This window comes from Malaya genurostris, chromosome 2, assembly GCF_030247185.1.
Source record: "Malaya genurostris strain Urasoe2022 chromosome 2, Malgen_1.1, whole genome shotgun sequence".
NCBI lineage: Eukaryota > Metazoa > Arthropoda > Insecta > Diptera > Culicidae > Malaya > Malaya genurostris.
The window spans coordinates 111,853,335-113,006,767 of record NC_080571.1 but is presented as its reverse complement, the minus strand read 5'-3'; the positions used below and the strand labels follow the sequence as shown (position 1 = coordinate 113,006,767).

The following is a 1,153,433-nucleotide window of genomic DNA, read 5'->3' as shown; positions in this document are numbered from 1 at the left end:
ATTTGCCTTAGTTGATGTATGACTTTTTCTTATTTTTTCTTTTGAAGGTAGATTAACATTCGTTGCGAAGCTCATGAAGTGAGCAACTTTGCAGCGTATGATGGCATAGTATAGTTGAAGCATGACGTCCATTGACACGAAACCAACACGGGATTGATCCCGATATTCGTTTAAATGGATTGTAGTATCCTATTGTGACTTGTGTTACTCTCCAGCTTATTCAAAGTTTTAGTCGTTTTTGCCTTTCGTCTTACTTTACTATGGGGTGCCTTTTCAAAATTTACCCTCTGAGAGAGTGATAAGTTTTTGATCATGAATATCTCTTGTTGTATCTAACGAATCAACATAATTTTTACTACATGCCATCGGAAATATGATCACAATTTTATGATAAAATTTTCAGTTGTGTGACTTAATCTCAAATAGTTCAAAACGTAACTTTTCTGAAATGTTTGGTATAAACGAGTATCAAAGAGGAAAATTCATAAGGCGCGTTTGCCTTTCTCGTATTTTGAAAGCTGTGATCTGTGGAAGGATTTATACAATCTAACTACCAATAGAATCGAAACTTTTCAACTTAAACGTGTATAGCAAAAGCATTGAAGTATTTCAATAGTACACTAATGAAAAACCTATCTCATTTGACCCATGTCAACACCAGCCAATCAGAACGCGTTCTAAGGAAGAGAACAAAATATCTGCTGCTGTACAACATATCGTTCGAGAAAAATGTTCCGAAAAGTGGTGAAAATCGTAGTGAGTTCCTCAATTTGGTCCTTCTAATGCTAGAAACGAATCCCTATAGCCGTTAGGACCGCCCATTAGTGAAAAAGCTACAAACGAAATCACGTAAAAGAAAGCTCCTAACAAAAATTGAATCAGTTTTAATTCTATCGCCAATGCGAGCAGATGTATTTTGTGCCGTTTGCAAAGCTAGTTTCGCTTCCGACAAGAACGATTACGTCACAGCTGCCAATCATTTGCATGGATAAAAAAGCAACGGTGGAGAGCATTACAAAAAATCAGCCGTTCTAATGGCTCTAAAAATTTTCTGAAGAACTATTAGGATTTGTTGTTCGCAAATCGAAAGGAAATATCCTCAGTTTAGTGCAAATCTAGAACAGTTTGGTTAGATTTGTGCACTTTTCGCTGTCTGAAATTCACAGCCTTCTATGTTTTTGCGAAAAATGTGGAAAAGGGGAATGCTTGCATAATTCATACAATTGATCAACTAATTGATATTCGGAAGTGTTAAGGAACGTGTCAGTTGTTTTCGTATTCACGACATCCAGTTATGTCTCTGACATTACCCACCCGCCTTTTTTCATAAAGAAAGGCTATGCTATCACGGTAAAACCCGACTTTTGTACCGAGTTTCATATACCCTTCGAATCAGTTCGTCGAGATCGCTAAATGTCTGTGTGAGTGTATGTGACAAAAATATGCAATCACTTCTTTCCGATACGATTGAACCGATTTAAACAAACTTTGACTCAAATGAAAGGCACTATTGCCATATAGATTTTTCACAAATTTCATTTTTTCAGGAGAAATTTTATTTCCAGGGGATGGGTTCGATTTCCAATCCCGCACATAGAGTCTGAAAGTTTTTCTGGTCCGAAGAGGCAAATAACCTTAAGATTTAAGCCTCTTTAATCGAAACAAAAAATCATTAATATCTGATATCCGGTTCCGGCATTACAAGGCGATGAGTGAAAAAAACTGAAAATTCTATAATATGATTTTATAGAAGAAGATGTAAAGATAAGCTAATTTCTCCAAAATTGTACACAAATTCCTCTACTAGAATAATATTTTAACTCCATTTAATTCTACTATATATCACGTCACTATACATAACAACACTTAAAAATGTATAATAAACGTTGCATCACAGATACGTATTTCTAACACAGAATATCAAATTTAAGGATCAAATGTAAACCAAGTATACTTGTGTTGGTAATTTATGTATTACGTACATTTTATTTGGTACGTATGTCATATATCTACAGTGCAACCAGTTTATCAAAGTGGCTAAAGCGATTGAGTTTAAAACAATCTTCTTTAGCAATAATTTGTTATCAAACGAATGTTACCTCTGACTCTTTAGATGAAATATCAGTTTTGACAAATTTTTCACCAATGTTTGATGGAAAAATTGCTTATATTTTATGATTTGATTTATTTTTTAGATTTAATTTCCCTAATAAAGAAGTTAACAACACTGCTTCAAAGCATTTGTATTTGATCGCGCTAAAGTAAATAAACAAAACTAATAATTTTCTGCTAAAAAGAAATTTTCCGGGAAAATAAATAGTTTTACTACAACCTCCGATATCCATTGCCTTTCGCATATTAAATTGAAGGTTTTGTATCTTGCGGAATAACTAATAGAAGCTACGTAAATCTTAATTTCGCAATCATTTCTGCAATAAAAAATCTATACGAGGTCTGTTCAAAAAGTTCCCGGAATTTTTTAATTGCGCGCGTCTGGAGAGTCCGGTGGTCAAATTTTTTTTTATTGTGTTGGTACATATGTCCCTAATGTATGGTGAAATTTTCAGCTGTATTCATTGTTTACATTCTGTCTTGTAGCGGCTGGTGTAGACGTGTTTTTTTGAGCTCGGCGATTTTTGTTAGTTTAAACAATGGAAGAATTGAAGAATTTGTATTAAATTTTGCGTGAAAAATGAAATAAAGTGTAACCAAGTGTGCGAAATGTTACAGAGAGCCTACGGTGAGTCTGCTATGAAAAAAACAAGTGTTTACGAGTGGTATAAGCGTTTCCAAGATGGCCGCGAAGACGTTGAAGACGACGAACGCTTAGGTCGACCCAGCACGTCAATAATCGATGAAAATGTGGGAAAAGTGGAAAAAATGATTATGGATGATCGCCGAATCACTATTAGAGAGGTTGCTGATGAAGTTGGCATATCAGTTGGCTCATGCCATCATATTTTTTCAAATGTTTTGGGCATGAAACGAGTGGCAGCAAAATTCGTTCCAAAACTGCTGAATTTTGATCAAAAAAACAAACGCATTACCATCGCTCAGGAGCTGTTAAACGACGTCAACGACGATCCAAATTTACTTGAAAGGGTCATAACTGGTGATGAAACATGGGTGTACGGTTATGATGTCGAAACAAAAGCACAATCGTCCACGTGGAAGCACCCAACGTCACCAAGACTAAAATCGCCGAGCTCAAAAAAACACGTCTACACCAGCCGCTACAAGACAGAATGTAAACAATGATTTTTCACCATACATTAGGGACATATGTACCAACACAATAAAAAAAAATTTGACCACCGGACTCTCCAGACGCGACCTCGTATAGAAATGTGTTTGTTGCTAATCAAATGTGTTAGGGTGAAGACAGAGATAAAGCTCCGTTCATTCAAGTTCAGCAGAAAATTCAGTAAATAAGAATTAAATAAATAAGTAATTTCGACCGCGAATGAATTGTACGAGTGGGCTAGGAAAGCATCTTCTCTACCCAGTATTTCAGTCATATACAAATGTTCGGAAGATTATGTAAAAGCAGAGAAATTTCTTAAAAATCATTTAAAAAAATGTAAAACCATTTCTTTAACACAATCGTTTCACTATGTTGAGCCGCACGGAGACAAGGAATTAAAAATGAAAGTTTTCTCTTCCCAGGACACGTTTGACGTACTGAGTTTTTGTAAACCAGAAAAACCAAATCCTAGACAAATTGCAACTGTGCAAAAGCTTTATGTCACTCACTCACGTAAATCCTCTGTCCCAATTTTACTCGTTTTCTGCCTGAAACGTTGCTAACAATAAACTGACAAATTTAGGATTCGATCTGTGGCGCGACATGTGTCGACAAGTTAAGCCCGTATCCGAGCGAATTGCGCTGCGGTACGCTCCGCGCGTGCGGGTCGTAATTGAAAAATGCACTGCTCCGAAAGTATTGATCTGCCCACTCTGAAACTTTGCCAAGATTGAGTTAAACCCCTAATTGATTTTATAAAATGTCCAGTTTATAAATTTGGTGTAATTTTAAGTCCAGTTTAGATTTTGTAATTTTAAGTCCAGTTTAGAAACTTTTTTACTGTATTCAAAACACTTTACCCCTTTAACGGAACCAGAGATCGGATCCGGATGAAATTCAGGAATTCCGTATAGGATCACGAGACCTTTCATTTGAATCTACGTTTGTCAAAATCGGTTCACCCATCTACGAGAAAACCGAGTGATATATTTTTTGACACATATACACACAGATATTGCTCAGTTCGATGAACTGAGTCGAATGGTATGCGACACTTGGCCCTCAGCGCCAATATATGGGAAGGGCAAAAGATTTTAATTAGGAATAAAAGATGACGGTACGGTACAGATTCTGTAAGAAATCCTCGATAGTCATTGGACATTTGAGATTCGAGGCTTCACGCAACATAACTAGTAACATCCAAGTTATTCATTAATTATGAAAAACGCGAAAAGTCATTCAAGTTGCAAAGTTACAAACATATAGACAAATGGCTGATATTGCCAAATAATGTATCCTGTTCGTTGTCTGCGTTTATTAATGACTGGTGACAAGATGTCTTGGTTGTAGTTGAGTAAATGTGACGACTTTTGTGGTTTGGTGAAAAGCAATTACTTTCTAGCGTGTTTGGAACGATTCATATATACAAAGTTTCCAGGGTATCTGTGTAGAATTCTTGATATTTACTAGTGCAAACCTGAGCATCAAACACAAATAGAAGAAATGCTCCCCATGCCACCTGGTACTCTATATACATAATGATATACATACGCTCTGAACAAGCGACGTCCTTCAATATATTTTACATCGACAAGATTATTGAAAATGAAGAAACGTGGAAATAATTTCCCCGTTGAAAGTTTTTCTTCTGTTCCTTTTCATTACACACATAAATAACCTCCCACCTAATCAACTGCGCGTTGGTGTGCGACTACCATACAATCGAAAGACGTGAAAAAGCATCATCATCATCATCTTAGTCGATTCGAGCACCAATCGACGTTCGACTTCGAATTATTAATGACATTTCGGGGCATTTGTACGAGAAAATAAAAGGAAAAAAAACCCTTCTTAATCCACCTAGTGGTGTGATAATGCCTTTCTCTTCTTTCATAACAGTCTCATGAAAATATATTTCATACTTATATTTTATTATATAATTTCGGATACAAATTTTGACGCCAATGGATTCAAATTGATTCAAGTAGTTCACAAAAGCATGCTTTCGTGTTTATGTCACACAGTCAGAATCATTTTTCCAAACTAGTGCTTGACATTTGCGTTGCCTATTTGTATGAGAACAGTGATGCTAAACTAAAAAAAAACCAGTGGAATTTTCATGGATCTTGAAAAATCACCATAGGATAGGTACATGAAATTTTCGAAATCGAATAAATAATTTTGATTCCAAAAGGCTTAGAATTGCATGAAACGTCGAGATTTAGTGTCATCTCGAAAAAAATTTTTTTTGAAAATAAACGACTTTTTGGGACTTCAAAATTTTCAAGTCCCAGAAAGTTGATATTTTCGAAACAAAAATTTTGTTGAGATAACACTAAATCTCAACGTTTCATGCAGTTTTAAGAGTTTCGGCATCAAAAAAAATTTTGATTTTGGAAATTTCATGTACTCTCCTCTATGGTGCTTTTTCAAGATCGAAAATTTTCAAACCTTAATCGCCGGGCAGCACCCCTTACGCATGTCCGATGTAGCTCAAATTTTGCATGAGGACATTTTTCGAGGTGCTTAAACTTTTGAGCACTAGCGCTTTACGAAATTAGAGGTGATCCCAAAATATTGGCACACTTATATGTATAAGAGCGGTAAAAATCAACATGTTTTGTCGATTACGTCACTTATGCCATCATATCATCGAAAAGTCACAGCCATTTGATCTTTGAACTTGATCAATGGCCCGACAGTAGCTTTCAAACGAGCCCAAGTTTGTTAAAATCGGTTCAGCCATCTCTGAGAAAATTGAGTGCGTAAAAATATCTTCGAAAAGTGCACACACACGTACACACGCAGACATTTTCCGATCTCGTCGAACTGAGTCGAATGGTATATAACACTATGGGTCTCCGAGGCTCTATTCAAAAGTTAGTTTTTCCAGCAATTCTAATACCTTTCTATAGAGAAAGGCAAAAACACTGACTTACGGCTGTAACAAAACATAATCAGAATGGAGGTTGTAGGAACGAACTTTACGCTTCTTGTGTGTAGGAGGACGGCGTTGAATTGTTAGCTGTTTTCTAAAGTACTCTGACCAAATTAAACCGACTTTTTTCTGCTTCATTTATGGGTGAGATGCACATGCATGCAGTGGCTTGTGCAGTACACCCGATCAACAAGGGATAATACAATTGTATCTGGGGTTGTTTTGTTTTTTTCTATCTAAATTAGTAATAATCTTGGCCTCATTAATAGTTAAAATAACAAAAATTATAACTCAATTTAACCTAGGTGATTACAAAATTGTTACAAACCTTGATATGTAAATGTCAATATTATATCTAAATTTGTTACAAATTTAGTATGACTTTTCAGCTATTTTTTGGGGGGAAAGGCTTTATCGTGCAGATCTAAAAATAGATTTCGCGAAGTAAGATGAAATTGCATACCTTTAGGCGATTTGATTTGCTATAAAAAACATGAACAGTTAAGCGACTGGTTTCGAACCGGGAAGTTTTGAGTTGCCAACATACGCTACGATTGCATCGGGGCATGAGAACCAACTGAGGTTGGGAGGATATATTGGCATCATATAATGACTAGTGTAAGTCCATATTGCTACAAAAATAATCTATCGCCTTCCAATTCTTTCGTCGTTTCCTTCCAACCGGCATATGAATGACAAAGGGGCTATTTTAGAGCTATGAGCAAGCTTTTTTTTGGTGCTGAAGAATAGTAGTAAATGAACGGAAATGACTAAATTCAGTGAAACAAAACTATCTTATATAATCTGAGGAAATTAACTAATGAATGATAGTTTTTCAGTTTTTTCTTCTTTGTACCAAGAGGGCCGACTTTCAATTCGAATCAGTTCGCTCGTTCAATTGAAGTAGTGAATTGTCTTTACGTGTATGTGTGTCGATTGGCGGGTATATTTGATTCAAATGTGCACTAAATTTTCTAGGAGATGGCTGAATCGATTTTCGTAAATTTAGATTAGAATAAAAATTCGTTTGAAAGTCAGTGAAAATCAGAAGTATATATAACATCGATTCGAATAGCAAGTTTTTATGATTGATGATCAACCAATTGCCTATTAGTCACATTAGTTTGCGATATCCGCAGCCAGAAGCCCCGCAAGTATTGTTCAAAAACCATCAAAATTGAACTTTCATTCCGGTTTGATTGTTTGATATCTACCTAGATTGATTCACAGAAAAATGATTCAAATGGAAAGTCTCATAATGCGGGTCGGTTGCTTTAAACTCTACATTGCAAATTTCGAGTCCCAGCTGATGGTTCCGGATTGGAAGTAATCAAAATACTACGAAATGCGACTATCATAAATTTATCAGATATGGATAGATTGAACTTTTCAAATCGAAGGTATTATGGTGCAATAAATCGTTTCTGTCTGATTCATGAATGTAAAAATGTTCATGCAATGATATATATGACAACGGGCAAAATTCGATATCTGCAATTCGTAGATCTTATTAGTTGATGACCTAACCAACTCATTTCGATTTTACTGATTTTTGATCCAAAAGTTGTGAAAGTGATTCGATATTACTTTAGTTTGCGTTAGGCCATGATGATATCATCAGCGCCTCTAGTGAACATTTTTCAATGTAATATTAACAAAGTTTTTTATTTAGAACTACGTAAAAAATTATCAGATCAACATAGTATAAAGTACATCAAAAACTAAACATAAATCGATATGAATTTTTTAAGATTTTTTTCTCTATTTTCAATACATCCGGGGTTTGTTGAACTAAAGTCGCTATTTTCAATCTGCAACTAAAAGACCTATACATCGAGAAAGTATTGAGCTGAGTTTAGATTTTGTTTTTGAGCTCAGTTTAGATTTTGTTTCCCGTTTATTGTAGCGTCACTTTTGAAGACATTTTAAAATTTTTTTCACTTATCACTCTATGTTTTCGGAAACAAAAATCGGCCACCGATAAAATTGAAGAATTTAAGCATTAATTTTACTCCAAGCTTGTGAAAATCATCTCTTAGGAAACATTGCGGATTCAATGAACTGTTCCGAATGCTATATCACTTTTTCCAATATTTATTAGTCGAGTTTTAAAGCTTTTGCCTTACCTTTCTTTGTTCATAAGAGAAAAAGCGCAAAATCATCATGAAAAATATTTATTTTCAATTTAAAATTAAAACTTTACACAATTTAAGTAGGAATTACTTAGGAACGTTCTCAAATTTAAAATTTAGGCTGTCATTTCAAAATCAAATATTAAATTATTATTTTCAAAAGCATCTTCAGGTATGTGAAATTAGAAAAAAATGTTTGTTACTGCTCTTTATTGAAGTATAGCAATTTTCGGGCTGAAAGTCAAAAACATGATCGATAAAAGTGTTTGAACTCTTTTTTTTTCAATTCTCTAGTATAGTTTTACCTGAAATATAACGGCACTTAATATAATATCTGAACTTGCTATAATCTTGATAAAATCTGAATGTTTGCTTCTGATTTGGAATCATATTTATAACATAATGAGATATAAATATTGAGATGACATATAATTTTGATAGAATCCTGTTATGCTTTGTTGATCGGGCTGCCATAGCCGAAGCAGAAAACGAGCCGGTGCCGGAAAGCTCGAATCGAACTAGTGTGGGTCAACCTCAATGGTCAACGGCTATGGGTGAGCTGTAGCACAATACAATAGTCGAAGCAGAAAAAACGTCGGTACCGTAGAGCTCGGATCGGCCTAGTGCGGATAGACCTTAAGACTATCTAGAAATAAGCGAACCAAATCAACAAAGGGAACCGCCACAATACGTATGAAACCATGCACAAGGATTGAATGCTCCGCGAAAAATAAACCAGGCCCATTCACTGATGACGTTTTTAATTGAAAAACACTGGTGGCGTGGATTGCTCTGATTTTGCACTTTCGAGCAGAAATGCAATATTCTGACGGTGTTTCATTGCCATTTCTGCTCGAAAGGGCAAAACCAGAGCAATCCACGCCACCAGTGTTTTTCAATGAAAAACGCCATGAGAGTTTTAGAAATATCGTGCTCACCGTAAATGACTACAAAAAAACACAAAAATAACAAACGTGTACTATTCCATGATTTTTCATTCATTGAAATAAAATTATTTTCACTTTTTCTAGAGTAATTAAAAGATTGGACTTTTTTTACGATGTAACCTCTTAATATAATACAAAGAGGAGTGAGGTAAATTCAAATTAAGTGTATACTAAGCAGCTCCAGAAAAACATAATAGAGAAATAAATTTTGTAGACATTTCTACCAATTCTCTTGCATCGTGATGGAAAATTATTGAGAAATTCAGAGCAAAACATTTAATCTATTCAAGTGGGAAATCTTCGCTAAACGACCCACATTCAAAAACTTCCCCGTAGAGAACGATGATGATTATCGACAATCCATTCCGCATCATTTATTCACGAGTATAAATAAGAAGCTTCGTGGGCCGAAAATGAATTGACTCGAATAAATATTTCCTACAGCAGCGGAGATTTCAGTAGATGCCGAATAAAACCATTTCCGCGGGACGCATAAAATGGCGACTGAAACTATTTGAAAAAAAAAAAACATTTGCCCTAAACCCGCCGTTTAGCAAAAAAGGCACTTCATTTTAATCAATTAAAATTCCATTATGAATAAAATTTATTGAGTACTATCTGTTAATTCAATAGAATTGTATGTATCAATGAAATCATCGCAATCGTTTGCTTCCACTGCTTTGTTGCTATCTCGAGGGGAAGTTTGACTCGTTGGAAACGGCTTCCATTCTGTTAGAAAAAGAGCGTTGTCATTACATTGCTGTATTGGGTGTCGCATAGCAAAGAGCAAGTCATGAATAACCGTGACAATGAGTTAATTTGTGAGAAAGTGATTTATTCCAGTTGGGATGATCACTATATTTATCCTGTTCCATACGATTAGCTATGAAATGCATAATTCAATTGATATTTTTTACGTTTCGTCCTCGACTCATCAGTGTGATCGCAGTTCAAGTTGACCTCATAGCGCACCTTAGCCATTCGCCGTATGTACTTTGAGTATCGAGTTTTTGTCGTGAATATGACTGACTTCACTATGGGGCGCTTTTACAAAAATTACCCTGTTCATGAATGGGTAAAACTTAATCGTTAATTTCTCTTGTTGTACTTAACCCAACAACATAGTTTTTTCTCCATACCATCGGAAATATGATCAGTAAATTATGATAAAACTTCCAGTAGTATAAAATAACCTCAAATAACTCAAAATTATAGTTTTGTAAAAGGTTTGGTTTCAAGTATTGAAGAAAACAATTCCGGACGCTTCTCCGGACGACCTTTTTGATGCGTTACCAAATGTGTAGGTATGAAATGTAAAAATTGACACGTTTAATTCATTCAAGCCCTTCGCAGTTGACTTTTAATATCAGTAAATTATTAAAGAACTTTTTAATTTTTTCTTCCATTAATATTGCTGTTATTCATACCGTGTGTATTTCTGCAGCCACACATTTTTTTCCCTTACTATTGCCCTGTCATTATTCATTTGTGTGTTGGAATAAGTGTGTCGTGAATTTGTCGTACTTTAGTAACGGTGCGCCGTAACAATTCTGGAAGTAAAGAAATGCTACTTTTCACAATTCACATAATATATTAACTTATGAGAACAAATTAAGATATTCAGAAGTGTGAAGTTTTATTTGTATTCACGTCATCCAGTTATGTCTCTGACATTACTCACTCACGAGCTAGCCCTCCATTCCAGCTCATCAACCAGCACACCAGTTGAATCGCGAGTTGGTTCTACGAAGCACACGACACACGAGTAGCAACACGGCACACGAGCGTGTGCTTCAGACTTTGTGTGCGTGTTTTTAAAAAAGCACAGCACACGGGCTGTATGAGAACTGGTTTATGTGCTGCAACAAATATGTTTAGTGATTCATATTGAACGCACTTATGCAGTGAAGATTCGAAGGCGAAACGGAAAACAAATGATAATTTCAGTGACTGCGCACTTTGCATGAATGCGGGTGACTTTGTGGAACATTGAAAATAATAAACGGCTACTTGGATTTTTATTTTCTTTTTATACATACAGCCAAATGTTATGGGTTATCCTAACTAAAATAACCGTGAACGTAAATTCCAAACAAATTATAAAGCTTGCTTCATTTAGAATTGGAACAAACTTTTGCTCATACTGTGGCGCTCCTGGTGGACGGATTTGGAAGTTCATGGCGCCCACGTGTTGAGAATTTTGTCAGCTTCACGTATGATTTTTGACATTCCGCAAATCGACTGTACTTTGTAAACAATCAACATGGAAGCCGTAAGAAGGGAAAAAATTGGGCACAGTTATTTGGAAAATCCATTGTGGTCTGCATCTAGGCTAGCTAAACAGCTGAAATTCCCCAGAAATACCGTATGGCGCGTTATCAAACGGTATAAGGAAACATTGACGACGATTCGGAAGCCTCAAGCCAATCGTTGGAGTGGAACTGTTGATTAAGAGGAATCCTAATCTGTCGATTTGGCCAGAAAACTCGGTGCTGCCCATAGTACCGTGAGGAGAACTTGACTCCGGGAAGGAATCAAGTCGTATCGAGCTATCAAACAACCAAATCGGACCATAAAACTGAATAGTGTGGTCAAAATTTGTGCTCGGAAACTATATGACCAGGTGCTGACCAAGTTCGACGGGTGTCTTCTGATGGACGATGGAACCTATGTCAAGGCTGACTTCGGGCAAATCCCAGGTCAAAAATTTTACTTGGCAACGGCTCGAGGGGATGTTTCAGCCAAATTTAAATTCGTTTTTGCCGACAAATTTACAAGAAAATTTATGATATGGCAGGGCATTTGCAGCTTTGACAAAAAAAACGAAAGTTTTCGTTACAAATAAGACAATGACATCGGAACTATACCAAAAAGAGTGTCTCCAAAAACGAATTTTGCCGATCATTCGATCCCACGACCATCCCGTAATGTTTTGGCCAGATTTGGCAAGCTGTCATTACAGCAAAGTCGTTCAAGAATGGTATGCAGAGAAAGGGGTCCAGTTTGTTCCGAAAAACCTCAACCCACCAAACTGCCCCCAGTTCCGCCCTATTGAGAAATACTGGGCAATCATGAAGAGGAGACTCAAGGCAAAGGGAAAGGTTGTCAAAGACATCAATCAGATGACGACCTGGTGGAATAACATAGCTAAAACGATGGACGAAGAAGGTGTGCGCCGCCTAATGAGCCGTGTTACCGTGACGAATAATTTTATCCGTATTTTTTCTTAAAAGTATAAAGAAAACGCTAAATTTGTATAAAAAAAGATCTTGAATTCAATAATTAATAACTGAAATACAGGCAATTGTCTTTGTTCTAATTCTATCTGAAGCAAGCTTTAGATAACAAATTTTATCCTTTATCCTTCCTTGTAAACGATGGAGATGGAAACTACCGGCAATGGTGCCTATCATCAAAGACATCATATTAACAAGATATCCAGCTCTCACATTTCACGAACAAATCATTGGTAACATCCAGAAAACTCAACATCATCCATGGCGCCCTCAGGCGAGTCCGCATCGAATCTCATACATAGAAGTAGGGAAGAGAAATGTCAAATTCGTGCGCGCCAAAATAGCAGCACTGCGCACCCATACAATTGACATGATATGTTGAATGTGATGCCGTGCGATGGCGTTGCTGAACTGAAGATTGATTTCGCTCCAAGCTGACAGGGTCTGCTATCATGCAATCTAATTGATCTGCTTGAGCTGGAATAATATTAACTCCCAAATACTATTTTTTAAGTAACTCTTATTAGTCTGTGGATAAAAAACAGGATGACATCAGTGTGCGTTGCACCAAGACCATCGACATTACCCTTTCAATTGAACAATACTTCACTCTTACATTACTCTTCATACATATGTTCAACTGTAAGAGTAATGTAATGGTTGGCTCTTTTAGTGTTTAGGGCACATAATGGATCTTAAATTTTCACCGGTGCATAGCAGATTAACTAGAAATGCTACCCGATCAGAACACCATATCAGAATTGATTTAAAATTATATCACGTTTTGATATTTATACCAAAAAAGGCTTCTAATTAAGATGTACAGTTTTTGAGTCCATGTAAGTTCTACCATGTTTCGATTCGTCAGTAGTGGCATTTATTTATATATAACTATGATAAAAAAATTGTGTTTTAAGCATTACAGCAGGATTATAATTCTTTTTCTCTTAATGACAGAAAAGGTAAATGAACGACAATTTACAACATACAATTTTAAACCAATTAAGATACAACAATAATATTTCATACAAAAATAATCTTAGATACAATTAGATACAGTCGATATAAATGTTTGATATAAATCTTGATATTTTAACAACTATGTATAGTGAGTTTATATCAAATTCCAATAGGTTTTGTATTATTTATAATATCAAAATTTGATACAATTTTAATAATCAAGTTTGATCGGATAAGCCGACGTATAATTTAAATTCATGAGAAGTACCGTTTACTAGGTTAAACTGCTGTGCATGGAAAAGTCAAAATCGGAGGATAATTGATATAATTTAAAAAGTGTACTTGGTGTAAATTGTCTGCAATAAGAACGTATACCCAAAGAGGAATAGATCAAGAATATTAAAAGTATCCCTCAATACACAAACTCTGCGACTCTTCTTAATTACGTGAAACCATTATATTTTAGAAACCACCTTATGATACGATTACCCAGCACAGGTACTCAGTACAACATTAGTAAGTCATGTTTAATGTTATGTAAGCCATAATCACTTATCAACAACAAGCAGCATCCAAGCTTCTGAATTGATAAACTGGAGTGTGGTATGTACTGTTGAGTGAAAAGAAATCATTGAATTAAAAGCAATACCACAAATATTTTTTTTTGTTTGTGTAATGAAATATCTTAACAACCTGCTTTCGGAATATTAGCGAAATATATTAATGTGATACAGTATATTTAACCTAAAACAAGAAAAAGGATTTTGCTGTCTTTCTATAATTAATTATTTATTTAATTAATTAATTGTTCGTGCCACCATCCAAAGTACACTAGTCAAACAGCAAAAATAACTGCCAAACCGTCAAGATTTGTTTGCAGGGCAACAAAAACTGTGTAAATGACAAATTAGGATTATTACCTCTCCGAGGCACCCCTCCGGTACAATTACTGCTAGAAGGGAACAACTGCATATAAATAATCTTTTGTGAGTGGCAAGAAATATTTCCTGCTCCCGAGGAGGAATCAACAAAGAAAACATATTTTCAAAAAGCATGAATTTGTTTTTTGCTCTGCTTTGATTTTGACTTTTGCAATTAGGGCAGTGTGATTTTTCGAAAACAGAACGAAAAATCGGATCTGTTTCAATCGATAGACCGGGGATGGGAACGGGGGACGGGACTAACTGTTATTGGAAATCGGAACCGGCAGGACAATGCATTGAATTAGGATCAATTTCGAGATAATTGATTCTGGAACATCTGCTATTACCGTTGTTGACATTGTCGTTATTATGCGATCAAGATAATTGATATTTTTTGACTTTTTGCTTCAACAGAGAAAAGCGTTTGACTCGAATTGTTGCAATAAAAACTAAATGCAATAAGCGCACTCTACAGGAATCAAAAGAAGATTGTTTTATGAAGAAAGCAGCAATTCCGTTCTTGGGTGATATCATTTATAACTGACGGGTTATAAGTATATATGTACAGTCTGTTACGGTCTGTTTTTGATTTTTTTTAACACAGAGGGCAGTAGTGTCCTTCGTGCAATGCGAGAATAAATCAGCTGAGTATTGTTTGCAATTCGATCTCAGTAGTACCGCATACGATTCGCGCTTCGAAGCAGTTTTATAACTCGCATTCGAAAGGTCCCAAAATGACCCAAGCCCTCTCAGTCGCCCGATACCAATCCAATTGAGAACGTTTGGGCTCAAATAAAGATGAAGCTTGGGAAGAACCGACCACACAATTTGAAGCAGCTTGTTTACCGAATTCACAAAATTCGGAGGTCGTTTTCTGAAGAATACGCGCAAAATCTTGCTCAAAGTATGCCTCGGAGGCATCAAGCCATTATTATCGCTGAAGGGGATTGTATTTTCTATTAATGTATTTGCATGTTGAGTCTTTTCATTATCTCTCAACGGTGACCACGCTCTTATGTAACAGACGGCATAGATCTTGAAATAATATTTGGACCTTAATACCACAACGACCAAAATACACAAACTGTTACGATGATGTTTTTCCTTGCACTCATCTTACCGTTAGAGGCATACGTATTCAAGCAGTTTTAAAGAAATTACGTTTTTCTGCTTCCGAATCTGGAAAGAATTTAATAGCTATTGCTAGGACCATAGAATTTTTTGCTTGAAAATAAAAAATGAAAAATTATGAAAAATGGTCAATTCATTTTTGAGAAATCGAAATAGGTACCATTTTATAGTTTTTGACCACAGTTTTCGAAGCACACTTTTTGAGCCGGAAAGTTAGCTTTTTGGCCCTCTACTGTCAAGTTTCTGAAATTGGAATAATTTTAAGTACAAAGCAAGTGCTAAAAGTTTGTACGATCTTCACTTCGTTACTTAAAACTGGTCGTCGAAAGGTGAGATAACTAAGTGCTTACAGGTTCCTATCACACGCCTCCCCGTTTGTCTATGATGAACATTTGGTCAATACAAAGACGTCGATTGAGAGGGTGCGAAATGGCTTATAAGTTAGTGTCCATCCTACATTGCAATATTTATCATAATATATTGAATCATATAATGTTGTTTTTATTATTTTATATTGTATCGTATTGGATTATATTATAGCATATTGGTATATATAGTATGTAGGTTGTATTATGTTATAACAAGTAATATTTATAATATTATAAAAAATCAAAATTTGTTATAACAAAACAAATAAAGTATGTCAAAATTTGTGATGTTTTTTGAAATTCTAAAAATCCATTTGAATCCATAAATTTAACCAGAAAAAAACCGAATCATTCGTCAGATAAATCTACAGTTCAACAAAATATTTATTACCGAACGATCAGAAATCAATTTAATTACCGAATGGAAAATCGGTTAAAGTTACCGTGTTCTTCGAAACTTTCTAAGTGTATGGGACCATGAGACCTTCCACAAAATACTGTAATACACATTTTTTGCGATTATTTGCACGTATCATCTTGTTCTTTCAGAATCGGAAGTGGGTCCTGTATGTTTTTTTTTTTTATCTGGTTGCGCAATCACTATAAAATCCGACTTTTGAATCGAAAACCGGAAGATCGAATGGCATATACAATTCGATTCAATTCATCGAGATATTTAATTTTCTCGGAAATAGCTGAGCCTATTTTCACAAACTTAGAAGTCTATTTATTTTGTTTTGTATTTTCATCTGTATTCGACTTCCGGTTTCGGAATTGAAATTTTCTCATAAATAGCTACTCAGAAAAATTAAATATCAAATGTGCTTTATTATGGATCAGGGTCATTTCGCCGGAAGCCATTTCGCCGAAAGGATCATTTCACCGAATGACATTTCGCCGAATGAGTCACTACGCGAATGTCATTTCGCCGAAAGCCATTAGTCTTAATATTAAAATTGGAGTTAATTTAAAATAAATAAAAATAAATGATAATACGTTAACGCCCGTTTTGTTGATCTACAATTGTACTTCTTGAATAAAGATTGATTCATGAACCTCAGAACGGAGTTTCCAAGGAAAAATGGTGATTTATTAGCCACTAAGCATCAAAGCAATTGCGTAGGTGTATCTGTCAAGCAAATGTATGTGGTATTTTCCGTTTACTAAGTTAAAAATATCTAATGCGGCTTCGCCACATCGATTTGATTCGTGTGCTAACTAAAGTAAAGAAACATAGCTTTGAGTAGACCGGACAAACGAGGCGGTTACAGGTTTGTATACAAGAGGCCGCCGATTCCGACGGCGAAATGACCTATTCGGCGAAATGGCATTCGGCGATATGGCTTTCGGCGAAATGACCCGCTCTCCTCAATTATATGGGACCATGTGAAAAGAAGCTTACACTTGTATACGTTTTCGATTAGTGCCAGAAATAGAAACAAAAATCTCTAAAATGGAACTCAATCCGCTGTCTTTGAAACGGCTACATGGATTTTAACAAAGTTCAAATTTCAAGATTCAAACAAAAGACGCTATAGTTACCTAAAACATTTCATCCGGATCCGACGGTTTACGGTTTTTAACATTCATCACTTTATAACACCAAATAGGGTGATGATTGTTAAAAATTTCAAAAAGTCGTTTAAAATGACGGTGCAAAGTACGTAAATGAGCATTCGAAAGTCTTCTAAAGACTGTTACAATTTGTAGGTTTTGTCAAACGAGCGACTTTGACCATGCCCGTTCCCAGTTTCCGTTTCCGGAAGTACCTGTACCTCAATCCATTCGATGGGTCCCTCAGAAATTGTTATCGTACGCGGCGGCTATTCAGACAATTTATAAAATGTAGATTTTTTTTAAGAATTCGATCGTTCGGCAGAAATTTGCAGAATTTTGGTTAAAAAAATTTGATGTACAGGAAATATCGGCTAGCTATTTTTTTTTAGATTGCCATAAGTTTTTGTTAAAAAATTACCGGAGCCAAATCATAGTGTGCATGGAAAATTTCCGATTTTTATATTATACTTCCTAAATATTAGAACAATAAACTTTCAAATTTCTCTTAGATGGTAACACCGCACAGTGAACCCAAGGTGACAGAGACAGAAACAATTTTTATTAATTCAAAGTAAACATTGATGCAATTAAATTTTCAAAGAAAACAAGAATTTTAGTTCGAAATTTGAACAGTTTTGAATGAAAAAATCAACTCTCTAGAATTGTATGAAGTCAGAGTACTGTAAGATTTATTATATATTTTCCATATAAAATGTATGTCGCCAAGACAATGTTATGTATCTAGAATTTCAAGTGGATAGGAAACAGCTTATACTGTTTACTAGTAATAGATTTTTTAGAATTTTTTCTCCACTTTTTGAAAAGTTTTGTGCTACCAAGCGCATTACTGCGCCAAAAAAGTGCTTCTCAATTGTTCGCAAGGTCGAAAATGAAAATCATGCCCCAGGCTTTGAGCTAAGTAAATGAAAATCATGACAATATTATTCATGGTTATTTTAATTAAATTTTTGATATAAAATAAAAAAGTTGATAAATTTCGATAAAACAAAACAGCTTAATCAGTGTAATAGATTGTTTATCCGAAATAATGCCAAGATATGTGTTATCGAGGCAATTTTGCGTCATCACTTTAATATTGGTTTGTATAATACTCAGGAACGTTTTAAGGGAGTTTTGAGATTTTCTCTTTGTATTTTTAATGTTTTTATTACGTTTACAGCAACGTACTTAGCCCACCCAACAGTGAGATGAAATTTTCTATACCACTCAGAATTATATTTGACGCATTCACATAACAAAATACTGGAATTTATGCTAGAAATGTTTGTGATCATGAATTGAATTAAGATTGTTTGTTTTGTGTTACACATTCATCTCATGCTATCAATACAAACAATAATCAGAATTGAACGAATTTCAAGAAATGCCTGATCAATTTTATTAAATTCTCTACATACTATATTTCGTTTATTCCAATGCTTGGTTACTTTACAAATAGTTGCCAATATTTGTAAAGTTACAAAGCATATATTTATAAATTTGACATTAGTGCCTAAAGATTCAAACGATGACCTCGAAACTGTCAATCCACCATTTTACTCTACCGTACCCTACTTGACGGTGATTTTTTTTGGTTGTTCTAACCGATTTGAGGAAAAGAGTTGAAGCATACCTTATTAAGCCTTTGTTTCCTAGCTAGCAAAAGATCTCAAAGTGATATTCATAAGGTTGAATTAAGCAATTGAAAAGCTAAATAGGACTACTAAAATCATCACTGGCATAAGCAAATAATGTCTAACTGAGGTATTTCTAATGCCAAAACAATAGAACAGTAGAATTTAAATGTAAAATACAGTGACTAAACATAAAATGTATTTGAATTATCTTTGAGGGAACACGATTTACGTTTTAGAAAAACATATTTCTATTGATGATGTATTTCAAATGAATTACACAATGAAATGAAACTTTGAAAAAATATTATACTAAGTTTGTACATTTTACAATCCAAAATTGAATTGAATATCACACAAAATCTGTTTTTGTTTAGTTTTTCTTTCATCTTTACTAAATTCACTGAAAATTTCAAAAACATCTCTAGAAGTTATCAAAATGTTGTAACAATTTATTGAATTCGTTGATCTCATACCTACTTAAATTATATTATTTCTAGATGGCAAAATAATAGCAAAACAAGCTATTATACCAAATTGAAGCATAATTTTGCATTTCAATAATAATATATTGCCTAAATAAGCAATGATAGTAAAATAAAGTATTACTTTGATATAAGTTTGCTATCGCTTTTAATTCGAGTACCCTGAAGATTATGAAATAAACTTTCGAAACGTAGGCCAGCAACGCAAAATTAACATTTGAAAAAAATACAAATTGACCAAAAAGCCATATTCAAATTATACTAAATTGGAAAGGCACTCACTTTAGACGAGTCGAGTATTGTTTCATGCAATATCAAGCTAACAGATCGGCTGAAAAGTTCGTATCGTTTCTATGAGAGGGCGCCACTAGAATTAAATCCATACCATTTTCAATTAGTACCAACCTTCAGAAGATACGTGTATAAATTTGACAGCTGTCTGATTATTAGTTTGTGAGATATTGCAATTTGAGTGAAGCTACTTTTGTTATTGTGAAAAAAAATGGAAAAAAGGAATTTCGTGTGTTGATGAAACACTACTTTTTGATGAAAAAAAGTGCCGCCGATACCAAAAAATGACTTGATGAGTGTTATACAGACTCTGCACCGGGCGAAGCAACAATTCGTAAGTGGTTTGCAAAATTTCGTGCTGGTCATATGAGCACCGAAGACGATGAACGCAGTGGACGTCCAAAAGAGGCTGTTACCGATGAAAACGTGAAAAAAATCCACAAAATGATTTTCAATGACCGTAAAGTGAAGTTGATCGAGATAGCTGACACCCTAAAGATATCAAAGGAACGTGTTGTACATATTATTCACGAATATTTGGATATGAGAAAGCTTTGTGCAAAATGGGTGCCGCGTGAGCTCTCAATCGATCAAAAACAACAACGAATTGATGATTCTGAGCAGTGTTTGGAGCTGTTATATCGAAATAAAACCGATTTTTTTCGTCGATATATAACAATGGACGAAACATGGCTCCATCACTTCACTCCGGAGTCCAATCGACAGTCAGCTGAGTGAACTGCACGCGATGAACCGAACCCAAAGTGTGGAAAGACTCAACAATCGGCCGGTAAGGTTATGGCGTCTGTATTTTGGGATTCGCATGGTATAATTTTCATCGACTATCTTGAAAAGGGAAAAACCATCAACAGTGACTATTATATAGCGTTATTAGAGCGTTTGAAGGACGAAATTTAAAAAAAAACGGCCTCATTTGAAGAAGAAAAAAGTTTTGTTTCATCAAGACAATGCACCGTGTCACAAGTCGATGAAAACCATGCTGAAATTGAACGAATTGGGCTTCGAATTGCTCCCTCATCCACCGTATTCTCCAGATTTGGCCCCCAGTGACTTTTTCCTGTTCTCAGACCTCAAGAGAATGCTCGCTGGTAAAAAATTTAGAAGCAATGAAGAGGTAGTCACTGAAACTGAGGCCTATTTTGAGGCAAAGGACAAATCGTACTACAAAAATGGTATCGAAAAGTTGGAAGATCGCTATAATCGCTGTATCGCCTCTGATGGCAATTATATTGAATAATAAAAACGAATTTTGGCAAAAAAATGTGTGTTTCTATTAAACGATACGAACTTTTCAGCCAAACTGTTAGAAATATATTACAGAGTTCGCAGGATATTTAAGGGCAAATTGCTATTAAAATTTATTTATTCATATTATTCACAAAATATTTTATAATTCCTTGAAATTTTTATAACAACTGACTGAATCCGTGATCGGAAACGACTTCTTGCCCGAAATAATTCTTATTCTAGTTTGATTCTAGTTTGACTCATCTAAATCATCATTCTAGTTTGACTCATCTAGATCATCATTCTATTCTAGTTTGACTCATTCTATTCTAGTTTGACTCATTCTAGATCATCATTCTAGTTTGACTCATCTAGATCATTCTAGTTTGACTTCTAGTTATTATTATTCTAGTTTGACTCATCTAGATCATCAAATAAACTCCATTGATTCCCGATTTTTGATTCTGGAAATAAAAGGAATAATGATATTTCTAAAATACTCTACAAAAAATAGCTCTAAAATGAAGCTTACTTGGATTTCTCAGAGATTTTTACAAACTAGGAATCAAACTAAAAATTTTATAGTATCGTAAGTGACTGTTATAGGGTAACAGAGGTATTTTGGCCCACTTTAGGATTGATTTTATTTTGACCCACGTTGTAAAAATATTCACCAAATGTTTCAATATCTTTGAAAAACCCTTCCGCAATAGTTGATTTAATGTGATTAGCTTCAAATTGAGGAAATATGTACACTAATCACTTACCTCACATCGATTAAATCCATAAAGTTTTTTAGGTGGGCCAAAATATATGAAGTGGCCAAAAAACCTCTGTTACCCTATGTCTTCCGGATCTAAATTTTGGCTCCGGTATTAAAGAGTATGGTCATCAAAAGGTGGGATAACTAAGTGCTTACAAGTTACTTTCCCATGCCTCCCTGTGTGTATATGATGTAATTTGGTCACTAGAACGCCGTCGACTGTGTACTATTGCCTACTGCGTTGGTAGCAGTATGAGAGGGTGCGAATTGGTTTGTATGTAATCATTTGAAATTCGAAAATTTTTGAAAATCCTTCAAACAGGTCAAATATTTTGCCTTGACATCCTATTGCTGAAGTGTATTTAAACACTTAATGTGACTTTAAGTAGTGAACTTGTTTTCATGAAAATCGTTTGCAGCTTTCCTTGCAATTCATAAATTAACATTTTGCATATCATCCATCTATAATTTGACGCATAAAGCAAAATTAAGACGTAAGAACATAAATTAAATACGCGTCGATTGCTTGCCAATTGCAAGGGATCGAATGCCTGTCTGTGGTGTTTGAATCCATTTGATACAAATATTTCATTTGGGCGGAGCTGGTCGATGGAACGGCGACCTCGGAACACGATTTGCTCTGTATACGAAATAGGTCATCGGAATTCGATTTAGTCAACATCACCCTGTTATTTGCATGTATAAACAAAACACATTGAAACATCTTTTTTTCTGAAAACCGCTGCCAGACAGTGGGGCTTGGGATAGGTTAAACACACACACATATTAGAGGGTGACGCGTGTTTAAAATTACAAACCGTAGTTTGTAAAGAACGTAAAAAATCTTCGAAACTGCGCTTAAAACTATTCAAATTCTAGTAGCATGGTAGTCAAACAAATCGACTTTGATTATACCAGTTCGTAATAGTTGGATCCGACAGTACCGGAAATTATGGTCAAAAACTTCAAAACAAAGCTCGCATCGAATTCGCAAAGATGGTTTTGTAGATTTTCATAAATTTAGATTCTAAGTAATGCTCTTATAGTCGCATAGGTGGCTATTCAAGTGTACCGGATTCGACTTTCGGTACTTTAATTATGGAATGATGAGTAATGAAAATTTAAAACCCATTTAATTTCGAAATAACCGGAAGTAGTGAATAAATTTCTGGAATGTATCAATTTCACAGATTGATGGTTATTAGAAATACATCATTGCAGTAGTAATTTCAAAAACTCTTTTCTTTATTATTCCCTAAAACAAATTACACAAAAAAGATATTGATATTTTACAAAAAATTCATTACCATGATATACAAAGACTTGCTAAACAGCACAGATGGGAATATTCATCATCAGTTTTCATAGTCAGAACTGATATAGCTTCTAGTTCGGAATAGACGAAAATAAATCAAGAATCGAAATGCCTTCATTTATGTATACATGATTATATGGTTAACCTAAAAAAATACACAATAATTTCCGTTACTTCATCCCGGATAACTCGACTCGATAATCATCTCAATTTTAAACTTCATATGCCAACCAAAACTACATAATTTTGTGTATATATAATTGCAATCAATGACTAAAGTGCGGCAAGCTTATATGTTTCCATCTCAACAATCTGAAAACGTGATGGAATTTAAAGTGTTTGAACATCTCGACCACTCTTCGTGACAGCTACCGCGACCGAAAGGCAAACATTTGGGGAACGCAAACATTCCACCTTCCATTAGAAGAGGAGTATATATCGATATAATCTCCTCTGTGCTACACTGAACATATCGACCTACCGAACAGAAACGCCGTATTCATCGGTTCCTAAATAGGTGTGTGCCACTACGGCAATTACTGCCCTCTTGGTAAATGATTGACGAACAAACAATGCTAACTACTGCTACACAAACAATGATAGCCAATGGCGGTAGCACAAAATATGAAGTAAAAAAATAATTTAAACAGTCTACACCGAACAAACTCAATCCAGTCGCGGTCTTGGAAAACACAAAAAAACGTAATAAAACTTTGCCGTAGCCATACCGAAAATACATTAAATATCAATTTAAAATCAATTGTGCTTAATCCTATTCGTCGTTCAGCGCCTCTAATGGAAGAGCTTTTTCAATTATGTTCGATATTTATGCTAAATAGGCTTAGGTGTATCCTGTTTTGTGATGATCTAAATGACGACACTGAATACATTGTTTCTGAAACATTGGTTAGCAACTCTCGGGCTATATTTATAGTTTCAATTCCAAATTTAATACTGGATATATTCTAACAGAAATAGACAACGTTGAACTAAGCAAACGTGGAAAGTCCGCCATAATGCCCGAATGTTGGTAAAAGTATTCAACAGCCCTTGACTGACGGCAGCCAATCCTCGCCTGGAGGAGGCACTAATCCGTCACTCATTTAAATGATAATCGATTTTAAAACAGAAAATAATTGGCTTCCATGTACCCTCTAGCTTTTTCGGTCGACCTCAACCACTCTCATTCCATTCATCGTTTTAGAGAGTGATGTGTACTTTTGTAACGTATCCAATTAATTTCCAGAAAATTGCGGCTTACGACAGTCACTCAAGAGACACGGCTCGCTATCCTGCTCTAACGAACGCCACTTATACCTTCAACCGATCCCTGGCACTCTCATTCGTCGCCGTTCGACGTAATCCCTAGTCGATTGCAGCATCACGCGAAAGTGGTACGGCGTTGAGCACCTTTTAAAGCAAGACAAACTCCCTCCCTTTCCGTCACGTGATCTGCGTTGTTTAGAATTTAATTACACCCTAATTCATCATTTACCCTCGACAGCAATCACTCAAAACAGCCGTGTTTTGGCCAGAAATCAAAGCACTCCCCTCGATTTGATGAGAGCAGCCATTGCTGTGCTAATATCACCTCCATTTAGGGAAGGAATACATTTTCAGAAGTCAACTTTGATACGGCGCACACATGCGGCTATGGTAAAGTTAAGAACAGCAACCGAGGCATACATAAATAGAACATCTGAAAACTTAGCGTTCTTCACAGAGTCATTCGGGGTCATTCGATTACCTAAGAACAATTGAAAACTACACCGAAACCGGGAACGGAGAAAGCGATGTTTGAAGTCGTCTCCGAATCCAACATGACGACTTCCGGTTCATTATAATTCCTTGAAAACTCTTACAAAGTTTTGGTGTTTGAGGTAATTTTAATATTCAAAATGGCGACTTTCGGTTTATCGAAATTCCTCAAAAGCCTGTACAATATTAGTATCTACAGAACAGAAATTTCCCGAAATACTACAATTTAAAAAAATGTAGGAAAGAGTTTTGAAGATTTCTGTTGCACATTTGAATTGAAAATCTAATCAATCATATGTGGGAAAGTGAAGTGAGCTCCATTTTATCACATTTGATTACTATTATCGGTACTTCCGGAACCGAAAGCTGGATATCGGCATAGTGACATTCGGTTAATTAAATCATACACTAATAAGACCTACAATAATTTTAAAGATTCTCTATGGCGATTTGAGTTTAGGAAAAAAGTACCGGTAGTCGGACTTGAATAAAATTCAGCAAATCATTTATGGGCCTATCAATGGTTGATTTGGTTACAGTATACAGACAGATCATGAGCTGCAAACAAGAGAAAATCACCAGCCAATATAAATTGACATGTTTATACCATGTAATTCCGAAACCGGAAATTGGATCCAAATGAAGTTTAGGAACTTTGTATGGGACCATAACACCTTTCATTTCACTCGGCTCGGCGAACTGAGCGAATGTCTGTGTGCGTGTGTGTGACAAATATTGTCACTCACTTTTCTCGGAGATGGCTGAACCGATTTTCATAAACTTAGATTCAAATGAAAGGTTTTATGGTCCCACACAAAGTTCTTGAATTTTGCTCACCCGGAATAATTGCTAATAAAATTGTATCAGACAACGCATTTCAGTGATGGAATATGAATGCGTTTGCTTTCGTTCCAAACTCTCATATTATCAAACTAGAGCGAATTCAGTATCGTAGTTTGCGAATTGCCTCACGAGCTTTGCGGTATGAAAGAGTGTGGTGAGAATACTAGGAATAAAAAAGTTATCGACTTCTAATGAATCGACATTCCTTGCATACCCTTTCGATTGCCTGAAAACAATATTTGAGGTCATTTCAAGGTTGAAAATGTATACTTCCGGTTTATCGATATGATAAAGCTTGCTTCATTTAGAATTGGAACAAACTTTTGCTCATATTGTGGCGCTCCTGGTGGACGGATTTGGATGTTCATGGCACTCACGTGTCGGGAATTTTGTCAGCTTCAGAATGTTTTTTGGCATTTCGCAAATCGACTGTACTTTGTAAACAATCAACATGGAAATTGTGCACCATTGGAAAATCCATTGTGATCTTCATCTAGGCTAGCTAAACAGCTGAAATTGCCCAGAAATACCGTATGACGCGTTATCAAACGGTATAAGGAAACATTGACGACGTTTCGGAAGCCTCAAGCCAATCGTCGGAGTGGAACTGCGTGGTAAGATTTTGAAGACGATTAGAGGAATCCTAATCTGTCGGACCGTGATTTCCAAATTCGGTGCTGCCCATAGTACTGTGAGGAGAACTCGACTCCGGGAAGGAGTCAAGTCGTATCGAGCTAATAAACAGCCACATCGGACCATAAAGCAGAATAGTGTGGTCAAAATTCGTGCTCGTAAACTATATGACCAAGTGCTGACCAAGTTCGACGGGTGTCTTCTGATGGACGATGAAACCTATGTCAAAGCTGACTTCGGGTAAATCCCAGGTCAAAAATTTTACTTGGCAACGGCTCGGGGGGATGTTCCAGCCAAATTTAAATTCGTTTTTGCCGACAAATTTGCAAGAAAATTTATGATTTCGCAGGGCAGCTGTGGCAAAAAATGAAAGTTTTCGTTACAAATGAGACAATGACATCGGAACTATACCAAAAAGAGTGTCTCCAAAAACGAATTTTGCCGTTCATTCGATCCCACGACCATCCCATAATGTTTTGGCCAGATTTGGCAAGCTGTCATTAGAGCAAAGTGGTTCAAGAATGGTATGCGGAGAAAGGGGTCCAGTTTGTTCCGAAAAACCTTAAACCACCCAACTGCACCCAGTTTCGCACTATTGAGAAATACTGGGCAATCATGAAGAAAAGACTCAAGGCAAAGGGAAAGGTTATCAAGGACATCAAACAAAAGACGACCTGGTGGAATAAGATAGCTAAAACGGTGGTGCCGTGTTACAGGAAAAATTCGAGAATTCCTTCGAAACCGTGACGAATAATTTTATCCGTATGTTTTCTTAAAAGTATGAATAAAACGCTACATTTGTATAAAAAACGTGATTAATCCACCTAGCAGTGAGATGATACCTTTTTTATCAATACGCATGTGTTTTTTCATGGATATTCTTAGGTGTTTTAGTTCTCATGACATTATTTTAATTATCGTCGTTTTAAACGGCAAATTGAGATTTTAATCACTCATTACCATGTAATGCCGAAACTGCAAAACATATCGAATTTCAATCTTAGCGTGTGACAATCGATTGAACATTCCATGAGATGTCGAAGTAAGTTCCACTTTAGAGTTTTTCGTCATTATTTATGGTACTTTCAGAGCCGGTATTCAGGAATTAGCATAGCCCAAAATGATTCGAATGGCCATAAATTATTACGCCAAACAATTTACATGAAATTTATAAACTCATCATCTGTAATTCCAGAATCGGATAAAATTCACCAATTTTGTATGGGACCTTAAGTCCTGTAATATTTGTTTTTGAAGTTCGATTTGGTCTTTTTTGATAAAATGATTGAGCTTTGAGAATCGATTCGATACTGGAACCGGAATTCTAAAATCGGTGTAGCCGAAATTAGTTAAATTCACCTGAGCAGTGTGTAGACATCTTTGAGAAATTGTAGTGCGAATTAAAATTTGGGGGTACATTCCGAATCCAAAAACGAATACCGCTCAAACTGAAATAAATTTATTTGGTAATCGACTATCCAAATCTGCAAACCCGATAAACCTGATTTGCCACACACGCATTTGCTGATCTCGACGAACTGAGTCGTATGGTATATGGAAGTCATGTTCTTCCAGCATTTATTGCTGTAAATAGTTTAAATCAATATAATTATGGAATTACTTCCAACTCGATAATGCTGGTATCATCTGGTTTACATATGCCATATTCGAAAGATTATGTTGCCAAAAATGAACCGTGCTAAAATTGGTCCGAGGCAAATTGTCATAAAAAAGGATGCTGTACACAGTCTTTTTGGAACTTAGAAACAATTATATGTAACAGTATAAAAAATCGTGTTTCATGTTGCTCCCAAGCATTGCTTTTTCATACAGCGCTCAAAATTCCTTCTACTGGAATAAGGCTTACACAAAAATATCGATATCTCCGTTAAAAATGGACGGATTTTAACAATCTATGGCTTGTTGGATAGGTATTACCGAGCGAAATCTAAGTCTGGAAACATATTCTGTTTTCAAGGTCAAATGTGACAGATACTGTCAAAAAACTGAAAATTTTGACATAAAACTTCGTATAACTCAAAAAGTAAACATCCGATCTCAAAACCATTCAATAGCGTTCTGGGTGACGGGGAGACCTTTCATTTGCGACTAGTTTGATCAAAATCGGTCCAGCCATCTCTGAGATCTCGACCTCTTAGTTGACAACACACATACAGACACACACACATACACACACACACACACAGACATTTGCTCAGTTCGTCGAGCTGAATCGATTGGTATATGACATTCGGCCCTCCGGGCCTCGGAAAATTTTTCGAAAGTTTGAGCGAATTCTATACCTATTTTTTATATATATAAAAAAAGGTAAAAAGATCTTGAATTCAATAATAAATGACTGATATACAGGCAATTGTCTTTGTTCTAATTCTATCTGAAGTAAGCTTTATGAAAACAATCAAAATATGAATGTTTCTTAATAGGATTGAGCCAGCTAGGACGTCGGATTTATTGAATCATTCGATTATTCAATAATCTAATATAATTGTAAACTAAACGATTTTTTGGTTTAATAATCGATTACTCGTTTGATTACTTAATGGACTTTTCGAATTATTCAACTTTTTAAACAACACAAATTTATCTTCAAACAATTCGATTAAATTTAAGTCGATCATCAGGGATATTAATAACTCAATTAGTTGATCAATATTCGGACACAGTTCTAGTTAAATTATCACCAAGGACAACTTGTTTGAAATGAAGTTTGCCAGTTTCAATTGCTGTGAAAGATTAAAAAAAATCGAAGTGCAACCATAATAATTTACGTGTTATAGTCAAGGATAATTGATAGAATTCGTTCTATGGGATAATATCACGAACTTTTAGGTCACATACATTTCATCGTGTTTCCACCTTTCCCCAACAAAATATATAGACCTTTGATCGGAGACCTTGAGACTCCTAGTGTTAAATCTTTCGGCTCCGTTCGACGAGATCGGAAAATGTCTGTGTGAGTGCACTTTTCACTTCCGGTTCCGGAGATACAATGGTATAAGTGACGTAACCAACCAATCACACTTTTTTCTATTGGCTCAATTATATCGGAGATGGCTAAATGAATTTCGATATACTAAGTCATATTTGAAAGCTACTATAAGGCTCCGAACGCTACCAGGAAATTAAAGCGGATAAAATGGCGGACGCATTAAACTGATTGTGTTTCATAAAAACAATATGACTTAATTTTTATCACGACAACATTTATGTTTTTATGTGCTAATCGGATTTAAACTATACTATCTAGACTTCGTCACGGTAGTTTTATGATATAAGCAAAATTCAAGTAGAGGTATGTCATTCGAATAAAAATGATAAGTCGATTTAGATTATGTGGTTGAAGTCTTACAAAGTGCGTATTTTTGGTGTATTTTTCGTTATTGTTTTCTAATTGATTCGTAATGAATGACGTAAATGAAAAAATGACGCGGTGGTGCAAATAAGGAGCGTATCGAAAATAAGCTATCCACATACATTTGTGTTGTACGCATGTATTTGTGATGGTTTTACCTTTTTTTATATATATAAAAAATAGGTATAGAATTCGCTCAAACTTTCGAAAAATTTTCCGAGGCCCGGAGGGCCGAATGTCATATACCAATCGATTCAGCTCGACGAACTGAGCAAATGTCTGTGTGTGTGTGTGTATGTGTGTGTGTCTGTATGTGTGTTGTCAACTAAGAGGTCGAGATCTCAGAGATGGTTGGACCGATTTTGATCAAACTATTCGCAAATGAAAGGTCTCCCCGTCACCCAGAACGCTATTGAATGGTTTTGAGATCGGATGTTTACTTTTTGAGTTATACGAAGTTTTATGTCAAAATTTTCAGTTTTTTGACAGTATCTGTCACAATTGACATTGAAAACAGAATATGTTTCCAGACTTAGATTTCGCTCGGTAACACCTATCCAACAAGCCATAGATTGTTAAAATCCGTCCATTTTTAACGGAGATATCGATATTTTTGTGTAAGCCTTATTCCAGTAGAAGGAATTTTGAGCGCTGTATGAAAAAGCAATGCTTGAGAGCAACATGAAACACGATTTTGTATACTGTTACATATAATTGTTTCTAAGTACCAAAAAGACTGTGTACAGCATCCTTTTTTATGACAATTTGCCTCGGACCAATTTTAGCACGGTTCATTTTTGGCAACATAAGCTTTCGAATATGGCATATGTAAACCAGATGATACCAGCATTATCGAGTTGGAAGTAATTCCATAATTATATTGATTTAAACTATTTACAGCAATAAATGCTGGAAGAACATGACTTCCATATACCATACGACTCAGTTCGTCGAGATCAGCAAATGCGTGTGTGACAAATAATTTCACTCAATTTTCTCGGAGATGGTTAAACCGTTTTCTACAAACTCAGATTCATATGAAAAGTCTAATACTCCCAAATAAGGTTCCTGAATTACGTTTGGATCCGACTTCTGATTGCGGAACCACAGGATGATATGTGAAACGAAATTAAAATAATGCAATTAATTTTTCTCGTAGATGGCTGAACCGATCTAAGATTCAAATGAAATCTAAGAATCATCTATGATTCAAATGAGAGGTCTTAAAATCCTATAAAACCTCTTACTTTTTAGTCAGATCCGACTTTTGGTTTAGAAAATGCAGGGTGATTAGTATAAAAATGTCCATTTCACATAAATTAATCAGGTTTATCGGGTTTGCAGATTTGGATAGTCGATTACCAAATAAATTTATTTCAGTTTGAGCGGTATTCGTTTTTGGATTCGGAATGTACCCCCAAATTTTAATTCGCACTACAATTTCTCAAAGATGTCTACACACTGCTCAGGTGAATTTAACTAATTTCGGCTACACCGATTTTAGAATTCCGGTTCCAGTATCGAATCGATTCTCAAAGCTCAATCATTTTCTCAAAAAAGACCAAATCGAACTTCAAAAACAAATATTACAGGACTTAAGGTCCCATAAAAAATTGGTGAATTTTATCCGATTCTGGAATTACAGATGATGAGTATATAATTTTCATGTAAATTGTTTGGCGTAATAATTTATGGCCATTCGAATCATTTTGGGCTATGCTAATTCCTGAATACCGGCTCTGGAAGTACCATAAATAATGACGAAAAACTCTAAAATGGAACTTACCTCGACATCTCATGGAATGTTCAATCGATTGTCGCACGCTAAGATTGAAATTCGATATGTTTTGCAGTTTCGGCATTACAGGGTAATGAGTGATTAAAATCTCAATTTGCCGTTTTAAACGACGATAATTAAAATAATGTCATGAGAACTAAAACACCTTAGAATATCCATGCAAAAACACATGCGTATTGATAAAAAAAGGTATCATCTCACTGCTAGGTGGATTAAGCACGTTTTTTATGCTCAGATCACAGCATGCTGTGCGTTTGGCTATTAGCTTTCGTTTGTTTACTTGTTTGTGTGGTTGAAATTCTGCGTTTTCGAAATGTCGCGTAATGAAAAGGAAGTGAAAATTGAGGTTCGGGACACATGGCTAAGTGAGAAGGGTATTACTATGCGAAAATTGGCGAAGCGGTTTGGAATTCATCATACCAGTATTAAAACCATCATTAAAAAGTTTGGGAAACACTACTCTTTGGATGAGCTACCAGGAAGAGGCAGAAAACCCGGTTCTTCCAACCCGAAACTGGACCATAAAGTGGTACCTCTAATCATGAAGAACAAATCAATACGTGATGTGGCCAAAAACAGCAGGGACGAGTGTCGGAATGATCCAGCGTATCAAGAGGCGAAATCACCTGAAGACCTACAAGGAGCAGAAAATCTCGAAACAAAGTGTAGAACAGAAGAAGCGAGCAGCAACAGGACCCGGAAATTATATTCGCGTCTTTTCCGGATGCATGCGTTTTGATGGACGATGAGAATTGTGTAAAGGAGGACTCGAAAACCCTTCTAGGTCCACAATACTTTACTGTCGTCGTTGGGGAGGATGTGAGCGATGCGGACAGGTCGATTCAAGTGAAGAAATTCGGTCGAAAGGTACTGGTATGGCAAGCAATATGTTCCTGTGGTTTGAAGTCAACCATTTCTTACACTACCGGAACTGTAAATGCAAAAATCTATCGATCTGAGTGTCTCCAGAAGAGATTGCTGCCATTATATAGGAAGCATAGTACATCTCCACTGTTTTGGCCGGATTTAGCGTCGGCTCACTATGCCAAAACCACTCTCAATTGGCTTGTGGAAAAGGGTATAAATTTCGACAAGAAAAACCACAATCCACCAAATTGCCCTCAGCTTCGACCCATCGAACGTTACTGGGCAATCGTGAAAGGATCTTCAAGAAGACTGGTAAGGCAGCTGGGAACATGCAGGAGTTCAAAAAATTTGAACTCAAGCGTCCAGAAAATGCGATGCAACACTTGTCCGGAACTTGTTGAAGAGCGTTCGATCAAAAGTTCGAAATTCGTGAAGGAATAACTTAAATTTCATTCGGTTTCCATTATACTCAAGTTTAACCTCGTGCAATAAAGGATCAATTTTTAGTTTGAATAAAATATCGGTTTTTATCATAACTTGAAAGAAAAATTTGTGGATAGCTTATTTTCGATATACTCCTTAGTGGGTTAAATCCGAGCTTTTAATGCCTTTTTTGATATGAAATTGTTTATTTATAAAATTAAAATGAATTTTTGATATTTTTAAGCACAATGGTTCGTAAACCGTTATTCCAAACGAAAGGTACCGAAAAGTGATGAAAATATTATTCGTCGAGCAGTTACTGCGATTCAAATGGGAATTTCTGTACGACCAGATGGCGATTGACTCTGATTAATTATTTTGCTCTTTGTTGATTTATATTTTATGATCATTTAATAACATAACATTCATTTATTTATCATTTTAAATTTACAAAATTTAGTTAATGTGTACTGATTCAGCAAAAAGCATAGGCGGTCAGGGTTACCCCACCATTTTTGAAAAAGCAAAATTGGACTTTTTCGTAAAATGCTTGTATCACGAAAATTATCAAAGATATAAAAAAAATGCTATACGCTAAAGGCTAACCTGTAATTTGAGATATATAACGACTTGATCTGATGCAAATAAGCATTTTTTCTAAACCTTACCATACAAATGTTTTAATAAGCTTTATTTTCTCAGAAGAGTCAATCAGGCAATAAACGAACGAATCAATAAGGGCATTCCATTTTTTTCTTATTTTGGTAAATCAGTTTTATATTGTTTAGCAGTGTAGAACTAGGTTCGGAAAATTGTTCTATGTTTCTTTACGATCGATTATTGATTAGTCAATTACAGGTTCCATGGATTCTCAACAACGTACCACAATTCCTAACGAATATATTTCATATTTATTAAAATGCTAAATTTCTCATCATCTGCATATCCCCAAATTAGCACTGAATATTTTAGTTGAACTTTCTATCGAAATTCCTCTGAAAAAATTAATGCCAATAAAGATTTGTAGTTTATCCATTGTAGGTCAAAAAATTCAATAGACATTATAAGATTTACAGGTGACGCAAATCCACATGTGATGCTTGTTAGGTTGGCAACTCGATCCACGAAGACGCGACAACCATCAAAGAAATGAAACACCGTGATTCCAGTTCATTCTCATACACATACCATTGTAATCGATCTGAATAAAAGTTAGTTATAAGTTTGACTGCTCCGAGAGCACACGCGATTTTTTGATTTTGTAACGATACAGTCCATTGCCTCCGAACAGCACATTTTTTGGTTCTTTCGAACCGGATCGATCCTGTTACGGAGTTCTGACCAACTTTCTCGCGGAAATGTTGGAATTCTAGTGATTTTATTTGAAACCGAACACCGACTGGTGTACTCGTTATCGCGGAAACGACAGTGCGAAGTGACGCCATTGCGTGAAGAAGCTATCTGCGGGAAGCATTCGAATACGACGCCATTTTGAAATCGGACCACCGACGGTTCGACATATAGAAAATAAGCTTGCCTTCATACATGGTGATTGCAAAGAAAAAGCCCTGAGGGCGCAATCCGGAAAATTAATGTGATTGTGCCTGAGTAATCATTTGTTGCTGACACCACCGATTGTGGTTGAATTCGGAAAGTCTAACATAGTTTAAATTTATCACTAAGTGATCGACGTTGAATGCGGGAACAACGCGTTTGTGTTACCGGTTCTATTGTGCAGTGAGCGATTTCGTACTAGACAGTGTGCATTTGTGAATTTACTCGGCTACCGGCTTAGAACGCCGATTCAGTTGTAAAGGGTGATTTTTTAAGAGCTTGAGAACTTTTTTAAACAATAAAACGCATAAAATTTGCAAAATCTCATCGGTTCTTTATTTTAAACGTTAGATTGGTACATGACATTTACTTTTTGAAGATAATTTCATTTAAATGTTGACCGCGGCTGCGTCTTAGGTGGTCCATTCGGAAAATCCGCTTTTTTATCGACAAATTTTGTTCAGCGATGAGGCTCATTTCTGGTTGAATGGCTACGTAAATAAGCAAAATTGCCGCATTTGGAGTGAAGAGCAACCAGAAGCCGTTCAAGAACTGCCCATGCATCCCGAAAAATGCACTGTTTGGTGTGGTTTGTACGCTGGTGGAATCATTGGACCGTATTTTTTCAAAGATGCTGTTGGACGCAACGTTACAGTGAATGGCGATCGCTATCGTTCGATGCTAACAAACTTTTTGTTGCCAAAAATGGAAGAACTGAACTTGGTTGACATGTGGTTTCAACAAGATGGCGCTACATGCCACACAGCTCGCGATTCTATGGCCATTTTGAGGGAAAACTTCGGAGAACAATTCATCTCAAGAAATGGACCGGTAAGTTGGCCACCAAGATCATGCGATTTGACGCCTTTAGACTATTTTTTGTGGGGCTACGTCAAGTCTAAAGTCTACAGAAATAAGCCAGTAACTATTCCAGCTTTGGAAGACAACATTTCCGAAGAAATTCGGGCTATTCCGGCCGAAATGCTCGAAAAAGTTGCCCAAAATTGGACTTTCCGAATGGACCACCTAAGACGCAGCCGCGGTCAACATTTAAATGAAATTATCTTCAAAAAGTAAATGTCATGTACCAATCTAACGTTTAAAATAAAGAACCGATGAGATTTTGCAAATTTTATGCGTTTTATTGTTTAAAAAAGTTCTCAAGCTCTTAAAAAATCACCCTTTAGTTGGAAACACTGGAATACTGGTTCTACATTGTGGTTGTGATTAACGCGTTACTTGAAATAAAACAAGTAAATTCGTTGTGCTCGAAATAATTTCGTGAAAGAGCCGCGAATCGGATTAGTAAATGTTGAATGTCGATCGAAACGCCAATGCCGAGGGCTAAAAAAGGTGATCCACGAAAGTTGGAATTACCAGAAAAGGACGAAGAAGAAAATGAAACCCCATCAGTGAGTGCTCAAAAAGTGAAGAAAAAAGCCAAAGAAGAAAGGAAAGAAGCAATGGCAGCAATAAAGGTGATGAACAGCCGAATGGATTCCGTGCGAAACAAATTGATGAGAGTGCGATCGAGTTTGGAATCTAGCCAAGACGTTCCAAACCCAAATCTGAAGTGTAAACAGTTCTTACAGCTTCAGCTAAAAACCATCGAGAGTGCCTTTGCGGAATACGACCAGCTTCAACAGAGAGTTTTTGAAGCGGACGTTGGAGACGAGGTACGAGAGGAGGCTGAGGAAGCATATGTTAGGTTTGAGCAGCAATACGGTGAGTTATTCATCTATATTTCTAAATTGATCGATGATAACATTAAGATGGAGGAAGATGCTGCTCGCACCATCCAGCCGCTACAAAGTATGCAGAATAGGACGTCCGAATTTGCGCTACACCTACCACCGTTGAAGGTTCCGTTACCCACGTTTGATGGGACGTATGAGAATTGGTTCGCCTTTCGATCTATGTTCGAGACGATTATGCAGCGGTACAGTTCTGAAGCTCCCGGTATTAAGCTTTACCATCTCCGAAACTCGTTAGTGGGCAAAGCCGCAGGTATTATTGACCAAGAAATCATAAACAATAATGATTACAATGCTGCGTGGAAGATGTTGATTGAGCGATACGAAGACAAAAGGCTCATTATTGATAAACATATTGATGCTCTTTTCAACCTTCCAAAACTACTGAGCGAAAATGCGTCCGATCTCCGAAAACTTATTGACACATGCACGAAAAATGTTGAAGCTTTAAAGAACCTTGGTCTTCCTGTAGAAGGATTAGGGGAGTGCATGATGATCAATCGTCTTGTTTCCAAATTAGACACCGAAACTCGCAAAGCCTGGGAATTGAATCACGTAGACGATGACTTACCAGGATATGACGACACGCTTGAGTTTCTACGAGAAAGATGTAAGGTATTGGAAAAGATTCAACCTGCAGTGAAGCAAATACCGAAAAACCAAAAACCAGTACGCAACGTAGAAGAAGCGAAGGGAAAGACGAGTACCTTATTCACTGTTACCGATAAGTGTCCGCAATGTTCTAATAATCATGAGCTGTGGAGATGTGATACGTTCAAGAACGTAAACTTATCCAACAAGTACAATCCCCTGCGACGCATTGGTGCCTGCTTCAATTGTCTCCAGAAAGGACATAGACTAAGCAACTGCACGTCGAAACATACGTGCAAAAAGTGTCGGAAACCTCATCACACAATTCTCCATCCTGATGATAGTGCGAAAGAGTCTGAAAAGTCGTCACCGTCCGCAAAGAAGGCAGAGCAAACGAAAACTTTTGAGCAGTCATCAACGAGCGGTTCGACTGTAGCTACAACAGATGTAGAGCAACAATCTAATTTCTGCGCGCAACCAAAAAACTTGGGAAAGCAGATACTCCTTTCTACAGCAGTCGTTCTTCTCCACGGGAAGGGCGGTCAACAGTATCCCTGTCGAGTACTACTGGACTCTGGGTCGCATACGAGCTTTGTGACCGAGCAGTTCGCGACTCTTTTAGCGCTAAAGAAGCATCCAACAAATGTGCACATCAGCTGTTTGAACGATACTCAGACCAAAGTTCGTCTCAAGATCCATACCCAAGTGACGTCTCGTGTCAACGACTACACGGTTTGCTTGGAACTGCTTGTGGTTCCCAAAATCACGGGAGTTCTGCCAAGTAGTAAGGTGGATATTAGTACCTTGTCTCTCCCAAGCGAAATCGAACTCGCAGATCCAAGATTCCATGTCCCCGACAAGATCAACATGTTGTTGGGAGCAGATGTATTTTTTGATATGCTGATGATAGGTCGACTTCAACTACCAAGAAGTGGTGCTTTACTACAAGAAACTCAGTTTGGATGGGTTTTGAGTGGACCAGTTCCGAACGAAGATTCTCGAGTCGTTCATTCCTTCTCCGCTACTGCCTCCGAAGAAAGCGTGGATACATTAGTGAGAAAGTTTTGGGAAATTGAATCGTTCGGCGATATCGAAGGATTAAATTCTACTATTGAAGAAGAATGCGTGCAACATTTCGAAAGAACGCATCAGTGAATGGCAAACGACAGATATTTGGTGCGTTTACCGTTCAATGATAAGAAGATCCTACTGGGAGATTCGAGGCGCACGGTCGAAAAACGATTTTATGGATTGGAAAAACGTCTGAACGGCGTTCCTGAGCTGAAGCAACAGTATAGTGACTTCCTGCGGGAGTACGAAGCACTTGGTCACATGATCGAGAATCCGAAGCCCGATGATTCACAGGGTTTCTATTTACCACACCACTATGTCCTGAAACCCACTAGTTCTACTACAAAGTTACGTGTGGTTTTCGATGGATCAGCAGCGTCAGATACGGGGATTTCAATCAATGAAACCCAATTGATCGGGCCAATTGTACAAAATGATTTGGTCTCGATTCTTCTGAATTTCCGTATCCATAGATTTGTGTTTACAGCCGACATCTCTAAAATGTACCGGCAAGTCGCGGTACACGAAGACGACCGAAGATATCAGAGAATCTTGTGGAGGGAAACCCAGAATGAACTATTGAAAACGTACGACTTGCAAACCGTAACGTACGGCTTAGCTTCATCGCCATTTCTTGCGACGATGTCTCTCCGTCAATTGACTGAAGATGAAGGAGTACAGTATCCATTAGCCTCGAAGGCGATCCAGAAATCTTGCTATATGGATGATGCACTCTTTGGAGCTGATACATTACCGGAAATCATTGAATTGAAGAATCAGACCGTAGCTCTTTTGGCAAAGGGTTGTTTTTGTGTACACAAATTTGCCTCGAATTCCCAAGAACTACTGACGGACATCCCAGAAGTCCAACGAGAACGTGGTATTGAAATCAAGGATACCAGTATCAACACAATTATGAAAACACTGGGTGTGGCGTGGATCCCTGCCAAAGATGAGTTTACAGTAGTGCTCTCTACACATCCAGTCGACAAGTACGCTATTTACACAAAACGAACAATTTTGAGTCAAATTGCAAAGATATTCGATCCGTTGGGCTTTGTAGGTCCGGCGGTAACTGCTGCTAAATTAATTATGCGTGAGCTGTGGTCATTGAACCTGGAGTGGGATCAAACGGTTCCTGCAGATATGGCGCAGTTGTGGATAGAGTACTACCAACAGTTACAAACTCTAAACAATATCAAAATTCCGCGATGGATTTTGAGCAAAGAAACCAGTGACATCGAGCTCCATGGGTTTGCTGACGCTTCAGAGCTCGCATACGGTGCCTGCATCTATACACGATTGAAACGAACTGACGGTACAGCGGAGATGAAGTTAGTATGCAGCAAGTCAAGAGTGTTACCCAGGAAAACAAAGGAACAGAAGCAAATCACCACACCACGTGCCGAATTATTGGCGGCAGTGCTATTATCACGGTTAACTGTGAAGATACTAGCTGCGTTCGAAATACAATTTAGTTGTGTGACTATGTGGAGTGACTCGCAAATTGTCTTGTGCTGGATTCGAAAGTCACCTAGTGAGCTGAAAACTTACGTTGGCAATCGAGTCCGAGAAATTCAAAATACGACTGAGGGATTTCAATGGAAATACATCCCAACGAAGGAGAACCCTGCTGCTTGTTTATCGCGTGGAATCGCCCCGAAGAACATGGAGTCTCATTCGCTCTGGTGGACTGGACCAACAATGTTTCGTATTGCAGATCCAATCATTGTTGTGCCGCCTGCAATAGTGGACGAAGATATTCCTGAAGTGAAGAAGACAGTGTTAGTAACAGCGATCACAGAAGCACGGCTACCGCTTTTCGATCGAATTAGCCGTTTTTCAATTATTCTGCGTGCTATGGCATATGTGGTGCGTTTTTGTGATGTTTTGCGTAGTGGTAGGAAGAAACTCACTAACGGTTTACCTACGACGGATGAGATTTCACGATCTCACGCACTGATCATGCGATTAGTGCAAACTGAAGCATTTGCTACTGAGTTGAAGTTATTGCGAACGAAGAACCCCAATTTGAAAGTTCCCTTCCGGAGCTTGCATCCTTTCATCGATCCAAATGATGCAATTCTGCGAGTCGGAGGCCGTTTGAGGAACGCCCAAGTTCCTTATGAGTACAAGCATCAAGCGTTACTCCCGGAAAGACATCCCTTGACAATAACATTGATACGATACTTGCATCAAACCAATCTTCACCCCAATCAAAGAAGCTTGCTAGCTATAGTAAGACAGCGATATTGGCCTCTACGAGCAAAAAACATCATCAGAAAGGTTATATATCAGTGTATACCATGCTATCGGTTAAAACCAACTACATCTACGCAACTCATGGGAGATCTACCCGACTATCGAGTCCAGCCGTCGTTTCCGTTCACACGCACCGGGCTGGATTTCGCCGGTCCATTCAATATTCGTGGCAACCACAAACTACGAAACGCGCAGATTACGAAAGGTTACATCTGTGTATTTGTGTGCATGGCAACTCGCGCCCTTCATCTGGAAGCGGTTTCAGACTTGACGTCGGAAGCCTTTCTTGGGGCCCTGCAACGGTTTGTCAGTCGTCGAGGTCTGATCGAGAATTTGTACTCCGACAATGCAACCAATTTTGAAGGCGCTAACAATGAACTACGTCGTCTAGCTGAACTGTTTCGTGATGAGCAACATTGTCGTGATCTTGATACGTTTTGTACACAGCGAGGAATCAAGTGGTCCTTCATTCCGCCACGAAGCCCACACTTCGGGGGGATTTGGGAAGCGGGTGTCAAATCCGTTAAACGGCACCTCATGCGAATTTTGGTCGAGCATAATCTTTCCTTCGAGCAATTCTCAACAGTGCTTACCCAGATAGAGGCGATTTTAAACTCGCGGCCATTAACACCTACTTCAGACGATCCAAACGATGTTCGTGCTATCACTCCGGCCCATTTTCTAATCGGTCGGGAGTTTCAAACGATCCCAGAGCCTTCATATCAGCAAATTCATCCTGGTCGGCTGTCCAAGTGGCAGTTCGTCCAAGATTTAAAGCAAAAATTCTGGAACCTGTGGATGACCCACTATCTTCACGAGCTTCAGCAACGCCAGAAGGATTTTAAAATCACCACGTTCAAGATTGGTGCGTTAGTATTGGTCGTCGACGACAACGTACCTCCTTTGCAATGGATGCTTGCCCGCATCACTGAGCTGATTCCAGGAAGAGACGGCCACACACGTGTGGTTGGTCTGCGTTTACCTAACGGCAAAACAACGACGAGAGCAATCAAGAAGATCTGTTTACTTCCATTGGATGGTGAAGGAGAAGAACCAGCCATCCCTTCTTGAAATGGTCCATTTCAACGCGCGGGAGAATGTTAGGTTGGCAACTCGATCCACGAAGACGCGACAACCATCAAAGAAATGAAACACCGTGATTCCAGTTCATTCTCATACACATACCATTGTTATCGATCTGAATAAAAGTTAGTTATAAGTTTGACTGCTCCGAGAGCACACGCGATTTTTTGATTTTGTAACGATACAGTCCATTGCCTCCGAACAGCACAATGCTGGTGCATAAAAACGAAAATAATCAAATGGCTAAATATTTCAAGAATGACTTAAAGCGGTGGCAAACGTATCCAGCATTTCATGCAGACACGTAAAATTATATGTTTAGAGACTTGAAAATTAATTAGAATGCATGAATCATTTGTTAAATGAACTTTGATAATATACCATTTGTGACGATCGAATTGGTCGGTTTTCGAAGACTTACTTAACTTAACTTATTCCAATTCTTCTAAGTGAGTAGATAGGTAGGAAGGATACGAGAATACTTACCATACTGCAAATTCTACTTGTACAGAACACGAGTAAAGTACTTTTTGAATTGAACTGAAAAGAAATGTCTCACTTATGAACAACGATTCGAATGACGAATATTAAGCATACTAGTCTATGCAACATGCAACTGTAGGGTAAAAATTTGCGTACAAGGGGAGAAAAATGCCCAAAAGCCATGTATGTTGACCGTTTCCCTTCGCCTTTCTTCGGATTTTTTTTATATGAAGTGACAGGATCACGTGTTCGGACATCCGCTCATACAAATGCGCAGTTAATCTTCAAACATCGATTATGAAAATCACTGATTTTATTTTGTATCATTTCTTTATTAAACTTATATAAGTTTTACAGATGGGTTTCTTTAGTTTGTTTTGATTTATTCAGTTTTATCATTAGGTAATTGAATACGAATCACTATGACGCAAGGAAATTTATTTAAATACTGAGAATTCAAACTTTTTACATCGCTTATTGTGCTTCTTCTTCTGCTTCTTATTCCTCTTTTTCTCTCCGTCCCACTATTATAAGAAATCATTTTACACTATGCTTCCGTGACGTTTGTCATCTCTTGAGCTTGCTCCCAAAATAAATACTCAATTTATAAACTATAGTTGGAATGCACTGTTTTCCAGCAACTACTGAAAAATAAGCATTTTGTTGCCTAGAAGGTAGTAATTTTACGTCTTCACTTAGTAAAAGGGTTACATGCTAAATACAATGATAATTTCTATAGATCACATTTTTCAATTTCACTCACTCACTTTTTTCGTTCATTTTTGACTCGGTTTGTTCGCACTGTTCGCTACATACTCACATACTCTCTAAAATCAGCATTAGTTAAATTAATGTATAGTAAATTCGTTTTGTCCATTATTTTCAACTGGGAATTTTTAGATTCTTTTAAAATACACTTCAATTGTTAGCTTTTTCAGATTCAAAGAAATTCTGACAATTCTATACAGCGTAGAAGGAAGATCAGTAGTTTATATTCTCCGTTGGAAGATGTGAAAGAAAAACAATTTTTTGAAAGATTTTGACTAATAACATTCCTAAGCAATAGTTTCACTGTAAAGTAGATCGAGATGATTCGGGGCGTGACTTTGAGATAGAAAATACAAACCACTGATCACAGAGTACAATAAATAAAACTCAACAATTTGCTCAGCATACAAGTCTATCCTAATACTAATGCCTCAGGTCGTCCTCCATCCGACAGCGCTTCCGACTACTGTTTCCCGTGTCCACCAGATCCAAACTTTCCGAGTCCGAGTCCATCGGTTCGCTACAGTCACCGTCACCATCGCCCAGTTCTTCTTGTTTCCGCTTGGCGGTAGCCATTTCGGCCGCGTGCTTCTTGCGCCACTTAGTTCGACGGTTCTGGAACCACACCTGAAACAAGCGAGAGAGAAAAAAAGATAAAATTCGTTAACACTCGTTAATTGCACTTGAATGGCTGTTCCGGCTCGGGTAGACTATAATTATCAGTGCCAAAAAGTAGCTATTCTGTTGAAACGGCCAACTGACAACAACTCGGATAATGGTAGCGGCTGTCGTAAGGAACACGCGTTCAGCAGCTCGCAAAACGCACAACGCTGTTTTTACGGCTCCATTATGGCCGTTTAATTACACGCATAAAGTGTCGCTGGAACACGCCCAGACTCATTTTAAGAATAAACAGTATCATCATCTTCCGTCGATGGGCTCGTTGGATTCGTATGTTGATTACCGCTAACCAGAGCTGCCAGAAAAATGTATGTTGGCAATTAGGTTTACATTTTCGATTATTAAAACATCATTGTCAAACTTCTACACGATATCCCACTGCAATTTCGGATGCATTATTTCCATGTGAATTTTCTTAGCTCATTCTTACATTTATAAAAAAAACACTAAGTTGATACAATCTTGTTTGATCCATTTCATTCAATGATTTCTCATGGTTTTGTAGCACTGCCAAAAATAACGTTACAACTCGAGCGAGGATTTTAGTAGAAATTATGCTTTTATTTTGTACTGCTCTGGCAATCTTGTGCTAGTAATAAAACAATATTTTCGTAAAAAGTTTTACAAAGAACCTCCAGCTCGCATCGTCCGCTGGAACGTAGTACGGACATAATCTTCATCGAGGCCATCATCATTATCATCACGGATTTTAATCCGATTACAGAGCAGCTTTAAATTAGAAGTCTGTTCCTAAACCTCAAACACGATCTCAACCGAAGTGTGCAGAAGAAGATCGACAAAATAATGATTTTTAAGTGCTTTATTATTACAGCTAAAATTAGGTTGCTCTTCGGTGTTTTGATTTTTAACCCAGCATCGGTGCCAGGACGGTGGCCATGGGCTAAATGAGAAATAAACAAGAGACGGCTGAAACAGAGAGCACCAAACCAACGAGAAAGAAGACCTATCCCGGGAAACAGTTCCGCAAAATGAGGCTGCCGGCTCGAGCTTCTTTTCAGCACAAGTTTTGACAGAACCATACGGGACGCAATCGGACACCGTCAACAAGGAGGTGATGGTAACGGAAGAAGGCCATCATAAATAACGAGATTATAAAAACTAAGGAAGAGATTTATGACGGTATTTGGAGAAAGAAAATGAGAAAACAAACAGAGCAGCAGATAAAAACAAAACCGGTGTACATCTGATTTGTTTTTGTACCTATGATTGTCGATTCCATCAGTTTGTGCAGTTATTTACGGTTGCTCCCGTTAGTACGCCGTTGGGTTTATTCTATTGGTGAATCAGGACATCTTGCCAATGAGAATGCCGCGCTATGCGAAAGTCATTGGAATATAACAAATGATGTTTTTTTTTTTTTCAGTAGAGTTTTAAACGAAGCACAATATATCTAGGGTTGCCACAACGGATGAATACCTTGCATGAAGAATCTTTTTTAGTAAAGGAGTTTTTAATTGAAGCAAGTTACTTATTTAAAACCCCGATATATCAAATCATACAATAATTGTGATCTAGTACCGAATGCTGAATCTGTGCTTGAATACTGATGTTACCATATTATTCTCACTTTGCGAGGCGTGTATTGCACAGTATGAATGTATGCTGAATCAAAAGTGTGATAATAACTGCAACTAATCTGTACTGACAGAACTCTGATACAGTCATGTGTTCTTATACTTGTATATTCACGTGAAATCAACAGCTTGCAGTTCTAAACCATAAAGGTAGGCTCCCAAAACTGAGTGTTCGGTGGAGAATAGATTACTTTTCTACTTGGTTATTAATTTATGGAGATAATTTAACACTATTTTGTTATTTTACATTGATTTATAGAGAAAAATAATGAGTAAAAGTGAGTCCGTAGATGTCAAGAAGTTCGTCCGTAGATCCGTAGAAAAATCAGAAATCCGTAGGGTTAGCATCACTGCTCTGACGTTTACAAACGACAACACAAACATATGGCTCTGTTTTTTTCTTTGCTTCTTTTCTGCTCGTTGCAAAGACAACTTATTAACAAGATATCCAGCTCTCACATTTCCCAAACAAATCATTGTCAACATCTTTTTTTGCGAGCATGGCGCCCTCAGACGAATCCACATCGAATCTCGTATATAGCAAAAGGGAAGAAATATGTCAAATTCGTGCGCTCCAAAATAGCAGCACTGCCAACCCATACATTTCGACCGTCCCACGACAAAAGGGCCTAACTGTAAATGACAGTTTCTCTTTGTTCACTTTTTCTTTCACGATTTACCAAACTGATTTTATATTTGACGCTTTACTCTTCGCGAAACTTTCAAGGTAAAACTACAATCTTTCGATTTATATTGAAAACTTTAGAGAATTTGCAATAATGGCACAGACTAACAGACAGGACACTCAAATTAGATTCTTCAATCATTCTAACGATCATTTCGAATATTCCTTTATTTGGGACAGTACTCACATGTGTCATGATGGCGCCACGTTACCCTATCAAAAACATCCTGTCTGTCATCTAGACTGTGTTTATTTTTTTCATTTACCAACAGAGTTGCCATTCATACAGAATTTCCTGTAATATATTGATTTGTATACGTCCATGCGTATTTCTTACAGGATACAGATTTAATACATATTGCCAAAACTATATGCATAATTGTGCCTACTTCTCATCCTCCAACGCAATACAAAATCGAACCCGTTTTGTTACAGTATTTACTTGCTTCTGGTCTGCCGCCACTTGTGAAAACTGCCAACACAATAAAAAATAGTCTAGATGAACAACGTTGAGTCAAATAAATGGTTACCTTCCAACATCGCGAAAAAGTTAAATATATTATCAACGTAATCCAATAATTTATTATGACGATTCATTTTCAAATATTTTGATGAAATCAGGCATCCCTGCAAGCAGCTGATCGGTGTTGACAAACGAGGGGAAACCAACTAGTAAAAAAACTTTTACATAACACAAGGGGTGTACCGATAGTAAATAGTTCGCGCAGTACAATATAGGTGGAACTAGTGCATCCCGAAAAATTATTTTTATAAGAATTTACTCATACTGTCATGTCTGTTAGTCTGTGATAATGGCTCCGTAATAATCAAAAGCGAAAGTAAACAAAGAGAGGCTCTCATTTGCAGTTAGGCCCTTTTGTCGTAGGACTATCGAATTGACATGATAGCTCCAAGCTGACAGGGTCTGGCTCGTTGTCAGAGATGCCAGATCTGCAGATTTGTCTGTAAATCTGCAGATTTCGGACATAGTGCTTGCTGCAGACATTTTTTGTTATGCAGACTTTTGCAGACTTTTGAAAATCGAGGTTTTTGCAGACTTTCGGTAAAAATTTACGAACTTTTGAAATTGTCGTGACCTTTTTTTTTTGCACGCCAAGTCAGTTTAGCTTATCATACTTTATAGAGAAATTGCTGCCAGCAAGACATACTTGCTAATTGCAGATTTTTTCGTATATACAGACTTTTGCAACACTTTCTGAAGATATTTGAAATTTTTACCTTGCATCTCTGCTCGTTTTCAAACTCGTAAGCAGGATCACCACATTCAGGCAAAATGAGTAGTGAAAATCATAAGGCAAATCTTATGATCACTAAATTTCTGTTTGAGCTGTTAGTAGAATATTCTCACAAATAGTACTGTTGTTGTACCGTTGAATTCCACTATGTCACGTCATTACACTCTCACAAAGTCACTATTTTCACAGTCACTATTTCTCCGAAAGTGTATCAAACGTTATATTATTTTTTTTTTATTAAGTTTATCAAACGTTATAATACAGATACGTATTTCTGAATGTTATTTACACCCTTCTTCAGTGTATCGGTTTTGTAAGTTTATTGAATTGAATAAACTTATAAAACCGATACACTGAAGAAGGATGTAAATAACATTCCGAAATACGTATCTGTATTATAACACTTTCGAAAATATAGTGACTGTGAAAATAGTGACTTTGTGAGAGTGTAATGATGTGACATAGTGGAATTCAACGGTACAACAACAGTACTATTAGAGAGAAATCTTATGATGCATCAAAATCACCATTTCATAAGATAAATATGAAAAACATACCTCTATTATAATGTTTATGATTCCGCAATATACATTTCATCTATCACTATAATAGTTTTCAAGCGAACAAAAATTGAATTCCACGGTATATGAGAGAAATTATATTTGTCATAGAAATTTCGCATAATTTTCCTAAAAATTTCGTATGAATTTCATAAGGCTGTTTATTGGAATTTCAATTTTCGTGACTCCATAAGGCATACGATAAGTTTGTGTAAAAAACAGTTCTTGTCTTCAAGGTTTTGTTCAGTGAATGCTTCAACTTTGACTTCAAGTCGCCATTTAAACGCATTTTAATATTTTTATAGTATTATATATTTAATACTTTAATTTTCAAGACCGAAACATTGATTTCAGTAAATTGGATCACCGAAAAGCACTTACTCATCAACATGTGGTTCAAACTTCTTGGAATTTTACCACAGCAACATCAACAAAAAACGAAATCGGTTATTTGAAAACGATATATTGTGTGATGTTACGCCGGAGCTCTTTCTACACTGCTATAAGCAGGAAATCAATTACACCCAAACCTTCGTTTAGGTAAACTTCTTTTACGTTACCTCTTTTTACGTAACTCTTTTTACGAACAAAATCTCAAATAACGTCATCTTTTTTTAAGAGCCTACTTCGTAAAAAAAGGTTTTTGCATACAACGAAAATCATTTCCGGCACATTTATTTTCCATGGAAATTACTTCAATATGGGTATTTTCGGAACGGGTTCGAGGAGCAGATGTCGGAAAACGATGTTTGAGGTGGTTCTGAATTCCAAGATGGCGACTTCCGGTTTGTTGATATTCCTAGAAAATCCTTATAATATGGATATTTTTGGAACGGGTTTGATGAGTACATGTCGAAAAACGATGTTTGCGGTGGTTCTGAATTCCAAGATGGCATAGCCATCTGCTCCAGATTTGTATATCCAGAATTTCACTTTATTATGACACTTGTTCAGCAGTTTCAACAGTCTTGATAATATGAAATAGATTTGACTGGCATTTGAATCTTTATTTACTAAATCCGGCTACAATTAGGTCTGTCGCAGATATTATTCTACTGTTTCAAAAATGTAAACTCTTACTAATGAAAACCGTTCCTAAAATATGCATATTGTAAAGGTTTTCGAAAATACTCATATTGTAAGCACAGAAAGCACATAAAATTTATAAACAAGTGAACTTTCTCAACTACACTAACACGAAACGAACAAGCAACAATCTTCCATCTCAAATGTATCTCTGGAAATCATCTTTTCTTGGGCCAATATTCAAATCAGGCTCGAAATCTGACATTCTAAATTACCGTGGAATAGCCATTATTTCAAGCATTCCTAAATTATTTGAAAAATTGTAAACGAAAAACTTTTCCAACGACTGAAAATGTAATAACAAACAGACAGCAAACTACAATACCATAATCAATTAAGCAAATAGTATACTGGGCTTTATTAAACGCTTCAGTAATAATTTCACGGTCCCATATACAATTAAATTATTATATAGTACATATGTTAGGCCTATTTTGGATTATTGCAGCCTAGTATGCAGAGATGTCTATCTCCTCTGTATGACGAAGAGCAAGCAAAATTTCTCCCCTCGCACTGACAACTTCAACGAGAGCTCTTCTCTTTCACATTTATACACCACTGTTGTGTAAAGTGTGCACACATCATGAGTGCGTTTGTTTATTTTATTTTACCTCTTCCACTGAATCGCACCAAAGTGCTAGAGCATTAGCTAATAAATTCTCTGAGGTGGATGCAGATACTTTCACAGAGGTGTACACGCCGGTGAGCACTCTGCTGTATGGTTTTCGTAGATGAAGCGTGGACACGCAAAATCAGCAAAATAAAACAATTTATCGTAAAATTTTCGGTTTTCCTTGCAAATTTTTCATAGCAAGGCCAGATCAACTCTCTATTAATTGAAGTTCACAGAAGTGTTCGCTCACCATCACGCGCCAGTGGTCACTTGGGTGTATTTAGACGAGAGCGCGTGCGGTGCTTCGTTTTTTGCATCCTCGGTGTGGCAAAAATCTGACTCTAGCGTGTATCACTCTGGTGAAATGCCATCTCTGCTAGTATGGAATCCCTATAATATTATTCACGAAAAACGCATTGAATCGATCAAAAAATAATTATTTTTATATGAACTTCGTATATTAAACAGAACAGCATTTCCTTTGCCATCGTATGAAGTACGCTGCATGCTTATCAATATACAAACACTTAAAGAACGTCGTAATGTTTCAATGCTTTATTTTATTAACGACATTATTTCTCAACGCGTACAACCATCTTCACTACTGTCGCAATTAAATTGTTATGTACCTGGTCGTCAATTACGACATTGTAGTACAATTTATTACTAATTCAGTGCATACAAATGCATTTGTAATCACAGTGTTTAAAAAAAAACAAAATGTTAGTGTTTGATGAACGTACGCTGATAGACATAATTAAGTGCCATCAGGTGGGCACTTTTTTTAATTTCTTTCACTCGATTGGTTTGAAGTGCTGAAAAATAAGTCCTAAACAAACAAAAAATCTCTTTGTATTGAAAAATTGTATAGAGAAAAAGTGTTTATTCCAAATATTTAATAAGTTTAATCGGAACACTACCCGTTTGTTCGTGTTTCGATATTTCAACCAGGGCTGGAAAAATCACCAAAAATCAAAAATCACCAGTGATCGACGATCACTGCTGATCTTAAGATCACTGATCTTGAACTTTAAAAAATCACTACTGATTTGATCACTACTGATCCTAGCCTAAAGAAAAATCGTCGTTACATAATCGCACTCATCTGATCCTTATGTGATTTGATTTCGTGTAAGATCATGATTATGGAATTAGGAAATCAGAGAAGATTTTAATTCCAAAAAATCACTACTGATGCGATCAGAAATGATTTGAGCAGAAAATCGTTTTTGATGAGGATCAGCAAAAATTGTACAAAGGGGTGAGCAAATGATACAATTGTATAAATTTTGCATAATGCAGGTGATATGCGTGCGAGTGTTCAAATCGGTGAAAATTTTCTGTTTTGTCGCTTTTGGGAATCTAATGATGGGTGAAAGAGCGTGTCAATGGGGCTTCAAAATCAATAAGTTTTGATGTTTCGAATGCGTGGAGGTGTTCAAATCGGAGAAAATTTTCTATTTTGTCGCTTTTGGGAGTCTAATGATGGGTGAAAGAGCGTGTCAATGGGGCTTCAAAATCAATAAGTTTTGATGTTTCGAATGCGTGGAGGTGTTCAAATCGGAGAAAATTTTCTATTTTGTCGCTTTTGGGAATCTAATGATGGGTGAAAGAGCGTGTCAATGGGGTTTGAAAATCAATAAGTTTTGATGTTTCGAATGCGTGGAGGTGTTCAAATCGGAGAAAATTTTCTGTTTTGTCGCTTTTGGGAATCTAATGATGGGTGAAAGAGCGTGTCAATGGGGCTTCAAAATCAATAAGTTTTGATGTTTCGAATGCGTGGAGGTGTTCAAATCGGAGAAAATTTTCTGTTTTGTCGCTTTTGGGAATCTAATGATGGGTGAAAGAGCGTGTCAATGGGGCTTCAAAATCAATCAATTTTGATGTTTCGAATGCGTGGAGGTGTTCAAATCGGAAAAATTTGTCTGTTTTGTCGCTTTTGGGAATCTAATGATGGGTGAAAGAGCGTGTCAATGGGGTTTGAAAATCAATAAGTTTTGATATTTCGAATGCGTGGAGGTGTTCAAATCGGAGAAAATTTTCTGTTTTGTCGCTTTTGGGAATCTAATGATGGGCGAAAGAGCGTGTCAATGGGGCTTCAAAATCAATAAGTTTGGATGTTTCGAATGCGTGGAGGTGTTCAAATCGGAGAAAATTTTCTATTTTGTCGCTTTTGGGAATCTAATGATGGGTGAAAGAGCGTGTCAAATCAAAATCAAATCAAAATCAAATCAAAATCAAATCAAAATCAAATCAAAATCAAATCAAAATCAAATCAAAATCAAATCAAAATCAAATCAAAATCAAATCAAAATCAAATCAAAATCAAATCAAAATCAAATCAAAATCAAATCAAAATCAAATCAAAATCAAATCAAAATCAAATCAAAATCAAATCAAAATCAAATCAAAATCAAATCAAAATCAAATCAAAATCAAACAAATTTATATATTTGATAGAAAATAATTATGAAACTGAATATAGATTTCTACTTTATGAAATGTAATAACATGAATTGTAATGCAGTTATAAAATTTAAATTTAGAACTCTAATTTGTATCTTTTGTATGTATTTTGCTAAAGCCGGTATTAAAGCAGTCCCTAGAGCGACTATAATGCCAATTAGTGATATTATGCTGTCCAGATTGGAAACCTGGGGAGTGTTGCAATGGTCGTATTAGTGACGGCGCAAAAAAGGTGCGAAAACTTCAAAACTGTCGCAAAAAATATTTCAATTTGTAAGTGTTTTTAGTTGATGGCAAAACAAAGTCACTATAATCCGGTTTTCGGTAATAGTTGTCAAAAATCTTCTAAATGAAACTTATATTGTTTTCTTAAATATGTCCATAAAAAAGTCATCATTACAATAGTAGGCTACCCTTGCAGCAAATAGAAATTCTTAAAAAGTCAGGCTTATGTTAACTTAGGAGCGTAAACAGTTTTTGTTGCTTTGGTTGAAAATATGTAACATCAAACATATAGCATACTAAGTATTGCCATAACATAATTTATGTGACTATTGATAACAAAATCGTTTGCCATCGAATAATATATATATGCTAAATGGCTTGAACGTTACATCAAATGTATATGTATATGTATGAAAATGTATTTACTATTGTTGGAACCAAAAAAATGCTTTATTTTCAACACACGTTCTAACACCAACAATGGATAAACAATAATTTTTATTCTGAGCATAACCTTGCAAGCATTACATTATAAATGCATTCAAAATTCGATTACATTAACATAAACATGGTAGTTATTGTAGAATTTAGAATCATAATGAATATGAATTAATTCTACACGGCTTATTTTCGAACATTACAAACATATGGTAATCGAAAGTGCGAGAAAAAATTGAATATCGCTTGACAAGTTTAAAAGTAGTATCACGAAATTAAAAAAAAGAAACCTTAGAAACCTCGTTTGATTCGATTTGATTTTTGATTGATAATCCTATTGACAGGCTCTGTCACCCATCATTAGATTCCCAAAAGCGACAAAACAGAATATTTTCTCCGATTTGAACACCTCCACGCATTCGAAACATCAAAACTTATTGATTTTCAAACCCCATTGACACGCTCTTTCACCCATCATTAGATTCCCAAAAGCGACAAAATAGAAAATTTTCTCCGATTTGAACACCTCCACGCATTCGAAACATCAAAACTTATTGATTTTGAAGCCCCATTGACACGCTCTTTCACCCATCATTAGATTCCCAAAAGCGACAAAACAGAAAATTTTCTCCGATTTGAACACCTCCACGCATTCGAAACATCAAAGCTTATTGATTTTCAAACCCCATTGACACGCTCTTTCACCCATCATTAGATTCCCAAAAGCGACAAAACAGAAAATTTTCTCCGATTTGAACACCTCCACGCATTCGAAACATCAAAGCTTATTGATTTTCAAACCCCATTGACACGCTCTTTCACCCATCATTAGATTCCCAAAAGCGACAAAACAGAAAATTTTCTCCGATTTGAACACCTCCACGCATTCGAAACATCAAAACTTATTGATTTTGAAGCCCCATTGACACGCTCTTTCACCCATCATTAGATTCCCAAAAGCGACAAAACAGAAAATTTTCTCCGATTTGAACACCTCCACGCATTCGAAACATCAAAACTTATTGATTTTGAAGCCCCATTGACACGCTCTTTCACCCATCATTAGATTCCCAAAAGCGACAAAACAGAAAATTTTCTCCGATTTGAACACCTCCACGCATTCGAAACATCAAAACTTATTGATTTTCAAACCCCATTGACACGCTCTTTCACTTATCATGAGATTCCCAAAAGCGACAAAACAGAAAATTTTCTCCGATTTGAACACCTCCACGCATTCGAAACATCAAAACTTATTGATTTTCAAACCCCATTGACACGCTCTTTCACCCATCATTAGATTCCCAAAAGCGACAAAATAGAAAATTTTCTCCGATTTGAACACCTCCACGCATTCGAAACATCAAAACTTATTGATTTTGAAGCCCCATTGACACGCTCTTTCACCCATCATTAGATTCCCAAAAGCGACAAAACAGAAAATTTTCTCCGATTTGAACACCTCCACGCATTCGAAACATCAAAACTTATTGATTTTCAAACCCCATTGACACGCTCTTTCACCCATCATTAGATTCCCAAAAGCGACAAAACAGAAAATTTTCTCCGATTTGAACACCTCCACGCATTCGAAACATCAAAACTTATTGATTTTGAAGCCCCATTGACACGCTCTTTCACCCATCATTAGATTCCCAAAAGCGACAAAACAGAAAATTTTCTCCGATTTGAACACCTCCACGCATTCGAAACATCAAAACTTATTGATTTTGAAGCCCCATTGACACGCTCTTTCACCCATCATTAGATTCCCAAAAGCGACAAAACAGAAAATTTTCTCCGATTTGAACACCTCCACGCATTCGAAACATCACAACTTATTGATTTTGAAGCCCCATTGACACGCTCTTTCACCCATCATTACATTCCCAAAAGCGACAAAACAGAAAATTTTCTCCGATTTGAACACCTCCACGCATTCGAAACATCAAAACTTATTGATTTTGAAGCCCCATTGACACGCTCTTTCACCCATCATTAGATTCCCAAAAGCGACAAAACAGAAAATTTTCTCCGATTTGAACACCTCCACGCATTCGAAACATCAAAACTTATTGATTTTGAAGCCCCATTGACACGCTCTTTCACCCATCATTAGATTCCCAAAAGCGACAAAACAGAAAATTTTCTCCGATTTGAACACCTCCACGCATTCGAAACATCAAAACTTATTGATTTTGAAGCCCCATTGACACGCTCTTTCACCCATCATTAGATTCCCAAAAGCGACAAAACAGAAAATTTTCTCCGATTTGAACACCTCCACGCATTCGAAACATCAAAACTTATTGATTTTGAAGCCCCATTGACACGCTCTTTCACCCATCATTAGATTCCCAAAAGCGACAAAACAGAAAATTTTCTCCGATTTGAACACCTCCACGCATTCGAAACATCAAAACTTATTGATTTTCAAACCCCATTGACACGCTCTTTCACTTATCATTAGATTCCCAAAAGCGACAAAACAGAAAATTTTCTCCGATTTGAACACCTCCACGCATTCGAAACATCAAAGCTTATTGATTTTGAAGCCCCATTGACACGCTCTTTCACCCATCATTAGATTCCCAAAAGCGACAAAACAGAAAATTTTCTCCGATTTGAACACCTCCACGCATTCGAAACATCAAAACTTATTGATTTTGAAGCCCCATTGACACGCTCTTTCACCCATCATTAGATTCCCAAAAGCGACAAAACAGAAAATTTTCTCCGATTTGAACACCTCCACGCATTCGAAACATCAAAACTTATTGATTTTGAAGCCCCATTGACACGCTCTTTCACCCATCATTAGATTCCCAAAAGCGACAAAATAGAAAATTTTCTCCGATTTGAACACCTCCACGCATTCGAAACATCAAAACTTATTGATTTTGAAGCCCCATTGACACGCTCTTTCACCCATCATTAGATTCCCAAAAGCGACAAAACAGAAAATTTTCTCCGATTTGAACACCTCCACGCATTAGAAACATCAAAGCTTATTGATTTTCAAACCCCATTGACACGCTCTTTCACCCATCATTAGATTCCCAAAAGCGACAAAACAGAAAATTTTCTCCGATTTGAACACCTCCACGCATTCGAAACATCAAAACTTATTGATTTTGAAGCCCCATTGACACGCTCTTTCACCCATCATTAGATTCCCAAAAGCGACAAAACAGAAAATTTTCTCCGATTTGAACACCTCCACGCATTCGAAACATCAAAACTTATTGATTTTGAAGCCCCATTGACACGCTCTTTCACCCATCATTAGATTCCCAAAAGCGACAAAACAGAAAATTTTCTCCGATTTGAACACCTCCACGCATTCGAAACATCAAAACTTATTGATTTTCAAACCCCATTGACACGCTCTTTCACTTATCATGAGATTCCCAAAAGCGACAAAACAGAAAATTTTCTCCGATTTGAACACCTCCACGCATTCGAAACATCAAAACTTATTGATTTTCAAACCCCATTGACACGCTCTTTCACCCATCATTAGATTCCCAAAAGCGACAAAATAGAAAATTTTCTCCGATTTGAACACCTCCACGCATTCGAAACATCAAAACTTATTGATTTTGAAGCCCCATTGACACGCTCTTTCACCCATCATTAGATTCCCAAAAGCGACAAAACAGAAAATTTTCTCCGATTTGAACACCTCCACGCATTCGAAACATCAAAACTTATTGATTTTCAAACCCCATTGACACGCTCTTTCACCCATCATTAGATTCCCAAAAGCGACAAAACAGAAAATTTTCTCCGATTTGAACACCTCCACGCATTCGAAACATCAAAACTTATTGATTTTGAAGCCCCATTGACACGCTCTTTCACCCATCATTACATTCCCAAAAGCGACAAAACAGAAAATTTTCTCCGATTTGAACACCTCCACGCATTCGAAACATCAAAACTTATTGATTTTGAAGCCCCATTGACACGCTCTTTCACCCATCATTAGATTCCCAAAAGCGACAAAACAGAAAATTTTCTCCGATTTGAACACCTCCACGCATTCGAAACATCAAAACTTATTGATTTTCAAACCCCATTGACACGCTCTTTCACCCATCATTAGATTCCCAAAAGCGACAAAACAGAAAATTTTCTCCGATTTGAACACCTCCACGCATTCGAAACATCAAAACTTATTGATTTTGAAGCCCCATTGACACGCTCTTTCACCCATCATTACATTCCCAAAAGCGACAAAACAGAAAATTTTCTCCGATTTGAACACCTCCACGCATTCGAAACATCAAAACTTATTGATTTTGAAGCCCCATTGACACGCTCTTTCACCCATCATTAGATTCCCAAAAGCGACAAAACAGAAAATTTTCTCCGATTTGAACACCTCCACGCATTCGAAACATCAAAACTTATTGATTTTGAAGCCCCATTGACACGCTCTTTCACCCATCATTAGATTCCCAAAAGCGACAAAACAGAAAATTTTCTCCGATTTGAACACCTCCACGCATTCGAAACATCAAAACTTATTGATTTTGAAGCCCCATTGACACGCTCTTTCACCCATCATTAGATTCCCAAAAGCGACAAAACAGAAAATTTTCTCCGATTTGAACACCTCCACGCATTCGAAACATCAAAACTTATTGATTTTGAAGCCCCATTGACACGCTCTTTCACCCATCATTAGATTCCCAAAAGCGACAAAACAGAAAATTTTCTCCGATTTGAACACCTCCACGCATTCGAAACATCAAAATTGATTGATTTTGAAGCCCCATTGACACGCTCTTTCACCCATCATTAGATTCCCAAAAGCGACAAAACAGAAAATTTTCTCCGATTTGAACACCTCCACGCATTCGAAACATCAAAACTTATTGATTTTGAAGCCCCATTGACACGCTCTTTCACCCATCATTAGATTCCCAAAAGCGACAAAACTGAAAATTTTCTCCGATTTGAACACCTCCACGCATTCGAAACATCAAAGCTTATTGATTTTCAAACCCCATTGACACGCTCTTTCACCCATCATTAGATTCCCAAAAGCGACAAAACAGAAAATTTTCTCCGATTTGAACACCTCCACGCATTCGAAACATCAAAACTTATTGATTTTCAAACCCCATTGACACGCTCTTTCACCCATCATTAGATTCCCAAAAGCTACAAAATAGAAAATTTTCTCCGATTTGAACACCTCCACGCATTCGAAACATCAAAATTGATTGATTTTGAAGCCCCATTGACACGCTCTTTCACCCATCATTAGATTCCCAAAAGCGACAAAACAGAAAATTTTCTCCGATTTGAACACCTCCACGCATTCGAAACATCAAAATTGATTGATTTTGAAGCCCCATTGACACGCTCTTTCACCCATCATTAGATTCCCAAAAGCGACAAAACAGAAAATTTTCTCCGATTTGAACACCTCCACGCATTCGAAACATCAAAATTGATTGATTTTGAAGCCCCATTGACACGCTCTTTCACCCATCATTAGATTCCCAGAAGCGACAAAACAGAAAATTTTCTCCGATTTGAACACCTCCACGCATTCGAAACATCAAAACTTATTGATTTTCAAACCCCATTGACACGCTCTTTCACCCATCATTAGATTCCCAAAAGCGACAAAACAGAAAATTTTCTCCGATTTGAACACCTCCACGCATTCGAAACATCAAAGCTTATTGATTTTCAAACCCCATTGACACGCTCTTTCACCCATCATTAGATTCCCAAAAGCGACAAAACAGAAAATTTTCTCCGATTTGAACACCTCCACGCATTCGAAACATCAAAGCTTATTGATTTTCAAACCCCATTGACACGCTCTTTCACCCATCATTAGATTCCCAAAAGCTACAAAATAGAAAATTTTCTCCGATTTGAACACCTCCACGCATTCGAAACATCAAAATTTATTGATTTTGAAGTCCCATTGACACGCCCTATTACGTACCGCTAATCTTTTGTTGGATGCATAATTTTCTATTGTCATCAATTTTCGCACCCCTCACCAGATGAAACACAACATCAACGATTTAAAAAGTAAATCAATTTGCATTCATGTCTGATCACGATCACGTTTGATTTTTGTCACAATGCTCAAAACAGATCAAATCATCCAATGATTGATCTTACAAAAATCTAGATCAGCTGTGTTTCAAAATCAGCAGTGATTTTGTGTAACGGAAGATCATTGCCGATCGTCCTAGATGTGATTTGGAGATGACTGATCAACTGATCGTAAAAAGATCAGATCAGTAGTGATCTTTAAAGGAAAGATCACAAGTGATTCATGATCAGTAGTGATCGTGATTTGATGATTTTTTGATCGTGATTTTGCCAGCCCTGATTTCAACATGATTTAAATGACCTGCCCATTTGTACTTGGGGTCGCATTTTTTCTATTGAAAAATAAGATAAATCGTAGTGATTAAGGAAGCGATTTCTTTGCGAATCCAAAGATTGGTAGTTTGTGATTCGAAAAACGGAGAACCGCTTCGTGCTGTCAGTAAGAAGCGCCATATTAGTAAGGTAGCGGTTGGAAAAATTCAGCTGAAAATAAAAACGTGCGATTCAGTGGTGGATCGTTTTAATAATATTTCTTGCGATGGCAATACTATTGTGAAGGAGATTCCTTTCCTTCCCATCTTGTGTAGTAAATAACATGCCTTAGTTCAATTTCCAATTTTGACTGTAAAAGCTTTGACCTGGGCACTTAGTGACAAGCAAAGCCTTGGTATTACATTCCTGTAGTGGGATTCGACCTTCTATTTCAACAGACTTCGCAGCCGATTCAGAGTGTACAGAACCAGTGCATGGCTGGTGCTACGATTCTACTGACACTACGAATCCTTCCAGGTCGGGGCTCGAACATACGACAACTGGTTTGTAAGACTAGCGCCCTATGCATTGAACCGCCAACCCGGGACTACACTTAGTGACAAGTGGTTACTTTTTAGCACTGTTACTGAAAGCATGCCGTTATTACCATTAAAATTAATTGAGCATAATACACTGCTCACGATAAAAAAAGCAACACATTACACAACGATTTCCAAAATTAAGACAAACTTACACAGGAATCCCGCACGCAAATTACAATTTTTAATTAAAGCACAATTCAGTTTAATTATTCACAAACTTGCACCCAAGAAGTCACATCTAGCAAGAGAAGAAAAAAAATCCATCGTGGAAAATTAATAAAAATGAGTCGCACCGCAGGAAGTGAAAAAAAAAGAAAAAAGTTTAATGATGCGCTTGCGACATCTTTTTGCGGGATGTTTGCTTTTAATTATTGTTTTTGTTCCTTCGGCACCGAATGTCAGTTTTTATTCGCTCCCGTTGTTCGCCTGGTTGGTGTGGGTGGGGACGGCCGACACCGAAACAAGTAATTACTTTCCCGGATATTCGGTACTCCTCTTCCAACAAACTGCTGAGTAGTCATCTATTCAACTGCAAAAAAAACCTTGACTATCTAACGAACCATTGCACCTCGCGGAACGAAAAAACAATTCATTAGAAACAATCAATCAATTAATTGCAAGTTGCCCGTTTTATTTTTTTTTTTTTCAAGGACCAACCTGGCGACCATCGCTCAAAGGATCAGCCGGGAGCAATATCAGTTGATGTCTGTTTTGGGTGCAATAAAAAATGCTCGCCGCATCATAGTGGTGATATGTATGCGCCCACCAATCAATGTATGAGAGCTTCGCCATACTGCCGCCTCTTCAGAATGAGTCCGGCTGGAACTGAGGTATGTATCATATCATCCAACTATGCACCAATGTCAGTGGATTTCATTTGCTTCACCCTTACTTCCCAAACGGACATGACCACCGTAGAAAATGGATGCGCGGGCTGTAGGTTTTTTTTAACCGGTGATCGTAAATTTAATGGAAGACCAGAAGAGCAAAAAAAAGGCATTTCTCGATTCTGTAAAATTGCTGAAAACCCCTAGAAACATTACTAGTACACATCGCGGATATATACATAAAAACGCAATAAAAATGATTCAATTGGAATGAAAATAAAATTTACAAGTGAAAGATAGAGATTAATATTTCCTGCATCCGGTCGGTCTACGGAGCAATTGAAGCAATTGTAAGCTGCACATTTTTTGCTGGGCTCCGCAGACGAATTTATTGATCCGTGAAGTTCGTCGAATGCAGTGAGAGGAAAATGTGCATTGAATGAACGAGACGAGTACGACGAACAAGAAACGATACTGATCATATAAGTTTAACTAGTTCGTATTGATAAAGAATGTGGTGAACAGTGACGGATTCTCGATTTATTAAATTTTTTATTCCTTTTGTTGTAATCGTTCAACATAAGTCAGAAAACAACATCAACTGTTATTCTTTTAGTTTTTATCACGTGAAAGTCCCGGGACTGCTACATAGCTGGTGATGGCGACAAAATTTCCTTAATATTTTCCATTAGTACCAACCTTTGAAATTACCTGCCAGAAACATTAATGTCGGAAGTAAGCTGAGTTTAAGCGTGCATTTGGCCGACCAAATGAGTTATTCCACCAAAAACAGTGGAAAATGTCCACCAAATCCAAATTATGTTTTTGAAAATCATAAATCAAAATTTCGTGATAGATTCATTAACATTTGTCTATGGATTGTTTGGAGCTGTTTCGTCCACATAAACCGGGTTTTTTTGCGTCGATATGTGACAACGGATCAAACCTGGATCCATAACTACACTCCGGAGTCAAAGCATACATCAACTGAGTAGACTGCAGTCGATGAAAACCATTCAAACCAAGAACGCAAATCAGGGCCGGTTATGTCCTCGGTATTTTAGGATGCTCGTGAGATGCTCATGCGTTTGAAGAACAAAATCGCTGAGGAACGATTCTAAATGAAGAAGAAAAATGTGCTCTTTCACCAAGACAATTCGGTGAAATGACCCGCTTCTGAACAAATGTTGGCTGCACCCACTCAAATTTGGATGAAACTTCCTAGACATGTTGAATTTGTCACATAATACCACTTTGCATACATTGTTTTTCTGATATTGATCTAGAGCAAAACTTTTTTTATCAATTCAATTTCAATTTTATTATTTTTTTCAAACAGTTGATGTCGAAAAATGATAAATGCTACCAAGAAATATTTTAATAGTAATTTTTACAAATCAGTAAAATTTTTAATGAAAAATACTGAAAATCCCTTTTAACAATTCAAAATCGATTTGGGGAGAGGAGTTGGCATTACTGGGAGTACGATACGGTGTCGAAGTGCTGCTTTCAAAAAGTCTATTTCCAATGTGTTGTTTGAAAGCTATAGTTGAAAATTCGGTCGAAACAGTGATTTTAAGTGCAGGTATGACAAGTATGTGTTTAGTAGTAAGAGTGGTGTTTATTGAATAATGTTGATTCGCGAAACTAAAAACGCCCAAGCGGCGGAAACGCCGTCTGCATATCATTGTTTTTATTGGAATGTGTGATAATTTATGTTACAATTCAATTGGTCTGCAGCAAACTCATTCGCCAGTGTTTTTTATATTTTATTTTTTCAGTAGTCGTGTATCATCTCGCGCAAATAGGAGAAATAGGATACTGGTGTGATCGATCCGTAGATATTTTATATTATGCCTTATTATATTTTTCCTGAGTATCGGAAATCAGCTTTTGTTGAAATCATATTGTTTAACGGATCTCTTTCCCTCCATACTAACACATCTCCTATCCCGTGATGCTCGTGGAGATAGAGTGGTACCCGCGGTCTCTAGAAATAACGATCGGACTAACATTCCTCCCTTTTCCTCAGTAGCACAGCCTTTGGTCGTAGACGGCGTCGTTATTGATCATTTAATGAAAAGTTAGAAGGGAGAGGGTATGTTCAGTGAAAATGATTTGCTTCTCCCAAGATTAATTTTCTTTGTTCATTGTACATTTCCAGTCATTCGGTCAATCACGAAGTGCAACTATGGACAATCTACTTCAGCTCAGCTCAGCTTAATTTAAAATCGATTTGGAAATCACACAATTTTTGATTTTGATGAAATTTTGTCCAAAGATAGGGGATGTTTAGGAATTGAAGCATGTATATCAGACACTGGTTAGGAGTATGTTCAGTTACATACCGTGAACTTTCAAGTGATGATAATTGCTTTAACCGTAGAACGCTCTTCGGGGTAGATTTGTACCTCAACAAAATGAAGATGAAAAAGGAATGTTGACGTAATTCAGACATTTAAAAAAGCTTTTGACTGCACGAATTTTACACCATCTAAAGAAAAATAAAACTATTTTACCAATAGTCATCTCATTAGTAGAGTTGCTACGTTATTTTTCCAATAGCTCGACATTCAATCAACGGTTCTAAAAAGGAATATTGCAGAAAAATAATTCGAAAATTATGCAATACTGCTGTTATAGTAACGCAAAAACTCAAAGCGAATGAAACTATTTTCATCTTACTTATAAAGTCAATCCACCGAACAGAGACAGCCCTCTAATCTCTCTTTAACTAATGGTTTTTGTATATGAGCTGACGACTGAAGCTAAGTTAAATGGAGATACCGTTACCCTATTACCATTAGTTTTCTATGATTTTTAATTTAATGTATGCGACTACCATGAATAACAAAAAATAATGGAAGAACTGTTATAAGATGTCAGCAATTTCTATGGAACGGCCTATTGGCTTTTTCATTTATTACCAGGCCAAAATTTTTTTACTGACAAAATTTCATTGTAAATAAAATTCCACAGGCTACGAAAAAGTAACAAAATAGAGCCATTAAAAACCAGATGGTTTTCATGTTTATAGCTCTACTCTGTAGATTTCCAAGACGCTATTTACGTATTTTTAGCGCACTTACATTCCATACATGGTTAAACTGATAGTCGTAAATGAAAGATACGATCAAGTAGCCTTCGTTTGAAGTATGAGCAATAAACATAAATGTTTAAAAATATATTACATGAAACATTCACAGAATGTAGTTAAGGTTTCTTCATTAATATATAGAGCTTTCAATATTTTGTCAGTATAATCCACACAATCCAACCCTTTACTGTGAGCTAATCTTTCAAGGTTTTTCCCAAATTAAAAAGAAGTGCCTATACCAAACAGGACAACATGTACGACAATTGGCAAACTTCCGCAGCAAACTATTTACAGATCCGGCCTACATTGTTTTACACTATGTTTTTACGGTCACTCATTCATCTAGGTTGATTAAAGCAATAAAGATCGTAAAAACCAACTCCAACAATCACTAGCACATCAGCAGTACCAACAATCGGCTTTCGTTTTCCATCCCCGTCATAAGTAAGTCGACTGTTGGAAGGAAGGATGAGATTCAGTTTCATCAACATTAACGAAGCGTAGTTCGTTATGCCTCTGCCCCCGACCAAGGCACCCTGCAAAATGCTCGAGGTTGGTTTCCTCCCGGAACTGGTCCAATAATTGGTCACCCAACTAACATGTGCCCTAAAAACATATTACTCACCCGTCAATACTGCGTGCGCTAGCTTTGTCATAACATTATTTTCTCTCTCACCAAACAACCAGCACTGGTAAGACTGTTCTAGCGAAACTTTTGCAAGATGCGTGCACGACAGTACAAACATCGCACAACGCTTTTCCTTATAGTGCCGGAAAGGTTCAGTGCGACTTGTGCCCTAATGCTGTTTAGCCCATCCGGGTCAGTCATCAAAAACAAGCCTGCGTTCAATTCTCATCAACATGATGGGGTAGCAGAATGTCTTATTTTAAATTAAATTAAACAATCCTCACATTTGGTTAGAACTCCGGTTGACGCGCGGCAACGAACATCATCCCTTGGACTTCGTCGGTTGGTTATGATTTTGCAAGCGGAGCTTATGCAATGACGCATTGGCCTTATGCTATAGACATCAGGCTATAGTAAGCCTATAGCACCAATGTTTACATTTGTTCTTCGAAACGAACGATTTTCTCCGAAATGAAATGCGACATGTTAGTAGATTTAGAATAGACCGAGGGAAATGTACTAGGCACACTCGAAGATTGAGGACCATTCGTATAAATTTCAAAATCGACAAGTAGAATCTTGTTCAGACTTGGGCACAAATATGCAGCTATTCCAGATGTTGTTTTGTTTCGGTAATTATTTGCATATCTGTGCGTCCAGTAAACAATGTCCATTATAATCGCCAGCGGTGAATATCATACTGTAATAAAATTGAGTAATCATATGTTGAGCGATCGTTGGTGTCGTAATTCAAAACAGATTGGTTGGTAATGCAAAAGAACACAACTGGTTGACGTGAATAGGAATAAATCACGTTCAAAAATCGATAATCACTCTAATTAGCTTAGTGATTCTGAAACTTTTCATTTCTTAGATTCCAGAATTTGAAACCATGCTTGTATAGTTCGACATATCCTAACACAATATTATCTAATTAGGAAAAGGATTATGGTACCATACGTCATTCCTGCTCCACTGTTCATCTCATACCCGGTCACTGATAGCATTACTATCTTGGATGCATCTTCGCCTCTGCAATTGAAAAGAATTGCGCTTTCTTACTTTCCTTGTAATGTCGCAAATATTACTAAATCGTTGTGATGTAATACCCGATGATAAAAACATACAACTTGAGAATTTATTACACTGTATAATTTGTACTTTGTGTGGAGTGTATGTATTTAACTAGAGATCGGCGATGCGTAGGAGATGAGGATGGTTTTGTTGAAGTGCACTAATTCTGGTCTCAGCAAAACATATTCATCCGATGCGTAATCTGCTAGTTAGATGAAACATTTAGCTCTAGAATTGTGGGATCTGTTTTCTCATCAGATTGGAAGTTTCACATAATTTGCTCTGTATAGTGACATTGGTAGAATACTTCAAATAATCTTAATAAGGAACAAGTATGTTGTAATTAATTTCGATAAAATAACTTAAACACAATAACCTTAATTACAAAATGTCTTATAAAATCATAATATCTTGGTCAAATTTGATCAATATTAAAACCATACGGACAAAGACTTTCAGAATATCTACTAAACTCTAAAACTTTCTTGGGTATGCTCTGTACATCATCCTTTTTAGAAGCGAGTAAATTTTGTAAATCCCAAAATGTAATTTAATTTATTTACACACATTTTCCACCCATTATATTTGTCATTTCGGACTTAACTACAAGAGCAATATTAAATTAAGTCAGTTTTATGCTATTAAGAAACATTTTGGTCTTCCACTTTTCAATTTATAATGTATGCTGATGTTCAAAATATTACTAGAAAGACTGTAAGAAGAGTTCCGGCGTAACAACGCCCAATTTTGACAACGTAACCTAATTTCCCGAAACTATAGATTCTGAGGCAGAAAGATAAACAAATATACCCTATGAATGAAAGCGAGAAATACATTATTTTGAGGAGATTTGAATGGAAAGTAAAACTTAAGTTTTGTTTCAAAATTATAAACTGGATTGTAGGATTATTCTGTAGCATTTTTAGCGACCCAACTAATTCTCAGTTCATGTTTTACTGATTGTTCCAAACAAAATTCGGTACGCTTACGTTAACTCTTTTTACGAACCAAATCGCAAATAACGTAATCTGTTTTTTATGAAACATGTTCGCAAAAAGAAGTTTTAACAAAGGATGAAAACAATTTTCGGGTCATTGATATTCTATGGAAAACACTACAGTATGGGAATTTTTGATTTTCGAAGAGTAGATTCCGAAAAACGATGTTTGATGTCGATCCGAAACCCAAGATGGCAACTTTCGATTTATTGATATTCATTGGAAAGTCTTACAATAAGGGTATTTGCGAAACGGTTTTGATGTGTGGGAACGAAAAACGATGTTTGAGGTCGATTCGAAATCCCAGATGGCGACTTCCGGTTTATTGATATTCCCTTGAAATCTTAACGATATAGATATTTTTTGAATGGGTTTGATGAGTAGATGCCGACGATGTCTAAGGTTTTTCGAAAACCAAGATGACGGATAACGATATTTGAGCTTTAAGTTTCGAAATTCAATATGGTGATTTCTGGTTTATCGAGTATCCTTAAAACGCTTATTCATATTGAGGATTTTTTTTATGTAAAAGACATTTTTATTCAGGCCTATTTGCGTACAAGCTTTACGTGGCCGATTGAGCCGATTTTTTAAATAATTTTTTTTTTGGATTCGGTCTCGCATCGGTGCAGGAGCACTTCATTTACTAGTTTCCGTTGTTGAGCGGTTGTCCTTGTTTTTGTTTTCGCAGTTTCAGTGCAAGGTTTGTCGTAGTGTGCAGGTTGTTCACAAAACTGACATGAACCAGTTGATTTTCATACGTAATCAGCGTTTTACACGGATGTATTCCATCTTGACCACAAACGATGTAATATGGAATTTCTTTACGTAGTTGCACACGTACCACTCACACGCCATTCTGGATACTGGGGAAAAAATTCCACCATACTTCCCTTCCGATGGAAAGAACTTCACCGTACTGCGACATGTTTTCCCGAACGAACCCATCGCTGGTCTGCGGGGGAAGAAGGTCATGCACGCGTACTTCTATTGCATTGTCCACCACGTACACAGGGATTTAATATTTAACATTCTCATGATCAACACTATGCACCTCGTTGTTAACTGAAGCGAATGCAATTGCATCTCTGTTTGAACATAATGTACACACAGTTAGACGCCTTGTTGAATTGCATTTCACTTACATTATTAACGTCTAGATGCATTCGTTCTTTAAGTAAGATTTCAATTTCATTTGCTGCTGGACTAACTTTGCAGAGCTTGAAATCTATACAAATTGAATTTGATCTTGTAGGCCAAGTTTCAGGCTTTGTTAAATCGTATTTGCCCATTTCGTACACTCTATTGTTCACTACACTGTATTGTCTTTGTTTCTGTTGTCTCGGCCGTAAACGATTTGCGCCTGTGTCGGATGAGATGCGAGCACGAACTGATATTGAGGTTTTTCAAGATACATCAACAAACCGGAAGTAGCCATCTAGGATTTCGAAACGACCCCAAACATCATTTTCCAGCATCTACTTTTCAAATCTGTTCCAAAAATGTCAATATACCAGAAGTAACCATCTTGGATTTTGGAACGACTTTAAACACCATTTCCTACTCATCAAATCCGTTCCAAAAATACTCATTAAGTAAGGTTTTTCAAAGAATATCAATAAACGCCATCTTGGATTTCAAAACACAACTTGCCGGCATCCATAAAAATAATTATTAAAAATATTAAAAACCTAAATATTGCGTTTTTTCCATAATTGTATGATTTCGGTAAATTTTTGAATTCTTAAAATAAAGTTTAACTTTTTATTACAGTTTATACATTCTTCTAGAGTGACTGCATCCTACCGCTTTTTTACACCATTTTTCTATCAAGCTTCCGAATTATTTCTATTTGATGAAATTTTAAAGCGACTATACTTTCGACCTCTTAAAAATCAGTTCTGAAACAAATTGGTCTCTCCATCCGTGCAAAACAAACGGTTTTGTCATACTGGAGACGTGTGCAAAGTTTCATCCCAATGGGACGAGTACCCATTTTTCTGCTTATAATTTCTGGAATTGATCACAACTATCATGGATGTATTTGTTCGTCCTGATGGAAATTACCTGTAACAAATTACTCAAATTAAGAAAACATAAACAAAACTAAACTGTCATACCAAACATAATATTGTTCAATTGAACCAACATTAAATCCCTGTTCACCACCGGTTTAAATTATCCTTTTTTACCATCAAAATCTCATGTGAACCTTTTCCTACCATTTCAAGGGCTATGATAGAATAGAATTCAATCCAATCCCATTACTCCTCTAACATGGCCAAAGCGACTACGGGATGAATGTTTTAATTTACTAGCAGTAACACATGTAATTATATTGCTATAATGATATCATAGCACTGAATCCGTTTATCTCTCTATTCGCCTGCCACTTTCTCGGAGTCTGGAAAACCGAAACAAGTGCAACCATTGGACTCCGACCAGAAAAAAAATGCTTTCAAGTAACCGACACATGTGTCGGAATCACGAGTGGAAGACAAACCAAACGGTTGGCGTTCGGTGTTACGGAAAAGCCCCCACAAATGAAGAACGAGAAGCAAGTAAGGAGCCACTGATTTATATTAATTTAATCTTTCCTCACTCTTTTCCGTTTCCTGGGCACACGATTGTGTGGTATTTTCTCAGTCCAAAGCTTTGCTACCATCGAAAAAGAGGAAGCGAACCATATGTGGCCCCTGGCAGAATGTTAAAATCTTTACCAGACCGATCCCCTTTCAGACGAGCGCGTGGAGAAAAAGTCCAAACGCAACACATTTTGCCCATCGCATTGTATATCCTTGCCGGAACAAGTATCGTTTGCTGCTTCTTAATGATATTAAATTCTGTGTAATTAATTCGCTCAGCTGAGCGCCGAGATTCAGCGCGTGCGAAACAAACCAGCAGAAGACAAGCACAGCATAATTATTACTTTTAAATGTGTGTTTATTAATGAAGGATCATTAATTATCATCAAATAGGATTAATGCGGACTCAGCGAGCACCAGCGGCACAACACCATGAAAATTTGGAGCAACAGTCGCCGGTATCTGGAAAACTGCGTGCCAAAATTCTGTCGTTTTTTCAACCTGAGAGCTATCATCGTTTCGTTAGCCACACTACACCAATGCCGCTCGCCTCTCGGAAATACCAGGATCCGTACCCATTTCATTTAAAACCAGCAAACTGAAACAATCGAGTTTTAATCCTCATAATTATTCATCAATTTCAAAAACTGTCAGCTGTAATTAGCTCTCACTCTCCGCAAAAGAACCCGTTCCATCCGGCAAAGGCAGAGGTTGCCAAATAAAAATGATTCAATAGCGAAACTCTCCTGTCGGTGTGATGTGAGGTAGGGAAATGTTTTTCAGAGTGACACAAATTGCTCAAAATTATTACCATTTGAGGGAGTTGTTATGTTTGTGTAGGTTGATAGGCCATGGTGTTTTTTGTCCGTAACACTGTGACAGTTATTTCCATTATCATTGTGATAGTCATTTCTATTTATTCGATTATGTAAATATTAATGCATGTACCGAGTGGGTAGTACCTGTAATTATGACAAAATATCCGTAGAAATCATGTCATGAAATTGTGGAACATTACTCTTAAAATGATGTTCGATATCGACACACAGCCTCAAACTATTGATATCAGTTAACTCATATCTGAAAAAATTCCGCGGTGATTTTGAACTTCAAACCTGTTTAATGAACACATAGTACCTTTTAAGCTAAGTTTGTTGAAATCGGCTTAGCCATTTCTGAGAAAACTGAGCGGTAAAAAAAACAACGCGTTTTGTCGGTTACGTCATTTATACCTTCATATCTCCGGAATCCGTAGTTACAAGTCAGAAATCATGAGACCCGTTTTCTCGTGCCTATTGATGTCTATGATTTCATGAGCAAAATGATCTCATTAGAAGTTACGTTTAATGTTTTTCATGATTACTAATATTTGCACCTTTCTAATATAGAAAGGCTATACAATCACTGTGAAAAAGGACCGTTCATAAACCACGTCGACCAAAATCTGGTACTTTTTTTCATTCGTGATCGGCTCCAAATGAGTGATAAATTCTGATTATTTTGTCACCCTACTAACATTGGTCCTTTGCCGATTTCTAAAATTCTCTGAACATTTCACTCGTCAGAACGCTCATTGATTGCAGAAGCAATTGACATTATCTTCATTTCTCTTTTTTTTAATTAAAATATATTTTTATTCAGGCCTATTTGCGTACAAGCTTTACGTGGTCGATTGAGCCGATTTTTTAAATAAATTTTTTTTGAGTTGGATCTCGTTGTCACCCTTTTTCTAGGGGGAGAGAAGCTTCCATTTCCCTCCTGCGAGGATTGAGGGGCACTTCGTTCGTGGTTCGTCTCGTCATCCATTGCCGCATCGATGGTATTGTTGTCGATTTCCGTCTTCTTTTCGTTGCTAGTTGCTGTAGATGCACCTTGTTGTATATTGGTTTCAATTGCTGGTTGGTTGGAGGGTAAGTTGTTAACTGCAGCTGGTGTACTTTGTTCTATAGGGGATACTGATGGTTTCGTTGAAGGGGATGCTTCATTGTTGTTGGCGGCTGTCTCAGGTGTACTGGGATTGTTTGGGGTTTGTGTGAAGGAAGCACGCACTTCTATAGCACTATCATCCATATATACTGGAATGCTGTACTTAATGTTCTCGTGCTCCACATAGTGCACATTGTTATTGTCTTTTGCGAATTGAATTGCATCCAACTCTTTATAAAACTGGATGTAAACAACATTATTCGTCTTATTGCATTGAAGTAAATGCACACGTTTAATGTCAAGATGCAGCAAACCTTCAAGTTCACGTACCGAAGGTCGAATTTTGCACTGCCTGAAGTCAACAACAATTGTATTCTTTCGTGTTGGCGGTAGCTTTTGTTCGTATGGTTCACTCATGTCAGGGTCGTTCTATTGTTCCCTACACAATACTGTACTTGGTTTCTTCTGTCCCGAACGTAAGCGGTTTTGTTTTATCCACTGACTTGGATGAGATGTAAAACTGAACTGTTCATTTCTCTTGTCACTGCTTGATTACGATGTGACTAAATAATAATCGGACAGCATTAAAAATGAAGTTTATTCATTTACTCCAATAAACCTCAAGTTCGATGACATTTTGCAAAGAATAATGAGCTTTGTCAATTTATGTTTACGTTAGTACTCTCTTTAATTTTTTTACTTCGATAGGGAATAGGAGAATAAAAGAGAAAACAATAGAGTTGCCTGTATTTGATTGAGTACGACGTCTGTTCAAAAAGTACCCGGAATTCTCATTTTTCTAAAAAAATATTTATTTATTCGTCTACATCTATATGGTCCCCTTCAAAGTAATCCCTCCTAGATATAATACACTTATGCCCACGTTTTTTCCAGTCTTCGAAACACCCCTGATAGTCACTTTTTGTAATGCTCTGTAGCACTCTCAGCGATTCTGCCTTTATCTCTTCAATCGATGAAAAACGCTGTCCTTTCATGGGTCTCTTCAACTTTGGGAACAGGAAAAAATCACATGGAGCGATATCTGACCCTTTCAAGTAAATTTGGATCGTCGTTGACGTCGTTTAACAGCTCCTGAGCGATGGTAATGCGTTTGTGTTTTTGATCAAAATTCAGCAGTTTTGGAACGAATTTTGCTGCCACTCGTTTCATGCCCAAAACATTTGAAAAAATATGATGGCATGAGCCAACTGATATGCCAACTTCATCAGCAACTTCTCTAATAGTGATTCGGCGATCATCCATAATCATTTTTTCCACTTTTGCCACATTTTCATCGATTAATGACGTGCTGGGTCGACCGGAGCGTTCGTCGTCTTCAACGTCTTCGCGGCCATTTTGGAAACGCTTATACCACTCGTAAACACTTGTTTTTTTCATAGCAGACTCACCGTAGGCTCTCTGTAACATTTCGCACACTTGGCTACACTTTATTTCATTTTTCACGCAAAATTTAATACAAATTCTTTGACTCTTCAATTCTTCCATTGTTTAAACTAACAAAAATCGCCGAGCTCAAAAAAACACGTCTACACCAGCCGCTACAAGACAGAATGTAAACAATGAATACAGCTGAAAATTTCACCATACATTAGGGACATATGTACCAACGCAATAAAAAAAATTTTTGAACACCGGACTCTCCAGACGCGCGCAATTAAAAAATTCCGGGAACTTTTTGAACAGACCTCGTATACTTCTACTTGGTCTTAGAACTACGGAGTATCTCATTTGATAATCACTTTCACAGATTACAGTCGACGATGTTTCAGTCAGTCTGTCAAGGTCTCTCAAGCATCATTCAGCATTCAATTTAAGGAAACGCGTGTCCGGTAAACTGAACTGAGATAAATTTCTTGAAAAATTAAAAAAAAATTATGAAACTACGTAGACTTTATGCAAAACCCCCCCAACACATAGACAAACGTAAACTTTTGTCAGACCACCCCTCCCCCCTTTTTGAACTGAGGCCCGGTGAGCTTAATGTTATATACCATTCGACTCAACTCGACAAACTGATCAAATATCTGTTACAAATGTTATCGCTCACATTTCTCAGAGATGGCTAAACCGATTCACAAATCTAGAATCAAATGAAAGGTCTTATGATCCCGTACAAAATTTCTGAATTTCATTTGTATCCGACTTCCGGTTCCCGAATTACAGGGTGATATGAACCAATAATGTGAAAATAATGTCACTCACTTTTCTCGAAGAGGGCTTCACCATTTTAGATTCAACTGAATGGTTCTAAGATTTTTTTTAAATTTTCATTCAGATCAAACCCCTGATTCTGACGGTAGGGTGCTTAGTGTAAAGTTGTCGATTTCAAGAATACTTTGTTCTTAAGCTATCTCTTTATATTGGCAGGTGATTTTCTCTTGTTTGCAGACCATGACAGTCTGTAACCAAATACACCATTGATAGCCCCTTAAATGATTTGCTGAATTTTATCAAAGTCATATATGTGTTTTTTTTTCAAAACTCACATCGCCATAGAGAAAGGTGAAAAAATTATAAGTCATATTAGTGCATGGTAAAATGAACCGAATGTCACCTGTTCTTTTTTATGAATCGATTTTAAATTCTTTTAAATAAACTTTTTTCAGTGTAGGACTCGAAATGGATTTTTCAGTAATTTTATTAAAAATTTTAACAGATTTTGTGAATTTCAAATGTGCAACACTTTTTGTGCGAGCTTTCATTTTTTCGACAATAACTATTTGAATAGAAAATTATTAAGAAGGTATTGTCCTTTTCAAAAGACAGTCTGGATTAATTGTGGAAAAATAAAACAGGCAAAGTAACTTTTTGTAACCAAGTCTACATGTTCAGAATGTTTCATTCAAATCTGAGAGAGTGTTGCCAACTGTGAATACGATTTGGTGCGAAATTCTTCACGCGCAACAACCATCGTTTTAAACTTGATTAATTGAGACAACTAATGTTGTTAACATACATTCCAATAAATGAACAAGCTGGTATCCGTCGCAGAAACTTTGCACAATATTCTCTCATTCTTTACCACAAAGTTCATCACAACTTGTTTGGCTCATACCGTTGATGCTATCTCTCACAAAAAAAACAACCTAATGTTCATTCTTCACACGACGTTACTCGATCCATTTATTCATGGAAAGAAACTCAGCAGCACCGGCATCCCTATTCATGGCTGCGTTTATCCTTGTGAACCTCCGAACTTATCGCGTCCTCCTCCTATTTTTCTTTACCAAATCAGTTCGTCTCTGACAGGAACAGGTGTGAAATTTTCGCAGATTCTTTGAAACATTTTTCAAATTACAAACATGTAGTTCCGTTTCCCGTCGACCCCACTTGGAGCGTTTGCATCAAGGATATAGACAGTGACAACGATGAAAACGGATTTATCTACCGCCTGTTTGCGAGTGGGATGCCACCCACCGAAAACGAATGCCATGCACACATACAAACATCCACAATCCAGTCGGCGAACGTCTCTATATTCTTTTCCACCCAAATCATCATCACCATCATCATCAACAACGACAATGAGGCTCCCTCGCTGGAACGTCGTACGCTTTGTAGAAGAAAGACGGACGAAATATCTTCGGAAAATGGGGAACAACGTTCCCATATCTTTCACGTGAGCTTCATTCTTATCACATCATAGAGCGCGCGCTCGAGCGGAACTTCCGCACGGTTTGCCAACTGAGAAGGTTTGATTTCTTGCGCAGCCCCGGAGGAAAAACCAACAACGAAAAAAAAAGAAGAAAAAATGTAATTCAGCTGTTTCACCCCACGCCCCAACGAAAAATCTTTTCGATAAAGGAAAAGGGGGAGCCGAAAGTAATGATCCTCGGTGTAAAGACGAATGTCGACAGCAGGGAGGAATTTGTAAGACTGTATGTTTTACATGCGCACAGCCTTCTCGGTACAAGCTAGCGAAAGGAACGACCATCATGATGGCGTGTCGAACAAGTAGGTGGCTTCAAGCGGGAGTCTGTGTTCATGAGAACCGAAACAAGGGGTGTTATTTTCATGTTATTGGGTGGTAATAAATATACGTGCAGATTGTACGTTTGTCTTCGTTTACATTTTGGGCTCGGATCGACAGCGAATAGACTCTGCTTGGTTAGACGGAAGACAATAAATAGGTGTAATAGGAAATGAAAAAAAAAATCAAATCATTCGAAATCGCTTCGACTAATTTTTGCTCTGCTCCAAAAAGAAACCCACAGACACAAATTTATGTAGGCGAGTTTACATTCGAGAGCCATTTAAGTTAGCTTATAATTAATTATCTAGATTGGCTGGATTTGCGGCCAAAGTGACCTATTAAAAACTAATCATAGTGCGAAGGACTGAACAATCGCCGAAGCATAACAATCAGCTTAATTTGGTCCTAAACCGCAAGCGGGAGCACAAATACGCGACAGAATCTTGCGAACCGGTAGTGCGAAGGAATGAAGTTTATGCCACCGGAAAGTGGGTAGATATGCAAACATTTTAATCGATTTAGACCGCACGGAAGCAGGACTTCACGAGCTTGTTTGTTCCTCAAACCGCAGAGGGTTTCAACTTTCAATTTAAAAGACATCAAAAGGCTGCTATCGGAATGATACCGCAGGATAATTCATCGTTCGATGTATGTAAATTTAAAAACATCGTGCAAATTTGATAATTTACAGACAAATTTGCAGACTTGGCATCTCTGTATATCATTGACAATTTTGCGCGATTTGTCGAAAAAATAGAATGCCGGTAACCGAAGAAATCGGTAGACATTTTGAAAATGAAGAAAAATAACTTTGGTTGCGAAAATTTTGATAGCATCTGGTATTAAATCACGAAATAGATCTATTTCACCTCATAAATATTCAATCCACTCACCTTTTCGATTGATGCTTTTCAATTTATGATACTATAAAGAAAAGTCATAAAAAACTTTTGTGTTGATTTTCACGCAATTAAAATTTGTTTTGAGCGCACCAAAAAAACAAGCGTCTGTTTGCTTTGGTATTCGGCACAAAAAGAACGTGCTGCTATAACACACACATGACATTTGTCGGAATGACGCTATTTGCTTTCTGTCAAAAGTTACGGTGGGGTGCCATCAACCGAACATCTTCCTCTACATATTAGCATGTTTTATTTAAAAAAAAATTACATTGATCTGGACGATCTGCCACTAGATCCGATTTAAAAGCAAAACTCCAGTGAACTTCAACTTGACGCAGTTTTTCATCGTGCGCATAAAACACCTGTATACCACTAATTTTGAAGACGTGTGTTTGTATCATGATGCCTATACATTAAGAGTTGATTCCGTTATTCGCTCATTTTCTGACGAAAATTTACGGTAATCATCAGAAATAAACAATATTTCTGGTCAGCTGTTCAAAACTCGGCGAAAAATTACCAAATTCTACAAAATAACTTAAGTGTGTATTATCTAATTTCGACATTTACTTTTCAGTTATGGCATCGAAATAAAAAAAAATCAATCCAAAGAAGAATTCAAACTACTCGCACGCCAAATTGGAGAGATTATTGAATGCGACTGTCACCAACGTAATGAAGGTGTTTAAAGAATATTTGTCGATAGCGAGCCTCCTTATTCAAGATGTCATAAACTTGGAATGTCATATTTAATTATTACCCGATTTTAACCTATTGTGGATCTACAATCGTGCATCGAGTTAAACAGTGAGCCGGAGTGTCAACTTACGAGAAGGTGGTGGCTCCAAATCGTGGTGAAATAAGTCGTTGAAGGCCCTGACGAAGTATGATGACGTGGTACATAATGAAGAATCCTAATTCGCGGCAGACTTCAATCGTCTTTCTGGACAAGAATATATTATCTAATAAAATGTTGAAGCTCGCCCATTTCTAACGATTCAGTCTTTCTATGCTCTGCATGTTTATTGGACGCTCTTTCGAAACGTATTATTTATTAAATATGAATTAAATTTAAATTGTTAAAATTTAAGTTGGGTGTTCAGTAACAAGTGATGACTTTTCAGCTATGTGTGATTTTGATTAGTTAGAAAAAAGTGACAACTAGTTTTACCAACTAATTTTTACGAAACTTAGGAGAACACTAAAAAATCATTTCCAGAAAAAAAACAACAACTTGGCCAACTTGGCATTGGCTTTTCTAAAGATTTATTTAAAATTAAAAACTTTCTGTTAAGTCAGAGCTTAGAATTTCTTTTTGTAAGAGAATACAAACATGCAATATATTTATTACACTTCGTCTGGACTTCTTAAGCAATTCAATTTGATAACGTGATTATTGTTTGGTTTAAGAAATCAAACTCTGGGCTCATGAGTAAAGATAATCAATCGTGTTTTTGCCACATTTAGTGCAATTTTCTATTTTTCAGGTAATAACTAAAATTGTTCAAGCTTATTTGCAGGCGACTATAGTTCACTTAAAGATGTCCACCTGACATAAGTCATCGTCGCAGAATAGAGATTTCTCACAACCAAAGAATTTAACTGAGGAATGTAAAGCGGCCCTTACACGTGACAATATAATTGTCAATCCAAAGTATTGTCAATACCGTCAATCCAATTGGTATGGTAACTTGAGTCCGCGTTTTTCGAAAAAATCAAGCGTTTGGAGTTCTAAATATTGCAACTGAATATCGAAACATTGAGAGAAAAGGTCATTGTACATATTTAACTGTTTCCTCTCTGGAGAGAAAGTATTGTAGGATTGATGAGCAGTTTTGATTTTTTGACAATATTTTCGTCAATCCAATGAAGTTTCCACTACACGATCAAAAGTATTGTCAACACTCCTTGTATTGACAATAATATTGTCTCATGTAAGGGCAGCTTAAAATGTAATATTTCTAAAAATTTTAAATTTCTCACTTATTGATTCAAGTGTGTAGATCAGTTGATTAATGTTTTGCTATTTTTGCCTTTCTCATATAGAAAGGCTATGCAATCACTGTGAAAATCGAGTTTTTAACCGAGGCCCGGAGGGCCGAATGTTATACACCATTCGACTCAGCTCGACGAACTGAGCAAATGTATGTGTGTGTCCGTGCATGTGTATGTGTGTGTGTATGTATGTAACAAAAATATGCACTCACTTTTTTCGAAGTTGGCTGAACCGATTTTCACAAACTAAGATTCAAATGAAAGGTCTCATGGTCCTATAGCCTGCTTTTGAATTTCATCCCGATCCTACTTCCGGTTCCGGAGATACTCACTTTTTTCAGAAAAGGGCTAAACCAATTTTCACAAACTAAGATTCAAATAAAAGGTATTTAGCAGGTCACATAGCCTGCTATTGAATTTCATTTGGATCTGATTTCCGGTTCCAGAGTTACATGGTAATATATGAGCCTTAGAGAAAAAGTGTGCATTCAATTTTTTCTGAAACAGTTCAGCCGATTTTCACAAAAAAAGCTTCAAATGAAAGGTCTTACAGTTTCCTAAAAATTTCTAGAACATTTCACCCAGATCCGACTACCGGTTCCGGAACTAAGGCGTGAGAGTGAAAAATTACCAATTTCATTAGTATTTTTTCACAAACGATGGTTAAAAAACAGGTACAAATCCCATAAAACTGTCTGATAAAATTTTTCTAGTTTGCAGAGCTTGTTAGTTTGTAAGCATAAAAGCATAATCCGGCACTACTGGTCCCCCTTTTCCTGTTCCGGAAGCACCGAAAGTGGTGCAGAAAAACTTTCAAAAAATAAAACTCACTTCGATTTCTCTGTGATGCTTGAACCGATTTTCTCATACCTTGATTTGAATTAAAGCTCATATTATCTTTAAAGCTACTGTGAAATTTCATCCGGATCCGACCTCCGCAGATACAGGGCGATGAGTGTCAAAGTTTTCAAATCGCCATATAGAACGACAATACGTACACCGAAAGAAGACGAAATCACAAAACAAACGATGCGTGCTTCGTTCTATTTCGTACACGCTATGAAGAAATCGAAACGGTTACGGATGTCTGCTACTAGTGTGTAATATTGGTAAAAGACTATGCTACGGCTGACAAAAATTGTAGCTATTTTATAATCAGTACGACCGAAAGAGTAAAAGAATGCCAATGAATTCAAATTTATTTAAAAAACATGAAATTTTCACATCCGTTAGTGCAGTAATACCGTGCCGGTGGTGTAATGATGTCAATAATAATAATAAAAGTTATAATCCTACTACATGTTTTATGATGCTGATTCGTGCTGTTTAGCTTGACTTACATATGCAGAAGTAATAGAAATGCAGGTTCGCTTCGTTTGTTAGATTTCGTTTAATTGATTTAATCGGAATAGAGCTTGATATAGTAAGTCTAGGTTTAACTAGGTTCAAAACTGTTCCAATTTTTAGGTCATATTTGTTGCTGGCAAACAAACCAACTTCGGCTATATCGGTCATCTGGAAGAATTGGAAATGGTGATTCCCAATTCGCATGCAATATCGGACCTCTTCTTTCGAAACTGAACTAAAGCATATTCAGTGTAATTTCGGTTGTAATTGAGTTTAGTTTTAAATTTAGGTCGCAATTCCACTCTTTAAATTTTAAAATACGAAAAATTTAGATCGATATAAATACTAGTCAAGTCTAGTTTCTAGTCGGAATATTTTAGTATTGCATATTCTTATTCTTATTGTTTCAGTTTCTACTCTTTTATTTTCGAATTAAGAAAAATTTAGAACGATATCTCACGAATTTTTAATACTTTTTGCTTAATTTTTAGTCTAAATACTCTTCAATGTAATTTCCATTGCAACTAAGTTTAGTTTGAGATTTAACTCGGAATGCCACTCGTTGAATTATGTATTTGCCCATTCCGATTATTTTGCCTAAAATTAAAATAGATTCCGAGAATGGTTTCTATTTAAATTCTCAACTTTTTTTTCGTATTGAAAGAAGGTAAAATTCGATGTTTGAAATTTAATTCCAATACTAAGCTTCTTTAGTTTCTAAATATATTAGTATTGAATATTCTTATACTTCTTCTTCAGTTTCCAGTCAGAATACTCTTCAATGTAATTTCTATTGCAGTAGTACTTCAAACGCGTTTAGTAATAAAAATTTCCTTTTGTCTTAAAACTGTTATTTCATTCGCCGTAAGTTCACGATCTTCAAAAAGACATGTTTAGCAACTTTCGATTTGAAATGGTTTGATAGTCCCTTTCCAGGTTTGATAGTCCCTTTTCCAATTCTTCAGATACACTTCACACATTCCAGTAAACCTATAAAAACGATGAATCACACAACGAAGGTTGCTTTGAGATTTGGTTTAAGAAATGTTTCTGTCACAAAAGCAACATGGTTGAACATTGAGAAATTTATAAAATTCAGATCATCATCATCAATGGATTGTTGTTTTTTAGTGGTTCAAGACCAAGTCCAGTTAGCCTCATTTGTACCTGTTAAAATAAATTCCATGGGTGCGATTTATTAATTTTAGTTGGGTTGACGTAAAGCCGCCATAACTAAGTTCAGTTTTGCAATGACTGAGCGGAAACATATATTTGGAGAAGCCAAATGAATGAAAAACTAACAGAAAAGGTGATATATTGGAAAAAGATACTCTCAGAGACTGGCCTCGAACCTGCGTTCTTATGCATTCCATGCATACGCGCTACCATTTCGCCACTCTGAATCTTATTATAGTCACTCTAAAACGCCAGTCAGACATAGTAGAACGGGTGGTTTCTTTTTCGATTTCTAAGCTTTCGATAATTTTAGTATTGAAAGAAAGTAAGAATCGATGCTTGAATTTGAATTGAAAATCTAAGATGTACAGTTTCTGGTCAGAATATCTTAGTAATGAATATTCTTTTTCTTTCTCAGTTTCTAGTCTGAATATTCTTCTGTGTAATTTCTGACAGTAGCTGTCGTCTGATCTACTGATTTTCTTTTCTCGGGTAAGGGCGTGTTCAAACGGAAGAAGATGTCCACTACTCCAAACCCGTTAATTTTTCAAATTCGTATAGAAGACAATGGAAGAAAAAGTGGAAAACGAAAACTTTTTTTATTTTTTATATTTCGATTCTAGAGGCTTTAACCACATTTAAAGAAATACAACGAAGTATTTTATAATGCCGGGGATAAAAAATTCGCTTAACCATGATAAATCGTATGAAAATCGCATAACTTTGAACACTCGCATAAACAACGCAAAACCAAGGAGAAAAAAATATGGACAGATGTCATAAAAAATCATGAAATCATGAAATCAATTCAGTGAAACAGCTCAGGAGCGAACTATCCATCTCTAAAAAAAGAGTGTACTTGTCTGGATTTTTTATGTGTATTATTTATTGCAATATAAATTCAATTTAAATCGATAAGATTTAATTTGAGTGTACAATCACAAGTAACAACTTTTTAGCCTTAGTATATACACGATTTGGTTATTACCATTAATATATCATTCGTTTCCACCCGAGTTGGCGGAACATACCATAACTGGCTTGCAAGACCAGCGCCGTATACATTGGCGCAGGTCTTGCAAGCCAGTTATGGTATGTTCAAGCCCCGAACTGAAAGAAGTGCAAGTAGAGGATCGTAGAACCCCCCAGCCATGTATTTTTTCTGTACGCTAAAGTATCAGCTGCGAAGTCTGTTGAAACAGAAGGAGGTGTAGTAGACACAGTAAAATTATATGAATACTTCCGACGACTTGAATCAATCAATATCAATATAAGGTAAAATTTTAGCAGTCCACTATTAGTGATATGACCGAATTTTTAGAGACAAATCTAGAATGCAATAGAAAACACTTAGTTCAAGATGCAATTATTGAGAATTGCATTTTGTTTACACTCAAATGATGAATCAATCCTCAACATATATTGCTTTAGATGTGTAATATATGTCGGATTCAGACATCAATGCACAGTAAATTAAATATGATACAACTGCACTATTCGCTGTAAGAGATCGTTGCGAAAAATCGTCTTCAACATCAAGCTGCTACTATTGGACAAGTGTAATTGACAGTTTGCCCGCTTTGTTTGTTCCTCTCTCTCTCTCTATCTCTCTCTAATGACTAATAATTTTCCATCAATTGTAAAGTGCCCTACTTGTTTTCCTAGGTTTGGCCCATAATTTACCCTACTACTGCTATTTTTAATTGCGTGCGCCCGCCCCATCAATCGAAAGCCAAATGCATTCAAACACATACAGACCCGTGCGTCACACTGTTCTTCCGTCGCACAGCAGGTTTACAGCAATCTAGAGCTAGCCGCTGGAAAAAGCATGAATATATTGATGAGGTGTTGAAACAGTTTAGGGTGTTAATTGTAACATATGTGCCATCGGTCGTAAATACGTCAATACAGATGAACGAGAGACCGTTCGAAAGCAGACCCCGGTCAATTCTTGGGTGAACCGTTCGGCGTGCATCGCATCGGTGGGTCCAAAATTTCGAGCTACGCGCATTATTTATGGTGATAATCCGAGTCCCGTAAGCGATCCAGCAGAGAAAAGGCACCAGGCCGCCAGACGACGACACGTGGTGTTCCGGATGGGTTTCAATTGAACGGAAAAGCAATGGTAACAAATTGGCTGGCTTGATGGCTGGTCGTTTACGAGAAAGGCCATCGGTAGGCAGTCGTGATTACGTCTTTAAATAAATAATTAGGCCAGGATTTGTCGCACATTAAATCCAAAACTTTACGATCAATATCGAAACAATAAACAGCTTCTCGTTAAATTTATGACGCGCTCAACATATTGGTCCGAATTTTGCTGACCCCACCGTCATCAGCAGTGGAGGAACAGAACCGTCCAGCTCAATGTTCGATCTAAACACGAGTAGCAACATAACCTCCAAAAGCTAGGATGCTGCGCTCCCCGGCAAGACGGAAGCCAAAGCGAATAGAAAAATCAATAACGATGATTCGTCGGTTCTTATGTACAACATTTTCCCTCGGCCGTATCTCAAAAGGCCTTAGTGGAAACATCTGATGCTTCGGAACGAGAGAATATACACTGGGTGAATATTAAATTTGTAAATTGTATATTAAAACTTCCAATAATTATTGCCTCGTATTGCCTCATCCTACGTCGGTCCCTGGGAGGAGCGGTGTTTATAGCTTCGAGGATTACAGTGATTATAAACATGCTATGAAGTACAAAAAAAAACTTTGCACTTCGCCTGAACCAGTAGCCAGCCGCAGCTTTTGGGGGGTTGTTGTATTTTTTTTTCTTTCACTGTCGACAGATTACCCTAGAACGTAGGCGATTTTCTTTAGTACGAGGGTGTTTATTGTAACATATGCGTACATAATCCGAGAATAATTCCGAATAATGTCTTTTGCTGAGACAAAAATTGAATATACATGCAGGAACTGAGATCGTATAGAATTTGTTCTCAATTCAATTTGAATAAAACATTGATTTGAAGATTTCGTAACTTTTTCAAAGAATTGCAGAATCTTCCCTGTAAATATTATATTTTATGCAGATATCAGACTGTAGTCGTAAATAAAAATGACGAGCAAAGGGTTGTGTTTTTTTTTTGTTCCCAATTTAATTATCATTCTGATTAAATGAAACACCGTCGGGCTGGATCGTATATTTTCTTAGCTCATCCACCGTCACTGATTTTTTATACAGTCCTTTTTGATATCTAGAAGATCCTGCCATTCTTCCACAGTTTTTTTTCACTCACTGGCCTGATTGATATCAAGTGGCGAACCGGGGTGACTTGCTACGACAAGAAGGGTGAAATTTTACGCTTTTGCACTATTGTTTCTTCTTTATTTGGGTCCAGCAATTAAGAAAAATTAAAAAATTATGACAACTGCCGCAGTTATCCAGCCGTTGCCGCGCGGATTCTCCTATTACTTTTATCACAATCTTGGTTTACCTTGTAAGAAACATGCTTCTGTGAGCTGACCGTTGCAAATTACTCTGCGAGATGTGTCTTTTTGATAGCATCCTGGCTGTCAAAAGGGTGAAGGGTGTTTTTGTCTTTATCTACAAAAAGGTTATGGGATTGCTGGAAAACGCGACTATTGGTCGGAATTCTGGAGACTCCTAGTCCTACATACCATTCGACTCGGCCCGAAGTGTTGAACATTTTTGTATCCGGTCTTTTTATACGAAGCTGGATGAACTGGATGATCGCGCATTGTTCTAGTTTGAAGAAAAATTGGCAGACACATCCAGTTCTGGAGATACAATCGTATAAGTTACGTAACCGAAACACCGCACTTTTTTATACACACTCAATTTTTATTATTATATGCCTGATACGCTATCGTCAATCTCAGATTCGTTTGAAGCTACGATGATTAAACTCCAAAACCAAGTGCCAAAGTATTTTTTTCATTGTAACAAATCGTTCTAAAAACCTATTTGACAATTTGCAGTATCGGTCGCGATTTGTGCACGTTGATTTAAACAGTTTAATAGTTAGAATTTCAGTGTAAAAGACAAATTACGCACTGGTCAATGAAAACGATTCAGAAGGTGAGAAAATGGGTTCTTCATGAAGGTGAATGAGATTGACCTTGAGTAAAGTTTTGCTTTTTCGATTTGAAATAAAGGGTTTTCCACTCCAAATCGTGACAAAAGATGGAAAAAAAATATTTTGAGAATTGCAAAAACTCGCGGGGGGACCCTGGATAACCATCGACATAAACTGCAAAGAAATGATGCTGCGTATTTAGTGGGATTGAAAGGTGTTTTGGACTAAGAGCTTCTCAAACCAGGGAAAACCATAAATACTAATCACTATCGACTGAAAATGAATGCGCCACAGAGAATAGACATCCAAGTAGAGAACTCAATGTGCGTAAGAAATTTGTTGTTTGGTAAAGTGATTACCAAGTAGCAACTCGCCTAGAACATGTTTTGAGCAGGTCAAAATCGTTTATGGGCGCTTGCGCTCGAGCTTGCATACAATTTTAATTCATGCGTACAAAATCGTACGCAATAGTGACAATTATTACTAGACGTTACTGAGTCAGACTCACAACGCCAATAGCCATTTCTACGAATGAGAAATTCCGTTGAATGAGTGATTTCCCCGGAGGTAGTTTAGCCTAAAATTTCGCTTAGTTCTGAAACATAGAATGAATTGCCAAACTGATCAATAATATAATCGATAACTTCACACTTAAAAAAAACCCTGTGATTTTACATCTTATTAGATGCACATAAATGGAGCGTCGCAGTTCACGCAAATTTGCGTGGAAGAACATTTAATACTGTGTCTAAAACTCCAGACATGAAATTCATTTAAATTAAAAAAAAGAATACTGATTGCAACCGCGCCGTGACTTGAACCGACAATCATTGGATCGCAAGTACGTCTGTTAATCAACTGAGCCACAGAAGCATGCATTTGCTTGGTTGGTAAAAGGTGCATTTAAAGGCATACAGTCGCACCTACTAGCAGAATGCAAGTTACAGTCGAAACCAGTAAAATTCAAGTTCATCTAGCATTAAGTCAATACAAATAAAATTTTCCGTCATTTGACAAATTAGGTCTTTATGAATTACATCGTATGAGGGATTAAGTCACCTGTAAAATTCAAATTTTTTGGAGTGTTGTTCTACAGGCCATCTTCAAATCGTGGACACGTCGTTATTTTGGTTCACTCTCTGGACTTCGCTGGAGTATGTTGGAAGCCTGAATCCACTCTAAACATCATGATGGTGTGGAAATCAAGAGGCGGGTGAGTTTGGAATTAAATACCACATCAGCGCCTGTGAGCCTCGTATGAGGCCCAATAGGAGATTGCTGGTAGCTATTATCTTTCTCCGGACAGTACCAGCCTATAGGCCGTGTGGAATCCGGCGGCAAAAAAATGTAGCTAAAAATAGATCCACTGGGTTCCTACCTCCATGTTATAAAAGATCACAATTGCAGAAGCTTCTTTTTTTTCCGAAAAAGATTCCGAATTTTAAATGTTCCAAGAGATGTTTTCCTGTTTATTCTTTCGAGCTTTTAATAATAGGCTACTCTGGAAAAAATATTTTTCTTCTTTCATGTTATTTCTTGTACTTCATACTCTATAGGTTATGGTGAGCTAAAATCTTACGCGTTTCACATCAAAGCAAAGTCTTGGCATTACATTCCTTCTGTGGAATTTGGCCTTTCTGTTTCAACAGACTTCGCAGCCGATTCTTAGTGTACAGAATCATTGCATGGCTAGTACTATGGATCCTACTGACACTAAGAATCTTTCCTTCGTTTCGTTATTTGCAGTTTTGTCTACGCCTCTTTTATTAACTTAAATTAAATTAAGAATATAGTTTCATAATTAGTATTCTAAACCATCTGGATGATGGTGAACCCAATTTGTCCGCGCCACTAGTTCGAATATGGCGATTCGTCAGCAATAAAATTGTTCTACTAGAATAATTTGCACATATATTTTCTTACTAAATAAACTGTTTTTATGTTTTCGTGTTTATTATCGACGATTTATATAGCTTGGGTAGGCCTCAGATTCTTCGAATAGTTAAGTCTAATGTTTTTGTGATTCAGACTTCTTGGTTGTCTTAGATAGTTTTAGTTGAAATAGATAAAGTGCCGGGGTGTTTACTGTGATAGGTATGAGAGAGGAGATCTGAGCAAGTTCAACATTATAATTAGAATCATAAGGATGAGAGTAGTTACAAAACACAAAGTTTCACTGTTATATCTATAGAACTTTATTATCGAAGATCATTAAACTAGAGCGATAGTTGCTCGTAAGAATCGGTTCATTCAAAAAAAAAAAAATAATCCGATATAAATTCAAATATTCTTGCTATCATTTTATTGTATCTTTTTAGTAGCACCTTAGCTTAGCACCTTGTATCTTTTTCATAGCACCTTAGCTTCATGTTTCTCTTTCTCGGTAACCGGCTGTCAACAGATTTAGGAAAAAACTGTTAGCTTAATAACCAACATTTCCTTAGAAATTTACCAACGCATTTCGGCTATTCTGAATCAGACGCCTATTATGAATAAGTTATTTCCATTTTCGTAGATAGTTCTTATAAAAAATTGATATCGGGTTTCGAAGTACGATTGGGTTGGTTTCAAATCGATTGACTACCGTCCTGAGAAATTGAACTGTACTTATAAATGGAAATACTACATCATTAAAACATCGCGGAGCTAGGGGTCGTCGTAAATGGGCATTTTTATAGTGTATTTATATATTTTTTTCGTTTTAAGGTCGGCTACACATGAGCGCTTAGTTTACAACCATCGTATGTAGGTTTTATAATAATTATATCGTATTATCTACCAAGATAAATCCTAATCATTTCCTCGCTCAACTAACACCACTTGTGGTGATGCAGAGAATTCCTAGGTCACTAGTAGCAACAAATGTTGAACTAACATTCCTTTTCTTCCAACAGTGACCTGCATGCAATGTGATAGAAACAGGTGGGGCAAACACAACTTTTTTGTGTTAGTGAAATCAACTTTGCTTCAGCAAGCCAAGTAAAACTAAAAACCACGTGCTTGCTTTCGTCACACCGTTCGAACTAGTTGGCATTGAATCAAAGCATGTTCATTTTTCATGTATGTTGTCAAACCAAACTATTTACAAATTTTTGGTTACCAACGCAAGCAAGCCATGTGGTCTGCCCCACCTGTTTATATCACATTGACCTGCATGGGCGTGGCCATCTACGTTATTGATCATTTCATGCTCTAAGTCAGTTTAGGTTGCACGTTGAGCATGACCTACTATTCCCAAGCATCATGCATTGGGTTTAATATGCATTTTCAACTGGTTTCTTATCAATCACAGAAAACTCACGGGCGGTCAACTAAGCTAAGCTAAGTACAAGAGCGCCTGTGGGCCTCGCATGATACGTTTTTTTGGACGTTCAATTGAACTTGATTCGTAAATATCCAAAAAGAGATTTGATTTCAAATGAAATGAAAAGAGTTTTTTGTAGAACGTGTTTGTTTCGATCAATCAATTTATGTGTTTGTTTCAAAGTAACAATTCATTTGCCGAACCCTGAATAATACACAAACAAGAATTAATGATTTAATCTTATAGATTTCAATTTCTTTGATTGTCTTCATAAAATTAAAAGCTGTCAAGTGTATTAGAAAGTTATTGGTTCTCTTAATCCGCTAACCGGCTCTCTAACCTCTCAAAAAATAAGTAGTGGTTCTCTATCTATTGAAAACTACAGACCCTATTGATATTACTGAGGATTGTTAAGGTACTCATTAATACAAAGGATGGAGATGCTGTACTTTACATGTGGATCAATAAGTCCCTCCACTGATACAAAACTGCCAACAAAATTCCTGTATCATATTGTATGAGTCCAAATTTCATGGCAACCTGATGTTTGGTCCAAGAGCTACAGTGATTTAAGTGACGCTAGTCATGATATTCTCAAAACAATGCATTGGAAACAATGTCGTGTGTTGATTGTTCATTGCTCTTGGTGAAAGTAGAACACAGTGGCCACCCAAATAATTACATCGGAAACCGTGGAAAAAGTACACTAAATCGTTTTTGAAACCCGTAAATCAATATTGCATGAGATTGTTGACATCTTAGATATATCATACGGCAATATGTACATTTTTTTTCATGAACATATGTTTATGAAGAAGCTGTTGTAAAAGTGAGTGCCGCGTTTACTCACGGAGAACCAGAACGTCAAGGAGCCGTTGATTCCCAGTGCTGTTCGGAACTGTTTCGCCTAAATAAACCGTCGATATGTGGCCTGGATCCATCACAACACTACAGAGTCAATACGGTCATCAGACGAGTTGATTGCAGTCGGTGATAATCGTCTAAAATGGCCAAGATCGCAAATGTGGCCTCGTAGGGTTTTAACTTCATTATTTTGGGATGCTTGTTAATCGAATATCTTGAAAAAGGTAAAACTATAATAGCAATAGTTTTATATAGGGCATTTCAAATCTTGACATGTTTCAGGAACCGGAATCGAGAGACTGTCACAGTTGCAGTAAGTTTTTAGGGCAGTTAAATAGTTCAAATAGTTTTACAATTTGCTTCGAAAATTTCGTACTTTATTGTGTCGTCAACTATATGAAGGTAGGACATTCTTATTTTTCGCTATCCTAGAAGTCAAGTCCGGATAAAAGTCAACATCATTCAATCGGATAAAAAACAGTTATTTGAATCAAAGTTCAACCGGTTCAGTCACGGTTAGTTTGTTTGGTTATAAGGTAATCGAACCTGTAAACTTGAAGGATTCACAGGCTAGTTTTAAGGAATTGGTAACATTTTCAATACCTACCAACAATAAATTCAATAAAATAATTTTATTCCGAATATTCTTTATAGATACAAAGTCTTTGTCGTAATTAAAGTTGCTAGGCTTACCTTTCATGCTCTATTTAGATTAAAGAAATTGTTCGAAAACAAACGAACCAAGCGAAATCTTACACCTAGGTTGCTTTTGTATATGAAATTCAAGCTAGAAAGGGTATTATTTTAGAATCAGTTGCATCAGACCTACATTGTAATTGGATTTCATTCAATTTTGGTCACAGCATGTATGAAAATATTATTTACAGTTTTCATTAACATTACTACACCACCAATACGATATTTTACTGCACTACCGGCTGTGAAAATTTCATATACACCGTATCGATAGAAATCACACACCGGTAACAGACATTCGTGCCTGTGCTGTGATTTCGAAACGTGTGTTTATAAAACAGTTGAAAACTAAAATAAAAGTACTAATTCGAAATACTATTGAATTCCATGAATATTACATGCATCAAAATATTGAGTATAACAGACGTAATAATATGGATACGTATTTCGGATATTAATTACATCCTTCTTCAGTGATACTATTTGAAGTTCCAGTTCAGCTAGGTACAATTACAGTTCCAGCTATAATTATGGTGTTCATGTGTGCTCGGTGCCGATGGACTCGCTTGTGTTTTCAAAATCGAGCTTCGGTGTTGGATTTCGTTTTCTTTACCGCGAACACTACACACAGCGTGCTTCGTTCAAAAAGGCGGAGCTGTATTTTCATCTTCCGTACCAGTGCATGTAAGCATCGGTGCGCTTTATATGAAGGTTTGAAATTTAGGGCACTCATCATCTTGTAATTCCGGAACCGGAAGTCAGATCCGGATGAAATTCAGGAGTTATATATAGAATCATAAGCAGAGCTTAAAATTGACACACATTCTCAATGAAAGAATCCAATCTAACAGCCTCATTTTCAATATTTTACTGTCTCATTCGTAAATGACCGACACCAGAACAAACGAAGAGAGAAGAAGCATTCTCGTTTCTTACTGAAAAAAAGAGAGAGTATAATTGCCAACGTCACCCTTTCCTGTATGACAAGACGAAACCAAACTAGCGTCTTCAGGGAGCATCAGCAGAGTTTCAATTCTCATTCTTTCATCGATGTATTGAAAATCTGTGACGCTTATCTATAAAGAGTGACTAAAATATGACAAATCGAAGTAATTACATCCCTGAACCTCTTTGGGAACCAAAACTACTACAAAATCGAGCACCAACAGGTAAAAGTCATTGTGAAACCTTTTTCTGTCATTTTCGATTCTCAAAACTTGAATACCGACGCTTCATACTATGGGATTTACATTGAAAACCGAAATGACTGAGAGGGCAAATGAAAGAGAAAATACAATTTTGAAACTACTGTTACGCTTATGTCATTAACTGGACATGGATTTCGTTCTCAAAGTTTGCAAGCGAAGCTGAGAGTGACAGTAATTTCTTGTCATTTTCGTCTATTTTTAGTCAATAAAAATTACTTTTATTAGCTCTGATCACAAGACCTTTTATTTGAACATAAATTTGTAACAATCGACCATGCCATCACCATGAAAAATAAATTCGTTTCATTTTGCAGTTTGTGACCACTTTTTGCGGTACTCCAGGAACCGAAAGCCGGAAACTAGTGTAGAAAAAATGGATACGTATGGCCGTCAACTGACAAGGCCTATTAATTGTAACTGCTCCAAGCAACTCCATTTTCCCGTGTTTTGCACACTGCTCTGTATAACTGCTTGAAATGTTCAACACTCTTTATCCTGTAAATCTGGAACCGGATTCAGATTAAATTCATAAGTTTTAAATAGGACCGTAAGGCCATTCATTTGAATACAAGTTGTAAAAATCTATCACGCCATCTCTGATAAAAGTGAGTAAGTAATTTGAAATTGGAATTTTTACATTAATCACTCTTTCATTCCGGAACCGGACGTCGGATCAATATGAAATTCAGAAACGCTTATAGATCGTTTTGAAATGTTAGAGAAGTGCTGAACTGATTATGTTGCTCTTGGAAGAGACTATGTTGATGAACAAAAGGGAATTTTGCCAAAAAGTTTGTGTTTTCAGTTATTCCCGAGATCTATAGATCCACGTGTTAATTATGCGTCTTCGCAGATCTGCCGAAAAAAATTTAGATTTTCACAACACTCGATCTTGGGCACCATTGTAATTTTTCATGGTTCATCAATCTTCCTATGTCGACGAGTTCGTACAATTGTTCCAGCTCGGAAAAACACACTAAGAACTCCGAAATCTTCTTCCTTCACTTTCCATATATTTCTACTATATATACAACCCGAAAAAGATTTCGCATAGAAAGATATTTTTTCTAATATGATCGAAGTTCTATCTATCGATGTGAAACCTCAAAGATTTATGAAACGAATGAGAATTATGGAAACGCGTAAATAATCTGAAAATTGCATTGCAACTGTACCATCAAAATTAAGTTGATAATCAGCTATCAGATTCTATTTTTCATTCGCGCAATCCAGTTTACCGACATACCCTCGATTTTGCAAAACAGGCAAACATCGGCGGGTGCTTTCGAGCCACCGGGGGCGAACAGTCCGATTCGGATGTCGTATTGTGATAGAGATAATGAATTGAATGACCGTTTCAAATTGCAATCGTCGTTCCCGCATTCGGTGCTCATCATCATCATCATCGCCGTCGTCGTCGTCAGTTCCGGTAGAGTGAATGCGTGGTCTATTTTGGACAGTACGCCCAGGACATTCGCTGTCGGGGCCAAACCGAGTTGATAGCACCTTGTGTTAGGCTCAGCTCAGTGATTTTATCGCCACTCGCTTGGACTAATTAATATGCCACGGTGTCGTCATAAAAAGATACGGCCGTAGTGCAGCTATCGGCCGGTTTCCGTCAGATTTCTGTCGGTTCAGAAAACATACTAGATAAGGTGGGAGGGTACAAATAGGAAATGTCGTGCACGCATAATGATCTCTAAATGCGTTTCTCAAAGTAGACTCTAAAATTGACCACGTCGTGGCTCTACGAGATTTGTGACCGAAAACCGCTGTGACTCGACAGGACTACATAGACGGCAATTAATATTCATAGTTTGATAGACTTATCATTAGTGCTGCCATGAAACTCATAGCCATCTATATTTGCGCGGCATTGCGTGAGCATCAATGAACTCTGAAATTGGCTGGTATCCTCAGACTGTCTCTCTTTCCGTCCGGTTAGGGCACATACATACGAATGTGGGTTGGTGCGATGAGATGATAGGAATAGGGTCGTTTGCTAGAATTATGGCACATCGAATACAAAATTGTTTCAACTTAATTAACCACGAGAAGCGAGATTTCACTTGGCGATTCCTAGTGAGCTTCCCTCATAATTTAATGTTGGCTGTCCTGCACAATGGAGCAGTAAATCCATGCAAATATTTTAATCGTTATTTATTGTGTACTTGATTTCTTTAGCCGAGCCACTCAGAATGATGAATGTAGACAAAGGACATCAAAAGCGATTGCCAATGACTTCATTGAATATAAGCATATAAACGAGATAAAATATCATAGCAAAAATGTCAAAAATTATTACATATACTATTAATTGGTCTCTGTTGAAATACACGTAGTCAAGCTCAGGCGATGTCAATTTACTGGATCGCAATGAAACATAAATATCATGACTAAAGACTGTACTCGAAAATAAAGCAACACTGTCTATCGTGTACAACTTTCTATTGCATGGCTTATTCTTTACAATCTGTGAAGTGGTTATCAAGATGGCTTCCAAGCAAGAAGTGTTTCAGTAATAAATCAAGGGCGCTGATGTGGAAAATTCCGGCCTGTTCCACAACTGGATCGCGAAACAGTTGAGAATCGACAGTGTCTTGTAGAAAAAAAGCGCAGAAATACAACCCCGCCCGCATACGCATGGCTGCCAGTCGGCTGACTAAACGCTGCCAGCTGGAAATATATAGCTGGCAGACATTCTGGTGACCGACTGCCTCACCGCTGGCAGTTATACAACTCAAACGATACAACCGTATCCACCAGGATTTTTCCACATTGAAATCTTTGACATTTTCAGCGAAGGTGAGAAGATAAAAACGCTCGGCTAACTTAGATACAGGCGACATTGTTTTGTCAAATAGGATTTGACAACCGTCACTGAATCAATTTTGGTAGCCGTCTGGTGGCCATGGCTGCCCAGGTAGCCAAAACGCTATGCGGGCGTGAACGCAAAGCAAGTGAGAGATTACTTCTAGCGCAATCCGAGCCTCTCGATTCGGAACATGGCAAAGAAGATCTATTCATTCGTCTGATTCGTCCAGCAGACAATGAAGCCTGTCGGACTGTGTGTCATCAAGGTAAGAAAATTACCTAACCGAATCGACAAATAGAACACAGACGCCAAAATACGCACCAGGAAGCTGTACCGCAATAGTGGTTGATACATGCGCAATGAACAGCAAGACGTACACTAAAACAGACACCAAGTAGTTCCTCGGACTGGAATTTTTCGTAGACTAACCCCATCTGGATGTTCTGGAAAAGTTTCAAAAAATAAGGTCGAATAATTTACTAAAATTATTTTGAATTATGTGGGTATGTTAATTTCATCAAGCCGTACAAAACGACCGGCACCATTAACGACTAAACATATAAAGAAGAATGCCTCAAGAAGCGCATGCTGCGCTTCCTCAGATCTCTCGAAGATGACACTCTGTTTTGGCCGAATCTTACATCGTGCCGTTCCACGAAACCGGTGATGGAGTGGTACAAAGCCAACGATGTTTTTGTTTGTACCGAAGAAGACAAATCCAACAATTTCTCCAGAGAAGTTCTAGTCGATTACGAAGAGCGAGCTCCGGAAAAGCAAGAAGGTCATGAAAAACGTCTGTAACGTCAAGTGTTGCTCATTATTTGATGGGTAGCGTTAAGTCTAAGGTGTGAACAACTAGGAGAGGAGGTTGAATTAATCAACTTCTCAAAATCAAAGTTAATACGTATTTATAGACTTTAAATTAATTTTTGGTGATCACTTTTGACTGTTGCATGTTTTCTGAATACAGTCTATAAATTGGTATCTTTTGATATCCCGCAGCCGAAGAACCTATCTGCGATATTGACGATATTTATCACATTTTAATTCAATTGACTTCTCATCTAATTTGATAAAGAACCTTGAAAAATCACTCCAGAAACGCCACGGGCTCGTTTTCACACCCCTGTGAGTTAACGAAATGCGCATCCCTTTATCCGGCATCCCATTCATCTCAATTTAATAAAAGAATCATTTAGCTAAATTAAATCTCTTAACATTGCATTCACCCCTAAAGTGGATCATGACCGTTTCGAAACATTGCGCCCGGGGGTACGGGAAAGCGGCGGAAAACGATGATACATGATTATGGTGCCGAGCAGTTGGAATTCTTTTCTGTATCAACAATGGAAAGGAAGGAAGCAAGGGAAAACAGTCTAATCGCACACACAATTACCACCCCATTTGTATGCTGCGTTTGGCAGAAGGAAGCAACGGAACAAGCTGACACTTCAGCTGTCGGAGAAATCGAAAAGTCAGCATGAATCAGATTCGGAAGTGAACAAATCGCGACGGGCCATGTTTACCCGCAAAGTAAATTAGAATGTTGACTGTGGAAATGAAATTTCATTCTACTTTTCGGTGCATGTCTTTTGAGAAAATGTTTTATCATTCTGTGCTAGTTATGTCATTCTGTGATAGTTATGTCTAAAATTTCAAATTATATCAACTTCGATAAGGCCTTTCTCATATCTCACATATTCTCATATATAAATGTGGTGTATTCTTCAAAATAATTTTCTTTGATTCTTGAAAAAACAAAAAGGTGTAGGTTCATAAACTAGTATAACCTACAGAGTGAAACAGTACTCAGGTCGGATAGGCCATCTCTGAGGAAACGAAAAGAGGTACTTCCGAAACCGGAATCTGGGAACCAATATAATCGAAGTTGGTTCAAGAAAAGTGATTGGAAATCATTTTTGAGGCTATGGCTACAATCTTCGGTCATTCATCAGAAACCCAAGAACAAGTAAAGCCAAATTAATGTTTGGCCATCTACTGACAATGACTACCGATTGGAATAGTTTTGATGCAAGTTTATAAATTATTTTACTTTTTATTTTCGGTGCTTCCGGAATCAGAAACCGAGAACCAGCATAGCCAGAATCAGGTTGTTTGGTTGTCTATTGACAATCGCTACCGATTGGAATAGTTTCGAGGCAAGTTAAAAAAAAATCCAAGTGTTTTGTTTCGCCGCTTCAAGTGACGGTATCCAATTTTGAACACACTTTACCCAATAATACCGGAACCGAAAGTCGGATCCGAATGAAATTCGGAAGTTTTGTATGAGACAATGAGACCTTTCATTTGAATCTAAGCTTGTTGAAATCGGTCACGCCATCTTTGAGAAAAATGGTAAAGTAATACGAAATAATAATTTTGTTTACTAATCACACTGTAACTCCGGAACCGCAATCCGGATCAAAATAAAATTCAGGAGCTTTGCATAGGATAAATGAACCTTTAATTTGGATATAAGTTTGTAAGAATCGGTTTAGCCGTCTAGGAGAAAAATAAGGGCACTTATTTTAATTTTTTGCAAATATCACCCTGTAATTCCGGAACCGAAAGTCGGATTCGAATAAAATTCAGGAACTTTGTGTAGGGTTATAAGACCTTTCATTTAAATTTAAGTTTATAAAAATCGGTTCAGCCATCTCTGAGAAAAGTGAGTGCAAGAAAATGTTACATACATATATACACACACATACACACATACAGACATTTTGCGAACTCGACAAACTGAGTCGAATGATATATGACACGCAGCCCTCCGAGCCCGGTTCAAAAGTCGGTTTTCACAGTGATTGCATAACCTTTCTACCTTATGATCAAAAATGAAATTCTCTCAACGTTGGCAACACTTTTATACACATTCTGTAAAATTTTGACGCATGTCGTACGATTAGTTTTTGTTGAAGTTGAAAAATTTTCGTATGGCGATTTTTATAATGGATGAAAATTTAGAACAATGTGCGTGCATCAAATTTTGTGTTGCAAATGGATTTAAGTGTTCCGAAACGTTTTTTTTTTTGTTTCGATTATAGAGGTTTTAACATTAAGGTCATTCGCCTCTTCGGGCCAGAAAAATTGTCTGACCCTATGTGCGGGATTGGGAATCGAACCCAGGTGGGCTGCGTGAAAGGGCATCGACTTATCCATCACGCTATACCCGTCCCCTTGCCGAAACGTTGAAAATGTTAGTGTCTAGGAAAAACACAGGCATACGAGTGGTACAAGCTTGGATCATGATGAGATCCCTGGCCGCCCAACAACATCTGTTACTGAAGAAAACATTGAATCGGCGAAGCAAATCGTGTTGCAAAATCGTTCTGTACCGATTAGAGAGATTGCTGTGTTGTTGGGCATCTCTTATGGATCAGCCGAACACATTTTAACTGATGTTTTGGGTTTGAAACGCGTCGCTTCTCGGCTGGTGCCAAAAAAGCTGAATTTCATTCAAAAACAGCGTCGTGTTGATGTGGCCAAAGAGATGATTTCCAACGCAGATAGTGACCCCACATTCATCGAATGCATCATAACTGGTGATGAGGTGTGGATCCATGAATATGACGTCGAAACCGCACAACAATCGACCGAATGGCGCTTCAAAGGCGAGCCGTTCTTCTAAATTTTCATCCGTTATAAAAATCGCCACACGAAAATTTTTCAACTTCTTTGTATAGACGCCAAATAAAAACTAATCGTGCGACATGCGTCAAAATTTGACAGAATGTGTATAAAAGTGTTGCCAACGTTGAGAGAATAAAAGTTTACCGATTGGACAAGTGCGGGAATTTTAAAATGAAAATTCCTGTTCTTTTTTGATCATAAGGTATATGAAAAAAGGCAAAAAGGAGGCCAAATCAGGAGTGACATTATGAACCGAGCCGATTCGTCTTTGTCATACAAGCACTCGCCCAAAAACATTTTGTTTCGAGTTGCATAATGCAACCCCAGGATCGACTTTTTCCGATCTAAATGAAACTTTGTACACATTTTGCTTTTTGATGAAGAAACCGATTCGATTCAAAACTAATTGTCTAAAGGAACGAATGCATTCGTGAATAGTAGTAACTCGAGAACTGTTTCTTGATCTAAAATATCGCATATTTAATTTTTGTCGTAATATTTTCATTTTTAACTTGTTATTAGAACCAACATTTGGCGGTAATTTTATTGCTGCGCTTTAAAAATGAAGAAGTTACATCTAAAACAATTAGAAACATCTAAAAAAATTTACACACACGCTGAAAAACCTTGTTGTTAAATCAGCAAAGTGGAAGGTGAAACTCGATGGTAAAGAGAATGTTTTTGCAGTATTCTTGGATCTGGGGCGAACCATCGAAACAACTTCTCGGCCTTTACTTTACAATGATTTGTCATCTGAGGAGTGTCACATAAATGGTTTGATAACAATTAACAATGCAATGTCTAGTTTCCTCGACAATTCACTTTGTGTGCCACAGGGAAGTGTGTTATGTTCTATTCTATTCATTATGTATATTAATGATATGAAACGAGTCTTACGTTTTTTTTTCTGTGATTAAAATTTGTTTACCGATTTGTTTCTGTTCATTACAGCTAAAGATTCTAATGAAACAATTGCTTGCTTAAACCAGAGTCTACGTTCTCTGGTTCGATTTCGTAAAAATCTAATCAACTGAAACTAAATATTACGGAAACTAAATATATGAACATAATGAAAATTTTGAAATTTATGGTGAAAACTATTGATCGCGTTAGAGAAAAGAAGTATCTTGGATTCATAATTGATGAAAAGCTAACATTGGAATCTCACATTAATAACGTCATCAAGAAAAATGCAAATAGTACGGCATATTGTGTCATTTTAAAAGTCATTCTGCTCATCCATTCTATTTCTTGCAAACAAAACACAAATCTTGAGATTACAGCGACTGCAAAATCATATTAGCGTTTAGTTCTGAAATGAGTACAATTCCGATCCTACAAATTAACAGAATACAGGGTCCGCCATCTAGCATTTTTTCAACCAGCGGTTATTTCGACATTGGTAACCTTAATGTCACTTCTGATTTGACAGAAACTTAGTTTTATCCTTCCGCTGAACGAAAATGGTTGTGTATACGCTTTAGGAACGCGAGAAAATAGTGCCAACAAGGCTTGCGATCAGCTTGAAGAAGACGCCGATTTTTGCCATTCATGGAGAAGCCGATGCATCCTCAGAGAGTGACGGTTTGGTGCGGATTTTGGTCTGGCGGCATCATTGGGCGATTTTTCTTCGAAAATGAGACAAGAGCCGCCGCCATGGTCAATGACGATTGGTTTGTGCCATGATTAGCGATTGGTTCTTCCCGTTACTTGAAGAGGAAGACTTGGACACCATTTGGTTCCAACAAGACGGCGCTCCGTGCCACACAGCCAACGCCACGATCGATCTTCTGTGCACAGTCTTCGAAGATCGAATTATCAGTCGAAATTCGGATGTCGTTTGGCCGCCTCGGAGCTCGGTGATTTGATGCCGTTAGACTATTATCTTTGGGGGGCTGTCAAAGATAAGTGTAATGTGGACAAGTCAGAGACAATTCAAGCCTTGAAGGACAACATTAGTGCAGCTGCATCAATCGAAAATGTACTAAAAAACTAAACCGACCGCATGGCGTACTGCAAGGCCAGCCGAGGCAGCCATCTGAATGAAATTATATTCCAAAATTAACCGGAAGGATTGTACTTTAATATGAAAAAATAAATTTTGAAACCCGATGAACCGTTTGTGTTTTATTGGATGATCCGTTTATTTGGATGAACCGTTTGTGTTTTATTGCATGTTAAAAAAAGTAACATGGCGGACCCTGTAAGTCATGATTTTAGGAAAAGAATGATTATACACCTTGATCAAAGGTTCTCCGAATATAAACTATTTTATCTTTTTGGCTGAAATGGAAGCGTAACGCACATTACATTGGTAAATATAACTTCAGTGGAATTGTTGTTATCATGTCCTTCTTGCAGTATAAATATGAACCCATTTCAAATGAAAGACTGAATGCAAAAATCGGCTGCAATTTAAATTTAAAATTCCGTTTCAGTAGTTTTAAATGGAAACCCAGGATAAAAATATTGAAGGCAAAAACCGACACAGTTTTTGCAAAGCACCTCATTATTTTATTTTTGCAAAAATCGGACAAAAAGTTTTGAATGTAAAAACGGGACAAAACCTTGATCGGTTCTTTCGAAAAAAAAATGTTATCCTATAAACCGTTTGGTGATTTTATACATAAATGATATATATCTTTTTAATAAATTAAATATTGTAGATGTGTTCCGGAAAATATTCTGTTGAATCAACAGAAGAAGAACAGTGGAGTTATGAGTTGCGAATAAAATACATTCCGCAAGTAACATATCAGACCATGATAGATTTTCAAGGAGGAGAACCATTGCTGATTGTTGGAAATGTCATGGTTTCTTGAGAAAATGAAATGATAAAAATCCATTCCCGGTACCACAACTAAAACATCATGAAATCATGAAACATGTCTTGTTCATTATATCATGGTTTTATGATCAACGTGATTCATATCATGAAAATTTTCATGTGAGATGAGTTTTTGTTCATGATATGAATCATTTTGCTAACGAAATCATGAACAATAGGCACACACTTCGAAAAAAAAACGTGAAAGACCAGTCAATATTGTGTCTTAAATTCCATGACATGAAATTCATTGAGATAAAAAATAAATGAAAACTGATGCAACCGCCGCGCGACTTGAACCGAGAATCATTGGATCTCAAAGTACGTCTGTTAATCGACTTAGCCACAGAAGCACACACCTGCTTGACTGGTAAAAGATGCATTTAAATGCATACAGTCGCACCGCAAACAGAAGGAAAGTTACAGTCGAAACCAAACCAGTAAAATTCATGCCAATCTAACATTTAGTCACTACAAATGGAATTTTCCGTCATTTGACAAATTAGGTCTTTATGAATTACATCGTGTGAGGGATTAAGTCAATTATAAAATTCAATTTTTTTGGTGTGCATGATTTCATGAACAAGACATGTTTCATGATTTCATGATTTTTAAGCATGGTAGTAGCAATGGATTTTTCTTCATGTTGGTCTCATGAATCTTAAGCAGGGGCGGCAAGTTCCATGAAATATTGGGGGGCAAAAAAATTACAGCTACAGATCATAAAATTTTGCAATATATAAAATATTTTAATAAAGTACAACCAATTAAGCAAGTTTAGTTTCTCTTCAAAATGTAGTGATACGTTTCCAGTAATAACAAATATTCTAAAGCTGTAAAGTATAGTACATTTTACATTGTAGTAAATTAGTTTCACAATTTTAGTAACTTAGTTAAGAAATATGAACGATTACGGAGACGAATTACGGGGATAACAGAAAAAAATGTATAAGAAATTTCTATCAAATTTTCAAATATTTATTCCAGTTGTCGAAAAATTGGGAGGTCATGGCCACCCCAATAAATCTTTTGTAGGGGCTAAAAGTGCTATGTTGTATTAAATGATTAATTTGAATCGACAAAGGGGAAAACGCTTTTTTTTCTAATCCGCGGGTTTTAAACGAGTGGAGAAAATTTTGATTATACCGAAACAACATTTGCTGATTTATTAAAATATTTCAAATATTTCAACTGTACATAATCAACATCACACAGCATAAAAAGTAAAAAAGCTAATGCGAAAACATCAACTTTCATCTTATCAGCGCTAATCTCTGTTTTTGGTTTATTCAAAATGATCACACGCAGATCTCGTGAACAGGGGTAATCCACGTGATGATAATGATCTTTGGACAGCGAGACGCGTGTTTAAAAAAAATAAATGGATACTAACTTCAGGGAACGAATCCGAGTCCGTAGGGTGGCGTGCATCTAAAACCAAAACCTTGGCACACAGCTAACCGTACCACAATTTAAATTTCAAAACCCATCCCAGTACGGTTTGGGCTGACGCGCGGTGTCCTCCTTTTTTCGCACATCTCCGTACAAATTGATCCGAGACTATCAGACCGCAAATAAATCGTCCCCGCTGCCCGGCCCGCTGCAGGGAGATCTTGGTCCCGAAACGTGGTCGTAATTTCAAACTTCTGTCTTTTATTTACATCAAGAGGGCTTTTAAATGGTTTAACGCGTTTTAAAACACACGAGAGTGCGAGTGTCGCACGTTTCGAACTAAGCAGTACGGCAGGGAAGCGGGACGCGGGATGGTTACAGAACCGCCCTCAATTATTTTTATTGTCGCCGTCGTCTCCGCTGGCCGTTGATGTTGCCATCAGCACCGACCGTCATCATGTCTTTAAAATTTGTCCCTGTTCCAATTCACATTCGGATTGCAATGTTTTTGGGGGGACAGTGGCACAGTTTCAAGCGGGAATTGTGGTAACATTTGCAAATGTAGATCGCGGAGAAAACAGCGCGCTTTCTTGGCGGTCGCGTCAAACAGGGTAGGGAAAAAGCGTACGAAATCCCTTCGCGACGATTATTAGCTTTGAGTTGTCGTACGGAACGCGATGTAATAAAAAAAAGTTTCCAAAACATTGATTAAATAAAGCGAAGGATTTAGTTGGAGGTGCATTTTCGAGATGAATAATTTTGTAAGTACAATTCAGTTAATTTTCGGGGGCCGTTTTTATTTGTTTAAAGTTTTGTTTAATCAGCAACAGTCTTGAGAGTATATATGTCTAGATAAGTACCACTTAAATTAAGCATTCGGCCGACTGCCGCGGCGTACGACGCGTTGTTTACTTGTTTGTTACGGGCGCCAGATTTATGCTGCGTTCTACAGCGGCAGTTGGCAGAAAAACTTTGATTGCAAGAACCGGATGAAACATTTGTTTCGTAAAAACCGGTTAAGTTTTTATCCAGTTTTTGCGTTCAAATCTTTTTGTGCGGTTCTTGCTAAAAAGATATTTGTGAACGATTTTTGCATTGCAAAATCCCTCTTTTGAACTCAATGTTTTCATATGGTTTTCGCATTCTAAAATCCGACTTTTGTACACAGTCCTTCAAATGAATTGCAAAATTCTACAAAATTGATTACCAGACAATCACCGATGCGAAGCCAAATGAGAACATAGATTTGTTACAGGCAAATATTTTTTTCTCAGAATCATTTAAAGTCATGCTTCATTTCAACATAACTCTATAATAATTTATAAAGTATCCCACCAACCACCCCGAAGAAGCTGAACCTACTAACCAATACATAACGAAAATCGTGACTCCCAACAGCAGAACAAAGCATGATTCGACACTTTTCAAGAGTTTCACAATATATCCTTTGTGCTAAAAGGAATTTAACTCGTGAAATGATACTCGATTTGAAACTGTTAAACACAATCATTTAACGATTTGAATTCATATAAACAGCATTTTCCAGTGCATCCATGCTTTAATTTTCTAACTAAAGTCACCTGTAAAATTCAAATTTTTTTAGAGTGCATTTTATTCAATTGATTTTTTAATGTGGAACACATTTTTGTTTTCTATATAGGGGTGCAAATTAGAAACTCAAGAAAAATACACGTAGAAATGTGGTCAGGTTTTGAACATTTACAGCTCAGTCAATTTTGCATCAATTATTAACATTATGTCACCATTTGATTGGAAATATTTCTACGTATAGATTTGAATGTTCATAGCCATGTATTTTTAATTGTATATCATTGAAATGTTGATTAATAGCTAGCAGTGTCCTATTTTGTCTGCAAAAAATCTCCGGCATACTGGATTTCCCTGCCATAGTCGACGGTTTTGAAGCAGTAAGCGATATTTCAAAGGGAAAGCATTGCTCTGATTGGTCAATCGATGCTAAAGCGAAGCTGTTGAAAGCACGCGAATCTATAAATATAAGCAAAATTATAGCTAACGTTTCAGTCCTACGAGTAGCATGCTACGGGTAGGTTGTCAAAAGGAAAAAGACAAAAAGTGCCATGAAACGATTTAAAGCTTTAATTGGTATGCTCTGATCTTGTGTTATGCAAGCTCGGATGAAATTCCATGTAATGTCGTTTCGCCTGAGAAATTGACAACTTCCCAGGGTAAATGAGTGCTTAAGATTAATTTCCAATTTTTATAAGATGAACTCGATTGATAATGAGAAAAAGTTAATTGCTTCAACCGAAATCGCAGAATGGTAGAGAAACTTGACGCTATAAAAATAACTGCTTGCATACAAAACTTGAACACAAGCTTGGCGAAGAGAAGCTTAAATATCGATATCCGTATCGCAAGCTTAAATATCGATATCCGTATCGTGTACAAACATATAATTGCATACATTTGGGCTATTGCTGTACAAAACAAACACAAATCACGACAAATAAAGTCTATATTCTATATAGCTGAATATACATAGATTATAGATTGATATTGTGAATCATAAAGAGCAAACTTTTTGGAGTCTCGAATATATCTGAATTCTTTAATAATGGATTAAGCATTCAATCTGCAATCTGCTTTCGAAAATCATTAGACCTCATCATCATCCATCTGAAGACCTTAATCGATCTACTGACGACTACTATCCAAATGTTGGCATCCATTTCCATTAGTTACGCTAAAAGTAGACATAATTATAACATTTTCAATGTCGTGTTGAAACAATGCTCCTTATTTCGTTAGTAGTTTCCACTTGGTCAAATAGACTAGATAATCAAAACAATGATAAGGCTTTTCGATCTTTGCAAATCTATCGATAACCATAAAATCGATTTCTAACAAAAGCCATAATTTTAGATGTCTTCAAAAGTTTGCTCATAATGATAACCATTAATGTCACCGATTTCATAAACATGACCAAATCCAAAAATAAATATAATAAAAAAAACTGTGCAATCATCTGATATCGCAGTTTCCGAAGTAACGAACCTTCCGAGACTATGATAACTCAACAAGGGCAATTCTGCCAAGCAAAACCGATTATTTTTCATTGTTCCGTTCCAACAAAAACAAATATAACAACCCCTTAAACTTCATCTCTGCCAGGACAGACCATGAAAGTGCCATCCTTCATTAAACCGTATAAAAGCACCATAAATCCAGAATCGACGCATTGTTTGCCATCCCGAGCGGAACGATTACCCGTCTTCCTTGATCAGCAGAAAACAAGCCCAGTTATTGAATATTGATTCAATTTTCTTCTGGAGCGTCTTTTTATTGCTTTGCCGCATCGATTACCTCCCGGTTGTACAGCCAACTTCGACACGACAAGGCAACGAGGGAATGATTATGATTGCTCCGGTCATAATTTCTTTGGTTTGCCTATTCCGTCCCCAGAACAAAATGGAGGAACAGTAACAGTTCCGGATCAGATTCAGGACGGTACGATTCTGTGAAAGATTAAACTGACACTGTTTCCAATCGAAAGATATATTTTTATTGATTCGATCAAAATCGTATTTTTGGTTCAATAGCAATTTATGGCGATGATGACCAATATCATTTTCTGGATGGTCTCATCAAAAACATGGCGATGGAGGTGAAGTCTGCTACAAGTCAAATTCAATCGACGATATTTCCCGCTTGCACACTGATTCATCATTTCTCGAGGTGGTATCGACTTGGTATCAAACCGTGAAAATTTTATTTTAACCAAATATTTAAGGAATTTACAACCCGCTTAAATACACACTCTGTTCTCGATCTGCACACTTCAAACCTGTGTGGTAAAACATCGAATAGCTCATTACAACAGTATATTCACGATATGTTGATGGATTCTTGTCGATCATTCGAAGTGCTCCGAAGGGTTCGGTCGCGACGGCATCCACTTAAAATTTTGTCCAATTTTTATGACATTTTATTGTCCTAACTTATAATGCAATCAACAAATCTGACGCCAGATCCTGGCGGCAATCTGGCGAACAGGTTTTCTTAAAACACCTCATCAATAATACCATTCGATTGGATCCGATTAAGATACGATGTGCTGTAAAGTGATGGTTAACGACTACATAGCCGTGGTCAACTGAATTCTCCGGTGCCCAGAACCTAATCATCCTCTGCGAATTGTTAAACAGAAATCTTCCATCTTTCATCACAATTAGTAAGTTATTGAGTTGCTTGACCTTAAAAAAAATTGATATCTATGGTTGTTGTGAGACCTCGTTATTGGGTTTCCGATCACGACACGAATCATTTCTACTTAGACACTCACCAACCGATTGAACAGTAAAAGAAAAAAAAACCTACATTAAGTAGTTTATTATATTTTATAATTTATCTTCGAAAAACGTGCCATCCGGGTAGAAATTACAAATCCAGTATTCTCACCTCTGCTCTAGCTTGCGGGCCGCTTGCTCCAAAATTTGCATTTTAATTACACCCAAACACAATTCGACAGATATTTTGGGGTAATTACTCTGCTATAAAAATATGTAACCAATTTGTCACGCCTATTTACCAACCGTGGAAAACGTGAGCAGTTGCTTCGAAATCCCTCCAAGCCACCAAACTTGATAGCCTATTTCCAGGCATTAGCCAAAATATGTGTTGCTGCGTGGCGTCTAATGGGATTTTGATTGAATCTATTAAAAGCATTTTCTCAACAGCACCGTAATCGCCTGACAACACTGAAACGAATCGCGATTATAAATCGGTTGAAGAATTAACTGCGTCGCTCTGCCTCTGCCCTCCGTGAAGCCGGAGAAGTTGTAGGGTTACCACAGTCTGTGACTAACGGAGTGAACAGGAATGTCACTTTTTACCAGGGGTTGACTCCGGGATTTGGAACGATACAACAGTTGCGTCCGCGTTCATCGGATGCTTTGCGGAATTACCTCTCGGTCGGTGGGGTATTAGTACAGTATTTAGCAAATTTGTTGCTGTCATATGTTCGAAAAACTACTGCCGCTGGGGTGACGGAAGAGATTACGACGACAAAAGCATTGGAAGAGGATTGAGGTGCGGTGAATCTGTCAGCCGGTTGGTGTCTTTCGCTGCGGGTCTGTGGTTGAGCCGAGTGGACAGGTCCTGGTACACAAATCCCGCACACGGTAATCAGCATTACAATGCGTTATGTGACATTGTTTAGCCACTATTTAGATATTAGCCTCATTTGAAAGTAACTTTGTTCGAAGGACATTGTTCAATTGTGCGTATGCAAAATTGAGTTTTAATGATGGATTACATATCCGAAGATTCGAGTAAATATTTTCTTGCGGATTTATTTCTATAGATAGATCCTACACAAAACTGACTTGGTTCATTTTGATTCATTTTTTGTCGTCCATATCCGGCTCATCAGTTGTTACCTATTCAAATTGAACCAGTAATACTGTGCAATATAATTCAAATTGTGTAACAAAAACTGGCTTGTGATGAAGCTTGATGTCTTTAAAGAATTGAATTCAATTCAATTCGTCCGCATACAAATTTTTTCAGGGTTATAAACTTTAGTGCTAAGTTCCCGCTTTCAAGCAAAGACTAAGTATTACATTCCTTTTGTGAAATTTGAGCTACTGTTTCAACAGATATGGCTGGTGCTACGATCCTGTTGATACTAAGTCCTTCCAGGCAACTGGCTTGTAAGACAAGTGCCCTATGCATTGAACACATTCAGGGGCGGCGGAAGCCCTATTGGAAGTATATTGAACTCAACTCCTGGATAATGTCTGGGTGTGGTATTCCGGTGGAAGTCTTTTCAACATACTGCCTCCGAATCACCGATACTAGTAGATGGTGAAGTTTAATTCTATATAGGTATGTAAATTATGCCGATTAAAAAAATCTATCTATCTATTCGTCTGTAAATTTCAAAATTCTTGTGAAGAAGTACTCAGTTTTAAGCACCAGTAGTGAATATCTTCTGTTACTGTTACACTTTCTTCTGTTACTGTTACACCTAGTGCACCAAAAGTTCAATACGCACGGATAACTCGAAAGCGAAAAGTGGAAAATATTAATAACTATTATATTACTTGTAAATTGAAGTACATTATAAAACTTTTTTTGAATGATGTTAAAATGTTTCTTCGATCACTCGGCATAGCAGTCGGTGAAACAGTGTAGAATTTTATATAAAAGGTGTTATGGTGAAAAATTGATCAACTTATAGGGCTATTGCACCAATAGTCATCTCATTAGTAGAGTCATTATGATAACAAACCGATTACTCGACTTACAATCCATGAGTTGTGATAAAGTCGAATACAAAATCTTTCCTTCGGCTCTAAGAAGCAATATTGCGGAAAAAATAGCTCGAATATTGTTCAATACTGATTTAATAGCGACGCGAAAACTTGAAGCGAACGCTCATAATCTCTTCTCACTATTGTAGTCAATCTATCGAACAGGCACAACAGATCTCAATATAACTGATGGTTTTCGTATATGAGATGACTAATGGAGCTGAGATAAATGGAAGTAGCGTTACCCAACTTGATGCACTTTTCTTGATCAAGCGTTGAAAACACTTGCACTTGTTTTAAAGATATTTCAAGTTCAAAGTAAGAAGAGCAATGCGATAAAATTTTGCTCGAGCATCGTAGAAGTCCGTACTAGTCTCACGCCAAGTTGGTGAATTGTTGCCAAATCAACTGTCACCAACGTAATATAAGGATTCAGAAAATATTTGTCGATAGCCAAGAAGACTGTATCGGGGGGAAAACCGAAAGCCGGAGGCTGCAAATACGCGTCAAGAAGACGCGAAAAACAGTTCGAGACAGCGAGATACCTTTTTCAAATTATTCAATGATACTTCATATATCGAAAACCTACTTCGATTTCTAGATGATCGTTTGCGGAATCATTTTTAATTTATTACGCATTCAATTATTGAATTATCTGATATATAATGATGTGCAATTGTCGAGCCGATAGACATCTCATTAGTAGAGTCACCATGTTGTTCAACCGATTACTTGACATTCAGTCAACGAATTGTAATAAAATCGGATACAATACCTTTGCATCGGCTCTAAGAAGCGATACTGCTTTAGAAATAGTTCAAAAATTGGGCAATGCTGCTTTTATATCAACGGAAAAACTCGAAGCACATATTTTCATCTCAAAGTCAATATTTGAAACAGGGACAGGCGATCTCATTCTAATTAATGGTTTTTCGAGCTGAAACGGAAGGGGGTACCGTTGCCATATGACCTCTGTAACAAATTTTTTATCGCATAATTTGGAATCTTCGAAAGCTGGAAACTACACTCTTAGAACAAATTAAATTTAATTCAAAGTCTTGGCATCACATTCCTTTTGTGTTATTTGACCATTCTCTTTAAACAGATTTCGCAGCCATTTGAGGGATTCTTAGTGTTCATAATCATTGCGTGGCTAGTAGTACGATCCTACTGACACAAAGAATGCTAGAGCGCTAGAAAAGTGCTCTCAAATTCTTCGAGGTGGACGCAGATATTGTACACGCCGGTGTTCACCTTCCTCAGTGCACAATTGAGTGTATTTAGGCGAGAGCACGTGAGAGCGATTCATGCGAGCAGAAGGTGATTCACTCGCACTAGTTTGTTTGAACACAAGTGCACACTTAAAATCGGTCTATTCTACACTGAGGACCTTTCCTTTTCGTGCGGTGTTCGCCGGCTGCTTTCTCAGTGTAGACATAAAACTTACAGACAGGTTTATCACTCTAGTGAAATGCCATGATTGCACAGTGATTCAAAAGCCACATTTCACGCTGCTAATTGATAACTCATAGAAACGTGGTTTTTGAGGTACAGTATCTTCAACAAAGTTGCTCAGGATGATAGACGCCATCTTTTTACAAATTTTATTTATGTGATGAATCCCCCTAAAAGTGAGATAAAAATTTTATTTTAGCTCAGGATCAACATAGGGGCTAAGTCTCTTGGACAAAATTGTGCAAAAAGTGATTTCAAACAAATTTACCGAAGGTACTATTCCCGTAATTTGAGTGTTATTCATGATTTAATGTATTTTCTGAAAAGGGTGCCCTAAAACCAGTTTTTGTAAGAAAACGCATGTATTTCCAATTTATACGAGTTTATCATGTTATACAAAGGTTTTCGTCATTAAAAACTACACAACTTTCACAAACATACTATGCCGCTATCATTTCAGTTTAATGAAATAGAGCCATTTTTCATGTTTTGTTTTTTTTTACAAAAATTTAACTTGCGTATCATGAAAAGACACAAAAAGGTGCAGATGAGACTAGTTACCATATTAAACTACTTCGAAAGAGCTTTCATACCGTGGTCGAATTACTCGTCTGCGATCGTCTGTAGGCGAAATATGTTCTTTTCAAAAATCCTTGTCCTTGACATTTGCAATGATAAGGTTCATTGTAAGTCGGATCAGTATATATTCATTACTATGGTACTTGCACAAAATATGATTTTTTTGCATATTGAAGTCTATAAATTGAATAGTCTAGTAACTATTTTGTCACGACTTTAAAAAAAAGCAATCATCAAATCGAATAAAGTTATGTCATCTTCTGGTAGAGTTTTGAAAGAAATTGAAACCTTCAACAACGTTCGATAAACTCTAGGAAGTTTAATTTAAATTTTAGTGTTTTAGACAACAACTTCCGTATCCGGGAAACGAGAACCAGTACATCGAAAGTGAGTTTGTTTGACCACCAAATAAATATATCGGCATACTAGAATAATTTATTGTTCAGTTTTAAGAAATACACTTCCGTTTACATAGTCGATTTTGAAAATAAAACACCCTTCAAAATTCAAATTTTAAGAGCTCTTCATCCTCGAAACTTGATGTGAGATCCGGAAAAATTCAATAGTAGCCATAACTCCTTCATATGAGTCTAGCGTTAAGAAGCACCTCTGAACTCTGCAATTAGAAGTCGGAACCTGAAAAAAACACACAACGCACACACAGACAGCAAATTTCTGACCTAGACGAACTGATTCGAATGATACAGGATACTCTGGCTTGTGTACCTTTGTTGGAAAATTCTACCCAGAGATTAATGAAGTGATTGCATAATCTTTCTTAATTAAAATGGCAAAAATACATCCTTACTCATGAATTTTTATAATCAATTCCCAAAAATTACAAGCATTGTTCCATAGCTAGTCAAGTCATGATGAAACTGCGAACCAAACAGAAAACTCTGACACATGCCACGTCCATCTCGAATGGGTACTACGTCGGTCCATTATTTAACTCAGAAAAGATGATTTTTTGGAAAAAGATACGCTCAGAGACAGGACTCGAACCTGCGTTCTTATGCAATCCGTGCATACGCGTTTACCCTTTCCGCCACCCTGAGCTGTGGTAGACAAAGTTCTACAACAGATCGAGTTGGTAAGCGTACTTCGAACAAATGATCTCAATCCAAGCCGCCTCACGACCGTTACTCTTGTATCCAAACATCTTCTCTGTTCATCAGCTAATAAACACTAGTTTTCTCACTCTATACCTATTATCCGCACAAGCAACGATTGAATAACATATTTTCATGACGACAATTACATCTTTACACTCAGAAGAAATACAATAACAAATAATCAATTAAAGGTATAGAGTATCTTTTTTTTTAACTAAGCGATACATTTTGTATGAAACAAGACTGTTCCTAATCAGGATTTATGTACTAGAAAAATTAATGATTACTTTTTGTTCTCATGTTAACCAAGATCACTAGTATGATGAATGTACGAGTAGATCTGTGTTCTACGGAGCTTACTGTTGCCGTGCATTCTATTCAGATTTCTACTTCCAAAACAACAAAGTTCATTGTTTGATGAAGTTCTTTCATTCGTTTCAGGTTAGATGCATATTTCAGATTAAATAATTCATTCCGGAACGTAGGTTTCATTGTTTGCATTTATATTCGACTCCACCAATTCCAAAGCTTTTATGAAATTGTTGAACAAATATCATATGCAAAACTGTTGCGATTCGTTCCCGTAAGCAACTTTATATTCAACCGTGACACCAACGCGTGCCCCGATCAAAACATGCAAACAATGTAATCATCTCAATTTGCTCTTACGATAAGCACCGCCCGTCGTTGCCCTTGGACTAGGGAGTCGGAGCGTACCCTCCTGCTGTTCGCAAAGGATTTGTTTTGAAATGATTATCCTCGGAGCGCGCAGCACCACCGGTTTCCCCCATTATGCCGTGACAACCCACTCACCACCAACACCAAGGGTAATTGGGGATAACAAAAGATTTAACCAGATAAAGGAAACCTCTCCCTTCCGTCGTGATTCCATTCGAATATTCCACCAGCTCGTAACTCGGGCATGGGACTCACGGAAGGAAACGTTTAAACATATCATTTACTCTAAATACCCTCTTAATTCAGCTACATATGTATGGTGCACAGTGACGAAGGGGGAAAACATCCTGACTTTTCCGTTTTTCACTCACACAGCCAGGCGATAATGTCCCGACCGAAACGCTAGTGTTGGTGAATGCAGTCTAGCGTGCATCACGGGTTTGAACGACTACGCGCTCAGTGTGACAGTCGTTCTCTTTCTCCTATATCTCTCTGGTTGTTTCTAGTGTTAGTGCTGGTATGGGACCCAACTACGGTAAACGAATGCTATGATATGGTGTTACAATTTTGCCGTATGGAGAACATTGTACTATTTTAAAATCGTTATGTTTTGATTATAACTATGCTTGAAGCGCGCTATAGAATGTGGCATCGTAGCGAGAACTGGAGCACATATCATAGGGCTTTATAGGGTGAGGTTGCAAGGCAGGCTAGGGTAGGGTTTCCACTTCGGAAAGGATTATTCTTGGTTCTCTGTAAATAGTGCAGCAGCCAGTAGCTAAATAATATTGAACGCGAATCGACGGAATGAACCCGCTTACCACTTGAATGAGAGGAAGGCAGTCCCTCCTCCACTGCGGGTAGAAATATAATGGGCACGAACTCTCGTAATATCGTTAAAACAATTAAGACCGTATATAGCAGACTAATTAAACTAGGATGAAACAGAGACGCTACGAAAAGATACCGGATGAGGATTACAGTGGTTGTATTATATCCGGGTATTGTTCTCGGTCGTTTTTGTTTTTTTCCGACTCTTCAAAGGAGTTAATTAAGATTCAAACGGCTGGTGCCGCCATGCGAGCGAAACAATCGTTAAGAAAACAATAGCTAACATTACGACGCTGAGCGGCATATGGAAAATCATATTTGCATAGTTAGATTAAATCTAGTTAGAGTTCACGAAAGAAGCGATGGAACATAGAAGCGAATGGCTCAAATTATACATGCTAGAAAGAAGTTTATAACAGATTTTGCTCTTTATGACGTTGACTTACAGTTTTTAATTGATATTCATCAATTCTAGAGGAGAGCGAATAAGAAATCATTGCAACACAGTTGACTGTAAAATTGTTGAAATGTGAAAAAGTTCGTAGTTTCACAAAATTACGTCCAGCAGGTCAAGGCAAGTGCAGGATAACATATATACAACATTCCAAACTTCCCTTGCCGCGATGGAAGGTACCAAATGAAGCTGTACACGGATATTTATTTATTAATTTATTTGATAGCTTCATCTGACAGTAAATATCTTAATGGACCTGAGATGAAGTTCTAAAATCGATGATTGAGATTCTTTTGCAGCAAACTTATACGACGTTTCACCAAAAACGAACAAATTTTATACTAGTGAGAAAGCTCGAACACATGCCGTTAGTGGTTTTTTGGTTCGAAATGAAGTACGATTGAATCTTTGTGATAGTAAAGATCATAAAGTTCGTTGCGAATCAATGAAGTCGTGATTGGAAACAGAATCTTTGTAGAGTCGATTTCGTTGATAATTTTAGTCACAAACACAGCTCGTTGAATCTTTCTTCGTCTTTCCAGAGACCTATCAGGCGACATCGATCTGGGCGTGGCATAGGAGATCTAAATTAGATTGGATTAGATTTATTTTACCGCGGTTTTAACAGTTTAGTGGTTCACTTGGGGAGCGAGAGGACCAAAACTTTTTCGAACATACTCAATCCGCAAGATCTAGTCTAGTTGATATAGATTTTAAAGCAGAACATTGCGGGAAGTTTGGATTCTAGTAGAACACCGCTAACACGAACAACTATAGTAAGTGTTTGCCCATGAATTTTGGTGCTAGTCTTACAAGCCAGTTGTCGTATGTTCGAGACCCGTGCTAGAAGGATGCTTAGTGTCAGTAGAATCGTGGAACCAGCCATGCAATGGTTCTGTGCGCTAGGAATCAGCTGCGAAGTATGTTGAAACAGTAGGTCAAATTCCGAAAGGAAAGTATGGCAGATTTTTTACCTGCTATCCGGAATGGTTTGTGTGTATATAAAGCTATTCCTTTGTACGCGACATTTGGTCCATGTACGAGGTGTCCTTGTAAATCGCTGGTAACCTACAAGAATCAGTCATTTCGGAGATCTACCTGTTCATTACAGTAGACCCTGTGCGGAAATTGCGAAAAAGTTATCTTCTACAAAGGACAAGGTTATCTGTTCTCAACGTTTTGAGTTTTTATCACATGTTATGCAGATATATTTTTACGACAAAAATAGATTTTTGATGAGAAGCGAAACCAGTACTTGTGATCTAACAAACGAGAAAAACAATAGCCAACACAAATAGTTTCTTATACTAAAGCATCCACTACAACCTTAGTAAAACAAAGTAAACCCGCTACAATCAACACCGGTTTCAACATTCTAAACAGTACTGAAGAGACAAAAAGTGGCTAAATGATACCTCGGTTAGCAGCAAAACCAAAAAATAATAGCAATGGTAACATCAACGACGACGAAACGGACGAAGATGTGATTTGAGAGCCAACTGTTCCCCAATTCCAACTAAAAAGTAATGAGAACGCTTCTGCCTCTGAAAACATAATCATAATAATATGATCAACCTGTTTAGCATTCGGGATGTTAAGTCATGTCGAATTAATGATTGAAAGGAAGAAAAAAATATACCAACCGGTTTCGAGAGTCTAATGATGCTTACGATATTGCCTTTCTCGTATAGAAAGGAAATGCAATCACCTCAGGACTGAATGCCACATACCATTCGACTCAGTTCGTCGAATACACAAAATGTCTGTGTGTATGTAACAAAAATGTGCACTCGATTTTCTCGGAGATGGCTGGACCGATTTTCACAAACTTAAATTCAAATGAATGGTCATCGGATTGAATTTCCGGTTCGGGAGTAACGAGGTAGAATGGGGAAACAAATGAAAAAAAAAGTGCACTCGATTTTCTCAGACACCGCTTAACCGATTTTCTTCAACTCTAGTTCAAATGGAAGGCCCTATTGTCTCATAGCCTTCTATTGAATTTCATTAGAATCCGATTTTCGGTTCCAGAGTTGCGGGGTAAAATGTGCCAAATAAATTAAAAAATTACATACTTCTTACCGTTTGCAACAAACGAGAGCAACAAAGACGACAAGACTAATTTCCCCTTGAAAAAGGCCATCAAAAACTGCCGAAACGTAGGACAAATTTAAAAATAAATCGTCTGCCTTACTTTTTAGACTGAAAAAAGCCGTTCATTACAATTAAATTAAAAAAGTGCGCTCGACTGCTCATCCGATTTTCACAAGCTTAGGTTCCAATGAAAGGTCTTACAATCTCATATAACCTTATCGAATTTCACCCGAATACGACTTTCGGTTCCGAAATTAGAGGCTGATGAGTATGAACATTTAATTTTCGGGAACGTGTTTTTACACATGGCATGGAGCAATAGAGCCAAATACATTGCAATAGCCTTATAATGAATCAATTAAGCAGGTATGATTAGTTGATGACCCAATACGTTGATTTTGGATATATCAAATGATCGTTCGTGGTTCCGGAGGTACCGGAAAGTGCTCGTGTGCTCCAAACCAGGAATCACTCCGATTTCTCCGAACGACGGTTGTACCGATTTTCACATTTTCATATTAAAAAGGAAAAGTGTCATGTTTTCATAAATTAATGTAGAACTTTATACAAATCCGGTTTCCAGTTCCGGAAATACAGGGTAGTGCTGGTTTACTGGAAGCTCCATTTATCTCAATGACTATTTAGAACAAAAGACAGAATACCGAAGACAGGAAACAGAAAACAGAAGACAAAAGACAGAAAATAAAACAGAAACCGGAAATAGAAAAAATAGAAGATAAAAAACAGTAAATAGAAAACAGAAATCAGGTTAAAAAGAAGACTGACGGCAAAAGATCGAAACGATAAATGAGGCGGTGTTTTTGATAGAATTAGGAAAATAACAGATTACAAACGAAGTCTTATGATGATGTTTTGACTTCGTATAAGAAATAGGTTCTTCCCATTCTCTCGACCCAAGCCCCATTGAAAATGGCTGAGTCATAATGAACTTGATGGAAAGCTAAAGACTGTCCCAGAAAGTATGGACGCAACCAAAAACCGCTGCCATTTCGCAACGGTTCAGAATCTGTCAATTTTTATGGCTGCGTCCTGTTGTTTACACTCTTCTCTAATCACTTGTGCAGTTGTTTATTCGTTTTCATTAGTTTGTTTCGAAATGCGTGGACTTTCAGCAGAACAACGTCGTAAAATTGTGTATAAATGGTGCACATAACGCGGACTGTCACTGAGAAAGATAGCAAAAATGAAAGGAGTATGTGAAAAAGCCGTGCGAAATGCAATCAGGAAGTTTGGTGAGGATAACACCTTCGAGTATAAACCGAAAACGGGTCGAAAAAAAGGTCCTGCTAACCCTCAGTTGGATAAACGTATACTGAAGGCGTTCGAGTAAAAGAAGGAGGTTTCAGTTCGGGATGAGGCCAAAAAAGTGGGCACTTCGAAGTCGAATGTTCTTCGTGCTGAAGAACATTTGAATCTTCGAACCTATAAAAAGCAGAAACAATTAAAACGTAGTCCGAAACAAAAAGCATCGATCAGGCCGAGGGTTCTAAAGCTGTACAATACGATTCTTGCTGGAAATTTGAACTGCATAATCATGGACGACGAAACCTACGTGAAACTCGATTACAAATCCTTGCCGAAACCACAATATTATACGGTGCAAGAAGGGCAAGTGTTAAACCAGCCCGAGACATCTATTGAAGTCGAAAAATTTGGTAAGAAAGTTATGGTCTGGCAAGCAATTTGTAGCTGCGGTAAGATTTCGAAACCCTTCATCACCACTGCTTCAATGAACAGCGAAATATACATCAAGGAATGTTTACGAAAACGACTTCTACCCATGATTCGAAGCCACAAGGATCCTGTCGTCTTCTGGCCAGATCTTGCTTCTTGCCACTACTCGAAATCAACGGTAGAATGGTATACTACCAAAAATGTCACTTTCGTCCCAAAAGACATGAATCCACCAAATTGCCCATAACTTCGACCAATTGAGGAATTTTGGGCATGACCGAAGGTACATCTTAGGAAACATGTCTCGGCAGCCGAAACCATTCAATAGTTCGAAAAAGATTGGAAAAAAGTGTCAAAACTTGTCCCCAAGAAGTCTGTACGGAATTTAATGAGGAACGTTCGCAAGAAGGTGCGCCAGCTAGTCTACAATGGCTAAGTAGCAAATGTTGAGAATAATATTCTGTTGTTGTAGTTTAATATTATCAATATATCGAATAAAATTTGAATATCTAACACTTGTGAATTATTTACAGCGAAATCAAAGTGCGTCCATACTTTCTGGGACAGACTTTATAGGAAGAAGCTATCTCGAGAAATTTGCAAGATTTGGCGCTCTCTTTCAACAAGTTACACGGAAAACCGAACAGTAAGCATTCTTCAAAGTAACCAGGCTACTTTCTGCGTTGGAAGTGACTACACGGTTTACTAATTTGTCTATTTTTGTGGAACACAAAGTGATTCGTTGATTTTGAGAATGCTAATGTAGTGAAAAGAATGAGATGCGTTGATGAGTCTAAAACAGAACATGAATAAACGGTCACTTTCTAGCTCCTAAATGTTCATTAATAAATAGTTAAATATAAAAACCAAATTTGTCCTTATGAAATATTTTGAATTTTACTCGTTTTTCAAAAAAGAGTGAAACACAAGTAAAAGATAGATGAAAGTAATAATAGTGGCTTTATGTCGCAAGCAATTCCATGCATGTCTCCTCGGTTTTCTCCTACTCTGACTCGCCTGTCAATCACACCAGTTAGAAACGCCATTTCAGGAAAATCCTCACCTAATTACCCAATTTGTAAACAACCGCATCCCTTGATACCCTGAAAGAACAATATTCATCCAATTCCAATAGAACATAGCTCTGAAGCACCCCTTTGAAATGGATAAAAAACACAAAAAAAAAAACAAACGCAGAACTAAAAGAGAAAAAAGGCAATCCAACACAAATCCTAGCAAGGGTGCAGAAATCGTTTAATTCAATTGACCACCGTATCCGTCCGGGATGTTGTGGGCCGGCAGCAAACGCAGTCTATCGATACGGTAGCAACCGTGCCAGGCGGCGACGACCGTGCCGAAAAGGATACGGTAGAATGCCGTTGTCTACAACGATCAAAATCTCATCCATTATATCCTCTTTTGCCGACCGTCGCCGTCGACAGGTCGACTATCCCGCATACATATGTGGTAAGCAATGTGGCTCAATACAACCGGAGAGGGTGTTACAAAAGTGCAAACGTTGAAAAGGTTCTCGAACACCTCGTTTTTCATATCCAAGTGGTGCGACCGAATGTAACCGATTCGCTCCCGTCTGATGTAGACATGGACATTGGAATGACCTTTTTCAGTATTGCAGTTCGGTTTTAAAATCGTTCTGCATTTCCCCCAAAAGGGGAACAACTTTAAGACAGTTTACACAATGCACGGTAGAGTTTGCGGTAACACCCACTTTGCCAAACAAAAGAACCCATCAGAAAAATGTGTTACGTTGGGATGTTGGCTGGTTGAATTGTTTCCGTTGGTCGTTGGCAGCCAAGTTATGATTTTTATTAGCTAATATATGTCCGCAAAGCTTACCTTAACTTGTGACTCGGTCATCCCCAGTGCGTATGCCAGTTTCGCCCTTTCCGGTCCCGCCAGATATTTAGTCTGCTCAAAGGTTTTCTCCAGCGCAAAGATCTGCTGCCCGCTGAAGGTCGGTCGGGTGTGTTTCTTTTTACCGTCCTTGTCCTGGTTGTGATGCGATTGTGATAGACTGGCGGACACTGAAAAAGAAAACAGAGACAACAAAAAATAAATATTAGCAACTGTTACGGTCTACACGCTGCCGCCACCCAATGCTCGGCTGTAAGATAGAATGTTATGTGATTTTAACAAGCCTCCACGATAGGAGATAATTACAAGCGACATCATCTTTCCCCTCCAAGGAAAATCAAACCGGGAAGAGAGACTGACACATATGCCCAATGGCTCATCCCATCCGAAGCACCTTCATCCCCAATGCTACAAGTCGTAACATTTCCAGTTGTAACAATGTATTTTATGTCATTATTATTTCTCATTCGGTTTTATGTGAGCTTGCGCCTTCCTTTACCGATATTACCCACTAAAACTGACGTCGTAATACCAGATGATATTGGAGAACGTGTTTTGCATTGTAGTAGACATGCCTAGCTAACAATAATCGCGTTTAGATTCCCGACGCTGCACGGTACGTTTCTGACAAGACGAAAGAGATAAGAGATTTGTGTTGATTCCAAAAATTTTAATAGAATGTAAGCGAACTATGCAAGGTATTCAGTGGAAAGTTAGTACAAACTTTTTTGTTCTCAAAACGAACCAGCGAAAATGTACACTTACTACTGAGCAACTCCAGAAATGCTTAGCAGATCATCAGACTCGACCTTCTCCGATTTGGATGAAACTTTGCACATGACTTCAGTATGGCAAACCATAAGTTTTGAACCGATGGAGAGGTCAATCCGACTCACGACCGATTTTTAAAAAGGGCGTATGTATTATTGCATTTCACCAAAATTGCTTTTTTTAAATCGTTGTAATTCTGAAACCGTTTGTCGTACAAAAATGGCGTCCAGGAAGAAGTTGTAGGGAATCAATAGGGCACTCTAAAAATATACACTGAAAAAAAAATTTGATTTTTTTTTTTCTCATTAATTCCAAAATGAACCAAAAAAATTGAATTAAAAAAAATCAGGGTTTCGATTTTTTTTTGATAGTTTTTATTTTAGAGCTCTTATTAAAACCTACAGATTAATGGCTATCCCATCCGTGCCTTTTGACAAATGAAGAAGTTACAGCTAAAACAATTTACAGATACATTCGAAATTTCAAGTTCTCGTTGAAAGCAGTGTTGGTGATTGCCGAAAATTTGACAGAAGCTGCTATATTGCTATCTATATTGTATACAACATGTTCAATCTGGTAGAAGATGCTACAAGAACTCAAGTCTCTCAATGCTTGAACCGCGAGAGAGTTTTTCTACATTCCTTCGCTCCACTTCATACTCTGAGTATTTCACGGCCCTTAAAAAAAATTACAATCTGATAATGATCATTGCTGTGTGGAATTTCCCAAGAGAGAATCGCAAGTTGACAATTATCGCAGAAAATCGAGTCGATGATTCAACTTGATGATTCTCATACTAGGTTGCAATATTTCAAAACCCTTGTGTGGAGCATTCACAGACATTTTCATAGACACAACTTACACAAAGGTTATATGCACATAGTTAGAATAAGCGGCAATAGTAAAATGATTCTATCGCAATTATCAACTGCCTGTATAGAATCGGGTCGCGAGAATAAGCGACCGTTTGTTGCTTCAGAGAGGATCCCCACAGCAGCGTGCTAATTTTTGATTCTCAGACAGGTCACCGAGAGAAATTCGCTCTCGCGCTGGTATCGATTCTATGTTAAATGAGCCATGCCGGGTTTTTGTTGTTGTGATGATTTCCAACTCTTTTTGATGGCACTGATTCAATCATTGAAGAGTTGCCAGTGAACGTTCTTTGATACGATAAAACCCATCCTTGGTTGAAAGATAATCATTTAAACAGTAGAATATTATTCTGCAGGTTAAAGTCAATAAATTTGCTCATGATATCCTTTCTTCTAAAAGTAGCTGTTCTTGAGATACTTGGATATTTAATTATAACACCATATTCTACTGAACTTGGAACGCGAACGATGACGACCTATAGATATTACTATATTTGTAAACTTTTTTTTGGAGAGTAAGTTTAATTGACATAACTGGAGGACGTAAATACGCATAAAACTGGCATGCTTCTTTCACACTTCCGAATATGGATAATCGTTCGCATTAGTAGATTGTGTGAGTTTTGCAGCTTTTATTGCTTCGCATAATCCATTGGGAATATTTTAATGGTTCTAAAATGAACCGATTAGTCCGCAAATGCGAGTCTTTTTTGTCATTATTCAATTTGATTTTTGAATTCTGGATTCAAAAACTAAACTCGAAATCTGGGACAGGTTCGGAGTTCAGTTGAAAAAATCAGATTCGGAATCCAGATAAAAAATCGAGTTATGAATTTAGTTCTAGAACTATGGACCTGAACTCATTTTCAGAATCCAGGTTTAGTTTTAGTTCTAGAACTGAATTCTAAACTTGAACTTGAATAAAGGAAATGAATTCAGTTCCAAAATATAGCTGCAGAATCCCTGTTCCGAATTTAGTTCCAATATGCAGGTTCTGAATTCTGGAAATGAATTCTAAATCGGAATTTGGGAATTCAATTTTGAAATACAGTTTCATTGTTATGGATAAGAAGTCAATTAAAAAATTCAGTTACAGAATTCAGAACTAACATTTAGTTCCAGAATCCAGATTGAAAATTCATATCCTGTATTTTGTTCATGAATTCTAAGGATCCTTAATCAGAAGTCTAGATTCAAAATGCGAACATAAATTAAGGAACTTAATTCTGTTCCAATATCTAGTCAAGAAACCAGAAAAAAGTCCACGACGTCCTGTTCCATCTAACGCGCTATAAGAAATGAACGGGTTTCTTTTATTTTACATTACAATTTTTTTTTATTATCGATTTTATGTAAACATTTTTATACAGTGACTACAATATTTTAGTGATACAGTTTATAACTTTACATCTATGGTTTTTACTATTTAGTTGTATTTCTTATTGTTTCAGTCCTACATTGCTGGTGACTTTTATTTTATGTATTGGATTTATATCCTTGAAATTGTATATTTTTATCTATTTAAACTAAACTAACCTATCCTAACTCTAGCTGTAAAGCGCTCTAATAATAGCCTGTTCAGAAGTTAAACTTTTAGTTTGAATTTATTGTGTGTTTTTTTTTTCAAATTTCTGCTCGATTATTTATTGTTCAGCAATTGTATGTACATGAGAAATTCTAGTCCATGGAAGTAGATTCAAAATCATTTTTAAATGAACGGTTTTCGAACAAAGTTTACCATTTATACATCGGGACTGATATGTGCCTGACTATCTAAAAACCGTCGGTTCAGGTACGAAAAAGGCAAACAAGTGTGATTAGTTTTCCTCATTGTTTCCGAAAGTTTAGGAAAATTTAGTTTTCGAGTTATTTATGGTTATCACACACTGTTGAAATTTTTATCAAAAATTACTGATCATATCATCGAATTTTGAACAAGCGCCCCATAGTAAAGTAAGACGCATCAAGACATCAAAAATTGCTCCTTCCTTTCACAGATCTCCATAAAAACCTACCAAAAAACAGTAATACTTCGCAGATTGAGACGTTTATAAATTTGCGGATTTGTTTAGTAAATTTCGCCGAACATCAATATTGAATGATGAACAAATCAGTAGAACTATGACAGATTGAAGTTCAGTGCAACTCTACCGAACATTCATTAATTGAAGCTTTTACTGAACTGATTACTGACTGTTCAACTGTTTGAAAGCCAGTAAAACTTTATCGACATTACGTAACCTGATATCGCTAGATATCGATGACGTAACCTGATATGCCTAGACTAAAGTTAAATTTTGTTCATTATTAATTCTATCCCAACTGGAGTCCACAGTCCACGCTTCCCATTTTCAATCAACTTAACAAACATAAAAAAAAGCTTTGACAATAATAAAATTATTAATATTAAGTTAAGTTGATTGTCTAAATTAAGTTGATTGTCAAGAATCTGTCATGTTATTATTGACATCTAGCCATTTGGGCATGAATGTTGGAAATTTGTTACAATTTCAATACTTTTTTCGAGTAGATGTATTTTCAAATCTAAAAGCCAACAATTTTACGTTTTTCTCCTACTCGCCCACTTTGCCTTATCGTTCAAATCGGACAGTTCAGTTACAGTTCAGTGGTCGTCCCCATGGGAGGGGTTATGAGTTCAGCTTACCGTGAAAAATATGCTGCAGCAGGGTGTGTATAATGCTACTAATTGAAAATATAATATCGCAGATCGTTCTTTTGCATTGCACGCTACACAGCATACCGAAGTACATGAAGTTCAAATGGATTGTAGTAATTAAAATGTGGTTTTCTGCTCATCTTTTGTGTTGGAAAACCATGAGCAGCTGTAGTTGGGGGTATATCATCATTATACGAATGCACATAGGAACAATTCAAAATGGCGTGTACCAGTCTTTGTTCTTCAGTTTGTCTGCCAGCAAAACTCATAACTTTTACTTCGCCGGTCGAGAACATAATGTAAATTTCAGCAAGCAGTGAAATACTTTTGCTGTAACAATAACAATGATAATAAATATACAATAATAATGCTACACTATTACTATTATCCCAGCATTGATGTCAGCTGCCCAAAAGAAATGCCATCTTAGCTCACTAGCATCCATGCACAGAGAGGCGGATGATGAAAGAAACTGCCGGGAGAAAGTAAGCTCGTTGGACAAATAAAACCAGAGCAAGCGACCGAGTGTAATGTCATATACAGTAATAACAATAATAAACGACACCGGCAGCGTGAGACGGTGCTGCTTGGTGTATAAATAAACATGGAAAAACGAAACAATAAAACATTGGCAGCACAAAGAAACACATGCACAACAGTGGTCAATACCGCCGTAAGCAATACTAGCTGATATGGGATCCGTGGAACCAGTGAAACTGTTAACTCTTGCCATAGAGAGTAACTTTATATTTTATTTAATTAAACCTGTGTTGTATGTTTTGCGGAACCATAATGCTTGAAGTTTATGTAATGATTACCTCGAAAGAGATGTAAAGTTAGGATCTTTTCTAGTATTATATACTTATGTATCTCTAGCAAAAGGAAACACGTGAGTTTTCAGCTTCCTTTGTCGACGAATATTATAGTGAATTTCGTAAGAGACGATCACCATTAAATCGACTGTCAAAAATTACTGCTAGCAAACGATTCAATGAAACGAATTAAACTGCGATAGATTTGGCTTTTCAAGTTAATTGATTAAAACCACGGTTGAATGTCAGGAACAAAAAGGAAAAATTTCAGGATTTAGGGAAAATATTTATGAAGGGACCAGGCCCGTACCCAGGATTTCGTTTCGAGAGGGGCCCAGATCAAAAATAAAACAACTAACTTCTTCATCATGTATCTAATTCTTAGTATCTCTTGTTTATTGGAAACGTGAGTTTAAACTCAAAAGGGGTTAATCAACTAGAAAGAATTTCCGTATTTGCATAGAAAATTATTAGCCGCTTAAGTAGATATTCATAAAGACTGTCCCAGAAAGTATGGACGCAACCAAAAACCGCTGCCATTTCACAATGGTTCAGAATCTGTCAATTTTTATGGCTGCGTCCTGTTGTTTACACGCTTCTCTAACCACTTGTGCAGTTGTTTATTCGTTTTCATTAGTTTGTTTCGAAATGCGTAGACTTTCAGCAGAACAACGTCGAAAAATCCAAATCCTTGTCGGGGCCACAATATTATACGGTGCGAGAAGGGCAAGTGTTAAACCAGTCCGAGACATCGATTGAAGTCGAAAAATTTGGTAAGAAAGCTATGGTCTGGCAAATGTTGAGAATAATATTCTGTTCTTGTAGTCTAATATTATCAGTCTATCGAATAAAATTTGAATATCTAACACTTGTGAATTATTTACAGCGAAATCAAAGTGCGTCCATACTTTCTGGGTCAGTCTTAATATTACATGTGTTGTAATGGAATAAAATGATTTTACCTTTTTCATATCATACAGTCCCATAGTACGGATTTGACTTCCGGTTCCAGAAATACAGAGTATTGAGTGTGCAAATGTAAAAAGGAGTTTCTTCTAGTTTGAAAATTTGATTGGTTACGATTCGAATATAGCGGTTCCGAAAGTACGAGAAAGAGTGTTCAAAAATTTCGATATAACTCTTATCAATTTCTCAAACGATCTTCTTAGCTATCTTCTTTCGATCCGATCGATGTGATCGTAATTGCTTATTCCAGAATACTGCGTACTAGTACAATGTAAGTGTTCTAGAGAAAATACACATAAATGAGTGTGGCGTTTAATGAGTACTAAAATTTCGTAAGCGTTTTACACGTGTCTATTTGTAAACCACCTCGATCCAAAAGGTTTGCGATGATGTGATATATTCTTAGAATTTACTGCAAAGTTCATTCATGAATAGCATGAAAATAAGTGGTCCGAGGTGGTTCTCTTGTTTTGACTCGTGAGGACCACAAAAGTCTTCTTTACGTTCCTCAAAACTGCTACAATATGTGAGTCATCACTAATGAACAGGGTCTGAGTGTTTAGCAGAATATTTATGATAAAATATAATATTTTACACCATTGAATTCTACTATTTGTATATCACGTCACCATACACATTCAGATAATAGACGTCACATCACAGATACGTATTTCGAATATTACTTATATTCATCATCAGTGTATCAGGTTTCATATTAGTTGATAACCATACAAACTTACTTCCAGGTTCCGGAAGTAGCGGTCGAAATCTCCAAAATTAAACTCACATCGGTTCCTTGATAGTTTGGAACAAATAAGCGCAAGGAGATCGTGATAGTTCGAGAAAGCCAAATTGGGTAAATAATGTGGAAGGGAAAGCACTTGAAATCCAGAATAGTTTATGGTAGCGTTGCTCTTATGTACAGGATCATTGTCGATTTTCTCGGTATTCAATCGCTTTAATAATTCACATTATTTTCACTATCAATGGTTTAATTTTCCTCTTTTCAAGGCAGTTCATGAAAATTATACCATATCAATCACAGATAATCGACGTCATGACCTGTCCAACCCATTGAGCCTCTCTGGGCTGCAGCGGAACACTCATTTTGGCTTCAGTTCATTGTCGGATAACCATTATGCTTCCTGGCGTGTAATAATAAGTCCAGGTCTCGTCAACATTTACCAACGTGCAAAAAAAGTCCAACCGAATCTGCATCAGCATAGCCTTGTTTCCAAAGTGCGCTTGCGTTCGTCTTTTTATTCCTGAGTATGCATATCGCGCATCTTCTATTTTCAGTCATCCAGCACCGTTTCGTGTAGTTTTGACATTGTCCTTTGTAAACGCTTTCATGATGGGTCTGGGCCCCTCCTCTGGATACGTGCTTGGAAGGGACTTATCCTTTTTACAGTAAAAAAGGCTTTCTACTTTGTACGGCTGCTGCGTACTTAGGATTTCAGTCTCGCCTTGAGCATATCTTTGCCGCTTTTTAAGTTACGCATACTTTTAGTAATCGATCAGTTGATAAAAACATGTTTTTCAAAACGACCCCTTTCTTGTTGTTCTTATTTGCCTTAAGCATAATACACAAGCAACCGTATAAAATACCCTAGGTTAATTTCGCAATATTGATTAAAATATTAATATCGAAAATACTAAACATTTCAAGCAAGCATGTAAACCTACATGTGGAAAAAGATACGCTCAGAGACAGGACTCGAACCTGCGTTCTTATGCATTCCGTGCATATGCGCTACCATTTCACCACTCTGAATCTTGTTTTAGTCACTCTAAAACGCCAAACGCCATTAAACAATAGCGCGTACATCGAACATGGTCTACATCCTGGCCGTCACCCGACCGATACCTTATGTCCAAACATCTTCTCTGTCCATCAAACACTAGTCTTCTCGCTTTATACCTATTTCTCCGATCAAGCATTGAGTAGGAGAGTGTATTTATAATCGCTTGTCATATTATTCATTTTCTCTTCAATATTACACCAGAAATTCCGTAAAATAATACAATTTAAAAAAATTTAAAGAAGCGTTTTGAAGATTTCCATTGCATAATACTACTACATTGATATACTACATTGGAATTTATGTTAGTGAAAATCTATTTAATCATTTGTGAGAAATTGAAGTAAGCTCCATTTTAACACATTTGAATACTATTGTTGGTACTTCAGAACCGAAAGCTGGATATCGGCATAGATAATAATAAGACCTACAATTTTTTCTAAAATTCGAAAAATGCACTTTACCTATGATAAAGTTAATACTGCACTCTTAGAAAAAATGAAATTTACGCTTGACGTAAATTCAAGTATGCCGTAATTTCGTCGGTGATGACACAATATTACATCTACTAACATGTAAATATAAATTTTGCGTCTGTATCGTTGTAAACTTCAGTTAAATTAACTGTGAATGTAATGATATGACCTATCTTTACATGCTATGTATTGTGAATGTTAGTGAATCTCGACGCTCCTTTTATGTGCATCTAAGAAGATGCAACATTTTTTAAGTGTGTGCATGGAAAACTAAATTTTCGGAAAATTATGTTACCTTGAATGGAAAATTACAGCTCATACAGATTTCCGTCTTATTAGTAGCAAATTTTTCGAAATATCGACAAAACATTGCTGTAATCATTCAGGGGTTAGCCAAATTTTGTGCTAGGGCACATAACCGATTTTGATATTGCTGGAATGTTTATTTCTAAAACTGCAACCAATGTGTTGCACTAAATAATGTCATCCATTTCTCAGCTAAAATTACGTTTTAAATCACATCTAGTACTAGAATTTATACATCAAATGAATACAATGGACCCAATTTAAAGGGTACACTAAAATATCCTGAATGTAAGGAACTCGCAAACACCTGCGTATCCGAAAGACATAACATAGAAAATTTGCATTATATTTTTTCTTTAACAACATAGTTATCTACAGAACGAAACACTCATTGAAAATGCATACAAACAATTGGAAAAAATATTCCCTCGAGAAAGAATCGAACCGTCGTTCGTTCAATCACTAGTAAGATGTGGTACCACTTCACTATCGAGGAACTGTTACCAACAGTTTCGTAGTGCACTGCAAGGTTGTAGGATTCACTTTTTCGTTTTTCTTGAATAAAAAGAAAGCGAGAAAACGTCTTGAAAATGTATAGAAGACATAGTTCATAATTTTGACAATATCCATGTAAAAACTCAACTTCAGAAAATCGCAAACAACACAATTTTTATACATGGGCTTCTGGAGAAATCCGCACAAACCCGTGAAAACACCAAAGAAGTATATATCTGTATTATCTTACAGATAATGAAATTGGATGAATGAAAAATATATAGCAGCATTGGAAACTAAACCCATATCTTAAAAAAAATTAATCCATAAAATATGGAACTGGTTTCATTAGTGAACCTAACATCTTATGAAACTCAAAGAAGATAAATAATCAAAGGTTGAGGTCAGTAGAAGTACTGAACATTTGTTATCTTTTTCAAATACTGGGGATTCAATATTCTTTTCTCTGATCCAAATTAATCTGCACCAAACTACCTATCTGAAATATACCGGAGCAACACCATTTGAAAAGTTAAAAACAACTTCGGTAGAACTTTCCAGCGCCGTATGACCTAGAGCAATAAAAAACGATTGAGACAACGCATTGTTTGATTCCGATCCATCATCTCCATGAGTCGTAAAAAAGTGGAAATATTCATTTCAACGTAAACGAAATTTATTCCCCTCATGTAGTGTGTGTGTGTGTGTGTGTGTGTGTGTGTGTGTGTGTGTGTGTGTGTGTGTGTGTGTGTGTGTGTGTGTGTGTGTGTGTGTGTGTGTGTGTGTGTGTGTGTGTGTGTGTGTGTGTGTAGTTTCGCATAAGTGGTACATGCGTCTGACTTTCTACAATCAACGTTTGCTGACGGATGTGCTTTCGAAATGGATGAAAATGGGAAATCATAGTACGTCATTCTTGTCGCCAAGTATCGTATGCATGATATGAGTGAAAAACTAATAAAATCAGCCATCCGACTAAAGTGTTGTTTTATCAGTCGAAACATCGATTAAGGATTGTTTGAATGTATGAGCTCGGATAGTCGAATTGAAAAGTCTCACATTGAAAGAATGGAAAATAGAACAATTCTTCTGCCGCATCTTCATTGATAGGACATACACTGTTTGCAATCTAATGACAGAAATTAAGTCACATGCGTATATTGTAGCTAATTAAGAATAGAGCATTAGTGGATATCTAAAACTAATGAAATTGCAATTAATATATAAATTACATCGAAATGCAAGCTTCCTATTGGTTTCCAGGCGCAGTACAGCCGTGACATCCGGTGATCGATAGCGCGCGAGACAAACTAGACAACGGACGGTAATTAAATCATATAATTACGACAGCGACATATGAATTTATGCAAGATAATGAGAAAGCGCGCTGTTTGGGCCCGCGAAATGGAAGTTGTACATCAACCCGAGCAACGATACTCCAGCTGGGGACATCGACAAGCACCGACGCAAGTTGTACTGATAAAACGGGCTACATTTGAGGGTGTAATTATAAAATAAACGTTACATTTATTACAATTAAAATAGTATAGATATGAGGGGCGATAATAAATAATTTATATCAATGATACCGGGCGATACGCGGCTGTACAGCAGCATTACTCAAAGTTTCGTGTGTTAGATACTAACGAATGAAATTCAATATTTTTTTGAAATTTCTGTAGGTGATATTTTATTTCAAACTATAGCCTCATCTCAATCAAAAAACTTTCTAAGGAGCCGAGTTTTTTCGAATCTCGGCGCTTTATGTGTTTCTCTGACTCTGGCATAAAAAATCGAATGGATTAAAAAAATTTCAAATTAAATTTACCGCCGATCAGTACCACTTTCCCTTGTTCGATTTAGCTCAAATTTTGCATGAGGCTGTTTAGAGAGGTTCTTAATCTTTTAGCAAACAGGGGATGCAAGTGTTTTAATGCCCAGCACCTTATCAGTTTTCAAATTGTAACGATTTAAAGAAAAAACGGCGCAACGTATTTATCAGTATATATCAATTTTTCATAACTTCTTTTCAAACACACATTTCCTACAAGTAGCAGTTTCAGAGCTAGAAAAATTTGAAGAAAGCGCACGCTAAAAATACATTTACCCCTTTTTGGAAATCAGCCTTGAATCTAATTACTGTCTCAAAATAAATAGTTTACCACACACGAGTACAACGTGTCATCCAAGTTGGAGCAAGTCGAACCATATTTCACCAAGTTCTACTGCGGTTAATTTTTGGAATGACCTTTGTTAACTTTTTTGACAGTACTACCATTAAAAGCATTGTGGAAGCATTTTTAACAAAAAAAGGAAAATTTATTCGTAAAATTATCAAATGATTGGATTATTCGAGAAATCGATCTAAGAGAATTCGAATTCGAGAAATCGAATCTAAATAAGTTCGGGATCGGCATCCAAGAATTATCTGGAAAGCAAATATTGTATATAATTACTTTTATGTGACTGTTGAGTGCGGTATGTACTCGTAGTAATATTCACAGAAAATTGACAAACTGTGATAAGATCTGCAGGAGAACTTGCACATCCAAAACCTCCACGGAAAAGGCTTTAAGGTCTACAAACGTAACCGATGCTCCATTCAAAAACTACCTAAAGTTCAGACCTTTAGATCTACCATTGTAACAAAGTACATTAACTACCTTATCGTTCTCGGTCCATACTCGTGATGCCACATGCAATCAATAGGATTTGATTGTGATTGCTCTAGGCCATCCAAAAACTACCTGGAGTTGTAGCTCTACGACTATGGACAGCATTGAAAAATTATACATAAACTGCTGAATGTTTGTGTATATCTTAAGACCTGTTCTAACTGAAGTTCTTGGACGACTGGGAAGGTTCCGAGAAAAAGATCAAAACACACAAGTAAGCAGTATGTAGCACTACGATTATGAGCAGCATTGAAAAACTATGCATAAACTGCTGAATGCTCGAGTAGATCTTAAGACCTGTTCTCACCAAAGTTCTTGAACGACTGGGAACCTACCTGGAACATCTATAAATAGACAAGTAAGCATTGTGTAGCTCTAAAATTGTGAACCACAAACAAATCAGGCATTAGTAGTTGTAGTTCTTACTGGCACACTGTGTAGTCTCTAAGGACAATACTCCAAGTAGTTCTTGGATATTGGAACAACTCTTAAGCATTGCCATAGTCTCAGAACATACTCAGAGGGTCCTCAGGAGCTATAGCATCGGACGTAGTAGGATTGTTTATGTTATTTACACTAAAATCAAATGAACTTTGGAAAACCTTTTTTTTACGTGAAATTTTTTTATTAAGGTGATGTTTTATTTGTGAATTTACGCGACATTTAATTTACGCACCACCGGCTCTACGCGTAAATTGAGTTTCCCAGTGTAATCGACTGAAATTTAATCCATTAGTTTGAAACTAGTGTTAGATTATTTATCTAATCGAATAATACGAAAAGTCTAGCACTAGAATAATAACTCTATATTAATTGATAAAAATTTGGTCGATTTGTAGAAAAATTATTGAGATGAGTTTGAGAATTATTGAATAATCGAGTAATTCGAAAGGTCCAACATCCTTACGACCACTAACAGTATTGTACAATTTCTTGATTCCCACCATGAAATGAGAGCATAGAAACATCAAGACAAGATATGATGGAAAATTTTGTTATTGTTTTGATCTTTGTTTGCTATTTACTCAGCTGCTGAATTTTATTCACTTCATGTCGAATGCGGATTATTTAATTTTAGTAATGAACAGAGTATTCGCTACTGGATGGTTTTGTTTTTTTTAACAATGGTGAGAGCAAGTGAGAGAAAATGCTCAAAACAATTCAAAATTAATAACAGGTTATAACAGAAGTAAATTCCGATGTGGAAGTTGTCCTTCTGTTTCAACGGACTTCGTAGCTGATTCACAGCATTGCTACGATCTTAGTGACACTTCTTAGTTCCTTCCAGATCAATTACGAGCTGAGAATCACTGACCCGAAACAGTTTTGTTGTAATTTTGCTCAAATACAGCACGCGTTTACTATTGGCTTGAGATGAGCTACTCAGATGAATCGAAAAAAGTGTGAGAAGGCATAATATTGTACATAATTTTAGCAAAGTTACTTCATTTTACGGTACTATCTTTTGTGATGCGAACTCTGCTGAATAAACTATTTCGCACACAAAAAACAGCTTTCGTGTAAAATTTCAGAATTCGTGTAAATTCCAACATCTCATCCGGTTAGCCATAAAGTTAAGAAACTTTTTCTCGATCGAACAGTACACAAAAATGATTACCACGACGACACGAAAGCCCTTTCTTCCGTACGTAATCAAGTACATCACGTGATTTAACGTTAATGTAATCAGCGTCATCTGTCGATAATGACGCGTTCACATCAGGCGAGACCGAAAATGCTCGTTTACTCTACGTTTGAACGGATGATAGAAGACTAAACACGTCACGATGTGGCGGGACACTCCGTAGCCGGACTTTTTTGTCGCTGCTCCGCGGTCGCTCCGCACAAAAGATTTCAGTCGGCTGAAATGCACAGCTGCTGGAGACGGAAAAAAACTAGACTAATGATCATTAAATGTTATAATTTTGCAATATTTTCCTTATCATGAATCGAGTTTTCGATGTTTGGTGTGATTCATCGGGTTAGTAGTCCCGGTAATTGTTGCCAATTTTATTGATTTTAGCAGACCTTATTCCAAAGTGGTTCTATAATAGATATATAAATTATACTGAAGCTGATGCGAATTTTCCGCAAACCTAGACGAAATTTCCGCAAATCTAGACGGAAGTAATTTTTCACGGATTCTGGAAATTATTACTAAAACGTTTGAGAAATCATAAATAACTGGCAACAATGGAACACTGCTTTAGCTCTAAGATACCGATGCCATCCTCAACAGTGTTTTAGTTTATACCAATAAAAGTTGGTCAATACAATTTGGCCTTATTCACGAACAAATTTATTGGTGGTCCCATAAGAAGTTTCGGAATTCCATCAGGATCCGATTTCCGGCTCCGGAATCACAGGATATGCGTAAAAAAAGTAAAATAATGTGCGTAAAAAAAGTAAAATAATGTGACTCACTTTTCTGGAAGATGGCTGCGTAATTTTCACAAACTTAGAGTCACATAAAAAACTTTAAGATGCTGTAAAAAGTTACAGAATTTTATCTCGATCCAACCTCCAATTCTGGAATTACAAAATTATATATACAAAGTGGATGAACAAAATATGCACACCGATTCGCATAAACTTAGATTCGAAGGACAATTTCAAAATTCTTATAGTAAGTTTCCAATTTCCATTCAGATTTGTATCAGAAGTTTTAGTCTTAAAAATGTTTTGCCTTTCTCTTATAAACATTTCCAATTTTCATTCGGATCCGACTTCAAGTTTCAAAAATACAAAGTGATAAGAACTTTAATTTGAAGAATATTTTTTCATTAGTGCGCATGTAATGAGAAGTGACTTCTTTAAAATTGGTTAATGAATGTCATTAGTTTACAGATCTTGTTAGTTGATGACCAAATAAACTCACTTCAGTCCCTGGTTTTCGGTTCTAGAAGTGCTAGGAATAGTAATCTAAAGCTATAAAATGGAACTAATTCCTATTTCTCAAAAATGACTGAGCCGATTTTTATAAAATTATATTCTAATGAAAGATTTATAATTCCAAGGAAACTGTGGAGTTCTATCAGGATATGATTTCCGGTAGATGTTGTTAAAGTGATGAGGCAAAAACGTAGAAACTCTTCGAATTTGTACTTAAAACTATTCCAATACAAAAGATCTGATAGTTGGTAGCTTAACAAACCGACTTTGGTTATTGAAAAATCCAATCAACTCTTCTGCGATCGCAAAAAAACTCGATCATTATTATTTCAGTGACTTTCTGTTTGAGGTTCGGTGATGTTTTCAAATCTAAGCAATTCTTAGTTTTTATGGATGGATTCAAAGATTTATTGATCAACTATAGTAGAAGCTTCGAATATATATAAATATGAACTGATAATTTCAAATTTTATCCGAGATTATGACAGTTTTAAATCATACGTATCTATTTTTACCCACACAGTTCGAAAAATTCTTGTGATTTTACATCTTATCAGATGCACATGAACGGAGCATCATATTTCACACAAATTTATATTCAAGAACATGTAAAATTGTGTGAATTGAAAATTACATGACTTTAAAACGAAAGGAATAAACAAAGATCGACATCAACAACGCGACTTGAACCGAGAAATATTAGATCACAAATCACACCAGTTGGTCGACTGAGTCACAGAAGCACATATCTGCTTGGCTGGTAAATCGTGCATATAAATTCATACAGTCTCACTTGCTAGCCGAGTGCAACACTCAGAGCCAGTAAATTTCTCCACGAATGGAATATTGTGTCATTTGAGAAGTTAAGTAGTTATGAATTGTATCGTTTGAAGAATTATGTCACCTGTAGAATTCATAAATTCTTTCTGTGCATGTTTGGTTTTAGCACCAGAGCTCATTTAAACTCAAGTAAATTGAGAAATTTGTGAAATAAAAATCTAAAAACATATGAAAAATGTAAAAAAAAATCACTATCACGCTATCTCGTGGGAAACACACTGATCAGTTCCCAGTTTTCGGTTCCATAAGTACCATAAGTACCAGAATTAGTGGTCCAAAAATCCACAACAAAACTCATTTTAGTTTCTCTGATATGATTTAATCGTTTTTCATAAATCCAGATTGAAAAAACTTGCAATCTCAAAAGTGCCTGTTAAATTTTATCTAGAGTGATGAGAATAAAAGCTTTCACACCCACATTTGAAATAACGATGCAAGAAACGTAATAAATCTAAAAAAATAGTTTTAAAATATAGAACCTTGCTTCGGCTAAACCCGTTCCGAGAATACCGGAGGTACACAGAAAGAAATAATGAAATTTACACGACATGTAAATCAATAGTAACATGGAATAGACATGGGTTGAATTGAAATTTTGATTGAAAACCTTCATCGATGCAGAACTAAATTGGATTGCATTGTATTTTCAATGAATATAACTGTATTTTTGCATTGTATTTTCAATGAATATAACTGTATCTTTCAATTAACGCTTAGTTTTTCGGTTAAATTATATTGAAACCTACGGACTTGTAAAGTAACTTTATGTTTAATTACCTGCTCCAAATATGTGCATGAAAATAGATGTAAATTCACAAAACATCTGTGTAGTGCTTAAAAACTCTACAAATGAAACTTGTATAAATTTCTCATTTTCACGATAAATAAGAAGGACATCATTGCACCATTAGCTAGAATAAAACAGAATTTAGTAGTTTTTATTGTTACTATGTTAAAACTCTAAAATAATTTTTTCTGCTGTCATTAAACGCGTTGGCGTCATTCTTTGCATCAAAAGTAAACGTCTAAAATCATGACTTTTTACTGTTTACATTCACTGTCAAATCATAAACTTCTTGGTTAAGTTGAACAGTATGTTCCTTCGGACAATTTCAGGAACGAACGAAATTGTAGGTTTTCTATTTGGTTATTATATTCATGGTTTGAACTAGTGCCGTATCTATGGAAGGGGGAAATGAAGGGGGAAGAAACCAATCCTTGGGAGCTTTTTTTTTGCTCGTCCAATTCATCTTTCCGGAGATAGAGTTCAGAATTTTTTGCTCACAAAACCAACGATGGGAACGGCAAATCTTATTTTGCCCCTGGCGCCAAATTTTCAGGCCACTGGTTTGAACAAAAATTGAAATTAAATCAGGTATCTGTGAGAACGAGGATCCAGATGAAAATGAAAATCGATCTAATCATCTATGAAATTATTAATGCTCAAACTGCAATTCCAATGTTTTACAACTCTTAGAAGAATTTTCATGGATTTAAGATAACTATTTAACAACAACTCTCGTTTTGAAGCCCAATCAATTCAACCCAAATGGTCGGACAGCAGTCATTTTCTCGTCATTTTCTTCATTTTTCTCTCGTCATTTTTCTAAAACTGAAGAGTTAAAATGTCCTTGCCACTTCAACACTCTCCGTCGTTTAACTCTAATCTCGTTACTCTAAGTATAACGTGTTTTTATTAATAAAATTTTTATTCAGGCCTACTTGCGTACAAGCTTTACGTGGCTAATTGAGCCATATTTTTGTTAGGCACAAATATTTTTTTACTGCCGTATCTCGTTGTCAGCCTTTTTCTTTGTCGCATCGTCGGTGTTGTGGGTGGCTTCTGTTTGCATTTCGGTTTCCTTGTTATTTGCAGTCTTCGTTGCTAGTTGCTGTAGATGCTCATTGTTGTACATTGATTGCAGTTGTTTGCTGGTTCGATGATGAAAGCGTTTTTGAAGCAAAAGTACTGGGTTCACTAGTTACCGTTGCTAAACAGTTGTCCCTGTCTTTGGTGGAAGATGTCATTTTCGCAGTTTCAGTGCAGGGTTTACCGTAGTGTGCAGGTTGTTCACAAAACTGACATGTAATCAGATGATTTTCATATGTAACCAGCGATTTACAAGGATGCCTTCCGCCCTGACCAAAAATTACATAAGATGAAATTACCTTATACAACCGCATACGTAACACTCGCACGCCATTCCGGATAGCGGGGAGTTCCACCACTTCCCTTTCGAAGGTAAGAATTCCTCCTTACTGCGATATATTTTCTCGAGCGAAATTATCACCGCCATTCGGGGGAAAGTCATGCACACGTACACTCTTAGAAAAAATGAAATTTACGCTTGATGTAAATTCAAGCATGCCGGAATTTCTTCGGCGATGACACAATATTACATCTCCTAACATGTAAAAATAAACTTTGCGTCTGTATCGATGTAAGCTTAAGCTACATTAACTGTGAAGTTACTGATACGACTCATCTTCACATGCTTTGAATTGTGAATGTAAGTGAATCGCGACGCTCCATTTATGTGCATCTATAAAGATGTAAATGTTTCTTAGTATGTACTTCTATGGCCTCGTCCACCACGTGCACAGGGATTTTGTCATACTCGACACTGTGCAACAGGAAAACTAATATACCTTTTTGAATGTCATGAGACCTTACTTAGAAAGAAACACAATTGTGCAGAGCTCCAGCTATGTATTGGACTTTGAACGGCCGTTGTCTGGTACTATCTCAAGAGAATACTTGCATATCAAAGTTTGATTTTCATGTGACATTGATAAAAAATGTTCGTAATGAATGAAATCAAAAATGAATCAATAATCTAAGCATAATTATATTAAAAAAATTTAATTCAACTCAATTTGATATACAAAAGAACATTGAACAATGAAAAGAGAATTCATGTTGGTGAGAGTATAAGGGATTTAACTCTAATCTCGTTACTCTAAGTATAACGTGTTTTTATTAATAAAATTTTTATTCAGGCCTACTTGCGTACAAGCTTTACGTGGCTAATTGAGCCATATTTTTGTTAGGCACAAATATTTTTTTACTGCCGTATCTCGTTGTCAGCCTTTTTCTTTGTCGCATCGTCGGTGTTGTGGGTGGCTTCTGTTTGCATTTCGGTTTCCTTGTTATTTGCAGTCTTCGTTGCTAGTTGCTGTAGATGCTCATTGTTGTACATTGATTGCAGTTGTTTGCTGGTTCGATGATGAAAGCGTTTTTGAAGCAGAAGTACTGGGTTCACTAGTTACCGTTGCTAAACAGTTGTCCCTGTCTTTGGTGGAAGATGTCATTTTCGCAGTTTCAGTGCAGGGTTTACCGTAGTGTGCAGGTTGTTCACAAAACTGACATGTAATCAGATGATTTTCATATGTAACCAGCGATTTACAAGGATGCCTTCCGCCCTGACCAAAAATTACATAAGATGAAATTACCTTATACAACCGCATACGTAACACTCGCACGCCATTCCGGATAGCGGGGAGTTCCACCACTTCCCTTTCGAAGGTAAGAATTCCTCCTTACTGCGATATATTTTCTCGAGCGAAATTATCACCGCCATTCGGGGGAAAGTCATGCACACGTACACTCTTAGAAAAAATGAAATTTACGCTTGATGTAAATTCAAGCATGCCGGAATTTCTTCGGCGATGACACAATATTACATCTCCTAACATGTAAAAATAAACTTTGCGTCTGTATCGATGTAAGCTTAAGCTACATTAACTGTGAAGTTACTGATACGACTCATCTTCACATGCTTTGAATTGTGAATGTAAGTGAATCGCGACGCTCCATTTATGTGCATCTATAAAGATGTAAATTTTTCTTAGTATGTACTTCTATGGCCTCGTCCACCACGTGCACAGGGATTTTGTCATACTCGACACTGTGCAACAGGAAAACTAATATACCTTTTTGAATGTCATGAAACCTTACTTAGAAAGAAACACAATTGTGCAGAGCTCCAGCTATGTATTGGACTTTGAACGGCCGTTGTCTGGTACTATCTCAAGAGAATACTTGCATATCAAAGTTTGATTTTCATGTGACATTGATAAAAAATGTTCGTAATGAATGAAATCAAAAATGAATCAATAATCTAAGCATAATTATATTAAAAAAATTTAATTCAACTCAATTTGATATACAAAAGAACATTGAACAATGAAAAGAGAATTCATGTTGGTGAGAGTATAAGGGATTGAAAAATCCCATCATACAAGTTCTGCCACTAGCGATTGTCTAATGGATAAAACTTGCAAATATAAATAATTCAAATCCATACAAGCCCTCTAAATGGAGTACATAACGTAGGCAACGGCCATATATTTTTAACCAGACCAGTTCGTCGATCAAACTCTATATTTTTGTAAGACTGATACAATTATATGCTCCACCACATGCGGTGCTCTTTACACTCGACAATTTATTGGTTATATTTTTACTCCATCCTTCGTACCACCATTCCGGTAGGTTCACCGAAAACCGGATTAATTATTCATATTCCACCAGTTTAACCAGCAATTTGTATGCTAATTTCATACTCCAATAAGTCAAACCCCTTCTCGCCATTAGATGTCTGCCACTAACTGTTCATTGAATAATACACACTTCTTTTCCCCCGGTGGGCCGGTAAATCATCGCGAACAAAAATAACAATTAAAACGATAATAACAATTAAAATAATGAGCACGATAAATATTTGGCTGCGAGCTATAAAAGGATAGAAGGTAACGATTGATCCTTCTGCGATAAGGGTTTGCAAACGTTAGGTAGTAAAAGTCCTTCGTCTTCCGTTGTCCCTTTTCACATATGCCACGAAGTAAGCACACATCTTAGGCGTAATAAAATTAATTTTTACTGCTCACGGCCGCTAGTGACACAGAAATACTATCCTTAGGAATCACAATTTGGTAAATTGGTTTATTGGAAAATTGATTGACCCTTGGACTACTATATATTTGCGCAGTTTTATTCGATCTTTTTTTTTTAACTAAGTATCCACTGGAAGGATTTTACGACTGGTCCTTTCACCCGAATAGTTGGAAATTAATAGACTGGCTTCGACTGGTGATTCTTTCCGTTTATGGCTACGATATACGAGCCCCTTTCATGGGGCTAATGTGTTGGTCAAGCAAACGCTCGGGCTGATGTTCCGGAAATGTTGACCAAGACACTGTAGTGAAAGTGATAATTCTTTTATGGTTGTTTTAGCTCCACTTAATGGGTAGTTTTATAGTGTTTTGAAAGGGCAGTGATAATTAATTGGTGCATTACGATGAATTTATTGATAGTGGATTGTCATGGATAGAATAGCAGATGATGGTCCGTCGAGAGGAGAGGGGGAAGAGAAGAATTCCCCCGGGCCCTGACTTTCAAAGATAAAAATTGTTTTTTTTCTTCATAACAAAATAAAATATACACAATTGAATCAATTTTGGCTTGCGAATTATGTTGTTAAAATAATGTATTTAAAAATCTCTTGATTCCATCATATTCCCATACTTAAAATGTTTTTTAATTTTCATGTTTAGAGGCCCGTAATATTCAGTCCTCCCGGGAACGAATTTTCTCTCGACGGCCCTGAGCAGATGTAAACATTGTCTGAAGCCTTTAGATTAAGCAAAATTCCAACCGACATAATCATGTATTACAAGAACGATAAATCGGTATCAAAAATCGAAATTTTGAAATTTGGTTCCGAATTTAAAATATTGATAAAATAACACCGGTTCATTGATTTAGAGTATAAGGCGCTTGTCTTGCACGTCATGTTTCGTACCATATATTTGAGCCCCGATCTGGAAGAATTCTTAGATCCAAAAGGATCGCAATCGTCCTATACGTTTATCAATTTAGCGGTGAAGTCTGTTTAAACAGAATGTCAAATTTCACATAGGGATGTAGTACCCCCTGGCCTTACTTTCAACCAAGGATGGCTTTTATCGTATCAACGAACGCTCTCTACCAACTCTTCACACGAATCAATCAGTGCAACCAAAGAGAGACGGGTATCGTATCAGCAACAAAAAACCGGCATGGTTCATTTAACATAGAATGGACACCAGTGCGAGAGCGAATTTCCCTCGATGACCTGTCTGAGCATCACGAGTTAGCACGCTGTTGTGGGAATTCTCTCTGAAGCAACAAACGATCGCTTATTCTCGTTTCGCGATTCGATTCTATATGGGCAGTTGATAATAGCGATATAATCATTTTACTATTTCTGCTTATTCTAACTATGTGCATATAACCTTTGTTTAAGTTGTGTCTATGAAAATGTATGTGAATGCTTCACACAAGGGTTTTGAAATATTGCAACCTAGTATGAGAATCATCAAGTCGAATCATCGATTCGATTTTCTGCGATAATTGTCAACTTGCGATTCTCTCTTGGTGAATTTTACACAGCACCGATCATTACCACACTGTAATTTGTTTAAGGGCCGTGAAATACTCAGAGTATGAAATGGAGCAAAGAAATGTAGAAAATTTTTCTCACGGTTCATGCATTGAGAGAAATATCGAGCAACTTCTGTCAAATTATCTGCAATCACCAACACTGGAATCAACTATAGCAATGAACAGCAACATCAATAATAGAATTTTTGCAAGAATTTAAGCTAACTTCTAAAAATGTATGACAAACTTTACGTAGTCAGTGAAATCGTAAGCACGTGATAGAAGCGAGCCAACAAATATTCTATACGCCTTTATATACAATTTCAAAATCATCAGTTAACTCAATATTACACAACATAATGATAAACTCTATATTATATCTCATCGTACGCTTTCTCAGAGGAAAAATTATAGTAAATTCTAACATAGGAATAAAATATCTTAATCGAAAAGCTTGACGTTCCTTTATAGAATGAGACTTTCATTAAGTATAACAAACGATACAATACAGATACATACCTATGTCGAGCTGTTATTTGTAGTCATAATCTGTGTATCAGTTTTATTAGGCTTAAAGGCACAACTGCAGCGACTAATCTATGGAGACGTTGAACAATGGAGTGAATAGTGGACCAATGGCTCCCCAAACCTCACTGGATGGTATAGAAAACCAAATTTTAAAAACGTATATATGTTATGCAATATTTCTATAGAAATCTTGTCAACAAAACCTAAACGAAGAATGTGCACTTGAAACAATTTTAAGGCGCAAAACTTCCAATTCTTCACAGATTAGAAGCAATAAATTTTCTCATAGTTACCTGGATAGTAATAGTTTTCTAGATATTTGGAGAACTACGTTTTTCGTAAAATTTCAGTACTAGAAATATTATTTCTAATGCAATATGCAATCACCTACAACTTTCTTAAGCTGCGCGATTCATCAACATCTGTGTAATGTGTAATATTGTAATGCTTTGAATTTTTCATCAAAAGCTTTCAGCTGTAAATTCTTGTTCAAATTTTGTGTGATTTTTTTAATTTTGTTTTTTGGTTTTTGCAAAAGCCGAATCATTCTTTTTTTCAAGAACCGGACAAAAATTTCGCCGATTTTTCCAAAACAAATGTTTTTATGACGTTCTTACATTTAAAAATTTTTTTACCGCCATGTTTGCTACCGGCGGCCAGATCCATGCTGCGTGTCTGGCTTTTACACTCAATGTTTTTAACCGTTTTTTTTTTGCATTCCAAAATATTTAAACGTGCTTTCTAGATCAAGTTGCTTCAATCCGACTTTTGCATTGAGTCGTTCAATTTATGTATTTGTGATCGTGAAAAAAAAAATACTGATCGAGAAATTTTAATCATGAATTTGAAGAAGTCATATCACATAAACCTAGCGGTAATGATACAATGCTTATCTTTTCTAACTCAGGTTTTTATTAATATAGCTAGAGGATTCTCCAAAAAAATGTCTAGTGGTCTCAAACAAAATTCCTGAATATTATTTGGATCCGACTTCCGAAATTATGGGGTAAAATGTGCAACCAATTGTGAAAATAAGTGCACCCATTTCTTTCGGAGATGGCTAAACTGATTTTCACAAACTTAGATTCAAATGAAAGCTCTTTAGGTCCCATACTAAATTTTATTTTGATCTGATCTTCGGTTCCGGAGTTATGCAGTGAAATATGCAAAAAAAAGAAAATGTGTTCTAGAAATATAGGGTAAAGTGTGTTGAAAATTTTATACCATCACTGAAAAGGGCGAAAAAAATTTCTAATTCGACCTAAAATCTTCTCCAATTGATAGTTTTTATCAGTAGACGGTCAAACAAACCGACTTTGTTTATTCTTTCAAGAATCGAAAATTATTTTGAAGAATGCCACAGTATTATATATTATAGTATGACTGATATGAGAAAGGCATCATTACACCACTAGGTGGATTAAAACAAGTTTTTAATATAGATCTATACTGCCCATACTCGCATATCAGTCCCATATCGATTTTCGATAATATTGAGTTAGCTTGAGGAATGCAATCCATCCTCAATATACTTTCAGAAATTTCAATAAAAGTTGAGTGTTTATTCTGTAAAATGTGAAAAAAATATCAACTCATGTCTGTCCCATATGCAAAATACCCGCATATCTGTCCCATTCAGTGCAAATTTCAATAATTTCATTTGTTGCAATACTGGAATAGCAAAGGTGTATTACCGATATTTCATGTAATAATACTATGATTTAGCATTAGGTTGCACAATAAATCAAAAAATTTGAAAATAAAATTTTCCATATGGTACTGATATGCAAGTATGGGCAGTATATGACAGGTTACAATTTCATACAAACTACCTTCTATTTCCGAAGCCGGAAGTCTTATCTGGATGAAATTCTACTTTAACTTATGGAAACATAATACTTATCATTTGAAGCACTTTTCCAGTACTTCCGGAGGAATGATGATCCGGTATACTCAGAGTCAACGTATTTGATCATAATCTAACCATAATACCAACCTAATTGAAGGCTGTACAGCTCTTTAGTGTATGTTTTAGAGCATGACATACTGTGTGACAAATATTGTCACTCATTTTTCTCGGAGATGGCTGAACCGATTTTCACAAACTTAGATTCAACTCAAAGGCTTTTATGGTTCCGTGCAAATTTCCTGAATTTCATTTGGATCCGTTTTCTGGTTTCGAAATTACAGGGTGATATGCACCAAAAATGTGAAAATAATGTCACACACTTTTCTCGGAGATAGCCGAACCGATCTTCATCATCTTAGATTGTTTTGAAAGGTCTTAAGAAACCATAAGAATATATCAATTTTCATTCGAATCCAACCCCTGGTTCCGGAGATAGGGTGCTTATTGTAAAAATGTCAATTTCAAGAATATTTTTTTATATAGGCTACCTCCTTATATTGGTTAGTGAAGTTCTCTAGTTTTCAGACCACAAGAGTCTGTAACGAATTAAACCATTGATAGCCCCATAAATGATTTGCTAGATTTTATCCAAGTTCGATTACCGGTACCTTTTTTTCCGAAATTCAAATCGCCATAGAGAATCTTAACAAAATTTTTAGGTCTTATTAGTGTATGAACCGAAAGTCACTAAGCCGATATCCAGCTTTCGGTTCCGGGAGTACCGACAATAGTAATCAAATGTGATAAAATTTAGATCACTTAACTTTCTCACATATGATTGAATAGATTTTCACTAACTTAAATTCAAATGTAGTACATCTATGTAGTAGTATTATGCAATAGAAATCTTCAAAGCTCTTTTCTAATCTTTCTTGAATTGTACTATTTCGGAGAATTTCTGCTGTAATATATAGGCGAAAATTTATAATATGAGAATGGCAGCATTACACCCCTAGGTGGATCAAAACCAATTTTTTTTTCAATAATTCTTGAGTCAAATAGGCCCCTCTATTCGAGCATAATAAATGGTTTGCCCTACCTGAAGACGTGTACAAAATATCATCCTAATCGAAACTAGTGGATTATGATTTTACCACCTTTTCTGCAGTTAAATACTGGAATAGTTCAGCTAAAACTCATCTTGCTTTAGGTACATAAAACGAGCTCGGCCTTTTTAAATGTACAGTATGAATGAAAAATATATTCTTATGATCAAATCAGGGCCGCTTTTACATAGGGGCAGTGGGGGCACGTGCCTCCGGACCCACGGTCTTGGAAGGCCCTTCGCGGGACCCCCCGAGCAAAAAAAAGACCATTCAGTTAGTAAGGGGCACACTAATAAATCTTGCCCCCGGACCCATTATTACGTAAAAGCGGCGCTGGATCGAATGATGTTTCATATTTGATAAACTGCTTAATGATGAAAAAACACTCCAAACTTTGATTCGATTTTGTTAGTATCTCTGTTTTATGGATCGAAATCATATGCTTATTTCAAATTCAAATTTAAGTGTTGGTTTCAAGAAATGGGTCATTACTGTAATACTAATTTCAGTGCTGATTGGGATACTTTCTTACTCGTCATTTGTATAACTGCTGTAGTATCTATCGCTTGAGGCATTTAGTCTCCAGTATCTAAATGCATATGAGTTTCTATAGTTATCCAGAGGTAAAATCGTTTCAGCATTATGCATATTTATGTGTAACATTTGAATATTTCGATATCCTTCGGAACGAAACCATCCCATGCAGCAGTTAGAACATGCATTATTGATCACTACAGCAAAAGCTGTTCCCCACATATATTACAGAAAAATACGAACTATCAAAAATCTCATTTACACCACCCAGCCCGAGATACATATGTATAGTAAAATAAGCAGAATAAATTGTCTCCACCTTATCCCATTCCGCTTCTGGAGCTAACCATGCTCACTTCGCTTTCGGTGTGTAGGTGTCCGGAGTCTGCGCCGGCCCCGCGTGTATGTCTGGGTGTAGCAAGTGTGTTTATAATACTAGAGCATAAACATCTGTAGATGGATTTTTGAATACTTCGTGATTGGATGATTATGGAGCATCATCATCGCACAGCAACAGAGCGACCGCCATGCTCCAAAACAAAAGTGGAAACGTTAAGAATAGAGAAAGCGAGACAGCACCAGGCTAAATTTTGCCAGCATTTTATGTATATTTATGAGACGATGCGGAAGCCTCCTCACTCTGTGTTAGTGTGTGAATGGAAAAATGAACCTTTTTGCCGCAGAATATATTATTCCGGACCACATCCGACGACATCGTTCAAACCCCGGATCGCTGCGGAGGTTGCTTCCGGGGCGGACAACGATACGCCTCCCAAGGCTAGCCATCAACTAACAGCCGGCCTGGAGCTTCCGGATCTGCTGCCACCACAAATAAAACACACATTGTACCGTATTAAAAGCCTAGCGAAGCGTTCGTTTACACTCATCAAATCTAAATTGAAAATCATAAACGAGCATAATCATGAGCCTCCATGTTTACTTTCCAGGGGCCAGGGGTCTGGTTGATTCGCAACTTTGTTGGCCTTCCGTGATGGTGTTTTTTTCCGGTCGTCATATGTGTGCGGTGTCTACTTTTTCACTTGGTAACATCCTGTGAGCGAAATGAATCAGCCACAGCCGCATTGCTCTAGAAATTTGTTCCACTGGAAAACTTGTTTCAGCACAGTTTAATGTATCGATTTTTTTTTTCAGAATGCACTTTGAAAATCAATAAACGAAAAGGCTGAAGAAAATCAATATATATTCAAAGGAATGCCGGGACAAGCAGTGCCGTAGTGAGGACGAGGCGAGTGAGGTGACCGCCTCAGGCGCCAACATCCAGGGAGCGCCAAAACATGGTGGAATCGGTAAAAAAATTTCGTACAATAAGTTTATGAAAACATCAAGTTTCAGATTAGTATTATTCTACTACAAACATCCGATGAGATGTCGCCGTAAACATTATCATTGATATACATGAAATTGCAATTCTCTAGTTATTTAGAGAAAAGAACCACAATTTAGCGATGACCGCAACAATTATTTTTCATGAACAAGAGACGCTCTCTTATCGATTGCAGTTGTGCACTTGGACCTACCTAAGATCTAGTTTTTAGAGAGCAAACCTGCAAACTTCTTCAAGAGCAAAAATTTGATTTTCTAAAAGCCATTAGGAAGGTTCCTCTTCCTCCCTGAAAGGGATTACCCTTCCCAAAAATTGACTATTGGGAGATCCAAATTTTATCAAATGTGCAAGTGCGTAGATATCTGTACTACTATTAACTGCACTGATATCGCAAGTTTTGAAGTAGGACTACTCGTTGAATTCTATATAGGTATACGAATTCAAAATACGAAAAAACGAAACGTAAATAAATAACGAACAATGTATAATTTTCCATGTTTACTAAATCGTATTCATAGTTTCTCCTCATAGAGACGACAATTTCGTTTATATTAAATCTCTTCGCATTTCGCGACTATATTTAAACTAATCCTCTTCACACAATCGAAATTAGTATATAATCGACTTGCATTCTGAGTGGTTCGTTTGTGCCGTGGAAAAGGATTCCATGCTCGTCAGCTTTCTGTGGATTTTGATGCCCCTTTCGCCGATTTTGGATTTTGATGCGCCGCATGAAAGGCAATGATTTTTGTTAGAGTTCTGCTGATTTTTTTTCATTAGAGATGCTGAACGACTTCGATCATCGAGTGCTGGATAATTTTTATCAGAGGTGACTTTATGCATCCACCCACCTGACACTAAGAATCCTTCCAGGCTCAAACATACGACAACTGGCTTGTAAGACAAGCGTCTTATGCATTGAACCATAAACCCTTGTCCGAACAAGGCCTCGTGCAAAAAGTGTTTCGTTTTTAATTGAATCATGTTTGTACAACACCTCTCATCACCAACATAAACAACTAACGGTTGTTTTTAGGAAATTCAAAATTCTGAAAAAAAATATCGAAAGTACATTTCGTCATGATATTAATACGGATATGAGGAACAGAAAACATAACTGCTTCCTAAATGTTCAAAACATAAACTAACATTGATTTTGACAATAGTTGTGTAGTCCTACGTCGATAGTTCGAACAGCCCAAATGATTATTCCTTGTAGTGTTTCATGCCCTAATGTACAGGGTGCCAATATTTTGGAGTCAACGTTAGTTTCGTAAAGCGATTGTGCTCAAAAGTTAAGACACCTAACAAAATTCCTAATCAAAATTAGAGTTGTCTGAAACGTCGAGATCTAGGGTCGTCTCGGAAAAAAAATTTTTTTTTTTTGAAAAAAACCGTCTGGGAATTTTGAGTTTCATTCTAAGGCATTTGCCATTTTCTATGTTCTAGTGTCGATTTTTTTAAATTATTTTCGTGATGACACAACTAGATATTTCATGCAATTCTAAGACATTTGGCATAAAATTATGGTTTTCGGTTTTATTTTTGAAATTTTAGATTCCGGAGTTTCAAATTCCAAGAAATTTGGCATTAATGAAAAAAATGTTGGTTTCGAAAATCTCAAAAATTATTTTGGAAATCTCACTTGAAATTCGACTTGAACAAAACATTTTTTTTTTAATTTCAGTTCTCGAAGCTTCAGGCATTTCTACGATATTTGGCAAAGAATTTTTTTTTCGATTTCGGAAATTTCCTGCATTTTCTCTTATGTTTTCATGACAGCTTTAATCAATTCCTATTTTTGCAAGTAATATAATAGTTTCATGGCGTTTTTGAACAACTCATCAAAAATCTAATAATTAGAGCAAAAATTGAACAATTAAACATTGTAAATTCAATTCTCTCACAAAACTACTTTCGTGTCAATGTGTGATTAAAGTGGTACATTCGAATAATTGTAATGTTGATCGTAAGGCAGGTTTAAAAACTTTCTTGAATTTTTAATCATTTCGAAATAGATTTAACGCAGGTTTATGCCCGTTCTTCATTTTGCTTCATAAACTTTATGAAGAACTGTCCATTTGGTTTCAATGTGATCTTATACTGGTTTTCAGAAGGCTAACACTCAGGAGAGCTACAAGTAGTTACTGAAATTGAAAATGTTTCTTGATAACCTTAACGAAAAATATGTGGTCGTCTTCATGGTCCAATTGGCGGGGCGACTATTTTTGAGTTCGCCTCGGGCGCCAGAAATACTCACTACGACTCTGGGGACAAGTCACAAATACAATTTTATGTTGACTGCTACATTGATTATCATCAATTCAAAATCAGGTGTGATGTGTGACTTTCTCCAATCGAAAACGGTGAATCAATTTACAACCAACCAAAACTTAGTACATATGAATGGCCAGACAGTTAAACGGAATACCACAAAGAAAGATAGATAGGCTGACGAGATTAATTCGGTGATTCATACATTATACTTTACATTTTATTAAAATTGAATTCAAGTTACCAGTAATAAAAGATCTAGGTTTCCAATTCTGCTTTTGTTGGTATAAAGTCCTACTTTATTTTGTCTACTACCCACTCCAATCTGAATTGCATTCTCAGGAGACAATAAATGATACATAAAGAGTGTATCGAAAAGTAGTTAGCAACATTGATTATTGAATAAAAAAGCGAAAAAAACATATTTTGACATCAGTTTTCGATATATTGTAGAAAAATTACATTTCACTGATTATATTGAAGAAAATCTTAGTTTCTGTGAAACGATCGCACTTTAGACTTGACATTCTTCATTAAATTCTGCACAGTTACTTTTGTGACTTTCCTGGTGGCAGCTGTCCAGTTTTTTTTAACTCCTGCATATTTTGGGACACTGTACCTTCCTTCCGAAAGTGCCGCTTGACGATTGCCTTTCAATTGGCCAAAAATCCGAGCAGTTCGGTGGGTTGATGTCCTTTTCCACGAATTGTACATTATTTTTTGACAATCACTGTAGAACGGAGCTGGCGTAGTGGGTTGAAGCCAAATCCGGCCAAAAGAGAGGAATATCTTATGGTACCACAAGCAGCTATAAAATTTATTAATTATATTATTCGAACTAACGTAAACCGTTATAAACATTGTTAAAGATTTTAAACCGTGCGATGCGAAACGAGAAATAATCTTCATGACTTATCTAAAACAACAAATCCAATTTGTAATTTTATTTATTTAGTGCCGAATAAGTTTTCCAGTACTCATTCATGTTCAAAGAAAGGTTTTTTTCAATTTCGTAGCGATATATACGCTTATGAGAAATGCATTAATAAACCATTAGGTGGATTAAAAAGGCTTTTTCACTTTCCATTTGTGTCTATGAGAAACAGGCCGAAAGAAAAAAAAAATGACGTAGGTAATGTCCGAGACATAACCACGAGATTAACGTAAGACTGCATTCGAAATGAATAGGGATATTAACTGATTTGATACCGTTCAAGATATTGCAGTCCTGAAAAGGTCCATTTGATTTCGAAAGATTACGTTTGTATTCTAGGAAGCTCAAGACAGTTTTCTAAATAAGTTCTTCGCGTTACTTTTGGGATCCTGAAAAGTTGTCCTCTTTTCGTAGTATTATTCTCCAATGCAAACGACCAGCAGCAGGATAACGCAATCGCTCTTGTTTGAAGCGAAGCTGGCTCTGCGATCGTCCCTCAACAGAACGGCTCACTGATTCAATACTGAAGCCCTGAACCACCTAACGGACACAAAAAAGAAACATACAGAGTTTTGATGTCGATTGTTTTATTTCTAATTTGCATATTTCAACGAAAATAACTATCAAAATGCTTGGATTCATTTCTGGTTTACAGAAGAACAAAATTATGGAATTCTGTACGATATTAAAAACTGTTAGGATCATTTTCCTCAAACGCGAAGCAGCCAAATGCTGACAAATGAATCGCACTGCGAGAAGTGCACAAAGCTAATCAAATTTTTTTAGATTCGCACTAAACTGAAGATTTTTACCTCCGATTTGCAAGGAAGTAATCTTTATAGTTCTTTTGATCACATTCAGAGCCATTAGAAGGTCTGTTTTTGTTCACTTGGTTTGGAAAGATTGCGTATGTATTCTAAAAAGTAAGGCGGCTGTTTAAGACAGTTTTCTAAATAAGTTCTTTACGTAACTTTTGGGGTCCTGGAAACTAGTCCGCCTTTTGTTCTATTTTTCTCAAAAGCAAAAGACCAGCAGCAAGATGACGCAATCGCTCTTGTTGGAAGTGAAACTCACACTGCGAACGTTCCACAGCAGATATGCTCACAAAATAACTAATTGTTGTTTTTCTGCGTTTAGGCTTGAGGAAAGGAGCCTCATATTCCCCATTGGCTGAAGCAACTGTTGAATAATGTCGGGTGTAGTTCCACTGTCTCGACGTAGAAGGCGATCTGCGCATTCGATGTGTCTTCGTTCTTCATAGACTAAAGACATGCAACAGGGTCTATTTATAGTATCGGTTGATTTTTATGTTTCGTGCTTGGACCTATTTTTCGCCATTGAAACAAAGTTTATGTAATAAACGAGATATTAACAATAATCTTACCGTTTTTTCCAATCGTTTCGTGAAAGAATTAGAGAAAATACTCAAAAGGGAAAAAAAGAAATCAAACCTGGAGTAATTTCGATACACATTCACGTTGTGTAATTTTGAAAATGCACCCAGGTGAGCCTAGAAAAACGTAGTCCGACGTAAAAAAAACTAATACTGAAATATAAAATATTAATATCATCACAGATGTGCGACGGAATTGAAATTCAATGATTTTTTTTTCAAATTGAAATATCAAATTTCAAACCCATATAATTTACTAGAACCGGACAAAAAAATCTTTGAAAGTCGAATAAAAGCTTAGCCGATTCTTCCGAAACAAATGTTTTAACCAGTTCTAGCATTCAAAGTTCTTCTGCCGACTGTCACTGTGCAATGCAGCATGGCTGCCCGTTACAAATAAGCAAAGCAAGCATAAAATAAATGTTTTTAGCTCTAATTAGCATAAAATTCCTACAATTTTTCAGAATTAGTAAGTATTTTCTTCATCCCTCTTTGATTCATTATCATGCTGAACGAGATTAATAGTTTAAAGCTTGCTTCAGATAGAATTGGAACAAATACAATTGCCTGTATTTTAGTTATTTATTATTGAATTCAAGATCTTTTTTTATACAAATGTAACGTTTTATTCATACTTTTAAGAAAAAATACGGATAAAATTATTCGTCACGGGTTCAAAGGAATTCTCGAATTTTTCCTGTAACACGGCTCATTAGGCGGCGCACACCTTCTTCGTCCATCGTTTTAGCTATCTTATTCCACCAGGTCGTCATCTGATTGATGTCTTTGACAACCTTTCCCTTTGCCTTGAGTCTCCTGTTCATGATTTCCCAGTATTTCTCAATAGGGCGGAACTGGGGGCAGTTGGGTGGGTTAAGGTTTTTTAGGAACAAACTGAACCCCTTTTTCTAGATACCATTCTTGAACGACTTTGCTGTAATGGCACCTTGCCAAATCTGACCAAAACATTACGGGATGGTCGTGGGATCGAATGAATGGCAAAATTCGTTTTTGGAGACACTCTTTTTGGTATAGTTCCGATGTCATTGTCTTATTTGTAATTTGTTTTTTGCCACAGCTGCAAATGCCCTGCCAAATCATAAATTTTCTTGCAAATTTGTCGGCAAAAACAAATTTAAATTTGGCTGGAACATCCCCCCGAGCCGTTGCCAAGTAAAATTATTGACCTGGGATTGGCCCGAAATCAGCCTTGACATAGGTTTCATCGTCCATCAGAAGACTTGGTCAGCACTTGCTCATATAGTTTACGAGCACGAATTTTGACCACACTATTCTGTTTTATGGTCCGATTTGACTGTTTGCTAGCTCGATAAGACTTGATTCCTTCCCGAAGTCGAGTTATCCTCACGGTACTATGGGCAGCACCGAATTTTCTGGCCAAATCACGGTCCGACAGATTAGGATTCCTCTTAATCGTCTTCAAAATCTTACCACGCAGTTTCCGGTCGACAGTTCCACTCCGACGATTGGCTTGAGGCTTCCGAATCTTCGTCAATTTTTCCTTATACCGTTTGATAACGAGCCATACGGTATTTCAGGGCAATTTCAGCTGTTTAGCTAGCCTAGATGCAGACCACAAAATACAGTTGATTTGCGGAATGTCAAAAATCATACGTGAAGCTGACAAAATTCCCGACACGTGGGTGCCAAGAACTTCCAAATCCGTCCACCAGGAGCGCTACAATATGAGCAAAAGTTTGTTCCAATTCTAAATTAAGCAAGCTTTAATATAAGTTGAAGTGAAGAGTGTTTATAGAAAAGTAATGCCCTATGAAGCAACCCACTTTAGTTAAATACCACGTGTTGAGAAATCCAGTATTTTTGAAAAACAGAAAAAATCATTAAGTACCTTTTCGATGTTATAAGTTTAAAAGTGCGTATTTATCATTCAATTTTAATCTTGTCAAACTACGAACAGTACTTTTTTTATTATATAGGTGTCAATCTTCAGGTAGTTCGCCTCTTCGGGTCAGCAAACTTACTTGACTTCAGGTGCGGGGTTGTGAATCGAGCCCAGACGGGCTGCGTGAAAGGCGTCGGCTTACCCATCACTCTATACCCGTCCCCCAACGAACAGTATGTTTTTAACACTAACGCATCGAAATACCCACATGTTTAAATAAAATGTATGAAAATTTCTTATGTGTTTCCATAAGGGAGGCATCCTACAACATTTGCCATTACGTGGTCTGTAATGAATAGAATTATAAGGTGATATTCTTTAATATTATTCCTATAAATTTCCCTTTAATCATTGCAACTACCGATAGTTCGAGGATGGTAATTGAGCTGGAATATATTGTTTAGAAAAAAATTAGATAACCTTACAACTTTCTACTCAAATTTTTCGATCGCAAATCGTATAACATTAAAACAAATTTGTTGTGATCATTAAACTGAATGTTTTCGAAGATACTCCGATCAATAGTTATTATTAAAGTAGAGGTGCTCTACTGTTGCAATGATTCCGGATGTTCAGATTACCTGAAATCAAAAAAACCATGCATCGATTTTTTGGAATGCTACAAAGATAAAATCCAATTTTGCCTCTTTGTTTGGAGTCCTTTAAGTGCTAAAAACTAACGAAGTAAAATCGACTGAGTGCAGCGTTCTCAAACATTTTCGCAAGCGGTGTGTGGTCTGCACCAAAAATCAACCGACCCTTTCCGTGCTGCCCTCAAGCAAACAGTCCTTCCAGTTAATCGCGATCAGGATCACGGCAAGCGGCATAGTAGAACTAAGAATCAAAAAATGTGTTTGATGGTGTTGAGAACGATTAGGTAAACCCAGGATTGTTAGATTATAATATCGCTAAGAAATTCAAAACTTGTCTACGAGAAAGACTTTGCTATTTTCGGAACAGAATGCAACCAAACTGGATTCACAAGAATGCCCCAGATCAAGCAAGGTATTTGCAGTTGCAGTAAAAAACAAGGTACAGGTTCATAATTTTTTTCGCTGAATAAATGACTTTTTTAAGCACTCTACAATATTATTTCACGATTTGTTTTTGGTCATGTTGAGACGTTTAGTCTTCTTGAGGTTGTTTTGTGTTTTATCAGTATCTAACCAGAAATGCGGTAGGAAAAAGTCCGACGGCTATGAAATGAATCCGCAAAGGTGAGGCTCGAACCCGCAGCTTTCTCATAGCAGACATTCTCCGGCTAGAAGAAAGGAGTGGGTTCGAATGCCGTTTTTGCGGTAACTTTTTTGCAAATTTTCGTTTCATAGATTTAAATGTTATTTTATTAACGAAACATTAAATGACGAACTACCTCAAAAACTTCAAAAAAATTATCTCAGTTCGATAACCTTTGCAATTTTACAATCAATCTAAATTGTTGCAATAAATATCGACTAACTATTTAACTATTTTTTTTCTAAAAACAGTAATAATAATCGTGTTTTATTCAATCAAGATTTTAAAATTATAATTAATTAGAAAACCAGTTAACGTTTCCATCTCAATCGGAAGCACGATCATGACATTTAAGAAATCAACAATCAAAAACTTTAACTCTTAGCAAAGTAAGCAACCTTTTAGTTACACACAATAAAAATTATAATAATCATCAACACAACATAATAATTAATCCTTCCCACCATATGCCATACGTCATTAAGGCTATAATGTAACTTCCCAGCAACGCTATACCGAATCTACGTGCACACGGAGCGAATATTCCCGGGCTACATAGCAATAGTAGCCCAAAATTCGCAAATCACCAACGAAAATCTTGCATTTCTCACGCAGCTCACGTAAACATCTGTGGTCTGCACCAAAAATCAACCGACCCTTTCCGTTCTGCCCTCAAGCAAACAATCCTCCCAGTTAGCCGTGCTCGACAAAAAATCACTTGTGCCGTGATAATTAGATGTAATAGGAATTCGCTTGCCAGATCACATTTCTCTAATCACACATGCACGTACGACTCGCGTGTTCGCGTATTTGCAATATGGCACTACACACTCTTGACGGCGAGAACTGGTTGTGTGCCGTCGTTTGTTTGCTTTGTGATTGCACGACGCTTTCTAATTAAATGTAATATAATACTTTGTGGTAATTTGGCGAGGGGGTGGGGAGCAGTCGAGCGACGATTACCAGGCACGAACGGAACCATGCGCGCAAGCATATTACAAGTGGTGAGAGGTGGCAATTATGATTCAATAACTGTTTGCTCCTGATAAGAAGATTAGCATCTATATTTTTACTACCGACAAAAGGGCGGGCAGGGAAAACCACCGAAGCGAGTGACGCTCGACACACCAATCAGTTGATTATGTTTGCTTAGTGTTTTTGGGATTTGTTATGATTTTATTGCTTCATTTTTGTGATGGCCAACGATGTTTTTGCTCTATCAGTCAAGATAATATCTTTAATAATTACCCAATCTTGCAGATGTCAAGTATGACAAATAACGAGTACCTACCAATCCACCTGCCTGCTCCTGTTGCATCTACAAACAATAAGAAATAACATTTAGGGGTTACTTGAAGCGATAATGCAACTTAGTACTGATATGGTAGTGTTGAGCTGTTAATTAATAGATATGTTTCGCTATTTTGTATCAGTGATAATCCAAAACTCATCCGAAATCAGATTGGCATGCCATAACAGGTTCGTTCTAATGATCGATATTCTGAAATTCTGTCGTTAAATAATTAAATCATTTCCTAAGTGCTCGACGAAATTATGAACGCAATGAATTTCTCGTTCCACATTCTTATACAGCAGCGTCGGCACTAAAGTGCATTTAGGCAACATTCCAAACTAACTGACATGTAACGTTTCGATAGAAAGCAAATGGAGTCAAATTTTCACTCCATTGCGACCCAAAAGCGTCACATTGGACCATCACACTTATCGAGATTGTATATAAATTGCTATTCCAGTAGTAGGACATGCTTTCAACCAGTAACCGGTGGCAGACAATGCATTAGTTGTGTCCCAAGCAATACCATCTCCTGGCCGCTGCCGGGTGCTCTGGTGCCAACATGTTTTGGTACTGGAATATCGACGTAATTGCCCGAAACGCGAGTTCAGTGGAAGTGTACTGATGCAGACTATCTGGAAAAGCCAAGAAGCAAATGTGCAGTCTAAATCCGAACGTGTCAAACGCATCCTTCTAATGGACAGAGTCCAGGTCAACCTCAGTGGATGGAGTGCCGATGCCGATGTATCGTGTCGGTGTTGCAGAATGCATACACTCTACACTCCAGAGCAACCGGAAGGGTTTCGCTGAGGCATGAGGCCAGGCCATATCAGATCGAAACACATTAAGAGACTTTTGTCTCTCTATTATAAGTCGTCCATTGCATGTCAATAGATGGATAATGATGATCCCCGATGCGACACTGCACGCCCCTTGCTGATAATGCTCTCTAAACACTGGGCCTATGAACCCATTCTGGGCGGAACAGGACAGACCGTGTCCGTAGCCGACAGCAGCTCGATTCGGGCTCTTCATATATTAAGTACAAGTGACGGTGGATCAAAACTGCATACAAAGCATCTCCAAATGATGTGGAAATTACGGGACGACCGCCAGCTCCGGTAGCATCGAGGTCGGACAATCTGTGCAGCAGTCCACTGCATCGGTCTACTTGCCATCGCAACCCGGAGTATTCTTTCCGGTCGAGCTGGCTATTTGGCAGGTTTTTCTTTCCACTGGCTCTCTCTCTCTGGATCATCAATTATTCGAAACATGTTGACCAGACCCAACTTGTCGCCACCACCCAGACTTCCCAGCAACGAGACAGACAGTAGCTTTCCTATCACGGCAGTAGCCAACAAAGCAACGATCTCCATCATATTGTCGACAGAGATAATTGACCGATAGACAGCTGTTAAATCTCTGCTTTATTGATTTCCCAAGCCGGCTAACCATAGAAGACCGTTCTTGTTCTTCAATTAAGCTTGTAAGTTTTGGCACTAAAATGTGCATTGGGAATTAAAATCTGATATGAAGCTAATAATTACAGCGATGATTGGGGAGAGAAAGAGAAAAAGACGAAGAGCAGTGTGATAACAATTGTGAGTTCAGAATTCCTCAGTTCTTACAAGGTTTATGATGGATGGCATTAGTCTATAAAAATTCTTTTGTCTAGTAAGATTGAACAATCATGCGAACGAAATTCAATAGCAGTATATTTTGTGCAGTTTAAATAATGGAAGATGTTTATCTTTGAAAATAATAGACAACTAGGTACTAGATAAACTAATAAAACACCGCTTCTTGAACCATTTAAGGGTGTAATAAAGCCTTTCTGTTGTCATTTAAATAGTCTCATGATGACATTTTCTTCATTGAGCTAATTTGTGCCACTCAATTGCGGCAGATCCAAAATTTCCCGGATTGACTAGGATAATTAACAAAAGTATAATTTAACGATTACATCTTATAGCCAGAATCTCAGATCCGAAACCGAAAATATCAGTGATTAAGACAGTACTCGACAAAAACTTCAACACTTTCTTTTTATTGCAGGAGTGAAAATTTCAAGAAACTATGGGTAAAATTAGTTTAGAGTGTAATGTTAGCAAGTGCGTTAATATTGTCACAAACTGTCTAGTGGTTATCGAGGTTGTGAAAAATCTCGAAAAAAATGGGAAATGACATTCAGATTATGTCCCATGAGGTGAAATTCAAGGAGACCCAGCGGCGAGCAATCAGCGGAAGTAATACAACCTTGTGAACGCAAGAAAAGTGAAGGATTATTTCAAGCACAATTCGGACCATTCGGTTCGGTATGTGACCAACAAGGTAAATTCGTCCTTGTCGTCAGTTTGGTCCAGCAGACTATGAAAGGCGGACGGACTTCATGTATTCAAGGTAATCGAACCGATAAACAGAATACGGTGGAATACCCTGCACCAGCAAGCGATACCGCGAGTAGTTGATGAACATTAAAGAAACGCCAAGCAGATTACCGGATAAGCGATTTTCGTAGGAAAGACACGCCTGGATGTTCCCTGGAGAAGTTCCGAAAGGAGAAGTACGACAAATGTGCCAAGAATAACTTGATGTGGCAAGCGAACTGTGGGTGGGGAAATTCAGCAAGCTACACATAACGACCAGCAACATCAGAAACCAAATACAGGGTCCGCCATCTAACTTTTTTTTGAACTAGCGGTTATTTCGACATTGGTAACCTTAATGTCACTTCTGATTGGACAGAAACTTTGTTTCATCCTTCCGCTGAACGAAAATAGTTGTGTATACGCTTGAGGAACGCGTGAAAATAGTGCAGTTTTACTTTGAAAATCATGGTAATGTTTCGGAATGTGTGGCCAAAAAATCATCTTCTCGGATGAGGCACATTTTCATCTCGGCGGATATGTCAATAAGCAAAATTGTCGCATCTGGGGGACGGAAACCCCGCACGTTATCATGGAGAAGCCGATGCATCCTCAGAGAGTGACGGTTTGGTGCGGATTTTGGTCTGGCGGCATCATTGGGCCATTTTTCTTCAAAAATGAGGCAGGAGCCGCCGCCACGGTCAATGGCGAGCGCTACCGCGCCATGATTAGCGTTTGGTTGTTCCCGTTACTTGAAGAGGAAGACTTGGACACCATTTGGTATCAACAAGACGGCGCTCCGTGCCACACAGCCAACGCTACGATCGATCTTCTGCGCACAGTCTTCGAAGATCGAATTATCACTCGAAATTCGGATGTCATTTGGCCGCCTCGGAGCTGTGATTTGACGCCGTTAGACTATTATCTTTGGGGGGCTGTCAAATATAAGTGTTATGTGGACAAGCCAGAGACAATTCAAGCCTTGAAAGACAACATTCGTGCAGCCATAGCTGAAATAAAGCTGCATACAATCGTACTGCAAGGCCAGCCGAGGCAACCATTTGAATGAAATTATATTCCACAATTAACCGGAAGGATTGTACTTTAATATGAAATATTGCATGTTTAAAAAAAAGTTACATGGCGGACCCTGTATATACACACTTCAAACCGACTCTCGAACTGGGCATTTTGAAATGCCGAAGTTTATCTGCAACACGACATTTTGCTGATTGTTCAGTATTTTTTTTTGTTTCGATTAAAGAGGTTTTAACATTGTGGTCATTCACCTCTTCGGGCCAGAAAAGTTTTCTGACCCTATGTGCGGGGTTGGGAATCGAACCAAGGTGGGCAGCTTGAAAGGCATCGACTTACCCCATCACGCTATACCCGTTCCCCTTGATTGTTCAGTAATCCACATGCTCTTTTCCGAAATTCGTTAAAGTAATATGCTTATATCTCAGTAAAGCGCGTACTTTTGCCGAAGTTTGGCATAATATTATGCTGAACTTGTCAGTAAACAACAAAAATACCGAAATCAGCAAATCGGTTTGTCAAGATTTCGAACAGTGGTTGTCATCTAAATCCTCTTTTCGATTTTTCAAAGCCCCACGTCGCCATTGCTCTCGGAGCTGGAAAACATTGGAAAAAGGAAAACAGATTTTTTATATTTCGTGACAAGATAAGTGAAATAAGAAAACTATCTGCTTCGCAAATATAATTATTAATATCTACTTATTTCTAGGTAGGTGCGTTGAGGAGCACTAGAAAAATTGACTTTAGGCGTGAAGTTTTCTTTTTTGTATGCTAGATTCAAATGAACATAATAAAACACCAACTTTCTCCAACCTTTGTGACTTATTTTACATACAATAATAAAGATTCCAATTCCACGTTCGGTTACTGAAGACTCGGCAATTCATGACTCAATCCTGATCGCTTTTGCGATCTAACAGTAAAATTTTTGCTGACAAGTTCGGCATTAATTGACAGTAATACATTTAGGATTGCCGAGATTCTCAGTAATTATACATTTTGCCGAGACGATTACCGAGCACTCGGCTGTGCAAATCTCGGCATTTTTGTGCCGAGATTCAGCAATAAAATTTAAGTGTGTAGAGAAGAATACCTAAACAAGCGCCAGTAGTCCTTCTTTTGATCCCACGAAGATGACACTTGACCAGATTTAGCATCCGCAAAACCGGTAATGAAGTAAACGATGTTGTTTTGTTCCGAACAGGGAAAATCCTCCAAACTCACACAAACTTCGCCCAATAGAAAAATTCTAGATGATAATGAAGCGCAAGTTCCGGCAAATAGGTAAAAGTATGAAAAATCGACAAAGATTAGAAGAATTTTGAGTTCATTCTGCGGACATTTAGCCTAGAAGAGGAGTTTGAATACACAAAGTTTGCGAAAACATAGCTAATATATGTTTATAAATCTTTTTAGAGAGTAGATAAATTCAAAAATATTCGAATTAAAAAAGGCATTTTTGGTTATCATTATTGTGTGTTGCGTTTTTCTGCTTAGACTTTTATAGATGTGAACTTTCGATTATTGTGATGTGTTTATAAAGATTTTCTTGGATCTCACAGTTCTGTTTGAAAGTAGTAAGTTTCGGGTGTCATTTTGTGCAGAGTTGAGTGATAAACGTGGAAACCTCTTGTTGATTGATAGAAGAGAAAGTAAGGAGTGTATCGAAAATAAGCTAGCCACATACATTTGTGTTGTACGCATGTATTTGTGATGGTTTTTTATGCTCAGATCACAGCATACTGTGCGTTTGGCTGTCAGCTTTCGTTTGTTTACTTGTGTGTGCGATTGAGATTCTGCGTTTTCAAAATGTCGCGTATTGAAAAGGAAATGAAAATTAAGGTTCTGGACACATGGCTAAGTGAGAAGGGTATTACCAGGCGAAAATTGGGGAAGCGGTTTGGAATTCATCATGCCAGTGTTAAAACCATCATTAATAAGTTTGGGGAACATTATTCTTTGGATGAGCTACCAGGAAGAGGCAGAAAACCCGGTTTTCCAACCCGAAACTGTACCATAAAGTGGTATCTCTAATCATGAAAAATAAATCAATGTCAATACGTGATTTGACCAAAAAGCAGGAACGAGTATCGGAATGATCCAGCGTATCAAGAGGCGAAATAACCCGAAGACCTACAAGAAGCAAAAAATCTCGAAACAAAGTGTAGAACAGAAGAAGCGAGCATCAACAAGAGCCCGGAAATTGTATTCGCGCCTTTTGCAGTGTCCGGATGCATGCGTTTTGATGGACGATGAGACTTATGTAAAGGAGAACTCAAAAAGCCTTCCAGGTCCACATTACTTTACTGTCGTCGTTGGGGGCGATGTGAGCGATGCGGACAGGTCGATTCAAGTGGAGAAATTCGGTCGAAAGGTACTGGTATGGCAAGCAATATGTTCCTGTGGTTTGAAGTCAACCATTTTTTACACTACCTGCTGCCTTTGTATAAAAGGCATAGTACACCTCCACGGTTTTGACTGGATTTAGTGTCAGCTCACTATGCCAAAACCACTCTCAATTGGCTTCCGGAAAAGGGTATAAATTTCGTTGAGAAAAATATCAATTCACCAAATTACCCTTAGTTTCGACCCATCGAACGTTACTGGGCAATCGTAAAGAGGGTCTTCAAAAAGACTGGTTAGGCAGCTGGGAACATGCAGGAGTTCTAAAAAATTTGAGCTCAAGCGTCCAAAAAATGAGATGCAACACTTGTCCGGAACTTGATAAAGAGCGTTCGATCAAAAGTTCGGAAATTCGTGAAGGATTAACTTAAATTTTATCCGGTTTTCATTATGCTCAAGTTTAACCTCGTACAATAAAGGATCAATTTTTAGTTTGAATAAAATATCATTTTTTAGCATAATTTGAAAGAAAAATTTGTGGATAGCTTATTTTCGATACACTCCCTGAACAAAGAGAAACCGTCACTTGCTCTTACGGCCTTCTGAAAAATCAACCAAGAAACGAGCACACGCTTGTCGGAAACTGTTGAATTTTCTCTGGGATAACAGTTAGATTTGCGGCTCAAAATCATTTCACCAAAGGCCGTTCCGCCGAAAGCCGGTTCGCCTAAAATGTCACTTTCGTTGAAAGGGTCATTTCACTGAATCGTACATAGTATTGGAAATGATTTGATATAAAATAATTGAAGATATAATTATTCACGTTTGTTTTGTTGACCTTGAATCTGGAATATTTCCTTTGTAAAATAACGGACAAACTAATTTATTCGTGTTTAATTCCGACAGCATTCTCTCTTAATTTTTCAGATTGATTTATGATCCTCAGAGTAGAATTTACAGGAAAGCTAGTATACTTTATTAACTACTAAGCATTAAAGCATTTTTTGGTGTATCTACCAGGCAAGTTTGTGCGGAACTTTTCCGTGTACTGAGCACAAATGAAAGCGCAAATTTCTTATGCCGCTTTGCATCGTTTCAAACCGTGTGTTGTCTGAATTAGCTACCGCTGGTTCGAACCTAACTAAGGTTGCTTTTAGAGTGAACGCGATTTGGGAAGCGAAGCGAAGCGTTTTGATGCGGAGCACTGTTATCGCATCGCTGTCACTGTGACATGTTTGCTTTGATTGACTGAAACAAGCTCAGACGCGCGTGCGGACGCCTCGCAAAACGCATTCACTCTGACAGCATTCTAAGGTTGTCAGAGTTATGTACAAAGTCAATGCGATGAATTGTCATCTCATCGCGTTCACTTTGACAGGTTTGGTTTGATCAAATGCAGCTAGCTCGACGCTTCGCGTGACGCTTTCACTCTGACAGCACCCTTAGGTTGATGTCAGAGTGAGCGCGGAACGCGGATCGAAGCGAAGCGATTCAATGCGATGTACTGTTTTCACATCGCATTCACTCTGACAGGTTTGCTTTGATCAAATGCAACTAGCTCGCACGCGCGCCTAGACGCATCGCGTGACACTTTCACTCTGACAGCAAACTTATGTCGTTTTCGCTTGAGAAAACTGAAACTGACCCAGGGTAGTTTCATCAAACAAACACTTTTCACGAAACTGTGTTGATTTCGTACTTAGCAACGGGGGTTTGAGCAAACCTGATATAAAAATCAGGTTCGAAACTGACTCGATTTTCAGTTCAACAACCTTAAAACTAGGTTCGCAACTAGCTTTAAACAAACGGTTTGACAGCAGTTAGGGTGGAAACTGGGTTAGGTTTGGTATCAAGCGAAAACGACATTATTCAGAGTGAGCACGTAACGCGAAGCGCCATGACGCTCGTGCTAGCTTGTTTCAATCAATCAAAGTAAACATGTCACAATAAACGCGATGCGATAACAGTGCATTACATCAAAACGCTTCGCCGTGCTTCGAAAATCGCGTTTACCTAGCTTTAAGTACCGGGGTAACGAGACTGTTACAGGTTTGTATACGAGAGGCCGCCGCTTCGGACGGCAACTTAAATGCAATATTACATGGCATTTACAATTGTTTAAGGGGAGGGTAGAGTTTAACGGATGAATGTTTTAAAGCTATCGTTCAAAAAATAAATGTTTTGCATAATAAAAATTCTTCGAACAACAATTTGTAATTTTTTAATGAAAAAGTATTGACAAATACGCACGATTTTTCCCGAAAAAAATCGTTATAAAACATTTCAAGAGTGTTTTGGAGCAGAACTCTTGGACCTGTGCGCCAAAATTTTCGCAGTATGAGATAAGTAAAGATTTTGTTCCGATAGGCTTGAAAATTTGCCGCAATTTATATTGATCTACAAGGCTTTAACAACTCAACTAAGATTTAAATTACAACTAAATTTATACAAATATGAAGGAATCTGTTAGTATTTTACACTTAATTCTAAGTTTTGAATATGTACATGGTTATGAAGTATCCAATTCAACTTCAAGTTAAGAAAAGAATGACCACAATGCCGTTTATTATATCAAAACAATACAAACGTTGTAACAATTATACTGTTTTGCAATGATGAGCATTACGTATAGTCCAAATAAAGTGTGACGACCAATCGTTTATTTGCATATATCATGCAACCATTGACATAGATCACATGTTCACCTTTATATATTTTTCGAGTACATGATATTTGTGAAATGTAATGATTGTGGAATGTGATGATGTGGTCTTTTCAATCTGGTCACATATTCAAAAGTTAAACTTCCAGATTAAATTGATAAAATCATAACTATACCCACAAATTACATTATTTTTCCACAGCGAAAGTAACAATTACAAATATCTTCATTCTTCGACCTATCCCCAGCGCAAAACATTCGCAAAGGACGACGACACTATGACGAATCGAAAATGGTTGTTCGACTTTTAAATGAATTATTTTTCTATTGCTGTTTTAATGTAATACAGTGAAACGATGTCTTTGTAATGTATATACGGTTAATGAATTTTTAGCTCAAGAAATATAAATGGATAATGTAGACACTCCCGAGGTGTTCGTCAGTAGACTCTCATCGACCGTAGCATTGATATGCTTCGTTGGATAATATCTCGGAACGGAGATTTCCATTAAATTCAATAATCCACCAACTAACAATCGAAGATGCTTCTTGGCGATTTATACATACTCATGGATATGATAAAAATCGTAACCAAATTATGACATGAATACGAAATCGAAATCCTTTACCCCACGGCTGGGCTATGAATCAACTACTCAAACTTTCGCACCATAATAATTAAATTTCCGTATGGAGGGTGTGTGTGTGTACTCACTTGAACCAAGCCGCTCCCGCCATGCTATCGGATTCGTAACCAACCCCTGCAGGCCAGGCCAGTAAAGATGTGTCCGGTCCACCAGTGGTCCCGAGTGCGCTTTCAGTGGAGCACCGTGGCTTTGAGAGAGATACTGAGCCATGTTGGCGGCGGCAGCGACGGCTGCCGTGAAGCGAGGCATTCCACCTGTAGAAATGATCAATGGATGAGTTGCTGAATGAGTAATTTTTAATCAATTTCATAAGTTTTTTTTTTGCTTTCAAAATAGACAATAGTTTATATGTGAAATGTTTGAATTGTAATGCCATTTACCTTCATTACACAATTTTAGTTCATGCTTCGTTAATATTATCAAATGTAGTTTTCAATGGATTACGGTCTGATTACGTCAATACGTCACTGATGGCATAACTAATTGAAAATCCCTCTAGCGTTCAATAGAGGTTGGTAGCTATTATACTTTCAGCGACGCTACTTTTGGAAAATTAGAAATAATGGAGAGTAAGAAAATTCATGTGGCCTTAGAACACTAGTTTTTACTTAAAAACAAACACTGTTCAAGCGAAGTTATAGATTGAAAAGCATTATCCGGGCTCTGCTTTAACCATAATTGACAGGTATGCTGAACTGAAACATGGTCAAACAAGGATGATACACAACGCTCTGGTCATCCAAATAAGCCTGTTGATCCGGAAACGGTCTCAAAAGATCATTCCATCTTAATGGAAAATCGAAAAATGAAATAGCCGGAGAATCGCAAAGGACTTTGGCTCATTTTGTTCTCCGGTTACTAGAATCAAACAATGGAGGGAGAAACCGAACACGGCATCGGAAAGTAGTAGAATTAAGGTTTATTTTCATTTTGTAGTTTCCCATCATGAAACACTGAAGTGCCGCTCATCGCGTTTTTATTTATAACTAGTTTTTGAAGAATCAGTCGTACGATACAACTATTCGTGATTTCTTCATTCTTCTACTTTCCGATGTCGTGTTCGCTTTCTCCCTTCCTATTTTGGTTTCAGTGTAACCGCAGAACAAAATGGGTCAGGTTCCTTTGCGCAACCCTGCACACTATTATCTTACATAGTTTAACGTACTGCCCATAGTAAACCCTTAAGGCCTTTCACTTTATTGTTACATGGGAATGATGCAGATCAGTATCATGTGTTTGTTTTAGTTTATCCCTGATGTATTCCTAAATCTATCTTTTCATTTTGATATTAATTGTTCATTCGTTGAATTGTGAATTTACTTTACTGATGCTCTATGTTGTTGGTAATTACATTAAGAATGTTAAAAACAGAATTTTCAAGTGGGACGGGAATAGCGTGATGGGTTAGTCGTTGCCTTTCAAGCAGCCCACCTGGGTTCGATTCCCAACCCCGCACATACGGTCAGAAAGTTTTTCTGACCCGAAGAGGCGAGTAACCTTAAGGTTATAATTGAACCTCTCAAATCAGAAAAACTTCTCGACCCTACGATATAATGCAAGATAGTCAATGGTCTTACCCATCATGCTATACCCTTTATTATCCAGTTTTCAAGATAATGAGTTCTAACTAAACTCATGTTTAATGCTATAATGTTTCTAATCGGTTCCGTAGAGAATCAATAAATTAATTCCAAATAACCATTTTTCAATTTTTCCCACTGTAATTTTTTTCTGATCTAATAAAAGCACAGTTAATTTTTTTTATATCTATACACTATGAATCAGCACACAATTTTCCTATATCAATGCTTAGTGATACAAGTATTTCATCAGAACCGCAGCCAACATTAGTACTGAATAAATTCGCACTATGTGATGAACAACGAAAGGCAATTTCGATACCGATGCCAGAGTGAACGCAATTTGCGAAGCCTCAACACGCGCACTTGTTACATTCATGTCAAACATGTCATAGTGACGCGATACGATAACAATGCATCGCACCAAAGCGCTTCGCATTGCTAGTCGCGTTCGCTCTGACAGCAATATTAGGTTGCTGTCAGAGTGAAAGCGTAACGCGAAACATCGAGGTACGCGTACGAGCTAGTTCCATTTGATCAAAGCAAACCTGTCAGAGTGAACGCGATGTAATAACAGTACATTGCATTGAATCGCTTCGCTTCGCATCGCGTTCCGCACTCACTCTAACATCAACCTTAGGGTGCTGTCGGAGTGAGCGCGTAACGCGCGTGCGAGCTTGCTTCATTCAATCAAAGCAAACATGTCACAGTGAATGCGATGTGATAACAGATCATCGCACCAAAACTCTTTGCCTCGCTTCGCAAATCGCATTCACTCTGACAGCAACCTTAGGATACGATTGGCGAAGCGATGCGAAACATTTTTATGCGACGAACGCATCGTATCCACTTAGTTTAGATTGCTTCGATCAAATGGAGCTAGATTGTGACAGCAACCTTCCTAGCATCCAACATTGTTTACCATCAAAGATATTTGAGAAAAAATTTGCCATTTCTATTCGTATTCACGTCAATTCAATTATGTCTCTGACACTACCCACCCGCTTTTTGGTCCCAAATTCATAGAATCACGTTAACAATCACATTCTAAATCCATTCATGTATTATTGCTTCATACATTGCTGAATTATTTCTTCTGAATAAATGTAGTTAACGTGTAGATTTTCCAATGCTTATCATTGAAACTATTTCACTGTAAAATGTTAATGCTTCTTGGTTTCCTGGGTAATTGTTGCAAAAAGAAGGCCAAATTAGAGGGAAACCAATTTTCGGTAAATAATTTTTTTTGTAAAGGAAAATATTAAAAATTTTCAAAATTTGTACTGATTCAGGATAAAGGAGATTGAAATCTATGAAATCAGTTTTGAGATATTTTATTGCTTTCTATGAAGTGTATAAATCTAGGGTAACGGCCCCAGTAGTCATCTCAGCCCCAGTAGTCATCTCATATGAAAAAAAGTTAGAGTGAGATCTGCTGTCTCTGTTCGATAGATTGACTTTAAGGGTAAGATGAAAATAGGTGCAATCTCTTCGAGTTTTCGCGTCGCTATAACATTAGTATTGAACAATTTTTGAACATTTTTTTCTGCGGTATTGCTACTTAGAGCCAAACAACAATATCCGATTTTATCACAATTCGTTGATCGAAAATCGAGTAATCAGTACAATAATATTGCAAGCCTTCTAATGAGATGATTATTGGAACAATAGCCCTATTGCTATTGTTAGAAATATTGATATATCTACGTATACCTTCTAAATTCACTTTTTATATTTTTACTTTAGGGTTAACTCATTTTTACAGAAATTAAATGTGTCAGTGTTAAATGCACATAGAATGCAAACTAAAAATCGATCAATTAATAAGAATGAATGAAAATAAGAATATATATATTCATCTCATATATTCAAACCATAAGTCATAGTTTGATCTGCTGTCTGCTCGACCCATTGACTCTAGGAGTGAGATGAAAATAGGTGCATTCTCTTCGAGTTTTCCAGCGTAATCATAACAGCAGTATCGCACAATTCGTTGATTGATACCCGAAAACATGACTCTACTAATGAGATGACTATTGGTACAAAAACCTTAGACAAGGATTAGAAATTGAAAGTATAACCATTTTACTGGAATTTTTCAAATTTTCTATCAACGGTTCGGTTTTTCTTTTTCATGTTATGACTTCGTATGATATTTTGACTATTCAAACAAATAGTTGTGTTTTAAACTACTAACAACCTGGCATCCTTACTTTTCAAAGCTTTAAAACTAATATTTTATTCTAACTAGCATTCGAAAACTCAATTCCATTATATTGAAAATATTTCGAACGTTTACGTTTCGAAATCTTCTGTGTCTTAATACATTTTTCATTCTGCCTTTGAGACTCTTTTTTAACTGAACGAAATATTTCAATATATTGGAACTTATCGTTTATATAAGCAAATTGCTTAAGCCACATTGTATTGAAATATTGCAGTTAAAATTTCATTGAAAATATAATACCGTATTAGTTCGAAATATGTAGAAGTGACTTAAAAATATCCATCAAATTAATAATTTTCTTAATTGCAATGATTACTTTCGCAATACTGTTCAATTGGGTTGCATTTTGAATTGTGTTTCATCAAATTGGGAGTAGTAAAATAACTATCCCGTATAAGAGAAAGTTCATTTTGATTTTCTTCACTTCCGTAATAGAATAACATAGCAGTTATTCTACGTAAAATAGTTGTGATCGAATTGTCCTGAAGATGAAGGTATAAAACTGCGAATCGTTCGTCAGTTACGTAAAACAAATGTTCTCAAAGCAACGATTGATTAAAGAAGCAATATTTTAGTCGAACTGATTTCCAGTACCTGTAAATGCAAATTTTCATTTCTGTTATTGGATACTGATTTGAAGCTAACAAACTGCAAGTTTATTTTAACTTCTACTACATCTACATTAAAATGCGCTGTCATTTCGGTACTTGAAATTGATGGGATTCAGCGTTAACTTTAAGAATTTTGAAAAAAATATAAAACTACGAATACTTCGAACGGAAGATTGCTCATTCGCTCGTAGACTGAAGTAAGCTTTCCAGGAATAGCACTCTCCCCAGTAACTGAAATCAATGGTAAACTTTTGAAAAAAATAATCATAACTACTGCTATCATGATTCACAAGTCTCTGATTTTAGCATAGAAAAATAAAATCGGTACTAACATGTGATTAGGGCATATCGTACAAAACAATGTTACAAAATATAATACTCATTACTCGGCTCTACAAATTTCTTTTACACAATAATCAACAAAATCTCGTAGATAGAAGCAGCTCAGTATTTATATTCTGCGTTGCCAAAATAACCCTGATTTGGCATATAGTGAATTTCAACAGTTCGATAGTTAGGAAACGGGTATAGCCCACCTGGGTTCGATTCCCAACTCCGAACATAGGGTCAGACAATTTTCTGGTCCGAAGAGGCGAATGGCTTCAAGGTTAAAACCTCTGTATGTATTCTACATATAAAAGTTCGATAGTTATTTTCAGACAATATTTTTCTAAAGAGTACATGTTTCGAATCTTTTGACAGAAGAATAGTTATCGAACAGTCATAAACATCCATGTTCTCGAGAAAGGATATTTTGACAACGGAAAAATTACTACGAAGAAAATAATTAACCAAAGCCAATTTTTTTCATCATCTGAATTGAGTCATTTTAAATCCATGCTACTTCTGGTTAACTTATTTTTTTTTATTTTTATCGTTAATTTTTTTTCAATTATCAGAAGTCAATACATAAAAAACATCCAAATAACATGGGGTCGCAACGCAACGGTTCCTACGATATTCAGTTTCAATTATTGTTTGTGTAGTGCTGCTCCCTATACCTACTTGACAACCTTCAAACCTGATTCTGCTGCAAATTAAAGTGGCACTATTCATACGAAGTTACCTGAAACTCATGTAGAGTTTCAGATTTACTAAGCGGACGTAAAAACGAGCGAGATGAAATACTAAGTGGCATAACAGTTCAATATGAACTGCTATGTTCTGACAAGCCGAAGAAGACAGGTAAAGTGTATAATATACACAAATTAAAAAAAAAACAAAACAAATGTGGTTCCTAGTCAAATATCTCAAAAAAGATCTGGTTAACCGCAATGTTTGTTAGGAAGAAGCTTAAACAGTATGTTCAAACGAATTTCCCTACTTATTACGATTCTAAACATTCGTGAAATCTTACCAAGATAAGGTGAATTTTAAACATGGGCAAATCACGTAACCAGCTTGCGGATGTTAAGCGTTCATGAATAATAAAATATATGAGAACATTGTCATTCTTAATTAATTAAATTTCTTAAATTTATTGCACATATGTCCTCTAATAATTGTTTAGATTTCGATGCATAACGCTTTATATATTATTCAAATTTTATAAGTGAAATGAAATTGTATTTTAGGAAATTCAAGGTTTTATGTTTTTGATCCATTCTATTTGATTTTGTTTTTGTCGATTACCTTTACATATACATATTTGAATAACTGTACATATTATTGTTGTCAAATTTTCAGAAAAATACTATTAAAGGGGGAGTAGGGTCTAAATGATGAAAAAAAATCAGAATTTTAGCGATTTTTTTTCAGAACTATCGTTTAACAAAATAAATTCAAATGTTTTGTATAGTAAAAAGCATCATTAGAATAACATTTTGAAATTTTTTCGTGCAAAAATATCGAAAGAAATAAGTCGGTGAAGTGGTATTTTTTTAGACGCTTCTTAAAAATCATGATTTGCGGTGTCCACTGTATCTCATCGCAGACTAATCAGAAGCCTGCAAATCAAAGCAGCATAGTTAGAGTAGAAGTTTTTCTAGACCACAACGTTTCGGTTTGATTTTTTTTTGATTCTTTTTTTTTTATTTTTGGTGGTTGTTCAAAACGAAAACTGCGATTTTTCACGAAAAAGTCCGCCATTTTGTAGCTGTGAAACCTCCCCAAAGTAACAAACAACGAAAAGGAAAACGTTGGGGTCCAATTTTTTACATGTAGAAAGTGTATGTAAAATTTGAACAAAATTGGTGCAGAAGTTTTTGAATGACGATGGACACAGACTTTCAAAACCTGCTTTCGAGAAAAACGTCTTTAAAGTTTTTTGTTTGCAAAATCACTGGAAACAATTTATTGCTCAAGGGAGCCCGTAGGGTCTAATATTTTCCAAAAATCATATTTTATCTTTTATAATATGTTATAATGAAACATTTCAAAAATGTTTTGTCAAATTTTTAAGTCAATCGAAGCAGAAGTCTTGGGGCTATGTGCCGAGCTCTTACTTCTTCGCAGTATGAGATAAGCAAAGATAAAGGCCCATAACTTGTTGAGTTTTGTTCCGATAGGCCCCAAAATTTTCACAGAATATTCTTCAAATGTTTTACTATCAGGAAATATAATGAAAATAATAAATGATTTTTCAAAAGTGTTAGATCTTACCCGCCCCTTAATGGATTTGTTTAAAGCAAACATTTTTTTTTGTGAAATTATGTAATTAGTCAATTCAAAGCTAAATTATCAAAAACAGTGTAGAAATACAATGATTCGAATTAAGGTATGTGAGAAAACGTATGTTCTAATGACCTAGTGTATATTTGTGTTTCCTGTTATTAGAATATACAGTTTAATGCTATTTCCACAAATATGATTATAGATTATATATGACAGCTAGCAACGTTGTCAGTATCACTAATTTCATTTGATTGATAATCTTCGTTCTTTTGATTGATAATAATTCGTTTTGGTTGATAATAATTGACCCAAACTGAGCTATACATTTTTAACCCAGTATGGTCTTCTTAGTGATCATTATTTTAGAAAAAATTTTATAAACTGCCGTTTACTACCGTTTTGTCCGCATTTGGTGCTTAAAATTTTGTAAACATTATTTGACACAGGCTTTACTCCTTCAAGGGGAAATGTTCTGACAACTTCTGCTGGGAGTGTTGCATATTTTTTCAGTTTCTTATCAATCCAAGAAGAAAACTATCTCACTTTTTAACAATCGTATAACTACTGATAAAAATTGCAACTTTTAATGTGCTCAATTCAGTTATAAACAAACCACACACTACAATACTAACCTCCTAAGGCATTCAACTGGGCACTGGTTACCGGCGGTGGTCGAGACAGTATCGTATCGATCCCGTGCGGATTCGGTGCTCCACCACCACCTCCATTGCCTCCCATCACTCCCGTTTGATGGGGATGAGTTTGTGGTGGAGTGGTCTGCATTGGACTGCCTCCCTGGGCCTTCATCTCGGTCATCGAATGAAGCGCCGCTAGGGGCGGTCCCAAGAAGCTTAACTGCAACTTGTGATCCAACATGTCGGAGATTGTGTGCGATTTGCCCTTCAAGTGGTTGTTGTTGATCAGATTATTGTTGTTTCCGATTGCGGAACAGTTTTGATTGTTCGGTGTGTAACCCCCACTGACTGGTGTGAGTGCTGGATTGTTGACACCGACGTGCGTCAGGTTCTCGGGACTTCGTGATCCCACGCTGTCGTTGTGGGGACTGTGATAACCGACGAGATCGTCTTTGGTTTGACTAGAGTACGATCGCGAACTGTCCACCGGGCTGCAGGTATCCTGACGCTTATCCCGAATATCTGAACTATCGGAATTGTAATTTATCCTGCCGTTTGGACTGTTTTCGCGACTAAGAATGTCAACTTCGTCGTCTTTGTTCTGCTCGTTAAAATTCAAATTCTCCTGACTGTCCGGATAGCCTTTCTTTTGATAACAGTATGATTCCAAATTCGTATCCCTCGTAGGGCTGGAGTTTCCAAGGTATAAATTCACAGGGCTGGTATCATTGCTACCGCGGAATCCATGCGCCAGATTTAGTAAATTGTTTCCATTTGTCTGAGGTAAGTGCTGCTGAATCGGTGCCGGATGTACATTCGTTGGATCGTACGCGGATGGATCACGAAACCCAAAGTTGTTACCAAAATTGAATCCATGCGTTCCAAGCAAACCAGGTGATCTAAACGCCGCCAGGGTAAACGAGTTTGTTGCACAATCCGGACGAGAGAATCCCGCTGAGGACTGCTGCGGAGTGCCACCACCGTAACCCGTTGGTACTGTTAGTGGCCCGGTTTTTGGGCTTTCGCCGCCCAGATCTGTCAGAAAATGACTACCCAGATTGACAGATTGAAAAAACTAAGGAAACACTTCGAGATTGCCTAGTCACTTCGGCAACAAATCACTGATCTCAGCCAAACCTGAATATTTGCATTCAAGAAGTAATTGTATTTTCGTCTACTGTATTCTTCTTTGCACTTGCAATAAATCCACGATTACGGGTTTATCTTCAAAACACTGTACCTGATCTACGAATAAGAACACACCACTATTTAATATGCTTCACTAATCCACAATCAATTCGACCGGCGCGTTTATTTCACTATTATTACCCAATCGAAAACGCGCGTCCGAATCACTAGGCCCAACGTAAACGAATGAATTCAAAAGAAATTGGATCCGATTCAACAACACACCGGGAATCGATTTCAAATGACTCGACTTTTGGTACTATTGTTGCGTTTTTGTCATCCTGTTCAATACCCCGGTAAACTATGCTCACAACGGATGTAACTCCCTCTCACTCATACACTTGCTTCGAGCTGGTAAAACTCCGTATCAACACGCATTTAATCGTGACAACACACAATAATCGTTGTCAATTATGCTTTCTTCTCTCACCGCTATCTCAGCTCGCGCGATCCGTTGAACCATGAGCCAAACACCGAAAGAGTCGCGTGCTTATGCTATGCTCAATGCTTACTGTATCTCACAGTCTCCGGAAAGATGGCTTTCCCATCCAGCATCGAGAGGTTCGAATTATTAGTATGTGTGATACCATTCGTGCATAGTAGAGAGAACAAGTGTTGAGCAGCAACGTTGAAGTGTTTGTAGTGCCGACGGCAAGCGAAGCGTGAAAACGCAATGTGCATAACGCTCCGCCCATCGATTAAAAAAGGATAAAAAGGTGGGGCATATAAGCACCAACACTCGTTCAAGCATTTATACTGGCAATGTATTGCTTGTTTGAAAACGGAGACACCATGAAACTGGATGGAGGGACCAGTCAATGTGTAAGTTCATTATTATCATGCTATCTCCTTCCAATTAATGGTCTCCCCGTAGCAAAAGAAAAGCAGCGCACGTCGAATGGTGAAATGAACCCATTCTTGGTTTCTTTTACTTTTTACACTTCTCACTGCATGTGGAATTTCATTTTATAATAATCTTCCATACAATGGTGAGGAAAGATTCTATTTCACATTAGTAACTCCCTCGCGACCACCCAGCCTATCTGCCACAACCTACGGGTTGCACAACTCGAACCATGTATGTATGGCAGAGGAGAAAGAGAGTTAATGTACTTCTCTATTTTCGATTCGTTTTTTTACTCATTTTCTATACAACGCAATAATGATCTTCGAGATGCTCGGTGGCAGATAGTGGATGGAGACCTAATAAAGAACTATAATTTTGTAATTTCTATTGTATGGTTTCACGAAACCGGTAGAGTGAACAAAACTAGAAAAAGACGTCACCACGACGAGAAGATTAGTAAAAATTATCGAATAAAAGTCTCCACGAAAAAAATTCCTAACTAAAATATTAATGCAAAAAGTTTCCTTAGTACAGATTACATTTGTTTGTAAGTTTTAGAAATATTGAAATCTATAAATTAATGAAAAACTAAATCCTATTTTTTAAATTTTGTCAGCAAAATTGTGTATCGTATACTTGTCATTCTAATTTTAAAAACCCTGCCTTTTCAAACAATTTTTTTGCTTCTACAGTTGAAAAACTTCCATACTTAACTAGTTGAACATTCGTTATTTTGTTTGGATGTTGGATGAGTTTATATTCTTTAAAGCATTTTCAACAACCAAACTGCAAAAAACGTCATGTCTCCCGTTTCTTAACCTTTGTCTGACGCCGTTTTTTTACTAAAAAAACAAATCAGTCAGAGTTTTTCAGAATGCTACATTACTATGCGGAACTTGAACTTCAGTTTGTACAGATTTCACAGCCGATTCGCATAGCTTCAGAGCTATTAAATGCATTATTATTATTTATGTCGTTTCTTTATACCCGGCTTTAACCTTTTCGGTCATTCGCCGGCCAATTACATGAAGAGTTGGAGGACATTTCAACTACTGAGAACGACAGATTAGATTAAATGTCGTTTATTTTATCCATACTCAAGATAGTGTCACTTTCATTTGAACGAAATGTTTTCGTTTTTAATTTGCACTACAACGGTGCAGCGAAAGCTGCACTGAAACCGTTCGTTTTTACCAATTGCACTACACCAGTGCTACACTTTTCTGCATCGATACCACTGGTGTAGCACTCATAAAAAATTCGGTGTAGCTCTGGGCAATGGAATCGTTTATTGTAGTCAAGGGTTTCTGTTTATGTTTTCACCATTTTTATTCGTTTATTCAAGCCATAATGTAGCACTGCACCAATGTAGTGCAGTTTAAAAACGAAAATGACATTGAATACTGTTGATTCATATGTTACTCCTTCTTTCTGGAAAATTCTTGAACATTCTGTGGTATACCCGACATTTGGTCCCTTACGGTATCCTCAGAAAGGCCCGCGGTAACGATTCTCCATCTTCTCTTAAAATCATTGGTACCATTTGCTTTCTTCTTAGTTTAGAAGACTAGATCCCAGTGTTTCGCTTAGTTTTCGGCACGTATTTGACCTCATCTTCTAACTAACTTATGCAATTTCTGATCAATGGAATCAATTGCATTCGCAGACATTCGTTCTTGTAAACATCCTTACTGATAGTGCTGGTTCAGATTTTTGACCACAACTACATATGGCCTTCCAAATCAAACATTTCTACTGTAATATTAATACATTTTTGTTCAAAAATGCTCGGCAACAGAGTTCCTTAGCGTTGCTGTGTAAAAAAACACACTCGGATGCTTTACAAAAAATGCTGTAAAGCTTCTTAGCACGACTTATTAAAAAGAAATTTTGTCTTGTCATCATTGGTTGGTTTCAGTTCCTGTCTCTGTTTCACTTTTCGTCGCATGATTTTGACCTTATTTCGCACAGAAAGATGGGATTTTGCTAAATGAATGATGCCATATTCTTGATTTGTCGGGAGCATACTTATCGATTTGTTCCACTTCCAACCTTGCGATCATCTGACCACTTGCGTGACTTAAAACGAGCAGTTTAGACTGGTGGTCTTAAACATATCTTAGAGCAGATAAAATAACTGATGACATCAGAACATGTTAATAACTTATTTCCAAGTAAATTTGTTATAATTCACATTTGTTATAATTCTGAATTTGAATTGTGCTCATATTCTCGCGATCAATAAATACATAAGAGCAATATCAGAAATTAACAACAGAAAAAGTGACAAAATCGACTTTTCCAATTTAATCGAAACATGGCACACGTTTCTAGAATGGCAAACAATTTGTTCTGTTTGGATGGAGAGACCGATTCAAATCAAGACTGAATTTTAAAAAGGGCATATGTATTTTTGCGTGCACTTTCTTCAAATCGTGGTAACTCGGAAACTGTAAGTTGTATTGGACACTCTTAAAAAGTATACAGAGTAAAACTAAGTTGATTGCTATTTCGAAACTTAAAAAACAAACAAAGAACCAAATTTAAGAAAAAAAAATCTCTTAATATTTTTCAGATAATTTTATTGTAAACCTTAACCTAAAGCCCATATATTGGTGAAAATTTAGTTAACATTTGCAAAACTTCAAATTTTTGATTAAATGTAGTCATTTAGACACCAGAATACAATTTTACAGATTAAAAGAAATAAATTTGCTCTTAGTGACCTTTCTCCTAGAAGCAGCCGTTCTCGGGATATTTAGACATGAAAAACGAAAAACTCGGGTTTTTGTTGATTTTCACCGTTTAAACAAGTCTAACGTTATTCTGAACAAATGAAAACAATTATTCTACATAAAACATACAATTTTATATGCCATACTGTCAGTTATTAAAAAAATAGTATGTAGTATTAGTGGTAGTACACATAAAAAAATGATGAATTTTACAATTCACAACTACTTAATTTTTCAAATGACGCAATATTCCACTCGTACAGAACTTTACATGCTCCGAGTGAAATTTGCACTACCACTGCCACTGTATGGATTTATATGCATCAATTATTCAATGAACAGATATGAACTCTGTGGTTCAGTCGAGTACCTGATGTGCTTGTGATCTAATGTTTCTCGGTTCAAGTCCCGCTGCTGCTATAATGATCTTTTGTTTTTTTATTTCGTTCGAATTCAAGCCATGTAATTTTCAAATCACATAATTTTACATGTTCTTGAATGAACATTTGTGTGAAATACGACGTTTCATTTATGTAAGATGTAAAATCACAAGATTTTTTCGAACTGTGTAGGATCGTAGCAGCCATGCAATGGTCATGTACGCTTTAGCATCGGTATGATAAAGTATTCAACTTTTTTTCACAGCGAATTTTTTTTTAAAGTACCTAATCGATTTTCTTCAACTTCTTCTTGAACATGATTTTTGAACAATTTACAGTTTCTGTGTTACCTCGATTTGAAGAAAGTGCACAGATAAAAATATTTTGTGATTTTACATTTATTTTCATGCACATATTTTGAGCAGGCAATTGAATGGAAATTTACATTGCAAAACGAAGCGGTTTGTAAATATACAGTCTTATTCAACGAAAAACGAAATGAATTTTGATGTAATTTTAAATCAGATTTTCGTTTCAACTGATGTCTATTTCATAGTACTATCGGTTTACATGTCGTGTAAGTTTCATCTTTTCTTTCTGTGTGCATGCAAAAATACCTATGCTTTTTTTTTTTGTTTAAAAAGCAGTCTTGAGTCGAGTTGGTCTCTGCACCCGTGCAAAATAAATGTTTTATCATACTGAAAATGTGTGCAAAGTTCAGAGGATGTGGATTCTGATTAATTGCTAAACATTTCTGAAATTGCTAATAAACAGTACTCTTTGTGTTTACGGTGATGTATCGAAAAACCTGTTTTAATTTATCTATTAGTGTAATAATACCTTTTTCATATAACTCATTCATTTATAAATATAACTTAGGGATTCTTCCCTTCTTTGAATCTTGAATAAGAACAAAATATTTTTTTGTGTATAAACTAGACTTTTCAATTTATAAATAGTAGTGAGAGAAGTTTACAGAAATTCTACGACTCTTTTTCATTTTCGTTCTATATTCGATTCGTTTGACCAGCAACTATTATAACCTATTAATTAAAACAGTTTTGAGCCAAATTTAGAAAATTCTTCTAATTTTTTCGTTTTTTGCATGATCGCTCTAAATGACACCATGCATTTTCAGAACCAGAAGCCACATCTGAATAAAATTCTACACCAACTTATGGGAACAAAATACAGTTTTATTATTATTATTATTAATATCATTTATTTTACCCCGGCTTTAACCTTTTGGTCGTTCACCGGGGGAAAACAGTTTTATTTGAATCTAAGTTTGTGAAAAACGGTCCAACCATTTCCGAGAAATTGGAGTGATTTTCTGGTATGGAGTACACGATCACTTTTTTCAGTACTTTCGGATCCGAAGACAAATATTCCGGAATACTCAAAATTAATGTGTATTATCATCAACTAACCAGTATATGTCATGTATAAAGAAACCGCGCTTGAAAATGAAGTTTTCATACTTATTACCCCATAATTCCAGAGCCAGAAGTCACATCCGGATGAAATTCGGTAGGATTGTATGGAATTTTAATACCATTCATCCAGCCATCTTCCAGAGGAACGAGTGCACAAAACCGTTTTTTTTGTCCCTCTAAATGACGGGTTTCAATATTTTAAACACCCGGAACCGAAAGTCGGATCCGGACAAAATTCTACACCAACTTATGGGAAAACAAAATTATTCATTTAAATTCAAGAAATTGGAGTGATTTCCGATTTGAAATGCACGATCACTTTTCCGGTTCTTTCAGGTTCTTCCAGGAACGATGATCCGATATACCCAAAACAGGTATTTAAAGACCTTTCATTTGAACCTAAGTATCTGAAAACTTATCGACTCAAAGAAAATTCGGAACCGGAAGTCGGATGCGAATGAAATTCAATATGCCTCTCTTTTGAATCTAAGTTGAAGAAAATCGAGAGCCTTGTTAATCCCGAACGATCGAACCGGATTAAATTCAATATCAAGCTATGAAAGGTCTCTCATTTGAATTTAAGTTTGTGAAGACCGATTTTCACCTGAGAGAAAATCGTGCGCACCCACAGACATTTTGCGTACTCGACTAGCAGAGTCGATTCATAATAAACCCATGTCAAACATTTGTTTACTTAGCATTTTCGTAACAAACGCTTCGCGACAAACAATCGATAGTCAATCGAGTCATTACTGAAATTGTTTGATACCATCTTGTTCTATGATACTGATATATCAATTCATTGTATTAATTATGTTACGTGTTCATAATGATTTCGCAACTACAAATAAACTTATATTCAACCAGCAACTTAATGCTTAGCTATGACCAACTTTGAATTAGGTTAACTTGTTGATAATACGATCAATTATAGATACCAGTCCAATATGACAAACTTTCCACCTGTAAAATGCTCCGTTTTATGAACGTAATCAAACTTATGATAGATGGGCAACACCAACAACAAGGTTAGGACAGTACTATTTATAAAAAAAAGTTTAAAGCTTCTATGCACCTTTGCGTCAAACGTAAACTAGACTTAGTCTTTTAACATTAGCAACGATTTGCTACAAGGAGCCTACACACAATCACCCACCTAATTTACTTTCTGTACCTTAGCTAGATACTAGAGATGGGCAATTCGTTCGCGAACGGTTCAAAAGAACTAGTTCTTTTGAAAGAATGAATGAGCTATAGTTCGTTTCTCGAGAACGGTAGTTCCTCTGTGCAAATTCAAATTCGTGGAACTTTTTTTTTTTTCTCGCATAACCTGTTGTCGAGAACGGTAGTTCTCTAATAAGAAAGCTTTATCACGAAACCTCAGTTCTAATTTGTGGGACCTTTTGTTTTGCTCGCTTAACCTACCGAACCTAAGTTCTAGTTCAGTCTTTGAACAAACAAACACATATAAAAAGAACGAACGAACGGCTCTGGAGAACTAGTTCTTTCGACAGAACTCGGCATCACTGAACGGTTCTTTGAAATGAGCTGTTTTGCCCATCTCTACTAGATACTAATGTGTAAGATTTTTATTGTATCTCTAGTGTCAAGTTTACGATGCTTCTACACAGACCTGTGCATCATCAAAAACACACATTCATTGAAAACGTGATCATAAACAGTATTCAAACAAGCACTAACTTCCAGGGTGCCTTCAACTGTCGAACTTAATCTGAGCTCATTACTCAGTCGGTCGCCCAAAAGAAAGCAAAAGGCAATTCATTCAGTACGTGTGGTAGCATTCAGATGTAATGGGTTCCGCTTCATTCATACCTGGTCGCAGAGTCACAGTAGAATGAAAGTGTAGAAAATTTTAGCTGAAAATTATTGACTCCCTGCCGAGCGAGCCGAGTACGTTTGTCACTCACTCATCCGCTTTGTCAATTCTTCCTATTTCGGGCAGCAGCGTTCGTTCCTATAGTTATTTAATCGGAGGATAGGAAATAGACACCTTCTTTTCAAGTCGATGAAGCACACACACGGTCGTGTAATATACAGTCTGATCAGGGGAAACGAAATGTGTGGAATGAAAATTGACACAAATGTGGAAAGGTATCTAAGTCATTGACGTTGGAATTCTAGATGATTTTCGTTCTCTTTTAATCTGGTACGGCTCACGTTGTACCAATGTTTGACTTCTGTATCGAATAGGCGGGCTGTAATGATTGGATTACCCGGAAGAAAAACTAGGGCCAACACCAGTTGACTTTTTAAAGGTATTCAGAATAGGTTATTCAGACACATGAAATATGCAAAGTTTTGCAAAGCCCTTTATTAAAGAAAAAGGGAACAAAAACTTTCTCACATTAGATATAAAATATTTTATCCAAAAAAATGAATACTATTGAAATTATACAGAAGGTTCTAAAAGTTTCCTATTAAAACTATCATCACAAGACTTTCCCAGTGCACCTTTCGGAAATTGAATTTCCTCAGTTCCATGTCTTCTAATCTCTTCATTGTCAATTTGCTGCTGATAGGATTCAATTTCTTACCTTGTGCTCACCTTCGCACAGTCTAGAAAATTTGTGCTTTGTTTAGGGTTCCCATCATCTTCCCATAGAAAGGTATGCTCAGTTCCGAACAATCATTAGCCATTATTGTAATGCTCATATTGTAAGCAACCAAAACTTATCCCACCGGCAAACAGCACGATACCGGATGTCCTCTCGGAAGAGAACATTCGTTTGTGAAAGGGAATTAGGGAAACTAATACTGACTTTCGGAGCTTGCCACGTCCGAGGATTAGCATCATTGATCATTTGGATGTAGATTTAAGAAATTTTCAATCATGTTGACAGATGAAAAATAAAATTTTTCAAATTCGTTTTACTACGATTAGTTTAACGCAAACGTGGAAAAGTTTTCTATTACAGTGCATCGCGCGCTTTTTTTTTTTTTGATAATAGCCATCTGTGAACTTACACATTCATAGACAAATTTTCGACGAACGATAACCGTTTCTGAACGGTTCTTAAATTCTGAAACCAGACTGAAACAGGAAGCATTTTAAATAAAACTACTGCTATGGCTGGCTCTTAGAAACGTCGAGTCATACACAATCCTCCTTCAAAATGAGTGTTGACAGGTGGCTAATTGGTCGTTGTTCGAAAGAATAATCATGTAGAATGTTCTGATATAATCAAATTACAGCATATAATTCAAATGATTTTTTTCTTCTAAGTGTTAGTGAGCTGTTTTAGTAAGCCGTCATTCTCTAGAACAATTCCAGTAATTGATCAAACGTCACACACTCCAATTTAGATGAAAATTTCACACGACTTCAGCATGGTTAGTCATTTGTTTTGCACCATTTTGGATCAAGACTGGTTTATAAAAAAATGTAGATGTAAATTTGCATGCGTTTTTTGCAAAGCGGTGTAACTACGGAAAGGTACCGAAGCTGAGACAGTGTTTAAATAGAAATTGTAGGAAATTGTAGGTACTCTGAAAACCATACCGAAAAAAAAACAAAGTTTAATGGGTTTTCGAAAATTAGAAGTTTAATCACATCTTAAATTTTGTCTTCGCGATAATCTTATTCTAAACCTGTTATTGAAACCAACATTCGGCATTATTTGATTGGTGTCTTTTTAAAAATAAAGAAGTCACAGTTAAGCCAACTTCACGAAAATGCCCTATTTGCTCTTACCCATCAGTGTACGCACAGTGAAAATGGACGCGGAATCAACACATTACTTCCATTTTGCTCGCATTTTCGGAAAGTCGATGTAGCTGCTTTAAAATTGCCCAGTATTTTTCGAATTATCGAAGTTCCGGACAATTCGGAGAGTTCATTACCCTGTGGACAAAATCATTTTTGTTGGCATAACCTGGAAATTTATATATTATTAAACGAAAATTATTAATCGTTTATTGAAAATCTTTCATTTTATAATTCACTTATATATGACGACAAAGCCTATAAAAAAGTATTGTTCTAGTGATTTTTACAAAATTAGTCAAATTTTCCTACAAAATAACTGAAAAACTTTTACATCGAATTAACTTTAAAAATTTAAATCAAATTTCAAAAAAAAATATTGTTTATTGTGATAAAAAAAATTACAGCGTCTTTTTATCAAAAACTAAACTAAACTGAAAGTTATTATCATCCAAGAATTCAAATAAAACCTAATTTGAGAGGAGATTTCACAAAACGCTGGTTTTCCGGTATTTGCAAAAAGTATCAATAATGGACAAGAAAAATCGTATTCGCAGTTGGCAGCATATAGACTTTATTACAAAAAGCCACTTTGCTCACATTATTTTTCCAAAATTAATCAAGACCATCTTTTGAAAAGGGCTAGACATTTTTACCAACCTTTTGCAAATAAAAAATCCGAGCCGTTTGAAGGGGAAAAAGTTTTTCTATAAAAAACTTTTTCTTATCCAGCTCTGATACTTTCTGCAAATATCGGGCCACTGGCAATAGGGTATTAGGTGAAATTTTCTCACAAATTGAGATTCATTGTAATTTTGGTCGATTATGACTCTCAGCTTAGTTTGGTTTTTAGTTAAGGGTTGGTTAATCACTTATCTTGGGACAAAATTTTATCATCAATATGGTTATGTTTTGTAAATCAATTTTAAATTTTTCAATTTTTTTTCAGTGTATGACTCTATAAAGTTTTTTTTATCACTTTCGACAATAACCTTTTGAAAAGAATTGGTTAAAAATGTTCAGCCTTTTGCAAAAGATAGTCTAAAATTTCGAAAAAAAATCAAGTAGGGGTAAATGGGGCAAAATCCCCTAAGGAAATCTTCCGATATCTTAACTAAAGAGAATAATATGAATGCATCATTACCTTCTGTCACCATTATTTCTCATAATTACGAACAAATACTCGCTGAATGCATTGAAAAATACATGAAAAATGTTATTTTTCAAAACCTCTTAAAATTGTCTATCGAAATATATGCGGGGCATGACGCCCGATCGTGGAAAACATGAATAATATAGATTTTAAAGTACGCGAAGTCCCGGTTATCTGAACATAGAGGCAGAATGATCTTAACCAACGAATGAACATCCATCAAAACAACGAAGCAAAACTCATGACAATAACGGGACAAAAGGCACCCTCGTAAAGCTTTTTCTTCTTATTTAAAGAAAGTTTTTATCTTTTCGTGGACGAAATATTTGATGGATATAAGATTGTTCACTATTATTCATTAAATTGATAACCTATACATAATTTTTGTAAGTGAATTCTTAAACATTTTGCCCCCGTATATTCTATAGCAATGATGGTAGCTTGCTACCCAGATCTTCGGCTCTTGAAAAGCGAGTTCTAAACGAGAACAAACGTGTGCATCAATTTTCGTTAGTTCTTCCAAGCGTGCATCCATCCTTATTAAACAAATTGAATTTTTATAACCAGTAAAAAATCTTACCTCTCACCTCAAAATAATCCATCAGTTCAATCTAAATGAGCTGATACATCGAATCGATTCATTTTAGAGAGCTGATCGTTTCGGAGCTGCTCACCAATATGAGCTGTTTCGCACACCTCTAGATTTAACCACCATTGTCATTATTACTGATGTTAATAAAATAAATCGATGTCATTTCTATGTTGACATCCTTCGAAAAATACTTTCGGTGTTTTCATTACCAGAAACTAGATAACAGTGAAGTCAAAGTGAGTTCGTTTTCCTATCATTTAAAATATCTGCAAACTAAGAGAATTCACTAAACTGTTTAGATGAGTTTACTTCTTTTTACAAAAACCACACAACTAGAAATCACTGAGCCGAAGAAGTACTTCTAACAAGCGAATGCAAAGAACTATTTCCGCAGATGGAATTGATAATGACTCCACAAAGAGCTGCTTTTTCACCGAAAACAGTATCATTGCTATAGAATATCTAGTTCAGCTGTCCATTACTAAATATACTTGATCTTTGGAAGTATTAGGAATACAAATTAGTTCGGCCCGTTTTCATTAGATGGCTCTGACTGTTATGAATATTGAACAGTAACAGCTAATGTCGATAGTTTCAAGAGGTTAGACATTCAGGCCCGTGCGCAGGAATCATCCATGGGGGGGGTTTCAAGGGGAGAGGGGAGTGTCCAAAAGGCGAAAAGGCGGCTCATCCACTATATTGATAATGTAAAACGGATTCTGACAGGCTCGTGTGCAGAAATCATTGAAGCGGAGGGGGGGGGGTCAAGTTATTTGCACTTTAATATAATAAGTACTCCATTGTTCATGAAACTTAATTTTAAAAAAATTCTTCATGGGGGGGGTTAAAACCCCCAAAACCCCCCCCTGCGCACGGGCCTTTTTTAAACATGTTTTTCACTGTGTTAATTATGAGCAATTCTGTGTTAGTCAGGCAACATTTTCTGGTAGTTCAGTATTCTGTTTTAATAGGGAGAAAAGTGCAGCTGAAGCGCATCAATTGCTTGTGGATGTTTATGGTGATATTACTCCAACTGATAAATTATGTAGGAAATGGTTTCGACGTTTCAAGAATGGAGAATTTTTTGACAAGTTCCACCAACATGGACTCACAGCGGTTATAAATAATTATTTGCACAACCTTTTGTCAGAGAAACGCATGCATTTTTCACATTGCTATTTGGCAACATTCAGAATCAGCTAGATCGGTCTCCCGCAAGGCTCATGCCTCAGTCCGGTCCTCTATAATTTTTACGTGAATGACATTGACAGCTGTCTAGTAACCCCATGTACACTAAGACAATTGGCAGATGATGACGTGGTTTCAGTTACTGGACCCAAAGCTGTTGATTTGCAAAAACCATTGCAAGATACCTTAGATAACTTGTCCGTTTGGGCTGTTCATCTTGGTATCGAATTCTCTGCGTAGAAAACAGAGCTGGTCGTCTTTTCAAGAAAACATGATCCCGCGCAACTCCAGCTCCATATTATGGGAAGAATGATCGCGCAGGTTTTAACTTTCAAATACCTCGGGTGTGGTTTGATTCCCAAAGAGTAAATTTTCTTCGAACAATAACAGGATCTTGGTGGGGTGCTCATCCGCAAGATCTAATAAAATTGTATCAGACAACGATACTTTCAGTGATGGAATATGGATGCGTTTACTTTCGTTCCGCTGCAAAGTCTCATATTATCAAACTGGAGCGAATTCAGTATCGTTGTTCGCGAATTGCCTTAGGCTGCATGCATTCGACACATACAATGAGTCTTGAAGATCTGGCGGGAGTTCTTCCATTGAAAGATCGCTTTTGGAAGCTTTCATCGCGACTGCTAATATGATGTGAGGTACTGAATCCCCTGGTTATTAATAACTTCGAAAGGCTATTTGAGCTTCAATCTCAAACAAGATTCATGACAATATTCTTCAACCATATGTCACAGAAAATCAACCCTTCAAGATATATTCCTATCCGTGTCAGCCTCTTCAATGTCCCTGACTCAACTTTATTTTTCGACACATCCAGGCAACGGAAAGTGCGTGAAATCCCGGATCACCTACGCTCTATGGAAATCCAAAAAATATGTTCAAGTAAGTTCAGGCATATTGACTCTGAGAAAATGTTTTACACGGACGGATCGCGAATTGAAGAAGCGACAGGATTTGGTATGTTCAACAATAATGTTTCGGCCTCATTCAAGCTTCAAGAACCTGCATCTGTTTATATAGCAGAGTTAGCAGCAGTTCATTATAGCTTGAATGTAATCGTCACATTATCTCCAACCCATTATTTTCTCTTCACAGATAGTCTGAGTGCAATTGAAGCCATTCGCTCAAACGCTTCTGGCAAAAATAAACTGTTTTTCTTGGGCAAAATAAACCATTACCTGAACGACATTTTGAATAATAATTATCAAATCACAATAGTCTCATTGCTCCATTCCAGGCAATGAAAAAGCCGATAGTTTAGCCAAACGTGGTGCTATTGAGGGAGAAATTTATGAGAAACCGATTGCTTTCAACGAATTCTATAGCGCGTCTCGCCAAAGAACACCTGCCAGCTGACAAGCTTCTTGGGATAAAGATGATCTGGGTCGGTGGATGCACTCAATTATTCCTAAAATATCGACAAAGTCATGGTTCAGGGGACTGGATGTGAGTAGAGATTTCAATCGTGTGATGTCCAGACTCATGTCCAATCACTACACGTTAGATGCATATCTCCTTCGATTTGGACTTTCCGAGACTAATCATTGTGCTTGTGGCGAAGTTTACCGCGATATTGACCATGTCGTTTGGACATACAAACATACCTGAAATAGCTATAAGATCATGTACAAAATAAATGTATTTCATTTAATGTAATTTATAATAGCAAATCGCTTGATAAAAACAGTGTTTAGATTAACTAATGAATACCAACATACTAATATGATATTCGAAATGTATTAGGTTGAAAGTACTATGTATTGTGGATGCCACGGCGAAGAAAAACTCTAAAATTGGTTTTAAACTTGAATCAACTCAAAAGAAGAGACAATTTTCGAAAATTGCCTAAGAGGTGGAGAAAATAGTAAAAAGCGATGGACTATACTTTGATTAATCTTTAAACTCCTTTTATTTTTAAATAAATGCATTTTTAGACCCCCAAAAATTAAACTGAATTAATTTCTACTCGAAATATTCGGATTCATATTTACTTTTTTCCATTTCATAGGCAATATACATAAGTTTTTCTCCACCGTGGCATCCATAATGCATAGTACTTTAAACCTAATACATTTCGAATATCATATAAGTATGTTGGTATTCATTAGTTAATCTAAACACTGTTTTTATCGAGCGATTTGATATTATAAATTACATTAAAAAAATAAATTTATTTTGTACATGATCTTATAACAATTTTAGGTTTGTTTGTATCAGTTCATCACTTTTATTCAATATAAGATAGCTGGCTATTGGTTGAACTCATGGAAGAGAAAGGAGTCTATCATAAAATAACATTTAAATTGAAACTCCAATGGACTTAATGAAATGATAAAGTAGTTTCATGTAAGGAAGGTCACGACAAGCAAGAATGTCGCGAATTGGGACATTGGATAGTCTACCTTGAGTACGCAAGGAATTTATTAGGTGAGATCTGACATCACGATACTCCACGCATGTCCAAACGACATGATCAATATCGCGATAACCTTCGCCACAATCACAATGATTAGTCTCGGAAAGTCCAATTCGAAGGAGATGTGCTCTAATGTGTAGTGATTGGACATGAGTCTGGACATCACACGAATGAAGTTCCTACTAACATCCAGTCCCCTGAACCATGCCTTTGTCATTATTTTAGGAATAATTGAGTGCATACACCGACCCAGATCATCTTTATCCCAAGAAGCTTACCAGCTAGCGAGTGTTTTTCGGCGAGACGCGCTATAGAATTCATTGAAAGCAATCGGTTTCTCATAAATTTCACCCTCAATAGCACCACGTTTGGCTAAAATATCGGCTCTTCCACGGCCTGGAATGAAGCAATGAGTCAAAACCCAAACTATTGTGATTTGATAATTATTATTCAAAATGTCGTTCAGGTTATGGTTTTTTTCCCAAGAAAAACAGTTCATTTTGCCAGAAGCGTTTGAGCGAATGGCTACACTCAAACTATAATGAACTGCTGCTAACTCTGCTATATAGATTCTTGAAGCCTAAATGAAGCCGAAACATTATTGTTGAATATACAAAACCCAGTAGCCTCTTCAATTTGTGATCCGTCCGTGTAAAATATTTTCTCAGAATCAATATGCCTAATTCATGTTTACTTGAAAAACATCATTCTTCCGCGGATAAAAACAGTAAAGGTCGTAAGTGCAAAAAGGTTTCAATAGTGTTAAAAGCTTGAGACTGCTCTAAACTTGTTGTACCACCTTAGTCCATGTATGCTGTAGCATTACTCACCTAAATAATGTTTCCAAAAATATTAGTTTTTCTAACAACTAAAAATATTTTGTTCGAATCTTCTCCTAAAACATACTGTAACAAGTATGTAACAATCATGGCTAGCGGCTCCCAAGAAAATAATTCGAATATTTCGAAAAGAGCTCCATCTAGACGATAAATGTGTATGAACAAATTCAATTGTTTTGATCTGTATAGTATTACTAGGTTTTCAACAAAATCATGAAATTTCGCCAACACCTTCAAATTGTTTTAGCCTTAACATTTCCAAAAGGGTCCTAATCAAATTGACACAAAATGTTGCCCTCGAAAACAAGTTTCAAATTTGAAAAATGAGAAAAAATCCAAGTTACAAAGAACTACACTGACATTAACGTTTTCCAAGTTACAAAGAAAGTACAGGCCAAAATATATTCGGTATTTTAGTAAATCAGCCTTGAATCGAATTGCTCCCTCCATTCGTGATAAACAAATAGTCTGCAATACTAAAGACATTGTCAATTTCTAGAAATGCTCTTCTATTAAAAGTGCAGTTGAAACCCCATTCGCAAATAAAAGCAAAGAAAAGAATCATATGAGAAAATATTATGCAATCCATAGGGTTGCTGCTATTTATCATTATTTAATTGATACAAATAATGACACAATTAAGATTGAACATCGTTGAGTAAAGCACCAATAAATTCAATTTTACTCTATCCCTGCCATTTAACTAACCCCTCAAAATGGACTCTCCTCTTGCTTTTGTTCGATCAATATAGTTCCCAAAAATTCTTGCCCGAGTGATGAAAGTAAAGTGAGAAAAGTAAAGAAATAGATTGATAGCTTATGTTGGAAACTTCGAAAATAAATAGTGACAGGGGAAGCTTAGAACATTGGGCTCTGTCAATTTCATTTCTGTTGTTAACTTCAAACTAATTTCAGGAAAATCAATCGAAATACCAATATCGAGGATATAGTGAAAAAGAAAAACAAACGAAAAAACGCTCTTTTCTAGGTATCTGCGTACGTCTTCATGAAACCTAAAATAGTATGCAAAACAAGACATAAACTTGATTATATCGAGCAAACGGAAAAATCAATTCCATTCAATTGCGCACGGAAGATCACAAACCCTGCCATACCAACAGTCCTCGTGGTTATAAAAACATCGTATGTTGCTAGCTTTACCTTTACGGGATCGATTTAGACGGTGCTGTATACGAATTCGAACCAGGCAATGGAGAATCCTTTTTTTCCATGTCCCAATTCTGACGTTGGTTTCCTGCAGGTATAGAAAAAAAAACCGCACGCAGGAATCAGCAGATGTCGGTATCGTGAGCATCGGTAAGTTCGACCCCAAATAGAGAAATGACAATATCGGAATGTGCGGCAATCATAATAACAATAACCGATACACCTTTATCCGAATTGAAAGCTTCGTTTGTTGGTAGAGCACGAATTGTTGTTCACAACGCGGTACCGTGACAATAAAATGGGCGTAAAATTGTGTGTGGCTTTTGATTTTGATATTTTTATGACTCCATATTCCAAGTGATGCGTGTTTTGGACACTGAAAATTTTAAACATAAAAAACATTCAGAATTTAAACACTGGCCTTGAGAATGCAATCGGAAAACATCTAAATTGGTAACCAAGCAAAACAATTTTTTTTACTCTTCGAGAAAAAATTAAACCAGCACACTTCTTTTAATAATACTTCACTACCTCTAATTTTACATCTACCGTAAATACTGAAATGATAATGAAGATTTATTGAATATCCTAAAGATTCAAAAGATTTCTTTCGCAGTGCATCTCGTACCGGTATTCTTCCTAATGTCTCTCATTTTTCTCGCTCCGAAACATGTGTAAAAGTTATAAAAACCGATGCCTTTATTACCATATTTTCCGGATTCAATTGTTTTGATTCTATCGTTATGATATCGTCGTGTCACTCGTGTATGTGTGTGGGGTACGATTTTGCATAACACTTACGATTCCGACAACACCAGGCAAGGATGCATCTGAAACCCGGTAACGAATTCCAATCTATGAAAACCACCAACACATTTTTGGGAATGGAGTCGAGAGCACCGAAAGATAATATCGCAAAAATTGGTTATTTTGGATCCAAGAATTTATAACCCTTGAGTATGGCACCTTCATGGCTAGTATGCCTCCGAAAAAAATAAGTTGATTTCCAGCAATCCAAAACGACGCTATGTTGTACTGAAAAGAGTAACACATGGTGGAAGGGGGGGGAGGGTTGACGTTTCCGTAAATTGTATATTTGTACTTGAAAATGCAAATTATAACCTTCTTCTTCTTATTCCTTTTGTTTGGGATGACGTCGAGTCACTTGAGATGACGTCGATTAATGGTACAGCAACTTAAGCTGTTTTGGCAGTGAACTACCAGTAAAATCCTTGGTAAATTGCAACACCGAGTCGCCATAATACGGATAAAAATTCTTCCTTTCCTGCGAAATACTGGATTTTTTCCGCACTTACACGAGACGACGTGCTGTTTCGTTAAGAGTTTCACTGAAAGTGCAAACTAGAATCGTCATAATAAAGAAAATCTATCTGTCAAAACCATCAAAACCATACGCAATAATGATTTACACAATTTGCCAAGGAAGTTGATACTAGTTAAGATTACTCTGAAACAAAATTTCTGAAGTGGTTCTCTCGTTTTTCGCATGGAAATCAATTTTGCCAAATGTGATGTAATTTCACAAACGTGTCTTCCACAAGCGAGTTAGTAGGATATCTCGACAATATTCAATGCATCCTGAAACTCAGGTTATATTTTTAATTACACAAATTTGACCAATTGATACAAAACTATTTTTTTACAGAACAAAATAAATTATACTATTTCATATAAAAATTGTCTCATCAAATTGAAATAAAAGTATTTCAAGTATTTACATTAGCACTACAGACCACCCATGTGTTGCTACTCCATTACTGATCAGGACCAATTGAGCCTGTAAAACGATTTTTTTCTGGAACAACGTGCTTGGGAATAACTTCACATTGTGAAACTTCATTGCTTCCAGCATGCTGATCAATATCGACGCCAGCCTACTAGGACTAGATCTCCTTGAGAAGGAAAGAATTGTTAGTTCGAAGCATGTTACTACTACAAACCGAAGAATCCTATGCATTTCCCAATGCATCAAACGATGGGATAGTTTGTTAGTAAATGTCTTAATATTTATTATCATGTATTTTTGCTCTAGGCAGCCGGCTACCAAGAATGCGTTAGAATTTTATTATGTTTTGTGTTAATATGTTTCTTCTACTCGATACACAAAACGACTATTTCCGAAACTTATAATACCATCGGAAATATGTTCAGCAATTTATGATTAAATTTTCAGTTATGTGTGACATAATCATAAATAACTCAAAATTGAAGTTTTGTAAAATGTTTAGTATAAAGAAGCAGCTCCGGGTTGAGGATTCAATGCTTAGGGCGCTGGTCTCACAAGCCAGTGGTCGTATGTTCGACTCCCAACCTAGAAGGATTCTTAATGTCAGTAGGATCGTAGTACTAACCAGTGCGGTAAAACTTCATTCCAATCGAATATATTTTGATGAAAATGAAATTTATGGCCGTAAACTATTAGCATATCCACTCTCATTCATTTTACTTTTGTTTCCAAAGCTCCTAGAATTCATCTTCAATTGAATAACCGTACCTAGTCACTTGAAGTTTTGCTTACTCAGTTTGTAGTGAGCAAATGCGAATGAATAGGCATAAAGATCAACTCGATAACACAAAACTCTCTCCAACCATAATGATAAATAGAGGATGGCGGTTCTCATTTGAGATTTTTAAATTATCATCAGCTAGTTAAAATCGATAATTTTCGACTGTTTGAAATGTATTGAGATGTGTTTCGAAATATTAAAAATGAAAACTGCGCAGGGATCATTCAAGGGGTGGCTTCGAGGAAGGGTTCAAGAGAGAGTTCATGGGAGGGTCAAAAGAAGGGGGAAGGTTCAAGCTGAATGGGGATTCGAGGGAGAGAGGGGGTTCAAAAGGTGGGAAAAGTGCAAAATTTTAAAAGGAAAGTCAAGTTATTTGCACTTTTATATAAAAAGTACTCTATTGTTCATGGAACTTCCTGTTGAAAAATCTTCCATGAGGGAAAAAAAGGGTTGTGCGCGTTTTAAAAGTAAAATTGTATCTGCTTCTTTCTTTTCCTAGAAGGTTTTCAACAATTCAAATGTATGTATTGGTAATTAGGAATATTTTAGAAAATTGCTTAACATTGTATAACACATTTTCTTAATAAAAAATATTTGATGCAGGAATTCTATCTTAACCGGACTGATGGGCACCGAATGCTATAAAAACCAGGGCTTGATTGTGGCGTGTAAATAATTCAATCGGCTAAATGTCTTTAATTTCAAAAATAAATATAATTGATATTTAGGAATTTTAGAACTAATATAAATCGAAATAAAAGTAGTGTAAAATATTTCCTTGTAAATTAGTTCAAAGAAATCATTTCATTCTAAAAAACGTGCTTAATCCACCTAGCAGTGAGATCAATCCGCATGTGTTTTTTGTATGAATATTCTTCGGTATTTCAGTTCTCATGACATTATTTTAATGACCGTCAATTCAACTCTGTAATATCGAAACTGCAAATCGGATCGAATTTGAATCTAAAAGTGTGACAATCGATTGAACATTACATAATATGTCGCAGTAAGTTCCACTTTAAAGTTTACGGTAATTTAAGGTACTCCCAGTGCCGGTTTGAATTTTAAAAATTCATCATTTTGTAATTTCAGAATCGGAAGTCAGAATTGGATAATATTGATTAATTTTGTTTTCGTAGATCTGGCTTTTTTTAGAAAACGATTGAGCTTTGAGAAACGATTCGATACTGGAACCGGAATTCGAAAATTCGGTATAGCCGAAGTCAGATAAATTCACCTGAGTAGCTGTTTAGTTTAGATTTGTTTCAAAATGTTTGAAAATCAGTATAAACATCTTTGAGAAATCGTAGTGCGAATTGAATCCGAATCGAAAACTGAATACCACTAAAACTGAAATAAGTTTATTTGGTTATCGATTATCCAAATCTGTAAACCCGATAAACCTGATTAATTTATGTGAAATAGACATTTTTATACTAATCATCATGTATTCCCTAAACCGGAAGTTGGATCTGACTGAAAAGCAAGATATTTTACAGGATCTTAAAACTTTTCATTTGAATTTTAGATCGGTTCAGCCGTCTACGAGAAAAATGGGTCCACAATTTTCATTTCGTTTCACATATCATTCTGTAGTCCCGGAACCAGAAATCGGAACGTAATTCAGGAACCTTGTTTAGGAGCATACGACTTTCCGTATGAATCTGAGTTTGTAGAAAACGGTTGAGTCATCTCCGAAAAAAATTGAGTGAAATTATTTGTCACACACGCATTTGCCGATCTCGACGAACTGATTCGAATGGTACATGGTTGTTTTGTTATTCCAGCATTTATTGCTGTAAGTAGTTTAAATCAATATAATTATGGAATTGCTTTCAACTCGAAAATGCTGCCATCATCTGGTGTACATATGTCATATTCGAACGATTATGTTGCCAAAAACGAACCGTGCTAAAATCGGTCCGAGGCAAAATATCATGAAAAAGGATACTGTACACAATATTTTTGGTACTTAGAAAGAATTGTATGTAACAGTATAAAAAATCGTGTTGTACGTTGCTCCCAAGCATTGCTTTGTCACACAGCACTCAAAATTCCTACTGCTGGAATAGGGGGAAAAAATATCGATATCTCCGTTAAAAATGGACGGATTTTACCAATCTATGGCTTGTTGGATAGCTATTACCGAGCGAAATCTAAGTCTGGAAACATATTCTGTTTTCAAGGTCAAATGTGATAGATACTGTCAAAATTTTTGAAATAAAACTTCGTATAACTCAAAAAGTAAACATCCGATCTAAAAACCATTCAATAGCGTTCTGGGTGACGGGGAGACCTTTCATTTGCGACTAGTTTGATAAAAATCGGTCCAGCCATCTCTGAGATCTCGACCTCTTAGTTGACAACACACATACAGACACACACATACACACACGGACATTTGCTCAGTTCGTCGAGCTCGGCCCTCTGGATCTCGGAAAATTTTTCTATAGTCTAAGCGAATTCTATACCTATTTTTTATATATAAAAAAAGGTAAAACAAATAAAAATGTATGATTTTAACAAACAAAAGCGCTAGTTGAAATAGCTAAATTTAAGGTAATTAATTTCAAATAAAAAGATTGTGAATTCGAAGCGCAACAATTCTTAACTTTATCTAAAATTCGTTCATTTATAGTCAGTTTTACCTATTTTTATATATATAAAAAATAGGTATAGAATTCGCTCAAACTTTCGAAAATTTTTCCGAGGCCCGGAGGGCCGAATGACATATACCAATCGATTCAGCTCGACGAACTGAGCAAATGTCTGTGTGTGTGTGTGTGTGTGTATGTGTGTGTGTCCGTATGTGTGTTGTCAACTAAGAGGTCGAGATCTCAGAGATGGCTGGACCGATTTTCATCAAACTAGTCGCAAATGAAAGGTCTCCCCGTCACCCAAAACGCTATTGAATGGTTTTGAGATCGGATGTTTACTTTTTGAGTTATACAAAGTTTTATGTCAAAATTTTCAGTTTTTTGACAGTATCTGTCACAATTGACCTTGAAAACAGAATATGTTTTCAGACTTAGATTCCGCACGGTAATACCTATCCAACAAGCCATAGATTGTTAAAATCCGTCCATTTTTAACGGAGATATCGAAATTTTTCTGTAAGCGACTTTTCCCCCTATTCCAGCAGTAGATGTTTTGAGCGCTGTATGACAAAGAAATGCTTGGGAGCAACGGAAAACACGATTTTTTATACTGTGACATACAATTGTTTCTAAGAACCAAAAGGATTGTGTACAGCATTCTTTTTCATGACATTTAGCCTCGGACCGATTTTGGCACGGCTCGTTTTTGGCAACATAATCGTTCGAATATGACATATATAAACCAGATGATGGCAGAATTTTTTTTAATTATTTTGTTTCAAACTACTTACAGCAATAAATGCTGGAACAACATAACATCCATATACCATTCGAATCAGTTCGTCGAGATCAGCAAATGCGTGTGTGACAAATAACTTCAATTAATTTTCTCGGAAAATTTCTTTTCTACAAATTCAGATTCATACGAAAAGTCGTATGCTCCCAAACAAAGTTCCTGCATTATGTTTGGTTCCGACCTCTGGTTTCGGAACTACAGGATGATATGTGAAACGAAATCAAAATTGTGTAACTCATTTTTCTTGAAGATGGCTGAACCGATCTAAGATGCAAATGAAATCTAAGAATCATCTAAGATTCAAATGAAAAGTTTCAAAGTTCTATAAAACATCTTGCTTTTCAGTCAGATCCAACTTCCGGTTTCGGGGATTGTATAAAAATGTCTATTCCACATAATTTAATCAGGTTTATCGGGTTAGCAGATTTGGATAGTCGATAAAAAAATTAACTTTTTTCAGTTTTAGTGGTATTCAGTTGTCGATCAGAAGGCACCTAAAAATTTAATTCGTGCTATGATCTCTCAAAGATGTCTTAACTGATTTTCAAATGTTTTGAAACAAATGTAAAGTGTACAGCTACTCAGGTGAATTTATCTGACTTCGGCCATACCGCTTTTAGAATTCCGGTTCCAGTATAAAATCGTTTCTCAAAGCTCAATCGTTTTCTCAAAAAAAGCCTTATCAAATTTCAGAAACAAAAATTTTAATTAAAACAAACTTATATACAAAAATTAATTATTTTATCCAATTATGACTTCCGGTTCTCGAATTACATGATGATGAATTTTTAAAATTCAAACCGATATAGAAGATGACAATCCCGAAAAGCTTCAAAGTTGAACTCAAAACTGTTGTAATTTATTCGTCATATGGCCATACGAATCGGTTTGGGTTATGCTGGTTCCTGAATACCGGCTCTGGAAGTACCTTAAATTACCGTAAACTCTAGAGTGGAACTTACATATCATGGCATGTTTAATCGATTATCACACTTCTAGATTCAAATTCGATCCGATTTGCAGTTTCGACATTACAGAGTAATGAGTGATTAAAATCTCAAATTGTCGCTTAAAACGAGGGTCATTAAAATAATGTCATGAAAACTTAAACACCGAAGAATATTCATGCAAAAAACACATGCGGATTGATAAAAATAGGTATCATCTCACTGCTAGGTGGATTAAACACGTTTTTTAAATTGAATTCACTGTGAAATTGTTTGTCAAGAAATTGACAGAAACGCACAAGTAAAACCCACTGAATAAAATTAATTATCAAGTTATGCAGTTTCAAACAGCAATGTTTTCTATATCAAACCAGATTTTCTTTTGTCACTATTTTAACAAAAGAATTCGTTGTGTGAAACCCAAATATGGTTATATTTACCATTTTTTTCTGCGTGTAGAATGTGAAGTTTACTGCAGTAGAGTGCTCGTCAGTGTGTGCACCTTTTCGATTTCAATTGAATTGAATGAAGTTTACAGCACTGGTACTAACTATGCAATGATTCTGTGCGCTATGCATCGACTGCCGGGACTTTGTTTTGCTTTATGAACGAGCATTAAGGTAATATTCAGGGCCAAAATAAGGCACGCTAAATGTCAACCGCATAAAATGAGCGCAAAGCGTATCGTGCAAAACACCGACACATAGAAATACAGAATGTTTTCAGTAATTGAGTACAGTGTGCTTTCAACACGTTTTGTTTACTATTAAAACAGGCACTTACTATGTGTGCTTTCAAATAATGCTCGTATATTTTTTGACGAAAACCAATACATTTTGCATAAAAAAAATACAGTACATCGACTTTGAAAAAAACAGTACATTTGGCAATACGCATTTAATCTAACAACAGTGAATAAAAAGCAAATAATTATCAGATGATTTATTTCCATAATCTAAATAGATCCCCCCCCCCCCCTTTTTAAGACATTTTTTAGTTCAACTTCAACTAAACAATGAACGGAATAATCAGCAAACATTTATTGCACAAAAATTCATTTATTTTTTTAAGAAACTGATATTTTAAATTTTTGGGTGGAGACAATTTTCTTTTGTTTTAAATCTACAGACTTTTAGCAAAATTGTTGTGACGCGCTCTGAACTAAAATTAATTATGAAAAAACCATGATAAAATCCATTTATCCATCCATCCAAAGTCGTTCTGCTCAATGTCACTTCGCCGAAGGGGTAATTTCTCTGAAAGGGAACTCTGTAATAATTTTTAATACGAAAAATACAGTACATTTCAATGGGAAAATACAGCACAAATTGAAATACAATACATTTAATTAGTTGAGTATTGGCTTAAAAAGCCTTGCACTTCAACATACAAAGCCGAGTTTCAATAAACAATTTCAAAACAAGCCGCGTTATCTTTTGCTATCAAGAATTACAATTCTTGATGCAAAATAACAAATTAAAAAAATTTGAAAATTCAAAGAACTCCGCTTTTGAATGAATTAAGCCAAACTTCTATTGTAAACATAAAACTGCAGACGAACCCATGTTACAAATTAGTAATTTGATATACATTTATTTTATTACTCACCATACTTGCCATTATTCAGAAAATTACAAAACTAACTACCCTTGACAAACGAACTGATCGTATCGATGAAATTAACGATCCTACACTAATCAGTTCATCCACTTTGCCCAGATGATACGCTTTTTCAGTCACCGATGAAGAAAATACAGGCCAAAGCAACAACAAAACTAGGGAGAAACATTCGGGCGTGAAATTTGCATGGATACTTGCCTCGAAGCAGTAATCATATTGAGCGGAACTAAAATATTGCTCATAAATTCGATATTCAAATTTTGCAAAGTGCACATGTATCTCAGCTGAAAAACGAAACAAATTTGATACGCAACACATGCTCAAAACATTCATTTTCGATTGAGATTCGATTTATTTTACTCTAATCAATTTTATAAAAAATGGTCAAATAATATCCAATATAAAAACTAAGATGTTCAATTATTCCAAGATGTCATTGAAACTCTTACGTGAAAAATTAATTAATCAATCTGATCGTTAATTAAATTCTAAAACTTTCTTTGGTAACAGTCCGAGATGTCCGGCAGAAAAAATGTACCCTCTTATTATGACAGCTCCGCTCCATCCGAACGGCATAAAAAAAATCTTATTAAAAAACGCAAACGTGAGCTGCACTTTGCTCACAATTTGTCAAGATGACGACAACGAAATGAAAATTAAAATAGTATGAGAAAACGACGTGCAAAAAATTTCACCCACCCGCAAAGCGAAGCTACAAAAGATTGAAAAAAAAGTAGAACCCGGAAAAAATCTGTTTTTCAACACAAATGTTTTTTCTATGATTTATTATTCAATAATGAATGTTATTCCCTTTGCGCTCGTCGAGATGTCCTCCAAATCTGTGCCGGCATTTCAATTGCCATTTTTGCTCATTATTCAAATCGCAATCTTACAAATTAAGCGTCCCTCATCGTCAAACGCGTGCTGCATTTGCTTTCCTCAATGCTATCAGCATCTTTCTCCCTTCCACAGTAGCTGCGATTTCAACTGTCAATTGATGAAATTGATTTCTACTGCAAAGTGTGTTCGTTGTTTTTTTGCCGTCCAATGGAAATAGCTTTCATTCCTCAATTTCCTTTTTCAATAGAAAGAGCATCGATTGCTTCATTTGCGCACTCATTCCTTTTCACTGGTCATATTTTACCTTATTACTTTTTTTTGTGAAATATGAATAGCGCCAATTATGAGATTAAAAGTCGTTTATCATACCACGGAGGGGTGATTGCTTGCAATGTTACGCGTTGTCGAATTTTACGTGGGCAGTAAGTTCGAAAATTGGTGCCCAAATAATATTTTGTTCTGAAGTACGATTTTAATTAGGTTGGCTCCAAAATTAAGAACCATTAATTCTTTACCATATTATGTTCGTCAGGTTTGTGAAAATATGTTTCTATATACACTAAGATCAGCATTTAGGCTATTGTTCAACTCAGTTTAACCAAAACCATATGGATACTTAGCGGTTTATCTTGAATTACAAAGTGGCACTAGCAGTTTAATGTAAACCGCTAACCCGCAAAATTTCAGAATCAATTTGCAATGTTCCATTTTTTTCTGCAAAAAATCTCCATGCATAGCTTCTCCAATCCGAAAATCTTTTCTGCATTTGAACTAAACAGGAGATGAGAGAAACCTTTGAGAAGTGGTTTACCAGCTTAAACAAGAAATAAACATTAATGAATTTTTTGATTGCTGCTGTAAATTGCTGTTATTGATTAGTAATACAAATTTCATTAAGTTCAATTGTTTCATTAACTCCATATTCAAATGAAACACTTTTGAATAAACTACATCAGCATCAGATAAGAGGAATCCTTATGCTATTATTCAATTTAAATACTAGAATACCAATTAATTTTGTTTAATTCGTTTCCCATAAATGTTTTGTTTTTGCTTTATTATTACAATGACAATATTTTATATTTTGTTGCTATTTTCTCCTGCAGACTTTGTTATGATTTTTGATAGCTTAACTCTTATTTCAAGCTAAATAATGGTAATTTCTACCATTGAGATGTTTGGTTTTAACAATAAAATTTCAGGTATTTGGTTGGATTGCCCCGCATAATTTTTAATGAAAAAATTTCGAAATTTTTGAAAAAAACGACATTTAAGTTTCAATTAGAAGCACTTCTAGTTCCAATTACTGAGTACTTAATTTTATTTTATTTTTAACATTTAGCATAGATATACTAGAACACTTGAAGTATAAAACTACACACACAAAAAGACTACGTAGTAACGCTGCGGTAAAATTCCTAGTAATGTTTTTTACCTTTTTCATATAGAAAGATTATGCAATCACTGTGAAAACCGCTTTTTTAGCCGAATATCATATCATTCGACTCGATTTTCTCGGAGATGGCTAAACCAATTTTCACATCCTTAGATCCAAAAGAAAGGTCTTAAGATACTATACAAAATTTTTGAATCCTTGGGTTATGGTGTAAAATGAACAAAAAAGTGAAAATATGTGTACTAATTTTAAAAACTTAGATTAAATTAAAGGTCTTATACAAATACAATTTCATCTGGATCCGACTTCCGGTTTCGGAATTATAGGGTAAAGTGTTTTAAAATTTTAAACCATCACTAAAATGGGCGAAACAAACACTTGAAAAATTTTCTAAAGTGACCTCAAAAATACTCCATTCGATAGTCATTATCAGTAGACGGCCAACAAAACTGATCCGGGTATCATAGCTCCCGGTTTTCGATTTCGGAGGCACCGGAAATAGTGGTCATATTTACCCAAATGGATTTCACTCACGTCTATCAGCGATGATTCGACCAATTTTTACAAACTTCTAAGGGTTTTGTAATAGTGACGTGCCAAAAATTTTGTCATTGATAACAGTTCACATCACATCCGGAAATTTCAATGGAAGTATGCAGATATTAAACGATCAGCACCATATTCATATTCATTCATTTTTTAGCCTATCCCATATAGAAAAGTACATGCAATCACTTGAAGAATTGACTTGTAAAAATTGCCACAGAAGGCCAAGTGTTATATACCATTCGACTCAGTTCGTCGAGTTGAGCTATGTCTGTGCGTATATAAGTAATTGCATTACATGATTTTAATAAACGTTTCAATGGAGGTTTTCTCTATTTTTATGTCTCAGGAAAGTAATATTACAATTGAAGCTAAAAATGTTTCTCATCATAAATTCAAGAATTGTTAATTTTTCGGTTGCATATCGATTTCATGTTGCAAATACAAACAATAAACAATCGGAAGTACCGGAAATAGTGTTCAAAAACTCCAATACGGAACTCACTTGATTTTCTCAGAGATGACAAAACCGTTTTTCACAAAATTAAGCTTAGATGAAAGGTTTTATGGCCCAGAATTACTTTTCCAGAAAATTTGCATAAGATTTCAATACCTTTCATTTAATCTAAATTTATTGAAATCGGTTTGAACATTTCTGGGAAAATATAGTGTGATTCATTTTTGATATTTCGATCACTATTTCCGATACCGGATTCAAGGCACCTTTATGCTCAAAATGAGTGTAAGAGTACCTCTTACAAAACCTGTAAACTAGAGGAATTTACTAACTATTCTTGAGAGATTAGTTCATCTTTACATCTTCCTTTAAAATTTTAAAAGTCGGAAGTCGGATCCATATGAAACTTAGATAATTTCTATCTCGCAATAGTGTAACTTATTTGAACTAAAGTTGTTTTATCAGTTCAGCCATTTCGGAGAAAAACGAGTGCATGTTTGGGTAACTTTTGTACATTAATTGATGACAACACTTCAAAACCTTTTTTTTCTCAACAACGTACCAACCGATTTTCAAAAACTTAAATTCAAATGGTCGTACGATTCAAGTTTTGAATCGTGAATAGTGAATAATAGAAGATTTTTTACTTCTTAATTGAGCTTGAGCTTGAGCTTAAGCTTGAGCGACCACCCCTGGTTGCTACTCCGTTACTGATCGGGATTAGCTGAAATTGTACAGGGAGTTTCTAGATGATCCGACCTGGGACTGGTAAATCATTCTTCAATGTACATCTTCTGGTAATCCCAGAATTCATTGATCAGTACCGGCGCCGGCCAGGCCCAAACGTAGATCGTCTAAGGAATGGGAAGGGATGTTAGTCCAACACTTGTTGTTACTAGAGGCCGTATATACTACTGCGCACTCCACAAGTGTCACGGGAGAAGGATATTTGTTAGTAAAAATTTCAGTATTGGTATTATTCGCGCGCGACTCAGTATGTTCCGGTTTCAAGATGCTCGAATGCACCACTAAACTCACTAATTTCCCGAGTGAACGTTTCAACAATATCCTATATTGAAGTCCCGGAAAGTCTTGATTCACAGCTCTTATTCGAGTAAACTGAAGAAAAATTTGCAATACTATCGCGTAACGAATAAAAACTTACCTTATTCTATAATTGAAATTACGTGTTACAAAATAAACGAGTGAATAGGATTTAGACAAAATAGTTGATTCATTGCATTGACATATTCTAAACAGTTGTTATAAAATCATTATTTATTATTCTTTATTATTTCCACTTCATTATTTTAATTACTTATTAAAATTAATAATTGGTTATATTGGTTGATCTGGGCAGCCGGCTACCGAGAAAAATCTTAATTTATTGTTTAAAATATTAATATCAAGTATTTTTTTACTACGTGTTATTAACTTTGTAATATCAACGGATTTGCGCAATAGTTTTAGATTATTTATTTTTTTATCATTTAATTTATAATCCTGACAGACAATCAATAACATGGAAGAAGAAAACATTCCAAATAAAACTTTTTTCGAAGTTAGACGGAAATTGACAGGTTGAATGAAGAGATAATTTAGTAAAATAGAGTAATCAGAAGTAAAACATTGAAAATATCTGATAACTGAAAGGAAAAAGAAACTCCTGCAATTGTCGCCTTTTACGACATGGAAGCAGGAACCCAGTGGATCTATTCTTGGTTCATTTTTTTCCGCCGGATTCCACACGGCATCTAGGCTGGTACTGTCCGGAGAGAGCTAATAGGTACTATCAATCTCCTAGAGGACCCCAGCCCCTAATATTTTTTACTTCTTAATTGGGGTCAAAACTGCTCCAATTCGTAGTTCATATTAGTTTGGTGACAATACGAATCGACTTCGAATACACCGGTTCCATGAAAAATAGTGATAAAAACGCCCCTTGTTTTTTTTTTAGCGATGGCAGGGTGGCGATTTTCACAATTACAGATTCAAACTGAAACTGAAATTGTCTATGCGACCGAAAACCCTTTTATTTGGTTCCGACTTTGTAGAAATTGGGCCAGCTGAAAATTTTAATCTTTTGAATTTATTTGCATCCGCCTTCCGGTACCAAGATTACGAAGTGATGTGGAAAATGAATATGATGTTGCTCATTCTCAATCTTAAACTCAAATGATAGGACTTAAAACTAACTTACGGTTCCGGAACTACGAGACGATTAACGAAAAAAATATCTCCAGAGTACCACTTTTATAAATGGCAACATGAAAAGACACGTATTTAAGACCAAACAAGCGCACTTCGGATATGTCAATATCGGATTTCCGGTTCCAGGAACACCGTATGTGGAGGGCAGGAATCTCTTAAATAGACATATAAATGAGGTATTATAACTACACTAGGTGGGTAAACAAATTTCTTCATTAAAATATTTAGACGATCGATTACAGCAAAACATGCAATTCTACATAACTAACAGTTCTTTTACGAGAAGCGAATTGTTGTTTACTATTTCATGTACACACAAGCAAGAAAGAGAACGGTTCATATTTTCTTCTATATCAGTTTATTTCAAGAAATAAAACTCAATGCCAATTCCAACGTCCAACTCAAGTAAACACGATCAAATGTTTTTATTTGCAAAAAATCGAGCCAATAAAACACTTTCAAAAAAGTCATTTGCCGCAGCACCGTACCACCGATATACCTATGAAACACATCCCTTTCAAATCCTCAAGGAAATCCTGCTGCCCTTCGCTCTGTGCCATATCCAAATCCAAGGCAAACACATTCAAAAGTGTCATAAAAATGTGGAACATTCGATTTTTATTGGCTACATTTCGCCACGATATGGTTGCAGGATTTTATTGGCGCTCGATGTTCTCTTCATTTTAGCATAAAAATGGTTCCATTCCGCCACGCTAGTGAGTCACACAAACACAACCTATACACATTAGCATTGCATTACACTACATTGCTAAGTGATATTGAGGATGTTGCCTGCGAATTATGTTGATCGTCCACCTCGGAATTCTTACCACCACAAGACAATACCACTAGCGATGGTAAAGAGTTCTGATGCTTGAAATGTAAAAAAAATGTCAATTTTCAACAGTGGAAATATCTGCTCGATAATAAATTTTCGCCCTGTGACAGAATCCACCGCAGCACGGTGACATGTGACAGCGTAACTGGCCAAATTCAATTGTTATAAATAGTCGTAAATAAAATATATAACATTTGCAACCGCCACAAATCAATCAAAATGAAATTATTTATAATTCATCTTTGTCTGTAACGAAACGATTGATCATCACCAGTGACGGGTGCACCGCCTCTCGAAACTGTGCGGTGGAGTTTCCTACCGTGCACATCGAATTTATTTTGTGTCTCTCTTTTTCAATATCTCATCAGTCGGTAGTAATTGAATTGAAAACCAAAACACATAGGTTAATGGAAGACATATTTTATATGTAATAAATTGTTAATTGATTACTACTGATTATTCTGCCGAAGGAAATGTCCTCTTACGAAAGCAGTCTTCGATGCTAAACATCGGCTTATATTGATGCGTTAATTTCATTAACCTAATGGTGAAACTAACATATTATATCATAGTATTCCAAATTTACTAAACTTATTCTTCAAGTAGTTTCGATTGTTTTTGAAGGGAATTTTGAAAAAAAAAATTGATATTGGAATAAGTCTCCAGCGTTTCCGAAAAGAGGGCGCAAAATACACATTTCGGAATGGAAAGTCAAATTCAGAAGCATCACAATGGAGTAAACTTGAAGCCTTATAAAATAATATTGTATCATGGAATGTCTTGAACCAAATCAGTATCACATGACAGAAGCACTTCTTCTAAGAATAAAAGTTCAACTGGGACAGACTAATTATTCCTAAATATCTATGGATAAATTGTCATGTTGCAAGTAGTTTGAAGAGATTAAATGTAGTGATATTGACACTAAAAACCAAAATTGTTTTAGAATTTTTTGGAAGATGAAGAATTGAAGACTTCCGATTCAGGAAGATGAATACTAAAAATTTAAACCGTCATTCAAAGCAGCGATGCGAAGAACGAAAAGCTCTTCGAAACTATACTGAAAACTATTTCAAGTCGTAGGCATGTTGAGTATTACAGTTTCATACAAAACACCCGTATTCTATTCGGATCCGACTTCCAGATCCGTAATTAGAGGGTGACGTAATTAAACTCTCGAAATGTTGATTAGAGCGACAATGCCAAAAATCCTAAAAAAATCTTCTAAATAGAATTTAGTGCTATTTCCATTTGTGAGTCGTGTTAGTTGCTGGAAATTGGAACTGATTCCGGCTATACCGGTTCCCAGATTCAGCTTCCGGGATTACCGTGGTCACATACTCCAAAATGGAACTCACTCACTTTTCTCATAAATGGCTGCACCGATTTTCACAAACTTAGGTTCAAATGGTGCCATATAGATCTGCTGAAATTTATCCAGATTAGACTTCCGGTTCCTCTTGAATTTCCTTTTAATCCAACATCTGGTTCCGGAATTGCACGATGATGACTGTCATTATTCGTTATCTAAGTTAACTGACGTTTATAATGCCAGTCATATCCAACTCTGGTTAGCTCAATGCGTTGGTATTGCTGAAGCTATAATGCTTTGTTGTGTAATATCACATAAAAGATATTACTTCAGATTATACCAAATCTAAAAAAATCAACCTAGACATGCTACTAAATGAATTGAATACAAGTCAAGTATTATCGTATGCTTATTTCAATAGTTCGTTAATCAATAACGAAATTCGAAAACGCGTGGTAAACCCACTGCGCTCAATCACTGAAAATATTGTTCTTTTCTATGCGTCGGTTTTGCCTTTTATGCTATGTGCGACGATTCGTTCAACTCATGCGGTTAAAATTTTGCGCGCATTTTTTGGGATTACATTTCACCACACATTATTTTGGCTTGTAAAAGAGACTTTTCTTGATTTGAAATAGAAAAAAAAAGTAATTATAATCGGCTAACATGAGTTTATATTTATATGTATTGACTAACAAACTAACAATGTATATGCCAGAGTTTAGTAGCAAACATAGATTCTTCTACAGAATCATAGAAAACATTCAAGTATTTTCGGTATCTTTGCCAGTGGTTCACACCAGGCCCTTCCCGCCGATGAGATGAAATTTACGTAAAAGTATTCACTTGACACGCCCAGAGCGAGCGCGGTCGAATTTCATTGACGATTAAGGGAAAATACTCCTTGCTAGCGTATAGGTAAGAGGCTGTCCATAAAAGACGTCACGCCGCAAGGGGGAGGGGGTGTTTTATAAAACGTGACCTTTTGTGACAGGAGGAAGGGGGGGATGTTTTTGGAATGTGACGTCCAATATATTTAATGAGCGCATTTTTGAAATACCTAATTATATTACTGTTTTGCCCTATTTCCTGAAAAAAATCTCCACAATAAACGTTTACATTCTATAGGAAAACGTGTATTTGTTGATGCTTCTTCTTGTAAATTCGGAAATGAATGATGCAGGAAATCATTTCTGTTGTGATCAGCAAAAGTGCACGGAGGAACGAGTAAATTAGCGAAATTAATAAAGGTTCCTTCAAACGTTTTAACTTAAATTATGCACTGACAATTTTTTCAGTAATTTGATTTTCTAGCATTGATAATAGTATATCATAAGAATTTCTCTTATCTGATTGTGATGCAGTTTATTCAATTGTACTCCATTTGAAAAAGGGCTGGAGATCAACGATTTCAGACGTAGATCATGTCATGTCTTATCTTGATCATATGTGATTTTCCTCCACCAACATCAAAGCTTATCGAATCATCCAATGATTGAACTTACATAAATCAAGAATCATTTTAGCTCAAAATCACTACCCATTGTGTGACGGAAGATCAGTATCGATATTGATCGATGAGATTTAAAATTCACTGATCAACTGATCTTGAAAAGATTCTCCGGCAGTGATCTCGTTTTGATGAGGTTTTGGTCTTTATTTTCTCAGCCCTGTTTGCTACACTAAGGAAACATTATTCTTTACCTAAAACAATAATATATCGGTATACCCCTAGGAGGAATAAAACAGATGATTTAAATGTTTCATCAATTCGAACCAAATACTTTTGTTAATTTATATAATTGATATTAATAAAATAATTCCGATGATTTTGTAGTTTTAGGAATATTTTTAAATCTAATGACAGCATGTAATAAATCGATTTTTCCCTCATATTTGTCTGTACATATTGAAAATGTATTGAGATGAATTTTATTTATTTTGAATTCGTGACATGTGACATAGGGGTGGTGGGGGGTCTTTGCTTCTGTGACAATTTGTGACAAAGGGGGGATGGGGAGTCAAAAATCGTCAAAAAGCGTGACGTCATTTATGGATAGCCCCTTAATGTCAATAACGTGTGCGTAAAAACAAGTTACATCATCTTTTTCTCCGGATTTGATCAGATAAAACTATCATATAGTTGAAAATGGAACAAATCAGTCGTTTCCGCTTATAACGGCAATTCAAGAAAAGTAGAAACTTTGAACGAAACTTATTCCATTTTGCTCCAAACTGCTAGTGAAAAATAATTTGGTTTCAGTTTCCTTGCGCTACCACACATCCATCAGCAATAAACACATTTTTGTATCGTTTTTCTCTCTCGCTGATTTTGCTTCTAAATAAAGATGTATGTACCTTTTATTAAAATTCCAGCGAAATAGAAATCTTTGCTCGAAGAAGCCAAAGGCGAAACTGCTTTTTCACAAAACGTGTTAAATTTTGTTTATTTTGTATAGCGCAATCCAATACAGATGCACTGAAGCAGTGTAGCTAAACTTTCTAATATGTAACAACAAATCAAAAACTAAAATGTATGCAATTTTCTATCAAACATCGACGAAATATTCATCAAAATAATATTTCAATATGAAAAAATGCTTTACATTCGTTTGAGCATATATTATTGAAAAAATAGAATGTTTGAAATTAAATTGTAAACGCGTCTTTGATGAACTGGTTGCACTGAACATATGAATTCGATGGAATCAGCAGGAGTAGTACCGGCTACATCACATGAGTGTAAGTGTTCTATATGCTGCAATGAAAAAAAAAGTATCATACCACCAGTATTATCAGCTGGTAGCTGCACCTTTCTTGTCAAATTATTCTGAACGCTTTTCTTCAGGTGTAAGATTATACATGAACCTGTTTATATATAAATTTAGCGATGAACAAACTGGCTGCGGAACGGGAATGATTTTTAATGTTATTTCGTATATTATTGGCAAGGTGAACATTGCAAAATGTATCAATATTTTTTCCAAGGAATAGTCTACAATATTCTTTTTTCATCAGAACAAAATCTACGACTAATGTTACCTATAACCTTCACTTTCATCACACTACTACCCATTGCAAGTGCAAGAAATTGTACCATCTTCATTTTTGTGGTGTGGGTGTAGATCTATGATATACGTATCAAACATGAAGTATGTAATATACACATTTCTAACATCAGGAAACTTGGTTTACTCTTGATCCTTAAAATACTGTCGAAATAAGAAATTACTGGACATTCACTATCAGTATATTCCATTCCTATTATGCAATTTGACACCTCTGTTATCTACACCTATGTAAAGTGCACAGTTATATTCATATACGAAATTAGAATTTGTGCGAGCCGGAGGCACCACTGATAAAAATTTGCACAATCGATTCATATGTAAACACCACTTGAATTTAATATGCTTTTTCATATCAATACATAACCAAACCGATTTGTTTCAAGGTTTCATGTGTAAATTCACTAAGATGCGAGATTAGATTATTTTTCACTTTGCTTTTATGTGGTTTTCCTTTGGATGTTATGTGTTTTGCTATTGAATCGAACTACATGTGTTAAACACTTAATTTTCTAGTGGGAATGAGTACAGCACAAATGTATGTGCAAAACACTTGAATCGGTCAACACTGTGGAAAACAATGTGACATTCACATGAAATGAATATAGAATCTAGAGGTAACGATATATCTGAGCGTTTTTAAGTACATTTCATATAAACGTAGCATGATTGCCACTAAATATCAACAGTTTTTACACTCATTTTATGAGTTAAGTGTTTATTTTCATAAAAAGCTGTGTAAAGCATACAAGTATAAATCCATTAAAATCACCGTTGTGTACGACTTTGCCTGCATTAATTACCATTGTATGCAAGCTCGAGTGCAAGAGCCCATAAGCGACTGCTGGGCTGCTCGAAGAGCCTCTACAGGAGAATTGCTACTTGATGATTGTTCCTTAAAACAACCGTTAAATTGCTTATACACATTGAAATCTCTACTTGGATATCTGTTCTCTGTGCTAATATTCGCCACACATCCACTGAAAATAGCCTCACCAACACATTCACACGTGGATTAGACAATTTTCTTTGCATCATATATTATTTACCTATAAGTTCGAAATATGGCACACAAATTTTCATAGTTTATACGAACCAGTCGAAAACAAATATTCTAATCAAATTTTCAAAAGATGTTGAACAATGAGATTTTCAAAGAATTCGTACATATACTACCCAATGATATTCACATAACATTACCACTTGTTAGTGTGGATAAAAAAATCGATTATTTTCGATTTTCTTCAAAAAACACATTTTTTTAAAAATCATTAATTTTGCAGCGCCCTTAGCAAATTTTCCTTTGAATTTGCTAGTATTGTAGAAAAAATAGGAAGTTGTGAAGGAAACTCTCATATCAGCGTAGCCGCAACCTTCATGTATTAACTTTGTTATAGAAGCATGCACATTTTCGAGCATTAATTATCGCAACGATGTTTAAGAAACTTTATTATAAAACCATAGACAGTTCCGGACATTAGTCAGCGCAGCAATGTTGTAGAAACAAAGTTATTTTTTTCACGGACACTAGTCACTGCCACTGGCATAGTGACAGTGGTATCGGCTTTCGGGAGAACTTCGGGAGAAAGTCGGATGACCTTTCTACTTAAAATCACAAGCTCGGCTTGTACTAAAATCTTCGGGCTTTACCCGAAAGTAAATGTTAGGAGCTTAAAACCCCATAGTTGGGAAGAGTTAGGAGCCAGTCAGTCTCAAAGAGTTCCCGGTAAATAGCCGTTAGTCGGACTGTCAGTTCAAGTGAGTTCAAGTGCAATCAGTTTTTCAGGAAAAGTCGCAAGTCGCGGTTTCCGTAGTTTAGAGCGTAGTCAGTGAAATTTTTGAGGACGAGATGAAAATCTTAGTCATTGTGCGGTGAACACTAAAAGGAAAAAGATCGTTCTAGTGCTATTAGTCATTTTTCAAGTAGTATCATTCCGCGTACGATATCGTGGTAGAAAGAAGAGAATTCGCTAAATATGGCTGACAGAGAAGCCTGAAACAGTGTTGCATAGTGATAAGAAAAGAATCCGTTAAATGTGACCGATAGAAAGGCACGAAAAAACAGATTTGTCAGCACATAGCCTGATGGTTGCAAGTGGAAGAAGAACCATGCACTGAGGGATACTAGCTATTTTCCACGAACAAAACATACAGCACTACAAGCGTAGATCCACTTTAGTGTTACCGAAAAAAAGATAACGAATTATAACGGTTTTTTAAGAGTTTGCTGCCCATGGCCATGAAAAGGGAATCGTGCTGTTAATTGTGAAGAAACAAAGGTGAATAAAAGTTTAAAGAAGAGCAGAAGAAAAAGAATCTATTATTTTCTGACTGTGAAAAAGAAAACATCCCTCCAATCCTCGACGCACGCCGCTCGGACTGCGTGGCAATATAGGCTTTGCACTTTTTAATCACTCGACCGATTTTGCTAATTTTTGGATAAGTTGTTCATAAATGCACATAGTGTTTAGGAAAAATATTCGAATATTGTAAAGTTGAAGTTTTGTGTTCGATAAAGTCAATTTTATAACTTTTTAACGGTTTTCATGGTTTGTGTGCAATGGGCATGTCGTGTCATATTTTTTTTCTGATAACTGAAACATTTTTATATAACATATCCAAAAATTGGCGATGCATGTTTTTATGTTTTTGAGTTATAATTTTTTGGAAATACCAAGATTTTCTCCCTAAAATTCAAAACAAAAAAGCAACAGAACAATCATATACATAACATCAAACATCTGTATAAATGACGTTATATAAATCTATTTATAATATATAAGTTGGAATTTATTCGTAGCCCTTGTTTTGCAAAGTTTCATGATTTATTGTGAGAGTATCATTACAGTGCCGTCATTCAAAATATAGTCCTTCGATATCTTCTACTTTCTGCCATATTTCTGATAGAGGTCGGATGTCACGTTGGAAAAATTTCTTATGCTCAGATTCGACGAATGAATCGATCCAATTATTGGTGATTTCATAGTTTTTTTAAACTTCTCTGACAAGCCATGCGTCATGGATTGGAACAAATTGCAATGGGGTGGAGCAATGTCTGGTAAATCTGGCGGTTAGGGCAGAACTTCTCACGGGAGCATTTACAAATAAGCTATTACAACTTTCAAAATCCTGCATTTTTCATGTTGCGTGCGCTTTTTTGCAATACTATGTTCAAACACATCAAGTGTCTTTTTTATATGTGACCAGTGAACCTGCTTGGATGAGTTCATACCAAATAGCGCCATGTTGATCACCTACCTACATGCACTTATTCGGTTATCCGGGACACTCCTTGCCTTTCTTGCCAAAATTTCCATATTTGATCCACATTTTTTTGTCTTCCTTTTCATTTTTCATAGTTTAATAAGATACTTTAACATGATAAAAATTAAATATTGTCAAATTAAATCGGTAGTATTCAAACCATATTTTTATATTGTTCTTCTTTTATTAAAAATTTTGCGTTGAACATTTTTCAACAATCCACATTTTTTGTAAAAAATCGTCTCTTACATTCTCATCTTTACGCATAGTGTAATATTATTGTGATATTTTCAAAAAAAATACATAAGATAATTCATAAAATAAACCATCATTTTCTTATGCACCTTAGCGAGCGGTGCATCATGTCACTATTAGGTGGATGGAATATTTTTTGATATAATATCAAGATAGAAATATTTTCAGTGGCCTCAAATTTTTACTAAAAACTCATCCAACAGACATTTTTAGAGTTTTTGCCAACTTTTGGTGGGGCACTAATTGAGACCAATGTGTCGAATAATTGAATTGTCTAATAAAAATTCTTCTACTGAAAATCACTCGAATAACGAAGGCAATTAATTGTTGACTCCATTCATCGAACTATAATCGGACATCGTGAGACATAAACTTCCTGGGTAATAACTGAAAATCGAGCTGAGATGAAGTTCTTGAGCGTGATTGTCTAATTACGCTTCACTCGACTGGAAGTTTTTTTCACAATGTACAACTGGAACGCACATAATAGCACACAAAAAGAAAAAAAAATGGTAGCCTTTTTCGAACCAGCTAACTGAAAACCCCATTAACAATTTTTATTTCGTTTGTAATGCACCGTGTAAAAGTTAAAAAAAAGTGTTTTGCCAAATTGTGCAAACAAATCGGGCGGGCAATTAAAGTTGTTTGTGTCAAATCATGTAAAAAATTTAATCATTTATCAGAAAATTTAATGTACTTTACACAAATAAGATTTAATCCCATTTTAAAGAAATAAAACCCATCAACTACCGTAACCAATCATCGAAAACGATACGCAAGTCGTTTATCATCTCATTTGCAATGTATGAATGAATTCTCGATTTCATTTCCCACAGATACGTTTTTGATACATTGAAAGTGCGAATTTATTATCGAAACTGTGTACAAGCGAAAATTAGATTTCTAAAAATTGCAAATCAAAATTCAATTTGTTTCTGCCACTCGGGAGGAGCTCCCGGGAACGTTCCCGTTTTTTATTGGCTCAATGATAACCTGTGTCAAAATTCTTGTGTAAATTCAAATTCTAGTCCGGTAGAGGTATAGCCATAACGAGATTTATATTTATCATCACACGTCATATTTTCCCTAATGTCTGCGATGAAAATAAGCCCATGCTGAGTGTTTCCCAACCGCTGACGTTGACGGACCCTTTCCTTGTCCGATCTCTCCCTGCCATGCAGTGGCCGATCCTATTTGGTCACACAGAATCGGCACACAATTTCAATAAATATCGAAATAATTTCGAATCAAATCCTCGAATGGGATTCAATTTGTATCCCTTCTACTCCACTCGCCACTTCTCCGATGGACTGCTGGAGGATTTCTTTTTTCCAATTTCTCCATTCACCGCTAGATCCCGTTCTTCATGTCGAATAGCCTGCTTATTATTCTGCTTGAAGAAAGGATCAGAAACAGATAAAGCGACATATTTAGGAACAATAAAAATTGAAAACATCAACATAAAAGATAAAAAAAAAGGTTGACCAATCGCAGAGCAAATCTCTTTCTCAATCGCACTTCGATTTCATACCTCTTTCCATGTGTCGAATACTTTTTCAATAACCAAACTGATCCATTGGGGTGGAATTTCAACTCATAGCATGATAAATTTGCGGTAGCACCTTGGAAAAAAAACTCCAACTCGTGGTCAGTCTAGCTGGGCAAGGTTGGTCATGCTGTCCGTGTCCCTTCGAAGTGCTGCAACAAGTGACCGAAACTAATTCTACGATGTGTGTACGATAATATTCAAATTACTAGGTTGAAAGGTGGGAGTTTGTTCGAAACGACAGGTAGGTGGTAGCATTTGTTCTCGAAATTGTCTAGAATGGAAATCAGAATTTCCCCATAAGATTATTCCAGAATTATACTGTTCACCACATTGGGAAATTTTTCGATTATGGCGATCTAAACTATTAGCATTTAAAATTTTAAAAATTTTGAGCGGGGAAGCTACTTAAAATCGAATTTTACGTATGAATCGTCATCGATCAACAGTACAAGTGCCTTACCCGCTTTTTGACCATGGATTCTTCTTAGAAAGCAATTAACTGAGAATCATCACTGCTGACCACGACCATCCACTCGGATACTGAGATAAAAAGACGCTCCTACATAAAACACTAATAATTAGAATAGCAAAATGGTTTATACCCAAAAAGTTACTGTTACTCATAAGACGTATTTTGTTTTATACGTCGAATAATTTTATGATGAGATGAAAATGCTAATTTATGGATAACGCAAGGAATTTTACAGTTTTTATAAAACCGAGTTTAAAAAAGCCTGGATAAATTAACATCAATTTAAAACCACACTAAGGTGTTCAAACTCACATTAGCAACAGGATGTCAAGCCGAAATAGTTGATTTATTTGAAGGATTTAAAATAATTTTTACATTTCATAGGAGTTATTACATACAAACCACCCTCGCATCCTCTCATTATGCTACTAACTTTCGAACGAATACGCGTGAAGTAAGACTTCATTCAATTAAATTGAAACCGAATGTGATACACACTGACGATCTCTCTACTGCAGTAAACTTCACAATCTGACACACACAACCTTCGCTGACGTACCGAACCGGCAGCATTCAGTTCTTCAATCGATTCTCTTCAATTCAAAACTCAGTTTAACCACCGCCAGTTGAAGTAACAAAATATCTCTTTCAATAGTGTGAGAGCGACCTTCAAATGAGGTTCATGTAAACATTCGAATTGGTTCAAGATAATAGATGAAAGACAAACCAGGTAGCTGAAATATCAATTACAGAATACAAATAAATTTATATTTTCCTCTTTCAATTTTTATTTTTAATACTTTACTTCATTTATAAATCTATTTATTCGAACTTGCTCACTACCAACAGCGAAGACAATGAAGCAACTAGCAACTTGGCACTTGAAACTGAGCAAGCAAAACTTCAAATGACTAAGTACGATTATTCAACTGACGATGAATTCTGGAAGCTTCACTTGAACATTGCAGCAAAAGTCATATGAACTTGTATCGATATGCTGACGGTCAGTGACCATAAATTTCATTTTTATCTGATATCATTCGATTGAAAATGAAATTTTACCTGCACTGGACACACGAGGAGGCACGAATTAGAAACTTGTAAGCCCTTCGTTATCTCACCTTTTGACGACCTTAAAATATACTGTACTTTTTACATCAAAAAATAAATACAAAAGCTTAGGTCTTTAAAGCATCGAAATTAGATTTGCCGCAATACAAAGCGTCAGAGAACAGTGGCAACATCTAGCGAAAATAAATTGGGTAAAGTATTATAATATTCCCCCCTTGAGAAAATATTGCGATATTTCGTCGCATTACGGCTAAGAAACATATTGTTTAATTATTCTGGATGAAATGCCTTGGGCAGAATACCCCCGCTTCCCGATCAAAATATCGTATCTAAATTATTTTTGATTTTTAGTATATGTTAGAAAAATTTAATATATTAACTATTAACGAGACCACACTTATACCAGCACTTGCTACGAAAACAGCTTTTTGTTATAAATTTGTTACGGCTTGATGATCGGGTTCCCTTTAACAACAAATCGGTGGTATTTCTCACAAAAAAGGTTTATTTAGTTGAAGCAAAATCATAAATTGAAAAGCTGTCAGCCCATTCATACTTTGCAACAAACGACAACAGCCAAACTTGCATATCAGAAATATTATACGAAAAGATAGGATAAGTGATAAAACTTTTGTTTAATGTTGAAACAAAAACCTGTTTTAATCCACCTAGTGGTGTAATGATGCCTTTCTCATGTACATATAATATTGTGGTATTCTATTCAAAATTTTTCTCTTCGATTTTTGAAAGAAACTAAAAGATTATTTATGCATAACATGTTTGTTGCATCCGAAAATATTTTAAGTGACGGTGTGCAATATTGAACACACTTTACCCTATAATTCCGGAACCGGAAGTCAGATCCGGATGAAATTCAGAAATTCCATATGGGACCGAAAGACCTTTCATTTGAATCAGACCCTGTCAGCTTGGAGTGAAATCAATCTTCAGTTCAACAACGCCATCGCACGGCATCACATTCAACATATCATGTCAATTGTATGGGTGCGCAGCCCTGCTATTTTGGCGCGCACGAATTTGACATTTCTCTCCATTACTTCTATGTATGAGATTCGATGCGGACTCACCTGAGGGCGACATGCTCGCAAAAAAGAATGTTGCCGATGATTTGTTCGGGGAATGTGAGAGCTGGATATCTTGTTAATATGATGTCTTTGTTTGAATCTAAGTTTGTGGAAATCGGTCAAACCATCGCTGAGAAAAATGAGTGAGATCTATTTTGGTATATATGACCACTATTTCCGGTACATCCGGAACCGGATACCGGGAACCAGGATAGCCGGAATCGGTTTGTTTAGTTGCCTACCGATAATATCTATCGATTTGTGTAGTTTTGAGATCAGTTTAGAAATCGTTTTACGTATTTTGTTTCGCCGGTTTAAGTGACAGTGTACAATATTGAACACACTTTACCCTATAATTCCGGAACCGGAAGTCGGATCCGGATGAGAAAATCAAGACACTTCCGTTTTTTAACAACTATTTCTACTATAACTATCGGTTCGTTTGGCCAGCAACTAGCATAACCAAAAAATTGAAACAATTTTGAGTCAAATTCAGAAGAGTATTGACATTTTTTTGTATTATCGCTCTGACTTTCAAAATCAACTTATGGAAACACAATACTTTTTATTTAATTATGAGTTTGCGAAGATCAGTTCAGGTACGCCGGGAGGCAATGTACAGGCCCGTGATCGGGCTGGAGAGCCTGCACGCGGTAACAAACGACAACGGTCAACGATGCGTAAACTTTTCAGCCTCCCGAAGAATGGTAGTTCGAAGCACCTTCTTCCCCCGCAAAGATATCCACAAAGCCACCTGGAGATCACCTGATCAACATACGGAAAACCAAATCGACCACGTTCTCATCGACGGGCGATTCTTCTCCGACGTCATCAATGTCCGCACTTACCGCAGTGCCAATATTGATTCTGACCACTACCTTGTCGCGGTTTGTATGCGCTCAAAACTATCGACAGTGCACAATATACGTCGCACAGGAACGTCGGGATTCAATCTCGAGCAGCTACGTAGCGTCCGTACTGCAGAGGAATACGCGCAACAACTGGAGCAAGTGCTACTAACGGAAGAGCAGCTTGGCGCGGCGACTCTTGAAGACGACTGGAGGAATATAAGATCCACCGTGAGTAGCACTGCTTCAACCGTACTAGGTACGAGGTTATCGAATCGAGGAAATGACTGGTTTGACGGCGAATGTCAGCAGTTGGTCGAAGAGATCGGTAAGCTGAGAAACAACAAAGCCGCGGGCAATGAACAGTTGCCAGGCGAGCTGCTCAAACATGGAGGAGAGGCACTGGCTAGAGCGCTGCACTGGATGATTTCTAGGATTTGGCAGGAGGAGACTCTACCGCAGTAATGGATGGATGGAGTGGTATGTCCCGTCTACAAAAAGGGCGATAAGCTCGACTGTTGCAATTACCGCGCAATCACATTGCTGAACGCCGCCTACAAGGTACTCTCCCAAATCCTTTGCCGTCGTCTATCACCAATAGATAAGGAATTCGTAGGGCCGTACCAAGCGGGATTTACTGGAACCCGCGCCACTACGGATCACATATTCGCGATAAGACAAGTACTCCAGAAGTGTCGTGAATACAACGTACCCACGCATCACTTATTCATTGACTTCAAAGCGGCATACGACACAATCGATCGAGAACTGCTATGGCAGATAATGCACGAATACGGTTTCCCGGATAAACTGACGCGATTGGTCAAAGCAACGATGGATAGAGTGATGTGCTACGTCCGAGTATTTGGTACGCTCTCGAGTCCCTTCGAATCTTAGAGAGGGCTACGTCAAGGTGATGGACTTTCTTGTTCAATATTGGCCTAGAAGGTGTGATTCGAAGAGCGAGGATCGACACGAGTGGCACGATCTTCCGAAAGTCCGTACAACTTTTTGGCTTCGCTGACGATATTGATATTGTGACACGTAACCTTGGAAAGATGACGGAAACCTACATCGGACTGAAAGCTGAAGCTAGGCGTATCGGACTAGCCATAAATGCGTCGAAAACAAAATACATGAGATGAAGAGGCTCTAGAGAAGAAACACTATGCCTCCCACCACGAACATTGATAGACGGTGACGATATCGAGGTGGTTGACGAGTTCGTGTATTTGGGCTTACTGGTGACCGATACACCAGCAGAGAAATTCATAGACGTATTTTGGCAGTGTTTTCGAAAGAAAGGTACTGAGGACCATCTATGGCGGAGTGCAGATGGAAGACGAAACGTGGAGACGGCGTATGAATTACGAATTGCAACAGCTGCTAAGAGAACCACCTATCGTACGGACAGCTAAAATCGGACGTCTGCGATGGGCTGGGCATGTCATAAGGATGTCGGACGACAGCCCAGTGAAAATGGTTCTTGAATCTAATCCGACTGGTACAAGAAGAAGAGGAGCGCAGCGAGCAAGGTGGATCGATCAAGTGGAGGGTGATCTCAGAAGCTGGCGACGAGCAGCCATGGACCGAGTTATGTGGAGACGTATGCTTGATACAGCAAAGGACACCCCAGGCCTATAGCTGTGAGGTAAGGTAAGTAAGAAGATCAGTCCGGCCGGTTCTGAGAAATTGGAATGATTTCTAGTTTGGAGCACTCGAGCGCTTTATCGGTACTTCCGGAACCAGAAACGATGATACATCTCTTATATTCGGTCAGAACTTCTTCGTAGATTCCTGGCAAGATTCTCGGCGACAATGATTTGTTTCTGCGCGCTGTTTGGATGTTTGAAGGCAAGGTATGACTGAAAACCTTTTCGCAAACATATTCGGCGAACTGTACTATACGTCGAACTGAACTTTTGCAGTAAATCACGGTCGGAGATTCCAGGATTATAATTTATCGTCCTAGAAAGCATCATTCTTATTTTACAATCATATGTTTTACTTCTACGATGTTTTGTCTCCTCCAACGTTAATGTGGCCCGGGAACGTTTTAGCACTGTGTTTACGGCCGATTTCATCAATTCCAGAACCTTGGCGATCTGTCCTCCTAGCTTCCGCACCAAAGTTTCTGTCTATAATAATAACGAGAGGCCCTGCAGTAACTACAAAGAATCTATAAAACATTATCTGGAGCAGATCTTAGTCGTTTTAAAGTTCGATTGCTTTCATATCATAATATTAAAATTTCTCATTAATCTAATAGCTACTTCTTGGACTTAACCTCAAACAAAGATGTCGAGATTTCATAAAAAGTTACAATAACTACATTTAACAACCCATTTTACAACATTTCATTGAATTATAAAATGAAAATTTCACAAGGCAAGTTTCAGTTCAGTTCTTTGCTAAAATTGAAGAACCTTACTCAAACAGATCGTTAATAATTTAATTATACTTTACATTTATATTTGCCATTTATGCAAATTTTCATACGGTTATGGTCAGCTTTTTGATTAACACGCTTTTTGATTACGGTTATGGTCAGCTTTTTGATTAACATTCAATAAGTCGAGTGACTAAAACATTTTTTTTCAAAAATCGGTTTTATTCATCAATGTAATCTCCTTGAGGAAAAATACAATCAATTCAATGCTTCTCTAACTTCTCGATGTTGTGCTTGTAGAAGAATTTGTCTTTTGCCTCGAAATAGGCTTCATATTCTTTGCTTCTTCATTTCAGTTAATTTTTTTCGACAAGCATTGTTTCGAAATCAGCTATTGGCCAGTAGTCGATCTGGACTACATATATGGTTGATGAAGTGTTTGAATTTGCATTCAAACGATATAAAAACACTATATAAAATAAGCTATTGATTGTTTCTCGTTTCTCAAGATAGTCGATGTAGATTATACCATGTGGATATCAAAATATCGAAGCCATTGGACGCTTCGGTCATGGTTCACCGGCTGCAGTGCACTCAGATGATGATCGTTTTGTTTCCAGAGTGAAGTGATGAATCCATGTTTAATTCATTGTCACATATTGACGAAAAAAATTGATTTATTATATGTAATCAATGTCAAGCACTGCTCTGAGTTATAAATACATTGTTGTTTCTGATCGATTGACTGTTAATGCACTGCATTCTGATATCTTTCGACATTTCAATTTACGATTAGGTATAACAAATTTGTGGGCGTTTCTTTGTTTTTTTTGGAGTAACCACTTCAACGATAAGTACGTGCATCATAAGCGACTTCTGTACGACCACGTTTAAATTCAGTAAATCAATAACAAATGGTTCTATTCGATAGAGCAAAGTCTAGATAAAACTGTTGAAGTCATTGCAAAGCTTCTACAGTATTTTTTTTCATCAAGAAGCAATGTTAAAATAACAAATGAAATTGTTTTGAAAATGACAAAAGTAGCTTCACCTCAATGGCTGTCACTTTTTTCTGACATAGTCTTTTGAAAGTTGATATTTTATAAACGTCACATGCATTTGAAAATGATAGCGCCATCTGTGTGTCAGTAGCATGACTTATTGAGTGATGTGTTATATCTAAATTATATCTAAATTATCGAAAAATTCAAACCATAAAAATGGGCCCAGGAAGTAGGCGCACCTAGTGGAAATAATACAGAAGTGTTGGATATTTAATTTTTATCGGATATACTGGTAGTATTAAACTAAGTAGTACAAAAGATTAGTATTCTCAACATTAGCTGTCTAGCGATTGGTATTAAATAGTAGTTTCAGCACAGACTTCTTGATGACAAGTTTTAACACGTTTTCCCAATCCTTTTCATAATGTTGAATGGTTTTGGCTACCGAGATACGTTTTCTAAGATGTGCCTTCAACAATGCTCAAAATTTTTCTATTTGTCGAATTTCTGGGTAATTTGAGGGTTCATGTCTTTCAAAACTAATGTTAATTTTTTTTTTAGGTTCTCCATTCTACCGTTGATTTCGCGTAATGATGGCGCCCCATATCGCCAGAAGACAGTAGGCTTCGAGTCATTGGTGAAAATTGCTGTTTTTCCAAGCAGTTGTAATGAAGAGTTGCTAGATCTCACCGCAGCTACAAATGGTTTAACAGACTGTAGCTTTCTTACCAAATTTTTCGATGTCTCGGATGCATGGTTTAATGCATGCCCTACTCACACTGCATAATATTGTAGTCCCTTCAAGGGTTTATAATCAAATGTGACGTAGATTTCGTCGTCCATAATTATACAGTTCGAATTCCCTGTGAACTTTCAACCCGATCGATGCTTCTTGTTTCAGACTGCATTTTGACTACTGCTGCTTCTTCTAGATTGGAAAATTCGAACGTTCTTTGGTACGAACAAACATATCCCGTAATAAAACTTCTTTTTCCTGCTCGAACACTTTCAGTAAACGTTTCCAACCACAACTATTTGAACACTTCTCACACGATTTCCCTTATTTTAAAATACAACTTTATTTTGTTGTTGTATAAATCACACGGAAATTCTATCGGAAAAAATCAAAAATAAACTTGTCATTTTAATAACCCGCAAAACAGAAATTTTGCGTTAAGTGAATGTAGCACCCAAAAAGTATCACGATGTGAATGCTACTCTTAAAATAGTGTCGATCGCGGTGACATCTGTAAGTGTTCGTCACGCTTAATGAGTAAATTTTACACACAGTTCCTATGGGAGACTGTATTTCTGTTTTCTGTGATATTACGTTTTTGGTTCTGCTGAAAATCTTCGCAAAGAAGTAAATAAACTGCTACATAAGTGATGAGAGCAAAAGTGTAAATAATAAGACGCAGCCGTAATAATTATTAGATTCTCAATTATTTCCAACTGGCAACGGTTTTCGATTGCATCCATACTTTCGAGGACAGTCTTCATAACCTTACGAAGCTGGCACTTCTTTCCAATTTCATTCAGCATCGAATATGTGGACTAAATTTTATATATACTTACTAGTTGAAAAACTTATACCTCTACGTTTTTAATAAGTAAATTGCCTTAATATTCCATAGCTTAACACTGCACGAATACGCATATTCCTTCGATTTAATAAATAGTGAAGTCAAAAGAAGATGGCGTAAATTATATGAATCTATGCAAAGTTGTGTTGTTAGTTTATAACTTACGATGCCAAATTCTGACATCCGATAACCAGAGGTGACCGATCGTTTCAAAAGCTTTTAAGACTGTAAGAATAAAATAGTAAAAACTTTTTTTTGCGTCGAACCACATGTGCTTTGCTACTTTCACAAAACTGGTGTGCATGCACATAAATTTTAATTTAGGTACTAGCCAGCCAAATTATGTTGAAACAGCAAGTGGTGATATTTTTAAAAAGTTTTATTCAAAATGACTTCCAGTGAAACATTTTTACTTTGCTGCGGTTTAGACTTTTCCCCTTCGCCACTCTTACCCTCTATCGCCTAGCGTCTTGTTAAGTAGAAAGTCGTTGAAATGTGTTTATAATTTAATTTTCCGAGATTTTATTGCTTCCCGCTGGCACTGGATATCCGATTATTATGTTTGTGTTTCGCCTGTGGTACCGAAAGTAAAGGGACTATACAGCGGAGGCAGTCCGAGTCACATGTGAATATGCAAACGGAAAACCGAATCGTTACAAAAATATGTGGCGTCTAATGCATTCTTGATTCAGATTTACGGTGGGTGCTTTAGTTCGATTTGTACTCGGATCCTGGGGTAGCTGGGCGAGGCAGCAAAAACGGGACCGTCACATGTAAACGGGCTCGATTTGGATCCCATTCGACGAGAGAATCGCAAATAGAGCCAAATCCTTTCTAGTTAATTATTCGAATTTTGCCAATTTTCTTAGCAAACGCTGTGGTTGTTTGTTTAGTGGCTTTCGCATCTCCGAACTGTCTAAGCAAAATCACTGATTGGTAATATATATCCTGGTTGAAGCCGCCGCGAGAAGGATTATATGTTCGTGCCTCGCTCACGAAGGCAAACAGTAAAACGCGTGCCTGCCACGTGGCGCGCGATGTTCACCAATAGCAATAAATGTAACGATTTGCTATGAAGTGGGAGAAGGCTACGGTGGAGGCACGATTAAGATTTACGCGATGTTGTAAACGCCCGTGTTTACAAGACATTTACACAGTAATTATACAATAATTTTGCAGTTATAGAAGGGTAGTGAATAATGAAAACGGGTTTCGTTCTAAGCGGGAAACTGTCATAGTTTCGGAGCAAGGAAGTGTAATTTAATTTGAAATAAAAGTTTCTTCTGCACTGAAATACTGCTTTGCAAATAATAAACTAAACGTTTGGGGGTACCTTGCTATATTCAACATATTATTCAAGTGTCCTCAAATGCTTGATAATGATGTTAACACACGGAGAACCCGTCAACCATAAAATTTCCAATATTGCAAATGTTTTATTCTTACGTTGGCTGTTTCAACTAAAAAGTTATTGATTTCACTAACAAGTCAGTTATATTTTCATATCCAGATGGTTGGAATATGCCACAAATGCTGCCAATTCAAGATGAACAAAGTTTTTACAATGAAATGTTGTAAAAATATGTCATATGAGCACCTCAGAACAACAAACCATCTCAAAAGTATTAACACAGATAACAGAACAATTTTTCAAAATCCTGTGTAAATATCAAATTTGCTATACGTTGGAAACACTACTGCCACCTACTCGACTATTCGCCGCGAGCTTTCAAAACGTTCCACTACATTCCGGAACGATAACAAAATCCTTCTGTTTGTTATAGAAATATTCGAACTATAACAATTTTAACACGTGTGACGAACTGTCATTTGAACTGTGTGTAAAATTTGCTCAATCAGCGTGGCGAACACTTGCAGATGTCACCACGATCGACAATTTTGGGCGCAACATTCACTTCACGCTAGATTTTTGTTTTGCTGTTGGTGACAAGTTTATTTGTGTTTTATTCCGATCGCATTCTTGTGTGATTTATGCGACATGGAAATAAAGTTTTCTTTAACACTTAGGGAAATCATGTGATAAGTGCTAAAGTTGTTGTAATTGAAATATTTCTATAACAGGCAGGAGGATTTTGTAATCGTTTCGGAACGTGGTGGAACGTTTTCAAAGATCGCGGCGAAAAGTCGAGTAAGTGGCTGTAGTGTTTCCAACGTGTAGAAAATTTGAATTTTGTTCGAGCCTGTAACACATGGATCAATAAGTCCCGAGACTAACAATGGAAACAACATTTTTTATGCAAATTTTGTCGTGAATACGACTTACTTTACTATGGGGTGCCTTTTCAAAATTAGCCATATGGAAGAATGGGCAGAACTTAATCGTGAATATTTTGACTTATATTAATGGTAGCAACATAATTCTTTCACCATTTCATCAAAAATATGATCAGGAATTTAGGATAATATTTTGAACAGTGTGAGATAACCACAAACAACTCAAAAATTAAGTTTTCTCAACATTTCAAAATAATGCGGAAAACTCTTTACTTTCGCTTGGGTTTTTCGCGCAAGGACGACGATTTTGAGGTAGTCAGGCACATATCTTCAATTGACTGCGTATAAAAGGGGAACCGTGGTGAAAATCGATCATTTCTTTTCGTGCGTGCGATGGAAGCAGACGTCGTGGGAGTTAAACCTTCAACCAGCAGCGACGGAGAGAGCGCCTTCTGCGTGGTTAAAACCTCAAACGCTCAGGTAGCAACTTTCATTCGCTTGCTGGCCTTCAAGGCGAGCAGACTGCCATCGCGAGAGTTAAACCATCAACCAGCAGCGACGGAGAGAGCGCCTTCTGCGTGGTTAAAACCTCAAACGCTCAGGTAGCAACTTTCATTCGCTTGCTGGCCTTCAAGGCGAGCAGACTGCCATCGCGAGAGTTAAACCATCAACCAGCAGCGACGGAGAGAGCGCCTTCTGCGTGGTTAAAACCTCAAACGCTCAGGTAGCAACTTTCATTCGCTTGCTGGCCTTCAAGGCGAGCAGACTGCCATCGCGAGAGTTAAACCATCAACCAGCAGCGACGGAGAGAGCGCCTTCTGCGTGGTTAAAACCTCAAACGCTCAGGTAGCAACTTTCATTCGCTTGCTGGCCTTCAAGGCGAGCAGACTGCCATCGCGAGCGTTAAACCATCAACCAGCAGCGACGAAGAGAGCGCCTTCTGCGTGGTTAAAACCTCAAACGCTCGGGTAGCAACTTTCATTCGCTTGCTGGCCTTCAAGGCGATCGCGAGAGTTAAACCATCAACCAGCAGCGACGGAGATAGCGCCTTCTGCGTGGTTAAAACCTCAAACGCTCGGGTAGCAACTTTCATTCGCTTGCTGGCCTTCAAGGCGAGCAGACTGCCATCGCGAGAGTTAAACCATCAACCAGCAGCGACGGAGAGAGCGCCTTCTGCGTGGTTAAAACCTCAAACGCTCAGGTAGCAACTTTCATTCGCTTGCTGGCCTTCAAGGCGAGCAGACTGCCATCGCGAGAGTTAAACCATCAACCAGCAGCGACGGGGAGAGCGCCTTCTGCGTGGTTAAAACCTCAAACGCTCAGGTAGCAACTTTCATTCGCTTGCTGGCCTTCAAGGCGAGCAGACTGCCATCGCGAGAGTTAAACCATCAACCAGCAGCGACGGAGAGAGCACCTGCCATCATTTGGTTTTCGGTAGTCGTAACGAGAAGTTCAATTTTCAGATTTTAGTTCCGCAATATAGGTTTAGAATTCAGAGCCTGCGTGCTGAAACTGGATTCTGGAACTGTATTCCGGAACTAATTTGAGTTTCGAAATTGCAATTCTAGAATTGAAACTGGATTCTGAGTCTGTTATTGGTTCTAAATTTAGTTCTTGAACTCAGGATCCACTTCTTTATTCCAGACTTCTTCTATTCGGTTCTTTTTAGAACCATAATAATACTCCTAAAGAATTATGCGGAAATTTACTTTACTGTACTCTATAAAACCCATTCTGGTAGTCATGGCGAAAAATCGTCTTCATGTTTTAGAGCTTAGTTCTGGAATATGGGTTTAGAATTTAGTCTGCGTGCTGAACTAACTCAAATCGTCACCATTTATTTATTATAAAGAACTATACTGCTTATTTCATAATATTTAATTGCGTTTCAGAATGTTGAATGTAACTAATCTGTAATTTAGTCTAGGCGCATCGTTCAAATTTCTAGTAATGAAAAAGGGGAAAGTTGCACAATTCAAACAATCGATGAACTACCAATTCGAATTCGGAAGCATAAATAAAGCGTGTCATATTCGTATTCACGACATCCAGTTATGTCTCTGACATTACACACCCGTACTTTTTTTCATCATCAACATAAACAACTTTTAGGGTGATACAATGGTTCCAACGTTTTTCCAATTTTTCAATACCATGTTTATAAAAAAAATTATCTTTCGCTTCAAAATAAGCTTCAGTTTCAGCGATGACCTCCTCATTTGAGCCAAATCTTTTTCCCTGGAGCATTTTTTTAAGATCAGCAAAGAGCCAGTAGTCACTGGGGGCTAAATCTGGCGAGTATGGGGGGTGGGGAAGCAGATCAAAGCCCAATTCGTTCAATTCCGCCATTGTTTTCATCGACTTGTGGCAGGGAGCATTGTTGCTGTTTTTGTTCCATCGAAACCAATCGCGGCACCCACTTGGAAAAAACCTTTTTCATGCTAAATTTTTCATGAAGGATAGTAAATACACTTCCATATGATATCTGTGTCAGCTCAGCAATCTCACGTAGCTTCACTTTACGATCTTTCATTATAATTTTTGTCACTTCACTCACATTTTCCGGTGTAACGGCTTCCACAGGTCTACCCGAGCGTTCCGCGTCATTTGTGTCGGTACGACCACGTTTAAACTCGGCGAACCACCGACAAATCGTTGCTTTTGATGGACAAGAGTCCGGATAACATTTTTCAATCCATTGTTTTGCTTGCACGGTGTTTTTACCCATTAAAAAACAATGTTTTATCAAAACATGAAACTCGGTTTTCCCATTTTTTAAACAAACTACAAAACGACTTTACTCCAACCTCGATAACTCAGCTGTTTCTGGTCGGATCGACTTAAAATTTTGACCCGTTTCAAGCAAAGGTTAGTACTCTAGAAAGACGTAGTTACTGGTTTACTACGAGCGCCATCTCTGCTTTAGTCTCGGGACTTATTGATCCATGTGTTATATCTGTTATCTGTGGTATGGGTTGATCTATTTTAGATCTACGACTAAACCATGTCAATCACAATGCTGAGATCTAAAGACTGTCCCAGAAAGTATGGACGCACTTTGATTCCGCTGTAAATAATTCACAAGTGTTAGATATTCAAATTTTATTCGATATACTGATAATATTAGACTACAACAACAGAACATTATTCTCAACATTTGCTACATTTGCAGACTAGCTGGCGCACCTTCTTGCGAACGTTCCTCATTAAATTCCGTACAGACTTCTTGGCGACAAGTTTAGACACTTTTTTCCAATCTTTTTCGAACTGTTGAATGGTTTCGGCTGCCGAGACATGTTTCCTAAGATGTTCCTCCGTTAATGCCCAAAATTCCTCAATTGGTCGAAGTTATGGGCAATTTGGTGGATTCATGTCTTCTGGGACGAAAATGACATTTTTGGTAGTATACCATTCTACCGTTGATTTCGAGTAGTGGCAAGAAGCAAGATCTAGCCAGAAGACAACAGGATACTTGTGGCTTCGAATCATGAAGTCGTTTTTGTAAACATTCCTTCATGTATATTTCGCTGTTCATTGAAACAGTGGAGATGAAGTGTTTCGAAATCTTACCGAAGCTACAAATTGCTTGCCAGACCATAGCTTTCAACCCAAATTTTTCGACTTCAATCGATGTCTCGGACTGGTTTAACACTTGCCCTTCTCGCACTGTATAATATTGTGGTCCCGGCAAGGATTTGTAATCGAGTTTCACGTAGGTTTCATCGTCCATGATTATGCAGTTCAAATTTCCAGCAAGAATCGTATTGTACAGCTTTAGCTTTAGCTTTAGCCTCGGCCTGATCGATGCTTCTTGTTTCGGACTACGTTTTGGTTGTTTCTGCTTCTTATAGGTTCGAAGATTCGAACGTACTTTAGCACGAAGAACATTTGACTTCGAAGTGCCCACTTTTTTGGCCACATCCCGAACGGAAACCTCCTTCTTTTGCTCGAACGCCTTCAGTATACGTTTATTCAACTGAGGGTTAGCAGGACCTATTTTTCGATCCGTTTTCGGTTTACCCTCAAAGGTGTTATCCTCACCGAACTTCGAACGGCATTTCGCACGGCTTTTTCACTTACTCCTTCCATTTTTGCTATCTTCCTCAGTGACAGTCCGCGTTCTGTGCATCATTTGTACACAATTTTTCGACGTTGTTCTGCTGAAAGTCCACGCATTTCGAAATAAACTAATGAAAACGAATAAACAACTGCACAAGTGATTAGAGAGGAGTGTAAACAACAGGACGCAGCCATAAAAATTGACAGATTCTGAACCATTGCAGCGGTTTTTTGTTGCGTCCATACTTTCTGGGTCAGTCTTTAGTTCTATTTTTCAAGCACAAATTTGAACATTATGAATTTTACAGGTGACATAATTCTACAAACGATACAATTCATAACTACTTAACTTGTCAAATGACATAATATTCCATTAGTACAGAATTTTACGGACTCCGGTATAATTTTCACTCGGCTACCAAGTGGCGCTGTATGGATTTATATGTATCAATTATTCATTAAGCAGATATGTGCTTCTGTGGCTCAGTCGATTAACTGGCGTACTTTGTGATCTAATGTTTCTCGGTTCAAGTCGCGCCAGTGCTATCAATCTTTGATTTTTTATTTCAGTCGTAATTTTCAAATCACAGAATTTAACATGTTCTTGAATATTAATTTGTGTGAAGACGCTCCGTTTATGTGCATCTTATAAGATGTAAATTCACAAGATCTTTTCGAACTGTGCAGGAAATGTTTTGCACTGCATAAAACAGTTTCATTTAAAAGCACTGTAGCTCACTTTCATCGAGAATGTTTCTCTAGAAGTTCGTGACAAAACTGTATATCGTTTTCGAAATCAATTATTTTGTTTGTTTGTTTCTGATTTGAAACATCACAGTGAGTTGACATAACACCAATACATTAACAGACAAATGTAGAACAGATTTTAAATCTTCGCGTTGAGATCATCAAGCTCGAGTTTTATTTTTGGCAGTTTTAAATTATACAACAACCTGTCATTTTAGAACAAATATCCATCACAGCGTTGCGAATAGCCTAATAATACATAAAATAGTACTGCGGAAAGACTGAAATCAGCATTTAGGCGAAAAAATTAGTTGATTTTCTGATTTTAGTTAGTTATTTTTTGAGACAACTAAAAAAATCTTACTTTTGCTAATTTAGTTTTTTTAATTCTAATTTCCTTAATAATAATAAAATATTTGTTGAAATGGCTATTTTTTTTAGTTGAATTCACCAATTAAACGTGCTTAGCTAAGGCACGCTTCATATCCATTCAACTAATTTTTTAGTTGAATTAGAGAAATAAAACGTTGTTTTCAACCAACATAAATGGTTGAATTGGTTTCTGCCATTTGCAGCTATATGGCGCTCTGTCACCGAAAAAACGTTAACACCGTAATGACTACTAGCCACTAGATGGCACACGACTACCGAAAAAAATTTCAGTCACGATTATCTTTTCTATATTGGCAGGTATAAATACGATGTTGTATTGGAGAAAAAGACATAAACAAAACATAAACTTCTATTTGAAAATTTTTCTTCTCAATTGCTGTTTTCTTCATTCGACTTCGCGAAATTGAACTATCTCACTGAAAACTTTGAGCACTCGGAAAACAAAAACAGAATACAAGTAGTACACCGGACGGCGTAGCCCGGAAGGTTGGAAGATACAAAAAACATCATTTGACACATACAATTAGAGTGCAACATTCGAAACTCACTTCACTGTTCCGCGTAAAAACATTATTACGCACAATCACATCAAATGCGCAAAAATTCTGAACAAATACACTTTCCACTAAGAGTTTACGTCATTTTTACATATCGGTTTAGAAATTTATATATGGATATATCGTAACACATGCGAAAAACATCTAAACAATTTGCAAGTAGTTTCAACAAGACTGTCCCTTTTAGCTTTTTAATGGATTGTTTTGCTTTGCAACTTCTCATGAGTTTTTAGCTAATAAACTTGTTAATAAAACCAATTTCATTTTTGTTTTCTTTGTCCTGTCCTTCAGTAATGATGGTGATAGATAAATAGAAACAAATTTTCTGATTTTAATAGCAAAATTAGTTGTCAATGAGAATTTCGTGTTGGATTGAAATATTGCTGGTTTGTGTCCAGAATATTCGCCAACTAAACACATTCTTTAAAAATAAGAGTTTTTTCAGCAAAGTAAATTCTCAATTTTAACTAATTTTATAGTTATTTTGGAAATTTTGTTGTTAAAATCAACTAATTCAAAAACAGTAATACGAATTAGGCGCAGAGCTAATTTCGGTCGTTCCGTGTGGAAGACCGGAAAGGCAAAGTGCGCGAGCATGCCTCAGTTAAGCAAAATTCTGCAGATGAGAAAGATATCCTGCCGCTGGATCCCGCACATACTTATTTAGGGCTAGAAATACGAACGCAAGCGCACTTCGGGTACATGTTTGACTGAGATCATTATTATACACTAGAGAAAATGATGATTACTCGACAAGTAGTCGGCACGAGTGTTTCGAAGCGATACAAGTGCCTCGAAGGGCAGCTCAATGGGTCGGGAAGATCTTAATGTTGGTTTTCTGGGATGAGAGTATACTTTTAGAAGACTTTTTGAAGCGATTGAAGACCGAAATCATTGTGAAACGGCCTTACATGAAGCTCATGAGTATCGCTACTATGGTTAAAATCAACGATTTAGGTTTCAATTACTTGGGCATCACCCTCGTTCAACTGATTTGGCTTTCTCGTACTATTATCTGTGCTCAAACGTTAATTTATCTGAGAAATTTATGTGAGTTTCATTTTGAAATTTCAGACCACTACTTCCGGAACCTGAACCCGAAACCAGTATAGCCAAAGTAAATTTGTATGACCATCTACTAATATGACCTATCAATTTAGAAGATGTTTTCTGTTCTCCACGAATCGGCTATGCTACTAAATGCAGTGAATTGTCGTCATTAAAGTAGGAATGGGAATGATCTCAGAACATATGGCATCATCACAAGTCCTGTGGATTGTTATGCTATATAAATATTTAAGAGGTCTTAGACGTGTGTTACTGAAATAACATGACAGTAAATGTGAAGAAATGTAATACAATAACCTTCTCTCGGGCACTGTAACAATTTTTTTCGAATACTACATAATGACAGTTCCAGTGGAGATTTTTAAAGTGTCTGTAGAAAACTGCGGTAAAAGGCACACCGAGAATTAGGTACATACGTAAACATCAGTAATATTTTTTTTTATCTGAGGGCCTCTCCCGAAACGAAATCCTGGGTACCGGGCTGATGTTATTTATTTGCGATGATAATAAAAATATATTTATTAATACTCGTTACGATTCCTTCGATAAATGTTCGGCATGTTGAGATGAATGAAATAAATACCATATGTGTAACATAAAAAGTATATTATATTGAAGTTTAATATCCTTAAGTATTATTTTTTCAATGTGAAGCTACTAAGAAATTTTCGCCCGAAAATTACCCCGCATAGGCCATGTAAGTAAATACTTTGAGTCATACATTCGTCGATAACAAGATTAGGGAATGAAAGTAAATACTCTGAGCTGAAAAACCTACAATGAATAACAAAACAACAGTGAATTGAAAGATCTATGCATTATGATTTATTACGGTCTTCCAAAACAATTGAATATAATCTGAGGTCGATATTTTTGATTGGTTCACCATTGCTGGTAACGTCTGAATCAACATCATGTTGATAATCATATGATATTTCTTAACCTTGACCGATTCGCCGAGCTCGATGTTTAATTAATATATGCCTTGTCAATGCTATATTTTGCACTTTCTACTTCTTTATTTCATGGAATTCCCTAAAGTTTCCTGTAGCAAGCATTAGACAATTATACTAGCAAATGCTCATTAGCATCACTAAAACGTGAAAACGGGAAACGTGAATTGTAAGCATTACATAAATATTTAAATGTCCTACTTGCGTTTAAAATCTTACAAGAGATATAGAATGTCCAGGCCTTCCAGATTTACATACCTTCTATTAGTAATCCCGCAAAATAGGAACCTTTAATTTAACACTCGAAACGCAATGGATATGGAAGGTTGTCGGAAAACTATTTATTTTTCCAAAAAACTGCTTTTTTAACTAAAAATATTTAGTTTGTTTATTTTGTGTAGCGCGATCTAATACAAATAAATTGAAGCAGTGTAGCTAATTTTTGGATAAGGGAATAAAAATCTAGATTCACAAAATGTAAGCAATTTTCCATCAAACATTGGTGAAGAATTGATCAAAACTAATATTTTATCCAAAAAGTCAGGCTTAACATCCGTTTGAGAATAAATTATTCCTTAAAAGGTTGTTTAAAATTTAATCATTCAAGCCACTTTGATAAACTGGTTACACTGCATCAACGTTGCCAAGTATACCGATTTCTCGGTATTTATACAGATTTTCGACCTCTATACCGCAATACAGATATAAGCGGACCTTACACTATCATTAAAAGTGTCATTACTAAAAAATAATGTCATTTTTATGAACGTGTAATGGTGCAGTAATGACGAGATTTCTATCAAATTTGAAATACATCATTTCTTAGACATCATTAAAAATGACAATAATAATGCTCGTGTAAGGGCCGCTATAGATATACGAACATCATACACGCTGCCAAAAAATTACCTAATTTTAAGTACTTTTCACTCAATAGAGGGGTTGTGTGCAGGAAGCCAATTTTGGGTTTTACTTATTTTTGAATAAAAGCATCAATAGTACTGATTAGGTAGAAACTACGCAAGCGATATAGAAATCAACTTGGGTAATTTGATTTCAGTTTTCGTTCGATGGTTTGAAAAATAAAACGCAAAAAATGAAGTCAACTATGACTACTTTATTTATTTAATATTTATCTTTTTACATATTTCAACATTGTAATTATGTTCAGATGGTTTGTTACCGTTACATTTACAAAATTCAGAATGAGTAATAAATTTAAATCTGTTCGCACACTTATGGGAATTCCTATTCATTGTACTTTGCAATTAGAGCTGCAACAGTATTAAATCTACAGACTATATCATTGAACTGCCAAGGCTGCTCTATTGAGCTGCTGAAACATCACCGTTAAGCGATCGAACGCATCTCAATATTTTCCATCGCCTGAAATGATATTGCGGTGTAATTATTGTTTTTAAAAAGAAATTATACAAAGCTACTCACACTACGATTGATGACAATTATTTAATTATTCTCCCAAAACCTGTAATTTTAAAAAATAATTTCACTCACTTCAAATCCGACCGATAGTTTCTGCGATGCAACACACAAAATATTTTTCACCCTACAGCAAGGGGCAAATCACTCTAAACTTTGTCTGAACTCAAACAAGTTTTACCAGGAGTAAAAAAGTTTAGCAGGGATCTCGCTGGATTAGAATGGGATTAGAGAAGTTTAGTCGAGATCTCGTAAAGCATTATTTTGACATAAGAAGCTGTAAACGTGGGAGCAGAGATGCCAGATATTTTCATAGAAAATCTGTATTGCTTTGTATAAAAATCTGTATTTATCTGTATTCACTAATGAATGGAAATTTCGGAAATAAAATTATGTTTAAAGATATTATTCCATTAGATTATTGTTATAGAATGGCAGATGCAAGGAGCATTCCTTTATATCGTAAGTCCTTGCCGCACTGACAAGAACATTCAACGACGAAATTTAATTGTTTTTGTTATTAACCACAATTGAATTGTAAATCCATATATTTTTTTCGTTTGAAAATGATGACTTGGAATTCAAACATGGAATTCAAACGCCCAATACGCAACGTCAAGTCAGGTCATACAACTTTTCAGTCTGACAATAAAGTTTCATGACGCCATGACTTCCTTGAACATCATTCAAATTGGTTTCAAATCATGATATAAATGTATTTCAGCGTTCATCATTAAACAGCTGCACGCAAAAATTTTCATTTTAATATGGGCAATCAAACACGCTCAGATGGAAAAGTTTCATTATTTCTTTCTTACTTTTTGTGGTATCTGTATAAATCTGTATTTAATTTGAAAAATCTGTATAAAATCTGTACTCTGTATTAAATCTGTATGAGCATGTAAAAATCTGTATAAATGGCATCTCTGCGTGGGAGTTCGAATGACAGATACACTTCAAACAAGATTAGGCAAAATTAGGTTGGATTAGTTTTAAATTACCGAAACTTATCTAGACTAGTTGGGATTAAATGAGATTAGAGAAAATTATTTTGGAATGACATGAGTTTATTAGTATGAGATTGTCTAGAGTTTAGAGTGATTTGCCCCTTGCCCTACAGCAACTTATTGAAGTAAACTACACTGTTGAGTGAAAACTACTCAATCGATACAGTACTTTTCACCCAACAATAAAAAAAACATGCTCGATTACTTATGTTAGGTGAATTTAAGTCAACCGTTGGGTTTTTTTTGGCAACGTGTATGCACTACAAAATGAATAGTTTTTCCATCATACAAATTACGAAATGAAAAGTAATTCCTAATTTTGAAACGAGAATCATCTACATTTTGAAATATTTCAATTTACAAGTGTATGTATTTAAAAGCAACTTTCAATGATATTCATACAAATCAGTTTTTTTTGACAGAGGGGAAATCGAATGGCCGACCATATGAAAATCGTTTTTTTTTTTCTTTGCTATGTCTTTTTGACAGCTGAGACCGCTTACGGTCCATCTCGCTTGAAAATCGTTATTGTAGCGTTTACACTATTGCTGGTTGCCAGCATGCTAGTGTCAGTGTACTGTCCTCTTAGGAAAAAAAACTTTCAACGGTGGTCCTTCGTTGGTCTAATACTTTGGATCATTGGACCACGGTTGAACGTTTTTTCCTAAGAGGGCAGTACACTGGCACCACATGTCAGCAGGCAGAAGTGTAAACGGGGCATATGGGGATCGGATGAAGCAAAAACCGTTCAGTTTGTGGTCGATAATTTCTTTCAGTGTAGGGGAGAGAATTGTCAAATTCGTGCGCGCCAAAATAGGAGCACTGCGCATTCATGCATTTCGACAGTCCCACGACAAAAGGGCCTAACTGCAAATGACAGTTTCTCTTTGTTTACGTTTTCTTTCACGATCTACCGGATTGATTTTATATTTGATGCCTTACTCTTCGCAAAACTTTCAAGTTAAAACTACAAGCTTTAGATTTATATAGAAAACTCAAGAAGGGAAAGTAGACAAAGAGAGGCTCTCATTTGCATTTAGGCTCTTATCGTGGGACTGTCGAATTGATATCATGTTGAATGTAATGTTGCGATCAAAGTTTATTTTTGTTGCGATGGCGTTCAGAGATGACAGATCTGCAGATTTGTCTGTAAATCTGCAGATTTCGGGTATAGTGCTGAACACATTTTTTGTTGGGCAGAATTTTGAAAATCGAGTTTTTCGCAGACTTGAAATTGCCGCGACGTTTTTTTTTTCTGTTTAGCGTGTCATACTTAATATAGACTACTTGCTGACTGCAGATCTTTTTTCACATTTACAGACTTTTGAAACCCTGTCTGCAGATATTTGAAATTTTTACCTTGCATCTCTGATGGCGTTGCTGAACTGAATATTGATTTTGCTCCAAGCTGACAGGGTTGATGTTTTCGCAATGTCTATGTTGATTCAATTCTGCTATACTTTTATATAAAAAAAAATGGTTCAATTTATCCATGTTCTCTTTTGTATAGAGATACAACTAAGTTCACAGTTTATATGAATCGTATTAGTTTTATTTTATATAAATCAAAGCGTAACAAAAGCGTTAGTTGAAATAACTAAATTCAAGATCATTTATGTCAACTAAAATGTTTGTAAATTAAAAGTGCTACTATTATTAACTTGACCTAAAGTTAGTTCATTTAAAATTAAATTTTCAAATAGAATTTACTGTGAAATTGTTTGCCAAGAAATTGACAGGAACGCACAAGTAAAATGTTTGTTTTCTTTTATATCAAAATATTGATTGAAACAAACTAATCCACTGAGAAAACTTTATCATATTTTCATCACTCTGTATCTCGATCAAGTTCGAGTTTTCGATAGAAAAACATCAGTCGAAATACAGAATGCAAATTTTTACATTCGATTGAAATATTCCGATTCGAAAAAAATACAGAATCGGGGTGATTACTCAATTTAGATACCCTGCCAGTACTACTTTGTGCGAGATTTCTGCTCGTGCATAAACTCGTAACTTCGGAGACGGAGATCCGATAAGAAATTAACAATAATCGAAGGTGTGGGAATTGAGGATGGATAGAGAAAGTATCGGGTAACAGAACAGAGCGGAAAAAAAGTGAAGATAGGCAAACCTTGTAATCGACTTCGAGTGAACATGAAGTGCTTTTGACTTCCGAACAACTTTGATTTCAGTTTAAGCAATGATTTTCTTTGCGTTCAAATGAAAAACACCTTCAAGTTAAACGATTTTATTGTATGCCTACTTTCAAAAACTAAAATATTACCAAATAGACCAATGTTGTTTAATAATGGTTCCTTAATGCTACTACAAGACGCTCTTCTAGTCAGCTTTTGGATGCATTCGCTGTCGGTGTTTAATCAGCGTGCTGGAATCGATGAACCGTTGACCGCACGGGACACATTCGTATGGTTTCTCTCCGGTATGGATACGTCTATGAATAACCAGTGTTGTGTTACGCTTGAATGTTTTATGACAAAATTCGCACTCAAAGTTCTTCTCGTCCGAATGTACCAACGCGTGGCGATCCAGACTATGCTTGTGGATAAACGTTTTAAGACAAATATCGCACTGGTAAGCTGGTGCGTTCAAATGTTTGGTTTCGTGATCCTTGAGTGTAAGCTTTTTCTCAAATTTCTGCCCACAGTGCGAGCACACATATAGATTTTTATTCTCCCGATGAGTGTTGTATTGATGCTTGCGCAGTTTCGGTTCGGTAGAAAACTTTTTACCGCACTGATCGCAGTGGAACAACTCCAGTGTGAGCTGATGGATTTCGGCTAGATGCTTCAGCAGCATATGATCCAGACGGAACTGTTTGTTACAAATCTTGCATGTGTTTTCCAATGGATCCTTCTTGCTGATCGGCATCGGAGGTCTCTTAGATTTCTTGTGGAAGGCGCGATGACGAATGCATTTTTCGAAAGTAGTAAATTTCTTCGGACAAATGTTACACGAAAACAACGGGATGTTGAAGTCCTGATGTTCCTTTTCGATGTGCCGAGCCAGACTACTGTTGCTGTCGAGTTTCTTGCTGCACACTTGACATGTCAACGGAGGACGAATTTTCAACTCCCTATCATCATCGTCATCCTCGTCAACCGGTGCATCTGGATCTGGCTTGAATTTTCTCTTCTTTACCAGTACTTGCTGTTTATTGTTTCTGCCGCATCGTTTATTTTTCAAGTGACGCGATAAATTACAAGCATGCATGAACGCCTTGCCACATGTATCGCAAACATTTTTCTTCCTGCCGGATAGTCTTAGTCCGGCAGAATGAGCTTGCCGTTGGTGAATTTTTAGGTGACTTTGCAACTCAAATGTTTCGTCGCATATATTACATCTGAAATCCTTACAGACCAGATTATGATTAGCTAAGTACTGTTCTGAGCAATAACGCCGCGGACAGTACAAACAAACGAACTCGTACACATGGGAAATGTAATGTTTATTGACATCCTCCAAGGTGTCAAAGTAACCCAAACACTTATCGCAGTGAAAAGGGAGCATGTCCGCGTGGACTTCATTTAGATGTATCAAAACTTCCGAAGGGCAATCAAAGCGATCCAAACATATGTAGCAACAAGGAATAGTCTTATCATAATAGCCGGTATCTTCTTGAATGAAACCTCCCTTATAAATTTCCTCCCTTTCTTCCATGATGCTATCCTTCCTAGCGTCTTCTTTTGGTTCGTCTGTCAAATACTCCTCGTGCATTCGGTTATCATCGACCATCGGTACATCTTCGTAGACGTACTCTTCCTCGACCGTTTCATCCATGGTTTGATGATCGTCGTCATTTTGAATACCATCGCTCACGGAATCGACATCTCCTTCCTGCTTTATGATGCCATCATGGCCTTCACTCTTGATATAGAAATCGGCCCCCTCATCTTGGACATACTCTATTTCGGTATTTTCAATTACCATGCCATCGATTATGTAAGCAGCCGTTATCTTCTGTGCCTGTGGAGTGTTCTTCTCCAGTCTCGGTCGTCCTTTCTTGGGTGGAGGAATCGGCTCTGGGTAGTGGATTCGCTTGTATTGCCTAAGGGGAAAAACATTCAGAATACAATTCGCATGTAGCAATATTTCTCATTATTGCCATATTTCAAACAAAGAAACCTTAATTATGTTTAGCTATCCTATTACTTACGTCCACATAACATCAAAAATCTTGTTGCTACCGTCGAATTCACTTCTGATATTTTCAATCAGGCGAATTTTTACCACACAATTCGAACAGGCATTCTGGAATGGACCGCAATTGTTGAGCTACGAAAGGAAGAAAAATTCAGTAAGAATTCAATCGAAAGACAAATCGCGTCAATTTTTGAAATTAGGCGCACCTCAATCTTTAACAAGCCTTCGACGACATTCTTTAGCTCTTCCTGACTGAGCGCGTCCACCATGGAACTAATTTCCTGATCATTTGCCAAACACAATCGGCAGGTATGATCGGTTAACTCGATACCCTGTGCAACCGTTTCCGGAGGCATTCTGCTTTGCGATCGATAATTTTACGGAATCTAAAAACACGAATTTTCAACACAAAATCGCAAAATTTCAACGCTACCGCAGCTTGGCTGAACCTGATGATGCTCAAAATGGAAACGCGATGCGAAAAGATTTGACATCTATGTCGCACAGCATAAAACGATAAAACATCGCAAACGACCGTTGTGTGGAACTGTCAAAATGCACATTCGCATGAGGCGAGCCTTTTGATGTAGTCAATTGACATTAGAAGTAAAAGCATGCTAGCCAGTAATGCCAACCATACATATTCTTCGAAAATGTATGGTGTTTTATCTTTTCTTCGGACGAACCTCTGAAAATCTACTGATTTTGCATTGTTCCTACGAATTTTGAATTTAGCATTATTTCACAAGATAATTACGGAGAATCATCAAATATTGCTCAATCATCCCCGTAAAATTTCTTTTCATGTTCAATTTAAATTTACCCTCATAAGAAAATTATACGAAAAAATCATTCATTTTGGGAACCATCTCGCTCCAAATAAATAGTTGAAAATATCAGCTGTTTTCTTAAAATAGATGAAATTTACAAAAGTTAACTGATTAGCGTCCCTTACACGATCATTAAAAGTGTCATTACTAAAAAGTAATGACACTTTTAATTATCGTGTAAGATCTACGAGTTCAGTAATGACACGAGTAATGATGGAATTCCGAATTTTCCATCATTACCAACAATATTTCTTCTTCTTATTTTTTTATGGAAGTGCTGAACATCGTCAGTTGTATTAGATAAGAAAATTGAACAACCATGAAGAAAACATTCTTCTCAGAACTTTACGTGAACAAAAATTCTGCAAATGACAAAGTGTAGATTTAAATTATTAATTTTTCATTAACCTTAAGGTTTCAATGGCAAATCAAATTTATTTTTAGCTAAACGAAGATAAAGATTATTGCTAATATTCTTTAATTGCTGAGGGAAAGTCCTGTGCTGGTGTAGTTGAAAATACTCATCATTAATAATAGCGGCCCTTACACGAGCATTAAAAATGTCATTTTGAATGATGACTAAGTAATGATGTATTTCAAATTTGTTAGAAATCTCGTCATTACTGCACCATTACACCGACGACACGACCTGCCACTCGTCTATCAAAACTGTATCGTAAATTTAACTACCCCTCAGTAACTGGAAATGTCAAATCGAAAACGCTAGTGAATTTTTTTAAACTGGCAGCACAAGTTGATATATTTATTGATTTTGAATAACAGTCACCATAACCTTGGTTACTGCATATCGAAGGCAAGTTGAATGTAATCAAAAAAATTTCAGATCGGTTATTATATTACGGAACATTATAATGGATTTGCCTGTCTCGAGCGTAATGTAAAAATTGAAGAGTATGAGTTATGTCTTTTATAAAGCCAAGTTCAAAATTCAGGTCTTAGGGACATTGGGATGCATAACTCACTGCTGACCGTTGTGTGATAACAGCTCAGCGTCCCGCATACGCATGGCTGCCAGACGGCTGACTAAACGCTGCCAGCTGGAAAAATATCGCTGGCAGACATTCTGGTGACCGGCTGCCTCACCGCTGCCAGGTATACAACTCAAACGATACAACCGTATCCACCAGGATTTTTCCACATTGAAACCTTTGACATTTTCAGCGAAGGTGAGAAGATGAAAACGCTCGGCTAACTTGGATACAGGCGACTTTGTTTTGTCAAATTGGATTTGACAACCGTAACTGAATCAATTTTGGTAGCCTTCTGGTGGCCATGGCTGCCCAGGTAGCCAAAACGCTATGCGGGGTAAACCAACGGGGAAGACATAGAAATGACCGACAATGAGCTGAACGAGGCTAGTGCTCTGCGGTACCTGCATAACATACGGTAAAATGATTTCTTTGTGGAATTCCACTAGTAATCCTCGAATAGTAGCCAACAAGGTGAAATACTGTTTCCACTGCTGCGCAATCAATCGACACAAAACAATTTTGACACCGGCATATTACACCGAATCCTACTGCCCAGAAAGCTAGCAGTTGAAGTGTACGGATGAATCGCTGGAAGCAGATCATTGTCCTCGTTCGTTGGTTTCATCCATAGTTTCGATTAAATTCCTAAAATCGAGTTCATTTAAATGCATTTCTGCTTCATTTGGACAAAGTGTAACACTAATAGAACTATTCCACCGCTTTCAAAACATGTTTATTTGTTTTGGGGTTCCTTGGTAACTAGTCCATAGCAACTTAAACAGTGTTGCTCGAGAAGATTATTTTTATCATTTACAAGGGGTCGCTAGATTTGTGGTAACTGGCGGTTTAAATAAAATAAACATAGATTCCCCAGTGTAATAGTACTGTAGTTGAGAAACTCGTGACACCAAAAGCGCCGTCTGGTGTAGAATGGGTGCGTAAATGCTCCTAAAATGCATGCATAAAGTTGCCTGCGCATTTAACACAACCACAGTAGCTAATGGAAAAAAGTGCACCCGTTTCTCACTAGAGGTGCTGTTAGTGTCACCGTACAGTGAGAAATCTATGTTTACTTAATTTATGCTGGCGGTGAATCGTTAGCGAACAGTTTTAATGCTGATTTTTCTTCGGAGTGCCTGGTCGTGTCGTCGATTACACGTTCATTAAAATGATATTATTTTTTAGTAATGACATTTTTAATGACTCGTGTAAGGGTCGCTAATGAACGTGTAATGCTAAAAAGTAATGATGTACACTAATGCAGTAATGACGAGCGTTTGAGCAGAAGTGTCATTACTTAGTATTGACACTTTTAATGTTCGTGTAAGGGCCACTATTGAGTTTTTGTTTTCTTCTAATAAATACTTAAAATTAATGCATTGTTTTATAACAACTTCGATTATGCTAAATTCTCAATCTCACAGATTTTTCTTAACTACGAAAATTTACCAGCTTCACGAAAACTACATAATGGTGTGACTTAATAATTTATGCATGGAACATGCAATTTTTTTGTGCAAATCGAAGGAAAGTCTAGAAATTTGCTTCCATATAAAGTATCACATCAAATCATCAGTTGATGAGCCGAAAAAATTTGATAACTTTTAAATAGGAATTCAATATATTCATTTTTTCTGGAAGTTTCACTCAATTTTCTGCAAATGTTTCACCTTTGAAAAGAAACGTTCTGTATATGAGTCAAAAATTCTGTGTTACCCTACATACAAATTCTGCATTTATCTATATCACGCGTTTTTTTATAACGGCCAATAAGCCATCCATCAACATTCACTTTGAACAGTAATTTTGATTGACTCGGCACTCGGTGAGAGTAAGTCATAATAGTAAACGGCAGGTGTTAAATTTACTACTCTATTTCTAATAGCTCGCTTGCAATTTCTTTCGAAAGTGGAAGTTGACATGTGGCTTATTGGCCGTTCTAAAAAAAAACGCGTGATATTCTCTTTTGAAACGTTATGCCTATATCCAAATAATACTATTGGAATTCCAGTGAGAATAATTGGTGCAAACGATGTCAACAACGAGAAAACACAATAAAACCCCAAATTAAAGGATATTAATTGGCATTGATTATTAAAAATTTTCTATCAATGAAAAAAATAAACAAAATTTAGTTTCCATTCTGATACTTGTCAGTTTTGGAAATGAGGGGCCGGCAATCCGTGATTTGATGTTTGAAATAATTCTGTTCTGAACGGGGTCGCAATTAAAGAATTCCGGCTGTCAACAATGATTTTGAAAGAGTAATTCTGCATATAGAATTACTCTTCCAAAATAGTTGTTGACAGCCGGAATTCTTTAGTTACAAATTATAATACGGAGATACAAATTATAATACGGAATACTCCGATAAATTTTCGAGGACACGTTTTTCGCTATGCGATACACTGTAACATTGTCAAAGCGACAGTTTACTTTTGCAAACTTTCTGTACTACTGGCAACCTACTACATTCTTCCATGCTAGGTAAGTCAAACTTTGTAGTATTTGGTGGCTAAGATGTTATTTCTCTGCTGTTTATATCATTTGGAAGAACGGTACGTCCAGTGATTTATGTTCAACCTATCCTTGCTTTTTAGCAATTTCAGATGGAAGTATACTGAGGTAATGACATCACCGACGTCCTATCTACGGAGAAGTCAATAAATTCAACTACGAACGCCGGCAACCCGTGCAAATCTACGGCGTGTCTACGGCAATCAGAATTTGACCAAAAATCTTATGGTCAATCCAATTTTGATTCCATTTTCACAAATATATTTGTTGATTATTTATAACATTTTTATTGTTGCTCGGTAAATATAAATAACTTACTTTATTATAGTTTGAGATTCATTTTATGCGCCTAAAAAAATCGCTCCTGTTACCTGTTTTTAATTAATACAACGTTGAATTATTCCAATCCAAATTATAATCATCCTTATTCTCTGTATATTTGAAAATGATCGAATTTTTGATGGGCACGGTACCAAATTTTCATAGAATCATCGTATTTTCTTTTCAGCAATCTAAATTACAAACATTTAGGGGTTTTTGGTTACAAGGAAACGCGGAAAAAATAATATCTAAATTATTATTTAGAGCAAACAGTTTAAAAATAAAGAACATATTCTGTTCGGTTTACGGCGCAATAGCGCCCTTTATTCCGATTTCGTAGAACAACGGTGCCCAAGAGTTCGCAGATGGTTATATATAGTGGAGTTTTTCGTTCCAGATCTCAACATCAACCACAACCATCGAACTCCCATGTTAGTTCTCTTCCGTTTCACTGAAAATATGTAATCATGGGTTAACTCATTCCGAACTCCGTTGTGTTAAAATGCTAACCTGGCTTTTGAGACTTCAATCAGTCGGAATAATTTTATTATTTTCACAACTGACTTGTGATGAAGTTGTTCATTAGGTTCTTCAGCAAAATAAATAAACTTTAGGTGAAGCGGAATCGGAAACACAACAAACAAACTAGTCTTGTTTGTTAGCAACTTCTATGTTGCATTGCCAGATAATTTAGTTTTTAACATATTTACATTTTCACGACGAAACAGAAGAATGGGCTAGGCCAACTAATTTACTTAGTGAACCAAAAAAAATCATTCGTTTGTATACGACCTAGGGGTATTATTATTTGTATTTGCTATATGATTCGGTACACACGAAAAAAGTATTATTGTGCCATTAAAAACGTTTAGTTTTGCTTTTAAAATGCTTTAAATAAATAATAATTACAGCCAGAAAAACTATTAAAATAAGCGTGAATTTTAAAAGTTGAAAGTTGTGCTGATTTCGAAATATTTAAAAGATATTTTTTATTCAGGCATATTTGCGTATAAGCTTTACGTGGCCGACTTTTCAAATAAATTTGGATTTGGATCTCGTTGTCACCCTTTTTCTAGAGGGAGAGGAGCTTCCATTTCCCTCCTGTGAGGATTGAGGGGCACTTCGTTCGTGGTTCGTCTAGACATCCATTGCCGCATCGATGGTATTGTTGTCGATTTCCGTCTTCTTTTCGTTGCTAGTTGCTGTAGATGCACCTTGTTGTACATTGGTTGCAATTGCTGGTTGGTTGGAGAGTAAGTTCGACGACACGACCTGCCACTCTTCTATTAAAACTGTATCGCAAATTTAACTACCCCTCAGTAACTGGTAATGTCAAAACTGAATAGCTTGAAAAAATATTGGAACTGGCAACAAGGGCCAAAAATTGTTTATTTCGAATAACAGAACCATAGTTACCAATGTTGTTCTGTTGAAAAATAAAAAAATCTAAAATGGTACCGATATGTGTTTGTGCTAGCGAAAAAATGACTATGAATTCTAGGTAAGGTATTCATAAAATATGCATTAATGACAGCTTTTTACAATAGTTATTTATTTCAGGTTACCGTTCGAAAGCCGAACAACAAGTACAATCTACCAAGTTGTGCTGCAAACTAATCGAAACTTTTAAAAACTCAGATCCTCTCTTCGTTGTGTGGTGAGGACCTGACGACTGGAGAATAGCCTGAGGTCAGGCGCGTATACAGGGGGGTGTTTTAGGGGTTCAAACCCCCTCCGAAACTCAAAAAAGTATGATATTATGTAAACTCTTTTTTTCAAATAAGTAAAAAATAAAATGAATAATTTTTAACAAACGACTCCACAATAAGAAAATTTCAAATAATTATATAAAAAAAGTTCCATTTGTATGGAAATTGATCAACATGTTCTGAAACACCCCCCGAAATTTTTTTCTGGGTACGCGCCTGCCTGAGGTGCACTATTATCCCAGAATACTTTCCCAGCTACTTGATTTTTGTGAATAAATACATTATACCTTATTCATTCAATAATACGTTTATAATAAATAAATGAATTGTCCGTAATCGACTCAGCTCCACATTTTATTTCATATACACATAAACGATTTGCATTAGTTTAATTAGTTCTATGTACTTTCTTGTAATGCATATACCACTTTTTGCTGACAAATTAGCATCGATGGTTTTACTTTGGATGTCTATGAGCGATTGCTGTTTTGTCAGGCGTATCAAATATCTCCGTATGGAATACCAAAGCAGAGGACAGTGATATAATTAAGTATTAATACAGTACATAATACAGTATTAATAAACTAATTTTTAAGGTAATCGTAATAATTTTTTTTTTTTCATAAATACGTTTATTTCTTAAGGCAGTTCACATAAGTTTTTCTTCGCCGTAGCATCACTTTTACATAATATTCTTATCCTAATTTAATTCTAACATAGTCACAACGTTTTGCATTTATTAAAACATATTCTCTTATTACTTAAATATCATCTTAGGTAACTCGTCATTAATTATGAAATCTACTCGGAAATATTATTTGAACCAAACGATTAACTTCTATAAATTATAAAATAAGCTGTTATTTTCAGACATTTTGTTAATAATTTCATAAACTGTTTCGAGTTTGTTTGTATCATTACATTATTTTTATTCTAATTTAGCTATTGGTTGAACTCATGGACGCAGCTGGGATCAGAACTAAGTCTTGAAAGGGGTCTTTATTAAATTGAAACTCCAGTTTTCTTTATGAAATGATAAATAAGTTTCATGTATGAAAGGTCACGACAAGCAAGAATGTCTCGAACTGGGATATTGGATAGTCTACCTTGGGTACGCAAAGAATTTATTAGTTGAGATCTGACATCACGATACTCCACGCATGTCCAAACGACATGATCAATATCCCGATAACCTTCTCCGCAAGCACAATGATTAGTCTCGGAGAGCCCAATTCGAAGGAGATGTGCATCTAACGTGTAGTGATTGGACATGAGTCTGGACATCACACGAATGAAATCCCTACTCACATCCAGTCCCCTGAACCATGCCTTTGTCGATATTTTCGGAATAATTGAGTGCATCCACCGACCCAGATCATCTCTATCCCAAGAAGCTTGCCAGCTGGCAAGTGTTCTTTGGCGAGACGAGCTATAGAATTCGTTGAAAGCAATCGGTCGCTCATAAATTTCACCCTCAATAGCACCACGTTTGGCTAAAATATCGGCTCTTTCATTGCCAGGAATGGAGCAATGAGCCGGGACCCAGACTATAGTGATTAGATAATTATTGTTCAATATGTCGTTCAGGCACTGTTTTATTTTGCCCAGGAAAAACGGTTCAGTCTTGCCAGCAGCGTTTGAGCGAATGGCTTCAATTGCACTCAGACTATCTGTGAAGAGGAAATAATGGTTTGGAGATAATGTGACGATTACACTCAAACTATAATGAACTGCTGCTAGCTCTGCTATATAAACAGATGCAGGTTCTTGAAGCCTAAATGAGGCCGAAACATTATTGTTGAACATACCAAACCCTGTCGCTTCTTCAATTCGCGATCCGTCCATGGATGTGTCGAAAAATAAAGTTGAGTCAGGGACATTTAGGAGGCTGACACGGATAGGAATATATCTTGAAGGGTTGATTTCCTGTGACATATGGTTAAAATATACTGTCATGAATTTTGTTTGAGATCGAAGCTCGACTAGTCGTTCGAAATTATTAATTACCATGGAATTCAGCACCTCACATCTTATTAGCAGGCGTGATGAAAGCTCCCAAAATCGATCTTTTAATGGAAGAACTCCCGCCAGAACTTCAAGACTCATTGTATGTGTTGAATGCATGCAGCCTAAGGCAATTCGCAAACAACGGTACTGAATTCGCTCAAGTTTGATAATATGAGAGTTTGCAGCGGAACGAAAACAAACGCATCCATATTCCATCACTGAAAGTATCGTTGTTTGATACAATTTTATTAGATCTTGCGGATGAGCACCCCACCAAGATCCTGTTATTGTTCGAAGAAAATTTACTCTTTGTTGGCATTTCGTTATCAGATACCTAATGTGTCCTCCCCACTTGCATTTGGAATCGAACCACACCCCGAGGTATTTAAAAGTTAAAACCTGTTGGATCATTCTTCCCATCATATGGAGCTGAAGCTGCGCGGGATCATGCTTTCTTGAAAAGACTACTAACTCTGTTTTCTCCGCAGAGAATTCGATACCAAGATGAACAGCCCAAACGGACAAGTTATCTAAGGTATCTTGCAATGGTTTATGCAGATCAATAGCTTTGGGTCCAGTAACTGAAACCACGCCATCATCTGCCAATTGTCTTAGTGTACATGGGGTTACAAGACAGCTGTCAATGTCATTCACGTAAAAATTATAAAGGAGCGGACTGAGGCATGAGCCTTGCGGTAGACCCATGTAGCTAATTCTGAATGTTGTCAAATCGCCATATGAAAAATGCATGCGTTTCTCTGACAAAAGGTTGTGCAAATAATTATTTATAACCGCTGGGAGTCCATGTTGGTGGAGCTTGTCTGAAAGAACATCTATGGAAACTGAATCGAATGCTCCTTTAATGTCTAAAAATACAGATGCCATTTGTTGCTTTTGAGCGAAGGCAATTTGGATGTCAGACGAAAGTAATGCAAGGCAATCATTCGTCCCTTTATTTCTACGGAAGCCAAACTGAGTATCTGACAACAAACCGTTCGTCTCGACCCAAGTGTCGAGACGTCGTAGAATAATTTTTTCGAACAATTTTCTGATGCAGGACAACATCGCAATGGGTCTATATGAGTTGTGATTGGAAGCTGGTTTCCCCGGCTTTTGAATGGCGATAACTTTCACTTGTCTCCAGTCAGGTGGAACAATATTTTGCTCAAGAAACTTGTTGAACAATTCCAACAAACGTCTTTTTGCGAGGTCGGGCAGATTCTTCACCAAGTTGAATTTAATTCTGTCCAACCCAGGAGCGTTATTGTTACAAGACAAGAGTGCTATAGAAAATTCCATCATTGAAAATGGGTTATTAATAAAACCATTATTTGGAGGAGATTCCCTTATAATGCTCTGCGTAGGAACAGAATCTGGGCAAACTTTCCTAGCAAAGTCAAATATCCATCGGTTCGAGTATTCATCACTCTCATTGCCCACGTTACGATTCCTCATTCGTCTGGCCGTGTTCCAAAGAGTGCTCATTGAGGTTTCTCTTGACAAACCTTCGACAAAATGTCTCCAATAGCTACATTTTTTGGCTCGAAGTATGCTCTTGTACTTGGTTTCTAAAGCCATAGGTTTTTCAAAATTCTGAGGAGTTCCTCCTCCCCGTTTTAGAAACGTCTTGCAAGCATTTTGTTTTGCGAGTTTAGCCTCTGAGCACTCTTTGTCCCACCAGGGGTTGGGAGGCCTTCTGTTAGTCGTTGGCCCAGGAAAGCGTTTAGTTTGGGATTGTTCTGCTGCCTCCAGAATCGAACAAATGAGGAAGTCATATTCTTCAAGTGGAGGGAGCTCTTCCATTGAATTCAAAATACTAGAGATACTACTTTGGTATTTAATCCAGTCGATATTTTTTGTCAAATCATATGGAATACTAGCTGAAGTAGCAATGCAGTTGCTATTGCTAATTGAGATGATGATTGGTAAATGATCGCTACCGTGTAAATCAGGCAATGTTTTCCAGGTGCAATCTAGTCGAATTGATGTTAAGCAAAGATAATCGTAATAATTGCTAGTAATAATCGTTCAAGTTCCGGTTTCCCTCGATATCAGCAGTGTAACGGAGTATGTTTTCGAGCCTCATGAGTGATCGGAGCCAGAATGGATCGGTGGTTCAAACAAAATGAAATCTAACCGTATAGTCCCTTACGACAGAGTCAATTTGAATTTTTGGAGATTGTTCGCTGCACTAGATACGGGAAACCAGAACCCGACCCTCTAGTTTGTTTCACCTATAGCAAAATTCTGGAGACAAACTCTTTGTTTATTTATATTGGGACTCCTTGGAAACTTGTTCGTAGCAACTAAACAGTGTTGCTCGATAAGATTGTTTTTGTCAATAGCGAGGGATCGCTCAATTTATGGTAACTGATGGTAAATCATTAACGAACATGTTTCAAGCCGAATTTCCTTCAGAGTGCCTGGTCGTGTCGTCGGTAAGTTGTTAACTGCAGCAGGTGTACTTTGTTCTGTAGGGGATGATGATGGATTCGTTGAAGGGGATGCTTCATTGTTGTTGGTGGCTGTCACATGTGTACTGGGGTTGCTTGGGGTTGGTGTGAAGAAAGCACCGTTGTCCTTTGGTGTAGTTGTCTCCTTGTCCAGTTTATCACATGGCTTACCTAGTGAATAGCTTTTTGGCAATATTGACATGTGGCCATCTGATTGTCATAGGTAACAAGTGATTTGTACGGAATTCTTGTATCTTGACCGAAAATCACATAAGAAGGTATAGCCTTCTTCAAGTGTATATGTAATAAACGTACGTCATTTAGAATACCGTGGAAAAAGCTCTTTCACTTTTCTTTTTCGATAGAGAGAATCCGACGACACGACCTGGCACTCGTCTATTAAAACTGTATCGCAAATCTGACTACCCCTCAGTAACTCGAAATGTCAGAACGAAATTACTTGAAAATTTGTTAAAACTGGCAACTCGATTTGATAAATTATTGATTTCGAATAACAGATACCTTGGATACTGTTATTCAAAAACATGTTTATGTAGATAAACAAAACTAACTCCGAATCGATATATACCAGTCGCGCATTTTACTACTTTGCCTAAAAACAAGAATCGGCCTTTAAAAGTTAAGTGAAACGCTATGTTTTTGCGATACGGATAAGTTATATTATTTTATTTGCACCACCAGTAATTGTATGCACCGGAAATTTGATACCAAAGCAGTTACCAATCAACTACATCATCATCTCATACCATTAGAAAAATTCAATAATGAATTGAAACTTTTGCATAGTTTTCATAAAATCTTTAAATTATGCGACTAAGAATTTCTGCTAAGATCGTATCATCAGCATTACTATTTTTTCGCGCCATTGAGACAAACTTTTGTTTTATGACTTTTGCTAACCCTAGAATAGTTTTAGTATGACATCTGGATAATTCTTGGAAATTCTCTTGAGAAGACTTGAAACGCATCTCCAATAAAGATCTTCATGGAAAACAATCAAGCTTTCTAGCATGATTTAGCAGAGAAATAACATAAATAAATGCATTTTATTGTTACTGACTCAATGTTTAAAAGATATTTGAAAATAGCTTAAATTTAATACTGGTGTTTCAAAACGACATCACAGCAGCAATTTCATTATCGTTCATTTCCCATTGATTTAAACTTCTGTAAGGGTTCTTCTAGTGTTACGAAATAATGTTTTGGTCTCAATTGAATGCATAATAAACGAAATAAACATCCTGCTCCACGTTTTTTTTTAGTTTTAGAAACAGTAATTTTTCTTGATTATTAGCAAATACACATTATAATAAATTCAGTTTCGTCTTGTGTCCATATTATTGCAACAGATTTGGAAATATGTGGCTGCACACAAGAGAATAGATCGCTTTATTCCGAAATTAATCCTTTTTTTTCTTGCATTTTCGTGGCTACTGACAATGGAACGGGATAGTTTTCCAGTTTGTTTGTTTATTTCTATATATGCGGTTCTTTGACAAAGAAAGCATAGCAACCAGAACAGTGTTGCCTAAAAAGAATAATTTTATCATTATCAAGGGGCCGCTATATTTGTGGCAACTGACGGTAAATCACTCACAGACACTTTTGTCGTGAATACGACTTACTTTACTATGGGGCGCCTTTTTAAAAATTAGCCGTATGGAAGAATGGGCAGAACTTAATCGTGAATATTTCGACTTGTATTAATGGCAGCAACATAATTCTTTCACTATTTCATCAAAAATATGATCAGGAATTTAGGATAATATTTTGAACAGTGTGAGATAACCACAAACAACTCAAAAATTATGTTTTCTGAGAATTTTAAAACAACACGGAAAACTTTTTACTTTTGCTTGGGGTTTTCGCGCAAGGACGACGATTTTGAGGTAGTCAGGAACATATCTTCAACTGAATATTATAAAAGGGGAACCGTGGTCGAAAATCGATCATTTCTTCTTGTGCGTTGGATGAAATCAGACGTCGGGGCGTAAAGACGCATTCAAACAGCGGCATCAGAGAGCGCACCTTCTGCGTGGTTAAAAACCTCAAAGCAAAGCTAGTTTCAATTCAAGCAAGAACGATTGCATCAGCTGCTGGTGCTTTCCATTAGAGAGAAAGAAAACAAGAAACGAAAAGTGGACAACATGGTATAAAATCAGCCGTTCTAATGGCTCTAAATGTCATCTAAAGAACTATTAAGATTACTTCTTTGTAAATCGGAGGTAGATATCATCAGTTTAGTGAAAATCCAAAATAATTTGATTTGTATCTTGCACTTTTCGTTATGCGAAAATCGTTCGAGAAAAATGTTCCGAACTGTGCTAAATATCGTAGAGAATTCCACAATTTGGTCCTTCTAAAAGGCAGAAATGATTCCTGTACGAAAGTACGAATGTTGATAATTTTAGTAGTGAAAAGGGGGAAAGTTTCGCAATTTACACAATCGATCAACTATCAATTCGAATTCGATAGAATAAAGAAATCATGTCAGTTTTATTCGTATTCACGACATCCAGTTATGTCTCTGACATTACACACCCGTACTTTTTATTTCGATTTTTCTTCGGAGTGCCTGGTCGTGTCGTCGGAGAATCTCTCCGTATTGGGACATAGTTTTGCGAATATATGAATCGGTGACGCTTGAGGGAAGATCATGCACACGCACTTCTATAGCACTATCTTCCATATATACTGGAATGTTGTGCTTAATGTTCTCGTGCTCCACATAGTGCACATTGTTATTGTCTTTTGCGAATTAAATTGCATTCAACTCTTTATAAAACTAGATGTAAATAACATTACTTGTCTTATTGCATTGAAGTAAATGCACACGTTTAATGTCAAGATGCATTTGCTCTTTAAACAAACCTTCAAGTTCTCGTATCGAAGATCGAATTTTGCACTGCCTGAAGTCAACAACAATTGTATTCTTTCGTGTCGGCCATAGCTTTAGTTCGTTTGGTTCACTCAGGTCGGTTCTATTGTTCACTACACAATACTGTACTTGGTTGCTTCTGTCCCGAACGTAAGCGGAATTGTTTTATCGACTGACTTGGATGAGATGTGAAAGCGAACTGATTTCGGAATAATTGAATTTAAAAGTATAAACTTTTGAAAGCGGTAATACTTACTTTTGACAACCAAGCAACACTAAATCGGAGAATGTATTTTTACACTAGAGTGACGATATGCATTTCAATAATGGTAGGCAATCTGTAACGTATATATATAACGTATATATATATATATATATATATATATATATATATATATATATATATATATATATATATATATATATATATATATATATATATATATATATATATATATATATATATATATATATATATATATATATATATATATATATATATATATATATATATATATATATATATATATATATATATATATATATATATATATATATATATATATATATATATATATATATATATATATATATATATATATGCCTTTTTGTATTATAAGTAGATGATTTTATTTGAAAGAAAAACCTGTTATATCAAATGTTTCTACTATTTGCATCAAATGTAGATAGCTTTTGTATTATTACGAGCACACTATCATTCTAACAACAACATTCTCACTTGAATAGAATAGCATTTTCTATTCAATGCAGAATCACTTTTGAAATAAAAGTTTTCTAGCTGTTAAATTTATAGTTTTTAGTCTCTGCAAAAATAAACTAACGAAAGCTCTCAAATTTACAAATGATCTTCTTAAATTAATCAATGTTACTTTTTTTTTGTGTGTGTACACACTCAGAGTTATTCAAAATGATAGTTTTCATTCACGTTTAGTTTTCCGTCAATCTGTGTCGAAACGCATTTGTACCCAATTAAATCGTAAAGTAAAACCACCGATTTCTCGTCACAATCGGTTGCTGCACTTGGATTAAAATCCAGTTAGAAATTACGTCGAATTTATCAAATTACTAACGATTTAATTGGATACGATTGACGAAAAACTGTCCAGAACATTGAATATGTAAGGAATACTTAACAGTGAATTAAAAAGAATGGTTTCTGTTGTCTGATGCTCATATAAAACTTGTTTGGTCATCATGCGTCAGAAATTCTTCGTCAAACCGTCCCGCTCGGCGTTTTGGCTGCCTGGGCAGCCATGGCCACCAGACGGTTACCAAAAATGTTAGTTAGCCGAGCGTTTTCATCTGTTCACCTTCGCTGAAAATGTCAAAAATTTCTATGTGGAAAAATCCTAGTGGATACAGTTGTATCGTTTGAGGTGTATGTCTGGCTGCGGTGAGGCAGTCGGTCACCAGAATGGCTGCCAGCCATATTTTGCCGCTAGCAGCGTTTAGTCAGCCGGCTAGCAGCCATGCTCATGCGGGGTATATTGACTGGAGAGGTCGCTGTCTCAGAAAACGTGCAATGTTTATTTTTTAATTCAATTAATTTTTATAGGCACTCCTGCTTTTTCAAATGTTAACGTCAACTGACAGCGTCGTGCCGGCGAAATGAGCTAAACTCTCGTATTCGACACTGCAATTTTCAAAAGGGCGTAAGCCTCATTAACCTGGAATTGCCAATATTTTTTGTTTGTAAAATGTTTTTATTTATATTCGTGACTGATTGACATTACCGATTGCGACATAGTTGCATCTACATATTTAATTAGTGTGGTCAATCAAAATGCGTTTTATGTGCTCACCTCGCTGGTACATGATAGATACGCGAGTGCGATTCAGCTCTGATTCCAGATTTGTTCCCTCACACGAACCAGCCGTGGAAGGGGACCTTCGAAAACTGGAAAGATTTCTCAAAGACAAACCAAAAACCCTTGTTTTAACCGGTGCTGGAATATCTACGGAATCAGGTAGGTGAAACAAAATACTGGAACAACTTAATGGATTAGAACAACTTTTTAATTTGCAGGAATTCCGGATTATCGTTCGGAAAAAGTTGGTCTATATGCTCGCTCTAATCACAAACCCATTCAGCATGGCGATTTCATCAATTCGGAAGCCGTTCGCAAACGCTACTGGGCGCGAAACTACGTTGGTTGGCCACGTTTTTCGGCTGTTGCTCCGAACGTAACCCATTACAAGTTGGCTCGATTAGAGCGTGATGAACGCATTTCCGGTGTGGTGACGCAAAACGTTGATAAGCTGCACACGAAAGCGGGTTCAAAGAACGTCATTGAATTACATGGCAGTGGCTACACTGTTATTTGCGTAGGTAAAACTGGTGCCGGATGCGATTATCGAATACCGCGTCATGATTTCCAACAAATTCTTGATCAAATGAATCCTCACATGGAAGACAAGTCAACCATGATACGACCAGATGGAGACGTCGAGTTACCTCATGAATATGAGGAAAACTTCAAAATACCACCTTGTCCTCAGTGTGGTGGGTCGTTGAAGCCGGAAATTGTGTTCTTCGGCGATAACATCCCAATGCCACGAATCGAAACTGTAGTTCGTATGATTCTGGAATCGGACGGAGTGCTGGTGCTCGGTTCCAGCTTGACGGTATTTTCCGGCTACAGGATAATACTGCAAGCAAAAGAACTTGGTATCCCGGTGGCGATAGTGAACATTGGTGATACGCGTGGGGATTCGGTGGCAGATTTAAAAATTTCCGCCAGATGTGGGGAACTGATGCAAGATTTGTACAAAACATGATGGGGATGCAGATGAAAACGCGTAGAATTGTTCAATCTATTACATATTGTAAATATAGTTTTAAATACTCTTACATCCCAGTTTTTTAATTTAGTATACTAAATACTCGAAACGCATTAAATTCCAAGATGGCGATATTTTCTAGCGTTCTATCGTATCTGTGTTAAAGCAGGATTGTATTACACGGTACTCGAAAATTTATAACAGTTTGGGAGCATCAATCTTCCCGTTGATGACTTACGAAAATCGGACGGACGACTGAACAATAAAGCCGGAGTTAGGTAGTTTTGGTATTACTGCACTTCATCTAACAAATCGCAGTTACTAATCGAAATCAGAATTATTCCATCCAACCGGTTTCCAAGTTAGAACTAAGATTACTTAAAAATAATGGTTCTATGTTACTACCTAGCAGAAAGAACCGGTCAGATGCTCATGATTATCACCCCGATTCTGTATTTCATTCGATTCGGATTGTTTCGTTCGAATACGAAATTTTTCATTCGATCGAGACCCCATTCAGGGGTTTTGGTACCCCGTGGGTATCCAGTTTGTGCCAAATGCACATAACTTGTTCATATTTTACGTTTCGTCTTCGACTTATCAGTGCATCAGCAGATTATGTTGAACTTTTGATGCAAACCCACGGATCAATACGAGTCGAAGACGAAAGTCATATGCACTTTGCACAAAGTCGATACCAACGCGGTACCAAAACCCATGAATGATTAATGTATCTTTTTTAAAGATGACTTTTTCGTATTTTGCATCGTCACTCTAAATTAAGGCTTGAAATTTTTAACACTCTTCACCCTAAAATATCAGGACCGGAAGCCGGAAACTCCATATCAATCTATGGGACCATACAACCGTTTATTTGAATCTAAGCTTTTGAAAACTTTTGAAACCCTGAAAAATTGAAGTGATTTTCGTTTATTTTTTAATATTCTGATCACTTACTTCCGTAATTCTGATTACTTTTGTAAGGGAAAAGCAGGAATCAGTACAACCAATGCCAGTTCGTTTGGCCATCAACTTTAGAGTTTTTACGTTTGTCGCATCGTCATCTTAAATGACGATCATTTCTTATCGTTTCTTATCATTTCTTCACTCTAGAATTCCGGAGCCGGATCGATATTAAGTTTTATAACAAACATTTCATAAGTTTGTGGTTTTTATTTGTCAAGTTTTATTCGCGCGGAGAAAAATTAAAATTAAAATAAAACTAACACTGTGTAATATTCCCTTAATCTTGTATATTGATCTTGAGTACGATATTCATTTATTATGTAGCATTCGTCACCTCTTTGATGCTTGGAATCTTCCTAAAAAATATTTACCCCGATTCTGTATTTCGTTCGAATCGGATTGTTTCGATCGAATACGAAATTTTGCATTCTGTAGCTCGATCGAGTTCGAGTTTTCCATACAAAAGCATCGCTCGATCGATTTACAGAATGCAATTTTTTACATTCATTCGACAAAATCCGATTCGATCGAAATACAGCATAGGGGTGATTATCTGCAATGCCAACCCTTCTTTTGCACAGGGAACGCGTTCGTACGCATTCGAGTGAAAACAAGAATAAGTTGCACGCATTCGTTCGAAAGTATGTGTTCGTCGAATAGTCGATACGGACGTAAATAAGTATGGTGATACGCAATCAGCGAAAATAGTCAAATAATAAATGATATCAAATATTTTTCATACAGTTCGCTTTCACATCTCATCCAAGCCAGTGAATAAAACAAAACCGCTTACGTTCGGGACGGAAGAAACCAAGTACAGTATTGTGTAGTGAACAATAGAACGATCTCGAAATGAGTGAACCAAACGAACAAAAGCTACCACCGGTACGAAAGAATACAATTTTTGTTGACTTCAGGCAGTGCAAAATCCGACCTTCGATGCGATAACTTGAAGGTTTGCTTAAAGAACAAATGCATCTTGACATTAAACGTGTGCATTTACTTCAATGCAATAAGACAAATAATGTTGTTTACATCCAGTTTTATAAATGGTTGGATGCAATTCAATTCGCTAAAGACAATAATAATGTGGACTATGTGGACTATGTGGAGCACGAAAACATTAAGTACAACATACCAGTATATATGGAATATAGTGCTTTAGAAGTGCGTGTGCATGATCTTCCCTCAAGTGTAATCGATCCTTATATTCGCAAAACTATGTCCCAGTACGGAGAGATTCTCTCTATCGAAAAAGAAAAGTGGAAGTTACGAATGCGCTTGAAGAGGCCTATACCTTCTTATGTGACTTTCGGTCAGGATACAAGAATCCCGTGCACTTGTCACCTATGACAATCAGATGGCCACATGTCAATATTGCCAAAAAGCTACTCACTACGGTAAGCCATGAGATAAACTGGACAAGGAGACAACTACACCAAAGGACAACGGTGCCTCCTTCACACCAACCCAAAGCAACCCCAGTACACCTGTGACAGCCACCAACAATAATGAAGCATCTCTTTCAACGAAACCATCAGTACCTCCCTATGGAACAAAGTACACCAGCCGCAATTAACAACTTACCATCCAACCAACCAGCAACTGCAACCAATGTACAACAAGGCGCATTTACAGCAACTCTCAACGAGCCCAAGACTACGATCAACAAGGAAAACGAAAAGAAAATGGAAATCACTCACAACACCGACGATGAAGCAATGGATGATGAGATAAGCCACGGACAAAGTGACACTCGATTCTCGTTAGATGGAAATGGAAGCTCATCTCCCCCGCGAAAAGGCTTCAATAAAAACTTTTATTAAAAAAATATTTTTCATTACAACTTAAGTCTGTGCCAGAACTGATGATTTAAAGTTGGATTGGTGTGGTTCTTATGCAAGTACGATGTTTAAAAGTATGATTGATTTGAACGTAAACGGCATTACAAATTTGGTATACGCCCTTATTCTGAATAACGACGTATTGATTTTTCGATCGAATGTGGTTCGATCGAATCATAGCTACCTTTGATTTTGCTAGCGTTATTGGGAATACAAATGAAATACGAGCGAAAAAACGATACGACGTTATTCAGAATAAGAGTGATTATCTTCTATATATTACGTATTGCATACGACCGTAAACAAGAACAAGGGTGATTATCTTTTTATACTGCCATGCGACTGAACGGCGTAGAGGAGCATTTCAGGACGAAGAAGACCAAGTTTCCCAAAAAATATTTGGTTTTCCAGGCAACATGCAGCTGTGGTCGAACAAGCAAAAGTCTAACCACTACCGGAACGGTCAAATGAAAGTATACCATGAAGAATGCCTAAAGAAGCGGTTGATACAATTCCCCTGATACAACCTTGCAGCGTCTTCTAATTTTAGACATATTAGGCAACACCATTGACTGCGCAGAACTGCTGGAGAAATTACAATTTCATGCTCCACTGAGACGAACCAGTCGTACGGAACTCTTTCGATTTACAACTCACCGTACCCAAAATGGACAAAACAACCCACTGGATGTTTTTTGCCGTTTATTCAATGATGTTTATGACAATTTTGATTTTAATGTGTCTAAAAATGTGTTTAGATTAAGAATTAGTACGTAAGAGTCTGTGCGATGTAACTTATCGAAGACCATATATAAATATAATATTCCTATGCAGCCACAACACTCCTTCGCTATTCTTGCCGTTTGGCATATTGTCACTATGTCAAAGATGTTTTGGAATAGTATCAACGTTGTCAGGTATACCGATTTATCGGTATTAATACAGATATTTGACCTTTATACCGCAATACAGATATGTACTCCCAAAATACCGATAATTCATGGATCGTACAGATAAATACCGATTTTCGTTGAAAGCTTTAATAGACAGGAGAAAAGTTTGCTACGAGACCTTTTTTTTTGCTCACCAAAATGAGCTTTGGTGACATTTCCGTGACCATATGTTGACGAGATTCTGATACCGATGTGGTACAGATATATTTTTGTGCCGAATACAGATTTTTGGAAAAATTACCTGGTAACGCTGAATAGTATATAAAGCGAATAGAATCCATGTTGTATTAAAAGAGACGAATCCATCTAACTGCCCGGAGTTGCGACCTATTGAGCGGTATTGGGCTCTCGTGAAGCACTCTCAATATAACCAACAAGTCGCAACTATAGAAAAACTGCGAAAATCTTGGACAGACCCTAATGTCAGGAGTAAACTGAACAGTTTGTAGTTTCTTCATGCAGCCTAATTAAGTAACGGAAAAATTATTTTAAGATTGCTAATAATGCACAATCAAACGATTAAAATACCCATGTTGGTTTGAACGAACAGTAAATTTGTTTTATTCCAAATTTAATCTATCAGAATTTTTTTACCGCGAACAAGCCTTAAAACAGACCCTGTCAGCTTGGAGCGATCTCAATCTTCAGTTCAGCAACGCCATCGCACGGCGTCTCATTCAACATGTCATGTCAATTGTATGGGTGCGCAGCCCTGCTATTTTGGCGCGTACGAATTTGACATTTCTCTCCCTTACTTCTATGTATGAGATTCGATGCGGACTCACCTGAGGGCGACATGCTCGCAAAAAAGGATGTTGCCAATTATTTGTTCGGGAAATGTGAGAGCTGGATATCTTGTTAATATGATATCTTTGCTTAAAAGCTGGAATTGAACTGCTAGTGTCACTTAGCAGTCCAACTTGAGCCGTTATTTTTTTTTCGTTTGATTCACCGTAGTATAGAGTAAAAACACTCAGGTTAAATGCCCAAGCATCAATAAAGGCTAACCCCAAAATTACTAAAGCACATTCGATAAAAGCTATGAAGAAGTTTTTTGGATTCAATACGATTGTGGAAAAGGTTGTCATCGTTGTCTAAAAAAAACCAGCCAAAAACCTTTTGTCTTACATGCTTTATTATTAAATGTATCACTTTACGTTATAACCTACCGAAGATGTGTATTTGTGTTATCGTTTTTTGATGCTTCTAAATTTATCTCAACTGCAGCCGTTACAGTGATATTAGTAATCATAGAAAAAAAAAACGATTTTCTTGTCCAATTACTCGCCAACGGCGAAATGTTTTATCATAAATGTATAAATGGTATTTGTTCGAATTGTTGCTGATTTGTTTACCTCTTTCGTTCCGCAACCCGATGGAAGGTGAATTTAAAATTGATCTTTATCTGCAGGCACATCGGGAAATGTATGAAGCACGTCATTTAAGTCATCTCTGCCGATAGGAGTGTTTCGATTGCTGGTGCTAGGACCTTTCAACTTACTCCAAAAAACGACATGCTTCATTGTGGTTCTATTATGTTTGACAAAAAAAATCGGAAACTATTTTTACCGTCCAGCAACTCGCAAGACATCGTCCATTTCTTGTTTATTCATTCTCGTGTCTCACTTATATGTGTAATATTCCCTTAATCTTGTATAAATACTAGCTGTTCTACAATATTGTTTTACGGTTAGTATCAATTTGTCGGTACACAAGGTCAGTTTCCCCGTTTTCATTCTTATTATTGAAGGGCAGTCTACGGTTTGTTTTGTTAGGTTATTTCATCTATCTTCGTTTGATGCTAAACTGAATAGTTAAAGAGAAATGAAGTGGATCGACAATTTTTTTAATATTTTATACATAATCATTATTTGTTTTAAACTGCGATAATTGAGTATACGTTTTTCTACTAACACAAAAACAAAACAAAGTATTTCTTTGCTTGGTCAGGTTTACAATTGACAAATTTTAAAAGCATCAGTAGTAGTTGTAATTAAAACTATTAGTAAAGCAAATTTTGCCATTTTAACATTTAAAATAAATTCTAAAGTAAACACTTCTGCTGGTAAGAAAAGAAGAGAAAAGAACAGAACGTCATGAAACGAGCTAGTGTTCAGGACAGTCGGATAAGAGCTACTGCATCGGGGTTTGTGACACTCGTGAAGATTGCCGTTGATTCCAAACCAGATTTAAGTAAACATACCGACAGGAAATCACCAATCAGCCCGGTGTCAGTCGTGCTCCTGTGACAGAAGTTCGCGCGGTTTGTTTTTATAAGAAATAATCAGCCTGTGGTTTTTTCGACGGAATACCACGGCTTTCTTGGGGAGCTGCCTCGAAAATCGTAAAATCACGCTGTAAGTTTTCATTCAGCTCCAGAATAGCCGCAACATTGCCGCATCTGCGAATGAACAAAGGATAAATTTCCAGCGTTTTCGCGTAGTCTACTTGACTATGTTTCTAACAAATGATGTTACCTGTAACAGTAATTAGGAGCAGACCAAACCGTCAATACCGTTTCGTTGAAATGCCACTTGTAACCTTCCATCACCAGTTGGTGGGCTCGACAAATCATATCGATATCGTTGGCCGCATTAAACTGAGAAACAACATCCGAACCGAACAAATAGCCTGCGCCTCGCGGTGAAACTCCCCAGCCATGTGTGTCCTCTGGGTCACTCCACAACAGATCGCACATCGGTCCATCGTGGGGTACCTCCTGTTTGCGGTCGATAGAACGAATCTGGTCCAAATACTGTATCGACGGTGACAGACCGCCGTGCACGCAAAAGATCTTTCCATCGATTATTGCCGAAAGTGAAAGATAGTCGAAAATCTCCGTACAGTAACGCCACACCGTCACCGAGCCGTATTTTCGTAGGCATTCATCATAGAAGCCATATACTTGAGTGATCTGACGGGATTCGTGATTACCGCGGATCAAAGTGATACGATCCGGATAACGCACCTTCAGCGCTAGGAGTAAAAGGAATGTTTCCACGCTGTAGTATCCCCGATCAACGAAATCTCCCATAAACAAATAATTCGTTTCCGGTACATCGCCACCAACTTTGAACAATTCTTTTAGATCATAGAATTGTCCGTGAATGTCACCGCAAACCTGAAAACGAATGAAAAACAGGTTAATATATCGATCGGAACAAATTTGTTAAAAACAGAAATCCCACCGTAACAGGAGAATCAACGCGTTGCACATTACCCTCCTCCACCAAAATTTCACGGGCCTTAGCACACAGAGCCTTCACTTCATTTTCCTTGATTATCTCGCACCGTTTCAACTGTTCGATCTGTCGGTCCAAATCGCTGTGATCCGGCATTCTTTTATCCGGCAGAACGTTTTCTAGTGCCTTCGATAGCAAAGGTTCGTTTTGTGTGTTCCTCCTTTTAGCTGTTTGTTCGTTTCACTTCCGCGACAATTGTTTGCTCGTTTATTTCTCTTGTGATCGAAATGTTCTGAGAATGTGTGGGTAATTTACGATTAGATGAATAAAAGTAGAAATATAAAAAGATATATGAGCATTAACGTTTTGGATAATAGCATATGAAGTTGGAAATACTCTACGGAAAGCATTTCCGTAAGTTATCGGTAAACCTCAATTTGTTAAGATGGAATAATACCTTTTGTTGAAGTTTCAATGGCCACTCCACGAACGCTTTCGTCAACAAATCGGATAAATCCAATTTTCCGGGAAAAACAGCAATGATCGTTAATGAATCACTGCGTTTCTATTGAATTTGCGACAAGTTTTTTAACTTTTGACAGCGATTTTAAACCAAGCTTTGTAAATGTTCTGCTGCCGCGAACTATGCTCGACGACGTGAAGCAGCCGCCGTCTCAATGTTACACTGTAAAATCTAAAAGATACTTTGCCCAGAGTTGCCAATATATGAGAAAGAAAAATTTTTTTTTTCGTTGATGCCAAATATTTTTTTGTTTTTTATACAAAAATAGTGGATAAATTGGGAGTTTTTTCATATCTCGGTTGGTTTTTCATTAGGGCGTATAAGCAAGTGACAAAGTTGACGTCACAAAAAATCATCTTCTAAATCATTAGCGAAAGACAAAGAATCGATATATTCAAGGGGTTAATCACAACAAAGTTAAAAGTAACCACGAAATGGTTCACAGCCTTAGTTGTATTATTACACAAATAAGTTCAAAGATAAAAAGAATCAAATTTTTGTTTAATTTTTCAGAAAAGGCAAAGCAGGAGTTAATCAACATAGACATTGCCAATAACATCAACTCATGGTTGATGGTTCAAAACAGACGGCTGGCTATTCTGCCAGAATTCCGGCAAAAGTCTGGCAACAATGCAACAACCGTTTCCGACAGAGAATTTCGCCTAGCGGTTATTAACGGTTCTTTTCTGTCGGGTTCTTGCCATACAAGATTGGCAGAACTGTTTTGAATCGGTTCTACATTTTAAGCGTCTCGGTTTTATTTTTTCAATAAAAGATACATATGAAAGGCCATAAGTTATTTCCCTTCATATATACTAATCATGAAAAATGTTATTGCCAATAACATTACTTTCTCACTACCAAACATACCCATATTTCAATCTCATTTACCTCGTCTCAAGATTCGTTTTTTGTACGTACATGCGGGATTCACGAATATCAAATGAAGTCGAATAAAAAAAAGAAAAAAGAAAGAGGAGGGAAATAAACAAGACACGTACGGCGAGATAATGACGCAATTTCGCCTGGAAAATTTTGATAGCAGCCGGAATGCAGCCAGCCTTCTGACGGTTGCCAGAATTCCTCACAAGCGGGCTCAATTGAAATTAATGTTACTGCGGGGTTAAATAAAAGTGTTGCCAAGAACATCGGCAATGGTTTGTTTAATTTTTGGTGGTAAAGAAGCTGAATGTTTTTAGTTAATTACTGCTTGGTATAGTCTGTAAATAAAGTGAATATGAAAAAAGAACCACTGCTTTTTAACCTATCAGAATTCCAGCAAGGGTCTGGCTGCAATGCAACAACCGTTTCCATCAGAAAATGTTGCCAGATTAACGGTTATATGTGTATCGGATTGTTGCAATACAAGACTGGCAGAAACGTTTCTGTTTTGATTTTTTTTCATGAGAAGCCACTATCAAGCAGGATACATACATCTTTATCTCTTATGATAAAAATACCCACATCTGTATTCGAATGTTGGGGACATACATTTTCTTGGTCCAATGATTTCTCCTTACTTATGTTTCACAGAATTAATGAGGAACTACGAGTTTGCTTAACATGTCCAACAAGATGAGACTATTTTGACATCTGCCAGAGTGCAGTCACGTTTCTGTCGGCTAGCAGAATTTCTCACAAGCGGGTCGTAATGCCAACTTTAAGGAAACGAAACAAAATGGTAATAATTTTGTTTTCAACGTAACAGAGCCGTCAAACCGAGCATAAAACAAAACACGATAAGATCGAACTAGTACGCACACACTCAGATATCGTCCTTTTGCGCACTCATACAGGTAACGATCGTCCTTTCGCGGTTACGCGTCATGAATGTGTGGCGCACACCATCAAACGATTATCGATTTTTGTTTTGAGATCTGTTTTACTCGATGCTTGCTTGGATGTCCAGCACAGAACCATCTAATCAATCTGTCATATTGCGTGGTTGGCTGCGGCTCGCGATTTTTGCATTGGAACAGGTTTGATTGCTAGTTAGAGAAACCAGCTTTGGTGAAGTGTATCCGTGTGGACCAAATTATCTGCCGGCTTTATCAGTTCAGGTGATGAGTCGATTGCACCTCTTGAAAAAAATTTACAGTTCATCAGCCGAGGGTTTTCATGTGCATCTTCACCGGAAGCAGCTTATTCCATTTTTGGTGGCGATAATTGGCAATTTAGTCTATCGGGAAGAATATAGTGAAGAAGTAATTTTTATTTATTTGTGCCAACGAGGACACACCAATATTAGGAGTTTTATCGTGATTACAAATATCAGGCGCCAATTCGGGGGTCGAATCCTAGATGTGCCAATCACCGGGACATGAGTATGAATGCAGCGACTGAAAAGCAATAATTTCACGGCAGTCACGAACTTGCGGTGAACCCAAAAATACTGCCGTAAAAGGAACCGACTCGTACATACACCTGTACTGTTCCAACACCAATTCGATAGTTGCACTACCGTAAACTGTCTGACTAAGCATTGTGGAATTTATTGGCCGATAAGTGCGTGAAAACCCATTCTTTCATTCGGTTCAAGGTCTCGTGAGTTTTGTGAAATTAATGCATGTGATTGTGAATATTTCGACTGGATACGAGCTAATCGTTCTCGCTGGAATACTAATTAATTCAAGTGGTGCATAAATCGAGTGTTAGCTATATCTCTATAATACAGATTACTAGATAACGCCGAATTTCACAGTGTGGTGTATTTCTTTTAATTTTGAATTACCTACTTGAGGATTATTACAGCATTTAGGACGTTCGTTGGACGGATAAATAACAGTCATGGGGAATATTTACACCGTAGGACCGAACGAGGCTCTTATCGTATCAGGTGAGTCAATTGATAAACATTGTTTTATTATCGTCCAGTGTAAAATTTCAAACGATCGCGTGCTAAATTGCAAGACAACAAATTGTTGGGATAAACTTTGAGTTGGTTAGGTAGATTACTCAAATTGGTTTAAGTGTTAATATGTAGCATCAATTAGTGCATAGAATGAAGAACCAAAACAAAACAGCAAGCGCAAAGCATGAATTTTGATTTTCATTTGCCTTAGGGTGTGTTCGATCAAAATTGTTCGGTTCTACAATTCGTCATCGTTATACCATAAAACGTTTCATAAAAAAATAACCAGACACTAGAAAACACAATTCTGGTTTGTGTTGTTCGATGGATGTTATAATTAGACTCTATTTACGCAAGTAAATAAAAGATTTCCAACGCTCATCTCGAGATCGCTTGTATTCGCCTTAATGTAGATTATATAGTAACGCTCGGAAGGAACATCGGGTAATTTGTTCTCATAATGGTCAAAATTGATTGATGAAATTGGCTGGTCAATGCTACTTTTTGAGTATTTATGTTACTTTGATTTATTGTAGATTCTTTTATAGAATGCATTTGGTTTCTTCGAGTATTTGAAAGTACTTCAATTGTATTTTTTTTGAAAATTATTTCGAACCGAAAAATGTTTTGTTTCAAATTTTACTCAATTTTATAAGAAATAGGGCATAATCAAATTTAATGTGTGTGCATAAATAAGAAAACCTGACAACTGACATGCGAAATAAGACAATAAATAATGGTGCCCTTTTGAAAACGGTTGACAGAGTGTTTTCCACTTAAGAGTCAAAAGAAGGAATAATCGAATTATCGAGCAGAGATGCCTGGTGAACACACTTAGCTGAACGTTCGGTAATCAGTTCGGTAATTAAATTGATTACCGATCGTTCGGTAATTGCTGAACTGTCAAACAACTACCGGAAACTGTAAACCAATTGAATCTAACTGATTGCTCGGTAATTTTTTGTTTGTTTGTTTTCCTTTGGTTAAAATTCTGGATTTTCGAATTAAAAAAAAAACAACACAAATTCACAAAAACTAATGTAGTAAATTCCAACCTGTTGTGGCTATGGTTTCATTCCACGAAAAAAAGGGGCAAATATTCCGGCTGAGCGAAATTATGAGCTCCTTCCAAAACACTGCACAATCCGTCGAGTGCACCAGAAATTACCCTCGAACGATTTGTGTAGGCAGCAACTGGACAAGTGATACAAAAAAAAATTTTCTGCCTATAAGGAAACAAAATACTTTCAGAGGTTCAAATGTTTTAAAAATTTTAGCACCTGTATCTCAATTCATTCGATGAACTCTTCAAAATTTTATTCGTCTGGTTAATAAAAAGACACTGAAAACTTTAATAAGTGTTTGACAGTTAGTTTCACGACAATCAATTTTCCCAGAAGTTCGGTTATTGGAAGATAATTTTACCATACGGACGGTATGATTTTTACTATTCAGATTTACCGTATGAATTGTATATCTATTTACAGAATTCTGTAATGAAAACTTACGTAAAACTGATCGTCCGGTAAAAATTTGCATAATTGTTGTAAAATGAAGTTCATGTACCGAAATATCGGTAATTTCTATTGATTACCGAAAGTTTTCGTCAAAAATGCAGGTGGGTAAGGCCAGAGACATAACTGGATGTCGTGAATACGAAAACAACTGACATGTTCCTTAACACTTCCGAATAGTTGATCAATTTTATGAATTATGTAAGCATTCCCCTTTTCCACATTTTCCGCAAAAACAAAGAAGGCTTCACTTGATCTCGATTACTGTGAATTTCACACAGCGAAAAGTGCAAAAATCTAACCAAACTGTTCTAGATTTGCACTAAACTGAGGATATTTGCCTTCGATTTGCGAGCAAGAAATCCTAACAGTTCTTTAGAAAACTTTTAGAGCCATTAGAACGGCTGATTTTGTGTAATGCTCTCTACCGTTGTTTTTTCACCAATGCAAATGACTGGCAGCTGTGGCGTAATCGCTCTTGTCGGAAGCGAAACTAGCTTTGCAAACGACACAAAATACATCTGCTCGCAGTGGCGATAGAATCCAAACTGATCCAATTTTTGTAAGGAGCTTTCTTTTTTACGTGATTCCGTTTGTAGCTTTTTCACTAATGGGAAGTCCTAACGGCTATAAAAATAGCCGCATACATTTCATTGAAAGAAACTATCCGGATGCTGTACGGGATTCATTCCTGCCTTTCAGAAGGACCAAATTGTGGAACTCACACTTTTCGGAACATTTTCTCGAACGATTTGTTGTACAGCAGCAGATATTTTGTTCTCTTTCTCAGAACGCGTTCTGATTGGCTGGTGTTGACATGGGTCAAATGAGACAGGTTTTTCAATAGTGTACTATTGAAACACTTCAATGCTGTTTCTATTCACGTTTATGTTTAAAAATTTCGATTCTATTGGTAGTTAGATTATATAAATCCTTTCACAGATCACTGAGCTATGGGCTTTAAAAATACGAGAAAGGCAAACGCGCCTTTTGAATTATCCTCTTTGATACTCCTTTATACCAAACATTTCATGAAAGTTTAGTCGACGACACGACCTGCCACTCGTCTATTAAAATTGTATCGCAAATCTGACTACCCCTCAGTATCTCGTAACGTCAAAACGAAATTACTTGAAAATTTGTTAGAACTGGCAACTCGATTTGATAAATTATTGATTTCGAATATCAGAAACCTTGGATACTGTTTTTCAAAGCCATGTTCATGAAGGTAAACAAAACCAACTCCGAATCGATAGACCAGTCGCGTAGTTTATCACTTTGTTTGTTTTTATTTTTTAAATATACACAACATTGCGGACCCTGCTCATTTTGACTGAACTGAGATCCACAAACGAAGTTTCGTGCAATGAAAATGAGTTTGAGACACAAAACAATTTTTGTAGTTGTATAGTAGGGGCAAATCAGTGAATTATTCTAAGCTTTTTCTTAGCCCAATTTCCATCAATCCAGATTTAGCCGGATTGTAATTCAAAGAGAATTGGTACTGCTGACAAAATGCGGGCGCTTATCTTAGTCGGTTCATACTCTGAACATTCCCATATCATTAATAGAGTTTGTTAACGAGCCGCTTTTGCTAAAACAAAATCTGAAATGAATCAGGTTAGCTACAAAGTAAAAAATAATGAAATGAAAAATTTAACAGAATGTTATTCACTTTATAGGTTATATTGACGCTATCCAATTGCGCGGAACGAAAGAAAGCTGAGATGAGACAAAAAGTGGAATCTACATTAACGATAAAGTAATCTTATAAAACCAAAGTATTGAGTGTAATGGAATATCCAATTAAATGTTGGTTGAAGTTACGATGGAATTTTGTTTTGCTTGAATACTTTGAGCTTTGAACGAAATCATTTCGCTGAATATCAATCCGTCTGACATAAAATTTTCGATTTGTCCAACATAATTCAAATGCATTCAAAATTTAATATACTATCCAGACGTTATAAACATACTTTAAATAAATATTTGGTTTTCTTCGAAATCAATAATGCCTGCATTCCCATCAGCGATGTCAGATCTACGGGAATCTCCGTAGATCTACGGATTCGAACATTTTCTACGGATCTACGGATTCGTAGACAAAATCTACGGAAATTAAATTTTTTCTACGGAAATCTACGGAAATTTATATTTATCAACGGAGACCAACGGAAACTAGTTTTGTCTGGCGAGCAAAAAAAAAATCTTTTCACCGCGAGAGCATCCGAGAAAAATGCCAATCTACGGAAATGACACTACTTCTATCTGGCATCGTTGATTCCCATCCGACACAACGAAGAAATCGTTTTTAACAGCACATAATATAACACTTTTCCTATCATCAGAGTCCACACTCGAAATTTGAATTTACAGACATATTTTAGATTATATCCAGCTTTAATCGAACCCAAAATCTTTTATAGCTCTCTGAAAATACCTCTTCCTTTAAATTGTTTGTTTATTTATTTTGGGATCCTTGGTAACAAAAGTTCATAGTAACTTAAACAGTGTTGCTTGAGAAGATTATTTTTATCATTATCAAGGGGTCACTATATTTGTGGTAACTGGCGGTAAATCGTTAACAGACAATTTAAGTGCCGATTTTTCTTCGGAGTGTCTGGTCATGTCGTCGGTTTAGTTTTTAAATAATTTGAGATTATGTCACACAACTGAATATTTTATCATAAAATTGTTATCATATTTCCGATGGCATGTAGCAAAAATTATGTTGATTCGTTAGATACAACAAGAGATATTCACGATCAAAAACTTATCACTCTCTCAGAGGGTAAATTTTGAAAAGGCACCCCATAGTAAAGTAAGTCGTATTCACGACAAAAAATTACCGAACAACGGAATCGAATCTTAGTGTGAACATTTGAAGTACTTTCAGATAGAAAATCTGTGCACTCAAAAAGAGTCCACATATGTTCAAGAAATCAGCAAATTCATTGACAAATCTGTAAAAGAGGTCACAGAAATCAAGTCAAGAATGTATTTAATGACCTCATAAAATCATCTGCCGTAACATGATTAGCATCTTACATAAATCTAACCTACATATGTATTTATTTACATAACTCGAAAACAGTTTTACGTCAATTTCAAGGTTATGCCTGCGACATTATCTATTCCTAGTTTTAAATATGATGGCTTACTACTTCTCGGTGAACTTTATAAAAGACCGCAACAGGATGCAACAGCTTCTCTTTGTGTACTTTTTCTTCCAATTATTGTGGCGCAATTACGAAGGTTTTTATTGATAATGCAACATTTATCTTCAGGTATCATTTAATACAAATAGCTAAGCAGTAAACAAGGAGACTTACTGCGGTGACCTTGGTGATGGTGGCTTCGTCGAATCAATGTAAAATTTTCTTCAATTTTGCGACTAATGACAATGTAACAAATGGTCAAGAATTGCATATTCAGTCGTTAGAAGATGCTACTGCAGCCCACTTGAATCCGGCAGATTGTCGATACTTTCAATTTCAAATTCTTGACAATAACGATGTTAACCTTACAGCTCTAAATTTGTCCAACGTTCTAATTCGTGCTATTGACCACTATGGTTAAAAAAAATAAGCAAGCCTCCTAAGCAAACACCGCAGAACTACGACGGTTGAAAAGTTCTAGAAGGTTATAGAAGGGCAGCACTTAAAAAGTATTCAAATAACGGAGGTTGTTACTCCGATAAAACTGCTATGCCGACTATTTACGCAATGTGCAGAGGAGATTAAAGTCTAAACATGTTTTACAATGAACAGGCGAGTTTTAGCGAAATATGCAAGAACAAATTCTCTGAGGTTTTATCTAAAGAAATCTGTTTCGTACCAAATAACCTGTGATCCCGTTTTGTGCCAGTCAATGAATTCAATAAACATAAGCGCTAATTCTGTTCAAATTACAGTCACAAAAATACGGTTTTCATACTCTGCTAGACCCGACGGTATCCCGGTAGATGTTTTGAAGAGCTGAAGTGGTATTGTAATACAACCGTATGTCAACTGTTCCAACTATCACTCACGATTTCAGTATTCCCCGACTCTTGTAACGGATGGTAATGTCTCAAAGACATAAAACAGAAGTTCTCTACGCGGATCTCTTCGTTGCTCTTGATAAAATTAATCACACTTTCACAATTGCCAAATTGGACAGACTGGGCTTCGGTTCCAGTATTATTCGGTACATTCAATCGAATCTATCGGTTGGTGGTCAAGATCGATGATACTTTTTCTGGCATTCCACATACGAGATTCTACTGCTAACAACCTTTTTTTAATATATTATTCTAGAAAATAGATTAAGCATCAATATTTCCACTCCTCTGTATCCTTTATTCTTCTATGTGAACGATGAAAATGGGGGCGCCCGGCAATGGTGGCTATCATGCATGCTGTTGAGATGTTCAGTTTGAGTTGCAATGGTATCCCAATACTATTTCCTAAGCAGGGTGCAATCCGCCAAGGTCACATTGAAACTCTTAGAAATAAACATCATTAGTTTGTCTGTTGATTGAATAAATAAATAGAAAAAAACATATATTGATTGTTAATTCAACATTTAATATTTAATAAATATTAGAAGCAGGAAGTTCTAGATTCTTTTAGTCGATAGTATCGTCCGAAAACTGATGCTATCGAAGCATTCCAGGTCTATTCATACCATACAATGCATGTGTTTACTCATGATCGACTCAATACCTACACGGAATGACCTCGAACAAGTGTACACGGAATTCTTAGGAAAATATTATAGAAATTTGTTTATGTTAATACAGTGGCGTCTCGTCCTCATGTGCACTGTACACCTTGTCAAATTGAAGGAATTAACTGCATCCCCGTCCGCATTCATTTATTCTACAGATTTTCTATTTATTCGATGAAACCGGTCGGTCGAAACTTAGTAGAAAATAAAAGGCGATTTTGTTCACAGCACAATCTGCACAAATTCACCTTAAGCTGCTTGCGCTTGCTGCCAAACGATCTTTTCATATTGCATTGCCCTAGCCATTACGTAGTGTTCCTAATTCGAGCACTTTGCCTTGTGCACCCACATTGTGTGTATTTACACACATCTCATATACAGTGATACAAAGTCGTATTCGTACACCTGTATATATTTGGATAAACAATGTTTTTCGTGTACATATAAGCATTAATTATTTTAGATGACCATGTACATTTTATTCTTGTGCATTTTCCAATGCGAAACGCACACTATTTCAAGAAAATGTCAAGTTTTTACCACTCTTATGATAATATATCTCGTAAACGAAAAGATTCAGCGACAAAATAGTATTCGTACAGCGAGTCGAAAACGTAATTTTTCATCATTTACTATTACGAATTGCGTTCAAAGTTCAAGTTTAGCTAAAATTAAGGTATACAAGTGTGTGGGTCGAATCGACATTCTATTCGCCACACTTCTGGGAACACTCCCATCGTCGACTTAACAGCTTCGTACAGGGCGCAAGCCAACGAAGCGCCATCATTACCCAACCGAGTGTTTAACAGGTAAGACGTATCCGACTCACAAGTAGTGCCAGCGATGGGTGATTTCCTAATGGCCGTTTTAGCAATTCACAACAAGTATGTCTGGATTTTAAGATGATTGATTGTAATAATAATTTATCTGTTGTAGTATCGAAAGCGTTGAAATGGGAAGAAATGGTAAAGAAACAAATATTTCCCAACGTGAGCTGATGATTTCTCATCATAAAGATGGAAAATCATTGAGAGAGATTTCAGATATTCAAAAACCGCGAACCACTGTACAGTACGTGATCAAAAGGTTTGTTGAAGAAAAGCGAATCGCAAATGCCCCAAGAAACACCAACCGAAAAAAACTAACTCCGCATGATGAACGATTTGTTTTGAGAAAAATTAGAGAAAATCCTAAAAGCAGTGCAGTGGAGATAACTAAAGAACTGAATAACCGAAACAAAGTAAAAGTTTGTGCCGAAACGGTGAGAAATGTGTTGAGAGAGAACAACTTTAATGCTCGCACTCCAAGGAAAAAGCCTTTTATCAGTGCTAAGAACAAAGCAAAACGGTTAAATTTTGCGACACAGTTTTTTAATCGTCCAGGAAGTGAATGGTACGATGTTATTTAAATTGATGAATCAAAATTTAATATTTTTGGTTCTGATGGACGTCGGTTCGTATGGAGAAAACCTAATGATGAATTGAACCCAAAAAATCTAAAAGCTACCGTGAAGTACGGTGGTGGAGGGGTTTTTGGTATGGGGTTGTATGTCAGCCAATGGAGATGGGATCTCGATGGAATAATGAATCAAAAAGTGTATTTAGACATATTAAGAGAAAATCTTAAACTAAGTGCCGAAAAAATGGGTTTAAACGATGGTTTCAAATTTTACCAAGACAACGATTCTAAGCACAAGGCATACAGTGTCCGATCATGGTTGTTATACAACTGTAAAAAAGTTATAGAAACTCCTCCACAATCACCCGACATCAATCCAATTAAGAATTTATGGGAGTATTTAGATAAAAAGATTAGAAATCATCAGATTTCTAATAAAAAGGATCTAAAGAAGCATTTGCTCAACGAATGGAACAATATATCTATTGAATACACTAAAAAACTAGTAGACAGCATCCCTCGTCGTTTGAAGGCAGTTTATGATAGTAAAGGATATCATACTAAATACTAAAATCTCAATTAAAATATTTTCCCAATGATTTCGTTCGTTGTATGAATATGAATATGTATAATTTTTCAACAAAAATTTAGTGCACATTTGAACCATGTTTCAAATAATATTTTATATTTATCTAGTTATCCGAATGCTGTGCAAACTATTTGACACAACTTTCTGTTGTTAAAGAATGTTTATACTATAGCAATTTGATTACAAAGTTATACACGAAAGGTGTACGAATATGAGTTTGTACCAGCGTACATCCAACTTAACATTTCAGGTATGTCTTGTATAGTTGAGCTAGTGTCTTTTCTCTGCATATGAGGTACAGAAGGTATTGTTCTACTCAGTTCTGAGATTTGTAGTTCTCTCTGTCACATTTGGCTCTGTGTGAACTTTTATGCCAACCAGATTTACCATATTCACAGATTTTTCTATAAAAGTTATTTCAAATCATTCTGCCACCGAGATTCTGTGCCATAGATCACAATTTTTCTCATATATAAGAAAAAATCATGAATTTCTACAGATTTTTTCATAACTCTGCACACTTAAATGGTATATACAAGCTTTCTTCCATTTTTTTCAGGACTATACGGCGGGTGTCCCATCAATTCGACGTTTTGGGTGCTCAAATATTCGGTTGTTTGAGCCGATGTGTGAAAGCTTGCATTATCGTGATAAAGAATGATTTTGCGTCTTGCATTTGTTTTCCTTATTTCACAAAAATCTTTTGGCAAACAAATGGTGGCATAATCAAAATTGACGGTCTAACAATCCTCTAAAGCAACAATCGCTATGTCTGTTTATACCTAAAAAACAAGCAACCATTTTCTTTGAAGTGCTTCGAGCGCGTTAACTTTTGTTGGATTTGGTTCTTCTTGGAACAACCATACAGTCGACTGCTGTTTAGTTTCGGGCTCATATGAGTAAATCCATGTTTTTTCACCTGTGTCGGGTTGGCGGTTCAATGCATAGGGCACTGGTCTTACAAGCCAGTTGTCATATGTTCGAGCCCCAACCTGGAAGGATTCTTAGTGTCAGTAGGATCCATAGTACTAGCCATGCAATGATTCTGTACGCTAAGAATCGGCTGCGAAGTCTGTTGAAACAGAAAGGCCAAATTCCACAAAAGGAATGTAATGCCAAGACTTTGCTTTTGCAGATATAGGGTAACAGAGGTATTTTGGTCCACCTAACAAACTTTATGGATGTAATTGATGCTAAGTAACCCATGTTGCATCAATTTGAAGTTAATCACATTAAAATACCTATTGCAGACGGGTTTCTTAAACATATTACTACATTTAGTGGATATTTTTGCAAAGTTGGTCAAAATAAAATCATTCCTAAAGTGGATCAAAATACCTCTGTTATCCTACGTAAAATTTGAAACACCACGATTGAAGAAGTTTTTCAGCATTTCTTTGCACCAATCGATATGAGTCTTTTTTGGGCGATTGTGTGTTAAATTATGTGGGATTCAACGTAAACAATTTTTTTCACGGCTAAATGTACATGCAAATTCACATGTAAGCTTTTCACACTAATTAATACCCAAGGCTTCCTCCATTTCACGGTACGTCACATGACCATCTTCCATTATCAGGTTTTTCACAGCATAGATGTTTTCTGGTAAAACAATTGATTTTGGCCGACCTTCTTTAAATTCATCGGTAAGCGAACTACGATCACGATTGAATTCGTTATACCAGTTTTTTACAGTCGCATAGGATGCTAAAGTCGAACTAAGTTGATTGAAGCACTCTTGTCTTGACAATCCACGACGAAAATCGCAATAAATTATTGCACGAAAATGCTAACGATTCAATTCCATTTTTGCTGAGGTAAAATTTTCAACTCACTGTAAACCTAACAAATAGAACTCAAATGACAGAATGTTCTGAAGATGATGATTTTTAAAAATGTCAAACTTTATTATGGTAACGTCAAATCCAAACACTTAGTGTTTGGATTTGACACTGTCTCGCGTAAAATCCATCCTGATAAAAACATTATTTTATATATCGAGATGTCACCGGAGTTTATCAATTAAAAAATAAAAGTTAATCGTATTTATTCTGTTCATATATCCCACTATGCGACGGCGCGAATGCATTCAAATAACGCAATTGCATACAGTTTGGCGCCATAATCTTAAATTAATTGAATAGAATCGCAATTGAGGACTAGTTTGAGAGGAACCACTTTAATGTTACGAATCTTAGTACTAAAGAAAACCAACAGTTCAAGTCTTCAAGGTTCTTGACATATAGTGAACAATTGAACAAACACAAATATACGAATTCTTTTCCAGTGTGGGATTTTTTATCGGAGAATTCTACTGACAGAAGTGAATCAGTATTTATTTGAATACATCAACATTTTTTTAATTATTTTTTACGGCAAAGTTATTACCTTACAATAAATTGATGTCTCAAAAATGGAAACATTCTGATTTGAGAGTATGCCAAATAAAGGCGTAACATTTTGGATGAAACTGAATCTGTTTTGAGATCGCAAATGGCGCTAAAGTTTCACGAAATAGCATCTGATATATTATCCTATCGATTTTTATCTTTTCAAACGAACTAGAAACCTCGACGAAAAGTAAATATTTGCTATCCAAAAATAGACTGTTAATGCGGAAAGTCTAGCGGACACACCATTAACCACTGGAAGTCTACTTCCATTTATTCGCTCCGGTGGGGTTCGTCCTATCGAAGATTGACACGGTAGTAGCATTTTTGCGTGTTCCTGCACCGTTATAGTTTATTCTACTCCTGGGGCTTCCAGCGGTACTCTGTTAGTCGTGTTTTAGGAAAGTGTCACTAATGAAAGGGGTGTGAAATGTGCAGTGGTATGAAATTAGCAATCTTGCGTTCAAAACATATTAAATTACGCTATTGATGGATCGCATTGGATATAGACACTCATTAAGAATTGACGTTTACCGGTTTGAAAATATGCAGCCATCATATTGATGTTGAGACAGTCATTCTACGTTAAGTTATGGGTTAAGTCTCACCAGACGATGTGATACCATACCATGAGGAACGCGATTTATTCGATTCCCGTCGTTCGCAAGGGGAAAACAGCTACTGGAACGCGTGTCGGTTTCCATGGAATGAGCCTTAGCGGTGGGAAATTCGTTGATGGCTTTTTTCGAGGGGGAAGCAAACGAAAGATACATAAAAGCCGGAAAGGATGATGTTACAGCCGGGACATAGTGACGCCACGTCGGGCTGCTGATGTTTTCTGCAGTTGCCACCAGCGGGACCGGAAAGTTTTGTCTCCACATATAGGATCACTTTGGAACAAAACGCTCATACACTGGGGAACAACTGTTCACGTTAACGTCGGAAACCTCTCGGAAGTTGATAATAAGCTAGCATTCAGTGTTTATTTTTACTCCACTTGTTTGGTGGCCTGTTTAAATCGCTAGGTTAGAATAAATTGAAAAAAGGTATGACGTTTCCTCTCCCACTGTTCGTGTTCATTTATTGGAACGCAAGGCCTACTTTCAGGCTATTTCCAATAGGGAATGCAATGCGTATGGCTATGACCGTTTCGTGCATGTAAGGATTCCGCAAAGAAACGTGAAACCTGCATTCAGTTCTTGTGGAATGATTTAGTTCTTTTAACAGCTACTCACGAATGCTACATTATCATGGTATAAATAACACGACTTAATTATAACCACAAGTGACCTATTCCAATACGATGGCAGCTGTTTTCTCAAATTACAACAAAAACGAAAGCAATGAGGTTTTTTTTTTGAGGGTGTGTAATGTCCAACTGTAACAGGTTGAACTGTATCCAAATGTGACTGAGCCAAATGGCTAAAACACGAGCTAAGAAGTTGTATTGAGAGATTCTCCCGATGTAGCCAGAATGAATACTGACCTCCAAAAAGCACGTATGTGATATGTTTTGGAGAGTATCCTGATCATGTTTTATGCAACTACGGCATGAGATGTTTCCAGCAGATATAAATTCTTTTATTGCTACAGTTCGCTAGAAAATTTTCGATTTGGCAAGACATTTGTAGTTGCGGATAAAACATGCAAATTTCTGTTAGAAGTAGACAGTAGAGTGGATTTTATCGAGGTCAATCAACTAATCCACTGCCTTATGTCATTTTCGTTTTTAAATTGCACTACACCGATGTAGCGAAAGCTGCACCTAAACCGTTCGTTTTTACCAATTGCACTACACCAGTGCTACACTTTTTCTGCACCGATACCACTGGTGTAGCACTCATCAAAAGTTTGGTGTAGCTCTGTGCAATGGAATCGTTAATTGTGGTCAATGGTTACTGTTTATGTTTTCGTCATTTTTGATCGTTTATTCATGCCTCAGTGTAGCACTGCACCGGTAATGTCCATAATGGGTGACTCTGACGATTCTAAGACAAAACGTAAAGTAAAATAAATAGAAAAAACTCTAAAAAAATCTTGTGACCTTCCATACATGAAACTTATTTATCATTTTTTAAAGACAGTTGGAGTTTCAATTTAATAGTTGACCCTTTTAAGACTTAGTTCTAATTCCAACTGTGTCCATTAGTTCATCCAATAGCTAAATTTTAATAGAAATGATGTAATGATACAAACAAACTTAAAATAGGTTATGAAACAAAATGTATTTAGATAACAGTCTGTTTTATAATTTATAGCAGTTAATCGTTTGGTTCAAATAATATTTTTGAGTAGATTTTATAATAAATGAAGAAATACCTAATATGATATTAAAAAATTTTGTTTTAATCCACCTAGTGGTGTAATGATGCCTTTCTCATATCAATCATACTATCATATATAATACTGTGGTATTCTTCAAAATAATTTTCTTCGATTCTTGAGAAAATAACCGAAATCGGTTTGTTTTTCTGTGTACTGAAAAAAAAACTATCAATTGGAGAAGATTTGATGTCGATTTAGAAAACTTTTTACGGTTTTTCACCCTTTTCAGTGATGGTATAAAATTTTTTACACACTTTACCCTATATTTCCGGATCCGGATGAAATTCAGAAATTACGTATGGGACCACAGGACCTTTCATTTGAACCTAAGTTTGTGAAAATCGGTCGCGCCATCTAACATAGGAGAAAAGTTAGAACACATATATTCATTTTTTTTGCACATTTTACCCCATAACTCCGGAACCTTAAGTCGGATTCAAATAATATTCAGGAATTTCGTATGGGACCACAAGACCTTTCATTTGAATCTAAGTTTGTGAAAATCGGTTCAGCCATCTCTGAGAAAAGTTAGTGCCCTTATTTTCACAATTTCAAAAACACGTCAAAACAGAGCGTGACCATAATTATATTTGCATTCAAGCAAATATTGCACAACATCAGTTCAAACAATCCTGAGCGATTGTTCCTTGCAGTTTTGTCGTGAATACGATTTAATTTACTATGGGGCGCCTTTCCCCCTTTGAAGAGCTAGTTTCTCTTCAAAGAAGAACGATTGCGTCATCCTGCTGTTGGTCGTTTGGATTAGAGCAAAATGTAACGAGAAGTGGACAACGATGGAGCAAAATCAGCCCTTCGAATAGCTCCAAATGTTATCTAAAAAAATTGGCCCTTCTGAATACCAGAAATGAATCCTGTGCAGCATTTTGGCAGATTCTTTCACTAAAATATGCAAAACCATAATGAAATAATCGACATTAAAATTCTCTATGTTGGTATTTTTTTAGTCTCTATTTTTTACCGCGTTATTCAATTGTGTGGTAGAAAATATATGTCGCCAATAAGTTAATCTTTAGTATAAATGCACCGTTCTGGAAGGAATTCACAGAATCAACTAATACGAACGATTATCATTTTTTTCGTATTCACGTCCTCCATTTATGTCAATACTCACCCGCCTTTTTTCTAAGAAAACTTTTCACGTGCACGGAAAAGCCAGCGATCGCAAAACAACTAAAATATTAGTTGTTTTTCTGATTTTGATTGGTTAAAATTTGGTATTTTGATTGGTTAAAATTTTACTGTTAGCCTCTTCGAGGGCAGCTAATCGTTCACTGCTTGAACAACGAAATTTCACCTAATTAACTGCTTATATCTTTATCACTAAACTCACAAAGGATATGGAAATGAACCAGTGAATTAGGAAATTTTTACATCACTTGCAGAATGGCTTGCTGGTAAACCTAATGCTACAGATACACTTTCAAGAAAATACAAATAGTACCACTTCACTTTAGTAGCAAATTTTTAAGCGTTAAGCGGTTTTAATAACATTGACATGAACTGTCCTAGAATACATTACTCTCAGATGAAATAAAATCATTTATTCTGTAGGAATATCTATTTAACACATGGAAAACTTGTTTTACAATTAACTGATGTATTATTCTGCATACTTTCACTTACATAAAACGACCACTACGTAACTAACATAAATGACGTTCATTTAACATTGAAAATTTTCAATATGAAACGCTTCTGGTGAAATGAAGAGGTTTTTTGTTCTGCGTTTTGCTGTCTTCGTTCTCCGCCAAGTGACAGCATTTGAATACAACAATTTCGATTACCTGAATTTTTATGTCAAAATCAACAGATATGTTAGTTAAATCAACAACATTTTAGTTGGCGTGAAACAATAATTGCAATATTGTAATTTTGTGATCTGCGGGTTCTCCGTGTGGATGAATATGAGCTGCAATTTTGTTAATGTCATGTGTCTGTTCATGTCAATGTTACACGCCACTCAATAAGTCGTGTGCAGAGATGTTCATCTCCTCTGTGTGACGAAGAGCAAGCAATATTTCTCCCCTCGCACTGACAACTTCAACGAGAGCTCTTCTCTTTCACATATATACACCACTGTTGTATAAAGTGTGCACGCATCATGAGTGCGTTTGTTTATTTCCTTTTACCTCCTCCACTGAATCGCACCAAAGTGCTAGAGCACTAGCTAATAAATTCTCTGAGGTGGATGCAGCTACTTTCACAGAGGTGTACACGCCGGTGAGCACTCTGGTGTATGGTTTGCGTAGAAGAAGCGTGGGGTACGCAAAATAAAACAATTTATCGTTTAATTTTCGTTTTTCCTTGCAAGTTTTTCATAGCAAGGCCAGATCTACTCTCTATTAATTGAAGTTCACAGAAGTGTTCGCTCACTATCACACACCAGTGATCACTTGGGTGTATTTAGACGAGAGCACGTGAGAGCGATTCGTGCGAAGAGAATGTTATTCTCTCGCACCAGCTTCTTTCAACACAAGCACGCACTCAAAGTCTGTCTGTCTGGACACTGAGAAGAAGTGCGCTTTCCTCTTTGTGTGGAGCGGAGCAAATGTATCCGCAGTGTATAATTGAAACCTACGCCCTTGTGTATCACTCTAGTGAAATGCCATCTCTGGTCGTGTGAATGACACACAGTTGAAGCTTGTCAAATTCATATAATAATTATGAAGTAGCAATTTTCAAAAGAATATGTGTGAAATTCCATGACGTTTCGATTAGTCAGAAAAAAGTAACAGTCATTTAAGTGGAGCTACTTTTGTCATTTTCGAAACAATGGATTCAACACAATTTCGTGTGTTAATTTATCATTGTTTCTTGATGAAAAAAATACTGAACAAGTGCAGCAATGTCTTCAGAAGATTTATCCGGCTCTATCGAAAAGATTAATTTGATATTGGTTTACTGGATTTAAACGTGGTATAATAAAAATAATGCATTTTACAGGTGACATAATTCTACAAACAATACAATTCATATATACTTAACTGTTCAAATGACGTAATCTACCACTCGCACAGAATTTTACAGGTTTCGAATGTAATTTACACTCGGCTCCCAAGTGCCGCTGTATGGATTTATATGTAACAATTATTCATCAAGCAAATATGGGCTTCTGTGGTTCAGTCGATTAATCGACTTGCTTTGTGATCTAATGTTTCTCGGTTCAAGCCGCGCTGTTGCTATCGATCTTTTATTTTTTGTTTAATTCGATTTCAACCGAAGTAATTTTCGAATCACCCAAATTTACATGTTCTTGAATATAAATTTGTGTGAAATACGACGTACAGACACCGATGGTGGAGAGCGTTCTGGTTGTCCAATTGAGGTGGTTACTCCAGAAAATATGAAAAAGTCCATAAATAAGTTATATCTTATCGTGCATTGAAAATGCGTGAGATAGCTGAGGTCGTAAAGAAATCAGAAGGCAGTGTGATTACATTTATGCATGAAAAACTTGTTTTCAAAGTGGATGTTGCGTTTACTCACAGTCGATCAAAAACTGCAACGTGTTGATGATTCATATCAGTGTTTGGCTATGTTTACAAGCAATAAATCAGATTTTTCGCGTCGATATTTCACAATGGATGAAACAAGGATTCATCACTGCTTCATTCCGGAATCAAAACGATCATCTGAGCTTCCAAAAGCACAACAGTCAGCTGAAAAGGTTATGACTGCAGTATTTTGGAATGTACATGGTATAATTTTCATCGAATATCTTGAGAAAGGTAAAACAATCAATAGTGAATACTATGAAACGTTGTTAGATCGATTAAATGTAACAATCAAGGAAAAACGACCTCATATGTCGAAGAAAAGCAAAACACTAACATATGTCGATGAAAAACGAAACAGCAACGATGGTTAAATTGATCGAATTAAACTTCGGATTACTTCCTTACTCACGCTATAACCCAGATCTATTGGCTGTTCGATGATTTCAAAATATCTCAAAAAAATTCTCGCCGGCAAGAAATTCAACTCAAATAAAGAATCAATTGCTGAATATGAAGACTAATCCTTCTTAATTTCTCTAGAGATGCGTTGGAAAGATTGGATTGCTCTTCAAGAAACAACTCGACGACGACGACGAGAAATTCTTTTTCTTAGTCACACGACTTATTGAGTGTTGTGTGATATTTATGTTTCGTCTTCGACTGAACCGTGCATTAGCATTTCATATTGAATTGGTAGTGCAACTTAGCAGCACAATTTAGATTTAGTTCGACTTATTCAGTTGCATTAGCAATTCAATATTATCTGCTAATTCACTGAGAAATCGTAGACGAAACGTGAATATAGGTAGAATTGTTTATGAGCTCTTATATGCAGTGGCGTCTCGTGACAAAATTGACTAGTTGTGCACTACTTATATGGTATGATAACAGCTGTAACAGTTTGTTGTAAGTGAAAACAAGAGATTGAGGATTGGAGATTCGCTTGTGTTTTTCAATACAATGAAATAACGATATATTTTCGGGTGGGATTTTGCATAAAACAAGCAAATCTCAGAGCTGAACTGAGTAATTCTCTTTTCTTGAATCTGTGCAGTAACTCATGTGCACGGAAAAGACACTAACACAGCGACAACAGATACTTGAAATTTTATGTCTGATGTATATGAGAAGCGTATAAATACACGTAATTTCGGTGCGATCCAACCTGCTTTCATCGAGTAAATAAGGATTCGAAAAAAATAAGTGAATTTTGATGGAGTTGGGGACGCAGTTCATTCCTTCAATTCGACCGGTTGTGCAGTGCACGAGGTGCACATAAGGACGAGACGCCACTGCTTATATGGTTAAATTAATAACGTCGAAACCAATGATTGTAACAAGCCTATCTTAACTTTAGTTTATTTGTAGTATGTTTATTCTAAGGGTTAGTACAAGACTTTTTTTAATATTGGGTAAATGGAAGCCTATTTCTTACATACGTTTTCATATCCAACGTAAATTTGCGTGTGTTTGTAAATATCTAGACAATTGAATGTCAATCAATACTCCCAGTTGAATTGAATTATTAAATATAGGATAGCATGAAAAGATAACAAATTTTAAACTTTTGATGCAAAATGGAATAATGCCAGTTTTAATTTATTTTCAAATAATGCCTTTGGCAGCTTAGAATTCCTCGTATTCATGGTACGGTATTGAAATATTCATTACTTTATTTGAATTCTACATCTAATTATAGCTGCTTGAATATCCTGCAGGATCTCTATGGCGTACAATTTATCCACTGCATATGCGTCCAATGTTCTATTTACCGGTTCCTTTTTCATTCTCCCTACATAGAATCAGTCAGTTTTTGTCAAGTTGTTCCAAAATCCATACCCCTCCATGCAGTGTTGTTTGCAAGAAACCCCTACGATGACTATTTTCACTGCTAAATGGTTTCCATCCCTTCTCTTTTTTGTCGATACGGTCGAATAGCTCATCCTGTAACGACATGACCCGGGGGATGGTGTTCGTTTCTAAGCACTAATCATCGTACTGGAAAATTATGACGTTCGGAACCGTAGACATTTTAGGAAGTTTTTTTTCTATGAAATGATGACAAGAATTTGTACAATAGTTCATTTTGTTGAGTGAGGGTGAATCTACTTGATAGTTTATTGATTAGTTCAAAATTTTCGTTAGTTCGTGGTGACCGTACGAAATTATTTAATATTTGAAACTAAATATCATAGAAAAACAGTATTCGAGGTATTCGATTTCGATCCAGTTATTAGACTGGACACATTCACTTGTGTCTCGTTTGATGCTTGAAGCACCGTCAAAGGGCGACCCTCGAAAGAAGAACCCCGCATCAGTTTAATGAACTTCGCCCGACGGTACACAAATCACTGTTGTACTCGAGTGGTTAAACAGCCCTTTAAACTGCGGTACTGGACTGGACCATATGATACGTGGTGCTGAAAACTGAAGGAAATCATCAAAAAACGGGTTCAGCAGGAGGGAGTAATCTAGACTAAATTAATTCAGCCTGCAGGGAAGAAAAACATTGAAAGCGTTTTGCTTTCGTAGAGACACGAAGCGAAGGAAAATACTGCAACATTAGAGTGGTGTGCGTCAGCGTGTCTGTCCGACAGAGACTCCTACTTGCAATCACACCACAGGATGAAGTAGGATTTCGGTTTATACGGATGAAAACCCTTCTAGATTTGAATAAATTATAACTGCTTCTTACCAGTTTTTTATTCAGATGATAAATATGCTGCAGTTCAAATAGAGCATTATTATAGATGTAAATCACTTATTTGTAGAATTTGTCACGTAGAACATGCAAGGTATACTAGCGTAAAAAGCTAGGATATTTAATATTTACTTAAACTACACAATTGTTCATTTCAGTCTAACCGAACACTGATAACCGATGAAGTACCATTGGTGCCTTATCGTGTCCAGGTTTGCTTGATCAAGTCGGCTGCTTTCTCACCAATCATGTATCCGAGTGCGGCCGACTGACCGGAAATTGTTGTCGGAACCACTCCAACGTCAGCTACCCGGAGATTCGAAATGCCATGCACTTGCAGCTCCGGCGACACCACAGCACTCGGATCCCCCGGTGGTCCCATTTTACTTGTTCCCAGCTGCTGATATGCGGTACTAGACAACGTTCTGATGGCACAACGCCAGTAGGAGTCGTCGGTGAGCTCGAACTGTGCACAATTGGGCACAGGAATCCCGAGAACTCTTGCGTCATAACGTTTCATTGCTGGCGTTTTCGAGATGCGAACAGCTTCTTTGATCCCTTCCAGTAAAGTTTCGACGTCATCTTCTTCGGATAGATAATTAGTGTAAATTTTCGGGCTGTTGTAAGGATTCGCATTACGCAAATTGATGAATCCCCTAGACTTTGGATGTAGCAACACAACACTCGCAGTCCACTGGTCGTTTTTCAGTGTTTCCAACGGGGCATACACTTTATTGTACAGGCTTTGCTTTATCCGTTTTCCATTTCGCAGGCCGAGTCCACCATCAGTAACCAAGGATCCGGTTGAAAACACTATGGCTATATCGGGTACTCCCGGTTGCTGCGCCCGACTGGTCTGCAGGAAATCAATTGCTTCCACTCCTCCCGGAACCGTTAGTGGTCCTTGTCCGTGGAAATAATCAGCTATCGAGTGAAGTTGAAACCGGCTGTCAAATAATAGGGAATGTCCCGTTTCATTCAATACGAATGTTAATCCGTTAAATACTACAGAATCAATTAGATTCTGTCCAACCGGAAGATCTTGAACCACTGGAACTTTAATATTTTTCAGGTGTTCTGCAGGCCCCACTCCCGATAACATCAATAGCTGTGGTGTGTTGATACTTCCGGCCGCAACGATAACCTCTTTCGTGACATGTACGTCGTAGTTTCGAAAATTTTTCGAATACGTCACACCGTAGGCCATTTTACTGTTGGGATCTATAAGAATCTTTGTCACCCTGCTGTTTGCTTTCACATGCAGATTCGGTCTGGTCGCCAGAATAGGCTCGATCAAGGCTCGGTACGCCGATTGTCTCATGCCGTTGATGGTGTTTGTCTGCACATACGACACACCCAGCTGAGATTTTCCATTGTAATCGATCTTTTTGTGGCCGACTTCTCGGGCACCTTTGACGAACGTTTGCGCCAGATTCGTCCGGAACGGAGGAAACTCCACGCTGATCATACCGTCGTAATTGTGATATTTAGAGTTTTCCAGTCCCCGCAAAGTAGCTCGTTCGGTTTTAAGAAAATATGGAAACACCTCATCGTACGACCAACCTGGATTACCCATCGCAGCCCAACGGTCGAAGTCTGCCGGGTTTCCTCTGGTATACATCATGTAGTTTATAAGCGTGGACCCGCCGAGGCCTTTCCCGTGTGGGATACTGCATCGTTGATCGATCATGCCTGCGAAAATTTAAAGAAAATATTTGATGATTTTTTTTTTCTGAATTACAGTCATTGAAGCATTATAAAAGACCAAACCGAAGTTTTCCTAAAATAGCAAATGTATCTCAATAAAACCAATGCAATACATACAGTACCATACCCAGCATGGTAAAAGTAACTAAATTTTGTTTCCACGCAACGATTCATTTTATTGAAATAGTAACAAAAGAAAATGTGGATTAATTATAGCAAATATTGTTGCTTGAAACTACAAAACTAGATATTTGATTTTTCTAAGAGTTTGTTTGTTTCAAATCTATCATATAAAAACCTGTTTCAATCCACTTAGTGGTGTAATGATGCTTTTCTCATATCAATCATACTATCATATATAAAACTGTGGTATTCTTCAAAATAATTTTCTTCGATTCTTAATAGAATAACCGAAATCGGTTTGTTTGACCGTCTACTGATAAAAACTATCAATTGGAGAAGATTTGAGGTCGATTTAGTATTCTTTTTACGGGTTTTCGCCCTTTTCAGTGATGGTATAAAATTTTTAACACACTTTACCCCATAATTCCGGAACCGGAGGTCGGATCCGAATAATATTCAGGAATTTTGGATGGGACCACATGACCTTTCATTTGAATCTAAGTTTGTGAAAATCGGTTCAGCCATCTCCGAGAATAGTAAAAAAAAACACACACACACACACACACACACACACACACAAACAGACACACACAGACATTTTGCGTACTCGACAAACTGAGTCGAATGGTATATGACCAGAGCTAATAAAAGTCATTTTCATTGACTCAAAATAGACGAAAATGACGAGAAGTTAACTCATATTCGCTTGCAAACTATGAGAACGAAATCCATGTCCAGTCAATGACATAAACGGGAGAGTAGTTTCAAAATTGTGTTTTTTCTTTCATTTGCCCTTTTAGTCATTTGCAGTTTTAAGTGAAAATCCCATAGTATGCAGAGTCGATATTCAACCGAAGCTGTGAGAACCGAAAATGATAGAAAAAGGTTTCACAATAACTTTTACCTGTTGGTGCTCGAATTTGTAGTAGTATTGGTTTCCAAAGAGGTTCTAGGATGTAATTACTTCGATTTGTCATTTTTCAGTCACTATTTATTTATATAGCGTCACAGATTTTCAATACATCGATGGAAAAATGAGAATTGAAATTCTGCTGATGCTCCCTGAAGACGTTAGTTTGGTTCCGTCTTGTCATAGAGCAAAGAGTGACGTTGTCAATTATACTCTCTCATTTTTTCAATGAGAAACGAAAATGCTTCGTCTCTCTTCGTTTGTTCTGGTGTCGGTCTTTTACGAATGAGACAGAAAAATATTGAAAATGAGGTTGTTCGAATTGTTTCTTTCATTTAGAATGCGTGACAATTTTAAGCTCTGTATATGACACTCGGCCCTCCGGGCCTCGGTTCAAAAGTCGGTTTTCACAGTGATTGCATAACCTTTCTATATGAGAAAGGCAAAAAGGATGTAAGTTTGTATGTTTGTAACGGCATAACTCCAGAACTACTGCCACCAAACAAGGCACAGGTACTTCTTGCGCTTCAGAAATGGTCATAAGGCTATTTTTATTGGGGAGGGAGCGTAGCAAGTGTCATTAACAAGGAGGGTTTTGGAAAAATTCATATAATTTGACAAGAATCGATACGTTTTGATGACCATAGAAACATTTTGCATACCTTGTATATTACTATAAGGGGAGTGGATATAGCAAGTGCCTTTAAAAAGGGGGGGTGTAATGTCTAAAACGGCAAAACTCTGGAACTATTGAATGGATTGCTACCAAACTTGATACAGATACTTCTTGCTCTTCAGAGATGGTCATAAGGGCATTTTAATGGGAGGGGGGAACGTAGCAAGTGTCCTTAACAGGGGGGGGGGTATGGTTTATGGAATTTTTTTCTTATTAGACCTGAATCGATACTTTCTGAAGACCATAGAAAAATTTTGCATACCTTAGATACACGGAAAAAAATAATGACAATCACTGATGTAAAAGTAAATTAGAATGCCTTGATTTTCCAATGAATTCTACAACATGTTATTTTAATCTACGCTTAGTTTTGCTGTTCAAGTAAATTGAAAAGATCTGAGGAGTAATTTTATATTCAATTTCCTGCTCCAAATATGTGCATGAAATTAGATGTAAATATTTTTATCTGTGTATGATTATATGGGGAGGGGATGTAGCAAGTGCCTTTATAAAAGGGGGTTTAATGTTTGTAACAACATAACTCCGGAACTGCTCTACGAATTGCTATTAAACTTGGCACAGATACTTCTTGCTCTTCATAGAAAATCATAAAGACTTTTTGGGGGAAAGTGTGTAGCAAGTATGCTTAACAGGAAGAGGTCATGAAAAAATTTATCTAATTTGACGAGAATCGATACTTTTTGAAGACCATAGGTACTTTTGGCGCTACTTAGATATGATTGTAAGGGGGGTGGATGTAGTAAGGGCCTCTTAAAAGAGAGTGTAATATTTGTGATCAAACTTAGTTTAGTAATAATTGCTATCAAACGTAGCTCAGATACTTATTGCTCTTTAGAAATGGTCATAAAGGTATTTTTATAGGAGGAAGAGCGTTGCAAAAGTCCTTATCAGGGGGAGGGGTGTCATAAAATGTTTATATAATTTGACGAGAATCGATACTTTTTCAGACCATAGAAACATTTTGCATACCGTAGATATGGTTTTATGGAGGGTGGATGTAGCAAGTGCCTTTGAAAAGGGGGGTTTAATGTTTTTAACGGCATAACTCCGGAACTACTATACGGATTTCAAACAGATACTTCTTGCTCTTCAGAAATGATCATTAGGACATTTTTGGGGGAGAGTCAATGTCGAAATTTATCTACTTTGAAGAGAATCGATACTTTTTGAAGACCATACATACATTTTGAAAAACTTTTAGGGGTATTTGTGGGGGGTGGATATAATGAGTACCTCTTAAAAAGGAATGTGAAGTTGATAGAATTTTTTGTAAAACGATACTTCTTGCTAAGTATATGTTAGATATTATTTGCACTTCAGATGATCCTAAGAGCATTTTAAAGGGGGTGGATAAAGTAAGGGTTTCATTCAATGGGGGTGCAAAGCTCAAATAGTTAATATAATCGACCATAACTCCAAAACAAGTCAAAAGGTTAGCAAGTGTCGCTAATAAAAAAACTGGAAGTCAAATTATTTGTATATATCAGCAAAGTTCCATAACAACTCAGTAAATTATGAGATTAGATATTCATTGCAGAGGTATTCAAAAGGGTGGATTTCATAGCAATCGCTTCTAAAAGGGGGTGTTTATTGTAAAATTTTCTTATTTATCTACAAACAAGAGCGGGGGAAGGATTCATACTAGGAAAAGGGGGTCTTGAAAATCAATTTTCATCTTCCATTTTTTTGTAAAATAAGCAAGAATTTGAAGGTCGTGCTAGATAGTATTGCTATTGTTAATATGAATGCAACGCAGAAGTTTTAGAATAATTTCAAAACATCTGGTTCTATTTAGCCGGGAAATTCAAAGAACTAAGGAACAATAATCTTTATATGCCTATGAACGCGAGTGTATGAAAGTCTCAGCATAACTACGAAACAACCAAACAAACCGTCACCAAGTTTGGCGCATGTACCAAAGGTGAGAATCAATACTTTTTGAAGAGCACAGAGGTGGTTATAAGGGTAATCATGGAGGAGAGCTGTAGTAAGTTCACTAAAAAAGGGAAGCTCAATAAAAAAATTATTCGACGTGAAACGATTCTTCTAGACAAACACAGATACTACTTGTATATCAAAGGAGATTTTAAGATTATTTTAATGGAGAGGGAGTATAGCAAGTGTCCCAAATATGGGAAGTGTACGGTGAAACTGATCAAATTTTACGAAAAACATAAAAACATAAAACTGACCCTGTTTGACGAGGATATGATTAGTGTGAGATCTGGTCTAAGGTATGTTTCACTACAATCGCAGTATTTCACTAAGCAGGACAACTTTTTTTCGGTCTTATCTTCCCGAAACATTTTCGAGCAACGCCGGGTCATTCAGCTAGTATTGAATAAGCTCCATTTCTCTACGTGTAGTACTCTAAGCTTGATCTTGTGCGACCACCTTGGTTACTACTTCGTTACTGATTGGGACTAGCTGAAATTGTACGGAAAATTTCTATATGATCTGACCGATCCGACTTGACTAGACAATACGAAAAAATTCTGTAAATGTGCGTCTCGATAAATGCACAATCACAATTTAATTCAATTTACAACTCAAAGCATGTAAAAACGAATCATGCGCAAAGCTGGCAATCATCGTTTTTGCACTTCATCATCAATGAGTTCAACTCACTCACTAATCGACTTCATGGGCATCACTGAGCGATTAGTGAAATTGTTAATAAACTGATGGATCGTAAAAACATTGTGATGCGAAGCAATCAGTAGATGAGTGCTGAGCGCATATCAACTATTCAATTTCATTGAGAGACGATTTGTGAGCTTATGTCTCACTAATATTTCTGATTTTCAGAGTTGCCAAGTACACGCAGGATTATAAAATCGCATCGGCTCGTAAAATAGGTTTATGTCATTTGAAGTTTGTACCGGAAATGTAATCGGTATTTTTTGGAGTGTGATCGACAATGTGAAATAGTGAACTAATAGTAGATAGATTTTTTATGCAGCTTGTTGTGAAACGAAGTCGTACCAAAATCCAAGATGGCGTCTTTTGATTTCCCGATATTCTTTGAAAATCATCACAATATTAGTATTTTCGGAACGAATTCGACGAATAGATACACGAAAGCGTTGTTTCCACGCATAAAATACCTCTATCGTACGGATTTGAAAAGTATGACGATATACTGGAAGGAACCATCTTTGATTTAGAAACAGTTTCAAACATCAATTTCTGGCATCTGTTAGTCAAATTTGAATATCGAGAAACCGAGTGTCGAAATCTTGGGTGTTGAAACGACTGCAGAATTTTTCTATGGTTTGCAGCATTGATAAAATCCAACTATTCAACAGAGCCAAAGTTCAGCATTATAACAGGAATCGATTATCATAAAAATAAGAACACCATTTCGCTTTGAATTCTAGTGTGTGAAAAAAGAATACAGAGAAGTTTATAGACCTTCTTTTTTTTGAATAGCCGCCAATAAACCAACATTCATGTCAACATTCTTTTTGAAGAGGAATGCTGAAGCATTCAGCACTCGCTTAGAATTAGTCATAATGATAATTGAAAAAGAAAAGTTTTCTCTTTTATCTTGTGTTAAATTATACACACTATTAGTCATAGGTGAAGTTTGTCAGCAACGTTGACGGAAAAGGTTCAATATTGTTTAATAGTTTGCGTTTAGCAATCATCAGAATTAGAAATGTCAAAACTAATTGGGCTTGATATTCACATAGAGGTGTAAACTTTCTTATATTTTAAGTGTTGTTTTTTTCTGATGAAATAAAATATCGAACATAAACAATACGACAATCAAAAAAACAAACCGTTCAAAGTTCTATGTAGAATTAGAATTCAACTTATCGTCTATTCAAAGTGGTGTACAATGGGGTAGATTTCTACCCCCGCACTACTTCACGAACAAAAGAGACAAATCGCATTCGTTGTACTGGAATATGTTACAATTTTTATACCATGCAACAACAATGTTTAATAGTTTGTAACACGTGATTTATAATTTTCTGCTGCCCACCTTCCTATTTTTTGGAGGGGAAAGTGTTCGGTTACCGGCACCCTTTTATTTTAAGCTCATCGCCCTTATTCTGAATAACGACGTATTGGTTTTTCGATCGAATATAATTCGGTCGAATCCTAGCTACCTTTGATTTTGCTAGCGTTATTGGGAATACGAATGAAATACGATCGAAAAAACGATACGTCGTTATTCAGAATAAGGGTGCATATCTTCTGACTAGTGCACATTATGCGGACCTCTATACATCAATGGAAAGCTAAAATCCTTAGCTAACAACTAATTAAGAAACTAAGTTGATTCATTCGATAGAAACAAAATTATTATCAATTTAGTAAAGCGATAAATTTTGGCCGTTTTAAAAAAGGTGTTCGGTTACCGGCACCCCAATAAATTTCACTAAAAATAGATAAATATAAGTAAAGAATGCAGTTGTTCAAAGAAAAAGCAGAATTTTTTCTATTTAGAAGCGTTTTGGACAAAAGTCTTTATTGTCTAATGGTGACTTTACCTTGGCTTTCTTGGTCGATGATTTGGATTGTGGCGTCTTTGGTGTTGATTTGGCCGGTCTTCCACGTTTTTTCAAAACTTTGGTTTGCTTTGTCTCGACAGCAGCCTGCATATTACTAGCAATTTGGGGACGGGTATAGCGGGATGGGTAAGTCGATACCTTTCACGCAGCCCGCCTGGGTTCGATTCCCAACCCCGCACATAGGGTCAGAAAGTTTTTCTGGTTCGAAGAGGCGAATGACCTTAAGGTTGAAAACTCTATAATCGAAACAAAAATAAATACTAACAATTTTTTCACGAATTGTCAAAAAATGGGGTATCGGTAACCACCTTAGGGTGCCGGTAACCGAAATCGGTAGACATTTTTAAAATGACAAAACAAATCTTTGGTTGCGAAATTTTGGTAGCATCCGGTATTAAATCACGAAATAAATCGATTTCACCTCATAAATATTCAATCCACGTTCCGATTGGTGCTCTTCAATTTGTGATACAATAAACAAGTCAGAAAAAACTTTCGTGTTGATTTTTACGTAATTAAAATTTGTTTTGAACGTAGCAAAAAGTACAAGCGTCTGTTTGCTTCAAAATTCGGCACAAAAAGAACGTGCTGCTATTACACACACATGACATTTGTCGGAATGACTGCTATCAGCTTTCTGTCAAAAGTTACGGTGGGGTGCCGGCAACCGAACACCTTCCTTTACAAGTAATATACAATAGATCAACCTCACATTTGTTGCTCATAAGTATATCGGAATGAATACACTTTTTACCTGGTTAGGAAAACATTTATCATTCATAAAAAACAAATTTCAAAACGATTACAAAGCTACAAAAATTTTCAAAATCGGATGTGAAATGTTCGAGTTATAACAAAATTAAGGTAAACAGGGAATTTTGACATATTTAGGGACTTGTTTACTAAAAAACTTCTATTTCATAGAAAAATTTACCAAAATCAAATATTATCATAGAGGTTTTTTTGTGATAGATTTTCGAATGAATGTGTACCGTTTATTTGTAAATACATACAAATTTAGTAATTCTGGACATATTTCAATTCTGGGGTGGAAATTTATCCCGAAGAGCGTTTACGTATAGAAAAGGTCTCGAGAACGTTCTAGGATTAAAATCAAGAAATTGTAATACTGCATTCGGTAATGTCGGCAAAGTTCTGGAATTAGCATTAAGATGATTTCGTTTAGTTCTGCGTTAGTGTTCTACATAGGTTAGATACATTTATATCAATAGTGATGTAGGATATGTAAGGCAACGGAGATATTTGGGTCACTCTAATATGTTTTGGACCGGTGTACATATTTTTGGATGTAATGAAAATGAATTACATCGCGTATTAGAATTAGAAATTTTATTCCATTGTTTAACCAAAGATATGAGCGACGGGTTAGAATATATCAGAGTGGCCAAAATACTCAAGTGACGTAAACGTCAAAACTTATTACCCGCTTATATATGGATTATCTGATATCAATAGTTTTTGGCTCGTTTGAGCTGTGGATCGATTTCGAAGATCATAGGTTGACACTTGAAGTGTTGGAGATATAATTTTCCAAAACCGTATAATTATGATCACGTTGTACACTTGGCCTGAGAAATGTTGCCGAATAAGTGACGTGAATTTGTGAACTACCCGAATCAATCTCAATCTGTGTCAAAAATAAACCCAAATTAGTGTCAGAAATTATCTCAATAAAAAAGCAAAACATATTTTAATGAGACTATCTCGATGAAAGAGAAAGGCGTTATTAGACCACTAGGTGCATTGAGGACAGTTTTTATTTTTGCTCGCTAAACCGAAGAGGGGTAGCAATTTAGTATGAAAGATAAACTTCTAAGTTAGATTCTTTGTAGTGATCGGCGATGAGTTTCATTTATACAATCATTTTATGGAGACGAATGGCCTTAAGAGTAAAACCTCTATAATCGGAACCAAAAAATGAATTTCGCATTTTGAAGACGAAAAGTATTTTAAGAACGTCTGGTTCTGTGGTTCCTAGCCAGCTGTCGTATGTTAGATCTTCAAGCTGGAAGGATTCTTAGTGTCAAGAGGATCATAGCACAGACAATGCAATTTTTCTGTGCAGTCCTTACTATTTCTGTTAAAAGAGAAAATCAAGTTTCGCATTGGAATTTATTATCCTCACTTTACTTTATGAACGTTGCACACACAGATAAAAATGTTTTGTAAACATATGTTATCAATCAAGTTTTCGATATAACTACTCTTTATTCCAAATTTGCTATTGATTTACATATTATGTAAATTTCTTCATATTGCTCTGTGCGTTTACGACCCTTTTACTATTATCTAAACCCCACAAATCGATACTTTTCTTTAAAAAAGAAATAAATTAAACTTTCTCTTTCTCAAAAACAGTCAAATTCAATATTACCAAGAGCACAACGAAGAAAAATCGTACTGGATGATGCTAGCTACACATATCAAAGTTCCTGCATATAATCAGATGAGCTAATAAATGTGAATGAGAATTGTTTTGAACACCACTCAAGATGGTATCAGTGATGGCAATCAAGAGATTATGTTATGTTCTATCTGATGCTAGCTTTTGTCACATTTTATGACTCGAACTGACAAAATGCGTAACGCTTGGTGGGTCAACGGAAACACTAAAAAGATGCTTTGATTATGAATTAGGGCAAGGGACAAGGAAACTGTAATAAAAATACTTTAATGTCTACAAGTCTCGCATACAGAACAAATTGTGTTGTGAACCTTCATGAAATTACATGGCTATGCATAGTAAGTGTCCTAGTGTAGCATTTTCGCTAGTATTAAACTTTCCAAACAACCATTGCGACGCCGATCACTATAAAATGCTATGAAATATGTCTGTGAAACATGACTTTTTCGCTAGTAGAATTTTGTTAATCAAACAGTAAACGAAATATAAGTGGTATAACGGTTAATTCAGTTTTTGACATAATAAAGTTTTCAATTATACTTTTTTCGTGCAATGGTATAAATAGAAGAGAGTTCGTGGTTGCTTTGAATGACTTTGATTGAATATTTGCATATCCAAAATGATAGTGTACTAGGTTAGTACATAACCAAGCCAAATCGTTCGTATATACTACCTTGATCAAAGAGTTCCCGGAATCACCACCGTGTGGCGTTCTCAGTCATCCGATTAGATTTTTTTAAGTTGCCACATCTGTCATTGATATTCTATCAACCTGGACATTTGTAAAAGTTACACTATATTGAGTACATCTGAGATTGTGCATGTCTTCAATTTGCACAATTTTCAAAATGGAATTTATTTTTGCATCAAATTTTGCATTAAAAACGGTTTCGATGGTCCGACGTCTTTGCAAATATTGGAAGAATGTTTCGGCAACGATACTCTGAAGAAAACAGTCGTTTATCAGTGGCACGAACATTCCGGAAGTGGCCGTGTGTCTGAGAATGATCATGAGAGAAACAGAAGGCCATCGACATCGAAAACCGACGAAAACATAAACAAAATCAAAGAATTGACTATTAGAGATATGGCAGAGGAGTTGGACATTGTTTTCAGATCCGTTCAAGACTTTTTCGGTCGACTCAAGAAACCGCTCCGTGGAACGCTTTTCAGCACCCGAGACGTGATTATGGAAAAATCGCAGATGGCTCTGAAGGCCATACCTAAAACTGAATATAAAAAATGTTTCGAGGATTAGATCAAGCGCTGGCATAAGTGTGTTACGGTCGATGGGGAGTACTTTGAAAGGGACAATATCGATTTATTGAATAATTTTGTAATTTTAATTATCTGAATAAATTTCGGAAACTTTTTGATCAAGGTAGTAGTTCTAGTTCTAGAACTATGCGGACCGAATAAGCTCCAGAGGTTGGTAACGTATGAAAACCATATCGATTCTGTTAACACCTAAGCTTCGGAAACCCTCGTAAGGATCCTAAAAAAAATGTTGGGTAATCAAACCACCACGTCCTTCAACAGTTCAAAGTGAACTTTCATAAAAAGATAACACCGGGTGATAAATGTATGAATTTATAACAGGGAACGTTAAAAGCGAGATACCACTTTTGTAAGGTTTTTGAACAATTTTGTTGGTTCGTGTGGAGTTTTCTGTTTTAAACATATTTCAAATTTGAAATTGCAACATTTTTAGAAATTGAATTTTATTTGGATCCGAGTATTGATTCCAAAATGACGTATTGTAGAGAGTAAGTGTGCAAATGACTATATAAATGACAATACAAAAAATAGGCGAGATGTAAAACAATGTTCACCGCATTGTTTTAGTTCTAACAATCGAAGATCTGTTCATGACATTCGATTCCCATTCCTAATACTGAAGGCCCCGGAAATATCGGTTCAAAAGGATTTAAATCAAATACAGTCGGTATCATCGATCACAGCTGAATCTTATCTGAGTCAGAGTTCTGGTTTCAGAGCTCTGGGTTGATAAGTACAAGCGAATACAAAATGCCTTTAAAAAACTGCTGCTCATCGCCTCTAGTGGTCTCTTGTCAGTCTTATCGGAATATTTTTTTTCATTGAGCTAATCATTGACCCAATTTTAGGTAAGTTGGTTCGTGTTCGTTTAGATAGATTCAGGTAATTGACAAAAGCGTACTTCAACGCGTACGTCAGAAAAAATAGAAATCGTATGGAAAAGTGCGACTTTTCGATTACGTCACTTATACGATTGTAATTCCTGAACCGAAAGTGTCAGCAATTTGATCCTCGAACTTGATGGAAAGATCGAAAACCGTTCAGCAGAAAAGAATAAACCGATTCTGATAAAATAAATTCGACAAAAATTGTGGAGCGTTTACTAATTTGCCATGTTTTTGTGAATTAAATTGTTATACTGGCATTATTGCGAAAATATTTTTTCGCGTCAATGGAAAGGTCCAATTTGTCACTAATTGTAACATGCGGAATTGGCGAAGTAAAGTTTTGGTTATTTAGTGGGTTGGCTTAAAAAAAAATATAAATCAATCAATTTGTCTAGTTAGTGTACAATGAAGTGCATGACGCCATATTGAATTTGGTTCGGAACTATTATGGTACAGTTTTTACACGATTTGTCATACCGCCGTAAAAAAAATGCACTGCTAGTGATACCATTGAGAATTTTCGTAAAAAAATGTAACCCACGGATTCTAATCTGTTTCTCAAAAGTAGTTCGTTGAATTGTGATATGTTATTGCTTTTTCATTTTGTCAGTAGTAAGTTCAGGGTTGTTAGGGTCGCGCGGATTTCGCGATTTTTGCAGATCTGGCGCGGTTTCTGCTCAGATTTTTATGCGGTGACGCGGATTTCGCGCGAATTTAAAAAAACATCATTTTACATTCGTGAATCATTTGTTTGAGAACTAAGTCCTTTACAAATTTTTGATGCTTGTGAGCTTTATGAAACACCAAAAAATTAAGGGTTGGCGAACGTCACAGCAATTGGTCGAGCTGGCTGAATTGGTGAATTTTCACCTTGATAGAACCAAAATTTACGAGAAGGTGGTTCTAGCAAATGTTTTTACAGTGGAATAAATTTCGATTTTATGCTCTCCGATCTCGAGTGGTATAAATTGATATATCAGCAGAGCTGTTACCAGGAATTACAAAAACTTTTCGATATATGTGATTGAGTTTCCCCATTTTTACGCGGAAATCGAAAGAAGATTTTCGCACTCAAAGATATTGATGTCTGATGGAAGATATCGTCTCAGTGGAAACACGTTCAATAATGCAAAGAACGTAATAAATGGAATGCTATTCTTCGAAAATATGGTCACAAATTTTGTGTGTGATAAAAATCGCATTCTTAAAGCAAAATTTGCACGACAGACTTACGAAGCGAAGTTGGACAAGAAAATAAAGGAAGAAGAAAAAGTTAAAACTTTCATCTGAAGAAAAAGTTAAAACGTTCGTTCTAGAATTTTCCCTGAAATATGGAAAAAACCCTATGTGAACAAAGGTATAGTATCCAACTACCTTTAAGTTGCTGCTGTGTGCGCTGTATCGAAGCTGTTTGAAATTATTGTTCTGGATTTTATAATGCCTAATTGCCCTGACTACATATCTGAGACTCAGCATGGATCCATGCCAAAGCCTTCAACTTCCTCAAATTTAGTAATCTACACTTCCTTCATCATACGTTCTTTACTAACACGACTACAAGTAGAGTCTTCATATATTCACCGATTTTTCGATCATCACATAATGATCTCCAAGTTAAGTAGTCTGGGATTTAACGGATAATTTTGAAATTGGCCTTGATCATATCATCGTGAAATGATAGGAGACTGTACAACCTCACCAGTTGCTGTTACCTCTGGAGTTCCCCAAGGAAATCACCTTGGACTGTCTATATTTTTATTGTATCTCAACGATCTAAATTTTTCGATCAAGTGTATGAAACTATTGTTCGCCGATGACTTTATAATATTTCATTTAATCAGATCTGCAGCTGACTTAGAGTTCCTACAAGAACAATTGGATAATTTAACTAATTGGTGTAACATCAACAAAATGGTTTTCAATGCCTCCAAAAGCTCCGTCATCTCTTTTAGTCGCAAAAAGTCTGTATTCAAGTTCGACTATAATATTTCACAAACTCTTCTTGAACGCGCATTATCTGTTAAGGACCTAGGTGTTCTTCTGGATTCCAAGTTAAAATTCAATGGACATATAGAATTCACTATCTCCAAAACCTCTAAGCTAGTAGGATTTATTTTCCTCGTTACTAACTAATTCTCTAATGTACATTGCTGTAAGCCTCTGGTGATTCTTTTCACAAGTTTCCATTTCTTCGAAATTTCCTTCCTAGATTTTTTCTCTCGTTTACTTTGATAAAAAGTTAAAACAGAACCTAATTTTTGTACAAAACTCAAAATAAATCGACACAAAGTCGTTATGAACTAAACGCTAGGTGACGAACCTGCAATCCGTGGAAACACTCTGTCAACTGAATTACTCTGGATATGATGACGTACATGTCAGAAGGTAATCCAATTGAACATATCTTCGAACGCTTTCTAGAGCTGTAGTTCTATTTTTAGTGTCACAATTGAGCTCTTATATTACAATCACGCACCGTCAAATCCCACCCACTCGCCCAACTTGATTATTTTCTATCAGTCAATCGCGACAGATACGTGAGATTACACTGGGTCTCTTTATCCGATTTGGTACCGCTAGGACACATCTGATTGTACTGTACACTTACGGATAGGGTGCGAGGTCTGTTAAAATAGGAGGGCAATGTCCGTATTGGGATGTAGCTTTGCTTTGCTTAGACCACATAGGTAGTTCAATCGGCAGGATATATTATGATTAAGGTATATAAAGAAATAGGAACTCACCCCAGCATGAACCATTCTGAGCTTCGGCAACATCGGCCCAGTTGTAGTGAGAATTTTGCACGAAAGTAGTCAGCACAGGAATATTGTTCAGATCGTTCTCGGCCGGTCCGGCTTCGAGCAGTAGCACCTTCCACCTCGCGTTCTCGGACAACCGATTTGCCAGAACACATCCAGCGGGACCAGCGCCAACAATAATAAAGTCATACTCTGGAATCTCTCTAGCTGGTGGATCTTCAATTTCGCATCAAACAGAAAAAAAAAACAAATAAACAAACCATAGTAAGCATACCGACTTGAATAAATTAGATGGCTATTTAGCACACGGCGTAAAACGTTGAAAAATTTCACTTGAACCGACTGCTAAAAAGGAAACAAAATATAACTGTCGCCTTACTGCTATAAGTAGGTTGCACAAAGTTGTATTTCTCGTCGTAGTATCGGCCCAAGTCGGCTAACGGTTTGAGAAAGAAGAAAAATGCATCTCCTGTGCCAATGTGAACGGTTGCGAACACTAAAGTCAATGCCCAAAATTTCACCGAAATCGTCATCGCGTGCACGCTCCGTCCGATGAATCACCGTTTCCGCTGGGACAGAATTGGAATATCGATTGTTGTGATTAATCTTTTTCGCTCGTTACCGACACTTTTGAGATAGGCAGCATTCTATTCACGCGCGCACGCCAGCGTCTCCAAAGGTCTTCGGCCGATCACAAATCTCTGCCGTTCCACCTGATGTCTCGATTAAGACTAAACTGTGCGGACGAGGCCGAGGTCCAAACCAACAGTGGTCGCTAGCCGTCACATACCCATGAACTTGAAAATTAGCATCGTTGGCCACCGAGTGCGGGGCTCGGTCGCGTGTTGATCCTCCCCTGGTACTACCATGTACAGTGTGCTTTGTATGGTGGCGCGTCTTTAGTTTCGACAAGATCACACAAGCCGTAACGCTACGCCTCGTTTGGATGATGGATGGGCCTGACGAGTGATCGATCGTCCGGAAAACTGGAAACGGAGGAAAGCGTAACCACTTGGAGTACAAACAAAGAACAGAAGAAAAAAAAAACGTTTTAGCAAGGAAATGTGAGTACGCGAAGATGTTCTAATGAATTCTCATATCCATCGGGATGACTGTGGGAATACGAAAAAGGTGTTGCAGATCGAGATTATTTGATCTTCTTCAGTGCCGTTCGCGTGCCATTTGGACGTATAACAGATTGAAATTCAATGTAAATATTTGATATTTGTACAGTCAGCCGTAAGAAGAAATGCAGTCTTAAGTGCTGATTCGTAATGTTTATAGTAAAATCAACGGAGCTGAGCAGAACGCAAAAGTGAACTATTTTTGAGTATCAAACGGTTTTTAAGCTCCACCTCACCATGACTATCGTATGCATTGTTTGTGGCGCCTCGCGACTCATATCTTTCTCCTACTACGCATCACTTTTCTGGTCCATTTGTGAAAGTTTTATTTCGGATTGATGTCAACAGTCTGCTACCAGTAGTTCCAACACTTCTCTTTTATTCTCTTCGTTGTGACAGAAGTTTGTCTCTTGAGTTCATTGTCATGGTGTTGTGATGACATTCTGAATGGCCGAATGAAGAAGATTATAAGCTCGCGTTCATGATGTTTAATTTATTTCGAGCTAGGAAGTACTCTCAAGGTGCCTACGATGCTGAGTAGCAAACCTTTTTGATATTAATGAAAATTGAGTTTCTGTGTTGTGTTGAATCACTTCGGAAGGACAAAAATAACCTTGAAATATATGTCTATTTATAGAAGAATTCGGAAAAAGATAGTATTCATGAAGGCAGAGGAAAACGACTGTCTAAACGCAAACCACGCTGAAACCTAAAAACGGTTCTATTTAACCTCATCAAATAGCAAATTGAGCACCCAAATGGAAATGCAATAGTTCAAACGAACTTTTTGTCTAACGCGAAATATGTGGCATCGGTAAGATTAATAGAAAAGATTAATAGGATAGAAATAACTTGAGCGTGACATAAGCTAACACATGGGCTGAAAAGTCCCGGGCCTAACACATAGATGGCGCTAGTTTTCTTGCAGTTACCTTTTTCAGGTAAAACTTAAAAAATTTAAAAAATTTCATGATATGCTATTCATTAGTTTGTGAATTATTGTGCTAAGAGTGACGCTACTTTTGTTATTTTCAGAACAATGGATCAAAAACAATTTTTTGTTTTACTTTTACACTGCTTCTTGATGGGAAAAAATACCGTTCAAGCGAAGCAATAGCTTGAAAAGTGTTTTTGAGACTCCGAAACAACAATGAATGATGCAGAACGCAGTGGACGTCCCAATGAGGCGGCAACACTAGAAAACATTAAAAAATCCACAAAATCTTTTTGAATGATCGAAAAGTGAAGTTGCACGAGTTTGCTGACATCATAAAGATATCAAAAGAACATGATGGCTTTATATTGCATGAGCATTGCATTTGACTATGTGAAAGCTCTGTACAAAGTGGGTGCCGCGTTTGCTCACTGTTGACCAAAAACGAAAGCGTGTTGATAATTCTGAACAGTGTTTGACCATGTTTAAACATAACAAACCGTAATTTTCGCGTCGATATGTGACAATGGATGAAACATGGATTCATCACTTCACTCCGGAATCAAAACGATCGTCATCTAAGTGGACTGGTGAACCTCGTCCAAAGCACCAGAAAGCACAGCAGTCGGCTGGAAAGGCTATGGTCTCGGTATTTTGGGATGTGCGTGATTTAATATTAATCGACTATCTTGAAAAAGTAAATACCATTAACAGTGATTATTATATAGCGTTATTGGAGCGCTTGAAGGCTGAAATTGCAAAGAAACGACCGCATATGGCAAAGAAAACAATTTCGTTCCATCAAAACAACGCATCGTGTCAGAAGTCAATCAAAACAATGGCAAAACTACGTGAATTGAATATCGAATTGATCCCACATCCACCGTATTCGCCGTATTAGATTTGGCTCCCAGCGACTACCAGCTATTCGCAGATCCCGCCGATGAGAGCTTTCTCAAAAATGAAGAGGTTATCGCTGGAACTGATGCATATTCTAAGGCAAAAGATGAATCGTTTTCAAAAGTGGTATTGAAATGTTAGAACGGCGTTGGAATGATTGCGTTGCTCTTAATGGAGATTATGTTGATGAATAAAGTTAACTTTGAACTTAAAAAGGCGGGTGGGTAATGTCAGAGACATAACTGGATGTCGTGAATACGAAAACAACTGACATGTTCCTTAACACTTCCGAATATCAATTAGTTGATCAATTGTATGAATTATGCAAGCATTTCCCTTTTCCACATTTTTCGCAACAACGAAGAAGGCTTCACTTGATCTAGATTACTGTGAATTTCACACAGCGAAAAGAGCAAAAATCAAATCAAACAGTTCTAGATTTGCACTAAACTGAGGATATTTTCCTTCGATTTGCGAGCAAGAAATCCTAATAGTTCTTTAGAAAACTTTTAGAGCCATTAGAACGGCTGATTTCGTGTAATGCTCTCCACCGTTGCTTTTGCACCAATGCAAATGACTGGCAGCTGTGACGTAATCGCTCTTGTCGGAAGCGAAACTAGCTTTGCAAACGGCACAAAATACATCTGCTCGCATTGGCGATAGAATCCAAACTGATTCAATTTTTGTTAGGACCTTTCTTTTTATGTGATTTCGCTTTTAGCTTTTTCACTAATGGACGGTCCTAACGGCTATAAAAATAGCCGCATAAAAAATTTTAATGTCGATTATTTCATTTCGGATTTGCATAATTTATTGAAAGAAACTATCAACATGCTGTAGGGATTCGTTTCTAGCATTCAGAAGGGTCAAATTGTGTAGTTCTCTACGAACTCTGGAACATTTTTCGCAAAACATTTGAAAAAATATGATGGCATGAGCCAACTGATATGCCAACTTCATCAGCAACTTCTCTAATAGTGATTCGGCGATCATCCATAATCATTTTTCCACTTTTCCCACATTTTCATCGACTATTGACGTGCTGGGTCGATCGGAGCGTTCGTCGTCTTCAACGTCTTCGCGGCCATCTTGGAAACGCTTATACCACTCGTAAACACTTGTTTTTTTCATAGCAGACTCACCGTAGGCTCTCTGTAACATTTCGCACACTTGGTTACACTTTATTTCATTTTTCACGCAAAACTTAATACAAATTCTTTGACTCTTCAATTCTTCCATTGTTTAAACTAACAAAAATCGCCGAGCTCAAAAAAACACGTCTACACCAGCCGCTACAAGACAGAATGTAAACAATGAATACAGCTGAAAATTTCACCATACATTAGGGACATATGTACCAACACAATAAAAAAAAATTTTGACCACCGGACTCTCCAGACGCGCGCAATTAAAAAATTCCGGGAACTTTTTGAACAGACCTCGTATACGGTTAAGTTTAAAAAATTTCGATTCTATTGGTAGTTAGATTATATAAATCCTTCCACAGATCACTGAGCTATGAGCTTTCAAAATACGATAAAGGCAAACGCGCCTTATGAATTATCCTCTTTGATACTCGTTTATACCAAATATTTCAGAAAAGTTTAATTTTGAACTATTTGAGATTATGTCACACAACTGAAAATTTTATCATAAAATTGTGATCATATTTCCGATGGCATGTAGCAAAAATTATGTTGATTCGTTAGATACAACAAGAGATATTCACGATCAAAAATTTATCACTCTCTCAGAGGGTAAATTTTGAAAAGGCACCCCATAGTAAAGTAAGTCGTATTCACGACAAAAATCGTGTAATCTTTGGTAGGCCCGGGACTTTTCAGCCCATGTGTTATTTTGCCTAAATTATTTCAAATTTGTTTGGCAACAACGAAATTCGCACTAATATTGATATACATCGAACTGTTCGTATGAATACAATCTGCGTACTAACTAGCTCTCCAAAGTCAACACTTTCGAGTATTTTAAAAACCGTACTCGAGAAAAGAATTACGTTTTCAAAAATAATATTAAAAAATTCAGCTAACTTACCCTGGTTTCGAAAATCGTGTTCTGTCTATCGCTCTGGTTTGGAGCCATCTGAACTTTGGATATATGTTTAAAATGTTTTATGAGTTCATCTGCGAATTTCAGAGAAGTAAGAAGGCTTCAAGGTACACAATCACTGGATGTTTGTTGTCGGTACTTCAATTGCGTTTTTTTATGTCGATTCGAATCTTCTATGATTAAACCTAAATAAACCCATTCGATGAAAAGCATGAAATAGTAGTATCGTTGGTTAAAAATTACAATTGCTTTCCTTTCCGGCAATTTGAAGAAAAGTAAAGTTTATTACAGAAACAGCGTCCATTTGGACCGATCCACCGATTCAAATAAGTCGAGACCACAACACGAGACCAATCGTTGTCGTGATAAAAAAAACTCTGATCTCTTATTCGTGCTGGTTTTCCTTCAATATTCGTTCCAAACGAATTAGCTGTGTTCAGGGCTGTCTGAAGAAAATTCTGGCCTGGGATTACTGTAATATTACTATTCATGAGAAGTTCCTTAAAAAATTGTGAGCTTGTGAAAATCATCGAATTGAAACGTCAATCAAACACATTAACTTAACTAAATAAATAAAAATGGCAAATGTATTTTATTCATTTTTTAATTATGGAGTATTTTAATTCTTCAAATTTCTCAGGCTCCTCCGGAGGCTGAGTTTTGGTAACGTATGTTTGTTTTTCGCAGTTATCATAATCGATCCAGTTTTCAATGATAGCAGGATGTCCAAACGACTTCTTGGTATGCCGTTCCAAGAAACTTTCAGAATGGCAACACCGCTACTCGATATCTGTCGGTTTGAATTCGTGCGGCATCAAATTTTCATTGCTTCATGAAACCTTGTGTTTTCAAGCCAGAGTAATGTCTTTTCGTATAAAGCTTTGTCGTCAGTATCGGCATCACCACTCTTGAACCGTTTGAATCACACTAGATATGTTGAATCGCTAAGATAATGTTGTGTGTGTTCAACCTATCCCAAGTCCCACTTGTTGGCAGCGATGTACAGAAATAAGTCCAGCACTCAATCGAATTCCGATGACCCAATTCGTATATCGAGAGAGATATATCGTGTTCCATCAACCAGCCCCGACTAATTGCAATGCTTGCATCAAATGGATTCAAACATTACAGGAAGACGCTCCACACATCTTAATATTTTTCTTGTGGACACTCCTACATAAAATACTAATAATAGGAATAGAATGATAACTTATATCCAAACAGCGAAATACGTCTGAGTAACTCTTACTCATAAGACGTATTTTGTTTTATGCGCCGGATGAGATGAAAAATGCTAATCTATGAATATTGCAAGGAATGGTACAGACTGAATAAATTACCGTCAATTTGAAACCACATTGAAGGGTTTACTACACTTCAGCAATAGGACGTTAAGCCGATGTACTTGACCTATTTGAAGGATTTTAAATAATTTTCCCATTTCAAATGATTTATTACGTGGGTACCAATTCCCATTCTCTCATTCTGCTACTAACGCAGAAGGCGATAGTACTCAGTATGCACCGCTCTATTGTCCAAATGTCGTCATAAACACACGGGGGACACGGTATAGGAAGTTGTGAGCACTTAGTTATCTCACCATTTGACGACCTGATACGTCGATTCTTTAAAATATTACGCTTTATAGATCTGAAATGTAATATGTTGAATTATATTGAGGATATTGGAATTGGTAGCTTAAACCATCATCGATACAAAAAGCGCAAAGCTTGCGAAAGGGTTAATTAATCGAGTTTGATTTTAAGAAATGTCATCCATCTGATGGTTCAATATTGGCAGCCATTATGGTTTCCATGTCAGTAATTGTGTAAAGTTTGCCCCTTTAAACGGAAGACTTACTGTAGTGCCCTAGAAATAGTCTAACTAATCAAATCATACGATTTTAGCGGACAGTCTAATGTACCGAAACGCGTCTTTAATTATTCGCCAAAATCGCCTCTCAGAACATGGTTACGTGCGCTGCACGCGTGTTCAAATTTAAATAAAACACATGCCAATTTTGTGAAACCACCATTTTTTTTTTATTTGGTAGATAATTTCTTGGCATTTAACATTTAAATATGATTTAGAACATATGGGCTCGACGACTTTTTTTTCTCAAAGGTTCTCGAGGTCCAATTTTCAACCACTTTTTCAAGCATTTGAAGACGTATTTCAGTAATGACACGTTAAATATTGGTTTCCAAAGCATCAATCGTTACTAGTTTATCCACATAAATCAATGACTTCACTTATCTCTACAAAAATTATCGAGTGGCGTCAAATTACACGAACGCGGAGACTAATCCAACGGTCCACTCCTCGAAATAATTTTATCGTTGAGATGTCCTTTCAATAAGTCGATTGTTTTGGCCGCAGTATGACAAGTGGCACCATCCTGTTGAAACCACATTTCGCCCACATCCATATCTTGAAGATTTGGCAACGAAAATTCATTGATGTTCTGTATCGATTTCCATTCACGGTAATGCGACGTCCTTCCTCATTTTTAAAGGAATAAGGACCGATGATTCTACTAGCTTATAGTCCGCACCAAACAGTATATTTATCGGGATGCATCGCTAATTCTTGGTTATCTTTGCTTTGATGCCCTTTAAAAAGATTTGTCAAGGCATTCAAAATAGGCTTCTGTTTCTACAATGACCTCAGCATTCGACCAAAATTTCTTTCCCTAGAGTAACCTTTTCAGGCTTGGAAATAGCTAATAGTCGTTGGGAGTCAGATCTGGAGAATACGGGGGATGGTGGACCAATCCGTACCGCAAATCATACAATTTCACCGTTGCTTTTATGCATGAATGTGTTGGTGCGTCTTTTTCCATAGCTTGATGAAAACTAGAACTCGTCTGACACGATTGGTTCTTATTCAAACACTAGTCTAACTAATCAAATCATACAATTTTAGCGGATAGTCTAATGTACCGAAACGCGTCTTTATTTATTCGCCAAAATCGTCTCTCAGTACATGGTTACGCATGCAGTGTAGCATGTTGCATCATCCTATTTTAACGATACGTCGATAACCGATCAACATATCATGTCTAAACTATTTCTCTTGTTAGAAAATTTTACTTGTTAGAAACTTTTCTTTTATTTCAACTACTAACGAAACAAGACTTACAAAGGGTGTTTTTTTAAGAGCCTGCCGATTTTAAATTTGTAATTATAAAATGGCCATTTTTTCATTTGGTAGGTAATTCCTTGGCATTTAATTTTTAAATATGATATGGGCATATGGGCGCCGCGACTATTCTTCATAAAGGTGATTCTGGAGGTCCAATTTTCTACCACTTTTTCAAGCATTTGAAGACGTATTTCAGTAATGACACGTTTATTATTAGTTTCCGAAACATCAATCGTTGCTGGTTTATCCACATAAACCAAGATGGTATTGGACCATCTAGAGGCTTGTTCTCAATAAAAATATACACGATTTGAAACTATTCACGTCTTTTCTGTGAGAGTCTCGAGATTTCTCATTCCTTGTAGTACTGGTACCAAATATCCTTCCAGGTCGGGGCTCGAACATACGACAACTGGCATGCAAGACCAGTGCTCTATGCATTGTACGGCCAACCCGAGTTTTTGCGATGGTGTTGCTGCTGATTAGGGTCTGGTTGCTCTCCACTCAAAAATTAGTGTCGACGATTTCCGCGATGGAGAACGGATCTATATTTTTCACTTCTCGAACTTTTCAATGGCCTACCTGGCTTATGTTTCAGGTCCAGCTGTATTCTGCATGACTTGAAAAATTTGTAAAAATAAAAGAACTTTATTGTTTATTGTGGAGTAGGGATAAACCCAGTGAAGCTGGTTTAGCTAAAACTTTCTCCAAAAGGCATAAAACCTCCTCATCTTTTGCATCAACAGATTACAATGATCCAAATGATACAGAATAACTTAAAACTAAAACTTAGAAATCATACAATCATGAGAGAAAACTAATACTTAATATAGTATTCTAGTTACTAGAACCTATCGAGACAGATAACTGAGAAACAGCTTTTTTAGAATATTACGAGAATGATGAAGGTCAAATACATTGGAGCAATTATCAAATAGGCGACACATACTAGTCAAAGGTTCGTAATAACCGTAGTTAGTTCTAGATGAGGGTTTTCTAAGAAATGGGTAGAAACGAAGAGTACAGCGATTAATATCTAATGTCGTTTTTCATTGAGAACACTCGTGGAGTGTTTTGCTCGATTCGTGCACTTTTCGTGCAGTCGGGCAATCAAAACAGGTGCACTGTGTTTCATTAATTTGCACCGCACGAAAAAAATGCACTTTCGGGGCAATTCGCGGGCAACTATTTTGCACCCGTAAAACATAGTGCACCTGTTTTGATTGCCCGGCTGCACGAAAAGTGCACGAATCGAGCAAAACACTCCACGAGTGTTCTGAATGAAAAACGACAAGAGAAGCAAGCGTGCAAATTAAACTTTACAAAACCGTTTCATTGATCAACTGTCAGGGCAAAACACTGGCACCGAGCGAGTGGAATCAATGAAAAAACGACATAAGTGTAACAATTGTAGAAGATCTGAACAGTCTATACGAGCTTGTAGTAATTCTACGACAAAAATGACCTTACATACGTTACGTCGAACAGAGAGCAAATCTAATTCAATCAGCTTGCAACGATCTTTGTAGCTCGGAAGGTCTAATGGGTCTCTCCACGGAAGACGACGAAGTGCAAAACGGATGAATTTGCGTTGGATTGATTCAAGGCGTTCAATGTCTCGAAAGTAAAAAGGTGACCAAGCGACAGGTGCTAACTCTAGAGTCTTATGGCGATTACAACTGTTGGATATAATCACAATATTCTTTTACGGTACACACTGCAAATAATTTACGCGTTAAGGAATATTCACACATATCCGGTCCGGTTCAGTGCCGGCACAACACCGTGCACGGATACTGATATTATTTCATTCGTTTTCTATGCGCGCATTCACACCTATCCGGCACAATGCCGTTTCAGTGCAGCTCGCCGTCAGTGTCGCGTCCGTCCGGCAAACTCAAATTCGTCGTCACCGATATTTTTCATTTTCACTGAAGTCGGTATGTCATTGCATTGGCTGTGCCGGAACGGAAACAGCACGGAAACGGAACGGAAGGGTACCGATAAAAAAGAACACTGACGGCGCACTGAAGGCACTTTCACTGAACCGTCACGGAACTGAAATGTGTGAATAGTCCTTTATTCATGAAAACCAAACTGATCAATTTTAACTTTGACGCATGGCACATGAATCTCGCGGGAACTGTCAGAAAAATATACTTATGTCGCAAAACAAAACAGCAAACCTTTTGGCTAAATGAGTTCAAACTCTTTTGATTTCTTGTTTTCTACTGCCGTTTTTGTGTGCAAGATGTGCAACTGCCGATAATTTCAAAAAAACTAAATTAATTCCTGTTATGAGCACAAATTAAGTACTGCATTAAAGGGACAAGAATTTCTTTACGGTTGAAATTCTGTCGTGTTGAAAAACAGTGTAGGGTAAGAAAAATCTGCCTAATCAATATATGTCCATAATTATGCTTAATCGCCGCAATCGTTCGCCCCAGAGGGTGAACAACCTTTCTCACCTTTCTTTGCTATTTCATCTTCGTTTAATGGTGATGTGCACTTGTCGTCGGTGTGCGCTACTTCTTGCCCTATGCTTTAGTAGTGTATCCCGAATTGAAGGACGTACAAAATTCAAAAATTCCTTCGGATTGCATTTTATCACATTAATGTTTACTATTGTAAATTTCTGCATCGGAATATCGGTTGGTCACTAAAGTGTCATTTTGTAAAAAAATCGAAGATCTCATTTTGAGCGGGCAATATGACAGTAATTCCACCAGAGAAAGGAAGATGTAATAAAACCGGCTTCAGAAGATGTCACGTTCTGTTGGTAGGGTTATCCATAGACTACGTAAAAATGTAGAAAAGGAACCCCTTTAGGTGTCATACACTGATAGATATTAAATATCGGTCAGCCAAGTTGCCGATTCGGTGGTTCATGATTCAAGGATGGTCCTATGGGCAATTGACCTTCTGAATGCATTTCTCATTAAAGAACGATACTCTCTTTGATGTATTTAAACACAAGTCGTTGGCTGCTAAATTTTGCTTCGCATATCTTGAAGTATAGAACAAACAGGCCGCAAATTGAAATGAACGGTGTAATTTCCATGTGTGACTAGACAATTTTCATCATGCATGATAGTTGAACTTTCACGCTGTGAGGATTCGTGTTTTAATTTTCGAAATAAACAATGCTATGAAATTTTGATAAATGATTTTTTTGCTGCGAAGTTGAAATTTCAACATACAACCTAAAACAGGTTTAGTAAGCCCTAGTCCTAACGAAACTGTGGAAATGAAGGAGTTATTTCTAAGTCACGGTTTGAGATAAAACAAAACACGATGATAATTGATGTAAATCTAGCTTTCGATAGACGTACAGGGAGATCTCTGTACAATAGTGGATCTCGGCTAATCTTGACCGACCTTGACCACGGTAACTCATTCCTGTGATAGCACTGCAAATAACACCCGATCTCTCTACCCATAAGAAGAAGAGCAATAAATGTGGATTCAGCCGGGTCTTTAATTTGGTGTCAATCAAATCGTCAAACGGAGTGTCTTTTCAAAAGTGGTATTTTTTTTTTAGGCGCAGTCAATGGACCTTGCTTTTATTTTAAGCACACGGTAGAATTGATGGTTGTGTGCGCGAGCCCAAAAGGAACAGCTTAAATAGGATTTTGGAAGTTAGGTACTGAAGAGTATTGAGCTTGCTTTGTCAACGTAACACGCAGTATTCAAATAAACCGAAATAATTATGGAAGCGAACCATGTATTCACAAAAATTGTAATTATTAATTTGTTTGCATTGTTTTTACCTAAGCGTGCTACAAAATTATTCACCACTAACGAAAGAATGCTAATTGTAGCGGATTGAAACATCTTCACCCTCATTGGCACATGACAAAGTTTGATTAGTAGGGCGGTACTTGTCATACTGGTATGATAATCATGATTACATTGTTTCAACCAATCCGCCCTTCCGTGTCTATTCCGAACAGCAAAGCCACTTTTGCAGTGTTTTCTCAGCGGGCGCTATGTACTTATGTGCGTACTTATGCATAAAGATTACTTCTCGTTGGTGTAGAGGTTGTTCAAAGTGGGAGGCGCGGTTTGCTTCCGAGTTTTTAGTTCAAACAACCTATGGTGACGGTTATATGTTCCATATAATTTTTTGTTGTTGTTTACTAATGGGGAGTTTGGACAACGCTCGGCGAACATTGCCGAGTAATGGATTTACAGCTCGACGGTACGAAGATTTCGATAGAAGAACGCGTTTAGTTTTGAGAGAGCGTAACCATTTTTCCTTTCTTTATGTTACTCTTGTTTCCTTTCCTGGTAATAGTCTACGTGTTTATTTACCGATTGCATACATTCATTGGATGATCTTCATGCATCAAGATTGGATACAGGTGAAATGAGAAATGTCCCGTAAAGTAACGGCTTTCGCGAATCAGTCACTGTAAAGAATTGTAAAGAAATAAAATGCAATCAGATGTTGTACTGCGTATGTTGGTGACTAGTTTATGTATTTCAATGTGGAATTTGTCGCTGAACGCCACACATTTTCCTTCGGATTTGCATTGTGACTCTCGAGTACTCTACGATGACAATCGCTTTTTTCCGTTTCCATTTGTTGAACAATTCACAGCAAATTTACCTGAAAGATAACGTTGTTTCGTTCTGTGTGATGTGTTGTGTATTTATACAAGGGTCGTATATTCATAAATCTTTATTTTCGGTCAGAGATGGCATTTCACCAGAGTGATAAACGCTAGAGTCAGATTTTTGCCACACCGAGGATGAAAAAAACGAAGCACCGCACAAAGAGGAAAGCGCACTTCTTCTCAGTGTCGAATAGACAGCATTTGAGTGTGTGCTTGAGGTTAAAGCAGCTGGCGCGAGTGAAACACATTCTCTTCGCATGAATCGCTCACACGCGCTCTCGTCTAAATACACCCAAGTGACCACTGGCGCGTGATGGCGAGCGAACACTTCTGTGAACTTCAATTAATAGAGAGTAGATCTGGCCTTGCTATGAAAAATTTGCAAGGAAAACCGAAAATTTTACGATAAATTGTTTTATTTTGCTGATTTTGCGTGTCCACGCTTCATCTACGAAAACCATACAGCAGAGTGCTCACCAGCGTGTACACCTATGTGAAAGTATCTGCATCCACCTCGGAGAATTTATTAGCTAATGCTCTAGCACTTTGGTGCGATTCAGTGGAAGAGGTAAAAGGAAATAAACAAACGCTCTCATGATGCGTGTACACTTTACACAACAGTGGTGTATAAATGTGAAAGAGAAGAGCTCTCGTTGAAGTTGTCAGTGCGAGGGGAGAAATTTTGCTTGCTCTTCGTCACACAGAGGAGATAGACATCTCTGTTTTCGGTGGAGCCGTCTGGGAATAAGTTATCATCAACTTCTACTACGTTTCCATAAGGCATAAAACCACTTCATCTTTTGTACCAAAAATATGCAAACACTCATTTCATTGGTACAATCGTTACTTTATTAATTATTTCTAGCAAAAGAATATTCCCTAAGCTTTGGATGATGAGCTACAGGGTGTGTACCCCCGCTTGGCGGATGGAGGTGGGAAAATTGAAATGAAAATTGCTATGCTCTCTGGATCGATCATTGAGTGGATATGACTAATACTGCTACTTGTGGTTTCAAGCATTCTTATGCCTGTAATTGGTCACCAAGTTGGATTAACTTGATGCAGTTGGGGTGAATGTTAATATATCACATTCGTCCTGAGCTCGTGAATTTAATTCGAAAAAGGAGGACTATTATTATCAGGAATAAGAGTAAATTGACCGCTAAGAAACTTTCAAACCTTTCCGATCCGGCTCGGTACTGGTACTGATGTCATGCACATTGCAATGACGACGAAACTGATTCGGTCAGGTGTAAATACATTCTAAGATCGGGGAAGGTTTGAATGTACCTAAATTTATCCAACTTTGACACAGATGACACCTTGTAATTGAGAGTGTTAGATGTGTGTTTCTGGGATAATACGGTTTACGTGAACCATTTCATCCATCAACACCTAGTATGTCCATGCGAGATACATGTAATTCTTGTTAATGACCGCAATGTTGTCGATTGTAAAACATTTTGTAGCTTTCCTTTCGACTATACCTTGTTTCTTCCTCTCTTTTTTTCTTTACTCATTCTCAGCACGGAATTACGATTAATTAAAATACTCAAAATATTTCTCGAAGAAAAAAAAACTGCTTATATCCCTCCGCACATTGCTATGATTATGACAGAACGGATACTGCCCACTGATCTGTGAAATGAAAACTTACTAATCAAATCTCCCCTGATCCTTTGGCTTAGAAAGGAGAATGGAATCATGTCCTCTTTGTCACCTCTGGGAGCCGCAAACAGCGTGGACAACGTCGTCCAAAGTCTGCACACCTAGTAGTTTGATTGCATGTTAAATGTAGATCTGTAGAACGCTTGGTACTTTCTCTGACATTCGTTACTTTCACTCAGTTCCTCACCAATGCTACACTCAATTATCAATCATCATTCATATCCCACTATGCGAAAAATACATCGAAAAAGATTGAAACGATCAGAGCAGATTAGAAAAGTTAGTGTGAGTAGACCAATCATTTCTAGATAATTAAAGTAATCTGTCGCTTGGCTTACGAGGGTTTCCTCCTTCGTTCCTGGTGTTCATTTGGGCACCATAGCCTAGTTCGTCCGGTATGGAAAGTTTGGAACCTTGTAACTCCAGATTGGCACCTTAAAAGGGTACAATAAATATTATAATTATAATAATAATAATAATAATAATAATAATAATAATAATAATAATAATAATAATAATAATAATAATAATAATTATTATTATTATTATTATTATTATTATTATTATTCTTGTTATTATTATTATAATTATTATTATTATTGAACTCCAACCAAATCCATAAAATACAAGCATGAGCACATATCATAACAACAATTTTATAAAATCTGTTAGAATCAGCACAAGAAAAACAGTGACCAAGTGGGCACCATAGCCTAGGAACGTCTGTGTGTTGATTTAAAACAGAAGCTCATAGAAGCAAAATTTATCAAGGGTCCAGTGTTGCACTAAAGCAAGGGACTGCTGCACTGAAGCAAGTGACTACTTACAAAAAAAAATTATATATATATATATATATATATATATATATATATATATATATATATATATATATATATATATATATATATATATATATATTTTTTTTTTTTTTGTTTATTTAAAAGATATTTTTTCAGTCCTATTTGCGTACAAGCTTTATGTGGCCAATTGAGCCGATTTTTTAAATAAATTTTTCTAGGGGGAAAGGAGCTTCCGATATATAATATAATATAATATAATATAATATAATATAATATAATATAATATAATATAATATAATATAATATAATATAATATAATAATCCCGCGGACCCACACGAACTGAAAGGAAGCGGCCATAGATAGCACCAACTGGAAGTCATGCAATATTCAATTCACCGACCACTGCCGAACGCCAGCTAAAAGCTTTTTCCAAAAATTCTAGACGACATAATCTAATGATACTATTCTAGTTTTAAGTTAGTCGTTAATTAAGATTAGGAAATACCCTTGGCATCTTAGAGCTTAAGCAGTGTGCCTAAAAATATATATTATACTATTGAATAAAAAAAAAATAATATAATATAATATAATATAATATAATATAATATAATATAATATAATATAATATAATATAATATAATATAATATAATATAATATAATATAATATAATATAATATAATATAATATATAATTCCGAATTCTTATGTAAAGGACTGTAAGATTAAAATCAAGAGTAAATCCATTAAGTCAAAGTGAAATCAATTTTGTTTTTCGTTTTGATAAAGTGTACGCCAGAATTTAAATAAAAGATCATTGATTACATTTATTTTGAGCCCGTCTCACACTTTTAAGCTGTCCTGTTTAAACAAATTTCGCAGTCACTACTAAGGGTGCAAAGCTATTGCCTAACTAGTGCTGAAACAGTTTTTTTTTTGACAATAATAATCCACCCAGGTCGTGGATCACGATCATACGATAACTGGCTTGTCGGACCAGCGTTTGAACCGTCGACACGAGACTTATCATGAATAATTTTCACACTTGGAATACACTATATTCACTAATACGACAGCCTCTCCTATCGTGTGCTGGTTGAACCACTTGTAATTTTATGGCACGTTGATGACCATAGAGCGAATAGTCGTGCTACATGAGGTACGTGACGTTAAGGCGAATAACCGCTACTGATGATATAATGTTAGGCGTTTTCAGCTTGTTTTCATGTAATATCGGAACAAAGTGGAATGCAGTTAACGTACATCGAAACTCAAGCGGATCAAACCATCGAAATGTTATTTAAGTTATTCATTGAAATGAAGGCAAGATCACAAAAAAACAGTTTTTTTTTTGTTATTATGTATGCCGACATTCCTTTACCTCTGGTTCGGCTGATTTAACCTTCCTGGCGGATAGGAGAAAAATGATACACTGCGTATAAACGGGTTCACGTGATTAAGGTTTCGAATTGTTTTTCAAAATTTTGTTTTTAAAGCCACGGGTATCTAGTATTGAGCCAGAGTTTTTTTTCCTATTATCCAAATTAATTATGCACTTCTTAACAGGTGAAATACGAAGGCGTCCACTTTCTGTCCTCGAAGAAATGACGCTTTCCTGTTAAGAAGTGCATCATTGAGTGCATATGTTTAGGACAAGATTTACTCAGAACAAGTTTAAAAAAACATACATATATGTAAGTCTTCAAAGGCGATCGTTTCCTCTTCGTAAATATTGTCGCGCTTCATGCACTTCACTTCGAAATCGATATTCAGATTATAATTATATATGTAGATTGGGGCCATTTCTCCAAAATCCATTTTGTTGAATGGTTTTTTTTCGAAAGGGTCATTTTGCCGAAACATACAATTATCCTGAAATCACATTAAAAAATTAATTTAATAAAAATCTGTTTTCATCCACTGAAAATTAATTTTTAATAAAAAACCTGTTTTCATCCACTTAGTGATGGGATAATGTCTTCCTAATTTCATACATATTTGCATAAATATAACTAAGGGATTCCCCAAAAGACTTTTCTATGCATTTTGAATAGGAACAAGAATGTTTATATATGCATAAACTTTTCACTTTGCATACAGTTTCGAGCCAAATTTAAACGGTTTTTTTCGATTTGGTATTGTTGATTCAAATGACGGTTTTAGACTTTCAGGACACTTCACCCTGTATCTTGTGAACCGGAAGTCTGATCGTGATAAATTCGTGATGACTCATTGTAGTCTATGGGATCATATGACAAAATCATTTGAGTCTAAGCTTATGAAAATCGGTCAAGTCGATGTGAGCAAAAAAGTTAGTTTTGAACCATTTTTCCGATACTTCCAGAACCGGAAGCTGGGAACGGGCATAACCGAAATTCGTTCTATCAGCAACTCAAATAACCAACAAATTGAAACTATTTGTGCTAAATTTAGAAAAAGTTTTCCACTTTTTGCATTGTTACTCTAAATGACGGGTTGCAATTTAAAACACACTTCAAACTGTAATTCTGAAAACCGGATCTGGATAAAATTCTGCATTAATTTATGTGACCGAAATACCTTTAATTTATGTTTTAGAAAATCGGCTTGTAATTCCAGAATCAGTAGTCGCATTAATCTTTGTATGGAAAAAAGACCTTTCATTTGAATCTAAGTTTGTGAAAATTGGTCTTGCGATCTCTGAGGAAATCGAGTGTGTTTTTTCTTCTCTTGCACATATTATCGCGTTACTATTACGTTACTCATAACCTTTTTTTGAGCAAAGTAAAAATGAAAGATATTGGCGTTCAAATCCGCTTGGTTGTCTGCCCTTTCATTACCAGAGGCTGACGCTAATTCTTGTACTCGGAGCCAAAAAACGAATCCGTTTTGCTTCCCTTGGCTGTAGTAAAGCTTATTTCAAAAAGAACTTTTTGCGTTGTCAGTTAGCGCCTAATCTGGTCTATAATACCAATGCACCTAATCTGGTCTATAATACCAATTGTAATCAAATGGCGCTCCTTTTGATGTGGAAAGTTATCAGGGTGTTCCTTATTTAGATTGAAATCTGAATCTAAAATTCTTAATTGAACTTTAAAATCGTAAAACGATTTCATTGTACAATAAAGTTGTAGGAAATTCTTTTTTGAGCAACTTTGCTGAAAAAGCACCTTTCTAGCTTCTATTTGATCGAGTGACATAAATTTTCCCAAGTAAAAGTAGGGTGGTTCCTAAAAAAAACACTTTTTACCTTTTTTTTATATATATAAAAAATAGGTATAGAATTCGCTCAAACTTTCGAAAAATTTTCCGAGGCCCGGAGGGCCGAATGTCATATACCAATCGATTCAGCTCGACGAACTGAGCAAATGTCTGTGTGTGTGTGTATGTGTGTGTGTTTGTATGTGTGTTGTCAACTAAGAGGTCAAGATCTCAGAGATGGCTGGACCGATTTTGATCAAACTAGTCGCAAATGAAAGGTCTCCCCGTCACCCAGAACGCTATTGAATGGTTTTGAGATCGGATGTTTACTTTTTGAGTTATACGAAGTTTTATGTCAAAATTTTCAGTTTTTTGACAGTATCTGTCACAATTGACCTTGAAAACAGAATATGTTTTCAGACTTAGATTCCGCACGGTAATAGCTATCCAACAAGCCATAGATTGTTAAAATCCGTCCATTTTTAACGGAGATATCGAATTTTTTGTGTAAGCGACTTTTCCCCCATATTCCAGCAGTAGAAGTTCTGAGCGCTGTATGGCAAAGAAAGGCTTGGGAGCAACGTAAAACACGATTTTTTATACTGTTACATACAATAGTTTCTAAGTACCAAAAAGACTGTGAAGAGCATTATTTTTCATGACATTTTGCCTCGGACCAATTTTAGCACGGTTCGTTTTTGGCAGCATAATCGTTCGAATATGACATATTGGAAAGATGGCAGTACTTCCGAATTCTGAACAATTTCATAATTATATTGATTTAAACTGCTTACAGCAATAAATGCTGGAAGAACAAAACACCCATATACCATTTGAATCAGTTCGTCGAGATCAGCAAATGCGTATGTGACAAATAATTGCACTCAATTTTTTACCTTATTTTCGAAGATGACTCAACCGTTTTCTACAAACTCAGATTCATATGAAAATTCGTATGCTCCTAAACAAGGTTCCTGAATTATGTTTGGATCCGACTTCTGGTTCCGGAACTACAGGATGATATGTGAAACGAAATTAAAATTGTGTAACTTATTTTCCTCGTAGATGGCTGAACCGATCTAAGATTCAAATGATATCCAAGAATCATCTAAGATTTGCTGATTTGAATAGTCGACAACCAAATAAACTTGTTTCAGTTTTAGTGGTATTCAGTTTTCGATTCGGAAGGCACCCAACAATTCAACTCGTACTACGATTTCTCAAAGATGTCTATACTGATTTTTAAACATATTGAAACAAATGTAAACTAATCAGGTGAATTTGTCTGACTTCGGCTACACCGATTTTCGAATTCCGAATTTCAGAAAAAAATTCAAATTAAAATAATCTTATAGTCCCACACAAAATTAATTAATTTTATTCAATGCTGACTTCCGATTCTGGAATTACAGGAGGATGAATTTTTAAAATTCAAACCGATATAGAAGATGATAATCCCGAAAAGCTTGAAAGTTGGACTCAAAACTATTGCAATTTATTCGTCGAATCGGTTTGGTTTATACTGATTCCTGAATACCGGCTCTGGAAGTACCTTAAATTACCGTAAATTCTAAAGTGGAACTCACTTCGACATATCATGAAAAGTTTAATCGATTGTAACCTTTTTAGATAGAGTAATGAGTGATCAAAATGTCAAATTGCAGCTTAAAACGACGGTCATTAAAATAATGTCATGAAAACCGAAGAATATTCATGAAAAAAACACATGCGGATTGATAAAAAAAAGGTATCATCTCACTGATAGGTGGATTAAGCACGTTTTTTGTTCTAAGTTTTTTGTGAAACGTTATATGGAAAAGTTGTCTTCAAAAGAGTTACTTTTCTTTACGTTTCGTCTTAGACTCGTCAGTGCAGAGCAGTTCAAATTGAACTGCTTATTGCAAACTTAAACAGTTCAACTTGAACCGCTAAGCAGACGTAAAGTTAATGCTATTTGCAAAACACTTATATACTTGGTACCGAAGTACCACGTCTTTCCTGACGTGCCGAACGAAAACGTTGTTTTCGGCTTATTCTGGCCGATGCAGGTATGGTCATTTAGGGGTTATCCTATGTTTGTGCACAAACATAGGTAACCCCTAAATGTTCAAAAGAGTTGTTACACTAATTATTGCGCACAATTTGGCTGAACTAAGATTTTTCATATGAGCTACCAGTAAATTATTATGATTGTTTTTTTTATCAAAAACTAGTCAACCTATACCTATACCTATACCTATACCAATATTCATTAGATGCCAGATCGATAAAAATGTATCCTGCGCGGTTCCTGAAAGGTCATAATATAAGTAAAAATTTTAAGGATTTTATTAAATTAATACTTGACTGGTTGACTGGAGAATTTTATCTAATAATAAATTAGATAAAATTCTCCAGCAAAAAATCTACTTTCGGCTGTAGTTTTTTGAAGGTATTTTAAGACTAATTTAAATAAGTTAAAAAAAATAATATCCTTCCAATTTTCTCTTAACTTTTTGCTTACATGATGACCATTCGGGAACCGCATAGGATACATTTTTATCGATACGTTTTTGATGAAATAACAATCATAATATTTTACTGGTAGCTCATATGAAAAGTTTTCATATATTTCTTAGTTCAGCCAAATTGTGCGCAATTGTGGTCCGTTTCGGACCACAATGCAATGTGGTCCGTTTCGGACCACAATGCAATGTGGTATAAACAGGTGGTGCCGACTACATGGTTAACTAGCGTTGGTAATCAAAACTAGTTAGAAGAGTGTCATAATTACTTGGTTTACTGAAGTAGTGAAGTTGATTTCATTAATTCGAAAGAACTATGTTTGCCTCACCTGTCTCTACCTCATTGCTATAATACAGCTGATGCAGAATCTCCAGTTCTCAATTATTCAAATGGTTTCTTAATCAGAACCGGAACAGGATTATTTTATTTTGGCTTAGATTTGGCCAGCTTACCGGACTCGACGGATTTTTGCGGAAATCACAATTTTACGTTTCTTGTGTCTGATACGGATTTTAATACACTAAAAATCCTTCAACAAATGTTGGCCTTACGAAACGCTTCCAGCCTTTAACGTAAAAATCATCATGTTTTGGCCGTTTGAGTCACTCATTCAAATAATCGTCCATTCACAGGTAGGTAGGGTATTTTTTCATATTTAATAAAAGAAATGAATTTTTCGCGGATGATACTTGTTTTGTTGGTACATGTTGAAATTCGCAATGTAATAGAACACATATAGACTGTAATCCATTCGTGGCATCATCCTTTACAATACGCTGGAAACGGTCTTCTACACCTAATAACTAAAGAGGCTTTTAATAAAAATTATCATTTATTGTACTTGTTATAAAGTATTTCTAACAAAGAATTAGAAGACTGATTTAGTATTCAATATATGATTGTAAATGCAACTGTAGATAATATATTGTTTTGCGTAATGGATTCGAGACTCGAGATCAATGTATGTCAAAGAATTAGAAGACTGATTTAGTATTCAATATATGATTGTAAATGCAACTGTAGATAATCTATTGTTTTGCGTAATGGATTCGAGACTCGAGATCAATGTATGTCACGAACGCATCATGAAACGGTTTCTACCGGTCCATATCAGATCACTTCCGTTCTTCCGAATTAATCCTGCAGGTTCAGCTTCTGTCCCCAATTCCAGCGATCTTTGATTATGTCGGAAGCTTTTTCAGCAATCATATAAACCGCAGCTTGCGTGTGCCCCGTTATGGTGGAGGGCATTATGCTTGCGTCGACTACTCTTAATCGTTTGACACCGTACACACGCAGTTTGGGCGATACAACGGCTTCCGGGTCACTTGGCGGACCCATTCGACAGGTACTGATTTGGTGGTGCAGTGTAGTGGCCAACGATCGTATCAAACATTCCCAGTAGTCATCGGTACCGAAACGATGCATTGCACATGTGGGTAACGGGGTGTCAATTATGCGAGCCCCAATTGCTTTCATGACCGGTGTATCAATAATTCGAAGAGTTTCCTTTATACCTTCGATCATCGTCTTGATATCCTCCCGGTCATCGAGAAGATTAGAATAGATCAATGGCCAGTGTAACGGATTACCATCTTTCAAACGTATGTATCCCTTCGATTTTGGATGGAAAAGCATCACCGCGATTGTGAATTGATCCTTTCCTTCGTGGGGTTTATACACCGTATCATATATTTCCTGTTTCCATGCGTTGCCGCGTAGCGCCCCCGTTCCGTGATCGGAAGCAGGAGAACCACCAATGAATAACAGTTCCACGTCGGGAACATCACGCACATCGTTGGAAACATTCGACTTAATAAACGCCAACGCTTCCAGAGCACCTGGAACAGTGAGCACTCCTTTGCCAAATTTGAAATAATCCGTTGCCTCTGGAATACCCAATCGGTCGGTATCAAACGATTGCTTGGTTGTATTTGTCAGAAACGTCAGCGAAAGAAGAGCAAGATGATCGTGCATTGTTTTACCGACGGGCAAGTCGACCAAAACTCGTATTCCATGTTCTTCCAAATGTTGCTTTGGTCCGATACCCGAAAGCATCAGAAGTTGCGGAGACTGAAATGAACCTGCAGACAAAATTACTTCCTTACGAACTCGGGCAGTGTACTTTCGCTTTTGCCATAAATATTCAACCCCGCTCGCTGTTTTTGTGTCTGGATTAATTATCACACGCGTCGCTCTCGCATTTGTTAATATGGTGAGATTCGGTCTCGTTGAAACCGAATTCAAATATGCCGATGCTGAAGTAACTCTTCGACCACGGCGGATCGTTGCTTGAAGATAATCGACGCCGATTTGCGAATCACCGTTATAATCTACTATGTTTCGACCCAGTTGTTTATTTGCTTCCACGAATGCGTGCACGAGTGAAGAACGATACGGGACATATTCTACATTGACTGGCCCCTTCTTTCCTCGCTTCGGTGTTTGGTTGGTGTCCTTAAATGTGACGTGTTCCGATTTTTTAAAGTATGGCAGCACCTCCCGGTAGGACCAACCCTCGTTGCCTGCCGCCTCCCAGCCGTCAAAATCAGCAGAATTTCCCCGATTGTAAATCATGTAATTGATTATGGTGCTTCCGCCGAGTCCTTTGCCTTTGGGCATTGCACAGCGGAAATGTTCGATTCCTACAAAGGAAGCAAAATTAAAACCGCTTAGGGACAGATTTCCAATCAAATTTACTAACCTTCGCAGTAACCGTTCTGTTTTTCCGCTCGAAAGTTCCAGTTAAGAGCGGTAGATTGTAAATAGGCGGCAAACAGTGGTACATCCGACAACAAATTATCTCGACCTCCTGCTTCGATCAGAAGAATATTCCACTGGGGAATCTCTGATAAACGGCTGGCTAATACGGCACCTGCATTTCCGCCACCAACGATCACAAAATCGTATGTTTTCAACAAACGGCCTAAAATGGCATTTAGTCAGTCATATTCCATTTTTATTCAAGACATTAAAAAAATGTAACACACTATCATAATTCTCAAAACCATTATCCCAGCAGAAACCATTTTTGCCATTCAGCACGACTGTCAAAACCAACCAAAACACTACCACTTTTCGTGTCTGCCAACAACGTCTGGCTTCTCTTGTGTTCAACATCGCTTCCGATCGTCGACTATCGGACGTTCTATTCTTTTTTGTAAATTTATTAGTTGGAATTCAGCCGTGTTCTGTTTTTTTTTGCAAAACAGGAACGATTCGATTTTTCGTTGTCGGCTTTTTATGTTCGTTAAATCCAGTTTGACGGCGGCTAATTCAACGGTTTTCTTGCTCTACGTAGGTTAGATGTTGTGATTCGTGCTGTAAATCCGATCCAAGAGAGCTGCTTTCGTCCATCATCTGGTTTCGAGAGAAGGCGCGATATCGAAAGCTCGAATGCGTGGGGTGCGTGTGGAGTTCTAGTGTCGCTACTCCGGAGCATATAAGTGTTTATTTATTCTGTGGTGTTGTTTTATCATCGAACTTATTCACACAGTGTTGAGAAATGGTGTTGAGTTCTTTCTCCGGTACTCCGATCATTATTTACTTTTGCTACTTGAATGCTATTTTACCCTAGAATAATTTAGGAACACTTCTTTTTGCAGATTGAAATAACTTAATGAACTTTTGATTTTTTTTAATTTTTGCCTTTACAATTGTTTGTTATCGAAACAAAACACGTGCTCATTCTTTAATGCTACAACAAACTAATGATCTTACGACACTTTCGACAGAAGGGTTAAACATATATGTTCTGACCCTCTCGCTTCTCACTTGGCATTGTGCGTCCAATGCAGACAATAATCCAGAAACCGGTATCTAGTTAACTAAGATCTAATCCATGCTTCTTTTGTTTATCTTCAAGTCTCAAATGATATCGCGACATTTGTTGTCGAATCGTTACCATCATTCTTGATCTGAATAAATGTATGCATCAGTTATCCGACATAAATTGGTGTATACTCTAGTGAGCGTGAACTGGTGAGCTAGTTTTGATATTGAAACAGGTAGTAGTATTTTGATAGTTTATATCTTATTCACATTAAATCTAACACGAATTGAATTTTCAAATCGATCAGGATTATGCAAAATGGTTGAAATTCTGATAAAAACTACTGAAAGTATGATCGTACTTCGTTATAGATTTGTTTTGTCAATCAGTAAAAATGTTGCTTCTGCAAAATTTTGGGAGATTTTATCCTAAATAAAACGAATCCGTTGGTTTTTGTAGTGTACGTTTTTTGTTTTTTTTTTAGTGCTCGACCAAATGCACAAATGAAATTTTATGCCCATTAGCACTAATTAGTATTTAAATTAATTGTGAACGTAGGCAGTGCAGTTCAAATTATGATCAGAAAAAGTTTATTTCATTTTTTTCCATAAATACGTTTATTTCATAGGCAATATACATAAGTTTTTCTTCGCCGTTGCATCCACAATACATTGTACTTTAAACCTAATACATTTCGAAAATCATATTAGTATGTTGGTATACATTAATTAATCTAAACACTGTTTTTATCAAGCGAGTTGCTATTTCAAATTACACTAAGGTCTCTTTTTACACGGGGGTTACGTACCGTGTTAAAAATTCCGTGTAAAATAAAACCGTGCTAATTGCGGAAACCGTGCAAAAAGGAACCGCGTGGAAAATTTGACGTAATAATTCCAAAAACCGTAGATATGAGTATTTGTTTGTTTTGTTTTTGATAAAATGTAACTGTTTTTTCACAATAAAAACGGAAATATAAAAACCAGCCTGAGGTTACGCGAAGGTCTAGTCATACTTGATAAAACACATTGACAAATTAAAATTAGAACACTCAGGAAACACGTTGAACGATATGCAAATTAATCTGAATGGCTCATGCCTTCTGTTTAAAGAAACCGTGTTCATTCCGGAATCCGTGTAAAAAAAGCCGTGTATAAAAAAACCGTGCGAAAAAATACCGTGTAAAAAGAGACCTTAGTGTACATTAAATAAAATACATTTATTTTGTACATGATCTTATAACTATTTCAGGTTTGTTTGTATCAGTTCTTCACTTTTATTCAATGTAAGATAGCTGGCTATTGGTTGAACTCATGGAAGAGAAAACAGTCTAACATAAAATAGAATTTAAATTGGAACTTCAATGGACTTAATAAAATGATAAAGAAGTTTCATGTAAGGAAGGTCACGACAAGCAAAAATGTCGCGAACTGGGACATTGGATAGTCTACCTTGGGTACGCAAGGAAATTATTAGTTGAGATCTGACATCACGATACTCCACGCATGTCCAAACGACATGATCAATATCTCGATAACCTTCGCCACAAGCACAATGATTAGTCTCGGAAAGTCCAATTCGAAGGAGATGTGCATCTAACGTGTAGTGATTGGACATGAGTCTGGACATCACACGAATGAAGTCCCTACTCACATCCAGTCCCCTGAACCATGCTTTTGTCGATATTTTAGGAATAATTGAGTGCATCCACCGACCCAGATCATTTTTACCCCGAGAGTCGTTGAAAGCTATCGGTCTCTCATAAATTTCATTCTCAATAGCACCACGTTTGGCTAAACTATTGGTTCTTTCATTGCCTGGAATGGAGCAATGAGCCGGGACCCAAACTATTGTGAAAAAAGTTTATTTCATTATCACTTGTGAAAAATCAGCCAAGAGTTTTTCAGAAAAAAATCAGTGACTGAAAAAATCACTTCCGAAAATTTCACCAATAGAAATATCTCTAAAAATTTATTCAAAAAATCTCTACTGAACAAATTTGAAACTGAATTTCTACTGAGAAATAATGACTGTGATATTTGGGTGGGCAATACGAACAATATTTTTTTTCCAAACTTCAAATAGTTATAGCGACGAATGGCTGTTTTCATTTCAGCTGGTTGATGACGCTACACTGTTTAGATTAAACCCAATAAAACGCTCTTTAGTATAAATTTGATTTATATAGGTGACAGGAGTGCAACATTTTGCATGTCGCACATAACACATAACATGCGCAGTGTTTGAATGGCGCATTTGAATTGGCGATAATCTGCATTTCTGCTACTTCTGCGATTCAGCATGTTTCACCCCACGCGAACTGAACATTTTCAGAAAGCTTCAATTTGTGTTCATATGCGAATTTATTCATCATGTATTTTTTCTTAAATGTCATCGAGCAGAATGTTCACCATTTTTCACAACTGATTGTTTTTTGTCATGTAAGATTAGTTTCAGCCAGAATCGGGTTTGCAAAAATCTGTAGTGAACTTTTCTGCAGTGAGTTGTTAATGTTGATGATTTTTTTTGTCTAAAAATATCGATTATCGAAATTCAGATGTTTTTTCAGCACTGCGTAGGACTACGATTTCGTTTTCTATGGATACGGAAGATACAACCGTTCAAACAGTGGTTGGGCTTTGAAAATTTACAGTTCCACAAGTTTGAAACATTGTTTGATATCTCTTTTTTAGTTTTTATACGCATCGATTCGAGTAGATAATTTTATAGATTTTATATAATTAGTTGTCGAAACTTCAAGTAATAACAAACAGTGCTTCCAAGTCCATCATCGCTTCGCAAGAGAAATGATTTTCTTCGGAACTCCACTTCTGCGTTCGAAAAAAATTCCATCAACCAAGCTAAGTAGTGGAGAAATTTTGTGAATCGATTCTTTTAAGAAGAATTTTTTTTAGTCCCAGTGGACTAAGTAAAATTTTTTTCTTATTGAAATAAATAATTTAGCAAAAAATAATCAACCAAGAAACAGTTCGTAATGTGTATATTAATTTTCTCATTATTTTTAGTTCGTTTTGACACTGTGTCCATTTTTAAACAGGGTCTCTTTATACAACTTGAATTAGTATGTTTTAGTTTCGCTGAAGCAAGATTTTGTGATCAACCCGAATAAATCTGAAATCAATTTTTAATGAAAAAAATATGTTTCAATGAGATTGTTTGAAATGCAAGCGAAAAGTTTTTTCTTGTAGTTTTTATTTCTCTTGTCAGTCGATCGTTACCGTGATTGAACGATCCGCTTCACAATGATATCTTTTATAAGAGATTAACCATGTGTTGATATAATTTTATTCAAAATTGTCTCAATGGCAGTCATGTCATCTGTGGAAGAGTCTAATGAGTCCTTATTTTTCCGTAGAGTAGGTGTAGCAATAATATTTCCTCTTTCGTTTCTTTTTTATACTTTTCTGTAAACTAGTTTTCTTAAACTATGAAATACACACCTATATATATATATATATATATATATATATATATATATATATATATATATATATATATATATATATATATATATATATATATATATATATATATATATATATATATATATATATATATATATATATATATATATATATTATATATGTAGCATTAGATAACGTTAGATCGACAGTTAATCCAAAAGATTTTTAATTTATGATTAGGATATAGCTGTTAAAAGATTTCAATGAAAATCTACCTATACTTTTCGGGAAAAATATCTGTCTGTATTCGCCATAAAATTGGTATTTTAGGATTTGATTCAAAGGTGTATAAACAATACAAGATTGAAAGTAATATTATCGACTTGAAAAGATTATATAAACACTTTAGATTGGAATGATAAATAAGGATTACATTTTCTAAATACAGGCACAAATTTGCCAAAAATGTAAATTTTTATCACTCATTTTTCAATTGAGCTTTTAGTAGTTTTAGTTCGCGTTCAACAACACTCTTCAAACTTAAAACCAATTTAAAACTTACGAAAAAAGATAAGGATCATTTTTAAATTGCTCAACAATCCTACAATGAAAATAATAACATGATTTTGCGAAATGTGTGGAACACTCGTCTTGCGCGAGAAAAAAAAATGGAACTCGAGTGATACAATTTTTATTATATTACTATTAAAATTATTAAATGGGAGAATTTAACTCTAATCACTGAGTACGAAACTTACTTCCCTTTCTTCAGATAATTGCTAGAGGACCTTTGGAAAATATCATTTTTTGTATCAATATACCTACCCTCAACATGGGAATAAATTATATGGTACTAAAACTTCAACATCTCTAGCTAAATAAACAAATACAACATGACAAGTGTTTCATTTCCGAGGACACACCCCTACTCTGTTTAACCCATGATTAATAGAAGCATAAAATTCAACTCGATTCGAACCAGTTTTACGAGTAAAAGTTACTTCAATGCTGAACTGGCATCGGATTGTTCATTTTGTTATATATTGGTATTTATGAATTGTACTTTGCATATGGTCACTTGGAATAGCAATACTGTGAGGCATGTTGTATTGTACTGAAATATTTGACCCTAGTAAGTATTTAGGCATGTTTTTGGTATCGAATGTCTTATAATTCAAATATAAATTACTGCTTAGACGAGATTCAAACTCGTACCATTTTCTATCCGGGGCAATCATTCTGCCAATTAAATGGAGCATCGTTCCCACAAAATAACAGTCCACTCATCGTCTGATTCACACAGCTTTTTACCAGACATTGAATTGCAGACTTTTTGGATTTGACTATTTCTAATCCTGTGTCTGCGATAACTTTTTCGCAAATTTTCATTTCTACTATTTAATTTGTTAGCATTATTATAATATGTTTGATACTGATGAAACGGACGATGCCAAATTTCTCGAATTCTTCGTGACAACTGCTTTGAGTAGTTCGTTGGTTTTCCCGCGGGTTATGACTTCATAATCACCCGCTCATGTTTAATTAGAACGGCACCAGGAGTGTCCATCATCGTGACGTTATTTTCCCATTTCTATCTTCCAAGTTTGGCAACTACAGTGTCATAATTCTTCTAGAGCAATTATTTCTCATGGTTGCTCTTGAACATTCTCTTAATCGATTTCCGACTTTTTGACCATCTTGTCAGGGTTTAGATTTTGGTGGTTAAACAACTCTGAGCAAACAGTGTGAGCCGCACCTCTAAACACGGACTTTTACCGGGAGTTTGATGTTATGCTGGGTGTAACGTATATTGCTGGTAGAGCAGGTACGATTTTGAACTGACACCGATGTAGAGTGGAATTTCTCTTGAATAAATAAACCAATATTTCGTAATTTTGTTTTGTAGTTGCTCTCATTGAACCTCGTTCGTTGTAGTCAACGACATTTTTGTTCTTCGCAAACCGCTATGTCTATCACGTACAAAATAAATGTTCATTTTTAATGTAATTTATAATAGCAAATCGCTTGATAACAGTTTTTATGTCCACTTGGTAGTAAAAATCTTAATAGTTTTTTATTTCACGATAAATTCAAATGATAAGGATTAGTCCTTTTTCGTGCTTTCAGAAGACTGTGGCTTAAAAGCTCTTCACGTACATAAAACTCATTTCAGAATAATGATCATACTTCGTTCTCTCGAAGCATTGTTACGGTCATGCCACGTGAGAAAAACCTAGATATCTCCGGCAAAAAAATATATCGTGCACTATTTCTTCTGGCACAGATAATAGTTACGCTTTTGATGATTTGTGCTCGGTAGCTATCGATACCAACACACCATAAAAAGTACGAACTGCTGAACTACTTAAAACTTGATAACTTGGTTTCTGTGAACCAGAGTAAGTAATAACCAACAAACTCGTGTAATTTTAGATGTGATCATGATCGATTAGCTCGCGATGCTCCATTTAGGAACAGTAACAAGAAACAAATCAATTTATTTAGATGCACGAAAACGATGTGTTAGACAAATTGTACACTAGCCCTCATACCGACAACATAGATCGAGAACTGCGGCTAACGATGCGCTAATCGGACCATGAACAACTGCAAAGGCACTGATGTACTGTCATGCCAGTGCCTAAGGTACTTCCGTGTTTAATTTACTTCCCTACAACCGTGGTTCTACCGTTGTCGAGTGATTCAGGTCGCTGTGGCTAAGTTTTGTATTTTTCGTGATGTATTCACGCGATTTTGTTAGTTTGGTTGCATGTATCTTAATTATCATAACAGTTGATTCAAAGGTTAAGTTTGTCAGAGCCATCGTAGAATCAACCAAATGCCTGTTGTGTAATATACCGTGCTCCAGCACTGTTTTTCATATTTAGGAATTCAGTGAGTCGAAACTGATTCTAGTCAGTTGCATTGAACAAACAATTTTAAGAAAAATTCACGCTGTGGAAACTTCCCTAATTTTAGAAAAGATCGATTTATGATACTATAGCTGATATCCTTTAAGATTTTGAATAGTTACACAGTTTTATCTGAAATATTATGTTACATTCATGGCACTATGTAATTTTGTTTACATCATCACGTCTACCAGCGTAAAAGTTCTTCAAATCGATCAAAGATGCGATGCGTCATGTTGAAGTATTGTAGACGTTCTTGATTAGGTTCAAGTCTAGGGAAATTATGCAAGGTTAACGCCTCGGTTGTCTGGTCACCGTACTATCAAAACGATATGCAACGCATTGAAGAAATTCAACGAAAATTTGTTCGATTTGCTCTGCGTCGGCTTCCTTGAAGAAACCTTGGTACCTTCCAAGTTATCATGCCACTGATTGACCTCGATCTGTCCGTCGCGATGTCAGCAAAGCTACTTTTGAGGCTGATCTCCTCCAATCAAGAAGAGACTGCTTCGAGCCCTTACAGCATTTACAAATTGATATCCATCGCCGTAATCTTAGAAATTATTCTTTTCTTAGGACCCCCTATGCTAGAACTAATTATGGGTATAACGAGCCTTTTGCCAGCATGTGCCGAACATTCAACCACTGTTCCAATTCATTCGACTTTAATCTATCACGAAACGTTGTCAAGAAATTGTTCCTAAGGTTACTATATAATTAGTTTTAGTTAGTTTAGAAATGCTATGTTTAAGTGAAATGTATCATTTGGATGATTGTAATCTGTTGATGCAAAAGATGAGGAGGTTTTTTGCCTGTTGGAAGGCAAGTTTGAAAGAAACTAACTCCTCCGGGCTTTTCCCTGCTCCAAATAAACATCAGATATTTACTGTGAAACGTTACAAAACCAAATTAACAAAATACCAAATCGTGAACAATTTTCTAATACAATGCATCTCTTTTCGTTTCATTCCAGGTAATTCTGATCTGTTTGAGAACTGCATCGAAGGGAAGACATCAGCAGATATTGGAGCAAGTATAATCAATGATGATTTCCAGTTGTTTTGAGACATAATCACTTGAATAAACCATTAAGGGCGGATCAGTTTTTTGTGAATATAATTTGATAATTCTATGGGTGTCCGTGTTGGTGGATTAATCCATAGGGAACAATTCTTAGTCTCAGTAGGATTGTAGCACCATACATGCAATGGTTTTGTACGCTATGAATCGGCTGTGAAGTCTATTGAAGCAGAAGGTCAAATTCAACAAAAGGAATGTTATACTAAGGCTTTGCTTATGTGCGCATAGGACAAATTCATAAGTACGAGTCTGTCACATCGTTTTAGGTTTAGGGACAACAAAGTGATATCCACCGAGTCGTACGTGTACTCCAACTCTAACAGCGATGCAACTAATTCACTGCAAACATTAGCTTACATGTGCAAGCGAGTAACCTTGACATGTGTAGCACTTAGAATTGAAGCCTTGCCAGCGTCACCCCCTCATATCAATAATTTATTCAGCTAATTACCCATTGTCTGAGAATTACTTATTTTTCAAACTTGGCAAAACCTAAATCTCCAATCAATCGAGAGTTAATGATGCATGAACGTTCTTCCTGATCTTGCTATTTTCTGATGGAAATTAAATGGAATGTTAAAGTGATAAAAATTTTTACAACCATTTAAACATCATATAAACTTCAAATTCATGATTATGATATGATAAGTTGTTTCTGAATCGGTTCTGGATCCGAACAACTGTGTAGTTTTTGACATCTTTGCAGTACAATTTTTTACATCTTTTTCTCTACACACCGATTTACCATATGGGATAGTTATGGATAATTCTCGTATAGTCAAACCCATATTCTTCAAACACTGCATAAATTGTTTTTCATCTCGATTTTTCACTTCTCTAGAACACCATGTGTCCACTTTCCTATGAACTGCTTCGACGTCCGCATGTAATTGCCTAAGCTGCTTGCGTTAATCTGGTCCTTTTTTCAAGCGAATACAAAAATCTATCTATGGATAGTTATGGATAATTCTCGTATAGTCAAACCTATGTTCTTCAAACACTGCGGAAATTGATTTTCGTCTCTATTTGTCACTTTGCTAGAACACCATATTTCCACTTTGCTATGAACTGCTTCGACGTCCGCATGTAATTCGCCTGAGCTGCTTGCGTTAATCTGGCCCTCATTTCGAACAAAGATCGACTGAATTCGATTTATTCCATACTGTGTAGCAGTTTATTCTCTAACTGTATAACATTGAATCAATGAAGCTGTATTTGAAATGCAGGAACACGCATGATACTATTTTCTTTTTAAATGTGAAAAATATGTATAAACTTTTTCATAAACCATTCGATTCAGCTCGACGAACTGAGCAAATGTCCGTGTGTATGTCTGTATGTGTGTTGTCAACAAAGAGGTCGAGATCTCCCCGATTTAGATCTTTTCTGTTGGACATAATAATCTTTATTTAATGTTTTAGAGATATTGTGTATACCTTTTCAGTAATATTAAGTTTTAAGTAAAAATACCTGTAACAATCGACTTTGAAAATAAAAGATGTCTCCAATAGATCCCTCATGATAATACCTATCCAACAAGCGATAGATTGTTAAAATTCGATTGTAATTTTTGTGTAAGTAACTTTTTCGCCCTGTTCTGGGTGTAGGTATTTTGAGCGCTGCTTGATAAAGCGATGTTTGGAGGTAAAGTTGAACACGATTTTTAAAACTGTTGCATGCAATAGCTTTTAGGCACTTGAACGACTGTGTGCTTTTTATGACATTTTGTCACGTTTCGATTCAAGCACGGTTCATTTTTGGTAACTTATTCGCTCGAATATGACGTTGCATCGAATTCGATGATTGCAGTATTTTCTAATTCAACCTATTTTTATTACTAGATCGAACCAAACTGCTTACAACTATTAACATATTTCTACATCGATTTAAACTACTTACACCTCTATTATCATACTACATTCTTGCCATGGAATGATTCTGTGCTTAAAAAATAAGCTGCGAATAGAGCTGGAATAGAATAACCATGCGGCACAAAAAGAATACAATTTCAAGACTTTGATTTGGGTTCACTTGTGCCGGTGCTGAATGGCTGTTCACAGAACTGACATGTTAATCCTCGTTGGTTGCTATCAATCAACAAGGTTATTTGTCATCTTGACAAAAGACTACGTACGATGGAATAGCATTATATACCTCTATACTAATGCTATGCACAGTAGCGTTATATGCATAATGTAATCCTTAGACTCGAATCTCATAGCACTATGGTAATGATTAATTTGGAAATACTTGTTCATTAGAATTTTTTCCATTAGAATACTTTTTTCACGTCTGAATACTTATCTACCTTCAGCACTAGACTTTCATTTTCAGTACGACTAACCAATGTTGCACATATTTTTTGTGTAACTAATTCATTCACCCTTCATCGCAGCGAATATCCAGTCTATATTCATGCTTGTCTCGAATAACGTTGAACTATTCACTGCAAGAAAGAGAGAAGAGTGAAAATGAATAAGCAATAATCGTAGAGAACCCGAATCTATTAATACATTCTTCACTGCTGGTATACATCGTGCACGTTCGTTTTGTACATTCGTTTGTCATTCGTTGTCATTCGTTGAATTCCATTCTTCGCGAAGCATTCTTCATCTAATAAATTCATCATATCTCGTGAGGTAGCAGCAATGGGGGAGTGCTGGGATATGGTTCATCACACCCATACATATTACTATGGTACTAATGCATGTCTTAATTTGCTTGTTTCAAAGACAGCACGAACCATCATCGCGAATTAGGTTTGGCGATAATCGCTGCATGAATATTCGTTCCATATTCGCATTAAGTCATTCGGGGTTATGTTCAATGCGAATAACAACTGGAAGGAACAGATCTTCGTGCGAGCAACGAAGCAGTGTCAGCTTCGTTCGCACCCGAATATACGTTCGCACCCTCAAGTACTAATATCAGAGCGATTATCGAACAAAGGTGAAGGAAAGCGAACGATGATAATTGGCGTTCGTTGCATTTTTGATATTCGAGCAACATTGGGATTAACACGACTACACTAGGACTCGATGTGAATTGAGTTTGATCGCGGGTGCACTAAATCGCCGCCGGCATTATATATGTTCATTTTGAAATCATCTCATTGTTTACAATACTATTGTTCGAAGACTGCAACTGTTCTTTGTCGTTTCGACTGAAAGATTATACCGATCGAAAAGAAACTGATTGTTGCCGCTACCCTTAATCAATTGAATTATCATCTTGATCGAAATATATGTTTATTTGTCTAATTCATCCAACTCGTAAAAATTTAACATATCAAACTAAATACACCATATCAGACATAAATATTTGCGTTTTTCAATTTCAAGCCGATGTTGTGAGAAATCGTGGTAAATTTTATAGTATTTTTTTAATCGTATCGTTTTTAATAATTACTAGTTAATGAATAAATGCTAATTAATTCGGAATTTTCAAAAGTCCAAGTGTCTATTTTTTCATTTATTTAAGAAATCTAAACATTTTTTCTAAATTTCAGATTTATTTTCGATTTTTTTTTCATTAAAATTTGTTTTTTGAGATGACACTAGATCTCGTCGTTTCATGGAATTTCAAGACATTTGGCATTAAACAAATTTTCTGTTTAGGAAATTTTATTAGATCCCCCTCTCCCTATGGTGTTTTTTTTCAAAATCGAAAGTTTTCAAAATTTAACCGTCGGGCTCACCACTTACCCGTATCCGATTTAGCTCAAATTTTGCATAGGGACTTTTTTGAGGTGCTTTAATTTTTGACGAAATTGAAGATGACTCCAAAATATTCTCACTTTAATGTACAAGCTTCTATATTAAAAACATCTTATGACCAATAGTCGAACCAATAGAAATATGTGTCAAATGAAGTCTTATCACATATTCTTTGGCCTTTCTCATAAAGAAATGATATGCGAGCTGACCTCGGCTATACCGGATTCCACATTTTGTTTTCGCAGAGATGCCGAAACATGCCAGAGATGCCAATTTCACCGGTCTTACAGCCTCATAGACTGCTATTGAAGTTCATCCGGATTCAACATCCCGTTTCAAAAATACGTTCCATGTGAAGTGTGTTCAAAATAACGAAGCGAAAACATGAAAATTACTACTAAATTTGGCTCAAAGCTATTCCAGTTTTTATATTATGCTAGTTTACACACGAACAAACATTTTTGGTTTCATTTAAAATTATATGAAATGTAACAGTAATATTTTTGGAAATACGAGTAATATGCCAAAGGCATCTTCACACCGCCAGGTTGATAAAAACTAGTTTTTCCATTGGTTCCAGCTTTTGATAGATAATTCACAAATTTCTTGTTGAACTTTTAGTCACGAATTTATAGCGCATAATGCATGGAATTTCTACTGCTTTCTTATATTTGTTAACCTAGACCTATTAAGCATCCAGGTCATGTTCGTGATGCATACCATTTGTTACTAGTCTAACTGGGCTTGTGGAGTACGTCCTATCCGTCGGAGAAGCTGACACATTTGAGCGTTCCTGCCTATAAAGTGGCAAGAAAACATCTCCGTACTTCAATGCACTCCACGCGAAATCCATATATACGCATCTATGGCATAGTTAAACGATGGTATAATAGTTTTTTCAGCAGTACCAGAACGATGCAATGCGCGGTGACAAAGAAACACGATGAACTTGGTTCGGAGAGATAATTTAACATAAACGTTCTCACGTACTCAACATCACGGGAACGATGAGATGATACGACTAAGTTCTATAGTAACAGTTTTGCGAAGTCGAACGTTCATCCAAATACGCGCTCTAACAGAGCATTGCGAAAAAACAACAACGCCATAACAATAACTGATAGCTGTCGGGCTTTTCTAATCAACGTTTTTTTAGAGATATGAGAAGTTTTCATGATAAACTGTAAAAATTTATCGCTTTTGAAATTTTGTGTAACAAATTTGATTCTAGAGGTGACATATTGCTTAATTAATTAACTTCAAACATTTATGTTCAAACTTTAGCTTTGTCGAATTCCCTACGAGCTAGATGCCGGTTTGGATTTCTCAAATAATCTATTGAAAGAAAATTATTTTTGATTATTTTGATTATTAACATAAACTCAAGATAGAATCCATACTATTTAACCCAATCACATTTGCCGGCATGTTCGAGCCAACATTCCTTGACAATATCCGCGGCTTTTTCACCAATCATGTAAGCTATCGCTGTCGGATGTCCACTGAATGTTGTCGGTATCACTCCGACATCGGCAACACGCAGGTTTGTTATACCGTGCACCAGAAGATTGGGCGATACAACGGCTTCCGCGTCCCACACAGGACCCATTTTGCAAGTTGCAGTCTGATGATACATCGATGTAGCCTGCGTTCGAAGTGCACATCGCCAGTATTCATCGCTGCCATGCCTCAAATGAACACAATTTGGCAAAGGAGCAGCGTACAGTTTGGCGCCATATTGTTTCATCGATGGAGTGTCCACTATTCGAAGTACATGTTTTATGCCACGCAGTAAGGTTTCGACGTCTTCTTCTTCTTTTAGAAAATTCATGTAAAATTTTGGCCATTGAAACGGATTGCTGTTTTTTAGTTCCATATGTCCTCTGGATTTTGGATGCAGTAAAACAACAGCAACGATAAATGTGTCTTTATCTCCTGCTTCCAGTGGCCGGTAAGTATCGTATACTTCATCGTTCATACGAAGTGCTCTTCGAATCCCACTGCCCTCATCTGATGCTGGTGATCCATTAATGAAGATGACTTCAATATCTGGAACGGATTCATTACTTGAATTGACTGTATTCAGAAATCCTATAACCTCAACCCCTCCGGGAATAGTCATTGCACCTTTTCCATTGAGATATTTCGCAAGCGTTGTGATGGTTACTACGCGATTTACGTGTAATGACAAATTGCTTGTGTTGGTCACAAATGTCAACCCAGTAAAATATAGATGATCGTATATAGTTTTTCCAACAGGCAAATTTTTTATCACTGGTATTCCTATATGGCTAAGGTGATCCTGAGGGCCAATCCCAGAAAGTAAAAGAAGTTGAGATGATTGAAGACTACCTGCTGTGAGTAATACTTCTTTCTTTGCTAGAACTGCATACCGTTTCCGGTCCCGAACGAACTCCACACCATAAGCCACTTTTGTGTTGGGATCTACTAATATCTTTGTCACTCTGGAATTTATGAGTATATGTAAATTGTTTCGATATGCGATGGGATCCAGGTACGCTGTACTTGCTGAAAGTCTTTGACCATCTCTTAAGTTTGTATGCAGATATGATACTCCGAGCTGATGTTCGCCATCATAATCAACCAGCGGCATTCCAAGCTCTTGCAAGCTATCTGCGAACGTGCGAGCCAATTCCGTTCTGTGGGGAACATATCGTACATCTAGTGGTCCGCTCGTGCCGTGGTAACCATTTGTAATATTAAGGAAAGATGTTTCCGACTTTTTAAAATACTTCAGTACTTCTTGGTAGGACCAGCCTGGGTTGCCGCTACTTGCCCATTTGTCAAAATCCTTGTGATTTCCTCGAACGTACATCATGTAGTTTATAAGCGTTGAGCCTCCGAGGCCCTTTCCGCGGGGTAGTGCACATCGTTGGTCCTCCATTCCTGTAAAGTAGATGTAATAATTTAAAAAAATTCTATAAAATCTATCTGTTTAAGAATACTAAATTTCAAATCATTCCCATCGCTTCAATCCTGCCCTGAGTCTGTAAGTTTTTATGAAAAAAAAACTTGTTGTATCCTGTCCGCTGCCGTACCTTTTTCGATACAGTTATAAATCATGTTCAGGCACGAAATTCAACGAAAGTGATGTGAATAGACAATATTCAGATTGTGGTGTATTTTGTTCATTTGTTTGAATTAAAAGCGTCGGGACGTATGTTTTGCCTTTTTCATTTAAAAAAGTTGTGCAATCATTGTGAACCGAGACCCAGAGGGTCTTATACAAAACATCTGAATTTCATCTGGATCCGAATTGCGGTTCCGGAAATAACAGAAAAAAGTGTTGAACATTTCAAACCAAATTTTCTTATAATGTGCACCGGCACGTACCACCGCATGTACGGCAGATGAAAGCACAACACCGTCTCTACGAACGAAGCACGCTGTAAGTGGTGTTCGATTTCATACATGCGGTAAAGAAAACGAATACCAACACCGAAGCTCGATTTTGAAAACACAAGCGAGTTCATCGACACCGAGCACACATGAGCACAAGTTTTCAATCGTTATGAAAAAAAAACAAAATCATGCGCAGACACGAATGTCTGTTTCCAATGTGTGCTTTTTGTTGAATACGGTACTGAGCTAGAGATAAATCGCAGTTACTTCACGAGATGTGCACCCGAAAGAAAGAAAGAATTTCAATGGATTCAAGTTTATTTCAAAAGATATTTGCAACGAAATTGCATGCTTCGCAATGTATATGAAATTTCTACAGTCAGTAGTACAGTATTATCGTACTCGTGATGTAATGCTATCATTGAAAACTTCAAATAATAAATACATATATGCTGTAGCAAAAATGGATTAAAAATTCAAACACAAAGTACGTTCTATGTAACTGATTAAAAAATAATACTCATATGCTTGAATTACATATACAAACGTAACAGAAGTGCAGAATTTCACTTGGTTCTTTTATTCCTGATTAATGATGAATATGATATTCACAATGAAATAATCTTTTCATTGCATTTGTTGTTAATAGATACTGAAAATGAAACAAATTCCTTGAAACTAGCTAGTAAATTCTTCTAGCATGCAGCCCTTATTAGCGTATAACCAAACAAACTAACCGTGACTGAACTGGTTGAACTTTGATGCAAATAATTGTCTTATTATCCTATTGAATGAGATTGAATTTTTCCGGATCCGGATAGTTGACGACACAAAAAAGAACGAAATTTTCGAAGCAGATTGTAAAGCTATTCGAACTTGTAGGGCTGGCTATTTAGTGAACCTGAAAACAGACTGCACCTGTAGCAGTCTCCCGACATGAAACTTGCATCGATTTCTCGTGAAATGTTACTGAGAAAGGATTAAAACAGGTGTTTTGCAATCGCGATCAGTTATCATTGATTTCATGAGTTGCGGATTTTATCCTACAATCCATGAGATTGAAGTTTGATCCAAACGTCATAAGCATCTAGATGTGGAGAAAATGCAAAATACTCCATTTATAAAAAAAGAATATTTTAATGTTCATACAAGTTATACGGCAACATGAAATCAAGACATTTCAAGTAGCAACTGTTTAAAAATTTTTACTTATGTTAAATATGTTCAGAAAGATTTTTAAACACATTAAAATCGGTTATGCAACTTATCACTGTTGTTTCTCAATACTACCGAAAAAAAAACACTGTAGAACCACGTTGAATACATCTAAAGCAATTGTGCAAAAAATCTCCAACCTTGCCATGTTGCACTAGCAGTTGTAGAAGTTCTGCAAAAAATTTCACGTCATTGAAAAGTAAAATAACCATAACAATTATGCAACTTTTCAAATAGTTTCCAAATGGCTCCACAATATTTACCGAAATAAATAAAATTCTCTTGTGGAAAAAAATGAGCGAATGATGCTCTCCGTAAGATAAAAAATGATAAACCGGATTGAGAATCTTGTTGTAAAAAAATATTTTTCTTCTGAGTCTGGATAGTCTTGGCCGACTCAACAATTATTAGATCATTGTGTGCAATTCTTTTCATTTATAAAAAAATGTTATAAAATTAAAAGCTTGCAATTTCAAAAAATTGTGCAAGATTTATCTGTTTCATATGAGCGCAAAACTTGCACAGACATGAAAACATTATCATGAAAGTTGTAGATATACAACATTACATACGCAATTGAAACAAAACGCAATTAGAAAACTTGTATATGGTTTGCGTCTTGAAATAATGAGCAGAACTGGTTTCATTTTTGATACATATTAGATCGATTCGAAATTCTTTCCTGCCATTTTCGAGATGATGTATTAGTTGACATCGTGAGTGTTTTGTTGTTATTAAGCTCATATAGAAATATCAGTTATCATTGGTCTTGAAAGTAGAGTAGTGTCTTTTTGTCCAGTTTTTCACATGGCTTGGCATAATGAATTGCTTTCTGACAAAGTTGACATATGGCCAGCTGATTGTTGTAAGCGTCCAACGATTTACATGGGTGCATGGTGTTGTGAGTGAGAACCACAAAGAAGTGGAAGTTTTCCATAACCAAAAGCAAAGTTTTGATGTTACATTCCTTTTGTGGAATTTGTTTATTCTATTTCTCACAGCCGATTCTTAGGGTAAAAAAATCTGTGCCATGATCCTAATGAAAGTAATAATCCTTCCAAGTGACGGCCCGAACATACGATAATTGGCTTGTAAACTAGCGTTCTATGCACAGAACCATCAACTCAACTTACATTAGCTCTTGAGTAATAAACGTACGCCATTCAGGATACCGGGGATAAAATTTCTGTACTGAACATAGTTATTCGAATAGTTTAAACGAGAGATGTGTAAGACTATGCATACGGACTTCTATAGAACAATCATTCAATAAGTACACAATAATGCTTATGTTATTGAATTCAATTGCCTTGCTCTTCCTATAGATTTGGACGTTTATAATACTGTTAGTTTTATTCAATTGAAGCTCACGACTGTCTACTTTTGGTCGTCCCAGTCGTAAGTGGTTTATTTTGTCAACTGTCTCGGAAGAAGTATTGGAACGAACTGGGCACAACAGTTGGAAAATATTTGAGTGCTATTCCAATGTTAATTACCGTCGTTTAATATACTATCATAACAAACCAAATTAAGCATATTTTTCAGAGTTATTGGTTTGTGACACCTAATTTTCTTACTTATGGATTAAATTCATTAATTCCCTGTCAGTTGACGAAGCATTGAAAAGTTCCAAATATTTTCTAAATTTCCGCGTAGTAATGTAAGAATGCGGTTTTGCTCATTCAACCATCAGACGATCAGTTGCTTGGTTAACGTTGCTTGTCTTCTACCACTACTTTTATCATTGCTATGGCAGTGCAATGCATTGTACACCTTTTTAGCAGAAAAACTGAACTTTTTTGTATTCACGATGAGCTTTAATACTAAAAATTAACCTTTTTATTATATGATAACATATTATGATCACAAATGAGTAGTGCTTTAAACAACCCCTATTGCGGATAAGTGCAAGATGCGATTATTTTCCTTGTTGATTGCATCATTAGAAAATCACTTAAAAGAATAATACATGAATTGAACGAAGTATCTTCATATCTTTGCTGACTTAAAAACAGTTTCGTGATTGCGCTACTTTTTTAGAACAGCTAAACTCAGCTCAGCAGACAGTAATCAAACGATCCAAAATATTCGGGCATTTCATTCATTATTCATTAATAGACGTACACATAAACAGAAAGTTGATGCAAAGCAAACCGAATACAAGTACAAAACACGTCATTGAAAAAATATATGAACGCTGCTATTATTTGGAACAGTAATATAAGCGATGACTGAATCGATTTAATCAAAATTTTAACGTGTACAGTTTGTTCATGAACAAAGAATTTCGTCGAACAAAATTTTTCGCTTGATAAGCCATATTTTTATTCGAATAGGTATTATTCGAATACAGAACTCTGTTGATTTTTGTTCAATTATCAGTTCTCGAGTGAATATTCATACGCCCTCTTTAAAAATAAATCTGGAGTCGAATTGGTTTTTCTATCCAGAAAAAAAAAACAAATGGTTTGCTATACACGAAGCGTGTGCAAAGAAAGAAACGATTTGATATAATATGATAATAGTCGCATAGGAACGAAATAACCTACCCCAACAGGAATAGTTCTGCCGCTCAGCTAAGAATCCCCAATTGTAACCAGTTGATTGTGTGTAGGCTGCAAATATTGGTATTTTAGTGAAAAAATTTTCTCGTTCGCCCGCTTCCAGTAACAATATCTTCCATTCGGGATTCTCGGATAATCGATTGGCCAGGACGCACCCTGAAGGACTTGCACCCACTATCACAAAATCATACTGATTGAGAATATTTTTAGCACCATAGCGTTTTTCTGTTTCACTCAAATAGTCACTTTCAATAGAATCGACACTGGGTTGTTTCTGGAATTCATTCAACGTTTCTTTCGAATTAAGCGCAGCAGTAACACCGACTAACTTAACGATTGTAATCAGGAATGCAAGAAATAGAACCATGCTTGTACGCATTCTTCAAACTACTCGCGATTAACATTAATCGTCCGATGATCACGGTTTCTGGGAAGTAACTAAATTTGAAGCCAATTAAAGTCAATTCGAAACCCAGCCCCTGCCTCAAAAATTGATATAAACCATAGTGGCTAGTTCGTATATCACAACATTGGAACCACTGTCGCAAAATCAGTCAAACAGATATATGTAGTTCGTGTTTTCCGAAGGCTGTACTCCCGTGTTAAGGTCACACATGGCTGGAAATTTCATGCTTATGGTTTTCAACCAGAAAATTTGGTGGTCGTGATGGAACCTTCCACTTGACCGAGAGCTTTAATAATTCATTTTAGTATAATACGAGTCTCTCAACCACTCAGCTGGTGATATATGCTATGTTTTGTTTTGTGTGGGTTCACTCACCTAAGGAGATTGAACAAATATTGTTTGTAGTTTGGGCAGTTCAATTAAAAACCTTTTTCGATAAACCGATGCATCAAATGCCAGCAATAGTTTAGCCTCATTATTTGAGCCTGCTTAATATTGATTAGACAGAAGTCGGTTTCGAATCATGAGCGTGTGGTTTCGTTTTCTAATGTGCACTAAAATTGATTTTCTAGGGCTACCGCTTCCGCTTGTTATATGAAGACAAACATTCGAATAGGTCCTATTTATAAAAGGTGTTTATTTCGGTTATTGCGGCATTATCGACAATCTTTCACTCTAACTCTTCACATAATATGATGACTAAAACCAGCGTCTTTCTGTATGTAATGAATCATTCATCATTCATCAAAAACTAGAACAAACTAGAAAGACAAATATTTTTTATTCGTCTACTGACAATGACTACCAATTAGAATAGTTTTGAGGCAAGTTTAGGAATTATTATACTTTTTATTTCCGGTGCTTCCATAATTAGAAACCGAGAATCAGCTTAGCCGGAATCGGGTTGTCTGGTTGTCTATTGACAACCTACCGATTTTAATAGTTTCGAGGCAAGTTAAGCATTTTTTTTACGTGTTTAGTTTCGCCGCTTCAAGTGACGGTATCCATTTTTTAACACACTTCACATATGCATATAATTACGTAACCGGAAGTCGGACCCGGATGAAATTTAGCAGTTTGGTATGAGACTATGATACCTTTCATTTGAATCTAACTTTGTTCAAATCGGTCACGCCATCTCTGAAAAAAATTAGGCAGTAAGTTAAAATAAGATTTTTTTTCACTAATCACCCCGTAACTCCGGAACCGAAAGTCGGATCAAAATACAATTCAGGAACTTTGTATTTACCAACGCCATATGGAAGACTCTCATGCAATATTCAATTCACCGGCCACTGCCGATCGCCAGCTGAAGGCTGGATCTGCCAAAGTCGGCCACTGCGACCCAAATATGACATTACCCAATGATACAACCCTAGTTTTAAGTTAGTCTTTAATTAAAATTAGTAAAAGCCCTTGGCATCTTAGAGCTTAAGCAGTGTGCCTTAAACATTATATTATTGAATAAAAAAAGGAACTTTGTATAGGACAATTGTACCTTTCATCTGAGAAAAGTAAGTGCGCTTATTTTCATTTGTTTACACATATCACCCTGTAATTTAGGAACCGGAAGTCGGATTCGAATAAAATTCAGGAACTTTGTGTGGGGTTACAAGACCTTTCATTTAAACCTAAGTTCATGAAAATCGGTTCAGCCATCTTCGAGAAAAGTGAATGCAAAAAAATTTTACATACATACATACACACACATACAGACATTTTGCGTACTCGACGAACTGAATCGAATGGTATATGACACTCGGCCCTCTGGGCCTCAGTTCAAAAGTCGGTTTTCACAGTGATTGCATAACCTTTCTATATGAGAAAGACAAAAGTCACCTTTTTTGTTCTAACTTTCTTGTAAACAGTTTTACGAGAAAATCGTTCTCCAAAGATTTGTGGAGCTAATTATTGCGCACAATTTTTTCCAACCAAGCTTTTCAATATAAGCTACCATTCAAAAGTTATGATTGTTTTTTCGTCAAAAACTAGTCAACCTTCTAATATAAATATTCAACAGATGCCAGATCGTTAAAAACTTTTTTTTATATCGTTTTTTTATACTCGGCTTTAACCTAATCGTTCGCCGGGTTAGTCGATAGAAACTTATCTCATACGGTTTCTGAAAGTTCATAAAATAAGGAATGATTTGAGAGAAATCTAGCAGGGTGTTATTTTTTAACTAATTTCAATTAGTGTTTAAATTGCCTTACAAAAAAATCAAAAAAGTTGAAATTGTAATTATGGATTTCAAATCAATCGCCTTTTCGCCATCAGCGAAAAAAATTTAATTCTTGTTTATTATTTTTCGAAAAAATGATGTATGAGACACTCATATAGCTCTTTAGAAACCATCGTTTTGCTGAAGGTAGTATGTGGCTACGTTTTGACGTTTAAGTGAAAATTATAGAAAAAATGTGCACTCAATTGTGCACTCGTCAACGGTTTAACCGATATTCACAAGATTAAAAAAAAACGTCTCATAGTTTCTTACAAATTTCTAGAACACTGTATCCGGATCCGACATCCGATTCTGGAAATAAAACGTAATAAGTGGATTATTACCAATTTCATGAGTATTTTTCCACTAACGATGGTAAAAAACAGGTACAAATCCCATAAAATGTCTGATAAATTCTTCTATCAGGTGTACAACTTTGCTTCCGCCGGACTCCGATAGGTGGCTGTACCGACTGAGGCTGGTCAAAATACATAGATGATAATGCCTTTAAAGTGAATGTGTACAGTGCCTAACGGATATTCATCGCCGTTTTAGTGACTGTTGTTCTTGTTTTCGTATTATTCACGCTCGAAAATGTCTGTTTATGTGCCCAATTCTCGCCATTTGCGCGAAGTTGTACTTTTCTGTTACAATTCGAAAAAAATGCAGCTGAAGCGCATCGAATGCTCTTAGAAACTTACGGTGATGCTGCTCTGAGTAAAAGAACGTGTCGGGAGTGGTTTCAACGTTTTAAAAATGGTGATTTCGATGTCGAAGACAAACATGGTGGTGGGAGAGAAAAACCCTCCAAAGATGAACAACTAGATTGCTTGAGATTCGTGCCAAACCCAAGAATAGCTTGCCGAATTGTTGGGAGTGAGTCAGCAAGCCATTTCAAAACGTCTCAAGGCATTGGGCGCTAAAAGGAAATCGGCCACAATATCAAGAGCGACATGACAAAGTCATCCTCCAACACGACAATGCTCGGCTTCACGTCGCAAAAGTGGTCAAAATGTACCTGGGAACGCTGAAATGGGAAGTCTTGAATTCCCCAGATGTCGCCCCTTCTGATTTCCACCTATTCCGTTCGATGGCACGCCTGGCAGATCAACATTTTCAATCCTTCGAAGGGTTGGAAAAATGGATTGCTTCATGGGTAGCGTCAAAAGAGGACTTCTTTTTTCGAGCCTGGATCCGAAAATTGCCGGAAAGATAGGAGAAAGTTGTTGCTAGCGACGGACAATACTTTGAATAATACATATGTAAGCACTTTTTCGCAATAAAGCTTTTAATTTTGGAAAAAAGTGCGAAAGCAAAATTGTACACCTGATAGTACCGGAACCGAAAGTAGTGAACCGGAACCGAATATAGTGAAGAAAAACTCCGAAAATAGAACTCACTTCGATATCTCAGCGATGCTTAAACCGATGTTTACGAATCTGTTATATACTCACGTATAACAGTTTGCGATGTTTTTGATACCAAATCGAGAGTAGTGATAATAAAGGAGCTTGGCTCAGTCTTAAGCAGTTCTTGAAGGTAACTAGTCGCTCTTGTCTTTTTATCCGAAAATCTGAAAACGTTGTAAGGTGCATGTGATATTTAAAACCGTAATAGATTAATTAGATTAACGAAGTATACAAAAGTGGCGACGAGGTTTAGCACGATACCTTACGCGTGTGAATTCAATTTTGTACATTAGCAGTGGTTGGATAAAAAGGTGTGCATAGTTACGAAAAGCTATCTTCATAGTGAGTTTTTTTTTCTTGGAAGCGGCTAAGTGAAGCTAAAGTGGAATTTGTAGTAAATTGCATGATTAATACACAGTTAACGTGGAATTGCAGTGATACTAAATTATTAATAAAAAAAATGATAAAGAAAGCAGTACAAAAGAGGTATTGTTGAAATCGGCTAACCACGCGGTTCTGGTCAGCTCAGCTTTCTTGTAGTATATATTGCGCCATTTTATACGCTTGCCCTCGGTCTCTTGCATGATAGGAGAGCAATGCAGAGCTTAGTGGTTCTCTAAGTATACATTATAGCGGTGAGCAGAAGCACGGCTGAAATCGTTATTTGAATGTGAAGGTAAAAGCTCTAAGAAAAAAGTTGTGATTTTGAGTGCTCGCTGATTGGTAAACGGAGAGAGGAATTCATCATACAGGAAACTACACGAATTTAACGAAGTACGAAGAGAACGCAAGGAAGCACTCAATCTCTGGTGAGCAAACGGATTGTGAGTAACCGCAATGTAACCAAGTAAGTGGAAATTTTGTTCATTTTATAGAAAAAAAAACTTTTGGCAGCATGGCGCCAACAGGATTGATTGGGGTGATTGATCACTACGTAGTGAGTAAATCCTATACGAATTATATTGAAAGATTTGAAATATATTATAAGCTTAATAATGTGCCTGAAGAGCAGAAACGTTTTTATTTTATTACTCTAAGCGGAGATGCTGTTTACGATCAGTTGAAAATTCTTTTTCCTACTGTTAAATTGGACGATGTTAATTATGCGGACATGATTAAAAGGCTTAAGGAGCGTTATGATAAAGTAGACTCTGATCTCATGCAACGTTACCGTTTTTACAACCGTTTTCAAGGCATAGCGGAGACTAGCGAAAATTTTGTTTTAGCTGTTTTGTTGGCAGAGCAATGTAATTTTCAACAGTTTAAGAACCTGGCTATTAGGGACAGATTAATTATGGGTTTACGGGACAAAGTATTACTGCATAAACTTTTGATGGAAGATGATCTTGCGTTGGAGGCGGTAGAAAAAATTATAATTAATAGCGAGATTGCAGGTAATCGAGTTAAAATAATTACGGAAACTAATAATAAATGTACTATCTATAAAGCATAGAATAGGCACTCGTGATGCTTCGAGTAGTAGCCATACTGATTGGAGGCAGAATTTTTCGAATCGAGAGAGTCGAGTGAGTTATAATCATGGCCGTCCATATCCGCGATTTGCGGACAGAAGACGTGAGCGCTCAAGATCTCAAAGTCACGACAGAAACAATTACGCAAATGCGATTTGTAATTTTTGTAAACGTAAAGGTCACATCGAAAGGGACTGTTATCGGTTTAAAAACTCGGGTTCAGTTAATTTTGTATGAGACAAGCAACCTACAATGGACTCTGTAGCGCACTATTACAAACGTTTAAAAATTCATAAATCCAGCGATGAAGAGAAAAATTCGGATTATGAGTGTCTTATGATTTCAGCAGTAAGAAATATAAGCGATCCATGTGTAGTGAACGCTAAAGTAAACGATCGAACATTAAAAATGGAAATAGATACTGGATCGGCTGTATCGGTAATTGGGGAGGATTTATTTAAACATTTTTTTTCGGACTCAACCCTTTCCAAGTGTGCGCGTAAGCTGATAGTTGTTAATGGATCACGTTTGAATACTTTAGGTGAAATTATGGTGAATGTTTTGATAAATAATATAGCAAGTAAAGCAAAGTTGATCGTTCTCAAAAAGGATAATAATTTTATTTCGCTAATTGGGCGAGATTGGATGGATGTTTTCTACCCAAGTTGGCGCAGGGGTTTTTCGGAGGTTGAATTGGTTCAAAACTTGAGTTTACAAAATAATAAGGAACAAATATTGAATGATCTAAAAATTAAATATGCTTCAGTGTTTAATGAAAACTTTTCAGAACCAATAAAAAACTTTCAGGCCGAATTAATTCTCAAAGATGATCAACCAATATTCAAGCGCGCGTATGAAGTACCCTATAAAATCAAGGACAAATTATTAAACCATTTAAGCATGCTCGAAAAGCAAAAAATTATTTCTCCAATTTCTGATAGTGAGTGGGCATCTCCGGTTATAGCTGTTATGAAAAAGGACGGGGACATACGAATGGTCATAGATTGCAAAGCATCAATTAACAAGGTACTTCTACCGAATACCTACCCCCTACCGTTGGCTCAAGACATTTTTGCATCTTTAGCCGGATGCAAGGTGTTTTGCTCTCTTGATTTAACGGGAGCATACACTCAATTGAAGCTTTCTGAGAGATCAAGAAAGTTTGTTGTAGTTAACACATCCAAAGGTTTATATACATACAATCGTCTTCCTCAGGGAGCATCATCAAGTGCTTCTATTTTTCAGATGACGATGGATCAGGTTTTGCGGGGATTAGAAGGGGTGACTTGTTATCTGGACGACATTCTTGTAGCAGGAAAAAAATTTTATGATTGCTTACATAAGTTGGAGCTTGTTATGGAGTGCCTCTCCAAAGCCAATATTCGAGTCAATTTTAAAAAATGCAAGTTTTTCGTGGACAAGTTAATGTATTTAGGACATTTAATTACGGACGAAGGATTGCTACCATCCCCAGAGAAGATTTCTACTATTAGTAAGGCCAATAAACCACGTAGCATAACTGAACTGAAGTCGTATTTAGGATTAATTATTTTTACAACAAGTTTATACCAAACATGTCGTCTAAGTTGAAGTGTCTTTACTATCTTTTACAGAAAAATGTTCAATTTGAGTGGACAGAAAGCTGTGATAAAGCTTTTGAAGACAGCAAGAGCGCTTTACTCAATGCAAATATACTAGAATATTATGACCCCCACAAAGAATTAATACTTGTAACCGACGCTTCTTCTTATGGACTAGGCGGTGTACTAGCGCATAGAATAGATGGCGTTGAAAAACCAGTGTGCTTCACGTCATTTCCGCTCAACTCTACACAGAAAGCTTACCCCATACTTTATCTATGTTCTATGTATGTTCTATCAAGAAGTTTCATAAATTTCTTTTTGGCCAGAGATTCGCGGTATATACTGACCATAAACCGTTATTAGGCATTTTGGGAAGAAATGGAAAAAATTCTCTAATAGTAAGTAGACTTCAGCGTTACGTACTGGAGTTGGCGATTTATGATTTTGAGGTCAAATATCGACCATCTTCTCAAATGGGAAATGCAGACTTTTGCTCTCATTTCCCATTGGAGCAAACTGTTCCAAAATGGCTGGATGGTGATTTTGTCAAAAGTTTAAATTTTTCAAATGAGTTTCCACTGGATTATTCAATGATAACCCGTGAATCTAAATCAGACGACTTTCTATCGCAACTGTTTGGTTTTATTGAACATGGTTGGCCTATCAATGTACCAAAGCATTTTCGTAATGTTTATTCTTACAGAGATGAGTTAGAGTGCATCGACGGTTGTGTACTTTTTAAAGATAGGGTATTTATTCCGGTTAGCTTGCAAGCGGGTATTTTAAAACTACTACATGCGAGTCACAGCGGTATGATAAAAATGAAACGGCTTGCTAGCAGGGCTGGCAATAATCAACTCAGTACTTCATCATCACCGAGTTCAGCTCACCTGCAAATCGGTTTCAAAAGCATCGCTGAACGAGTTGAGTAACTGGGTACCCATTTGTATAGAGAAAACATCGTCTCAACATCGTAGTGTCAAGCAATCAGCAGATGAGCGCTGACTGCTCATCAAATATTAGAACCCACTGGGAGACGATTTGTGAGTTGTGATTTGATGTGTTTGTACATCAACACATTGAATCAGATTCTTATGAAACTGTCTCGCTTGTATTCCCCACCCACCAGAGTTGCCATGGGCGGCCAATGTTCGAATCGATGCCATTTCAATCAATTTCTCAAGACATGTTCTCGCATGCTGGATAACGCATTCGTTTCAGTAGCCAGTTGTGTTTAGCTCGAGACATGAAATTGAATCGTTTATGGTATACATAACACTACGGTTCGACATTTGTTTTAGTACATTAATGCTCGTGTTCGTTTTGAGTACCCGCAAAAACAAAACCGAAAATCTGGGTTGTGTTGGCAGCTCTGTGGTTTAAGAATACACTCACCGGTGTAGCTCGGTACAGTGATGCTAAACTCAGTACTCACTTTTTAAAACTAGGAATGAGAGTTAAATGCTATGAAATCAAAACTGAGAACCATCAATACCATCATAATTTGATGTCAGCGGTGCTCTGTATAGGTGAGTGTGTTTGTTTAAATCAGCGATGATTTTCATCTTTACCATCATTTTTAGGGTTGCATCGTAAATCATGTGGTGAGTTGATGAATAAAAAAAATCAAATCTTATGAGCGAGTTTTTGCCACCCTTGCTTGCTATGCGTTCTGTTTACTGGTGTGGAATAAATGGTGACATAGAAGATTATGTAAAAAGGTGTGAAATATGTGCAAAAATGGGAGACATTCAAATCAAAGATGTGGGTGCTTGGACAGCAACCAGCCGCCCTTTCAGCAGGATCCACGCTAATTTTTTGATCTCGAAAATAAAATATTTCTTTTAATTGTCGACAGCTACTCAAAGTGGGTCGAAGTTGAGTTAATGCGACATGGCACCGATGCTGCAAGAGTTTAAAAAAAATGGCTAAGATTTTTGTCTCCTTTGGTTTGCCAGACGTACTAGTGACCGATAGTGGACCTCCATTCAACAGAAAAAAAAATTATTACTTTTTTTGAATTACAAGGTATAAAAGTCCTCCAGAGCCCACCGTACAACCCGGCAAGTAACAGTCAAGCAGAGCACCTGGTAAGGGTAGTCAAAACGACACTAAAAGAGTTTTTACTCGATCCAGATACCAAAGCGTTGGATATTGATGCTCAAATAAATTTGTTTTTGATAAATTACAGGAATAATGGTTTGTCTGCAGACAGTACTTCTCCTTCTGAGAAAATTCTGTCATATAGACCTAAGATTTTATTAGATTTGATCAATCCAAAAAAAAAGTTATAAGAACTATTTGAGAGAGGATGATGAAACATATAGATTCAAAACCAAATTTGTTGATAAGAAATCTGATCCTTTTGAAAAGCTAGCGGTAGGGGAAAAGGTCTATTACAGAAATTTCTGAAAAACGGATTTAGAAAAATGGATCAATGCAACGTTCATTAAAAAAAATTTCAAAAAATCTCTTTCAGATTTCTCTAGGGCAGCAGTTGCTTATGGCGCATCGAAGTCAATTAAAGTTGATTCCAAGTTCGAAACGTAGTACGGTAGTGGTGATGCCTTACCATGGAGAAGATAGAGACCAGACTTCTTCAATGAAGGACCCGTCCGACGTCAAACGAAACAGTGATCGAGTCGAGGCGTATCCAGATATTCCGCAAGTTCCAGAATCTAATGAAAATGACACAACAAGAGGGTTTAATAAAACCATTCGAAGTCCTATAGCAACTAGAAGTTCTACTCGTTCGAAAAAAACTTAACTTTCATATTATTACTGAGACCGGAAATTCGTAGCAGTATATGAAAGATAATGCGTTAATAAATCAAGTACAGATATTTCCTGTTTTCTGAAATAATCTGAAATAAACCGCCAACAAGCAACTGTCCACTAAGACAGAAGTAAACCTTGAAAAAGTGTTTACTTTTTTCGAAAACAAAATTGACGACGTGCAAACAAATATTAATGAAATAAAAAGTATCGACCCACCATGCAGCTTATCATCGAAAGAATTTTTGGACGACATCAAAGCACTGTGCAATGAAGCAATAATGAAGAAAGAGCAAGTCCCTCAAGCTCATCCATGTATTGCTGAAGAAATGGGAATCAGTGCCCAGTATGCTAAACCTTCGGAAGAAAAAGCTGACTCGAAAGTCACGTCAGGCTGGCGCTTCATCGGCAGCAAAAAAATATGGAAATGCGACTGGAGCGAGTATGACAAAAAACAGCGCACTCGACGACTGCAAGAAAAACAAGCAGAAAAAGCAAACCTCAGACGAAAACATCGGAAGCGGAAACAGCAAAATAATACAAATTACAGTATACGCAGTAAAAACAACAACTACACCAACAACAGCAAACACGACAACAACAACAACAACAACAACAACAGCAGCAACAACAACAACAACAGCAGCAGCAGCAACAACAACAACAACAACAACAACAACAACAACAAAAACAACAACAACAACGACAATAATGTGCACTACAACAGCAACTTGAACACTAATAGTAACAATACCTGCCACAACAATAACAATAATGTGTCATTACAATATACCTTACCCTTGGACAAAGACTTACTAGCAGCTGCACGGGTTCAATTCTCCGGGAATCCAGGTGCAGATATTGCCTCAAAATTCATAAATTTTCAAAAAGGTGAAACAATCAACCCTTACAAAGGAACAAGAAGTATTCAAAACAACACTACTCCGGTCTTAGGAAGTAATGACATCGAAGCTGCACCATCCACTAACTATATGAACACATCTTCAATATCACAGAACATAAATACGTCTGCAATATCACAGGACATGAATACAGACAGCCAATTCGAAATTGATCCAATGCGTCCTCCAATTGTACGTCTTACCTCACAATCTGCAAATGGCGACGAACGCTTCTTAAAAGCAAGGCTTCGTGACCCGAAAATAATGCACGTCGTCCGTCTGTATTTGTCATACATGAAAAATCAACAACCTACAGTATGCATCGAGGGTATGACACCAACTAGTATAAAAATGCTATTAGCATCAGAAGGCCTTCCAACAACACCTGACCACCTCCTACGAATCTTCATCGAAGTGCATCAGGAATATGGAATGAAACCTAAGGAAGCGCTGGCCGACCTGGACTCTTATGGGAAATTTTTGACAAGTGAACGTACCCGCCGACTCCAACTAATCCGGGAAGCCGAACACAATTTTACAAGGCCGAATTTTCGGAAATAACGACGCCCTTTGACGAAGGAATAGAAACAGGAATTAGTAATGTAAGTATTCCAGAATTCTCAAAAACTTCTTCGCTTCACAGACAAAATGTGACTGAAATTTTGGTCTATTGCCAAAATTTCAACCGCATGAAAAGCCCGGCCAAAATGAAAGAAATTCACCAAAATTTAATAACCTCCTCTTTCGACGTAATCCTTGGAACTGAAAGCAGCTGGGATGAAAGTGTAAGAAGCGAAGAAGTATTTGGAAATAATTTTAACGTATTTCGGCACGACCGAAATTTATCTCTCTGTCAGAAAAAATCTGGAGGTGGAGTCCTTATAGCCATTAACTCTTGCTTTACTTCTGAAGAAATTATTACTCCTAAATATAAAGAATTTGAGCATGTATGGGCCAAAGTCTCAATATTGGGAGAAGAACATATTTACTGCTCTGTCTACTTCCCACCCGAAAATGCGAACAAATTCTCTTTTGAATTATTCTTTCAATCTTTAGACACAATTATTTCGAATATGGAACCTGAAGTAAAGCTTCATATTTTTGGCGACTTCAATCAACGTAATGCGGACTTCATTTCTGACATTGAAAATGAATCAATCTTACTTCCAGTCGTAGGAGAAAACGAAACATTGCACTACTTTTTCGACAAAATTTCTAATTTTGGCCTACATCAAGTAAACTCCGTAAAAAATCAACAAAACGCATATTTAGACCTTCTTTTCACAAATTGCACAGAAGACTTTTGTGTGAATGCATCAAATCTGCCATTATGGAAAAATGAAGCATTTCACACCGCAATTGAATATTCATTATTTACACACAATGCATCCCTTCCCTACGACTTGGAATATGAGGAAGTGCCGGAATACAATAAAATTGACTTTGAAGTAGTCAAGTGTAGACTAAGTATAATAAATTGGCGGAACATACTGAGTACAGAAGGAAATGTCGACGTCGAAGTAAACAAATTTTATCACATTATAAACAAAATATTAGCCGAAACTTTGCCTATGAAAAGAAGAAGAAAAAATCATAACAGCAAATTACCTGTATGGTTCAATTCACAGCTAAAACATTTGAAAAATAGGAAACAAAAAGCACACAAAACTTACAAACAAGAAAAAAGTGACGCTCATCTTCAAAATTACTTAAATCTATGCAATCAACTTAAAATAGCCATTAACACAGCACATGAAGAATATAACCGCAAAATTGAAAACGAAATAAAGACTTGCCCTAACTTTTTTAACTACACAAAAACTAAACTAAAAAGCAACAATTTTCCATCTCAAATGCACCTCGACGAACATGTAGGGAAAAATACTACAGAAATCTGCAATCACTTTGCAAATTTTTTCCAAGAAGTATATACATCTTATTCAGAAACTGACCGTGACCGTGAATACTTCTCTTTCATACCTGCATTTTCCAACTCCATCTCTGTAAACTATCTATCAGAACATGACATTTCGACAGCACTGAAAAACTTAGACGCCTCAAAAGGGCCTGGACCTGACAGTATACCACCAATATTTTAAAAAAATCTTGCTGAAGAACTTACACTACCACTACAACTACTTTTTAACCTATCACTTAATAAATGTACTTTTCCTAAAGCATGGAAATCTTCCTTTCTTGTACCAATATTTAAATCTGGTGCAAAATCTAACATTCGGAACTACCGTGGAATAGCCATTATCTCATGCATTCCAAAATTATTTGAAAAAATTGTAAATGAAAAACTTTTTCATCAACTTAAAAATGTAATAACAAACAAACAACATGGCTTTTTTAAAGGCCGCTCAACTACAACAAATCTCTTAGAATTTATGACATTCACTCTGAATGCAATGGACGCCGGAAACTACGTAGAAACTCTTTACACTGACTTTAGCAAAGCCTTCGACCGTATTGACATACCATTACTTCTACACAAACTACAAAAATATGGCATAAAACATACTCTTCTGGAATGGCTCAAATCATACTTAACGAATCGTGTACAGGTAGTCCGCTTCCAAAACATTCTCTCTGAACCAATTAATGTAACTTCTGGCGTACCTCAGGGTTCTCACTTAGGGCCTCTCCTTTTCATTTTACATATAAACGACATTTCCTTCATACTCAAAAATCTGAAAGTGCTTATATATGCAGACGACATGAAACTCTTCATGGAAATTAAAAATATTAACGACGCTGTAATATTCCAGAACGAAATCAATCTATTCCACATTTGGTGCTGCAAAAGTCTACTCCAACTCAATGTAAAAAAATGTAACTCAATAACTTTCAGTAGGAAAAATGAAACTATACCTATAAACATACATCTAGGAAATCAACTTGTAGAAAAATGTAAAATTGTAAGAGATTTAGGCGTAATCTTAGACTCCAAGCTCACTTTTGTGGAACACTACAATACCATAATCAATAAAGCTAATAGCATGCTGGGCTTTATTAAACGCTTCAGTCATAACTTTCAGGACCCATACACAATTAAATTATTATACACTACATATGTCAGACCTATTTTGGAATATTGCAGCCTAGTATGGAATCCATACAATATTATTCACGAAGAACGCATCGAATCTATTCAAAAACAATTTCTTTTATATGCACTTCGTAAATTAAACTGGACAGCATTTCCTCTACCATCATATGAAGCACGCTGCATGCTCATCAATATACATACACTTAAAGAACGCCGCGACTTTGCAATGCTTTATTTTATCAGCGACATTATTTCTCAACGCATTGAATCAGCTCCATTATTATCGCAATTAAATTTTTATATACCTAGCCGTCAATTACGTTCCAGGAAATTATTTTTAGAAAAACAAGCTAGAACAAATTATGCAAAATTCAGTCCAGTCAATCGAATAATGCGCCATTACAATCAATACTGCGAACATCTTGACCTTACTATGTCTAAAAATCAAATCAAATCTCAGCTTTGTCGTAGAAATAATGCGTAGTATGTAAGTGAACATTGTAAACAATTTATATGTAGTCTACATTTGCTTGACGAAATAAATAAATAAATAAATAAATAAATCAAATATTCAGATTTTCCATAAAGTTTCATTTGAATTTAGTTCTAGAAATCATCCAGTAGGTCTTCTCTTGAAAAGGGAGGACTGTTATATACTCACGTATAACAGTTTGCGATGTTTTTGATACCAAATCGAGAGTATTGATAATAAAGGAGCTTGGCTCAGTCTTAAGCAGTTCTTGAAGGTAACTAGTCGCTCTTGTCTTTTTATCCGAAAATCTGAAAACGTTATAAGGTGCATGTGACCTTATTTAAAACCGTGATAGATTAATTAGATTAACGAAGTATACAAAAGAATCTTAGTTTTAATTAAGGCTCACATTGTCTCGAAAGCTACTGTGAAATTTTATCCGGATCCGACTTCCGCTTCCGCAGTTATAGGGCGATGAGTGTCAAAGTTTTCAAACCGCCATATAGAATGACAATATATACAACACCGGCACGTGCAACGTGGAAGAAGAAAACACAACACGAACGATGCATGCTTTGTTCTATTTCGTACACGCTATAAAGAATACGAAATAGTTACTGATGTCTGCTACTGGTGTTTGATATTGACGGTGCTGCGGTTGATAAAAAATGTTATGATGAGTGCGACCGAAAGAATGAAAGAATATTAATGAACTGAAATTTATTTGAAACATTAAACATATATCGGAACTTTAAGCTTCGCGATGTAAATGGAATAATAATAATAATGTCAATAATAATAATAATAATTCAATAATAATAATAATAATAATTCCAATTTGTAGGTCATATTTGTTGCAGGAAAATGAACCAACTTCGGCTATTCCGGTCGTCCGGTTTCGGAAATATTGGTAATAATGATCAAAAACTGCAAAAAATATCTCACTCACTTTTCTTAAAGATGGCTATATCGTTTTTCACAAACTTATAGATTCAAAGGAAAAGTCTTACAGCTTCATACGGAATCCCTTAATTTGTTGTGGGTAGCTCCGAAACTACAGGCTAAACAGGATTTGCAGATTTTGTTAGATTAAGTCCGAACAAACTTTACTATTTCTATTCAATGAACAGTTGTTTTTTATGATGTTAAGAGTAATATGAGAAACGCATCATCACACCGCTAGGTGGTTTAAAACAGGTTTTTTCTGTCTCAAGATAGTTGATGAAGATATACCAGCCCAAAATACTGAAGCCATAACCTTCCCAGCTGACGGTTGTGCCTTTGGATGCTTCGGACGTGGTTTATTGGATGCCGTCCACTCAGATGATGATCGTTTTGTTTCCGGAGTTAAGTGATGGATCTATGTTTAATCCATTGTCACATATCAACGCAAAAGATCTGATTTATAACCTGTAAACATGACCAAACACTGTTCTAACTCATCGACACGTAGTTGGAGAAAGCTGTCTCATGAACAAATGCTCATGTATAATTGTAAACATACTGCCTTCTGATTTTGTAACGGTCTTATATATCTCATGCAATTGCAATTTACGATTAGATATAACCATTTTCTGGACTTTTCTAATGTTTTCTGGAGTAATCACCTCAATTGGACGACCAGAACGTTCACCGCACTCGGTTTCTATACGATCACGCTAAAATTCAGCCAATCAATTGCAAATGGTTCTTTTCGATGGAGCGGAGTCCGGATAACACTTTTAAAACCATTAGCTTGTAAAGAATTAAATTCAAAAATTAACACAAGATTGCATCACTCAAATGGCTGTCATTTTTGTCTGACTAATCGAAATATCAAGAAATTTCACACATAGTCTTTTGACAGTTGATCCGGATAAAATTCAGGAAATCCGTATGGGATCACAGGAACTTTCATTTGAATCTAGGTTTGAGAAAATCGCTCAAACCATCGCTTAGAAAAGTTAGTGAGATGCATTTGGGAAAATATGACTATCAAATGGAGGCCAGTTTAGAAAATTTATCAAGTGTTTGTTTCGCCCATGTAAGTGATGGTATAAAATTTTTAACTCATTTCACTCTATACTTCCGAAACCGGAAGTCGGATCTAGATGGAATTTAGAAGTTCAGAAGTTCACTTTTCTCAGTGATAGCGTGACCTATTTTCATAAACTGTGATTCAAACAAAAGGTCTTATGGTCTCATAGTTCGCTATTGAATTATTCGAATTCCGGTTCCGGAATTACAAGGCAATATGTGCTAATCTATGAGAAAATGCGCACTCAACTTTCTGGGATATTTTCTAACCGATTTTTACTTACTAAGATGCAAATGAAAGGTCTTGAAATTCTTGAAAAAGTTCCCGAAAAGTTGATTCAGATCTGACTATTGGTTCCGATAAGTGAAACTTTTCTATTTCTTGAGGATTTTCCAAAAGTGATGGCTAAACGAGGTGTAAATTTTTATAAAATTTACTGGTGAACTCATTCAGTTAACATACCTTGTTAGTTAGTGGATATGTAAATCAATTTTGGGACTACTAGTCCCCGTTTTTCATTTCCTAACGCACCGGTAATAGTGAAGAAAAGCTCAGCGACGGTTAAACCGATTTTCACAAATCATAATTCAAATCAAAGCTCTCAGTCCTAAAGGGGCAGTTCAATTTCATCCAATTCTGACTTCTGATTCCGAAATCATAGGGCAAAGAGTGTCAAAATTTAACTGGTACGGAAGGAGAAAACGCCACCACCTAACCTTGAAACCGAGGGACATCGGGCGCCGTCTATTTGTATGTGAGCAACTGCTTCAAAGACAAAATCGTAAGGGGTTTTTAAATCGAATCGTAACCGGTGATGAAAAGTGGGTTCGATACGATAATCCTAAACGCAGAAAATCATGGCAAGTTCACGGCGCCAAGGTTATGATTTGTATTTGGTGGGATCAGCTCGGTGTGATTTACTACGAGCTCTTAAAACCGGGTGAAACCATCACAGGAGATCGCTACCGAACGCAACTGATGCGCCCTAGTCGCGTGCTAAAAGAAAAACGGCCACAATATCAAGAGCGACATGACAAAGTCATCCTCCAACACGACAATGCTCGGCCTCACGTCGCAAAAGTGGTCATAAAGCACTTGGAAACGCTGAATTGGGAAGTCTTGCCCCACCCGCCGTATTCCCCAGATGTCGCCCCTTATGACTTCCACCTATTCCGTTCGATGGCACACGGCCTGGCAGATCAACATTTTCAATCCTTCGAAGAGTTGGAAAAATGGATTGCTTCATGGATAGCGTGAAAAGAGGACTCCTTTTTTCGAGCCGGGATCCGAAAATTGCCGGAGAATGGGAGAAAGTTGTCGCTAGCGACGGACAATACTTTAAATAATACATCTGTAAGCACTTTTTCGCAATAAAACTTTTAATTTTGGATAAAAACGGCGGAAGCAAAGTTGTACACCTGATATATTAACTTGACAGAACTGTCTTCAAATTGAAAATGTGGTGGTAGTTTATACTAAACAAAGGTTTTGATATTATTCAAGTTTGAAAAAAAAAATGTTGGCAGAATCTTCTAGTATGGTTTTTGAAAATATAAGTAATATGAGAAAGGCATCATTACACCACGAGGTGGATTAAAAAAGGTTTTTTAGTTTGTTTGCTGTTTTGTATTCGGCTAAATCGAATTATTGCATCTTCCGAGTTTATGTATCACTTGATTCGAAAGGTTCAGAATACAAAAAATAAAAACAAAACGGGAGTTATGAGTTTCGCATTAAATACATATATTACGATCAGGAAAAATTTTCGCGGCGGAAAATGCGTCGCTCACGATTGAAATAATGTTGATCATAAATATGAGAAATGTAAAACATAAATAATAGGCATAATTTCGTGGGAAACGATTTGTATCATGTTTGTATATTTTTTAATCATAATCATAATAGCGGTACGAATTTTCTTCCGGTTATACATAAAGAAAGGAAATTCGGGAAGACATATAATAAAATACTACACGACACAAGCTAAAAACATAGAAGATAGAAATAAATAGTTACACTCACATAAACGAAATAAATGAGTCACTGCACATCTCAAGTTTTGTCTGTACTGATTATCCAGGCAAACAAGTTGATTGTCTAGACAGTGTGCTATGTATATATCAATAGTAATCGAGAAAATTTTCCACCCCTCGAAGATGTGCGACTGCTTGGGTTCTAGTAAATAGAAACATCGATCGGTTTTATTCGATAATTCTGCATAGAATTAATCGCATCGTGTTGAATTAGTTAACATTAATCACGGTGGACGGTTGTAGTATTACAGCAGGAGAGTTACAATATCTATTCACTAGTTGCAGTGGATGATACATCACGATCGTGATGTGCATTGCTATTCCCATTCTATACATAACATCTGTGCAAAATTATAAACTAAAGCCTGTCTTCCATTATTTGACTGTTATTGTTCTAACTTTTAAATGATATTATTAAATAAACTGAGGGGATATACCTCGTGATTTCACTAGGATGATCGTAGTCACATAATAATTAACATTGAATACAGTTTGTTACTCCGTGTTGTTACTGACTGTGAGGGCTAGAGAAAATTTCCACTTGTACTATTGCTTATATAATACTTATATCTTTCCGTTCACGTTAACGGTGATGCTGGCTATCGGTATAATCTTACCCGGAAGCGAATTTTCTCCCATTGTTTAGGTGCGCGTACCTGATATTCTAATGCACCAATTAGTAAACTATCAAAGTGTACCCTTGATGCCTGCCTGTGAGAACGATCAACTGCAATGATGCAGTTCGGAACAGCTGGCAGACAATAGTAATTTTCCTCGGCTGTCGACTCTTTATCTAAGTCCAAAGCTCACCACGTCACCGCATTGATTTCTAACCCCACGCGACGGCGAGGGCGGGGCAACCACCAGATGCGGTTGCAGGAAACTCAATTTGTCTACAACTTGCCGAAGGTATTACCGCCGGGCGCGTTTGAAATTGACTACCGCGGCGACGTATACCGTTAGTAGTTGTCTGTTGCGTAGTATTTAGTGGTTTTCAAAATGCTACCGGAACCTGGGGTGATACTTTGAATGATATTTGGAATTCCCTGTTTCGAAAATAATTTAAAATTTACAAACATTTCTCACGGAAGTTTAATTTTAAATTCAAAATTTTAGGGCAACCTTTTGCTGAAAACGGTAAAATGTAAACATCGTTCATTTCTCATTTCAAATAAATACATTTATTTACACAGTCTTGTCCAAGAAACAATCACAAATGATAATGCAACGGCTTAAATTAATGTGTAGTTCTTGTCCCGTATCACCGAACCATATTCCAATCCTCCTTGATCATGTCGGCTGCTTTTTCAGCAATCATTACCGTCGGTGCATTGGTGTGTCCCGCCGGAACTTTTGGCATAATACTAGCATCGACCACTCTCAATCCTTTCACGCCGTAAACACGTAATCGCGAGTCTACAACGGCCGAAGGATCTTTTGGAGGTCCCATTTTACAAGTGCCCACATGATGATAGATTGTGTAGGTGGCATGTCTGGTAAAGCAACGCCAGTAATCATCGGAATTGAACTCAAGGTGTTCACATCCTGGCATCGGTATAGGCAACAAATGAGCGTTGATGCGCTGCATTGCTGGCTGTTCTACGATCTCCAGTGCCTTCCGGATGGCTTTGACTGAGATGTCCAGATCGTATGGATCGGAAAAATAGTTTGGATCAATTACTGGATATATAAATGGATTTCCACTTTTGAGATATATTCGTCCTTTGCTTCGAGGGCGGAGAATCAAAGGAAATATCGTAAATCCGCTTTGACCAGTTTTTTGTATGTCACCAAACAGTTTTTGGAATGTTTCGTGTTTGTAGTTGAAGTTTAATTCGAACGAGGGATCTCCGGCCATCGTACCACCGATCTGAAGTATTTCATAATCTGGCCATCCATCGGGATCGTTGGGATGTTCCGAGTCAAAAAAACTAACTGTCTCACACCCTCCGATTGACGTAAATGGGCCTTTGTGATGCAACTGGTAGTCCATGAAATTTGTCAGTGACATCATTCGCTCGACCATCATACTGCCGGTGTTATTAACTAAGAATGTGAGAGCTCCAGCAGCTGTGTGATCCTGAAAGTTATAGCCTACAGGTAAATCCACAATTGCTTTGATGCCTTTTTCCTGTAGATGGCGTTTCGGGCCGATGCCGGACAGCATCAGCAAATGAGGCGATCCAATTGCCCCAGCGGACACTATAACTTCACGTCGGGCTTTCACTGTATAGTAGTTACGGTTGTGATAGAATTTCACTCCTACTGCTTGATTCGTTTCTTTATCTATAATAACTTTGGTAACTTGACTTCTTTTCTTAACATGCAGATTGGTTCTGTTTTTCAGTGGATATAAATAAGCTACATTAGTACTATCACGATAACCATTTCTGGTTGTGCTTTGAATAAACGATACACCGACTTGACTAGGCCCATTGTAGTCAACATAGGGAACTCCAGATTCTATCGTGGCTTCCAGGAACAATTTGGCTATTGGCGACTTATAAGGTACATAGGAAACTGATAATGGTCCATCCTTTCCAGCGTAGCCGGGGTACGCATCCGGAACTACACTGTGTTCTAACTTTTGAAAGTACGGTAAAACATCTTTGTAGCTCCATCCTTCATTTCCGGCTTCTGCCCAACCGTCGAAGTCTCGTCGATTTCCCCTCGTGTATATCATGTAATTGAGAACACTAGACCCGCCCATAACTTTTCCACGTGGGAATCTACACTGGTTGTTTTTAAACGCGAGACAATACTCATCACTGGGTTTTGTTCTATAGTCCCAATTCACATCGTAACTTTGCAGGTAGTGCACGAACATTGGGATATCCATAAGCAAGTTCTCGTTGGAACCCGCTTCAATCAATAAAATGCTCCAATCACTGATTTCGGACAACCTCGCTGCTAATGCACATCCGGCAGATCCTGCTCCAACGATCACAAAATCATATTCTTCATCGATATTTCTCCGATTCGGTAACTCTTCGTTCAACCTTTTTCCACCATCCTGAAGGAACTCGATCAAGGACATAATACTTTCCTGCGCCTGTATTAAGCAGCATCCTGCTAGAGTTAGGAATAATATTGCGGACACAGCATTCATCCTAAAGAACAGTTTTCACTCTGCCAATCAAACGGATCGAGTGGTGCATCGCGTGATTTTCCGAACAGTTACACGGTTGCAAATAGACTAGCTCAGGCCGCCAGAACTATTGCATATTTAAACATCACTACCCTCTGGATCACTGCTAACGGAACGCGCTCGTCATAGCAACCGATTGCCGAAGGGTTGCCATCCTTCGCACACGAGCCCTGTGTGTCGAACGGGTCGGGCATTAAACGAATAACTACTAAAGTTAGTACACTTCATGCACGTACCTAAACAAGACGAGATGCAACCGGGTTGAAGGAAACGACGGTTGTTCATTCTTGTATTTTACACAGTGGAAACGACAGGTCGTACGCGTGGCTTGTGCAAGCAAGGACTCCTTTATCGAATTTCATTAACGGAATCGCAACCTTGCGGTGAAACTTTGCAACTATCGTAATAAGGATGAGTAATCCTGCGGTGTTTCATACAGTATTCGAATGTTCGTTGAATCAAGATTAAATAACAAGAAGTTTGGAACAAGAAAAAAATACAATCGGAATAAATTATATGAAATAGCTGTTTTAGTCTTTGTTGTTAGTGTGTATCATAAAATTTAAATTTTATGACGTTTTCAATCGAATTTTCACTGTTGATCACTGGTTTAATTCAGAAGTTATGAACACATCGAAATACATATCCGTTTCAAATGCTTACGTTCTGTCGACCTGTTGTTAAAAACTGGGTATATAGAATATAATAAATTTATTATTTGTAATTTGACAGCAATAATTTATTTTCAATAGTTAGAATGCTTATCTTGAGGAAATAAATTTCAAATCATAGGCAAACTTTATTAATGTTCAAACTTGACTGTATAATTTTAACTAAAATTTCTTGAGGAAAAAAACTAAAAAAAATTAACATTATTTAGCTGTGCGATGCAACACAGATAAAAATACAGTTCTTCATACTTCAGTATATTTCAAAAGTAGAACTAAGCGTAATTTAAATCATAGTCTCATGCATTGAAAATCAAATTCAATTTAACATCGATAATGGTTTTCAATCAAATTCTCGATGTTACTGATACCTATTTCATAGTACTATCGAATTACATGTGTAAATTTCATTTTTTTTTCTGTGAAAGTCAGAGTACAATATTATTCCTAACTCTATCAGGATGCGGCTTAATACAGGCACAAGAAAGTAATATGTCCTTGGTCGAGTACCATCAGAATCGCGGAACAGGTTGAACAAGAAGAATTACCGAATCGATAAGCAAAACAATTCGGCCAGGGTACGATAAGGACAAGTTTACACAGTTCAATTGCGTGATACAGGATGATGAAACGTACATCAAGACAGACCAGCAATCTGGTCAGCAATATTTAACGACAACTGATAGAGGAAAGGTAGCATAAATTTTCAAACACTTTGGGCTTTCGATGATTACACAAAAATATCTCGTATGACTGGCCGTCTGTTTCTGTGGCTTGAAGAACGACATTAACATCGCAACCGGGACTACAAAACGTGTAACTTATATGCAAGGCTATCTGAAGGCGGGTGGGTAATGTCAGAGACATAACTGGATGTCGTGAATACGAAAACAACTGACATGTTCCTTCACACTTCCGAATATCAATAAGTTGATCAATTGTATGAATTATGCAAGCATTCCCCTTTTCCACATTTTTCGCAAAAACAAAGAAGGCTTCACTTGATCTAGATTACTGTGAATTTCACACAACGAACAACAAATCCTAATAGTTCCTTAGAAAACTTTTAGAGCCATTAGAACGGTTGATTTTGTGTAATGCTCTCCACCGTTGCTTTTTCACTAATGCAAATGACTGGCAGCTGTGACGTAATCGCTCTTGTCGGAGGCGAAACTAGCTTTGCAAACGACACAAAATACATCTGCTCGCAGTGGCGATAGAATCCAAATTGATCCAATTTTTGTTGAGAGGATTGTTTTTATCTGATTTCGTTTGAAGCTTTTTCACTAATGGGCGGTCCTAACGGCTATAAAAATATCCGCATACAGAATTTTAATGTCGATTATTTCATTTCGGATTTGCATAATTTATTGAAAGAAACTATCAATATGCTGTAGGGATTCGTTTCTAGCATTCAGAAGGGTCAAATTGCGTAATTCTCTACGACATTAAACTCTGGAACATTTTTCGCAAAAACAAAGAAGGCTTCACTTGATCTAGATTACTTTGAATTTCACATAGTGAAAAGTGCAAAAATCTAACCAAACTTTTTTAGATTAGCACTAAACTGAGGATATTTCCTTTCGATTTGCGAACAACAAATCGTAATAGTTTCTTAGAAAACTTTTAGAGCCATTAGAACGGCTGATTTTGTGTAATTCTCTCCACCATTGCTTTTTCACCAATGCAAATGACTGGCAGCTGTGACGTAATCGCTCTTGTCGGAAGCGAAACTAGTTTTGCAAACGACACAAAATACATCTGCTCGCAGTGGCGATAGAATCCAAACTGATCCAATTTTTGTTGAAAGGCTTTTTTCGTTTGTAGCTTTTTCACTAATTGGCGGTCCTAACGGCTATAAAAATAGCCACATACAGAATTTTAATGTCGATTATTTCATTTCGGATTTGCATTTCATTGAAAGAAACTGTCCGGATGCTGTACGGGATTCATTCCTGCCTTTCGGAAGGACCAAATTGTGGAACTCACTACGATATTAAACACTGTTCGAAACATTTTCTCGAACGATTTGTTGTACAGCAGCAGATATTTTGTTCTCTTCCTCAGAACGCTTTCTGATTGACTGTTGTTGACATGGGTCAAATGAGACAGGTTTTTCAATAGTGTACTATTGAAATATTTCAATGCTTTTTCTTTACACGCTTAAGTTGAAAATTTCGATTCTATTGGTAGTTAGATTGTATAAATCCTTTCACAGATCACTGAGCTATAAGCTTTAAACATACGAGAAAGGCAAACGCGCCTTATGAATCATCCTCTTTGATACTCGTTTATACCAAACATTTCAGAAAAGTTTAATTTAGAATTATTTGAGATTATATCACACAACTGAATATTTTATCATAAAATTGTGATCATATTTCCGATGGCGTGTAGCAAAAATTATGTTGATTCGTTAGATACAACAAGGGATATTTACGATCAAAAACTTATCACTCTCTCAGAGGGTAAATTTTGAAAAGGCACCCCATAGTAAAGTAAGTCGTATTCACGACAAAACCTATTCCTCATCCACCTAGTGGTGTGATAATGCCTTTCTCTTGTCATCGACACATGGGCTCATTTTTTTATTCTAATGCATTCAGATCGATTCGGGTAGTTCACAAAAGTATGCTTCAGCGCTTACGTCACATATTCGGCACCATATCTCAAATCATGTTTGTCCGCAATAATACATTTGAACTTGATCATTGGGTACTTTCTGAAATAGTTGTTCGGATAGAATAAAATTTTCTTGTACGATTATATCTTTAAAATTTAAAGTGTCAGTCATAAAATTGAACACGATCCACAATCCAATTTTACTCTCGAACGAGCCGTAATTTATTGGTCGTTTACGTTACTTAGCACTATATCACCGACATCAGTGACAGTCTTTTGAACTTCAAACCTGTTGAAATTGGTTCAGTCATCTACGAGAAAATTGAGCGAAGAGAAAAAAGTGCGTTATGTTTGTTATGTCACTTATATCATTATATCTTCGGAATCGGAAGTGACAATCATTCGATTTTTTGAAATGATCCATGACTCAGCAATATCTCTTAAACGAGCCGAAGCTTGTTAAAATCTATACAGACAGAAGAGAAAAAAAGTGTGAAAAAAAATTTTCAGTCGTTTACGTCGCTTATACCATTATATCATCAGAACTAGATATCACAGCCATTTGATCTACGAATTTAATCAATGGCCCAATAGCAGCCAACCCTAAGTTTATTGAAATTGGCTCAGTAATCTCCGAAAAAATTGAATGATAAGGAATAAAGTGCGTTTTGTCGGTTACGTCACTTATACCATTGTATCTCCGGAACCAGCAGTGACAGCCATTTGACCTTTGAATTCAATCCATAACTCAATAGGAGCTGCCATATGAGCCTATACTTGTTAAAATCGGCAATGCGTTTTATCGGTTACGTCACTTATACTATTATATCTCTGGATCCGAAAGTGACAGCCATTTGTTCTTCGAACTTTATCCACAATTTAATAGTAGCCTTCAAACGAGCTTAAATTTGTTAAAAATTTTTCAGAACTTTTGAGGAAAACGAACGGTAAAGAAAAACAACTTATTGCATCCAGAACCGGAAGTGACAATATTTTGATTTTCGAACTTGATCCATGGCTCAATAGTAGCTTTTAAACGAGCCTAGACATGGGGAAATAGACAAAGGAATTTTTTGAAAACTGAGTGGTAAAAAAACAACACGTTTTGTCGATTAAGTCACTTATACCATTCAATACCGGAAGTGACAATCTTTTGATTTTTGAACTTGATCCATGCACAACAGTAGCTTTTAAACGAGCCTAGACATGGGAGAATTGGTGAAGGCATCTTAGAGAAAACTGAGCGGAAAAAAAACAACACGTGTTGTCGATTACCTCACTTACACAATTATATCTCCGGAACCAGAAGTGAAAGTCAATTGATCTTCGAACTTGATCCACAATCCAATAATATTTAGCTGTCAAACGAGACTAAGGTTGTTGAAATCGGTCCATCATTAGTAAATATTAGTAAATTAGTATATATTGCAAGAACTATCTAAGCGTCATGATGACGGTCGGCATTGGTTAAAACCTGTTATTTGAATCTAAGTTTGTGATAATCGGTTCGGCCATTTTCGAGAAAAGTTAGTGCAAAAAACGTTACATACAATCATACACACACAGACATTTTGCGTACTCGACGAACTGAGTCGAATGGTATATGACACTCGGCCCTTCGTGCCTCGGTTCAAAAGTCGGGTTTCACAGTGATTGCATAACCTTTCTAAAGGGTGATTTTTTAAGAGCTTGAGAACTTTTTTAAACAATAAAACGCATAAAATTTGCAAAATCTCATCGGTTCTTTATTTTAAACGTTAGATTGGTACATGACATTTACTTTTTGAAGATAATTTCATTTAAATGTTGACCGCGGCTGCGTCTTAGGTGGTCCATTCGGAAAGTCCAATTTTGGGCAACTTTTTCGAGCATTTCGGCCGGAATAGCCCGAATTTCTTCGGAAATGTTGTCTTCCAAAGCTGGAATAGTTACTGGCTTATTTCTGTAGACTTTAGACTTGACGTAGCCCCACAAAAAATAGTCTAAAGGCGTCAAATCGCATGATCTTGGTGGCCAACTTACCGGTCCATTTCTTGAGATGAATTGTTTTCCGAAGTTTTCCCTCAAAATGGCCATAGAATCGCGAGCTGTGTGGCATGTAGCGCCATCTTGTTGAAACCACATGTCAACCAAGTTCAGTTCTTCCATTTTTGGCAACAAAAAGTTTGTTAGCATCGAACGATAGCGATCGCCATTCACTGTAACGTTGCGTCCAACAGCATCTTTGAAAAAATACGGTCCAATGATTCCACCAGCGTACAAACCACACCAAACAGTGCATTTTTCGGGATGCATGGGCAGTTCTTGAACGGCTTCTGGTTGCTCTTCACTCCAAATGCGGCAATTTTGCTTATTTACGTAGCCATTCAACCAGAAATGAGCCTCATCGCTGAACAAAATTTGTCGATAAAAAAGCGGTGGTCCTAAGACGCAGCCGCGGTCAACATTTAAATGAAATTATCTTCAAAAAGTAAATGTCATGTACCAATCTAACGTTTAAAATAAAGAACCGATGAGATTTTGCAAATTTTATGCGTTTTATTGTTTAAAAAAGTTCTCAAGCTCTTAAAAAATCACCTTATATATGAGAAAGGCAAAAAACATGAAATTCTTAAATTATTATAGAATCAATTTTTCCATGAAAAGATAAATAAAATGAAAAAATACTGCACTCAATAAATGTAACCGGGTAACAAACGCATGTGTTATTTGTTATAGTGCAAAGACACGTCTTTCATGACAAAAGCAATAACCGACCATGATTACTGTTTTGCGAAACTTCATACCGGATTTAAAAACAACATTCAAGATTACCTAACCGAATGAAAGGTTTCGTCAAATAAGAAATGATTCAAATCACATTTATTATTACGACGATCAGTCTCACGATCGAAGACCACTTTAAGATTGCTTGGTCATTCACAGTCATTCGATAATGTCGAACTACTAAGATAAAATTTATAATGCATACACAGATAAAAATCCATTGCCGGTACCATGATTAGGAAATTATGAATATCATGAAACATGTCTTCTCATGAGATCATATCAATTAATTATGATATTATGAGCATGATGCATTGAGTGAGCATTTTGCACAATCGAAATTGATGAGCATTTTGCACAATCGAAATTGAAAATAAATCTGAATTATTTTTTAATCAAAGCTCAATTTAAAAAAAATCATTAAAAGAACCTTTTTAAGACAGGTCTGGTTAATCGTTCGTTATAGAACCCAATAAGTACGGGTCGGGTTCGGAATCAGAAAAAAATGTTTATCGGGTTCGGATCAGACACATGTGACGTTTTTTTATTTTTTAACGGGTATTAGTCGGGTTCAGTTTAAAAATTTGCATGATAGGGCTTCAGGTATTCGAACACAAAACTTTATCTGAAAACAAAACAGGTTCGGATCTAGAAAAAAAAGTTTTTATTATGGATTTGGAAAAAAAATTATCGGATTTTTTAAATTTTTAATCGGGGTACTGGTTTAAGAAATTGCATACCTTACCATATGTAGTGTCCAATGATTAAACTCGAGCAATGTTTTTAATGTAATGTACATATTCTCTGGGGAACGCATGTCTGTTCTTTCTATCCGTATGATAGCTGCTACGGCTGTAGGCAAGTATTCATTAGCGGCAACGTGAGCACATAAGAGCATAACTTGAAAACAACAAACGAGAACTATAGAATATTTTTCGAAAAGTCTGGGATAGATGTGTAGCTTCTACTATCAGAGTGCCGAATTCAAAATGGAAATCTCGTTCGGGGAGTTAATACACAGTGGTTTGTCTCCATACGAAGAGATTCTCTCTATCGGAGGAAACGACAAAGCATTCTTTTTCTCGGTGTGCTGAGCGAGGTGCAAACTATCATACACAGATGAAAAATACTGACACACGAATTGAAAAATCTTCGCATGCCGAATTGTCGATTTTTTTCTGGGTCGACTTTCACCCGCACTGACGAAACTACCCATGCAGCACCAATCATAGTAACCGTGATGGAAAAAACAGTGAAACAACTCCATTCAGAAGTGTGCTCGTTCGAAGAACGGCATCCCGTCGCGTCGAAAACGGATATCGTGCGGCACTTTGTGGGCGCCGTATACCGTTCTGGTATCTACAACATCTTGGTACTATTAGATAACAATCAGAGCATCGATAAAATCCCGGTTCCGGACGGCTGACGATCCTGAGCGAAAAGAAGCTCAAAAGAAAGCTAAAGAGAAAGACCGATGGAAAAGTGACTACATCGCTGCTTGCGCTTGGCCAGGAGATCGGTGCAACTGACCAAACAGTGAAATAGTACCTGGCGAACATGAACATACATGTCACGAAGCGGAAATGCGTTTCGGAGCTACAGGTAATGACGCAGCGGCAGCCACTGAATAAGATGATCAATTCGAATTTTCCGGCGAATCGCGGCGTGGCGGTGGTGATGGACGACGAGACCTATCGAGGTGAAGTTCATTTCACACACCAAGTTCCCCAAGAAGGGCAGCCCCTGTGGCTGAAAATCGTCGAGAAGGGGATGTCAATGCCGCTCTTCTTTCGCTCCGGACAGGGAAATTTATAGTACGAAATGCCTGCCGAAAGTTGCGTCGTTCATCAAAAACACCATAAGAGTGAAGACGCGGTATCTGGCTGGATCTGGTATCAGCCCACTACTCGAAGCGATCGTTGGAGGACGTGGAGCGACTGTATATCGATGTAGTATCCAAGTCGGCGAACCCGCTCAACGTACCTCAGCTGCGTCTGATTGATAAATTGGGCCAATTTCAAATATTTTTTGAAAAAATGTAAATGTAGAAATGTATCTAAAGCTGCTTTTTCTTAGCAGTCAAAAAAGTATTATTATTATTATTATTATTATTATTATTATTATTATTATTATTATTATTATTAACTATTTACTCTCTTTCATATTTCGGTGGCCATTAGATTGTTTGCGCTGTTTTTGAAAATTGTTATTTTTCCGCACGAATAAAAATCTATTTCCGGTACCATGATTTTTTAATCATGAAATCATGAACCATGCTTTCTAATGAAATTTCATAAGCAAAATGATTGATATCATGAAAATTTTCATGAAAGATGTGTTATTGTGCATGATACCAATCATTTTGCTCATGAAATCATGACTTATTATTCATGATAGACATGATTCATGATTTCATGATATTTAATCATGGTACCGGCAATGGATTTTTACCCGTGCGGTGCTGTGTTAATTCTTACGATTCAACGCATTTATTGCATTGTGTGAAGCTTCTAGAAAGTTTGTTAATTAAATTCGTGAGAATTGACGTTTCGGGTGAAAAATTAAGGAGGTGTTGCGTCAATCCCCGAAGTTTTTGCAGTATACATGCCGTACCTACTTGCTATAAACACTCCAATGAGATTTTGTTACTAATTTGGAAAAATAATGTAAAATACATAAAACAATCTTTTCCTTTGTTTTCTTTAGTTTACGATTCATAAATTTATTTTGGGAGAAACCATAAAGTAGTAATAAAATGAATGAATTAATGAACATTCTCTTGGACCATGTACATCGATTTTTTTCCTTTGTTCAGCGAATATTTTTGAAGAAATATCGATTTGAAAAAAGGTTTGGCATCTCATCTGGATCTACCCTATGTAGCATTAACAGTTGATTCACAATAAGATCAATCGAATACAATACAATTCACTGTATTTTGATGAGGTATTTATTTTTTTTAAATATTACAATTTATTGTTTTTATATTTTACATTTAAAGTTAATGTGTTCTTAACTATACTAAAACTCTACACTTTGTTTCGTTTTTACGAAATAAATCTGTTAGAAACTTGTATAGTGTATGTATATTCTTTTTTTTCCTTCTTAGTTTTAACTATTCATTGTTAAAAGTTTGTTCCCAAATCATTTAATACTGTATAATATAGTATTGAAATGTGTTCGCATGGTTAATGAGAATTTTTGAATCGAATTGTCTTCTTTTTTAAATATTCTTTATTCTGGTAGGGATATTATTCAACGAGAGTCCGTGTCCAACCGAATCATAGAATGAGATGATTTTCAACATTTACGCCTTATCTTCGGTATTACCAATCTAGGACGAGTTGGAAAAAGTACATAATATTTGTACATGATACAGATTCATTCAATCATCGTATTGGTAATATATATAAGTGAAACATTTTGCATCGAGCTTCTGTATATATTATTCGCGTGCAACAAGATTCTATTATTACAATGTTTATACTCACAAAACAGGTTGTGTAATAATTTTCTCATTTTAACGCCACGTAGTGCTTGTGGGAATTTCTTCGAACTCAACTGAACCGCTGTTCCGGTGTGTTTCCCCTCGTTACTCACACAGGTAATCGTGCACATTTTTACGGTTGATCATCGACCTAATACACACCATGAACAGTGTACCTACATCTGATTGATTTACAGCACCGATTCCGAGCCTTGTCGGAGCGACATCTTCCTTCAAGGTGAAAGTCATTTCTTTTTTATTTTCAATTTATTGTGACCAAGAAGGAACTAAAAGTTCACTGCACAATTGTGGTATCGGGATGAGGCTGCCCTTGATCTTGCTTGAAGAAATTACAAGTTATCCTAGTTATGACATTCCGCTGTTTCTGCTGTTGAGTTCGAACGATATTGAACTCATAACTGACAGTTTGGTTAACATACCGCTCTTTGCAATTAGTCTAGATGGGAAATTGTGTATACTTCTTCCAATTTGAATATTTAATTAAATGGTTTACGTATCTTTTTCAGATTGATGTTTTTTGCATCTAATGATTCGTTCCTTCAATAACTTCAAATGATACATTTTAAAAGTATTGCAAGATAATGCAGTTCTCGCAAGGCATGCATTTTTTCATAATAAATAGAAATAACTACGAATAATTTGCATTGATCAAACATTATTCATTTGCGAGTTAATTATTCTATGATGCAAAATAGTAATACTTTTCGACGTTTCCTGGATAATGGTAATGAACTTAATTGTTTTTATACGGTGACATTACATTGAACTTGACTGTAAATGATTGTAGAACTAATGTACCGCAGTACCGATGCGGGTGATTTATCACTCACTTCGATCATTTAAGCTATTCAATACAACATCCCTTCAAAATTACTTTGATGACCTTAACTTCCATGATGCATTTGTTATTGAAACGAGTGCAATGCGTGCACACCTCGGCTTATTAGAAGTAATATCAATGCATACTCAGAACCCTAATGCCCCACTTCAAATTGGTTTTATGAGTTATGTTCGAACAAGACTAATTATCGGTTATGGTTGTGAATAATTCGCCATTGCACTTCCCGACCAACACACCGTAATTAAATTACTTCTCTTCTTGATACTTGTTAGAAAATTTTGATATTTCAACTACTAACGAGACCAGACTTATATCAGCACTTGCTACGAAAAGAACTTTTTGTTATAAACTTGTTACGGCTTGATGATCGGGTTTTAATCACGAATTTGTTTGTTTTCCTGTAAATCGAAGAAATATTTTCTATAAGAAAGTTCTACCACAATTATTGTCTTTCATTTTTTTAGGACTATGAAGTTGTGTTTAAGAAATCTTTCGAAGATACTTATGTTTCAATTTTCAGGGCTCATATACAAGGTTGAGGCATGAAAGTTCGATTTTTTTTATTTAACGATATATGCAATAAGGCACACTGCCTTAGCTCTAAGTGGCTGAGTATATTTCTTAACTGTGATTAAGACTAGGACAATGTCTTGAATTATAACCTTGTTGTATTTGGTTCATATTATCGTTTACATATATCTGCAACTCTAACCGGCTAGATGTAAATAACAGACAAATATGCTGTCATAGCGGTACTTGATACTTTCATGATATTTCATCGAAGGAATCGAGAAATTGTACAATATCTGTTTAGCATCAAAATTAATTATTATAGATTGTTTCGGTCATTATTGATGAGTTATTCCAACTTCATTAAGTTCAATTGATTTAGTAGTAATATCATCAAATAAAATGCTATTGAATAAAATGCATCCGAATAAGATAGGATAAATGATTATGATATTATTCTATTCTGAATGCTAGAATATCAAATAACTGAAAAACTCGTTGTTATTTTCCAGTGGCGTCTCGTGACAAAATTTACGGATTGTGCACGGCTTATATGGTATGAAATCAAATGTAACAGTTCATTGTAAGTGAAAACTAAAGATTGAGGATTGGATATTCCCTTGTGTTTTTCAATACAATGAAATAATGTATTTTTGAATGGGATGTTGTCATTGAACTTATTTCGTATCATCGATGCAGTAGAAGAATTCGGTGTCTATATGGCGCGAAAATTTGTGAATAACTTAACCAATAAAACCGCTTCGATTTTGCAACTGAGACAGCAATTTGTTTTCAACTGCCATAAGCATAAGCCACTGAAGCCTCTCCTGAAGGTGTGCATACAAGTTCTCACAGAGCCAAACGTGACAGAGAAAACAACAAATCCTAGGGCTGAGTTGAGTAATTCCTTCTTTTTTTTAATCTGTGCAGTAACTCTTGAACCGTTTGAAAATTTTGTGCTGGATGTATATGATGAGTGTAAAAACATGCAATTTCGGTGCACAAGACAAAGTGCTCGAGCTCAAAACGCCACGTTTTGGCTACGGCAAAGCGATATAAAGAAATCGTTTTGTTGTCATTGACCATCAAGCGCAAGTAGCTTAGGGTGAATTTGTGCATATTATGCTGTGGAGTCGCTCATTATTTAACATTCGGTACCTAAAATCTGAAAATCGAGGTGCACATGAGGACGAGACGCCACTGTTATTTTCCCATGCAGACTTTGTTATGATTTTCGATATTTTAACTCTTATTTAAAACTAAATAATTGCTAATTGCTACTACTGAGATGCATGGTTTTAATAATAAAATTTGGTTTGAAAATTACTTCTACCCGGGTAGGGGATCCAGTCTCCAGTTGGTTGTCGGCAGTGGCTGATGGAATTAATAGTACATGGGTGAGAGGTACTTATCGATGGTGGCCGTATTCTTTTGTTCCTGTGGGTCCGCATATTGGTCACCGACTTGAGCGGCCTTCCGTGGACGATGATGGTGATGTTACGGAAGATAGTGAAAGAAACATACAGAAGTAAATGTTGTAGAGAACGGGGTAAAACGAGGGGTATGGGAACGAAATGACTAAGAACGACAAAGATCTAATTAGTCGATATCAAGATGGTGAAGAGACAAAATAACGAGAAATTTAATGACAGCCAAAAGATCTTGTTAGTTCCGATGAAGATGGTGAACAGATAGGGGATCGAGAGAATCGTGCGGATGTTAGTGTCGAACCTGTAGGTGAAGATTATTCTTAGCCTCAGTTGAAACACATTCGAGGAATAGGAGGAACTTTCGATGCCTTTCATGCAGCCTACCTGGGTTCGATTCCCAACTCCGCACATAGGGTCAGAAAACTTTTCTGACCCGAAGAGGCGAATGACCTTATGGTAAAAACCTCAATAATAAAAAAAACTTCCTGAGCAAGATATAACAGATTATACTTGTATATTAATGTGTTTAAGGTACTTGTATTTGAAAAGCATATATGAACTATCCCGACTCGCCAACACATCCTTCACCAAAACCCCTAAAGACTACAAAATGAGTACTGTATGCTGAGAGAACTTTTTAGTTTTGCTTGATCCATAGAGGCAAAAGGTTTCTTAGTGTCAAACCAAATAAGATGAGCTTGTTGCATCATTGGGTGTTACAAAAAATACACATTTCTCTACGCTTGGGGTTCTCTCAAAAGGTTGGAACTTGGGTACCACATGAGTTTATATCGAGAGAGTTGGCGACGTTGAATATGCGAAATAATTTTGGATAGGCTTAGAAAGAAAGTTGCAGGCTCGTTTTAACTTTGTGTTAACACTGATGATGAATTAAGGATTTCGTATGACAATCCTAAACGCAAAAATTATTTGCCCATAGCTAAATTTCACGTAATATAAGATACATGTTGGGATTTCCAGGAATTGGACGCAGTCGTGTACTAAGAAATTATTCCAAGTGATCAAATGATCAGAGTACCGTTGTGTCGCACTCAAGTTATTTGCTTGCAACTGACATTAAAGTTTTTTTGTGTGTAAGAAGAAAAAAATTTTATCGGCTTAATCCATTACCACATCGTGTTTCTTAACGTCTCTTATGATTATTATAATCCATTCTAGGATTTAGAGAATCGGAAATATTCTATTTCTTCAAAGTTGGTGGGCTTGACGGTATTGCAAATACCATCAAATACAATCAATTAGCGTTACAATTTAATGAATGAGATATAGAACGACTTGGATAAGATGTTGATTGCATTACACTTCAACATCCGGTGTGAAGTGGAAGTTAAATGATGTGAACGTACCCAATTGGGTTTCACGCGATGACAACAGATGAACGGTAAATCAAGTTCACCTTTAACGTTTATTAGTGATTTGTGTATTATGAAAAAACTGTGGAATGAGATGGAATATTGTGAAATAGATTAAAATAATATAGATTGAACATGTGAGCAGACGACTGATAGCTGCCAAACGATGTTCATCCAGTTTATTCTGTGAAGTTGTGTTGTTTTCGTGTGGGACCGGATGGATAATATTATATGTGACGATGACCTAGGAACGTCTGTGTGTTGATTTAAAATTGAAGCTCATAGAAGCAAATCTTATCAAGTGTCCAGTATAGAACTGAAGTAAGGGACTGCTGTCACTGTGACTACTAAAAAAAATCTTCATATTAGGATTTAGAGAATCGGAAATATTCAATTCTTTAAATGTTATTTTTTTAAACATACATCCACATAAAGAAGATGAACCTGATCGAGCACTCGCAAACACGTTTTCCAGCTTGTATTTAACACTTACTGTGAAGCTTTTCAGTTGCCATTGACTTTTGATTGATTTATCTAGTAATTTACCAAGCTGTAATCAGTTACTATTACAAAACAGCCAGATAATTATTATAATGTGCCGTAATTACCTGTTACCCCTGAATCTCTCAGTAGTGAGGTGTTTTTCCGGTGCCGTCTGAAGTTAATCAGTTTTTTTAGTAGATTCGCATTCACGCCTCCAGGAAATCGGAGTAACCACCATTGCATAGAAGATTGCCCGACTCAGATGACCTTCTGCTATGTTCCGTCAGATGTAGAAACGTCTGATAGTGATCATAATAAAAATGTCTAAGCTGTTTATTGCGAAGGTAAAAATACAATTATCGACCCCTTCTCCGTCACAATTCACGACAATCGATGGAGCGTTCTGTTTGCGAAAGCGATTTCACCTGAAGAGAGGTATTTCTTAATCGAAACTACTCTTCCTATTTCTACTGGAGTGTCATCATTCAGCATGATATACCTGGGTGTGATTGTACGAATGGTAAATGGTCTTTAATAAAAGAGCTTAAACGTTGCCCGTAAATACAACGTTTATAGTGTGGGGATGAAGGTGATGCGAAGCAGTATGACGCTAGTCAGTGCTATCGTCTACCACTGATCGGTAGAAATGTATCTTGCACATTTGAAGCGTTCAATGTTTTTGCATATCTTTAGCAGAAACCAATTTTAGGAAAATGTGATAAATATGAAATTGATTATTTCATGTGTTATTCTTATGTTTTGATTATCTTAAATGATTATCAATTCGTTGTTCCGCAATTGAACGCAGCTCGTAAATATGCCAACGATGTTCACAACAAGCGGGAATAAACTAGATATTGGATATCCTCTACTTACCTTTGTGATATGGTTGTTGCTTGGTGCCGAAGTTCAAGGTTGTTCATGTGACGCAATGTTTCTTTTCTCTATTTCGAACAGTGTGCTATTGTTGCCTGAAGCCTGAGTGATTTAATATCTGGACATATAAACAATTTGTTTTATTTTGTGCTGCAAATTTCGTATCTATTAATTTTGTTTTAAACAAATTGTTTAAAAGCCGCGAATTGAAAACTAGTCTCTTCATGGACGATAAAACGTTCGTGAAGATGGATTTTGGGCAGCTTTGCGTACAAACGTTCCATTAAGCCATTGGTCGAGGTAATTTCCTTAGCAAATTAAAATTTTTGAATTCGCAAGAAAAGTGTGATCTGGTAACGTATATGTAGATGCAGACAAGCGAGTTAACGAATAGATGAAGATTGGAAAGGGGATACAAAATATCTCTTCGGTTGTGGAACAAAATTTCCAGGTTAATAGAGTGATATTCGAAGAGAATTTCGAGATTTCATCAAAACCAAATTGCTATTTTTCCTTTAAAGTGCAATAAATTACCTTCATTTTGGTTTTGTTATTTTATAAACATGGTTCCAAATAAATAAGTTCATTTTCGTCCAAATATGGCTGAAACTACTAGTCTAATCTGGCTATATCTAATATGGCTAAAGCTAAAGCCAATTGAACAATTTGTCTAAGTCAAGAAAAAAAATTATTAATTGAAAAATTCATTAGTTTGATATCCAGTGAGCTCAGAATCTTCTATAGACTATTCTAGACAGTACTACTTCAAAGAGGTTTTATTTGTTATATCTGTTCCGAAAATACAATACAAGGTTTCGGGAGGCAGGTCGCCGGAATGCTGAAAAATTTTGTGTTGACCGACTTTTTACTTTAATAGTAACAACTGAAAAAAAAATTTATGGACGCCAAATCGCAACAAAAATTAATTTTGCCCATTTTCTTCGATTATAGAAATTTTTATTTGTAAGGCCATTCTTTTCTGTGATTTTTAGTCATTTGACTGTTCAATCTGATTTCCACTCAGTCATTGTTAAACTGATAATATGGAAACATTAAACAACTAAAGAGTAAAAACTCTTCCTTAAGTGTCTTCAAGTTTTCTGAGTCTATTGCAGATAGGCAAGGGAACAAGAACAATTGTGCAAAAATGAAAATGAACTTTTCCAAGTATCGATTTAGGATGTAACAAAAATGGTGGATGTTTTAATTTAATTTGGTCTAGTTTCAGTTAAACGAAAAAGGCGTTCAGGATCGCCTTCTACCAATTATCAAGTCTCACACAGGCATAACAGAGCATAGGTCGTATAATGACGATATTGTTGTTTTTCACCTATTCAGGAAATTCTACAAACACAGCAAAAATGAACCATGACGAAGACCAAACTCCACAAAAGTTTTGAGGAGTAGGAAAATGAATTTGAGTGATCGAAATATGAAAACAAATTATCCCCTCCAATGTTATTATTTCGGCATGGAAAACAAGTTCAATTAGGTGATGTTGAAACGCAATCCTTAAAGCTTCAAGAGAAAATGAACAGAATTGTATAGAACAAATCGGTTCTCTAAGATGAATAATACCGCATTCCACCAACTGGCTATTACCAAACTAGTCAATCTAGGATTAAATGGTCCGTTTTTTAATTGGATGCAGTCATATCAAAAAGTATGTACTATAATAGTTACTATCAGTGACAGCACAGCCGTATCGTTACCAGCAAACTCGGAGGTACCTCATGGTAGTAATTTAAGACCAGTTTTATTTTTACTCTACTTTAATGATTTAAACGTTTCGGAGCACTGACTTAAACTATCATTCACCACCGATTCAATATTGTTCTATTTTATTAAAGATCATTAAGAAATCAGATTGCTGTAGAAACGGTTGAATATCTTCTCTGATTGGGGCGACCTAAATAGAGTGATATCGAATGCGGAACGTGTTCCCAACCGAGAATTTCAAAGAACACGTCGAACATACAGGCTTCTCAGATTCTAGAATTATGTTTTTTATCACAAAAAAGCTTAAATAACAACATATACTGCACCATAACTATCAGGAACACTGCAAATTTATCGATCTAGACTTGTTATCAGCTTGCCGATCCAGAGCAATCTTCGTGGCTGATTTGTTGCAATCACGAGTTCGCCGAGACATGATCAGTGCAATTTTCGCAGCAGATTTGATCTGATTGCCCTGAACTGATACAAAAGCTGAATTTAGATATTCATTCTCGCAATCTTCGATCTCATCCGACATCTCAATGCTGTCGATAGATCATTGTTCACAGTAGAAAGCTTTTAGTTTTCGTCTAAACATTCGGAGAATACGTAAACCTAGAACCTGTCAATAGCCCAAATATATGCAATTATATTTTTTTTGTATGAGAAGCCGTCGTGGGCAGAATATGACAACTTCTCGTAACTTTACTTTTGCCGGTTCGGATAGTAAATGGCAGACGACCCTTGCCTTTACTTTCTGACATATCAGAGACTCGGATGACTCGTTTCGCTAAGATGCCTAAGTTCGACTCCTCTGGCAGAAGGTAAAAGTTTAGATACGAGAAGCCTTCTGCTTACTTAAATGACCCTTGTCACGTCTCACTTTTCCGCACTTTATTCTTCACATCCTTACTTTTCCTTGAGTACTATGGCTCTATAATTTCATATTCTTTCTCTTCCTATAATCTCTAGTTAGTTTGATATCGTTAAAAAAAAACGAAAAAGTAGCAATTATTTATTCAAAGATAGCCTATTGCTTCAAAAATTATTGATTTTACGTTTAAGGCCGACGTTTCGAAGGAATATCTCTACATATTCAGAGCACTTACATCAGTCTCAGAGAGTCGACTTAAAATTGTATTTACGAGTGCATTCCTAAGACGAAACGAGAGATTCGTATTATTTATCAAATTCGCACTTTGGATATTAACAAAAAATATCGCATAAAAAAGTTAAGTGTACCTGACATTATTCTCGTAAAAATTCTTACGTTGCTATTTATTCGAGCAGTACTGTAAAACGCAGTAATCATATGTATTTTAATGATAAGATATTAAACTTTCAAAAAATAAACATACTAGTTGGTGGTTCGATCGGAGATTTACAAAATTTGTGCGGTATGTGGAAATACCAAATTATTAAGGTGTTTTTCATGCATCTGTTCATGTATTATTTAAAAAACCTTTTTTAATCCACCTAGTGGTGAAATCATGCCTTTCTCATATTACTTATATTTTCAAAAATATCACTGGAAGATTTTTTAAAAAAATTTTGTTCAAACTTGAATAAAATAAAAAACTTTCTTTGGGTATGAACTACCATAACCTTTTCAATTTGCAAACAGTTATGTCAAGTTAATATAGATTTAAATGTGACACGTTGTACAAAATTGAAATAAAAAGCAAAGCACGCTGTATATTAAGCGGTGGTGTTTTCTTCTTCCGTACCAGCACGTAACGATGCGTACCGGTTTTGCATCATTTTGTATGACGGTTTGAAAGTTTTGAAACTTATCGCCCTATAATTTCGGAACCGAAATTCGGATCCGAATGAAGTTACACAGTCTCTTTCAAGACAATGTGAGCTTTAAGTTGAATCATGATTCGTGAAAATCGGTTTACCTGTTGCTGAGAAATCAAAGTGAGTTTCGTTTCTGGAGCTTTTCTTTACTATTACCGGTGCTGTAGGAAGCGGAAACCGGGGACTAGTAGGCCCAAAGTAGATTTATATATACAACTAACAAGGTCTGCCAACTAGATGAATTTACCAGTAAGTTTTATAAAAATATGCACCTCGTATCGCTATCACTTGTGAAAAAATTCTCATGAAAATTAAAAATTTTCACTTGTCGCACAATAATACCGGGGCCGGATGTCGGATCTGGATCAACTTGTTGGGGAGAAATTTCCGAGAAAATTGAGTGCGCATTTTCTCATAGATTTGCACATATTACCTTGTAATTGCGGAATCGGAAGTCAGATAAAGAGAAAAATTCAAAAGCAAGCTATGGGACCATAGGACCTTTCGTATGAATCGAAGTTTGTGAAAATCGGTTCAGCCAACTCTGAGAAAAGTGAGTGACAATTTTATTCATATTTTTTTGGTACATACAACCCTGTAATTCCGGAACCGGAAGTTGGATCGGGATTAAATTCAATAGCAGTCTCGACGAACTGAGTCGAATAGCATATGACACTCGGCCCTCCGGGCCTCCGTTCAAAAGTCGGGTTTCACAGTGATTGCTTAGTCTTTCTATATCAGAAAGACACAAAACTCATTTTATATTTTATTACTCTTTATTACTTTATTCTAGAGCTTACGAAACAGTCTGTAAAACCATATGTCTGTAAAACCATAATAATTTTACGATTACCAACAACAGTGGGGCTCGATATTTTGATAAAATATTTGTTGCCCAGAACACGAATCGTCTTTCGTTTAATAACTTCTTCTACAACGTCGGTTTGTTCTGAGACCACCAAAGACTTGTTTTCTGATTAAATTTCGTTCTAATACTATTGATTGATAGTATTATAGACAAGCTCTACAAGAAGTAAGTTAGTTCCACAAGTGATCTCGTACGAAATTAAATCCGTGAGTGCGAATACATATTTTTCCAAATCGAATTCCAGTTTGGCTTAGTTCTCATAGGATCAAAAAGGAACACGAATCTGGAGCAGGAGTCTAAATTTTATCCCCACTCTACTGTGCATGGTGGGTGTGACTTCAGTCTCCAAAGCTTTTTTATCGTTCGGCACGCAAAAATTAGTCAGGCTGTCCATATTCTCAAAGGATCTGAATTGCATGAAATGCTTAATAATTTTTCAACCTTTTAGAACTAAATTTATGTCTGTGATAACTCGTAAATGCTTATCAATTTGAATATGAGGAAAGCACACAGTGAAATACAGGATTTTTCATAATAGTTATTGTTTTATTCGTCTTTTTTGGTAAGTTAACGCTTGATTCTATAATCCTAAGGGTAACTCTTTACACAACTAGTTACGGGGTTGTTGTCCTTAAGCACTGACAATCTCATCGATATGCAAACATCAAGAAAATTAACGACAAGTTAACGAGCTTATTATTGGTTCTCGTTGCGAAACACACGATTTTTCTGTTCAACACAAAATGGCACACATTACATCGTCTAATTTGTCTAGAAGCTAAAATAACTACTCCAACTTTACTAATCAACAACAGTCAGTAATGCAATCTAGTTTCCACTACAGTATTTCTATCAACTATGTCCCAGCCAGTCTTCTGTGACCATTTGTGCACCTTTCTCACCTATCATTATTACAGCCGCATTGGTATTTCCACTGACGATTGTCGGCATAATACCAGCATCTATAACGCGCAGTCCCGAAACGCCATAGACTCGGAGTCGGGGATCCACCACCGCCTCAGGATCCCAATGGGGGCCCATTTTGGTGGTACCGACAGGATGATAAATGGTCATCGAAATCGTTCGTGCCTGACAATCCAGATAAGCGTCCGACAGGAACTTGTGGTGCTTGCAATTGGGCAGTGGCTTTCGGTGAATCCGACTGCCGAACTGTTTGAATACCTTCGCATCCGCCACTCGTAATGCAATTTTCGCACCCTCGACTAGTGTCATGGCATCGAAAGGGTCTTGGAAGTAGTTTGGATTCATTAGCGGATAGTGGAAAGGATTTTTTGACTTCAGTCGTACCCAACCACGAGATCGAGGACGTAACAGCAATGGCATGATGGTCCAACTGTACGTGTCAGCTATTGGATGAAACACTTCCTGATACAGGTCTTCTTTAAGCCCTAGAATCTTTTTCACACGTGCTCCGCCATCCGAGTTCAACGAAGCGGGTGCCATGTGGAACTGTATATCTGGCCAGTCTTCCGATATATTTGCGAAAGGTGTGTTTACAAAAGCAACCCCTTCCAATCCTCCAAGGACAGTCATAGGACCTCGTTCATTGATTACGTAGTTCATAGTAACGGAAGCAGCTTCGAGACGATTTTGTAGAATCGCTACTGGTTTATCAACCAGAAAAGTAAGACCACCCATACCGACGTGATCCTGCATATTCTTACCAACTGGCAGATCGACTATTGTTTCAATTCCTAGTTCATCTAAATGTTCTCTCGGCCCTACACCCGACAGCATCAATATTTGCGGTGTGTTGATGGATCCTGCCGACATAATTATCTCCTTTTTAGCTTTAACAAAATGTCGTTTACCCTGACGGAAAAATTCCACCCCATTTGCTCTTTTAGTAATGGGATCAATCAACAGTTTGGTGACGTGAGCGTTCATTGCAATGTGAATATTTTTCCGCAGCCGGATGGGACGTAAGAAAGCTTTTGCTGTGCTACATCGACTGCCACGTCGAATAGTTCCCTGAGCAATCATAAACCCAGTTTGCTGGGCTCCGTTGATATCTCTATTTTCATATCCGATCTCCGTACCGGCTTCGATGAATGCTGCCACCAAGGGGGTGTGCCACGGAGCTTCCTGGATAGTAAGCAATCCCCCCGTGCCGTGGTAGGGATTGTTGGCAAGATATGGGTTTCTGTTGTCTTCTGATTTAATAAAATATTGCAATACATCGTCGTATCCCCAACCAGGGTTCCCGAGAGATTCCCAATGATTGAAATCATTTTTATTACCTCGGACGTAAATCATGTAGTTCAGTACACTGGACCCGCCGAGAACTTTTCCTCTTGGCCAGTTGCAACGGTTGTTCACCATACCCAAACATGCCAGGTTGGTTGGTTCGGTTTTGTAGGCCCAATCCAATTTACTGAGCTGCAAGTAAGCGGACAGCGAAGGAACATCGGATATCTCATTCTCATCAGGTCCGGCCTCTAGAAGCAAGACCTTCCATCGACTTATTTCTGTCAGTCTGTTCGCCACCACAGCACCCGCGGAACCACCTCCAACTACTATGAAATCATACTCCGGATACAGGGTCTGCTGATCGATCACCCGCGACTCCGGATCGACACGATCGTAACGGTAGTATGATATCGCCCCTAGCAGGAACGGTATTAGCCATAGACTAGAACCGACCACGGTGGCTGTTTTGATCACAGATGAAGCTATCAGTACATTGAATACCATCGCTGGAACGATTTAAAATAATTCGTATAACGTAAACTTAGACAATACAGGAAAAGCTAGAACTTCGTTTTGCTGGCAGTAGTACTGTCGCGTTCGTCGTCAGGAATTTGGATCTTTGCGCCAATTTTTGCTAGTAGCCCTTGTGTGATGTTGGCTTTGAGTGCGACGGAACATAGTTCACTTTGACGCGACGAATGAGTCTGAAGGCTTGGGGATGGGACAATCGAGTTTCGATGTCTTCACACCTTGGGTCCAGTGTTGCGCTACGCTCGATTCATGCACGATTCGTCCGCAAAAGGTCACTGGGTGTGTTTACCTGAAAGCAGAGAAAGAGTAAAGACTTGTTGTTAGTATATGAGATGCGTGAAAATTAACGCTTATGCTATTGCCGATATGGCTGGATAAACAGTAATTAATCATTGAATTTCTTCATTTGTTTATTTCAGGTAAGCATCGACCCTTTGTATTGTAAATCAATGAGCGGACGAGATGAAGTATATACAATTATTTTTTTGACGGTAAGTGGTTTCTTAATCGTTACTAAACATTGACAAATCGACGAAATCCTACTTTTCATGTACGTTTATCATTGTTGTTTATTCATCGAATCGATCTAAAATGAATTTACTACAAAATTGTGCGAACAGAAATAAACGGTGATGCAACTACTGATACTTATGTTTCTATGATTCAAATCCAACTGTTTCTGATTCGATTTAAATCTAGTTTGATTTTTCTTCAAACACCTGTTGTAGTCATCATCGTTTAAATAGAATTATCGCGTATTCATATTCTTGGTGGCGAATATGAATCTGCAATAACTTTCCGTAACGAGGTATGAACCCGGGTACAAGGACGGAAGACAAAGGCGCCTTAGATGCAGTCGCGAAAACCGGCTGCAGACTGGTTTCGCTGTTTGAACGATTTTTCAGCATACAGTGCAGTATGTCAACAAGGAAAGAAAAGCAGAAACTTGTTTTGACTGGGAAACTGTTTGTGGAACCGGCAAACTACGGCGGTGGTGCGCGGGAAGCTACACTGTCACTCTTTGCTTTCGACTTCTGCTTCGAATACAAAAATGCAGCGAGGGTGTTTTATAGCAGTCTTGTCTATCTTTAGGCGCTTTGCGATAATTGTTTGCCAAGATACAATACGGACTGAGACCAGTTGCGCTTGCTATGCTACCTAGCAGAATGATATAAAGGCAGAACTTACTATTTGAATACATTGTATAACTAATATTCTATTCTCAAACTCGGCACTGAGTGAACTTGCTTTGTTATTGTTTAGTTTATTTGTTTTTCAATATACTTTAGGAAGAGTGCTTTTCTAATAATATCAAAATTTCTAGTTAACATTTTAGAAGTATGTGCATCTCTCATATAAAAGTGTATTTTCAACTGCCTTCTTTGTTTAATAAAGATTAGTAAGAACAACGTCTTCCCTTTCATATGCACAGAGGTGCAAACGCATATGTTTGTAGAGACATTCGGGTAAGCATTTCTTCAAATCCGAACCTGACCCGTATCCAAGAAAAAATTAAAAATTTTCACCCGAACCCGAAAAAAGTCTCGAAACCCGAAAAACATCCGAATCCGTTGAAAATAAAAAAATTGATAAATCCGAACCCGACAGACATATCTTATTCTGTACCCGAACCCGACCAATACCCGAAACCCGACCATCTCTATTGTGGAAATACTCGTATATAAAGAATTACACTCTGTATCTTTTAAAGGGGGAAACAAGACTCATTTCGAGTGACATTAGCCGGTTCTGTGTTGTGTACATTGATAGACTCTCCATCTCTGGTCGACAATAAATTTCTAAAACTGTAAATAATTCGATCGCACCACAACTTACTGTAATAATAGAGCTTTTTAATAACTATTTATTGGAATATGAGTTAAAATTAAATTACTAAGATTTAAATTGGGTGTTCAGCCACAAGTGGTAACTTTTCAACCCTATTTTATATATATATATATATATATATATATATATATATATATATATATATATATATATATATATATATATATATATATATATATATATATATATATATATATATATATATATATATATATATATATATATATATATATATATATATATATATATATATATATATATATATATATATATATATATATACCTGATTTGGTTATTACCATGAGGGCATCATTTGCTTCCGCAATTCTGAGATTATTGTATAGGGAAAATTCTAAACCTACTTGTATTGTGTAATGGGGAAAAGGAACTTATATACTAACTTACTAACTAATACAGAGAGCGAATCGATTCAATTGACGATTGCATCGATTTTTGTCGGTATTTGCTTATAATATTATGTGACATTACATTTAATGGTTCTATATTCGTGAGTCTGTGTAACTCATTTGTACTAAACCAGGGAGGACGCTTCAAAATCATTTTCAGAATTTTATTCTGAATCCTTTGAAGCGTTTTCTTCCTGGTGGAACAACAACTTGACAAAATTGGTACTGTATAAAGCATGGCTGGTCTGAAAATATGTTTATAAATTAACAATTTGCTTTTTAGATAGAGTTTAGTATTTCTGTTTATAAGAGGATATAAACATTTAATATATTTATTACATTTTGCCTGGATTCCTTCAATGTGATCCTTGAAAGTGAGTTTTTTGTCATACGTTAAACTTAAGTATTTAGCTTGATCAGGACATGTCAATTCCAAGCCATTCAATTTGAGAATGTGATTATTGTTTGGCTTATGAGGAAAGATAATTAATTGCGTTTTTGCCGCATTTGGTTTAATTTTCCATTTTGACAGAATATCACTGAAAATATTTAAACTTCTTTGTAGGCGACTGCAGATCACTCTTAGATTTCTACCTGTGGCTAACAGACTTGTGTCGTCACAGAATAGCGATTTCTGACAACCATCGGGTAGATTTGGAAGATCAGAAGTGAAAATATTATACAAGATTGGAGCTATGCTCGAACCCTGCGGAACACCGGCTCGTACGGGTAGCAATTCAGATTTACAATTCTGATAAATAACCTGAAGAGTACGATCAGTTAAATAATTTTGAATCATTTTGATCAAATAAATAGGAAACTGGAAATCAGACATTTTTGCTATTAAACGTTTGTGCCAAACACTGTATAATGCTTTTTCTATGTCTAGAAGAGCAACCCCAGTGGATAACCTAGAAGATTTATTTGATTTTATCACGTTCGTTACTCTGACAAGTTGATGACTAGTTGAATGTTCATGACGAAATCCAAACTGCTCTGGAAAAAAATTGAATTCTCATTTATACGAGACATCATTCTCAACAAGATATTTTTTTTAAAAAGTTTACTGATAGAAGAAAGTAAGCTAATTGGTCGATAACTTGATGTTTCTGCTGGGTTTTTATCAGGTTTGAGAATAGGATTTACTTTAGCGGTTTTCCATCTTTTTGGGAGGTAAGCTAATGAAAAACACTTGTCATTACCAGGAGCCTTCATGATTTTAAGTTTCCTAATAATTGACTTAACTTCATCAAAATTCGTCTCAATAATGTCATCTTGTAATAACACTTGAGTTGAAATATGATCATATTTCATTGAGACTTCATTTTCAATAGGACTCACAACGTTCAAATTAAAATTATGGATATATGGATATGGATTTTTGAGCTATTTCGCCATTTGTAAGAAGTATTTGATTTCCTTCCTTGAGAGCAGGGGACGGCCCGTTTGGCATAAGGTCATTTGGCATAATACCGTTTGGCATAATGGTCATTTGGCATAATGCCATTTGTCATAATAATAATTGGATTTGTAAATTTTCGTATGCGTTTCGATCGAGTTATGTTGGGCAAGGAAACCTCGAACGAAATATGTGAATTTTATATTCGGTCCAAATATTTCGATAATATTAGGTGAAGTAGCATTATTACATATTTTTTATATTTAAAATTCTGTAGTAAATAGCACACTACCAAAAATCACCACTATCAAATTCGCACCCGCAGGAATCACCTCTGTCTAGTTGCGGGCGTTTGCCCGGATCACTCAAAGCTAGGAGCTATCCGAACGATCGGCAGCGAGGTCGGACAGCAGGTCATTTAAAACGATGAGGCGTAGCCGCATTAGACCTTTCAAAATTGCAGTAAATTAGAACAATTTTTATTAAGCAGCATGTTCATCTGTTATGCCAAATAACCATTATGCCAAATGTCGTTATGCCAAACGGTATTATGCCAAACGGCTTTATGCCAAACGTGGTAGCCCAGATCCCAAGACCTCTTACCCGTCCAGATTGACTTCAATTCGAATAAATTGCACATGGAAAGTGTTTCCTTTTTTACACGGTAGCGATTATTTTGCAATCATTATCTCAATTAGCAGTAACAGGTGCATTGCAAATTCGGTAAATATTGTATACGTACCTTCTTCGTTTGTTCGATTCTAGAGACAACAGAACAAGTTCTTACCAAACGATTTCCGATTTACAACTAGAAATAGAAGGCCTCTCAACCCTTGGTGGAAAAAAGTGAGCGAAATGTTTGAATATTTTGGAAATAGCGTCAAGTTTAACAATATTCAAGATGAGAAACATCTCTAGTATCAATTTCAATATTTTGTTATGTGAATGTTCCGAATCTAATGCTAAATGATTTGAAACAAATCCCTTCTCCCTGTTATCGAGAGATATATACAAAAATACATCGAGAATCATGCCATGCAATTTTATGTCACCGAATTGCTTTGATAATGAATATCGTTACATTATTTCGTATGAACAATCTATATCAGACTCAAGCTGCTCGTTCAAAATTGCTTGAACCTTTTCATTCTGCATTTAAAATTTAAATAAATAACCAGCATAATCGCTATGTCTAACATCGGACTATAGATGTATGATTTTCATCTACTTAGCTTTGAACCTGGGGCATAATTTTCATTTTCGACCTCACGAACAATTCAGATGAACTTCTAAGGCGCAGAAAAGTGCAGGATTTTTCGGAAATAGAAAAAATGCTACAAAATCAATTAATGTCAAGGTAGACTATCCAATGTCCCAGTTCGCGACATTCTTGCTTGTCGTGACCTTTCTTACATGAAACTTCTTTATCATTTCATTAAGTTCATTGGAGTTCCAATTTAATTTTTTTTTATGTTAGACTGTTTTCTCTTCCATGAGTTCTACCAATAGCCAGTTTTATTATATGAATGAAAGTGATGAACTGATACAAACAAACCTAAATAGTTATAAGATCATGTACAATATAAATGTATTTTATTTAATGTATTTTATAATAGCAAATTGCTTGATAAAAACAGTGTTTAGATTAACTGATGAGTACCAACATACTAATATGATATTCGAATTGTATTAGGTTTAAAGTACTATGTATTGTGGATGCCACGGCGAAGAAAAACTTATGTATATTACCTAAGAAATAAACGTATTTATAAAGAAAAAATATCAATTAATAGTGAACAGTTACAGCCGTTTCCTCCCACTTTCAAACTCTAGATACAAAACATTGTCTTTGCGCCAAATATTTTAAACGAAAGAAATAAAATAAATCTCACGGAACCTCAACTTGAAAATTTTTTTCAAGTTCATGTCTCATTAAAAACTTTTCAAATTCAGATCTATGATTCTGTATTTTTTTAAATATTTAATGGCATTACTGTTTCACATTATTAAAAGAATGTTTTTTCAAGTGTCTGTGCACGGGTGTGACTTTAGTTAGGACCCTAGCCCATTGCTTCATTCATGGTAATAAGAGAGCGGGCACTTTTGTCAAGCGTGGTGTTCTCAAGAGTGGCATTTACGGAAGACCAAATGCTTTCGATGAGCTTTACTGCGCAAATCACCGAAATATTCTTGTCTGCTGACATTCTTCTTGGGATGAGGATTTTTTGGGTCGTTGTTTGCACTCAATTATTCCTAAAAAAGTAACGATTCAGAGGGTTAGGTGAGAATAAAGATTTCATCCGTGTGATGTCCAGATTAATGCTAGACGCACATCTCCATCGTTTTGGTCTTACTGAGAGTAATCATTGTGTTTGTGGCGTAGGTTATCGAGATATTGATCATGTTGTAATCGCTCGTGTAAAACAACTTACATAAGCTCATCGCTCGTGTAAAACAGGAACTAGGTAATTTCGATTACCTTCTATTTTGCGAAGGAATATGATAGCTACTTGAAATAATAATATGTTATTCGAGAATAGTTATTAAAATTAACATTAGATTAATCAAAAAGAAACTTTTATTATTGTATTATGTTTCAACGAAGAAAAACAAATACTCGGTGTAGGCAAAATAGAATTAAAGGAATCAATATGGCCTCTTTGAGGTCATTGCTTTAAAAGCCATATTTATTAGTCACAACCACTGATTACTGGACCTACAATCCACAGATTGTGATGAATTCGAAACCAAAAAATGTTACCCCAGATGAACACTGGTTATGAGATGAATAGGGGAGCAGAGATAATTCTATTTTAAAATTTGCTACGCAAGTTGCGTAAACCAGATCCAGTCTACCATATCGTGGGTGAACGGACACATTACAAATATTCAAAATTATCTCCCAGCCAGTGTGTCCAATCCTGACTTACTCTCAGCTTAATGTAAGTTGTCGTATCGCCAAGTGGCGAGTTTCTTTAACGTCCGCTTCAATTTGTTGCCAGGGCTACAAGCAACTGCAGGGAAAGGCACTTCGCACGATATTTAGATTAAGATAACATAATAAGCTGCGAACAAACGACCATGCTACCAATCCCGAGTGCCACGAGTGGAGCATTCAATTTAAATAGTGTAGACGTAACAAAAGAGCCAAAGGTGTCATAAAAGGAAACTCCTAATGCAACCGCATATATGATATATGAACGTGAGGTCTCCTCCGCGAGAAGTTCCTACTCGAGTTTTTTTACCTCTGTCTCCATCCTGTTTGCTGTTGCAAATGTACACAAATTTGAATCTTGCTGGAATTATCGACAACGAGGTGATGTTTGGCAACCTGCCGAGCCTACTACCATTTGGATGTTTTATGTTGTACAAACCTGTCATGCCTGCAATCGTCCGGTCCGGTTCCGGATTATCGAGCAGCAAACATTGTCCATTCGATACAATGGGCATACAGCGTTAGTGCTTTTTTTGTCCGTTTTCCCGGTAGACTGCCTATCGGCGGTGAGTCCGGCAGGACTTTAAATGAAAACTGAAGCGGTGTAGAAAGTCGCCTGATGAATCAGTAGAGTGTTTTTTGTTGTTGGTAATTTGGTGCGTTTTTTTACACACAGAGTTGTGACATTTTTTAGCACAGCAAGTGCAATTGAAAAATTGTAAGCTTTAATCGAAGTTAAATATAAATGATAAATAAGTCTTAACTTCGATTAAAGCTTATACATTTGTAATCGTATGCTGTTGAATCATGTTGTCATTTAAGGGACGGGTAGGGTCTAACACTTTTGAAAAATCATTTATTATTTTCTTTGTATTTTCTTATAGTAAAATATTTCGAGAATGTTCTGTGAAATTTTCAAGCCTATCGAAGCAAAACTCAGCAAGTTATGTGCCTTTTTCTTTGCTTATCTCATACTGCGAAGAAGTAAGAGCTCGGTACACAGGCCCAAGATTTCTACTCCGATTGACTTCAAAACTTGACTTGAGTAATAAATTGTTTCCATTGATTTTATATACAAAAAACTTTAAACGCGTTTTTCTCGAATGCAGGTTTTGAAAGTCCGTGTCCATCGCCATTCAAAAACTACTGCACCAATTTTTTTTTTCAAATTTTGCACACACTTTCTACATATAAAAAACCAGACCCCAACGTTTTCCTTTTCGTTGTTTGTTACTTTGGGGAGGTTTTACAGCTACAAAATGGCGGATTTTTTCGTGAAAAATCGTAATTTTCACTTTGCACAACCACCAAAAATAAAAAAAATAAAAAAAATCAAACAGAAAAATTGGGGTCTAGAAGAACTTCTTCTCTTTTTATACTGCTTTGATTTGTTCACTTCTGATTAGTCTGCGCTGAGATACAGTGGACACCGCAAATCATGATTTTTAAGAAGTGCCCTCAAAAATACCTCTTCACTGACTTATTTCTCAATATTTTTCCACGCAAAAACTACAGAATAATTCTAGAAAAAATTCGCAAAAATGATGATTTTTTTCATGGTTTAGACCCAGCCCCCCCTTAAAGCGTTAATGCTCGTTGAATCTTCGTTTGGTAGTAAATATTTTTCAAGTTTATTTCTATCGAGGTTTATTTCAATCGCAGGAGGCTAAAATCGATCAATAAAACTCTACTACCAAGCAATTTTTCAATAGATTGCAAATTTTGCACAAGGATTCATCGAATTTCGGGCTACTGTTTAATCAGTCCATTACGGAATCACCGAACAGCGTCAAACAGCATAACTTCCAATTAAGGAAATTATGACCGATCAAATTACCGAATAAGCTGGTCAATCAAATTTTTATTACCACAACCGAGGCCCGGAAGCCATTACTGAGCGGACCCACCTGACCAGTATCAAACAGTGTTTTGCACCTCAACGGAATTCACGCTGTCAATCAACCTGAATATCATCAATATGGTAGTTTCATTTAGCGAAAGTAGAACAGGAAATTAAATAATGAACAGTAGCCACACACCTTTCTCGGTAGATCCCACCGTGTGGCACATCCAATTACAGCAATTGAAACTATTTATAGAATGGCATCGTATCCTGTTTACAACAACTGGTCCATGGAGGGAAAGGATACCATATCGTCTACTGTTGCATTGAAAGTAATATGAGTAGAATGCTATTGAATACACACATTGTGTTGGTGAAGCAAAAAAAATAGGAGTTTCAGACTCAAACACTAATAATATTCCGCTATTCAATTGTAAATAAATCACAGGAAACTTTCGATGCTTATATTTCTTTGGTTATAATCCTCAATGACGATTTTATTTCACCTCTTTATCTCCCTGTCGTATCTCATAAGGTGTGTTAAATGCGCTCGATCGATCCACAATCTTCCCATCAACTCTAAGAAATCATTAATCTGACGTCAGGGTTTCATTATAATTTCCAAACCTGCACTTCGCATCCCCTGGCGCATTATTCGAGCTTATGTTCATTGCATCACGTAGTAACCCCAAGAGATTGATTTCATTTAATCAACGTATAATTTGGGATAATGTTCATCTGTGGAATTCATTCCGTCTAACTCGTCTACGTAATCGAACTGAAAAGCATAAATATAATGCAATATCCCGCTTGTTCAATTATGGCCGACCGACGGGGCCTCCGATGAGAAAACTGGTGTGTCATCATCATCTCATCGAGAAAAATTTTTCATAGGGTGCATACTGCTTACTCTGTTGTTCGGTTGTGTGCTTCTTAGCCGTATAAAAATTAAATTTATCAGAATTTAAATTTCATGTGTTTTCATTACATTATACAGACTGGCTCTGCAATTTTTCCAAACATTAGCGGAAAATAATGTCCATTTCTTCATCGCATTATAATGTACATAGTCGCGCGTTAGAAATTAATGCGCTTGTGCTTGCTAGAAATGAGCCCATTGTGTATCTCGGAAGCCATTGAAAAGCAAATAAGAATTTGTTAGTAAATTACATTATAATAACAGGAAGAAAACTCCATGCCTATTTGCGGTCCAACCAAACTGTTTATGACCTGGTGTTTCTTGAGCTGGGTCTTCTATAGTCTAGCTACAGCACGGCACTGGCATTTGCAGCCGGCTTCAATTTAAAGTAACTGCTTATTCATTCTGCAAAGCAAGCCAATCCAGTTGATAAAGCTTATTGAATCCACTTGGCAAAAAGTTGAAATCTTTCTTATATTACTTCGCGGTTGCAATTCGGATTCTGTAGATTTGTGTAATATACGAGGTCTGTTCAAAAATTTTTTAATTTTTTAATTGCGCGCGTCTGGAGAGTCCGGTGGTCAAAAATTTTTTTTTATTGTGTTGGTACATATGTCCCTAATGTATGGTGAAATTTTCAGCTGTATTCATTGTTTACATTTTGTCTTGTAGCGGCTGGTGTAGACGTGTTTTTTTGAGCTCGGCGATTTTTGTTAGTTTAAACAATGGAAGAATGGAAGAGTCAAAGAATTTGTATTAAATTTTGCGTGAAAAATGAAATAAAGTGTAACCAAGTGTGCGAAATGTTACAGAGAGCCTACGGTGAGTCTACTATGAAAAAAACAAGTGTTTACGAGTGGTATAAGCGTTTCCAAGATGGCCGCGAAGACGTTGAAGACGACGAACGCTCCGGTCGACCCAGCACGTCAATAATCGATGAAAATGTGGGAAAAGTGGAAAAAATGATTATGGATGATCGCCGAATCACTATTAGAGCAGTTGCTGATGAAGTTGGCATATCAGTTGGCTCATGCCATCATATTTTTTCAAATGTTTTGGGCATGAAACGAGTGGCAGCAAAATTCGTTCCAAAACTGCTGAATTTTGATCAAAAAAACAAACGCATTACCATCGCCCCAACCTCCGTATTCACCAGATATCGCTCCGTGTGATTTTTTCCTGTTCCCAAAGTTGAAGAGACTCATGAAAGGACAGCGTTTTTCATCGATTGAAGAGGTAAAGGCAGAATCGCTGAGAGTGCTACAGAGCATTACAAAAAGTGACTATCAGGGGTGTTTCGAAGACTGAAAAAAACGCTGGCATAAGTGTATTATATCTAGGGGGGATTACTTTGAAGGGGACCATATAGATGTAGACGAATAAATAAATATTTTTTTAGAAAAAATAAAATTCCGGGTACTTTTTGAACAGACCTCGTATATGATTGAGACAAACGGAATTTACGGTGTTTCGGTAAATGGCTGTTGTGATTGATATGTCCATTTTAAGAGATTGGGAAAGCTGTCATATTGACAAGCAAGTGCTCAGAATCATCTGGAGCCGGTCATCAATAGATGCGTCTTTGTATAAATACGTTTATTTCAAAAAACTATATACTTTAACTTTTTTTATTGAAGGTCCAACATAATAAACTACCTTAAATTTTTTATAAATTAATTTAATAATAATTAATCGGTTTCAGAAAAAGTTTCATATTTTGAAACATATATTTCTATAAACTATTCTTGAATATCATATTGGTTTCCTTCGTTTCGACATTTGGGATCTCTTCTTTCACTTGAGTGAAAAACTACTGTAAATTATGTTAAATTCATTTTTATTATACATTTGGTCTGTGGGTGCTTTTATTTATTTTAGGTTTGTTTGTTTGTCGAAACGACATGATCAATATCGTGATAACCTCGGCTACAAGCAAAGCAAAGTCTTGGTATTACATTCATGTGTACTGTGTTCCCTTGTAGTCGATGTTCAACAAATATCATTAGTTATAGATGGTTTATTACCAGTTTTACATGGCTAAGCGTGTTTTCTCAGAATTAATTTGTAGTCTGCTTATTGAGAAATAGAGATCAGTTGTTCGTTAACGTAAACCACCAAAGGGGGTCTCCTTTGATAAACATCGAGCTAAATTGTTTTTAATACTGTGTAATCACATGGCTTCCGGTCTTTTTCTCGTAGGCAACGATGGAAAGTAAAAGAATAATTCGTTTTTTTCGATGAACGTTTTAAATTGGTTGTGTCAACGGAAAATCTCATAAGTATGTTTCCGCCAAGACAACATTTTTGCTTTCTTTTAGAACATCTGCAAATTTACCTTTAAGGATAAGAAAAAAAAACAAAAAATCCAAAATGTCGAGCATATTGAATATCTCCCAAGGCTGGTTTAAAAAATTTTCCATTCTTTTCACACGATATCAAAAGTTGAACTCTGATATATCCAAGTAACACCTCAAGTTGATCAGAAGATTTCTTTCAAGTACCTCAGATTTTTTCCGGCTGCTCGGCCATCCATGGAAGTTGACCATCAATGTCAACTTCCCTCTCTGAGCAGACTAGATAGCCGTATAGTGTCGGTAGCGGTTTCCCAACTGGCTAAGAATAACACTACGGTCCACCTGTACCGTTGGTATAAGTCCACCAAACAGGTAAGCCGTGTGCCATCCGACGGAATTATTTTGTACCAAGAATTGATCCACTGGTTTCCTGTTCCATGTCGTGAAAGGCCACAAAAACAGGAACTCCTAAGTCAAAGTGTATTTCCGTGCCGATGACTGAATGGCTGCAGGAGGTTAAACAATGCAGTCGTGAACGGAATATCTTGGGGTTTTCCCTTACTGTGTTAAGCGAAGCTCTGGCACAATGGACGACTTCTTTCTTCGCAACTCGTGGGATTTAAATGATTAAAACATTTAAAAAAATCCTGACATGGTTCGCTATAGGCGATTATAAGCCAATATATCTGGTTTCTTCTAATTGTTGTACGATAAGTGCTGGAGATGGAGTGTTCTTTACTCTAATTGATAATGGTTAGAGTGGCACAAATCAATCTCCAGCATAAACGTACAGCAACTATAAATCTATCCAGACTTCTGCAAGAAGGTAAAGCTTCTATAGCTTTGGTTCAAGAACTATATTTCCAAAAGGGAAATTTCTACATTGGAAAATTGTTAAACCCAGTCTTTGTTGCCCTCAACAAGAACGGTATGACTAATCCACGTGAAATGCCTCGAGCATGCATACTTGCAAATAGTGCTCTCGATGTTTCTCTCATATCGAAGCTCACAACTCGGGATATTTGTGCTGTCACAGTTGGTATGACTATTGATGGCATAGACAGAAAATATGTCTATTGTTCGGCATATTTGCCGCATAACCAACCTTCGCCAAGCGATGACTTCAAAAAGGTATCATACTGCTGCAAAAGTGATTAACCGCTTGTAATCGGCAGTGACATAAATGCTCACCATATCATTTGGGGCAGCACAGATGTAAATTTGAGAGGTTCTGATATGATGGAATTTGTGAGCAGTACAAACCTGCACCTAGTCAATGCAGGAAATCGTCCAACTTTTGCGAGATCTGGAAGAGAGGAGGTTTTGGACGTAACTCTCTGCTCTGATAGAATTGCGCATGAGTTGGTGAATTGGCTCGTCTCCGATCAGCTCGAACCTTCGTTGTCTGATCATAAGTACATCTTCTTTGATCATTCAAACGTTTGATATTATCACATATCGTAATCCAAACTGGGACCTCTATGAAGAGGGCTTGGCGACTAGATTTTACGGATACCATCCAACAATTGAAACCCCACTTGATTTGGAAAATGTTGTCGACAAGACAAACTCACTCATAGTTGCAGCATATGAAGCGGCTTGTCCACTTCGGATTGTGCGAGCTACTAGAGGAACTCCTTGGTGGAATGCTGAACTTGCTAGACTAAGGAAACTATGCAGAAGAGCTTGGAACCACCGACGCAGAGATGGGTCGGAGGCATTCGTGTCGCCTCGAAGGGCTTACAAAAATGCTCTACGATCGTCTGAGCGAAGTGGTTGGAAAAGCCTCTGCACAAATGTCTCTAGTCTCAACGAGGCTAACAGATTAAATAAGTTACTTTCGAAGTCTAAGAACTTTAATGGAATTTTCTCAGTGTTACAGTGTGTTGCAGAACAGAACATTTCAAACATGTTTTGAAGAAACTACTTACTTTTAGTCTTGCGACTGGATATATTCCAAGAGCCTGGCAGGAAATAATTGTCAAATTAGGGGACGGGTGTAGCGTGATGGGTAAGTCGATGCCTTTCACGCCGCCCGCCTGGGTTCGATTCCCAACCCCGCACATAGGGTCAGAAAGTTTTTCTGGCCCGAAGAGGCGAATGACATTAATGTTAAAGCCTCTATAATTGAAACATAAAAAAAAATTGTCAAATTTATTCCCAAAGGCGGTCGCGACACTTATGAGGAAGCGAAGAGTTTCAGGCCTATCAGTCTAAGCTCATTTCTTCTTAAAAAAGTGGAACGCATAGTAGATCACTATATCAGGAATGTTAGTTTGGGCGTGCATCCGCTACATGGAATGCAACATGCTTACCAGCGTGGAAAGTCCACTACAACCCTGTTACATAATGTTGTGTACAACATTGGAAAAGCTTTCTCACAAAAGCAATCTTGCTTGAGAGTTTTCCTAGGTATTGAAGGTACCTTTGATAACGTGTCTTTCAATTCAATTCTGGAAGCAGCCCGTGGTCATGGCATACCTTCAAGTATCACAAATTGGATACACGCAATACTTAGCAATCGACTTCTTTGTTCATAGCTTCGGCAAACAGAGATTAGAAAGCTGAGTCGTGGGTGTCCTCAAGGTGGTGTACTATCCCCACTTTTATGGAACCTAGTCGCTGATGGTTTGTTAAGGAAGCTTAATAACCTTGGATTTCCGACTTATGGTTTTGCCTACGATTATCATATATTGATGACCGGTATAAGCATTACCACTCTCATTGATTTAATGCAGCAAGCCCTGCGATCTGTTGAACAATGGTGTTGTCAGGTTGGATTATCTGTAAATCCGGGCAAAACATCAATGGTTCTTCTCACTAATCGTAGGATAATCACAGGAGCTCGTCCGTTACAGTTCTTTGGCTCAGAGGTCACTGTGGTCGATCAAGTTAAATACGTCGGGGTTATTCTTGACTCAAAACTGAATTGGTCTGCTCACATTGACTTCAGAATTAAAAGAGCTTGCATGGCTTTCGGCCAATGCAGACGAGCTTTTGGAAAATCATGGGGACTCAAACCCAGATATATTCATTGGATCTACACAACTATTGTTGGACCAATTTTAGCATATGGATGTCTTGTATGGTGGCAGAAAGGAGAAGTCGCGACAGTTCAGTCATAGCTAAATCATCTCCAAAGGATGGTCCTAATGACGATAACAGGAGCATTCACGACAACTCCTACTCCTCTTGGGGCGCTACTGTGCAATAAATCACTACATGTGTTCCTAAAACAAGAAGCGTTATCTTGTGCATACCGTCTTAAGGTTACAGGGCTTTGGAACAGTAACCCATTAGATTATGCTTCCAGCCACACTCGCTTGTGGTCTCAAATGGTTACGTGGAATTTACTCGCTCCTAGTGACCTAACTCTCACATGCAGTTTTCCTTTCAAAACATTCAATGTGAAGTATCCTCTTCGTGAGGAATGGTTGTCTGGTTGTCTGGAACGACAACTTGATGAACACATAGTTTGTTATACGGACGGTTCTCTGTTGAATGGTCGTGCTGGAGCTGGTGTCTATTGTCGTAAAATGAAGCTGGAGCAGTCTCATTCACTTGGTAGATACTGTACTGTGTTCCAAGTAGAAATTTACGCGATTCTGTGTGGAGTACAATCGGCACTTCAGCAGAGGATCTGTGGTAAACGAATTTATTTGTGTTCCGACAGTCAGGCAGCCTTAAAAGCACTCAGTTCGAATGACTCACGGTCGAATCTAGTGATCGCATGTCGAACTCAAATTGAAGACCTCAGCATTTCAAATGCTGTTTACTTCTTATGGGTACCCGGCCATTCTGGTATTACTGGAAATGAATGGGCTGATGAGTTGGCTAGAACTGGTGCAACGAATGATTTCGTTGGTCCTGAACCAGCTTTACCACTTTCAACTAGTTGGATAAAGCACAAGATTCGTTCTTGGGCTGCATCCAAACATGCCAGCTACTGGCGCAGCTTGCAAACTTGCGCTCAGACAAAAGCATTTCTACCAGATTTAAATCTGAAAATGTCAAAGTGTCTACTGCATTTCTCCAAGAATCATTGCAGTATTCTGGTCAGAGCTCTGACTGGACATTGCAAACTCAATTATCACATGGCTACTACTCAACGTGCTGAGTATTATTCGTGTGATTTGTGTGAATGCGATTATGGTACTTCATATTATCTGATATGTAACTGTCCCGCATTGACGCAGCTACGTATCCGGGTTTTTGGTTCTCCATACATGGTTGAGTCTGTGTATGTGGAGCTAAAATAGAAGGATATTCTCTCGTTTCTCACCCAACGTGGTAAGGAGCTATAGTCAGAAGGGTTCATCGTTCTTCCTGGAGTGAATGATTCGTTTTTGTATTCACCTCAAATAGGGTTTAGCAGATTGTTTGCAATCCTTTAGAGGGTATCGAATTTACTTCTGCTCGTACATACTGCGAATCGTTCTGCATTCTTCCGGGAGTGCAGAATGGTGTCGCTTTTGTAAGATCTCTAAATCCTCTCGGGGGTTGGAGGTTTTATTAACTAAATGTGATCCCCAGCAGATTGTTCAGCATCCCTTAGGGGTGCAGAATTTACTTCTGCTTTTATGTGTTTTTGTGTCGTCAATTTTTCCCATCCTTTTAGTCCAACCTTTACCATTTCCTTTCAATCCTTCCCTCTTATATATCGGAAAAATGATGCTTAAAACAAATTGATGGCAAGGCACAAATCTCCTAATATCAAGGGGAACGTGCCATTTGAGCCGATTTGTTCTGATTCCTGATTCCTGAAACACCTCAAGTTGATCAGAACATTTCTTTCAAGTACCTCAGATACTGTGAGAATGATAATATTTTAAAGGTTCATACACTTCTCTGTAGAACATCTAACAAAATAAAAAAAAGGTTCTTTTTGACTGGCTTAGCTGATTTATAAATCATTTCACCGGATCGTACACTTGTCTTAATACCGTTATTGGAGTTGAATAAAAATAAAGACAAATGAAAGGTGAATGCGTTTACGCCCGTTTTGTTAGCCTACAATCATACTTCTGAAATATGTAGGGTAAGGGCTCCCTATTTCATCTCATTTGTAAGAACGTCGCCTCAAAACCTCGATTTAGTCACTAAAATCACTGTAACTATTTCATATTACTACTTCATTCGCCTTGCTCCACGTTGAAAATTGATTCACATTTCTTGAAAATTCAAGTAATATGTATAAAACAGCTAAAAACACTAATGATGACTACTCTGCTCCTAATTTCATCTCAATGGATTTTTATCCATCCTATCGTTGATCTTTTATTCATCCTATAAATTAGCAATGGCGACAGCAATCAAAACAAAATATTCCACTATTACACTCTCACACGCATTCGCATGGCTGCCAGATGGCTGACTAAACGCTGCCAGCTGGAAAAATATGGCTTGCAGACATTCTGGTGACCGACTGCCTTACCGCTGCCAGATATACAACTCAAACGACCGTACCCACCAGGATTTTTCCACATTATTATTATTGGTAAAAAAAATTACTCGTTGAATTATCTAATTAATGATGACTTACGGAGATCTAAAGAACTATCTTTTAACATCATTTTATTAGTGAAAACAGATAGAACAGATATAGACTTTCTATGCAACGTAATATATATTTTCTATGAAAATATCTGGCATCTCTGTGCACAGCCGATGAAACACACACACTTCACAGCGTTATGTTGACGTATAGCGGAATGAAATCAGTGCTACTAGATTTGCCACAATGGTTATTTCATTAGTATTTAACACGCTCTTTCTGGTAATATTCGAAGCCAAAACAGTTTTATTTAAATATTAATAACATAATTAAACTAATGTCACGGATACCAAAAACATACTTTTTGATAATAATTTGAAGAAGAAAAACAATTTATTTTTTGTAACAATATGAGATAACTTGGCAACTTTGCGAAACCGAATGAGATCAAAACAAAGTGCATCCTTCGTAAAATGGTTGGTCATTGATCCGGCACACCGACAAATTTGCTAGAATATCCATCTCCAAGAAGGAATGCTCATCATGAAGTTCCAGATTTTTTTTTGGGAAGATTTGGTATCCTGTCATTAACTCGATTAGTTTTAGTCTAGTGCAAACACAATAATTATGTTTAATTGTCCTTGATTAGAGTTAACCAATCGTACAGATTTCGGCTATATAACTAAACACTAATGTTACCTTAATAATATTGTTTATTTAAACTTGTCTTGGCTAATCAAATAGATGATAAACACTGAAACAATGACAACAAACATCTATTGGATTATTCTGACCTTACTGTGTGCGATGATATTAGCGTCTAAGAAAGTCCGTTACTCGCAACGATCTTCTTGGAACGTTGAACTCTTTCAAGAATTCTTTGAAGTAGCATGGAGCAATCGATGCTATCAGTCAGTAAATCAAAAACGAAGAACCATAGATATACTCGTCTATTTTGCAGGGTCCATAGGTTGCTGAGAGCACAGCGATTCTCGTAGCGTGGTAATTGAAAATGATTCTGCCAAGGTAGTCGTCGAAGAGCTAATCGAACGAAACACTTTTGAACCATTTAAATCCGCTCGATGTGAACTTTGTGATGCGGAGCCCAAATTGTAACTCCGTATTCTAGAATACTGCGTACTATGGCGATGTAAACTGTTTTGAGACAATACAAATAGTTAAAATCTTGAGTGTTGCTTTTAATGAGTCCCAAAACTGTTAAGGATTCTGCAGTAACGAAAGCAAACTGTTCGATGAAGCGGAGCTTGCGATCGAGAATAATGCCCACGTTTTTAACAGAGTGAAAGTCGTAGCAGGTAAGTTCAGTAAATACATCGGTAGACTCCTCAGGTACGATTCTGACAAAGGTAGTGAGTTGTTGCTTAGCACACTTTGAAAGAATGACGAGAATAGATTGGTCACGATAGTGGACATTAACTGGAATTCCAGCGTAATAACGATAAATTGTAGTGACCTGTAACTACAACCCTACCACGATCACCAAATTTACTGTAAAGCTCATTCACACTAGAGGCATGTTGTTCAAATAGTGAAAGATCGGAGTTTTGTTGTCTCGAAACGAGTTCTGTTGTCTCCGAACACACTAGAGCATTATCATATCAAGAAATATTGGACTTCAGCGAAGGATTTTTTGGATTTTGTTTGTCTCATTCATTTCGAGTTCAGTGTCTATTCGACGTAAGGTAACGACTTCGAGAAAGGACTCATTTTTTTCAGAATTCGAACGAATGTAATACCTTTCTTATTTGAGAAAAGCGTAAAACGACCATCAATCGATTTGGTCACCAACACACTCGGATACAGACAATAGAGTAGCTTGTAAGCGGGACTAATTTGGTTGATTCATTCATGGATTACGAATGTGCAGTAATGTTGATTGACGTGAAAGTAATGAGCTATTCCAAGTGGATGTTAATTACGTTATAAATTAGTTTATAGTTAAAGAATTTTATAGAATATAGAATTTTTTGACATTAGAATAATGCTTCGCAATCAACTTAGATTGAAAAAATTACCGATTTTTATTCAACAGCCCGCATAAACGAATACCGTTAACTAATTATATCAGATATCGTCAAACGTTCAAGAACATGTTTTGGATTATACATGGAACATTTTATTGTGCTGATCAAATCGTATTTGTGCATGCGGGTTTGAATTTTCGTAACATATAAACTTAGCTAAGAAATATTTAATAAATTGATGCAATTATTTCACTACATGCATTCAGCACCTTTGCAATCCTCTATCGGTTTATCCATGACCTGATGCGGGTTGCAACATAAATAAACAATAATAGCTCATTTAAGTAAATGTTGTCTATGTTTAAACCACATGTGGTATGTTACCCAGACAAATATTATTCCGCTTTAAAACATGCAAAAACCCGACATATGCAAAATTCAATAACTCAGATGCCTTTCGCGCACTTAATTGCGATGCTCTACTACCATTTGATTCATTGTAACACAAGTAATCGAATTGCTCACCCGCATATAACTCACACGCTATCATCGTTTATTGAGCAATTATTATATCGACAAGGCCACCATTTGCCACCGTAACCGAAGAAAGAGAACAACAATAATGTTGGAAACAGTGTTTTTGTTTTTCTTCTTCTTTTCTTGAGACGTGGCCTTCAACGCCCGAGCAACAATGGGTTAGTGGGTTCAAGACTGGCTCCCCGCTTCTTGTTGCTACTCTCACTGTCGGGCTGCACAATGATGAACGGGCGATAAAAAGCAACCGAACGCCAATCCAAAACGAAACGCGAAATCAGGTCAAATTTCGGCCGGTTCTTCGTGGTGCGTGATTCAGAGGCTCACTAGGTTTATAGTGCAGGTGCGGTGCGGTTAATAAAATCATGATGCCTTACCAACCGATTCCCGTTCGTGGCTGTTTTATTGTACGTTTTTTTGCATTGGTCGCCGATTGCGTGTTCGCGCTCAGTGTGATTGTGTGGAACGTGTGAAAATAGCGATGTTCGGCCTTGAAACGGAAAGGAAAAGTAAATTCAACCACTGCACTGTTACAACAAGACTAGCCGGTCGGATGCGGCAGATGGCTAGAAGCTCGATCAGATGTTTAAAACCGGCTGAAAATGCCGCTATGGCCAGTGTCGGTGAATGTCTGTGAACGTTGTGATTCACTTGTCAGTCAGATGACGGTTGCTGGATCCGAAAATGTTAGAGATTCGAAATTATTCCTTTCTTTTGATCGTGTCATCCGATAATCCTTGTCATATATCGTTCGACCAAACAGTCACAATGATCAATAGAGTAACAAAAAATTATCGCGGGAAATAATCAGCGTGCCAGTTTCGATTCCCATTAATTATACACTTGATGATTTACTTGATGACGAAAAAGACAAAATCGAAGACGTGGCCTTCACCAGTTTGCAATACTGGGGACCTCCTGACCTACTGCTGATGCCGGAGCTGCCGTACCGCAGAGATTGCTTTTTGACCGCGATATCACAAGAAGACTACATCAGAAGAAAGAAAGGATAGAGGACAACGACCGGCTAGTGGCAGAAACCAACTCCGAATAAGGCGGCCAACAGCAGCAGCCGGTCGCGTATGTTGAACTCTGTCCGTGCTCGAGAGCGCACGTAGCTGCCAAGCGGCTTTCCACGCCAGTGGTGCATCGTGACATAATCTGATCGTATATTGAATAATTGGTTTCTTCGCTTCTCTACTTTTAGCATATTGAAGTCAAATCGATTCCAAACGTTCAGGGTGTTTAGATAGTTGTGCAAAAAACGTGTTCTTCGACGTTGTTGATTGCATAGTTTCGCGATTACTTTTACACTTGTATCCAATTTATGCCGGCTTTCAATCAAATGGAAGTTTGTTTAATACTGTTGGTTTGAACAAGTTTAACTGAAATGATTAGCGCTTGGATTGATTCCCGTAATCAATGTTTGAGTGTTTCGATTTATAAAATATTGTAAATTCATGTTGTTTCAGTCATTTTCTTGTGGCATTGATTTGGATGTTCGGAAGCATGAATGAGGTGTGAGGATTGGTGATTTCTTTCGATAATAATGTGGAATTTATAGGCGCGTCATGACATTTTTAAGAGCGTTATCTGTAGATACACTCATTGTTAGCAATTTCTATGCTATCGGTAGGTCCTATATCATAATAATATCACAGAAAAAAGATATGCAAGATCACATATGAACTGTGTGTAAAATTTGCTCAATCTGCATGGCGAATACTAGCAGATGTCACCACGATCGACATGAGGTGCCACTACGATTTGGGTGCCGCATTTACACGAGACACAATTTTGGGTGCAACATTCACTTTGCGCTAGATTTTTGTTTTGCTGTTGGTTAAAATGACAAGCAAGGATGGCTTTTATCGTATCAAAGAACGTTCTTTGGCAACTCTTCAACGATTGAATCAGTGCCATAAAAGAGAGTTCGAAATCATCGCAACAACAAAAACCCGGCATGGCTCATTTAACATAGAATCGACACCAGTGCGAGAGCGAATTTCTCTCGATGACATTTCTGAGAATCAAAGGTTTGCACGCCGCTGTGGGGATCTTCTCTGAAGCAACAAACGGTCGCTTATTCTCGTTTCGCGATCCGATTCTATACAGGCAGTTGATAATTGCGATAGAATCATTTTACTATTGCCGCTTATTCTAACTATGTGCATATAACCTTTGTATAAGTTGTGTCTATGAAAATGTATGTGAATGCTCCACACAAGGGTTTTGAAATATTGCAACCTAGTATGAAAATCATCAAGTTGAATCATCGATTCGATTTTCTGCGATAATTGTCAATTTGCGATTGTCTCTTGGGAAATTCCACACAGCAACGATCATTATCAGACTGTAATATTTTTTAAGGGCCGAGAAATACTCAGAGTATGAAGTGGAGTGAAGGAATGTAGAAAAATTCTCTCGCGGTTCATGCATTGAATGACTCGAGTTCTTGTAGCATCTTCTACCGGATTGAAAATGTTGTATACAATATAGCAGCTTCTGTGAAATTTTCGGCAATCACCAACACTGATGACAAGTTTGTTTTTGTTTTATTTAATTCTCGTGTGAATTATGCGACATGGAAAAAAGTTGCCTTCAACATTTAGGGAAATCGTTTGATAAGTGTTAAAATTGTTGTAGTTGGAACATTTCTGTAACAGGCAGGAGGATTTTGTTATCGTTCCGGAACATAGTGGAACGTTTTGAAAGATAGCCGCGAATAGTCGAGTAGGTGGCAGTAGAGTTTCCAACGTATAGCAAGTTTGAAATTTACACAGGATTTTAAAAAATTTAGGTCGAGTCTGTATATCTGTTATCTGTGATAATACTTTAGAGTTCGTCGTGAACATTTCAGACATTCTTCTTGGTTAATTTCCTTCTGTTAATATCTCATTAATTTTCACGATCAACTCCCAAACGATAAAATATAGTGACATCAAAAAGGTAACGAACACTAAAATAACGAGAAAATATTTTACCGGGAATATAAACAAAGATGATTGTTATTTGCATCAGATATGGATTATTTTCATACACTTTTTATGGTGCATTTATATATAATGTTAAATGTTTATATTAAAAAAAACTGCTCGAATTAAACATAATCGTAATCAATTTGAATAAATATTAGTCTGAATGCTGAATTGAAAACTTTCCTCATTGAAACTCCCGATAAAATAATTAGTAAAACTGCAATTCCTTTTAAAATAGGTGTTGTCAAGACTAGATGTGACAAGACAAGGTCCTGACACTACATTGCGTTGCGGAGTGCCAGTCCTTCTACTACATAAAACTTTTCAATCGATTTAAGCGACACAAAGTTTAAGTGCAACGATCCTTTTACCGACACGAATGAATTCAGATCAGGAATCGAACATATGATAGCTGATAGGCTTCTAATGTCTCCTCAAAAATTATGATTTTTTTATTATTTTGCTGGCATCTTTTTGGCAACACTGTTTTGACAGATCACGCGTGAATCGTATCTTGTGTCATTGTCAAACTTGTTCAAATTGGTCTATAATTTAATTCATGAAACGACTTACGAACGAACAACGCTTGCAAATTATTGAATTGTACTATCAAAATACATGCTCGGCTAAGAGAGTGCATCGCGCACTCCTTCCAATTTATGGGCAATTTGGTTTGCCTACTGAGGGAACTATTCGGAAACTTGTGACTAAATTTCGAACCCAGTTTACACTATTGGACATTAAAGACGTCACGAAATGGACGGTGCCACATCCCACATGGCATGCGAAACAAGAGCCGCCTTCGGTTAACGGTTTATCTCACATTTTTGGCTCGTCAATTGGCCACATAGATCGTGTGATTTAACGCCTTTGGACTATTTATTGTGAGCTGATGTTAAGGCTTATGCATTCAAGGATCAACGATTGACGCCCTAGAAACCAATATTGAAGCATTTATTCGTGAAATACCGGCTGATATGTTGGAGAGAGTGTGCCAAAATTGGACCATGCACATGGGCTAATATTTGCTTGAAATCCAATCCAATAAAGATAAAGAATTCAACAAGAAATAAAATTTTTCATCATATATTGAAATCCATTCGATAAAAGCAAGTGAAGTCTTGGTATTCCATTCTTTTTGTTTTTAATTCGACTACAAGGCGAAGCTCGAACATACGAAGTTCCAGTCCGGAAAACCCATTTGATGCTATCATGAGATTATTAAAGAAAAAAAGACAAAGGAATTCGATTGACATACTTTGCATTTTTATTTTTATTTTAAAGCTGTTATTAAAACCTACAAATTGATGGCTATCCCATCCGTGCCTTTTAAAAAATGAAGAAGTTACAGCTAAAACAATTGACGGATCTCGTTGTAATTTGGAAACCGTTCATCGTACAAAAATGGCGTCAAGGAAGAAGTTGTAGGGAATCATTAGGGCACTCTAAAAAATATACACTGAAAAAAATTGATTTTTTTTCTCAATAATTTCAAAATGAACCAAAAAAAATAAATTAAAAAAAATGAGAGTTTCGATTTTTTAAAATAATTTTTATTTTAAAGCTCTTATTAAAACCTTCAGATTGATGGCTATCCCATCCGTGCCTTTTGAAAAATGAATAAGTTACAGCTAAAACAATTTACAGATATATTCGAAATTTCAAGTTCTCGTTGAAAGATAATCATTTAAAAAGTAGAATATTATTCTACAGGTTAAAGGCAATAAATTTGTTCATGATATCCTTTCTTCTAAAAGTAGCTGTTCTTGAGATACTTGGATATTTAATTATAACACCTTTTTTAATATTTCCATGAATTGTTTATTTGCTTGCTGTATCTACAATTATAACATGTACATGAATAATTCTTAATTTTATTTAAGGTTTTATTTTTGTCTGACGGAGCCTCCTCGCAGTACAAAAAGAGAAAAAAATTTGCAAGTCTCTGTAAATTTAAATCAATGTATGACATTGATGCTGAGTGGCATTTTTTGGTAGTGTTTCCATTCCATGATTCCAGGCACACAGAAATACCATTCTTTCGTTCCGATTTCAGAAACCACAATCGTCACAAGACTGTATTCGAATGACGATGCGCGTAGTACTCATACAATTTTCAAAAACTCAAAACCTTAAATATAATTAAGAATTATTTATGTACATGTAATAATTGTAGATATAGCAAGCAAATAAACAATTCATGGAAATATAAAAAATGGTGTTTTAATTAAATATCCAAGTATCTCAAGAACAGCTACTTTTAGAAGAAAGGATATCATGAACAAATTCATTGCCTTTAACCTGTAGAATAATATTCTACTGTTTAAATGATTATCTTTCAACGAGAACTTGTATTTCGGCACGGATGGAATAGCCATCAATCTGTAGGTTTTAATAAGAGCTTTAAAATAAAAATTATCAAAAAAAAAATCGAAACTCTGATTTTTTTTAATTAATTTTTTTTTTGTTTATTTTGAAATTATTGAGAAAAAAATCAATTTTTTTTCAGTGTATATTATTTTTATAGTGCCTTATTGGTTCCCTACAATTTCTTCCTGGACGCCATTTTTGTACGATGAACAGTTTTCCGAATTACAACGAGACACGTAAACTGTTTTAGCTGTAACTGCTTCATTTTTCAAAAGGCACGGATGGGATAGCCATCAATATGTAGGTTTTTAAAACATCTTTAAAATAAAAATTATCAAGAAAAATTAAAACCATACTCGTTTTTCATTTAACTTTTTCGGATTATTTTCTAATTATTGAAAAAAAAATCAAAATTTTTTTTCAGTGTATACTTTTTTAGAGTGCCCAATCGATTCCCTACAACTTCTTCCTGAACGCCATTTTTGTACAATTAACGGTTTCTGAGTTACAACGATTTGAAAAAGGCAATTTTGGTGGAATGCAAAAATACATACGCCCTTTTTTAAAATCAGTCGTGAGTCGGATTGACCTCTCAATCGGTTCAAAACTTATGGTTTGCCATACTGAAGCCATGTGCAAAATTTCATCCAAATCGAAGAAGGTCGATTCTGATTTTGTCACTTTTTCGTCTACTCATTCCTGCAATTGCTCACTTATGGAAAAGTCTAATAAGTCGTCATCCTTCCGTTCTGTATTCAATATTCCAATAACTATTCAACAACAAATACACTGTGAAGTTCACCTAGACTTCCGTCACAACACAACGCAGAGCAAACAAACTTTTAGAATAGTGCCGGTTATTAATATCGCGTCATTTTTTCTGAATTTTTATTCATTCATTATTTACTACCCCCGGTGAACGATTACAATTAGGTTGAGGCCCCGGGGTGAATAAACGATATAAAAAAATATTTTCTGCAAGACTGTCAAAAAAAATATAAAAAAAATATGTTTGCAAAATTTCAATTGACTGGTCTCGAATACAAGATATTATTCTTTTGAAAACAAGATTTGCAAGAGTTTTAACAACGCATTCAGTTTATAACTTTGCAGAAAGAGTCACGTGTCATTTGTGCTGAAAATTTTATTTCGATTTGGAGAGAAGTTGGAATTGGAGCTCAGTATGTTAAATAAATCGATATAAACATTTAAATGCAATGCAAACAATGATGGATTCATAATATTTTTATGGAGTAGTTTTTTCATGTAATCCTTGTTTCATATCGCTATTAATGCTAAACAGCAACAATCTTGTTTAATAACTAAAATTCACTATTAGTAGTGTTGGCACGATAGTTTTTTTTTGCCTTATAAACTGATTAAAATTATTTCAATGCATATTTACAAAACAAAATTTTATTAAGGAAGTTATAACAAGTTTAAATGATTTGTTTTAGTCTTGTTGAGACGTGAAGCCGTATTGAGCTAGTTTTGAATTTGATTAGACACCGCAAGATATAGACTTGTGATGCGGCCAAGTAAAGTGAAGCATGCTTGGTCCTTCTAATCAAGCTAGCTACGGGTTCAAGTCACGTCTCTGCGGTAACATTTTCGCGGTTTTCATAACATAGTTGCATTCTCATGTCATTTTTCTAATATGTTTCTTCCGTTAAATACTGATCAAATTTAAGTTCAAATGTGATTAATTACTGGAACGAACTTCAATTAGGTTTATCATTCTATACTCGAGAGAAAATTAAATACAGAATTTTCGTCGGAACGAGGCTTCTAGAACGTAATGACGAAATGTCGCTTGGCTAGGGCAAACTAGAGTTGATATAAACTTAATTGAAATAATGATGAAGCACTTTAGTGTCAATCAGGGTCGGGTTCAGGAATGCATTTTAATTCAACGATATTTTATTTTTGTTGTTGTTGGATGAAACGTCAATTCCACGATAGTGAAATTGTAGATCATTCGCGTTTCACTTTCAATCTAATCAGTATATAAAAAAATTATAACACATAATAATGGAATCGTTTCATCGAATCAATCTTGATGTCTTGCTCACAAAAGCGTCACTATCTAACACCGTATCGTTACTTCATTAATCGTTTTTAGATTGGTCCGACTTTAAGGTAACCTAATTTGATGGACAAGCTCCATATAAAATCCGGTAATTCGGACTAGGTCATCTATGTTAGTCCAACAGCAACGAGAACGACCTTGTCGGGTGTCTCGTGGGCCGTAACTTATGTGAAAAGTAACACCAATTTGTGATGCAACCAAAAAAAAACATTTGTTTATTTTGACGGTTTACAAATGGAATGGTCTTAAGAGTATTTCACAAGAACTGGTTTTGGGCATCAATAGCGCAGCGCATCGACGAATGCCGCCAGTAACAGGGTGACGATACAATTTTCCGCTTGCTTATGCGTGCCAGGTTAACCTTTCAGCCGGCATTGTTGGTAATTGGGCAATGATCCGCTCAGGTGGAACGATGTTTCGGGTGTTTTCGTTCAGTTAGAAGCAGCTCATTTTTCTTCTGATGTTTCAATCATTGGAATTAGATTAGGTTCGGGTAGGCCGAGTAGTTAAATTTGGTGATTAGTTATGTAGTTTTTATTATCATGACGAGCCTGTTCTGTAGCCTAACGTTAGTTTTGTTAATGTCTAGCCCATGCAATTTGATTGAGATGATGCACACTTTATGTTTGTATATATGTATGTATTGAGATACCATGAATTCAAGGCATTTCCAGTAGTTGCTGGTAGGCTTACTGTAAATGTGTATACATGTTACCCGTAGCCTTCGAATTATTGTTGAATGCTGGTACAAAAGAGCAAAACTGATTGAACTACGTCGTAGGTAGTGTCACCTAAGCGCATTTCACTGATGCTACGAATCCACATACAGAGTAATTTTATTTGCAAAACGATTTCTCTGAATAGGAAAAACAACTGGATCAAGTGCCGGCTCTGTTGTATTTTTTCACAAATTTCCACTTTTACGAATGCATTTCTTCAGTCTTTTCTCGTCTGTTTTCTCATAAGTTATTAGAAAACGACGCCATGTAGGTTTTACTACATAATTCTTCATCCCAACCCAAAGAACAGCGTTCGGCATTAAGCTGGCTTGATTGTAATCATTTCAAAATTTCGCAAATAGGGTGATGAACGACTTAAAGGCGCGAGAAATGGAATGATGAAATTTCAGATCGGAAATGTTGCTACCGTTTATCTAGATTATCTATGATGCGATCAGAAGATCAGAAGTTTATATACTACAAACTGCTTTCCAGTGGTAAAACAATCCAAATATCATTGAATTCAATTAAACTAATACGTTTGAAAGGAATATTATCAGGATTTGAAATCATACACCTGTTCGTAATTTTTCGTCAAGACAACGTTCGGCCTTGCGTCTCCGATCCTGGACTAGAATTGAAAAATCAGAGCTTCAGTAGATGACCTGTGGTATGCGAATTTTTTTTTGTTGTATCAGTCAGGATGCTTTAAAGGCACTCAGTTCGAATGATTCTCGGTCGAATGTGGTGATCGCATGCCGAACTTATTTTTGTCCGTTAATTCAATGCCGGGTTTAATCTTTAAGTGATGGATCAAACTTGGATCGACTCGAAAACTTCCGCATTTTAATTGCAGTTTACTGTTTAAAGGTATCCAATCATTTTAGTATTACTGCAAATGGATCTAGACTGATACGTTGGTTATTTGGTCGAAAAAATTCTATGTAAAATTGTACCAAATCTAATGCAGATAAAAGGAATGTGACGTTTTGCGTTGTTTTATGCGAGAGTTGAATTTTACTCGTACAATTAGCTATTAAAGTTTATTTGAAAAAAAAAAAGTTTCGACGAAAAAGATCTAAGGAATTGAAATGCATTTCAGGGGAATCATATATAAATTGGTTTCACATTCATTTGTGGCATTAACCACTTTTTTATAACTCTCACAAACATCTGGCATCCTGTTTGAATCAGGCATCAATTGTACGTTGTATCACTCGTTGTGTATTTCCTGCTTTATAGACTTTCGATTTCGGTTTCTGACGCTATTGCTTATCGCGAATGATTGCTTAGGGATGCACCGTGAAAGACAATAAACAGAGTGTTCGGAAAAGATGGGCGCCTAGAAGTGTTTCATAAATTTCTCGAAATAATTGGATTCAAATAACACGTCACCAGAGAACAGTTAAACATGTTAACCATTTCCACTGCCTCTGAATATCCATGATGAAATAACACACGTTCCCGAAAGAAAGCAAAGAAGCGATTTTTTCCACGACCAGCAAATGGACATAAAAACAATCTTGCATCCAGTTCTTTTTGTATGTGCACTAAGTCTTTCTCACCACTGTTTTATTGCAGTCTTTCTCACCACTGTTTTATTGCACGTAAGATCGTACATTCAATTAATACTTCCATTTGAGATTTACCGTAAAAACTTTCCACATTCTTCGAAACTAATCGCAATATTCAATATGGCTGACGCAATTTTAACGTATGTCTTGCTTTAATAATGTTTTACGAAAAATCGTGTAAAATTATGCGTAAATTAGTTGAAAATAAAATAAATTGAATAAAACTCTATAATGTTGTTATACAATTTGCGAGAACAGAAAGAAATTTACATGTTTTGGAGCATTCGTTTCATGTGCATGCTATATAGCAGAAAAATACAGAAATTATCCAATATTGCATTTTTTCAAGCATTTTTGCTAAATTCTGGTCAAAGATCTGCAAACTCAATTTTCACATGGTGACTATTCTACCTGAGTATTGCTCGTTTGACTTGTGTGTCGTTGCCTGATATCACTTAATATGTAACTGACGGAACTACGTATCCGAGTTTTTAGGTTTTCATTCATAGCTGAATCTGTGTATGGTGAGCTGAAATCGAAAGATATTCTATCGATTCTCACCAAACGAGGCAAGAAGCTATATTCAGAGGTGTTAATCGTTCTTTCTGGAGTGAGTGAATGCTTGCAGTATTGAGTTTGAAAGGTTTAGTGGTGGTAAATTTACTACTGCTCAAAAATATTGCGAATCGGCTCTTTATTCTTTTTATGACTAGAGAACAGTGCTACTTGACCAAATTTGTTCTGATTTCTGGTTCGAGCTTAACTAATTTGAAGGAATATGAGAACACACATCAGTACGACATTTTTCATCACTACAACGCTTGGCTTTTGCCTCTCCGACATTGAAACTTCATTCAAACACTATAAATTGGCAAAGAGATGGGGAAAAGCTTACGATTCTGATGAATAATAATTAAAAGAAAAAATGTGTAAACTTTTTTTTCACTATGAAGCCTTTTTTCTGAATTTTCAAAGTCTTTAAAAGATTTTAGCCATTTTATTACATTTCAATTTTTTAAGTGAATGGTTCAAACTTTTTCACAACAATATTTCATTTCACGAAATTGTTTGCGACTTATCTGCATGTTTCTATAGCTGTGAGAAACGACAACTTTCGCTTTTATTAGAAATAATATATACAAAAAATGATTGATTGAATGGAGGTTTATTTTTGGCATTTATATTTTTTTGTAAAGCAGTTTTAAGTTTGTGATCCTTTGCTTCTCGCACTAGAACACGTTGCTCAAAGTAGAAAATATTAGTGTGATAGTTGAGTAAATCGCAGATGGGGAATTACGCTGTACGTAGCTCATGTAGGTTCACGCCTAACATTTGCGGTTTTGCTACCCGCGAAAAAAAAAACTAATAGTCATGTAGATAAACAAACATTACTAATATGATGGTGTAATTCTGTTATGCTCACAACTTCCGTTGAAAACCGATCTTGGAAAACGTAAACAATAACTCTACTGAAAAATATCCCAACGAATTAGTTACGTTATGATCATCAAACTGTCGATTCATACCGAATCTAGCCCGCAGTGACGAAGACTTTTACTTGGTGCAGTTCCAGCTCGGATACTGCATTCACAGCCATAGATATTACTTACATTCGAAAGATAATCCACAACTGCAAGTCTTTCACTTCCTCCATCTCTTGCGAAGCTCACGTGCCGATATGGAAGCCAAAGTCCGCCCTCACTCAGGCCACAGATCCCGCACGGCCGGCAATCTCGACACGATAGTAATCGGAAAGCTGCTCGACGTGTTTGGAGGATAATCGCTCGAATTACTTAATTTTTGTGTTACACTCGTTGATTTTTCCCTTTGTTGTTGCTGTTGTCTGCTCGCGTGTCTACGAGTTGTCACTTGCTTCTCGTTTGTCCCGCTATCTATATGTAAGCAGTTGCATCAGTGAACTGCAAACTTCTTTGTGCACTTTTCTAATGTTGTTGTTTCTTTTTACAATGCAATTTTCACCAAGACAAGTTTCATCAAGCTGTGTAAGGTCTGTAACATCACTCAACGTGAAATTGGATCTAAAGTCTGGTAAAATTGTTAGTTCGTTAGTCCGTTGTTCACGTTGCTGAAGTTTTATGTGTCACTTCCATCGGGTTTAATTGAAAACACTTTCGTTACACTTTACAACTGTTGGTCCGTTCGGATGCTGGATTCAACCTGCTTGGAAACCTGCAAAATGGTTCTCAAAATTGTTTGAAGTAATGGTATATGTCATGATTTTTTTTCATTGTCCAATGTGTCACCACTTCAACAAGTGTTTGGCAACCGAATGAAGCTTTCAATCGGAACACTGCACACGACCATATACAGGACTTCTGTACTGGATTGTTGAGGTTTTTGGAGGATACCACCTGGGACTAAACTACATTCAAGATTTGTGTGCGAGGATCATAAAAAAACTTGTTTTTTTTTCGCAAAGGTCATCGAATTTCTTATGTAACATTCATGATTCCGTTTACAAAATAACTATCTCAATCTCTTTTTGGGTTAGTTGACATTTTCTCGCATTTAATTTATATTGACAAACCTTGTGAACATCTATTATTAAACGTATTGGTTTCGTTACGCGGTTCACGTTATTGATTGTTCACAACATTGAGTAAAACTAGCTTGAACAAATAGGAAATATTACCGAATAAGCACTAAATAGAGAAATATACAAACGGAACTTCAAAGGCTTCGAAAAGTAGCATGAGAGCACTCATACTTTTGTTAGTATATAAACAGTTCCGGCATTACCGCATCGAAGATGATCGATCCAAACATGCATCCCGTTCGAAAGTAAGTACGTTCGTTTTTTACACAGACTCAATGTCACTTCACTTTTTATGATCACTTTCAGATGAATTGTTATGCAATTGCTACTGTGTAGTGGATTGATTTTGTTATGTAACCTGTCCTAATTCAACGGTATTTTGCTTTAAATCAAAATCACTCATCACTTCTCAACCTTTACACACGCACAAATCAATCTAGAATGTAGTCTTCCCCCTTTGTGTATCCTCCGCATGGCACCACCAATTAGCTTTCATATTATTCAACACACTTCTTCTAGTGGAAAACAATCGCCTATGGGTTTGTTCCAAGGATTTTCGGAACGCGAACGCGCGCCCGCGAAACACGTCTTTAGAGCACGGCTTCAGAAATAAAACTAATGATTTTTTACCACCAAATCAGCTGAAATGTACCTTCTGCATATTTTCTGTGGCTCAGCGTATGCACCGTCGCAAGTGCTTTGCGCCGCTTTGCCGCCTGCTTTGCTTCGGCTCCGTGTGGCGACGGCATCGACTGACCGGCGATGTTGTTGTGTTGCACTTGTTGGTTGCTACCATCGTGATACATCTAGCTTATGTTTCAGAAGGTGGCTCGCGACGCGTGCGACACGTGCGACGGAACAGTTGAACTATTCTGCATCAAACGTTCAGTCTTTCCATTCGCCCCGGGCGCAACAATTTTAGGGAGGCGGCAAAGTTTTTGCTCGCCCAAGTCATCTTTCTGGAGATGGAGTTCAGTTTCGTTTTTTTTTGCTCACTAAACCAACGATGGGGGGCGGAAAATCTCTTATTTTGCCCCGGGCGCCAAATTTTTTCGGTACGCCACTGAGGTGACTTCAAGCAAGTCGTGTTTTGCCTTGAATTTATCTTCAATTCGACATTACTTAATACGGTTAAGATAAATCACATTTACAGGAATAGGATTAATATCATCATATCATATGGAACGCAATTTTCCTCTAACACAGACATAGATTAGTTGCAAATTGAAACGTGTGTCTTTCGTGCATTTCAAATCTCGTGGAAGGCACACCTACTAGTTTGAATGCGTGATAAACGAAGTATTATCTTAGATTGAGTTGTAGAATACTTGGTACGTTTTCAGACATTCATTCAGTTTCATTGCAATTCTTCACTTATTCATCAATCGTCATCCATACCACAGATAACAGATATTCAGGCTCGAAAAAAATTCCAACACTCAGTGTAAATTTCAAATTAGCTATAATTAGCGTTGTAAAAATGCACTCACTGCTTCCACAAACTCGACTATTCGCCGCGATCTTTCAAAACGTTCCACTATGTTCCACTACGTTCGGGAGCGATAATAAAATTCTTTTATATAAATATTACAACTACAACAATTTCAATACTTCTCACACGATTTCCCTAAGTGAAAAACAGCTTTATCTCTACCGTTTAAACCACACGTGAATTTAATCGAAATAAAACGAAAATAAACTTATCGTTTAAGCAAAGCCTTGGTATTACATTCCTGTAGTGGAATTTGACCTTCTGTTTCAACAGACTTTGCAGTCGATTCAGAGTGTACATAACCATTTCATGGCGGGTGCTACGATTCTACTGACATTACGAATCCTTCCAGGTCAGGGCCCGAACATACAGCAACTGGTTTTAAGATCAGTGCCCTATGCATTAAACCGCCAACCCACTATAAACTTACCGTTTTAACCAACAGCAGTGCAGCATTCACATCACGACACTATTTTGAGTGCTATATTCACTTCATGCGAAATTTTTGTTTTGGTGAACTTATCGTTTTAATCAACAGCAAAGCAAAAATCTTTTCGATCACTAATTAGATCTACATGTTGATTCTAACCCCGTTGTTCGCCCACGTTTATTTACCACCCCCTCCACCTACCTTCATCATCCATTTACCTATCCATTTTTCTCTTCTCTCTCTGGCCGTTTAAGCAAGAACCCTATTGCTGCCCTGTAATGCTTGGTGTTATCAACTAGTTATAGGGTTATAGGTTTAGTTTTAATTGTTAGTCTTTAATGTTAGTGTTAAGCCTTATTGTATCTGTTGGATCATTGTAATCTGTCGATACAAAAGATGAGGAGGTTTTATGCCTGCTGGAGAGAGAGAGAGATTGCCAAATTTCGTCTCCATCGGGCTTTTCCCTGCTCCCCAAAATAAACAAAATAAACAAAGTAAACAAAGAAGAGGTAGTTACTTTAGATTGACCATCTCAGTCACCAAAATGCAATTATACAACAGAAAATGTGTAGGAACTAAAAGCAACACTACTTGGCAAACGTTAGGCTTACTTTTTGAATTAGCTTTCCCAAACAATTTGAAAAAAAAGGTAAAACGAGTGAGGCATTTTCCAAAAGAATATGCAGAAAACCTCGACATTACCACAATTCTATATAACAGACTGTAAAATAACTAAGTTCAAATTATTTTCAACGAACTATGACATGGATCCTTATCTGAATTAACACCAATCAATGCAGAAATAAATGCCTCAGTTCAGAGGTAAATTTGTGCACATGACATTTTTCGGACAGTGTGTGAACCACGAGAAGTTTTTTTTTTTTATTGGGAACTATCCCACAAAGTCGTTCAACCTATCCTCTTTAGCAATCAGCTCATTCAATCTGAATATAACGGGGAACGTGCCACTTGAGCCAATTTGTTCTGAAGTTATTAGGTAACAGATCTTTTTCTCTTTTCGTTTAAATGTTACTCGCCAAAGTTGTTGTAGTCCTCTGGTGGTGGCGTCAACCGCCGGAATCAACCAAACTGGTTCTGCGGGATGCCCGGAGATCTTACTGCAGTCTTCTGTTCCATGGAGGCCAATTCTCGAGCCAGATACGGATTGCGCAAACCTCCTTGTGGTCATGGGAAATCGGAAAATTGATTCGAAAATAGTCGTCACTTAACTGTATCTATTTTTCTACCAGATTCGTGTAAGACACGAAGCCGTTGGCTTTGGATGTCGGCTACGAGTCAAGTGGAGCCTACTAACACAGTTGTTCGTTTTTTTTTACCGACGTCTGCTTGATTCGGTTGAAAATGCTCTCAAGGAACCGTTCTCCTTCCAAACATCGGTGCGGAGGCTTCTTGAAACTGTCGATCGTAATGACTGTTTATTCGACGACATGTAAACAAAACATGCGATCCATAATACCTCACAGGTCGGTTTTTCTATTGCTTTTTCACCGATCCGGGTTGCTGTTAAGTACCGAGCAGTTCGGCGATTGATGGCGAGGAAAAAAAGTAAAAACTTTGCACAATGCAAGACCCATTTACGAGATGATGTAACATTGCACATTCCAACGTTACGGTCGTCGTCTAGCAATGAGAGAGAGACGCTTTTTTTCATTTGTTTTTATTTTTCTGCTTGAGCAGAATCGAGTGTAAACAAGCATGTACGCTGGCTCCCTCTGGAATTATAGTTTCCCTGTAGCACAGGGGAAGCTTATTTCACTTACTCGGACGGTAAAACGGTGGCGCCAATAAAAAGTGTTTCTTGAGGTGTTCAGGAACGACGTGTTGCTCGTTGGCTTTATTTTTGATCGGTGTTTGAATACAAAACTGAAATCAAGCATTAGCATACTTGACGTTTATTACCGGTGTGTTTTATGTCGTGATTCAGTTCCTCATAGTTGTAATGGTCTCGAACAGCGATAGATGAGTGTTATTCTTCTGCTGCGGGAACATTCCGGCTTTAGTAGGTGATAAATTTGGCAATTTGAATATCTTCCAAAATTACAAATGATGAATATATTTTTTGAATTGTTTATTATTATTTATTTTATTCAAGAACTGCATGAAAGAGATGAAATTTCATTATCTATCATTGTCAAATCCATATGACTTTTATGAAGTACCAACTTTCAAAAGACTATGTGTGAAATTTCATGACATTTCGATTAGCAGGAAACAATTACAGCATTTTAAGGCAAGCTACTTTTGTCATTCTCAAAAGAATGAATTCAAATCAATTTCGTGTGTTATGTATTGCTTCTTGATGCTTCTGTGTGTATGTGCGTGCACCCTGCAACGTATTTTTTCGCTCAATTTTCTCGAAGAAGGCTGAATCGATCTCAACAAGCTTAGGCTCGTTTGAAAGTAAAGTAAAGCGATTTCAACAAACTAAGACTCGTTTTAATGATACTATTAGTACAATAAACAAGTTTGAAGTTTAAATGGCTGTGACTTACGGTTTGGACTGTTATTCGATTTCGGAGATATATGGCTGACACGACAAGTTTTGGAAATATTTCCGTATAAGTCAGTTTATTTGTTTCTATCCGTATTATTGCTGATATGCTTAGTTTGAGAAATGTTTCCGAATGTATGACATAATCCCTGAAGCATTCCTTTTTGAACTACTCTGAATAAAATCGTGCCAAAAATGAGCCCAAATTAGAGTCAAACAATATTTCAATATTCAATGAAAGAAAAAGGCATTATCACACCACTCTGTATTCGATAAAATGGCACACCGGAATCTTCTGTAAATTTTGAGCCTTATAAGAAGAAATGATAAGAATGTCCAAAGAAGTTCCTGATCTGACTGGTGATTTGCGGATGTGGTGAAAGCAGCACTTCCTTTATCATTTCCGGAACAATTAAAGAAGCGATTCGCACGTTAGAGTGCCTCAAGGAGCTTTTTTGGCCATTTATAAGGGAGCACAAAGGGTCAATTCGGTCTTGACGTGATTTAGCATCTTGCCACTACGCACGAATCGAATTCCAGTGGTCCGACCTTACGGAAATAATGTTTTGCCAAAGACACAAAAGCACCAAATTCATTTAAACATCGCCCAATTGAAAAAGTAATTTTGTGATCAATTAGGATTTTGGTACCACATGAGTAACCAACCGGTTTGCTATGAGTGCGCATGGATATGTTATACATTTGGTACTGTAAAGTAATCATTTATTATAAGCTGTTTCCATATGGAAAAAAACAACTACGAATTCAGTTATACGTGCATACTTTGTTTACAAAAGAGGAATAATTTTTATCAGGGAATTTTTCTTAGAGATAAGAAGTTGGTATTCAGAGAAGACTTTGGAAATCAATTACTATATTTCTTCGCCAATAGTGACCAAGGCATCTACGAGATAGGCATTATGAAGCAACCCTTAAAATCAAATTGTCAAACGGAGAAAAACAAAAAAGAAATATATATATATATATATATATATATATATATATATATATATATATATATATATATATATATATATATATATATATATATATATATATATATATATATATATATATATATATATAAATGCAGAGATCATTCTTTGTAATCGCATCACGTAAGAATAGATGGACGGATTTACATGATTATTTTTTTGTTCGATCAGTTTCTATCCCCACCGGGTTCGTACATCAAAAAATTTAGGAAAACTTGTCGGAAAAGTGGGAAAAATCCAATGGAATTTTCCACTGAGAAAGTCGCCAATGATAGCTAGATCTACGATTGATGTGTGGCGCGCAACGAGTTGCATAAGTGCTTGGCAGTCGAAGAAAAGAATACTAGATCGTTGAAAAATTCGTTTGGCGCGCAGCGAGTAGTTTTGTGTGGAGATTTCACATACATACTTGATTGATGTGATTCGTCATTCCGAGTCACGTGCTAAATTGGGTATCAACATTATTGTTTACCAAATTATTTAATGATGTAACGCATATGAGTGTTCTAGCTATATCGTAAACAGGATCAAAAGTTCTGATATTGTTTACCAGAAGATGCATTGTGTGTAATGTAATCAGTTAGATGATTAATGTTGGCCATCGTAGTCGTGAGTTGAACAAATCACATTATAGAACGATTTTTGTACGAATCAATGAAAGGATTCTGCTGTTTAAATAATGAGATCAAACAAAGAGGTTTGCCTTGCATTTAGCATGCTGAAGTTCGTTCGCGTCGGGTAAATTCTGGTGGATTGAAAACCATTAGTTGTGAGATTTTATGCATTGACTCGAACGATAAGCTGAAAACTGGTACAATCACTCCTCATGTTCACTCCGCTACACCAGAAGAATTGCACATTATTTTCATTTAAAACATTCTGATATAGATTCTCAGTACCGAACTCCAACATTCGTTAACACAACTATTAAACGAATGCAGTGTTCATGTTAAATTTAATGGACACAATATTTAAAAGAATGTTAACTTAAACTTTCGAATGTCCAAGAATCACACATTTTATCTTTCGGTTTTTTATCAATATCAAACTAGCTAGAGATTGTGAGAGGAGAAAGAATATGAAAAATGTAGAGGCATAGTACTCAAGGACGAGTAAGGATTTAGCATTAGCCTTAGCATTAGAGACCGTCCGTGTGTTGCTACTCCGTTATTGATCTGGACCAATTGAGATTGCAAAATGATTTTTTGAAGTAACATGTTTGGGAATAACACATTGTTTCACACTGTGCAAACTGTATTGAACCATGCATGCTGATCAATACCGACGCCGGCCACGTCCGAATGCAGATCTACTTGGGAGGGAAAGGATTATTAGTTCGATGCATGTTGCTACTAGGAACCGAGGAATCCTCTACATTCCCACATGCATCACAGGAGAGGATACTTTGTTAGTAAATGTTTTAATAATGTTATCATGTGTTTATTGCTCTGGGTAGCCGGCTATCAAGAATGTTTTAAAGTATTATCGTTTTATGTGTTACTTTGTGCTGGCAATATAATGCACGAAACAGTCAATCTCAGAAATTGACAAAACTCCGGACAGCCGGCTGTCGAGTATGCAGTCACTCGTTTATGCATCTACCTTTCGCGTTTTGTTTTAGTCATGCAAAAAAACACATGCGGATTGATAAAAAAAGGCATCATCTCACTGCTAGGTGGATTAATCACGTTTTTATAAATGAAACTACATGATACAAAATAAACGAGCGAATAGGATTTAGACAAAAAAGTTGATTCATTGCATTGAAATATTCTAAACAGTTATTATAAAATCATTTTAAATCACCAAACAAAGGTCAACAGATTTCACTCGCGTCTTGATTCTTAATTATTTCCGCTTTATTATTTTAATTATTTATTAAAATTATTAATTGGTTATATTAGTTGATCTGGGCAGCCGGCTACCGAGAAAAATATTAATTTAGTGTTTGAAATATTAATATCAAGTGTTTTTTACTATGTATTCAATATACCGATATATGTTATCTCTGTTATTAACTTTGTAATATAAACGGATTTGCGCAATGGTTGATTTTTATCATTCATTTTATAATCCTGAAAGACAATCAATAACATGGAAGAAAAAATCATTCCTAATAAAACTTTTCTCCGAAGCTAGACGGAAATTGATAGGTTGAATAAAGAGATGATTTAGTAAAATAGAGTAATCAGAAGTAAAACATTGAAAATATCTGATAACTGAAAGGAAAAAGAAGCTCCTGCAATTGTCACCTTTTACGACATGGAAGCAGGAACCCAGTGGATCTATTCTTGATTCATTTTTTTCCGCCGGATTCCACACGGCATCTAGGCTAGTACTGTCCGGAGAGAGCTAATAGGTACTATCAATCTCCTAGTGGACCCCAGCCCCTAGTACTCAAGGAAGAGTAAGGATTTGAAGAAAAAGTGCGGAAAACTTCGACCTAACAAGGTTCATTTAAGTAAGCAGAAGGTTTCTCGCATCTAAACTTTTACCTTCTGCCAGAGGAGTCGAACATAGCGATGCGAATCATCCGAGTCTCTGATATGTCAGTAATTTACTAAATAATTACTGACTGACCAGAAGTCGTAAATTAAAAGTAAAAAAAAAATTTGTCGCTAAATTGTTGATCTGAAATTGTTCCTGTGGTTGTCACGCTACGAACATTCATCAAACACGACTAAATATTATCACCAGACTAGCGAGAAGTGACGAACTACAAGTCGCTAATTTACTTTTGTAAATTAGCGGAATCAATTTAAAGTAGTCATCTTAGTTACTTTTTATCTCATATGTCGAAACCAACCAACCGAAAGTTTGAGAGAGATCTACAATCGCTGTTCGATGCACTGACTCAAAAAATGATATGGCGATCGGTGAATTCGCTTAGTTTTTGCGTAACAAAAGCTTTTAACATATTCACAATATTTTTTTATGAATTCATCGCAGCCAAGTAATCAGTAAAACAATGGAAAGATACAATAACAGCATAAGACGTTTGAAATTTTTACTGTCCGAAAACATAAATTCAAAAAAAAATTCGAGCGAGACGAAGTTCGACGGGTCAGCTAGTATTGTATATATTCATAAGTGTTTTACAATTTTGATAATCAATCCATGAAGCTCTGATCGATCGTGCACTGGCACGCTTATTGTGTTATATTCAACATGTTCATGTTTTAATATTCGATGCCATGTATAATGTTTCTTCAGGGAGGTTCATCACGAAGAGCGTGCATGACATGCCTCCCACAAGCGCCGAAACAGTTCTCATTTTAACGAATGATCAACTTAATTTACACACCATTATTGCTGATATTTTCACGGGTTGGAAACATGAGTTCGTTTGAATTTCTCATTTGGATAGAGATCTTTTACATTGTGAACGCTACAACTGACTGACAAATTACATTCCTGCAGAGTTTGATATATGACAAAGCAAAAAATACTTGAATAAGACATAACTAATTACGCTTTTCAACTGGTACTAGTACGACAGGAAAAAAATAGTAATGTCGCTAGATTTCACATACTCCGATTTGGATGAAACTTAGCACACGTCTTCATCGTAGCAAATCCTTTGTTCTCCACGGTCGTAGAGAGTAATTCGATTCAAGATTACTTATTCGAAAGCGTTAATGTAGTTTTTCCCACTAATTTTTTAAATATTTGTAACTCGAAAACCGTTACTGGAGCTATAAAACTATATTCTGGTGTTTGAATGACTTTTTCTTTCGAAAACATGAGGTTTTGAGAATATTTTCAAACATAAACCACTCATCCCTTCCCTCTTTTTCTCAGTCTTCCAATCAACTTTTATTTGTTAGCGTTAAGCCTGAATATATTTGTTGGATCATTGTAATCTGTTGATACAAAAGATGAGGAGGTTTTATGCCTGCTGGAGAGAGCGAGAGAGATTACCAAGTTCTACTTCAATCGCACTTTCCCCTTGCTCCCTGCTCTCCAAAAAGATCCGACTTACGGAACCGGAGGTACACGAAGATAGGTACAACAAAATGAAACTAATGTGCATTCAATTCTCTTAGTTATTGCTGAACCAATATTCATGAACTTAAATTTAAATGGTTTCATCAACTGATATTGAAAAATCATCTGAAATTGCATTCCGATTCAGGAATAACAAAGGAAATTTTGAAAACTGTTGTAAAACATATTTAAATTAGGAAGTCTTTTTAGTTGATGTCCGCACAAACTTCCTCCGACTATACTGATTTCCGATTCCCAAATTCAAAAGCACCAGAATTAGTCATCTACACTGAGGCCTCTTTTTACGCGGGGATACGTATTGCGTAAAAAACCGGAGATCCGCGTAAATAACCGCTCGATGTAAGGTTTTGCTTCGACTAAACAAGCATTTTAAACGTGAAAAACGTCTAATGGTCAGTTGCTATCTAGTAATTAACTTTCAGCAGTGCTAATGTCTCTATTTACAGTATAAAAAACTAAAGAAACAAAGCAATTTCTTTGATATACGATTTTTTTCATAACAGTCACTCTACGGACATTATGCCCACCTTCGATTTAACAGTATGTTTCGAGTTAAAATATTGTTTTAAAGATTTATAACGGTTATTGAAACAAAACAAAAAATAGCGTTGGGAGGATCAAAAATGTTGGTTTCCCATTAACTAATTAACTGATTATGCAATTGAGTTCTGATGCAAAGAATATCTCCTTTATCTGCTTTTCTTCTATATCGACATTTCAAGGGGCATATTGTATCATTGTTGTGGGGCTGATTTGTTGAAATAATACAGAAATACATACATTCTCGAAGAAAATATATCAGTACACTAGCTGACCCGTCGAACTTCGTCTCGCCCGTTTTTTTTTAATTTATGTTTTCGGACAGTAGAATTGTCAAACGTTATGCTGTTAATGTATCTTTCCATTATTTTACTGATTACTTGGCTGCGATGAATTCATAAAAAAATTGTGAATATGTTAAAAGCTTTTGTTACGCAAAAATAAAGCAAATGCACCGCGAATCATCTTTTGAGTCAGTGCATCGAATAGCGATTGTTGATCTCTCTCAGACTATGGTTTCGTCATATGGAATAAAAAGTGAAGCAAAAATAACTGAGATGACTACTTTAAATTGATTAGAACAAATTTACAAAAGCTGCCCTCGCGACTTGTAGTTCGTCACTTCTCGCTAGTCTGGTGATATTATTTAATCGTGTTTGATGAATGTTCGTAGCGTGACAATCACAAGAAAAATTTTCCATTAACAATTTAGCGATAAAACTTTATTTTTACTTTTAATGTATGACTTCTGGTCAGTCAGTAACTATTTAGTAAATTTTTTGGTGTGGGGGAGTGTGGTGGGCAAAAAAAAAATTTTTTTTAACATATCAGAGACTCGGATGTTTCGCATCGCTAATTTCGACTCCTCTGGTAGACGGTAAAAGTTTAGATGCGAGAAATCTTCTTCTTACTTAAATGAACCTTGTTACGTCGAATTGTCCGCACTTTATCTTCAAATCCTTACTCTTCCTTGAGTACTATGGTTAGTTTGATATTGTTAAAAAATCGAATGATAAAATGAGTAATTCTTGGACATTCGAAAGTTCAAGTTACCATTCTTTTAAATATTGTATCCATTAACTTTTACATGAACACTGCATTCGTTTAATAGTTTTATCAATAGTCATCTCATTAGTCAACACCACATAATTTTGTTTAGTACCCCACCTTCAATTAATGAATGGTGGAGTTCGGCACTGAGAATCTATATCAGAAAGTTTTATATGAAAATAATGTGCAGTTCTTCTGTTATAGAGGGGTGAAGATGAGGAGTGATTGTACCAGTATACAGCTTATCGTTCGAGTCAATGCATAAAATCTCACAACTAATGGTTTTCAATCCACCAGAATTTACCCGACGCGAACGAACTTCAGCATGCTAAATTCAAAGCAAACCTCTATGATTGATCTCATTATTTAAACAGCAGCATCTTATCATTGATTCGTACAAAAATTGTTCTATTTATAAGGTGATTTGTTCAACTCACGCCTACAATGGCCAACAATAAACAACTAACTGATCACATTGCACACAATGCATCTTCTGGTAAACAGTATCAGAATTTTGATCATGTTTACGGTATAGCTAGAACACTCATATGCGTTCCATCATTGAATCATTTGGCAATCAATACCCGCATAGCGTTTTGGCTACCTGGGCAGCCATGGCCACCAGATGGTTACCAAAATTGATTCAGTGACGGTTGTCAAATCCAATTTGACAAAACAAAGTCGCCTGTATCTAAGTTAGCCAAGCGTTTTCATCCTCTCACCTTCGCTGAAAATGTCAAAGATTTCATTGTGGAAAAATCCTGGTGGATGCGGTTGTATCGTTTGAGTTGTATATCTGGCAGCGGTGAGGCAGTCGATCACCAGAATGTCTGCCAGCCATATTTTTCCAGCTGGCAGCGTTTAGTCAGCCATCTGGCAGCCATGCGTATGCGGGTAATGTTGATACCCAATTAAGCACGTGGCTCGAAATGACGAACCACATGAATTCACACAAAACAACTCGTTGCGCGCTAAATGATTCTTTCAACGATCTAGTATTCCTCTCTTCGACGGCCAAACACTTATGCAACTCGTTATGCGCCAAACACCTATCGATGATCTAGCAATCATTGGCGACTTTTTCAGTGGAAAATTCCATTGTCCATACAAAATAACTTTATTGGTTTTTCCCACTTTTCCGGTAAGTTTTCCTAATTTTTTTGATGTACGAACCCGATGGGGGTAAAAACTGATCAAACAAAAAAAAAGCATCTCAATCCGTCCATCCGTTCTTACGTGATGCGATTACAAAGAATGATCTCTGCATTTTTATATATATAGATTTAGAAATATATCAATGTTTTCTTAAAGGGAGCATATTATAACACTTTCCCCTGCCCCCAAAATTGCATATTTAATCTGATCCACAAGACGAAGAGTCTACTCAAATACTTTAATACACATAGTTATCCAACTCGATTCCGAAGAATTTTGGCATGTTTCATCGATGGTATCGAAGCGAACTAGTAAATGTACTGAAATAAATGCCAATAATGAGTGTACATTTTTTGGCATTGTGACCCCTTTTTGAATTGTACGATCGAAGCAGTAAGTGCAGTCATAACGTGAGACCCTATGATTATCTGTTGTTTTCGAAATCGATTATTAGTTTTGTACCTGGTGGAAGCACGCCACACAGTTTGATCAAAACTCAAAGCGAAACGCCTTTGCTCAAACGATACTTTGAAGATGTTATACAAAGCATGCACCTCAAATCGGTCCAACGAAAACACGTACATTCACGCTGACCACCAAGTACTTTCGATGCGGTCAATTATACATCGAACATAACACAATGATTGGAAGCGAGCACGGTGCTCGAATCGTCGCGTTTTAAGTACGCATCAAGCACGCTTTTAGCGTGTAGTGTGGCAATATTTGCAGTAACAGACCCATTGCTTCCAAAAACGATCCGTTAGTCGTTGCTTTTCCCAGCGCCGGTCACCGATGTGACTGGATGTCGCAGGCTCGACCGACGTGCTACGAGTCACGCGCCTGAACGAGCGTTCACATTTTGTCTCCGCCTTCGGTGACGACGGTGTTACGAAAAGGATACAAAGAAGGAGAAAAACCCAATGACTTACTTTCTTACCTAACCTTACCCAAAAAACTACAACGCAGAATCGCGTCTGGTTGCCGTTTGCAACAATGAGCGCAACACCTGAACTGAGCGAATCTGGGAGAGGGATCATCCATGAATGTCGTCCACAAGGAATTGAATGCAGGCAATCCTCGTCACTGAGGTAGGTTGTAGATTAATATGAAGTCACTGCCAGCAGATAAAACCATTCACCACCAACTCCGTATTCCCTTTCAGATCTGGGTTATACTCCGACGTTTTCATCGGTGGCTGTAGGTTGGTCGCAATGTGCCCACAATGTACGTAACCTTTCCAGCCCAGCGAAGTAAGTCAGTCGCGGCGAGTGGCACACTTTCCTCGAAAACTCAAACACTGATTCTCGCGATTGCACACTGTCAGTGTGCGAGAAGACAGGCGCATAGCAAAGGCTTTGGCTCGTTACATCATACGCTCCTCATGAATCTGCACACAGTATAAATTGTGTATTAGCAGTTTTTGAGTCCTCACGTCTCCCATTCGCGTCTGCTTACCATCCGGCGCAATTGCCCGAGTGCTTCATGAATATGATCATCATCGTTGTCATCAGTCGACCGACCGGTGGAAAGCGGCGTAATCATTTGGGTGGTACATACTTATCTCTGACCAGCATCAAACAATGCTACTTTTGAGGATCATCTATCGTTGGTTTGTGGTGGTGGCTAACTGAAATGCGTACATCTGTCACGATTCGTTAACGGTGGTATGCAAAAATTATATGATGAAATTTAATGTTTATCGGATAGAGAAAAGCTGCATAAAACGACACTAACAAGATACAAGAAGGACGGAGAAATTAGATTTACTTTTTCGTATGAAGTTTGATTTTTTCGAAATGCTTTGACAAACAGGTCAATCGAATTTTGCGGCATTTATTCATCTTTACCGCCAGGTTATGAAATACATTCAATGTTTGTCTAAAGCTAGTGCGTACTCTGGTGAATATTTTTGAATTATGCGCATGAAATTTAAAAAGTCGACACCGTGTCGTTACGTATGTTTCATAAATATTTCAGTAATTTTTTACTTCTTTTCCTTCACGCTGTTACCAAAGCATCGCTCATTGGCATGAACTTTACCGGCAAATGAGAAAGTTTGAAGGCATATTTGTACAAAATTTCAACTTTGATTCTACAGAAAGCAACACAAAGGAACTGTTGTTAATAACTTATTAATCTCTATACGAAATAAAAAAGCAGTCTTAAGGCCGCCTAACTCATGCTTCATTGGAAATCTGCACACATCGAACTCATTCTCAAAATTTGATTTTTTATCCGATTATCATCAAATTAAATTAGTTTTTGCATCATTCATTTAATTTATTTCACATTTATATTTGAATGTGCGAACTTTGGCCTTAACCCCAGCTATTAAGTTCTGCCCGATCTCAGAATCGACAGATTTTTTTACAAACTAACCAACGCATTTTTAATTCTTCCTACGTTCATCATTAGTTTAGGTTGTTTTGAAAAGTACTCCTTCTTAATGGTCAAATATTTTTCTATTGGGCTCTGTTCTGGAATATTTGGTGGGTTAAAATCTCTCTGCTAAGAATCGACAACATTCGCCACTGTACCACGTCCTTCTTGTAGTGGCATAATGCCAAACGCTATCATAAAATCGTTGTGCTACTTCAGGCAAAAGAGAACCCTCATTTGGAGACAAATCGCTTGCCAAATTTTTGATGAATTTCGTCTTCTACTATGTCCGGAGGTTTTCGTGAACCTCACACTTATCCTTGGCAGTTACATATAGGTTTCCCGGAATCTGATTGAAGTCCATCTTCACCTTTGTCTCGTCATCCATTATGCAGCAGTGTGATTTCCGTTACTTACTGTCTTGTAACAGTTCGGCTGAAAAGTTCGTATCGTTTAATAGAAACACACAATTTTTTGCCAAAATTCGTTTTTATTATTCAACATAATTGCCATCAGAGGCGATACAGCGATTATAGCGATCTTCCAACTTTTCGATACCATTTTTGTAGTATGATTTGTCCTTTGCCTCAAAGTAGGCCTCAGTTTCAGCGATTACCTCTTCATTGCTTCTAAATTTTTTACCAGCGAGCATTCTCTTGAGGTCTGAGAACAGGAAAAAGTCACTGGGGGCCAAATCTGGAGAATACGGTGGATGAGGGAGCAATTCGAAGCCCAATTCGTTCAATTTCAGCATGGTTTTCATCGACTTGTGACACGATGCATTGTCTTGATGAAACAAAACTTTTTCCTTCTTCAAATGAGGCCGTTTTTTTGAAATTTCGTCCTTCAAACGCTCTAATAACGCTATATAATAGTCACTGTTGATGGTTTTTGCCTTTTCAAGGTAGTCGATGAAAATTATACCATGCGAATCCCAAAATACAGACGCCATAACCTTATCGGCCAATTGTTGAGTCTTTCCACGCTTTGGGTTCGGTTCATCGCGTGCATTCCACTCAGCTGACTGTCGATTGGACTCCGGAGTGAAGTGATGGAGCAATGTTTCGTCTATTGTTATATATCGACGAAAAAAATCGGTTTTATTTCGATATAACAGCTCCAAACACTGCTCAGAATCATCAATTCGTTGTTGTTCCAAATATTCGTGAATAATATGTCCAACACGTTCCTTTGATATCTTTAGGGTGTCAGCTATCTCGATCAACTTCACTTTACGGTCATTGAAAATCATTTTGTGGATTTTTTCACGTTTTCATCGGTAACAGCCTCTTTTGGACGTCCACTGCGTTCATAGTCTTCGGTGCTCATATGACCAGTACGAAATTTTGCAAACCACTTACGAATTGTTGCTTCGCCCGGTGCAGAGTCTGGATAACACTCATCAAGCCATTTTTTGGTATCGGCGGCACTTATTTTTCATCAAAAAGTAGTGTTTCATCAACACACGAAATTCTTTTTATTCCATTTTTTTCACAATAACAAAAGTAGCTTCACTCAAAATGCAATATCTCACAAACTAATAATCAGACAGCTGTCAAATTTATACACGTATCTTTTGAAGGTTGATACTAACTGAAAATGGTATGGATTTAATTCTAGTGGCGCCCTCTCATAGAAACGATACGAGCTTTTCAGCCGATCTATTATCTTCCAGACATGGCTCCCTGCGACCGTATACTATTTCTCGTCACAATTTGAGGACTTCTGAACCTTAAACGTGTGTGATCAAGCTCGACTTTTGTTATTCTGTACAAAGATCTTGCTCATATGCAATTTTTTAGCAACTTTTCGAACGCGTTCAGTTTTCATTTAAATGCTTCAACCACCTAACGTCAATTTTTCGAATCTTCACTTCCGATCAACAATTAGACAATCTTCGAACCATTTTATAATACCATACACCATTGAACTCGCGAATCCCAACTTTGATTCCGATGGCGCGATGCAACAGATCCTTATTCTCAAAGTACTCGTGCAAAACATTTTCGCGCACGCGTTACTCTTTCATTTTGAGACCTGTTTCAATACTTCGTTCATATTTTGCATCGTCGTGAAATTTATTAACAATCGATTGAACCTATTATTTGGATCTAAGCTTGCTAAAATTGGCGTAACCTTTCTTGAGGAATTGTTGTAAGTTCCATTCCGATGTTTTTTGACCTCTACTTCCGTTAATGGTCACCGAAAATCGAGGATCAAAAATGTCAAAGAGAGTTTGTTTGTCCATCAACTAACAAGACCTAAAACTTAGTAACTGACAGTTACTACCTGAACTATTCTACTTACACTTCTATAAAGGAGACAGTACAGCAAATTTTCTTCAAACAGACTTCTAAACTGATACACTGAGGATGAGAAACGATAACGAAATAGTTAAAAAATTTCATAGTGGAATTTGGGGGAACTTTAATTTTTTCCAAAAACTGTTTGAACATTGGAAAAATGATTGGATACCGATTTCGAAGATGTTGTACCTTTTTATGGCATATGTGACCGTTTGGATTTCTTCACGCTTATCATCCTTCAATTCCGTAACCGGAATTCGGATTCAATAGCAAACTAAAGGACTGAAACATTCACAATTTGTGTCTAAGATGGTTGTAAAGTCTGGGAGATGAGTTTTTATAAATATTGACGGCTTTCCCAGCCACAAATCATTAGGCAAACGATTTAATTTAATTCTCAAATTGGCAATTTAAGAACTAAATCGTTTGCCTAATGGTTTGTATCTGAGAAAACCGCTTATACTTATAAAAAAATTTGTATCTAAGTTTGAAAGTTTGTTTGTGTGAGACCATAATATGCATTCACTTTTCTCCGAGATGGCTGAGCCGATTTACACAAATTTAGATTCAACTGGAGGGTATCTTAGGCCCATAGCCTGTTATTGAATTATATCAAGAAGGAGCTCTCGTTTCGGAAATAACGGGGTGAAATGTGTAAAAGAAACCCTTCTGAATACAATCTCATAGTCTCAAAAGATTCTATCTTCGGCCATGTGTGTTGTAAGCTTATCAAATAACCTAACAGTAGCTTTCAAACAAGTCTAAGTCTTTCGAAGTCAATTCTTTCATCCCTGGAAAATTTTGTTGCATTGAAGAACACTGGGACTTGTCGGTTATGTCACATATAACATTACTTGTCTCGTATCGGAAATGGTCGCCATAGCCCTTCCACATTAGATTGACATTGTTGTTTAAGTTTATCGAAATTCATCTTCGAGAAAATTCAGCCGATGAAAAATGCGTCCCTTACGTCACTAATACTATTATATTTTCAGAATAGGAAGTGACAACCATTTGAATTTCGAATTTTATCCAAAGTTTTATAGTATCTTTCCAAGAGAGCCAAGACTTGTAGAAATTGGCTTATATCATTGTATCTCCAGGAACCAAGCATGGCAGCCATTTGATCTTCAAATTTGATCCATAATTTAATAGTAGCTTTCAAACGAGCCTAAGCTTTCCAAAATCGGGTCAGTCATCTCCGAAAAAATTGAGCGGTAATAAAATAAGGCATTTGGTCGCTTTCGTCACTTATATCGCCATTATATCTCCGAAACCGGAAGTGATAGCCATTTGATTTTCGAACTTGACCAATGGTTCAATAGTATCTTTCAAACAAGCCTAAGACTGTTGGAATCGGAAAAAATTTAACTGCGTGTTTTACCAGTTACTTCACTCATACCATTATACCTCCAGAGCCGGAAGCGCCAGCCGTTTTATCTCCGAACTTGATCCACAATTCAATAGTAGCTTTCAAACAAGCCTAAGTTTGTTAAAATCAGTTCCGCCATCTCTGGGAAATTTAAGCGGTAAAAAAGCGTTTTGTCGGTTTCGTCACTTACACCATGATATCTCCAGAACCATAATTCGCAGCCACTTGATTTTCCAACTTGATCCAGAATGCAATAGTGGCCTTCAGACGAGTCTAAGCTTGTTGAAATCGGTTCAGTCATGTCTGAGAAAATTGAGCCGTAAAAAATCCTCTAAAAGTGCACACACAGACATTTTCCAATCTCGTCGAGCTGAGTCGAATGGTATATAATACTATGGGTCTCCGAGGCTACGTTCGAAAGTCGTTTTTTCAACAATTCGATTATCTCTCTACAGCGAAAGGCAAAACTTAGCCTCTTAGACACTTAGGTGTCATAACACAAAACCAGAACAAATCGATTATAAAAACAAAAATCACTTTTTTGAGCGATTAGTGGAATGATTCTTTAGTAAATTATGTGTTTGTTAATGGAAATAAAATTACTATTGAATGGTACGCTCCAACTTGGAAGGATTCTCAGTGTCAATAGGATTGTAGCACCAGCCATCCAATGGTTTAGTATGCTATGAATTGGATGCGAAGTCTGTTCAAACAGAAAATCAAATTCCAGGCTTTGCTTTAGATCAAATAATTTGTATTGAATTTTGTATGAAGGTTTTTAAGTTTTATAAATTTTATTTATACCCGGTATGAAGGACAACTTTAAGTGGGCGGATACATTCAGAATATTGACTATTGCATACGGTGAAGCTACGAAAAGCAACGTTTATTGGTTTATTGGTCAACAACACTAGTATTGATCGATTGTCTAATCACCTGTCAGAGAAGTCTAAAATACAAGCTAAAAAGAATCTAAAATACAAACTAAAACACGAGCACGCACAACAGCATTTCAAAAAGTGATTGGACATTCAAAATGGCCGGAATTGTCAACATAAGCGAGGGTCATGAGTATCAAGGTAACGCTGCCAAAAGATCAAAAATCGAACGTACGTAGCCCACAAAAATTCGAAATTTGAGATACTTTTTGAACAACCTAACAAAAAATATATAACTGACGACAGGCTTGCCACATTTCGTCAAACACTAGCAAACATTCCGGAATCTCTGCTGAAGCAGTTGTTTAATTCGGTATATTAATTTTTTATCAGTAAATTTCAGTTAATTATCATACCCGACTTCGATGAAATACAGCGTTTTTTTTTCGAAATACTAGCAAATATCTGAAAAAGCATTTCGATTTCAGAACAATCAACAATAATTTCTTCTGATAGTGCCGTTGCCGAGCTCGAGAATTGGTGTGTAGCGCGTGATCTTCCACTAAGTACCACTTGATAACGATCATTACCGTAACGCTGTATGTCTAGGAATACCACACCAGTACGCATTTATGGTACATACTGCAAGCGGTTTTTGAATCATCCACGCGCATACAAAATCGCCATCAATTAGCGTCTGGCCAGAGCCAATCGATGTTTACCTTACTTTGCGCTCAGTTCGCTAATGCCTGAGCGTAATCCAACCAGCAAACGAACGAAAAACTCGATAGAGTCGCTCGCAGCAGCGCTGTTACTTTTATGCTCCAATCATAGAAGGCAGAAAAACATCGGTTACGTACTCACCGTAAATTATCTAATACGGTGACTTCTAGAAAACTGTCTACATAGAAGCCGTGGATTGCTTGATCAAGCTTGAAGTTTGGCGAGCCGGGGCTTGCGCTCGGTCGATGCAACAACTTCTAGTTCGATTATGCACCAGCACCGGCGGGTTTACCAATTTTACCAATGCCAATGACTTTGCCATTCTTTACCTAAGCAAGTACTATTGACCTGGTTAGAACGGTTTTACGTTGGTGCTTGGTGCTAGTCAACATTGAACCGTTCACAGCTCGCTCGTTTGAGGTTCAGGGTGGAGGTCATTACGTTTCATAGGTATGAATGAATTTTGTTCCAGAAGCGAGTTTTACTTACGTTTTTCGGTGCTTTTTGAATATGAATGCGTCTGTGGTTAACCACATACTGTATATATTATTTTGTTGGTTTTGTTATGTAACGCAGCTGCGTTACGAGGTTTTATTTTAATTTGAACGAACAAAAACGGCTTTGAATGATGATGTTAAATATTATTGAAGTATGAGGTTATCTAATTTTTTTCCTAATGTTCGCGTCTTCGCAATAAAAAATACTAATGAATAATTAATGTTTCAACAATATCAATTGTTGGCTGGCTTTACAGTCTTTCGTCTTCACTGAATGTATACATGAAGATATTGCCCATACTTGCATATCAGTCCCATATGCAAAATCGGCATGTCGAGAAAAAGACGATTAAAATTTTATTTTCGTATTTTTTTATTTATTGTGCTACCTAATTCTTAATTATGGTATTATTACATGAAATATCGGTAATACACCTTTGCTATTCCAATATTGCAACAAATGAAATTATTAAAATTTACACTGAATGAGACTGAATGCGGGTACATCACATATGGGACAGAAATGAGTTATTTTTTCACATTTTACTGAACAAACCCTCAACTTTTATTGCAATTCTGAGAGTATATTGAGAACAGTTTGCATTCCTCAAGCTAACTCAATATTGGCGAAAATCGATATGGGACTGATATGCGGATATGGGCAGGATAGGAATTAATATAAATCAACCGAATTTTATCACTATGATTAGCAACCCATGAAGTGTGACATAACAATGCTAGTTTCTATAATTTTAACTTTAACATTTCAACGTGTAAGACTTATGTAAAAAGTTGAAAATTTTGTGAACTGGACGTTATACTAGGGCAGAAATTATGTACAAAATAACTTACGGAGATAGAAATTTCCTGATGAGATGGTTCTTTAGGAAATAATATAGAAAATCATCCATATAGAAAATGAAGGATTTATAATACTGATTTCCAATTTGCAACTTTTAAAGAATACTACGAAAATGAACTTTATTAGAATCAAACTTTCTTATGTTATCATAACAGATCCAACATTCATCTCATATAGGATAGCCATTTGTTAGAGCAAAATAGTCTATCTAAATTCAATAAATTGGCTCAAACGAAAAGATAAAAATTTATGTAAACGCATCGAGCTTTCGCGTCACCATGAAAAAAGTAATGGACATTTTTCGCTGTATTTTTATAGAACCGTAGCAATTCTACATTGACCGGATACAACGAAATTCGCTAATTGTAGGCCGAGCAAAATAATATGCTGACTCGACTAATGAGATGACTTTTGGTACAGTTCTTCTCAAAATGTGATTGCTCTATCGATAGTTTTTTTATATGTTGTGTCTGTTGACAGATGAATTATTAGTTAGAGTTATTCAATGCCATTTCACCAAACACCGAACAAACAGTTTAAATATTAAGACATGTTAACCACACGTAGTGTAAATCGACATGTATACAGAAACCAAACGCTTAAAATAGGTATTTGGTAGCGTAGCTTGTTAAGCGTTTTTGTATTACTTTTGTGGCAAAGCTTTAGTCTACCTTTAGGGGTTTTCAGATCCCAGTTACAGCGGCAATTGTAAACTACGCGAGCTGTAGCATCTGTGCTGTGAGTTTACTCTATCAACACTCCGAATATCAATGGGTAAAAAAGTTGGAACGCTCATTTTGACGGACTATATCCCAGCTATTCTTTGACCGATTTCAAATATATTATCACCACTAGAAAGGTAAATATTTTAAGTAAGAAAAAATATTAGGAAAAGTTTCAAATGATTTGTCTATCCGAAGTTATAGTAAAAAGTTTGAAACAAAGTCTTGAAAAAAACTGGAACGCACATTTTGACAGGCTGTATATCAGCTGCTGGTTGAGCGAAATTTTTTGACCATCAGACTGGATTTCTATTTGAGCTGTTAGTAGACTATTCTCACTAATAGTATAAAACCGATACACTGAAGAAGGATGCAAATAGCATACGTATCTGTATTATAACGTTTGATACACTTTCGGAGAAATAGTGACTGTGAAAATAGTGACTTTGTGAGAGTGTAATGGCGTGATATAGTGGAATTCAACGGTACAACAACAGTACTATTAGCATCAGACTGGTCTATCTCTTACAAAATAAATTTAATTAAAAAAATACGATCACAACTATCTACCAAGAGTTCTTATCACAATCGTAAACCAAAGTCTAGTAAAAATAATCGAAATCTTCGAGTTTGGCACATATCTTTACATTCAAAGCGATGACCTATTTTTGGTAAAATTTCTATGAAATTAACTAATATTGAGAATTAAGAAGATATTTTTTTCTAAGAATTGTAGATTGTAAAAGGTGATTTTTTTGAGGTTAGGATTTTCATGCATTAGTATTTGCTCAGATTTTTTGAGGTTATGATTTTCATGCATTATTATTTGCTCAGTATGCTCTGACATTTCATCATGAATAGACTTACTAACGAGCAACGCTTGCAAATCATTGAATTTTATTACCAAAATCAGTGTTCGGTTCGAAATGTGTTTCGCGCTTTACGCCCGATTTATGGTCTACATAATCGACCAAGTGAGCAAACAATTAATGCTACGTAAATAAGCAAAATTGCCGCATTTGGAGTGAAGAGCAACCAGAAGCCGTTCAAGAACTGCCCATGCATCCCGAAAAATGCACTGTTTGGTGTGGTTTGTACGCTGGTGGAATCATTGGACCGTATTTTTTCAAAGATGCTGTTGGACGCAACGTTACAGTGAATGGCGATCGCTATCGTTCGATGCTAACAAACTTTTTGTTGCCAAAAATGGAAGAACTGAACTTGGTTGACATGTGGTTTCAACAAGATGGCGCTACATGCCACACAGCTCGCGATTCTATGGCCATTTTGAGGGAAAACTTCGGAGAACAATTCATCTCAAGAAATGGACCGGTAAGTTGGCCACCAAGATCATGCGATTTGACGCCTTTAGACTATTTTTTGTGGGGCTACGTCAAGTCTAAAGTCTACAGAAATAAGCCAATAACTATTCCAGCTTTGGAAGACAACATTTCCGAAGAAATTCGGGCTATTCCGGCCGAAATGCTCGAAAAAGTTGCCCAAAATTGGACTTTCCGAATGGACCACCTAAGACGCAGCCGCGGTCAACATTTAAATGAAATTATCTTAAAAAAGTAAATGTCATGTACCAATCTAACGTTTAAAATAAAGAACCGATGAGATTTTGCAAATTTTATGCGTTTTATTGTTTAAAAAAGTTCTCAAGCTCTTAAAAAATCACCCTGTATCAAATGCAATGTTTTGATGTTTAAAACAGGTAAAACATCGCTTCGAATTTAAAGATATGTGCAAAATTCGTAGTTTTCTATTATTTTAAGAAGAGTTTGCTTTTGTAAGAGATAACCATCCTGATGGTCATAAAATTTTTAAAACCGGACAACTAACATCTGAGATATACACACCAAAAAAAATATATACATAGGGGACGGGTATAGTGTGATGGGTAAGTCGATACCTTTCACGCAGCCCGCCTGGGTTCGATTCCCAACCCCGCACATAGGGTCAGAAGGTTTTTCTGGCACGAAGAGGCGAATGACCTTAAGCTTAAAACCTCTATAATCGAAACAAAAAAAAAATAATATTTACACCAAAAAAATTTAAAATTACAGATGACATATCAAGTCACCAGGACTGAATTTTTCTGCACAGCTCGTTAAAATCTTGTGATTTTACATCTTATAAGATGCACATGAATGGAGCGTCGAATTTCACACAAATTTATAGATGTAAAATTGTTTAATCTGAAAATTACATGGCTTGAAATCGAATAAAATAAAAATCAAAAGATCGATAGTAAGAGCGCATCTTGGACTAAGAATCATCAGCTCGCAAAGCACGCCAGTTAATCGTCTGAACCACAAAAGGCCCATATTTGCTTGATAAATAATTGATACATATAAATCTACGTGGCGGCACTTGGTAGCCGAGCGCAAATTACATTCAGAGCCTGTGAAATTCTGTACGAGTGGAATATTGCGCCATTTGAAAAGTTAATGAATGAATCGTGAATAAAAAAGAACCGCGAGAACCGGACAAAAAATTTTAAATGCAAAACCGGATAAAAACTTAACCGGTTCTTCAAAAATAAATGTTTTTATTCGGTTTTTGCATTCAAAGTTTTGTTCAGAGCTCCGCACAACAATTGAAATAAAACGCGTTGGTCCGGGATGGCGGTTCAATGCATAGGACGCTGGTCAGCTGTCGTATGTCGGTTTTCACAGTGATTGCACACTAAACGTAATCACGGAGATCTTCAATCAATTCTCAATTTCTCAAAAAAAGTGAAATTTTGTGCAAAAATGTGGTGGAATATTTTCCATTGCAAGTGATGATAATGCATATATATATATATATATATATATATATATATATATATATATATATATATATATATATATATATATATATATATATATATATATATATATATATATATATATATATATATATATATATATATATATATATATATATATATATATATATATATATATATATATATATATATATATATATATATATATATATATATATATATATATATATATATATATATATATATATATATATATATATATATATATATATATATATATATATATATATATATATATATATATATATATATATATATATATATATATATATATATATATATATATATATATATATATATATATATATATATATATATATATATATATATATATATATATATATATATATATGATCAATTCGTATAGTTTTGCTTGTCATTTCGCATCAAAGTATACATGTTTTGTTACTTTGTTCCAGTAGTTGTCTAAATAACAAAATTGGTAACAAGAATTGTCTTATGAAGTAATTAACAAAAGTTACTAAGTTACTAACAAAATAAGATCAATATCAGATTTACGTATGATAACTTATTTTGCTAAAGCTTGCTTCAGATAGAATTAGAACAAAGACAATTGCCTGTATTTCAGTTATTTATTATTGAATTCAAGATTTATACAAATGTAGCGTTTTCTTCATACTTTTAAGAAAAAATACGGATACAATTATTCGTCACGGTTTCGAAGAAATTCTCGAATTTTTCCTGTAACACGGCACTCGAAGTGTAACCAATTAAAAAGGCCATAAAAAAAAAAATTGGAAAATAACTTTTACTTAATTCAAAGTACAAAATGTGTAAAAATAATACAAAATTCAGAATCAATTCACTTTTGCTCGATATGACCACCTTTTGCCTTGACTTGATGACTTGAGAGAGCGAAGGAGTTGCTTCGTTTGGCCGAAAGCGGTCAATTTCCGAACATTGTATTTTCTGACGAGAAAATTTTTCCAATTGAGCAATTCGTAAACTCTCAAAACGATAGGGTTTACTTGACCGACCGTTCATACGAGAATTTGAGTCATCGATTGGCCACCAGGAGGCAGCACCCGCAACAGATAACGGTTTGGGCCGCTGTAACCGCAGATGGGCGCTCTCCAATCGTTTTCATCGAGCCTGGCGTCAAGGTAAATGCGAGATATTATCGGGAAAGTATTCTGGAGGTTGCTTTGAAGCCGTGGGCAGACAAACTTCTCGGTAGCAGACCATGGACGTTTCAGCAGGACTCGGCACCGTCTCACAAAGCTCGAGTGAACCAAGAATGGCTGAAAAACAACGTTCCGAACTTCATCACGTCCACACAATGGCTCTCGAATTCACCAGATGCGAATCCAATGGATTATTCTCTTTGGGCCATTTTGGAGAGCAGAGTCCGAACTAAAAGATACACCAGTCTCGAGGCGCTGAAAAAAGTTATTGTCCGCGAGTAGGCCAAAATACCTGCAAGTCACATTCGGCCAAACGAAGCAACTCCTTCGCTCTCTCAAGTCATCAAGTCAAGGCGGTCAAGTCATCAAGTCAAGGTGGTCATATCGAGCAAAAGTGAATTGATTCTGAATTTTGTATTATTTTTACACATTTTGTACTTTGAATTAAGTAAAAGAATTGGTTACACTTCGAGTGCCGGACCCTGTAGGCGGTGCACACCTTCTTCGTCCATCGTTTTAGCTATCTTATTCCACCAGGTCGTCATCTGATTGATGTCTTTGACAATCTTTCCTTTTGCCTTGAGTCTTCGCTTCATGTTTGCCCAGTATTTCTCAATAGGGCGGAACTAGGAGCAGTTGGATGGGTTAAGGTTTTTCGGAACAAACTGGACCCCTTTCTCTGCATACCATTCTTGAACGACTTTGCTGTAATGACAGCTTGCCAAATCTGGCCAAAGCATTATAGGATGGTCGTGGGATCGAATGAACGGCAATATTCGTTTTTGGAGACACTCTTTTTGGTACAGTTCCGATGTTATTGTCCACATTTGTAACGAAAACTTTCGTTTTCTTGCCACAGCTGCAAATGTCCCGCCAAATCATAAAATTTTCTTGCAAATTTATCGGCAAAAACAAATTTAAATTTGGCTGGAACATCCCCCCGAGCCGTTGCCAAGTAAAATTTTTAACCTGGGATTTGCCCGAAATCAGCCTTGATTTAGGTTTCATCGTGCATCCGAAGACACCCGTCGAACTTGGTCAGCACCTGGTCATATAGTTTCCGAGCACGAATTTGGACCACACTATTCTGTTTTATGGTCCGATTTGGCTGTTTGCTAGCTCGATACGACTTGATTCCTTCTCGGAGTCGAGTTCTCCTCACGGTACTATGGGCAGCACCGAATTTTCTGGCCAAATCACGTCCGACAGATTAGGATTCCTCTTAATCGTTTTCAAATTCTTACCACGCAGTTTCCAGTCGACAGTTCCACTCCGACGATTGGCTTGAGGCTTCCGAATCGTCGTCAATGTTTCCTTCTACCGTTTGATGGCGCGTTATACGGTATTTCTGGGCAATTGCAGTTGTTTAGCTAGCCTAGATGCAGACCACAATGGATTTTCCAAAAAACAATTTTTTCCCTTCTTTCGTCTTCCATGTTTACAAAGTACAGTCGATTTGCGGAGTGTCAAAAATCATAGGCGAAGCTGACAAAATTCCCGATACGTGGGCGCCAAGAGCTTCCAAATCCGTCCACCATAAGCGCCACAATATGAGCAAAAGTTTGTTCCAATTCTAAATGAAGCAAGCCTTAGTAACTTGTTGAACAATACTATCGTCAGAAACAATAAAATAACACATTTTGTTTCTCAAGTTTTAATCTTTTTAAACTATATATGATGTTTGTAATCGAATTCATTTATCGAAGGGGTATTCCAATGCTCATTATTTGTAATAATTTGCAGATTCTTGTGCAGCTGACGTTAGATCCATTCTACTCAAAAGCTTTCATTACGTTTGAAAAACGTTCACATAGTTGACCTTTTCTTTCTCAACTGATTCTCGTCCAGAGCTTTCATTCGACAATAAAATTTAAACTAATAAATTATTGTTCGACTTAAAAACTATTACATGATCTGTCGATCCCAGTGGGCAGAGTTCTTTCATGAGAAGCTCAATGAACAACTAAACATTATTTCATAACAAAAACTGTAATGTATTACAGTTAAAATGAAGGATTAAGCAGACAGAAGTCTAGTATAGATATAAAGCAGAAAAATAAATCTCTTTTACAAACAGTTTGAGATTTTGCTGATCAGTAATTGTCGTTTTGTATATCAACAACTTTAACGTATTAATATACACAAAATAAAGGGTGATTTTTTAAGTGGTACAGGATTTTAAAAAAAAAAACGAAAAATTTGAAAAAAATCGTTGAAATCTTTATTGGAATCGATAAAGCGAACAATATAATTTTATGTTCGAAGATAATTCCATGCAAATGTTGGCCGAGGCTCCTTTTGAATGGTCCATGCGCAAGGTCCAATTTTTAGACACTCTCTCCATATATCGCCCGGTATTTCACAAATACTGACACCGACCCATAATCCAAACCAAACAGTGACTTTACGCTTTGCAATGTTTTTGACTGGTCTTCACTCCAGATGCGGCAATTTTACTTGTTGACGTATCCATTCAACCAGAACAGAGCTTCGTCGCTGAACACAATTTTTCGATAAAAAAGTGGATCTTCCTCCAAGTTTGCTAGCGTTCATTCATGATTAAATTATAGATCAAACTAAACCATTTTGACAATGACACAAGACACGATTCACGTGTGATCTGTCAAAAACAGTGTTGACAAAAAGATATCATCAAAAATCACCCTTTAGTAACTAACGGAAATCATCAAACAATCAAATCAAACTCAAACAATTTTTTTCGCCTAAGTTTTGAAGATTGGACTACTAAGTCAACAAAAAACATCCGGCCAGGACTGGACGATATTAACGGTAATGAAGATTGGTCGTTTTGTTTATATCAATATTAAAGCAAAGATATAGTATCATTTGAATTTGATAGTACCATTTGAATTTGAAACAACCAGGACTAGAATAAACTATTCCAGGATTGATTGTGCTCAAACTTCGGGAACAAATCCCAGTGAAATTCTTTTTTTAGTGTTCTCTAAGTGAAACCTAAAAACATGATATACTGGAGACCTAAATAAGTGAAACCGTAAAATATACTGGACAACGTTAGTATGTAAACTTTATTTAGAATCAAATATATAGAAGAAATTCAGAAAACAATGAAGTGCGCTCTTTATTTTGTCTATCCGTGTATTTTTCTGTTTTTTTTATATACTTACGTCACGTTGTCCATAGTCTCTTAATAGCACAGTTAATAGCATGCTAGAAGCAATCGGATAGTAAGAGTTATCCTACCTAGCAATACTATCGAAGCGTTGAAAAGAAATTATGACAGTCGAGCTTCGAATCAACAGAGAGTAAAACACTGATACAAAAGCGATAGTAGTAATTAAATTTGTTATGCAAAGTGCACTCATAGCTGTTCGATGAGAAGTACATTCAAAGGCTTACCACTGATGTAATCTACCTGTAGCGATCCTTTAAGTGATGATTGAGTCTGATGATGTTTCAATCGGTTCTCATATCTATGCACCTGTGTTTTCATCATTATAAACGGGCCAGTCGAACAGAAATGAAGTAATTTGTATGGTGCATAGATATGTGTGATGTAATGAAAACAATTTTTAACTTTCATTATTATTCATTTATTGTTGGTAACGTTCGTGTTTTCAGAAGTAACAGTAAATAGTTTCTACACGAAATAGGTCAGTTTACTGTGTGTACTTTTAATTTGAAGTACCAGAATAAACCTTTCAGAAAATTTTCCTGAATGGGAAACATAATATTCCTTGATTTTTTTTTGTTTCGTCCTGCATGGTCCTACAGCATTTTCTAAAACAAAAATTCTCGTCAACATAAAAATTTTTGACACAGCTTCCTATTGCCTCAAACAATCAGTATTCAGTAACACTTCGAATATTCTAATCCATAAGTGCTGACTAGCAGAAATTTTTTAAACTATATTCTCTCGGCGTCTTTCACTATATCCTACCACGGCAATCACTGGTGCGTATTTTTGTCCTCTGTTACACTTTTACTATCACATTGTAAATTTTCTCTAATTAAAGTACACAAATTTCAATGCAGTCAAAGGTTAGGCACATTCGAATTATCGTCACTGAACCCCGTCGTCACCAACGACCCCAGTCCTGTTTGATCATATCGGCTGCCTTCTCGGCGATCATGATCACCGGCGCATTCGGATTGCCACTGATGATCGTTGGCATAATACTAGCGTCTACCACCCTCAAGCCGGAAACTCCGTACACCCGCAACCGAGCATCAACCACCGCTCCGGGGTCCCAGCTCGGGCCCATTTTCGCGGTTCCCGTTGGATGGTAAATGGTGAAGGTGAACTGCTGTATGCAACATGCCCAGTACTCATCGGACATGAACGGCAAATGTCGGCAACTTGGAAACGGTATCTTGTGCGGCCGAGAACCGAAGCGTTGGAATGCTTGGGTCGAAGATACGTTAACCGCAATCTTAATACCCTCCACAAGAACCGCCACATCTTCCGGATGGGCAAAGTAGTTCGGTTCGATCGTGGGTTGTATAAAAGGATTTCGCGACTGCAGTCGGACCCATCCGGTACTTTTCGGTCGCAGCAGAAGTGGAAGAATCGTCCATGTTTCAGCACTTTGAAGTGGTTTGTAAACTGTATTGTAGAACCCATCACGTAGGTTGAGAATTTTCCGAATGTATTGTCCGCCGTCCGAGTTCACAGAGCTCGGTCCGAAATGAAATTGGATGTCTGGCCATTTACCAGATGGATCGGCGTATTTGGTGTTAACGAACGCCACCCCCTCGATTCCAGGGAATGTCATGGGACCTCTTTCGTTGAAGATATAATCAAATGCTACTGGTATGGTTGTAAAACGTGACGTCTTAACGGTTACTGGTTCGTTTACCACGAATGTTAAGCCTCCTAGGCCCACGTGATCTTGCAAGTTGTCACCAACTGGAAGGTCGGACAATACTGGAATTCCAAGCTCGGTAAGATGATCTGCTGGCCCCACGCCACTAAGCATTAGGATTTGAGGAGTGTTCAACGCTCCTGCTGATAGTATAATTTCCTTCTTGGCAAAAACCAGCTGCCTTTTGTTGTGACGTGAGAACTCAACTCCGTAAGCTCTATTGTTCTTATCGAACAAAATACGTGTCACTTGTGCGTGCATCGCAACGTGTAGATTCTTCCTCAATCGCACTGGGCGTATGAATGCCTTGGATGTACTGCATCGACTTCCCCGTCTCATCGTAGCTTGAAGCAACATAAACCCAGTTTGCTCAGCTCCGTTGATATCTCTGTACTCGTAGCCCATCTCTTGGCCGGCCTGAATGAATGCTATTGAGAGCGGTGTTCTCCACGGTGCTTCCTGTACTGTTAGGTATCCGCCTACACCATGGTATGGCGATCGTGCCATGTATGGATTTCGATTATCCTCTGATTTGATGAAGTACGGTAATACACTTTCATAACCCCATCCGATGTTTCCCTGCTCTAACCAGCTGTCGTAGTCTTTTCGGTTTCCCCGAACATACACCATTGCATTGAGCACACTAGACCCTCCCATAACTTTTCCTCTAGGCCAATTACACCGATCGCCTATCATCGCTTGACAATACCGACGGTCCCCTGATGGTGTTGTTTGGTACTTCCAGTCAAATTCCGTCAGCTGCAGGTAGCCCGCTAGTGACGGAACGTCGGTCACCTCCGTTTCATCCCCTCCCGCTTCCAGCAGCAAAACGGACCAGTCGGCCATTTCTGAAAGTCGCGAGGCCATAACTGCTCCTGCCGATCCAGCACCAATGACAACGAAGTCATAGTAGCGTCTTAACTGAAAATAAAAAGAGTTGATTAATTAACAATTCGACCTGATAACTCTATGACCGGTGGGTTACTGTTTGTTCGTCTATGGGTTTTGATTCCGGATCCACACTTTGGTATCTATAGTAATTGACTCCTACAGCTATAAGTGGTATGAGAGTGAGTAGTGCTATCGGGGTGTGCGTAATTCCTCCAGCTACTGCCGCTATGGAAGCGAGTCCAAGAGCCATTGCACGAGAGAACTAGTGTCGTAATCGGATTTTTGATAATGTATTTTGAGTGATATCACACTGAAAGAGAATTTGCAAGGAAACAGCGGAAAGAGTTGTTGATACAAAAGTGAGTATTCCTGCAAGCAGCTTCTATTTAGGTGATAGTTTCAGCGTATGCGGAAAGTATGTCGCGCCTTCGACTGCTATATCCACACATCAAGATCTTGTTTGTTGTTATCCGAGAGAATTTTCGGAGTGTAATTTCGTATACCGCCGGGACGCACTTTCTGGAACAGCAGTTTGGCGTTTCTGTCCTCTTCCTCGATGTCGAGATAGGATTTGATGTATAAGTGTTCGTTCAGGTATTTTGTCTGGCGCTCAACGCTCTTGTACGAGGAAGCCGCCGACGCAGACGATGCCGAGGAGGTCGTCGAAGCTGTGGACGGAGAACGGGAGGGCGCAGCGGAAGATTTAGAACCCGTCGTCGAAGCCAGAGAAGTCGTGTGGTTGTGATGATGGTGATGGTGGTGGTGATGGTGGTAGTCATGTGCGGAAGTACATCTGGAGGGCAGAGATTTCTCTTGGCCCATTTTATTGAAACTCTGAAACGATTTTGAAATTGGAAATGATCACTTTATGTGTGTAGTACAATTTTGAACTGGTTACCAAAATCGAAAAATTTGAAAATTCAACAGCACGCTAAAAGAAGAAATTGAGTACATTAGGACGTGCTTTTAGTGCATGAACAAAACAAAATATGTGTAAAAATCGTGATTCGTTTTAATATTTAAGCGGGTCGAACGTCATCTGCTTTCGACAAAGAGTGATCAAATTTCAAATCATATTTATGCAGTGAATATGAATAAAAAAGGAAAAATAGAATTCTTTCTCTTTGATTATCAGTTCAGAAAATGAGTGTTTCTGCAGTGGCGTCTCGAGACAAAATTGACTAGTTGTGCACTACTAAAGTGGTAAGATGGCAGATGTAAAAGTTCGTTGTAAGTAAAAACTAAACATTGAGGAATGAAGATTCGCTTGTTTTTCAATACAATGAGATAACGATATACTTTCGGATGGGATTGTTTATTAAACAAAGAATTCTCAGAACTGAGCTGAGTAATTCTTTCTCTTCTTGAACCTGTGCAGTAACTCATGTGCACGGAAAAGACACTAACACAGCGACAACAGATACTTAAAATTTTATGTCTGATGTATATGAGATGCGTGGAAATACACGCTATTTCGGTGCGATTCAACCTGCTTTCATCGAAAAAAAACGATGCCAATAAATTAATTGATTTGAATTTGGATGGGGTTGGGGACGCAGTTTATTCCTTTCAATTCGACCGGTTGTGCACATGAGGACGAGACGCCACTGTGTTTCTGTAACTCACTCGTTAAAGAGAAGCGTGTTTTGTTCATTCGAATTAATACAAATCCGATTACAGTTGATCAGTAGCAGCAATGGAATAAAATGCATCGATTAGTACATGTTTTATGTTTGTGAAATTTTCATTATCGTTATATGTGAAAGATCGTACATTGTACGGCTTCTGCTGCGAAACGAATTTTATCTAGTAGTCATTAACGGTGAGCACGAGCTCAAAAATCGATTAGCAATATTTTTTTCCGAAAAAATCAATAATTGTATCAGGGCCGCTTTTGCAGAGGGGCAGTCGATGCACGTACCCCTAGCCCCATGGTGTCAGGAAGCCCTTGACTGGACCCACCGAGCAAAAAGAAGGTTGCTCAGTTTGTTAGGGGTACACAAATAAATCTTACCCTGGGTCCATGATAACGTTAAAGCGGCGCTGATGCGAATATTGATTTTTTCGGAAAAAACATTGCCAATCAGGCGAAAAAAAAATTCTTACAGAAACTTGCGTTCACCAACTAGCTATAGCAATCACAATTACAACTGCAAATTTGAAAGAGAAGAAGTTGGCATCACTGGGAGTACGATGCGGTGTCTAAGTGCTGCTCTCAAAATAGAACGTATAATTAAAAATTTGGTCAAAACAGTTATTTTGAGTGATAGTGCAGGTGTGGCAAACTTATGCTTAGTATTGAGAGTGCTATTTATTAAATTATGTTGATTCGCCAAAAATAAAAATAATTAAGCAGCGGAAACTGAGAATTTACCGTCCTAAAATTTAACGATATTAAGCGATCGAAGCGCCGTCTGCATATCATTGTCGGTGATATCAGATTTCTATGGAATGTGTGAAAGTTTACAGATCAATCGTGTTATTCAGGCTGAAAATCTGAAATTGGTCTGCTGCAAACCTGTTCGCGATTGTTCATTTTATTTTATTTTTTCAGTAGTCGCGTTTCAACTCGCGTTGCTAACAGCAATGCGAATAAGGGAAAATTTTATATTTTTCTTACTAATAATGCCTTATTAAAATTTCTCCTGAGTATCGAAAATCAGCTTTTGTTGAGATCATATTATATACCAAAACATATCCGGATCTCTTTCCCTCCCTACTAACACATCTCCTATCCCGTGATGCTCGTGGAGATAAAGTGGTACCCGCGGTCTCTAGAAACAACGAGTATCGGACTAGCATTCCTTCCTTTCCCTAAGTAGCAGAGGTTTTGGTCGTAGCCGACGTCGTTATTGATCATTTAATGAAAAGTTAGAAGTAAGTGGGTATGTACAGTGAACATGATTTGCTTCTCCCAAGCTTCATTTTCTTGGTTCATTGTATATTTCCACTCATCTGGTCAATAACGAAGTGCAACTACGGGAGATCTACTTCAGGTCAGCTCATTAGCTTTTGAGATATCGTGCTCACCACATTTCTATAACCGTTTTGCGGCAGGGGGCGTACAATCATCATACTTCCACGATAAACAAATGTTTACAAACATAATAAAACATGTACTGTTCTATGCTTTTAAATTCATTGAAATAAAATCACTTTTACACTTCCTGCAGTGATTTTTAAGATTGGGCTGCTTTTCTCGAACCGGAAGGCATGTAACCCCTTAATGATAAGTTTTTTTTTCAAAGAATTCCACAATAATGTTTATTATCGTATGAGTAATAAGTGGAAGTCATCGTTACACCACCAGAGTTTTTATATTTGGAACAGGCGATTTAATATAAATTTACTCTACAAATGAGATAAATTTAAAAATACAATCGTAAAATCAATGCATTCGAACTTTCGAACTTAGAATTGCATCGATAATTTCATATTACTCTGTGGTGTGTAAACGGAGGTATGGGGGCCGAGTGTCATATACCATTCGACTCAGTTCGTTGAGGTCACAAAATGTCCGTGTGTGTGTGTGTGTGTGTGTGTGTGTGTGTGTGTGTGTGTGTGTGTGTGTGTGTGTGTGTGAGTGTGGGCGCGCGCGTGTGTGTGTGCGTGTGTGTATGTGTGTATGTATGTGTGTATATGACAAATAATGTCACTTGATTTTCGCAGAGATGGCTGAACCGATTTTCACAAACTCAAATTAAAATCAAAGGTCTTAGGGTCTCATAGATCACTATTGAATTTTACCGCGATCCGACTTCCGGTTCCGGCATTACAAATAAATATGTGCAAATTAATGAGTAAATGCGCACTCAATTTTCTTGGAAAATTATTCACTAAATTTTAAAAACAAAGATGCAAATAAAAGGTCTTGAAATTCTCTAAAAAGTTCCCGAGAAGTTGATCCAGATCCAAGTTCCGGTGTTACAGTGTAATTAGTGAATATTTTCAATTTCATGAGTATTTTTTCACAAGTGATGGCGAAACGAGGTGCACATTTTAAAAAAAAAACTTACTGCTAAATTCATATTGTTGGCAGATCTTGTTAGTTAGTGAATATATAAAACTACTTTGGGAGTACTAGTCCCCGGTTTCCGCTTCCGAAAGCACCGATAATAGTGGAGTAAACCTCCAAAAACGGAACTCACTTCGATTTCTCAGCAACGGTTAAACCGATTTTCACGAATCATGATTCAAATTAAAGCTCTCATTGTCTTAAAATATACTGTACAATTTCATCCAAATCCGACTGCTGGTGCCGAAATTAAAGGGTGATGAGTGTCAAATCATTTAAATCGTCATTCAAAATGACGAAGCAAAGCTGGTACGGGTCGGTACGTGCGGCTTTACTCCGTCCGAAGCGTGCTTTGTTCAATTTCGTATAGCGTGCAGGGTTGCCACGTTTAAATCTATATTTTTCAGGTGAAAAATATGCAAATTTAGAAATCTTTAATTCATTTTGTACCTACTTGTTAGTGTTATTACAAAATAATGATAACGATGCTTTTTTATAAAAGTAAACTTATTGATTTTCTCATATAGAAAGTTTATAAAATTACTTGAAAAGTTAACTAATGAAAATTGGCTTGGAGGGCTATGTGTTCTACATCATTCGACACAGTTCATCGAGCTGAGCAATGTCTGTGTGTGTAGGTACGTGTGTGAGTATGTGTCAAATAATATCACTAATAAAATTAAAAAATCATAGTCCCATAGGTTGCTATTGAATTTCATCATGCTTTCATAGGGTAAAGTGTGTTTAAAAATGCAAACCGTCATTTAAAGCGACGATGCAAAAAGGGTAACATTCTTCTAGATTTGGCTCAAAACTGATTCAATTTGTAGGCCATATTAGTAACATACTAAACGAACGGACTTCGGCTGTACTGGTTCCAAGTTCCCGGTTCCAGAAGTACCGGAAATAGTGGTCAAAAACTCTAAAACGAGATTCATTAAAATTCTCAGAGATGATTTGATCGATTTCCACAAACTTAGGCTCAAATAAAAGTTCCTATAGTCTCATATTTTGCTGTTTAATGTGTGTTTGATCATTCAGTGTGACGATGTAAAATAAAGAAAAATTCTCATTAACTCGACATAACTGTTTACAAATTGAAAAGGTTATGTTAGTTCATATTCAAAGAAAGTTTCTTATTTTATTCAAGATTGATTTCTGGACAGAATCTTCTAATGATGTATTTCGAAATATAAGTAATATGAGAAAGGCATCATAACACCACTAGGTGAATTAGAAAAGATTTTTTATATATGTGAAATCAATCGTATGAATTTATCATTTTCGATTTTATACGGCTCGAAAAACGTGAACGTACACTAATTTTATGTGCCTATAACCAGTTGTAATCAACATTTTTTATGTCTCGTCTGACGAATTTTCATTGGAATTTAGTTAGTGTTGTAAATCAACAGAGCCATCGGTCCAGCTACCATAATGACAAAACCCGATCTAATTTACATAAGCAACCAAAAAATATAGGATACGACGTTTGTGACATACTTAAAGCATGCTCGATTTCTTTTCTATCCAACTGTGAGCCAGTTTTCGTTGAATTTGGATTCTTTCACGTAGTTTATTTGGAACTGTTCCTACAAAGCATGCGGCTTGAGGTTCCATCTGCTGGAAGGCATATTGATTCTAGTACCGCTGAATATTGAGCCAAATACCTGACGACACACTCGCCGATGGTTCACACGAGAAGTGTTTGGTCGTGTAAGTCGAGATCTGCTATAATATTTTTGCAATAAAACACTTGCTTCGGGTAACCTAATGTGACAGGCCGTTGGTAGCGGTCATAATAAAAATGAAAACGCTCCTGACCGGCAGCACCCAGCTCAATCGAATCTATGCTGTGCCCTTGGTGTCTGCGAGTGCATAGTTTAGCATTCGTGTTTAATGTGGCTTTACGACTTATTTCTGCCCGCTGCTGTTTACCACAAATGGCACACTAAGCACTACCGTGTGTCGCGACTGTAATTATAGTGATATGTGGCATACGTTTTCGAGTTACACATGTTGTGCTTTTTCCTTCCTTTAAACACGCTGCCATTGGCTGACTGTGCCCATTTCCTATGTTATTTTATGTTTTCTTTACATGCCTCGGTGTAGTTGGAGATCAATTAATTTTCGTGTTTCAATGCTAATGTCAATTAGAAAAGTAGTTCGTTTAGAAGATTGTTTATGTTATTGATTATTTTGTATTTTAGAGAAGTTTTTTAGTGATATTTTGTTTAATATATTTTAATATTGATTCCAAAAAATATTTCACCCAGAAAGTTGGTTTTGAATTTCACTCAAAAGTTCCGATTGAATACAAAAATGCAAAATGAATCCCTTCACCATCCCAAAAAAAAAGAAAGAAGAAAAGCACCACTCACTCAACTCACTCGAAAATCCGCTATATTGAAAGGCATGGATAGAGTTGCTGCACTAGGCGGTGTTCCGACTGTACTCCTTTCAAAAGAGTATATCCTGGCTGACGCTACCGAGCGTCTTCGGTTTCCTTTCGGGTTCAGTCGTTCGTGTGTTTGTCTCGGTTGCCGCGATCTTGAAGTGACTTTAATAATATTGCAGATTTTACTGCCGCTCGTTGTGGTCCCAACGCTCTAATCCTGGTCTGAACATCCGGGGGAAAATAGTGCGTGCTAGTCACTCACCCTTCGCTTCCACAGATCAGACAGAGCCTCGGCGGTCTGAATTGGTCTCGGGCGAGCTGTGATATGACGTGATCACTATAGCGAGCGAGCGATATTGAGTTTGTGTGTGAGTGCGGATGAGTTGTTAGCTGAAATTAATTAAAGATTTATGATTGGAAGTTGTTTGGTTAATAGGAAAAAAAATCCAGTATTTTTCACAATGGATACATGCAATCATATTCAATGAAATATGGGTGCTTGTAGTACATTAATGATCAACTGGAAAATTAACATAGTTAGCGTGACATAGGACAATCAAATATTTACACCCATAAAATGGTATGATGAAAAATCAAGATATGTTGAGGAGGTTAGTAGATTCGTTATACCTGTAACTTTTCTCTACAATGTTAAGTACTGATGAAATCTTTTTATGATTGAGATCGCGTGCTATAGGAGACATTTTTAAAGTAGGTAACTTCAAACGTATTATCAGATTAACCTTTCAGCGTTCGTATCAAGTTATTTACCGTCAGACTTCACTCTCAATGTGAAGTGTACGTTATATAGAGGGTGCGCCAACTATACAGGAACTAATGAAATGTTGAATAGCTCCGTCATTTTCAGCCTAAAAATTCGATTTTGACGTCTTTGCTATTTTAGTCATGGATCGATTTACATCCACGTTGAATATTGAAAACAATCATTAAACTGTAAAAATTGTGCAAGCTTATCATAAAAAAATATGGGAAATATTTGACGCCTTGCAACGGTTTTTTTTTCTGTGGGGCTATTTGAAGAAAATGCCAGCAAACCAAAGACTATTGATGATCCAAAAGGTACCCTAAATAAATCCAGTTAATTTTCTAAAATCGGCCCTTTAGTTGAAAATTTGTATGGTACAGGTATTATGTTATTGTTTTTCACAGAAATTTCCTTAATAATCAGTAAATTTGGAACTTCACATTTACTTAACCGAAATAACACTTACTGAAACTTATTTCTTTTGTTTACCATCTCTACCTCGAATTTGCGTCTAAACCATATCGACGACTGTCAAATCTACGAATTACCGAATTATTCAGTTTCGTGACCCCAATTCTATACTATAATTTGTAACAGTTTTGCGACCTCAATTCTAGACCATAGTTCGTAATCTTGTCTCTTCAAAAACGTTTGTGACAACAGTTGAGTTATTTTTTGATACACGCTCTCCATTTGAAGTTCTTTTGTTGAAGAGTTACTGTCGAGATTGAAGTCCTCAGAATTGTTTATGATAGTCAGAATGCAAACTTCAGGGAAATCTGTACCCTCCTTTATCAAAGTGCATTCGATGAAATGCCCTTTGTATGTGTTCTGCTTCGAGTCCATCATTTTGTTTGTTTCGAAAAGTTTGGTTTAAAGTCCGTCAGTAATGGCAAACGCAGAAAAAAGCAGTCATTTTGTAATTGCTAATAAAGGTGGCCACTTAATTGATATTGTTTTCAAAAAGTAATTCAAAAAATTGAAAAGAACTAAGCTGAATAAAAATACATCATTCGGTTGTTTTTTTTCTCAAAATTACTCAATGTTTACACTCCGACATAAAAGATGGAGCTCCCTGTACAGGCCAGTAGTAGGCAATTAAAAATGGAAGCATCGGGCAACCCAATAACTTTTGACAGAATTGTCTGATCAACTAATGACATACCGCATTGGAAGCGTTATTCTATGACAATTTTACCAAGGAACAATACCCACCAAAAAACGCGCTGTAATTGTACAGCTCTACATTCAATGAAAACCAAGCGTTCGTATCGTATTCGTATCGTATCGTACGGAAAATTTGTGAACTCTGGTAATGTTAGTTATGAGAAATTCCAGAAATGCTTAGCAGATCATCAGACTCGACCTTCTCCGATTTGGATGAAACTTTGTACATGGCTTCAGTATGGCAAACCATAAGTTTTTGAACCAATGGAGAGGTCAATCCGACTCACGACTGATTTTTAAAAAGGGCGTATGTATTTTTTGCATTTCACAAAAATTGCCTTTTTCAAATGGTTCTAACTCGGAAACCATTAATTGTACAAAAATGGCGTTCATGAAAAAGTTGTAGGGAATCGATTGGGCACTCTAAAAAAAAAATACACTGAAAATTTAATTTTTTTTTCAATAATTACAAAATATTCCGAAAGTTAAATAAAAAAAATCAGGGTTTTAATTTTTTTTGATAATTTTTAATTCAAAGCTGTTATTAAAACCTACAGATTGATGCCTTCCCATTCGTGCCTTTTGAAAAATGGTGAAGTTACAGCTAAAACAGTTAATGGGTACATGCAAATGATCAAGTTTTTCTCGTTGTAATTCTTCGGTTCTGATTTTGATTTTGATTTGGAATTGCTCTAATACTAGTCATGCATCCAGACAACGAACAAGACAATATTGAAGCCGTACGAGCCAGTGTTGAGGAGGAGCCGGCAACATCGTCTCGTCGTCGTTCTCAGGAGTTGGGCATAGCTCGGACCACTCTCCGACGCATAATTCGTGTCGATTTAAAGATGTTTCCGTACAAAATTCAAAAGGCACATAAACTGAACCCAGGTGATTATCTGCGTCGCGTTGATTATGTCAAATGGATCATTGAAAAATCTGAGAACGAGGCCAACTTTTGGCGAAAAATCATCATGTCAGACGGGGTAAATGTCACGTTTAATGGATGCGCTTTGATGCAAAATTTTCGGTTCTATCCCACTGAAAACCCTCAATTATTTGAGGAATACCCGATCAGACGGTAATAACAGAATTATAACAACTGGAGTAATTTATTTCAGAAATATTTTGTTACAAATTTTGAAATATTTTTGGCTGGTAAGCTGTTAAAATAACAAAAATCATAACATAAAAGACTCTAGCGGGAACAAAATCGTAACAGATTTTGAAACGTTTGTATCACAATTATTATTGAATTTGATATAACTACAGAAGTCCGAAAGCAGAAATTTATAACAATAGTTGTAATAAATTAGATAGCAAATTTGACATAGAAAAACTATATCACAGCCAACTTTTAGCATCGTTTCAATCCAAAATTGTTGAATGATTTTTATATTAAATGAATAATATATTTAGTGATCTGGTTTCTTCTTTTATTTCTTTGAAATTCTGATCATTATTTTTCGATATGAAGTAACGAAAAAACTCATTTTTTCAATTAATGAACTTTATCATGAGTCTTGCAAATGAAAATAAAACTTCATAACTGATTTTGTTATTATATTGTTATCATAAGTTTTAACTTTCAACTGTTTTCATTTGTTAAACATCTCAAAATAACACAAATTGTTATACATATCAACTGTTGATATAGTTGTGTTATGATTTTGTTATGTGCATCTGATCGGGTGCCTCTATACCAGGGCCGCATTTACATAGGGGCAGTGGGGGCACACAAAAAAATCTTATCCTTGGGCCCATTAATACGTAAAAGCGACGCAGCTCTATACGATCGAAAAGTTACAGTTTGGTGTGGTGTTTTTGCGGATATGGTGATTGGTCCCTATTTTTTCCAAGACGATGAAGGAGCATACCCATTGTTCGTTAAAAACGTTTTAAGAGCTACTGGTTTCAACAGTGCAACATGCCTTACAGTTCGACTAACAATCGATTTGTTACGACCATTGTTCCCCGGACGAGTCATATCGAAAACGGTGATTTTGACTCGCCCCCGAGATCACCCGATTTGATGTCACCAGACTTTTTTGTGGGGCTATTTGAAATCCAAGGATAAGCCAAAAACCATAGCTAAACTCAAAAACAACATACGACGTGAAATCGCCGCCAAATCGACCGATACAGTGACCAAAATGATGGAAAACGCCAAAAAAGGTCACATTTTGTACTCAAGGCCAAAGGTGGCCATTTACGCGATATCTTGTAGCTGTTGAAATCGAAATGAAAATAAATAAATATGTTTTTTTCATATATTTTGTTCAGAAACAAATGCTTCCACTTTAAATGGCCCACCCTGTATTGGTTCATTGTTCAAGTTTTGAGTGACCGATCAGCAGTAAGTCGCAACAGATCTAAGAACTGGAAGCTGTATTTGAAAGTGTTGAGAACCATTAGAGCAAAACCTGAGCTGTCGGATTATGATTTCGCAGAGAAATCCAATGGCAGCCAAAACACCGTCAGAAGGATTCGTCTACGAGAAGGATTTTGCTCCCTTTGGCCCAGTGAGCAACCAAATAGGACGCTGAACCAGAATCAAGCAGACAACATACGTGACCGAAACAGACAGACTTAGAATTGGTACACTGATGAGGGTTGCAAAAAGCATACCAAATTACTAGTATTGGACAGAAGCCCTAGGTTTTCGTGATATACAGGGCTATACATTCCTAAATGTCTAAGCAGGGTTGCTTGAAATGGTTTATTCCTTGAATACGCTCGCAATGGAACTGTACAGTTCTGGCCCGATTTGGCAAGCTGTCACTACACCAGAGAAGTGATAGAGTAGTATTGAACCAGCAGGATGGACTTCTTCGAAAGGACATCGATCAACCCAACTTCCCTCAATTTCACCCAATTGAGAAATATTAGTTATATATTAGAAAAGTTAGTTAGTTAAGTTTAGTTAAGTTAAGTTGTTAAGTAGCAGTGGAAAAAGACAGAGTAGAACAAAATGGCCGCTCAGGTTAGTCAACAGAATGTAAAAAATATGAAGAAATTTCATCAAAACCAAATCGGACTAAAGAGCTATTTTGAAGTAAAAGTGTAATAATTAACTTTTATTTATAATACTTAACATTTGTTAGGTATTTAACATGGTTATGAGAATAATCAATTTTTCGCATTCAAATATTGAATAACTGAAGTTCTACGTTGGTCACAGTTGATTTGGACACATTCAATAATTTCATCAACTTTGCGTGCGAGCAGTTTGGATTTTCGCGATGCGCGAGCAGAATTCTGACGTGATGCTCTTCTTGTTTCGATGCTATTTTCACAACTGAAGAACAAATTTCAAAATCTACCAGTAGGCAAACAAATGTCAAAATTTAACACATATACAAATCATTTCGAATGAGTGGTGTGCAGCACATAATGCTTGGGCATCAATTTAGAACCAAAGACGGGTCGCATCGGGTCATGTCGATGTTAAGGACTTCAAAGGGGGTACCCTTTTTTTGCTCGTCCAAGTCATCTTTCCAGAGATGGAGAGCAGTGCAGTGAAACTTCATTCAATTCAATTGAAACCGAATGTGAAACACACAGACGATCTCTCTACTGCAGTAAACTTCACACTCTGAACGAGCAGCATTCATTTCTTCAATCGATTCTCAACAAATCAAAGCTCAGTTTAACCACCGTCTCTTGAAGTAACAAAATATCTCTTTCAATAGTATGAGAGCGGCCTTCAAATGAGGTTCATGTAAACATTCGAATAGGTTCAAGATAATTGTTGAAAGACAAACCAGATAGCTAAAAAATCAATTACAGAATACACATAAATTAAATGTTTCCTCCTTCAGTTTTCATTTTTAATACTTTATTCCATTTATGATTCTATTCATTCGAATTTGCTCACTACCAACAGCGAAGACAATGAAGCAGCTAGATTACTTGGCACTTGAAACTGTGCAAAACTTCAAATGACTAGGAAAGAATATTCAACTGACGATGAATACTGGGAGCTTCACTTGAAAATGGCGGCAAAACTCCAACGAATTAGTTGGGATATACTGACGGTCAGTGACCATAAATTTCATTTTCATCTAATATTATTCGATTGAAAATGAAATTTTATTTACCACATTGGTCACTTCATGGGAAACTTTACTGAATGCAATTTGTCAGCTGATTTGTGTTCACCGAATATATGCACTCTAGAATTCAATTGCGATTGAATTGCAGATAACGCTTAAAGCTCTCGAAGTTTCATCTTCAAGAAACGTGCTGAAAGAAAGTTCATTCTTTTTGCGTTTCCCATAAACAAAAAAAAAACAAATTTATTTTGAATTCTGTTGTATGTAACATTACATTGTTATTATTCAAACCTACTTTGGAATATTTGAGACTAGTGTGGAATCTTTACACTATTACAAATAGAGAGCACATTGAATCAGTCCAGAAATAGTTTGTTTTGTACGCTTTTCGTAGATTAAATAGGTCGGCATTTCCATTTCGTCATATGAAGCTCGTTGCACGCCTTTCAACATTTAAGAAGCGACGAAATTTCTCTACGCTTGACTTTATTACCGACATTTATTCGAAATTAATTGAATCTGCAACATTAATTTCATTAAAATGAAATAGTGTGTTAAGAATTGATCTTACTAAGTAATAAAACCGTTATCCGCAATCTATATATATATATATATATAATATATATATATATATATATATATATATATATATATATATATATATATATATATATATATATATATATATATATATATATATATATATATATATATATATATATATATATATACATATATATATATATATATATATATATATATATATATATATATATATATATATATTTTTTTTTTTTTCATAAATACGTTTATTTCTTAAGGCAGTTTACATAAGTTTTTCTTCGCCGTAGCATCACTTTTACATAATATTCTTATCCTAATTTAATTCTAACATAGTCACAACGTTTTGCATTTATTAAAACATATTCTCTTATTTCTAACATAGTCACAACGTTTTGCATTTATTAAAACATATTCTCTTATTACTTAAATATCATCTTAGGTAACTCGTCATTAATTATGAAATCTACTCGGAAATATTATTTGAACCAAACGAATAACTTCTATAAATTATAAAATAAGCTGTTATTTTCAGACATTTTGTTAATAATTTCATAAACTGTTTCGAGTTTGTTTGTATCATTACATTATTTTTATTCTAATTTAGCTATTGGTTGAACTCATGGACGCAGCTGGGATCAGAACTAAGTCTTGAAAGGGGCCTTTATTAAATTGAAACTCCAGTTTTCTTTATGAAATGATAAATAAGTTTCATGTATGAAAGGTCACGACAAGCAAGAATGTCTCGAACTGGGATATTGGATAGTCTACCTTGGGTACGCAAAGAATTTATTAGTTGAGATCTGACATCACGATACTCCACGCATGTCCAAACGACATGATCAATATCTCGATAACCTTCGCCACAAGCACAATGATTAGTCTCGGAGAGCCCAATTCGAAGGAGATGTGCATCTAACGTGTAGTGATTGGACATGAGTCTGGACATCACACGAATGAAATCTCTACTCACATCCAGTCCCCTGAATCCACCATCCAGATCATCTTTATCCCAAGAAGCTTGCCAGCTGGCAAGTGTTCTTTGGCGAGACGAGCTATAGAATTCGTTGAAAGCAATTGGTCTCTCATAAATTTCACCCTCAATAGCACCACGTTTGGCTAAAATATCGGCTCTTTCATTGCCAGGAATGGAGCAATGAGCCGGGACCCAGACTATAGTGATTAGATAATTATTGTTCAATATGTCGTTCAGGCACTGTTTTATTTTGCCCAGGAAAAACGGTTCAGTCTTGCCAGTCATGTTTGAGCGAATGGCTTCAATTGCACTCAGACTATCTGTGAAGAGGAAATAATGGTTTGGAATTAATGTGACGATTACACTCAAACTATAATGAACTGCTGCTAGCTCTGCTATATAAACAGATGCAGGTTCTTGAAGCCTAAATGAGGCCGAAACATTATTGTTGAACATACCAAACCCTGTCGCTTCTTCAATTCGCGATCCGTCCGTGTAAAACATTTTCTCAGAGTCAATATGCCTGAACTTACTTGAAAATATTTTTGGGATTTCCGTCGAACGTAGATGATCCGGGATTCCACGCACTTCGCGCTGCATGGATGTATCGAAAAATAAAGTTGAGTCAGGGACATTTAGGAGGCTGACACGGATAGGAATATATCTTGAAGGGTTGATTTCCTGTGACATATGGTTAAAATATACTGTCATGAATTTTGTTTGAGATCGAAGCTCGACTAGTCGTTCGAAATTATTAATTACCATGGGATTCAGCACCTCACATCTTATTAGCAGGCGTGATGAAAGCTCCCAAAATCGATCTTTTAATGGAAGAACTCCCGCCAGAACTTCAAGACTCATTGTATGTGTCGAATGCATGCACCCTAAAGCAATTCGCAAACAACGATACTGAATTCGCTCCAGTTTGATAATATGAGAGTTTGCAGCGGAACGAAAGCAAACGCATCCATATTCCATCACTGAAAGTATCGTTGTCTGATACAATTTTATTAGATCTTCCGGATGAGCACCCCACCAAGATCCTGTTATTGTTCGAAGAAAATTTACTCTTTGTTGGCATTTTGTTATCAGAAACCTAATGTGTCCTCCCCACTTGCATTTGGAATCGAACCACACCCCGAGGTATGTAAAAGTTAAAACCTGTTGGATCATTCTTCCCATCATATGGAGCTGAAGCTGCGCGGGATCATGCTTTCTTGAAAAGACGACTAACTCTGTTTTCTCCGCAGAGAATTCGATACCAAGATGAACAGCCCAATCGGACAAGTTATCTAAGGTATCTTGCAATGGTTTATGCAGATCAATAGCTTTGGGTCCAGTAACTGAAACCACGCCATCATCTGCCAATTGTCTTAGTGTACATGGGGTTACTAGACAGCTGTCAATGTCATTCACGTAAAAATTATAGAGGAGCGGACTGAGGCATGAGCCTTGCGGTAGACCCATGTAGCTAATTCTGAATGTTGTCAAATCGCCATGTGAAAAATGCATGTGTTTCTCTGACAAAAGGTTGTGCAAATAATTATTTATAACCGCTGGGAGTCCATTTTGGTGAAGCTTGTCTGAAAGAACATCAATGGAAACTGAATCAAATGCTCCTTTAATGTCTAAAAATACAGATGCCATTTGTTGCTTTTGAGCGAAGGCAATTTGGATGTCAGACGAAAGTAATGCAAGGCAATCATTCGTCCCTTTATTTCTACGGAAGCCAAACTGAGTATCTGACAACAAACCGTTCGTCTCGACCCAAGTGTCGAGACGTCGTAGAATAATTTTTTCGAACAATTTTCTGATGCAGGACAACATCGCAATGGGTCTATATGAGTTGTGATTGGAAGCTGGTTTCCCCGGTTTTTGAATGGCGATAACTTTCACTTGTCTCCAGTCAGGTGGAACAATATTTTGCTCAAGAAACTTGTTGAACAATTCCAACAAACGTCTTTTTGCGAGGTTGGGCAGATTCTTCACCAAGTTGAATTTAATTCTGTCCAACCCTGGAGCGTTATTGTTACAAGACAAGAGTGCTATAGAAAATTCCATCATTGAAAATGGGTTATTAATAAAACCATTATTTGGAGGAGATTCCCGTATAATGCTCTGCGTAGGAACATAATCTGGGCAAACTTTCCTAGCAAAGTCAAATATCCATCGGTTCGAGTATTCATCACTCTCATTGCCCACGTTACGATTCCTCATTCGTCTGGCCGTGTTCCAAAGAGTGCTCATTGAGGTATCTCTTGACAAACCTTCGACAAAATGTCTCCAATAGCTACATTTTTTGGCTCGAAGTATGCTCTTGTACTTGGTTTCTAAAACCATAAGTTTTTCAAAATTCTGAGGAGTTCCTCCTCCCCGTTTCAGAAACGTCTTGCAAGCATTTTGTTTTGCGAGTTTAGCCTCTGAGCACTCTTTGTCTTACCAGGGGTTGGGAGGCCTTCTGTTAGTCGTTGGCCCAGGAAAGCGTTTAGTTTGGGATTGTTCTGCTGCCTCCAGAATCGAACAAATGAGGAAGTCATATTCTTCAAGTGGAGGGAGCTCTTCCATTGAATTCAAAATACTAGAGATACTACTTTGGTATTTAATCCAGTCGATATTTTTTGTCAAATCATATGGAATACTAGCGGAAGTAGCAATGCAATTGCTACTGCTAATTGAGATGATGATTGGTAAATGATCGCTACCGTGTAAATCAGGCAGTATTTTCCAGGTGCAATCTAGTCGAATTGATGTTGAGCAAAGAGATAGATCTAATGCACTTGGGCGTGCCGGAGGTCTTGGGATCCGTGTCATGCTACCCATATTTAATACCGTCATGCTAAAATTGTCACAAATGTTTTGTATTAAAGATGATCTGCTATCATTGTAAACGGAACCCCACATAATACCGTGCGAATTTAAATCCCCCAGAATCAATCGTGGTGCAGGAAGGGCTTCAACCATTTCATTAAGCTGTTGCTGTCCAACTTGTGCTTTTGGAGGAATATAAACCGAAGCTATGCAAATATCTTTGCCTTTAATGTTTATTTGGCAAGCAACAACTTCTATACTAGAAGTTGAAGGGATGTTTAATCTATAAAAGGAATAGCATTTCTTAATTCCCAAAAGCACTCCACCATACGGAGAGTCTCTATCGAGACGTATAATGTTAAAATGATTAAAATTTAAAGCTATGTTTGAAGTAAGCCATGTTTCGCATAAAGCAAATACATCACATTTTTGACTATGCAATAATATTTTAAATGAATCAAGTTTTGGCATGATGCTTCGACAATTCCACTGCAGGACAGTGATTGTATCATTTGCGACGGGTGATAAATTATCCATCAAAAGATACAAAACCTGAGACAATTGGCCATTGAGCTGATAACTGCTTCAAAAAGGTTCTAGCTATTGGAAGGAATGCCATTATGAGGGTCTTTAAGGGTTCAGATATATTGAATGCTGAGAAAATCCATTCAACAATTTCCGAAAACTTCAGTAATCCTGTTGGTGGCTGTGAAATGGAGCCCACTGGATTATTATCTTTTTCTGTACTAGATCCTGGATTGGTTTGTGAATTTGACAAACCAGGAGGCACAGTCTTTGGTTTTGCCTTTTTTTGTTTAACACGGGGATCTTTTTTTGAAGATGAAATTTTAGGTGTCTTTTTTGGTAATTTGGAGGAAGACTTCTTTCTCTTAACTGACCCTTGGGTAGTGATAAACGAATTACCTTCACTATTTTCGTCAGAGTCAGAGTCCTCTGGTTCCTCTAGATTTGAAAACCCGTTTTCGGTTTCCAAAGGGGGGACATCAATTACCGTTTTAAGCATTTCTGCATATGTGCGCTTAGACCGTGCTTTTAAAGAAAGCTTAATTTTGTCTTTGTGCACTTTAAATGCAGTGCATACTGAAATATCATCATGAGGACTATTCCCACAATAAATACATTTTTCAATTTCCTTGTTGCAATCATTATCTTTATGAGGCCCTTCACACTTAATACATTTTGGTTTATTACTACAGTAAGTAGCTGTGTGGCCGAATTTTTTGCAGTTCGTACAATTCATTACATTTGGAACAAAAAGCCGAACAGGGAGGCGAATTTTATCGACATAGACATGGGACGGCAACGCAGACCCGGCAAATGTCACTCGAAACGAGTCTGATGGGCGATAAACTTTTTTTTCCTCTTCATGAACTACTGAGTACAGTTGTTTGCACTCCAGTATTTTCACACCCTCAAGCATAGAGTTCTTGAAACGACCAACACCATGCTTGAGTAAATCATCTACCGAAAGACTCGCTTCGGTAACAACACCGTCAATTTCGACATCTTTGGAGGGTATGTAAACTTTATACTCTTTATTGAAATGTTCCGAAGAGACAATATCATTCGCGTGTTTCAAATTATTTACCACAACACGAATTTTATCGTTATTTACTTTTATGATCTCTTTGATTGAAGAGTATCGTGATGTCAAACCTTTGTTAATTTGAAAAATGTTTAATGGCTTTGATATACGTCTAAAAAAGACTATCCAAGGCCCAGAAGAGCTCTCCTGATATTTTTTCGTTCGTGGGGGTATCGGATTCATGCTAGGATTTACGTCCATGGATTCATCCATCACATTAAAATTTTTAACTAAACTTTAAAATAAAATTTGAAACCAACACTACACAGTACTCAATCAAAAGGAAAAGAAAAAACTTCTACCTTGAAATTGTTGTCTATCTCCGTTGCACTGCCGTGTAGATCCTCGTTGCTCTAGATGTTCTTGTTGGATGTATCTGGACGTTGATACAATGCTGAAGCTCACTGTAGCGATAGAATATGATGTGATGCTACTGCTACCTGACATCCAGCACCACTCGAATTCCGATTTGCTTTCGTCTTCGCCAGCTGTAACCAGCGCAGGTCACCGGTGTATACCTGCGTGTTGTATGGCAGTGGAAAGACCGAGTTGTCTTGTCTCCTTCTTCCTAGTGCTCCGCACCGATATGCTTCTGCACCGAAGTGCCTTCGCACCGGTGTGCCTTTGCACTCTCCTGCTTCTATGTGCCTTTGCACTCTTCCTCTTCGATGTGCCTTTGCACTCTCCTGCTCAGCACTTGTGGCTGTATATTGCGGCCTGGGTAGAGTTTGGGAAACGCCCTTTGTTGTTTCCTTCACCAGCTTGGCCCAGCACTAGGGCTCTCAGGAATCAGAACAAATTGGCTCGAATGGCACGTTCCCCTTGATATTTGGAGATTTGTGCCTCTAATGCGGCTCTCTTATGCAGCACGACTATACGTTTTAACGTCTGCTGCCAACAGGTCTCTACCTGTAGTTCAACCGTTGTCGTATTTAACGCGTGTAAACCAACCAGCGTTATTAAACTGTACGCTTCTATACACAACCTTCTCGGTTGAACGGCTATTACTGACTGATATATATATATATATATATATATATATATATATATATATATATATATATATATATATATATATATATATATATATATATATATATATATATATATATATATATATATATATATATATTGACGAATAAATAAATAGATAAAAATATGATGAATCCTTAAAGATAGTACGATTTTTTGTTGCTTTTGAAATTGTTCAACACTTGAAGACTGCAATTGAATTGATATCGACTGTTTATATAGTATGTCATATAACATGCTTTTCAACGTGTTTAGTGATAACACATTATCAAGTACCGCGTGTAATTGTCAACATCGTTGTGATATGTGACAGAGAACGTGAAAGAGCTCCTACAAAATTGATCTCTTCGGCAAATTCCACAACTCTATTTGATTGCATTACATCACCCGGAAGCGTGTGCATTAGTCGATCCAATAAAATTTTGAACCAAACTTCGCCGACTGTCAACGCTGAGCTAAAATCAACACTATAGTATTGCGTAAAATTGACAAGCCATCCATATACTATGAACTTGTTAGCACCTGTTTTGTAATTTACATACTAAGATGTGCTAACCAATGCCGACTGCTGTCAAGTTTGAGCGGATGTTGCTAGTGGCGGTCTGACACTTTCCGTTTCTATTAAGGTCGCGATTGCGCGTTTGATTGATGTCCTACTGCTCTGCCTAGAAATATATACCTCGCGGTACGCAGTGCTCGGGTGTTTGATTCCTTTTCGAACTATTCTTCAAATGAAAGTGATAATTCCTGGGGCACTTTGATTCAATTGAGTCAGTCATTACTTCAAGACATATGTGTTTTGATAGGCTTGGTGATTCAGCTACCGAAGGTTCGTTCATCCAAGCGCTAGAAACAAGTACTTACAAAGCGTTTACAATAACAGAAACATGATTAGTTGCCACATACTTTCCATACTGCACAGGCTCATAAATCGTGTCGATCGTGGCTTGAAGCACTTCTGCGTTTGATTACAAGGGTTTCCCAAGATACCAACATGAAGACGTGTCTGGCTATGAGGGTTGCCATGGAATTCACTATGATATGATATGTGAATCGTTGAGCATTGCTCTAGTTTCATGATTGCCAATTACAGGACTAGTTAAGAACCAAACAAATTTTTGTAAGCTGTTAGTAACAAGTGCAGTTAACGTCCAAGAATATTTCTTTCCTTTATGTGGTTTTCATTGCAATTTATATCAGCGGTTGAAGCTATGACAAAACGATGAACTGCAACAACAAAATACAGATGCGTGACCACTGCGACGTGTCGAGCTGCTCATGTCTGTTTGTGTATGTTTTTTTTCTGTACTGTAAGCTCTCGATTGTTAGGATAGGTCCGCGGTGTGGAACCTGTTTACCAAACTGGGACAATCGAAAATGTATGCCAGTGGGCGAGTTTGGTTTTGGTTGCCCGACATTTTTTCGAAGAAAGTTTTGCGGTACCATATTCCTGCGGTCATGCTTTATTTTCGGTTATTGTTTTGGTTTGCTACCTACGAGGATGAGTTCGAGAAGACACTAACTTCAATGCGATTATTTTTCTCTTTCTTTTCACAGGTATGAATCAACATTGTTGGATTATTTTCTCGATCGTGAGATTGGTAATACAAGGTTTTATTAATCATTTTGGAGATGACTTAGCGTAAACTGTTAAAGTAAGTATAGTCTGTTTTTCAAGAAATTTGCTGCTTCTGTTGACGTTAAGCCTAATTAGCTATCAGCGTGTATTGTTAGGATTTGACGTTTGAGCCGAATTAAAATAGCCGCACTAAATTTTAATCCTTTTGCTTCTGCTAATGTGGTGATCTGTTTTGCGTTACACTGAGAATGTGGAATAAAACTATTTCATAAATTAGTCGAAATTTTTGCTAAAATAAAACGAAATTTGATTTTTCGTGAATATTAAATTGTCTTGTCAGGCTATTGGATCAGTCTTCATAATTAATTCACATTTTTTTCGAGAGGACTTTTAACGTTTGATTAAGGCTAATTTGGCGTTGGACTAAGACTAAACCTGAAACTTAGAGCAAATTATTTCATTGAACCGAGTAAAATGTTTCACCTCTACCTACCTTCATTAGAACTAATTGTTTACAGTCCACAAACATACGGTCATACAAAAGGAGCAAACTAATTAAATCATAACGGGGACATCTATAAAATATTTTTTTTGCTGCTTTAATCGATGATTGACATATAATTTGAGAATATAATGCTTAAGAAGGTATAATTATCAGAGTTTACTAGCGCTCAGCTAATGGGGCAACTGTCTAAAAGTCGGCATTTAAATAGGGTGAATTTTTCATCTGCTTAGAGGATAAAGTTGTACTGTTATTTGGGAATGACAGTTTAACTTAAACTGTTATCACACTGAAAGACGAAATGTAAACGAAAATGAAAAATATTTACAGTTTTTATTTATATGTTAATATGCTGCTAAATATTGAATATTACTATATGCAGGTTCAGGTATTCGAGACTATCCTTCTGATCGATTTATATGTTTAAGACTTCAACTTTGGACGATGTCCTGTTAACGGAAAGGTGCAGTTTTTACTATCAGCCTGGAGAGTACTCAATATATTCCGAACTAATTTTTCGACCTTTTCTGCTGCGTTTGCGCAGTTAAACAAAAATAAAATGATCTGGTTTAGAGTTTCATAAAATGTTCCACTTTAGCAAAGCAAAGCCTTGGTATTACATTCCTGTAGTGGAATTTTACCTTCTGTTCTACGATTCTACTGACACTACGAATCCATCCAGGTCGGGGCTCGAACATACGACAACTGGTTTGTGAGACCAGTGCCCTATGCATTGAACTACCAAGCCGACTTGCAGTAAAACACGCTCCACTTTAGATTTGCAGTAAAAAACGCTCAAATGTGTTGAAAAGTTGTCAACATTAGTTTCAATAATCCAACTTCAATGTTCTGGGAAATATAGTCATCTATTATTTATAACATGGTCTTTAATTCCTACAAGATTGAACTTTAAGAAAAGAATACCGTTGTCCTGCTATTGACTCTATGAAACCATTCACTTGGTAATTGAAATGTTCGAATGTTAAACTACAAACGATAATTTAAATCTTCATAATAAATATGCATGTAGAGTCTAGAAAAGGTTTTTTTTTTCAAATAAGACTTCGTCAAATTGTGAAAAAATACTACTATATTTTTCATTTCAGGTATTGTTCTTCTAAACGAAGAACTGTTTCGCAATTTCAACTTCCGACTTTAACAATTTCATATCGTTCAAGCTCTTGCTGGGAGAATTTCTTGGATTGTGTGTGTTACGCGAATGCCGAATGACGCCAAATTGGTATTATAATGCAAATAATGCGTTTATCCAAATGAGCCGCAACTTTTGACCGGGCATTGTCGTGGCGAAAAATATCAGATGACTCTCTTTTCTGCATTATTTATTTCAAATCAGTTAGTTCGTTACTTTTCAATTGTATTTTATGTGTGACTACTAGGAGACAGTCGACCTTATCTACTTAACTACGGTTTTCATAAAAAATCACTTTTACGGAGCCTGAAACGACTTCGCTCTAGGAATGTTTTTGACATAATATATTTACATTTGATTACTTCATTTCTTACAGCATCCTAATTCTATCCTTTTGAACGACACCCAATGGTGTTACGTGCAAGGAAATGGATTTGTTCGTGAAGTTCAATAATGTAGAAAATTCTTCTTGTATCCGGCACGAAACGTTTCCGAGTTATTTTTATCTTTGAAATCAAGAGCATTTTTTGATAACTGCAAACAGTCACATTTCAACGTTAATCTCGTATGAGATCGAAGGCTGGCTAAATGCAAAAGTCCGTGCAAAATTTAGAACAGATAGTTTCATTGAAATGCATTTGATGTTTCCTTCTAAACATTAAATTTATGAAACATATTTATTCACTTGCCTGATTTGTTATCTGGTTCGTGTGTATTGATGTGTATAATAGACCGTTCTTTATAGCACTATCAAACGAAGACGCCAAACGTCCGATTAAATGTCAGTGGCAGATTTGTGTTATTAGAACTACCGTAAAATTGATTTTGTCACTATCACAGCGCATATAAAAAATAATGATTGAATCGAATTATTTGCGCTTCGACGGGTTTCGGAGTTCTGTGAAAATGTTTACCAATGCCTTCCCTCGAGTGTTTCGTTAGTAATGAAGCCGTCACGGTCAATGTTGATATGAAACCGTAACGCCAGCGAGCGTAAATATCGCCATTGAAAAGCTATTAGTACAGAAGGGTTTACGTAAAAACACCGAATCTCGTTGGAAATGCTACCTGACTTCATCGACCGATTATCTTTTCAATCAAGACTATGCTGCGACATTGAATTAAAGTGATTTGGTTTCGAAATTTTTCGCTTTAGTCTTTGTTAATATACAGATTTCGGATTTGGAGTCTACGAAGGTCGTTTCTGTTAACTTCGTCGAGTTCAACGCGTTTCGGAGAGCAACACCAACGATTATTTCTTCACTGAATTTGAAGCAAACGAGTTTCTACTACGCATATGCATTTACTGAGCCGCTCCATTACTTTTCGTACAAGTCCCTTGAGCTGGAGAAATTTCCTGATATTAAGTTTCGCCTTGGGTTTATCAGTGCGTCAGCAGTTTATGTTGAACTGCTAACGCCACCTAACGGCTCAACATGAACCGCTGAGTAGACGTAAAGTTAATGCTATTTACTTATACACTTTTTGCACAGAAGTGTCATGTTTGTACTAACGTGCCGAAAGAAACGAAACTATGTGACGGCGTACTAGCCGTCATCAGATTATAATTATTTAGGAGTATCACATGGGTTAGTATTGTTGACGGGTCAGTGCGCCGTGACATAGAGTTGTTTCTTTCGGCACATAAGTAAAGACATGACAGCAAAATCTTGACATTACATTCCTTTTGTTGAACTTGGCCTTTCTGTTTCAACAGACTTCGCAGCCGATTTATTGCATTACTAGTACTACGATCACTGGCACTAAGAATCCTTCCAGATCGAGACTCGAACATACGACCACTGGCTTGTAAGACCAGCGGCCTTATGCATTAAACCGCCAACCCGGACTAGTAAGTAAGGACATGGCACTTCTGTGCAAAAAGTTTATTTGTAAATAGCATTATCCGGTACCCATGCGGTACCAAAACCCCTAAATAATTTCCTGATATTTGGAAACCTCATGTTACCAATATTTAAAAGGGATAGTCAAAGTAACACTACCATATATCAGAAGATAACTTTGAACTACGTTTCAAAGAGAATGGAATTATTTGTTATTAGAAGCACGAAATGATACATTTTCTCCGATCAGCCTGGATTCTTTGAACACCGGTCTACTTTTATGGAGCATCTTATTTGTGAAAAATGACTAACACTCGTCTATTTTTTTTTTCAATGAAAAATAGTATATTTTGCTGAAAAATCGAAAAAATGCAGTACATCGACTTAAAAACCACAACAATCTACAGTACGCATTTTATTTTAAAATATTGAATAAAAATAAATCTAATTTATTTTCATCATCTCAATAGTTTTGTTGTGTCCCAATGGAAATGAATATTTTTGTTTCAATAAAAATGAAAGAAAATAAACGAATCAATCATCAATCGGTATTACCTCCAAATGAACTTGAAAAAATTACAAAACTACATAAACAACTAGTCGATTGATTTTCGCATGTTTTTATATTTGCTACTTGATGCGACTGTTTTCACTGACATTTTTATTTCGGCAAATCGATGTTCGATGCGTCTGCGACATAAAATATTGTATTTATTTTTTGATTTGAGAAATACAGTACATTTTAATGGGAAAATACAGTATTTTTAAGGGGAATACCAGTACGCATAATGTGGATCAAAAATACTGTACTATACTGTAAATTACAGTACAGATACGAATGTTTAGAATTACCCAAAGAGGCCTTCCCTTGCATGAAAGTTATTATATTCCATACATCCTATATTATTTGTTGACAGTTATGATATCTGTTACGGAAACAAATTGCTCAAAATCGATTGAATTTTTCGTTGCATTACGCTAACACATCTTCAAACGAAATTCTTGTTCATTGTTTCGATTAGAGCTTCACGTTTTCTAAATCGTGTCATCGGAGTTGACACATAGGGAAATATTTTGAAGAAATAAAAAGGAAGATCGGAATTATTCGATCCGTTTGATCGTAATATCACTGAAATCTCCAAAACGGGACTCATTATCATAAAGATCGATGGTAGTGGTGATCAAAAAGAGAATAAATTAACGCGTGTCAAGCAGATGTGAAATAGTGCAAATGTTAACGTGTTTGATGTAAATAGCAAAACATAAAACTTAAACGAGATTATCCAAAGTTAATTGCAAAATTAATGCAAAACAACAGGAGCTAAAATTGCGATGCCGAAAGGTTTTTGAGAAACTTCTCGCGAATTATAAATGTGATTTTGAATAACAAAAACTAATACTTCAAATATTTGAGATGCCTTTCAAGATCGAACTTTTACACTACAAAAACTGAAAACTGTCTGGAAAGTGTTAATGTTGGTTGAAATTTAAAGTTTTGTAAATTAAATAATATTATTTGGGAAGAGTATACTAAAAGCGTTTATTTCTACCCCTTAATTGAATAAAAACCAGTTATATCATCATTGTGGCTAGATTTAGTTATGTTACAATGTTACATAAGTGATCCTACACCGAAATGTTTTTTTGAGTCCCTGAGCGTAGATTTTCGTAGCTTTCTCCATAATCTTAGCTTCACTTATCCTCTAGTAAAAAAAACACGCTAACCTCTGTATTTTATCAAACCAGTGGCGTCTCTTGACAAAATTAACTAGTTGTGCACTGCTTATGTGGTATGATAGCAGATGTAACAGTTCGTTGTAAGTGAAAACTAAAGATTGAGGAATGGAGATTCGCTTGTTTTTCAATACAATGAGATAACGATATACTTTCGGATGGGATTTTTTTTAAACAAACAAATCTCAGAGCTGAACTGAGTAAATCTCTCTTCTTTAATTTGTGCAGTAACTCATGTGCACGGAAAAGACACTACTAACACATCGACAACAGATACTTGAAATTTTGTTTCTGATGTATATGAGATACGTGTAGATACACGCAATTTCGGTGCAATCCAGCCTGCTTTCATCGAATTAATAACGATGCCAATAAATTAATTGAATTTGGATGGGGTTGGGGACGCAGTTCTTTCCTTCAATTCGACCGGTTGTGCAGTGCACGAGGTGCACATGAGGACGATACGCCACTGTATCAAACATATGAAGGAAAACATTTAAGAAATTAACTGGATGCTCGAATTTACATACATATCAAATCAGCAATCCCTCTGGCATAGGCTTTTAAAATATCTGTTCCCTAGTAGGTCTGCGTGGTTTTTTAGTAGTTCGAGTAATGTCTTAAAATCAAATTCCTTGATTTATGTAGATCAGTACGAAAATTGATTCCAAGCATAAGAACATTTATTACTCTCGAAATTATGTTTACATTTAACTATATCGCTTCTTTATTGGTATCCTACGAAGCGAGTAGATCATTTAGCTACAAACCATTTCACCAGATGTAGTCTAACCAAAATCCGTTTCATCGAAAGTCGTTTCATCTAGTAGCTTACTTTGCCTTTTCTTCGAATCCCATTTCGTCGAATTTATTATTTTGAGGTGGCTTAGAAATATGTCTGCTACAGCTCAGGGTGATGGGAGTGCTAAACGCGTATGCATAAGAACGCAGGTTTGAGTCCTGCCTCTGGGTAAATCTTTTTTCCAAAATAACATTATTCTATTGTCTAATTCTTTCGGCGAAAGAACTCTTACGGCATAATGATGCTTTGGGCAGAACGGTATCTGGCGAAATTACACTTTTAGAGAAACGGCTTCCGGCAAAATGAAGACATATCAGCTTCATTTTGCCTTTTCAGCTATCAATTCGAGTAAAGTGAAGTCATTCACCTAAACGTTTGCTCATAATGTGGCGCTCCTGGTGGACGGATTTGGAAGTTCTTGTCGGGAATTTTGTCAGTTTCGCGTATGATTTTTGACATTCCGTAAATCGACTGTACTTTGTAAACAATCAACATGGAAGCCGAAAGAAGGGAAAAAATTGTGCACAGTTATTCGGAAAATCCATTGTGGTCTGCCTGCATCTAGGCCAGCTAAACAGCTGAAATTGCCCAGAAGTACCGTATGGCGCGTTATCAAACGGTTTAAGGAAACATTGACGACGATTCGGAAGCCTCAAGCCAATCGTCGGAGTGGAACTGTCGACCGGAAACTGCGTGGTAAGATGTTGAAGATGATTAAGAGGAATCCTAATCTGTCGAACCGTGATTTGGCCAGAAAATTCGGTGCTGCCCATAGTACCGTGAGGAGAACTCGACTCCGGGAAGGAATCAAGTCGTATCGAGCTAGCAAACAGCCAAATCGGAACCATAAAACAGAATAGTGTGGTCAAAATTCGTGCTCGGAAACTATATGACCAGGTGCTGACCAAGTTCGACGGGTGTCTTCTGATGGACGATGAAACCTATGTCAAGGCTGACATCGGACAAATCCCAGGTCAAAAAATTTACTTAGCAACGGCTCGGGGGGATATTCCAGCCAAATTTAAATTTGTTTTTGCCGATAAATTTGCAAGAGAATTTATGGTTTGGCAGGGCATTTGCAGCTGTGGCAAATGAAAGAAAGTTTTCGTTACAAATGAGTCAATGACACCGGGACTATACAAGAACGAGTGTCTCCAAAAACGAATTTTGCCGTTCATTCGATCTCACGACCATCTCGTAATGTTTTGGCCAGATTTGGTAAGCTGTCATTACAGCAAAGTCGTTCAAGAATGGTATGCAGAGAAAGGGGTCCAGTTTATTCCGAAAAACCATAACCCACCCAACTGCCCCAGTTCCGCCCTATTGAGAAATACTTGGCAATCATGAAGAGGAGAGGCAAAGACATCAATCAGATGACAACCTGGTGGAATAAGATAGCTAAAACGATGGACGAAGAAGGTGTGCGCCGCCTAATGAGCCGTGTTACGGGAGAAATTCGAGAATTCCTTCGAAACCGTGACGAATAATTTTATCCGTATTTTTTCTTAAAAGTATGAAGAAAACGCTACATTTGTGTAAAAAATATTTTGAATTCAATAATAAATAACTGAAATACATGCAATTGTCTTTGTTCTAATTCTATCTAAAGCAAGCTCTATTAGAGATTTTTGAGATAATCTAAACATTTAAGTTATCCTATTTTACTACCGTCAGGTACTGCTGACCAAACGGTGAAGTGTATTTTCAATCAACCCGTCTTTAACCAACTTTTTGCATTCATTCAGCACTGAGTCGATTCACGTCTTGATTTCAAAATTCTTCAGTAAATAATGATCTTACGCCACGTTTAGGTCTGAAATTGATAATTATTTTCAACTCACTTCATTTAGAGCCTGAGAACAAAATTTGTACAGAAACGCTTCATATTGTTTGAGAAATTTGAGTCTTTCGATTCACCATCGTTCCCCGATCAATGTCGTTTTGTTTGACTGACCACACTTGAGCGTCATCAAACAGTGCTCGGGGCAGCAATCTCTAATGTCGAAATTTGCTCATTTAGGTTTCTATCTCTACTCGATTCCCGTGCATCACAGTGATCATTACGGTTGTCCAATTTGTGGCAATCCATATTTCATCGTACGGCGCTTGAATACAACGTATCGAACTAAACCGAACGGCCGATACGGATGATACGGATGATACTTCAACAGCTGTTGAGAAACAGTTTACTTTTAATGGACTAACGCACATATTCATTCATAAAGTTAGAAACTTGCGTGATTTTTGAGTTTTACCAGTTAATTTTGGTTATTAGTCAAATAGTTTTCATGATTACAACAAATGAAGACGTTTTCTCGAACGTGCCAAATTTGATTTGGAATAATACTCTTATTTAATGAAATTCATTAAAATCTTCTGTTCCAAGTAAATTTTATTGCAACCCTCAGCTTACAGATTAGAATCGGGTTGAAAAATATCGTTCAAACGTTGGAATCGATCAAAACATTACCGGTACTCCATTAATCACTGCCCTTTTCGATTTCCAACCATAAACAAATTTATTCCGAAACCGCCATGCGGTTCCACTAATTGCCAATTGTCTTCGTTACCTACTGTACAGTTTTCCCCACATTAGACACTACCTGAATTTGTATGCATTTCCGGCAGCTGCCTTCTTTTCTATACTTTCGGTTCCAATTCCACAGACACTCGGTGAATTCACTTTCAAAACAACTTGCCAACGGTAAACGGTGTTAAAACCAGTATAGTTTCCTTCCTATATTTATTTCTTTCCTACTAATAGCATTTCGGACAGGGCGACACGGGAGGGTTGGGCATGGCCACCCCGGAGGAAACGGGCGGAATAGTTAAATCGTTATCGCGATAGTGCAACGAAAGGAACCGTACATGCTGTTCGTTCCATCATCGTAACTGCCGCCGTCATCGACATCATCAACAACGTGAACAACAACACCTGGTGGGCCTGTTTTCGTGCCACGCGAGTGCTCCTCCGACCAATGACTGACTGGTGGCGAAGGCGAAACTGCGCCATCCCTGTGTACCCGTGATAGGAGAAAGATTGACTACGGGAAGGTAACACTTATCATTGAGTTTCACTTTCATTCACATTCGGACAGTTTTTTTCCTCTCTCTCCGCAATGGTCATTGGAATGAAGTGCGGTGTTGTCCGTAAATGTATGCGCTTTGTTTTAATCTTCGAACCGAAAGTTGAGCGGAATTCTATTGCTTTTTAATAAAGTAGTATTAATATTAATATTGTGAAAAGAAGTAAATTGCGCTCACTCCATTTCTTCAATTCCTATTTACTACCGGTTTTTTTTAATTATATTGGTTATGATCGAGCCCCTCGAATGTCGGATATTTTTCCTTATGTAATCTAAAATCCAGTTTTTCAAACATTAACATTTCGTGACCAAGTTGAACGGCGGAAATATTAATGCCTGCTCACCTTTGAATGTCGGTGGTCTTTGCTCTGCTGCTAGTCTTTTTCAAGTCGGCTACTATGTGGATGCTGCATAATTTTCGTAGTACCTTTTACAGGCAATAATTTCGCTATCCTTACACAGCCGAATGCATTTTCAAATGAAATATAGTGTCTAAGCATGTTCCGTAATGGTTGCGTAACACTGATCTGATGGTTTTGGTAGTGGTTTTTTGTTGTCAAGAGTTGACCGGCCATGTTCGATAATGGCTCGAACATATTTAGGGTTTCGGGATGATGTAATCAGTTGAGTTTGGGAAAAAAAACAAAATTTAGAAATTTTTTTGATAATCTGAAAATCTCTGAACAAAATTTTTACTACTGATTTTTCGCAAAAGCGATTTTCACTGAAACTGATCCCAAATGGTAAACAATCAGTTGTGAAAATTTCACTAGGGAATCACATTCTCCCGGGTGACATTTAAGAAATAAGTTTGCTCATTGAAGATTTTTGGGAAATGAATTTCCACATGGAAAAACCGAAATCAGCATTTTGGCGAAAAAATTAGTTGATTTTCTGATTTTATTTAGTTATTTTTTTAGACAACTAAAAAAATCTTACTTTTGCTAATTAAGATTTTTTAATTCTAATTCCCTTAATAATAATGAAATATTTGTTAAAATAACTATTTTTTTAGTTGAATTCACCAATTAAACGTGCTGTCATTTTTTAGCTAAGGCACACTTCATTTCCATTGAACTAATTTTTTAGTTGAATTAGAGAAATAAAACGTTGTTTTCAACCACCATGAAGGGTTGAATTGGCTTCTGCAATTTGCAGCTATATGCCACTCTGTCGCCGAGAAAATGTTAACACCGTTATGACTACTAGCCACTAGATGGCACACTACTACTGAAAAAGACATAAACGAAACATAAACTTCTTTTTGAAAATTTTTCTCCTAAAACACTGTTCTCTTCATTCGACTTCGCGAAATCGAGTCTCTCACAGAAAACTTTGAGCAGTCGGAGAACAAAAACCGAATACAAGTAGCACATCGGACGGCGTAGCCGGAAGGTAGGAAGATAAAAAAAACATCATTTGACATATTCAATTAGAGTGCAACATTCGAAGAAACTTACTTCACTGTTCCGCGTAAAAACATTATTACGCACAATCGCTTCAAATGCGCACGAATTCTTAATAAATACACTTTCCACTAAGAGTTTACGTCATTTATACAAATCTGTTTAGAAATTTATATATGGATATATCGTAACACATGCGAAAAACATCTAAACAATTTGCAAGCAGTTTCAACAAGACTGTCCTTTTTAGCTTTTTAATGGATTGTTTTGCTTTGACACTTCTCATGAGTATTTGGCAAATAAACTTCTTAATAAAAACCCATTTCATTTTTGTTTTCTTTGTGCTGTCCTTCAGTAACGATGGAGATAGATAAATAGAAACAAATTTTCTGATTTTAATAACAAAATTAGTTGTCAATGAGAATTTCGTGTTGAATTGTAATATTGCTGGTTTGTGTCCAGGATATGCGCCAACTAAACACATTCTCTAAAAATAAGAATTTTACTCAGCAAAGTAAATTCTCAACTTCAACTAATTTTATAGTTATTTTGGAATTTTGTTGTTAAGATCAACTAATTCAAAAACAATTATACGAATTAGGCGCAGAGTTTATTTCGGTCGTTCCGTGATAGCCGTTATATCTCAACCTTTTGGTGGTTGAAATGAAAAAAATGCTAAATCTTTAGCTCTTGCATGTGCTCAGATTTATTCAGCAATGCATCACCACTATTGACAAAAATAAAAAAAAAAATCAATCACAAAGCATGTTATGCAGCTGATTAAAAAATATTACACGATTCAGCTTGAATATGATACGCAAATTTACAAAAATGTTTTGAAACTACTTAAACCGTGTCGTACCGAAACCGGCATTTTTTTCAACTCTGATGATAAGAAGTGCTAAAGGAGCATTCCTAAATTGACAAACGATATTGATTTACATGCTCCATTAATATTCCTTATCACCCACCGTTAGATTCCCGAGTGATACAAAATACAGTTTTTCATACTGAGCCACCTATGTTCATCGAGAATGTCTAAAACTATCAAATTCAAAATGCTTTTGATTCACTTATAAACATAGCAGCTATTCGATAGCAGTCAAAACAATATAGCTGTTCATCAAAACTATTGGAATCATTATTTCTCAGTTGCGATTCAGTTGTTTATTCAGTATAGATATTTCATTGATTAGAATATAATAACTAAATCATGCATGAATCACTTCGGTGTCGAACTGAAGCGTAGTGACAATTCAGCATCAAAATATCATCGGAGACTCTTCTCCCTTTCGATTATCTTTTAGGCGATATTAGTGTGGGTCAAAATTCGTCATCAAGTTTCACTGACACAAAAAGCCACTTGTGAACTTCGAGGTTTGGTTGACACTTGACACATGAATGAAAATAGTGGAAGTGATTTTTCAGTCAGTTCAGAGTTTTTTTCGAAAATCTTTTGAACTGATTTTTTCACGAGTGAAACTGGAACCAACTTTTTCTGATCATGATGCATAAACCGATCATTCAAATAGAATACCGCAGCTAGGTAGAACCCGTGCTCCGAACCAAGTGTAATAATCTGCTAATCATGTCCGATGGGTACATTGTTCTGGTTGACGAGACATGTGCTAGGAGGCGTCTATAAACAACGTAGACCCACTGGGGGAAAGGGCCTTCTCATAAAAATCAACGTTCGCCTACGAGAAAGGAGGGCGAGCTTTGTCCAAAGTCTTCGTAGTCTCATAATTGTTCATAAAGTTCCAGAACAAACTAATTATCACTTAACATCATTATTCAACAAAATCCAGAAGTTTTACATTTATGAAGTCGTTGTCAGTCGAAATTTGAATTCGAGAAGAAAAATGTTTCAAATTACGAAAGTAAAAATTTAAGATAAAATACACAGAAAAAAATTATGAATTTTACAGGTGACGTAATTTTACAAACGATACGATTCATAACAACTTAACTTGTCAAATGACGCAATATTCCATTCGTGCAGAATTTTACTGGCTCCTAGTGTAATTTTCACTTGACTACCAAGTGACGCTGTATGCGTTTATATGTATTAATTATTCATTAATCAGATATGTGCTTCTGTGGTTCAGTTGATTAACTGGCGTGCTTTGTGATCTCATGGTTCTTGGTTCAAGTCGCGCGCCATTGATCTTTTGTTTTTTTATTTCATTCGATTTCAATCCTTGTAATTTTCAAATCACACAATTTTACATGTTCTTGCATATACATTTGTGTGAAATATGACGCTCCATTTATGTGCATCTTATAGGATGTAAAATCAGAATTTTTTTCGAACTGTGTATATCCCAGAAGGTAATGTCCAGGTCTCTCTAAAAACGTATTTTGTCTCTAAATTCATTTTATTGTTTGAAAAATATTAAGAAAAAACAACTGCTAAAACTCGTCCGATTTATTGGTGGGTGTCATCATTTCTTTGAAACGAATCTTCTGAAAGCAATACGCAAAACAATTTCATATTCTGTATCTTGTTAGATCTGTCGGTACTACAATGAAACATTTCCACCGAAAAAAAAACAAAATGGTGGGCGTTTGAATTTTCTACCCTTTTTGCACTTTTAATTATTTATAACATTGTTAATTAACAATAAATAAAGACCCCTAAAGATTAAAATGCCGTTAGTTTTATGTTGATAAGTATAATAGTCTCTTTTCTCTACTAAATTCTCGATCACGGGTATCGTCATGACTAATTCTTTATTATTTCTAAACATTTTTTTTGTTTAAATTATTATTTGGAGGGGCACAGTCTAAGTTGGTTCTACAAAATTTCTCCTCTTCGAAAAATGGATCCATTAATCGAAGGGAAATACATTTTCTTTCTTATCGTTCATCCAGTAAAGACGTTTGAGATTAATTGTATCTTTTTGCCGCTTTAGTATCCTGAATAACTAAGCTGTCATGGCTTGCTGCAAGAAAGTGAGATCATCATTACTTAAAAACAGGTTCAAGTTTTTGAAATTCCATAAAGATAATTGAGATTAAAAAAAACGGAACGCGAAAATTCTCAACACTAATTTTCAAAGTTTAAAGTTCATATGAATCGGGTCAATATATAAATTAAATAACCTTCACTAAATTCACAATAGAATAGAAAAATCGGTTATTAATATGACTGTTTTGCAACAGTTACCAACACTTATACTAGGTGTAATCCTAATTAATTTCCGTTAGTTTGTTAATTATTACACCAATTGCTAGAAAACCATTGTAGTTATTTATTCATCGCTTTCCACACATTTATTTATTTCATCGCTTTCCACACATTTTGGGCATAAATAACAAATAACTTGACTTTTCTTTCAATTTTTTGTGCCTTCCTCAACTTTTGAGACCCTTTCTTTCCCTTGACCCCCTTCCCCTCTCCTTCTTGAACCATCCCTTGAATCTCCTCTTGAACACCCCCCCTTGAATGATTCCTGCGCACGGTGCGCATAGTAAGTTACACGGTCAAGTACTTGCGACTTGTGCGATGCAGCATTGTCGTGAAAGAAAATCACATTTTTCTGTTTGAATTGACCCAATGGCTCGCCTAGATTTGAAAATTACTTGCTCGTAAACTCTCAGCGCCCTCAAACTGCTTGTCGTCTTCATTGAATAATGCTTGAAATTTGCGTTTCACAAAATTTTTGATACTAAGTTGATGAGCTTAATTCTGTACATTTCAAGCATAATGTGATCGGACACAATTGCTAGTGATTAGAAAACCGTTTAAGCATTTTACCAGCAATGCAATATGACTTACCAACTACACGTGGGCACGAAACTACTGATGTGGAAAATTAACAAGATTCAAAACACGAGGTTTGTTTTAAGGCTTCAACCTCTACAGTTGTTCAGCTGCCACAATGTATTTTTTTTGTTTAACAACCATGCTAACACGGATAAGATGAACTACACTGCATTGTTCACTTATCTTAACTAATGCCCTTTAAAAAGAATTTATCTGAAAAGAACTTTCTTTGTGAGCTAACAAACTGTCGTAAATTGGTGCACCAAAACGATTTAAGGCAGTTGAAATACAAGACATATACAAACAGAAATGAAATCCTTGAACGGGTTAAAAACAGACGAAAAAACAGCAGCCATTCTAATTTTCACGCCTTGTTTTGAAATTTTAATTCTCGCTCCGTGAACCTGTAAAATAGTTTTCTTGTTTTTCATAAAGAATTTGAATTTAATTTTTCAAAACGAATGCATTAATGTTATTGTGTTGGTTCCAAAAAGTAGTTTGAAATATCAGGTGTACAACTTTGTTTCCTCCGTTTTCCGATAGGTGGATGTACCGGCTGAGGTTGGTCAAAATACATAGATGATAATGCCTTTAAAGTGAGTGTGTGTGTGCCTAACGAATTGTCATCGCCATTTCAGTGACAGTTGTTCTTGTTTTCGTATTATTCACACTCGAAAAAGTCTGTTTATGTGCCCAATTCTCGCCATTTGCGGGATGTTTTACTTTTCTGTTACAATTCGAAAAAAAAGCAGCTGAAGCGCATCGAATGCTCTCAGAAACTTACGGTGAGTAAAAGAACGTGTCGGGAGTGGTTTCAACGTTTTAAAAATGGTGATTTCGATGTCGAAGACAAACATGGTGGTGGAAGAGAAAAACCTTCAAAGATGAACAACTAGAAGCATGTGATAAACCACGAGCTCTTGAAACCGAGTGAAATCATCACAGCAGAGCTGCCGAACGCAACTGATGCGCCTTAGTCGCGCGCTAAAAGAAATGCGGCAACAATATAAAGAGCGACATAACAAAGTCATCCTCCAACACGACAATGCTCGGTCTCACGTCGCAAAAGTGTTGAAAAAGTACCTGGAAACGCTGAAATGGGAAGTCTTGCCCCACCCGCCGTATTCCCCAGATGTCACCCCTTCTGATTTCCACCTATTCCGTTCGATGGCACTCGGCCTGGTAGAGTAACATTTCCAATCCTTCGAAGAGTTGGAAAATGGATTGCTTCATGGATAACGTCAGACTCCTTTTTTCGATCCGGGATCCGAAAATTGCCGGAAAGATGGGAGGAAGTTGTCGCTAGCGATGGACAATACTTTGAATAATACATCTGTAAGCACTTTTTCGCAATAAAACTTTCAATTTTGGAAAAAAAAACAGCAGAAGCAAAGTTGTACACGGAGCATAGAAAAATACAATAAATCGGCCCGAAAAATGTAACATGATAATCTGAAATAAAGTAGTCAACCGCAAAATTCTATACGTTGGTAGCCGTTAGAACCGCTCTTTTGAACTTTTGATCTATTACGTTTATTGTTCGCTCTGTTCGCAGTGGTAGATTTACTTTGTGCGCCGTTCACCAAACGAGAGGCCACCGATTTGTTCGGAATTTTGCTCGTGGAAATAATTGTCAACTGTGTTGAAAGTTAGAAAAATGGTAGCCTCCGGTTCTTTTAAAAATACAAAGCTTTTTACAAAGATCTAATGAGATTTTACTTGTGCAAGTTTTTTCATCATTTTTGTTTTGCAAATGATATAGTCGAAAAAGGACTTATCCTACAAAAAGTGTTGTACTAGTTAGTTCGTAAAATTAGTCAAATTTTCGAAAAAATAAGCATTGAATCGTACTCCGAGAAAATTTATTTTAAAATCCATAGTCGTTTTACAAATAACACAATTTTTGATTTTGATGAAATTTTGTCCCAAAATAGCTAATTTTGTTCCCCAACAATCGTCCATATTTTGCTAGATGGGAATATTCCAGGAAAAAAAGTTTTCCAAACTAAAACTTGTAACAAAGTCTATTCGTTCAAAAAGTTTAATCAAAATTTGGGAAGGTGCTGCCAACTCCGAAAACGATTTGGCTTGAAATGTTTCGTTTTTTGCCTTTTCATTTCTGCTTTATATCTTCATATTTCGATCAAATAGAAATCTTGAAAGCTAAAAAAGACTTTTATTATATTATATTTATGCAACAATAGATCAAGCTTAACTATCATGTAATTCAGTTAGGTATTGATCCGGTTTTCGCTACCATCACTGGAATACATTCACAGTTCTCAAGCTAGGGTACACAGCTAACAGAGATACTAGTAACTTATTGCAAACATATGGGACATAAAGTTATGATAACACAACATGGTTTGTATCTGATTGGTCGGACATTTCTCCTGTTCGGGTAATTGCGGTCGGGTTTACTATAGTCAATATCATTCATTTGTGAGCTCGATTCCCCACTCATTCGTCAACAGATAGCGCTTTTGGTGTCACTGACAGCCATTTGAGAAACCATCAGAGTCGTGATTGAAGGGTAATGTTTTCCGACTTCGCGATATTTATATCAAGATACAATATGATCGTGCTCTACTCTGCGCAGTCAGCAGTTTTCCGCTTCGCGTTTGTCAATGCAGTTTCATTATTTGTGTGGAAAAGTGAGAACTTGTTGACTCATCTACTATGATAAAAGTTTTACTATGTGCAACTCGATGGTTTACCACTACTCCAGCTACTTATTCGTTCCGCTTTGGAAACAACTGCCTAAAAAAACAGTTGAGAGGTGATTGCTGAAAACTAACTAAAAAGCTTTCTCTGTTAACGTTGACTTCGAGTAATTGCTCTGATAGATGCATCTCATATACGATTTCATTCTCTTCGAATAAATTTCCCTTTCGGTGTCTTTTCGTTTGCGCTTTGGCAGACGAAAGGAAGAAAAAAATTATTTTTATTTTCATAATCGTCTCGTGGTGAGGATAAATGTTATCTTCCGGCCATACCTTACTTGAAATTTCGCTCGTATCCATTGCATCAACATCTAATGCATTGTATGTTGAAAAGCAGACTCATGATGAACAGCTTCATTCGATTCAGCATTATTGAGCATCTTCAATTAATGAGCCAATGAGCCTAATGCACTGTAATCGATCTCTCTGGTAACCTCTAATCACGCAGCGGTCGGTTTATTTTCTCACTCAACTACTGAAATCATCTCTTGTAACTAGAAAACGGTAGACCTTGTAATACTTTATTATGAGTAAATTGATGTGCATGTAAGTTGTAAAAAGCATGCATTGTGCTTTTTCCACTCTCTTCTCCGAACACTCATTTCCAATGTGATACCCTGATGATTGCTGTCGTTAAGATCATACCAATGCAATGGAAGGGAAATAACTCAGTATGAAACGTACGCTCAATTTGCTGTTTCTGTTCCTTGTATGCTTTATCCCAAATCACCAAAATATAGAGAGTACATCGAGCGCAATTATCGCCACGAATCTTAGCTCAAGCAAATGAAGACCTTTCAAAAAGTAGCGCATGGCTATGAAATTGGATACTCGTCAGTCAATGGAGAGCTCTTAAGGCGTTGGATGAGCATAGCGCCAAAGCAACCTAGTCAGGATTGGTATGATTTGCGCTATATCGACTATGGAAGATAAATTTTTACTTGAAATAATAGTAATAATAACAAATATAGAGAAACGATGCTGTGCCAACACTTACTGAAAGTGATTGAGCTGATCTAGATACACCGTGGAATCGAGTAAACAGGTGTACGGTTATCGGTAGAACTGTTATAGAGCAGTCGATTGGGAGCAAATTAGCCTCGGCACGGGCTATGGTTTTGGATATGCAAATGAAAGCACTTGTTGCGCTAGTTAGCCGGGAGCAAATACCTATGTCGGTCGGTACGCCGGTAGCAACATTGTCAGCAACATCAGGGTGCCAGTGGTGATTCGACCGGGCACTGAGGGACTGCAATGCAACTACAGGCAAGGACGATTGGTTGTATTGACATAGAACATTTAGACTACTAAGAGGTACAAAAATTAATTAATTCTGATTGATTTTGTAATTATTTGGACTATTATCTGTCGACGGTATAAAGGTTACCACTTGCTTTCGTTCAATGCGACAGTAAAGTCTTTGGCTCTAGCATTCACTTAATGTCTGCTTAGCAGTTCATGTAGAACCGCGAGGTGCCATTTACAGTTCAAAGTAAACTGTTAATGGACTGGCGAGTCGAAGACGGTTCAAAGGTAGCTTTCGGACAAGCCTAAATTTCTTGAAATCGGTTCAGTCATCCTTGGGAAAATTGTGCGGTAAAAAAATTGTTTGAAAAATGCACACACAGACTTTTTCCGGTTTCGTCGAGCTAAGTCGAGTGATATAAGACATTAGGTCTTTTAAGCTTCGTTCAAAAGTCGATTTTTCAGCAATTCTCACTGAAAGACCGAAATCGGCATTTTGGCGAAAAAATTAATTGATTTTCTGATTTTAGCTATATGGCGCACTGTCACCGAAAAAACGTTAACACCGTAATGACTACTAGGCACTAGATGGCACATTACTACCGAAAAGAATTTTTCAGTCGAGGTTGTCTTTTCTATATTGGCAGGTATAGATACGATGTTGTATTGGAGGAAAAGACATAAACGAAACATAAACTTCTTCTTTAAAAATTTTCTTCTAAATCGTTGTTTTCTTCATTTGATTTCGCTCATTCGACTCTCTCACTGAAAACTTTGAGCAAACGGAAAATAAAAACCGAATACAACTAGTACACCAGACGGCGTAGCCCGGAATGTGAAAAGAAACAAAAAACTTCGTTTGACATATACGAATAAAGTGCAACATTCGAAGCTAACTTCACTGTTCCACGTAAGAACATTATTACGCACAATCGCATTAAATGCGCACAAATTCTGAATAAATACACTTTCCACTAAGATTTTACGGCATTTTTACATATCGGTTTAGAAATTTAAATATGGATATATCGTAACCAGAGCTAATAAAAGTCATTTTCATTGACTCAAAATAGATGAAAATGACAAGAAATTACTGTCACTCTCAGCTTCGCATGCAAACTATGACAACGAAATCAATGTGCAGTCAATGACATAAGCGGGACAGTAGTTTCAAAATTGTGTTTTTTTTTCATCTGCCCTTACAGTCATTTGCAGTTTTCAGTGAAAATCCCATAGTATACAGTGTCGATATTCAACCGAAGCTGTGAGAATCGAAAATGACTGAAAAAGGTTTCACAATGACTTTCACCTGTTGGTGGTCATATAAACCTATCTTGTCAATAGATGGAGTATTCCATTCGTAATAAATTTTACCGGATCCGACTGAATTTTGCACTCGGTTGCAAGTGCCGCTGTCCGGATTTATATGTACAAGTTTATATGTACAAGCAGACATGACTTAGTCGATAATTATATGTACTACTGTGGGTAAAAAGTAGTACGACTTTTGAATGATATTTCGCGCGGAAAACTATTTCGTTTTTTTTCTAGGTTGGCATGACTGTCAGTTACATATGACTGTCATGTTTCAAGTGTCACTTTAAAATATTCATTAGTGTTTAGTATACGTCTGTCTTTCAGTAGTCGATTGCACTGACGATTTTTACAATGAGTGAAATTATTCAACAAAGAAGTTCCATTAATTTTTGTGTGCGGAATCGAATTTCTGGTGCAGAAACGTTCAGAATGTTGCAAAGTTGTATGTCGCGAGCAAGTGTATTTGATTGGTACAAATTGTTCTAAGAGGGTCGAGAACGCGCTGACGCAAGCAAGTCAAAAATCAAGGTAATGCTGACAGTTTTCTTTGACGATCGAGGTGTGGTGCGATCCGAATTCCTTCCGATCGGTCAAATTGTTAGCAAGGAATACTATTTGAGTGTTATGCGTCATTCGCGCGAAGCAATTCGTACAAAGAGGCCGGAAATGTGGGCCGACATCTTGCACCACGATAATGCACCGTCGCATACTGTATCGATTCTTCGTGATTGTTTGCTTGAGCTTGAGCGACCACCCCTGGTTGCTACTCCGTTACTGATCGGGATTAGCTGAAATTGTACAGGGAGTTTCTAGATGATCCGACCTGGGACTGGTAAATCATCCTTCAATGTACATCTTCTGCTAATCCCAGAAATCATTGATCAGTACCGGCGCCGGCCAGGCCCGAACGTAGATCGTCTAAGGAATGGGAAGGGATGTCAGTCCAACACTTGTTGTTACTAGAGGCCGTATATACTACTGCGCACTCCACAAGTGTCACAGGAGAAGGATATTTGTTAGTAAAAATTTCAGTATTGGTTTCGCGCGCGACTCAGTATGTTTCGGTTTCAAGATGCTCGGATGCACCACTAAACTCACTGACTTCCCGAGTGAACGTTTCAACAATATCCTATATTGAAGTCCCAGGAAGTCTTGATTCACAGATCTTATTCGAGGAAACTAAAGAAAAATTTGCAATACTATCGCGTAAAGAATAAAAACTTCCCTATTTTTTTTAAATGAAATTACGTGATACAAAATAAACGAGTGAATGGGATTTAGACAAAATAATTGATTCATTACATTGACATATTCTAAACAGTTGTTATAAAATCATTTTCAATCACCAAATAAAGGTAAAAAGATTTCACGTGCGTCTTTATTATTTCCGCTTTATTATTTTAATTATTTAATAAAATCATTAATTGGTTATATTGGTTGATCTGGGCAGCCGGCTACCGAGAAAAATATTAATTTGTTGTTTGAAATATTAATATCAAGTGTTTTTTACTATGTATTCAATATACCGATATATGTTATCTCTGTTATTAACATTGTATTATCAACGGATTTCAATTCAATTTATAATCCTGAAAGCCAATCAATAACATGGAAGAAGAAAACATTCCAATTAATCTAGACGGAAATTGATAAATTGAAACGAACGAAGCTAGACGGAAATTGATAGATTGAATGAAGAGATAATTTAGTAAAATAGAGTAATCAGAAGTGAAACATTGAAAATTTCTGATAACTGAAAGGAAAAAGAAACTCCAGCAATTGTCGCCTTTTACGACATGGAAGCAGGAACCCAGTGGATCTATTCTTGGTTCATTTTTTTTCCGTCGGATTCCACACGGCATCTAAGCTGGTACTGTCCGGAGAGAGCTAATAGGTACTATCAATCTCCTAGTGGACCCCAGCCCCTTGTATCGATTCTTCGTGATTGTTTCGCCAAAAATTCATCCAATATCGTTTCGTAACCACCATTTTCCCCTGATTTAGCTTCGTGTGACTTCTGGCTATACAGCAAAATCAAACGACCGCTCCGGGGAAACCTTTTTAAGTCAATTGAAGACATCAAACGTGAATTGCTACCCGCATTGAAGGCAGTGTACTAAGGCCGAGGGTGGATTAATTTGAGGGGGACGAAATAGATTTGGAAAAATAATAAAGAATTTTGAAATTATGAACAAAGTCATACTAGTTTTTGCCCACAGTTGTACATTGTGATCCAATGTTCCTCAACTCAAGTCACGCTGTTTTTTTCGTTGAATTTTAAACTATGTAATTTCCAAATCACTCAATTTTACATGTGCTGGAATATGAATTAGTGTGAAATGCGACGCTCCGACAATGCACTTTATAAGATGTAAAATCACATAATTTTTTCGAACTTTGTAATATTTTCGAATAAATTGATAGCTAGTGGCTGGAGAAAGATTATGCACTCGCACTTCTTTAGTATTATCTCCATATAAACCGGTATGTTGTATTTCCCTAGGCTTTGGATGATGAGCTACAGGGCGCGTACCCCCCTTTGGCGGATGGGGGTGGGAGTCAATACATACTTCGTATTGACAAAGTCGGACCATACCGAGATCGATCGATCGCTATTATGTTATCTGGATCGATCTCGGAGTGGACAGGACTAATACTGCTTGAAATTGACAATAGGTCATTAGGTGGTTTCGAGCATTCTAATGCCTGGAATTGGTCACCAATTTGAATTATCTTGATCTAGTTGGGATGAATATTAATATATAATAGTCGTTCTGAACTGGTGAATTTAATTCAAAAAGGAGGTTTATTGTTATCAGGAATAGGAGTAAATTGATATCTTATGAACCGTTCAGGAACTTTCAAACCTTTCCGATCCGGTTCGGAAAAAAGGTATTTTATGTAATTACCTAACTTTTGGTAAGTAAAATGCACTACGATTTTTACTATCACTTTTATTATTATTATTATTATTATTATTAATATTATTATTATTATTATTATTATTATTATTATTATTATTATTATTATTGTTATTATTATTATTATTATTATTATTATTATTATTATTATTATTATTATTATTGTTATTATTATTATTATTATTATTATTATTATTATTATTATTATTATTATTATTATTATAGTAATTATTATTATAATTAATCTTAATCTTATTCCTTTATTCTTGATAATCTACTAGCTTGTGATATTAACAGGTTTCTCCGGTATGGTAAAAAGCAATGCAATGGGACAAAAGGAAACGTAACGTAACATCGACAAAGATAGAAACAATCAGAATAGATTAGATTGGATAGTGTTAGTAGACCAAACATATTTACATTGATTTAGGATCTTTAAAGTAATAATCGTAAGTACCGCTTCAGACATGATATACTATATAGGAAAGCAGGGCCAAGACCGAAGCGGATACAATGCGAAATTTTGCAAAGTTTCATCGACGAGGACATTTAAGACACAGAAGCATTTGGTAGGATGACAAAATACCAATACAATACAGACGCACTACTCAATGATTGACTGGTTACAGGGTGAAGCACACACTTCCTACCCAAGTGACAAATTCTTTGGCGAACTTGCAATAGAAGATATTAGTATCTTTCGTTGCAAATTGATAGCCGTAAAGGAATCTGTCGCTTGGGTTACAGGAGGATTTCCTCCTTCGTTACTAGTGTTCATTTGGGCACCATAGCCTAGTTCGTCTGGTATGGAAAGTGCGGATCGTTATAACCACCCCCCTCGGCCAGAGCAGCCCATGAAGGAAAAAAAATCGATTTGATCTTTTTTGAGAAAACAATTGAGCTTTGAGAAACGATTCTATATCGGAACCGGAATTCGAAAATCGGTGTAGACATCTTCCAGAAATCGTAGTGTAAATTAATTTTTTGGGTACCTTCCGGATCGAAAACTGAATACCGCTAAGATTGAAATAAGTTTATTTGGTTATCGACTATCCAAATCTAATTGGTTATCGACTATCCGATATACCTGATTAATTTATGTGATATGGACATTTTTATACTAATCACCCTATATCTCCTAAACCGGGAGTCGGATCTGACTAAAAAGCAAGATGTTTTATAAGATTTAAAGACTTTTCATTTGAATCTTAGATCGGTTCGGTCATCTACGAGGAAAATGAGTTACATTATTTTTATTTCGTTTCACATATCATTCTCTAGCTCCGGAATCAGAAGCCGGATCCAAATGAAATCCAGGAACATTGTTTGGGAGTATACGTCTTTTTATATAAATCTGAGTTTGTAGTAAAAGGCCATCTCCGAGAAAATAAAGTGAAATTATTTGTCGCACACGCATTTGCTGATGTTGACGAACTGTTTCGAATGGTATTTGGGTGTTATGTTCTTCCAACATTTATTACTGTAAGTAGTTTAAATCAATATAATCATGGAATTGTTTACATTTGAATATGACGATAATGTTGCAAAAACTAACCGTGCTAAAATCGATCCGAGGCAAAATTCCGTAAAAAAAGAAGCTGTACGCAGTATTTTTGGTATTCAGAAACAATTGCATGTAAAAGTATTAAAAATCGTGTTTCACGTTGCTCCCATGCAACTTTATCAAACAGCGGGGAAAAAGTCGCTTACACAAAAATATCAATATCTCCGATAAAATTAAACGGATTTCAATAAACTATAGCTTGTTGGATAGCTATTGCCGTGCGGAATCTAAGTCTGAAGGCATATTCTGTTTTCAAGGTCAGCTGTGATATTGTAAAAAAACTGAAAATTTTGACATAAAGCTTAGTATTACTCAAAAAGTAAACATCCGATCTCAAAAACATTCAATAGTTCAATTCATAAAAAATATAAAAAATTGGTTCAAAATTAGCCTAGCAAAACTTCATTTAACAATATATTTATAAAGGTGCACTGATGCCGAGGGTAAGCAAAAATTAATTACTATCCAATGTGGAACTTGACCAGTTTCTGTAGGTTTTGCTACGGATTCCTAAGCCATTACTAGGGTCAGAATCTTAAGAATTAAGAATCATTTCAGGTAGCAAATCGAAAAACTGGTGCTTTTTAATCTGAATCGTGATCCTTAAGTTACACAAGGCGCATATTAATTATGCTCGCTCAACATCGCGTTTTTCCGAAATGCCCGGACATCCTGAAGTTCGTTACGCTTCGCCAAAAACCATGGAGAGCATGGCGCACACTAATCAGTCATCAATTGCCTTATGAAAAAAGTAAACATGCCATTGGTAAGCGGTATGAATTTGTTTCGTGCAATAAATGTAGTAACTGGTGTAAAATAAACAATTCGATGGAACTGGCCTAACTCAAGTATATCGATGTAAATAAAAAAAAACATCACCGTGGTAATGATCCTAACCGCAGGTCAAGCGTTTCCAGGTGCGTTGCACATTCATCTTCTCTTACACAACGTACCCATTTCGAAATCCGATTTTCAACGCTGTCGCCCATATCAAAAGAAAACTGAATTCGGCTGTCTACCGCTGTTCCGCACATTCACTCGCCATCCGAAAGCACCCATGTTTGGTATCTGGAAAATTGCACCCGAAACCTATGGACGCGTCTATTTTTTTTCTTCTACGAACAAACATGTTCGTCGAACAGTTGAAAGACAGACAGAGTCATCCACTTTCAAACGCGTGTTGCGCAACATTATCACGCACCGTGAACCGCTACGTTCGCATTTACAATTCACGGTTGTCGCTGTTCGCCCTATCAATACATTATCTCCGGTAATACGTACCGACCGATACAAGTGTTAAGGAATACTATCGAAGAAAGTTCGCTGCGGTGAGCTACTCACTTGTTTCAAATAGTTGTTCCAATGGAGAAATGATTCATTATCGACGCTTTGTTCGATGCTTGCTTTCTCCCAAGATTCCAAATTCCAGCTGGTGTCGTTCGGTGACCGCCTGATCCTTTCGTCAGAATGTAATAGATCCAATAGTATCTTGCAAAACTAAGATCAACACGTTTCAATTTAAAATTATCATCTTTTGAACCACACTTTCCGGCAACTTTTGCTACTCGTGTACAAGTTTCACTCATAAATCTTGGATAGCACTTTAAATGATTGTATTATTTATTTTCGTTTCCAGGATGACTTTTCGGTTGAAAATATACAGCTTTTTCTTTACAACAGGTTTATCACTTATTCATTCGTTTGTGTTTCACTTTTTTTCATATGCGCGTGTCGTCGAAACACGTTTAAAGCTTCCTGAGTGGAAGCACACTTTGCAGTTACTGGTTACTGGAAATAAATACCAATCACTACTGCCTAATCACTGCAATTCATCGTTTGTGTAGAAGGCAGGGGACAAAAATGTCACAGTTGCAAAGTTTCCCTTGAATAACACTGTGGGCAACTAACCGTGGACGCGATTCGCGAGTTCAATCAAATTCGCAGACTAAACGAAAAAACCAATTTCGGAAACTAAGAAATTTCAGAAAAAAAAAATAAAAATTTCAACGAGTGAGACTTCTTGTGCCTCCGATCGACACGACTGTCGGTGATATTCTGCACACCGTGGCGGTTGGATCGTATCTGAGCCTCCACCGGGCCGCAGTCCGACTGTTTGCTTACTCGATTTCGTCGTTCGCGCTATTCGCTATTCGGTGAAGCTTCCTCTTGCTTGTTTGTCTCTCTCTCTTGATGCGCTGTACGCGGGTTTCGTCTCCGGTGATGGTTAGGACGACATACGCAATCCGCTTTGGCAAGGCTCTTGACGTTTCATCGTACCTTGATTGTTGGCAATCCAAGTGAGCAGCACAGCAGGTCAGGGCTGCCAGTGGGACATGAAGTCGGCAATTAGAAGATCGAAATATTTCCAATGGAAGCTGTCTGGGTTCCAATAATTGCATTTATTTAAGTGTGTGTCATAACCCTACACGAAAACTGAGCGTGAAATTGTTTCAAAATTGAACTACCATGTAAGTGGATGAGAAAATGCCCTACAAACTTACTTGCTAGCCTAACTTATATACTTCATGCATTCCAAACAAATTTTAAAATAACATGTGAAGCTATGGCTTTGCGAATCGAATCAATGAATATATAATTTTTGTATGTTCACATACAAAAAAAAAACAAGTAAATTTATGTCTTCTGAGGCCGATAAATATGACTCATTTTTACAGTTGATCTAAACATATTTGATGCATGCTGAAACATTTCTAAATGCTGAAACATGTACGCGCCTGTTTGAAAAGCGGGTAATGTTTGACGCAAATTGAAGAGTTTCTTGTAAAATTTAGTTTATTACTCCCCGGTGAACTACCAAAATGGTTAAAGCCGGGGTAAAATAAATGATATAAAATGTTTATTTACAAATTACGATCTAATGTATTGTGTCATACGGATTTACGTCACTTGACAATTTCATAAATTTCTCCTGTGCATGTTTGTCACTTGTTTTTCGGATAAATATTTACTACATTAAACTAGTAATATTCATGTTCTGATTGGTAACATAACAATTACAAATCAATGAACAGAATTAAACAATAACAAAGTAAAACCATTTTTTCTGTTTTTTTTTTCAATTCCAAAGTATGTGTAGCTAATGCAGTATTTATCCTAAATAAGATACCCCTGAACTCTTGTTCTAAATACGACACTGTTCTAGTGTTGATTGTTTTCCAGACTTTTGGTTTTCAATTTAAAATCTTTATCTACACTTAAAGCTACTGCAAATGCCAACTTCATCATATTTTTGAAATTATGAAGAAATATACTACCGCAATCCAATGAAGCGAAACTAACAGGAAGTTGTTTCAAATGCATGATAAAAACCTGTTTCATAACACCTTATCGTGCGAGGATGCCCTTCTCTCATCACTAAATATGTTTGTTGGCTTCTTCAATACATTTAATTGATTCTTGAATAAAACCAAGCGAGATTTTTTGACCAAATAACTGATGAAACCTATAAGTTAAAACAGTTTTGAGCCCAACCTAGAATTTGGTGCACGTTTAACGATTCTAAATTATAAATCCACTTCACCTTATAATTTCGGGTAAAATTCATTAGCCACACATGTGACCCTAAGCCTTTCATTTAAGTCTAATTTTGTGAAAATCTGTTCTGTCAGCTCTGAGAAAAGGAAGTGAGTTCCGTTTTGGAGTTTTTAAATCCATTTTTCCGGTATTTCCAGCAATGGAGTCCGGTGACTCAGACGACCGGTATAACCGAAGTAGGTTTCGTATAACCAGCAACTAACAAAACCTACGAATTTTAATAGTTTTGACAAGATCACAAAATGTCTGTGTGTTTATGTATGTGAGTATGTGACTAATAATGTCACTCAGTTTTCTCAGAGATGGCTGAACCGGTTTTCACGAACCACATGAAAGGTCTTATGTTCTTATAAAATTTTCCTGAATTTCATTTGAATCCAGCTTCCAAAGTAATAAAGAAATATGTGCAAATTTATGAAAGAATGCTCACTCAATATCCTCGGAAATTTCCTAACCGATTTTCACAAACTAAGAAGCAAATAAAAGGTCTTGAAATTCTTTAGAAAGTCCCCGAGTATTTTTCCACAAGCGATGGTGAAACGATGTGCACATTTTTATAAAAAATTACTGCAAAATTCATCTAGTTGGCAGATCCTGTTAGTTAATGAATATATAAAACTACTTTGGGTCTACTAGTCCCCGGTTTTCGCTTTCGGAAGCACCGATAATAGTGAAGAAAAGCTCCAAAAACGGGACTCACTTCGATTTCTCAGCAACGGTTAAACCGATTTTCACGAATCATAATTCAAATTAAAGCTCACATTGTCCTTAAATACCCAGATCCGACTTCCGGTTCCGAAATTACAGACTTCCGGTTCCGAAATTATAGAGCGATGAGTGTCAAAACATTCAAATCGAATGACGAAGCAAAACTGGTACGCGTCCAGCGTGCTTTGTTCAATTTCGTATAGCGTGCAGGGTTGCTAAATTTAAATCTATATTGTTAGGTGAAAAATATGTAAAGTGATGTATACCATTCGACACAGTTCATCGAGCTAAGCAATGTCTGTGTGTATGTATGTGAGTATGTGTATTGTCACTTACAGCGATAAACCCATAAACGTAAATTATTTTCTAAGGAGTGTATCTAACATCCACAAATTTTTCTTTCAAATTATGATAAAAAACGATATTCATACTAAAAATTGATCCTTTATTTTAAGAGGTTAAATTTGAGCATAATGAAAACCGTATGAAATTTATGTTATTTCTTCACGAATTTTAGAACTTTTGATCGACGACGACGCTTTTATCAACTTCCGGACAAGTGTTGCATCGCATTTTTTGAACGCTTGAGCCCAATTTTTTTTGAACTCCTGCATGTTCCCAGCTGCCTTACCAGTCTTCTTGAAGACCCTCTTCACGATTGCCCAGTAACGTTCGATGGGTCGAAACTGAGGCAATCCACCAAATATTTTTCTCAACGAAAGGCTATAGCAGGATAAGCATGTAAAATCTGCCCCCAAAGGGAATTCATATTGTTATACCACATTCGAAAGGTCATAGACTGTAAACTATTTTCTCAAAGTTTCAACTCTTTAACTGCCATATTGACGGAACTAGGGTGGTTCTATTGATTTTTATTTTATTTGATTTTTGAAGAAACTGCTTCTCCGAAAAATTTGAAAAAAATCAGGCATGTTTAAGGCATTATGGGGATGCTTTACAATTTTTTTCAAAATTTTTGAAGATGTACTTCTTTTATTAAAAAATACTAGAAAATTTTGAAACATATTTTTTCCCTCTTCCAATTTTTGCACCACCCTGGATTTTTTAGTGATAAATAAAGAATTTTTGGACATGTTAAAATGGTATGTTTCCATATTTTTTAAAAATGTGGACGACCAAAATATTTGATTTTTTCTAAAAAATTAATAACAGTCGACCATGCGTCCCCATCGAATTCTGAGAGAAGGAAACGCATGGTGCTTTATCTTAGCAGTTTCTAGTAGTAGTCGACCATGCGTTCCCATAAAGTTCTCTTAAAAGGGAGTGCTTTGTTCTAGTAGTTTATGATGCAACTCAAGCGCAAGGCTTAGAAATCAAAGTAACGAAAAGAAGGAATTGAGTATCAACCTTTGCATAATACATACACGATCATACTTCGGGTACAACCTAGAAAGCTACAAAGCGAGAACTTACTGGTATGTGGTTCATATATGAATGGTAGTAATACATGAACGTCGCGAGTATCACACATATGAAATTCGGTTATGGCAGTCAAGAACTAGAGCGAGTGTCAGTTTTTTACGTGTTGCTGATGGATGTAAAGAAAGAATAATGAAAGAAAGAATGAAAATTTCATTACAGTGTCAAAAGTTATCATAAAGATATGTTATCGAGGGATGTGTACAGTTTTCTGGAAAAATGTATAATAAAGATAAAGTTGGAGTTTTGTGTTTGAAAACTTCAATCGAATATCTTTATGATGGTTTTCATGGTTTGTAGACTGAGAGCGCTGTATATTTTTTTATTTATTCTAAAATTTGAAACAACAACAGATATAAAAAAATAGTGATGCGTTATTTTTCATTCTTGAGTTATAACCTTTGCATAATTTCAAATCAAACATTTATCGACCATGTCTATTAAAAAACTTGATTCGCTGAATCGATCTCTTTAATTTTTGGGTATATTGTGTAGAAAGCTCCATATTTTCCAGAAAATATCTGAGAAAACATAATTAAATCAGTAAGTGATTTTCACTCTCAGAGGAACGCTTCCAGGTTTTTACAGGTTTAATATGGTCAAATATCATTGAGCTTCGTGATATGCTGGTGTAAATGAGAAAGATTTATTCGTATTTTTGTTCAAATTGCGAACGGGAAGTTCTAATAAGATAATATTATCAATCCTTGGATTGGAACGAGTGCAACAAGTATCGGAATATAGTAGCTCTGGAACAGAAGCTTTTGAAAAGGATGTTCTGCCAAGTAATTTTGGATTTAAAGCTTTATCACGAGATGACCCAATTGAGACACACAGATCACAAAAAAGCTATTCGGGCCGGTAATAAGTCTCATTTTTAAAAGCTTACAAGTACTATATCGAGTACACTACAAATTCGACTGGATATTTGGGAATCCAGCGCCGTTGCTGTGAATGCGTTATTGGCAATAGAACTGTTGGTTGCTGTTCACACGAGGCCGCCATTATTCACTACCTTTCCTTATGCTCGGTTTTTATCCAGAATTGTGAGACCGGCGAAAATATTGTCAGAAATGCTTAAATCAGAACAGCTACCAAGTGACGATGATAATTCTATAGAATAAACGAAAAGTATCAGAGAGAAAATGTTTGCATTGAAACAGCAATGTATTTTTATAACATTTTTATCCCATTTCCTATTTAAATGAAAAATACAGTCAATAATTTACAGAAATTTTTTCGTGACCTTTCTTACATAAAACTTCTTAATCATTTCATAAAGACAATTGAAGTTTCAATTTAATAATTGACCCTTTTGAATCTTAGTTCTGACTCCTACTGCGTCCATTAGTTCCAATAGCAAAATTTTATTAAAAATGATGTGCTGATAAAAAAAACTCCAAGTGGGTTATGAAATCAACCACAAAATGTATAAAAATTTCAGCTTATTTTAAAATTTCATCATTTAAACAGTTCATCGTTTGGTTTAAATAATATGATATTTAAAAAGTAAGAGGAATATGCTTTATTAAACTCAAATTGATGTGACTATATTAGTATTATATTAGGATAAGAATTCTATGTAAAAGTGATGCTACGGCGAAGAACAACTTATGTAAATTGCCTTAAGAAATAAACGTATTTATGGAAAAACAATTCTAAGAAATCGATTCCAACCTTCATCAGTGGCCACTTTTGTTTGACACCAATATAAAAAAGAAAAAATTAAATTCACTGCTGTTTCAACTCGCTATGTATTTAGTGAAATGTACAGAGCTGGCAAAAAGAAAACCGCGTTGTACGAGACCCAACAGTGCAAAACGATTTGACCATTTCATGAAACACTATCGAATCATCGAATTATATACAGTCACTCGCTCTAGTTCTTGACTGCCGTAACCGAACTGCATATGTGTGATACTCGCAACGTTCATATATTACTACCATTCATATATAACCACATACCAGTAAGTTCTCGCTTTGTAGCTTTCTAGGTTGTACCCGAAGTATGATCGTGTATGTATTATGCAAAGGTTGATACTCATTTCCTTCTTTTCGTAACTTTGATTTCTAAGCCCTGCGCTTGAGTTGCATCATAAACTACTAGAACAAAGCACCATGCGTTTCCGTTTTAAGAGAACTTTATGGGAACGCATGGTCGACTACTACTAGAAACTGCTAGGATAAAGCACCATGCGTTTCCTTCTCTCAGAATTTGATGGGAACGCATGGTCGACTGTTATTGATTTTTTAGAAAAAATTAAATATTTTGGTCGTCCACATTTTTAAAAAATATGAAAACATACCATTTTAACATGTCCAAAAATTCTTTATTTATCACTAAAAAATCCAGGGTGGTGCAAAAATTGGAAGAGGGAAAAAATATGTTTCAAAATTTTCTAGTATTTTTTAATAAAAGAAATACATCTTCAAAAATTTTGAAAAAAATTGTAAAGCATCCCCATAATGCCTTAAACATGCCTGATTTTTTTCAAATTTTTCGAAGAAGCAGTTTCTTCAAAAATCAAATAAAATAAAAATCAATAGAACCACCCTAGCTCCGTCAATATGGCAGTTAAAGGGTGGAAACTTTGAGAAAATTGTTTCCAGTCTATGACCTTTCGAATGTGATATAACAATATGAATTCCCTTTGGGGGCAGATTTCACATGCTTATCCTGCTATAGCCTTTATACCCTTTTCCACAAGCTAATTGAGAGTGGTTTTGGCATAGTGAGCCGACGCTAAATCCGGCCAAAACAGTGGAGATGTACTATGCTTCTTATACAAAGGCAGCAATCTCTTCTGGAGACACTCAGATCGATAGATTTTTGCATTTACAGTTCCGGTAGTGTAAGAAATGGTTGACTTCAAACCACAGGAACATATTGCTTGCCATACCAGTACCTTTCGACCGAACTCTCCACTTGAGTCGACCTGGCCGCATCGCTCACATACTCTCCAAATACGACAGTAAAGTATTTTGGACATGGAAGGGTTTTTGAGTCCTCCTTTACATCAGTCTCATCGTCTATCAAAACGCATGCATCCGGACACTGCAAAAGACGCGAATACAATTTCCGGGTCCTTGTTGCTGCTCGCTTCTTCTGTTCTACACTTTGTTTCGAGATTTTCTGCTTCTTGTAGGTCTTCAGGTGATTTCGCCTCTTGATATTCTGGATCATTCCGACACTCGTTCCTGCGTTTTGACCAAATCACGTATTGACATTGATTTGATCTTCATAATTAGAGATACCACTTTCTGGTCCAGTTTTGGGTTGGAAGAACCGGGTTTTCTGTCTCTCCCTGGTAGCTCATCCGAAGAATAGTGTTCGTCAAACTTATTATTGATGGTTTTAACACTGGCATGATAAATTCCAAAACGCTTCGAAAATTTTCGCATAGTTATACGCATAGTAATACCCTTAGCCATGTATGTGGATAGCTTGTTTTCGATACACTCCTTAAATTGGCCTCAAAACTACTACAATCTGTAGTCATTATCAGTAGTCAGTCAATCAAACCCATTCCGGCCATCCTGGTTCCCGGTTTGCTATTCCGGAAGCACCGGAAATAGTGGTCATATATTTCAAAATGAATCTCACTCACTTTTCTCAGCGATGGCTTGACCGATTTTCACAAACTCAGATTCAAAGGAAAGGTCTTGTGGTCCCATATGAAATTCCTGATTTTCATCCGGATCCGACTTTCGGTTACACAATTATAGGGTAAAGTGTATTGAAAATTTTGTATTGCCACTTAAGGAGGGAGTGAGGGATCATTTGAATCAAAAATCCATTTTTTTTAGTATTTTTTACGGAGAAACAGTTTAAGCAAATTTATTCAAACTTTTTTTACATTATAAGGCATCATTTAAAGAATTTAGTTAAATTTTGCGTACACTAATATTGAAAAAAAGGCGGTAACAGAGCATTCCCCAAACCTCTTATGAGAATCACGTTGCGCGGTGAACACGATAACTCGGCGTAGAAATATCTCAAATCAGAAAAGGTCCTAAATTTACCTGAAGTACGAGTTATTTCTTCCCCCTCCGTCGTTTTCAAATTATTGTTTTGATTTTTTAACACTTCGTTGCATATTTAAGCATACATCTTATGCGAGCTTACGCTAAATTTTCCGTTTATTTTTCAGGTTTAAAACTACCATAATATGAAAATGGAAAAATTTCATAAACGTAGGGGGCGCATTTTATACCAAGAAAATATGTTCCAAGTTTGAAAAGTATCGGTTCACTAGATTTTGCTGGATCGTGTTCATGGACTTCAAAAAATTGGTTTTCAGAAAAATGTTTCAATTTTTTTTCTCCAGGAGTAAAAAAATATTTTTGGTAACTTGCACTGAATCATCGATCGATATTTTTGAAATGTTAAACTACAAGAAAACATAAAAAAAACGATTTTTCGAAATTGTTTATTTCTATCCTAGAAAATCGAGGTTTTTATGCTCAAAATTCTGAAAAAAAACATTGAAAAAACACAAAAACTATCAGATGAAAAAAGAATCGTGAATATGAACAATGAAAAAAAAATCACTAAATATAACTCTATTCTGAGATAATCGCTATCAATGGAACCAGCGCGCCGCGAACTGCTGCCATTTGATATTTATTGCTCCAATCCATATGAAATTTCAGCACAATTTTTGTATTTTCAGAATAGGTAATAAAACATTGAGCTTCAACCATAAGCATCAGGCAACTTGATTGTTAGTTGTATGTATCATTTCGATCGTTTGAGAGAATTTTACTGTAGCGTCCAGAATAACAATTCCGAAAAACAGTAACCGTTTAGCTGTTTCTTATTTCTATCTATCGAATTCCGAGAAATAGCAAAATTTTTGTTGTTTAGTGAGTGCTGTGCTTCCGTGGACTACACTCATTGCAGTAATTTTCTTTTTCCAATATTTTTGTTGAATCAAAATCACGAGTTCTACTCTGCATTTTATGGTAACAAAATATTAATGATAAGATATTATACTATCCAGTTCCTGAGTACTATTAATTACTACAAATATACTCATATTGCCAACGAATGATATACATGGGAGAATAGCTTACATCTCGTTGAAAAGCATCGTTGGAGAATTATTGAAATGATTCATGATACGTATACGAATGCCTTTAACCCAACGATGTTACTTTAATTTAATTGTCAGTCTTTTGTCTCTAACCAAACCAAATTTCCAGCCAGGTAGTGTTGACTCTATTCTTTGATTTAGTCTGCAGAGACAGCATTCGATCGAATTTCCTCTAAGATAGACATAGCGACACCTTTTGCTCATTATTATTCCACAGTCGTCTAGTAAATAAACGTCTGGTGAATTCGTTTATAATTTGGGTCAATGAACTATCTCTTTTTCGACATCGCACGAATGACCTAGTAAATGAGATTATAATTTGCCGATTCAAAACTGAAAGGAGAATGTAAACCGAGCTTCCAAGTCCTTGGAATAAATCTGCTGATAGCATACATGCCAATGCTCACGTTTTCTCAAAAATGTTATCGTATGCGGCATCCACACAGACACCCCATCAAATAGTGCTTGAACATTCGAAGCTTGTGATGAAAGTGTGAATGAAAAAAAACTGTGTGTGTGGAAATGTTTCATAAACGAAAAGCAAAATGTAAAGTGCCGCTGAGATCGTGTGTCTGAAACAGACGATAATAACAGGACAGACAGTTTTACCGTCACTTCCGCTATATTCGAATTCGATCGAATACGATAACGTTCACTTATTGAAACAATACAATTACGATGGTTAGCAATTCACAAGTTCAAGTATCACTCTTTTCTATTGATTGCTTGTTCTAGAATTTATGCAATGGATGGTTTTTAGTGGAAAATGTACAGTAAGAGTGTTTTATTTAAAAAATTCAAAAATAAAATAAAATCATTTGAAACGAAGCTAATGGCTCTAGCTAATAGTTTTTAAAAAATAGAGGATAAATTGTGATACTACAATAAATATGGGTACAGTTATTTCTAGATGGAACTGGTAACACTCTGAAAGCCCTACCACATAATTTTATGCAAATCGTATTCCTACACGGAATTTGTTTCTTTAGGGTTTATGCGTTTCTGAATTTAGTTATTTGTTTCCCGGATGGTTTAGTCCGTTTGTCAATTATTGTTCGATCCCCAATCCCCACGCATAGGATCAATTATCGTTGGTACGATGATAGACGGTGACTGAAATCAAAATTAAAACCTCGATAAACAAAAAAACTCCTCTCCTTTCGGCAGAGTGAAAAGCGAAATGTTTTACAGCGTTTATTTGACTAGCGATGAATTTTTATTTTTTCTGTATGGCATTTTTGTTTGCACACAATTGCGAAATCGGCTGTTTCTGTCGAACCGGTTCAACTATGTTGGCTTGAAATTGAACGGCGGCACCAAACATTCAACCTGTGGCTGGCTCTTACTTCTGGTCACTCCAAACCTGTCATCGTATCGATGAAAGCCATCGCCCTTTGTACTAAACCTATCATAAGATATGTATATAACCTTTGTCGTATGTGTGTGTGTTTTTGGCCCCTATTACCAATCTGGGAATTTTGTCAATGCCGTGTGTAGAGGACACAACATGAAAATTTTATTATAGTCATCATTTAGTAATCGGTATTGATTGACCTTCAAACAACAGGGCGTGACTCACTCCTGAGGCTTCCGAATGAAAGTCGTTTGATGTTTGACAGCATGAAATAATGCTTCAATAGTTATTAACCAAAGACTTGCATTAAAGTAGTAAGATAAAATTAATCCGACTGATCATTGGCTGGCTTACTTCATCTTACTATATCTAGGCTAATTTGATCTTTGTAACTAAGATTTTGTTCTTCTCAGTAATTATATCGCGCTGTGTCAAGTGTTCGAGTGTAAAGATTTGTTTCCTCGAAATGGTGATAATACATCTTGCTTCCTTCCAATCACTCTGATCGGCACACTTTCATACCGTCATCAATATTGTTTCGAAGCATCCACAAAGATACAGTTTTCAGACGAGCGCATGCTTCCCCTTTTGTTCGAACAGGAGGTCAAGTACTGAATCGGACCGCTTTTTAATGATTCCATTACTGTCTCAAAATGACGTGTTACGGTATATTCATTGACATTAATTCTTGTCACGTCTGAGGATACACACTGTTTTAGTTCCATCCATAACTGAAATGAATAGTCGATCTTTCCGAACTTCCTTAGATAGTCCAAGGATTTCGAGAGTGCCTCTGATCCATATCTTGCCATGGCTAATAAGGTAAATTTGTTAATTGAGGGGAGGTTCTACGATTTTTTTTGATAATATCACACGCCTGCTTCGAGCGAATCAAGGAATATTCGGAAAACATCAAACATGTTTTTTCAAAACCATGTATTTCATCCGAACTTCAAGCGCTGTGCCTAGTCTATTTTTTCGACCCACTCCATTCAAAAGTTACTCAGAAGGATTCAATATAGAATTATTCGAAACGTTATGCTGGTAATTGAAAATTACAGTTTTTACAAGGTCCAAAAAAAGGTGAACATTTTTCTCTGATATCTACCATTTTGTAATTTTGTCACAAAAGGCTGTGGATTAGCAAATCAGAGGCGATGTTTCGTGCGTGAAAGTCGACGGGAGCCCACATTTTGAATTTCGGCATGATACAAATACCAACGTATTCAAAAATAATAAACTAATTTGACAATCAAAACTTGAAGTTCTTATGTTATTTTATTTTTCCACAAAAAGTTATCAAATTTCGTTGTTTTTTACCAAATGTGAAGGAACCTCTTTTTAATCAAATGATATTACCACATTAAGTTGTTTTTGAATTTTGCTTTAATAAGAATTGATAGTTCTTGATCTTTTAAGTTCGATTACAGGAGAAGGGATCAAGAAGTCCCGAAGAATGTGATGACGGCTTTATTGCAGCCTTTATTATTTCATCATAATCGGATTTTATTGCAACCTATATTATTTCATCATAATCGGTTTTTCTTCTAAAGAGCTGTTAATTGGATGATTGGGATCAACCGCCTGATTAAGGGCTTCTGAAGATTTCAGTGATATCTTTTCTATAGGGTGACTTTAAACTGTTTCCTGTACAGGAACACTTCACGGCAACTAAAGAGTAAATGTTGGCAGCGATATTCAAATACATTGAACTGTTGAAATTCGTGAAGGAATATTACGTATGGTAGGTCATCTATTTCTATGTGGCTTGCAGAAGAAACTAATTTACAGAGGTGCCTGGGAAAGTTTTGTCTTTCCTCAAACAACACAATTGTTCGCTCCCCTTTTGGTCCGATTTTGCATCATGCCATTATGCAACAAAATGTCACCAACAACGTCCAGGTGATAGCTCCAAGGTCTTGAGCCCTGCCAACATACCAGAGATCCGCACAATTGAAAAATATTGGGCCTTCGTCGAATCAACATCATTACAAAAAGGGGCGTGTCTTTAGTTGTCTGGGCTGGTGTAAAAGTAGTTTGATTGTCAATGAGATTAAATGTCTTCTTGTTCAGCTTCAGCACGTTTCCAGATTTCGTTAGTTTTCGTAGGTGATCAACGATCTACATGACCACTTTTTTCGTGAGGTCACATAAAAGAGTATGTTGCACTTCTTTTTTTTTATGTAGGGGAAGATGTTCGGTTGCCGGCAGTGTTAAGTTGCCGGTAGTGTTCGGTTGCCGGCACCCCACCGTAACTTTTGACAGAAAGCAGATAGCGTCATTCCAAAAAATGTCATGTGTGTGTAATAGCAGCACTTTCTTTTTGTGCCGAATACCAAAGAAAACAAACGCTTGTACTTTTTGCTGCGCTTAAAACAAATTTTAATTGCATGAAAACCAACACAAAAGTTTTTATGACTTTTTTTATAGCATCATAAATTGAAAAGGATTAATCGAAAAGGTGAGTAGATTGAATATTTATGAGGTGAAATCGATCTATTTCGTGATTTAATACCGGATGCTATCACAATTTTCGCAACCAAAGTTTTTTTCGTCATTTTTAAAATGTCTATCGATTTCGGTTACTGGCACCCCAAGGTGTTCGATTACCGGTATCCCATTTTTTTCGACCAATCGCGAAAAATTGTCAGTGATATGCAGAGATGCCAAGTCTGCAAATTTGTCTGTAAATCATCAAATTTCTTAGTTACCATGTAAACCATTTTTCGTCTAAAGACTTTTAACAGACTTTTGAAACTTCGATTGTTTGCAGACATTCGTCAGAAATTACAGAATTTTGAAAATTGGCGCGATCTGTTCGTTTTTGTTAGCTAAAATTATTGTGTTACCTGTCATCTCGAGTGATATTCAACAGGTGGACAACTTGAAGGCTTCAATACATCCGTCATATAAGTAAAAACTTTGGTTCTCTGGTTTTGTTAGCCATGGCGACTTCAAAAAAATCGGAATATGAACTTTAATGCACTGATTAATGCCATTAAACGTTGTTAATGTATAAGAAGCCAATAAATTTGACTGCAGAAACGCGTATTCAATCCCACGAAGCCGCCACCATCCAAATCATCGGCCAAGAGAGCCAGGGCGAAGTCACCATCAGACCATGAGGACTTTTGTCCAAAACTCCTCCGAAAAGAATAAATTCCGTTTTTTCTTTGGATATTTGCAGTTTTACCTTTTTTTATAAATATAAAAAATAGGTATAGAATTCGCTCAAACTTTAGAAAAATTTGATACCAATCGATTCAAGCAAATGTCCGTGTGTGTGTGTGTATGTGTGTGTCTGTATGTGTGTTGTCAACTAAGAGGTCGAGATCTCAGAGATGGCTGGACCGATTTTGATCAAACTAGTCGCAAATGAAAGGAAAGGACCCCCGTCACCCAGAACGCTATTGAATGGTTTTGAGATCGGATGTTTATGTCAAAATTTTCTGTTCTTGGACAGTATTAGCATAAAAATGTCTATTCACAGTGATTAGTATAAAAATGTCTATTTCACATAAATTAATCATGTTTATCGGGTTAGCAAATTTGGATAGTCGATAACCAAATAAACTTATTAGATTTTTGGTTGTATTCAGTTTTCGTTTCGGAAGGCACCCAAAAATTCAATTCGCACTACGATTCCTCAAAGATGTCTACATTGATTTTCAAACATTTTGAAACAAATGTAAACTATACAGTTACTCAGGTGAATTTGTCTGACTTCGGCTACACCGATTGTCGGATTCCGGGTCCAGTATCGAATCGTTTCTCAAAGCTCAATCGTTTTCTCATAAAAAGCCAAATCAAATATCAGAAACAAAAGTTTAAATTAAAATAAATCCAATTTTATCCAATGCTGACTTCCGATTCTGGAATTACAGGATGATGAATTTTTATAATTCAAACCGATATAGAAGATGACAATCCCGAAAAGCTTTAAAGTTGAATTCAAAAATATTGCAATTTATTCGTCATATGGCCATACGAATCGGTTTGGGTTATGCTTATTCCTGAATACCGGATCTGGAAGTACTTTAAATTACCCTAGACTCTAAAGTGGAAATTACTTCGACATATCATGGAATGTTTAATCGATTGTTACACTTTTAGATTCAAATTCGATCCGATTTGCAATTTCGACATAACAGAGTAATGAGTGATTAAAATCTCAAATTGCCACTTAAAACGACGGACATTAGAATAATGTCATGAAAACTGAAGAATATTCATGCAAAAAACACATGCGGATTGATAAAAAAAGGTATCATCTCACTGCTAAGTGGATTAAGCACGTTTTTTCTTATATTTTTCCATTTTAGCGAAATTTGTTGGGGTGCCGGTAACCGAACATTTTTTGAAACGGCCAAAATTTATCACTATACTAAATTGATAATAAAGTTTGTTCAATCAATTGAATCAACTTATTTTATTATTCAGTTGTTAGCTAGGGACTTTAGCTCTCCATTGATGTATAGATGTCTGGATAATGTGCACTTAGTAAGAAGTTATTAGCTTAAAAGAATAAGATGCCGGTAACCGAACACTCTCCCCTACGACCTGCATATTGTAAGTTGTTATTGTCAGTTGGCCCGGAGGGCCAAGTGTCGTATACCATTTGACTCACTTCATCGAACTGAGCAATGGATGTGTGTGTATGTTTCAAATAATCTCACTAGGTTTTCTCGGAGATGGTTTGACCGATTTTCATAAATTAGATTCAAATGAAAGGTCTCATGGTCCCATACGAAATTCCTGAATTTCATCCTGATCTGACCTCCTGACCTTTATAGGGTAAAGTGTTTAAAATATTGTACACCATCACTTGAACCGGCGAAACAAAAACCGTAAAAAAATCCTAAACTGGTCTCAAAACTACACAAATCGATAGCCATTATCAGTAGGCAACTAAGCAATTCGATTCCGACTATCCTGATTCCCGGTCTCCGATTCCGGAAGCACCGGAAATAGTGGTCATATAGTCCAGAATAGATCTCCCTCACTTTTCTCAGCGATGGTTTGAACAATTTCCACAAACTTAGATTCAAATGAAAGGTCTCACGTTCCTAAACGGAATTCCTTAATTTCATTTGAATCCAACTTCCTGTTCCGGGGTTATAGGGTAAAGTGTTAATATATTACACCGTCGCTTAAACTGGCGAAACAATCTTAAAGTCAAATAAAAGGTCTTATGGTCCGAAGAAAAATTATTGCATATTTTCGGATATAAAAAAAATTTAAATCGTCGATTAGAGTACGATGACAAAATCGTATAAAATCTTCAAAATGTGAATAAAAACTTGTAGAGTTTGTACGTCATGTTAGTTGGTGGACGTACGAACCGATTTCGATTATACCGGTTTTCGGGATCCGATGCTGGTAGTACATGTAATAGTGAACCCACTTCATTTTCTTTATTATGATCTACGCGAACAAAGCACTTATTCATTCTGTATGTTATACTATGAAATGCACAAAGAATCCTTTGGTTTTTTTTTCAAAAATCGAAGAGAAACATTCCGAATAGAATACCACAGTATTATATATGAGAAAAGCATCATTACACCACTAGGTGGATTAAAACAGGTTTTTACGTTGAATACAACTTGAAATATTCGTCATGAAAGGTTCATCAGGTTATTTAGTAGAGTAAGACATATTCACGATTTTCACAAACTCAGATTCAAATGAAAAGTCTTATGGTCGCTATTGAATGTTTAACACGATCCGACTTCCGGTTCCAGAATTACAAGGCAGTATGTGCAAATCTATGAGAAAATGCGCACTCATTTTTCTCAGAAATTTATTAACCGATTTTTACAAACTAATATGCAAATAAAAGGTATTTAAAATGTTCCAGAAAAGTTAATCCAGATCCGACTTTCGGTTCCGGTATTACAGTGCGATAAGTGAAATATTTTCATTTTCATGAGTATGTTTTCAAAAGCGATGGCCAGTCGGGGTTCAAATTTTTTTCAAAATTACCAGTAAATTTATCTAGTTGACAGACTGCGTTAGTTAGTGGATATATAAGTCTGCTTTGGGATTACTTGTCCCCGGTTCCCGGTTGAAGAAAGCTCCAAAATCGCAACTCAATTCGACTTCTCAGCAACGGTTATACCGATTTTCACAAATCATGATTCAAATCAAAGCTTCTTAGTCTTAGTGTCTTAGAAGATGCTGTGCAATTTCTTACAGATGCTTCAATGTAGGTCGACGAGTATCAAAACTTTCAAACTGTCATACAAAATGATGCGTACTGGTACGGAAGAAGAAAACACCACCACCTAGCACAGAGCGTGCTTTGTTCAATTTTGTATAACGTGGGCTGCCACATTTAGACCTATATTAACTTGACATAACTGTTTACAAATTGAAACAAAAATGTTAGAAAAATTAAAGTTGTTTACCATTTAGCGTTGAATCCTATGCTACCGGCATCTTTGGGAGTCTAAAAAGAAAAAGTTAACTGCCATGTAGTATCAGTGAATTTTTTACAATTTACAGTATTTTGAAGCGTAATTTATTTGATATATTTGAAAGTTTGAAAATACTTTTTCCATGGTTAACAGTTGTTCTAGAAGAACGTTTTTCCTCATTTAACCTTCATATATTACAACAAAACAAATCTACCATTAGTCACATTTAATACCATTGCTTATTGAGATATGCTGTGCAAAGCTAATAGAGATTTATGTTATATTCATGATTGTCGCTACTATAAACGTATAATCGTAGCTTCAAATTATCACTAGCTTGACTAGCTCTGATGTCTCGTTTTATCCTACCTTCTCCTATGTACGCACCAAAACGAAATACCGACTAAACCGCGGTGAAAGTATTTCGTTTAGTTTGTCTGAGTTAAGTTCACTTGATCGATCCCGTGCACGGCAACGAGGAGATCGCCGACCACTTCAATGAGTCTGCTGTTTTTATTTTTGCGGCTTGTCGTTGTTGTCATGTGCCTTACAATGGTACATTCAGATTGTCTCGCAATCGTATTAGGTTTAGTTCCAGCAACCGGCGATGTGTGAAGGACGCCATCGGTCTGGACGGGAATTGTTAAATGTTTCACAGACCATTCATTGCAGAAGAACCCACCGGCTGCACTATCACCGGGCTACGTAACCGGTCGCGGTAGATCTTGGTTGAGGCCGATGATCTGGTTTTGCGATGCCTTATTTCGCTAAAAAAAAACTCCAGCTTATTTAGATGGCTTTAGTGTGTACATTATTCGAAACAAGTTTCCGCAAAGAAAGCAACATTGTTATACGACGTGTTGTGCTATTGCACCGAATAAATAAGCTACGAATCTTATAGACAGATCGCACGTATGCGGAACAAAGCCTACCAGATATGATGTTATGATTGGCCTAGTTTTTGGAGAAAAATTACCGAAAAAATTATGTAAAAAAGCTTGAGAAATTACATAGCACAGAAATGTGGTAGCCTCGGGTCAGCTGGCAAACGATCCGGAAAAAATGACTTCAGAGCAAATTCCACCAGCTCGCAGTACACAAAAGGCACAAGTGTATAGTGAAAGCCAGGACCGTAGGATGCGTACGACGAGCAGCGACGAGCAAATTCGATGATACAGATTCATTGTTTCGTATGCTTGTTTTTGCCACATATTTTCGCTGCTGTGATGCAGCACTTTTCCGGGTCAAGAAATGAAAGTTAATGCGATATCGTGTGACCCACCCTCCACGTCACATTCAATGTGTTATAATATGATACGAAGTTGTTACTTTATTCGGAAATGTATGAGAAAATAACGGATATATTCCATCATCACGATGTTATCTCTGAACCTTAAGAATGTTTCCGAACGTAATGTAGTAAAATATTAGATGAATCCGACATATAACTATGCTTATTTGTTAATTTCTAGTTAAAAGGAATATTAATCCCTTTGAAACACCAACTGTTATAGTCATCAAAACTTATTTATTTAGTTTTGTTAGTAAGCTTATTTTTTAATTTTTGTCAGGGATACGAAACATTCCAATTGTAAAAATGTGTTGAAAACCAATCAGCTCTTCAAGCCATCTTTTTGAGAAAAAAAGCGACAATAAAGTTAGAATAAATCACAAATTCTTTCAAAAAACCGATTCCCTCCGGTTGTGGTTGTCCCAAGTGCAATTGACAAATTCTCTTTGTTTACTTTCTCTTTCGATTATTACGGGAATATGTTTTTCAATAATTCTTCAATGCAGATCGCAAGTTGATGGATTTTGTTAATATTATATGTGGGGAGTAAGAAGGAAGTACCGTAATAATCGAACGAGAAAGCAAACAAACACAAACTATCATTTGTTCCCAAGACCTCCTGCACGCCCAAGTGCATTAGATCTACCTCTTTGCTCAACATCAATTCGACTAGATTGCACCTGGAAAATATTACCTGATTTACACGGTAGCGATCATTTACCAATCATCATCTCAATTATCAGTAGCAATTGCATTGCTACTTCAGCTAGTATTCCATATGATTTGACAAAAAATATCGACTGGATTAAATACCAAAGTAGTATCTCGTTTGTTCGATTCTGGAGGCCGCAGAACAATCCCAAACTAAACGCTTTCCTGGGCCAACGACTAACAGAAGGCCTCTCAACCCCTGGTGGGACAAAGAGTGCTCAGAGGCTAAACTCGCAAAACAAAATGCTTGCAAAACGTTTCTAAAACGGGGAGGAGGAACTCCTCAGAATTTTGAAAAACTTATGGTTTTAGAAACCAAGTACAAGAGCATAATTCGAGCCAAAAAATGTAGCTACTGGAGACACTTTGTCGAAGGTTTGTCAAGAGAAACGTCAATGAGCACTCTTTGGAACACGGCCATACGAATGAGGAATCGTAACGTGGGAAATGAGAGTGATGAATACTCGTACCGATGGATATTTGACTTTGCTAGGAAAGTTTGCCCAGATTCTGTTCCCACGCAGAGCATTATTCGGAAATTTCCTCCAAATAATGGTTTTATTAATAACCCCTTTTCAATGATGGAATTTTCTATAGCACTCTTTTCTTGTAACAATAACGCTCCTGGGTTGGACAGAATTAAATTCAACTTGGTGAAGAATCTGCCCCACCTCGCAAAAAGACGTTTGTTGGAATTGTTCAACAAGTTTCTTGAGCAAAATATTGTTCCACCAGACTGGAGGCAAGTGAAAGTTATCGCCATTCAAAAGCCGGGGAAACCAGCTTCCAATCACAACTCATATAGACCCATTGCAATGTTGTCCTGCATCAGAAAATTGTTCGAAAAAATTATTCTACGACGTCTCGACACTTGGGTCGAGACGAACGGTTTGTTGTCAGATACTCAGTTTGGCTTCCGTAGAAATAAAGGGACGAATGATTGCCTTGCATTACTTTCGTCTGACATCCAAATTGCTTTCGCTCAAAAACAACAAATGGCCTCTGTATTTTTAGACATCAAAGGAGCATTTGATTCAGTTTCCATTGATGTTCTTTCAGAAAAGCTTCACCAACATGGACTTCCAGCGGTTATAAATAATTATTTGCACAACCTTTTGTCAGAAAAGCACATGCACTTTTCATATGGCGACTTATCATCATTCAGAATTAGCTACATGGGTCTCCCGCAAGGCTCATGTCTCAGTCCGCTCCTCTATAATTTTTACGTGAATGACATTGACAGCTGTCTAGTAACCCCATGTACACTAAGACAATTGGCAGATAATGGCGGGGTTTCAATTACTGAACTCAAAGCTATTGATTTGCAAAAACCATTGCAAGATACCTTAGAGAACCTGTCTGTTTGGGCTGTTCATCTGGGTATCGAATTCTCTGCGGAGAAAACAGAGCTGGTCGTCTTTTCGAGAAAGCATGATCCCGCGCAGCTTCAGCTCCATATGATGGAAAGAATGATCGCGCAGGTTTTGACTTTTAAATACCTCGGGGTGTGGTTTGATTCCAAATGTACGTGGGGAGGACACATTAGGTATCTGATAACGAAATGCCAACAAAGAGTAAATTTTCTTCGAACAATAACAGGATCTTGGTGGGGTGCTCATCCGCAAGATCTAATAAAATTGTATCATATAACGATTCTTTCAGTGATGGAATATGGATGCGTTTGTTTTCGTTCCGCTGCAAACTCTCATATTATCAAACTGGAGCGAATTCAGTACCGTTGTTTGCGAATTGCTTTAGGCTGCATGCATTCGACACATACAATGAGTCTTGAAGTTCTGGGGGGAGTTCTTCCATTAAAAGATCGATTTTGGGAGCTTTCATCACGCCTGCTAATAAGATGTGAAGTGCTGAATCCCATGGTAATTAATAATTTCGAACGACTAGTTGAGCTTCGATCTCAAACAAAATTCATGACAGTATATTTTAACCACATGTCACAGGAAATCATGCCCCTGACTCAACTTTATTTTTCGATACATCCATGCAGCGCGAAGTGCGTGGAATCCCGGACCATCTACGCTCGACGGAAATCCCAAAAATATTTTCAAGTAAGTTCAGGCATATTGACTCTGAGAAAATGTTTTACACGGACGGATCGCGAATTGAAGAAGCGACAGGGTTTTATATGTTCAACAATAATGTTTCGGCCTCATTCAGGCTTCAAGAACCTTCATCTGTTTATATAGCAGAGTTAGCAGCAGTTCATTATAGCTTGAGTGTAATCGTCACATTATCTCCAAACCATTATTTCCTCTTCACAGATAGTCTGAGTGCTATTGAAGCCATTCGCTCAAACATGACTGGCAAGAATGAACCGTTTTTCTTGGGCAAAATAAAACAGTGCCTGAACGACATATTGAAGAATAATTATCTAATCACTATAGTCTGGGTCCCGGCTCATTGCTCCATTCCTGGCAATGAAAGAGCCGATATTTTAGCCAAATGTGGTGCTATTGAGGGTGAAATTTATGAGAGACCGATTGCTTTCAACGAATTCTATAGCTCGTCTCGCCAAAGAACACTTGCCAGCTGACAAGCTTCTTGGGATAAAGATGATCTGGGTCGGTGGATGCACTCAATTGTTCCGAAAATATCGACAAAGGCATGCTTCAGGGGATGTGAGTAGGGATTTCATTCGTGTGATGTCCAGACTAATGTCCAATCACTACACGTTAGACGCACATCTTCTTCGAATTGGGCTCTTCGAGACTAATCATTGTGCTTGTGGAGAAGGTTATCGGGATATTGATCATGTCGTTTGGATATGCGTACTCGTGATGTCAGATCTCAACTAATAAATTCTTTGCGTACCCAAGGTAGACTATCCAATGTCCCAGTTCGAGACATTCTTACTTGTCGTGACCTTCCATACATGAAACTTATCTTTTCATAAAGAAAATTGAAATTTCAATTCAATAAAGGCCCCTTTTAAGACTTAGTTCTGATTCCAGCTGCGTCCATGAGTTCAACCAATAGCTAAATTAGAATAGAAATTATGTAATGATACAAACAAACTCGAAATAGTTTATGAAATTATCAACAAAATGTCTGAAAATAACAGCTTATTTTATAATTTTTAGAAGTTAATCGTTTGGATCAAATAATATTTCCGAGTAGATTTCATAATTATTGACGAATTACCTTAGATAATATTTAAGTAATAAGAGGAATATGTTTTAATAAATTCAAATCGTTGTGACTATTTTAGATATCAATTAGGATAAGAATTTTATGTAAAAGTGATGCTGCGGCGAAGAAAAACTTATGTAAAGTGCCTTAAACGTATTTATGGAAAAAAAACTATCATTTGTACCTCAATTCGATATCAAAATGTTTCTAAAATGAGTACCATATGAGCTTAGCGTTTCGAACCATTTATTTTTAATTTGGCAGCATCTCAAAGCATCCAGAATGACACAAGCGGCTGCTACGAAATACAGAGTTTGAGAGTGAATCATTTCCAAGAGGTGCAAAATGTTGATGACTTCCCAAATCGGGGTTCTATCAGTGTAATGTCGGTAAAAAACGAAAACATGTTAACCTAATCCTAAAAAAATCGACATTAATTTTACGTGAAGTTTCTTCGAAATTGTCCCTGAAAAGGTTGGAACTTTTCGTAATTTAGAATTTCGAAGTACATACTTTGTCGCAATCATTGTTGAGTGAAAACCAAATGCGCCTCGAATTGACCACTTTTTTGCCTTTTCTATTATTAGGCATGCCCTTTCACGAACAAATAGTTTCAAAAGACCATAAAAATCCTGTGAAGGTTCACGTTTGTAGATGTTTCTCAGAAAATAATTTGGGAAGTAGCACGTGTTCACGGACAAATTAAACTCCGTGAAAATTACAAAATCATCATAGATCATGATAACGAAAATCTTTTGATTTTGTGAGATTAATATTGAGGCAGCATTATCGTTTCTGATCAGTGCTGCGACATTATCATCTAGTTAAATATCACCGCTGAGTATAATCTTATTTCTATCAATATCACTACAGTCATATGCTTTAAATTCACACACGATTATGAATGATCATTCTCACGATCATCAGCCAAACAGCGATTTTCGTTAGAAGATGATGATATTCAGATGTCGATAGCTCATTAGCAATATGCAATGTAAATACAGCGAAAAAGAATACATCTTGAATTTTGAATATAGCGACAACAGATATTGTTGTTTTTCCAGAATTGATTTACTCTCATGATCTAATTATATTGAACTGAATCACAGGGTCCGGCACTCGAAGTGTAACCAACTTCAGACCTTCGAGCCTGGCGTCAAGGTAAATGCGACTTATTATCGGGAAAGTATTCTGGAGGTTGCTTTGAAGCCGTGGGCAGAGAAACATTTCGGTGGCAGACCATGGACGTTTCAGCAGGACTCGGCACCGTCTCACAAAGCTCGAGTGAACCAAGAATGGCCGAAAAACAACGTTCCGAACTTCATCACGTCCACACAATGGCTCTCGAATTCACCAGATGCGAATCCAATGGATTATTCTCTTTGGGCCATTTTGGAGAGCAAAGGCCGAACTAAAAGATACACCAGTCTCGAGGCGCTGAAAAAAGTTATTGTCCGCGAGTGGGCCAAAATACACCTGCAAGTCACATTCGGACAGCTTGCGATTCGTTTTTTGACCGTCTCAAGGCCATAGTCAAGGCAAAAGGTGGTCATATCGAGCAAAAGTGAATTGATTCTGAATTTTGTATTATTTTTACACATTTTGTACTTTGAATTAAGTAAAAGTAATTTTCCAAACTGAATTTATGGCCTTTTCAATTGGTTACACTTCGAGTGCCGGACCCTGTAAATGCTATTTAGCATGAATTTGATTAATATAAGTAACAGGAGTGCAGGGTTTTGCGCAGCGTTCAAACCAGCCCTTTGCTGAGAAGCTGGCCCTTATTACCGATATCACTACACGGTGAAAACCAAGTGAAGTGATTGTGACCCTTATTATCGGTATCACTTCATGGTGAAAACCGAGTGAAGTGAATGTAGGTCTTTATTACGTAAGTCGCTTCAGAGTCAAAAGTAATTACTTGGATGAACTTGATTTCATTATAAACATCACGTCACCAACATTTTGCTGACAAAATGAGTTTTTTCCACTACAGCGATCACATCACTCTGCGTGATACTGGTAATAGGTGAAAGTGGAAGTGAAAACGGTAATAAGAACCGCTATGTTAGCTACGATAATACTTGGTAGAGCGCACTTCCACCGGGCTGGTTTGAACGCTTGTTTATGGTCGCTCCTGCGCTCCTGTTACATGGCTGTATGAAATTCAAGAGAGTTACATGGCTGTATGAAATTCAAGAGAGTTAAAATTGTTGAAACTGAAACATGAAAAATGATTTGTGATGTCATTATAATTGTTTTTAACCACAGCATGGCATAATAAAATTAGTCTGAAATTAATTTTCAATCACCCACCACATTGAATATAACCCTTTCCAGTAAAAATCGTTGCATGGCTGATAATCCTGAGAATGATTTTGAATGATTATCAATTCATCATCACATGTGAGTTTATGGAACATCGCTGTAGGGATATTGAATGGGACGAGATTTTGTACATTATCTCTTCGAGTGATAATAACATAATCACAGACCTGTCACATTTGAATTTTTCGCACAGTTCACACTAAATATCCAAATTGAATAACGGCATTCGAATAGATTTATTTGCTTAAAATTAGCATCTCAACGCGATGGTTTTTGTGATTTTCTTTTGGTTTCAATTGTATAGGTTTGAACCAGGAAACTATTCTGACCCTAGGTGCGGGGTTGGGAATCGAATCGAAGTAAATTGCGTGAAAAGCATCGACGTACCCATCACCGTAATTTTTTGGCGAAATTGTTTGTACCATCCGAAAAAATTGAGAATCAGAACGCCATTGTAGAAGATACTTAGCTCTTGACACAGGAAACGAATCTGTTATATGTACAGCACTACAAAATGAATTGAAATTTTCAAAAGTATTTCGCAAAAATCAGCTCACATACTTCACATGCAGCTCATTTTAATGTAAAACCTCGTTTAGTGATTTAAAACCCATCGAAGTTATCAACTTTTAATCTTTATTTTACAAGAAGATTATGTGTGAAGTGGTTTTTGAGTGTGGGAAGAGTAGGTTTTGGAATGCACGCTTATTATTTTCTTGTAAATTTATTTAGTTGAATGTTACTTTGTTCAAAGGTTTGTATAAATGAAGGCGACTTTTCGGTTGCTGGCTAGAAAAGGGTTTAAAACCAGCTACAGTTACATTTAACAGTGGAATCTTCACTGTTAAATGAATTAAATCTTCGCTGTTGTGTTCATTGTATAATGAATTAAAGTTAAGCTAAGGCGAGTGACCTTTGTTTTTTTATAAAGCTGAAATATTTATCAAGCATAGAATTTCATACAAATGATTTTCAGTTCTCGATCCGTCAAATAGAGTTTGAAAAATTTGCCTGACTTTTCTGAAAGTGAGAAAGCATAAATGATGTCCAGAAAACTCGAAAAAAGCAATAGTTCAGATATGAAGAAATAAGCTTAGGCCTCTTCTTCTTCTTCTTCTTCTTCTTCTTTCTTCGGGTTAGCGTCACCACACTTGAGATGACTCCGATTGATGGCACAGCAGCTTAGACTATATAACCAATTATTTTCGTTTATAGTCTAAAGGATTTTTTTTAACAGGACAACCAGCGAAAACCTTGCAATGTTGCAACATCGAGTCGCGAAAGCACGGATGAAATCCATTCCTTCTCGCGAAATACTCGAATTTTCACGACGACGTGCTTACTTTTTGAGAGTTTCACCGGAAGTCTACTCTAAGTCTCGGGGTGTGGGGTCGAGTAAAGCGTATCTGGTTGAGAAACATCGATTTCCACGGCGTCTTAGAGCCTTAGCAGTGTGCCTTCAAAATAGATTATTTATTTAAAAAAAAAACACAAATCTCGTGAGCGTAGTGTCACAGTGATATTTAACAGTGACATCTACCCTTTTGAATGAATAAAATTATCTATGGCGAGTGACCTAAATTTGCTTTTACAAGTGTAGCAAAAGAAGTGATTTTTAACCCCCGATCTTCAAAATTGGGTTAGTGAGAAAACAAGTGCGAAAAAAATTCTATACTGTGTCTATAGGAGTTGATTCAATTGAAGCGTACCTAGTTGGGAAACAATACCAATTTCGTTTACTGCACTGTCAAACATCTGGCAAAAGTGAAAGTTTGTGGGTGCTTATAAAAATAGATATTTGATTACTGACAGCTTTTCTCGCATAATGCATAATGCGATAATGCTCAAAATTTACTAACGATGCCTTGATAAGTCGGCTGAGAAGATAGTAGAATCAGGTAACAGGTTACAGGGCCCTCTCACAAAACAATCACTGACGAACCGACTTGCAATCTGTACGGTTCGTTAATGCCGTAGAGAAGGTTGCTATGCACATCAGCAACTGGATTGTGTGTGGATTTGTTTTGAGTACCGTTCGCCTCGCTTGAGAGACATCGAAATTCTACCGTTTTCTTCGAGGATGATCACGATCATTAAGTGCTGGATGAACGTGATCAGTATCTATCGTCTCCAACACCAACTAACTTAACAATTCGAACAAAACCCATAGGGCTGTCCCTTGTATTTTTGTATTGAAGTCTAACACATAGTCAGAAAAAATTTCTGACCTCACATATATGCGGTATTGGAAATTGAATCCTGATGTGGCAGGCATCAGCTATATTGAAAATGATGTGGCAGGCATCAGCTATATTCCATCCGTCGAATTAAATTTGAAAAGATTATTTTTCATTAGCTACTAACTTTTCACACATGACATTTTGCTAAATCCAGTTTCGTTCAAAAACATCAGATAAATCATATCAATTGTTGTTTTGATGTGAATTTCTAAACAATTAGGAAGTCAAAAAAAACATGCGAAAATTTTTCACAATACTTTTTTTTATTTATTTATTTGGAGCAGGGAAAACCCCAATGGAGCTGAAATAATAATCTCTCACTCCAGCAGGCATAAAACCTCCTCATCGTTTATATCAACAGATTACAACAATTCAACAATACTATAATATTAAAATTGTAATCTTTGTAATATTGAACCGTAAAGATGATATTAAACCTTCTAAAAAAAACCTTGCCTTCTAAATTGCAACAAACTTCAAATTATTTTGGTTCTTTAAAATGTAGTCACATTTTCGTTCAATCTTATCTGCTACCTGGAGAATGCGTACCTCAGATCAATTCATATTTCAGTAGCTAATATTGATAATTGCGATGCCTAATATTGACTGCCCATTTCCCCGGGTGTCGCTGAGTTTTTGCCCTTAAACATAAATATTACGTCACATAATACGATAAGTGCCATTCGCGGTGTTGCGTTGCGGGAAGTAGGCAGTTCAAATTTATATTTCATACCCATTAAAAAGTCGGATACGGAAAACCGTGGTGTGAGTTGAACCATAAAGCTTCGAGCATCAGGTCGGTTCGGTTCCAATCGTTCAAGCGATGCAATCCGGTTTTTTATAGATACACACATAAAGCAATCGTCGAAAACTGCTTACTATTACCACAAGCCCTCGAACTTTCGCTAATCGCCATAGAAACAAGTTGAGAGCCCAAAAAAAAAACAGCAGTCTACCCGATTGCTTTATATCGATTGGTAGTGAATGAATGGGAAACTGATTATAGACGATTACATTTTTGGGGTGAAAGATTTCTTCGCACCGAGCAAGCGCGAAACGCTTTGGAGGTCTGCTCGGCGGCCTCTGTGCAAGGTATGTGCAGAAAGAGGCAACTCTGTACCCAACAATTAAGCTGTGGTAGGTTTTCATCTCCGAAGTTAAACATTTTCAAGTGCTTCAATCAGTGCCAGGTTCAGCGACGGTTATCACGCTAGAGAGCTCCCGTTCGTAGCTATTTCAGCAGTCCGTTTGGTGGCGATTACCTAATTGTAGCCACGGCTCGAAAATGTTAAAACTTAATATTTTATGCATTTTTGCTTAAATAATGCTTACTCATTTTAATGAACTTCAAACCAATATTTTTCCGGAGTACCTGAATTATACTCAATCTCACAACAAGTTTCTGAATTCAATCGAAATCTAATTTTGATAATGCTTTGATGGTTTCCTGCTTTTATTGGAAATTAGTACAAACCCATTAATTTTCTTTTTCTTCGGGTCAACGATTTCATCGATGGCTATGCAAAATATTGCGCATAATCGTTTATATCTTGTACCGACTTCTACTTTCATCGATCCGTTCGTTTGTTCGATCAATTATTATCTGTTTCCATTTGTGCTTTTTATTTTTTAGCATTTTTTTGTTTGCTTGTTGAAAAATGTACATTAAAAAAATTGTACAAAATGTATTACATTTATGAATAATCTAGAACTTGAAGTAGTCATCGAGAATTGGAATCATTGTGTATTTTTGCCCAGAAATCTCTGAAGCTTCCTAGAAATGGGAATCACTGTGACTACAATGATATCAAGCTACTTATTACCGTTCTTCCACTTTCACTCTCACTTCACCCACATATAACTTCACTTGATTTTACTTATTCCCAGTATCACGTACATTGCAGTGATCACTGTAGTGAAAAAAATCATTTTTCCAACTAAATGTTGGTGAGGTGATGTTCATAATAACGTTAAGCTCAACCAAGTAATTGCTTCTTTCTCTTAAGTGACTTCTGTAATAAAGGCCAACATTCACTTCACTTGATTTTCACCGTGAAGTGATACCAATAATAAGGGTTATAATCACATCACTTGATTTTCACCGTGTAATGTTACCAGTAATAGAGGTCAAGGAGTTTTGAAAATCGATCTCACTAATCAATTCACAATTTCAGAACCCAAACTCAGATCTGAAAATGAAATCGAAAGGAGGCGATGTGAGCAACAATATACTTTTTATTTGATTCTAATTTTGATGGTATCGTCTTCGTCATCTTTGACAATTAAAATAATCTTTCTTTACTACACATTCATGCACCCCTTTACCACTCATTTTTTTTTATTTCTTCGCGTTTCGACTTCGGCTCATCAGTGCTTAAAGCAGTTCAAATTGAACCGCCATCTCCGCCTAACAGTTCAATTTGAACCGCTAAGCAGACGCAAAGTCCACACTTTTTTCTTTTCAATTTAAACTGTTTTAAGCACTGATGAGCCGAAGGCGAAACGCGAAGAAATCGAAACTAAATATGTACTTTACGTACAAACCAAAAACCCCTAAATGTTCGAATTCTGCGGCGACCAGTAGTCGGTCGTCACTCGTTTTCGTCCGAGACGTCAGATAGGATATGGCACCTTGTGTCATATCCTCAAAGGGTCACATAAATACACTGAAGTCTTTTTTATGCGAGTTTACGTACTGCATAAAAAAAACCGCATAACTCTGAAAAATTGCATGAAAAAACCGCATAACTCTGAAACTTCGCATAAAAAAACCACATAATTCTGAAACTTCGCATAAAAAAAACGCATAACACTGAAAATTCGCATTTAAAAAAACCGCATAACTCTGCAACTTCGCATAAAAAAACCGCATAACTATGAAAATTCGCATAAAAAAGTCGCATAAAAAAAACGCATAAAAAAGACCGAATAAAAAAGATCTCAGTGTAGTATGGACTTTGCGTCTGCTTAGCGGTTCAAATTGAACTTTTAGGCGGAGATGGTGGTGCAATTTGAACTGCTTTAAGCGCTGATGAGCCGAAGGCGAGACGCGAAGAAATCGAAACTAAATATGTACTTTACGTACAAACCAAAAACCCCTGAATGTTCATTTTTTTTGTTTTGTTTTGCTGTACTTTGCTATCCTATATTGTGTGGTACGTTTTGTACGGTACTGCACTATACTGTACCTTACATTATCTTACTTGATCACATTATACCTTACTTTACATTACTTCACCTTACTTTACTTTATTTTACCTTACTTTATGTTACTTTACCATTAAATCGCCTCATTTTATCTTACTTTATCTACACATTACTTTACTACATTACTTTACTTTACGCTACCTGAATTTATTTTTCTTTACCTTACTATACAATTTTTTACCTTACTTTACCTGTTCATTTCCTTTCTTTATCCTACTCTACCTCACTTTACCTTACTCTATCTAATTTTTTTCTACCTTACTAGACCAGACTTTACCTTACTTTATCTTAGTTTATCTGTACATTACCATACTTTATCTTCCTTACTATATTTTAATTTACTTTAATTTACGTTACTTTATCTTGTTTTACCTTACTTTATCTTGTTTGGCCTTATTTTACTTCACTTTACCTTGTTTTGCCTTGTTTTATCTCACTCTCCTTTACCTTACTGTATCTTATTAAACATTTCATTACCTTACTTTACCATACTTCACTTTACTTTTCTTTATTTTATCTTACTTCACGTTACATTACCTTACTTTACCTTACTTTATTAAGTCTTACTTTACCTTCACTACCATTTTTTACATTACCATTTAATCTTGCTTTAGCTTACTTCATCTTACTCTATTCCACTTTATTCTACCTTACTTTACCTTACTTTACCCTACATCACCTTACTTTACTTTATTTTGCCTTACTTTACGTTACATTACCTTACTTCACCTTAATCTTACTTTATAATGTTCAATCTTGCTTTACCTTACTTCATCTTACCTTACTTTATTTTAACTTAGTTGACCTTGCTTCATGTTACTTTACCTTACTTTACCATTACATTACCTTACTTTACGTTGTATTGCTTTACATTACCTTACTTTGCCTTATATCACCAGTTCATATTAAATTACAAAGCTGACTTAGCAGTTCAACATGCAACCTTAAGGGAAGGGTAGGGGGGTCTAACACTCATTTATTCTTTTCTTTCTATTTTCTTATAGTAAAACATTTGAAGAATTTTCTGTGACATTTTCAAGCCTATTAGAACGAAACTCTGGAAGTTATGGTCCTTTATTTATGGCTATCTTATTCTACGAAGAAGCAAGAGCTCGGCGCAAAGGCCCAAGATTTCTACTTCGATTGACTTCAAAACTTGACAAAACATTCTTGAAATATTTCATTATAATAAATTATAAAAGAAAAAATATGATATTTTAAAAATATTAGACCCTACGGGCTCCCGTTTCCATTGATTTTATAGACAAAAACCTTTAAACGCGTTTTCCTCGAAAGCAGGTTTTGAAAGTCCGTCTCCATCGTCATTAAAAAACTACTGCACCAATTTTTATTAAATTTTGCACACACTTTCTACATATAAAAAACCAGACCCCAACGTTTTTCCGTTTCGTTGTTTGTTACTTTCAGGAGGTTTAACAGCTACAAAATGGTGGATTTTTTCGTGAAAAATCGTAGTTTTCAATTTGAACAACCACCAAAAATTAAAAAAATTAAAAAAAAATCAAACAAAAACGTTGGGGTCTAGAAAACTTCTACTCTAACTATGCTGCTTTGATTTGTTGACTGCTGATTACTCTGCGCTGAGATACAGTAGACACTTCAAATCATGATTTTGAGGAAGCGTTCTCAAAAATACCTCTTCACCGACTTATTTCTCACTATTTTTCCACGAAAATATTACAAAATCTTGTTCGAATGATGCTTTTTATCATGCAAAACATTTGAATTTATTTTGTTGAACGATAATTCTGGAAATAAATTCGCAAAAATGATGATTTTTTTCATCGTTTAGACCCTACCCCCTCTTAGACAGATGCAAAATCAACTCTACTTTAGGGGAGGGGGAGGGGGTGGATAAGGTATAAACAGTTTCATCGATCGATGATTCAGTGTAAGTTACCAAACAAATTTTTTGCTCACTTTTTGATAGAAAAAAATTAGGCGCGTTTTTCTGAAAACCAATTTTTTGAAGTCCGTGAACACAGCCCTAAAAAATCTACTGAACCTCACCTCAAAATTGGAGGAAAAATCAGTGCAAGATCGCGGTTTTTGCTTCAATATGCCACGAACTGTTAAAAAATCAAAATAATAACTTCAGAACGACGGAGGCGGTACTTTAAGTAAATTCAAGAACATTTTTGATTTCAGATAATTCTACGCCGAGTTGTCGTGTTCACCGCGCAACGTGATTCTCAAAAGAGGTTTTGAGAAATTCCACTATAAAAGCTATTAAAATTTAATGATTTATTGTATTGCTATGGTATAATTTTAAAACCTCAATTTGCTATACCCAATTGAAATCTGGTAACAAATTGCCCGCACAGTGCTTACGCACATATTATGTTCACATTCTTCGCTGAAGCCCCACTTTCTAGTATCGCGGAACTCCCCGTAGGTGCTTTAAATTTGGTGAAACGAATGATTTCCAATTTTTTCTCTCAAATTATGAATCGAATTTCCCCATTGCCAGATCGCACTCACAACCAAATATTTACTCCAAGTTGCTATTACTGCATTCAATAATCTTTTTTTTGCGCAAATAACTTTGTGCAACTTTTTATTTACCTATGAGCAGTGGCTGATCTGCTTGCAATAATCATTTTAACCTCATTGGGCGCGCTCGCTAGGCCAGCCGCTAGCAATCCTTTCGCTGGAGAAGGCAATTATTTTGCCCCCATCAAGAAGTGTAATGAACCGCCAATAGCTAGCGGCGGGGAACATTTACTACATTGAGGAATTTGTTATGTACGTACGGAGAAATATTTTCTCGGTTAGTTTTATATGAGCTCAAGTTTATTTTAGTTTGATTTTGTTATGCCGATATGGATCCATTAACTAAAACGAGTGCAACAAGTAAAATACAAAAAATAAAGTCTGAAGTGTAACTGAGAACCAAGAAAATCGCCTTGAACTTGGAATGAAGTATAATCAAAACAAAGTGATGTACCTTCGCCCCTCTGTCATTAAAAAAAATCAAATGCTTTTTTAAGAATTAGAAAATAAACCGGCAAACTAAAACAATAAAATAAATCTTTTCAGGGGATATACAATTGCTGAATAAAACCGACTTTTGTTAGGAGCGTTGGAGATTTCTAGTGTTTCGATTATTTATTCGACTCAGCTCGACGAGATCTGAAAATATGTATGCGTGTGTGTGCTCCTTTCAAAGATTGTTCTTTCAGCTAAATTTTCTCGGAGGTGACCGAACCGATTTCAACATGCTTAAGCTCGATCGAAAGCTACTATTAGTTCATTGATCATATTCGAAGATTGAATGGCTGTCACTGTCGGTTCCGGAGATATAATGACAGAAGATGACCGACAAAACAGAGTTTGTTTCCTTCTCGCTTAATTTTTTCGGAGATGGCCAAACCTCTTGTCACTTTCGGTGTGGGAAACCTAATGGTATAAATGATTTAACCGACAAAACGCATTTCGTTCAATTTTCTCGGAGATTACTGAACCGATTACAACAAACGTAGGCGCGTTTGAAAGCTAATATTGGGTTATTGAGCAAGTTTTAAGATCGAAAAGTTATCACTTCTAGTTCTGGTCATATAATGGTATAATTGACGCAACCAACAAAGTTCACCTTTTTCTCTCCGCTAAATTTTCTCGAACCTAAACCGATTTTTATAGGCTTGGGCTGGTTTGAAAGTTATTATTTAATCATTTATCAATCTTATTAATAACGTAACCGAAACAACGCAGCATTTTTCAAAATACTAAAATTCCTCAGGGACTCCTGAAGCAATTTCGAAAATGTTATACACACTTAGAGATTATTTGTTGAGTTCACAGTGCTCATAGCGAACACTTTAGAAGATATCGTATAAATTTTTTCGTATTAATTGAACTATTCAAATTACAATAGAAAGGTATTATCACACCACAAAGTGAAAGAGTTATTTTAAAATTATTTTTGTTTAACTTTTGCACACATTTGATTCCTTAGTTCTACAAACTTTGATTCATATGAAGGTTCCTATGCTTCCATACAAACTTCCTGGATTTCATTTGGATCCGACCTCTGGTTCCGCAATTATAGGATGATACATGTAACGAAATTAAAATAATGTCACTCATTTTTTTCGTGAACGGCTCCTCCATATAAGATTCAAAGGAAAGGTCTTAAGATCCCATAAAAACATTCTTTTTTATCAGATCCGACTTCCGGTTCCGGATTAAGACTGTCCCCCACTTGCGCCATCGACTGAACATGGATTCCATTTTCACAATTTGCGATCGGAGCTGATAGTAACAGGAACTTTTCATCAATTTCGCCAGTACTGAGTGAAAGAGGAGGACTTTCAACTGAATAAAACTAATTGTATTGTCTACAAGGTAAAACAAGTTTTCATGAACAAAAATCAATATAGCATTCTTATTGTCCCATACAAAACTACTGTAATTTATCCGATTTCGACTTCCGATTATGGAATTAGAGACTTATGAGTTTTTAAAATATCAATTCCATGGAAGATGACGATATCAAAAATCGTAAACAATCTTCAAAGTTGGATTTAAAACTATTGAAATTTGTTTGTCATGTTAATTCAATGCCATACGAACAGTTTTGGGTTATGCTGGAGCCTGGAATTTAAATTAGAAAAATTCCTTTCATAGTTTCAAGCAGTTGTTCCCCGAGTTGAGACGACTTGCAGTTCCTAAGTTACAGAGTAATGAGTTTGGGCTCAAAACTGTTTCCATATTCAATTATATTAGTTGATGGTTAAATGAATGGTCCAAATTTTAAAAATGGAGCTCTCTGTTATGGTCTTATGCAAGACAAATTTTTAAAAGAGGTTCATTTCCTTAACCGTGTAACGTTTTTTATACTCAGAAAAATACCGTCTTATACTAATAAAATAACGTTTTTCTACTAATCAGGAGCCGTCTGCGTGTGTTTGTATGTGTGTACAGAATATAAAGGCGTAGTTCTCAGGAACATATTTATATTAACCCTCCGTTTGATAGACATTTTTAACATATACTCTGTCGTTCTTCCTAGCCACAATTTTCAAGGGATACAATTTTAAGATATTGATAATTTTCTAATAGTGTGAAAGAAACCAGAAGCTTTTATTATTAATAATTAAACTAAATGCCTGTATAAATTATCGAAATTAATTTGATAACTAATAACACCGACGAATATTCAAGCAAAAACAGATTTCAAATTGATAGACAAAAGGTATTATCTCACTACCAGTTGGATTAAGATCGTTTTTTCTAGGCGTGTACACTCTTAGAAAAAAGTGAAACCGGCACATGACGTGAATTCAAACATGTCACAATTTTGTGGGTGATCTATTACATGTAAAAATAAATTTTGTATATGTTTTGATGTCACCTTCAGCTAAATTTGTTGTATGATTCTTTTTTTACATGTATTGAATTATAAATTTCAATTAATTGCGACGTGAGAGACGTAAATTTACACGATTTTTTCTTGGTGTGTAATTTGTGAAAATTGCGTTTAAAGTTACTCTGATTACAGCAATTTCAAGGGTATTGTATAACTCCTTCGGTGCGATCAAAGGGCTCGTTTTGCTTTTTTCTTTAAAGCAAGTTGTCTTACTTTTTTCTTGAACACTCAGGACGCTGGATTGAAGGCAAATCACTCATACGAGTTTTTATGTGATAAATTTGCAGGTATTGCCAATTAGCTCAATTATTTATTAGTATTTATCTCAAATCAGTATTTTGCTTGGACAAAATAAATAATTCACTGAAAATCGGATTTTTCGGTGATATGACTTAAGCCAGTTTCAATATTTTGGCTACACTGCATTTCCAGACAGTTGTAGACAACGATGTCAGATCTACGGAAATCTCCGTAGATCTACGAATTCGGCGATTTTTTACAGATTTACGGATATCTACGGAAATTGGTACCATTATATAGAAAACTGCTTTGCACCTCTCGAGTTACTACAACTATCTGGCATCGCTGGTTGTAGTCACAACGCAGATTTGATGTTTTTTTCGCCGAAGTTGGTTCTGTGTATGTTTTAAGCGAGAAATGTCCGCGAATTTCGACAAATTTCTCCGAAGACGGACGATATCTTACGACATCACACCGTGAGGAACGCAGGAATGTTCGATTGGCGACACAGCAAAAAAAATGAAATTTATACGACATCTGAGTCAATAGTACTATGAAATAGTCATCAGTTGAACGAAAATCGAAAACCATGATCGATGCAAAATAAAGTTGAAATGAACAAGACTGTATAATTCCAAAAACGCTTAGTTTTGCTTTCAAAATTAATTGAAAAATGAATAAGTGTGAAGTAACTTTCCAATCAATTGCCTGCTCTAAATATGTGCATCAAAATTGAGGTAAATTCAAGAAAATATTTTCATCTGTGTAAACAAAAGTCGGATAATTTATCTTGAGTGATTGCTGAGTATAAATGTTGATCGACGTGCTGTTCTTTGACAGCTAGCTCAACGACAATGAATTGAAGAGCTGTTTGACGTTCAAGCGACCTTTCATTGGCTTGCCAAACCAGAAGAAGAGGTTTGAGTTTGCAAAAAATTAATGTTGGTATGACGGTAGACTTCTTTTTTTTATTCAATAATATAATATATTTTTAGGCACACTCCTTAAGCTCTAAGATGCCAAGGGTATTTTCTAGACGGTAGACTTCTGAAAACGGGTTTTATGGACGATCAAAGGTAAGTTCGAGCTATTCGGATTAAAACGGTGCTCGAAAGCTCTGCAAAGCTTCAGGTGGAGCACACAAGAATCGATACACTCGGAAGATGATGAATCATAAGAGTGGCAATATCGTGGTTTGGGATGCGTTCGCTTGATATGTAGTAAGAAATTTGGCACATATCAAAGGGATCATGACTGCGAACAGATACATAGAATTACCCTCGGCATCTTAGAGCTTAGGCAGTGTGCCTTATTAAATAACATGTTGAATGAAAAAAGAGATACATAGAATAATTATTTACGTTTCGCATTCAGCTCATCAGTGCATTAACAGATTATGTTGAACTACTAATGCCATCTCGCGTATCAACATATTCCGCTAAGCAGACGTAAAGTAATTGCTATTTTCAAAGCATTTATTTTACACTAAAAGTGCAATGTCTCTTCTGATGTCACGAGAGTAACTCTGTGCACTTTAGCACAAACCAGAACCCAAGAGGTTCCAAATCCCCAAATGGCTACTATCTGTTGGTGGCCAGCATTGCCGTCAATTGATTTCGTTACTTTCGGCACGTCAGAATAGATGTTGCACTTTTAGTGTAAAACAAGTGCGTTGCAAATAGCAATGACTTTACATCTGCTTGGAGGATTATGTTGATCCGCGAGGTGGCATTAGTAGTTCAACATAATCTGCTAATGCACTGACGAGCTAAATGCGGAACGTAAATAATTATACGAATTCCCAAATGGTTACATAGAATGGCTCTGCGTAAAATAAGGGAAGGAGGGGGCGGGGGATGTTTCTTTTGTGAACTGGTCTGGAAATCAACTACATCTTTCAATAAAATAACGATGCAATGTACACCGCGATGAAAATGACTGCGTTCATCAACCCAAACCGAATAAACATACTCCAATGGCCTCCGCAATCCTCAAATTCGAGTGCGATTGAAAAATTTGTTTGGTTATCTGGACAAGAGAATAGCCAAGAAATCAGTAACCAGTAAAAATAAACTTATTTTGAAGCTCTCGAAACCCTCGTATATCGATCCGGAATACCACAAAATGCCTCGTGGACTTTCAAATTGGAGCAACGAATATTAACAAAATAGTTTCAACCTCTGTGCTTTTCACACACTTTTTTATGTACAATAAAATTCACAGCGCAACCAAAGCGAGGAGTGCTGCTTCGTCCGTTCATTAGTTCATGAATATGTGCGCCAACTGATAACTATGCTTCATGAACACTAGCATTTGATACATTAGATGCATTGCACAGTTAGCATTTGATGTATGGTTCTCATATTGAAGATGCCTATCGGATCTAGATTTATAACTTTTATTTCCGATAAATATTAATATGAACATTCCACTAAGTTTTTTTTTATATATACACTCCCAAGAAACAAATTGATCATTTCGAAAATGGGTTCAAATGCAAAATTTATGCTATGTTTAAATATTTTTGAAATGGGATCAAATTTGGTCTTGGAATGCAAACATTATGTTCAAAAATGATTTCTGTAAACCTACACTAAAAAAACGCCGTAAACATTGCCTGTATAAGCTTGCTTTGCGTCTTGTAACACGCCGTGAAGCAAAGTTTTTTATTCTTTAGAAATACTACTATGCGCAGAATAAACTTATCGTCCACCATCTAAATCGAAAAAAATAATGTTTATATGGCGTATATCTTATTTTGTTCAGTACTGTAAGGAGTAGGAGGGAAAATTTGTTGGTTTAGTATTTATTGAGTGACCCGTGAATAAGCAATAAAAGATAATAAAAACGAAATTTGAACTTCGATATCGAAAACTTGCTTTGTATACATTGTTCATCTTTTCATCATACTGAATAGATGCATCACATCAGTACATGCTGCAGAATAAATCGCACATCGCTAACACCATTTTATTGTTTACACCCTTGTGTTATTTCCCTTGCATACCTTAAAATACCATCGAGATAAATGATCATCATCTACAGCAAACATTTTTCAAATGCTTCGAAATGGGATTTTGACTTGATGCGAATATTTTTGATGGCTAATCAACCACCGCCGTCGGTTGCTACTCTAACGCGTCTTTTGCCACACTTCTCACCCAGTCTACGATTTTAAACGGTTGCCTTTCCATTTAGTAGTAGGTCTTAATGTGGGAGTATTGTTCGGTACCCATACGTTTTTTTCTATCTCTCTCTGTTCAAGTTTAATGTCTAGGTCATGTCTGTGATTGAATTTCTTTGCATGCATAACTTCATTTTTCACACTCCAATGCATCTTGCAGTTGAATAGGCCGACTAATCTCGAATTAATCTGCATGAATAGACTTGCCGTGGTGGTCAGCTGTTGTTTTTCCACATCGTGAATGAGTTTGTACCGAAGAATTTTCCAATTTACGGTGATGAAGTGGATGTCTGTCGAAAAGATTTCAATATCCTACTTCAATATGATGCCTGTCGATCATTTCTGTAGTGAACCAACTATCATCATTCATATGATGCTTATGAGAGCTCAAGCCTTTTCATGTGCTGAAACGTTTGTTACCCAACGTAAGACTCTACATTTGTTGTGGAACTTCGGATTTGTTCACATTCATAACCTTCGGATTTTTTTATGAGAAAGCAATGAGCAATTATATGGCACTTGTTGACCAAATTTCTGTGTTTTTTTATAGTATGCATACTATTTGCTTGTTTTGATGGCGGAAAATTTAGTTGATCATCATATTCCTTAATAAAACAAATTCATTGTAATCCAGATTGAGCAAAGCCTACTCATATACTTCGTATGTATAAGGATTCAATTTCATTCTGGTCATTGTTCTGACCTTTCACTGTCTCGTGCAACCGTGCTCAAGTGATGGTATTATGTTCAAAGATCACAATTATGTAATGAAGGTTGCATTTGTGCACACAGCCGGGCAACTTTTCACGACAGCTACCATGCACATTCAGTATGTAAATGATTTGAAGTTGATTGCCGGACGGCGGTAGGACGGAACAGGAAAATATGTTGCTCAAGCAAGAGTAGATTGTATTACGCCCGAGCAAGTGCATTAAAAGCCACTGACGGACAGCTTGACGTCCAAGAGCGTATCTACAACCCATCTGGCGTCCTAGTTGTTGGAGGCTTTGATGAGGCTCGCGTAACGAAATGAAATTGATATTTCCATCCGCTTGCGATCAAAAATTTTCCTTCGTAACAAGTATAATTCTGTATAATCCTTGTTGCTATGTTCACGATAAAAAAAAGTGAACGCGGTCAGCTTTGTTCGTATGGCGAAATGCATCGAATAAGACTTCAATTCCGCATAATTTGGTTTGAAACAACACAACGCTTACCACCGCACTTTAGCTTTTAGCTTAACCATCCGAGGAGTCGAGATGAGATGTAGTTGTACCAGAGGAAGCCCAGCAACATTTTTGCACCGCTATTCATCCCCGCATCGGCCGAAGAAGACTTTTAGGTGTTACGTCATCGATAGATATGATGTGTTAATGGATTTCACGTTGAAAATGAAATTATTGTCCGCTTCGCAAACATGAACATTTTGGATTATTTTGCAACGAAACACAAAGGTACCTTAATAGAAACACCATCTAAGTGCAAACCTTTTAGCCAGAGTTCATTGCAATTCACAACATGGTATGGAGTGATTCAGGCTTTTTTTGGGACATCAAATGTAAAAATTTCCTCGCGAGATCCGCGGTGCAATTGTGTAACGTGTGGAGAAATGTTGAGGGTTGACCTGCGTGCTCGAACGAACGTTGCGGTTATTCACCGTGGGTGCCCAAAAACCAGTAACGCTTGGCATTTTATTAATAGGAATATGGAAAAGTGATCGCATTCGTACTGTATGATTTTCATTGGAGCATAACGTTATATTCTGCGTAAACAGCTCAGCTTATCAGTTTATCAGTTGGACTTTTCTGCGAATAAGCGTTGTACAAATTTCGTTGTCATGAATTTAATCATTGTGTGTTGAAGATTAAGTTTTAGCTCGAACATGACTGGCAAGAATCAATCGTTTTTTTTTGGGCAAAACAAAATAGTGCCTGAACGACATATTGAATAATAATTATCAAATCACTATAGTCTGGGTCCCGGCTCATTGCTACATTCCAGGCAACGAAAGAGCCGATATTTTAGCCAAACGTGATGCTATTGAGGGTGAAATTTATGAGCGACCGATTGCTTTTAACGAATTCTATAGCGCGTCTCGCCAAAGAACACTTGCCAGCTGACAAGCTTCTTGGAATAAAGATGGTCTGGGTCGGTGGATGCACTCAATTATTCCAAAATATCGATATAAGCATGGTTCAGGGGGCTGGATGTAAGTAGGGACTTGATTCGTGTTATGTATAGACGCATGTCCAATCACTACACGTTAGATACACATCTCCTTCAAGTTGGACTTTCCGAGACTAATCATTGTGCGTGACTAATCATCGTGATGTCAGATCTGAACTAATAGATTCTTTACGTACCCAAGGTAGACTATCCAATGACAGTTCATAAAGACAATTGAAATTTCAATTTAATAATTGACCCTTCTATGACCCGAAATAGTTTACGAAATTATCAACAAAATGTATAAAAATTTCAGCTGATTTTATAATTTATAGCAGTTAATCGTTTGGTTCAAATAATATGATAGTTGAAAAATAAGAGGAATATGTTTTATTAAATTCAAATCGTTGTGACTATATTAGAATTATATTAGGATAAGAATTCTATGTAATAGTGATGCTACGTCGAAGAAAAACTTAAGTAAATTGCATTAAGAAACAAACGTATTTATGAAAAAACAAAAAAGATTAAGTTTTGGGTCTCATAATGCATATTTCTGACTCAAACTAGAATTGTGTTCAAAAAATAGAATTTTGTATTGAAATCAATGTTCCCATTTTTTTTAATAAAGCCAAACTAGCTTACCCGTTGAATGTTTAACATCTGAAATTAAGATCGAAAGGGTTTTGAGAATTCAACATTTGATCAAAATTTTAGTCATTATCGGATGGCAGAATTGCTATTATTGAACACTAATTTTCTATGATTAAAACGAAGAATTCACAAAGAATGCTTGCAGCATTGCTTTTGAAAAAGGCCGAAAAAAATAATTCTTGGAAATTCTTTAAACATCTTTAAAACTGTTGTTTCGATTAGGTGTGTTCTGCAATGTTTCAGTTAAATATTTAAGCTATATAGAAAAAAACTGCACACTGTCAAATAGCTAGGATTTTAAGCAAATGACATTTTATAAATCAATTATTTCTAACAAGGTATTTTTGATTTATTTTGACTTTTGCTATGTTGTAACTGGAAGTGAAAGTGTTAATGCACTCTATGTCAAGATTAACAAAAAAGTACAGAAATTTTTTGTCACATTCTCACAGGCAGATCCATAGCTACAAACCTAGCTCAGTTTACATCGCATTGCATTCGAAGTATGGAAGATGGGGCGGACACGATTTATACTAACCTCAAAGCAGCATTCGATCGCATGGATCACACTATTTTACTTGCAAAAATTCGAAAACTGGGTGCTTCCAAAACGTTCACTGAATGGATCAGATCGTATCTTGTTGGTAGAACACTGTCTGTCAAACTTGGAAATAACGAGTCGGATAATTTCTACAACCTGTCAGGTGTACCTCAAGGTGGCAACCTAGGACCTTTGCTGTTTTCTTTATTTTTTTAATGATATCTGCTTTATCCTGCCACCAGGATGTAAACTTATTTATGCAGATGATCTAAAACTCTTCCTCATCGTTCGGTCCGAAGAGGACTGCATTGTTTTGCAAAAACAGCCCGATGTTTTCTGTGATTGGTGTACGCGTAACCGATTAACGCTAAGTGTATACAAATGTTCTGTAGTTACCTTCACACCCAAGAAAAAGCGTGTTCTTTGGAGCTGCACTATTTTCGGAGAAAGTTTTGAGAGAGTATCAGTTGTCAGAGATCTTGGTGTCCTACTGGATATTCAGCTGTCCTTCAGAGACCACTACTCTCATATTATTGCTCAAGCTAACCGAAATCTTGGATTTATATACAAAATAGCAAAAGAGTTCACAGATCCGCACTGTCTTAGATCACTGTACTTCACCCTTGTGTGATCAGTCCTGCAACTGTAGTTTGATAAATAAATATTTGCAACAAAATCTTTTAAAAATTGATATTTTCATAAAATTTTTAGAACTTCAGAGATATTTGGGATTTAACAACATAAAAATATAATGAACATCTATAAAATTTTGCACACTAATCGTTTGATATCAGTACTAGATAAACTTTGTAGAGTGAAATAATTTGATATTCATAAAAAATCTGAAAAAATTGATATTTTAACAGAATTTCTAAAAGTTATGCTAATTTTAGCAATGGTATTATATGTGATATTCAAAGTATATTTGTTTATCAATCGAAGTTAACACCAGGTAATATAGTTTCAAATTGGATTTCTCACAGGTAGATCCACAGCTACAAACCTAGCTCAAATATTTTTGTTCAGCAATCGATTGAAGTTTAGTAAAACAATGGCATATTCGCTGGAATTCGGTTGAATTTGGTCAATACCTGATTAAAGGCGGAAAAACGATATAATAATAATTTACTAGTTTGGAAGCATTTCGTAGTTAGCGGAGAGTTCAAAGCAAACATCCAAGTATTTTGTTACACCAAACAGTGAAATTTAACACCTGTTAAGATGTTAAGAATCAATTAATTTAATAAATCCCAAATAAATTCGATATTCTCGCAGAAAATTTAAATTCGGCACCAACATGTGTACGAAAGGTTTTTGCGCGTGTTACAAAATAAAACGCTCTATAATTTTCATGTACACAATAATGAAATCGAAACCTAATCAAGAAAATTTTATACAATAAGCTGGAATTCAATGCTTTAAGGGCCGGGTAGAGCTTAACACTTTTCAAAAATCTTTTTTTTTTCTTTAATAATCAATGTAAGTTTTAATCAATAACTTTAGTATGGAAAGAAGGTGAAATTCTATGTTTAATGTGCCGTTGGACAAAAATTGCTACTGCATTCCATTAGACCTGTCAAATCGTTGAACCACATAATGTGGATTGCTTTTCAATTTGACATTTGGTTCAATAAATGACACAATGGCAATATGAATTTTGTGAACTTTGAGAAAATTATAAAATTCCTCTTTATTCGATTTTAAAGATCGAGCGTTTCAATTTAAAATATTCATCATCATTGCTGAATTTTAAATTCATCATAATATTATTTGCAAATTGCCACTCAACTTGAAATGCTTCAATAAGTGATGCAGTCGAATTCATTCGGATGATCATTTGAAAAGTCTGATCTTGTAGGTAGATCATTTTATTTTCCCTTATATCACCTAAATCGACTTCGTTAAAAGAAGCGAATGGCATCGGAGTAATACTGGTAGGTATATGTTTACCTGTTACGCTAACATAACTGTCATTAGATCAAAAAGATGACGTGGCCGATCTACCTGATAATAAATTGTTTTCGTTAGAAGACGAATTGAAAGACGTACCTGTTTTTTGTTTAGCATTCGAAGAAATAAGTGCCTTAGACGATTTAGGCATGGCATTTGTATCGTTTTTTTGATTTCCAGTCGTTGAATTGTCTTGTTGTTGTTTAAGCGAACGAGCGTTTAAAATTTTGTCCATGAAAGGACATTTCAAATAATTGGACTTATGATTTCCATTACGATTAGAACATGAAAATTTATCAATGACGTCTTTCGAATGCGATTTACCACAATTCAAACACAACAACAATAATAAATACTGATTAGATCGAAGAATATTTTTCTGGATGACTAGCCCTAAAAAGACTGATTAGTGTCTTAGTCTTGAGAAAGACTGATTATATATCAGTTTTTCGGATAATCAAGATAATGCAAAACAATGCTCATCCTGTGACTCGAACAAAGGCGTCTGTTGAGCTATTGAACTTGGACTCATGGATGGATTTGTCTCATAATATGTAGGTATGAATGTGTGAAGCCTCTGTTCAAGGCATTACCAGTGGATGCGGAATGACATACTCTGATTTGATTATCAGATAGCTTTCATATTACTGCTATTAAGAAAGACAAAACGGGTTATGAGGCTTTTCAGTAAAAACAGCCGGCCTATTTGTACTGTACCAGCATAAAACTGTCTGATGGTTTGTTTGTTAGAAGGGTGCATCTTACTCATTTTAGACTTTCCGGAGGAAACACAAAGCTTCCACCACGTGACCCAGGTTGAAATCCACCAATTCTCGCTTCAATTGATTTAGTCTTGTAAAATTATCATGTAATACAAAATGCATGTAGTCACTCATATATGTGGCATATATTAGTATACGTGTACATTTAATTCCACTGGAAAGATCTTTAGTTGATCATATAAATTTTAAACCAAGCACCAAAACAACTTATTTGGTACGAAAATGTGTGGGCTTGATTGGTGTCAGCCGGTGGATTCATGTTTTCTTATAATGCCATCACTGAAAAATGATACCATTACTTACGAATTTATATAAAAAATTGCTACAAGGAACGCGGACGAAGTGAGCTCATCACCACCTGGATGGATTAATCTCACAATAAGCTACGAATTTCAATCATAAAGGATTTCAATTCACAATATTTCACCAATTGTCGATATACCTATTCAAAAAAATGTTAATCCTGAGCTACTCTCCCCCTTTTGATGACGGTTTAGCAATCAATCAATTCAATTCCAGCAAAAACGAAAATAACATCACATTTGCATTGACGACAGAAATCGTTACAGGTGCGCTACGCAACGTATCGAAAAAACATTGAACTTGACTGCGAAATGCCGAGAGAAATGCGAATAAAGGAAGTGACTGTGCACGGGTTTGGGAAATGCAAAGCGGTGTGCGTCAATGCAGTAAATTATATCTTTTTATGCGTTTATTCGTACTTCCGCTCCCACGAGCAAGTGACTTTTTGTGTATTTCGTGTTCGGTTTTATACAGTTTAATTGTTACGTACAACATCCAATGAGAAGAGCTTTTCCATATTACATAAAGTGAAAACGGTGCGTCTGCTCAAAGACTGATATATGGATTAAAAGTTCTCTGAATGAACTACTTAGTTGACTGCCAGGTTGGCTGTGAAATAGTCGTTGGTTCGTTCATAAGTCACACTTGCTAAACTCGTACACATACATGCTTCCCTCCTATCTGGGATCTACACGCATAGGTCACACCCCGGAGGTCGATCCAATTGTCATGCCGTGAGAGGAGTGTTAAAAGTAAACGAAAGATTTCATCTGGTAATCTCATGACACGGGTTTTATTTATCTAATATGCAAATGAACATTTTTATTTCTTTGTGCACGATTCGTCCTTGGCCTTCTCAAATTTGGGTGGTATGTGACGTTTTTCGAATGTTTACTATGTAAGCAAAAATTAACAGTTTCATACTGAATTAATTCTTCAGTTGTTGTATGTAGCAAGAGTTCCATTTCGTGTATTGTCAGATTTAATAATATGTATTTTATTTATCATTTCAGGTATGGACCACTTGTCATCAAGCTTTATAAGGTAAAAAGTCATAGGAATTTTAAAAAAAACATCATAGTATCAGGTGTACACCTAATTTATTTCCAGTTTTTATTATCGGTAGCATTCAATTCGTTGAATTAATAGTCGAGACTGTGTTGACGTTTTTTAAAATAGTTCTTACAATCAGATTTTATCGTGCGTCAAATATGTCGGCGTACGAACCGAGTATTGAGCATATGAGCCGCTTGTAATTGTTAATCAAGAAAAAAAGTGTTCGTGCACTTGTGGAAGTTTATAGCGATCGAGTTCTAACACTTGGAATATGTGAAACGCGGTTTCGAACATTCAAAGATTTAGACCTTATGAAGGTCGCATGCTCCGGCAAAACAAAATTCATCTAAGGGTTTAGTTACAAGTAACCGCTTTGTACTAAGCACACATATTTATTTTTATGCTTTCTTTTTAGTTTCATATTTGACTCATCAGCACAGTTTATGTTTAGTTCGTTTAGCAGTTCAACATAAAGCGCTAAGTAGACAGACTACATTAATCTTTTCTATATATCTCTATAATTTGGACAATTTTTCGCAATTGCTCGACTCAAATCGTTCATTTGTTGTTGTAAGCCAATACCGTAGACAGTTTCACCAGGTTTCAGAAGGTCGAAGTAGATCAAATCGGTCCGGTCCCATAATACACACAGCATGATCTTCCGACCGTATCGATTTCGCCGTACCATCGATGTCGATGCTTAACCCTAGATTTCTTGTGAGCCAAAAGGCGTTCGTGACCCACTGGGAAGTCTTCTGTTGGAAGTGCTTGACCATGCAGTTTCCTCACCCAATTGGGCCCTATCCGACTACCATCTCTTTGTCTCGTTTGGCCTTGTACTTTCTGAGCAGCGCTGAGGTTCATACAGTTTTCTACAATTGACAGAGAAAGTCACTATATTAGCAATTAACAACATTGCATTTTCATTTTTATGTTTGTATTTGAAACTAAAATTGTTAATGTAGATTCTATAAATTCAATAAAAATTTAAGTTCTATGACTTTCATATTCAAGTATCGCGATAATGATTACTTCTAGAAGAAACATAAAATGGTTTTGATCTGTAGAATCACAATCTAGTCATTTAGGGGTTAATTTATGTTTGTGCTTAGGGTACATAACCGTTTTTATTTCTGTTCACGTTCCGTCTTAGACTCGTCAGTGCAGAGCAGTTCGAATTGAATTGCTTTGATCAAACTTAAATTCTAGTGTTTATATTTCATGGCTATTTACTTCATTTTTCATAATACTGTAATATAATTTACATCAAATGTTCTTTTTAATAACAAGTTCAAAATACAAATATTCAAAAAAGAATACAGTCACCCTATGTTCCCCTGAGTTAAACTGGTTTAGTTTGTCATACTAAAGACATGTGTAAACTTTCATCCAAATCGCAGCAAGTCGACCCAGATTTTGCCACTTTTTCTACTGTTCAGTTTTTTAATTGCTCTGTATAAAACATGTATATTTGACCCATGTAATGAGCCCATTATGAAGGTTCTACTTGCAATCTTATTAAAACAAGGATTGTTAAAATTTGCAAAAGCATTTTTTGGTATTGCCAATGTATGAATTTTCGAGAATAAATAATCCTGTTCACACAAGGGGAGGACGCTTAGAACAATGTTCCAATCACACATTAACACAATGCGTTGGCGCATTTATCAATATTGGCACTCTCGTTTTCATACAGTTGCACAGTTGCGGCACGCAAAGGGCTCAATTTTGACAAGTAGCTGTTTCATGGGGAACAGCGTGCACGCTTAGACTCACAGTGAATCACGTGTTTTTTTAGAGGCACAATACAGTTTGTGTTAAGCGACTCTCCCCTTGTGTTCACAACATTATACTATTTGGATTGATTACACACGAATGAATTGTACTCAACGGTAGCCAAAAGAATTACCTTATAGTTTGCAAACAATTATTATTAAACTTAAAAAAGGTGATTTCTCACTGAAACCTAATCGCTATTGTACAGTATATATGTAAAGTATCATGCAAATTGAAGGCGGTAAACTGAAAAACAATTATTTCAAATTTTGTTCTAATACTTTCCGACTGTACTGTATATACTGCACTCTGTTGTTGTTTTTGTAAAGTTGTTTTATTCTCCGTATCATTTCTCTTCTTCGCAAGTTTACCCATCGCATACAAGTAACTTGCGCAATCCTGCTGCGTTCGTGCTTTCCGCCAGAGCTTTTCGCTCAGCATTGCTTGGCTGCAGAAGAGATGCCAAATGCTAAAAAATAAAATCTGATCCTATCGGAAGTTGAAGTCTGGCAAAATCTGGCATAATCTATGTTAACGAAAAAAGTTCCATTTGCTCCTTCACATCTCATCTTCGACTTGTTAGTAAACAAAGATCTCGTTCATAGCAATTTGAAAGCCTACACAGACGTACAGTTTAACTCTACTGGAGCGAAAATTTGTGATTATACTGTGGCGCAATGTCTCTGCAGGAATTAATTTTCGATGTTTTCTACTTATTTGCCATTTTTTAATATTTATTCCGATTTTATTAAAATAGAACTGAGCAAACTGTAATTTCACATTCATTATATTTTAAAATCAAGAGAAATTCACAACCTGGTGTTGAGTGTTAAAATCTAAAATCAGAAAAATCTGGTAATACCAGATAAATCTGGAACATTGGCAACTCTGCTTAGCCGGTCGATCGCCGTAGTAGCGAAAATCACGATGGTATTTATTTGGTGAGATTTTTCTATTCGTGAGTGCGTTTTTCAGTTTTTTTAAGAATGGGAAGATGTGGGGAAGAAAACTGTATACATCGAACGTTTCATCCTCCATCGAATTACGTCCAGTTACTAGTACCAAGAACAATTTTGTATTTCATATTTACCAAGACGGAAATACTTGATAACTTGTACAACAAAACTACAAACCCGAAAACACCACAAAGTACCCTTGCAATATAATTCTGAGCCATGTCGTGTTCCGTTGTTTACTTGCATCGATCCCGGTCCGATACTTGGTTTCATAAGAGAGTTACAAACATAATCAAAAACGGTTTATCTCAGCACCGGTTCGTCGTAAGCGAATAGTGGCAGAAAAGCTTCAAAGCTTCGATGGTTTATCACAAGCAAACGAGTTTCATAGCATTTTTATGCATCAACCCTTACAAGACTGATTCGCCCAATTTCCCACCTTGTTATTTGATTCGCAACGCAAAAATACCAAATGATAAATATTCTAAAACTATGTTATTGTTATTAATATATGTTTATTTCGTCACTCTACGTTCTTACACAATTTAGCTTTACTTCGATGATGGTATTCAATGTAATTTTCGATTCAACTGATGACCATTGCACAGTACCAAATGATAAATATTCTAAAACTATGTTATTGTTATTAATATATGTTTATTTCGTCACTCTACGTTCTTACACAATTTAGCTTTACTTCGATGATGGTATTCAATGTAATTTTCGATTCAACTGATGACCATTGCACAGTACTATTTCAAAAAATATCATTATTTTATTTCTGTGTAGATTTCCAAAGGCATTATTTTAAACTAATATGTTTACAGTTTTAAATACAAACGTATGATCATAGCTTTTGTTCAACTATAGGTATCATAGATTGAGCAAAATGACAAGATATAATGACTACCCTCATGGAATAATTCAGATAGAAAAAACATGTTCAGGTAGTATATGATGTACCTGTATATGATTTCAATCGCAATATAAAAGATTATGTTTGATTCAGTGAACAACTATTCTTGAGTTCTCCCTTTGCTAGTAAAGTACATGTGTATTATTTGTGTACTCTCCAGTGTAATTTCTATTGCAGTATAGTTGTCTGTTTTAATTAAGTTATATGGTATCTTGATGTAACTAGAAGCTGAGTGAAAGTATAAGAAAGGTCTGCGATAATACCTATTGTTATAAAAAATACCTCAGTGTGTTTACCCATTAAATTCATTCATTGCCCTTAGAACAGACCACGAGTTATGAAAAATGAGAGTGCCAGTTTATCATCTCTTGAGCAATCTTAGTACATTACAGTGAATATATAAATATCTTTAGTGTAATTTCTATTACAGTAGAGTTTTCGATATGCTGAACAGCTTCTTGGTAACATCGTGATAATACAATACTTCTAGTATGTTTTAATGAAATTATGTGGTATTTACCCCTCTTGTCCTCTTGTAGTGTTTTGGCTCAGTCATATATTGGATAACATCGAATTATTTCATTATTCGATATGCTGACCAGCTTCTGAGTAACGTAGTGATAATACGATACTTTTCATTCTGATCTGAGTCAAAGTATTCAGTTTCTAGTCTGAATACTCTTCAGTGTAATTTCTATTAAACTAGCTCTTTATCCAATTCTTTTGCCAGTGAAACCGCGTACACTGAAGTCTGTTGGGTTCACCTACATCTTGATCCTTATTATTTTTAATATCGTAAAAATTTTGTTATTGAATGGTAAACAGTTTTGTTTTGCTCTGAATTGAAATTAATTTAATGTCGACCAAAGGCTTTTAATTTGTAATGAAGTTGCGAATATGAAACCCAGACACTTGTTGGATTTCAATTACATTTGAAATCATTTCTGCAGCCTTATTAATTTCATGAAAACTATCTAAATAATCATCAACATAATGCTGCTTCTCAATCGCAAATACTTGTCAGGGTTTGTTAATGCGTATTTTTGAGCATTAAAATTCCGAAAGTCGTTACTTGCATTACGTGCACGTCTGGCTTTATGTCGTATTTGCAGTTCCGCCATAAAAATCGTTGAGCGTCATCCGATTTTATATGAACTTGGTGAAACATTTCCTGAATGTTACCACATACCGCTTTAGCATCTGGACCTGACAATGAATTGGAATTCAGTGACACGCCTTGAACTTTTGAAGCCGCATAAAAGACTAATCTTAGTTTTGGCCGAATTTTGTTCGTATTGCTAACTATAAAGAAGTGAATGACATTGCAGGATTATTGGTAGGTAACTGTCATTAGAAGAAGAAGTGAATTAAAATAGATTCTAGTGAGTGGTTTCTATTTCGATTACTTAGATATTGGAAGAAGGTAAATTCGATGTTTGAAATATAATTGAAATACCAAGATTTCCAGTCTGAATATCATAATGTTGCATATTCTTGTTCTTCTTATTTCAGTTTCTTGTCTGAATACTCTTCAGTGAAATTAAATATTGCAATTGAATTTTGGTTTAAGAAATGTTTCTGCCACAATAGCAATATGAATGATATTTATGATATTTAACAAATGTGAGATTCCAGAGCGTGGTTTCTATTTGAAGGATCGGAGAATAATCGGATTTCATTTTTCGAATTTGAACACTCTTCAGTGTAATTTCTATTGCAGTATAGTCGTCTGTTTTAATTAAGTCGTGTGTCTGTTTTAATTAATTAATGTAAATAGAAACTGATTGAAAGTATAAGAAAGGTCTCAGAGTATTTATCCGCATTTTATCATCTCTTGAGCAATCTTAGTTAATGTATGCATATCAGATTTCTTTTAAGAATTTGAATAATCTTCAGTGTAATTTCTATTACAGATAGTCGTCTGCTATAATACTCATTGTTTCATCTATTTCGTTTATTCTGGTAAAGCTTGCCTGTGCCTGGGGTAGTCATTACACCTTTGTTATCCTGAATTTTTTTATTGTTTTCCTAAATTCGTATTTGCTTGCTGCATAATCATGACGTGCTGCGAACACTAACCATTTGTTTTTATGGCTATGGGTTCAAGTGCCTTTCTGTTAACGCTTTTTTAACCAATAAATGGCTATGATTTAGACCAATTAACAGCTTGGATTTCTCGTCCTTGTATTCAGTTAAAGGGGTCTCACCCAGATATGCTTGGCTTGTTTAACAATCGCATTTCGTTTTTCAGATGACGAATGTTTAAACCTTTCACAAATTTCTAAATTCTGATCTAATATGCAGGCTACACATTTACTTTGGGTTTGACGTTTCGGCTCAGTGTATACCTTAAAAGGGTCTTAGTGTATGTGAATTCTCTTTTTGTCTCTTTCGTTGACTAAGTTTTCTATAGCGTCTGATGTTTCCACGACGTCTCTTTTTGCTTGATTTAGTTCGTGAACTAATTCTTCAAAAACTATTTTTGGAGAATCGAATACTTCTCCAAGTCTGTTGAATATTTTATCATCATTTTCTGAGGGTAGCATAAGTTACTGGACGCATCTTGCGGCCTTATTTTCCAATACCGTCCGAAGCCTGGATAAATTTTCTAAATTATTGAATTGACAATCTTTTGTGGGCTCTTCAAAAATTTTATTAAATTCTCTGGCATTTCCGCTAAACATTTTAAGTAAACCGTCCAGCTAGATGAATTTTAAGAGTGTTCTGCCATTGCGTCATCCATTAAACTCTTATTCTGAAACGAAGTCACGAGGGATGACAATGTCCTTTCGTGTATTCGCGTCAGCTTAAAAATCGGCCCGTTGTTTGAAACTTCTGCTTGGAGCGTCATATTTTTCATCTTCAAGTCTTTCATCATTGGTGCGTATTATTCATTGCGCTGTTGACATTTTGTACAATTCCAGTCATCTGGTCTTGATGGTCGTTTATCAAGTCCAACACAACTCAGCAAAAAATAATGAAATTTATCGGTGACGTAAATCCGCATCATAAAATGACTGAATTTTACAAGTATGACTTACATATGTGTCGAACATACATTACATTTAAAGCAGACGCGTAAAATTACATGTTTCAGCCCTTCAAAGTATATCAGAATGCATTAAATATGTGTTAGATTTTCTGTAAAATGAATCATTTTTGACGCTTATATATGTCGGTCTCAGAAGACGTGAATTCACGCGGTGTGAAAACCACCTATCGCAATCAGCACATTTTAACCTTTTGATTAGTGCACGATCCTTTTTTATGCACAACTTCTTATTAACGTTTTGACACTGAAGTTTTGTACACTAAAGCCTTTCTGGTGCACAGAAAACTGCATTCCTACTAAAATACTAAAATTCTTCCGAAACTCGTAAAACTTCGGACAGCCGGCTGCCGGGAAGTTCGCTATCATTGTTGTTATTATTATTATTATTATTGTTATTATTATTATTATTATTATTATTATTATTATTATTATTATTATTATTATTATTATTATTATTATTATTATTATTATTATTATTATTATTATTATTATTATTATTATTATTATTATTATTATTATTATTATTATTATTATTATTATTATTATTATTATTATTATTATTATTATTATTATTATTATTATTATTATTATTATTATTATTATTATTATTATTATTATTATTATTATTATTATTATTATTATTATTATTATTATTATTATTATTATTATTATTATTATTATTATTATTATTATTATTATTATTATTATTATTATTATTATTATTATTATTATTATTATTATTATTATTATTATTATTATTATTATTATTATTATTATTATTATTATTATTATTATTATTATTATTATTATTATTATTATTATTATTATTATTATTATTATTATTATTATTATTATTATTATTATTATTATTATTATTATTATTATTATTATTATTATTATTATTATTATTATTATTATTATTATTATTATTATTATTATTATTATTATTATTATTATTATTATTATTATTATTATTATTATTATTATTATTATTATTATTATTATTATTATTATTATTATTATTATTATTATTATTATTATTATTATTATTATTATTATTATTATTATTATTATTATTATTATTATTATTATTATTATTATTATTATTATATCGTTTATTTACCCCCGGTTTTAACCTAATTAAAGCTTGCTTCATTTAGAGTTGGAACAAACTTTTGCTCATTGCTTTTGTGGCGCTCCTGGTGGACGGATTTTGAAGTTCTTGGCGCCCACGTGTCGTGAATTTTGTCAGCTTCACGTATGATCTTTTGACATTCCGCAAATCGACTGTACTTTGTAAACAATCAACATGGAAGCCGAAAGAAGGGAAAAAATTGTGCACAGTTATGTGGAAAATCCATTGTGGTCTGCATCTAGGCTAGCTAAACAGCTGAAATTGCCCAGAAATACAGTATGGCGCGTTATCAAACGGTATAAGGAAACATTGACGACGATTCGGAAGCCTCAAGCCAATCGTCGGAGTGGAACTATCGACCGGAAACTGCGTGGTAAGATTTTCAAGACGATTAAGAGGAATCCTAATCTGTCGGACCGTGATTTGTCTAGAAAATTCGGTGCTGCCCATAGTACCGTTAGGAGAACTCGACTACAGAAAGAAATCAAGTCGTATCAAGCTAGCAAACAGCCAAATCGGACCATAAAATAGAATAGTGTGGCCAAATTCGTGCTCGGAAACTATATGACCAGGTGCTGACCTAGTTCGACGGGTGTCTTCGGATGCACGATGAAACCTATATCAAGGCTGATTTCGGGCAAATCCCAGGTCAAAAATTATACTTGGCAACGGCTCCAGGGGATATTCCAGCCAAATTTAAATTTGTTTTTGCCGACAACTTTGCAAGAAAATTTATGATTTGGCAGAGCATTTGCAGCTGTGGCAAAAAAATGAAAGTTTTCGTTACAAATAGGACAATGACATCGGAACTATACCAAAAAGAGTATCTCCAAAAACGAATTTTGCCGTTCATTCGATCCCACGACAATCCCGTAATGTTTTGGCCAGATTTGGCAAGCTGTCATTACAGCAAAGTCGTTCAAGAATGGTATGCAGAGAAAGGGGTCCAGTTTGTTCCGAAAAACCTTAATTCACCCAACTGCCCCCAATTCCGCCCTATTGAGAAATACTGAGCGGTCATGAAGAGGAGACTCAAGGCAAAGGGAAAGGTTGTCAAAGACATCAATCAGATGACGACCTGGTAGAATAAGATAGCTAAAACGATGGCCGAAGAAGGTGTGCGCCGCCTAATGAGCCGTGTTACTGAAAAAATCGAGGATTCCTTCGAATAATATTATCCGTATTTTTTATTAAAAGTATGAAGAAAACGCTACATTTGTATAAAAAAGATCGTGAATTCAATAATAAATAACTGAAATACAGGCAATTGTCTTTGTTCCAATTCTATCTGAAGCAAGCTTTATGGTCGTTCACCGGGTTCGTTCGCTATTAATATATTTATAATTTTTTATATTGCGATTGGAATCAGGCATAAATTTGTCTACCTGAACTGTTCTTGGAACACGTAAAACAGTGGGTTAAGAATAGGTTTTTTGTTTATTTTTCCAATCTGATTATTTTCTACAAAAAAAATTTAGGCTATACACTAAAAACAATTCCCTATATAGATGACTTGGGGAAAACCGGCGTTGTGACCCTCAAAACTCTCGACACTCCTCAATGTAATTTTTCGGAAACCGGATGAATAAGCTGAAATGATATTCTGAATAAATGAAACATGAAAAGCGATAAACAAACTTTTTACGACATGGCAACATTAACCCAGCGGGTGGATTCCTGTTCTGGATGTTACATGTTTAAAATATTTAATTTATTTAAAGTGGCACAATTATAAGGATCATCGTATCACTTATTTAATAAGACTTAGGCGTTCTTCGGCTACCACAGACAAAAATTGACGGTTGATGGGCGAGGATATCTTTCGGAGTTTGCTATCAATGGATGGCACGTATTTAGTGAACACATATCGTAAATTTATTTCACACGTCATCTCGTTCAATCATTTCGCTAGCTTTTACACAATTGTAACAACGGTTTCAGTAACTTAAATACTCAGTCATTTTCATTATCATAAACATGTATGATTACTCGGTAAAATTTAAGCAATTTACAAAATGACATTAAGGTACAAGAAACATACAGGTTTATGTATTCTATCAATTAGTTATTTACATGGTTTCTAAATTGAAGGTGATAAACATGAAGATAGCTAACGCTTGCAATGATGTTTTGGTGTGTTACAACCTGGTTATGAATTCTATTAACTAATTCAGAGATACATACACCCGATTTTTTCTAATCCTAGCTAATGGTGGTTTCATTCTTTAAACTAGTATTGGTACTGGCGGTGATAGTTTCATTGAGACTAATTTGGGTAACATTTGCCAGAGGATCACGTTCCCGCTTCCCCCGTCTGTTGTAGTTCGAGGACCTTTGTAACCACAATTCCTTGATCATATCGGCTCCCTTCTCACCAATCATGATGACTGGGGCATTAATGTTTCCGCTAGTTATTCGAGGCATGATACTGGCATCGATAACCCGTAAACCTTTGATGCCGTGCACACGAAGTTTACTATCTACCACTGCGTACGGATCTCCTCGGGGGCCCATTTTAGCCGTTCCACTCATATGATAAATTGTCATTGTGTACTGACGAATGGCACAGTCCCAATATTCGTCGGTAAATTCTGGCAAGTACTTACAATTCGGCACCTGTTTACTGTGAAATCTGGCACCGAAACGTTTCATGGCCTGGGTTTCGCCGAATGCGATTGCTGCCTTGACTCCTTCGCGTAGCACACCCACATCGTCGGGATGCGTGAGATAATTGTGATACAGTAATGGATATCGCAGCGGATTCTTCGACTGAATCCGAATGAAGCCTCGACTTTTGGGTCGTAACATCATTGGAAACACACCGAATACGTCCTGATTGTTAATTTCACTGAACATGTACTCATAAAATTCATCCTTCAGACCATGTGCTTTTTTCACCTGATCTCCCCCGTCAGAGGGCGTGGAGGCGCTCGTCAACATAAATTCTATATCTGGCCAGTCATCCGATTGGTTAGCATATTTCGTGTTAATAAACGCGACAGCTTCCAGTCCAATGTTGCTCGTCAGTGGTCCATCCTCTGTCACTGCATATCGGATAGCAGAATTTAAATTCACTAGCCGATTCATGATCACTGAAATGGGCTGATCGACTCGGAAAACCAATCCTCCTACTGCAATATGGTCTTGCAGATTCTGACCAACTCCTGGCAACTCGTGTATTACGGGAATTCCAACATGTTCCAGATTTTCTCTCGGTCCAATGCCAGACAACATCAATAGATGAGGAGTCCCGATAGCTCCAGCCGACAGAATGACTTCCCGGGTTGCATATACTTCCTTCTTCAATCCGTCCCGAATAAATTCCACACCCAGAGCACGTTTATTTTCCGGGTCCATGATAATTTTCGAAACATGAGAGAACAATGCAACATGTAGATTTTTTCTATTTCGCACCGGTCTAAGGAATGCCTTCGAGGCACTGCATCTGGTTCCCCGTCGCATCGTAAATTGGAAAAAGGCGAATCCTGTTTGCTGCTCACCATTTACGTCGACAATGTCGTAGCCCATCTCCTCTCCGGCTTGCAAAAATGAAACTCCTAACGGTGTCAAATATGGCGAGTCCTGCACTGTCAAAAGACCACCTAGAATAACAAATGTCACAAGAAGTTGTAAGTTTGACAAATTCTAGCCCTTACCCGTTGCGTGTTGTCGTTTGTTTCGCGATAGATAGGGATTTCGTTGATCTTCAGATTTTTTAAAGTACGGTAGTATATCTTCGTAACCCCATCCGGGATTTCCGAGAGCTTGCCATAAATCGAAGTCTCGTTTATTCCCCCGAACGTACAGCATTGTATTGAGGACAGACGAGCCGCCCAGCACTTTTCCGCGCGTCCAGCAGCATCGGTGCTCCTTCATGGCCTGACATGCCGTCTTCTGAGGTTGAGTTCTGAAAAATGAAAGAGGAACGTAGAATATTAGGGAAATGGATTTTAACGCTATTCTGAACTATAGACACTATTTAAACAATAAATGTAAATTATATACGTCTTTTAGGTCAACGCTTCATTCTTCAATGTTCATAGCACTGTAGATACCATGACACACTAGATTAATTATTATGCATGAATGAAGCATCGAAGCAGACTAGCCAAACTCAACACGATCATTGTGACTAATCAAGTTTCAAAGACCTTGAAACTTAACATTAAACATGCAATACCATGCCAACTAGAGCGTTTGGTTGGCAAACAAATTAAAACCATTTGAACGGGAACGCAGCTTCAAATAGCAAAGAAAACTCAATTTGTGAATTGCTTTTGAAAACATTCTTCTATCAACGCTTGTGTCTTTTCGTCAGATGAATTAAAATTACAAATCTTTTAAGCCGACTCATGATCAGAAAACTAGTTTATAAATCTGAGGGAATTAGCGGCTCATATTGTTACTCTAGCTCCACTTTCGGCGGAGGAGATTGAGCTATAAGCTGCTCAATTTTCTCATCAATATACGTTAGGATAGAGATGAGTAATTAATCGGTTAAGAAAACATATTTAGCTCTGCATGATTGGGCACAGTTTGTTTTCTTTGATTGCAATAGTACAACTTAGCTTACAGTATGCGTATTTTTTTTAAATGTAATAAAAAATAAAAAATTCAAGTATAAATTTCTGTTTCTGACAAATACTAGTCCTTAACAGGTGTTTCTACACGATATTATTATCTAGTTTACAAGTAAAGAAATCCGTTACCGTCATGATTGAAAACCCTCGAAATCAATCAATTTGTCTTCTCATAGAATTAAGGATAATTATCCATGAACTCAAAATGATCAAAATCATAAACATCTTCTGCCATGAAAATCCATCATAGTCGAAATATAGCAACTCAGTGATGGTCATAAGAACATTCTCAAGTACACTGAGGTCTTTTTACGCGGATCACGTGGTTGTTTTATGCGGATTTACGAAGTTATGCGATTTTTTTATGCGAATTTTCAAAGTTATCCGGTTTTCTTGTTTTGTATTAGAAACGCATGAAACGTCAAGACCTCTGACACTGACAATTTTCGATATTTTCCAAAACAATATTAAACGTTTTATGACAAAGTCGATTTTTGTCAAACAAATGTTTGTCGAGATAACTAGATCTCGATGTTTCATGAATTTTTGAAAACATTTGGCAACAACTGGGTATTGCAGCCAGTCTCTCTTAAAAGTGAACGGAAAGAATAAAGTGCCTAGAAGTAACAGCCATTTCATCATCGAACTTTGTCCACAACCTAAGATTAGCTTTTAAATGAACCTAAGTTTGTAGAAATCGGTTCAGTCATCTCCGAGAAAATTGATCGGAGAGAAAAATCACTCACATACGTTTTAAATGTTTCAATCTCCTTTACGGAAAATAATTGCTGTCGTTTTTCCTTGAAGAAGAATGTTGGCTTGCAACACAAAAAATCATCTTTTTCGATACATAACAAATAAGACTTTTTGTATCGCAGTATCTGAAATGTTACACATTTTTACTTCAAATTATCTTTGATATAGCTTTCTATGGTCGAAGTCTTATTGTCATTACAATTAAAGAAAAGTGTAATGTTGAGATATGTTATTAAGGTGAAAAATGTTATTTGTTATTCGCACCTACTCGGGAGTGCTGCATTGTTAGTCGCGATAATTACATTTTTTATTTGCCATTTAGTAATAACACAGCCAAGCGAGTCTACAGTTTCAGAGTGTCTGGTAATACTAGTGGACATTCAAAACTATCAGGTCCAACATGATGGTAGTAAAACTACCATACGATATAAAGGAAAGGTAAAGACACAAATGAAGAATTTTTACGACTGTGTTATTGCAAGTTGACCGACAAATTGGTAAACATTACTGGTTGTCTTCCAAGGTTATGAAAAGTGATGAAATTTCGCTGTATATGAGAAAAATAAACACTATCTTGTTCGTTACTTCAAATGATTAGCTACATTATAAAAACTGACTAAATGTAAATTGGTACGCCGCTCGCGCACCACTAGCACGTCTCTAGTGTTGGAAATAGAAAATCTTTGACAGTGGTTGGGCTTACACTTATATAGAGAATAACAGGTGCAAGTTTGATCAAATAGTCGATTGCGTTCCGAAATAACATCAAATGGAACTCGAAAGAAGAAACTGTGCGCATGCAGTGCTGATAACAACAATTTGTCGAGTGCTATAAATTCACGAGGAAACGCTAGGTGTAGAAAGAAAATCAGCGGACCTTAAAAAAACCCTGGAACTAGGGATCGTAAGCTCCGAAAGGTGGCCAGAAGGTACAACACTAACTTCCAATTGGAGCGGGAATTTTTTTCCAGGAGAGGATACAAGAGCCTGAAACAAAATTCAGTGACCAAGAAGCGTGCCGTGTTTTGGCAAAACACAAGCGCTGTACTTTCATCGATGACGAAACGTATATTAAAATCGATTTTAGGCAGTTTTTTGGTCAAAAGCCAAAAGAGGATACAAGTTCGTATTCGGCAAATAGTAGGATACAAGTTCGTATTCGGCAAGTTCGCAAACAAGTCCATGATTTTGCAAGCGTTTTCAGTTGTAGCCGGAAAACAGAACCATTCATCTCATCCTTGACGATGATATCCAAAGATTACATCAAAGAGCAATATCATCTTTTGACACGATTTGGTCAGCTACTCCAAAGTGGTTCTGGAGTGGTATGCTGCTAAAAAGATCAATTTTGTTTCCTCCAAAATGCCCAGAATTCTGACCAATCGGGTACTGGCCAATTTCAAAGCAGCGACTTCTTCGAAACGGAGGGGATATCAGTAAATCTGAGCAAAATGGAAGCAATGCCCTGATTCCGAGTCCATTTCCACTGTTCGAGCACTGATGGTCTGCATCAAATGAAGGGTTCGAAAGTTTCGTTCCAACTGGAGGAATGTGTCCATCTAATGTTGAGCAATTTCAGAAATTAACAACCGAAAAAGTGGCAAAATATGAATCGACAATTTACTCGAAACATGGTTCACGTTTTTAGAAAGGCGAACCATTCGTTTTGTACGGGCACACTAAAAAATCCACACGTTAATATTATGTGAAAAAACACATAGATTACAGAAATGGCTTTATCATCGGAGTTTACGTGATCTTCTTAACAACCATCGGATCATGATTGAATATGAAATGAGCCATGTGTCAAAATTATTGCTGTTGTTACATATTTTTTATGTGTCACGTACATATTTGAATTCGTTTTTTTTTTTCATAAATACGTTTATTTCATAGGCAATATACATAAGTTTTTCTTCGCCGTGGCATCTACAATACATAGTACTTTAAACCTAATACATTTCGAATATCCTATTAGTATGTTGGTATTCATTAGTTAATCTAAACACTGTTTTTATCAAGCGAGTTGCTATTATAAATTACATTAAATGAAATACATTTATTTTGTACATGATCTTATAACTATTTCAGGTTTGTTTGTATCAGTTCATCACTTTTATTTAATATAAGATAGCTGGCTATTGGTTGAACTCATGGAAGAGAAAACAATCTAACATAAAATAAAATTTAAATTGGAACTCCAATGGACTTAATGAAATAATAAAGTTGTTTCATGTAAGGAACGTCACGACAAGCAAGAATGTCGCGAACTGGGACATTGGATAGTCTACCTTGGGTACGCAAGGAATTTATTAGTTGAGATCTGACATCACGATACTCCACGCATGTCCAAACAACATGGTCAATATCGCGGTAACCTTCGCCACAAGCACAATGATTAGTCTCGGAAAGTCCAATTCGAAGGAGATGTGCATCTAACGTGTAGTGATTGGACATGAGTCTGGACATCACACGAATGAAATCTCTACTCACATCCAATCCCCTGAACCATGCCTTTGTCGATATTTTAGGAATAAATGAGTGCATCCACCGACCCAGATCATCTTTATCCCAAGAAGCTTGCCAGCTGGCAAGTGTTCTTTGGAGAGACGCGCTATAGAATTCATTGAAAGCAATTGGTCTCTCAAAAATTTCACCCTCAATAGCACCACGTTTGGCTAAAATATCGGCTCTTTCATTGCCTGGAATGGAGCAATGAGCCGGGACCCAAACTATTGTGATTTGATAATTATTATTCAATATGACGTTCAGGCACTGTTTAATTTTGCCCAAGAAAAAAGGTTCATTTTTGCCAGTAGCCTTTGAGCGAATGGCTTCAATTGCACTCAGACTATCTGTGAAAAGAAAATAATGGTTTGGAGATAATGTGACGATTACACTCAAACTATAATGAACTGCTGCTAACTCTGCTATATAAACAGATGCAGGTTCTGGAAGCCTAAAGGAGACCGAAACATTATTGTTGAACATACCAAACCCTGTCGCTTCTTCAATTCGCGATCCGTGCGTGTAAAACATTTTCTCAGAGTCAAAATGTCTGAACTTACTTGTAAATATTTTTGGGATTTCCAACGAGCGTAGGTGTTCCGGAATTCCACGCACTTCGCGCTGCATGGATGTGTCGAAAAATAAAGTTGAGTCAGGGACATTTAGGAGGCTGACACGGATAGGAATATATCTTGAAGGGTTGATTTCCTGTGACATATGGTTAAAATATACAGTCATGAATCTTGTTTGAGATTGAAGCTCAACTAGCCTTTCGAAGTTATTAATAACTAGGGGATTCAGTACCTCGCATCTTATTAGCAGTCGCGACGAAAGCTCCCAAAAACGATCCTTCAATGTAAGAACTCCCGCCAGAACTTCAAGACTCATTGTATGTGTCGAATGCATGCTGCCTAAAGCAATTCGCAAACAACGATATTGAATTCGCTCTAATTTGATAATATGAGAGTTTGCAGCGGAACGAAAGCAAACGCATCCATATTCCATCACTGAAAGTATCGTTGTCTGATACAATTTTATTAGATCTTCCGGATGAGCACCCCACCAAGATCCGGTTATTGTTCGAAAAAAATTTACTCTTTGTTGGCATTTTGTTATCAGAAACCTAATGTGTCCTCCCCACGTGCATTTGGAATCAAACCACACCCCGAGGTATTTGAAAGTCAAAACCTGTTGGATCATTCTTCCCATCATATGAAGCTGAAGCTGCGTGGGATCATGCTTTCTTGAAAAGACGACCAGCTCTGTTTTCTCCGCAGAGAATTCGATACCCAGATGGACAGCCCAAACGGACAAGTTATCTAAGGTATCTTGCAATGGTTTTTGCAGATCAATAGCTTTAGGTCCAGTAACTGAAACTACGCCATCATCTGCCAATTGTCTTAGTGTACATGGGGATACTAGACAGCTGTCAATGTCATTCACGTAAAAATTATAGAGGAGCGGACTGAGGCAAGAGCCTTGCGGTAGACCCATGTAGCTAATTCTGAATGTTACCAAATCGCCATGTGAAAAATGCATGCGTTTCTCTGACAAAAGGTTGTGCAAATAATTATTTATAACCGCTGGGAGTCCATGTTGGTGAAGCTTGTCTGAAAGAACATCAATGGAAACTGAATCAAATGCTCCTTTAATGTCTAAAAATACAGATGCCATTTGTTGCTTTTGAGCGAAGGCAATTTGGATGTCAGACGAAAGTAATGCAAGGCAATCATTCGTCCCTTTATTTCTACGGAAGCCAAACTGAGTATCTGACAACAAACCGTTCGTCTCGACCCAAGTGTCGAGACGTCGTAGAATAATTTTTTCGAACAATTTTCTGATGCAGGACAACATCGCAATGGGTCTATATGAGTTGTGATTGGAAGCTGGTTTCCCCGGCTTTTGAATGGCGATAACTTTCACTTGCCTCCAGTCAGGTGGAACAATATTTTGCTCAAGAAGCTTGTTGAACAATTCCAACAAACGTCTTTTTGCGAGGTCGGGCAGATTCTTCACCAAGTTGAATTTAATTCTGTCCAACCCAGGAGCGTTATTGTTACAAGACATGAGTGCTATGGAAAATTCCATCATTGAAAAGGGGCTATCAATGGAACCATTATTTGAAAAAGATTCCCTAATAATGCTATGCGTAGGAACAGAATCTGGACAAACTTTCCTCGCAAAATCAAATATCCATCGGTTCGAGTATTCCTCACTCTCATTGCCAACGTTACGATTCCTCATTCGTCTGGTCGTATTCCAAAGAGTGCTCATTGAGGTTTCTCTTGACAAACCTTCGACAAAATGTCTCCAATAGCTACATTTCTTGGCCCGAAGTATGCTCTTGTACTTGGTTTCTAAAGTCAAGAATTTTTCAAAATTCTGAGGAGTTCCTCCTCCTCGTTTTAAAAACGTCTTGAAGGCATTTTGTTTCGCGTGCTTAGCATCTGAGCACTCTTTGTCCCACCAAGGGTTTGGAGGCCTTCTGTTAGACGATGGACCAAGAAATCGTTTGGTTTGGGCTTGTTCTGCGGCCTCCAGAATCGAACAAACGAGGAAGTCATATTCTTCAAGTGGGGGGAGCTCTTCCATTGAAGATAAGACACTTGAAATATTACTTTGGTATTTAATCCAGTCAATATTTTTTGTCAAATCATATGGAATATTAACTGAATTAGCAATGCCTTTGTTACTGCTAATTGAGATGATGATTGGTAAATGATCGCTACCGTGTAAATCAGGAAATACTTTCCAGGTGCAATCTAGTCGAATTGAAGTCGAGCAAAGAGATAAATCTAATGCACTTGGACGTGCAGGAGGTCTTGGGATCCGTGTCATGCTACCCATATTTAGTACCGTCATGCTAAAATTGTCGCAAATATTTTATATTAAGGATGATCTGCTATCATTGTAAATGGAACCCCACATCATTCCGTGCGAATTGAAATCTCCTAAAATCAAACGTGGAGCAGGAAGGGCTTCGACAATTTCATTAAGCTGTCGTTGTCCAACTTGAGCTCTTGGAGGAATATATACTGAAGCAATGCAAATGTCCTTTCCTTTAATGTTTATTTGACAAGCAACAACTTCTATACTAGAAGTCGAAGGAATATTTAATCTATAAAAGGAATAACATTTCTTAATTCCTAAAAGCACTCCACCATACGGAGAGTCTCTATCGAGACGTATAATGTTAAAGTCATTAAAATTTAAGGCTATGTTTGATGTAAGCCATGTTTCGCACAAAGTAAATACATCACATTTTTGACTATGCAACAAAACTTTAAATGAATCAAGTTTTGGCATGATGCTTCGACAATTCCACTGCAGAACAGTGATTGAATCATTTGCGGCGGATGATAAATTATCCATCAAATGATACAAAACCTGAAAGAACTGGCCATTGAGCTGATAACTGTTTCAAAAAAGTTCTAGCTATTGGAAGGAATGCCGTTATGATAGTCTTTAGAGGTTCAGAAATATTGAACGCTGCGAAAATCCATTCTACAATTTCCGAAAACTTAAGTAATCCTGTTGGTGAATGTGAAACGGAGCCCACTGGATTATTGTCTTTTCTTGAGCTAGTTCCTGGATTGGTTTGTGAATTTGACAAACCAGGAGGCACAGTTTTTGGTTTTAAATTTGGCTTTTTAGCTTTAACACGGGGATCTTTTTTTGAAGATGTAATTTTAGGTGTCTTTTTAGGTATTTTGTGGTTTGTTAATCTCCTCTTAACAGACCCTTGAGGAGTGACAAACGAGGTATCTTCACTATTTCCGTCGGAGTCAGATTCCTCTGGCTCCATAAGATTTGAAAAACCGTTTTCGGTTTCCAAGGGGGAGACATGTATGACCGTTTTAAGCATTTCTGCATATGTGCGCTTAGACCGTGCTTTTAAAGAAAGCTTCATTTTGTCTTTACGCAGCTTAAATGCAGCGCACACTGAAAGATCATCATGAGGTCTCTCCCCACAATAAACACATTTTTCAACATCTTTATCGCAAAGATTATCCTTATGAGGCCCTTGACATTTGATACATTTGGACTTATTACTACAGTAAGTAGCTGTATGCCCGAATTTTTTACAGTTCGTGCAATTCATAACATGCGGTACGAAAAGCCGAACAGGAAGACGAATTTTATCGATACAGACATGGCTAGGCAACGCAGATCCGGCAAATGTTACACGAAACGAATCTGAGGGACGATACGACTTTTTTCCATCGACAATAGATGCTGAGTACAATTGCTTGCACTCGAGTATCTTAACTCCCTCAAGCATGGAGTTTTTAAAACGACCAACTCCATTTTTAAGTAAATCATCGGCCGTCAGACTTGCTTCAGTCACAACACCGTCAATTTCCACCTCCTTCGATGGAATGTAAACTCGATATTCAACAGAAAATAATTTACAGGTTACAATTTCGTTCGCCTGTTTCAAGTCGTTGACAACAACTCGAATTTTATCTCTATTAACTTTACATATTTCTTTAACTTCAGAGAAATGTGATGTCAAATCTTTGGTAATTCGCTTCAAATTTAAAATCTTTTCTTTTTTTCGAAGATAGACTATCCATGGCCCAGTGGTACCCTGTGGATAATGTTTAGCCCTCGGAGTATTTAAACTCTTACTAGTATCCGGAATCGGATTCGGATGATCTTCCATGAGATCATCCATTACATTAAATTTTTTTGTAAATTAATAATACCAAAATAAAAACTTATGTTTAGTAAAATTTCAGATATAAGAAATAAAAAATAAATTAAATTAAATCTACCTTGTAGCTGATGTCTCTGTTCCTTTATCGTGAAGAACGACGTGAAGCTCTTGCAACGATTTCCAATTGGCAGTCTTCTGCTGTTTCCAATTGGCAGTCTTCTGTCGTTTACTGCTATCTCAGTTGCTCTGCCGTCGTTGTGAACACCACTGCACTTGCTGTGCTGCCTGTACCTGACCCCAGGTACAGTGCTTTTGCTCTTGGTGGCGATCAAATGCGATGCTTGCAGTGTAGCACCTCGCGATATATGCCGTCTCTTTTGATCCTACGCAGCGTACAAATTCTGGTACCTGGTAGATCAGCACTGGGTTGCTTTAGCACCTTTGTGCCTTTGCACCCCTTCGTCTTCGCACCTTTATGCGATGGCACCTCTGTGACTCGTCACTTCTATGCTCTCGCACCTCTGTGTTTCTACACCTCTGTGCGTATGAACGGGATGGCCTTCGTTGCTAGCTTTCCAGTCGGGAAACGCCCCGAATATTGCGTTGGTTATGGGCAGTTTAACTACCTGAAGCTTAGAATTGTCTCGGTAGCAGCCGTTAACTCACGAGCCAGTACAATCGAAACACAACCTCTTCGCTTGAATGGTTTTTACTGAATGATGAATTCGTTTTGTCAACCATAAGTTCATTTTGTGCTCGCAATATGGCGTCTGTATAATCTATAAACAAATGTACCATTTATTGAGTTTACGAAATGGCTCTACGAAACCAACCCTTAACAACTTATTTGCATGACCAATTGGTATTACGCGAATTCTGTGCACCAAAAATACGAAACTGAATCACAATACAATTTTGTTTTTTTTTTACGATGGAGTTCAAAAGGCAAAACCGCTAGATTGTGTTCCAGCACATCAATCTTCTAAAAGTGGATTAACGAAAGCACATATATAACCTTCTTGAACTACTAGTTTCAGCTGAATGCATTCCTTAAAGGGAACAATGTTTGCTCCAGTTTAGTTGCTCTTGAGAAGGATCAGATCATACATTGATAACAATGCTTTCTGTATTCAACTTCAGCTTCATGATTCGAACGAAACGAAATTTTATGCCATTTGAAAATAAAATTTTAAGAATATCTGCCAGCGAACGAAATTTTATCGCATAGTTATGTCCAATAGAGGCTATGTACTCTATTAGTTTTTAGTACCAATATGCATTATTAGGATTTAATATAGAACTTAGTAACTTTTACTTAAAAATGATTTGACTATTAAGAAAAATTCTGTTAAAAAGTAAGTTCATTTAAAATAATGTTACAATGCAATTAAAATGAACTTCGCATAAATTTCACAAAATTATTCTATAGATTCTACGAAAAAAGTCACGTAGATATTATGTTATACAAATGTGGATTAAGAGTTCATGAGTTCATTCCATGCTATGCATTTCACGTAGCATTGAAGTGAGGATTTTTCTGAGTGTAGAGAGGCCGATTTAACTCAAGACTGACTTCTAAAAAGGGCGTATGTATTTTTGCATGAACTTTCTTCAAATCATGATAACACGGAAACTACAAATTGGTCAAAAAGAAGTTGTAGGAAATTGATCTGGTACTTTTAAAACATATACAATGTAAAAAATGTTAAATGCTTTTTCAACAATTAGAAAACCAACCTAGAAACTAAAATTAATATAAAAAACTCTTCTTAATCCCCCTAGTGGCGTGGTATTGCCATTCTCTTTTTTAAAACAGCATACATGAAATCTCCGAAACCAAAAAGATTTTTGTATGCCGAAAATTTTTTTGAGAAAATCGACTTTCTGGGAATCAATTTTTTCAACACTGAATCTCGACGTTTCATGAAATTTTGAGACTTTTGGCAAATTTTCAAACTTTAACCGCTGGGCCGCACCCCTCACCCATATCCGATTTAGCTCAAATTATGCATGGAGACTTTTTTCGAGGTGCTTAAATTTTTTATCACTACTGCTTTACGAAATTAGAGGTAATCCCAAAACCATCATATCTCCGGAACCAAAAGTCACAACCATATGTGCTTCGAACTTGATCAATGGCCTAACAATAGATTTAAAGCGGGCTTAGGCTTGTTCAAATCAGCTCAGCCATCTCCGAGAAACGCAATAAAAAACAACGCGTTTTGTCGGTTACGTCACTTATATCATCATATCTCTGGAACCAAAAGTCACAGCCATTTGATCTTGATCAATGGCTCGACAGTAGCTTTTAAATGAGCCTAAGTTTGTTTAAATCGGTTCAGCTATCTCTGGGAAAATTGAGCGGTAAAAATATCTTAGAAAAGTGCACACACAGAGACTTTTTCCGATCTCGTCGAGCTGAGTCATATAACATTATGACGTAGCTGAGTATGTAACATTATGACGAAACTACAGTCAGAACAATTTACAAACATTTGGAAAACTTCAAGTTTTGGAAAGATAATAGAGTAAAAATTTCTGAAGTGGCCCCCTCATTTTTCAAGAGGCAACCGATTTTACAATAAGTGTTATTGTTTTGTAGCATTAGTATCTACGAACATGTTCGTGAAATATTTCGTCGATATTCGAATTTTTTATACTATTTTTAGTTACATTAACATTTATATACCTTTTTATTGTAATGCTTCCTGAAACTCAAGTTCTCTTTCGAATTATACGAAACTTTGCAAATGAATAAACAACTATTTTTGTCGTAGAATGAAGAAAAAATTGTTTAAAAATGTTCAATTTTACTAAAATTTCTACTTAAAATTTCCTGACGTAGAGAATCCTGTTTTAATCTACATAGTGCTGTAATGATGCCCTTTTCATATTATTATTCATTTTCTCTTATATATTACAGCAAAAATTCTTCGAAATACTACAATTTAAAAAAGTTGAGATGAGAAAGGCAAAAAAATCATTTCCTATGCCTACTTGTCCAAACCTGTCGCAGCTCGCTTCAATTACACCGACGACATTGCACCCTACCGAACCCTGCCGCACCATACCGATTCGCTCGTTCGGTGCACTTTTCATACAGCGCACGCATACAAAAAATCAAATATTTCAAAAATCCTATTTGAGCACAAAAATTTTTTTGTTGATTATGAAAACCAATAACATATGCAACATTTTAGCATTTAACATTTTAATTTCTTTGCCTCCTGACCCAAAGACCAAACTAAATAAAAATTAAAGAGATTTACCTAAAAACAATCACATGTTACACCGCATTTCGATACTTCTTTTGTACATAGAGCCAAGTTTGATGGATTCAATTGGCATTGAACCTTAACTGGAAAACATCGTAATCGAAAAAAACAATGGTGCACATAGGCGAATATGAACACATGCCTTTTTTTCGATGGAGTGATGCGGTGGCGTTCCGAAATCCGCTTGAATGTTGTATACTCAACTACTTAGTAATCAGTAGTTATCTGCCGTCCAATTTCAAGTGGCACTTGAATCTCATTGAAAAGGTGAGAGGTTGTTTGCTCTTTCTGCTTTTGTTGATGACATACAACATTTTTACTTTTGAATAGAAATGCATACTTATTCGGATACTCGATGAATGTCAAAAACTTGACCTACATAATAGATGAATCTATTTTTTTCACAACATATTTGTTCACGGTAAACATTAGTTTGATCGAAGTGTTAATGGCATTGGCCAACCAACTGCACACTGCCACGGTTGATTGGCACACATCACATTATTGGTAGGTAAGACTTTTACTTTCAACCGAATCACGACTTCTCCATTGATCATTTATTGGTTGGAGCATGACAAACGGATCTACATTTTTTGCTGTTCAGAATAGCTATGAGGACGTCAAAAATGAAAAATTATAAAAGATTAAAATGAATACGATACACGAATGTCCGATTGGTGGAGCTTTACTAACATCTTACTCCTATGTTTATCATATTAGTTTATACATCACTTTTTTATTGATTAATCAACAGTTTGCGATGTTATCGATAATACAAGGTATTTAGTTACCTCGTACACATAGTCACTAATTTTATAGATAATCAAACGTTATTGAATTTTGTAGAATAAAACCTAGTTTATACTCCCAACGTTTAGAGAGGTTCAGAAGTTATCTTGATTTGGTCCAAGCATTCATTTTATTAACAACAACAAACAACTTACAACAACTGTTTCGTTTTTAGATTCACGATGTGCAATTAAATTACGACCAAGCTAACGTGAATCCTTGTTGTGTTTCAGTGTTAGAAAACTAACTTTTAATCAAAAGATCGAAGGGTCATATATCATTCGACTCAGTTCGTCACAAAATTAGATCCAATGTAAGATCCCCTTGAAGCCCCGTAAATATTTGTGCCGGAATTCAATTTCAAATTTTGAAACTAGAAGTTGATGAGTGTGAAAAATTTCCATATTACATGTGTGTTAGTAAAAGTGACGATATACACAGGATCAACATATCTTTTAAACTAGTCATTGAATTCTTCTGGTTTTCAGATTTTGTTAGCTGTTTTACAAAAAACTCATTTCGGTTAATTCACGTCAACTGTATTTTTTTGCCTTTCTCATATAGAAAGGTTATGCAATCACTTGAAAAACCGACTAGTGAAAATGAAAGTGTCATATACCATTCGACTCAGTTCATCGAGCTGAGCAATATCTGTGTGTGTGTGTGTGTGTGTGTGTGTGTGTATGTGTGTGTATGTATGTATGTATGTATGTATGTATGTGTGTGTGTGTGTGTGTGTGTGTGTGTGTGTGTGTGTGTGTGTGTGTGTGTGTGTGTGTGTGTGTGTGTGTGTGTGTGTGTGTGTGTGTGTGTGTGTGTGTGTGTGTGTGTGTCAAATAATCTCACTAGGTTTTCTCGGAGATGGCTGAACCGATTTTGACAAACTTAGATTCAAATGAAAGGTCTCGTGGTCCCATACGGAATTCCTGAATTCGTGGTCCCATACGGAATGAAACAAAAAACGTAAAAATTTTTCTAAACTGGTCTCAAAACTACACAAATCGATAGTCATTATCAATAGGCAACTAAACAAACCGATTCCGGCTATCCTAGTTCCCGGTATCCGGTTCCGGAAGTACCGGAAATAGTGGTCATATATACCAAAATGGATCACACTTGATTTTCTCAGCGATGGTTTGACCGATTTCCACAAACTTAGATTCAAATGAAAGATCTTCCGATCCCATACGGAATTCCTGAATTTCATCCGGATCCGACTTCCGGTTCTGGAGTTATAGGGTAAAGTGTATTCAATATTGTGCACCGTCACTTAAACCGGCGAAACAAAAAACGTAAAAAATTTTTCAACCGGTCTCAAAACTACACAAATCGATAGTCATTATCAGAAGGCAACTAAACAAACCGATTCCGGCTATCCTGGTTCCCGGTATCCGGTTCCAGAAGTACCGAAAATAATGGTCATATATACCAAAATGGATCTCACTCACTTTTCTCAGCAATGGTTTGACCGATTTCCACAGATTCAAATGAAAGGTCTTAAGGTCCCATACGGAATTCCTGAATTTCGTCCGGATCCGAATTCCGGTTCCGGAGTTATAGGGTAAAGTGTGTTCAATATTGTACACCGTCACTTAAACTGGCGGAACAAAAACCGTACAAAATGTTATAAACTGGACTCTAAACCGTTATTCCCAATCTTAGGGTCAATTGAAAGGACTTTTGGTCCTACCAAAAATTACTGCATATTTTCGGATGCAACAAATATTTAAATCGTAATTTAGAGTGCGTACTAGTAGAGTTTGTATGTCATGTTAGTTGGTGGCCGTACGAACCGACTTTGATTATACCGGTTCTCGGGTTCCGATGCCGGAAGTGCATATAATAGTGAACCCACTTTGTTTTCTTAAGGATGACCTACGCAATCAAAGCACTGTTTTATTCTGTCTGTTATACTAATTATTGTACAAACAATCTCTTGGTTTCTTTCGAAAATCGAAGAGAAATTTTTTGAATAGAATACCACAATAATACATGAGAATAGCATCATTACACCACTAGGTGGATTAAAACAGGTTTTTTCTTAAAGTCCAGCTGAAAGACATCCAAGTCAAGTTTTCAACGTATGTAAGAAGTGTAGCTCTCGTGCTGATAGCTTTTTATCGAGTAACAATTGGCCTATAGAGGCGCTTCGCGCGGGCCAGTATTTGATTACGGGACCTATTTTATTTCCTCGACAAAATAAAACACGACACAAGCTTGGGAAAAAGGTGTCCGATGTTTACGGTAAAATCTCAATTAGTAAACGTCAGGGTCAGCGTTGCTTCAATTGGTTTCGTTTCGGCGACTTTGAGATTAAAGAGGCGCCCATGCGCTTATCAACCGCTGGAGATTTTTGTGGACTAAATCAAATCATTGATTGAAGAAAATCGTCGATATGTAGCATGGATTATTGTAGACAATTATCGCATACAACTATTCTAAACCATTTGAAAAACTTGTTTTCTCCCCTCTATGGGCTACCCTAGCCGATATTAGGAGTTTGTAGGTTCCACACTTTCCAGACCAGACGGTCTAGGACGGAAATGGTACTCAAATGAACACTAGTAACGCCAGCGGAAACCGAGGTCATCATCGAAATGATAGGTTCCCTTCTATCGAAATGATACGATAGCTTGTAATCCAAGCGACAGATTCCTTTGCGGTAACCAATTTGCAACCAACGATACGAGTATCTGCTATTGCAAGTTCCCCAGAGAATTTGACACTTAAGCAGCTCGTAACATTTCACGTTAATTGGATGCGTTGATAAGTAAAATTGTCGGTTATATGCCACTGAAAACCCTATTAATCGAGGAACAGCTTCTATATGACTAAAATGTTACAGTTTTGTATGGTGTTTTCGGCGATATGGTGATTGGTCCCTGTTTTTTTTCCAAAACGATGATGGAGCAACGAAAACTGTTAATGGCGATCGTTATCGATTCATGATAAATGATTTTGTAATACCCATTGTTCGTGAAAATGGTTTGAATGGCTACTGGTTTCAACAGGACGGTGCAACATGCCATACAGGTCGACTAACCATCGATTTGTTATGACCATTATTTCTTGGACGAGTCATATCGAAAAACGGTGAATACCTTGCAGACTTTTTTGTGGGGTTAGTTGAAATCCAAGGTATACCATAACTCAACTCAAATACAACATACGACGTGAAATCGCCGCCATATCGACCGATCCATTAGCCAAAACAATGGAAACGCCGACAACAGAGCACATTTTGCACTCAAGGTATTTACGCGATATCATTTTCGAAAACGTGCCTTATCCACCTAGCAGTGAGATGATATCTTTCTAAATAGGTTTGAATTTTGAAAACTCATCGCCCTGTTACTCCAGAATCGAAAATCAGAAAAAGGAGGATAAAATTTATTAATTTTCAATGGAACCATAAAGCCTTTAATTTGAACTATAGTTTTTGAAATTCGACTTTGAGAAAACAATTAGGCTTTGAGAAACGATTCGATACTGGAACCGAAATTCGAAAACCGGTGTAGCCGAAGTCTGTTAAATCCGCCTCAGGAGCTGTATAGTTTACATTTTATTCAAACTGTTTGAAAATCAGTGTAGACATCTTTGAGAAGTCGTAGTGCGAATTGAATTTTAGAATACCTTCCGAGTTGAAAACTGAATACCGCTAAAACTGAAATAATTTTATTTAGTGATTGACCATCCAAATCTGCAAACACGGTAAACCTGATTAATTTTTGTGAAATAGACATTTATATACTAATCACCATGTATCCCCTGAATCAGAAGTTGGATCTGATTGAAAAGCAAAACTTTTCATTAGAATCTTAAATAGTTCCTAGATTTTATTTGAATCTTATATCGGATCAGCCATCTACGAGAAAAATGAGTTACACAATTTTAATTTCGTTTCACTTATCATCCTGTAGTTCCGGAACCAGAAGTCAGATCCTAATGTGTTTCAGGAACCTTATTTGGGAGCATACGACTTTTCATATGAATCTGAGTTTGTAGAAAACGGTGGAGTCATCTCCAAGAAAATTGAGTGAAATTATTTGTCACACACGCATTTGCTGATATCGACGAACTGATTCGAATGGTATATGAGTGTTATGTTCTCGCAGCATTTATTGCTGTAAGTAGTTTAAATCAATATTATTATGGAATTGCTTTCAACTCGAAAATGCTGCCATCATCTGGTTTACATATGTCATATTCTAACGATTATGTTGCCAAAAACAAACCGTGCTAAAATCGGTCCGAGACATAATGCCACGAGAAAGGATGCTGTACACAGTCTTTTTGGTACTTAGCATCAATTGTATGTAACTGCATTGCTTTGTCATATAGCAATCAAAACTCCTACTGCAGGAATAGGTGGAAAAGTCGCTTTCACAAAAATATCGATATGTCCGTTAAAAATGAACGGATTTTAACAGTCTTTGGCTTGTTGGATAGCTATTTTTCATTTGTGACAGATATTGTCAAAAAACTGAAAGTTTGGGCTTAAAATTTCGTATAACTCGGAAAGTAAACATCCGATCACAAAACCATTCAGCGTTACGGGAAGACCTTTCATTTGCGACTAGTTTGATCAAAATCGGCCCAGCCATCTCTGAGATCCCGACCTCTTTATTGACAACACACATACAGACTCACACACGGACATTCGCTCAGTTCGTCGAGCTGAATCGATTGGTATATGACACTCGGCCCTCCGAGCCTCGGAAAATTTTTCTAAAGTTTGAACGAAATCTATACCTATTTTTTGTATTTATAAAAAAGGTAAAAAATGCATGTACCTATCTCGTTGAACCAAAATAAATTATAATCGAAAAGAAAATCAATAAAAATGTTTTTTCTCATCTCTTTTGTTCAGGGACAAATCCGAATAAAAAGCGATAGCAATCTTATATTGATGGCATTATTTTATTATTGAAATGGCATTATTTTATTATTGAAATGGCAAAATAACGCTTCAATTTGGCATAATACCTTGTTTTGCTATTATTCCTAATTTTAAAGATAATAATCATCGTATTCAATAAATTGTTAGAAAATATTGATAGCTTCAAGAGAAGTTTTATGATGTTTTAGTGAATTTAGTGAAAATGCGATGAAAACTCCAATTTTTGTGATATTCATTAATATTTAAGATTATAAAAGATTATGTAACAAGTAGATTTTAACTGAATACCAGTAATGTACCCGGATAGCTTGAACTTCAATCGAATACTACAAATCAAGGGTTCGGTAAACGCTAACGTAACAATTTTTTTTGCCTTTTTCATATAGAAAGGTTATGCAATCACTGTGAAAACCGACTTTAGAACCGAGGCCGAGTCTCATATACCATTCGACTCAGTTCGTCGAGTACGCAAAATATTTGTGTGTATGTGTGTCCATGTGCGTATGTGTATGTAACGTTTTTTTGCATTACCTTTTCTCGACCGATTCGACCGATTTTTACAAACTTGGATTGAAATGACAGGTCTTGTGGTCCCATACAAAATTCCTGAATATTATTTGGATCCGACTTCCGGATCCTGTTTTATGAGGTAAAATGTGCAAAAAAAATCTGAAAAAAATGCCCAAACATTTCAGAGTTATAGAGTAAAGACAGTGAACTTGAGAGTGAAAAAGATCCGTTCGAAAATAATTTTACGCAACAGTCGGGCTCCAATTAATTAAATTCTAATTTCTCTCAGAGATGGCGTGACCGATTTTCACGAACTCAAATTCAAATAAATGGTCCAAATAATCCTTCATAAAACTTCTGAATTTCATCTATATCCGACTTCCGGTTCCGGAATGATAAGGTTATTGGTGTATAAATTTCAATTTATCATTACTTACTCGCTTTTCTCAGAGATGGCGTGATAGATTTCAACAAACCTTGATTAAAATGAATGCTCGTATGGTCCCATTTTGAATTTCATTTGGATCCGACTTCCGGTTCCGGCATTATAAGGTAAAGTGTGTAAAAACTTTTATACCATCACTTACAGAAGCGAAACAAAAACCGGACCAAAAATTCTAAACTAACCCCAAAACTACTTTGAATTTCATGAAGAATCTTCGAAAATTCTGTGTTCAATACTATTATTTTTAAGCATTGTTACGCTGTGTCTAATCAATTCTCACATTTCATGAAATATTCTACAAACTTCGTGCTTGATGTTTGCTGATAGCAGTTGCCGCACGACGAGAAAACCTTGCGTGTGCCTTGTGAAAACCAGTCCTATCAAATCTAACCGACATGTTTGTGTTTCGTTGTTTTCGATTGCGTTTATACTGGCAACACATTTCACGCAAAGTTTTCAACAGGTCGCCAATAGTCTTCCTTTTAGCGTTTCGGTATACCAGCATGTTTTTCTCTCTACATATCAAGCGTGAGCATATATTGCTCGCATGTTTTCACAGTAACAGGTTGGTTCATCGGGTATGTTTGATTGATATGTTGTAAAATTCGGCGTTCGGCGTCACTCGATTCCTCCACCCACCGAGTAGTCGAGTAGCCTGGCCTGTTGTACAAGTTAGTTTGTGGATCGCCATACGAAAGCGAAAGTTTTCCGCATCCATTTTTTATCGTTCCTCGCTTATCGAATAGGGTTAAGTAATGTCCACGAAACCATGGCAAATTGCTGCCCACTCAGTATACGTGCGAACAATTTCCGATTGAGTAATTATTCCTAAATCAAAGAAGACATTCAATTTATGTGTTTCTAGTCCTTCGTTGTATAGTAATAATGTAAACTGGTTTTGGCACAAAACATGCTATTTAGGCCATCCAACTCCGATCAGCTTACGATGGAACTCTCAAAGTTTTAAGTTCAAGTTCAATCATTGTCACTGAAGCGGATTTGATTTGGCTAATGTCGGTAATTGAAAGATTGGATATTGATCTGTGTCAGGTGTCTGCTGATCATAATCAAACAACTCTGGTAATCCGTTAGACAGCACTAAACCAACAGCACTGTGAAACTGTTTTATAGTTTCAAACAAGCACTTCAAACTTTTTGTGATATTCTACAAAAAATAGGTTAACGTGTCGAAACACCCAGTTTCCTGTTGCCAAAAGTGCAAGCAGATACATAATTGAACTTGATTGGAGTCCGACTGTTGCGTAAAATTATTTTCGAACGGATCTTTTTCACTCTCAAGTTCACTGTCTTGAACGCATAGTGGAAATCGGGTGTGAGCCTTCTACATCAGCAACCAAGCGGCTGTAGCTTCCTAGACATGATTGTGTCCATGAGCCACTGTTACTCAACACAACCGAGTCTATAGTGCACGCATCAGGTAACAAATCAGTGTTGAAAGAAAGATTCAGACAGATGCCTAAAATTTAGCCACCTGCAGACTCGAGCGTATTTTTTTATTCGCTTGGTTTCAACGAGGTAGAAAGACCGCTTTGAACATTTTGGGACGAAACGAAATGGGTTTGTGTTTTTTATAAATGTTTTTTTTTCAGTTATGTCTGCAGAGTTTGATTTGTATTTATTTTGGCACGTGAATAAGTTGTTCCCGTCGTTAATATTGGCTATCTCCATAAGTAATGGGGACTTAAGAAAAATGTAACTCTGATATATTTTAGACCTTTTTTTGCTACACTACCATTTTGCAATCGATTATGTAGATTCGCATGAAACATTAATTTTCATGCTTGAGTGTGCCAAAAATAAATGTTAATTATTTCAAAGATAGATTAGTTATACTAGTATAGATTAGTTTTAGAAAGTAGTATTTTACTTTGCTTTCACATTTGAAATAGTTTTTAAAATAGTTTATTTGGTAGATAATGTGATCAACTATACGGGGGGTTGAATCTGAAATAGATTCGTCGTGCCAAAAAGCCATGGTATTACGTTCTTTTTGTTGACCTTCTGCTTTAACAGACTTTGCAGCCGATCCTTAGCGTACGAAATCGTTCCATGACTAGTGCTACGATCGCACTGAGACTAAAAATCTTTCCCGATCAGGATTCAAACATACGACAACTGGCTTAAAAGACCAGTACCATAAGCATTGAACCCCCAACCCGGGACATCGTGCTGCATAGGTTTTAATGAAACGTCTTCAATGACTCACGACACATCAATTCACCAATATATTCCGTCCTAGAAATTGCTAAAAGTTAATAAAGCACAAATATAAAGATACAATCCTGTAGTTGGTAAAATATTAATATGATACTTGGAATCAGACATTTAAGCTCGGCATCAACTGAAAACATTCTTCCACACAATTTTTTTATCCTTTATAGAATAGATATAGAATTACATATTCCGAAAAAAACGATCCGATCCACAGGCCTTCATAGTGTACATACTATTCAAATCAGTTCGACGAGATAGGAAATGTGCGTGTAAATGTGTCTTAGGCTCATTTGAAAGACGTTTTTTTTCTATCCGTTGAATTTTCTCGGTGATATCTTAACCGATTTCTTCAATCTAAAGTTAGTTTGAAGCTACTTTTGGTTTATTGAATAAGTTTGTAGCTCAACTCCGGTTCCGGAGATATAATAGTATTAATGATGTAACCGCTCAATTTTCCTGGATATGGATAAACCGATTTCAATTAGTTATTGGGTTGTGGATCCCAATAATATTGGGTTGTAGATCAAGTTCAAATATCATGTGGCTGACATTTTCGGTTCCGACGATTTAATCGTATAAGTGACGTAAACGACAAATTACTTTTTTTAATTCGCACAATTATTCCAGAAAGTGACCCAGTTCAAATATATTATTGCTGATACTTTTGGTTTAGTGAGTGTGACCGTATTAGCGACGAAAGAGCTGAAGCAAGTTTTTGTTAACTACGCACGAATCAACTAAATGAATTTGAGTCAAAAATCAGCCTTAATCCATGTCAGAAATTATTTTAATGATGGAGACTGTGTGAATGAGATGTGACACTGGGTGAAGAATTTGTTTCTAATTCATGATAAATTATATAAATTCCTCTTTCAAAAAACGATGTAATTTTTGTAATTCATTCATACCGGCGATATGATAAGATAATTGTTACCGGGGGGTACAAAATTCACGCTGAGCCTTAACTTCGAACAGAGGCAATTGATTTTATTTTTTAAAGTAATGTTACTAACTGGAATTATTATGAACAATTTTTTTTTTGTATATTCGTGCTCTTGCGTTTTATTTATTCGTTCATTTGAGAGCAATTTTGTGATTAGTTCGCTCTACTTCTCCAACAGGTGCAAAACATTCTCATTATTTGTGCCAACGTCCTTTCATCGTCTAAATCAAAAGTACGATGCTAACTTCTAAACATTTATTCGCAGTTTTGTCTCAATTTACCAACAAAAAACTGAAAAATACTTGTTCAATAAGATTGCATTTTTAATTTAACCTAAAGTTTTGCTTTCAAAGTTTATCGAGAAACAAAAACAATGTGAACTCAATCAATTAGGTTAATTTTGGTCAGTTATGAATTATGTAACCCAAGTTTGAAAAAGTCGCAATAATTAACCCTCATTAGACATAAGTCGAAAACTTATTCCATGCTGGACACAAATCAAATACATAATTTAACAACCTCGTTGAAATTGAAATCGTTTGTTGGAAATTATTCATTTTGTAATTGACTTAAATATCTAAAGAAAAGAGTTTTCATAATATAGCGAGACCGGGTCTAAACAGGACACTTTTTGGAAATTGAAAAAACGTCTATTATACAACTACGTTTTTATCCAAGTTATCTCTACTGATGTGTAGATTTAACCTTCAGCCACAATTCTTAATTTGTGATTTGGAAAAATATGCATTAGATTTCATACCAAGTCGCGAAGAAGTCTCAAAAATCCAATATTTCTGGTAGCGCGGGGTAAAACCGGACTCGTCAAATCTCGAGATACTTTAAGGTGGGGAGGGGGGGGGGGGGCTGTTAGAGTCTAAATGATGTAAAAAATCAACATTTTTAAGATTTTTTTTTCTAAATTATAGTGCAACAAAATAAATTCAAATGTTTTGAATGATAAAAAGCATCAATCAAACAACATTCTGTAAAAATATTGAGAAATAAGTCGGTGAAGAGGTATTTTCGAGAACGCTTCTTAAAAATCATGATTTGCGGTGTCCACTGTTTCTCAGCGCAGACTAATCAGAAGTGAACAAATCAAAGCAGTATAGATACAGTAGAAGTTATTCTAGACCCCAACGCTTCTGTTTTTTTTTTCAATTTTGTGCAATTTTGGTGGTTGTTCAAAGTGAAAACTACATGTAGAAAGTGTGTGTAAAATTTGAAAAAAATTGGTTCATTAGTTTTTGAATGACGATGGACACGGACTTTCAAAACCTGCTTTCGAGTAAAACGCGTTTGAAGTTTTTTGTCTGTAGAATCAATGGCAACAATTTATTACTCAAGGGAGCCCGTAGATCTAATATTTTCAAAAAATCGTATTATTTCTTTTATAATATGTTATAATGAAACATTTCAAGAATGTTTTGTCAAGTTTTTAAGTCAACCGAAGCAGAAATCTTGAGCCTGTGCGCCGAGCTCTCACTTCTTCACAGTTTGAGATAAGCAAAGATAAAGGCCCATAACTTGCTGAGTTTTGTTCCGATAGGCTTGAAAATTTCACAGAATATTCTTGAAATGTTTTACTGTGAGAAAATACAAAGAAAATAATAAATGATTTTTCAAAAGTGTTAGACCCTACCCGCCCCTTAATTTCAACCTTTCGTGAGACTGCCGTCTAAACATCCAGCTAACTGACGTCTGTCTGTCATATGAAAGCGCGTTATAAAAACTTATCTGGAACGTTCGTAATTGGGAAACGTAAATCATTGTGGAATGTGAAATGAAATGGAAATTATTACTCAAAATTTAAATCTTGCCAATTTGTAAATAAAATTCACAACTGTAAACATTTCTCAATATTACCTATTTTCTGTTATTCAAAGGGTAATGACAATTAAGATACTTAACACAGCACAAATACTGTAATTCATAAAAACTTACTTCATCGAACAACCGGATTTTACACGCAGGTCATGAATCTGTGGCACTCGAACACTTTTTTTTTCATTTGTCAGTACCTTAAAGGAATATCTGAATTGTAAAATAAACCATTTTACATACCGTGTGAAGAAACCCAAAGCACTATTTTTTTATCATTAACTTTTTTAGCCTTTTCCTTTCCTGAAGTGAGAGATACTTAAATTAGAAAACAATGCGTACCGGTTGAGGTATTAAAAGCTAGGAATCTTTATTTATTGATAATACACAAGCGATGATTGAAACACTCATCGGTTTAAAAATCAAGCTAGTTTCATCTACTAAAACCATTGGGTCGAGTGAGATCAGCAAACTGTTTTCGATGCATTTTTTCAAATGGTAAAATGAAAATTAGCGCACATTTGTCGAACTATTTTTTCTATGAAATTGTTTGTTAGAGCCGAAGCGATATTCGGTTTCATAACAATTCGTTAATTGGAAACCGAGTAATTCACAAAACATCCTGGTGAATCTACTAATGAGATTACTTTTTGGTACCATAACCCAAGTTCTGTCTATAATGTTCGAGATTGCAAATTATTACCAAACTAATATTTTAATTCAATAATTACTCATTCTGATTTTGAATCTGGTAATTGTTTCGTTCTTATGTCTACTTCAACTAAATGATATGATCATATCAAATGATCGTTTGTTTTTCTATGGCGAAAATGGTTACTTTTGGTCTTGCGCGAAAAATAATATTTTCATTCAGACTGTTATACCTATACTGTTCAAACATTATAACCTACATAACAGCACTTATAAACTATCAGCGGTTTGCAGTGCTCCAAAATCGAAATCGAAAATCTCAAAATGGGTAGGACGAAAGAGTCCTGTCACATTTTGACGTAGGAAACAATAAGACATGACACAATATTGAATGTAAATGAAATTTTAATGCTTCATTAATACCTTAAAATTTTTAATAAAATGGCTGGGTTAGCTCTGCGGAAGTATTCAATACAATCTTTGTAGCGCTGATTATTGATAGTTTGTCCAGAAAACGCAGCATTTGTCCAAATCATTCAATAGTTCGATGGTTCGGAATCTTTTGTGCTGCTTATGTCGATTTTACTTTAGAAAAGTACAGAAACCTACACACGTCGTCGCTAATATCGTATTCGTGTTCGAGTTATGGCGAGCGGCAATTTTCGCCCCGGTCTCAACTTTCAAAAAATTTGTGTACAAAATAACCTAAAAGATTCTAAAATCGATTCGTATTGATAAATGTTTTGAGAATTTATGTTTTTTTCGTAACAATATAACGCTGAAATTGACACTAACTTTGTTAATGAAGTCTTTAGACATTTAAGGGCTATTTTCACGCTTCAAATCAGATTTTCTCAGAAACGGTGACGAATATAAAAAAACCAACTGTCAATCTTTTAGAAAATTTGTTTAGATAATTCTGTGCAAATTTCAGAATGATTCATTGATTTTAGCGGTCAGGAAAATCTTTTTTCTGAAGGAAGAATTGCATTGCTGAAAACGCCGTCTTTTAATTTGCTCATTGAATATCTCGCTTTCAAAATCATGGTCTAGATAATTTAATTTAGATAGATTAGTGCATAAAAACATACATGTTGTTGCGATAAAAATTAAGTGAATGTTATTTGTTTTAAAATTTTAATGATATTTTTGTGAACATAAGTCGATTTCTATGAACGCGCCATTGTTTCTGCTCCAGTTTCCTGGTAACGAAAAGAAAAATGAGAGAGAAATAAAATCGGCCCAGCAAGGCTGCCAAACAAACGGTAGCTTTATTGCATGCAGGCACATTTTATGCAAACTTGTAACCGAAAATATCGAAACTTTTCTGGTCACCCGGCCAATCGAGAGTCATTTTGTACATAAGCGAGAGAGTATGGAGAGAAATGTAAGCGAGACACGTGGTTATACGCGACCTACTGGCCTCATCCTTTAATCCGAGTTAGCGGTTAAATGATCTTACAAGTCACTTGTCGTATGTTCGAGCCCTGACCTGGAAAGATTCTTAGTTTCAGTAGGATCGTAGCACTAGCTACTTACCTAGACCGACATATTCGTGCGTCAAAAATGACTCACTTCTACAGTTGATCTATATATATATATATATATATATATATATATATATATATATATATATATATATATATATATATATATATATATATATATATATATATATATATATATATATATATATATATATATAAATAAATATATATTTATTGCATTCTGGTATATTTTGAAATGTTGAAACACGTCATAGTTGACGCAAACTTACATGCAGGAACATATAATATTGTGTTATTTTAATGTTGTATGTCATGAAATTCCATAAAAAGAAGATAAACAGATAGAGCGACGGCGACGACTTGAACCAAGAATCATTGGATCACAAAGCACGTCCATTAATCGTCTGAGTCACAAAAGCACACATCTACTTAGCCGGTAAATGATGCATAAGAATTCATACAGTCGCACTTGCTAGCCGAATGCAAATTACAGTCGGAATCAGTGAAAATCATTCTATTCCAACATTAATGGTACTGTCAGAGTGAGCGCGAAAGCGGAGCGAAGCTATACGATTGCATGCGAAGTACTGTTGGCGTATTATCGCATTCACTCTGATCAAATGTAGCTATCTCGCACCAGCGTTTTGACGCTTCGCGTGACGCTTGCACTCTGGCAGTAACCTAAGTCATTACAAATGGAATGTTCCGTCAATTGACAAATTAGGTCTTCATAAATTGCATCGTATGTGGGATTAGGTCACCTGTAAAATTCAAAATTGTTTTGCGTATTTGCAATGGTTCTTCATGCAAACTATCAATCGGCTGCAAAGTCTTTTGCAACAGAATGTCATTCAACAAATCAAGTGTTTGTTAATAGATCGAAAGAAAAACAGAAATTAAATTCCTGATTATAATAACTCCAAAAAGTAAAGAAAAACCGGATGTGACCACTTTTGTTATTATTTATAAAAAAAAAAACAACGTTTCGACCTAAAGTTTCTAAGGAATATCCCTTCATCTTCAGGGCAAAACAGCTACAAATATTGTTCGTGAAATAAATGTTAATTTTAAAAATAATCGAAAATGGAACGGGTACTGTACGAATTGAAATCTACCCAAATTCAATACGTTCAACGGAAGTCTACGGATTTAACTATCGACATAGTTGACGTTTCTTGAATATACTGCCCAGGTAATCAATAAGCATTAATATTGGGAATAAAACAGTATTTTATGGGCACTGAAAATTCTCCTAGCTCTAAATCAGAAATCCGAGTGCAAATCGATCATTGTTCAAAGTTCTGAACAATAATACAATAAATCCATGAATATGGAATGTTGTCTCCTGAATTTCACAGCATCCACTTCAGCATGCAGTCGTAAATGCATTCAATCAGCTGCTGAGTGTTTTCTTTCTTTCAATTTTATATAGACTATAAAGTATTTCGACTTCCAAAGCAGATGTTAATGTTACTCAAAATCGATAAACTCTACCCTGCAAAAGTTTGGACTCACTAAAGAAAATCGTTCAGTTTCCTATTACATCACGTTATTGATCATCCTACATTTTAACGTACGTATTTGTACGTATTCGATGCATCGACACTAGAAAATATGCTCCAATGACTTCGAAGCCCACCTGCTTTAAATTACAAGAAAACCAAACTCAGTTACAAATAAAACCAATAAGTAACGCAAAGAGAAACACCACCTATAGTGGATATGTTTAAACTCATTTCATAAATGGTATTCTTAAATCCGTTACAACTGTCTGAGGATGACACAAAAAACATAAATTTTAAAATCGGATGAACCGTTTGTGTTTTATTGCATGTTTAAAACAAAGTTACATGGCGGACCTTGTACCACGGACTTTTTCCGTGGTATTCCAAATGGCGTACGTTCGTTCCGCATGCGCTTGAATAGGGCTATACATTCTTATGTGATTTTCGGTCAGGATACAATCATCCCGTGCAAATCACTTGTAACCTATGACAATCAGTTGGCCACATGTCAATATTGCCAAAAAGCTGTTAACTATGATAAGCCATGTGAAAAACTGGACAAGAAGACGTCTGCACCTAAGAACAAAAGCGCTCCCTCCACACCAGCCCAAAAAAAAACCAGAACATCAGAGACAGCCATCAACAGCCATGAAGCTTGCTCCAGTTGTTCTATATGCAGAACAAGGTATGCCAGATACAGCTAACAACGCACCCAACCTCCAGACAAATATAAGCAATAACAGTAACACCGCACCAATGGACGGGAGCGTGAATAGCGAACCACTGCTCTCTCCTCATTCACTGGATAGCAAAGAAAACGCCTCTCCGCCAAGAAATGACTGATGACAACCAGATTCAGCAATAAAAATTATTCAATTTTCTTTTTTTTTGTTATACGGCCACGTTAAGCCGAAGAACGATTGAGCCGAAAGATTTTTTTTGAATAAAAAAAAACACACAGATTGTTCTGGGAAAGTCGTGTGCAGAAAAGATATATATAACGAGAAAAAATTGTCGGGTGTGAAACCCATGCTTTAGTTTTATGCAATCCTGTTTTACTTATCTGGAATCTTGCTGTAAATATTTATATTACTTACTTCCGTGTCTGATGCCTGTTGATACATACATTCATACATTTTTATAATATTTGGCACAACAAAAAACTTTTCGTTTTCCCAAAATCGATATTAAAAATTTTTTTTTTGTAATAACCATTTCTACAACATTTGGCATAAAAAAAGTTCGAAAAATCCTAAATTGTAGTCCATTCCCAAAGCCGATATATTTCAAATTATTTTTTTCGCCAATAAAACCAGAATTCGACGTTTAATGAATTTTTAGGACATCTGGCGACAAAACAGTTTTATTCTAAATTTTCAGTTTTTTATGCGAATTTTCAAAGCTGTTTTTTCATTCAAATTTTCGAAGTTATATCTTTTTATGCGGTGCATATCCCCCGCATAAAAAAGACCTGAATGTGTTTTAAGTGAATAAATATTGTGGTATATCTCAGATATATTTTTTTGGGTTATGCTGAACTCACTAAGATCATAGAATAATGCCATGATTGATAATAAAATTGACAATTACAGTCGATCATTGCTCGAGATACAAATTAATATCAAGCATATTAAAATGATGAATTCTAGGGCTCATCAACTTATGAGATGCATTTCAATATTCGACGGATCCCTTGATATGACAAGCGACATAATTTCTTTGAACTCTTTTATTACTTCATAACACATTTAAAGACCTTTCTGACTCACATCAAATACGAAACCATACCTGTATTTCCAATCCAGTTTGCTCTTGTGTAGATACAGAGACAGTATCGGAACATCCGAGATCTCCGTTTCATGTCCACCGGCTTCCAGCAATAATACTTTCCAATCATTGATCTCCGATAATCGCGATGCCACCACGGACCCAGCAGATCCGGCGCCTACGACAATGAAGTCGTACTCACGGTCCACCTGTTTAATATTGAACGGCCGATTTTCCGGGTCAAACAGGTCATAGTTGTAGTACGCTAGCGATGCTATCAGTATCGGAACGATGGCAAGTTTCCCCACGCCAATGATGGCAGTAGCAGTCTTGATGGCTGCCGCAACCGTTGCCGTGACCGCGGTCACGGCTGGTGCAGCTTTCAGTGCTGATCCTCCCAGTAAGGGGACTAGTTTCACGAAGGGAATTCCTGGTATCACCATTGTTTCCGCTTTTGTAACTGTAACACTTGAAGAAACGATCCCCGGAAGTAGAAAACCCTTCAAATGATACTACACACCATTCTCCTAAAGAACACTTGTGAGCACATTACTCAACTTCTTCTCATCACTAATTCGCTAGCACATCAAAACGGGATATTACCAGCTGGGGTTAAATTTGAAAAACAATTTACTGAGAACACCGGTTTTCCATCGATATTCGAGTTGACGAGTCGCCAGTCATTCGTGGAACTGCAACCTTAGGAGTAAAATCCGCGAAAATTATGCAATCACTAAACATACACTATATGCATACACCGTTTAACCCGCATGTGCACGCGTCCGCGAAGGTGATCTCGCGTTTGTACGCCTCGACGTTCGAATCATAAATGAAGTGAAGGTGGTTGGTTGGTTGCTTGATTCGTTTCAATGCTCCCAGATCAGCTGGGCCTCGATCCTCTACCGCACTCAGTGCACTTCGGCGAATAACTAGCCTGTGGAGAGTTTGAAAGTTAAAAATGAGCGAATGAGTTTCTTTCGCAGACCTGCATGGCGGAGAAGAATGACGAGGTGCTTTCTCGGGGAAAATCAGCAAGATATGAGATAAAAATTAATGATTGCTTGCAACCACTTATACTTATTACCATTCTGATGTTTTAGTTTAAGCATCTCACGTTCGACTGGTCTTGCAAAAGTTTGCCTCTAGCTGATCGATTAGTTCCAGATTCGTTCAACCGAGAACCGTTCAAGGACTACAGACGGAATGGAAACGTGTCTGCTCTTGGTCCATAGCCAACCTAAATCGGTTCACTGAAGTGTCATAATGAAACCGTTCGCGTTTCGACCCGCACAAACCTAATGATCTGATCAAAATAGTCAGTATACAATAAATGATGAGCTTCGAAGGGACTGGTCTTGGTACGATACCTCGCAGAAAATATGTACTTTTGCCTTTGTTCGCAGTGTTATGCAAACAGTGCATTGCATAAAAGAAAATTGCATATCTCACTATCAACCAGCAAGCCATCGAAGAGCGCTATGAAGAAGTGAGAAATGAAAAATCGTTTATGCTCAGTTCGATCGCAACATCGAGTAGGGTTGGTTGCTGCTGGTATGTCTGTGTGATCAAACACCGTTAATGGTGCACTTCTTGTGGGCCGTGCGCGTCAGACATAGTTTTTTTTCTATTTTACCGACAAGTGACCTTTGCCTTTGATTAACGATGCTTATTATTAGGTAGAGTACTTTTTATGATACGTTTTTGCGATAAGCTTTCAATGAGGTTTTTCCGTAAAGCAAACAGAGCAATTATCGTTAAACCATGTTGTGTGGAATTCGCAATAAAGCCGTCCATTATTTTAGTTTATTTTCCTTCCTAATAAACAAATGAAGGCAAACCTACAAATGGAATGATCCACAATTCTATTTGCTTCGCGCAAATGAGCGTTATGTTTTGTTCACGATAGTTGAACTTCCATACACAAAACGACAAGCGGCATTTTATTCTGAAAGACTAGTTCGTAGCTTCTTTTAAAAGCACATAATTCAAAATTTCCATCAACTACAATACTCTAAACATAAATCTGGTACTATCGAAGGAATGGAACTAGCGACTTGTTCAATTTTGGAAGGATATTTTGAACAAGAAAACAAAATTTATGCAGTTTAGGAATAAAATTGAATCAATGAAACAGTCTACATTGAACACTTTTCAACTTTAAAATCCTTTTTAAGGAACGGGTAGGGTCTAATACATTTGAAAAATCATTTATATTTTCTTTGTTAGATTTTATAGACAATAAACTTGAAACGCGTTTTGAAAGTCCGTGTCCATCGTCGTTCGAAAACTACAGAACCATTTTTTTCAACATTTTGCACACTCTATACAAAGAAAGAAATAATGAATTTTACAGGTGACATAACTCTTCAAACGATACAATTCATAACTACTTAACTTCTCAAATGACACAATATTACATTGGTACAGATATTTACTGGCTCCGAGTGTAATTTGCACTCGGCTAGCAAGTGAGACTGTATGAATTTATATGTACGATTTACCAGTCAAGCAGATATGTGCATCTGTGGCTCAGACGACTAACTGGTGTGCTTTGTGATCTAATGTTTTTCGGTTCAAGTCGCGTTGTTGATGTCGATTTTTTTGATTTTTATTCCTTTCGTTTTGAAGCCATGCAATTTTCAAATCATACAATTTTACATGCTCTTGAATATAAATTTGTGTGAATTTTTCGAACTGTGTACGACCCCTACGTTTTCCTTTTCCTTTTTTTGTTACTGTGGGGAGGTTTTACAGCTGCAAAATGGCGAATTTTTTTCGTGAAAAAATCGTAGTTTTGACTTTAAACAACCATCAAAAATTTAAAAAAAAAATCCGAAATGTTGGGGTCTAGAAAAACTTCTACTATAACTATGCTGCTTCGAATTGTAGACTTTTGATAAGTCTGCGCTGAGATACAGCGGACACCGCAAACCATGATTTCTAAGAAACTCCTTCACCGGTTTATTTCTCAATATTTTTCCACGTAGAAATTACGGAATATTGTTCGAATGACGCTGTATTATGCAAAACATTTGAATTCATTTTGTTGAACGATAGCTCTAAAAAAATTCGCAAACATAGTGTGTTTCTTTTCAAGCGCTAGACGCTACTCCAGCTTAAGGATATGCCAATTAGAAAATACTGCTTTTCATCAGTGTTATGGGAAGGTGAACTAATTTTAGAGTACAGGGTCCGCCATCTAACTTTTTTTTTTTTAACTAGCGGTTATTTCGACATTGGTAACCTTAATGTCACTTGACAGAAACTTAGTTTTATCCTTCCGCTGAACGAAAATGGTTGTGTTTACGCTTGAGGAACGCGTGACAATAGTTTTACTTTGAAAATCATGGTAATGTTGCGGAATGTGTTTGCCAAAAAATCATCTACTCGGATGAGGCACATTTTCATCTCGGCGGGTATGTTAATAAGCAAAATTGTCGCATCTGAGGGACGGAAAACCCTCACGTTATCATGGAGAAGCCGATGCATCCTCAGAGAGTGACTGTTTGGTGCGGATTTTGGTCTGGCGGCATCATGGCGATTTTTCTTCGAAAATGAGACAGGAGCCGCCGCCACGGTCAATGGTTCTAACAAGACGGCGCTTCGTGCCACACAACCAACGCTACAATCGATCTTTGCGCACAGTCTTCGGAGATCGAATTATTAGTCGAAATTCGGATGTAGTTTGACCGCCTCGATCTTTGGGGGGCTGTCAAAGATAAGTGTTATGTGGACAAGCCAGAGACAATTCAAGCCTTGAAGGACAACATTCGTGCAGCCATAGATGAAATAAAGCTGCATACAAACGAAAATATACTAAAAAACTGGACCGACCGTATGGCGTACTGCAAGGCCAACCAAGGCAGCCATTTGAATGAAATTATATTCCACAATAAACCGGAAGGATTGTACTTTAATATGAAAATATGAGTTTTGAAATCGGATGAACCGTTTGTGTTTCATTGCATGTTTAAAAAAAAGTTACATGGCGAACCCTGTATAACAACCAGATGAGAAACTCTGTGTTTTTATTTAAATCCGATGTTATGTTGGTCATATTGATTGCATTTATTTCATTTTGAAAAATCTGTTTTATTCCACCTAGTAGTGTAATGATACTTTATTATATTCTTTTCATTGACTCTCGAATAAGTTCGTTTTGCAAAAAAAAAAACAGCAAAATAAAACTGCTTTGAGCTAAATTTGTAGAGATTTGGACGTTTTTTAGTAAAGTACTTTAAAAAACGAAGTGAAATTTGTAACACATTTCACCGTGTAATCACGGAACCGGAATTTGACATCGAATGAACGCCAATAGCAGATTATAAGATCCTGCATTTCAGCCAAAGTTAGTGATGATCCTTCCAACTATCTCTTAACAAGTGCAGATAGTTAGAAGGAACATCCGTTTCGATGTTTTTGACCACTATATCCGATTCTTCCGGAACCGGTAGCAGTCGGTTCATTTGGCTGACAAAAAACAAAACCTACAACCTACAATTTTGAGCCAAGTTAAAAAAAATACGTTTTTTCCATTGTTGCTCTAAATGACGGCTTGAAGTTTTGAACACACTTTACTCTGTAATTCCGGAACCGTAGGTCGGATCCGAAAAAAAAATTAACTGCAACCTTTGGGACCATAAAATTTTTCATTTGAGCTTAAGTATGTGAAAATTGGTTGTGCCATCTTCGAGAAAATGTAGTAGGTTCCTTTTCGAGAGTTTTTAACACTATTTCCGGTACTTCTAGAAACGGGAACTGAAATGCGAAATACCTGAAATCAATTTTTTGGCAATCAACTAATTAGAGCTGCACAACTTAAGAGTGATTCAGCTAGTTGAAAGCTCGTTATTTCAGTGTCATGTATTCAAACATGCTCCTGAGATTTATTTGTTTAAACACATCAGCCGGGAGTTCTAGATGAAGTTCAATAGCGTTTTATGGGATCGTAAGACCTTTCTTCTGAGCCTAAGATTATGGGAATAGGTCGACTGTTTTCTTATAAAATCAGGATTTTATTTCCATTTGATGTACATTTTACACCGTTACTCCTGAACCACAAGTCAGATGCAAGTAAAATTCAATAGCATGCTATAGGGACTATAGCGCGTATTAGCTGAATCTGACCTTGTTTGAATAGTTTAAGTGGTCTTCGATGAAAACGAGTGCATAGAGGAAGATGGTGTAAAACGCACCCCCGAGGCATAATGCACCTTCTGCTTTTCTCAAAAGTTACCAATTTTTTTCACTGAAATTTTAATGAAACTGAAAGTCCGCCATAACAACAGATTACTATAAAATTTTAGTAGCGATGGTTCAATCATATCTGAAAAAATTATAAAAAACAATTATGTCTCTGTTATAAGTAATTTTTGATGTTCATTCCATAGTAATTTTCTAGGGTGAGGAAGACGATTTTAATTATGTAACCAGTGAACTTCTTAGCCAATCATTCGGGTTTCTAAAATTAGTTTCAATACAGACGATGTATTTGCAATTTTATAGAAAAATCGTCAAAATTATCGTCTCATATTTTTTAGGGCAAGATGGCCCGTATTGTTTGAGGCAAAATGCTCAAGTAGTCGCTTACAAAAATTATCCATAAGTTATCAATTTAATGAATAATAGTGAACAATCTTCCACCTGGCAAATATTTCGTCAAGGAAAAGTCCAAAGCTTTCTTGATTTTGATGGATGTTTACCCGTTGTTTAAGATCATCCTGCCTCTATGTTCAGATAATAGTACTTCGCGTAATTTAAATTGTATATTTTTCATGTTTTCCACAATCGGGCGTCATGGCCCGCATTTATTTCAATAGAAATTTTTTAAGGGTTTTGGAAAATAAGATATTCCATGTATTTTTCAATGCATTCAGCGAGTAATTGTTAGTAATTTTGAGAAATAATGATTACGGAAGATAGTCATGCATGAAACTCTTCCGTGTTATTCTCTATAGTTAAGATATAGCAACATTTCCTTAGGGGGTGCGTTTTACCCCATCTACCCCTATTTGTTTCAGTTCTATGTTCATTTTAATTCGTTACTCCTGAACCGGGAGGTCGAGCTGCACTCCTAGAAAATGTCGTGTAAATTTACGTCTTCCAAGACCGACACATACGAGCGTCAAAAATGACTCATTTTTACAGTATATCTAACACATATTCAATGCATTCTGACATATTTTTAAGTCTTGAATCATGTAAATTTACTCGTCTGCTGTAAAAGTAGTGTATGTTCGACACATATGTAAATCATTCTTGTAAAATTCAGTCATTTTACGAATTACGTTCTTATGACTTGAGTCATATGTGAATTTACGTAACCGGTAAATTTAATTATTTTTTGCTGTGTGGAAAAAATTTAACAGGAGACTATAGGACCACGAGACCGTTGTACTTAAGTATATGTTCGTTTTACCTTTTTAATAAAGATAGACTCGAACAGCCGGGTGTGATATATCATTCGACTCAATTCGTTGAAATCAACAAATGTGTGTGTATGTGAATAGCAAAAAAAAATTACATGATATTCTTGGAAATGACTGAACCGATTTTCACAAAGTTAGATTCACTTTTTTCGCAATCGATTTCCATTCCGAAACTACTGGCTGATATGCGCAAAAAAAATAATATGCACCAGTTTTCTCAAACTTAGATTCGAATGAAAGGTCTTACGGCCTCAAAGAACACTCTCGAAATTTATCCGGGTACAACTTCCAACTCCGAAATTACATGGTGATAAATAGAATAATCAACTTATGTGTAAAAACTAATGAAATCATTTGAAATAAAAAAATATAATAATAAAATTATTCTTTTGAGCAGATCACTTCAATTTATGAAAATATGATTATTTCGGGTTCAATGGAAACCAAGTTCCTGGGTTCTGAAGAACCGAAAAAGTAGTCAAAAATCTAAAATGGAACTTTTATCGTTATGTTTGGACAGATTTTCACAAACGCGAATTCAAACGAAGAGTTCCATGGTCTTATAATCTGCTATTGAATTTTATCTGGACGCAACTTCCGGTTTCCGAGTTACACGGTAATGAGTGTTTAAAATTTCAAACCATCATTTAAAGTGATGTACAAATTATTTTTAAATGTGATTCAAAACTATTTCAATCTGTAGATGACTGAACTTCTAATCTGGTTTTACCCCATAACGAGTTCGTTTTTACCCCGCGGTTCCAGAACTATTGGATTTTGGGGACTTCGGCGTAACTTGGTACGAAAACTAATGCATATTTTACCAAATCACAAATTAGGAATTGTAGCTGAAGGTTGAATCTACAAATCGGTAGAGATAACTTGGTTGAAAACCTAGTTGTAATGGGCGCCTTTTCAATTTACAAAAAGTGTCCTATTTAGACCCGGTCTCACTATATTATGAAAACTCTTTTCTTTAGATATTTCAGTCAATTATAAAATAGATAATTTCAAACAAAAGACTTTGTAACCAAACATTTTTTCAAGTAATTATGTACATATTTCTATATGTATGTAAATTTATAAACATGTTCTGAACCCCTCTCGAAACATTTTTCTGGGAACACGCCTTTAAAAAAATGCCAGAGTGTGAAATTTTCAAATGCCTTTCTTGCCCTTTTAAAAATTATTTCATTTTTCAACATATTAGGTATGAATATGTACTTAATTTTGATTATACCCAAACCAAAAGAAGAATATGGCATCGCCGTTTCTTTTTTAGTTTTCTTATATAGGCATCCGTTACCATTCTTTTCTATTATCATATTGTTAACTAAAACCAAATGGCTTCTTGGTGCAGTTACGGGTGATTCACGTATTACTCATCATTGCGTATGTCAGTAGTACCGAGTTGTTCGATTGATATTTACAGGTTGCCTTTACCAGACTCCGACGTATTGGACGAAACCAAATTATTTAATCATTTATATTTTTTTCAAAGCTTTCCTACGCCTACCAGTGTTGTTTTGCATTACAGCAGCTACAACTACCATCAGCTGCCGTAATAGTGCAACAGTGCGCAACTTATAACCCAAACCAGCTGCGGCGAAGAACCATTTCGCAAAAGCCGGTTTTTCTCTGTGTCAGATATGGACGCGATATTAAACTGCACTGGCACGTACTTCTTGATTGAGATGCATCGAATGGACCGCAGCACTGTCTTCATGTAAAATCGAAAAAAAAGTTAATCTTGCTTCGATCACCCAACCTACATTTCGCATGTCCTTACTTGTGTATTGTTGTTGGATTTGTGCGACTGTTGGTGAAAGGATTAGTGACCTCACAAATGAGGGGTTAGTCTTGTTGTCTACTGTTTTGAAATAACGTTGCACTTGATCGTTTGAGACTTGAGGATTATAGTTGCTCAACCAGTTCTTTACACTTCAAGTGAAATATCTGAGCAATTCCAGATATAAGTAGCAAGTCTTCAGACTTGACATCGGGCTGTTGTACCAATAGTTATCTCTGTAAAGCCTATAGCCGCCATATTGTTTTACCGGTTACCTGATTTGCAATCAACAAATTATGTTAAAATCGGATGCTTCGACTCTAAGGAGCAATGTCGCAGAAAAATAGTTCGAAAATTGCTCTATACTGCTATATACAATATTAGCAACGCGAAAACTAGAAGCAAATACACCTATTTTCATCTAATCCATAAACACAATCTATGGAACAGAGACAGCAGATCTCTTTTTAAAATAGAACTCAGTAATATATTGATTCAATCGAAAAAAATTCAATACACGCTTATGTTACTAATTCGTGGACGATTCCTTGTTGAAAAATCATCGAATACAATGAAATAAAATATCTGAAATATCTATTTTTTGAAGGCATTTTCATAGTAAGTGTAAACCGACCTTTAATATATATACAGGCATGTTCGAAAAGGGAGGGCCTTTCACTTACGATCGATAGTTATGGACGAGTGGACGAATACATGTCCATGACCAATAGAGGAGTGGTAGGTCCTGTATGCAAACTGATAAAATTGCCACTAATAATACTGTTGTTGTACCGTTTAATTCTACTATGTCACTGCGAAAAAAAGGTTTTGAACCGAGGCCATGTTTCATATCTCATTCGACGTAGTTTGGCGAGTACGCAAAATGTCTGCATGTGTGTATTTGTGAATGTATATATGTTTGAGTATGTGTGTAATCTTTTTGTTCACTCTGTTTTCTCAGAGATGGTTGAATCAATTTTACAAACCGTAGTGCCACACAAAGTTTTTGATTTTTTTTCAAATCCAACTTTCGGTAATAATAGGGCCATTAGCAAAAATTTCGATTTCAAAACTACTTAGTCGCTTTCATCAAAGATGACGAGTCCGATTTTTACAAACTTAGGTTCAAATGAACGTTGTTATGCTCCCATGCTAAAATCCTGAATTTCATCCGGACCCAACTTCCGGATCCGCAACTATAGGTTGGACAGATTAACATTTTATACCATCGCTCAAAGCGACGAAGCAAAAGATGCAAAAAAATATCTAAACTGGGTTCAAAGCTATTTCCATCCCTAGTCATTGTCAATAGAAGACCGACCAAACCGATTCCGGCTGTCTTGCTTCCCGGTTTCCGATTCCAGAAGCTGATCATATACTCCACATTTTTCGGAGATGGCTTTTTGTTTTCATTCAAGAAGCAAAGAAAATTATTTCGAAGAATGGTGTCATTGCACCACTAGGTGAGTTAAAACAGGTTTTTTCCATCTTTGACGCACTACTGCCTACGTGACAATTTCACGGATATGTGGGTGTGCAAAAAATATGCATTTGATTTTTTCGGAGTTGACCGTGCCGATTTTAACACTAGATTAGATTCAAATGAAAGGTTTTACAATCCCATAGAATGCTACTGAATATTATCTGAATACGACTTCCGGTTCCGGAGTCACCAACTTCCTCGGTTGTCATTGGAAAAGTTTTGAGAACAATTTAGAAGAATTTTCCCCTATTTTTGCATCACATTTCAAACACTCATCACACTGCAATTCCGGAACCTGAAGCCAGATTCGAACAAAATTCAGGAATTTTGTGAAGTTTTCGTAAGATTTTTCATTCGAATCTAAGTTCGCAAAGATCGATTAAGCCATATTGGAGAAAAGTAAGTGTTTTTCGTTTTGCAGGTTCCACTAGTTTCGGTACTCAGTTCGTGTTCAGCGTTTGCTGTGTTCGGTTGGTTTTTTAAAATAGCTCCGCGTCTCTTGGAGTATTTTTTTTTGCTTAGCCTACGCCTCCCGGACATACTTGTTGGTCGGACTTCGCCACCTCGTCTTTATTTTAAAAAGATCGGGTTTCGTCTGTCGCGAGTGTACTCGCGTCTCGTCTCCCAATCCACTGATTTTCTTATTCAAGAACTGTGTACTGTGATACTACTTAAACAAAACCATACATCAAAAACCCGCCGCTGGTGTTGCATCACCCGGTGGGTATCCAGATACCGAACGCGGTTGTCAAGGAAACTTTGAGCGTTGTTTACTTCTCCATAACAAACAGTTTTAGACAACGATTTATTCAGAGTGAACTCACTTATTCACCTGGATTTCAACTTTTCAACGATGTCATCAACTCATCTACCACCTGGAGGTGGCCTACCGCCCTGTCCCAGCCAGTCTTTACCATTGTATCTAAATTCTGGAGATGTAATTGACTCGCAAACGCTGCTGTTGCATGCTATCAATGATACTGATGGAAACACTCGTTCCTTACCTAACAATCCCTTCATCATCTTAAATACCTTCAGACAGAATCTCGGAACGGATCCCACCAAAGTAATAACAGCATCGAAAGAAGCACGTGGTACTCGGTACGTTCTGCGCACAACATCAAGAAAAGTGTACCATGCCCTTTGCAATATAAAACAACTTAGTGATGGAACACCAATCGAGATAATACCGCACCCAACACTCAACAAGGTGCAAGGTGTTATCTACGATCTTGACACAATAAATATTTCGACAGACATCCTTCTTAGAGAACTTACGGAACAAAACGTCGTTGAAGTTCGCAGAATTACAAAAATTATAAATGGCGCTATTACTAATACTCCTCTGCTGGTGCTTTCTTTTTCGGGTTCTTACTTACCAGAAACAATATACTTAGGGCTTGTTCGTATATCTGTTCGCAAGTATTACCCAGTACCCATGCAATGCTTTAAATGTGGAAAATTTGGACATGGTATAAAAACTTGCACGCAACAGGAGGTTTGTCTCAACTGTGGTGTCAGTCATGAAACATCTCGTGAAATACCGTGTCAATCTCCTAGTAAATGCATAAACTGTGGAGAGAATCATCCTGCTAGATTCAAGAAATGTTCGGTTTATATTAAAGAGGAAGCGATTATCAAAACCAAGGTTGAGAAAAACATCTCTTTTGGCGAAGCAAGAGCATTGGTAAATAAAGAGCACAGTAGAGTTCCATACGCTGAAATCTTAAAAACAAGAATAACTCAAGGAACGGACGATCGAGACAGAACCATCGATATTCTTCGCGAGGAAATAATTGTTCTTCGAAAACAAAAGCAGATAACCGATACCAAAACAATCGATTGTAAAAATGCAGAAATACAAAAACTAAACATTGAATTAGCGGAAGCAAAGAAACGCAATGAAGAAATTTTGGAAGAAATGGCAGCCCTTCGTAAAGCATTCATTGAATTTACTAACAATCATTCTCCAAGCCATAGTACAGCTCTAACTAATCCTACAAAAACACCAAAACAGAATCCCCTCACGAAAATCTTACCCCCCAAATTACTGGATTCTACTTACGCTGACCGTCGACGTAATAAAGCCTCGGAACGAAGAAGAGATGCTAAATCTCGCAGTCCTCTTCAAAGTAATACTAATTTCGATAGTGCCGGCTCTAGTTCGTTTGTAAATGTTAATTCTGTTATACACACCGATCAAATGAACGACTTCTTTCTGAGCGACGATCAGATTCCTATGCACAAATAAACTCAACATCAAGTAAACAAAGTAGTAGTCCGAAAATTGACGTTTGCAGCAAAAATATTATTCAGTAATAATAAACATCAACCTCAAGAATAGCCATAACAGCCCATTCCTTGCGTCGCCCCTGTCCTGGGTTGTGCCGGAATCATCCGATGATCCTCAGGCGGCAGCCGACGCAAGGAGCCCGGGCTTTTCCCGGGTAAGTTTATTAAATACTATCGAAATACAAGATCCATTTGCTGCCGCTAATTCACCCACAGGACACTCAAATTTTTCTGATATGACAAACGAAACTATTCCACATTCGACATCCCAACAAATCTTCAATGACTCCTCATTGACTTACTTACCGATCTTGGAGAAAATTGAAACCAGTGTCAAGACTCGTTTCAATAATCGTAACCATAATATTGGATATAGAAGCAGCACTTCCAGCTCCATCATTGATTGCAGCTTGAGCCCTTTCCTTGCGCCGCCCCCATCCTGGGTTGTTCCGGAGTCATCCGATGATCCTCAGGTGGCAGCCGGTGCAGGGAGCCCGGGCATCTCCCGGGTAAGTTCACAACATTCTAACGACTTACAAGAACCATTTGCTGCATTCGGTTTTTCCTCAGGCCGCTCTACTGTTCCGATGTATGAAAATAAACCGTTATTCCAACCCTTCGAGATTAATACTCCTCCAGTTCTCTCACATGTTCCGGAGACCTTTGATGAAAACATAGTCTCGGAAGCAGAATTCAACGCCAACAAACCTTTCAATCCTTCATCTCAGATACTAACGAACCCCCTATCAGTCCCTCTACCAGTTTCGGAGGGATCAGAGGCTGATGAGGAGACCTTCATACGAAATCAACTACCAGATAGCAGATGCACTCTAGCGCTACAGTGGAATACAAATGGAATTCGAAATAATCTTGCTGATGTACAGTTGTTGATCAACCAGTGGAATCCTATATGTTTAGCACTACAAGAGACTCACATAAAACAAGATATTAACCTTAGCCCATGGCTTGGATCCAATTACTCCTGGGAAGCAGCCCAAGGGAACAATTTATATCAAACAGTCGGAATTGGCATCCGTACTGATATCCCTTCATCAACGGTGAACTTGGACACAAGATTGATTGCTGTAGCTAGAATGATCCATCTACCAATAACACTAACTATAGTCTCTATTTATATACCAAACGATGTAAGAAACGTTGGAATTGAGTTACAACGAATCATTAACCAGATCAAAGGTCCATTCCTTCTACTCGGAGATTTTAACGCCCATCACCACATGTGGGGATCAAAAAAAGATAACTGCCGTGGGAAAGAAATTGCTAAACTTATAGAAGACAATGACGCTATTGTCCTTAATGGTGGAAATACGACCTTCATGCGGAGTACCACGAAATCAGTTCTAGATCTATCCATTATATCGAATACCATAGCAAGTTACTGCGGATGGACGGTGCTCAATGACATTTGTAATAGTGACCATCACCCTATTGTTCTACACTACAATTGGTCTCCTCAAACCACATCCCGCCGTTCTCGTTGGCTGTATCAACAAGCCGATTGGAACAGTTATCAAGAAAAAATAGCCATTGCGATCGAATACGGAACTGTTTACAGCCCGGAAAGTTTATGCAAAATTATCAACGAAACAGCCAAACAGTGTGTACCAAGAACATCAGGTGTTCCTCCAAAACATGCCGTTCACTGGTGGTGCCCTGAAGTGGCAGCTGCCGTAAAATCTAGACGGAAAGCACTTCGATTACTCCAAAAAACCGCAATCGATGACCCCCGTAAGGAAGAGAGAGCGACTAATTTCCGCAATGCTCGTAACCGTACTCGCAAGATTATTGCCAATGCAAAAATGAATAGCTGGAACGCTTTTCTCGATGGAATTACTCCCAATTCCTCTACCGCTGAGATCTGGCAGAAGGTAAACGCACTTAATGGAAAAAGAAGACATTGCGGATTCACCCTTGAGATAGACGGTATCCACACAAATGATCCATACACAATTGCCAACGAAATGGGCAAATATTTCGCTTCGCTGTCTGAAGATTCGGCACTACATCCGACTTTCGTTCAGCATAAAAGGACAGCAGACAGTACCCCTACGATGTTTCCACCTGACTCTGAACAAATCTTCAATAAACCCCTCACAGGGATAGAGTTTAACTTCGCTCTTTCAACCGCCCACGGTAAGTCAGCAGGTATTGATGGAATTGGCTATCCCTTGTTAGACCACTTGCCTCCAGAAGGTAAAAAGGCGCTATTAGATTGCTTGAATGGTGTGTGGGAAAATGGTAAACTACCTATCAGCTGGAAGACTGCACTCGTTATTCCAATTCCTAAGAAATGTGAAGGAACAAGACAGGCTGGAGACTTTCGCCCAATTTCACTTCTGCCCTGTATCAGTAAAACAATGGAGAGAATCATTAATAGAAGATTAATGGCTTTTCTTGAGGAAAATAGGTTACTTGATCAACGTCAATTTGCTTTCCGTCAAGGTATGGGAACCGGTATTCATTTAGGATCATTTGGAGAGATTTTACACCAAGCCTTAGATGATAATTTACACGTCGATCTAGCCATACTAGATCTAGCTAAAGCTTATAATACAGTGTGGCGAGAAGGTGTGCTGCGGCAATTACAGCAGTGGGGAATAACTGGAAATTTGGGAAAATTCATACAGGATTACCTTCATGATCGACGTTTTAAGGTTGGAATAGGCGGCTGCCAATCTGAAACTTTCCAGGAAGTAAACGGCGTTCCACAAGGATCAGTTTTAGCAGTTACACTGTTCTTAGTCGCAATGAACTCTCTATTTGCTGTATTGCCTAAAGGAATTTTCATATTTGTGTATGCAGACGATATCATCATAGTTGTTACTGGGAAAAGTGTCAAACGGATCAGACGTAGATTACAAGCATCAGTCAACGCCATTAGTACTTGGGCACAATCTTCAGGATTTAATATATCTGCCTCCAAGTGTTGCATTTCACACTGCTGCAATTCCAATCATCGAGCCGAAGGAAATCCCGTTAAGTTAGATGATATAAATATTCCTTTTCGTCGTCAACCAAAAATTCTCGGAGTAACTATCGACAGAAAGTTATCGTTTCTACCTCACTTCCAAAATATCAGGAAGGACTGTGAAGGCCGTCTACGGCTCATACGGACTATCAGTAGCCGTCACCCCAAATGGAACCGTCAAACTGCGTTAGGGGTAAGCAGATCTTTGATCAACAGCCGAATATTTTATGGAAGTGAATTAACATGTCAAAACTGGAGCGGTATGATATCCATACTCGCACCTTTATATAACCGATCAGTACGTCTTGCGTCGAACCTACTACCGAGTACACCAGCTAGTGCTGCCTGCGTTGAAGCTGGAATTCTGCCTTTTCAATGGTTGGTGGCATTCATGTTATTCAAAAGTTCAATAAGTTTCCTGGAAAAAACTTCAGGCGGCGAATGTTTTCTATCCCGATTGGCGAACGAAATATACCACCGCTACACCGGTTCAAACATGCCTCCCCTAGCACGCCTACACTCTGTCCGCAAACGTGAGTGGCACAAGGGAGCTCCTAACGTCGACCTGTGTCTTTCTAAATCAACGAGAGCTGGTTCATCATCTAGTATTGCTAGATCTAACTACCTACAACTGATTATGTATCACTACCCTTACCACATGCAAATCTTCACCGATGGGTCCCGTGCTAACAATCGAGTTGGAGTAGGAATCAGCGGAATCGAAAATGGAATTGCATTAAAGATGCCCTCTCTCTGCTCAATATTTACTGCGGAAGCTGCAGCAATATTATACGCCGTTACTAAGAAGCCATCAAATCAACCAACACTGATTCTATCCGACTCCCTATCCGTTCTCACCGCTCTTAATACTGGAAAATCTCGTCATCCATTTATCCAGGCCATCGAAAACCAGTGTGATAATGATACTACTCTCTGTTGGATCCCCGGACACAGCGGGATTAGTGGTAATGAAGATGCCGATCGTTTAGCCAATTTGGGTCGGATTTCTCATAGTACCCTATATAAGAAAATTCCCTCTGTAGATCTAGTCCGCCATCTTTCATCAAGAATTAACGACCACTTCACGCATACATGGAGGAACCAAATAGGCCCACACAAAAAATAAAAGGATCCCTTGCGAAATGGACTGATCGTGACAAACGTGTAGAACAGCGCGTACTATCTCGCTTGCGCACCGGACATACACGAGTATCGCACTCTCACCTTTTTTCAAAATCTCCGCCATTATACTGTTCAACATGCAAAGTCAGGTACACGGTTGAACACCTTCTTATCGATTGCATCGAACTTCAAGATTTACGTCAATACTACCAACTTCCGTCATCCATCAGGGACGTACTGTCCAACGATCCAGTTGCAAAGAATACTCTATTCAGTTTTCTTAAAGACGCCAACAAGTTTCACGAAATTTAATATCGACCGTTTCCTTTGCTTCAAGTCCACGGCTCAACTGACGGGGATATTTTCCACGTCCTATTGTCAACAAGTACTGCTACAAGAATCACCAGCTCAGTAACATCAAAATCTAATGGGAATTTCATAAATCATAAATAATTGAAGATCGACCAATATGAAATGTAATTTCAATTACCCCCCGGTGAATGACCGATAGGTTAAAACCGGGCTAAAATAAACAACTAACTAACTAGTTTCGGTACTTTCGGAACCAAATTCCGGGTACCGATATATCTGATGTGAGTTCATGTGGTCTTTTTTATATTTAAAAGATATATTTTTTTTTCAGGCCTATTTGCGCACAAGTTTTACGTGGCCGAATTAGCCGATTTTTTAAATAAAGAATTTTTTGAAGTGGATCTCGTTGTCACTCTTTTTCTTGGAGGAGAAGAGCTTCCATTTTCCTCCAGAGAGGGTTGAGGGGCACTTTGTTCGTGGTTCGTCTCGTCCTCCATTGCCGCATCGGTGGTTTTGTTGTAGATTTCCGTCTTCTTTTCGTTTTCCTTGTTGTTCGCAGTCTTGAGCTCGTTGCTAGTTGCTGTAGGAGCGCATTGTTGTACATTGGTTGCAGTTGTTGGTTGGTTTGATGGTGAAACAGGAGTACTACGCTCACTAGTTTTCGTTGTTGAACGGTTGACCTTGTCTTTGGTTGAAGATGTTCTTTTCACAGTTTCAGTGCAAGGTTTACCGTAGTGTGCAGGTTGTTCACAAAACTGACATGTAACAAGCTGATTTTCATAGGTAATCAGCGTTTTACACGGATGTGTCCCACCTTGACCACAAATGATGTATGATGGAATTGCCTTACGTAGTTGCATACGTACCACTCGCACGCCTTTCCGGATGCCGGGGAAAAAATTCCGCCATACTTCTCTTTCGATGGAAAGAACTTCACCGTACTGCGACATGATTTCCCGAACGCACTGATCGCTGGTCTGCGGGGAAGGTCATGCACGCGTACATGTAAGGCATTGTCCACCATGTGCACAGGAATTTTGTATTTCATGTTGTCACACTCAACGCTGTGCACCTCTTGTTAACCGAAGCGAATGCAATTGCATCGCTTTCACGTTTAAACATAATGTACACACAGTTAGACGCCTTGTTGAATTGAATCTCAGTTACATTATTAGCGTCTAGATGCATTCGTTCTTTAAGTAAGATTTCAATTTCATTTGCTGTTGGTCTAACTTTGCAACGCTTGAAATCTATACAAATTGATTTTGGTCTTGTTGGCCAAGTTTCAGGCTTTGTTAAATCGTATTTGACCATTCCGTACACTCTATTGTTCACTGCACTGTATTGTCTTTGTTTCTTTTGCTTCGACCGCAAACGATTTTCGACTGTGTTGGCTGAGATGCGAGCACGAACTGAGTTTATGTGGTCGTTAACTTACCAAACATGCAAACTTGAAAAATTTATTTACTATTTTTGAGAAATTAGCTCATCGTTACAAATTCTTCTATAACAAAACATTTTTGAATTTGCAGTTTTTTCGCCACCCGAAAACCATATGAAATTCAAAAATTTTCTCTGGGCTTCCATTTGAGCCTAAGATTATTGGATTCGATTAAGCGATTCCAGACAAAAACGTGAGTGTATATGTTGTGCAATTTTTTCTACATTTTTCATTATAATCTATAAGAGAATATATACATATATACGCAAAAACATTCAGTGTATTCAACGAACTGACTTAAATGGTATATGACATTCGGCCCGGCTTGTTAGTTGGTGGTCAAAAGATTTAATGTCGGATATATCGCATCTCAGTTCTTGTTTCTGGAAGAACACCGGTGTAAGTAGCATATTGTAGTAAAAAACTATACCATTTACACGATCATACTTAGGGACTTTGAATTTAGGGGAGACCGGGGCGAAAATGGAAACTTTTGGTCTTGCGCAAAAAATGGCGCTTAAAATAATATTTTCATTCGGAATATTATATACTGTTCGAAAGGTATAAGCTACAAAACGCATCTTATACGGGTGCAATCTGGCTTATGCGGGGGCAATCTGGGTAGGGCTAACATAACCAGTCACATCTTGACGCAAGGAACAATCACACATGACCAAATATAGTTTGCAAATGATTTATTTGCCTTATTGATATCTTAAAACTGTCTTTGAGTTAAGACCACGATTTAAGTGAATAAAAACGTTGGCTCATGTTCTGGTTCACTGTCTGGCTCAGAGAAACAATTTACGCATATTAAAATGCTGTAATTTGAGTGCACCATCCGAGTGAACTATGTCGGAAGTCATTCGATGGTTCGGAATTTTCACTTGCCCTTCGAGCTACCGATGCCAGATGTGCTTTAGAAACGTACACACGTCGTCGGTAACATCAGAAATTTGAGATCATCGATTATGCCCAAGATTTGGATGTCTTTGGAGTATATTGTTCTAAAAACAACCTTATTGTTTATTCAATGAAAAAAGTTAACAATAAGTAAATAAATAACAAAAATTCAAAGTTGGGCTTAATGTTTTTTTTTCTTTTTTCTAAATCCTTAGGTGTTAGAGCCAATCCTGACAAAGTTTCAGAGTGGGAAGATTAATACTTTCGGAGCAATGAAGTTTTCAAACACGACTCGCACACGGAACGTACCGCAGCGCGGCTCGCTCACACTTGTGCAGTTTTTCATCCCTTAACATTCCGACTACGAACCCTCAAAAACAGTCGGAACGGTATTTTCAAATGGCTGTATCTTCGTTGGTACTGAACCGATTTGGATAGTTTAAATATGAATGGTATGAATGGATTTTTTGGTCTATTTAAATGAATGTAGACTGAAAATGTCGGAGCTAGTACTATAAAATGAACTATGCATTGCAACAATTGTTGAGAAACTTAACATCTATTGCGATAACCTACGCTTTTTGTATTATAACTCATTCATATAGACACTAGTAATGAGCTATCATATTTTTATTCCAATATCGACTTCGAAGGTATCGAATATTTTAACAAAGTTATATGTAATTCAGTCAATTTCTGATTTTTATTATTGGGGCTACCACGTTTGGCATAAAGTCGTTTGGCATAATACCGTTTGGCATAACGCCGTTTGGCATAATGGTTATTTGGCATAATGGTTATTTGGCATAATGGTCATTTGGCATAATGGTCATTTGGCATAACAGTCATTTGGCATAACAGATGAACATGCTGCTTAATAAAAATTGTTCTAATTTAGTGCAATTTTGAAAGGTCTAATGCGGCTACGCCGCATCGTTTTTAATGACCTGGTGTCCGACCTCGCTGCCGCTCGTTCGGACTTAACTGAGGGATAGCTCCTAGCTTTGTGTAATCCGGGCAAACGCCCGCAACTAGACAGAGGTGATTTCTGCGGGGGCGCTGCCCCCCCGCAGTGGCTGGCGCTTCCGACGGCGGGTCGCCGGCGCACTCGCGGCCTTCGGCCGTCTCGACCTGAATCATCTATGACGAACAGAATATTGTGCTGGCACTAAGTGAGTTGCTTATATAAAAAGGTTTCACATATTTCGTTCGAGTTTTGCTTGCACAACATCAATCGATCGAAACACATACGAAAATTTTCATTAGATTAAAATATTGCAAATCCCATTATTATTATGCCAAATGGCATTATGCTAAATGACCATTATGCCAAAAGACCATTATGCCAAATAACTGTTATGCCAAATAACCATTATGCCAAACAGCGTTATGCCAAACGGTATTATGCCAAATGACCTTATGCCAAACGGGCCGCCCCCTTTATTATTAAATTTGTTAATTTTTTTTTCAATGACCTATTTCTTCTGACTAATTTCATGTCTTGGACGAAATTTGGTATCTTTTTTAGATTAGGCTGTTGAAAAAAGCCTCTTTTTTGTGGACGCGGAACTTAAAAAAAAACAATTTCTCGAACATTTCACGTATCATTTTGAAATACAAAAATACGTGTCGAATATTTTTGAGTTCTTTACCGAAAAAAAATAGTTGGATGAAAAAAAAATTGGTGGCTGACTTTGTGTGGAGTGCCCCATATATAGTATGAATGAATTTAATGCAATAAATCCAATTGCAGCCGAAATTTCTTAATTTTTATATTTGGAAGAACACGATAAAATTATCAAGTCTCTTGACACAAATTAACTCTAAAAACAAGAATATAAAAAGGTGAGCCCATTTACGTCATTGACAAAATTGTTCCTAAAAAGTCCGAGTCTTGGTAATTCGATCTCTCGATAACTCGTACGCGCACTTCAAGTAAAAAGTAATTTGGGTACTACATTCCGATCTAAAGCACGACCTTCTGTTTCAACAAGTGTCGTAGCCAATTAGAGTACATGATAATTTCTGCAATCATGCTGACACTCACATCTCCCACTCTCAGCACTCTCACGCCGACAGAATCTGTTTGTCAAGATAGTTCCCAACGATAGTGGTATAAGTGCATAGTGGTAAACACTAATTATCTCCAAGAAAGTGAAAACCTTGAGTTGCGTGTGTTCAGTAAGCCACCTTCATGAAAAATAAAAATATAAAACTGTCGTCGTTTGTCATCGAATTAAATGTCACCGCTCACCTCAATAGGCCACGAATGCAGTATATCGTGCAAACAAAATTTCAGCTGTACTCCGGCCAGTTTGGGTTCACCTTCTTCGGAACCATTACCACAAATCGAGCGCACTGACATAATAGCCCATCAAATGTTTGAACTGTGGAGCTCCGACACACAGGAAGGCAGGATGAACCGTCCATAGTAATGAGAAAACAACGAAATTACTTTCGTTCGATTCAACTGCAACGGAGAAAACAAACTGGGCCACTAATTGTGTAATGTGCGTACGTCGCGGAAAGCGAAAAAAAATCACTGTGGAGAACGGCAAACGTAGCCGACAAGACTGTACGTGACTTTGGTCGGACAGGTGAGATGCTTCTGGCTGCAATTCAGTGAATCAGCCGATTCAGCCTGATTACTCTCTATGGGATGTTTTATCTGTGAAACCTATCGGCATGTAATCTAAAAAAAAATTTTTTTAAACAGCCTGTCCTTATAAGATAACTTTTCATCTATGAAAAATTTTTAATTTCACTTAAAATGAATAATTAAAATCTTCTTTCGGTCACAAGTTAGTGAGTTGGCAAAAAAGTTATGATGATTTTTTTTTCGTAAAATAAATAAAATCATTAGATAACGTTTGTAGCTTTGATATTAATTCGAAAAACTAAGACGCTAGGTAAGAAAAATGTGTGCGATATTTACAGTGATGATTCAATTAGTGAACGTAGGTGTCAGTATTGGTTCAATTAATTTCGTTGCATCACGCACTGGTCTTTGTCAGCTAAATCTATTGAATGAAGAATACCGTCGGTATACGGCCCATTTTCAAAGCAAATTCTGACGATGAAAAATTGATTACTCACAATAAATTGTAGCAAAAACGTTCGTGAATTACTCCACGGCTGGATGGATGGCTGGATTTACAAAGGTTTTTCCATTTTGAGCTGATCTTGCATCTTCAGATTCGATCAATATTCCACTACAGTAAATATTGTGAACACCTTATCTTATCAGGCCTACAAATCAAATAAAATCTCCGCTTTGTCGTAGAAATAATGCCTAGAAAATTATATGTAGCACATATTCCCGAGTTCATTGAACGGCGAAACCTTTGATTCAGATGATGTTGCCATAAACCACTTGGTTCAGTTTCTCGTATCTCGACCGACACATGTCTGAAATTCTGATTAATAGGGTTACCTTCTAAGAGAATAAGCGATTTAATATTCAAAGCCGAAGCCGTTAGATCTAGGAAGATCAATATCGATAATCAAAAATGACACCACTATCACAAAGCACAATTATCGAATTACATTGCAGCTGTGGAAGAATGGCATTTTTGAAACACACATTAAAAAACTTTTTTTTTTCTTTAGAATAAATTATCCGAGTTCAATAACTCTTCAATTTGTGGTTAAGGCATGATTCATATTCCGATCAACCGCTAATTGAATACTTCTCACAGTGTATCTTCATGTATGTCACTTGCACGCAATGAAATATTTCAAAGGGGAATTAAATTTAAAGCCTAAATACAGGCTACAAGTAATACTTGAACATTATATGCATCTTGAAATAGCGCTCGACAAATAGGAAAAGGCATACTACTCGAAGCTGATAATTAGTAGCTGAGACAAGCAGCGTAAGGGAAACAAGGGTCAATGTTAAAAATCATAGCGGCTTAGCTTAATCCTTCCATGTTCAACGAGTACTTTAGTAGTTAAACGGTTAAACTACTTTTTATACAAACGGTCTCGTAACTGAAAGTCGTTTGAAACCGTGGGTGGAAGTTTGATCGTAAGAATTTGATTTATTTCAGTCGAATTAAATTGATTCTACCATCGGCAATGACATTTTGTAGTGCAATGCGTCAATGTTCAATGAAAAAACGACTATTTCCATCTTTAAAATGAATTGAGAACTAAGCTGATCAATAATCAAATTGTAATATATTACAAACATTTTATAAAACTAATTGCGTCTTATAAAACTCATAAAACTAATTAAACAGTTAAACTTATTTTTAATATTCCTGGAGTATTAGTTCATTGCATAGGGCGCTGGTATTCTAAACTTATTTTGATGCATTGCTCAAACCCCGAATTGGAAGGATTCTTGGATTCGATAGAATCGATGGCAAAGTATTTTGATGCTTATCACAGGGATTTCCCCCACAAAAAATGTAACACCAAGAATTTACTAGGTTTTTTCATAATATTTTATTAATTCGTTACTAAAGCATTACTGATGCAACGATGTACTGTGAACTAATTGGATCAATCTTGAGGTCAGTACATCGTCAGTACAGTACATGTACATCGACCGTAAATCTATTAAAAAAAAAATACTGAATAAAATATGTTCCCCTACAACGTTCTTGAATTTTATCTGGGTCCGGCTGTCGGTTGCGGAATTCCAGGGTTATTTATGACAAAAAAGAAATTAACATCACTCACTTTTCACAATGAAGGCAAAACAGACTTCCAAAAAACTTAGATTCAATTAAAAGGTCTTAGGATCCTATTAAAAATTCCTTATTATTCCTTATATTCGTTTAAATTCGACCTCTAGTTCCAGAGGTGATTAATGTTTTAGTAATTTTTTCAGTAGTTAAACAGTATATTTTTTCACAAGTGACCCTGTGAAAAGAAGCGAATTCCTTTAAAATAAAATAAAATTGCTCTAGTTTGAGGATCCTCATAATTTATGATCGAATAAACTCAATTCAGTTATTTCGGTTCCCGGTTCCCGAAGTACCGAAAATAGTGGTCAAAATCTATTTAATGGAACACACTACGATTTCTCGAAGATGACTAAACCGAATTCCATTACCTTCAATTAAAATTCTTACAATCGCACAGGTGACTGTTAAGTTTAATCCGACTCCTACTTCCGGATGGGGAATTATAGGGTGACAAATATTTTAAATTTCAAGCCTTCATTTGATGCAACGATGCAAAAAGAGGATGCTGAAAAGTGTCTCTACTGTAAGGAGGGTCCGCTGACTGTCCCGCTTACAAACTGCGAGGAGATCGGATGAAGCGTTCCCTGAAGGAACACTCCAAGCGTTCCTTTATCGAGATGGTTAAGAGTGCCACCCCTCCTAAACAGGCAACGAATCCATATGCCTGCTTGTCAACTGACGAGAGCGATTCTGACGACCCTTTGGAAGGTCCATCTTCAGCGGTCCCTCATAGCTGTAGGAAAAGAATGAATAAATCTTCTCATAAGCTACCTAGTAAGGGTTCGAAGGTGTCTTCCGAAGGGCTTCGAAAAGTTACAGCTAACGGGAATCGGGAAAAATCACCGAAGCAAAAAGCTCCTGGTCTCGGAAAACTCAATTCCGAGATGGAATTCCCACCGCTTCTAGGGACTAAAAAATCCCCAAGCGTCCCTGAAAATCCACCAGAGAACCAACCAGGTGCTGGACTTATAAAGTTCTCTGATGTTGTGGACTGGATTTTTACAACTTTCAATATTTCAGACCCTCTTAGAAGCATTTTAATTGCTTTCATGCCAACAGTAAAAACATATTTGAAGCAGTTGACTGCAAATTGGCCCCTTCTTTCAGCAATTGTATCTTTCGATGGCTAAATCATCCACCGAGGTCACGGATCTAATCACTGTTTTACAGTGGAATTGCAGAAGTATTATCCCAAAAATAGATTCATTTAAATTTCTAGTAAATAATCTGAAATGTGACGCATTTGCATTGTGCGAAACTTGGCTAACTTCTGAAATACCCTTAAACTTTCACGATTTTAACATTATTCGTCTGGATCGAGAAGTTGTCGCATGTCATGTTACAATCAAAGGTAAGGACCTTTGCATTGCTTCCATCTACATTCCCCCAAGAGCCTCGGTTGGGCATCGGTGGCTCAGTGATATCGTAGAGCTCCTTCCTGCACCGACGTTGGTTTTAGGAGACTTTAACTCACACGGTACGGGATGGGGCTGTCTTCACGATGATAACAGATCAACTATGATCCATGATATCTGCGACAACTTCAATATGACAATCTTGAATACGGGAGAAATGACACGGATTCCTGCACCACCAGCAAGACCAAGTGCGCTGGATTTATCCCTTTTCTCGACATCGCTACGGTTGGATTGCACGTGGGAGGTAATTCCTGATCCCCACGGTAGCGATCATCTACCGATCGTAATATCAATCACCAGCTGCTCAAAACCATCGAAGACAATCAATGTTTCGTATGACCTCACACGAAATATTGATTGGAATAGCTATGCGACCTCGATATCTGAGAAACTTGAAAGAACTCAACAACTTCCTCCGGAGGAAGAGTACACGTTTTTGGCTGGCTTGATTCTCGACACCGCGACTCAAGCTCAGACGAAACGTGTACCCGGCGCGAAAACTAACATCCGTCCTCCCAACCCGTGGTGGGACAAAGAGTGCACAAATTTAAACGCGGAGAGAGCCTCCGCGTATAAAATATTCAGAAAAAATGGAACACCTGATAATTACCGGAATTACGCGGCGTTAGACGTTAAAACTAAGAACTTGATTAGAGCCAAGAAACGCGGTTACTGGCGTCGGTTTATAGACGGCTTAACGAAAGAAACATCTATGAGTACTCTTTGGAACACAGCCCGACGAATGCGCAATCATAACACCACGAATGAAAGCGAGGAATATTCCAACCGCTGGATATTCGATTTCGCTAAAAAAGTATGCCCAGACTCTGTTCCGGAACAGAAGATCACCCGCGCCGCGACACCAAAAACAAACGAAACACCGTTTTCGATGGTAGAGCTCTCACTTGCACTCTTGTCATGTAACAATAAAGCCCCGGGATTAGACAGAATAAAATTCAACTTGTTGAAAAATCTGCCAGACCCCGCCAAAAGGCGCTTGTTGAGTTTATTCAATAAGTTCCTTGAGGACAACATTGTTCCACATGACTGGAGACAAGTGAAAGTGATCGCCATTCAAAAACCAGGAAAATCAACCTCCGATCACAATTCGTATCGGCCGATTGCTATGCTTTCCTGTATCCGGAAATTGTTCGAAAAAATGATTCTCTTCCGTCTAGACAATTGGGTCGAAACTAATGGCTTACTTTCAGATACACAATTTGGTTTCCGCAGGGGTAAAGGAACGAACGATTGTCTTGCGTTGCTCTCAACAGAAATTCAAATGGCATTTGCTCGTAAAGAACAAATGGCGTCAGTTTTCCTAGACATTAAGGGGGCTTTTGACTCAGTTTCTATAAATATCTTATCTGAGAAGCTGCATCAGCATGGTCTTTCGCCAGTTTTGAACAACTTTTTACATAATCCTATGTCTGAGAAACACATGTATTTCGCGCATGGTGATTTGTCGACAATACGATTCAGTTACATGGGTCTTCCTCAGGGCTCATGCTTAAGCCCCCTTCTATACAATTTTTACGTAAACGACATCGATAAATGTATCAACACATCTTGCACGCTAAGACAACTTGCCGACGACAGCGTTGTGTCTATTATAGGACCCAAAGCTGGCGATCTGCAAGGGCCGTTACAAGATACTCTTGTCAACTTATACACATGGGCTCTTCAAATGGGTATCGAATTCTCTACGGAGAAAACTGAGCTGGTTGTATTTTCGAGAAAGCGAGAACCAGCACAATTACAGCTTCAACTAGGGGGTGAAAACATAGCTCAGGTCTTCACATTTAAATATCTCGGGGTCTGGTTCGACTCCAAAGGCACCTGGGGATGTCACATTAGGTATCTGAAAAGAAAATGCCAACAAAGAATCAACTTTCTTCGTACAATAACCGGGTCGTGGTGGGGTGCCCATCCAGGAGACCTGATCAGGCTGTACCAAACAACGATATTGTCCGTGATGGAATACGGATGCTTTTGCTTCCGATCCGCGGCGAACACTCATTTCATCATGCTGGAAAGAATTCAGTATCGTTGTTTGCGTATTGCCTTGGGTTGCATGCAATCGACTCATACGATGAGCCTCGAAGTGCTGGCGGGTGTTCTCCCATTGAAAAACCGGTTCTGGGATCTCTCATATCGTTTGCTCATTCGATGCGACATTTTGAATCCTCTGGTGATTGAAAATTTCGAAAGGTTAGTTGAGCTTAATTCTCAAACCCGTTTTATGTCCTTGTATTTTGATTACATGGCTCAGAATATTAATCCTTCTTCGTTTGTTTCCAACCGTGCTCATTTCTTGGATACTTCTGATTCTACTGTGTTTTTCGACACATCCATGAGAGAAGAAATTCGTGGAATTCCGGCTCACGTGCGCCCTCGAGTGGCCCCAAATATTTTTTATAATAAATTTAGAACAGTCAACTGTGAAAAGGTGTTTTACACTGACGGATCAAACATTAACAAGTCCACAGGCTTCGGCATCTTCAATCAAAACATCACCGCTTCTTACAAACTCAGTGATCCGGCTTCAGTTTACGTCGCAGAATTAGCTGCTATTCAGTATACCCTCGAGATCATTGAAACCTTGCCCAAAGACCATTACTTCATTGTCACGGACAGTCTAAGCTCAATAGAAGCTCTCCGGGCAATGAAGCCAGGAAAGTGTCCCCCATATTTCCTGGGGAAAATACGGGAACATTTGAGTACTTTATCTGAACGGTCTTATTTAATATCGTTAGTCTGGGTCCCTTCGCATTGTTCCATTCCGGGCAATGAAAAGGCAGACTCATTGGCTAAAGTGGGCGCATTAGAAGGTGATATTTATGAAAGACCAATCTGCTTCAATGAATTTTTCAGTATCTCTCGTCAGAAAACTCTCGAAAGTTGGCAAACTTCATGGAGCAATGACGAACTGGGACGATGGCTACACTCCATTATCCCTAAGGTATCGACGAAACCTTGGTTCAAGGGGATGAACGTGAGTCGTGATTTCATTCGCGTTATGTCACGACTCATGTCAAATCACTATACATTCAACGCACATCTCCGGCGTATCGGGATCGTGGAGAACGGGCTCTGCACCTGTGGCGACGGTTATCAGGACATCGAGCATGTGCGTAGAGTATCGCGACGCCAGGTCGAAGCTACTGGAATCCCTCAGGGCCCGAGGTAGACCGCCTGAGGTTCCGGTTCGGGATGTGTTGGCGAGTCGGGATAGTTCATATATGCTTCTCATATACCAGTTTCTCAAACACATTAATATACAAGTGTAATCTGTTACATCTGGCTTAGAAAGTTCCTCCTATTTATCGACGTTGTTTCAACTGTGGCTAAGAATTATTTCTCAACTGCAGGTTCGACACTAACTTCCGCCGATTATCCCGATTCCTCATCTGTCCACCATCTTCATCGGAACTAACAAGATCTTTTTGCTGTCACTAACCTTCGCTTCCCCCCTCCCCGTCTCTTCACCATCTCGATGTCAACTAATTAGATCTCTGTCGTTTTAGTCATTTCATTCCCATATCCCCTCCGTTTTACGCAATATTTACTTCGCTATATTTTTTTTTTCATTTTCTTCTGTAACAACACCATCATCGCCCACGGAAACTTATCAACAGCATGCGGGCCACCCGCCGGGTATTCGTAACCTGGGGGTGTTTCCCGCGGACCCACACGGACCGAAGAATGCGGCCAACATGAATATTCACCAACGCCATATGGAAGACTCTCATGAAATATTCAGATCACCGGCCGATCACCACATGAAGGCTGGATCTGCCAAAGTCAACCACTGCGACCCAAATATGACATTACTTAATGATACAACCCTAGTTTTAAGTTAGTCGTAAATTTTAAATTAGTAAAAGCCCTTGGCATCTTAGAGCTTAAGCAGTGTGCCTTAAACATTAAATTCTTGAATAAAAAAAAAACGATGCAAAAAGTACAAATTTATCTAAAAAAGACTCGTTAGAGGTTCCGAAAGTACCGGAAATAGTAAGTTGATTCTGGAATTTCGGAAGAAGTACTCTCTTGCTAGCTTTACACGAAGTGGACAGGAAAAGGTGTAAAACACCAATTAAGATTACAGAATTGGACCATTTATCTCTTAGACAAGAGGAATCCCCGTTCGTGATTTGATTATGAATTCAAACCTCCCCAGCCAGCCAACGTGATACAACAGGCACGATAATTATATGGCACAATATTCACCAGAAACAAGTACTTCATGTTCGGTGAAAAGTATTCGAAGTTGAACTGTTAAGCATTATCGGGATCGCTTTGTTGCACGATTCGTGAAAATGATCACATCAGTTTTCACTCAGAAGTTTGGCATAAAGATTATGGTGTAGCAAGCAATTTGTTAAAGCGGTAATTTTACGAAGCCGTACATAGTTAATGGAACAATATATATATATACGTATATCAATATTATTAGTTACCACGGCTTTGCTATTTTGATAATCTTGTTACATTGTGGTACGACCATGCTTCGTGTCATTACGCTAAGCTGGGCATGGACCGTTACAAATCGGTAAACATGGTACTTAAACCCAAGTACACTAAGGTCTCTTTTTACACGGTTTTTTTTCGCACGGTTTTTTTATACACGGATTTTTTTACACGGATTCCGGAATTAACACGGTTTTAATTTACACAGTTTTCGCAATTAACACGGTTTCTGATTAGAGTTTAAAATGCACTGTCATTTGTTTTTTGAGAAAAAATCAAAAAAGGGAACAGGTTGTCTGTAAGAAAACGATTATAAGAGTTAATTTAAAGTTTGAAAGTTAACTAAAATCATTCATTCAACAATTCACGGGAGTATTGACTGTCGTTCCATAAAATGATTAATCAGTCTTCAGATCTTGAATCCCTGTCGTGAATTACATGACAACGTCTCTTCCGCTCAGTTGTGGTGTATGATGTCAGCATAATCATTGATACCATCGAGAACATCGTAGCCTTGAAGAACTAGTCGAATTTACTAATCTCTTCAACTCTTCATCATATCGAGCAGTACAGTATTTTATACTCATTTAAATGATATAGCTCTAATAGTATTACGATTTTGACACATTGTAATACATTTTCTAATTTGATCCATATTCATCTCTATAAATCCTTCCCCTTTGATTCTGTCGCTGCGTGCATAGATCTTCATCCAATACCCATATCTTCCCACTCAGTTTAGTTGAGAATGACTGTTAAGATCGTTAGTGTTTATTACACATCACAACTTCGGAATTGAAAAGAACCTATTCTCAAGTTTTTTTGTAGTGAAAGTATTTATGGGTGGTATTACTAGCATTTCTTTAGTCGAACGTTCTAAATTGTACGTATTATCGTTCTTTTGAAAACTGAATGCATTATACAGAAGGCATGAGCCATTTAGAATAATTTGCTTATCGTACAATGCGTTTCCTAAGTGTTCTAATTTCAATTCGTCATCCAATGTGTTTAATCAAGTATGACTGTTCTGAAATCGTTGCTAAGTACTCTATACAAAACCTTACGAAGAACGTTAAAGAAAAGTTAAAGAAATTGCTTATAGATGAGAATGGCATCGAAATTTTTTCATTAACAGAGGAAACAAACAAGGAAAGAAATCCGTTACTGTTCTCAGGATTAAAAAATAACGAATTAACGCTTTAATCTTCCCATGAAGTCATGGTTCATGATTTTACGATCGAAAAGGTCCAAATCAAGAGCAAAAGGTCTTCTCTTATGAAAATTAATCATGGTCAGAAAATTACGTTACTTGAGAAATTTATTTTATTCAAAGATCGTAACTTCAGTTTTCTACCCGGACATTACTTTGAACCTTCGGAGTCAAGTGGTAATTTGATAGATGTGGTAATAGAATAGTGGGAAAAGTAGGCATTTAAAATTAAGGACTATAAATAATGTTTACTTGAGTCTGAAAAATATTCAATTGAAAAATTCAAATTTGAAATATTTTTTTCCACCGGCTGACAGAATTGACAATATAGAAGAAAATAACGGACTAAGCACGGCTACGCTTTCCATTTGGCACCCAACTAAGTAATGTTTTGTGTAGTTACATCTTTACATATTAAATTTTGTTGTTGTTAGAATGACATTCAAGAACTAGCTTCCGAAAATAAATTCTGTTATAAATTTTAAACACAATCTGATGAAAGTCATAAATATGACCTTGCTTAATCACTTTGTTCAATATGTTTAATAGATATGAACACGCAAGCTTTAATGTTTTACCTAGATTTTTAAAAACTAGAGTGAAAAAATTAAAAATACTATTCTGTGATTAACTACAAAAGTACTAGTAAAATTTCAACATGAAGTCTGTTTTTATGAAGTTCGACTCGTAGTTTTGCCTTTCTCATATTTTTTAACTTAATTCGTCTGAAAGAATTCTGAAATACGAAATCAAGCCCCGAGCGTTAAACACAAAATAAGCATCCTTCTTCTGAACGCTATACTTTTATCGTAAGTTGACAAGATTCAGATTCATAGAATTGAAACTAATCTTCAAAAGAAATTCATGTGCGATTTTGCTATTCGAAGGCATACCATTGGAAAAAAATTGAAAGGGAAAAAATGGAGGAAGCGCTTAAAAATACACGCGAATCTCGCCATTTAGTTTCATTATTTGAAACTTTAATATTTTAAACATAACGCGTCAGTTTATACCGCAAAGATCTCCATCGAATTATCAAAACACGCCTGAAGTTATACCCATCACTGTAAGGTGCGTTACGCATAAATTTCAGCGAAATTAGTCAAAATGGTTCATGATCTTGAAGCTTACAGGCTGGTGTAATATCAAAACATAAAACAAATATATTTCCATTGGTTTTGCCTTTCTCATATAGAAGCCGAAGCCCGGAGAGCCAAATGTCATAAACCATTCGATTTAGCTGTCTGAACCGATTTTCACAAACTAAGATTCAAATGAAAGGTCTCATGGTCCCATAGCCTGCTATTGAATTTCATCCCGATTCGACTTCCGGTTCCGGAGATATGGGATTATATGCACAAAAATGGAAGAAATATGCACTCACTTTTCTCGGAGATGGCTGAACCGATTTTTACAAACTAAGATTGAAATGAAAGGTCTCATGGTCCCATATCCTGCTTTTGAATTTCATCCCGATCCGACTACCGGTTCCAGAGATATGGGATGATATGCACAAAAAATTAAAGAAATATGCACTCACTTTTCTCAGAGATGGCTGAACCGATTTTTACAAACTAAGATTCAAATGAAAGGTCTCATGGTCCCAATTCCTGCTTTTGAATTTCATCCCGATTCGACTTCCGGTTCCGGTGATATGGGATGATATGCACCAAAAAAATGGAAAAAAATATGCACTCACTTTTTTCAGAGATAGCTTGACCGATTTGCACAAACTATGTTCCAAACAAAAGGTCTTATGGTCCTATGTCCTGCTATTGAATTTCATTTGGATCCGACTTCCGGTTCCGGAGTTACATGGTAATATGCGAAAATTAGAGAAAAAGTGTGCACTCAATTTGCTTTGAAACGGCACACAAACCCTAACTAAGATTTAAATGAAAAGTTTTATAGTTTTCTAAAAATTGCTAGAATATTTTATCCGGATCCGACTTCCGGTTCCGGAACTACATGTTTTATGCTGTTTAGCTTGACTTACATATGCAGAAATAAAAGAAACGCAGGTTCGCTTCGTTTGTTAGATTTCGTTTAATTGGTTTAATCGAAATAGAGCATGAGTTACTAAGTCTAGGTTTATTTAGGTTCAAAACTGATCCAATTTTTAGGTCATATTTGTTGCTGGCAAACAAACCAACTTCGGCTATACCGCTCACCTGAATCCGGTTTCGGAAGAATTGGTAGTAATGATTAAAAACTGCAGCAGGGTCTCACTCACTTTCCTTCAAGATGGCCAAATCGATTTTCACAAACTTATTGGTTCAAAGGAAAAGTCTTACAGTTTCATACGGAATTCCTTAAATTTGAAGTGGATACTACTTCCGGCTCTGAAACTACAGGGTAAACAGGATTTGTAGAGTTTGTTAGATTAAGTTCGAACAAACTTTCCTATTTCTATTGAATGAACAGTTTTTTTTTGCAAATTCCACAGTAATTTTTTGTTGTTGTGAGTAATATGAGAAAGGTATTTTAACACCACTAGGTGGAATAAAGCAGGTTTTTACCATTAACATTCATTTTATATGTTGGCTTCATACTGCTTGGAGAGTCTCGGTAGATTATTTCATCTATTTATATACTTACCATTTCACCATCGTTTTGTAATTTTGAAGAAGGTTTTTTCAAGTGTACATTTTCGGGTTGTTTCTGTGATATGTTTTCCTTCCATCTCCTAGAGTAGCTCGATAGTAGAGCTGTTCAGCGAATCGGAGCTGATCCGCGGATGAGAGTTCGTTGTCTAAAGATACTTTTTCACAGTAATCTATTTTCGAAATACTATTAATTTACCCTTTTTCACTTATTTCTAATAAGGTATTTGAAGTAAGCTAAGCAAAACAGTTTTGATTATGCAGCGCCGATTTATTTCATTTGTTAACATCTGTCATAAAGTTATATGGCAATTCAGAATACTAGTTTTATGCGTTTGAGGTAATCATCTGTGTTATTATTATCCGGGGAACTTTGATATCACTGCTCAGAATAATCTAATAACTTTAAATTTCAGCTTCATTTTAGGTTATTGTACCAATAGTCATCTCATTATACAAACCATAGTATGTTTTTCTACTAATTGCTGGTTACTGATTACGACTTACAATAAATTGATTGCAATGTTAACAGAACCAATATTTTCACTTCGGCTCTGTAAATCAAATATCGTTTGAAAATGTGCAAAACTTCTATTAGAGCGACGCGAATATTCGAAATAAATGCCTTCATTTTTTCCATCCATTGAGACAGCAGATTTAAAATTAACTCAGTTTTAATACATGACAATAATGGTGGAGCTGAAATGATTGTTGGTACTGTTGTCCTATGCTTGCTTCTTTTAAAAACTTGGTACAGATTATATTGATTAACTTTGATTCTATTCCCTGCGATAGTGTTGTAATGAAAGTATTTATTTTACTTGTTTATGTTTAGGTTGCTTTCGAAGCTAAGTAGTCTATCCATCTTTTGATGCAATTATTATTTTTCAACTTAATCATAATCCATTAGTTATTCAGAAAATAAATCAATTTATCACATATTGCTGAATTTGTCAAAAACTGTAGTAAGCTATGTCACTAATACGTATTTCGCAAAGTCAGACGGTAATTAAAAACACTTTGATACACATGCATCTTCCCATTTTCGAGCTTGATAGAATATTGTATTGATAATCAAAACTAGAGCTGATTAAATTATTTCAGCAAATTCATTCATAACAAGTTAGCATCATTGGAGTAATATTAGGATCCCTGGACGATTTATTGATTTACTGGTGTCAAACGAAAGAATTTTATAACCTCGATTAAACTTTGAAGTAAACAAATCTACAACAAATGTTGATTTTCTTCTTAAACTTGTGAGTTACATCAAAAGTATCAATTAAATGGGATATAATCTTCAACGTTTCTGTAATGAATCTGCCAGTTTGAAATGTTTAAAATCTAATATCAATAAAACTTTCTTCTTATTTGGATGTGTAACTTTCTTTCCTAGGCATTTATTTATTTTGGTAACAATCTTCAGGCGATACAGTCTACAGTATCGTTCCTGTTTCACAGCTCAGTACGTGTATTTTTCTTCTCTGAATAATCTTCCTTTATGAAATCGGCTCCCTTTTCGCCAATCATAACAGCAGCCGCGTTGGTATTTCCACTCACGATGTTGGGCATGATACTTGCATCGACTACCCGTAACCCGTCCACGCCATGCAACTTCAAGCGCGAATCTACGACGGCGGTGTCGTCTTTCTCGGGGCCCATTTTGGCCGTTCCCACTGGATGGTAGATTGTAGTGGACAGATAACGTACGTAACATTCCCAATAGCTGTCCGATTCGAACTCAAGCATATCGCACTCGGGAAGTCTAATACGAACTTCCTCTACTTCGTGATTTTTAAAGTTGCTCGTTCCAAGCAGTTTTCTTGTCAATCTTATTCCACGAATCAAGGTGGCAACATCGCGATGGTCATCCAAATAATTTGCATTGATCACTGGATGGTCATAGGGATTGGAGCTCTTCAGATTCACATTGCCTTTGGATTTTGGATTCAAAAGAGTTACGTATATGGTCATGATCTCCGCCTGTTTGTTGGCTTCGGCAATTTGTTCAACAATGTAATCTTCTAGATTGAATTTTCCCAAAACATCGTATATATCGGGAAGCTGAGCTTTGTATACAAAATGATGATATTGAACGTCCGGAAATCTCGCTGACTGGCTTTGTGTATTAACGAATGCCACTAAATCCGTTGCACCAATAGATCCCAATGGACCCAAACCATATTTGAAGTAGGAATAAATACTGTCCATAAATTCATCTAAGGCTATTGTGATCGGACGAGATTTGTGGAATGATAAGTATATCGGAACAATGACGTGATCCTGAAGGTTTTCTCCAACGAATGGTGAGTTTTTAACCACGGGAATGTTCAATTTCTCTAACTCGTCTTTGGGTCCGATGCCAGACAGTTTTAGAATTTGCGGTGTGTTCAGTGAACCGGCGGAAAGGATGACTTCTTTGTTTACTTTCGCGAAAATGTTCTTATTTTCTCCAATGTCGAAGGTAACGCCAGTTGTTGCACCATTCTCTACATTGATTTTGGTAACGTGAGCATTTTTTATTATGTGAAGATTTGTTCTGTTTTTGGCGGTATTCAGAAAAGCTTTCGCTGTACTATATCGTTTACCGTTATGAATCGTTCCTTGCAGGACGCAATATCCAATAAACTCGTCACTATTTACGTCCATAATTTCGGAATAGCCAAGTTCAGCAGCCGCTTCAGTTATCAAAAGTTTAGTCATGTCGTTTGACATAAACGAATTGACTTTTTGTAGACCTCCAATTCCGTGAAAAGCTCCCCTCTCTTCTTGGATGTGATATGCACCATTGTCCTCCGATTTCTTGAAATAGGACAACACATCCTTCCAGCCCCAAGTCGGATTCCCCAGTTCTTCCCACCGGTCATAATCGCGACTGTTTCCCCTTACATAAAGCATTGCGTTGTTGCTACTGCAACCACCCAGCATTTTTCCTCGAGGCCAATAACTGCCGTTCTTGTATCCTTTGCTTGCTATCTTACTTTTCTCTGCGTAGTAGTTCCAAACGTAAGATGTGTTCATAGTCTTCATTAACATTAGCGGGATCTGTGTAACGGAACGAGGAATCAATTATACGATGCACTTGATTATGATTGATGACTTTTCGTTTAGTTACAAAGCCGCCATCATTTCCAAGATGGCTTTCATGCGAAGCTTAACATAATGATTTCTCTTTTTATAGATGAGTAAGCAATAAATGATTTCATTAAATTATATATATTTATGAACAATGATAATAACAACAAAAATAACATGCAATAAAAATCTACTCATGCGAATGCAAATAATGTGAAACGATTTTTCTCACAATTCGTTGTGTTCCCTTCTCGGTGGCATCCAGTCTTCTTTGATCATGTCGGAGACCTTCTCCCCAATCATCATGATCGGTGCGTTGGTATTTCCGGACACGATAGTGGGCATGATGCTACCATCTGCAACGCGCAAACCGGAAACAAGTCTAACCTTCAACCTTTCATCGACAACCGATGACGAATCAGTGTCTGGTCCCATTTTGGCAGTTCCAACAGGATGATACAAAGTTACCGTCATGTGACGAATGTAACATTCCCAGTACTCATCACTATCATACTTCAGCTTGTCACAACTAGGTAGATTCATTCGATGAATCTCGGCTTCGTTTTCATTGAATATTTTCGTATCAACTAAACGTTGAACCAGTCTAGTGCCCCGAATAACCGTGGCAATGTCTTCTGAATTTTCTAGATAATTAGCAACAATTTTCGGTTGTTTGTAGGTTTTCCAATCCGACGTAGTGACTTCAACATATCCTATGGACTTGGGGTTCAGTAGTGTAACAAATACCATCAACACATTGGCTTCTTCGGTTGCTTGAAGGAATGATTGAGAAATGTCATCATTATAGCCTACCTTTTCGGTGAAACCAACCGATTTTGTTGAGTTTTTCTTGAACTCGAAGAAGTGAAGCTGTATGTCCGGGTAAGCGTTCGTCGAGTTCATGGTATTTACAAATGCCGTTCCGGAGGTTACTCCATGCGATGCTAGAGGACCCGTTCGGAACATCAGATATTCATTGTAAGCTTTTGTCAATTCGACATAAACGTTATAGTTTGTTGCTGTCGATTTGTTTAATTTAATCAAAATTGGCACGAAAAGATGATCCTGTAGATTTTTTCCAACAGGTAAATCCGCATTTACCTCAATACCGAGAGATTTCAATGTCAACCGCGGACCAATTCCCGACAACATTAATATTTGTGGTGTGTTAATTGAGCCGGCCGAAATAATGACCTCTTTTTTAGCCTTTACGGCTTTCAAATGTTGTTCCTGATACAGGAAATTAACCCAACGGTACACTCCTTTCTTATCTTGCTCTACGTTGATCACTCTAGCATTCTTGATTATGTGCAAATTTGGTCTATTCATAACAGGTATTAGAAAGGCTTTTGCGGGACTGTAACGAACTCCATTATCAACTGTTCCTTGTAACTGGCAGAACCCAATGTTCTCTTCACCGTTAACATCAACCAGCTGTTTAAATCCCAACTGTTTACCACCTTCTAGTACAAGGTCCAGCAATGGATCACTAGCAAAGAATTTTTGGACTTTCAAATATCCACCTTTGCCATGATACTTTCCAGTGAAAGAATCGGCTATTTCTGGGTTCTTGTTATCTTCCGACTTGCGGAAATATGTCAGCACCTCATCATAACTCCAGCCTTTATTGCCTGCTTCCGCCCAGTTGTCGTAATCACGGCGATTCCCGCGTACATACAGCATAGCATTCATTCCTCCCGTACCTCCGAGCATCTTTCCTCGCGGCCAAAAACTACCCGGAACCGAGCTTTTACTGTAGTTTTCCGAAGGCTCCGCGAAGAAAGTCCAATCCGCATCCGATCGCTGTATTGCGAAGAACGCTTCCGGTATCTAAAATGTAAATGTTCATGCATGAAAAACCAAAGCACCAAAATAACCCACACCATGGAAATGAAACAACCAAATGGAAAGGAGTATCAAATTTATTCGTAACTCTTGAGCAAAACAAAAAATCATAGATGCGCATTCTTAATCATTTCACTCGCCTTTTCGGCTATCATAATTGTTGGAGCATTAGTGTTTCCACTTGTAATTATCGGCATGATGCTAGCATCAACAACTCTTAGTCCATCAACTCCGTATACTCTCAATTCAGGGTCAACTACGGCATCAGGATCACTTTCTGGGCCCATTTTTGCAGTGCCAACTGGATGATACACAGTGGTGCTCATGTGCCGTATATAACATTCCCAATAGTCATCGGAATCGTATTCCAGTAGGTTACATTTATCGATATTTAAAATTAAAGGTTCTTCCTGAAAATTTTTGAATGTATCGGTTTCAAACAGCTTTTGTTGAATCCGAATACCTCGGCGGACAACATCTAAATCATCGCGATCTGTCAAGTATCCCGTTTCGATCGATGGATGTTGATATGGGTTAGCAGATTTGATTCGGATTTTCCCTCGTGATCTCGGTTGAATACAGGCGACGAATACTGCAACAACGTCATTATGCAGTATGTTTTCAGTTATAGAACTCGAAACATTTTGCATGTATCCTGCATCCTGGAAAAATTTTATGCTAGATGTGTCCCCTCTTGGAAAAAATATGTTAAAAAATTGAACATCAGGAAATGGCGCCGTGCTGCTCTTTGTGTTAGCGAATCCCATAATGCTGATGAAACGGTCAATTATAACCGGTTGACTTCGGTTAAGCATAGTGAATTCGAATAAGTTGATCAATGTCTCACGTTGAATTGCAATAAGATCAAAAATCGGATTGCCTAGTTTGAAAAAAATTGGCACTATTACGTGATCTTGTAGGTTGCCTCCCACGTTAAGTTCTGCTCGCAAAGGAATGTTTAACGGTTCAAGAATTTCACGTTTACCTATTCCTGACAGCATTAGTAGTTGAGGTGTATTAATTGAACCTGCTGACAGGATAACTTCCTTTGATGCCATTGCTTTCATTTCGTTCTGATCTACCATAAAACTAACCCCTTTTACAGTGTTTTTTTCATCAAATATAAGTGAAACAACAAAAGCATTTTTAATTATGTGCAGATTAAGTCGATCTTTAATGGGATTCAAAAACGCTTTTGCAGTGCTGTCTCTGGTTCCTCCTTCAATTGTATACTGTGCCATTGAAAACCCTATGTGATCCTCAGCATTGAAATCCAGAAGTTGCTTGAATCCCGCTTCCTTCGTCGCCCGTAGGAGTATATCGTGATAAGGTGTAGTTACGGCGAAATAATCTACAGTCAAATATCCACCCACCCCATGGTATTCCCCTCCATATCCATTAACTATTTCTGGAACTTGATTATTCTCGGATTTTTTAAAATATTTCAACACATTGCTCCAACTCCAACCAGGATTGCCAAGCTCTTCCCAGTCGTCGTAATTTTTTCGATTCCCACGAATATACTGCATTCCATTGACTGCACTGGATCCACCGAGCATCTTACCTCTTGGCCAGTACGTTCCATTGACAATACTAAGGCTTGAGTCGTTCGATAGCTCTGCTCTATAATCCCAGTCAACTTTAGTATGTGCCATGGTAAGACCCATTCCAGCAATCTACAAAAATGGCAATTGCATTAGACTTTAATTTATCCTTATACGAGGTGCATGGGTGCCAGTACAACAGTGTGCTATGCATGATGATGATTTTATACGCATAAGGCGTATCATGATATCAGCACCCATCTAACCATTCAATTTTGCAGGAACATTGAGATTTCCGATACACGACGAAAGGCATGATGTTGGTCTCAATGTTAGCAGACTGGAGATTTAGAATGTTACCTCAGAGCAACCGCTTATCTGCTTCCAATTACATCTTATGCCTCAACCGTACATTTTGCTTTCTGAAATCCATAATTTGGAGACTCTACACCTATTTGGAATTAGATATCAAAGAATTAACCTCCTAAATGATCAAAGAAGGGTTTTTCGATGTTGACTGTGTTTACGATAATTCTTCATTTGGTGCAAATTTAGCAGTATTATTTTTTTAATTAAATTTTCGTGTAAAACTAAACCCAGCGTTAAGTTGACAATTTTAAAGCTTAAAGAACAAACAAGCCAATCATCATTCATCTAAAAAACAATCTCTTCTTTATTCGTAACTATCTATTAATCGAAAAACAATATCATAAATGAGTCTTCTTAATCATATCACTTGCCTTTTCGGCTATCATAATCGTTGGAGCATTAGTATTTCCACTGGTAACTATCGGCATGATGCTAGCATCAACAACTCGTAGTCCATCAACTCCATACACTCTCAATTCAGGGTCAACCACGGCATCAGGATCACTTTCTGGGCCCATTTTCGCAGTACCAACTGGATGATACACAGTGGTACTCATGTGCCGTATATAACATTCCCAATAGTCATCGGAATCGTATTCTTGTGAATCACATTCATCGATATCCAGAACTACAGGTTCCGTCTGATAATTTTCGAACGTATCCGTTTCGAAAAGCTTTTGTTGAATCCGAATACCTCGACGGACAACATCTAAATCATCGCGATCTGTCAAGTACCCCGTTTCGATCGATGGATGTTGGTATGGGTTAGCAGATTTGATTCGAATCTTCCCACGTGATCTCGGTTCGATACATGCGATGAATACTGCCACAATATCGTTCTGCTGCAAGTTATCAGTTAAAGAATCCAAAATATTTCGCTTATATCCCGAATCCTGGAAAAACTTCAAACTAGCTATATCTCCTTTAACCAAAAACATATTTACAAATTGGACATCAGGAAATAACGCCGTGCTACTCTTTGTGTTATCGAATCCCATAATGCTGATGACACGATCATTAATCACCGGTTGACTTCTGTTGAGCATGGTGAATTCGAATAAGTTAATCATCGTTTCAAGTTGAATTTCGTCTAGGTCGAAAATCGGTTTTCCAAGTTTGAAAAATATTGGCACTGCCACGTGATCTTGTAGATTTCCTCCCACGTTGAGTTCTGCTCGCAAGGGAATGTTTAATGGTTCTAGAACTTCTCGTGGTCCTATTCCTGACAGCATCAGTAGTTGAGGTGTATTAATTGAGCCTGCCGACAGAATAACTTCCTTTGATGCCATAGCTTTCATTTCGATCTGATCTCGTACTATGAAATCAACCCCTTTCATAGCATTTTCTTCATCGAAGAGAAGTGAAACAACAAACGCATTCTTAATTATGTGCAGATTTGGTCGATCTCTGATGGGATTCAAAAACGCTTTTGCAGTACTGTCCCTGGTTGCTCCTTCGATGGTATACTGTGCCATTGAGTAACCTATGTGATCCTCAGCGTTGAAATCCAGCAGTTGCTTGAATCCCGCTTCCCTTGTTGCTCGTTGTAGTATACTATGATAGGGTGTAGTGACGGCATAATAATCTACGCTCAAATATCCGCCAACTCCGTGGTATTTCCCTCCATATCCGTTAACTATTTCCGGAACTTGGTTATTTTCGGATTTTATAAAATATTTCAAAACATTTCTCCAGCTCCAACCAGGATTGCCAAGTTTTTCCCAGTCGTCGTAGTTTTTCCGATTTCCACGAATATAGTGCATGCCGTTTATTGAACTGGATCCACCAAGCAACTTGCCTCTTGGCCGGTACGTTCCATTGACAATACTAAGACTTGAATCTGTCGATACCTCTGCTTTATAATCCCAGTCAGCTCTAGTGTGCGCCAAGGTAAGGCCCATTCCTGGGATCTACAAAAACGACATCAGCATTAAAGTTTATTTTATCCTTATACCAAGTGCATTAGTGCCAGTATAAACAGTGCGTGTTTTCCCATGTGCAACATTGTGCTTTCACATGATTTCACAATCCGTAGTCCTGTTTTATGATATCAGCACCCTTCTCACCGATCATGATTGTTGGAGCATTGAGATTTCCACTCACGACAAATGGCATAATGCTGGCATCGATGACTCTAAGGTTTTTTATTTGTTTAACTTTCAACCTTGAATCAACCACTGCACCAGGATCACTATCCGGTCCCATTTTCGCTGTCCCTGCTGGATGATATAGCGTCGTCGTCATATGTCGGATATAACATTCCCAGTACTCGTCCGAATCGAACAGGATGAACTTACAGGCCGGTATATCCAAACGATGAAGCTCAGCTTCATTTCGACGGAAGGATTCTGTGCTGAGCATTTGTTCATTGATTCGAATAGCTCGTATTAGTGTTTTTAGATCTTCGTAATTAGTCAGATAACCTGCGTTTATTACAGGATCGACATAAGGATCGTTACTTGCTAGTACTATCCTCCCTCTTGACTCGGGATTAAGAACATTGATTCGGAGCATCACCACATCTGCTTCCAATTCCGCTTTATGCACCGATTGTACAATTTGCTCGTTATAACCCATATCTCTTATCAGGAGAATCGACGACACTCCGCCTTTTTTGAACAGATTGTATTCCCATTGGACATCCGGAAAAGGATCCTCAATATCAACTGTATTTGCAAAAGCAAGTACACTCGAAACAAAATGATTTGTTAGTGGCTGTTGGCGATTTTTCAGAGTGAAAATGAACAAATTCAGTATTTTTTCAAGCGTCAGATTGACAACTTCCCTCGATGAACGATTAAACTTGAAAAACAACGACACAGTAACGTGATCCTGGAGATTTTCCCCAGTACCTAAATCAGCTCGTTGCACTATCCTTACCGGATCGAGTACAGACCGTCTTCCAATTCCTGACAGCAACAATAGCTTGGGGGTGTTCACTGCCCCAGTTGAAATGATTACTTCTTTCCTAGCTATTGTCCGCATGGAAAATTTATTACGCAAAGCAAAATTCACTCCACGTATCGTAGTATTGTCTCCGAAGGACAACGATGTAGCGAAGGCATGCTTTATAATATGTAAATTCGTTCGATGTCGAATCGGATTCAAAAATGCTTTTGCTGGACTACATCGTGTCCCGTTTACTATGGTAAATTGAGAACGACCATATCCGATGTGCTCATCTCTATTAAAATCGTCCAGTTTTTTCAACCCGATTTCATCGGCAGCATCCATCAGTACTCGATTCATCGGGTCGCTAATATCATAATAATCCACACTCAACTCTCCACTCGTTCCATGCCATTTATTATCCTGCGCAAGTTTTCTAATTCTAGAACATCATCCCAACCCCATCCCTCATTCCCAAGCAGCTTCCATCGATCATAATCGCGTCTGTTGCCCCGGATGTACTTCATCGCATTGATCGTTCCAGATCCACCCAGCACAAGACCTCTTGGCCAACTAACTCCTTTGGTGGTGCTTAAACTATGACTTCTCGTGCGCTCCGCATGGTATTCCCAATCCACGATCGTTCGCTGCAGCTCGTAGACCATTTCTACAATCTGGGACAAAATAGGTGCATGTTAGAGTTGTGATACATTCTTTCCCACCATGATGCCAACTATGTTCGTGCTCAAGTTGCGTCACTCGGTTAGACGAAATCTCTTCTTTAACCTAAACCAACTTCCACCAAACAATTAGTGCAGAATGAAAGGAAAATTTTGCTTCGTAGAAAGCTTAACTCCGACCAACGTTTTTCAAATGTTATAATATTCAACCAAAATACAAAATCACCAAAACCGAAAGTGTCCCCAATTTGGGTTATAAACTCAAATTGGTTTTTAAACAAGACTAAGCTTGTTGAAGTCAGATTAGCCATCTCTGAGAAAATTGAATGGAGAAAAAGGTGCGTTTTGTCGGTTACGTCACTTATACCGCAATATCCCCGGAATCAGAAGTGACAGTCAGTTGATTTTCGAATTTGATAAATGAACCAATAGTAACGAACCAAAGCTTACTGAAATCGGGTTTTCTATGTTGGAGAAAATTAAGTGGAGAGAAAAAGTGCGTTTCATTATGTACGTTACTCACACCATTATATCTCCGGAAGTAAAAGGGAAAGTCATTTGATCAGGGAGCTTTAAAACGACCCTTACCTTGTTGAAATCGATTCAGTCATCTCCAAGGAAATAGGAAGGAGAGAAAAATTCTTTGAGAGGTACACCTACACAGAATGACATTTACCGATCTCGTCGAGCTGAGTCGAATAGTATGTAACATTAAGGTTTTCCTGGGCTCCGATGAAAAGTCGAACTTTTAAGCCATTTTATATCCTTTCTACAGATAAAAACAAAAAGGCATATGTTGATAAGCTTTTACCAATCGTTGCACTAGCAGATTGCCTTACAATAATATCTGATACGTTCGTATTTTTCTAACATTTTTGTTTGTTTCGAGCCTCGACCTGGAAGGATTCGTAGTGTCAATAGGATCGTAACACCAGCCATGCAATGGTTCTGTACACTCTGAATCGGCGGCAAAGTCTGTTGAAACAGAAGGTCGAATTCCACTACAGGAATGTAATACCAAGGCTTTGCTTAGTATTTTTCTAATAGCTCGTCTGAACAGTTTTATATACCAGCCGGGTTTAAATCAAACCTGTGTACAGGAATATGGCATGTAATATTATGCCGTTTCGCTTAAAAACTATAACAGAAACGAAACGGCTGAAAGGAATAAAATTTTATAAGATGTTTAATAATCTCGAATGACTGCGTCAATTTAAACAAATTACTGATACTTTTTGCTTTATGTTTGTAATTTGTACATGATCTTTAAAATTTTGCAAAATACTCATTATTCGTACTTTTGTTAAGTGAAAAAACAACTGTCCATGGTATTGTAAATGCTTATCAAAAATTCAATTATTTTTGACGTAGGACTACGTCTCGTATTTACAATTTACTTGTAATTTGCAAATCTTCAGTTGTACAAAAATAGTATTATTACTTCATTTGCTGTCAGTGTCATTCCTAACGATCAAACGACCTGTCAAATCCAATATAATAAAGAAGAATTATTAACATTCCGGATGAAATGTTTTAAACTACCGTCAACATTAAAAACGAAGAAGTTACTGCTGAAATAATCTACAAGTGTTTACATAACATCACGTTCTTGAAAAAATAGCCGATTGAAAATCGGATTACGGATATTTCGTATAAGTGCTTTAACGACTGGTTATGGGTTATTTTATTGTATTGAACGGCTTTTCTCAGTCTAAAAAGTAAGGCAGACGATTTGTTTTTAAATTTGCTCGACGTTTCGGCCGTTTTTCTTGGCCTTTTTCAAGGGAAAACTACGGAGATAAAGTTTATTCAAAATGTTGTTGTTGTAGTTCCCAGAATGAAATATTTTATTGTACAACATGTCTCTAACAACAACATTTTGAATAAACTTTATCTCCGTAGTTTTCCCTTGAAACGACCGACAAATCGGGCAAATTTAAAAACAAATCGTCTGCCTTACTTTTTAGACTGAGAAAAGCCGTTCAATACAATAATATATGAATATTTCGACATTAAATTCAAAGGACAACTTTAACTGTGTCGTTTCTCATAAAATCGTATTAATTCGAAAACTACCAACTGCGAAGAAATTGTGTGTATGAAATTTTCAAGCTACAGAATATAATTTTATAGCTCAAAAGCAATAAATTTGCTCATAGTAAGTTTTCTTCTAAAAGTAGCCGTTTCCAAGATATTTAGAGGTAAAATTTAAAATACTGAAATTTTTGTTGAATCGTGAAGCTTCAGCAAATTATAGATATTCGCACATTGTATTCAGAATCTTTGTTTTAATATGTATGTAATCAAAAAGACAAAAGCCCGAATTTAATTACGAAATATCTCGAAATATAATAACTTGAATTTGCCTTCACTTTGTTTTATTTGTAGCTTCTTCATTTTCGAAAAGACTCTTGTAAAATTTAGGTCAAATTTTGTATATTTTTTAGGAAATTTTTAATTTTTGGAAAACCATGCAACGTTCTTTTTTGCAGTGAACATTTTGTTAGAGTTCATTATAGACCTTCTGCTCCTTCTGTTTGGACATTATTTTTGCACAGGTAACGGGTTTTCAGTTATTCAGATAAAAAGTAAATGCAAGCAAAAGTACATTCACCCTTTCGAAAGCCAATTGACTCTAATTGTTCTCTACGATCGTGTAAATGGTTTGTTATGCTGAACACGTGTGTCAAGTTTCATCCAAATCAGAATATGTAAAGTCCCATGACTTGTTATTCAATTCTACGTAAACAACATTTTTGCATTCTGTGTATGAGTTTTGTCAAGGCTTGTTCGCGACAAATTAGGACACCCCTAAATACGTCCCAGTTTGGCGGTTCAATGCATAGGGTACTGGTCTTACAAACCAGTTGTCGTATTTTCGAGCCCCGACCTGGAAGGATTCGTAGTGTCAATAGGATCGTAGCACCAGCCATGCAATGGTTCTGTACACACTGAATCGGCTGCGAAGTCTGTTGAAACAGAAGTCGAATTCCACTACAGGAATGTAATACCAAGGCTTTGGCTAAATACGTATATCTCTAGAGTCACTTCATCAACGCGTGGAATATTCCGCAAACTGATGATGTGCAAAATCAATTTTGGTAGTATTACAAGCTTTTAGATCGAAGATGGCATCGAAAGAATAGTAAGCTCGAAAAGTAATTGTGTGCGATTGTAATGAAAATCCGGATCTGTCAGTAAGAAAACTTACAAAAAAAACTTTGTTTTCCTGCAATCACTGTCCATAAAGTTCTTAAATCTTTCGATACACGTTTGACAAAGGCTGGAAGGCTGGGAGCGGAACAAAAACTGATCTCATGAACCTTTCGGTAAGTACTGTGGCTAGCAAAATAAAAATGTCTCTAACTTTCGTGCATACTTTCAAGCACCGGTATGGTATGAAGTCGTTCAAGGTTGAACTGTGCTGAACCGTATCGATGAACAGAATGTGACGACTAAAACCCTGGCTTGCATGTTGTATCGCGAATATTTGACGAAATTATTCTGCGTGAAGCGTCAAGACGAAGAAATAAGCCTAGTTTCGCTAAAAATAGCAGCTATTATCAAGAAATCCTAAGTTTAATTACTACGGGAACGGTAAACAAGAAAATATACCGTGAATACAATACGCTCCCTCTCTATCCTGATCTGATTTGACATCTTGTCACTACGTCAAAGATGTTTTGGAATGGTATAAAGTGAGTGGAGTCCATGTTGTACCGAAAGAAGCGAATCCATCTAACTACCTGGAACTGCGACCTACCGAGCGGTATTGGGATCTCGTAGAGAGAGAACTCTCTCAATGTAAACAACAAGCTACAACTATAGAAATATTTCGAAAATGAAAGGCAGCTAAATCGGTTGCAGGGAAGTCTTCACGGACCCCAATGGTTGGAGTAAACTCATAAGTTTATCGTTTCTTCATGCATGCTCTTGTCTATTTTGAAACATAGGTCAGTCGAGCGTAGAGTGGCAGTGTACTGAATGTTGATTATCTGAAGTGACTTCAAAAGATTTTACTGTTTTATTTTTTGCATCAAAAAGTGCGATGCAATTAACTGTAGTATATTCGTTATAGAGAAAACAGTGCAGAGTGGAAGAAACTTATTTTGAGTCTGAGTTTTGCCTCTTTCTCTTGCAAGTAACATAACTCTTCATGTTTAGTGCTGGTTGAGGTATTTATGTTCTAAGGAATGTGATAGCGACAAACGTTCAGTTTCAGCACTGTTCAGTTCCAGCAAGAGCCTCCCAAAAATCCCACCATATTTACACTCTAGTGACATATGCAAAGTTTATTTTCCATTACTTTTTTCCAACAAATACAATACAGCTATATAAGATTCTATCAGAGTTCATCTCTTTTTCCACCATTCGGGGGAACGTTAATTCCGTGATCTTCCTTAATCATGTCGGCAGCCTTTTCACCAATCATCATAGCCGGTGCATTGGTATTTCCACTAATCAGAGACGGCATTATACTGACATCTGCCACGCGTAATCCCTGCACTCCACGAACCTTAAGTCTGGGATCTACTACGGCCTCAGGGTCGGAATCCGGTCCCATTTTGGCAGTTCCAGCGGGATGATATAATGTGGTACCCATATGGCGCACGTAGCACTCGTAGTATTGATCCGTATCGTATGCCACATTGGCACATCCGGGAATGTCGACTCGTACTAATTCCGGCTCGACGCTTTTCAACGCTGTTGTACTCATTATTCGTTGCTGGATTCGTATTCCACCTATGAAAGATTTTAAATCATCCATGTGATAAAGATAACCTGCATCGATATACGGTTTATCCAAGGGATCATTTGATCGAAGTTTTAATTTGCCCAACGATTTAGGATTCAGTAAAACTACATAAATCGCAATCAAATCAGCTTGTTCTTCTGCTGCTAGTAACGATTTCATGACAGCATCCTCGTAGCCAATCAATCCGGCCATTTGTTCAGTTCGTCCCGACTGCTTACGACCCATGAAATAGTGGTATTGAATGTCCGGAAAAGGGTCTGAGACATTTACAGTGTTTACAAAGCCGGTTACTCCGGATAACCCATGGTTAGACAGAGGACCAGTTCTTTTTGTTAGGAATTCATATAGATGATCTACGTATTCCGTTTTCAAGTCAAACGGTGCAGAAGAAGGATATACTTTGTAGTACACGGGAACAACGTTATGATCTTGCAGATTTCTTCCGACGCTCAGGTTAGATATGGAACTAATGCCATGTTTTTTCAAATCCTTTTCTCGCCCGATTCCCGACAACATTAACAATTGCGGTGTGTTGATTGCACCACCAGACACAACTATTTCTTTTCTGACATTAACTTGCAGCTCATCTTTTCCATTAAGTAAAAATTTTACACCGCTGACGGTCTTATCGGCATTGAACAAAATCCTTGTGACCGTTGCATGCTTTATAACATGTAAATTTGCTCGATCTTTAATCGGTGCCAAAAAGGCTTTCGCTGGACTACACCTAGTTCCATTTACAATAGTGCCCTGCAGGCGATTAAATCCTATATGAACCTCACCGTTCATGTCCACCACTTCGGGATAGCCAGCCTCCTTCACTCCTTCCATCATCTGATTAGCCAAGGGTTCGTCTGTTTTAAATGAATCTACCGTAAGATATCCGCCTTTTCCATGAAATTTGCCTCCGTTTAAGGCAGTTATAGACGGATTCAAATTGTTTTCTGATTTTTTGAAGTACTCCAGAACGTTTGCCCAACCCCACCCAGCATTACCAAGCTGTTCCCAGTGATCGTAATCCCGCCTATTGCCTCTAATATAGACCATCACGTTAATTGCTCCAGAACCACCCAACATCTTTCCCCTCGGCCAAAAGCATCCGCTCGGCATGCTTTTGCATGCTCGTTTTGATTTCTCTATTGTGTAGGCCCAGTCACAGGTAGTGTTTTGCATAAAGAAGAATAGTGGTATCAACTACAAAAAAGACTTTCGATAAGCAAAGATTACTACAGGAAGAACTATATCAAGCATATTGCGTCCCTGAAAACGATATTTTAATTTTAATGTTAATTGCATACATGTTCAAAACTTTGAATGTTGTTATTGTTGATGCCCGTTTAGTTGTTGATTCCACTTGATGTAATGAAACTCTACATAGCATGTAAAATGATTACCTCCATCTGCGTTGCCCTCATCAGATGTTTCATGTTTACGTCACTAATGAAATTTTATCGAGTTCACATAACGATTACATCCCTTCTGCGTTTTCCAAAACTTTTGACCCGGGCAGCAGTAGGTCATTTCAATTTTTGAGATAAATCTGTGTTATCTGCTTCAGTAAACCAGTGAGATGTTGAATTCAGCAACGTAACCCAAGCAACAGAAAATATCAAGTGATCACCAATAGTCGTCATCCATTGTTCCGTCATATTTCGTAAAATTTAGAAAACTTTGAATAATTTACCTTATAGTTAAAAGTTAGCTCGAAACATTATTCCAACCATACAAGCATGCAAAATTATTCTCTAAAACAAGGATGAGCTAAGAATATGCCCGCCACCATTAATGGAACAAAATTTGTTATTAGAAAAAGCAATCATTGTTTAGAAAACATTTTACTTGTTAGTTGTGAAAGTTATGAGAATTACAGTGACAGTTCTGTGTATTTGATTGCATTGGTGCTATCGTGAAAAATCAACATACCTCGGATTCAATAGGCGGATCACCTCCCGCCTCCAACAGAAGAATTTTCCATTCTGGATTTTCCGACAATCGATTAGCGACTACAGATCCGGCCGATCCAGCGCCGACTATAATGAAATCGTATTCTTCCAATCCTTCAGCCAAAGCCGTCGGGCCGTAATCTTTGGGCCACATGTCCGGTGGAGAGATGCTGCATTGTGCCGCCATAATAGTCTGGATTAACATCGCAAATAGCTGGTTGGCGGGGCCCAGACTTTGCGCCGCACACTGACTGTTGAGCAGTGCTTCCATGATGCGCTGCTTGTTGAGCTAAACGCGTGCAGATCTGGAAAAAATGATCTGCTATTAAAATACTTTCAAACCAATTTACCGAAGATGTAGATCTACGGAAACTAACTAATCCAACTTGTTCGGCTTTCACAGACTGTCTAATGCGACTGCAGAAATCTGCATGTTCATTTATACAGTTCAGCTTCGTTCTTTTCGTTTTGTGTACCTTTTGATAGTGACTTCAACTGTTTGCGCTTGATGAGAGGGTGACAAGAGTTTGTGTTATTACGAATGAACATTGGAAGAGTTTCCCTTTTGTTTCTGTTCACTGCAATTATTTAACTCGATCTTATAATTTGTGATGATGATATGACTTGATCATTTAACATTTTCACACTGAAAGCACCGTAACTTGAATTTCTTGTTTCGTAAATAATACTTACTTGTTTTTACTAAATTCTCAATGACATTATTCGCGATGCAGTTCTAATTGTTGTTTTATTTTTATTCTAGGTACACCTACAAAAATTTCCTTCTACCTAATGCGGTTATTGGATTTGGTTAGGAACAGGTAAATCAAATGGGTTTTTTTCGCTTGAAGGGAAAAACATCTTACATGTCATTGTGCAATTTGCAATGTTTCACTTCATTAAGAAATAACAATACGTCCCTCATCACCCATTTGCTGCTATCAGAGTTGAGAAAGTCACAAACTCAATAAATATATTATGTTTGCTTAATGCACACCCCGTATGCCACCTTGTGGCTGAATATACCCAACACAAACAATGTACATAAATAACCTGGTGATTAGGTATGCACTGATATAGTGGTTATCAGGCGTTGTACCGTTGATAACATGTTGAATTCTCGTTGAAGTTACGTATTCTTAGTTGATTCGATTACTGGGCCATATTACTGTTATAAATATTATGGAATTTTTCCTCTTATAAGACGAAAATGACGCGGTCATTTCCGTTATCTTAATCGACAAAAATTATACCAAGCTATAATGACAACCAATTTCTAGCTGAATATTTTGTATGTCGTTAGAAATTTGGAATATATGATCACTATTTCCGGTGCTTCTGGAACCTGAGACTGGGAACCAGGATAGCCGGAATGGGTTTATTTAGTTGCCTACCGATAATAATTATCGATTTGAGTAGTTTTGAGACCAGTTTAGAATTTTTTTTTCATGTATTGTTTCGCCGGAGCAAACCTAGTTAGATTGTTTGACTCATACCCACCACACACACACACACACACACACACACACACACACACACACACACACACACACACACACACACACACACACACACACACACACACACACACACACACACACACACACACACACACACACACACACACACACACCCACACACACACACACCCACACACACACACACACACACACACACACACACACACACACACACACACACACACACACACACACACACACACACACACACACACACACACACACACACACACACACACACACACACACACACACACACACACACACACACACACACACACACACACACACATTTCTCAGCTGGATGAACTGAGTCGAATGGTATATGACACTTGGCCCAACGGGTCAATTTTTACTAGTCGGTTTTTCAAGTGATTGCATAACCTATCTAAAAATCGTTACATCAGATTCGTATTGAGATCTTGAAAGGAGTAAAGAAATAGTAGATAAAATGAATCTTCTATGTATGTATGTTATCCGGGTTGGCGGTTCAACGCATAGCACGCTTGTCTTACAAGCCAGTTGTCGTATGTTTCGAGCCCCGACCTAGAAGGCTTTGCTTTTTTGTATGTATGTTTATGTCCACTAAAAAAAACAATGTTTCAATACAACTAGTGCTGCAGTGATGCCTTTCTCACTCTCGTATAAACAAGGTACAATTCAAAAAATCCTGGACTTTTTAAGCAGCTAGGCTCCTAGTGTCGCCATATTTCTGTGATTTTTATCCGTCAATTGTGTATCCTCCAGTGTTGTCGTATAAAATTTTTTGTATTCGATTGTAACGGGTGACTAAACCTGGGGCATTGAATATGAGCCCGAAACCAAGCGTCAAAGTGCGAAGTGGCAATCTTTATGTTGGCTCTTTGTTTGATACTCATTTTCCGACCGACAATCCAAATGTACTGTCACATTTAACACGATATCTCGATCACGATGACGATTTCAAATGTCATGAAAATTTTATATGACAACACTGGAAGATACACAATTGACGGATACAAATTTCAGACAGATGGCGACGACACTAGGAGCCGCGCTGTTTAAAAAGTCCTGGAACTTTTGAATTGTACCTTGTATTACGTATGTTAGGACATTAACTTGCAATACCTACAAACCTACAGCACTTTAAATGACGTTTTGAAATTTTAAGCAATCAGCACCTTGTAATTTCGGAACCGGAATTCAACTCCGGTTGAAATTCAAAAGTAAATTTTAAAATCATGATACCTACCGGTTGTAAAATTTAGAGAATGTGACCATTTCGTTTTATAGTATGTGACAACTATCCTCGGTACCTCCGGAACCATAATCTGAGAATCGATACAACCGAACTTGGTTCGTTTGGTCGTCAACTAACAAGGTCTACCGGTTGGAATAGTTTTGAGCACAGTTTTGATAATTTTTCATTTTACGTTGCACACCGTGATTCCGACCTTTCAATTTAAACTTAGTTTGTTAAAATCGGCACAGCCATCTCTGACGAAAGTTCAATTTTGTGACAATTATTTCCAGTACCTCCAGAATCCGGGGACCAGTACATCCAGAAATCGAATTCGAACAAAATTCTGGAGTTTTGTATAGTAGCATAGGATGTTCTTTTGAATCTAAGTTGGTAAACATCGGCTCAGCTGTCTCGAATATTACGAAGTGAGTTCCTTATGATTCTAACCACGGTATCCGAGGGCCGAGATATCCAAAGTCGGTTCGCATGATCAGTAACTGATATGACGTACAAATTGGAAGTCCAACTCAGTCTAAGAAAAAAAACTCACGATTTTTGTATTTTTACTTTTTTGCGCGGTTTGGATGAAATTAGAAAAGAAATTTTTATTTGAAACGTAATTTGTACTATCGATTTATCAACCCTTCTATGTGATAAATGCAAATAAGATTATTTGATAGAAGACCGCTTTATTTATCCTGTTGCTGCAGAACGGTTCATCAAGTTGAACGAAGAACATTCAATTTAGGATGCGTACTACTATCTATAGGATCTGGTCTAGTTTTGGGTATGTAGGTCAGTATCGCAGAAATTGTCAACACACGTGGTATTTTCGAAAAGTAAGTACTGTTCGCTTATATTTCGGAATCGATAATTCGTAACACATTTAATCTTGGGCCTATATGTACGTGTCCTATAGCTATTTTACTTATCGCTGCAGACAGTAAACAATGTCCGCTAAATCTTAGCCTGTGGAGTTCGCGCTGTAATAAAACTCTTGTGTTCAAAAAGATTTTCAGCTGCTGAAATTCAACGAGAGTTATATAAATTTTATGAACCTAACATAAATCAAGTTTCGTAACATAAATCTTTTTTCTGTCTAGCACCACCTGGAGGCATAATCAGAGTTAATCAAATATCCTAGTTTTAAATAATTAATTGAAATTAAAACAATCCTTCGGCATATTAGATCTTGAGCACTATGCCCTGTATTATATTATATTGTTGAATAAAAAAATAAATCAGTTTTGGTAAAGCGTTATCAGCCTTTATCCGGGATAAGGAAAACAATTCAACTCAATACTAATACTAATTATGAGAAGAATTGGAGTAATACGAATGTGTTGAATACGGTCAAAATTTTATTTGCAATTAGATCGCCAAAGTTTTCTATCTATTTTAGATAAACTTTGATAGGATAAATTTGACTTGTTTAGAAAATGTGAAGAAGAGCGTCATGAAGTTTCCCCGGAGTAAGGGACGGGTATAGCGTGATTGGTATGTCGATGCCTTTAACGCAGCCCACCTGGATTCGATTCCGCACATAGGGCACATAAAAACTTGGAATAATATGAGCATGATATCGTTTCGGGCGGTCCTTCTAGATACGTGTAATCAAGGTAATTCAGACCTTTACATAACAATACTATTTGGTGAACTACCTCCAAAACAACGTTGCATTGTTGATTCTTTCCTATCTCTGTGTAAAGGATAAATCAAAATTTGTGAATAAATCAGAAGTGCTTTGGTACGCTCTTTAAACAAGCTCTTATACGAGTGTTATGACAAATACAAGCGTCCCTGCATCAGAGATTTTTTGGCTTGCTGACAATAAGTTTGTTTCACGAACACCAAAGTGAAATGTTTGTCATACCTGTTACTATCTCAAACACTGGGGAGACTCGTGATAGATTGGTAGATGAGACGACATTCGAATAAAATTAGACACACAACATGGCATGCAGTTCAACAGTGTGGGGTTGTGTTTTGGCATCAAAATTGTATTGAAACTCTTCCTCATATTCATGTGCCTGCACCTTCCCTTTGATATTGCTTATTTTATTTTAGTACAATGATACAGTTGACGGATTTTGGATGTCTTGCTTTCTTCGAAAATCGACTTATTCAGGCACAACAACATCATTATTGTGCATATTTCAGGCTAAGATTGGTTCACTCTAATATCTCGTCTGCGAAAGTTTACACAATAAAACACTTCCGACCAGGACGATAGGAACAAAATACAATATAGTATTGTGAACAATGAGACGATTTCTAATATACAAGGAGGATTTAACTAAAAACACAGAACAACATAATAACAAGACAGGAAATCCCATCGAAGATGTTTTCAGCTACCAAAGTGAGGCCTAATTAATGGACGAAGGCATGACCAGTAAACCCATTACACCCACTTGATTCGTTTGATAGCATTAACAGCGCCTCTACCAAAAATTCCGGGCCCGGGTTAACTGCAATGTTACGGACAAAAAATGCATTTGCATTTATCTTCGAGATTTGTGTTATGAGTCGCAGCGCAGCTAGATTTTCACAAATTGCATGAATATTGCTTCATCTTTTGTAAGTACATCTTTGCGAATTATCGTTTGAGGGGAGGAGATGATAAAACGTCCCCATAAGGAAATGGGGCTATATCTTAAATAAAAAAATAAACGTGAAAATTTCATGCATGACCTAGAATCACTATTTGCTCATAATTACAAACTACAAATCGCAGTATTCATTGAGAAATACTAAAAATATCTCATTTTATAAAATCCTCACAAATTTCCTATTGAACTATATGCGGGACAAAACGTCCACAAAAGTGAGGAAAAATGAAAATTATAGATTCCAAATTACACCAAGTCGTGGCCTAACCCAGGATGATATTCGAAGAAATTAGTCAAAATGCATCTAAATAACGGGGCAAAACGCACGACAGCAACGGAACAAAATTTGCTCTTATATAAACCGCTTTCTCCAAATTAAAAATGATTTATTCTGTGTGAAATGAATACGTTCCAGATGGAAGATTGTTCATTATTATTCATTAATTTAATGACATTTTTATAACATACTTATATATTATAATTTATGTTTTTTAGACATTTACAGTTTAGACAGTTACAAAAAATTATCATTTATCACAAAAAAAACCAAAGGCAGGCTTTTTTATTCGATTTCCGAGAAGATTTTTCAATTTAGTTGAAAATACTTCATCTACTTTGGAACAGGATAATATGAAATGAATGATTAACAAGGAAGATTACTGGTTACGTAATTGAAATCGTTTTTAACATTTAAAAAAACATTGGGAAACGAAAACTATATGTTATAACAACTCAATGAAATTTGGTTCATTTTTCCATAAAAACCTTTATAGTAACATCTTGCCATGACAAATTTTCAGGTCCATTAAAATTGCGGCAAAAAAATTTGGTAATTTCTAACAAAAGCATTTGATACGTTTTGTCTTTGAGTAACTTTTTAATCCATCTACCCGTACTAGCTGTTTTTCATCTGCGCAACCAAAACTTATGTAATGCAATTAGAGTCCTGCTATTGAAGAGAGTTTCTCTATTCAACTTTTATTGTTATGCCGCAAATATCATAAAATCGTTGTGGTGTAAAACCGTACTTGAGTATTCATTACACCATACTATTTGCCCTTTGTTATAGTTATACGTTTCTTACTAGAGATCTTATTATCGGAAGATATAAGATGCATGGGAGATGCGGATGATTTGGTCTGAGTCTGGACAAAAAATTTTATTCGATAGATAATCTGATTTCCCAAGACAAACTAATCAAAAGTTGTGGTAAAGGGGATTGATTTGGCTTAAACAGCTTACGAAGTTCATTAATAGCATTCTGAGTAACCCATTTTTGAGTAATTATCCACACTTGACGCAAACGAACGAACTTCAAAGTTGCTTACAAAATACATTGTTCAGCTTCTATACAGCGAGAAAGTTCACGCGAAACTTGTTCTGTACTTTCACGTTCTCGAAAGTTCCGCTTGTACTTTTAAGAAGCAAAAAAGTGAATGTTTTAAGTAATTGTGGAACTTCTGGTTGCTTGGGCTAGTTCTTGAATTATGAGTTCTGATATCTCGCCAGATCGGAAGTTTTCCATGATTAGTTACTCATTGTAACATTGACCGAAAATTTCAATCCATTCGAGAAGGAAAGAGTACCCCAAATGTGAACCAAGTATGAGTACTTCATATTAATAACATAACTCGAACTCAATCATCTTTGTTTCAACAGGTTTTGAAAAACCATAATATTTTGATTAGAATAATATTTTTACATTTTTAGATTTTTTGTTTCTAATTTCATTTGCAAAGATTGCATCATACAATCTTTTCTAAATGCTAAAACATTCTCGTATACGCACTGTAAATCATCGTCTCCTTTTTAGAAGCGACTAGATGTAGCAAACTATGAACTACTAAGTAACTTACGAAATGCAGTCGCCATTCAATCACATTTTCATCTTATGAAATTACAATATTGGAATCCCGTTGTGGTTGCGTGTCGTTTGTGGATGCTTGCTTATAGATACTGGTAAGATTAAACATACAACTACGAGATATATGCATAAAGGACACCGTGTTTAATCATCTTGATTTCTGATGTGTGCATCCCAGGATAGTTATTTATTCAATCCCATCTTATCATCTAGCGATTCCAAATCTTTCGTTGGGTTTTGATTATTTTTTTTTTTTCATATATACGTTTATTTCTTAAGGCAGTTTACATAAGTTTTTCTTCGCCGTAGCATCACTTTTACATAATATTCTTATCCTAATTTAATTCTAACATAGTCACAACGTTTTGCATTTATTAAAACATATTCTCTTATTACTTAAATATCATCTTAGGTAACTCGTCGTTAATTATGAAATCTACTCGGAAATATTATTTGAACCAAACGATTAACTTCTATAAATTATAAAATAAGCTGTTATTTTCAGACATTTTGTTGATAATTTCATAAACTGTTTCGAGTTTGTTTGTATCATTACATAATTTTTATTCTAATTTAGCTATTGGTTGAACTCATGGACGCAGCTGGGATCAGAACTAAGTCTTAAAAGGGGCCTTTATTAAATTGAAACTCCAATTTTCTTTATGAAATGATAAATAAGTTTCATGTATGAAAGGTCACGACAAGCAAGAATGTCTCGAACTGGGATATTGGATAGTCTACCTTGGGTACGCAAAGAATTTATTAGTTGAGATCTGACATCACGATACTCCACGCATGTCCAAACGACATGATCAATATCTCGATAACCTTCGCCACAAGCACAATGATTAGTCTCGGAGAGCCCAATTCGAAGGAGATGTGCATCTAACGTGTAGTGATTGGACATGAGTCTAGACATCACACGAATGAAATCTCTACTCACATCCAGTCCCCTGAACCATGCCTTTGTCGATATTTTCGGAATAATTGAGTGCATCCACCGACCCAGATCATCTTTATCCCAAGAAGCTTGCCAGCTGGCAAGTGTTCTTTGGCGAGACGAGCTATAGAATTCGTTGAAAGCAATTGGTCTCTTCGCGCTGCATGGATGTATCGAAAAATAAAGTTGAGTCAGGGACATTTAGGAGGCTGACACGGATAGGAATATATCTTGAAGGGTTGATTTCCTGTGACATATGGTTAAAATATACTGTCATGAATTTTGTTTGAGATCGAAGCTCGACTAGTCGTTCGAAATTATTAATTACCATGGGATTCAGCACCTCACATCTTATTAGCAGGCGTGATGAAAGCTCCCAAAATCGATCTTTTAATGGAAGAACTCCCGCCAGAACTTCAAGACTCATTGTATGTGTCGAATGCATGCACCCTAAAGCAATTCGCAAACAACGATACTGAATTCGCTCCAGTTTGATAATATGAGAGTTTGCAGCGGAACGAAAGCAAACGCATCCATATTCCATCACTGAAAGTATCGTTGTCTGATACAATTTTATTAGATCTTCCGGATGAGCACCCCACCAAGATCCTGTTATTGTTCGAAGAAAATTTACTCTTTGTTGGCATTTTGTTATCAGAAACCTAATGTGTCCTCCCCACGTGCATTTGGAATCAAACCACACCCCGAGGTATTTAAAAGTTAAAACCTGTTGGATCATTCTTCCCATCATATGGAGCTGAAGCTGCGCGGGATCATGCTTTCTTGAAAAGACGACTAACTCTGTTTTCTCCGCAGAGAATTCGATACCAAGATGAACAGCCCAATCGGACAAGTTATCTAAGGTATCTTGCAATGGTTTATGCAGATCAATAGCTTTGGGTCCAGTAACTGAAACCACGCCATCATCTGCCAATTGTCTTAGTGTACATGGGGTTACTAGACAGCTGTCAATGTCATTTACGTGAAAATTATAGAGGAGCGGACTGAGGCATGAGCCTTGCGGGAGACCCATGTAACTATTTCTGAGTGTTGCCAAATCGCCATGTGAAAAATGCATGTGTTTCTCTGACAAAAGGTTGTGCAAATAATTATTTATAACCGCTGGGAGTCCATTTTGGTGAAGCTTGTCTGAAAGAACATCAATGGAAACTGAATCAAATGCTCCTTGATTGTCTAAAAATACAGATGCCATTTGTTGCTTTTGAGCGAAGGCAATTTGGATGTCAGACGAAAGTAATGCAAGGCAATCATTCGTCCCTTTATTTCTACGGAAGCCAAACTGAGTATCTGACAACAAACCGTTCGTCTCGACCCAAGTGTCGAGACGTCGTAGAATAATTTTTTCGAACAATTTTCTGATGCAGGACAACATCGCAATGGGTCTATATGAGTTGTGATTGGAAGCTGGTTTCCCCGGTTTTTGAATGGCGATAACTTTCACTTGTCTCCAGTCAGGTGGAACAATATTTTGCTCAAGAAACTTGTTGAACAATTCCAACAAACGTCTTTTTGCGAGGTTGGGCAGATTCTTCACCAAGTTGAATTTAATTCTGTTCAACCCTGGAGCGTTATTGTTACAAGACAAGAGTGCTATAGAAAATTCCATCATTGAAAATGGGTTATTAATAAAACCATTATTTGGAGGAGATTCCCGTATAATGCTCTGCGTAGGAACAGAATCTGGGCAAACTTTCCTAGCAAAGTCAAATATCCATCGGTTCGAGTATTCATCACTCTCATTGCCCACGTTACGATTCCTCATTCGTCTGGCCGTGTTCCAAAGAGTGCTCATTGAGGTATCTCTTGACAAACCTTCGACAAAATGTCTCCAATAGCTACATTTTTTGGCTCGAAGTATGCTCTTGTACTTGGTTTCTAAAACCATAAGTTTTTCAAAATTCTGAGGAGTTCCTCCTCCCCGTTTTAGAAACGTCTTGCAAGCATTTTGTTTTGCGAGTTTAGCCTCTGAGCACTCTTTGTCCCACCAGGGGTTGGGAGGCCTTCTGTTAGTCGTTGGCCCAGGAAAGCGTTTAGTTTGGGATTGTTCTGCTGCCTCCAGAATCGAACAAATGAGGAAGTCATATTTTTCAAGTGGAGGGAGCTCTTCCATTGAATTCAAAATACTAGAGATACTACTTTGGTATTTAATCCAGTCGATATTTTTTGTCAAATCATATGGAATACTAGCGGAAGTAGCAATGCAATTGCTACTGCTAATTGAGATGATGATTGGTAAATGATCGCTACCGTGTAAATCAGGCAGTATTTTCCAGGTGCAATCTAGTCGAATTGATGTTGAGCAAAGAGATAGATCTAATGCACTTGGGCGTGCCGGAGGTCTTGGGATCCGTGTCATGCTACCCATATTTAATACCGTCATGCTAAAATTGTCACAAATGTTTTGTATTAAAGATGATCTGCTATCATTGTAAACGGAACCCCACATAATACCGTGCGAATTTAAATCCCCCAGAATCAATCGTGGTGCAGGAAGGGCTTCAACCATTTCATTAAGCTGTTGCTGTCCAACTTGTGCTTTTGGAGGAATATAAACCGAAGCTATGCAAATATCTTTGCCTTTAATGTTTATTTGGCAAGCAACAACTTCTATACTAGAAGTTGAAGGGATGTTTAATCTATAAAAGGAATAGCATTTCTTAATTCCCAAAAGCACTCCACCATACGGAGAGTCTCTATCGAGACGTATAATGTTAAAATCATTAAAATTTAAAGCTATGTTTGAAGTAAGCCATGTTTCGCATAATGCAAATGCATCACATTTTTGACTATGCAATAATATTTTAAATGAATCAAGTTGGGTTTTGATTATTAGTTAAGCTTACTTGATGATTACTTTACGCTATAACGAATTTAATCATATGAATCTTCTGTAGTCATCGGTCTCACTACAGCCCGGCAGAATTTTCCTAAGTCCGGCAGTCCAGCAGCATCTTCTAGGCCCGACACTGCCGGTCGTAGTCTGTGCAGGTGGTAACTCTAAATGAAATATACATATTTTTCTGTCTTGACGCTCGACTTGAGATATAATAAAATAAATGCCTCGACACTTCACACTACTGCACTCAAACTATAATAGAGCAAAATTCGAATATCGGCTTCCCCTTTCTTTCTCTAATAAACATTTTCTTGGAAATGAGTCTCGATTACACTCGAAATAGCGGCTCACTACAAATAAATGGTAATATTTGAATGCGCGCACACATCAAACATACTACCACTCCCAGTTGTCTACACCACGAACATACAGCAAGAGCACAAAAAACATACCAAATGGCAGGGAATTTCCAAGCCGATTGAAGATTAAACCATTCTGAGAAATGCACTACTAATACAAACAACAATATTTTAGATTCCTCACGTGTTGAGCAGCCGACAAAAATCATCATGTCATAATACTTGTTTAATTGACTACACCCAAGAGCGTAATTCGTTCACATCTCGTCTTAGTTTCATTGCATCGGTCGACATTATCATAATCTTGTTCACACCTCCGTATGAACCAAAATAACCAAATTTTATCACTCGTGGATGACACAGAGTGTGGCTAATAAAGGTCAACGCAGTTTGCCTTAGCTCATTGACCTTGAATGCCCTGACATTATCGGACTATTTGTTTACTGTATGATATGATGATTATTTGTTGAAATAGCAGAATTTGCTGATTCGTGAAGTATAATTCGCCTCTCACGCCTGTTTGGAAATTTCAGGCTGGTATGGTTTCATCATCGGATGTGATTACTTAACTCTTATCAGAATGATTTGACTTTGAAAACGATGATATGGAAGCTAATCTTGTTCGTGTCATTTATTACAACCCATAAAAATTGGACCACACTTCAACTTATCCTAACTGTTATTCAGCTATCAAAATGTCCCAGAAGCTTTATCACTGACCAACTAAAAATGTACACGTTTCCATGGTTCAGCAAAAGCGGTGTCCATATTGGAAACATTTTTGAAATAGATTGACAAGTTCAGTTAACAAACCCGTAGGGTTTAAGCCTATTGTAGCACTGAAATTTTATGTCATATTTTTTTGTAAATCAAAACCATCAATTTTAAGACTTCTTGAAAAGTTCTGAGTTGTCGAAGGCACTTTGTATTTCAATTTCTTAAAACTAGGATAATATCATTAATTGTTACATTGTCGGATTTAGATTAAAGAGAAAGTTTGTTGAATCCGTTCAGTTCAACTAATACTGTCACTTCAAGGTGTGTGCTATTTCGCCCTATCAATCTAAAGTACCACAGCAAATATCATGCTGCTTTGCGAAACTCATTATCAGAATATTATCGCTTCTTATCTGTCCCATGAAAATGTATGGAGTATGTAATACTTTCGAGCCCCGACCTGGAAGGATTCGTAGTGTCAATAGAATTGTAGCACCAACCATGCAATGGTTCTGTTCTGTCTGTTGAAACAGAAGGTCAAATTCCACTACAGGAATGTAATACCAAGGCTTTGCTTATGTAATACTTTTACTTCCACTTTTATTCAAAAGCGCTTTAAATCTGCAGTTGTTATCTCGGCGCTACGATACTTAAGTCGAGCTTAGATGTTGCGTGTGGTTCAAGTTGAACTGTTAAGTGGCACTAGCAGCTGATTTCATAGTGCTAATGCACTGACGAGGAGGAAACGTAATGAATATTAACTGCGCGTCACAAGCACTAAGCAGATGACAAGGTAAAATACAAGTGTGAAATCTCACGTTGTTACCAGCAAATGTTTGAGAAATTTGATTTTCATATTGCAGTCATTCGAAACCATTTAATTTTTTGAATATTTTTCGTCTCTGTAAAGTTTATTAGTAATTAGGAAACAATGACATGTTCCATATTGTTATAACCAATTCCAGCAATTAACAAAATTAAGATCGACTTGTTTCGATTTCGATGAAACTTTGCACTTATGTTGAGTATGGCAAACCATTTGTTTTACATGGATGAAGAGACCAATTTGACTCGGGATTAATTTTAGAAAATTGGTGATGTATTTTTTTGGATGCCCCCTTTTCAAATCGTATTCGAATTCTTGTTGTAGTTTACGGAGAACATGTCTATCGATCGTGATTGTGAACGTTTGTTTAAACGATTTCAAACTAGGGATTTCGGTGAGAAATACAAAAACAAACTCATGGGAAAAATTCAGATGACTGAAAAAACGAAAATTATGCTTGCTCGGCACGAAACAAAGCATTTTCTTCATCGAACCATGAGAATTTTTTTTGAGAAACACAAGCGCAGAAAATCACGGGTCGATCCTAGCCAACCATCGATAGCAACTACCAAAACCGAATCGCTTCGGAAAGAAAACGATGATGTGCATTTCGTGTGATCAAAAAGGTGTCTCGTACTCTCAAACCTGGGGAAACAGTAAATACTAATCACTACCGACAACAAATGATGAAATTAAATCAAACATTGCTCGAAAAACGATCAGAATGCTCCACAAGATATGAGAATGTCATATAACAACAAGACATTCCCTCCACAACACACACAGCGAAAACGGTCATAAACATAATTTCTGAACTCTGATGGGAGCTTTTGCTTTACCCACTACACTCGTCAGACTTGGCCGCTTCCCACCATCACTTCGCTAATTATGAAGGTGTGAAAAAATGGCTTCCCGACTGAATGGGTTCAAAAGATTAACAGTTCTAACGCGGTGATATTCGTGAACTGGTGTTAAATGATAAAAATGCACAGCTTTCGAAGGCAACTACTTTGAATAAAGTATCTTGAACCTATTACTTCCAATTAACATGTATTTCCGATAAAAAAATTCGCATTAATAATTATTAATTGTGTCGATTATATCAAACTACACCGGTTAGTTACGACATCCAGCAAAGTGTGTTGAATTTGATCTGAACGATCATGTTACAAATGAAACATTAACTATTTAATTTAATTCATTCAAAGAAACTCATTAGGTTAAAAAAAATGATTTCGAAATCAAGATGTTTTACACCTAAGGACATAACCCCAGTGAACTTTTAAACGTAAGGCCTAACACCAACAGGGCCAACAAACAAATGCCGATTAAAGCGTATTCGAAACTTGATGGTGATGCTCGCTGCGATATTGTAACAGATTTTTCATTCCACTGTAACAACACTGACCTTCAGCGGTATTCTATGGTCTGTTGAACATGTTCTACATACTATACCGGTTCGAATTTCATTGACCAGTTAAACTCAATTGTCGATTCGGAAATCACTGAAACAATTTGCTCTAACGCCATCAACGCACGATTGCAAATTTCGAATAACACTTATTTTATTCGGTAACACAGCTGTTCAGGCAGCACGATTAATCAACATTATGAAATATCAATGAACTCCCCGCAATTCCTTCTCACTTCCCTTGTTGGCACTTCTTTCTTTTTTTTCTGTGCTTCGAATTAGTACCGTTGTATCAATCCAGTCATGCAGCATCTTTAACACCGGTATTCACATAGTATGTGCGTTGACATTCATACAATCTTGTAAGCACAAAGTCAGCTTCTGTTAAAAAGCCACTTTCGAAACATTTCAATAGAACAATTGTTGTGTGTTGTGTACAAAGTCCATTAGAATAACGCAGCGATTTTGTAACACTTACAATGAACTTGAATCACGCCGATACACCTAGCTTCCTTTGTCTTCACAGTACATCCGAGTTGGTCTAAAACACGCCACTAACTGAAGCAAAACCCTTGCAAAGAACACATCTTTATACAAACCACATGGGTAAAGGAAAACAACTACGAATGGGCAGAACAATATCGCGTCTCGATTGCAATGGTAAGGACCGGAACAGTCGGAATCCTCACGAGCATTCATTGGCGCATGATGGAGTGTATTCTAGACTTGAACACCCAAAGTTGATGCTAGTGTGTATGTGCGCGTGACCTGTATTAAATAATCTGAAAATCTATCATACTCTACAGTAACTCTGTTCTCAGTGTTAAGGTTCGATAGATAGTAGCGTTCGAAAAATTGTCTTGCCTAAGGCGGGTATTTGTCAATGAAAGAAAGAGGCAACAGAAGAAACTTGTGGAATCTAAATTTAGGGGAAAGTGTTACATTGCTACTGGTCGACGAATAAACGCTAGTAGCTTAAAGTCATAAAAATAACCGACTGACAAAGCGTGATACTTGAAATATGTTAGCAGATGAAGCAACGGGGTTTGACGTGATCATAATTCAAATCTTATCCGTACTGTATCATTTATTACAATATTTTTCCTCAACTTTTTACTAGAGAGTAGGTAAAATATTTGTTAAACAGAGCATAAAATTAAAAAAAAATCTCATGAATGTTTTTATTCAAAAAGGTGTATTATTAAATTCATGAAACACATATCATTAATGTTTATGTTGTGTATCGCCACGACAAGAGCTGTTTTTGTTTTTGCTATGTCATGCTTTTGATGAAGAATACCGGCCAGTAAGAAGTAGAGACTGATAACCAAAACTTTGTTCATCACAGTCTGCGACTACGGATATGGAAGCAGACATGGAGAAATATTGTTGAAAGTGCCGATCAATGTAGCGCTAGGGCAAATTCACGGTTTGACTTGTAAATAATGTGTTATTCATTTTTAAGCGCTAATGTATAATTGAAATATCTAAGGCAGATAATGCAATGCTAAAATTTGGTTAATTCGATTAAAGTCAGGTGTGGTAAAGGCGAACAGAAACATAATTAGACATAGAAAAATTAGGCAATCGGAATGATAGAAATTTTTTTAAAGATAACTGAAATCATGTCCATGATGGGAAACATAGGAACAACTATAGTATACTAGTATGTATTTCGTCTTTGACGAATTATAGCCAGCCCGACGCGTTTAGCTCCGACTTTTAGTCTAGTATATGATTTCATATTTATTACAAGTTACGTGTCACAATATCGAAGTCGTCACCAAAATAAAAAAATCTTCGACTTTTCGTATGTTTCTTTAAACTCTATGAGGTGTATGAATTGATTCGTAGCCTTTTTTTGCAAAGTTTCGTGACTTATTATGAAAGTAACATTTTAATATCGTTATTTAAAGTATTGTCGATCGTTATCCACTACTTTTCGACATCTTTTAGGTAAAGCTCGTATACCGCGTTGAGAAAATTATTTTCCTTCAGCAGGGGAATGAAACATCGGGCGAGCACAAAAAATTATTGCTACAGATCATTAAATTTTGCAATATATAAAACATTTTTATAAAGGGAACGGAGTGGTTAGAGCAAATAAAAAATAACCAAGTAAGCAAGTTTAGTTTCTCTTCCGAATGTTGTGACGCACATTTTCCTTACTATTCCAGTAATAACCAATATTCGAAAGTGGTAAAGTATAGCACAGTTCACATTGTAGTGAAATAGTTTAAAAATGTTAGTAACTTAGTTACGAAATATGAACGATTACGGAGACGAGTTACGGGGATAACAGAAAAAAGTGTATTGTCATAAAATATTTCTAGGAAATTTTCAAATATTTATTCCGGTTGCCAAAATTTTGGGAGGGCATTGGCACTCCAATAAATCTTTTGGAGAGGCAAATAGTGCTTTGCCTCCCGATAGTTGCCGCCCCTGTCCTTCAGGTTCCATGGATGAATCGATCTAATTTTTGATTTATTCGTAAGTTTGGAAGTGCTGCTCTGACAAGCCATGAGTCATGAATCGAGACAAATAGTAATCGAATGGAGCAATGTTCGGTGAATACGTCTGGTCTTTTGGAGCTTCTCATTCCAGTGTTTCCAACGACTTCCGAAATGTGTGATATGGCATTTGCATCGAGCAAAATAATCTATCGTAACGATCTTGACGATTGCGGTTTCTTTTGATACAATGTTCTATTCAAACGCATCGATTGTAGTCTGTATACATCATCAGTGATGGTTTCACCCGGTTGCAGCAGCAACAAATAACAAATAACGCCCAGTTGATCCCAACAAATGTACTTTTTTAGCTGTCCGGGACGTTCCTTGTCTTCCAAGTCAAAATTCCCATTTTTCAATCCCGTTCTGCCCGTCTTCCCAGCGGGAACATGCTCACGGTATTATTCCACTAAAAATTGATGATTTTCCATGGCACTTTTTTCATGCAAAACTATTGAAATAGCACTCCCCTCAAGACGTTTTTTCATGCACAAAAACGACATGTTTGATTCTGCATAACGAAATTTCAAATACTGGTAAAAATGCACTATGTCAGCAGTGTTCAAGAGAACATTAACTTTTGTATATGCCAATATGAACAGTTGGCTAACGCCATCTTTCGTCAAACACAACAAATTAATTCCAGCACCTGTATAAATAGGTAACATGTGAGTGCGCTGTATCCGTCGATTCGTAAATATGTGATTCTATGTTGCACAGGTGTCGATGTTACACTATTGCTATTGGTGAGACGACAACACAGGATTTACATAGTACGCTACATGTCATGTAGATACGACATATTAATTTTTTATTCTTTCCTGCAGGAGACTTCTGCTCGGTTTCTATAGTATCAGTAATAATCCTACAGATATTTCACAATTCAATGATAAAAACATCTCTCAGAACATCGCGTTTCGGAAAGTTTTTAGGGACCGAAAAGGAAGATTGACAAAAAAACAGAAAAATTGTGTAAATTTGCGAAAAAAAATCGCACGAGACTGAACTCGAACCCACGACCTTTTCTTCATCGTTAAGACCCTGTACAAACTATGCTTACATGTTAGAACACTTTGCAAGAGGCAACCAATTAAGAAGTGCGAAACAAGATGCATGATACTGTACACACACCGGTTGTAGTTCATCCTGTTTAATTAGATGCTACTGACCACGTATGACGTTGCTCTGTTCTCCGTTAAGGGGTTATACGCCTTCCTGCGTGAGAAAAGAAGCCCATATCTTTCGTTTAATCTGGGAGATGCAAACATCGTTTTATTTTGCGATGAATTAAAGAGCGTCGAATAGTATATACTTTGCTTGTAAAAAAGTTTGTAAAATAATTTTTATCATCATATGCAGAAAATTAAAGATTGTACGGCCTCTGACCCAAAACTGGGTAATTATGTTTTTTGCGTGATCGGCATTGTTTTTTTTTTCTCCGAGTTACAAGTGCATACGAAAAATTCATTTGCCCTATCAAAAAATCTGTCTTAAATCGAATCGATCTCTCTTTCTATGCAAAATAAATGGTTTGCCATTCTGAGACTTGCACAAGTCTATGCATGTCGATTTTACATCCTTTTCTGCTGTAAATTTTTTTGGAAATGCTCAGTTGTTACTGTAGATGTTCTAATGTTCTCATTAGCGGTTCGAACGTGTACCTATTTTGAATATTATTTCATAAAAGTTCAAGAGTTTTCAGTGTGGCAATTAGTAATTTTTAATAGCAAAAAGTCATATCAAATCTACAGCAAATGGAAAAGGTCAAAATGTGTTCTTTTAAAAACTGTGTTTTTGTTATTCAATTTTCATTCAAAAAAAAAATCAAAATCACATAAATGTATATAGCTAGAGAAACAGAACATGAGATAAATTGGTGATTGTGTTAGGAGTGTTCTCTCAAGGGATGATGCCACGGGACATGACTAAGAATGGAACTTCGTAGTGAAAGATGAATATACGTGGAGGTTCTGTTTAATTAGATTGTTTCATAAATTATGTGGTATCGATATTTATATGTTAATTGTTAAGGAAAAAACATAGACAACCATGCATTTTTTTTCTTTGCAAAACCCTTCGTTCACGAATTAGCTGTTGCAATTAGGACAACATCTGAAAATTTAATCGATTCATTAGTTTTTGAGATTTCGTGCTCACTGCAAAATAAATGCGTTTTGCGGAAGAACCATACAATCTACAATCTTTTACGTATAAGGAAATAATTTTTTCATAAACATTACAAACATTACATTGCTTTTTAATTCATCGAAGTATAAATCATTTCCACACTTCCTAGAGTAGTAAAAAAATGGGCTTCTTTTTTCGAGCCGGAAGGTATGTAACAGCTCAAGAAGGACGTTTTATAAAGTCCTACCTTCTTATATTTTAGCAGCCCACCTGTTAGTGGCCATGTTGTTCTTCAATAATAATGTAAAGAAAATGTAGAAGCGTGTTTGTTTAGCTTAGAAAAATTTGAAAAATACAGGCACTTAAAATGAACCTAGAAATTGTGGATTTTCAACAACTAGAACTGTAGCAATGTTGTTCTTCAACTTGTCGAACTTTCCCTTATCTCTAATAGATTAGGTTCAGACAACGACGTCACGTTACCGAGAATTCACCAATTAGCTCGCAGAATCCACGAATAAGTGAAAATCGTTTTACTTTTTCACAACAATGACGTCCCCACTCGAGCCCATATTTGTAAATAACAGTATTCCACTCCCGCAAGTGAGTGTAATATTTGTCATAAAATGTAAATAAAAGATGATGAGCAATTGTATTTCTAAACTGAAGACTAGGGGATGTTACGCTCGAGAACCCAGATTCATTTAATTTTTCGGCAGTCAAATTCTTATCTTAATATTACTCAACAAATTTTGAAGCTTGAAAAAAAAAACAAAAAAAAACAATTTGTTTGATCATTTTAGTAATACTGCATAAAAATGCCTCTGTCCATCAGAAAATTTAGAATTAATTTTCGATATATTGTAAGTGTATTAGATTATAGTGAAATAAATCATTACTGCAATTAACCTGATAGCATGCTTGAACACTGTGAAAAATTACACACTTTGCTTATTGATAAGAAATTACCCAACTCAAAAATATATGAAACCAGTGAGAGCCACGTATGTTGATGTTCGTAAAGGCTATAGCAGGATAAGCATGTGAAATCTGCCCCCAAAGGGAATTCATATTGTTATACCACATTCGAAAGGTCATAGACTGTATACAATTTTCTCAAAGTTTCAACCCTTTAACTGCCATATTGACGGAGCTAGGGTGGTTCTATTGATTTTTATTTTATTTGATTTTTGAAGAAACTGCTTCTCCGAAAAATTTGAAAAAAATCAGGCATGTTTAAGGCATTATGGGGATGCTTCACAATTTTTTTCAAAATTTTTGAAGATGTATTTCTTTTATTAAAAAATACTAGAAAATTTTGAAACATATTTTTTCCCTCTTCCAATTTTTGCACCACCCTGGATTTTTCAGTGATAAATAAAGAATTTTTGGACATGTTAAAATGGTATGTTTAGATATTTTTTAAAAATGTGGACGACCAAAATATTTAATTTTTTCTAAAAAATCAATGACAGTCGACCATGCGTTCCCATCAAATTCTGAGAGAAGGAAACGCATGGTGCTTTATCTTAGCAGTTTCTAGCAGTAGTCGACCATGCGTTCCCATAAAGTTCTCTTAAAACGGAAACGCATGGTGCTTTGTTCTAGTAGTTTATGATGCAACTCAAGCGCAGGGCTTAGAAATCAAAGTAACGAAAAGAAGGAAATGAGTATCAACCTTTGCATAATACATACACGATCATACTTCGGGTACAACCTAGAAAGCTACAAAGCGAGAACTTACTGGTATGTGGTTTATATATGAATGGTAGTAATATATGAACGTTGCGAGTATCACACATATGCAGTTCGGTTACGGCAGTCAAGAACTAGAGCGAGTGACTGTATATAATTCGATGATTCGATAGTAAATAGGAAATGGGATAAAAATGTTATAAAAATACATTGCTGTTTCAATGCACACATTTTCTCTCTGATTCTTTTCGTTTATTCTATAGAATTATCATCGTCACTTGGTAGCTGTTCTGATTTAAGCATTTCTGACAATATTTTCGCCGGTCTCACAATTCTGGATAAAAATCTAGCATAAGGAAAGGTAGTGAATAATGGCGGCCTCGTGTGAACAGCAACCAACAGTTCTATTGCCAATAACGCATTCACAGCAACGGCGCTGGATTCCCAAATATCCAGTCGAATTTGTAGTGTACTCGATATAGTACTTGTAAGCTTTTAAAAATGAGACTTATTACCGGCCCGAATAGCTTTTTTGTGATCTGTGTGTCTCAATTGGGTCATCTCGTGATAAAGCTTTAAATCCAAAATTACTTGGCAGAACATCCTTTTCAAAAGCTTCTGTTTCAGAGCTACTATATTCCGATACTTGTTGCACTCGTTCCAATCCAAGGATTAATAATATTATCTTATTAGAACTTCCCGTTCGCAATTTGAACAAAAATACGAATAAATCTTTTTCATTTACACCAGCATATCACGAAGCTCAATGATATTTGACCACATTAAACCTGTAAAAACCTTGAAGCGTTTCTCTGAGAGTGAAAATAACTTACTGAGTTAATTATGTATACTCAGATATTTTCTGGAAAATATGGTGCTTTCTACACAATATACCCAAAAATTAAAGAGATCGATTCAGCGAATCAACTTTTTTTAATAGACATGGTCGATAAATGCTTGATTTGAAATTATGCAAAGGTTATAACTCAAAAATGAAAAATAACGCATCACTAATTTTTTATATCTGTTGTTGTTTCAAATTTTAGAATAAATAAAAAAATATACAGCGCTCTCAGTCTACAAACCATGAAAACCATCATAAAGATAAAGATCGATTGAAGTTTTCAAACACAAAACTCCAACTTTATCTTTATTATACATTTTTCCAGAAAACTGTACACATCCCTCGATAACATATCTTTATGATAACTTTTGACACTGTAATGAAATTTTCATTCTTTCTTTCATTATTCTTTCTTTACATCCATCAGCAACACGTAAAAAACTGACACTCGCTCTAGTTCTTGACTGCCATAACCGAATTTTATATGTGTGATACTCGCGACGTTCATGTATTACTACCATTCATATATGAACCACATACCAGTAAGTTCTCGCTTTGTAGCTTTCTAGGTTGTACCCGAAGTATGATCGTGTATGTATTATGCAAAGGTTGATACTCATTTCCTTCTTTTTGTTACTTTGATTTCTAAGCCTTGCGCTTGAGTTGCATCATAAACTACTAGAACAAAGCACCATGCGTTTCCCTTTTAAGAGAACTTTATGGGAACGCATGGTCGACTACTACAGAAACTGCTAAGATAAAGCACCATGCGTTTCCTTCTCTCAGAATTCGATGGGGACGCATGGTCGACTGTTATTAATTTTTTAGAAAAAATCAAATATTTTGGTCGTCCACATTTTTAAAAAATATGGAAACATACCACTTTAACATGTCCAAAAATTCTTTATTTATCACTAACAAATCCAGGGTGGTGCAAAAATTGGAAGAGGGAAAAAATATGTTTCAAAATTTTCTAGTATTTTTTAATAAAAGAAATACATCTTCAAAAATTGCGAAAAAAATTGTAAAGCATCCCCATAATGCCTTAAACATGCCTGATTTTTTTCAAATTTTTCGGAGAAGCAGTTTCTTCAAAAATCAAATAAAATAAAAATCAATAGAACCACCCTAGTTCCGTCAATATGGCAGTTAAAGGGTTGAAACTTTGAGAAAATAGTTTACAGTCTATGACCTTTCGAATGTGGTATAACAATATGAATTCCCTTTGGGGGCAGATTTTACATGCTTATCCTGCTATAGCCTTTTGACAACTTTATGGGAACCAATTAGGATAGTGAAATTGTCAACTGCATGCAGGGTAGTCGAACCGTATTCGTATCAAATTTGGATTATAATAAAGCATTACTAACGATTGCGACTTAATCAATCGTTTATCAAGTGTAAAAGGATTGAAATGCTTTTCGGTGCTTGGTTGTGAGGTGTGTGTCTTCAAAGGAGATAGGTATGAGCGTCCTCAAAAGGGACGTCAGATTTTTGTCACTTGAATGCTAAATGGATTAGTCTTCTATTAAAAAGGTGAATCAAATCAAAATATTTTAGTGAGTAGCGTTTCCATTGCTCTTTTGCTAGGATTTCGACTTCTTCGTTTGCTTTTGCTGTTGTCGAAGGCTTCGGTTTAGAGCGTCATTGTCTCTTACATCCTTAATACTACTCAAAGTTTTCGGTTGAGGTTGACTACTTCGCGGTGTCAATACAGATCTTACCACAGTGAGTTGATTGTTCACAGAGTTGGCACATCCCAATCAACATATCGTTTGTACTTTTTTTTTGATACTAGTTAGAATATTTTGATATTTTTACTACTAACGAGACCGGACTTATACCAGCACTTGCCATGAAAACATCTTTTTGTTATAAACTTGTTACGTTAAAATAAGTAGTTGTGAATCTGTACGTAATTTATGCAAACAAAATATTTGTTATGCAGTCAATAGTAGAGGTTATTTTAAATAATTTTTGATTCGGTATTTATGTGAATGTCCATTTGTTTTCGTAGTATCTTAAAGCATGTTCTAAAATTGACCAGACAATGTAGCGTCAAACATCAACATTTTGACTATAAACGATAGACTTTAGTCAGTTTTTACATTGTATTATTTGTTCAACGATTTATGTTTTTGTCAATGTAACACAATAAAAAAATTTCCAATTTTCCTTGAAAAAGGCCTACACCAAAGGCCGAAACTTCGGACAGTAAACAACATTCGTTTGTATTATAAGACTGAGACAGCCGTTTTCAAGTTTTCCTTGTTACGGCTTGTTGATCGAGATATTTAACTGATTCTTGTAATTTAACAGGTAGTCACTCCGTACGTTAATTAAATACAATGAACGATGATGCGCATTAACTATTTATATACAATCCGTTTGCTTATCACACGCACGCCATTCCTGCTGCCGAGATAAAATCCACTGAACTTTTATTTATGCAGTGTCATATACAATTCAACTCGGTTCGTTGAGTACGCAAAATGTCTGTGTGTGTGCATATGTGTGTATGTAACGTTTTTTTAACTAACTTTTCTCGGAGATGGCTCTATACCAAATTCTTGAATATTATTTGGATCCAGCTCCCGGTTCCGAAATTATGGGGTAAAGTGTGCGAAAAATTGTGAGAATAAGTGCACCAACCTTTTTCGGAGATGGGTAAACTGATTTTCACAAACATAGTTTGAAATGGAAGCGCTTTAAGTCCCTGAATTTCATTAAGATCTGACTTCCGTTTCCGAAGTTAAGTGGTAAAATGTGCACAAAAATGAAAATATGTGTTCTAACTTTTCTCATAGATGGCGCGACCGATTTTCACAAGCAAACCTTAGGTTCAAATGAAAGGTCCTGTGACCCCATACAGAATTCCTGAATTTTATCCGGATCCAGTAATATAGGGTAAAGTGTGCTAAAAAATTTATACCTTTTCTGAAAAGGGCAAAAAACTGTGAAAAATTTTCTAACTCGACCTCAAATCTTCTCCAATTGATAGTTTTTATCAGTAGACGGTCAAACAAACTGAGTTCGTTTATTCTTTCAAGAATCTAACAAAATTGTTTTGAAGAATACCACAGTATTATTTATATATGATAGTATGATTAATATGAGAAAGGCATCATTACACCACTAGGTGGATTAAAACAGTTTTTTATTGCCTATGATATTTTTTGTGTTGTTGCACTTTCTTATTGTAGTAATGCATCTAGAAAATTAAAAGTTCTTATTTCTAAATTCACAAAACTTTGCAAAAGTTTGGATTCACTAGTACAAATAGAGGGTTGAGTACAAGGCCGTCACTGATGCCATTATATCTCCGGAACCGGAAGTGAAAGTCAGTAAATCTTTGAAATGGATTCTTTGAAATGAACCTAAGCTTGTTAAAATCAGTTCTGCCATTTCCGAGATAATTGTGCGGAGAGAAAAATCATTCGAAATGTGCACATACAAAACACCCATTTACACACACAGTCTTCGTCGAGCTGAAGTGATTGGTATATAACACTAGGGATCTCAAGATCTCAGATCCAAAACTGATTTTTCCAGCAATTTTATTACCTTTCTATAAAGAAAAACAAAACATATTTTTCTAAGTGGATCCAAACTTTTGCATAGTAGTGGAGATCCGTTGCCCTGACAAAATGATGCGATTTTTTTTTAATATTCAGTTTTATTAACCCTTAATCGATATTTTTGGAGCCAGTAGAATTTGAAATATATTCTTTCCGCGATTTTTGCTTTGTTTTGTTTAAACAGTAAAATGTTGCAAATATTTTAAGGGTTCATAAACTGAACAAATTTAAAGTAAACAAATATTTTTTAGAATATGTGGTGTTTTCTAAAACTGATATACTGATGATGACTGTTAGTAATAGCTCGAAACACGTATCCCTTTGACATAATTTTTAAACATTGTACGGTATGCGGAAACATAAAATAATTAACGTTTTTTCCACGCATTTAATTCAATGATAGAACCAGGGAGAATGTGAGAGAAAATAATTTGAATGTAAGAAAATGTTAATTTAAAACAAATACAAGCACTTAAAATAGACCTAGAAATTGTGAAATTTTAATAGCTGAAACATAAAAAATATCCGACATAGCAACATTGTAAGAGCGATTGAAATTAAAAGACTGATAGAAATTTTTTTTCTATAATACATAGAAAACAGTAAAAAGGCAAAATATCAAACATCAATTTTTGAGGTTTCGTTCGGTTTTCCTCCACTGTGCAACATGTATTTTGTCTGCATTCTTTATTTACACGCTTCATTTATCTGTTTATTAGATATTCAGTTATTGTGAAGAACAGAACTCGTTTTTTTAGGGGGAGAGTTGGCATCACTGGGAGTGCGATGCGGTATCCTGGTGATGCTCTTAAAAAAGTATAATTTCAATGTGTTGTTTGATACGTACGGTTAAAAATTTGATTGAAATAGTTATTTTAAGTGACAGTGCAGGTGTGGTAAGTGTTTGTTTAGTAGTGAGAGTGCTATTTGTTGAATAATATTGATCTACGAAACTAAAGATGCTCAAACAGTGGAAACTGAGAATTTACCGCCCCAAAATTCAACGGTGTTAACCTGTTAACCGATCTTAGCGCTGTCTGCATGTCATTGTCGGTGTTATGGGATTTTTATAGTATGTGTGGAAGTTTACAGATCGATCGTGTCATTCAGAATGAAGGTCTAGGGTTGGTCTGCAGTGGACCCATTCGCGAGTGTTTTTATTTTATTCTTTTAGTGGTCGTGTTTCATCTCGCGTTGCTGACAGCAGAGTGAACAGGAGAAAAGGGATACTGGTGAGATCGTTCCTTGGAGATAGTTTATATTTTTATTACTTATATTTCTATTTCTTAGTATCGAAATTTTTCTTAGTAACGAAAATCAGGTTTTGTTGAGATCATATTGTTTACCAAAACATATCCGGATCTCTTTCCCTCCCTACTAACAAATCTCCTATTCCGTTATGCTCGTGGAGATACAGTGCACAGTGGTCCGAAACGGGAAATTAGCGTGACAAAAATATTTTCACTATTAAATATTAGTTTTTTTGTAGTTGGTGTCTTCACAAAAGTTGTTTGTAATCAAATGGCGCTCCTTTTGATGAAAAATGTTACTAAGGTGGTCCTCATTTAGATTGAAATCTGAAATCTAACTTTCTCAAATGAACTCAAAAATGATTTTGTTGTACAACAAAGTCGTAGGAAATGTTATTTTGAAAAAAATAATCATAACTTTTTACTGGTAGCTCATATGAAAAAGCTTGGTTGAACAAAATTGTGCGCAATGATTAGTACATCTTTTCTGAAGACAACTTTTTCGTAGAACGTTTCACAAAAAAGTTAGAACAAAAAAAGTGAATTTTCAGGAGCCACCCTACTTTTATTTGGAAAAATTGATTTAACTCGATCAAATAAAAAGCTAGAGAGGTGCTTTTTCAGCAAAGTTGCTCAAAATAACATTTCCTACAACTTTATTGTACAACAAAATCATTTTTGAGTTCAATTAAGAAAGTTAGATTTCAGATTTCAAACTAAATGAGGATAACCCTAGTAACATTTTTCATCAAAAGGAGCGCCATTTGATTACAAACAACTTTTGTGAAGACACCAACTACAAAAAATTAATATTTAATAGTGAAAATATTTTAGTCACGCTAATTTCCCGTTTCGGACCATAGTGCAGTGTTACCCGCGGTCTCTAGAAGCAACGAGTATCGGACTAACATTCTTTCCTTTCCCTCAGCAGCACAGCTTTTGGCCGTAGCCAGCGTCGTTATTGATCATTTAATAAAAGGTTAGGAGTGAGTGGGTATGTACAGTGAAAATGCTTTGCTTCTCCCAAGCTCCATTTTCTTGGTTCATTCTACTTCAGTTCAGAACTGAACTCGTTATTTTTGGATTTTTCTTTTAGCTGGGTTCCGACGTTGTGTCTTTCTTTTGGTTCTACGAAGTTGAGTTTTCTGTCCCATGCATATTAACAAAACTACGAAATGCTTCTGTGTGAGTTCCTATATTATGTGGCTCCTTCATGCCTGTTTCCTATGTGACACGATGTTTTTTTGTGTAAATATTTCAAAAATACTCGCCTAACAAACAAACCCACACTTTTACAAAAGAGAATTACAATGCATCATGTTCGGATCTACTCAGGCTAAATGATGCGTGTTTCATCGCGTCATGAATTTCTCACTCATTTCCTAGTTGGTCATTAATGTCACCACTTGTGACTTGATATCCATCTCAAATGTCAACAGTGTAAAATTAAATTAAACATTAAAACTTTAATTAAATTAAATATTTGAACATTAAATAAAACATTAAACAAAGCATCATTACAATATGTTTAGTACGAAGGTATGTGAACTCCATTGTCGTCACTGAGTGGGTGCGTGGTCTCTGACAATGACATCACGTAACTGTTGTACTGGAAACTTTAAATTAACAATTTTAAGTTAGTAACAAAAGAAATCAATTTAATAGCACATTCATCATCTCATCGGAACATTTTCAATGATAGCATTGCTGAAAATCGACTTAGAAAACTTGGCAATAAGGAACACAAATTGAGACAAATTGAGCCCGTCATCTCAAAAAGAAAAACGGCAAAACCCTAAAACGAATGGGAGCAATTCACAGATGCATAAAATTTAGTCAAAATCTGCCTACGAAAGTATATGTAATTTGAGCAGTGAGGTATTGGATAATGCATGACCAATCTGAATATAAACTGTTTTCCCACTCCTAGTAGAAAATAAAAACAAATCTTCCTTCCGATAATATTCATACAATCTAATCCAACTTTTCCTGTGATACCTAAATTTTTAATTGATTTTATCTAGAAGATCCATTCACAAAATCTGTATTATGGAATCTCTTGCAGGAAAAAATGTTCTAAATATTTTATCTGATTGGCAAAATAATAGATATAACATCCGAAATCCGCATTGAAGCGGAGTTCAGTGTATAAGCCTTTTTGTTAGAACTCAGAATATCTACTGCTGTTATAATGTCCATATTGCATGCTTCATCTATACCACTTGTTGCATGCGACAGCATAAAATAGAATGAAAACAAACCTCGACGAGTTTTGTTCAGTTCCACATCGGCAGTGGTAGTGTGAAGCTATTCGTGAAAATGGGACCTCTAGAAGCGAGCACCACGCTTATGCGATTTGTGTACACACGCCCGGGGAGCTATGCTCTACTCCTGGTACTGGATTCCATAATTTGGTTGTATCGAACGGACATTGTGGATTATCACAATCGTGTTCAGGACATTCCACCGCAGTTTATTTATGATGTGTACGATTTCATAGTGATTGGAGGTGGAAGTGCAGGTGCAGCAGTTGCTGCTAGACTATCAGAAGTCTGCAGCTGGAATGTATTGTTACTGGAAGCTGGACCCGACGAGACATATCTTTCGGATATTCCATATCTGTATCCTGTGTTACAGAGATCAAATCTAGATTGGAAATATCGAACGGAACCAAACCCAAATTTTTGCCAGGGAATGGAGAATAATCAATGTGCTTGGCCGAGAGGCAAAGTTCTTGGAGGAAGTTCTGTGTTGAATGCAATGATGTATATTCGTGGCAATCCTGAAGATTACAACGAGTGGGAAAGTTTGGGAAATGTTGGTTGGAGCTGGAAGGACGTGTTGCCATATTTCATAAAGATGGAAAACGTGCGGGATCCAAAAATTTCCAATGTTTCATGGCATGGTACAACAGGACCAGTTACAGTGGAGCAGTTTAAAGATCGCTCCGTTCTTATGAATTATTTTTTCGAGGCCGCTAAACAAATGAACGAAACGATTGCCGATGAAATGAATGGACCTTCACAGAATGTATTCGGCCCTCTTCACGGAAGTATTAGAAATGGATTACGTTGTAGCACTGCCAAGGCGTATTTGCGGCCTACGTGGGTCAGGAAAAACTTTCACATATCATTGAATTCCATGGTTACAAAAATTTTAATAGATCCAGATGACAAAAGAGCATACGGGGTTATGTTTACCAAAGAAAAACAAAAGCACTATGTTTTGGCTTTGAAAGAAGTAATTCTTTGCGCAGGAGCAATTAACTCTCCCCAGCTACTAATGCTGTCGGGTGTTGGTCCTAAAGAAGAGTTGAAAGCCCATGGAATCAACGTAATCCGTGATTCTCCAGGTGTGGGAAAAAATCTTCAAGATCACGTTGCAACCGGCGGCATTTCATTCCTTATCCAAAATCCCAATAACACTGGTCCTTTATCAATTTCTATGACAAATTCAGTAAATGCAAATTCCATTAGAAATTTGACGTTCAATAACAGTGGTGTATTTATGAATATGCCATCTTGTCAGGTGATGGGTTTCATCAACACCAAGTACCAACCGGTAGGTAGTACCCGTCCCGACATTCAAATTTTTATGTCCGCTCAGTCCGAGCTGTCCGACGGAGGATTATGGTCGGCGTATGGAGCGGCACTTTCAAACAATTACTACGCTAAAAATTTCGAGAACTGGGAATTTCATGATGCTTTCCTAATCCTTCCACTTCTGATGAGACCTCAAAGCCGTGGATATCTTAAATTGAGAAGCAAGAATCCGTACGATAAAATCAAAATTTATCCCAATTATTTTGCTGTAAGACAGGATGTCAATGTGATAGTAAGTCCGTTTAGTATTGTAGAAATTGTCAATAATATTAAATATTTGATTTATGTTTTAGATTGAAGGGTTAAAATATTGTCTTCAGTTGGCACGAACTCCAGCATTGCAAGCTTTGAATGCAACGTTGATCTATGACACGGAACCATATGCAACCTGCAGTAGCAAAAATGGAGATGATTTCTTAGAATGTTTGGTGCGTCATTACTCACAAACTATTTACCATCCCGTTGGAACGACCTCGATGGGCCCCAAAAACGATTCTATGGCCGTGGTTGATGATCAGCTCAGGGTCTATGGCATCGATGGTTTGAGGGTAATAGATGCAGGCGTCATGCCAACAATTGTTACCGGTAACACTAACGCGCCTGTTATTATGATTGCGGAAAAAGGTGCCGACATGATAAAAGCAGCCCATTTACCTCAACTTTTGAAGAAACCGAATCTGAAGGAATGTTATACGTATAATTTCAAATACTTTCAATATTCAAAGTAATGTCCAAAGCCGTATCTTTGTTCTACTCTTATAAACCGTCATCAACCGTAAATAAATACTTTCCCGTAACACAATTTATGGAAAAGTACTGCAAAAATTGCCCACGTGATGCTCACCAATTCAAATACTTTAATGCTTTGTAATTGATAATGTCAACTGGCTTTCCTGAAAATTACATTCTGAGGATCATAAATCTACCCGGAATCGATTCAAGAGTGTACTCTTTCTGAAACAGACATCAGAAAATGGTCTTATAAAAATAAGAAAAAAAAATATAGGAGCGATTTCCGGTAAACGAAACCAAAATCTTTCATTACTCTTTGTTTGGAATAAATTATAAAAACGATTTTTTTACGATTTGAGTTACAAAGTTGCATTTAACTAGTTTTTAATCACTGGCAACGAGAAACATACCGCGAGAAATGTCACGACTGGGATTGGCTACTTATGATTTGGTTTTGTCGACCACAGTACAAGACGAAAACATTCTGATATGATCTTTATCCAATCGAAAACCTTTGGTAAATTATCAATAAGTTCGTCAAATTATCGAAATTTCAAAACAAGATGGCTGTTTAAAGCAGAATACAGGGTATTTGGTATGCAACTCCTATCATTACAAATTGATCCCTGTTGGAGTAAAGATGCGTGAGATGTGTGTGTACGTATGTGACTATTTTCGTCGTATCGTTTTTTCCCTCGTATTTCATTTGTATTCCCCATAACGCTAGCAAATTCAAAGGTAGCTATGATTCGATCGAACCACATTCGATCGAAAAATCAGTACGTCGTTATTCAGAATAAGGGCGATCGCATCTACACGCCTAACCTACTAAAACACCGTCTTGTCTCAATCCCCCGGAACTAAGAGATGTTCAATACTTCGGGTGATGTTTTTTTTATCAAAGATATATTTATTAAGGCACAATCCATTTAGGTTAACGATGCCAAGAGCTTGTCCATGTAAGTCCTCAGGAAACACCATTGAGTCTTTGATCCGGCGGGTTGCCCTCATCGATGGGAGTAGTACTTCGTGGGTGGTATTGAAATCTGACGTGGAAACGTTTCAAAAGTTGCCGCATCCTTCTGTGGACACCCCCAGGCTACGAAGACCCGGCGGGTGGCCCGCATGTTGATCATCGACTGGAGCGGCTCTTTGTGGGCGATGATAGTGGTGTTGCCGAGAAGAATGGTGATACTACTCATCAGGAGACTGAGTAATTGAGTGCTAAGGTCGGTCCGACGATTCTGGGTAAGATATGGCTTCCGGTTATCTGACCTGAGACTTTTCAATCGCTACGAAACTACTCAATCTAGCCCCAGGCGGCGGATCAAGCCTACCCGACGAGGAGTTGCTCGACTAAGAATCGCTAAATGTCAGTGTGTATGTGTACATTTGTGTATATAACATAGTCCTAATCCATAAGATGTATATCACAGGGTGGCAAGTGACCGGGAAAATCGGGAAAACCGGGAAAAAGTCGGGAATTTGATTTTACCGGGAAAAAGTTGGGAATTTTAGTGAAAAACCGGGAAAAATATTACTAGCTCACATATGAGTAACAGTTGTTAGCATAATGATTTTTTTTTCAACAATTGAAAAGTAGGAGACAATACCCATGTTTGCGTTTGAGCGAAATGTTCAGTACAAGTGTTGAAATAACTTATTGACTATTGGAAATTGGGCCAACACCCCTTGTCTCGTCCAACGATTTTTAGAAGCTTGAAGGCAGTTTTAAATCAAACAGGAAGCATCAGAGTTTTTTTAGTTGTTATCAATAACAGCATAATGAAATCTCATTTTGAAAAATAAGGATAATTTGAATGCTTCTGTTAGATTTTTATTATATTTTTGAATAAGTATTCAACACACCTGCAAAATGTATGGCACAATCTCAAGGTAACATAGGGAAAAATTTTAATAAAATTAAATGTTCAACAACAAATAGGAGCATTCATGTTTTTGAGTTTGCTAATGATTGCCCTTGTCATAATTTGTCTCAGTAATGTCATCTTGAGACAATACTTGTGTTATGCTTATATTTCTGTTAGATGTCAAAAGGACTCGCAAAATTGGAAGAATTGTCAACTTTGATCTTATTCACCGTTTACTTCCAAATTTTCAAATACTTCCTTTTGAGTTTGTTTTTTGAGAGTTGAAACTGGTTTCTGAGGACCAGTATAGCATCTTAGAAAGATTTAGAAAATGGATTGATTTGTTCTTTTAAAGGTCCTCAACTATTCCATAGTAGGATCACAAGACCGTTGATATTGATGTAGATAAAGGTGAATTGAGTTTGGTTTGAGCTTTTGGAACTTCAATAAGATAATGATTTAAATTATATACGGCCATATCCATTTTTCCCAAACAATTTCAGGGTTTACATTCGATAGTATTCTAGTCGATTAGTTCTAAGCTGGTAGAATATATAACTAAATGAACTAATCATTGCTTAATTTGAAACCCTGAATATATTGATTGATCTGTTAGAATCAGATCAATTGTAGAAGGATTTGTCATATAGATAAATTAGTTAAGCTATTGGAAATAAAACTGGTTTAAAACCAGCGGAGAGTTCATCATGGAGAACTCGTACTTTCTGATTTTTTTCTGATTACTCTACGAGCATTTAGAATCCTATTAGGAAAAAAAACAGATCGATATATTGTGCATTTTAACTGCTATCATTTGATTTATCTGCCCATCAACGCATTGAAATCTCGTAAACATTGTTTATTAACTAACAGATACGTTTGAAAAAAATGGTGTTTTAAAATAGCAAGTCGTGGCAGCCGAACGGTTTTGCGAAATCTTCTAATACACACATCTGATACATCTAATGACTTTAAATTCAATTCTATTACATGAAAATTTCAAATTTTTGGTCTGACAGGACCAAATAATTGGTGTTATGGTTTTCATCACAATCACAGCATGATAATTCATCTGAGGGTATCGTTCATTGAACAGATGTGCTGGCAAGCGACATAATTTAAACAGTATATGTCCATATAACAATTTATTGTACCATGGCCATGGCAAGCCTTGGCAATGATGATATTATGTTAGATTCGCTGTGCCATCATCAGTTTTGGTAATTGCCGATAATTTGGCAATTTCTCTACATTGTACACAACATTTTCAATCTGGTAGAAGATGCTACAAGAACTCACTGTCTCTCATTGCATTGCATTGCATTGCATACTCTGAGTATTTAACAGCCGCCCTTAACAAAATATATACAGTCCGGCAATGATCGGCGCGGTGAGGAATTTACCAAGAGAGAATCGCAAGTTGATAATTATCGTAGATAATTCGACTTGATGATTCTCATACTAGGTCACAATATACAATATTTCAAAACCTTGGTCTATAGTATTCACAGCTATTTTCATAGAAACAACTTATACAAAAGTTATTTGCACATAGTTAGAATAAGCGGCAATAGTGAAATGATTCTATCGCAATTATCCACTGCTCGTATAGAATCGGATCGCAAAACGAGAATAAACGACCGCTTGTTGCTTCAGAGAGAATCTCCACAGCAGCGTGCTAGCCCGTGATGCTCAGACAGGTCATCGAGAGAAATTCGCACTGGTGTCCATTCTATGTTATATGAAGCATGACGGTGTTTTGTTGCTGAGATGATATCCGTCTCTCTTTGATGGCACTGATTGAATCGTGTGAAGAGTTGGTAGAGAGCGTTCTTTGATACGATAAAAGCCATCCTTGGCCATCATGCCGTTTATAATTTCCCCGCCGAACTGAGATTTCCACTTTCACTTCCGGAAGGAGCGAAGAAAGCTCTGTACAAAATGATTTGAAGTTGCAAGCATAGATTGTTGTTGTTTTCTCCGAGTGGCAAGCGTTCGTTTTTGGGAATGTTATCCCTTATTGATTTATTTTCAATCATATGTATACCAAAAAAATAATAAGAACAGTCATGTGCACTCGGAAGAAATCGGTTACGTGTAACCGAAACACCTGAATAACAGGAAAAAGGCTTTATGCTTTTCTTATATGCACATGTTATAATGAATATTTTTATTTATACTTCGAAATGTCTGGAAAGTATTTGAATCCTCAATTAGCGGGCCTATTACAATGATCCTTTTAGGACATGGGATATCTGTTTAAAGTTTGAATTAAGAAATGTTTAAAAAAATTAAACAGGGGCGATTTGAGCCGATTTCAAAAACCGGGAATTTTTATCTCGAAAAACCGCGATAACTGGAAAAAAACCGGGAAATTGAAATCGGCAATTCACTTGCCACCCTGTTATCATAAAAGTAATTATCATAAAAGTCATGGCGAGATAATGGAAAATCTAATATAGTACACAACAAAATTTATTTGATATGCACACAGAAAAAATATGAATTTTATAGGTGACGTAATTCTACAAACGATACAAGTCATAACAACTTAACTTTTCAAATGATGCAATATGTGATGTTCCTTTGTTCAAGTCGAGCAGTTGCTATCCATCTTTTTTTTAATGTCATTTGATCTCAAGCCATGTATTTTTCAAATCTCGCAATATTACATGTTCTTGCACGTAAATTTGCGTGAACTGCGACGTTCCTTTTATGAGCACTTTATAAGATGTAAAATCACAAGATAATAACAAGCGAGGTAAATTCGCAAAAAATTAAATAATCGAGCATAATCTTCAACTTCCATCAATAAATTTAAATGTAACATTGTGCAGGATTTATAGATTTCCTATTTTTCCTTCATTTTTGGTACTCTTCAAAGTGTTTCAATATCCTTTTCAAAGACATAGAAAATGTGTAGAGTTGCTTCTTTCCATGATTGTATCTATCTATGTCTAATACGGTAAATACTACTCTGCTGTGCAGAAGTATTGAACCGTATTGGTGTTTTTATTAATAGTGCTATACTACTCAAATTATTTACAAGCAAAAAAAACAATGGTTAAGAATCTACGCACGTTGTATTCAAATGACATTAACATATATGAACAAAATTGGTTTACTGTACTACAAAGAAATTATTACTACCAAATGTTTATATGTATTATGAGATATTATTTCGCTTACGATTCGAAGATCACAATTATCCACTTAAGTTTACTTTTGATCATGCCTCGATCAATTAAAACTAGTTAATGACACTTTGTTTTCTAAACTTAACTGAAGGTCAATAAATACATCCTAGCATGGTTCAGTAATATACTATATACAAAATTCGTATGTCTTACATGTCCCACTACTTCACCACACTTCGTTTGATCCAGAAATCTTTTATAAGATCGGCTCCCTTCTCGGCAATCATGATAACCGGTGCGTTTGTATTGGCACTGACTAATTTTGGCATGATACTGGCATCAATCACACGCAGACCCCTAACACCGTAAACCTTCAATTGGGGATCTACGACAGCCGTTTTGTCCCAATAGGGTCCCATCTTACAGGTACCCACGGGATGATAAATTGTGCAGGTATAATGCCGTATCATACACTCCCAGTAAAGGTCGGTAAACATCTTGATGTGCGAACACCCTGGGAATTTGTATGCGCTTAACGTAGATTGATATTTTTGCATTGTCTGTGTCCTGGATACGGCGTACGCTATTTTTGCTCCCTCGATTAACGTCTTCATGTCTAACTCGTCGTGGAAATAATTAGGATAGATATAAGGATAGTCCAATGGATTGCCACTTCGGAGCTTGATCTGACCGTAACTTTTTGGTCGTAAAAGCATTGGTATGATACTCCAAGAATCCATGTTATTGATAGGTGAAAACACAGCATTATAAAACGAATCTGTTAAACCATGAGCTTTACGTAGCTGATTTCCACCGTCGGAATTAGTAGATCCGGAAACAAAATGAAACTCTATATCCGGGAAATCATCCGATGCATTGACATATTTTGTGTTGACGAATGCCAATCCTTCAACACCTCCCAAAATGGTTAGGGGTCCTTGTCCTAATACTGCGTATTGCAGAACAGTTGACATTGAATGAAATCTGTTTTCTACGATTGAAACCGGTTGGTTCACCATGAATGTGAGACCCCCAAGAGCAACATGATCTTGCAAATTTTCGCCCACCGGAAGATCGCTTATCAAGGGAATCCGATGTTTCGCGAGTTCGCTTTTCGGTCCAACTCCGGAAAGCATTAAGATTTGTGGTGAGTTTACGGCTCCGCCCGAGAGGATAACTTCTTTGCTTGCTCGCACTCGATGAATCTTTCTATCACGAATGAATTCGACTCCAAAAGCAACTTTAGACACCGGGTCAATTAGTATACGGGTCACATGTGAGTACATAGCTACATGCAAGTTGGTTCTAAGTCTGGCTGGTCTTAAAAACGCTTTACCAGTACTACATCTTCCACCTCGTCGAATCGTACCTTGGGCTATCATAAATCCTGTTTGTTTAGCTCCGTTAATATCTCTATTATCAAAACCCATCTCGACACCGGCTTCTACAAAAGCCGCCGCCAATGGCGTATGGTAAGGTGCTTCTCCTACTGTCAAATAACCTCCTGTAGAATGATATGGTGTGTTGGCTAAATAGGGATTGGTGTTGTCTTCAGATTTTTTAAAGTAATACAAAGCATCTTTATAACCCCAGCCGGTGTTTCCTAGTGCTTCCCAATTATCATAATCCTTTTTGTTGCCACGCAAGTACAGCATGTAGTTCAGTACACTCGAACCTCCTAAAACCTTTCCCCGAGGCCAATTACAGCGTCCACCAACCATAGCTAAAATCACAAACAATCGTCATAACGTTTGATCATGAACATGGATCATAAAAATCTTTACCCAAACAATATTTCCCGGATGGTTCCGTCTTGTATTTCCAATCTAGTTTACTCAACTGTAGGTAACCCGCCATTAAGGGTACTTCAGAGATTTCCGTCTCGTCGCCTCCGGCTTCCAGTAGCAATACATTCCAGTTTTCAACCTCTGTGAGTCGATTCGCTAGTACCGCACCTAAAAAGAAAAAAAAAGATGTTCAATCTTATGCAATGAGTCGTAAATGAATCACTAACCCGCCGAGCCCGCGCCTATTATTATAAAATCATATTTGTCCAGCATTGCATCCGTCGGAACGTCAATCACTCTTGCCTCTGGATCCATGAACTCTTCATACTGAAAGTATGCAATAGCCGCCACTAGCATAGGCACGAACCAGCCTATGCTTGAAGCCGCCGTTGCTACCGAACCGAAGGCGGCTCCAACCAGTTCACTCATTTTGATAGTAGATTATGGCAAACTCTCAAAGTCTCACTCTTTCTGCACTGCAGGTCCTCTCCGAGAGCGAATACAAGTATAGGTTTGTTTATGTTGATAATTTACAACATGTTATTCGCTATCCATCCATTCGTACGATCAGTGTGGGTTTGTTATCTGTAGTAACTATGGAGCGGAACATAATGTCATTGATGCCTTGATATCATCGCACAACTTATGTAATTCTGTTCCTGCGAATGAGAGAGGTAAAAATAAACTTGATTTTATCAGACTAAACAAACATAATATGCTACGTAGACGTATTCTTGCGGCGTTCTGCTTCGAAAGTAAACATTTAAAATTTTTCATTAAACATGTTATATTTCAAGACCATAGTCCTTCTTGGCGATTAACCTTTTGAGCAATTCCAGAAATGGGTAACATGTCAGCAGATCTCGCATACTCCGATTTCATGGCGCGCGTCTACAGTGTGGCAAACCATTTATTTTAAACGGTCAACGATACCAATTCGACTCATGATAACTTATTAAAAAGGGTGAATGTACTTTTGCATGCACTTTATTCTAATCCTTGCAAATTGAAAAAATGTGAGACATGACACATGAAAGCTTATTATGCTGATTGAATTTCCATTACATTTCTGCTTTAGGACTTAATCACAGGTACACTTAAAAAGCTAATGAAAGATACATTGCGGATTTGCTTTGGTGCTGTATTAGATATTGTGTCTTCGGAAATCCGTTGCCGAAGCTAACTCACCAAACAATGACCCTTCAGATTATCACCTATATGCGTCGGTGAGGTTTTTTCCCGAGACGGCTGAAGTGATTATCATATACTTGGATTTGAATTAAAGGTCCTGTTGTGCCGTATGCCGCTATTTAATTCAATTCGGGTTCGATTATCGGTTCCGAAATCAAAACTGTTTCAATTGGTAGATTATGCTAGTTTATGTCCGAACAAACTTTCTTGTTCTTATTCAAGATTCAATGAAAAGTTCTTAGGAAATTATCATAGTAACGGGTGGCAACTAAAATTTTGTAATTTCTTTCTCAAACTGTCAAAAAAAAGACAAACATACTTGGAGAAGATCTGATTTTTTGAAATATAAGATACATTGTTCGTTGTTGAAAATGGTCCGTAATCGGATGTTCGGCGAAGCTTCCGTTTGATGTCGGAACAGGAGCGTTGTACGGCCTTCATGTCAACTTTGCGAATGCATCTCTTGATTCTACCAATCAACTGTAAGCAATTCGTTGCTCTCCAGTTATTTTTGTACACCAAGGAGCTCAAAACCCCGAAGAAATCTTCGATTAGGCGACACTGAGATAGATTTATCGGGTTGTGGTTTTTGGGTACAAATGGGATCGAATGAGTATTCAGGAACGATTGTGTTTTTGGCGCAATGCGATGACGCTTTATCCGGCCAAAACACGTATTGTCCATCAGCATGATGTTTTTGAAAAACAAACATTCGTTCTGGTACACATCTTGATTGATTGCCAACCCAGATGGCTTGAACCATGGCTTAGAAATGCCTTTCTCGGAAATGACAATGTACAGTATAACTTTCTGTTCAAATTTATGTTTAAACTAATATTTCATGTTCGGATGTACAGTAGAACTATCCGTTGGGAAGTAACTTTCGTCGTCCAAAACAAAACTTTTTCCGGAAAATTTTTTAATCAACCAGCGGCATTGGGAATTCAGCGTTGAAATCTGTGCGTCAGTTTATCTCGGGGCTCGTGTCTTCTTTCGGTACTTGATTCCGAGTCTTTTCAATGTTTTGCTGATGTACTGGTGAGAACAGTTGAACTTTTTTGCGGCATCCCTTTGACTCAGTGAATCCTTGTTGTTGAAGTCACGAAAAAGAGAACGAAGTCCTTTTGCGTCCATAATTTTGGCTGGTCTTCCACTACCTTCCTTACGAGCAGTTGTTGGGCATCTTAGGATATTGTAAACTGTCGAAGCCGTAACATTTTTGCTTTTAAAATGTTGTACCGTAGATTTCTGTGCAGTTCGTAAAACTGTACAATGCGCTCGTGAAATACTTCTTGTTTCGACGGCATTTTGAGCAAAACTGAGCAAGCATGAACAAAACAGAAAATACTAGCAAAAAGAGAAGAAAGAGAGCTAACACATACACACTCTTAGGTCTCTCTGAGCTCGTTTGTTGTTGAGCATACCACCCGTTAATGTTTATGAGATTATGAATAAAATGAGGAAGGTATTATCACACTAGTTGGATTTATTTTCTGTTAATTTTTCAAATTATAAAAACCTTTTCTAATCCACCTAGTGGTGTAATGATGCCTTTCTCATATTACCTATATTTTTGAGAACATCACTAGACGATTCCGTCAAGATGTTTTTTCAAACTTGAATAAAATCAAAAACTTCTTCGGTATAAACTACCATCACCTTTTCAATTTGGAAACAGTTATGTCAAGTTAATAAAGATTTGAACGTGGCAACCCTGCACGTTATACAAAATTAAACTAAGCAATCTTTGTGCTAGGCGGTGGCGTTTACTTCTTTCTTACCAGCACGTATCGATGCGTACCGATTTTGCATCATTTTGTATGACAGTTTGAATGTTTTGACACTCGTAATTTCGGAACCGGAAGTCAGATCGGAAATAAATTTAATAGCGGATAAATAATCTATGGGACCGTGAAACCTTTCATTTGAATATAAGTTTGTTAAAATCGGTTCAGTCATCTCTGAGAAAATCGAGTGACATTATTTGTCAAATCACACATACATACACAGACATTAGCACAGTTCGTCGAATGATATATGACATTCCGCTTTTCGGACCTCGGTTCAAAAGTAGGTTTTCTCAGTGATTGCATAACCTTTCTATATTAGAACGGCAAAAATTATTCGACTGTAAACTAGCCAACATTCTTAATAATCGTGATAAACGAAAAAAAGATTTTGGAGTTTACTTGAACTAATTAACAGAAATGAGTTTCATCTCTCAATAAATATTAAAAACCTGTATCTCGGAGACGGTAGTATTTAGTAAACCCTCGATAAACATCTTTTTTGTTTAGAATGTTGCGTCTTTCACGAAATTGGTTCAAACATAATTGAATTTTTTTTAAATTGTCTCTATCTGGACCTAGATTGCAATAAATTTATTCTATTGGCAGCTACAACATATAAACAAATCAAAAATAACTGTTTTGATTTAATCAATTTCAATTTTTCATTTTCTAAATAGAATAATAATATCATAGCTATTTTACAGTGAATACTTTTTTCATATATATATATCTGAAATGTTGCCAAATGCACCAAATCAATCGAACTAACCGTTTTTAAGATCAAAACTAAAACTATTGTCAAAATTGTGAACTAATGATGCAAATTATTCCTTTTGGTTATGGAGTATGTGTATGCTAAGATTAAGATAAATAAAAGAATACAAAAATCATATTCTAAAAATCGTGATTCCCGGTGGAACCGCTCTATATAAAATCGGTTGGTATAGAAGATGAGGAGTTTTTATGTTTACTGGAGATAAAGATGTGAAGATTGTGTGATCATAATTTAGCTTTAGTGAACTTTTGTAACCCGGGGTGGTTGTTCAATGCATAAAGCGCTGATCTTACAAGCCAGTTGTCGTATATTCGAGCCCCGACCTGGAAGGATTCTTAGTGTCGGTAGGATCGTAGCACCAGTCATGCAATGGTTCCGTAAGCTCTGAATTGACGGCGAAGTCTGTTGAAACAGAAGATCAAAATCCACAAAAGGAATGTAATACCAAGGCTTTGCTTTGGTCTTTACATGCACTGAGTGAGAGGTAAAGAAAATGTATTTTCATACGATGATTTTAGTAGCATGGCAATTTTGAGTAGCTTCATAAAAAACCTAATTTAAATATTTTCATGAAATCAAAATCATTCGGTTATTAAATTTAATATAATTTGTCGTTTCAATGGTTCGTTGAGCATTGAGGTTTAATTGAAAATCTTTGATTTAAAGTAATAGTGAAACTATTTTTGAACAGCAATTAAGGAAGGAATTTTGAAAATATTTAATACTGATTGAAAAAAATTATTAAATTGCTTTTATGCAATGATGAAACTTGAAAATCGCGACATTCCTATGTGACCACTCTTTGCGAAACTATACCTGACAATTGACTACCGAAATCTACAATCAAAATTTCAGTACGATTAACCAAAGCTCCGCTACGTGACCTGATGTAACTTGTCGGTGACTCAATATGGAGGCGGTAGGTCAGTGCGTTGAATACATAAATCGACGACTAAGTGCAAAGAAAATTTAAATCATTTGGTGATCCTTACTTATACTCTATGGGTCAATAGAACAATAGAGTATCCGAAAATTGCAAACCTATTTGTGCGAGAGTATTTCCGAGAAAAATTCTTAGCCTATCCTTGGAGTATTACTAATGGATAAATCATTCCCTTTTGTATCCAAAATACTTACTCGCAAGCAATGATAGTAATCATTTTGTCAAGTTGAGTGCTCCAAGGTATCATATATATTTAATACGATTATATTCTTAGTCTTTACACACATTATATCCTTACTATAGTTGTCATAGGCAAAGTTCACACTAACTAATTCATCAAATACACAAAAAGTAAAAGTGACAAAAATAAGTCTTAAGTAACCCAGACATGCGAAAATTGCACGTCCCAGTTGCATAAGCAACTGAGCCCACCTCAACTCGTCCGAAGCCTCCACAAACAATATCTCAAACTATTTTTCTTCATTCCAATCAATTAGCGGTAGATGGAAAAATGTTTCTCACTTTCTTTCTTTTTGATGCTACTCTTGCTGGCAGTTATGATACAACGAACAAGAAACAGGTACATAAAACTAAATTACAACCGGTGCAACGACCTTAACCTACACCTTCAGCGCTCACCTGTGTTTTTCGGTCATTCACGCAGCATCCGCCAGAACAGTCGATCGAAACCCTCGAACCGAAATCCAATTAGATGCTCAAATTAGGTGCGTGGATTGGAACAGCTCAGACGAAATTCCACCCACTGGCCCAGTGGCGTTTTGTCGGTTTTTAATGGATCACTTCTATTTTCACTGAAACCTGATTCTTCACACGTCAATTTTTATTCACTTCCTCTTAACAAGTGGGTCATCACTTTTAATACTACACACACATTCTCCCTTAGGTTATCGTAAAGTAATTCGTTACTCGAATTGCATCTCAAGTGTGACTGTACCGCCAAAAGGTTCCGTTCCATGCAAACAAATCGTGGCTTTTCGCACCCACTCAAAAATTTCACTCGATCTGTCACAAATCACGCACACCGCGTATGCTATGTTCACAGCCGACGGAAGGTAGAAATGAACTGAGTCAGCATTGGCTGGATGCGAAGCAAACTGAACCAACAACGCTGGTATGTACCGTTGGATATTTCTTTCTTTCGGTTTTAATTTCTCCTACCTTCCTCACGCTCGCACTGACAGTCACCCACTATAATCTTGCACACTTCCAGGCGCGATCGGACACGATCGCGATCGGGACCGGAACATCGGCTATCGCGGATTTGTATTATGTGTACTTCGATGCTCCGAAGGTGAATATCTATCCCATACAAATCGCCAGGGCTCATTACACGATGCCACTTTCCATGACTAACTAAAGAACGAAAATTGACGACTTAAGTTTTTATATGAAACACTGCCCACTATGCAAACTTTCGGTTATTTTGAAGGTTATAAGTTGCTAAATCATGTGCAATATGTTTGAACCGGCTAGGGGAGCATAACAATGACCGTTGGACCTGCTTTCGTTTGATTTCTGCAGGTGTTGTGAAGTTCGATATACTAGTTTACATATTACTGGAACGAGTTCGCAAGTTCACTTTAAATTTATTACACTGGGCACAAACCTGCCTTGAATACAAACTTCAGTCGTGTTTGGTTAAATGTATAGAATTAATTGTACTTATCATGTTTACTCGAATCTTCTCAATCAGCTCCATCACTTTTATTTAGGTTTCGTCGTCGACTCATCAGTGCATTACCACTATGCATTGAAATGGTAGTCCAACTTAGAAGTTCAACATAAACGCTTAGCGATAAAGTTGAATTCTACTGTAAGTAACACTTTTTTCAAATTGCAGTGAAGAATCTCAATGAACACAAATTTCGTCTCACTGGCCGACCAGATTATTGTCATTTAATGTTAGAAAGCCATTGATTTGTCGGATTGGGAAAAGTTTTTCATTCACCTAGGGGTGTAATGATACCTTTCTTATATTTCTCATATTCTCATATATTACTCTTGGATTTCTCATAATTTACTGCCTCTATAAAATAACGTGCCTCATCCACCTTGCATTGAGATGAAACCTTTTTTATCACTCCACATTTGAATATTTCTTTTCAACTCAATTTTAACCATTTTAAATTTCATAAAGTGCTTGATAATAAAATATCAAATTCTGATAAATTTTATGGCTCCTAAACAGCCTCTATTTTCTTTTATTGATTCTTTTTTATCGCATCTTTCATATATTTTTTAAGCAAATTTTTCATTACCATATATTTCAGTTACTCTAGGTGTGGGAAACTTTTTGAAACTTACAAGGATATTTTTTTTAATATTACCATTTAATTCTGTTATTAGTATATCACGTCACTTTACAAATTCACTATGTATCTCACAACACTATAAATCACGTCACATTATACGTATTTCGAATACAATTTATATTCTTTTATATTAGTTTTTTTTTTAATTATTGAAAGAATGCTGCAATGTTGTTCCTTTTATATGAAACGAAAGTAGGTAGATTCCTACAACAGGTATAAATACCTCGAAAAAAAATTATCTGATTTGTTTAGGGTAGGACGAGGTTAAGTGTTTTCTGTTTGTCTGTCCCCTGTAACTTAACTCTGTAACTTAAAAAGCCAGGAAGACCTATTTCCTTGGTCTCTGTTTAGTAAAGAAGTGGAATTATGTTTGAAAATTTCTAGGCTTTCCGCCGAATCCAATTTCCATGGGTTGAAAGTTCTTCTTAAGATTTTTATGTCATTTGTAGTGAAATCATGGTTTTCGAAAAAGGCATGCTTCCGTTATGTGTTCCTTGAAACGGGTATCTAATGATCTCTTTGTTTGTCCAATGTATAATTTATCACAATGAGAACATGAAATTTTGTGTACCCCAGATTTTTTCAATTTGTCAGTAGGATCTTTAGTAGATCCTAGTAAAGTTTTCAACTGGTAGTTAGTACTACTGAACACTAAATTCAAGGGTTTTAATTTTGATTTAAGTGGATATGCCATGTTAGAGTTAAAGTCTACCGATAATTTCATCAAATTTTCTGATGGGGAGGTCAAAGTTGTAAGTGATAATTTTTTCAATGATCTTAATTTCTTATCGAGGATTGTTTGGATTGAGTTCTCCGGATATCCATTGAGCTTTCCAATTTCGAAGATAAATTTTTTCCCTTTCACTACCGCATCATCTCTGAGGGGTAAGGTTAGCATTCTGTGAAACACATGGTGAAATGCTGGCATTTTGTGTTGGTGAAAATGGTTAGAAATATTAGGTATAACTCGCTCTGTATTGGATGGCTTCCTATATATTTCGAAAGATAAAGTTTTTGCCTCCCGTATAATAAGAACATCTAAGAAAGGTAAACTGTTGTTTTTCTCCCTTTCGCAGGTAAATTTTATGTTCCTATGTAAATTGTTGATTGTTTCATGTAAAAGGAACAACATTGCAGCATTCTTTCAATAATTAAAAAAACCTAACACACTGAAGAAGAATATAAATTGTATTCGAAATACGTATATGTGATGTGACGTTCATTATACATGATTTATAGTGTTGTGAGATACATAGTGAATTTGTATAGTGAAGTGATATACTAATAACAGAATTAAATGGTAATATTAAAAAAAATATCCTTGTAAAATCATTCTGTTCAAACACTTAAATGAAAAGTTAATGAAAATGGCTACCAAGCCTAGTGAGTTAAATAGGTTTTTAAAGTTAAGAAAGAAAATTGCGGGATTATCAAAAGATATTGCATTTTTGAAAAAGCTCAAGAGCTTTGGAATTATTCCGACATGCTGTAGAATACGGGGTAGGAAATCTTTCTCTAATAATATCATGTGTAAAATTCAGAGGGAAATTTTAAAAAAGTTGTATAGCATCCAAAGTGTAAAAACCTTGGAATGTTATAATCTCCATTTAAAACTAGCAAAACAATACCCCCAAGGTTTCGAAATTTTTCTAACCAAAGTAACATTCGGTGAGCACTGTGAATCAGAACGCAAACGAATTTTACTCCACAAAAAATTTGAAAACTTACTTTCCCAAAACCGTATGGTCCATCCTCCAAAACCTTCGGTACAGTTTTCAGAAAACTTCGTAGTTAATCGTTCATCACAAAATTTCACACACGAACAAACAAATCTTCTCAACTTGGGGTTAAATTATGCCATTTCTTCCAAAGTTAATCTCGAACAAGTTATTATAGACTTTGAAACAGGTCTAGATAGCTGTAACCTTCCTTTTTCGAAAATAAATGACGCCAGGACTATTGTAGCTGAAGTCATTAAAAATACTCCATTAAGAAATCAACAAACTACAAAGGAAAGAGAGCTAGTTAAACAATGGCGAGAAAAGCCAGTTTTTTATGTTAAAGCTGACAAAGGAAACGAAGTTGTTATTATAGAAAAAGATGATTATGACAATCTAATCACCCAAAAAATTAATGACGGACCTTATAGGAAAGATCCAACCCCCTTCCAGAAATTATTAAAAAAGTAGATAAAACTCTCATAGAATGTAATCCTAACTTCGATATCAATCTCAGTCGCCTCAAAGTTCCAAACTCTTCATTACCAAAAATCAAAGGATTACCTAAAGTCCATAAACCTTGGAATGAAATAAGGGAAATTCAGCATTGCTAATTCAATTATCCGTAGTTACTTGACTAATAGAAAACAAATTGTATCAATGGAATCTTGCTCCAATAAACATTGGTGTTCCAAAAGGAAGTTATATTGGACCACTGTTGTTTCTTTTATATATTAATGACATAGGTAATTTACAGCTTAAAGGAACTCCACGACTTTTCGCCGACGACACAGCTCTGATTTATCAGTGACATCAATGCTAAGTTTATGATTTTCCGTTCCATAAGGAAAAGCATACCAACGCATAATCATCCTCAGCTCGGACACAATATGATTGAAAAAGTTGACTGTTTCAAGTATCTGGGCATATATCGGCCTCACATAAACCTGGGCTCACCACATAAAGTTTGTTGCCAAACACGTGGCGCCGTACTGCGATATTTTATGAAGAGTCGATTCCTTTGCTTCCCAGCGTGCTCTTTTAAATTTTTATTTTGCTTACATCCATTCACAGCTCAACTACTTGGTGTCGGTGTGGGGGCGAGCCGCAAGTTCTGATCTGAAGAAACTCCAAACTCTACAACACAGTTCACGATAATCAACAGTTCCCAACTGTATCCCATTCTCGAACAACACGCCGTAGTAACAATTTGTTTCGCGTCCGAGCAGTTATAGGCCTTGGTCAAAGACGGATTGTTTTTGTTGGTTCAACTAAATATAATGCACTTCCACCTGGTATACAAGGAATAAACAACCGTGCCGTGTTGCGGCTAGACAAAAGTACAGACTGTACAGTACAGACTGAACGAGATATTTAGCTAATGCAGTTTTTTGTTCCATGATGCATTTATCGTCAACAGTATTTCATAATAATAACTAATTTCCTAATATATTTGTACTTCCCTTCAAACAAAGCGTAGTAATTAAATTGTGGATCCCTTAAAATAAAATCTATTCCACTGGGTCTCCACTTTATGTTAATAAAAAATTGCACATTAAAGCATGAATAGATAGAATCTCAGCGGACTTTGTATCAAAATTTAATTACTATTTCATGTGTTATATTTGCCAGTGTATTTGTTTTTCTTGTTCTCAGCTGAGAGTAGTTGCGTCCACTACTAGGGGGCTCCAAATTTAAGCTTTTTTGTGTGGGGGAGTGTGGCGGGCAAAAAAAAAACCGGACAAATATAATACCATTACACTATTTTTATTTACATTATTACTATTAGGATAAGGGGATTGTGAAATCTTACCGCAGTCACAAGTAGCTTGCCTGACTATAGCTTTCTTTCCAAATTTCTCTCCTTGGATCGATATCCCGAACTGGCCTAATACTTGTCCTTCCCGCATCGTATGATTTTGTGACCCCGGATAACACTTTTGAACTTCTTGATCGTTCTCCGCACGGCTTTCTCACTTACTTTTTCCATTTTGTTATTTTTCTCAATGGTAGCCCGGATTCTGTGAACCATTTGTGCACACTATTTCGATTTTGTTCTGCAGAAAGTCCACGCATTTTTAAACAAACTGACGGAAACCAATAAATAGCTACACAATTAAAGAGAGAAAAGCGTAAACAGCAGAACGCTCAACTCCGCAGTAATCAAGTTTTACTGGCAAAACTCTATTATATAACCAGGAGTATGCCAATCAATAAACTTTTGTGTTCCACTCAGTCGCAATATCTTGCATAAAAAGGGCCGGTGGTTAATTTCGGGCGAATGTCGCTTTCAAACCAGTGTATACCTGCATCTGCCTCTTACTTTTTGCTCCAAATACATTAACCCTCCAAACGCCGAGACATTAAACCGTGTTGATCTTGGGAATGATCCATAACCACGACACTTTTATTAATGACTTTCTGATGTTATTCTAATTCTGACTTACTTACTTAAAAAATATGACTTTTCCATAATCAATAGTAAAAACAAACCTGACATCAAAAAAGACATCGACATTTGTAAAAGTTTGTATCGATATAACCACACTGGTTATTTATCCCACATTTCTCCGGAACAGCGGAAATTGAATTGTTCGTCATGAACCACATCAATCATTTCCATGGTTTCCTTGACGTTTATCCTAACGGATAATTACGTTGGTTTGTGGTTTTCATCTATGTGAGAACACCATCAGGAACATGTCTGGTTGAACCCTCACTTTTGCTGTTACATAACTTCCGAGCAATATTTGTCATTTGCGGATAGACACATTATGCTACGATGCACAGTGGTTCAAAAGCGCAATTTCACGCTCTTAATTGATAATTCATAGGATCATGGTTTTTGAGGTACAGTATCTTCAGCAAAGTTGCTCAAAATGATAGACGCCATCTTTTGGCAAATTTTATTTATGTGATTAATCCCCCTAAAAGTGAGATAAACATTTTATTTTAGCTCAAGGCCAACATAGGGGCTAAGTTACTTCGACAAAGTTATGCAGAAAGTTATTTTAAACAAGTTTGCTGAAGGTACTATTCCCGTAACTTAAGTGTAATTCAAGATATAATGTATTTTCTGAAAAGGGTGTCCAAAAACCAGTTTTTGTAAGAAAACATATATATTTTCAATTTATATGAGTTTTTCATGTTCTACAAAGTTTTTCATCTATAAAAACTACACAACTTTTTCGAACATACTATGCTGCTATCACTTCAGTTTAATGAAATAGAGCAATTTTTCATGTTTTTTAAATAAAATTCTAACTTGTCTATTATCAAAAGGCGCAGGAATGTGCAGATGAGACTACTTTCATATTAAACTATTTCAAAAGAGCTTTCATATCGTGGTTGAATTACTCGTCTGCGATCGTCTGCAGGCGAGATATGTTCTTTTCAAATATCCTTGTCCTTGACATTTTCAATGATAAGGTTCATTGTATTTCAGATCAGATTTCAGTATATATTCATTACTATGGTACTTGCCACAAAATATTTTTTTTTGTGCACATTGAAGTCTATAAATTGAATAGTTTAGTAACTGTTTTGCCACGACTTTTAAAAAAGTCATCATCAAATCGAATTAAGTTATGTCATATTCTGGAAGAGAAAAGTATGATCAAAACTCATTTTTTAGTTATTTGTATTTTTTATGATAGCTGGCAATGTTCTTAACCAGCTAAAAGACTCTTAGCATCGTTCGACAGATTCTTCTTGGACTGTTTTGGCAATTCACGAATATTTGTAACCAAAGGATCCAATGAAACTAATTACCAATTCATGGAACCCCGATTCGTAAGTGATCTGGATTGCTCGCGTGTATAATACTCCCGACATCTGTATAAAAGAAAAAGAAAATCATTATGAACAGTACAATATAGCAGGCGTTTATCGATCTCCACTTTAATTGATGAATAGAGGAGCTTTTCTATAGAAAAAAACGCAATTCGACATAATGATTGCCTTTTTTCAAAGTCGTGGCTTCTTATCTCACTTTTAAAAAACGTCGGGCAGTAACTTTCAAAAAACCGTCTGTAATTATTACTAAACTTTTCTATTTGTAGACTTCAATGTCCATAAAAACCTTTTATTGTGAGAGTTTCCATGGTAACGAATATATACTGAAATCTGATCTGAAATGAAGTGAACCTTATCATTGCAAATGTCAAGGACAAGGATATTTAAAAAGAACACAACTCGCCTGCAGACGATCGCAGACGAGTAATTCAACCACGATATGAAAGCTCTTTTGAAATAGTTTAATATGAAAGTAGTCTCATCTGCACCTTCCTGCGCCTTTTGATAATAGACAAGTTAGAATTTTATTTAAAAAACATGAAAAATTGCTCTATTTCATTAAACTGAAGTGATAGCAGCATAGTATGTTCGAAACAGTTGTGTAGTTTTTGAAGATGAAAAACTTTGTAGAACATGAAAAACTCATATAAATTGAAAATATATATGTTTTCTTACAAAAACTGGTTTTTGGACACCCTTTTCAGAAAATACATTATATCTTGAATTACACTTAAGTTACGGGAATAGTACCTTCAGCAAACTTGTTTAAAATAACTTTCTGCATAACTTTGTCGAAGTAACTTAGCCCCTATGTTGGCCTTGAGCTAAAATAAAATGTTTATCTCACTTTTAGGGGGATTAATCACATAAATAAAATTTGCCAAAAGATGGCGTCTATCATTTTGAGCAACTTTGCTGAAGATACTGTACCTCAAAAACCATGATCCTATGAGTTATCAATTAAGAGCGTGAAATTGCGCTTTTGAACCACTGTGCGATGGTGTGATGTGATAGCACTGAGTGTAATCAATACAGTCTCTTTTGTTTCTTTTTCTACAACGATGTCACCAGCATAGATATGCAACCAACAAAAACATGTTGTGTGTAGAAAATTAAGTCAACAACGAATGTTGTATTACCAAATGCACAGTTAATCGCCAAAGACTCATACTTTTAATTAAATGCTGCAATTAAACGCTTTTTTCTTATTCGCACTGGTGGTATGCCAGTACATACCTGCTAAAAATCACGTACTACAGTTCCCGTCAAACCTTTTTCAGTGGTGGTAGTGTAGTGGTTGATGGATAGTAGGTTATCGAAGTTCGGCACGCAACTCCGTCCGGCAGCTGTTGCTAGCAGTTAGCACTTTCTCCAATTCACTGCCACCGGCCACTTTAAATCATCGGATGTGCGCCACAATAATAATCGCCCGCAAAAAATACATTCGAAATTGCATCGTGTGCGCTTCGACCAGCTCGAGAGCATACCGGTGGGTTCGATAGTTTATATCACCATCACACCAATATCCACTTTGTGGCTCGTGGCTGGTATTGCTGATGTCTATCCATGAAATACATTGTCTCTGCTCGAGATGGTGTGAACCGGTGAACCGAAATTCATTACAAAATCTATGGTGATTGCGTGTGGTAGGTAGTGACCGATTACGATGCATCACATAGCACTCCACGATGGAGTTCATGTTATTACCTTATTAAGCTAGAGCGATTGTTCGAGTCATCCTTAGGGACCATTCGCGTAGAGTCTCTGGAGGGAGGGAGTTTTTGTTCAAAGTCTACATGGGTCTCATATTTCTTTATTTAAAAAATTAACTATGTTAACAGCTTAGTTTTGCCTATGGCAAGACAAATTCGACGGGAGAGGGGCGGAGCTAAAAATAAATTCAAATTTGCATAATAAAAAGCATCATTCGAACAACATTTAGTGATTTTTCGTGGAAAAATATTGAGAAATAAGCCGGGGAAGGAGTATTTTTGAGGACGCTTCTTAGACATCGTGATTTGCGGTGTCCACTGTATCTAAACGGAGATTAATCAGAAGTGAGCAATTCAAAGCCGAATACTTGTAGTAGATGTTTTTCTCGACCTCAACGTTTTTGTTTGATTTTTTTTAAATGTTTTTTGTGGTTGTTTAAAGTCAAAACTAGTATTTTTTCATGAAAAACCGTTAGTTTTGTATGTTTTAAACCTCCTCAAAGTAACAAGTTGGAGTCTAGTATTTTACAAATAGAAAGTGTGTGCAAAATTTGAAAATAATTGGTTAAGTAGTTTTCGAATGACGATGGACACGGACCTTCAAAACCTGCTTTCGAGAAAAACGTGTTTAAAATTCATTGTCTATAACATCGAAGGAACCAATTTATTGTTTTAGGGGGCCCGTAGGGTCTAACACTTATAAAAACCTTTTTTTTTTCTTTTGTATTTTGTTATAATAAAACATTTCAAGAATGTTTTGTCATGTTTTTAACTCAATCGAAGTAGAAATCTTGGGCCTCATAACTTCCAGAGTTTCGTCCATAACTTCCAGAGTTTCGTTCCATACACTGAAAATAACTTGCACACTAGCATCATTTTTTTTTTTTTTTTTTTTTATTAAATAACTATTTATTGGAATATGAGTTAAAATTAAATTATTAAGATTTAAATTGGGTGTTCAGCCACAAGTGGTGACTTTTCAGCCCTGTTATATATATATATATATATATATATATATATATATATATATATATATATATATATATATATATATATATATATATATATATATATATATATATATATATATATATATATATATATATATATATATATATATATATATATATATATATATATATATATATATATATATATATGATTTGGTTATTACCATGAAGACATCATTTGCTTCCGCAATTCTGAGATTTTTGTGTAGGGAAAATTCTAAACCTACTTGTATTGTGTAATGGGGAAAAGGAACTTATATACTAACTTACTAACTAATACAGAGAGCGAATCGATTCAATTGAAGATTGCATCGATTTTTGTCGGAATTTGCTTATAATATTATGTGACATTACATCTAATGGTTCTATATTTGTGAGTCTGTGTAACTCATTTGTACTAAACCAGGGAGGACGCTTCAGAATCATTTTCAGAATTTTATTCTGAATCCTTTGAAGCGTTTTCTTCCTGGTGGAACAACAGCTTGACCAAATTGGTACCGCATAAAGCATGGCTGGTCTGAAAATTTGTTTATAAATTAACAATTTGTTTTTTAGACAGAGCTTAGAATTTCTGTTTATAAGAGGATATAAACATTTAATATATTTATTACACTTTGCCTGGATTCCTTCAATGTGATCCTTGAAAGTGAGTTTTTTGTCATACGTTAAACCTAAGTATTTAGCTTGATCAGACCATGTCAATTCCAGGGCATTCAATTTGAGAATGTGATTATTGTTTGGTTTAAGAAAAGAAGCTCTTGGCTTGTGAGGAAAGATAATTAATTGCGTTTTTGCTGCATTTGGTTTGATTTTCCATTTTGACAGATAATCACTGAAAATATTTAAACTTCTTTGTAGGCGACTGCAGATCACTCTTAGATTTCTACCTGTGGCTAACAGACTTGTGTCGTCACAGAATAGCGATTTCTGACAACCAACGGGTAGATTTGGAAGATCAGAAGTGAAAATATTATACAAGATTGGAGCTACACTCGAACCCTGCGGAACACCGGCTCGTACGGGTAGCAATTCAGATTTACAATTCTGATAGCTAACCTGAAGAGTACGATCAGTTAAATAATTTTGAATCATTTTGATCAAATAAATAGGAAACTGGAAATCAGACATTTTTGCTATTAAACCTTTGTGCCAAACACTGTCGAATGCTTTTTCTATGTCTAGAAGAGCAACTCCAGTGGATAACCCAGAAGATTTATTTGATTTTATCATGTTCGTTACTCTGACAAGTTGATGAGTAGTTGAATGTTCATGACGAAATCCAAACTGCTCTGGTAAAAAAATTGAATTCTCATTTATATGAGTCATCATTCTTAACAAGATAATTTTTTCAAAAAGTTTACTGATAGAAGAAAGTAAGCTAATTGGGCGATAACTTGATGTTTCTGCTGGGTTTTTATCAGGTTTTAGGATAGGAATTACTTTAGCGTTTTTCCATCTTTTTGGGAAGTAAGCTAATGAAAAACACTTGTTGAAAATTTTAACCAGGAGTCTCAAGGCAACATCGGGAAGATTTTTAATAAGAATATTAAAAATTCCATCATTACCAGGAGCCTTCATGTTTTTGAGTTTCCTAATAATTGATTTAATTTCATCAAAATTCGTCTCAATAATGTCATCGTGTGATAACACTTGGGTTGAAATATGATCATACTTCAGTGAGACTTCATTTTCAATAGGACTCACAACGTTTAAATTAAAATTGTGGACACTCTCGAACTGCTGAGCTAGCTTTTGAGCTTTTTCACCATTTGTAAGAAGTATTTGATTTCCTTCCTTGAGAGCAGGAATTGGTTTCTGAGGTTTCTTAAGAACCTTAGAAAGTTTCCAGAAAGGTTTAGAATATGGTTTAATTTGTTCAACTTCTTTAGCGAAATTTTCATTTCGCAAAAGAGTAAATCTATGTTTAATTTCTTTTTGTAAATCCTTAACTATGTTTTTCATAGCAGGATCACGAGAACGTTGATATTGTCGTCGACGAACATTCTTCAACCGAATGAGCAGTTGAAGATTGTCATCGATGATAGGAGAATTTAATTTAGTTTGAGCTTTGGGAACTGAAAGATTTCTAGCTTCGATAATATAATGATTCAAATTATCAATTGCTGTGTCGATGTCCGCAGAATTTTCTAAAATAGTTTCATGATCCACATGATTTTCAATGTGAGATCTGTAATCCAACCAATTAGCTCTATGATAGTTGAAAATAGAACTAATTGGATTAATTATAGCTTCGTTGGAAAGTCTGAATGTTACAGGAAGATGATCTGAGTCAAAATCAGCATGAGTAATCGGTTCACTACAAATGTGACTTTGATCTGTTAGAACCAGATCAATTGTAGACGGGTTTTTCACGGAAGAGAAACAAGTAGGATTACTGGGATGAAGAACTGTGAAGTAACCAGCTGAGAGTTGATTATGAAGTATTTTACCATTACTGTTATTTTGTCTACAATTCCACTGGACATGCTTAGCATTTAAGTCCCCTATTACGAAAAATTTCGATCGATATCTTGTAAGTTTTTGCAAATCGCCTTTAAAGAAATTTAATTGTTCGCCGGTGCATTGGAATGGCAAATATGCTCCAGCGATGAAATAAATTCCATGAATGGTTTCAACTTCGATTCCCAAGCTTTCAATAACTTTAGTATTGAAAGAAGGTAAAATTCGATGTTTAATTTGCCGTTGGACAAAAATGGCAACTCCACCACCAATTCCAGTAAACCTGTCGAATCGATGAACCACATAATGTGGATTACTTTTCAATTTTACATTTGGTTTAAGAAAAGTTTCTGTCACAATGGCAATATGAATTTTGTGAACTTTGAGAAAATTATAAAATTCATCTTCACTCGATTTCAAAGATCGAGCATTCCAATTTAAAATATTCAAATAATTATTTAACATCACTGTTAAATTTTAAATTCATTATAATATTATTTGCAAATTTCCATCCGATTTGAAATGCTTCAAAAAGTGATGAAGTCGAATTCATTTGGATGATCATTTGAAAAAGTTGATCTTGTAGGTAGATCATTTTATTTTCAGTTATATCGCCTAAATCGACTTCATTTAAAGAAGCGAATGGCATTGAAGGAATATTTGTAGGTAGACTGCCATTAGAAGAAGATGATTTGGCCGGTCTACCTATTAATAAATTGTTTTCGTTAGAAGAAGAATTGCAAGGCGGTCCTGTGTTTTGATTATTTACATTAGAAGAAATAGGAGATAGATTTCTACCTAATATACCAGCATAACTGACATTAGAAGAAGATGATGACGAGGTTGATCTACCTGTCAATAAATTGTTTTCGTTAGAAGACGAATTGGCAGGTGCCTTAGAAGAATTTTCAGGTATGTTCTGTAAATTTAAGGTCGTTGATTTGACTTGTTGTCTAAGCGAACGAGCGTTTAAAATTTTTTCCCTGACAGGACATTTCAAATAATTGGATTTATGATTTCCATTGCAATTTGAACATGAAAATTTATCAGTGGTTTCATTCATTGGACAAACGTCTTTCGAATGCGATTTACCACAATTCAAACACCGTATATACATATGACAATTTTTGGTTCCATGACCGAAGCCTTGGCAACGACGACATTGCGTTAAGTTTGCAATACGATTATGCCGTTTATAATGTTCCCAATGAATTTTAATGTGGGAAATGAAACGTACTTTTTCTAAAGTTTTCAAATTGTTTACATCACTTCGATTGAAGTGTATTAGGTAAAGTTCATGGGAAATTCCAGTGCGTGGTTTAGAAGTACCATTCGCTCTTTTTTTCATAAGTATTACTTGGGAAGGGGCAAAACCAAGCAATTCTTTTAGTTCATTTTTAATTTCATCAATACTTTGATCATTTGATAATCCTTTCAAGACAGCCTTGAAGGGTCTGTCTGATTTTATATCATATGAATAAAATTTATGAAGTTTTTCGGACAAATATCGAATAAGACGTTCGTAATCTTCCAATCCATCCACCAAGACTCGACATTCTCCTCTTCGTCCGATTTGAAATGAGACTTTTACTTCCGGGAGAAAAGTAGAAAGCTCAGTACGGAATGCTTTGAAGTCGGAAATCATCACCGTCACTGGTGGCATAGATTGATGTTTCTTCCCAGAACGACAAGCGTCCATTTTGGGAATTTTTGAAGAATTTTCTTCTATGTCGCTACAATCGGATTCAGGAAGAATCTCGTAAATATTGTTAGACGGCATAGGATCAACGGAAGGGAAATCCGTCCGTTGTCTTTTATTTTTACATTCAGATTCTATAAGATCGTGAATGTTATTAGAAAAATGTTGAATAACGGATTGTGATTTATTCCGTATTGAATTATTTTTAGCCTTAGGCTTGTTGCCTTTCCGGTTGGACGCAGGCATTTTTGAAAATAATGAAATTTTAAATTAAATTAACTAGGCTAAATTAGTCTTCGATTAGACTCCTAGCTAGCCTTAAAAAAGGCTGATTAATTTCTTAGTCACTCTAATATCACTCTTTGTATCACTTAGTCACTCTAATATCACTCTTTGTATCACTTAGTCACTTAGTTAGTGATTCAGGTAGCCTTGAAAAAGACTGAAGCCTTGAATCAATGAAACTCTAGGTAGCCAAAAAAAAATTCCAGGAGCCAAGAGCTATACGCGTGCGGTGCGAACGACTGTTCAACACCGACTGAACACTCTAGCATCATGTAAAAGCAAAGTCCTGGCATTGCATTCCTGTTGTGGAATTTGGCCTTTCTGTTTCAACAGACTTCGCAGCCGATTCTTAGTGTACAGAATCATTGCATGGCTAGTAGTATGGATCCTACTGACACTAAGAATCCTTCCAGGTCGGGGATCGAACATACGACAACTGGCTTGTAAGACCAGCGTCCTATGCATTGAACCGCCAACCCGGGCCAAGCATCATGTGCGAAGCATTTTAACTATCGCCACTTGTAGAACACATAAAATTCATGAAAATATACACTTACACGCTAAGATTCAATTCCGTTGTTCGGTAATTTTTTTGACGAAAACTTTCGGTAATCAATAGAAATTAGCGATATTTCGGTATATAAACGTCATTTTACAAAAATTATGCAAATTTTTACCGGACGATCAATTTTCATTACAGAGTTCGGTAAATAGATATACAATTCATACGGTAAATCTGAATAGTCGCCGAGTACGGTAAAACCCATACCGTCCATATGGCAAAATAATCTTCCAATAACCGAACTTCTGTAAATACTGATTGTCGTAAAAACTAACTGTCAAACAGTTGATCAAATTTTCAGTAAGTATCTTTTTATTAATCAAACGAAAACAATCTTGTAGAGTTCATCGAATGGATTGAGGTACAGGTGCTAAAGTTTTTAAAACATTAGAACCACTAAAAACTTTTTGTTTCCTTATAGGCAGAAAATAATTTTGTATCACTTGTCCACTTGCTGCCTACACAAATCGTTCAAGGGTAATTTCTGGTGGACTCGACGGATTGTGCAGTGCTTTGGAAGGTGCTCATAATTCCGGTCAGCCGGAACATTTGACCCTTTTTGTCGTGGAATAAAACCATAGCAGGTTGGAATTTTCTTCATTCGTTTTTTGTGTGTTTCGTTTTTCTAAACTCCGAAAATAAACGAATTTTTGCCAAAGGAAAATAAAAAAAAACAAAAAATTACCGAACAATCAGCTAGATCCATTTGGTTTACAGTTTACGGTAGTTGTTTGACAGTTCAGCAATTACTGAACGATCGGTTATCAATTCAATTACCGAACGTTCAGCTGTTGAAAATTCGGTACAAAATTACCGAATTCTGCGAAATTTTTTAAGTGTGTAACTTATAAAATGAGTGTAAAAACTGTTGATATTTAGTGGAAATCATGCTAAATTTAACTGAAATGCACATCAACGCGATAAGATATATCGTTACCTTTAGATTTAATATAAAATTCATATGAAAGTCACATTGTTTTCCACATAGATTTCAATTGAAGCACTTAGTTACTTAGTGTCAGACAGTATCTATAGTACTGACCATGCAATGATTCTGTAAACTAAGAATCGGCTGTGAAGTTTGTTGAAACAGATAGGCCAAATTCCACAAAAGGAATGTAATGCCAGGACATTGCTTTTTCAATTGAAACACAATTGACCGAATCAAGTGTTGGCACATACATTTGTGCTGTACTCAAATTTTTATCAGTGTAGGCTTAAAAATTTCACAGAATATTCTTGAAATGTTTTGCTATAAGAAAATATAAATAACAAAATAAATTATTTTTCAAGAGTATTAGACCCTACTCTACCCTACCCGTCCTTTAAGAGCCGTGACCAACAGCTTCCAAGGTATAACCAGTATTATTAAATTAACATTTTCGGATGTTACCAGAAACTGGTGTCCAAATTCTAAATATGAACAAGAAATATGTAGATGCTTTCAGGAATACAAATTCAAATACATCACTAAGAGGTGGTTGTCACATCGTCATATCATGTTACAGATGAATTTAATAGGGGAGATCGGGCTGGTTGGCCGAGTTTTGTTTTCGGAATTTGTGTACTCCTTCTGGTTAGACTTTTTGATAAACGGTTTGCTTTGTCATGAAGTACATATGTGAATTTATTCATTTCTGAATAAAATTCAGGAAAAAGTTTTAAAGAATTAAATACGGAGAAAAAATCGACCAACCAACGCCACGGCTAAAGTTAAAACAGTGTCGAAATAAAAAGAAAAGTGCATCTGTACACACGACAACCTAAAATTAACTCAATATTACGTCAGTACAAGGATGACCTAATACTCCACTTAAATCACTATAGATGTCGCCACTGCGTAAAATAGCCTTTTAAGAAAAGCTACTCGGCCAACTTGCCCCTTCGGATAATTTGCCCCGTTTTCCTCTATGTATAAGTATCAATATAATTCGACAATTAACAGAGACAAATTCCAGTTCGATCTTCCTGGCGATGAATTATTGATCAGCCTAAATTCAACTTCAGCGATATTAAAAGTTGTGATACGAAAGGTGATTGTTGCACCTTTCAAACGACATTTCTTGTATTATACCATAATATGTATGATTAAATTTCCTAGTCACTCAACTGAATACATGTTGGTTATCACATGGCCTCATCTAGTGTTTTAGAGTTAGTTGAAAAAAGAAGCCCGGGTTGGCGGTTCAATGCTTAGGGCGCTAGTCTTACAAGCCTGTTGTCGTATGTTCGAGCCCGGACTTGGAAGGATTCTTAACCCTCCGTCTGACTGATGGGTCCAGCCAGATCTTTTTCGTTTTTACCATCAATTTTACATATTTATAATACATAAATAAATATTTATAATACAAACATTAATACACTTCTAATTTACACCAAAATACGTAAAAAATACACGTAAATGAATAGGGGTCTTACCAAACACATCAGTCAGACCGAAGGTATGAAAATATCTGTTTGACGGAGGGTTAATGAATATAGGATCATATATAGATATAGTAACACCAGCCATGCAATGGAGAACATTTAGTAGGTAGGATACAAAAAATAAAAAGTGCGATTTGTCGATTAAGTTACGTATACTGTTGTAACTCCGGAACCAGATCTAATAACCATTAGATCTTTGAGTTGAATCAATCAACCTTTATTCATCAATCAACATGTGTTTTTCGCGTGAATATTCTTCGTTGTGTTTAGTTTTCATGAAATTATTTTGATGACCATCGTCTAAATGATTGTTTTTAAAATGGTTGAACTGCAAGGTGAATGGAAGATAGAAATTGTATGAAACCTTAAAATTATTCCCTTCAACTTCAACTAATTCCTTTCAATCTATACGTGTGGCAATCGATTAATCATTCCATGAGGTGTAGAAGTGAATCCGTCCTTAAAGTTTGTGTCATCATTTACGGTGCTTCCAGAAACGGTGTTCAGAGACCAGCATAACCAAAAATAGTTCGTATGCCCATGAATTAATATGACGAATAATTTGAAATAGTTTTGACCCAACTTTGAAGATTTGTTGGTATCGTCATCTTCTATGACGGTTTAAATTTTGAAAACTCATCACCCTGTAATTTCAAAATTGGAAGTCGGAATCGGATAAAATTAATCATTAATTTTGTATGGAACCAAAGTTTATTTTAATCTGAATATTTGTTTATTAAATTCGTTTTGGCCTCCTCTATTCCCGATACTTTAGGAAATCGGTACTACACCGAAGGCAGTTAAATTCGCCTAATGGATTGTTAACCATTTCATTAGATTCGGATTTTTAAAATTCAGTGTAGCCATCTTAGAGAAATCGTAGTTTCACATAAAATTCTTGGGTACCTTCCGGGATCGAAAACCAAATACCGGTAAAACTGAAAAAAAAATTATTGGGTCGTCGACTCTCAAAATCTGTGAACCCGATAAACCCGATAAATTTATGTGAAATATTTACACCGATCACCCTGTATCTCCTGAACTGGAAATCGGAAATGATTAAAAACAAGCAGTTTTTATGGGACCATAAAAACTTTTATTTCAATATTGACTATTCACTTCTATTTCAGCAAACTGAGTGACATTATTTAAATTTCATTTAATATATCATCCTGTAGTTCCGGAACCAGAAGTCGGATCAAAATAAAATTCAGAAACCTTATACAGGAGCATAGGACTGTTTATAGGAGTCTAAGTTTGTAGACATCAGTAAAGTCATCTCCGAGAAAAATGAATGAAATTATTTTTCACACACATTTTGCTTATCTCGACGAACTTCTTCGAATGGTTTAAAGGTGTAAGAAGTTGTGTTCTTCCAGCAGTTATTGTTGCAAGCAGTATAAATGTCATGTTCGAACGATTATGTTGCCAAAAACGAACCGTGCTAAAATCGAAACGTCATAAAAAAGGGTGCTTTGCATAGTCCTTTAGGTGCTAAGAAACAATTGCATAATACAGTTTTGAAAATCGTGTTTCACTTTGATTCGAAACATCACTTTATCATTAATCGCGTAAAACTCCTACAGCTGAAATAAGGCGAAAAGTCGCTTACACAAAAATCTCGATATCGTTTAAGATGGACGGATTTTAACAAACTATTTAAGCTTGTTGATTAGCTATTATAGTGTAGAAGCTAAGTCTAGTAAAATATACTATTTTCAAGATAAATTGTTACAGATATTGTCAAAATACTGAAAATTTTGACATAAAATATCGTATAACTCTAAAAGTATACATCCGACCTCAAAGCCATTCAATAGCGTTCAGGATGACGGGGAGAGCTTTCATTTGCGACTAGTTTGATCACAACCGATCCAGTCACCTCTGAGATCTCGACCTCTTTGTTGACAACATATATACAGATTATAACAAAAGGTAAAAAGTACAGCTTATCGGTAACGTCAGTATACATGTTCGGAACAGGAAGTGTTAGTTATTCGATCTTCGAACTTTATCAATGACCAAATAGTAGCCTTCAAACAAGCTCAACATTGGTTCTGCCATCTTCGGAAAAGTTGGTTCAGTTGGTCAAATTGGTTCTGCCATCTTCGGAAAAGTTCATTGGATAGATAAATCCTTGAAAAGTACACATAGACTTTCAATAAAGGAATGCAAAAAAGGTATTTTAGTTGTATAGCTAAATAAGAGATGCATCACGTTATCTAGTTTTGTCCTAAATTGCTCAAGCTTTTACCTATATATGATTGAAAAAATTTCCTGATAAATCCACGCTAAAACGTGTATCGTCTTGCGCTTTAGTAAATTATCGTCCATTTTTTGTAGAAAAAAACTGTTCGTACTTGTTCTGCTATAAGAGGTTAATTCTCTTGTTTGTTTGTTTTTAATGTTTTTCGTAGTAACCAACGGTAGTAGGTAGCAGAGTTGTAAGTAAAAGTCGCATCCTCTTTTCAATGCAATATATTTCTTTCTGTTCACAGGAGGTATGACGACACTAAAATATTATCGTGTATTCTATTGATGCTCACTGGTAGATCCAAGCGTTGATGACATCTTTTTATTGCCAACAAACGGACAAGTATCCAATTTATTTAATATTTTAGCTTGCACAATAGGAAATAGTCATACGCTCTGATCAAGTCAGTTTGTATCCCCACGGTTGATCGTTCACTCATTGCAACGATTGCTTTATTATTGTATGTAGCTATGTTCTGCCATTATTACATCACCAACATTTGAGTATTAAAAACTGGGCAACAATTGAGACGACATTTAAGCGAAATATCCATATATTAACTATGGAGTATATTGTTTTTAGTGAATCATAAAATTCAAACGTGTAATTAGGAGTCATTGCACCGTAAGTCGTTGTTGTAGCGTCTCATGTGGCATTCACTATATTCAGGCGTTTCATTTGATTCACATGGGCTCAAAATCTCCCAGAGATATGCAGATCGTAACTAATGCTACTTCACTAACACTATATTAAATGATCTCCTTCCCTCTTTCCCAGGTGGATGCTGCGGTTCGACGAAGAAGCGCACCATCGTTGGCGGCTGGGCGTGGGCCTGGTGGCTTGTAACCGACGTCCAGCGGCTCTCGTTGGAGGTCATGACGCTGAATCCGATGTGCGAAATGGTGGAAACCGCCCAGGGGGTCCCCCTAACGGTGACAGGTGTTGCACAGTGTAAAATCATGAAGGTATTTTTACCCACCGTGGTGATTCTGTTGTGTATAGTACTGCCACTGACAAGAATGCCATACCCATGTATAGAGTGCATCCTCATTCCTAGTATGGGCTGGATGCTAGGTTCAGCTCAATGAGTAAAGTATACATAGTGAACGAATCCCTGGTGAAATAGATACTGTGTTTTTCAATTCGATTGATGATTTGATTTTAGTTCACTCTGTGTGAAGTTTTATTTGGTATTTTTATTTATATTTCAACTAGAACTTTCGACCAATCCTTTAGAAATATTATCCAATTATATTTCCTTTTTTTCTTACTATATTTTGTACATGGTGGTACCTTGATTTATTATAATAAAAATTGTTTTTTTTTTGTATCTTAAGGAGTGCATTATGTTTCAACCCTTCTTGTTTAAGAATGTTATACAATCTCTTTGCATTGATATTTGTTTTGAGGTCATTTTAAATTCGCTAGTTTGATTAATTTTATTTAATGTGACTAACAACACTAGAAGAAAACTGTCATTCTAATCACTATATTATGACCTTATTTCAACCAGCGATTGTTATTTAGTTTTCACATGGTTGTAATGTGATCTTCTAGTATTGTTTAGATAGTTTTCGTGGATGCTAGATTTATGAAGTTACGCTTAAGACTACTATTTATTAGTATGTATTAAATTAAAAATGTTACTTGGTTTGTGTTCTCCCTTGAGGATCACCAGAACTGCTTCTAAATGTACAGTAATTCAAATTTTTACAATCATTTTACTGATGGAAGGTTTAAAGATCCTTGATGCAAGCGATGTGATTCTTCTAAGTTACACTTTTCATCTAGCTTTTTCCGAATTAAAAAAAAATATTCATGAAAGTTTTTGGCCAGTGTAACTAAAATATCAAACTAGCAGATTTAAGAAATTACCCAAATCTTTTAACCAGTTCCATTCATGCATGTGCAAAACTTATACTTCGTTTCATCAAAATATAATGTCATTTAACTGCAAGTTATTTGATACCAAATTTGTTCTGCAGCCTTATAATGTTTTCAATTCTTTACATGAACAACTTACTACCATTTCTTTATTTTAGATTGAGTACAAAAAAGTAAGTTTTAAAGTAGATAATAGATGGTTTGCTATATAGCACTTATTATCAGCTTATGTAGCGTGAGTGGATGTACTTCGACTATATAGTTTTTTGTGTATTTATTTTCTTCAAGATTTTGTGTAATCTTTATTTAAGTACAATGTACTGCTATTAGATGTTGTAATATTGAAATACAATGTAATCTTTTTTTCACATTTTTTTTTCAAAATTTAAGGCTTTGTCGTGAAAAACTTATTACATATCTTTTATTCAAAATATTGTGCATCGAAAACTATAACTTTTTCTCTTCTTCTCTGTAAATCTTTGAATTCCGGTCAAATGTTAAGTCGTTTGAGCTTAAGATGAATTTTAACATCATTGCAACAAATGTTAATCAGATAGTGTCAAGTCAGTATCATAAGTCATAAGGGTAGAATTTTCTATCCGCTATTATCCAAGTAGATTTTGAACAAAGTCGCAATACGCGACTGTGCGTTGCCGTGATGAAAACCAATGGACTCGTGCATAGTCTTATGTCCTGGCCATTTTTCCCACAATGCTTCCTTAGTTGGGTTCAATACAACGGTGATGGTTTAACCACTTAGAAGAAGTTTGTAGGACACAATACCCTTATGATCTCATTATATGCAAAACATGACCGGGAATATTTCGATTTCAATAATACTACTCGTCAGTCTACCAATTTGTATCCTTTTGTATGAGCCTCAGTAATTTAAAGAGCGAGCAAATTATTTTTTTTTAGTCAAACGCGTAGGTGTAGCAGGATCTTAAAACCAATCGGTCAAATCACTGATTGTCATATTGTCAGTATCATCATTTTGAACCGTATAAACCATTTACGACAAGTCGATTATCCAATATACTCCATCCCATAAGTTCCCAACGGCCTCTTTGTAGAACGGTTAAAACTTATTACTAGACCCAATGCTAGTTAATTGATCGACCTCCCTTTGGTTTTATGATACACAAGATAGGAACACTTCTCTTTATCTAATGTTAGGAAATGCATCTTAAAATCATTCAAGAGATCCAAACATACGCGTAGTAAATTTGCAAACTGCAACTTTTCATGATAGTTTAAAATAATCACTAGATATTGTGATTTCAAGGAAGTCTCTAATATAAAACAATCCATGTGAATTGTCCAAAGGTCAGAAACGAAGATTGCAATTGTAAGAAAATGTAGACACTATCGATGGTTCGAGTGAAACTTACTTTTTAAATTTAGAAAATCTGTGATGCCGTCAATATTTTAATTTGGATTAGTTGAAAAAAAATAGTTAAATTTCAAACACCGTTAGTTTACCGAATAATAGCGTAGCCAACTCGGCCACCCTTTTCCCCAAGAGTTATTTTAATAGTAAGAAATGTTGATTGTGGTTTGTTTAGAAAGTTCTATCTGATGCACCTTTACATTACACCATACATTCTGGTTGAATGCAGAATAAAGTTCATACACATATTTAATTCGACCTTCTTCTTTCTTATATGTATGCAAATTCTTCTTCTATTATGACACAAAACGTTAGTCGTAGTTTCTATATATTTGTAAGCTTTGTATCTTCAAACGTATTTTAGTAATAATTCACGTATTTTAGCAGTTTGATTACTGGTAATCGTCCTTATCAATGTTTTATTTATGTATTTCACTTTATCGTATTGCTTTCGTTTATTTGTAGTACCACCTATTGACAAATATATATTATGATTTCTGCAGCATAACTACATGAAAAAGAAATGAAAAATCTCACCCCCATCCTTCATCCCACTATCCGTCATTGTAGAGTTTCCGTTTCCGTTTTTAAATTATCTTTTTGATTCGACTAGATTTGATTTTGATTTCGTAATTTTGTGCCAATATTTCCCAAAAACGATTGTTTTAATTTTCTTTCGAGTCGCTTTTTAGATTGTAATGAGTGAATCAGACACTTGTTTGTATAGTGACGTGTTTGCATCAATACTTAGACTTTTTCAATCGGTACGGTCCGGTAATTTTCGGTTTGCTAGTCATGTGGTGTGTTTCAATTAGTTAGCTTTCGAATCTAATTATTTTTCATATATAACAAGTGAATTTTTGATTCTGTTCACGCTCTTAAACACCATCAATGAGTACCTGATTTTTCTGTGTTTGCTGAAAATTTTAGTGCTAAAAAACACCCACACCCACTCCCGCGATTGTCAGAATATCCATCCAGCTCTGTAGACGGCAAACGGGCCCTCCCGGACGGATAGCCGTATCTCATTCCCTGCGTTTTTCATTTCTTTTTCTTGTAGATGATGAACGTCTATTATTTTCACCATCAGGCCGACGAACTGCTCGGTACCGCCAGCGAACAATTTCTGGGCAAATCGGTGAAGGAAATCAAGATGACAATCCTGCAAACGCTGGAAGGACATCTGCGGGCCATTCTCGGTAAGCTGAACGGGAATGATATGTGCATTTATTTCGAACCATTTCAATAAGAATCATTATCAAGTATCATGTATTGAATTCTGTACTTTGGTCCAGAATTATTTGAACACTGAGTATGAAATTTTGACATATTTCCAATCATTCATATGGATTACATGATAATTTGAAGGTGCCAGATCCGGTGCATTCAGTGCGTGCGGTAGGAGTTCCAAAACAGGCGCAGAAATTGTTTCTTATGTCACTTCCGCTGAATGTAGAGGAGCGTTGTCATGCTGTAGATTGACTTTGCATGTCTTGGAGCTCATTCTGGCCGTTTTTTTGGAGAATGAGTCATATAGAATTGTCTTTTTCTCAAAAAGATTCTCGTGACTATCACCTAGATGCAAAAAAAAACCTTTTTTTTCATAGCGTAAAAAGACCATTTCACACTGAGTTTTCGGTTTTCCATCTGTCGTTCGTTCAGTTAGATTGGAATCCTTTTCCTAATTCTTAGAGGTTGTGCACAAATTACGCCAAGTCGCGTCATATTTCTATAAACTAAACCTTTCTCTCTTTATCGCAATTGGTAACAAATTTGGAAATAGCCTCTTCCCCCTAGAGAATTACATAACTTTTTTAACACTCTTCCGAAAAGTACAAATGGTCGTTTACAAAAATCATAGAATAAACTTTTAAAAAACTCTATTTTTTTAACTCTATAGCAAATATTTTCTTTAAATCAATTACTTACAGTGTCACAAATATCTAATTTATCGATTATTCTGAAATTTTCATCATTATGATTCATCCGAATTGGTTCTTTACATCAAATTCTAACTTCAAATAAAAAATTAAAAAATTAGTAATAAATATTTCGATTTGTGTGCTTCGTTCAGGCTCTGTTTTCATAAAATTATTGAAAATTTTTTTTCAACACGTCGCCTTTGTCTGATAATCGCTCTGATATTCGGACTTGTCCGTATATTCGAGTGCGAACGAAGCCGACGCTACTTCGTTGCTCGCATGAAGATCAATTCCTTGCAGTTGTTATTCGAATTGAACATAACCCTGAATGATTTAACGCGAATGGGGAACGAATATTCATGCAACGATCACAGTGAAAACCTAATTTGCGATGATCGTTCGTGCTGTCTTCGAAACAAGCAAATTAAGACGTTTCCCCCTGCATTAGTACCATAGTCTTATGTGTGTGTGCGATGAACCATATCTCAGCACTCTCCCATTGCTGCTACCTCACGAGATATGATGAATTTATTAGATGAAGAATGCTTCGCGAAGAATAGAAACCGACGATCATCGCAATGACGCTATTCGAACCAATTCGATGAGTAAAGTAAATGAGCGAATGCCAAATGAATGTATAAAACGAACATGCACGATGTATACCTGCAGCGAAAAATGTTTTAGTAGATTCAGGTTCTCTACGATTATTGCTTATTCATTTTCACCCTTCTCTCTTTCGTGCAGCGAATAGTTCAACGTTGTTCGAGACGGGTGTAAGTAAAAGAAAGATATTCGCGGCGAAGATGGATGAATGAATTAGTTACACGAAGAATATGTGCAACAATGAATTTTATCATTAAAACAAAACATCTCAATGGCATAATTTAACATTATTTAGTTTGAAATAAACGTTTAAATAAAAAAGCAATGAAATATAAAATTTTGTCATTGTGATCAAAACAAGTACAACATATTTATAGAAACAAATTTTTCAGTTATTTGATATTCTAGAATTCAAAATGGAATAATATCAAAAGCAATTATCTTATCTGATTCTGATGCAGTTTATTCAATAGTATTTTATTTGAGGATAGAACTGCTGGATCAATTGAACTTGAAGGAATTGGAATAACTCCTCAATAACGAAATAAGATATAATAACTCATTTTGATGTTGAACAAATGTTGTACGATTTCTTGATTCCTACGATGAAATATCAAAAAAATATCAAGTATCGCTATGACAGCACAGAAAAATCAAGACAAGATATGATAATAAAATCTTTTATTATTTTGACCTTTGTTTGTTATTTACATCTACACGGGGTGGCGGCCACAGATGGCGAAGCATGATTGGTTCTTCTAGGCAATTAGGCTGTTTCTTCATGTGTTTTCATATGCAGGGTAGTTCAATTGGCAAAAAAATCCTTCTGCTAACTGCGGGTTCGAGTCCTGCGGTAACATTTTCGCGATTTTCATTACATAGTTGCATTCGCCCGTCATTTTTTCAATCTGTTTTCCTCGTTAAATACTGATCAAATTTAAAACTAACTCAAGACGGCTCTACATCCTTACAATACTACAAACAAATCATACACACCAAATTTCTCTTTCGATGTTCAGTAATTATTTTAACGCTTAACCGAATGTCGGTAATGATGGACGAACTAGTCAGTATAGGTCCAATTTTAGATCACTTTCTCTCGGAAATCGGACTGTATTTCTCTGATAACACGCTCAATATTGTCTTCCAAAGCATCAAAAAGTTGGGCTTGTTTCCATAGACCAACGACTTAGCATAGCCGTACAAAAAATAATTAACGGGAGCATCACATCATGAAATATGAACATGAGATAACATGAACAAGACAGACAGTCTTCAATATATCAATAGATTCGAATTCCGCACCAAACAGTGCACTTTTCTGGGTGTAATAATGTCTCGAGAACATCGTAAGGATTTCTCTCGCTCCAAAAACGGCAATTTTGTTGAATCACAAACCCATTGAGTGTCTGTGAACACAATTTTGCGGTAACTAAGGGGATCTTCTGTGAACTTAGCTAGAGTCCACCGAGCAAGTATTCGACGTTTACCATGGTCAAGCGGCTTCAATTCCTGAACCAACTAGATCTTGTATAGACCGTGGTCTTTTGCAATATTTTCTATGTAATCGACGGATAGAGGTTTAATTATGATGCGCGTCAGCGAATCGTTAATTTCGGTTCTTCCGAAATACTCTCATTAACAGTAGTGACGAATGGTAAGTTCAATGTACCGTCCATGAACGCCAAAAACATCATGCAATTTTAAGTACGTTTCACGAATTGAACTATTATTCTGGAAATAAATTTTCAGAATCCAGCTTGAAACAATATTGATTGATGAGCACGGATACTTCTCGTTTGTCAGAAGTAGTTGTAAGACATACCAAGACATTTGTTCTTGATATCGAAAAAATCCATTGCCATAACAAAAATTGTTATACAGGTTTTGAACGTTCATTTGCGACGTTGTAGATATATGATAAGTTTAAGCAACGTTTTCGTTAATAAGCTCAACAAAGGGATGTGTTAAGTAGTATTGTTCTTACTCAAAAAGTGGTGTTGAGGTCTTGTACATTGGGGTGATCATTAACTGTTTTGGTTGTATTAGAAATGTTACACATTTTCAAAGGATGCAATGCTGCAGAACAGAAAGATCGATTCATTAGTAGTTTATGAGTTATCTAATAGAAATCGATAGATTCTATTTCTAACTTTTCGGGCTGCGACTTCCGAAACTTATGAAACCGGCAATTGGAAACCAATGATTTAATTACCTATCGTCAAGAGTCAGCTGACCGATCAAAAGTTGGCTGCCTGTATGCATGCTCTTTCAGGCATTCTTCGATGTAATCTAGGGATGGCATCGTTGAGAATGTGACGAATGATTCATTTAACATAGAATCGACACCAGTGCGCGAGCGAATTTCTCTCGATGACATTTCTGAGAATCAAAGGTTAGCATGCTGCTGTGGGGATCCTCTCTGAAGCAACAAACGGTAGCTTATTCTCGTTTCGCGATCCGATTCTATACAGGCAGTTGACAATTGCGATAGAATCATTTTACTATTGCCGCTTGTTCTAACTATGTGCATATGACCATTGTATAAGTTGTGTCTATGAAAATGTCTGTGAATGCTCCACACAAGGGTTTTGAAATATTGCAACCTAGTATGAGAATCATCAAGTTGAATCAACGATTCGATTTTCTGCGATAATTGTCAACTTGCGATTCTCTCTTTGGAAATCCCACACAGCAACGATCATTATCAGACTTTACATTTTTTCAAGGACGTGAAATACTCAGAGTATGAAGTGGAGCGAAGAAATGTATCAAAATTCTCTCAATTCATGCATTGAGAGACTCGAGTTCTTGCAGCATCTTCTACCGGATTGAAAATGTTGTATACAATAAAGATATCAATATAGCAGCTTCTGTCAAATTTTCGGCAATCACCAACACTGTGTATGATCATAGTGCAACCCTTGTGATTCGTCGAAGCCATACTTTTTGGCCACAAAATTCTGCATCATATGCAATGATGATTACTGAATCTGTACGACTTGTATCATTCCCTGACAATCGTTTTGCGGCACCGTTTGAAAGTTAACGTAGTACGTTCTGGCCACATCTCAAATCGAAAGACCGGGGATAGGTTAAACGCACCGCTGTACCTTGCTAACTGTTGGTCGTCCAGTTTTTTTTCTCTTAAGTCCGCTGATTCCTTTCCACACTCAGGGTATCCTTGAGGGTTTTGAGCACTCGATAAACTATTGTTTACGACATCTTCAGTACGTTAGTCATCTTGGAACCGGACCACTGTTTTCTTTTTTCGAGTTCCATTTGACGTTATTTCTGAACGCGATCGAGTTAAAGATTTTTGAATACAAATATTGATTTTTTCGAATGCACATCATGCAAGAATTCTTCGTAAACGAACAGTTACAGTTACAGTTACAGGAATTAGGAACAACACCTGAAAATTTGTAATTGATCGATTCATCAGTTTTTGAGATTTCGTGCCAATCGCAAATCACTACAAACAAAAAAGCGTTTTGCGGCAGGCGTCGTACTATATACCATAACATATAACGAAACAATTTTTACCAAAATCATAACAAGACGTGTACTATTCGACACTTTTCAAATGATTGAAAACAACATCTTTCTCACACTTCTCAGAGCAAACAAAATGTTTGGGCTCGTTTGCTCGTACTGGAAGGTTATAACCCTTAAAGTTGTAGCTGGCATCAAATACAAAATGTTGTGTATAAAAACGTATAGGACGTATTTTGAGCAGAGCCTTTATTACATTATTGTAGTAAAAGTAATTTTTTCCATTTCATTTTGCAAGAGATAACGTAAGCGTTCTCCCAACAAAGAGTATTATACACGTAAGCACCCTATTTGTAGACTATGCCACATATAAAAGCCAGAAAATTTGATTGAAAAATACATATTTTTGTAGTCAAAATAAAACTTCTGTGACGTAACGTTTTTCAAAATCATGAACCATGTCCTCTTATGAGATCTTGCTTATTACTGGTGATTTTATGAACAAAATTATTAATATCATGAGCAATAACTCTTCTCCCATCTTTCATGATTTACATCATTTTTCTCACAAAATTGTTGACAACAAAACGGTATTTTTAACTTGCACATCTAGTGTACTGACGCTCTAACTATTATAAATCAGAATACAGTACGAATTTATTAATCATCGCCTGTAGCGATCAATGAAAAGTTCAGCTAATCATCTATCACAACAGGGGAGAAGTACGAGATGCTTTTGTCTTTCACGACATGTATCGATTCTTGGTTGAGCAAATTCTACCAAATACTTATCGATTAGGTGAACTCTTGCTACTGGGCCGGTTGAGCCTTAGTGTTATTTTTAGACGGCTGGGACCGTAACACGATTATAATGGAAAAGAGCGTAAAACGCACCCCTAAAGGAATCGTTGCTATGATTTAACTAAAAAAAAATTAAACGTGAGCGTTTTTGAGGCATGATTGCCTTTAGTCACAATCAGTGCGGTAAAATTTCGAATCGAATAATATAAGATGAAAATGAAATTTATGGCCACTGACCGTCAGCATATTCCTACTAAATCATTTGACTTTCGCTGTAATTTTCAAGTGAAGCTCATTCTTTAGATCCCTTGAAAAAATTACCATTGAAATATATAAAAGGCAATACACACGATTGTAAAAAATTACAATAAATTGACAATTTCGTATTTATTATATTTATATTTTGACAATTTCGTATTTTCTGATTTTTTTTTGGCGCGGTTTTTTTACTTGGTACGTATCTTTCTGATAAAAAGAGACATCAGTGTATTTTTCTTGCACGATTTTAGCACTTCTGTAAAATATAAATTCACTATGTTGTAGTGAACTTATTGTTCACTACAACATAGTGAATTTATATTTTACAGAAGTGCTAAAATCGTGCAAGAAAAATACACTGATGTCTCTTTTTATCAGAAAGATACGTACCAAGTAAAAAAACCGCGCCAAAAAAAATCAGAAATCCGCATATGAAAAACCGCGTAACATCGGAAATCTGCGTGAAAAAATATCTTAGAAATGCATGAAGCGTCTAGATCTGGTGTAACACAAAAATTTTTTTTTTGAAAAAACGACTTTGGAACTTTGAGACCGACTTTGGGAATTTGAGACTGCGTAACTTCGGAAATCCACGTAGAAAAAAACCGCAAAATTTAGGAAAAAAAATTTTGGATGCCAAATGTCTTAGAACGGCGTGATCTAAAAAAAATTTTTTTTTTAAAATCGGTTTAGGAACTTGAACGAAATTGAGATTTCAGAAATCGAAAATTGTTTTTGATGCTAAATGTCTTAGAAATGTACGAATCGTCGACATCTGATATAATCTAAAAGTGTTAGAGAGTTGACGTAAAATAAATTTCGGAGTAACATCATCGACGATTCATGAATTTCTAAGACGAAACAAGAAAACCGCGTAAAAAAGACCTCAGTGTATACCACTATTTTAAATTACGAGAAGTTATGTGTATCTGAGAATAGAGGCAAGATGATCTTCAACAATGGATTAAAATTCTTCAAAACAACGGAGCAAAGCGCACGAGAACAATGGGAAAAATGCTTCCTTAAAAAGGTTCTTCTTTATATTTTAGTCTTTTCGATAATGAAATTTCTTCCGAATGAAAGATCGTTTACTATCATTCATTATTTCATAATTTATACATAATTTAATAAACGAATTCCTAAGCCTTTTTCTCCACATAATTTGAGTCTCATACTCATAAAAAAGACCATGATATAGGGTAACAGAGGTATTTTGGCCAGTCGGTGTTGAACAGTCGTTCGCACCGCACGCGTATAGCTCTTGGCTCCTGGAATTTTTTTCTGGCTACCTAGAGTTTCATTGATTCAAGGCTTCAGTCTTTTTCAAGGCTACCTGAATCACTAACTAAGTGACTAAGTGATACAAAGAGTGATATTAGAGTGACTAAGTGATACAAAGAGTGATATTAGAGTGACTAAGAAATTAATCAGCCTTTTTTAAGGCTAGCTAGGAGTCTAATCGAAGACTAATTTAGCCTAGTTAATTTAATTTAAAATTTCATTAATTTCAAAAATGCCTGCGTCCAACCGGAAAGGCAACAAGCCTAAGGCTAAAAATAATTCAATACGGAATAAATCACAATCCGTTATTCAACATTTTTCTAATAACATTCACGATCTTATAGAATCTGAATGTAAAAATAAAAGACAACGGACGGATTTCCCTTCCGTTGATCCTATGCCGTCTAACAATATTTACGAGATTCTTCCTGAATCCGATTGTAGCGACATAGAAGAAAATTCTTCAAAAATTCCCAGAATGGACGCTTGTCGTTCTGGGAAGAAACATCAATCTATGCCACCAGTGACGGTGATGATTTCCGACTTCAAAGCATTCCGTACTGAGCTTTCTACTTTTCTCCCGGAAGTAAAAGTCTCATTTCAAATCGGACGAAGAGGAGAATGTCGAGTCTTGGTGGATGGATTGGAAGATTACGAACGTCTTATTCGATATTTGTCCGAAAAACTTCATAAATTTTATTCATATGATATAAAATCAGACAGACCCTTCAAGGCTGTCTTGAAAGGATTATCAAATGATCAAAGTATTGATGAAATTAAAAATGAAATAAAAGAATTGCTTGGTTTTGCCCCTTCCCAAGTAATACTTATGAAAAAAAGAGCGAATGGTACTTCTAAACCACGCTCTGGAATTTCCCATGAACTTTACCTAATACACTTCAATCGAAGTGATGTAAACAATTTGAAAACTTTAGAAAAAGTACGTTTCATTTCCCACATTAAAATTCATTGGGAACATTATAAACGGCATAATCGTATTGCAAACTTAACGCAATGTCGTCGTTGCCAAGGCTTCGGCCATGGAACCAAAAATTGTCATATGGATATACGGTGTTTGAATTGTGGTAAATCGCATTCGAAAGACGTTTGTCCAATGAATGAAACCACTGATAAATTTTCATGTTCAAATTGCAATGGAAATCATAAATCCAATTATTTGAAATGTCCTGTCAGGGAAAAAATTTTAAACGCTCGTTCGCTTAGACAACAAGTCAAATCAACGACCTTAAATTTACAGAACATACCTGAAAATTCTTCTAAGGCACCTGCCAATTCGTCTTCTAACGAAAACAATTTATTGACAGGTAGATCGACCTCGTCATCATCTTCTTCTAATGTCAGTTATGCTGGTATATTAGGTAGAAATCTATCTCCTATTTCTTCTAATGTAAATAATCAAAACACAGGACCGCCTTGCAGTTCTTCTTCTAACGAAAACAATTTATTAATAGGTAGACCGGCCAAATCATCTTCTTCTAATGGCAGTCTACCTACAAATATTCCTTCAATGCCATTCGCTTCTTTAAATGAAGTCGATTTAGGCGATATAACTGAAAATAAAATGATCTACCTACAAGATCAACTTTTTCAAATGATCATCCAAATGAATTCGACTTCATCACTTTTTGAAGCATTTCAAATCGGATGGAAATTTGCAAATAATATTATAATGAATTTAAAATTTACAGGGATGTTAAATAATTATTTGAATATTTTAAATTGGAATGCTCGATCTTTGAAATCGAGTGAAGATGAATTTTATAATTTTCTCAAGGTTCACAAAATTCATATTGCCATTGTGACAGAAACTTTTCTTAAACCAAATGTAAAATTGAAAAGTAATCCACATTATGTGGTTCATCGATTTGACAGGTTTACTGGAATTGGTGGTGGAGTTGCCATTTTTGTCCAACGGCAAATTAAACATCGAATTTTACCTTCTTTCAATACTAAAGTTATTGAAAGCTTGGGAATCGAAGTTGAAACCATTCATGGAATTTATTTCATCGCTGGAGCATATTTGCCATTCCAATGCACCGGCGAACAATTAAATTTCTTTAAAGGCGATTTGCAAAAACTTACAAGATATCGATCGAAATTTTTCGTAATAGGGGACTTAAATGCTAAGCATGTCCAGTGGAATTGTAGGCAAAATAACAGTAATGGTAAAATACTTCATAATCAACTCTCAGCTGGTTACTTTACAGTTCTTCATCCCAGTAATCCTACTTGTTTCTCTTCCGTGAAAAACCCGTCTACAATTGATCTGGTTCTAACAGATCAAAGTCACATTTGTAGTGAACCGATTACTCATGCTGATTTTGACTCAGATCATCTTCCTGTAACATTCAGACTTTCCAACGAAGCTATAATTAATCCAATTAGTTCTATTTTCAACTATCATAGAGCTAATTGGTTGGATTACAGATCTCACATTGAAAATCATGTGGATCATGAAACTATTTTAGAAAATTCTGCGGACATCGACACAGCAATGGATAATTTGAATCATTATATTATCGAAGCTAGAAATCTTTCAGTTCCCAAAGCTCAAACTAAATTAAATTCTCCTATCATCGATGACAATCTTCAACTGCTCATTCGGTTGAAGAATGTTCGTCGACGACAATATCAACGTTCTCGTGATCCTGCTATGAAAAACATAGTTAAGGATTTACAAAAAGAAATTAAACATAGATTTACTCTTTTGCGAAATGAAAATTTCGCTAAAGAAGTTGAACAAATTAAACCATATTCTAAACCTTTCTGGAAACTTTCTAAGGTTCTTAAGAAACCTCAGAAACCAATTCCTGCTCTCAAGGAAGGAAATCAAATACTTCTTACAAATGGTGAAAAAGCTCAAAAGCTAGCTCAGCAGTTCGAGAGTGTCCACAATTTTAATTTAAACGTTGTGAGTCCTATTGAAAATGAAGTCTCACTGAAGTATGATCATATTTCAACTCAAGTGTTATCACACGATGACATTATTGAGACGAATTTTGATGAAATTAAATCAATTATTAGGAAACTCAAAAACATGAAGGCTCCTGGTAATGATGGAATTTTTAATATTCTTATTAAAAATCTTCCCGATGTTGCCTTGAGACTCCTGGTTAAAATTTTCAACAAGTGTTTTTCATTAGCTTACTTCCCAAAAAGATGGAAAAACGCTAAAGTAATTTCTATCCTAAAACCTGATAAAAACCCAGCAGAAACATCAAGTTATCGCCCAATTAGCTTACTTTCTTCTATCAGTAAACTTTTTGAAAAAATTATCTTGTTAAGAATGATGACTCATATAAATGAGAATTCAATTTTTTTACCAGAGCAGTTTGGATTTCGTCATGAACATTCAACTACTCATCAACTTGTCAGAGTAACGAACATGATAAAATCAAATAAATCTTCTGGGTTATCCACTGGAGTTGCTCTTCTAGACATAGAAAAAGCATTCGACAGTGTTTGGCACAAAGGTTTAATAGCAAAAATGTCTGATTTCCAGTTTCCTATTTATTTGATCAAAATGATTCAAAATTATTTAACTGATCGTACTCTTCAGGTTAGCTATCAGAATTGTAAATCTGAATTGCTACCCGTACGAGCCGGTGTTCCGCAGGGTTCGAGTGTAGCTCCAATCTTGTATAATATTTTCACTTCTGATCTTCCAAATCTACCCGTTGGTTGTCAGAAATCGCTATTCTGTGACGACACAAGTCTGTTAGCCACGGGTAGAAATCTAAGAGTGATCTGCAGTCGCCTACAAAGAAGTTTAAATATTTTCAGTGATTATCTGTCAAAATGGAAAATTAAACCAAATGCAGCAAAAACGCAATTAATTATCTTTCCTCACAAGCCAAGAGCTTCTTTTCTTAAACCAAACAATAATCACATTCTCAAATTGAATGGCTTGGAATTGACATGGTCTGATCAAGCTAAATACTTAGGTTTAACGTATGACAAAAAACTCACTTTGAAGGAATCCAGGCAAAGTGTAATAAATATATTAAATGTTTATATCCTCTTATAAACAGAAATTCTAAGCTCTGTCTAAAAAACAAATTATTAATTTATAAACAAATTTTCAGACCAGCCATGCTTTATGCGGTACCAATTTGGTCAAGCTGTTGTTCCACCAGGAAGAAAACGCTTCAAAGGATTCAGAATAAAATTCTGAAAATGATTCTGAAGCGTCCTCCCTGGTTTAGTACAAATGAGTTACACAGACTCACAAATATAGAACCATTAGATGTAATGTCACATAATATTATAAGCAAATTCCGACAAAAATCGATGCAATCTTCAATTGAATCGATTCGCTCTCTGTATTAGTTAGTAAGTTAGTATATAAGTTCCTTTTCCCCATTACACAATACAAGTAGGTTTAGAATTTTCCCTACACAAAAATCTCAGAATTGCGGAAGCAAATGATGTCTTCATGGTAATAACCAAATCATATATATATAACAGGGCTGAAAAGTCACCACTTGTGGCTGAACACCCAATTTAAATCTTAATAATTTAATTTTAACTCATATTCCAATAAATAGTTATTTAAAAAAAAAATAAAAAAATAAAAAAAAAAAAAAGGTATTTTGGCCACTTCATATATTTTGGCCCACCTAACAAACTTTATGGATTTAATCGATGTTAACTAACCCATGTTGTATCAATTTGAAGCTAATCACATTAAGGGCTGAGGACAGTACCGTAAAGTGGTAGGTTTTTTGCTATTTTCCCGTTTCAAATTAAATTTTCTTGGAAACGGTGCAGAATGTAGAAAAACTCACCTGACAATGTCTTCGAAATTTAGTTGAGAATATTCTGTGAAATTTTCAGAATGATTCATTGAGTTTAGCGGTCGTGTTGTATTTTTTTCTGACTGAAGAACTGCTGAAAATTGGAACGCTTGGAAATGCATACCTCTACTTGTTCATCGAATATCTCGGCTTTGACGGCTTGTATCATAAATCTACCGTGACAAAGTCTAGATAATCTAGTTTATATGCGATAAGTACATAAAAACATATATGTTATCACGATAAAAATAAAGTATTGTATTTTTCTGTGAAACAAAGTCAGTTTCAATGCATCCACCATTTTTTTCGCTTTGGTTTCCTGATAGCATTCTGAAAAAGGAGAAATAAAATTGGCTCAACAAGGCTGCCAAACACACAGACATTCAATCTTTGTGAAGGTTGAATATTTTTTCATTGTTCATTGGAATCCATTTTATGTTCAACCCATACGATAGATTAATGTGATAAAACTTCTTATCAAAATAATAAAATGTATGCTGGCAACCCGGTACAGTTTGCTCATATACGAGAGAGTACAAGAGAAATACGATGCGCAAAGGGAATTGAGCGAGCCACGTGGTCGATTTAAAACTTAACACGTGGCCCTCTGTCGTCAGACCTTAAATTACCTATTGCGGAAGGGGTTTTCAAAGATATTACAACATTTGGTGGGCAACAGTAGGTCAAAAGAAAATCAATCCTCCTCAAGTGGGCCAAAATACCTCTGTTACCCTATATGATATACATGAGAGAACAGCTTTGAATATTATGCTATTGAATTGCAAACACATCATTTGTCAAACAGAACAACGGATCGAACATAACTTGAGAAAAGTACTATGAAGGGAACCCGATCAACATAACACATGGATCAATAAGTCCCGAGACTAACAATGAATACAACATTTTTTTTGCAAATTTTTTTTTATTCATCAACATAATCACCTTTTAGGGTGCTTTCTGATTCATCGACTCGTTGCTGTTTTTGTTCCATCTAAAGCAATCGCGGCACCCACTTGGAAAAAACCTTTTTCATGCTCAATTTTTCATGAAGGATAGTAAATACACTTCCATATGATATCTGTGTCATCTCAGCAATCTCACGGAGCTTCACTTTACGATCTTTCATTAGAATTTTTGTCACTTCACTAACATTTTCCGGTGTAACGGCTCCCACAGGTCTACCCGAGCGTTCCGCGTCATTTGTGTCGGTACGACCACGTTTAAACTCTGCGAACCACCGACAAATCGTTGCTTTTGATGGACAAGAGTCCGGATAACATTTTTCAATCCATTGTTTTGCTTGCACGGTGTTTTTACCCATTAAAAAACAATGCTTTATAAAAACACGAAACTCGGGTTTTTCCATTTTTAAACAAACTACAAAACGACTTAACTCCAACCTCGATAACTCAGCTGTTTCTGGTCGGATCGACTTAAAATTTTGACCCGATTCAAGCAAAGGTTAGTACTCTAGAAAGACGTGGTTACTGGTTTACTACGAGCGCCATCTCTGCTGTAGTCTCGGGACTTAATGATCCATGTATTAGCATGTTTAAACTATTTCTTTTTTTGATACTTGTTAGAAAATTTTGATTTTCTAACTACTAACGAGACCAAACTTACATCAGCACTTGCTACGAAAACAAGTTTTTGTTAGGGCTTGATGATCTGGAACACCAAAAAATACATAGAACAACGACACAATTGTTTTTTGTTTATTTTTCAAGATAGAGTAGAAGGGGATAATGTTATGAATTGATTGTAACTACTGAATTAATGCAGCAAAATACTTGTCATCGGTATGGTAGGAGCATTTCAACAAACAAATTTCATGTAGGCAAATGCGAATGTAGTGGTGTGTTACTCGTCATGTTGTTATGATGTTAAAACTCGAGTATCCACAGTGGCAGTTATTGTTCTTTGTCTGTTCAAAAGAAGCCATTTTCAGTGAGATAAATAATATTAAATTAGTGTTATTTTCAAGTGAAATTTCCCGCTGAATAAAAATTCGATGATTTTTTGTTGGTATTTAGTGTAGAAATTGAAATTCTGAGGGTCAAGTGACAAAAGTGCTTTGGGGCAATGTTTTGAATGTGTTTGAGGGCAACGTTGTGATGCCACCAAGACTGCAATCAAACATAGATTTGGAAGTCTCCGTTAAAATGATTATTATTATTTTAGAGTTTACCGCATACTCGCATGTTTTAAGTTTTCTTAAATCCAAAATATACCATAAACCTACATTCTAGTTTTTGTGTTTTTGTTTTTTTCTCAATCATAACGTGTGTGACTATTACGGATACGATCGTACCTTACCGTTTCTATTATTTACAAAAAATTAAAGCACGTCAAATCGTAGCTAGAGTATTTTTCTATTCAACGTATATTTTTTTGTCGAAATCTATTGAGAAACATCAACGCGCGAGCTCTTCAAAAAAAACTTTTACAACATTACCCCCTTCTACTATATGATTGAACCATTGCTACCAACAGTTTAAAGTAATCCATTGTTTTGATGGACTTTTAGTTCCATTAAAATTTCTTTCATTTGGTCGCTTCTGAGAAAAGTGCGTTTTATCCCATCTGCCTTTATTTACCGGACAAAAGTATGGTCATTCTATATGTTCATTCTGATGTGATTCTTGTAAATATTATTTTTCTATAGTCTTATAAAGTTGAGTATGCAGGACAATTTTATGAAAAACGTTAGGATCTAGTTTGATTTTATGATACATAAACACAGCCCAGATTATAAATAATCAATAAAAGTTGGTTGTCGCCTAGCGATGCACGAAAGAGAAAGAGTCAATGTCATGTCGAATCAAATTGACAGTGCAGAGAACGAGTTTGCGGTGAATATGCACACTACAGCCATAATTCTAGATTTATATCAACGGTGGCACTCCAACGGACGGATAGATGTAGATGTATACTGATAACCGTGTGTTTTTTTTTGCTCTGCGATTCTAAATCGCGTGCTGTTCGATTCAGTTGGCAGTTGACCGGTAGCCGACAAGCTTCAACTTAAGCAGTGTAAACTAGTGAAAAATCGATTTTCATTCGCAGTTCGGCGCGACAGTGATCGTTAGTGACGTACTGGTTGCATAGTTACAGCTAAAAGTAAATCGCTTCCTCGTGCATACAGTCAATGGTTTGCGATTTTGCCAACAGTTACGAATAATTTTGCAATTGTGATAAAAAATAAAAACATTCTGAACTGTATTACTAGAATACGTTTCAAAATTGGTGCTGTGTAATTTGTTGTCCACAATTTTCGGTTTGCAAACCAATAATTCTATCGGATGGAGCTTGTGTTGAGTTATCTTTTCTGCGATCCGCTGTACTCATCCAACGTGTGACCGCTCGTTTAAAAATATAATAAATGAAATTTTGTCGATCTATAGCTTTTGAACTAGTGGCAGAAAGAATGAACTCAATTGTTTGCTCTTGTGACGTTCAAGACGTGTCAATTGAAGCCCCTGCAGTGTAATTCTTTTACGTAAAGAACCTATATGAAGAATGGACCAATTAGACTGATTTCAACTCTTCATTTAACAATTGCATCATCGAAAAAGTGGAATTTACTTGTATTAAGAACACCAAGTTTCTTGTTTTCACCAATAATTATTATGCGTTGTGCATATATTTAAATATGTGTAATAAATGTACTAGTATTTGGTATTAGTAAAATATGCACATTCCAACAACATGCTACTGATGTAGTCAAGGACTTCATTAAATTTGAGTTGATAATTTCCTATCTATAGATTATCCTTTCATTATCAAATTCGGGAAGTGACTCCCAAATCTCATTATATTGCCTTTTCTTCTTTGACCATGAAACGAATTTATTTTATGTTTCGATAAAGGGAGATCGCTTTCAGTGTGCATATATATTTCCAGAACATAAAATATATAGTCTTTAATAGGTTGATTTCTCTCAAGGTTGCATCCAGTTAACTCGCATACAACGTGGTTAAAGCGGCGTCCACAATTAACCCCACTTTGAGCTTTGCGTCACGCGACAGTTATCGTTTGAGCTGCATTGTTATCTATCGCGCTCGAATTTTGTTGACACTGGTGATTCTAGTACAACCAAAGACAAGATAATCTGTCAATCACTGTATTGCTGCGGTGCTGCAGATAAGCCGAACCGGTTTTGTTTTGAATACTCAATAGATTGTAGCTAATTGTATTAATTTAATTTTCTGAATTTAAAATAAAACTCTAACTTTTACTTGGAAAACAATGGAAAAATTCTGGAAAATTCACGCGGAAAGAAGCAAATTAGTAATTTTATATCAATTGAATATATGAACTAAATCGGTTGTGTTGAAGTTGTTTGCACATTATTTTGTTGCTCGTTTGGTGCATTGCACTCTTAGTGGAAAGCAATTGCAAGAATGTTGATTGAAAATCTGTTATAAAAAGAGTTTCAAATGCTAAACTCAAGAATATATTTCAAATGCAAATACGTGTGATTTACAAACTGAACTACGAAATCCACAAACCCCTCCACCATATTAGTATTATTTGAACAACAAATCAACATTAGCAATAGTAAGATTTTATTCGATGTCTTGACAATTACTAACTAGAACTAGGAAATCAATTAAGTTATTCACCAAAAAGCTGATTTTAGTCTTTCCGTGTAAATATTGCCCTTGGGTAGTTGATCGAGAATTAAATAGAAAAGGGCTCAATCTAGAATATGATTCGATCCTGCAAAAGTTTCTCTTGGACACTTTTTTTATCTGCTTGTGAAATATCGAAGAATTCAGAAGATCACTTTGTTGTTGAAATTAAGTTAAATTGATGTTTTATGGACTAAAATGGTGTTATGTCGTTTACAAAATAAAAATTTGTAGAAAATTTCATAGCTTTGAAAATTTTGCATTCAAAAAATCACAAAACTAAGGAAACACAATTTTTGTTGCCAGATGTTTTTGTTAGAATGCATGCGATTCAATTCATGAGATCTGGTGTTATGCAAAATTTTTGTTTGTTTTTTGGGACTTGAAAAAGTTTTGAGATTTCCAGTTTCAAAAATGCTTGAACGTCGCGATCTGGTATTATCTCGAAATAAAAGACTCCAAGGGTCGACTTAAAAACTCTGAAACGAAACCAGTAAATCGCATAATTTTGAAAATTCGCATAATTTTGAAAAGTCGCATAATTTTGGAAACTCGCATGAACAAAACGCATAACTTCGAGATTTGGCATAAAAACCGTATAAAGATCGCATAGAAGAAGACTAGTACATTTTTCCTCCAGGCATAATTTTCACTCTTTTGGTATAGTTGGTGTGTGATACAAAAAAATAAAACACGTTTATTTTTTTATGCATTCAATTTTACCAAATTTATCAATGATTTTATTCTATTTAATTTAGAAGTTTGTTTGTGCAGCGTACTGTTCTACAAATCAAGGCATAATGGATTTATTGTAATGTGTTAGGTTCTTCAAATTTTCAAATTTAATAGGAATGAATGTTAACAGATCGGCACTAGAATTAAATCCATACCATTTTCAGTTAGTACCAACCTTCAAATGATACGTGTATAAATTTGACAGCTGTCTGATTATTAGTTTGTGAGATATTGCATTTTGTGTTAAGCTACTTTTGTTATTGTGAAAAAAAATGGAAAAAAAGGAATTTCGTGTGTTGATGAAACACTACTTTTTGATGAAAAAAAGTGCCGCCGATATCAAAAAATGGCTTGATGAGTGTTATCCAGACTCTGCACCGGGCGAAGCAACAATTCGTAAGTGGTTTGCAAAATTTCGTACTGGTCATATGAGCACCGAAGACGATGAACGCAGTGGACGTCCAAAAGAGGCTGTTACCGATGAAAACGTGAAAAAATCCACAAAATGATTTTTAATGACCGTAAAGTGAAGTTGATCGAGATAGCTGACACCCTAAAGATATCAAAGGAACGTGTTGGACATATTATTCACGAATATTTGGATATGAGAAAGCTTAGTGCAAAATGGGTGCCGCGTGAGCTCACAATCGATCAAAACCAACAACGAATTGATGATTCTGAGCAGTGTTTGGAGCTGTTATATTGAAATAAAACCGATTTTTTTCGTCGATATATAACAATGGACGAAACATGGCTCCATCACTTCACTCCGGAGTCCAATCGACAATCAGCTGAGTAGACTGCACGCGATGAACCGAACCCAAAGCGTGGAAAGACTCAACAATCGGCCGGTAAGGTTATGGCGTCTGTATTTTGGGATTCGCATGGTATAATTTACATCGACTACCTTGAAAAAGGAAAAACCATCAACAGTGACTATTATATAGCGTTATTAGAGCGTTTGAAGGACGAAATTTAAAAAAAAAACGGCCTCATTCGAAGAAGAAAAAAGTTTTGTTTTATCAAGACAATGCACCGTGTCACAAGTCGATAAAAACCATGCTGAAATTGAACGAATTGGGCTTCGAATTGCTCCCTCATCCACCGTATTCTCCAGATTTGGCCCCCAGTGACTTTTTCCTGTTCTCAGACCTCAAGAGAATGCTCGCTGGTAAAAAATTTAGAAGCAATGAAGAGGTAATCGCTGAAACTGAGGCCTATTTTGAGGCAAAGGACAAATCGTACTACAAAAATGGTATTGAAAAGTTGGAAGATCGCTATAATCGCTGTATCGCCTCTGATGGCAATTATGTTGAATAATAAAAACGAATTTTGGCAAAAAAGTGTGTTGAATAGTAAAAACGAATTTTGGCAAAAAAGTGCCAACGTGGTGAACTTGCGTTGTATATATTCAAATCGTGAACTCCATGTCGATTGATTAGGGAACCCAAAACAGGAACTTTTCCTAAAATTGTTCGAGCGATCGAGCAGTATAATGTTTTTAAGTAGTTTGCGTTGGTGTTTTACCTTTTTTTATATATATAAAAAATAGGTATAGAATTCGCTCAAACTTTCGAAAAATTTTCCGAGGCCGAAGGGCCGAATGTCATATACCAATCGATTCAGCTCGACGAACTGAGCAAATGTCTGTGTGTGTCATGTTACATATAATTGTTTCTAAGTACCAAAAAGACTGTGTACAGCATCCTTTTTTATGACAATTTGCCTCGGACAAATTTTAGCACGGTTCATTTTTGGCAACATAATCTTTCGAATATGGCATATGTAAACCAGATGATACCAGCATTATCGAGTTGGAAGTAATTCCATAATTATATTGATTTAAACTATTTACAGCAATAAATGCTGGAAGAACATGACTTCCATATACCATACGACTCAGTTCGTCGAGATCAGCAAATGCGTGTGTGACAAATAATATTTTCTCGGAGATGGTTAAACCGTTTTCTACAAACTCAGATTCATATGAAAAGTCGTATACTCCCAAACAAGGTTCCTGAATTACGTTTGGATCCGACTTCTGATTGCGGAACCACAGGATGATATGTGAAACGAAATTAAAATAATGCAATTAATTTTTCTCGTAGATGGCTGAACCGATCTAAGATTCTAATGAAATCTAAGAATCATCTATGATTCAAATGAGAGGTCTTAAAATCTTATAAAACCTCTTACTTTTTAGTCAGATCCGACTTCTGATTTAGAAAATGCAGGGTGATTAGTATAAAAATGTCCATTTCACATAAATTAGGTGCAGATTTGGATAGTCGATTACCAAATAAATTTATATTAGTTTGGACGGTATTCGTTTTTGGATTCGGAATGTACCCCCAAATTTTAATTCGCACTACAATTTCTCAAAGATGTCTACACACTCCTCAGGTGAATTTAACTGATTTCGGCTACACCGATTTTAGAATTCCGATTCCAGTATCGAATCGATTCTCATAGCTCAATCATTTTCTCAAAAAAGACCAAATCGAACTTCAAAAACAAATATTACAGGACTTAAGGTTCCATACAAAATCGGTGAATTTTATCCGATTCTGGAATTACAGATGATGAGTTTATAAATTTCATGTAAATTGTTTGGCGTAATAATTTATGGCCATTCGAATCATTTTGGGCTATGCTAATTCCTGAATACCGGCTCTGGAAGTACCATAAATAATGACGAAAAACTCTAAAGTGGAACTTACTTCGACATCTCATGGAATTCAATCGATTGTCACACGCTAAGATTGAAATTCGATATGTTTTGCAGTTTCGGCATTACAGGGTAATGAGTGATTAAAATCTCAATTTGCCGTTTAAAACGACGATAATTAAAATAATGTCATGAGAACTAAAACACCTAAGAATATCCATGCAAAAACACATGCGTATTGATAAAAAAGGTATCATCTCACTGCTAGGTGGATTAATCACGTTTTTTTCTTAATTTTCGATGTGAATACATCGATTCACTTTTCCGATTATAGCTGTGCGATGTTGAAAGTGAGTTTTTGAGCTTCCAAACAATCGAATACAATCATCGGTGGAACGGGCAATGAATTACACTTTTAAATCATCAGCATGCACAACTCTAAATCCAGGCTCAAGTAGTAACATCACAGTATACAAAATAAATAACAATGGGCCTAGGTTGCTGCCTAGGCCCAGAACTTACATGCATTCGGCTGCTCGGCCATCCATGGAAGTTGACCATCAATGTCAATTTCCCTCTCTGAGCAGCCTAGATAGCCGTGTAGTGTCGGTAGCGGTTTCCCAACTGGCTAAGAATAACGCTACGGTCCACCTGTACCGGTGGTATAAGTCCACCAAACAGGTAAGCCGTGTGGCATCCGGCGGAATTATTTTTTACCAAGAATTGATCCACTGGTTTCCTGTTCCATGTCGTAAAAGGCCACAAAAATAGGAACTCCTAAGTCAAGGTGTATTTCCGTGCCGATGGCTGAATGGCTGCAGGAGGTTAAACAATGCAGTCGTGAACGGAATATCTTGGGATTTTCCCTTACTGTGTTAAGCGAAGCTCTGGCACAGTGGACGACTTCTTTCTTCGCAACTCGTGGGATTTAAATGATTAAAACATTTAAAAAAATCCTTACATGGTTCGCTATAGGCGATTATAATCCAATATATTTGGTTTCTTGTAGTTGTTGTACGGTAAGTGCTGGAGGTGGAGTGTTCGTTACTTTAATTGATAATGGTTAGAGTAGCACAAATCAATCTCCAGCATAAACGTACAGCAACTATGAATCTATCCAGACTTCTGCAAGAAGGTAAAGCTTCTTTAGCTTTGGTTCAAGAACCATATTTCCAAAAGGGAAACTTCTACGTTGGAAAATTGTTAAACCCAGTCTTTGTTGCCTTTAACAAGACCGGAATGACTAATCCACGTGAAATGCCTCGAGCATGCATACTTGCAAATAGTGCTCTCGATGTCTCTCTCATATCGGAGCTCACAACTCGGGATATTTGTGCTGTCACAGTTGGTATGACTACTGATGGCATAGACAGGAAATATGTCTATTGTTCGGCATATTTGCCGCATAACCAACCTTCGCCAAGCGATGACTTCAAAAAGGTTGTATCATACTGCTGCAAAAGTGATTTACCGCTTGTAATCGGCAGTGACATAAATGCTCACCATATCATTTGGGGCAGCACAGATATTAATTCGAGAGGCTCTGATATGATGGAATTTGTGAGCAGTACAAACCTGCACATAGTCAATGCAGGAAACCGTCCAACTTTTGCGAGATCTGGCAGAGAGGAGGTTTTGGACGTAACTCTCTGCTCTGATAGTATTGCGCATGAGTTGGTGAATTGGCTCGTCTCCGATGAGCTCGAACCTTCGTTGTCTGATCATAAGTACATATTCTTTGATCATTCAAACGTTAAATTTGATATTATCACATATCGTAATCCCAAATCTACAAACTGGGACCTCTATGAAGAGGGCTTGGCGACTAGATTTTACGGGTACCAACCAACAATTGAAACCCCAATTGATTTGGAAAATGTTGTCGACGAGACAAACTCACTCATAGTTGCAGCATATGAAGAGGCTTGTCCACTTCGGATTGTGCGAGCTACTAGAGGAACTCCTTGGTGGAATGCTGAACTTGCTAGACTAAGGAAACTATGCAGAAGAGCTTGGAACCACCGTCGCAGAAATGGGTCGGAGGCATTCGTGTTGGCTCGAAGGGCTTACAAAAATGCTCTTCGATCGTCTGAGCGAAGTGGTTGGAAAAGCCTCTGCACAAATGTCTCTAGTCTCAACGAGGCTAGCAGATTAAATAAGTTACTTTCGAAGTCTAAGGACTTTAATGTCAGTTTCTTAAGAACTTCAGATGGTGAACACTTGTCTGAAGAAGGTGATGTACTTCACTTTCTTTTTAACACTCACTTTCCAGGATGTATGGATCCATCACCGACAGCTCTTCCCGAGACTTTTTCAGGTAGTTACGATTCTTGGGCCCTTGCTCGAAGCGTTGAGACGATTGAATCGGTCAAATGGGCAGTTGAGAGTTTTGCTCCGTACAAGTCTCCTGGAAAGGATGGAGTTTTCCCAGTGTTACTGCAGAAAGGGTATGAACATTTCAAACATGTTTTGAAGAAAATACTTACTTTTAGTCTTGCGACAGGATATATTCCAAGAGCCTGGCAGGAAATAATTGTCAAATTTATTCCCAAAGGCGGTCGCGACACTTATGAGGAAGCGAAGAGTTTCAGGCCTATCAGTCTAAGCTCATTTCTTCTTAAAACAGTGGAACGCATAGTCGATCACTATATCAGAAATGTTAGTTTGGGCCTGCATCCGCTACATGGAATGCAACATGCTTACCAGCGTGGAAAGTCCACTACAACCCTGTTACATGATGTTGTGTACAACATTGAAAAAGCTTTCTCACAAAAGCAATCTTGCTTGGGAGTTTTCCTAGATATTGAAGGTGCCTTTGATAACGTGTCTTTCAATTCAATTCTGGAAGCAGCCCGTGGTCATGGCATACCTTCAAGTATCACAAATTGGATACACGCAATGCTTAGCAATCGACTTCTTTGTTCATCGCTTCGGCAAGCAGAGATTAGAAAGCTAAGTGTCTGTGGGTGTCCTCAAGGTGGTGTACTATCCCCACTTTTATGGAACCTTGTCGCTGATGGTTTGTTAAGGAAACTTAATAACCTTGGATTTCCGACTTATGGTTTTGCCGACGATTATCATATATTGATGACCGGTATAAGCATTAACACTCTCTTTGATTTAATGCAGCAAGCCCTGCGATCTGTTGAACAATGGTGTTGTCAGGTTGGATTATCTGTAAATCCGGGCAAAACATCAATGGTGCTTTTCACTCATCGTAGGATAATCACAGGAGCTCGTCCGTTGCAGTTCTTTGGTTCAGAGGTCACTGTGGTCGAACAAGTTAAATACGTCGGGGTTATTCTTGACTCAAAACTGAATTGGTCTGCTCACATTGACTTCAGAATTAAAAGAGCTTGCATGGCTTTCGGCCAATGTAGACGAGCTTTTGGAAAATCATGGGGACTCAAACCCAGATATATTCATTGGATCTACACAACTATTGTTAGACCAATTTTAGCATATGGATGTCTTGTATGGTGGCAGAAAGGAGAAGTCGCGACAGTTCAGTCAAAGCTAAATCATCTCCAAAGGATGGTCCTAATGGCGATGACAGGAGCATTCACGACAACTCCTACTGCTGCTCTAGAGGCGCTACTGTGCATTAAACCACTACATGTGTTCCTAAAACAAGAAGCATTATCTTGTGCATATCGTCTTAAGGTTACAGGGCTTTGGAACAGTAACCCATTAGATTATGCTACCAGCCACACTCGCTTGTGGTCTCAAATGGTTACGTGGGATGAGTATTTACTCGCTCCTAGTGACCTAACTCTCACATGCAGTTTTCCTTTCAAAACATTCAATGTGAGCTATCCTTTTCGTGAGGAATGGTTGTCTGGTTGTCTGGAACGACAACTTGATGAACACATAGTTTGTTATACGGACGGTTCTCTGTTGAATGGTCGTGCTGGTGCTGGTGTCTACTGTCGTGAAATGAGGCTGGAGCAGTCTCATTCACTTGGTAGATACTGTACTGTGTTTCAAGCAGAAATCTACGCGATTCTGTGTGGAGTACAATCGGCACTTCAGCAGAGGATCTGTGGTAAGCGATTTTATTTTTGTTCCGACAGTCAGGCAGCCTTAAAAGCACTCAGTTCGAATGACTCACGGTCGAATCTAGTGATCGCATGTCGAACTCAAATTGAAGACCTCAGCATTTCAAATGCTGTTTACTTCTTATGGGTACCCGGCCATTCTGGTATTACTGGAAATGAATGGGCTGATGAGTTGGCTAGAGCTGGTGCAACGAATGATTTCGTTGGTCCTGAACCAGCTTTACCACTTTCAACTAGTTGGATAAAGCACAAGATTCGTTCTTGGGCTGTATCCAAACATGCCAGCTACTGGCGCAGCTTGCAAACTTGCGCTCAGACAAAAGCATTTCTACCAGATTTAAATCTGAAAATGTCAAAGTGTCTACTGCATTTCTCCAAGCATCATTGCAGTATTCTGGTCAGAGCTCTGACTGGACATTGCAAACTCAATTATCACATGGCTACTATTCAACGTGCTGAGTATTATTCGTGTGATTTGTGTGAATGCGATTATGGTACTTCATATCATCTGATATGTAACTGTCCCGCATTGACGCAGCTACGTATCCGGGTTTTTGGTTCTCCATACATGGTTGAGTCTGTGTATGCGGAGCTAAAATTGAAGGATATTCTCTCGTTTCTTACCCAATGTGGTAAGGAGCTATAGTCAGAAGGGTTCATCGTTCTTCCTGGAGTGAATGAATCCCTTCTGTATTTACCTTAAATAGGGTTTAGCAGATTGTTTGGCATCTTTTAGGGGGTGCCGAATTTACTTCTGCTCGTACATACTGCGAATCGTTCTGCATTCTTCCGGGAGTGCAGAATGGTGTCGCTTTTGTAAGATCTTCAAATCCTCTCGGGGGTTGGAGGTTTTATTAACAGCGGACTGTTCGGGACCTCGTAGAGGTTCAGAATTTACTTCTGCTTCCACTAAATGTGATCCTCAGCAGATTGTTCGGCATCCCTTAGGGGTGCAGAATTTACTTCTGCTTTTATGTGTTTTTGTGTCGTCAATTTTTCCCATCCTCCTAGTCCAACCCTTACCATTTCCTTTCAATCCTTCCCTCTTATATATCGGGAAAATGATGCTAAAAACAAATTGATGGCAAGGCACAAATCTCCAAATATCAAGGGGAACGTGCCATTTGAGCCAATTTGTTCTGATTCCTGATAGGTTGCTGCCTAGGCCCAGAACTTACATGCATTCAGGCAGAACTTGCCAAAGAAAAACTCCAGGTCGGGGATTTGCTTGGTGTCTACTTTAATATACGCCTCGTCGTCCATTATTATGCATTTCGGTGTCACCAACCACTCTTGGTAAAACTTGCTGCCGCGAGATTCGCCCATAATATTCTGTTTATAGGTTCGGTTAGACGCCTTCGTTACCTGGAAGACATTAAGTTCGGCCCGCTGTTTCCTGTTGGATGAACCATACTGGCGAATTGGCGTTGTTGGCCTCCTTCCGAAACAAAAGGTTCGGGTTGTGCTTGAAGGAATTCCTCATCTTACCTGCGTTCATAGGGATGCATTTCATCACTTTTGATCCGCTGACACCTCGGCGCGGGGTCGTCCAGGCCTCGTTCAACCATTTTTCCGTACAGGACACAGGCGTCGATCCTCAACTGATTCTCCTTTCCACCTGTGGGACTGACCAGGATTTTCCACAACCGTGCCCAACCGTTTTTGTTGAAGCTCTTCTTGATTTAAAGCCACCCTCGATAACCGCTTGCCAAATTGTAACGAAATTTTGCACATGTAAACATTACACTCTAAGTTCCTAAGTTGTTCCTCAAATCTATTCAACTTTACCGAGTTATACACAGAAGAAAGTGTTGCATATTTTGCAGCGAAGATTAAGGAGCATTACTAGCGTTCTTATCCATTAATTGGAGTAATGTAGGATATATTTTGTTGTATTAATTGTTCGTATTATTAGTGCCGAATGTTCCATAAGTCCTAGAGTGGCTTTGAGCCAGTGTAGGGAAACTTCCTTAGTTTTTAGGTTTCTTACCAAGCTTAACACAATCTTACGGACAAAATTGATAGTAATCAACTGATGTTAACTAACCCAACATGAGAAGGAATCGGTTTCTTGAACCACATTCGTTATACAAGTGCACCATTCCGGATAGTGAGAAATTTGTCTCTCTACATCTTTTTACACGTACACTGGGATGTGATATGTAACGCTAGATATTTCATTTCATCTACAGCAGACCTAAAACGGAATACGCTTGAAATCAATCATCCTTGCTCTCGGAAACTGTAAAAGTGACAATTACTTCGGTCACCTTGAATTTTTACCTATCTGCTTCAGTTCCTGCTTGTTGATTGCCGTTTGGCGCCGGCCCAAGTATACGCACTCATTTTCTTCCTTATAATGTCCTTGTACACGTACGGAGGTCACTTTGGGCAATTTGCAAAGTAAGGAGTGATTTACCACCTATAAGGTATAATTTTCCCTGATTGTACGGGTTGGTCACGAATTTCATTCGCCTTCATTAGCTTTCGTGCCGACCATAAAACACTTCGGCCAACATGGATTCACGATCGTTTTCTCAGTTGAACAACCACGCGATTCTATTGCTCTTAATCCAAAAGCTCAAGAAATTATCAAATGGAACAAGAATCACTCTGTGTATGGTTTTGCTAGTTGAGTGTGTTCCGGACTTTGATTTTACACGACGGTTATTTCTCTATTTTTTTCTATTCTCTAATTTTAACCTAAACATTTATATCACAAATAATTTTATAATTGCGTTGGCTCATGTACGTAGACTTCAAACATTTAAGCTTCCGTGTCGGTGTCTTTTGTCCATTAAAGATGATTGCATTGGAAATGAAATTGGATTTCAAATTACTAGAGCACATGCAGAAAATATCAACAGAAAATGTGATAAAATCAGGTTCGTTTTACTCCGATTTGGAAGAAGTTTTGCACACTTCTCGAGTATGACAAGCCATTTAAATTGCACAAATGAATAGACCAAATCGACTTGTGGATAGGTTTTTGAAAGAGCGAACGTATTTGTTGCATACATTTTCCTCAAATCGCTGCATCCAGGAACCTGTTTATTGTATAAAACTGGTGCCTAAGCAGAAATTAGATGCAATCGAAAAAGTTGCATGTACTTTTTAGAATTTTTTTGTTCAATAATGTAATCGAAAAAATTAAATTTTTAATAAGCATTTCTGTTTTGAGCTTTCTTACAACATGTTATGTTAATTAATCTTTAAATACCGAGTAGTTTCCAGCTAAAACAATGCACCGGTCTTTTCAAAACTACACAAGAATATGATTCTATAGATGCCATTTATTTGCTCATAGTCACTTTACCTCTAGACCTAGCTGTACTTGAGTTATTTAAATATGAATTACGAATTGTTAATTGTTCAAAAATGATATCCGAAAAGAAACTGTAGATAATTAATTATGAACTCTGGAAATAATATGCACTGAACAAAACGTTAGATGATTTTTCAAGAACTGAGATGATATCTTTTTTTATCAACCGAATGTTTTTTGCATAAATATTCTGTTTTTATTTTTTATTAAATTAATTTAATGACCGAAATATGAAATTAATTTAATTACCGTCGTGCAAGTCGGATCGAAAAGAAAAATTGTATGAAACCATAAAATGAATCCTTCGAATCTAAACATTCCATGTTGCAACCGGTACTCAGGGGCCAGCATAACCCAAAATGTTTCGTATTTCCATAAATTAACATGTCGATTAAATTCGAATAGTTTTGAGCCCAACTTTGAAGATTCTTTGGTTTCTATGGCGGTTTCAATTTCGAAAACTCATCACCCTGTAATTCCAGAATCGGATAAAATTCACTAGTTTTGTATAAGATAGGCATTTTAAATTGAATTTTTGTTCATGAAAAACGTTTTGGTCTTCTTCGGGAAACGATTGAGCTCATTCATTCCCGATACTTTCGGAGCCGGAATTCAGAATTCACAGTAGCCAAAGTCAGTTAAATTCACTGAAGGGTTTGTAAACAATTTCATTGATTCGAAATTTTTGAAAATCAGTGTAGCCATATTTAAGAAATCGTAGGGTTTTCCAAATAAAATATCCGGGATCGAGAACCAAATACCGTTTAAACTGAATAAATTTATTTGGTCTTCGACTATTGAAATCTACAAACAAATAGTTTTACACTTATCGCCCTGTATCTCCTGAACCGTAAGTCGAATCTGATTATGAGTAAGAAGTTTTTATGTGATTTTAAGATCTTTCAGTTGAATCTTGAATGAAGGAAATCGATTCAGCCATCTACGAGCAAAATGAATGGCATTATTTTAATTCAGTTAAACATAGCATCTTGTAGTTCCGGAATCGAAATTCAAAACTTTTTATGGGAGTATAGGACCTGCCATATGAATCTAAGTGTGTAGAAATTGGTTAAGCCATTTCCGAGAAAATTGAGTGAAATTTTATGTAACACACACATTTAATGATCTCGACGAACTGGTTCGAGTAGTATATGGGTGTAAGAAGTTATATTCTTTCAGCAAATATTACTGTTTGAATGCAATATAAATACCTTATGATAAAAAAAGAACCGGAATTGTCATTTTAATCTTGTTCAATCGGTAAACTTTTATTCTCTCAACGTTGGCAACACTTTTATACACATTCTGTCAAATTTTGACGCATATCGTACGATTAGTTTTTGTTTGGCGTCTATACAAAGAAGTTGAAAAATTTTCGTGTGGCGATTTTTATAATGGATGAAAATTTAGAACAACGTGCGTTCATAAAATTTTGTGTTGCAAATGGATTTAAGTGTTCCGAAACGTTGAAAATGTTAGAAAAGGCCGTTGAAAATGTTAGAAAAGGCGCGCGGGAATTTTAAAATGAAAATTCCGGTTCTTTTTTGATCATAAGGTATGTATGAAAGTTAAACCAATATAAATATGGAATTCTTTTGAGTTCGAAAATACAGCCATCGTTCTAATATATCTGCCATACTGAAACGATTATGTTGCCAAAACCGAACCGTACTAAAATCGAAGCGATCGCATCGCTTTAAAATTTGGACATGAAACTACGTATAACTCAAAAAGTAAATATCCGAACTTAAAAACATTCAATAGCTCAGTTTTTGCAATGACTGAGTGGATATATATTTAAGAATATATATTTAAGAAGACAAATTAATGAGAAACTCATAGAAAAGATGATTTTTTTTTTGGAAAAAGATACGCTCAGAGACCGGACTCGAACCTGCGTTCTTATGCAATCCTGTTCTTTCCCTCAAGCCAGGCCACGACTGGTACTTCACCCTTCTTTTTACCATGGAGATACTTTATCAACTACGCTACTCTGTAACATGTATAGAACACGGTCAAGATCCCCGATATGGAATTGGGTGGGAAAGATGTCCGAGTATCAGTTATCGAAAATAAGTTAACCAGCAGCTAGAGCACTCGGATTGTGTGCAGTATCACGCACAGGTTCACCGCTATTCCATCTGCTGCGTTGCAAAGCGAGTTTTACACATGTTACAGATTAACCAGACACTTTTTCGTACATTTTGCAGTTTCCGAGTAATAACGATATGAAAAAAATGCTCTTTTTCAAAATCAGTCTTGAGTCGCATTGTTCTCTTCATTTATACAATACATATGGTTTGTTATACTGGCGCCGTGTGTAAAGTTTCAACGAAATGTGAAGTCTGATGACTTGTTACCCATTCCAGGAATTCAAACTCCGACTCGAGCTCGAACTTCGACTGTTTACCAATTGGATCTTAAACAGTAACAATAAAATCAGTGGCGTCTCGTCATTATGTGCCCCTTGTCCACTGCACAACCAGTCAATTGAAGAAATGTACTGCATCCATATTTTCATATCGCATTGCCGTAGCCAATACGTGGCGCTCTGAACTTGAGCATTTTGCCTTGTGCACCGAAATTCCGTGTATTTACACACATCTCATTTGCATCAAACTTAAAATTGCACATGAGTCACTGCACAGATTAAAGAAGAGAAGTAATTACTCAGCTTAGCACTCAGTGGCTTATGCTTATGGCAGTTGAAAACAAATTGTTGTCTCAGTTTCAACGCCGGAGCTATTTTATTGATGAAGTTATTGACAGATTTGCCAAATACAAAATAAGTATAGAAAAAAATCCCATCCAAAAGTATATTGTTATTTCATTGTATTAAAAAATACAAGCGAATATCCATTCGTCAATCTTTAGTCTTCACTTACAACGAACTGTTACATCTGATATCATACCACATGCTCAGTGCACAACCCGTATATTTTGTCACGAGACGCCACTGAATAAAATGCAACGTAGGTTAGAAATAAAATGGATAACGGTTGTAAAGACTCTGCTTTTTGAATGTTTTAATGGAGGAACTTTAAAAATTTAAACAAAAATGTAACTTTTTGTTTGCAAAATCTTTTTATACTTGAAAACAATCGTTTGAATGAGTTAGATGCGAGTATACCTTATGATCAAAAAAGAACCGGAATTTTCATTTTAAAATTCCCGCGCTTGTCCAATCGGTAAACTTTTATTCTCTCAACGTTGGCAACACTTTTATACACATTCTGCCAAATTTTGACGCATATCGTACGATTAGTTTTTGTCTGGCCACACGAAAATTTTTCAACTTCTTTGTATAGACGCAAAACAAAAACTAATCGTACGATATGCATCAAAATTTGACAGAATGTGTATAAAAGTGTTGCCAACGTTGAGAGAATAAAAGTTTACCGATTAGACAAGCGTGGGAAATTTAAAATTAAAATTCCGGTTCTTTTTTTATCATAAGGTACTTCAAACGTCAAATTACTGACTTTATGCATTTTATTGTGTTGAAACAGACGAATAGTGAGTTGAGGAAAATTTTAAGAACAATGCAGAACTTCGAATTTATAAGATTTCTAACTTTGAAACGTACACTTTAGAGATAGTCGGATTTCGGGTATTTGAACCCAAAAGCCGAACCGAGGTTCGGAGTTAGGAAAAACAAGGGGGATGCTCCAGTAGTCTTTTCATATACTTAAACCATAAGTCTGCTATCTCTGCTCGATCCATCAACTCTAAGGGTAAGATGAAAATAGGTGCATTAGCTTCGAGTTTTAGTGTTACTGTAACAGCAGTATCGCTCAATTGTCCAAATATTTTATCAGCGGTATTGCTTCTCAGAACCGAAGCGAAAACATTTTATTCGATTTTATCACAACTCGTTGATTGAAAATCGAGTAAACCACAAAATGACGGCGATTCTACTAATAGGATGACTATTAGTATAATAACCCTATGTCGCGCTCGGTGCGGATGGATATCTATATTTTTCATCGGAACGGGTCGGGTTCCGGTTCAAAAAACAAAAAATATTCCGGTTCGGTACGGGTAAAGATATTTTTTTCAATCGGGAACAAATCTGGTTCAGGTTTAAGAATTTTCTTACCTTACCATCTCTAGTACACTCGTTTATGGTAGATGGGGTAAATCATGTAGACTTAAAATTTATCGTAGGTCATAAAATCTCATTTGTTGAATAATGATTCATTCTCATCGCCCTCAAGATGCTTTGTTTTGAAACGTAACGATGTACTTCGTGTGGACGATAGTATCCGACTTGTACGTCATAATATTACGGACCTCATGACCGCAAGAGCCAATGCACTGGTAGATCTAGATTATATTACTGAATGTTTCATTGCAAATGCGGTTGAGGCGATTTTTGCCTCTAGCATCGATTAGATAACTATATACAATAGCCTCCATCGTATGGAATCGTTTGACTGTTATACAACTGTTCGCAAAATTGTGGAACGACTGACGAATTATTCGTTCCTCGAATGCAATGGTAACATCTTTTTCGTACAAGGCCATCAGTAGTTATTCCTGTTTGAGAGAAATGTACGTGTGGATGGGAACGTTGAAATTAGCCCTAATACTTTCAGGAACTTACGTGGTAATCAAAAGGTAATAGCGGTCACTAGATTTAGCTAAAACGTTTTGAAAGGATCGTCCGCGAGGAAATGAACTGTAAATGTTATATATTTTTTAAATTTAATTACAGGAACTCTTACAGTCGAAGAAGTATACAAAGACCGCGACCAGTTCGCCGCACTGGTTCGCGAAGTCGCAGCACCTGATGTAGGCCGCATGGGCATCGAAATTCTGTCCTTCACCATCAAAGATGTCTACGACGATGTACAGTATTTGCAATCATTGGGTAAGGCACAGACCGCCAACGTCAAACGAGACGCCGACGCCGGAGTGGCCGAAGCTAACAGGTGAGCGTTATATCATAATTATATTTTCAGTGGTCGCTAATATATTATTAATAATTTCAGAGATGCTGGAATACGTGAAGCCGAATGCGAAAAGAGTGCGATGGATGTTAAATATTCAACCGACACTAAAATTGAGGACAATGCCCGAATGTACAAACTGCAGAAAGCTAATTTCGACCAAGAAATCAATACGGCGGTATGGGAAAATTCTTGCAAAAATCAGACATGCCTGTATGAACTTTTTGATCTTCTTTTCAGAAAGCTGAATCTCAGCTCGCGTATGAACTACAGGCAGCTAAAATTCGTCAAAGGATTCGAAACGAGGAAATTCAAATCGATATTGTTGAACGCCGCAAGCAGATCGAAATCGAAACACAGGAAATCGCTCGAAAAGATTGTGAACTTTCCGCCACAGTCAAACTACCGGCCGAAGCGGAAAGCTATCGCGTACAGATGATTGCAGAAGGCAAACGCACTCAAACGGTTGCCGTCGCACAGGCTGAAGCGGAACGAATCAAGAAGATTGGTGCTGCCGAAGCACATGCAATCGAAATGATCGGAAAGGCCGAAGCCGAACGGATGCGGATGAAGGCAAACGTGTACAAGCAGTACGGAGATGCTGCCATCATGAATATTGTTCTCGAGTCACTGCCAAAGGTATGTGTCGACCGGTGATTTTGCCTTTACATTATGAATTGATATGCAACATGTTTAATTTACAGATTGCCGCTGAGATCGCAGCTCCACTTGCGAAAACCGACGAAATCGTGCTGATCGGTGGCAACGACAACACTACCGCCGACGTGACACGCCTTGTCGGTCAGCTTCCACCAGCAATCAACGCCCTCACCGGAGTAGACCTGTCTAAGGTTCTGGGTAAAATTCCTGGTGCTAAAGCATAATAAGCCCCTGACGAAATCGACCGCTGAGCCAGAAGATTTTCTAGCAAATATTTTGAACAATGTTTCTACACTTTGGAACAGTTTTTGTTGTATGTTTTCTTATTCTAGATTTATTTTTTTCACTTCACTGTATGTTTCTAATTGCTCTACCGTTTCAAACGGTCCCTACCCCTCCGCTTTTCCAAGTTTGAACACATTTGCAAAAGGCCTTACATTTAACGATCCACGGTATGGGCCCAATTGCTTATCACATATTTTAAACCAGCGAGAGAAAAACAAATGGTGAGAGTTCAATCGTGTTAGATAAAAGCTACAACGTGCCGCCCATCGGCATGGTAATGAAACTAAAAAAATGGTAGAATGGCACAGCCTCCATAAGACGATCCCGAATGATTGCTTGGAAGAATACAATTATAGAAAATACGTTTATTCAATCAACAAACGTAAACCAAATCCGAAACCATTCATATTTACGAAAAGATCAACCGATTCAATGTGTGTGTGAGTGGAAATAAAATCGAAAAAATACTGCCACTGTGGTCAATATAAAGTATGAAATGCCATCCACAGTTGAATGATTTCATTAACTAGACATCAGAGAAGAAAAACTTGTATGAGTATTATTGTTGTTAATATTTTCTGTTCTGTAGTTTAATCAAAATATATTATTTAAATTTATATTCTCATGTGTTGATTTCCAGAATTACTGATGTTCTACTATGACAAACATGCATAATTTGTTATGAATTTCATGAATGAAACATCAGTATGTAACATCAACGGTTGTCTTTGTTTGATATACTAATAAATCGTGCTCTAACTCAATTCTGCGTATTCGCCATTGTACAGAATTTATTAATCGATAACTTGAATGCAGTTGGGTCATGCCACCAAATTCCGACACAGTTTTGTATCCGTATATCTCCGATTTCGATGAAACTTTAGAACAAAAAACTGAACCAAAATAAGATGTTTGATGTACTTTTGAATGAACGAAGCTGCGTCGTGAATTTTTGGCGCGCGATTAACACTCCAGTGAAAAGAAAATCATTAAATAACGTGCAACAATTTATTCTTCTTTAAAAACGTTTCTGCTTTTCTATAAAGAAATTTTAGAAACAAAAGCCTAAATTTGACTGCCAGTAAAAAACAAGCAACGTCCATAGCGGCAGTCAAAAAAAAATATTTGTTTTGAAAGAACCGGTTGAGTTTTTGTCCGGTTTATTGCAAAATCTATGTCCGGTTCTTGCTCTCATTATTCTTTTTTATGTGGTTTATTTCACCCCGGTTTTACCTACTTAGTCGTTCACAGGGGTCATTATTCTTATCCATTGCATTAAAAAAATACTTGAACGGGTTTTTACAAACTAAGTTGCCCTAATCTAATTGTTGGTTTCAGCCATTCAATTGAACTGTGTGGCACCAAAACACTGCTTAACGTGCTCGATTTTGTCTTGTACAACTAGGCTGTTCTGGTGTGTGTATTTCACATACAGGGTAGTTCAATTGACAACAATTTTTCAGTAATGATGATTATAATCCTGTTGAGATGTACAATCTTTAGTTGGAATGATATCTATTATCAATACCATTACCAAAACTCCGATTTACAAACTGAATCTGAAAGCCGCTTTTTCCGACTGCTTACGAAAAAGGAACCCATCACAAGGTCCTGGGGGCTAATGAGAGTTAGTCTTCAAAAGAGGAAGTCAATCAGGAAGCCAATTTAAACCGCAAGGAAACTGTTGTTAGTGCCAATGAATTGCTTTAAAAACCGATCTAGCATTTCATTTTCTTGGGTTGTGATACTTACGAAAACAAAAAGTAAATTTCTTTTGATCGGTTCTCAAAGCCAGTTTCAATTATGGAACACAAGGTTTTCACGCTGTCATTTCTTCGTGATGAACTATATTCCAGTACTCTCCCATTGCTGCTACCCAACAAAATATGATGAATTTATTAAATGAAGAATTCTGGAATCCAACGATCATAGCAGTGACGCTATTCGAACCAATTCGAAGAGTAATGTTAATGAACGAATGACAAACGAATGTATGAAACGAACATGCACGATGTATACCAGCAGCGAAGAATGGATTAGTAGATTCGAGTTCTCTACGATTATTGCTTATTCATTTTCACCTTTCTCTCTTTCATACAGTGAATAGTACAACGTTTTTCGAGACGGACATGAGTATAGACAGGATATCTGCACCAAGGATGGGTGAATGAATTAGTTACACGAAAAATATGTGCATCATTGGCAATAAATACATTCCTATATGGATTTTCTCTAGTAGAATTTTTGCGAGATAATGATTTACGTACTTTCTATTAGTAATCTCGCAAAATATTTAGTTTTGTTTATTTTGTGTAACCCGATCTGGTACAAATGCATTGAAGCAGTGTTGCTAACTTCTTTATTAAGGAAATAAAATCTACATTCTTCAAATATAAGCAATTTTCCATCAAACTTTGATGATAAATTAATCAGAACTGATATTTCATCAAAAAAGTTCGTTTGAGAAAAAATTATTGCTAAAAAGATTGTTTTAAACTCAATTGTTCAAGCCACTTTGATAAACTGGTTGCGCTGCATATATAAATACATAGATCTATAACATACGTACCGAATAAAATGTACGTAATACTCAAATTACCAATACAAGTAAACTTGGCTTACTTTTGATCCTGATTCAGATTGCCTTCTGGAACGTTCTTTCCTCTCGATCAGTTTCTCAATGGTAGTGACCAAAAGTAAAATAATGTGAGATTCCTTCACATCCTCAATGATTTTGACAATCTCCTGACCAATACGTAGACTCGATAATGATCAGACTGAGCCGTGAAGCGCTTTCTTTGAGTTCCAACTCGAAGTTCTAGTATTTGTGTTCGAGTATCCGAAACCCAACCAAATCTTTGAGCCTGAACACAACCCGTATCCGACCACTCGACCATCTTTACTGTTCATATAAAAAATTCCCTTTAGTAGAAGATTGATTGTTCTGTGAGGAACAAACACAGATGGATCTTTTTGGAAAAAATGAATTGAAAGTATGAGTAAAATCAAAAGCAAATTTAAAGTATGAGGAGAAGCAAGAAAAACGATTCACACTAAATATTGTTTTTTTTTTTATTTTCAAAACAGTTTTATCAAAAAGCTGACTTTTTTACATAAAAATATGTTTATGGTCGGAAAGAAATCGAATTAAAAATTTTGTTTGTTTTCAGGTTTTTTTTTTCTTCTTTTTTCTTCTATATTTTAACTGGAGATATACGTGTATAAAACTGTTTCGGGAATTGATAGAATTGTTCAGTAAAACTTTCTATAAGTACCAGTTACTTATAAATTTGATGTTCACAAGTCTGCATTTATCAGCTGTAATACTTTTAGAAAATGTTTCGACGATCACGGAAACTTGTTTCGCAGGTAATAATACCTTTAAATAATTCTCACTATTTATTTCCATATAAACTGAGTGAAAAAATTTTCCCTATCAAAAATAAAATAATGTTTACTAATCGGTATGATCCGTAGATTTCCCGGAATCTGATAAGAAGCACGGAACAACTTCAGAAGAAAAAAATAAGTCTCTCTTCTTAAGTAAAGTTGAAAATCTTGTGACGTTTAATGCTCCCAATTGTTTGCATTTTGTCATACACGAATTTTCGTTTCGGAGATGAATTTTGTTTTAACTTGTTTATGTTTGTATAGCACAGTAAATTTCGAGGATACAGAAAACCTGAAAGAATTTCGATTTAAACAAAAGTACATTATCAGCACATTTGTCTGCGAACAAAATCTAAATCCTATTGTGTTCTAAGCGAATAACAAACATAAACCAACAGCGTGAATGGTTTACGAATCGATCGAAAATTAAACTGTAGCTAATTAAATAATATATTGATATCTTCGAAGGTTTTGATATTCTATCCATAAAATCTAATATTACGAAGGACATTTTACAACACCCTACCACTGCTCCAGAAGACTCAGACCACAACGCAACCAATAGCAAAAATTTTACTACTCGAAGAAAAAACCTAAATCAAGAACTAAGATTCAACTACACCCAAAATATACATGAAAATCATTCGTCTAGAATCTTCAATCAAAAATACATTTGATTTCACTAACCCTATTTTAGTACATTTAAATGCGTCTTATAAACAGCTAAACTCGAAGCCGACAATTGTTGATAACAAATCTTCCTCCAAATACATAATCGTTTAGCGGAAGCCCAATGATAAAACCATGATGCATCAATAAAAACTGGAAAACGAAGCAAGTAACTGTCCTCCACTAAAACCTACTAGAATTCAAAACCATTATTAGACCACAAACGTAGATCCCCGAATGATTTGCCAGTTCTAAAACAATCGAGAACCGAGCGCCCAAAACCAAGCTGAATGTCTGTTATTTATATAGGGCAACTATCGAACTACGAGCCTTGCCTTGCTAACTAGAATACCCATTGTAATATAAAATGCGTAGAGTTAAACAGCGATTTAACGCCGCTTTGTTCTGCTTATGATGTACTAGGGGCTCGAACAACGCTGACTTCTGCTTCAGAGGAACAACAAAGAGTGGCGCATAATCTCTTACATCTGCATAGATTTTTAGCCGTGCCACGTAACACCTCTAGAAACGTACAAATTCCTCAAAGTAAACATTAGTAAAACTGTTGTCATTCCCGCTGCAGAATAATATCGAAGTTATAATAAATCCTAGTGCAAATTCACAACAAAACCGATTTCACAACCTGAAATGAGGAAAATACTAAGAGAAAACAAACCTAGCTGCAGATACAAAATGTATATTTTTATACTCCTTATATATTGAGCTAGGTGAAAAAAATCAATATACAAGAAAATGATATTAAAATCATATTTTTGAAATCGTGTAGATCTAGATCATATTCTAGCGGAGGAAACTGTATGACGTGTTTGATCATCGAAACCAGTTGGCTTCTCTGCTAATTCAACCAGATAGTTAACTATTCTTTTGTGTTCCTCATTCGAAAGCTTTTCAACCTACTTATAACGAACAACTATCTTATCGTTTCATACAAAAAAAAAACAAATGTACTATATAAACTGAATGTTACTACATTTCTAACTCACTTTAGTTGCAACTAACACCAACTTTACACGATATTATAAGTTTCAATATACAACCGGATGGCAGATTCTTATACTTGACAGTATTTGAACAAAAGTTAACCTTTTTATAGTAAGTATATTAATTCCCAGTTTCCAACTAATATAAAACCTTTTAAATGACAGTAGAAAAACCTGTCGAAGAATCATCATTCAAATAAAATAAGCGAAAGTTTCCCAAAATTTTAAAAATGTTTCCCGAGAATCGTGTGAATATATGTATTCAGTTCAAAAAGCAATCGAACATCACGGCTTTGCAGTAAACTTAGAAGCCGTTTAGGAAATGTTTTTTTTTTCTTTTCGATCAAAGTAATCATATGTCATCACAGATACCAGCAACCAGTGTTTAATTTTTCAATAGTAAGAAGTTGACGATGTAAATGAAAACAATTTAGTACATACAACATATATGCCGACAACGTGTAACACTCTGATGATTTAAATAAAGAACTATATAAACGATAACGGTTCGAGCGTGTTTGCTTTCCTTCGAAAATATCCGTACTAACATGTGATTAGGGCATATCGTGCGATAGGCCCTTTCAAAAGTTACAAAAAATAATACTGATTACTCGAATATCAAGCATGGAATTCAAACATAACAGATCGGCTGAAAAGTTCGTATCGTTTCTATGAGAGGGCGCCACTAGAATTAAATCCATACCATTTTCAGTTAGTACCAACCTTCAAAAGATACGTGTATAAATTTGACAGCTGTCTGATTATTAGTTTGTGAGATATTGCATTTTGAGTGAAGCTACTTTTGTTATTGTGAAAAAAATGGAAAAAAAGGAATTTCGTGTGTTGATGAAACACTACTTTTTGATGAAAAAAGTGCCGCCGATACCAAAAAATGGCTTGATGAGTGTTATCCAGACTCTGCACCGGGCGAAGCAACAATTCGTAAATGGTTTGCAAAATTTCGTACTGGTCTCATGAGCACCGAAGACGATGAACGCAGTGGACGTCCAAAATAGGCTGTTACCGATGAAAACGTGAAAAAAATCCACAAAATGATTTTCAATGACCGTAAAGTGAAGTTGATCAAGATAGCTGACACCCTAAAGATATCAAAGGAACGTGTTGGACATATTATTCACGAATATTTGGATATGAGAAAGCTTAGTGCAAAATGGGTGCCGCGTGAGCTCACAATCGATCAAAACCAACAACGAATTGATGATTCTGAGCAGTGTTTGGGGCTGTTATATCGAAATAAAACCGATTTTTAATTCGTCGATATATAACAATAGACGAAACATGGCTCCATCACTTCACTCCGGAGTCCAATCGACAGTCAGCTGAGTGAACTGCACGCGATGAACCGAACCCAAAGCGTGGAAAGACTCAACAATCGGCCGGTAAGGTTATGGCGTCTGTATTTTGGGATTCGCATGGTATAATTTTCATCGACTACCTTGAAAGGGGAAAAACCATCAACAGTGACTATTATATAGCGTTATTAGAGCGTTTGAAGGACGAAATTTCAAAAAAACGGCCTAATTTGAAGAAGAAAAAAGTTTTGTTTCATCAAGACAATGCACCGTGTCACAAGTCGATAAAAACCATGCTGAAATTGAACGAATTGGGCTTCGAATTGCTCCCTCATCCACCGTATTCTCCAGATTTGGCCCCCAGTGACTTTTTCCTGTTCTCAGACCTTAAGAGAATGCTCGCTGGTAAAAAATTTAGAAGCAATGCAGAGGTAATCGCTGAAACTGAGGCCTATTTTGAGGCAAAGGACAAATCGTACTACAAAAATGGTATCGAAAAGTTGGAAGATCGCTATAATCGCTGTATCGCCTCTGATGGCAATTATGTTGAATAATAAAAACGAATTTTGCAAAAAAATGTGTGTTTCTATTAAACGATACGAACTTTTCTGCCGAACTGTTATTTTGCATAATTTTGTAGATTAAGCTTCTAGCTACGAGTTTATATCAACTATTGTGTATATGAAAGTTGTAGAGCCGAGCAATAAGCATTATATTTGGTAACGATCGCAAATGCCTCAAGATTCATTGAAGTGGAGTGAAGCTCCAATTATTCTATCTACCATAAACAATAACTTAAAATTTACTTAAAACAGTAAATTCAAAGCATTGGATACTGCCAATTTCACTCTAAATAACGAACTTGGATGGATGAAGCATTTTAAAAAATTTGGATATCTTATCTGAATGCCATCCAGGAATCGTTTCATTCTTTTGGCTTGAGCCGCCTATAACTATCACCCTTCTTCTGAATAACGACGTATTGATTTTTCGATCGAATGTGGTTCGATCGAATCTTAGCTACCTTTGATTTTGCTAGCGTTATTAGGAACACAAATAAAATACGATCGTGAAATCGATACGACGTTATTCAGAATAAGGGCGTATGTTATGAAACATCTACAAAATAATAACTCAGAGACATGGTGCGAATTAAAGATGGGCAATTCGCTCGCGAACAGTTCAAAAGAACTAGTTCTTGTGAAAGAATGAATGAGGAATAGTTCTTTTTACGAGAACGGTAGTTCTCTAATAAAAAAGCTGATCACGAAACCTCAGGTTCAAATTCGTGGGACCTTTTTTTTGCTCGCTTAACGATACAAAAATGAAATTTCTCTATTTGTCTGTACGAACGAACGAACGGCTGTGGAGAACGAGTTATTTCAATAGAACTCCGGATCACTGAACGGTTCTTGAAATGAACTATTTTGCCCATCTCTAATACAAACCGACGAACTTTATTCAATCTATGGAACTGCTCTATCAATTAACTACTCTGGAGAACTGGGTTATCTACATCTCCGAGGAAATTTGGTGAAACAAAGCGCCGTTTGATTTAAGGTCTGAGGACAGAGGGTCGCGTGTTGAGTTTTAAATCAACTCTTGTACTCTCTCGTATATGAGCAAACTGTACCGGGTTGCCGTTGTTGTCAGGTTGGATTATCTGTAAATCCGAGCAAAACATCAATGGTGCTTTTCACTCATCGTAGGATAATCACAGGAGCTCGTCCGTTGCAGTTCTTTGGTTCAGAGGTCACTGTGGTCGATCAAGTTAAATACGTCGGGGTTATTCTTGGCTCAAAACTGAATTGGTCTGCTCACATTGATTTCAGGATTAAAAGAGCTTGCATGGCTTTCGGCCAATGCAGACGAGCTTTTGGAAAATCATGACTCAAACCCAGATATATTCATTGGACTTACACAACTATTGTTAGACCAATTTTAGCATATGGATGTCTTGTATGGTGGCAGAAAGGAGAAGTCGCGACAGTTCAGTCAAAGCTAAATCATCTCCAAAGGATGGTCCTAATGGCGATGACAGGAGCATTCACGACAACTCCTACTGCTGCTCTAGAGGCGCTACTGTGCATTAAACCACTACATGTGTTCCTAAAACAAGAAGCATTATCTTGTGCATACCGTCTTAAGGTTACAGGGCTTTGGAACAGTAACCCATTGGATTATGCTACCAGCCACACTCGCTTGTGGTCTCAAATGGTTACGTGGGATGAGTATTTACTCGCTCCTAGTGACCTAACTCTCACATGCAGTTTTCCTTTCAAAACATTCAATGTGAGCTATCCTCTTCGTGAGGAGTGGTTGTCAGGTTGTCTGGAACGACAACTTGATGAACACGTAGTTTGTTATACGGACGGTTCTCTGTTGAATGGTCGTGCTGGTGCTGGTGTCTACTGTCGTGAAATGAGGCTGGAGCAGTCTCATTCACTTGGTAGATACTGTACTGTGTTCCAAGCAGAAATCTACGCAATTCTGTGTTGAGTACAATCGGCACTCCAGCAGAGGATCTGTGTTAAACGTATTTATTTTTGTTCCGACAGTAAGGCAGCCTTAAAAGCACTCGAATGACTCACGGTCGAATCTAGTGATCGCATATCGAACTCAAATTGAAGACCTCAGCATTTCAAATGCTGTTTACTTCTTATGGGTACCCGGCCATTCTGGTATTACTGGAAATGAACGGGCTGATGAGTTGGCTAGAGCTGGTGCAACGAATGATTTCGTTGGTCCTGAACCAGCTTTACCACTTTCAACTAGTTGGATGAAGCACAAGATTCGTTCTTGGGCTGCATCCAAACATGCCAGCCACTGGCGCAGCTTACATACTTGCGTTCAGACAAAAGCATTTCTACCAGATTTAAATCTGAAAATGTCAAAGTGTCTACTGCATTTCTCCAAGCATCATTGCAGTATTCTGGTCAGAGCTCTGACTGGACATTGCAAACTCAATTATCACATGGCTACTATTCAACGTGCTGAGTATTATTCATGTGATTTGTGTGAATGCGATGACGGTACTTCATATCATCTGATATGTAACTGTCCCGCATTGACGCAGCTACGTATCCGGGTTTTTGGTTTTCCATACATGGTTGAGTCTGTGTATGCGGAGCTAAAATTGAAGGATATTCTCTCGTTTTTCACCCAATGTGGTAAGGAGCTATAGTCAGAAGGGTTCATCGTTCTTCCTGGAGTGAATGAATCCCTTCTGTATTCACCTTAAATAGGGTTTAGCAGATTGTTTGGCATCCTTTAGAGGGTACCGAATTTACTTCTGCTCGTACATACTGCGAATCGCTCTGCATTCTTCCGGGAGTGCAGTATGGTGTCGCTTTTGTAAGATCTCTAAATCCTCTCGGGGGTTGGAGGTTTTATTAACAGCAGACTGTTCGAAAATTTACTTCTGCTTCCACTAAATGTGATCCTCAGCAGATTGTTCAGCATCCCTTAGGGGTGCAGAATTTACTTCTGCTTTTATGTGTTTTTGTGTCGTCAATTTTTCCCATCCTCCTAGTTTAACCCTTACCATTTCCTTTCAATCCTTCCCTCTTATATATCGGGAAAATGATGCTAAAAACAAATTGATGGCAAGACACAAATCTCCAAATATCAAGGGGAACGTGCCATTTGAGCCATTTTGTTCTGATTCCTGATATGAGCAAACTGTACCGAGTTGCCAGCATACATTTTATTATTTTGATGAGAAGTTTTATCACATTAATCTATCGTATGGGTTGGACATTAGATGGATTCCAATGAACAATGAAAAAATATTGAACTTTCACAATGATTGAATGTATGTGTGTTTGGCAGCCTTGTCGAGTCAATTCTATTTCTCTATTTTTTTTTCAGAATGCTATCAGGAAACCAAAGCGAAAAAAAATGGCGGATGCATTGAAACTGACTTTGTTTCACAGAAAAATACAAGACTTTATTTTTATCGCGATAACATATATGTTTTTATGTACTAATCACATCTAAACTAAATTATCTAGACTTTGTCACGGTAGATTTATGATACAAGCCTTCAAAGCCGAGATATTCGATGAACAAGTAGAGGTATGCATTTCCGAGCGTTCAAATTTTCAGCAATTCTTCAGTCAGAAAAAAATACAACACGACCGCTAAACTCAATGAATCATTCTGAAAATTTCACAGAATATTCTCAACTAAATTTCGAAGACATTGTCAGATGGGTTTTTATACATTCTGCACCGTTTCCAAGAAAATTTTATTTGAAACGGGAAAATAGCAAAAAAACTACCATTTTACGGTACTGTTCTCAGCCCTTAATGCTTGTCACCGTTGAGGCATTTCGGAATCAATATATCACCATTACATCATTTTTGCCTTTCTCATAAAAGCAAAATGACAAACTATGATTCAAATGAAATGCCTTACGGTCCCATATGGAATTCCTGAATTTCATCCGGATCCGACGTCCGGTTCCGGAGTTATAGGGTAAAGTGTGTTAAATATTGTACACCGTCACTTGAACTGGCGGAACAAAACCTGTAAAAACTAAACTTAAAACCGATATTCCCAATCTTAGGCTCAAATGAAAGATCGTATGGTCCTACCAAATATTACTGCATATTTTCGGATACAACCAAAATTTACATCGTCATTTTGAGTACGATGGGATTTACAGCTGATTTCTGCTATTTTCGAAAAAAAAAAATCCAGGAGCGATCTATACTTATGCCATAACTTGAAAAAAATTTTTTGTCGTTTTGTAACTTAACACAAACTTTTGATTTTCGTGATTTTCAGATAATTTTATGCACAATGTCCTATTTATGGGACAGGCTGTTTTTTTACCCCTGACGGGGTTGTTTTGTCAAAGGATTTTTTAGTATTTTTCCGTGTTCTAAACCCCTCAAACTGTCGAAAAAAATTTTTCCAGCTGTTTTTGAAAAATCATTTAAATAAGGTTTCATTAATCATAAAACAGATATTATAACAAAGCTTCTGACACAAAACTTTCCACGTTCAGTGTTGGCAATGCCTCCTGTGACTCCAACACTTTGCTCTTTTGTACCTAACCAACAAAAATCTAAACAAATAGTAAAAAAACCCTTTTAAATCCACTTAGTGGTGTGATAATGCCTTTCTCTTGCAATTCAAATATTCTCATTAAAACATTTGTAAGATTTCATCCTCGACCAGTAGTATTGTGAGTTTATCAGGTAACCTAGTAGTACACAGAAAGAAAAGATGAAACTTACACGACATGTAAACCGATAGTACTATGAAATAGACATCAGTTGAAACGAAAATCTGATTTAAAACCATGATTGATGTAAAATTACAAAAAAAAATCATTTAGTTTTTCATTGAACAAGACTGTATATTTACAAACCGCTTTGTTTTGTAATGTAACTTTCCATTCAATTGTCTGCTCCGAATATGTGCATGGAAATAAACGAATTCACAAAAAATTTTTATCTGTGTAGCTTTCAAACGAATCTAAGTCTTTTGAAATTGATTTTTTTTATCTCCGAGAAATTTTGTTGCATTAAAAACACTGGAATTTGTCGGTTACGTCACATATAACATTGCATCTCTCGAAACGGAAATGTTGGCCATTACCTTCCAAATTTGATTGACATTGTTAGCCTTCAAATAAGCCTATGTTTATCGGAATTTGTTGAGTCATCTTCGAGAAAATTCAACTAATGAAAAATGTACAGTTATTCGTTTACATCACTTATACCATTATATGTTCGAAACCAGTGACAGCCATTCGATCTTCGAACTTGATTCATAATCCAATAGTAGCTTTCAAATGAGCTTAGAATTGTTAAAACTGGCTAAGCCAACTCTGAGAAAATTGCACGGTAAAAAATAACGCGTTTTGTTACTTACGTCACTTATATCATTATATCTCCGGAGTCGAAAGTGCCAGCCATTTTCGAACTTGATCAATAGCCCAATAGTAGCTGTCAAAATCTTGTTAAAAGCGATGGTTCAACTAAGAAAATTGAGCGGTAAATATATCTTTGAAAAGACAAAAAAGACATATATATCTTTGAAAAAACACACAGACATTTTCCGATCTTGTCTATCTGAGTCGAATGGTAAATAACACTATGCATCTCTGAGGCTCCGTTCGAAAGTCGATTTTTCCAGCAATTCAATACCTCTCTACAGACGGAAAATTCAGCTAGTCATAACGACCGGCACCATTGAAATAAATTTCAACAATCTTAGCCTCGTTTGATCGAGTTCAACGAACGCTAGACACTTGCGGCTCTGGAGAGTCACTTAGTAACAGACAAACAGCACTTTTTTTAACCGCACAGTTTTTTCAGAGATGGCTGAACCAAGTTCGGTAAATTCTAACTCAATTTAAAATTACAGTATGGTTATGGATTATGCGGAACATTTACGGTTCAGGATACTTAATTGTAATTATGTAACCGACAAACCTCACTATTTTTTGGAAGAAAACTCAACCAACTTCGCCAAACTTGGAGTCATTTGCAAGCTGATGATTAAACTCAAATGTATTCCTACTGAGACCTCCGACTTCTTCAATGTTATCGAATAAGCAAAGGAACCGTTAAATCATATTTTGGGACTTTCTTAACGTTTCGTCTTCGGATCATCAGTACTTAAAGAAGATCAACTAGATCTGTCATCATCACCTAGTAGTTCAATTTTTAAACCACTAAGTAGAAGCAAAGTTTACACTATTTATGTAATTTATGTAACACTTTTTAGATATTGCACCGAGGTGCAAAATCTTTTGTAACGTCTCGGGTGTGAACGAGTGACGACCGGCTACTGGTCGCCGCAGAATATTTTGTGAAGTACACGAATCAAGCTGAAAGGTATTGGAAAAGCCTAAATCTGATTAAAAAAATGAGCGCAATGAAGGAAATTTTATGATAAGATTTATTGAATGACACAGGAAAGGTACTAAATGGATTACGGATTTGTTTTATTTACTATGAGGTTTTGCAAGATGTCCGACGGCACAAAAAGGGATTTCATACGCACGCGTGTAAGTGTGTATGTTTACGGATCCGCTTAAATATGTAAAAGTATATTGATAAATAATCTCGGACCATCTTACTAGCTTTTTTTGCAAAAACTTCAAACTGACAGTGTCTAAAAATCCATCCTCATATGCATCATGTAATTTATTATTCTTAGTAAATATACAACTCTGTTACTGTTCACGTGTCACCACAAACGTGCTGCACAGGAAGCATAGTATGTTCTAATATTCATCATTCACGTTTTATTCTGCCTGATCACACAACATAAACCATTCAGCGCATGACCTCGACACCGAGAACTATTTTATATGTGTGCTTGTGTGTTTGTTAGTTCGGAATTGGTGTAAACATCAAACCCGGCAAATTTCACCGGGCAATTCACCACACTAGCACAGAGAACGAAAGAAAATTATTTGTCGTGAAATATGCGTGGGATCGACAAAACCGGCTAGGAATGGGCTAAGCATTGGGTTGTCTGTGTCTCGCGATAAGACACTGGTGCCATGTAATTACGAATGACGTGTAGGGAAATGACTTTGAACTACCAAGCTTTCTCTAATACCAGCAACTGGTTTCGTTTACATTAGAACATATAAACCGTAATGTGGCGATAGTTTGAAATTAGCTTCACGTTATTCGCCGAATGTAATCAGTGCTTATATTGATTGGGGAGAAACGTTTCGTTTCTAGAATATAAATTAACATTCAAAAACTAAAACTCTTTAATTCTAAAAAGACCAAAAACTTTCCGTACATTTGACCATTCTGTTTCAACAGACTCCTCGGTCGACTCTTATCGCACAGAATCATTGCATGACGAGAATCATGATCGAGGCTTGAACATACGCCAACTGACTTGTTAAACCAGAACCATATGCATAGAGCCGCTAACCCAAATCAAAAGTCCTTATGTTCTTATTTTCATGTCGATAAATTGAATTTATATTTTCAATTTTGTTGAAATGAACTCATATGGTCAATCTCATGGTAATGTTTAGTTCTATTCTCTCCATCATTATATTTGAGTTCAGCACTACCATGAACAAAATGATTTCTTCTTGATTTTTAGTTAGGTAAACAACTTCCTTTTACGGATGTTGTTTCCTGACAACCAACACTGTGGTGGCGTTGTTCTCAACAATATGCTACGTGCCTGAATATTTTATGATACATGCTAAAATCTATCTTTGTCTTATATTTTCCTTTAAGAGATCATACTTCTTACATCGATTTCTTAGTTACGTCAAACTACAGAAAACAGATTTATTGGCAAGAGCCAAATAACTTAAAAAGCTTAATCATTGCTACATTTCGTTTTGATACGATTCGATTTTTATTCATGAAATAAGTTTTCGTGCTGAAGAGTAGTTCTTTGTTTATATACTATATTCATGGGGAAATTATATGATGGTTGAATTTTGGTTTACTTAAGAATATGTATTTATGAACGTGTTTTTTTCGCTAGTATGCATTTGTGTTTCCCTATGTTGAGTTTCAAGTTTCAATAATCAATAAAAGATTTTCACAGTAAAGAATAGAGCTAGAATCTGAGGAGAGCAAAACAATAACGAAAAACTAGATTACACAAACCAGTCGGTGTTGAACAGTCGTTCGCACCGCACGCGTATAGCTCTTGGCTCCTGGAATTTTTTTCTGGCTACCTAGAGTTTCATTGATTCAAGGCTTCAGTCTTTTTCAAGGCTACCTGAATCACTAACTAAGTGATACAAAGAGTGATATTAGAGTGACTAAGTGATACAAAGAGTGATATTAGAGTGACTAAGAAATTAATCAGCCTTTTTTAAGGCTAGCTAGGAGTCTAATCGAAGACTAATTTAGCCTAGTTAATTTAATTTAAAATTTCATTAATTTCAAAAATGCCTGCGTCCAACCGGAAAGGCAACAAGCCTAAGGCTAAAAATAATTCAATACGGAATAAATCACAATCCGTTATTCAACATTTTTCTAATAACATTCACGATCTTATAGAATCTGAATGTAAAAATAAAAGACAACGGACGGATTTCCCTTCCGTTGATCCTATGCCGTCTAACAATATTTACGAGATTCTTCCTGAATCCGATTGTAGCGACATAGAAGAAAATTCTTCAAAAATTCCCAAAATGGACGCTTGTCGTTCTGGGAAGAAACATCAATCTATGCCACCAGTGACGGTGATGATTTCCGACTTCAAAGCATTCCGTACTGAGCTTTCTACTTTTCTCCCGGAAGTAAAAGTCTCATTTCAAATCGGACGAAGAGGAGAATGTCGAGTCTTGGTGGATGGATTGGAAGATTACGAACGTCTTATTCGATATTTGTCCGAAAAACTTCATAAATTTTATTCATATGATATAAAATCAGACAGACCCTTCAAGGCTGTCTTGAAAGGATTATCAAATGATCAAAGTATTGATGAAATTAAAAATGAACTAAAAGAATTGCTTGGTTTTGCCCCTTCCCAAGTAATACTTATGAAAAAAAGAGCGAATGGTACTTCTAAACCACGCTCTGGTATTTCCCATGAACTTTACCTAATACACTTCAATCGAAGTGATGTAAACAATTTGAAAACTTTAGAAAAAGTACGTTTCATTTCCCACATTAAAATTCATTGGGAACATTATAAACGGCATAATCGTATTGCTAACTTAACGCAATGTCGTCGTTGCCAAGGCTTCGGTCATGGAACCAAAAATTGTCATATGGATATACGGTGTTTGAATTGTGGTAAATCGCATTCGAAAGACGTTTGTCCAATGAATGAAACCACTGATAAATTTTCATGTTCAAATTGCAATGGAAATCATAAATCCAATTATTTGAAATGTCCTGTCAGGGAAAATATTTTAAACGCTCGTTCGCTTAGACAACAAGTCAAATCAACGACCTTAAATTTACAGAATATACCTGAAAATTCTTCTAAGGCACCTGCCAATTCGTCTTCTAACGAAAACAATTTATTGACAGGTAGATCGACCTCGTCATCATCTTCTTCTAATGTCAGTTATGCTGGTATATTAGGTAGAAATCTATCTCCTATTTCTTCTAATGTAAATAATCAAAACACAGGACCGCCTTGCAGTTCTTCTTCTAACGAAAACAATTTATTAATAGGTAGACCGGCCAAATCATCTTCTTCTAATGGCAGTCTACCTATAAATATTCCTTCAATGCCATTCGCTTCTTTAAATGAAGTCGATTTAGGCGATATAACTGAAAATAAAATGATCTACCTACAAGATCAACTTTTTCAAATGATCATCCAAATGAATTCGACTTCATCACTTTTTGAAGCATTTCAAATCGGATGGAAATTTGCAAATAATATTATAATGAATTTAAAATTTAACAGTGATGTTAAATAATTATTTGAATATTTTAAATTGGAATGCTCGATCTTTGAAATCGAGTGAAGATGAATTTTATAATTTTCTCAAAGTTCACAAAATTCATATTGCCATTGTGACAGAAACTTTTCTTAAACCAAATGTAAAATTGAAAAGTAATCCACATTATGTGGTTCATCGATTTGACAGGTTTACTGGAATTGGTGGTGGAGTTGCCATTTTTGTCCAACGGCAAATTAAACATCGAATTTTACCTTCTTTCAATACTAAAGTTATTGAAAGCTTGGGAATCGAAGTTGAAACCATTCATGGAATTTATTTCATCGCTGGAGCATATTTGCCATTCCAATGCACCGGCGAACAATTAAATTTCTTTAAAGGCGATTTGCAAAAACTTACAAGATATCGATCGAAATTTTTCGTAATAGGGGACTTAAATGCTAAGCATGTCCAGTGGAATTGTAGGCAAAATAACAGTAATGGTAAAATACTTCATAATCAACTCTCAGCTGGTTACTTCACAGTTCTTCATCCCAGTAATCCTACTTGTTTCTCTTCCGTGAAAAACCCGTCTACAATTGATCTGGTTCTAACAGATCAAAGTCACATTTGTAGTGAACCGATTACTCATGCTGATTTTGACTCAGATCATCTTCCTGTAACATTCAGACTTTCCAACGAAGCTATAATTAATCCAATTAGTTCTATTTTCAACTATCATAGAGCTAATTGGTTGGATTACAGATCTCACATTGAAAATCATGTGGATCATGAAACTATTTTAGAAAATTCTGCGGACATCGACACAGCAATTGATAATTTGAATCATTATATTATCGAAGCTAGAAATCTTTCAGTTCCCAAAGCTCAAACTAAATTAAATTCTCCTATCATCGATGACAATCTTCAACTGCTCATTCGGTTGAAGAATGTTCGTCGACGACAATATCAACGTTCTCGTGATCCTGCTATGAAAAACATAGTTAAGGATTTACAAAAAGAAATTAAACATAGATTTACTCTTTTGCGAAATGAAAATTTCGCTAAAGAAGTTGAACAAATTAAACCATATTCTAAACCTTTCTGGAAACTTTCTAAGGTTCTTAAGAAACCTCAGAAACCAATTCCTGCTCTCAAGGAAGGAAATCAAATACTTCTTACAAATGGTGAAAAAGCTCAAAAGCTAGCTCAGCAGTTCGAGAGTGTCCACAATTTTAATTTAAACGTTGTGAGTCCTATTGAAAATGAAGTCTCACTGAAGTATGATCATATTTCAACTCAAGTGTTATCACACGATGACATTATTGAGACGAATTTTGATGAAATTAAATCAATTATTAGGAAACTCAAAAACATGAAGGCTCCTGGTAATGATGGAATTTTTAATATTCTTATTAAAAATCTTCCCGATGTTGCCTTGAGACTCCTGGTTAAAATTTTCAACAAGTGTTTTTCATTAGCTTACTTCCCAAAAAGATGGAAAAACGCTAAAGTAATTTCTATCCTAAAACCTGATAAAAACCCAGCAGAAACATCAAGTTATCGCCCAATTAGCTTACTTTCTTCTATCAGTAAACTTTTTGAAAAAATTATCTTGTTAAGAATGATGACTCATATAAATGAGAATTCAATTTTTTTACCAGAGCAGTTTGGATTTCGTCATGAACATTCAACTACTCATCAACTTGTCAGAGTAACGAACATGATAAAATCAAATAAATCTTCTGGGTTATCCACTGGAGTTGCTTTTCTAGACATAGAAAAAGCATTCGACAGTGTTTGGCACAAAGGTTTAATAGCAAAAATGTCTGATTTCCAGTTTCCTATTTATTTGATCAAAATGATTCAAAATTATTTAACTGATCGTACTCTTCAGGTTAGCTATCAGAATTGTAAATCTGAATTGATACCCGTACGAGCCGGTGTTCCGCAGGGTTCGAGTGTAGCTCCAATCTTGTATAATATTTTCACTTCTGATCTTCCAAATCTACCCGTTGGTTGTCAGAAATCGCTATTCTGTGACGACACAAGTCTGTTAGCCACAGGTAGAAATCTAAGAGTGATCTGCAGTCGCCTACAAAGAAGTTTAAATATTTTCAGTGATTATCTGTCAAAATGGAAAATTAAACCAAATGCAGCAAAAACGCAATTAATTATCTTTCCTCACAAGCCAAGAGCTTCTTTTCTAAAACCAAACAATAATCACATTCTCAAATTGAATGGCTTGGAATTGACATGGTCTGATCAAGCTAAATACTTAGGTTTAACGTATGACAAAAAACTCACTTTCAAGGATCACATTGAAGGAATCCAGGCAAAGTGTAATAAATATATTAAATGTTTATATCCTCTTATAAACAGAAATTCTAAGCTCTGTCTAAAAAACAAATTGTTAATTTATAAACAAATTTTCAGACCAGCCATGCTTTATGCGGTACCAATTTGGTCAAGCTGTTGTTCCACCAGGAAGAAAACGCTTCAAAGGATTCAGAATAAAATTCTGAAAATGATTCTGAAGCGTCCTCCCTGGTTTAGTACAAATGAGTTACACAGACTCACAAATATAGAACCATTAGATGTAATGTCACATAATATTATAAGCAAATTCCGACAAAAATCGATGCAATCTTCAATTGAATCGATTCGCTCTCTGTATTAGTTAGTAAGTTAGTATATAAGTTCCTTTTCCCCATTACACAATACAAGTAGGTTTAGAATTTTCCCTACACAAAAATCTCAGAATTGCGGAAGCAAATGATGTCTTCATGGTAATAACCAAATCATATATATATATATATATATATATATATATATATATATATATATATATATATATATATATATATATATATATATATATATATATATATATATATATATATATATATATATATATATATATATATATATATATAACAGGGCTGAAAAGTCACCACTTGTGGCTGAACACCCAATTTAAATCTTAATAATTTAATTTTAACTCATATTCCAATAAATAGTTATTTTAAAAAAAAAAAAAAATAGATTACACAAAGGAAACATTTCAGTAATATCAGATAGACATTTATTTCTATTCTTCTTTTCTTTCTTGGTTAAATCGTTCATTACTTTGGATTTTGTTTTTGATTTGTGGCAAAGTTTTAACTGAAATTCAGCAAACTATTGAGTAGATTACGTTTGTCGCGTACTTTCTATAGATTCTGAATATTGAAGATAGTACAAAATAGAATCAATATTTGATGAACAGTAAATATATTATATATCAATATTAATCACTCCAAGGAATTCAAAACAAAACGATAAAGACATCACAGTTACAATATCTCGTGACGAAAAAGGTTACTAGTTTAATATTGTTCAATAGTTTGCGTTTAGTATGCACTTCTTGCGTTCAATAGACATCCTCCAGATGACACCTTTCAAAATATATTATGACATTTGGTTCAGTAGAGTGTTATTTATTGTGCTTTAAGTGAAACTACTTTTAAAAAATAAGAAACCATGGAGAAAAACGGAATTTTCGTAAGTTAATAAAACACTGTTTTTTTGTGAAAAAATACTCAGCTTGCTAATAAATGGTTGCGGGATCTACTTTCAAAAAGTCAACCATTGTTGATTAGTAGGGAAAGTGGGGGTACGCTCGCCATCCTAACCTTTTTCCAATTCAATTACAGTTGGGCTCGCTGTAAGATTTCAAATGTCAAGTAAAATTGACATAAAAAACAAATCGAGAATCGAACGGAAGAACGGATGTTGTTTTTCTGCGCAAAACTTGAAGCGTAGAAAAAGTAATAATTGAATTTCATTTCGAACGATCCAGAATACTTCCCTACTCTATTTTCCGATACTAGGATTCCAAAAATGTACTTATCCCTAAAATTCCCATAAATTCTGTTATTGTTTGGGTTGAATGTAGGATTTAGTCCTCAGCGACTATTTTCTGTTCCTATATTAAAAAAGGAGGATTGTTGAAAGAGATTTGGATCGAATGATGCGACTAAGCGGAGCATTTTCTTTGAGACTAAAAAGAAAGCTTAGTATAAAAATGGTGTAAAATATGGTAGCGCCATTGGAACATTGTATTGCCAAGGAGACATTTTGACCGATTTAGGTTTGCGCACTTTTGCAGTTTCGTTTCGGTTTTGAATGGCCAATCAAAACGATGCTTTTCATGTGATATTTCGCTCACACCTTCAATACTGTCGTCTATTACAGGGAAAGCCCGTAAGCCAGCACAGTGTCGATTCATAGAAGGTGAAATATGACACTGATCGTTATAATTAAATTTCAGTCTCCTATGATTGATAATATATAGTTTAATGTATTTAAATCAAAACCAGATTGACTTAATACTAATAGTTCCAAACATGATCACTTTCCTATATGTTCACAACAATTTCAAATATGTAATCCCTAGATAGAAAACCAAAGATGTGTTCCACATCGAAAAAAAAGTTTTTAATCTCGTTCCCATTTTTGCTTCGGAAAAAGTATTGAAATGAGGATTCTTCATCCGGTTGTTGAAGTATTTTTGTCTTTTCTTCAACTGCTTCTGACTATGATATTCGTTATCATCTGAGATGCAGTGATACCGAGGCTAGTTGAATTTGAAGACGAAAAATACAATGCTCTGTAACGTGCTATTAGGGATATTTTGTATCTTGTATGTCCCTGTATGACCTTTACTAACTCAGCTCAATAGTATTTCCACAATCCGTCGTGATGTCAAAATGCTCGGTGACTCACTTCGTCAACATTTTCTGAACCCCAAGGTACGCCATGTTCGACGACAGTGACCTTTTTTTTAAAGTAACAAGTCAACAACCGTTTGAGCAATATGATCGGCACAACTATTCATAATCAATACCTGACTATAAAAATTTGATACCGTTTAAAAAAGGGGTCCGAAAATTCGAACATTTTGAATTGTTTTTTATTCTTCATAAAAAATCAGAATTAAAAGTTCTCAAATAAAAACACATTTTTCATGTGAATTATTTTGTCAAGTTAAAGTATTTAAAAATCTCAATTCGATGATAGTCCCATGTCAACAAATTTTTAAGAAATTTCTCATGTCTGGGGGCTCGTAATATTGCAAACCCCCAAGTCCAAATTTTCGCTCTCGACGGCTCTGCTCGCATCCATAAATCTGTAAAATCTATCAAACTCATTTAATAGCAGTAGTTTTCGTGAATCGATGACACCTAATCTGGTTTAATTGAGACAATTGAACCAATTGAAGGAAATTGAGAAACTGGCCTTGAAGTTACAGCACACTGAATTCGAATAGATCTTTCATACCAAAGGGAACCATTGTGGCTAACATCTCAGTAGACCATTGGCGATATTCATCGGACATCTCCCAAGAAGTAAAGTCATTTTTAGGGTTGAACTGTGAGTAGAGTTTATTGTCAATGATACCATAAATAAAATAAACCTAGATTCCCCAGTTGTCTGCGGATTTAACACAACCACAGTAGCTAATGGCGGAAAGTACACTCGTTTCTCACTTGAAGCGCTGTCAGTGTCATCGTACAGTGGAAAATCTAGATTTACTTGATTTATGGAGCAAGTGTCGTATTGTGACGGTGGTATAAAAGATCTCGATGGTAACTAATATTGTATTACGTTTACTGTCATGTAATTTCTGTTTCGCATGTCTAAGACCTTCTAAATATTATATAGCACAACAATCCACAAGACTTGTGATTATGCCATATATTCTGAAATCATTTACATTCCTACTTGAAATAACGTCAATTCACTGCATAGAGAAGCACAGCCGATTCGTGGAGAACGGAAAACATCTAAATTTATAGGTCATATTAGTAGATTAGTACTTTGGCTATACTGATTTCGGATTCATGTTCCAGAAGTAGTGGTCTGAATTTCTGAAACGAAATTCGAATAAATTTCTCAGATATAAAATAATGTTTGAGCACAGATAATAGTACTAGGAAGCCAAACCAGGTGAACGAGGGTGATGACCAAGTAATTGAAACCTAAACCGTTGATTTTAACCACGGTAGCGATGCTCACGTGCTTCATGTAAGGCCATTTCACAGTGCTTTCAATCTTCAATCGCTTCATTAATGCTGGCTTTTTGTTTTAATTCGAGGTAGTCTTCCAAAAGTATACTATCCTGATCCCAGGAAACCGACATTATGATCTTTCCGTCCCATTGAGACTTCCTTCGAGCCACTCAAGGCGCTTCGAAACACTCGTTCTGACTTCAGTCTATTATCGGGTAATCATTCTGTTCTCTGGCGTATAATAATGAATTCAGCCAAACATGTACTAGAAGTGCGCTTGCGTTCGTCTTTCTAGCTTTAAATAAGTATGTGCGGGATGCCTTCGCCCCCCTCTGAATACACCACTGCTATCAGTCATGAAAATTTTATTAAAATATCAAGAGTTAAAGAGAAATAATCTCGAATGTCTTTGCCGAAAAAAAAAGAATTCCATCAATTGTGCACAGCGATAGATTCGTTTTCCGATTCATGCACAGTGATAGATTCGTTTCCCGGGATATGTTCAATCACATTTCCAACGGAATTGAATTGTTTGAATACTTAGAAGAAGACTTGCAAATTGTACTCAATAAGTCGTGTGACTGATATACAGATGGCGTTATTTTGTCAAATCCATAGGAGGATCACGAGGTGCCAATTTTCAAAAGACTATGTGTTAAATTTCATGACATTTCGATTAGTCAGAAATTTTGAATTTTGCAGATGACATAATTCTACAAACGATATAATTCATATTAACTACTTAATTTTTCAAATGACGCTACCGAGTGCCGCTGTATGGATTTTCATGTAGGGGAGACAGGGGCTAGTTAGCCGAGATTTTATTTCGGAATTTGTGTACTCATTTTGGTTAGACTTTTTGATAAACTGTTTACAATGTCTTGTAGATACATCTTTTGAGCACATTTGTGAATTTTTTCGTTACTGTAAAAAGATCAGAGAAAAGTTATTAGCAATCAAATGCGGAGAAAAAATCGGTCAACTAAGCCCTAGACTGGGGTAGGTTGGTCGAGCATGATGAAATATGTGAAACACGTTAAATGCTTCAATGGAAAACGTTTATTAGTGGAAACAAGTCAGTGCACATCATATAGTTCCTCGTTATTTGTTTTTTTTTTTTATATTCTAGATTTTGCAGGTTTGGATCACCTGTTTAAAGTTTTCACTACTTTTTTCCTCCGCCAACGTACGCTTACGTTTGTTTTCATTGTTTCCCTTCTCTATTGCTGCTCTTATCGGGGAATCTGTCAAAATTTGAGTTGATCGACGTTGGCGACCTTGTTGCTTCTTCGAATCAGTTCGTGCACTCGCCTTGCGGAGAGGTCTTAGGTTGCTGTCAGAGTGAAAGCGTCACGCGATGCGTCTATGCGTGCGTGCGAGCTAGTTGTATTTGATCAAAGCAAACCTGTCAGAGTGAATGCGATGCGAAAACAGTACATCGCATTGAATTGCTCCGCGTTCCGCGCTCACCCTGACATCAACCTTATGTCGTTTTCGTTTTTAAATTGCACTACACTGATGTAGCGAAAGCTGCACTGAAACCGTTCGTTTTTACCAATTGCACTACACCAGTGCTACACTTTTTCTGCATCGATGCCACTGGTGTAGCACTCATCAAAAGTTCGGTGTAGCTCTGTGCAATGGAATCGTTTATTGTAGTCAATGGTTACTGTTTATGTTTTCGTCATTTTTGTTCGTTTATTCATGCCTTAGTGTAGCACTGCACCGGTGTAGTGCAAATTAAAAACGAAAACGCCATTACATCTTGAAGAAGAACTGCATCTGCTACACACTCTATGCGGGGTTGAGTCGATCTGTCTCCAGGAGGAAAAAAATCAGGATTGAAGGGGCACACACCAGAGACTCTGAAACCAGCTTGGCCTTTAAACAATATCGCGAAAATGTTCGCACGAGGCTATTAAAATAATTTGCAACTGCCACGATTTGAAATTCATCTTTCAGACAACGCTTTGCCTATGGTAGACTTTCGCTGGTACGTTCTCATTTTCTGCGCAAATCAATCTGAAAAAGATATGTTTAAAAGTGTAGCAAAAAACGTTATATTATACTTTGCTAAATTTGACATTTTTCACTATATGATATTTTGATATATTTTCCTTATTATGAAGTTTTAAATGTTGGGCCGTATGAATAAAATGTAGTAAAGTCTGTTGTTTGTAGTATCTTCGGGGCTGTCCATAAAAGACGTCACGCCGCAAGGGGGAGCGGGGGTGTTTCATAAAACGTGACCTTTTGTGACAGGGGTGAGGGGGGAGGTTTTTGGAATGTAACGTCCAATATTTTCAATGAGCGCATTTTTGAAATACCTAATCATATTACTGCTTTGCCCTATTTCCTGAAAAAATCTCCAAAATAAACGTTTACATTCTATAGGAAAACGTGTATTTGTTGATGTAAAAGCTTCTTCTTGTAAATTCGGAAATGAGTGATGCAGGAAATCATTTCTGTTGTGATCAGCAAAAGTGCACGGATGATCAAGTAAATTAGCGAAATTAATAAATTTTGCCTAATATGAGTAAAAAAGAAAAAGATGCCTTCAAACGGTTTAACTTAAGTTATGCACTGACAATTTTTTCAGTAATTTGATTTTCTAGCATTTATAATGGTATATCATAAGAATTTCTCTTATCTGATTCTGATGCAGTTTATTCAATTTTACTCCAATTGAAAAAGGGCGGGAGTTCAACGATTTCAGACGTAGATTATGTCATGTCTTATCTTGATCATATGTGATTTTCCTCCATCAACATCAAAGCTTATCGAATCATCCAATGATTGAACTTACATAAATCAAGAAACATTTTAGCTCAAAATCACTACCCATTGTGTGACGGAAGATCAGTACCGATATTTTTTTTTTCATAAATACGTTTATTTCTTAAGGCAGTTTACATAAGTTTTTCTTCGCCGTAGCATCACTTTTACATAATATTCTTATCCTAATTTAATTCTAACATAGTCACAACGTTTTGCATTTATTAAAACATATTCTCTTATTACTTAAATATCATCTTAGGTAACTCGTCATTAATTATGAAATCTACTCGGAAATATTATTTGAACCAAACGATTAACTTCTATAAATTATAAAATAAGCTGTTATTTTCAGACATTTTGTTAATAATTTCATAAACTGTTTCGAGTTTGTTTGTATCATTACATTATTTTTATTCTAATTTAGCTATTGGTTGAACTCATGGACGCAGCTGGGATCAGAACTAAGTCTTGAAAGGGGCCTTTATTAAATTGAAACTCCAGTTTTCTTTATGAAATGATAAATAAGTTTCATGTATGAAAGGTCACGACAAGCAAGAATGTCTCGAACTGGGATATTGGATAGTCTACCTTGGGTACGCAAAGAATTTATTAGTTGAGATCTGACATCACGATACTCCACGCATGTCCAAACGACATGATCAATATCTCGATAACCTTCGCCACAAGCACAATGATTAGTCTCGGAGAGCCCAATTCGAAGGAGATGTGCATCTAACGTGTAGTGATTGGACATGAGTCTAGACATCACACGAATGAAATCTCTACTCACATCCAGTCCCCTGAACCATGCCTTTGTCGATATTTTCGGAATAATTGAGTGCATCCACCGACCCAGATCATCTTTATCCCAAGAAGCTTGCCAGCTGGCAAGTGTTCTTTGGCGAGACGAGCTATAGAATTCGTTGAAAGCAATTGGTCTCTCATAAATTTCACCCTCAATAGCACCACGTTTGGCTAAAATATCGGCTCTTTCATTGCCAGGAATGGAGCAATGAGCCGGGACCCAGACTATAGTGATTAGATAATTATTGTTCAATATGTCGTTCAGGCACTGTTTTATTTTGCCCAGGAAAAACGGTTCATTTTTGCCAGCAGCGTTTGAGCGAATGGCTTCAATTGCACTCAGACTATCTGTGAAGAGGAAATAATGGTTTGGAATTAATGTGACGATTACACTCAAACTATATTGAACTGCTGCTAGCTCTGCTATATAAACAGATGCAGGTTCTTGAAGCCTAAATGAGGCCGAAACATTATTGTTGAACATACCAAACCCTGTCGCTTCTTCAATTCGCGATCCGTCCGTGTAAAACATTTTCTCAGAGTCAATATGCCTGAACTTACTTGAAAATATTTTTGGGATTTCCGTCGAACGTAGATGATCCGGGATTCCACGCACTTCGCGCTGCATGGATGTATCGAAAAATAAAGTTGAGTCAGGGACATTTAGGAGGCTGACACGGATAGGAATATATCTTGAAGGGTTGATTTCCTGTGACATATGGTTAAAATATACTGTCATGAATTTTGTTTGAGATCGAAGCTCGACTAGTCGTTCGAAATTATTAATTACCATGGGATTCAGCACCTCACATCTTATTAGCAGACGTGATGAAAGCTCCCAAAATCGATCTTTTAATGGAAGAACTCCCGCCAGAACTTCAAGACTCATTGTATGTGTCGAATGCATGCACCCTAAAGCAATTCGCAAACAACGATACTGAATTCGCTCCAGTTTGATAATATGAGAGTTTGCAGCGGAACGAAAGCAAACGCATCCATATTCCATCACTGTAAGTATCGTTGTCTGATACAATTTTATTAGATCTTCCGGATGAGCACCCCACCAAGATCCTGTTATTGTTCGAAGAAAATTTACTCTTTGTTGGCATTTTGTTATCAGAAACCTAATGTGTCCTCCCCACGTGCATTTGGAATCGAACCACACCCCGAGGTATTTAAAAGTTAAAACCTGTTGGATCATTCTTCCCATCATATGGAGCTGAAGCTGCGCGGGATCATGCTTTCTTGAAAAGACGACTAACTCTGTTTTCTCCGCAGAGAATTCGATACCAAGATGAACAGCCCAATCGGACAAGTTATCTAAGGTATCTTGCAATGGTTTATGCAGATCAATAGCTTTGGGTCCAGTAACTGAAACCACGCCATCATCTGCCAATTGTCTTAGTGTACATGGGGTTACTAGACAGCTGTCAATGTCATTTACGTAAAAATTATAGAGGAGCGGACTGAGGCATGAGCCTTGCGGGAGACCCATGTAACTATTTCTGAGTGTTGCCAAATCGCCATGTGAAAAATGCATGTGTTTCTCTGACAAAAGGTTGTGCAAATAATTATTTATAACCGCTGGGAGTCCATTTTGGTGAAGCTTGTCTGAAAGAACATCAATGGAAACTGAATCAAATGCTCCTTTAATGTCTAAAAATACAGATGCCATTTGTTGCTTTTGAGCGAAGGCAATTTGGATGTCAGACGAAAGTAATGCAAGGCAATCATTCGTCCCTTTATTTCTACGGAAGCCAAACTGAGTATCTGACAACAAACCGTTCGTCTCGACCCAAGTGTCGAGACGTCGTAGAATAATTTTTTCGAACAATTTTCTGATGCAGGACAACATCGCAATGGGTCTATATGAGTTGTGATTGGAAGCTGGTTTCCCCGGTTTTTGAATGGCGATAACTTTCACTTGTCTCCAGTCAGGTGGAACAATATTTTGCTCAAGAAACTTGTTGAACAATTCCAACAAACGTCTTTTTGCGAGGTTGGGCAGATTCTTCACCAAGTTGAATTTAATTCTGTCCAACCCTGGAGCAATCAGTACCGATATTGATCGATGCGATTTAAATTTCACTGATTAACTGATAAGCTGCCCTTACACGAGACAATATTATTGTCAATACAAGGAGTATTGACAATACTTTTGATAGTGTAGTGGAAACTTCATTGGATTGACGAAAATATTGTCAAAAAATCAAAACTGCTCATCAATCCTCCAATACTTTCTTTCCAGAGAGGAAACAGTTAAATATACACAATGACCTCTCCTCTCAATGTTTCAATATTCAGTTGCCACATTGAAAGCTCCAAACGCTTAAATTTTTCGAAAAACGCGGACTCAAGTTACCAAGCCAATTGGATTGACGGTATTGACAATACTTTGGATTGACAATAATATTGTGACGTGTAAGGGCTGCTATAATGAAAAGATTCTCCGGCAGTGATCTCGTTTTGATGAGGTTTGGTCTTTATTTTCTCAGCCCTGTATGCTACACTAAGGAAATATTATTCTTTACCTAAAATAATAATAAAACAGATGATCTAAATGTTTCATCAATTCCAACCAAATATAATTTATATCATTGATATTAATAAAATAATTCCGATGATTTTGTAGTTTTAGGGATATTTTTTAATCTAATGACAGCATGTAATAAATCGATTTTTCCCTCATATTTGTATGGTTTGTCATACATATTGAGAATGTATTGAGATGAATTTTATTTATTTTGAATTCGTGACATGTGACATAGGGGGGTGGGGGGTCTTTGCTTCTGTGACAATTTGTGACAAAGGGGTAAAAAATCGTCAAAAAAACGTGACGTCTTTTATGGACAGCCCATTCTTTAAAACAAAGTCCACAGAGTATAACGCGGTTTGGTATGAATAAAAAAAACAAGTTCGAACATGTAGTTATGCTGCTTTCGAATTTGAATATTTACTGCATGCCGTATCGCCACGGAGCCAGAAAATTTGCAAGAAACGTACTTACTGCTGCAAAAATGTCTACTTCATTTTATCAGTAAACACACGAGTAGCAACCTCTGGAGCTACCTACCGAAAAATTGTAGTAAATACTACATGTTCGAATGTTGTTGTGTAGTATATTCTCTGATTTTGACAAGAACGTTATCCACATGTTGTATTTACTACCGAAATTCAAGCATGCTACGTTTTATTCATACGGCCCGTTGTGTCTAGCGTCTGTAGCTTGACCGACTTTCGGAGAACAGTCGCCCAAAAAATGTTTGATATGTTTGTTTTAGCAACCTGAGGTCGCTCTAGATCGGACTCCAATCGCGTAGTTTCGCTCTGAAGATTTTGTCGGGTCACACCACGCGTCCATGTGAGTTTGTTTATTTTTTCTTTTTTTATGAGTTGTTGTTTAGGGCGCGTACCACGTGGTCTTTTTACTCGGAGTTAGAGTCGCCCGCGTGTAGGTTAAAAAACGAAAACGGTATAAGATAGCTCAATTGGAATCATGAGAAGAGAGAAAAACTGCGAGAAGGAATCGAGCAGATATCACTCCTCATAAGAAAACCGTTGTAACTCGTAGTAAGTATTATATATGAGAGAATAATAGTACCGATATAGTAATATGTACATGCATATTAATTAACTATGCATACAACACTTATAATCACCAATATCAGCGTAACATCTAAGTTCACTCCGAAAAAACTTAACATTTCAAAAATACACTAAATTTACAACTCGGCCTACCAACCCCGTACAAAACTTGGCCAACCTACCCCCAATGGATGTTTCCGAGAACAATCACGATTTACACTAACAGAAACAAGAGAACACTGAAAACCATCATACCATTTCTCAGGGTTTTGAATGCCCTTTTCAGCGGTACAATGTTTTTATGAATTCGGATGATAATTGGTTCGCGTTACGCATATTACTGTACAAAAACCTAAATTTACTCAAAAGAGCCGAAAAAAGAATTACCGGGTTCCTATACAAACGAAAACACAAAAACACCTGAAATTTCGTCGATACATAAAAGCAAAGCAAAGTTCTGGCATTACATTCCTTTTGTGGAATTTGGCCTTTCTGTTTCAACAGACTTCGCAGCCGATTCTTAGTGTACAGAATCATTGCATGGCTAGTACTATGGATCCTCCTGACACTAAGAATCCTTCCAGGTCGGGGCTCGAACATACGACAACTGGCTTGTAAGACCAGCGTCCTATGCATTGAACCGCCAACCCGGGATACATGGGTGGTCTAATACTCCACCAAAATCACAATAGATGTCGCCTTTGCGCATAATAACCTTCTCAGAAAACCCACTCGGTCAACCTGCCCCTTCAGCCAGCTAGCCCCGGTCACCCCTATAAATTATTCAACAAGCAAATATGTGCTTCTGTGGTTCAGTCGATTAACCGATGTGCTTGGTGATCTAATGTTTCTCGGTTCTTGTCGTGCTGTTGTCATCGATTTTTTTGGTTTTTAATTCATTCGAATTCAAGCCATGTAATTTTCAAATCACGCAATGTTACATGTTTTTAAATATAAATTTGTGTGAAATACGACGCTTCATTTATGTGCATCTTATAAGATGATTTGTCAAACTGTGATGATGATTAGATAGATGAAAAAAATCGATTTTGAGCAGAAAAGGTTTTTTTTTAGTTCGTCATACGACTTATTGAGTGTTGTGTTAAATACCCTTTCATTCGCACTTTATCTTCTATGACGGAACAAGTTTTTGGCTTAATATAATTGTAAATAAACATAAATTTCGAATTTTTCATCGAAGAGTTCCGTTTTTGTGTATATTAAATCCTGTTAAACGGAAACAATTAAATATGCCACCAACGACTATACTCTCCCATGTGCAAAGTACTATTATACTACAGAACAATTTCACCCCTTGATACGGTTTTGAGATACGCTCCCAGTTGGAACAATTTAAATCAACATTTCCTTTCCTACCGTGCACACCTCAATTAGCTCTCTAAGTTTGTGTACAGCAGATATAATAAGGAGTGTATTTGATTGGTAAATTAAAACCCAACTCACGGCGAAGAAACAATATTTTCCATTGTACGTTCAAACATTGATAACGAAGATAAGACAATAAAAATAGTCAAACCAATATTTCGCTATCAGTTCTTCTCATCGACTGTCGGCGAACGGATCTCGAATTCTATCAAAGTTAGAATACGGCAAACAATCTAAAGTGAATCGAAATGGCATCGCAAAAACTGAACAATGTCTCGCCAATGTTTAATGAAGCCATACTGAATGATATCATTCGTGATTACGGTGGTCACAATTTTACTTCATGGCACTTCGAGAATAGCGAATTTGGCAAAGGCGATTCCTATCTCAGCGAGGTCTATCGGTTGCGCGTGGTGGACGAGACTACGCGAGAAGCCGAAGGCGACAAACCGCTTGAGGTTAAGCTGGTGGTCAAAACCATACCGAAAAATGTAGCCCGAAGGTTAACATTCCGGTCGGCGGACTTTTTCCGTAATGAAATCAACTTCTACAACATCGTCATGAGTGAGTTCAACAAGTTTCAACAGGAGAAGCACCTGGCGAAACCATTCGACGAGACGAGCAAGTAAGTTCGTTCGTGATGCTATGAACAGCAATGTCTATTTAAAACAATGGAACTATTTTAATCATAGATGTTTGGCAGCGTACACGGATGGAATCAATGATTTCGTTGCAATGGAAGATCTCAATCAATTCGGTTATGAATCTGCATCCAGGTAATGAATTTACTTATTTTAAAAGGTAGACATTAGCTTGTTTCCTGTTCTCTTTTTCTCTGTTTCTCATGTTTCAGTTGTGAACTTTTCAGTTCCCTCTCAAGCGTGGCTTTTCTACCTCGCAATACAAGACGTGTTCATAAAATTTTTGTTTTGAAGAATATTAGGATTGCTAATCTGGATAGAAAACTTTCATACTCATATAGAGGTTAAGAATAGAAAACAAGTAGGCTGCGTGTTCGAGGCGATTACAATTCAATATCACTTATCTTCGGGTAACAAAGACCGAAAAGAAATCAAATTATTTTGATTTCTTTTGGAATCCTAACAAATTATTTAAGTCAAAATCTTTGGGTCGTTAACAAAATCGCAGGAATCTGCTGGAGATGTTAAATTTTTCTTTCCACAAATTATTCCCGATTATGCTAAATTGGAATATGTCACATGATCGGTTAAGTAATTGCGAATATTTTGCCACACAAGTTGTCAAAGTTGACAAGGGCAAATAGCTTGGCTACGATAAGTTATCAAAAAACCTAGACCAGAATCAGCCTTAACACCAGTATACTCGTGACCATTGATCATCCTCTGTCACATGCTAGCCGTCAACAGGCGTGAAGACACTCGTGGCTTAACAAGAAGCAATCAAACCAGACGATATTTAAAATTCTACAGTCATGATAAGATGCAATATCACGTTCGAATTTGTGCGAAAATGTACAGTACATCTATTAGAGCGACATGAGTATTCTAAGTGAACGCTCCTATTTCCATCCTATCAATGAATTGAACAAAGACAGTAGATCTCACTCCAACTAAGGCGTCATGCACAAATTATGTTACGTCATTTTTCTATAACCTTGACACCTCCGCTCTCCTTTATGTCACAATTAAGGAATGTCGCAGAATATACGAACGCCTCTAGTTTTTTTTGTGGAATTGGACTAGCACGACTAATTAGTATTGTCAACATTTGCTATCTAGCGCTTGTAGACCAGCTGGCACACCTTCATGCGAACGTTCTTCATTAGATTCAGCGCAGACTTCTTGGCGGCAAGTTTTGACAGTTCAACATAAACTGCTAAGCAGGCGTAGTTTTTGCATCGATGTGCCATGTCTTCACTGAAGTTCCGACAGTCCAACACTTTATGTCGGTTTTCGGGCCGTCAACAGAGAGTAGTTATTTGGGGTTTTGGTACTATATAGATACCGGTTTGTGCTAAGTGCACAAAACTTTTTTAAAGTAACGTAAATGCGGTATTAGCATTTCAGCATAAACTACCCATGTACTGGTAAGTGTACAAAGTACAAAACCGGTACCCGTGCGACACTAAAACCCCTGAAAAACCATAGCTATCTTATCAAATTTTGGGCTTCAGTCGATGTCTGACTGGCTTGAAACCTTTCCTAGTCGAACCATATAATATTATCCCTAATAGCACAGGTTATTACACATCAATGACAGCAACTTATATGAAACAAATTCATGGAACCCGTTGAACCAATGGTAAAATGCTGCAGATCAGTCACATTGAAACAGAAAAAATACGTTTGTGTCATGTTACAGATTGTTAATGCTTTGGCAGTCGATGATCGAAACTAAAATATAGAATTCAAGCTTGTGTGAACATATTATATCTACTCAAAATACATATGCCATTCTACACACTTAAAACCGATTCTCGATCTCGGCGAAATGAAATGCCGAATTGGATCGGCAACACGAAATTTTACTGATTGCCCGGGTAAAAGTGATTTGCAAACCAATAACAAATTTTATTATTAAAACCGGACATATAAATGGTAGAAACTAACATTATTAAGTTTGATATAAGAATTAAAATTTCAAAATTCATAACAAAGTCTTCATAAGAAAATGTCAACAAAATATAAAATTCTGTCATTGTAATATCAAACCAAAAACAAAATATTTAGAGGAAAAGAATTTTTCAGTTATTTTATATTCTAGCATTCTGAATTAAATAATAGAATAAGAATTTCTCTTATCTGATTCTGATGCAATTTATTCAATTGTATATTATTTGAAGATAGAACTACTGGGTCAATTGTACTTAATAAAATTGACATAACTCATCAACAACGAAATAAGATATAATAACTAATTTAGATGCTAAACAGATATTGTACAATTTCTTGATTCTCATATGAAATATCAAGAAAACATCAAATATCGCTATGACAGCACAAAAACGTCAAGACTAGATATAATGGTAAAATTTGTTATTATTTTGATTTTTGTTTGCCATTTACATCTCTACCCGGGTGTTCAAAAATTCACATGCTCATTGCCGAAATTCGTTATTGTAAAGTTCTGATATCTCGGTAAAGCGCATTTTATTACCGAAGTTTGGCATAATATGTTGCTGAACTTGTCTGTAAACAACAAATCACGCCATTTTTAAAAACGGCCAATAAACCAACCAACATTCACTTTGAAGAGTAATTTCGAATGACTCGGCACTTGCTGAGAGTAAGTTATAATAGTAAACGGCAGAGAAAAGTTTTCTCTTTCGTCTGGTGTTAAATTTAATACTCTGTCTTTCATAGCTCGCTTGCAATTTCTTTCGAAAGTGGAAGTTGACAGGTGGCTTATTGGCCGTTCTCAAAAAAAAACGCGTGAAATATATCGAAATCAGCAAATCCGTTTGCCGATATTTCGAACAGTGTGTGCTTTTACTGAAATTCAGCGCGACACTGGTCATCTAATGTCACCTATCGATTTTGTACAGCACCGGACGTCGGCATTTCTCATGGAGCTGAAAAATATTTACGAAAGTCTCAAATGAAAGAAATTTCAGTATTACGTGAAAAGCTAAGTGAAATCAAAATGTTCTTTTCATATATACTTTTGAATATTTGTTTATTTTCAGGTAAGCACTAGAAACAAATGTGTTTATCTGTGATGTTTCTTTTCGCGATTTGAATTTTTTTAATTGAAGTGAGCATTAATAAAATGCACTCATTCCCCAAACTTGAATTTCGTGATAAGTTTTTCGTGCAATAATAAAGCAAACTCCTTTCTACACTCGTTTACTGATGACTCGGTAATCCATAATTCGATCCCGATCGCTTTTACCGAACAAATAGCAAAATTGCTGCTGACAAGTTCAGCTATAATTGACAGCTCAGGATTGCCGAAGTTCTCAGTGATTATACATTTTTTCGTGACGGCAGTGGTGGTAAAGCATCGATTCCGAATACGCAAAACGTGTTCGTTCCGAACCAAAAAGCGAACCACCATCGCGAGTATGAATTTGCCGATACCATCGTTCGAGCAAGCATCGCCGAACCAAGAAGCGATGCTGATGGTGAAAGAACCGATGCTTTAGTTTGTGAGCCTATCGTTACTAGTATGTTCATGAACATCCGATTCGAGTACTATAGGCTGCTGCTTCGGATGAACCGAACTTTGTCAGCTGCGGCTGGACGTTTCAGTTTTTGGGTAGCTTAGCAGAGTATGGTAATTTTGTACATTTCCAGCGAGCGTAGGGTGGCTCAATATGATAAATTGAAAATATTTTAACATTTGCAAATTCGATATTGAATAAATTGGTGAGTCAATAGCAGTTAAAATTGAGTAATTTTGGGCATTTTCAACGAGCGGCATTTACATTTTCAGCGAGCGGGGGTGGCGTAATATGAAAATTTGTAAATTTTTTGATTTTTGCTAATTTGATGTTTTATTAAATATTGATTCAAAAGAAATTAAAATTTAACAATTTTGGACATTTTCAGTAACCGTAGGGTGGTTCTATTTGAAAAATCGACAAAAATTGTATCTTAGACTAATTCGGTGGTCTTGATTCTGGAAATAATTTTTTACATTTTTATCGAGCGTAGGGTGGTGCAATATGAAAATTTGCATATATTTAGACTTTTGCTGATTTCATGTTCCATTTAATAGTGAATCAAGAGCAATGTAAATTTGATAATTTTGGACATTTCCGACGAGCGTAGGGTGGTGCTATTTGGAAAATTTTAAAATTTTTGACTAATGTCGATTCAATGTCCTATTAATTGATGAATCAATAGCAGTTCCAATAGGATTTCCAATTTACAGCGAGCGTAGTGTGGTTCTATTTGAAAAATGTTAGTATTTGAATTTGCAGATCCGATGCTTTATTGATTGATGAATGAATTAAATTCGAATATAATAATTTTATACATATCTTGTGGGCGTGGAATGGCTTAATATAAAAAATTGGGAATACTTTACCTTTTGCTAATTCAATGTTTAATAGATAGCAATTGGAATATTAGAATTTTAAGCATTTTATTCGGTGGTAAGGCAACTTTATATGAGAAATTGTGAATTATTTTTCCAAATCGGATGCTGTATTGATTAATATATAAATAGTAGTGGTGGTGAACCATCGGATTTAAACATGCAAATCGTCGAAGTGCCTGTGATTTTGATTGTAATTTTTAACGCGCTATTACTTTGCTCATCAACTGAAATAGAATTTAGTTTTGATGCTGTAGGTAGTCATTTCATCGAACCATAAATAATGAAACTACGCATCGAATCGAGCTCAATTGACCTTCGCCGATGGTCTGCCAACTGAATGGTTTGGTACATATTGCTCCGCCGAACAGCAAGCGAACTTTACCATAAACCGAATAAACCGAAAAGCTTTTGCATATTTTTGCTAGGAAAACATTTCTAAACAAATATGTATAAAGCATTGGTGCTCGGTTCCCGCTTTACCGTTGGCATGAAATTGTAAATAGTTTAAAAATTACAATTTCTATATTAAGCCATCCAGCGCTCGCTGAGAATATCCAAAATTAACAAACGTCGCTCGCTCGCTAGAAACGTCCAAAATCATCCAATTCTACCTGCTACTGATTCGAAAAAACATTAAAATACCAAAAATCAAAATATTTTCAAATTTTTTTATTAAACCCCCCTACGATCGCTGAAAATGTTCTTATCATCATCATGAAAATCATCTTATTTGAACTGCTATTAATTCATCAATCAATAGAGCATCGAATTGACATTAGTCAAAAACTTTACCATTATACAGATAGAACCATCCTATGGTCCCTGAAAATCTCAAAAATGAGCAATTTGTTATTGTTATTAATTCACTATTAAATGAAACATTTTATCAGCAAAAGTCAAAATACTTACAAGTTTTCATATTGCGCCATCCTACACTCACCGAAAATGCCCAAAATTATTCAATTCGAACTGCTATTGATCCAACAATCAACAAACGATCGAATTGGTATTAGTCAAAAATTTTACAATTTTCAAATAGTACAACCCTACGGTGGCAGATAATTTCCAAAGATTTTTTACTATTTAATAAATCATCGAATTAGTAAAAAAAATCCGAATTTTCAAATGTCGCCACTCTACGCTCTCTGAAAATGTCTAAAATTATCCAAGTTGAACTTCTATTGATTCAACAATCAATAGTACATCAAATTTAAATACGCTCGTTGAAAATACCTGAAATTACTTTATTTTATTTGTTATTGACTCACCAGTTTATTAAACATCGAATCTGCAAGAGTAAAAAAAATCCCTTTTCCTATTGAGCCACTCTACGATTCCTGAAATTTTCCAAAATATTCAATTCTTATTGTTATAGATTCTATAACCAAAACCATAAAATTAGCAAAAGATCCAAAACTTACTATTTTCCATATCGAGCCACCCTACGCACACTGATAATGTCCAAAATAATACCATTTGGATTGCTATTGATCGATTTATCAATCGAACAAAACAATTTTTTTGTGCTGATCACGTGTGCATTGATAATTTCAAAACCAGGATGCGAGAATTGAAATCAACAAACCATCGTATCGAACGCAGTTTACTCGGCCCTCGCCGATGGTCCGCCAACCGAACGGTTCGAATCAGATTGCTTCGCCAAACACCGAGCACAGAACACCTTCGCATTAACCGAGAGAATTTTTTGAACCTATCGCATGCTTACGCTCGGCGAACAATTTTGAGTAAATTTGCAGAAGCATCGGCGTTCGGTTCGCAATTTACCACCACTGCGTGACGGTTACTGAGCCCTCGGCTGTGCAAATCTCGGTAATTATTTTTCTGAGATTCAGCAATAGAATTTAAGTGTGTATATATTTATGGTGAAATTGATCATTGTTATTATTGAAAACGTAGGGGGCATCGATGTTTTGGGTTCTAAAAAGCAATTAATAATCATAATTTCATTCCCATCATATGCAATTTTAAATTTAAAAGTGGACATGTACTCAGATAGAATTTATATTGGTATTCAAAATTAATTTTTGAAATATCAAAGTTTAACAGCTGTTTATGTTAATCAAACGTAATGGATAATAATAAGTTTGTAATTTAATTACTACTTAATTCACTTGTCACAATGGCAACCATTTGCATAGTTTTGTCAAACATACACTGCCGTGACAGTGCGCGCAGCAAAGTTTATGACAAAGCACAAATATCGGTAAAAAATTTATCTGAATTTCACTAGAATTTTCATATAAGCGCAGACTTGATAATGCTCAAGTTTTAGGAATGGAGCAATTTCTCACTATTCATTGATTTAATGTTATTGCCTAGGAAAATGCACGAAAACTTTCAATCGACACTGTATTTGTTTTTTTTTTTAATTAAGTCTGTTTCGAATCACAACATAATAGTTGTAACAGTTGTAACCAATATAAAATCTTCACGTAACTTTGCATCTGGTGTGTCATTTTTCCATTATCACATTACATTACAGTAACCAGTTTGCAACCAAAAATAGTCAATGCAAACATGTCATAAGAATTAGGTTATCGAAAAGTTACATTGAAACATATTGTTACTTATGTCGTTTTCGCTTGATACCAAACCTAACCCAGTTTCCACCCTAAATGCTGTCAAACCGTTTGTTTGAAGCTAGTTTCGAACCTAGTTTTAACGTTGTTGAACTGAAAATCGAGTCAGTTTCGAACCTGGTTGTTATATCAGGTTTGCTCAAACCGCCGTTGCTAAGCGCGAAAACAACACAGTTTCGTGAAAAGTGTTTGTTTGATGAAACTACCCTGGGTCAGTTTCAGTGTTCTCAAGCGAAAACGACATTAGTATGAAGAGATGTGAACTCGTAACATTAGTTTGTCTTCATTGGCACCACCAGAAACCAACTTGTTTTGTGGTTTCTATGATGCATGTAGCTCACACGGATAAAAATCCATTGCCATGATTTAAAGTAATGAAATCATGAAACATGTCTTCTCATGAAGTCATGCCCTAATATTCATGAGTAAAATGATTGATATCGTGAACAATAACTCATCTTTCATACAAATTTTCATGATTGATATCATGTTTTGCTTATGAAATTTCATGATTTCATGATTTTGAGTTATGGCACAGGCAATGGATTTATATTAGTGTAGGTTTCATTTTCTATTTTTATGAGGTGCTACTTGGAATGGACTCGGCAAGGATAAGTAATCGAATTTCACCTAGAGTTCTTCGGTTTCACTTCGGTTTTCGCAGTGATGCAGATACAGTGACGAAGTTTGCCGATCCATGTAGCGGATCTTTCATAATATAACTATGTCGGATTTCTAACACGGCAGAATATGATTTACAATATTCTATATTTTTCGTATGTCAATCCCATTACTGGGTTTTTGATGTTTTGAGAAAGATTTCAGAGATATCATTTTCTGATAATGTTATTCATTCTCTATTTCTTACGAGAAACGACAAATTATATAAAAATGATTATTCACGTATTGTTATCAAACTTATGATGAAAAACTGCCCTCGGATGAAATTTGGAATTATACTATACGAACAGATACCAGGCACAAATTTGAACATTTATGGCACAAATCTACAGAAAAGTAGCAGAACGTGCCATCTGAGCCAATTTGTTCTGAAGATTCGTAAACAGTACCCAACTAGAGATGGTCGGATAAGCATTTTTTCAAACCCGAAACCCAACCGTATCTACACCCAACCTCATCTTCTTCGAATTTTATATTTCATTTCACGATTTGTTCATAATTATAATCAACCATACCGAGGAAAGTCACTGAAAGATTATTTATCATTTCTTTTTTAATATTGGAATTTGACGCATGAGAATGAATATGAAAAACTAGCAAATTTTTCAAATCTTTAACCGAAATCAGCAAAAATTATCATCAGTTTTACATTCGCCACTTGAATGCGCATCATTCGCAGAAGAGCTGGCTGAATTCTTCAGCAGGAAAAGAACGAAAAAAAGATTGGAATAAGGTAATTCAGAATTCAAAAGCCAGAACTTTTTATGGATTTTGTTCTTCTGTTTCGCATCGAATCTCGTACATAGAAGTAGAGGAGAGAAATGTCAAATTCGTGCGCTCAAAAATAGCAGCACTGCGCATCCATGCAATTGACATGATATGTTCAATGTGATGCCGTGCGATGGCGTTGCTGAACTGAAGATTGATTTCGCGCCAAGCTGACAGGGTCTGACGCGGGATTGGGAACCAAACTCAAGAAGGCTGTGTGCAGTGCCGTATCTAGGGGGCGCAAAGGAGCGGTAAATGAATCCTTGGGACCTTTTTTTTTGCTCATCAAATGGATCCCTCCAGAGATGAACTTTAGGGAACTTTTAGCTTTTTTTGCTTACTAAACTAACGATGAGGTCGTCTCGGGTGCAAATTTTACTAGATACGTCACTGGCTGTGTGAAATGCGATGATCTCACCCACCACTTAATGCCCGCCCTGTGATAATATTTCTGAATTGTTGAAATTTCTCTAAATTTTTTAGCAAGTACAAAATTTATACAAATTTCTAAACATTATTGGATTTGCTTCAAAAATTAGTCTAATAAAGAATATTTTATTTGAATCTCACACCACTAGATAGATTTAGAAGCGCTATTTATAGGTTCATGCTATTGTGAAAACTTTTATATATTAAAGAAACAACTTGAATGCTGGAAAAACTAATTAGCTTTATATTTCAGACAAAAAGGCGTGGGTCTACCAGAATGCATTTTATGCATGCAAACTCTCGGTCGTTTCCATGCACTATCGCTGGCAATGAAAGATCAGCAACCAGACAAATTTCATTTCTTAGTTAAGAACATTGAAGACACCTACTATGCTAAAGAGCATAAACCCTGGTATAACAACTTCTTAAAGGGGTTGATCAGCATCGCTAAGCATGCCGTAGCTCAAGATTACGGTGGTACGGAGTTAGAGGAGAAAATGAACAAGTTTTTCAACTGCGATTTCTATGACAAAATGGTGTTTTGGACGCATACACGAAATCAAAATTCCGTGATCAACCACGGAGACTGCTGGATGCCGAACTTTCTATTCCGTTACGATGATAAAGGGGTCCCAACATCTAGCAAAATGATAGACTTCCAGTTGGCACGTTACTCCTCTCCAGCACTGGACATTTCATTTTTCGTTTACTCGTGCACCAACCAGGAGCTTCGTGAAGCTCACTACGAAGATTTGCTGATCGCGTACCATCAAAGTTTATCCAACCAACTTCGAGAGTTAGGATCGAATCCGGATGAACTGTTCCCTTACTCGGAACTGCAGAAAGAATTACATGAATTTGCACGATTTGGTGTTGGCATGGGAATTGAGTCTATTCCATTCTCACTACTGGAAGAACATGAAGTTGCCGATTTGGATCAGATCCAAGGAGAAACCGCAGTACAAATTGAAAATGTTTGGTCCTTAAAAAATATAAAAACCGCAGAAGGAAGACGTCGGCTGACAGATATGATGAAACATGCAATTTCTTGTGGATATTTAGATTAGAGGACAGCACGAACAAATGCAAATGATAATTGAAAAGTATTGCCTGAATGTTAAGTACTACCTAGAAATAGAAAAAAATAAAAATGTAAAAAACAATAAAAGAAAATTTTGGAACTATTTAGTACTGATTTTATGTGTTTGAATTGAGTTGTTATTAAAAAAAACTGTTTTAATTCACCTTGTGGTGTAATGATGCTTTCTCATAAACATTTCATTAGAAATTGATGCGAATTCTGATGCAGTTTTTGACAATCTATTTCCAGAGCAGGAACCCGGAGATCATAACATTCGTAAAAAGTTTTTGCTGTCATCAAATAGCCAGCCCTAATAATAATTATGAAATCTGCTTTGAAAATTTTGTATTTATTTGGGTCATAAATTTTATGACAATTCGATATTTTGACCACCATATAATAAGTTCAGCGAAAAAACTATTCCATTCAAATATCGATTATAGGTAATCAGAAGTAATATTTTTCAAATAACATCATTAAATATTTTTTGTCATTGGATTTTTATTTTTGTTATTGTTATCAATTTAATCATTTGTAATCATAGTATTTACGTAAATATTATTGACAATATTACTGCACAACCTGCTGCTGAAATTTTGTATACATCACGAAGCAGAAGATTCCAATGCATACCTTTTCAACTAAACTTCAATCAATTGGAATTCTTTTATTCTTTCTGCCCGTGGCGATGATGCTATCCAATCGCAGCACCGTGATCAACCCAACCAAACACAAGTAACAGACATATGTGCCTGCACAGGCGTTCTGGTTTCCTCAACACGATTGGAAACACGTGCTTATGTGTGCTTGATGGTTTAAAAACGTTATTAGTTTTCGTTCTCCCGTCTACGCTATACGAAAATTAACACTCTGCGTGCTTCGTTCGCAAAGGCGGTGGTGTTTTCTTCGTCCGTACCGGTTTTGCATCGTTATTTTGTAAGACGGTTTGAAAGTTTTGACACTCATCGCCCTATAGTTCCAAAACCGGAAGTCGGAAATGAAAGGAATTGCACAGTATCTTTTGAGATAATGAGATATTTTGAATCAAGATTTTTGAAAATCGAATAAAACCGTTGCTGAGAAATCCAAGTAAGTTCCGTTTTTTGGAGTTTCTCTTCTCTATTATTAGTGCTTTCGGAACTGGAAATCGGAAACTAGTAGTTCCAAACAGAGTTGCAAATAGTCAGTCATGTCAAATGACCTTAACAGACTGACTAAAATCATCGTCAACTGTAATCGGTGCAGTCAAAGTGTCTGTCAAATAAGATACTCGATAGTTCTATGACCAAGTAGAAGTATACTCAGTCAAAGAGTTTATCTCTCTCTAATTCTCCTATTTCCAGTTAAAGTAAAAAAAAATCAACGAGAGTACTAACATAAACATAAATTGATAAACAGTTCGTGCTCGCATCTCACACGACGAAGTCGAAAATTTTTTACGGTCGCAAATCATATACGGTCGAAACAACAGAAACAAAGACAATACAGTACAGTGAACAATAGAGTGTACGGAATGGTCAAATACGATTTAACAAAGCCGGAATCTTGGCCTACAAGGCCAAATTCAATTTGTATAGATTTCAAGCGCTGCAAAGTTAAACCAGCAGCAAATGAAATTGAAATCTTACTTAAAGAACGAATGCATCTAGATGCTAATAATATAACTGAGATTCAATTCAACAAGGCGTGTAATCTGTGTATCCATAATAAAGTTTATTTGAAAAAAAAAGTTTATGTCATCGCTTTATTTTTCCAGATAATTGTGAAAGATCACAAAAACACTCATTTTTCAGAGCTATTTTTGATAAGACTCGGTAAATCCTCCGAATTTTCCAGCCATTTTCACCCTGTAGATAGATAAATGTATTTCAAAGGTCTGTATGTTTTTGGTTTTGGCAAATTTTTCAAAATTTCCATCGAAAATTTCCTAAAACCACCCGCGCGCATGGTACTTGGACGATGGCCTTAAATACAAAATTCCTGTGCACATGGTGAACAATGCCATAGAAGTACGCGTGCATGACCTTCCTACGCAGGTCACCGATCAGTACGTTCGGGAGAATATGTCGCGGTACGGTGAAATCCTTTCCATCGAAAGGGAAGTATGGCGAAATTTTTTCCCCGGTATCCGGAATGGCGTGCGAATGGTACGTATGCATCTACGTAAAGCAATTCCATCTTGATTACCTATGAAAATCAGCTGGTTACATGCCAGTTTTGTGAACAACCTGCACACTACGGTAAACCTTGCACCGAAACTGCGAAAAGGACATCTTCAACCAAAGACAAGGTCAATCGTTCAACAATGGAAACTAGTGAGCGCAGCACTCCTGTTTCACCATCAAACCAACCAGTAACTGCAACCAATGTACAACAAGGCGCATCTACAGCAACTGGCAACGAAAAAATGTACTTAAGTTCGCTGACCGGACAGCAGTTATGAAGGTTAATTGACCATTTGTTGCACAGACGCTTATGGAAGTTTAACATTAGCGTTGACTGATGCAAGAGCCGGTTTAGTAAACAAATTTAATCTTGTACAAATTGGTCAAGATGGTACGACTTGATAGGTGTACTAGTCGGGAGTTTAAAAATACTTTGTATTAAAACAGCCGATTAATATGCCTCCAAAACACATTCGAATTTTTTTCTCAACTTAGTCGCAAAACTAATCGGTCGATTTTCAAGAGCCCGATTTCGTCGGCAACTGATTCATTTAAGAACTGTCAAATTTTCTACGGGGATGTACTATTTATATTTTTCCCTTCAACGATGGCACACGAAATGCCAATCTTAAGGTATAATGTAGCGGAATTCGCGGGTCACGTTTTTGGTCAATTGGTTCAATAACTAGACCGATTTTCAAAAAACTAAAAACACTTAAGTTTTCGCAAATAAATTTATCACAACTAAATTTGATTTTTGAAATGTATAAACGGTTACTGTTTCGTTTCACGTGGATGGTTTTAGAGCTGAAAAGTAGTGTTTGTAGCAGAATTTCACAAAGAATTTCAAAAGAACGAGTTGAACACAATAAAATGTAACTGATAAACGACAATGCTAGTAATGTCCAAGTATGTTGAGTTCAATCAGACCCTGTCAGCTTGGAGCGAAGTCAATCTTCAGTTCAGCAACGCCATCGCACGGCATCACATTCAACATATCATGTCAATTGTATGGGTGCGCAACCCTGCTATTTTGGCGCGCACGAATTTGACATTTTTCACCACTACTTCTATGTATAAGATTCGATGTGGGCTCGTCTGGGGGCGACATACTCGCAAAAAAGGATGTTGCCAATGATTTGTTCGGGAAATGTGAGAGCTGGATATCTTGTTAATATGATATCTTTGGTTCAATGCAATGATGCTACTGAAGCAATAATACATGGCTGTGTAATATAATATAATAGGTATTACTTCAGATTGTAGCCATTCACTATAGCAAAAATAAAAATTCAACCTTGACAGGCTAATGAAAGAAATGAATACAAGCCAAGTATTTTCATTCAGGTCCCACTTAGAAAAAAACGTTCAACGGTGGTCCTTCATTGGTCCAATACGTTGGATCACTGGTCCAATGAAAGTCCAATCAATCGTTCAACGGGAGGCCAACACGGGACCTTCGTTTGCCGATTTTGAAACAGACCGTTGAACCGAATGCCATTTTTTTCGTTCAACAAACCCGGCAGACAGAGGTCCATTGTTGAGCCATTTTTAACATGAGGAATTGGAGCCCCGTTGGACTAGTTTTACTACAGAATTTCTGAAGTTTTTTCCACTTATTTGTTCAAACTCACAATACATACCTGCACAATACTTCTACTTCACGTAGAATAACAACAAATTTTCTTTCTATGGAAAGGTAACACTTAATTTTCACACTATTTTTGCAAGAGAAAAAACAACAACAAACCGTCCCAGCAAATTGAACGAATATTTCGTGCAATATATCGTTCAACAAGCGCTCAAAAATCAACAAAGTTGAACGGCATGCTGAGAGGGGTAGAACCTTTAAAAATATAACATTTATATAACTTGGTACCAGAACCAGAATTCATTGAAAATGTATCATACTGAATAGAGGATCAAAACATAATTTATTTGGCACAATCTCCATATACTTGTATAAGATAATGAAAAAAAACTCGAATAAACATCGTCAAGCAGTCGTTAAGGAACTTCAACCACGCTCTGTCATGCGTGTCGAGTGAATACTTTTACATAAATTTTATTTCATCGGCTTGAAGGAACTGGTGAACTACTGTCAAAGATATCGAGAAAATTGAATGTTTTTCTTGTTATGCTTTGTGCGACGATTCGGTCAACTCAAGCGACAGAAATTTTGCGCGCCTTTTTTGAGACTACTCTTTGTTTACTTTCTATTTTGATTATTACGGAGCCATTATTGCAAATTCTCTCAAGTTTCCAATATAAATCGAAATCTTATAGTTTTACCTTGAAAGTTTTGCGAAGAGTAAAGCGTCAAATATAAAATCAGTACGGTAAATCGTGAAGGAAAAAGTAAACAAAGAGAAACTGTCATTTGCAGTTAGGCCCTTTTGTCGTGAGACGGCCGAATTGTCGGGTGAGCTGTTCATAAAATTCGGAGGGTCGTGCCAAATAACATTTACTGGGTATCAATATTCGTTGTGCGAACGTACACTCAGGCAAAAAATATATAAAATTTCATAATGATTTCGAATGGTTTTTAGCCACAAGAATATCGAATGCGAATCATAAGGCCATCTTATGATGTCACGAAAATTGGAATTCCAATAAAAAAAACCTTTGAAATCCATACGAGTTTTTTAGGAACATTGCACGGAATTTCTATGACAAACATAAATTCTCTCATATATTGTGTAATTCGTAAGTTGTTCGTATGAAAACTACAATAGTGATAAATGAGATGTACATTGCAGAGGTATAGTTTTCATATTAATCTTATGAAATGGTGATTTCGGTGATTTTTGATGCATCATAGGATTTGCCTTATGATTCTCACTACTCAATTTGCCTGAGTGTAGTGTTTCTTGAGACCATCTTCCGCTCATATATTTTGTTTTCGACGCATTTAAAACCAGTCCGATCCATCTGTTTCCATCATCTTTATGTTACGTGTCACAATACCAACGTTGTTAGATTATGCACTAAAACGATTTTCCGGATAGACTGACGCACTCATAACTTCTGTTTCCAAGACAAAAATAACTCTAGCTACCGGTTGAAGAGCAAGCAAAGATTAGCGGCCCTTACACGAGCATCATTTTTGTCATTTTAATGATGACTAAGTAATGATGTATTTCAAATTTGATAGAAATCTCGTCATTACTGCACCATTACACGTTCATTAAAATATTATTTTTTAGTAATGACATTTTTAATGCCTCGTGTAAGGGCCGCTATTGGTGCACAACTAATTAGGAGCGTTTCTAGCGATACCGATAATAAGGGTCACAACCATGTTGTATGCTGTATGAATTTAGTTTTTCAAAAGAATCGTAAAAATGGTGCTATTTATCATTTAGAAGTCCGGTGTAAATCTGGAAGTCTGCATCCCAAAAGCTGAGTACCTCCAAAAGAACCATCGATCGAACAAAGAAACGAAATGGACGGAGCACTTTCAAGATAACGCAAAAAGATATGAAAAAAAAACCGTAAGTTCTACGATAAACTACTGCGTAGAAATTCAGCATGCTAAATCATAGATAATGAATCTTCCGATAAATCTTATTATGAGTCGCTTTCGGGAGACCAGTTCTACACAGTACCAGTTGAACAAAGTTTTTAAGATGCGAATAAGTCGGTTTTACCTTTTTTTTATATATAAAAAATAGGTATAGAATTCGCTCAAACTTTCGAAAAAGGGCCGAATGTCATATACCAATCGATTCAGCTCGACGAACTGAGCAAATGTCTGTGTGTGTGTATGTGTGTGTCTGTATGTGTGTGGTCAACTAAGAGGTCGAGATCTCAGAGATGGCTGGACCGATTTTGATCAAACTAGTCGCAAATGAAAGGTCTCCCCGCCACCCAGAACGCTATTGAATGGTTTTGAGATCGGATGTTTACTTTTTGAGTTATACGAAGTTTTATGTCAAAATTTTCAGTTTTTTTGACAGTATCTGTCACAATTGACCTTGAAAACAGAATATGTTTTCAGACTTAGATTCCGCACGGTAATAGCTATCCAACAAGCCATAGGTTGTTAAAATCCGTCCATCTTTAACGGAGATATCGAATTTTTTGTGTAAGCGACTTTTCCCTCATATTCCAGCAGTAGAAGTTCTGAGCGCTGTATGGCAAAGAAAGGCTTGGGAGCAACGTAAAACACGATTTTTATACTGTTACATACAATAGTTTCTAAGTACCAAAAAGACTGTGAACAGCATTATTTTTCACGACATTTTGCCTCGGACCAATTTTAGCACGGTTCGTTTTTGGCAACATAATCGTTCGAATATGACATATTGGAAAGATGGCAGTACTTCCGAATTCTGAACAATTTCATAATTATATTGATTTAAACTGCTTACAGCAATAAATGCTGGAAGAACAAAACACCCATATACCATTTGAATCAGTTCGTCGAGATCAGAAAATGCGTATGTGACAAATAATTTCACTCAATTTTTTACCTTATTTTCGAAGATGACTCAACCGTTTTCTACAAACTCAGATTCATATGAAAATTCGTATGCTGCTAAACAAGGTTCCTGAATAATGTTTGGATCCGACTTCTGGTTCCGGAACTACAGGATGATATGTGAAACGAAATTAAAATTGTGGAACTTATTTTCCTCGTAGATGGCTGAACCGATCTAAGATTCAAATGATATCTAAGAATCATCTAAGATTTGCTGATTTGAATAGTCGACAACCAAATAAACTTATTTCAGTTTTAGTGGTATTCAGTTTTCGATTCGGAAGGCACCCAACAATTCAACTCGTACTACGATTTCTCAAAGATGTCTATACTGATTTTTAAATATATTGAAACAAATGTAAACTAATCAGGTGAATTTGTCTGACTTCGGCTAAACCGATTTTCGAATTCCGGCTCCAGTATCTAATCGTTTCTCAAAGCTCAATCGTTTTCTCAAATAAAGCCAAATCGAATTTCAGAAAAAAATTCAAATTAAAATAAACTTATAGTCCCACACAAAATTAATTAATTTTATTCAATGCTGACTTCCGATTCTGGAGGATGAATTTTTAAAATTCAAACCGATATAGAAGATGATAATCCCGAAAAGCTTGAAAGTTGGACTCAAAACTATTGCAATTTATTCGTCATATGGCCATACGAATCGGTTTGGTTTATGCTGGTTCCTGAATACCGGCTCTGGAAGTACCTTAAATTACCGTAAATTCTAAAGTGGAACTCACTTCGACATATCATGAAAAGTTTAATCGATTGTAACCTTTTTAGATAGAGTAATGAGTGATTAAAATGTCAAATTGCAGCTTAAAACGACGGTCATTAAAATAATGTCATGAAAACCGAAGAATATTCATGAAAAAACACATGCGGATTGATAAAAAAAGGTATCATCTCACTGATAGGTGGATTAAGCACGTTTTTACAGAAAAATCGGTAAAAAGGCAATGGTTTGGCAAGCAATTTGTAACTTTTTGTAACTTTCGCTAAAAAACTAATATTAAATCGTAAATACTGGAAAATGCACTGTTTTTCGTCAAACAAATAGTACAAGCGTTTCTCATAGGGGATGTCCATAAAAGACGTCACACTTTTTTTTTGACGATTTTTACTCCCCCTCCCCCCTTTGTCACAAATTGTCACAGAAGCAAAGACCCCCCACCCCCCCCCCCCTTATGTCACATGTCACGAATTCAAAATAAATAAAATTCATCTCAATACATTCTCAATATGTATGACAAACCATACAAATATGAGGGAAAAATCGATATAGATATATTATTGTTTTAGGTAAAGAATAATATTTCCTTAGTGTAGCATACAGGGCTGAGAAAATAAAGACCAAAACCTCATCAAAACGAGATCACTGCCGAAGAATCTTTTCAAGATCAGTTGATAAATGAATTTTAAATCATATCGATCAATATCTGATCTTCTGTCACACAATGGGTATTGATTTTGAGCTAAAATGATTCTTGATTTATGTAAGTTCAATCATTGGATGACTCGATAAGCTTTGATGTTGGTGGAGGAAAATCACATATGATCAAGATAAGACATGACATGATCTACGTCTGAAATCGTTGATCTCCCGCCCTTTTTCAAATGGAGTACAATTGAATAAACTGCATCAGAATCAGATAAGAGAAATTCTTATGATAAACTATTCTCAATGCTAGAAAATCAAATTACTGAAAAAATTGTCAGTGTATAACTTAAGTTAAACCGTTTGAAGGCATCTTTTTCTTTTTTACTCATATTTGGCAAAATTTAATAATTTCGCTAATTTACTCGCTCCTCCGTGCACTTTTGCTGATAACAACAGAAATGATTTCCTGCATCACTCATATCCGAATTTACAAGAAGAAGCTTTTACATCAACAAATACACGTTTTCCTATAGAATGTAAACGTTTATTGTGGAGATTTTTTTCTGGAAATAGGGCAAAGGAGTAATATAATTAGGTATTTCAAAAATGCGCTCATTAAAAACATTGGACGTCACATTCCAAAAACCTCCCCCCCCCCCCTCCCCCCTGTCACAAAAAGTCACGTTTTAAGAAACACTCCCCCTTGCGGCGTGACGTCTTTTATGGACAGCCCCATAGCACAGGCGAGAACCACGTCGTCTAAAATCATACAACCACTTTCTTTCCAACCATTTATGTTCACCTGTGCATAATCGAGCCGGAAAGGTGTGAATAATTGATAGGTCAAAATAAACTCGCATTATAAGAAAAATTGAGACTTTCGGATAAAACATAGAACTGAACAATCAGTTTGAAATCTATTTAATAGAAACACGTATGTTTCAAGAATCAGTTGTTTCATCAGTTTATTTCATCCATTTTTCAAGTTCGTCATTCATCTCATATTTATTTCAACAACACTTAAACATAAGGGGTGTATAATGTCTTACTATTTTTTTTACATTTCTGCATTGGAAATTTAGCATCAAAACTATTCAACCGATCTAAGTGAGACAATTCATGCGAGATAGCTAATAATTGAATATTTTTGAACCAAAAGAATGCTTTATGCCTGTAAGGAAAACTCAAATCACAATACGCCGTTGCTGATCAGTGTCCATAGATTAAAACCCAAAAATTAAGAAACTTTGATTGCGTAAAGCTACCGGTGTCTGAATGTAAAACTATGCTTAATTGTAGAGAAATTCGTCAAATGAAATTCTCCTTCCATAACAAGCTAGCTTCATATGCTGTTGATTGAGTCACATACTCTCGCGATTTCTCTTAACTAAAAGCACTCCATACCTCATCCTTAAACACAAAAGACGTTCAACGCACGTGGGAAGCTAAGAAAATTAAAACGCAAAATCTTGACTCGTCAGTGTAATCATTCCTCTGTTTCTCTAGCTCGAAAAATGTATTTGTTACTATTGTTTATCTTATAGTAATATTTCAGTTTTCAGCTTTTCCCTCATTTAAATCATTAATCTTTTAGGTTTTGAATATATCAATGTGCTATAATTAATATATTTTACTGCTTCCATAATTATTTGCATTATAATTACACATTATTTTGTATTTCATTCTTTCTTTTTGCAATTTTTTCTTTTTCTTTATTGTTAATATTAAATCGTAGAAAAAAGCGTAAAAATCAAAATATAAATTAAACACATACTTTTTACGTTAGGTTGTATTGTTTCTGTTTTTATGTTTATGCATGTATTTTCATGTATGGGTATGTAGTTTCGCATTACAAACCTGCTTGGCTGTTTTCTTCCACTTGCTTTGCTTGCCGTTAGTAAAGTCTGTTTTACTTTCGCTCTCATTTGATAAAAGGGAAAAGGATTAACCGTTAACGTTAATTATAAACCAAAGAACATCTTTAGTTTGACCCATTCTTATCGTCTCCAGCCGCCGATGAAGACGTGGACGTTTTACGTTCCGACTCCTCCGGGTTTCTGCCTTCCGAGGCTAACTTTTCTTCGCGCGGTCGTGCGCTACCGAAAATTGCAGCCGCTTGCTTCGTGTCTGCCAGTGCATTCAACGGAGCAGCCACGGTGCGAGGCTTCAAGTTTAATTTCGGTCTACCGGCATCGCGTTCTGCCAGACTGAGCGCCGGTCCCGGACCTGGCTGCGAACGATCGTTTCCCCTGTCATGATCGCGATGATCTCGGCGGCCACCCCCGGAACCACCCGGACCACCGCCGTAACGGTGAAACCGATCACCGTCTCGACTGTAGTTATCACCACCTCTGTCGTGCCCAGAACGTCCGTCATGATCGCGACTCCAGTCTTCGCGACCACCTCCGTCGCGACCGCCTCCGCCTTCCTCATTGAAATTGCCATACCGACCACGATTGGGACCACGATCTGAAAACGATAGATCTTTCATTTTGTCGACAGACGATGATAGATCTTCTGTTTGATTGAAAAAAACGTTAGTTTTTGATAGAGTTCTGTTGTGGTGAAGAAAACGGCAACACGGTGACAATTAATTAACCGGAGTAATAGTTTTTTTTAATCTCCAGACTGACAACGAACGACCACCGGATTGCGATTGTCTTCAACAGAACTCTAGATGCTGTGTATGGTGTCTGGAGTACGGGACGGCTTCAATGATTCGTATAGCTCTTTCCATCGATCGTAATTTTCTATTTATGATACACAATAAGTATAGAGGATTGAACATTTTGGGTTTATTGTTATGCAAATGAAGGGTGAAAATGTGTGAATGTTGATACCAAAGGGTAGTAGAGGAGACATTTCCTACAACGGTAGTAGTTTTGACATAAAACATTATATCTACAAGATTGCAGATTTTACCCTGAGCATTAGCACAAGCTTGAAACAGATTGAATGATGCTGTCACGCTCCCAGGGCTTGTCTGTATCCTTATACAATGGAGATGGATGCACACTAATGGTGCCATTGGTGATGTGTGACAACAAGAGGCAACAAGACACAGAAGGAGAACAATGAAATAGATATGCTCCCTATTCTGAGTATGTCAAACTACGCTTTGATCTATGGAAGAGATGCGATCTACTAATCAACTTTTTTTTGTAGTATGCAGTTGACCATATGATGACCAAATCATATCCTCTTTGTTACATTTGGGAGCCGCAAACGGTGTGCGCAACCTTGCCCAAAATTTCCACACCTAGTAGTTTAGTTGCATGTTAAATGTAGCTCTCTCTCTCTTATTTATTTATTTATTACTGCAAAATCCAGATGATACACGATTGAACGATCTTTGCAGGCCTATGACGGAACCTATAATTCCATAGTTGATGCGACGTAGAGGTATTCGAAGAAATGCGTTGTTACGGAGAGTATGACGACGAACATTGATATTAACCTCGCGGAGCAAAGCGTAACAGTCAATCCTATCATTCAAAACATCAGCTATCATCAAAGCACTTGTCGTGCTTGTTGTGTATCAAGTGTGTCAAACGGCAATCCGCGACTTTCATAGCTCAGCAGTTGATGTGGATTATTCCAAGGTGATCGACGAAGAACATAACGAACGAATCTACGTTGTATCGACTCTATAACCTTCTATAAGCTCCATTGAAGTAAATAGAGTTCCAGACTACTGAGCAATATTCCAGAGTAGAACTAACGAGTGAACAGTATAGAGACTATAATATAGGTTATAAATATCAGTGAAGTGCTTAGCCATTCTAAATATGACTCCCAAACAGCGAGAAGCTTTCGCAAAAATATAGTAAATGTGCTATAGTAAATATAGTATGTGTGTAAGCGTTGCATTCCAACGAAAATCATCTGCTATAATTTTAGTAGAACCGACTACACCAATATGAACGACTTCTTGACACAAAACGACTGGGATGATGTTCTCGACAACGATGATGCCAATGCTGCTGTGCAGACGTTCTCTAATGTTATGAGCTACGCAATCGACTACTATGTACCGAAACAATCGAGACGGCAGACCCGGCATTCACCATGGCTGACTGCGGAAGTGAGACATCTGAAAACGACCAAAAGAGCCGCCCTAAAGAGGTATTCTAAACATGGAGGATTTTCCCTGCGTAAACACTACGTGCAGATAAATCAGTTGTACAAGAAAACCGTTAAGCGCTGCCATGCCAACTACTTGAACAACGTACAACGAAAACTGGAATCAAATCCAAGGTATTTCTGGAAACATGTGAATAAGCAGAGGAAAGAATTTGGGCTACCCTCGTCAATGCACTTTGGAGATCGTGCTGGTTCGTGCACACAGGAAATCTGCCAGATGTTTGCGGAAAAGTTTTCTAGGGTTTTTTCAAATGAATTCTTGACTCAGCAGCAAATTGCTGCCGCAGCACTTAATGTTCCCCTGTCTAATAACTCATTGAACTGCATCAATATTGACGAAGACTCAATACGGACGGCAATTGTAGGAATGAAAGCCTCAAATTCTCCAGGCCCTGACGGAATACCGGCAGTTATTCGTAAAAAGTGCTCGCGTGGAGTAATCGCTCCCCTCTGCAAATTATTTCGAATGTCTCTCGCTACAGAAGTTTTCCCCAATTTATGGAAAGCTTCCTTTATATTTCCAGTCCACAAGAAAGGTGATAAAAAGGATATAAACAACTACCGCGGTATAACATCCCTCAGCGCTAAACCAAAGCTGTTCGAAAAGGTTATACTGACACCAATTTTAATCATTGCAAAAAAAAAAGGTTATACTGACACCAATTTTCAATCATTGCAAGCAATATATCGTCGATACTCAACACGGTTTCATGCCTAACCGCTCAACAACCACAAACTTACTATCATTTTTGTCTTATGTGATTGATGCAATGTCTAACGGTTTACAAACGGACGTTATCTATACAGATCTTTCCTCCGCTTTCGATATAATCAACCACATCACGGTTGCTAAATTGGACAGACTTGGATTCAGTTCGAACATTCTTCATTGGTTGCAGTCGTATCTTAGGAATCGTCGTTTAGCTGTTAAAATTGACGATCATACTTCCGAAGAGTTTTTCGTATCATCCGGAATACCACAGGGAAGTAATCTCGGACCGTTAATATTTTTACTGTACTTCAATGATGCCAATTTTGCCTTGAAAGGTCCTCGCTTATCGTTTGCTGATGATGTCAAGATCTATCACATCATCCGCAACTTAGAAGACGCAGCCTTTCTCACGCGGCAATTGTTAATCTTCGCAGATTGGTGTAAAGTTAACCGTATGATTGTAAATCCAGACAAGTGCTCAGCCATTACGTTCACGAGGAGAAAAATGCTATTGCATATCGAATACTTTCTGGATGGATCCTTGATTGGAAGATCGATTAGCGTGAGGGATCTTGGCGTCCATCTCGATGAACAACTTACATTCAAGCATCACATCAGTTACATTGTAGCTAAAGCTTCCCGTAGCTTAGGATTCTTAATGAGAATGACTAAGCACTTTACAGACATACACTGTCTAAAATCGCTTTACTGCTCGCTTGTTCGTTCAATTCTCGAACATTGCTCGGCAGTTTGGAACCCATGCTACCTGAGCGGTGCTCATAGAATTGAGGGAATACAGCGCAGATTTGTTCGCTTCGCTCTTCGCCGATTGCCGTGGACCGATCCTCATCAACTGCTTAGTTATGAAAGTCGCGGGTTATTAATCGGTCTCGACACATTACCAGTTCGACGAGAATTATCACGCGCTTTGATAATAGCAGATATATTCAACGGTATGATCGACTGTCCCGTTTTGCTCAATGAAGTTAATATTAATGTGCGACCCAGAGCTCTCCGCAACAGTGCATTTCTTCGACTTCCTATACGACGTACCAACTATGGCGCAAATGGTTCGCAGAACACGTACAAATTTTCTAAATATTATTAGGAATTATCATTACGACCAAATTGTGTCTGTTGATTGATTGTAAATAAATAAATGATTATTGCTCATCGAGAAAGACACCAAGATCTTTGACGCATGTCGATCTACTAATCATGAATCCTTCAAGATAATATTCGAATTTGAACGGTAACTTTTTCCTTGTGAACGTAATGATTGAGCATTTTTCGGGATTCACTATCAGATGATTGGCTTTACACCAATCCGCAAAGATTGTCAATTGCCGTTGAAGGAATCCGGTATCTTCTGAGCTGTGGATGGTATGATAGTTCTTGAGGTCAACAACGAAAGAAACTCGTGGTCCATCCAGACAAAGATTTACATCGTTGAAGTACAGTAAGAAAATCAAAGGGCCAAGATGACGACCCTGTGGAATTCCAGATGTTGTAACAAATTCATCGGAAGCACAATCGTCAATTTTGATAGTAAGATGTCGATTGCTGAGATATGATTGTATCCATTGAGTTACGTTTGCACCGAAGCCGAGTCGATATCATTTTGCAATTGTGATGTAGTTATTGATGTTATCGAAAACGGAAGAGAGATCTGGTTAGATAACATCGGTCTGCAACCCGTCTGACATAGCGTTGGTTACGTAAGATGTAACAGATACGAGGTTGGTAGCTGTAGAGCGCTTCGGCATAAACCCGTGTTGAGTATCATCAATGTACTATTTGTAATGGTAAAAAATTTGAGTCAGAATTACCTTTTCGAAGAATTTAGAAATTCCGCTAAGAGAAATGACACCACGGTAGTTGTTCATATCGCTTTTATCGCCTTTCTTGTAAACCGGATACATAAACGAAGCTTTCAATTAATCTGTAAACACTGCTGTTGCTTATGAAGTTCTGAATAAACGGTAAAGGGGTGACTGACATTATTCCAGACGAACATTTCTTCAAAATAACTGGAAGTAAGCCATCAGGTCCTGCAGATCTCGAAACTTCAATCCAGTGATAGCCATCTATACCGAATTCACGTCAATGTCAATGGAGTGCAAAAAGCAATTAGATTAACGATATGTAGTATAGTTAGTTTATGGTGTTCGTCTAAGTAGGACTACATTTCGAATGCTGTGCAGCCTCTTTCGCAATTTTAACTATTCCATCGATCGAATGAAGTATTGTTTTAGAATCCCAATAACTGATAAGGCTACAGAAACAGTGCTACAGTACTACATACGTCTTTTAAGCGCTACATTTGTTTCAACTCCTCTGCCAGATCTTGATATTTCGTTAGAGAAAGTTTTATGCGAATAGTTTTCAAGATCGAGCTAGTTATATATTTGTAGTGAGGTAAAGATTTGTCTAGCAAAATGTACTTCAATGCAAGTTTGAAAAGAATTCAACACCTTGTCAAACGGTGTGTAGACGAGTGTTATATTCACCAATCTATCCTCCGCCTTCGAAAAAATCAACAATTACATCATACTTTCAAAAATGGAAGAAATTGCAACATCTTGATGGATACGATCATATTTCAAAAATTGTGAAAGTATAAAAATGCAAATTAGAAATTTAGGGAATTATAGTTGTGTTGTAGTTGTTTTTTTTTATTTTGTAGATATGCATACTAAGTGAAGGAAAACTGCGCAGACCGCGGAATATTTTTATGATTCTTGTAGATCATTCGTTTGATTTGAATATTGGATTGACTGTTGTGGTGCAACATTAGGTTTGTCCGAAAATGGGAAAGCACTGAAAATATTGAACTGCTCAACAAGCCTCCGAAAATTACATGTAGTGATAAATCTGCGTTGTATCGCCTCGATTATACGAGCACCGTTAAGGAAGCAGGGGATCGAGCGTTGAACGAACTAGCGATTTTTAGACAGTGTACGTCATCCTCATAAGAATCCTAAGCTAGCTACAATGTAACTGATGTGATGCTTAAATGTAAGTTGTTCGTCGAGATAGACGCCAAGATCCTTAACGTGTTAGAAGATGCGGGTAATTTGGAAACGAAATTCTTAGATTTTGCTTGGACATTATTTGAAACTATTAGGATGAAAATGTATCCGTAATTGATTACTGGACTCCTAGCAATCGTGTTCAATACAAAAGGTTCCCGGAAAATTTGCTGGAAGCCTGCAGATTTAGACCAGTACCCAAATTTGGAACTCACGAAACATGTATGTTGCCAATTCTTTCGTAATTTTAATCAATCGAAATCAGAAAATAGTTTGTAGATTGAAAATGCACTTTCCTCTATGCTTATTGTTGGAATAATGTTGTCTAACTCAAAAGCTTAAAAACAATAATATAGTGAAATGATCCTGAACAATATGCGCAAAAATTAAATGCGCTATACTTCCCTTACTCTCGATACCATGTACCGTCCTAACCATAAGAATTTAACATCGAAATTAACTTTTTTACCGCGAAAATAACTCATGGTGTTGGAATTTTGCAAACTCACCATTGTAATTGTTGGACCGTCCACGATTTCTATCGAAGTCATTCCTACCATAATTGTCATTACCATAATTTCTATCGCCACCCTGTCTGTTGTTGTTTCCTCCTTTGTTGTTGAAGCCACCTCCTCCACGGTTGGGTGGACCACCACCTCTTTTGTTGAAGCCACCACTAGAATTAATGTGGAAGCATTTGGTCGGTTTCCCGACAGATTTTACAGTGAAGATTATATATATATATATATATATATATATATATATATATATATATATATATATATATATATATATATATATATATATATATATATATATATATAGATATATATATATATATATATATATATATATATATATATATATATATATATATATATATATATATATATATATATATATATATATATATATATATATATATATATATATATATATATATATATATATATATATATATATATATATATATATATATATATATATATATATATATATATATATATATATATATATATATATATATATATATATATATATATATATATATATATATATATATATATATATATATATATATATATATATAGGATCAAGATAACGTTTGTCATTCAGTAATAGCCGTTCAACCGAGAAGGTTGTGTATAGAAGCGTACAGTTTAATAACGCTGGTTGGTTTACACGCGTTAAATACGACAACGGTTGAACTACAGGTAGAAACCTGTTGGCAGCAGCCGTTAAAACGTATAGTCGTGCTGCATAAGAGAGCCCTAGTGCTGGGCCAAGCTGGTGAAGGAAACAACAAAGGGCGTTTCCCAAACTCTACCCAGGCCGCAATATACAGCCACAAGTGCTGAGCAGGAGAGTGCAAAGGCACATCGAAGAGGAAGAGTGCAAAGGCACATAGAAGCAGGAGAGTGCAAAGGCACACCGGTGCGAAGGCACTTCGGTGCAGAAGCATATCGGTGCGGAGCACTAGGAAGAAGGAGACAAGACAACTCGGTCTTTCCACTGCCATACAACACGCAGGTATACACCGGTGACCTGCGCTGGTTACAGCTGGCGAAGACGAAAGCAAATCGGAATTCGAGTGGTGCTGGATGTCAGGTAGCAGTAGCATCACATCATATTCTATCGCTACAGTGAGCTTCAGCATTGTATCAACGTCCAGATACATCCAACAAGAACATCTAGAGCAACGAGGATCTACACGGCAGTGCAACGGAGATAGACAACAATTTCAAGGTAGAAGTTTTTTCTTTTCCTTTTGATTGAGTACTGTGTAGTGTTGGTTTCAAATTTTATTTTAAAGTTTAGTTAAAAATTTTAATGTAATGGATGAATCCATGGACGTAAATCCTAGCATGAATCCGATACCCCCACGAACGAAAAAATATCAGGAGAGCTCTTCTGGGCCTTGGATAGTCTTTTTTAGACGTATATCAAAGCCATTAAACATTTTTCAAATTAATAAAGGTTTGACATCACGATACTCTTCAATCAAAGAGATCATAAAAGTAAATAACGATAAAATTCGTGTTGTGGTAAATAATTTGAAACACGCGAATGATATTGTCTCTTCGGAACATTTCAATAAAGAGTATAAAGTTTACATACCCTCCAAAGATGTCGAAATTGACGGTGTTGTTACCGAAGCGAGTCTTTCGGTAGATGATTTACTCAAGCATGGTGTTGGTCGTTTCAAGAACTCTATGCTTGAGGGTGTGAAAATACTGGAGTGCAAACAACTGTACTCAGTAGTTCATGAAGAGGAAAAAAAAGTTTATCGCCCATCAGACTCGTTTCGAGTGACATTTGCCGGGTCTGCGTTGCCGTCCCATGTCTATGTCGATAAAATTCGCCTCCCTGTTCGGCTTTTTGTTCCAAATGTAATGAATTGTACGAACTGCAAAAAATTCGGCCACACAGCTACTTACTGTAGTAATAAACCAAAATGTATTAAGTGTGAAGGGCCTCATAAAGATAATGATTGCAACAAGGAAATTGAAAAATGTATTTATTGTGGGAATAGTCCTCATGATGATATTTCAGTATGCACTGCATTTAAAGTGCACAAAGACAAAATTAAGCTTTCTTTAAAAGCACGGTCTAAGCGCACATATGCAGAAATGCTTAAAACGGTCATTGATGTCCCCCCTTTGGAAACCGAAAACGGGTTTTCAAATCTAGAGGAACCAGAGGACTCTGACTCTGACGAAAATAGTGAAGGTAATTCGTTTATCACTACCCAAGGGTCAGTTAAGAGAAAGAAGTCTTCCTCCAAATTACCAAAAAAGACACCTAAAATTTCATCTTCAAAAAAAGATCCCCGTGTTAAACAAAAAAAGTCAAAACCAAAGACTGTGCCTCCTGGTTTGTCAAATTCACAAACCAATCCAGGATCTAGTACAGAAAAAGATAATAATCCAGTGGGCTCCATTTCACAGCCACCAACAGGATTACTGAAGTTTTCGGAAATTGTTGAATGGATTTTCTCAGCATTCAATATATCTGAACCCTTAAAGACCCTCATAATGGCATTCCTTCCAATAGCTAGAACCTTTTTGAAGCAGTTATCAGCTCAATGGCCAATTGTCTCAGGTTTTGTATCTTTTGATGGATAATTTATCACCCGTCGCAAATGATACAATCACTGTCCTGCAGTGGAATTGTCGAAGCATCATGCCAAAACTTGATTCATTTAAAATATTATTGCATAGTCAAAAATGTGATGTATTTGCTTTATGCGAAACATGGCTTACTTCAAACATAGCTTTAAATTTTAATGATTTTAACATTATACGTCTCGATAGAGACTCTCCGTATGGTGGAGTGCTTTTGGGAATTAAGAAATGCTATTCCTTTTATAGATTAAACATCCCTTCAACTTCTAGTATAGAAGTTGTTGCTTGCCAAATAAACATTAAAGGCAAAGATATTTGCATAGCTTCGGTTTATATTCCTCCAAAAGCACAAGTTGGACAGCAACAGCTTAATGAAATGGTTGAAGCCCTTCCTGCACCACGATTGATTCTGGGGGATTTAAATTCGCACGGTATTATGTGGGGTTCCGTTTACAATGATAGCAGATCATCTTTAATACAAAACATTTGTGACAATTTTAGCATGACGGTATTAAATATGGGTAGCATGACACGGATCCCAAGACCTCCGGCACGCCCAAGTGCATTAGATCTATCTCTTTGCTCAACATCAATTCGACTAGATTGCACCTGGAAAATACTGCCTGATTTACACGGTAGCGATCATTTACCAATCATCATCTCAATTAGCAGTAGCAATTGCATTACTACTTCCGCTAGTATTCCATATGATTTGACAAAAAATATCGACTGGATTAAATACCAAAGTAGTATCTCTAGTATTTTGAATTCAATGGAAGAGCTCCCTCCACTTGAAGAATATGACTTCCTCATTTGTTCGATTCTGGAGGCAGCAGAACAATCCCAAACTAAACGCTTTCCTGGGCCAACGACTAACAGAAGGCCTCCCAACCCCTGGTGGGACAAAGAGTGCTCAGAGGCTAAACTCGCAAAACAAAATGCTTGCAAGACGTTTCTAAAACGGGGAGGAGGAACTCCTCAGAATTTTGAAAAACTTATGGTTTTAGAAACCAAGTACAAGAGCATACTTCGAGCCAAAAAATGTAGCTATTGGAGACATTTTGTCGAAGGTTTGTCAAGAGATACCTCAATGAGCACTCTTTGGAACACGGCCAGACGAATGAGGAATCGTAACGTGGGCAATGAGAGTGATGAATACTCGAACCGATGGATATTTGACTTTGCTAGGAAAGTTTGCCCAGATTCTGTTCCTACGCAGAGCATTATACGGGAATCTCCTCCAAATAATGGTTTTATTAATAACCCATTTTCAATGATGGAATTTTCTATAGCACTCTTGTCTTGTAGCAATAACGCTCCAGGGTTGGACAGAATTAAATTCAACTTGGTGAAGAATCTGCCCAACCTCGCAAAAAGACGTTTGTTGGAATTGTTCAACAAGTTTCTTGAGCAAAATATTGTTCCACCTGACTGGAGACAAGTGAAAGTTATCGCCATTCAAAAACCGGGGAAACCAGCTTCCAATCACAACTCATATAGACCCATTGCGATGTTGTCCTGCATCAGAAAATTGTTTGAAAAAATTATTCTACGACGTCTCGACACTTGGGTCGAGACGAACGGTTTGTTGTCAGATACTCAGTTTGGCTTCCGTAGAAATAAAGGGACGAATGATTGCCTTGCATTACTTTCGTCTGACATCCAAATTGCCTTCGCTCAAAAGCAACAAATGGCATCTGTATTTTTAGACATTAGAGGAGCATTTGATTCAGTTTCCATTGATGTTCTTTCAGACAAGCTTCACCAAAATGGACTCCCAGCGGTTATAAATAATTATTTGCACAACCTTTTGTCAGAGAAACACATGCATTTTTCACATGGCGATTTGGCAACACTCAGAAATAGTTACATGGGTCTCCCGCAAGGCTCATGCCTCAGTCCGCTCCTCTATAATTTTTACGTAAATGACATTGACCGCTGTCTAGTAACCCCATGTACACTAAGACAATTGGCAGATGATGGCGTGGTTTCAGTTACTGGACCCAAAGCTATTGATCTGCATAAACCATTGCAAGATACCTTAGATAACTTGTCCGATTGGGCTGTTCATCTTGGTATCGAATTCTCTGCGGAGAAAACAGAGTTAGTCGTCTTTACAAGAAAGCATGATCCCGCGCAGCTTCAGCTCCATATGATGGGAAGAATGATCCAACAGGTTTTAACTTTTAAATACCTCGGGGTGTGGTTCGATTCCAAATGCACGTGGGGAGGACACATTAGGTTTCTGATAACAAAATGCCAACAAAGAGTAAATTTTCTTCGAACAATAACAGGATCTTGGTGGGGTGCTCATCCGGAAGATCTAATAAAATTGTATCAGACAACGATACTTTCAGTGATGGAATATGGATGCGTTTGCTTTCATTCCGCTGCAAACTCTCATATTATCAAACTGGAGCGAATTCAGTATCGTTGTTTGCGAATTGCTTTAGGGTGCATGCATTCGACACATACAATGAGTCTTGAAGTTCTGGCGGGAGTTCTTCCATTAAAAGATCGATTTTGGGAGCTTTCATCACGCCTGCTAATAAGATGTGAGGTGCTGAATCCCATGGTAATTAATAATTTCGAACGACTAGTCGAGCTTCGATCTCAAACAAAATTCATGACAGTATATTTTAACCATATGTCACAGGAAATCAACCCTTCAAGATATATTCCTATCCGTGTCAGCCTCCTAAATGTCCCTGACTCAACTTTATTTTTCGATACATCCATGCAGCGCGAAGTGCGTGGAATCCCGGATCATCTACGTTCGACGGAAATCCCAAAAATATTTTCAAGTAAGTTCAGGCATATTGACTCTGAGAAAATGTTTTACACGGACGGATCGCGAATTGAAGAAGCGACAGGGTTTGGTATGTTCAACAATAATGTTTCGGCCTCATTTAGGCTTCAAGAACCTGCATCTGTTTATATAGCAGAGCTAGCAGCAGTTCATTATAGTTTGAGTGTAATCGTCACATTAATTCCAAACCATTATTTCCTCTTCACAGATAGTCTGAGTGCAATTGAAGCCATTCGCTCAAACATGACTGGCAAGACTGAACCGTTTTTCCTGGGCAAAATAAAACAGTGCCTGAACGACATATTGAACAATAATTATCTAATCACTATAGTCTGGGTCCCGGCTCATTGCTCCATTCCTGGCAATGAAAGAGCCGATATTTTAGCCAAACGTGGTGCTATTGAGGGTGAAATTTATGAGAGACCAATTGCTTTCAACGAATTCTATAGCTCGTCTCGCCAAAGAACACTTGCCAGCTGGCAAGCTTCTTGGGATAAAGATGATCTGGGTCGGTGGATGCACTCAATTATTCCGAAAATATCGACAAAGGCATGGTTCAGGGGACTGGATGTGAGTAGAGATTTCATTCGTGTGATGTCCAGACTCATGTCCAATCACTACACGTTAGATGCACATCTCCTTCGAATTGGGCTCTCTGAGACTAATCATTGTGCTTGTGGCGAAGGTTATCGAGATATTGATCATGTCGTTTGGACATGCGTGGAGTATCGTGATGTCAGATCTCAACTAATAAATTCTTTGCGTACCCAAGGTAGACTATCCAATATCCCAGTTCGAGACATTCTTGCTTTTCGTGACCTTTCATACATGAAACTTATTTATCATTTCATAAAGAAAACTGGAGTTTCAATTTAATAAAGGCCCCTTTCAAGACTTAGTTCTGATCCCAGCTGCGTCCATGAGTTCAACCAATAGCTAAATTAGAATAAAAATAATGTAATGATACAAACAAACTCGAAACAGTTTATGAAATTATTAACAAAATGTCTGAAAATAACAGCTTATTTTATAATTTATAGAAGTTAATCGTTTGGTTCAAATAATATTTCCGAGTAGATTTCATAATTAATGACGAGTTACCTAAGATGATATTTAAGTAATAAGAGAATATGTTTCAATAAATGCAAAACGTTGAACTATGTTAGAATTAAATTAGGATAAGAATATTATGTAAAAGTGATGCTACGGCGAAGAAAAACTTATGTAAATTGCCTTAAGAAATAAACGTATTTATGAAAAAAAAAAAAAAAAAAAAAGATAACGTTTGCATTTGAAAAATAAACTAAAATTTTCGATATTTCATGGGTTTACTTTCGCCCGTACTGGCGAAACTACCCGTGCAAGCAGAGCAGACAAAATTTGACAGCTCTATCACTCGAACTCTAACCGTGATGGCAAAAACAGTGAAGTATCTACGTTCAAAAGTGTGCTCGTTCAAAGAACGGCACCCCGCAACGTTGAAAACAGACATCGTGCGGGCACTTTATGGACACTGGATACGCCCGTTCCGGCATCTACAACATGTTGGTACTATTAGACAACAATCAGAGCATCGAAAGAAATCCCGGCTCCGGACGGACAACGCCCGTGAGCGTCAAGAAGCTCCAAAGGAAGCTGAAGAGGAAGAGCGAGAGAAAAGTGGCTAAATCGCTACGTGTGCTTGTCCGGAAGATATCGATGTGGTAACCAAGTCGGCGAACCCGCTCAGCGTTCCCCAGCTGCGTCTTATAGAAAATGTTTCGGTCAACCTGAAGCGAAAGATCTACTCTAACAATTTCGTCGCGAGAGCTGAGGAGGAATGGATAAATAAAACGAAGAAAGAAATCAAAAACATGCCTACACGCACATATTTTCGTCTGCCATGGCGAATGTTCCGATTAACTGCCGGAAGGCCGCTCGCGAAGAATTTTTTATAAGTTTAAATAATTAACTTCTATGGAAAATTTATCAAAAGCAATTATCTGTCTTGATTTTTTTTATCACCATCCGAAAAGTCTTTTTTTTTTAAATGTAAACGTTAGTACAGTGAGACAAGAAAAATACAATTTTTACAAAATAATTTGAAAATATCCCAAATTAAGATGAGAATCTATAAAATGTAACAATAACAAATAAAAAATATATACAAATTTGTACAGACATTTGCTCGGTAGCAGACAATCTTGAGTACATCAATTCTCGTCAACAATTGTTTTAGAGTTCGATTTAGTACCTCATCCGAGATAGTCGACACAATGTTCTCTCTATCGAGATGGAAGCAAGGGTGGCTTTTATCGTATCAAAGAACGTTCACTTGCAACTCTTCAACGATTGAATCAGTGCCATCAAAGAGAAACGGAAATCATTGCAACAACAAAAACCTGGCATGGCTCATTTAACATAGAATCGACACCAATGCGAGAGCGAATTTCTCTCGATGACATTTCTAAGAATCAAAGGTTAGCACGCTGCTGTGGGGATCCTCTCTAAAGCAACAAACGGTCGCTTATTCTCGTTTCGCGATCCGATTCTATACAGGCAGTTGACAATTGCGATAGAATCATTTTACTATTGCCGCTTGTTCTAACTATGTGCATATAACCTTTGTATAAGTTGTGTATATGAAAATGTCTGTGAATGCTCTACACAAGGATTTTGAAATATTGCAACCTAGTATGAGAATCATCAAGTTGAATCATCGATTCGATTTTCTGCGATAATTGTCAACTTGCGATTCTCTCTTGGGAAATTCCACACAGCAACGATCATTATCAGACTGTAATTTTTTTGAAGAGCGTGAAATACTCAGAGTATGAAGTGGAGCGAAGATATGTAGCAAAATTCTCTCAAGATTCATGCATTGAGAGACTCGAGTTCTTGTAGCATCTTCTACCGGATTGAGAATGTTGTATACAATATAGATAGCAATATAGCAGCTTCTGTCAAATTTTCGGCAATCACCAACACTGGATGGAAGAACTTTGTTTTCCGGTGTTCGGAATGGTGCGTGCACGCGCTTAGTCGAACAAATACCCTCTTATGCTACTTTCGATCACGAAGATAAGTAGTCATGTAGATTCACTGTTCATCTATGAGAATCAGCAAACCACGTGTTAATACTGTCAGAACAAGAATGAAAAAAAGTTCCGTTTTCGGTTCGATTTTCAATCACTATTTCCGGAATTCCCAGAACAGGAAATTAGGAATTGATATAGACAAAATCGGTTTGTTTGACCCGCAACTAAAATAAACTACAATTACAACTTACAATAAGTTTTGAGCCAAATTTAGAAGTTATTGCCTTTTCTAATGTTTCTGTCTGCGGTCCCACTCTGCCATTTTTGCCACTGAAGTTTAACATTTTCAACATTGCAAGACTGCTTGCACCATTTTCCACGTTACACAAATTGTGCTAGATACGAATAACTTGAAGAATTGCTGTTACTTAAGCAAAACTTTAGAATTTTGAAGCATTTATTGGTAGGAGAGAAAATCTCGATTTGTTTACTTTTGAAAGAAGCTTTGAAAAACAGCTGAATGTCTGAATAGGAATTGAAACCAAAGTCGATGAATGTTCATCGTTGTTTTTCTCCTTTTGCTGTCAATGTTAGATTCGTCCTTCTTTGAAAAGCAGCTGAAATAACGCTGCTTCTCATTCATAATTAGGGTAAATGTACCTAACTGAAGTAAAATTATCGATCGGTTTTTTGGCTATTTGTTTTCCATATTAATTGCCGTTATTCTGTGCAATGATGCAATATCTTTTGAAGTTTATATACTAATACAGAATTTACATTCGAAAAATCTGCAAAATACTAGGTACATGGTCTTCAACAATGTTGTGTCAGCTACAATAGTAATGTTATCATAGTTCTCTGGATACTTTACTTACCGGTCGTTTTTCTTTTGCTCCGCAATGTCAATCCTCAGAGTGGCCATACAATCATTCAACATAATTACTCCGTCCAATGCCAATGCTCTCTTCAGTTCCTCCAATGTTCCAAACTCAACATAGCAGAACCCTTTGAAGACATCCGTTTCCTTGTCTTTAACCAGACGTATATTTTTCACCGTGAAATCATTGAATATCCTGTTGAGATCTCCTTGGACAACGCCCTGGGGCAAGTTACCGACGTACGCGATAAACGGAGGCTCCGTTGGTAGCGGTCTACGCTGCCGTTCACCTCCATATCTAGACGACAAACACGATCGTAAAGAACATTAGAAACATTCAACGGAAGTAACTTAACGATTTAGTGATAATTGTGGAAACGTGTGAGTGATACACGGAAACGAACTAACAACCGCATCGTCGACAAATAGTGCAAAATAAGCACTCCTAGAATCCGTGGATAAACAAATCATTACGCAATGCATAGCGTTCCTTTTAGTGCCACTGAGAAAACCGGAATCATCAACACTGTTACCGGTTGTGAAAAATTATTTTTAGCTTATTTTTTGTTTGAAACTGGTTGCTTATTTTTGGGACGGATACCGTAATTTTCGCCGACAGCACGATTCAGTCAAACAGAAAGGCCAGGCGATTTCCGAAACGCACCACGAGATGCACTTCAAAACGACTCTTCCTCTGCACATACAAATTAAATACACACATACGGCACATCAAACGATAGGTTTCTTCAAAAGGAACGATTTTCCGACACTTTATTTCGCGACGATGGTGATTAATTAGTGCAAAAATGTAATTTAATTTACCTATTATTATCATGACCACCTCTGCCTGCCATATTTGCTATTGAAGCCCAGTGTTGTCGCGAGTGTCAGAAAATTACCACCTTCAGTCTACTGTCAAATGTCATAGGAAGAGGGTATATGTATGTTTTACCGAAATTGAGAATGCACAATTAGAGTGCCTATAACCAGAGTGACGACATCTCATCCGTAATTTTGGCAACAATTCAAAACATTCCATTAGCTTTACACTGAATTGACAGGTCGTTTGCTCGTTTGGAACTGGGAGCTGTCATTCCAAACGAACAGCTGTCGCCACTCTGATTATAGTCACTCTATGCACAATAAATATACTTAAAGGCTCAATGCAGAATTTACCGGTCTGCACAATTGAAAGAATCTTGATGCCTTCTTCTTGAATTGAAACATTTGAAATTTTTAAAATAAAATCGAAAATCGGGTTGATATATAGGTACATGTGTATAAATATATTTTTTGAGTTTCTTATTTTAGCTTGTAAGCAATAGAGCAATACTTTCAACAAAGTTATTGTGAAAGTGCTCGGTCCCTTACCCCCTTATGGAAAAATTAAAGATTTCACACTGCAATTGAGTTGTCCATATTTGTTCATGAGTATAATAGACCCGATGAATATGAGTATGACGAGGTCTTTCAGTATGACTTGGCAAATTATGATAACATAAAGTTAAAATTAAGTAACATTGATTGGCAAACCATTTTCAGGGAGTCTAATGTTGAAACTTCTGTGGAAATGTTTTATAAGATCTTATTTGATACTATTAATGATCAGGTACCTCTTAAGAGAATCAGACGACGACTTAACTATAAATATCCAATATGGTATAATGATAACATTAAAAATCTAAAAAATCGAAAACAGAAGGCCCATAAAAAATATAAAAGAGACAGTAGTAGCGTCAACTTAGGAACTTACTTACAAACTTGTGATCAATTGAATCTGGCAATTGAAATCGCTTCCGAGGAGTACTATTCAAAAACGGAGAGTGAAATCAAATCTTGCCCGAAGAATTTCTTCAATTACGTAAAACAAAAACTGAAATCTAATAATTTTCCCCCAAAAATGTTTTTCAAGGATAAGATTGCTGACAACTCGGAAGATATTTGTACACTATTTGCAAATTACTTCCAAGAAACCTATACTACGTTTTCCGTAGAGGATCGAGACCGTGAATATTTTAATTTCTTCCCTGAACATGCTTGTGACATTAATATTCATAACATTAGCGTCCAAGATATTATGCAAGCGCTCAATAAATTAGATATCTCTAAAGGTCCCGGACCTGATGGAATTCCTCCCATATTCATGAAAAAACTATCGTTAGAACTAGCCACACCCTTGTTTTGGCTTTTCAATAAATCACTCATGACCGGTATTTTTCCTAAAATATGGAAGGACTCCTATTTGGTACCGATTTACAAAAGTGGAAAAAAATCAGATGTGTGTAATTATCGAGGAATTGCAATTATCTCCTGCATTCCTAAACTTTTTGAAGCGATAATCAATGAAAAGATGTTTTATCAAGTTAAAAATAGAATCACTAATATGCAGCATGGATTTTTTAAGGGTCGCTCAACTAATACAAATTTACTCGAATTTGTCAATTACTCACTGGCTGCTATGGATAAGGGTAATTACATAGAAGCTCTCTATACTGACTTCAGCAAAGCATTTGATCGCATTGATATACCTATGTTATTATTCAAACTACAAAAAATAGGAACTGGTCCTGAACTACTCAAATAGCTTGAGTCGTATCTGACTGATCGTCAGCAAATGGTTCGATTTAAAGGGAGGATATCCAACCATGTCCTAGTAACCTCAGGAGTTCCACAAGGTTCTCATCTAGGCCCTCTCTTATTCATTTTATTTGTAAACGATATATCTCTTATTTTAAAACACATAAAAGTGTTGATTTATGCCGATGACATGAAACTCTTCCTAGAAATAAAAAGTGATGTAGACAAGGTGGTATTTCAAGATGAAGTGCAAACGTTCCATGTCTGGTGTAACAAAAGCCTTTTGAAACTAAATGTCAATAAATGTAAAGTAATAGCTTTCAGTAGGAAACAAAACACACCAGATATCACAATTAAACTAGGCGATCAAACAGTAGAAAGATGTATCAGAATTAGAGATCTAGGAGTAATTTTAGATAAAAAGTTGACTTTCATCGATCACTATAATACGATAATAGGCAAAGCTAATAACATGCTTGCATTTATAAAACGCTTCAGCTATAATTTTTGCGATCCTTACACGATTAAAACATTATATATTGCCTACGTAAGGTCTATACTTGAATATTGTAGCATTGTTTGGTCCCCATTCTCAATCACTCACAAGGAACGTATAGAATCAGTTCAAAAGCAATTCCTATTATTTGCACTCCGTAAGTTAGGTTGGGCAAGATTTACTCTACCATCATACAAAGCTCGTTGCATGCTCATTGACATCCACACACTAGAAGAGCGTCGAGAACAATTAATGGTTTTATTCATACATAACATCGTTACACATCGGGTTGATTCATCTGTACTTCTGTCTAAACTTAATTTTTATATACCTTCCCGACAATTACGAAACCGAGCTATATTCTATATAAGTCATTATCGTACCAACTATGCTAAATTTGGCCCATTAAATCAAATGATGTCAACTTATAATAAGCATTGCGGAGCAATTGACTTTACAATGACGACAGCCCAGCTCAAACAATATTTTAATTCAATACGACCTAGGTCCTAGAACATAATGCACATTAATGTTTATTTTAGAAAATATCACACGTGTTAAAATGTAATCAATACAATGTAATGGTCTACTATAGTTTGACGACAAATAAATAAATAAACTTATCAAACAAATGTTTTTAATTTTTAGTATAGTGTTATTGGATATTTGCGGGCAGTCACTCTGCATAAGCCGAAAGATCATTTCTTCGATTTCATGCTGTTTTGGTATTTATTTCACTAACGTCATCATCTAATTTCAACCAGTTTCGTACAGCGACGGTGCCGTGCTTCAAGCTGATGGGTTGCAAGGGGTACAAATTTTCAATATTTGTTATGTGAATTTAATCTTTGTATGATTCATTCGGTTTTCATATCATGGTCATCATATACACACACATATATACATATCACGCGTTTTTTAAGAACGGCCAATAAACCACCTGTCAACTTCCACTTTCGAAAGAAATTGCAAACGAGCTATGAAAGATAGAGTATTAAATTTAACACCAGACGAAAGAGAAAACTTTTCTCTGCCGTTTACTATTATGACTTACTCTCAGCGAGTGCCGAGTCATTCGAAATTACTCTTCAAAGTGAATGTTGATGGATGGCTTATTGACCGTTTGAAAAAAACTCGTGATATATACATACATATATATATATATATATATATATATATATATATATATATATATATATATATATATATATATATATATATATATATATATATATATATATATATATATATATATATATATATATATATATATATATATATATATATATATATATATATATATATATTATGTGTATATATCTATACACATATACATACATGTATAGCTTCCGTATGTTGTTTTATTAGAATTCCGAAAAATAAATCAAAAACATCATTTTCAATTACGTAGTTTGTAGTCAAATTGTTTTTCATCACATTACTGACCTTCACGACATGGTACATTACGTTGTGTTCTATAATTCTTAGAATTTCCATCAATCATCTGAAATCGATTGCTTTAATTTGCAATTCTGGGTGTTTTTTTTGATTTTATTGATAAATAAAAATGAATCAATTATCAATTATTAAGGATCATGAATCAAATTTATATTTGGAAACACAGTATACATCGTTAAAGCTGGCAATGTTTGAGCGTAAATTCAAGAAACAGATTTGACGAACAAATGAAGTTGTTTCCAACACCGTTTTTCGGTATATATCGACTCTACACAATAATCTGCAAAGATCTTTTGTGGTGGAAAATTTCCCCTATGTTTGACAGTATAACAAGGATTAAGTAAAAATAGGAACATAGTTTTTTCGTTTCCTGTTATGGCGCATTCTCTGCGAACAACGGATCTTCTGGAATTCTTATGTATCCAAGAAACAATAATCGAAAATTATCAGCCATTATTTCATAATAATCACCTATGTAACCTAGTAATCACAACGCATCATAATTCAACCAAAACAACACTCAAAATAAATTCTTCATTCATTTTAACGGTCATTTCGAATATTCCTTTAGTTGGGACAGTACACGCATATGTCATGATGTCGCCACGTTACCCTATCAAAAACATCCTGTCTGTCATCTAGACTGTCTTCATTTTTTGTCGTGAATACGACTTACTTTACTATGGGGTGCCTTTTCAAAATTTACCCTCTGAGAGAGTGATAAGTTTTTGATCGTGAATATCTCTTGTTGTATCTAACGAAACAACAACATTTTTGCTACATGCCATCGGATATATGATCACAATTTAATGATAAAATTTTCAGTTGTGTGACATAATCTCAAATAATTCAAAATTAAACTTTTCTGAAATGTTTGGTATACACGAGTATCAAAGAGAATAATTCATAAGGCGCGTTTATCTTTCTCGTATTTTGAAAGCTCATAGCTCAGTGATCTGTAGAAGGATTTATATAATCTAACTACCAACAGAATCGAAATTTTTCAACTTAAACGTGTATAGCAAAAGCATTGAAGTAATTTAAAGCTACGATCAGACTAGCCAGTTTATCTGCCACAGACAAGTAATTTTTCTGCAGTTTATATTTGGTCTGGCAATGTGATTACACTATTCACAGTTAAATGGCTGCAACAGTCAAGTTTGACCGCCGACAGTCAATACTTTGACAGTTGTTATGATTGACTGTGACAGACTTTTTGAGCATGTCTGTATTGTAATTACATTGATCAGACAAATCAAACTGGTTACAGACTTAAATATAGGGAGTGGGCTGTTTATTGCAGTTTTTCTGCACAAAGTGATCACATTGGAAGAAAGTTTGTGGGGCAGAGAACTTTTCACGGAATATTACATTATGATAAAATATCGATCTGATCTCACAAACGGAAGTTCGTTGCGTTGCTACTTGGTGTGTTGTGTTTCGAAGCAGTTAAAGAAGGAATATAAATGTTCTCCGGTTATTTTACCTTTTTTACAAATATAAAAAATAGGTATAGAAATCGCTCAAACTTTAGAAAATTTTTCCGAGGTCCGGAGACGCATGGTGGATTGGTTATTATTTTAGACAATTTCAAATACTGAACTTTTCCACAGTTTTTAAAAATATGAAACCGAAGCTCTTCGATGTATCTAAAATCATTTATTAACCAAATATGAAGTGAGCGTGTTTTTGTTAAAATGAAACGTTTATTTTGAATGAGGAAAAAATAGTCGAAATAGTGACCATCTTTCTGGCAATTTGTGGATACCTCGAGAATCAGGCATCCCATTTTCGACTTCTTCGTAGGAATTGAAATGGTGCAAAGTTAATGCGAGTCTATTCGATAAAAACAAATGGTAGTCATTTCATTTAAATTCATATTTCTTTTCCTTACTTTTTTTTTTATCTCTGAATGATTTACATTTCAAGTGATTCTATAACAAAAAATTGAGATTCTTTCACATCATATGTTAATTATCTATTCGTTTGTGTCTTAACGCTCATATCATACGGGTATATCTGCTATTACTAAAAAATCCAGAGTGGCACCGAGATTGAAAGCGTGAAAAATATGTTTCGCAATTGTTAAGTATTTTTCACGCAACAAATACATTTTCAATAAATTGTAAATGGAGTGGTAGATTCAAAAATCAAATGCAATGTAAATCCATAGAATCATCCTACCTCCGTAAATATGAGAATTAAAGAGTTGAAATTTTGGGAAGGTTGTCTCCAGTCCAAGCTCTTTCAAATATGGTATAACGGTATGAAATCGCTTTGGGGCGGAGTTCAGATTTTGACAGATCCACAATTTTATTACCGAACGCTTTGTAATCAATTCAATTATCGAACTAATGAACGATCGATAAGCTATTGGAAATTCGGTAAATATTTACAAAATCTAGATTCAAATAAGTACATTTTCTGCTATTTCATTTTTGCCATTTCTAAAATTATAAGTATGTAAAATTTAAACCCTCGTTTAAAGTACGATGGCCGAATCATATAAAATCTTATAAAATTGACTAAAATCAATACAGTTTGTAAGTCATGTTAACAGATGGTCATTCGAACCGACCTCATTTACACCGGTTGCAGAAGTACCTGCAATAGCAAAACTGTTTCATTTTGTTGGTTGTTGGTTGTGCTAATTAATTTTTGTTTTGTTTTCTTTCAAGAAACAATAAAAATTATTTCGAAGAATACCACATATATGAGAATGTGAGAATATCTGGTTTCACGAAACCACCCCTCTTGGGGAAAACCACGTGTACTCACTTCTCACACTGGTGCTGGAACGTTTTGCTTTGTGTTTGGATGAAATAAACAAGTTTTTGGTTGTCATAGAATCTGTGGCAGACAACTTCTGCACAACAGTTTCAGAAACAGTCAAATTTGTCTGTACAGTCGTCAACTGTTTGTCTGTCGACTATGATCACACTGTGATTACATTGTTACAGATAATCTGCACACTTTGACTGCATACAGATGGACAGTCAAGCCGATTTTGACTGCTTGCAGACAACTGCGAACCGATTACACTATGATACAGTCAAACTGCACAAGTTTGTGCAGATAAAGCGGCTAATGTAATCGTACCTTAATAGTACACTATTGAAAAACCTGTCTCATTTGACCCATGTCAACTCCAGCCAATCAGAACGCTTTCTGAAAAGCAGAACAAAATATCTGCTGCTGTACAACAAATCGTTCGAGAAAAATGTTCTGGACAGTGCTTAATATCGTAGTGAGTTCCACAATTTGGTCCTTCTGAAAGGCAGGAATGAATCCCGTACAGCATAATGATAGTTTCTTTCAATGAAATGCAAATCCGAAATGAAATAATCGAAATTAATATTCTGTATGCGGCTATTTTTATAGCCGTTAGGACCGCCCATTAGTGAAAAGAAACCTCTTCACAAAAAATGGATCAGTTTGGATTCTATTGCCACTTAGAGCAGATGTATTGTGTGTCGTTTGCAAAGCTAGTTTCGCTCCCGACAAGAGCGGTGAAGAGCATCACACAAAATCAGCCAGAACTATTAGGATGTCTTGCTCGCATATCGAAGGTAAATATCCTCAGTTTAGTGCAAATCTAGAACAGTTTGATTAGATTTGTGCACTTTTCGCTGTGTGAAATTCACAGTAATCGAGATCAAGTGAAGCCTTCTATGTTTTTGCGAAAAATGTGGAAAAGGGGAATGCTTGCATAATTCATACAATTGATCAACTAATGGATATTGTTAAGGAACATGTCAGTTGTTTTCGTATTCAAGACATCCAGTTATGTCTCTGATGTTACCCACCCGCCTTTTCCATTTACCAACAGAGTTGCCATTTATACAGAATTGCCTGCAATGTATTGATTCGTATACGTCCATGCGAATTTCATGCAGGATACAGATTTAATACATATTGCAAAACTATATACATAATTGTGCTACTTCTCATCCTCCAACGCAATACAAAATCGAACCCGTTTTGTTACAATATTTACTTGCTAGTCTACCGCCACTTAATTTCGGATGAAAATTACCAACACAATGAAAAATAATCTAGATGAGCAACGTTGAGAAAAATAAATGGTTACCTTCCAACATCGCTAAAAAAATTAAATATATTATCAACGTAATCCAATAATTTATTGTGATGATTCATTTTCAAATATTATGATCAAATCAGGCATTCCTGCAAGCAGCTGATCGGTGTTGACAAACGAGGGGAAACCAACTAGTAAAAAATACAATATAGGTGGAACTAGTGCATCTGTTAGTCTGTGATTCAACATTATGTTTTAATAGATGTTATAAATGTTTCTACTGCTACTTTAAACCTGAAAAGGACGATTATTATATTCTTCTAAGATCTGATAAGTGCTAGTGATACACAATGTAAACTGGGAAAGACGGTCAAAAGTCTATACTGAGTCTATACTGGGAAAAGACGGTCAAAAGTCTATACTGACTTTCACTGAATTTTAAGAGCTAACGTGTCTTTTACAAGATTATATTACGCTTCTTTTGAAAGTGGCACCTTAATTTTTGTTAAGAGGGTAGTACCAATTTCGAATAAATTTTTTTCTATCTTATTTTGAAGAAAAAAACATTTGAAGTATTTTTGCTGAAGATATAAATAATGTAAAAAAATTATTTTTTGAGATATATTTACTTTATTTTGAAAACAGTTTTTTTTATTTATCTACGTCGAATCTACCTCTATTACCTAAGTATCTACTACAAAGTGCGCGTAAACACGCATAAACAAGCTCATGCTTGCAAGCGCAACTTAAGCAAATTTTTATTTTGTTTACTTTTTGACAATTAACAATATTAGAAAAATTCTAAGTTGAGCTCGATGCAATTTTTCAGGTCTTTTCATAAAAATTATCAAAAGTTCAACACATATAAAAAAAATTGAAATTTTTTTTCCAAACAAAATATGAAAAAGTATTGTACAAGTACAAACCTTTACGAAGAGATTTCATTTTAAACGTGTAAATAAATTGAGTTATCGCGAAGCAACACGTTTTTAAGACGATATGTTGATCAGTTCATACCGGTGAACAGCTCCGAACCGATCAGTTCACTAAAGGGAATCGATTCAATGTATCAGCTCATCAGTTCATTTAGATTGAACTAAAGGTTTGTTTTGAGCACCGTTTTTTGCGCCGTTTTTCTTACTCCGTTTTTCTTTCATATACATGATCGAAATCATTGATGCACAAAGAACAATGCTATGCTAATAAACTTGTTTGCGAATTATTATTATGTCACATTTGAGAATATCTGCAAAAGTGGCATCCCTGAATATACCTTAGCCTACTGAGTGAGAGGTAAGATTTCTTATTGACAACGGCTCATTCAATCTGTTAAAGAAGGATAGATGCACATTTGGAAAGACGAACAAAAGCTCATGCACACATTTATTCTCATTTATAACTCGCTCTTCAAGAGCCGAAGATCCGTTCAGCTCGTAGCTTGTTTCCACCTTACCAGCAGGGATTCCAGGTCATTTTTTCAAAAATCTGTGATCAAGCCAAAAACCTGTCTGTGCAAAATCTGTGCACGTTTTCCCGTTTCCATAATAGCTTTTCGGAATCATTTTGGTAAGCAAAAACAGGTGCCACTATTTCCTACCGCTCTGTGATTTTTGGTGCTAAACTGTGATCAATTTCAAAATTCTGTGATCGATTTCAGCATCTGTGTACCATTTTCAGAAATCTGTGAAAATCTGTGCCATTTTATAAATCTGTGCAAAAGGTTGAAAATCTGTGGAACACAGATTTATCTGTGAACCTGACATCTCTGTTTACCAGTGAGGTGAGCTACGGTTCTTTTAAAAAGAGCTGTGAGCCATCAAATCACTTTAAAGTTTCGATTCACTGGAATAGCTCATGAGCAAATTGTTCATCTCTACGTTCACTGCAAAAGTGAGTTGCAGAAATAGCAGACGCGTGACGCCCTCCGTTTCTTAACCATTTATGGTTTCATCATGGCCATAGTGAAAATGAGCCACATGAATAGTACTCAGGATATTCTCATTGAAAAACAAATTGGATTAAGAATATATTTCCCTATAAGTATTGTAAAAGTTTGCAGCATTAAGTTGCATATTTCGCTTCGGTACAAGGTTTTCTAGGTAAAAATAAATAAAATGATGTAGAACTTTTCCAGAAAAGAATAAACCTATGCATTACCTTATACAAAATTATGGGATTTTATATTTTCTACAATTATTCCAAACAAAATATGTATAAAAAATAACTTTTTAACAAGTTATGATTAGAAAACTAGTTTTAACGGGGTTGTCATAATTCAATAACTAAAACTAACTTTGTAAAGGCCTAAAAAAAGTTCCATCGAGTTCCACTTAGATTTTTTTTATAGTATTGGACATATCTTTTCCTATAAATTTTGTAAAAATCAGCTGCATAAAGTTGCATATTTCGCTTCGGTGTAAGGTTTTATCATAGGTAAAAATAAGATAAAATGTTGTATAACTTTGCCAGGAAACAACAAACCTATACACTACCTTCAACGTAAATATGGGATTTTTCATTTTCTTCAATTAATCCAAACAAAATATGCAGAAAAAAAATAACTCCAGACAAGTTATGAATAAAAAACTGATTTCAAGGGGGTTGCCATGAAAACGCTTTCTATATCTGAAACGGTGCGACCTAGACTTTTGGTATATTTGACAAAGTAAATTATTTTCAATAGTACCAAAACTTTGTAGGAGAAAAAAATTTCTATCTCTTCAGAAAAAAAAGGTATGGTTATATTTTTTGTCAAAGTAGGCCATGAACAATTAGGGATAGAATCAAACTACGCGGTAGGCATTTGTTAATAATTTCTTAAAAGCAACTATATGCATTAAAAGAACGGTTTGGCAGCTACTGATTTATGTCCACGTTTTTATTGATTCGAACCACTGTGCGATGGTCGGACCAATATGGGTTCACAAAATCCACTGGGTCATTATTAGAGCAGCTACACACTGAAATTTGATTTCTTTGATCGGTAATTTTTTTGACGAAAACTTTCAGTAATCAATATATAACCGATATTTCGATAGATGAATTTTATTTTACAAAAATTATGCAAATTTTTACCAGACGATCAGTTTTATGCAAGTTTTTATTACAGAATTTTGTGAATAGATAGAGTAAATAAAATAGATCAAATTCATACGGTAAATCTGAGTAGTCGCCGAGTACGGTAAAAATCATACTGTCCGTATCGTAAAATAATCTTCTAATCACCAAACTTCTATAAATACTAATTGTCGTTAAAACTAGCTGTCAAACAGTTATTAAATTTTTCAGTGAGTGTCTATATTTACCAAACCAGTATTAACCAAACGAAAAAAAAACTTGGAGGGCTAGTCGAATGGTATGAGATACAAATGGACAAGGTTTTAAAACATTATAATTAGCCTTTTGTTTACCTAAAGCAGACCCTGTCAGCTTGGAGCGATCTCAATTTTCAGTTCAGCAACGCCATCGCACGGCGTCTCATTCAACATGTCATGTCAATTGTATGGGTGCACAGCCCTGCTATTTTGGCGCGCACGAATTTGACATTTCTCTCCTCTACTTCTATGTATGAGATTCGATGCGGACTCACCTGAGGGCGACATGCTCGCAAAAAAGGATGTTGCCAATGATTTGTTCGGGAAATGTGAGAGCTGGATATCTTGTTAATATGATGTCTTTGCCTAAAGGCAAGAAAAATTTCCGTTCACTTGTTCACTTGCTGCCAACACATATCGTTCGCGGATAATTTTTAGTGGACTCCACGGATTATGCTGGGTTCTGGAAGGCGCTTATAATTCCGGTCAACCGGAACATATTTTTCTCAACACTTTTATTATTCGTGAATATACAGTACAATAGAACCACAAACTAATTTCCAGACATGACAGTCACGATCTTTTTTTGGCGCACATCTACGGTCCTCCGCGAAACTGGCACCAATGTTGATAAATTGGTTACACTGCTGAGTTCCCATCATACATTCCTAATGCAAATGTCAAACCGTGAGAACCCTTTCGATTCCACGATGTAAAATACCCTGGTGATCACATTTTTCTATGTGTTAGTGCGGTTGTCATTTTATTGTGGAATAACAGAGAGACGTGAAGAAGAAAAACATAAACAAATGTCGTTCCGGGAGTTGCTTTTATGAAAATATTTAGAGTTGGTTCTGTTTACGAAAACATTGACAGTGAAATACGGTGTTTTGTTCCGGGATGTTTCAATCGTTTTCATCACCAGCTTTTGAAATGCCACCCACAGCACAATCACTCCATTATCCATAATAACTGTAATAGATACTACAGTGCGATCCGCCAAATCCTTCCTCCAACGAAATGAACAGAATCGGATGTGTGTAAAATTTTCTATATTTCGACGTTACCTTGCAAACCCTTGACGAAAAAATGTCCAGATTTTCAATTAGTGGCAAAGATTCGCCAGGCTGCGCGACAACTGGAGTAACTTAGAAGTGAAATCCCGATCTGAAATGGTCGTTTGTTTATGTTTACATGCTTGAATCCCGGCGCGCCATACTTAATTTCGTGAGAAAATTACCAAGAACCAAAACTGTCTTATCACGCCACCAGTGTATTTTACGTCGTGTTTCGATTCGGTAGCTCATTTGTATACATTGAGATTTTATGGCACACTTTGGTTGAAATGATAACAATGCAATTAATCTCGCGCTCCACCAAGCGGTGAGTGCGGTCATTTCAGAAGGTACCGGGAACGAACCACATTTTTTCAAAATATTTATATGCACGTACATGTCTTTATTATTTATCTTTGATAGAACCACAGCCAAGACTGGTGAATTTCCTTTATTCGTTTGTGTGAAAAAAATCTAAATTCGAAAAACCTAATCGTAGGTTGAAATTTTGTATTTTTCGAATTCCGAAAATCCATTCATATCCAGCATTTTAACCAAAAGAAAACAAACAAAAAAAATACCGAACCTAGGACTATTCACAACGTTCCGTTCCGGTTAAGTTCCTAAGTGCCTTCAGTGCGCCGTCAGGGTCCTTTTTTTTGTCGTAACCCTTTCGTGCCGTTTCCGTTACGGCAGAGCAAAGGCAGGGACAGATCGACTTCAGTGAAAATAAAAAATATCGGTGACGTCGAATATGAGTTTGCCAGACGGACGCAACACTGACGGCGAGCTGCACTTAAACGGCTACAGTGCCGGATAGGTGTAGATGCGCGCATAGAAAACAAATGAAAAAATATCAGTGGTCGTGCACTGTGTCGTGCCGGCACTGAACCAAATCAGATATGTGAGAATAGTCCTCCATTCGTTGAATCCCTTTGGTTTACAGTTTACGGTAGTTGTTTGACAATTCAGCAATAACCGAACGATCGGTAATCATTTCAATAACCGAACGTTCAGCTGTTGAAAATTTGGTATAAACTAACCGAGTTTCTAAGTGTGTATAGTCCAAATATCTTCCTTATCGATGGTAAAAATTTCAAGTGTAGATTTTTAATATCATTGTTTAATAAGAGTCCTTAAATAATGCATTTCAAATAGAATACATATAAAATTTTAAAGTCGGTAGAATCACCCGACCAAACCCGATTTGGTCTGTGGGATAATCGGAAGGATTTCTTATGGGATGGTAATATTTTGACCTCTTACCCCTCATCAGAGATGCCAGATATTTTCATAGAAAATCTGTATTGATTCGTATAAAATATCTGTATTTATCTGTATTCGCTAATAAAATGAAATTTCTACAATACAATTATGTTAAAAGGTGTTATTCCAATAGATTATGGTTATAGAGTAGTAGATTAAATTTCATATCTTATATTATATTCATCGACGAAATTTCATAGTTTTTTCCTATCAACAACAATTGAATTATGGTGCCATATACTTGTCTAATTTGAAAATGTTCACTTCATAAGTTGAGATGGATTTCCAAAACCCAATATGCAGCGTCGAGTCAGGTAATACAACTGTCAGTCTGGCAATAATGTTTCATGATGCCAAGACTTGTCTAACTTTTAAGTTCAATTTAGTTACAAATTTTAATATAAATGGATTTCAGTGTTCTTCATTAAATCTCTGCACAAAAAAAATATATTTTTAAAAGTGATTTGTACGTTGATTCCTAAACGTTTATCTTGTCATTGCAATCAAATACTAATAGATAGCTCAAATACTAATAGATAGTTTAATTATTTCCTTAATACTTTTGGTGAAATCTGTATAAATCTGTATTAAATTTAAGAAATCTGTAAGAAATTTGTACTCTGTATTAAATCTGTATGCGCATGTAAAAATCTGTATAATACAGATAAATCTGTATAAATGGCATCTCTGCCCCTCATACTGGAAAAAGGGAAATTTTCTTACCTTTCAATCCAATCTGTCAACTAAAGCATGTTTTCTATTCTATTTTCGGTGCCTTTATTCCGATGGCATGTGAATTGTGAAGTGAGCGGTTGTTGATTATTTAAACTTGAGTAATATATATTGATAAAAATGGTGCAAAACAGTAGTAACACGTGTAAATTACTAGATAAAAGAGTGTTTAAATTTTTCGAAAATTTTATTAGTGAAAATAAAGAGACACGCATCCACGGCGCACATAAGTTAATAACATTCCTTTCCAGCGATGACGATGGTGTTCGGGTACATATCATAACCTCGTCACAACTGTCTGCATAAATAATTTTTCTATGCTTATTTACAGAAGGAAAAGGAACGTGCGTATGCTCTGAAGCGATTAGTGCGAGGTGTTGGTTCCGATAACAATGTGTCAAGAGTAGGGTACTTCACAGCCCTGGTTGGCTACTTACATCAATTCAAAAATACCGAACATTGTCCAACAATAACGGACATATTTGACTTGGTAAAATCGGAGCTTTCCGACTCTGAGAAAGATGATGCTGATAAACAACAAATCAAATTAGACATCAGAGTAGGTAAAGTGTCAGTATGCGGAGCAATTATCAATGCTGATTTAATACAAAAGGCTTCCGACCTGGAACTAGAAATGGTGGTAAAAACTTTGAAAAAATGTGCACACAAAGTGTTGACTTCACTAGCTTTTGTGTACCTTAGTGAGCTTGTTCAAAAGGTAAAAGGTAACTTTGAAACATAAAAGGATTAAGTTAATCTCATGGCCTATTTTCAGATCGACTCCAAGAAATTCAGCAAAATAGTTTGGCCAGTGCTTGAGCCAATGATTACTGTTTCGAAAGAACAGCACTCAATGGATACAATCTACTTCTTACTAGCTGCTTTGACGACTCATAAAAAGTCTGTAAATCAACAGTTTTTTGAATCTAACTTCGGTTGCCCTCAGTTATTTCACGAAAACAACTACGAATATCTGGCTCGGTTGTTAACGGATATCAAGCACACTCTAGTAATAAATCACCCATTATATGACTTCATGATTGAACACCTTGTACGGAAGAAAGTCGTGGTAGAATTTTGGAACCATGGAGTAGATAAGATTCTACGGGAAGACGATAATGTGTGCAAGTTTAAAGATATAGTGTCATTACGTATTTTGATAACCATTTTGAACAAATTGGAAAATTATTCGGCCCTTCCGGATTTACTTAGTCCTGGTCTAATGTCTATGACTATCAACCGAATTAAAAACTTTTCCCTGATGAGCGAAGATGTACGCGATTTGTATAAAGAAACATTTGAAACACTAAATAAGTGTTATGCCAACATTTCCGATGAGCAGTGTAAGTTGCAAATATTTGAGAAGCTGCTAAACCCACCAAGCAGTATCTTGATTGAAAAGTATGCTTCAAACAAATCTGTTCAAAATCTGTTATCGAACATGAACGACGTGGACAGTGTAAAGAAAGCTGCCTCTCTTTTGAAGCAGATGATATTAGCTCAAACAGACACCGATTTACTTAATTCCGAACGCGTGCATGCAGCGCAAACATTACACAAACTTCTTGGTCATCGTGCTCTTCTATCAGATAAAGAATGGAGTATCGGAATAGTGAAATTCTTTCTCAATCTTGGCGTGTTTTACTCCTGCGATGGTGTGAAGATACTCAAGAGCAGCAAAACTCGGGCCACTGCCATATCAACAGAGTTAGTTCCAACAATGAAATCATTATTTTTCCACTGTTTAGAACACCGACATGCGAAACTAACGAAAGAGAAATCTTTTTTGTTGTCAATTATCGATCATGTGGAAAACATCCTGCAAGCCGTGGGCAATAAATCTCTGCGTACACCGTTGAGCGAAGATCACTTACAGCTCTGGCATCGGATGTATGCCACTGTTCATTCTAAGGACGAGCTCAACAAGAGACTCGGGACCGTGTTTCATGTACTGATGATGTATATGGGTCTACATATGTTTAGTGATCCCGAGTTGGCAAGTAGTTCGATCGTAGAACTAGAAAACGTTATGAAGAGAATCAATGCTAAGAAAACGATCAAGTCTAAAAATAAGATGGAAATCAATCAGCACAACTTGAGCAATGAACCCGAATGGATTGAGGTAGTTGTCGATTTATTTCTCAATCTGATGTCACAAAACTCTCACCTACTACGTAAAGTGGTCGGACACGTGTTTCCACATTTATCCGGCGAGTTAACGCTTACGGCCTTCAATCAAATTCTATCCGTCATCAATTTGAAGGATAAAATAAATCCGCTTAGTATTGCGGATCAGGAAAATGGTGATCCAGTCAAGCAAAACTCGGATCCAGAAGAAGATGATGATACTAGCGGTGTAGAATCGGATGGGTAAGTTTTGTCGGTGATTTTTGTCAGATTAGGTTATTTTATTGAACGGAACTTAATTTTGCAGTGATATGAGTGAAAATGAACAAACACAATCTGAGAGTGAAAATGATGACGAAACCGAGTTTTCGGATGATGAAGAAGACGAGAAGGTGACAGATAAAATGCGTATTGCGATTCACGCTGCACTTGGAAATGCGAATCCAGAGACTGATACCGAATCTGTGGATTTGGATGACATGAATGAAGAGCAAGGTCGAAAATTAGATGAAGCACTGGCAGCAGCATTCAAGATGTTCAAACAATCAAAGAAAACCAAACCGACAAAGGCAGAAGAGCGAGTTGAAACTACGTTGACCCATTTCAGGATGCGCGTATTCGACCTGATCGACATTTACTTGAAAAACTCTCCCAATATGATTATTTGTCTGGAACTGATGTTGTACGTGTTCGAAATGCTACCGGTTGCTACCAAGGAAGTAAAGCACAAACAGATATTAGATCGCTATCGGCAGATTTTCAATAACCTAACTAAAATCAAGCAGTTCAATTCAGATACGATGGACGTTTCACCAGAGCAACTGTCACAAATATTAACGGATTTGATGGAGAAAGTTGCCAAAGGTGCATATTTCCCGGAGAAGAACCAATATCTTATAAAAGCGTGTCAGTTCATAGTTATCTGCTCACAGCTGCTGGAGCAGAACGTGTCGGAAGGAAAAACCAGCAACATAGACAAAACCTTCTGCAAATATTTAAAAGAATTTATCCCAGATCGTAATCCTCCGTTAACATTAAATGTTTTCCAGTCTCTCTTTCGCATGAATTGGGTTGGAAACTGGCGTTTAGCGAAAGCTTTAGCAGAAAATGGCCTTAAGAAGGATGTCAGAATAGTTCGCAGAACGCAGGCGTTGCAACTTTTGAAGGAGCTCATGAAGAACCGAAGATTTCTCGCTGCCAATTTTAAGACCTCCCTGAAATCTCTTGGCAGTATTGTTAAGTATCTTGCCAACTACATTGATGAACAACAACACTCGAGCACTGTAGCCCAAAATGAGTTTAGCGAACTTGTTCAGCTGTTGTTGGAATTGCACAATTTTCAACGGCAACATCCAGAACCACAATTGCTATCATGGGAACAAGTTGGTCTTCTAATACAAAAGTTACGTCGAATCAATTTGAGTTCTCATAATATGAACCAATATGTGCGACTCTGTAAGCAACTTCATATAAAACCTATCAAAAATGTCCAACTGAAAACTGATAGTCAAAAGACGGTGAAAACTAACGATGAGAAAAGTGAGCTAACTGAAGAACACGAAACAAAAGTGCACACCGAAAATGGAACCGTAAAACGAAAAAAAGGACCTACCTCTTCTAAACAGAAGCGTCTCAAAAATGAAGAGCGTCTGAAATCGGCATCGCTAGGTATGGAGTCAGTGTCTTTCGTGTGAAAAAAAATGAAAATTAAATTATAGGAATAAATTTAAAACCAAAAAATGTATTCCAAATCAATCTCTAGAGAAAAGTTCAATTTTCGATGACCATTAAAAAAGATCTCATGTGCAAATGACAGTTTCTCCTTGTTTACTCTCTACTCTACTTTCAATTATTACGGTATATTTTCGTAATTGCCAACTTATTCTGCAGTGCACATCGAAAGGTAATGATTTTAGTCATTATTCTATATGTAATGTTAGATGGAAGGATTACATATTGGACCATAATAACCGAAAGAAAAAGTAAATAAAGAGAAACTGTAATTTGTACTTGGGACCTTTCGTAATGTTTGTTCTCAATTTGCATGTTAAGCACGACATGGAGCGATTAGACAAAAAATGATGACACATGTAAACAAATCCATAATTGCAAGATTTCCTAAATATTAGAAAACAGATATGTAATTCAAAACTTGGTATGGGTTGGCAAAAGAGTTATGTCGTTTCTTAACATTTAATCTGTGATTTATTAAGGGACAGTTTACCATCGTTAGAGGAACCTTGCTTTTGACATATTCATCTGATCGAACGTTTTACTGATCTGAGTTCGGGAGAGTTCGAAACAAATGAATATCTAAGGATGCTAAAATCAAAGCTATGCATCCATCATGTGACACCAAAAGCATCAAGAAGTTTTGACAAGTGACTAAATATGTTTGTGGTCGAGCGTTGTCGTGATGTAAAACGATCCCTTTGCGATTTACTAGCCCTGGGTGTTCTTTTGAATTCCTTGTATTGTGGTCGTACTAATTTGGATTTCGCTGGACAGTCCAGCGCAGCGAAGATTTCGAGCAACGTTTCCAGGATTTGCGATCTCTATACCGTAATACAAATATGTTTCTGTTGAATACCGATAATTCACTAATCATGTTGGCTTAGGTTGACATGACAAAACGTGGTGGTGGGACCTGTTTTGTTGTTTTTTTTGCTAAGTAATATTCGATTATTGAACTAATCGAATAATTTGAAAAATTTAATAACAATAATCGAATAGTTAATCGATCAATAACCCAGATTCGATTGAAATATAATCGAATACTTCGATAACCCAGATTCGATTGAAATATAATCGAGTTATTGAATAATCTTCTTCTTCTTCTTCTTCACTTCTGGTGGCGTCACCTCACTTGAGATGACGCCGATTGATGGCACAGCGATTTAGCTATATTGCCAGTTAGCTTTCGTTTATAGTCCAATGGACTTTCTTTTCACTGGACTACAAGTGAAACCCTCGCTATGTGACAACGTGGAGTCACCGAAGTACGGATGAAAATCCTTTCTTTCTCGCGAAATACTCGAATTTTCACCGCACTAACACGATACGACGTGTTCACTCGTTGAGGGTTTCACCGGAAGTGTATTGAATAATCGAGTAATTAAAAACTCCGACATCCCCAGTTTTTCTCACCTAAAGCAACCCCGGTCATAAAATCTTAGTATATCCAAAGACATCATATTAACAAGATATCCAGCTCTCACATTTCCCGAACAAATCATTGGCAACATCCTTTTTTGCGAGCATGTCGCCCCCAGACGAGCCCTCATCGAATCCTATACATAGAAGTAGGGGAGAAAAATGTCAAATTCGTGCGCGCCAAAATAGCAGGGTTGTGTACCCATGCAATTGACATGATATGTTGAATGTGATGCCGGGCGATGGCGTTGCTGAACTGAAGATTGACTTCGCTCCAAGCTGACAGGGTCTGGTATATCCCATGGACATGCATGTAGCTGAAGAGATTTAATTTTTGAGTGTACATATGATATTAACCTACACGGTAAATTGTGACCATCTTGTAAATTTTAATTATCCATAATTGTTACTTATTGTTTTAATTAGTGCCATGGTGTTTTTGAAATGTTAGTTCTGGTTCTTTCGAAACACGGAATTGTGGTAAATTTGATAATGGTGATGATCATTCGAACATGCAAAAATGTTCAATAGTTATATAAATAAAAATTTCGATACAAGAATAACAAGAATGTATTAAAATCTGCTTTATTTTCCCAATACATTTCTACACTGATTTAACAATATATAAAAACATGATCTTAAAAATTTAAAAAAATTATTTATAGTTTTTTCAGCCTGATGAAAAACTTGATTCTGAGCCAATTTTTTCAGCAATGAAACGAGCGACTTCTGGTAATTGATTTTGATTTTGAATATTCACCCTCATTCTTGTTTACGGCCGTATGCGATACGTTCGAAAGTATAGCAAATTCGTATTCCCGTTTACGTTCGAATCAATCACACTTTTAAACATCGTACATGCATAAAAACAACGCCCATCCAACTTTAAACTATCAGTTCTGGTACAGATTTGAGTTGTAAATAAAAATCTTCGATATCATTTGTTATTTGACTTGTTTTTTCACTGATTTTGTATCATCATGCTTGCTTACGTCCGTATTGACTATTCGACGAACACATGCTTTCGAACGAATGCGAACAAGCCATTCTTGTTTTCACTCGAACGTGTACGTACGCGACTCCTGTGCAAAAGAAGGATCGGCAGCGCAGGTAGTTTGTTTTAGGAAGATTCCAAGCATCAAGGAAGTGACGAATGTTACATAAGAAATAAATATCGTACTCAGGACCAATTTCATTCATGTCGGTTAATGAAATTTTCGAATTAAACTTCGTGCAAAGTAAAAAAATAAGCATTTAAAATAGCAGTCCGATCAGTAGTATCTGCGAAAAATATGTTGCATTTTTCTTGCAATTTTGTCATTTTTTCGATAGCCTACATATTTATTTCATTGGTAAAATCATGCATTTAATATAAAATAAAGCATGTTTACCCATGGCGTATTTTCCATAAAGTACTTAATAGATGTAAAATTGATGCGTAAAAACTTTGAACCTCGCATATATTGTTTACGGCCGTATGCGATACGTTCGAAAGTATAGCAAATTCGTATTCCCGTTTACGTTCGAATCAATCACACTTTTAAACATCGTACATGCATAAAAACAACGCCCATCCAACTTTAAACTATCAGTTCTGGTACAGATTTGAGTTGTAAATAAAAATCTTCGATATCATTTGTTATTTGACTTGTTTTTTCACTGATTTTGTATCATCATGCTTGCTTACGTCCGTATTGACTATTCGACGAACACATGCTTTCGAACGAATGCGAACAAGCCATTCTTGTTTTCACTCGAACGTGTACGTACGCGACTCCTGTGCAAAAGAAGGATCGGCAGCGCAGGTAGTTTGTTTTAGGAAGATTCCAAGCATCAAGGAAGTGACGAATGTTACATAAGAAATAAATATCGTACTCAGGACCAATTTCATTCATGTCGGTTAATGAAATTTTCGAATTAAACTTCGTGCAAAGTAAAAAAATAAGCATTTAAAATAGCAGTCCGATCAGTAGTATCTGCGAAAAATATATTGCATTTTTCTTGCAATTTTGTCATTTTTTCGATAGCCTACATATTTATTTCATTGGTAAAATCATGCATTTAATATAAAATAAAGCATGTTTACCCATGGCGTATTTTCCATAAAGTACTTAATAGATGTAAAATTGATGCGTAAAAACTTTGAACCTCGCATATATTCAAAGGCTCTCTTGACGCATCGACCTGGCCCAGTGGACTTCTCTTTCGCGAATTTGTCGATCACGTTAAAGTGCGTACTGCCGAAAAAGGAGCACTTACGACCCCTTTAGACAACGGCACTCCTCAACCATCGTCGTCGCAGCCTCGGATCCGGGACACCCAGTAACAAGCACTAAGGAAGTCTCCCTACCACTCCACCCAGTCGTGCTCTCCGAAGACATCCATCATCGTCATCGTCCCGGTCCTGTGGTCGGTGATGGTAGAGGAGGCTTCCGACATGCTACTCCAGGCGAGTATAATGAGCTACTAGAACCCGCTGTACTTGACAATTTTCCGCTTTCTAGTGTTACTTTTTCGAATGGTTTACGCATTTACTACCAGAACGTGCGTGGATTGAGGACAAAAATTGATGCATTCTTCCTAGCTGTTTCGGATGCCGAATACGACATTATCGTCCTAACGGAAACCTGGCTGAATGATCAAATTTTCTCTGTGCAACTCTTCGGTCACCTGTATGCTGTTTACAGGAGTGATCGCTCCCCGCTGAACAGCCACAAAACACGCGGAGGAGGCGTACTGATCGCAGTATCGAAAAAATTTAGCAGTTCAATTGATCAAACAATCATATCTGTATCGCTTGAGCAGTTATGGGTATTGGTTGAACTCTCACGAGATTCGCTTAGTATCGGAGTAATCTACCTGCCCCCTGATCGTAAAAACGACTCGGTGAGTATCAATGAGCACATAGACTCCTTGAGTTCGATATCTTTCCGATTAAGCCCTCGCACTCCTGCGCTATTGTTCGGTGACTATAATCAATCCGGTTTACGATGGTGTTTTCCTGAAGGCGGATTACCTTTCGTAGATCCACTGCTGTCGCAAATTCCGACTGCCTGCAGCGCTCTTCTCGATGGGTTCAACCTGAATGGATTTACCCAGATTAATACATTGCTGAATCGAAACGATCGTCTGTTAGATTTAATACTCGCAAATGATGTCGCTTTACCGGTCATAAACGTTTTCTCGCCAGTTGAGCCACTGATTGACCTTGACGCGGACCATCCCGCTCTAGGCGTTGAGTTTAGGATACCAACGCCAATTGAGTACGACGAACCATCTATCTCATTCTCTCTTGACTTTCGTCGAGTCAATTATGCCGAACTGAACGATCTACTTTCCGTTATCGACTGGCGATTCATTGAAAGGACTGCTAATGTCAATGACGCTGTTGAATGTTTCTGCGATGCTGTAGAAAGTGTTGTTTCTCAAGCTGTTCCAGCTAGTCGTCCACCGCTAAACCGCCGTGGTCTAATCCACGTTTACGTGCTCTAAAGCGAACACGTTCTGCCACCTTACGAAAATATTGTAACACTCGTTCGCAGTACATCAAACAACAACTGAATATAGTAACTAGACAGTATCGCCGTTACAACATTTTTCTATATCGTTGCTATATTAAACGTATTGGAATGAATCTTCGTCGAAACCCTAAACGTTTCTGGTCCTTCGTTAACTCAAAAAGGAGAGAGGTTGGCCTTCCGCACTCTATGTACTTAACCGATGAAACGGCCCGCAACGAAAAGGAAAAGTGCGATTTATTTGCCCGTCATTTTAAACAAACATTCAACGAAAGTTCTGCTACACTGATGCAAATAGACGAAGCAGTCACAGATGTGCCTCGTGATATTTTCAATTTCAATATTCCGCTTGTAACCGAAGAAATGGTTAGAGTCGCATTGAACAAATTGAAGTTGTCGTTCGCTGCTGGACCCGACGGTATTCCCTCATCTGTGCTGAAGCGTTGTGCAGGCGCTCTCAGTTATCCACTAGCAAGACTGTTTAACCTTTCAACTCTACAATGTGAGTTTCCTTCTCGATGGAAGTTCTCCTATCTGTTTCCTGTTCACAAAAAAGGTGATAAACGCAATGTCTCCAATTATCGAGGAATAACGTCTTTGTGTGCTTGCTCAAAGCTGTTCGAAATTATTGTGAACGATTCCCTCTTTGCCAGCTGTAGGAACTACATAGATAACGAGCAGCATGGGTTCTATCCGAAACGTTCGGTGTCATCTAATCTCATGTTGTTCACTTCGAAATGTGTGCAGAGTATGGAAGGCGGATGGCAAATCGACGCAGCATATATGGATCTCAAAGCAGCATTTGACCGAGTGGATCATGGAATTCTTCTATCAAAATTGCAACGACTGGGAATCTCATCGATGAGCGTGAAATGGTTCAGATCCTACCTAACAAACCGTTATGTCAGTGTAAAAGTTGGCTCCTCGACTTCAGAAGTTTTCTCAAACCTGTCCGGAGTTCCGCAAGGCAGTAATCTTGGACCGCTGCTGTTTTCGATTTTCATGAACGATTTTCTGCTACTATTACCACCGGAATGCAGACTCTCCTATGCCGATGACACAAAAATCTTTAAAGTTGTCAAATGTCTCCTGGATTGCATTGAGTTACAGGAAATGATTCAAACGTACGTTGAATGGTGCTCAAAGAACTATTTATGTTTAAGTATCGAGAAATGCTGTATCATCTCCTTCCATCGTAAAACTGATCCAGTCATATTCGATTATTTCATTGCGGGAAGATCTATGACACGAGTGGAGAATATAAAGGATCTTGGTGTCATTCTGGATCAAAAAATGACTTTTAGACTTCATTATGACGAAATTTTAGCCAAAGCCAATCGTCAACTCGGTTTCATCATGAAGATTGCCTCAGAGTTTCGGGATCCGTTGTGTTTGAGATCTTTGTATTGCTCACTTGTACGCTCTATACTCGAGTCAAACGCTGTGGTGTGGTGTCCTTACCATGCTCTCTGGAAAACTAGGATTGAAGCTGTTCAACGAAAATTTGTGCGATACGCTCTGCGACTGCTACCGTGGCGTGACCCCATGAATTTACCGCCCTATACCGATCGATGTCGTCTATTGAATTTTGAGCCATTGGAAACACGACGAATCATTGCTCAAGCTACATTTGCTGCTAAACTGCTTTTGGGGGATATTGACTGCCCACCTTTGCTAATGCGGTTAAATCTCTACGCACCGGAAAGATCACTTCGTCAACGCAACTTTCTGCTCCTGGAATCAAGGAATACGGTTTATGGACAGCACGAACCTTTTCGCTCTGTCTGTACGAGATTCAACGAGTTTTTCCAGTATTTCGATTTTAATGTGTCGTCCCGTGTGTTTCATCAACGTCTACTTGACCTTTTTCATATTGTGTATCGTGAAAATTAAATTTAGTGTACTTAGTTCATTAATTTTTATTCATTAAGACAAACTATGTCAGATGAATCATAAGAAACAAACAAACAAACAAACAAATAAAAGTTATTTGACTTGTTTTTTCACTGATTTTGTATCATCATGCTTGCTTACGTCCGTATTGACTATTCGACGAACACATGCTTTCGAACGAATGCGAACAAGCCATTCTTGTTTTCACTCGAACGTGTACGTACGCGACTCCTGTGCAAAAGAAGGATCGGCAGCGCAGGTAGTTTGTTTTAGGAAGATTCCAAGCATCAAGGAAGTGACGAATGTTACATAAGAAATAAATATCGTACTCAGGACCAATTTCATTCATGTCGGTTAATGAAATTTTCGAATTAAACTTCGTGCAAAGTAAAAAAATAAGCATTTAAAATAGCAGTCCGATCAGTAGTATCTGCGAAAAATATATTGCATTTTTCTTGCAATTTTGTCATTTTTTCGATAGCCTACATATTTATTTCATTGGTAAAATCATGCATTTAATATAAAATAAAGCATGTTTACCCATGGCGTATTTTCCATAAAGTACTTAATAGATGTAAAATTGATGCGTAAAAACTTTGAACCTCGCATATATTCAAAGGCTCTCCAGAAAAAAACAGCATTTTATTATACTGCTATGCTTTCTAAATGATTTATGCAAAACAAATTTATGATTTGATTACAAAACACCTTCAGATTCGAAAATAATTTAGTTAGAGATCGGTTAAACTTTTTTCAATGTGTTCGAACGGTTGATTCGCAACATTAAACTGACGAATCGAAACCACGGCATTTCGTCTATTCGTCCGTAAACGGGAATGGGACATTTCGTTCGTACGAATGATGTTCGAATACACGTTTCGTTTGAAACTAAAATGGCATACATTCTAGCGTTTCGCATATGGTTAATCACATGAATTGGACTGATTACATCAAGGCTTAGCATTTATTTTAGGAAGTTTACTGATATCTGAATATTTTGTGACAAACGAGTCGCGTTCGAATTCATTCGAGTTAACACAAGAATGGTTTATTCGTATTCGTTCGAAAGCACCCGTTCGTCGTATTGCGGATACGGACGTAAACAAGAATGAGGGTGATTAGTTTTTTTTTTTTTTTTTTTTTTTTAAATAACTATTTATTGGAATATGAGTTAAAATTAAATTATTAAGATTTAAATTGGGTGTTCAGCCACAAGTGGTGACTTTTCAGCCCTGTTATATATATATATGATTTGGTTATTACCATGAAGACATCATTTGCTTCCGCAATTTTGAGATTTTTGTGTAGGGAAAATTCTAAACCTACTTGTATTGTGTAATGGGGAAAAGGAACTTATATACTAACTTACTAACTAATACAGAGAGCGAATCGATTCAATTGAAGATTGCATCGATTTTTGTCGGAATTTGCTTATAATATTATGTGACATTACATCTAATGGTTCTATATTTGTGAGTCTGTGTAACTCATTTGTACTAAACCAGGGAGGACGCTTCAGAATCATTTTCAGAATTTTATTCTGAATCCTTTGAAGCGTTTTCTTCCTGGTGGAACAACAGCTTGACCAAATTGGTACCGCATAAAGCATGGCTGGTCTGAAAATTTGTTTATAAATTAACAATTTGTTTTTTAGACAGAGCTTAGAATTTCTGTTTATAAGAGGATATAAACATTTAATATATTTATTACACTTTGCCTGGATTCCTTCAATGTGATCCTTGAAAGTGAGTTTTTTGTCATACGTTAAACCTAAGTATTTAGCTTGATCAGACCATGTCAATTCCAAGCCATTCAATTTGAGAATGTGATTATTGTTTGGTTTTAGAAAAGAAGCTCTTGGCTTGTGAGGAAAGATAATTAATTGCGTTTTTGCTGCATTTGGTTTAATTTTCCATTTTGACAGATAATCACTGAAAATATTTAAACTTCTTTGTAGGCGACTGCAGATCACTCTTAGATTTCTACCTGTGGCTAACAGACTTGTGTCGTCACAGAATAGCGATTTCTGACAACCAACGGGTAGATTTGGAAGATCAGAAGTGAAAATATTATACAAGATTGGAGCTACACTCGAACCCTGCGGAACACCGGCTCGTACGGGTAGCAATTCAGATTTACAATTCTGATAGCTAACCTGAAGAGTACGATCAGTTAAATAATTTTGAATCATTTTGATCAAATAAATAGGAAACTGGAAATCAGACATTTTTGCTATTAAACCTTTGTGCCAAACACTGTCGAATGCTTTTTCTATGTCTAGAAGAGCAACTCCAGTGGATAACCCAGAAGATTTATTTGATTTTATCATGTTCGTAACTCTGACAAGTTGATGAGTAGTTGAATGTTCATGACGAAATCCAAACTGCTCTGGTAAAAAAATTGAATTCTCATTAATATGAGTCATCATTCTTAACAAGATAGTTTTTTCAAAAAGTTTACTGATAGAAGAAAGTAAGCTAATTGGGCGATAACTTGATGTTTCTGCTGGGTTTTTATCAGGTTTTAGGATAGGAATTACTTTAGCGTTTTTCCATCTTTTTGGGAAGTAAGCTAATGAAAAACACTTGTTGAAAATTTTAACCAGGAGTCTCAAGGCAACATCGGGAAGATTTTTAATAAGAATATTAAAAATTCCATCATTACCAGGAGCCTTCATGTTTTTGAGTTTCCTAATAATTGATTTAATTTCATCAAAATTCGTCTCAATAATGTCATCGTGTGATAACACTTGGGTTGAAATATGATCATACTTCAGTGAGACTTCATTTTCAATAGGACTCACAACGTTTAAATTAAAATTGTGGACACTCTCGAACTGCTGAGCTAGTTTTTGAGCTTTTTCACCATTTGTAAGAAGTATTTGATTTCCTTCCTTGAGAGCAGGAATTGGTTTCTGAGGTTTCTTAAGAACCTTAGAAAGTTTCCAGAAAGGTTTAGAATATGGTTTAATTTGTTCAACTTCTTTAGCGAAATTTTCATTTCGCAAAAGAGTAAATCTATGTTTAATTTCTTTTTGTAAATCCTTAACTATGTTTTTCATAGCAGGATCACGAGAACGTTGATATTGTCGTCGACGAACATTCTTCAACCGAATGAGCAGTTGAAGATTGTCATCGATGATAGGAGAATTTAATTTAGTTTGAGCTTTGGGAACTGAAAGATTTCTAGCTTCGATAATATAATGATTCAAATTATCAATTGCTGTGTCGATGTCCGCAGAATTTTCTAAAATAGTTTCATGATCCACGTGATTTTCAATGTAAGATCTGTAATCCAACCAATTAGCTCTATGATAGTTGAAAATAGAACTAATTGGATTAATTATAGCTTCGTTGGAAAGTCTGAATGTTACAGGAAGATGATCTGAGTCAAAATCAGCATGAGTAATCGGTTCACTACAAATGTGACTTTGATCTGTTAGAACCAGATCAATTGTAGACGGGTTTTTCACGGAAGAGAAACAAGTAGGATTACTGGGATGAAGAACTGTAAAGTAACCAGCTGAGAGTTGATTATGAAGTATTTTACCATTACTGTTATTTTGCCTACAATTCCACTGGACATGCTTAGCATTTAAGTCCCCTATTACGAAAAATTTCGATCGATATCTTGTAAGTTTTTGCAAATCGCCTTTAAAGAAATTTAATTGTTCGCCGGTGCATTGGAATGGCAAATATGCTCCAGCGATGAAATAAATTCCATGAATGGTTTCAACTTCGATTCCCAAGCTTTCAATAACTTTAGTATTGAAAGAAGGTAAAATTCGATGTTTAATTTGCCGTTGGACAAAAATGGCAACTCCACCACCAATTCCAGTAAACCTGTCAAATCGATGAACCACATAATGTGGATTACTTTTCAATTTTACATTTGGTTTAAGAAAAGTTTCTGTCACAATGGCAATATGAATTTTGTGAACTTTGAGAAAATTATAAAATTCATCTTCACTCGATTTCAAAGATCGAGCATTCCAATTTAAAATATTCAAATAATTATTTAACATCACTGTTAAATTTTAAATTCATTATAATATTATTTGCAAATTTCCATCCGATTTGAAATGCTTCAAAAAGTGATGAAGTCGAATTCATTTGGATGATCATTTGAAAAAGTTGATCTTGTAGGTAGATCATTTTATTTTCAGTTATATCGCCTAAATCGACTTTATTTAAAGAAGCGAATGGCATTGAAGGAATATTTGTAGGTAGACTGCCATTAGAAGAAGATGATTTGGCCGGTCTACCTATTAATAAATTGTTTTCGTTAGAAGAAGAACTGCAAGGCGGTCCTGTGTTTTGATTATTTACATTAGAAGAAATAGGAGATAGATTTCTACCTAATATACCAGCATAACTGACATTAGAAGAAGATGATGACGAGGTCGATCTACCTGTCAATAAATTGTTTTCGTTAGAAGACGAATTGGCAGGTGCCTTAGAAGAATTTTCAGGTATATTCTGTAAATTTAAGGTCGTTGATTTGACTTGTTGTCTAAGCGAACGAGCGTTTAAAATTTTTTCCCTGACAGGACATTTCAAATAATTGGATTTATGATTTCCATTGCAATTTGAACATGAAAATTTATCAGTGGTTTCATTCATTGGACAAACGTCTTTCGAATGCGATTCACCACAATTCAAACACCGTATATCCATATGACAATTTTTGGTTCCATGACCGAAGCCTTGGCAACGACGACATTGCGTTAAGTTAGCAATACGATTATGCCGTTTATAATGTTCCCAATGAATTTTAATGTGGGAAATGAAACGTACTTTTTCTAAAGTTTTCAAATTGTTTACATCACTTCGATTGAAGTGTATTAGGTAAAGTTCATGGGAAATTCCAGAGCGTGGTTTAGAAGTACCATTCGCTCTTTTTTTCATAAGTATTACTTGGGAAGGGGCAAAACCAAGCAATTCTTTTAGTTCGTTTTTAATTTCATCAATACTTTGATCATTTGATAATCCTTTCAAGACAGCCTTGAAGGGTCTGTCTGATTTTATATCATATGAATAAAATTTATGAAGTTTTTCGGACAAATATCGAATAAGACGTTCGTAATCTTCCAATCCATCCACCAAGACTCGACATTCTCCTCTTCGTCCGATTTGAAATGAGACTTTTACTTCCGGGAGAAAAGTAGAAAGCTCAGTACGGAATGCTTTGAAGTCGGAAATCATCACCGTCACTGGTGGCATAGATTGATGTTTCTTCCCAGAACGACAAGCGTCCATTTTGGGAATTTTTGAAGAATTTTCTTCTATGTCACTACAATCGGATTCAGGAAGAATCTCGTAAATATTGTTAGACGGCATAGGATCAACGGAAGGGAAATCCGTCCGTTGTCTTTTATTTTTACATTCAGATTCTATAAGATCGTGAATGTTATTAGAAAAATGTTGAATAACGGATTGTGATTTATTCCGTATTGAATTATTTTTAGCCTTAGGCTTGTTGCCTTTCCGGTTGGACGCAGGCATTTTTGAAATTAATGAAATTTTAAATTAAATTAACTAGGCTAAATTAGTCTTCGATTAGACTCCTAGCTAGCCTTAAAAAAGGCTGATTAATTTCTTAGTCACTCTAATATCACTTAGTCACTCTAATATCACTCTTTGTATCACTTAATCACTTAGTTAGTGATTCAGGTAGCCTTGAAAAAGACTGAAGCCTTGAATCAATGAAACTCTAGGTAGCCAGAAAAAAATTCCAGGAGCCAAGAGCTATACGCGTGCGGTGCGAACGACTGTTCAACACCGACTGATATAAGAAGAGGGTGATTAGTTACTTCCAACTATTCTATGATAATAAATTTACCTTCACTTGTTAGTGCAAGAGCTTGTTATTTGATCGCTTGTAGGCATTCAAAATCACCAACTCATTGCTCTCTTTAATGTTTTAATGTTTCCTTTTTGTTTCTGTTATGAAATCGATCATATAATAAACCAGAAGAGATTTTTCAGCGAGTTTCTCGGGGAATAATACAGTTCCTATAAAAGTGTAAAAAAATTACAGTATTTACACAGAAACTTAACCGAAAAATCTTTAGGAAAATTTTCGGATATTATTTCCGAATAAGCTTCCATATCCTCTAAATATATTCATTATTGGCGATGTATCGATCGACTACGACATGTACCAAGTGTGTACGATGCTCCGAATCGAGTTCTCCATGTTTTGAAACAATTTAAAACATTTTTTCCTGTATCATTATTTCTTATGAAATTTATTCACCTGCAATATCAATGCTGAAGTACAACTGCGCACTATTACAAAATTTAACACTAATACAAGATATCGTAATTTCGCCGTTGGAATATGAAATCTGCCGCTGTAATGAAGCTTTATGTGACACTATAAAAAGCAGACGCGTTCATTGACAATTTGTATAGTCGCACTAAGAAAATATATAGTCGGTTGAAAAACACCATACGACGATGTACTTTCTACATTGTTGATATGTGATTTCAAACTTGACAATCTCTATCCAACTATCCAACTATATATTATATTCTGAAGAAAAGCTTACTTACATGATTTATGTTTATTGTTTATCGTCTTCGATTAAAAAAATATCGCACAGACTAAATCTAATTCTAAATTAACTCACTCCTATTCGTCTTTTGAAAGTTGCCTTACTAATATTAGAATCAAAGTGATTGTAAACGCTATTGAAATGTCGACAGCAAACATCTATTGGATTGTTTTGTCCATACTGCGTTCGATGAGCCACATCGTTCTGCTCAGTAATCTACCAGGAACGTTGATATCTAATTCGGCCAACAGCACAGAGCAGTCTATGTTGTGCGATATCAATATAAACAGTCGCTGCAAGTATATCCGCCTATTTAGTAGAGTGGGAAGATTGATGAGAGCGCAGCGATGATCATAGAGAGGAAGTTGTAAACAGTTTTGCAAAGGAGGTTGCCGAAGGACAAATCTGATGAAGCTCTTTTGTACTCCTTCGATACGATCTATGTGGATAGAGTGGTTTGGCGACCACACAGTAACTCCATATTCGAGAATGCTACGAACCAGAGAGATATGTACAGTGACTTCAGACAATAGATATCCGTAATGTCGCGAGTATCGCGTTTGATGAGCCCTAATACTGCATATGCCTTTGCTGTCATGGTTGAGTAGTGTTCTGTGAATCGAAGTTTACTGTCGAGAATAAACCAAGATTCTTGACCGATGTTACTCTTTTTATAGGGACAGCGTTCATAGTATATTCGAAAACAATTGGAGATCGTATTCGTGCAAAAGTAATGATGCTAGATTTTTCAATGTTCACTCCCATACCGTTTTGATGGCACCATGTTAGAATTCTCTCGATATTCATCTGCAGAGCCCAACAGTCCACCAGAGTTGTTATGATGCGATAAACCTTTATATCATCCGCATATACGGCTTTACAAGATGTAAGTCTGTCACAGAGGTTGTTGATGATTAGTACAAACAGTAGAGGCCCTAGATGAGGAACTCCAGATGTAATGTAAAGCTTACTGAACACGAAGGCCCAAGCACAGACTAACAGACATGACAGTATGAGTAAATTCTTAAAAAAATATTTTCTCGTGATGCACTAGTTCCACCACGCCAGAAAAGTCATAAAGACAAATAGTATAGTCGAGTAGTAGATTTTTTGTCCTACACTCAAGCAAATTAAGTAGTGAAAATCATAAGGCAAATCTTATGATGCATCGAAAATCACGAAAATCATAATTTTATAAGATGAATATGAAAAATATACCTCTGCAATATACATCTTATCTATCACTATTATAGTTTTCATATGAACAACTTATGAACTTCACAATGTATGAGAGAAGTTATGTTTATCATAGAAATTTCACACAATGTTCCTAAAAATTTCGTATGAATTTCATAATGCGTTTTATTGGAATTCCTATTTTCGGGATTTCATAAGGCGGTCTTATGATTCGCTTACGATATTCTTGTGGCTAAAAATCATACGAAATCATTATGCAATTCCATATAGTTTTTGCCTGAGTGTAGTGCTTATTACAATACAGATAGCAAAAATTCTGATATCATGGTCGTTACTATTATTTGAGTTCATAGTTGGAATGACCATGAGGAACAGGTTGCGGTTACTGTAATATTTTTCTGAGTGTAGAGGAAAAATTGTCTTTATTTTTTACTATAAATAAGGGATTCAAAAATTATCGTGTGACTGTCAGAAATCGCCGTGTATTCTGTATACATAATAGTAAATCCTCGCTGATTTGGTTGAATATTTAGAGCACATTTTAAATTTACCAACATATTATGCCGTCTTATGAATTAGCATTGATCCTACGACAAATGCCAAGGGTATGCCAATAAACATCTTTAACCAGTATACATATAACTAAGCACTAACGCTCTTTGTTCGTTTCAGCCGGAGCTCGTGTCCGTGTTAAAACGCACCGCCAACGTTATTTTTGATAAAGGAGGAATAATTCGCAAATTGGACAATTTGGGGACACGGCCTTTACCTTTTAAAACCAGCAAACATGGATTGGTACATAGAACGGGAACATATTTTGTAGTGAAGTTTGATACACCCCCATCAACTTTGGAAGATTTGGAGGAAGAATACAGCCGGGATGTTGACATTATACGAAAACGAATCTACAAAGCAGATGCAACGCTTCAACAGGAAATAAGTTGTACACTACATGACGAAATGTTACCCCCTGCATACCGAAAAGATGTTCAGAAAATGATAAGCATTGCTAACAAAAACAAAAAGAAAGGCTTCCAGTATAATTCCGGGTTGGATTATTATCCTTTCCAAAAATAGAAGTTGGTCGCATTGTTGTAAAATTAGAAAATATATAGCTACATGTGTCTAGAAAATGTAATCTTTTTACTGGGATCGAAAATTCGGATAGCTCAAGAAATGTACAAAAGTTTAGGCAACAATTGCAAGTAAGTGTCATAATTTACGCAAAACAAGTATACTTAAAACATACGGTTAAAATGGCTACCGAGCTCCTGGCAATGGTAATAAACCAAACCCCGAAGTTCCTGCTCCAGTGTTCCGGCTATTGCCTGCAGTGGCTCTCGAACTTCCACGTTTCGTTACTGCTCCTCCCCGATTAGTTGTCGTTTTAGTACGTGTACGGGTTTTAGATTTTGTTCGACCTTTTCGGAATCGTTTCGCTCCTCTACCTCCGGATCCCCAATTTCGTCTACGTTTACCACTTCCGGCAGAACTATTCGTAGAAGCTTCACGAGCCAAGCGTCCCCAATCAGTGCCATCACCACTGGAATCACTAGCACTATCACCGTCAACATTTTCTGCATTACCAGCAACATCAGCATCCAACATAAGGCACAATTTTTCAGCTGCATAGTTTTGAGTAATTTCCAACAATTGTTGACCATATTTTTCGAAGTTTGCCTTCGTTACGTGCGGAAGTGACAGCATTTCTGCTTGTGTCTCTGGCAGTCGTACAGACATAGCTTTAAGAGCTTGCATATTCATAACCGAAGCCAGTGTGACATTCTTCTGAGCCGCAAGTGACCGACAAATATCCAATAAGTCGTTGTAGCATCGTTCCTGTAATTCTTTGAGTTGTGCGTTGCTTTGGCTGTCGAGTTTCGGTTCACTTCCAACGTCAACTGGTTGAGATCGTTTGCTCGATAGTTTTTCTTTCACCGAGAAATTGACGCACACTTCCCGATTCATTAGTTTTTCTATTTTACTACCGATCTTTATGTACGCTTGTGGAATGTCATTGCTAAATATAAGGTCCTCTTTCAGATAATCCTCAATGACTAGTTTGTGCATCAATCGTTGAATGTCGCTACGATCCCAGCTCTTCAACCGGCCATGATACGGCGATCGATGATGATTGTTGTCGATGATTTTTTTTTGCTCACTACCTTTGAACACTTCAACCAGATGCAGTAAAGTGAATCGGTTTCGTCCGGTGCAGAGGTCCCGTACGCTCTTGGCGATTGCGATACAATCGTCCGTAACATCGACACTTTTGTATTCTCCCTGCATTAGACAGTTGTCGCAGGCAGTGGCTTGATTTTCTAAACACTGCTGGCGGGTGAAATGTTCCGCAAAATAGTCCAGCTGTTGAGTTCGACGACAATCCGCCACGTTCTCACAGTAGTTTACCATTCGGAAAAGGTTGTGCAGATGCACCTGTTTAGCTTCGTAGGGTATCGAATTATCATCTGAAAGATAAACGAGAATATTTGAATCGTGCGTAAATAGAAAACCGATTAGTTCACTTACGATCCATCATTTTTCGGAAACGAAGCATATCCGAGTAGTTATAAAACAGTATGCAGGTCGCAATGTCACCATCGCGTCCTGCTCTTCCGGCCTCTTGGTAGTACCCTTCGATACTTTTCGGCATCGAGTGGTGGATAACATAACGAACATCCGGCTTATCGATACCCATTCCGAAAGCGATAGTAGCACAAACTACCTTGATTTTGTCCGTTATCCAGTCTTTTTGTGTTGATTCTCGCTGTGAATCCGACAAACCGGCATGGTAACTTTTCGCCTTGATCCCTGCGTTTCTCAGTTCGGCTGACAGCTGATCGCAATCCTTCTTCGAAAGGCAGTAGATGATCCCCGTAGCACGAGGAAATTTCTTTTTGATTAATTCCATGATTTCCGCTTTTGTTGCCACGCCTTGCTTCGGACGAACGATGTATTTCAAGTTCGGTCGATTGAAACTACACAGAAACCATCGGGTTTTGTTGGTTAAATGTAGTTGTTTCAGCACATCGATCCGCACGCGGGGGTTGGCAGTTGCAGTCAATGCCATGATGGGTACCTATTAATAAAAAAAACAGTATTGCAGATGGAAAAATTGTGATTTTAAAGTCTTACCGAAGGAAACTGTTCTCTCAGTAGGGACAATTTCTTATAATCGGGCCGAAAATCATGTCCCCATGCAGACACGCAGTGTGCTTCATCGATAACAAACCTTCCCAGCTGTTTCATTCTGAATAAACCCGTCAAAATGTTCTGAAACCGAGCCGAGGACGAAATTTTTTCCGGTGTTACATAGAGTAGTTTCAGTATTGGCCGAGAGCTTTGCAAGTCAGTGTAGATTTTCTGCTGTTCTGCATACGAAACTTCTCCGGACAAGTGCGCGGCCGGAATATCAAGAGAACTAAGCTTGTTTACTTGATCCAATATCAACGATTTCAGCGGACTCACTACGATGGTGACGCCTTCTGTCATCAGGGCGGGAAGTTGATAGCAGAGCGATTTTCCTCCTCCAGTGGGCATCAGCACGAAGCAATCATTTCCCAGTAGCGTTGCATTTATGACCTGCAGCTGATTGGGACGAAACGATCGGAGACCGAATGTTTCTTTGAACACTATCTGCAGCCGTTCGGAGTGAGAGTAATGCATACCATCAAATTCACCCGTTACGCCATCGTTGCGAACTCCCGAGTGGAAATTTCCTAACGATTGAGACGATTGCTGTCTTCCAATGGTACTTTGGAACTGACTTCCACTACCAACCGCGTCCAACAGTTTGCATAAGGAAGCATCACTCAGCAATTGCTTGCGGTTAGACAGAGTGACCGGTTCGAAACCTTCCGAAGCATCTATAATGTTCTGAGTGGCATGGTCTTCGAACTGAGATGCATCGTATACCTGCCAACCGTCGTCGTCAACTTGGGTTTCTACATTTTCTATGAATTGCGTATTCTTCAATGAGGTTTCCTGGCGATCAAATGTAATCCGAGGTTCCGGTCGACGGAACGAGCTTTCCGGTGTAACTAGGTCTATGGAACTCAAATTTTGTTGATTGGCACGGCCTTTATCGATCAACTCTGCCTCGCGGATGTTATCCATAATGCTCTCAATATCGTCGTCGTCTTCCTCTTGGGCGTAATTTTGAATGTTCGCGCCGGTAAGCGTACTGTTCTTGGGAGTGTTGAGTGTAGAGGATATTGGTTTTTTGAACACAAATGAACTCGGTTTTGTTTGAGTATCGTCCATTTTGTTCGTGGGTAAGGTACAATCAATAAAATCGTCGTCATCGTGTTCATTGCTATTCTGTTTTGTATAAGATGGAATAACAGGGCGCGAAATTTGGTCAAAATTTAAAGATTCATCTATTCTGCTGCTTTGCGAATGACTTTTTCTTGATCCAGTAGCAGGTGTGGATTTCTTGACGCTCCTGGTGTTTTCGAGAGCTTTAATTTTGCCGCGTGTGTTTTCTATCAAAGATTTCAGTTTACTATACGCATCCGACCGAAAGCCTTCTACCGACTTAAACGTATCAATCGGGATTTGCGCGAAAATATCGTAGAATTTTTCTAGCAGCACACGGTTAGTTTCTTGTAAATATTGGAAGTTCTTCTCCATTTCGATTTCGCATGGTTCCTTTGATTTGAATCGAGGATCATTCAATACTTGAACCATATAACCGTCTAAACCGGGATCAAACTTAACAGTTGGTTTCGCTTTCTTTAAATCCAACATAGTCTCCGAAACGGTTGAAGTTGGAAGAGAGTCTGGCGCGTCAGTACTTTTAATTGGTATCACAGGTTTGGGTTTGTTGGCAGTATGAACCGGGGTCAAACTGAGACTGATTCCGTCAGATCTTTTTTTGAACTTGAACACATGGTTCGATGCTGCAAGTGGTGTGGAACTACTCGGTTTTTTCGTTTCAAACACATCATCGTCCTGAACCGCAAGAGTTTCGTTGAGATTAATTGGTTTCTTTAGAGGCTCTATCAAACCGAAAAGCATAGTTCCAGATTGTGGCACTTTATATTCGAACTTTGTCGACTTTTTAGTACTTCCATCAACACTGATGTTTTTGTTAGGACTTATTTTAGCTAGATTTTCTTCTAGTTTTTTCGTGGCTTCTTGATAGCGGGCATCGTTTTTCAAATTCAGATCTAACATCTGAGAGACAACTGTCGCTTCAGAACAGTATTTTGAAACTAGCAGATCGTATTCATCTGGTTCATTAGTTGTTGATATTTCCGTGGGAAGGTTACTTTCGATACAGTTGAAGTTATCTTGTAATTTGCGAGGTTTGCTACGTGCTTTCACCGGAGAGGATTCTGAATCACTAGAGAGAATCTCCACAGTATTCAATTGCTTTTTCTGAAGGTGAAAGAAAGCAAATTTTGTTAATGATCATTAATAATAACCGAACAAATGCTCCTACTTACTTTAGGAAACTTTGGCTTGAAGATACTAGGAGAACAAAGTTTTGCTTCTTCGTCTGATGCGGTTTCTTCGCCTATCGTTTTGTTATTGAAGCTGTTTGAACTTCCAATTTCGGCGATGCTGTTTGAAGAAGAAATGTAAAGTATTTTTACTTTGAAATATGTATATTTATTTATAGACCAACACGGTGAGACAGAAAGCGATTGATACTTGTCATATTCATCATAGATAATATAGAAATTACTGTTATTCCTCAAGAAATTTCTGATGGTACGTTCGTTAAATCTTATTCACACTGTACTGAAGAGCTGCTATCCTTCCCAGTGGGTATTAGAGGCCCTTACACGTGACAGTATTATTGTCAATCCAATTGGCTTGGTAAATTGTGTCCACATTTTCCGAAACAATCTAGCGTTTAGAGTTTTAAATATTGCAACTGAATATTGAAACATTGAAAGAAGAGATCAGGGCACATATAAAAGTTTCCTCTCAGAATAGAAAGTATTGTCGGATTGATGAGCTGTTTTGGAAATATTTTTATACAATGAAGTTTCCACTAGACTATCAAAAGTTTCCACTAGACTATTATTATAAATATCATATGGATGAATACTGTTTCAGGATACAAATCGTTCTCTGCATCATCCATGTAATTACATGTCATCCAAAACCACTGTCGAGTCTGAATTTTCTTACTTTCCAACATCGGATTTCTTCTTCGTTATGAAACCCATCAGACTGGTTTGCTTTCTCGAATCACTTTTCAGCGTTGCGCTTGTCGCAGATAATGGTTTCCGAGACATATTAATTAATTGTTGAACTCACTGATAGAAACATAACCGAATTTTAGACAACTTAATTAACAAACTTTGCCACCAAAACAACATGAAACACGCCTGCTAATTTGTATACATGTTTTTTGTCATTTTTTCCGACATTACTGTTTCTGGATCAAATTACCAAAAGAACGTAAGTAAAATTGACGACTTCTGTTCCAGTGCTGTCAACTGTTTTTTTTTTTCAAAAATCTGTATTTGGCGAAAAAATCTATCTGTACACACAGAAAAATAGTATGGTAACTGTTACCCACATTATCAGATCCGAATGGATTCCGAATCGGCGAAAAATTTTCATTCGGAATTCCATGTGGAAATCATGTGGAATTCCGAATCAATTCCAACTCCAGTGCAACAACCGATTCCGAATGAATTTCGCCTACAACCGGTTGATTCGGAAATCATTCGGAATTGAGTGAGAAGATGCGGACTCAAATGTCATTTCGTCTTCTTCTTCTTCTTTCCCGATTTTGCACGTTTTCGTGCTAATTTTCAGTTTATTTTTAAACGAAAACATTATATAACTGAATATAAAAATTTAAATCTTCATGTTTTTCGGATATACAGAACTAGTAAATAACCAGTTCTTCTTAGAATTCCAACATGAACTGTTGAAATTCGCTGGAAATTAACAAAACGTCCTACCTTAGTCAGCATCATCCATTCCTCTAGCTGGAGTGTAGTGAAATGGCTTGAGTCGCCTAAATTTTACACTAACACATTCATAAAATGAGCGAATATTTAATGACATTAATAACGACGACACGACCAGACACTCCGAAGGAAAATCGAAATAAAAAGTGTTCGTGAGCGATTTACCGCCAGTTACCACAAATATACCCGAATAAAAAATATTGTTGAAAAACAATATGATTTGCTGTTACAAAACCTGCCACAATTTTGCTTTGACCATTGAAAAATATTTTAATGTATTGTTATACACTATTCAATCAATTGTGGAAATGCTTTTTACAATAGAATGTATAGGTTGTTAAGTATCGTAACAATTCAATTCATGAAGTTTTCTCATACATGTTTTCTTGGAAAACAATAAAATGTACAGTTTCCATATTGTTTAAAACATCACGTGTACAATAAATTCAATTGTAGAATCGTAGGAACAATACATTGAATCGTTGGAAATGAAAAAAATCTTGTCAAGATACAATAAAATGTATTGTAACCCATATATCTAATTGCGAATCAATTGTTTATGCTGTAAAATCAATGGTTTATTTTTTTACGGGTAGTGACCCCTTGGTAATGATAAAAATAATCTTCTTGGACAACACTGTTCAAGTTGCTTTACGAATTAGTTACCCAGGAGCCCCAGAAAAAATAAACAAAGTATTGGAGAAAGTTGTAGAACAAATCTATAAATTTTAATTTTCTGCACTCTGCTCTGTCGGAATCTTCCATTTTTACAATTTCTAATTGTAAAAATGGAAGATTCCGACAAGCTGTGAATCAGTGAAAGCTATAATAAAGGTGAGTGCTTAAATTTTATTTGTGTGTTATATGAGGTTTGAATCTACGAATTCTTTGGTATGTAAACATATCGTCATAACATCCCAAACATCTTTCATTTTTTCATTTAGCTAATACGGATTTCTATGCTTTGTATTTCGCCGTCTTTTCGAAAATGTTCCTGGAGCCAGCAAGTACAGCAGCATCGCCAAGAGTTTCCCCCGGAGGCGTTCAATGTGATGCAACACCAACCGAACATATCTCTGCGCTATCTTTCGGATCTCACATTTCCATTCCATAAAATAATTTGATAAATAGTTTTGAAATCGTGTATTCTATGAATTTTGTATCTTTTCAATACCCTTAGACCCAAACTGTCGCGTCAGAATTTCGCTAACCGGCCGGCAACGTAAGTCAGCCACCATGAACAAAAAATGAAAGAAAAACATTTACCTGGAATATTTTTTAACTTTAGTGGACAGAAATGAAAAAAATCAATCCAGTCGTTTTTCATTAAAATGTCGGTTTCTTCCCATCATTTTTATAAAATAAGAAAGGTGTTCGTAAGACATGTCCATAAAATTTTAAACAAAATCATGGATAAATTCAAAAAAACTGAATTTCTCGAAGACACAGTATTTAAACAACATTTGAAGATGATCTTAAAAAATGTACATGTATATTTTCACCAGTATATCCTTGCTACCCATTCCTGCTTTAGTTATCTTCCTTTATCTGTAGTCAGAGACTTTCGATGATTTCAAGATTATTTTGTTAATTTTTTTGTATGTCCTTTCGCTGCAAATATACTTATTTTAATATTTCATCATTCATCGTTAGCAGCATAAAACTATTGTTTTGTGTGCCAAATCCCGTAGAGTATATCATCTACACACACACAGTACCAATCGGCCAATTTTTGCCCACGAAGGGTGATTTTGCATGTAAATAGTGCATCGTTTTTTTTCCTCATATTCCTCATATTCCTTCGATAATTTATTACATAAAATCCACTTGCTTGCTGGAGCACTTGCAAATTACCGCGAGAAGACGATCTTCCAGCCGGTCGGTAAAACCAATTTTATTTTTCCGAGATTTCCCATACGATTCGGGATTGGTTTTGTTTACATTCTTCATGGCTTTAATATATAGTAACCAAGGTTATAGTAACTGTTGTTTAAAATCAACAATTTATCAACTTGTGTTGCCAGTTTAAAAAAAATTTAAGTGATTTCATTTTGACATTACCAGTTACTGAGGGGTAGTTGAATTTGCGATACAGTTTTGATAGGCGAGTGGCAGGTCGTGTCGTCGTTAATAATGTCACTGTCAATCAGGTTGATCGAGCAGCCAACTCAGGCGAAAATTCTAGCACTGAACCGATCGAGCACTAAAAAATCATGCAGTCGAGTAAGAATTCATTGCTCATTCCGTCATTTCGATAATGTGGGTGTTATTCGAAATAAACAATTTTTGGTCCTTGTTGCCAGTTCGAATATTTTTTCAAGCGATTCAGTTTTGACATTACCAGTTACTGAGGGGTAGTTAAATTTGCGATACAGTTTTAATAGACGAGTGGCAGGTGATCTGTGATCAAACCCAAAACCTGTCTGTGAAAATCTGTGACCGTTTTCCGTACCCCAATAACAGTTCTAAATCAATTTGGAGAGCAAAAAAAGATCGAATTCAATTTAGTGAGCAAGTGAGGTCTCACTACCAATACGCTCTGTACCTTTTTCCTCAACCGCTCTGTACTTTTTGGTGCTAAACTGTGCTCGATTTCCAAAATCTGTGAAAATCTGTGATTTATTCAAGAATCTGTGCAGAAAATTCAAAATCTGTGAAACACAGATTAATCTGTGAACCTGACATCCCTGGTATCGAGTCCAAAAATCGGTATAAACAGCGAGAAATCGGTATAGTTGGCAGCGCTGTTCTGTTCAGCAGAGATGACAGGTAAGAATTTTAAATATCTTCAGACAGGGTTGCAAAAGTCTGTATATCCGGAAAAAAATCTGCAGTTAGCAAGTGTGTCTTGCTGCCAGCAATTTCTCTGTGAACTATGACTTGGCGAGCAAAAAAAAAGGTCGCGAAAATTTCAATAGTACATTTTGACGAAAGTCTGCGAAAAACTCGATTTGCAAAAGTCTGCACAACAAAACGCAGACATGTTTTGTTGTGCAGACTTTTGCAATAATTTTTGCAAATTTTAATTTACAGACAAATCTGCAGATCTGCCATCTCTGCTGTACATGCATTTTAGGAACATTTACGCACCTATTCTACACCAGACGGTGCTTTTGGTCTCACGGGTTGCTCAACTAAAGTACTATTATACTGGGGAATCTAGGTTTATTTTATTTATGCCTATAGCTAGATCGACGACACGACCTGCCACTCGTCTATCTAAACTGTATCGAAAATTTAACTACCTCTCAGTAACTGGTAATGTCAAAACGAAGCTGCTTGAAAATCTATTGAAACTGGCAACAAAAGTAGAAAACTGTTGATTTTAGATAACAGTTACCATAACCATGGCTACGTATGTTTTTTAAAGGAACGGACTATATAAATAATCTCGAAACAAAAACAAATTGTTCCTGTGAACAAGAAGAAATGCGGATTTCTGATTCTTTCGGACCTCCTATGTACGATGATACGGAACGTGATTTCGTGAATCACGCCGATCGATGCGTCAATCTCTTTTGAAGCTACTATCAAGCGTGTACCGGTCATAGTGGCCGTATTGTGGAGGATAGTGATTGTACACGTTCTACCTTGAATAACCATTGTGCCGGGACCTTCCCGAAATTGGAGCGCCATTTACCGAACGAGAATGGGGGAACCTATGTTTGAATCAGTGCGCGGGTTGACCTAGATACATTCTAGAATTCAATCCAGACCGTCGAAAACAAATTTATTTTTTATTTTTGTATCCGTATTCTACATCATTACCGTTAGAACATTAAAAAATGCTCGATCGATAAATTGTTAATATTTCTCGATCATGAATTTGTTTTTTTACGAAACCATTGCAGCTATAACATGTTGACTGGTTAGCATTTCCATTGCGTACAATGGAAAGATGACCTTCTTTGGATTTCACAGTAGAAGTTACTGAAATATTGAACAAAATCTGTAAAAATGTGTACCATTCGCGTATCTTTTGCGTTTTTTTAATTGTTTGTTTATTTACTTTGGAGCTCCTTGGTAACTAGTTCGTAGCAACCTAAACAGTGTTGCCCAAGAAGATTATTTTTATCATTATCAAGGGGTCGCTATATTTGCGGTAACTGGCGGTGAATCGTTAACAGACAATTTCATTGCCAATTTTTCTTCGGAGTGCCTGGTCGTGTCGTCGGCTAGATTGTAAAGCTATTCTAGCTATGAATAGAACAATGTCTTCTCTAATTCAAATTCAATTTCAGCACAATTTTTCAATCTGTCTACTTAAATGAAAAATATTACCGCTATATGATATTGAAATGTACGACGTGAAGTAAAAACCGCCAGACTACGATGTTTAAAACATCTTTTTTCCTGCTGTACGTGGCGTTTTTGGTGATGTTAAAAATTGACATGTTTTTAATGTGGCAAAACACCCACCGGTGGGTTCGATTAGCCGCATAAGTAAACATAACAGCTATATTACTATTTGCAGGGTGTGGTCCAGAACTTACTAGCATAATCAAAAAGTTCTCGGAATCACCACGCGCTCTCTGTCACTCGATTATATTTTTCTAGGTTTTCATATGTGGCATTGATATTCTATCAAATTTTCAGCTTGATACCTGGACATATGTAAAAGTTTCGCTTTATATGGTACATCAGCGATTGTGCGTGATCTCGATTTTGTACAATTTTCAATGTGAAAATGAATTTGCAACAACGAGTTTCCATTAAATTTTTCGTCAAAAACGGTTTCAATGGTGCTACGACATTGCAAATGTTTCGGAAACGATACTCTGAAGAAAATAGTCGTTTATCAGTGGTACGAACGTTTCAGAATTGACCGTGAGTCTGTGAATGATGATGAGAGTGTTTTCAGTCGAAAAAGAAGGCGATGCTTATAGTTTTCATTGATTACAAGGGTGTTGTGTATCATGAATTTTGTCCATAAGACCAGACCGTCAACAAGGAGTATTATTTGGGCGTTATGAGATGTTTGCGTGAAGCAATTCGCCAAAGAAAAACAGATTTGTGGGCAAACAACTCGTAGATCTTGCACCACGATAACGCACTGTTACACAACGCCATCGTAATACGTGTGCAATTAGGTAGAAACGAAACGAATACCATTCAGCACCCACTGAATTCACCTGATTTGCCCCCTGTGACTTTTTCCTATTCGGTCGACTCAAGAAACCGCTCCGTGGAACGCGTTTCAGCACCCGATATAAGATTATGGAAAAATCGCAAATGGCTCTGATGGTCATCCCGAAACGTAAATATAAAAAATGTTTCGAGGATTGTATCAAGCGCTGGCATAAGTGTGTTGTGTTTAATCTTGTATTTTGAAATTTCTGAATGAATTTCGGGAACTTTTTAATCAAGGTAGTATCCATTTTTTTTATTCTCCGAAATCAGAAATCACTTTATCGATAGCTGGATCAAGATAGAAGGAAAACTCATCACCATTCACTACACCATAAAGACTTCAGAGAGCCCTTTTTCTTCAAAAATGGCTAATTCTTCCTTTATGTAGCGTTTACACTTCTGCTGGCTGCCAGCATGCTGGTGTCAGTGTACTGCCCTCTTAGGAAAAAAACGTTCAACGGTGGTCATTCGTTGGTCCAATACGTTCAATCATTGGACCACCGTTGAACGTTTTTTCCTAAGAGGGCAGTACACTGACACCAGCATGCTGGCAACCAGCAGAAGTGTAAACGGGCCATTAACCAACTCCGAATATCGAGCTCTGTAACATTGTTGTTGACAATCAGTCACCTTACACAATCTCAAAACCTTACGACGAAAACGGATTCCTTGTTAATTAAACAAAGATGTTTTGCTTTTATTTTAATAGTCCTTGCTTCAAATAGCTCGTAATTATTGACCTACTTCATTACACACACACACACACACACACACACACACACACACACACACACACACACACACACACACACACACACACACACACACACACCTCGTTTTTGAAATGTAATATCTTTTGAAAAATGATAGCGAAAATTCAACTTACTCTTAATTTTTCGTCATCTGCTGACTGCCATATTTGAATAAATTATTTTTTGTAAAAATTACCACTCAAATGTTGTAATATCATTGAAAAATCCTAGCGCAATAGGTAATTTAATATGATAAGCTTCAAATTAATGCAACATGGGTTACTTAATATCGGTTAAATCCATAAAGTTGGTTAGATGGGCCAAAATATATGAAGTGGCGAAAATACATCTGTTATTCTATTAACAGAATTAAATGGTACGAACTCTGAAGTACAGTTTTTCATTTTAGCGTGTACCATTTTAACTCACTTTTTCAGTGCGTGCATCGCATTGGGTTGAAGTTAACTGCACATTTAACTTTTTCTCAATGTGAAAATGGAAAAGTGATCAGCCACTTGACTAGAGCTCAGCGTTTCGCTTGACATGTTTTAGTCGTAGATCTTAAATCGACCAGCCCATATGGAATAAAACTGCGTTGCGAACACCTTATTTCTCACGATACGACCTTCTTCGAATTCGTTCCATAGATTTGTAACTTGTGTAACCCGAAACAGCTGATTGTAAATATTTCTGTATTTTGACATATATGTCAAGTGTGCAATACGTCATTTTCTAAAACTTCTGCTTGTATGTAATTTTTGCCATTCTGGAGTTAATATTCACGAGAGTTACACGCGTTTTACGAGGCTGAGTTTTACTCAATTCTGTATTTCGTGGAGTCTGTAGTTCGAGCATTCCGTGTTTTTCTTTGACTGAATAGTGCCGTTTATATATTTGGAAAAGTGGAATAATAGGAAGTGGGTGAATAGTAAAAGTTAAAGAGCGAAAGGACGCTGTGGAAAAGCGCTGAAAAATTTCAGCCTTTTTTGTAAAAAGGAAGATAAAGAAGAGTAGAGCAAAGGAAGAAAAGTTCAGCAGAAGGCAAGATGGCCGCCGGTGGAGAACCACCGGATGGGAAAGAATCAGACTGGAATATGCAGAATGATCAAGACAGGAATCAAACGAAAATCAGCTACCAATATATCAAAAACGACAATGGACCATACAGAGTTTTCATCGAATTGGCAGATCGCAACACAAAAGCAATTATAAATAAATATACACTTGGCTCATTCTTGAGCAAAATGCAAGGTATCAATAGTTACATCCAAGAATTGCAGTACGCAGGAAGACATAAAGTAATTACTATCTTGACTAATTATGAAAAAGCAAACCTGCTAGTAACAACCATTAACAACAGCAACTGTATATATCGAGCATATGTTCCACGACATGTCGTGAGTATCACCGGAGTGATTACTGGTATCCCAGTCGACATAACAGAGGAGGAAATACTAGAAGATATTCAATCTAAGGTTCCAGTAATGAGCGTTAAAAGATTGCACCGTTTTGTCGACGGAGAACGGGTACCAAGTCTACGAGTAAGTGTAACGTTTAGAGCAAAAGATCTACCGGATGACATCAAGGTATTCTGTTGCCCAACAAGAATTTTTCCATTCACACAGAAACTAGTTTTCTGTACAAATTGTTTACGTTATGGACACAAAACCGAAAACTGTAAAGGACGAAGAAGATGCAGCAAGTGTGGAAAAACACACGACAACACAGAAGAGTATAACAACTGCTTAGGACAGCAAAAATGTATTTACTGTAAATCAGAAGAACATTGTACCGGATCAGCAGAATGCGATGAAACTCAACGACAGAAGGTCATCAAATCAATCATGTCAAAACAAAACCTCACACAAATGGAAGCAAGGAAGCTTATTCCTGCTAATATAACTAATTACTATGAACCTCTAAGTAGACTGGAAGAATTTCCAATGCTTCAAACCACATTTGCAAAAATTGTTACCAAAGGGACAAATAAAACTACACTGAATGAGAAAAAGCAAAACGCGGACAGGAACACAGGTCAAGAAAATTCTGTAAATGGAAAAGACGAACGAGATACAAACAGAGTAATTAAACGACCAAGAAATAACAACGAATCTGATCAGAGCCACGAATTGCGAAAATTGAGGAATCAATTCCAATTACCAGCTACCCCGGGCGTAGGACTCAATAATAAGTATAAAATTAATGAAAACGAAAAATGGAATCACATGATGCAGAAGGCAAAAGAAGCAGCACAAAATGAAGCTACACAAAAGGTCAATAGTATTATCATGAAATTTTACTCCGACTTCATAATGGAGGAGAAAAGCGATAGTCAAATGTCAGAAAAGCTTAAAAAGTGGGCTAAGGAACATCTTGGCTTGGAATCAGTAATATTATAAAAAAAAAAAAAAGAACTAAGTTAAACTAAAATTAAACTAATGGATAAAAGTATGAAAATGATTCAATGTAACATACAATCAGTCTACAAAAATAAAGATGAGCTTTCTCGAATAGTACAACAAGAAAATTACACTGCAGTGATATTATCAGAAACATGGACAGTGCTAGAGCAAGAGAATACGAATAAATACAAATTACCGAAATACCACCAGATACTAAACTCAAGAGAGGACGGTTACGGAGGCGCAGCCATTTATCTCCGAAATGACATGAGTTACCAACCATTACCTCTACCATCTCTCACCAAGCAAACACAAGCTGTTGCAATCAAAATACCAAAGTTGAATATAATCCTAGTAGCAGTATATTTCAGTCCAAATATACCGGCAGATGACTTTGAAGAAGATATCTCAAAGATATTTGACAGGTTGAAAAATGAACGCCGAGTAATAATCGGAGGAGACTGGAATGCACATCACGAAGCATGGGGAAATAAAACTAACGACAGGAAAGGGAACATCTTAGCGGATTTTATAAACAATAGTGAAGTGATCCTGATGAACAATGGTGCCAAGACATTCATACCGATAGAATTGAATCGACAACCGACGGCAATTGATCTCACACTATGCACACCATCTTTACTGACCAGACTTTCCTGGAAAACATTGGATTACGGGATTGGAGGAAGTCATCATATAGCTATAGAGATAGAATTAGAGACAGAGGACTACAGGGAAAAATATATATACAACAATAACAAAATCAGAAAAGAAATCACAAAATTAGAAGAAGACCAAATAACTACAGTTGAAGACCTACACAAAGCAGTTAAGAAAATACAAAGGGGAAGCAGAATAAAAAATACTCGCACTCCAAAATTTTGGTGGAGCGACACTGTTGAACAGGCTTGGCTCGAGAAACGAGATGCGAGAAGAGAATTTAATAAACAATCATCACTAGATAACCTGCTAAACTTAAAAAAGAAAACTGCTCTATTCCAAAGATACAAACGTGAAGAAATGAAAAGAAAAATAGAAGAATTTCCTCAGCAAATTTCACCACACATATCATCTAAAGAACTGTGGAACAGAATTAATCGGTTGACAGGAAAATTTAGATGCAAAAAGGAGAATAACATAGTACACGAAGACGAAGACTTGGCGAATCAATTTTTAAACTCGCATTTTGGACCACACCAAATAATACATCACGAAGAATACCGAGCAACACCCACGTACGATATACTAAATAATGAGAGGTGGAACAAAATATTAAGCCGGAAGAAAAACACCGCCCCTGGGCAAGATAATATAACATATGATATGCTGCGAAATCTACCATCAGGCGTTATATCAAATATTATTAAGGATCTTAATGGAATGTGGAGAAAGATGTTCTTGCCAGCATCCATGAAAACAATAAAGGTGGTTGCCATTCCGAAGCCTGGGAAGCCACAATATACCATACAAGGAAAAAGGCCTATTTCGCTCGTGCCCACAATGACCAAGATTATAAACTCAGCGGTGCTTGAAGACATGCAGAGCTATTTAGAAAAGCACAAACTATTACCGGCTACATCATTCGGTTTCAGAAAAGGACTATCTACTGCAACGTGTCTGTCGTATGTTGTAAATTAAATAAAAGTCGCCAAACGTAAGAATTTGACCGTAGCTGCAATATATGTGGATATGTCAAATGCTTTTAATACCGTGAAAACGGAAAAATTAGAAGAAATCATGACTAAGAAAGGCATACCTGCTGAAATGATTTGTTGGATAAAAGAATTTCTTCGCAATCGAACAATAAACATGCAAATTAACGGAAAATCGGTAACACGACAAATATCCGACGGACTTCCACAAGGTGATGTTATGTCCCCCACTCTGTTTAACGTCTATACAAGCGAGCTACATGATATTAAAGAAAATGGAGTGATATTAGTGCAATATGCAGATGATTTTGGCATTATTATAGAAGGTAAAAATATACAGGAAGTGAATGAACGAGGACAAAAATACATGGATACATTCTCAGAAAAGGCTAAAGAGTTAAACCTTGAAATCAACTCAGGGAAAACCAAATCGATGGTATTTATTTGCAGCGATAAGAAACTGGATATCAAAATTGAAGATACAGTGCTAGAAACAGTCCGGGTACACCGATATTTGGGACTGCAGATTGACAGATCCCTCAGCTTTAGTATGCACATCCGAGAAATCATTCAAAAAATGGCAGATAGGCTCAACATGCTTAAAGTGCTAAGCGGAATTCGAAATGGTGGCCATCCACAAACGATGATATCAATATACCAAGCCTTGATAAGAAGCGTTTACGAGTACGGTGGTACCGTCATAAATAATGCAGCTAGATCAAACAGAAACAAAATAACCGTTACAAATAATCAATGCTTACGGAAAATTACAGGTTGTACTAAAACCACCCCCATAAACACACTCCTAGCAATATCAGCACAACAACCGATTCAATATCGGCAGGAATACCTCACTGCACGAGAGATAACAAAATGTATAGTAAATAACAATGTCATCGCTAAACAGCTTATACAACTACAAGGATCTGAAAACCATGACCGGTTAACATACATGGAAAACGTCTATCTTAGACATCGGAGCACTTTCGATGCTCTAATGATTAGTAAGAAAGGACAACATCAAGATGTATACATTGGCATTGAATTACAAGGAATGACTGAAGCTAAGAAGAATTGTAGTAAAATTCAATTGAAACAATTGGCTCTATTTACTATGAATGGAAAATTTAGAGATCGTCCAAGAATATTTACCGATGCTTCCATGTACGGAAATATCAGTGGGATAGGCATTTACGACGAAAACACGAGAAGGAGATACTCTTACAAACTTCAACACGAAACCAGTGTAACATCTTCCGAGTTGATAGCTATCCATACAGCGCTCACAATTATTGATAAAAATAAAATCGAAGGTTACGTAGTACTAACCGATTCCAAATCTTCCTGTCTGATGATCTCCAGCGCACAAGAAGAAGAATACAAATATGATATCATACAGGATATATTAGTAAAAGCTAACCGCTGGAATGTCAGTATTCAATGGATACCAAGTCATGTAAACCTAGAAGGAAATGACATTGCCGACACATTAGCCAAATACGGAACAAGAGATAACGCCACCGAACTGGAAAATAAAATATGCATTAAAGATGCTATCTGGAAGATTAAAAATGAAATTAAAGAAAAGGTTGATTATTGGTATAAAAACTACGCTGAAGAAAAAGGGAAAAAATACTATCAACTGCAGAACACGATCCACACCAAACCTTGGTTTCATGGAAAAAAATTCAATAACAGAGAAACACGATTACTAAATCGACTAATGGCAGGGCATGATTTCTCAAGGTACTGGTTAGCGAAAATGAAGATAATAGAAGATGGCTATTGTGAGATATGTGATGAGCCGGAAACTGCAGAACATGATATTTTGTACTGCCTACGTTATACAAATGAGCGCTCTAAATATTCTTTTGAATGCAAATATTCTAACTTGATTGAAATGTTTAAAACAAACAATGAAACCCTGTTAAAAGAAGTTTGTTGTTTCGTGAATGAGTGTCAACTAAGCATTTGAAGGGAAACTATACCAATAAAATAGCAGGGCATATAGTCTATAGTTACTAGCCCTTTCCGCAGCAGCAGCTTGACGGATGTCAGCTGCGAACAGAGAAGAAGAAGAAGAAGAAGTAATTTTTGCCGAATGACGAGCTCTAGAAAGCTATCAATTTTTCGAGAATTCTTGTAATTTCGACATCTATTTTTCTATTCATCATGTTGTGCAGCTAAGGAACTTGCGAAGCGTGAAAATCGGGTTATAAAAACAACTTTAAAACGTATTTCCTGCTCCACCTGACCTATGCACAAATCAAATTACGAATTACTTTTCAGTGGCTAAGGTGGGTGTTGTTCAACTTAAATCAATGTTTATACCTTGGTTTTATTATACTCATATTTATGATACTAATTCAGCCTATATCATGGCAAAATATGTTTACCTTTTATGCTTTTAAGCGCAAGCAAAAATCAATAAATTTAATAGATAACGGAAGTCTCGCCATCAAATCGAGAATGTCAGCCGAATCAGCAGTGTATGAAGCATTGATGTATGCTTGCAGTCAAGATGCACAATTACTCAAACCGGCGGAGCAGAAACTGGCCGAATGGGAAATTCAACCTGGTTTCCATTTAACTTTGGTGAAATTGTTTTCCGATCAATCAATCGATGCCAATGTACGGTGGATGGCCTCTCTATATTTTAAGAATGGAGTACTGAAATATTGGAGGAAGAATGCACCGAAGTATGATGAATAATGACGTAATTTTTTTTTATGAAAGTAATATTGCTTCCCGTCGTATTTTAGTGCGATAGCATCGGAAGAAAAGGAAGAGATTAAAAAAATTCTCTTACTGCGTTTCAATGAGCCGGTACAACAGATTGCTGTTCAGATTGCGGTACTGATCGGTAACATTGCGCGACTTGACTGTCCACAGGAATGGCTAGAACTAGTGCCAACGCTAGTTGAAGTAGTCCAGAGTAATGATTTATTAGTGCAACATCGCGGTCTTCTTATATTGTTACATGTAGTAAAGGTGCTCTCCTCGAAACGACTCCAGCGTGACAGAAATCACTTTGAGGTGAATAGAGTAGAGTTTATTTTTCATATGCAGGTTTATCTTTGAATATATTCTACATTGTTTAGGATCTGACAACAAAGTTATATGATTTCATCCTAAATTTATGGGACGGTTTTACTCAAATGTTCTACGCGAACATCCAAGAGCGGTCGTCTTTGGAGTTATGCACTGCTAATTTGGAAAAGGCGATAATATCCTTACGCATTCTTAAGAAACTTACAATTTATGGTGTGTATGGGCCACACCTTTCACCCAAATGCATGATGTTCATACGTGTAGTATTCCAACGACTGAAGGAATTGCTTGACTGCCGATTGCAAATTAAACAAATAGAAAAACAACAGCCAACCAGCTGCAAACTAAGTGGACAGGTGGAAAAGTTCATAATCAAACACATGAAGTTCCTTAACTTGTTTTTCGAAACCCACCCGGTCTCGTTCGTCGAGTTCATTCCAGCGGCCTTTGAGTTTTCATTCAACTATGTCTTTCACGAGGGAACGAATCTCATTTTCGAAGACAATGTGATCACATTCCCTAACTTTGCGATACAATGTTTGAATTTGATCAAAGGCATTCTTACGCATAATCTGATCCATGTAGATCACAACAGTGGTAAGTGTTAGAATTGCAGTTAGTTTTTTGTTCAGTTTGTGTACTCTCGGACTTTTTTTTCGTTCATTGTTGTTCATTAAAACATTTGCGTTTATTGTTATTCATTAAAACATTATTAGTTCATAAAAACATTTGCGAATCATTTTAGAACAAGCCATAGTCAAGGCGAAAAATGAGTTTTTCACACCGGAAAGGTTAAGTTATATTTTTGACAAGATCATTATGCACTACTTTTTCCTAACATCCGAGGAATTCGAACAATGGGATAGTGATCCAGAAAGCTATGTTTCAGATGAAGGTGGGGATTCATGGAAGTACAACTTGAGGGTAAGAAATATTTATTTTGCCGTTTAAGAATTTCTTTCATTCCTCATATTCATTTACAGTGCTGTACAGAAGCATTCTATATGATACTGTTCCAAAAATACAGGCCCATGTTAATAGTCGAGCTACAAAAATTCATTTCCAAATCACAATCGTTAACATTAACGGAGTCGTCGGGTATAACAGATTTGCTAATAAAGGATTCAATTTACAATGCTACGGGATTGGCGGTATTCAATTTATTTGATGAGGTAAGTGCGCACAGTGCTACTGATCACAATTATAGAATATTTGATGAGCTTTTTGCCTACCATATTCGGAATAACACTAAAAAATTCTATCGGGTGTACAAGTCAGTTTAAAGTTATTTAAACTAGATGGCGGTGTGAACTGTAAATACGTCAGCAGTTCCGTTTTCAACTTCTGGTAAAAACGGTTTCAGCTGCCTTCACATTTATATGCATGTGCATCTTATTTTGATAAACACGTTAACCTTTTTTTTGGATGCAAAAAAAAACGGAGAAAAACAAAACGACACTTTTATATTCTCTATGCATGTGGCTTGATTTTCCAAACACTGCTGGCGGGTGAAATGTTCCGAAAAGTAGCTGTTGAGTTCGACGACGTTCCGCCACATTTTCACAGTAAATTACCATTCGTAAAAGGTTGAGAAAATTCACCTGTTTAGCTTCGTACGGCATCGAATTATTATTTGAAAGACAAATGACAATATTTGATTTGTTGCGCAAATAGAAAACCGAGTAGTTCACGGCCGATCCATCATTTTTCTTAAACGAAACATATTCGAGTAGTTATAAAATAGTATATAGGTCGCAATATCACTATCTATTGCGTTTCGTGTACACTACTGGTGACGCCTTTTTACCGCGAATCACAAGTTCCGGATCGTTTACCCTCTTAGTTTCCGGAGAAATTTCACTTCACTATTTGTAGCTGACTTTCTTTCCACCTATGATCACTGAGCGAATCGTACACGGCGGAAACAAGTTACACTGGACGACACAACTTGTATATAAAAAGACCGTACAAGGCACTATATTTTGTAAAGAAAACACAAAAGAATATATATCCTTTTACTTGCGCAAGTTTATTGACGAAGATTCTTCACTCTGAGGCTCCGTTGCTTCGACTTGATGGTTCTCGAGGCTGATGACGTGGTGAGCACTGGCTTCGGAGTGGTGGAACAGCGATGTTTCTTCTGAAACGATGACCAGGGTGTCCAAATGAAGCAAGCTACATGGAACGGAAGGCTGTGTTTCGTATACAACCCGGAGAGCGATACTGTGCACTATATTCACGTGTGTCGGATAAAGTAAAAAATCGTAAAGGCACACACGTTGGGCTAGCAGCAAACTATTTATACGAATTGTTGATCCCTTTGGGTCCACTTAATCAAATTTCAAAGATTTGAAACGCACTGTCCACCTAGTATGTGAGACGCGCTGCTGCTGATCTTCACTCCGCCAGGACAGAAAAATTACTACAGATCGCGCAATGGTTTTCCCGCGGGTTTAAAGGGCTTGTTGTCCGTTTTCCATCGCATACCCACCGCCACTTTCAAAGCATGTCGCCACGCATTTCATGCTGCGATGATGACGTTCTTTCTTGTTGATGTCTTGGTTTATATTTCACGCGTTTTTTTATAACGGCCAATAAGCCATCCATCAACATTCACTTTGAAGAGTAATTTCGAATGACTCGTTTTCTCTTTTGTCTGGTGTTGAAATTAATACCCTATTTTCATAGCTCGCCTGCAATTTCTTTCAAAAGTGTAAGTTGAAAAGTGGCTTATTGGCCGTTATAAAAAAAACGCGTGATTTGTACCTACTAAACTTTTCCTTTTTATTATATGTGAATCAATTTGAATCAATCATAATTTAGTTATTATGAATAAATTGATGAATGTGAATAAATAAATATTTTCGAATAAATAAATGATATATAAGAAAATAGTGAATATGTGAATAAATATGTAAGTAAAAAAATAATGAATAAATAAATAGATAACACATGGATCAATAAGTCCCGAGACTAAAGCAGAGATGGCGCTCGTAGTAAACCAGTAACCACGTCTTTCTAGAGTACTAACCTTTGCTTGAAACGGGTCAAAATTTCAAGTCGATCCGACCAGAAACAGCTGAGTTATCGAGGTTGGAGTAAAGTCGTTTTGTAGTTTGTTTAAAAAATGAAAAAAAAAACGAGTTTCGTGTTTTGATAAAACATTGTTTTTCTAATGGGTAGAAACACCGTGCAAGCGAAATAATGGATTGAAAAATGTTATCCGGACTCTTGTCCATCAAAAGCAACGATTTGTCGGTGGTTCGCCGAGTTTAAACGTGGTCGTACCGACACAAATGACGCGGAACGCTCGGGTAGACCTGTGGAAGCCGTTACACCGGAAAATGTGAGTGAAGTGACAAAAATTATAACGAAAGATCGTAAAGTGAAGCTCCGTGAGATTGCTGAGATGACTATCCTTCATGAAAAATTGAGCATGAAAAAGGTTTTTTCCAAGTGGGTGCCGCGATTGCGATTTCATCAAGACAATGCACCCTGCCACAAGTCGCTGAAAACAATGGCGAAATTGAACGAATTGGGCTTTGATCTGCTTCCCCACCCCCCATACTCGCCAGATTTAGCCCCCAGTGACTACTGGCTCTTTGCTGATCTTAAAAAAAATGCTCCAGGGAAAAAGATTTGGCTCAAATGAGGAGGTCATCGCTGAAACCGAAGCTTATTTTGAAGCGAAAGATAAATGTTTTTATAAACATGGTATTGAAAAATTGGAAAAACGTTGGAACCATTGTATCACCCTAAAGGGTGATTATGTTGATGAATAAAAATAAATTTTGCACAAAAAATGTTGTTTCCATTGTTAGTCTCGGGACTTATTGATCCATGTGTTAAACCTAGATTCTCCAATGTAATTGAATAATCCAATCGGCGTGGTCACCACAAGATAGCGTTATGGTGATTCTTTTGACATATCCCATGCATTTAGAAAAAAATTGGACGAATTTTTCAATTTTCTTGTTGATTGAAAAGTCCCGATTGAGTACGCAAATGCAGGAAATTCTTGGGACATATTTACTTTTAGAGCGTTATTTCATGGAAGAAAGCGTCCTGAAAGCGATAATTTTGTACAGCATTGAAACGGGGCAGCAATGCTCCAGCATGTTTGATGACGTATTTTTCATTATTCGGAAGTGCATTCGACGTGGAACGTGGGTGGAACGCAATCGCTAGACGGAGTGTGTGCTGTTGTTAATAACGCTGCTAGTTGCTTGGAACTAGACTTCATAAATGCTTTGAAATCACCTCTGAAATCTGGTTACCCTACCGGTTACATAGATCTAGCCCAATCGGCACTTCAAAGTTCAATCCAGCAAGGGCGATTACAAACTAGTGACGTTGAACAGACACGTGCAAAATTTTTTTAAACCTCGTTTGCATCCGTGGGTTGACCAATTTATCAATCACAATCACAACCTCGCTGAGGAAGAGTTGGCATCGTATGAAGCTGGGGAAACATTTATACAATGCCTTATAGTGCAAGTCGACGCCTTATTAACGGCGTTCAAAACTGCCCTCACACCAAGAAATTATGATGGATTATGATTATTCGGTTAGTACCATTACTAGTGAAGTTACAAGTCGCCTGGAGCGAGTTATCAAAAAATCTACATTCAATCGGCTTGGTGGACTAGTTTTATTTTTTTGCTTAGTTAAATGAATATATTCCCCCTGAAAATAACACACGAGAAGTTTTTTATTGCCTTAAACAACCAAAATCAAATTTTTAGTAGTGAATAATTTGCGTTGCCGGTACGGTACGCCACTACGAATTACATATTCGTTATGAGACAAGTACTTCAAAAGTGTCGAGAATACAACGCGCCAGCTGCAAAGCTGAAGATTATGCAGCTGCCAAGCTGCAGATTATGCAGCTATGGCAGGTCTCTGAAAGAATAAATTTAATACCTGTCAGCGGGCCAACTACACTCAGTGGTTTCGTTTTAAGTGAGAATCTCTTGTTTTTGTTTACATTTCTTTTGTGGTTACCAAGGCTACTGGTAACTGTTTTTCAAAATCAATAATTTACCAACTTGTGTTGCCAGTTCCAACATTTTTTCAAGCGATTCCATTTTGACATTACCAGTTACTGAGGGGTAGCTCGATTTACGATACAGTTTTAAAAGCGAGTGGCAGGTCGTGTCGTCGGCTAAACCTTACAAATATGGGTAAAACAAGATTATTCACGTGTTGTCATCAAACATATGATTTAAAGTTGTCTTATACACTTGAAAATCTTGGATGAAATTTGAAATTTTCAGTTTACATACAGATTTGATTTAAATGATAAAACATGAATAAATAGACTAGTAATACAACTTCTGATAATAATTTATCAATTAATCTCAAAATCCAACAATAAAAACAAAGAATCTCCCAGACATGAAAACAGTACTCAACCTCATTCCTTCGAATTTGATATTTCATCTTACAATTTCTCCATAAATATCAATCAAACATACCACAGAAAGTTACTGAATGATCTATTTTTTTACCAAATTTTCACACGTTTTTATATGTTAGTATTCGATTCATAAGAAAAAAAACCCGGCATTTTTTTCGAATCTTCAAGCAAAATCTGAAAATTATCACCATCGCTTAGTTCAAAGCTCGCCACTCGAGCAGCGCAGCGATCGCAGAAGAGTTGGTTGGATTCTTCAAGAGTACTGTAGTTGAGCAACTTGCCAGGTTATTTTTTCAAACATCTGTCAAAACTTAAAAATTTATCTGGATTTGACTGTGTCTACTATATACAAGGAAATTTTTGCCGGGCTTCATTTTCAGTGAGCAAAAAAAGGTCTCCCCACCTATCGTATAGAGGGCAAATCCGAAAAGATCTAGCGAGAGCTGAGAAAAAATTTGGAAAATCTGGGAAAATTTGGAAAATCTAGCAAAAGATCTGGTTAGTTTAAGTGTCTGTCGAAATGAGAAATATCTGGTATTTGCCAGACAAATCTGGCAACGGTGGTTGTAATAAACATTTTTTTTTTTTTTAAATAACTATTAATTGGAATATGAGTTAAAATTAAATTATTAAGATTTAAATTGGGTGTTCAGCCACAAGTGGTGACTTTTCAGCCCTATTATATATATGATTTGGTTATTACCATGAGGACATTATTTGCTTCCGCAATTCTGAGATTTTTGTGTAGGGAAAATTCTAAACCTACTTGTATTGTGTAATGGGGAAAAGGAACTTATATACTAACTTACTAACTAATACAGAGATCGAATCGATTCAATTGAAGATTGCATCGATTTTTGTCGGAATTTGCTTATAATATTATGTGACATTACATCTAATGGTTCTATATTTGTGAGTCTGTGTAACTCATTTGTACTAAACCAGGGAGGACGCTTCAGAATCATTTTCAGAATTTTATTCTGAATCCTTTGAAGCGTTTTCTTCCTGGTGGAACAACAGCTTGACCAAATTGGTACCGCATAAAGCATGGCTGGTCTGAAAATTTGTTTATAAATTAACAATTTGTTTTTTAGACAGAGCTTAGAATTTCTGTTTATAAGAGAATACAAACATTTAATATATTTATTACACTTTGCCTGGATTCCTTCAATGTGATCCTTGAAAGTGAGATTTTTGTCATACGTTAAACCTAAGTATTTAGCTTGATCAGACCATGTCAATTCCAAGCCATTCAATTTGAGAATGTGACTATTGTTTGGTTTAAGAAAAGAAGCTCTTGGCTTGTGAGGAAAGATAATTAATTGCGTTTTTGCTGCATTTGGTTTAATTTTCCATTTCGACAGATAATCACTGAAAATATTTAAACTTCTTTGTAGGCGACTGCAGATCACTCTTAGATTTCTACCTGTGGCTAACAGACTTGTGTCGTCACAGAATAGCGATTTCTGACAACCAACGGGTAGATTTGGAAGATCAGAAGTGAAAATATTATACAAGATTGGAGCTACACTCGAACCCTGCGGAACACCGGCTCGTACGGGTAGCAATTCAGATTTACAATTCTGATAGCTAACCTGAAGAGTACGATCAGTTAAATAATTTTGAATCATTTTGATCAAATAAATAGGAAACTGGAAATTAGACATTTTTGCTATTAAACCTTTGTGCCAAACACTGTCGAATGCTTTTTCTATGTCTAGAAGAGCAACTCCAGTGGATAACCCAGAAGATTTATTTGATTTTATCATGTTCGTTACTCTGACAAGTTGATGAGTAGTTGAATGTTCATGACGAAATCCAAACTGCTCTGGTAAAAAAATTGAATTCTCATTTATATGAGTCATCATTCTCAACAAGATAATTTTTTCAAAAAGTTTACTGATAGAAGAAAGTAAGCTAATTGGGCGATAACTTGATATATCTGCTGGGTTTTTATCAGGTTTTAGGATAGGAATTACTTTAGCGTTTTTCCATCTTTTTGGGAAGTAAGCTAATGAAAAACACTTGTTGAAAATTTTAACCAGGAGTCTCAAGGCAACATCGGGAAGATTTTTAATAAGAATATTAAAAATTCCATCATTACCAGGAGCCTTCATGTTTTTGAGTTTCCTAATAATTGATTTAATTTCATCAAAATTCGTCTCAATAATGTCATCGTGTGATAACACTTGGGTTGAAATATGATCATATTTCAGTGAGACTTCATTTTCAATAGGACTCACAACGTTTAAATTAAAATTGTGGACACTCTCGAACTGCTGAGCAAGTTTTTGAGCTTTTTCACCATTTGTAAGAAGTATTTGATTTCCTTCCTTGAGAGCAGGAATTGGTTTCTGAGGTTTCTTAAGAACCTTAGAAAGTTTCCAGAAAGGTTTAGAATATGGTTTAATTTGTTCAACTTCTTTAGCGAAATTTTCATTTCGCAAAAGAGTAAATCTATGTTTAATTTCTTTTTGTAAATCCTTAACTATGTTTTTCATAGCAGGATCACGAGAACGTTGATATTGTCGTCGACGAACATTCTTCAACCGAATGAGCAGTTGAAGATTGTCATCGATGATAGGAGAATTTAATTTGGTTTGAGCTTTGGGAACTGAAAGATTTCTAGCTTCGATAATATAATGATTCAAATTATCAATTGCTGTGTCAATGTCCGCAGAATTTTCTAAAATAGTTTCATGATCCACATGATTTTCAATGTGAGATCTGTAATCCAACCAATTAGCTCTATGATAGTTGAAAATAGAACTAATTGGATTAATTATAGCTTCGTTGGAAAGTCTGAATGTTACAGGAAGATGATCTGAGTCAAAGTCAGCATGAGTAATCGGTTCACTACAAATGTGACTTTGATCTGTTAGAACCAGATCAATTGTAGACGGGTTTTTCACGGAAGAGAAACAAGTAGGATTACTGGGATGAAGAACTGTGAAGTAACCAGCTGAGAGTTGATTATGAAGTATTTTACCATTACTGTTATTTTGCCTACAATTCCACTGGACATGCTTAGCATTTAAGTCCCCTATTACGAAAAATTTCGATCGATATCTTGTAAGTTTTTGCAAATCGCCTTTAAAGAAATTTATTTGTTCGCCGGTGCATTGGAATGGCAAATATGCTCCAGCGATGAAATAAATTCCATGAATGGTTTCAACTTCGATTCCCAAGCTTTCAATAACTTTAGTATTGAAAGAAGGTAAAATTCGATGTTTAATTTGCCGTTGGACAAAAATGGCAACTCCACCACCCATTCCAGTAAACCTGTCAAATCGATGAACCACATAATGTGGATTACTTTTCAATTTGACATTTGGTTTAAGAAAAGTTTCTGTCACAATGGCAATATGGATTTTGTGAACTTTGAGAAAATTATAAAATTCATCTTCACTCGATTTCAAAGATCGAGCATTCCAATTTAAAATATTCAAATAATTATTTAACATCACTGTTAAATTTTAAATTCATTATAATATTATTTGCAAATTTCCATCCGATTTGAAATGCTTCAAAAAGTGATGAAGTCGAATTCATTTGGATGATCATTTGAAAAAGTTGATCTTGTAGGTAGATCATTTTATTTTCAGTTATATCGCCTAAATCGACTTCATTTAAAGAAGCGAATGGCATTGAAGGAATATTTGTAGGTAGACTGCCATTAGAAGAAGATGATTTGGCCGGTCTACCTATTAATAAATTGTTTTCGTTAGAAGAAGAACTGCAAGGCGGTCCTGTGTTTTGATTATTTACATTAGAAGAAATAGGTGATAGATTTCTACCTAATATACCAGCATAACTGACATTAGAAGAAGATGATGACGAGGTCGATCTACCTGTCAATAAATTGTTTTCGTTAGAAGATGAATTGGCAGGCGTACCTGTATTTTCAGGTATGTTCTGTAAATTTAAGGTCGTTGATTTGACTTGTTGTCGAAGCGAACGAGCGTTTAAAATTTTTTCCCTGACAGGACATTTCAAATAATTGGATTTATGATTTCCATTGCAATTTGAACATGAAAATTTATCAGTGGTTTCATTCATTGGACAAACGTCTTTCGAATGCGATTTACCACAATTCAAACACCGTATATCCATATGACAATTTTTGGTTCCATGACCGAAGCCTTGGCAACGACGACATTGCGTTAAGTTTGCAATACGATTATGCTGTTTATAATGTTCCCAATGAATTTTAATGTGGGAAATGAAACGTACTTTTTCTAAAGTTTTCAAATTGTTTACATCACTTCGATTGAAGTGTATTAGGTAAAGTTCATGGGAAATTCCAGAGCGTGGTTTAGAAGTACCATTCGCTCTTTTTTTCATAAGTATTACTTGGGAAGGGGCAAAACCAAGCAATTCTTTTAGTTCATTTTTAATTTCATCAATACTTTGATCATTTGATAATCCTTTCAAGACAGCCTTGAAGGGTCTGTCTGATTTTATATCATATGAATAAAATTTATGAAGTTTCTCGGACAAATATCGAATAAGACGTTCGTAATCTTCCAATCCATCCACCAAGACTCGACATTCTCCTCTTCGTCCGATTTGAAATGAGACTTTTACTTCCGGGAGAAAAGTAGAAAGCTCAGTACGGAATGCTTTGAAGTCGGAAATCATCACCGTCACTGGTGGCATAGATTGATGTTTCTTCCCAGAACGACAAGCGTCCATTTTGGGAATTTTTGAAGAATTTTCTTCTATGTCGCTACAATCGGATTCAGGAAGAATCTCGTAAATATTGTTAGACGGCATAGGATCAATGGAAGGGAAATCCGTCCGTTGTCTTTTATTTTTACATTCAGATTCTATAAGATCGTGAATGTTATAAGAAAAATGTTGAATAACGGATTGTGATTTATTCCGTATTGAATTATTTTTAGCCTTAGGCTTGTTGCCTTTCCGGTTGGACGCAGGCATTTTTTAAATTAATGAAATTTTAAATTAAATTAACTAGGCTAAATTAGTCTTCGATTAGACTCCTAGCTAGCCTTAAAAAAGGCTGATTAATTTCTTAGTCACTCTAATATCACTCTTTGTATCACTTAGTCACTCTAATATCACTCTTTGTATCACTTAGTCACTTGGTTAGTGATTCAGGTAGCCTTGAAAAAGACTGAAGCCTTGAATCAATGAAACTCTAGGTAGCCAGAAAAAAATTCCAGGAGCCAAGAGCTATACGCGTGCGGTGCGAACGACTGTTCAACACCGACTGTTGTAATAAACATTGTTTTTTGCAAATCGAAGCATATAGGGTAACGGTACCCTAACATAATTCATCTCACCTCCAGTAGTCATCTAATTGCGGTATTGCTTCTTAGAACCGTAGCGAAGATATTGTTCGCGATTTTATTACAATTCGTTGGTGACTACTACTGAGATGACGATTGGTACAATAGGCTTTAATTGAAACTTTCAATGAGTATGCATGTCCTCTCTTTTTCGAGTATTTCGTGATTTTCTTTTTTGACTCGATGTTGCAACATATTGCGGTTTTCGCTGGTAGTCCCATGAAAAAGAGGTCAAATGAACGATTTCATCTCAACTAAGATGACGCCAGAGATGCGAGGTAAAAATTTCAAATAGTTGAGGAAATCCGAAAAAATGTCTGCAGTCAGCAATTTCTCTAGGAAGTATCTCTTGCAGGTAGCAATTGCTCTAGAAAATATGATACGCGAAACTGACTTGGCGAAGCAAATAAAAAAAGACGTCGCGACAATTTCAAAAGTCTTTAAATTTTGACGAAAGTCTGCGAAAAACTCGATTTTCAAAGGTCGGCGAAAAAAAAGTCAGCAACAAACAATGTCTCCAGCACTATATATAAATCTGCAAATTTACAGACAAATCTGCAGAACTGGCATCCCTGGGTGACGCCAACCAGAAAGAAGACAAAGAATAAAAGTGTTGCTATTGTCTTATCAGAAATCTTCTGTAAGCGAGATCAGAAGCCACGACTCTGGAGTCTGAAAAAGTATAGTCTTGGCGTTACATTACTTTTATGGAATTGGCCCTTACTGTTTAAACAGAATGCAGTTGTTTCATAACGTACAGAATCATTGTATGGTTAGTACTACGATCCTACAGTCACAATTTTTAGGGGGCTCGAACTTACGACTACTGCTTTGTAAGACTTGCGCCCTATGCATTGAACCGCTTATCGAAAATTAATCGGTTTGAAATAAAAGACAAAAGCTAAACTTTTCAATTTATAGGCTTCGAACGAATATCTACTGGAATCTGATCAGCTAGAAAATGAACTTTATCATGGCCATCGACATGTATGCTATTAGTAAGAACAAGAATATCTAGAGAAATCACAACTCTCCTGCAGACGAGTAAGGAAGCTGACCACAGTATGAAAGCTCTTTTGAAGTAGTTGTATATTTAATCCTTTCAGGCACTTTTGGAGATAAACAAATCAAAATTATGTAAAAAGCTGTTTTAATCCACTTAGTGGTGTAATGATGCCGTTCTCATATTATTCATTTACCATTATTCTGTATAACGACGTATTGATTTTTCGATCGAATGTGGTTCGATCGAATCCTAGCTACCTTTGGTTTTACTAGCGTTATTAGGAATGCTAATGAAATAAGATCGAAAAATCAATACGTCTCTATTCAGAATAAGAGTGATTGTCTTCTATATATTACAGCAAGATTAATCGAAATTCAAAGCTTAGAACTCAATTTCAAACACTTCTTTTGCATAATACTGCTACACTTAAATACTAGATTTGAATTCAAGTTAGTGAAAATCGATTCAACCATATTTGAGAAAATGAAATGAGTTCCACTAGATTTTGACCATTATTTCCGGAACCGAAAACTGGATACCGGTATAGTGAAATTGGGATCAATAAACAATCGTATGATATGAACTACCAATTGAAACAGTTTTAAGACCAATTTGAAAGAATTTCCAAAATTTTCTGCACCTTCGATATCAATGACGGTTTGAAATAAATGACGTTTCTAGCATAACTAAAATCAGCTCGTATGACCATGAACTAAAATAAGATACAAATTGAAACAGTTTCGATTTTGAAAACTCACCACCTTGTAATGTTAGAACCGTAAGTCTGACTTGGATATTTTTATGGGACTATCAGACCTAATAATTTGAGTCTGATTTTATGGAAATCTAATATGAGTTTATTTGGTCCTAGACTATCTTGATCTGCCAACTTGAGAAATTTTTTAGCCAATTTAAAGAGTTCGTTACTCAACACATGGTTACTGATGAAAAAAATTCTTGAAATTGACGTTTTTACCCTATCTCCGGAACCGGAAGTTGGATCTAAATAAAAATTGGGATATTCTTATAGTGTCTGAAAACCTCTCAGTTTAACATAATATGGTAAAAATCGGTTGAGTTATTTTTGAAAAAGTTACTGACGTATTCATTTTTTTGGTGCATATCACCCTGTAATTCGTATCCAAATGAAGTTAAGGAACTTTGTATGGTATGTGGTATTCGGTATTGGTTGAAACAGTGATTGCTTAGACTTTCTATATGAAATAGGCAAAAACTTCTTCTCATACTCTTGTCATTTTAACAGTCTCAATAAAACATATTATTTTCATCAGGATAATTTTTTTTACCAAATTGAGAAGTTTTCCGACACAAATTCATTCAGATTGATTCGGATTGTTCATAAAAGCATGTTTCAACCATCATTTATAGTCGAAAGTGACAGTCATGTGATCTTCGAACATGGTTAATGAACAAATATCAGATTTAAACAAGTCTAAACTTGTTGAAATCAGTTAAACCATCTCCGAGAATAGTGAGCAGATTATTTACCAATATGATAAGTAAGGCACACTGCCCTAGCGCTGAGATGCCGAGGGCAATCGTTTTTTTACATTGGCTGTTTTTCAATATTGTCAGTAAAACCTAAATGACTAATTACTGAGCATTAACCGTTCAACTTCTCTGTGATGTTTGTTTTGATGCACATTATCATATAAAATTCTATTGATTCTTTGTTTCCTAATCAAGAGATTGAGCTCTAATCTTTAAAAGGAAAGATATTTATTTTCCAGGGAAGCAAACATTAGAATCGTACGCACCCTTTTTTATTCATTTCGACCTATCCGATGTATTGAATAGATATAGAGGCTGTAGTTGTAAGACTAGATGAACATGGATGCTGGACAATCGCTGACATATTCTGAGTAGAATTGGGCGGGGGAATTTTGGAAAATTTTTAACTGATTTAAATATTACACAAACATTCGGGTCCGAAAAACAGAGATCGTCTATCTCAAATATTGCCTGTGAAGCGTGCTTTTGTTGTGCGCAGGCAAACACTATAATCAGCATAGCTTCACCGAAACAAATCACCACTAGGTAGCCATCAGCCATGGACACTTGGTAACAAGAGAAGTACATATGAAAGAGTGAATAAGAAAATGAGAACACAGCCATTGTTTGTACAGTTTGATGAGACTGCGCCGTATAGGGATATTGTTTAGAGGGGCTTAGTACAGCCATTACAAATCAGTTTTGGACGTAGTTTCAAACGGTTGACACATTCTGTTTGGAGCGCAGTTCCTGTATTAACGGAATATTTATCTATCTCTAGAATGATTTTTATCGATTTGTGTATAACTTTAATGGCATACCGAAGGATAGCAACTGGATAAGTTTGTGTTTCTACAGAAAAATGTTGTACACCTAGTTATTTCAACTGTTTCTAAATTGCAGATTAATTTTGACGAATGGTTCACTCAACAGTTGTTGGAGGAACTGAAGTTTAAAACACACAATTTCCGAATAATTCGAAAGCGTATTATTTGGTTAATCGGACGATGGACAGGAGTTAGATTTTCCAAATCTCTGCGCCCACAAGTATATCGCGCCTGTCTCGAGCTGCTGCAACCCTCCGAAGATCTAGCGGTGCGTCTAACTGCGTCCAAGTACGTACACTCTACTGGTAATTTGGCAAAATGTAATCATTCTCATTTTTTTCAGAACCCTAAAGAACATCATGGATGATTTCGAGTTTGAGGCTGAACAGTTCCTAGAATTTTTGGAACCTGTTATCACTCTACTGTTCACTCTGTTGAAGGAAGCCAATGAATGTGATACCAAAATGACAGTTCTTTATGTCATGTCTTTCATCATTGAAAAAATGTCAATGGCTATCAAACTGGAGGTGGAAAGTCTGATCCAATATCTTCCTTTGCTGTGGGAGGAAAGTCGAGAGCATGATATGTTACGGTGTGCCATCATTTCAACTCTGGTAAAAAATCCAAGTGGATCAGTACGGCCGTTTATTTTAATATGTGTCTTTCCAGTTACAAACCATTAAGGCTTTGTATGAAATACCTGCTGGTGAATCGGTAGTTGCATTCATCTATCAAATCATTGAGTTAAGTACAAATATTCATGAGCCATCCCACATTTACTTGTTGGACGAAGGCTTGGAGCTTTGGCTTATTGTGGTTCAGTATAGTAAAACGATTGATCACGATCTCCTGAGGCTCTGTGGAAATCTGTTACCCCTTATCGGTGAGTAAAGTACTGAATTCACATGATACAAGCAAGCATATTTTCAATGAGGTATAAACGGGTGGCGTGTTTCAATGGTTGAAATTGTTTTGTTGAAGCTAAAGTGCTTTGATTACTTCACCAGTTTGCACCTCAATAATAGTTATTTTTACATATTAAACTGGAGTACACATCATTTTATTTCTTAACAGAACAATCCTCTAGCAATTTGCGAACGTGTCTGGCGATCACACAAACCTATATCTTCCTGTGTCCAGATGTTTTTCTGCCGAGGCATGGAAAAGATATTATTAAGACATGCCACTATCTTCTATCAGATCTGCGAGCAGAAGGTGTCATCGTTATAAACCGATTGTTTCTTACGATTCTGCGGGCTGCACCAAAATATTCAATTGAGCTACTTAGGCCTTACCTGGCTGAAATATTTAGGTGTGTATTAATCCTTTTCTAGTACCATTTATAATGTTTACTAACAAATTCCCAATACTATTGTAGAAAATACTACGACCATGAAGCATATCTGCAGATAAACCAAATGTATTTGCAAATGATCGCCCGGGTGCTAATTCTAGACCAAGTTACGTTCAGTGCGATTCTCACCGAATTGGCCATCCCGGATGCTTTGGAGAAAATACTAACGACGTGGATAAACGAAATGCCTACTGTGGCAAGGAGCACTGAAAAGAAGCTACTGGCTTTGGCGTTGACTAGTCTGATAACTGTTTCTAATGACGTTATATTTGAAAACTTTAGTGGCATTATGACGAATTTAAGTGAAACACTCAATGATATTACTAACGATGACGAACAAAATGGGTCCAAAGTAGAGTAAGTTATATTTGTTCTGCTGAAATTTCACTGCATATATAAATTTTGTTATTTATTCTGGCAGTTCTATGATATTGGCAGACGACAATGAGGAAGGAATTGTCATGATGATGTTCGGCTATGGCTTCATTGACACAGAAAATATGGCAAACGAAACTCCTCATTACGACCGTTGCAAATCGGTATGTATGCAGGATCCAACACATGTGATAGTATTGAAAGATTATCTACAGAGTCAGGTAAGATTACTATGGTTATAACGTAATTGTAGCTATCTCATACAATTTCGGCGTTGTCATTTCAGCTGATTACGTTAAAGTCTAGTATCGGTACCGAGCGGTACGAATCGTTATTGTCAAGGATCGATCTACAGATACTAAAAGAACTGAGCGATTTTGTTTCGTTGGGTATTCAACTTCCTGTGCAGGATTTGCAGTAGAAATGGTACATTGACAAGTGCTTGGAGGCCTTCAAAATATATAAATATTCGACCGGTTAATTTGAAGATTCTCAGAATTTATTTGTTTTTTTTTTATATTCTTTAGAATATTTTCAAAAATTGTACTTTGAAATTAGCGAAGAAGATAAGAACTCGATACGCTTCCGAATTATGTTAGTCAATAGAAGTATAAAATTGTACAATACATGTCATGATTACAATGCACCTGTGCTAATATTCCGTTAGCAGCCAAGTTGAAATCCTATTTAAGGTACTTGAAAAGTGTTGAGAACATCCGTATTGTTGCATTATTCATCCATCCTGAATGTATGATTTAAAAATAATCACTCCGATGAAACATCAAACAGAAAGCCAATCTGCAATCAACTGAACAGAAATGAATACACGTTTTTACATGTATTTAACATTTTGTTTTTATTTGCGAAAGAATTGTATTAATAGGACGTGTATAAAGAGTACGCGATATATCTTTCTCGTTTTATGATCGTGCTTTGGGTGCTATGAGACAGCATAACTTCATAAAAACAAGGTTTTCTGGAAATTTTACTACCTGTGAGTAGAAGTGAAAAAAGTTAATGATGCGAGCTTGCATTTTTTTAAATTGAAGGTGTGTATTGTATTTGGCAGAAGTTTGTTTGACATACACATGTTTGGTATAACGTTTGGTATAAAATAAATTGACATGCATTTTCATTTTTCATAATTATTGTTTGGGATAAATATCGTTTGGCTTAAGGGCTGAGGCCTCTAGGTCGCGTAAAACCACGTGGCTCGCTGTGCGGATTCCATTTCTCTCCTTGCTCTCTCGCAAATGTGTAAAATGACTCTCGATGTGGCCATGAAAGCTTTGATATTTTCGGTTACAAGTTTGACTACATCACATAAAATCCAAGAAAGCTGCCGGCGAGATATTCATTGAACAAGTTGAAAGTTTCCGTTTTCAGCTATGGAATTCTTCCTTCAGAAAAAAGACTTTCCCGACCGCTAAAGTCAAACAATCATTCTGAAATGTTCACAGGATAATTTTCTAAGAGTCAGTTCAGTTGGGTTTTTTGATATTGGTCAAAATAGCCCTCTAAAACACCCTAAAACACACTGGCCTCAGCCCTTAATGTTATAATTAATCAATTCTGATATTCAATTAGACTCAAACCGATTATTAATGTTGTTCATGTATGAGATGAATGGTGGAGCTGAGATAACTAATGGTTTTCGTAACTTTATATAGAATTATGCCACATGAAACTTATGACAAACAGTATATCTATTTATTTTATAACCAAAGAATGTACTGCTAAACGAATTTATGACAAACAAAAATTGCACCAAACGAACTAATGCTAATCAAACTCATGCCAAACAAATTCATGCCAATCAAACGTCTGGTAAATAACATACTCCCCATCGAAGACTGTTTTGAGTTAGTAACCAACATATCAGCTCAGCTATTATACTCAATGGGTATGAAAGTTGACATCAGAAAGTAAAAGCAAAGCCTTGGGCATTACACATTCCCTATTTGTGAAATTCGTTCTGCCTTTCTGTTTCATTCCTCCCTTTGAATTGCCTTTCTGTTTCAACAGACTTCGTAGCCGATTCAGCGTCAAAAAGCAACTGAATTATTAATATGAATTAGCTCTAGGCATAAAAATACTCCGAGTTGGCGGTTCCATGCATACCGCGGTGCTCTTACAAGCCAGTTATCGTATGTTCGAGCTCCTATCTGGAAGGATTTTTAGTGTCAGTAGGATCGTAGCGTCAGACATTCAATGGTCGATCGGCTGCGAAGTCTGTCAAAAAAGGTCAAATTCCACAAAAGGAATATAATCACCCCAATTCTGTACGTCGATCGATTCGAAATATTCCGATCGAATGTGCTATTTCCATTCTGCATTCCGTTCGAGTTGGGTATGAACTCGAATATCATTCGTTCTAGTTGTTCAATTTTCGAACATTACTCGATCGACTTGCGTACGTATTACTTTTGTTCGGTTCAGAATTGTTCTAATTTGTTTATACAAGTGTGACGGTTTCGTTTACTAAGAAATTAATAATATAAATAATATAGAAACCAGAGCAGTTTGGATTTCGTCATGAACATTCAACTACTCATCAACTTGTCAGAGTAACAAACATGACAAAAGCAAATAAATCTTCTGGGTTATCCACAGGAGTTGCTCTTCTAGACATAGAAAAAGCATTCGACAGTGTTTGGCACAAAGGTTTAATAGCAAAAATTTCTGATTTCTAGTTTGCTATTTATTTGATCAAAATGATTCAAAATTATTTAACTGATCGTACTCTTCAGGTTAGTTATCAGAATTGTAAATCTGAATTGCTACCCGTACGAGCAGGTGTTCCGCAGGGTTCGAGCGTAGCTCCAATCTTGTATAATATTTTCACTTCTGATCGTCCAAATCTACCCGTTGGTTGTCAGAACTCGCTATTCTGTGACGACACAAGTCTGTTAGCCACAGGTAGAAATCCAATGTCGTTTTCGCTTGAGAAAACTGAAACTGACCCTGGGTAGTTTCATCAAACAAACACTTTCCACGAAACTGTGTTGATTTCGCATTTAGCAACGGGGGTTTGAGCAAACCTGATATAAAAACCAGGTTCGAAACTGACTCGATTTTCAGTTCAACCACGTTGAAACTAGGTTCGAAACTGGCTTCAAACAAACGGTTTGGCCGCAGTTAGAGTGAAAATTGGGTTAGGTTTGGCATCAAGCGAAAACGACATAAGAGTGATCTGCAGTCGCCTACAAAAAGTTTAAATATTTTCAGTGATTATCTGTCAAAATGGAAAATTAAACCAAATGCAGCATGTTCGAAATTTCTAGTGTTCCCCTACGAGAGTCGATCGAATCATACAGGTCGAACGGAATAAAAAAAGTAAAATTCGAACTCGAACGAAAGTGTAGATTCGTTCGTATAACAAATCCGTCGGCCTACGTAGTCTCATTTTTTTTTAATTTTTCAAGCAATTTACTTAGTTCAATTAGCCGGCCGCGCGTTTCCTTCGATTGATCAATTGCGTTTTCAACCAAATACATGATGCTTGAGAGCAGAATTGCAATTTTTCACGTCGAATGACATTGACAGCCTGACTAAAAACATCGCCGACTGTAGAAAAGTAGAAGTATACTCAAAGACAGACTACTCTATTGTTTTCTCTTTCATTATTCTATTTCCTATCGAAGTGAAAAAATAAAAGAGAGTACTAACATAAACATACATTGATGAAGCTCATTATTTTTTGCAAAAAGTTATTCATATTTTTGTTCTGACGTAAAGTATTTGTCAGTGTGGTTTCTTCTAACCAAAAAAGGATTTGAAAAATCAAAATGATTGAAATTGCGAAAGTAAAGATTTGACTAAAAATACATCCCAGAGGTTGAAATCGAACCCAGCAACTATTTCCACCCATAAAATTGTTGATATTAATTTTGCAATAATTATGGTTTCGTTTTTACTGGTCTGTTAAATAAGAACGGCTGTTATATACTGCCCAACGTTTCGACCACTGTTTATGGTCCTTTTCAAGGGAAACTGTAAGTTTATTGGTTATAGAAGATATTACAAAAACTTTAAAACTGTGTGTAACTAACTATCTTATCGTTCCTCGTCTATAAATCGTATGCTCACGAACGGTTGTTTACATAATATGTTATTTAAATCACATGTGCTTTCTTATCGTTCATCCAGTGAAGCTGTTTGAGATTTATTTTATATCTTTACCTCTTGTATATCTTGAATAACTAAGACTTTATGACAACGTTACTGGATCAGATTTTAATTATTCTTATTACAGAATGTAAGCCATTTAGTAACCTTTCACTGAAAAATTATTAAAAAAATTGTGACAAAGAAAAGTCTACGTAGATTTTCTAGGAGGGGGGGGTGGGGGTTTAATGGAAAGGTCTATATTATATTATTTATATAATAATTTTTTAGAACGGGTTTGGGTTTGGCGAGTAGGTGTGAATATGTTTTGAATTTGTTTTCTCATGTAGAAAACTCAACTTCGGCCATATCGGTCTTCAATTTCTGGGACACATCAATTTGTCTGCAACCGATTTAGCTAGTTTTGTCCAATATTTTCGGAAATTTTCTATAGTTGTAGGTTGTTTATATTCACCCGATTCTGTATTATGTTCGATCGAATACGAAATTTTGCATTCTGTAGCTGTAGGGGTGATTGAGAGAGTTCTTTCTTCACGAGAGCCCAATACCGCTCGATCGATTACAGCTTTCGGCAGTTAGGTTAGGATTCACCTCTTTCGGTACAACATGGACTCCATTCGTTTTATACCATTCCAAAACATTTTTGGCGCAATGACAAGATGCCAAATCAGTTCAGAACAGCGAAGGAACGTAAAAGCTGCGTAGAAATGGAAATAATTGCTTCTTTAGGCATTCTTCACGGTATATTTCCATGGGTAGTGATGAAGCTTTGGTGTTTTTGTGGGGTTTTGTTTAATAACATTTTTTATTTCAGCTTTTTTTTATTACAAACAAAATGTATTTTTACTGGATCTTGTTGTGATTCTTTTTTTTTTTTTTTTGGGAGAGGCACTCTCATCTCTTTCTAGTGAATTTAGGGGTAGTTGTTCATAATTTACGTCCTCGTCGTTTGATTCGATATCACTGTTGTTGATGGAATCATCGTTTTGATTTTTGTCTAATTGCTATTATTCATCCGGATGGTTATTTATAATTGAAGAAATGTGAAAAATTATTTCGGGAACACTAGTTTAATTAGTGAAACTCATAGAAAATTGTGTGATGTTTTTGGTGTTGATGAACAGCCCACTAAACGCACCATTCGACGAGTGATGGATAAATTTCGCACGGATTACACTTTATTGGACCTTAAACTAACTCGTGCTCAAACTGAGCGTTATGAAGCCACAAACGCTACTGTTAAGAAGAGTGTTTCGGAAGACCCGAATTTGTCGATTCGTCAGCGCGCATCACAAGGAAATTTTTGCAAAAAAAGCCTTGGCCTACATCTATACAAGATCCCGTTGGCTCAGGGATTAAAGCTGCTTGATCATAGTTACCGTCGAATACTAGGCATTGGTGAAGATGACCGAAGATCTATCATTTTACCGCAAATTTGTGTTAACTGACGAGTTGCATTTTTCGTTCAATGGGTCTGTGAATAAACAAAATTTCGATTCTTGGAGCAAGAGAAATCCTCACGAAGTTCTCGATACACCATTAACCCACCAAATGCACTGTTTAGTGCAGAATTCACACTGGTGGCATCATCGGTCCTTATTTCTATGATTTTTTCATCAATATATTTCTTTGAAAATAAGGAGGGACTCAATGTCGCGGTTAATTGGCCTTGAAAGTCACGAATTGATCTTTCAAATGAAACTAAAAATTTGTTCTAAAGTTTACATATTGGTGCGATTTATTGAAAAATAAATCGTACACATTACATTCCTAAACCACTGAAATTGTCACTTTTGAACTCCCCGCCCCCCTCGAAAACTCCCGTAATTCGTTTTCGTAGGATTTTACAAATTATTTTGGAATTTGCGTACCAAATTAGATCACAGGGAAGATACTGGAGTTCTATTTAATTGGACTGTCTTCTTCAGAGTTGGGCTTTATCACATATTAAATAGTTCAATTGGAAGAACGATTGTATAAGTTTGAAAAAAAATGCGAATTCCACCTAAAAGGATTTTTTCATAAGTTGTCATCTCCATTATTTTCATCCAACTGTCGTTTTCTAGTGTGTCTTTCGTTGGGAATTGCTAAAAAGCTAAACTGAAAACTATACTCTAAACAACATATCACAAATCTGGTTTGTAGATGTTTGCTTGCGGTATAATATCGCATCTTTAGTCTAAAGATAACATAAAACCAATCGAAATAAATCTAAACAAATTTATGAGTGACCCCCTCCCCCTTCGTAGATAAATGAAAACTTTTGATAAACTTCTTCCTCTTCTAAGTTTTGTTAACAAAGTGGTCATCTGGAGCCGGTGTCGAGGAAATAGCATTGTCCTTGAGTGTTGATATCGTCTTGTTTAGTTACTCGTAGGGCTTACCACAGTAAGCAGCTTTCTTACGATATTGACATGTAGTCAGCTAATGGTCGTATGAGACAAGTGATTTAAATGGAGATTTGTGTCATGATCGAACGTCACAAAAGAAGGTATTGCCTTTTTGGAGTACTTGCGTAACAAACATATGCCATTGATAATAACGAGGAAAAAAATCATTTACTGTTTTTTCTCTATGGAAAATTTTTTCGTATTGCAGCATGGATCGTCAAATGAATTCATCGGTATAGGCCAATGGAAGATCGGTCACGCATACATCTCTAGATTGATCCTCCATGTACACTGGTATGTTTTCATTCTCCAAGTATTGTTTGTTGTGCAGTCTTAAACAAATTCAATAGATTTACACTACATATAGAACTGAATTTAGACTACGCTATTCGTCTTATTTAGCTACAGTGAATTAACCTGTTTTAATTCGAGATGAATTCATTCTTTAACCATGGACTCAATTTCTTGTATGAAACTTCAAAAGTGAGCCCGTTTGAAGGTAACAATGGTGGTATTTTAGTCGTTTTAGCGACAATCTCTTTTGTTTGTAAGGTTCATTCATATCAACATCGTCTTATTGTGCACACGCTGTAAAAATTTAACCGGTTTATTTTGTTGACTGTTTTGAAAGCGGTACATAGGTTTCAATGGAATGAAACCATTTTATCAATTGATGTAAATACATCGATATTTACAAATACATAAAATCGGTGAACAACAAACTTTCTCACTGTAAGCAATTACTTTCTATGATATTATTATGATATTGTAAAGAAGAAAGCACGTTGCCACAACCAACAGGTAGCACGTGTATAAGCAGAATCACGTGCATTGATGCTTTGTTTTGTAAACAAACGCATGCGCATCCGACGCGCACGGGAGTGTAAATTTGTTTCTCTCTCACAACTATTGATTTTTCATGTTCCTTAGATTTTACAGCATCTTTCTGCAGTTTTCATACTACAGCATCCTTGTCCAAAGAACTCGCCCTATTAAATCAACATTTTTTTATCATTTTGAGATCGTTATAACCATGAATTGTTAACAATACGGGTGGATGTAAGTATAAGACTGCAGCAATGGGAAGTTACATGAAATTTGTGAATCTTAAACTGTGTCTTTTCGGATTAATAGCAACGAGTTACGCCCAAGGTAATCTATTCAAGCAACTGTTTAGTTTCATAATAACCAAATCCGATTTTCATAGCATCTGTCGTCCACATCGAAGCCAATCCTGATGCGAAAAGATTGTACGATGATCTATTAAGTAACTATAACCGCCTGATTCGTCCGGTAGTGAATAATACTGAGACTCTAACGGTATGGCTTGGGCTTAAGTTGTCTCAGCTGATAGAAGTCAGTCTTCGTAATCAGGTTATGACAACTAATCTTTGGGTAAAGCAAAAATGGTTTGATTACAAGTTGAAATGGGATCCGGAAGAATACGGTGGCGTGGAAATGTTGTACGTACCATCGGAGCAAATCTGGCTCCCTGACATTGTATTGTATAATAATTGGGACGGAAACTACGAGGTGACTCTGATGACTAAAGCCACCTTAAAGTACACCGGGGAAGTGTTCTGGGAGCCCCCGGCAATCTATAAATCATCTTGTGAAATGAATGTAGAATACTTTCCATATGATGAACAAACGTGCCTGATGAAATTTGGTTCATGGACCTACAATGGAGCTCAAGTGGAATTGAGACATTTAGATCAGGTAGAATGATAATGTTTGATTGTTTTTTTTATTTTTTACAAATAGCATTATTTATGGATAGGTTCCTGGAAGTAATCTGGTTCCAATTGGTATTGATTTAAGTGAGTTCTACCTCTCTGTAGAATGGGATATGTTGGAAATACCTGCCAGTCGTAATGAAGAATACTACCCTTGCTGTCCTGAGCCTTTTTCTGGTGAGTAGTCATCACTGTGAATGGCGTTTGTTTCTAATTTTCTAATTCTGTTTGCAGATATCACGTTTAAATTAACGATGAGGCGAAAAACGTTATTTTACACTGTGAATTTGATAATTCCCTGTGTAGGAATTACGTTTCTAACGGTTCTTGTGTTTTATTTGCCTAGTGACTCCGGTGAAAAGGTTAATTTCTAATAATGTTAATGAGGTTTCTTAAAATAATATGTGTTTCTAATTTCCCTGCAGGTAACACTGTGTATCTCAATTCTTGTGTCCCTGACAGTGTTCTTCCTGCTGCTGGCTGAGATCATTCCTCCAACATCACTTGCAGTTCCTTTACTTGGAAAATATCTACTGTTCACGATGATTTTAGTATCATTATCGGTTTGGACAACTGTTTGTGTTTTGAATGTTTGGTACAGGTTAGTACAGCTCGCCAAAGAGTTTTATATTGTATAGTGGTATGTTGTAACTTTTTGATTTACATTAGAACAAGCGGAATTGTTTTTCTTGTTATTTAATGATCGTAGAAAAACTCGTATCGTTTGATCAAATGATGGATTCTTGGTCCGAAAATTTCTGCAGTACTTATAGAACTTTTCAATTCTTCTTGAATGTACAATCAATAGTAGAAGAAATTTCTGTGTAATAGCTGTGATTCCTCGAATGCAGTCAATTGTTTAGACTGGTAGTTCCTTGATCTTTTATGTATGAAAATGGAACAGCTTTTTTTTCGTGTGTCCCTTGTAGCGTAGATTTTTACGAAATTTGTCTTGAAGACTTCTTCGTTTTCGATTGTTCTTTTAATTGAAGAAAAAGTATAAAAATCAGCACAATTGGCTTCTTTTTATTAATTCATCTTCCAATTCATGTACGACTATTCATGTGTATGCCATTTATTGATCAATCAATCATCGTCTCGAGTAGAATATTGCTTAGCAGCAATTAAATTTTTGAGGCATATTGGACATAGGTTCCATCTTTGCGTAACTCGTTCTAGAAAACTGAGGAACGAGAAAAGAGTTACTCCGAAGAGTTCTGCGTCTGACGTTTATATTCAGTTGTTCGAAAAGACTAGGACAGTGGTGGGATGTAGGGACCAGTTTGAGAATCACTGATCCAACCCATAACTTAGTAACTCAAGTCCGATCAGGTTACATATGTGTTCGTTCCTAGGATTGTGAGGGTCTCGCAATGGAAGCTGATGAAGGGCAATTCGTATAAACTTATACTGCACAGCTTCAATACATTGTTTCCCTTTATGATACTGTAGCAATCACGTGGTTTCAATTAAAAAGTTTGCTTCCGTCACTTCGATATGGTTGCCTAGCTTATCGATTAAGCTTTCTTTCCCTACCTAAAGTTGGAAGAATGAACATCGGGCGGCAATTTAGAATGCGCCGCTTGCGTAGATGCCGATTGCCTATTCTCTCCAATTCTGTCTCTCTTTGCTGTATCGTGACCTTTGGACTCGCGAAGCGACGATGCGACTTACTTTTCATGTTCTTGATATTCAAACATTGACCCGAAGTTCGTTGATTTGGGGATATGAGACGGTTAGATGTGGACTACTAAAGGGAAAACGAGAATTCGGTTCGGTTCTGAGTAGTCCAATATGGGTTCGTAATGCGATTTCCGGTTTCTTAAATCCAAAATCTCGTATCTGAGGATTAACAGTTTCTCTGATCAATCATTTCAATTTGATCAGTGGAAGAGATCAGAGTGGTTAAATTTGTGTAGTTCGTGTTCGAAACAGGTTAGTCTTATAACATGAGACTTTTTTTTAAAGCAGGCAAAGTTACAGAGTTTATTTCAAATAGGTATTAGCGCAGTTAGGAGTTAGTTGAAAGTGCGGAGACTTTGCGTGCAAGTGCGAAGACCATCAAAAGGTAATAAAAAAGGTTAACGTACGGCGTGTAGACAATAGCTTACAATGTCGATCAGCCGTACGACGGCTTTTAATTTCAGATTTTGCGCTTGGTGAAGCTACAACCGCACCGCCAGCAAAGTTCATCCGTCCTCCTGCCACCACGCCTGATCCATCTGCTCGTGACCGTATGGTTAGTTACCATCAAAACGAAGGACACAACGATTCCACGTGTCATCTGCGGCCATCGCAAATTCGCCGCGTGCCGGACTCTGCTCCGTTTTTTGTTGCTGGTATGCTGTTTTGAGGTCCAACACTACCAGCAGTTACCCTTCAACCCGAGGACCTCACCCGGAGAATCTGCGCTAGGAAGCGCAAATATCGACAGCGACACATCTGCGCGGAATTAGTACCGTGCGCAGCAATACGACGTAGCAGGTAGCAGAAAGAAGGCTGGTCGACTAATAAGAGTGAGTAAACGCCTAAATCCCTGCGCAGGGTGATATAAAAGCTCCGAAATTATAGTACCGTCCAGAATCTCCACCCGCACTTGCTAGGGCCCTGAACCGGGAAATAAAAAATGTAATTTTTTTCGTATGTAGGAAATGTAATTAGGAGTAAGTTAGGATAATATATGTAGTGTGTCGAATTAATGTTCGAATATAGTTTAGTAACTAGGAAATTCGAATAAATGTTTGAATTTAAATAGAAACCGTTAGGTGTTTGTTGGTCGAATAAATGTTCGATAGTGATTCACGTTCTTAAGATTATGTGTTGTCATTTGAAGTAATATTCCGGTAGTTTTGTCTCTTTAAAGGGTCTCTGGTTCGCGGTCGTTTCGTTAATAGTTTGTGTTTCAGTACTCTGGGTTGGACTGCTCGGGAAAACAGTCCCCACTCTGGTTTCTTCGCTGGCTATTATTTGGTTGTTCTTAGGGGTTCTGCCAGTGAGGAATCTGCGAGTTGGTTGGGAAAATCGGTTGTTTATTCGCGGATTCGTTAGGTGATTATTAGGGATCGACCTTTGACTCGGAGTACCCTTTGATGTTTGCGTCTTCCGTTTCGTTTTCCCCAAGATTATTGTAATCTGACCCGCTCTGAGGCGGAGTTTCTAGTCGGGCAACCTTGAACGTGACAAGTGGTCCTCGTAAGAGGTGGCGCTTAAGCCACTTGTTCGTAGATCTGGGAAACGATACAGCAGACAGTTCCGTTACACCGTAGTGCACGCTACATTTTGGCGCCCAACGTGGGGCACGTTATCTGGAAATCAATGAGATTAGTTTGGGTTCCAAGATTGGAATTATGTTTATACTTCGGATATATCGATTAGACGCATAATCGTTCTGTTAAATTCAATGTTGTATTTTCTAGAGTGGTAATTGCTGCGAGGAAATATTTGTTGTACGGTAGCTAAAGTGTAATCGTGGATGTTGTGTGTAGTTGTAGGTGTATAGTGTAGGCATATTTAAAATTTTATTGGCGGTAATGGCTTACGAATTTCCCAATGCTTGTCATCTGGTAGATGAGGAGGTGAATTATGAGCTGAAAATTCGAGGAAAATATAACGAGACAAGATGGGATTTAGAGACCAAACAATGGTTTTTACAGAAGTTGTTCCTGAAGGATACACTGGTTCGTCGGGATTATTCCATTAGTTTGAGTATCTATCAGGAATATTCCGATATCCTAGAGCGGGTAAGGTGTTTTAAAAAGAAATTAGACCGACGGGTAGATAAAACCATTGTTTCTCGACTCCAACATTACTTACTTCGGGTCGAGAGATGTCAAACCTCCGATCAAAAATCAGTATGGATGCGGAATGAACTCGTTGATTTTATTGAGCTCATCCTAGAAAAATCTCGAGGCAAACGTGTTTCCAGATACCTTGAGAGTCACGTGCTAAATCAGGAAACAAGCGAGCGTTCTTTACTTCATACAGATGATGTTCATGTGCATGAAGAACGTATGCTAGCGTTTGATCAATTCCAAGGAGATTTGGTGTTCGATGATGGTTCACGAGTTAGACAGAAATTGGTAAACCCTATAGCCGAGATAGAAATGAACATCGCGGTGGTCCAACTAACCAATCAAGGGATTGCAGGAATAAGGAAGGAAGAAATTTCCAGTAACTCAGATGAAGAGTGTGTAACAGATGCATGTTATTCGTGTTCCCTGGTTGACACCAGTTACTGTGAAAATGAATCTGGGTTAGATTTCGATGAAAAGGGCAATCACGAGTCGGACGATTATCAGTTGCTTGCAAATTCCAACAAACATTCTGAATTAGGCGAGGTTGGGGATGAGAGTTTCGGGAATGCAATAGTTCACCCTAAAGATGGAAGCGCTTTTCCTAATCGGTCTCAAACAGTACCTGAAGCCTTAGAGATGAGGAACAAAAGTTGGGAGCGTCTTGACTCTCAAAGGGGATTGATCTCTAAAGTTGCTGAATTAAATCTAATAACATCGATGCTAATTAAAACGGTCTGTAATATCATAAAAATATATTATTTTGTTTTCGTGAAACTTATTTCAAAGTATATGGAAAGAGCCTTTGTTTCGGATGGACGGGAATGTTGTCGTCCCCGAAACTCACTCACGAAAAGTAGGAATGAGAGAGACTTGTTGATGTATTTATGCAGTTTGCAGATCACGCTAAATATTATAGTGAAGCCCTTGGGTATTTTGGTTTCCATTTGAGAATACTCACTTCACCCAGTCTCTTCCACTCTCCTTCCTAATGTATATAATTTTGGTTTTGTTGTTTTATAGCTATGTACCCTCTAGTGAGGCAACGATACATCTAAGGATGTACGAAAATAATTAAAGAAAACTCATGTTTTTTTTTAGCTATGTATCTCTCACTTAGTGGGTAGAGACAAATGCACCATGATGCGCAAGCTCTGGTTGCCTAACATACGTCCAACCATGCGACGTGTACCCCACAACAACAGTCATTTACTGGGGACGTGTGGTTGGTTACGTTCAATTGGAATTCTGGAATGAGAAATCTACCTTATAGTTAGTTACTACTGCGCGTATAGCCTATCCCCTCGACCAGAAATCAGAGCGAGTTCCTGGCGTTAGTCGGAACGATGAGCTATCAATACCAGAAACTCCGAGCCAATGAGGCGTTGAAGAGGAGTACCAGCAATGAGAAGCTTAGCGAGAGTTCAAGATCGGGGATGCTTGAATGATGACCGTATAAGACTCGGAGGACCTTCACAAGGTCGATGACGAGCAAACACAAGTCAATCGAGCTGGCAGTAACAACTAATGATATGGAAAGCTTTCGTATTCCGAATGAAATCCGCGGGAAAGTTTGAGGACAGGTGGGACTGCCTGTCGGGATTAGTTCGGTTCTTTTCCGAGACCGAGATAGAAGAGGTGTTGTGCTATTCACAATCACCCCGAAAATTGTAAATATTTTTCCTTTCGGTGTAAATAATGTTAGTGTTTTTACACTACATCGAGTCTTAATTCTAAGTTAGTACCTAGCTCTGTAATTTATTAGATATAGTCTGCTACTTAGAACTAGATATTTATATTATTTATTTATTTATTTTGATATTATTTATACACATTTTTTTTGCACAATTATTTATAATGGGATACGCATGATTTTTTTTTTGCATGCTGATTTTTTTTTTCATATTGCATATTTATTTTTTTATGCTAATTTTTTTTTTCATTATATTGCATATTTTATTTTTTTTTATATGCTATTTATTTTTTTTTTCGGCATGTATAAAATTTTTTTTTTTGTATGCTCGTGATTTTTTTTTCTGTGATATTTTTTTTCATTCTCTTTACACATGTTTTGTGTGCATAGTGTACTGCATAAAATTTATTTAGTATAGAAATTAATTTTTTTTGTAGTTTAATCTGCCTAAATACTAAATATTTACCCTGATCTATAGTGTTTAAATCCAACACTATTTACATAGGGACGGTCTAATAATCGTTGGGTCACTGTAGCACTGAATTTCTCGTGACCATTATTTTCCTCCATGTCCGGTTGCTCCTGAAAATCAAATAATCCTATTAGATTCTGTTCAAACACTTACCTGTTATTGGAGTAAAACTCTCATTGCCGGTATCCAAAGGTTTCTTCAAAACCAACTGCGTTTCAGGACGTCCCGGGAGCGATGTCGGTTTTTCCTGGTGTATCTCCTCCTATGGATTCCTGTCATAAAAGGAAAAGAAAAAAAATAGTTACTAATAAACTTGCCTACTGCTAATCTACCGTTTCGGTGATTTCTAGCTCTATTTAAATTACTTACCTGTGAATTTAAGGAATTTAATTCCTATCCACAACACCACACTCCACTCCAATTATATTGTTTACTTCATTTTGACGTTTCGTTTCGTGGCTAGGTTGGTAGTTCATTGTGTGCGTGTAATGTATGAAGCTTTTGGAGCTTTTTTATGGCAGGGTATTATTATGCTTTCTTTATGTTTCATTTTGGCCGAAACAGATTCGGTGTTAGAAACATAATGTAAAGTGGATGCATAGGGTAATGTTTATGTTGGTTCAGTATGTGTGTTCATGTGACCGAAATATATCTCGGTGTAGAAACCATGCTGAGACAATAGGAATTTTGTTGGGAGATAATTTGGCAGATTTCTCATTGACCGATGCATTTCGGTGTTAGAGTTACTGTCTTGGGTACGTTTATGGGATATCATGTTTGTCGTTTAGAGAGAGTTGTCCAGTAAAGGTTCTGGGGTTCTCTCGAAGATAAAGCAATGCGGTGAGTTAGAAGAAGGATACCTTTCCAACTTATGATTGGAGTCGTCCGGAGATCTAACAAACCTGTTACGGTTATGTTATAGTGTACTGTCATATGTGTTGTATGGGAATCGGCTTGATCTAAAATTTTAATATTTTAGATGCAATGCCATAATTTGGGAATTTATGTTTATAGTGTGATTGAGGGTGAACTGCCAACAGAGTAGCGGACGAAACGTCGAAGATGCTTCGTTTCTGTACCGATGTTGAACCTTATGACTTCAGTTTTTTTTTGTATATAGTAGATTAAGTTTCTAATCGTGATTGCGAGTAATATATAAGTCTTTAAATCTTTTCTCTTGAGAGCATTTTCTTTACCAGTATGGCTCGATATTTTGTTGTTTGTCCAGATTACGATTACGAAAATTTGGTTTTACTCCTTCAACCAAATTTTCGTAAAAATCACTGGGGTATTATGTAGCAATCACGTGGTTTCAATTAAAAAGTTTGCTTCCGTCACTTCGATATGGTTGCCTAGCTTATCGATTAAGCTTTCTTTCCCTACCTAAAGTTGGAAGAATGAACATCGGGCGGCAATTTAGAATGCGCCGCTTGCGTAGATGCCGATTGCCTATTCTCTCCAATTCTGTCTCTCTTTGCTGTATCGTGACCTTTGGACTCGCGAAGCGACGATGCGACTTACTTTTCATGTTCTTGATATTCAAACATTGACCCGAATGTAGTGGATAATACTTAAGATCAATAATAACAGTTGTAATAATAACAATAGCATAATAAAAAAATAAAATAAAAATAATAATAATAAAATCAGACTTTAGCATCAAATAAAACTAATCATTCTGCCAACACTGTGTGCCGCCCAAACTACCTCAATGCATTTCGTTACTTTGAACTCACTTATACATAGAGGCTCGTATACTTGGCTTGAATCGGTGTACCTATTTAAGAGGACGATGATAGACAGACGCCTCATTCGATTGGCGACGTTTGGACAAGACACATCGGACAGGAAGAAATCCAGCGAAGATACCGGCAACCCGAGCGAACAGGACTCGGTGTTTCAACAGTGAAAGCGGACGGCTTCTCGGGCGGATTGGCTAGCGTTCCCCTTGGCGAAAAGAGTACGGGAGTATCGCAAACATGCAGTGTTACGACACCGAAGTTCGTTGATTTGGGGATATGAGACGGTTAGATGTGGACTACTAAAGGGAAAACGAGAATTCGGTTCGGTTCTGAGTAGTCCAATATGGGTTCGTAATGCGATTTCCGGTTTCTTAAATCCAAAATCTCGTATCTGAGGATTAACAGTTTCTCTGATCAATCATTTCAATTTGATCAGTGGAAGAGATCAGAGTGGTTAAATTTGTGTAGTTCGTGTTCGAAACAGGTTAGTCTTATAACATGAGACTTTTTTTAAAGCAGGCAAAGTTACAGCACAGACTAACAGACAGGACACTCAAATTAGATTCTTCAATCATTTTAACGGTCATTTCGAATATTCCTTTATTTGGGACAGTACTCACATGTGTCATGATGGCGCCACGTTACCCTATCAAAAACATCCTGTCTGTCATCTAGACTGTGTTTATTTTTTTCATTTACCAACAGAGTTGCCATTCATACAGAATTACCTATAATGTATTGATTTGTATACGTCCATGCGAATTTCATGCAGGATACAGATTTAATACATATTGCCAAAACTATATACATAATTGTGTCTACTTCTCATCCTCCAACGCAAGACAAAATCGAACCCGTTTTGTTACAATATTTACTTGCTTCTGGTCTGCCGCCACTTAATTTCGGGTGATAACTACCAACACAATAAAAAATAGTCTAGATGAACAACGTTGAGTCAAATAAATGGTTACCTTCCAACATCGCGAAAAAGTTAAATATATTATCAACGTAATCCAATAATTTATTGTGATGATTCATTTTCAAAAATTTTGATGAAATCAGGCATCCCTGCAAGCAGCTGATCGGTGTTGACAAACGAGGGGAAACCAACTAGTAAAAAAACTTTTACATAACACAAGGGGTGTACAAATAGTAAATAGTTCGCGCAGTACAATATAGGTGGAGCTAGTGCATAACGAAAAAAATTTTTTATAAGAATTTACTCATACTGTCATGTCTGTTAGTCTGTGGTTACAGAGTTTATTTCAAATAGGTATTAGCGCAGTTAGGAGTTAGTTGAAAGTGCGGAGACTTTGCGTGCAAGTGCGAAGACCATCAAAAGGTAATAAAAAAGGTTAACGTACGGCGTGTAGACAATAGCTTACAATGTCGATCAGCCGTACGACGGCTTTTAATTTCAGATTTTGCGCTTGGTGAAGCTACAACCGCACCGCCAGCAAAGTTCATCCGTCCTCCTGCCACCACGCCTGATCCATCTGCTCGTGACCGTATGGTTAGTTACCATCAAAACGAAGGACACAACGATTCCACGTGTCATCTGCGGCCATCGCAAATTCGCCGCGTGCCGGACTCTGCTCCGTTTTTTGTTGCTGGTATGCTGTTTTGAGGTCCAACACTACCAGCAGTTACCCTTCAACCCGAGGACCTCACCCGGAGAATCTGCGCTAGGAAGCGCAAATATCGACAGCGACACATCTGCGCGGAATTAGTACCGTGCGCAGCAATACGACGTAGCAGGTAGCAGAAAGAAGGCTGGTCGACTAATAAGAGTGAGTAAACGCCTAAATCCCTGCGCAGGGTGATATAAAAGCTCCGAAATTATAGTACCGTCCAGAATCTCCACCCGCACTTGCTAGGGCCCTGAACCGGGAAATAAAAAATGTAATTTTTTTCGTATGTAGGAAATGTAATTAGGAGTAAGTTAGGATAATATATGTAGTGTGTCGAATTAATGTTCGAATATAGTTTAGTAACTAGGAAATTCGAATAAATGTTTGAATTTAAATAGAAACCGTTAGGTGTTTGTTGGTCGAATAAATGTTCGATAGTGATTCACGTTCTTAAGATTATGTGTTGTCATTTGAAGTAATATTCCGGTAGTTTTGTCTCTTTAAAGGGTCTCTGGTTCGCGGTCGTTTCGTTAATAGTTTGTGTTTCAGTACTCTGGGTTGGACTGCTCGGGAAAACAGTCCCCACTCTGGTTTCTTCGCTGGCTATTATTTGGTTGTTCTTAGGGGTTCTGCCAGTGAGGAATCTGCGAGTTGGTTGGGAAAATCGGTTGTTTATTCGCGGATTCGTTAGGTGATTATTAGGGATCGACCTTTGACTCGGAGTACCCTTTGATGTTTGCGTCTTCCGTTTCGTTTTCCCCAAGATTATTGTAATCTGACCCGCTCTGAGGCGGAGTTTCTAGTCGGGCAACCTTGAACGTGACAAGTGGTCCTCGTAAGAGGTGGCGCTTAAGCCACTTGTTCGTAGATCTGGGAAACGATACAGCAGACAGTTCCGTTACACCGTAGTGCACGCTACAATACTGAGATGACTAGACGATAACCAAAAACTCGAGTACAGAGCGAACATGTACGATCCATAATGCCATGATGCAGTTAATATTTTCGAAAAATATCGTCACTCGGAAAATGAAACCGCATTATTTGAATGCCTTAATGATTGTATTCGAAAAAATGCAACATTTAGTTACATTCTGTCAAGTGGCTATGGAGATGGCGCCCAAGCAAGAAGAGTTTCATCATAAAAATTTCGTCGAAATATTTTTTTCGTTGGTATGACTGTCAGGGACATCTGTGCCAAGTGCCACGTCAAAATATTCATTAGTGTTTGGTATACGTCTGTCTTTCTGATGTATTAAAAGTTTTATTTATAATGAATGAAATTATTCAAAACAGTACTTCCATTCGGTGATAATTGTACATCGCGAGCAAGTGTTTTTGATTGGTACAAGTAGTTCAAAAAGGGTCGAGAACGCGTTGACGACGAACCACGTCCAGGACGGCCATTAACATCAACTGATGATGAACACGTCAATAAAATCAACAGTCAGAGACCTTACTGGGATCGTTAGAACATCGTAAGGATTAGTAAAAACAGGAATTATGGGCCGACAGCTCTTGGTTTTTGCACCACGATAATGCACAGTCGCATATTGCATTGATTCTTCGTGTTTTTTCGCCAAAAATTCAACCAATATCGTTCCGTAACCACCACATTCGCCTGATTTAGCTTCGTTTGACTTCTAGCTATTCTCCAAACTCAAACGACCGCTCCGGGGAAACCGTTTTGAGTCAATTGAAAACATCAAACGTGAATCGCTACACGCATTGAAGGCTCTTCTGGAAATTGACTTTAACAACTGTTTCGAGGGTTGGAAAAAAGGCGCTAATCGTTCGAATATGACATATGACCAAATTCCAGTTGAAAGCAATTTCATAATTATATTGATTTAAACTACTTACAGCAATAAATGCTGAAAGAACATAACACCCATATACCATTCGAATCAGTTCGTCGAGATCAGCAAATAGTTTCACTCAATTTTCTCGGAGATGACTCAACCGTTTTCTACAAACTCAGATTCATATGAAAAGAGATATGCTCCCAACAAGGTTCCTGAATTATGTTTGGATCCGACTTTTGTTTCCGGAACAACAGGATGATATGTGAAACGAAATTTAAGTTGTGTAACTCATTTTTCTCGTAGATGGCTGAACCGATCTAAGATTCAAATGAAAGATCCTATAAAACATCTTGCTTTTCAGTCAGATCCAACTTCCGGTTTAGGGGATACAAGGTGATTAGTATAAAAAAGTTCATTTCACATAAATTTATCAGGTTTATCGGGTTTGTAGATTTGGATAGTCGATAACCAAATACACTTATTTCAGTTTTAGCGGTATTCAGTTTTCGATTCGGAAGGTTCCCAAAAATTTAATTCGCAGTACGATTTCTCGAAGATGTCTACACTGATTTTCAAACAGTTTGAATCAAGTGGATTTAACTGACTTCGGCTACACCGATTTTAGAATTCCGTAAACAATGGCGAAAAACTCTAAAGTGAAACTTACTTCGACTTCTCTTGGAATTTTCAATCGATTGACACACGTTTAGATTCAAATTCGATCCGATTTGCAGTTTCGACATTACAGGGTAATGAGTGAATAGAATTTTAAATTGCCGCTTGAAACAAGGGTAATTAAAATAATGTCATGAGAACACCGAAGAATATTCATGCAAAAAACACATTTCTTCTATTACAGTCCTTAGGAACGATGTACACGGAAGGATACCTAGATCTTTGATGCAGCTCACTATATTTAACTTGATCCCTAGAAGTTGATAGTGTAATGGTTTCTTTTTGAGGCTGAATGTTTCTGTGGAACATTTATAGGCAGTCTGTCTGATATCCCATCTTCATTTCATCAATGGTTTACAATGTATAACATACAAGATATGTGTTTATCGAATGCTTGGAACGAATCCAGCTCAAATAACTAAGAAGTTGCATTCAAGGACACAATGCCTTGGTAGTTGGAACATTACATGCAATATCTCTTAGACATCTGCGATGGTCAACGCTTAACTGGACAGAGTAATTCGCAAACAATTTTCAGATAACTTTTTCATCTCATTTAGAGTAGATCAATTGTTAACAATTTCCTTAGAGAGAAAAAAGTTTCGCTTCCATGTCACGTCTCTAAGCTAATTTTTACATAAATACCAAGCTCTCTCATTATTGTATTTGTTTTCTTCAGTATGTATTTCGTAGACACATGACATTTTCATTTAAGATAACTGTGTAAAGTGATCCAGGGCAACCTCTTTAAACAGTCAATTTTAATGAAACTGGGTTGGATGCGCTCTGAACAGCGGTGGTATGAATCCGATGTACAAAACATGGTATTTGAAATATTACTAAAAGCAAAGTTTTGTTTTTTGCTGTCAAAGTTCAATAACTAACCTTCATTTTGAGTTCACAACATTGTTATTCCGTTAAAGCAGTTCGGAGAATAATAACTTTTTTTTTGCGTTCAGAAATTCAATGACTCAAGCTTTAATTCAGGCTGGAAATTGTTTAATCGAATGTTAGTTTAATGGCTTCAAGACCAACAATTTGAACGTAGTTAAGGTGGAAACTGAAACTCTTTTATCTGACCAGAACCTCCGAAGACACAAGCTTCTTGATACACAGCTGAACCTTCTTACAAACTGGTGTAGAGTAAACAGATTCATTCATTCATTCGCAGACGATCTTCGATTGAATTCGATAACACGATCTTACAAATCGTCTAATTAAAACTTTGGAATTTTTCTGAGTTTCAATAAAGCCCCTAAGTTGTTAGGGTTTACCTCCAAGCACAATTCGATTGCTCGGAGCTGTTATGGTTGCTTGATTTTAATATTCGTCGTCGTTGCCTTTGAGCTCATCCTTTCCTACGCTTTCCTTCCGTTAGGATCAACAATGGATATAACTATCCATTCGGCAGTATGTGTCGACTGTTTAATCGCTGTTCTAAGCAGTTCTACTCTCATTTAACCCACAATACAATCAGAAAATTATACTTTTGAACACTATTTCAAAATTATTGTTAGTTTTAGGAATTAGTCATATGTAAGTTAAAAATAATTAGAACGTACAGTCTTTTACATAAGAGCGTGATCACGATTACTCGCGTTCGGTAATATGGAATGGTGTGATTTTTTTTTCAACACTGAGGGCATTAGTGTAGTTCATGTAATGCGAGAATAAACAGCTGACAATTGTTTACAATTCGATTTCAGTATTTTTCCAAAATGAGTACCGCGTACGCTTCATGCTTCGAAGCAGTTTTTTCGTGCTCGCACCCGAAAGGTACCAAAATGACCCAAGTTGCCGCGGCGAAATACATGCAAAAGTCGAAACAGTTTGTGAGTAAGTAGGTGAATCGTTTTAAAAAGGTGAAAAATATCGACCACGACAGCTTGGGTAATTTTGGGACCTTTTGGGTGCAAGAATGCTTCGAAGCGCGAAGCGTACGCGGTATTCATTTTGGAAAAATGCTGAGATCGAATTGTAAACAATAGTCTTTACCACTTTACCGATCTTGAGTAATCGTGATCACGCTCTCATGTAACAAGCTGTAATTAATGAAATGCATCATTTGGATAAATGTAATCTCTTGGCACAAAAGAAAACCCAAAAAAATGTAATGTATCAGACAAATTGATTTATTCACTATTCCAAAATATTTTTTTTTCCATAAATACGTTTATTTCTTAAGGCAGTTTACATAAGTTTTTCTTCGCCGTAGCATCACTTTTACATAATATTCTTATCCTGATTTAATTCTAACATAGTCACAACGTTTTGAATTTATTAAAACATATTCTCTTATAGCTTAAATATCATCTTAGGTAACTCGTCATTAATTATGAAATCTACTCGGAAATATTATTTGAACCAAACGATTAACTTCTATAAATTATAAAATAAGCTGTTATTTTCAGACATTTTGTTGATAATTTCATAAACTGTTTCGAGTTTGTTTGTATCATTACATAATTTTTATTCTAATTTAGCTATTGGTTGAACTCATGGACGCAGCTGGGATCAGAACTAAGTCTTAAAAGGGGCCTTTATTAAATTGAAACTCCAATTTTCTTTATGAAATGATAAATAAGTTTCATGTATGAAAGGTCACGACAAGCAAGAATGTCTCGAACTGGGATATTGGATAGTCTACCTTGGGTACGCAAAGAATTTATTAGTTGAGATCTGACATCACGATACTCCACGCATGTCCAAACGACATGATCAATATCCCGATAACCTTCTCCGCAAGCACAATGATTAGTCTCGGAGAGCCCAATTCGAAGGAGATGTGCATCTAACGTGTAGTGATTGGACATGAGTCTGGACATCACACGAATGAAATCCCTACTCACATCCAGTCCCCTGAACCATGCCTTTGTCGATATTTTCGGAATAATTGAGTGCATCCACCGACCCAGATCATCTCTATCCCAAGATGCTTGCCAGCTGGCAAGTGTTCTTTGGCGAGACGAACTATAGAATTCGTTGAAAGCAATCGGTCGCTCATAAATTTCACCCTCAATAGCACCACGTTTGGCTAAATTATCGGCTCTTTCATTGCCTGGAATGGAGCAATGAGCCGGGACCCAGACTATAGTGATTAGATAATTATTATTCAATATGTCGTTCAGACACTGTTTTATTTTACCCAAGAAAAACGGTTCATTTTTGCCAGCAGCGATTGAGCGAATGGCTTCAATTGCACTCAGACTATCTGTGAAGAGGAAATAATGGTTTGGAGATAATGTGACGATTACACTCAAACTATAATGAACTGCTGCTAGCTCTGCTATATAAACAGATGCAGGTTCTTGAAGCCTAAATGAGGCCGAAACATTATTGTTGAACATACCAAACCCTGTCGCTTCTTCAATTCGCGATCCGTCCGTGTAAAACATTTTCTCAGAGTCAATATGCCTGAACTTACTTGAAAATATTTTTGGGATTTCCGTCGAGCGTAGATGATCCGGGATTCCACGCACTTCACGCTGCATGGATGTATCGAAAAATAAAGTTGAGTCAGGGGCACTTAGGATGCTGACACGGATAGGAATATATCTTGAAGGGTTGATTTCCTGTGACATATGGTTAAAATATACTGTCATGAATCTTGTTTGAGATTGAAGCTCAACTAGCCTTTCGAAGTTATTAATAACCAGGGGATTCAGTACCTCACATCTTATTAGCAGTCGCGATGAAAGCTCCCAAAAACGATCTTTCAATGGAAGAACTCCCGCCACAACTTCAAGACTCATTGTATGTGTCGAATGCATGCACCCTAAAGCAATTCGCAAACAACGGTACTGAATTCGCTCAAGTTTGATAAAATGAGAGTTTGCAGCGGAACGAAAACAAACGCATCCATATTCCATCACTGAAAGTATCGTTGTTTGATACAATTTTATTAGATCTTGCGGATGAGAACCCCACCAAGATCCTGTTATTGTTCGAAGAAAATTTACTCTTTGTTGGCATTTCGTTATCAGATACCTAATGTGTCCTCCCCACGTGCATTTGGAATCGAACCACACCCCGAGGTATTTAAAAGTTAAAACCTGTTGGATCATTCTTCCCATCATATGGAGCTGAAGCTGCGCGGGATCATGCTTTCTTGAAAAGACGACTAACTCTGTTTTCTCCGCAGAGAATTCGATACCAAGATGAACAGCCCAAACGGACAAGTTATCTAAGGTATCTTGCAATGGTTTATGCAGATCAATAGCTTTGGGCCCAGTAACTGAAACCACGCCATCATCTGCCAATTGCCTTAGTGTACATGGGGTTACTAGACAGCTGTCAATGTCATTCACGTAAAAATTATAGAGAAGCGGACTGAGGCATGAGCCTTGCGGGAGACCCATGTAGCTAATTCTGAATGTTGCCAAATCGCCATGTGAAAAATACATGCACTTCTCTGACAAAAGGTTGTGCAAATAATTATTTATAACCGCTGGAAGTCCATGTTGGTGAAGTTTGTCTGAAAGAACATCAATGGAAACTGAATCAAATGCTCCTTTAATGTCTAAAAATACAGATGCCATTTGTTGCTTTTGAGCGAAGGCAATTTGGATGTCAGACGAAAGTAATGCAAGGCAATCATTCGTCCCTTTATTTCTACGGAAGCCAAACTGAGTATCTGACAACAAACCGTTCGTCTCGACCCAAGTGTCGAGACGTCGTAGAATAATTTTTTCGAACAATTTTCTGATGCAGGACAACATCGCAATGGGTCTATATGAGTTGTGATTGGAAGCTGGTTTCCCCGGCTTTTGAATGGCGATAACTTTCACTTGTCTCCAGTCAGGCGGAACAATATTTTGCTCAAGAAACTTGTTGAACAATTCCAACAAACGTCTTTTTGCGAGGTCGGGCAGATTCTTCACCAAGTTGAATTTAATTCTGTCCAACCCAGGGGCGTTATTGTTACAAGACAAGAGTGCTATAGAAAATTCCATCATTGAAAATGGGTTATTAATAAAATCATTATTTGGAGGAGATTCCCGTATAATGCTTTGCGTAGGAACAGAATCTGGGCAAACTTTCCTAGCAAAGTCAAATATCCATCGGTTCGAGTATTCATCACTCTCATTGCCCACGTTACGATTCCTCATTCGTCTGGCCGTATTCCAAAGAGTGCTCATTGAGGTTTCTCTTGACAAACCTTCGACAAAATGTCTCCAATAGCTACATTTTTTGGCTCGAAGTATGCTCTTGTACTTGGTTTCTAAAACCATAAGTTTTTCAAAATTCTGAGGAGTTCCTCCTCCCCGTTTTAGAAACGACTTGCAAGCATTTGTTTTGCGAGTTTAGCCTCTGAGCACTCTTTGTCCCACCAGGGGTTGGGAGGCCTTCTGTTAGTCGTTGGCCCAGGAAAGCGTTTAGTTTGGGATTGTTCTGCTGCCTCCAGAATCGAACAAATGAGGAAGTCATATTCTTCAAGTGGAGAGAGCTCTTCCATTGAATTCAAAATACTAGAGATTCTACTTTGGTATTTAATCCAGTCGATATTTTTCGTCAAATCATATGGAATACTAGCTGAATTAGCAATACATTTGTTACAGCTAATTGAGATGATGATTGGTAAATGATCGCTACCGTGTAAATCAGGCAATATTTTCCAGGTGCATTCTAGTCGAATTGATGTTGAGCAAAGAGATAGATCTAATGCACTTGGGCGTGCAGGAGGTCTTGGGATCCGTGTCATGCTACCCATATTTAATACCGTCATGCTAAAATTGTCACAAATGTTTTGTATTAAAGATGATCTGCTATCATTGTAAACGGAACCCCACATCATTCCGTGCGAATTTAAATCCCCCAGAATCAATCGTGGAGCAGGAAGGGCTTCAACCATTTCATTAATCTGTCGCTGTCCAACTTGTGCTTTTGGAGGAATATAAACCGAAGCTATGCAAATATCTTTGCCTTTAATGTTTATTTGGCAAGCAACAACTTCTATACTAGAAGTTGAAGGGATGTTTAATCTATAAAAGGAACAGCATTTCTTAATTCCCAAAAGCACTCCACCATACGGAGAGTCTCTATCGAGACGTATAATGTTAAAATCATTAAAATTTAAAGCTATGTTTGAAGTAAGCCATGTTTCGCATAAAGCAAATACATCACATTTTTGACTATGCAATAAAATTTTAAATGAATCAAGTTTTGGCATGATGCTTCGACAATTCCACTGCAGGACAGTGATTGTATCATTTGCGGCGGGTGATAAATTATCCATCAAAAGATACAAAACCTGAGACAATTGGCCATTGAGCTGATAACTGCTTCAAAAAATTTCTAGCTATTGGAAGGAATGCCATTATGAGGGTCTTTAAGGGTTCAGATATATTGAATGCTGAGAAAATCCATTCAACAATTTCCGAAAACTTCAGTAATCCTGTTGGTGGCTGTGAAATGGAGCCCACAGGATTATTACCTTTTTCTGTGCTAGATCCTGGATTGGTTTGTGAATTTGACAAACCAGGAGGCACAGTCTTTGGTTTTGACTTTTTTTGTTTAACACGGGGATCTTTTTTTGAAGATGAAACTTTAGGTGTCTTTTTTGGTAATTTGGAAGAAGACTTCTTTCTCTTAACTGACCCTTGGGTAGTGATAAACGAATTACCTTCACTATTTTCGTCAGAGTCAGAGTCCTCTGTTTCCTCTAGATTTGAAAACCCGTTTTCGGTTTCCAAAGGGGGGACATCAATGACCGTTTTAAGCATTTCTGCATATGTGCGCTTAGACCGTGCTTTTAAAGAAAGCTTAATTTTGTCTTTGTGCACTTTAAATGCAGTGCATACTGAAATATCCTCATGAGGACTTTCCCCACAATAAATACATTTTTCAATTTCCTTGTTGCAATCATTATCTTTATGAGGTCCTTCACACTTAATACATTTTGGTTTATTGCTACAGTAAGTAGCTGTGTGTCCGAATTTTTTTGCAGTTCGTACAATTCATTACATTTGGAACAAAAAGCCGAACAGGGAGGCGAATTTTATCGACATAGACATGGGACGGCAACGCAGATCCGGCAAATGTCACTCGAAACGAGTCTGATGGGCGATAAACTTTTTTTCCCTCTTCATAAACTACTGAGTACAGTTGTTTGCACTCCAGTATTTTCACACCCTCAAGCATAGAGTTCTTGAAACGACCAACATCATGCTTGAGTAAATCATCTACCGAAAGACTCGCTTCGGTAACAACACCGTCAATTTCGACATCTTTGGAGGGTATGTAAACTTTATACTCTTTAATGAAATGTTCCGAAGAGACAATATCATTCGCGTGTTTCAAATTATTTACCACAACACGAATTTTATCGTTATTTACTTTTATGATCTCTTTGATTGAAGAGTATCGTGATGTCAAACCTTTAGAAATTTGGTAAATGTTTAATGGCTTTGATATACGTCTAAAAAAGACTATCCAAGGCCCAGAAGAGCTCTCCTGATATTTTTTCGTTCGTGGGGGTATAGGATTCATGCTAGGATTTACGTCCATGGATTCATCCATCACATTAAAATTTTTAATCAAACTTTAAAATAAAAAAATGAAACCAACACTACACAGTACTCAATCAAAAGGAAAAGAAAAAACTTCTACCTTGAAATTGTTGTCTATCTCCGTTGCACTGCCGTGTAGATCCTCGTTGCTCTAGATGTTCTTGTTGGATGCTGATTGTTGGATGTGATGCTACTGCTACCTGACATCCAGCACCACTCGATTTCCGATTTACTTTTGTCTTCGCCAGCTGCAACCAGCGCAGGTCACCGGTGTATACCTGCGTGTTGTATGGCAGTGGAAAGACCGAGTTGTCTTGTCTCCTTCTTCCTTGTGCTCCGCACCGATATGCTTCTGCACCGAAGTGCCTTCGCACCGGTGTGCCTTTGCACTCTCCTGCTTCTGTGTGCGTTTGCACTCTACTGCTCAGCACTTGTGGCTGTATATTGTGGCCTGGGTAGAGCTTGGGAAACGCCCTTTGTTGTTTCCTTCACCAGCTTGGCCCAGCACTAGGGCTCTCTTATGCAGCACGATTTTACGTTTTAACGGCTGCTGCCAACAGGTCTCTACCTGTAGTTCAACCGTTGTCGTATTTAACGCGTGTAAACTAACCAGCGTTATTAAACTGTACGCTTCTATACACAACCTTCTCGGTTGAACGGCTATTACTGAATGACTATTCCAAAATATAATGATAACATAAAAACATATTGATGCTAGTTTGATATATACCTACATTGTAAAAAAAAATTACTTCACAGGAGTACCTCAACTCACAAGATGTCACCTATTGTAAAACGGTTATTTTTGGAAATCATGCCGAAAATTTTAATGATGAGACGTGCAAAATATACCTTACCTGACTATGATGATTCTACTCCAAGTAACGGATACACAAACGAAATTGACATGAGGTAAGCAGTTTTATTTTCGGTTTTAGAATGATTCCTATAGTGGATATTAACATTATGTATAATAACAAACTAGACAACAACTTCACTGATAAAAAAGATCAAACTTGAATTTATTATTGTTTGATTGATAAACAGTCATGATAAAGAGATATTGTATCTATTAGAACAGGATCTATTTTCTCACCTCTCTCAATGTGACGAGCAAACTACTGAATGCGAATTTACTTCAAAAGGCATCTCTTTTTCGACGTTTTATTTCGTATACAGAGCAAATCGTATTCCGAGGTCTCCGTTCCATCGATCAACCCCGCTTTAATGTGATGTTTGCATCAAATAGATTTAAACACTACAGAAAGACTTTTGTTCATTTGGGAATAGCAAACAATCGATGTGGGTTTAATTTATGTTCTTCTGTGTCTGTCCTATTTCTTATCATTCGTATCCATATTGTATCCTTCTGTCTTCGGAACCAGCCAATTACAACCTTGGAATATGGTATGATATTGCACACACATCTGAATATTTTTGCTATAAACGGTCCTACATAAAATACTAATAATAAGAATAGAAAGATTTTTTTACATCCATACAGTCACTCTTATTCATAAGACGTATTAACGCAGAAGACGATAGCACCCATAGACCAAATGCATGCATGATAGGATGCATGAGATAGGAATTTGTGGGTACTTAGTTATCTCATCTTTTAACGGCTTTCGGTGAGATTGGGGTTTTTCAGCTCAAAATGATTGTTAACCAGCAGTTGTGTGAAGCTTATGGCCCGGGAGCTACTTGAAATCCGTCTTGATGCAATAAAATTTGGCCAACAACCGCATTTTTGTATAATTTAAAAAGAGCCTTCAAGAAAACATAATCTTAAAATATTACATCAGTGAAAAATTCAACAAATCGTTCTTTAATGATTTGCTTGATTTGGATGAAGTTCGTATATTGTTGGGAGAGTTTACCAGTTTCATATGAATATTACCATATTTTTATTTGGCCGAGTGTTATATACCATTCTAATCAGTTTGTTGAGATAAGAAAATGTTTTTTTGTGTGTGAATGTGTAAATAAATTTTGGACATTTGTATAAGATGGTTTGTGTGTATATGGAACAAAAATTTCTCATAAATGGCTTTACCGATTTTAAACAGCTTAGATTCAGATGAAAGATCTTATTATCCCATAAGAAATTCCGGAACTGCAAATATTATCCGGATTCGACTTTCGGTTTCGGAATTACAGGGTTACAGGGAAATTTCAAGCCGTTGTTAAGAGCAACGATACAAAAAAGGCTTGGGCTTACGTGAAAGGCAGCTATCGAATTTTATCCGGATCCGACTACCGGTTTTTGAACTATAGGGTGCTTCGATTTAGCGGTTATGCTAGTTTACGCCAGAACGAAACAAGTTTTTATGATTTATTCTCTATTTCTGGTTGAAAATTAAATACTTGGTCTAACAAATTATTCATTGACCAGTTTTTTTTTATTTAAAAGACATTTTTATTCAGGCCTATTTGCGTACAAGCTTTACGTGGTCGATTGAGCCGATTTTTTAAATAAAAAATTTTTTGTATTCGATCTCGATGTCACCCTTTTTCTAGGGGAAGAGGAGCTTCCATTTTCCTCCTGCGAGGATTGAGGGGCACTTTGTTCGTGGCTCGTCTCGTCATCCTTTGACGCATCGGTGGTATTGTTGATTTCCGTCTTCTTTCCTTTTCCGTTATTCGCAGTCTTGATCTCGTTGTTAGCGTTGTTACATAATCAGCGTTTTACACGGATGTATCCCGTCTTGATCACAAATGATGTAAGATGGAATTGCTTTACGTAGTTGCATACGTATCACTCGTACGCTATTCCGGATACACGGGAAAAACCGCTATACTTCTCTTTCGATGGAAAGAACTTCACCGTACTGCGACATACTTTCCCGAACATACCCATCGCTGCGGAGGAAGGTCATGCAAGCGTACTTCTATGGCATTGTCCACCATGTACACAGGGATTTTAAATTTAACATTGTCATGATCAACACTATGCACCCCGTTATTAACCGAAGCAAATGAATCTGCATCTCTTTCACGTTTGAACGTAATGTACAGACAGTTAGACGCCTTGTTGAATTGAATCTCACTTACATCATTAACGTTTAGATGCATTCGTTCCTTAAGCAAGATTTCAATTTCGGTTGCTGCTGGTCTAACTTTGCAGCGCTTGAAACCAATACAAACTGAATTTGGCCTTGTAGGCCAAGTTTCTGGCTTTGTTAAATCGTATTTGCCCATTTCATGCACTCTATTGTTCACTACATTGTATTGTCTTTGTTTCTGTTGTCTCGACCGTAACCGATTTGCGACTGTGTCGGATGAGATGCGAGCACGAACTGATTCATTGACCAGTTGAATTAAGTGAGTTCTGGGAATAGTATTAGTATAGTCTAGCACAAATCTAGCAGTGTTCAATTCACACAGAATTATTAACAAAATTTTAAACTTATTTTTTATAGGGCTAAAAGTTTGTCTCATAAATATCACATTGAAAAGTACCGTACAACATTTTGAATGTTCTGCCCTTTGTTCCAACGAGTGCCGCAAAGCACACCCGGTCCAGCTAGTCAAAATATAAAATGAGAAAAAAACTTAGATCTCAAAGATGGTACGGTATTCTCCTGTGCTTTGTTAATTTATAATTTATTTCATTAACTTGTCCTTGATCTTGCGCTTTGTTTTGCTGGCATATGAAAAGATAAAGTGCTCGATAAAATCCTCCAGCAGCGTGAAAGGTAGATGGTAATTGCATAACAAAAGCGGATACCACGAGAAGGGTACAATCACACACACACCCCACATCGCATCGCAACACTTCAGACTTTCCATCCCTGCCGCGGAGCAGAATTGTTCTACAAACATTTTTCTCTCCAATTCACAGTATCAGTGACTTTCCCGGCGAATTTAAGGAGGGTGGTGACAGTTTTGATAACATCGGAATGAATCTTCCACATGGTTCAGGTAAGTTTATTTAAATATTCTCCACATTTCCAGGTCAACTGTCCCAATTCAGCTGACCTTATTTTCCATATCTGGGGGCATGACTTGACCCTGTCGCACCCCATTTCAGATCCTTGTCATTTTACTCCTTATGTGTTTGAAATGACAACAAACAGTAACGAGTGTATACATATATACTTTCTACTGAGTACTTGGCAGCATGTCTTCGCCTCCCACAGCGATTATTTGTATCAAAGATGAATTGAGGAGACGGCTTAACTCACAGACAAATGGATGTAAATTTTGGATTATGTAATGGTTCTGTTGCACTGTTTGTTATTTATTGTTGATACTTCCTTGTTTCAAACAATTTACGTTGAGCTGCTAGTAATAAACTCAATTCGAGTCCAATGATATAACATCAGAAAAATATTTTTGCTGCAATTTTGTACGACGTAAAAATTGCTAAGCTTTTAGCACTGCGAGAGCTGCATCAACTTAGGGAAAATCAGTTTTTAAATTGAAAATATTTGAGGATATATAATATGGAATAAGTGTATCTATTTAGAAACGATGTCGTTGAAAGTGGACTGAAGAAAAATACCACTACTAAATCAACGAGAATAAACTCTGCTTCCGATTCTCTGTGGTCTAACCAAGCGTACTCGTTTCGTTTAGCCGGAAGAAAGGTCCGGCCAGTGTGATAATTTATAATTAAAATTTGATTTATCTCATTCCTTTTTCAAACAATCCTTTTGCATACCCTTACTGCTGAATTGGAATACAACAGTCGAGCACGATAATATTATACCGAAGCAAATGTCTCCGGAGCTACTTTCTGCGATACAGGCTGTGCGATTTATTGCCCAACATATCAAGGACGCTGATAAGGATAATGAGGTAAGCTTGCAATTATTATTAAATCTCTAGGTCATATAATATACCGCATCGGTATTATTATTATTGTTATAATTATTGATGTTGTTTATTTATGCCCGGCTTTAACTTTTTCGGTTGTTCGCCGGGTAAGGAGTGTATCGAAAATAAGTTATTCACATACATTTGTGTTGTACGCGTGTATTTGTGATAGTTTTTTATGCTCAGAGCACAGCATGCAGTGAGTTTGGCTGTCAGCTTTCGTTTGTTTACTTGTTTGTGTGGTTGAAATTCTGCGTTCTCAAAATGTCGCGTATGGAAAAGAAAGTGAAAACTTAAGTTCTGGACATATGGCTCAGTGATAAGAGTATTACTATGCGAAAATTGGCGAAGCGGTTTGGAATTCATCCTGCCAGTGTTAAAATCAAATGAAATGGCTTCACTTAGGTGAATTTAACTAACTACACCGATTCCCGAATTCCAGTTTCGAAGATATCAGGAATAGAAGAGCTCAATCGTTTTCTCAAAGAAGGCCAAAACGAATTTCATAAACAAAAATTCAAATTAAAAGACTTATAGTCCCATACAAAATTGGTGAATTTTATCCGATTCTGACTTCCGATTATGGAATTATAGGGTGATGAGTTTTTAATATTCATTCAAGATGACTCTTATTTGTCATAAAAATACAAGACTATACAAACCGTTTTGGGTTAAGCTGGCCCCTGAATACTGGTTTTGGAAGTGTCGTAAATAATTACCAAAACCTCAAAAGTAGCTATTTTTCCCTATTCTCTACTTTGGACTCAGAAAAACCCTCCGATCGAGAAAAGTACGCAACCCCACGAAATTGACCATCTACAAAGCGCTCATTAGACCGGTTGTTCTCTATGGCCACGAGACCTGGACTATCCTGACGCGCCCTCAGTGTTTTCGAAAGAAAGGTACTGAGGACCATTTATGGCGGAGTGCAGATGGAAGACGGGACGTGGAGACGGCGTATGAATCACGAATTGCAACAGCTGCTAGGAGAACCACCCATCGTACGGACAGCTAAAATCGGACGTCTACGATGGGCTGGGCATGTCATAAGGGTGTCGGACGACAGCTCAGTGAAAATGGTTCTCATGAATCTAATCCGACTGGTACAAGAAGAAGAGGAGCGCAGCGATCAAGGTGGATCGATCAAGTGGAGGGTGATCTCAGAAGCATCCGTGCCTTGAGTGGCTGGCGACAAGCAGCCATGGACCGAGTTATGTGGAGACGTATGCTTGATACAGCAAAGGACACCCTATAGCTGTTAGGTAAGATAAGGTCTAAAGTAGAACTCATTTCGACATCTCATGGAATGCTCAATCGATTTTCACACGTTCAGATTCAAAAGAATAATTTTATGATTGCATACAATTTCTGTTTTCGATCCGACTTGCAATTCCTAAATTACAGGGCAATGAGTGATTGAAATTTCAAACTGTCATTTAAAACGATGTTCAATTAATTTCATGAAAACTTAAAACACCGAAGAATGCAGACTGATAAAAAAAGATATCATCTCACTGCTAGGAACGTTGAGCTCGTTGCTGTATCATCACGTTCAAAAAAACCTTTGTTGTTTTGCAAATTACAAGTTAGTGTCATATAAAATTAGTGAAGTTAACATTGTTTCGAAAAAAGTGCTGCTGAATCCCACCGGATTCTTGTTGAAGCTTGCGGAGAGCGTGCTCTATCCGCAACGATGTGTGAACGTGGCTTTAAATAGTTAAAAATGGAGTTTTCAGTGTGAAAGACGATTTATGTCCTGGAACGATTTATGAAAATCGGAAAACGACATTTTTCGTTCTCGTTTTCTGCATTGGATCTAGACGGTAGATATGCAAAGGATTTATTTTGAGAATCCCAAGCGTAGAAAATCAATGGCCTTGGCCATCTATCGACATCAATTACCAAACCTAATTATTTCGGACAGAAAACGATGCAGTGACTTTGGAGGGATAAAAAAGGTGTCTGTCACTATGTGCTTCTCAATCCAAGGGAAACTATAAATACTATTCGCAACCAAAGCTGGCAATCAACCCTTTTGTACTTCATCATAAGTGAGTTCAGTTCACCTGCTCATCGATTTCAGTAGCATCATTGAGCGCGTAACTTGGCAACAATTTGGAAAGAGAAAACATGGTCTCAACATCGTAATGCCAAGCAATCAGCAGATGAGCGCTGAGCGCACGTCAAATATTAGAACCCACTGAGAGACAGTCTGTGAGCTGTGATTTAATGCGCTTGTGAATCAGCACATCGCCACAGATTCACACAATATTTCGCTTGTATTCCCATTCACCAGAAATGTCATGGACGGTCATCACAATTTGATGTTAGCAATGATCTTCTAGGTAGATGTGGTAGCGATGACTTTCATCTTAACCATCATTTTACATCTTAAATCATGAGGTAAGCTTGATGAATCGAACAAAATGAGCCTCATGAGTTCTCAACAGGCTGCAAATGAAATGTTATGAAAATGTGCAAAAACAATATTAACGACTGGATTGCTTCCAAGGATAAACAGTTCTTTCGACGTGATATTCGTGAGGAAAGATGGAAAATATGCATAGCTTCAGAAGGCAACTACTTTGAATACAGTGTCTTGAGCATATCAACATATATTTCATATATTTCAATTCAGAAAATTAACTTCTTTATTCATCATCATAAATTGAATCGAAAATCGCGTAGGGATTAAATTTTCGAAAACAATTTTTGTATTTAAACGGAATCGTTTGTCGTTTTTATGATCGCATCCGACTGATCGAATACCGAGACCTGGCACTGCACATAGTACGAGCAAGTTCGTTAGTTTTCGACATCCGCATGTCACTAGAGGAAAGAATTTGGCAGCAGATTGACCACCGCTTATCGGTACATGTTATTATTGTAGTACCCGGAACGGCGACGTGTTTGTGCTGCTACGTCGCCGTTTATCAGTTCTATCGGTTGCCGACTAGACGGCGAGATGCACGGACAGCGTTTTGATACAAAATTATGAGAAAACGACATAATCGCTACTAGTATACAAGTGAGTGGCTTATGAAAGGAAAACGAGACACATTGTGACACCAGGCAGTGAAAACCAACAGTGAAGGATTTATTCCTTTGACTTTGCCAGCGGGTAAATTGTAACTTGGCATCCTATATATTGTTTGCGCTATGTTTTAACTTGTTCTTGAGAAGAACGCAAACAACTCGTTTGAAGTTGGTGAACACGAAGACAGGCAAAATAGTTGAATCATTCCCCGAGCACGTATCATGCAGAGATTTTGTTGGTTTCTTTAAGGAAATAATTCAGAATAGGTACTTGTTAGCTTTCCAGAGAAAACATAAATAAATAATACAAGGAAGCGTTCTATAAAGTCATTGTATTACAGTGGTGTGTGTGAGAAATTGAGACGTGTGAACTTGGTCCTGGGAAATAGTTATTCAAAAAATGCTTGATGTTTCACACGTTCATGGGTATTATTGCAACTGTTTTCTTTGAGTGTTTATGTTTGATTTATGTAGTTAGTATGATTTTAGGATTGTTTTATTCAATTAAAAATGGTGCATTGTAGGATTACCCCTTACTCGAGTCCGTATTAGTTAGAAAAGTATTTAGTTAGAATAGATTTCAAATTGAAATTTCTCGTATGTTCCATTCCAAATAAGACGAACGATCGATACCGTGCTATCACGTCTTCGATGGTATCACACTTTGCGAGAAAATGGAGCCTCTTCCGTACGGCGGTTGAATGTATAAGTATCCTCTAAACAACAGTTGATATTTTCATCCTACTGTTTCGGTACGATATTACAGGTGATTTTCTATATTTGTTCCTCACCAGAGAAAACCTGATGTCACGTTTGTCATTGTTACTTCTGCAGCTTTGTTGTCCTTGATATGCGGAAGGTAAATTAATTAATATATATGCTAAGGTTTGATATTCCCATTGCCCTCTTTTGCGCATTCAGAGGAAAATTAATTGACTATGAAATGCCCAATGGGAGTGTTGGGTTGAAGAACTCGAACATCGCTCATCATTTCATTCATTTTCACACTCTGGACCTGGAACTATATGGTTTTATATTTGTTTTTAGTGCAAGCATTTTTTCGCCATTCTCTAAAGAAAGGCAAAGGTTAGTACTGCTGGAAAACTCGAGTTATGATCGGAGACCTCTAGTATTATAGACAATTCGATTCAGCCCGACGAGCTCGGAAATTGCAGCCATGTGTAGGTGTGTGTGTGCATCTGTCCAATATATTTCTATTTGCTCAACATTATAGAAGATGGCTGAACCGATTTCAACAAGTTTCGGCTCGTTTGAAAGTTAAAGTCTATTCGCGCTATTCCGGGACGGGACCATTCGGGACGATGGTCCCGTCCTGGCCGTCCCGGAATAGTGCGAATAGACTTTTACTAATGGGTTATTGGTCGGGTTTGAAGACCAAATGGCGGAAACTTCCGGCACCAGATATATAATGTTATTAGTAACGTAAGCAACAAACAGCACTTTTTTCCATCGTCTCAATTAGTCAAAGCTCCACGAATTTCGTTTCAGAACAGATATTTTTCATATATACTGTTCTGTTCAGGTCGATAAACAACCTAAATGGCAAGAAAAGCAAGTCCACACTTGAACGCAAGAACGACCAATAACAACAACAACACGCAGCGCGAGCCACGCTTTTGTAGAAAGTTCTCGATAGAAGTTATCACCTGAGCAGCAGTTAGCGGTTGACCAATCACAGAGTTCCTGTTTCCCTTGAACAATAAACATAAACATGTTTGTTATGCACACATTCTCTCGATGTTATCTTGTTTCTTTGAGCTTGAGCGACAACCCCTGGTTGCTACTCCGTTACTGATCGGGATTAACTGAAATTGTACAGGGAATTTCTAGATGATCCGACCTGGAACTGGCAAATCATCCTTCAATGTACATCTTCTGGTAACCCCAGATTTCATTGATCAGTGCCGGCGCCGGCCAGGTCCGAACGTAGATCGTCTAAGGAATGGGAAGGGATATTAGTCCAACACTTGTTGTTACTAGAGGCCGTATATACTACTGCGCACTCCACAAGAGTCACGGAAGAAGGAAATTTGAAATACTATTGCGTAACAAATAAAAACTTCCTCTTTTTACCTTTTTTTATATATATATAAAAAATAGGTATAGAATTCGCTCAAATTTTAGAAAATTTTTCCGAGGCCCGAAGGGCCGAATGATATGTACCAATCGATTCAGCTCGACGAACTGAGCAAATGTCCGTGTGTGTGTATGTGTGTGTGTTGTCAACAAAGAGGTCGAGATCATAGAGATGGCTAGACCGATTTTGATCGAACTAGTCTCAAATGAAAGTTCTCCCCGTCACCCAAAACGCTATTGAATGGTTTTGAGATCGGATGTTTACTTTTTGAGTTATACAAAGTTTAATGTGTTTTTTGACAATATCTGTCACAATTGACCTTGAAAACAGAATATGTTTTCAGACTTAGATTCGGCACGGTAATAGCTATCCAACAAGCCATAGATTGTTAAAATCGGTCCATTTTTAACGGAGATATTGAAATTTTTGTGTAAACGACTTTTCTCCCTATTCCGGCAGTAGGAGTTTTGAGCGCTGTATGACAAAGAAATGCTTGGGAGCAACGGAAAACACGATTTTTTATACTGTTACATACAATTGTTTCTAAGTACCAAAAAGACTGTGTACAGCATCCTTTTTCATGACATTTAGCCTCGGACCGATTTTAGCACGGCTCGTTTTTGGCAACATAATCGTTCAAATATGACATATATAAAGAAGATGATGGCAGATTTTTTTTAATTATATTGTTTTAAACTACTTACAGCAATAAATGCTGGAAGAACATATCATCCATATACCATTCGAATCAGTTAGTCGAGATCGGCAAATGCGTGTGTGACAAATAATTTTACTCAATTTTCTCGGAAAATTTCTTTTCTACAAATTCAGATTCATACGAAAAGTCTTATGCTCCATAAAAAAGTTCCTGAATTATGTTTGGTTCCGACTTCTGGTTCTGGAACTACAAGATGATATGTGAAACGAAATCAAAATTGTTTAACTCATTCTTCTCGTAGATGGCTGAACCGATCTAAGATTCAAATGAAAAGTTTCAAGATTCTATAAAACATCTTGCTCTTCAGTCAGATCCAACTTCCGGTTTCGGGGATACAGGGTGATTGGTATAAAAATGTCTATTCCACATAAATTAATCAGGTTTATCGGGTTAGCAGATTTGGATAGTCGATAAAAACCTTTTTTCAGTTTTAGTGGTATTCAGTTTTCGATTCAGAAGGCACCTGAAAATTTAATTTGTGCTATGATTTCTCAAAGATGTCTTCACTGATTTTCAAATATTTTGGTGAATTTATCTGACTTCGGCCATACCGACTTTAGAATTCCGGTTCCAGTATAAAAACGTTTCTCAGAGCTCAATCGTTTTCTAAAAAAAAGCCTAATCAAATTTCAGAAAAAAAATACAAATTATAATAAACTTATATACAAAATTAATTAATTTTATACATACATACAAAAATTAATTAATTTTATCCAATTATGACTTCCGGTTCTCGAATTACATGATGATGAATTTTTAAAATTCAAACCGATATAGAAGATGACAATCTCGGAAAGCTTCAAAGTTGGACTCAAAACTGTTGTAATTTATTCGTCATATGGCCATACGAATCGGTTTGGGTTATGCTGGATCCTGAATACCGGCTCTGGAAGTACCTTAAATTACCCTAAACTCTAAAGAAGAAATTACTTCGACATATCATGGAATGTTTAATGGATTGTTACACTTTTAGATTCAAATTCGATCCGATTTGCGGTTTCGACATTACAGAGTAATGAGTGATTAAAATCTCAAATTGCCACTTAAAACGACGGACATTAGAATAATGTCATGAAAACTGAAACACCGAAAAATATTCATGCAAAAAAAAAACATGCGGATTGATAAAAAAAGGTACCATCTCACTGGTAGGTGGATTAAACACGTTTTTTGTAAATGGAATTACCTGCTACTATAAAAACGAGTGAATAGGATTTAGACAAAGCAGTTGATTCGTTGTAGTGACATATTCTATTAATTATATCAAATTATTATAAATCACCAAACAAAGGTCAACAGATTTCACGCGCGTCTTGATTGTTTGTTATTTCAACTTTATTATATTATTTAAATATTATATTTTTAATAAATTAATATTAATTAATATTAATTTATTAAAATTATTAAATGGTTATATTGGCTGATCTGGGTAGTCGGCCACCGAGAAAAAAATATTAATTTATCAAACAAACAAGTATTTTTTTACATTATTTATTTAATATACCGATATATTATCTCTGTTATTCACATTGTAATATTAATGGATCTTCGCAATAATTGTTTTTTATCATCCAATTTACAATCTTGAAAGACTAACAATAGCATGAAAGAAGGAAGAATACCGAATAAATTTTTTCTCTGAAGCAAGCCGGAAATCGATAAGTTGAATGTAGAGATCATCTACTAAAATAGCGTATTCAGATGTGAAAAGTTGAGAGAATCTGATAACTGAAAAAAGCAGTATCTTTGTTCAAAAACATCTCTTCAATTGGGAATCAATTTCCTAACTATTGGTTGACCTTGTGGTCGTGAATTAGAGGTTTCTAACTAACTTCGAAGTCATTTACACATCTCGGAAAAAGGTAGAATTTCTAAGTCTCGGTAAACTCAAATTCGCATCTAACATTACCGAAATCGTCAGCAAAAAGTTTACTGTCTGTTTGACGTAACCTTTATTGAATGTTCGGCAAAAGTAACCAAGTGAAATCTATGAATTACTGAATTTATCGTGAATACGACTTACTATGGGACGCCTTTTCAAAATTTATCCCCTACCTTTTGGTCTTGAATATGTCTTCTTGTATCTAACGTATACACATAATTTTTGCTACATTCCAAGAGCAAGATTTCGGCTCACTGGCCATTCTTGAAATATTTTATTATGACAAAATATAAAGAAAAAATAAAACCTTACGCCCTCCCCTGAAAAATAAATTGTTTCCTTTGATTGTATAGACAATAAACTTTAAACGAGTTTTTCTCGAAAGCAGTTTTTGAAAGTGCATGTTCATCGTCATTCGAAAACTACTTCACTAATTTCATGTAAATTTTGCACATACTTTATACATGTAAAATACCAGACCCCAACATTTTCCATTTTGTTTTTTGTTACTTTGGTGTGCTACAAAATTGAGAATTTTTTTGTGAAAAAATTCGCATTTTTGACTTTAAAAAACCATAAAAACTCAAAAATTTGAAAGAAAAATCAAACAAATCCATCGAGAACAAAATATCTGCTGCTGTGCAACTGTATCAGTATAAAATATGAACATTCAACTTTCGCCTGTGTAACGGTTGTCGAAGCAAGACATACTGGAGAGCAATACCGAAGACCTCACGCTTTTGGAATGAAGCGAGCAGGAGAATTGTGCCGAAAAACTGTCGCAGAAGGACACACACCAAAGACTTGCTAATCCTGTAATTAAGGGTCTAACGGATGAAAAAAGAACTGTTTTGCGAGTTTTTTTAGAGTCATCTTTAAAAAACAAACCCAAATATTTTGCATAATATAAAGCATCATTCGAACAAAATTTTATAGTTTTTTAGTGGGAAAATATTGAGAAATAAGTCGGTGAAGGAGTATTTTTGAGGACACTTTTTAAAAATCATAATCATGTCCACTGTATCTTGGTTTGATGTCTCTGTGTTGTCAGAGTGATACTTGATATTTTCGTGATATTTCATCAAGGGATCAAGACATTGTACAATATCTGTTCAACATCAAAATTAGTTATAATATCTTACTTCGTTATTGATGAGCTATTTCAATTTCATTAGGTAAATTGACCCAGGAGTTTTATCTTCAAATAAAATACCATTGAATAAACTGCATCAGAATCAGATAAGAGAAATACTTAAGATATTACTCTATTCTAAATGCTAGAATATAAAATAATGAACAAATTCATCTTCTATAAATATTTTGTTCTTGGTTTGATATTACAATGACAGAATTTTTTATTTTGTTGCTATTTTCTCATGCAGACTTTGTTATGATTTTTGATATTTTAACTCTTATTTCAAACTAAATAATGTTAATTTCTACCTTTGAGATGTTTGATTTTAATGACAGAATTTGGTATTGGTTTGCAAATCACTTCTACCCGGGGACTAATCAGAAGTCAACAAATCAAAGCAGCATAGTTATAGTAGATGCTTTTCTTGACCCCAACGTTTTTGTTGGATTTTTTTTGAATTCTTTATGATTGGTTACAGTAAAAATTACGATTTTTCACAAATCAATCCGCCATTTTGTAGCTGCAAAACCTTCTCAAAGTTACAAAAAACGAAAAGCAAAACGTTGGGGTCTAGTATTTTACATGTAGAAAATGTGTGCAAAATTTAAAAAAAAGTAGTTTTCGAATGACAATGGACACGTTCTTCCAAAATCTGCTTTCGAGAAAAACGTGTTTAAAGTTTAAAATCGAAGGAAACAATGGATTTTCTAGAGGAGTCTAACATTTTCGAAAAAATCATATTTTTTCTTTGTATTTTGTCATAATATATTCTTGAAATGTTTTAGGAAAGGTGAACACCGGCACCTCACCGTAACTTTTGACAGAAATTAGATAGCGTCATTCCGACAAATGACATGTGTGTGTGTAATAGCAGCACGATCTTTTTGTGCCGAATGTCGAAGTAAACAGATGCTTGAGCTTTTTGCTGTGTGCGTATGTGTGTGTGTGTGTGTGTGTGTGTGTGTGTGTGTGTGTGTGTGTGTGTGTGTGTGTGTGTGTGACAACTCAACCGATTTTCTTCAACTAAGAATAGAAGGCCCTGTAGTTTCATAGGTTGCTATTGAATTTCATCTGGATCCGACTTCCGGTTCGGGAGTTATGGGGTAAAATGTGCAAAACGAACTAAAAACGTGCAATAAATTTTCTCAGGATCGCTCATCTAATTTTTATAAACTTAGATTCAAATGAAAGGTCTTACGGTGCTACATGGAATTACTTAATTTCATTCGGATTCGATTTTCGGTTCCGGAGTTATAGGGTAAAGTGTGTTAAATATTGTACACCGTCACTTAAACCGGAGGAACAAAAACCGCAAAAATTCTTCTAAACTGGACTCAAAACTCCACAAATCGATAGCCATTATCAGTAGGTAACTAAACAAACCGATTCCGGCTATCTTGGTTCCCGGTTTTTGATTAACGACAGGAGAAAATAGTCATATGCTCAAAAGTGGATCTTATTCACTTTTCTCAGAGTTTGCAGAACTGATATTTCCAATTTTACTGCATATTTTCGGATTCAACAAAAATTTAAACCGTCGTTTAGAGTACGATGGAAAAATCTTTTAAAATTTTCAAATTTGAATAAAAACCAGTACAGTTTGTACGTCATGTTAGTTGGTGGCCGTACGAATCGATTTAGATTATACCAGTTCTCGGGTTCCGGTGCACGGAATTACATATAGTGCGAACAAAGCACTGTTTCATTCTGTAGGTTATACTAGTTAATGCACAAACAATCCCTTGGTTTCTTTCAAAAATCGAAGAGAAACATTTTGAAAAGAATACCACAGTATTATATATGAAAAAGGCATCATTACACCACTAGGTGGATTAAAACAGGTTTTTATTTGAATAACTACAGTTTTTAATATTTAGTGAAATTTCTTGGGGTGCCGGTAACCGAACACTTTTTTTGAAATGGCCAAAATTTATCACTTTACTAAATTATTAATAATTTTTTTTTGATCAAATGAATCAACTTAGTTTCTTAATCAGTTGTTAGCTAGGGACTTTAGCTTTCCATTGATGTATAGATGTCCGCATAATGTGCACTAAGTCAGAAATTATGAGCTTAAAATAAAAGGTTGCCGGTAATCAAACACTCTTCCCTACTATAAGAAAATACAAAGAAAAAACTAAATGATTTTTAGACCCTTAAGCCTATAGCTTCATCAATTCGTGACTCATCCATGAAGAATATTTTCTTAGAGTCCAAATGTCTGAATTTACTTTAAAATAAAATCCTTTATTCCCCACAATTTGCAGTGCATGGATGTGTCGAAAAATGTGGTTGATTCAGGGACATATAAGAGCTGACTCTGATAGGGACATATCTGAATTGTTGTCTTGTGACATGTGGTTAAAATATATATATATCAATTATTGATAACTAATGGATTCATCACATCAGAGCGTTTTAGTAGACGCGATGACTGCTCTAAAATGTGAATGGAAGAAATCTCTAATTTATTGATACAAGTATTTGTCGCGGAACGAAAGCAAATGCATGCATATTCTATCGATGGAAGCATCGTTGTTTTATACAATTTTAATTGATTATCTCTAAGATAAGCATTCCGACAAGACTTTGTTACTGTTCGGAGAAAGTTTACTTTTTGTTGGCATTTCGTTATCAGAAGAAGATTGTATGTTTCCAATGCACACAAAAGCACTGGGTCCGGTCAAGTATGTCTTAACCCATTGTGTCAGCCACTCCGGAAACCCAAGTCTTCTTAATTTTTTCATAACAAGTCGATGAGGAACGTTGTCGAATGCCTTGGATAAGTCAATGTAAATTGCATCCACTTGTTTGTTACGTTCAATTTGATCGATTAACTCAGAAATGTAGCACATGAGATTTGTTGCAGTAGAACGATTGCAAAACAACTTTAAATTTAATTTCTTGTTCCAAATATGTGCATGCAAAATATGTAAATTCACAAAATATATTTATCTGTGCAGTCTAGTTCTCGCGATTTTTGTGATAATGACCAATGAGCCACTCATCAACATTCACTTTGAAAAGGAATTCCGAAAGATTCGGAACTCGCTGAGATTAAGTCATAATAGTAAACGATACAGAAAAGTGGATGTTGAATGATGGCTTATTGGCCGTTATCACAAAAAAAAACGCGTCAGTTATAGTAAATTCAATTTTGTAATACTTGTAAATTTACATCTATGTTAATGTCCGTAAAGTTCTAATCCATACTTTTTCTATTCTTCCCAGATTGTCGAGGACTGGAAATTCGTTTCAATGGTTTTGGATCGCTTTTTCCTATGGGTGTTCACGTTTTCCTGCATATTTGGCACATTCGGCATCATCTGTCAGAGCCCTTCGCTATATGATACCCGTGCCCCCGTTGATCAGCAGTTGAGTGAGATTCCACTCCGGAAGAACAATTTCATGCTACCTCCCGATATCGTTCGAATTACGTTGGATTAAACATCGGTGACAGCGCGTTGAAAGTCATGCAACAGCCAGTATTCATCCAGAAGTATTGTATCAGTACATAGTAAGTTTTAGAATTTGTAATCGAAATGGATAACGAAATTTTCATAAATGTTAAGCAATAATTTATACATCTTGTATAAAACTTATGAATAAACTTGTTCAAATAAACTATTTTGTTTGACCACTTTTCATTCATCATCCTGTTACGTGAATTCAAAAAGTTTGTTATTTATTACTTGTATATCTAACAAATGAATACTTCCGATTTTCGGTAGAAAACCCGGGTTGAATACCATCGTTAATTACTGTATACCTAACACTAAGAAATACTTGTTTGAAAGCGCTTGTTTGAAACTGCAGTTGATTTCAGACTTGCTTCCTGAATGGTGTTCATGCTATTTTGATAAAACGCCAACAATGTTTGAAATTCTCGGTTCAAGTTGAAACTTTCCGAAACTTTCCATGAATGGAAAAAAAAGCTCATGGGGTTTCTTGGTTTGAACTACTCTGAAGTATAAGTATTCGTGAAAAATACGTGTGAGTTGCTGGAAAGGCTTTGGTTCTAGAAGATTGAAATAATGAAACTTCCGGCACCGTGCTTGGTAGAAATTGTTTGAAAAGTTTATCATACTTCATCAAGTGCGAGAGAGAGAGGGAGAACGGGTTTGGTTTCTTCCTATTATGGTAAAGTGGAATCTTTGCCTATAATATGTTATTCTCCATATACATCATATTCGCACAGGCACAGAAAGGGCAAACTTTGTATACATACTGAACCATAATTAAGAAAGTATAATTCCATTCAACAGTTTCAACAACTAGTTCCCTCCGTTTTCTTCCGTACTGTATATATATGGGATGTATGTATGCGGCTAATGATAAGGCAGTGTGTATTCTTCCTCATTTAGGCTCGGGCAGAATTTGAACCTTTTATTACCTTCGATGCTGGCGCCTTCGAGGGTGTTGAAGAGTTTAAATTAATAATTACTTTGAAATTAACTCTGACATGGTCGTGTCATTTGCTTTTGGTTATCGTGAAAGGTTTGTCTTCTCTAAAGTAGTAATATAACTATTAACGAGCAAAGTTTTGGTGTCCACCGACTAGACCGTCGATTGTTAGTGACCAGGAAAATTGCAACATCGGGGTTATGATTCTAAAAAAATAATTACTTTTCGTTTTTGGTAAGTATTAGCATCACTCAATTATTTAGTCACACATTTCAAACGTAGTACAATGTTCCAAGTTTTCGATTCGGTAGTTTTTGAAACCAATTCGAAATGACTCAACCGATTCATTGAATTTATGCACTTTATTTCTTATCACTTACCAGAAGTGACGTAAACACTCATTACCGGCCAATTTTCTCGTTTATGGATTACCTGATATCAAAAATTTTAGACTCGTTCAAGACTAAATTTGGGCTGATGGTCGATTTCGAAAATCATATGACTAACATTTCAAGTTTCAGAGATATTGCCGTACAAGTGATGTAATCGACAAAATATTTTTTTTACCGAATCGTGTAGGTAAACAGAATGTGATGGCTTAAAACCGGGTTCGTAAGTGGAATCGCGAATAATTACCGATTTTTTTTTGCATTATAATGGACGATGAAACTTATGTGCTGGAAGAATTCAAGTAACTTCCCGAATGTCTGACAGTATACATGCAACAGAATGGCGTAGAAGAGCATTTCAGGGCGAAGAAAAAGACAAAGGCAGGCAATATGCAGCTTTTGAAAATCTTGAAAAAAAGTAGCTAAATTGGTTGTAGAGAAGTTTGCACAGACCCTGATGGCTGGAGTAAACTAAAAAGTGTGTAGTTTCTTCATGAAGCCTAATTAAGTAGCTGCAATTTATTTTAAGATGACTAATAAGGCACAATTAAATGAATAAAAAATTTAATAAATCTTGGATTGAACAGCAATTTTCAACGTTTAGGTTGAGCCCTTCGATTTTAATAAATCACTTTACGAGGGACTAAGTGATTTTGAATCCCCTTCATTTGGTAATGATGTTTTTTTTTCATAACATTTCATAAGAGATATCGATGCCAAATCTAAATTCCAGGTTTTTACCATTATTCCAGGTACTGTGAATTATGATGAAAAAGTTTCCAGTCGAAATAGAAGACGGTGCTCATAGTTTTTGTTGATTACAGGGGTGTTGTGTATCATGAATTCCTTCCACAAAGTCAGACCGTCAACAAGGAGTATTATTTGGGCGCTATGAGACGTTTGCGTGAAACAATTCGCCGAAAAAGACCAAGCAACAACTCATGGATCTTGCACCACGATAACGGACCGTCACACAATGCCATCGTTATCCGTGAACATTTTCTAAAAACTAAACGAATACCGTTCAGCACACACCGAATTCACCTGATTTGGGTCCATGCGACCTTTTCCTATTCGGTCGACTCAAGAAACCGCTCCGTGGAACGCGTTTCAGCAGCCGATATGAGATATTGGAAAAATCAGAGATGGCTCTGATGGTCAAACCGAAAACTGATTATAAAAAATGTTTCGATGATTGGATCAAGCGCTGGCATAAGCGTGTTATAGTCGATGGGGAGTACGTTGAAGAAGACAATATCGATTTTGATTAATAGTCTTGTTTATTTAATTTTCTGAATAAATTCCGGGCACCTTTTGATCAAGGGAGTAAGCCCTATTTTGATGCCTTGACCCTTCGGTTTTGTACAATGATTGCGTAGTCTTTCTATACTAGAAAGCAGGGCCGGTGAAAGAGGTGGGTACGGTGGATAGCACTACCCACTCGAAAATTCCAAAAGTGGGTAATTACCCACCGGAAATTTCGAGCAAGAAACAATGGTAATATTAGTATTATTTATAATAAAAATGAAAAAAATCTAAATTATAGAATTCTAGTTCTCAAGGTAGAGCAAGGATGTGAAGATATACCGCAGAAAGGTAAGACGTGACAAGGGTCATTTGAGCAAGCAGAAATCTTTAAATAATTTAACTTTTCCCTTCCAGCAGAGGCGCCGAGCTTAAGCATCTCATCAATGCGAATCACTAGAGTCTCTGATATATCGGAAATTACCGATAACGATCTTTTACTCTTTACATTCCGAACCGGCAAAAGAAGAATGCAGTAGCAAGTAGAAAGTAACTACTTGTGGTAGCTTTGCCGGATTTAATAGTAAATGGTAGAAGACCTTTATCGGAATTTTCCGACAGATGTTTAAGGTCGACTCCTATTTCTGCATGATAAAATGAACCTTGTTACGTATATTATCATTTCAATCATATTTCAGATAATTGGTGATCGAAATTTCAGTTAGTAACGAAAATCTTTGTCATGGTTTCCTTCAACAAATACGACAGTTTCGTATACATAAGTTCATGGGTTCCATAAGATTTCTGCATTTCAATGAGTGCGTAGAAAACAAAATTCTGTTTCGAATAGACTTGCACTCTGTGCGATTCAATACTGCCGTAGAAAAAGTCGCTAACACATCGTTCAAAAAGTCCAGGAACTAACAAGGAAAACATAATTTCGTGTGCAGGAATATTTTTTATTCATCAACATTATCATCTTCAAATGACATACAATCGTTCTAGCACTGTAATAACTTTTCAATATCATCCTTATAGAATGAATTGTCAATGGCTCAAACATCGGCTTCAGTTGCGGCGATGACTGACCCATTCGAGCCAAATATTTTTCCCTGGTGTGTCTTTTTCAGAGCAGCAAAGGATAAGCAATCGCTGGGAGCTAGGTAATTGTGAATAAGGTGGGTGATGAAAGTGATCGCAGCCCATTTTTTAATTTTTTTTCCTTATTTTCATTGACTTATGGCACGGTGCATTGTATTGGTTAACGGTGATTTTTTTTGTTCTTCTTATGAGGTCATTTTTTATGACTTCGCTCTTCAAACTCGTCAAAAACTCAATTCAATAATAACAAATGATGGTACTTTTCTGTTCAAGATATTCGATGTTAATTATACCTCGAACATCTAAAAAACTGATGTCATGAATGTTCCATCTACCTGTCACGTTTTCAGATGGCTTTTCCAGTCTGAATGCTGGTATGACTCCGGATAAAAATAGTGGATCCATGTTTCGTTCACTGTTTCATACCAACGCATTCCATTTTATTGCGGCAAACTTTTGTTGATTATGAGCGAACACGGCACCTATTTGGAAAAGATCTTTTTTATACCAAGATTTTCGTACAAGATCGTAAAAGAACTTCCAGTTCATGTTCTAACCACCTCAGCACATCTAATCTCACGAGCTTTGATTTTGCGTTAATACATCACGGTTATTAAAACTTTGCTTAATTTTATCCGATTGACTGCTTCATTTGGCCATGTTCAAAATCAGAATACGACAAACCTTAATTCTTAATAGATCCTATTTGGGAAAACACTTCTCAAGCTATTGCTGGGATTACGCGGTTCTTCCCTTTAAAAAGCAATGTTTTAGCAATACACGGAATTAGTTATTTCCATTTTTCATAGATGAATTAGTAATGTCACCTATAAGCAGGTAGATTCAGTGTTCGTAGTGCTTTTGATGTTTAATTTTGACTCATGTTCTCGTTGGTACTTTCATAAAATGAGGTTTGTTTGACATCACAAACGTTATGTTCGGGTCAGTCGCGGGACTTTTTGATCAATGTGTTATGCACATCAGTGGCTAGACTGGATTCGGTTTTTGTGCCGTTCGACTCGCGCGAGACACATTTTGATCGGAAATCGGTTGTTTCTTCATATTCGAGGAAATGCAGGATGACCTTGATGATAATGATGAACGAGTTCATCATTTTTAATCAACAACCTCAACAAACTAAACGATCAGTATAACCAAAACTCTCAAAGAAACAATTTTGAAAATTCGCAGACACAAATAAGTTAAAACGGAACACAAAAGCCTGCCTCAATGTTGAAAACTAATACCGGCAGTGATTTTGAAACCAACATAAACCTTAGATGCGAAATTTTGTTTTAAAACTTAGTACCGAAAACTCTTCAAACGTCTAATTTACGCGTTTCATGAAAACTTTTATAGAAAGAATATTTTATAAACAAACGACTTTGCACTTTTTAGGGATGAATATCATTTTCATTAGAATAGAGGAATACTTCAAAATAGTGGGTCGTTCCCCCCGGTATGGAAAATTTCCCGCTTGGGTTCAACATGTTTCACCGGTCCTGCTAGAAAAGTCAGAAAAGTTTCAAACAGTAACTCCCTGCAGCTTCCCGTGATACAGCTCTGCTATTGAATTGTCGTTAATCGAATGAAAATCCGACCATATATATGAGAAAGTACTTCAAAACCACAGCTTAGGTAGTGTTGGTGATTGGCCTCACATCGCAAGTAACATTTACATTATACATATACACATTCATCGACCCATTTTTTTTAATTATTCGCAGGGTAGAGCCATCTCAGCTTGTTTTCAGCTGGGAGCTTTCACATCCCTAAGAACTTGGTTGGCTACTGAAAACACGATTGACACACAATGAATGACTCAGCAATGATTGGCTTTTAGTCGTTCGACTACCGTACTAAGAATTTGAACATGCATATCACTTCTGAATAGAAATATTTAGGAGCGCTCGACTAACGTTATGCCCTCCCATACATTTCTGGGAATACTTCGCCAAGTCTATTATGTAGACATACGTCTCGAATTCTGCACCAGTTTTTCCGTACTTTGAGACTCACAAATTATCAGTCGACTTGGTGTCCGATGATTGTGAGGAACAGTTCATTGCTGTGCCATTATTTTCCTCGGAAGCGGGTAATTTCGCCGCAAGTCGCTTCGCCAAAAGTTGTTTCGCCGAAAGAGAAATTTTGGAAACATTCCATTATTATTAGGAAAATTACATTCTGGCTATTCATCAAAAATATTTGTTTTCATGCCTTTGGATAACCGATGTGGCTTAGCCACATAACCGAAGCCAAGATGACTCGGCGGCACAAAGTGGCGTCCTCTCGCATATAAAACTGTAATCATCTCGTTTGCTCGGTCTACTCAAAGCTAGGTTTCTTTGATTTAGTTGGGTCCGAACGTGCGGTACGCAAGTAGCAATTAAAACATAAAATTGGCATGCTTCATAATTGCTTCAGAACGGTTATTCATGTTAGATATGTTTGACAAATGATTTTACATGTTTTCGTAACGAATGTGCTTACGCTTTTTCAATCGCACAATAGTTGCGATAAGAGTGAAAATATACAATGTTTGCTACTTGGGTAGTGAAGTCGCACACGAACAAAAACGATGTGGGTAAGCCACACGTTAGGCAAAATGACCCTGACCCATGTTACTCTATACTGTCATTATTCTGTTGAAGTACCTTATGATTAAAAAAGAACCGAAATTTTCATTTTAAAATTCACGCGCTTGTCCAATAGGTAAACTTTTATTCTCTCAACGTTGGCAACACTTTTATACACATTCTGTAAAATTTTGATGCATATCGTACGATTAGTTTTTGTTTGGCGTCTATACAAAGAAGTTGAAAAATTTTCGTGTGGCGATTTTTATAATGGATGAAAAGTTAGAACAACGTGCGTGCATCAAATTTTGTGTTACAAATGGATTTAAGTGTTCCGAAACGTTGAAAATGTTAGAAAAGGCCTTTGGTGAATCGTGTCTAGGAAAAACACAGGCATACGAGTGGTATAAACGCTTCAAAGGTGGTCGTACAAGCTTGGATTATGATGAGATCCCTGGCCGCCCAACAACATCTGTTACTGCAAATCGTGTTGCAAAATCGTTCTGTACCGATTATAGAGATTGCTGTGTTGTTGGGCATCTCTTATGGATCAGCCGAACACATTTTAACTGATGTTTTGGGTTTGAAACTCGTCACTTCTCGGCTGGTGCCAAAAAAGCTGAATTTCATTCAAAAACAGCGTCGTGTTGATGTGGCAGTTTTTGGCCAAAAACTCAACCAATATCAACCAAGCACCGTACTCTCCAGATATGGCCACGTGTGACTTTTTCCTCTTCCCCAGACTCAAATTGCCATTGCGGGGAACGCGTTTTGAGACCATAGAGACCATAAAAGAGAATTCGCTGCGTGAACTAAAGGCCATACCTTCGGCGGCCTATAAAACTTGTATGGAAAATTGGATCAAGCGTTGGCATGCATGTATTGCCGCAGGAGGAGAGTACTTTGAAGGCGATAATAAAGAAATTTATTAAAAATTGAAATTTTGCGTTTTACCTTTTTTTATATATATAAAAATAGGTATAGAATACGCTCAAATTTTAGAAAATTTTTCCGAGGCCCGGAGGGCCGAATGACATATACCAATCTATTCAGCTCGACGAACTGAGCAAATGTCCGTGTGTGTATGTGTGTGTCTGTATGTGTGTTGTCAACTAAGAGGTCGAGATCTCAGAGATGGCTGAACCGATTTTGATCAAACTAGTCGCAAATGAAAGGTCTCCCCGTCACCCAAAACGCTATTGAATGGTTTTGAGATCGGATGTTTACTTTTTGAGTTATACAAAGTTTAATGTCAAAATTTTACAATTAATTTTTTTGACAATATCAATTTTTCTCGTAGATTTCTGAACCAATCTAAGATTCAAATGAAACCTAAGAATCATCTATGATTCAAATGAGAGGTCTTAAAATCCTATAAAATTTAGTCAGATCCGATTTCTGGTTTAGGAGATACAGGGTGATTAGTATAAAAATGTCCATTTCACATAAATTAATCAGGTTTATCGGGTTTGTTGATTTGGATAGTTTGGATTAAAGGACTTAAGGTCCCATACAAAATTGGTGAATTTTATCCGATTCTGGAATTACAGATGATGAGTTTTTAAAATTCATACCGATATAGAAGATGTAAATTGTTTGGCGTATTAATTTATGGCCATTCGAATCATTTGGGTTATGCTAGTTCCTGAATACTAGCTCTGGAAGTACCATAAATAATGACGAAAAACTCTAAAGTGGAATTTACTTTGACATCTCATGGAATGTTCAATCGATTGTCACACGTTAAGATTGAAATTCGATACGATTTGCAGTTTCGATATTACAGGGTAATGAGTGATTAAAATCTCAATTTGCTGTTTAAAACTACGATAATTAAAATAATGTCATGAGAACTAAAACACCTAAGAATATCCATACAAAAAACACATGCGGATTGATAAAAAAAGGTATCATCTCACTGCTAGGTGGATTAATCACGTTTTTTAATAAAATTCCGGTTCTTTTTTGATCATAAGGTACCTTGTATTCATGGTTGCTCTTAAATATCTTCGTTGCCGAGTTTGTCCATCTTGTTTGTGTTTAGATTCTGGTTGAGCAGCTCATTGACCCAAAAAATTACCAATATAAAAAATCGTAAATTGACTTTTACCGAGTGTTTGAAAAAATACGTACATTTGCATTTGGTGCAGATTGTATGAAATAATCGACCAAGCACCTGCATTCAATTTCTAATTATGGAAACGCATAGTCTGTAAAAGAAAAATATACATAACTGAAAATGGTGAAAAAAACAAGGAGTATTTTTTTTGTTTCAATTATGGAGGTTTTAACATCTTAAGGTCATTCGCCTCTTCGGACCAGAAAATCTTTCTGGCCCTATATGCGGGGTTGGGAATAGAACCCAGGTGGGCTGCGTGCTAGGCATCGACTATCCCATCACGCTATACCCGTCTCAAGGAGTGTTCAATATTTTTGGTATCTTGAGCCCAGAAATAAATGAATGAAATAATGCGAATCGATGAGTGTAAAAATAAGTTAAGTAAACACAAACATTGTACCGGAGATATTTCCAACCAAAAAAAGAAAAAAGTTTGTCATACTGACAGCTTGATTTAGTCGCTTCATATCTTCTTCGCTTGAGATAACAAACTGTTCCATAGTAGTATATTAACGATATAAAAGTCAGGTTAGAAACTAATCCGATTCTCAGTTCAATGACTTTGAAATTAGGTTCGAAACTGGATTTAAACAAACAGTTCGACAGTAGGTATGGTACTCGGAAGGAAAAGTATCGATACCTAAGGTATCGGGAAACCGAAATTTTGGGAATCGATACAAGGTGTTTCGGCAATAAAATATCGATTCCTGTAAGTATCAATTAATACTTGCGCAGCAATCATTTCATAATAAAATATAACTGTGGATTGGGGCGTCGATTTTCGATGTCCAGAAAGGTGTTTCGTAAATGTGTTGTGCCACCAGTATACGCATATTCCTTGCCACATAGATTACTCTTCGCCTTTCGCGACTTCTGGTCCACGTCAAAGTTGTGTTGGAGCCATGATGATTTCACATTCCACTTATTTTCTCACAATTTTTCTTGTCATAACCTTCATGTCTATAGACGAATACTACACTAAAAGCAAAGACATCATATTAACAAGATATCCAGCTCTCACATTTCCCGAACAAGACGAGTTCGCATCAAATTGTACATAGAAGTAAGGAAGAGAAATATCAAATTCGTGCGCGCCAAAATAGTAGCACTGCGCACCCATACAATTGACATGATATGTTGAATGTGATACCGTGCGATGGTGTTGCTGAACTGAAGTTTGATTTCGCTCCAAGCTGACAGGGTCTGCTAAAAGCTAATTCCTATTGCTATCACGACAGGAGCGAGGACGGACGAAACGTAAGCACCACGCTCTCGCATGTATTGGTATGACGTGGACTAGCCATTGTTGAAATTCGTTCTCGACAATCTTGCGTTGTCCCACAGGCACTGAAAGAGAGTGAAATGAGTGTGAAAAATTGAAATGATTGAACCCCTTTATGTGCGTGTTTCGTTGATGATTTTCTCTCAGTGAACTCTCTTTCAGTGCACCTGTGAGACGAAGCGAGGATCTCGAGAACGAATTTCAACGACGGCTAGTCCACGCCATACCAATACATGCGCGAACCTGGCGCTCTGTCGAAGCCAAATAAAAAAAAACATGTTCCATTGATCATAGCGTGATGGGTTATTCGATACCGTTCACGCAGCCCAACTGGGTTTGATTCCCAACCCAGCACATAGGGTTAGAAAGTTTTTCTGGCCCGAATAGGCCAATGACCTTAAGATTAAAAATTGGTTGAAACAAAAAAAATGTTCAGTCGTAATGGGAATCGACTTCAATCTGTTACGATACTGTAAGTATCGACACCAAAAGTATCGATACAGTATCGTTCTGATGTGATATCGATACCAAAAATATCCGATCCTAGAAAGGAAGTATCGATACCTCAATGTATCGACTAGGTATCGGACATCCCTATTTGACAGCAGTAAGGGTGGCACTTGGTTAGGTTTTGTATCACGTAAAAACGAAATTAGTTTCATATGAGCAAAATAATGATCAAGGTTATTGTAGAAGTAGCATCAAAGAAGCAAAATAAAATAAAAAATTAATTAAAACAAATTGTTATTCACACAGAACATAATTTTATTCGCATATTTAAAGAAAGACTATTACGAAGAAATCTGTTTTAAAATTTTGTCTCCCAAGCATGTTAACTGAGCTTGAAATGCTTGAATGATGCCTGGAATGTCAGCGTTCGTCAAAATTAGTTTCATACTTTCTTTGTCGGAACGTTCACACGTTCCGTCCATCAAGACGTTCCGTGACGGTGACGTTATATGTGAAAAGAATGCTTGTAAATAATTTTGAAAGGTGACGGTGAAAGGGTTAACTGTGACGGAAGGTGACGCACCGTCTGAATCGTACTTAAAACTACTAGTGGTTCGCATATACGATTCGTTCCATCAACGAACGGCTCAACGGATGGATATCAACTTCAAAAACAAAATCCTCGGTTCTAGAAACGAAATTTTCCGCCGACAATAGGCTACATTTTTCTTGGTTACTTTGGAAATGGCAACAACAGCTACCATGCATGAAACCAGCAAACGAATGTCAAGATAGTTATAATCGAATTTCAAGGGAACGGTTGTAGTGTAGTGGGCAGTGCGGTAAAATTTCATTTTCAATCGAATAATATAAGATGAAAATGAAATTTATGGCCGCCGACCGTCAGCATATCCCTACTAATTCATTTGACTTTGGCTGCCATTTTCAAGTGAAGCTCCCAGAATTCATCGTCAGTTGAATAATCGTACCTAGTCATTTGAAGTTTTGCTTGCTCAGTTTCAAGTGGCAAGTAGTCTAGCTGCTTCATTGTCTTCGCTCTTGGTAGTAAGCAGATTCGAACGAATAGAATTATAAATGAAGTAAAGTATTAAAAATGAAAACTAAAGGAGGAAACAATTAATTTATGTGTATTCTGTGATTGATATTTCAGCAATCTGGTTTGTCTTTCATCTATTATCTTGAACCAATTGGAATGTTTACATGAACCTCATTTGAAGGCCGCTCTCACACTATTGAAAGAGATATTTTGTTACTTCAAGAGATCAACTGACGGTGGTTAAACTGAGCCTCGATTGAAGAGAAACGATTGATGACTGAATGCTGCCCGTTCGGACCGTCAGCAAACATTGTGTGTGTCAGAGAGTGAAGTTTACTGCATTCGAGAGATCGTCAATGTGTTCCACATTCAGTTTCAATTGAATTGAATGAAGTTTTACAGCACTGGTAGTGGGTAATAGGAATACCTTTCATGCAGTCTATCTGGATTCGATTTCCGATCCGGCGTAAAGGGTCCGAAAGATTACTGATTCGGAAGGCCAATGAATAGGCTAAAATCTTGAAAAAAAGGAACGCATCATGCAAAAAAATAAATTCTCTGCTACTGATCTATGGAATCGGGCCGTTTCGATAAAAAAGGCGACGATTGTACTGTATTGAAATATTGATGGCCTTTCTTATGTCGCAGCGATCCAAACCGCACTTTTGCACGTTACGGCAAGTAAGTGTTGCATCGTTGCTATGATAAAAAAACCCTTAACTGGCATCGTTAAATTTTATCTGTTCGAAGCTTTGCCCTCGTCCATCTGGCAGCAACGCTTCGTCTCAGGTGCAGTTTCTTTCAGAGTTGAAGCACCCGTTAGCGCTTCTCAGGTTCACCTTCACCTCGTGCTTTCCCATCATGTAAAGTATCGTAAATCTGAAAAAGATCAGTTTTTATACTTCCGCCGAGCGCCAAGCCAACGGCGGACTGACAAACAACAACAATAAAAATAGGAGAAGCGTTGAATGGATGTGGCGTTCTGGAGTGGAACGTCAGTTTGAACGACTTTCAATAACTGGCTTCATTCGTAGGCGGAAGGGGAACGATCTCAGTTGCTATTTGATGAAGATGCTTTATAACTCGTCGGTTGCCACTTGATAACGGCGGCTTCTCGGTGAATCAAATTTCACCTTTTTACCCTATTTACGTTGTATTTTCTGATATTCAATTACCTGTTTGATTCGATGAAATATTGTGGTTGAAGGCAATATCTGGAAATTAATTATTAACCTACTTAATTTTCTCCTAAATTGATACATGTCATCTTTATTCATCTGTGAAATTAGCCTTACCGCAGTACTCTAGAGTTTTTTTTTTCTATTTTAGATTACTTAAGGCGGTCTTCTAGTGCGCAGGTAAAAAAATTGATATGTTTTTCTTCATTTCCTTATAAACTTGGCTGCAAGAATCTTTTACGATTTAGGGTGGTTGAGAAGATACATGCGCGGGTAAACGGAGCGTGCTGAGACCGCTCAATTTCTAGACGAGTTTTCCACAAATTAAGATTTTTTTATTCTGCTGTCTTGATACCTCGAAAAACACTTTAAGGTTTCTTTTTGAATTTATGTTGCATCTTCGGTACAGCTTTAAAGTTGATCTAAAATAATTAAGATTAATTCGTGAATATTTTCCTAAAAGGGGGAAAACAATACGTTTTCTCTGAAGCTTTCCGATTTAAAAAAAATCTTTACTTAATTTAGTTTCGAGCAGGGTTTCAATTTTTGTATATTTGTTACGGTTAAAAAACCCAAAATAGCATTAGAAACGGCCGTCACACTCAAACGTTCTTGAACTATGCATATTTATAATTAAATTGGACCAAGGTTGATCCTAATATACACACTTACAAAAATGTACATCTTTATAGATGCACATAAAAGAAGCATCGCGATTCACTTACATTCACAATTCTGAGCATGTGAAGATAAGTCGTACCATTATCTTCCAGGTAATTTAGCTGAAGCTTACATACGCCATTTTTTTTACACATTAGTAGATATAATATTGTGTCATCACCGAAGAAATTACGGCATGATTGAATCTACGTCGGGCGTAAATAAAGGATGTTGCAGGGTTTCCATATAAAAACTGCCCTCAAACAGAACAAAAATTGATATACGCTGTTTGAAAGGGTTTATATTGGAGATGATTTTCCCAACATTTTAATTCTTTAACTTCCATATTGGTGGAGTTAGGGTGGTTCTTCTGGTTTTCATTTTATTTAAATTTTTCAAAAACCTCTTCAGCAAAAAAAAATTGAAAACAATCAGGAATATTTTAGGAATTATGGTAAACTTTTCTGATTTTTTTCATAATTTTTCAAAATGTATTTCATGTGCAAAAAAATATTCAAAATTTTCGATTTATTTTAATCGCACTTACAATTTTGGTTCCACTCTACAATTAATATTAAAAATGAATCATTTATGAGTACATTACCCTATATATTCCAGATTAAAAAAAATGTGGTCGGGTATAATATTAGACTTTCAAAAAATAAATCATTCAGAAAACCATGCGTCTCCATCAAATTGTCATCATCCGATGGAGACGCATGGTATTTAGTTCTAAAATCATATATCACTTGCCATTAGAACTAAATACTATGCGTTTTCATCTATAACTTGAGTTCAGAGCTTAAATATTGACGTAATTAATAATGATAAAAGAATGTTATTGCTTATGTTATTTACACACGCCCGCACGGCTGGCTCGATTTACCAATAAATGATGTACGTAATGCTTTAGTGAACATGTGTGCCAGCGGACGGTTGTAATTCTTAAAAACGAACTTAAACTTAAACTTCTTGCGGAATAGTCTAGAGGTTTCGAGGTTAGCTATTAGCAGTCCTAAGAAATACTATAAACCAGATAGAAATCAAGTCGAAGCGCCTGCAACAAGTACCGAAGACACAAAAAGAATATATTGATTCGCGTCGTCGATTTTTTATACAAACTACATGTTCTTTTAAACTTGATATTTTCAGTTTTTTGGTATTTCCTGAAGAGGACCCCTTTATTAAACAGTTTCGGTAAATCGTATTGCTTTAATTGGAATATGTATTACCTAAGAATGAATGAAAAACTAAGCTATGTGTAAAAATTGAATTTCAAACGCTTCCGCAAATATAGTTCCTTGAATTTACTTACACTTAGTGGTCTTTTCCTGATGTTTCGTGGAGCACTTACAGCTCAGACTATGACCACTCTTTGCCTCCATTTGATCGATTAACCTTGCATACTATGCTTCTCTTTTTCTTGAACCTTCCGAATCACATTCAAGAACCATTTTCAAATGTTTGACGTCTGGTATCCTGATGACATTCCCTGCCGATCATAGCTGTCCAATTTCAGCTGTACGTAATAGTAATAGATAGATATCCAAGCAGCTGTTGAAAACCGTGGTTTCTACGCCGTTGACTAACTTCTTATGGTGACGTATTACTTTTCTTGTATCCTTAACCGCGGTCATAAATGAATGAATACACGAATTCATGAGCCACCACGACTGGGAAGGTGTTATATTTTAAAGTCTTTCCCTCTCATATGTTTCGGATTTACTGTCAGCCCGATCCCAGTTTTAATAATCCGTCTTTATGAGCTAAAGTCGTTTGACTTTAGCTGTCTTGTTGAGCAGTTTCAGGCAACTTGGCTATTCATACCCTGTGATACAGAACGTCGACGAACATTTTACCTTAAAACTGATAGTTTTTAGATTTCGCTTGGTTTCGAATTTTCCTTGATTTTGCGCTTGGTATCTAGCAATACTTTTTTATTGCAAAAGAACTATAATTTAATTGTCCTTTAGAATTTTTACGAAATATAGTTATTATCTGATTTGAATACAATAAATGTAACATAAATGTAAAATGACTTATCAGTTCATGAATAAAAACTTTAAACCGTATATTAAAACCTAAGTATTTGTCAATTCATTAGTTCTGATTCATGTTTCTCTCCCTGGTCCTTCCTTATGAAATACTACCGTCCGATGACAACATGTTCACTAATGCGTTTAAACGAACAGTTTCCTTATATTATTACTAGCTAAATCGACGTACGGGCGTGTGTAAATAATTTTAGGAATGCAATTCGTTCTTAAGCCCTGAACTCAAGTTGTAGATGGAAACGCATGGTATTTAGTTCTAATCGCATGTGATATATGATTTTAGAACTAAATACCATGCGTCTCCATCGGATGATGAAACTTTGATGGACACGCATGCTTCTTCGAATGATTTATTTTTTTAAAGTTTGATATTATACCCGTCCACATTTTTTTCAAAATCTGAAAAAAATACAGCGTAATTTACTCATAAATGATTTATTTTTGATGTAAAATCTAGAGCGGTACCAAAATTGTGAGCGCGATTAAAAAAATCGAAAATTTTGAACATTTTTTTTTTCACATGAAATACATTTTGAAAAATAATTTTAGGAATGCAATTCGTTCTTAAGCCCTGAACTCAAGTTGTAGATGGAAACGCATGGTATTTAGTTCTAATCGCATGTGATATATGATTTTAGAACTAAATACCATGCGTCTCCATCGGATGATGAAACTTTGATGGACACGCATGCTTCTTCGAATGATTTATTTTTTTAAAGTTTGATATTATACCCGTCCACATTTTTTTCAAAATCTGAAAAAAATACAGCGTAATTTACTCATAAATGATTTATTTTTGATGTAAAATCTAGAGCGGTACCAAAATTGTGAGCGCGATTAAAAAAATCGAAAATTTTGAACATTTTTTTTTCACATGAAATACATTTTGAAAAATTATGAAAAAAAATCAGAAAGATTTCCCATAATTCCTAAAATATTTTTGATTTTATTCAATTTTTTTCTAAAGAGGTTTTTGAAAAATTTAAATAAAATGAAAATCAGAAGAACCACCCTAACTCCATCAATATGGCAGGTGAAGGGTTAAAATTTTGGGAAAATCATCTCCAATATAAACCCTTTCAAACAGCGTATATCATATTTTGTTCTGTTTGGGGGCAGTTTTTATAAGAAAACCCGGCTACACCCTTTCATTTTTTTTGCAGAGTGTATTCATGTTAAATGTGATTTAAACTTAGTTTTAGTATATCATAATATTTGACCTATTGATATATATATATATATATATATATATATATATATATATATATATATATATATATATATATATATATATATATATATATATATATATATATATATATATATATATATATATATATATATATATATATATATATATATATATATATATATATATATATATATATATATATATATATATATATATTATATATACAATTATTGATTGAACATTTTTCATGTTTTCCTTTTCATCGATATTTTGTCAATTTAATCAATTTAAATTACAAATCATTTCCTTTTTCAATTCGAACCTACACAGTTCTCTTTCTCACTTCGATTGATACAGAGAAAAATGGTCGTGTGCTAAATACGCTAGAATAGGGTTATATGGAACAATTTATTAGTCATTTAACAGTCATACTTTCATACATACTGCAGAAAACTAAACACTTGGAGTAGGAAATGTTTGAGATATAATATCGAGGACCATTTCGGGCTTCGGCTTCGGATAATGTCCCTAAAGTGCCACGGATTAGAAGAACAATATCAGTGTATAAATTTGTACTAAATTGATAAAATAAAATAACTTGTGATCTGCTGAAGAATACTTTTCGTAGTTTTTCTTTCTTGAATACAAACGACCTGCAGCAGAATATCTGTTAAAATCACTGTGCACAAATCCACGGAATATTCTTCTCGGTGGTCTGATTGGATGATATTCTCATTTCTTCAATGGTGTTAAGGATAGTTTTCTTAAACGCGAAGTATCAGTTGAATAATGTAATGTGTTTCAATTTATGGATTTTCATAGACTAAAGCAAATGTGTGGTTCTAGACCACAACTTATGATAGTTACCACGTTTCGCCTCGTTTCCGTGACCATTAGCAATCAGAGCATCTCAATCACAGCAATCGTTTGCTACATTTGACATCTGCATCATCATCATTATTGGACTTAGTCAAGACAAGAACGTTTTCATGTTGGATTGGAAATATCGAAGATTTCAGGAATTCAGAAATCACACAATGGCGATCCTGCCAGGAGACGACAGTTAGTTTCTTCGTCATAGCAAGTTGAAGCATGAAGTTTTTCTCAAGAAAAGCACAAAAAGAGAATAGGTAAAAAAAATGAATGCAACCTAATTTATACGTGGGAAAACGTGGCCGCGATTCGGAAGAACGTTTAGTACGGATCGGGACGACCGCTGAGAAAAATTTGGACGCGGACCGGGACGGCCGTGAGGAGTTCTAGTGCGGATCGGGACGACCGCGGAAAAAAAAATTTGGACGCGGACCGGGACGGCCGTGAGGAGTTCTAATGCGGATCGGGATGACCGCTGAGAAAAATTTGGACGCGGACCGGGACGGCCGTGAGGAGTTCTAGTGCGGATCGGGACGACCGCTGAGAAAAATTTGGACGCGGACCGGGACGACCGTGAGGAGTTTTAGTGCGGATCGGGACGACCGCTGAGGAAAATTTGGACGCGGACCGGGACGGCCGTGAGGAGTTCTAGTATGGATCGGGATGACCGCTGAGAAAAATTTGGACGTGGACCGGGACGGCCGTGAGGAGTTCTAGTGCGGATCGGAACGACCGCTGAGAAAAATTTGGATGCTGACCGGGACGGTCGTTAGGAGTTTTAGTGCGGATCGGGACGACCGCTGAGGAAAATTTGGACGCGGACCGGGACGGCCGTGAGGAGTTCTAGTGCGGATCGGGATGACCGCTGAGAAAAATTTGGACGCGGACCGGGACGGCCGTGAAAAAATTGGATGCGGACCGGGACGGCCATGAGGAGTTTTAGTGCGGATCGGGACGACCGCTGAGGAAAATTTGATGTGGATTGGGACGGCCATGAGAAGTTCTAGTGCGGATCGGGATGACCGCTGAGAAAAATTTGGACGTGGACCGGGACGGCCGTGAGGAGTTCTAGTGCGGATCGGGACGGCCGTTAGGAGTTTTAGTGCGGATCGGGACGACCGCTGAGGAAAATTTGGACGCGGACCGGGACGGCCGTGAGGAGTTCTAGTGCGGATCGGGATGACCGCTGAGAAAAATTTGGACGTGGACCGGGACGGCCGTGAGGAGTTCTAGTGCGGATCGGGACGGTCGTTAGGAGTTTTAGTGCGGATCGGGATAACCGCTGAGAAAAATTTGGACGTGGACCGGGACGGCCGTGAGGAGTTCTAGTGCGGATCGGGACGACCGCCGAGAAAAAAATTTGGACATGAGCCGCGACGTCTACTTTATTTGGAGATGAGGGAGGATGTGTGGTTCTAGACCACAACTTAGTTACCACGTTTCGCCTCATTTCCGTGACAATTAGCAATCAGTGCATTTCCATCACAGCAATCGTTTGCTACATTTGACATTTGACATCTGCATCATTATCATTATTGGACTTAGTCGAGACAAGAAGGTTTTAGTGTAGGATTGGAAACATCAAAGATTTCAGGTATTCAGAAATCACACAGCAAGCAATCGGATTATCATGTTTTGTGTTTCTGCCTACTTTTTCACTATTCAAATAACGTTTTCGCCATAATCGTCAAGAATGGACAACATTTCAACCTTTTTCAATCGTTTAATGGAAAAATCAAAGCCAATATTCAAACAGAGAAAATGTTTAACCGAATAATAAGCGATAGCAAACTTATATTACAGTAATAGTTCATTTTGCTATCATTTCTTATTTGGGCATTATTTTATTATTGAAATGGCAAAATAATGCTTCATTTTGGTATAATAGCTTATTTTGTTACTGCTCCGCATTTTAAAAATAGTACATTTTGTGTAGATGTAAGATCAAAAAAACAAAGCCTTGGTATGAAACATTCCTGTAGTGGAATTTAACCTTCTTTTTCAACAGACTTTGCAGCCGATTCAGAGTGTTCAGAACCATTGCATGGCTGATACTACGATTCTACTGACACTACGTATCCTTCCAGGTCGGGGCTCGAACATACGACAACTGGTTTGTAAGACCGGTGCCCTATGCGTTGAACCGCCAACCCGGCACAAGATATAAGACCAACGTATTTAATAAATCGTTAGACAATTTGTATTACTTCTGAAGAAGTTTTTAATATTTTTTATACATTTTAGAAAAACTCAAATTTTGTGTGATATTTATTAAAATTTTGGATTATAAAATGTACAAACTTAGTAAAATAGTTATTCTTCATTTTATTTATTCGTGTCATATGTCATATATATTCGAATGCACAGTGGTCCGAAACGGGGAATTTAGCGACAAAAATATTTTCGCTATTGAATATTAGTTTTTTTTTTGTAGTTGGTGTCTTCTCAAAAGTTGTTTGTCATTAACTGGCGCATCTTTTGATGTAAGAGGTCAATAGGGTGTTCCAAATTTTGATTGAAGAAGCTTTCCTAGCTCTTCATTCGATTGAATTATATAAATTGTTAGGAGTTAAAATATCTTTTTATATACTAACTCTTTTGTGAGTAGTTTTACGAGAATATTGTCTTCTGTAGAGTTGTCAAGCTAATTATTCCGCAGCATTGCTTAACTAAGATTTTTAATATAAGCTACCGTTAAAAAGTATTGATTGTTTTTTCATCAAACCTAGTCAACCATCTGATATCAATATTCAACAAAAGACAGATCGATAAAAATGAACCATATACGGTTTCTGATAGATCATACAATAAAGACAGTTTGAAAAAAAATCTGAGAGTGTGTAATTTTTTTCAACTAACACTAGTTTTAATTGCCCTACAAAAAATCGAAAAAGTCGTATAACTCTTACATGCCGAAGCTTAGCAAAACGGTGTTTTCAAATGAGCCCTATAGGTGTATTTATCATTATTTGTATTTGGTATTACTGTGGATCCACCAAATACACCGGAAAGCTTTGTTTTGTCCAGATGTTGTTTATTACAACATTCCATTTTTTGTTTATTACAAGTCATGTATGTCTTCCGTTTACGATTTCCATATCATTATAATTTTACGAGCGCTGCTTACAGTGCTGAGTTGTTTTCAGGTATCTTCAATTATGGTCGAAATAAAAGTACAGTTAAATATTTGGATTACAAAAGTAAACCTACGTACTCCCAATGTCATTTCCGCACGAGAATTCGCCACTCATCCGACTCCATAATTTCCGTTTTGCAATTCCATCAGCGTCCCATTCAGCGGGTTACTGTGGAACAATGACTATTGCATTTTTATTACAGTCTTATAACTTATACCTGCCCAATGTCAGGAAATGCTCTATTATTCGTTGAAGCTGTGTAGCCTGAACGTTCTATGACTGCGGATGATGGTGACTATTGGAGCATTAGGACTGCTATCTTGGAATGGTTTAATTAGGACAAAAAATTGGCAGCATTCGCAATGCTTCCTCACTGACAATGGCAAGGAAGCGCAATTTATTACACTCTTCCGGAAAGCCCGATGTCTGCAAACTTGCCGGGGCAGACGACTGAGACACGGTATAAATTACATGGATTTAAAGTTTCAGCACAGCTCTCTCCGGATGAGACGGGAAAATCTTCATGTTTTACTTTTTTTAGCAGCGGCATTTAGTGGTGGTAGCTTGTCATCTTGTTGTTTTTTTTATTTTATCCAGGAAAGTATAATTTTGTCCATGTTTGCACTGTTTGGCTGGTTGGTTAGCTAAAGCATGGAGTAGGATAGTAGAGAGTTTTTTTAATGTTTGTTATGAAACTAATTTTAATTACACCCAGAAGGAATATATGTTTTGGCTGTTGCCTTGGTTAATACATCCCTCGAGAGTTATTATCATTGAAGTAGGTGGTTTGTGACCGACAGCAAGGGAAAGTTTTTTTTATTTCCTACGGGAAACCAATTCGAAATGTGAAATTTGAAAATTATCACGAGCTGTGCTTTGTAGACTTTGTACTTTCAATTTAGTAGCTCTTAGTGTTTACATTACAAGATAATTTGCATTTATAGTAGGCAATATTGATTTGATATTATTTATTTATGGTAATGGACGTTGGCAATGGACTTCATTTTGCCAATATGATCACAATCAGCAAAACCATTTTTTATGCTTTTTATGGAAAAATCAAATTTTCGAAACTTCTTTACGGTAACTCGTTAGTATTTGTCAGCGCATATTAGGCTAATACTTTAGGGTCATGTCTAATTTCGTTAAGTGGAAGTGCTCTAAAGTTTAAGCCCCTAAAAAAGTCCCTATGTAATGTTTGAGCTAAATCGGACATGGGTAAAGGGTGCTGCCGGTGATTTTTCAAGATCAAAAATTTTCAAACACCCATATTCTATTTAACTAAAATTTTGCTCAGAGACATTTTTTTTGAGGTGTTTAAACTTTTGAGCACTACCGCCTAACGAAATTAGAAATGACCATAAAATATTGGCACCCTAGTACTACCAAAGTTATACAGATAAAAAAACTAATGGTCTACAACTTTCGAGCGCAAAAATCATTTACATCCTAAAACAACTCATATTTTCATATGTATTACTGTGGGAGTCTTCATAATATTTTTTCTTGATTCTTGAACAAAAACCCATAGTAGGTATCGTAAAAAAACACCAATTGAAATAGTTTAGAGACCAGTTTTTTAATGATTTCTTATATTTTTTGTATCACTCAGTAATTCCGAAACCGAGAGTCGGATCCGGGTAAAAAAAATTGTAGCCTATTTGTCCATAGCACCTTTCATTTTAACCTTAGTTTGTGATAAACGATTCGGAATAGGAAGTCAAGTTCCAAGGAAATTTAACAACAGCATTTGAGACAATTGGATTATTCATTTGAATCCAAGATTGTAAGAAACGGTTGACTCTTCTTTGAGAAATCGAAGTGAGATCCATTTCGGTTTTTTACCACTATTTCCGGTATGGCCAAACTGTTGAGAATTGAACAGCAGATCATCAATGATGATGAGTATGTTTGCATCGAAATTGAAGGACACTGTTGCCAGTGTTGTTGCTGACTAAATGACATATGTTAAAGCCGAAGTTTCTAATCAAATGTCCCATGTAAAAGTAGAAGTTCACTCTGTCACTGAGGCAATTGGAACATCACAGAATTTTCTATCTGAAAAATTTGACAATATTTCATCAGACTTCAACAATCTTAAGATCGAAAACGAACAACTGAAACAGCAACTTTCTGAATTATCAAATTCACAAACTGAACTCACAAGCTATGTGCAAAAATTAGAAACCAATGTCGATAAATCCGATAGAAAGATAGTTTCGAATTACGTAATTTTGCTGGGTCTTCCAGTCAATAGAAACGAAAATACTCAACAATTATTTCAAAAACCATTGTCTCATATTGGAGTTATATTGCCACCAAACTCGATTCGGTCAGTTGAAAGGCTGTATAGTAGCAACAAACCAAATGTTACAGTTCCCATTCAAATTCATTCAGAGAAAAAAAACATTAAAGAAATGGTACTCGCTCGTAGAAAACATGTAGGTGCAATAACTCAACAAATATTGATCCCTCCCTTTTGATTAATGGTAAGGCAACCAACGTTACAATTAGGGATGAGTTAACCACCATTATCAATAGAACTGTTGCGGAATATGCGAGAACACCAGGAACAATTCAAAATCAAATTTGCCTGGCCTGGGAGAGGAGGCGGTATACTTGTAAAAAAGGATGAAAATGCAAAACCAGAACTCATCAGAACCAGAGAGGATTTGAATAACTTGCTCATTCGATTGTCTTCTAAACAAACACCATCACCGAAGCGGAAGAAAAACTTTCACACCTGATTTATTTATCTTTTTTTTTATTGCAATTATTTTTTTTAATACCATTATGATTATAATTTTATTGTTATTATTTTTAACTATTATTATTCATTATTATTTTTATTGTCATTATCTTTTTTTTCTTAAATTTAATTTAATATTAATTTATAATTATTGTTATTAATGTTATTTCCATTTTCAATTATAGTTATAATTATTGTTTTTAAAAGTAATAAATACAATGTTGGATCAAAATTTAAATTATGTCTATAGTAACATTGATGATTTTAATTTGTCTCATGGGACTCTATGTTCAAAGAATCTAAAAATTTTACAATGGAATGTTCGAGGAATTAACAAGTTACACAAATTTCATGTTGTCTGAACATCCGTCGATCATTTCTCGACTCCAATTGATGTATTGATTATTGGAGAGACCTGGCTAAAAAGTAAAAATACTGCACTATACAAGATGAATGGCTATAATTGTAATTGTCGAGAAAACTCTTCCGGTGGTTTAGTGATGTATATTAGAAATACAAATGAATACAACGTCGTTGAAAACACCGTATTTATATGATGGTTTTCATCATATGTTAAATACGGAACTAAAACTGTCCGGGGAAGTGATTGATGTTCATGGTGTCTATCGTCCACCGTCTTATGATTTTTACATGTTTCATGACAATATCGAAAGGTGGCTAAACAAAAGCTGTAGTAATCGTCCCTGTTTGATATTCGGGGACATGAATGTCCCAATCAACTTATCTAATAACAATGTTGTCTTGAAATATAATTGGTTTTATGTGTTCAACTACTTTTATTACGAGACCCGCAAGATCAAACATTTTGGATCATGTTGTGTGTACCATGTCCGATGCTCATCGTTTAAAAAATCATACTATTTTAGTGATCTAAGTGATCATAGCATGGTTCTGACATTTTTTAAGTTACAGCACGGGAAAAATCTGGTTAAGATATCCAAAAGAGTCATTGATCACGATAAACTTTACAATGATTTCAAAAGTTACGTTGATGCTATCGAACATGTGCAGGATGTGAAGACCTGCCTACAAAACATTATAGCAAAATATAACAATATATTAAAAGATTGCACTAGGGTTGTCACGAAGCATGCTAACATCAAGAACACACAATGTCCATGGATAAACTTTGATGTGTGGACATTAATAAAAATTAAAAACAACTACCTAAAACGATGTCGTCGAGACCCCAATGATGTTCGCTTAGCAGGTTTGTTGAAGCATATTTCTAGAAAACTGGATAAACATTCAACAAGCACTTTGTTACAGTTGGATCAAAGTTAGCAGAGAACATAACCCCAAATGGGTCTTGTCCACTGCAACACATCGATCCAATTGCAAATTCAATTTTTCTCCAACCATCGTCGGTGAATGAGATTATACTTCTCATCAATGAACTGAAAACGAACAAAAGTCCTGGCCCTGATCTTATTCCAGCAAAAATAATAAAAAAACAATACCGAATCCTTTTCTCGGATCTTATCTGACTCATTCAACTTAATGATACAAGGAGGATTCTACCCAAACTGCCATAAAGTTGCTAAAGTTGTTCCAATTTTGAAATCAGGTGACTCTGCTATACCCGATATTTACCGACCTATAAACGACACTTTCAGTTTTTAACAAAATCTTCGAAAAATTGCTGATAAGTCGTATAGGTTGTTTCCTAGAAAATCACAGAATACTCTATAGCATGCAATATGGTTTCCGAAGCGGAAGTATCACAACCGTTGCTATAACTGAGTTCATAGATAATATTCTAGAAATAACGGACTCCAAAAGATATGTGGGTGCTTTACTATTAGACTTAAATAAGGCCTTCGACACTCTGAATCATGAGATACTGCTCCGTAAACTGGACAAGTATGGAATTCGAGGGATTGCTAATAACATAATCCGAAACTATTTAGAAAACAGAATCCAATAGGTTTCAATCGATAGAGAAACAAGTTCTTCAAAATTAGTAAGCATTGGCGTACCACAGGCAAGTAATATCGGGTCCTTACTGTTCTTGCTATATGTTAACGATATATGCAAGAATAATCTCTCTGGTATTCCAAGGTTATTTGCGGATGATACGGCCTTGTTTTATCCGAATGCCAATACAAGTTCTATTATAACAAACATAAATAACGACTTGCTGATTTTAAAAGAATACTTCTCTAAAAATCTGCTCTCTTTGAATCTACAAAAAACTAAATATGTCATGTTCCGATCACCTAGGAAAGTTCTTCCCACTCTTCCCAACTAAATTATTGAAGAAAATGTTATAGAAAGAGTGGAAGTTTTTAAATATTTGGGAATCCATTTGGATTCTACGTTGTCTTGGGAACATCATATAAAGGAAATCGAAAAAAAAAACTCATCATTGTGTGGAATTTTAAAAAGTGTAAGTCATTTTCAACCACGGAAGACACTTATTCTGTTCTATTTCGCTCATATTCATCCTCGCTTGAGTTACCTCATTGTAATGTGGGGTAGAGCCTGCAAGTCAAAATTGAAGAGATTGCAGATATAGCAAAATCGTTGTATCAGAATAATATTCGATCTACCCTTTCTATTTCCTACAGTTCAGCTTTATACAGATCTTCCTCATAAAATCTTACACATTCTAGGTATCTGCGATGAACAAACATTAATCTTAATCCACAACATAATACATAATCCGGAGACTTTTCACAATATAACAATAAATACAACACCTCGAATTCATAACACAAGGCAAGTTAATAATCTTTCGCAATCCCGTGCGTTTTCAAATTTTGATCAGAAACGAATTACATTCATTGGTCCAGCAATATATAACAAACTGCCCAGAGAAATACAGAACATTATACATCGTCACTCATTCAAATCCAGCATCAAAAAGTACTTAAGAACTCGTATACGCCAATTACTAATCTATGTTACTAATTATGTATTTGTGTCTTTTATTCCTACGTGTTATATGTAAACCGTCTACAAACAGCTAAATGTAATTATTAATTCAACGCGTTAGAATCACCTAAATTCTTACTATTTTTTTTAATATATGTGCTTCTTTAAAAGGACAAATAATCCACTAGAAGCACACTTTTCGTTTTTGTCATAATTAGTAGAGCTCTCTATTCATTAATGTTACTTCAAGAAATTTAATATTTTCAGCCATTTTAGATATAGTATAGTAGTAATTCAATATTTGTTTTATAATTGTTGTTGCCAATGGCTGAAAATGGTGCCCATTACCAGGGGGCTCAAATACGAGCCTTTTGGTGTGGGGGAGAGTGGAGGGTTAATAAAAAAAAACAAATGGCGCATGTTTTTTACACCTGTTGTTCAAAGAATCGCTTGTCACCGACGACCTTTAACTGACTGCTTACCAATATTACCAAAAACCTGTTCACTACGGTAAGCCGTACGAGAAACTGAAATTTACAGCTCAACAATAACCAAATACTCTCAACAACAAAACCATAATTGGCAAATAATCAGGAATAAGACAAGTATTTCCGTCACACTGAATCAACGAACGAAGGCGTAAATAGTGAACCATTGTTCGGTCTTAACTTGTTGGATGACCATGAGATGGTACAATTTGCTCAAGGAAACTAATGTAGTTTTCGCTTGAGAAAACTGAAACTGACCCAAGGTAGTTTCATCAAACAAACACTTTTCACGAAACTGTGTTGATTTCGCACTTTGCAACGGGGGTTTGAGTAAAACTGATTTAAAAACCAGGTTCGAAACTGACTCGATTTTCAGTTCAACAACGTTGAAACTAGGTTCGAAACTGACTTCAAACAAACGGTTTGACAGCAGTTAAAGTGGAAGCTGGGTTAGGTTTGGCATCAGGCGAAAACGACATAAAATACAACATCGGAACAGGCTTTCAGTCTTCCTTTCAATAGTGTTGAACTGAAAATCGAGTCAGTTTCAAACCTGGTTTTTAAATCAGTTTTTCTCAAACCCCCGTTGCTAAGTGCGAAATCAACACGAAATCAACACAGTGAAAAGTGTTTGTTTGATGAAACTACCCTGGGTCAGTTTCCGTTTTCTCAAGCGAAAACGACATTAGATTACGCCTTTATAAGAACTTTGAGTTCTGGTTGAAGAAAGACGTCAGTCTTTTTTATCTATGTTTAAAGTGTGACAACAATTTATTTCATTTCATGTTGATTTGTCTTCGTAAGATTTCTTAACAAGTGGACGGATCCCAGAGCTTTCATATATGCACAAAGCTTGCTCTGTTTGAGATGAATGCGGAGTATAGGAATCGTAAGTATTTTAGAAGGAATTTTTTTAATTATGCCTCACGATACATACTCACGATTTCTTCGGAAGTGTTGCCACCACCACCATTGAGTACAAAATGGCCTTTTGACGGCATCTTTTCGACGAGGTTTTCTGTGCAACTTGTTGGAAAAGAAATTTCACGAGATAGTAGCTTAAAAATGTGAAAAGTATTTTCATGCCCGTTTGCTTTTCATTATGGTCCAGAGATTATCGATAGGGTTCGCACCGATCGATTAGTAACGCCAGTCCAATTTGAAAACTATGTTTATTTTCAAGTTCAGAGTACTTCGCGGTAGACTTCGTAAAAATTTGTTTGTTCATTTTTAACACTTTTGTTGCATTTCTACACTGAATGAAATCTTCAAGCAACTACTTAAACATTTACATGACAGTACGCTAGACGAAATCGGTACGGTTTCCCAACCAGACACACTTTACCTAAACCCACTCCCAAAATGGGGTTTTCTCTGAGATAATCGAGTAATCGAGGGTGCGAGTATTCTCTTCTTATAATGGTTCTTGTTATTACATAACAACTTTTCCCACAACAAAAATATCAATGTAATGTAAATGTGTGATACTTTCATTGTAATAATTGTATTTTTGTTACAATAAAATGCCTGCTCTGGAAAGTATAAACCAGTTACTTGTAACCAAAATCCTAGATCCTAACCTACTAACTGAAAACAGCCAGCATGCCGTAAACTTCTTTATGTGGGGTTCATCTGTAACGACACTAGGGTAACAGAGGTATTTCAGCCACTTCATATATTTTGGCCCACCTAACAAACTTTATGGATTCAACCGATGGTAAGTAACCCATGTTGCATCAATTTGAAGCTAATCACATTAAATTACCTATTGCGGAAGGGGTTTTCAAAGATATTACAACATTTGGTGGATGGACAAAGTGGGCCAAAATATTTCTGTTACTCTAGAAAACGGTAAAACAAAATAAAGTGTCTCGGGTAGAGATAACTTTACGTCTGCTTAGTAGTTTATGTTTAACGTTTGAGTGTCTGGCAGTTCAATATGAACAACCAACGTTACAATTAGGGATGAGTTAACCACCATTATCAATAGAACTGTTGCGGAATATGCGAGAACACCAGGAACAATTCAAAATCAAATTTGCCTGGCCTGGGAGAGGAGGCGGTATACTTGTAAAAAAGGATGAAAATGCAAAACCAGAACTCATCAGAACCAGAGAGGATTTGAATAACTTGCTCATTCGATTGTCTTCTAAACAAACACCATCACCGAAGCGGAAGAAAAACTTTCACACCTGATTTATTTATCTTTTTTTTTATTGCAATTATTTTTTTTAATACCATTATGATTATAATTTTATTGTTATTATTTTTAACTATTATTATTCATTATTATTTTTATTGTCATTATCTTTTTTTTCTTAAATTTAATTTAATATTAATTTATAATTATTGTTATTAATGTTATTTCCATTTTCAATTATAGTTATAATTATTGTTTTTAAAAGTAATAAATACAATGTTGGATCAAAATTTAAATTATGTCTATAGTAACATTGATGATTTTAATTTGTCTCATGGGACTCTATGTTCAAAGAATCTAAAAATTTTACAATGGAATGTTCGAGGAATTAACAAGTTACACAAATTTCATGTTGTCTGAACATCCGTCGATCATTTCTCGACTCCAATTGATGTATTGATTATTGGAGAGACCTGGCTAAAAAGTAAAAATACTGCACTATACAAGATGAATGGCTATAATTGTAATTGTCGAGAAAACTCTTCCGGTGGTTTAGTGATGTATATTAGAAATACAAATGAATACAACGTCGTTGAAAACACCGTATTTATATGATGGTTTTCATCATATGTTAAATACGGAACTAAAACTGTCCGGGGAAGTGATTGATGTTCATGGTGTCTATCGTCCACCGTCTTATGATTTTTACATGTTTCATGACAATATCGAAAGGTGGCTAAACAAAAGCTGTAGTAATCGTCCCTGTTTGATTTTCGGGGACATGAATGTCCCAATCAACTTATCTAATAACAATGTTGTCTTGAAATATAATTGGTTTTATGTGTTCAACTACTTTTATTACGAGACCCGCAAGATCAAACATTTTGGATCATGTTGTGTGTACCATGTCCGATGCTCATCGTTTAAAAAATCATACTATTTTAGTGATCTAAGTGATCATAGCATGGTTCTGACATTTTTTAAGTTACAGCACGGGAAAAATCTGGTTAAGATATCCAAAAGAGTCATTGATCACGATAAACTTTACAATGATTTCAAAAGTTACGTTGATGCTATCGAACATGTGCAGGTTGTGAAGACCTGCCTACAAAACATTATAGCAAAATATAACAATATATTAAAAGATTGCACTAGGGTTGTCACGAAGCATGCTAACATCAAGAACACACAATGTCCATGGATAAACTTTGATGTGTGGACATTAATAAAAATTAAAAACAACTACCTAAAACGATGTCGTCGAGACCCCAATGATGTTCGCTTAGCAGGTTTGTTGAAGCATATTTCTAGAAAACTGGATAAACATTCAACAAGCACTTTGTTACAGTTGGATCAAAGTTAGCAGAGAACATAACCCCAAATGGGTCTTGTCCACTGCAACACATCGATCCAATTGCAAATTCAATTTTTCTCCAACCATCGTCGGTGAATGAGATTATACTTCTCATCAATGAACTGAAAACGAACAAAAGTCCTGGCCCTGATCTTATTCCAGCAAAAATAATAAAAAAACAATACCGAATCCTTTTCTCGGATCTTATCTGACTCATTCAACTTAATGATACAAGGAGGATTCTACCCAAACTGCCATAAAGTTGCTAAAGTTGTTCCAATTTTGAAATCAGGTGACTCTGCTATACCCGATATTTACCGACCTATAAACGACACTTTCAGTTTTTAACAAAATCTTCGAAAAATTGCTGATAAGTCGTATAGGTTGTTTCCTAGAAAATCACAGAATACTCTATAGCATGCAATATGGTTTCCGAAGCGGAAGTATCACAACCGTTGCTATAACTGAGTTCATAGATAATATTCTAGAAATAACGGACTCCAAAAGATATGTGGGTGCTTTACTATTAGACTTAAATAAGGCCTTCGACACTCTGAATCATGAGATACTGCTCCGTAAACTGGACAAGTATGGAATTCGAGGGATTGCTAATAACATAATCCGAAACTATTTAGAAAACAGAATCCAATAGGTTTCAATCGATAGAGAAACAAGTTCTTCAAAATTAGTAAGCATTGGCGTACCACAGGCAAGTAATATCGGGTCCTTACTGTTCTTGCTATATGTTAACGATATATGCAAGAATAATCTCTCTGGTATTCCAAGGTTATTTGCGGATGATACGGCCTTGTTTTATCCGAATGCCAATACAAGTTCTATTATAACAAACATAAATAACGACTTGCTGATTTTAAAAGAATACTTCTCTAAAAATCTGCTCTCTTTGAATCTACAAAAAACTAAATATGTCATGTTCCGATCACCTAGGAAAGTTCTTCCCACTCTTCCCAACTAAATTATTGAAGAAAATGTTATAGAAAGAGTGGAAGTTTTTAAATATTTGGGAATCCATTTGGATTCTACGTTGTCTTGGGAACATCATATAAAGGAAATCGAAAAAAAAAACTCATCATTGTGTGGAATTTTAAAAAGTGTAAGTCATTTTCAACCACGGAAGACACTTATTCTGTTCTATTTCGCTCATATTCATCCTCGCTTGAGTTACCTCATTGTAATGTGGGGTAGAGCCTGCAAGTCAAAATTGAAGAGATTGCAGATATAGCAAAATCGTTGTATCAGAATAATATTCGATCTACCCTTTCTATTTCCTACAGTTCAGCTTTATACAGATCTTCCTCATAAAATCTTACACATTCTAGGTATCTGCGATGAACAAACATTAATCTTAATCCACAACATAATACATAATCCGGAGACTTTTCACAATATAACAATAAATACAACACCTCGAATTCATAACACAAGGCAAGTTAATAATCTTTCGCAATCCCGTGCGTTTTCAAATTTTGATCAGAAACGAATTACATTCATTGGTCCAGCAATATATAACAAACTGCCCAGAGAAATACAGAACATTATACATCGTCACTCATTCAAATCCAGCATCAAAAAGTACTTAAGAACTCGTATACGCCAATTACTAATCTATGTTACTAATTATGTATTTGTGTCTTTTATTCCTACGTGTTATATGTAAACCGTCTACAAACAGCTAAATGTAATTATTAATTCAACGCGTTAGAATCACCTAAATTCTTACTATTTTTTTTAATATATGTGCTTCTTTAAAAGGACAAATAATCCACTAGAAGCACACTTTTCGTTTTTGTCATAATTAGTAGAGCTCTCTATTCATTAATGTTACTTCAAGAAATTTAATATTTTCAGCCATTTTAGATATAGTATAGTAGTAATTCAATATTTGTTTTATAATTGTTGTTGCCAATGGCTGAAAATGGTGCCCATTACCAGGGGGCTCAAATACGAGCCTTTTGGTGTGGGGGAGAGTGGAGGGTTAATAAAAAAAAACAAATGGCGCATGTTTTTTACACCTGTTGTTCAAAGAATCGCTTGTCACCGACGACCTTTAACTGACTGCTTACCAATATTACCAAAAACCTGTTCACTACGGTAAGCCGTACGAGAAACTGAAATTTACAGCTCAACAATAACCAAATACTCTCAACAACAAAACCATAATTGGCAAATAATCAGGAATAAGACAAGTATTTCCGTCACACTGAATCAACGAACGAAGGCGTAAATAGTGAACCATTGTTCGGTCTTAACTTGTTGGATGACCATGAGATGGTACAATTTGCTCAAGGAAACTAATGTAGTTTTCGCTTGAGAAAACTGAAACTGACCCAAGGTAGTTTCATCAAACAAACACTTTTCACGAAACTGTGTTGATTTCGCACTTTGCAACGGGGGTTTGAGTAAAACTGATTTAAAAACCAGGTTCGAAACTGACTCGATTTTCAGTTCAACAACGTTGAAACTAGGTTCGAAACTGACTTCAAACAAACGGTTTGACAGCAGTTAAAGTGGAAGCTGGGTTAGGTTTGGCATCAGGCGAAAACGACATAAAATACAACATCGGAACAGGCTTTCAGTCTTCCTTTCAATAGTGTTGAACTGAAAATCGAGTCAGTTTCAAACCTGGTTTTTAAATCAGTTTTTCTCAAACCCCCGTTGCTAAGTGCGAAATCAACACGAAATCAACACAGTGAAAAGTGTTTGTTTGATGAAACTACCCTGGGTCAGTTTCCGTTTTCTCAAGCGAAAACGACATTAGATTACGCCTTTATAAGAACTTTGAGTTCTGGTTGAAGAAAGACGTCAGTCTTTTTTATCTATGTTTAAAGTGTGACAACAATTTATTTCATTTCATGTTGATTTGTCTTCGTAAGATTTCTTAACAAGTGGACGGATCCCAGAGCTTTCATATATGCACAAAGCTTGCTCTGTTTGAGATGAATGCGGAGTATAGGAATCGTAAGTATTTTAGAAGGAATTTTTTTAATTATGCCTCACGATACATACTCACGATTTCTTCGGAAGTGTTGCCACCACCACCATTGAGTACAAAATGGCCTTTTGACGGCATCTTTTCGACGAGGTTTTCTGTGCAACTTGTTGGAAAAGAAATTTCACGAGATAGTAGCTTAAAAATGTGAAAAGTATTTTCATGCCCGTTTGCTTTTCATTATGGTCCAGAGATTATCGATAGGGTTCGCACCGATCGATTAGTAACGCCAGTCCAATTTGAAAACTATGTTTATTTTCAAGTTCAGAGTACTTCGCGGTAGACTTCGTAAAAATTTGTTTGTTCATTTTTAACACTTTTGTTGCATTTCTACACTGAATGAAATCTTCAAGCAACTACTTAAACATTTACATGACAGTACGCTAGACGAAATCGGTACGGTTTCCCAACCAGACACACTTTACCTAAACCCACTCCCAAAATGGGGTTTTCTCTGAGATAATCGAGTAATCGAGGGTGCGAGTATTCTCTTCTTATAATGGTTCTTGTTATTACATAACAACTTTTCCCACAACAAAAATATCAATGTAATGTAAATGTGTGATACTTTCATTGTAATAATTGTATTTTTGTTACAATAAAATGCCTGCTCTGGAAAGTATAAACCAGTTACTTGTAACCAAAATCCTAGATCCTAACCTACTAACTGAAAACAGCCAGCATGCCGTAAACTTCTTTATGTGGGGTTCATCTGTAACGACACTAGGGTAACAGAGGTATTTCAGCCACTTCATATATTTTGGCCCACCTAACAAACTTTATGGATTCAACCGATGGTAAGTAACCCATGTTGCATCAATTTGAAGCTAATCACATTAAATTACCTATTGCGGAAGGGGTTTTCAAAGATATTACAACATTTGGTGGATGGACAAAGTGGGCCAAAATATTTCTGTTACTCTAGAAAACGGTAAAACAAAATAAAGTGTCTCGGGTAGAGATAACTTTACGTCTGCTTAGTAGTTTATGTTTAACGTTTGAGTGTCTGGCAGTTCAATATGAACTGCTATGCATTGATGAGTCAAAAATATTGTAAAACATCGTAGCGTAAAACAAGCAAAAATATAAAATATTTGAAACAATTGAACTGAATATTCAAATAAAATCTCAAGAATATAAACTTCAATAAATAAACTTATAAACTGAGCCAAGAAAAAAGTGATTAGATCTTAACATGAATTCTATTTGAGGCAAAATATAGTTGCTATGCAGCGAACGAAATGTTAATAAATGTGACATTCATTACCCGTGCTTCCTTCCGGAATCGGGTTTCTTTTCGAAACGCTCTAGGAGCTGCTTTTTCATCATAGTGCGACGGTTTCCTTTCAAGTCGCCGGTCTTTTTGCAATAAAAATCGGTGTGGGACTGCTCTTCTCCGTTAACTAGTGTTACCGCGCTGCATGCTTCCGTTCGCAGAGTTTTTTCAGTATTATCATCATGTGCTGGCAATTCGTTTCGCTCATGTCGGTGTCAGCACCGCAGAGCACTGACAGCAGAGATAGGAACATAATCACCTGTCACTTCTCGGGGATTTTTCTCTAGCATCAATCAAAACGAACAACTAATTTGTTAATTATAATTGCTACATCAGTTTGTATATCATAGTCGCACGGTCGTTTGCTGGTCATAGGAAATTGTTTTAAATTTGAATAGGAATTTTTAATGTGATACTTCAACGATTCCTTTATAAAGGATCTCTGTCGTCACTATTTGTTTTACCAATATGTAATGTTTACTGAAAGTGTGCATCTGTATAACATCTTTGCTGCAGATAATGTGAAGTTTCAAAATTTTGGGCAGTGTTCAAATTTTGCCCGGAGATTGCTATCTTCTATTTTCTCCTTAGACCCAGATTAGAGCCAATTTCTGAACGTTATTACTGAAAGCTGTAAGTACAGTTTTCATGTAAACTGATATGTTTTCATTAGAAAATTATTTATTCGTTGATGAGCAATTCCACAATTTAACCCTAAAAAACTGACATAATGAAGGACGATTTGCTCCGATTTGTATGAAACTTTGTACACGTTATCAGTATGATAAACCAATAATTATGCACAGATATACGATTCGACTTAAGGCTGGAATTTTCCAGGTGTGGAGTTCATTATTTTCCAGGCTTGGAGTTAATTATACTCCTAATAGGGCATTTTAGGATACCGTACTAAAAACAAATATTAGGCTATTCAATCTTGCAATCATTTAGAAATTATTGAATTGAAAATTGTATCTAAATTTGATTTCAAGCGTCATTTCATCGTCCTTCGTACAAAACTATTGGGATATGGCGAAAAACTCGACTACACAAAAATATTGATATTTTCTTGAATAGTTGACAGAATCTTACAATCTTCGACTCATTTGATTGGTATTACGATAAGATATTCAAATTCGGAACAAACTTTTAGTTTCCAAGCTCAATTGTGACAGATATTGTCAAAAAACTGCAAATTTTGAAATAAAAGTTTGTTTAACTCGGAAAGTAATCCTCAGATCCAAAAACAAAAACAATAGCGTTTATACTTCCTGGAAGACCTCTCATTTGCAACTATTTTGGTTAGAATCGGTCCTGCCTTCTCTGAGATTTATGCATTTTTATATTTCACACATATGCAGACACATACATACCCACACAGACATTTGCTCAGCTCGTTTTCCAAAATTTGAGCGAACTCTTAACCTAATTTTGAAATTTATAGAAAAAGGTAAAAATACGAAAAAAGTAAGACTACATTTTGGAGCCTCCGATGTTTCATATCTCGACACCAATCCATTTTAAACAGTTCATGAGCTAGACGTGTTTCCTTATAATAATATAGTGTAATATAATATACAATCTAAACTTTGTTTAATAGCTATTACCGTACAAAATCTACGTCTAGAAATATATATTTAGTTTTCAAGGTCAATTGTGACAAATATTGTCAACAAACAGAACATTTTGACATAAAATTTCGTATTACTCAAAATGTAAACATCCGAACTGAAAACCATTCAATAGCGTTCCAGTCGTCTATGAGACCTCACATACACACAGACACACACATACACACACGCAGAGATGGCATTTCACTAGAGTGATACACCAGGGCGTAGGTTCCAAATAAATACTGCGGATACATTTGGTCTGCTCCACACAAAGAAGAAAGCGCACTTCTTCTCAGTGTCCATTACACAGACTTTGAGTGCGTGCTTGTGTTGAAAGAAGCTGGTGCGAGAGAATCACATTCTCTTCGCACGAATCGCTCTCACGTGCTCTCGCCTAAATACACCCAAGTGATCACTGGCGCGTGATGGTGAGCGAACACTTCAGTGAACTTCAATTAATAGAGAGTAGATCTGGCCTTGCCATGAAAAAAATTGCAAGGAAAAACGAAAATTCAAACGATAACTTGTTTTATTGTGCGGATTTTGCGTGCCCCACTCTTCTTCTACGCAAACCATACACCAGAGTGCTCACCGGCGTGTACACCTCTGTGAAAGTATCTGCATCCACCTCAGAGAATTTATTAGCTAATGCTCTAGCACTTTGGTGCGATTCACTGCTAGAGGTAAAAGGAAATAAACAAACGCACTCATGATGCGTGCACACTTTATACAACAGTGGAGTATATATGTAAAAGAGAAGAGCTCTAATTGAAGTCGTCAGTGCGAGGGGAGAAATTTTGTTTGCTCTCCGTTACACAGAGGAGATGGACATCTCTGCACACACGGACATTTACTCAGTTTGTCGAGCTGAATCGATTGGTAAATGATACTTGACCCTCCGGGTCTTGGAAGATTTTTCTAAAGTTTGAGCGAATTCTTATATAAATAAAGTAAAAACTCCTAAATGTTCAAACCAGTAGTTGGTCGTCATTCTTTTACGCCCGATACGACAGATAGGATATTGCTTTTCGTGGAATATCATTAAAGTAGCACATATTGTGTTGAGCTTCGCGTTTGCTTAGCGGTTTGAATTGAACTGCACTAAGCACTGATGAGCTGAAGGCAAAACGCAAAGAAACCGAGCCTAGAATATTATTTTACAGTTCAAGAGCAATAAATTTGCTCTTTGAAGCGTTCTAAATATATTTAGAGATCAAATTCACTCACTTTTTTCCGAGATGGCTGAATCGATTATCACAAGCTTTGGCACTATGGCCCAGCACCATTTTTACGTATTAAAGGGGCCGGGGGTTAACACTTATTTGTGTGCCCATAACAAAATGAAAAACTTTTTTTTGCTTGGTTGGTCCCGCCCAGGGTCCCTTAAGCCGTGGTTCCGGGTAGAGAAGGTCGGGTCTCGGGTATTTTACCCAAAACCCGACCCGTACCCGTACCCGACGGGTTTTTGGTCGGGTACGGGTAAAAATTTTTATTTTCAATCGGGTACGGCTCACTCGGGTACGGGTAATTTTTTTTTTCTGATCGATTATCCGACCATTTGTACTTCACATAAATATGTTAATACGTTGACGAGAATTTTTTATTGCAAAACAGTTCTTCCGAAAAATAAACTTAGCCTAATACCGTTTTCGTTTACCTTAGCTCTTATACCGTTTTCGTTTTTGAACCTAGACGCGGGCGAGTCTGACTCCGAGTAAAACGAACACGTGGTACGCGCCTTAAACCATAAATCATGAAAAAAAAAACAAACTTGCATGGATGCGTGTTGCGACCCGAGAAAATTTTCAGAGCGAAACTACGCGATTGGAGTCCGATCTAGAGCGACCTCAGGTTGCTAAAACACACATATCAAACGTTGTTTGGGCGACTCTGGGTCAGCTTTCGGGCTGCTCTGATCAATAAACGAAAACGGTATAAGATGTTACGGTCAGACCCTACTTTTCACGTAGGTTTTAATGGACTGCCATTTTAAAGCTGTGTAATGCACAATCCAGTAAAAATTATTTCATTCATATATAAAATGTAGTGTAGTACTCATATCACATTCAGATACCAGAGAACTGTTATTTTAAATATTGGTTGGAGATTTTCAAAAATTTTCTTATAAATCATTAGGATTCTAACCATAAAAACATGAACGTTTATTTCCGGAAATCTACATAGAAGTTTTTCTTATTCTTCACTTCTGGATGGTGTCATCTCACTTGAAATTACACCGATTGATGGCACAGCAAGTTGGGCTATATTGCCAGTAAATTTTCGTTCCTTTTCACTGGACGACAAGTGAAAATCTCAATGCGTGACAACGTGGAGTCGCAAAAGTACGGGTGAAAATCTTTTCTCGTGAAATATTCAAATTTTCACCGTTTTCACTCGTTGAGGGTTCCACCGGAGGTGGCACAGAAGTTCAATGACTGTAAAAACCACTGTTTCGTAAGAACCATACCTACCCAAAATTGAATACAACGGGTATTACGACAATATGGGTAAATATGCTTCTCCAAAAATTGGAGTAGATATTACTCCCTTTTGTTGATATTTGTAAATGAGTATAAAGTACCAAAGACATTGGAAATCTATTCATGCTTCACAGTGTATTTATATGTTTAAATGTAAACAAGCATTTTAATGTATTTTACTTACCAACTAGACCTTGATACGGCTCGCTATCTAAAACACTTTATTTTTTTCATCCTGAATTTTGGTAAAATTTTTTACTACTCATTCGGGTCGGTTAGGGTACAGGTAATTTTTAATCGGGTACGGGTAAAATTTTTTATTTTTTATCGGGTACGGGTAATTTTTTTAATTTTTTATCGGGTACAGGTAATTTTTTTTGCTGATCACTCGGGTACGGGTCGGGTTCGGGTATAAGAATTTCTATACCCGACCATCTCTAGTTCCGGGAGCAAATGCCCCTATAAAGAGCAGCCTTGCTGTTGCCTAAAATAAGTTTTTTGAATTCCATATAGATCTGATGTCCGGCTCCGGAATGGCAAAGTGATTGGGGAAATAAACCTCAATTTCAATAGTTTCTTTTAATACAAGATGTAAAGATGTAATAATTTGTACATTTCTTAAAAATGGCGAAGAAAATTGATTTGTTCATAGATTTTGTAGGCCGATGACCACACAAACATCGAACATACTGATCACCGGTATCGGAATGCCGCTTTTAATCAGTAAAATGAAACTCACTTGATTTTCTCAGAGATGTCTCAACCGATTTTTACACACTCAGATTCAAAATAATGCAAAACATGCATGATGATGCAAACATTGAACATGCTTCGGATCCGACTTACGGACTCGGAATTATGAATGTTTAAAATTTCAAGTACTCGTTAAAGGCGATGATGTAAAAGCAGAAGAACATCTTTTGAAATACACGGAGAACCCTTCGATCATAAAATTGCGATATCGCAGTTTTTGATTTTTGCGATGGTTGATTTAACTAATTTCTTTTTGATTCAACCAATATGGTTTTTGATTTGCATATATTCAAGTAGTTGAAAAATATGTTGTTTTGAATGCTGTCAAATGCCGGAGACAGTTGAATAGTAGATTCCTGGAAATGATGATTGAGGAGGTTCTGAATTCAAAGATGGCGACTTCCGGTTTAGTGATATTGCTTTAAAAAAACCCCATTTTTTTTAAATTTTCGAAACGGATTTGATAAGCAGATGTTTCAAAACGATGTTTGAGGTGGTTTTGATTTGGTGACGAATTAGAAAATGTTAATGAATGATCATCTCGTAATCTTTCAGGTATGCGCAAAAATTTTTGCTTCAAATTCGATCATTGATTTACTTCCAGCAGACTATTCTACTTCCAGCTGTTTGATACCGATGATGATGTTCATGCATTAGCAATAAAGCTTTTGGACATGAATTTAATTTATAAAAGTAACAGGAGCGAAGGGTTTCAAACACACAGAACGCGCTGCGATTGAACGGCGCGTTTGAATTGCCGTCGCAAAATTCCAATTCCCAGCGGTTGTTGCACCCAAGCTTATATAAATTGACTGAAATTATCAGTGCATAACTTTAGTTGAACAAGCATCATCTTTCAATACTCATTTTAGGTAAATTTAATAATTTCGCTAATTATCTCGCCCCTCCGGGCACTTCTGCTGATTAAAAACGTTTTTCTACATCAATCATTTCCGATCGAATCAGAAGTAATTTTTTTTAGAATTTAGATCTTTACTGATCTCGACTTGACATGATCATGATCACACAAAAATCAAAACCACTTAGAGATCAGAACGCGTTCTGATTTCGTAATGATAATTTATTCTTGGTTAAGATCACTTGAATTCAGCAGTGGTCGGTGGTTTTCCCAGCCCTAATGATATTACATGTCAATATAAAATACTGTTTATATTTTAACAACGATATTCATTTCATGTATCTCAACATACCGAACTTATTTCAAATAGATCATAACGTGTATCAGTAAGCATATTTTGAATATTTTCAAAAATCAATAACATTGTTCGAGTTGATTCAACTATTTGCAATGTCTAAAACAAATAAAACCGATTTATTTTTCAACTAACAGAATTTTGTTTTAATAACAACACCAGTTATTTCAACTAAAATATTTGTTGAAATTGAAAGGTATGTGTCCCCACTAATTGACAGCATTTTTTTTCAAACAGTTAAATTAGTTGTTTCAACCATCGTTTCTGCTAATCGAAAAACAAAAATGACAGTTTAGTTAAAACAACAATCGATTAGTTGTACCAAATTTTAACCAATCGAATTCAGAAAATCAACTAATATTCTTGTTGAAATGGGATCGCGGGTGGTTCCGTGTAGATTCAAAACTACTCCAGTTTGTAGGTCGTATTACGGTACGTATGCCGGGGCCGATTTTCTCAAACGTAGATTCAAACGAAAGATTCTGCTGAATTTTATCCGGATGCGACTTCCGATTCCGGAATTATAAGAAGATGAGTGTTTAAGATTTCATACCGGCGCATAGTGAGACCATGCCAAAAAAACGTAAAAAGATATAAACTGGATTCCAAACTGTTCAATTTATTTGGATTTGTTAGTTGCTGGATAAATGATCGGACGGATCGCCAATATAACGACTTTCGGTTTATTCATATTTCTTAAAAACCCTTACAATATGGGTATTCACGAAACAAGTTCGAAGGTGAATGTCGAAAAATGATGTTTGAGGTGATTCTGAATACCATTGTCCAAATTTGACAATTTGATCTCACCGTTTGTTTAACTTAAAGTGTCTTGGTAATTTAAAACAGATTTCATTGGTATTTTAGTATTTTTCACCAATTTCGGCTATAATTTAACTCTTCCGCAGATATTGAACTAGTGTTTCACAATTGTGAGCGCCTTCTAATGAAAACCGTTCCGAAAATATGTATATTGCGAAGATATTTGAGTAATTCGAGTAATATTGACTCATATTGTAAGAGTTTTCAAGTAATAGTAATTAACCGGAACCCGCCATTTTGTATTTCGGAGTAACCTTATACATCATTTTCCTACATCTACTTATCAAACCCGTTCCGAAAATCTCCATATTGTAATGACATTCAAGATTTATAAATAAACCGGAAGTTTAAACTTCTCAAACCTCTTCCGAAAATCTCCATATTGTAATGACATTCAAGATTTATAAATAAACCGGAAGCCGCCATTTTGGAATTTAGAACCACCTCAATTATCGTTTTCTGATATCTACTCATCAAACCGGTTCGAAACTATCCCTATTGTAAATGTTTTAGAGGAATATAAATGAACCGGAAGTCGTCTTTTTGGTATTCAGAAGCACCTTAAGCATCGTTTTCCGACATCTGTTCATCAACCCCGTTCCGAAAATATCCATATTGTAACGAATATCAATAAACCGGAAGCCGCTATCTTTGAATTCAGAACCACCTCAAACATCATTTTCCGATATCTACTTATCAAACGCGTTCCGAAAATACCCATAGTTTGTAACGAATATACCGGATGTCGCCATCTCGGATATTGAAACGACTTAGACATTCCTTTCCTGCAAATAGTGATTTTCGTTCCATAATTATCCATTTTACATATCCAATAATACATATACATAACTAAAATTTTTTTTACGTTGAAAATTACAAATAACGTAAACTTTTTTACGTTTACTACGTAAAAAGAGATTTGGGTATATCAGCCTTATACATTAGAGTATGAGTGATATAAGTAGTGCAACATTACACTACTAGGTTGATCAGAACAATTTTCGTATATTTTGTATTTTCGGTTAGTTTTTTATTAGATATTATTAGAGTAGAGTATCTGTTTGATATTCTATAACTTTTTTTCAGACACCACTTCTGCATAAATACATAGGCTGAAATAAGCCTTGAGTCGAATCGGTCTCTCTATCCGTGCAAAACAAATGCACATATTAATATGTATATATACATATATTTTGTTCTAATTCACAACCGTGAAAATTCAAGCATTTAAGTTAACTTAAATTTAGAGTTAGTGTTAGATGTTGACAACAACTAAAAATGTTTCATTCAAAATGTCGACAATTTTTAAGGTTTATACTGGATTTGACAGGTCGTTTGCTCGCTTGGAATGACACGGACAAATTAATTAATATAGTTAATCTGTGTTGCGCTGCCATGAATGTGATATTTAGTACTAAGTTTTTGTCCTTGACTTTAATTAGAAACATGGTAATTTATTTCAAATATGCAAAAAGTGCTTACGGTTTAGTTGATAGTCACTTTACTGGCTTAACCATATCATATCTACTGGTGATTAATAACCGCTGATTCTTGTAGTACAGCAAATAACACGGTGAAAAATTGCTTACTCTCTTCGATTCGAATACACTTACACACGACACGATCTGCCCCTCATTGGAGCTTTCTTTGGTTAAGTCAATTTGAGATAACATTCCGTTGGAAGAGCCAATAAATTTTAACTTCTATCGCGCGGAAATCCTGCCTTTGGAAATCCGGTCTGTGCAGCAGCTCTTGAGCCGGAGGGTGGAATTTTGTTACTTAGGCGTGCCGCGGATCCTTCACAGTGAGATTGAACAGCTTTTGGGCGATAATGGAGTACTCGATGTCAATCGGTTTGGTATCGTCGTACAGCGAGGGTGCCTCGCACAGGATTGCAAATGTTCCAAATAATGACGCTAGTGTAAATAACCATAAAAATAAACGATCCAATACCATCGCCACAAATCCCCAATCTTGATCCTCCTGTATTATTGTTATGTGAATTTTATTTTTTTCGGTTCGAATGTAAACCGAGTTAGGATGGTGTTTTGGCATCGGTCGGTTAGGGCGTGCGAATGTTATGAAACGAAAGAAACGAAATATATTTAATCAGTGGAGGAATGTTATTATTCCAAGCAACGGTTTTTTTTGTTTGTTCACACTGAATTTTAATTCTATAAATGAGTTCAGATGTTGAGGGAAGGAAAAAACTGCTATAAAATCGTACAACTGGTGAGAAACAGTCTCTAAGAAAGTTGGACGAAAATAAAAAATATCGATAATATAAGCATTGTCAGGCGACCTTGAAAGCTGAAGAAGGAAACGAGAATAAAAAAATAAAATAAATAATGTAAGCCGAGTAGTCTCGCTTGTCGCTGAAAAAGCTTCAAGTGGGTGGTTTTTGGGGTGAATGGCGAGGCGTTCCTTCTTTGATTGAGTTGGCAAACAACACCCAACGTCGGTACTAAATTGGCAAGAGAAATCTCTTCCTTCTACATACACTTTGTTCTGTCTCGGAAAACAAAATGCCAGCGTGCGAGCAATACTTACCGCATTAAACTCATCCTGGCGCTGCATATGGTGCTGTATAAACATAACATTATGAATGGCCTTTTCCAACTCGAATGGATATTTCTTCCTCGGCGCCACATCGCTCAGTGATTCGTCCAAACCAGACATAACCGACGGGAGCCCGTTATAGCCTCCAAGACTGCTGAGGCCGCCTCCGAGGGCTCCAACGAGTCCGCTAAATCTGGTGGAAAAATGAATAGTATGTTAAAACAAATGTTAGGTTTTATCGGAACTTTCGCCTATTTCAAGCGAATATAATCATAAAAGAACATGCTTCCATACGTTGTTATGGTAAGCTGTAATGATGGGTGGACGCTGGATGGAGCACGTAGTAATGTTACATCTTTTGCGTACTAACCTGTTTGTTGCCGTTGTTGTGTGCAAACCATTGCAGCCTCCTGGGCGTCCCTGCATGTGTCGGATTGAGTCTGGACTTGAGCCACCGGAATTCTGTTGCATCTGAGAGTGAGCAGCCAGTGCCGCACCGAATTTGCTCTTACTAATTTTGATTCCGTAGTTTATCTTGTTGGCAGCAAGTTCCTGGCAAGAAATACCAAATTATGAGAATTCTTGTTATTAAATTCTATACTGAGAATTGTGGACCATCTCATGCAGAGTAATATACAACCACTTAGTTATGGACATCTGACACGTTTCGCAAGTATGTAATAACGATGCTCATAAATTCAATAAACATTGTAGCAACATGCATCAAACAAGAACGGAAGATGAGATGAAACAAATATTTTCACCTTTAAAGTTACATTTCAACTCTGAATAAAACGATTACTGATGGTTAGTGCTTAATATTCGCGTAGATAATATTTTCATTTTGAGACAATAAAAGTGGAGGAAAGGATCTGCTCCGCCGGCTAGGACTGATTCTATATAGGCGTATTGTACAAATAAAGGAAGTTGTATTAGATTAGTGGTGGCAGAGCCGGTGAAACATGCTAAGCCCAGGTGGGTAATTTTTCGTACCAGGGAGAACAACCCACTATTAGAAAGTATTATTTAGTAGATTTCTAAAATAATATTTTGTTTCGATATAACTTTGCATGAGACGCGTAAATTCGAAGCTTGAAGCGTTTTCGATATTTTGTTGTAAAACAAAATTGCGCATTTAAGGGTTAAATACAATATCAAACTACAAAATTTCTGCCAATATTTGTTTGCAATATTATGTCAGCAGTCTTTTAGGTTCAGTATAAACTTATTTGTGTTTGAAAATTTTCAAAATTTTTTTTTTGAGAATGTTGGTTATCCTGATCGTTTAGTTGGTTGGGGTTGATGGTGAAAGATGTCTCGCATGAATCGAAATCAATATCTTGGCATTACATTCCTTCTGTGGAATTTGGCTTTTCCGTATCAACAGAGTTCGCTGCCGATTCTTAGCATACAGAATCATTTCATGGCTAGTACTACGATCCTACTGACACTATGAATCATTCCAGGCCGGGGCTTGAACATATGACAACTGGTTTATAAGACCAGCGCCGTATGCATTGAACCGCAAACCCGGGCGAATCGAACAGCGCACAAAACAAATCCAGCCGCTGATGTGCATAGCACATTGTTAAAAAAGTCCCGGGACCGATTGAGATAACGTTTGTAATGTCAAACTATCATCATCGTTCAGAGGACAAATGTTTTCACGTCAATCGCACCACAAACACTAAACTTACCGACATATAAGTGACGTTACTTTTTGAAACTTAAAAATAACGAATTCCGTTTATTGATAAAACATTGCTTCCTATAAGGAAAAACCGGGCAAGTCCAGCAATGGTTTAAGAAGTGTTGCCGCACTCAGATTAAAAACGAAGATTTGTGGTATTCTGATTTTAACGTGACCAAATTGAGCAGTCATCCGGAAAAAAATGTGAGCAAGTTTGGATAATCGTGATGGATGAACACAAATTCAAAGTTCGACTGAACTGGAAGTGCTTTTACGATCGTATGCGAAAATCTGGGCATGAAAAAAGTCTTTTCCAAATAGGTGCCTCGTTCGCTCTCAATCTATCAAAAGCAACAACGCATCAACTATCCAGAGAGCTGGTCGACACTGTTTAGTATGAAACAGTGGACGAAACATGGATCTATCTTTTTTCTCCCGAGTTGTTTCAACATTTAGACGGGGAAAACGCAACAGGTGGCTGCAACAAGTATGGCGTCAGTTTTTAGATGCTCGAGGTATAATTAACGTCGACTATCTTGAAAAGGAAGTACCAACAAAAGTTTTTAGTTATTAATGCGTTATTAGTTTTTAATGCGTTTGAAGTATGGAATCGTAAAAAAACGGCCTCATATGAAGCAGAAAAAATCATCTTTAACCAAGACAATGCACCGTGCTACAAGTCAATGAAAATAATGGCCAAATTGAACGTATTGGGCACCGATCTGTTTCTTCACCCACCATATTCTCAATAACCTAGCCCACAGCGACTACTTGTCATTTGATGATCTGAGAGTCATCACCGCAACTGAAGTCTATTTTAAGGCCATGGACGAATCATTCTATAAGTATGAAATAAAAAAATTTAGATAATAAATAAAGAAATTTTGCTCAAGAAATGTTGTTTTCCTAGTTAGTTCCTGGACTTTTTGGACGATGTGGAAGCAACCTTCTCTACGGCAGTATCGAACCGCACAGAGTGTAAGTCGATTCGACACTGAATTTGGTTTTCTGTGAGTAATTTTCTCAAATGCGAACGCACTCATTGAAGAGCAGAAATCATATGGAAACCGTAAACTTATGTATACGAAACCGTCATATCAATTAGAGCAATGACAATGGTTTGAAAAACAGGGAGAATTAGATATTGTTCGTGGTTGAGTTGTAGATGTTCAAAAAATAACCACTGTCTATATGGTTTTACTTCTATATTTTGAATATGTACCTCCGTATAGAAGGGCAAGGGTATAAATGATCATTTTTGCAATTTTTTTCAGAAAAATCGTTCAAAAGAATAAACTCAAACATTTTGCATTATACGAACAACATTTTGTAATTTTTTCGTGGAAAAATATTGAGAAATAAGTCGGTGAAGAGGTATTTTCGAAAACGTTTCTTGAAAATCATGATTTGCGGTGTCCACTGTATCTCAGCGCAGACTTATCAGAAGTCAACAAATCAAAGCAGTTAGTTAGAGTGGAAGTTTTTCTAGACCCCAACGTTTCTATTTGATTTTTTTTTGATTTTTTGAATTTTTGGTGGTTGCTTGAATTCAAAAGTACGATTTTTCACGAAAAAATCGACCATTTTGTAGCTGTAAAACCTCCCCATAGTAACAAACAACGAAAAGGAAAACGTTGGGGTCTGGTTTATTATATGTAGAAAATGTATGTAAAATTTTGTAAGAAATGTTGCAGTAGTTTTTGAATGACGATGGACACGGACTTTCAAAACCTGCTTACGAGAAAAACGCGCCCAAAGTTTTTTGTCTATAAAATCAATGGAAACAATTTGTTATCAAGGGAGCCCGTAGGGTCTAACATTTTCTAAAAATCATATATTTTATTTTATAATTTGTTATAATGAAACATTTCAAGATTGTTTTGTCAAGTTTTTAAGTCAGTAGAAGCAGTAATCTTGGGCCTGTGTACCGAGTTCTTACTTCTTCGCAGTATGAGATAAGCAATGATAACGGCCCATAGCTTGCTAAGTTTTATTCCGATAGGCTTGAAAATTTAACAGAATATTCTTGAAATGTTTTACTGTAATAAAATACAAAGAAAAAAATAAATGATTTTTCAAAAGTTTAAGACCCTACCCGCCCCTTAATGAAAATCTCCGAGAAAAGTGTGTGAAAAAAATATTACATACTTACCTACACACACATATACACATACACACCTCGGGTCAAAAGTCGGTTTTCACAGTGATTGCATAACCTTTCTATATGAGAAAGCCAAAAAATGCAAAACCTAACAAATCTGACATTCAATCATTCATATTTCCGGGTCGCAATGTGGTTATTATAAATAACATAAATCCTATCTGAATTGGATCTAAATTCGCTATGAATAGTAGTTAAAGTACAGGGTCCGGCACTCGAAGTGTAACCAACTTCAGACCGCTCGCGCAGCTGATTTGCTAAATGACAGTTCGGAGTTGTATTGTTTACAAGCGCAAGAAAGCATTTTGCCAAAAGTGAACGCGAAAAAAAAATCTTGACTTGAGAGAGCGAAGGAGTTGCTTCGTTTGGCCGAAAGCGGTCAATTTCCGAACATTGTATTTTCTGACGAGAAAATTTTTCCAATTGAGCAATTCGTAAACTCTCAAAACGATAGGTTTTACTTGACCGACCGTTCATACGAGAATTTAAGTCATCGATTGGCCACCAGGAGGCAGCACCTGCAACAGATAATGGTTTGGGCCGCTGTAACCGCAGATGGGCGCTCTCCAATCGTTTTCATCGAGCCTGGCGTCAAGGTAAATGCGACATATTATCGGGAAAGTATTCTGGAGGTTGCTTTGAAGCCGTGGGCAGACAAACATTTCGGTGGCAGACCATGGACGTTTCAGCAGGACTCGGCATCGTCTCACAAAGCTCGAGTGAACCAAGAATGGCTGAAAAACAACGTTCCGAACTTCATCACGTCCACACAATGGCTCTCGAATTCACCAGATGCGAATCCAATGGATTATTCTCTTTGGGCCATTTTGGAGAGCAAAGTCCGAACTAAAAGATACACCAGTCTCGAGGCGCTGAAAAAAGTTATTGTCCGCGAGTGGGCCAAAATACCTTCAAGTCACATTCGGCAACTTGCGATTCGTTTTTAGACCGTCTCAAGGCCATAGTCAAGGCAAAAGGTGGTCATATCGAGCAAAAGTGAATTGATTCTGAATTTTGTATTATTTTTACACATTTTGTACTTTGAATTAAGTAAAAGTAATTTTCCAAACTGAATTTATGGCCTTTTTAATTGGTTACACTTCGAGTGCTGGACCCTGTATCAAGATTTAATATCGACTGTATATGATTATGGCTAAGATTATTTTTATGCAACATAATATTGCGTATTGTAAATTGATGACTTTTCTTTTAGTTAGAAAAATGCTTAAAACACCATTTTTATCATAGTTTTATGCATAAATTAATACCACCACTGATTGATCTGATATATATATATATATATATATATATATATATATATATATATATATATATATATATATATATATATATATATATATATATATATATATATATATATATATATATATATATATATATATATATATATATATATATATATATATATGTATATATATATATATATTAACTGCCTCTAGCTGTTTTCTAAAAGAATTTGAGCAACTGTCATACAGTGTTAGAATCAGACTATGTGTCATTTAGCTGAAGCGTAATCCACAACACGTTTTTTTACTATAAAAATGTCATATTTTCAAAAAGGGTATCCATGAATTACCAGAAAAATGAGAAAAGTAGTGGCTATCGATGGACAATACTTAGAATATACCATTTTATTGTTAATAAAGTTTCAAATTTATTAAAAGAAAAAACAAACGTCGTGAACTTATTTATACACTAATAATTCTCAAAGGATCAGGATCATTTCACCGAAAACCATTTCGCCAAAAGCCGTTTTGCCGAATGCCATTCAGCCGAAAGAGGAATTTCGCCGAAAGTCATTTCGATCAGTTTTAATATTGTGATTGGGATTGATCAAATAAAGGCAAAAAAAACAATTATTTCAACTGCCATTTTGTTGACCTACAGTCGTACTTCTGAAATGATCCAGACTTGAATCATTTTTGTTGGTTTTTATTCATGATTCTCAGAACGGAATTCCAAAAAGAACTTGTTGACTTTATTAGTGTACCTATCAGGCAATTGTTTGGGATATTTTCTGATAACTGAGTGCAGATGAAAAACCTGTTTTAATCCACCTAGTGGTGTAATGATGCCTTTCTCATGTACATATAATATTTAGGTATTCTATTCAAAATTTTTCTCTTCAATGTTTGAAAGAAACCAAGAGATTGTTTGTGAATTAACTAGTATAACATACTGAATAAAACAGTGCTTTGATTGCGTAGGTCATCCTTAAGAAAATTAAGTGGGTTCACTATTATATGCACTTCCGGCACCGGAACCCGAGAACCGGTATAATCAAAGTCGGTTCGTACAGCCACCAACTAACATGACATACAAACTCTACTAGTACGCACTCTAAATTACAATTTAAATGTTTGTTGCATCCGAAAATATGCAGTAATTTTTTGGTAGGACTATAAGACCTTTCAATTGACTCTAAGATTGGGAATAACGGTTTAGAGTCCAGTATATAACATTTTTTACGGTTTTTGTTCCGCCAGTTTAAGTGACCGTGTACAATATTGAACACACTTTACCCTTTCACTCCGGAACCGGAAGTCGGATCCAGATGAAATTCAGGAATTCCATATAGGACCGGAAGACCTTTCATTTGATTCTAAGTTTGCGGAAATCGGTCAAACCATCGCTGAGAAAGTGAGTGAGATTCATTTTGGTATATATGACCACTATTTCCGGTACTTCCGGAACCGGATACCAGGAACCAGGATAGCCGGAATCGGTTTGTTTAGTTGCCTACTGATAATGACTATCGATTTGTGTAGTTTTGAGACCAGTTTAGAAATATTTTAACCTGCTTTGTTTCGCCGGTTTAAGTGACGGTGTACAATATTGAACACACTTTACCCTATAACTCCGAAAGCGGAAGTCGGATCCAGATGAAATTCAGGGATTCCATATGGGATCGGGAGACCTTTCATTTTAATCTAAGTTTGTGGAAATCGGTCAAACCATCGCTGAGAAAATTGAGTGAGTTTCATTTTGGTATCTATATGAGAAAGGCAAAAATATCTAATGCGGCTTCGCCACATCCTTTTGTTCGTATGTTTTCCGACCTCGCTATCGCTCGTTCGGACCTAACTGAAGCAAAGAAACCTAGGTTTGAGTAGACCAGGCAAACGAGGCGGTTACAGGTTTGCATGCAAGAGGCCGCCGCCTTCGACGGCGGGTCGGCGGCCAACTCAACTGGCGTCGCCTCGGCGGGTTTGTGCGCCGGGCCATCTTTGCTTCGGTTATGTGACTGCGTCTCATCAATTATACAGTAGATATAAAAACAAATAGATATTTTTGACGAATAACCGGAATTTGCAGTTTCCCAAAAAATTATGTTATGTATTTAAAATTACCCTTTCGAAAAAAATGACCCTTTCGGCGACATGGCCCTTTCATAAAAAATGTCCCTTTCGGCGGAATGGCCCTTTTGGCGAAATGATCCTTTCGGCGAAACGACTTTCGGCGATGTGGCTTTCGGCGAAATGATTCTCCCGTTCTCAAACCATATGTCTACTACTCCTCCAATGCCAAATCGTTGTAATATTTGTAACAATAGTGGTCTACAGATTGCTTCAGAGACTCATCACCTTCGATTTTTTCTCTGCCGATTTTGCTAAAATGGAAATCAGACCGGTTCATTAATAATCAAAATTTCGATTAGTTTTCATCATAAGAAAAAATAAAAACAAGCGAAAAATAAAGATGAATGGAAAAGCGAAAAATTATGCTCATTAGCGGACCTTACACTATCATTAAAAGTGTCATTACTAAAAAATAATGTCATTTTTATGAACGTGTAATGGTGCAGTAATGACGAGATTTCTATCAAATTTGAAATACATCATTATTTAGACATCATTAAAAATGACAATAATAATGCTCGTGTAAGGGCCGCTATTAAGAATTAACCGTCAGGGGTAGATTCGGTTTTTCGCAAATTTTCAAATTTCCACGATCTGCTTTTTTAGTTCTGTTTCTTGTTGGTAATAAAGTGTAATCTGAGTTCATGGTGGCTTTACTTCCTTCATATAAAGATACGCCAATACATTTTAAGTAGTGTAAGTTAAAATTACATATTTTCTGTACTGTAGATGTTTACATGATAACTTTTTCAATTATTTTAATTTTTTAAAATGCACACCCATATTAAAAACAAAAATGTTGTTTTCCATCGAACAACTTTCCATGCACCTATTCATACATTGTAATATTTTTTCCCGACTTTCACTCGTTGATGCAAAGTTACATTTTCATCAGTAAAAGAAACACTGGATGCCAGTAGATTTTAATAATGAATTCATAAAATATGAGAATTTATAGTAATCTAAATATTCTTCACTTCAATTGAAAATCATCATTGTTAAAAAATTAACCTTGATGTATGGAATTTTAAATAACTCTTTAACCTGTTATCTTAAATCTACGCATAAAATTGAAGTAATTTCATAAATGTGAATAGTTTTGACTATGTAAGCATAACATTACGCAAATAGCTTTTTTCTGAATTAACCATTAACTCAGCAGTTATCTATATGTTAACGTTAAAGTACACAATGCCTGGTTCCATGGCGTATGGTAACCTTTTCAGAATCGTTCTTATTGTAATGCAAAATATGCAAGCAAATACAAACAGAAACTAGCGCATCTGGTCTACGGGAAATTCCTAATTTGAACTCGCTTTACTGTCCCAAATTTGTTTTGCAATTATTGAGAGTCATTGGGAATATCAATGTATCTAAAAGGGGTGCGCTGCTTTTAAAATGCAAATGCGCTCAGGGCACATCCGGCAAGCAGATAACGATGACACACCTTGGTACACAGAGGGAAACATTTACAAATTGCATCAAATAGGAATTCAACACCTGAGTAGAACTCGTGTCCCGGCGAGGTTGCTCGATTCGTGCTCTGCATTTGCAATGGGGGGAAAATTCGACTTACCTTTAGCAAATCGTTCGGCACCCGCATCAGTAGCAATTTCGGTAGACGGAGGATAAAGAATTTCCTGACCCACGGTGCCATCTTGTGAGTGCTCGGCTTGCGATAGTGTATGTTCAGTATAATAATGGTGATCACGACGCTCAGCCCGACCAAAATCATCGTGAACAGGAGATACTTGCCGAGCAAGGGTAAGGCCAGCGAGGTGGAAGGTATGATTTCCGATATCAGCAGGAAGAACATGGTCTGTGATAGCAGAATACTGATGCATAATGCAATTTTTTCTCCAGAATCAGCTGGCAAGTAGAACACGAGCACCGAAAGGTACGAAATGCCGACACAAGGTATTATCAAATTAACTGTGTAGAACAGTGTTTTTCGTCTCAACGTGATGTTGAAGAAAATGTCTGCATTGGAACCGGATGAAGAGAAAAAAATAACATTAATGTAGTGAGTGCAAGTAGTTAAGCAAGAAAAAAATATATATATAAGACACTGCTGCAGTGCTGGAATACGTCCCAAGTGATAAATTCCTTTCCTTTTTTCCAGAGAAACGCCAGAAGAAAGTGAAGAACATGACAAATGAAACGCTCTTTAAAAATTCGATTACTCACCAGGATATGGTTCTGCACAGCAAGGATAGTACTTCTCATGACGTTCCGCCGGTACTCCAAGGATGTCCCACTCCACGCTGGGATAGTATTCACGTAAGTCGATTCCAATCTTTACCATGTTGTCGGAGTTGTTGAGCTGATTTTTATGCTTTAGATCGATCTGAAGAGAAAAAAATCACTGGCGTTGTAATAGCGCTATCTGTCTTGAGTTTGAAAGTGAACTTTTCCTCACAGTCAGAAAATTGGCTCTGGTTGTTTTGGTATGAATCATATGGAACCGCAACTGGCGCAAAGGTGAAATTATTTTGTTGTTGAAGTTAATGGAGTAGTGTCTTTGCTTTGGTCATAATAGCCAGTATCGCAATGTCTTATTTAACATGTTGATTCTCATACTATCTTTTGAGTATAGGTACATGAGCAGAACAGAGATTGCTGATCTTACCCCATCCAATGGTTTCGATAAATCGGATGAATGGATCAGCCGGGATGAATTTTGGTTCGACAAGTTCATAGTTGAAAATTAATAGATTTTTTACTCTTTCGCAATTCAAGTTGACGACGACGTATTCGAAACATATGAACGGAAAACAATCCAACTTGCATTGGAAAACCTAAAATGTATTGTTCAGTGGTTAAAACAGATTGATTCAAGTATATAAATCAGAACTAAGTTTTTCACTGCAAAAGTCTTTGAAAAATACATTTTCATAAATACGTTTATTTATATATTAGTTTTTTTTCGCCTTAGTATTCTTCATATCTAGTGCTTTAAACCAGTGTTGGTGGTTGCTGTTATTTTGACAGAGGCTGCTCGATATTTCTCTATATTGTATACAACATTTTCAATTCGGTAGAAGATGATACATGAACTCGTGTCTCTCAATGCCTGAACCGTGAGAGAATTTTTCTACATTCCTTCGCTACACTTCATACTCTGAGTATTTCACTGCCGTTAAAAAAATAATTACAGTCTAGTAATGATTGGTGCTGTGTGGAATTGACCAAGAGAGCATCGCAGGTTGACAATTATCGCATAAAATCGAATCGATGATTCGACTTGATGATTCTCATATTAGGTTGCAATATTGCAAAACCCTTGTGTGGAGCATTTACATACATTTTCATAGACACAACTTATTCAAAGGTTATACGCACATAGTTAGAATAAGCGGCAATAGTAAAATGATTCTATCGCAATTATCCACTGCCCATACAGAATCGGATCGCGAAACGAGAATAAGCGACATTTGTTGCTTCAGAGAGAATCCCCACAGCAGCGTGCTAACCTTTGATTCTCAGGCAGGTCATCGAGAGAAATTCGCTCTCGCACTGGTGTCTATTCTATGTTAAATGAACCATACCGTTTTTTTTGTTGCTGAGATGATATTCGTCTCTCTTTGATGGCACTGATTGAATCGTTGAAGAGTTGGTAGAGAGCGTTCTTTGATACGATAAAAGCCATCTTTGCTTTAAATCTAATATATTTCGAATATAGCCACAATGGTTGGTATTTAATAAAACATATTACTACTAGTTTCTCTCAATATCATATTTGTATTTCGGTATTCATTAGTTAATGTACTCAAAAACACTGTTTTTTTGAAACGATTAGTTGTAAAAATTTTCATTGAAGAAAACAGAAACCATTTATTTGTGTATATACTGTACATGATCTATTTCAGGTTCGTTTGTATGAGTACATCACTTTTATTCAAAGTAAGATAGTAGCTGTCCAACCCATTTGGCACGTTATGTTGCTTTCCTGTATTTTCATACTGATCAAGCATTTTATCAAGTGAGTTTTCATTACACTCCTGGTAACTATTGTGTTACTGAAAATTGCACTTTTTAAAGGTTATGCAACATGTCTTGCAGTTCTTCAGCTGGTACGAATGTACAACTTGTCTTATAACTTGACAAATTTCGTATGTTTATGTGATGATGATATTCAGTTGAGAGAAACTGAATGTTCTTTGAGTGTCTCAAATGTGTTTGTTTTACGTATTTTCATACGAGCTTGTAAAATACAATTGTGCAACTCTTACAAAAACTTTTGCATTGATTACATTGAGAATGCAGTAATAAAAACAGCAAAAAAGAAAAACGACTTTGAAGTTTAATAAAATTACTGCGTAATGTAAACAGGAATTAAATTGATATAAGTATAACTTCATTTGCAATACGACTGCTCATTTCACGAACATGGGTTTATTAAAATATTCTGCTCTTGAATGAATGATAATACTACACATTGTAGAATTGGTCGTTCTTATTTTTGGAACAGATAATCAAATACAAACTGCAGTTTCATTGGAAAACATATATTTGATAATGAGAAACTTAAAACAAATTATTGGTACATGTTAAAATTGGTGGTTTACTGCACAATTGTTTTAGATGTTTCCAAAGTTGTTCTCCAATGAATTTTTCGGCACTACTGTGAAACTAAACAATGATAAGTTGCACGATCGATTTTAATATGTTTAACAATCTTTTTTAACATATCAAATATAAACAAGGACTCTGCAACTATTATACAATACCTTCAACTACAAACAAGTTACATTTGTTTCTTGGGTATCGAATTTCGAAAAATAAATAGTAGCTAAGCTGCTAAAGGATAAACGCGAGGCAGGACGGGATCCGGAAGCATCATGTAGAAAGACGGAGGGAATGGTTGCCCGTAAAAAATAAACCATTTATTTTATAGCATAAAGAATTGATTCATAATTAGATCTATGGTTTTCAATACATTTTATTGTATCTTGACAAGATTTTTTTTATTTCCAACGATTTAATACATTGTTTCTAAGATTCACAATTAAACTTATTGTACACGTGGTGTTTCAAATTATGTGCAAACTGTACATTTGATTGTTTTACAAAAAAATTTTATAATTTGAATTGTTACGATACTTAACAACCTATACATTCTATTGTAAAAAGCATGTTCAGAATTAATTAAATAGTGAATAACAATACACAAAAAATATATTTCAACGGTCAAAGCAAAATTGTGGAAGGTTTTGTAATAACAAATCGTATTGTTTTTCTACAATATATTTTTTTCGGGTAATAATTTCATTCCAACATTTCAACACGTGAGTGTCGCGTGTTGGATTACAAGCAAATAAGGTTCTAAACTTCCTAAACCGCTATGAAGTGAAATTTTCGCTATAACAGGCGTTATCAATGATGATCTATGTATCCAAATAAGTCCTCTACCGATTTTGATGCAGTATTATTTTGACCGAATTTAGCTTCATACTATTATTGTGATTGCTATGAGGCTATATTGATGCATTTTATCCTCAAGAACATGAATCCACCAAACCACCTGAATTACGTTCCATCGACAGCCGGTATTAAACAGTTGTACCATTTGCTAAAATAACCCTGTATATTCGAAATCTATTCGTTTGAAAGTATTACTAGTTCAAATACAAAAAACTGTTTTAATACACCTAGTGGGGTTTTTCCCATGAATACGTTTATTTCATAGGCAATGTACATAAGTTTTTCTTCGCCGGGGCTTCCACAATACATAGTAATTTAAACTTAATAAATTTCGAAAATCATATTAATATTTTGGTATTCATTAGTTAATCTAAACACTGTTTTTATAAAGCGATTTGCTATTATAAATTACATTAAATGAAATACTTTCATTTTGTACATGATCTAATAACTATTTCAAGTTTGTTTGCATCAGTTCATCACTTTTATTTAATATCGTATAGTTGGCTATTGGTTGAACTCATGGAAGAGAAAACAGTCGAACATAAAATAAAATTTAAATTGGAACTCCAATGGACTTAATGAAATGATAAAGAAGTTTCATGAAAAGAAGGTCACGACATGTAAGAATGTCGCGAACATTGGATAGTCTACCTTGGGTACGTAAGGAATTTATTAGTTGAGATCTGACATCACGATCAGAGCTAATAAAAGTCATTTTCATTAACTCAAAATAGACGAAAATGACGAGAAATTACTGTCACTCTCAGCTTCGCTTGCAAACCGTGAGAACGAAATCCATGTAAAGTCAATGACATAAGCGGGATAGTAGTTTTAAAATTGTGTTCTTTATTTCATTTGCCCTTGCAGTCATTTGCTTTTTTCAGTGAAAATCCCGTAGTATACAGTGTCGGTATTCAACCGAAATAGAAAAAGGTGTTACAATGACTTTTACTTGTTGGCGCTCGAATTTGTAGTAGTTTTGATTTCCAAAAAGGTTCTGGGATGTAATTACTTCGATTTGTCATATTTTAGTCACTCTTTATAGCCAAGCGTCACAGATTTTCAATACATCGATGAAAGAATGAGAATTGCAATTCTGCTGTGGTTCCCTGAAGACGCTAGTTTGGTTTCGTCTTGTCATAGAGGAAAGAGTGACATTGACAATTATACTCTCTCATTTTTTCAATGAGAAACGAAAATGCTTCGTATCTCTTCGTTTGTACTGATGTCGGTCATTTACGAATGAGACAGTAAAATATGGAAAATGAGGTTGTTGGAATGGTTTCTTTCATTGAGAATGCGTGACAATTTCAACCTCTGATCACGATACTCCACGCATGTCCAAACGTCATGATCAATATCGCGATAACCTTCGCCACAAGCACAATGATTAGTCTCGGAAGGTCCAATTCGAAGGAGATGTGCATCTAACGTGTAGTGATTGGACATGAGTCTGGACATCTCGCGAATGAAATCCCTACTCACATCCAGTCCCCTGGACCATGCCTTTGTCGATATTTTAGGAATAATTGAGTGCATCCACCGACCCAGATCATCTTTATCCCAAGAAGCTTGTCAGCTGGCAGGTGTTCTTTGGCGAGACGCGCTATAGAATTCGTTGAAAGCAATCGGTCTCTCACAAATTTCATCTGCAATACCACCACGTTTGACTAAACTATCGGTTCTTTCATTGCCTGGAATGGAGCAATGAGCCGGACACCTAGTGGGAAATAATGCCTTTCTCATATCAATCGTAGAGTTATATATAATACTGTGGTATTCTTCAAAATATTTTTCTCCGATTCTTGAAGGAATAACCAGAATCGCTTTGTTTGGCCGTCTACTGATAATGACTACCGATTGGAGCAGTTTTGATGTTGATTTAGATTTTTGATGTGGAACACATCTTTATTTTCTATATAGGGGTGCAATTTAGAAACTCAAGGAAAAATACACGTAGAAATGTGGTCAGGTTTTAAACACTCACAGCTCAGTATATTTTGTATCAATTGTTAATGTTATTTCATTATTTGATTGGAAATATTTCTACGATTCGATTTGAATGTATCAAGCCACGTATTTTCAATTATAAATGATTGAAATTTTGATTAGTATCGAACAGTGTCCTGTTTTGTTTGCTAAAAATCTCCGGCATATCGGATTTCCCTGTCATAGACGACGGTTTGGAAGGAAAAAGCGATACATCAAAGTGAAAGCATCGCTCTGACTGGTCAATCGATGCAAAAGCGAAACTGTTGGAAGCACGCGAGTCTATAAATAGAAGCAAAATTATAGCTAACGTTTCAGTCCTACGCGTAGCATGCTAGAGGTAGGTTGTAGCTAGATAGCAAGACAAAAAGTGCCATAAAACGATTTAAAGCTTTAATTGGTATCTGATCTTGTGTCATGCAAGCTCGGATGAAATTCCATGTAATGTGGTTTCGCCTGAGAAATTGATATCTACCCCAGGGTAAATTTTGAGTGGTTAAGATTAATTTCTAGTTTATATAATATGAACTCGATTGATAATGAGAAAAAGTTTATCGCTTCAACCGAAATCGCAGAATGGTGGAGAAACTTAACGCTATAAAAATAATTTCTTGCATGCAAAACTTGAACGCAAGCTTGGCGAAGAGAAGTTTTAATATCAAAATCGTGTCGCAGGTATGTACAAAGATATAATTGCATACATTTGGGATATTGGTGTAATTTCGTCGGTTATAAAACAAACAATGTTCGGTGTTGGTTCCTGATCAAGATCAATGTAGACAGACTCTCGTGCAATTGCGGATTCAAAAGTGTGACGATTGATTGAACTGTTTGATTGTAGATAATTAGATATTTTGGTTGCCTTGTTCCACATCAATGGCTCGAACAACCCCATGGGGCTGATCCTTGTAGTTTTTTGCGTATTTGGTTTCTCCGCTTTAAGTGATGGTATAAAATTTGAAACACACTTCACCCTATAGTTTTGGAGCTGGAAGTCGGATCAGGATAAAATTCAGGAATCCCGTATGACACTATCCAAATCAGTTCAATTCAAGAATTACACGGCTGTTTGAATGTATTTGATTGAATTTTCCGTGTCATGTATAAAAACACGTCGCTTATAATGAAATTTATATACTCATTAGTTTGTAATTCCGGAACCGAAAATCGTATCCAGATAAAATTTGGTAAGATTATATGGGGTTGTAAGACCTTTCATTTGAACTTACGCTAATGAAAATGGGATGAGCGGGCTTTGATAAAATCAATTGCACGTTTTTAGTTCTTTTTGCACATTTTACCCCGTTACTCCCGAACCGGAAGTTGGATCCAGATGAAATTTAATAGCAACCTATGGGACTATTAGACCTTTAATTTAAATCTTCGTTTATGAAAATCGGTTGAGCGGTATCTGAAAAAAAACGAGTGCACTCTTTCTTCATTTTTTGCGTATTTTAGCGCGTTACTCCCGAACCGGAAGTCCGATCCGGGTAAAATTCAATAGCAATTGACTAATGGGACTAAGAGATCTTTCATTCGAATCTAAGTTTGTGAAAATCGGTCCAACCATCTCTGAGAAAATCGAGTGCACATTTTTGTTACATACACACATACATACACACACATACACACAGACAACCCGAATGGTCTATGACATTTGGTCCTCCGGGCCTCGGTTAGAAAGTCGGTTTTCACAGTGATTGCATAACCTTTCTATATGAGAAAGGCAAAAAATGAATAGCATTTGTAGTTTCTAGCGATGTAGTACGGACGCTTGCCTTACAAACTTGTTGTCACGTGTCGAACCTATAGTGTCTGGAGAATCGTAATATTATTTATGCAACCGTACTGCAAAATTAAACTTTCACTACGGAATGTAGTACCAATACTATGCTTTCGAATTTGAACAATGTTTATAACGATTTAGGGGTTTTGGTTCTGAATAAATACCGGTTTTTGTTGCGTGCACTTAACTATTTTCTTATTTCAATAATTTGTCTTTGACTCATTAGTGCATTAACTGTTTACGTGGAATTGCCAACGCCACCTAATGGTTCCAAAAAAGCATACGTAAAGTACCGTGTCTTAACTGAACTGCCAAAAGAACGAAGCGTAGTGACGGCGGTCTTTTTCTCATTTTGGCACACTTATCAACAGCACAAAAAGAAGAACCACTGTACTTGATGCCGAATTTGGTGATACACTATCACACTGTGCGCAACCTACCAGAACTCAACTGTCAGTCCTGTCAAAAAAGTAAACAGTAGATCCGATTTAATAATTTTCAAATTCTGACTTCGTGTGAGGATGTTGAAAAGATTGTTCAAAGAGATTACTGATTTATTGACTCAAACATATATCATTCATACTTTCTTTTGCTTCTATATTAGTTTTTGTTTTGCTTTTTAATGTGGTAAAAAAGTTATTTTGTTTGTAGTTATTATGTCATGCATACACTATCCGTAAGGTTTTCAAATGATTCCAAGCACTTTAGCAGGTTTTTGAATTGAAGGTTTTTGTCCACCGAGGAGTCCAGTAAGTCCACCAACAGCTTTGCCCAAATTTTCAAGACCATCTCCCAAAAATTTACACGATATCGATTTTATCGATTCCAATTGAGCACCCCAAATCGATAACTGACAAAATCTGTAAAGAGTGTAGAATTTTACATATCTAGATGGTCTGATGCTAGATGTTGCTTACCTAAAATCATTGTTCAACGTTGCTTTTTCACCGATTTTGGTGTACGGAGTACCTTTGCTAGAGAAAGCTTTAAATAGGCTGTCGTCCTCGGAGTTACTACTGTTCATATAAGCGAATTTTGCTATAAACGCTACAAACGCCTGTCTTGCATTCAAGTCTCGCTTTGATTTGATTACCGCTTTGGTGATCAAATTACCGTGAATATCATGCGTATCAAAAAGTATACCCAATTCATCACCATGTCCTACTGCATCTTTTCGCCTATCAGAGCTTTGTTTAGCTACTAACGGCAGGCCGCTAAGAAAATCGCTCCCTCTAGTGTTATCCGAACGATGTTCAAAGCTATAGAAGTATGATTTGCCAGCTTTGCTCCAGGACTGTGCTGTCACTATAGCCGGAAGATTGAATACAGCATCGGTAGTCGCCTCGACGAGTTTGTCGAAGACTTGCGTCACGTTCCATGATTTTGGTATTTCCAAATATTTTGACAAATCCAGAACACTGCCCAGGGAGTCTAACATATCAACTGATTTATTTAGTTTTAAAAAGTTTTTCAGACCAACAATTTCGCTAGTAGTTTTCAAAAAATTTGTAGCAGTGCCGAATTTTGTTTCAATTTCTTTAATGTCGATTCCATTGGCTGTTTCATCTTTGGACACCCCTATCAACAAAGGGATGTTTCGTGTATTTGTTTCTTTACTAATAGTAACCGAGGGTTCCTCCACAAGAATACCACGCAATCCTCGATCATCATCTGTCTGCTCAATTGCTGGACTTATTCCAACGTTTGCGGTCAATGATTTCACCGCTCTTTGATCACTCAAACGACTCACTTGTAGCTCGCTATCAACATTGATGATATCATGAACCGATTTCCCTCGCATGCACCGCACAATTTCTGTTTCGTTTCCAGCAGAACAATTATGTTTTGACACAATTTCGTTCAACGATGTAACAGGTTCTGAATCGTACGAATTTGGCTGCAGCGATGATCCGGACATTGCCACTACACCGCCAATGGCACTGCGAGCCATGGTGGCTGACGATAAAATCATTGCAGCGGTTGCACCAGATCCGTGGCCGATCACTTTAATTTGGTTGGGATCTCCACCAAACCACGAAACGTAATCCTTCACCCAGCGAACGGCGGTGGCCATGTCTAGTAAGGCTAGGTTTCCAGAAAAATCACGACTACCGTCACCGACAATGCCGAATGATCCTAAACGATACTGAATTGGAATAAAAATTACACCGTTTTGCGTCAACGGTTCTGCTCCATATTGAGCCGCTGATCCATAGCGGTAGCCTCCGCCGTGGATCCACACTATCACCGGTAAACCGGTGGTCTCATCGGGCATTTGTGGAGTATAAATATTCAGTAACAAGCAGTCCTCGTTGCCGATTACTTTGTAGGGATTATTTGGCTCTGGTTGCGGACATGGTGGACCATTATTGATAGCATCTATGTCTCCACTGAGACGCTTAAATCGAGGTCTCTGATAGCGGTACTCTCCAGTAGGAGCATCCGCATATCGTACTCCACGGAAGGAGTAAAGTCCGGTTTGCCGATTTAGACTTCCTTCTAGCCGGGCAGATTGTCCGACATATCTTACGAAAACCACTGGATCATCGATTGGCGGTGGGGCCGATTTTATCCCGCCGACAATGGCATCACTTTGCTTTATTGAATCAAGTACCAGTAGCAGCATTGATACGAAACTGACCGAAATTATTTGTAATTGGATTCGGTGCATCGTTAAACAATTTGTTGAATTTAAACACGGTTTAAAAAAAAACTTTTGTTTTGAACGGATGATCAAACAGAACGCATGGCGTATCAGAACTGATTAAATTATTTAAATTGCGCTAATGCCACTCTTATCAATGTTCTGCAGCGGATGCATGTATAAGAAATAAACGCAGCCGCAGAGGGGACTATTTGAACTGATTATTCATTTCAGAAACGAACTCTTTTCGGTTTGTAGCTCGAACCGAGGATGCTATCAGAACTTGAATATTTTTTTGTTTTTCGTCTTGAGATATAGGTTAACGGCTCCAGTAGTCATATTCGTATACGAAAACCATTAGTTAGAGTGAGATCTGCTGTCGCTGTATGATAGAGCTTTCGTGTCCCTACAACAGTAGTAGTAGCACATTTAGAGACCAAACAAAGATAATGTGTCCGATTTCATCACAATTCGTTGATTGAAAGTCGAGTAATTTTTCCAAAATTTTAAACCATTCACAACCATATTGACAGAGCTTCCCGATCAACACATTGGGCCGTATGAATAAAATGTAGTAAAGTCTGTTGTTTGTAGTATCTTTTTTTTTTGTTTCGATTATAGAGGCTTTAACATTAATGCCATTCGCCTCTACGGGCCAGAAAAACTTTCTGAGCCTTTGTGCGGGGTTAGGAATCGAACCCAGGCGGGCTGCGTGAAAGGCATCGACTTACCCATCACGCTATACCCGTCCCCTTGTAGTATCTTCTCAAAAACAAAGTCCACAGAGTATAACGCGGTTTGGTATGAATAAAAAACAAGTTCGAATATTGAGCATTTACTGTATACCGTATCGACACAGAGCCGGAAAAGCTGGCATAAGCATGCACAAAGCAAGAAACGTACTTACATCTGTAAAAATGCCACTTTTTTAATTTCTGTACTTCACTTTATCAGCAAACACACGAGTAGCAACCTCTAGAGCTACCTACCGAAAACTTGTAGTAAATACTACAGTTTGTAGCATGTTTTGACAGGAACGTGATCCACACGTAGCATTTACTACCGAGATTCAAGCATGCTACGTTTTATTCATACGGCCCAATGTGTCTAAACTATTTCTCTTTTTGATACTTGTCAGAAAAAAATTTTTTTTTAACTATTAACGAGACCAAAATTATGTCAGAGCATGCTACGTAAAAAGCTTTTTGTTATAAACTTGTTAGGGCTTTATGATCAGGTTAGGTTATTTTATCGTTTATTTTAATTTTGGAAAATATTTTTCACAATTTCGATTTTGGTACGACTCTGGATTATTTAGTAATATATAAATAGTTTATGAATGCGTTAAAGATCTTTGCTTTCATATTGTTTCATAACGAGGGCAACAATCAACTAAGCGTTTTCATTAAAGTTGTATTAGAAGGAAACGCATGGTGCTTTGTTCTAGCAGTTATGCAAATTCCCCGAAATGCTACAACTAGTTTAGAAGAGAGTGTTGAAGATTTCTGTTTCACATTTGAATTTAAGTTAGTGAAAATCTGTTCAATCACATGTAAGAAAGTAAAGCTCCATTTTATCACATTTGATTACTATTGTCGGTTCAGTCAACCATGCACTAACATGACCAACTATTTTTTTTACGATTCTCTATGACGATTTGAATTTTGGAAAAAAAGGTACCGGTAGTCGGATTTGGATAAAATTCAGCGAATCATTATGGGACTATCAACGGTTTATTCGGTTATGGACTCTCATGGTCTGCAAACTAGAGAAGATCACTAGCCAATATAAAGCGGTAGCTTATGAACAAAGTATTCCTGAAATTGACATTTTTACCCTACCTCCGGAACCAGGGGTTTGATCCGAATAAAAATTGGGATATTTTTATGGCATCTTAAGACCGTCCATCTCCGAGAAAAGTGAGTGACATCATTTTTGGTGCATATCACCGTGTAATTCCGGAACCAGAAGTTGGATCCAAATGAAATTCAGAATCTTTGTATGGGACCATAAAACATTTCATTTGAATCTAAGTTTGTGAAAATCGTCGCAGTCATCTCCGAGTGACCATATTATTCACACACACACACACACACACACACACACACACACACACACACACACACACACGCACACACACACACACACACACGCACACACACACACACACACACACACACACTCTCTCTCTCTCTCACACACTCACACACACACACACACACACTCACACACACACACTCACACACACACAGATATATATATACGAAAAATACACTCATACAAACAGACATTTGCTCAGTTCGTCTAGCTGAGTCGAATGGTATATGACATTCGGCCCTCCGGGCCTAGGTTCAAAAGTCGGTTTCACAATGATTGTATAGCCTTTCTATATAAGAAAAGCAAAAAATATAACGGAAACAATTCCATGTGTCAGAAACTTATTGATCTATTACTAAAAAATCCAAAGTGGTACCAAAATCGGATGTGTAAAGTCACAAATTTTAAAAATATTTTACAATGCAAGAAATACATCTTCAAAAACTTTGAAATATTTGTCAACCATTCTGACAGTGCCTAAAACAACCATGATTTAAAATAAATAAAACCAAAAAAAAATCAAAGAGGGTGTAGCCAGGTTTTCATATAAAAACTGCCCAACAACAGAATAAAAATTTATATATGCTGTTTGAAAGGGTTTATATTGGAGATGATTTTATCAAAATTTTAACCCTTTAACTGCCATATTGGTGGAGTTAGGGTAGTTCTTCTAATTTTCATTTTTATGAAATTTTTCAAAAACCTCTCTATCAAAAAAATTGAAAAAAATCAGGAATATTTTAGAGATTATGGGAAACCTTTCTGATTTTTTTTTAGAATTTTTCAAAACGTATATCATGTGAAAAAAAATGTTCAAAATTTTCGAGTTTTTTAAAATTGCGCTTACAATTTTGGTATCACTCTAAATTTAACATCAAAAATAAATCATTTATGAGTACATTACGCTGTATTTTTTTCCAGATTTTTATAAAATGTGGACAGGTATAATATCCGACTTTAAAAAAATAAATCATTCGGAAAAGCATGCGTCTCCATCGGATAATGACAATTTGATGGAGACGCATGCTTTTCCGAATGATTTATTTCTTGGAAGTCTGATGTTATATCAATTTTAAAATCTGAAAAAATACATCGTAATGTACTCATAAATGATATATTTTTGATGTAAAATTTAGAGTGGTACCAAAATTGTAAGCGCGATTAAAAAAATTTCGAAAATGTTGAACATATTTTCACATGAAATACATTTTGAAAAATTATGAAAAAAATCAGAAAGGTTTCCCATAATTCCTAAAATATTCCTGATTTTTTCAATTTTTCTGCCAAAGAGGATTTTGGAAAATTTAAATAAAATGAAAATCAGAAGAACCACCCTAACTCCACCAATATGGCAGTTAAAGAGTTAAAATTTTGGGAAAATCATCTCCAATATAAACCCTTTCAAACAGCGTAACAGATCGGCTGAAAAGTTCGTATCGTTTCTATGAGAGGGCGCCACTAGAATTAAATCCATACAATTTTCAGTTAGTACCAACTTTCAAAAGATACGTGTATAAATTTGACAGCTGTCTGATTATTAGTTTGTGAGATATTGCATTTTGAGTGAAGCTACTTTTGTTATTGTGAAAAAAATGGAGAAAAAGGAATTTCGTGTGTTGATGAAACACTACTTTTTGATGAAAAAAAGTGCCGCCGATACCAAAAAATGGCTTGATGAGTGTTATCCAGACTCTGCACCGGGCGAAGCAACAATTCGTAAGTGGTTTGCAAAATTTCGTACTGGTCATATAAGCACCGAAGACGATGAACGCAGTGGACGTCCAAAAGAGGCTGTTACCTATGAAAACGTGAAAAAAATCCACAAATGATTTTCAATGACCGTAAAGTGAAGTTGATCGAGATAGCTGACACCCTAAAGATATCAAAGGAACGTGTTGGACATATTATTCACGAATATTTGGGTATGAGAAAGCTTTGTGCAAAATGGGTGCCGCGTGAGCTCACAATCGATTAAAAACAACAACGAATTGATGATTCTGAGCAGTGTTTGGAGCTGTTATATCGAAATAAAACCGATTTTTTTCGTCGATATATAACAATGGACGGAACATGGCTCCATCACTTCACTCCGGAGTCCAATCGACAGTCAGCTGAGTGGACTGCACGCGATGAACCGAACCCAAAGCGTGGAAAGACTCAACAATCGGCCGGTAAGGTTATGGCGTCTGTGTTTTGGGATTCGCATGGTATAATTTTCATCGACTACCTTGAAAAGGGAAAAACCATCAACAGTGACTATTATATAGCGTTATTAGAGCGATACAAAATTTAAAAAAAACGGCCTCATTTGAAGAAGAAAAAAGTTTTGTTTCATCAAGACAATGCACCGTGTCACAAGTCGATGAAAACCATGCTGAAATTGCCTGAATTGGGCTTCGAATTGCTCCCTCATCCACCGTATTCTCCAGATTTGGCCCCCAGTGACTTTTTTCTATTCTCAGACCTCAAGAGAATGCTCGCTGGTAAAAAATTTAGAAGCAATGCAGAGGTAATCGCTGAAACTGAGGCCTATTTTGAGGCAAAGGACAAATCGTACTACAAAAATGGTATCGAAAAGTTGGAAGATCGCTATAATCGCTGTATCGCCTCTGATGGCAATTATGTCGAATAATAAAAACGAATTTTGGCAAAAAAAATGTGTGTTTCTATTAAACGATACGAACTTTTCAGCCGAACTGTTATATCCATTTTTGTTCTGTTTGGGGGCAGTTTTTATATGAAAACCCGGCTACACACTTAAAAAAAGAATCACTCAGCTCCACCAATATTGCAGTGAAGGGGTTGATTTTGTTGAGAATATTGTTTTCCTTCCAAACTCATTAAAATATGGTATAACGATATGAATACCGGTTGAGGACTATTTCGTCTTCGTGTTGTAACAAAACATTGTCTATGAACCCTAAATATTCTATGAAAAGAATAAAATCTGTATCATAGCAGATATATTTCAATTTCACAGTATACCTTGCTCTTGGTAAATTTAGTTTCCATTCTTGAAAATTGAGCAGAGATTTTTGATTTGTAGAAGAATTCAATTGATTTAATACTTTATATTTGGGGGTGGTTGGGGTTTTGACATCCTGACACCATCCTGCATCATTCAACTAATATGGAAAACAATTTTGTCGAACTAGCATAGAGAAAGAAAAACTGGAAGACAAACATCTGCGACGGCAAATTATCAAGAGAGATTGAGTTGATTTTGCAATGGGTATAGGAAAAGACCGGAATAAACAGAAAGCCACGGTCAGGATGAGTCGTTTCTTTTTACTGTCCCTTGATAAACAATCTGTCAGCAGCAAATTCAACTTTTGCTACCATTTTTTGTGGTCTAAAATGCAAATATGCGGTAGCCTAGCAGGTTAGTTTTGCAAAACCCAACGACATGAGTCACATGGGAATAAGGAAAAAGGATTCACATACGGTTTAAGGTTCTGACCGATTTGTACATTTGCATAAAATTCGTTAGCAAGTTTTAGTGCTCGCCTTTGTTCTGTACCTATACAGAAGCTGGTGAATTTGTTTTGGTGACTGGAAGTGATTTTTGTCTATTGGGTGATTTGCCTCTAACTCTAAATATTAATTCACCAAATTAAATCAAGTTGAGAGCTATTGCACAATAGTAATCTAACAATTGGTCTTATAGCTTGATTTACGAAAGCAATCTATTGAGCAGAATCAACTCTCTCAAATATTAAAAATGCAGATAAAAGTTATTGATATTATGCCACATTCAATGCCAAAACGATAATTACAAATATTTTGCTTTGCTTTGAAGTTTTAGTACAAAGCAAAAATTGGGAAACATGTCCTTTTTAACATATTCTTCCATATGTAGGAAGCTATTTAGCTATTTAGCTAAAGAGTGTATCGAAAATAAGCTATCCACAAATTTTTCTTTCAAAATATGATAAAAAACGATATTTTATTCAAACTAAAACTTGATCCTTTATTGTACGAGGTTAAACTTGAGCAAAATGAAAACTGGATGAAATTTAAATTGTTCCTTCACGAAATTTCGAAATTTTGATCGAACGCTCTAAATCAAGTTTCGGACAAGTGTTGCATCGCATTTCTTGGTCGCTTGAGCCCAAATTTTTGAACTCCTGCATGTACACAGCTGTCTTACCAGTCTTGTTGGAAACCCTCTTCACGATTACCCAGTAACGTTCGATGGGTCGAAGCTGAGGGCAATTTGGTGGATTGATATTTTTCTCAACGAAATTTATACCCTTTTTAGTAAGCCAATTGAGAGTGGTTTTGGCATAGTAAGCCGACGCTAAATCCGACCAAAACAGTGGATGTGTACTATGCTTCTTACATAAAGGCAGCAATCTCTTCTGGAGACATTCAGATCGATAGATTTCTGCATTTATAGTTTCGGTAGTGTAAAAAATGGTTGACTTCAAACCACAGGAACATACTGCTTGCCATACCAGTACCTTTTGACCGAATTTCTCCACTTGAATCGACATGTCCGCATCGTTCACATCCTGCCCAACGACGACAGTAAATATTGTGGACTTGGAAGGATTTTTGAGTCCTCTTTTACATAAGTCTTATCGTCCATCAAAACGCATGCATCCGGACACTGCAAAAGACGCGAATACAATTTCCGGGCCCTTGTTGTTGCTCGCTTCTTCTGTTCTACACTTTGTTTCGAGATTTTCTGTTTCTTGCACAGTCTTCAGGTAATTTCGCCTCTTGATACGCTGGATTATTCCGACACTCGTTCCTGCTTTTTTGGCCAAATCACGTATTGACATTGATTTGTTCTTCATGATTAGAGATACCACTTTCTGGTCCAGTTTCGGGTTGGAAGAACCGGGTTTTCTGCCTATTCCTGGTAGCCGCTTCGCCAATTTTCGTATAGTAATACCCTTCTCACTTAGCCATGTGTCCAGAACCTTAATTTTGACTTCCTTTTCTATACGCGACATTATGAAAACGCAGAATTTCAACCGCACAAACAAGTAAACAAACGAAAGCTGACAGGCAAATGCACAGCATGCTGTGATCTGAGCATCAAAAAGCCATCACAAATACATGCGTACAACACAAATGTATGTGGATAGCTCATTTTTGATACACTCCTTATTTAACTATTTAGCTATTTGACTATTTTGGTATTTAACTATTTAGCTATATAGCAATTTAACTATTTAGCTATATAGCAATTCAACTATTTAGCTATTTGGATATTTGGCTATTTAGCTATTTAGCTATTTAGCTATTTTGCTATCTAGCTATTTAGCTATTTAGCTATTTAGCTATTTAGCTATTTAGCTATTTGGCTATTTAGCTATTTAGCTATTTAGCTATTTAGCTATTTAGCTATTTAGCTATTTAGCTATTTAGCTATTTAGCTATTTAGCTATTTAGCTATTTAGCTATTTAGCTATTTAGCTATTTAGCTATTTAGCTATTTAGCTATTTAGCTATTTAGCTATTTAGCTATTTAGCTATTTAGCTATTTAGCTATTTAGCTATTTAGCTATTTAGCTATTGAACTATTTAGCTATTAAGCTATTTAGCTATTTAGCTACTTAGATATTTAGCTATTTAGCTATTTAGCTATTTAGCTATTTAGCTATTTTGCAATTTAGTTATTTAGCAATTTAGCTATTTAGCAATTTAGCTATTTATATATTCAGCTATTTATCTATTTATCTATTTAGCTATTTAGCTATTTAGCAATTTAATAATTTAGCTATTTAGATATTTAACTATTTAGCTGTTTAGCTATTTAGCTATTTATCTATTTATCTATTTAGCTATTTATCAATTTAGCAATTTAGCAATTTAGATATTTAGATACTTAGCTGTTTACCTATTTAGATATTTATCTCTTTAGCTATTTAGCTAATTAGCTAGTGAGCTATTTAGCTGCTTGGCTATTTATATATTTAGCTATTTAGCTATTCATCTGTTTAGTCATTCAGCTATTTAGTTATTTAGTTTTCTGCAATTTACCTGTTTGATTATTCAGCATTTGAGATAATAGGTTATTGAACAATTAAGATACTAAACGATTGTTTTCTCTTCAGATATTCATCCATTAGAAAATTAGTTAACTGTTAGGTATTTCCTTTTTTGTTATTTTATTATTCCGCTATACAGCTAACAACTGTTTGATTATTTATTAATTCAGATATTTCGTTATACACACATAAATTTATTTGAATATATAGCTACATAACTTTCCATTTATTTAGCTATTCAGTCAGCTAGCTTTTTATTTATTTATTTATCTATTTGGCTTTATTGCTATTACGGTATTTGAATTTTTAGTTTTTTAGGTTTTTGGCTCTTCAGCTATTAAGTTTTTCGGCTATTTGGATATTTTGCTTTAGGGTTTTTTGTATGGATTTGACAGCAGTTAAGATCGAGACTAGGTTATTTATGATTTCAAACAAAAACGACTCACTGCTGAGCAATTCCAGGAATGAGTAGACGAAAAAGTGACAACATCAAAATCGGCCTTCTCCGATTTGGATGAAACTTTGCACATGGCTTCAGTATGGCAAACCATAAGTTTTGAACCGATTGAGAGGTCAATCCGACTCACGACTGATTTTTCAAAAGGGCGTATGTATTTTTGCATTTAACAAATATTGCCTTTTTCAAATCGTGGTAACTCTGAAACCGTTAATTGTATAAAAATGGCGTTCAGGAAGAAGATGTAGGGAATCGATTGGGCACACTTGGGACTGGAAGTGATTTTTGTCTATTGGGTGATTTGCCTCTAACTCTAAATATTAATTCACCAAATTAAATCAAGTTGAGAGCTATTGCACAATAGTAATCTAACAATTGGTCTTATAGCTTGATTTACGAAAGCAATCTATTGAGCAGAATCAACTCTCTCAAATATTAAAAATGCAGATAAAAGTTATTGATATTATGCCACATTCAATGCCAAAACGATAATTACAAATATTTTGCTTTGCTTTGAAGTTTTAGTACAAAGCAAAAATTGGGAAACATGTCCTTTTTAACATATTCTTCCATATGTCGGAAGCTATTTAGCTATTTAGCTAAAGAGTGTATCGAAAATAAGCTATCCACAAATTTTTCTTTCAAAATATGATAAAAAACGATATTTTATTCAAACTAAAACTTGATCCTTTATTGTACGAGGTTAAACTTGAGCAAAATGAAAACTGGATGAAATTTAAATTGTTCCTTCACGAAATTTCGAAATTTTGATCGAACGCTCTAAATCAAGTTTCGGACAAGTATTGCATCGCATTTCTTGGTCGCTTGAGCCCAAATTTTTGAACTCCTGCATGTACACAGCTGTCTTACCAGTCTTGTTGGAAACCCTCTTCACGATTACCCAGTAACGTTCGATGGGTCGAAGCTGAGGGCAATTTGGTGGATTGATATTTTTCTCAACGAAATTTATACCCTTTTTAGTAAGCCAATTGAGAGTGGTTTTGGCATAGTAAGCCGACGCTAAATCCGACCAAAACAGTGGATGTGTACTATGCTTCTTACATAAAGGCAGCAATCTCTTCTGGAGACATTCAGATCGATAGATTTCTGCATTTATAGTTACGGTAGTGTAAAAAATGGTTGACTTCAAACCACAGGAACATACTGCTTGCCATACCAGTACCTTTTGACCGAATTTCTCCACTTGAATCGACATGTCCGCATCGTTCACATCCTGCCCAACGACGACAGTAAATATTGTGGACTTGGAAGGATTTTTGAGTCCTCTTTTACATAAGTCTTATCGTCCATCAAAACGCATGCATCCGGACACTGCAAAAGACGCGAATACAATTTCCGGGCCCTTGTTGTTGCTCGCTTCTTCTGTTCTACACTTTGTTTCGAGATTTTCTGTTTCTTGCACAGTCTTCAGGTAATTTCGCCTCTTGATACGCTGGATTATTCCGACACTCGTTCCTGCTTTTTTGGCCAAATCACGTATTGACATTGATTTGTTCTTCATGATTAGAGATACCACTTTCTGGTCCAGTTTCGGGTTGGAAGAACCGGGTTTTCTGCCTATTCCTGGTAGCCGCTTCGCCAATTTTCGCATAGTAATACCCTTCTCACTTAGCCATGTGTCCAGAACCTTAATTTTGACTTCCTTTTCTATACGCGACATTATGAAAACGCAGAATTTCAACCGCACAAACAAGTAAACAAACGAAAGCTGACAGGCAAATGCACAGCATGCTGTGATCTGAGCATCAAAAAGCCATCACAAATACATGCGTACAACACAAATGTATGTGGATAGCTCATTTTTGATACACTCCTTATTTAACTATTTAGCTATTTGACTATTTTGGTATTTAACTATTTAGCTATATAGCAATTTAACTATTTAGCTATATAGCAATTCAACTATTTAGCTATTTGGATATTTGGCTATTTAGCTATTTAGCTATTTAGCTATTTTGCTATCTAGCTATTTAGCTATTTAGCTATTTAGCTATTTAGCTATTTAGCTATGTGGCTATTTAGCTATTTAGCTATTTAGCTATTTAGCTATTTAGCTATTTAGCTATTTAGCTATTTAGCTATTTAGCTATTTAGCTATTTAGCTATTTAGCTATTTAGCTATTTAGCTATTTAGCTATTTAGCTATTGAACTATTTAGCTATTAAGCTATTTAGCTATTTAGCTATTTAGATATTTAGCTATTTAGCTATTTAGCTATTTAGCTATTTTGCAATTTAGTTATTTAGCAATTTAGCTATTTAGCAATTTAGCTATTTATATATTCAGCTATTTATCTATTTATCTATTTAGCTATTTAGCTATTTAGCAATTTAATAATTTAGCTATTTAGATATTTAACTATTTAGCTGTTTAGCTATTTAGCTATTTATCTATTTATCTATTTAGCTATTTATCAATTTAGCAATTTAGCAATTTAGATATTTAGATACTTAGCTGTTTACCTATTTAGATATTTATCTCTTTAGCTATTTAGCTAATTAGCTAGTGAGCTATTTAGCTGCTTGGCTATTTATATATTTAGCTATTTAGCTATTCATCTGTTTAGTTATTCAGCTATTTAGTTATTTAGTTTTCTGCAATTTACCTGTTTGATTATTCAGCATTTGAGATAATAGGTTATTGAACAATTAAGATACTAAACGATTGTTTTCTCTTCAGATATTCATCCATCAGAAAATTAGTTAACTGTTAGGTATTTCCTTTTTTGTTATTTTATTATTCCGCTATACAGCTAACAACTGTTTGATTATTTATTAATTTAGATATTTCGTTATACACACATAAATTTATTTGAATATATAGCTACATAACTTTCCATTTATTTAGCTATTCAGTCAGCTAGCTTTTTATTTATTTATTTATCTATTTGGCTTTATTGCTATTACGGTATTTGAATTTTTAGTTTTTTAGGTTTTTGGCTCTTCAGCTATTAAGTTTTTCGGCTATTTGGATATTTTGCTTTAGGGTTTTTTGTATGGATTTGACAGCAGTTAAGATCGAGACTAGGTTATTTATGATTTCAAACAAAAACGACTCACTGCTGAGCAATTCCAGGAATGAGTAGACGAAAAAGTGACAACATCAAAATCGGCATTCTCCGATTTGGATGAAACTTTGCACATGGCTTCAGTATGGCAAACCATAAGTTTTGAACCGATTGAGAGATCAATCCGACTCACGACTGATTTTTCAAAAGGGCGTATGTATTTTTGCATTTAACAAATATTGCCTTTTTCAAATCGTGGTAACTCTGAAACCGTTAATTGTATAAAAATGGCGTTCAGGAAGAAGATGTAGGGAATCGATTGGGCACTCTAAAAACATATACACTGAAAAAAAAAATTTTCTGAATAATTACAAAATAATCGGAAAAAGTTTAATAAAAAAAAGCATGGTTTTAATTTTTTTTGATAATGTTTATTTTAAAGCTGTTATTAAAACCTACAGATTGATGGCCAAAAATAAAAAAAAATTATCAAAAAAAAATGGAAACCCTGATTTTTTTTTTAATTTAATTTTTTTGGTTCATTTTGAAATTATTGAAAAAAAAATCAAATATTTTTATCAGTGTATATTTTTTTAGAGTGCCCAATTGATTCCCTACAATTTTCGTGATATGCAAAAATACATACGCCCTTTTTAAACATCAGTCGTGAGTCGGATTGACCCCTCAATCGGTTCAAAACTTATGGTTTGCCATACTGAATCCATGTGCAAAGTTTCATCCAAATTGGAGAAGGTCGAGTCTGATGATCTGCTAGCATTTCTGGAATTGACAGCAGAGCAAGTGAGTGGAAATGGTCAAACTGATTTTTTTTGTATGGATCAAGAACATTTTCATAACTGAAAAAATAAATAATATCCTTGTTAAATTGCAAAAGAATACCGAACAAAATGTTGTGCTAATACGCCGATGTTAGGTTTAGGAACTTTTCAACTAATTCGGTAAACAAATTAGTAAAATATTCTCTTGAAGAAATGAAATATCCTGAGCATTGAAGCATTATGAAAAAATATTGGTGAAACGTTTTTTTCCAAAAATTGATATCAAATCGTAGGTAAGGAATGACAATTAATTATCATCATAAGTTTGGTTGAATTGTTCCAATATATTTATTTATAATTTAAATGTTGGGCAGTTTTTTTTCGAAGGGCAGTTCAATTTTTGTTTTCTACAATGATATTGTATCACGCGCGCTCTTACTTTAAACTGTATTGAAGGCTTCGTTATGTCACATGAGCTGCTATCATTTTGTTACCAGAAAGCGTGCCTGCTGTCCAGGCTTAATCCGATAGCATTGGCATGTCCTCGATTCGCTTCGATAGTTCTAGAACAAAAGTTACACATTCCGCAAGCCGGGCACGTCAAGCTGATACGCCTACGTGGCTTGGAAAAGGAATAATTCAAAGTAAAATTTATCGCCGTTAACCTGTCACAGGACATATTTTTGTTATACTCTCGTTCCCTGTGATAGAATCTGATATTGAATCGTGAGGCGAATATTTTTTTCAGTAGAAAATAACAAGAATTCAGTTGAGATGTGTTGACAAATGGGAATTTATTGATTAAGCGCTGTTTTATTTTGTCGGTAAACTTCTGTCTACGAAGCTATTCTAGTAATGATGTTCTCGCTACTGTAATCGATTGCTCTTGCAAAAAGCAGGAAAGTTGTCTGGGCTTGAGAATGCTTTCTCACTTGTTGTATCATAATAAAATAATGATATTAAGTGGATTGAATGCTAACTTTTTTCCAAACCGAGGAGGCACTCTAGTGAAAATGAATAACATGTATAGTGAGTTTGTTATGCAAAGTTGCGCTTGTTTATTGTGATTATCTTAATGGTTTTTATCAGCAACGGTCTGGCGAAGTTCTTTGCTGTATCAAGTCTAATACATCTCTAATTGACTCAGTCAATACTTTTTAAGTCTATCTCCAATAACTCGATCGAACTGGCTCTCTGTATTTATTTTCTTTTTGTGCCAACTAGATCAAAATCATGAACCATTTTCAGTGGATCGTCGTTCAGCATCCTAGTTCCAATATTTACTGTGCGTATGATAGATGGTTCTCCAAGTAGCTTTTGTAATTCAGTAGGTAGAGAGTTGACTATATTTTCTACCTCATGCCTTCAACCAAACGTATGGCATGTATCTAATTGATACATAAGAACCTTGTAGATTAAATTTCTGAGAGACGAATGAGGGTTGATCAAATTTCTCGTACTTTTACTTATTCTGTAGCTAAATTCTTTGAAATACAATTAGAAAAAACAGTAAAAATGATGCATCAGGTGTATTCTTAAATAATTTCCGATTATTCAAAACTAAAACACAATGCATTCTACACATTTTTGTCATATTGTTGGCAATTTGTGCATAGTTGGCTAGAAGAACTGACTACCTTTGGTGTTGAATCACTAGATGAGCCATTTTCGCCAATTTCAAAATAAAATCGAAGCGCGCTGCTCAGTAATTTCGTGGTCTAACGGGATGAAGAGGTAGTAGTCGGATGGGACCTGTAAGTCTGTCTTTATACTCATACGGGTAAAATTCCGATTCTAGAAATGAGCAAAAAGAGTCATAATTTAGGGAAAATTTTATATTTTCATGTTATGATAATACACCATGATTAAAAGTTCTCGGATCATGATTCATTTGGACTGATTTCGCTTATATTTAAGCGTAACGCACTTGACGTTGTTGGGATTGATTTTCCTTTTATATTTTTATAACTTCATTTGCAAAATCGTCTTATATAAAATATTTGAACAAACAAAAATGTCTGATTTTCGTTAGATGGTGTTCCAAATTCACAGTGGAATTTATTTTTCGGTTTACGCTAGCGCTCGGAATATTATTCTAGCAACAACAGATACATCAAATACGTAATAATACATTCAAATATTTTCATGCAAAATGTAATGTTGATAATTGTCAACTGAAAAGCGTAGTCGTGCTTAGTCTTCTATGATGTCAATTTTCGGCTCATTATCTTTAAGTGGTCAATTCTATGTCAGCCGGTGGGTAAAACAACACAATTATGAAATAAATATGCCTTAGAATCAAGTAAACATCTCCAATAATTCTTGCTTTCAATGTCTGTTTTTTGCCTTACCATTAATCTATTAAGCAATCTATCACATCACTTGAGGCAGAGAGTTCAAGGGATATACGGGGAGAAAATACTTATTGCTCATGGTTTCATGAAAAGTTAAAGTGATTGGTTTTATGATTTTCTAATCATGACCGCAATAACGGATTTCTATCCGTGCAGGTCGATTTTGCTCCATTTAAAGAGAGGTCTACATTCTTTTTGTAAAATTTGACCTTCTGTTTCAACAGACTTCGCAGCCGATTCACAGCGCACAGAACAATTGCATGGCTAATGCAAAGGATCCTTCTTAAACTAAAAAATCCTTCCAGGTCGGGACTCGAACAATCGACAACTGGCTTGTAAAACCGGTGCCTTATGCATTAAACCGCGAACCCGGGATATGTTCTAATTGTAATTGTAACTCGAACTATAATTTCATAAAAAGAAAGTTTTTCATACTGTTAGAAAAAGGGTATCCCACGTGCAACAGTAAAAAAACCGTTTGAAATGTTTCAATGATTATACATTCATTTGAAAGGTTGATTTATGAAATTCATGTATGAAAATGGTTTCAACAGGACGGCGCTACATGCCATACAGCCAACGAAACAATCTTTGAAAATTGGATAATCAGCATTTCTTGATGTGAATCGGCATTTTTTGTTGTGAGTTGACCTCTGAGAGGCTGCGATTTGACGCCGTTGGGGTTCCATGTTGCCATTGATGACATAATGCCAGGAGCAATTGAAAATGTACTCCAATAATTGGGTGGATCCGATTGGTTACTGCCAAGCCAGCCGTGGAGATCATTTGAACGAAATATTTTTTTTATAAAAATTCCATGAATCAACCATTCAAATAGAAGTATAATTATTGGAATCTATCACACCGTTTCTTTTATTATTGTATTTTTAAATTCGAAATCTTTCGTGGGACACCCTGCATATTGTTATGAGTATTTTTAATGCGGGTTTAGTCAGCAGATGTTTTGTATTTTTGCTATTATCATGTTCAAAGACCGTGTAAGCACTGTAAAAGCCAAATTATGCGTGATTTATATATTGAAAGATCTTACAATTCTTTGGACTGAATTTTGAAAAAATTTCAGAGTAGATTTGGAAAGATTTTGTAAGTCGCTACTGTTGTTGCCGCTACATTAAAGTTGTACCGAAGCAATAAATTGGATTTCGTTAATTCTCAAGTAATACATTGTATGATTCGACATTTGTTGATGCACAGCATTTTTGTATTACTGCATTTCGATCGGTGTTTTGAATTTCTTCGTAGAAATCATGATGAATTTAGAGTTCAATAAGTGCCATTTTCCTGAAGTACATGTTTTATTCTTTGATATTTAGAAAGGAAGAATCACTAGAATGTGAAATATTACGAGCTGCTACCGAATGATCTAACCATCCAAATACCGTTCCATCGTTGATTAGAAAAATTGTGATTTGTTCGCCTTATTTTATCAAACAAACACTTCTCAAGAAACTGTGTATTTCGCACTTAGCAACGAGGCTTTGAGCAAACCTGATATGAAAACCAGATTCGAAACTGACTCGAATTTCAGTACAACAACGTTGAAACTAGGTTCGAAACTGGCTTCAAACAAACGGTTTAACAGCAGACAAAGTATATTCGAATCCGATCGAAAAATCCTAGTGAATGACGCATAAATAAAGCTTATAGCGCTGCTGTCATCTTGAGTTAGGCATCAACAAGGATGAGTTGTCTAGGAAAAACTGGAAACAACCTAGAAAAGTTAAGAGAAATTTCCTAATGATTGAAGCTGTGGAAACAAACCATATCTATGTGTCTTATTGTAAAGAGTAGATAATGGAAAAGTTTTCCGAAAGAAATTAATTAACAAACTGAGATAATATTGTTCCTTACTTATCTTAGGAAAAAACACAATCAGGATGACGGGGTTTCCAAAGCAAGGTTCGATTTGGTATTAGTTATATTTTCAAATAGTATTCCGATCGATAGCACGTCAGAATTGTATGCTGATGATGCTCGGATCGATAGCGTTTTCCTTTGTTAACAATGTTCTACGAATTTTATTCTTAGAGTGCATGGCTTTAAACTGATTATTCTTGAATTCTTCACAACGTACTAACTGATGTTTTGTTTGTGCCGATGAATTGTACCAAAAATAAATTTGGTCAGCCACACAATTAAACTTAGTTTGATCAGAATAATTGTATAATTCACCAAACAATGAAATAAAGCACAACTTTCATGGTTGTTACCCGATGGGCGTTTAGTATATCTGAAACTTGAAACGAAGGTTTTGGTTGATTGGCATTCATATTCAAAATTAAAATGATAAATTTGTTTGCACGCGGGATATAAACAATTAATTATACGCATTGTCTTGAATCATGCGCATCTAACACCCAAGAAACAGTGCACAAAATATGCGAAAAAATCTAATCTGCTGGAGCGTCAAATTAATATGCAGTGTCAGGATGAATGATTCTGTGTATTTCACCGCCCAATGACCATCGAGAAAAATTATGACGAAAGTTGAAACTTTATTAAGTCCATGACAGAGCGCGTTGGTGTTTGAGACGCGTTCCCGCTGTCGAAAACAAAAGTTCTACACTGGTAAACGGTGTGTCGTGGCGCGAAGGAACGAGATGATAAGTTGTTCTTCAGGGCGTGAACAGTTGCGATAGGAAATGCTGCAAGTCGCAATAAATAATAACAAACTGTGAACGACAGCGGGGAGAGATTAATTTGTTTCTTAGCAGCGGAGACGGTTCACTTTACTTTATCGATTTTCACAATCACTTATTGAGTTGGTAGTTAATTAAAATTTGTACCCAAATGTGACAATGTTGTTATAACGATTACAACATTATTAAAACGAAATGCAACCAGTATTACTAATGATCGCAGGAAACAAAATCGTTAATTTTTCAACCATAAATCTTAGAAGAAATACTACATTGTGGTTATGTCATATAGCAATTTATGACATTTGCCCAGCGGTACAATTTTGAGCTGCCATACCCCGACGAGTCGAATACGAACCGTAAAGAAAACAAGAATGTTAATAAATACCTGCGATGGATTTGTTTTTATTGGTGGTGCCATCAGATTGATCATATTTCAAAACTATAGTTAAGTTTCATAGTATCATAGTAAAATGCAAGGAACTGTTAAACAACTCGTCATTCGAATGATCTGTTGTCAGTTGAGTGAAATGCACGACATTTGCGATTGATTGCAACTGCTCCGTCGTTTCCGATTTGAGTTTCTCAGTGGATCTGAATAAAAATCGGTAAAAGGAGTGTATCGATAAGTAGTTAGCAACATTCAAACAGTTATTACTCTGAAATGGCTTAATTTTTTGCAGCCTTTTTTGCGGTGACATGTTCGTTTACATGTCCATAACAGCTGCGCAATCGATTGGTTTCGGTACGGTTTATCGTTTCAATGATGAGTCCGGAAACGCGAAAGAAAATTCTGCACACTTGGTGCTCAGAAAGTGGTGTCACGTACAACGAAATTGCAAAACGGGTGAAAGTGCATCACACCAGTGTCAAAAATATTATCGAGAAGTTCGGTAAGACCCTTTCCATGAAGGATTTGCCCCGATCCGGTAGGAAAACGGGTCCCAGCCAGCCCGGCCGGGACTTAAAGTGTTTGGGTACATCAGGAAAAACCCATCGGCGTCGACGCGGGATTTGGCCAAGCAGTTCAACACCAGAATCGAGATGATTCAACAGATCAAACTTCGGAACTCCCTGAAAACGTACAAGAAACAGAAGGTGCCGAAAAAGTCCCTGGTACAGCAAGTTCAGGCCAAAACAAGAGCGCGAAAACTGTATAACCGAACATTTAGGGGTTTTGTTGGTTTGTGCACAAAGCACATATTTTATTTCTATTTCTTCGCGTTTCGCCCTACCAACAAAACCCCTAAATGTTCACATTCTGCGACGGCCAGTAATAAGCCGTCACTCGTTTACGCCTGAGACGTCAGAAATAATATAGCACTTGTGCAATATTGTTTGAGGGTTGCATAAGTAGTGCAAACTTTGCGTCTGCTTAGCGGTTTAAGTTGAACTGCTAGGCACGAGATGGCAGTTCAGATTGAACTGCTTTAAGCACTGACGAGCCGAAGGCGAAATGCGAAAAAAATGTATAACCGGATTCTATAGAATAAAGACGGATGCATCCTGATCGACGACGAAACCTACGCCAAGGAAGACTCTCGAGCGCTGCCCGGACCGCAATATTTTACAAAATCGGTGTACCAGGACCTGGACGACGCTGACACCACGGTGGCGATGGAAAAGTTTGGGCAGAAGGTGTTGGTATGGCAAGCAATTTGTATCTGTGGTTTGCGGTCGTCGATTTTCTTCACGAAGGGCACAATTAACGCCAAGGTGTACGAGGAAGAATGTTTGAAGAAGAGAATGCTACCACTGTACAGAAAGCATAAGGCTCCTCCTCTCCTCTGGCCGGGTTTGGCTTCAGCCCACTACGCCAACTCCGTTCTACAGTAAAAAAATAATGTACAATTCGTGGAAAAGGACATCAACCCACCGAACTGCCCGGATCTTCGGCCAATTGACAGGTATTGGGCAATTGTCAAGCGGCACTATCGGAAGGAAGGTACAGTGTCCCAAAACATGCAGGAGTTAAAAAAACTGGACAGCTGCCACCAGGAAAGTCACAAAAGTAACTGTGCAGAATTTGATGAAGAGTCCAAAGTGCGAGCGTTTCACAGAAACTAGGATTTTCTTCAATATAATCAGTGAAATGCATGAAAATGTATTTTTTCTACAATATATCGAAAACTGATGTCAAAATATGTTTTTTTTTCGCTTTTTTATTCAATAATCAATGTTGCTAACTACTTTTCGATACACTCCTTTTTTTAATAACATCTTAAGATTCTTCAGTTGAAAGTAAGTGACATTACTTTTAATTTTGCAACACAACAAACCATTCTATAATTCCGGAACCGGAAGTCGGATTCAAGCGAAATTCAGTAACTTTGTATGGGAATTTCATTTGAATCTAATTTTGTAAAAATCCATCTCCGACAAAACTGAGTGGCATTATTTTCACTCTTTCAGTCGCTCAACTTCAACTCGATTCATGGCTGTTCTTCGGCAGCCTCGGTAGCGGTGAAGGATCCGCAGATCGTCCTCAAGTTGATCAATCCATCTTATACGCTGCGCGCCTCGTTTCCTTATACCGGTCGGATAATTTTCGAGAACCATTTTGACGGGATTGTTCTCCGACATTCTAGCAACATCCCTGGCCCACTGCATTAACTGCACTGTAACCGCCCGACCTTGGCCGTTCGAACTAGGGTTGGTCCTCCGAGTGAGTGGTGCGCCCTCCGAAACCCAAAATAGTGAGCAAGATTTCCTGACAAGGTGCGTCTCTGAATTTCTTCACAGGTGTTATTATCGGCAGTCACGTGTGAGCCCAAGTACACGAATTCGTCGACCATTTCGATTTCATCACCGCCAATCAGAACTCGTAATGAGTGGCTGACATTATCTCCTCTCGAGCCTTTGCCTTTCATGTACTTCACCATTGAAGTCAAGTTCGATCCGTCTGGCTTTAATATTTAATCCGATGTATGTTTCTTTCATCTTCTCAAAGTTGTGTGCTATAATATCAATACCATTAGCGAAACCAAATATCTGGCAGGACTTTCTGAAAATCGTGCCACTCGTGTCCATCCCATGTTTTGGTGCATATCACCTTGTAACTCCGAAACCGGAAGTCGTATCTAAATGAAATTCAGGAACTTTATATGGGATCTTAAGAATCTTTCGTTTGATTCGAAGTTTGTGAAAATTGGTCCAGCTATCTTCGAGGAAATTGAGTGATAATATTTGTCGCGCTCACATAAACATTTGCTGATCTCGAAGAACTGATTCGAATGGTATTTGACACTCGGCCCTCCGGACCTCGGTTCAAAAGTCGGCTTCACAGTGATTGCATAGCCTTTCTATATGAGAAAGGCAAAAGTAAGTTCCGTTATCGGAGTTTTTGGCCGCTATTTCCGATGTTTCCGGCCATCTACGGTATTACTCATTTCATACTCTAAATCAGTTTATATTGCACGTTGAGCATGATTTACCACAATTTCAATCGGTTTCTGATCAATCATGGGAAACTCACAAGGTGGTCAACTAAGCAATATTTTAATTTTGTTCATTTCAGGCTATTGATATCATAGATCAGGAGTTCATGTTTTACGGCTTACGTAAAACTTATTTAACAAGAACAATACAAAAGTTATTACTCGCAAACATTCGGTTTTGGTTCTTGATCTCAGCTGTCTTGTCAAACTGATTTGGTTATATGACGTGCTTTGAGAGGCTAGACTTGATTAACTCAACATAAATCCAATGGAAATAGATTATCCATAATTTTCTATATATAATTAAAAATTCGTATTTTGCCACCAGTCCATTTTGAGAGTTGTTATAAAATGTTTGATTTGTACAAAAATTACATGTTTTTCGTAACACCATCTTAAATTGTAAATTTAAGTTGCTATTTATAAACACATACCTGATTGCCATCGTATGTCCACGATCCAAACTTCATGAAACAGGTCTGCTGATCGAACGGGAAGTAGCGTACATCAATCTCGCAGGACGATTTGAAAATGGCTGGTGGTGTCCAGATCACTTTACCGGTGTAATGCAGGATCGCTTTGGTCAACGTTGTCACAACGTACTCCCCGTCTGCACTGCGATTTGTGTGTTTGGGCGGAAAGGAAAAACAAGAAGAAAACATCAGCAACAAATTTCCACCCGATAGCACATCATCATCGATAATCCGTTCACTTGATAGGGAGATTTTTAGTGGGTGGCATATCAATGAACCAATATCGCCGTCAGTGTTGGCTTAGTACGGAGAACGAACAAACAGACTAAGATTTGTGATTAGAAACTTTCGTAAAAATGCGAAGTAGGACTCTTTCAGCTACAGCTATCAACAACTTTTGTCGTTTCTTATCGGGATGTTAATGGTTTTGAGGTGTTTATTTTTCGTAAACGAGAGGTGAGATATTATTTGTTATATTAGAGTAGGAAACTAGAGATTGGAAAGAGAATTGAATGAAATAAGGTATAATGAAAAAGAATTAATGCCATTGAAAACTTTAAATCGTGTTGCATAAGACCTTCCTGTATAAACGGATCTGCATAACGGATGACGAGCTAACATGATGTGAGGAATATACCCCGTAAAAATACATCGGATCCACACGAGTGGCTTGACTGAGCTTGGACATTGTGGCAGCATGAGCATAATCATCTGACCGTTAAGTATGTGAAAACTGTAGTGCGAATGTTCACACGTTTGGGCACACACGCAATATTGTTATTGTCGTAGTTGGATTGCACAGGGACCGTAAATAAAATACGAATTAAATAGAAGCTATTATCGAAAGCGTTGCACAAAGGAACCTTTGTTCGAATATTTTGTCGGCCGATTTTACGGACATATTTTTAGGATGTGCGCTATCTATAGAACACGTGTCTGTTGCTACCGCACCGGAACCTATGGAACAGACGATTATTTGGAATATGTCAGATGCAAATTTACGGGTGTTATTAATTCAATAAATTGGCTTGTGAATTCAGTCTAATGGAGTATAATATTTCAATTGAAAGATATAAATAGCTGTACTATGATGCGTTAGGTTAGGAATCAAAATCATTTCTGGAATTAGGTTCATCAGTCACATAATTTCTGGGCACAATGTTTATTATTTGGATATGGGATTATTATTTGGATTATTCTGCGAGAGGGATTTCACTCTTTTCGGGCCAGTGAGTTACCAAACAGGACACTGAAGCAGATTCTAGTAACCACATGAGGTTCTTACGAAATACGAAGGATATATCCTAGTGGACGAAGAAACGTACGTGAAGATGGATTATGAGTTCTATAATCCCGGATAAAAGTTTTATAAAGCCATTGGTCAAAGCAATATCTTTAGCAAGCTCGGGTTCGCTATAGCCGATAAAATAGCAAAAACGCTTATGATCAGGCAAGGTATAAGCAGCTGCGTACGAAAGCTTTATTGATAAATTTGATCGTTGTTTACATCTACCCGGGTTGTAGCTGAACTTTTGATGTGGAACACATCTTTATTTTCTATATAGGGGTGCAAATTAGAAACTCAAGGAAAAATACACCGAGAAATGTGGTCAGGTTTTAAACACTCACAACTCAGTTTATCATGTATCAATTATTAATATTATTTCATTATTTGATTGGAAATATTTCTACGATTCGATTTGAATATATCAAGCCACGTATTTTCATTTATAAATGATTGAAATTTTGATTAGTAGCGAGCAGTGTCCTATTTTGTCTGCTAAAAATCTCCGGCATATCGGATTTCCCTGCCATAGACGACGGTTTTGAAGGAGTAAGCGATACATCAAAGTGAAAGCATCGCTCTGACTGGTCAATCGATGCAAAAGCGAAGCTGTTGGAAGCACGCGAATCTATAAATAGAAGCAAAATTATAGCTAACGTTTCAGTCCTACGCGTAGCATGCTAGAGGTAGGTTGTAGCTAGATAGCAAGACAAAAAGTGTCATAAAACGATTTGAAGCTTTAATTGGTATGCTCTGATCTTGTGTCATGCAAGCTCGGATGAAATTCCATGTTATGTTGTTTCGACTTAGAAATTGACATTCACCCCAGGGTAAATTTTGAGTTCATAAGATTAATTTCTAGTTTATATAAGATGAACTCGATTGATAATGAAAAAAAGTTTATCGCTTCAACCGAAATCGCAGAAGGGTAGAGCAACTTAACACTACAAAAATAACTTCTTGCATACAAAACTTGAACACAAGTGTGGTGAAAAGAAGCTTCAATATAAAAATCGTATCGCAGGTATGTACATAGATATAATTGCATACATTTGGGATATTGGTTTAATTTCGTCGACTATAAAACAAACAATGTTCGGTGTTGGTTCCCAATCAAGATAAACCTAAGCAGACTCTCGTGCAATTGCGGATTCAAAAGTGTGACGATTAATTGAACTGTTTGATTGTAGATCATTAGAAATTTTGGTTGCCTTGTTCCACATCAATGGCTCGAACAACCCCATGGGGCTGATCCTTGTAGTTTTTTAACTAATGAATCATTTTAAAATGAAGGTTGAAAACGGTAAACCTTAGGCGAAATTTAATCTTTTCTTCTTGTGCATTGACGGAACAAGGTGTTACGGTGGTGTTCTTAGGTTTACTCATTTTTACGTTTCGTCTTCGACTCATTAGTGCATAAGCAGTTCATTCACTTTTTATCAGCACTTTACGTCTGCTTAGTTTTTTACTTTGAACCGTTAGACGGCGCTAGTAGTTTAACAGAAAATGCTAACGCACTGATGAGTCGAAGATGAATAGTAAAATTAAGTGAACAGTCATGTGCACCTAGCACAAGCAGATACCCATGCGGTAACAAACCGAGATCAAATCGATCACAAAATGTCTGTGTGTGAATATGTATGTATATATGTGTGTATGTGACAAACATTTTCACTCAACATTCTCAGAGTTGGCTGAGTCGATTTTCACAAACTCAGATTAAAAAAAAAAACGGTCTTATGGTCCCACTGCTATTGAATTTTATTTCATCCAGATCCGACTTCCGGTTGCAAAATTATATGCAATGAGTATCCAAACTTTCAAACCGTCATACAAAATGATAATGCAAAACCGGTACGCATCCGTATGTGGTACGAAACCACCGCCTTGCACACATCGTGCTTTGTTCGATTTTGTATAGCGTGCAGAGTTGCCACATTTAAACCTATATTTTTCAGAAGAAAAATCTGAAAATCTGTATCGGGAGATGAAAATGCTGTATTGAAAATCTATATATGACTAAAATAACATGAAAAAGTTATTGAATTGAACCTGAAAAAGACATTTTGTGACTAGATATAGCGTTTATTGTAATGTAATTGGTAGTCATTTTTTACTCTCTCACATTATAACCAAGGCTACTATCTTTCCATCTTATCAGAAGAAAGTTTAGATAGTATAAAGAATTACGCTAAAATAATAGCAAGGAAAGTTAATACAGATAGACCGTCATTAGCAGATGGAACCATTTGTAGTTTTTACCATCTTTGATATTCTCTCTCATTCAGTTTGTACCCACTTATTAGTATTATCACAAAAATAGTATGATTCTATTCTATAAATGTATACTTATTGCCTTTCTTATATAGAAAGTTTATATAACCACTTAAAAAACTGACTAGAAAAAATTGGCCCGAAGTTTCCTGTACCATTTGACACAGTTCATCGAGCTGAGCAATGTCTGTGTGTATGTATGTGTGGGAGTATGTGTAAAATAATGTCGATTTTCACAAACTTAGGCTCAAATAAAAAATCTCAGAGTTCCATAGGTTGTTATTGAATTTCATCATGTGTGTTTAAAATTCTATACTGACATTTAGTGCGACGGTGCAAAATAAAGAAAAATTCTTATTTATTTGACATACCTGTTTACCAATTGGTTTATACCCAAAGAATATTTCTAATTTTATTCAAGTTCGAAAAAAAATTTCTTAGCAAAACCTTCTAGTGAGATTTTTTAAAATATAAGTAATATGAGAAAGGCATCATTACACCACTAGGTGAATTAAATATGGTTTAATCTGTAGGTCGTGATAGATAATAAACTTACTTTGGTTATACCCAGAGATGCCAGTTCTGCAGATTTTTCGTAAATCTGCAGGTTTCGTACATAGTCATGCAGACATTTTCTGTTGTGCAGAATTTTGCATACTTTTGGAAATCGAGCTTTTCGCAGACTTTCGTCAAAATTTACAGACTTTTGAAATTGTCGCGACCTGTTTTTTGCTCGTCAAGTCAGTTTAGCGTATCATACTTTATAAAGAAAATTCTTGCTGCCAGCAAGAAATACTTGCTGACTGCAAATTTTTTTTTCGGATATACAGACTTTTTCAACCCTGTCTGAAGATATTTGATATTTTTACCTGGCATCTCTGGTTATACCGGTCCCCGGTTTTCGGTTCTGTTAGCCCGAAAACTATCCAAACAACTTTAAAATGTAATTTATATTGATTTTCAATTAAACGTTCCTTAGAAAGGTCTTCTTGCAGATGGATTAAAAAGGAATTTAGTTTGTTTCTCAGGGGTGGAATTTTTAGAGTTTTGAAGTATAAGTTTATTATGTAATCAAAATTGTCAATAAGCTGTCGTTAGCGAAATTGTTGAAAATATCATAGACAACCATTACGAATACATCGGCTATTTAAAATGAATGGGAGTAATAAGCATAAATATGCTTTGGAAGACTTGAAAGCTCTAAAATCAACCTCTAAAGTACAAACAAAAAAAATGTGTATTTAGATTTGCTTGGGACAACTCTGCACTCGAGAGGTAATTTTTCTCTTCGTTATTTTGCTGATCCCTAGCCTAGTATAAAGTTTCTTGGCAGTTTTGCACAATCATATCAATTATATGCGTAAAACAGCTGACGGTTTTGTCCAATAGTTGTCCAAATAAGCGCACGATTTGCACGTTTTTGAAAATAACTGTCATAGACTTGTTCCTCTAAATTGTTTTGGCTATTACAGCTTCAGTTTTGAAAAGGCACAAGTCAAATTAGCGTCAAAAGTTGGTTTTAATAGCTAGTTTAAAAAAAAATCCGAAAATAATTTAAGATGGGATTATTTTTGCCTTCCTCGTTTAGAAAGGTTTTTTTCAGAGATGGGTTGACCAATTTTCACAAGAATAGGTTTGAATGAAAAATCTTGAAATCTGGTTCCGGGTGAATCAAAATACGTAAAAAAATTAAACAGGCCTTCGAAATATTCCAATCGGTAGTCATTGTCAGAAGACGGCCTATCAAGCCGATTCCAGCTATCCTGGTTCCCGGCTTCCAATTTCGAAAGCACCAGAAATAGTGGTTATATATTTCGAAATGGAACTCGCTTCACAGATTTTCACAATAGTAGGTTCAAATGAAAGGTCTTGTACCCTCGTACAGAATTCCTGAATGCCATACGGATCCGACTTTCGGTTCCGGAATTAAACGATGATAAGGCCATCGTCCAAAAACCATGGGCGCGGGTAGTTTTAGGAAATGTTCGATGGAAATTTTGAAAAATTTTCCAAAACCAAAAACATACAGACCTTTAAAATACTTTTATCTATCTAGAGGGTGAAAATGGCTGGAAAATTCGGAGGATTTTCCGAGTCTTATCAAAAATAGCTCTGAAAAATGAGTGTTTTTGCGATCTTTCACAATTATCTGGAAAAATAAAGCGATGACATAATTTTTTTTCAAATAAACCTTATGATGGATGCACAGATTACATTCGGACGAAACCGGTTATATGAAATTCGTTGATTTTCCATGAAAAGCGTGAAAAAGTTTTCCAAAGCATAAGGTTTAAAAAAAAAATTTCATTCCATCGAATTATTTTTTCAAATAATTGTGAAAGATCACAAAAAAAGCTCACTTTTTCAGTGCTATTTTTGATAAAACTCGGAAAATTCTCCGAATTTTCCAGTCATTTTCACCCTGCAGATAGATAAAAGTATTTGAAAGGTCTGTATGTTTTTGGTTTTGGCAAATTTTTCAAAATTTCCATCGAAAATTTCCTAAAACCACCCGCGCGCACGGTACTTGGACGATGGCCATAAGTGTATAAAATTTAATCGTTTAATCGTATAAAATCTTCTAAATTAGATCAAAATTTAATCGAATTTGTAGGCCATGCAGAAACTAACTTTGTTGTCTTTTAAGATTTCTTTTTGGTTTTTGAAAAATTTCACAATTTTGTATGTGAGAATATGAAACATCATTACACGTTAGGTGGATTGAAACAGGTTTTTAATATTATGTTTTCGATAAACTTTCTTGGTTTTGGTGTATATATTTCAAGTGTCTTAAACTTTCATCATTCGAGAAAGGTTACTTCAACGATAGTTCGTTGCTCTAAATATGTACAATCATATTCTAGTGTAGAATAGGATAAATTTTGTCAAGTACTTGATGTTCTGAAATGCTTGTAGAATGTTTAGTTTTTATTTCTTTGTTTTATCAAAAGCAAAAATTAAATCATTGTAAAACGATGGTTTTAATAACAGATTCCAAATAAAATAGTGTGAAAACCTGTTTTAATCCACCTAGTGGCGTAATGCTGCCTTTTCTAATATTATTCATACATATTACAGCAGAAATACCCCGAAATACTACAATTTAAAAAATTTTAGAAAATACTTTTGAAGATTTATATTGCATAATACTACTGCAATGATATACTACATTTGAATTTAGGTTAGTGAAAATCTGTTCAACCACACCACTTTCTCACAGTGAAGTGATCTCCATTTTATCACATTCCGGAACCGAAAGCTGAATATCGGCATAGTGACATTCGGTTCATTCAACAGTACTCTAATAATACCTACAATTTTTTTGTAATGATTTTCTATGGTGATTTGAATTTTGGAAAAAAAATGTACCAGTAGTCGGACTTGGATAAAATTCAGCAAATCTTTTATGGGGCTAACAATGGTTTATATGGTTACAGACTCTCATGGTCATGGTAAAGAAATTCACTGACCTATATAAAGAGGTAGTTTATGAAAAAAATATTCTTAAAATTGACATTCTTACACAAAGCACCCTACCTCCGGAACCAGGGGTTTGATACAAAAGAAAATTGGGATGTTGTTATGGCATCCCAAGACTTTTCAGTAGAATCTAAAATGGTGAAAATCGGTTCAGCCATCTCCGAAAAAAAGTGAGTGGAATTATTTTCACATTTTTGTAATTCCGGAACCAGAAGTTGAATGTAAATGATATTCAGGAATTTCGTATAAGACCTTTAATTTGATTCTAAGTGTATAGAATCGGTTCAACCGTCTCGGAGAGTCGGTCAAAAGTCGGTTTTCATAGTGAATTGATAGCCTTTCTATGTGAAAAAGGCAAAGAATTAAAGATGAAGAGATTGGGGTCTCCCTTTTTGAAAATTAGTCTTGAGTCCAATTGGTTTCTCTAAACGTGCAAAACTATTGGTATATGACACAGAAGACGTATACACAGTTTTTTTTTAAACCGGTGAAAGTCAATCCTGATTATGCCACCTTTTCTGCTGCTAGTTTCTAGAATTGGTCATGACGTAAAACGTACAATAGGCACATCTTCAGGTTTACCTGTAAATCACCAGTGAGACCATTCGTGTATGTGTGCTCTATGTAAACACCCGCTGAAGGGTCGATAGATTCCGGTAAACGTCCTAAACAGAATTTCGTCTAAAATAGCTCCATTAACGGAACCTAGAGAAATACGTGATTGAACGAACCAATTCTGTGTAAGACTTGGCCTCGGGTCCAGCAAAACCCAATAATAAACACCTGCTGACAGTGAAGTGAAGTGGCAGAAACCCATATATAGAACCTCACTAACGAGGGCGTAGTCACGTATCGGTCGCATTTCATCCAATAACGGTTGCTGGCATCCACTGACCACTGCTAGGGTTGGAGTGTGCAATTGGCAGCGTAATCTGAGCTCCCGATTTCTAATTTTCACCGTTGTTAGCCGACTACGGTAAACCCATCAGTGATGAAATGCCAGTTTGACAACCAGCCAGGCGAACCTTCTCTGACATTCACATGGATTCGATGTCAGATGGGACAGTTCGCAAAGAACCAATTTCCGCACGTAACGTTCGAGGTATTGATTGTGCTTGAACTCTAATTAATTTTTCCCTTTGTTGGGTCCGATTCCGGCAGCAGAGTTGATTGTTGATACATGGTGATTTGTGGTCGGTGCTATATGAAGATTAATTTAATTTCAACTTTTTCATCGAGTACGACAAAGGAACCAAAACGTTATTCGTCACGTTTTACGACACTACCAGCCGTTGTGTTGGTAGAAATGGTGGTTTCTGGGATGAGCAGCACGTGTTTCAAATTGTCGGCTGCTTTTCTGACGTGGTTTATGAGTTTGAACAACAAAATGGTTGGATAGTTTAAATTTTGATTGAAAATACTCTAGTTGATAAATACTTTTTGGTACAGATCTGTAGTGCTAGAATTCACAATGGCTTAATGTAAAACTGTATCAAACATGCTCTAGGAATTATTTCTAATGAAAAGCACCCTATCCGATAGCTGGTTGAAATTGATGAGCATACTGATTAAAAAAAGCCGGATGGGACTCTTTTCCCAGACAAAAAATATTTGTGGGAAAAAAACTTGGAAATTTCCTACCTAATTAAATTACAATAACAAAAAGTTACCAACTGATATCTCCCTCGCTCGTTAGAGCTCTCGGGAACGTCAGGGGTCAGACTTTGCACAAGCAGCTACCGGGAAATTAATATTGGCGAAATGTTTTTTGTCCTTGATTGTAGAGCACGATGAAATGTTGGAAGTAGGATCAGTGCAGAAATGGGTAAAGTTTTTTTCCTCAACATCTACTTTGCTTCTGAAAAGCGGAAAATGTTGGAAATGGTTTTTCTTTCATTAAACTTTATTTATATTCTGAATTCCATTGTATCACACAGGTCTTTTCAGTTGTTCCGGAAAGTGTAATTTTTTTTTCATCGAAGCAGAATCGTGTTCGTCGACGTGGAAGCACTGTTTTGTAAAGTTAACTATAGAAACTAACGGATTGACTCAAAGAATTCAGGAAATATATTCATTCCTCATTGTGGAGAAGCATTTGTAGCTAAAAGACTTTTGATTTCTCTGCCATATTGAACAGCATTATGAAAATGCATTTACTTATTTGGCGAAATGAAAAGAGAAACTTGTATTCAGCAATATTTCTTTCTACTACAGTTCTTCAACTACATTGCTGGTGGTCATCAAAAGGTGACACAACTAAGTGCTCACAAGCTCCCATCTCATGCCTATCTCCACCACCCCGTGTGAGTCTTTGATGACATTTGATCAACAGAACATCGTCGACTAGGTGCTATCAATTTCTGCGTTAGTAGCAGAATGAGAGGGTGCGAATTGGTTTGTATTTAACAATTCATTTGAAACGCGTAAATTTTTGAGAATCCCTTAAATAGGTCAAGTCTTATGAGTAAGAATAACTTTTTGTGTTTAAACAATAATTCTATTCTTATTATTAGTGTCGTATGCATAAGTGTCCAGGACCTGGAAGGATTCGTAGTGTCAGTAGGATCGTAGCACCAGCCACGCAATGGTTCTGTACACTCTGAATCGGCTGCGAAGTCTGCTAAAACAGAAGGTCAAATTCCACGACAGGAATGTAATACCAAGGCTTTTTTTATTTAAAAGATATTTTTATTCAGGCCTATTTGCGTACAAGCTTTACGTGGCCGATTGAGCCGATTTTTTAAATAAATTTTTTTTTTGAGTTGGATCTCGTTGTCACCCTTTTTCTAGGGGGAGAGGCGCTTCCATTTCCCTCCTGCGAGGATTGAGGGGCACTTCGTTCGTGGTTCTTCTCGTCATCCATTGCCGCATCGATGGTATTGTTGTCGATTTCCGTCTTCTTTTCGTTGCTAGTTGCTGTATATGCACCTTGTTGTACATTGGCTGCAATTGCTGGTTGGTTGGAGGGTAAGTTGTTAACTTCAGCTGGTGTACTTTGTTCTATAGCGGATGATGATGGATTCGTTGAAGGAGATGCTTCATTGTTGTTGGTGGCTGTCACAGTTGTACTGGGATTGCTTGGGGTTGGTGTGAAGGAAGAACCGTTGGTGTAGTTGTCTCTTGTCCAGTTTATTACATGGCTTACCGTAGTGAACAGCTTTTTGGCAATATAGACATTTGGCCATCTGATTGTCATAGGTAACAAGTGATTTTCTCGGAATTCTTGTATCTTGACGGAAAATCACATAAGAAGGTATAGCCTTCTTCAAGTGTATGCGTAATAAAATTACGCCATTTAGAATACCGGGGGAAAAAATTTTCCACTTTTCTTTTTCGATAGAGAGAAACTCTCTGTATTGGGACATAGTTTTGCGAATGTATTAATGTATGCTTGAGGGAAGATCATGTACACGCACTCCTATAGCACTATCTTCCATATATACTGGAATGTTGTACTTAATGTTCTCGTGCTCCACATAGTGTACATTGTTATTGTCTTTTGCGAATTGAATTACATCCAACTCTTTATAAAACTGGATGTAAACAACATTATTTGTCTTATTGCATTGAAGTAAACGCACACGTTCAATATCAAGATGCATTTGCTCCTTAAGCAAACCTTCAAGTTCTCGTATCAAAGGTCGAATTTTGCACTGCCCAAAGTCAACAACAATTGTATTCTTTCGTGTCGGCGGTAGCTTTTGTTCGTTTGATTCACTCATTTCGAGGTCGTTCTATTGTTCACTACACAATACTGTACTTCGTTTCTTCTGTCTCGAACGTAAGTGGTTTTGTTTTATCGGCTGACTTGGATGAGATGTGAAAGCGAACTGTGAATACCAAGGCTTTGCTTTGCTTTGCAGGAGCGTCTAAAGAAAAAATAATCAGAAGTGTGCAATATCACACTATGTTTCAAGAGTGTAGTTGGTTGGTTCTGAAGGTTTGGAAGGTTTCGATGCGGTAAGAAATGAAACATTGAATGCAAACTCGAGTATTGGTAAGTTCAGAAAATTCATATTATTATGCAGATTATTCATACAAAACTGAAGAACATAAATTATATACGCGTCGATTGCTTGCCAATTGCAAGAGATCGAAATTCTTTCTGTAATGTTTGAATCCATTTGATACAAACATTTCATTCAGGCGGAGCTGGTCGATTGAACGGAACACGATTAGCTCTGTATACGAAATGGGTCATCGGAATTCGATTGAGTCAACACCTCCCTGAGACCTGGACTAAAGTTATTTGCATGTATAAACAAAACACATGGAAACATATTCTTTCTGTAAACCTTTGACATACAGTGGGGCTTGAAATAGGTTAAACGCACTCACACAGTTCTTTAACTACATTGCTGGTCATATCATAAATAGTGACGACGTTTTGCAACGGAATTCACAAACAACATTTCACTACTCATACGTTCTGATTTGTACCAAGGTATTGTCGTATTCTAGTTTTAATTCGTCATATAATTTGCTTTATCAAGGATGACTAGAACCTAACTTAACGTCGTTTTTTAAATTTTAGTTTTTAATGTGAAATAACAGTTACATTTTGACAAAACAAAACAACCAAATAATCAAATCTACAATTCTTAGAATTATTTCGTCCGATTTTCCACACGTTTTTTAAATTTGCATGGATTTCGTAATTAACACGTTCTTGTTTTATATAGATTTCTTAGCACGGTACTTACCCTTTGTCTAAAAAGAGTAAAAATTGCAGAAAGAATACCTTTTATCTCCATTCTTCCCTATGATTTTAGGATTTCTTCACTTTACCTTCGCAATTTTGTTGGCTTAATCTAATCAGAAATTTCATTCAGTCAATTTTATCCTTTGCATATAGAAAGATTATACAATCACTGTGAAAACCGACTTTTGAACCGAGGCACGGAGGACCGTCATATATGTCATATACCATTCGACTCAGCTCGACGAACTGAGAAAATGTCTGTGTGTATGTGTGTGTATGTATGTATGTATGTGTGTATGCGACAAATAATGTCACTCGATTTTCTCAGAGATGGCTGAACCGATTTTCACAAACTAAGATTCAAATTAAAGATCTTACGGTCCCATAGATCGCTTTTGAATTTTATCCCGATCCGACCTCCGGTTCTGGAATTACAGGGTGATATGCACCGAAAAAATGAACAAAATTATCACTTACTTTTTTCAGAGATGGCTTCACAAACTTAGATTCAAACGAAAAACCGTCTGGTACCATAGACCGCTATTGAATTTTATCTTTATCCGACTTCCGATTCCGGAATTGCAAAACGATATGTCCAAATCCATGAGATAAAAATATAAATAAACATAAAATGTTTTAAAATTCTTTAAAAAGTCCTCAAAAAGTTGATCCAGATCCGACTTCCGGTTCCGGTATTATAGAGCGATTAGTGAAAACTTTCACAAGCGATGGCGAAACGAGGTGCACATTTTTATACAACCTACTGCTAAATTTATCTTGTTGGCAGATCTTGTTAGTAAGTTGATATACAAGTCTACTTTGGGACAACTAGTCCCCCGCTTCTGCTTCCGGAAGCAACGAAATAGTGAAGGAAAGTTGCAAAACCGGAACTCACTTCGATTCCCCAGCAACGGATAAATCGATTTTCACAAATCATGATTCAAATTAAAGCTCTCAGTGTTTTAAAAGATACTGTGTAGTTTATCCAGACCCGAATTCCGATTCCGAAATCATCGGGTAATGAGTATCAATTATAGGGCAATTTCAAACTGTCATAAAAATGATGCAAACTTGGTACGCATCGGTAAGGAAGAAGAAAACGTCACAGCCTAGCACACAGCGTGCTTAGTTCAATTTTGTGGAACGTGCAGGGTTGTCGCATTAAAATCTATATTAACTTGATATAACTGTTTATACATTGAAAAGGCGACGTTAGTTTATACCAGAGAAAGTTTTTGATTTTATTCAAGTTTGAAAAAAATCTTGACAATATCTTCTAGTGATGTTTTCGAAAAAATAGGTAATATGAGAAAGGCAGAATTACACCACTAGGTGGATTAAAAATGGTTTTTCAATATGTTTTAACTTTAGATACTGATCAATTAAAAAAAATTATAATAATAATAACATATATCATTCCAATGCGAACAAACAAATTTCTTTAAAATCGTTTTTGTAATAACTCACAGGATATCGATCTGAATTTTATATAAAAGGGGACCTAAATGTAAAACCTGTTCAGCGGAGTTGTGGGCAAAATAATCGGAAAGGGAAAATTCCTCATAATTCTAAGATTTTTATCACGACGGCTAATTTTTGTATGGATTGGGAGATCACGAACGTCTATTTCGATATTTGTCCTGCAACTTCATAAATTTTATTCACATGATATAAAATCCAATAGACCATTGAAAACCGTCATGAATGGCTTATCAAATGACCAAAGCACTGATGAAGTCAAAAATGAACTAAAAGAATTGCTTGGTTTTGCCCCTTCCCAAGTAATATTTAAGAAAACGTACTTAATCCACCTAGCAGTGAGATGATACCTTTGTTTATCAATCCGCATGTGTTTTTTGCATGAATATTCTTCGGTGTTTCAGTTTTCATGACATTATTCTAATGTCCGTAATGTCCGTAAACTCTGTAATGTCGAAACTGCAAATCGGATCGAATTTGAATCTAAAGGTGTGTAACAATCGATTAAACATTCCATGATATGTCGCAGTAATTTCCACTTTAGAGTTTAAGGTACTTCCAGAGCCGGTATTCAGGAACCAGCATAACCCAAACCGATTCGTATGGCCATATGACGAATAAATTGCAATATTTTTGAGTCCAACTTTAAAGCTTTTCGGGATTGTCATCTTCTATATCGCTTTGAATTTTAAAAATTCATTATCCTACACTTCCAGGATTGGAAGTCAGAATTGGATAAAATTAGATTTATTTTAATTTGAACTTTTGTTTCTGAAATTCGATTTGGCTTTTTTGAGAAAACGATTGAGCTTTGACAAACGATTCGATACTGGAACCGGAATTCGAAAATCGGTGTAGCCGAAGTCAGACAAATTCTCCTGAGTAGCTGTATAGTTTACATTTGTTTCAAAATGTTTGAAAATCAATGTAGACATCTTCGAGGAATCGTAGTCCAAACTAAATTTTTGGGTGCCTTCCGAAACGAAAACTGAATACAACAAAAATGAAATAAATTTATTTGGTTATCGACTATCCAAATCTGCTAACCCGATAAACCTGATTAATGTATGTGAAATAGTACCCTGTATCTCCGAAACCGGAAGTTGGATCTGACTGATAAACAAATTGTTTTATAGAATCTTAAAACTTTTCATTCGAATCTTAGATGATTCTTAGATTTCATTTGAATCTTAGATCGGTTCAGCCATCTACGATAAAAATGAGTTACACAGTTTTAATTCCGTTTCACATATCATCCTGTAGTTCCGGAACCAGAGGTCGAAACCAAACATAATTCAGGAACCTTGTTTGGGAGAAAACCGAAAAAAGTTGAGTGAAATTATTTGTCACACGCATTTGCTGATCTCGACGAACTGATTCGAATGGTATATGGCTGTTATGTTCTTCCAGCATTTATTGCTGTAAGTAGTTTAAATCAATATAATTATGGAATTGCTTTCAACTCGAAAATTCTGCCATTATCTGGTTTACATATGGCATATTCGTATGATTATGTTGCCAAAAACGAACCGTGGTAAAATCGGCCCGATGCAAAATATCATGCTGTACACAGTCTTTTGGGTACTTAGAAACAATTGTATGTAACAGTATAAAAAATCGTGTTTTATGTTGCTCCCAAGCATTTCTTTGCCAGACAGCGCTCAAAACTTCTATGTTACTGCTGGAATAGGGGAAAAAGTCGCTTACACAAAAATTTCGATATCTCCGTTAAAAATGGACGGATTTTACCAATCTAAGGCTTGTTGGATAGGTATTACCGTGCGGCATCTAAGTCTGAAAATATATTCTGTTTTCAAGGTCAAATGTAACAGATGCTGTCAAAAAACTGAAAATTTTGACATTAATCTTCGTATAACTCAAAAAGTAAACATCCGATCTCAAAACCATTCAACAGCGTTCTGGGTGACGGGGAGACCTTTCATTTGCGACCAGTTTGATCAAAATCGATCTAGCCATCTCTGAGACCTCGACCTCTTAGTTGACAACACACATACAGACACACACACACATACACACACATACATACACACACGGACATTTGCTCAGTTCGTCGAGCTGAATCGATTGGTATATGACATTCGGCCCTCCGGGCCTCGGAAAATTTTTCTAAAGTTAGCGAATTCTATACCTATTTTTTATATATATAAAAAAGGTAAAAATGATCAAATGGCAATAGAATACAGTGTGAAAGAAATTATACTAAAAAGTATTCAAACTGGAAATTCATGCGGACGATTCGATAGAATATAAAAATATTCAATACTATGATATTAAGTATTTACTTATGAAAGAAGATCCGATATTGCATGCGGAAAATGCATGCATAACTTCACTAACAAAAGGAAAACTGGAGAATGATTGTTCTCCGAATCAGACATATCTTTTATATTGAGATTTGAGTCACCTACAGGTACAAAAGAAGAAGGTAGAAGGAAGAAGGAAGAAGGAAGAAGGAAGAAGGAAGAAGGAAGAAGGAAGAAGGAAGAAGGAAGAAGGAAGAAGGAAGAAGGAAGAAGGAAGAAGGAAGAAGGAAGAAGGAAGAAGGAAGAAGGAAGAAGGAAGAAGGAAGAAGGAAGAAGGAAGAAGGAAGAAGGAAGAAGGAAGAAGGAAGAAGGAAGAAGGAAGAAGGAAGAAGGAAGAAGGAAGAAGGAAGAAGGAAGAAGGAAGAAGGAAGAAGGAAGAAGGAAGAAGGAAGAAGGAAGAAGGAAGAAGGAAGAAGGAAGAAGGAAGAAGGAAGAAGGAAGAAGGAAGAAGGAAGAAGGAAGAAGGAAGAAGGAAGAAGGAAGAAGGAAGAAGGAAGAAGGAAGAAGGAAGAAGGAAGAAGGAAGAAGGAAGAAGGAAGAAGGAAGAAGGAAGAAGGAAGAAGGAAGAAGGAAGAAGGAAGAAGGAAGAAGGAAGAAGGAAGAAGGAAGAAGGAAGAAGGAAGAAGGAAGAAGGAAGAAGGAAGAAGGAAGAAGGAAGAAGGAAGAAGGAAGAAGGAAGAAGGAAGAAGGAAGAAGGAAGAAGGAAGAAGGAAGAAGGAAGAAGGAAGTTTCCCATCATACAATTGTGATTGAAAAACGGGAATTAACAAGCAGCGAAAATTTAAACGTACCGAACATGATACTTACTTGTTGTACAGTACGATATCCGGCAGCCAGATATGTTCGGATGGCACGTACAGCTCTGTTACGCCGCCGTATTCTGCCGGGTCCCATTTGAATTTATGATCTTGCCACTCCTGTAAGTGAAAAAAGACACATTGACGTGAAAATATATCAACAGCTTCCGTCGTTGGTGAATGACTATGACTATGAAGCGCGCATCCGGCGTTGGCATGCGAGTAGATGTTAGAATACGAAAAGAAAAACGAATAACGATACTCGATACTCTATGTTCACACACAAGTTGCAGAAATTGTCAGGTCATTTTTCGAATTTATCGGAACAGTAGTTGCTAGAGTTTTGTAGGAGACCAATATACTCTTTGTTAGTACGTCGATTACCTCTAAGAATGTGGATTCGTATTTTTCTAACCATATAAAAATTAAATGAATTTGTATACTCACGTGCTCCAACCAAATGTTGGTGGTCAAAATTTGGTCCTTGAGATTCTGGAAATACAAAAAATAATCATCTTTATTTATATCGATAAAAGACGCAGTATATAACTTAAAATGAGGTTTGGTTTAGTGGATTTTAGAAACAATAACAATAACTCTTGCTTTTCATTTGTGTGACACAATGCGAAAATATCGCACTTCCAAGCAACGTAATTGCAGATATTGAAGTTGATTATGTATTGGTTTGCTTTGTATTTGATATTCAACTCCTGCAATTATGATGGGAGTTTTCGGATTCGATCGATGATATCAGTGAACATTAAGTAATAACCACAATGTTTAAGTGAAACAACAGCTTTCCGATGGGGAATAATTTATACACGAATCATCGATAACTGAAGCATTGTTCCTTGTAAGTCTGACCTACGATAGAGGAAATGTAGCCTCGAGTAAACTTGGAAAAGGCAATATCAAATCGAATGGAGATATTTAATTTGTTCTGTGATAACGCTAGATGCCGGATAAAATCCATCATATTGAGTTATATTTACATCCTCGTCAGAGTATAGTCTAAAGTGGCTGTCTATCACAGCAGCATAAGTTGTGCCTGATCTTATCATGTAACCAGCAAGACAGTTTTGAATTAAATTCAAATCTGGTTCGCTGTTCCCATTACCGGATCATGGTATTTAAATAACGATAATATCTTCATACCATTTGGTTGACGACTGCTGGTATGGTTCTTTTCCGGATTGCTGGCATGAAAATGGCACATGAGTGTATAGAGTGGAGAACGTGCCGTCTCTTGGACCGTACCGTTAAATCGCATCTGCGAATGGTTCACCGGATGGTATGAAGGAAGGTTCGTGCTGGTGAAAAAAAGGAACTCGGAGCCAGATCCTTCCCGATTCTCTCCATGCGGGATCTTTTCATCTAGGAATGCATTCTGCCATTGAGTGAAATCGGCTATTCCAGTACGTGTATTCATACTTGGTCTCAAATATATGTGGATAGAACAGTTGAAGGAGTGGCACGGTGCCGCTTGAGCAACTGATGGAAATCGGCCAAATGGGTTTCTGTTTCTGAAAGACTGTGAAAAACATAATCTGTTTAAAAAACAAGAATGGATGAAAGTGGGGCTTAACTATTTTCATTTTTGAATCTACTTTCATCGAATGGAAGAAAACGGGACCTAGTGCTCGCTTTAGTATGTTGTTTATTTTAACAGTTAAAGCAAGGAGCGGCCCACACTCGGATTCACTGAAATGCATCCTATTAAGTTTTCGCTAATGTGTGTTTCTAGAAGTTAATTACCGTTTTATGTTGGGTTTCACACCATTACGTCGGAGTTAAAGCGTAATCAAGGATGATGTTTTTGATAAAACGGAAGTATTTTTTTCTACTGAATCTGTATTGTGTTGGATATTTTTGTCTGGATGCGCAAGCTTCAAATTTCCGATGTAAATGAAACGTGGCCATGTGTTGGAAACGAGGTCCTTGGAACAAAAATATTTTCCATCACTTTTAAATACTTGATCATTTTTATGGAAAAATCCTGTTTTAATCAACCTAGTTGTGTAATGATGCCTTTCTCATATCAAACATACTATTTTATATAATACTATGCTATTCTTAAAAACGATTTTCTTCGATTCTTGAAAGAATAACCGCAATTGGTTTAGTTGACCGTTTACTGATAATGACTAGCGGTTGGAGTATTTTGAGGCCGATATAGAATTTTTTTACGTTTTCTGTTTCACCTCTTCAAGTGCTGTCGGATCCGGATGAAATTTAGGAATTCAGTACAAGACCACAGGACATTCCATTAAAACATAAGTTTGTGAAAATCAGTCAAACCATCGCTGAAAAAAGTGAGTGATATCCATTTGAGAAAATATGACTATTAGGGTGGGACAAAAAATTGATATCAGCTCCACCAAACTTTTCGTGTTCCTTTTGGGTCCCATAAGCATCATGCAAAATTTTAGCTCGATCGGAGAAACTATATTTTCGCGCCCACGGTTTAAAGTTTGTATGGGATTTAGTATGGAGAAATTCACTTTTAACAGAAAAATCGGCTGGAGATCAACTTATGAACTCTAAAAATCAGTCCATGTGTTATTTTCGTAGAAAATTTATCTAGGAAGAAAACTTTACAAGACAGCAAAACAATACGACATTTGTAGAAAAAGTTATTAAAGGAAAACCGACTCAAGGTCCGAACAATGGCTCACTCCTTAATATATCTAGCACCACTGCTGCTAGTGGTGGTAATATGATTGTGCTTTCTTTGATTATGCTATAACGATTGATTTTAGTTGTTTGATGTCTTCACAAAAGTTTCTCAGCTGAGTATGAGGATTTTGCTGAGTAACTATCGTCAAGATATCAAACAAAACGGATCAACCGTTATAGCACATTAAAGGGAAGTCACGTCATTTTACTTTCACTAGCAACAGTGGTGCTAGATATATTAAGGAATGAGCCATTGTTCAGACCATGTGTCGGTTTTTCTTTAATAACTTTTTCTACAAATGTCGAATTGTTTTGCGATCTTCTAAAGTTTTCTTCCTCGTTAAATTTTCTACGAAAACATCATATGCGCTGATTTTTAGGGTTTATAGGTTAATCTCCAGCCGATTTTTTTGTTAAAAGTGAATTTCTCCATACTAAATCCCATACAAACTTTAAACCGTGGGCGCGAAAATATAGTTTCTCCGATCGGGCTGAAATTTTGCATGGTGCTTTAGGGACCCAAAAGGAAAACGAAAAGTTTGGTGGAGCGAGAAAATAAACATTTTCATCTTTTTCCCATACAACCTTGTCCCACCCTAATGACTATTATTTCCTGTGCCTCCGGAATTGGAAACTAGGAGCCAGGATAGCCGAAATCAGTTTGTTTGACCGCCTACTGATAGTGACTATCGAATAGAGTAGTTTTGAGGTCAAATTAGAATTTTTTTCGTTTCATGTTTTGCTCCTCTAACAGATCGGTTGAAAAGTTCTTATCGTTTCTATGAGAGGGCCCCACTAGAATTTAATCCATACCATTTTCAGTTAGTACCAACCTTCAATAGATACGTGTATAAATTTGACAGCTGTCTGATTATTAGTTTGTGAGATATTGCATTTTGAGTGAAGCTACTTTTGTTATTGTGAAAAAATTGGAAAAAAAGGAATTTCGTGTGTTGATGAAACACTACTTTTTGATGAAAAAAAGTGCCGCCGATACCAAAAAATGGCTTGATGAGTGTTATCCAGACTCTGCACTGGGCGAAGCAACAATTCGTAAGTGGTTTGCAAAATTTCGTACTGGTCATATGAGCACCGAAGACGATGAACGCAGTGGACGTCCAAAAGAGGCTGTTACCGATGAAAACGTGAAAAAAAACCACAACATGATTTTCAATGACCGTAAAGTGAAGTTGATCGAGATAGCTCACACCCTAGAGATATCAAAGGAACGTGTTGGACATATTATTCACGAATATTTGGATATGAGAAAGCTTTGTGCAAAATGGGTGCCGCGTGAGCTCACAATCGATCAAAAACAACAACGAATTGATGATTCTGAGCAGTGTTTGGAGCTGTTATATCGAAATAAAACCGATTTTTTTCGTCGATATATAACAATGGACGAAACATGGCTCCATCACTTCACTCCGGAGTCCAATCGACAGTCAGCTGAGTGGACTGCACGCGATGAACCGAACCCAAAGCGTGGAAAGACTCAACAATCGGCCGGTAAGGTTATGGCGTCTGTATTTTGAGATTCGCATGGTATAATTTTCATCGACTACCTTGAAAAGGGAAAAACCATCAACAGTGACTATTATATAGCGTTATTAGAGCGTTTGAAGGACGAAATTTAAAAAAAAAACGGCCTCATTTGAAGAAGAAAAAAGTTTTGTTTCATCAAGACAATGCACCGTGTCACAAGTCGATGAAAACCATGCTGAAATTGAACTAATTGGGCTTCGAATTGCTCCCTCATCCACCGTATTCTCCAGATTTGGCCCCAAGTGACTTTTTCCTGTTCTCAGACCTCAATAGAATGCTCGCTGGTAAAAAATTTAGAAGCAATGAAGAGGTAAACGCTGAAACTGAGGCCTATTTTGAGGCAAAGGACAAATCGTACTACAAAAATGGTATCGAAAAGTTGGAAGATCGCTATAATCGCTGTATCGCCTCTGATGGCAATTATGTTGAATAATAAAAATGAATTTCGGCAAAAAATGTGTGTTTCTATTAAACGATACGAACTTTTCAGCCGAACTGTTAGGTGATGGTATAAAAGTTTTTACTCACTTTACCCTATAATTCCGGAACCGGAAGTCGGATCCAGATGAAATTCAGGAGTTTTGTGAAGGACCATAAGGCCATTCATTGGAATCTAAGTTTGTGAATAGCGGTCAAGCAATCTCTGAGAAAATTCAGCAAACGTATTTTGATTTTTTTTGCACTTATTACCCCGTAACTTTGAAACCGGAAGTCAAGTTTGTGGAAATCGGTTCAGCCATCTTTGAGAACAGTTGGTGCACTTATTTCCACAATTTTCTGCACATTTTACCCCATAATTCCGAAACCGGAAGTCGGTTTCAAATGATATTCAAGAATTTTGTATGGGACCACAAGATCTTGGAACTCGGTGTATCCGATGTGAGTTTGTATGGTCTTCAACTAAATGAAATAATTTACTATTTTTGAACAATCTTTATATCTTTACATCTTTTTTATGAAGGGAAACCATCCAAATATCTATTCTTCCACTTTTCACCATGTAATTCTGGAATTGGAATTTTATATGGGCCAATAGTACCTTGAGTCTAAGTTTGTGATAATCGGTCCAGCCATCTCGGAGAAAAGTGAGTGCATATTCTCTCTCTCTCTCTCTCTCTCTCTCTCTCTCTCTCACACACACACACACACACACACATACACACGTACATGGTATATGACACTCGGGCCTCCGGGGCTCGGTTCAAAAGTCGCTTTTCATTATGCTTTTCTATATGAGAATGGTGAAAATAACTAATGAAATTGAATGTTTTGTGTACCCCCGTAGCTCCGGAACCGGAAGTCATGTCATAATAAAATTCAATAGCATTTTATGGGATAGTAAAAACTTTTATATAAAGTTAGTAAAAATTGATTCGTGAAAATCAAGTGCATATTTTTTGCCACACTCAAACACACAGTTATGTTGCGATCTCGACGAACCGTTACGAATGGTATATGATACTCGGCCCTCAGGGCCTCGGTTCAAGAATCATTTGTCAAGATGAGTGCAAATTCGTTCTATATAAGAAAGTTACTGTTGGAAGGAGACCCGATTGTTAAAGCCCTTGTAATGCGAATAAATGACTCTGCTTACGGATCCGCTCAAACCATTTTGCCCTTCTGTAACTACAATAAAGCAGTAATAGACAAATTCTGATTCATTGTAAGTATATCCACATGCATTGGTAGTGTATTGGATCTGAAATCCAAAATGGCGACTGCCGGTTAATTCAAAGTAAAAAAAACCCTTACAATATGTATATTATTTATTTCAGAAGCAGATTAGACGATCACGATGTTTGAATTCACTTCAAAATACAAGATGACGACATCCGACATTTCTTGAACACACTTACAACATGGGTCTTTTCGGAAAGGATTTGATGAGCAGATGCCCTGAAACATATCCAATAATGCGACTTCAGGTTTAACAATGTTCTTCGAAAACGCTTACAATATGGGTCTCTTCAGAACGAAGTAGATGAGTAGATATTAGAAAACGATGTTGGAGGTCGTTTCGAAATCCCCGATTACGACTTTCAATAATATTATTTGAAAACCCTACTATATTAGTGTTTTCGGAGAGGATTTGATGAGTGAATGTAGAAACAGATTTGATAAGTAGATACACTGTGGCTATAGAAATCCATAAAAGATATTCAAAATTACAAGAACTACTTGGAATATTGTTCTTAGGGACTACACTATGTCAAAGCAAGGAATATAACGGCTAATGTCTGTTTAATGTTAGCTGTTTATATTTTTAGAGCTATACATTAGTTGTTTGTCTATTTATAGCCATTCCCGGTATGTTCTCAATAGTCCAAGAGCTTCAGTTAAAACAGGTCTTAAGATCTGAACGAGCAATCCCCAGCTTATGTGTAACTTTTCAATGCTGCTCATAGTCACCGGGAGTATGGAGTTAATGCTCTTCATTATTCTGGTAGATCTTGAAACTTGACCTTCAGGTAGTTTTTGAGTGACCTAGAGCATCTACAATAAGCCTCTTAATTGTAAGTGGTATCACGAGAATAGATCGTGAATAATAAGTTCGTTAATGCAAATAATATAGTAGTTATAGTAGTGGTGTCATGAGCATGGACCTTGTACAGAGGTCTTGTTAGTTCACTTGGTTACCCTGGAAGATCTTAAGGCATATACTTCAGGCAGTTTTTGGATGAATTAGAACTTCCTCATAGTTCATCACAATGATTCCATTAATTAAATATGATACCACGAATATGGACCACAGAAAGGAAACTCAAGATGGACAAGAACATCTACATACATTATCACAGTGTGTCAATTTGCTGAGTATAGTATTACTAGCACATACTGCGCTCAAAAGTCATCAGTCAAGTGTTTATATACTAAATACTTTCTTCCAGAGAATTCTTCAATACACACGATCTTGACCAAATTCTATGAAACCAAAAAAAACGTAATGTACATTTCATAATATTCAATTCACTGAAGCATGTTGGTTTGTTATGCATACGCATGAATAAAAATTTCGTAAATAAATCGAAAATCACGTTATTTCAATTTAAGTCAAATTCGTCGAATAGGTCGGGTAAGCAATCGAAAAAATAAACCTTCCAGTTCGCTTTCACCTCTCACCCAAGTCAGTCGATAAAACAAAACCGTTTACGTCCGAGACGGAAGAAACCAAGCACAGTATTGTGTAGTGAACAATAGAACGATCTCGAAATGAGTGAACCAAATGAACAAAAGCTACCGCCACTACCAAAGAATACAATTATTGTTGACTTCAGGCAGTGCAAACTTCGACCTTCGATACGAGAACTTGAAGGTTTGCTTGAGGAGCAAATGCATCTTGATATTCAACGTGTGCGTTTACTTCAATGCAACAAGACAAATATTGTTGTTTACATCCAGTTTTATGAAGAGTTGGATGTAATTCAATTCGCTAAAGACAATAACAATGTGCACTATGTGGAGCATGAAAACATCAAGTACAACATACCGGTATATGTGGAATAAAGAAGTGCGGTTTCATGAGCTACCCTCAAGCATCGGTGATCCTTATATTCGAAAAACTATGTCCCAGTATGGAGAAATTCTTTCTATCGAAAAAGAAAAGTGGAAGAACTTTTTCCCCGGTATTCTAAATGGCGTACGATTGATACGCATACACTTGAAGAAGGTTATACCTTCTCATGTGATTTTCGGCCAAGATACAAGGGTGCCGTGCAAATCACTTGTTACCCGAGGCAATCAGATGGCCACATGTCAATATTGCCAAAAAGCTGTGAACTATGGTAAGCCATGTAATAAACTGGCCATGTGAAGTAATCTGAACCAAAGGATAACAGCAAACCAGCCCTACAAAACCTATTTCAATCCACCTAGTGGTGTAATGATGCCTTTCTCATGTAAAATATTGTGGTATTCTATTCAAATTTTTTCTCTTCGATTTTTGAAAGAAACCAAGGGATTGCTTGTGCATTAACTAGTATAAAATACATAATGAAACAGTGCTTTGCTCGCGTAGGTCATCCTTAAGAAAACGAAGTGGGTTCACTATTGTATATGCACTTCCAGCACCGGAACCCGAGAGCCGGTATAATCGAAGTCGGTTCGTACGGCCACCAACTAACATGACGTACAAACTCTACTAGTTTTTATTCAAATTTTGAAGATTTTATACAATTTCGCATAGGACTCTAAATGACGATTTAAATGCTTGTTGTATCCGAAAATATGCAGTAATTTTTGGTAGGAACATAAGACCTTTCATTTGATCCTAAGATTGGGAATGACGGTTTTGAGTCCAGTTTACAACATTTTTTACGGTTTTTGTTCCGCCAGTTTAAGTAATAGTGTACAATATTGAACACACTTTACTCTATAACTCCGGAACCGGAAGTCGAATCTGGATGAAATTCAGGAATTCCGTATGGGACGGGAAGACCTAAATTTGTTGAAATCGGTTAAACCATCGCTGAGAAAAGTGAGTGAGAACCATTTTGGTATATATGACCACTATTCCCGATGCTTCTGGAACCGGATACCGGGAACCAGGATAGCCGGAATCGGTTTGTTTAGTTGCCTACTGATAATAACTAATGATTTGTGTAGTTTTGAGACCAGTTTAGAAATTTTTTACGTGTTTTGTTTCGCCGGTTTAAGTGACGGTGTACAATATTCAACACGCTTTACCCTATAACTCCGAAACCGGAAGTCGTCCGTATGGGACTGGAAGACCTTTCATTTGAATCTAAGTTTGTCAAAATCGGTTCAGCCATCTCCGAGAAAACCTAGTGAGATTATTTGACACATACACACACACAGAATTGCTAAGCTGATGCATCCTACTCAACGAAACCATCAGTATTCCCTATAGAACACGGTACACCAGCTGCAGTTAATAACTGACCTAAAGCCTGGACAAAAAGTGACAATTATTCCGCCAACAACAGTGATGCCGAATCAATGGACGGGAGCGTGAGTAGCGAACAACTGATCCCCCCTCATTCGCAGGGTAGTAATGAAAGCGCCTCTCCTCTAAGGAAGAAAATAATGAGAAAATCCAACAAAAAAAAATACCTAATATTGTATAACAGCCGCGTTAAGCTTAAGTGCAAAGAAGCCGAATAAAATAAGCTTTATGAAAAAATGTGCTGTGAGATAATACCGTTTTTTTATCATACCGCATGTGTTTTTGCATGAATATTCTTCGGTGTTTTAGTTCTCATTTCATTATTTTAATGACCGTCGTTCTAAGCGGCAATTTGAGACTTTAATCACTCACTGCTCTGTAATGGCGAAACTGCAAATCGGATCGAATTTGAATTTAAAAGTGTGACAATCGGTTTACGGTACAATGAGTTTACGATTATTTAAGTTTCTTCCAAATTATACAATAAATTATACAATAATGAAAGAAAACTTAGAAATTATACAATAATGAGAGAAAACTAATACTAAATATAGTATTCTAGTTACTAGAACCTACTAACTGAGAAACAGCTTTTTTAGAGCATTACGAGAATGTTGAAGGTCAAATATATTGGAGCTATTATTAAAGGTTCGTAATAACCGTAGTTAGTTCTAGATGAGAGTATTCTAAGAAATGGTTGGAAACGAAGAGTACGGCGATGACTATCTAAGTGTAACAATTGTAGAAGATCTGAACAGTCTATACGAAATCAGTGACAAAAATGACCTTACAGACGTCACGTCGAACAGAGAGCAAATCTAGGTCAATCAGCTTGCAACGATCTTCGTAGCTCGGAAGGTCCACGAAAGACGACGAAGTTCAAAACGGACGAATTTGCGTTGGATTGATTCAAGGCGTTGAATGTCTCGAAGGTAAAAATGATGCATACTCTAGAGTTGAGCGTATCAAGCTACAGTTCATAATTTTGTCTTTGTCGATTTGGCTTTCTTGAGAAAAAGATTGAGCTTTGAGAAACGATTCGATACTGGAACCAGAATTCGAAAATCGGTGTAGTCGAAGTCAGATAAATTCACATGAGGAGCTGTATAGTATACATTTGTTTCAAAATGTTTGAAAATCAGTGTAGACATCTTTGAAAAATCGTAGTGCGAGTAAACTTGGAAGTACATTCCTTACACATCAATTTTATTTGTCATTTTATTCTGTAATCTATTTTTTACGTTTTGTTCTTTTCGAGATTTGGCTTTCTATCTATCTTCTGGCTTTCTATTGGTTTGAAGTTTTTCGATGTTCGGTTTAGTGTCCTGGACCGCCATACCATAGTTTCTGAGAAGCTTCCAACACACTGGAAAATATTGTCCCTGTGTTGAACTGTCATATTGACGAACGCATTGAAAGAAAGGAACCGGCTTCTGTTGAGATATTGATATGAAGAATTTACGATCAGGACTATTTTGAGTAGAATCTTGCGGACTATTTTGAGTAGAGTCTTGCGGAAAAAAGAACTAAATTCAATATCGCAATGTAACGTTCCACCTACTCACCAAATCGATCAGCTGAGATAAGCGCAGCCCTAACTTTACCAGAACCGTATCGGTGTTGTTGCTTACAGGGCGTATCAAACGATTGTAGTTGCTGAGCAGGTCATCGTAAAGTCTTTTGGCATCCGGATTAGCATCACACAGCGCTATCAGGGTCCACAGCACTACACACGCGGCGAGGACTTTGAGGGTTAAATTTACCTTTGGCATTCTTTTTTTTTTTTGGTCCGCAGTGGGAGCTGCCTGAATAGCAAAAATATGTTTTGATAACTGGATTCACTGTTCGGTGCTCACTTCTCTCTGCAGCGTTTGCACAGCATCTCACAGCTGTCAGATTTCATCGCGTCGATTTTCGCGAAAGCTTTTCGGTGCGCCTTATTACACAAACATTAAAAGTTCTTTTTTCACCCATTTGGCTCATTATTCCTAATCACAACTGTTCACGATGTATTCAATTACTGTCACATTCACTTGCGAATCAGGTTGGCTCTCTTTTTCACTTGAAAAACAGAAAATGTCCGGGATCCTTCAAAGCAACATCCCTGTAGACGTTGATTTAATGATAAACTCGAGATACTCCTTTAGGGTTGCTACTGGTTTGGGTAGTATACAAGAATTGTACTGGATGAGAACCACACCGTTGATGTTGTGGAGCGTTCTCCGTTGGTTTGCTGTGCTATCAGCCAGCAGGATTCGCTCTCGGTCCAAATGGGATGCTGTGTGGTATTGTACAGTACAGAGAGATTTGTTCATCTGGCATGTGGCGATGTTTCGTTGCGCATGCTTGGAGTGTGAAACGATTCTCCGGATAGCTCTCAGCCAGAAGGGGCCACTCCAACAAACGTGATTCGTGGTGTAGTTGATGAATGTTAGTTTGAATCCTCGGAAGGCAACATGCTATTTGCGCTCTTCGTCATATGTTTAACGAATTCACACCGGTGACGGCGTGGTTTTGGTTTTGATCAAATTAACGAATACTGATATTTGATGTGATGAAACGATTTTTGTCCTATGATTTGATTACCATATACACTTGAGTATTGCTGTGTTGTTTCAAGCAGAAAGACGTGAATTTGCCGCTCGATATCGTTTCATCCATTTATTTTAAATTCATATTGATTGCAACAGCATAGCTTACTGGAATCGCTGTAGCTCATTCTGTTATATTTGCAGTTTTATACAGAAGATATGGGTCGCACTGTAGTATATTTAATTTTATTTTAGTTAGATAAATTGGATTGGGATCTAGGTGTTTTTGAGAGCTTGCCAACCGAAATGAATTAAATTCAAATGACCGCAGAAAAAGGACAGAATAATTTGTAGGGACCATTATTCGCACCGTTGGAAATAGTATCGAAATTGCTTTACTCTATATACAGTCTAGAATAGTGTTACGGCCATCGGTTTTCAAAAACATAAATCGTAGAAACATAAGTGATAAACCATGTTTTCTTCTGCTTGTTAGGTAATGTATGGCATCTATATCGATGCAGCACAAGTATGAACGCAGCCAGGAAAACCGCTGCCAACAGTAAGCATCGATCAGGTACAGAGTTTGAAAAAGAAACCTATGTGAAATTCGATTACAACGGTACGTATTATACGGTACGAGAATGCAAATACTTAAGCAGACTGAGACATTCGATAATTTAAAAAGGAAATTACGATCTGGCAAGCCATTTGAGGCAGCGGTAGGATTTCGCAATCCACGATAACAACTGCTCCAATGAACAACAAAATATACATCAAGAAATGTTTATAAAAACAATTTCTACTCATGTTTCGAAGCCACAAGACTGTCGTTTTGCGTCCTAAAATCCACGGTAGAATAGTAAACCACCAAAAATGTTGCATTCGTTCCAAAAGACATAAACCTACTCGATTGCCTGTAAACTCGATTGATTGAAGAACTTTGAACATTGACAAAGAAACATCTTAGGAAACATGTCTCAGCAGCTAAAATCATACAATGATTTGAAAAAGTTTGGAAAAAACGTATTAAAATTTGTCGCTAAGAAGTCAGTGCTGCATTTGATGAATGTGCACCGGTCTAATGCTTTCAGCATATTCAATGTAAATAAAATATTTAACTTTTGTAGAGTTTTCATCGAAAACTCTCTGAAACAGTCTTCGTTCACTTTTTAGACACACTTCATATCATGAAACAAGAAAGGTTCAATCTAAAACTTAGTAAAGTGTTTTGTGCCTCAAAAATGGTAGAAAGTAAAAGCTTATTATACTTTTGGACGCGAAAATAGTGCCGCGTGAAGCTATTCAACGGAACACATAGTGATAGTGATTTTGATGATATTGGTAAATGCCACGAATCAAGGTATCAATTATTTGAAATGTGGATTGATTGACTGTATTAAAAACTACTCCAGGGATTTTAGTTATAATTTACTGATTTGTGCAAAAAAACTAATGTAGACCCAACGTATGTTTACTTAGCCCAAATCGTTTACTTGTTGCCAAAATCCTTAAATATAGCTTTTAAACGATAGTACAGTTAACTTCACGTCTGCTGAGCGGCGTAGCAGCTCATCATGAACCGCTATTCTCTGACAAGTCGAAGACGAAACGTATGAAACAAAACCTGTTTGAATCCTCCTAGTGATGTAATGATGCCTTTCTCATATCCCTCATATTCTCATATATAAATGTGAGTCTTAAAAATAATTTTCTTTGATTCTTGAAAAACAAAAAAGGTTTGTTCATAAACTTGTATAACTTACAGAGAGTGAGGAAACGCAGTGAGTTCCACTATGACAGGTACTTCCTAAACAGAAATCCGGGAACCGGTGTAATCGAAGGCTGTTCGAGAAAAGTAACTGGGATCCATTTTTTAGTCTACGGCTACGATCTCAGGTCGGTAATCGAAAACCGGGAACCAGGAAGGCTGAATTTTATTTATTTGGCCGTCTTCTAACGATTACTACTGATTGGAATACTTTTGAGGCAAGTTTAGAAGTTCTTTATGTTTTTTGTTTCGCCGGTTTAAGTGACGGTGTACAATATTGAACACACTTTACCCTATAACTCCGGAACCGGAAGTCGGATCCGGATACAATTCAGGAATTCCGTATGGGACCGGAAGACCTTTCATTTGAACCTAAGTTTATAAAAATCGGTCAAGCCATCACTGAGAAATGTGAGTGAGATCCATTTTGGAATATATAACCACTATTTCCGGTTCTTCCGGAATCGGAAATCGGGAACCTGGATAGCCGGAATAGTTTTTTTTGGTTGTCTACTGATAATGGCTACCGAATGGATTAACTTCGAGCCCCACTAGTTTTTTTTATACGTTTTTTGTTCCAACGCTTTAAGTGACGGTATCAAATTTTTACCACACACACTTTACCCTATAAATTCTTAACTGGAAGTTGGATTCACATGAAATTTGGAAATTTTGGGATCATGAGAAGTTAAGTTTGATAAAATCGGTCACGGTCAAAATCTCTGAGACAATTGAGGAAGTAATTAATGATAGGAATTTTAACAATCACCCTGTTACTCTGGAACCGGAAATCGGATCGAAATAAAATTCAGGAACTTTGTATGGGATAATTATACCTTTCACTTGAACCTAAGCTCGTGAGAATCGGTTCAGTCGTCTATGTGAACATGACTAACTTTTGGTTCCATGATCGACATCTATCTATTGATGAGTTTCTCGAGGGACCCGATGCAATTCTCCCAGTGGTGCAGTGTTGTTACCCCACAGATGCATCTACAGGATTGTAGATAATCATAGTCCAAATTGATTATGATACTAATACACAACTCTTTTGGTTACAGAAGCAACCAAATTGTCAGATAAGATATTTCTACCAAATTTTTTCAACTTTGAAGAATTACAACTTTTTTTATGACATTTAGGTGGTTATCAGAAAGGTAAAACTGGTATTTTTTATAATGAAAGGCTATGCAATCACTGAGTAAACTGACTTTTGAACCGAGTTTCATTCACCATTCTAATCAGTTTGTCAAAATATCTATGTTTATGTAACTTTTTTACTCGTACCCGACCCGGGTTCAAAAAAAATCGTTTATTTTGTACTCGAACCAGTCGTGTTAATCTTTGGATCAAGTATCGGATTTGAATACCCGAAATCCGACCAAATTTTTGAAGCCGAAACCGAGTCTCTAATGAGCATATTATAAACTATATCCGGATATAGTGTTAGAGCGTCATTCGGAGTGACGATGCAAAGAACGTAAGAACTCTTCGAAACTTATTCCAATTTATCCGAAATGGCTGAACCGATGCTCACAGATGAAATGTTAGATACAAGACATAAGCTTCCAGTATTATAGAGAAAAAATTAATTTAATTAATGAACCGAGTTAGTTGCTAACCATTTGCGCACTGCCTTCAGCTAAACCGGTTTCGGAAGTACCAGAAAGAATTATCGCATACTTCAAAATGAAACTCATGCACTCATTGTTTTAGAGGTGACATAATCGGTTTGCACAAACTTAGGTTCAAATCATTTAAATCTGCTGAATTTTTGCGAAGAAGTGAAGAAGTGAAGAAGTGAAGAAGTGAAGAAGTGAAGAAGTGAAGAAGTGAAGAAGTGAAGAAGTGAAGAAGTGAAGAAGTGAAGAAGTGAAGAAGTGAAGAAGTGAAGAAGTGAAGAAGTGAAGAAGTGAAGAAGTGAAGAAGTGAAGAAGTGAAGAAGTGAAGAAGTGAAGAAGTGAAGAAGTGAAGAAGTGAAGAAGTGAAGAAGTGAAGAAGTGAAGAAGTGAAGAAGTGAAGAAGTGAAGAAGTGAAGAAGTGAAGAAGTGAAGAAGTGAAGAAGTGAAGAAGTGAAGAAGTGAAGAAGTGAAGAAGTGAAGAAGTGAAGAAGTGAAGAAGTGAAGAAGTGAAGAAGTGAAGAAGTGAAGAAGTGAAGAAGTGAAGAAGTGAAGAAGTGAAGAAGTGAAGAAGTGAAGAAGTGAAGAAGTGAAGAAGTGAAGAAGTGAAGAAGTGAAGAAGTGAAGAAGTGAAGAAGTGAAGAAGTGAAGAAGTGAAGAAGTGAAGAAGTGAAGAAGTGAAGAAGTGAAGAAGTGAAGAAGTGAAGAAGTGAAGAAGTGAAGAAGTGAAGAAGTGAAGAAGTGAAGAAGTGAAGAAGTGAAGAAGTGAAGAAGTGAAGAAGTGAAGAAGTGAAGAAGTGAAGAAGTGAAGAAGTGAAGAAGTGAAGAAGTGAAGAAGTGAAGAAGTGAAGAAGTGAAGAAGTGAAGAAGTGAAGAAGTGAAGAAGTGAAGAAGTGAAGAAGTGAAGAAGTGAAGAAGTGAAGAAGTGAAGAAGTGAAGAAGTGAAGAAGTGAAGAAGTGAAGAAGTGAAGAAGTGAAGAAGTGAAGAAGTGAAGAAGTGAAGAAGTGAAGAAGTGAAGAAGTGAAGAAGTGAAGAAGTGAAGAAGTGAAGAAGTGAAGAAGTGAAGAAGTGAAGAAGTGAAGAAGTGAAGAAGTGAAGAAGTGAAGAAGTGAAGAAGTGAAGAAGTGAAGAAGTGAAGAAGTGAAGAAGTGAAGAAGTGAAGAAGTGAAGAAGTGAAGAAGTGAAGAAGTGAAGAAGTGAAGAAGTGAAGAAGTGAAGATGTGAAGAAGTGAAGAAGTGAAGAAGTGAAGAAGTGAAGAAGTGAAGAAGTGAAGAAGTGAAGAAGTGAAGAAGTGAAGAAGTGAAGAAGTGAAGAAGTGAAGAAGTGAAGAAGTGAAGAAGTGAAGAAGTGAAGAAGTGAAGAAGTGAAGAAGTGAAGAAGTGAAGAAGTGAAGAAGTGATTGTAGTCATTGCTACGTGACCATTATTCAGATGCACCGACACTGTGAGATATGTGCTTTCAAATACATGATTTGCTTTTTGTTCGAAGTGCGGGGGTTCACAATATAGCGTCAGTATTTTTTTGTTGTTGTTAGTGTTTGTTGGTTTGCGTCAAGGTCTGATCTACAACTCTGCAGATTAAAAGCTAATCCAATTGCAAAAGTTTTTACTGTTTTATAGTTTCCCGTTTCTCGCTGGTGGATTATTTAAATAGTGTAGAGAAACTTTCTCTTCGTTCTGTTGGGATGCATGCTAAAAATTAGCCTACATAGCTACTGCAAACCACTAGCAGATAGCACCAAAAGCTGGATACATTTTACAAGTGGGAAAGAAAAATAACACATGCGAGTCAGCTAATTGCGTTTCTCTGGATGAGTTTGGCGTAGCAGGATTCGCTGGAATGTGTGCTCTGAACAGAGAATGGTATAACTATGCTTCACCCAAGATGTCGGTGAATGCTTTGAGGGTCACGAAATGTTGCTCATCGCCCGTAAATAACGGCAACTGCAGGCTAAACAACAAAATGCCATCGTTTGAAATATTTTGCTAGGTAAACTTTGTGCATACCTAGCGGAAGCTGATTTTAAATTTTGTTAAAGTTTTTCATTCCAGCAAATTTTGAAAGCTAATAGAAGCAAGCTTGTTACAGTTGTGGTTGCATGGGAGAATCTTGCGAAACTGGAACGGCAGTGTTGTGTCATTTTTCAAGTACGTTAGATGTGAAATTCTTTAACAATTTAATCAAAATTCGATTGAAAAATCGGTATAATTTGGCTCCGTTATAGTATATGAATAAATCATTACACCTAGATTAGTGTTGTGTTGTGCAGAGCTTTTGTCAGGAAAAGTTTGGCAGCTTCGGTTACTTCAATAGCTTTCTTCAAACGAAAACCAGTCCAGAGTCCATGACACGTTTACACATTCAAACAAAGACTAGATCTGCTATGCTCTTTCTTCAACGATGTAAACCTTAACTGAAACGGAAATCTTCATTTTATCAGATTGCCCTTGTTTTCAATTTCATGATGGAAAGCTGTAAAGCATCCTTTTTATGTTGTTTTATTCACTTCCTATCAGGCCCAGCCTTCATTCTTGAACCAGCAATGAACGTGATGTTCTTGAAGGTTGATTCTCCTTGAGAAGACAAATGTTTAAAGCGAAAACAAATATTATATCTTATAGTGATGAACGTTTTTATTCATTCTATGCTTCTTTTTAAAAACATTCTATGCTTCTTTTTATTCTTATGCTTCTTTTTAAAAAAACGTTTATATGCTTCTTTTTTTAAAAAACGTTTTCAATAAGATTTCGTGACAAGTGAAATTTGAATCAAAAAATGTGCAGACACTTTCAATCCTGGGAATGTCAAACTATCCTTCAATGTTCATCTTCTGGTAACCGCAGTGGTCTATTTTTGTTAGAATTATTTAGATATTTGCTAGAATTATTTAGAATTCGTTTTCAGTGATGGTAGTATTCTTGCGCGGCTAAGTGTGTTCCGCACTCTATGTGCTTATTTATGTCGTTTCCACTCTAACAGCTGTCAAACTGTCAAAAGCTGTTTTTATGAAGCTAGTTTCGAACCTAGTTTCAAAGTTGTTGAACTGAAAATCGAGTCGGTTTCGAACCTGGGTTTTATATTAGCTGTGCTCAAACCCCCGTTGCTAAGTGCGAAACCAACACAGTTTCATGAAAAGTGTTTGTTTGATTAAACTATTCAGTTTCATCAAACAAACACTCAGTTTTCTCAAGAGTAAACAACATAATGCATTAAGAAGAGCTCGGATAATGTTTATCATGTCATTTTTTTGCTTCACCTTATTCTTTTTATTTTAAAAACTTAAAATTAAAAACTTAGAGCACAATAAATCTCACACCAATGAACCGCATGTCATGAAATTTCGACAGACGATATCTAAATGATGTATCTATTGAACGCTGGAGTAATTTTAAATTAGTGACGCCATCTGTCTGTCAGACCGGAGAATTATTGACCGACGTGCTATTTACCGGATACAAGATTATGATATAGGAGCCATTAACTTTTTTCTTTTAATATACTAGATTTGTTTATTAATTATGAAATGTAGGGGAAGATGTTCGGTTGCCGGCACCCCACCGTAACTTTTGATAGAAAGCCGCTAGCGTCATTCCGACAAATGTCATGTGTGTGTGTGATAGCAGCACGTATTTTGTACCGAATACCAAAGCAAATAGACGCTTGTACTTTTTGCTGCGCTAAAAACAAATTTTAATAACGCGAAAATCAACACAAAAGTTTATGACTTTTTTATAGTATCATAAATTAAAGAGCATCAATCCAAAAGATGAGTGGATTGAATTTTTATGAAGTGAAATCGATCTATTTCATGTTTTAATACCGGATGCTATCAAAATTTTCGCAACAAACAATTATTTTAGTAATTTTTAAAATGTCTACCGATTTCGGTTACCGCCACCCCAAGGTGTTCGGTTATCGGCATTATATTTTCTTCGACAAATCGCGGAAAATTGTCAGTGATATGCAGAGATGCCAAGTCTTCAAATTTATCAAATTGTTAGTTAACATGTAAACCTTTTTTCGTCTAAAGACTTCACAGACACAGAAATTATAGACTTTTGTATATTGGCGCGATCTTTTCGTTTTTGATAGCTAAAATTATTATATTACATGGCAACTCGGGTGATATGCAACACGTGGACAACTTGACTGCTTCAATACATCCGTCATATAAGTAAAAACATTGATTCTCTGGTTCTGTTAGCCATGGCGACTTCAAACAAATCGTCCAAGTCAAGGAAAATGAACTTCAATGCACTGATTAATGCCATTGAAAGATGCTGAATTGATAAAATCAATACCAAAGGCGCCACCATCCAAATCATTGGCCAAGAGAGCCAAGGTGAAGTCACCATCAGACAATGAAGACTTTTGTTCGAAACGTCTCCGAAAAGAATAAATATAAGAAAAAAAAAGAAAAAAAAGGAATAAAAGAATAAAAATCCTTAAATAATTGCAGTTTTTACTTATATTATTTCATTTTTAGCGAAATTTCTTGGGATGCGGATAACCGAACAACTTTTTTGGCCTAAATTTATCACTTTACTAAATTTATAATAAAGTTTTTTCAATCGATTGAATCAACTTAGTTTCTTATTCAATTGTTAACTAGGGACTTTAGCTTTCCATTGATGTATACATGACCGCATAATGTGCACTTAGTCAGAAGTTATAAGCTTAAAAGAAAAGGGTGCCGGTAATCGAACACTCTCCCTTATGTGCAAGCAAATCATAAGCGAATTTTTATAAGGAAAAGGCGTACTGTTAAGTGTCTTAAGTTAAGTCTTTGTCCTGTAAAACGCATGAGTCACATTCTACTTCTTCGTTCTGGTTGGTGTTACCTCACTTGAGATGATGCCACAGCAACTTGGGTCGCCAAAGTGCGGATTCTCTCTTTCTCGCGAAATACTTGAATTCTCTCTTTCTCGCGAAATACAGCTTCCATGATTCAAATTTTATCTTTGAAGCGTTTCGAACCTAGAAACTTTCCCTTGGCAATCTTTGTTGAAGTGGTGCATCTTCTATATGAACCATGTCGAATATATTTGAGTGTAATAAAATATGTTCAATTTAAATCTTATTAATTTTTTGTTCAGAAACTTTTCTTTAGCAGTGTTGTCTAGTCGAAATATTTGATTATTCGATTTTAAACTACACTCGATTTGCAATGAGTAGAATTAGCGTTTCATATCAGGAATTCGATGGAGCTATCAATTTGTTCCCTGAAGTTTTGCTTTTCATCAACCCGCTAAATTCTAAGGTACAATGGGAGCAATTCCTTCGTCCTTACTTGATGAATGAAAAGCTGCACTTGGAGGGAGTCAGTTCAAATATTTCTTTCCGTGTTCATGTTATGTTTTCGTTAGGCAAACTGAACTGTCAAGTTTTTCCAGAAAAAAGGTAATATATCTGTATTATAATAACATTTAGCTTATTCGATAGTGCCACTAAATTAATATTTACAGCATAAAATCGCTAATACTTATATATTTTATATTAGCGCTTTATAATCACCTCGAGCCTACTATGATACTACGTAAATGCAGTGTTTTTATGCATTTAAATTTCAAATATATGGCTTAATCGCAATGTTAAGGTTACAATACGACATTTAAAGACTGTCCCAGAATGTATGGACGCAACCAAAAACCTCTGCCGTTTCGCAATGGTGCAGAATCTGTCAATTTTTATGGCTGCGTCCTTTTGTTTACACTCTTCTTTTATCACTTGTGCAGTTGTTTATTCGTTTATATTAGTTTGTTTTGGAATGCGTGGACTTTCAGCAGAACAACGTCGAAAAATTGTGTACAAATGGTGCACAGAACACGGACTGTCACTGAGAAAGATAGCAAAAATGGAAGGAGTAAGTGAAAAAGCCGTGCAAAATGCAATCAGGAAGTTCGGTGAGGATAACATATTCGAGAATAAACCGAAAACAGGTCGAAAAAAAGGTTCTGCTATCCCTCAGTTGGATAAAAGTATACTGAAGGCGTTCGAGCAAAAGAAGGAGGTTTCAGTTCGGGATGTGGCGAAAAAAGTGGGAACTTCGAAGTCAAATGTTCTTCATGCTAAAAAACGTTTGATCCTTCGAACCTATAAGAAGCAGAAACAACCAAAACGTAGTCCGAAACAAGAAGCATCGATCAGGCCGAGGGTTCGAAAGCTGTACAATACGATTCTTGCTGGAAATTTGAACTTCATAATCATGGACGACAAAACCTACGTGAAACTCGATTACAAATCCTTGTCGGGACCACAATGTTATACGGTGCGAGAAGGGCAAGTGTTAAACCAGTCCGAGACATCGATTGAAGTCGAAAACTTTGTAAGAAAGCTATGGTCTTGCAAGCAATTTTTAGCTGCGGTAAGATTTCGAAGCCCTTCATCACCACTGCTTCAATGAACAGCGAAATATACATCAAGGAATGTTTACAAAAACGACTTTTACCCATGATTCGAAGCCACAAGGATCCTGTTGTCTTCTGGCGAGATCTTGCTTCTTGCCACTACTCGAAATCAACGGTAGAATGGTATACTACCAAAAATGTCACTTTCGTCCCAAAATACATGAATCCACCAAATTGCCCACAACTTCGACCAATTGAGAAATTTAGGGCATTAACGAAGGCACATGTCTGGGCAGCCGAAACCATTCAACAGTTCGAAAAAGAATGGAAAAAAGTGTCAAAACTTGTCGCCAAGAAGTCTGTACGGAATTTAATGAGGAACGTTCGCAAGAAGGTGCGCCAGCTAGTCTACAATGGGTAAGTAGCAAATGTTGAGAATAATATTCTGACACTTGTGAATGAATATCTAACACTTGCGAATTATTTACAGCGGAATCAAATTGCGTCCATACTTTCTGGGACAGTCTTTATATCGTATTAGTGTTGATTTCATGCCAGTTCAGTGCTATCACTTAATGCTTATGGTTACTTGGGTAGTTCATTGCTTTGATCGATTTCGGCATCGGCGTTTCGGTGAATATCTGACACAATTTATCAATTACTTTATCGAAACTGAAGCTGGAACAAAATTACTTGTATTATATGTATGTATTGAATCCGTATTCTGTGCGAACACAAATCTGTACATTACGGATAAAGCTGAGTAAATGGCAACTCTATTTATAAATAAAAAAATAAACTCAGTTTGAAATACGAACTGGGTGTTTTAGACGGGGGAACGGATGTGTTAGTAGCGCCATCATGACACATGTGATTACTGTGCCAACTAACGGAGTATTCGAAATGACCGGTAAAATGATTCAAGAACTTAATTTGAGTGTCATGTCTGTTCGTCTGTGCTATGAACTTATGAACCAGTTAAAAATCAGTTCCATTAAAGCATTGCGTTTTTTTTTAGGCGAAGTTTCAGAGTTATGCGGTTTTTTTTATGCAAATTTTCAGAGTTATGCGGTTTCCCTTCTGCGTTTTTTTTGTGCGAAGTTTCAGAGTTATGCGGTTTTTTATGCGAATTTTCAGAGTTATGCGGTTTTTTTTATGCGGTACGTAATTTTCATGAAAAAGACTTCAGTGTATATTGTAACTTTTTATTGGGATATTTTCTTTGATTGTAAGTATTAAAAGAAAATACACAGTAGTAATTTTTACTATAGCTCAGAAAAAGGAATTGTTCTGTAAGATTTATTTCGGTGTCGGAAATTAATTATCGTTCCCAGGATTTAGTTTCGGGTGAGGCCCTCAGATAAAAAAATAATGTTACTGAAGATTACTTTGTACCTAATTCGCGGTATGCCTTTTACCGGTGTTTTTAACAGACACTTTAACCTATTCCATTGGAACTGTCTGTATGAAGTATTCAAATAGAAATTGTGACTGTGCCCAAAAGAAACTTATTGTATTACATTTCTTTACGTTTCTTGTCTTGTTATTTCGGTATCACATGTATAATACCTTCTAAATATTTGTATAGCACAACCATCCACAAGATCATTTACATTCCTACTCTAAGTAACTACAATTCACTGTATAGAGTAGCCCAGCCGATTCGTAGCGAACGGAAAACATCTTCTAAAATTATTGGTTATATTAGTAGATCGTCATAAAAATTTACTGGCTATACTGGTTTCGGATTTAGGTTCCGGAAGACAGCCACGTACCCATAGGGGGCTGTCGCTAACATTTAAAATGGTGAAACCGTTGAAGATTGTGAAATAACATTTCAATTTACTGAATACTCTCATATCAAGAAAAGTACTAATGATTCCTTTATGGACTTACTTCCAAGTTTTACTAAGTAGAAGAATCAGGAAGAAGTTTTAGTTACGGGAATAAATGTTATGGATCTTCTTGCAATAATATTTATGCTCATTTTCCTTAAAAATTAGATACAAGTTTTCATTTCGATAATATATGTCATCGTACTTATTTTGATTAGTGTATTCCATGTCGTTGTAGGATCATTTCTAATCATTTCTTAATATTGACATTTTTAGTGGCTTTTGCAAATAAGTGACTCTTCAATATGTTAAAATTGGGATACCAAAACTCTTACAACGCTTTTTGACACCTATAACTTACAAAAGTAACACATAACGTTTCGTAGCACACAAAACTTACAAAAAAGTAACATATGTAACGTTTATACCTTTTAAAATTGTAACTGATGTAAAACTTACAAACCTAAAACTAGCAAAAAAAGTTACGATTTGTAACGCCTATGACGTACAAAAAAGTAACGTATGTGATGCTTCATAACGCCTAAAGCTTATTCAAAGTAACGAATGTAACATTCATAACTCTTTAAAAGTAACGCATGTACCGCTTCCTATAGGCGTTACGAAAGAGTAACGCATGTAATGCTTCGTAACGCCCAAAACTTATAAAAATAAACGCATGTAACGCTTGTCCCTTACCAATGAGTAACACTTGTAACGCTTCGTAATTCACAAAAAAATAAACTCACTAATTTATAAAAAGTGATGTTTCGTAACGATCTGTAACGCTTATAACTTAATAAAAAGTAAGGCATGTAACGCTTCGTAACGCCTATAATTCACGAAAAAATAACTTATGTAACGCTTCGTAACGCCTATGATTTACAAAGCAGTAACGCTTTGTAACGCCTATAACTAACAAAATAGTAACGTTTTAACGTTTCGTAACGCCTGTAACAAACTAAAAAGTAACGCATGTAACGCTTCGTAACACCTATAGCATGCAAAAGGGCGACGTAACTTCCTTAAATGTAACGTATGGTAAATCGTTTACCGCACGAATCTAACCCTTATAACGGTTTTTAACATTCGTAATTTCCACAAAAAGACTCATATGATTGGTAACCCTAAGAAAATTATCGTATGCAACACTTTCTAGCTTCTTTACCTTACCGTAACGCTTCCCATCTTACATGAAACGCTTCGTCAAATGGAACATTTTTCCATATTGGGATTAAGATTAAAACCTCTATAATCGGAACAAAAATAACTTTTTCATAGTACCTTTACTCAGGCGTTGACTTAGATAAGCCTTAAAAATCTTCGTAACGTACCTTATGATCAAAAAAGAATCGGAATTTTATTGAAAAACGCAAAATTTAAATTTTTAATAAATTTCTTTATTATCGCCTTCAAAGTACTCTCTTCCTGGGGCAATACATGCATGCCAACGCTTGATCCAATTTTCCATACAAGTTTTATAGGCCGCCGAAGGTATGGCCTTTAGTTCCCGCAGCGAATTCTCTTTCAGGGTCTCTATGGTCTCAAAACGCTTTTCCTGCAACGACAATTTGTGTCTGGGGAAGAGGAAAAAGTCACACGGGGCCATATCTGGAGAGTACGGTGCTTGGTTGATGATATTGGTCACGATTCACCAAAGGCCTTTTCTAACATTTTCAACGTTTCGGAACACTTAAATCGATTTGCAACACAAAATTTGATGCACGCACGTTGTTCTAAATTTTCATCCATTATAAAAATCGCCACACGAAAAATTTTCAACTTCTTTGTATAGACGCCAAACAAAAACTAATCGTACGATATGTGTCAAAATTTGACAGAATGTGTATAAAAGTGTTAAAAGTTTACCGATTGGACAAGCGCGGGAATTTTAAAATGAAAATTCCGGTTCTTTTTTTATTATAAGGTATATAGTATTATTATTACTATCATTTATTTTATCCCGGATTCATCCTCCATCCTCCCCTATCTGGGTACGTGACAGCATCAAACTGTCAAAAATAACTATGCTCTAAAGCGGATTTATTTTTGACAACGACAAAACAACTGCTCGATTGTCAGATTTTATCTAAAAGTGAAAGTAATTCGCAAAATGGCTTACAGCCTAAATGGTACACATTTTCATAAACAGTTTTTCAACTGTTCTCTAAGCATTGTATTATTTTTCATTACATATATGTCTTTAACCATAGGCACGATGTGGCTCGACAGTATACAAAGTATATAAAACGCACTCACATTTTTCGTGCTAAATTGGAAAATTTTTTAGGACTCCGAGTGCGTATTTTACCCACTCGGATTTTCCCGATTAGGTACAACTACCCAGCTACCCATACTATCTGCCCGGCCTGCTAAAATGTCGTATTGCGAAGTTGCTGTTTATTTGCATTTCATAATGATGTATGATCACCATCTAAAGGATCAAACTACCTTTTGCCGCACCTGATGCAAATACGTAATGCAGTCAGTCCTATCAGGGCCACGTATGTAGGAATGATTCATGAATGAAGAGAAATTGGACAAGTCGTATTTCCATAATAGGCTAAATACTGCCACGAGCGGTAGGATGTTGTTGCGCCCACATTTCAGTTATAAAATCTTATTACTCATAATTCGCAGCACGTATCCAATATGTACAAAACGGGTTTTCTGACTAAAAAGGGATCGACAAAAATGTACATTTTATGTACTATTTTTTTTGTTCGACCGCTACCGGCTCGGCACTGATGAGACAAGGCAAGGCACCAAGCGGTCCGAACGGTAGAACTACAGCCAAGGCATGCGTTGGTGTGTGTGTGTAAAACGTGGTTACCAAATCCGCCATAGCCACGGTATCGGGCATTTTGGAGGCGGTGCTGGTATACAAGTTGCCATTTCAACGCCAACAATGACGCGTACGTGCCTATCGGTCTGGTGATGAACTGAGCGATGTTAACTGAGGGATTTTCAAATGTAGTTTTGAAGCCTGGTTCCGAAGCATGGAGAACGAGTAACTTCTTCTAATTGGTCGAGTGGTTTTTGTAATTTTGTTTGCAGTTATGAAAAGGTAGACGGGTAATTTCTGGCCAAAATCCGCAATATGACTTGGCATTTTGCTACCGTCTAATTCGGTTGAATTTGACATCAGAAATGGTACGTCCTGGCCAATGACTCGGAAACATGTTATGTGCCAGCCACATACAATCGAGTATCGTATGTTTGCTGGCTGCAAACAAGCCAATTTGCCGGAAAGTACTATCTTGGCAAGATAATAAGGAGCAAACTGGTTTATCTGGTAGATGAGATATTTGCTGATGTGTTATCACGGACGGTTTGCAAATTGATTGGGATGAATTAGTCTAGATTTGCGGTATATCTCCAGGGTAGGATACTGTGGTAACAAAGAAATGCTTTGTAGTCTGAAGGACCATTGATCCTGGAAAGCATGAAATGTTTGTCTGGCTGGGTCGGACGTTACCATGCCTTAACTGATTTGGATTTGTATAGTAGAAAATGTATAAAATTAGAAGTTTGATCTTGATAGTACTGAGAAATACTGCACTACTTTGTACATTTGATATGTCTTGCAATGATATTTTCATTTCAGGTTAACCAGAACCCTGTTGAGTAGCAATAATCATTGAGACGTACAAGATTTTAAAGCTAACCGTAGCCACACAACTTTATTCGGATAGCCATAGAAAGGCTTAGAAACACTATTCCAGTTGTTAAACTAGATGCGAGGAAGCACTTCGTGTGAGAGGTTTATTGCGAAGAAGATTATGTTCGGTTTCTGTTTGACTAGGCTCTATAATTCACTTTCTTTCTGGTACTTGAAATTATTGACGTTTCATCCTACATAGGCTTGAAACTGATCTGGTATAAAGTATTTAGATAGCTTTGTGATGTATCTATACGTTTGGCTGAAACTTTGTCTGTGTTTTCAACTTTGTTGAAATATTTAGCAGTTGAAATATTTTGTAGTAGTTAACAAAGTAATCAGTTTTTGCATGAAGCACATATTGCATTTCACGTCACGTTTCGTCGTTGGCTTATCAGTGCTTTAGCAGTTCAAATTGAACGACCATTGCCACCTAGCAGTTCAATTTAAACCGCTAAGCAGACGTAAAGTTCATACTACTTAATGAGCAATTCCCTACGAAATCGATGGTCGATTTTTTCTTGTATTTTTTTTATTTGGGTCAAATTTTGCATGTGCATTCTTTATGATCAAAAGAGACAATTTGCATCAAAAGTTTTCTATTTTTACTCTAGCCTTACTTACTTACTACTCCCTTGCAAATTTTTAATGAAATATGTTTCAGAAATGGTGGGTCCGATCGATTTGGTGTCTTCTGCAATGGTTTAGGTAATTTATAATTACCTAAACTATTTAAACTATTAAAAAAATAGCACTGTTTAAAAAAATTTTTGTTTGATTTTTATTTTAAAAAGAACACTTAAAATTCAAATATCTCAAAAAAGAGATTGGTGGAGGGGGTGCTAAACGAGCGTATACGAGCGACGGGGTTAGAATCAGCATGTAGATCTAATTAGTGATCAAAATAATGGTGGAAGACAGAAAAAAACGACGAGGTTAGAAGGAATATATCTTGAAGGGTTGATTTCCTGTTACATATGGTTAAAATATACTGTCATGAATCTTGTTTGAGATTGAAGTTCAACTAGCCTTTCGGAATGATTGATAACGGGATTCAGTACCTCACATCTTATTAGCAGTCGCGATGAAAGCTTTGAGCTTGAGCGACCACCCCTGGTTGCTACTCCGTTACTGATCGGGATTAGCTGAAATTGTACAGGGAGTTTCTAGATGATCCGACCTGGGACTGGTAAATCATCCTTCAATGTACATCTTCTGGTAATCCCAGAAATCATTGATCAGTACCGGCGCCGGCCAGGCCCGAACGTAGATCGTCTAAGGAATGGGAAGGGATGTTAGTCCAACACTTGTTGTTACTAGAGGCCGTATATACTACTGCGCACTCCACAAATGTCACGGGATAAGGATATTTGTTAGTAAAAATTTCAGTATTGGTATTATTCGCGCGCGGCTCAGTATGTTCCGGTTTCAAGATGCTCGGATGCACCACTAAACTCACTGATTTCCCGAGTGAACGTTTCAACAATATTCTATATTGAAGTCCCGGAAAGTCTTGATTTACAGCTCTTATTCGAGTAAACTGAAGAAAGATTTGAAATACTATCGCGAAACGAATAAAAACTTACCTATTTTTTATAAATGAAATAACGTGATACAAAATAAACGAGTGAATAGGATTTAGACAAAATAGTTGATTCATTGCATTGACATATTCAAAACAGTTGTTATTAAGTCATTTTAAATCACCAAATAAAGGTAAAAAGATTTTACGCGCGTCTTTATTATTCCAGCTTTATTATTTTAATTATTTAATAAAATTATTAATTGGTTATATTGGTTGATCTGGGCAGCCGGCTACCGAGAAAAATATTAATTTGTTGTTTGAAATAATAATATCAAGTGTGTTTTACTATGTATTCAATATACCGATATATGTTATCTCTATTATTAACTTTGTAATATCAACGGATTTGCGCAATAGTTATCAATTCAATTTATAATCCTGAAAAACAATCAATAACATGGAAGAAGAAAACATTCCAAATAAAACTAGACGGAAATTGATAGATTGAAACGAACGAAGCTAGACGAAAATTGATAGATTGAATGAAGAGATAATTTAGTAAAATAGAGTAATCAGAAGTGAAACAATGAAAATTTCTGATAACTGAAAGGAAAAAGAAACTCCAGCAATTGTCGCCTTTTACGACATGGAAGCAGGAACCCAGTGGATCTATTCTTGGTTCATTTTTTTCCGCCGGATTCCACACGGCATCTAGGCTGGTACTGTCCGGAGAGAGCTAATAAGTAATATCAATCTCCTAGTGGACCCCAGCCCCTTATTAGCAGTCGCGATGAAAGCTCCCAAAAACGATCCTTCAATGGAAGAACTCCCGCCAGAACTTCAACTATGAGCAATAGCAGTTTTAACTACCTGAAGCTTAGAATTGTCTCGGTAGCAGCCGTTAACTCACGAGCCAGTACAAACGAAACACAATCTCTCTCTTCGCTTGAATGGTTTTTACTGAATGATGAACATATTGTACTATTTATTGTTGTTCAGAGAATGTTTTGTGACTCTTCAAGAATTTTGAAATATTGTAAATAGCGGTTTTGGCTCTTTCGGCTGAAAAGGGTTTCCGACCCCCGAAACAAGCCACATAATTCATCAATTGATCAGGTTTCGTTAGTTGATAACCAAATACATTGATTTCTTATATACCGATACGGATATTTTAGTTTCTTGTCTCGGAAGTACCGGAAAAAGTGTTCGTACGCTCCAAATCAAAAATCATGAAAAGATTCAAATGAAAGGAATTATGGTCTTTTTGGTTGATGTAGAATTTTGTCCGAATCCAGTTGCCAGTTCCGGAATTACAGGGTGAAGTATGCAATCATTGAATCCGTTCTTCAGAGCGACAATGCAAAACCGGAAAAAAATCAGCTAAATTTACCTCAAAACTGTTTCAATTTGTTGTGAACGTAAGTTGCTGGTCTAACCAAACGCTTAACCGGTTCCCAGTTCTCGGATTCCCGAAGATCCGGAAATACAGGCCAAAAGCTCAGAAACGGAATTCATATTATTTTATCACAGACGCCTAAACCGGTTTTCATAAATTTAGACTCAAATAGTCCCATAAGCTGCTATAGGATTCGACTTCCGGTTGCGGATCAACAAGGTAAAGTGTCTTTAAATTATTATAATCGTGGCACAAAATTATTTGCAAATTGACAAGGTTAAGCTAGTTTATATAAACTTTATTGTTCTAGTTCGAGATTCAAAGAAAAGTGTCTCGAAGGATCTCGTAGTAATATTGATAGTAATATGAATGATATGCGAAAGGCTTCATTACACCACTAGGTGTATCAAAAGTTAGCTTGGAAATCGCTTATTCAGTTAAGTTGAATTCTCTTTATCATGTTTTAGTATATAAGCTTGTTGAACCGGGTATTGTAAGATGCTTACTTATAATACGAATTAAATTATATGGGGAATTACGGCATCGATAGAACTCATAACTATTAGCTATACAATTCATTGAGAACCATCACGACGTCAAGTATACCTTCGCTGTAACAATTATTGTAAGCTCTCGTTCAGTATTATCTACACTCAACCAACCCACAGATCCATTAATTTTCCTTCCAGCAAGATATCATGCAAAGCACTGGGCTCGCTTTGGCAGGGTTCACTTTAATCCGGTAATAAATGATTCTAAAATAAATCAAGAGTGTCCACGGAATGCTATCCAGACAGCGCGCGAGACAAGCCTGCTCTTCAAAATACCCCGTTTTTGCTCGAGCAAGGGAGCCCATGTCTTCGCTTACAAGCTGCTCCGGACCACGGGACTCCGAGGATAAGACTGGCTGTGTCCGCGTCGCTGCTTGTGGCAGGAGAAAAATAATAGCCTCCAGTATAATGCACGTCTGGTCTGGAGTTGAACTGACAACACAAACCGTTGTGACGCCACTCATGTCGGTCCATGCCTCATGGGCTTCAAATGGAAAATGTTCTTGAAGAGCATCGTGGAAACGAGGCCATTTTCACATTTCAATTCGCCAAATATCAAAGTGTTATTTAATTTAGGATAGTTGGCTGGAACTGTTTGCAATTACAGCCAACCCGTCTCGCTAGGGACTTGCAAAAAGGGCCTTTTGAGATTTATTATCCTTGTTTCATTGTCTACTTTGCTGATTGCTTTGCGTAGTTTGATGTACGCAAATGGTTTCTGACCTCACCATCCGGTATCCGGTTTATTTGATTACACATTGGAAAGCAAACATGTCGTGATTCTATCAAAATTGTGTGATGATTTTGCATACTTAATCAGATAAACACCACCATGCGTAGTATTCTCTTTGAAGATTTCGCAATGTTTAGCTTGAACTAATTACAGTACGGTAAAGAAGTGGTTTTTGAAACCATTCAACAAATTTTTAGCTGACGACTCAACAGAAATGAACGATTACCTAAATTTCATCACCGCCAATACGAACTCAGGATGGGAGTATAACATTATCAATCTTTTCCTCTCATATATTTAGACTTCAAATACACAGAAAAAAATAATGAATTTTTAAAGTAACATAATTCTACAAACGATACAATTCACAACTATTTAATTGTTCAAATAACGTAATATTCCACTCGCACAGAATTTTGCCTGATCCGAGTATAATTTGCACTTGGCTATCAAATGCCATGTGAACACAATGATGTAATGAAAACCGCGAAAATGTTACCGCAGAGACGGGGACTCGAACCCGTAGCTAACTCCTAACCGGGGAAATTGTTTTACCAATTAAACTACCCTGCATATGAAAACACATGAAGAGAAAGTCCAATTGATTGGACGAAACTAAGCATGCTTCGCTCTACTTAGCCACTACGGTATTCACTTACAGTCCCGTATCGACGGAAACAAATTCAACAGAAACACATACAATGATCACGAGTCTATTTCTACCCATCTGTTCTTGCCGCACGATACTGATTTGAGACTTTTGTTTTTGTCTATTTCGCTATCTACGGGATAACACACGATAGTTTCATCCATCGATTTAATGGATCTCCACTAGTGTGTGGTAGCAGCAGTGACGATTGTGTGATCTCAAACACAATGGTAAAGGTAGACAAACCTTTTATTGTCCTTCAACGATTTTGTTTTTAGGCTTTGTTAAGACGTAAAGCCGTCTTGAGCTAATTTTAATATGATCAGTATCTAACGGGGAAACAGATTGGAAAACCAACATGTGAACACAATGATGTTGAATGAAATTTTGAGAAAATGATTGAGATTTGAGAACCGGAATTCTAAAATCGGTGTAGCCGAAATCAGTTAAATTCACCAGAGGAGTGAGAAATTGTAGTGCGAATTAAAATTTGGGGGTACATTCCGAATCCAAAAACGAATACCGCTTAAACTGAAATAAATTTATTTGGTAATCGACTATCCAAATCTGCCAACCCGATAAACCTAATTAATTTATATGAAATGAAATTTATATGAAATGGACATTTTTATACTAATCACCCTGTATCTCCTAGAACAGAAGTTGGATCTGACTAAAAAGTAAGATGTTTTATAGGATTTTAAGACCTCTCATTGGAATCATAGATGATTCTTATATTTCATTTGAATCTTAGATCGGTTCAGCCATTTACGAGAAAAATGAGTTTCATTATTTTAATTTCGTTTCACAAATCATCCTGTGGTTCCGCAATCAGAAGTCGGATCCAAACGCAATTCAGGAACCTTGTTTGGGAGTATACTACTTTTCATATGAATCTGAGTTTGCAGAAAACGGTTTAGCCATCTCCGAGAAAATTAAGTGAAATTATTTGTCACACACGCATTTGTTGATCTCGACGAACTGATTCGAAAGGTATATGGGTGTTGTGTTTTTCCAGCATTTATTGCTGTAATTAGTTTAGAACAATATAATTATGGAATTGCTTTCAACTCGAAAATTCTGTCATCATCTGGTTTACATATTCGAACGATTATGTTGCCAAAAACGAACCGTGCTAAAATCGGTCCGAGGCAAATTGTCATGAAAAAGGATGCTGTACACAGTCTTTTTGGTACTTAGAAACAATTGTATGTAACAGTATAAAAAATCGTGTTTCACATTGCTCTAAAGCATTGCTTTGTCATACAGCGCTCAAAACTTCTACTGCTGGAATAGGGAGAAAAGTCGCTTATACAAAAATATCGATATCTCCGTTGAAAATGGACGGATTTTAACAATCTATGGCTTGTTGGATAGCTATTACCGTGTGGAATCTAAGCATAGAAACATATTCTGTTTTCATGATCAAATGTGACAGATACTTTTGACATAAAACTTCGTATAACTCAAAAAGTAAACAACTATTCAATAGCGTTCTGGGTGACGGGGAGACCTTTCATTTGCGACTAGTTTAATCAAAATCGGTCCAGCCATCTCTGAGTTCTCGACCTCTTAGTTGACAACACACATACAGACACACACACACACACACACACACACACACACACACACGGACATTTGTTCAGTTCGTCGAGCTGAATTGATTGGTATATGACATTCGGCCCTCCGGGCCTCGGAAAATTTTTCTAAAGCTTGAGCGAATTCTATACCTATTTTTTATATATAAAAAAGGTAAAAACCTTGTTTAATCCACGTAGTGGTGTAATGATGCCTTTCTCATATTACTTGTATTTTCAAAAACATCACTAGAAGATTCTATCTAGATTTATTTTTCAAACTTGAATAAAATTATAAAGTTTTTTTGGTATAAACCTTTTGGTATCACCTTTTTAATTTGTAAACAGTTATGTCAAGTTAATATAGATTTAAATATGGTAACCCTGCACGATATACACAATTGAACAAAGCACGTGTGCTAGTCGGTGTTTTTTTCTTCTTCCGTACCAGCACGTATCGATGCGTACTGATTTTGCGTCATTCTGTATAACAGTTTGAAAGTTTTGTTACTCATTGCTCCATAATTTCGGAACCGAAAGTCGGATCTGGATGAAATTACATAGTATTTTTTTTAAATAACTGAGAGCTTTAATTTGAATTATGATTTGTGAAGGTTTAACTGTTGCTGAGAAATCGAAGGGAGTTCTGTTTCTGGAGATTTTCTTCATTATTACCGGTGCGTTCGTTAGTGAAAACTGGGGACTAGTAAGACCAATGTAGATTTATATATTCACTAGCTAACAAGGTGTGCCAACTAGATGAATTTACCTGTAAATTTTATAAAAATGTGCACCGCATTTTTGAAAAAGTTCTCATGAAATCGAAAATTTTTCACTTATCGCGCTGTAATACCGGAACCAAAAGTCAAATATAGATTAATTTTTTGGGGACCTTTCATTTGCATCTTAGTTTGTAAAAATCGGTTAAGAATGTTTTCATAGATTTGCACATATTGTCTTGTATTTCCGGTGATGGAAGTCGGATTAAGATAAAATTCAACAGCAAGCTATGAAACCAAAAGACCTTTAGTTTGAATCTAAGTTTGTTAAAATCGGTCACGCCATCTCTGCAAAAAGTGACTGACACTTTTTAAAATTTTTTTTGGTGCATTTCAAGGCGGAAGGCGGATCGGGATAAAATTCAATAGCAATCAATGGGACTATAAAGCGCTATTCACACTAGGCCGTGACGTATCCGGAACGGGAGTGGACCGGATCCCGTCCGGGTTACGCTTCAAATTTATTTAATGCAGCTCCATGTGAATATTCACACTAGGCCGTGTCGTAGCCGTGTCTGTATCGACACACGTCCGAAGCACGGTCAAAGCATGCCTTGACTCAAAGTTACTCTCGGCAGGGACTAGAATTCACGCCTTTTTTTTTTAGAACGGCCAATAAACCATCCATCAACATTCACTTTGAAGAGTAATTTCGAATGACTCGGCACTCGCTGAGAGTAAGTCATAATAGTAAACGGCAGAGAAAAGTTTTCTCTTTCGTCTGGTGCTAAATTTAATACTCTATCTTTCATAGCTCGCTTGCAATTTCTTTCAAAAGTGGAAGTTGACAGGTTGCTTATTGGCCGTTCTAAAAAAAACGCGGGAAATGTCACATGCTTCCGTCCAACGCTCCAAGAAACAGTGGGAAATTCCACAAAAATCGTTAGCAATCTTCTTCTACATATCTTCTGTTCTTTTCGACATTGCATCGTCGATTAATTTTTCGGTAATCACATGACATATCTCGTAAACAATCTGGTACACTGTATCAAGTCTGTAACTAAATGCATTGATTTTTTTGCGTATCTCCTGTTGCTAAATATCTGAAATTATGAGACGAACACAAACTATAAGCCATCTCAATGATCGTTATACAATTTTTGATTGGAGTTGTCTTGAAATTTACATAGAAATCTTGTTAATAAATTAATGAAAATACCTTAAACAAACGACCAGCCTCTCTCGGGAGTCACTGCTAATCGGAATGTAGTGTCATGCTTTTAAAGACACGGATGAGTTTTACTCAACAGCGAGTTGAAACAGGCTTCTGACACTCGGAAATATTCCTTGAATCTCGTCATTCACAAGCTGTTTATATAAGGTGATGAATTCCCCCTCCACTGCTCTTTTTCGCCAAAGTTCGTGCATCCAAATCTTATTTATTTTTTTTTGTTTGTTTTTGAACTGCTGATTATCTTCGTCATTCAGAGCAGTTGCAATTATGGCCAATTCTTCGTTGGAAAAATGTGCAATTTTCGTGAGGGACATAAGCACATCAAATGCAACGATTATGTATGTTACTAATAGCAACGGTAGCGACACGGAATGTGCACGGTATGATGAGAATATTCTACAAATAAATCCCGGCACGTTGCGGTTCCGTTCCGGATTCGTCACGGCCTAGTGTGGATAGCGCTTAAAACCTTTTATTTGAAACTGAGTTCGTTAAAAGCGGTTCAACCATCTTTGAGAAAATCGAGTGACATTATTTGTCACATAGACACATACACACATATATACCCACAGACATTTGCTTAGTCCGTCGAGCTGAGTCGAATGGTATATGAAAGTTTCTATAGTTGGTTTTGTATGATAGTATAGCCTTTCTATGAGAAAGGCAAAAAAAAACGCGATTCCAGCACACGACCCCGTCGACAAAACGATCCATTTTTAAGTGTACAATGTTGAAGTAATGCTTTCGAATCAAGTTAAATGAGGCTAATCCATAAAAAAAATCACCGAGACACAAGCGCTTCGAATAAGGCCCGAAAAATCTATCACCAATAGTTCAAAATTGGAGAATCAAAATCAACAGCGACTATCCAGCAAACGAATGTATGTAACTTTTAGTTTTGTCGTCCTCTCGCTAGTCAAACTATCGGTCTCGATTGCAGTCAGGAGTAGACATATATTTATAGATTCCTTTTTGTGCGATAGTTCGTACGGTCGAGAGGATGGCATCATTATGGCTTGCTGAGATTGACTTGTGAAAACATAGGTCAATTCAAACCGATTTTTCAATGGCATGCTATTCAAATGCTTAAACGACGTTGCTTTTAATGCTTCCGAATCGATTGATAGTTAAATTATACAAATCCATCAACAAATGACTGAGTTATTATAGTTCAAAATTAAAACAGAAAATAGTTACGCGTCTAGTTTTGCATTTTTTAATTGACATCCGACATTGAAGCGCATTTTTAATGCCAAAACTATCATTTTGAGTAGATTTAAAAAATACCTTCTATACGTTCCTGTGTATCAGTTGAAGAAAAATATCAAGTTTTAAATTTGATTAGAAAAATTGTGGTTTGAAAAGAAGTTTTGAAACCCGGAATGAAAAAGTTTCTCTAATCGACAACTTCTGAAACCAAGGTTAAGTGAATCCGAGCGTTTCTAAAAACGAATCGGCACTGTATACAATAACCAGTTTGTCTATGCATATTATATTCAAAGCATACAGGTTGTCAAAATAAATACTAACGCTTCAGTGAATCTTAAATGGGATTAGAATATTTGTTTTGCACTAGAGAATAAAACGAGAGCGGTTTGTTCTATCTAGTTGAATGTTTATTTAGCGTTATTCAATTATGCATTATACTGTTCTCTATATCACACGTTAACACGATACTGGAGTTCAATTGAGTCGATAATTTCATTAAAAAACTCGGAAAAATAAATGCAAAAGACAAAAAAGATCCATAAAATTCATTTTAGATCCGATATTTTTAAAACTCTCGTGGTTAAATAAACACGTAGTAGCAATGTTTTTTTCAAAGCTTATTTGTTCTCCTCTCCTAGGCCGAATGTCTGTACCTTGGACTACCCATCGAAACTTGTGTAATATTTGCGCAATCTAGGTTACCCAGTTTAATTCACCACTCTTTCTTCCAATCATTGTCGGTTTTGAAGGACCTTCTACTTGTGGTTCTACTTGGCGTTCGCTTTGATGTACGTGTTGTCGTTCATTACGATACATTTTGGCCGCACCAATTTCTCGCGGTACAGCTTTCTGACGCGGGTTTTGGCCATCGTTTTCTTTTTATCGATTCGGTTAGATGCCTTCCTTAACTCGAAGACAGGTTCCGAATCGTAAGGTTCGGGTTATGCTTGAAGTAATCACTCACTTCACGGGGTTGCATTTGTTCGCTTTTTACCACCATCGCCATTGGATCGTCTGGGTCTTTTTGTAACACCCGGCACTCGGTTACCCTAAATTTTATGAGTTTTTATCCATGCAATAATACATTATATACGAAAGGAAGTGTTGTATTTTTTCGAGTACAGTCCTTATCCACTATCGAAGATCATTAACATGAATTCAATTGTGTTTTTGTGTTGAAATGATAAAATGTTTTTGTGTTAAAATGATCTTTTCAGTTTGAATATGTATTATAACAATACAAATTTGTGTGCGCTTGGGACTACCAATAAACATCTGCGAACTTCAGAACTTCAGGATTCGCAATTAGTTTTGGATACATTTTCGAGGTTAAATTTTGGAGATGCTTGTACATTCCGATAAACGCCATTGCTCAAAAAATCGATTAATGTTGAATATTATGAGCCACTGTATGGATTTATACATCTATATACGCATATTTCTGAGTGAAAAGTAAGAAAAGTCATTGACTTTGACAATGCCTTCTAGTAGCATGTGCCGTGGATCAAATTTCTGTCAGAAATCTTGTTTCCTTCCGAGATAGAACAGACGAGTCGAAACCTCATGAAAAGAGCAAAAGATAACGGTGGAGTACACTTCTATATCAACTTTCCCGTCACGCTCTATAAACATCCGAAAAAGTAAACAGAAAACTTTCTCTAATTTGTATTATATTTTCTCCCTTTTCGGAAAATTGGAGAGACCCGAGTGTCGTCAGGCAGCAAAAAAAAAATCTTTGTTATAAATTTCTCAAACAAAACGATGGTACTAGCGTGCTTGGCAATATCAACAACAACCACTTAAGTAGTCAAGTCAGCGGAAAAACATTCTTCCCGATAGCATCACCACCGCCGACAGCGGCAGTCCAGTGGATGGAGCAAAATAATCAACTTGAATTTTCCCAGGACTTTCGAGAGTCATCATTGAAGCGAAATAAGCATCAACCCAAATCTGTTTACCTCGCCATCTCTGCCGACACACAATAAGCTTAACCGGAAGGTGGTTTTCGTCTTGGAAACAAAAGGGGGAAGTGTCTCATAACGGAACCTAAAACATGCTCGATTCTGCTCGAAGGGAGTGTTGTATTGGTATAGAAGTAGAATTTAATTAAATGAAATAGTATTAAAATGAGGCTATTTCGGCCCATTTGATGAACTGGAGTTCCGCAGATAAACTCTGAAGAATGGCTGGTTCAGTTTTGTTTCCTCTGTTTTTCTTTAATTGGAAGATGGTTTGGGTATGCGATTGGTGATTATCTGCTCGAAAAAATACTACATATATAATGTCTTGTTCATTCTCAGATTTCTTATAGACCAAGCCCGCAGTGTTTTGCTGGTGTAGGACTATTGCAGGAATGAAGGAGAACAAATGGTTGAGCTGCGTATAGTTGTGTTATAGAGATAAGTTTTGTTGATCAACATTTAAATTGCTCGCATTCATCACGAACCAGTCATCTTCGAATGATAAGATCATTGTGCTAAGCGATTTAAACTTTACTCCTTTTTACTTTTTTTATATATATAAAAAATAGTTATAGAACTCGCTCAAACTTTAGAAAAATTTTCTGAGGCCCGGAGGGCCGAATGCCATAACCAAACGATTCAGCTGGACGAACTGAGCAAATGTTCGTGTGTGTCTGTATGTGTGTTGTCAACAAAGAGGTCGAGATCTCAGAGATGGCTGGACCGATTTTGATCAAACTAGTCACAAATTAAAGGGCTCCCCGTCACCCAGAACGCTATTGAATGGTGTTGAGATCGGATTTTTACTTTTGAGTTGTACGAAGTTTTATGTAAAAATTTTCAATCTGTCACACTCGACCTTGAAAACATAATAAGTTTCCAGACTTACATTTCACACGGTAATAGCTATCCAACAAGCCATAGATTGTTAAAATCCGTCCATTTTCAACGGAGATATCGACATTTTTCTGTAAGCGACTTTTTTCCCCTATTCCAGTAGTCTTCAACTTCCGGTTTAGGGGATACAGTGATTAGTATAAAAATGTCTATATCACATAAATTATTCAGGTTTATCGGGTTTGCAGATTTCTATAGTCGATAACCAAATAAACTTATTTCAGTTTTAGCGGTATTCAGTTTTCGATTCGGAAGGTATTCAAAAATTTAATTAAAAGATGTCTACACTGATGTTCAAACATTTTGAATCAAATATAAACTATACAGCTTATCAGGGGAATTTATCTGACTTCGGCTACACCGATTTCCAAATTCCGGTTCCAGTATCGAATCGTTTCTCAAATCTCTATCGTTTTCTCAAAAAAAGCCAAATCGAATGTCAGAAACACTAAAAACTGTTGCAATTTATTCGTCATATGGGCATACGAATCGGTTTGGATTATGCTGGTTCCTGAATACCGGCTCTGGAAGTACATTCAATTACCGTAAACTCTAAAGTAATGTTCAATCGATTGTCACACGTTTAGATTCAAATTCGATCCGATTTGCAGTTTCGACATTACAGAGTAATGAGTGATTAAAATCTCAAATTGCCGCCTTAAGCGACGGTCATTAAAATAATATCATGAAAACTGAAACACCAAAGAATATTCATGCAGAAAACACATGCGGATTGATAAAAACAAGTATCAACTCACTGCTAGGTGGTTTTCAGCACGTTTGACTTCACAGCCGATTCTTAGCGTACATAATCATTGCATGGCTAATACTATGGATCCTACTGACACTAAGAATCCCTCTAAATCGGGTCTCGAACTTACGACAGCTGTCTTGAAAGACCAGCGTCCTATGCATTGAACCGCCACCTCGGGACAATCTGGGCTGAATTATGAATCTGTGTGTGTGTGTGTGTGTGTGTGTGTGTGTGTGTGTGTGTGTGTGTGTGTGTGTGTGTGTGTGTGTGTGTGTGTGTGTGTGTGTGTGTGTGTGTGTGTGTGTGTGTGTGTGTGTGTGTGTGTGTGTGTGTGTGTGTGTGTGAGTGTGTGTGTGTAACAAAAATATACACTCACTTTTCTCAGAGATGGCCAAACCGATTTTCACAAACAAAGATTCAAATGAAAGGTCTCATAGTCCCATAGCCTGCTATTGAATTTCATTCCGATCCGACTTCCGGTTCCGGAGATATAGGATGATATGTACCAAAAAAGTGGAAAAAATATGCACTCACTTTTTTCAGAGATGGCTGAACCGATTTTCACAAACTAAAATTCGAATAAAAGGTATTATGGTCCCATAGCTTGCTATTGAATTTCGTTTGAATGTGACTTCCGGTTCCGGAGTTATATGGTAATATGTGAAAATTTGAGAAAAAGTTTACACTCAATTATCTCTGGAACAACTCAATCGATTTTTGCAAACTTAGATTCAAATGAAAGGTCTTATAATATCCTAAAAATTTGTGGAACATTTTATCTGGATCCGACTCCCGGTTCCGGAACTAAAGCGTGATAAGTGGAAAATTACCAATTTTATTAGTATTTTTCCACGAACGATGGTTGGAAACAGGTACAAATCCCATAAAACTGTCTGATAAATTCTTGTAGTTTGCAGAGCTTGTTATTTTGTGGGCATAAAAACTTAATTCGGCACTACTGGTCTCCTCTTTTCCTGTTCCGAGAGCACCGAAAGTGGAAAAGAAAAACTCCTAAAACTAAATTCACTTCGATTTCTCTGCGATGCTTGAACCGATTTTCACAAATCTCGATTAGAATTAAAGTTCATACTGTCTTTAAAGCTACTGTGAAATTTCATCCGGATCCGACTTCCGGTTCCGCAGTTACAGGGCGATGAGTGTCAAAGTTTTCAAATCGCCATATAGAGTGACAATATGTACAACACCGAATGAAGAAGAAAACACAAAACGAACAAGACGTGCTTTGTTCTATTTCGTACACGTTGTGTAGTGATGTCAATAATAATAATAACAATCCTACTACATGTTTCATGCTGCTGATTCATTCTGTTTAGCACGCAGTAGTAACAGAAACGCTGGTTCGTTTCGTTAGATTTAGTTTAATTGGTTTAAACGAAATAGAGCATGAGATAGTAAGTATAAGTTTAACTACGTTCAAAACTGTTCCAATTTGTAGGTCATATTTGTTGGTAGCAAACGAACCAACTTCGGCTATTCCGTTCATCTGAATCCGGTTTCGGGAGAATTGGAAATAGTGATTAGAAACTGCAAAAAGGATCCCACTCACTTTTCTTGGAGATGGCCGATTAGATTTTCACAAACTTATAGGTTCAAAAGAAAAGTCTTACAGTTTCATACGGAATTCCTTAATTTGTTGTGGATACTACTTTCGGTTCCGGATCTACAGGTTAAACAGGATTTATAGAGTTTGTGAGATTAGATCCGAACAAATTATCCTATTCCTATTCAATAAACAGTTGTTTTTGCGAATTTCACGGTTATATTTATGATGTAATGAGTAATATGAGAAAGGCATCATTACACCACTAGGTGGATTAAAATAGGTTTTTTTTAAAGAAAAAGTTCCAAATCAATTTAAATTAAATGTTTACTATCAAAACAATCATGGAAAATATTTTTAATATATAAACTCTTGTTTTGAAACAAATTTTTTGCGAACGAACATATAGTGAACAAATGTTTTATGAGTCAAATTGGCTCGGTCCGTAAATCTAGTGTCAAGAATTCATTCGCCGGTGCTAGAGCACTCGAAAGTGTCTGATAGAAGACAGATTTCGATATATCTCTGAAACACGATGATTTAGAAGGTCTGTGATTTTGAAAAGAATGTTCGAGAGCTCAAAAGTGATCAAACAATTATAGTTAATAAAATTGTTCCATTTGGTGGCACTAAAATGCAAACTACCTGTGACTAAAAATCACGCAGATTTAGTAAAACGGTTTCTTTTTAAAAGTATACTGATGTATTCCAAACCTATTAGATGATTGATCAAATATTTCTCATACTATCTATTCGGCGGGGCTAGTGAGCATATGAAGCCCTAAGCTTTTATAACTAGGAATGAGAATTGTTTTGGAGAGTGATGTCCTCGACACAGTTTGTGAACTGCTTAGAGATAGACAAATTGAAAATTTATTTTATAGGTGGTAACAATAAGCCACTAAAGTAATATTATGATTTAGCTTTAGGTTCTGTAATCTGAGACATTCAATGTAGTAATAGATTGAATTTAGTAAACAATGCCCTTTTCCATACTGTTGAATATAATGTTACGAGTTTGGTGAGTAGATATTTCGTATTTTTGCTTTTCTCATGTAGAAATACTATGCAATCAGTGCATAAACCGAGTCGTGTATTATTTATATATAGGAAAGATCTTTTAATTCCATGAAATAAATTTTGATTCAAAAATACGATATAAAGAAAACAAGAAAAACAACATCCAAAAATAATTGTCAAAACATTCAACATTTTTTTAAACTGAACGCGAAAACTGTTGGAAATTCTGATGTTTTACGTCCCCCTTCAGAAGGAAATCGTTGTCGGCAAATGTGTTTCTCATATCAAGTTCCTGAGGAATGCCCAGGCCGCTATTCGTCCTCAAACGGGAATGAGGCCTTTCGGCCGGATCTGAAAGGTTCAGTATGTCAAGAGATTGCTAAAGGAGATGAACTAGCTTCAGGTAAACGTGGCACCGATGATCGACAACTTATCTAATGTCCTCTAGATGAAGGCTGCTGAGTGTTGATAAAAAAATCTTTTTATTGATCACGGTATGGTTCCAGCTAATTGCATAAGATGTCGAAGAAATTTTGTGAAACGCAACATAAGATTAAGAAAATATGTCCTATTTTAAGTAGTTGCTTTTAATATTATCATTTTTTGAGTTTCAGAAAACTTATGCGTTGAAAATTTTTTTTCCAAAAGCGAACAGCAATAAGATAACATAATGTGATATTAATTGAAAAATTGTAGAGCTGAAATCAAATTAAGATTTCAATATGATGTTGTTATCTTAATCAGATTTCGATTTGCACTTGTTTTGATGTTTAACTTTGCTCGGGATGTTATATCAATACATGGAATTTGTTATTTCCATGTGTTGCAACATCAAGTCCTCAAATTGTTTCAAATCCATTCACTGCAACTCGTAGACCATATATAAAATGTCATGACATTTTAACAAGTAAAATAGTTCGAAAAATTTTTTGGGCAAAGCCGTCTATGTGACAGTCCGGGGACTTATTGATGCTAGGGGTCACTAAGCCTCTTTTTATCCGAGCATTCGGTAATCGCTTTACTACAAATCCAATGAGTCAACTAATATTAACACGAGCATCTTAGAGAGCAAATGAAGCGGTTTTTACGTTACTTACCTTGTATGCTACCAACAATGATGAATGACGGCCTAGGATCGTTTGACCTGGAAATGTGTTCGCTAATGTGAAGCTTTAATATAAAATTAAGTAGGATAATTTGATATACTCGTCTTCTATACGCATTTTACACCTTTGCTTCGAGGCTCACCGCACTGCTGGGATAAACGAGCAGCTTTTTAAGTAAAAATTATAAGTAAGTAGAGGTATTTTATGCATTAACGAGCACGTGCGTTTTATGTTGAAACATATTTTGCGGGCTAATTACTCTACGACAATGTATTTCTACGAACAAAAATGCTTCCCCAATAACAGCTTAACCGTTGATTGTTGACTGATGGATGGAAAAGCTTAGCGTCTTGAATAATGAGGCGAGGTTCCCTAATGAGGAATAATTGGAAATGCAAGAGCTGGACTCAGGTGAATCCAATATGTCGCGAAGAGTAAAATAACAACTATAGTTGATTGAGTAACAAGTGTAGAAGATATTTGTAGCATGAGTCGTGTAATTGGAACTAGTTCTAAATATTTAGATTTGCATTCATAATGTTTTGCATCCACCAAAACGCTGATTAAGATTTAGATGCTGACCATACATATTCGGAATCAGCTGCTGTGAATGTTCGAATGTTTAACTGAGCTGAGCTACGGTGTGCTGTGTAGAATCTAAATTATATCTCTATGTATATTTCACTGATTTAAAACTTTTCGTGATGGAGAATGAGTATAGAGTGATGCGTAATTCGATACCTTTCACACAATTCCAACCCAATCCCAATCAGTTGCAAATTTTAGATTCGGAATCTAGATCAATGAATCAGGAATTCAGGAATTAAATTCTTGTTCAGAATACAATACCAAAACTCAGATTCGGTGATTAGATCTAACATTTAGTTCCAGAATTCAAATATATCCTTCATATCCTAAATTTTGTGCATGAACTCTGAAGTTAAAATCCTAAGTCAGAATTCAGAATTCAAATCCAGAACATAAATCAAGGAACTAAATTCAGTTTCAGAACCCAGAATTAGAATTCAGTTTCCGATCTGGAACTAATTCAGACCTGCGATCTGGAACTAAAGGGGCTGAGGTCCACTAAGAGATTGATAATACCTATTAGCTTTCTCCGGACAGAACCAGCCTAGATGCCGTGTGGAATCCGGCGGAAAAAAAATCAGCCAAGAATAGATCCACTGGGATCCTGCTTCCATGTCGTAAAAGGCGACGATTGCAGGAGTTTTTAGTTTTTTAATTGAATGATGAAAATTAACTATTGCGCCAATTCTTTCATATTACAAGTTTGATAACATGCATCGGAATATTGAATAAGTGGTAAAAAAATACTTCTTTGTTTGATAAATTAATATTTTTGTCTGGATCCTATTCACTCGTTTATTTTGTAGTAGTCATTCCATTTAGAAAAACCTGTTTTAATCCACCTAGTGGTGTAATGATGCCTTTCTCATATCAATGATACTATCATATATAATACTGTGGTATTCTTCAAAATAATTTTCTACGATTCTGAAAAGAATAGCCGACATCGGTTTGTTTGACCATCTACTGATAAAAACTATCAATTGGAAAATATTTGAGGTCGATTTAGAAATTTTTTTAAGGTTTTTCCCCATTTTCAGTGATGGTATATAATGTTTAACCAATTTTACCCTATAATTCCGGATCCGGAAGTCGGATCCGCATGAAATTCAGGAATTACCTATGGGACTACAGGACCTTTCATTTGCACCTAAGTTTGTGAAAATCGGTAGCGCCATCTATGAGAAAATTTAGAGCACATATTTTCTTTATTTTTACATTTCACCCCATAACTCCCGAACCGGAAGTCGGATCCAAATAATATTCAGGATTTTTTTATGGGACCTCAAGACCTTTAATTCGAATCTAAGCTTGTGAAATTCGGTTTAGCCATCTCTGCGAAAAGTTAGTGCACTTATTTTCACAATTTTTTGCGCATTTTACCCCATAATTCCGGAACCGAAAGTCGGATCAAAAATAATATTCAGGAATTTTGTATGGGACCACAAGACCTTTCATTTGAATCTAAGTTTGTGAAAATCGGTTAAGCCATCTTCGAGAAAAGTTAGTGCAAAAAAACGTTACATACACACATACGCACATACACACACACAGACATTTTGCGTACTCGACGAACTGAGTCGAATGGTATATGACACTCGGCCCTCCGGGCCTCGGTTCACAAATCGGTTTTCACAGTGATTGCATAACCTTTCTATATGAGAAAGACAAAAACATTGTATTTTGTGTTTGTAGTAAGAAGGTGCAACGTCTCACCCTGATTTTTTTTTCGATATCTATACTGATTGTAGAATATAGACGCCACATCAACTCAATTTTTACTTGAAACCTCAAATCTTACGAACGCAACCAAAAACCTTTTTAGAAGCTTCACACAATGCAATAAACGCTTGGATTCGTAAGAATTAACACAACTTCGAGAAAAATCATTCATGATCGAGAGTAAATAGTTAATAATAATAGCTTTTATTAGGCGAAAAGATATTATTATTTAAAAAAAAAAAACGTAAATAAACGCTTTCTTTTGCGTGACGAAATACACACTCACACATACACTCGCGCCAATACATCGAATCGATATACGAGATATCGGAAGTGCGACATCTATACCGAAGTGACGTCTCACTCGAATTTACCCTACTAGGTTCTGCTTTCTAGGTAGTAGAGATAGTCAGGTAAGTATTTTTTCAAACCCGAACTTAACCCGTACCCGATCGAATCTACTGGATTTGGTAAATGAATCGTTGTACACGGGGCACGTACCAAAAGTGTGGAAAGAATCTCTGTTGGTTCCAATCCCCAAGGTTACTGGAACGGATAAAGCCGAGGAGTACCGTCCCATTAACATGCTGCACACACTGGAAAAAATTCTGGACCGTGGTCAGGTCGAAGCGAGGCAACTCACTGCTTCCTCTTGCTTTGTCGCCGAAATTTCACCCTAAATTGCAAATTTCTCCAATACTAACCCGATTCACGAAAAATCAAAAACATACAATTGTAGGTAAATGATTTTACTATGCATTTGGCGAAAAATATCAGTTAGAAAGCTTTTCTTTCGCGAGATTTCGTGCGAGTTTTGTTAAACATTTTGTTTTATTTTTTTCCTTTTCTCGCTATAAACAACTCGCATATGTAGGGATGTGCTACGTTTTCAACAAAGCGTCAAAGCTAGTAACGATGAAAATCATTATTGATTTCTCGTTCTATTGAAACATGAATAGTAATTATTTTACAAAGTAGTAACACTTACTTACATTTTCTACTCATCTATATTCAACGTTTACGCAGAGAGAACGGAAAACGAAAACAAAAGAAATGTTAGCGTCTACCGCATGTGGCATTTTGCACACCCCAATGCATGCGTTGACATTGTGTGCGTGCGAAAGAATAAGGAAAAACTCATTTATTTTTATAACTCGCACGAAATCTTTCGATAAAAACGTTTATCAGGCACAATTTATATACGAATCGATAGAAAAATTAATTATCTAGAATCGTATGTTCTTGGAATTTCCGTTTTCTTTCCCGTTTTCTCACAATTTTGGGTAAAGTGCGTGAAACCCCGGGATAGGCAGCGAACTCCCGTGACCACGGCGAAGCGCTACCTTAAAGATCAGCTGATTAACTATTTGAACTCTAACAGTTTGCTAATACCGGAACAATCGGGATATCGTAAGGGTCACTCTTGTGAAACCGCTTTGAACCTAGTATTGGCAAAATGGAAGGAGAAAATCGAAGCCAAAGAGAGTATTTTTGCTGTGTTCTTGGATCTGAAGAGAGCCTTTGAAACAATGTCAAGACCTTTATTGTTGCAGACATTACGGCGTTTTGGCATTAGGGGAATGGTACATGAATGGTTTAAAAACTATTTATGCGGTAGATCTCAAAAGACTGTTTTCAACGATGTAGTGTCTAGTTCCCTTGGTAATTCACTTGGTGTGCCTCAGGGAAGTGTGTTAGGTCCTATTCTATTTATTATGTATATTAATGATATGAAGCGAGTTTTACGTTTCTGTGACATAAATTTGTTTGCTGATGATACTGTTCTGTTCATTACGGCTAAAGATTTCAATGAAGCTGTTGCACATTTAAACGAGGATCTAAGTTCGCTGGTTCGATGGTTAAAATTTAAGCAACTGAAACTAAACGTCGCGAAAACTAAATATATGGTTATTTCTTCTGTTAGCACCGGTCATGACGCCAATGTGGAAATTGATGGTGAAACTATTGATCGCGTTAGAGAAATGAAGTATCTTGGAGTCATAATTGATGAAAAGTTAACATTCAAATCTCATATCAATAACGTCATCAAGAAGATTGCCAAAAAGTATGGTGTATTATGTCGTCTGAAAAAGGTCTTAACGACCCATAGTAAGATTCTTTTGTATAAAACAGTCATTTCACCACACATTGACTTTTGCCCATCCATTCTGTTTCTTGCTAATAACACACAAATCTTGAGATTACAGCGACTGCAAAATAAAATCATGCGATTAATTCTAAAATGTAGTAGATATACCTCGTCAGGTTTTCTACTGAACGCATTACAATGGCTTTCAGTGAAACAGAGAATTTACTACTTAACCATGGTATTTATTTTCAAGATATTAAACGGCATGCTGCCTCGATATTTGTGTGATCGAATTGAAAGAGGAACTGATTTGCATAGGTACAATACTAGAAACGCATCTGAGGCTAGAACACCAAGCTTTCTGTTAGCCAGATCGCAAAACTCTTTATTGTACAGGGGAATAAGTTTTTTCAATTCGATGCCAAGAGAGATCAAACGCGCAACGACATTGGTGGAGTTCAAAAAGTTATGTATTTCACACATAAAGTCCGCTTTGTAAGCAAATATTTAGTTAGTTAGTTCAATTTTTTTAGATTTTTTATTTTTTTACGTATTACGAAGATTGTAATTTCTTTTTCTTTTTGTTTACATATATTATTGTGAGACGAATCAAGTTACTATGTTCGGTATGATTACGATGGATTTTTAGTTTGTTTGACAGTTGAAAATAATGAGCAGTCTACAAATGTTTGAGCCTCGCGCGCGAAGCAGGTAGTGACTATTTGGAAAGTGAATAGGACTGTCCGAAGAGCCTTAGCATTCAGTGTGTTAAGTTTGCTCTTGACCTTGATCGCAGGGTTTGATTAATAATTTAAAAAATAGATTCGGGAGACTAATTGGGATCGACAGTTGTTGACGGAATTGGGCTTGGCTCTGCTCATCCGCAGTCTCGTTACTCCATCGTAGCTGATGTGTGTAGCGATGAACTGGTCCGGCGGGAAGGGCCAGGTGAATTACTGTCTGATACTGGTAAAGATATCGGGTTCGATTTCTGATGTGATCAAGGATCTTCCCGGGTTGGTAATTTTCTTGATTAACCCTGGATAGGAAATCCGAAATATTTGAATGTTATTTTGTGGTCAGTCGTTCTTTTGAAGAAGAATCAATACCTGCTAGATTAATCAGATCGTTTTCTTTTGTTTACTGGTTAAGATATGTGCAAAAATATTAATTATCATTTAGATCATTTACCCACGAACACAAACCGGATCGTTGAAAATGAAAAAACATCGACACCCTTACCCGACCCGAACTCGACAAACATATATTTTTCTGTTCCCGAACCCGACAAATAACCATCTCTACTAGGTATGGCGGTTCAATGCATAGGGCGCTGGTCTTACAAGCAAGTGGTCGTATGTTCGAGTCCCGACCTGGAAGGATTCTTAGCGTCAGTAGGATCGTAGTACTACCAATTTATTGATCCTGTGCGCTACGAATCTGTCGAAGTCTGTTGAAACAGAAAGGCCAAATTCCACAAAAGGAGTGTTATGTCAGCAGTGTAACACCACAAAAAAACAGATATACGGGCTCGCATATGAACTGTGTGTAAAATTTGCCCATTCGGCGTGGTGACTGCAATCGACACTATTTTCTACATTCACTTCTCGAAAAATTAATATAATATAATTTTTTTCAAATTTTGATTGAATTCTTGTGTGATTTACATGGAAATGATGTTATCTTCTACACTTAGGGAAATTGTGTGAGATGAATTCAAATTGTTGCAATTGGAATATTTCTATAACAATAAGGAGGTCATTGTTATCGTTCTGATACGCTGTTCAACGTTCTGAAAGATCGCGACGAATTTTTGAGCAGGTGGCAGTTGTGAGCTTCCAATTTCCTCCTTATTTCACAGTAAACTAGCAGATTGTGATAAAGAATAAAAAATATTCGCTCTTTTCCTATATCAACAAATCAGGCCCGTACCCAGGATTTCATTTCGGGAGGGGCCAAACATTAAAAAATAATGTTACTGGAGATTGCTTATGTACCTAATTCTCGGTGTGCCTGTTTTTAACATACACTTTAAACTTTTCCACTGGGACTGATATTGTATTACATTTCAGTACATTTACTGTCTTGTTATTTCTGTAACACATGACTGAGACATTCTAAATAATTACATGTTTTTGATTTCGGGAGGGACCAGGGACCCTCGGCCCCCTCTCTGGGTACGTGACTGCAACAAATCCTAAAAGAGTTAAGTGAATCTTTTGCTCAGCTGTTGACAAGAATAAGAATGGATGTACGCACAGCTCTGAATTTAGTGTGAAATATCATAACTATATTTGATAAAATTTAGTTTACGATAGCCATCCCACTATATGTGCATTGTTCGAAAAGCTGCACCACTTCTGAATTTGCATTTTTAGTGCCAAACATTATGCACCTTCATCGTACCTCTTCAAATACACCACAGGACAACCGTATGCTTCAGATGACGGACTTGCAGTTGTCAGCTGTACACCGGCATAAATAATACACTTGTGTACAGACTAGTTTCACCAGGCGTGTCCTGGAGTCATTTGGTTCGCGTTGTGGCAAAAGAAGGGCGTCATCATTAACACACAAAGATAATGATAACCATAATGTGGCGAACATGTACGGTTGGCTGGCAGCAGGTCTGTATTTAATTTATAAACAACTTTGCATTTTAATATCCGGTTGTCACCGAAAATTCATTTATAAATATGTAATAATGCTTTAATAGAACATCGCCGGGCTTGTCGTCGGCATCAACCGTTTACATGTGCAGATGTGTGCGTGTGTGTTCAACGGGTACAGGAAAGGCCACAGTTGCCCTTTTCCATTCCCTACGGCGCATCTTTGTCTTCGGAGGCTGCCTCCACAACAACTTACAAGCCAACTAATCGGAGTTTCAGGCTTCCCGCTGTACCCGAGTGTGTGGCGAATTTCGCTCACTGGCAATGTGCTGACAGTCAGTGTGACTAGAATGCACAATATCTGAGCGCGTAGGGGACTGCGGGGTTAAATCGCATGTTGAACATCTTACGCGAACTGGAAAATGTCTATTGAAGTGAAATTTCAAGCATTGGGTTTTATTATTTTACTGTGTTTGTGTTTACAGCGATTTCCAAAGCTGATTCCTGGCATGATAGCATTTGCTCAACTTCGGCGTTCAAAAAACCGGTTTCAATCCACCTATTGGTGTATTGGTGTGTTTCTCATTAATATATATATGAAATATCGATAAAATATCATTTTAAAAATCAATTCGGTTACATCAGGGAAATTTCTGTCTTCAATGGTTTACTAGTGGTTCCAATATGTGAATTTGTGTATTCTCTTTCAATTTTATCCAGAACTGTTCGAAGACACTACTCTGCCAATCGATTCTGGTTTCTTGTCACAGAAGCTTAGAAATTTACATGCTTACTAACGCCGCCTAGAAGATATTGTAGGAACTAATTTATCGCTTATCTAATAGATCTTGAACTTTTTTTCAATGAACACGAGCACTTATAAATTTGCATGCTCCAATTGTGATGGAAGTCATAAATCCAATTCTTCCAGACAATAAATTTTAAATGCGTTCGTTTAGAAAACAACGAGCCTGTTGTTTTTGATTACTGTTCAGCAATCTAAGGGGAACAATTGTTCACTATTCATGTCCTTGTCCATTGGTTCGGCGTCACTGTCGTTGGTGGACTCATCGTGGCGGGGGTTTCTTGTAGTTTTGCTATTATTTATTCTGATGTTGGGTTTTATTATAATAAATGGGCTGAAAAAATCCGGGACTAACAAAGAGAACAAGATTTTTTTGGTTCAAAATGAACTTTATTCATCAACGTAATCTCCATCAAGAGCAACGCAATCATTCCAGCGCCGCTCTAACATTTCAATACCACGTTTGTACAACGACTTATCTTTTGCCTTAAAATAGGCCTCAGTCTTAGCGATAACCTCTTCATTCGTGCGAAATTTCTTTCTGGTAAGCATTTTTTCAGGTTTGCGAGCAGCCAGTAGTCGCTGGGAGCCAAATCTGGCAAATATGGTGGATGTGGGAGCAATTCAAAGTTTAATACATGTAGTTTTTCCATTGTTTTGATTGACTTGTAACACGGTGCGTTGTCTTGATGAAACAAAAAATTTTTCTTTGTCATATGCGGTCGTTTGCTTGCAATTTTAGCCTTCGAACGCTCCAATAACGCTATATAATATTAGCTGTTAATGGTATTTCTTTACTCAAATTAGTCGATAAATAATATGCCACGCACATCCCGAAATACCGAGGCCATAACCATTCTAGCTGATTGTTGTGCTTTCGGGGTTTTGGACGAGGTTCGACAGTTGCTGTCCACTCAGATGACGATCGTTTTGATTCCAGAGTGAAGTGATGAATCCATGTTTCATCCATTGTTACATATCAACGCAAATATTCCGGTTTGTTACGTTTAAACATGGCCAAACACTGCTGGTGTTTCCGCCTCATTTTAACGTTCTGCATCATCGGTGTCTCTACGACCACGTTTGAAGTCAGCTAACCAACGTTTTATTGTTATTTTTGATGGAGCGGAGTCTCCATTGCACTTTTCAAGCCTATGCTTCGCTTGAACGGTAGTTTTTCCCATCAAGTAGCAGTGTAAAACTAAAACACGAGATTGTTTTTGATCCATTGTTCTGAAAATAACAGCGTCACTCTTAACACAATAACTCACAAACTAATGAACAGAACGTCATGAAATTTTAACAGCTGTCTTTTAAAGGTTAGTATCAACTGAAAGAAAAGTGACTGCAATAAAACCATCTATGTGTTAGGCCCGGGACTTTTCAGCTAGTGTGTTCGTTGAAACAGGCGTACCTTGTAGTATATTGGTTGTAGAAGATGGTTTCTTTGATGAGAGTTGCCAATGTCTGCGTCAGGAGTACTGGAGTTGTTTGGGGCCGGTGTCGAGAAAGTGCCATTGTCCTTGAGTGTAGATGACTTCTTGTCCAATTTCTCGCCGGGCTTACTGAGCTGATAATCAGAATTTCACTTATTTTTTCCCTTGTCACAGTATACGTACAGATACAAATTTCGACACTCAATATAAGGCCAGCATCAGTAGGTCATCTGTCGAAATAAACGCTGTAATGTTTCACTTTTAAGAAGGAATAGTAAATAGGACAGGGTCTGTGTTGTTTGTTCCTAGGTGTCATTTGTAAATGTTTGTAGGTAGTAACTTGAAAAGCCATGTGTACCATGTGTTTTGTTCTGTTTCTGATAATGTTGACATGTAGCCAGCTGATGATCATAGGTGAGAAATGATTTACATGGAATTCGTGTCTGCTGACCGAAGAGCACATAAGAAGTCATATGACATTCTTCTTTCAGTGTAGCAACATTATTTTTCGAAAGAATTCGTCGGTAATGGGTGAAAGAAGATCATGTTTGTTGTTGTTGTTGTTCAAGCAAATTCAATTGCTTTGTGCACCTGATCTGGATGTATTGTATTATTCATCTTTTTAGCTGCAGTGAATGCACCTGTTTTAATTCGAAATGCTTTCGTTTTTTAAGCAATAGTCGAAAATGAGTCCATTTAAGTTCTAACCGCACATGACCGATGCCGACATCTCCGATCTTTTTTCCGCTCTTTGTTTATGACTAAGCTGCCGGCGTGCAGGCACGCTGGACCAAATTTGGAATATACGGTGGACGAGGAAGCAATTCGAGGTTTAATTTGTTCAATTTTACCATCGTTGCCATCGATGCAATGTATTTCAGGCCGTGTGAAGCATTCCCGGGACCTTATATCTTTCTTAGGCCGGCTGATTTGTTGCGGTTCGGCCTCCCTAATATGACCCGGTGGGTTTGGTGTGCAGATATGTCCGTCTGGCTAGATTGTGCTGTGTGCATTGGGCCATGAAAAACATCCCCGGAAGGCAATCGCGGCCCGCACCCGCAGAATCGGAGAAACGACGGCTGGTGCTCGACCCTGTCCAAGGCCAGTCAGCCGTTGTGGTTCGACCTCCCCGCAGGTGGATAGCTAGAGCATGCCTTATTATGCTCTTGTCTTCGACTAGCAAAAGAGCTTGAAGTGAGGTTGAATTAAGAGCTAGAATACCCAAGTAGCAAATGTAACTTATTGATCTTTCAAGATGTTTTACAATTGATTTAGAAATGTTATTTATGTTATATATGTTCAGAAAGGTTTTTAAATATTTTAAAATTTGTTGTGCAACTTATCACTGTTAAGTTTCACAATACTACCGAAAAAATCACTGTAGAACAACTTTAAGTACATCTAAAACAATTGTGCAGTAAATCACCAACTTGTTTATGTTTCACTAAAGCTCTGCAAAAAAAATCACATCGTCATGTGAAACGGGAGTAACTATAACAATTGTGCAACTTATCAAAAACTTTCCAAACGGCTGTCATAATTGTAGCGGACGCAATATACGTCGAAATTGTGGAAAAAAATTAGTGAAATGATTGATGCTCTTCGCAAGGCAAAAATGATTAGACGAATTGATAACCTTGCTGTAAAAAATATGTTTCTGCTGAGTCCGCACAGTTTTGGCTGCCTCATGAATTTTAAGCTCAGTGTGTGCAGTTTTCTTTAGATTTAGAAAAAAAACAATGATATAAAATTCAAAACTTGCAAAAAAGTTGTGCAAGATTTATCTGTTTGAATTGAACGCAAAACTTGCAGACATGACATTATTATAATAAAAGTTGCAGGAATACTGCATTACATACGCAATGAAAACAAAAATTAATCGGATAAATTGTATTCGGTTTTCTTCTCGCGAAAAAAATAAACAGACCTGACATCACTTTTCAAAGATATTGAACGAAAAGTTAATGTCATCATAGTTACTCCCATGGTTATATATTACCGCTTGTGCAACTTGTTTTTGCAACTCCAGCACACGGACTTACCAAAATAATACCTACAGTGCGTATCACAAAAGTCGGGTCCGCTAAGATGAATGACTATACTGTATTGTTGTTTAATTCAACTAGAAGATTGAAACTGATAAAAAAAAACAAAACGTGGAGCATTTCTTTTCGAAATATTAACATGTTAATGTTTACTGTTATTTAGATAATATATGTCATTGCGTTGGGTGAACCATTTTCTATGCAACTCACTGTTATCATTGATGCCATATTGGAAAATTTTCAAGCACAATTCATTTCGAGATTTTTCATTTTTAATTACACATTAGTTTGATCAAAATCGTCTGAAAATTTTATGAATGTTTGAATACACGTATTTTAAACACCACTCCGATGATTCTCATTAAAAATAATAGACTGTTATTTTCACAGTAATTGGTGCACAATCATTAAAAACGCGTTAATTCAAAGGCGCTTGAAAATTTTGGCCGTACGAATACATGTTTCACCATAAAAATGCAGTTCGTTGTCGATTTTTGTGTTTTTGTGTGTAGATTATTTTACAAGATCCATGTTTGTGTTGAGAGCAGTTGTATTGAAAATCAAATGTGAAACTTATTCATTAGAAATTAAGTTTGCATGTTTTTGTAAACGTCATTCCATTCCTTGTTTACATTACGTAGTAGTTCTCACGAGGTGTATAATTGTTTTTTCACTGATTTTATTACTGCCTTGGTGATGGGATCGAGGCATGAGTTTTTGTATCAGTTGCACAATCGTTGTGAATAAATGTTCGTAATAACGGATGAACTTGAAGATATGTTGCACAACACATAAAAATTGCGCTTTTTCCATAAAACAACAGTTATCTGAATAGTAATATAAACTAACTTGATAAATTGCACAATCGAAAGAAAAATGCAGGACAGCAACTTAACATGCTACTTGGGTAGCTAAACAGATTATTAAAAATTGTCACCCGCATGAACAGAGTAATATCTAATTGAGGTTTTTCTAAGACCAAAACAATAGTACAGTAACATTGAAATGTAGAATACAGTGACTAAACATAAAATGTATTTGAATTATCTTTGAGGGAACACAATTGATGGTTTCAAAAAATGTATATCTTATGCTGATATATACCAAATGAAAGACACAATAAAATAAAACGAAGAATAACAAACTTAGTAGTACATTTTCTGATTCAATATTTTTTTAGGAATATCACACAAAATTTGAGTTTTTCTCGCATTTCTTCCAAATTCAATGGAAAATTTGTAAAATGTCTAAAGAAATCATCCAAATTTTCTAACTGTCAATGTAGGTCTTAAACCAACATAGATTATATTATCTCTAAATTGTGGAAAACAAGCTGTTAAACAAAATTCAATTATTATATTGCCATTCCAACAATAAAATTATGCCGAAATTAGAAATGATAGTAACATGAACTATTTCTTTGATATAAGTTTGCTGTTGCTTTTTAGTCGAGAATCCCTAGTTGATCATACAGGGTCCGGCACTCGAAGTGTAACCAATTAAAAAGGCCATAAATTCAGTTTGGAAAATTACTTTTACTTAATTCAAAGTACAAAATGTGTAAAAATAATACAAAATTCAGAATCAATTCACTTTTGCTCGATATGACCACCTTTTGCCTTGACTTGATGACTTGAGAGAGCGAAGGAGTTGCTTCGTTTGGCCGAAAGCGGTCAATTTCCGAACATTGTATTTTCTGACGAGAAAATTTTTCCAATTGAGCAATTCGTAAACTCTCAAAACGATAGGGTTTACTTGACCGACCGTTCATACGAGAATTTGAGTCATCGATTGGCCACCAGGAGGCAGCACCCGCAACAGATAATGGTTTGGGCCGCTGTAACCGCAGATGGGCGCTCTCCAATCGTTTTCATCGAGCCTGGCGTCAAGGTAAATGCGACATATTATCGGGAAAGTATTCTGGAGGTTGCTTTGAAGCCGTGGGCAGACAAACATTTCGGTGGCAGACCATGGACGTTTCAGCAGGACTCGGCACCGTCTCACAAAGCTCGAGTGAACCAAGAATGGCTGAAAAACAACGTTCCGAACTTCATCACGTCCACACAATGGCTCTCGAATTCACCAGATGCGAATCCAATGGATTATTCTCTTTGGGCCATTTTGGAGAGCAAAGTCCGAACTAAAAGATACACCAGTCTCGAGGCGCTGAAAAAAGTTATTGTCCGCGAGTGGGCCAGAATACCTGCAAGTCACATTCGGCCAAACGAAGCAACTCCTTCGCTCTCTCAAGTCATCAAGTCAAGGCAAAAGGTGGTCATATCGAGCAAAAGTGAATTGATGCTGAATTTTGTATTATTTTTACACATTTTGTACTTTGAATTAAGTAAAAGTAATTTTCCAAACTGAATTTATGGCCTTTTTAATTGGTTACACTTCGAGTGCCGGACCCTGTATAAACACTAAACTAACACATGGATCAATAAGTCCCGAGACTAAAGCAGAGATGGCGCTCGTAGTAAACCAGTAACCACGTCTTTCTAGAGTACTAACTTTTTGTCCTTAACTCGGCCGCAGATATGAATGGATAGCGCCTCCGCAACTCCTAACTTTCGATAACATCCGCCCGTTCTCAAAGGCTTGGCTTCACCATCTACGATGCAGAATCCACCCACCAACACATTATAAACCACCCCCTCCCTCCCCCCTCCGCTTTTTAATGAACAATCACTTGCTTTTTGCCCACGTTTCTATTTCTTTACATGCTCAACGACAAAACTCCCTCCGGGGAGGCTGCCCAACGCTAACGTCATGAACTGGACTGATCCAACCCGCTGCCATCCGCCGGGAGGCCGGATCCCCCGGGGATGTTCCACGCGGCCAGCAAAAAGTTCAGCTCCGACACTCGGACCACCAACGAGCAAAGAAGAAAGCCAATGGACCCTGGTGCGCGCCAGCCATAACGAACCCACCAAAAATACAAGCAAAGAAAACCTGTGGGCCATCCGCAAGGGGGCTGGACCCCCTTGGGATGACTCCCGCGGCCACAACGGAATAGAAAAACAAAACAAACATAAAAAACACAAAACTCTGTAAACCAAAACGGTTAAATTTTATAACTTCTACCCGGTGAACGACCAACATGGTTAAAGCCGGGGTAAAATAAATGATATAAAAAAAAAGTACTAACTTTTGCTTGAAACGGGTCAAAATTTTAAGCCGATCCGACCAGAAACAGCTGAGTTATCGAGGTTGGAATAAAGTCGTTTTGTAGTTTGTTTAAAAAATGGAAAAAACCGAGTTTCGTGTTTTGATAAAACATTGTTTTTTAATGGGTAAAAACACCGTGCAAGCGAAACAATGGATTGAAAAATGTTATCCGGACTCTTGTCCATCAAAAGCAACGATTTGTCGGTGATTCGCCGAGTTTAAACGTGGTTGTACCGACACAAATGACGCGGAACGCTCGGGTAGACCTGTGGAAGCCGTTACACCGGAAAATGTGAGTGAAGTGACAAAAATTATAATGAAAGATCGTAAAGTGAAGCTCCGTGAGATTGCTGAGATGACACAGATATCATATGGAAGTGTATTTACTATCCTTCATGAAAAATTGAGCATGAAAAAGGCACCAAGTGGGTGCCGCGATTGCTTTCGATGGAACAAAATGCACCCTGCCACAAGTCGATGGAAACAATGGCGAAATTGAACGAATTGGGCTTTGATCTGCTTCCCCACCCCCCAAACTCGCCAGATTTAGCCCCAAGTGGCTACTGGCTCTTTTCTGATCTTAAAAAAATACTCCAGGGAAAAAGATTGGGCTCAAATGAGGAGGTCATCGCTGAAACTGAAGCTTATTTTGAAGCGAAAGATATTTTTTTTTATAAACATGGTATTGAAAAATTGGAAAAACGTTGGAACCATTGTATCACCCTAAAAGGTGATTATGTTGATGAATAAAAAAAATTTTGCAAAAAAAAAGTTGTTTCCATTGTTAGTCTCGGGACTTATTGATCCATGTGTTAAGCGTCAAAGCCGCCTGTTTAGTAAGATAATGCAAGGACTCGATTGGTATCGCCCGGTGGATACGTGTTCCCTTACAATGCCATCATTTCGAGTAAGTTTAAAACGAGATATAAACTGATGAAAAACGATAGCATTTCTGACTAATCGCGGCCTAAAAAAAACGAAGTGAGCTCACCACCGCCTACTAATGAGAAATGAATTTAGAGATCAAATAATAAAAAGAATCACATCACCTGATTGAAAACAATGCGATTAAACACAACAAGAGAAAATCGGTATTTATCTGTATAATATGCAAATAGAATTATCGGTAAGTTGCTACCAATAAAAGTTGAATCGGCCTTTTGTGCGCTAAGGGCAATTTCAACTTGGATTTATTTCATTACTAGGCATTTGGAAGAATGTGAGTGCGTTTTACTTACACATGGGGTTATGCAGAACCTTTATAAATCCCATATGCAAAAAGCAAAATAATATTCAGGGAGATTCCAATAAACTAAATTCATATAACATCCGGCGACGAAAGGTTAATTCATAGTAGTTCCACCTGGTCTGCTTTGCCGGCGTAAAGTTCAAGTAGAATTGTTTGACAAACAAATATTGCATCAGTATTAGTTAAAACAACGTGATCATACAGTTATCAAACAACAAGTATTTGTCCCAACGCTCTAAATTAAGAGGGAAAATCAAACTGGTACAAGTGATGGAATTAATTTAGAAGCTTAGCTGAAAATTTGACGGTTAACAATTATTAAAACAAAGTTGAAAAATAAACAATTCGAACGACAACGGTCTGTTATCCAGTGGATAAGAAAGAAGATCACGCTGATACCGCGTAAGAGTAATATTTGTAAAAAATCTTCTTTACTGTTATGGCGAATGCCGTTCTGTTAAAACAAGTGGACTCTAACTGGAAACCTAACAGCTAATTCTCGCCAACAAAAACCGTTACGTTTACAAATGGCATGCGAGTGTTCGAATCGAATACGTCCTGTCAAAATCATCTGGAACTAAATGGTCCATTGCATTTGACAGTCGATACGTATTTGTTAAACAGTGTTTGCGTACGGATGGTTTTCCACGGCAGGCTTCAGTCGAACAGATATACATTATTCTGGACATGTGACCGGTTCTCAAACAAAGCATAAAAGCTCGTTGTAATTTCGTTTCCCTATCCATACAAATAGGCAATCACTTTACTCGGTGATCCCCTTTTCCGCTCAACAGAAGCGTAGCGGCAGCCTCGAGCTTTCGGTATCGTACGGATGATGTATGACTGAAAGTGGAATAAAGGACATCGTTTCGGGGGACTCTTCCCACGTTCTGCTGAAAATCATGAGAATTTGTGCAAAACATTGCATAAATATTTCATAAATGCTAGCAGCCAACCAATGTATAGCATATCGATTCACTTACGGATTGTGGTTTTACTTGAAGCATTAACCGACGTGGCGTTCGTAACGAAACGCGTTGTCGTCCATGGATTGAAAAGGACGACGGTGATGGTTGGTTGGTTGGTAGATAGGTTGGTTGGTTGAAAAGTAAACACGGAATTTGTGCTTCACAAGTGGCCGAGCATTTGATAATCTCGGTATTTGTTGGAGAAACACAGACATGTTATTTTACAGGAAACGGTTGATGAGATTTAAATTGGAGTGTGACATATAAAACAGTCCGCGTGATTGTGAAAACACACCTTGTGGAAATTGTAGTGTGTCGACATTCCTTTGCTTTATTCTTATTAGTCCTATTATTCGGCAATGACATCGTCTGAAGTTGAATGAAACTCAAGTTCGTTTGTTGTAATTGGACCATTTTACAGGATTGAGCGGTCAAAAATTTTTCATGTGAAACTATTTCTAGTCAAGGAAATCAATTGACTTAAACTCTGTTTACCAGTTTTCAATTTATGCTTTTGAATTCCGAACAGCTTCAAGTTTGTTAAAGCTCTCTGTTTTTTTTTGTATTTTGTTTTACACTCGTAAGAGCATGAAAGTTCATATTTAAATTTTAAATGATAGTACAGTTGCATTGAAACGGTCACTAACAGAATATCCACGAATATTAATCTTTATTGTGGATCTGTGGATGAAACTTTAATAATTGACTAATTTTTTATATCTTATTCAGAAACCATTGCACAGTGGTCCAGGAAGCAAAATTAGCAGGAAACAATTGTTTACGCTTTTATTATTGGGCTTAGAGATTTGAAGTCTTCGGCACATTAGTTGCAATTAATAAACTGCGTTTTTCGGCCATAGTGGTTTTAGGGTGGTCCTAAAGCAAACTATGAATTAAAAAATTATTTCAAAATCTGGATGAGATAGAACAATGCATCCTTCCACAATAATTTAGAATTATCAATTTAAGGCAACTTTGTCGAAGATATTGGTTGTGTATCTTCAATCGTTTTTACATTAGAACGGTTTACATATCTTAAGTTAGGGTGCTTCTTAAAAAAACAGTTTTTATTCAATAACATTTTCATTTGAATTTTCTAAATAAAGTAATGTTCTAAGAAATTCAGGAGCCTAGAAAGGCGCAACTTTTGGTGGAAGAAGATTTTTTTATACTACCTGGTTCAATAGTTATGATAGATTTTAACAAAAAAATACGCTTTTTTTAAATAACGGTTTCCAAAAATGGCGCAACCCGAAAAAAAAATTTTCGATTGCATGTGATAGCTTATACATTTTTATATAACATGAGAAAAATTTGGAAAACAGTTATTTTTCTATCTCATTTAAATCAAAATTCCGTGCAAGTATTTTTGTACTTTATCATATAACATCTAGCTTAGTAATATACTAAGGAGTGTTAGAAAAAGGATATTTCATGACAAATATTTACAATATATTCTTTGGACATTTGTCGTACGTATAATAAGATGTAACTTTTAAACTTTTTATCTTTCTCATAAAGAAAAGTTTTACAATCACTGTGAAAACTGATTTTTGAACAGAGGTCCATAGAGCCGAATATCATATACCAATCAAAAGTGTTTGTGTTTGTCACACTCAGTTTAAATGGGGATCTCAGAGAAATCTCCTAAATTTCATTTCATTTATATGCAATTACATGGTGAAAAGCGCCAACAAATCAATTTCCAAGTGTTTCTTATAAGTGGCCATGGAAAGGAAGGGGATTTTCCAAAACTACTTAGTAAAATTAATTTGAACAATATGTATATTAACGAGTATCATATTACAATATTAGATACCGTGTATTTTCTGGAAGGAAAACTTTGTTAGTATTTTTGTTTGTTTCATTTTTTCAGAGAAATTATGGGATCGGAAGTCATTAGAAGCCTTAAGAACAGATCTTCTAAATTGACCTGCCTGTTGAATTTTCTTGTATTATTTTCCCTAAATCTTCGAATGCATTTGTTTCTCGCTGCAGCTGCTTCTTCTGAGAACATTCCAATTGGAAGAATTGCATATTGTACAATAGCGACTCCATGCACGAGTAATTTGTGTACAGTTGGTGACAAAGCGTACCGACCATACAACTTGTTGTATAGCTCATGTGTACTGTTCGTATATATTCCGAAAGACACCACATCGATCTCCATTTTTCTGTTAATTAGTGATAGTATAACATAAAATCTTTCCAATAAATCATGATTCAGTCCTGTAATTTTAGCAACTATTTCTCTTCCTTAAAAAAACCGCCTCGCAACATTACCGCTGTTTGAATTTCCTCCCCCTGGCCGAGGTTCACTGATTGTAGACCCAATTGCTCTCGAAGAGCCGAACGGATAGATTTTTCATGATGACTCACTGCATTATTATTCTTTGAAACTTTCCACGTTGGTTTCTCCAAGCACAAACGATAAGAAATCTTGAGAAGCAACTCCATAGTGCGAATATACGCATGAAGCGGAGAGAGTCCGAACTCGTATTTGGAAGGATCATCATCCGAGTCTACTGCTTCTTTTGGAAGATTTAGTTTCATTACGGATCGCCGACAAATGAAGCAAGCTTGTGAAGAAGTTCCCGTCAAATCGTTAATAACTTTCGTGTCTAATTAACAGCAAAATGGAGATCGATGTGGTGTCTTTCGGAATATATACGAACAGTACACATGAACTATACAACAAGCAGAGATGGCATTTCACCAGAGTGATAAACGCTAGAGTCAGATTTTTGCCACACCGAGGATGAAAAAAACGAAGCACCGCACAAAGAGGAAAGCGCACTTCTTCTCAGTGTCGAATAGACAGCATTTGAGTGTGTGCTTGTGGTTAAAGCAGCTGGCGCGAGTGAAGCACATTCTCTTCGCATGAGTCGCTCACACGCGCTCTCGTCTAAATACACCCAAGTGACCACTGGCGCGTGATTGTGAGCGAACACTTCTGTGAACTTCAATTAATAGAGAGTAGATCTGGCCTTGCTAAGAAAAATTTGCAAGGAAAACCGAAAATTTTACGATAAATTGTTTTATTTTGCTGATTTTGCGTGTCCACGCTTCATCTACGAAAACCATACAGCAGAGTGCTCACCGGCGTGTACACCTCTGTGAAAGTATCTGCATTGGGGTGGGACAAGGTTGTATGGGAAAAATTATTTTCTCGCTCCACCAAACTTTTCGTGTTCCTTTTGGGTCCCATAAGCACCATGCAAAATTTTAGCTCGATAGGAGAAACTATATTTTCGCGCCCGCGGTTCAAAATTTGTATGGGATTTAGTATGGGAAAACTAACTTTTAACAAAAAAATCATCTGGAGGTCACCCTATATACTCAAAAAATCAGCGGCATGTAATTTTTATAGGAAATTTAATGAGGAAGAAAACCTTCGAAGACTGTAACATAATCCGACATCTGTAAAAAATGTTATTAAAGAAAAACCGACACAAGGTCCGAACGATGGCTCATTCTTTAATACATCTAGCACCACTGCTGCCTGTTGGGATAATATGAGTAATTTGAGTTCAGATCAACCGTTGTAGCATAATAAAAGAAAGCAAACTCATATTACCACCACTAGCAGCAGTGGTGCTAGATGTATTAAGGAATGAGCCATCATTCGGACCTTGTGTCGGTTTTTCTTTAATAACATTTTTTACAGATGTCGGATTATGTTACAGTCTTCGAAGGTTTTCTTCCTCATTAAATTTCCTACAAAAATTACATGCCGCTGATTTTTTGAGTATATAGGGTGACCTCCAGATGATTTTTTTTGTTAAAAGTTAGTTTTCCCATACTAAATCCCATACAAACTTTGTGCCGCGGGCGCGAAAATATAGTTTCTCCTATCGAGATAAAATTTTGCATGGTGCTTATGGGACCCAAAAGGAACACGAAAAGTTTAGTGGAGCTGAAATCAATATTTTGTCCCACCCTAATCTGCATCCACCTCGGAGAATTTATTAGCTAATGCCAAAGACATCATATTAACAAGATATCCAGCTCTCACATTTCCCGAACAAATAATTGGCAACATCCTTTTTTGCGAGCATGTCGCCCTCAGGTGAGTCCGCATCGAATCTCATACATAGAAGTAGGGGAGAGAAATGTCAAATTCGTACGCGCCAAAATAGCAGGGCTGCGCACCCATACAATTGACATGACATGTTGAATGAGACGCCGTGCGATGGCGTTGCTGAACTGAAGATTAAGATCGCTCCAAGCTGACAGGGTCTGCTAATACTCTAGCACTTTGGTGCGATTCAGTGGAAGAGGTAAAAGGAAATAAACAAACGCTCTCATGATGCGTGTACACTTTACACAACAGTGGTGTATAAATGTGAAAGAGAAGAGCTCTCGTTGAAGTTGTCAGTGCGAGGGGAGAAATTTTGCTTGCTCTTCGTCACACAGAGGAGATAGACATCTCTGACAACAAGTTGTATGGTTGGTACGCTTTGTCACCAACTGTACACAAATTACTCGTGCATGGAGTAGCTATTGTACAATATGCAATTCTTTCAATTGGAATGTTCTCAGAAGAAGCAACAGAACCAAGAAACAAACGCATTCGAAGATTTAGGGAAAATAATACAAGAAAATTCAAGAGGCAGGTCAATTTAGAAGATCTGTTCTTAAGGCTTCTAATGACTTCCGATCCCATAATTTCTCTGAAAAAATAAAACAAACAAAAATACTAACAAAGTTTTCCTTCCAGAAAATACACGGTATCTAATATTGTAATATGATACTCGTTAATATACATATTGTTCAAATTAATTTTACTAAGTAGTTTTGGAAAATCCCCTTTCTTTCCATGGCCACTTATAAGAAACACTTGGAAATTGATTTGTTGGCCCTTTTCACCATGTAATTGCATATAAATGAAATGAAATTTAGGAGATTTCTCTAAGATCCCCATTGAAACTGAGTGTGACAAACACAAACACTTTTGATTGGTATATGATATTCGGCTCTATGGACCTCTGTTCAAAAATCAGTTTTCACAGTGATTGTAAAACTTTTCTTTATGAGAAAGATAAAAAGTTTAAAAGTTACATCTTATTATACGTACGACAAATGTCCAAAGAATATATTGTAAATATTTGTCATGAAATATCCTTTTTCTAACACTCCTTAGTATATTACTAAGCTAGATGTTATATGATAAAGTACAAAAATACTTGCACGGAATTTTGATTTAAATGAGATAGAAAAATAACTGTTTTCCAAATTTTTCTCATGTTATATAAAAATGTATAAGCTATCACATGCAATCGAAAATTTTTTTTTCGGGTTGCGCCATTTTTGGAAACCGTTATTTAAAAAAAGCGTATTTTTTTGTTAAAATCTATCATAACTATTGAACCAGGTAGTATAAAAAAATCTTCTTCCACCAAAAGTTGCGCCTTTCTAGGCTCCTGAATTTCTTAGAACATTACTTTATTGAGAAAATTCAAATGAAAATGTTATTGAATAAAAACTGTTTTTTTAAGAAGCACCCTAACTTAAGATATGTAAACCGTTCTAATGTAAAAACGGTTGAAGATACACAACCAATATCTTCGACAAAGTTGCCTTAAATTGATTATTCTAAATTATTGTGGAAGGATGCATTGTTCTATCTCATCCAGATTTTGAAATAATTTTTTAATTCATAGTTTGCTTTAGGACCACCCTAAAACCACTATGGCCGAAAAACGCAGTTTATTAATTGCAACTAATGTGCCGAAGACTTCAAATCTCTAAGCTCAATAATAAAAGCGTAAACAATTGTTTCCTGCTAATTTTGCTTCCTGGACCACTGTGCATTGACAATAATGTAATAAATATTCAGTTGTTCTATCGAGCCTTTCTTTGGAATAGTTTATTGGGACGTAATGGGTTGCGAAAAATAAACAGACCGATCTATTTTTTTTTGTATAGAAAAGAACTAAGTTTCAAGTTGCAATTTCAGAAGCTCCGAATCGTGAAGTCAATATAAAACACTGTGCCAACCACTGTATCACAGATTTCTCAGGCGAAAATAATTGCGTTTTATCTTGTCTCGAAGTAATTAAACCGGGCACTGAAGCAGATAGGGTTCTCGAAGATTAGAAATAATGAACTTCTGGCGATGTGCTAAAGGTGGATGAATACAACGGTAACTGTTTTTTTTGCACGGGTAGAGTAGACGTTGTAAGAAAACTCTATATTATTTCTGATAATGAATTTGTCAAATATACTAACGTGGCACGGAAATTGCAATTCCAACAGAAACTGCAAACATGACAAATGTTGCTAGCCAAACTGTGAATAGGGAATTCGAACAAATTATCGTATTATTTTTCGTAGTTTCTTTATCGTTTCGTATTCGTACATTTTGAATTCACATCAAAGATTTATGTGACCGTACTACTTCATGGTATTTTTTTCGTAATCGCAACAAGCTAAATTAGGCCAAAGAATATGGTGTTTGAGGAAAGGCAGCAGAGGTTTCTTTTGGTACAAACATTTCCTGATAGATGATTCCGGTCATGTTACAAATGTCGCTCTTAAAGATACAGGAACAAATTTCCTGCCTCACTAGATATTTTTTTGCTTTTTATTATTTAAAGAATACTTAGGTAAAATTTGAGCCGAATTCAGAAAAAAATAAAACAAAGGGTGTAGCCGGGTTTGCATATAAAAACTATTTCTTCGCGTTTCGCCTTCGGCTCATCAGTGCTTAAAGCAGTTCAAATTGAACTGCCATCTCGTGCATAGCAGTTCAACTTAAACCGCAGACGCAAAGTTTGCACTATTTATGCAACCCTTAAATAATATAACACAGGTGTTATATTATTTCTGACGTCTCAGTCGTAAACGAATGACGGCTTATTACTGGGTTTTTGGGTTTTTGAAAAATTCAAATAAAAAAAAAATAAAATAAATAATAATTAAAATAAATGAAAATCAGAAGAGCCACTCTAACTCCACCAATATGGCAGTTGAAAGGTTAAAATTTTGGAAAAATCATCTCCAATATAAACCCTTTCAAATAGCGTATATCATTTTTTTCTGTTTGGGGGCAGTGTTTATACGAAAACCCGGCTACACCCTTTAAGAAAAAATCCGTGATATCCGGTAGAACTGTTTTTACATGGTTTTAGAGTGTTTAATTGATTCCTTGCATCTTCTTTCTAAACACCATTTTTGTACAAGTTACAGTTTCCGGGTAACAACGATTACAAGAAAGTGCTTGCAAAAATACCTTCGTCTTTTTTTAAACTTAATTCTTAAGACGAATTGGTCTTTCTGTACGAGCAAAATTAATGGTTTGTCGTGCCAAAAACGTTGGTAATTTGTAGTTTCATCAAAATCAGAGTAAACTGATCCTAATTTTGTTACCTTTTCTGCCGTTATTTAATGAAATTGCGCTGTTATTAATATCTTGTCATGATGTGGATCACATCTTTGTTATCTATATAGGGTAAATACAAGGAGAAATGTGGTCAACTTTTGAACAGTTAAAAAAAAGTTAAGTTAGTTTCAATCAGAAATATTATTTCACCAATTGATTGGATATATTTTTACGCATTGGTATGAATGTTCATAGCCATGTATTCTCAATAATATATCATTGAAATGTTGTTTAATAGCTAGTCCTATTTTGCTAGTAGCTAGTGTCCTATTTTGCCTGCTAACAATTTCCTGCTTACCGGATTTTCCTAACGTAGACGATGGTTTTGAAGGAGTAAGCAATATATCGCTCTGATTAGTCCATCGATGCAAAAGCAAAGCTGTTGGAAGCACGCGAATCTATAAATATAAACGAAATTGTAGATGACGTTAAATTGTAGCTAAATGTTTATCGCTTCAATCAATCGCAGAATGGTAGTAATGGTAGAGAAACTTAACTTAAATATCGAGGTATTAGAATATCTATAAACAGAGTGACGAAAGCTGTTCGTTTGGAATAACAGTTTCCAGATCCAAACGATCTGTCAATCACAATGTTAAGCTAATGACACTGCCAATATTTCGGATTAAATGTTTTGAATTGTTGCCAGCATTACGGATGCGTAGTCGTCACTTTGGTGATATTCACTCTACGAAATTCGTATCTCAAGTATGTACAAAGATATAATTGCATACATTTGAGATATTGATGTAGTTTCGTCGGCTACAAAACAAGTATAAATCAAGACAAACTGAGTCTATAGTCTGTTTAAGTTTGCACTAAGCAGTTCAATTTGAACTGCTCTGCACTGACGAGTCTAAGACTAAACGTAAAGAAAAGTAATATTTACATGCTAACCGTAAATAGACAAATAGCAAGGAATAGCCATATGTGCTTGTTCGAGCAATTGACGTTGGACTACACAACTAATGTAAAAATCACTGTTAATTTTTTATATGAATATTCAGGATGCAGTATTTTTGTTCCAAATATACCTATTTGAATGTATGAAGAACATTGAAAATATACATCAAAAAATTCTTTTTGAAATTTTGGAGTCCAGTTTAGTTTATCGGCGTTGGTTATGACTGAGTGCTGATCAACATCATCCAGCTCTCCATGGTCAAAGTCATTTGGAATTTTCTTCAAATTAAGAATTCCGATGAACATAATTTCCTGTCGTGCAAGGTAGTCAGCGCATAAAGTAAATCCATAAATGGTCCGCGTGTTGATTTGTTCTGCAAGCTTCTGCTCGGTATTCAAGAGTGTCAATCGGCTCAACAATAATTCGGGTTGTGTGAAGAGGTTCTTTTTTAATAGTTGAAATAATGCTATGCAAAATGCAAAGCGAACTTATGTATACGGAATTATCGTCTCGGTTAGGGCAAGTCATGATAATGCCTTGGAAATCTTGGAAATCCGAAAATTACACATATTTCCATGAATACGTTTATTTCTTAAGGCAATTTACATAAGTTTTCCTTCGCCGTAGCATCACTTTTACATAGAATTCTTATCTTAATATAATTCTAATATAGTCACAACGATTTGAATTTAATAAAACATGTTCCTATTATATTTTAACTATCATATTATTTAAACCAAACGATTAGCTGCTATAAATTATAAGATAAGCAGAAATTTTTATACATTTTGTTGATTATTTTATAAACTATTTCGAGTTTGTTTGTATCAGCACATCGTTTCTATTCAAATTCAGCTATAGGATGAACTAATGGACGCAGTAGGGGGCAGAACTATGTCTCAAAAGGGTCAATTAAAAAAATTGACATAGTTCAATTAATAGCTTCTACCTTATTATTATCTAAACAGTTCATCTACTTGAATCGATTCAGAAATATACTGCCAAGCAGTAGGTGTAATGATATCGAAAAAGTGTTTAAAATTGATCGAGCTGCTCATGTTCAGAATCTGACCACTGTACACTGTACGGTTCTAATATGCAAAATTTGAAATATTCATCACCAAATAGCAAACAGGAATGTAGTCCTAAATCCTCTGAGTGCCACCAGATAATCATTTACTTTACGGATTTTAATTGCGCTTAGTACCCCATTCTTTGATATGAAGCCAACGCTTATTACTGTGGTGGCGCACGGAACGACCGAAATTAGCTCTGCGCCTAATTCGTATTACTGTTTTTGAATTAATTAATTTTAACAACAAAATTTCCAAAATAACTTTGAAATTAGTTAAAATTGAGAATTTACTTTACTGAGAAAACTCTTATTTTTACGAATGTGTTTAGTTGGCGAATATACTGGACACAAACCAGCAATATTTCAATCCAACACGAAATTCTCATTGACAACTAATTTTGTTATTAAAATCAGAAAATTTGTTTCTATTTATCTATCACTATCATTGCTGAAGGACAGCACAAAGAAAACAAAAATGAAATTGGTTTTATTAACAAGTTCATTAACCAAAAACTCATGAGAAGTGTCAAAGTTAAACAATCCATTAAAAAGCTAAAAAGGACAGTCTTATTGAAACTGCTTGCAAATTGTTTTGATGTTTTTCGCATGTGTTACGATATATCCATATATAAATTTCTAAACCGATATGTAAAAATGCCGTAAACTCTTAGTGGAAAGTGTATTTATTCACAATTGTGAAAGTGTATTTATTCTCAAGCGATTGTGCGTAATAATGTTTTTAAGTAAAACAGTTAAGTGAGTTTCGAATGTTGCACTCAAAGTGTGCTCAAAGTTCGATTTCGCGAAGTCGAATGAAGAAAAATTTTCGAAAAGAAGTTTATGTTTCGTTCATGTCTTTTTCTCCAATACAACATCATATTTATACTTGCCAATATAGAACTGAACTGAAATTTTTTTCGGTTGTATTGTGCCATCTAGTGGCTAGTAGTCATTACGGTGCTACCATTTTTTTCGGTGACAGGGCGCCATATAGGTGCAAATTGCACAAGCTAATTCAACTGAAAAATTAATTGAATGGAAATGAAGTGTGCCTTAGCTAAGAAATGATAGCACGTTTAATTGGTGAATTCAACTAAAAAAATAGTCATTTTAACAAATATTTTATTATTATTAAGGGAATGAGAATTAGAAAATCTAAATTAGCAAAAGTAAGATATTTTTAGTTGTCTCAAAAAATAACTAACTAAAATCGGAAAATAAACTACTTTTTTCGCCAAAATACTGATTTCGGTCTTTCCGTGCGTTGTTGTCAACAATATGTTAAGCTACGTTCATACCATTTTGATGAGCACAGTATAAGATTATGAAAATAAATTTCTGTCTAATATCGATAGTCATAAATTTAATCATTTCCAGAACAGAGGTTTGAATAGTCGAAGAATTTTCATTTAATTTTTCATTGTAAAGGCAACTGAAACCTGTTAAAATTTCGTTGTATTAATTATAAATATAATTAAAGCTTTGCGTTTTTTTGTGCAACGACTAGTTTTACTTTCTTTCGAAAAAGAAAAGAAATCCCGTTTATAAAACCAGCATCTTTGATCGATTAATTTATTAATCGAATAACATCCCTGATAAACGACTAAAAATTATTCGATTGAATTGAAAAATATTTTCGATCACTGAATATTCGAATAACTAAAAAATCCGAAATTCCAATTCACAGTGCTCACAAGTCGCACACGACGAACATTCCGCCAAGAGTACACTGAGCATTTCTGTTTCAAAGTTGTTCTTAGTATAAAATATTCATTATTACTCTGCCTAACTTGTCCCCAATGTAATTGTAACAATTTTGCGGTTTGACTGGCTTACAGTACCGATACTTGATAAATACACACGAATGACACTCAGCACCGATAAATCTAACGGCGCCGGTAGATCTAACGCTACATAATTCGATTATCGGTTTACATGACGGGATTTAATATGCGCTCTAATTTGACACGTGATAAGAAATAAACATCGTCCTGCTGGGCACCGCCGGTTCTACTATGTATGAAACAATGTCTCCATCAAAGCAAAGAGAACAGAGCAAGTCGTCTTCTGGGACGATGCGTTCGCCAATACGCCAAGTGCTATGTATGGAGCCCATAAGGAAGCTGACGACCAATGTTTCGCATGAATTATGAAGAACCAACATCTTTGTTTGTTTCTCGAAACCAGACTATCTGTTCAATCCAATGACGACACAGCCACATGTGCTTCAGAAATGATTTGTCGCATCACAAAAAGTTTCGTAACGGTATAATTAGCGATCCAGCGGGATTGGGAAACATTTCATGGACAAACTGGTGCCAAAAGCAATTTAGTTCAAGTTGTTCTGTAATTGGTCTGCGAACCATGTCTAAGGTTTTTCCTTCGTGGATTCGGTTGTGCCTTTATCAAACGAAACTCGAGAGAACCCTATAATCATAACGACGACTCTACCAGCATTGCAACAATCACTAGTATGTCGGTTTTAGGCCATGAGCACATTTGGCAAGGACTCGAGATGAACGGATAGTCAGCCCAGAAGAGAGATAGAGAGAGACACGCGGAATAACTGTTACATACATCTGGCTACAGATATTTTCGATGTACATGCACATACATTCTCAAGAGAATTTTTTGGATCGGATCCAACTGTAGGAAAAAGCGAGGCCACAAATAGAGTTGGCTAAACCTCGATGTTCACAATGCAGCCGTCTATAGAGTTTCGATCTTGTTTTGGGTAATGGTTAAGTTCGAGGAAAACAATTCATAGGATGCCAGCCTATTGAATATATTTTCGTGATTTGTCTACAGATAAGTAAGAACTAGCTGAAATCATATGCTGCTATTAACATTGAATTGAAATCTCGTAAATACTTATCAGATCTTTATAGATAAATTTGCTGAACTTGTTTTAATCTATTTAGTGGTTTAATGATATTTTGTCATTGTTGTTAATACGGGAAGTTGATGCAAGTTTCATTCTCGAATCACTATTGATCTCTATTTCCAGTATTTTCTAAACTGGAGCCCAGAACGGGTATGGCTGAAGTAGCCCTATTTATTGACACAGTTCTAAGGATTTGTTTATATTTTTTGTATCGTCGTTTTGTCTGATGGTTTGAAATTCTCAACACTATCAAATCTATTAAACCGCAATCGGAAATTTATAAACATTATAATGCACCAATTTTCGTCAGTCCCGTTTTTTGAATTATACCGATTTTCTTTTTAAAAACATGGCATTCCTGTCCAAGCTCCATATAAAGACTGATTCAAAGATTTCATCGACGATTCGGAACGACACCCATATTAGAGATGGTCGGGTCGGAGTGATCAGCAAAAAAATTTACCCGTACCCGACCCGTACCCGAATAAAAATTTAAAAAATTACACGTACCCGACCCGAATGAGTAGTAAAAATTTTACCAAAATTCAGGATGTAGAAAATGTTTTTTATATAGCGAGCCGTATCAGGCTCTAGTTGGTAAGTAAAATACATTTCAATACTTGTTTACATTTAAACATATTACTACACTGTGAAGCATGAATAGATTTCCAATATCTTTGGTACTTTATACTCATTTACAAATGTCAACAAAAGGGGGTAATTTCTACTCAAATTTTTCGAGAAGCATATTTACCCAAAATGTCGTAATACCCGTTGTATTCAATTTTAAGTAGGTATAGTTTTTACGAAACAGTGCGACTTTTGATCCAATTCTTTAGAACCACAAGTAAGCGTGCTCATTATCTTTACACACAAATAAAAATTCACATTCGAATCACTTGAAAAATCACGTAAAATGGTTCCAAATGTCAAATTGAATATTATAAGTGACGAAAATGAATAGAGTACCATCAGTTCGTTTACGTGAATTGACCAAACATCAAACAATGTACGTGTATTCCCGGTGTGAAAAATTCAATTTCAAAAATGGTTAACAGTGAGTACTTCAAGTGTAAGTAGTTTGAGAATTTTTTTTGGTTACAATTTTTTACTACGAAGCAAAATGAATTATGATTTTGATTTAAATTAATCTGTCAACTATACCCGTTTTGTAAGCCTCATAAACCCACACCCACGATGTTAACGGTAGCTGGTGGTTTTTACAGTCATTGAACTTCTATGCCACCTCCGGTGGAACCCTCATCGAGTGAACACGGTGAAAATTTGAATATTTCGCGAGAAAAGATTTTCACCCGTACTTTTGCGAATCCACGTTGTTACGCATCGAGATTTTCATTTGCAGTCCAGTGAAAGAAACGAAAATTTTACTGGCAATATAGCTTAACTTGCTGTGCCATCAATCGGTGTCATTTCAAATGAGGTGACACCACCCAGAGATGAAGAATAAGAAGAACTTCTATGCAGATTTTCTGAAATAAATGTTCATGTTTTTATGGTTAGAATCCTAATGATTTATATGAAAATTTGAGAAAATCTCCAACCAATATTTAAAATAACAGTTTTCTGGTATCTAAATGTGATATGAGTACTAACTACATTTTATATATGAATCAAATCATTTTTACTGGATTGTCCATTAAACAGCTTTAAAAACATCCATTAAAACCTACGTGAAAAGTAGGGTCTGACCGCAACATCTTAGAGCTAAGGCAGTGTGTCATATTAAATATGTTATAATAAAGTAGGGTGGAAAATAATCACATAACATTTCACGTAACTTTGATGTGATCGTTTTTTTTAATGAAGAAAAGTTTTTTGTTTTTTTTCTGGAAAAAGATGCCAGTTGTCAGGTCTGATTCTAGGCGCGAATGTCAAAACCCCTTGAATCAAATTGTTTATTTTTCGGAAGAACTGTTTTGCAATAAAAAAATTCTCGTCAACGCGTAAACATATTTATGTGAAGTATAGATGGTCGGGTAATCGATCAGAAAAAAAATTAACCCGGTAGGGTGCCGGAGTCGGTCCAGCAATTCCGGTGGAGCCTATGGTCCGGTTCACTGGTGCCCCGACGACCCGAAACCGGCGTTGCGTCGCGTCTACTCAACTAGTCTCGGCGGTGGACCTAGTCTACTCCGGCAAAAAATCCCCCGGCGGTGGATGTTCTCCCGTTACCGATTCTTACGTTGCTGCTGCTTTTCTATCTGGGCCGACCGGTAGGATGCCGGAGTCACTCCAGCGATTCCGGTGGACCCTAGCCTCCGGTTCCCTGGCGCCCCGTCGATCCGAAACCGGTTTACGACGCGCCTACTCAACTAGCCTACCCGACGGAGAGTTTCCCGGCGAAGAAACCTCTCATGAAACCGAGCAGCATTCCATACGCTTCGTCCGTCTTCTTAGGGTGCCGAAAACAGTCCGGCATTCTTCGTCTTTGGACCTAGGTCATTTGACGCTGCTCTTCTCGCCAACTCCTCTGCAGAGTGTGTGTGTATGTGTGTATGTATGTAACAAAAATATGCACTCACTTTTCTCAGAGGTGGCTGAACCGATTTTCTTTGACTAAGATTCAAAGGAAAGGTCTCGTGGTCCCATAGCCTGCTATTGAATTTCATCCCGATTCGACTCCCGGTTCCGCAGATATAGAATGATATGTAACAAAGAAATGAAAAAAATATACACTCACTTTTTTCAGAGATGGCTGAACCGATTTTTATATACTAAGATTCAAATAAAAGGTATTGAAGTCTCATAGTCTGCTTTTGAATTTCATTTTAATCCAACTTCCGGTTACGGAGTTATAGGGTAATATGTGAATATTTGAGAAAAATTTTGCACTCAATTATCTCTGGAACAGCTCAACCGATTTTCGCAAACTACACAGAAAAAAATTATGAATTTTACTGGTGACAGAATTCTACAAACGATACAATTCACAACTACTTAATTTTTCAAATGACGTTATTATTCCATTCGCACAGAATTTTACACGCTCCGAGTGTAATTTGAGCACTGTGGTTCAGTCAGGTAACCGATGTGCTTATGATCTAATGTTTCTAGGTTCAAGTCACGCTGCTGCTATCGATCTTTTGTTTTTTAATTTCATTCGAATTCAAACAATGTAGTTTTAAAATCACTCAATGTTCTTGAATATAAATTTGTGTAAAATACGACGCTCCATTTATGTGCATCTTATAAGATGTAAAATCACAAGATTTTTTCCAACTGTGTAAGATTGAAATTAAAGGTCTTATAGTTTCCTAAAAAATTATAAAACATTTTATCTAGATCCGACTTCTGGTTCCGGAACTAAAGCATGATAAGTGGAATATTACCAATTTCATTAGTATTTTTTCACGAATGTCCAAAAACAGGTACAAATCCCCTAAAACTGTCTGATAAATGATTCTAGTTTTGCAGAGCTTGTTAGTTTGTGGGCATAAAAACCTAATTAGGCACTAGTGGTCCCTCTTTTTCCAGCTCCGGAAGCACCGAAAGTGATGATGAAAAACTCCAAAAATAGAACTACCTTCGATTTCTCTGCGATGCTTGAACCGATTTTCACAAATCTTGTTTTGAATTGAAGCTCATATTATCTCTAAATCTACTGTGAAATTTCATGCGGATCCAACTTTCAGTTACGCAGTTACATGGCAATAAGTATTGAAGCTTTCAAACTGGCATATAGAATGACAATACAATACCGTGTAACGTAGAATAAGAAAACGCAAAACGTGCGATGTGTAAGCAAAGCCTTGGTATTACATTCCTGTATTGGAATTTGACCTTCTGTTTCAACATGCTTCGCAGCCGATTCAGAATGTACAGAACCAAAGCATGGGTGGAGCTACGATTCTACTGACACTACGAATCCTTCCAGGTCGGGGCACGAACATACGACAACTGGTTTGTAAGACCAGCGCCCTATGCATTGAACCGCCAACCCGGGACAATGTGTACTTTGTTCTATTTCGTACATCCTATAAAAAAATGAAACGGTTGCGGATGTCTGCTACTGGTGTGTGATATTGGTAAAAGACGGTGGTAAAATTTGTTGCTATTTTATAAGTGAGACCGACAGAATAAAAGAATGTAAAGCCGGGGTAAAATGATGGATATGAAAAAAATAAAAGAATGACAATCAATTAAAGTATATTTGAAAAAAAAAAGCAATTTATACAGTCGGTAGTGCTGTAATACTGTGCCGGTGGTGCAGTGATTTATTTAATAATAATAATAATAATAATAATAATAATAATAATAATAATAATAATCATAATAATAATAATAATAATAATAATAATAATAATAATAATAATAATAATAATAATAATAATAATAATAATAATAATAATAATAATAATAATAATAATAATAATAATAATAATAATAATAATAATAATAATAATAATAATAATACCAATCCTACTACATGTTTTATGCTGCTGATTCAAGCTGTATAGCTTGACTTACATATGAAGAAGTAACAGAAACGCAGGTTCGCTTCATTTGTTAAATTTCGTTTAGTTGGGTTAATCGAAATAGAACACGAGATAGTAAGTCTAGGTTCAACTAGGTTCAAAACTGTTCCAATTTGGAGGTCATATTGGGTGCTGGCAAACGATTCAAATTCCGCTATTCCGGTCATTTGAATCCGGTTTCGAAAGAATTTGAATGGTGATTGAAAACTGCACCAAACTTACTTCAAGGTGGCCATATCGATTTTCACAAACTTATATGTTCAAAGAAAAATATAACATTTCATACGGAATTCCTTAATTTGTTATGGATACTATTTCCGAAACTACAGAATAAACAGTATTGGTAGAGTTTGTGAGATTAGGTCCGAACAAATTTCCTATTTCTATTCAATGAACAGTTGTTTTTGCGAATTTCACGGTAATATTTATGATGTAATGAGTAATATGAGAATGGCATCATTACACCACTAGGTGGATCAAAACAGGTTTTTACCTACATTTTCTTCTTGTACACCATTTTTATTCAATTCAAAGTAGTATCAATTTGAAAAAAGTTCAGACAAAAATACATCCACCCTTTTTAAAAATCAGTCCTAGGTTGAATTGGTTACTCTATTTGTGTTAAATTATTAGTCGCAGAAAGTCGATCCGAATTTCCTGCGTCCGAAACCTACCTACAATGGTATCATAACTGCCGGTAAACGATGACATGAAAACGAAAATAATCTGAAACCCTTTTTCATTTATCGTTCCAAATCACAATGGAAAAGACGAAATGGAAAGTATTTCAACCATTTGAAAGCGCACCATTGTTAGGCCACTGCTGAATTGATTTTAGTAACGGAGCGTCGATTTCGTGGAAGGCTCGCCCGTCTGTTTGTAGCATCCTTGAATGTGCGGCTATCTCTCCGCCTCAAGTGTCCGTGTGAAGAGCTGTGCATATGGCCAAAGGAAATTTACGGTCCCACCGAAGCACCGCCAGCTATAGGTATTCTCTCCGGTGACGTACGGAAACTGGTGATAAAACCGTTAAGCGTCAGCCATCACACATAAAGTATGTTGGTCACACCTTGGTTTTTCAACAACACATCAACCGGTAGCTATCTGGTTGGCTCGGAACCTTTCGCTAGCTCTACTGAATAGACGGCGACTACGACGACGACCGCTTTCGCAATAATGGCAGCGTGGTGGTGGACAGACTGCAGAGCGTGTACGGTTTGTACGATCGCGCTGCTGAGGAAATGCTTTATGTTTATTTTATGATAGAATCTAGCGCAGGTGTAAATCATCTTGACTTTTTATTGTACGGATACAAACATTATTTATAGGCTATTTTGGCGGAAATGTTTATTTACTATACGGTACTGAAACTACTGCAACTATTGTGCTAGGGAAAATGGAAAACTTCGTCGCATTTGTCATCGTGCCCGGTTGTGATCGCTTGAACTGATCAATATGTTGAGGAAAAAGAAAGTTAATAGAAAGTAGTATGGTTCGGAAATTATGACAGAATTTAAGTCGAAACATACTTTGATAGTTGATTTGATGCCGATAATAAACAGTTGAATTGAAAACTTGCTGACTGTAATTTAACAAATTCCGTAAAATACTGAAAGTTGATCGAATTAAATAACATAACTTTTCAAGGATTTCCCCTCGAATCGGTTGATTGTTTATGAGGTCAACTCGCCATCGTCAACATCAGCAGGCCTCAACCTACACGCTACTGTTGTCGCACATTTGGTCGAAAATAACATTTCGAAAACAGTACAAGTCAACGCATAAGGAAGTTGGAATCATCGACGGAAGTCTTCATTCTTAGGAAATCTATTAATCATTTTGCTATCGTCGGTGCTTTTTATATCGTTTTCTCTTCTACCACGGCAGAGCAAATCTTATGATTGTGTTGAGCAGGAAAAATATCTACAACTGCAACTATACCCATGACAAGTGTATAAACGACGAATTGATGTAACTTGCTGATTCACACTTGTTGTATTTCGCTTCGACTGCCCAACTTTTGTTCCCTATCTTTCCCTTTCCGGGAAGAGCTCCAGGGCGGCTTTATTTTTTGATGAAGATGTATGGCAGTCTCGGGAAGGATGTGACACTTATTGGAATCATCGTTGTTTGTTCTGCTGAGGGGATGTCATTCTTCCCAGGGCCTTGGTATCGCTGGACAGTCTGGCGGGTCGGGCAGGTTTGACTGGAGACCGAAGAGTCCAGTCGTTGTTTGGAGAAAATTTAATAGGCTAGTGTGTGTGGTCAGTCGGGTAGAAAAGAACTACGGAGAAATGACTTCGAATGCTCCGTAGTGACTCACGTTTAATTAACTGCATGACTGGTGGAAACGCTAATTAAGCTTTGGATGAATCGGAAACAAACAATGCGAAATGCGGAATAGATAAAATAGGACGATCTAGAGAACATCTTTTGTATTCGATGTTTTATGATGGTGTAGTTTTGTAATCCAAATAAATGTTTGTGTCTGTGAGACAAGCTTGAGAAGACCAGTTTTTTTTATTATTTTCTGGTTCGAAGGTTTTATTTTGCAGATTCTTAGGATGCTATTATTGTTTTTGTGCCAGTTAAAAGCTTGCTGAGCATGATCGCAGGATTTCAAATGCGCGAAATGGAACTGAAAGAAGTTTGGTAGGTGATTCAGAAGGCATCCTTTTCTATAAATTTGCTCGTTAATGGTGCTATATGTGATGAAAAACATATTTGTTCTGTCGCATATGTTCTCGCTGCATTAAAATACCCACTCCGAGAAGTACCTTCAAACATCTCAATAAAGGTGTTTACCGAATGTTTGACAGAGCGCCAAGCGAAATCGGTACTTGTTTCCCAAGTAGGCGCGTTCTAGTTGAACTTCTTTTTCCAAGAAAATCGGTTTCGAGCTTTCGTGACTTTTATGCATTTCAGTGCCTCTCAAATGCGCAATTCTCGGAGATGGATGAATCGATTTACACAAACTTGAATTCAAATGAAAGGTTTTATGGTCCCATGCAAAGTTCCTGAATTTCATTTGGATGCGACTTCCGGTTCCAGAATTACAGGGTAATAAGCACCAAAAAATGTAAAAATAATGACACTCACTTTTCTCGGAAATGGCTCACAATTTTCACAAACTGAGATATAAATTAATAATCTTATGGTCCCATACAAAGTCCTTGAATCTCGTTTACATCCGACTTCCGGTTCCGGAGTTGCAGGACAATATGCACCAAAAATGTGAAAATAATGTCACTCACTTTTCTCGAAGATGGCTGAACATCGGTTCACCATCCTAGATTCTACTGAAATGTCTTAAGATGCCATAAGAATATACCTCATTGGAATCAAAGCCCTGGTTTCGGAGGTAAGGTGCTTATCATAAAAATGTCAATTTCAAGAATATTTTTTTCAAAAGTTTTTTTTTTATTTAAAAGATATTTTATTCAGGCCTATTTGCGTACAAGCTTTACGTGGCCGATTTAGCTGAGTTTTCAGATAATTTTTTTTTGTATTGGATCTCGTTGTCACCCTTTTTCTAGGGGGAGAGGAGCTTCCATTTTCCTCCTGCGAGGATTGAGGGGCAGTTTGTTCGTGGTTCGTCTCGTCATCCATTGCCGTGGTATTGTTGTTGATTTCGTTGCTAGTTGCTGTAGATGCGCCTTGTTGTACATTGTTTGCAGTTGCTGGTTGGTTGGATGGTAAGCTGTTAACTGCAGCTGGTGTACTTTGTTCTATAGGGGATACGTTGGATGGTTTCGTTAAAGGGGATGCTTCACTGTTGTTGGTGACTGTCACAGGTGTACTGGGGTTGCTGGGGGTTGGAGTGAAGGAAGCACCGTTGTCCTTTGGTATAGTTGTCTCCTTGTCCGGTTTATCACATGGCTTACCGTAGTGAACAGCTTTTTGGCAATATTGACATGTGGCCATCTGATTGTCATAGGTAACAAGTGATTTGCACGGGATTCTTGTATCCTGACCGAATGTCACATAAGAAGGTATAGGCCTCCTCAAGCGCATGCGAAACAAACGTACGCCATTTAGAATACCGGGGAAAAATGCTTCCACTTTTCTTTTTCGATAGAGAGAATCTCTCCGTATTGGGGCATGGTTTTGCGAATATAAGAATCGGTTACGCTTGAGTGAAGATCATGCACACGCACTTCTAGAATCGCACTTAGAATCGGCATGTAGATTTAGTTAGTTATCAAAATGATGGTGAAAGACAGAAAAAAAACTACGGGGTTAGAATCGGCATGTAAATCTAATTAGTGATAAAACCAAATGGATTGTGGAATACTGAAAAAAAAGTCGAAAAGACGACCGGGTTAATTTAGGCGAGCGAATCTAGGGTAAGGGCTCCCTATTTCATCTTATTTGTAAGGATGTCGTCTTCAAACGCCGATTTAGTCACTAAAATCACTATAACTATTTCATATTACTGCTTCAATCGCCTTGCTCCACGTCGAGAATTGATTCACATGTCTTAAAAAATTAACTAATATTCATAAAACAGCTAAAAACACTTAAGATGTGTTCACTACTCTGCTCCTAATTTCATCTCAATGGATTTTTATCCATCCAATCGTTGATCCTTTATTCATCCTATAAATTAGCAATGGCGACAACAATCAAAACAAAATACACTCTCAGGTTCAAAATATCAGAATTCTTCTTAAAAACGGCCTAATGCCAGCTATGAGAGTACATGCGATATTTTTAGAACCAGTTTGAAATCATTTCAATGTTTAAAATTTTTTCGGTCGTTTCCGTTACCATTCGCTTTAAATTTAAAAATTTTACTGTAAAGTTAATTTGGTGAATTTTAAATAAAAATAAAAAGTAACTGTTACTATTTAGGCATTAGCCCTTCTTAAAAAAATGCAGTGCCTGAGATGCCATTTATACAGATTAATCTGTATTGTATAGATTTTTGCGTTCGCATGCTGATTTAAATCAAAGTACAGAATTAAAAAAATAGACTTTCCTCTCTGAGTACCTATTAGTATTTGATTGCAGTGTTTCTTTAAAAGTTTTTTAATCAACGGACAAATCACATGTTAAAGTGGAAATCTTTTATGCAGATAATTGATGACATGAATTATGAATACTGACAAACATTTATATTATATATATATATATATATATATATATATATATATATATATATATATATATATATATATATATATATATATATATATATATATATATATATATATATATATATATATATATATATATATATATTGTTATTGTTATTGTTATTGATAAAAAATTTACTCGTTGAATTTTCTAGTAAGTGGGGCAATGACTTACGGAGATATAAAGAACTATCTTTTAACATAATTTTATTAGTGAACAGATAGAGCAGATATAGACTTTCTATGCAAAGTAATACATATTTTCTATAAAAATATCTGGCATCTCTATGCACAGCCGATGAAACACACACACACTTCACAGCGTTATGTTGACGTATTGCGGAATGAAACCAGTGCTACTAGATTTGCCACAATGGTTATTTCATTAGTATTTAACACGCTCTTTCTGGTAATATTCGAAGTCGAGAATTTTTTATTGAAATATTAATATCAATAACATAATTAAACTATTGTCACGGATACCAAAAACATACTTTTTGATGATAATTTGAAGAAGAAAAACAATTTTTGTTTCGTAACATTATGAGATAAATTGACAACTTTGCGAAACCAAATGAGATGAAAACAAAGCGCAATCAAGTGAACTAAGCGAAAAACATTCATCTCATATTTTTGAAGACTTTTATTGCTTGTCGGGTAATTTTTGAAGTTTCAAATCGTTAATTAAATAAGTGGCAAGTGAACATTACTAATTATGAACTCATCCAGCATTCAATGGTAGTGTAGTTGTGCGAAATAATGATCATGTTTTGAGACGATCCGATTAGTAGATAGTCAGAAACATGACGAACTGTAAATCTTGAGACGAAAATGTGTCCTAAATTGAAAAGTGAGTTAATTTTAAATGAAACAAACGATCACCGAAGAATTAAAAACCATTTCTTTCAATGGGATAGTGTGACAATAGATTTTATAATCATTTTAAAATATTTCACAATTTTGTTCAGGTAGGTTGTAAAATATTATTCATGTTCAAAGTAATGAGTTGAAGGGATGAGATGGAAATAGGAGCTCAGATGAAATAGGGAGCCGTTACCTTAGTTTGTTTCCAAATGGTATAATATAAGACTTCGATTAAACTGAATTACATTACAAATAGTTGTATTGTATTTGCTTGTAAAATTGCCCTAGCTCTACTACTAGACAGATAAGGAATCACGGAACAATCGCTTTATTTATTTCGGAATAGATGAAAATCAAAATCATCAAAGGTCTATTTAATAAACACTAGTAATGAAAATGTGGAAAAATGGCTTAACGAGTGGATGATAAACAGTTCTTTTAATGTAGTTTATGTAAGTTTGTGTAAAGATGGAAAATACATAGTTTTCGAAGGCAAATTTTTGAATGAAGTATCTTGAACCTATTTCTAACAATCATTATGCATTTCCATTTATAATATCCCGCACTTTTGTCTGGCACGCCTGCTATATTTTTCTGAGACGTATTAATAACCCGATTTAAATGGAACAGAGACGTTTCATCGAAAACTTTTTCGCCGTATCGGTCATTCCGCAAAAGACACAATATCGTCGAATAATTTATAAATTTCATTTATATCAAGTCGATTTGAAGCTACGAAATACAAAAGGTACAATTTTTTCGTAATGTTGACCAAATATATTCTACAACTTACGTTTAGGAGAGCTTTGTCATCATTCTCACCGCCTCGAATTTAACGACACTTATGCCAGCGCTTAATCCAATCCTCGAAACATTTCTTATATACAGTTATCCGTATGGCCAGCGGTTTCTTGAATCAACCGAATCGGAAAAAGTCGCTGGGAGCCAAATCAGGTGAATTCGGTGGATGCTGAATGGTATTCGTTTCGGTTTTTAGCCAAATGTTCACGGATAGCGATGGCATTGTGTGACGATGCGTTATCGTGGTGCAAGATCCACAAGTTGTTTACCCACAAATCTGGTCTTTTTCGGCGAATTGCTTCACGCAAGCGTCTCCGCACAAATAATACTCCATGTTGACGGTTTGGCCTTGTGGAAGGAATTCATTTTGCATCGCTCTTGTAATCAATGAAAACTGTGAGCATCGCCTTCTTTTTCAATGACGTGTTTTTTTCGGTATACGCCATTTACTCGTTTGATGTCTGGATTGCATGTCATACTCGTTAATCTACGTCGTTGAATATTGGGTCAGACTCGGCGTTGAAAATCATGTCTTTTGCGACGTCAATGCGGTCCATTTTTTGCATGAAATTTTACACAATCGAGGACTCCAACAATCGCAGATGTACTCAATACAGTGTAACTTTTACAAATGTCGAGATATCAAGCTCAAAATTTGATAGAATATCAATGACAGATGTATAAAAATATAATCGGGTGACTGAGTCAGTTTATAAAAATCTAATCGGGTGACTGAGAGCGCCACACGGTGGTCATTCCGGGAACTTTTTGTTCAAGATAGTATGTTGGCGATTCAATGCATAGGGTGCTGTGCATGTGATAATGCGGCAATGATTCACAAGTCTTTGTATAATTTTGTATTTTGTGGAATTTGACTTTCTGTTTCAGCATACTTCGCAGTTGATACATACAGAACCATTGGATGGCTGATGCTACTATCCTACTAATACTATCCAGAATGGCGTAGTGTCGCATTTTTTGATGTGAAAAAGTTTAATAATACGGACCGAAATGTTATAGATACGATACGGGAATGTGAGTGAATACCGTAGTGGCTAAGTACAGCGAATCATGCTTAGTTTCGTCCAGTCAATTGGGCTTTCTCTTCATGCGTTTTCATATGCAGGGTAGTTTAATTGGTAAAACAATTTCCCCGGTTAGGAGTTAGCTACGGGTTCGAGTTCCGTCTCTGCGGTAACATTTTCGCAGTTTTCATAACATCATCGTGTTCATATGTCAATTTTCCAATCTGTTTTCCCCGTTAGATACTGATCATATTAAAACTAGCTCAAGCCAGCTCTACGTCATAACAAAGACTAAAAACAAATCGCTGTTATAGTTGCTACTGGCGTGACTTAAAAAAACAAGCGTAGTGAGATCGAAGCGAAATTTTGGTGGTGGAAGTTTGATGGTTTGGGGTGCTTTTTCCTGTCATGCAAAACCTCCGATTTATTTCATCTCAACCAGGATGAATTCCGAAATGTATGTGGAGCTGTTGCCAATTTTTTTTATCGGTCATATTGAGAACGATACGGATGAAGACATCGTATTTCAGCAGGATAATGTAGACCTGATAGCAATCCAACTGAAAACCTCTGGGTGATCTTAGCAAGAATGGTTTATGCTAACGGACTTCAATTTTATAGCATTTCAAGTCTCAAAACAGCAGTTCTAGAGTGTTGGATTAAAATCGATATGCCAATTCTGCAGAAACTGTCTTATTCATTGCCAAATCGAATTTTCGAACTACCTTTTGAAATTTAGAGCCACACTGAAAGTTAACCATAAGGCCAAACGAATGTCGAACCAATTTTCATTTTTTTTATCTATTTATTTATTTTTATCACCCTAAAGTGCGAATTATTGTTTGATCTAAATGATCAATTTGTTGAAAAACAATTTCATCCGGATGCGACTGTTCCGGAGTTATAGGATTAAGTTGTGTTAAATATTGTACACCGTCACTTAAACCGGCGAAACAAAAACCGCAAAATTTTTTCTATACTGGACTCGACACTCCACAAATTGATAGCCACTATCAGTAGGTAACTAAACAAACAAATTCCAGCTATCCTGGCTCCCGGTCTCCGGTTCCGGAAGCACCGAAAATAGTGGTCATATATGTTGAAATGAATAGAACAAAATAAAGCAGAGTACTTCACTTCAGGTTAAATTTGAGGTAACTTTATTTAAAAGCTTAGCCTAGTTCTTAATATAATACATATTACACAAGCGATGTTTAACTATACTACAATGATCGGCCACTATCGATCATATGGTATTGTTCAGCAGCAGTGCGTATCGTATCCACACAAAGAGAGATAGCTACTATTGTCTTGTTGTTTATTGTGCGCAGAAAGCTTGCGTTCCCCGCTTGCTTTATGCGTCACTTCTTGTGGTGAGATATCCTCTCACCGTGATTTGTTTGTGCCAATGGCGATACACAAACACATATTGCCAAAAATGACAAATTGACCGCTACCACGGATGAAATGTATATATCAACAATATATTCCCAACTGGATCTCATTCACTTTCCTCAGCGATGAATTCACCGATTTCCACAAACTTAGATTAAAATAAAAGATCTCACGATGCCATACGAAATTCCTGAATTTCATTCAGATCCGACTCCCGGTTCCAGAGTTATAGGGTAAAGTGTGTTATATATTTTACACCGTCACATAAAGCGGTTTAACAAAATACACTAAAAAATTTCTGAACTGGTCTCTAATCTACACAAATCGATAGATATTAGAAGTAGGCAGCTAAACAAATCCTAGCCTTGTTCTCTGTTTTCGATTAACGACGAGAGAAAATAGTTATGCTCAAAAGTGGATCCCACTCCATTTTCTCAGAGTTTGCAGAACCAATATTTCCAATCTTAGAGTCAAATGAAAGGTTAGGTCTTATGGTCCTACCAAAAATTACAGCATATTTTCGGATTCAACAAAAATTTAAACCGTCGTTTAGAGTACGATGGCAAAATCGTATAAAAACTTCAAAATTTTAATAAAAACTAGTAGAATTTGTACGTCATATTAGTTAGTGGCCGTACGAACCGACTTAGATTATAGCGGTTCTCGGGTTACGGAGCTAGAATTACATATAATGGAGAACACACTTCGTTTTCTTTGAGGGCAAAGCAGTGTTTTATTCTGTAGATTATAAGGAGTGTATCGATAAGTAGTTAGCAACATTCAAACAGTTATTACTCTGAAATGGTTTGATTTTTTGCAGCGTGTTTTGCGGTGACATGTTTGTTTACATGTCAATAACAGCTACGCAGTCGATTGGTTTCGGTTCTGTTTATCGTTTCAATGATGAGTCGAATTGATCCAGAAACGCGAAAGAAAATTCTGCACACTTGGTGCTCAGAAAGTGGTGTCACGTACAACGAAATTGCAAAACGGGTGAAAGTGCACCACCCCAGTGTCAAAAATATTATCGAGAAGTTCGCAGGATTTGCCCCGATCCGGTAGGAAAACGGGTCCCTGCCAGCCCGGCCGAGACTTGAAAGTGGTTGAGTACATCAGGAAAAACCCATCGGTGTCCACGCGGGATTTGGCCAAGCAGTTCAACACCAGCATCGGGATGATTCAACGGATGAAAGTTCGGAACTCCCTGAAAACGTACAAGAAACAGAAGGAGCCGAAAAAGTCCCTGGTACAGCAAGTTCAGGCCAAAACAAGAGCGCGAAAACTGTATAACCGGATTCTACAGAATAAAAACGGATGCATCCTGATCGACGACGAAACCTACGCCAAGGAAGACTCTCGAGCGCTGCCCGGACCGCAATATTATACGAAATCGGTGTACCAGGACCTGGACGACGCTGACACCACGGTGGCGATGGAAAAGTTTGGGCAGAAGGTGTTGATCTGGCAAGCAATTTGTACCTGTGGTTTGCGGTCGTCGATTTTCTTCACGAAGGGCACAATTAACGCCAAGGTGTACGAGGAAGAATGTTTGAAGAAGAGAATGCTGCCACTGTACAGAAAGCATAAGGCTCCTCCTCTCTTCTGGCCGGATTTGGCTTCAGCCCAATACGCCAACTCCGTTCTACAGTGTTTGTCAAAAAATAATGTACAGTTCGTGGGAAAGGACATCAACCCACCGAACTGGCCGGATCTTCGGTCAATTGAAAGGTATTGGGCAATTGTCAAGCGGCACTTTCGGAAGGAAGGTACAGTGTCCCAAAACATGCAGGAGTTAAAAAAAACTGGACAGCTGCCACCAGGAAAGTCACAAAAGTAACTGTGCAGAATTTAATAAAGAATTTCAAGTCCAAAGTGCGAGCGTTTCACAGAAACTAGGATTTTCTACAATATAATTAGTGAAATGCATAAAGATGTAATTTTTATACAATATATCGAAAACTGATGTCAAAATATGTTTTTTTCGCAATTCAATTCATTAATCAATGTTGCTAACTACTTTTCGATACACTCCTTACTAGTTAATGCACAAACAATTTCTTGGATTTTTTCAAAAATCGAAGAGAAACATTTTGAAAAGAATACCACAGTATGGGCTTTGCAGTTTTTAGACAACAACAACTGCTGACCTGGAAAATGTTCCTAATTTAGATACCTTAACGTAATACCAATCAAACGAGTTGTAGATTATAAGAATCCGCCATCTATTCACTGAGATATCGATTTGTTCGCCATATCCCAAGATTTAGAGTTTTTCACGAAGCACGATGAAATGACGTTTGGAATCAAAATTAGCCACAATTTTCAATATAATAATTTCTGAGTGATTAAAAGACTGAGTACAGTACTCTTCCGCATAGTATTTTGGCGCGATTTCTTTTCAGCACGGTTCCTTTTTGGCAACACAATTGTTCGACTGGGACGTGTTAATCCTTACATTGGAAATTTTGCATTATCTTCGAGTTCAAAGTGATAACTCATACATTTTTATAACTAAAATGATTGTAACTGTCTTCAACTACAACAACTGAAAAAACGAAATTTTCATGTCACTCTAATAAAAAATAATATGTAAATTTATTGAATTTGTCCTGATTGTTTCAACAAATTTTTTGTCCTATTTATTTTAATAAAGCAATCTCTCAGTCTTTCTTGTTTAAATTTTTTAGAGAAAAACGATTATTTATTGCCCAGAATGCAGAAAACATGCGGATCGATAAAAGAGAATATCATTTCACTGCTAGGTGGATTAAGCACGTTTTAGTTATTCGGCAGTTAGAATGGATACATACAACATACACATGAGAAAATCATCATCATCGAATCATCACAATGTATTATATGTCTGTTCATACAAAATGCATGGGGCCTTGCCAGATAACACATTACATTCCACTCTCATCTAGTATTATTCAAAAATGTCATACATTTTACCCATGCTCTGAAAAGTTATATATAAAATAATGTGTTGCATTTTTTCGAGAACAGTCTTTGATCCGCAAAAAAGCGTGATGACTGTACTAATAAGAGGATTGCTGGTACAATCACCCTACAACGGCTTCGTATCATTAGGTGGGCAATTTTTAATGTGGCCTAATAAGATTTGAATTCTCCGAAACTTGGGTGCCTCATTACTGCTAATTGAGTGAATCAAGTTCTTAGTATAATTCATCACAACGTAGCAGGTATCAAGGACGAAGTATAATGATTTGACATTCTTAGAAAGTGGTTTCCGTGTAGCATCTCAGCTCTCTAGAGAACGTGATAAACAATCGACTGGAGTACTTTTCGTATGGATTCAACCTTCGAAGAAGGAATTAATTGAAATCTGACTGCACGAGAGCATTTTCGATTCTTGAAGTTCAATTAAATATAGATCTTGGGAAAATTTTATTAGCAGAAATTTTCAATGACAGATATCTTTATCAGTTCTTGATGAATGGGTTGATTGAAATATCGAATTCCCTCGATGTCATCATCCAACGTATTGAATCGGATCAAGATAACACACGAATGACGATATTTTCTCAACCCAACGTACTACAGTTGGCACACGCTCACCCATCTACCGACAAAACTGATGAATGTGTATATTTGCCTTGCTTGATTTCCACGCTAAGCCTCACCCCCCTCATCTGGTATGGCGGCGATTAAGAGAAACACGAAAATTAGGATCAATATTCGCTTTTATCGAGCAGAGCACGATCTAACCGATGTCGGGAATTGGAATTTGAAACAAATAGAGGAGTAACGAAAACGGCACTCAGCGTCGAAACGGGTCAAATAAATAAATCTGTTAACAATCCTTTGTACTTTCATCGACATAATGACCGAAAGCGCTTTCGATGTGAGTGGAGTAAATGTAATGTTAGATGGTTTGATTTTTTGTATGTTTATTTTTCAAGTCGTGCAAACTAAAACCTATGTAGTACAGTTTCGTTCTGTTTCTGTGTCGAAATAGTTTTGTCAAGCTGGCACAAAGCATAAACTTATAGAACAAATTTACAAAGTATTTGAAATTGAGAATTTTTTCTCAATGAGATGACGGAATCGAGTGGAAAGAATTGTGTCCTGCCAGAAGCCAAGTCCATGTTTCACTGGCGGACTCTACTTTTGGGCTCTATTCTGCTTCCAGCAGCCTTGAAAACTCGGACGATTTCCCCCCGCTGTAGATGGATTCGGCAAACATACATACATATGGCTCATCAGCTCCTACTGCCTTGAGATGCCTGTCTGAGCCGCTGCGATTCAGTGTCGGTCGAAAAATATTTTCTTCGAAACGAATGTAAGTTTTTGTTTCTAATTTTTTGCTGTTTTCTCAAGTGAAATCTTGAATAAGAGTTATTGTTGAACTTTCGTTATAGATGAGCTACACCCCAGCAGAAGGGGAGGGTTTTTGTTTGAATTGTTTTTTTTTAGCTTTCGCTGAATGTCAGTTTCCGGAGTTTCTACTTTAGCTCTTATTTTCACTCTACTGTAACTTGATTCTGTTCATTAGTGCTTTCCAGAAAACAATTTCTTTTCGCTCCCTTGGTCCACGGTTTTTTTTCTGGTTTCCGTTTCTCCGGCATTATCTGGGTGAATCCAGCCAGCCGGGCTGATGGCAAAAGAGCTTTGTGCTCATTCGACTCAATCAAATGGAAGGCACAGTGGCGAGACTAACAGCTGCAGATGGAAAAAAAACTTGATATAAATGATATAGCTGGCTAACATGCTTAGGAAAGCCAATAAATCGTAGCAACTGAGGGCCTTCCACATACCATGATGAATCGATTCGCCGTGTCGGACTTCGAGAACAAAAAAACAAACGGGTTTGGTGCAAAATACAATCGGGTGAAAGGTGATTTGGCAACAATTTGTTTTGCCAATTTGATTTAGCATCTGTACGAAAGTTTTATTGGTGATTGTCGAAATAAATACGAACAACAGATGTGGCACAATGTAGATCGAAAATTGTGGGCCAGCAGTTGCTTCGAAGTTCACTGTATCAGAAAGCACTAAATGCCAATCTAAATACTCGGTTAAGTATCCTGTCAGGTACACAAAACATTTTGTTGTTGGAAGTGTAAATGATGGTGTAAGCTCGATTTGAGAACAAATAATCTAAGGGGTGTTGTTGAACATGTTTTGTTTTTATCGTTGTAATGCAGAATGACCACTGTGAAAACCGACTTTGGAATCGAAGAACGGTGGCACCATACGGATTAGTTCGCCAAAATCGCAGAATATTTGTGTTTGATGGTGTATGTGTGTGTCTGTATGTAGGAGTGTGTGACGATTTTTATCAACTTAGATTCAGTTGAAAAGAATACGGTTCCAAAGAAAATTTCTTAGTTTCAGCCGGAGCTGATTTGCGGTTTCGGATTTCAAGGGTGGTATGAGTAAAAACTACAAAGGACAGCCCTTATCAATTTTAGTTTCTGTTCAAATATGTAGGCCAAGAATAGATCCATTGGCTTCCTCACGGACAGACCGAAATTAGCATTTTGGCGAAAAAATTAGTTGATTTTCTGATTTTAGTTAGTTATTTTTTGAGACAACTAAAAAAATCTTACTTTTGCTAATTTAGATTTTTTAATTCTGATTCTCTTAATAATAATAAAATATTTGTTGAAATGGCTATTTTTTTAGTTGAATTCACCAATTAAACGTGCTGTCATTTCTTAGCTAAGGCACGCTTCATATCCATTCAACTAATTTTTTAGTTGAATTAGAGAAATAAAACGTTGTTTTCAACCAACATAAATGGTTGAATTGGTTTTTGCAATTTGCAGCTATATGGCGCTCGTTAACACCGTAATGACTACTAGCCACTAGATGGCACACTACTACCGAAAAAAAATTCAGTCGCGGTTATCTTTTCTATATTTGCAGGTATAAGTACGATGTTGTATTGGAGAAAAAGACATAAGCGAAACATAAACTTCTTTTTGAAAAATTTTACTTCTAAATCGCTGTTTTCTTCATTCGACTTCGCGAAATCGACTCTCTCACTGAAAACTTTGAGCACTCGGAAAACAAAAACCGAATACAAATAGTACACCGGACGGCGTAGCCCGGAATGAGAAGATACAAAAAAACATCATTTGACGTATACAATTAGAGTGCAACATTCGAAACTCACTTCACTGTTTCCCGTAAAAACATTATTACGCACAATCGCTTCAACTGCGCACAAATTCTGAATAAATACACTTTCCACTAACAGTTTACGTCATTTTTACATATCGGTTTAGAAATTTATATAGGGATATATCGTAACACATGCGAAAAACATCTAAACAATTTGCGAGCAGTTTCAACAAGACTGTCCCTTTTAGCTTTTTAATGGATTGTTTTGCTTTGACACTACTGTCCTTCAGTAATGACGGTGATAGATAAATAGAATCAAAGTTTCTGATTTTAATAACGAAATTAGTTGTCAATGAGAATTTCGTGTTGGATCGAAATATTGCTGGTTTGTGTCCAGAATATTCGCCAACTAAACACATTCTCTAAAAATAAGAGTTTTTTTCAGCACAGTAAATTCTAAATTTTAACTAATTTTATAGTTATTTTGGAAATTTTGTTGTTAAAATCAACTAATTCAAAAACAGTAATACGAATTAGGCGCAGAGCTAATTTCGGTCGTTCCGGGCTGCTTCCATGTCGTAAAAGCGACAATTGCAGATGTTTCTTCTTCTCTTCAGTTATCAGATTTTTTCAACGTTTCACATCTGATTACTCTATTATACTAAATTATCTCTTCATTAAACTTCACTCAACTTATCAATTTCCGGCTAGATTCTGAGAAAAGTTTTATTTGATATTTTTTCTTCCTGGTCTCGATGGTAACGACGCACTTTGATTTCGCTGTAAATAATTCACAATTGTTAGATATTCAAATTTTATACGATATACTGATAATATTAGGATACAACAACAGGATATTATTCTCAACATTTACTACGTAGCCATTGTAGACTAGCTGGCGAACCTTCTTACGAACGTTCCTCATTAACTTTTTTCCAATCTTTTTCGAACTGTTGAATGGTTTCGGCTGCCGAGACATGTTTCCTAAGATGTGCCTTCGTTAATGCCCAAAATTCCTCAATTGGTCGAAGTTGTGGGCAATTTGGTGAATTTATGTCTTTTGGGACGAAAGTGACATTTTTGGCAGTATACCATTCTACCGTTGATTTCGAGTAGTGGCAAGAAGCAAGATCTCGCCAGAAGACAACAGGATCCTTGTGGCTTCGTATCATGGGTAGAAGTCGTTTTTGTAAACATTCCTTGATGTATATTTTGCTGTTCATTGGTTTCGAAATCTTATCGCAGCTAAAAATTGCTTGCCAGACCATAGCTTTCTTACCAAATTTTTCGACTTCGATCGATGTCTCGGACTGGTTTAACACTTGCCCTTCTCGCACCGTATAAAATTGTAGTCCCGGCAAAGATTTGTAATCGAGTTTCACGTAGGTTTCGTCGTCCATGATTATGCAGTTCAAATTTCCAGCAAGAATCGTATTGTACAGCTTTCGAGCCCTCGGCCTGATCGATGCTTCTTGTTTCGGACTACGTTGTTTCTGCTTTTTATAGGTTCGATGATTCAAACGTTCTTTAGCACGAAGAACATTTGACTTCGAAGTGCCCACTTTTTTGGCCACATCCCGAACTGAAACCTCCTTCTTTTGCTCGATACGTTTATCCAACTGAGGGTTAGCAGGACTTTTTTTTCGACCCGTTATCGGTTTATCCGAACTTCCTGATTGCATTTCGCACGGCTTTTTTACTTACTCCTTCCATTTTTGCTATCTTTCCCAGTGACTTGCTCAGTCCGCGTTCTGTGCACCATTTGTACATAATTTTTCGACGTTGTTCTGCACAAGTTCGTATCTGGGAAGGTTATGAGGGGCTCTCCAAGGCAGCCGACTTAAGGCAAAACGAACGAATTTATGCTGCATGGCATCAAAGCGTTGTACCTCGTTATGATAACAGATCGGCTGAAAAGTTCGTATCGTTTCTATGAGAGGGCGCCACTAGAATTAAATCCATACCATTTTCAGTTAGTACCAGCCTTCAAAATATACGTGTATAAATTTGACAGCTGTCTGATTATTAATAGGTGAGATATTGCATTTTGAATTAAGCTACTTTTGTTATTGTGAAAAAAATGGAAAAAAAAGGAATTTCGTGTGTTGATGAAACACTACTTTTTGATGAAAAAAAGTGCCGCCGATACGAAAAAATGGCTTGATGAGTGTTATCCAGACTCTGCACCGGGCGAAGCAACAATTCGTAAGTGGTTTGCAAAATTTCGTACTGGTCATATGAGCACCGAAGACGATGAACGCAGTGGACGTCCAGAAGAGGCTGTTACCGATGAAAACGTGAAAAAAATCTACAAAATGATTTTCAATGACCTTAAAGTGAAGTTGATCGAGATAGCTGACACCCTAAAGATATCAAAGGAACGTGTTGGACATATTATTCACGAATATTTGGATATGAGAAAGCTTTGTGCAAAATGGGTGCCGCGTGAGCTCACAATCGATCAAAAACAACAACGAATTGATGATTCTGAGCAGTGTTTGGAGCTGTTATATCGAAATAAACCGATTTTTTTCGTCGATATATAACAATGGACGAAACATGGCTCCATCACTTCACTTCGGAGTCCAATCGACAGTCAGCTGAGTGGACTGCACGCGATGAACCGAACCCAAAGCGTGGAAAGACTCAAAAATCGGCCGGTAAGGTTATGGCGTATATATTTTGGGATTCGTATGGTATAATTTTCATCGACTACCTTGAAAAAGGAAAAACCATCAACAGTGACTATTATATAGCGTTATAAGAGCGTTTGAAGGACGAAATTTAAAAAAACGGCCTCATTTGAAGAAGAAAAAAGTTTTGTTTCATCAAGACAATGCAATGCACCGTGTCACAAGTCGTTGAAAACCATGCTGAAATTGAACGAATTGGGCTTCGAATTGCTCCCTCATCCACCGTATTCTCCAGATTTGACCCCCAGTGACTTTTTCCTGTTCTCAGACCTCAAGAGAATGCTCGCTGGTAAAAAATTTAGAAGCAATGAAGAGGTAATCGCTGAAACTGAGGCCTATTTTGAGGCAATTGACAAATCGTACTACAAAAATGGTATCGAAAAGTTGGAAGATCGCTATAATCGCTGTATCGCCTCTGATGGCAATTATGTTGAATAATAAAAACGAATTTTGGCAAAAAAAATGTGTGTTTCTATTAAACGACACGAACTTTTCAGCCGAACTGTTAATTAGGTGACCTCACAACTGCAGGAAACTCAAGAACATAGCGAACCAGGGTGATATATAATGCTTTTAAGCAGTGTATGTTACTGAATGATTTCGTCTTTCGGAAGATGAATCCGAATTGTTTGGATGCCTTAGAAACGATATATGATATATGCACAAATCGCAACTCCATTGGTCAATGTTTTCAATAGCTCGCTGACATCAGACATATTTCCAGACATCTGGAAAACTTCGCTATTATTTCTCGTACACAAAAAAAATATAATCTCCAATTATCGTGGTATTGTGTCATTAAGTGCACCTTCTAAGTTGTTTGAGCTGAATGTCATGGATTTCATGCACCGTTGTAGCTCACACTACATATCTACCGACCATCATGGACGGAGAAGGGTCATCAAACTGACTCTAAAAACCGCAAAATGTCGGTAAAAATTAAGGATACTATTTCTAATTCGTTTACCATTTCCTCTGGTGTGTCACAAGGTAGTCACCTTGGACCTCTCCTGTTCCTGCTTTACATCAACGACTTTAATCTCTCTCTGAAGTGCTTGAAGCTCTCGTACGCAGACAACCTCAAACTGTAAAAATTGAGAGCCAAAGCGATGATTAAGTTCAGTCCCAAAAGGAAATCAATAATTTTCAACTGTTCGCTTCTTATGACTGAGTTAAATAGAGTGAGCATTAAAGATCTAGGAGTCCTACTTGATAGCAAATTAACTTTTTGCGATCATATATTGCACATCGTTTCTAAGGCATTGAAATTACTCGGATTCATCTTCCGAATGACGCAAGAAAGCATTATATATCGCCCTGGTTCCTAATCACCTAATTATCATAACGGGGTACAACGCATTGAAGCTGTGCAGCATAAATTCGTTCGTTTTGACTTAAATTGGCTGCCTTGTAGAGACCCCCATAACCTTCGTAGATACGAACTTAGATGTAATCTAATTGGACTTGAGTTACTTAATGATCGACGCAATGTTTGTTTCCGATTTAATTCTGGGGAACATCGTCTGCTCCAGCCTTCTCGGGCAATTTAATATGAATATCAGACGCAGAAATATCCGGAATAACCCTTTCCTTGTCCCCCAGTTTGCTATAACGAATTATGCGAAGATCGAACCTGTATCAAGCATGATTTAATCGTTGTTATACTTTTTTTAATTTTAGTTTGTCTCGTACTACTCTCAGAAGCTCATTTATAGTATGTTTCAAGAACTTGACCTAAGAATGACATTATTTATAATTCGTATGTTTGTATTTAAGTTTGTGAGTGCTAAGTCAATTATGTTAGTTTGTGAGTATACGTTGTTTTCAATTATAAATAATTAATGTATAATTTGGATGTGATTATCAGTTGGTTCAAAATATGAGGACGTTTTATGACTACTGGAGAGACAGACTTCCCTGCTCCAAATAAATAAATAAAATATAAATTGAATGATAAAAATCAACTACTGCGAAGATCCGTTAATATTACAATGTTAATAACAGAGATAACATAGATACTTGTTCTTTTGATATATTGATATTCAACACAAAAAACAAATCACAAAATCAACACAAAAAAAAAACAAATTAATCAGGGTTCGCGGTAAATAATAAAGTGGAAATAATAAATAATCAAGCCGCGCGTGAAATCTGTTGACCTTTGATCTAAAATGATTTGATTTAATTTATAGAATATGTTACTACAATGAATCAACTGTTTTGCATGGATTCTATTCACTTGTTAATTTTGTAGCAGGTAATCCCATTTGGAAAAAATAGGGAAGTTTTTATTCGTTGCGCGATAGTATTTCAAACTTTCCTTCACTTTCCTTGAATAAAAACTGTGAATCAATACTTCCCGGGATTTCACTATCGGATGTTGTTGAAACGTTCAATCGGGAAGTCTATGAGTTTGTTGGAGAATCCGAGCATCTAGAAACCGGAACATACTAAGTCGCACTACCGTTACTGAAATTTATACTAACAAATATCTTTCTCCCGTGACTCTTGTGGAGTGCACAGTAGTATATACGGCCTCTACTAACAACAAGTGTTGGACTAACATCCCATCCTATTCCTTAGACGATCTACATTCTGGCCTGTCCGGCGCTGGTTCTGATCCATGAGTTCTGGGGTTACCAGAATGGGGAAATTGAAGGATGATTTACCAGTCCCAGGTCGGATCATCTAGAAATTCCCTGTACGATTTCAGTTATACCCTATCAGTAACGGAGTAGCAACCAGGGGTGGTCGCTCAACAGGGCTTGTATTGTGAATCCTCAAACGAACGAAGCAACAAAAAATATCTGCTGTGAACACTTTGCTTGACATAGCTGAATGAGAGACCTATATTAGAGAGAAACTGGATGCGTGAGAGTATATGCTACTGAGCAGACCAATTCCCCTTGCCAAGTAAATTGTCTGTGCTCTCATTCTCAGTTAACACATGAACTAAGCAATCCATGACAATGTAATGAAATGAAGGGTTCACTCTCGTTAGTATTGTACGAGAAAGAAGACCATGCCTCACGGTGTGCTACAAGACGCGAAGCAACGTTATATAGGCAATGTTTACGGTTTATTTTTAAAAAGCAGGTTTACAGAAATCATTTTTAACATAATGTTCGCATTCCAAGACCAAATTTGATCACATTTCAAACAGACTTTAAACATTTTATAGCAGAAATTTTGCATTTGAGCCCATTTTCAAAACGATCCATTTGTTTCTTGGCAGTTTACACTGTGTACATATCCTAGAAACACTAAAAGCAATGTTCTTTAAATTAATATTCATCGGAACTAAAAGTTATAAAACTAGTTTCCTCATAGGCATCTACAATATGAGAACCATTCATCAAATGCTAACCACAAACGAATTTCCAGACATGGCAGTCACGATCTTTTTTTGGCGCACATCTACGGTCCTCCGTGAAACTGGCACCAATGGTGATAAATTGGTTGCACTGCTGAGTTCCCATCATCACATTCATAAAGCGACCCTTACACGAGACAATATTATTGTCAATACAAGGTGTATTTACAATACTTTTGATCGTGTAATGGAAACTTCATTGGATTGACGAAAATATTGTAAAAAAAATAAAAACTGCTCATCAATCCAACAATACTTTCTCTCCAGAGAGAAACTGTTAAATATGTGCAATAATCTCTTCTCTCTATATTTTAATATTCATTTGCAATATTTGAAGCTCCAAACGCTTGATTTTCTCGAAAAATGCGGACTCCAGTTACCAAGTCAATTGGATTGACGGTATTGACAATACTTTGGATTGACAATAATATTGTCACGTGTAAGGGCTGCTTAATGCAAATGTCAAACCGTGAGAACCCTTTCGATTCGTTAGCTCATTTGTACACGCAGAGAAAAATATTGTAAAAATAACTAAATTTTGGTTTCACACAACGAATTATTTTGTTGAAATAGTGAGAAAAGAAAATCTGGATTGAAATTGCAAAAATTGTTGTTTGAAGCTACAAAATAAAATATTTGATTTTGCTCAGTGCATTAGTTTGTTTCAAGAATTATTTTGTTAAAAATAACGAATATTTTACTTGCGCATTCCTGTCAATTTCTTGACATAAAATTTCATGGTAAATTTAACTTTCAAAATAAGTTTAAAATGAACTAGCTTTAGATAAAGATAATAAAATTAGTTCTTTGAATTTATAAACTTGGCAGTTGAAATGAACGATAAGATTCAAACCTAAAATAATTAGTATTTCAACAAACGCTTTTGTTTGTTAAAATTATACATTTTTGTTTGTTATTATTCTTAAATAGAGATTTCATTCAAAATAATTTTCTAGGCAATTTTTTAAACTAATTTTATTTCGATTTTTATCAATTTTCAACTTGTTAATTGCTTTCAATAGCTGTTGGGCCCTTTTGTCGTATGACGATAAAATTTTTCACATGTAACAATTAATGATTCGGTGCTCCATTAATCTGGTCAAGATAGAATTCCTGCATCAAATATTTTCTGTAAAAAAAACGTGTTATGTAAAGTAATGCAAGTTTAGTAATATTTTGAATTATCCATACATACACTTCAACTGGTGAAAGACCCCGAGGAAACGAAAGAAACACTTAAATTTTATTTCTAGAACACGTGCAAACTTTTTTGATCATCGAAGGGAGCAAAATTGATTGACTTATAAGAAACAAAACTGATACGGTTAATGCAAACAATAAACTTAGTTGCCATTACACAAATAAGATCATAGATAAAATGAACCAATTTTTTTCTTGATATAAATGTAAAACTCTATTGAATCAACAAATACGTTGCCAATAACTTCAACTTAACTTTCGTTTACATGTAATAAATGGCTGATTTATTTCAACGATAAAATCTGCTGGAACAAACCAGTTTTTCGATAGCCAGGATGAGAATTTGTCTTCAAATCAAATAGATATAATTGTTAATGTAGAAGGGAGAAATTGGTTCAAATCAATCATATTCTAGCTTGAAATCAACAGAAATCATATTTTAAAATCTACTGACTGTTTTGTTATTTAAAACAAGCTCAATTTCTCTGCGTGTATATATTGAGATATTATGGCACACTTTGGTCGAAATGATAATAATGCAATTAATCTCGCGCTCCACCAAGCGGTGAGTGCGGTCATTTGAGAAAGTACCGGGAACGAACCAGATTTATTTAAATATTTGTTAGCACATACATGTCTTTATTATTTATCTTTGTGCTAACCTCATGAAGCATAGGTCTCAGCAAGCGGGCATATTCATGAACTAATGAACGAACGAAGCAGCTCTCCTGGCTTGGGTTGCGCTGTGAATTCTACCTGTCATACGAATGTGTGTGAATAGCACATATAGTGAAACCCTTTCGTTCATATTCGTTGCTTCAATATGCAAGCCCTGGTAACCTTTGTTTTGTTGCACATATACCATCCACAATCACATATAAATATTTATATTTGTGCAAAACATTTTTCGAAAATATTTTTTTTTTTGTTGATGCCTTTAAAAGAACCGTTTTGTTTGTTGGTGTTGGTGAAGGGATCAAGATTTTCCTCAACTGCAAAGAATCCCTGCAGAATTCCGATGAAAACTATGGCCTCTAGTGCAAGGCGATCGGAGCACAAAATAAATTCATAAATGGTTCACTAACTGATGATCATAACACATTCTTAACGGCGTTCTAGAATCGCACTGAGTGCAAAGTGGTTTAATACTAATTCTGATTGGTGAAGGGCCTCTGATTATAACAAATTATTGTTTCTTTTAGAGAAAGTCATGAGAAATGCTTTAAAAATAGAGACAATTAGTTATTACTCGTAATAATGGAAGTTCATATAATATATGCGGGACTCACATTATGCATCTCGAGTCGTGTTTCTCGAAACTATCATTGTTGAAGTTTATTTCTTTTTCAAAAACTTGTGTAACGACAATAATAATAATACACTAAAATGATGACCGGAAGCAGAAAATGTGCGAGCTTACCATAGTTGAGCAAAATGATGAGAAAGATATCCTGCCGCTGGATCCGGCATATACTTGTTTAGGACTGAAAAGACGAACGCAAGTGCACTACGTGAGAAGGTGAACTGCTCACGTAGAGACTACACGCCACAGGCCGAAATGTGCAGAGATACCAGTGGTAACCTTCTCACGAACGAACGTGATATGATCGACAGGTAGAAGCAGTACTATGACGAGCATCTGAATGGCGAAGCACAAGATACAGAGAACGGTACAGGGATCAATCTGGGTGCACGCTCAGCCGACGACAGATTCCCAGCACCTGATCTGTCGGAGATAAAAGAGGAGATCGGTAAGCTGAGGAACAACAAAGCCGCGGGCAATGATCAGTTACCAGGCATGGAGGAGAGGCACAGGCTAGAGCGTTGTACTGGATGATTTCTAAAATTTTGGGAGGAGGAGATTCTACCGCAGGAATGGATAGATGGAGTGGTATGTCCCGTCTACAAAAAGGCCGATAAGCAGGATTGTTGCAATTAGCGCCCCCAGAGATGGCTGAACCAATTTTAACAAACCTTTGTTCTTTTGAAAACTACTATTGAATTGTTGATCACGTTCGAAGATCAGTTGGCTGTCACTTTAGGTTCCGGAGATATAAAGGTATAAGTGATGCAACCGAAAAAGTGCCCTTTTATCTTCTCCAAATTTCTTGGAGTTGTCCAAACTGAATTCTACACGGTTAGGCTTGATTGAGAGGTACTACTGAGTTATTTATTAAGTTGAAAGATTAAATGATTGTCACTTCCGGTTCCGGAGATATAATGGTATGAGTGATGTAGCCGACTAACCGCACATCTTTCATCGGCTGAAATTTCAATAAACTTAAGCTTCTTAAAGCTGTCATTGATCAAGCTTGGAAGGGTTAGTGCGAACATTACCGGTTCGGCAAATGTAATCTCATATGTGACGTTAACGACAAATCTCAGTGTGTTTTAGGCGTCAAATTTTCTCGGAGATGCCTGAATTGATTTCGAAAAACTTAGAGTCGTTTGAAAGTTACTATTAGGTTATTTGATGAGCTCACAATTCTAATGGCCAAGGAAAGAATAAATATTTCAATGAGCCTATTTGAATGGCAAGATGAAGATATTATTACACCACTAAGTGAATCAAGAAGTTTTTTTATTGAAATGATCATTGATGGCCACAACCACAGATTATTTAACGAACCAAGTACCGAAACCCACACTAGGTACGAATCTATGAGCTCCTGAGCTTTTAATGATAGACAAATCCATAGTACATCATTTGCAGAATATTATTCACCATACCTCAAAAATGCTAGATATTCGAAAAGTAAGGGTTGTTTCTTTATATTTCAAAATGTAAACTACTTGTGCAGTTATTTTGACCAGTGCTGTCAAACTTCATTCAATTCAATTGCAATTGAATGTGTACACACAATGACGATCACTCTACTGTAGTAAGCTTTTCATTCTAACTTACGACCTTCGCTGTCGCACTGAATGAGCACCATCCCGCCCTTCATTCGTTTTTCTTCCTACCGAAGCTCAGTTTAACCACCGTCAGTTCATTTCTTGAAGTAACAAAATATCTCTTACAATTGAATGAGAGAGCGGCCTTCAAATGAGGTTCACGTAAACATTCGAACTGGTTCAATATAATGGATGATAGGTAAACCTGTCATGATAACTGAAGTATCAATTTCAAAATAAATTTAAATTAATTGTTCCCCCTTTCAGTTTTCATTTTTAATGTTTCGAAACACATCTCAATACATTTCAAACAGGTAAAATTATCAATTTTAACTTGCTGGTGATAATTGAAAACTCAAATGAGAACCGCCACTCTCTTTTTTTTTTTTTTTAAATAACTATTTATTGGAATATGAGTTAAAATTAAATTATTAAGATTTAAATTGGGTGTTCAGCCACAAGTGGTGACTTTTCAGCCCTGTTATATATATATGATTTGGTTATTACCATGAAGACATCATTTGCTTCCGCAATTCTGAGATTTTTGTGTAGGGAAAATTCTAAACCTACTTGTGTTGTGTAATGGGGAAAAGGAACTTATATACTAACTTACTAACTAATACAGAGAGCGAATCGATTCAATTGAAGATTGCATCGATTTTTGTCGGAATTTGCTTATAATATTATGTGACATTACATCTAATGGTTCTATATTTGTGAGTCTGTGTAACTCATTTGTACTAAACCAGGGAGGACGCTTCAGAATCATTTTCAGAATTTTATTCTGAATCCTTTGAAGCGTTTTCTTCCTGGTGGAACAACAGCTTGACCAAATTGGTACCGCATAAAGCATGGCTGGTCTGAAAATTTGTTTATAAATTAACAATTTGTTTTCTAGACAGAGCTTAGAATTTCTGTTTATAAGAGGATATAAACATTTAATATATTTATTACACTTTGCCTGGATTCCTTCAATGTGATCCTTGAAAGTGAGTTTTTTGTCATACGTTAAACCTAAGTATTTAGCTTGATCAGACCATGTCAATTCCAAGCCATTCAATTTGAGAATGTGATTATTGTTTGGTTTAAGAAAAGAAGCTCTTGGCTTGTGAGGAAAGATAATTAATTGCGTTTTTGCTGCATTTGGTTTAATTTTCCATTTTGACAGATAATCACTGAAAATATTTAAACTTCTTTGTAGGCGACTGCAGATCACTCTTAGATTTCTACCTGTGGCTAACAGACTTGTGTCGTCACAGAATAGCGATTTCTGACAACCAACGGGTAGATTTGGAAGATCAGAAGTGAAAATATTATACAAGATTGGAGCTACACTCGAACCCTGCGGAACACCGGCTCGTACGGGTAGCAATTCAGATTTACAATTCTGATAGCTAACCTGAAGAGTACGATTAGTTAAATAATTTTGAATCATTTTGATCAAATAAATAGGAAACTGGAAATCAGACATTTTTGCTATTAAACCTTTGTGCCAAACACTGTCGAATGCTTTTTCTATGTCTAGAAGAGCAACTCCAGTGGATAACCCAGAAGATTTATTTGATTTTATCATGTTCGTTACTCTGACAAGTTGATGAGTAGTTGAATGTTCATGACGAAATCCAAACTGCTCTGGTAAAAAAATTGAATTCTCATTTATATGAGTCATCATTCTTAACAAGATAATTTTTTCAAAAAGTTTACTGATAGAAGAAAGTAAGCTAATTGGGCGATAACTTGATGTTTCTGCTGGGTTTTTATCAGGTTTTAGGATAGGAATTACTTTAGCGTTTTTCCATCTTTTTGGGAAGTAAGCTAATGAAAAACACTTGTTGAAAATTTTAACCAGGAGTCTCAAGGCAACATCGGGAAGATTTTTAATAAGAATATTAAAAATTCCATCATTACCAGGAGCCTTCATGTTTTTGAGTTTCCTAATAATTGATTTAATTTCATCAAAATTCGTCTCAATAATGTCATCGTGTGATAACACTTGGGTTGAAATATGATCATACTTCAGTGAGACTTCATTTTCAATAGGACTCACAACGTTCAAATTAAAATTGTGTACACTCTCGAACTGCTGAGCTAGCTTTTGAGCTTTTTCACCATTTGTAAGAAGTATTTGATTTCCTTCCTTGAGAGCAGGAATTGGTTTCTGAGGTTTCTTAAGAACCTTAGAAAGTTTCCAGAAAGGTTTAGAATATGGTTTAATTTGTTCAACTTCTTTAGCGAAATTTTCATTTCGCAAAAGAGTAAATCTATGTTTAATTTCTTTTTGTAAATCCTTAACTATGTTTTTCATAGCAGGATCACGAGAACGTTGATATTGTCGTCGACGAACATTCTTCAACCGAATGAGCAGTTGAAGATTGTCATCGATGATAGGAGAATTTAATTTAGTTTGAGCTTTGGGAACTGAAAGATTTCTAGCTTCGATAATATAATGATTCAAATTATCAATTGCTGTGTCGATGTCCGCAGAATTTTCTAAAATAGTTTCATGATCCACATGATTTTCAATGTGAGATCTGTAATCCAACCAATTAGCTCTATGATAGTTGAAAATAGAACTAATTGGATTAATTATAGCTTCGTTGGAAAGTCTGAATGTTACAGGAAGATGATCTGAGTCAAAATCAGCATGAGTAATCGGTTCACTACAAATGTGACTTTGATCTGTTAGAACCAGATCAATTGTAGACGGGTTTTTCACGGAAGAGAAACAAGTAGGATTACTGGGATGAAGAACTGTAAAGTAACCAGCTGAGAGTTGATTATGAAGTATTTTACCATTACTGTTATTTTGCCTACAATTCCACTGGACATGCTTAGCATTTAAGTCCCCTATTACGAAAAATTTCGATCGATATCTTGTAAGTTTTTGCAAATCGCCTTTAAAGAAATTTAATTGTTCGCCGGTGCATTGGAATGGCAAATATGCTCCAGCGATGAAATAAATTCCATGAATGGTTTCGACTTCGATTCCCAAGCTTTCAATAACTTTAGTATTGAAAGAAGGTAAAATTCGATGTTTAATTTGCCGTTGGACAAAAATGGCATCTCCACCACCAATTCCAGTAAACCTGTCAAATCGATGAACCACATAATGTGGATTACTTTTCAATTTTACATTTGGTTTAAGAAAAGTTTCTGTCACAATGGCAATATGAATTTTGTGAACTTTGAGAAAATTATAAAATTCATCTTCACTCGATTTCAAAGATCGAGCATTCCAATTTAAAATATTCAAATAATTATTTAACATCACTGTTAAATTTTAAATTCATTATAATATTATTTGCAAATTTCCATCCGATTTGAAATGCTTCAAAAAGTGATGAAGTCGAATTCATTTGGATGATCATTTGAAAAAGTTAATCTTGTAGGTAGATCATTTTATTTTCAGTTATATCGCCTAAATCGACTTCATTTAAAGAAGCGAATGGCATTGAAGGAATATTTGTAGGTAGACTGCCATTAGAAGAAGATGATTTGGCCGGTCTACCTATTAATAAATTGTTTTCGTTAGAAGAAGAACTGCAAGGCGGTCCTGTGTTTTGATTATTTACATTAGAAGAAATAGGAGATAGATTTCTACCTAATATACCAGCATAACTGACATTAGAAGAAGATGATGACGAGGTCGATCTACCTGTCAATAAATTGTTTTCGTTAGAAGACGAATTGGCAGGTACCTTAGAAGAATTTTCAGGTATGTTCTGTAAATTTAAGGTCGTTGATTTGACTTGTTGTCTAAGCGAACGAGCGTTTAAGATTTTTTCCCTGACAGGACATTTCAAATAATTGGATTTATGATTTCCATTGCAATTTGAACATGAAAATTTATCAGTGGTTTCATTCATTGGACAAACGTCTTTCGAATGCGATTTACCACAATTCAAACACCGTATATCCATATGACAATTTTTGGTTCCATGGCCGAAGCCTTGGCAACGACGACATTGCGTTAAGTTTGCAATACGATTATGCCGTTTATAATGTTCCCAATGAATTTTAATGTGGGAAATGAAACGTACTTTTTCTAAAGTTTTCAAATTGTTTACATCACTTCGATTGAAGTGTATTAGGTAAAGTTCATGGGAAATTCCAGAGCGTGGTTTAGAAGTACCATTCGCTCTTTTTTTCATAAGTATTACTTGGGAAGGGGCAAAACCAAGCAATTCTTTTATTTCATTTTTAATTTCATCAATACTTTGATCATTTGATAATCCTTTCAAGACAGCCTTGAAGGGTCTGTCTGATTTTATATCATATGAATAAAATTTATGAAGTTTTTCGGACAAATATCGAATAAGACGTTCGTAATCTTCCAATCCATCCGCCAAGACTCGACATTCTCCTCTTCGTCCGATTTGAAATGAGACTTTTACTTCCGGGAGAAAAGTAGAAAGCTCAGTACGGAATGCTTTGAAGTCGGAAATCATCACCGTCACTGGTGGCATAGATTGATGTTTCTTCCCAGAACGACAAGCGTCCATTTTGGGAATTTTTGAAGAATTTTCTTCTATGTCGCTACAATCGGATTCAGGAAGAATCTCGTAAATATTGTTAGACGGCATAGGATCAACGGAAGGGAAATCCGTCCGTTGTCTTTTATTTTTACATTCAGATTCTATAAGATCGTGAATGTTATTAGAAAAATGTTGAATAACGGATTGTGATTTATTCCGTATTGAATTATTTTTAGCCTTAGGCTTGTTGCCATTCCGGTTTGACGCAGGCATTTTTGAAATTAATGAAATTTTAAATTAAATTAACTAGGCTAAATTAGTCATCGATTAGACTCCTAGCTAGCCTTAAAAAAGGCTGATTAATTTCTTAGTCACTCTAATATCACTCTTTGTATCACTTAGTCACTCTAATATCACTCTTTGTATCACTTAGTCACTTAGTTGGTGATTCAGGTAGCCTTGAAAAAGACTGAAGCCTTGAATCAATGAAACTCTAGGTAGCCAGAAAAAAATTCTAGGAGCCAAGAGCTATACGCGTGCGGTGCGAACGACTGTTCAACACCGACTGAACCGCCACTCTCTATTTCTCATTACGGTCGGAGAGAGTTATCGAGTTGATGTTTATGCCTATTCATTCGCACTTGCTCACTACCAACAGTGAAGACAATGAACCAGGCAGACTACTTGGCACTTGAAACTGAGCAAGAAAAACTTCAAGTGACTAGGTACGGTTATTCAATTGACGATGAATTCTGAGAGCTTCGGCAAGAAAAGTAAAATGAATGTGAAGGGATATGCTGACAGTCAACGGCCATAAAGGCTATAGTAGGATAAGCATGTTAAATCTGCCCCAAAGAAAATTGTTATACCACATTTGAAAGGTCTTGGACTGGAAACAATTTTCTCAAAGTTTCAACTCTTTAACTGCCATATTGATGGAGCTAGGGTGGTTCTATTGATTTTTATTTGCGTTGTATTGATTTTTATTTTATTTGATTTTTGAAGAAACCGCTCTTCCGAAAAATTTGAAAAAATCAGGTACGTTTAAGGTATTACGGGGAAGGTTAACAATTTTTTTTCAAAATTTTTGAATATGTATTTCTTCCATTAAAAAATACTTGAAAGTTTTGAAACATATTTTTTCACTCTTCCAAATTTTTTTTTAGTGATAAATAAAGAATTTTTGGACATGTTAAAGTGGAATGTTTTCATATTAAAAAAAAATATGGACGACCAAAATATTTGTTTATTTCTTCTAAAAAATAAATAACAGTCGACCATGCGTCCCATCAAATTTTGATAGAAGGAAACGCATGGTGTTTTGTTCTAGCAGTTTCTAGTAGAAGTCAACCATGCGTTCCTATCAAGTTCTGTTAGGAGGAAACGCATGGTGCTTTGTTCTAGTAGTTTATGTCATGTGCAGGGCTTAGAAATCAAAGTAACGAAAAGAAGGAAATGAGTTTCAATCTTTGCATAATACATACACGATCATACTTCGGGTACAACCCAGTGAGTTACGAAGCAAGAACTTACTAGTATGAGGTTCATATATGAATGGTAGTAATATATGAACGTCGCGAGTATCACACATATGAAATTCGGTTACGGCAGTCAAGAACGCCTCCAGGTTTTTATTGGTTTAACATGGCCAAATATCATTGAGCTTCGTGACATGTTGGTATCAATGAGACAGATTTAGTCGTATTTTTGTTCAAATTGCGAACGGGAAGTTCTAATAAGGTAATATCTTCAATCCTTGGATTGAAAGTATCGGAATATAGTAGTTCTGGAATATAAGCTTTTGAGAAGGATGTACTGCTAAGCAATTTTGGATTTAAAGCTATATTCTCGGAAATGCTTTAATCAGAACAGCTACAAACGACTATCAATAAAAGAAGTGACAATGATAAGTCTATAGAATAAACGAAAATAATCAGAGAGAAAATGTGTACTTTCAAATGGCAATGTATTTTTTTTATCCCATTTCCTATTTAAATGAAATATACAGTCAATAATTCTAAGTAATTGATTCCAACCTTCATCAATGGCCACTTCCGTTTGACACCAATATAAAAAAGAGAAATTCAATTCGCTGTTGTTTCTATTCGATATGCAGAAAAGTGAAATGTACAGAGCTGGCAAAAAGGAAACCGCGTTGTACGAGACCCCACGGTGCAAAACGATTTGACAATTTTATGAAACACTATCGAAATATCGAATTATATACAGTCACTTTCGAAACTGTAACGAAATTTTTATTCTTTCATTACATCCATCAGCAACACGTAAAAAAACTAACACCCGCTCTAGTTCGCGACTGACGTAACCGAATTTCATATGTGTGATACTCGCGACGTTCATATATTACTACCATTCATATATGAACCACATACCAGTAAGTTCATGCTTTGTAGCTTTCTAGGTTGTACCCGAAGTATGATCGTGTATATATTATGCAAAGGTTGAAACTCATTTCCTTCTTTTCGTTACTTTGATTTCTAACCCCTGCGCATGAGTTGCATAAACTACTAGAACAAAGCACCATGCGATTCCTTCTAACAGAGCTTGATGGGAACGCATGGTTGACTACTACTAGAAACTGCTAGAACAAAGAACCATGCGTTTCCTTCTCTCAGAATTTGATGGGGGCGCATGGTCGACTGTTATTTATTTTTTAGAAAAACAAAAACAAATATTTTGGTCGTCCACATTTTTTTAAAATATGAAAACATTCCATTTTAACATGTCCAAAAATTTTTATTTTTTACTAAAAAATCTGGGGTGGTGCAAAAATTGGAAGAGTGAAAAAATATGTTTCAAATTTTTTTTATGGATGAAATACATATTTAAAAATTTTGAAAAAAATTGTTAACCTTCCCCATAATTTCTTAAACATAGCTGATTTTTTTCAAATTTTTCGGATAAGCGGTTTCTTCAAAAATCAAATAAAATAAAAATCAATAGAACCACCCTAGTTCCGTCAATATGGCAGTTGAAGAGGTTGAAACTTTGAAAAAATTGTTTCCAGTCTATGACCTTTCGAATATGGTATAACAATATGAATTTTCTTTGGGGCAGTTTTCACATGCTTATCCTGCTATAGCCTTTAATTTTCATTTAATAATATTCGATTGAAATGAAGTTTTACCGTATTGGTTTTGACACAGTAGTCATTTGTCTAACTGTATGTATAGCAAGTAATGCCCTCGTTAATCGTTGTTACTGCGAGCTGAGAAGACAGCGATGTGAAACGATTTCTATGTAGAAAAGAATCTTCAGTTGTGGCAGTCACGCATTTGGCCTAGTTTCTGGGCCGACACAAAGGTGCCCGTTCCGCGGTCAAAAGAAAACCGAACAGAAAACTCAAGATTTTTTGGCGAGAATCTTTTATCGTTACTGTACATTTCCGACCTGCCATTGGTGATGGCTTTTTGTAAATTGAAAGAAATGGCAGGCTCTGAGCTTCATTGCAGAAAGGATAAGAATTCTAGTTAAGCTGTGTGAAAAATGCTTGTAGAAAACGGCAATTTTTCATACTTCCGCAGTGAACTTGATTTGTTGTAAACTAAATGTGTTGATAAAACCAATTTTATATGGTTATTGTTTTTCTATGGCAACACCGCCCTTACTAGCCGCAAGCAAGTATTTTTCTACGCCAAATCATAATCATCACTTGTTTCTATGTCTATGCTCTTGGTAACTAGTCATTTTCGATGCGTGGTTCGATTATGTTCGAAGTAGAATTAAATTTTTGACTCGTTTTCAACAAAAAATAGCGAGCAGCATTATAAGTTCAGATAAACAAATGAGCTGTCGTAACTGTGGGGTGGCTTAAGGGACTGATTTTCCGATTAGTTTTATACCAACAGTCATTATGCAGCAGAACCGGACATGTCGATAGCAGTAAAAACCCATCGGACCAGATAAGGGATGGCGATTAAAAGTCCGGAGCAGTCAATTCCAATTTCATGAATTTTGGAAGCGTTATCTCATTAAATAAATATGAATTCATTGATACTGAAGCTATAACTAGTGTTGGTTCAGACAGGGATTAATCGATTAGATGTACTGGACGCAGGCGCGTACCCAGAAAAAAATTTCGGGGGGTGTTTCAGAACATGTTGATCAATTTCCATACAAATGGAACTTTTTATATAATTATTTGAAATTTTTTTATTGTGGAGTCGTTTGTTGAAAATTATTCATTTTATTTTTTACTTATTTGAAAAAAAGAGTTTACATAATATCATACTTTTTTGAGTTTCGGAGGGGGGTTTGAACCCCTAAAACACCCCCCTGTATACGCGTCTGACTGGACGGGATCATGTCATCAATTTTTAATAACATTAGTTCGATTATTATGAATGTTTGCTTACCATACGTTCTATGCTCCGCTTCCGAGTAAAAAATGGAGTGGTTTGTTGAACTCCGAGCTACCTCGTAAATAACAGTAAAGAACCTAGATGATGTATTTATGAACTCCCACGGCAATACTAAAGAACAGTAACAATTTTAAGTTTGAACAATTAATCAAAAATGCCTTTTGCCTCTAGCCCACCCAAAACGTATATCCAACAGAATATCTATGAACGTTGTTGATCGTATATTCAATACTAATTTTAAAATTTTGCCCTTAGCGGTACAGGCCATGCTAATTTCCCCAGGGTGTCGTCAACCGATAGCAACGGCAAGATATGATTGTAACATTCAGCCAGACATCCAAATTCTTGTACGGCTTGTTGCCAACATTGTATACAAATAGTACCCAAATCAGTCAGTACTAATTTTACCGGCAGAAAACTTTGAACCATATGCATAACAAAATGTCCCAACGAATCAAGGCTAATTTTGAAGCTGGCACCAACAAGCCCATCTCGTCGCATGCTAACTTTACGTTAAAGTGTAGCCCACCCACTTTGTGTGCACCATGAAAGACTTTCTGTGGTTGATTGTATCGGTCACTTATGAAATCTGCTAGAAGTTTTTCTAATTAGAGTCATAAAATAGAAACCATAGTGATAATCTGTAGATTTTTTCAGAGATTTATAATCATTACATCTAAGAAATTCTCGAAATTAACAGCAGAAAATGTATACATATCAGAATCGACTAGATCTTATTTAAATGAAACTGTGCACACGTACTCAGTATGGCAATGCATTTGTTTTGTAAGGGTAGAGAGAGCTATTTGACTCAAAACCGATTTTGAAAAAAATCATTTACTCGGAGGCAATAAATTGCACAAAAATGGTGTCACAGAAAATGTGTTTCTACCAATTTTTTGTTGTGAATACGACTTACTTTACTATGGGGTGCCTTTTCAGAATTTACCCTTTGAGAGAGTGATAAGTTTTTGATCGTGAATATCTCTTGTTATATCTAACGAATCAACATAATTTTTGCTACATGCCATCGTAATTTTATGATAAAATTTTCAGTGGTGTGACATAATCTCAAATAATTAAAAACTAAACTTTTCTGAAATGTTTGATATAAACGCGTATCAAAGAGGATAATTCATAAGGCGCGTTTTCCTTTCTCGTATTTTTAAAGCTCATAGCTCAGTGATCTGTGAAAGGATTGGTATATAATCTAACTACCAATATAATCGAAATTTTTCAACTTAAACGTGTATAGCAAAAGCATTGAAGTATTTCAATAGTACACTATTGAAAAAATTGTTTCATTTGACCCATGTCAACACCAGCCAATCAGAACGCGTTCTGAGGAAGAGAACAAAATATCTGCTGCTGTACAACAAATCGTTCGAGAAAATGTTCCGAACAGTGTTAAATATCGTAGTGAGTTCCATAATCTGGTCCTTCTGAAAGGTAGGAATGAATCCCGTACAGCATCCGGATAGTTTCTTTCAATGAAATGCAAATCTGAAATGAAATAATCGACATTAAAATTCTATATGCGGCTATTTTTATAGCCGTTAGGACCGCCCATTAATGAAAAAGCTACAAACGAAATCAGGTAAAAACAAGCCTCTCAACAAAAATTGGATCAGTTTGGATTCTATCGCCACTGCGAGCAGATATATTTTGTGTCGTTTGCAAAGCTAGTTTCGCCTCCGACAAGAGCGGTTACGTCACAATTGCTCAGTTTAGTGCAAATCTAGAACAGTTTGGTTGGATTTGTACACTTTTCGCTGTGTGAAATTCACAGTAATCGAGATCAAGTGAAGCCTTCCTTATTTTTGCGAAAAATGTGGAAAAGGGGAATGCTTGTATAATTCATACAATTGATCAACTAATTGATATTCGGAAGTGTTAAGGAACATGTCAGTTGTTTACATATTCACGACATCCAGTTATGTCTCTGACATTACCCACCCGCCTTTTTATTTAAAAAAAGTATAGCAATCGCTTAAAATTTAGAAAAATTGTGATGTGATGTTTACCAAAAGTTTGAGATCGCAGAGATGATTGGACCGATTTTTATCAAACTAGTAGCAAATGAAAGATCGTCAGCTTGAACGCCATTGATTGTTTTTGAGATCGGATGTTCACTTTTCAAGTTACACGAAGTTTTATGTTAAAATGTTTTGTTTTCTGACAATATTTGTCAGAAATGTCTTTGCAAACGAAACATGTTTTAAGACTTAGATTTCATACGGTGACAGCTAGCCAACAAGCCATAGATTGTCTAAATCCGACTATATTTAACGAAGGTATCGATATTTTTGTGTAAGCGACTTTTCCCCCTATTCCATCAATGGGAGAATCGAATTAGAACGTCGAGATCAGCGAATGTCTGTGTGTGACAAATAATTTCAAACAAATTTCTCGGAGATTGCATGCCAATCTCTACAAACTTAGATTCATATAAAAGGTTCTAAGCCTCCTGAATTTCATTTAGATCCGACTGGTTCCGGAACTATAGGAGGATATGTTTAACGGAATGAAAATAATGTCACTCATTTTTCTCGTAGATGACTGAGCCGATTTCCTTAATCTAAGATTCAAATAAAAGGTGTCAAGATCCCATAAAAACCGTTTGTTTTTTAATCAGATCGGACTTCCGGTTCTTAAGATATTAGTGTAAAAATGTAAATTTCACATAAATTGATCGGTTTCGTAGATTTTGATAGTTAATGACCAAATAAACTTATTTCAGTCTTACCGCTATTCGGGTTTCGATCCCGGAAGGTACTCAACAATTTAGAACGCACTACGATTTCTCAAAGATGGCTAATCCGATTAAAAAAAATTAGAATCAAATCAAATAGCTTACAATCCGTTAGGTGAATTAAACTGACTTGAGTTACACCGATTCCCGACTTTCGATTCCGAAAGTATCGGAAATAGAGAAGGTCAATCGTTTTCTCAAACAAAATCAAAACGAATTTCATGAACAAAAATTCAAACTAAAGGACTTATGATCCCATACTGCTGAGGAATACGCGCAACAACTGGATCGAGTGCTACCAACGGAAGAGCAGCTTGGCGCGGCGACTCTTGAAGACGGCTGGAGCAATATAAGACCCACCGTGAGTAGCACTGCTGTAACCGTACTAGGTACGAAGTTATCGAATCGAGGTAATAACTGGTTTGACGGCGAATGTCAGTTGGTCGAAGAGAAGAATGCACACTTTAAAAAAACCCTGTGATTTTACATCTTATTAGATGCACATAAATGGAGCGTCGCGGTTCACGCAAGTTTACGTAGAAGAACATTTAATATTGTGTCCAAAATTCCATAACATGAAATTCATTTAAATAAAAAAAATGAATACTGATAGCGAGAGCCGCGACTTGAACCGAGAACCATTGGATCGCAAAGCACGTCTGTTAATCGATTGAGCCACAGAAACACACATCTGCTTGGCTGGTAAAAGGTGCATTTAAATTCATACAATCGCACCTGTTAACAGAATGCAAGTTACAGTCGGAACCAGTAAAATTCAAACTAATCTAACATTAAGTCATTAAAAATGAAATTTTCCAGCATTTGACAAATTTGGTCTTTATGAATTACATCATATGAGGGATTTAAGTCACCTGTAAAATTCAGATTTTTTTTGGTGTGTGCATCAAGGGCGAGGAAGCTAAGTTCGCATTCACATCGCATCCAAGTCAGTCGATATAACAAAACCGCTTACGTTCGGGACGGAAGAATCCAAGTACACTATTGTGTAGTGAACAATAGAACGACCTCGAAATGAGTGAACCAAACGAACAAAAGCTATCGCCGACACGAAAGAATACTATTGTTGTTGACTTCAGGCAGTGCAAAATTCGACCTTCGATACGTGAACTTGAAGGTTTGCTTAAGGAACAGATGCATCTTGACATTAAACGTGTGCATTTACTTCAATGCAATAAGACGAATAATGTTGTTTACATCCAGTTTTATAAAGAGTTGGATGCAATTCAATTCGCAAAAGACAACAACAATGTGCACTATGTGGAGCACGAGAACATTAATTACAACATTCCAGTATATATGGAAGATAGTGCTATAGAAGTGCGTGTGCATGATCTTCCCTCCAGCGTCATCGATCCTTATATTCGTAAAACTATGTCCCAATACGGAGAGATTCTTTCTATCGAAAAAGAAAAGTGGAAGAACTTTTTCCCCGGTATTCTAAATGGCGTACGTTTGTTATGCATGCGCCTGAAGAGGCCTATACCTTCTTATGTGATTTTCGGTCAAGATACAAGAATTCCATGCAAATCACTTGTTACCTATGACAATCAGATGGTCACATGTCAATATTGCCAAAAAGCTGTTCACTACGGTAAGCCATGTGATAAACTGGACAAGGAGACAACCACACCAAAGGACAACGGTGCTTCCTTCACACCAACCCCAACCAACCCCAGTACACCTGTGACAGCCACCAACAACAATGAAGCATCCCCTTCAACGAAACCATCAGTATCCCCTATAGAACAAAGTACATCAGCTGCAGTTAACAACTTACCCTCCAACCAACCAGCAACTGCAACTAATGTACAACAAGGCGCATCTACAGCAACTCTCCACGAGCCCAAGACTACGATTAACAAGGACAACGAAAATAAAACGGAAATCACACACAACACCGACGATGAAACAATGGATCATGAGATAAGCCGCGGACGAAGTGGCCCCCGATCCTCCCTAGAAAAAGCGTGACAACGAGATCCAATAGCAAAAAAAAAAATAAAACTTTCTGGTGAATTCATCTAATTGCCAGATCTTGTTAGTTATTGAACATATAAAACTACTTTGGGACTACTAGCTCTCGGTTTTCGCTTCCGAATGCACCGACAATAGTGGAGAATATCTCCAAAAACAGTACTCACTTCGATTTCTCAGCAACGGTTAAGCTGATTTTCACGAATTATGATGCAAATTAAAGCTCTCATTGTCTTTAAATATACTGTGCAATTTCATCTAGATCCGACTTCCAGTTCAAAAATTATAGGGCGATGAGTGTCAAAATTTTCAAATACTCCTTCAAAATGACTATGCAAAACTGATACGCGTCGGTACGTGCTCCTTTGCTCCGTTCGCAGCGTGCTTCGTTCAATTTCGTATATCGTGCAAGGTTGCCACATTAAAATTTATATTTTTAAGGTGAATAAAATGTAAATTACTGATTGTTTTATTCAATTTGTACCTACTTGTTAGTGTTATGACAAGATTATGATAACGATCCTTTTCTATAAAAGTGCACTTATTGCCTTTCTCATATAGAAAGTTTATGGAATCACTTCAAAAATTGACTAGTGAAAATAGGGCCAGAGGGGTAAGTGTTCTAAATCATTCGACACAATTCATCGAGCTGAGCAACGTTTGTGTCCGTGCGTGTATGTGTGTGAGTATGTGTCAAAAAAAATCTCGTGGTCTCATAGGTTACTATAGAATTTCACACCGTCATTTAGAGCGACGATGCAAAAAAAATTCTTCTAGATTTGTCTTAAAACTGATTCAATTTGTAGTCTATATTAGTTACTTACTAAACGAACCGACTTCGGCTATACTGGTTCCAAGTTCCCGGTTCCAGAAATACCGGAAATAATGGCCAAAAAGTTTAAAACAGTATTCCCTCAATTTTCTCAGAGATGAGTTGATTGATTTCTACAAACAGGCTCGAATAAATGTTCCTACACGGAACGACCGAAATCAGCATTTTCGCGAAAAATTTAGTTGATTTGCTGATTTTAGTTAGTTATTTTTTGAGACAACTAAAAAAATCTTACTTTTGCTGATTTAGATTTTCTATTCTCATTCCCTTAATAATAATAAAATATTTGTTGAAATGACTATTTTTTTTAGTTGAATTCACAAATTAAACGTACTGTCATTTCTTAGCTAAGGCACATTTCATTTCCATTCAACTAATTTTTTAGTTGAATTAAAGAAATATAATGTTGTTTTCAACCAATATGAATGGTTGAATTGGCTTCTGCAATCTGCAGCTATATGGCGCCCTGTCACCGAAACGGTAACACCTTAATGACTACTAGCCACTAGATGGCACACTACTGCCGAAAAAAACTCAGACGCGGTTGTCTTTTCTATATTGGCAGGTATAAATACGATATTGTGTTGTAGAAAAAGACATAAACGAAACGTAAACATCTTTTTGAATTTTTTTTCTTCTAAATCACTGTTTCTTCATTCTCACTGAAAACTTTGAGCACTCGGAAAACAAAAACCGAATACAAATAGTACACCGGACGGCGCAGCTCGGAAGGTTTGAAGATACAAAAAACCTTCATCACAATTAGAGTGAAACATTCGAAATTCACATCACTGTTCCGCGTAAAAACATTATTACGCACAATCGCTTCAAGTGCGCACAAATTCTGAATAAATACACTTTCCACTAACAGTTTACGTCATTTTTACATATCGGTTTAGAAAATTATATAGGGATATATCGTAACACATGCGAAAAACATCTAAACAATTTGCGAGCAGTTTCAACAAGACTGTCCCTTTTAGCTTTTTAATGGATTGTTTTGCTTTGACACTGCTGTCCTTCAGTAATGACGGTGATAGAGAAATAGAATCAAAGTTTCTGATTTTAATAACGAAATTAGTTGTCAATGAGAATTTCGTGTTGGATTGAAATATTGCTGGTTTGTGTCCAGAATATTCGCCAACTAAACACATTCTCTAAAAATAAGAGTTTTTTTCAGCACAGTAAATTCTACATTTTAACTAATTTTATAGTTATTTTGGAAATTTTGTTGTTAGAATCAACTAATTCAAAAACAGTAATACGAATTAGGCGCAGAGCTAATTTCGGTCGTTCCGTGTATAGTCTCATAAGTTGCTGTTTAATTTCATCCCAGTCCGGCTTCCGGTTCCAGAACTATAGGGTAAAGTGTGTTCAATCACTTAGTGCGACGATGCAAAAAAATAAATAAAAATTCTTATTAACATGGCATAACAGTTCACAAATTGGAAAGGTTCTGTTAGCTAATACCCAAAGAAAGTTTCTTATTTTATTCAAGATTGAAAAAAAAGAATCTTCTAGTGATGTTTTTGAAAATATAAGTAATATGAGAAAGGCATCATAACAGATTTTTTTTTAATATTAGCAAAGACACGTGTAATTTGGAAATATAATTCAGTCAAATTTAGTATGTAGGGGAAGGTGTTCGGTTGCCGGTACCCCACTTTTGACACAAATGAGATAGCGTCATTCCGGCAAATGTCATGTGTGTGTAATAGCAGCACGTTTTTCTGTGCCGAATACCAAAGCAAACAGACGTTCGTACTTTCTGCTGCGCTCAAAACATTTTTTTTTGCGTGAAAATCAACACAAAAGTTTCATAAATTGAAGTGCATCAATCGGAAAGGTGAGTGGATTGAATATTTATGAAGTGAAATCGATCTATTTCGTGATTTAATACCGGATGCTATCAAAATTTTCGCAACCAAATAAAAATCGTGAAAGACCGCCAAATCAACACAAAAGGCGCCACCATCCAAATCATCGACCAAGAGAGCTAAGGCGAAGTCACCATCTTTTGTCCAAAACGCTTCCAAAAAGAAAAAAAATCTGTTTTGCCTTTGAATAACTTGATGCGGGTGCGACCATTTAATTTTGTTTCAAATAAAGAGATGGCTTTTTGGTCAATTGGCTTCTCGTCAAAACATTTATTTTTCGTTAAAGGCCAACATTTCGTAGGTTATATCTTCATCTTCAGGGCAACTGTAATTTTATGTATTATTTAGTCACAAATTTATGGTAACTGATGGCGACTCGTTATCGTATAGTTTTCAGATCGTTTTGTTTTTCCGAATTACCAGGTCGTGTCGTCGGTATCAGCGTATTAGCAATATTCTGGTCCCATTCTAAAAACAATTGGGTTGAGCATTAAACTCTCGCCTGGCAAAACGCTTGTAGTAAGTGTTGAAATTTAAGATGTTTCTTTTTTATTGTTGTTCGAATAAAGCAAAGTCACTTCCTACACACGTTAGAAAAGTTAAATATCTACTTTCCGATGCTCAGAAAAAGCAAACTGTGCATAGGGGAAAAGAAAATTTCAGCAAACAAAATGTATGAATCGACGTCGAAATCAATAATTCTACTCGCTTTAATCAATTTTGTTGAATACATAATTCATGCTTTTGGCAGGATAGAAAAGAAGCAGATATTGACTTTCCACGGAGCCTTCCTCACTGCAGGAAACGAAAAAAATCAGTTACCGAACTGGGCGTTATATAAGCGGAAAATAGCTCCGAAAAAAAAAAAATATTTCGACTACAGAAAAGATTGAGAGTACCATAGAATGCGAAATCTAATCCCGGTTGCAGCAGTTTTCTGCTAAGGCTTGAGGTTAACAAAAATGTGTAATGCACCGGGAACCAGTACCGGATCTCGGTAGCAACGAATTTTCTATCATGAGCAAACTCGTTCAGTGCCACATGCAGTCTGCCGAAGCGAAACCACCCACAGTGGGCTGCTGGCTGGCAATGGTCGGGTGAAGCCATTCGCTGTTTGTCAACCCTTGAATTGAAACCAGTCGGCACGGGGCACGCGACGGTGGTAAGGAAAATTGTAACAGTGAAGTTTGAGGTGCAAGAAAGTAGCGGAAAAGATGAAAGAATGCGACAGCATAAAAGCACTTCATCAGGAAAGGCAATGAAAGATACACGATGGAAGAGAAAAAGTTTCGTAGAAAGGAACGCTCCGAGGAAAAATCTACGAAAAAAAAGAGTAAAAGCCAGGATTGCGATAGAAGCAAAATTGACGGAGTGTGTTGACGAGAGGCAAATATGGGTACTTTTTGAGGGAGCGTAGTAACACTAGCAAAATAAAATGATAACATTATGAGGCATTATTGCACATATTCAGTGCCCTCTTCCGCGAACCAAGGCTTCCGGCATTGTAAAAGAATAGAGAGGAAACTCGTAAAGGGAATAAACAGCCGGGGGCAGCATAGTTGCAGTTCTTATGGTAATCCCATTTTGCACTCACTCTTAGTTCAATTTTACTTCCTTTATACGCTCACGTGTTGTCATAGTGAAATATTTCTTTTTTCAGATTCTTTTGATTTTTTTTGCATTGGGGCTTTAGCTCATGAAAGTGTCATCAGTGGCATTGCATGAATAAAATTGCTTGAAGCGGAATTCGTGGTCTAACAACATGTCACTGGCGCCGGTTGGTAGCGAGATCATGTGTGTTGTGAGAATTTTCGCTCGCATGATTTCCATGTATGTATGTTGGATGAGACGAGGGAAACATTAATAAAAAGGGTGGCAGGTTTTCATACAATCTCGCATTCAGCAAAATTCATGAATAAGTGGCCAGTCGATTTATTTATTTTAGCTTGCTTGCTAACTGGTCCGATGGGTCGTCATGTTGTAGTGAAAATTCGAAAAAACAGAACCCGAGTCCACATTGTGGAACTCAAAACGAACGGTGTTTTGTACCAGCACTGCTCGTTGCGTTGCGTTATGACGATGGTATTGGTGGATTGCACACTGACTTCATTATGCTTTCTACCAGGCGCGTACCCAGAAAAAAATTTCGGGGGGTGTTTCAGAACATGTTGATCAATTTCCATACAAATGGAACTTTTTATATAATTATTTGAAATTTTTTTATTGTGGAGTCGTTTGTTGAAAATTATTCATTTTATTTTTTACTTATTTGAAAAAAAGAGTTTACATAATATCATACTTTTTTGAGTTCCGGAGGGGGTTTGAACCCCTAAAACACCCCCCTGTATACGCGCCTGCTTTCTACTAATTGACTAATAAGAGTTGCTTAGAAAATGCTGTTGGGAATTAATACCATTTCAACTCAAACTGAGCATCTCATTATAGTGCATTATAGTCACCATTTCCGATTGCTCCCATCTCCAACTTTCACGGAGGAAGAATATTGGAATCACTTACTTTACGGAAGGACGACGATTCATCAGAGACTCATCATACTGGGAGGAGCGAAATTCTCATTGACAACTAATTTGTTATTAAAATCAGAAAATTTGTTTCTATTTTCTATCACCATCAGTACTGAAGGACAGCACAAAAAACACAAAAATGAAATTGGTTTAATTAACAAGTTTATTAGCCAAAAAACCATGAGAAGTGTCAAAGCAAAACAATCCATTAAAAAGCTAAAAAGGACAGTCTTGTTGAAACTGCTTGCAAATTGTTTTGATTTTTTTCGCATGTGTTACGATATATCCATATATAAATTTCTGATTCGATTTGTAAAAATGACGTAAACTCTTAGTGGAAAGTGTATTTATCCAGAATTTTTGCGCATTTGAAGCGATTGTGGGAAATAATGTTTTTACGCGGTACAGTGAAGTGAGTTTTGAACGTTGCACTCTAATTGTATATGTCAAATGATGTTTTTTGCATCTTCCAACCTTCCGGGCTACGCCGTCCGGTGTATTACTTGTATTCGGTTTTTGTTTTCCGAGTGCTCAATGTTTTCAGTGAGAGAGTTGATTTCGCGAAGTCGAATGAAGAAAGCAGCGATTTCGAAGAAAAATTTTCAAAAAGAAGTTTATGTTTCGTTTATGCCTTTTTCTCCAATACAACAATGTATTTATACCTGCCAATATAGAAAAGACTACCGCGACTGAAATATTTTTTGGTAGCAGTGTGCCATCTAGTGGCTAGTAGTCATTACGGTGGTAACGTTTTTTTTCGGTGACAGTGCGCCACATAGCTGCAAATTGCCGAAGCCAATTCAACCATTTATGTTGGTTGAAAACAACGTTTTATTTCTCTAATTCAACTAAAAAATTAGTTGAATGAAAATGAAGTGTGCCTTAGCTAAGAAATGACAGCACGTTGAATTGGTGAATTCAACTAAAAAAATAGCCATTTCAACAAATATTTTATTATTATTATTAAGGGAATTAGAAATAAAAAATCTAAATTAGCGAAAGTAAGATTTTTTTAGTTGTCTCAAAAAATAACTAACTAAAATCAGAAAATCAACTAATTTTTTCGCCAAAATGCTGATTTCGGTCTTTCCGTGTACCATAATCATCGCTATATAACCCGAGACTTTGGAAAATGTGAAGTAAAACGTGAGTAAAAGGGCACAGTTAGCTTTGGGTTATAAAGACAGTCGCTGAATTCACAGTGACATTCATGTAGAGATTTTAATGTGTGTAAGAAATTTAACGGTTGTGATCACCAGGTAGCAACTCGCAATGCGGTTTCTCGAGGTACTGTTGTATAATGAAAATTAAAACATCTTCAATAATTAGCAGCATTTTCTTGAACACAATTTAAAATGACAGTTCGATGGAAACGCTACAAATGGGTCTATGAACACTTCTCTTTGTTTACTTTCTCTTGAGTGAATAGTTGTAAGAAAATGTAAGTAAAAATGTGCTTTTAGATCCATTTAGAACGTTTACGTCAAGTTATTTGATAGTGTTCCAAAGAAGTTCTGTAATCCGTATGTTTTAAGGCTTGATCTAGACAAAATCTGGATACCCCCGAATAAAGGGTGATTTTTTAAGAGGTATAGGATTTTTATTAAAAAAAAACGTTTTTAATCCACCTAGTGGTGTAATGATGTCTTTCTCATATTGCCTAAATTTTCAAAAATATCGCCAGATTTTATGAAGAAATGTTTTTGTTCAATCTTGAATAAAATAAAAAACTTTCTATGGGTGTTAACTAACATAACCTTTTCAATTTGTGAACAGTTATGTAAAGTTAATAAGAATTTTTCTTCATTTTGCATCGTCGCACTAAATGATTAAACACACTTTACCCTATAGTTCTGGAATCGGAAATCGGGCTTGGATGAAATGAAACAGCAATCTATGAGACTATAGGAACTTTCATTTGAGCCTGTTTGCGTAAATCGATCAAATCATCTCTGAGAAAATTGAGTGAGTCTCGTTTTAAACTTTTTGACCATTACTTCTGGTACTTCTGGAACCGGGAACTTGGAACCAGTATACTCAAAGTCGGTTTGTTGAGTAAGTAACTAATATAGCCTACAAATTAATCAGTTTTAAGACAAATCTAGAAGAATTTTACCCTTCGTCGCTTTAAATGACGGTGTGAAATTCAATAGCAACCTATGGGACTACGATTTTTTTTTATTTTATGAGTGACATTATTTGACACGTACTCACACACATTCACACACAGACACATACATTGCTCAGCTTGATGAACTGTGTCGAATGATATAACAGTTCGGCTGAAAAGTTCGTATCGTTCAATAGAAACACATATTTTTTTGCCAAAATTCGTTTTTATTATTCAACATAATTGCCATCAGAGGCGATACAGCGATTATAGCGATCTTCCAACTTTTCGATACCATTTTTGTAGTACGATTTGTCCTTTGCCTCAAAATAGGCCTCAGTTTCAGCGATTACCTTTTCATTACTTCTAGATTTTTCATCAGCGAGCATTCTCTTGAGGTCTGAGGACAAGAAAAAGTCACTGGGGGGCCAAATCTGGAGAATACGGTGGATGAGGGAGCAATTCGAAGCCCAATTCGTTCAAATTTCGTTGTTGTTTTTGATTGATTGTGAGCTCACGCGGTACCCATTTTGCACATAGCTTTCTCATATCCAAATATTCGTGAATAATATGTCCAACACGTTCCTTTGATATCTTTAGGGTGTCAGCTATCTCGATCAACTTCACTTTACGGTCATTGAAAATCATTTTGAGGATTTTTTTCACGTTTTCATCGGTAACAGCCTCTTTTGGACGTCCACTGCGTTCATCGTCTTCGGTGCTCATATGACCAGTACGAAATTTTGCAAACCACTTACGAATTGTTGCTTCGCCCGGTGCAGAGTCTGGATAACACTCATCAAGCCATTTTTTGGTATCGGCGGCCCTTTTTTTCATCAAAAAGTAGTGTTTCATCAACACACGAAATACCTTTTTTCCATTCTTTTTCACAATAACAAAAGTAGCTTCACTCAAAATGCAATATCTCACAAACTAATAATCAGACAGCTGTCAAATTTATACACGTATCTTTTGAAGGTTGGTACTAACTGAAAATGGTATGGATTTAATTCTAGTGGCGCCCTCTCATAGAAACGATACGAACTTTTCAGCCGATCTGTTAGAACACTTAGCCCTTCGGGCCAATTTCCACTAGTCAATTTTTGAAGTAATTGTATAAACTTTCTATATGAGAAAGGCAATAAGTGTACTTTTATGAAAAGCATCGTTACCATGATTTTATAATAACACTAACACGTAGGTACAAAGTGATAAATAGAATTAGAAATTTACAAATTTTTCACCTGAAAAATATATATTTTAATGTGGCAATCCTGCACGCTATGCGAAATTGAACAAAGCACGCTGCAAACGGAGCAAAGCTTCACGTACCGACGCGTACCAGTTTTGCATCGTCATTTTGAATGACGATTTGAATGTTTTGACACTCATCGCCCTATAATTTCTGAACCGGAAGTCGGATCTTGATGAAATTGCACAGTATATTTAAAGACAATGAGAGCTTTACCTTGAATCATGATTCGTGAAAATCGGTTTAACCGTTGCTAAGAATTCGAAGTGAGTTCCGTTTTTGGAGTTTTTCTTCACTATTATCGGTGCTTTCGGAAGCGGAACCCGGGAACTAGTAGTCCCAAAGTAGTTTTATATATTCACTAACTAACAACATCTACCAACTAGATGAATTTAGCAGTAAATTCTATAAAAATATGCACCTCGTTTCACCATTGCTTGTGAAAAAATACTCATGAAAATTTTTCACTAATCGCACTGTAATACCGAAACCGGAAGTCGGATCTGGAGTAACTTTTCAGACTTTTTGAAGAATTCTATGACGTTTTATTTTTTTCTTAGTTTGTGAAAATCGGTTAAGAAATTTTCCGAGAAAATTGAGTTACAAAATTTTCAAAAAATTTATAATATTTCTTTATAATTCTGAAACCGGAAGTCGGATCCAAATGAAATTCAAGAAAATTGTATGAGGCTATAAAACCTCATTTGAATCTAAGTTTGTGAAAATCGGTTCAGCCATATCTGAGAAACGTGTGCGACTATTTTTTTTCCTTTTATTTGAGCATATCACCCTGTAACTCCGGAACCGAAAGTCCGATCGGGATAAAATTTAATCGCAGTCTATGGGTCCGTGAAACCTTTCATCTTTTCTGAGTTTGTGAAAATCGGTTCAGCCATCTCTGAGAAAATTGAGTGACATTATTTGTCACATACACACATACACATATATGACATACACGTATATGACACTCGCCCCCCCGGGCCTCTGTTGTTTCACAGCGATTGCATAACATTTCTATATGAGAAAGGCAAAAAACACAAAAAATGAGAAATTTATGAAACTTTTATTAAAATCGATAGAACGATCAATATAATTTAATGTTTAGAAATGATTTCATGTTAATGTTGACCGCGACTTCGCTTTAGATGGCCCATGCGCAAGGTCAACCATATCGGCCGGTATTTCACGAATTATTGCATTAATATTGGCTTCCAGCGCGTCAATCGTTCTTGGTTTATCCTTGAAGACATTAGCCTTAACATGACCCCACGAGAAGTAATCCAAAGGCGTTAGACCCCACGATCTCAACGGCCAATTGATGGGCCCAAAACGTGAGATAAACTGTTGACCGAAGGCGGCTCTCGGCGTACCGTGACGTGATGGCATTCCACCAGAGTGATACACACTGGCGTCAGATTCTTGTCTACACAGGGGATGCAAAAAGAGAAACAAAGAGGAAAGCGCACTTCTTCTCAGTGTCGAATAGACGCGCTCTTGCCTAAATACACCCAAGTGATCACTGGTGCGTGCTAGTGAGCGAACACTTCTGTGATTTAATGTTTAAATTTATAGAAGGTAACGATGGCCTTGCTATGCCAATCTTTTTCGCAGCAAGGAAAAACTAAACTTTAACGATTGCACTTTTGCTGAATATGCGTGCCCCACGCTTCCCTTATGCGAACAGTACACCATCACCGGCCTGCGCACTTCGGAGAAAATATCTTCATCCACCTCAGGAAATTTCAGAGCTCTAGAGCTGCTAGAGTTGAAAAAAATAAACACACGCTCTCATGATGCGTGCACACTGTATATAACAGTGACGTATATGTGTGAAAGAGAAGAGCTCTCGTTAATATTGTCAGTGCGAGGGGAGAAATTATACTTGCTCTTCGTGACACGGAGGAGATGGACATCTCTGCCGTGTGGGATGTGGCACCGTCTTGTTGAAACCACATGTCAGGCATGTCCAATTCTTCCATTTTGGACATAAAAAAATCCTCAATCATCACACCGTAGCGCTCGCCATCCACAGTAACGGTCCGCCTATGGTCGCCTTTGAAAAAGTACGGCCCGATGATGCCACCGGTCCATTATCCACACCAAACAGCGACTTTTTTGGGACGCATTGGTAGTTCTTACTTCTGACTGGTCTTCACTCCAGATGCGGCAATTTTGTTTGTTGACGTATTCATTCAACCAGAAATGAGATTCGTCGCTGAACATAATTTTCGATAAAAAAGTGGAACTTCCTCCAACTTTGCTAGCGCTCATTTTTGAAAACACTACAAGCTTTTAGATCGAAGATGGCGCCGAAAGAAGAGCAAGTGCGATAAACAATTGTGAGAGCGCACCGCGTTGTCAGTAAGAAAATTTGTGAAAAAGTTTGGTTTTCCTGCAAGCACTGTCCGTAACATTCTTAAATCTTCAGATACACGTTTGACAAAAACTAGGAAGACTGGGAGCGGATCAAAAACGAATCTCAGGAACCAACTTAAGGACACGGAGGAAAAGCAAATATTGTTGAAGAGACTAAATCTTTTGGTACGTACTGTAGCTACAAAAATTTTAATGTTTCAAGTTTTCGTGCATACTTCCAAGCACTGGCAAGGTCAGAAGTCGTTCAAGATGAAAACTGTACTGAACCGTAATGATAACCAGCATGGGACTGCTGAAACCCTGGCTTGCAAGTTGTACCACGAATAGTTGACGAAGTTTTCCTGATGAAACTTATGTGCTGGAAGACTTTAAGCAGCTTCCTGGATTGTCTTTTCATACTGCTATGCAACGAAACGATGTAGAAAAGCGAAAGATGAAGAAAAAGACCAAGTTTCCGAAAAACAAATTTTGTTTGGCTGACAATATGCAGCTGTGGTCGAGCAAGCTAAAGCTGCATCACTACCGGTAAACGGTAAACAAGGAAGTATACCATGAAGAATGCCTGAAGAAGTATATGTTACGATTCCTACACAGCCATGACGCTCCCTCGCTATTCTGGCATAATTTGGTATCTTGTCACTACGGAAAAGATGTTTTGGAACAATATAAAGCGAGTGGAGTCTATGTTGTCGTATCCATCTAACTGCCCAAAGTTGTGACCTATCGAGCGGTATTGGGTTCTCGTGATGATAAACTACACCTATAGAAAAATTCCAAAAATATTGGACAAAAGTAGTTGAATCGGTTGCAAAGAAGTCTTCACAGACTCTAATGACTGGAGTAATCTCAAAAGTTCGTAGTTTCTGCATGCAGCCTAATTTAGTAGCTGTTATTGGTTTTAAGATAACTAATAATTAAATGAATAGAAAATGTATTTTGGATTGAACTAACAGCAAATTTGATTGTTTCCAAAATTAATCTGTCCAGATTTTGGAACAAACAAGCCTTAATCGTCATGCAAATGTGTCCTGTTCTTTAATTTAATTAACAGTTGTTACGATATATTTTAAGTTACGATATAACGAGTTAACGTTGGCTACCCATATAGTTACTATATTTTCTGTTCATATTCACAATTAAAAGAAACAATTCAAATATGTTTAAGCTGTGTGCTATGTGAATTGTTTAGTGGACCGATCTAAGATGCATTGCATGGATCATACGAATGAAATATGCTCCATAAATGTCATGAGCAACCGACCGAATTCACTTAATTCGTTTAGTAAATATTCTACTGGAAGCAAGCTTCCTGTTGATTTATCATGTTTCTTTTTGTCGTAGAAGTTGAATTACAGTGGCTTTATAAACAAATACTCCGGAACTGTTGAACGACTTTTTATCATTTTCATAGCATCATCCCCCTCATCCAATATCAGATTTTGTTATTATCCTTCCGCTAGCCAGAATCTCCCGGCTGCAGTCATTAGCTCTTCCGCCGCCCAATGGATCTGAACAGTGCGATCCAACGCTCGTTCAGCTATTCAAACAACCGGCTGAAGTAATAAATCATCACGTTTACTCACTGACTTTCCTCGTTCTGCAAAGAATTTTTCCCGGAACTTAGAGCCGCTAGATTTGGGAGTCGGTAGGGAGTATGGCCAGTGCGGCTGTGAACGGTCTACACGTACCTACACATCTACGGATACAGAAACACTAAAACCGTGCCAAGTGTCAGCAGGGGCAGTAGGATGGATGGTTAGTGTTACCGCTACTGACTCGAGGAAGTGCCATCGTTTGCCAACACCGACCTTCTTTGCCCGTTTTATGTAACCGGAAGCGAGTACTCGGAAGGCAATCTTCCACCCATCTTCTAAGCCCTCACAGTGTCATTGTTTGTTGTGCGTCCTTCTGGTGGAAAGGCGGCATCGGTCGGTGACGTAGGTGTTGGCAAACTGGTGTGTTTGTGTGGCCATGTGCCAACCAGATCCATTGTACTGGCCGATGATGGACGTTGCCTGAGTATGGCAAATGAGCATCAATGAAGTAGTTATAGCTAATTAAAAATCATCGATATCTTGAACATTAGACTGCCATTGTTTGTGTACTGTTCTGGGCAGACAGGAAAACCCGGAGCATTGTGATGAGATGCAGTTTCGTTGAGAAGTGTGTAGGGTCGATTCTGTACAGGGAAGGTTTCGTTTATGGCTTGGAAAGTTCAGATGCATTTTACAAAGGCTGCGATGCGAATAATGATATATAAACGATTATTTTTCATCATGAAAAATAGTTTTATCAGCTAGGACAGTGTTGATTTATTTTATTTTTCTTGCCTCACAGTCTATCCATTGTTAAGAGGAACCAACTAGACCATCTGTTTCGTAAAACCGAATAATTGTTGCAATGCAATAAAAATAAACTGTGTCGATTCACTCGAATAGTTTTACTACAAACGGAGTGCGGTTAAATAACAAACATCCGATACGTATATACGACCCAGAAACCAAAATTGATTGCCGTAAACTTGACATAAATATTGAAATATTTGATCAAACTGCTCAATGTATTAAAAATAATCTTGGATTATTTTTGCAAAGTTTTACTAAAGCTTCGTATTTACACGTTTCAAGTAAAGTTTCATAGTCTGTTTAACTTCAAATTTTGTAAAGGTATTTGAGTTGTTTTTTTTTGGTTTCGTTATTTAAAGTGATTTATAATATTGGATGCGCACTAATTTTTATGAGTGTCCATTATCTGCACAAAAAATGCCGAAAATTGCTCCGCCAAGTGCTGGATAACCGTCTTGGCAAATCGTTAAATTGCTGTGAACCTCAACAATTGGAAATTCCACAAGTGCCAGTTCTAGCTGAGATTGTATGAAATAGTTTTACTGCAGTCTCGACCAAAACGACCATGATTCATGAATTGCCGAGATTTCAGAGAAATTGGTGTGATTTTCGGTTTGGAGCACATGAGCACTTTACCGGTACTTCCGAAACCTGGAACGAAGATCTTGGTATACCCAAAGTGAGCGTATTTTATTATAAACTATCCATGCCTGCCTTGTTGAAGAATTGTACGGTTATTTGAATGTATTTTGCTCGATTTTTCCGTATCATTTATAAAAACACGCATCGGAAAATGAACTTTTATGACTCATCAGCCTGTAATTTCGGAACCGGAATTCGTATACGGATGAAATTCGGTGGGATTATAGGAAGTTGTAAGACCTTTCAGCTTGTGAAAATGGGATGAGCAGTCTCTGAGAAAATTGAGTGCACTGATTTAGTTCATTTTGCACATTTGAACTCCATAGCTCCGGAACCGGAAGACGGATCCATATGCAATTCAATAGCTATGAAATTGTGAGGACTTTAAGGGCATTAATCTGAATCTGAGTTGAAGAAAATTGGTTAAGCGGTCTCTGAATAAATTGAAGACACTTTTTTTTTTATTTATTTGCGCATCTTACCTCGTTACTCCTCGATCTGGGTAAAATCCACTGGGAATCAAGAGGTCTTTCATTTGAAATTTGTGGAAATCCAACCATCTCAGAGAAAATCGAGTGCAAATTTTTGTTGAATACACACATACATACACACACATACACTCAGACATTTTGCGTACTCGACGAACTGAATCGAATGAATTATTATGAATTATTATGACAGTCGTCCTCCCGAGCCTCGGTTCAAAAGTCGGGGTTCACAATGATTGCAAAACCTTTCTATATGAGAAAGGCAGATAGTTCGAAAACCGTTCAACACTGCTTCTATTTTCAATTACCCTTAAAAACAATCTATCGAACAGAGGCAGTAGATCTCAATGGTTTTCGTATATGAGATGACTACTAGAGCTGAGATGAACAATAATTTAGACCAAGCTTGAGGTTTGGATTTAAGTGTTTACTGATTGATTTTCAATTTTTAGGATACATTAGTTTCGGTATAGGGTTTCCACGTCATATGAATTCAGTTTATTTTAGATTTTTACATTTTTTTCTGAGAAACGTTTTGTATTTAAGGAGTTAATCAATCATGCTAACAAATTAACTTGAACCCTTTTGAACCAAGAACATTTAACATAATTTTTGAGCAGGGCCTGTTTGCGCACAAGCTTTACGTGGTTGATAGAGCCATTTTTTTGTAAGCACATAATATTTTTTTATGATTGGATCTTGTTGAGACCTTTTTACTTTTGGGGAAGGAGCTTCCATTTTCATCCAGCCAGGATTGGGGGGCACTTTGTTTGTGGCTCGTCTTATCAGCCATAGTTTCTTCTTCGGTACTGTAGTTGTCAAACGTATTATTGTGGGTGATTTCGGTTTTCTTTTCGTTTTACTTGTTGTTAGCAGTATTGGGCTCATTGCTAGTTGCTATAGATGCTCCTTGTTGTGCATTCATTGCTGTGGCTAGTTGGTTAGATGGTGAAAACTATTTTGAAACAGGAGCACTAGATGCACTAGTTACCGTTGATAAACGATTTTCCTTCTCCTTGAATGAAGATGCTTTTTCTGCAGTTTCAGTGCGAGACTTACCATAGTGAACTGGCTGTTCACAAAATTGACATTTAATCAACTGACTCTCGTATGTAACCAGCGGCTTACAAGGAAACCCACCGCCCTGATCAAACATTACAGAAATAAGACGGATGTTTCAGAATTGATGAAGAATGCTGCCATGAAACAGCATGGATATACAAATTATTTTTTACATACATGAACGTTAAAGTTCCTCTTTCAATAATTCCCATTAACAAATGTAACTTTCGTATGCATTTAGAAAACATACTTCATCGGATGCAATATGTCATGTAATAGACATTTGTCATGATAAATTATTGTCCATATTCGCATAATTTTATAACGCAATAATACACGAAAGTTTTTTTATGCGACTTTTTGACGTAGGACTACGTATTATGTTTGTTATACTCACCGGGGTGAATTTTCAAAATTTCACAACACGAGAGCGTAACGAAATTATGTCAGGTTTTTTCTTTAACTCTTTCACTAAACGTATAGAAAAGGTTAAGAGATTGTTGTCGACATTACTTTTATCTCGTGAAACTTGTTGAAATAGTGAAAAACCTTTTGTAATCCACTTAGTGGAGTAATGACGCCTTTCTTATATTTTCAAAAATATCACTAGTAGAATTCGTTAGGAATTTTTTTTTCAAACTTGAATAAAATTAGAAACGTTTTTTGGGTAGAAATCAACATAATCTTTTCTTTTGGTGAACAGTTATGTCAAGTGAATTATTTTTTTTTTATTTTGTATCGTCGCACTAAATAGAGGGTTGAAATTTTAAACACACTTTGCCCTATGAAAGCATTATAGCAACCTATGGGACTATGAAATATTTTGTTTGAGCCTAAGTTTGTGAAAATCGTTCAAACCATCTCTGAGAAAAGTGAGTGGCATTATTCGACACATACATACATACACATACATTCCTCAGCTCGATGAACTGTGTCGAATAGTACAGTCCATTTAGCTTTACTAGTCAATTTTTTCAGTGATTGCATAAACTTCCTATATGGGAAAGGCAATAGGTATACACTAAGGGTTTTCTTATGCGGTCTTTTTTATGAGGTTTTTTTTATGTGAAGTTTCAGAGTTATGCGGTTTTTTTATGTGAATTTTCAGAGGTATGGGGTTACCCTCCTGCGGTTTTACCTTTTTTTATATATATAAAAAATAGGTATAGAACTCGCTCAAACTTTCGAAAAATTTTCCGAGGCCCGGAGGGCCGAATGTCATATACCAATCGATTCAGCTCGACGAACTGAGCAAATGTCTGTGTGTGTGTGTGTGTGTGTGTGTGTGTGTGTGTGTGTGTGTGTGTGTGTGTGTGTGTGTGTGTGTGTGTGTGTGTGTGTGTGTGTGTGTGTGTGTGTGTGTGTGTGTGTGTGAGTGTGTGTGTGTGTGTGTGTGTGTGTGTGTGTGTCTGTATGTGTGTTGTCAACTAAGAGGTCGAGATCTCAGAGATGGCTGGACCGATTTTGATCAAACTAGTCGAAAATGAAAGGTCTTCCCGTCACACAAAACGCTATTGAATGGTTTTGAGATAGGATGTTTACTTTTTGAGTTATACGTCAGTTTTTTGACAGTATCTGTCACAATTGACCTTGAAAACAGAATACTTAGATTCCGCACAGTAATAGCTATCCAACAAGCCATAGATTGTTCAAATCCGTCCTCTTTTAACGGAGATATCGATATTTTTGTGTAAGCCTTATTCCAGTAGAAGGCATTTTGAGCGCTGTATGAAAAAGCAATGCTTGGGAGCAACATGAAACACGATTTTTTAAACTGTTACATATAATTGTTTCTAAGTACCAAAAAGACTGTGTACAGCATCCTTTTTTATGACAATTTGCCTCGGACCAATTTTAGCACGGTTCATTTTTGGCAACATAATCTTTCGAATATGGCATATGTAAACCAGATGATACCAGTATTTTCGAGTTGAAAGTAATTCCATAATTATATTATTTTAAATACAGCAATAAATGCTGGAAGAACAAAACTTCCATATACCATACGACTCAGTTCGTCGAGATCAACAAATGCGTGCGTGACAAATAATTTCACTAAATTTTCTCGGAAACGGCTAAACCGTTTTCTACAAACTCAGATTCATATGAAAAGTAGTATACTCCCAAACAAGGTTCCTGAATTACGTTTGGATCCGACTTCTGATTGCGGAACCACAGGATGATATGTGAAACGAAATTAAAATAATGCAATTAATTTTTCTCGTAGATGGCTGAACCGTTCTAAGATTCAAATGAAATCTAAGTAGCATCTATGATTCAAATGAGAGGTCTTAAAATCCTATAAAACCTCTTACTTTTTAGTCAGATCCGACTTCTGGTTTAGAAAATGCAGGATGATTAGTATAAAAATGTCAATTTCACATAAATTAATCTGGTTTATCGGGTTTGCAGATTTGGATTGTCGATTACCAAATAAATTTATTTCAGTTTGAGCGGTATTCATTTTTGGATTCGGAATGTACCCCCAAATTTTAATTCGCACTACAATTTCTCAAAGATGTCTACACACTCCTCAGGTGAATTTAACTGATTTCGGCTACACCGATTTTAGAATTCCGGTTCCAGTATCGAATCGATTTTCAAAGCTCAATCATTTTCTCAAAAAAGACCAAATCGAACTTCAAAAACAAATATTACAGGACTTAAGGTCCCATACAAAATTGGTTAATTTTATCCGATTCTGGAATTACAAATGATGAGTTTATAAATTTCATGTAAATTGTTTGGCGTAATAATTTATGGCCATTCGAATCATTTTGGGCTATGCTAATTCCTGAATACCGGCTCTGGAAGTACCATAAATAATGACGAAAAACACTAAAATGGAACTTACTTCGACATCTCATGGAATGTTCAATCGATTGTCACACGCTAAGATTGAAATTCGATATGTTTTGCAGTTTCGGCATTACAGGGTAATGAGTGATTAAAATCTCTATTTGCCGTTTTAAACGACGATAATTAAAATAATGTCATGACAACTAAAATACCTAAGAATATCCATGCAAAAACACATGCGTATTGATGAAAAAAGGTATCATCTCACTGCTAGGTGGATTAATCACGTTTTTTTATGTGAATTTTCAGAGTTATGCGGTTTTTTATGCGAATTTTCAGAATTAAGCGTTTTTTTATGCGGGATTTTTATGCGGTACATAAACTCGCATAAAGAAGATTTCAGTGTACTTTCATAGAATGGAATGGTTATCATGATTTTGTGATAATTAGAGCTAATAAAAGCCATTTTCATTGACTCAAAATAGACGAAAATGACGAGAAATTATTGTGAATCTCAGCTTCGTTTGCGAACTATGAGAACGAAATCGGTGTCCAGTCAATGACATAAGCGGAACAGTAGTTTCAAAATTGGTAACTTTCTTTCTTTTGCTCTTTCAGTCATTAGCAGTTTTCAGTGAAAATCTCATAATATGCAGTGTTGAAATTCTACCGAAGCTGTGAGAATTGAAAATGACAGAAAAAGGTTTCACAATAACTTTTACTTGTTGGTGCTCGAATTTGTGGTAGTTTTGGTTTCCAAACAGGTTCTGGGATGTAATTACTTCGATTTACCATAATTTAGTCACTTTTTATAACCAAGCCTCACAGATTTTCAATACATCGATGAAAGAATGAGAATTGAAAGTCTGCTGATGCTTCCTGCAGACGTTAGTTTAATTTCGTCTTGTCATAGAGGAAAGAGTGACGTTGGCAATTATACCCTCTCATTTTTTCGATGACAAACGAAAAGGCTTCGTCTCTCTTCGTTTGTTTTGGTGTCGGTCATTTACGAATGAGACAGTAAAATATTGAAATAGAGCCTGTCTGAATGGTTTCTTTCATTGAGAATGCGTGACAATTTTAATCTCTGGTGATAATACTAACAAGTGGGTACAAATTGTATAAATGAGAATGGAATATCAAGGATGGTAAAAACTACTAATGGTTTCATCTGCTAATGACGGTTTATGTATATTCACTTTTCTTGCAATTATTTTAGTGCAATACTTTATTTTTTTCTAAAATTTTTTCTTATCAGATGGAAAAATGGTGGCCTTGGTCATAATGTAAGGTAGCAAAAAGAAATGATTGCTTATTATATTACAATATGCTACCTCTAAATAAAAATTTGCAGACATTTTCAGATTCATTTTAATAATCTTTTCGTTTCGCTCCGCTTTAATTTTTTATCGTTTTCATATACAGTTTTTAAACACAGAATTTTGACCCCCCGATACAGATTTACAGAATTTTCTCCTGAATAATTTAGCAATAAAGCACGTTGTTCGCTTCGTTCGCAGGATGGTTGCGTTTTCTTCTTCCGTACCAGAACGTAGCGGTTTTGCATCGTCATTTTGTTTGAAAGTTTTTACACTTATCGCCATATAATTTCAGAACCGGAAGTTGGATCTGGTTAAAATTACACTGTATTTTTTAAGACAAATCGGGGACTAGTACTCCTAAAGCAGGATTTTTATATCCACTAACTAACAAGATCTGTCAACTAGATGAATTTACCAGTAAATTTTATAAAAATTTGTACCACGTGTCACCGTCGCTTGTGAAGAAATACTCACGAAATTGAAAATTTTCCACTTATCGCGCTGTAATACCGGAACCGGAAGTTAGTTCTGGATTAACTTTTCGGAGAATTTTAAAAAATTTCAAGACATTTTATTATTATTGCAAGTTTATTTCACCTCGACATCCCTAGGCTTTGGATGATGAGCTACAGGGCGCGTACCCCCCTTTGGGGGATGGGGGTGGGAGTCGATTTATACTTCGTATTGACAAAGTCGGACCATACCGGGATCGATCGATCGTTCGCTTATAAAAGTAAAAAGATGAAAATTATTATGTTATCTATGTTATGATAGTCGTCCTGAACTGGTGAATTTAATTCAAAAAGGAGGACTATTGTTATCAGGAATAGAAGTAAATTGATATCTTATTAACCGTTTAGGAACGTTCAAACATTTCCGATCCGGTTCGATATCGGTAATGTTTACAAATTGCAATGACGGCAAAACTGATTGATCAGGTGTACATACACTCTTAAATCGGGAAAGGTTTGAATGTACTTAGATTTCTCCAGCTTGGACACAGATGTCACCTTCTAACTAAGAGTGTGAGATGTGTGTTTCTGGAAAAGAACGGCTCACGTGGACCATTTCATACAATCACACCTAGTATTTCTTCACGAAATACATGTAGTTCTTGTTTCTTGGATGCGTGCTCAACACTAGAAGGCCCAAAACTTAGTATAGACCTAAATTGCTCAAAAGCAGTCAAAATGATTGGAAGAGAGAAAGTCAATAATAAAAACTGTGACAGAATAAATAAAAGCTAGTGCAGTGTGCCTTAGTGCATATATCGTTAAAGAAAGAATTAAAAAAGTTCACATAATTTTAAGCAATCCTTCCATTCTTTACAAATTGTGACTTTCATGGGCAATCTAGTGTTAAATGCGCATCCTTACATTATATAATTTAACAAGCTTACTAACACCTGATTTTATTTTATTTTATTTTCTTGACAAAAAACGAGCCTGTTGAAATAAAGGGTTATCATCGAAGATTTAAGACCAAGAAAAAGACCCTAGAATGTTCTCAAGAAAATGAAGCAAAATAGGTATTTTATGTAATTACCTATCTTTTGTTAAGTAAAATGCACTACGATTTTTACTATCACTTATATTATTATTATTATTATTATTATTATTATTGTCATTATTATTATTATTATTATTATTATTATTATTATTATTATTATTATTATTATTATTATTATTATTATTATTATTATTATTATTATTATTATTATTATTATTATTATTATTATTATTATTATTATTATTATTATTATTATTATTATTATTATTATTATTATTATTATTATTATTATTATTATTATTATTATTATTATTATTATTATTATTATTATTATTATTATTATTATTTTTATTAATATTATTATTATCATTATTATTATTATTATTATTATTATTATTATTATTATTATTTTTAATCTTAGTATTATTCCTTTATTCTTGATAATCTATTAGCTTGTGATATTAACAGATTTCTCCGCTATAGTAAAAAGCAATGCAATGGGGCAAAAGGAAACGTAACGTAACATCGACAAAGATAGAAACAATCAGAATAGATTAGATTGGATAGTGTTAGTAGACCAAACATATCTACATTGACTTGGGAACTTTAAAGTTATAATCGTAAGTACCGTATCAGACATAAAAGACTATATAGAAGAGCATGGCCAAGACCGAAGCGAATACAATGCGAAATTTTGCAAAGTTTCATCGACGAGGACATTCTAGACACAGAAGCAGTTGATAGAATGACAAAATACTAATACGATACAGACGCACGACTCAATGATTGACTGATTACAGGGTGAAGCACACACTTCCTGCCCAAGTGACAAATTCTCTGGCTAACTTGCAATAGAAGATATTCGTATCTTTCGTTGCAAATTGATAGCAGTAAAGGAATCTGTCGCTTAGGTTACATGCTGGAGGATTTCTTCCTTCGTTACTAGTGTTCATTTGGGCACCATAGCCTAGTTCGTCCGGTATGGAAAGTGCGGATCGTTGTAACCACCCCCCTCGGCCAGAGTAGCCCATAAAGGGGAAAAAATTGCAAGTTTATTTCACCTCGACATAAACCATATGGTCTTTCGCTGAGGGAATTCAAGACCTTTTATTTGCATCTTAGTTTGTGAAAATCGGTTTAGAAATTTCTGAAAAAAATGATAATAAATTTGCTCATATCTTCTTCTACTTCCGGA

The 1,153,433-nt window shown here is 36.5% G+C and overlaps 26 protein-coding genes and 2 long non-coding RNA genes across 47 annotated transcripts; 12 read left to right on the top strand and 16 right to left on the bottom strand.

Annotated features, from left to right (window-relative positions):
* Positions 1-35,737: 35,737 nt before the first annotated feature.
* Positions 35,738-37,921, top strand: LOC131428772 (uncharacterized). Its single transcript, XM_058592817.1, has one exon. The coding sequence runs from the start codon at positions 35,738-35,740 to the stop codon at positions 37,919-37,921; it is 2,184 nt and encodes a 727-aa protein (XP_058448800.1).
* On the top strand, positions 37,922-41,170 carry LOC131428771 (uncharacterized). Its single transcript, XM_058592816.1, has one exon. The coding sequence runs from the start codon at positions 37,922-37,924 to the stop codon at positions 41,168-41,170; it is 3,249 nt and encodes a 1,082-aa protein (XP_058448799.1).
* Positions 41,171-42,000: 830 nt separating this feature from the next.
* Positions 42,001-196,700, bottom strand: LOC131428770 (homeobox protein 10). The gene is made up of 5 exons (XM_058592815.1): positions 196,689-196,700; positions 170,527-171,604; positions 162,932-163,117; positions 117,371-117,558; positions 42,001-43,060 (listed from the first exon to the last, which is right to left on the bottom strand). Exons 1-5 carry the CDS (start codon positions 196,698-196,700, stop codon positions 42,857-42,859), a joined length of 1,668 nt encoding a protein of 555 aa, XP_058448798.1. The 3' UTR covers positions 42,001-42,856.
* Positions 196,701-235,582: 38,882 nt separating this feature from the next.
* LOC131430762 (zinc finger protein 3 homolog) lies at positions 235,583-238,003 on the bottom strand. The gene is made up of 3 exons (XM_058595965.1): positions 237,718-238,003; positions 237,525-237,643; positions 235,583-237,416 (listed from the first exon to the last, which is right to left on the bottom strand). The coding sequence occupies exons 1-3, from the start codon at positions 237,865-237,867 to the stop codon at positions 235,691-235,693; spliced, it is 1,995 nt and encodes a 664-aa protein (XP_058451948.1). The 5' UTR covers positions 237,868-238,003; the 3' UTR covers positions 235,583-235,690.
* Positions 238,004-252,949: 14,946 nt separating this feature from the next.
* LOC131429135 (NAD-dependent protein deacylase Sirt4) lies at positions 252,950-254,111 on the top strand. Its single transcript, XM_058593182.1, has 2 exons — positions 252,950-253,227; positions 253,287-254,111. The coding sequence occupies exons 1-2, from the start codon at positions 253,044-253,046 to the stop codon at positions 254,036-254,038; spliced, it is 936 nt and encodes a 311-aa protein (XP_058449165.1). The 5' UTR covers positions 252,950-253,043; the 3' UTR covers positions 254,039-254,111.
* A 4,810-nt stretch (positions 254,112-258,921) lies between these two features.
* On the bottom strand, positions 258,922-261,660 carry LOC131427969 (serine/threonine-protein phosphatase 4 catalytic subunit). Its single transcript, XM_058591586.1, has 4 exons — positions 261,444-261,660; positions 260,993-261,278; positions 260,282-260,925; positions 258,922-260,205 (listed from the first exon to the last, which is right to left on the bottom strand). The coding sequence occupies exons 2-4, from the start codon at positions 261,140-261,142 to the stop codon at positions 260,076-260,078; spliced, it is 924 nt and encodes a 307-aa protein (XP_058447569.1). The 5' UTR covers positions 261,143-261,278; positions 261,444-261,660; the 3' UTR covers positions 258,922-260,075.
* A 1,524-nt stretch (positions 261,661-263,184) lies between these two features.
* On the top strand, positions 263,185-738,567 carry LOC131427964 (flotillin-2). Of its 9 annotated transcripts, none has more exons than XM_058591576.1 (8): positions 263,185-263,305; positions 264,261-264,345; positions 696,010-696,197; positions 699,567-699,705; positions 731,824-732,040; positions 732,101-732,236; positions 732,299-732,697; positions 732,763-738,567. In XM_058591576.1, the coding sequence occupies exons 2-8, from the start codon at positions 264,297-264,299 to the stop codon at positions 732,940-732,942; spliced, it is 1,308 nt and encodes a 435-aa protein (XP_058447559.1). In that variant the 5' UTR covers positions 263,185-263,305; positions 264,261-264,296; the 3' UTR covers positions 732,943-738,567. The 9 variants fall into 9 exon arrangements, with proteins under 9 accessions (XP_058447559.1, XP_058447555.1, XP_058447556.1 ...); XM_058591572.1 differs by having other exon boundaries at positions 263,215-263,305; positions 264,250-264,345; XM_058591573.1 differs by lacking the exon at positions 263,185-263,305 and adding an exon at positions 263,389-263,488 and having other exon boundaries at positions 264,250-264,345.
* LOC131427956 (glucose dehydrogenase [FAD, quinone]-like) lies at positions 283,006-300,019 on the bottom strand. The gene is made up of 3 exons (XM_058591559.1): positions 299,194-300,019; positions 298,800-299,030; positions 283,006-285,197 (listed from the first exon to the last, which is right to left on the bottom strand). Exons 1-3 carry the CDS (start codon positions 299,345-299,347, stop codon positions 283,705-283,707), a joined length of 1,878 nt encoding a protein of 625 aa, XP_058447542.1. The 5' UTR covers positions 299,348-300,019; the 3' UTR covers positions 283,006-283,704.
* On the bottom strand, positions 320,682-323,018 carry LOC131427971 (glucose dehydrogenase [FAD, quinone]-like). Its single transcript, XM_058591588.1, has 3 exons — positions 322,744-323,018; positions 322,458-322,679; positions 320,682-322,398 (listed from the first exon to the last, which is right to left on the bottom strand). The coding sequence occupies exons 1-3, from the start codon at positions 322,871-322,873 to the stop codon at positions 320,888-320,890; spliced, it is 1,863 nt and encodes a 620-aa protein (XP_058447571.1). The 5' UTR covers positions 322,874-323,018; the 3' UTR covers positions 320,682-320,887.
* On the bottom strand, positions 361,301-363,464 carry LOC131427961 (glucose dehydrogenase [FAD, quinone]-like). The gene has a single exon (XM_058591566.1). The coding sequence runs from the start codon at positions 363,249-363,251 to the stop codon at positions 361,404-361,406; it is 1,848 nt and encodes a 615-aa protein (XP_058447549.1). The 5' UTR covers positions 363,252-363,464; the 3' UTR covers positions 361,301-361,403.
* LOC131427959 (glucose dehydrogenase [FAD, quinone]) lies at positions 383,280-418,323 on the bottom strand. 2 transcript variants are annotated; one of them, XM_058591564.1, is made up of 4 exons: positions 417,952-418,323; positions 416,495-417,074; positions 385,533-385,785; positions 383,280-385,471 (listed from the first exon to the last, which is right to left on the bottom strand). In XM_058591564.1, the coding sequence occupies exon 4, from the start codon at positions 385,467-385,469 to the stop codon at positions 383,607-383,609; it is 1,863 nt and encodes a 620-aa protein (XP_058447547.1). In that variant the 5' UTR covers positions 385,470-385,471; positions 385,533-385,785; positions 416,495-417,074; positions 417,952-418,323; the 3' UTR covers positions 383,280-383,606. The 2 variants fall into 2 exon arrangements, with proteins under 2 accessions (XP_058447547.1, XP_058447548.1); XM_058591565.1 differs by lacking the exons at positions 416,495-417,074; positions 417,952-418,323 and adding an exon at positions 386,040-386,332 and having other exon boundaries at positions 383,280-385,785.
* On the bottom strand, positions 446,943-496,203 carry LOC131427958 (glucose dehydrogenase [FAD, quinone]). Of its 3 annotated transcripts, none has more exons than XM_058591561.1 (4): positions 495,449-496,203; positions 455,478-455,884; positions 449,176-449,915; positions 446,943-449,111 (listed from the first exon to the last, which is right to left on the bottom strand). In XM_058591561.1, the coding sequence occupies exons 3-4, from the start codon at positions 449,329-449,331 to the stop codon at positions 447,405-447,407; spliced, it is 1,863 nt and encodes a 620-aa protein (XP_058447544.1). In that variant the 5' UTR covers positions 449,332-449,915; positions 455,478-455,884; positions 495,449-496,203; the 3' UTR covers positions 446,943-447,404. The 3 variants fall into 3 exon arrangements, with proteins under 3 accessions (XP_058447544.1, XP_058447545.1, XP_058447546.1); XM_058591562.1 differs by having other exon boundaries at positions 455,487-455,884; XM_058591563.1 differs by lacking the exon at positions 455,478-455,884.
* LOC131427951 (glucose dehydrogenase [FAD, quinone]-like) lies at positions 551,501-583,902 on the bottom strand. Its single transcript, XM_058591550.1, has 3 exons — positions 582,581-583,902; positions 553,363-553,613; positions 551,501-553,308 (listed from the first exon to the last, which is right to left on the bottom strand). Exons 1-3 carry the CDS (start codon positions 583,000-583,002, stop codon positions 551,909-551,911), a joined length of 2,073 nt encoding a protein of 690 aa, XP_058447533.1. The 5' UTR covers positions 583,003-583,902; the 3' UTR covers positions 551,501-551,908.
* Positions 615,141-647,906, bottom strand: LOC131427955 (glucose dehydrogenase [FAD, quinone]-like). Of its 5 annotated transcripts, none has more exons than XM_058591555.1 (3): positions 647,624-647,840; positions 632,798-633,122; positions 615,141-618,761 (listed from the first exon to the last, which is right to left on the bottom strand). In XM_058591555.1, exons 2-3 carry the CDS (start codon positions 633,086-633,088, stop codon positions 617,172-617,174), a joined length of 1,881 nt encoding a protein of 626 aa, XP_058447538.1. In that variant the 5' UTR covers positions 633,089-633,122; positions 647,624-647,840; the 3' UTR covers positions 615,141-617,171. The 5 variants fall into 5 exon arrangements, with proteins under 5 accessions (XP_058447538.1, XP_058447537.1, XP_058447541.1 ...); XM_058591554.1 differs by lacking the exon at positions 615,141-618,761 and adding an exon at positions 618,773-620,621 and having other exon boundaries at positions 647,624-647,906; XM_058591558.1 differs by lacking the exon at positions 615,141-618,761 and adding an exon at positions 620,696-622,312 and having other exon boundaries at positions 647,624-647,867.
* LOC131427967 (glucose dehydrogenase [FAD, quinone]-like) lies at positions 624,466-625,917 on the bottom strand. The gene has a single exon (XM_058591582.1). It carries the CDS (start codon positions 625,796-625,798, stop codon positions 624,572-624,574), a length of 1,227 nt encoding a protein of 408 aa, XP_058447565.1. The 5' UTR covers positions 625,799-625,917; the 3' UTR covers positions 624,466-624,571.
* LOC131427952 (oxygen-dependent choline dehydrogenase-like) lies at positions 661,370-663,675 on the top strand. Its single transcript, XM_058591551.1, has 2 exons — positions 661,370-662,983; positions 663,045-663,675. The coding sequence occupies exons 1-2, from the start codon at positions 661,469-661,471 to the stop codon at positions 663,477-663,479; spliced, it is 1,950 nt and encodes a 649-aa protein (XP_058447534.1). The 5' UTR covers positions 661,370-661,468; the 3' UTR covers positions 663,480-663,675.
* Positions 668,419-676,289, bottom strand: LOC131427957 (glucose dehydrogenase [FAD, quinone]). Its single transcript, XM_058591560.1, has 4 exons — positions 675,617-676,289; positions 670,506-670,937; positions 670,276-670,446; positions 668,419-670,214 (listed from the first exon to the last, which is right to left on the bottom strand). Exons 2-4 carry the CDS (start codon positions 670,705-670,707, stop codon positions 668,713-668,715), a joined length of 1,875 nt encoding a protein of 624 aa, XP_058447543.1. The 5' UTR covers positions 670,708-670,937; positions 675,617-676,289; the 3' UTR covers positions 668,419-668,712.
* A 25,749-nt stretch (positions 738,568-764,316) lies between the features above and the next one.
* LOC131427966 (uncharacterized) lies at positions 764,317-775,034 on the top strand. The gene is made up of 3 exons (XM_058591581.1): positions 764,317-764,961; positions 765,029-765,112; positions 774,093-775,034. Exons 1-3 carry the CDS (start codon positions 764,585-764,587, stop codon positions 774,904-774,906), a joined length of 1,275 nt encoding a protein of 424 aa, XP_058447564.1. The 5' UTR covers positions 764,317-764,584; the 3' UTR covers positions 774,907-775,034.
* An 8,857-nt stretch (positions 775,035-783,891) lies between these two features.
* On the bottom strand, positions 783,892-801,580 carry LOC131427968 (eukaryotic translation initiation factor 4H-like). 2 transcript variants are annotated; one of them, XM_058591584.1, is made up of 4 exons: positions 801,490-801,580; positions 800,666-800,965; positions 791,349-791,515; positions 783,892-785,469 (listed from the first exon to the last, which is right to left on the bottom strand). In XM_058591584.1, the coding sequence occupies exons 1-4, from the start codon at positions 801,519-801,521 to the stop codon at positions 784,934-784,936; spliced, it is 1,035 nt and encodes a 344-aa protein (XP_058447567.1). In that variant the 5' UTR covers positions 801,522-801,580; the 3' UTR covers positions 783,892-784,933. The 2 variants fall into 2 exon arrangements, with proteins under 2 accessions (XP_058447567.1, XP_058447568.1); XM_058591585.1 differs by having other exon boundaries at positions 783,892-785,421.
* Positions 801,581-815,630: 14,050 nt separating this feature from the next.
* LOC131427949 (myb-binding protein 1A) lies at positions 815,631-819,446 on the top strand. The gene is made up of 4 exons (XM_058591546.1): positions 815,631-815,874; positions 815,936-816,322; positions 816,380-817,974; positions 818,039-819,446. The coding sequence occupies exons 1-4, from the start codon at positions 815,725-815,727 to the stop codon at positions 819,423-819,425; spliced, it is 3,519 nt and encodes a 1,172-aa protein (XP_058447529.1). The 5' UTR covers positions 815,631-815,724; the 3' UTR covers positions 819,426-819,446.
* A 15,071-nt stretch (positions 819,447-834,517) lies between these two features.
* Positions 834,518-835,184, top strand: LOC131427970 (small ribosomal subunit protein bS6m). Its single transcript, XM_058591587.1, has 2 exons — positions 834,518-834,656; positions 834,724-835,184. The coding sequence occupies exons 1-2, from the start codon at positions 834,612-834,614 to the stop codon at positions 835,126-835,128; spliced, it is 450 nt and encodes a 149-aa protein (XP_058447570.1). The 5' UTR covers positions 834,518-834,611; the 3' UTR covers positions 835,129-835,184.
* Positions 835,185-835,268: 84 nt separating this feature from the next.
* Positions 835,269-840,450, bottom strand: LOC131427948 (recQ-like DNA helicase Blm). Its single transcript, XM_058591545.1, has 5 exons — positions 840,196-840,450; positions 839,502-839,619; positions 837,187-839,433; positions 836,581-837,130; positions 835,269-836,519 (listed from the first exon to the last, which is right to left on the bottom strand). Exons 1-5 carry the CDS (start codon positions 840,300-840,302, stop codon positions 835,312-835,314), a joined length of 4,230 nt encoding a protein of 1,409 aa, XP_058447528.1. The 5' UTR covers positions 840,303-840,450; the 3' UTR covers positions 835,269-835,311.
* Positions 840,451-852,982: 12,532 nt separating this feature from the next.
* On the top strand, positions 852,983-870,627 carry LOC131427950 (importin-11). Of its 3 annotated transcripts, none has more exons than XM_058591549.1 (13): positions 852,983-853,222; positions 853,366-853,624; positions 853,688-853,961; positions 854,027-854,573; positions 854,722-854,900; positions 854,960-855,148; positions 868,129-868,340; positions 868,396-868,666; positions 868,722-868,935; positions 869,127-869,364; positions 869,431-869,763; positions 869,828-870,002; positions 870,068-870,627. In XM_058591549.1, exons 2-13 carry the CDS (start codon positions 853,395-853,397, stop codon positions 870,200-870,202), a joined length of 2,997 nt encoding a protein of 998 aa, XP_058447532.1. In that variant the 5' UTR covers positions 852,983-853,222; positions 853,366-853,394; the 3' UTR covers positions 870,203-870,627. The 3 variants fall into 3 exon arrangements, with proteins under 3 accessions (XP_058447532.1, XP_058447531.1, XP_058447530.1); XM_058591548.1 differs by having other exon boundaries at positions 853,338-853,624; XM_058591547.1 differs by having other exon boundaries at positions 853,296-853,624.
* A 6,596-nt stretch (positions 870,628-877,223) lies between these two features.
* LOC131427963 (acetylcholine receptor subunit beta-like 2) lies at positions 877,224-914,666 on the top strand. 2 transcript variants are annotated; one of them, XM_058591569.1, is made up of 9 exons: positions 877,224-877,451; positions 877,507-878,018; positions 878,080-878,212; positions 878,270-878,397; positions 878,461-878,636; positions 898,112-898,264; positions 901,197-901,276; positions 902,046-902,155; positions 914,274-914,666. In XM_058591569.1, exons 1-9 carry the CDS (start codon positions 877,379-877,381, stop codon positions 914,487-914,489), a joined length of 1,581 nt encoding a protein of 526 aa, XP_058447552.1. In that variant the 5' UTR covers positions 877,224-877,378; the 3' UTR covers positions 914,490-914,666. The 2 variants fall into 2 exon arrangements, with proteins under 2 accessions (XP_058447552.1, XP_058447553.1); XM_058591570.1 differs by lacking the exon at positions 898,112-898,264.
* Positions 878,655-881,578, top strand: LOC131427972 (uncharacterized). The gene is made up of 3 exons (XR_009229327.1): positions 878,655-879,970; positions 880,035-880,103; positions 880,159-881,578. It is a non-coding gene; the product is annotated as an uncharacterized LOC131427972 (long non-coding RNA).
* On the top strand, positions 885,731-888,352 carry LOC131427973 (uncharacterized). Its single transcript, XR_009229328.1, has 3 exons — positions 885,731-886,217; positions 887,007-887,075; positions 887,131-888,352. It is a non-coding gene; the product is annotated as an uncharacterized LOC131427973 (long non-coding RNA).
* Positions 914,667-956,989: 42,323 nt separating the features above from the next.
* On the bottom strand, positions 956,990-1,026,200 carry LOC131427962 (acetylcholine receptor subunit alpha-like 2). The gene is made up of 9 exons (XM_058591567.1): positions 1,025,510-1,026,200; positions 1,015,268-1,015,312; positions 1,014,831-1,014,940; positions 998,441-998,621; positions 967,534-967,693; positions 966,923-967,326; positions 958,486-958,667; positions 958,107-958,308; positions 956,990-957,539 (listed from the first exon to the last, which is right to left on the bottom strand). The coding sequence occupies exons 1-9, from the start codon at positions 1,025,714-1,025,716 to the stop codon at positions 957,336-957,338; spliced, it is 1,695 nt and encodes a 564-aa protein (XP_058447550.1). The 5' UTR covers positions 1,025,717-1,026,200; the 3' UTR covers positions 956,990-957,335.
* LOC131427954 (carboxylesterase 5A) lies at positions 970,542-978,500 on the bottom strand. Its single transcript, XM_058591552.1, has 2 exons — positions 975,466-978,500; positions 970,542-975,408 (listed from the first exon to the last, which is right to left on the bottom strand). Exons 1-2 carry the CDS (start codon positions 977,217-977,219, stop codon positions 975,234-975,236), a joined length of 1,929 nt encoding a protein of 642 aa, XP_058447535.1. The 5' UTR covers positions 977,220-978,500; the 3' UTR covers positions 970,542-975,233.
* Positions 1,026,201-1,153,433: the final 127,233 nt, after the last annotated feature.

Bases quoted from the DNA above. Each gene is read 5' to 3' on its own strand.
- LOC131428772 (XM_058592817.1), top strand. From the start codon at position 35,738: ATGTCGATCGAAACGCCAATGCCGAGGGCTAAAAAAGGTGATCCACGA.
- LOC131428771 (XM_058592816.1), top strand. From the start codon at position 37,922: ATGGCAAACGACAGATATTTGGTGCGTTTACCGTTCAATGATAAGAAG.
- LOC131428770 (XM_058592815.1), bottom strand. The intron at 163,118-170,526 runs GTTAGTATTGTA...TCATTTCTACAG, and splicing joins CCAGTTGAATGCCTTAGGAG to GTGGAATGCCTCGCTTCACG. The intron at 117,559-162,931 runs GTGAGTACACAC...TTTCTTTTTCAG, and splicing joins GCGGGAGCGGCTTGGTTCAA to TGTCCGCCAGTCTATCACAA.
- LOC131430762 (XM_058595965.1), bottom strand. From the start codon at position 237,867: ATGCCTCCGGAAACGGTTGCACAGGGTATCGAGTTAACCGATCATACC. The intron at 237,644-237,717 runs GTGCGCCTAATT...TTCCTTTCGTAG, and splicing joins AAGGCTTGTTAAAGATTGAG to CTCAACAATTGCGGTCCATT. The intron at 237,417-237,524 runs GTAAGTAATAGG...TTTTCCCCTTAG, and splicing joins ATTTTTGATGTTATGTGGAC to GCAATACAAGCGAATCCACT.
- LOC131429135 (XM_058593182.1), top strand. From the start codon at position 253,044: ATGCGTTTTATGTGCTCACCTCGCTGGTACATGATAGATACGCGAGTG. The intron at 253,228-253,286 runs GTAGGTGAAACA...TTTAATTTGCAG, and splicing joins TGGAATATCTACGGAATCAG to GAATTCCGGATTATCGTTCG.
- LOC131427969 (XM_058591586.1), bottom strand. From the start codon at position 261,142: ATGCCGGATCACAGCGATTTGGACCGACAGATCGAACAGTTGAAACGG. The intron at 260,926-260,992 runs GTGGGATTTCTG...ATTCGTTTTCAG, and splicing joins GCGTTGATTCTCCTGTTACG to GTTTGCGGTGACATTCACGG. The intron at 260,206-260,281 runs GTAACATCATTT...GTTCATTCGCAG, and splicing joins GCTCCTAATTACTGTTACAG to ATGCGGCAATGTTGCGGCTA.
- LOC131427964 (XM_058591576.1), top strand. From the start codon at position 264,297: ATGGGGAATATTTACACCGTAGGACCGAACGAGGCTCTTATCGTATCA. The intron at 264,346-696,009 runs GTGAGTCAATTG...CCTCTTTCCCAG, and splicing joins CGAGGCTCTTATCGTATCAG to GTGGATGCTGCGGTTCGACG. The intron at 696,198-699,566 runs GTATTTTTACCC...TTTTTCTTGTAG, and splicing joins CACAGTGTAAAATCATGAAG to ATGATGAACGTCTATTATTT.
- LOC131427956 (XM_058591559.1), bottom strand. From the start codon at position 299,347: ATGACGATTTCGGTGAAATTTTGGGCATTGACTTTAGTGTTCGCAACC. The intron at 299,031-299,193 runs GTAAGGCGACAG...GCGAAATTGAAG, and splicing joins TGTGCAACCTACTTATAGCA to ATCCACCAGCTAGAGAGATT. The intron at 285,198-298,799 runs GTGAGTTCCTAT...AAATTTTCGCAG, and splicing joins TCAGAATGGTTCATGCTGGG to GCATGATCGATCAACGATGC.
- LOC131427971 (XM_058591588.1), bottom strand. From the start codon at position 322,873: ATGTTGAACACAAGAGAAGCCAGACGTTGTTGGCAGACACGAAAAGTG. The intron at 322,680-322,743 runs GTGTGTTACATT...ATGCCATTTTAG, and splicing joins TGGTTTTGAGAATTATGATA to GCCGTTTGTTGAAAACATAC. The intron at 322,399-322,457 runs GTTAGTAAATTT...CTTCCTTTGTAG, and splicing joins ACAGAACGGTTACTGCGAAG to GAATCGAACATTTCCGCTGT.
- LOC131427961 (XM_058591566.1), bottom strand. From the start codon at position 363,251: ATGAATGCTGTGTCCGCAATATTATTCCTAACTCTAGCAGGATGCTGC.
- LOC131427959 (XM_058591564.1), bottom strand. From the start codon at position 385,469: ATGGTATTCAATGTACTGATAGCTTCATCTGTGATCAAAACAGCCACC.
- LOC131427958 (XM_058591561.1), bottom strand. From the start codon at position 449,331: ATGGCTCTTGGACTCGCTTCCATAGCGGCAGTAGCTGGAGGAATTACG. The intron at 449,112-449,175 runs GTAACCCACCGG...TTTTATTTTCAG, and splicing joins AACCCATAGACGAACAAACA to TTAAGACGCTACTATGACTT.
- LOC131427951 (XM_058591550.1), bottom strand. From the start codon at position 583,002: ATGGTGATACCAGGAATTCCCTTCGTGAAACTAGTCCCCTTACTGGGA. The intron at 553,614-582,580 runs GTATGGTTTCGT...TTCATTTTTCAG, and splicing joins AAACTGGATTGGAAATACAG to AACTCAACCTCAGAAGACGG. The intron at 553,309-553,362 runs GTAAGGGCTAGA...TTGTTATTCTAG, and splicing joins CAAACGACAACACGCAACGG to GTGGTCTTTTGACAGTGCAG.
- LOC131427967 (XM_058591582.1), bottom strand. From the start codon at position 625,798: ATGAATCGAGTACTGATGGATGCTGCCGATGAAATCGGGTTGAAAAAA.
- LOC131427955 (XM_058591553.1), bottom strand. From the start codon at position 633,088: ATGGAAGCACTGCTCAACAGTCAGTGTGCGGCGCAAAGTCTGGGCCCC. The intron at 632,069-632,797 runs GTATGTTGATTT...TCTTTTTTGTAG, and splicing joins ATCCGCCTATTGAATCCGAG to TTGATACCACTATTCTTCTT.
- LOC131427952 (XM_058591551.1), top strand. From the start codon at position 661,469: ATGGGACCTCTAGAAGCGAGCACCACGCTTATGCGATTTGTGTACACA. The intron at 662,984-663,044 runs GTAAGTCCGTTT...TTTATGTTTTAG, and splicing joins GACAGGATGTCAATGTGATA to ATTGAAGGGTTAAAATATTG.
- LOC131427957 (XM_058591560.1), bottom strand. From the start codon at position 670,707: ATGAGTGAACTGGTTGGAGCCGCCTTCGGTTCGGTAGCAACGGCGGCT. The intron at 670,447-670,505 runs GTTAGTGATTCA...TTTTCTTTTTAG, and splicing joins AATAGGCGCGGGCTCGGCGG to GTGCGGTACTAGCGAATCGA. The intron at 670,215-670,275 runs GTAAAGATTTTT...TTGTGATTTTAG, and splicing joins ATCCGGGAAATATTGTTTGG to CTATGGTTGGTGGACGCTGT.
- LOC131427966 (XM_058591581.1), top strand. From the start codon at position 764,585: ATGGCATCGCAAAAACTGAACAATGTCTCGCCAATGTTTAATGAAGCC. The intron at 764,962-765,028 runs GTAAGTTCGTTC...TTTTAATCATAG, and splicing joins CCATTCGACGAGACGAGCAA to ATGTTTGGCAGCGTACACGG. The intron at 765,113-774,092 runs GTAATGAATTTA...TTTATATTTCAG, and splicing joins GGTTATGAATCTGCATCCAG to ACAAAAAGGCGTGGGTCTAC.
- LOC131427968 (XM_058591584.1), bottom strand. From the start codon at position 801,521: ATGGCAGGCAGAGGTGGTCATGATAATAATAG. The intron at 791,516-800,665 runs GTAAGTAAAGTA...CATTAATTCTAG, and splicing joins GAGCAAAAGAAAAACGACCG to TGGTGGCTTCAACAAAAGAG. The intron at 785,470-791,348 runs GTGAGTTTGCAA...TCAATCAAACAG, and splicing joins ACGGTCCAACAATTACAATG to AAGATCTATCATCGTCTGTC.
- LOC131427949 (XM_058591546.1), top strand. From the start codon at position 815,725: ATGGTGCAAAACAGTAGTAACACGTGTAAATTACTAGATAAAAGAGTG. The intron at 815,875-815,935 runs GTACATATCATA...GCTTATTTACAG, and splicing joins GCGATGACGATGGTGTTCGG to AAGGAAAAGGAACGTGCGTA. The intron at 817,975-818,038 runs GTAAGTTTTGTC...TTAATTTTGCAG, and splicing joins AGCGGTGTAGAATCGGATGG to TGATATGAGTGAAAATGAAC.
- LOC131427970 (XM_058591587.1), top strand. From the start codon at position 834,612: ATGCCGTCTTATGAATTAGCATTGATCCTACGACAAATGCCAAGG. The intron at 834,657-834,723 runs GTATGCCAATAA...TGTTCGTTTCAG, and splicing joins TCCTACGACAAATGCCAAGG to CCGGAGCTCGTGTCCGTGTT.
- LOC131427948 (XM_058591545.1), bottom strand. From the start codon at position 840,302: ATGTCTCGGAAACCATTATCTGCGACAAGCGCAACGCTGAAAAGTGAT. The intron at 837,131-837,186 runs GTAAGACTTTAA...TTTTATTAATAG, and splicing joins TGAGAGAACAGTTTCCTTCG to GTACCCATCATGGCATTGAC. The intron at 836,520-836,580 runs GTAAGTGAACTA...TTTATCTTTCAG, and splicing joins TTTCCGAAAAATGATGGATC to ATGATAATTCGATACCCTAC.
- LOC131427950 (XM_058591547.1), top strand. From the start codon at position 853,314: ATGTTTACCTTTTATGCTTTTAAGCGCAAGCAAAAATCAATAAATTTA. The intron at 854,574-854,721 runs GTAAGTGTTAGA...GAATCATTTTAG, and splicing joins CCATGTAGATCACAACAGTG to AACAAGCCATAGTCAAGGCG. The intron at 868,936-869,126 runs GTGAGTAAAGTA...ATTTCTTAACAG, and splicing joins AAATCTGTTACCCCTTATCG to AACAATCCTCTAGCAATTTG.
- LOC131427963 (XM_058591569.1), top strand. From the start codon at position 877,379: ATGGGAAGTTACATGAAATTTGTGAATCTTAAACTGTGTCTTTTCGGA. The intron at 877,452-877,506 runs GTAATCTATTCA...CGATTTTCATAG, and splicing joins AGCAACGAGTTACGCCCAAG to CATCTGTCGTCCACATCGAA. The intron at 878,019-878,079 runs GTAGAATGATAA...ATTTATGGATAG, and splicing joins AATTGAGACATTTAGATCAG to GTTCCTGGAAGTAATCTGGT.
- LOC131427954 (XM_058591552.1), bottom strand. From the start codon at position 977,219: ATGCACCGAATCCAATTACAAATAATTTCGGTCAGTTTCGTATCAATG. The intron at 975,409-975,465 runs GTAAGCAACATC...CACTCTTTACAG, and splicing joins ACGTTGAACAATGATTTTAG to ATTTTGTCAGTTATCGATTT.
- LOC131427962 (XM_058591567.1), bottom strand. From the start codon at position 1,025,716: ATGCCAAAGGTAAATTTAACCCTCAAAGTCCTCGCCGCGTGTGTAGTG. The intron at 967,694-998,440 runs GTATGTGTTTAT...TTTTCTCTTCAG, and splicing joins GGACATACGATGGCAATCAG to ATCGATCTAAAGCATAAAAA. The intron at 958,309-958,485 runs GTTAGTACGCAA...TTTTTCCACCAG, and splicing joins ACAACAACGGCAACAAACAG to ATTTAGCGGACTCGTTGGAG.